This window comes from Prionailurus viverrinus, chromosome A3, assembly GCF_022837055.1.
Source record: "Prionailurus viverrinus isolate Anna chromosome A3, UM_Priviv_1.0, whole genome shotgun sequence".
NCBI classification, from domain to species: Eukaryota; Metazoa; Chordata; class Mammalia; order Carnivora; family Felidae; genus Prionailurus; species Prionailurus viverrinus.
In genome coordinates, this window is record NC_062563.1 from 44160036 (window position 1) to 45154973 (window position 994938).

The following is a 994938-nucleotide window of genomic DNA, read 5'->3' on the forward strand; positions in this document are numbered from 1 at the left end:
AGCTAAAAATAATCTTTTTTTTTTAAATTTAAATTCAAGTTAGTTAACATATAGTGTAGTATTGGTTTCAGGAATAGAATTTAGTGACTTATCACTTACATGTAACACCCAGTTCTCAACCCAGCAAGTGCCCTCCTCCCATGCCTATCACCCATTTAGCCCCTCCTCCACCCACCTCCCCTCCAGCAACCCTCAGTTTTTTTCTCTGTATTTAAGAATCTCTTATGGTTTGCCTCCCTCTATTTTTATCTTATTTTATTTTCCCTCCCCCCCACTCTGTTTAAGAATTTTATTTCTTAAATTCCATATATGAGTGAAATCATATGATATTTGTCTTTCTCTGACTTCTTTTGCTTAGCATAATACACTCTAGTTCCATCCACACTGTTGCAAATGGCAAGATTTCATTCTTTTGATCGCCTTATAATATTCCACTCTATATAGATACTACATCTTCTTTATCCATTCATCAGTTTATGGACATGTAGGCTCTCTCCATAACTTGGCTATTGTTGATAGCACTGCTATAAACACTGGGGGTCCATGTGCCCCTTCGAATCAGCAGTTTTGTATCCTTTGAATAAATACCTAGTAGTGCAATTGCTGAATCATAGGTAGTTCTACTTTTGATTTTTTGAGGAACCTCCTTACTGTATTCGAGTGGCTGCACCAGTTTGCATTCTCACCAGCAGTGCAAAGGGCTTCCCCTTTCTCTGCATCCTCACTAACGTCTGTTGTTTCCTGAGTTGTTAATTTTAGCCGTTCTGACAGGTGTAGGTGGTATCTCATTGTGGTTTTGATTTGTATTTCCCAGATGATGAACAACATAGAACATCTTTTCATGTATCTGTTAGCCATCTGGATGCATTCTTTGGAAAAGTGTCTGTTTATGTCTTATACACATTTTTTGCTGGATTATTTGATTTTATGGGTGTTGAGTTTGACAAATTCTTTATAGCTTTTGCATACTAATCCTGTATCTGATATGTCACTTGCAAATATCTTCTCCCATTCCATTAGTTGCCTTTTAGTTTTGTTGATTCTTCCCTTCACTGTGTAGAAGTCTTTTCTCTTGATGAGGTTCCAGTAGTTCATTTTTGCTTTTGTTTCCCTTGCCTCTGGAGGCATGTCTAGTAAGAAGTTAGTGTGGCCGAGATCAAAGAGGTTGTTGCCTGTTTTCTCCTCTGGGATTTGATGGTTTCCTGTCTTATGTTTAGGTCTTTCATCCATTTCAAATTTATTTTTCTGTATGGTGTAAGAAAGTGGTCCAGGTTCATTCTTCTGCATGTTGGTGTCCAGTTTTCCCAATACCATTTGGTAAAGAGACTGCCTTTTTTCCATTGGATATTCTTTCCTGCTTTGCCAAACATTAGTTGCCCATACATTTGTGGGTCCATCTCTGGGTTCCCTATTCTGTTGTATTCATCTATATGTCTGTTTTTGTTCCAGTACCATACTATCTTGATTACAGCTTTATAATACAGCTTAAAGTCCATAATTGTGATGCCTCCTGCTTTGGTTTTCTTTTTCAACATTATTTTGGCTATTTGAGGTCTTTTCTGGTTCCATACACATTTTAGGATTGTTTGTTCTAGCTCTGTGAAAAATGCTGGTGGTATTTTGATAGGGAGTGCATTGAATGTGTAGAGTGCTTTGGGTAGTACAGACATTTTAACAATGTTTGTTCTTCCAATTTATGGGCATGGAGTGTTTTTCCATTTCTTTGTGTCTTCTTCAATTTCTTTCATAAACATTCTATAGTTTTCAGTGTACAGATATTTTACCTCTTTGGTTAGTTTATTCCTAGGTATCATTTTTTTTTTGGTGCAACTGTAAATGAGATTGATTCCTTGATTTCTCTTTCTGCTGAAGCTAAATATAATCTTAAAAATATTTGACAGCTATGGCCATTGGCTTTCTCAAACTGTACACGATAATGCTCCCATCTCATTTTTTTTATTGCAAGAAACAATTTGTTGTACTCATGTACAATAAATTTTGAAGGTTCCAAAAAGCATAAAGTCAGGTATCACTCAGAGATAATCATTATTCAAAATTTGTTGTATTTATTTTCAACCTCCCCCTCATGCATATGCTGTTAAAGAAAAAAGTTAGGGGTGCCTGGGTGGCTCAGTCGGTTGAGCGTCTGACTTCAGCTCAGGTTATGATCTTGTGGTCTGTGAGTTCGAGCCCCATGTCGGGCTCTGTGCTGACAGCTCAGAGCCTGGAGCCTGCTTCAGATTCTGTGTCTCCTTCTCTCTCTGCCCCTCCCCTGCTCACGCTCTGTCTCCATCTGTCTCAAAAATAAATAAAACATTAAAATAAAAAGTTATTCTGACACTTGTTTTTAAATGGTAAAGAAGACTTTACTCGGATTTTGTAGTAGGTGACAAGGCTGTTGCCAAGGAGGCAATAGTGGACACAGATTGGACTTAACTCTGAATACAGCAAGGACAGGTGGCATTTTATCACCAATGAGTAGAATAAGAGGGGTCAATAGGTGGATAATTACTAAAAGGAAAAGTCGGGGCGCCTGGGTGGCGCAGTCGGTTAAGCGTCCGACTTCAGCCAGGTCACGATCTCACGGTCCGTGAGTTCGAGCCCGCGTCAGGCTCTGGGCTGATGGCTCAGAGCCTGGAGCCTGTTTCCGATTCTGTGTCTCCCTCTCTCTCTGCCCCTCCCCCATTCATGCTCTGTCTCTCTCTGTCCCAAAAATAAATAAACGTTGAAAAAAAATTAAAAAAAAAAAAAAAGGAAAAGTCAAGGGCAGGGCAATTCTCACTGAAGACAGGCCAGGGTGATCTGATATCAGGATTCTTGCTAAGACTAGGCTATGAAGGCCCAGGTAAGGACAGGGGCCAATGTTGAGACCTAATTCAGAAGAGGGCTCAGAGGAGCCTGACTGAAGTTTTGTCAAGGAGAGACTTTGTCAGTGCAGTGGGGACAAATGGAATATTTATTTAGGAGAGACCCTAGCTCCTCCTTTCACCTCTTGTCACATGAGCCCTCACCAGCAGAATTGGAAAGCAGAGAAATGGAAGAACAAGGATAATAGAATCTGAGTAAGCCAGTGCTCTTGAGGAAGGTAAAGCAAGCTGAACAAAAGACAAACTCTGCTTGCCCTAAGGGAAGAAGGGAAGACTGTGTCAGAGAAAAAGGATGGGAACCTGGATATCATAAACAATTTTCTCACAATACCTCTTGATAGAAACTAAAGCTGTAACATTAGGTATTGGGATTAGTATTTATGATTCCCCAGGGAAGCACTGATTTTGACAGATAATAGAGTAGGGAGCTCCTAATTAGCACCTAATGAAGCTAGCTCTGACTGTTAAGACACAAGATCAACTTTGTGCGTGAGGCAGGTGGCTCTGTGTTTAATTTGCTATTCAGATACCACTCTGTTGTGTAACCTTGACTAAGTCACTCAACGTGCCCAGGGCTTTACTTTCTTTATCAATGGGTAAAGTGAATGAGTAGAATCGGTCCATTTGTAAGCATCTATGAATCCATGAAATTAAGGTTGTTGTGAAATGAGGTCTGTGCTTTCCCCTTGTCGTGGGCAGCCTCACTCCATGTCACTTTGGCAAACGGACATGCCTTCCCATTCCTTCAAAATGGTGGCTGGCTCTTTGGCATCTGTTTATTCCTGTGGTCTCTCTGGAAGAGCTCTTCCTGTTGACTCATTGCACCAACTTCAGAGTGCTCAGAAAGAGCAGACTAGTGATTACCAGGATGTACTGTGGTGATTGGAATATTTAGAGTCTGGACTAAGGTGAACCTGAGAGGAATGGTTTTTTAATGACTTTGTGTGGGCAGCGAGATGCTCTATGTAATGGTAGGTAGAACTTAATGGAGATGCTTCCTCCATTCTCTTCTTCCTTCTACTTTCTCCTCCAGGCCTGCTCCCCACCAGAATTATACTACTTAATTATCCTTGCTGATAAAGATGAATAGTAATCATTCAGTTTGTGAATGAGTGAAAAGAGAAATTGCATGTGAGTCACCCAGTGTCTTCTTCCAAACCTTGCTGGAAACTAAGCTGTGTTTTTAATGACTTCCATGCTTTGCAGGGACTCTAATTTCCCCCCATTGGTGACCATTACAGTGCTTTTTATAGAACAATGAAACAACATGGCACATTAATCTTTTTGAATGACACAGTCGGACAGTACCTTCATAAGCAGCAGTCTCTGTTGCAAACATGGGCAAATGAGACACAACTTTAGCTTACCTGCAAGACTACTACTTTGTATAGCTTTTCCCCTATGACATAGATAACATCAGCTTTGTTCTGAACTCCTGGAGGTAGGAAAGGGGGCTGTCACAAATGGCCAGTTTAGAGCAGGATGTGGACATTTGATGTATACTCACAAACCCCTCTGCTGCCCCCTGCTCTGGGCCATCTTCTCTCCCCTAGATTATTGCAATAGCTTTGTGACTGGGCTACCTCTTTCTATGGCTGCCCCCACAGTGTATTTTCAAATCAGCAGCCAGAGGGATCCTTTCACAATGTAGGTTAGATCATGTCACTGCTCCTCAAAGCCTCCCCAGGCTCCCCATCCCAGTCTGGATAAAAGACAATCTTTACAACTACTCAGTTACTTCTCTGCCCCCTTTCCTGGTTCACTCTCCCTGGAAGAGGCTTTGCACTGGCTGTTCCCTCTGCTGGGAATTCTCTTTCCTTACTTCAGGATTTTATTTCAGTGAGGTCTTTTCTGCTCTGAAGTTCAAATTTATCCCCCACACTCCCCCTTCCTCTTCCCTGGCACTGATCAACATTTAACATGCTGTTTTTAAATTTAAGGCAAACAATCTACTGGTTACTGGCTTTGAAAATTATCCATTTTTCATATATATAATCACAATTTACTGTTGAACAACACAGGGGTGAGCAACCTGCTACGCAGTTGAAAATCTGTGTATAACTTTAGACTCCTGAGAAACCTAATAACTTACTATTGACCCAAAGCCTTACTGGTAACATCAGTAGTCAATTAACACATATTTTGTATGTTGTATGTATTATATGGTATTCTTAGAATAAAGGAAGCTGGAAAAAAGAAGAAAATATTATTAAGAAAATCATAAGGATATATATAAAGTCATTATATTTTATATTTAAAACTAATACACTGTTATATGTCAATAATATTTCAAGAAGAACTGGATATCTTTAAAAAGCATAAGGAAGAGAAAATGCATTTACAATACTGTGTTGTATTTGTTGAAAAAAAAATCCACAAGTGAAATAAACTTCATGAAGTTGGCGCTTTTTGTCTGTTTTGTTCCCTGTTCTTGGGATTATATCCTTATGAACAGTACTGCACAAACTTTCACATGCCCAGGAATCACCTACGGATCTTTCTAAAATGTAGATTCTAATTTGGTAGCTTTGGGATAGGACCTGAGAATCTGTATCCCTAACAAGCTCAGGTGGTCCACATCTGGAATAGCCAGGCTGGCATCCCTGTGGATCTCCACCTACAAGCAGAGCCACCAATTGTTTTCTTTCCAAAGCCAAGTTCAAACTCCCAAGGCTGGATTGATGATATCAGAATCATGTAAGAGATCTTTCCGCTAAATTCCTGGGTGCCTACCTCAGAGGCTGTGAGTTAGTAGGTCAGAAGTAGGGCCTTGGAATCTTGTTGTTGTTTTGTGGGTTTGTTTTTGTTTTTGTTTTTGTTTTTGTTTTGAGAGAGAGTGTGCACATGTGTGGGGGAGGGGCAGAGGAGAGAGTATCTTAAACAGCCTCCAAGCCCAGCACAAAGCCCAACAGGATGTTCAGTCTCACCACTGTGAGATCATGACCTGAGCTGAAATCAAGGGTCAGATGCTTAACCCACTGAGCCACCCAGGTGCCTCAGAATCTTGTTTTATAAAGCTCACCAGGTGACTGGAATGTGCAGCAGCCAGAATGGGTAACCACTGATGTAGAGAAATGAAGAATTCCTTGCATGTACAGATGTGATTCTGATTTTGCCAAATTGTCATCTAGTGAGTACAGAATGAAAATTGACGTCTTGATTGAATATAAAAAAATTCTCTTTTCCTCATTTGCATCATTTGGTTGGCCTCCAAAAGAATCTAATGATTTCAACAGAGAAAAAAGCAAACTGTGTATAATCAACTCCGAATATACCCATTCATCCCTTTAAAATTCTGTTTAGTATTATGAAAATAACACAAGCACATGGTAAATAATTCAAACAGTAAAAAGGTATGCAAAGAAAATCAGGCTCTTCCATCCCGGATTTCCAGTCTCATTCCTTGGAGGAAATTATTGTCAACTGTTTCTTGTGAATATTTACAGAAACTTTTTAAACACACACACACACATACACACACACACAGACGGAGAAATGTGGGGCACCTGGGTGGCTCTTTTTTAAGCATCTGACTCTTGATTTTGGCTCAGATCATGATCTTGTGGTTTGTGATATTAAGCCCCGAATCGTGCTCTGTGCTGACAGCATGGAGCCTGCTTGGGATTCTCTCTGTCTCTCTCTCTCTGCCCCTCCTCAGCTTTCTCTCTCTCTCTCAAAATAAATAAACATTAAAAATGGTTGTGGGGGGGTATGACCAAACACTTTGTGCCAGGCCTTTCCTTATCAGTGTGTATCTTGGTTAGCTACATAATGCCTGTTGTATTTTCTAAGATGGCTGCAACCCTTAGATGCCCCTGATATACCTCCCACTGAGAGGTGGGATTTATGATATATTACTTTGAATCTGGGTGGGTTTGTGACTATGTTGGGAGTGACACTAAGTCACAATCAAGGTTAGATCATTAAAAGTGATACAACCTCAGGGCACCTGGGTGGCTCAGTTGGTTAAGCATTCGACTCTTGATTTTGGCTCAGGTTGTGATCTCACAATTTGTGAGTTCAAGCCCTTCATCAGGATCTGTGCTGACTGTGCAGAGTCTTCTTGGGATTCTATCACTCCCTCTGTCTCTGAAACCCCCTCTCTCTTTAAAAAGAAAAAGTGATACAACTCCCATCTTGTCCTTTGGGATGCTCACTCATGGAGCAGTCACCAAGAGAGACCACATGGAGAAGCCATGTTTAGGTTTTCTGGCCTATAGGCCTAGTCTGGGCCAACATCTAGCATCAACTTCCAGAAATGTGTGAGACTGAAAGAGTATTCCAGCCTCCAGCTTTAGGCCACTCCAGCACAAAGCAGAGATGAGTTGCAAAAAAATTGGAGACAAAATTTCCTGATTCTATTTAAGGGCAACACAACAGAAGTTACAGAAGAATGCTATAACCTGAGTGTAATTTGTAGGTATTCTTGAGTCAGTCATTTTGTATGAGTATGCTAGGTTAGGCAAAGCAGCAAAAGCAAACAAATTTCACATCTTACAACTTTACATCATCTGTGTTTGTTTCTCACTTGTATTACAGTTCAAAGAGGAGCTGGTGGCTTTCCTCCAGATCATGATTCAGGGATCCAGTTTCCTTTCCTATGATGGCTCTTCTGCCTTCAAGAGCCTTCTTGGAATCCTTTACTGTATTCTCTTCATTTAACTGGCCTATGAAGAAAGAGAGTGTAGAGGATCACAAAGGAAATTGCATAGTTTGGCCTTCAGTAAGTTCTATTACTTCTGCCCACAACCCCCTAACCAAGACCCAAACATATGGCCCCATCCTAACTGCAAAGGAGTCTGGGAAAGATAATGTTCTTGAGCACTCAGGGAGAGGATCTAGCTAGTTTCTGATACATAATGCCTCAATTTGCTCTCTGTGGATGAAGATAATAACAACAACCTTAGGTAGCTGTGAGGACCAAAATGTAACAAGTTATCTCTGAAGTAGTTGAGAGGGCTGTACACGTTTTAAGTATCATGATGTTTAAAGTACCTGAGATGATAGACACTTCACACCATAATTCTGGGATCCCCGTGGATAATGAACAACAATAAACCATTGCCCCTGCCCCAGGCTGTCTTATATCTAAGTACTGGCAACGATTGCCCTAATACCAACTGCTTCTCCCTGAACAAACAATATATTATACAAAGCAGCTCACTTACATGTTATTCAGACTCAAAGAAAGAAATATCAGGAATGTAGCTGGTTCCTCACCAGGCAACACTCAAGTGGGACATTAAGCAGATATGCACTTGTTCTTTCTGTCTTCAGTTATGTACTATGCTCGTGGCTACCCAGGCTCTGTTTCCATAGTAGCATATAAACTTCATATAAACAAGAGCAAGAGAAAGGTTAAATAAAAGGAGTTGAAAACAAATAATGTCAACTCTTTTAGCTTTGGTTGTCCACAAGGCTTTCTTGTCCACTTCTTCAGTAAGGTACTTAAATTTGGGGAAGCCCAGTTTTTTCATCTGTACAATGGGGATGCTAACACCTGAGCTGCCTAGCTTAAGCACTTTGGAGAGGATCGCTTAAAGAAATGCTCTGGAGAGGGCTTTATAAACTGCACAAACTGTATACTATAAAGAGATGAGCAATGATGCTTCTCCTACTATTGCCTGAGAAGCAGTGGGCAACAGCCTTACTGTGCAACTCTAAAAATTCACAACCATTTTATGGTTTATAAATTTTCTGTATAAAACTTGGAAAATACAGGAAGGTATAATTATAGCTTCTGTTATTGAGTAATTTCTGTGTCTAACTGATTCACCTCACGGGATGGGCAGTAGGATCCTGTCTTCCTGCTTGCATAACAGACAGCTGAATGAACCTATTATATTTGAGGTACTTAGGCTGCTTGCTTTAACTGTTTATTTCCAAAGCAAACAGCTCAGCAGTTTCACAACATGTGTCAGGGCCTGGAAAAAAGTCCATTTCCTTTGACCATATATGTTTCTTCCTAAGAATCTTTCCTGAAGGGATAATCCTAAGCACAGCCCGGATTTATGGCCAAAGATCCAAAAATGGCTGCTGCAGGGTTATTTACAAAAGTGAGAAATTGAAAATGTAAACATGTGTCATTAAAGTAATGATTAAGTAGATCATGGAACATTCCTGCAGTAGAATATTATGGGATTCCTTAAGAATAATGTTTAAGTTTTACTTTTAATTATGTAGGAAATGGCTTATTACATAAATATTCCAAGATGGTGGATGCTATATAGAATTTCATCTCCACTGGGTTCAAAATGCATGAAAACATGATGGAGGAAGACATAGGTCAAAAGGAACTGTATTGATTCTGGATGGTAGAATTATGAGAAACTCCTTTTTTTGGTGCATTCTCTTCCCCCACCACACACTTTTCTGTAGTACTTTTAAAAGTTTCTACATGGAACAAGATTAGAAAAAATAAAGTAAAACACTGAGTTAAGTTTAAAATTCTGCAAATTCCTCTCGAATGGACATTCCCTATTTTGAATCCATTTGTCTCATTTGTTTACAGTTTCATTTGCTTTTTCTTATAAATGCTTATATAGCCATTGGTGCCATTAGCACTAGGTGAAATTCAATGCCAAATATGTAAAAGCTGGAGCCAGCCACTCACAAAGCCTTCATTTGCTGAGCACATCTTCAAAGGAACTGAGAAGTAAGGGGTTCTCATATTGAATTTCCACCTTCAGGCATGGGTCAGAAAGCACAATCAAATGTTTTCCATAATGGCAAGTGTATCTTTCACAAAGAAGATTAAGAGGAAAAGGAAGTATTAACGTGGATCCAATTATAGCTGTAGCCTGTGGAGATTAACCTCCATGAAAAATCAGGTCAATTTAGAGAGGACAGGTTTGCTGAGGATGCAAACAGATTCGATTTCCTTTAAAACTTGATAATCCCTGTGAGAAAGGCTCAGGGGAGTTCCATGTGAGTGGAGACTGAATGTCCTTTTGGGGAGTTTGCATGGAGGATAGCCAATGAAACAACCTATAGGTGTGATTTCCATCATCAGAAGTAGAGTGTCCATATTCGACATTTCCAGGATCCATTTGTCTACCTCATAGACAAATGAGTTCCCCCATTTGGGGAACTCTGGGTTCCCCCAAAGGTCTCTAGAAGATTAAGTCACATGTGGAGTGACTTCTGAGCAGAGGCCAATAGAGTCTGAAGTGTAATATCAGATACAAAGGCAAGGATATTATTTATTCTGAGTGTCAGTATTTCATAAGGCCTTGCAGAGTTCTTGACACCTGGGATCCTACAGATGTTCACTCTATTTTTTCTGGTGGGAAGGTGAGTCAAATATAGATTTCTTTTATTAGAAATTGCTTCAAAACTCAAAATTTGGGTTTTGATTGGAGGGTAGACTTAGTAAATGCAATGATGCTTACTGATCCCAGGAATCTCAGAGACATCCACACTTGAATGGGATCTTGAGGTTGAACACACTTTATTGCCCTCTGATTTTTGTGACTAATGTCTGATGTTGGTTCATATATCAGGTAAGGCTTGTGTTAAGACTATCATGTGGTCTTGAACTTTTCTGGAAGCAGGAGTATTTGTTAAGGATGATGTTATACATGGGATAGTCTAGTTTTGGGACTCAGCCACCCACAGCTTACTTGCACTGATAAGAGCTTCATTTCCTTGTCTCTCTCATGATGTGGTTCCTGCCTCTTTGCTTTGTCTCTCTCTTCCTTCATCCCCATGAGGGATTCACCAACTCCTTTTACATTTCTGGGCTTGTTCTCAAATTTCCCTTGTGTCTGCCCTTCTTGTTTGTAACCCAGAGCCTCTGTGCACACAAGTTCTTATGATAGGTCCTGCCATGTCTCCTGTCCTGGAGTCCTTGCATGGTGACCTAGCTTGTACCCTTGTACCCTCTAAGTCCTAGAAACCAGCTCTGCTTTTACAGGATCCCTGCCAGATATTATAGCCTTCCTTTGAACCCAAGTCTAGGCCCTTCTGGTGCCAACCACTTCTAAATCTCACCACCTCCCATCCATCCTTGTGGGGGTGCCCATGGACCGGTTGTCACCTCTGCTAGATCACTCTGGGTCCCCAGCTTTCATATACTTTTCTGATATTCAGCATACTGCACCTACCCTGAACACAAACTGCAGGAAGATACTTCCTCCTTGAGTAGAAGCTTTTCAGGTGACTCAGTTCCACCCCTCAGATCCAAGAGATGAGAGTAACGAATTCAGGATGCTGCTACTCAGAAGCTAGATCAAGATGAAGAGTGGACTTTCTGAGGTGGGGAGGCTTTCTCAATGACATCAGCTTCTTACCCCCAGCTTTACTGAAGTATAATTGCAAAATTGTATATATTGAAAGTATATAATGTGATGGTTTGATACATGTAAACATTGTGAAATGATTACCACAATCAAGTTAATTGACACACCCATCACTTCACATAATTATCTTTTTTTGTGGTGAGAATATTTAAAACCTACCCTCTTAACCAATTTTCAGTATACAGTACATTATTATTACTGTAGCTACTCTGCTGTATGTTAGATCCCCAGAACATATGCAACTCATAATTGAAATTTTATACTCTTTGGCCAACATCTCCCTATTTCCTCCACTCCCAATGTTCTGATAACCACCTTTCTACTCTCTGTTTCAATGAGTTCAACTTTTTTTTTCTTTTTATATTCCACATATAAGTGATACTGTTCAGTATTTGTCTTTTTCTAGCTTAACATTAGCTTCTTTTTACTCTGTTTGATCAAGACTGAAACCAGATCCTGAAGCAAAGGTAGATCTCCCTGCATGACAAGCAGATCATTCAGGAAGGCAAGAACAAACTACAAGGATGATCTTGCAGCCTCTGATGATTGGGTTGTACTGTCAAAATATCTTCACCAGCATCGTGGGGTTTCACAGTCAACTGTAAAACATGTGCCCGTTCCTATATAGAAAATTGAAACCCACATTATACAGGGAGAATATCCTTCATGTGTGGGGTAACTGGATCACATAGTCCAGATCTTGTCCTTTCAAATGTCACTTTCTTGAAGATTTCTTACTCATGTTCTGGCCTGAGTAGGGACACAGCTCTTCTCCTTAGTCATATAATTGAAAAAGTCTGACACTCAACAGAACTTCCCTAAAGTTTTGTGGATTACAGAATGGAACTATACACTGAAAGGAACCACAGGTTAAATAATATGGCTATAAAGTACAGCGTTTTCTTGTTTTGTTTTGTTTGATTCTTGCAATGCAGGGGATACAATCCTCTTAGGCCCCAGCTTTCTGCTACCTCAGATCCTGAGTGGACGTTGAGAAGTCCATGGATGAATTTCAGCAAGGGCTATCAGTGCTTTGAAATTGCAATTGAATATTTGTTTGTGTGCCTAAGATTTTTTTCTGGGAATAGAGTCCACAACTTTCATGAGATTCCCAAAGATGCCTTTGTATCCCTAAATGGTAAGTACCATCTTAGCTCCTATAACTGAGTTCCACACACCTGGATGTATCCTCAAAGCCAAGAGATTAAAAGCAGGAGACAGTGGGTAGATCCTCTCTCTAGTTTCCTTCTTTGAGTGATTGGCTCATAAAACGATCATGTCTTTCAAGGGGGACCAAACTACACTAATAATCAATGCAAAACACAACTCCAATAGAAATGGTACCTTAGCATTTGGGATCATGTATATTATACAGCCAGCCTCTTCCTGGCTCTCAACAAGGTCCATACAACCCCAAATTTCTTGTTTTATGCAGTGAAAACAGAAAAAAATTGTTTAAATCCCTCACATCTTTTTCTTCCTGGACTTCAATTGAATTGGTTTTTAGAATGTTTAGCAAATTTTGTTTTTATAGATGTTTTAAAACTTTAATCTGTTTTATGTTCTCTGAAGGTTAGAGCAATTAATATTGTGGACAAAATACCACATATAGTCCCGGGGATAGCTATGAATATAAAATGATACATTAGTTTAATTCCCCCAATGAATGGCTTATTGTCTCTGTCAGAAAATGTGGCTTCATGCATAATTGGCAAAATTACACAGATACTTTTCCAAAGAACCCACATTGGGCTAGTAGGAGATCAGTGGCAAAACCACTGGTTCTGAACTTGACTGATCAAATGTTGATAGCAACCAATAGTGTCCTTGCAAAGTAAAATAATAGCTTTGAGTTACCATGGGAAGAATGCCACTCTTTGGCTGGAGAGGTCAGAGTTATGGTGCTGCACTGTGTACCAACAAGGGGTGTAAACTTAGGTGAGTTACTAAGGCTGTCTGGATGCTCACCTGGGTTCTCATCTGTAGAAACAGGCTCTCTGAAATTCAGTGCAGCTCTGACCTCCATAAGTCTATTGACTGTATAAGTCTGAGTGGTTCTGAAAAGCCTTGGAGGCAATACATGGCATTAAGTATGGGTGAAAGGAGCCAGGGACAGGGCACCAGTACTGTGGGTTTGGGTTGTGCTAAAACAAGTTTCAGACAGTGGTTGAATTGAAATATATTGGGACACTGATGATCTTATTTCACTATCTGGGGTGATCAAGTGGACAGTCCAAAATTTATCTAATAATTATATAATTTCCCACCTATCTTTGGCATGAAGGCAAGCAGATTTGAGCTGATTTACAGAAATAAGAAAGAGGCTTAAGCACAGTTGTTTATTAGGGCAAGATTTTCACTTCCACCATCATCTATTTGCCCCAGTGCATTCTCTCCTTTATTCATGAGAGTGGTCTGAAATAACAAACACTGGATAACTATGAAATAAACATAGGCTTATATTTCCCAGGAGGACTCAGATTTACTCAGTGTCTGCCCTCAGAGACAAGGTAAAAGGTATGAAGCAAGGGAAATATTGTCTCTCTAATAGCTCTATATCAGGGCTTAAGTAATGAATGGACCAGGAGAGTGATCTTCACTTGAAGACATCAGTCAGCTTCCACACAGTCTTGCCAGTGATACACATGCTTCTCTCAGTTCTTTCTTGATAACTTCTTGTTTGCAAAACCGGTGGTGATTTGGCAAAAGCTGAGTGTCCCCCACCTGCTCAGGTTTGAGTGTCCCCACTCAAACTCAGGTTTGAGTTTCAGAAATGTTTGTTTGATAGGTGAAATTTACAGTGACCCCATTAAGACTGTGATCCAACAGAAGGCACCATTTAAGACTATTTCCCAATGGGGCCAAGGAGAGCTGAGTATAGAGCAATAAGGAGACATCCAGATGAAAGTAAAGCTCAGTCACTTTATCCCTCATGTATTGAATGTTTTGCTTAGGCCCAGCCAGCGACCTAGAAATTCATGGCCAGAAAGGTGATATTTAAAAATATTTCTGAGTAAAATAATTTGTGATACATACTATTGTCAAATACAAGTATTATGCTAAGCTTGACATAAATGCAAATCAGATACAGAAAGCCTATCCTAAATGAATTTAAAGGGAAGATGAGTTCATAAATAATCAGGATATGTAGTGATATGGGTAGGGGTACTTGAGGAGGAGGGAAGACCAAGAGTCATGATACAGTGGTAGAAATTACCAGAATTTCCACAGGATATTGCACAGGAAACTCTAAGCTCAGCTTGGTTGGAAACCAAGTTGAAAGGGTAGATTGGACTCAGGGCCTATTCATGATGTTTTTGTCTTCACAAGCTGGGACAACATGGACTTTTTTAAAGCTAACATGGTGGCCTATTGACTCATGGAGAGCTTTTGGGCTGTTGGAGACCCCAGTGGTCAGGAGGCTCCCAAAAGGCCATATCCAAGCTGGACTGTCTTTTGAAATTTTTGCATTATTTACTGATATTTATGTAAAAAAAATCATTCTAAGAATCTTGAAGTGTAGAAACAATTATAAGTATCTTAAGAAAGATGTAAGGAAAAGGAAAATAAATGTTGAACAGGCATTTGATGAATGTCAGTATCTGTTTCTGATAAAAGTCTTTGAACTAGGGCAAGAAAGATGGATCTTTAATTTAATAAAGATGATTACAGGGGACACTTATACTGTTTTGGGTCACTTCATGTCTATTTTCTAATTGACGCAAGCCAACTAGCATAATCTACCTGTCCTCTTGGTCATAGTGACTTGTTTTTAAGAATTAGTAAGGGACTGTCCATTGGACTGATGTGATGTAAAGATATTTCTTCTGGCTCCTGGGAAAGTAGCTATGTGGAGGGATGTTCTCTTTCTGTTATGTGTGAACAAGAAAACATGTAGTCCTCAGAAGCCTCTGGCAGACATCTTGGGACCAAAACAGGAAGCAGTCTTCACTGAGAAGAGGGACAATTGGCTAGAACAAGACTGGCCTGAACTTGCTGTGCGACTTCTCATTTATTTCATAGGCCAATTTGAATTTACTCTTCTGTTACTGAAAACAGCTGAAATTGCTAATTGATTAAACATCGATCTTAAGAAGAAACATCACATTTCATGGAGAAACTTTAGAGACAGTCTCATTAAAGTTAGAAATAAGAAAAGATTGCCACTGCCCTTTCTATAACTCAATGCTGTTTTACACTGAATTAGCCAACGAAGTACAACAGATTATGGAGAAAGAATTTTGGAAAGGGAGACTTGCAGATGATATCATTATCATTTACAGATCAGACTATTTTCCATTTGAAAAACTTAAAATAAGCAACCAGAAAACTATTGTAAGAGAGTTGACAAGTATGGCTGGAAATCAAATAGAAGGGGAAAATCTGTAATTCTCCTCTATACCAGTAATCATCAGTTATAAAACATATGAAAGTGAGTTCACTCACAATGGCAGCAAATAATATGTAGAACCCATACTTAAAAATTAACAGCATTTAACGGAGGCAGACATTTCAGAAATATATTTGAATAATACATAATGTTAGTCGGAATGCAGGCCCACCAGACATTTCTATCAATTGTAACAAAAATGGTATATTCATTTTTGGAACTCAGTGAAGCAATGAATACTAAAAGCTTTAACAGCTTTAAAAAAAAAACTCTTTGTTTCCTAGTCTTTATTTGTCCAGAACCTTATCCTAAGAAAATTATAATGATCTGTTTAAAGATTTAGTTCCAAGGAAATGTTTTATAAATACAGGAAATAATTAAAATGTAGCACAAAATGGAATAGGCAAATTAATTCTGGCATATTCATACACAATGGGGTAGTCTGCAATTATTGAAAACATGTTATAAAAGTGTGTTTGTTGGTTTGGAAAGATATATATGATATAGTAATGAAAAAGCAGTTTACTGAGCAGTATGTACAGTGTAACCTTATTTTATTACTATTTTTTTTGTAGTTTCAAGTTTTTACTTAAATTCCAGTTAGTTAATATATAGTGTAAATTATTTTCAGGGATAGAATTCAGTGATTCATCACTTACATACAGCACCCTGTGCTCATCACAAATGCCCTCCTTAATACTCATCTACCATGTAACTCATCTCCTTTCATCCCTCCACCAACCCTCAGTTTGTTCTCTTATAGTTAAGAGTCTCTTATGGTTTGCTTCCTTCTCTTTCCCCCTCCCTATGCTCATCTGTTTCATTTCTTAAATTCCACATATGAGTGAAATCATATGGTATTTGTTTTTCTCTGACTGACTTATTTTGCTTAGCGTAATATACTCTAGCTCCACACACATCATTGTAAATGGCAAGGTTTCATTCTTTTTTGTGGCTGAGTAATATTCCACTGTATGTATATACCACATCTTCATTATCCATTCATCAGTTGATGGACTTTTAGGCTCTTTCCATAATTTGGTTCTTATTGATAATGCTGCTATAAATATCAGGTTGCATGTTTCCCTTCAAATTAGTATTTTTGTGTCATTTGGGTAAATATCCAATAGTAGTGCAATTGCTGGATCATAGGGTAGTTCTATTTTTAACTTTTTGAGGAACCTCCATATGTTTTCCAGAGTGGCTGCACCAGTTTGCATTCCCACCAACAGTGCTAAAGGGTTCCCCTTTTTCCACATCCTTGCCAACATCTGTTGGCAACATCTTGTTTCCTGTGTTGTTAATTTTAGTTATTCTGACAGGTGTGAAGTGGTATCTCATTGTGGTTTTGATTTGTATTTTCCTGATGATGCGTAATGTTGAGCATCATTTTCCATGTGTCTGTTGGCCATCTGGCTGTCTTCTTTGGAAAAATGTCTACTCATGTCTTCTGCCTATATCTTCACTGGATTATTTGTTTTTTGGGTGTTGAGTTTGGTAAGTTCTTTATAGATTTTGCAAAGTAACCCTCTATCTGTCATTTGCAAATATCTTCTCCCATTCTGTTGGTTGTCTTTTAGTTTTATTGATTGTTTCCTTACTGTGCAGAAGGCTTTTATCTTGATGAGGTCCCAATAGTTCATTTTTGTTTTTGTTTCCCTTGTCTCCAGAGATATATCTAGTAAGAAGTTGCTATGGCCGATGTGAAAGAGGTTCCTGCCTGTGTTCTCCTCTAGGATTTTGATGGTTTCCTATCTCTTTCATCCATTTTGAATTTATTTTTGTGTATGGTGTAAGAAAGTGGTCCAGTTTCATTTTTCTGTATGTTGCTGTCCAGTTTCCCAACACCATTTGTTGAAGAGATGGTCCTTTTTTTCCATTGGATAGTCTTTCCTGCTTTGTTGAAGATTGGTTGACTGTATTGTTGTGGGTCCATTTCTGGATTTTCTGTACAGTTGCATCAATCTATGTGTACTTTCTTGTGCCAGTACCATACTGTCTTGGTCACTACAGCTTTGTTATATAACTCAAAGTCTGGAATTGTGATGCCTCCAGTTTGCTTTTCTTTTTCCAGACTGGTTTGGCTATTCAGAGTCTTTTGTAGTTCCATACAAATTTTAGGATTATTTGTTCTAGCTCTGTGAAATATACTGGTGGTATTTTGATAGGCATTGCATTAAATATGTAGGTGGTTTTGGGTAGTAGACATTTGAATAATATTTGTACTTCTATCCATGAGTGTGGAATGTTTTTCCATTTCTTTGTGTTCTCTTCAATTTCTTTCATAAGTGTTCTATAATTTTCAGAGTACACATGTTTTACCTCTTTGGTTAGGTTTATTCCTAGGTATCTTAAGGTTTTTGGTGCAATTGTAAATGGGATAGATTCCTTGATTTCTCTTGCTGCTACTTTATTATTTGTGCATAGAACGTGAAACAGATTTCTGTACATTGATTTTATAACTTGTGACTTTACTGAATTCATGTATTGGTTCTAGCAATTTTTTGGTGGAGTCTTTTGGGTATTCTACATACAGTATCATGTCATCTGCTAAGAGTGAATATTTGACTTCTAACTTGCCAATTTGGATGTCTTTTATTTCTCTTTGTTGTCTGATTGCTGAGGCTAGGACTTTCAGTACTGTGTTAAATAATGTTAGTAAGTGGACATCCTGTCTTATTCCTGATCATAGAGGAAAACCTTTCAGTTTTTTTCCATTGAGGATGATGTTAGCTGTGGGTCTTTTGTATATGGCCTTTATGATATTGAGGTGTGTTCCATCTGTCCCTACTTTGTTGAGGGTTTTTATCAAGAATGGATGTTACACTTTGTCAAATGCTTTTTCTGCATACTTTGAGAGGATCATGTGGTTCTTATCCTTTCTTTTCCTAATGTGGTGTATCATGTTGATTGATTTGTGAATGTTGAACCACCCTTGCAACCCAGGAATTAATCCCACTTGATCGTGGTGAATAATTCTTTTTATGTACTGTTGAATTTGATTTGCTAGTATCTTGTTGAGAATTTTTGCATCCATGTTCATCAGAGATATTGGCCTGTAATTCTCTTTTTTAGTGGGTTCTTTGGTTTTAAAATCAAGGGAATGCTGGCCTTGTAGAAGGAGTTTGAAAGTTTTCCTTCCATTTCCATTTTTTTGGAATAGTTTGAGAAAACTAGGTATTAATTCTTTAAGTGTTTGATAGAATCCCCTGAGAATCCATCTGGCCCTGGACTTTTGTTTGTTGGGAGATTTTTGGTTACTGATTCCATTTCTTTGCTTGTTATTGGTCTCTTCAAGTTTTCTATTTCTTCCTGTTTTCAGTTTTGGTAGTTTATATGTTTCTAGAAATTTATCCATTTCTTCCAGATTGCCCAATTTGTTGGTATATAATTTTTCACAATATTCTCTTATAATTTTTGTATTTCTGTGATGTTGGTTGTGATCTCTCCTCTGTTGTTTGTGATTTTTTTATTTGTGTCTGTTCTTTTTTCTTTTTGATAAGTCTGGCTCGGGGGTTATCAATTTTATTAATTTTTTCAAAGGACCAGCTCCTGGTTTCATTGATCTGTTCTATTCAGGTTTTTTGTTTGTTTGTTTCCATATTATTTATTTCTGCTCTAATCTTTATTTTTCTTTCTTCTGCTGTATTTAGGCTTCATTTGTTTTTCTTTTTTTTAGCCCCTTTAGGTTTAAGTTCAGGTTGTTTATTTGAGAGTTTTCTTGCTTCTTGAGGTAGACCTGTATTACTGTATACTTCCCTCTTAGGATCACTTTTGCTGCATCTCAAATATTTTGGACCATTGTATTTTCTTTTTCATTTGTTTCCATGTATTTTTAACTTCTTCCTCTTTTTTCATTTTTAAATTTTTAAAAATTGTTTTAAAGTCCAGGTTAGGTAGCATATAATGTAATAATGGCTTCAGCAGTAGAATTTAGTGATTCATCACTTATGTGTAACACCCAGTGCTCATCCCAACAAGTGCCCTCCTTAATGCCCATCACTAATTTAGCCCCCCCCCCAACACCTCTCCAGCACCCCTTTAATTTCCTGGCTAACCCACTCATTCATTAGTAGGATGTTCTTTAACCTCCATGTATTTGTGGTCTCTCCAAATTTTTTCTTGTGATTGACTTCAAGTTTTGTAACGTTGTGGTCAGAAAATATGCATGTCATGATCTTAACCTTTTATACTTGTTGAGGCCTGATTTGTGACCCAGTATGTGATCTACTCTGGAGAATGTCCATGTGCACTCAAAAAGAATGTGCATTCTGCTGCTGTAGGATGAAATGTTCTGAATATATCTGTTACATCGATTGGTCCAGTGTGTCATTCAAAGCCATTGTTTCCTTGTTGATTTCTTGCTTTGATGATCTATCCATTGCTTAAAGTGGGATGTTAAAGTCCCCTCTTATTACTGTATTATGAATGAGTTTCTTTTTTTAAATTTTTAAATTTTTATTTATTCTTAGAAAGAGAGAACACGAGCAGAGGAGGGACAGAGAGAGAAGGAGACACAGAATCTGAAGCAGGATCCAGGCTCTGAGCTGTCAGCACAGAGCCCAACGTGGGGTTTGAACTCATGAACTGTGAGATTGTGACCTGAGCTGAGGTCAGATACTCAACCAACTGAGCCACCCAGGTGCCCCTGAATGAGTTTCTTTATGTTTGTTATTAATTGATTGATATATTTGGGTTATTCCAAATTGGGGACATAAGTATTTATAATTATTGGATCTTCTTGTTGGATAGACCTCTTTATTATGATATAATGCCCTTCTTCAGCTCTTGTTACAGTCTTCGGTTTAAAATCTAGTTTGTCTGACAGAGATATTGCTAGTCTGGCTTTCTTTTGATGTCCATCTGAATGATAAATTGTTCTCCATCCACTCACTTTGGTGTCTGTGGTGTCTTTAGGTCTAAAATGAGTCTCTTGTAGGCAGCATATAGATGGGTCTTGTGGGTTTTTTTATCCATTCTGACACCCTTCATCTTTTGATTGGAGCATTTAGTCTATTTATATTCAGAGTAATTATTGATAGACATGAATTTAGTGCCATTTTATTACTTGTTTTGTCATTATTTCTGGAGATTTTCTCTCTTCCTTTCTAGTCTTTGTCATTTTTGTTCTTTCTTTCCCACTCAAAGAGAGTCCTTTAATATTTTTTGCAGGGCTGTGTATAGTATAATCTCATTTTAAAGCAGAGGCAGCATGACAGTTTTAAGCATGGGGATAAAAAGACTGGACTAGATGTCCTAGGGGATGTCATATGGCATGGAGGCCACACATGGGTCTCTAGAAGGTAGAAATTCTGAGAGAAAGGATATGGAGAGAGAGCCAACAAAAAGAAAGCTCCTTCTATTTGTCATTCTCCTCCCTTGTGGCTCCACATATGTTCATTAAAACACACTTTGTGTTATTGGATTACCTGTGAAAGACAGGTAAGAAGAGTTTTGTGGAAGACACATGGGACCGAGTTTTGCACTATTTCCTTATTTTCCTACCAGTGCTGCTTTGGGACACTTGCCCTAATTCTGAAAAAAAAACCAAATGTAGATTTCCATTAAAATTCAGTGTTTGTTTGGTTTGTGGCAGAGTAGGTTGTTCAAGGAAGAGTAGGAGCCTGATGCTTGGGAATCTGACAAGCAGTAGTCATTCTTTATGGAGCCTAGGTGCAGATTAACCAACAGCGGACAACCCATAGTCCAGATGCACAGCTGATTACCTGACTTTCATATCATCCCTCCACACTCCCCACCAAAAGCACTGAGGGGTAGAATGGAGTCCTCAAAATTCAGTGCATGCATACACATACACACAACATACACACATACACAGCTGCACACACACATGCTCACATGCACACACACATATATATATATATATATATATATATATATATACAGACAGAGAGACAGGTGGTATACGTGACAACATGCAGGTAATTTTTATTTTATTATGTAGCCCATATAAGATTTCAGACCTTTGATGGCCCAGTCTCAGTACTTTGTCACATTCACAGAAACACAGTCTAACAAAAGTAGTAAAAATATATATATAATCCCAATCTTTGCAAGTATCTGTCAAAGAATGTTAAAGGAGATCTAATTCTTAACCTACATCACTTTTTAGAAATTCCATCCTTGTTCCTCTGTCATTGTCTCGTACCCTGTGATTATTCTCCTGGTCCCCCTTTCATGCAAGCTCTCTTGTCCTTTCTTCCTCTGTTTCCTCCCCTGTCCCTCCAGTGCTGTGACTCTATGTCCTTCCTTCTTATTAAAAGAAGTGAGGGGTGCCTGGGTGGCTTAGTCGGTTAAATGCCGACTTCAGCTCAGGTCATGATCTCGTGGTTCGTGGGTTCGAGCCCTGCGTTGGGCTCTGTGCTGACAGCTCAGAGCCTGGAGCCTGCTTCAGATTCTTTGTCTCCCTCTCTGTCTGCCCCTCCCCCACTCCAGCTCTGTTTCTCTCTCTCTCTCAAAAATAAATAAACATTAAAAAATTAAAAATAAATAAAATAAGAGAAGTGAGAGGTTTGCACCTGATTGTGAACAACCAAGATACTCTCTGAAAGGGTGGCATTGGGGATGTTCCTTGAAGAATACTATGATAGAGAAAGGGAGAGAGAGTATGAGTGAGGAGAAGAGATGGGGGAACTCTCAAGTTGCCTTAGAATCCCAGAACCATGGTCTTTGGAGCAGGGAGGACTTTCAGGAAGGTATGGGGCCACAGTATGCTTGAACAAAGTTCACCAAGGTGCATGTCACAGAAGATGCCCTCTAACACCTCGTGAACTAGACATTAACTGCAGCATGGCAAGGACACTCTTGAGGCATATACAGGGTAATTTAGGAAGTATGCATGGGGTGATTTAAGAAGGCAGAAGAAGGTCTAGTGGAGGTCAAGGAGGAGGGTAACATGGAGGCAAGATGGATGTATGACATTAACTGGGGAACTGGGGGCTTTTCCAGGTGAAGGGAATGGTCTGAGTTAAAGTAGGAAGGTGGAGATGTTCGGGGGAAAGTATTATTTGAGCATAAAGTATAAACAAAGGAGTGGTAGGAGAGGCCCAGAGAACCAAGCTTACAGAGAAAGTCTTGTCAGTCTGCTAAGCAGTTCAGACTGTGGCCTGCAGGGGACTTTTGGAGGGTTTCCAAGAAATGGGCATAGCTAGACTTGCACTGTATGCATAGCCATCCAGGGACATGTGGGTATGAGAGAGGGGGGAGCGGAGAAGCATAGAACATCACAAAGAGGTAATTTGGGGGACAGACTCTCAGGGCTTGGAAAGTGGGAGAGTGGGAAGTGTCAGGGTTGATTCTCAGGTTTCTAGTCGGGAGCACAGGTGGACAGTGGGATTTCCAGTGAGAGACAGGGAAAACAGAGCAGGTTCAGCTGTGCAGGGAAATGTGGGTTTGCTTTTGGCCATGTTGGCAAAGGTGAGGAAATATCAGGTACAGAGTCTAGCAGGGGACAGAGTACAAGCATAGGGAAAAAGGAGAGAGGTGGGGCACCTGGGTGGATCAGACTGTTGAGTGACTCACTCTTGATTTTGACTCACATTATGATCCCAAGGTCATGATTTCTCTGCCTCTGCCCCTACCCCCCAACTCCCACAGTCTTTCTGTCTCTCTAAAATAAAAAGAAAGAAAGAAAGAAAGAAAGAAAGAAAGAAAGAGGGGCAAACCAAGAAACAGACTCTTAACTATAGAGAACAAGCTCGTAGTTACCAGAGGGGAGGTGGGTGGGTGGATGGGTGAAATAGATGATGCGGATTAAGGAGGGTACTTGTGATGAGCACCAGGTGTCATATGTAAGTGTTGAATCACTAAATTGTGCACCTGAAACTAACATTACACTGTATGCCAACCAACTGGAATTTAAGTAAAAACTTAAAAGAAAGAAAGCCCAGCTGGGGTCAGGCTGGACACGGGACAAAGGAGCTGCTGCTGTTGCTGAGCTCGACAAGGAATCTGGAGGAGCCATGGGGAGTGTTGGGTGCAGGAGAGGACCCTGGGGACACCAGCAGTCCAGGAATGGGTGGAAGAAGCGCTGCCCGCTGCAGGGTAAGTGAGAAGGGTGGCAGCTGGGTGGGGGGCAGTGAGGAGGAGTGGAGAGGGGGCACCATAATGCTGGAGGGGCTGTTGGTTCAGGATGCAGAGAAACTTCAATGCCCAGAGGAAGGACAGGGTCAGAGCCAGGACTCAGTCTGGCCATGGTAAGAGTTGTCTGTGAGGAAGATGGAGCAGGGGCGGCTTCAATGTCTGAACATGGACTAGAGAAGAGGCGCCCTAGTGGGCCAACCCCTGAGGTAGGGGTCCAGGATGCTAAAATCTCACTGAGTTCAGGTCCCAGCTCTGCCACTTGCTGGCTATGTGACTTTGAGCAAATCCTAGTTGTGCCTCAGCTTCCTCATCTGTAAAATTGCAGTAGAAGTAGGGTTGTAGTGAGGGTAAAATGTGTCAAAGTGTATGTTATGACATAATACATAGTAAGTGCTATGTTAAAACTGCTCTTATTATATCATGCATGGGATGTATAGAGTATATATATAGTATATAGAATATAAGGTGAATATTGAGCAGTATATATAGTGTGTATACATAATATATATAAATAATAATTATACATGCAATGTATGTAATTATTATAATAAAAACTACCATCATAAAATATATCATTTAAAATAAAATGTTATCATTATAGTATATGTTGTGTATGATATATATAATGATAAATATTATACATAAAATACTATATAATTGCATATATTGCTATTAGAGACACACTGCATGTACTGTTACTATAAAAGCAATAATTATTATCATCACCATCATCATTATTACTGGAATTTAGTCAGTGCTATAGATGCTGAACTTAGTAGAGAAATAGAACAACAGAACTTGAGAGTCCAGAAGTTCAGTGAGTGTTTGCTGTGACTAGCAGTAGAGAATCTGATGTGTGTGTGTGCGCACACAGGTAAGTAATGAATTTGGCTTTATTATTTTTTAAGATTATTTATTTTGAGAGAGAGTGAACAAGCAGGGAGGGGCAGAGAGAGAATCCCAAGCAGGCACTGCACTGTCAGTGCAGAGCCCGACGTGCAGCTTGAACTCACAAACTGCCAGACGCTTCCACTTGAGTGGAAATCAAGAGTCAGATGCTTAAACAGCTGAGCCACCCAGGCACACTATAAATTTGACTTTAAACACAAAATCATGAAGAGAGTTGATACAGACACTGTAAGCCAGCAGGTTCAACTTGCTCATGACAGCAGAGACTCCAGTGCTTCACTGAGCCGCTTGAGGTCGCAGAGTCATTGGTGGAGCTCTCCTGCCTCCTCTCTTCTTGCAGGCACTGAATTTGGGTAGAATTCAGCAGACATGGTAAGCTTGAAGGTGAAGGTACAGTCCTGGAGGAGGCCTTTCCTCTGGAAGCTCTGTTGTCCTTCCTTTACTTAGGGTCCAGCTCGACCTTCTCTCCTGCCCCCCTGCCCCTCTCCACTTTCACCTACCATTTTGACATTTAGAGATCCTGTCCTTTGCTGTCCAGGGATGCTAATATTTGCCTCTGGAGGGACTCCTGATAGAGGCTCAAAGAACATTTAAAAATATTAACAGATCAATGCTTCAAAAGCCCAGTGTAATGCAGGAAGGAGCCAGTGCTTGTCTTGTTCCCTAGCCTGACAGTGATCACTGTGTCCTCAGGACTGGTCAATTTCCTTGGTGAAATCACCTTGCGGGCATGGGCAGATGATGAGCTTCCAAGGAGGCATCTAGGATTCAGAGCTGTTTTCCTGGCCCCAAGGAGTCCCAGAGATTATTTGGTATCTGCACCAAAGACCCTATAGAGGACCAAAATGTATTCTCTGTGAATTTCTCACATCGGCTTGGCTTGAAAGAAGAGAGTAATTTTAGGTAGTTTTTGATTCTAAAGGGGTTATGAAAGATGTTCCAAATACATTTTAGGATGTTGTCAGAATAGATCTAATCACTGCCTTTTCTTCCCTGGTTTGTTTTGAGGCAATGTGTGATGGATGCTGAGTTTGTCCTTACACCATCCCAACATTCCTCCCCATGCCTCATTCTTCTCAGGGACCAGGGGGCTTTTGGATGCTGTTCAGAGATTCCCCTGTGCACTGGCAAGCTGTCTCCTGACCTCCCTGAGCATGCTTCCATCCTCTCTGCCCCCACCCCAGCCCTCACTGGCCTCAGTCCCTCCCTGGGACAGCCTCAGTGAAACCATGTCTGTGCCAGGAGCAGAGCTGAGCAGAGGACCTGATGTGAGGATGAGGAGCCCGAAGTCTGCCAGGGTCAGGGCTGATGATCGTTTTGCCCTGGAACCATTCCATGGGTGACAGCCCCTGGCGCGGACTTCCTTTGCAGATCCAAGTGGAAAAGTAAGATGTAGAAGACAACTGAACTGAGGGCCTCATGGGTCTGTCCCATCCAAGCTGTTCTATTCTGTAGGTGCACAAACACCAGAATCTTGACTGATTACTAGTTGAGCCCACCCAATTTGGACGCCTTTTCAAACTTAGGAATTTGTAGAGCATTGATTTAGAATGGTAGAACCCACTCCAAACTGTACAAAATGGTTAATTAAAAATATAGGTATACAAAACAATGCAATATTGAGTTTCAAAAAGTCTCAGAAATTGTGTACACCACGACACGCTTTAATCAAATTGAAAACAACTGAAATGAAACAACATACTTTTAGAAATATATATGTGTTAAAACCATAACCAAAATGAAGTAGATGTGAAATCTGTGGTTACAACAATTGTGGAGAAGTAGGGAATAAGATGGGGGAGAAGCACGTGAGTAGATGTAAATTATTGTCAATATTTTGGGTCCTGTGTTCATGGTGTATTCACACCTTTGAATTATATTCTTTTATGAAATAATGTAAATTATAATGGTATAAATTAAAATGCACCAGACCAATTACAAAAATGGTCATTGACCTGGTTAACACTTATTCATACACTCGATATTGTTCTAAGCACTTTATAAGTAGTTGATAATACTTAACTCACTGAATTCTCAAAACAACCCTATACAGTAGATAGTATTATTATTTCCATTTCCATGAAGAAACTGAGGTATAGAGAAGTCAAGTAACTAGCCCAACATCACAAGGCTGAGCTGGAATTCTAAGCCAGGCTATGCATCCCCAGAGTTGTGTGATTAATGTACTTGTGTGAACCCAAGGTCTGTAAAGAAAGGTGAACAAGTTAACTGAAGGAACCAGTTTCTACATGATGCCAGTGTAAATGTACAGGGAAGGAGGGATGCCTGGCTTTAGTGTGTGTACGAAGCAAATGGTTTTGTATAGTACAGTTTTTCAGTTTGTTACTATATCCACCTTCCCAGGCAATGTGTTTGCATGCTACAGGGCCTTTCTGGATTGATTCTAATAGTCTGAATTTTGGTGACATGGCAAGCTAAGGGGGCAATCTATTGATTGACTCTTGGAGCTCCCTTCATGTCCCAGTGCTGAGCTGACCAACAGCTAGATGGAGTTAGGGCTTCTCTTTGTTTTGCCTCAAGATTTATCATCTACTGAGCAAATATTGACTTCTTGAATTAAATTGTAATGTCTCTGGCAACAGAAATCCATATTTATTTGATAACTTATCTGGAAGACCCATGGTGGAAACCTCCTTTTCTTTTCTTTTCTTTTCTTTTCTTTTCTCTTCTTTTCTCTTCTTTTCTTTTCTTTTCTTTTCTTTATATTAATAATACATTTTAATTCATTATATACAAAATACCATTGCAACATGAAACCAGTATAAACATTATTGAGATATTTTATATTTTTGAACTAAATCTTTCAAATTCAATGTGTATCATATACTTTTATATCACAACACATCACAATTTCTTTTCACTTTATTGAGGAATAATTGACAAATATAATTGTATATATTTAATGTACATAATGTGATGATTTGCTATACCACATACGTTGTGGAATGATTACTAAGATCAAGATGATTAACACAGCCATCAATACACACAGTTAACTGTTTGCATGTATGTGGTAAGAATACTTAAGATCTACACTCAGCAACTTTCAAGTACCCAGCACTGTATGATTAACTATAGTCTCTATGCTGTGCATTAAGTACTCAGAATTCATTCTTGTTATAACCAAAAGTTTGTACCCTTTGACCTACATCACCCATTTCCTCCTTCACGTAGCCCCTGGCAACCACCATTCTATTTTCTGTTTCTAAGAAATCAGCTTTCTCTCTCTCTCTCTCTCTGCCTGTCTCTCTCTCCTCTCAATTCTACATGTGAGATCATGTAGTATTTATCTTTCTCTGTCTGTCTTATTTCACTTAGCATAATGTCTTCGAGGTCCATCCATGTTGTTGCAAATGGCAGGATTTCCTTCTTCTATATGGCTGAGTAATACTAAATCACACACACGCACTAAATACATACACACACACTTTTTAATCACACTTTTAATCCATTCATCTGTTGATAGACACTTCAGTTGTTTTCATGTCTTGGCTATTGTGAATAATGCTGCAATGAACATGGGAGTGAAGATATGTCTTTGAGATACTGCTTCAGATATATACCCAGAAGTGGAATTTGTGGATCATATGATAGTTCTATTTTTAATTTGCAGTAGGGTGGGGGTGGGGGGACATCTCCATACTGTTGTCCACAATGGCTGTACCAATTTACATTACCAACAGTGCACAAATGTTCCCTTCTCTCCACATCCTCACCAACACTTGTTATCTTTTGTCTTTTTGATGTGAATCATTCTGAAAGGTGTGAGGAGATACCTCATTGTGATTTTAAGCTTCCTTTCAAGTCAGAAGTTCTCTGTTCTTTGAGAGTGGTCTCTGAAACAGCAGGACTAGCCTAACATTCCTGGAGAATTTTTTAGAAATGCAAATTCTTGGGCTCGTCCTTAGTCCTGCTGAATCTGGAGCTCCAGGGGTGAGGTCCAGCTGGTGGTGTGCTGGCAAATGTTTAACAACTGGGTCTCTGGGGAAAAAATGCATATATTTATGTACACAAGTTTAATATAAATTTTATTGGTATATATACTATTTAGCACAAAATTTACAAATAATAATAATAAAATATTCAATATTCCTTATTATAATTTTCATATAGGAAATTGATTTGCACAGAATACTTTCACTGGCCTTTGACAAACTTTTGTAACAGAGACAACTTATGGTTGCAATTGATGAGTGAGTGTAGCTCCAACATGAGTGTTGGTTGATAGTTTTGTTTACAATAAGGGATATGTTAAAAGAGAACCAAAGGAAGATGGATGTTATGTCAAAATTTTTTGACAATTTTATGTCATTTTTTGGGGCAAGGACATGAGCAACTTCCTTGCTGAATCAGGTTATAGTTTTCAAATACTGGAAAAAATATGTATATTTTGCTGTTCACAATGTAATAGCTATAGGCTGACATACATCTAAGTTTAATCTGTTTAACTCTGTATTATTAAGCTTTTCTCCATGACTTTCTGAAGTTGAGACAATCAGTGAAATAATAACCTAAGTCCAGATTCAGCATTTGCCCATTGCTGTGGTGTAAATATTTCTACCATGGCCAGTTTCAAGCCATATGACACCACTAACCAAGAGCTAGGAAGAGAGGTGCACAGCAGCACTCCATGTTCCCCATTTCCTTCCTACAGAGACAGTAGTCATAGATGTCCTCCAGGGCAGACATAATAGAAACTTGTAGTAAAATACTTAGGAAATGCTTTTCATGTAGTATTTTAATACATTTATTTTTTGAAAGATAGAGATAGAGATAGAGAGAGAGAGAGAGTCCCAAGCAGGCTTTGTGCTGCCAGCACAGATCCTGACATGGGGCACAATCTCAAAAACCATGAGATCATGACCTGAACCAAAACCAAGAGTCAGACACTCAATCAGCTGAGCCACCCAGACTCCCCCTAAGACATAAATTTTACTTATACATTTTTATGGTTTATTTTTAATGACAGCTGGCTTGCAATATTCTTGAAAATGTAACAATCAGCTGTCATGAGCTGTTATGAATCAATCCAGTAAGCCATTGGGCCCAATTACGTGTGTTTCAGCAAGCCCTCAAGGTAATTCTGATGATGCCAAAGTCTTTTATTTTTCTCTTTTTAAAAATTCAAGTATAATTAACATACAGTGTTTCAGATGTACAGTATAGTGATTCAACAATTCTATACATTACTTAGTGTTCATCACAATAAGTATACTCTTAACTCCCTTCACCTATTTCACCTATCCATACACCCCTCCCCTCTGGCAACCACCAGTTTGTTCTCTGTAGTTAAGAGTCTGGGTTTTTTTCTTTTTTTCTCTTTGTTCATTTGTTTTGTTTCTTAAATTCCACATAATGAGTGAAATCATATGGTATTTGTCTTTCTCTGACTGATTTTTTTTTCACTTAGTGATGATGCTAAATTTTGAGAACCATTGGGTAAGTAGATGCTGAGGACAAGAAATGCATTTAGCTACAATTAACCTAGTGACACCTGTTTGGGTCTGGCCAACCAAATGTTTCCCTTAAATGTTTAAACAAGTTCACATTTTGGGAGGAAGTATGTCTACAGGAGAAGAGGGGAATGAGAAAAGTTTGAATCTTTGATTTCTTTTTCCCAGATTTGGCCCAGTTTGGTAAACTATTAATAGATAGCCAAATAAACCTTAGATCAAATTATGGCTCAGTTTATCCTCTTGAAACAAAATGGCAGCCAATGCAACTGCTCAAATGATCTGTCCTCTGGAGTCTTAAAGAAATGGTTGATTTATTCAATAAATATTTATTAAGTATCTATGATATGCCAAGCACTGTTCTGGATGTTAGTGATGCAGAGCACTAAACAAGATAGACAAGGGCCCTGATACCAAGGAGTTTATATTCTAGGAGGAAGAGAGTAAACAAACAAACAAACAAAACAAGTAAAAACCAGATAAGCAAGATAATTACTGGAACTATCTCGTGCTACCGAGTAAACAGAAGAAGATTATGTTGTAGAGGGTGATATGTGAGAAGGTACTATTTTTTGCCTAGAGTGGTTATGGAAGGTTTCTTTGAGGAGGTGACAATTCAGTGAAGAACTGAATGATGGAAAGAATCCAACTATGGAACTACCTGGATGAAGAGCAACCAGGCAGAGGGGATGACAGTTGTAAAGGTCTTGAGGTGAGAACAGGTTTGGTGTATCCAAGGCCGGCCTGGCAAGGAGGATGACTGGCTGGAACAGTGTGAATGAGTAGAGAATTGTAGGAGATGTGTCAAAAGGCAGCCAGGCAGGGTCATATCAGGTAGGGTCTTTTAGGCCACAGCAAAAGTTTTGGATTTCATTATTTTCTTTAACGTTTATTTTTTACATTTTTAAAAACATTTATTCATTTTTGACAGAGCGCAAGCAGGGAGGCACAGAAAGAGAGGCAGACACAGAATCCAAAGCAGGCTCCAGACTCTGAGCTGTCAGCACAGAGCCTGATGGAAGGCTTGAACCCATGAACCATGAGATCATGGCCTGAGCTGAAGTCATATACTTAACCAACTGGACCACCCAGGTGACCCTGGATTTCGTTCTAAGTGATGGGAAGCCCCTGCTTAAAGCAGAGGAATGATTGGCCTAATTTCTGCTTTAAAAAGAGTACTGAATTCTGAGTGGAGAATGGGCTGTGAGAAGCAAAAGTGGAAGGAGGGAACTGCATCGGGAGACTGTTGAAAGAATCTAGGGAGCAGATAACATGGCTTGGAATGGAAGTGGTCAGGTTTGGGATTACAGGGTATTACAGGGGAGCAGCAGATTGGACTGGCCGAGAGGTTGTGACAAATTCTTTATAAGAATAAAATGGACTATTAACCTTACCATGTTTAAGCAAAGTGGACTAGAATTCTTTGTGTTGATGCCTGCTAATCTCTTACCCATTTTGGTCCATCTATCAGTTTCTACCTTCTTTACAGAATCATGGCACAGTGTCTTAAGATGGTGATGGCCTCTGAACTGGGTGGGCAACTGAAGAGGCATGAATCAGAAGACACTACGTGGAGACTAAGTACAATCCTGAGTCCATTCTAATGAGCTTAGGTCGATAAGGGCCAAGCAGAAGTTAAGAATGGAGATCACCCCAACAACTCCTTGTGTCTGTGTACAGGTGGGAGCAGCTGTTAACCACTGTGCATTTGTAAAATCCCTACCCTGCTTGAATTGGGTGGGCAAGCACCCTGCATCGGTCTGGGAAACTTCACCTTCCCCATGCAACCTGGCCAGGTTCACGTGTGCATTTTGCCAGCGGTGAGCTTGGAGGCTAACTCCCCAAAGGATTCTGTCCTGCAGGTTGCTTGTCCTGTGGTTGATGGATAAATGTCCTTTGATATATATGGAACAGGAGCTGTCAATGGGAGAGTCACAGGGATTCTCAATCTAATGCTCAGGTCATTACTATGGTGCACATTCTGTAAATTTTCAACGTATGATTTGTATTCACTGATTTAAGAAAAACACAACTACCTTATTTTTTTAAGTGTTTATTATTTTTGAGAGAGAGAGAGAGAGAGAGAGAGAGAGAGAATGAGGGGAGAGGGGCAGAGAAAGAGGGAGACACAAAATCTGAATCAGGCTCCAGGTTCCAGGCTGTCAGCACAGAGCCCGACATGGGGCTTGAACTCACCAACTGCAAGATCATGACTTGAGCCAAAGTCAGATGCTTAACCACATGAGCCACCCAGGCACCCCATGACTACTGTAACACTTCATTTACCTAGAATTCTCTGAGAATATGGCATTTCATGTAAATGCATTTTTCATATATATGCCTTTATATGTCAAGGCAACTTTTATGTCATGAACATTTCGAGTATTTTAAAGAGAGGGCTTGCTAAAGCAAGTGAGCCTCATAAACAGAGTGCCTACATGATTTAACTTCCCTTGATAACTCACATTCACCCATTATGACCACCAGTCACTCCTTCACACTATACTGCAGTGACGCAGTGACTCCACACCCCATGAAGCTGACTGTTGTGTAAATTCCTTCACTCTCTTACTCTCTGGAGAACTGGGCCCTCTGTTGAAGGCTTTATGTCATTAACACCTAACAATGGCACCCAGAGCAAGAGTCCAAGCAAACAAGTTTGCTTGAACACCCTTCACTGTTTCTTGTTAGCAGATTGGTGCTTTTAAGAAGATAGTTTTTATTTGGGAGATTTTGTCTAAATTAGCTAGTCTGCTGTTGCTGAAAACAGAAGTTTCCAGAAGCTATGCCTATGTTTTTCCTATTGGTGTGCACTATATGTGACCCACCCACATTTGTGTATTGTTAATCCATACCAAAAAAAAAAAAAAAAAAACCAAAAACCTTTTATCATTGTTCCTGGTTCGTGTAAACTGAAGAATAAAGAGGAGTCCTCAGGATGACAAAGAAAGATGCCTCCTGGGTCATTCAAGCAGAAGCCAAAGGAAAAAATTTGACTGGAGGAGACCAGGAACTCCCAGTATGTAAAATAATACCAGTGAGACCTCTGTTCCGATGCTGGGCCCATGCTCTCCTCTCCCAGCCTTGAGTTGGACAACCATGACCTGGAGTTGGGCAGTCATGAATGGTTGCTGCTGGGGAGCTTTGGGTCAAACAATCACAGCTGCAATGCACACAGGTTTTTTTTTAGAACTGGTTTGTGCACTAAAGAGAACCTGGCTCCTAGGGGAGGTTACATCATGGAATCTTCTAGAGGTCCCATTACCCTGCTATGATGTGTAAGAACTGCCTCGCTCCAGAATTTGTGGCAGAAAGCATTTGATACAGTCATTTACATGGAAACATAAGTGGTGTCTTTCTTCCAGTCCCTAGACTTTGGCAAACAGAAGGCTCTTTCCAGTACACTGATGGATATCCTTAACTTCAGCAACAGTTAAGCCTCTATCAGTAAAAAACGCAGGCAGCTCAGAGAAAAATTTCTTCTGACAGGCCAGATACTGGAAGTGTAGCTGGGAAGGTTCAGCGCCATTTTTTGAACGAAAATGGAAGAGAGATAAACCAGGAAATTGTCTACATTTTGCCTGCTGTATTCTTCCCTTCCTTTGGGGAAATATATGATTATTTTGTAACTGTTTATACACAGATGCAGGTAATCTTTTTTTTCTCTGTCTTTAAAGAGAAAGGTCAAAGTTTGTCACAGTCTGTGTCACATCAAGCTGAAATAGCTTCGTCCCCTTCCTCTGTATTTCTGTGGTAATTGGCTCCATGAACTACAAACAGAGCACACGTGGGTTGAACATGATGAGACCATCTGGGCTTGGGCTAAGTATGCTTTCCTGGATGGGGGAAGGAACAAGGCTGCCTGGGGCTGTTGGCTGTTACTTGAAGAGAAATCCATGGTTTAAAAGACTTTGTTCCTTGTTTCTTCACCAAGGGACAGGCACTTCCCTTGTCCTGCAGGGGAGGCTGTTGACAAAGTCTTTGTGTCCTGTAAATGGGCAAATTGAGCCTTTTCTGTCATTACTGACAAGTTTGTGGAGTGCCTCTCCGGTAAGATCCAGTGCTTTGTCTGGGGTGATGATGCATAAGATCTATTGGGCTATCCCTCAAGGGGCTTACAGTTTGCTTAGACAAACAGGAGGAATTAAACAAGACAAAACCAAAATAGAACAATAAAACAACCAACCAAACAAAAAACCACAAAACAGCCACCAGCCCACCAGCCCTTCTCCTCTCACCCCTACTATGTATGCACATTCATTTCATTACTGATCTCTTTTCTCTTACATGAATATTTGTTTGTTTGTTTGTTGGGGGAGGGGCTTGTGGATTTCTTGAGCTGGAGATTATTAGCACTTTTTGCCCAATGACAGATCTGTTTTCTAGGTGTAGTGAATGCTGTCCATAAATCACAACCATCCAGCAAATGCTTTACAAAGAGCTTTCGGAACACCGCATTTCATTTGTGGAGGGAAAAAAAAATGCCTGCATTTAACTTCTGGCTCCTAATCTTCAGTTGACAGAAACCAGGAAACTGCTCAATTTCATGTGTTTACTTCAAAATACCCTATCTCAGCCAAATGTCTGGCTGCTCCATTCTATAAATGCAAGGCGCCACCATCATGCCTTGTATGTCTTTCCTCTCTCTCTCTCTGTGTTGGCTGACACTTGTGTCCAAAAGGCAGGCTTTCAACAAATTGCATTCTGATTGACTGACCTGGATTTCTGCTGGGGAGCTGAACACTAAAGCCAAATGGATTTGACCAAAACTTGCTTTGCTGTTTTTTTAAAGTTTCTTTCAGAAACAGCCTTGGACATGTTTTATGAGAGAAATGAAGAATATTATTTAAGAACAATGGTACAAGCCAGAGTCACAGCAAGATGGTTTTCAAGGTGGGTGAAATCTCAGGTTATCTATCTGAAGCTTTTAGCTATTCAAGAAGACTCATGGTCTTCTTTTGCAGTATCTGTTGAGACCAAGTTTCTAAGTTCATAAAACCACAGACCTCTGAGTGATTGGAGCTTGTCTTTTGACTGCTTACCGTGATATTTGTTTTGAGCTTGAATCTCAGAGCCATTTTAATCCATCTAAGCAAGGAACCTGGTATCCAAAGTGAAGTGCAGTCCCATGGACTTCATAATGATACTTGTTGGTGCTGGGGTAAAATTCAGGGATTCATAATCTCTTGACTGTTCTGAAAGACACCGGTCAAGGCCATCACCATTTTAGCTGACCTAGCTGACCGCAATGGCTTTCGGATGATTTCTTGGACTCTAGCCATTTTTTATTCCAATCCAACCACACTATTTCCCCAAAGATTCAGGATTATCATGGTACTTTCCCCAATCTAAATGCTTTAATGGCTCCCTTTTATGTTTCTAAATAAATGGTTTTAAATTTACAGGGAAATCACAACGGTACAAAGTTCCCATATACTCCAAACCCTATTATTTCCTATAGTTTCCTATAATGTTAATATTTACTGGGAATGTAGTACATTTGTTACAATAATGAACCAATGTATATACATTATTTTTTTAAAATTTTTAAAAGTGTTTATTTTTGAGAGGGAAAGAGTGTGAGAGAGGGAGGAGCAGAGAGAGAAGGATACACAGAATCTGAAGCAGACTTCAGGCTCTGAGCTGTCAGCACAGAACCTAACACGGGGTTTGAACCCATGAGCCATGAAATCATGACCTGAACCAAAGTTGGACGCTTAACTGACTGAGCCACCCAGGCGTCCCTGTATATACATTATTTTTAACCAAAGTCCATACTTTACTCAGATTTCCTTACTTTTAACCTAGTGTCCTTTTTCTATTCTAGGATTCGATGCCATATTACATTTAGTCCTCATGTCTCCTTAGGCTTCTCTTGACTGTGGTAGCTTGTCAGATTTTCCTTGTTTTTGATATGACAGTTTTGAGAGGTGCTGATAAGGTATTTTGTAGGATGCCCCTCTATTGGGATATGTCTGATTGTTCCCCCTCAGAATTAGCCTGGGGTGATATGTCTTGGGAGGAAGACCACAGAGGTGAGGTGCCATTTTTCTCACGTCAAGACTACATACTATCAAAATTGCCTGTCACTGTTGATTTGAACCTTGATCACCTGGCTGAGGGGGTGTTTGTCAGGTCTCTCCACTGTGAAGTTCCTCTTTCCCCATTTCCCTCTTTGGAAAGAAGGCACTGTGTGTGACCCTCACTCAAGGAGCGGGCAGTTAGGCTCCATTTCCTTGAGGGCAGACTGTCTACAAAAATTATTCAGAATTCTTCTGCACAGTGATTTGTCTATTCTCCTTTTATTTTAATTTATGCAATCATTTATTTGTATCAGTATGGACTCATGAATATTTTATTTCATATTTTTGGTTATCCAATGCTAATTTATTTTGTTCTTCAAATTGTTTCAGTTTTGACCATTAGAAGCTCTTTCAGGGAACTCCTGTGTCCCTTTCACATACCCTTATCATTGTGGGAATTTTTTAAAGCATTTCATTACTTTTTTATGGTACAAAGATGCTCCAGGTTCTCTTGTATTTTTTTCTAACCCAGTCCTAGAATCAGCCATTTTTTTCCCAAGGACCCTGGGTTCCCTTTTTTAATTCCAAAGCTACTTAGATAAACACCTTTGTCCTCTACCCCCTTTAGTGAGGTTGCTTCATACATTTGTAACACAGATTGCTTTATCCCATTCTGCACTCTGTCCTGGGATGTCTTGACAGTCTAAGTAATTTTTAAAAATTTGCATACATTTAAGTTTATGTCTGTGCTGTAAAGTTTAATGGGTTTTGGCAAATACATAGTGTCACATATTCACCATGAAAGCATTGTGATCATCTGAATAATGACCCATCAAGGATGTCCACATCCTAATGCCTGGAACCTATGAGCATACTACTTTATGCGGTAAAAGAAATTTTACATATGTGATTAAGAATCTTGAGATTGGGAGATTACTCTGGGTTATCTGGATGAGCCCAATATAGTCACAAAGGTTCTTATAAGAGGGAGGCAGAGTTGGTAGTTGGAAATATGATAGATGCAAGAAGTTAGAATGATGTGAAGAAGGAAGTTATGGTCCAAGGAATGCAGGCAGACCTAAGAAGCTGAAAAAGGCTAGGAATGGACTCTACCCTGAAGCCCCCAGAAGGAATGCAGCTATTTTGACCTGTCGATTTTAGATTTTTCACTCCCAGAACTTAGTAAGAGAGTAAATCTGTGTTTTAAGATACTAAATTTTTAGTAATTAATTGCAGTAGCAATGGGAAATTAATATTGATTTTGATATCTGGAATGGGGTGCTTCTGTAACGAATTCCTAAAAATGTGGAAGTGGCTTTGGAATTGGGTAATGGATAAAAGCTGGAAATTTTGTGAGGACCATGATAGAAGAGGTCAAGGCTGCCTTGAACAGACAAATATGGATATTAAAGACTTTGCTTGTGAAGGCTCAGAAGGAAGCAAAGAACATGATAGAGAAAGCCTGTATTGTCTTAGAGAATACTTATATTGTCATAAACAGGACATAAAAATATGAACATTAAAGGTGCTTCTGATGGGTGGCTTAGTGGGTTAAGCGTCCAGCTCTTGGTTTCAGCTCAGGTCATGATCTCCCAGTTTGTGAGTTCAAGCCCCATGCCAGGCTCCTCGCTAACAGTGCAGAGCCTGCTTGGGATTCTCTTTCCCTCTTTCTCTGGCCCTTCCTCCTCTCTAAAAATAAATAAATAAACTTACAAAAAGATATTTCTGATGAAGGATCAGAAGGAAATGAGGAACATGTATGGGAAACTGGAGAAAAGGAGATCCTTGTTATATAGTGACAGAAAACTTAGCTAAATTTTGTTCTACAGTTGGGTGGGAAGCAGAACTTATAAATGAACTTAGTATCTAGCTAAAGAGATTTCCAAGCGAAGTATTGAAAGTGCAGCCTAATTCCTTCTTGCTGAGAAGAAGGAGATAAATTGAAGAAAGAATTTTTAAACAAAAGGGACGAAGGACTTGAAATTTGGGGAATTCTTAGTCTATCCAGATTGTAAAGACACCAAAATTAGAAGACCCACTGTTGGGAATGTATACTATGGAAAGAAGTCAAGGTGTAGCTAGAAAAACCTTTGCTAGTGTTTCAGAGGAAGAAAAGAGTACAGTATTTAGTCACATATAGGGATCTCTGAAAAGGTTAGTTTTGTGAATCATGGATCCCCTCAGTCATCTCAACAGAAGCCAAAAATAGAGATGGAATTATCCAGGGAAGATCTATAGAAGAATCTCTTGTCTAATGGAGTCAACCCTCATGGTATACGTGGGAAACCCACTGTTTTTTTTTTTTTTAATGTTATTCCAGCAGAAACCCCACCCAGTGATTATGTTTGTGGTAATTTGTTTTATAACAGTAGAAAACTTATACACCTACCCGATATCCATGTTTCCTGTCTTTGTCAAAATTACCTTGTTTTTATTTTTAAAATACTCTTTTGTTTAGAGTAGTTTAATGTTCGCAGCAAAATTGAGGAGAAGATACAGAAATTTCCTATATACTCCCTGCCTCCCTGCCGTGTATGCATAGCCTCCTCCGTTATGCCCCACCAGAGTGGTACATTTGTTACAACTGGTGAACCTACACTGACATCATAATTACCCAAAGCCCATAGTTTACATCCTAGTTGATTCTAATGTCGTACATTCTATGGGTTTGGACAAACATATAATGACAAATATCCATCATTATGGTATCATACGGAGTATTTTCACTCCCTAAAAATCCTATGTGTTCTGCCTATTCGTCCTTCTCCCCACTCTCCAACCCCTGGCAACCACTGATTTTTTACTGTGTTCATAATTTTGCCTTTTCCATAATATCATATAGTTGAAATTATATAGTATGTAGCCTTTTCAGATGGGCTTCTTTCACTTAGTAATATGTATTTAAATTTCCTCCATGCCTTTTAATAGTTTGATAGCTCATTTCTTTTCAGTGATGAATAATATTCTATCACCTGGAAGTACCCCAGTTTATCCATTCCCCTACTGCAGGGCATCTTGGTTGCTTCCAGTTTTGACAATTATGAATACATCTGCTATGAACATCTGTGTGCAGGTTTTTGCGTGGACATAACTCCTTTGGGTAAATACCAGGACGTGTGATTAATGGGTTGTATGGTAAGAATATATTTAATTTAGTAAGAAACCACTGCCAAAATGTTTTCCTAGGTGGCTGTACATTTTACATTTCCACCAGCAATGAATGAATAAGAGTTCCTGTGTCCCATATACTCATCAGAATTTGGTGTTGTCAGTGTTCTGGGTTTTGGCCATTGTAAAAGGTGTATCTTGTTGTTTTAATTTGCATTTATCTGATGACATATGATGTTGAAAGTCGTTCCATATATTTATTTTTTATCTGTAAATCTTCTTTGGTGAGGTGTCTGTTCAGGTCTTTAGTTCATTTTTTAATCAGGTTGTTCTTTTTCTTATTGTTGAGTTTTAAGAATTCTTTGTATATTTTGGATAACAGTCCTTTACTAGATATGTCTTTTGCAAATATTTTTTCCCAGTCCTTGTCTTGTTTCCTCATTCTCTTGACAGTGTCTTTCACAAAGCAGAAATTTTATGTTTAATTAATTCCAGCTTATCAGTGATTTCTTTCATGGATGGTGCCATTGGTGTTGTATCTAAAAAGTCATTACCGAGGAGAGAAGATGGTGGCATAGGAGGACACTGGGCTCACCGTGTCCTGCTGACCACTTCGATTCCACCCACATCTGCCTAAATAACCCAGAAAACCGCCAGAAGACTAGAAGAATGGACTCTCTGGAGCCAAGTGTAGATGAGAGGCCCACGGAAGAGGGTAGGAAGGGCAGAGAGGCGGTGTGTGCTACATGGACTGGTGGGAGGGAGCCGGGGCAGTGGAGGGGAAGCCCATCCAGCAAGGCAGAGCCCCCAAATCTGGCTTGCAAAAGCAGAGGGGCTGGACGGAGTGTGTTCTGACAGCCAGTGGGACTTAACATCTGGAATGTTATAAGTCACCAGCTCTGCTCCGAGAGTGGGAGGGCTAGAGGACAATGGGAGAGAGAGTTGTTGAGCCCTGGAGGACAGAGCTCATCTTGGCAGGGAACAAAGGCACTCACCAGCGCCATCTCCCTCACCTATCATCCAGCCAAAATCCCAAACAGAACCAGTTTCCCTCACATAACTTGCTTGCACCGTGCAAACACCCAACCCTGTGCTTTTGTGGATCCATCCCTCCAATGGGTCTGCCTCCCTCCTGGTGCCACAGGGCCCCTCCCACAGTGGACCACTGAAGGCAAAGCGAACTGAGTCTGCCCCTCCTGCCTCTGTGCACCTTGCAGATCCACCCTGGCGAATACACCAGATCCCATCTAAGCAGCACCACAAACCTTGCAGTGTGCAAGTAGCCCAGACAGGGGCCACACCACTCCACAGTGAGTCCTGCCCCTGGGAGAGGGGAAGATAAGGAACACACCAGTCTGACTGTGGCCCCAGCGGTGGGCTGGGGGCAGACATCAGGTCTGACTGTGGCCCGCCCACCAACGCAAGTTACTCCAGGCAGCACAGGGGAAGTACCCTGCAGTTCTGTGGCACTCCAGGGACTATCCAAAATGATGAAATGTAAGAATCCTCCTCAAAAGAAACTCCAGGAAGTAGCAACAGCTAACGAACTGATCAAAATGATTTAAGCAGGTTGGCAACCAAACTCCCAGTGAGACTAATGACAAATAGGAGGAACAACACAAACACAGAAAAGGGAGAGGAGCAGACCACACAAGGCACCCCAGACAGGGGATAAGTCCCATGATATTTGACTTTGAAAGCCATCAGGGCTTAATTCTGAGTACTTTAAAAATCAGTGGGGACCTGGGGAAGATGGCAGCATAGGAGGACACTGGTCTCACTGCGCCCTGCTGATCACTTATATTCCACCTACACCTGCCTAAATAACCCAGAAAACCACCAGAAGACTAGCAGAACAGAGTCTCTGGAGTCAAGCGCAGACAAGAGACCTACGGAAGAGGGTAGGAAGGGCGTCGAGGTCGTGCACACTACATGGATTGGCTGGAGGGAGCCGGGGAGGAGGGGCGTCCCGCCTGCAAAGCAGAGCCCCCCGAGTCTGGCTTGCAAAAGCAGAGGGGCCAGATGGAGTGTGTTCTGGCAGCAAGTGGGACTTAATGTCTGGAAGGTTATAAGCTAACAGCTCTGCTCAGAGAACGGGAGCACTGGAAGACAATGGGAGGGAGAATTGTTGAGCCCCGGATGACAGAGCTCAGCTTGGCGGGGAACAAAAGTGCTTGCCAGCACCATCTCCCTTGCCCATCCCCCAGCCAAAATACCAAAGGGAACCAGTTCCTGCCAGGGAACTTGCTTGCACCACGCAAACACCCAATGCTGTGCTTCTGCGGATCCATCCCTCCAGCGGGTCTGACTCCCTCCTGGTGCAGCAGGGCCCCTCCTGAAATGGATCTCGAAGGAAAAGTGAGCTGAGCCTGCCCCTCCCGCCCCCGTGCACCTTGCCGATCCATCCCAGCTAATACACCAGAACCCCAGCACCACAAACCTGGCAGTGTGCAAGTAGCCCAGACGGGCCACACCACCCCACAGTGAATCCCGCCCCTAGGAAAGAGAAAGAGAAGGCACACACCAGTCTGACTGTGGCACCAGCAGTGGGCTGGGGCAGACATCCGGTCTGACTGCTGCCCCGCCCACCAACGCAAGTTATTCAAGACAGCACAGGGGAAGTGCCCTGCAGTCCCACACCACTCCAGGGACTATCCAAAATGACAAAATGGAAGAATTCCCTTCAAAAAAATGTCCAGGAAATAATGACAGCTAACGAACTGATCAAAAACAATTTAAACAATATAACAGAAAGTGAAATTAGAATAATAGTCATAAAATTAATCTCTGGGCTTGAAAACAGTATAAAGGACAGCAGAGAATCTATTGCTACAGAGATCAAGGGACTAAGGAACAGCCAGGAGGAGCTAAAAAATGCTATTAATGAGCTGCAAAATAAAATGGAGACGACCAGGGCTCGGATTGAAGAGGCAGAGGAGAGAATAAGTGAACTAGAAGATAAAATTATGGAAAAAGAAGCTGAGAAAAAGAGAGATAAAAAAAATCCAGGAGTATGAGGGGAAAATTAGAGAATTAAGTGATGCACTAAAGAGAAATAATATACGCATAATTGGTATTCCAGAGGAGGAAGAGAGAAGGAAAGGTGCTGAAGGGTACTTGAAGAAATCATAGCTGAGAACTTCCCTGATCTGGGGAAGGAAAAAGGCGTTGAAATCCAAGAGGCACAGAGAACTCCCTTCAGATGTAACTTGAATCGATCTTCTGCATGACATATCATAGTGAAACTGGCAAAATACAAGGATAAAGAGAAAATTCTGAGAGCAGCTAGGGATAAACATGCTCTGACATATAAAGGGAGACTGATAAGACTCGTGACAGATTTATCTACTGAAACTTCGCAGGCCAGAAAGGAATGGCAGGAAATCTTCAATGTGATGAACAGAAAAAAATATGCAGCCAAGAATCCTTTATCCAGCAAGTCTGTCATTTAGAATAGGAGAGATAAAGGTCTTCCCAGACAAACAAAAACTGAAGGAATTCATCACCACTAAACCAGCCCTACAAGAGATCCTAAGGGGGATCCTGTGAGACAAAGTATCAGAGACATCGCTGCAAGCATGAAACCTACAGACATCACAATGACTCTAAACCCATATCTTTCTATAATAACACTGAATGTAAATGGACTAAATACTCCAACCAAAAGACATAGGGTATCAGAATGGATAAAAAAAACAAGGCCCATCTATTTGTTGTCTACAAGAGACTCATTTTAGACCTGATGACACCTTCAGATTGGAAGTGAGGGGATGGAGAACTATCTATCATGCTACTGAAAGTCAAAAGAAAGCTGGAGTAGCCATACTTATATCAGACAAACTAGACTTTAAATTAAAGGCTGTAACAAGAGATGAAGAAGGGCATTATATAATAATCACAGGGTCTATCCATCAGGAAGAGTTAACAATTATAAATGTCCATGTGCCGAATACGGGAGACCCCAAATATATAAAACAATTACTCACAAACATAAGCAACATTGATAAGAATGTGGTAATTGCAGGGGACTTTAATACTCCACTTACAACAATGGATACATAATCTAGACACAGGACCAATAAAGAAACAAGGGCCCTGAATGATACATTGGATCAGACGGACTTGACAGATATATTTAGAACTCTGTATCCCAAAGCCGCAGAATATACTTTCTTCTCAAGTGCACATGGAACGTTCTCCAAGATAGATTACATACTGGGTCACAAAACAGCCCTTCATAAGTATATAAGAATTGAGATCATACCATGCATACTTTCGGACCACAATGCTATGAAGCTTGAAATCAACCACAGGAAAAAGTCTGGAAAACTTCCAAAAGCATGGAGGTTAAAGAACACCCTATTAAAGAATGAATGGGTCAGCCAGGAAATTAGAGAATAAATTAAGAAATATATGGAAACAAAGGAAAATGAAAATACAACAATCTAAATGCTTTGGGATGCAGGGAAGGCAGTCTTGAGAGGAAAATACATTGCAATCCAGGCCTATCTCAAGAAATAAGAAAAATCCCAAATAAAAAATCTAACAGCACACCTAAAGGAAATAGAAGCAGAACAGCAAAGACACCCCAAACCTGGCAGCAGAAGAGAAATAATAAAATCAGAGAAGAAATAAACAATATAGAATCTAAAAAACTGTAGAGCAGATCAATGAAACCAAGAGTTGGTGTTTTGAAAAAGTAAACAAAATTGATAAACCTCTAGCCAGGCTTCTCAAAAAGAAAAGGGAGATGACCCAAATAGATAAAATCATGAATGAAAATGGAATTATTACAACCAATCCCTCAGAAATATAAGCAATTATGAAAAATTATATAATACTATGCAAAATTATATGCCCACAAACTGGACAACCTGGAAGAAATGGACAAATTCCTAAACACCCACACGCTTCCAAAACTCAATCAGGAGGAAACAGAAAGCTTGAACAGACCCAAAACCAGCAAAGAAATTGAATCAGTTATCAAAAATCTCCCAACAAATAAGAGTCCAGGACCAGATGGCTTCCCAGGGGAATTCTACCAGACATTTAAAGCAGAAATAATACCTATCCTTCTCAAGCTATTCTAAAATATAGAAAGGGAAAGAAAACCTCCAGACTCATTCTATGAAGCCAGCATTACTTTGATTCCTAAACCAGACAGAGACCCAGTAAAAAAAGAGAACTGCAGGCCAATATCCCTGATGAATATGGATGCAAAAATTCTCAATAAGATACTAGCAAATCGAATTCAACGGCATATAAGAAGAATTATTCACCATGATCAAGTGGGATTCATTCTTGGGATGAAGGGCTGGTTCAACATTTGCAAATCAATGTGATACATAACATTAATAAAAGAAAAGATAAGAACCATATGATCCTGTCAATCAATGCAGAAAAAGCATTTGAAAAAATTCAGCATCCTTTCTTAATAAAAACCCTCGAGAAAGTTGGGATAGAAGGAACATACTTAAACATCATAATAGCCATTTATGAAAAGCCCACACTAACATCATCCTCAATGGGGGAAAATTGAGAGCTTTCCCCCTGAGATCAGGAACATGACAGGGATGTCCACTCTCACTGCTGTTGTTTAACATAGTGTTGGAAGTTCTAGCATCAGCAATCAGACAACAAAAGGAAATCAAAGGCATCAAAATTGGCAAAGATGAAGTCAAGCTTTTGCTTTTTGCAGATGACATGATATTATATATGGAAAATCTGATAGACTCCACCAAAAGTCTGCTAGAACTGATACATGAATTTAGCAAAATCGCAGGATACAAAATCAATGTACAAAAATCAGTTGTATTCTTATACACTAATAACGAAGCAACAGAAAGACAAATAAAGAAGCTGATCCCATTCACAATTGCACCAAGAAGCATAAAATACCTAGGGATAAATCTGACCAAAGATGTAAAATATCTGTATGCTGAAAACTAATAGAAAGCTTAGGAAGGAAATTGAAGAAGATATAAAGAAATGGAAAAACATTCTGTGCTCATGCATTGGAAGAATAAATATTGTCAAAATGTCAATACTACCCAAAGCTATCTACACATTCAGTGCAATCCCAATCAAAATTGTACCAGCATTCTTCTCGAAGCTAGAACAAGTAATCCTAAAATTCATATGGAACCACAAAAGGCCCCGAATAGCCAAAGTAATTTTGAAGAAGATGACCAAGGCAGGAGGCATCACAATCCCAGACTTTAGCCTCTACTACAAAGCTATAATCATCAAGACAGCATGGTATTGGCACAAAAACAGACACATAGACCAATGGAATAAAATAGAAACTCCAGAACTATACCCACAAAAGTATGGCAAACTAATCTTTGACAAAGCAGAAAAGAATATCCAATGGAAAAAAGACAGTCTCTTTAACAAATGGTGCTGGGAGAACTGGACAGCAACATGTAGAAGGATGAAACTAGACCACTTTCTTACACCATTCACAAAAACAAACTCAAAATGGAAAAAGGGCCTGAATGTGAGACAGGAAACCATCAAAACCCTAGAGGAGAAAGCAGGAAAAAACCTCCCTGACCTCAGCCACAGCAAGTAAGCAAACTTCTTACTTGACACATCCCCAAGGGCAAGGGAATTAAAAGCAAAAATGAACTATTGGGACCTCATGAAGATAAAAAGCTTCTTCACAGCAAAGGAGACAATCAACAAAACTGAAAGGCAACCAACGGAATGGAAAAGATATTTGCAAATGACATATCGGACAAAGGGCTAGTATCCAAAATCTGTAAAGAGCTCACCAAACTCCACACCCGAAAAACAAATAATCCAGTGAAGAAATGGGCAGAAAACATGAATAGACATTTCTCTAAAGAAGACATCCAGATGGCCAACAGGCACATGAAAAGATGCTCAACGTCGCTCCTCACCAGGGCAATACAAATCAAAACCACACTCAGATATCACCTCATGCCAGTCAGAGTGGCTAAAATGAACAAATCAGGAGACTATAGATGCTGGCAAGGATGTGGAGAAATGGGAACCCTCTTGCCCTGTTGGTGGGAATGCAAACTGGTGCAGCCTCTCTGGAAGACAGTGTGGAGGTTCCTCAAAAAATTAAAAATGGACCACCCCATGACCCAGCAATAGCACTGCTAGGAATTTGCCCAAGGGATACAGGAGTGCTGATGCATAGGGGCACTTGTACCCCAATGTTTATAGCAGCACTCTCAACAATAGCCAAATTATGGAAAGAGCCTAAATGTCCATCAACTGATGAATGGATAAAGAAATTGTGGTTTATATACACAATGGAATACTATGTGGCAATGAGAAAGAATGAAATATGGCCCTTTGTAGCAATGTGGGTGGAACTGGAGAGTGTTATGTTAAGTGAAATAAGTCATACAGAGAAAGACAGATACCATATGTTTTCACTCTTATGTGGATCCCGAGAAACTTAACAGAATTCTATGGGGGAAGGGAAGAAAAAAAAAGAGGTTAGAGAGGGAGAGAGCCAAAGCATAAGAGACTCTTAAAAACTGAGAACAAACTGAGGGTTGGTGGGGGTTGGGAGGGAGGAGAGGGTGGGTGATGGGTATTGAGGAGGGCACCTTTTGGGATGAGCACTGGATGTTGTATGGAAACCAACTTGACAATAAATTTCATGTTTAAAAAAAAAGTCATTACCATACCCTAGGTCATCTAGGTTTTGTCCGTTATCTTTAAGGAGTTTTATAGTTTTGTATTTTACCTTTAGGTCTGTGATCCATTTTGAGTCAATTCTTGTGACAGGTACATGGTCTGTATCTAAAAGCATTTTAATTTTTTGCATGTTGATGTCCAGTTTTTCCAGCACCGTTTGTTGAAGAGACTATCTTTGCTCCATTGTACTGCTTTCACAGGAGCAGTTGATTATATTTATGTGGATCTATTTCTGGGCTTTATATTCTGTTCCATTGATCTATTTGTATATTATTTCACAAATCTCACACTGTCTTGATTACTGTTGCTTTATACTAAGTCATAAAGTTTGGTAGTGTCAGTTTTCCAACTTTGTTCTTTTCCTTCAATGTTGTGTTGGCTGCTCTGAATTTTTTGCTTCTCCATATAAGCTTTAGAATCAGTTTCTAACTTGCAAGTATTTTTATTGGGATTGCATTGAATTTATAGCTCAAGCTGGGAAGAATTGACATTTTGACAGTTTTGAGTCTTCCTATCTATGGACATGGAATATTTCTCCATTGCTTTCATTCTTCTTTGATTTATTTCATCAGAGATTTGTAGTTAGTTTTTCATATAGATCTTGTACATATTTCCTTAGACTTATGCCTATTTCAAATTTTTTTTTCAACGTTTATTTATTTTTGGGACAGAGAGAGACAGAGCATGAACGGGGGAGGGGCAGAGAGAGAGGGAGACACAGAATCGGAAACAGGCTCCAGGCTCTGAGCCATCAGCCCAGAGCCCGACGCGGGGCTCGAACTCACGGACCGCGAGATTGTGACCTGGCTGAAGTCGGATGCTTAACCGACTGCGCCACCCAGGCGCCCCAGACTTATGCCTATTTAATTGAGGAGGGTGCTAATATAAATAGTATTGTGTTTTTAATTTCAAATTCCACTTATTCATTGTTGAAATATAGGAAAGAAATGGACTCTTACATATTAACCTTGTATCATTGTATCCTCTGATCTTGCTATAATTGCTTATTAGTTCCAGGAGGGTTTTTGTTGTTGTTGTTGTTGTTGATTCTTTAAGATTTTTTACATAAATAATCATGTCATCTGTGACCAAAAAGAGTACCTTTTCTTCCTTCCCAATATGCATACATTTTACTTCATTTTCTTGCCCTATTGCATTAGATAGAACTTTCAGTATTATACTGAAAAGAAGTGGTGAGAGGGGCTATCTTTGCCTTATCCCTATCTTAGTGGAAAGTTTTGAGTTTCTCAACCATTAAGTATGATATTAGCTGTGGGTGTTTTGCAGATATTCTTTATCAAGTTGAAGAACATCCCCTGTATTCCTAGTTTGATGAGAGGGTTATTTTTCAGCATGAGTGATTCTAAGAGCAGCAGTTGTGTCCAGCTACATTTTCCAACCTCATTCCAGCTAGGTGTGACCATATGAGTAAGTTCTGGCTATTGAGAAAGAGGCAGAAGCTGTAAGGTAAGACTTCTAGAATTGAGGAAAGATGGCTAGTAAATGCATATTTGGCCTTTTTCTCATTCCTTTTTCCTATGTCTGGAATGTAGATAACACGGCTGGAGATTAAGCCATCATCTTGGACCATGAGGATAAGCTATGTGTGAAGATGGAAGTTATGTGATAAGGAAGGTGGAACAGAAAGAGCCAAGGAAACTATGTCCTCAATAATTTTATACCACATCTGTTATACCCACTGTAGACTACCAATCTCTGGGATTGGGGTCTGTAATAGTTTTTCCTTGCTATATAGCATATTACCACAAACGTAGAAGCTTAGAACAATACAAGTTTATTATATTACAGTTTCTGTGGGTCAAGAGTGCAGGTATAGTTTAGCTTTGCTTAGCATCTTGCCAGACTGAAATCAGGGTGTTGGCTGGGGCTACAGTCTCATCTAAGGCTTGGTTGGAGTCCTCTTCCAGGCTCGTTGGTTGTTGGCAGAATTAATTTCCTTATGTTGTAAGACTGAAGTCCCTATCAGTCAAAGACCACTCTTATCAACTAGAAGCCACTTTCAGCTCTTTGCCATGTAGCTGCCATAGGTAGTTTGCAACATAGATGCTTGCTTTCTTCCAGGGCAGCTGGAGCAAGTCTATGACTTCTAATCTCTCTTCATAATACTTTCATAATACTATTATGGAATATTATATAATCTAACCTAATAAAGAGAGTGGTTGCCCCATCATATTCATACTGAAGGAGGTGAGATCATACAAGCTGTGTATACCATGCGTGGGAAACTTGCAGTCCATCCTAGAATTATGTCTATCACAGTTGACAACCATCAGTGTCTGAAAGAGTGCTTAATAATACTTGTTGGTCGGTTGGAAAGTAGACTTTTCCATGCCAGACCTGGCTTTCTGGACAGTTGTATTGTTCCCTTGCTGCCAAAATTGTTACAGTTAAGCTCCTTAGCTATCCAGCTCAGAGAAAGGGTGCCACAGGAAGAGTAAGAGTTAGGGTCTTCTCATATTTCTACAGAGTCTAGACATGTCAATAAAAATAACAGCAGCCATTAAAATATACCAAAAACTAATGTGGTTTGCTGAATACTTTGCATGCATGAACTAATTGAATCATCATAATAAATCTAAGCAGTAGGTACTATCATTATCCCAATTTTGCAGATGAAAAAACAGAAATGTAATAATTTTCTCAGGTTCACACAACTAGCAAGTATCAGAGTCAGGGTTTGAACTTAGACAGACTGAAGTAAATGCCTATACTCAAATCAATGCTAATGTGCACACAAATCACCTGGGAACTAAAATGCAAATTCTAATTCAGAAGTGAGGCTTGAGATGATGCATTTCTACATAGCTCTAAACAATGCAGCTCCAGGGACCACACTTTGAGTAGCAAGGGTATAAATTATTACGCTGTGTTGTCTCACAACATTTGTTGGGCATGTCAAACCCTGACGTTGAGTGTGGAAGTAGAAGGTGTAAACGTAGAAATCAATAGAGACAATTTCAAATTCTGCCAATGGGAAAATATAGGAGTGAAGGTTGGGGGGCTAAGTATGAAAGAAGTCATGAGAGGAATTTTTAGGATCTTAGATTTTCAGGAAGTGCCAATTCTGGATTTGCCTGTCTTCCACTTTCCCTGGTGTTTCATCTTTAGTAGATACAGACTTTTTCCAGGCCTAGCCCATTCCCTTGAATATCCCCAGAAATTGGCTAGGTCCACAATATTTGCCTGTGGCCTGGATAACACATCAGAAAGGTAGAGATGTGTACCTCAAATGGTGGGTTTGGTAGTAGTTATTATGGTCTTGCTCATAACTTCATAAGTGGGAGATTGTAAACTTCCTCAGGTGAGGTGGACTGAGTTATGGGTGGCTCTTCAGGGATCAGAGCCTAGGAGGCTGGGCTGCTCCCAACTACTAGTCAAGTGTGAGTTGTGAACTTGCCAGAAGCTCCAGGATGGATGAAGGGCTGTGACAGAGAGAAAGGAGAGAGACTTCACTCAGTGTGAATAGGATGCATCTGAAAGGGGCAGGCTTTGTAGGGAGAATCAAAGGGGAAGTGGTTCCCAAGGAGAGTGCAATCATCAGTTGATTTCCTTTGGCTTGTTTAAGGGACAGATGGGAAGTGGATTTTAAAAAGCTGTACTTGGCCAATGCAGATAGGCACCTGCATACTTTTTTTTAATTTAAATTTCCTTAGTGCCCCTTACCCATTTAGCCCATCCCCCCTCCCACAACCCCTCCAGTAACCCTCAGTTTGTTCTCCATATTTATGAGTCTCTTCTGTTTTGTCCCCCTGCTTGTTTTTATATTATTTTTGTTTCCCTTCCCTTATGTTCATCTGTTTTGTCTCTTAAAGTCCTCAAATGAGTGAAGTCCTATGATTTTTGTCTTTCTCTGACTCACTAATTTCACTTAGCATAATACCCTCTAGTTGCACCCATGTAGTTGCAAATGGCAAGATTTCATTCTTTTTGATTGCCAAGTAATACTCCATTGTGTGTGTGTGTGTGTGTGTGTGTGTGTGTCACATTTTCTTTATCCATTCATCCATCGATGGACATTTGGGCTCTTTCCATACTTTGGCTATTGTTGATAGTGCTGCTATAAACATGGGGGTGCATGTGTCCCTTCGAAACAGCACACATCAAAAAACTAAAAATAGAACTACCCTACAACCCAGCAGTTGCACTACTAGGCATTTGTCCATGGGATACAGGTGTGCTGTTTTGAAGGGACACATGCATACTTTTGATTCCAAGAAGGTCTTTCCCCAGTTAACCAACAGCATTCCCAATATGGAAAAGCAAGCAAAAAGGGCTGAGCTTCACAATGATGGTAATATGTATTGAGTATTTACCATGGAACCAGAGGTTTTTAGGTGCATCATTTCATCTATGCCCTGTACAACCCTTATTTTACACGTGGATAAATTGGGTACGGGAAACTTAAGAAAGTTGCTGAAGAACATAGAGCTAGTAAATGGTGAGATCAGGGTTTGAATATCATTTATCTCTGAAGTCTGTTTGCTGAAACCACAATGGTGTACTTTTCCCATAGATGGGGACCAACATTCTTGATTTACCCAGGTGAGGAAACACTGGCATAGTGAATTTGGGGAATTTATCCAAGAGGCTAAGACAGCCAGAGTTTGGACCCCAGCCAAGATCTCATAGTTTGCTAACTCTGGTAGCAATCATATTTTCTTGTTTATTTCATATTTTTACTCAAATTGTAAGCTTTCTGAGAGCAGAGTTCCTGCTTTATTTTTCTGTGTAGTAAGGGCTTCCAGTACAAACAAGGTGGTCATCTAATGTTAAGTGAATGAGAGTGCGGTGTCAACTTAGTGTAGCTAAATGTAGTATTGGATGTGAATTTAACATGGGTTTTAATGGCTAGAATTCTATTTTACGGTTGCTTGAAGGAGGAACCTCCTGGCAAGGGACAGTCACCTGGTTATCCAGAGTTCTGATAACCTTCTAGACATTCTCATTACCCAAACCAACTTGTCTTCTGACTCAGATCTTATCACTCCTCGTATAAGCCACCCAATCTCTTACTCCTCTGTGTTAAGTACTTGTGGCTTCAGTCACTATGCAGCAGTGTCCAATAGAACTTTCTCTGATGATATAAATGTTCTATATCCATGCTGTCCAGCATGACAGCCAGTAGCCACATGTGGCTACTGAGCCCTGGAAATGTAGCTAATGCAACTAGGGAGATGAATTTTGAATTTTATTGAATTTTAATTAATGTAAATAGTCACATGTGGCTAGTGATTACCATATTGTAAAGGGCACATCTAGATTTAACTCCCACATTTCTGCCTCCAACCCAACTCTCTTCCTTGAGCCTCCAGATTAATTTTCATCTGGCTACTGAACATTGCCTGACTTCAATGATCAAACAAGTTCCATCTAGAATTCCTTACTAACTCCATTCCAAGTCTGACCTTTGCTTGGATTCTTGACCTCACCCACTAGATCACCTATTATCTGGTTGCTTAGTTGGAAGTTAACTTGGGATTTCCACCTACTCTTTCTTCTACATCTGGAGATTCTTCTTCCTGTTATCCTTCCTTCTGCCACTGGCTCTGTTCTGATACTAATCACCTCCTGCCTGGACCTTTGCAATATTCTTCCCATTGGGTCTCTTTTCTTGCTGCTTCTCCTGGCTTGTGGTTGATTGAATCATTGGTCCCAATTCTTCACTTCTCTGTAATGGAATCATTCACCAATCCTTTTGCCATGACTCTCTACCATGGTAGGTACATGACTACTGTCTTCATGGTAGATGGCCTTTGAATTGTGGCTTGGTCATGGACTTGCTTTGACCACTGGGATGTTCACAAGGGTGATGTGAGCAGAAGCTTGAAATGTGCTTGTGCATTTGGACTTGCCTTTTTGCACTTCCGCTATCACCATGAGAAGAAAATGCTCTGGGAAGCTTTTGGTCCAAGGAGGATGAGAAAGAGATACATGAAGCAGACCTGGACCCCACTCATAGTCTGGAGCTAAGCCCAGCCAGTCCCAGTTAAGGTCAGCCATACTTAGCCAAAAAACAGAAGCAAGAATGAGAAGTAAATGCGTATTAAGGTATGGCACTGTGAGTTTGGAGTGTTTATTATTTAGCAAACGCTGCCTAATACACAGTTTTTATCTATTCTCCCTAGTGCCAAGTCTCCATTGTGAAACATAGATATATATTGTTATTTGTATACAGTGTCTGATTTTTTCCTACAGGATAAAATTCCAAATATTTATTCTACCATGTAATCCCTGCATTGCCCAACCTCAGCTTCTAATTTCCATCTCACTCTACCATGACCCTGACTCATTTCCCATCCAAAAACACTTGAAGGTTTAAAGCATGCTTTTAACTTTGACTCCTTTATACCTTTGTTTTGTCTTTCCTTCTGCTTGGACTTTTATCACATACCTGATTTGTCAATTCCTACTTATTCTTCAAAGCCAGCTCAAATGCCACCACTCAGAAGTGTCCCATTTATGACTTCATGGTACTTAATAGGTATTACTATTAGAATATTCATTTCATGGCCCTGTGGCAGATTGTGTCTATGACCTGACCTATGCTGATAGCTTTAGGGAAGTGACTTTATTTTATTCATACTTCTGTCCCTTATATCTATGCCTAACTCATTTTCTGCCATAAAGTAGATACTTAAAAAAGGTGTAATGAGTAAATTTTAAGGGGCATCATTTGGCAGTCTGCCCTCCTAGGCAATGTGAGGAGCTGTGGAGAGCAGATTAATTCAGAGGTCTCATGCGAGCAGCATTCCTGTGGTTCCCAGAGTAACTCTGCCAGGAAAGGAGTTATGCTTGGCAGAATCTGTTAAAGATTCTGCCTGCTCTGTTTCAGAACAGATGGGGAGGCAGCATAATGCTATAGTTGGATCATGGGATAAGAGAACCAGTTTGCAGCCCTGGCTCTGCCACCAACTTCTCCCCATTTCTCACTGAGCTTCAGGTTCTTTATACAATGAGGCTCTTGGATATGAGAGTCTCCCTAGGAGTCCCTGATTCTGATATATGGTTTGGGTCCCTACAGAAGCCCCCAGGTCCCAAGGAGATATAAAAAGCCATGAAGGATGGGGCAGCTGGGTTAGGGGAACCACGCCTCTTGTGGGCAGGGAACTTGATTCTCACCAATTTTCCTTGTGTATATATTCTTGTTATCCATATTCCAGATAAAACTGACATGAAAACAGAGTAGCTTAAAGAATAATTTATTATTATTTCTCATGTTTTTGTGGGTTGGCTAGGTTTGTCTGGGAAGATTTTGCTTGAGATCCCTTCTGCAGTTGTAGTCAGATGGTGGCTGGGGCTGCAGTTATCTGGGGGCTTAACTGGGCTGGACAGCCAAGATGCCTCATCCACATGGATGAGTTGTGAGTTGGGCTGTCACTGGAGCATTGTGTAGCCTGTTCATGTGTCATGGGCTTCTCACAGTATGGTGGCTGGATTCTTAGTAGGAGCATCCCAAGAGTGAAATTTCCTAGTGCCACAGGCATAAGCTACAACACTTCTTATGACTAAGACTCAGATTCTCAGAACATCGTTTTTGCCACATTCTTTTGGATAAGCAAGTCACTAAGGCCAGCCTAGATTTAAGGGGCAGGGCACAGACACCTTTCTCCATGGGAGGACTGATGAAGAATGTATAGCCCTATTCAGTTCATCTCAGCATGAGAATATGATGAAGTGAAGGATCTTGGAATTGGAAAATCTTTTAAGACCTGATAATGAATATGGTGAATGAGGCTAGACATTTTGGGATGACTTCCGGGCTATCCTCAGGCTGAGAAGGGAGAGACTCTAGATTTCATCCCAACTTAAAAAAATATATTTTATTTTTAAATTTTTATTTATTTTTATTTTTTATTTAAATCCAAGTTAGTTAACATATAGTGTAATAATGATTTCAGGAATAGAATTTAGTGATCCATCACTTACATATAACACCCAGTGCTCATCCCAACAAGTGCCCTCCTTAATGGCTCTTGCCATTTAGCCCATCCCCTCAACTGCCACCCCACCAGCAGACCCTCAGTGTTTTCTCTGTATTTAATAGTCTCTAGGCATGCCTAGGTCGCTCAGTCTGTTAAGCATCCAACTTCAGCTCAGGTCATGATCTCACGGCTTGTGAGTTTGAGCCCCGCATTGAGCTTTGTGCTGACAGCTCGGGGCCTGGAGCCTGCTTTGGATTCTGTGTCTCCTTCTCCCTCCACCTCTCCCCACTCACACTCTGTCTCTCTCTGTCTCTCTGTCTCTCTCTCAAAAATAAATAAACATTAAAAAAATTTTTTTAAAGAGTCTCTTAATGGTTTGTCTTCCTCTCTGTTTCTATCTTATTTTTGCTTCCCTTCATCTTTGTTCATCTGTTTTGTTTCTTAAATTCTACATATGAGTGAAAATCATGTGATATTTGTCTTTATCTGGTGACTTATTTTGCTTAGCATAGTACACTCTAGTTCCATCCACATTGTTGCAAATGGCAAGATTTCATTCTTTTTGATTACCAAGTAATATGCCATTGTATATAGATGCCATATCTTTTTTATCCATTCATCAGTCAATGGACATTTGGGCTCTTTCCATACTTTGGTTATTGTCGATGGTGCTGCCGTAAACATTGGGCCACACATTGTAAACATGTGCCCCTTCGAATCAGCATTTTTGTATCTTTTGGTTAAATACCTAGTAGTGCAATTGCTGGGTCAAAGGGTAGTTATATTTTTAACTTTTTGAGGCACCCCCATACTTTTTTCCAGAGTAGCTGCCCCAGTTTGCATTCCCACCAGCAGTGCAAAAAGGGTTCCCCTTTCTCCACATCCTCGCCAACATCTGTTGTTTCCTGAGTTGTTAATTTTAACCATTCTGACAGGTATGAGGTGATACCTCATTGTGGTTTTGATTTGCATTTCCCTGATGAAGAGTGATGTTGAGCATCTTTTCATGTGTTTTTTAGCCATCTGGATGTATTCTTTGGAAAAGTGTTCATGTCTTCTGACCATTTTTTCACTGGATTATTTGTTTTTTGGGTGTTGAGTTTGGTAGATTCTTTTTAGATTTTGGATACTAACCCTTTATCCAACGCATCATTTGCAAATATATTTTTCCCATCCTTTTGGTTGCCTTTTAGTTTCGCTGATTATTTCCTTCACTGTGCAGAAGCTTTTTATCTTTATGAGGTCCCAATAGTTCATTTTTGCTTTTGTTTCCCTTGCCTCTGTAAACATATCAAGTAAGAAGTCACTGTGGTCGAGGTCAAAGAGGTTTTTGCCTGTTTTCTCCTCTACAATTTTGATGGTTTCATGTCTTATGTTTAGGTGTTTCATCCATTTTGAGTTTATTTTTGTGTATGGTTTAATAAAGTGGTCTAGTTTCATTCTTCTGCATGTTGCTGTACAGATTTTCCAGCACCATTTGCTGAAGAGACTGTCTTTTTCCGTTGGATATTCTTTCCTGCTTTGTCAAAGATTAGTTGGCCATACGTTTGTGGGTCCATTTCTGGGTTCCCTATTCCATTCCATTTATCTGTGTGTCTGTTTTTGTGCCAGTACCATACTATCTTGATGATTACAACTTTGTAATATAATATAGCTTAAAGTCCAGGATTGTGATGCCTCCAGCTTTGGTTTTCCTTTTCAACATTACTTGGGCTATTTGGGGTCTTTTCTGGTTCCATACAGATCTTAAGATTGTTTTAGCTCTGTGAAGAATTCTGGTGTTATTTTGATAGGGATTTCATTGGATGTGTAGATTGCTTTGGGTAGTATGGCCATTTTAACAATATTTGTTCTTACAATTCATGAGAATGGAATGTTTTTCCATTTCTTTGTGTCTTCTTCAATTTCTTTCATAAGCATTCTATAGTTTTCAGTGTAAAGATCTTTCACCTCTTCGGTTAGGTTTATTTCTAGGTATTTTATGGTTTTTGGTGCAATTATAAATGGGATAGATTCCTTGATTTCTCTTTCCGCTGCCTCATTATTGTATAGAAATGCAACTGATTTCTGTACATTGATTATATATTCTGTGATTTTTCTGAATTTATGTATCAGTTCTAGTAGTTTTTTGGTGGAGCCTTTGGGTTTTCCACATAGACTATCATGTTATGTAAGCAGGGTGAAAGTTTGACTTCTTCCTTGCTGATTTGGATGCCTTTTATTTGATTTCATCCCATCTTTAATCAGAAAATCTCTCTGAGGTTCAGATTCAGCTGTTTGTTTGTTTGTTTGTTTGTTTGAAGAGTTCCATGGCATTTAAAAGTAATGTCATGATCATAGTTTGGTGTGGGTCCCACAGCCTTAGCAAACAAATATACATTGAATAAATTGTTCCCTGGGTGTTCACAGGCCAGTCTGGGTGTCTATAGCAGAAGACAGAGATCCAGGCTTGGACTGACCTGATAGACGTAGGTGCTTTCTTAGATTGAGGCTTCCCAGGAGCTTGGGCAGAACTTGGTGAGAGTCTTTTTCCACAGAAAAACAAACTTTGGATCTTTGTTAAATTTCTAACTGGTCTAGATGTCTCTTAATATCTTGTTAAAATTAAGTACAAAATGGAGACCAGGCTTAACAATTCCTTGAGCACACCCATAGGCAAAAACTAAATCTAGCTTATTTTATCAACTTAAGTGAAACTTAGGTTATTTTTTGTAAATGCCTCTGATAATCATAAAAGAAAGAAACTTAAGTCATCTTCCTGAAACTAGTATGAGATAATCACGTTTAACCAATCCTCCAGTATCTGGAAACCCCATTATCATAACCAATTATTGTAAAGATTAACAACTTCCTCATTTTCACTTTATAAACCATCTTGTAATGTCATGCCCCTGAGTGTCATATCAGTTTTAAATTTGAAAGCTCCCGGTTCATGAACTTTCTTATATGCCCTAATTAAAACTCTTACTAAATAGTATTTATTGATATGGTGGGTTAAATTTTGCTGTTTCTGGACTTTTGACATTTGTTAACTCAGTTTTCCACTTGAAAACTGAATCCACAGGTACATCCTGTAGCACTTTTCACATTCCATCGTCTGGTGTATCATGAACTTTAAAAGAAGATACTTACTAACTGATGCCCTTTTTGAAAGAGCCTAAGAGCATCATCTTCTTATGCTGTTGTCATTTGCCCCATTAGACTGAAATCTCACTGAAGGTAGGAAATGAGTTTTTTTCATTGTTGTGTCCCCTTGGTGCCCTATTTGCTCACAGGAGGCACTCAATGACATTTATACCTGGGTTGGATGAACTCAAAAGCTCCAAGCTGTCTTAATGACTGTTTCCTTAGGAATCCCTTCATAAGCCTCTGAATGGCCTTGAAATCAGTGCTTTGAAGAAAATGTTTTGCACTTAAAAGGAAGAGGGCTGTATTTCCTTTTTTGGTGGATTAGTGACTGGGTAGGGTGAAGAGAGGTGACTCACCACAGGGATCAGGGTGGACAGGGAGGGGAGGAGGTCTTGGCTGGCATGCTGCTTGAGGGACCGCTCCAAGCCTGGGCTTGTCATGCTTCTTTTCTGCTTTTAGTTACTGGGGTCATTAGGTTCCATTGCACATGGCCCTCTCAACTCTTAGAAGCATAGAAAGATGGGTTGAGAATAATCCAGATCCAAAACCTGCCATAAATTTGTCATGATTCGATTTCCTTTTTCAGGCACCACACTGAGTATGTATATTTGTATGTGTCTGATGGAGGCCCGGAAATTAGATAACTCAAGGACAGTTGGCTGTTTAACCACATTTCTTTGGCCCCTCTGGGTGTTAACGTTAGTGGAAAAAATGAAAAAAACAATAATTGGTCCCTGTAAGGGCATCGTTCACCCTGCCATTTCCCTCTCCCTCAAATTAGTGGTTGGTTTATCTCTTAAGAATGACCAGGTTAAAGGGTTCTTCCTCGTATGTGTGGCTCTTCCTTAGTAAGGACTTGGGGCAGCAAGAGTGAATCTCTCTGAACTGATGAAGCCAGATATTACTGAGGTCCTGAGCCTTCAGTAATGGAATCTGTCTTGGTTTGAGTTTCCTGCCAAGAGTGGAGTCTGAAACGAGGGCTTGGGTGCAGGTAGTTTTCTAGGAGGTGATCTCAGGAGGCAGGAGAGAGGAACCAAGGAAGATGAGACAGGGAAAAGAAAAAATCAAAATGAGTGTGTATTACTGTGAGAATCAGGGCGCTATTTTGCTGAGACCTCTGAGAAGCATAGAGAATATCCCCCTGAAGGATGAGAGGCTGGGCACCTGTCCACTGGCCCCTCATTCCCCCATTTATTATGAGTAGCCCTTGGGGTGTTGATGTCCCTGCCATTTTGGCTGCTCTTGCACTGGACCTAGAAAGATCCTGCAGTGTTTTAGAAGGCTCTTGGGAAAGAAAGTGGAAACACAGGTGGGATGTGCTTGTCAGTAAGAAGTGAGTCTGTGATCTCAAGGAAATGCCCACTAAGAAGGCTAGAATCAAAGGTGAGTTGAAGCAGACATGGTGTAGGACACTTTCTACTTTTAGTAGGGACAACCTCTGATGATGTCTTGAACCATAAGGAGTAATGGGCCCTTAGGACTTATTCATTGAGAAAGAATAGGAGAAATACGCTAGGTGGTAGGCTTGACTAATTTTGCAATCTTTAAAATAGAATTGTTGCTAGTTAGAAGATCCACCACTATTAGGGTGCCTGGGAACCTCAGTCAGTTAAGTGTCTGACTCTTGATTTCGGCTCAGGTATGATCTCATGGTTTGTGAGATTGAGCTTTGCATCAGGCTCTATGCTGAGAGCACAGATTCTCTCTCTCACTCTATCTCTGCTTGGGATTCTCTCTCTCCCTCTATCTCTACCCCTCCTTCATTCTCTCTCTCTCTCTCTCTCTCTCTCTCTCTCTCTCTCAAAAGACCCACCACTATTGTCTATTCCTGGCTCTACTTTTACCAACTTGAGGTATTTTCTCATCTGAGACCAAAAATATTCTATTAGAAACATGTGCTTCATATTTACCTTCAATTTTACCATTTTCCACTTCATTCCTTTAAGACAATCCAAATATTTGAAATATTTGAAGAGATAATGGCCAAAAATTGTCTTAAATTAATGAAAGACCGTAAGCAAGAGGCTCTGTTGTACCCAGATTGGGATAAGTGTAAAACATATACATGTGTGCGTGTGGGAACACATGTGCACACCATAGTCAAACTGCAGAAATCCAAAGATAAAAACTTGAAGGCAGCCAGAGAAAAAAGAAATATCATATTAAAAAGAATAAAAACAAAGGCATTTCTTCTGTTCCATTCTCTGTCTTCTTTTCTCCTCTTGGGACTTCAATTATATGTATGTTAGACTGCTTGATATTGTCCCACAGCTTTTGCAAACTTTTTCTATTTTTCACTCTTTTTTCTTCTGGGGCTTGAGTATTGACCTATCTTTAAATTCATTGACTTCTTGCTCAGCTGTGTGCAGCATGCTGATAAAGTCAGAGGAAGAATTAATCTCTGAAATTGCATTTTATATATTTCCAGCATTTCTGTTTGATTCACTGCTGAAATTCCCTATTAGTTCACGTTCCCGTTAAGTTCATCAGATTCATGTTCAATGTTTCTATTAGATTTCTTAACATAGTAATCAGTTATTTTAAAGTCTATGTCTGACAGTGCTAATATCTGAGTCATGTGAGTCTGGTTCTATTGGTTATTTTATCTCTCTACATTTGTTTGTTCTTCCTTGCCTTTTTTTGTGTATCTCACAATTTTTTTTATTGAATGCTAGATATTGGTTGTAGAAAAACAGAGACTGAACTAAGTAGTATTTGTACCCAGAAAAGGATGTTTCTCTTCTTTTAGGCCATTAGCATGAGTGGTTGCGTCAGTCTACTTAGGAATTGTGCTGGGTTTTTATTTTGTTTCTGCTATCATTTTCTTCAGTACACCACAGACTTCAGATTTCTCTACTGGTGGGCTGCTGTTATCTTGTACTTAATGTGGGGATTGGAGTGCTTGGGGGGGATTGTCTCAGTACTCCTCATACTCAGCTTTCAGCAGTAACTGTGTGGTCAGTTTCCCCAAGATCTTGACACTCCCAGATAATAGACTTTTTTGCTTGTTACTTGGTGCTCATGATAGAGGTTAGGGATGGGGAGTGTCTCACATTTCCTGGTCTAGCCTCAGGCTTAGGCAGGGACTATGAATCTGAATCTCAGTGAAATGTATTTATAAGCATACCTTCCACCCCCATGGAAACCAAACTCTTCAGAGTTTATCTGTATTGGATCTTGGTTAAGAGAGACTTTTCTGCCCCTTCCCAGTGGTAGCAAACCTCTGTTTTGTATTGGTGAAGAATTTGGGGCTCAAAAGCATTTTTTCTCCAATACGCCCACAGCTTAAGGCCACTGCTTCATCTGAAGGAAGGTCTGGGAAGTCTGTAAGGTGTTGTGCCTACACCACAGTGGCAGAAGATCACCACCTGCACACCTGCACGACCTGGGGGCATGCATTCCAGTATCCTCTCTTGCACCAGTCTTTCTATGTGCTCCTGGTGAAGGCCCCATCACAAAGAATCTCTGTGAGGAACTTGAAATTCTCTTTGTGTCTGGGACTTCCAGTAATTCTAAACTGATATGTTGGCCCACACTTGACTTTTCAGAATTCACTAAAATTTTAGCTGATTTCTTCTTACTTACTTTTGTGATGGCCTCCTTTGTCAGGCTGTTGTGAGCTGACAAAGGTGAAACAGTTTGTGTGATCCCTCTCTCCTCGGAGAGGCTTTTCATCCTTTGGAATTTAGTTTACTTGCTTGCCTTGTGACCTTAACTCTGATGGACTCAAAAGAGTTATGTTTTTGTAGATTTTCTAGCTTTTCCTCATTGTTAGAGTAGGAAGAAGTGTTCTCTTGTGACTTGCTATATCCTTTGTGGAAGTGGGGCAGCTATTATTTGAATGTCTATTATATGCAGGAAAATGGGCCATGCTCTGTTTGTTGACTTTGTGCCATGACTTGTCCCTTTTGACATATCCCCCTTGATGGACAACTTTTTGATATGTGGAAAAGCCACTTTCCAAGTTTCTCCCTCAACTTTAAACATCACAGTCTTTGAGATAGCAAGGCCCCACCCCAGTTCTGTATCCAACATTCTGGGATACCACCCTGGCCCTGGCCCAGCACCACTTGCCTGGGAGGGGACAGAGGACACATCTATTTTGTTATCTAAGCATAGTGTGGCAGAGTAGAAGGAGGAGACCAGGTATGTTGTCAGAACTTCTAACTCCATGAAAGTGTTGACCAGATGTCCCTTCACTTGGGTGCTGATTCATACTCTCCAGTTGTGTGAGTTCAAGCATATCTCCTCAAGTCCTCTTGTTTGTAACATTAGAGGTTGGACCAAAATCCCTTAGAATGGATGCTCTCCATGCCTTGGTGGACCAGTGATTCCTGGAGTTTTGGGATCTGTATGCACATATGCATTTTCCCAGTCAAGAGGTAATAAAAGGGCAACAGCTATCATGTAAGGTTATAAGAAACCCTCCGTGTTAAAAGTAGTGTTCAGATTTGGGAAGGAGGAAACCACTGCTGAGCTTCTGTGGTTTTCAAGCAGGGTTTGCACTCCTGTCCCCCACCATTTCATCCAGGTCATCTCAGACTTCATGTAGCTTATTTCTTGGCTAAATCAGTGGTTTCTTAGGGGCCAGGGTTCAAGGGAAGGAGGTAAGAACTTTTTGAGAGATGAAAATGTCCTGTGTCTCACTTGTGGTGATTGTTACCTAGGCCCGTTGTGTGTATTAAGCAAGCCTCATTTGGCTGTTTATTAAAATGGGTGAAAAATGTAGGGAGCCTGGCTGGTTCAGTCAGTAGAGCACATGACTCTTGATCTCAGGGTCGTGAGTTCAAGCCCCATGTTGGGTGTAGAGCTTACTTAATAATAATTTTAAAAACACAGTTAAAAAAAGAAAATGAGTGAAATGTGTTATATGTAAGTTGTATTTCAATACAGTTGATTTAATATTTGAAAGCTACTGCTTCAGATTAGTGATTTTCAGATTTTAAAATGTCCATACTCCTTTTGATTAGACTAAAACCCTTACACTCTTCTTTAGTTACTTAGAATTTCAAAATAAGTTAATTGTAAGGGAAAAGAGCAAATAAAAACAATGGTAATTTTAGAACATGCTCTGTTAATTTGGAGGTAAGACTAATAAGATAGGTAACCTGGCTTCTAACTACTCAGAATTTGTATTTGCATTTTATTCTTTTTACTTCATTTTATGTGTACAAGTGTCTGTGTGTGTACATGTGTGTATGTAAGAAATACATATTATTGATACAGCCAAGTTTCCTTGGCTACAGCCATTTCATCCCTATCTCACTTCTGACCTCTGTTCTTGTCTTTGCTCCCTTTCTTCCTGGAGACAGTAGTACAAAAGTTTGGTGGACATGTTTCCAGTCTGCTTCTTGACATTTTTTTCACATGCATATATATTCCTAATAGCCACACATAGTACTGTTTGAGCCTTTATTTGTAAATTTATGCATTTAGTTTCAGTATGTATAGATCATTCTGCAATTTGCTTTTTTCAATCAACATTTTAAAAAATATTTATTTTTGAGAGAGAGAGAGAGAGAGAGAGAGAGAGTGCATGTGTGAGAGAGAGAGAGGGAGAGAGATGATCCAAAGCAGTCTCTATGCTGTCAGCCGAGAGCCCCACTGTGGGACTCAAACCCACGATCAGTGAGATCATGACCTGAACCAAAGACAGATACTTAACCAGGTGAGCCACACAGGAGGCCCAACATTATGGGTTTTTAAATGATTGTTTGTTTGTTTGTTTTATTTAAATTCAAGTTAGTTAACATACAGTGTAGAATTGGTTTCAGGAGTAGGACCCGATGATTCATCACTTACACAGAACACCCAGTGCTCCTCCCAACAAGTGCCCTTCTTAATGCCCTCCACCCATTTAGCCCACCACACCACTCACCTCCTCTGTAGCAACCCCCAGTTTGTTCTCTGTATTTAAGAGTCTCTTATGGTTATTTTAAAAAATTTATTTATGGGGCGCCTGGGTGGCGCAGTCGGTTAAGCATCCGACTTCAGCCAGGTCACGATCTCGCGGTCCGTGAGTTCGAGCCCCGCATCGGGCTCTGGGCTGATGGCTCAGGGCCTGGAGCCTGTTTCCGATTCTGTGTCTCCCTCTCTCTCTGCCCCTCCCCCGTTCATGCTCTGTCTCTCTCTGTCCCAAAAATAAATTAAAAAAAAAACGTTGAAAAAAAGAAAAAAAAATTTATTTATGCATTTTGAGAGGGAGAGGGAGGGGCAGAGAGAGAGGGAGAGAGAGAATCCCAAGCAGTCTCTGTGCTGTCAGTGCAGAGCCCAACATGGGGCTCGATCTCATGAACTGTGAGATCATGACCTGAGCTGAAATTAAGAGTCAGTGCTTGACCGACTGAGCCACGCTGGCACACCCAACATTATATTTTTCAGACCTACTCATAATGACATGTATCAAGGTCTAGGTAATTTCTCTTACTGTTGTGAAGATTTCCATTATAATAATATACCACAACTTAGGTTATAATTTTCCTTTTCTTTGTTGTTATTGTTAGGAACAGTGCAGCCATGGTCTTCCTTTTACATGCAGAAAGTTTCTCAAGGTTACACCTATAACTGGACTTCCTTGGTTATGGGACTTGTTGCTTTTCCAGCTACATAGTGCATCACAAATCCCACCCAAAATTCCTGATGTTCACATTTTTCCCTTCCATTACCTTGACTATTGAGAGTCACTGTTCTAGAACAGATGTTGGCAAATGTTTTGTTAAAGGGCCAGAGAGTAAATATTTCAGGAGTTGCTGGCTAGTAGGTAAAATTGAGAATATGTTGTGGGTATTTATATAACCATTTAAAATGTAGCCAATAGAAAAAAAAATAAAATGTAGCCAGTAGAAAAAGTAAAAATGATTCTTAGCTCATAAACTGTGAAAAAGCAGTGACTGGTAAGAGTTGGTTCATGCACTGTAGTTTGCTGATCTCTGTAGACTCTTTCAGTTCTAGACAATTTTCTCATTCTAGTATGAATTTACTAACTAATAGATAAGTTAATGCACATGTTGATCACACACACACACACACACACACACACACACACACAGTAAGAAGCTAGGTTGTTGGACACATGCACACTTCTGATTTAGGAAAGTCCTGGGGGAAATGGTATCCCATTTCCTACAAATGCCCTTGTTGCCCTTGGTTTTCAGAAGCAAAAGAGAGTGCCTCCATTTTCCACCTCCAAGGTGTCTCCTGCTTCTGTGCCCCCTCACTGGTGGTGTGCCCCTTTCTCTAGTGAGTGGACACATGGAAGTGATGCTTCTGTTTTCACGGCTGTTTGTAGTTGCAGGAACACAAGGGTATAATCTTCCACACATCCTATGACTCTCTTACAGTGAATGTGATATGTGCGTTGGGCAGGGTCTCTCCAGTTATCTCAAGGACAAATTGTATGAGGTGTTTGGAGGAGCAGTAGAAGGCAGAATCACAGAAATGGGCAGAAATCTGGAAAAAAACAGACATTAGAGAAGATCAAAGGGTTTGACTTCATCTTCCTAAAGATGGGGTGAAAATGAGATATAGGCAAGGCTGATTTGGGGGAAATACCTACCCTGTGTTGTTCCCTGAGACAACTAAAGAATGCAGAATTAATGGAATAGGTGACAATAAAAAGAGACTCAGATTAAATCAGTTTTTCATAAAACCCAAATCCTAGATAGAATTTGGCATGGCTATTTCCTGTCCTTCCAGTAAGACTGCATTCAGATTCACTGTGACAATTGACATCCAATATACTCTTTACCATTTTTGGGTAAGGCATTCTTACAGTCTCTTTTTCCCGTGACCCTGGAGGCACTGTCTAGGAGGTGGCTGCCTTAGGGGACTATGTAATGTTCCTTACTGGTACAACGACAACCATTTTGTGTGTTGGATGAGGCGATAACAGGGAGGGGCAAAGAGGGAATATGTGTGTGTGTGTGTGTGTGTGTGTGTGTGTGTGTGTTAATAGTGGGAGGGGGCAGAGAAACTGTCCCTTTTCAAAATTCCAATCTCACATAGAAAACACTCTCCCAGATCCCAGTGCCCTCTCAAATTCTGTCAATCCACTAAATGTGGACTGGCCCAGTGCTACAATCTTCCTCTCCCTCCATCCCCTGCTTCTTATTGTCCACCTCTCCAGATGACCCCAGCCCACCTTCCATTTCTCTCCAGCAGGCACACTCCCCACTTCTTTCTCAGCCACAATGGTCTGACAGAACCCAGGACAATAAAGAAGAAGAATTCACTGAAGTTCAAGACCCAGTTTCCCAAAAGGGTGCCCTGACTCCCCCCCCCCACCAAGTGTCTTCCAGGTTCCAGGCCTGAGTGATGGAGCTTATGTCATGGCTTGGGCAGGCAACCCCATGAAGAGATGTGTGGAATCAGTAGAGCAGGTAGATGAGGCAAGGCTTCGTGCCTTCCTTTCCAGAACTTTCTACCTGTGCCTGAGGCTGGTAGCTGTCAGAGCTGGTAGTCAGTGCAGGTTTTTGCCACTGGTTTTATGATCTATTAACTGAAATGTGCAGCCTTTTATCAGAAGCAAACAGCTCAGCAGTAAAGCCCCACAACCTCCTGGAGCTCAGGTTTGCTGCAGCCCACATGGAGGGCTGTGTCAGACTGTTTGCATCTCGGGCTATCTTCTAAGTGATTCTGTGGATAAAGGTGTCCACCCCCTGCAGAGATGGAATGATGCAGAGGGAGGTTCTCAGAGGTAGGATTCCATAAGAAAACAAAGCTCACTAGTGAACCAACCACCACAAGTTGAAAATATTTAAATCCACGTTTCAGCTGAGAGGAGAATGTGCCAGGACATAATTTCAGGCTCTGGTGTAAATTCCCTACTCTATAACACAGGGTCTATAGGAGAGCCTTTTGTCCCCTCTGCTCTGTACATGTTGCTCCCTGAGCCAGATACATGCACCTCCCTCCTAATCTTCCCCTGGTGAATTATCAATTGTGGTTTGGACATCACTCTTTGTGCCTTCTCGTGCTGTCACAGCACTGGACTCTCCCATCATAGAACTTGTCACATGGGTTGTAATTGCTCATGCATTCACCTGAGTCACCCACTAGATCAGAAATAACATCTTTATTACTGTCTTCACAGCCCAGCACTGTGCTTGGGATGAGGCTGAATGGAGGTGAAGTGACCTCTGGAATAGCTGAAGGCACGCACACTCAAAGAGAAGAACCCCAGAGCATCGGGGTCAGAAAAACTAGAGTAATCATCAAACCAGGTGGCTCAGCATGGCATAGTCAGGAGAGGCAGGAGGTCAGGAGCTGAGGATGTGAGGACCAGCCTTGGGATGAGTTCCCAGTGGCTGGAGTTCTAGATGCTGACTGTGAACCATTCCAGGGTGTCTTTGCTCATTCCCTGCCTTCTGGCTGAGAATGAGGGGGGTCAGGCAGGGGTTTGGAGGTGCTGAAATGGGCCAAGGGCCAAGTACTAGGCATTTAGGACCCTAAGCTGGTTCTAGAAACTCATGTTAAGGGGTGCTGGGTCTCCAGAACAGGCTCTAACATGGAAGCTCCAAAAACTCAATCATGTGAGGCAGAGTAAGAAATGCTGGACACCAGGCATGTCCAACTCCTGGAAGGGCTTATCCAGGGCTGGGGGTGTGTGGTGCAGGAGCCAGAGCTTACAGTGGAAGAAGATATGGTTCAGTGGGCTTCAGGGTCCAGGTGGAGCTGGAGAGAAAAAATAGCAAGGCATTTATTAGGCTAGGTCCCGCCAGAAGCAGACCTGGAGACAAGGATCTAGGGCAAGTGCTTTATTTGGGAAGTAGAAGCAAACAGTGATGAGAGAGTAGGGGGTGAGGCAGGGTAGGGGAATAAGTCAATCAGGTGTGTTGTGAAATGAGTGGGCACCTGAAGCTCCACCTTGCTGGGCACTCTGGGAGCCAGTGTGGACCATGCCCCAGAACCATCCTGCCTCCTATCTCACTGGTTAATGACTGCTCTTCTAGGACTTTGATTTCTTCTCCTTCATGGGTAGGGTGAAGTGACAATAGCACCAGAGAAAGCCTCCAAAAAAAGAGATGCAGTACTGGCAGTGAGTTTTAGGCCCGTGGGCACTGAATTGATAAGGCCTGAGCACTGGAATGCGCCATTACACCTGCTACAAGGCTTCAGTGTGAAGACTTGTCCCTTGGCCAGTTTTGAGCAGCTGTGAGTAGTGTGCCTACAAGTATACTTGAGCTGGCTGCTGACACTCTCCTGGGCCCTGTTGAATTGGGTGTGGTGGAATCTGCCGGCATTCCCACTGGACTGAATCCCTGGAGCAGAGACATTCTATCTTGATTCTTCTGCTCTCCTTTGTCTACCAGGCCTGCTGTATAGAAGACCCTGAATAGCTTTTGGTTGAACAGAACTAAAATCCATCTTGAGAGTGTCAGAGAGGACAGAAGACTGAGTGATTGCCCAAGGATCCTGAGGGCACCGTCAGTGACAGGTATTCCCAGGTGGAGGCCTATGTCACTTGAGCCCCCATAGTCAGCAGTAGCTGACATTCACAGAGGGCTTTCTATCTGCCAGGAACTGTGCTCCAGCCCTTACAAAATTTCTCTCATTTAGTCACCAGTGCCTTTGGAGGTAGGTACTAGTATCATCTGCATTGAACAGAGGAGGAAAACTTGAAAGCCTATGGATGCAGTTTGTCTCAAACCTCTCTTCTTTGACATGAGGTCCATATGGGACACTGACCTCATCTTATCTCTTCCTGTGAATTGGCAGCTTATCCAAAACTCAGGACTGGTCATGCTGGATAAGCTAATAGAAGGATCCACATACTTTGGAGAGCAAAGTTTCCCAGACTCAAGAGCTCATGGAGCCCAGCCTTCATTTTTACAGCAAGGGGAAATACTTGCTCCAAGGTTCCCCCAGCTAAGTGTAGAGTCCCCCTGCCTCTGCCCCAGGATTCTAAGACCAAAGCTGCATCCATTCCCCCACACTGCCTCTTCTGCTGACAGAAAGGCATTTTCTAAGACAATTTTGCTTATGTGACTCATTTTCTAGGTTGCATTTTCCCAGATGAATATTTTGTATGTGTGGGTAAGTGGATGCCTTATAGAATTGTAATGAAATGTTTATTTTAGGAGAAAAGGCTAATTTTTGGCAAGAATCCTGTGGCTGTTAGAAAGAGCTTCTTGGTTGGACCAAGGGCTGGGCCTTCGGAAAGAAGGCAGAGGGTGACTGAGGCAGCCCTGCCCTTCAGTGTCTGTAGCTATCAAACACCCTGAGGTGGGATCAGCTTGACAGTGTTCTCAGGAGGTCTGCTCTGCCTGATTCCCTGGGTTCTCAAGTCCTATGTTTAAGGTATTGTCCAGAAAAATGATTTTGACTGCTGTTGAAAAGACGTTTTTCTTCCCCAGAGTTTTGAATGCATGTCATTTTCCAATTTTAAAAAATGAGAGTGATATATTTCCCAGCTGGGTCACTGGAGGGAAGGAACAGGGAAGGAACTCTCTGGTTTCCTGTCCTTCCCTCTTCCACATCTCTGCTGTTGGCCTGGGAGAGCCCAGGTCCTCACTTGACTCCCAGACCTCTCCTCCATGACCCTGGGATGTTGTATCTTGTTCTGTCAGATTCGTCCTCCCTCAGTCTCCAGTTTCCAAGAAACAGAAAACCTAAGTGTCCCATTTCTGTACCTTCTAGTTGTCCACATCTGACATGGTACTTATTCTGAGGTTATTCATCCTGACTGTTCTCCAGTGTTGTCTGTCTCTGATATTAACCTGAAAAATGCCAAATCTTTCTGTCATTCACTGGGCCAGACCAAGGTTTCCAGACCAGGGCTCTTTCTCTCTGGGAACTAAGAGCAAGTGGGTGTCGGTGCAGGGACCCCACTGGAGACCTCCTGCACCATGCCCAACTCCCTCACCAAGGCCACAGGGGTGCCCACAATGACATCTGCATCAAAACGCAGCAGGGGGCAGTGGTGATGAAGGTAAGTACATCATGGGTTTCCAGACCTGATCCTACCACCAGATACACCTGCAGGACTTACAAAAATACAGAATCTTGGGTCTTACATCAGTTAGCTTTTGCTATGTAAAAACTGCTTCAAAACTTAATGACTTGTTAAAGCATCAGCCACTTATTTAGCTCATGTTTCTGTGGGGTGGGGTGTTCTTCTGGTCTCTGCTTGCTCATCTGATCTTGATGGGATTCCCTTAGACACCATGGTCCACTGACAGGTTGGCTGAGGCCTGGCTTATCTAGTAAGGCCTCCCTTATATTTGCTGGGTCGTCCAAGGCAGCTGGACCACAAATCTCTCAGCATTTAGCAGGCCAGCTCAGGCTCATTCACATGAAGCCACAGAATCCAGGAGTGGCCATATGGTGAGCCTTGAAGCACAGTCTCTTTTTTTTAACGTTTATTTATTTTTGAGAGAGAGACAGAGTACAAGTCGGGGAGGGGCGGAGAGAGGAGGAGACACAGAATCTGAAGCAGGCTCCAGGCTCTGAGCTGTCAGCACAGAGCCCGATGCAGGACTCAAACCTACAAACTATGAGACCATGACAGGAGCTAAAGTCGAACACTTAACCAACTGAGCCACCCAGGTGCCCCAGCCCAGGCTCCATTTAAATCTCTGCTTGTGTAACATTTGCTCATGTCCTGTTGCTAAAACTAGTCACATGACAAATCCAGAGTCTTTGTGGGACGGGATGCTCCAGGGCGTGGATATGAGAGGTGTGAACAAATTGGGGGCATTACTACAAACATCTACCACAGCCTTACTGATTTTGGAGGATGGTCCCAGGAATCCCTTAGTTTTAACTGGTGCCCTGGGTAATTCTCACACAGGTCCCCCCCAGAAGTCATTTGGAGACCACTGAACACAATGATGGGTTGTTAATTCAGAAGCCTGCAGGGGCCAGGTGAGTGAAATAAATGTTTGATGTCACAGGTGTAGAGCAACAGGAGACGCTCAGTCTGGGCAAACTGGATTGTCCCCAAATGGAAGGAATTCAAATGTAGCTTTCTTAACAAAGTGACCAGGCCAAGCCACTTAGGTCAAGGTGGCATATGGCTGTTAAGCCGGTGGCCCTGTTTTATTATGATGACTTCCCAAACTGTTTAGAAAGACAGGTGGCCCCGGAAGGAGGGGCCCTGTATCACTCCACAAAGCCCACTGCTTGCATCATACCATGGGTACTGACACAGGACAGCTGGCACTCAGGAGGCCTGCCTCCCTCCCATCATGGACTCAAGCTCACCCTCCCAGTGAAATCTTCCCTGACCGTCTTCCACTTTATTTCCCCTTCCAGCACTTCTCACCAGCTGATATGTTTCCTCTGTTTATGGGTTTCTGACCCTCTCTCTCCCACGGGAACATAAGCTCCAGGGATTCCTGCCTGTTTTGTCCACTTCCGGACCCTCAGGGCCTGCCACTGGGCAGGCACTTAATGAATATGTCTTCAATGAATAGAACTCCTACACTGTCATTTTTATTTTATTATTATTTTTTAAACTTTTTTAAAATTCATTTATTTTTGAGAGAGAGACATCGAGATAGAGTATGAACGGGGGAGGAACAGAGAGAGAGGAAGACACAAAATCTGAAGCAGGCTCCAGGCTCTAAGCTGTCAGCACAGAGTTCAATGTGGGGCTTGAACTCACGAACCGAGAGATCATGACCTGAGCCGAAGTCGGACGCTTAACTGAGGGAGCCACCCAGGTGCCATTTTATTATTTTTGTAAATGTGTATTTGTTTTTTTGAGAGACAGGGAGAGAGACACACACACACAGAGCGCAGCAGGAGAGGGGTAGAGAGAGAAGGAGACACAGAATCTGAAACAGGCTCCAGGCTCCAAGCTGTCGGCACAGAGCCTGATGTGGGGCTCGAACCCATGAACCGTGAGATCATGTCCTGAGCCGAAGTCAGACGCTTAACTGACTGAGCCACCCAGGCGCCCCCTCGCCTTGGTTTTAAATTTTGATTCTTCCTCTTTGCTGCTCCAGGTCCGTCCTCAGGGATGGTGCCAGCCTGGCCTCAAGCATCTCTCCCTGTTCTGTGTGCTTGCTCTGTGGACTGCAGCATGTTGAAGGGATAGATTCCTCCCACATATGCCCTTCTTCCCGCCAAAGCATTAACACTGTATGAATTTTCTTTTGAGGATTCTCGGAGATGGATGAAATCTCCTCATTCTGTTTGAGCTAGATCTCATCTGGAAGGGGAGCCAGGAGGGCAGGAGGGCCCGCAAGACCTGGCAGTGAGCAGGTGCTTGGAGGCCTTTGCTTTAGGTGCCCAGCATGTACTATTGTTGTTGTTATTATGGTGAGAATATTCAAGTCCAACTCTCAACAAATGACAACTGTAGTCACCATATTATATAGCAAAGCCCCATCTTGTAGCTGAGTTTGTACTACCCTCTTCCTACTTACCCTTTCATCCCTCTAGCAGAGGCAACCACTTTTCTACTGTTTTATGAGTTTGATTTTTTTTTTTAGGTTCCACATATAAGTAATGTCATGCAGTATTTGTGTTTCTCTGTCTGGCTGATTTAACTTAGCATAATTTCCTCAAAGTCTGTTCCTGTTGTTGCAAAGGCAGGAGTTCTTTCTTGGGTTGAATAGTATTTTCCTGTGTATATGTACCTTGTCTTTATTGATTCATCCCCCAACAGACACTTAGGTGGTTTTCATGTCTTGGCTACAGCATAATGCTGTACCACCTAGTCTTTAGAATGCAGACCATAGGACTATAAGGACGTATCTATGAGAGAATTGGGGTGGGGAGGTGTGTGTGTATGTGTGTGTGTGTGTGTGTGTGGCCAGCATGGGGTGTGCTTCTCAGGGCATCATGGGGCCCCTTAGTTACCTGGGCGGCATTTGGATTTGCCTCTCCAGATCTTACAGATGAGGAAATAGAGCTTTAGAGGTGTTACAAATCTGCCCAGGGTCCCAGAGCTGATTTGAGACCCCACCTTCCCATTTCCCACCCCGTTGAATGCCCACCACACCACCCCACTCCCTCTTATCCTAAAGGGGTGAGCAAACTAGATTTTTCCTTACCAAACCAAATTCCAGCTTGACTTCCCTGAAGTAAACAATGTACATGGGCCCAAAAATGCTTTTAGAAAAGGAGGCAAGGATGTAAGCATTTTATAAACAGAAACTCCCAGGAGGCTGAGGTTCACATTGTTCAAGAGGGAAACAGAACCTCACTGCACCACCCCCCCCCCCCCCACCACAAATGGGCTTTTGATGAGTCTGTTTAAAATACAGAGGAGGGGCGCCTGGGTGACTCAGTCAGTTGAATTCGGCTCAGATCATGATCTCATGGTTCACAGGTTCGAGCCCTGCATCCGGCTCTGTGCTCACAGCTCAGAGCCTAGAGCCTGCTTCGGATTCTGTATCTCCCTCTCTCTGCCTCTCCCCAGCTTACTCTCTCTCTCTCTCTCTCTTAAAAATAAATAAAGGTTAAAAAAATAAAATAAAATACAGGAGAGCAGGAGAATATGGTAAGACCCAGTCTTCTCAGAAGGGGAATGAAATGCGGTGTCAGAGCTCCTTTGGGGTGTTTGAGGTGAATCCCCTGTAGCACACATCTGGCTCTCTGTTATTGCTTACACAACTGCCTGGGTTTGCATCTCTCTGGAAGCAGGAGGGAGCAGTCCAGGCTGTTTTAGATCATGGTTTATAGGCTGGAGATACGGCACTTTCTCAGGGGCCAAATGTTCAAGGCAGATGCACCGTGTTCCCATTCAGAAATGCAGGACTTCTTGGATGAGAACATCTCACATAAAACATGAAAACCTGGCAGTTCCAAGTATCAGAGGAATTGAAGATCCAGGTCCTTTTCTGATATGCCTCAAAGTGTGTCCATATGGCCCCCTGGGAAAAGCACATTGCTTTATGATGCCAGGGGATGGGCCTGTGGGGGCCTTCCCTAGTCCATCCAGGTGTGGTGAGTGGTGTCACTAACTGGAGCTGGACCCAAATGACGCCTGTTCAGAGGAGATGCTCTGTGCTTCATCTGTGGGATAATGGGTGTCCCTTTCTGCTCCTGTCTTTTTCCTGGGGATCTGGCAGGAAGGGAGGAGGCGGGGCCATCCTTGCCAGAGCATTCCACAATGTAACCCAATCTGCCTATATTGCACAAGGAGAACGTTTGCTCAACTCACCTTCCCAAGTGTCCCTGGCTTTTAAGGCCGGTGCCCGAGGCCAGCAAGATGCTGATTCTGCTAGTTGATGGGTGACAAAGTGGCCATTTATAGGTGCTTTTCAGAGGTGTCAGCCATCTGGGGGCAGCTTTTAAGAGGTGAGGCTGGGGACAAGAGACTCATAGGGGTGAGCCATGGAGAAACAGTGGTATGAGTGAAAGCTCAGCCCTATACTCAAGAATTTGGGAGCTAAGCAGCAGTTGGAAATGCTTCCCTACTAAAGGAAGTCTACTTCATTGTCCTAACAGCAAGAAAATACTACAGGGTTGCCAGTAGGATTCACTGTCAACTTCAAAAACAACTGTTTGAGCCCAGTGATGATTATCAAAGGAGGTGGAAGTACCTGCCAGCTTCATGGGGTTATTTCCCATTTTTACCCTCAAATTTGTACACGCAGCCAGACCATGGCCCTGAATTCCAGGTATGTCTGTCCAACTGCCTGCTTGGCATCTCACATTTGACACATCCAAGACAAGTTCCTAACCCTTACCGTCCACACCGGACTCTTCCTATCTTTCCTGTCTCAATCAGGGGCAAGGAGTCTGGGTAGAACATCTTTCAGTCATTCTTGACTCTTTGTTCACAGTGTACACACAACACATCAGCAAATGTGGTGGCTGGACCTTAAAAATATAACAGAGTCTGCCCATGTTTATGGCCCCTACCACCACCACCCTGGTCTGAGCCATTGTTGCCTCTGTCTGTAGTATTGTGGCAGTCTCCTAACTGCTCAGCCATGTATTACCACCTTTCCTCAGCAAGCAGAGTGATTATCTTAAAAACATAGGTCAGACTGGGCCATTCTGCTCTAAACCATTCATGGCTTTTCCTTTTTATTCTTCTTTCTTTTTTAAAGTTTATTTATTTATCTAGAGAGAGAGAAAGGGAGAGAGAGAGAAAGATTGCATTCATGAGTGAGAGAAGGACACAGAGAGAATTCTAAGCAGGCTCCATGCTGTCAGTGTGTGGGGCTGATGTGGGGCTTGATCCCATGAACCGTGAGATCATGACCTGAGCCAAAAGCAAGAGTCGGACACTTAGCTGACTGAGCCATTCAGGTGCCTCCCATGGTTTTTCCTTCTAATCAGAGGAAAATCCAAACTCCTGACTCTGGTCCTGCATACTCTCACCCACCACCCCCTGTCTGATCTCCTCTCCAACCTGTTTCCCAAGTCCCTGCCTCAGACCTTTGTGCTTGCTACATACTTTCCATTGAGCCAACTGATTCAGAGCAGTTGGATGGTGGCTCCTACCAAGTCTGCTATGGTTGATGCCCTGGGGCCTTGTCCAATCTCAGTGGCTGAGGCAGACACTGTAGTTAGTGCCTGTCCATATCCCACCCCCTGTACTCACTTTCTAATGTAGGTTGATGGCTTCCTAGTGGGGGTACCTCCCATTCCAGGTGCTATGCTCAAGGCTTCTGTGGGACAGGCCAGTTGGGATATGGAAAGTACTCCAGGTTCCTCATCCCTAGATGGGACAACACTGGGGCATGTTAGACATGGTCTTCCAGAGGGCCCCAGTGAGAGAGCCCTGGTTGCCCACAGTAGTATCTGACTTGATAACACAGTGTGGGGCACCTGAGAGGCTCAGTTGGTTAAGTGTCTGACTTAGGCTCAGGTCATGACCTCACAGTTTGTGAGTTTGAGCCCCGCGTCAGGCTCTATGCTGACAGCTCAGAGCCTGGAGCCTGCTTCAGATTCTGTATCTCCCTCTCTCTCTGCCCCTTGCACTGCTCCAGCTCTCTCTCTCTCGCCCCCTCTCTCTCTCTCAAAGATAAATAAACATTATAAAAAGAAAACACAAGTGTTATTTGCTGCCTTCCCTTCCCTGCCTCACTTGCCTACTGTCCTCCATGTTTTCTGGGATAATCTTCCAAATAAAGCACTGGCTTTCAAGCCCTCATATCAGGGCCAGCTTCTGGGATTCCACATTAAGGAAATGACTTCAAGCCTCTGCGGGTATGAGAATCACCCAGGAAGACAGTCCAGATGGAAGACCCTGTCCACACATCGTTACTCAAATCTCAGTGTGCAAGGTCCCACTTTCCCAGAGACTGCTACTCATGGCTTCCACATGGGCAAATGACTGTGGGTCTTCAAAGTGTCAAAACAGACACTTCATGGAGCTCCTGGGTAGATCAGTCAGTTAAGTGTCTGACTTGGGCTCAGGTCATGATCTCACAGTTCGTGGGTTTGAGCCCCACAATCAGGCTCTGTGCTGACAACTCAGAACCTGGAGCCTGCTTCGGATTCTGAGTCTCCTTCTCTCTCTGCTACTCCCCTGTTCACACTTTATCTCTCTCTGTCTCTCAGAAATAAGCAAACATTAAAAAAGTTTTAAGAAAAAAATCCAGACACATCATGGAGGCCAGGAAAGAAGTCCTATTGTCATGCCACGTGTGCTTTCTCTCTACTCTCCCCTCACATGCCAGTGGACCATCTTCACTGGAGTTAAGGATTTACCTTTTATCATCCAACAAGAAGAAAAAGGTAACCTTGGTTCCCAGGGTCCTTGGGATTTCAGAACCCAGGTTTTCCAGACTGTGTTATCTGTGAAACAAACCACCTTCATCCTGGTGGCTTAAAACAATGACAATATTTCTTTTGCTCCCAAATCTGCAGTTTGGGGAGGGTTTGATAGGGCCAGCACATCTCTGCTCCCATGACATTAGCCAGAGCGCTTCAAAGGCCAGGGACTGGGATCTCCAACATGTCCTGTGTTGACTGTGTTGAAGTTGACTGTGAAGAGCGTGACAAGGGGTGGAGCAGAAGAATGGGGAAATTTGTTCCTTTACATCTGTAAAACACCATTCTTGGTACATTCTTGGAATGGGAGGAGATGGGGGAGGACCTGTGTCCTGTATCACTAGGTATAGGCTTGGAACTGGGAAGAGCCGGGTACTGATGTGAGTGTGCCCTCCTCGTGTTCACAATCAGGTTGTTTGGGGAGGAGAATAGCATGGTAAAGAGGCAGTCATAAAATAGCCACGCACAGTGAATTGTGGTGGCAGTCCTGTGTGTGCACGTGCAAGTGTGTGCATGTGCACATGTGCGTGCGTGTGTATGCGTGCATATGTACGGCTAAAAAGTGAAAGTCAAAAATTGAGTGGGTAAGGTCAACATGTTTACTGTACTTTGGCCATTCAGCCATACGCTTTGATGCAGAAGACCTTTCTTCCATGCTACTTCCATGCTTCTTCACTAAGAAGCCTGTCATTTCTGGGACTGGTGGGCAAATCTCAGTAAAAGAAAGCAAGATGCAAATTTTTAGCTGAAAAGAGACCATAGGGCTTCAGTGTTTCACAAAGGAAGGTGTGATACTGTGGGAGACATCCTGGGGATGTAGGTCCTGGACCTACCGGGAAGGCACTCACTATATCAGGGCATGAAGTGTTAACAACATTCACAGGGAAATTTGTAATTTCTTCAAGGACAGTTATCAGACTTCTAAATGCTACAGTGTCCAATGTATTTTATCATTTAAGAAAAGCCTTCCCTCCCCCTTATTTGGAAAAATACATGTTTACTTTTGAAACTCTGAGGAAAATTTGTTTTAGGAATACCCTAAGGAAGTTTGTCTCAGTCCAACCAAACTGCCATCCAGGAGTCAGTAATTCCTTTCAATCTAAGACAAAATAAAATCATCCCAAATCTTAACACTCAGATATGTTCAATATTAACATAGTATTATACTATAGTATAATAAACAATATAATAGTGTATAATAAATAATATATCATATAATAAAAGACATTAAAATAGTAAATTACAAGTGCATTTCTCCCCTCCTTTTCTGAGAGGGGAAGCCTTGTATTATGCTGAGTAGGGAGGCTGGGGAGAAAAAAATTCGGACAAGCTTCAGCTTGTCAGAGGTCAAGCTGATCTAGACATGAAAGGGCATGGAGATACCCTAAGGGGGAAAAGATGAGAGATGTGGAGGAATTTGGAAGGAGAGAGAGAGAGAAAGTGAGAGAAAGAGGAGGAGGAGAAAGTAGTAGAGGAAGAGGAGGAGGAGGGGACGGGGGAGAGAGAGACAAAGACGGAGAAGGGCAGGGGAGAGAAGGGGAGATGGGAGAAGGAAAAGGTTAGTGAGGAGAAGACAGAGCGGTGAATGATGAAGAAAGGCTCAGACTGGGAGTTTGGGGCTTGGGGCACTGAATATGATCAAAAAACGAAGGAGGGATGTGCAAATAGCTGTCGTGTTGAATAAAATTTTGAGGCAAGGATGGTAAAAGAAATTTTTTAAAGACATACTTGTCATCATACACCACTGGAAAACTTTAGTAAAGAAACACATTCCCCTCCAATTTTGCCTTCATAATGAGAGTAATTTTAAGATCTGAAGTTGAGCCAGTTTTATTTGGGATATTTATATCCATCTATATAATCCCATATTATTAAAAAAAATCAAAGTAAGGTCTTATTCTGCATATTATTTTATAACTTGCTCTTTTCACTTAACAGTGTGTATAGAAAACATAATCCTTAATGACCACATAATATTCCATTGTGGGAATGCACCATAATTTATTCAGCTCATTGCTCGTTGGCCATTTGGATTATTTCCAATTCTTCTTTTACTATTCTAAGCAATATAGTAATGAATAACTTTATAAGTTAATCTTCATGCACTTATATGGTGATTTACAGATATGATAATTTCTATAGGATACATTTCTTAGAGAAGCTTTGCTGAGCCAATGGGAATATAAAATATTATAGCTTTTAATACCCATTACTGGACTGTCTTATAGAAAGGTTAACTATTCTCTTATTGGGAGGATAACTCCCGATCTACTGATCCTAAACTATCTTCCCTTTGTTCTGTAACTATATCCTGAGGCTAATTCAGCTAGAATGTAAGTTCCAAGAAGGCAACAGTGCTTTGTGATTCTATGTAGTATGGATCTTAACACATAATAAGAACTCAATAAATATGTTCAAATAAATAAATAATTGGTTGGATGGATGGATGAATTCAGACTCCTCAAGGTCAGAGTTTCTACTTGTCTAAAGTCTTCTAATGTCTGGTATGCTGCCAAGCACAGGGTAGGTGCCTAGTGCTAAATACCCTAAGGAAGTTTGTCTCAGTCCAACTAAACTGCTATCCAGGAGTCAGTAATTCCTTCCAATGTAAGAAATCAGATTGTTCATTTAAAGGTCTCTGGTTCCAGAAGTCTATGGCCCCTAAAATAGATTGTAATCCATGGAGGGTTGGGTCCCAATCTTCATACATAGTCCATCCTAAAGACCTGTGTTGTTAAGTTTCTCTTGGAGTAGACCCAATCTGAATAAATCCTTATCTTCTTCCAGTAACAGATCAAGCTGCCTTTTGGATATTCCTTTAAAACGCTGTGTTATGGGGGTGCCTGGGTGGCTCAGCCAGTTAAGCATCTGACTTCAGCTCAGGTCATGATCTCACAGCTTGTGAGTTCGAGCCCCACGTTGGGCTCTGTGCCGACAGCTCAGAGCCCGGCGACTGCTTTGCATTCCCCTCCCCAACTTGTGCTCTGTCTCTCTTTCAAGAATAAATATTTTAAAAAATCTTAAAATGCTGTGTCATGAACACTGAGGGAGAAGATGGATGGGAGGCATCTGGCACAGAGCCAGACACAGAGTTGGCTCTCAAAAATGGTGGCCGTTACTATGATTAAATCACCACCATCACCCTTCAGTGTCACCCCTGGTCTCATCTACTCAAGGAAAAAAAAAGTAAATAACATTTTGTTAGTTTTTGAGTTTAATCCACTTTGTGCTGCTTTGAGTTCTATGTATTTTTTCCATTCTACGGTTCCAGAAAGTGGAGTTTGGGGAGGTGAAGTGACATTCCTGCTATCTCACAGTTATTAGTGGTCCATCTGACTCTAGGAGAGAACGTGTGCTGTGTCACTTTTAGTCATTTGGCAAACTCAACCCTTTGACCAATCAGCAGAGATAAAGTGCCAGAGCTGCCTATATCTCAGGAACTCTGTTGGTTGCCTGGGTGTTTGTAACATTCCTGAAGAAGGTGGGAGCCATTCTCATCACTACTAAGACAGCAGAGGCTAACTATGTTTAAGAAACTCCACTGAGGTCAGCCAGACAAGTTGTGGTGGCTCAGTCCAGACACTGTGTATGAAAAGGAAGCCAATACCTAAAAATGCTTGGTAGAGGTTCCTGTGAGGAAAGACAGTAGTCAAGATTTGCTGCATCAGGTTGAAAATAAAATGAACAAACGCTCGTGTTGAAAGTGAAACCAAACTGAAGAAGCTGGGGTGGTTTTGTTTTGTTTTTGTTTTTTTACATCCTTTGATTCAAGGTGTGGATCTGGTTCTTCATTTGGTCTAGATTCTTGTGCTTCTTAGTCAACCCGTGGGCTGAAGGAATGCAGGGAGCTTAGTCTGGCTGAGCACAAACATGAATTCCATCCTCCCAAACCCCACCACTTTGATCCCCTTTCCATTTTCCCCAGCGATGCCAGTGGCAATGGAAAAGGGAATTAGTTCAAGTTGATCAGTTTTTCCTTTGTTCAAGATTTTGCTCTTGGGGTCTTTGTTGTAAACCAGATCTCAAAGTCTAAATAGCAGCTGTGCCTACCCTGGTGTGAAGCATAAGGCTTGGTGTTTGGGGGAAAGAGGGCTTTGGTTTTCTTCTGTTAGCACTCAGATCTTGGTTGCTGTGGGAGGGAGATTGCATCTGGCATCACTGACTTGCCTAGAGGGCTGTTACATGAGCAGAGCAAAGCTGGGGTGTAAGAGGGGAATGCACACACACCGTCCCCCCAGACACACCAGGGTGGTTTCTTTTAAAAAAATCTTCAAACCTGATCTTTGTGTGTGTCTACATACTTGAAAGATGGCATCTGTGTGCAGACACCATGTTTCCAGTCTTCCCAAGACTGCAAGTGTGACTGAGTGAATTATTTGACCACAAGGAACTTCATTTTCTTTAAGCATAAAGGAAGGACCAGTGGTATCCTAGGTAATATATGTAAAAGCACCCAGCATTTAGTGGGCACATGATAAATTCTCAATTCCATCTTTACTTCTTCAGTTTCCTTCCCAGTGCCCTGGACCATCTAACATGGACACCTTCCAGGTAGGTGGTTGTAAGGACAATCATTGAGATCTGTGTTGGTTTGACTTGCTGCCTTTCCTAAGGCATCCAAGGTCATCATCTTCTTAGGAAGTCTGAGAGACAGACCTCAGACTGTGTTCATTCTTTTCCAAATGGAAAATGGAAAAATGTGGTCAAGCATCCAAATGTTTGGTCTATAAAACTCTCAAAACATTCAGATGTTTGGTGTTGGGAGGGCAGAGTGCCATCAAAGCATGTGACTGTCATAAGTCATGACTGGTCCAGCCATTGGGATCTTTGGTTTTAATCAGGTAATCCAGGGAAAATAACCCAGGCTTTGTGGTTTAACTCATTTCTTCTCTTCCTTAGACAAATTTGTATTTTTATCCTCACTCCAGAAGGTTAAAAACAAGGTTGCTTTGAAATGCATTGAGTTGCAGTGGCTGGATGGGATTCTTAGAAATTACAAATACCTGACTTTATGAGGATTCAAATTTAGATACTGGCTGCTTTTTTAGACAAAACTTGGTCCAAAGGAAATTCTGAATTTACCCTAGAGCAAAAATAAAATAAATTATTTTTTTCAAGATTATATAGATTTTTTTAAAAAGCTAGATTCTATTTAGCTCTTTATGTACATATTAAGTGAGGGATTTTCATTTTTCATCTTCCTTAGAATATAGTGTTATTTTCAATGCTATTCACAAATGAAAATAATGATGTTCAATATTTCTTTGAAAAAAACAGAATGAAAGTCCCACCATCAATGTTGCCTTCATCCATGGACTGGAAAGGGTGCTAAGAATGAGAGCTGTACCTGTGGTAGGTTGCTTGCATTGATGTTCTCAATTTTTCACTCCTGTCATTGTGGACAGGACATTTACCCCACTCCTTAACCCCTGGCTCAGCCATGTGACCTGATTTGGCCAGTGGGATGTTAGCATGTGTGATGTATGACATAGCAGAAGCTTGAAAAATGCTTATACATGGGGGCTTGCTCTCTTGCAATTAACCATGAACACACACCTGAGCTAACTTACTGGAGTACTACACATGAAATATAGTTGCATCTTCCCTCATCCCAGCTAATGCCATCATGACACATATGGGAGCCCAGCTGAGCATAGCCAGAGCTGATCAGATGCATGAGCAGGTCAAGATTATCAGAAAGACCCAGATGACCCACAGAATCAGGAGTAAGAATCATGATATACATAAATATTAAAATAAATTTAATATTTAATATTATTTTAAGCTACTGAATTTTCGGGTGTTTTGTTACAGAGCATTATCATGGCAATTGAAAACTCATATATTGCTATACACACAGCCCTGTGCCCTGAAAACAAATGGACCTGCTTTGGACTAGCTGTGTGACAAGACACACGGTACTTTATCTCTACGAGCATTATTTTCTTCATCTGAAATATGGAGAAAATAATTCCTGTCTTGCCAGATGGTTGATCTGGTTGCTATGAACTATTACTGAACAATTAATAAATAGTCCCTTTAATAAATGGCGACTACTTTTGCTTTGCCTTTATCTTTATCAAGAGCAAAAGGAGTGAGCAAGGCAGTTAATGTCTGGTTGGACCAGTGTTAAGTTTTTTGCAGAGACTCTTTTTAAATCCTTGGGATAAACCCATCCAGAGAGAAAGTCCTGGGAAATCCTGACTTGAAAACAAAAGGAAATTTTTAGCCAGGAAATAGCCTTTGAATCCGGAGTATCATTTTGACTTCATTTTTAACTCTGAGAGAGGATAGGGTAAGGGCCAAAGAAACCATGAATGACCATGCAGGAGCTGCTGACTGTCTCTTAAGCAAGGATAATTGAGTTGCAGAGGCAACTTACATAGATTTGGGAGATAGCTTCCACCACCTCAATGGATTTGTTGTAGGGGACACAAGAATGGAGTATTTGGGGCTCAATTCCTGGTTGATGGAGTTGTGGAGCTTTCCTTTGGACCCATTCTAGTTTGTGTTTCTGGCTAAGAGAGAAGACAGCTGACCAGTGAGAAATAAGGCCATGTTTCCCCTATGTCCTGTAATGTTTCCATGCTGTGAGACCTCTTTTTTCCATAACTACTGTTCAAGAGAAGTCTCCACTCCTCCACTTTCTGCAGAATTCACCCAGCATTAGAGCCTGGCTGACTCTGCTTCAATTAAATGACTGTTGGATGGATAAATAATGGATCAATGAATGGATGAATTCTCCCTTGCTACAAGATGGTATACTCTTCCATAGGAATAGGTGAGACCATTGATTAGCACAGTTAGAATCTTAGGATATGCACACAGGAAGGATCTCTAGCAACGACTTTGCTCAGTTCTCTCAAGTGATGAGGACATGGTCGTGGAGAGTTGACATCACTTGCCTTGGGTAACCAGACAGATATGTGCAGACTTTGGGATAATACCCTGGGAAGGGAGTCCAGTGCTCTTGCCTTTCTGGCCTGCTGGTCCCTCCTCCAATATTCCCTTTTTATATATCTAAGTTATAATGTGTGGCCTAGGTAAGTGTGTGGGCTGGTGATCACGTTCTTAGCATTTTTTAAAGTTTATTTATTTATTGTAAGGGGGGGCAGAGAGAGAGAGAGAGAGAGAGAACCCCAAGCAGGCTCTGTGCTGTCATCACAGAGCCCCATGAAGGGCTTGGTCTCATGAACTGTGAGATCATGACCTAAGTCAAAACCAAGAGTTGGCCACTTAACTGACTGAGCTACCCAGGCACCCCTGCTAGATTTTTTAAAAAGTTTTATTTATTTATTTTGAAAGAGAGAGAATGAGTGGAGGAGGGGCAGAGAGAGAGAGGGGGAGAGATCATTGCAAGCAGGCTCCACCCTGTTAGCGCAGAGCCCAGATTGGGGCTGGACCTCATGAACCAGTGAGATCATGACCTGAGCCAAAACCAAGAGTTGGATGCTTAACTGACTGAGCCACCCAGGCACCTCCCCCCTTGCATTTTTAACTTGAGCATGTGTGCTGTTTCCTTTGTAAAGTTCCTTAAGTTATCAGAGTTTCCCTAAAGACCTGGATTTCATAATAATATATATTTATATTTTTATAATTATTGTAATATAATATATGGATGTGTATATAATTATTATTATATAAATATTACTAAAAATATATGTACATAATATCCAACCATTGCACAAAATGACTTTCTGTGCCAGTTAAGCTACACCCCTTGCACTGGGGCCTCACCATTTCCATGGCAACTAATGCATGGCAACTAATGCAACTAAAGTGGGAACACAGAGAGGAACTTGGTGTAAAGGATTAAAAAACAACACCATATATGAACACAGATAAAATGTGCTATTGGACAGGGAGCAGGAGAGGTCCATAATGTTTTTAATTAATGTCTTCTTAGGAAAACCCCTGTATCTGACTCACAGCTTTGCCATTCATAGCAATTAAAACCTCTGTAGCATCCAGGTCATCGAACCCTTTCTACTAATGGTGCAGGAGAACAGAGAAGCTGTTTGCTACCTGGTACTGGCAGAGGACTTGCACTGAAATGTTTGGATTTTAAACTTTCCATTTGTCTGGAAACTTCCAAGAATGCAAAGGGGTTCCAACTTCCCACCCCAAGCAGGCGCTTGCCTGCTAACTCAGCCTTGCAAATTACCACCTGCCCACGATCTTAGGCCTTGTTGGAGAGCAGGCCAGACTCAAGGAATGAGCTGGTGAACCACCACGAACTTTAAGGAGCTGGCCTCCTGGCCAGCCCCACCAGGACCTCTTTTCTTCCTTTTCCTTCTTTTTTTCTGTACTGTTTTGATTTTCCTCTCTGCCAGCCTGCCTTTTTCTCTTTAATTTCTACTTTCCTTTGATTTTTCTTTTCTATGAATGCTTCTATAACATACCTTTCTGTGACCACTTACTTTTGTGTGGGGTTCTTCCTAGTATTTTGCTGCCGCAAGCACTTGCCTCCCCCTCCTTGCCACACCATGGCTTCTGGAGGACAGAAGCTCTGCCTCCTCCCAGCTCCCAGCTCAGTGAGTGATGCCTGCCTCATTCTTTAGCCTAAGAGTGGTCCTCAAATTTTAGCAAGTATAAGAATCTCCTAAATTGCTGGGCTCCCGTGCCATAACTTCTGATTCAGTAAGTCCAGGGTGGGATGAGAATTTGCACTTCTAACAAGTCTCCAGGTGATGCTGCTGCTGCTGTTCCAGGGAACACATTTGGAGACCTGTTGGTCTGAGTCAAGCATAGACTCTTGATCAAATGACATCTTGTGATTCTTTTTCTCTGTCTCCTTTTTAAAGAAGAGTTGGTATAGTGCTGCACACACAGAGTTTTGTATTCTGTTGGCTTACCCTACCATTATCCTATGGTGGTGTTCCCAAACCCTTGTTCAGACCAGTTTTGAAAAGTTAAATCTCACATGAGGGCAGTGGTAGTAGGGAAAAAAGGTTTTGCTTTCTCTAAACCAATAGGAGAATTGATGGGAAGTGAGTCTGAGAGTTCCTTCTGGAAAAGCCACGCTTGCCTTAGTCTGGTTACGCTTACCTGAGCTCAGAAATCTTCAAGATGAGGCACAGCATTGTCTGTGCTGGCTGGGAGTGCTCAAGCTGGAAATCTCACTGCCAATGAGTGGTGCTACATCCCAGAGGACAGCAAGGGCCTGTGATTCATCTTGCTGACAGCCCATCAACGGTCAGCCTGGACAGTTCAGCCCTCGATCTTGGAGCCTGGAGGAGCTGGAAGAGGGAAGTTATCGGTGCCGATGTGTGAGTCAGGGCTTAGACAGGCTGGTGTGAGTATGGGGACTACCTTCTCTGATTTTAAAAGTGCATCCATGGGATGAGTGTTTTTGCATGAAGAAAGTGCTGGAAGAGTCACATCTCCACTTCCCACGGAGTTTTCAATAACCAAATATGTGATTTTAAGAGGGACATCTTACCTCGAAAGAGAGCCCATGGCATCCCTAAGAACATGAAGGAGTTCATAAAGGCTCATGTCTGATTTCAGCTGCTGCTGTGGAGGACAGCCCTTCCAAGCTTCAGGGGTATGGGTGCATCCCAGATGCATGTGTGTGCATATGAACATGTGTGAGTATAGTGTGCACACATTTGTGTGGGAGTAGTTAATGCCCCTAGGACAACTCTCACTCCAGAGTCTAAAGCAAGTGGATAACACCCAGCTGCTTTCTTTGAGGCAGATGATTCTGGGGGACACTGTGCATGATTCCCAGTGGAATCGAACCCCCATTGCCCAGCAGCAACCTCAGTATATGCCCTCTCATTGACCTTTCATCTTCTCCTGTCTTACTCCTAGCTTTACTGTCCTAAAGAAGTAATATATACCTAAGTCCTTGTCTCAAAGATCCTTAGGGCTAGAGAATCCCAAACTTAGGGGACATGGGTTTTGTTTGTTTGTTTAATCTTTTCTGGCAAATGGCTGTGATCCTCCGTTCTGGTGGAGGGTCTAAAGCCAGTGGATAATGCCCAGTTGCCTTCTTTCAGGCAGATGATTCTTGGGGGGCACTGTGCATGATTCCCAGTGGGATCAAACCCCTGATGCCCAGCAGCAACTTCAGTATATGCCCTCTCATTGACCTTTCATCTTCTCCTGTCTCACTCCTAGCTTTACTGTCCTGAAGAAGTGATCTGCACCTAAGTCCTTGTCTCAACAGTCCTTACTGCTGGAGTGATCCTCCATTCTGCTGCCTCCAACATATCCCCGAAACCCACAAAAGCCACTGAATGAGAGAGGAGGGCAGCAAAATTCAGGATGGTGGCTTGAATTTGGTGTCATGGAAGCTGAGAGCTCCATGCAAAGCACAGGGACTGCTGTGAGCATGGAAGGTGTAGAGGCCACAGGAAGGCCTCTGGCATCAACCAGAAAAGTTCTTCATTACCTGTTTAGGATGTGGGATCCCAAATAAGAAACTTAAAGTCATGATTCTGTTGCTTAAAAATGCTCCAAAGCCAGTGGGTTATGGTATAGCCCTCCTTAATGAGGGTGAAACCTTTTCCCCAAAGCAAGCGTGAACAGCACTCTCCTCTTCACGTATTTGATCTGTATTTGTTTGCCTTCGGCCATAGGAGATGGATTGCATGTCTTTGGGGGAGCAGTTGGGAAGTTGAGCCCTTAGCTTCAGGACATCCTACCATTCTTTCTGAGGGAGCAGGCGAGAAGGCTCAGGTCCTGATGATGGCTGTACACCAAGCCAGTTACCCCTGTTGGGTGAAGCCGGGGGAAAAACTTCATGATGCTGTCTCCACAGCATGCTTGTTCACCTAAAACCAGGTCAGAGCAATCATCAGGGACAACAAGGAAGGGGGAGACAAGTCACAAAAATATACCACACTGCTTGAATTGGGCTTAGCGAAAAGTCCAGGTTCATAAGGCATAGAAGGAATGGTACTTTGTCATGGTAGGTTTGCTTTGCTTACTTAAAATGGGCACACTGAGCTAAAAAATATATATCTCACCTGTTATGTAGAGGCTTGAATGGAGTTGGAAAGCATTGGTCAGAGACCTCTCTGGGAGTTAGGTATCAACACCCTGCCATTTCTAGATGCAAAATTCCTTCATGGCGGTGGTTCTCAGAGATTAGTGGGAGGGTATTGTCCTGGCTGCCTGGACTCCACTCCTGGATAGTCTAATTCAGAATGCCTGGGGTGGTTCCTGGCATCTGAATGTTTTTTACATGCTTCCTAGTTTTTTTGAGATGAAATCAGGTTTGGGAATTTGTGCCACATTAGGGCATATTGGTCTCATTTGTAGGTCAGGCACATCAGGAGACACTATGGCCAATTCTGGCATCTTGAAGGCTGTGGGGCAATCAGCTGGCACATGGGAGATACAGCAGCCCTCATGCTTGCAATTCAGGGAAGAGGGCAGAGTTTTCTGATGGGAGCTTCCTGCGATGGGGACAGAAGAGCTGGTTAAAGGGCTGGTTATTGGACTTAAATACCTGCAAGTGACCCTGCTTGCAGTTCTTTAATGCCATTTGAAATGTCCCAAGTTCTAAAGTTTCTCAGAGGAGTAATCAAGGCAATCTGCTTTCCTTTCTTCTATAAAACTGTGTCCCTCCTCCCTGATGAGATGTTCAAGGACATGTCTGCATTTAGTCCCATTTCATCCTGGAGAAAATAGAAGTGTGGACTGAGGAAGGCTTTGCTCAAAGTGGAGGTGAGGTCCCAGGGCACGAAGAACCAGGAAAGGGGGAGGAGGAAGGACTGTGATGAAAGGAAAGAGAGGTGTGGAAAGAATGAAATGGAGAGAGAGATGGAAAAAGACATGAAGGAAAGGGAGCATGAGGAATGGAAAAATGAGAGGCAAATGGCACTGGTAGCTTATTCCAGATTCCACAGGCAGTGACTAGCAGGGCAGGTGCTGTTCTTCTGCATCCAGGTAGGATATGGGTATCTGCCATTTCCTCCAACTCATGGGGTTGGCAGAGCTCCTACAGTGCCACTGTTAGCTTGACCACAGTGGAAAGTACTTTGATTCTTGCATGCTGCATACAATACCTAGATGCTGGGATGCAAAATGGAAGGAGAGATGTGGGCACTCTTCTTTTTAGGGAAAGGGCTGAAATAGAACCAGAGTATGGTCATTCAGTCATTGCTGGTGCCATTATGAACCCAGAGGAGGGCAGTTCTACATGGACTGTGGTTGGATAGCTCACCTCTGTCAGCTATTTCCTTTTGGGAATCTGCTTCTTTCTTGGCATTTGATTCATTTTAGGCTAAAAGATAGTTTACTTGTGATTAGCCTTGGTAGCCATGTTAATCTCTTTAGCAATGACTTATTCCTGACTACTGGCTCTCTACATGTTCCTCTGCTCTGAGATGGTATCCATCTGGTCTATCTGGTTCACCAAGGGCTCTGGGTTATTGCTGTTCATTCAACACATATGTTGTAAGCATCTCTGTTGGGGCAGACACTGTGGTGTTACTGACTATATAATGGTAAACACATCCTTGCTATTTTGGAACTTATGGTCTAGAACATCACTTCTCAACCCTGTATGCACATTACAGTCACCTCAAATTACCCCTGTGCAGGCCCTATCTCTGACTCATTGCATCAGAATCTCCAGTGGGGATCCAACTAATTCTGAGGCTCACCCAGCTTTGACACCCCCTGGGAAAGGATGCTTTCTAAATATTAATATTAATTGGGTCCTAGAATCCCACCTTGTTTCCTCAGTGGGGACACGAAAAGCATCTGATTTCCCATCTCTTCTCTGAGTAGCATTTCATACATAGCTGTTATGGTTGCTGGATGCCTCCTCCTTCCACTAACCCGGACTCAGTGCTAAGGCCAGCCATGGGTCGAACTTCTGCAGCTTCCATAACACCATTTCCTGTATTTGTCATCCTAGCCCTGAGGGTGGAGTGGCCTCTACCTGTCATTAATCTTTATGTGGCTTCTCAGCTGTTCCATCACCCATGTAACCAATTCCCTGTAATAAATTCCCTCTTTTTGGAGTGTCTGGGTTGGTTTCTGTTTCCTGAAGGGACCCTGACCTATACAAAGTAAAATGTAATGGCAAGCATCTATAAAGTGGCAGATTCCCTCATCCCTTGTGAGTGGTGCATATGATGTGAAAGGAAGCAGAGACAAAGTTTGTTGAGAAAAGGATGTTCAGAGACCAACGTTGTTGAGAAGAAGATGTTCACATACTGTATCTGAAGCATCCACAACAGAACTTCTAACAGGTGGTCCATGGCCTACTTGCATGCAAACCCTCAAGTGCTTCCTGGCTGCCACTTCCAACTGCTGGATCAAATTATCTGGCTGGGTTCAGAATTTGTCAACTTAAGGGGGTTCCTCCAGAGGTTGAGATGTATCCTGATACATTTAGCCATGCTGCAATAGAAAGCTGCTAATGATCTGACCCTCTCAGAGAACCATCTGTACTTCCTCAGGGTCAACTTCAGTTCCACCTCTAACTCATTAGCTCTTTGAGCAGGAGAATGTCTTCTTACCATATGGGATAGCTCCGTGAGTAACAACTGACCTGTCTTGACATAGCACCAACTCACATGCATCTCTCTCAAAAATCACAGTGTTCTGGGGGCACCGGCATGGCTCAGTCAGTTGAGCATCTGACTTTGGCTCAGGTCATGATCTCATGGTTCATGAGTTCAAGCCCCACATTGGGCTCACTGCTGTCAGCAAAGAGCATGCTTCAGATCCTCTGTCCTACTCTCTCTGCCTCTCCCCTTCTTGCACTCTCTCAAAAATAAATTAAAAAATTTTTTTTTAAATCACAATGTTTTTGGAACTGGAGGAGAGGTTCAGTGTATGAAAGTAGTGTGACTTTTCAGAGAGTAAAGGGCATGGAAACTTCAACTCTTTCAGATCTACACCGCAATCCATGGTCAGGAATCTTGGTTGCATATTTACCCTCTAATGATCTCCAATATTTGACAGTAACCTTTCCTTGTAGGGTAACTGTGAAGAGTAAATGAAATAATAACTGTCAAATTCCCAGCACATACTGGGCATCAACACCAATAGGTTCCTTTCCCCGCTTGTCCCTTCCTCCCCCAACTTGATGTAAAAGTCCAGCAGAAGAAACTGGGATCAAGAACTACTTGGGCTTCTATTTGGCTTACTCATTCCTACTTCTCTTTCTCGTCATGGTAAACTGGGAATTCTGTTGTGTGCTATGGATGATTTTCCTTCCTGTAAATGACAATGACACATAATATTTGTAATTATTGTTTACTAGGTATTTATTGCTTCTAAGTTTCTTTGAGATACGAACCTCACTCCCCCATTGTTTAAAAGTATCTTGCTGGGAACATCGTATATATTTGATAAATACAGAACCCTCTCATATATATATATATATATATATATATATATATATATATATATTTGTTGTTATCTTTGTTTTTTTAAATAAAATTTATTGTCAAATTGGTTTCCATACAACACCCAGTGCTCATCCCAACAAATGCCCTCCTCCGTGCCCATCACCCACTTTCCCCTCTCCCCGAACCCCCATCAACCCTCAGTTTGTTCTCAGTATTTAAGAGTCTTTTATGGTTTGCCTCCCTCCCTCTCTGTAACTTTTTCCCCCTTCCTCTCCCTCATGGTCTTCTGTTACATTTCTCAAGATCCACATATGAGTGAAAACATATCGTATCTGTCTTTCTCTGCCTGACTTATTTCACTTAGCATAATACCCTCCAGTTCCATCCACGTTGCTGCAAATGGCCAAATTTCATTCTTTCTCATTGCCAAATAGTATTCCATTGTATATATAAACCACATCTTCTTTATCCATTCGTCAGTTGATGGACATTTAGGCTCTTTCAATCATTTGGCTGTTGTTGAAAGTGCTGCTATAAACATTGGGGTACAAGTGCCCCTATGCATCAGCACTCCTGTATCCCTTGGGTAAATTCCTAGAAGTGCTATTCCTGGATCATAGGGTAGTCCTATTTTTAATTTTTTGAGGAACCTTCACACTGTTTTCCAGAGTGGCTGCACCAGTTTGCATTCCCACCAACAGTGCAAGAGGGTTCCCATTTCTCCACATCCTTGTCAGCATCTATAGTCTCCTGATTTGTTCATTTTAGCCACTCTGACTGGCATGAGGTGGCATCTCAGTGTGGTTTTGATTTGTATTTCCCTGATGATGAGTGACATTGAGCATCTTTTCATGTCTGTTGGCCATCTGGATGTCTTCTTTGGAAAAGCATCTATTTATGTCTTCTGCCCACTCCCTCACTGGATTATTTGTTTTTCAGGTGTGGAGTTTGGTGAGTTCTTTATAGATTTTTAGATACTAGCCCTTTATCCGATATGTCATTTGCAAATATCTTTCCTCATTCCATCACTTGCCTTTTAGTTTTGTTGATTGTTTCCTTTACAGTGCAGAAGCTCTTTATCTTGATGAGGTCCCAATAGTTCATTTTTGCTTTTAATTCCCTTGCTTTTGGAGATGTGTTGAGTAAGAAATTGCTGGAGCTGAGGTCAGGGAGTTTTTTTCTGCTTTCTCCTCTGGGGTTTTGATGGTTTCCTGTCTCACATTCAGGTCCGTCATCCATTTTGAGTTTATTTTTGTGTATGGTGTAGTGGTGGTCTAGTTTCATTGGTGGTGTAGAAAGTGGTCTAGTTTCATTCTTCTGCACATTGCTGTCCAGTTCTCCCAGCACCATTCGTTAAAGAGACTGTCTTTATTCCATTGGATACTCTTTCCTGCTTCGTCAAAGATTAGTTGACCATACATTTGTGGGTCCAATTCTGGGGTCTCTATTCTATTCCATTGGTCTATGTGTCTGTTTTTGTGCTAATACCATAGTATCTTGATGATTACAGCTTTGTAGAGGCTAAAGTTTGGGATTGTGATGCCTCTGGTTTTCGTTTTGTTCTTCAAAATTACTTTGGCTATTCAGGGCCTTTTGTGGTTCCATACAAATTTTAGGATTGTTTGTTCTAGCTTTGAGAAGAATTCTGGTGCAATTTTTATTGGGATTGCATTGCATGTGTCGACTGTTTTGTGTAGTATTGGCATTTTAACAATGTTTATTCTTCCAATCCATGAGCATGGAATGTTTCTCCATTTCTTTGTGTCTTCTTCAATTTCCTTCATAAGATTTCTATAGTTTTCAGCATACAGATCTTTTACATCTTTGGTTAGGTTTATTCTTAGCTATTTTATGGTTCTTGGTGCAATTGTGAATGGGATCAGTTTCTTTATTTCTCTTTTTGTTGCTTCATTATTGGTGTATAAAAATACAACCTATTTCTGTACATTAATTTTGTACCCTGCGACTTTGATGAATTCATGTAACAGTTCTATCAGACTTTTGGTAGAGTCTGTCGGGTTTTCCATGTAAAGTAGCATATAGGGTTTAATTTGCAAGATGTGTACTCCCACAACTGGAATAAATTCTCTCAAGTACTATGCCTGCAATTGGAATAGCTGCCATTAGGTGGCAGTATAGTGCTGTGGGATGCCATTGATGTTATTCAGCCTCTCAGGAGGCACTGATTATGGCTATGCACTTGATCTGGTATAGGGGGAAAAAAACCTTTATCAAAACATTGTAAAACATTTAGCTAATCATCAGCTGCATATCCTGTGATTTCTGTTTACTTTTTCCCCCCTGCCTAGCACTTGGTATTTTATTATTTTATTTTATTTATTTATTTTTAAATTTTTAATGTTTTATTTATTTTTGAGAGAGAGAGACAGTGCAAGCAGGGGAAAGGCAGAGAGAGAGAGAGAGAGAGAGAGAGAGAGAGAGATGGAATCTGAATCAGGCTCCAGACTCTGAACTGTCAGCACAGAGCCTGATGCAGGGCTTGAACTCACAGACCGCCAGCCAAAGTCAGACACTTAACCAACTGAGCCACCCAGGCACCTCTATTTTTATTTTTTAAATATAATTTATTGTCAAGTTAGCTAACATACAGTGTATACAATGTGCTCTTAGTTTCGGGGGTAATTCCCACAATTCATCACTTACATATAACACCCAGTAGCATTCGGTATTTTAAATTACATCTTTTCACACTTTTCTTCATTTATAGTCCATCCACACCTCTAAATAATTCTTGTCATCCTAAGGTCCTTTATTTATTTATTTTTATTAGAATGCGTATCTGAGTTTATTTACCTTTTATTTACCTTTCCTCTCTCTTTTTTTTTAACTGCATGAATTACTTACTAAGATTCTGCTTCCTTTGGAATAAATGCTTAATCAATCCAGTAATATCCTTTCGTTTCTCCCCAAGAAAATTCCAGACTTTATATAGGTGGAAAAGCTGTAGGCATTCTGTACTGGAAAGCTATTTTCCTTCTTTAATATTTGGAACTGAGAAAAACAGAGCATACAGAGAAAGCAGGGGTGGAGGGGTGGGGAAAGAGAGAAAGAGAGAGCTTTAGATATGTGTAACCAAGGGTTTTTTCATAGTGGTCTCACGAGAACTTGTGTGGATTAATGAGACACACAATTGTAATGGTTTTCCTAAGCGTTGTATAATAATGTTATTACCAGGAAAACCTCCCTGCCCATCAAAATTCAGTCTGAAAAATTTTCAGTGTGAGAAAGTGTGTATGGGAGGGGGATGAAGTTCAAATACAGAAATTAGTGTCTGCCCATAAATGCCTTTATGCTTTATGGAGCTCCTTCCTTATCCTACCATGCTTGAGCTCTCAAGCCTGAGCCTCTAACTGCCCATTTATTCCTTGGGACATCATCTCCAAGAGGAGAAACAGAATCAGTTTCCCATGCATGAAAACACAAACATCATTTGAATGGTGCCTAACAGAAACCTCCAGCTTTGAAATAGTTCCTGTTGAAAGGAGAGAAGACTAGAGAAAAATACGAGTGGGGATACTAATATCCGATGCCCTTTTGTGGCAGCTGCCTACGGGTTTTATATGCATGAACCCCAACCCCACTTACCATCCTGTTCTCTTGTCATGTAACAGAGCATCCCAAAACGTAGTGGCTTAAAACCACTAAAATAAGTTTTATAAAGTTTAAAGGTAAGTTTTATTATATCTCATGATTTTGTGGGTCAGAAACTCAGGCCAGTCTCAGCTGACCAATTCTGCACCACACCCATCAGTTCGGGTCATTTGGTTGTTGCCAGGGGGTGGATGGGCTGGTCTGGGTGGTCCAGATCATTTCATCCCTTATCTAGGGGCTTGGTGGGATGGCTGGAAAGTTGGATCGTTGGCCAGAGCATGTACACACCACCAGTGTGTAGATCAGGTCTCCCGGAGAGAATGTTCTGAAAGATCCAGAAAGAAGCTGCAATGCGTCTTCTGATCCTGCCTTTCCGTGGAATCCCAGAACGTCATTCTTTGCCATGTTCTCTTGATCAACAAGCCACTAAGGGAAGCTCTGATACAGGAGGTGAGAATTAGATTGCTCTTCTCACTGGGAAGACTAGCAAAGGGTATGTGGCCATTTTTCCTTTACTTCACCTTCTTTAGATTCTCTGCGTGTTGTTAATCTATCCACACTTGAATATGAGCTCCACGAAGACCAGCTCCCCACTGATACATCCTAAGCACCTAAAATAGTGTCTGAAACATAGTAGTTGTTGAATGCTGAATGATTTCATTTAATTTTCTTTTTTTTTTTTTTAAATTTTTTTTCAACGTTTTTTATTTATTTTTGGGACAGAGAGAGACAGAGCATGAACGGGGGAGGGGCAGAGAGAGAGGGAGACACAGAATCGGAAACAGACTCCAGGCTCCGAGCCATCAGCCCAGATCCTGACGCGGGGCTCGAACTCACGGACCACGAGATCGTGACCTGGCTGAAGTCGGACGCTTAACCGACTGCGCCACCCAGGCGCCCCCTATTTAATCTTCTTATTGCCATTTGAGACAGCTATTGTTCTTATCACTATTTTACAGATAAGAAATGGAGACACATAGAGGTGAAGTCATTTGTTCAAAGTCACACAGCTATCGTGTGGCAAAGCCAGGGCTTGAACCTAGGTCTCTCTGATGTACTTTTGTAGATGGGGAACTAATTCAAGAAAGAAACCCAGCACACAAGAGAGCAGGCAAAGACCTGTAATTATAGACTTTCCTTACTTCTCAAGCCAAATCAGTGACTGGCTTAGGGTTGGTGGTTTTCCCTTGAAATGGTTTATCTCATTTGCTGGCTTTGCCTTCTTTTTACCAGGAAGCCCTAGGGGAAGACTGCTGTGCCAAGTTGAGTGTGGGGCGAGCTCGGTGCCTCTCTCAGCGCTGCTGGCACTGATAGTCCGGGCCTCTTGGACGTGGAAAAGTCTCTTCATTTGATTGTGAAATCAAGCTAGGCCCAACTGTGATGAGCAGCAGTTTTTTTTGCATTCCTGTTGAATAATTCTGTGTAATATCCTCTTGGCTATATTTAGATGTGACACACGGTCTCTGTTTGTTAAGACGACGAGACAACCTAGGGGACAGTGTCGCCAGAGCCACCCCATGCAGGCAGAGCTTGGTGTCTGCAGTCGCACCTCCTCTCCTGTCCCATCCCCCTCTCCTCCCATTGCAAATGTTAAGTTCCCCAAGGTCTCCAGGGCAAAGCCAGCCTCCCTGGACACTTTTGTCATCTCTGGAACAGCTTCAGTGAAATGACATCATATGACCTTGTCAAATCCTGTGAAATCTTTTCCCATCTACTTAGAAGTATTTTGGTGCATGCGATTTCTTTTGGGGTGGAGGGCCCAGATTCTGGCAGTTGGAAAAGTTCTCTACGGCTTGTCGTGTGATCCTCCTTCGTCTCAGCTCTGGCCACCCCTGCCACATACACACTGTCCTCTTTGCTAGATGCAGCCCCATGTAGGGGGCCAGCCTGAAAGTGGCCTTGCTGATTGGTGATGCTGGACCCCTTGGGGCAGAGCAGAGCTGCTCCATACCAGGTGGAAGATGGAAAGCAGGCCCAGCGGGGTTTTGCTGTAGGTGGGGTAGCAACTAGGGCCTGCCCCGGGGTGGGGCCCTCAGTCGAGGGCAGAGCCTGGAGGATGGGTCACACTTTTTTTCTGTCACTATATTCCTCTCAGCCCACTTTTTAAAAAATTGAGGTAAAATTCACATAGCATGAAATTCACCACCAGCCATCACCACTGTCTAGTTCCAGAACATTTCCCTCAGCCCATGGAGGATCCTGTACCCATTAGCGCTCACTCCCCTCCCCTAGTCCCTGTCAAACACTAATCTACTTTCTGACTCTTTTTTTCTTTTTTGCTAGTTCTGGACATTTCATGTAAGCGGGATCATACAATATGTGTCAGCCACTTTCTTGTTCCTGCTGTTGGGGTGACAGTGAGCTCATATCAAGGGTGATCTGATGGAATCTTCCCTCAGCTGCAGGAGGGTCCCCACAAGGGATGCTGGGAGCCACTCAGCTCTCCTGGTGTTGAGGAACAGGGCCTGGGGGAGGATGCTCCCCTCCTTCACGTCTCAGGTGGACAATTCAGAGGTACCTGGTTTCCCACAGCAGCGACCAGCTCAATAAGGCAATAACACATCGTTGGGTTGACATTCTTTCCCTCAGCACTGCCAATCCTGTTCCACAAGCTAACTGCCCGGCTTCTGCAAACAACAAACAAACTGAACAACAAAAACAACTTCTTGCATGTGAGCCCTTAACTCAGGTGTTACTTTTTGAGGGTGGTGGGGAGGCAGGCCCCAAAGAGGAAAACTCCCAGAAGGGAACTCTGTAGCTTTTGGACACAGCTGTGTCGGACGATGTGGATATGGGGAGGCAGTGAATGCAGAGGCACTGGGGTCTTTCTCGCTTCCAGCCCAGCTCTGCTCCTCAAGGGGCTCTGCACAGCACTTCCCATCCCTGTGCTTCAGTCTCCTCATCTAACACGTACTACATACAAGGATGCCAGGAAGTTTCAGTGCTGATAGAATTACCAGACCCCTTGAGCTCAGGTACTCTACTGAGTGAAACGGATCTCCAGCCTTGCTCTACTTGAGCCCTCCCTGGACCCAACTGTCCAGATCTGTACTGTCTACACAGTAGACACCTGTGTCTTTTTAAAAACCAGTTATTTAAAATTAAATAAAAGATTCAATTCCTCTGAAGACTAGCCTCCTTTCAAGAGCCCCACATAGCTAGGGGCTCCTACATTGCTTGGCATGGATACTGGGCATTTCTGTTATTGAAGAATTTTAGACAGCACTGCTCCCAACACTCTGAGTTATTCATTCGTTAAATGTTTACTGTCTTTTCCCACCCCCATGCCTTTGATCATGGCCTTCCTCTTGCCTGGGCTGCCCCTTCATTTGGCTGCTTCCTTTCCCTGGAATGTCACCATCCCTCCGGAAGGTGAGGCTCTCCTGGGCTCTGACCAGCACCAGCCCTGTGTGTCATCAGCTGGCAGCTGGCTCTGCTCCACATTGCCTGACCAGCTGCACCGGGCTCCTGGCTGCCAGTGTGGCTCAGGTGCTGCTCCCTCTGGCTTTGTTCTACGTGCCAGGATGGGGGACAGCAGCCATCGTTGGAGGGGTGCTGTTCTCACGGTGATGCCAGAAGTACAGGAGGCTGTGGACAGACACACTGTCACTTCGGCCCACATCCCACTGACCAAAGCAAGGCTGTGACTGAACAAATCAGAGGCAGAAAGTCCCCTCTGCCTTAGTGGGAAGCACTGCAAGTCATAAGGCCAGGTCCAGGGATACAGAGAGGAACACAGAATTGGAGGCAATTGCTTCATCCATGGCTTAGGAACCCACTCTCCCTCTTCCAACTTAGTGCCTTGGCTTTCGGGCCTCTGGCTGCCAAGAGGCTCTCCTAACACTTCTCCTCACACTCAGATGGAGACCCGTGCCCATGATGACTCTTTCTCTGTCTCCCTCCACACCATGCTCCCTGTGAACACTGCCATCCCTTTGGTTCAGGCTCTCAGCTTCCTGGAAGGCACTGCCTTAAAAATATGAATCTCTGAGAATTAGTACTTCCGTTGAGATATTTGCAGGCTGACCCGGGACTATGTTTACTCAGATCAGTGAGTGTTTAATGATGTAGGCAGTGTGAACGGTATTTCGGGGCTCTGTTTATTGTCATCTATATGTTCATAAACAGGAGCTGGGGCCAAAGATGTTTCTCCTGCAAGGAGCCTGTTAGGGCACTGGTCTGGGAGTCAGGACACCTGGAGTGGGCTTGAGCACTGTCAGGTTGCCTTTGGAAAAGTTTCTCCCCATCTCTGGGCTGTAGTTCTTCATGGGTAGATTGGGTAATCAAGCTAATGGTTGCTATGGCCCCCGATGGCCTGAGATGTTGTGGTCCTGAATCCTCACTGTGTCCCTGGTTGGGCAGCAATTGGCCCTGCTTTCTGATTGCTGTGTCTACCCACTTTTCCAGCCTCTGACTCTTTTCTCTGCCAAGGAGCTGACTTCCATAAAAAGGGTTTCAGGGTCTACTTTTCCCAGAAGGTATGGCGTGTAGAGATCTCAGAGTGGACTAAGCCATGCACGGGCACTCCCCGACCAAGAATCCCTTTGACCTTCCTCAGGGTGGGAGAAGGCCTCACTGGGCATCAGTGCCATGTTGCAAACTCAAGTTAAACTCAGTCATATCCCGATCGTGTTCCAGGGCAAGTTCAGGATTCCCCCTGAGGCGCTGGGTTTTGGCAATACCAGAGGCCAGGACCCTGGCTTTTGGGGCTTGTGGCCATCCCTGCTATACACACTCAAGTTTCACAACAGTGATGTTTAATTTTCTGCAGAAAACCCTGGGCTTTTCTTTCCCAAGATTCAAATTAACTAACATTTATCCAGAATGATTTGTTGCTCGTTTAGAAGTTCATATTTGGAGACAAGGATGTTTCTGAAAAGGGCCCAGAAATAGCTGGAGAAAATCATCTGTTGGGTTGCTCACCTTTGGACAATGATGGAAGCAGGCAGAATGATTCATGGCTCCTGGGGAAGACGGCTCCCTGCAGGGCCACACCTGGGCAGCACTTCTCCAGGAGCATTTGCCAGGGCCAGGGTATCTGTGACAGGCTGCAGACTAGATGGAAGGAGATTTAGATAGGGATGTTAGGAGAAAAGGTTTTGGGGGTACTGAAGGTTGCAGGTGCTGGTCAGACAGGTGGATGCCGGAGGTGGCATAGTGCCAGACATAGTCTGCTAGGCAGGAGGGAGGCAGGAAAGCCTGCCCTGATAGTGCATCTCCCAGAACGGGGCTCTTGCAAATGAATCAGCCTCTAGTCTGTGACTCATGTCCTCCATGGAGCACCTACTATGTGTCAAGCACTGTGTGAGACTCTAGGTGTCCTAAGTGAATATGATCCTTGAGACCACCAAGTTTACTGTAACTGTTAATTCTATTTAATACACTGACGTGATACTGATAGAGATCAGATAATATGCTGGGTGAATGAATGATCTTCTTTTCTCACCCTTAGAGAGAGGAGTCATACTGTCTACATTTTATACAGAAGGAAGTTGAGTTTCTGAGAAGTTGAATAATTTGCCTTAGCTTACAACTAGTACAGAGGGGTTCTGGGAGAATTACCTATGACATTGGTGAAGGCCATTGGAATAAAGTGAACTATGTAAGCAATTTTAAGCATTCTACTAGCCACATTAAAAACAGTAGAGATGGGTTGCCTGGGTGGCTCAGTCAGTTGAGCGTCTGACTTTGGCTCAGGTCATGATCTCATGGTTCGTGGGTTCAAGCCCTGCGCCGGGCTCTGTGCTGACAGCTTGCAGCCTGTAGCTGCTTCCGATTCTGTATCTCTTTCTCTCTCTTTCTTTGCCCCTCCCCCACTCATGCTCTGTCTCTCTTGCTCTCAAAAAATAATAAAACATTTAAAAAAGTAAAAAAAACAGTAGAGAGAACAGGTGAAATCAATTTCACCTTTATTTAACCCAATATGTCAAAAATATTATCATCTCAATGTGTAATCTGTAATCTATATATTTTTAATGAGCTAATTATTCTTTCTTTTTCTCCACAAAATCATTGAAATTTGGTGTGCATTTCACCCTTAACAGCGCATCCCAAGTGGGACCTGCTGCCTTGCAGATGCTCGGCAGTCACTTGTGTCCATGGCATTCATACTGAACAGTGTAGTTCTAGAGGCACCATAGGGTTTTGCGGAGGTGGGGCGGGGCACTCCTGAGAAGATCCCTGGTCAGTCGGCTTCAAGGGCAAAGTGCCTCTGGAGCTGGACTTCAAGAACACAAATGCCACACCACCAAGTTTAAACTCCAGGGGGTACCCTTCTCCACACAGTGTTCCCTGGAGTCTCAGTGACCCTGGGGGTTAGCCAGGCAGAGAAGGGGGGGGGGGAAGGGTGTGCCTGCAGAGGGAATGATCATAGGTGAGGGCACAGATCCCCCAGCGCGGCCACCTGTTGAGGGAACTGCAAGCACCTGCCATGGGGAGGAGGGGGATGGCAGGGGTTAGTTTGGGGAGGAGGCAGAGAGGTTATGGCAGGTCTCACGTGCCACCCCAAGGAGGCCGAGCTTCATTGTGATTGTCCAGGACTTACTTTTCAGTGGACAACTCAGGCAGCTACAAGCAAGCTGGGTTGGAGGGGCCAAGACTGAGAGCGGGGAGGGAACTCCCTCACGAGCAGGAAAGAAATGTTGAGGGGTGAGGATGGGGTACAGGGTGGGTGGGAGCATGGGTGTGCAGCAGTGAGACCGAAGACTGAACTCGGATGGATCGGATTGGAGTGAAGGTGAAGGAAGAATCCAGGAGGCTCTCATTTGCAAGGTTATGTGACTTTTCTGCAGAAATCCCCAGTCGTCTGGGACAGAAGTAGAGGGCCAGGACTTTGGAGGACATCATGTCTACTTCACAGAAATAAAGGCGCTGATTTGACACCAAGAGGCAGCCAGAAGTACCTCGAATCTCCTTGCCGCTTATGCTACCCCCACCCCCAGCACAAATGATTCACCTTCCTCTGCCCTCTTATCTCCCTCAGCTTCCAGTGAATGTGCCTGTTTCTTCCCATTTTTATTTCTCCCAATGGCCCACTATTATATTGGGAACACATTTTTGTGGGGTCACCTGGAGGCACCTCTTCCAGAACACCTGTGGTAAATAGAAGCACACAAGCCATGGCTCCAGCATTGCTCTTTCTGGCTGTATTTGTCACACTTAGCCACAAGTCCTGGTTCCAGTCACATCAAAGCACTACCTCTGCTGTGAGGGGCTTGAGATTCCACATTTCCAACAAACTTCCAGCAACCTTTGCTGCTGGTGCATGAACCACACTTGAAGCACGAGGGGCAGAGCTGGGGTCCTCAGCCTTGGCCAGTCAGCACAGAAGTAGCTGGAGAGACTGAAATGCCCAATGCCTAGGCTACACTCCACACTAATTAAAGCAGAACATCTGGAAATGGGACCTAGCCTCAGTCATTTTTTAACATTTCTGCTTCTGGGGCACCTGGGTGGCTTAGTCAGTTAAGCATCCGATTTTAGCTCAGGTCATGATCTAATGGCTTGTGTGTTTGAGCCCAGCATCAGACTCTCTGCTGTCAGCATAGAGTCTGCTTTGGATCCTCTGTCTCCCTCTCTCTCTGCTCCTCCTCTGCTTACATGTGCACTCTCTCTCTCTCTCTCTCTCTCAAAAATAAATAAACATTTCGGGGCACCTGGGTGGCTTAGTCAGTTAAGCACCCAACTTCAGTTCAGGTCATAATCTTGTGGTTCACAAGTTCGAGTCCTCCATCAGGCTCTGTGTTGACAGCTCAGACCTGGAGCTTGCCTCAGATTCTGTGTCTCCCTTTCTCTCTGCCCCTCCCCTGCTCGTACTCTTTCTCTCTGTCTCAAAAATAAATAAAACTTTTTTTAAATTAAAAAAAAAAAGGTAAATAAGCATTTAAAAAGATTTCTGCTTCTACTCACTTGGAATACAGCCACATGGGAAGAAGTCCACACTATCTGGCTGGAGAAAAGGCCCCAGAAGGATGAGACAACAATGTCAAAAGAGAGGCCACAGGGAAGAGAACATGATCCATTCCAGCTGAGGGTTCAGACACGTGAGTGAGCCTGACCAGCCCCAGGCCAGCTGCCCCAGCAACACCACACAGAGCAGGGATGAGCTGTCCCCACAGAGCCCTGCTTGATTTCCTTACCCACAACATCATGAGTTTTTGGTGTTTTTTTTTTTTTAAGCCAAATGGTTGCGGTTTGTAAGCCAGTAAGCTTGGAGTGATTTGTTATGCAGTTGTAGCTAACTGATACAACCCACAGGACCTAAGTGCCTTGAGAGTAGGACCTATGTTGGTTTATAACCCCTACATGCTTAGCGTTTAAGTTGGGATTCAGAGAATATTGGAGAAATGCTGAATGTCAGGGAAAGGCCCAAGTGAAAAATCACAGTGTTTTCCAGGCCAATTAAAGTCAGGAAGTGGAGATTTATTGTTTGGACATATATTCATTAAAAATCAAAGCAAAACAGACAAGGCTCCCTCCTTCCCTGGAGGAGCAGTCATTCTCCTGCTGGCCTCCACTGACTCTGCCTTCCGCTTCTCCCTGCTCAGTGCTTTCTTCGTGGTCCCAGCCTCCGACACAGCTCTGTCACTCTGAGCAGTGATCAGTGAGGGGTAAATGGCTTCAGGGGTCTCCCTGCAAGGTGCTCAGCTTGGCTTCCTGTGACTCTCCACAGCATCTCTGTGCTTCTCCGGGGGCCTGTGGCTCACCTGTCATTTCCAACAATGCCAGGACTGGAGCCTCAGAACTCCCTGAAGTGCCCCAAGGTGGCCTTGAAAAGGAACAGGTGGGAGAAGTCCAGAAGAGGAGCATTCTCAGGTCCTAGGTTGATCGGGGAGAGGGGGAGGGCAGAGCAGGCAGCAGCTCCTGGCCAGGAGGCCTGACCCTGCTCTGGAACATAGGCATAACTTGAGGATGCAGTGTTAGAGATGTGGCTTTAGTTCCTCTCAGGGGTTCCTGTCTCAACCCTGGTGCCTGCTGCTGCCTCCAGAAGCATCTGTCCTCACCATGAGGAACAATGCCCCAAGGTCTGGGCTTAGGGATCTGCCCTGCCCTCCACCCCCTGCTTTTATGTGAGTGGACACGGAGGGCAGCCCTGGAGAAAATGTCTCCCGGCCCCTCCCTGGTGCCCGGCTAGTGCCAGATGCTGGGCTGTATTCAGGGTGGACATGTGAAGACCTCTTGGGGACACAGAGGCTATTAGTGGGACAGCTCAAAGTGGCCCATGAGCTGGTGCCAGGCCATCAGCTCTTTGGTACCAGTGGGTGACAAGATAAGCATTTAAGAACTTTCATGGCACTTCAACACTGCTGCAGCATCCATTCCTGTGGCTTTGTACTTGACAAAAGTATTAGTTCACGATGGGCTGGAAATGAAATAAAGCAAAACCATTGCAGAGAAGCAGCAGTGCGCTAGGAACTATGGGCTGTGCACAGACAGCAAGAGAGCTGCTCCTGGGAACCTCCCGGCCACCACACACCCCTGGTTTCATACTTAGGAAGCGGTGAGACATTCAGTCCCCCAGCGTTCCAGCTGGTTCCCACGCCAGCCCTTCCTTCTCTGAGATCCTGTTGTCCCAACGGCTCTCATAGTATGGTCTACCCGCCAGCGGAGTCAGCAAGACGTGGGAGCGCATTAGAAAAACACACATTCTCAGGTCCCTCCCAAGACCCACTGCATCAGGAACCCTGGGCCCAGCAGTCTGCTTCCACAAACCCTCCAGAGCATTCTGGTGCTTTCTTTAAAGTGGCCCGACAGACACTTTTATGCTTTGCTTCCTTTGAATGGATCACTCTTCTCCACAACCATATTCTAAGCTCCTTGAGGGCAGAGGTCCAGAATTCCCCATCTGCTGTGTCTCAGCATTGAGATAGGAGCTGAAAAAGCCAACCATCAATACGTTTTGTCTCCTCAGATTCATTGCAATTGCTGTGCCCATTATATAGCCAGGCAAACCAAGCACTAAAAGGAACATGGCAAGACTGATTTTAGGACCAGATTGTGGAAGAATTGGGATGAAAATTCTCTTCTCTTCTCCCTGGCATCACTTGCTCCAGGAACCTAGAATTAATTCCCTTCAGAGGCCCCTCTTCACTATTTCACAGTCCCCTACCCTTCCCGAAGTCTGTGCTCACTGGTTTTGGCCTTTTGTAGGGCCTGCTGGGTCTTTTAAATTTAAAAAACAAAAAGTTGAGGGACTACCAGAAAGAAGTGACCAACTCTGTGGCCAGTTTGGGCACTCAGAGAAACCTGACCTCTGTGGACCCATTGCTTGCTGCAGGCAAAACAGAGGCAACTTGGGACATTTCTCACAGTCTTTTCTACAACCGCCCACCGGCCCTGAGGCCATGGTATTGTGGCACTTCTCTTCAGAGGTCTCAAGGAGTGGGACTACCCCTCGTCCGGGTGGTGGCAGGGACTCTGATGGCGGGGCCGGGGGTGGGTCCCTGGGGCCTTGGTGCTCTGTGGGGCAAGATCTGGGGAAATGAGTGTACCGTCTTGCTCCGGGTCTTGGAGCTCTGGCCTGCTGATGGCCTGCTGAAAGGAGGGAGGGTGGGAAGGGTTTGGAGAGAGTATAGGTGAGTCGGCACATTTCCCATACTTGCCAGATGACAAGTTGCAGTAACGCAAGTCAGGAGATGGGCAGGGACATACGTATGGAAACAGCTGGCTTCTGTGCTGAGGACCCTGGCACTGCCCTGGGGTCTCACCCCACGTTCTCACTTCTTCTTCTTTTCTGGGAAGAGCAGGTCTTGGACCTTGGCTTGTCGTGGCTGCTCCCCAGACCCCTGTGGTCAGCACTGGAGAGCTGGCTGTCTCTGAGCCGACAGAGCTTGGGAGAGGCTCCGCTCAAACCAGCCCTCCTGGCTGGGCAGCGATCATATCCTATTCCCCCAGCTCCCACACCTCTGCACGCCTCCCTGCTATTAAGATATGATGCTCTGTGGCTCCAAACATTTTGTAGGTAACACCTAAGAGCAAGTGTCCCTCAGACTCCTTTTTGTGTCCCTACTGCTCTGTTTATTGCGGGGAACAAATTCAGGACATTAAGTATTGCAGGGCACCTGGGGCTCACCAGTTGCTTGACATGGCACCATTAGAATAAAAGGCGGCTCCTACTCAGTGTCCAGCTCACTTCCTGCCCTCACCTTCCCACTAGGTCATAGCTGATGTGCCTGCTGCCATTTCTCCTCCATGCCAAGCTCCTGCCCACCTCGGGGCTCCACGGTGCTGTTACATCCACCTGGGTCGTTCTGTGCTCATCCCTCCATGCCTGGATTCTTCGTCCTATTTGGGTCTGAGCTCACACATCATCTCCACAGAGATAATCACATCTCATGACCACATACAGTGTCACCTGCCTTCCTTCCTCTGCCCCTTGCACTGCCCTGGCCTCATGCACCCTCTCTTCAGTCCTTTCCTTTATTTCCTTCCTGGCACGTGCCACCCTCTGCCTTTACTTCCACCTTTGTGAGAATGCTTACTGCTGTCTGCCTCCCTGGGATGAGCACTCCACAGAAGGGGAACCGTATCTGGCTATTCCCTCCTGGATCCCAGTGACTTTATCCATGCCTGGCATCCTGTGAGTGTCGGTGGAGTACATCATGAATTTGGAGACAAGAGGCTATATTAGCTTTCTGTAGCTTGTATTTGTTCTGCTGTAACAAATTACCACAAACTAGATGGTTTTAAACAAAATAAATTTATTGTCTCACATTTTGGGAATCCAGAAGTCCGCAGTTTCACAGGGCTAAGGTACTGGTAAGGCCACACTCTCTCTGAGGACCTCCAACATGCTCTTTGCCTCTTCCAGCTTCCAATGGCTGCTGGTGTCAGGGCCTTATCTCTACAATATCTACCCCCATCTCCACACTGCCTTTTTCTCTCTTATAAAGATACATATGATTGCATTTTAAGACCTACCAGGATAATCCAGATTAGGCAATTCCTCTCAATATCCCTAATTTAATCACACCATTGGACACATAAGGTCATAACTGCAGGTTGCAGGGATTAGGAGTTGGAAGTAAGAGCTGAGGTCACCATTCAGCTCACAACAGATGGAAATCATAATATGGCCTAGCTCATTGCACAAAATTGTTGGCAAGATCCAAGAGCATTTGCAAAAGGATATGCATTGAAACTGAACAATTCCCTTCAAATCTTTGTTCTTAGTGACTTCTAGAAGAATGCAAGATGCAACATAAAAGTGAGTTCTTTCACTGACTACCAGGATGCTTGCTTCCATGCCTGTCACCACTGAAATATGGAATGGTGCAAGGGGAATTTGTTATGACCTTGGTCTCCTGGGTGTCGCTGGCCCGGCAGCCTCTGTTGGTGTCACAGCCATGCTTTGACAGCAGCAGCTGCCTGAACTATGGGTGTTTTGCTGAAAAATTAGACAAGACTGAAACAATCTGAGGGTTGTAGCCTGTTCACAATATTGCAAGCTCAGCAAAGATAACCAAATTTGCTTTGTGTGCAGAATGCCATTCCCTCTCTGGCAGGAAGCTCACAGTGTCTTTCCAATAGGAGAATCCGGTGTTCAACTTAGTGGCAGAGGTGAAGGACGGACAGGCAAGGAACCGAAGGCTGTGGGAGGGAGGTCAGGGGAGAGAAAACAGAAGATCACTGTAGGGCTCTTCCTGGTTCCAACTAGAATTGCTGCGGAGTTTTAAAGTCCTGACACCTGGACCCTACCCCAGAGCTTTCTGATGTAATTGGTCTGGGTGTGTGTGCCCTGGGCAGCAAAGAGATTTTAAAGCTACCTGGATCATGTGTGGGCCATGCTCAAGATCTCTGTGCTAAACTCTGACTAGGACCAGGCTATAACTCCGCACAAGCACGGTGAAAATGATGGTCTTAGGTTTGAGGGTTCAGCCAGGTCATTGGATGGGAAGAGGGAAAGTTGGGGGTTTTCTTGGGTGATTTATGTATAAAGTACACAGCTACTGAGGCGCCTGGGTGGCTCAGTGGTTACGTGTCTGACTCTTGATTTTGGCTCAGGTCTAGGTCTCATAGTTTGTGAGTTCAAGCCAGACTCCGTGCAGACAGTGCAGTCTGCTTGAGATTCTCTCTCCCTCTCTCTCTGCCCCTCCCCTCTAATAAACAAATAAGCTTAAAAAAACCCCACATAGCTTCCCAGTTGATTTATGTATAAAACAGGAGCACCCCAGCTTTCCAGGTGCCTCTGGTATTTGGGGAGCTGATGTTATGGTCCCTGGAAACAACCTTAGGTTTGAGCTGGTTTAGCTTCCCAGCCCCTACTGAGGTCCCAACACAGGTCAGTGGTTCTCAAACTTTAATCTGCACATGAATCACCTGGGGATGTTGTTCAAGCACAGATTTGGATTTGATAGCTCTGGGGTGGGGGTCTGAGATCCTGCATTTCTCAAAACCCCCAGGGCTGCTGCTGGCCCCATTTTAAGGAGTAAGGAGCACAAATGTGGTCTGCTTTAGCAGCCCACTGCCATCAGGCTTTGCCAAGGAACCTTCTGGAACTCAGCAGGGCTACTTCTAGTTGGGATTTCAGTGGCTTCAGGAGATATAAGTGTGGCCAATGTGTAACAATGTTACACTGCTTGGTGCTGTGCCCTGGTTTTCTCTAAGGTGCTCTCTTGGCTCTCAGTGGGAGCAGTGGTTCTCAACTTTGGCTGCACATTAGAATCATCTTTCGAGATTTAAAAAATGTGGATGCCTGGGTCCCACCCCCATAAAATCTGGTTTGCTTCATATAGGGTTTTGCCTGCCCACTGGGATTGTTAAATCTCCCCTGCGGGTCTGACTTGACGCTGAGGCTAAGAACCACTGGCCTCGAGCAGAGATTCTCCAGTGTAGAACCAGTGCAGAAGGAGTGGGGTCTCCTAGGAGCTTGGGAGAAAGGGGAATTCTCAGACCCCACCCAGATTCACTGAGTCAGGGAGGCGGGGTGAAACCTGGCAATCTGTGGTCTGACTGCGATCCGTGCTACTCCAATACACCCTGACTTGCAGGATATGGAGGCAGCACAAATCTTGTTTGTAACCCAACCACTGCCCTGAGGACGTATATGGGGTAGGGGGGCCCGGCTGTGTCTTCTTGGGAAGGCTTGTGCAAAACCAGTTGTTCCTGAAGGGGGCTCCTAGGACCCTGTGATGCCGGGAAACTGTGGGGTGATTCAGCAACCTTATTAGGCCCCCACGTTTGGGGGCTGGCTGCTCTGGCTGCCTCCGCAGGCCACCTTCCAGCCCCAGATGCACCAGCTATTTAAAGTCTCAGCTGAATAATATTTTCCGTCATGTGGAGCAGACTTTACTTAGAAGTCCTTCGGGGCTCCTGGGGGTCATGTTTCTCAGCTTATCTATGACTGTCTGGACCCGAGTCCCTGGGACGGATCACTTGTTTCTGGTTTTTCCCTCCTAATTGAGGCCTAATTGAGGGGGAGGGGGAGGAGAATGACCTGGAATGTCCCCTTCCCTTGTAGGAAGCCTCCCAGAGCACATGTAACCTTCACAGCCCCTCATCCTGTGAGAAAGGGTGGCTGTGAGGGAGGGTGAACCATTGCCCAAGTTCACACCGCTCATCCGTGACAGCCCCAGGTCTCAAATATAAATCTCTGGCCAAGTGGGCTCATTGTCCCGCCCCGCACTGTGTTTTAGGGGCTGTGTTCACCCCTCACAGGCTGTGAGCCTGCCACCCTTGGGGACTGATTCCAGATTGAAGGTTGGGTGATTAACTGCTGAATGACAGGAAGTCCCTGCCTGCTATCTAAGGTATGAGTAGAGTCCCATCCCAAGAGGCATGGCACCCATCAGCCATCAGCCATCTCTCCCTCCTGAGCGGGAGGGGGAGAAGCCCAGACTGCCCCTTAGGCTCCTGGCAGAGCTAGCTGATGGGTACTCTCCCCACATCCAGGACCAGTCTGTTCAGGCACCAGAGGCAGATGGCCTGCTTTCCAACACCCTCAACGAGACATCATCTGCTCACAGGATCACTGTCTTTGGGTGAAATCTGGGACTCTGACCCTGAGCTGGAGGCGTCCTCTTAGGTACAGCCCCTGGGGGTAGTGGTGTGGGCATGGGGACAATTGGCCTTCCATGTCATCAACAAAGTCCTCAGCCAGTCCCATGGAGTCTTTGGGCCAGTCTGGATAAAAACATGGGGGCTTTTTATGTATGTGTACTCCCACCATTGCCAAATTTGGGAAGCATGTGAGCCTGGGTGAGGAGAGGTGCACGGAGGGGGAGGGGATCTGCCAGCCAGCTCTCTGGAGGCTACGTGAGCACGTGCCCTGACCTGATGGAGGGATCCACGTGAACACAGAGCACACACTGCAGTCACATGCCAGTGAGCCAAGCCCATTCCAGGCCAGCCTGAGGGGTTGTGTCTCATGAGAGAGCAGAGCCGGTGTGGCCATATATGAGGCCTGAGAGTACTTGGGCTTCAATCAGTCTTACTGCTCATTAGCTGTGGGGCCTGAGGAAGGCTACACAGTCTCTCTGTGACTCAGTTTTCTTGACTGTAAAATGGAGATACTATTGGCATTTATTTTCATTGTGAGGATGAAAGGAACTATCATGTGGAAAGAATTTAACTCAGTGGTTGGCAAAGTGCTTAATAAACAGCATTTTGTTCCTGGAAAGGGTTTCGTGTGCTGAGGAAACTCCCTGAGCATAGAGAATGCCAAGTCTGAGGACAAGTATGACTTTGGGGTAGGAGAAGACCAAGAGGGTGTACCCCTTCCTGGCACACACATGCATGCATGTGCACACACACACACACACACACACACGCACGCACATACACACACACACATACACACATACACCCACCCCCCAGGGAAAGGCTACCATGGCAAGAACGTGGAGAATTAAAGCAGTCAATGTTCAGACTTAGAGTTTCTACATGAACTTGTAAAGCCCCACCAGGAAGTTGGGAATCCCAGGGAAGGCCACCCACAGGTAGGGTACTAGCGAGTCACGTCGGCAGTCAGGTAGACGTATGGAACGGTTCTGAGGTGTCCCTCCAAGTCTCCTGGAACTCTTCTGGGCTCCTGAGATACATGCAGATTTGATGGTGTCCCCAGTGGGGAGAACAAGGAGCATGTGGACCGTCAACCCAAGCCTGCTGGGAACATGGCAATGGCTGAGAGCCAGGCAGGGGGACATGTAGCTCCAAAGACACTGGAATGGGCACATGCTGACCATAACCTCGAGGCTCCTGCTGATACCTCGGTGCCAGGAGTGCCTACCTCCTCACCTCCTCAGTCACTGGTTTTATAAGCCCCCCAGAGAAAAGGAAGGAGAGGGAAAAATTCAGCTTCAATCTGAGATGACCAAGTTTACTGTCATAGAGATAAATTAAGTTCCTCACCCCCGGCAGGAGGAATGGGGGTAAAAAGTAGTGACTAAGTTACATGGTTGTGGAAAAAGTGTTGCACTGGTGTCTGAATTCTGGACCTGAATGTTCCCACCTCTTTAGGTCTCTTGAAACCCATCCATCACTCACTTAGCATTCCCACTTCTGACGGTTTCTACAGACTCCATCCAAGGGGTAGAGAGCATTGCGTTTCAAAGATGAGAAGGCATACACGGAAGAGTATTATATGAATGTTAACACGCTGTACAAATATAAGAGATGGGGCTAATGATAATATGCAGGATTCAACTAGAGAGAGAAAAGCATTAAATGCAAAAGGCACTAAGAGGGGATTATCCTGAGAGGAAGTTCCTAATGTTACTTCAAATTGTCTCAGTTACTATGCCATGTAAAGTCCTAAAAATCGCTTCCTGTCGCTGTTATATATGGCATAATGCAGGTGATTAAATAGCTCTTGAGTGAGTCATATTGGCTAATTCCTGTAATTGTAGGGCTTTTTTTTTTTTTTTTTTTTTTTAAAGCCCATAGTCACTGCTTTGGGAAGCTTCCAGCAGGAAGCTTCCAGTAGGCTCATATCCAACATAAGCCTGTCAAAATCCTGTGTTTACAATGTTAGACTATCATTTTTCCAAATGCACCTTTCCTTTCCTTGGTTGATTGGGATTTGGGTTGTATCCAGATTTTTGAAGTTGTGAATAATGCTGCTGTGAACATTCAAGTGTTTGTGTGGCTATAATGTTTTCGTTTCTCTTGGGTATATACCTAAGAGTGAGATTGTCAGATCATATGGTAATTCTGTGTTTAATCCTTTGAGGAACTGCCAGACTGGTTTTCAAAGTGGCTGCACTATCTTACATTCCCTTCATCAATAAAAGAGAGTTCTGATTCTTCACATCCTTGTCAATACTTATTGTCTGACTTTTTTTATTATTATAGCCATCCTAAGCAAGTGAGTGTGAAATGGTATCTCATTGCAGTTTGGGTTTGCATTTCTTTAATGACTAATGATGTTGAGTATATTTTCACGTGCTTGCTAACCATGTGCACATCCTCTTTTTTTAAAATATAATTTATTGTCAAATTGGTTTCCATACAACACCCAGTGCTCATCCCAACGGTGCCCTCCTCAATGCCCATCACCCACTTAGAGAGATGCCTGCTCAAGATTCTTGCTTATTTTTATTTACTTTTATTTTATATTTAAGATTTTATTTTTAAGTAATCTCTACACCCAATGTGGGGCTTGAACCTACAACCCCAAGATCAAGAGTCGCAGGCCCACTAACTGAGCCAGACAGGCACCCCCTTTGCTTATTTTTAAAGTTAGGTTGTTTTCTCTTTTGGTTGTTGGGTTGTAAACTTTCTTATATATTCTGGATACAAGTTCCTCATCAGATATATGATTTGGAAATATTTTCTCCCATCCCGTGAGTTATTTTTTCATTCTCTTGAAAATGACCTTTGCTGCACAAGAGTTTTTTATTTTGATGAGGTCTGATTTATCTATTTTTCTTTGGTTGCCTGTGCTTTTGGCATCATATTTAAGAAACCACTGCCAAGTCATGCATATTTGCCCCTATGTTTTCTACTAGACTTCTTAAATTTAGGTCTTTGATCCATTTCATATATGGTGTGAAGGATCTAACTTCATTCTTTTGCATGTGGATATCCAGTTGTCCCAGAAACATTTTGAAGACTCTGTTTTTTCCTTATTAAATGGTATTTGGCCCCCTTGTTGGAAATCAGTTGACCATAGATGTATGGGTTTATTTCTAGACTCATTTTTTTCTGTTGATCAATATGTCTCTATGCTAGTACCACACAGTGTTTTCATTACTGTTGATTTGTAGTAAGTTTTTAAATCAGAAAATGAGAGTTCTCAAAATTCTTTCTTTCCACCCAAGATCATTTTGGCTATTCTGGGTGCCTTGAAATTCCATATGAATTTTAGAATCAGATTTTCCATATCTGCAAAAACACTCCTTGGAATTTTGTTGGGGATGGCATTGAATCTGTAGATCACTTTAGGAAGTATTGCCATTACATCTTCCAACCCATGAACATAGGATTTCTTTCCACTTATTTAGGCCTCCTTTAATTTGTTCAGTTATGCTATCTTTTACAATTATATACTATCCTTAACCAGTGTTTTTTGTTTGTTTGGATAAAAATTACTGTGTCTGTGGTCACTTGCATTTGGCATGAAGATCTATCATAAGTATTTTTTGTAAGGTGATCTACTAACAACAAATTTACTCACTTTTTAATCTGACAATGCCTTCATTTTGCCTTGTTCTTCCCTTATTTTGGAAAGAAAGGTTTGCCGTCTTAGGATTCTTGGTTGACTGCTTTTAGTTTGTTTTGTTTTGTTTTGTTTTTAGCACTTTGAGTGTGTTATCTTACTGCCTTCTGACTTCCATGTTTCTAATGTGAAGTCAACTATTAATCTTATTGGTTCCCTTGTAAGTAATGAATTCTTTTTTTCTTGCTGCTTTTACAGTTTCCTCTTTGTCTTTAGCTTTCAGCATTTTTACTCTGATTTGTCTGTTTGTGGATCTCTTTATATTTATCCTACTTGGACTTTGTGAAGATCCTTGGTGTGTAGATCAATTTTTTTCAATAAATTTGGGATGTTTTTCAAAATTATTTCTTTGAATGTTTTTTCTACCCCTTTCCCTGTCTCTTTTACTTCTGGTCCTTCCATTACATGTATGTTGGTATCCCACCTTTCTGTGAGACATTTATTTTTCTTCATTTTTCTTTTCTTGTTCTTCTTTAGATTGCACAATCTCTATCAATCTATCTTCCAGTTTGCTAATTCTTTCTTCTGCCAGTTCAAAGGTACTGTCAAGTCCCTCTGGTGAGGTTTTCATTTCAATTATTATACCCTTCAGTTATGGAATTGCCATTTGGTTTTTATTATAATTTCTATCTCTCAATTGGCATTTTTTTATTGGATACAACATTGTCATCATACATTCCTTTACTTCTTTAATCATAGCCTCCTTTATTTCTTGAACATAATGGCTAATGTGAAGTCTTATTCTCTTAAATCTGACTTCTGGTTTCTCTGAGGCAGTTTCTAATGACTGTTGTTGTTTTTTATTCTTTCTGGTGTGTGGGATGTATGTTCTCATTTCTTTGAATGTTTTATATTTTTTGTTGGAAAATGGACATTTTAGATAATATATTGTTGCAATTCTGGATATTGGTCTCCCTTCTCTGGGGCTTGCTATCATCATAAGCTTGCTTACCTATTTAATGACTGGCTGGATTATTTTAGTGAAGTCTATTTCCTTCTCTTTCTCTGCCACCTTGCTACAGTGTGAGACCTCAGATGGTGCTTCTTGGGAACACATCCTTGGGGAATCCCACAGTCACCCTAGAGTGACACCAGTTTTGTATGATTTCAATTCGTTCTTAACATTTGTTAGGTTTGTTGAATAACTCAGGATTTGGTGGATCTTTATGAATGTTCTTTGTGCACTAGAAAAGAATGTTGTATGGGCGTGTTCTATAAATATTTATTAGACCCAGTTGTTGGTTTTTTTCCTTTTTTTAATGTTTATTTTTGAAAGAGAGAGACAGAGCACGAGTGGGGGAGGGGTAGACAGAGAGGGAGACACAGAATCTGATGCAGGCTCCACGCTCTGAACTGTTAGCACAGAACCAGATACGGGGCTTGAACCCACAAAATGTGAGATCATGACCTGAGCTGAAGTTGGGCGCTTAACCAACTGAGCCACTCAGGTGCCCCAATGATGTTTTTCTTTTTTTTTTTTTTTTATGAAATTTATTGACAAATTGGTTTCCATACAACACCCAGTGCTCATCCCAAAAGGTGCCCTCCTCAATACCCATCACCCACCCTCTCCTCCCTCCCACCCCCCATCAACCCTCAGTTTGTTCTCAGTTTTTAACAGTCTCTTATGCTTTGGCTCTCTCCAATTCTAACCTCTTTTTTTTTTTTCCTTCCCCTCCCCCATGGGTTCCTGTTAAGTTTCTCAGGATCCACATAAGAGTGAAACCATATGGTATCTGTCCAATGATGTTTTTCAGTTCTTCTCCAACCTTGGTGATTTTTGTTCTACTAGTTTTTATCAGTGACAGAGAGAAGTAGTGGGGTCTACAACTACACTTGCGCCTATTGGTCCTTTCTATTCTGTTTTTGATGACTGGTATTTTGATGCTGTTACTTGCTGTGGAATTATTTGGAATTATTACATCTTCCTGATGAATCTACATTTGATCATTATATAATGTCCTTCTTTGTCCTTAATAAGTTCTTTGTTCTAAAGTCTACTTTGATATTAACAGAGACACTCCTTCTTTCTTTTAATGTTTACGTGAAATATCTTATTCCATCTTTTTATTTATAACCTACCTATACCATTATATTTGAAGGGAGTTTCCAGAAGATAACATATAGCTATGTACATGTTTGTTTGCCTTTCCTATCTATTCTGACAATATCTCTCACTTTTAATTGGTGTGTTTAGACCATTTACATTCTATATCATTATTGGAATGTTGGATTTAGGTCTCTCAATTTATTATTATTTTTTGCTCATTATTTCTGTCTTATCATTCCTCTTTTCCTAATTTATTGCCTTCTTTTGGGTTATTTGAACATTATTTAATACACAATTTTAATTTATCTATTTTTTGACTCAGTATCTTTGCTTAGATATTCTAGAGAGTACTCTAGGATTGCAGTATACATACTTAATTCTTCACAGTTGACTTAGAATCAATATTCTACCACTTCTGGTGAAATACAGAACTCCTTACTACTATATAGATCCTCCTCTTTATGTGGTAGTTATCTTATGTATTACATCTACATACATTGAAAACACTTGAGAGAAATGTCATAGTTAGTTCAATTCTCAAAGTCTATGATATATTTTTACGGTCAGATTCATGCATGTACAGCTTGTGGCTGAGCTCAAGAATCATAACCAAGCTATGTGGTCACTTTCCTGAGCTCTACCTTGTCTTTAACCTCCTGAATACTTTCTGTTCTCCTAGGGGCTCCCCCATTTCAGTCTTCAAGACAGAAACCTGGCACTTTATCCCACTTGGCCACATCCTTCCCCCAAGTACACCCTTGTCTGGGGTCAGGTGGCAGGAGCACAGAGAGCAAAGAAAGAAATGGGGGTTCACCCTTCCTACTTGGGATCACAGTTCCTCTGATAGGTGAGAAGAAGTTCTCTCCCTCACAGTTGGGGGCCTCATTGATGTTTCTGCTGGTACCACCATTGGCACCAGATCATTTGAAGTTGGAGTGCGAGAGAATGGAAAAAAGAACAAAAAGGGAGAGTTTCCATGCTCTCTCTGACAGTTAGGATAGCCCTTTTCTACTTTATAAGTCAAAACTAGAGGCTTCTTCTAGAGCTGTTTTGTCCATACCCATACCCACATTCAGGTTTTAGGCTGTAACTTAAGTCTACACCAAAGAGTACTGGAGGGAAATAAAATGAAACATCACTGCTAGTTCAATGACACTTGAATTCTGGTCTTCTTTCCCAATATGCTTGCTAGGTGTTTATTTTTCAGGGTCCTCAAATAGCTGCTCCATGCATCTGTACAGATTATAGCTGCATTCAGTGAGAGCAACATGCTGGGATAGACCTCCCCTATCTTATACCAAACTGGAGCTCCTCTGGGTCTTTTTTTTTTTTTTTTGGCTTTTGGGGGTCACTCCCAAACCTCCCTAATCACTGAGAAGTACTCTTGTGACCCTCTTCCTCTTTTATTGCTACTTTACTCCTAAGGCATCCTCCAACAACTGTTGGATTCCAGGACAAAAATCTGTGGGTAAGCTCAACTGAAAGTATCATCAGCAGTAGAAACTCTGCTGCTCACAATGGAACAGAAGATCCAGACCCTTCTCCTGTGATTGTTGGTTAGCCAGGTCCTAACTCAAACATTTTCTGAGCAAGAATTACATCATTGGGATAATACTAAAAGTGGAGGCCTTGGGGTGCATGGCTCAGTTGGTTGAGCATCTGACTCTTGATTTCAGTTCAGGTCATGATCCTGGGGTCATGGAATCAAGCCCCTGCATAAGAGAAGTTTCTGTTTCTCTCTCCCTCTGTTCCTCTCCCCTGCTCACGCTTGCTCTCTCTAAAAAAAATTGTTTTTAAATAGTAAAAAAAATAATAATAAAGGTGGAAGCCTTGTTGACCATATTTATCATTTTTTAAAAATTTTTTTATTTATTTTCGAGAGAGGGAGAGACAGGGCACAAGTGTGGGAGGGGCAAGGAGAGAGGGAGACACAGAATCCGAATCAGGCTCCAGGCTCTGAGCTGTCAGCACAGAGCCCGATGTGGGGCTTGAGCTCATGGATGGCAAGATCATGACTTAGGCTGAAGTCAGATGCTTAACTGACTGAGGTGCCCCTACCATTTCTTTATATAGATAATACGAACAAGAAAAAGATTATGACAGGATAGAGTTGAAATAACCTGCATGATCAGAATGATAGAAGAGAAATACTCAACCAATACTTTTAAAATTAATAACAGTGTAATTGGTACAGCCTTCTTAGAAAGGAATTTGGAATAAAACCAAAAAATGTTAGAGCATTTATACATACTTGGGAATTTATCCCAAGGAAATAACTCTAGAAATGAAGCTATATACTAAGAAGGTACTTAATTAAGAATTATCTCTAATAGCCAGGCATTAGAAATAACCCCAATATACCCAAACTAGGGAATAGTTCATTAAATTATGGTACATAAATAGTAGGTTATGGAATGTAGTCATTTAAAATGAATATTATGTTGAAGCATACAAAAATGAATCAGGTATCTATTGCTGTGTAATTTTAACACTTAACTGGACCAGATTAAGCTTTTTTTTGAAAGAGACCTAAAACTATGGATCTTACCCAAATGAAAGGGATAGGAAAGGAAGTTTCAACAGAATATTGTTGAAGCCTATAATTAAATAAAAATAAAAACACCCTTCATATTTGTACTTCACCCAGCATGTTAAAAAGAAAACCAACACCTCCACCAGTAACATGTACTTTTATATTATCACTTTATTAAATCCTTATTAATTTTAGTACAGATTTTTGGGGAGGTGGTGTTTCTAAGTATGTAAGCATACAATCGTCAAGTGAAATTAATTTTGCCTGATTAATATTAGTCCTGAGTATTTTGTCTTATAGCATTAGGAAAAGAAAACTGGCTGGCTCAGTCAGAAGAGCATGTGACTCTAGATCTTAGAGTTGTGAGACTTCATTCACATGAGGACTTTAAGAGACAAAACAGATGAACATAAGGGAAGGGAAATAAAAATAATATAAAAACAGGGAGGGAGACAAAACAGAAGAGACTGATAAATATGGAGAACAAACTGAGGCTTGCTGGAGGGGTTGTGGGAGGGGAGATGGGCTAAATGGGTAAGGGGCATTAAGGAATCTACTCCTGAAATCATTGCTTCACTATAGGCTAACTAATTTGGATGTAAATTTTAAAAAATAAAAAAATAAAATTAACAACACAAACAAAAACAAAAAATTAAAATGTCTCTGTACCATAACAATATTAATGTATCGAATTTAATGAATTTAGTTCAAGGATTATTATGTTAATTTGAATATCCTTGAGAGTCCTCCTTACCTCCTTCCCTCCCTCCCCCATTTTCATCTTTTGTGCCATGTCTGTGAACTCTATGCTTAATCCCAGGTCATAAAGATTTTCTTCTATAGGTTCTTCTCAAAGTTTTATAGTTCATATTTTACACTTAGAATTATGATCCATTTTGAGTTAATTTTTGTGTAAGGTGTGTGGCTTAGGTTGGTATTCAATTCTTTGCATGTAGATGTCACATCTCCATTTTTTGAAGACTGTCCTTCCTCCATTGGATTGCTTTTGCAGTTCAGTTTCACTCCTCCAGTTTCTCAAAATTCGCTGGCCATTTTGGTGAGTCTCGTTTTGGACTCCCCTTTTGTTCTACTGCCTTAATTACCATAGCTTTATTAAATGTAAGTCTTAAAGTCAAGTAGTGTGATTCCTCTAACTTATTCTTTTAAAAAATAGCTTGGCCATTCTAGTTCCTTTGCCTTTCCATATATATTTTGGAATCAGCTTGTCTATATCTATCAGACATTCCATTGTGATTGTGATTTATATTGCCTAAATTCCATATAACTTCAATTTATCCACCAAAAAAAATTATTCTGGAAGCTGAATCATAATTCCTGGAATAAGTCTTCTGTTATCATGGTTTGTCATCCTTTTAATCTACTGATGGATTTGGGGTACCTTGGGCTCTGTCGGTTAGGCATCTGACTTTGACTCAGGTCATGATCTCATAGTTTGTGAGTTCAAGCCCCGTGTTAGGCTCTGTGCTGACAGCTCAGAACCTGGAGGCGGCTTCAGATTCTGTCTCCCTCTCTCTATCTGCCCCTCCACTCCTCTCTCTCTCAAAAATAAACATTAAAATTTTTTTAATATACTGATGAATTCAATTTGTCAATATTTCATTTATATTTTTTTTTGCCTTTACATTCATAAATAAAGTTGACTTAGCGTACAGTTTCTTTGTTTTGTACATCCCATATAAGGTTTTGTCAATATGGCTGAGGTAGCTTCATTGAATGGATTTGGAAATTTTTCATTTTTTTCTATAATTTGGAATAGTTTAATATAGGAATTATCTATATTTTTTAAAGACTTTCTGAGTCTCTGCATATCTACAAATATCTTCCCTTGACAGGTGATTCATTTCGCGGCTGGGTATAGGATTTTTGGAATACTGTCCTTATTTGGTCATCTTGAAACATTTTCCCACAGTCTTACCTCCAGTATTGCAGATAGGGAGCCTGAAGCCAGCCTATCTTTTTTCCTTTGAAAGTAATCTGTCATTTCGTTCTATAAGCATGTAATATTTTCTTTTCTATAATTGGAATTCAGGAATTTAATCAGGAAATGTCACTGGAGGTCTGGATTTCTTCTTTTTTTTAATTATAATTAATTCTACTTGGGACTCTATCACTCCTTTAACCTGAGGACTCAAGCTTTTTCCTACTCAGATTTTCTTTTATGATTTCTTTATGTGTTAATTCCTCATATGTTCCCTTTTCCCCTTCTAGTAAACTTTTATTATTCACATTCACATATCCTGGTCTGTCTTCCAAGTCTCTTTTCTTAATTCCTTAGAATTCCACATCATTTATAAAACACTTCTAACATTTGACTTTCCAAAATAGCAATTTGGTTCCAACAAAGAATATTCTCTTCTCCATTAGTCTATTGAATTTGATGTAAGTATTTTAGTTCTAGACAGTTTTTTGTTCTGTGTTAAATTGAATGCTCTTGGGAGTTATCATTTGCCTTTTGTTTAAGTTCATCCGTTTTTTCCATTAGCTCTATTTTAATAGTGGTCCTGTGTTCTCCTTGTTAAACTTAGTCTACTCCCTCAGGTTGCTGAATTTCCTTAATTCAGTGGTTCTTGACCTTGGCCAACATGAGAATCACTCTAGGAAGGTTTTTAAAATCCCAGTGCCCAGAATGCAGAGAAACCAATTAATGAAGGATCTCTGGGAATGGGATTCAGGCATCAGTAGGTAGCTTTTTAAAGATCCTCAGGTGATTTAATGTAGCAGCCAGGAGTAAGCACTATAGTCTTAAATAATTCTCATTTTATTTACCTATTTATGAGTAGATATTCCCTTACAATTTGTAGAGGTTATAGCATTGGTGTCTCAATGAGCACTTTTTTCTCTTGTGAGGTAATGGTGAAGAACCTGGAAACATGTTCACTCTGCCGAAAAATGGGAGGAGAGCCTGCAGCCTGTTTCAGATTCTGTGTTTCCCTCTCTCTCAGCCCCTCCCCCACTTGCTCTCTCTCTCTCTCTCTCTCTCTCTCTCTCTCTCTCTCAAAAATAAATAAACATTTAAAAAATTAAAACAAAATAAAGGTAATTTTTTATTGCACCTTGCTAGTTGTGTCATTCTAGATGGAGAGATGGAAGGGAGGTGAATAGCCATGCAGGTAAGCAGCCATTTTGCCAAAATCCCCTCTGAGATTCTTGGTGATTAAAACTTTATCACAATTTAGATTTTTAAGATCAGATGATTAGTATAAATGTCAAATGTCCATATCATTAAATTGGGTTCATAAAAAAATCTCATGTATATATACACAACAACGTGGATGAATCTCAAATGCATTATGCTAAGTGAAATAAGACAGACACACAGGTATACACACTGTATAATTGCATTCCTATGATTCTGGAAAAGACAAAGGCAAACCATAAGGACAGAAAACAGATCACTGGTTGCCAGGGGCTAAGAGTCATAGGAGGTGATTGTCTACAAAGGCACTGGAGGGAAATTAGGGGTGATGGAACTCTTCTATATCTTAATTGTGGTGGCAGTTACATCATTATATGTATCTGTCAAAACTCCTAGTACTGTGCACTAAAAATAAATATTTTATTGCATAAGCATTGTACCTCAGTAAACCCTCTTAGAAAATAATTTCATGTACCTCTTCCATAGTACTAGTCATTTTTCAGATCCCCAAAATGCTCAAAGCCTCTCAGCCTTTGTCCATTCTATTTGCTCTGCCAAGAAATTCCCATTTAACCTTTATGATTTGGATTAGATGCTGCATCCTCTGGGAAGTCTTTCACATCCCTGCAAGACTCCTTGTGCTTTTCTAACACGCAATGATTCCTGCTACCCCAGCCCTCCTTCTGTGCTGTTGCAGAAGCTTGTCTATGCATTTGTATTCCCTGGTAGACTGTAAGTCAACAAAAGCAAGGATTTTATCTTAGTTATCATTGTTTCCCCATCATGTGACTCAGTTCTAATTATTGAGTCACCTACAACCTGACCAAGCAAGGTAGCTGCAAGCTAGCACATGTACCTATTCACCAGGAAGCCCCTAAAAAAATCAGGAACTGTCCCAGAAATTACTTGAAAAATCTTTGCACTAGGGCATGTGTGTTCAGCTGTGGAGCTCACAAAGCAGATGAGCCATGCCACTGAGTTTTTGAACATGAAAAGTGGGTATCTAGAGGAAGATAGACAGAAGTGAGTTCCCTGAAAATCCATGGTCCATAACACCTCATTCATTTTTATAGCTGCAATCAACAAGAAAGCTTGTTCTATTTGCCTTCCTTGCTTGACATTATAATTTCAGAGACCGATGAACAATGTTTTCAGCACTAGAATCAATACTTCTGATTACGGCTGCTTTTGTGCTGGTCTCTCCCCAGTGGAAATATTGCCAGGAAAGAGGGGACGATCTATGGTTGCCCCACAATCCTGATGTTTTAGCTCTAGAAAGCTGTCTGTTCTAATAAAAAGCTGCATTCATTTTGAAAAATTTGAAGGCTCAGATAGGGGTAAGAGAAGACAGTTGATAGCTTTGAGGCACTTATGATAAAGCTGTTGTATCTGAAAAAATAAGGACCCGTCCACCCACCTCTGCTTCAGAATCATTTCTTTTGCTTGATTCCAAGCCAAAGGTGTCTTGTAAAAGCTCTTCGTGTAGTTGTCCTCTCAATCTGTGCTCCCAGGGGACTCTTGTTCAAGATGGTGGATGTAACATCTCTATTAGGAGGAGGGGCCTTTGCAGTCTCAAGCCACACCATCAAATGAGCAAGAAATGCAACTTTGCCTACTTGTATTTAACTGAATTAATATCTCTTTTGCATTTAGCTCAGTGGTAGAACCTTTATATTGGTCACTTCAGGATTCTCCTCCTTTTTACTTTAGGATTGCATCTAAGTTCTGGGAAGCTGCAGAGAGCCCGATGTCCAGACGTGAGGGGGGAAGGGAGGCTGTGATCTTGTGATTTATAATAAGGAATACACATATTGGTTTTTGCTCCTTGTTCCTGACACAGGAATCCTTGTAACTTCCTAAATGATAAGGGCACTAGAAACATCTCTTTTTCTAATATTTGGTATTTGACCTTGGTTTCTGTTCCTGATACATTTGTAATTTCCAGGACTGTCTTTTGTCCTATTGAGGTGACTCTGGGTATGCTCCCAGATGGCTCCTGAATAGGGGCCAGTCACTAGAAAGACCAAGCCACAATTAGAAGCTTGGAATTTTCAGCCTCACCCGCCATTCTCTTGAGAAGGGAGAAGGGCTGGAAATGGAATTAATGATCAATCACAACTATGTGAGGAAGCTTCCCTGACATCCCAATAGTATAGGTTTGGAGAGCTTCTAGGTTGGCAAATGCAGGTATGGACCTGTAGGGCAACATACCCGATTTCCAGGGGGACAGAAGTTCCTACACTCAGGACCCTCCCACACCATGCCTTTTTTTTTTTTTTAAATCACTTCATCTGGTTGTTTATCTGTACCATTTATCATATCATATTCTTTATTAAACTGGTAAATGTAAGTGTTTCTCTGACTTCTGTAAGTTACTGTAGCAAATTAACTGAACTTGAGGAACGGGTTATGAGAACCTCTGATTTGTAGCCAGATCATAAAGAACGTGGGAACGTACTTCTTGAAATTGGCATCTGAAGTAAGGTGGGACAGCCTTTTCAGACTGAACCCTTAACCTGTGGGATATGACATTTTCTCCATGTAGATGGTATTAGAACTGAGTTAACTTGTAGGACACCCAGCTGGTGTTGCAGAGAATTGCCTGATGTGAGGAGAAACCACACATTTGGTGACCAGAAGTGAAGTTTTGTGTGACTAGTGAAAGAGAGACCCAGGAAAGAAACACTCAGTAGGGAAGAACTGGGTTTTTTGCCTGCCTTGGTGGAACGCTGAGTTTTCCCGTTTTTAGAGGCACATCTCATTCTCTTTTGTTCTCATTTCTCTGCCATTTACTTCATCCCATCTGATCACTGATTGATGCAGGTCATTGCCTTCTCATTCCCTTTTTTCCTTCCTCCCATTCCATCTCTGCATCCTCATTCAACACAACTGCTGGATCTCTGTCTGTCTCTCTCTGTCATACAGAAACATTTAATTTTCCTATCATTGTGCAAGGGGTCTTTGAGGTTGTCTTGGCCCACCTACTTAGATACTCAAGAGCTCTGTGTCTCAAGAGCATCAATCCTGTTAGTGTCCCAATCTCATTACCTTATCTAAACCTGTTAAGCTTCCAAAGGCTCCCCTTCAAAATGCTATCACAACTGTCTCCTCTGTCTTAAGCCCCGGAAGCATGGAATAAGTCTGTGCAGTTCCTGGGTCCATTAGGAAGTGGGGCACAAGGTTCTCGGCTCCCTGGAGTTCTATTTACTACACCTAGATCCTAATTTACCTGAGTGGAGGTGGATGATGGATGGGTTGTGGGGCCCAAGTCTCTGTCTCAGGGCAGCCATGAGGCTCTAGACTACTAGATGCCACACAAATATATATATGGTCAAACCATACATATAAAGTCAAAAGCAAGTTTAATGGTGGCAATTTCATGCAAAATTAAATTAAATTGAGTAAATGCCTACCAAATCACAATCTACAACTTTCAACCTGTCCACCAGCTTTACAAAGATTTTTAAATGCAAAGATTTGTAAATGTTTCTAGCAAATTGCATTTGTCCTTGATGACCTTCAGTTGTTCTTGCAAACTAATCAGAAGGTGTTGTGCTTGTATATTTTGAACAAATTGTTTCTAAGGTGCTGACATGCTTCATTTGGAAGACCATTTAATGGGTTATAAAATGTTTCCAAGTTTTTAGAGTGTGCACAGAGTAGACTTTTTATAGATAATACACATGATTTTAAAAAGATCACATAATGTTGAGAAGGTATCCAAAAATCTTTTATGAAATGACACATTTCTTTAAAACAGCAGTTTCTTTACACTCTTTGTTTAAATATCATCTTTACCTGAATGGACAGATATGGCACTTCTTTTAAAAAGAAATACTTGTTAGATAGCAGGACAGTGACAGTCACTTGTCATCTCAGGAAAGGGCAGCAAATTTGAAACACCTGTCTTTTTGTAAAAGAAAAGTATATAACTCATTTTTAAGTCTGTCACATCTTTTAAGTACTTTGCTGTGACATAATATACAATCTGTATGTGGCACAAAAAAGTTTCAAAGTCAGTCCCTTAGTCTGCTCAGGCTGCTATAACAAGATACCATGGACAGGGTGGCTTAAACAACAGAAATTTGTTTCTTACACTTATAGGAGGTTGGGAAGTCCAAGATCAAGATGCTGGCTGACTGAGTGTCTGGTGAGAGTCTACTTGCTGCCTGGTAGATGGCCGCCATCTTGCTGTGTGCTTTCCTGGCCTTTCCTCAATGTGTGCTCATGCAGAAAGAAAGAGAGAGAGACAGAGAAAGAGAGAGAAAGAAAGAGAGAGAGACGTCTTCTGTCTCTTGCTTTCCTTACAAGGGCACTAATCCCATCATAGGGGCCCCACCCTCATGACCTCATATAAACCTAATAATCTCCCCAAGAAGGCCATACCTCCAAACATCACACTGAAGGTTAGCACTTCAACATATGAATTTGGAGGGAGTACTTTCAGTCCTTCACAGCCCCCTTCTATTATAAAGTATTGTAAAAATTCTACTTGATATTAAAAGTCTTAATTTTATAAATTCACCAACATCCTTGATATTCTATAGTACTTGGCATACTTCTGGCTGTGACATATTTGCTACAAGAGTTTGCCTATGAATGAGGCAATGAGTGAATGTGTCTCACATGTAGTATTATCTTGGCAGCCTTACACCAGAATTCTTTTTTAATCTCATAAGCCCTTACATTTAATAAAGAATTCAATTGTTGAGATTATATCTTTCCTTGCTCATCTTTACTATAGTGACTCACCAACAGTACTTTTTGTGGATTTCATTATTGAAGCCAATCTGTCAAATCCCATAAGCCAAAACTTGTTAGAAACATCTGTACTTGATCTGTTGTCAACCTCCTGCTCTGCATGCTTGTTTAAATGCTTGTTTCTTCCATGGCATTTTCTGTGAGGATTCCAATGGTGTTTTCTGATGGAAGGATGCATTGTAGTTTGTTACCATATTGTTTTCTGTAGTCATTTTTTATTGTTGTAGGAAGACAAATGTTCTCCCAAAGCTAAGTGACTTTTTGTACATCACTAATAAATAAAAAGAGCTTTGAAATTTTGTATAGTACTGGACAGGGACTTTAAACATCAATGAAAAAATATTAATATTTGTCCTCTCAGTTTTGATGCTGTTAAAAAAGTCTTGCTAAATGTGATGGCTTCATTCAGCCATTCTCCATTTAATTAAGCCCCACAGATGATGATTTGAGTGATTTTTCTGAACACCTTCAAGGAAGGCACAGAGCTAGTTAGTACCACTCTAGATGCATAGGGATGTGTTAGGGCCGTAAGACTTACTTCCTCGGAACTCCAACTGAGAAGTATTGCAAAAATCTCAAGACAAAATAGAATTTAGGGTTATATCCATCATCCATAATAGTAGCTATAAATGTTTATTTTAAAAAGGCTTATTTAACCTAAATAAGAATCACTGCTAACCTTTCTGCATTATAGAATTCCCATCCTTCTTTTTGGATTCGTAGGGACATGACTGTCCTATGGATCTATTGAAGACCCATGTCATTCCATACATTGATGAGTAGAAGGCTAAGATCTTTTCTGTGTTTTTGATCAAAAAGTAAATATAGGTTTAAGTATTAAATTAGTTTATTCTCATACTCCCCAAAGAAGTGTTTCATTTTGGAGATAAATGGTTTAGGAACACAAATATCACTGTTTTGTTTTATTTAATCTTTTTTGAGTCACCATGCCATTTTTCATTGAGAATTGGAAATTGTGAGGGTGAGGGGGGTGATTATGCAGTATAATTTACATAATAGCAATAGCAAAAGCTACGTAGACACAGAATCCCAGGAATCTGTGTTCTATTTGTTGTACAGCACTAATTCAGGAGAGGATGCCCTTGTAAATTAGCTGTAGCTCCTTTATTCAGGTAACAGAATGAAAAGCACACAGGGGGATCAAACCCAACCTGCCACCTGGAGCTGAGCCCTGCTGGCCTGCAGATCCACAAGTAGTATCACAGCAAAACAATGGCAAGTAAACACCTGAATGTGAGTGTGTGAGTGTGCTCAGCATTGATTTCAACCTCCAGGATTCTTGCACTCTTCTACCCTAAGTTCCAGGAAGACTTATTAACATACAATACTCAGATGCATATATACATCCTCTGAGCAATTTTCAGAATTAGCTGGTTATGACTTGAGTTCAAAATATATTTCTGGCAACCATGTCAGACTATGAGCCAGTCCCCAAAAACATCTTATCATTTCTCATTATTCATTCCTTTGGGATGAAAAATGTGTCATGGTGCATTTGGTCAGTAAACAGACTCACTGACTATGTTATAAGAAATAGGAATTGGGACCTACATGAATGTGGGAGTAGCTGAGGCAACAACAGCTGCAGGGCAAGGATGAGAGAGACAGTCACTTGTAACTCACAGCTGGAAGCACTGGAATTCTCAGAGATGTCTGAGAAGCCACCATGTCTGGCTGCCAAAGTGTAGACTTGAGATGAGGAGTAGCCATGTTCAACAAAACTGAGTTTGTCAACATGACTTCCTAAGAAATATTACCACTGCATTTACTTTGCATGCAGCTCTTCTCACTGGTAACGCGATTTTCTCATTCAAACCGGGAGCCTCTCAGGGAACAGAGTGCTAAGAAATGTGGCTGCCAATCTTAGGTGGGACTCCTGGTGGTGCCAGTAGACCACAGAGAGTTCAGCAGAAAGACTGATGTTTGTTGTGTTTTCTCTATGCCAACTACCAACTCGGGGCTTTATGTACCTGAGTCTGTTTAGTTCTTGTAATAGCATGGAGGAGTAGCAGTTCTTCCAGGTACTCAGATGCTAAGACCAAGACAGGATGGAAGCTCCAAAGTCCGTGGGACTTCCTCCTTGCTACATGGCATTGTCTTGGGTCATATGTGTCTCCTCTGCTGGACTCCAGGTTCATTGGAGAGGGGGATCTCTCTTATCTTTGGTTCTTCAATTAATTGGCATTTTTGTATATTTCAGTATTGCATCTTTTCATATTAGGAATTCAGTAAGTATTTTTCTTTTTTTTAAACATTTTTTTCGAATGTTTATTTATTTATTTTGAGAGAGAGACACAGAGAGAGAGAGAGCAGGGGAGGGGCAGAGAGAGAGGAGACACAGGATCTGAAGCAGGCTCCAGGCTCTGAGCTGTCAGCACACAGCCCAACGCAGGGCTCGAACTCACGAACTGCGAGATCATGACCTGAGCCCAAGTCGGATGCTTAACCGACTGAGCCACCCAGGCACCCCCTGAATTCAGTAAGTATGTTTCAGTTAGAGTGTTTAATCTGGAAACAGAAAGCCAAATATGTGGATGAGAAGGTGGATAATCATACTCACCACTGAACACAATGCTTCCTTCCTGCCATTTAGGGTATGTGTATTTTGAAACATGAATTCTTGCCTCACTCCCCAAAGCCATTTTCTTGAGAGGCATGTATCTGGTTTGTCTCCTGGACTCTAGGCAGGGCTCCATTCCAGCTAGATGTAAGACCATCTTTCATTGAATTAATTAATTTGTTTAAAAATTCTCACTGTCTCTCCTGAATTTGCTTAGGAATACAGAGAAAGGAACCGAGATGGGACTGAACATCCTTAGTTGTCGTCCGTTCTCAAACGGCACATGTGATTTGATAGAGTATTTGCATTTAAGAGAAGCATCTGTTAGCTTGGTTTCTGGAATTTGCTTTCACTCTGAACCCGTCCAGTCTGTCTCTCCCAGCTTCTAAAAATATGATCTTATTTTTACTCTCCTTTCAACTTGAAACGGACATTGAATACAGACATCTCATACCATTTACACCCAGAAGGCTGTCAGCAGAGGCGCTTGGGGAGAGAGCGTGTTTAATCCTGAGAAGGAAACAGAATGTATACACACCCAGCAAACTGAAATGTTTTACCTTGGCTCTGGCTTCCACCGCCTCCACGTATGGTAGCAGCTACCAAGGCTTAGCTATGAATCTCCATCATCATCAGAGCCCTGTTGATGGGAATAATTGCTAAGGTTTTCCTGCTTTGTAGACTCTGGGCCCAGCCAAGTTACCAAGTCATCGTTAGCCTGGGCTGCTGATTCAGTTCCATTTGCTGACTCCACTTGGGGTAACTATTTCATGACCAGTTTACAGGGGGTAGAAATCAAAAGTACAACCTTATTTTCTGTTGGTCTCTTGTCTTCTGCTGGTCCCTTCCATCCTCCTTCTTTGGTCTTTGGAGCATGCATGACACAGTCACCCCAGCTCCCATTGGTGCTTGGAGTGGCTTGGAGGTTGATCAAAGTCAACCCTTCTTAGGCTGTGAACCACACCATTGGTGCATTTGTGCTTCTGCCTAAACCATGCCTCAGGAGGAATCATTGGCATCCCTCAGGGCAGAAGTGCATGTTGCCTTGGGCTCCAGGGGCATTGTCACTTGCTGGAGTGGCATGTTCCTAGGAGAGTCAGATAATTCAATAACTATCAATATCCCCCCAATCCCAGAAGCCAGGCCCCTATAGCAAGAAACTGCATGTGCTTTTCCCTTATAGCCTTTGAGAAAGACCAAAGCACTCACATCCTCCAGTGACCTGAAGAAGGAAGAGAAGTGTTTTTACATTTTTATAGAGTCTCTGCTATTAGTTATTCCTCTGCCTCCTCCTCCTTTTCCTGATCCTTCTGCTCCTCCTCTTCCTCTTCCTCCCTCCCTTTTCTTCCTCCTCCCCCTCTTTTTCCTTCTTTCTCTCTTCCACCTCCTTTTCCTTTTTCAGTGACTCCTAGGTTAAAAACTAAAAAGCCCACTGGCTCTCATGCACTGCTGGTGTAGGTGCATTTTGTATGACCACTTGGGTACACTGTTTAATTACATCTAATAATGTAGCACCAGCAATGTGTGAGAGTCCATGGTCTTTTTAGTTTTTATATATAATGTGGTCCAGAAATTCTACTCCTCGGAACAAACCCAATAGGAATGCATACATTTGTGCATCACGAGACATGTACTAGAATGTTCCTAGCAGTGTTATTCATAAGAGCCCCAAACTGGAAATAACAACTGCTTATCATCAGTAGAAATCGATGACTGATTTGTGCGATATGTACACAGTGTCCTACGACAGCAATGAGAATAAACAAAATACAACTATTTGCAATAATGTGAATGAATCACAGCAATGTATTGTTCAGAATAAGAATCCAGACACAAAAGAGTGCGTATTTTTGTGTTGAGTCCAGTTATGTAAAATTTGGAAACAAGAAACATTAATGTATGGTGTTAGCAGGCAGGATACGGAGTGGTCTGAGTCTGGAAGGGGCGGAAGGAGGCTTGGGGGCAGAACTGGCAATGCTCTATTTCTTGATCTGGGAGCTGGTTCCATTTGTGTGTTCAGTCCATGTGGGTTCATTTAGCCACACACTGGTCATTTGTGAACTTTCCTGTGTATATATGTCTTACTTCCATGATTTTAAAAGATATGAAAAACCAAAATATAAAGTCAATGAAGACAGAGTTTATGTATGTGTTGTTTCTCCCCCCACCATGACATCCCCCTCCAAATTAGCTGTCTGCAGAGAGAGGAGTGGCTGGCAAGTACCTCACTCGCTCTCTGTACTCGGCAAGATCCTCTAGCCAGTGGTCCTGGCTCATTACCCAGCCCTCCACCCCAAACTCACATTTCCCCCTTCCGTGTAATCTACATTACAGATGTCCATCAGCCTCTCCCCCAAATTTCCTTCTCTACCAGGATCCCCAAGGCTCTGGATCCATTGCCCTAACTGCTGCCCCCTGCAGTTTGGGGCCTTAACAGGGCAGGCCTGACGCAGCAGTAACTATTGGTGCATGTTGAAGGCCTGGAAGCAGAAACATAGCTCTCTCTATCTCTCCATAATCCTGTGCTATCTCAAACCCCCATGTCATTTAACTCTTTTGGATGATGGCATTGAACATTCCTATTTAAATGTGAAAATGGAAGTGGCATACCTCTACTACATGATAATGCACCCATTAATCAGACTTTCCTTAAAGTGCCCTGTGAGCTAGAGGATCTTCAGCCAACACTTCTTTGGGTGTAGTCATCAGATGTTGGACTTTAAAGTTTTGAAGAGTGGGCTGAACATTTTCTTTCCCTCTTGTGTTTAATAATCGTATTCTGTCCTTTCTTGACATAAATTGTGGGTACCAAAGATTTACCTAGATTTTCAAACTGCTTTTTTATCTGTCACAGTATTTATTCAAATGATGTCTGAAGTAGAAGCATGAACACTTAAAACAGATTAAGGTGGAGTTATGGACCCTTCTCAGGGGTCCAGGTGTTCAGGTCAGTATGGGGGCTCTGAGGATCTCAGATTAGAACATCAGGTATCTTGTCCAATCTTTTAATTTTACAACCTCATGAGTGAAGTGACCAAGGTCTCTCTGGCCAAAATGACTGAGCTGGGTCAAGAATCCCCCTCCCAAACCAGGACTCTGACACCTCTCTGGCATGGGAGGGGTTCTGGTTTCCTGTCTTGCCTCAACGTCTGCAATTGGCATCTCCTTCTGTGGTTTCAGGTTTGACTTCTTAAAGCTTGGATCCTCCTCAGATGTTTGTAACCTCTGTTTTAGCAGTATGAGTTTCCTGCTAGAGCCAGACGCTGGGAAATTAGGGCTTTCCTCAAGGAAACCTGAGCATTTGCTTCATAGTTCAGAGATCCTGGAGTAGGTTCTGCATAGATAGGGGAAAGATCAAGGAAACTTGGAATCTGGGAGAGTGATCCAGCCCTCCATCTTCTGAATTACTTGCATGGGGTGGGTGAAATTGATGTACAATGAGTTTCATCTTTGAATACACTTTTTAACCCTTTAAAGTGTGGGAAGGGGCGCCTGAGTGGCTCAGTTGGTTAAGCATCCGACTTTGACTGAGGTCATGATCTCACGGTTCATGAGTTTGAGCCCTGAATCATCTCTGTGCTGACAGCTTAGAGCCTGGAGCCTGCTTCAAATTCTGTGTCTCCCTCTGTCTCTGCCCCTCCCCTGCTTGCACTCTGTATGTCTCTCTCTCTCTCTCTCTCTCTCAAAAATAAACATTAAAAAAAAAGTGTGTGTGTGTGTGTGTGTGTGTGTGTGTTGTCAAAGCCCCACCAGCCAAAGACTCCAGGAACACTCCTGGAAGAACAAAGTCAGGTTCATTTAACTTTCTACATCAGGGGAAGGGGAAAGCCCACCTTGGGGGAATTGGGGGTATGGCCGTAAGAGGACATTGAGAGGGGCTGTTCATGAGACCAGGGGCTTGTTGGGTGATTCTAAAGATGGTTTACATAAGTGGAGGCTGCTTCTAAGCAGGCTGTTTTTAGGATGTAGGAACAACCCCATTGATGAGTGTCTTGGTAATTTTTATGTAGGAGGCAAAAGGATTAAAATGGGGCTGAAGTTGTCACTGGTAAAGGAACATGAGTTAATTATTAGTTATTTTTCTGGTTGCAGCATGTCCTTATCTTTAATGAGGTTTAGATAAGACTATGGAGAGGTCTTGTTTCTGTCTTGGTTCACTCAGTGTCTTTGTCTGAATATTATTTACATTCTGCAAAAGTTGTTTACACTCACTTGGTAGCACTAGGCCCTGTTTGTTGCCTGATGTCAACTGGAATGGCTGTTCTTTAAACACACACAACATACTCACACATATAGTTATGTCCAGACCCATGTTCATATTTATATACTGCGGGCATGTCATTAAATGATGCAATATATTTCCGAGTACCTGGCATGGTATGTATGAGGTATGCAGTCTGGAGAGACTGTCTTGCATGGAGGCTAATCACAGACAGGTTGTGATTAATTCTTAACTCAATTTCTTCACCAAAGTCTCAACGTTCTCATCCATAAAATAGGGATAATAATACCTATGGTATAGATCTGTGAGAAGTCAACAGGCATGTGCCTGCAAAATGGTAGAAAATGCCTTGGAAATAGTAATGAACACACACATGAGCAACCCCATTGATCCCTACAGCCATCTCTATGGTCTGGACTGGGGTAAATGTGCCAGAATTTTGGCAGAGAAGCCTGACACCAGAGCCTAGATCGTGCAGTTGCATTCTGCTTCCTGGTATTTGGCAGTGAAGGCAAACCCCTGTCTGAGCTATGTGTGTATATCAATGAGGGCAAAACACTGCTCCCACCATGATAGGAAGGTCCAATGCGGTCAACTTGCCACCCGGGTAGCTGACTGTTACCATATTTAGCATTGGCTAAAGCCAAATGGAAGCCAGAGAGTTAAGGAGGTCATTGATGCTGTCCACACTAGGGAGAGCCATTTGGTGAGGTTGGAGAGTCATACATGGGTTCATGAGGCCCCCATCTAGGGCCCCTACTCTGAGACTTCCTAATTATTCTGTGATGTTTTTACACTTCCCCACTCCTCTCCTTCTGTCACAGTGGAGCCCTCCTTATGGTCTTTCCATCTTGGTAGGAAAGCAAGGTGCCCCATGCCATTTCCAGGAGTGTTTGCATTTTAATACTACTGTTTAAAGTGCTATTGTGTCAAGCATGGCTCATTCCTCTATGACCACAAAGTTGGACCTGTGGGAGCAGAGATCATTATTTGATTTGACTTCTTGACTCTTGGAAAGGACACCTAGGGTAGCTGGCTTGCCTCCTGGGTGGATGTGGAAACCCCACGGGGATTCACAGAGAAATTTGAGGAAAACCTGATTTGCAACAATTCTCAGAAAACTTCCATAAGATGAGCTGAGGAAGAAGAGCATGGTGCTAAAGTCTGGAAATCCTGGATTCAAAGCCAGGCTCTACCAAGTCCTAGAAGGTATGACTTTGGGCAAGTTACAAACCCTTGGGAAGAGTCATTTCTTCCTCTGTAAATTAGGAACAATTTAGACTGACTCCCCCCAGGATTATTAAGAAGTTAAATACAATCATGCAGGTCTATCACACTGTTTCCAGTGGATGTCAACGTGTTCCTTCAGTCCCACGCACTGCCCTGTGATGCAGCAGACTCCTCCAGTCACCTCTATATCATCGCTGGCCCGCGTCAAGCTGCAGAGTTGATAGTTGTATGTCTCATTAAGGGGTCTCAGAGTCTGAGCCTCCCAAGAGAAAACCAAACATAAAAAACAGAGGTGTTAGGTAAAGCTGTGGCTTTTTGCCAGTGAAGCCCACCATATCAATCTGCAAAGATGTGATTCCTTATTGTCAGGATGATACGACTAGTCTTAATGTCATGGCAGGGACTCTGAGCAATGATTCTCTCTTTTTTTTAATGTTTATTTATTTTTGTGAAAAAGAGAGATAGAGTGTGAGCAGGGTATGAGTAGAGAGGGAGAGAGATACAGTATCTGAAGCAGGCTCCAGGCTCCAAGCTGTCAGCACAGAGCCCAATGCGGGGCTCGAACTCACGGATCGCGAAATGATGACCTGAGCCAAAGTCAGATACTTAACTGACTGAGCCCCACAGGCGCCCCTGAGCAATGATTTAATAAAATCATTAAATTAAATTAAATTAAATTAAATTAAAATTACTCATCAAATTAAAATTATTAAATAAATTTAATAAAGCTTCCAGGGCTGAGGTCAAAACCACCCACTGCTTGGGTTTACTCATCTGCTTTCCAAGCTCAGCCATGCATATCCACTGTACTTGTGGTTCTTAATCCATCTGAAGGGGGGATTGTTTCATGATTTGCTATCATAGGCATCCAGCTAGGACATGGACCTGCCTCCTCCAGCAAGAAAACAGGCCAAGGTGGAGAGCAAAGGCAAAAAGCTGGTGTTCTCAAGGAATATGAGCCAATGGCTTGCAATGGTTGGAATTGAACAATTTCTTTGTGCATCACCCACAGAGTTTAATAATGTACCAAGAGGACTGGTTTGTGTCCTTTCTAAGGGGTTGAAAAACCACAGACTTGCTCTTCTATGAACCTGTCTGTGACTAGCACAGCCTTCATGGAGAACTCTTTGCTCTAAATATTTATAATTCTCATAGTAGGTTAATAACTGCTATATGCCTAGCCAACAGTCATCTCCTGCCTTTTTTCCTTGCCAGCAGAGGCCTACCATCTACTCTGAAAAAGGTCAGATACTCACTTTCCCAGACACCTTTTCACTAAGACATGGACATTGACCCAATCTTGGCCAATGGAACCAGAAGAGCAGTCAGCTAAGGGCTTGAGAGAAGGATTTTCGTCTGTATTCAAAGAGTAGCACAGAGGAGGAAACACCCCTCTGCCCACACTGGACTATATATGTGAGGATGCAAAGTCAGCTCTCTGGTATCCAAGAAGGTAAAGCTGAGAGAATCAGAAAAGCCACACTGGAGCCTTGATGTGAATGGACCAGCTGTGGAGCTGCCCACTCATGAATTTCCTGTTATATGAGATAATCTACGTACCTCAGTTGATTGTGGCAGACACTACTATTTATGTGGAAGTATTCACCCACATTCCTTGCTAAAAGAATCACAATTTTATTTATTTGGGAGGAGATTCTCTTAGCCTCTTTGCTGGTGGGGGCAGTGGGGCGGTGGTGGGAGGCATATAAATTATCCTGAACAGCAGGCTGTTAAGAAGTCTTCTGGAGGGCCCTGCGAAATATTCTTCTTTTGTAATAAAAGAGAAATATGTGAATATAAAGGTCTGCCAGCCTCTTCTCTTTTGAAAAAAGCTGTATGAGGTCACATTCCCTGAGACTGTGTCCATTCTCTTAGGACCAGAAGAAGATCGGAGACACCATAGAGGAGGCACCAATGAGCTGTTGAGCTGACCTCCAGTCATGTGAATTTAGGGTTTTCAATAAAAACCATTTAGTACTATTTGATTTGTAGCCATGGGTTGGGCATTCCCCTGCTAAAGAGGTGTTGAAATGTTCAAGCTTAGTCCAGGGCCCTAGAAGTCTGGCGAGGAGGGAAGGGTAGATTTTAAGAGTGATGCAGATTAGTTTTCCAGTCTAGACAAATGGGATGCAAACCATGTTCTTAGGAAGGGGGAACTGGAATGAGCCAAAATACCTGGTCAAGTAACAGACCGGTTCCCTCAGTTAGGGGCTCTGAAACAGGCTAGGGGACATACGGGATGACCACTGGAATGGCTGAGGACAGGAAGACAGGTTTCAGCACAGCCAGGGGTGGGGCTGGGTACCTAGTGGCCTGAGGGCTGCATCACAAATGATGGGAGAGTGGAGGCAGCTGTTGTCTCCTGGAGGCCGGACACAGCCCTCTAGGCATAGTAGGGGGAAGTAGAAATTAGTTTCAGTGATTTGTTATGAAGGCTAAGTCAGTGACCGTTTTATCACCCAAATCCACAGCCCTGGACTGTGCTACCAGATTGCTGTGGTTTGGTGAAATGATGGATGCCCCGTGTTTATCTTCATCTCCCCAGCTAGTTTGTAAACACCTTGGAGGCCCAAATTTCAGTTATCTTTCTCACACACAGATTACCCTGTGTGTGGGTATCGAATACTTGATTTTTAAATTTGATTCAACAAATATTTATTGAGATCATACTCTGCTCCAGGCACCATGCCACACGCTGGGGATTCAGCAATGAACATTTGCCGCGAGGAGCCTTTCCATCAATGCAGTCTAACAGATAACCCTTGGGAGTATACCCAGTGGGGCTTCTGCACTAATCTGTCTCGACCACTAGAGGCCAGAAGAGGAGGCCCTTTTGCAGGACACTATGCCCTCCCTGGTGGCACTGCCAGGAATCTGAGGGGCCAGGCTCAGGACACCACCTAAGATCTAAGACGGAGGCAGAGATGGGGACAGTCTACTTTGTGATTATTTCTGAGTGGTGTGCTTGGGGTTGGGTTTTGTTTTTTCTTTCTTCCCAAGGCACTCTGCAAATTGGAAAATCACTCAGTCATGCTAATGGTGACAGCGTGAGACCTCTGTCAAATTACTGCAGTGCCTGTGCTCTGGGGAACACTGCCTTTTAAGTTGCAAAATGCCTTCTTTTGCAATAATGAACATCTTTTGCTAGCATAAGAATGCACCAGAGGGTTCCCAAGAAAATTGAATAGGCTCTTTCCCACGGGTAGTTTTCTGCCTCCCTCATGCTCCCCACCCACCTTGGTCTAGAGTAATTATGAAATGATCAGATTTTCCCCAGCTGATGGCGATGGGGGAAATCTACTCAATATATGAGCCAGAGCCTCAGATTGTATCAGTTCCTCAGTCCTTAGGCAATTGTGGCTCAATAGAGGATTAAAGAGCTCTGGGTGTCAAGAAATAGCCACATTCCTTTATCTCCTTGTCAATTTTCTCAACCTTTTAGTTATTAACTTCTGAACTTGGTTGCTTTACAATGAATGGGAAAATCGTGAGTCTTTCTTTACCCTGTTTTGTTGCTTGCAGTTTTTCACACCTGTGGTGAGATGACCCCAACTTTGCCACCAGGGACTAACTGGCAGAGATGCTGGAGTATCTGTACGATGTAAGGCGCTTGTTAGTGTTTGGACCAGGAGCAAGTGGAGCTCTGAAGCTTGTGGGTATGGGCTCCAAAAGAGTCAGAGACAGAGTTAACAATCCTATAGTCTTATTTATGTGAGGCCACACAGTTAAGTTTCCCATGGAGGGGCGCCTGGGTGGCTCAGTCAGTAAAGCATCCGACTTCAGCTTGGGTCATGATCTCACGGCTTGTGAGTTTGAGCCCTGCGTTGGGCTCTGAGCTGACAGCTTAGAGCCTGGAACCTGCCTCTGATTCTGTGTCCCTCTCTCACTCTGCCCTTCCCCTGCTCATGCTCTCTCTCTCTCTCTCTCTCTCTCTCAAGAATAAATAAAACATTAAATTTTTTTTTTAAGTTTACCATGGAATTGCCTGCTGTGACTGGCTACATTATTTTGGATTTATATCCTAAATGTTTGAGGAAAACATCAAAATCAATACATTTAATGGAAAACCACTTATCTCCAATCATTGACATTTCAGTCAACAAGACTTTATTGAGCATCTGTTAAGTGCTGGTCAATATCTGGATACTGGGAAAAGTAGAAGGCAGATTGGCTAAGATTATGGGCCATGCTAAAATCAAAAACACAGGAAACAATACATGTTGGTGAAGATGTGGAGGAAAAGGAACCCTCAGCCACTGTTGGTGGAAACGCAGACTTGTGCAGCCACTGTGGAAAACAAAGAATCCTCGAAAAATTAAGAATAGAATTACCATGTGATCCCAGTAGTTCCACTATGGGTATTTACCCTAAGAATACAAAAACGCTAACTCAAAAGATATAAGTACCCTTAGGTTTGTTTATTGCAGCATTATTTACAATAGCCAAAATATGGAAGTAGCTCAAGTGTCCATTGATAGATGAATGGATAGAGAAGATGGCATATATATATATATACACATCTCCAGTATACATCTCCATATATATATATATATATATATACATATATACACACACACACACACACACACACACATATATATATATATATATATATATATATACATCTCCAATAGAGTATTTCTCACCCATAAAAAAGAATGGAATCTTGCCATTTGCAAAAACATGCATGGATCTAGAAGGTATAATGCTAAGTGAAATAAATCAGTCAGAGAAAGACAAATATCATCTGATTTCACTCATATGTGGAATTTAAGTAACAAAATAAGCAAAGAAAAAGGTCCAAACCAAAAAACAGAATCTTAACCATTGAGAACAAACTGATGGTAACCAGAGGGGATGTGGGTGGGGTATGCGTGAAATAGGTGAAGGGGATTAAGAGTACACTTATCATGATGAGCATTGAATATAGAATTGCTGAATCACTATATTGTACACCTGAAACTAATATAACACTGTATGTTAACTGTACTGGAATTATCTATGTATAATATACAGATAACATATAATTGATTTTTATTTTAGCTTTTTTACGTTTCCAGAATCTGCCATTTTGTTTTGTTTTTTAAAATATGAAATTTATTTTCAACACCCAGCGCTCATTCCAACAGGTGCCCTCCTCAATGCCCGTCACCCACTTTCCCCTCCCTCCCACCCCCCATCAACCCTCACTTTATTCTCAGTTTTGAAGAGTCTCTTATGGTTTGCCTCCTTCCCTCTCTGTAACTTTTCCCCTCTCTTTCCCCTCCCCCATGGTCTTCTGTTAAGTTTCTCAGGATCCACATAAGAGTGAAAACATATGGTATCTGTCTTTCTCTGTATGGCTGATTTCACTTAGCATCACACTCTCCAGTTCCATCCACGTTGCTACCAAAGGCTGTATTTCATTCTTTCTCATTGCCAAGTAGTATTCCATTGCGTATATAAACCACAACTTCTTTATCCATTTATCAGTTGACGGACATTTAGATATAATGTATTTTTAAAGAAAACAAAAGGAATACAGGGCCATGGAGTTAGATCACATGATTATGAATCTTCCCCACACTACTTCCAGTTTGAAGCTGACCTTGCACAATTTATTTCATCTCTGTCCCCTCTCCTTAGTGACCCTCACCATAGGGTGAAGGATTCTGTATCCTGAGTCATCCCATGGAGGGGAACTGCTCAAGAGAGCTGTTGACTTTTATCACACTATGGTGTGAGTGAGAAGTAAAATGTTGTTATGCTAAACCATTGAGATTTTAAGCTTTGTTGTCACAGCAGAACCCTAGCTGACACTAGCTATAATGGCCATTCTTATTCTCCTGACCTCTGCCTATCTGCTGAGCACTCTTCCTCCAGGGGTCCCTGTTGCCCCCATCCCTGTCCAACTACTACCCTCAGTCCACTTCCTCTGCTGCTTCTCCCTCTCTCTACACTTGCCTCCATTTCTCACTGCTATGAGCATCCTGGGTCTCTTGTCCTACCCCATCTCTGTAAGCCAGGCAGACATCTAGGTCACAGATGTGATACCCAAAGGACAGAGGTCAGAGCTGGGTAGTGTCATGGAAACACCAATGGACATACCCCACCTTATGCCTTACAGCCTCTGAATTGGAAACCAGTCTGTCCCAGAAGAGGCAGCCTTCTATACTCTATCTTACAATTCACAAAACATGGTGGCCTTGCATGACAGAGCTAGCCCAAGGTGGAAGGGCATTCATTTTACAGCAACTTGTCTCCCCAGACCTCTTGAGATCCAAAAGTGTTCCTCAAAGTGTGTTCTAATAGACCGCTAGCCCCCAAGGTGCTCTGTGAAGAATGTGGGGGAGAGTCAGCTTAGAAGGTATCACACAAAACACTCCCATCTTGAAATTTCCCACACACATCAGCACATTAGGGTTTTGACAAGTCCCGTGATAAAACGACCACTTTAACGTGGTTTAACCAAACTCGTTCCACCCTAGACATGTCTTCTCCTTTCTCTCACTAGCATTATTAAGAAAAAATTTATAGAAATGATGATTTTGAGTATTGATACTTAGTCTCACAGCCTCTGACCTTCACAGCATCAATTGGAGCTATATTACAGGAATTTGATATTGATTGTTGGGATAGTAAAGAAAGTAGAATTATTTAAGTTTCCTATTTTAACTTATGTGATTTTTATAGTTTTATACTATTGCCTCCCAATGATGATTAATATGAAGTCATGTAACTAAATTCAGTGATTGCTAAGATAATAAAATGGAGCTGTTTTTCCCTTTAATGTAAGAGTATCGAGGACTTTTCATTTGATGGATGGGGATGGCTTACTTTTATGTACCTAGTTGTGCCTTACTTTTCACAAAAATGAGTTCTGAGGATTCGTATAAATCAAACTTTTGAAAAGAGCATCTCACTTTCTCATTGGTTTACATTATCAGTATTTCTTTCATCTTACTTGATACCAATCTGTATGAATTCATTGTTTTCTATCTTTTGTCAGCCTAATGTTTTAATCCATTAGCTAAATAATCAGTAAACTGCTAACTACACAAAGAAACCTAGCAGGGAATCATTAAATAAATGATCGTTCACTATAGATAACTTTTGTAGTTTTGGAACCTTCTGTATTACAAACACTTAATAAAGATGATCTAAACGAACAAGTAAATTTGTTCTTTAAATTTAGTGCAGAGCACACCCAAATACAGGGATATTTGAGCAAAGCCTAAATTTATGTCTGCAGTCAGAAATGTATATCCCGGTTGGGAATCATTTCATATTTTTAGAATAAGTGAGAATGTATGCAGAAAGAGTAGACATAACATTTTAATATAATCGCTAAAGAAGTTCTGGGAAGCAATTTTAAGTAGAAATGGTGTTATGTGGTCAGGTTGGGGCAAGAAAAAGGAATTATACCAAGATTCTGCAGAGAGGAGAACAGGAAAGATGGGGTGTTGTAAATGTCCTGTTTTAATCATTTTGTTCTTTGTGTTAACTCTGCCTTGCACGATGCATTCTGTTCCCTCTTGTATTTGCCCAGCTCCGAAGCATTTGGTCAGGCCTTGGTGTCTGCTGTCAGCTCTGCCTTCAGGGTTGTGCAGTGACTGGCAGCCCTGGCCTGCCCCAAAATGGCCCTTCTTATCAGCTGCTGGCATATACTTCCTTTCCAGGCAATGCCCATCTTCATTCAGGCTGGGGACCAGGGGAGGTGTCATTGGCTGCTCAGCCATGACTGGCAAGGGCAGGTGTGCAGAGGCAATCTCTTGCCCTGTCCATCAAACCTGGCCACTTTATCCATCCTCCATCACCTGAGGGAAACGGAAGGGAGGGCTGGCCCTTAGCAATGGGATTCCATCCCTGTGCAGGCACCAGCAACCTTCTGGGTGGTTGGAGAGAGATCCATGCTGGCGGGTGCCATGTTACATGGGAGTTTGCTTATCTGGCACCCAGTCTAGGTAGAGGAGAGGCATTAGAAACTAGAGGCACTAAAGGCTGTTTACTTGGTTCAGGCAATTCACCCTGATGATGCCTGGAGGGATTCTTTTGTATTATTCTTTATATTTTCCATTAAGATATAACATACATGATATACCTAAAGTTCATTTGAGAGTGTATAGCCCTAGGGGTGCCTGGGGGGCTCAGTCGGTTGAGTATCTGACTTCTACTCATGTCATGATCTCACGGTTTGTGAGTTCGAGCCCCATTTCATGCTCTGTGCTGACAGCTCAGAGCCTGGAGCCTGCTTCGGATTCTGTGTCTCCCCCTCTCTCTCTGTCCCTCCTCCACTCATGCTCTGTCTCTCTCTCAAAAATAAATAAACATTAAAAAAAATTTTAAAAGAGTGTATAGCTCTATAAAACTTCATCTGTTGTATTCTCTATCATCACCTTGAGCTGCCATAACAGAGTACCACAGACTTGGTGGCTTAAACAGCAAGAATTTATTTTCCCACAGTTCTGAAGTCTAGAAGTCCAAAATCAAGATGCCAACCAAGGTCAGTGTCTAGTATGGCTCTCTCCTTGGGTTGCAGATGGCCACCTTCTCACTGTGTCCTCACATGGACAGAGAGAGAGAGAGTGAGGCATTTGGTATCTCATAGGAATGCTAATCTTATTGGATCAGTGCCCCATTCGCCTGACCCCATTTAATCCTAATTGCTTCAAAAAGGCCCTATCTCCAACACATTCACATTACGGGTAGGGCTTCAAGGTATGAATTTTGGGGGGAACTCAATTCAATTCAAGCACATGTGTATTTGCCTGTGTAACCAGAACTCAAATCAAGATTCAGAACCCTCCTAGCTACACGGAAGTCTCCCTAGTTCCCCTCCTGGTCAGTCATCCCTACTAGTAACTACTGCACCTCTGTCTCCACCAAAATGACATCATACCATATATGAATTTTTGTGCCTGGCTCCTTTCCCTCAACATTATATCTATAAGATGCATCTATATCATTGTGTGTGTTCATAGTTGATTCGTTTTTATTGCTGTTTAGTATTTTGTTATATGAATATACCCCAAAGTATCCGTTCTCCTATTGATAAAGCTGATTTGAACGCTCTTATGTATGTCTTTTGCTGGGCACAGACACACTTTCTTTTGGGGCCATACTAAGAGTGGAATCGCTTGGCCATAGATTTAAGAATTGATTTTAGTTCAGTTAACTTAAGCATATGTGAGTTGGCACAAGTAACTTTTAGCTATAAATAAAACACGAGTGTCCCAGTTTCAATCAACTGCAAGTATAAATGGAAGTTTATTGCCATTGAGGAAAAGTGATCACAGACTGCCTGGCCTTGAACCTTTCCTCCTCCACTTAAGCCCACTTAAGTTTACTTCAGTCCTCTGTGCCTCAGTTTCCTCATCTGTAAAAGGCTGATAATGATAACACTAGCTACTTACCAACAGCAGTGTGTCTATTTGACCCAGGGAAGATTGTTTTAACACTCCCTCCTCTAGATGACAAAATAGTTCCCAGTATAAGCCATGTTGTAATCAACAATAATCATTCATTCCTTAATTTGTTCTTCAGGTTTTAAAATTGAGTTTTAAAGTTATTGTTCAAATTTGATGAACTAGTTCACGGACGAGCTAACATTGTCACTTATCAAACGGAACTAGCGTGTCCGAAATGCTGCACTCAGTTTCACTGTTGTAAGCTTTAGTCACAAATAAAAGCCCCATCTGGTCACACAGAATTGAAGTGACTCACGTTCTGTATCTTCACAGTCACTGTGCTATCCTTGTTTCACTAGAGTCTTCTGGCTACATGCAGACACTTGCAGGACCTCAGGAGTCAAAGACACAAACTGAGCCCCAAGCACCAAGAATTCCCGGTGGTTATGAATTTACTCTCAAAGCGAATGCACACGGCTGAGGCTGCACGTGTCAGAGGCCAGCTCTGACACTGGGAATTCTCCAAATTACTTCCATATAGAAAACAATGTTTATTAAAGGAGAAGTAATGAAAATATGCTAATTTGAAGCTTACATGTATAATATTAAAACTCAGTGGCAATTATTTCAGACCTAGACCAATGGCTGGTTCACGGTAATGATTAAAAAGGAGGTGAACCTCTGGTTGGTGTTATTTCTGCTCTAACATTCTCTCCTGATGATGCAGCTTCTTAATTTTGTGCATCTGGGGCAGAGTGCTCCGCTGCCCCGTTCCTGACACTTTACTTTCTCCCTCAGCCACTGTGAGTCATTCAACAAACATTTACTGAGCACAAGGATGTATAAGGCACCACTCCTGACACTGACTCCAGAGAAATGAACAAATAAGGGCCCCTGAGCTCAAGGAACTTATGTTCTGGGGATTAGAGAGAAGATAGACTGTAAAAAGTAAATGAATAGTGTTATCATATGTCAAGAGTGATAATGCACTAATAAAAAAGGGTTAAGGAGGACAGAGAGGGATGGGTGGTTGTCCAGTTTCTGATGGATGATCAGAAAAGAGAAGGCCTGTTCGAAGAAGCGACCTGTGGGCCACACAGACATCCAGGTGGACAGAGGTCCAGGCCGAGGCTGCAGGAAGCCAAGCCCTAGAGGGAAGCATCCTGCAGATCGCAAAGAGGCCCATGTGGTCGGACCTGGGTCAGGGGAAAGAGAGGTGGGAGATACAGTTGTGCAAGCAAGGCTGGGCCAGGGGGCAGGTCCTTGCCAGCACAGGGGGGACTTTGAATCCTACTCTGAGGGAGGTAGGAACTCGTTGGGGGCTGAGATTGGAGCAGAGGAAGGACATGCTCTGAAATGTTTTAGCAGGATCACTCTGGCTGCTGTGTTGAAGACAGACACATGTCTACGTGAGGGGAGAGGACAAGGGCAGAAACAGATGTCCCTTGCAACAACCCAAGAGTGACCAGAGTGGTGAAGGTGGCTTAGACCGGATACTAAGGGTGGAAGTGGTAGAAATGGTAAAATTAAGGTGCATCCAGCTGGATTTGCTGCTGGAGTGTGTGTGTGTGTGTGTGTGTGTGTGACAGAGACAGGTGACTGGTCAAGGATGACCACTTATCAGACCTCTAGCCTTGCTTCTGGAAGGATGAAGGTGCCATTGACATATCAGGGGAATACTAGAATAATGGGGAGGAGCAGGTGTAGGAAAACAAATCACAAGGTCTGTTGAATATGCTTGGTGTGAAGTGCCTAATAGCCACCCCAGCAGGGCGAGCTCTGGAATGGAGGTAAGATCTTAGTTGGCAGTTATGCGCTGTGTGTAAAGCCCTGGGACTACCATAGGTCATCTCAGAAGTGATGAGAGGGCGGGACCCCAATGTTCAGTGAGTTACGAAGGGAAGGAGGAGCCAATTAAAACAGCTTAGAAAAAGCAGCCAAGAGAGGGTGCCATCCTAAAAGCTTTGTGGAGGAGAAAGGAGTGATCCTGTGTCAGGTACTGATGGGGCAGGAGGGAAGGAGGTGAGAAGTGGCCACAGGGTACCTGAGGACTGAACAAGGTGGTTCACCTGGGACAGGGCCTGGCCCATGCAAGCACTCAGTGATCATCACCATTCCCAGTATGAACTAATCATTTTATGGGTTTTAATATTTTAATAACTGTTAGTATTAAAACGTTACTCTTATCATTTACAAGCCTTGGAACATTAGAAGGATGCTGGATGTTAGGGGGCCGATTAAAGCCTTTTCCCATTTGAACAGGACAGAAGAATTTGGATACATTCTTCACCATAATTATTTCTAGTGGCTTGTCATGCACTTTCATAGGCCCACTCCTTGCAAGGACAGCAGCTGGGGTTCTGTATTGCTGCTGGGGTGTCCAGCTCTCCTATGTCTTCTACGTAAGCATGTCACATGAGCACATCTCTGTGCTGTTTAAGGTTTTATACTGAATGTGGTGATGATGCATCTTACCTTCATAAACTGCAAAGTTTGCACCTGTCTTTCCTTGGCTGACTCTTCACAGCACTGATTTTTCCCGCCAGAGGAGTATGTTAGTTTATTTGAAGACATGTATGTGGTCCTGACAAAAAAAAAATTACCCAGGTGTCAATGACAAATATCACACAACTACTCTGGGGGAAATTTCCTTGGAGGGTCTAGGTCCTTGTTTGGGGTGGTGAAGAGTTGCTTCTGAGGCCTCACGCCTAGACCTTACATCCCACAGGAACAGAGAACGGACAGCAGGATGGTCATTTATGTCCATCAGGCAGGGGCAGCAGGTGGCATCTTGGTGTGAGGGTGTGGTCAGACTTTGGTGCTCTCCCCTCTCTTGTGAACACTACATGTGACCCTGCGTGGCTCGCAACTAGCCTTCTGGCCACTGCCATGCTTGGCAGTGTCTCCACTGTGCATCTGTAGGACAAAGAAGGCAGATGAACCCATATCCACTCGGGCCCTAGGGATAACCTGGAGGAAGGAGTGATGGCCTGGACTCTTGAATACAGCCTTCAGAAATGAACCGTAGGCTTCATAGATAATTGTAAGCTGGCTGCAGTAACACTTTGTTACTTGAGATCCAGGGACAGAAACCCTGACTAGCTGAAGCCCATGAGGTAACAGAGAGAAGCTTTAGGTTATCTGCTCACATGCACTCCTATACCTGAAATGGACCCCTGAGACCCTTGGACTGCTCCCTGAAAGTGACTTTACATCCAAATATCTGCTTCATATCTCCACTTGAGGGCTGAATAGGCATCTCAATGGGAACATATCCAACATCAACCTCCTGGTCTCCCCTACTCCCAAAGTTCTCCTCCTGTGGCCTTCCCTAACTCAGTAAATAGCAACCGCATTCCTCCATTGGCTCATGCCCAAACCTTGGAGTCAATACTGAGTTCCTTGGTCACTTTTCTCATAGACAACAGAATAAGTTGGGAATCCAGTCAAGTCTCAAAACATCCACTTACCAATGGGGTCTGAGCTGCCTTTCTCACTCACCTGGAAGTTTCAGTAGCTTCATAACTAATCTCGTTGCTTCTACCCTTGCTCTCGTCCCCACCCCCTCCTCCCATCTCTGCCCAGTAGCCAGAATGATCCATTTTAAATATGCCCATTTCCTGCATAAAACCCTCTGATTGCTCTCATCTCACTCACACAACCTCCAAAATCCTTAACTATGGCCTCAAGGCCCTGCATGATCTGGCCCCATTGCTCCCTGACTTCATCTTCTGGTCTCCTTTCCCTGGCCAACTCCACCCTGACCACCCTAAACTCTTTGCTGTTCCTGGAGCATGTCAGGCACAGCTGGGCTCAGGATATTTGCTCCTACTGTTCCTTGTTTCTGGAGCGTGCTTCCCCAGTATTCACGTGGCTCACTCCCTCTCTTTCACTGGTGCCTTGTCAGTAGGGACTTGCCTTTCATCCAATGTCCAGTTCAGCCCCTGGCCCCATCCTCCTCATTACCTACACTTCTTCCCCCTTCCCTGCTTAATTTTTGTCTATGAGACATATTTATCTGACATACTGTAGCCCAGAGCAAAATGGTTAACAGCATGAACCCTGGAGACAGACCAGGGGTCCGCACAGCTTGATTTCATTATATAGTAGCTGGGTAACCTTGGGAAAATTGGTTAATCTGGGCCTCTATTTCCTCATCTGTAAAATGGAGATTCTAGTAATGTTGACCTCACAGTGGAGTTAGTATACATATAGTGATATATAATTGTTGGCTATTGTTATTATTATAATTATCAATTATTTGTATTGTCTATCTACTCATGAGAGTGTAAAATGCCACGAGGGCAGGAAGTTTTGCCTGTTTTGTTCATGGCTGTATTCTTAGTGCCCAAAATAATGCCTGGCATATAGGAGGTGCCCAATTAATATGTATGGAATAAGTGAATGAATGGTAAAGTATATAAAGTACGCAGTTCATTATCTGTTACTTTGCAAATAAAAGGCTATTTTTATGATATGTTTTTCTATGATGTGTTTTTCATATTAATAAAACCTCCAAGTATAATAGAGTAGGGCATCCTAATTGAAATTCAAAACAATTCAGCAGAATAAATAATAAAAATAGTGAAGATCCTTTTCATATCATCCTCCCCCTTTCCCAGAGGTACATCCAGTTAAGTTTGCTTTGCATTATTTTTGAGATTTTAATCTAAGTACACACACACACATATATATATATATATATATATATATATATATATATATCAGTCATTTCCTTCATGGCATGTATCCTGTAAGGATCCCAACATTTATCTTATATTTTCCATCTGGTTGTGTCTTTCAGCTCACTGTTTTGGCTAAGAGAATCTGGTAAAGAAAAGAAGACAGTAAATAGAAACATTTTGTAGTCTGCAACATGGCTTATCTGCTCACCTATAATGTCTTCTGTGGGATGAATGTTATTCAAGAAAATGGTCCTCTCTCTATCCCAGGAAGACTTTATGGCAGCTGGACCCACCTAGCCCTTGAAACTTACGTAAAATAGCCTTGAACTCCCAATCCATGGCCTATTGCATCCCAAGATGCCCACCCCCAGCAAAGTGTCTGAGTTCCAGCCTGTGCTCACACTCTGATGGCCTCTTTGGTCTGGGGTAATTGTTGTGTTGCATGAAATATTGTTCCTCCTTGTGAGTGTCCAGCCGAGAAACTCAGTCCTTGCTTCAGTTTAAAAGTTATCTTCACACGGAATTGTAAGATGTTACTAAAGAGCCAGGGGAGATGGCCTAAGGGATGACACAACAAACACTGCACTCCTTCACCCCCTAATGTCTTTTCTCCAGAGCCCCTTCCAGACACTCAGCCACCTAGGGCTCCTCAGTGACCCACCTTTCCTGCAGCTTCACTGACCCCTCGCCCCCCTTTCTCTCCAAATCCTCCCCATCTGTTAGGTGGGGTCACCCAGCCACCTTCAGCTCCTGCTCCTAAACAAGCATAACCAACTGCTTCCACGTCCAGGGCAGACAAAGAGCTTCCCCTAATGGGATCTCTTCTCTTTATAAGGCAGTTTGCGTTTTAAGTAACAGTATTTTGCTCTGTTTTACGTGACCAGGAGTGCTGTCTGGTGATTCTAATGGGATGATGGAATGATTTTAGCATTTCAGAGATGGAAGAGACCTCAAGATTTTCTCGCAACTGTAATGTAATTAATTACCCTTCTGAGTTCTATATTTGTTGCCTTATAACTTCCCACCAAGGACATTTTTCACCTATCAGAGAACTCCTCCATGCATAGCTGACATGCCTAGACAGTTTTCACTGTGCACATTCCACTGGAAATCTGGCCTCCTATTGCTTCTAGTTTTTTCCCCAGATGAGTAAAATCAATAGTGCATGGCAGTCAATCAGCGATGGAGAGTAAGACTGTGGCAAATGATGAAGAAATGCTGAGGCTCTTTAGCTGACCAGAAAGCTGGTACATCTGTTAAGAATTTGGCTATGAGTAATGGTGGATTTGAAAAGTAGAGGCATGTCTGTTTCATGTAACAGGAAGTCTAGAGGTGGGCAGCCCAGACCAGTTCAGCAAAGTGAGATATCATCATTGACCAAGGGTCCTTTATATGCTATTCCCTCTTTATTGGGTGGCAGACTAGAGTCACATTTGCAAAATGGCTGCATTGGCTCCAGCTATCACCTACTTATCTGTCATTGGCCAGAAATGTTTGCATGAGCCTCCTAGCAGTGAGAGAGCCTAGGAGATTAAGTTTTTAGCTTTAATAGGTTCCATTGTACAGGCAAGAAAAGGAGAGGAGGTTGTGAGAAGAATCTGGATGAGCTAAACTACGGGGTCTGCCACATATTGTAATGGCTTCTAGGGACATGGGAGGAATCATGTGCTTTGGTGAGGAAGGTAGATTTGATTTGGGGCATATTGAATTTCAGCTGCTGGCAAGGTTATCCCAAAAGACTGGTGGTTGGATCTGCTCCAGCTTGACCCTTTTTACCATTACTTAATATTTAAAAAGTGGTGTAGCTGGGGAATCTGGGTAGCTCAGTTTATTAAGGGGAAGACTCTTGATTTTCGGCTCAGGTCATGATCTCATGGTCTGTGAGTTCGAATCTAGCATCAGGCTAGTGCTGACAGTGTGGAGCCTGCTTGGGATTCTCTCTTTCCCTCTCTCTGCTCCTCCTCAGCTCTCTCTCTCTCTCTCTCTCTCTCTGTCTCTCAAAATAAATAAATAAACATGTATTTCTCTCTTTCTAAATAAACATTAAAAAAAAGTGGTGTAGCTAGAAGCCCTTGAGTTACGTCTGCCTATTTGTAAATAGTACAAAGGACACAACCATGAAGTAAAGAAAGAATTTAAGATACAGGTCAGGCTGACTAGCTCCTTGGTCTTCATAATTGGTCAAGGTCCCACACATGATACATGAACCAAAGTGGACCAATGAGACTCATTTCTAGGACTTTGGTGGGGACTGATAGGAAAGGAAAACTTATTTTTCAATTGGATTGCTGATTGTGGGAGCTACAGATGGCCACTTGACTAATCTATGGCAAGATGGTGCTAGGGTGGAACTGTAGAGATGGCCCTGCATCTGCCCCGTGGTCAATGGACGAAACAAGATGGTGTATGGGACAAGAAGGCTGCTTCTCCCAGGCACAAGTAGTAGCTGCGAGACTGGGGTGCGAGTTTCCATGGTCTAGAAGCTTTCTTAGAGCAGCAATGTCAAAATCACAAGAATGAATATGATATAATTAGAAACCTTATACTCTGTTACAACTGGTTGGATGTTTTTACAAAAGGCAGACTCCATGCAAGATTTGAGAAAAAGAATGCACAGCAGTGGATATCACAGCATTGTTTTTAGTAGTAAAACTTTGCAAAATGTAAATATCGAGCAGCAGTAAAATGGATGGATGAATTATGGTATGTCCATGCATAAGCATGTTAGGTAGCCTTTAAAAATTATGTTTTTTTCAAACAATTTTTAGTGATAATGGAAAATGCCCATGATATAATGACACAAAATTATATAAACGATATAATTCTAATGTTTTTCTTTTCCTAAAAAGCCTCAATGTGCAGATAAAAGAGATTGGAATGAAATATATCAACATATAATAATGTTTTTCTCTGGATGATGAGACTGAATAATTTTAATTTTCTTCTTTATCCTCCCTGTATCTTCCAATGAGCTCCTACTTTCAAAGTCATTATTATTTGTTTAAAGATAGGAAAAAAGGGGGTGCCTGTGTGGCTCAGTTTGTTGAGCATCCGACTCTTTATTTCAGGTCATGATCCCAGAGTCTTGGAATCAAGCCCTGTGTTGGTCTCTGCCCTGAGCATGGAACCTGCCTAAGATTCTCTCTCTCTCTCTCTCTCTCTCTCTCTCTCTCTCCCTCCCTCCCTCCCTCCCCCTCCCTCTGCCACTCTCCCCACTCAGTCTCTCTCTCTCTCTCTTAAAAAAATGATAGGGAAAATGAAGCACAGCCTCTGTTCATTATTTTGAATTTATCCTGATAATTCAGCTGTCCTTCCCTAGTCGCAGCACATGGGACTTTCCACCTGACTCAGAGCTAAGCCTATACCCAGATTCATCTCCATTGCTGGACTGTAGACTCCTTGACAGTGGGCGCCCAGCCTTTATCTTTCCCGACCCCATGCTGGACCTGTCTGATACACACTTGAAATCTGAGGAGTACTTGCTGAGTTGAATTGCAGTGTGCAGCCCAAGTCTGAGGTTGAGTCTGTAACAGGAAGAGAAATGAAGAGACTAAAAAGAGCTGAGAAGTCACCTCCAGGCAGGATGTGAGGGTATTTTGCCTCACTTTAATCCTCTGTGAAGTGAGATTAACAGCAGCGCCCTCTTTATGGTGTTGATGTGAAGATTTCATGGGTGAGCAGAGGTGAGGTCCTTATAAGGGCGCTGGGCACATGGGAAAGGCTGTACAAGCATCTGTTCTTCCTGTTGGACAGTCTTGCTCAAATGTGCGTCCCGTCCCACAGTGGGGACTGCCTTCTCCAGGCTCTGTACCAGGAGGCTGTGTCTAAGTCCCCCTCTCCTGTGCAGCCTTCTATCAACTCACTTGCAAACTTCTTTACCCTCTGGGATCACAAACCCCCTGAAAGTGGGGATTTCTTAAACTTTATATTCCCTTCCCTCATTGCACCTGGCAGGTACTAAATAAAACATATTTAATTAACTTGAAAATAATGTGTTCCTTTCTCCTCCCAGGTGCCCTGACTAATTTTTCTTTTCAAATCAGAGCGTCCCTTAAACTCCAGTGTAAACATTGCATTCTCTTTATAGAGTCAGTTCCCAGAGAAAGGCACACTCAGCTTCCTGACTAAGGGCAGGACTTTGGAAATTGAATGAGAGGTCATTTGTCCAAGGAACACATCCTGGCCATGCTAAGGACACACTGGAACCCACACCCCCACCTGGGATCCTCTCACTGCTACCTCCCCCCACCCAGAAGCTAATCTTCAATGTAGAGAGGAAGGGGTCCACTCCTGGTTTCCTATTTCCAGCCACCCAAGGGTGGATTAGCCATGTGCACACACAGCTCCTGGCCAGTCAGCACATGTTCTCGTGAATGAATATTTATTAATCATAAAATTCATTCATGGCCCCAGGCTGCTCAGTTACCCTTGCCCCAGTTCCCTGGCAGGTTTGTAGGGAATGGAAGCCAATTTTTTAAATTATTCATAGTTTTAGGGTTCTATTCGAGGTTACTTTAGGAGTAATAGTGGGGGACACTTCCATGTTGCATTCTAGAGCCTGTACAGGAGCTCTATCTGTCCTCAACCGTACTTCATATAGATCATCATTCAGGAGGTGTTTGTGAAGCACAGCTCCCAGTTCAAATTCTATCTGTCCAAGTCAGTTGCCAGGTTATATTAGGCAACCCCATTCATTTTCTCAGTCTGAATGTTGTCATCCAGCCTAGGGAGAAGTCAGCTTGTTGTGACCCCCTTTCTCACCTCCTGGAGCCAGGTGAGAATTCACACGTAAATGATTCCTAGCATTTTTCGAGCATAAATGTGAATTGGCAATGACCATTGGCCATGTTGATTGAAGAGCCTCTGGAAAAAGCTTCCCGTTTAATCTGCAAGTAAAGGTTCTGTGTTTGATTGTGGGGTTGCTTGTCATTTCCTAATGCCATTGGAGCATACGTCTTGCTGGTGCATGATTCACAGGCTGAGTTGCCCACCACCGGATGCCACAAATAATGCTGCTATTCAAAAGAGGAGGGATGCTATCGACAGGGTTCAGAAGTGATTTTTAAAATTAAAAACCTTATTTATGTGTCCTCCAGAATATTCCAAGCCCCTCCAGGAGGAGACACAATGCTCTTTGTGTCACTGCTGAGGCAGAGGAAACAAAAACCACATTATGTGTAATATCCCTGAAGCTAAATTACAATATTTACCTCCGCATGTTAACTTGACGTGCATAATTATCTGTGCTTGGAACAGAAAATGGAAGAAAAGGTTCACTGAACACCCACCTGGGTGTTGGTGAATGATGTTGTTCCAACAGAAACAAAAGTTGAGGAGGAGGATTTAAGGAGGAGGCATGAAGTGTGGTACTTGAACATCTTTAGGTGAAGAATGAGTGAGACTTCAGGAGAATTGCTTGGAGCATAACGATCTCCCTTGTCCACCTCATGAGAGATGACTTATGTCATTATTTCCCCCTCCAAACTACCACTGGTGCCCTGAATACCCCTCCATAAACCATCAGGAGAAAGCAGCCCTGACATAATGAGACAAACTCAGAGAGCATCTAGAGTCTTTTAGCAAAGGATTGAGGCCAATTCTGTGGAAGGCTCCACTGTGGCCTTTGTGACCACCTCAAGTTCAGTTGGGCAGGCTGGGCCCATGGGAGCATATGATGTAGTGCTGCCCTCACACCCCCTCTCATCCTGGTGGGCTTCACTCCCAGCAGCCAGTACCTGTGTCTCTTCCCTGGTAGACCCTTCTACCCCAAGTCAAGGGCAAATGGGAACTCACAAGTGCCTGGGAATTTAACTCCTGCAGTGGCTGTTCTTGACCAATGACAGTGAGTGTGAAGGTATAAGATTCTCTAGCGCTCTTATCTTGCTCTCCCCACACCCACAATTCCAACTACCCTGACGCATCTCCTAAACTCCCCTGTGGGAATGAGGCAAAATCCCCCCATGGAACTTTGCTGAATGCTGCACACTGATCCCATTTTTCCATTCCCTTATTAGGTTTTCCAGGAAGTCTCCTTAGCAAATCACTTTCACATGAATCCATGGATCGTTGCCATGAGAAGCTTTCCAATGCAAGAATAAGAATATAAGACTTAACTGTTCTAGCCACATGCAGTTGGAGCAAGGATGAGAGTCTGATCCAAAGCGGCCAGTCAATAGAATGACTGAAGAGGTCTGTCTAATGGTACTGGTCCTTGATGTCAACTCGTTACCCCAATCATATCCACTCTTGTTCAATTCAAATAGGAGACGCACAGTTAGTTGGAAACCCTAGGAAAAGCAGAAGCAGCGATGGTGAGCAGTTGCCTTACCAAAATGGTGAAGCATTAGACTAGTGACTCAGGGAGTCATAGGACCAGCATTACATTGCTTGAACTTGTTTTACCCTGAATGGCCTCAATCCTGCATGTCCCATCAGTCTGCTGAGGCCTGGCTATGGGGAGGTTGAAACCTTTTTCTATCCTCTTTACTTGCTTGTACATCTTTTAATACCCTTTCTCCCCTACCCCGCCCCCTACTGACCAACATGACCATGTTCCTGAAAAAGCTCAACAAGTACAAAGAAGGGTACGAAGGAAATCCCACAAAATTCTAAGACCCAGAAATAGTACTGTAGTCCCTATTAACATGCTTAAACTTATATAATTGTGTGTATATAGTTTACGAAGTTAAGGTTATCCATTATATCTCCAGAGAATTGTCTCATGCCCTAAAATATTCTTTAAGTACATGTCTGACATACTGCATAATATTTTGAATTAGGATAAACCATAATTTACTAAACCAACCTTCCATTGGTCACTTATGTTGCTTCTAGATATTTACTAGTATAAATGTTGCTGCAATGATCATCCTTACACATAAACCTTAATGTTCATCTCTGAATGGTAGACTTACAGGCTCAGAAAGTATGAATTTCCTACAAGTCTTCTCATGGCCCAGTCCATGGTTCCTACATCAGGCTGCACACTGGGGTCCCCTGGACCCCACCCTCAGAGTTTGTGATTTGAGTGGTCTGGGGGGTGGTCATTGCTAGGAATTTTAAGATTTTTGGGCATTTATTTATTTTGAGAAAGAGAGACAGAGAAAGCAAGGTAGGGGCAGAGAGAGATGGAGAGAAAGAATTCCAAGCAGCTCTGCACTGTCAACAGAGCCAAACAGAGCCCATCAGCCCAACTGTTGCTGATACTCAGTACCCTGAGCTTCCCAGAAGGTAGGGGAATGACTTATTATGGGCTGGACATCCCTCTTACACTCTGTCCAGGTCCCAGGCTTTCCCGGAAATTTAAACCTTGCAGCCAGCTCTGATGCTGACGTAATTTTGGAGGCATGCCTTAACATCCCATGGTGAGATCTGCTTCCTCACTGTCATGCCTGGTGCTTCAGGTAGATGCCTGGAGGAGCTGATGACTGGCTGGATCTCTGTCTCTCTCCACACAGCTGGCTTGGGCTTCCTCAAGCACCGTGGTGTCAGGGTAGTCAGAATTTTACCATCTTGGCTGGCTTCCTCCACAGTGTGTGTCCTAAGAAACCCAGTTGGAAGCTGTGAGGTTCTTTGTAACGTAGTCATAGAATCTGCATAGTGTCACTTCCACCACAGTCTACTAGTCAAAAAGTGAGTTATGGGGCCAGCCCAGATTTAAGGGATGGGGACTGCACAAGGGTATGAATACCACGTATGGTGTTCATTGGGGAGCCATCTTTGGAGATGACTTACCACCACAACCTCACAGGACTGAGTGGGTTTGTTAGAGGTCTCAGGAGAATGCAGTGCCCTAGGGCTGATATTCACATCATTCTCCTTTCCTTTTCCTGTTCACCTGGGAGACTGTCGTTTTTCCAGCAATTTCTCTTACATGCACATTTGCCCAGAGAGTGGTGGTAGGAGTGGTATTTAGGCAGAAAGCAAGAGTGATTTTGCCCAAAAGTCAGGGGAAGGACCTTTGGCCCTGAAATCCAGTGCTTCTTTTTTAGTACTGTGTCCTCCCCATTAACCCACTGGCTCCCTGATGCATTGAGTGAAGGCTGAAGTTTCTGAGACCTGAGATAATTAACAGCACAAGAAATACCAGGGTCCTTCTACCAGAATCCTCTATATGCCTACAAGGCTTTTGAAAAAACAGTATCCAAGGGAAGTTGCTGTGATGGAATCCAATGACCACTTTATTAATGGTGGATTGACACAAAACTGATTTCTGAATTATCCCATGGGGCACATGGGAGATGTGTTCTTCAGGAGGAGCACAGCACTCTTTTTCAGAAGCACAAAAATGATTTATAGCTTAATCACCACTCCCCACTCTCTCTATCTATTCCCAATAAAAGGCACTTAAGTCTTTTGTGTATATCCAGTATCTTCAGTGGAACCAGAGACCAGATCTGGGTATATTTCAAACTTCTCAGAGTAAGAATCCAATTGATTGTGGTGCTTCCTGTCAGAGAGGTAATTGTTGACCTTGAGTGGGCATCTAGTTGAGACCACTCCACTGGACAGTTCCAAGGGGCCATCTTGAGCCCTGAAGAGCTCAGACCTCAGGTCACCATCTGCAAACTTGGCTCCTAGACTTGAGCCTTGGAGATTTTGCCATGCAATTCTAATTCAAATTTTAATCATGAATCCAGATTTTTAAATCACAGTGCCAAGCACATGGACTGGGTGACACACAGCAGGTACTCAAAATGGAACAGAATAGAGACCCCAGAATTGGACCCACAAATGTATGGCCAACTAATCTTTGACAAAGCAGGAAAGAGTATCCAATGGAGAAAAGACAGTCTCTTTAACAAATGGTGTTGGGAGAACTGGACAGCAACATGCATAAGAATGAAATCAGACCACTTTCTTACACCATTCACAAAAATAAACTCAAAATGGATAAAGGACCTGAATGTGAGACGGGAAACCATCAAAACCCTAGAGGAGAAAGCAGGAAAAAACCTCTCTGACCTCAGCTGCAGCAGTTTCTTACTCAACACATCTCCAAAGGCAAGGGAATTAAAAGCAAAAATGAACTATTGGGGCCTGATCAAGATAAAACGCTTCTGCACTGCAAAGGAAACAATCAACAAAACTAAAAGGCAACTGATAGAATGGGAAAAGATATTTGCAAATAACATATTGGATGAAGGGTTAGTGCCTAAAATCTATAAAGAACTCACCAAACTCCACATCCAAAAAACAAATAATCCAGTGAAGAAATGGGCAGAAGACATGAATAGACACTTTTCCAAAGCAGACATCCACATTGCCAACAGACACATGAAAGATGCTCAGTGTCACTCATCATCAGAGAAATACAAATCAAAACCACACTGAGATACCACAGAGTGGCTAAAATGAACAAATCAGGAGACTATAGGTGCTGGTGAGGATGTGGAGAAACGGAAACCCTCTTGCACTGTTGGTGGGAATGCAAACTGGGGCAGCCACTCTGGAAAACAGTGTGGAGGTTCCTCAAAAAATTTAAAATAGAACTACCCTATGACCCAGCAATAGCATTGCTAGGAATTTACCCAAGGGATACAGGAGTGCTGATGCATAGGGGCACTTGTACCCCAATGTTTATAGCAGCACTTTCAACAATAGCCAAATTATGGAAAGAGTCTAAATGTTTATCAACTGATGAATGTATAAAGAATCTGTCATTTATGTATACAATGGAATACTATCTGGCAATGAGAAATAATGAAATCTGGCCATTTGTAGCAATGTGGATGGAACTGGAGGATATTATGCTAAGTGAAATAAGTCAGGCAGAGAAAGACAGATACGATATGTTTTCACTCATATGTGGATCTTGAGAAATGTAACAGAAGAGCATGGGGGAGGGGAAGGGGAAAAAAGTTAGAAAGAGGGAGGGAGGAAAACCATAAAAGACTCTTAAATACTGACAACAACTGAGGGCTGATGGGGGGTGGGGGAGAGGGGAAAGTGGGTGATGGTCATGGAGGAGGGTACTTGTTGGGATGAGCACTGGGTGTTGTATGGAAACAAATTTGACAATAAATTATATTTTTAAAAAATAATTAAAAAATTAAAAAAAATAGTTGTTGAATGAATGGATGAATGAAGTCCAGAGATATAACCTGACTTGTCTAGGTTCACACAATGAAATAGCAAAGTGGTTTCCTTCTCCCTCTCTCTGTCCCTTGGAAGTACTTAATTTGAGGTTGATGTAATTCCTGTGGTGCTGATCTCTCTCTTCCTAGCCTTCTCTGTATCTGTGCTGGCCCCTTACCTTTCCTGTTAAACAGTAAGCTCCTCAGGGACAGATGTTTGCATACACCCCTCCACATCTCTTAGGGAGCCAAGCTGAGTGTCTTGCACACAAGTAAGAGGTCAACAATGTGTAGGTTCTGATCCTGTTGGTTCTGGGTCTTTGAGTTGGTGTATAGAGCTTTTTGTGGCTTCCCTAATTGTGTTGCTGTAAGTTTTTTGATTACTTTTTGCTCTTGTTGGTGCCTTCTAATTTGTGGTTTCCAAACTGCCATAGGCAAGAAATCAAAAACCAAATTGGGTATGCACACACACACCCACCCACAGTCACTTCTTGTTATTTGTGTTGGTGGTTATGTTCTATAAAGTCACCATGAGCACTGAAGCCAATACTAAACCACTGCTCCTGGAGGAAATACAGATTTAGGTGCTTGCCAGCCTTTGGTCACAACACAGAACAATCCAGAGCCAGGGGCAGACAGTCTGAGTCTTGACAATGTGGTCCAAACCTGATCTACCCCTTGACATTTTAACTTTGCGAGCCAGAAAATAAGTCAGTATGAGTCACCTTTTTTGTCATTTCCATGTGAACGAGTCCTGACTAATTTGACCACTTAGTAAAAAATGCCTCTTACTATATTCTAGAAATGAGACACAACTGATGTAGCTTTATCTTCAATGATAGAAAGCTCTCTACCCAATGAAGCATTTTACAAAGATGGCTCTTATGTAGCCAATCTCCCTAACACACAAGCATATGGAAAAGTTTATTGTTCACCAACTGTGTATCAGGCACTGGAGTATGCTTTGGAGATTAAAAAATGAATATGAAAGCTTAAACCTTAAAAGATTTCATGGTTTAAGCTCTTTTAAATGTCTAAAAAATTTTTTTCTTGTAATTAATGAGGGAAAGATGATTTTCTTCTTACTGCTTGTTTTACTTAGCTATTCTGATAATAGTGCCACATAACAAAACAACAACAACCATAGAATCTTGGTGACACACAATAACAACCTGGACGTGGGCCGGGGTGGCCCTGAGGACCCCAGTTTGGCTCATCCTTATGTCTGAGGTTGACTGGGGGCTGGCTGATCCAGACTGGGCTTCACTGGGAAGCTCTTCTTTTTGAACAATGGGAATGTCTCAGAATCAAGCTACAATGACTGGAGGTGGGGATTATTCTACACATTTCTCATGCTCCTTAAACCAATAGTCTAGTCAGACGTGTTCTTCTTATGGTGATAGCTGAGGCCTTCTAAGCCATAGGCTCACTTTCACCTTGTTCTGTTGGCAAACGCAAGTCACATGGACAAGCCTAAAGTCAAGATGAGGGGCAGGGAAATAATGTACCCTTTTAGTGGGAAATATTGCAAAGACATATAACAAAGGACATGTATAGAGGGGTAAAGAATTGGGGCCAATAATGCAATCAACCACACTCATTCATTGGCCTTAGATCTGCCTCTTAGAAATCCACTCTAGCTTAACATAAGGGAGAATTGCATACTTAACGATGGCTTCTACATCTGCTTTGCGGATGCTCCTCAGATGAACTTAGAGATCTTGCTAGGACTCTCTCCTTTCTGGGCCTCACTGTCATCGAATGGGGAGCATCTGTCTGTGAAAGGGCCCAGAAAGCTGTCACTGGTGCCTTCATGATGTCCTCTGATCATGAGCTCCCTGGAAGTAGAGCTCTGCATGATTCCAAGTTCCTGTAAATCGCTAAGTTCCAGAGAAGCCAATGTTAATGGCAATGTATTGGGTATGAGGTTATCTTGAATTTGTGTACTTCTTTCCAAAACCACCCTGAGAAACTGTCTGAATCAGGCTAGTTTTGCTCATTCCTTTGGTAGAACTATGATCTGGTAATGGGATTGGACAGGCTACATTATTGTCTTTAATGTCTTGCTGGAGAGAGATTGATTTTCTCGAAGTGAAGTATGAGGCATCCTTTCCATTAGATAAATTAAACTGCTTCGGTCAGAAAGGCTGTAAGAAGGAGCAGTGGTGTGCTCATAAATGCTTAACAACCAGCTCTCTGGACGAAAAAGCCCTGATTTGTAGTATTTGTCAATTTCTATGGTATAAACACTCCCATGATGGCTGATTTCAAGCTGCCCACACGGTGATGTCCCTGAACATGGCCTTGAGAAGTGATGCATCTGAATGGGTCCACTCTGCTACCCTGCTGCCTGCACAGCTGTGCTGTTGAGATAGAAAAATGGGTTTGTTTTTTGGGTGTTCCTAGAGAGAGAGGAGGTGGCGTTTGTGTCCCAAGTTGTGTTCTAAGTTTCTTAGAAGTTAACACCAGCACTGAATTGATCAGGATGAATCCAGAGTGCTGACAAAAGGGCTTTGTCTGGGATAGTGCTATAAAAAAATAACAGTAACACTGGCTACTTCTTTTTCTGGTGCCTACAGGCCTGGAACTTTTCTCATTACTTGGCATGCATCAGCACTATTACTTATTGCCACAACTCTATTGGAGAATCTGAGGCACTAATTTTTTTAAATTTTTTAATGTTTATTTGTTTTTGAGAGAGAGAGAGAGATAGAGAGAGAGAGAGTGAGCGTGAGTGGGGGAGGGGCAGAGAGAGAGAGGAAGACACAGAATCTGAAGCAGGTTCCAGGCTCCAAGCTGTCAGCACAGAGGTCGAAGAGGGGCTCAAATCCACGGACTGTGAGATCACGACCTGAGCCTAAGTCAGAGGCTTAACCCACTGAGCAACCCAGCCTCCCCTGAGGCACCAATTGTTAAATGACATGCCCCAGGCCACACTAAGTAGAGACTGAGATTCCAACTCAGAGCCCTTGTTTGGTCCTGAAGCTCTCCTGACACCGTCTCAGAACCAAGGGAGAGCTTCAGGTTGGGACTATTAGCTCCTGCTTGCTCCCTTCAACCAGTTGCCTTTGTCCACTTTCTCCATTTAGCAAATGAATACTTCCCTGCAAAACGCAGGAACAAGAATTATCTTCTCCAAGGATGAGTGTGCGTCTGCCTGCCTGTGCTATGACTCATATCTGAAGCCGAATCCCCAGGCTACATCCAGTGCTGGGCAAGCTGGGCTCATCCTAGCTAGCTCATAAGAGCCATTTGGTAAATCACCAGGAATTCTGCAAGCCGTTACTAAAACTCAAATTATATAAAGTTATGATGAAATATACTATGTTAAAAGTAAAGGGAACAAATACTCATGACTCATCACTTCTTAATTATTTTACTATAATCTATGCTGTTGGGGCCATTTGTGTCTATTGCATCCACATAGTGGAAAAACCCATCTTGTGGTGGCTACTGCGCATCTCTTCCTGACTCCACATTCAGTGACATCACATTGGTATCTTGAAATCATTTGTTACAGGTATTTGTATACAATGGAAATGAGAAAATGCTGGAAAACAGGGTTTGGTTTGCTGTTTTGTTGATAGGCTAGGCTTTCAAAAGTGATGAAGGGGTGCCTGGATGGCGACTCTTGATCTCAGCTCAGGTCTTGATCTCAGGGTGGTGAGTTCACGCCCTTCATTGGGCTATGCGCTGGATGTGAACCCTGTTTTTAAAGATTTAAGGGGTGCCTGGGTGGATGAGTCAGTTAAGCCTCTGACTCTTGGTTTTGGCTCAGGTCACGATTTCACCATTTGTGGGTTTAAGCCCCATGTCCATCTCTGTGCTGACAGCCCAGAGCCTGCTTGGGATTCTCTCTCTCTCTCCCTCTCTCTCTGTCCTCTGTCACACTCATGCTTGCTTGCTCTTTTTCTCTGTCTCTCTCAAAATAAATAAGTAAACTTTAAAAAAATTAAAAAAATAAAAAGTGATGGAGAAAATATTAGTAAGGCAGATTAAACTTAAAAGCATGCCACATCTATAATTGCTACATTATAAATAGCACAAAGCTTAAAAAGACATTTTTTTTCCCAATAGTTGAAACCTATTATTCATTTCAGGAAATAAGTTGCTCACATCATTGATAAACAAAGTAGCATTCCAGCATACAGCTTTGTACCACTTTTGTCTTACTCATTACTGTGAACAAAAATATCAACCGGCATTCATAATAGAACTTCACTCATTTGTCAGTTGCTACCATAGGTTGGCTACAGATACAGGAGTTAGACACAAATCAATGAGAGCAACTTTCATGTTTAGAACAGGGGCCAGATTTATCCTTCCACCTAAAACAACAACAAAAATGGACAGAATATGTGAAAAATGGTTCATTGCATATCAGAAAGGATAGTGAGAAAGAGACAGGAAACACACGATTACCCAGCTTGCTGGGTGAAGGCAGTGAAACAGAGGAGGGGACTGGTCAGTGGGGTTGGAGAGAGACAGAACCTGATGGACTTCCTGAGTTGAAGAGATGGAGGTGAAAGTCTGGAGAGGCCAAGGTGGTGGTCAGAGACTGTTGCCCCCGTATTCAGGTGCCTGTTGATCAGCATGCTGGCTATGCAGTACTGGGTATTAACCTGACTCAGTTGTTAAAGCCTGCAGGGTTGTGCATAAATAATTTTCACATACTCTCTGTACCTCGGTATGATAGACTAAAATTTACATATGAGTAATTTGAGATTGCATGTCTCCTCGCACATTATAAAACATGGTAGATTAGGTGTATGTTATCAGTAGATGCCCTTTAAAGTAATTCACCTGGACCATGTAAAAAGCCAGATTTATTCACAACGCCTCTGAGATGCAGCATCATTAAAGGGGAGGGATAGAACAACATGCAATGTCCACAGCTAATGGAAATATATATATGCAAGATGCAGGTGTCTATATACGTTCAGATGTGGAGGTCAGTCTGGGTCAGGTAGCTGGACCCAGGTTGCTATGCCTCTGGATTCAGAGTCATGGACAAGCTGGACGGAATTATTATTTCTCCATGGCACTTATTTAAAAGCATTTACTGAGACTCGCGATGATGATGTTAGTGTGCTGACCATCAGGCTGGATGGCAGGATGGACATGGCCACTCAGGTTGGGAGCTCAGGGTCCCAGAACTGCAGCCTCTGAACATGGGCGGGAGTAAGTTGGCTTTTATCATTTCCTCGGAGTGTCACTCTGAGTTTCTGGCTGCCAGAAATTATGTTTATATAATGCCTCTAAATTCCAGTCATCAAATTTGTGTGTAAAGCCACAGAGTCACACCGAGACCATAAATCCTACTGCTACTAAAACTACCTTTTTTCTTCCCAGGCTGCATGTCAACTGTGCCACATGCTTTTCCATACATCATCTCAATAGGGGCAAAAAGTTACTTAAGCTGAAAATGCAGGCTCAGAGGGAAGATTCCTTCCCAAGATCTCACACAATCTCCCTGGGCTATCTTACTAAAAAGCTTGTAATTTTTTTTAAATTTTGTTTTTAATGTTTATTTATTTTTGAGAGAGGGAGAGAGACAGAGTGTGAACGGGGAAGAGGCAGAGAGAGAGGGAGACACAGAATATGAAGCAGGTTCCAGGCTCTGAGCTGTCAGCACAGAGCCTGATGCAGGGCTTGAACTCATGAACCATGTAATCATGACCTGAGCCAAAGTTGGACGGTCAACTGACTGAGCCACCCAGGCTCCCCTAAAGCTTTTATTTTTAAATTTCACGTTACATAATGGTTCTTAAGGAATACTACCATACACCATTATTCATATAGTGCTTTACTGTTAATCATTTACATCACCTGATTTAATTATTTGCACACTCAAATATAGCCTGTTGCATAGGTACCTCCAACCCCATTGTACAGGTGGGGAAACTAAGCTTTAGGCAGGTTGTATGTCTTGTCCATTTGAGGGTATGTGGTATGTGGCAGAGCTGGAATCAAAACATGAGCACAAGGAGGAGAGAGTGTCCTTATATAAAAGACTGGACCAAGTTTCGTATGGTTTAGTCAGAAGAATGTTAGTATACAAAATTGTTCTCAGCAGCAGTTGGAGAAAGGGGAGAAGTTATTTCAAACTCTGCAATGTCCACAGTGCTGTTGTCACTTCAGTGAGCCACTTGAAAAAGCCCCTTATATTATACCATATACAAAAACCTACTCAAAATTGATGACATATTTAATTGTAAGACCTGACACTATAAAATTCCTAGAAGAAAACATAGTGGGAAAACTTCATGATAATGGTCTTGGCAATGACTTCATGGATATGACACCGAAGGTACAGGCAACAAGAACGGAAGTAAATATCAAATTAAAAGCTTCTGCACAGCAAAGGAAGTAATCAATGGTGGGGAAAAAAACCTATGGAATGGGAGAAAATATTTGCAAACCATCTTTATGATAAACGGTTAATACACAAAATACATAAAGAACTCATACAACTCAATAACAACAACAAAAAACCCCTAATAACCCAATAAAAATATGAACAAAAAAGATGAATAGACATTTCTTCATAGGACCTACAAATGGCCAAGTATATGTCAGGTGAGAATTCTACCACTGAACCACCAATGCTCCAGCTGACAAGTGGCTAAGTATACGAAAAGATGCTTAGCATCACTAATCATCAGGGAAATGCAAATTAGAACCATAATGAGATATCATCTCCCACTTGTAATGATGGGTATTATCAAAACAACAAAAGACAACAAATATTGGCGAAGATGTGGAAAACTGGAACCCTTACATACCATTGGTAGAGATGCAAAATGGTGCATCGGCTGTGGAAACCAGTATGGAGTCTCCTCAAGAAATTAAAAATAGTACTACCATATGATTCAGCAATCTCACTTCTGAGTATTTATCCAGAAGAATTGAAATCAGGATCTCAAACAAAATGTCAGCCTCCCATGTTCATCAAAGCACTATTCACAATAGCTGAGCAATGGGAACAAGGTCCATGTCCATAAACAGATACACAGATAAAGAAAGGGTGGCATAGACACACAGTGAGATACCATTCGGCCTTAAAAAAGGAAGGAAATTCTGCAGATGCGACAACATGGATGGATCTTGAGAGCATCTTGCTAAGTGAAACAAGCCGGTCACAGAAACAAAAGTACTGCACGATTCCATTTATAGGAGTTATCTAAAACAGTCAAATTCATAAGGTCAAGGACTGGAATGGTGGTTACCAGGAGCTGGAGGAAGAGGGAGATGGGAAGTTGTTAATCAATAGGCATAAAGTTTCAGTTACAGAAGATGAGCAGACTCTAGAGATCTCCTGAACAGCATTGTAACTATAGTCAACAGTAATGTATTGCACGCTTAAAATTTGAGAGGATAGATTTCATGTTAAGTGTTCTTACCACAATATATATATATATATATATATATATATATATATATATATATATATTTGGTGAACAAACAGACAAAATCACTTAGAACATTGCCAGAATTGGGGGTGGGGAGGAGGAAAGGAAAAAAGGAAACAGAAAAACTCACCTACTCAGATCTGGAATATTTTCTTTGGCCTCCTGAAGAGCTGGGCCTCCAGATTCAGCTGGTCTGGGTTACAGTTCTAGCATTGCCCTTTCTGGGCCGGGTGTCTTGAAGCAATGTACTTAACCTTTCTGAGCCTCAGTTTTTCCAAATGGGAAAACCATGAGAATAACCATGCCTCACAGGGTTGTTGGAAGTTTAAATAGATGATCCATGAGATAAAGTATCTAGTGTGGTCACCGTTCTCAGGAGCATTGTTTCTGCAGCATTTTTGGGCTGGTCAGTCTCTGGGGGCCAGAGAGAGCAGGGTCACCTGCTATCTCGTGCATGGTGTCCATGGGAATGGGGAGTGCAGAGGGGATGTGGGCGGGTGCTAGCAGCTGACGGTATCTTCTACGGCCTCATTTCTGTACCCCTAGCAGGTGATGGATGATGGGGGCCCATTCTCAGAGGTGTATAATCCTGGGAGAAGATGAGACATCCTGCAAAGCTGGCAAGTGTGGGTGTGGAGGCACTGTCACGTGAGATGTTAGTGCCAACGTGTCCTCACCATCCTCCTGGAAGGCTGACTTTGTGAGGCCCCGACAGCATCTCCATGACAGTGTGTTGTGCTTAGAGCTCTCCTCTCTCTCAGTGTGTAGAACTCAGAGAACATTCCCCACCCCATTAAACACCTAGGCTTCCATTCTACCCTCTGCTTTCTCAACACCACACATGGTCCCTCATTAATTTTAAGGAGCGAAATTGTTCAGCTGAAATTTATTTGAAGAATTTTGCCACTTGAAGGTGTTGGAAGACATGACTAGGGAATCCCAATTATTTTAACTCAAAAGTAATAAAGCTTTAGGTATTAAAAATACTCTCCAGTTGAAACACTTCCATTTTAATTGGCTTCACGATCTTGCACAGACACATCGCAAACACTTAGAACCTGCCAGGGAGTACTGTGGCATCATCACATAATATTCTGGGAATCTGGGTACCTGAGTTCTGGTTGTGAGGATGATTCACTCCCTAGTGTCCTTGGGAAAAACACATTAGACCTCCCAACCAAGTTAAGAGGAGGGACTTGGGAACACCTTTTGTTCAATCTGTCTTAACTTTAAAAAAGTAAATAAATGCAAAATAATTTTTGTAATAATAGGAATGACACAAGCATAAGATCTTATACTTGCTACCCAGCTTAAGAATTGAATATTTAAAAATAATATAATTGAAATATTAATGGGGCACCTGGTGGTTCAGTCAGTTGAGCATCTGACTCTTGATTTTGGCTCAGGCCATGATCTCACAATTTGTGCCTCGAGACCCATGTTGGGCTCCGTGCTGACAGGGCAGTGCCTGCTTGGGATTCTCTCTCTCTCCCTCTTTCTCTACCCCTCCCCTGTGTGTGTGTGTGTGTGTGTGTGTGTGTGTGTGTGTGTGTTCACACATGCATGTGCACATGTACTCTCTCTCTTTCTCAAAAATAAAGAAATAAACTTTAAGAATTGAAATATTAATGATTTCTTTGACGTTCCTGTGGACCCTCCCTTATCCTACTTACCTCCCACCCCTACCCAGGGGTGATCACTACCTTGAATTTGGTGTTTATGGCTACTTTGTTTTTATTTATAATTTTATTACATATGTAGGTATCATGCTTGCTTACTTTACTATTTGATTTGCACTGTACATATTCTTCTGGGACTTGCTTTGCCCCTCGACATTATGTTTTTGAGATTCTTGCATTTTGTGTTGAGTTGCTGCAGGCCAGTTGTTTGCATTACTTTCCATTGGATGGCTGTACCATTTACCGTCGCATTTTATGGTTTTTATTTGTCAATTTTTCTTTTCTTCTCTATTGTTTTCTGGATTGTTTTCTTTGACCCCACTTCACCCCTTCTTTAAACTCCTTTACTTGGTTTGGAAGTTCTTCCCTCCACATTTATGCTTTGTGACTTCCTCTTTTTCCATCAGCCAGAGAAGTCTTTCTAGTTTTGAAGGGGCCATGTGATTGGATCAGCTACCTGGATAATCTCCCTATCTTATGGTCAGCTGTGCCATATAATATTACAGAGTCACGGGGGGACACCTCATCATTGTCACTGGTTCCGTGGATCAGGGCAGAATATTTTTGGGGTGTCATTTTAGAAGTTGTACCACAGCTTGTGGCAATTTGACTGATAGAGTAGGGCAGAAATGCTCTGTACACCCTCTGAGGCTAGGTCAGGAGAGATGGTCCAGGTGTCCTCCTTGTGCATTGGAATACTACTCCTTGGAGCCCTGGAGCACCATGTAAGACATCAACTACCCCCAGGCCACCATGCTGTGAGGAAACCCAGCCATATGCAGTGTCACAGGTAGGCACTCTGGTTGGAAGTCCTAAATTATGCAGCAGCCCAGGCCAGGCCCCAAACCTGTGAGGGAACTGGCCTCAGGTGACTCTAGTTCCCAGCTGGTGAGTCTCTTCCAGCCTTCAAGTCTTCCTGGTGGAGGCCCCAGATACAGAAGAGCAGAAGCAAGATACCACCCCTGCACTTTGTTCAAACTCCTGACCCATGAGTTGGAGAACATAATAAAAGGATGGTCTTACTCTCTATTCTGGGGGTAATCTGTTATGCAGTAATAGTAACTGGGGTAAATGTGAAGGTAGAAAAAAACATGCAGAATTTCTTGCTGACCTTTATTGAAAGGCTGGGTGGGCGTGGGGGGCACTGCTGACCAGAATCCCTTCCTAAGGAGTTCTCATATGTGGTGACAAATGCAAGGAGCTAAACTCATTTTTTAAATATTTATTTTTTACAGTTACCCTCTGCTGGACACTAGGCAGGGTGCTAGACAGTGGGGGATAACATCATCCTCCCTCATGGGTTTCAGAGGTTAATGAGGAGGAACTGTGAAAATCCAGAACATATCCCATTCAAGATAATTTTATTTATTTATTTATTTGTTTGTTTATTTATTTATTTATCTATTATTTATTTATTTATTTATTTATTTAATGTTTATCTTTATTTTTGAGGCAGAGAGACAGAGCATGAGCAGGGGAGAAGCAAAGAGAGAGGGAGACACAGAATCCGAAGCAGGCTCCAGCCTCCATGCTGTCAGCACAGAGCTCGACACAGGGCTCGAACCCACAGACCACAAGATCATGACCTGAGCTGAAGTTTCATGCTTAACCGACTGAGCCGCCCAGGCGCCCCTCCATTCAAGATAATTTTAGATAGTGGTAACTTATACAGGACACGTGAAACTTGTAGGTAATGATAAGTCCCACAGGGTTGGGTGAGCCCCAAGGTGGTAGAGGGGAGGCCACTTCTGACTAGGTTGTGAAAGAAGGCCTGTCTGAAGATGTAGCAACTGAGTGCTGAATGACAAGTCATTCCTGCAATCACACTTGCTTTGAAAATTTGAATTTGTCCCCAATCTGATTGCTGTAGCAGGAAAGGAATTTTGAATTCCCTGATGCACAATGTCGTCTGTAAAGACGCCAGGTGGGTACAGAAAACCGCACCCAGCTGAACTGAGCGGGGTAGGAATACACAACAGGCAACCACATGGGCCCCAAACATCCACCAGCTTCCTCAGCTCAACACATGCACTGGGAGCCATGCTGTCTACATCTAGCTGTACAACTTCTATCTGGTTTGGGAAAACTTCCTTCATCCCATTCACAATAACCCACAAGCTGCAGCCCCTCTGCTGTCCACTTCCCTAGCAAACTTCAGGCCTTTTTCAAGGTTAAGTGACACATTTATTGTCACATTTACCTATTTCTTAACCATTTTTATTGGGTTCCAATCTCTTAAAATTTTTATTCAGTTCCAGTCCTTTTGAATGTGTCACTGACATTTTTGAATATTGTAGTTAGGGGGCTCCTACCCCCACATCCACCATAAGCCTGGTGGTTCCAATGGCATGGTTTTGCACACACGGTGGTTTTTAGGATCACACACGTTGTGTTGTAGCAGAGTCGACTGCACAAGAAGGACTATATGAGATCCTATGAAGACCTTGGGGCATCAAGTGCTAGGTCCCAGAGGCAGAAAGAAGCTTCGTGCATCTAAGGAGCAGGGTGACCGCATGGACATTTATAAATAAGAGGGAGATAGCCGTGTGGGTGGGATCAGGTGGGGCCTCATACTGCATAGGAAGCAGCTGGGATGGGACACAATGGAAGGATTACATACAGCATCAGCCGCCTGAGGGTTGAGCTGCACTGGAAAGGAGGAGTAGAGGGGAAGGAGAGATGGGCCGGCTACGTGTTCTCGCCAATGCTGCCCCCTGTGGGCGGATGAGTGCATGCCCTCTCAGGGAAGCTGCCGGATAAAAAGTAGGTTTCTTTCAACTTAAATTCCCTCCTTTCGGGATGCGCCTGGCCCTAGACCAGTGCGCAGGGCTGACTAGGCGACACGTGGCGTTAGTCCTGGATGGCATCTTCACCATTACTTCATCCCACCCCTACTCTGAGAGGGGAATGATTGACCTATGTTCACAGTGGGGAAGCTGGGACTGGAAACCAAGTCTAAATTTTTTTCATGTTTATTTATTTATTTATTTAAAAAAAAAATTTTTTTTTTCAACATTTTTTATTTATTTTTGGGACAGAGAGAGACAGAGCATGAACGGGGGAGGGGCAGAGAGAGAGGGAGACACAGATTCGGAAACAGGCTCCAGGCTCTGAGCCATCAGCCCAGAGCCTGACGCGGGGCTCGAACTCACGGACCGCGAGATCGTGACCTGGCCGAAGTCGGACGCTCAACCGACTGCGCCACCCAGGCGCCCCTCATGTTTATTTATTTTATTTTTGAGAGAGAGAGAGAGAGCACAAGCAGGGGAGGGGCAGAGAGAGAGGGAGAGAGGGAATCCCAAGCAGGGTCCATGCCACCAGCACAGAGCTGGAGGGGGTGGGGGAGGGGCTCAATCCCCTGAACCAGGAGATCACAACCCAAGGCAAAAGCAAGAGCCAGTTGCTCAACTTACTGAGCCACCCAGGTGCCCCAAGTCTAATTTTTAGTTGATTGGCAAGTGTGAATGGAGGCACATGTTTTCAATTTCCTGGGAGGAGTAATGCCTTATGTTCCTAAATATTTAATGGTACACTGAAGGGATTTGAAGAAATCATGTTTCTTGCTACCAATATCTGTTCAGAAGCATTAGAGACTTCTTTGGCTGCATAGTGGAAATTTTCCATTGCAACATTATTTCTACTCATTTATGTTTGAGTCCTTGACTTTCTAATGTTCTGGAGGACAAAGTGGTGCTTTGATCTCACTTTGATTGGCATTCCATAGCAATCCTGAGAAGTCTTTTCTTGGCACCAGGATGAAGTTTTAACTGGGTTGATATGTAATTAGTAGAGGGACTCCAATGGATGTGCAAATGGTTGAAGAGAAATAACAATAGCTTTATTCTATAGGTGGGGAAACTGAGGCAATGGAGAAGGGCAAACTATTGCATAATAGAGTTCCTTGTAATGGAATGCTCAGACGTAATGCATTACCTCTTTTCCTTTTTCCCACCAATCACTTTTTTAAGCTACTCCTTACCCACATTGAGAGGAACCAGCATCCTCCAGGGTTTAGCTCCCAGTCAAAGCACCCAGTCAGGTGCTGTTGAGCTCTTCCCTAGGCATTTAGTTTTTTCACATTCTATGGCTACTTCACATTCTATGGTTCACGGGTTCCATGATGAAACAGAAGTCTCTCTTGGTCTTCATCGAGGCTCTTCCTCCTCAGCTGTCAATACCCCTTCTTCTTCAGAAAGGGACCCAGTGTGGGAACTCACAAGGACCTTTGCTCAGATCTGCCATGCTCGTTCCATCATTACTGCTTATCTTCCTGCTCATTCATCATCCAATATCACACATCTTTTAAGGCCTGAGTATTTCTTGCTTTCTCCATGACTATTTCCCCAACTATTCTAGCACATACTGACTCCCCCATCTCTACATTTCTGTAGCCTTGGGTCCAATACTCAATAAATGAGTATTTCATTTATAAAGAACAGACTGACACTCAGATGAGTTTAGTAAAAAAATACAGGTGGTATGTGGGAAATTTACATATGAATACAGAAAGGAATTGGAATGGCTGAATACGTAGGCTTCAGGATGGGTGTGAACTGGTCAGTTCTGAGAATGGGGCTGGCCTCTACTGCCTCTGCAACTCTTTCTCCCTCCTTCGTCCCCTCCTTCTTTGCTTCTCTCTGTAATCTTTATCCAGTCCTTCCTTCCCAATATTCTTCCTCTGAGCTTTACTCTCTCATATCTTTGGTGTGCAAATGGTCCTGGATGGCTCCCCTGTCCTCAACTCTCTATGTCCATTGGCACCTACAACTGATTAGGAACTTACCTCTGAATCTCTTATTCTAATTCTTGGGACAAGAAGACTTTGGTTGATCCAGATCATCCTTTTGAACCAGGGCCCACAGACCATAAGTCTGGGTAGCCAACGGCTCACTCCTCTTGGGTCAGATGTCCACCCTGGCTCAATCAATTGTGACACCAAAGATTAGAAGACATGGTGTGATGCCCATTGATCTAGGCGGGTGGAAGGAGGCTTCATTAAAGAAATATCTGTGGAGTGGGGGATAAATTGGCATCTTTAATACAACTTATGTTCTATTTCACAGACTGTAATACTTAATGGTCCTTGTAATGCTTCATATGTCTTAATCTTATCTTATTAAGGAACCCTTATGAGAAGGGTTCCTTTTGGCCCATCTGTCAAATAGTCCCCATTTGACCCACATTATCCACAGTACTGTTGAGAGGACCAACAGAACTGGTGTCTGCTTTAAATATAAAATGTCAGCCTGGGTGTCCAATGAAGAGCAACCGATTAAATAAACCACATCAGGACTGTACAATGGAAAGTTATTCCAACATTAAAACATAGTAGTAGCAGAATTTTTATGTGGCAAGATGTTTAAGACATTGTTAAATGGAAAAAGTTAATTCCAGAAGTATACATTCATGATTTTATTTGTGAGCACATGCACACACACACACACACACACACACACACACAGACACAGACACACAAACACATTAATCCTCATAATTAGAAAGATGCTCACCAAAATATCACCATACAACCTGGGCAGTGAGATTATTGATGATGTAAATTTTATCTTATTTGGTGAGGTATATTTCTAAATTTTCTGCAATAAGCATGTATCACTTTGGGAATAAGAGAAAGAAATAATAGTTATTTAAAAAGAAACTAAAATGTAATGTAAGGCTGCAGTTTCCTTAAGGATAAACTTGTTTTGTTTTGTTTGTAGATCTCATCATAATAAATAAAATTGGGTCCCTTTAAATCCTACATGAAAAGGTTGTATATAAACATGTACACGTCTATGCCTGAATGCATGTGCATTAAAAGATGTGACTGCCTGTTGCATTACATTGAATGGCTTTCTTAGGCTGAGCTTCCTGGAAGGCAGTAGTTTATTTGAGAGGCATTCCCAGGAAGCACTGGTAGGAGAGGAGGAAAATAGAGAATGGAAGAAAACCAGCAGCATGTGTGTTAAGTGAGCACTGGGCGTTCCATCCCCTTGGGGACCTCTGAGAGGGACAAAGATGCTTCAGAGTCACCCTTCCTGAGGAGCAAGTGAGCTCACACGTTTGCCTCCCACTCCATCTGCTATTGGTTTAAGGCCTCTGCCAGAGTGTGCCCTCTGGCACTTCCAGTCTCCACAGGCCCGAGCAGGGAAGCCTCCAGGACCAGGGAAGTCCTTTGGTTTGGGGGACGCACAGTGCCAGCAGCTGGAAGGCATTGGGTTGATATATACAAGAATGGTTAAGCGTGGAGGGCGTGTAGACTGGGTCCCGCTAACACCTGCTGCAAAGGCATTCAGCCTTTCTTGATGAGCACCACCCCACCAGGTCTTAGGTCTTACTTGCATTTCTGTCCTGGTAGGCCCCGGAGCTGCAGCAGGAGGCAAACACCAATGGTTGAGAGGTAGGAAGTCTGCAAGGGAAACCCCATGAATGTGCTTGCTGCCCTCCTATCACCCACTAACTGCTTCAGTGTTCATGTGGAAAGCTGACCCCCTCTGGTGATGTTGGGAATATTCAAAACGAAAGTTGTGAAGTCCAGATTTCAACATGAAGCCGCTATGGCCAGTGAAATTGAAGAATGCACCATGAAAACATGATGTCAGAACTTAGACATGTTTACTTATAAGTTTGGCAAGGGCCTTTTTATTTTTCATGATGTGTTTGAACTCTTCTGTGTATAAGGCAGATTCCATCAACCCCAATCTATAAAATCCTTCACAATTCATTTTATGATGTGTTTGGAACAGCACAGACTGAATTATTGGTTGGTGACTTGTCCTTTCTTTTTGACACCTCGGCTAGGGATTGTCCTCCTAAAAGTAGAGTTGCTAACTTCTTGGAGACCTGTGACTACTGTTTGCTAGCAACATCACTGTCCTGGGACAAATATTTATTTATTGGGGCCAAGGGAGTAGCAATAGAGTTCTGACATCAGAAGCTCTAGGAGGAACATAAACTCTTCGAACTAGAGCCATAAACTTTTCATTTTATGGTTATGGAAACTGAGGCATAAGGGCACCCACCTAGTATGAGGTGGATCTGGACAGAAACTCCACCACCTCATCCTGTGACGTAGCCCAGGTGCGAGGGGTGGTGGGTGGCACATACTGGCTGGCTGGTAAATGGTACTGACCATATAATTCTGTAATTCACGTGCAGCGCCCCATTAGACCCCAGTGGTGGACTTTGATGGCGTCTTCCTCTCCTTGACCACTGGGCGATTTTGGCTGTGATGTCACTCTCTGTGGCTTTCCCGGGTGTTTTTCAGGTTCTCCTCCTTGGTCTCCTTCAGGAAAAACTGACTCCCCCCTTTTTTTCATCTTTATTTTTTGAGAGACAGAGAGAGACAGAGCATGAGTGGGGAAGGGGCAGAGAGAGTGGGAGACACGGAATCCCAAGCAGGCTGCAGGCTCTGAACTGTCAGCACAGAGCCTGACATGGGGCTCAAACTCACAGACCACAAGATCATGGCCTGAGCCAAAGTCAGAAGCTCAGCCGACTGAGCCACCCAGGCACCCCAAAACTGACCCATTTTTTAAGAATATTTCCAATCAGCCAGAATAAGTTTTTCTGGGGTCCTTGTATAATATTTTGGAGTGTTGGGGACACACACGCACACACAGAGAAAGGAGAGATGGCTGGAACCCTATACATTTAACATTCAGGCCCAGGCTTCTTTCCATCTCAGTGGGGGCACTTGTGAGGATATACTGAATAATATATGTAAGGAAACCACACTGGACTCAGGTTGAATTCGTCAGAGATTAAATGTTCAAAGGAAAAAAGGGGACTTGGTCTCTTTGAGGATTCAAGCATGATGTCAGAAGTCAAGGTACAACCTGTCAGGGCTCACCTGCTGGCTGGTCAACAGAGAAAGAGGCCTAACACCGGATAAGGACAAGATGGGTGGACATTCTAGATTGGCCGTGCATGTGTGAACGGGGCTGAGAACTTGTAGGTTATTAATTAAGAAAATAACCTTTTTCAGCCTCTGTGCATTCATTGGCGAAATTGAAATAATTTGCCTTGCCTTTTATTTCTTGGATGGATTAATTAGGACACAATAGAAAAAGCACATACAACAGTATTAAGATTGTAGTATGTGTTCAATAGATGTTTCCTATCTATTATCTATCAATCATCTATCTATCAATCATCTATCTATCTATTAATAAACAACCTATCATCTATATCCAGCTATCATCTAACTATATAATTTGCCATCTATCTGTATAATATATCTATCATCACTTATCACTATCAACAATAATGACAAAGTCATGATCAACAGGCACAGCTTCCTATTAATTTCCTCCCTGAGGCCCTGAGTTTTCCTCTTCACATACTGCTCTGTGCTCTTGCTTCCCAGAGAATTTTGAGCCAAGTTAGCTCATGTCTCATGGCTGTTCCTTCATCTGCTCTGCACCCATGTAGCCATGGGGCTCAGTCCCTCAATCTGGTCACCACCATGCCACCAGTCATGCAAGGTCTTTCTATGCAGACTTTACTGAGAGTTCAGGGGAGCTTAGGGGGCCCAGGCAGTGACAACCCTGTGGCGGGCCTGCTTAGTTCCTAGTAGCCACTCCCTCTTTTTTTGTTAATTACAGAACCCCAATTTTATTTATCGTGGTTACATGCTCAACTAAAAGTAATCACTTCCTCAGATTCCCTTGTAGCTAGGGGTGTGACACAATTCTGTCTAGCAGGGCAAGACTTCCACCATTGCTCTTCCATAATCTTCCTCCCTAGAAGGTGAATGTAATGGCTGGAGATACAGCAGCCACTTTGTGGCCATTAAAAAATGGGAAGCACATGCTAAGGAAGACAAAGATTCTTTGTTCTTGAGGACATTATAGAGCGGCCAGACTGCCCCTGAATTGAATTGTCAGGTTTGTACTTACTGGAGAGAGAGATAGAGGGAGAGAAAGAGAGAGAGAGGGAAAGAAACATTTCTATCCATTTAAGCCTGAGTCAAACACTATCCTAACATAAAGACAAATGCCCTCCTAAATGGAAGGCTAATTTTCCTCTTCTGTTACACTGGTCTCTGGCTGTTTGTCTCCATGTGGGGTCCAGTCCAGTTTCCAGATATTTACCTCATCTTCTATTCCCAGCCCCACTCTGGCTAGCAACTTCAAACTTTCTTCTTGCTTTGTTATCCAGAAAGATTCAGTGCTTTTTACACCTTATTTCACAGATTCTAGAAGACTTTCGGGGGAAAAGAGCCATAGTGACATGCATTAGGACACTTACTTTGGAAGAGAGAGTTAATTAAAGCTAGTATTATTCCATATTGTGCACATTATTATATACATTATATAGCATAGTAAGATAATTTATTATGCTCATAGTTTTAATTTTTAAGTGAAATTGCTCTCTGATTGGACAGTTAGTGTGTCTAGGGGCAAAGAGGATTCACATTCAAAGAAAAGGACTAAGGAAGGATTTTAATTCTTGACTCTGATAACCCAGAAAATCAAAAAGGTTTTTTTTTTTTTTTTTTTTTTTTTTTTGGTAAGGAAAAGCAAAGCCGCATTTCCTTATGCAAAGCCTGATAATAGCCGTTTGAAAACAGAGACATATAGGTAGGGATCTATATTACTTAAGACATTGTTTTACTTAGCTTTATTTTGCATGTGATTTGGAATTATAGTTATCAATATACAGGATTCCTTTAAAAAAAGATTTACAGTTTACTAAATTCATTGTAGATTACATATCTGTTTGTCATGGTTCCGCACTTGACAAAAAAAAAAAATCATCTAATTCCTCGGCACGGGTGAGGGCATTAGATGCCTCTTCTCCCAGGACTGGAGGGAATTTGGGGGCGGAAGGGCTCGGCTGCCTCCACAGGACAGCATCAGAAGTGGGCGCTCTGTGTGACCTCTGGAGGCTCATGGCCTTGTGGCCCCTGTTTATTACTTAATGGTAATGGTACCAGTTGGCTTTTTCTGAGCACTTCCTCTGTGCCAGGCCTTTGACCTTGGTAATTCTGCCCTGCACCCCGATGCAGAGAGTGCCCAGTGCACCCAGATCCCAGAGGGGCGAGTTGACCTGTCCAGGACATTGGTAAAGGGGCTCAAACCCAGGCATGCCAGACTCCAAAACCTTTTCATCGCCATGGTGGGATGACCTGTTGTCTTTTAGTTTTATTTGTCGACAGTCTTCTTATTTTGGAATACCTTTGTGCAGAAGAGAGATCAGAGCTAAGTCCCAGCAGGCTTCTTACCACCTGTCCTCCCTCTCATTGTTAACATCTCACATTGCCATTGTTTCCTTTTTATCATTTCTTTCCCCACTTTGAATTCTATGTTTCACCTTTTGGACTATGAAAAAAATAAAGTCTCCCTTTCCCGCTTTTTTCTTTCACTGCAGCCTGCCCGGTCTCTTCTTTGGAAGGAGAGGCAGAACTTGCAACGTGGAGAACTGAGTTCTTTCGAGAGGTGCACTGGGCCTGGCCTGGGGACAGAGAAGGATGATGAGGTGCCCAAGTCAGCCAGATGCCCGGCCTCCTATGGCCCCGCTGGAGATCTGCGCGGTGCCCAGAAGTGTCTACTGTTAGGAAAACTCGTGCGGAGTTTTCCAGTGAGAACGCCAATGGGATGCTTTTCTGGAACAATTCTGTTTGCTTCAGACCGTTTGTACAAGCTTTTCAGCCCAAGACAAAGGCATGTTCAGGAATGCTAAAGTAACACCACTTTGTTCTTGCGTTGTTTATTTAAGATGGCAAAGCTCGCTAAGGGCACGGAGACCATGGTCTCCTGTCGATGTAAGCATGCCAGCATGCCGATGACCTTGTGCAGACTGCCCTGCCCTGTGTTTAACAAACTCCGGAAGAAGGTAGAAGACTAGACCTGCCACATTATCCTGGTTGCTGGTACAGCTCATTCAGCTGGTGGAGAGAGGCCAGCATATTGTTACATTGTTACTTTCTCCCACCCCACTCTGTTCTATGTATCAGTTACCACCCCCTCAACCCCCCACTCCCTCCCACCAGGACAGCTCTGCTTTTTTTTTTGCCAGGTTGCCATTTCACATAATCACACAAGGGATGTTGGACCACAGGGGAGGCAGTGGGCTGGTTTGGGGACAAATTGAATCCATCTTTTAGCCAGGAAAGTGATCCGTATACTCATGCCTTAGCCTGGCATTCAGGATTTTCCCATCCTATGGGCCGTGCCCCACCCCCTTATGTGTATATACTGACTCAGGAGGAGGACTCAGTAAGGAGGAAGGGTCTACTGCCCCGAAACCAGGGCCTTGGGAACAGGGATCCCAACAGGAGGGGTTGTAGGAAAGGCACGCAAAAATATGAGATTCTTGGGGCACCTGGGTGGCTCAGTCGGTTGAGTCCAACTATTGGTTTTGACTCAGGTCATGATCTCGCAGTTTGTGAGTTCGAGCCCAACATTGGGCTCTGCACTGATAATGCAGAACCTGCTTGGCGTTCTCTCTCCCTTCCCCCCTCAAAATAAATACATAAACTTAAAAATATATATGGGAGATTCTTATAAATGTGGGTGTTTTGAAGCACAAAAACACCTTCAGAAAAAAGCAAACCTTAGGCTTATCTGTAGGGCTTTGTGAATTGTACCTTCAAAGGGCATTCACTTAAAAACAGTAAAAAGGGTGCCTGGGGTGGCTCAGTCAGTTAAGCATCAGACTTCAGCTGAGGTCATGATCTTGTAGTTCGTGTGTTGGAGCCCTGCACTGGACTCTGTGCTGATGGCTCAGAGCCTGGAGCCTGTTTCGGATTCTGTGTCACTCTTTCTCTCTGCCCCTCCCCCACTCATGCTCTTGCAAAAAGGAATAAATGTTAAAAAATTTAAAAAAAAATTTCAAATAGTAGGAAAAGTTGGGAGGTTATCTAATGTACTTTCCCTTCCTGATCACATTGAAACTTTCGTCTCTTCCAGAGAAAGTAAAAAGTCCTGTTTTCTTAACAGTTGTGCTAACAAGAGGACTCCACTCTCTGTCCTCATCCTACTTTGCGGTATTAATAGATCACTAACAGTTGGCCAAGCCAAGAATGGCTAAAAGCTTTCATTGGGCAAACACCAAAACTCCCCCTCTGTAGGGTGCATGGGGAAACCCTCATGATTTGAAATACAGAACAGGCTCTTTCCACTTCCTTCTGAAAATAGAGCTTGCCCATTTAAATACTCATGGTAATGTTAACCTTAAAAATAAAACTTCCAGGGGCCCTGGGTGGCTCAGTCAGTTAACCGTCTGACTTCAGTTCAGGTCATGATCTCATGGTTCGTGGGTTCAAGCCCTGCGTTGGGCTCTGTGCTGACAGCTCAGAGCCTGGAGCCTATTTCAGATTCTGTGTCTTCCTCTCTCTCTGCCCCTCCCCACTTGTGCTCTGTCTCTCTCTGTCTCAAAAATAAATAAACATGAAATTTTTTTAAAAAAATAAAACTTCCAGGTATTTTACCAGCAGATGAGTTTATTCAAGAATAGCAAAGGATTGCAATCCAGGACAAGCAAGATAGAGTGAAACCACAGGAACCTCTAGCAAACAAAAGAGAGGAATATTATTTCATGGAGAAGGAGGAGGAGATTGGGAGGGGTTGTTTTGAACAAAAGTCCACTGGAAAGGAGCAGGAGTTCAGGGGTGGTTGATTTTTTTATAAGAGATACAATGTACATCCTTCCCCGTTTGGACCTGTAATTGATGATTCTTTCCTGTTGAGATTCTCCTTTCAGGGTTCTATAATGGGCAATTCTTCCTGTAGTTGACACAGAGTAAGATGCTCCCCCTGCCAATCTCACCCTCTAGCATCTCAGGTCCACTTTAGTGAACTTTCCCCTTATTAATTTTCACAGTAATAATCCCAGAGCGTCCTGCCATCTGGATTCCCTCAGTTGGTGCATGTGCACGGATGCCCCAGCAAGGTCTAAACTGGAGCTTGCAAGGGGCGCCTGGGTGGCGCAGTCGGTTAGGCGTCCGACTTCAGCCAGGTCACGATCTCGCGGTCCGTGAGTTCGAGCCCCGCGTCGGGCTCTGGGCTGATGGCTCAGAGCCTGGAGCCTGTTTCCGATTCTGTGTCTCCCTCTCTCTCTGCCCCTCCCCTGTTCATGCTCTGTCTCTCTCTGTCCCAAAAATAAATAAACGTTGAAAAAAAAAATTTAAACTGGAGCTTGCAAGAAGGTAACCAAGGGTGGCTTAACTAGGCTGAGCTAGTTTTAAACCAGGCTTCCAGATAAGTGAAACATTGTGTGTGTATGCATGTATGCACACGTGCATGCGTGTGCATATGTAAGTGGCACTTGTCTCCAAATGGTGTTTGTGTTTTGGTGGAAGCATGCAAAGAGGCAACGAGACTCTTGAAAGCGATCATCACTTACAGAGTACCTGCCATGTGACAGACACTTCATCAGTGGTTGGAATCCTCACACAGCCTTCACAGTGGGCATTGGTGGCAGTGATATTTGAGGGATTGACCACGGCAGATGCTCCTGTCAGTGCTCCACCCACCACCCATAGGGTTTGTTCACCACTGTCATGCACACCCAGTGTCCATTCACCTCCTTCAGCCAGCCCCTGTGTCTCTGTTGGAGAAGTTCCCATGGGCTGCTGGGATACACTCTGCCTGCGCGTGGAGACTTGGAAGTTCTTGGGAAGTGTGTTTTATTGTGCGATCTAACAATAAGTGGGCACATTTGACAAGAAGCCAATGCAGTGAGATGCCAAATTCAGATCAGGTCTCTGCCACCTTCCCCTTTGCCTTTTAAGGCAATGAGGTACAATCTATAGTCACCACAGCCTGCAAGTCATGGGTTTTGAAAAATACAGACACCTGCAAAGCTCACACCTGTCCCCCCTACTGTCATGATAATGAACATTTTCCTCAACACAGACTTTTCTTTGCATCCTTCCCACTTCTCTAAGACCACAGACAACCATTTTCTGATTCATATTAATATCATTTCATTTAGCCTGTTGTATGTTATGCTCTTTCCTGTGTCATTTTTCTTTCTTTCAACATTATGTTTGTAAGATTCATCCATCTCATCGTGTGTATCAATAATCCTACCGTTTCCATGGCTGAGTATTCCATTGTTTGAACCCCTTACAGTTTGTTTATCCATTCTTCTGTTATTGGATGTTTGTGTTGTTTCCATTTTGGACCATCATGAATAAAGCTATTATGAACATTCACATACAAGTTATTCTATAGACCAGCTATTTTCTTCCAGATAGTTTTTCTTCCTTCTTCCTCTACCCTCTTTAAGCATCTACTTCAATATGTTCTTGGGGGTACTTTTTTTTAATATATATATGAAATTTATTGACCAATTGGTTTCCATACAACACCCAGTGCTCATCCCAAAAGGTGCCCTCCTCAATACCCATCACCCATCCTCCCCTCCCTCCCACTCCCTATCAACCCTCAGTTTGTTCTCAGTTTTTAACAGTCTCTTATGCTTTGGCTCTCTCCCATTCTAACCTCTTTTTTTTTTTTTCCTTCCCCTCCCCCATGGGTTCCTGATAAGTTTCTCAGGATCCACATACGAGTGAAACCATATGGTATCTGTCTTTCTCTGTATGGCTTATTTCACGTAGCATCACACTCTCCAGTTCCATCCACGTTGCTACAAAAGGCCATATTTCATTTTTTCTCATTGCCACGTAATATTCCATTGTGTATATAAACCACAATTTCTTTATCCATTCATCAGTTGATGGACATTTAGGCTCTTTCCATAATTTGGCTATTGTTGAGAGTGCTGCTATGAACATTGGGGTACAAGTGCCCCTGTGCATCAGTACTCCTGTATCCCTTGGATAAATTCCTAGCAGTGCTATTGCTGGGTCATAGGGTAGGTCTATTTTTAATTTTCTGAGGAACCTCCACACTGCTTTCCAGAGCGGCTGCACCAATTTGCATTCCCACCAACAGTGCAAGAGGGTTCCCGTTTCTCCACATCCTCTCCAGCATCTATAGTCTCCTGATGTGTTCATTTTGGCCACTCTGACTGGCGTGAGGTGATATCTGAGTGTGGTTTTGATTTGTATTTCCCTGATAAGGAGCGACGTTGAGCATCTTTTCATGTGCCTGTTGGCCATCCGGATGTCTTCTTTAGAGAAGTGTCTATTCATGTTTTCTGCCCATGTCTTCACTGGGTTATTTGTTTTTCGGGTGTGGGGTTTGGTGAGCTCTTTATAGATTTTGGTTACTAGCCCTTTGTCCGATATGTCATTTGCGAATATCTTTTCCCATTCCGTTGGTTGCCTTTTAGTTTTGTTGGTTGTTTCCTTTGCTGTGCAGAAGCTTTTTATCTTCATAAGGTCCCAGTAATTCACTTTTGCTTTTAATTCCCTTGCCTTTGGGGATGTGTTGAGTAAGAGATTGCTACGGCTGAGGTCAGAGAGGTCTTTTCCTGCTTTCTCCTCTAAGGTTTTGATGGTTTCCTGTCTCACATTTAGGTCCTTTATCCATTTTGAGTTTATTTTTGTGAATGGTGTGAGAAAGTGGTCTAGTTTCAACCTTCTGCATGTTGCTGTCCAGTTCTCCCAGCACCATTTGTTAAAGAGGCTGTCTTTTTTCCATTGGATGTTCTTTCCTGCTCTGTCAAAGATGAGTTGGCCATACGTTTGTGGGTCTAGTTCTGGGGTTTCTATTCTATTCCATTGGTCTATGTGTCTGTTTTGGTGCCAATACCATGCTGTCTTGATGATTACAGCTTTGTAGTAGAGGCTAAAGTCTGGGATTGTGATGCCTCCTGCTTTGGTCTTCTTCTTCAAAATTCCTTTGGCTATTCGGGGCCTTTTGTGGTTCCATATGAATTTTAGGATGGCTTGTTCTAGTTTCGAGAAGAATGCTGGTGCAATTTTGATTGGGATTGCATTGAATGTGTAGATAGCTTTGGGTAGTATTGACATTTTGACAATATTTATTTTTCCAATCCATGAGCAGGGAATGTCTTTCCATTTCTTTAAATCTTCTTCAATTACCTTCATAAGCTTTCTATAGTTTTCAGCATACAGATCCTTTACATCTTTGGTTAGATTTATTCCTAGGTATTTTATGCTTCTTGGTGCAATTGTGAATGGGATCAGTTTCTTTATTTGTCTTTCTGTTGCTTCATTGTTAGTGTATAAGAATGCAACTGATTTCTGTACATTGATTTTGTATCCTGCAACTTTGCTGAATTCCTGTATCAGTTCTAGCAGACTTTTGGTGGAGCCTATTGGATTTTCCATGTATAATATCATGTCATCTGCAAAAAGCGAAAGCTTGACTTCATCTTTGCCAATTTTGATGCCTTTGATTTCCTTTTGTTGTCTGATTGCTGATGCTAGAACTTCCAGCACTATGTTAAACAACAGCAGTGAGAGTGGGCATCCCTGTCATGTTCCTGATCACAGGGAAAAAGCTCTCAGTTTTTCCCCGTTGAGGATGATGTTAGCTGTGGGCTTTTCATAAATGGCTTTTATGATCTTTAAGTATGTTCCTTCTATCCCGACTTTCTCAAGGGTTTTTATTAAGAAAGGGTGCTGGATTTTGTCAAAGGCCTTTTCTGCATCGATTGACAGGATCATATGGTTCTTCTCTTTTTTTTTTTGTTAATGTGATGTATCACGTTGATTGATTTGCGAATGTTGAACCACCCCTGCATCCCAGGAATGAATCCCACTTGATCATGGTGAATAATTCTTTTTATATGCTGTTGAATTCGATTTGCTAGTATCTTATTGAGAATTTTTGCATCCATATTCATCAGGGATATTGGCCTGTAGTTCTCTTTTTTTACTGGGTCTCTGTCTGGTTTAGGAATCAAAGTAATACTGGCTTCATAGAATGAGTCTGGAAGCTTTCCTTCCCTTTCTATTTCTTGGAATAGCTTGAGAAGGATAGGTATTATCTCTGCCTTAAACGTCTGGTAGAACTCCCCTGGGAAGCCATCTGGTCCTGGACTCTTATTTGTTGGGAGATTTTTGATAACCGATTCAATTTCTTCGCTGGTTATGGGTCTGTTCAAGCTTTCTATTTCCTCCTGATTGAGTTTTGGAAGAGTGTGGGTGTTCAGGAATTTGTTCATTTCTTCCAGGTTGTCCAATTTGTTGGCATATAATTTTTCATAGTATTCCCTGATAATTGTTTGTATCTCTGAGGGATTGGTTGTAATAATTCCATTTTCATTCATGATTTTATCTATTTGGGTCATCTCCCTTTTCTTTTTGAGAAGCCTGGCTACAGGTTTGTCAATTTTGTTTATTTTTTCAAAAAACCAACTCTTGGTTTCGTTGATCTGCTCTACAGTTTTTTTAGATTCTATATTGTTTATTTCTGCTCTGATCTTTATTATTTCTCTTCTTCTGCTGGGTTTAGGCTGCCTTTGCTGTTCTGCTTCTATTTCCTTTAGGTGTGCTGTTAGATTTCGTATTTGGGATTTTTCTTGTTTCTTGAGATAGGCCTGGATGGCAATGTATTTTCCTCTCAGGACTGCCTTCGCTGTGTCCCAAAGCGTTTGGATTGTTGTACTTTCATTTTTGTTTGTTTCCATATATTTTTTAATTTCTTCTCTAATTGCCTGGTTGACCCACTCTTTCGTTAGTAGGGTGTTCTTTAACCTCCATGCTTTTGGAGGTTTTCCAGACTTTTTTCTGTGGTTGATTCCAAGCTTCATAGCATTGTGGTCTGAAAGTATGCATGGTATAATTTCAATTCTTGTAAACTTATGAAGGGCTGTTTTGTGACCCAGTATACGATCTATCTTGGAGAATGTTCCATGTGCACTCGAGAAGAAAGTATATTCTGTTGCTTTGGGATGCAGAGTTCTAAATATATCTGTCAAGTCCATCTGATCCAATGTCTCATTCAGGGCCCTTGTTTCTTTATTGACCGTGTGTCTAGATGATCTATCCATTTCTGTAAGTGGGGTGTTAAAGTCCCCTGCAATTACCACATTCTTATCGATATGGTTGCTTATGTGTATGAGTAATTGTTTTATATATTTGGGGGCTCCGGTATTCGGCGCATAGACATTTATAATTGTTAGCTCTTCCTGATGGATACACCCTGTAACTATTATATAATGTCCTTCTTCATCTCTTGTTACAGCCTTTAATTTAAAGTCTAGTTTGTCTGATATAAGTATGGCTACTCCAGCTTTCTTTTGGCTTCCAGTAGCATGGTAAATAGTTCTCCATCCCCTCACTCTCAATCTAAAGGTGTCCTCAGGTCTAAAATGAGTCTCTTGTAGACAGCAAATAGATGGGTCTTGTTTTTTTATCCATTCTGATACCCTATGTCTTTTGGTTGGCGCATTTAATCCATTTACATTCAGTGTTATTATAGAAAGATACGGGTTTAGAGTCATTGTGATGTCTGTATGTTTTATGCTTGTAGTGATGTCTCTGGGACTTTGTCTCACAGGGTCCCCCTTAGGATCTCTTGTAGGGCTGGTTTAGTGGTGACAAATTCCTTCAGTTTTTGTTTGTTTGGGAAGACCTTAATCTCTCCTTCTATTCTAAATGACAGACTTGCTGGATAAAGGATTCTCGGCTGCATATTTTTTCTGTCTAGCACCCTGAAAATCTCGTGCCAATTCTTTCTGGCCTGCCAAGTTTCAAAAGAGAGATCAGTCACGAGTCTTATAGGTCTCCCTTTATATGTGAGGGCACGTTTACCCCTTGCTGCTTTCAGAATTTTCTCTTTATCCTTGTATTTTGCCAGTTTCACTATGATATGTCGTGCAGAAGATCGATTCAAGTTACGTCTGAAGGGAGTTCTCTGTGCCTCTTGGATTTCAATGCCTTTTTCCTTCCCCAGTTCAGGGAAGTTCTCAGCTATTATTTCTTCAAGTACCCCTTCAGCACCTTTCCCTCCCTCTTCCTCCTCTGGGATACCAATTAAGCGTATATTATTTCTTTTTAGTGTATCACTTAGTTCTCTAATTTTCCCCTCATACTCCTGGATTTTTTTATCTCTCTTTTTCTCAGCTTCCTCTTTTTCCATAACTTTATCTTCTAGTTCACCTATTCTCTCCTCTGCCTCTTCCATCCGAGCCGTGGTGGTTTCCATTTTGTTTTGCATTTCATTTAAAGTGTTTTTCAGCTCCTCGTGACTGTTCCTTAGTCCCTTGATCTCTGTAGCAAGAGATTCTCTGCTGTCCTGTATACTGTTTTCAAGCCCAGCGATTAATTTTATGACTATTATTCTAAATTCGCTTTCTGTTATATTATTTAAATCCTTTTTGATCAGCTCATTAGCTGTTGTTATTTCCTGGAGATTCTTCTGAGGGGAATTCTTCCGCTTGGTCATTTTGGATTGTCCCTGGTGTGGTGAGGACCTGCAGGGCACTTCCCCTGTGCTGTGGTGTATAACTGGAGTTGGTGGGCGGGGCCGCAGTCCGACCTGATGTCTGCCCCCAGCCCACCGCTGGGGCCACAGTCAGACTGGTGTGTGCCTTCTCTTCCCCTCTCCTAGGGGCGGGATTCACTGTGGGGTGGCATGGCCCATCTGGGCTACTTGCACACTGCCAGGCTTGTGATGCTGGGGATCTGGCGTATTAGCTGGGGTGGGTAGGCAAGGTGCACGGGGGCAGGAGGGGCAGGCTTAGATCGCTTCTCCTTAGGTGATCCACTTCAGGAGGGGCCCTGTGGCAGCGGGAGGGAGTCAGATCCACTGCCGGAGGTTTGGCTCCGCAGAAGCACAGAGTTGGGTGTTTGCGTGGAGGGAGCAATTTCCCCGGCAGGAGCCGGTTCCCTTTGGGATTTTGGCTGGGGGATGGGTGGGGGAGATGGCACTGGCGAGCGCCTTTGTTCCTCACCAAACTGAGCTCTGTCGTCCGGGGGCTCAGCAGCTCTCCCTCCCTTTGTCCTCCAGCCTTCCCGCTTTCTGAGCAGAGCTGTTAACTTATGACTTCCCAGACGTTAAGTCGCGCTTGCTGTTGGAACACAGTCCATCAGGCCCCTCCGCTTTTGCCAGCCAGACTCGGGGGCTCTGCTTGGCTGGCAGGCTGCCCCTCCGCCCCGGCTCCCTCCCGCCAGTCCGTAGAGCGCGCACCGCCTCTCGCCCTTCCTACCCTCTTCCGTGGGCCTCTCGTCTGAGCTTGGCTCTGGCGACTCCGTTCTGCTAATCCTCTGGCGGTTTTCTGGGTTATTTAGGCAGGTGTAGGTGGAATCTAAGTGATCAGCAGGACGCGCGGTGAGCCCAGCGTCCTCCTACGCCACCATCTTCTCCGACTTCGGTATTTTTTGACAATTCTAAATGATAGAAGTTTCCTTTACGTGATTTCAAAAGGGCATGCCCTTACAAAGGAGCATCCTGAAACATTTGCAGCCTAGAGGATATTCTACCCAGACTACGGAGGACCCACTTGGGCTAGGAGTGGTGAGGAAAGATGGAGGAGACAGAGATGTGCAATGGTCAGCGGACCCCAGAAGAAGCAGACAGGACTCAGTGGGGCCACATAGCCAGGAATGTGTAAAATATGAGATCAAAGGACCATGGGATTGGTCCAGAGTCTTGGTTACAAACAGAAATTGAGCTCATTTAAATTAAGCAGCAGAAGACTTTTTGAGTGCATATTGAATAGCTGATAAAATTAAGAGAAAAACAATGGAACCATCATCAGAAAATGGAAAGAAGTTAATAGAACTCAGGAGGCTAGACCCTTAGCCATGGTCATATCAAAGGAGCAGCCAGGACAGGATGAGATGTGGGTCCTGAATGCTGGAGCTGACACCACCACCTTTGCCATCTATGTGGACCCATGCAGGAGCGTATGACACTGCCATCTACCCTGGAACTAGGGATGCTGGAGCTTTCTTATCTGGACTTGCCACTGGCACTGGAATGACATGGAACACTATCCTACCCTTGCACCTGCTAGAATGGCCTCTTAAGGAATCCCTGCCTCATTGAGCCCCCATCTCTGGACCTTAGGACTGGCTTTTCTGAGGTTGGGTCCACACATCACTTACCAGAGAGAGTGAGCACCTGGTCTTCTATAATTTACCTGGTAGGAGACAAGTGCTATCATACAGTATGGATGGTTATCCAGAATGTGGGGTGCAGATGCTTGTCAGAGCAAGGCACTCTGGCACCCAGCACAGTTACCCTGCTGGGCTTCGTTCAAGCTCTCAGAGCTGTGAATATGCCACACATGCCTGACTTCACTCAACAGGCACCACCATGACCTGCATCAGGGCTTTTGTTAACTGTCCTTGGATGTCCAGTGAGGACTTTTCCTCAACCACCAGCTGGTCCCCAAGTACCTGCTGATCAGGATTGATGACTGCTGTGTACTAGGCTTTGGTTGGTCTCAGGCCACCTACATGGATCCCTCTCCACCTGTAAATCCAAGATTTGGCAGTGGGGTGGTGATGAGAAGGCAAATCTTTATTATCTGAACTGGGGATATTTTCCTGAACAGACTAGCTAAATTCTTTAAACTTTTAATGCTAGGGGATATTGAACACACAAGGTCCTTTAATCTGTGCATAAGTCTGCTCCTTCTATATCCTTACCCATATACCCCAGGCATCATATCATCTTGTTTATAAATAATACAGTATATATCTGTGACATTTGAAGAGACACGCAGTATACCCAAGACCACCCTCACTTTGGATACCCATTGCACAATTAGAGAGGGTACTGGATTATTACAGGCGAAGAATTAAAATTAGCCAACGGTAGAACTACATAGATGAGGACACAGGAAAGTTCCAAACATGGAGCTTCCAATTATCTTCCCCATAGAGTCACAGACAGCTTTATTTTCCTGGCATTGACGTGTGACAATATGCACAGAGTGCTGGCATCCAGGGAAGTTCATTTGAGCCTTGGAGTCCAGAATCTTTACTGGGGTCCCTGGTCAACTGCTCATGTGGCTGAACTCAGTCTCCAGCCCCTTGGGAGATTGAGTCGATATTTCATGCCTCAAGGCCCCTTTATAATTCATGTTGTGAGCTCTGTTGGTGTGGCCAGCCCCAACCCTAAACAAAGACCCTCCTGTTAGGCAGGACATTCCCAGGGTTGAAAGATTACCTTTCAGAAGCTGAGGACAAAATCCAGATCTCTCTTAGGGCAAGGTTAAATTCCTTACTACACAATATCTCTGAACAAATACCACTTATTAACTTTTTAAAATGTTATTTATTTATTTTGAGAGAGAGTGAGAGAGTAAGGGAGGGGCAGAGAGACAGAGTCCCAAGCAGGCTCTGCACTGTCAGCACAGAGCCCAACATGGGGCTTGATCTCACAAATCATGAGATCATGACCTGAGCTGAAATCAAGAGTCAGATGCTTAAACAACTGAGCCAGCCAGGTTCCCCTGAATAAATATAGCGTATTTAAAAAACATAACAACTGTACAATGATCACACCTTAAAAAATGTCTAATAATTTCTTAATATCCTCAAATATGTAGTCAGTGTTCAAATTTCCCTTTATTTAATGAATCATAATTTTTAACAATTTTTTTTGTTTGAATTAGGATCGAAATAAGGTCTAAATGCTTGTTGACATGCATTTAAAGCCTCTTATTCTACAAGTTTTCCCTCCATACTTTTTCCTTTCAACTTATTTGTTGAAGAAATTAGTTGTTCACCCTGTAGAATTTGGTATAGTGTGGATTTCACTGACTGCCTCCTCCTGGTATCAGTTGACGTGTTCCTTTGTCTCCTGTATTCCTTGTAAATTGGCAGTTGAATCTAGAGGCTCAACTAGACTCAAGCTTGATTGTTTCTGGCAAGACGACTTCACACATGGTGATACGCTTGCTATCGGACACCTCTGTTTTTGTGATACTGGTAGCCACCGGTGGTCACTGTTTAGAGCCATTAGTTCATTATGGGTTGAGAAATGGACCAGCCCCAGTGAACCCTGGGTTGGATCAGTGATCAAATAAATCTTGCCACTCCTTCCTACCCTCATATTTTTGTTCCTATAACTCAGGTGTGGAAGGAGCCCTGTGTTTCTGCCCACCAAGGTGCCACTTACCAATTTATTGGAGAAAACAATGAATTCAGTTTTATCCATTCACTCCATGGGAGACACTTTGCTGGTCCACAGGCACCTCAATTTTCCTGAGTTGGTGACTCCATCCAATTACCCTTAAGGCAGTAGGGCAATGGCCTGCAGACCGCCATCTTTGCTGTTTATTTCTCCGGTACTTATTCTTTTGCCTGTCTTCCTCAGAGAAATGCACCCTGGGTCAGGCTGTGTGCATGTGTGACCTTCTTATATGGGGGACTATGAAGATGCTCTAACAGGGCAGTACAGGAGACCAGAGTGGGGTCACCCTGCACAAGGGCCATACAGTCTGAGCCTTCAGAGGAGGCTCTCAGACAACTTTCCTCTTGTCCCTGCAGTCACATTGGTCAGGCCTTACAGCCCTGTGTCCCATCTCTTTCCCTTGGGAAATCCCATCTCTATGTAAGGCCTCCTTGCAAACTCAAGTTCCATCATGTACAGAAGTGGCTTCTCAGTGCCTGAGCACTGGCCACTCTGTAAGGGAGAAGGTGGGCAGGGCCAGGCTGGAGGGTGGTACCTTTGTGACCAGTTTTATACTTCCAGCAGATTTCCTCACTGGTTACTTAGGAAGCAAGCTCAGTCACCAAGATGGGCACTCTTTTTCACCCAGACCCAACAAAGTCTAGTCTCTTACAAAGAAAGGAGCTCCATTCTTCTTACCAATATCCCCAGCATCACTGGGCTAAGGATCATTCGACTCTTTTCAGAGCCTGGTTTACATTGTACATGCATCCAAACAGCCACAGGGTCCCCTCTTATCCACACGGAATCTATAGCTCCAATCTCAGTGAGCTTCTTTCCCCCTGGCAGAAAGAGTGGAGGTCTGCATAGCTCACCATACTGCTGCTGTATATAGCTGAGAAACTTTGGACAGAGAGAGGTTAAGTGACTTGCCCAAAGTAACACAGCTGGTAAATAGCGAAGCCAGAATTTAAACTCAGGTTTGTGTAGGAACACCTGGGTGGCTCAGTCGGTTACACGTCCAACTTTGACTCAGGTCATGATCTCACAGTTGGTGGGTTCAAGCCCCACGTTGGGGTCTGTGCTGACAGCTCGGAGCCTCGAGCCTGCTTCAGATTCTGTGTCTCCCTCTCTCTCTGCCCTCCCCCACTCACACTCTGTTTGTCTGTCTGTCTGTCTCTCTTTCTCAAGAAATAAATAAGCATTAAAAAAAATTAAACTCAGGTTTGTTTCTTCCCAAAGTCTACACTGTTTTTGCTCCAACCTTTAATGTAATGAGCCTTAGATCTATAATTAAGGAGAAGGGGATTGCAGGTCAGAATCTTTGACATAGTGGGGTTTTTTTTTATGTATAATTAAAAGGCAGGCTCAGGGCACAGGTGGCTGGTGTGAAATGAAACAGATGACTAAACCTGGAACAGCATAAGGGACGCCTCTCAAGGTGAGTGAGCCATGTGAGGAGGCACAGTGGTGCAGGGCAGAGTGACAGCCGTGAAGCTTCCACAGGCACACGCAGCAGGTAGGACAGAGGGAGGGTGAGCATTGTACTCAGGTTGACTCTGATGAAAGATACATTTTTTAAATGTGTAGCCTGGGAAAACTGGAAAAAACTGAAAACTGGAAATTCAGGGTTACCGAGGGGTAGCAAATCCTTTTCTGTGCCATCGAGTGACAAAATGAAAAATGGTGCAGGGGAACATCAGGCTGTTTCAGCTGTGTTGACAGCATGCTGATCTTTCGAACCACCAGAAGCTCTGGGCTTTAGGAACACCTGGAAAATGGACTCACACATCAAAATATACTCTACTGCTATCTCTCCTGGTTACTGGTCCTCCAACATCGGGATTAGCCATCACACTGGGGATGTGACTGGCCTGACTGCCACCGGGCTTTGTGGCCATGTCCTGAGGGGAGGCAAAGCATCTGATGGTAAACAGAGCCTCTGTGTTTGAGCAGGTGTGAGCAGGTGAAGACAGCCAGCTATTGGTAGCAGACCACGCGAATTGTCTGCAGACTTACAGCTCTCCTGTAGCACTTTATGGTTGAGGGAGTCAGTCAGTGTGTTTGTGTTTGTTCTGAGAAACGCTGTGTTTATCAAAATAAAAATATTGAGGGGAATAAATCATTCTTTCCATGGTAAAATAATCAAGGTCTTCAGTCCAAGCTTCATTGTCAACAGTATGCTTCTGGGAGAATAATGTTTTGAAAGTAAGAAACCAATCTGAGTTTCAGCTCTATCCCTGTCTTTTTTTACCCAACAGCCATTTGGCAAAAATAGTCAGGTGAAAGGGGAGGGGCAGTTGCCCCTCTGGGAGGCAGGCTTTGATGTAAGGATGTCCTAGCTGACAGGAAGTAGAAGTGGAAGCCCCCAGGGAATCATGGGAAGGAGAAGAGGTGGTGACAGGGAAGATAGTGAGACCTACACCCTGACCCTCTTCCTGGCCCTAGGTCAAGTGGCTATTTAGAAGCAGAGCCACATTGGCTATGTTTGCCGTTTGGAGTGTTGGGTCCTCTGAGTAAGCAAAGGGGAAGAAGAGAATTTGAGTTTGCACTTCTAGGAATCTTTGGTTCCCCCGTGGCAGGGTAAAGATCCAGGCAGACCCCTGGGCTTCCGAGTGTGGAGCATCAGAAATGAATCCTTAGGAGGCTTACAGGGGAGTTGCTGTGTTTGTGGCACCAGTGACTGGTGGACAAGACCTACTGACTGTGAGTTCCAAACAATTTCCACACCAGAGAGGGCTGAGTTGGCCGAACAATCAATGGGAGAGGACACCAGGCTCTGATGGGGCTCAGAAGCTGGACTGTGAGTTCATGGACTACAATTCCAGCCTCCAGTACAAAGAGGGGGCTTAGGAAACAGATAGAGTAGGGGCCTCTCCAAGGAAGGCAGAGGAGCCACAGCTGTGTCAGGACCAGATCCCCCACTCCTCCCTCAGCCCCCACCTCCAACCCCACGCAACACCTCGGAAGAACAGAGAATGAGAGGGCTACCCATTCATCCAAAACACACCGAGTTAACTGAAAGACTTCAGATTTGGTTCAAGCTGAGTGGACCAAGTTAGCCTAAATTTAACGCAGCGCAGACCTGGTAGGATGGAGTGGTGGGGTCATGTGGAAGCTGCCTTTCCTTTGAATGTGAACATGTAGCCTTGCTGCTTGGGAAAGCAAGTGGTGAGAAGTGAATGTTCCTGCTCTCTGGGTTGAATTATTGAATGGGTTGAGGGCACCACTGAAAACTGAGGGTATTCGCCTTATTGCCCTTTGGAAATATAGAAGGAGGCTGCTTCCCAGGGGGCTCCTGCACCCACATAGCAAAGATCCAAAGGCATGATTAGACAGAAAGAGAGCCAGAATTCAGCTTCTAGACTCTTTGTCTTCCCTGTGGCAAGGACATTATTCACTAGCTCCACACCTGGTGGAAGGATGTGGAAAGAAGTTGCTGACAATGAGCTTACCATGGGGGTCACTGTGGTGACAGTAAAATGACCCAGTATCTGAATGCCAATCTCTGAAGCGGCATAGGTCATTCTGTCCACATGCCTTTGGCTAGAACTAGTCACATGGCCAGACTTGGCTGCAAGGGAGTCTGGGAAATGCAGTCTTCCTGCATGCCCTGGAGGTAAATGATATGCTCAGTGAATGCATAGCATTGCCTTGTCTGCACAGGCAAACCTCAGGGGGATGTATAGTGCCAGTGGGATCCCAGACTGGGCATGGTAAGTACAGAAACTCATCAATCCTTGACAGATTCAGAAGGGATATCCCGTGGAGGACACTGTCAACCCCAAGGCAAGGGGACTCCAAAGAGCAACACAAGGACCTCCTACTGCAGCTTTCCCCCATGACAAGATAAGGACATCCTTGTACCTAGGTGCCATATTAGGGAAGAAAAGGAGGAGGGGCAGAATTTGAAAGACCCAAGCATTAATCTGAAAGAGGCTATTGTAAACTAAAAGAAGTCTGCTTAAGACCAAAGAGAAAATTACTGTTGATTATCCAGATTGGTTCCAGTTTACTCTGAGGGGTAGAGACAAGCATTCCCTGGGGAGATTAAATCTTGCATTGTTAATAAGGGAGCTTAGCCCTGAGTACAGAGTCTGTTAAATTGTGGCTTTACATAATGTTTTATTTAGCTGAGTTCAAAACCCACACCAAGAAATGAGCCTCATGTGTCCTCTCGACTGGCCTAAGGGATGCACCCACTGAGATGCTCTTTAAAACTCTGCCTGGGTTTCTGATATGGACTTCTGGGGACAGGATCCCTTTGCCCTGAGCTTTGCCAATGATCACAGATTAACTCTGCTTGGAGGAAGGAGAGTGGACCAGATGTCTTTGGTTCAGTGAGTCTATGGTGATCATGCATGCTGCCTTGAAAAAGAATTGACCTTCAATATTCGTTTAACTATTGCAAGCTGAAAACTGCGTGCAGGTAACTGACAAGTAGTGTATATTGGCCAGAGTGAGGCATTAGGGACTTTGGGTGACTGTGGCAAACTAAAGGCCACATGTCTTGTCCAACGATATTCAGATTTATTTCTAAAAATAAAGCAAGACATTGTGCTCACAAACAGAAGTGACTATGGCAACATTTAGGTTGCCAGTTTGCAGCCTCACTTTAACAGCCAATGTTTTAGAATTTTTAAGGCATTAAATGTAGACATAATTTTAAAAACTATTTGCCATTGGGGAGTAACTTCCTTTCATAGTTGTCCTTTTATGAATTGTTTTGAAACTCTTAGAAGTTCTAGGGTCACAAGAGCCCCAGACTATCTTAGGAAAAAAATCAAAGACTGCCAGGGTGCTTACATGGCTCAGTCAGTTGAGCATCTGACTCTTGATTTCAACTCAGGTTATAATTCCAGGATTGTGGGATTGAGCCCCATGTCAGGCTCCAAGACAAGTGTGGAGCCTGCTTGAGATTCTCTCTCTTTCACTCTCTCTCTGACCCTCCCCAGCTTGTGCACGTTTTCTCTTTCTCACCTCCTCTGTCTGTCTCTCTCTCTCTCTCTCAAAATGAATAAATAAACATTAAAAAAAAAAAGACCAGTCAAAAGAGAGGTGAATTCATAGCCTTTGAAATTTCAGTCCAGCATTTTCATTCACCAGGAGACATGGGCTGGGGGTCAGTTTTATGGGTATTAAATTAGGGTGCTTCTCTGTTGATCCCTGAATGAAATAAAATGCAGAAAGACAAGTACCAAGAAAAAGTTAGAAATTGTATGGAAAGGCTCTCAAGATCAGCGAGGCCACTTGGTGAATGCAGGCATTCTGTTCACCCATTCAAGCTGCTTTAAGCTCTGTGGCTGTCAAAGCCCTGGTTTCAAACTACCTAGAGATGGACCCAGTGACTTGGGAGACCCTGGGTCTCCCTCATCTTAGGGAGAGAGGTGGAATAGCTGAGTTGTTCAAAGGGTAGTTTCAACTTTTTAGGTGGACACCTAGAGTGGTCTAGCTGGTGTTTGGGAAATGCACAGAGAGCTGTACGTGGATGCTGAGTAGCCAAAGGGGTGGACTGTGCCAGCCACAGAGCTATTGTGTCCCAGGCCCCAACTCTCCCCTCTATGCTCTGCTCTGTGGGCTGGACTGAGACCCATCCCTGCTCAGTCAGCTGCTAGGCTTCATCACTAGGGGCATGAGTGGAGGGAAAAGGACTTGCTCTTCTCTATGATGCTTCTTGTTCCTGTCAACATTGTCCCACCCTGCTCCCCACAGTGCCATCAACAGTTTGTTCCTATAGCAGCCAGGTCTAGTTGGCAGTTTTCCCAATGCCCACAAAACGAGCTCTCTCATGTGTCCCTCAGAGACAGGGGCACCAGCTGGTCAGTGCCCCCTCCTCAGAGGTCTTCCTTCAGCCCCACAGGGACTCTCTTCCAAGATCAGAGACATGAACACCAGCCAGCTGCTGGCCCCTCAGCAGCATGAGCTTTACCTGCATAGGATCTCTCCTGTCAGCATTTATGTTTTAGTAATCCTAGCCTCTTCCCTGTGTGCCTCCAGTGCTAAGGGTGCTTGCTGCTTCCCGTGAGTGTTCCTCCACGACACCTCCATGACCCCTTTTTGCACTTTCTGTTTTCCAATACCTGGTGAACAATTCTCTACACTAATTTCTCCTCATGAAGTGAACCAGTTGAGTTTCTGTCTTCTGACTGGACCACGGTTGATAAGATGAGCTTTCAGAGGTAAAGGACCCATGGGGTGCCTAGGTGGCTCAGCCAGTTGAGCATCCGACTTTGGCTCAGGTCATGATCTCACGGTTTGTGAGTTCGAGCCCTGCATGGAGCTCTGTGCTGACAGCTTGGAGCCTGGAGCCTGCTTCAAATTCTGCATCTCCCTCTCTCTCTGCCCCTCTCCTGCTTGCGCCATCTGTCTGTCTCTCAAAAATAAATAAACATTAAAAAAACAAAAACAAAGTAAGGGAGCCATGAACAATGCAGCATTGCTTATAATTACAATTCTATGAGTGTCTATGCCTAGAAACATCCCACCCAAGTGTGGGTTCACGGTTTAGGGGTGTTATAGTGAAATACAGAATAGAGATTTGATTTTAGAATCCTTTGAGCAGACAAAGCCATCTAAGCCCCATAAGTGAAATTTAATTAATTTATTTGGCAAAACAAGCGAAACTTAACTTGGCCTTTTCTTTTTTTTTTTCTTTTTTTTTTTTTGGCCTTTTCTTGTAAATGCTTGTAAAAGTAAATAAAACAAACTTTAGTCTACAGACTTGTCAAAACACTATATTGCCCCTGAAACTAATGTAACATGGTGTGTCAACTATATTTCAATTTAAAAAAAATTGAGATGTGCTGTAGGCATAAAATACACACTGGATTGCAAAGATCTATTACGAAAAAAATGGAAAAATGTCATTAATAAATGTTGAAATAGTTTTGTCATATTTTTTAAATAAAATGAATTATTAATTATTTTTATTTTTTAAAATCTGTTTATTTTTGAGAGAGAGAGAGATTTAGAGAGAGAGAGAGAGAGAGCGCACAGGGGAGGGGCAGAGAGGGAGGGAGACACAGAATCTGAAGCAGGCTCCAGGCTCTGAGCTGCCAGCACAGAACCCAATGTGGGGCTTGAACTCACAAAGCCTGAGTTCATGACCTGAGCCTAAGTCAGATGGTTAACAAACTGAGCCACCCAGGTGCCCCAAATTATTAATTTTTTTTTTTAAAAGAAACTTAAGCGGTGCCTGGGTGGCTCAGTCAAGCATCTGGCTCTTGATCTCAGCTCAGGTCATGATCTCAGGGTCACGGGTTCAGGCGCTGCATTGGGTTCCATACTGGGTGTGGTGAGTACATAAAAAACAAACAAACAAACAAAACAGAACTTAAGTCATCTTCCTAAAAATGGTATAAGATGACCACTTTTAACCAATTCCCTGCCATCTGGAAACTCCTATTATAATAACCAATCATGCAAACATTAAACAACTTCCTCATTTTCACTTAATAAGCTGTCCTATAAAATCATGCCCTGAGCTTCCTGTCAGTTTTAAATTTGAAAGCTCCCAGTTCACAAACTGTTCTTACATGCATGATTAACTCTTACTAAATACTGTTTATTGATTTGGTTGTTTTAATTTTTCTGTCTCTGGATTTTTGACATGGGGGTACCTGATGGATGTTCCCCACCTTCCTCCTCATCTGCTGCCAACCTTAAGGGGCTGGGTCACGTTTACCTAATGGGATGCCCTCTCCCCCTGCTCAGCCTGGGCACCAACAACCACATGACCTTAGGGAAGACATTTTTATTTTCATTCCAGACCTATCTTTCCAGGTGATGTATTCCATCCAACACAGACTCCTTCCCAGTGATTTCGAGTATGAAAACTCCTCAGATAAACACTTTACTCACTAAAGTGTGTTTGCTGCCTGCCTCTCACAAGGCAATTGTTCTAGAACACAGTAGACCAGCATGCAGATGCATGGTGTTATCCAGGGTTTGGGAAACCAGCTTTGGGACTGAGCACAAACCAAGGGTAGATGGGGGATGGGGGAGAGGGGAACTTGGGTGATGGGCATTGAGGAGGGCATTTGTTGGGATGAGCACTGGGTGTTGTATGGAAACAAATTTGACAATAAAATATATTTTAAAAAAAGAATAAAGATCATGTTCACGACAAAAAATAAAATAAAATCTGATTATAATAAAAAGAAAAGAAAAGAAACTGGAAGAGGCAAGAAAGGATTCTTCACTGGAGCCTGGAAGGCTCTGCTCACACCTTGATTTTAAGACTTCTAGCCTCCAGAACTGTGAGAGAATACATTTTTATTGTTTTAAGTGACCCAGTTTATGATACTTTGTTACACAGCCCTAGGAAACTAACACAGTGTATTTGATTTTTGAAGATGTCCCTTGGGAAGAGTTTCGCTAGTTTGCTTGTTTAAAGTTTAAGTGGTTTTAAAAGTTTAAAGTTTAAAAAGTAGAGCTCTAAATAGTAAGGTAGAAATTTGGAAGGTATCTTTGGCAGGTGATTCAATGGGGAATGTAGAGGAAAATGTGGAGGGACAGGTGATCACAGGAAAATACCAGGAGAAAATCTTAGGGTTCACTTTCTCCTGGAACATTCCTTGACATTAAGACACAAAACTAATGCTTTTTAGTTAGTGAGCTAAAAGAAGAAGAGGTAGATTTCTGAAAATCATGGTATTATAACCTTTTGCCAACATCAGAATCAAGTGCAGTAAACCTTGGATTGCAAGTAACTTGTTCTGCAAGTGTTCTGCAAGATAAGCAAACATTTATAATGAATTTTAACTTGATAAAACAGCAATGTCTCGCAGTATGGGTGGCATGTGATGCTAAACATCACATGGTCACAACTGAGCCAATGGTTCTCTCTCTCTATCTTGCTGTGGGATTATGGGTGATCAACTCCCATGCTCGGATGCTCGGTCTCAGGCCATGATGTTTGGCAGAAATCAGTGATTTTTCAGAACGTCAGAAGGTGCCCACGACTGGCACTAGTGTATTTTTTTGTCACTTCAAAGCACCTATGGACAGTCCTTTGCTTTTCCATACAAGTGTGAGCTTAGGAACGCTTTGCTTCATTCTAGGTCAGGCTGCCTGCTGATAGAGACCCTTTCCTCTGCTGCCTCATTGCCAGTTACATTAAATACAGTATATGACAAGAGTTTATTAATACTGTATTGTAGTCAACATCCATGCAAGTATATACAATGTCACCCATGCAGAAAAGATTCCATTGAGCCAATGGAAGCAGTGATTCCGTTAGTGATAGGGCAAGTTGTCCTACACCATAACCCTCCTCTCTTGTCTCCCTCACACCAGCCACGAAGGTTTTCAAAGGTAAGTGCAAGTTAATTTGGTTTATTTTTCTTTATATTTTTTTATTATTTTATATTATATTACAGCATTGTAATCATTTTTATATGAATATTTTTCGGTTGTGCAACACACCATCTGAGTTTCCATTATTTCTTAAGGGGAAATTTGCTTTGATATGCAAGTGCTTTGGATTATAAACATGTTTCTGAAATGAATTATGTCCACAAGCCAAGGTTTTACTGTATATGCTAAAGAAGAGAAACTAGCAAACCAGAGTTGCTAACTCAAAGTGTTATGGGACCATGTACTACACAACCATGTCTAGAGGGGAAAACATCTGGCCAGACCACCTCTGTTCCCTCTCTTTGGTTGAGTATATTTGTGGTGGGAGAGAAGCTGTTACACACACACATTGCAAATACAAGGCATGAATCTCTCTTTCTGTGCACTTCTTGGATGTTCTACCAGAATCCTTACACCAAACTGACCCTCTTGACCCTTGGGTAGAAGGAGTAATGGCCCCACAGATGTCCATGACCTAGTCCCCAGGAACTGAATATTACTTTACTTGGCCAAAGGGACTTGGCAGATGTGATTAGGGTTGAGGATCTTGGCAAGGGGAGATTATCCTGGATTATCCAGATGGGCGCAATCAAATCATACAAACCCTTAAAAGTACAGCACCTTTTCCAGCTGTGGTTAGAGAGATGCAACATTGCTGGCTTTGAAGCTGGAGGAGGAGGAGAGCCATGAGCCAAGGAATGCAAGCAGCCCTTAGAATCTGGAAAAAAGCAAAGCAAAGCAAGACAAAACAAACAAAAAAGAATTCTCCCCATATTAGTCTGCTGAGGCTGCCATAACAAAATACCATAGACCCAGTGGCTTAAACAACAGAAATCTATTTCTCACAATTCTGGAGGCTGGAATTCCAAGATCAAGGTGACTGCCAGGTAGGTTCCTATGAAGGTCCTCTTCCTGGCTTGTAGGTGGTGTCTTCTCATTGTGTCCCCACTTGGCCTTTCCTTGGTACGTGTGCATGAAGTGACAGATCTCTCCCTTCCCCTTCTTATTAGGCCACCAATCCTATTGGATTAGGACCCTACCCTTATGATCTCATTTAGCTTTAATTACCTTCTTAAAGTCCTATCTCCAAACACAGTCACACTGGAGGGGTTAGGGCTTCAATATATGAATTTGGGGGAACACAGTTTAGTATTTATCACTCCCCCTAGGGCCTCCAGGAAGGAAGGCAGCCCTATTGACATCTTGCTTTTAGCCCAGATCCAGGTCAGACCTCTGACCTACACAACTGGAGGATAATAAATTTGTGTCATTTAGCCACTACGTGGTCATTTGTTGCAACACCAGTAGGAGAGTAACCCAGACTCTTATACCTCTATTTAGCATCCTTTCATCTTTCATGGACTGGGTTTGCAATGCAGACCAAACTATTATGTGCCAGCCATTGCACTACACACAATGTTTCTTGTCCTTCATTCAGCATCTGCCTGACTTCAGAGCCCATGCATTTAATCACCAGAACAAACACCAGCTGTGTTTGTTCACAACAAGGAGGCTGTGAATTGTGTTGGTCGTGACTCCCCTGGTCTAGTCTAGTGCCCAAAACATAGTAGATACTCAATAAGAATTTGTCAAATGGAAAAAGGAAGCAGACTGATATACAAAGAGGATCAGAAAGGATAACTTTCTCAGGATCAGAGGATGATATGAATCCAAACCATCTAAATGAAGGTCATAGACTTTCCATTACAAGGTGTAAGCCCCCACGTCACAGTACATACATACAAAGCAAGAAAAGATATACCCAGTCAGTTCCCATTGTTGCAGATCATTTTCATGCACTATTTCCTTTGTGTCTTATGAAGCAGACATTAACATTATGCACCGGATGGATGAGAAAACTAAAGCTCAGAGAGGTTAAGAAATGTTCTCAAATGTTTTATGAGTAGCTGTGACAGAAATCATTTCAAAACCCAAGTCCGCTAGGCTTTTGCAAAGTCTACATTTTTTTTCACTGCCTCACCTTGGAAATGTATTTTTTAGTTTCATTTGTCTGTGTTCATAAGTGCCCTACGAAAGCAGGATCTATTGTTCTTTTCAGATGTTCCAACTGTTCTTTTCAACTGTGGTCTTTTTGAAGGCGGTAGCCAGAAGGCTTATTCCCAGTGGCAGCTCCTTCCACGTGGCATATCACATATGCAGGTGCTATTAACGGGCAGCAGACTTCCTGATTCTAGACCTCAGAGGTATGCCTATACTAATTAGAGCTATTTCAAAATTTTACAACAGCTGGAAGTATTTTGTTCTGAAGAGTCACTCAGTCAAGACATTTTGTGTGTGTGCTTGTTATTCAAGAGACACTGTGTATGGGCTAGAACAAAATCCACCCATAGGTACCATGTTTGTCCTGGTGATTAGATGCATGGGCTATGAAGTCAGGCAGATTTGGCTTTGGATTCCTGGACCACCATGCACTAGCTTTGGGGCTTTGGCAAGTTACCATCTGTCTGAACCTCGGTTCCACATCTATAATAGTTTTTATTTCCCAGGTTTGTTTGTTTTGGGTAAAGATTAAGTGAAATAAATCTGAGAGACCCAAAGAGAGATGCATGGTGGATCTAGAAGCCAGGAGACATGGATGGGCAGGGGGAATGGATGTCTGAGACCAGTGGGTTGAAATAAGCATTTGGTCTAGAGACCTCCTCCAGAATTTGATAATGTCAGATAAGTAACTTTTATTTGAAAAGTAAAGGATGGGAATGTGTTCTGGATGGTGCTGAATGCTCTGTGTGTATGGAAGACACCACTGTTTACTCATGTAGCAGTCACCCTTCCTTTCTTCTTGTTAAAAAGCGTTCATTTTCTTCTGATATTGGCTGGCCGGCCAAGTGTGTTTGTGAGGTGCAGGACTCTCCCATAGACCCTGGGCAGGGGTGGGGTACATTTCTCCACACCCTTGCCAACACTTGTTATTTCCTGTCCTTTTGGCCATGGCCATTCTAACAGGTGTGTATTCAACAGACAACATAGAATAGCTACACTCAAAGGGATATTCTTGCTTTCCAAACTCAGTTTGGTATCTTAAAAGATGTTTCTGTATTTTTCTTAGCATTTTTAGGTATACCATACCAAGAAGATTGCCTGTCTGCATAGGAATTGGAGAGCCAGAAGAAGGCAGTGTGGAGAGAGCTTGGAGAATAGAGGAGAAAGGGAAAAAGAGAAGGATGACAAGAGGAGAAAAATGAAAAGAAGGAGGAGTAGGGGAGGACAAAGAGAAAAATGTAAAGAGAGAGAAAGTAGAGCAGAGAAGAACATAGAAGAATCAGAGAACTGGGAAGTGATAATTTCTTGATTGTCCTAGAGACCTTTGTTCCTGGGACTACAGCACTCCTGTTTGTAGGATTTGGGAGACATCCTGGGTCTGTATAAACATCCCCATATTTACTTGTTTAAGCATCTCAATGTAGTTCCTATTATTTCTAACCTAAAGGGCTTTCTGGATACTCCATCAACTCACTTCGGAGACTAAATAAGCTGGCTTTCTGTTTGGGTGGGCAGCTTTTCTACTTCACTGTTAAGACCCAAGGGACTGTAGTCAACCAAGACTTGGTCACAATGTATAATCTCAAAATCATAGTTCAGTTTAGAAAAATGATATTCAGTGAAGATGATTTAAAGGATTCTACTCTTTCAGTTGTTCTAAATACTTACTCCTAGATTAAACCATAACTAAGGAAAGTGAGGTCCCAGATGGCATCATTCTGGTACCTCCTGATAATTATTTTACTTGATTATTATTGATTTGATGCTACCACTATATATATTCACAGGAATATGAGTACCCTGATTGATAAGAACCAGTCAAAACCCACTCCCAGGAGCTGCTGGGGATTCATGTTTGTTATAAGAAATAAGATCCATGTGGTTAGTGGGTACCTTGCTTATTGTTATGGATTCAGTTGTGTTCCCCCTCAACCCATACAAACCCAAATTTATATGTCGAAGTTCTAATTCTCAGTACCTCAGAATGTGACCTAATTTGGAAATAAGGTAGTTTCAGATGTAACTAGTTAAATTAATTTGAAGTCATTTGGGTGAGCCCTAATTCAATATGCCTAGTGTCCCTATAAAAAAGTGAAATTTGGACACAGAGACACATACACAGAGCATGACAGACATATAAAAATGGAGGCAGAAATTGGGGTTATATATCTGCAAGCCAAAGGGCACCAAAGATTGCCTGCAAAGTAGTACAAGACAGTAGGCAAGAAAGACAGATTCTTCTTCAAAGCCATAAGAAGCAACCCTGCCAATAATTTAATTTAAGACTTCTGACCTCCAGAGCTGTGACACAAGAAATTTCTGTTGTTTAAGCCACCCACTTTGTGGGTACTTTGTTACAGCAGTCCCAGCAAACTAATACTGTGAGTCCACTGACATGGGCTCTTTCCACAGGAATGACTAATGGTGGTTCCTAGTAGAGGCTACACATGCATATCACTCTGTCCAGTCACAAGTGTTCACAACGATGACTTTTCATGACCTGTTCAACTTGAGCTTAAGTACAGTCATGATTGTACTTAATATTGCATTACTGCTGCTCACTCACCAGGAAAGAAAAGCTCAGGTGTGCCAAGAAAAGCATCAATCACTCACCTACAAACTTTTGTTCTTTTAAAAATGCCAATGTGAGGCTGTCATCTAGAAAAAACTCCAGTCATGCTTGAAGTGGGACCTGTTCAAGAAAATGGTTGAGAGGTCACCAGATTTCTCAGTAGGTTATTTGCCACTCTTTGATTTTGATCCAATAGTCAGAGTAGACTTTTCCTACCTTCTTACATAAATATATGACAAAATAATTCTTTGCACTAGAGAGGGACTTCCAGCAGCCCTCAGAAGGTAAGGAGTTTGGACTTCCTATCACAGCAGAACACAGCATGCCCCTGGTGTGGAAGAAGTGTACTGCTCTCACATCTTGTGATAAGGGCTGACCCAGCCATGTTCCTAGGTGGTATATTCTGTGGTCTGGGCATAGCTAACCACAATACTGCTCCTCCAGTGTCTTCCATGCAGTGGACATTTTTGGTGACTTTTCTTAGGGTGGGCTTTAATCCAATAGGACTAGAGTCCTTATAAAAAGAGGAAATTAGGACATAGATACACAGAAGGAAGACCATGTCAAGACATAGGAAGAAGATGGCCATCTACAGGCCAAAGTAAAAAGAAAAAATAAATTTCTGTTGTTTAACTCACCTCTCTGAGGTACTTTGTTATGGCAGCCCTAACAAATTAATAGGGTACCAATCAACCAGTAGCTCCAAGGATGGGTTTTAACTGGTTCTTATCAATCAAGGCATTCATATTCCTGTGAAAGCAGTGGTTGCTTTACTTGTGAGAGCAACAGTTTGAGTGTTCAACTTTAATTTCCATCTTTATTTACATGTTTATTATGACTTCATGGTGGGAAGAAAGTACTTTCCTGTCCCCTGATGTTGGCCTTCTTTTGACCAGTAGCATTGTGGGTGGAATTAACACTAGGCCAGTTTCAACCAGAGGCCTTAAGATGCTTTCTGTTTTCACTTCCTCTCTTGAAGTCCTGTCATTTCTATAACAATAGCAGACTTACCTAGCCTCAGATCCTAGGAAAATGAAGGACAGTGGAGTAGAACCTCCCTAACTTGAAGTAGAGCCACCCAGTCCACCCCACACTAAATCAGCACACCCCACCCAGCCTGTAAGCATGTCAGAGAGCCCAGATGACATTAACAGATCTTCTAGACAACTGTCAGACACATGAGTAATACTTCTTGTTAAATGACACCAAGATTCTGTAGTTGTTACACTGCACTTTGTGGCAATAGCTAACTGATACAATAAACATGTGACCTGAAATGTTCAATCAAAATAGAAACCTAAGACCTTTCTCCAGTGTTGGGAAAAGTTATTTTTTCTCTCTGAGAAAGCATGTAGACTTGGAAATTTTTGGCAGATTATAGATGATACTAAGGAGATAGAATAGAGAAATGAAAGGAATCTGTGTTCTTATTGGTGTTGTTGACCCGTAAGATCTAACCAAACATAAACCTTGAACTACCTCTGAAATTCCCAGTTACACAAGCGAAGAAATTCCTTCATCATTGAAGCCTATGTGGTTTAGATTTTTCCATTACTCCAAAAATATAGATACAGAACTTCTGATTTCAGCTCCAACATGGAAATGGCTTGGAAGTGATCCTGTTCTTATAGGAAAGTCCCCTCATGGCTGTGGCAGGAGCAGAGAGAAGTTACCATTGTGAGCTACATCCAGAGAGTCCTCCGTAGCAAATGCTTACTCTCGAAATCCAGCAGGAAGAATTTTGCCAGAATTTAAGGGGAGGAAGAGAAGCTAAGAAACACTTGTGAAGGAGGGGGCCCAGGGACATAGGCCTATTAAAAGCCTGAGATTTAATCAAGCAGTTACGGCATGCTTCCTCTCCCCAACACTTTACCACCACATCAATAGGACTCCAGTATAACAACACTGGATTATAGCTGAAAAAGCTTCAAGGCACAGACTTTATTTAAGGAGCCCAAAGGCAACAAGAGAGACAAAAACAAAGACATTAGACAAATCTCAAGCCCCTGACATCTACAGTTACAACAAACATTAAACAGAACCCAACTCTCAGATTAACATAAAACCTTACACTAAAGGTCTTACTTCAATTCTTATTACTCAATACATCATGCCTCGCTTTTAATAAAATATTACAAGGCACGCTAAAAGGCAAGAAAAAACACAGCCTGAAGAGGAAAAGGAAGCATTAGAACCAGACTCAGATATGACACAGATTTTAAAATGGTTAGACAGGGAATTAAAAATAACTGTGATTAATATGTTAAGGGCTGTAATGGAAAAAGTAGACAACACACAAGAACAGATGGATAATGTAAGCAGAGAGATGGAAACTATAACAAATAATCAAAAGGAAATCCTACAAGTCAAAAGCAAAGAAAGTCTTTGATGGACTCATCAGTATACTCACCACAGCCAAGGAAAGAAGCAGAGACATTAAAGATATGCCAATAGAAAGTTCCCAAATTGAAAGTTTAAAAAAAAGAAGGCAGAACAAAATATTCTAGAACTGTGGGGGAAAGTTTCAAAAGGTATGGCATCTACAAAGTTGGAATACCAAAAGAAGAAAGACAAAGAAGGGGAAATATTTGAAGTAATAATGACAGACAAAAACAGAGATGCAGGAAACTCAGAGAACACTAAGATAAGTACCAAAAAAAAATCTATGCTTAGGTATCTCATGTTAAAACTACATAAAATCAATGATAAAGTCTGGAAAATAGATGGTGGTATGAGAAGGGTCTTGTGTATAGAAAAACCAGCATAAGAATTACAGAAGACTTCTCATTAGAAGACGTGTAAGCAAGCAGAGAGTAGAGTGAAATATTTAAAATGTTGAAAGAAAAAAACTATATAATTCTATATCCAGCAAAATTATCTTTCCAAAGTGAAGGGGAAATAAAGATTTCTCGGTAAAACAAAAACTGAGGGAACTCACTGCCAGCATACCTGTCCAGAAAGAAATGTTTAAAAAGTTCTTCGTGGAGAGGGGCAACTGGCTGGTTCAGTTGGTTGGTTCAACTTTGGCTCAAATCATGATCTCAGGGTTCGTGAGTTTGAACCCCACATCAGGCTCGCTGATGTCACCCTGTCAGCACAGAGCCCACTTAGGATCCTCTTTCTGCCCCTCCCTCACTTGCAGTCTCCCCAAAATAAGTAAATATTTAAAAAAAAATTAAAAGTTCTTCATGGAGAAAGAAAGTTATATAGGTCAGAAAGTTGGATTTTTATAAGGAAAGGAAGACCATCAGAGAAGCAGTAAAAGAAGGTAATATATTTTTTTTAATTTTAGAGAGAGAGAGAGGGAGCAGGGGAGAGGGAGAATCTTAAGCAGACTCCACGCTCAGTGCAGAGCTCTATGTGGAGTCCATCCCACAACCCTGAGATCATGACCTGAGCTGAAATCAAGAGTCAGACACTCAACCAACTGAGCCACTCAGGTGTCCCAACAAGGTAAAATTAAAAAAAAAATCATATTTCTTATTCTTTTTTCTCCATCTCCACCCTTTTCACCCACCCTTACTTCCAACCTCTGGCAACTACCAATTGGTGATCTATGTCTATAAGTTCAATTATTTTTTATTTTTTAAAGTTTATTTATTTATTTTGAAGGAGGGGGGAAACCAGCAGGTGAGCGGCAGAGAAAGAGGGGACAGAGGATCTGAGGCGGGGTCTGTGCTGAAAGCAGAGAGCACAATGAGGGGTTCGAACTCACGAAACACAAGATCATGACCTAAGCCAAAGTCAGACACTTAACCAACTGAGCCACCCACGTGCCCCAGTTCAATTATCTTTTTTAGAGTCCACATATACATGAGATCACATAGTCTTTGTCTTTTTTTGTCTGACTTATTTCACTTAGCATACTACCTTCTAGGTCCATCCGTTTTTCTCAAATGTCATTTTTCTAAAATTTCCTTCCTTTTTTATGACTGAATAATATATACTCATGGCACATCTTCTTTATTCATTCATCTATCAATGGACGGTTAGATTGTTTCCATGTCTTGACTGTTGTAAATGATGCTGCAGTGAACATGGCAGTGTGGATATCTTTTCAAAATAATTTCATTCCCTTCAGATAAATACTGGAAGTGGAATTACTGGGTCATATGTTGGTTTTATATTTAATATTTTGAGTGCCTTCCATACTTTTTCCATAGTGGTGCACCAGTTTATATTCCCACCAACAGTGCACAGATCCTCCCTTTTCTCCATATCCTCGCCAACACTTTTTATTTCTTTTCTTTTCTTTTGGGTAATAGCCATTCTAACAAGGGTGGAGTGATATCTCATTGTTGTTTTGATATGCATTTCTCTGATGATTAGTGATGTTGAGCACATTTTCATGTACCTGTTGGTCATGTGTAGGTCTTCTTTGGAAAAATGTCTATTCAAATCCTCTGCTCATTTTTTTTTCATGTATCAGTAATCTCACATTTTATTATGGGATTATAGAATGTTAGAATAAAAGAGTGTTTAGAGGTCAGCTTGTCTAGGCCCTCTTTCTTTTTAATTAAAATTTTAGTTAACCTACAGTGCAATATTGGTTTGAGAAGTAGGGTTCAGTGATTCATCGCTTACATACAACACCCAGTGCTCATCACAAGTGTCCTACTTAGAATCTATCATCCATCTAGCCCATCTCCCATTCACCTCCCTTCATTGACCTATAGTTTGTTCTTTATCAATAAGAGTCTCTTGTGGTTTGTTTCCCTCTCTTCTCTCCCCACCCCTTCCCATATGTTTATCTGTTTTGTTTCTTAAATTCCACATAGGGGTGAAATCATATATTGTCTTTCTCTGATTGACTTATTTTGCTTAGCATAATACACTCTAGCTCTATCTGCATTATTGCAAATGGCAAGAGTTCATTCTATCTGATAGCTGAGTAATATTCTGTTGTATATATACACCACATCTTCTTTATCCATTCATCAGTCAATGGACATTTGGGCTCTCTCCATAGTTGGGCTACTGTTGGTAGTGCTGCTATAAATGCTGGGGTGAATACACCCCTTCAAATCTGTATTTTTTTTTATCCTTTGGGTAAATACCTAATAGTGCAATTGCTGGATTGAAAGGTATTTCTATTTTTAGTTTCTTGTGGAACCTCCAAGCTATTCTCCGGAGTGCCCGTACCAGTTTGCATTCCCACCAACAGTGCAAGAGGGTTCCCCTTTCTCCACATCCTTGCCAACACCTATTGTTTCTTGTGTTGTTAATTTTAGCCATTCTGACAGGTGTGAGGTGGTCCTCTGCCCATTTTTAATCATATTTTTTTCTGTTAAGTTATATGAGTTCTTTATTTATTGTGGGCATTTATCCCTTATCAGATATATGATTTGCAAATATTTTCTCTCATTCTTTGGGTTGCATTTTTATTTTGTTGATGTTTTCCTTTGCTGTAAGAAGCTTTTTAGTTTTATATAGTCCCTATTTTTCTCTTTTTCTTTCTTTCTTTCTTCTTTCTTTCTTTCTTTCTTCCTTCCTTTTTCCTGAGAAAATGTTTTCTTATTCTTTTTTTTTTTTCAACTTTTATTTATTTTTGGGACAGAGAGAGACAGAGCATGAACGGGGGTGGGGGTGCAGAGAGAGAGGGAGACACAGAATCGGAAACAGGCTCCAGGCTCCGAGCCATCAGCCCAGAGCCTGACGCGGGTCTCGAACTCACAGGCCGCGAGATCGTGACCTGGCTGAAGTCGGACGCTTAACCGACTGCGCCACCCAGGCGCCCCTTGTTTTCTTATTCTTAACTGAGCTAAAAGATATCTGTTTAAAGTAATAATAATAATAGTAACAATAATAATAATGTATTGGGTGATTATAACATATGGATACATGAGAGGAATGACAGCATTCCTGTAAGGGATGAGAGGGAGGATCTGGGAATACTGTTGTTATAAGATAGCTACACTACATGTGAACTTGATACAGCGTTATTTGAAGGTTAACTTAGATTAGTTGTAAATGTATATTGCAAACTGTAAAGCAACAACTAAAATTTTTTTTCATTTTTTTAAGTGTTTATTTTTGAGAAAGAGAGACAGAGCGTGAGCGGGGGAGGGGCAGAGAGAGAGGGAGACACAGTATCTGAAGCAGGCTCCAGGCTCTGAGCTGTCAGCACAGAGCCCAACGTGGGGCTTGAACTCACAAACCATGAGATCATGACCTGAGCCTAAGTCAGACAATTAACCGACTGAGCCACCCAGGTGCCCCTAAATGTTTTTAACGAAGTGTAATTTGTATGCTAAGAGATAAAACAAAGTGGAATAATAAAATGTTTAATTTAAACCAGAGAAAGCAGGAAAGAGGAAGCAAGAAACAAACACCAGTTATGATGAACAGAAAACTGTTGCAAATATGGTAGATATTAATCTAACTATATTAATCATCAATCAATATGAATGATCTAAAAACCCAAATGAAAAGGCAATGGTTGTCAGAGTGGATCAAAAAACAAAACTCAACGTTCCTGGCTGGCTCAGTCAGTTGAGCGTCTGACTCTTGGTTTTGGCTCGGGTCATAATCTCATGGTTTTGTGGGTTTGAGCCCTACGTTGGGCTCTGCACTGACGGTGTGGAGCTTACTTGGGATTCTCTTTCTCCCCCTCTCTCTCTGCTCCTCTCTCACTTGTGCTGTCTCTGTGTCTCTCAAAATAAATAAATAAACTTAAAAAAAAAAAAAACCTCAAATATACCCGTCTACCATAAACCCTCTTTAAGTACAGAAATCAGATTGGTTGAAAGTAAAGGGATAGAGAAAGATATACCATGTTAATGCTAATATAAAGAAAACTGGTAACTGCATTAATTTCACAGAACACTGACTTCAGAACAAGGAAAATTATCAGCGATAAAGGGGGGCATTACAAAATGATAAAGAGCTGAATTCCCCAAGAAGACGTAACAATTCTAAGTGTGTAGCCACCAAAAACACAGCATCAAAATATGTGAGGCAAAAACTAATAGAGCTTCAAGGAACAACAGACACATCCACTGTAATAGTTGGTGACTTCAACATCCCTTTTTCAGTAATTGATAAAGCAAGCAGAAACCAGTAAGAATGTAGTTGATCTGAATAGCGCTATCAATCAACTTGACGTTTATAGAATACTCAATCCAACAACAGCAGAATACACATTCTTCTCAAGCTCTCATGGCTCTTTCCCTAAGACTGACTGCATTCTGTGCCATAAATCACACCTTAACAAATTTAAAGAGTAGAAATCATACAAAGTATGTTCTCAGACCACAATGGAATTAAACTAGAAATTAATAACAAAAAGACGGCTGGAAATCCTAAAATAGTTGAAAAATTTTTAGAAAGTTCTTAATAACACATGGGTCAAAGAAGAAGTCTCAAGAGAAATTTACAAATATTTTGAACAAAATGAAAAAGAAAATACAACTTATCAAAAATACATACTTCCCAGAGAGTTGCTTGTGCTCTTCCAGAAAGGGTACTTCTTTATCTCTCTCTCTGTCTCTCTCTGTCTCTCTCTCACCTATCTATCTATTAACTACCTGCTGTCTATCTATTAGATATCTATCTATCTGTCATCTCTATCACCTATTTATTTTTTATTTTTATTTTTTAATATTTTTATTTATTTTTGAGACAGAGAGAGACAGAGCATGAGCAGGGGAAGGGCAGAGAGAGAGGGAGACACAGAATCTGAAGCAGGCTCCAGGCTCTGAGCTGTCAGCACAGAGCCCGATGCGGGGCTCGAATTCACAGACTGTGAGATCATGATCTGAGCCAAAGTTGGATGCTTAACCGACTGAGCCACCCGAGCGCCCCTCACCTATTTATTTTTTAGTAATCTCTATGTCCAACATGGAGCTTGAGCCCACGACAGGGAGATCAAGAGTTGCATGCTCTCCCGACTGATCCAGCCAAGGTATGTCAATGAAACTGTATCTAATCCCAATGTTAGAATCTGACTCAATCACAGATGTGATGAGCCCCCCTCTGAGGTAGCTAAGGGCATTCAGATGGCTTTGATGGGACTTAGGGACAGGCACACTGTGGCTGAAAACTTTAGAAGATAAGCTCTTGGAGAATGAAGGAATTCATCTAGACAGCTTGTTCCATACAGAACGTTCAAATGATCTCCCCCACTCATGTTATGTCTGTGTCTCTCAAAAATAAATAAATATTTAAAATATATATTTTTAAAAAGGGGGTGCCTGGATGGCTCAGTCAGTTAAAAATCTGACTTCGCTCTGGTCATAATCTCACAGTTCGTGGGTTAGAGCTCTGCATCCGGCTCTCTGCTGTCAGCTCAGAGCCCGCTTCAGATCCTCTGCACCCCCACACCTCCCCCACTCATGTTCTGTCTCTCAAAAATAAACACTACAAAATTTATTTTCAAATGCTGTCTGTTTTTTACTATAAATACCCCAACAAAACTGTAAAACTTTTCAGATCATGAATTTAAGATATTCTAAAAATGACATTGCATTCCCCCAAAGATCTGAGCCTCTGGAAGGCTAGTGCTCACTTGGGCATTTTTGTTTTTAACTGGGTTTAGCAGGAAGTGCTGGCATAAAGCATAAGGACGCATCATAGTTTAGCTTTGACTTCACTGTTGGGCTGCAATCTGCTATTTGGCTTTGCCTGATCTCAATCTTTGGAAGTCTAATACTTCCCGCTTTTTTGCAGCCTTATCTTCTGTTTGATCAATAATCATGTGATTGCATAGGGAACTCAAATCTAATTGGAAATAATGCCAGTAATAGGAATGACACATGCCTTTTAGATTTATCTTTAATATTTGAATATTTATTTACAAATATAGGCAAGCATTTTAGATGTTACTTAGAGTGAAAAGTCTCCAAAATTTGAAATTGTGTTAGTTAGCTAAGGTTTTAAGTGTATGTTTATTATTATAAGAGTATGGTGTTGTACTAATTAATGGTAATTGTGAGTCATTAAATTTATGTATAAAAGTAATTAGTATTTTCAGATATTTAACAGGGAAAGAGATTGATAATTATTATAAATTTTTGAAAGGGAGGGTACTAGCTAAATAACTTTAATATGACCAACCATCTCATCCTTTACAAGCAAACAGATGTGTATAAAAATTGGAACAATAATTGTATTAGTCTGTTTGAGATGCCATAACAAGACACTAAAGACAGGGTGGCTTAAACAACAGAAGCTGGTTTATTGTCTCACAGTTCTGGAGGCTGGAAGTCCAAGATGAAAATGCTAGAATGGTCGGTTTCTCGTGAGCCCTCTCTTCTCACAGATGGACACGTGCTCACTGTGCCTCACGTGGTCTTTCCTCTGCACACATGCTCCCGGTGACTCTTGCTGTTCTTATAAGGACATCAGTGCTATTGGGTTAGGGTCTCATTCTTGACCTCATTTCAACCATAATTACCTTCTGAAAGATCCTATCTTCAAATACAGTCATCTTGGGGGGTAGAGCTTCAACATATGAATTTGGAGGAACTCAACTCAGTCCATAACAATAATACAATAATAAGGTAAAACAGTAACAATGTGTTTGGTATACTAGCATCCATAGCATTACATAAAATTAACTTTGTGAACTATGTTAATTTTTATTTATTTCATGCCACATAAACTAAAAGAAAAAGTCTCACGTGGGACTTCTTCAGATCTTATGAGGACAAGTTAAAAGTGGAACTTCAACTTTACCACCTCAGGATTCCACAAGGAAGAAAAAATCCAAACCCTGAGATAAAACATCTTCAATCCAAATGTAATTTAAGAAGAGAGAGAGAATGAAGAAAAGGAATAATTTGAAGAGTAAATAAAAATTCAAAATAATGGAATTCCAAGTGCATTAAGAAGAAAATTTTTTATAGTTTTGAGTTAATAGGAGCTTAGGTTTTATTTTTTATTTTTTTTAACGTTTATTTATTTTTGAGACAGAGAGAGACAGAGCATGAACAGGGGAGGGGCAGAGAGAGAGGGAGACACAGAATCTGAAGCAGGCTCCAGGCTTCAAGCTGTCAGCACAGAGCCCGAAGCTCGTGGGGGCTCAAACTCATGGACCGTGAGATCATGACCTGAGCCGAAGTCGGACGCTTAACCGACTGAGCCACCCGGGCGCCCCAGAGCTTAGGTTTTAAACAAAAATAGTTCAAAATAATTGTTTTAGATTGCAATCATTCTCAGTAGTAGACAAAGCTGTGGATCCTCTGTGCAAATTTCCTTTTAAAAGTGGGTTTTGAAAATATTTTCCTGAATTACAAAACGCTGTACTCAAAAAGGGCGATACTATTACTTAATGTGCCATCTCCGTATCTTGCATCAGGCATCTGGACATGTAAGATCACAGGTCCTTCTTACATTTGATAGCAATGGTGAATGGTTTACTAAGAGGTTTTTAGCTTCTACTAGTTAACATATGAATCTGCTAAAGAACTATTTACAGAATGGAAATTTGGTAAAGGAAAGACCCCTGCAACTTGTGATGGATCATACATGGCCTAGGTCAGGAGTGGATGAGGAGCTCACAAGCATGCCAAGTTCTGTGCACATCCTCCAGCTGCATGTTCAAAAGGTAATAAAACAGTGAGTAAAGTAAGAGAGTTACCAGTCAGAAGTGGATTGTGGCCCAGGTCCACTGTCTAATCACAGGCAGACTACAAGACATGCAAGAGATTACAGACCTCTTGTTGAGTTTTAAGAGTTTATGTGTAATTTGCACCACAGTCCTTTATCACGAGTCTTTTGCAAATATTTTCTCGCAGTCTGTGGTTTGTTTTCTCATTCTCTTGACTGTCTTTGGCAGAGCAGAAGTTTTTAATTTTAATGAAGTCCAGCTTATAAAGTATTTTTTTTCATAGCTAATGACTTTGGTATTGTATCTAAAAAGTCATACCCAAGCCCAAGATCACTTAGATTTTCCCTTATTTTATCTTTTAGGAATTTTACAATTTTTCCTTTTATATTTAGGTCAAGGATCAATTTTGAGCTAATTTTTGTGAAGGGTGTGAGGTTGGTGTCTAAGTTCCTTCCCTCATTTTCTTCTTCCTTCCTTCCTCTCCCCTCCTTCCTTCCTTCCTTCCTTCCTTCCTTCCTTCCTTCCTTCCTTCCTTTCTTCTTTCTTTCTTTTTCTTTCTTTCTTTCTTTCTTTCTTTCTTTCTTTCTTTCTTTCTTTCTTTCTTTCCCTCTCTGTTTCTCTCTCTCTTTCTCTCTGTGTTTCTCTCTTTCTCTTCTTTCTTTCTTTCTTTCTTTTGTTCTTTCTTTCTTCTCTCTTCCTTTTGCATGTGGGTATCCAGTTGTTTCCAGTGCCATTTGCTGAAAAGACTATCTTTAGTTTACTTTATTGTCTTTGCTCTTTTGTCAAAGATCAGCTGACTACTTACGTGGGTCTATTTCTGAGTTTTCTATTTTTTTCCACTGATACATTTGTCTATTCTTTTGCAAGTACTTCACTGTCTGGATTATCATAACTTTATAGTAAGTCTTGACGTCTGGTGGCTTCAGTCCTCATGGTTTGTTCTCTTCTAAAACTGTGTTGCATATTCTGGTCTTTTACCTCTCCACGTAAACTTCAGAATTAATTTTTCAACATCCACAACATAACTTGCTAAAATTTTTTATTGGGACTGCATTGACTCTAGAGATCAAACTGGGAAGAGCTTGTATCTTGACAATATTGAGTTCCCTATTGATGAATGTGAAATACTTATTTATATAGTTCTTTGATTTCTTTCATCAGAGTTTTAAGTTTTGCTCATATAATTCTTATACCTATTCTGTTAGATTTATGCCTAAGTATATAATTGTTTTGAGTGTTGTAAGCGTATCATGTTTTTAATTTCAGGCTCCACTTATTTATTCCTGCTATATAGAAAACTTTTGTGTATTAATTTTGCATTCTGCAACCTTGCTATAATTGCTTATTAGCTCCAGGAGATTTTTTTGGTCTATTCCTTCAGATTTTCTACATAGACCATTGTGTCATCTGCAAAAAAACAAAAACATAAACACAGTTTTATTTCTTCCCAATCTGTTTCTTTTTGTTTTGTTTTTTCATTTTTGCATTAACTAGGATGTCTGTGATGTTGAAAGTGGTGAGGGGTGCCCAGGTGGCTCAGTCGACTGAGCGTCTGACTCTGGTTTCAGCTCAGGTCATGACTCCAGTTTTGTGGGATAGATCCATGCTCACTGTGGGGCCTGCTTAAGATTCTCTCTCTCTCTCTCTCTCTCTCTCTCTCTCTCTCTCTCTTTAAAAAAAAAGGTGGTGACAATGGTGAGAGGGGACAGACTTACTTTTTTTCTGATCACTGTGGGAAAGCTTCTAGTTTCTCACCATCGAGTATAATGTTAGCTATAGGGTTTTTGCTAGATATTCTTTATCAAGTTGAGGCAGTTTCATCTATTCCTCGATGACAGAATTTTTATCAAGATCAGGTGTTGGATTTTGTCTGATGTTTTTTCTGCATCTATTGAGATGATCATGTGATACTTTTTTTTTCTTAGCTTGTTGAAGTGAAGGATTATGTTAATTGATTTTTGAATGTTGAACCAGTCTGGTACACTTGAAATAAATCCCACTTGGTCACAGTGTATAATTCTTGTTCCACATTTTTGGGCTTGATTTACTAATACTTTTTGAGGATTTCTGCATCTATGTTCATGAGAGATATTAGTTTGTAGTTTTCTATTCTTGAAATATCTTTGTCTGGTTTTGTTATCATAGCAATGCTGGACTCAGAATGAGATAGAAAGTTTTCTCTCTCTTTCTATCTTTTGGAAGAGATTTTAGAGAACTGGTATAATTTCTTCTTTAAATGTTTGGTAGAATTCACCAGTGAACCCATCTAGGTCTGGTGATTTCTGTTTTAGAAAGTTATTAATTACTGATTCAATTTATTTTATAGATAGATGTAGGCCTATTCTAGTTGTCTATTTCTTCTTGTGTGAGTTTTAGCACATTTCAAGGATTTGGTCCATTTTACCTAGGTTATTAAATGTGTGGGCAGAGAGTTGTTTATAATATTTCTTTATTCTTCTTTCAATATCAATGGGGTTAGTAGTGATGGCCCCTATTTCGTTTTTGATGTTTGTAATTTGTCTTCTCCTTTTTAAAAAATCAGTCTTGCTAGAGGCTTATTGATTTTACTATTTTTGAAGGATTAGTGTTTTATTTTGTTGATTTTCTCTACTGCTTTTTTTTCACTCTCATTTCATTCAAAATACTTTAAATATTTTTAAGATTTCTTCTTGACCCATATGTTGGTTGGAAGTGTGCTGTTTAATCTCCAAATATTTGGGGATTTTCCAGCTTTCTGTTATTGATTTCTAGTTTAATTCCAAAAGTATACTTTATATGATTTCTGTTATTTTAAATTTATTAAGGTGTGCATTATGGCCTAGAATGTGGTCTATCTTGGTGAATGTTCCATGCGGACTTGAGAAGAATGTGTTTCCTGCTATTGTTGGATAAAGTAATCAATGGATGTCAATTATATCCAGTTGATTGATGGTGCTGTTGAGTTCAGCTATGTCTTTACTGATTTTCTGCCTGCTGGATCTGTTCATTTCTGAGAGAAAGATGGTAAAGTCTCCAACTATAATAATGAACTCATCTCTTTCTCCTTGCAATTCTATCAGTTTTTGCCTCATGTATCGTGACACTCTGTTATTAGGCACATACACATTAAGGCTTGTTATGTCTTCCTGGAGCATTGATCCCTTTATCATTATGTAATGTCCATCTTTATTCCTAATACCTGTCCTTGCTCTGAAGTCTGATCTATCTGAAATTAATATAGCTACTCCCATTTTCTTTTTATTAGTGTTGCCATGGTATATCTTTCTCTACCTCTTTATTTATAAACTATATGTATCTTCATATTTTAATTGTGTTTATTATAGGCAACGTATAGTTGAGTCTTGATTTCTCAAGACAATCTTTGTCTTTTAATTGGTGTATTTAGACCACTGATGTTTAAAGCGATTTCTGATACAGCATACCATATTTGTTACCATATTTGTTATTGTTTTCTACTCATTGCCCTTGTTTTTTTTTTCTTATTTTTGTTCTCCACTCTGTTTCTGACATTTGTGGTTTTTATTTATTTATCACTTTAGATGACTCCATTTTATTTTCTTTCTTAGCATATCACTTATACTTTTTTCTCCTGGTTGCTCTAGAGTTGGAATATACATTTATAACTAATTCAAATTCATTTTCAAACAATGCTACATGGTTGGTGAAAATACCTTATAATAACAAAATAATCCTAATTCTTTTCCTCCACCCCTTGATCCCATGTATCATTGTTTATTGCTGTCATTCATTTCATATATACGTGTGTGCGTGTCATAAATTGGATCTACGTAAAGCAATAGCATCAGAAAAGGAATAAGTTAAGGTAAAATAAAAACTTTCATCTTTCTTATTCTCAATTGATCTAGCAGATGACAGTGAGCAATTTCTCCTACCAGAAACTTGGAAGTCCCTGATAACTGTTTACCACTATGAGTGACGATGTGATAGCTTTTTATCTTGGAGAGAGGAGAGAACCTGGGGATTTTGTAAATGAGGAAATTAAGGCACTTGAGGGTTGTGACATTCTCCTAATCCTTCATATAAGTGGAAAAGCTAGAAATAGCTCCTGGTTCCTTTGAGTCCTGGCTTTGGGCTGAATTCATTTATAGTTCTGGAACCAGAGATTGTTGCTTAGGAAGGAATAAAAGTGATTTGCTGTGTAGAAAAAGGAACCCTTGTTATAAGTTCAGGGTCTCTGAGGGAAGAATGCATGTTTTAAGAACAAAAAAACAGAACACCTTGAACCATGACATTTTGAAGTTGGTGGACACAAACAGCGTAATATCCAAAAGGTCTAACCAAAGATTTCTTCATGAAAGCCACTCAAAGTAATCAAAGACAAAATGGTGATTATCAAATACTTTGTTAATACTAATAAAATATTGATGACAAAATAAAAAATACAATCTACTTGATTGTAAATAAATACTCAGCTTGATTTATGTACTTTACTAACACTAGGTCTGGGATCATATAGATAGTTATTAGGTTTCTCCCTTCTTGTGTTTGTTTGTTTGTTTGTTTAAAGCTTATTTATTTTGAGAGAGAGAGAGAGAGTGTAGGAGAGCACAGGGGAGGGTCAGAGAGAGAAGGAGAATCCTGAGATTCAGGTTGGAACTCACCAACAAGGAGATCATGACCTGAGCCAAGATCAAGAGTTGGATGCTTAACTGATTGAGCCACCCAGGTGCCCTCCCTTCTTGTGTTTTTAAAGCACACTTATTCTTTTAAAATTAAAAAAAATGTTTGTTTATTTTTGAGAGGGAGGGAGAGGCAGAGAGAGAGGGAGACACAGAATCTGAAGCAGGCTCCAGGCTCTGAGCTGTCAGCACAGACCCGAAGCAGGGCTGGAACTCGCGGACTGCACCGCAAGATCATTACCTGAGCTGAAGTTGGACGCCCAACTGAGCCACTCGTGTGCCCCATGAAGCACACTTGTTCTTTTAAAGAACACAACTCTGTATTATAAACCTCAATTCCTTGACTGGTAGATTCATTTCTATAGATAGGTTGTGAAATCTTATATAGGAGGTCTTGAAGTTGAGTGCTGCACTACATAAGTAGCTTCCTGGGATACTGAGATAGGATGGAAACATAACCTATGGAGGGGCCCTTATGTTTCCCTCTCTCCTCCCCTCCTTGTTTATTGTTTGAACACAGCTCACCTCCCTTCTCAAATTCCCATTTACTCTCACACACTTAAGTCTTCTTTAGTAGTTATTAAAGGCTTTGAAGAAATGGTAAGTAACTTTTAGATAAAATGGTTTAACACTATGCTAATAATTACTGTGGATACGATCCACCAGTGGATGTGAAAATTAGTAAGTGAAAATTTGAAGTGAAACAAAATTTGCATAGTTTCAAAGTATCTCCACCTACCCCAGATATTAACTCCAAGTGATCAAGGTTCACATCACCAGTAACAAGACATAAACCCCTTGATAGATTATCATGTCTTGCCAAAAATGTATAACCTCATGCAAATCATGAGAAAACACTAGGCAAACTTAAATTGAGGAACATTCTACAAAATAAACCATCAGTACTCTTCACAAGTGTCAAAATCATGAAAGATAAGGAAACACTGACAAATTGTCATAGATTGGATGAAACTAAGAAGTAATTACCAAATATCATGTGGGATCCTGAATAGGATACTGGAACAGAAAAAAGAACATTAGAAGAAAAAGTGATAAAATTTGATCAAGGTCTGTAGTTGACTTAATAACATTGTACCAGTGTTAATTTTATAGATCTGATTATCATAGTGTATTAGATATCTAAGATGATAACATTAGGTGAAGTTCATGAGGGGTCTACAGGAACTCTTTTTATGATGTTTGCAACTTCCTGTAAGTTTAAAATTAGTTCGAAAGAAATGAACAAAGGGGTAAAAAAGAGAAAGAGACAAACCATGAAACAGATTTAGAGAACAAACTGATGGTTACCACAGGGGAGGTAATGGGGGATGGGTGCAATAGGTGATGGTGATTAAGGAGTGCACTTATCCTGATGAGCATCGAGTAATGTGTAGAATTGTTGAATCACTAGATTGTGTACCTGAAACTATTATAACACTGTATGTTAACTATACTGGAATTAAAATTTAAAAACTTAATTTAAAAACAAACCATCGGAAAAAAATCAGCTCAAAATAAAAAGTTAAAAAATTTGTTGCACTCACTTTTGAACACCTCAAAGGGCTATTTTTTCCCATTCCTTTAATGATCTTACTCAAAACCTTGATATTTTTGGGCATAATGTTCTAACAAGACTATGACTAATGCAAATGATGGATGGAAACGTTTTGAAAGAAAATAAAAAATATTATACCAAACCAGAGTTGTATTCTCAAATTCTCATGCTGCTTTTTGAAAGTTTAATTTATACCCTGTTTTGTGTTTCAATGAATTCTGGTGGTGTTATGGACTAACATAGTTTATGATAGGTGTGGGATTTAACTCAGAAATTCTTCTTTTGAATATTTTCTGGAATGGAGGGACTCACTATTCACATCTAACTGTTTAATGATGTGGCTGAAATTCTTATTCCTTGGGGACTTCCGAATCTATTGCTTGTAGATTACTTTAAATGCTAAACATTCAGAATTTGGTTTTGTTGGTTTTCCATATTTAAGTAGTGTTGAAAAGCAAATGAGACATTACAAGTGCAAAGAATAAAATGGTATATATAATCTCAAGTGTTATAATTTGTAGTTAGCCATAAATATGGGTAGTTACGAAGTCCGAGAGGAAGTACCAACCAAATCCATGCTATTATCTACATAGGAATCTATTGTGGATTGTGTTAAAAAGCAAATTCTGATTCAGCAAGTGTGCAGTGGGCCCTGATTTCTGCATCTCCAAGCATCTTCCAAGGATGCCATGTTGTTGGTCCATGGATGACATTTTGGGCAGCAAAGACCTAAATGCTTGGAAGGGAAACGGAACAGATGAATCCTGTCTACTTCAGGCATAACATTTCAAGGAAGGGATTTAAAATTAAACAAGTGAAATACTTAAGTACTTAAGTGCCGGAAGGCAGTGCGGCCATAATCAAAATTTGAGGAAATCTCCCCAATGACTCAAACTCTGGGGACAAAGAGAGCAACAGGTGACTCAGCAGTCACCTCAGTGTCAGATGTTGCCTGAGCAGAAAGGATAGAGACCGGATTCGGTTTGAGAATAGGCTGAACCAGTCACGGGCAGGTTGGGTAGGAAGGAGCCCCTTCTTCCAGGAGGTCCGGAATCCCCCCAGGAGAATGTCTACCACTGCCACCAGGGGGCGCGCCCCCACCGCTTTTCAAGGTCGGCAGTAAGGATTGTCACCTCCCCTTGGGGAGGCCCGTGGGCTGGGGGATGAAATGAGATAAGGAAAGGGACACAACGCGGGATCATCCCAGGGTCTTAGAGCCTGACCTCGGGTCTCTCTGTTGACAGAGACTCGGTGAAGAGTCATGTGCTTACAACTCTTAGGATGTTTACACTTGGCAGTCCAGCGAGCCAGGCTTGAAGTGGGTTTTGGTCTGCAGTTAGATTCCAGGTGTTGGAGAAGCAGGGTTTGCCTTGATTACCCTCATTAGAGATAACACTCGGTTATTAAATGTGAAGAGTGACAGACTTTGGCATCTCTTTCTTTTGGCTGTTTTGTATTTTCAAAATGCTGCATTGCTACAAACAACCTTCCGAGGAAGGGCTGGCAGCATCTCTCTAGTTATCAGTGAGGAAACTGAGGAACAGGGAGAGAACGCCTGCACCTTAGATCTTTGGTCAAATCAGAATCAGAAGTCCAGCTTCCTGCTCTAGCCAGCCAAGGCTGAGCACCTGGGTGGGCTCCCCCCCATCCTCCCCCATCTTAGGGCTCCTGAGAAGCCTCAGGGCACAGGGCGGCTGGGAAATGTTGGGCAAAGTGGCTCCCGTAGGGAGGCGGGCCTGGGGCCCCCCGCCCTAGCCTTCTGCTCAGTCCTGCCCAAGTCAAATCATGCCAATTCCTCTCATTTAAGTCAACTGTCTTAACTACTTACACATGAACAGATTCTTTTAATTTTTTCTTTATTTTTTAAACTAAAAAAGTAGGACATGCTGATGCCAGAAAAATAATTCCAAAAATATAAAACAGTATAAAATAAAAAGTGGAAGTCCCTCTTTATTCACTAATCCCTTTCCAAAATCCTGTAATTCCACCTCCAGAAGTAACTGTTGCTAGCCATATTTAAAATATATATATTTTATATTATATAAGTGATTTTTTTAATTAAGTAGGCTTCATATCCAGTGCCGAGCCCAATGTGGGGCTTGAACTCACCACCCTCAGATCAAGATCTAAGCTGAGATCAAGAGTTGGACGCTTAACCAACTGAGCTACCCAAGTGCCCCATAAGTGTAATTTTATATAATACAAATATATCTATATATGTTTATTATTACATATATTTATATATCTATAAATAAGTATAGAGAGATCTATAAATTTTATATCCATATGTATTTATACCTATATATATTTTGACATCTATTTGCCTGTCCAGAGACATACATGATTTTGCTTAACTTTACAAAAATGATGTTGCACAATTCTTTACACAGTTTGCTTTTGCTACTTAAGATATATCTATCAGGATGGGGTCCCAAAATTTAAAAATAATAAGACATTTTATAGATCTATTTTCTTTTTTTTAAGTCTATTTACTTATTTATTTATTTTGAGAGAGACAGAGAGCGTGAGCAGGGGACAAGCAGAGAGAGAGGGAGAATCCTGAGCAGGCTCCTTGAGGTCAGCCCAACTTGGGGCTCAAACTCATGAAATGGGAGATCATGACCCAAGCTGAAATCAAGAGCTGGACGTTTAACTGACTGAGCCACTTAGACGCCCCTTATAGATCTTTTTTTTTCTTTATTAAAACCATGGGATTACTAAGCCTAGTATTTATATCTTTACAGAAATAAGCTCCCAGGGCCCTCCCTGCCATACTCAGCATCCTGTGTTCCAAGTTTACATCCACAGAATGAAATTAGGGGGGGCCTAAGTGTTTTCTTTCTGAATGATTATGATAGAATGAGAAATTTGTTCAAATTATGAATTCTCAATTTTTGTCCTCTGAGGATTCAAAATTTTGACCCCTCTATTATCTCCATGGCTCTGGATTATTTTTTATAGGAGTCTCTTTTATTTTATTTTTATAATGTTTCTTTTTGAGAGAGAGAGAGAGAGAGAGAGACAGAATGTGAGAAGTAGAGAGAGAGGGAGACACAGAATCCTAAGTAGGCTCCAGGCTCTGAGCTGTCAGCACAGAGCCCAACGTGGGGCTCGAACTCACGAACCGTGAGATCATGACCTGAGCCAAAGTCGGACACTTAACCTACTGAGCCACCCAGGCTCCCAGAGTCTCTTTTATTTTTAATAGCACTTGTGTGAAACAGAAGACAGACACAGCCTTAGGAATAAGGTGTGTTTGTGTGCCCTATCTTTCTTTCTTCCAAACACTCAAAACAAATTGCTTAAAAATATTGACAAAAAGGGGCTAGGTAATATATTTTTCATTTTTAGATTTGCCCTCCAGGATCCACCAAAAATACACACCAAGCTGTATTCTCTCAAACAGCAGATCTCAAACCTTAACGCAAGAGAATCCCTGGGAGCTTGTGAAGGATGCAGATTTCCAGGCTTCCTGAATCCCATTCCCCTGGATGGGGCTAGGGATGGACATTTCTCACAAGCTGTCTTGTACTTTTTAAGCCCACGGGCATTTGATTGAAAGGCTGCTCCATGGCTCTGCCACAGACTGGGTGGGAATCTCTCCTGATGGTACCTATTCTACTTTCTTCTCATTTAGAAGAAAAGAAGGGTGGAAAGAATGCATAAGAAATGGCTTGTGATTTTTCCATTAAAATCAGAGTCCAAATCTTATGCACATCTGAGGGATTCTTCTGGGTCTGTCTTTAAAGGCTTGACCCCCGAAGTTTACCGGTTGACCTGTCGTCCTGCAGTTACCCTGGGGTAGTGTAACTGGTTTGAGAAGCAGCCGGTGACTGTTTGAATTTCAGCTGAAGTTCCTTATAAAACTAGCCAGTCTGGGAGGTCATTTGTCTCTGATCCAGAGGCAGTGGTTTCGTTATTCTTGGCTTACACTGAACTTGGAAGGGAACTGAAGCATCAGGTAAAAACAATCTACACCTACGCAGCATGAAAAAAAAAATAGAGTTCTATACACCGGTGCAGATGGATTCCACAGGAACAAGCATCCGTTTCCCTGAAGTTCAAGGACAGGCAATGATGACCTATGAGGGATTATTTTCAGAGGGTTATTGCCTGCAGGGGAGAATTGGCACAAGGGAGCCTTGGTGGGGGAGCGGGTTCAGGAAATGTTCTAAGTCATGATCTGGAACCCATGTAGGGTATATGCTTAAGCTGTGTGCATTTTATGGTATGTATATTATGATACCTGAATACTTTTATTTTTTTTACTTTTATTTATTTATTTAAAACAATTTTTAATGTTTATTTATTTGAGAGACAGAGATAGAGCATGAGTAGGGAAAGGGCAGAGAGAGGGAGACACAGAGTCTGAAGCAGGCTCCAGGCTCTGAGCTGTCAGCACAGAGCCCAATGCGGGGCTCGAACCCACGAACCGCAAGATCATGACCTGAGCTTAAGTTGGATGCCTAACCGACTGAGCCACCCAGGGGCCCCTATTTATTTATTAAATAGGCTCCATGTCCACCATGGAGACCAACGCAGGGCTTGAAGTCACGACCCTGGGATCAACACCTGAGCTGGGATCTCGAATTCAATCAACTAAGCCACCCAGGCACCCCACTAAATATTTTTTTGAAAAATAAATAGCTGTGAATATGACAGTGTTCCACTAGGAAAACAAAATCTACAGTTATACCCATGTAGCAAGTCAAAATTACCAAACAGTTGTGCAAAAGGAAAATAAAAAATTGGAAACTATAATAAAATAAGCAGTTTCTTTTAACTCTCGTAAACTGAACACTTAACATAGCATAAGCCCCACCTTGCAGACAAGGTGTTCTCAAATGCCTCAGGATGTGAAGTGTGGACTCACACACACACGAGTGATTATTTTGTGTTCTTCAAAATGTTGACAGGAAGAGTCTAAAGGAGTTTTACTGGCTTTTTGAGAAAGACAGCTAATAAGAATGGGGAGGGAAACATGTGGTCAGGCTTTCCTGGATGAAGTTGGGGTTCCATCCAAATCTGGGTGCTGCGTGCATGCAGGGTGACACGTGCACAGGTGAAGAGCAGCGGGTCAATGCTGTAGTTTACCAAGGTTAGGCAGTGACAGGGAGCCTGGGTGGTTGTCTCCAGACACATGGAGGGGGTGCTATACCTGAGGACTATTCCAGAAACATTTCATGGAAGAGTTTCCTCCTTTCATTCCGTCATCTGCCAACATTTGGCCTTATTGTGTTTAAAGGTTTTCCGTGAGGGGCATCTGCCTGGCTCATTTGGTAGAACATATGACTCTTGACCTCAGGATCATGAGTTCAAGCCCCTCATTGGGTGTAGAGCTTACTTAAAAAAAAAAAAAAACACGTAAAAAGGTTTTCTGTGAACATCCAGTGGTCTTTCCTCTTTCTTGGGCCATATCTCCCTGTGTTATGGTGCAGCCATGGTGAGCACCTCACACAGCAAGTGGCTTTTCTGGTTTTCTCATTTCTTCCTTTCCTTCCTCTCAACTGGTGGTTTGTCTGACACACTGGCACTGTTTCGTGTTACAAGCTACAACCTTGTTCTGTTGTGGAAGCTGCTTTATCAGGGTGGGTGCTGTGGGCGAGGGGTAGGCTAGAGAACTAGAAAGAAGGCAGAAGGGTCTAGAAGCTGCTGGCTGTCTGGGCACAGATAAGGCCCTGCTCCCTGGCTGATGTTAAGAGCTCTCCTGGGCTGAGCATCAGTGAATGTGGTCATGGGAGGCTTTTAACTCTTTGTTATAAAGGCAGAGCTGGGAGACAGATGAATCACTTCTGGGCCCCCGCATCCAGCCCAAAGTCTTTGCACAGCACTGAAACTGGAATGTTGATAAGGAGGTAAAAACAGGGGCTGTGTGTGGTGATTCCCAGCACCCAGCCCTGGGTGAGGAGGCACCTGGCTCACTCCTGGAAGAGTGAAGGCCTCAGCACATCCTTGGTCGATGCCTCTCTTTCTAAGCAAGCTAATCCTTAGACTGAATATCAGGGCCTGGAATTTTCTCCCTATGGCTCCCTGCACAAAAATGTGAGATCGAATACAAACAGATTAAGAAATAAAAGGCAAAACCTACCTGAGGATTGATGATGATCCTGATGGTGAAAGGTAAGTAGCACATTAGCTATTTTAGTTGCTGCTCCTAACAAAATTCAGTTGGAAGGGGGGTGCCTCTGAAGACTAGGAGACAACACATAGGACAAAAATAACTGTTTTCGTTGGAAGAGGAGCCCACTGGGGTCTGTCTTCCTCCCCCAGTGCTGACACAGGACTTAGCAGTCTGCTCTCCTCCCCACCCCCCCAAACTCCAAAGTGTTCCTGTTGAAGAAGAGGGACTTCCTTGACCCAAGAAGGAAGCTTTCCTCTCCTTCTTGCAGAGAAGCCATCGCCTGGGAAGTCGGGGTGAGGGATCCACCAGGGCAAAGGTGCTATCAGACTGGGGAAGAGAATTCCCCATTTTTCATCATGGGTGGTGACTGGCTGCTTGGGGATCTTTGTTTTTACTTCAATACCCTCTTTACTCTGAAATCTGTCAAAATGAGTATTAACTAAAATGTCCTTTCTATGTGCCACTGGAGTGATCTGTCTCTCTCCCCTGCCCTGTTTCTTCCTCTCACTGCAGGTGTTAGGAGAATTTCTAGGGAATTGCCAGTTCCTGGTTTCTCCTCCCTGCTCCCTCCCGGATACCTCTCCCTTTACCGGATTACACAATTCCTTGTGCCTGTGGCAATCTCCCCCTGAGCTGGTGTTGTGTTCATTCCCTAGCCCAATTAGTTCCAAGTTCTCTCTTTCACTTTTATTTTTCCTATTTACACTAGAAAAAGCTATTTGAGTATCTTCCCCAGTTAGCTGAATGAAGGCACGTACTCAGCTCCTAATGTTCCATTCCTGTGTCTCTGAATGTTTTGAGGGAGGTAACACCACTGGAGAATTCCCCACACACACTCCAGCCTGGATGAACTTACATAGTTTTAAATCCTTCTCAGTACCTGGGAACCAAAGCATAAGGACAACCACACCGGCATCATAGGGAAGGTGCTCTGTGTCTGGGAATATGTTGAGCTGAGAACAGGTCTGAGTGAATGACATGACCAAGAAGCAGAAAAGTCTTCCAGTCTCCTTGAGTGAAATGGTCCCTCTGTGGAAAGGAAGCCAGCCACTTTTGAAGGCTTGCTTTGTTTTTTGCTGTGAGCCTGCTGTCCCCATGTGATGTCTGGGTTCATCTTAGAGACTGTGGGCTAGGTGATCACCCACGTGGCTCCAAGGTTGGTGACACACTTGGACTCTGTGGGTGCTCTCAGACCGAGGAGTGGAGAAAACTTCCTTCCTCCTCACCTGCCTAGATGTCTGCATCTACGTTCCTTAACATGACCAGATTCCATGGAGACAGTCACCCAGACAGACCCCTGGTGTCCAGGTGATCCTTTTTTGTTTTCAGCCCCATCGCAAAGGCTGTATCTCAGGTCTATTTATCTGCCATCCTGCCCGCAGACCTAGGGAGGCACCTGGAAACCCTCGCAGGAAGGGTGGGTGGTTCTGAGACCACTAGGTGTTCTCTCTAAATGGGCACCTTTTTGCAGGGCTGTGGGCCGGTCCAGACTCCAGGACAGATACCACCCTAAGTAGGTGAGGGTGGGAGCAGAACTGGGGGCAGGGAAATGGGGGAACTAGAGCTTCCTCCTCATGGGGGATAGGAGCAGGCTGATGCTCCCCGCGGAAGGCCAGGGTCTTCCTCCCGAGGTTGGCTAGGGATCCTCAGGCTGCCTCACTCAGGGACAGTGCCAGCCGTCCCTCCCCCCTCCCCTCCTCCCTTCAGCAACAGCATTGGGTTGGATCCAGAGCGATTGGGAGTGAAGTGTGAGCTGAGCCAGCGCGGGGAGCCGGGACACCCTCGTGAGCCAAGTGCCTCCAGAGAGTCCGGTTCCAGGTCCAGAGGCTGGCGCGCGGGGGATCCCCACAAGGGGGCGGAGGGAAACCCAGGAGGCCCGCGGGAGGAGGCGCGGCTAGCGGCTGGGCGCGCGCAGCTTGAGCGCACTCGAGGCGTCTCCGCTCCGGGCAGACAGTGGGGAGGGGGCTGAAGAGACCCCCTCTGTTTCTCCGAAGTTTCGGGCGATTCCTTCTGCCCGGAGACCCGCCTCCCGGCGGCGTGCTCCCCACGAGGGGGCCTTCTGCGCCGCCCCCTCCCTCCCCCTGGCACCGCACGGCCGAAGGATCGCGCACGGGGCTCCCTCCCCAGCTCAGTCTCCTCCCCACGCGCCCCCTCTCCGCCGCGCCGGCCAGCGCGGGCTGCGTCCCCGGCACTGCCCCCCGCCCGCTTCCGAGCCTGAGCCGCCGCGCCGCCGCAGGCTGCGGGAGCTGCGCCGCCCGTGCTCCCGGCGCGCTCTGGCCCCGCTCGGCCCCGGCTCCCCGCTCCCCGCGCGCGGACCATGGAGTGAGGGAGCGGGCGGTCCCGCGACGCGCTCCCGCAGCCGGCGAGGCCGGAGCCAGCCCGGGTGGCCTCGCCAGCCCGCGGAGTTGGCCAGCGGCGGGCCCTCCTCCCGCCGGTCCTTCCCCGCTCCTCCTCCTCCTCGGCCGCCGCCGCCCCCGCCTCCCGGCCGCCCCCGCCGCCCCCGCCGCGCCGCCGCCCGAGGCCGAGCGCGGACGCCGAGCGTGGGAGCCATGGCGCGCGAGGAGGAGAGGGACCCCGAGCGCCGGGAGGCGGCGGCGCGGGCCAGCGGCGAGGAGGAGGAGGAGGAGGGCGAGGAGGGACTGAGCGACAGCGACGACGAGGACGAAGACGACGAGCCCGGCAGCGGCAGGGAAGAGGAAGAGGAGGCGGCGGCGGCGGCCAGGCAGGAGCGCAGCGAGGACGCGCGGCTGCAGCGAGCAGGGGTGCCTCCCGCCGCCGTCCCCGCCGCGGCCGCCCGCGACAGGAGCGGCCGCCGCCAGCCGGGGCCCCCGCCGGGGCCGCTGCCTTGCCGCCCGAGGATGCCGTCGCCCGACGACGAGGACCGCGAGCGTCGCCGGAGCCGCCGGAGGGACCTTCTGCTGAGCCAGCTCTGCTTCCTGGCCTTGGTGGCGCTGCTGCTCTGGTCGCTGTCGAGCATGCAAGAGCATAATGGTGAGTGCTCGCGGCTCGCCCCGAGTGGGCGCTGCGGCTCCGGCAGCTCGGGGCTCCCGGGCCGGGCGCGGGGCGAGCAGGCTGGCCGGCAGGAAGGGGTGCCGGGCACGAGGACTCCCCCTGCCCCTCGGAGGGGCTCGGGAGGAGGGGGCCCTAGAGGCCAGGACCGCGCAGTGGAGTCGCGGCCGGCACGCGGGGGCGCCTGGCTGGCCCTGGGGACCCTTACCTGTGCCTCTTGGCTCTCTGTCCTTCTTACCCACCGGCAGGAGGGACTGGTGGCGGAGGGGGTGGGGGCTGTTCCCCTAAAGAAGTCCCCCAAGGCCAGCAATGAAGTTGTCCCGGTACGATTTGGTACCTGTACAGGTAACCACCTGTACACCTTCGGCTTGTTGAGGGCACGAAGGGGGCTGGTTGATTGGTGAAACACATAATTTCCCAGTGTTCCCCATACGGAACAGGCGGTCTGGACCAGGCAGAAAGCTCCGTACCCGCTTTTCTAGAACAGGTGCGGGGAACTCCGGGGAGGAAAAGTGTTGGCCGCCTGGCTAGGGTTTAGGAATGGACTTGTTCTCTTTCACTGACCACTCACAGGGAAGACTGATCCCTTCTGGGCACTTGCAGCTCTGGAAGAAATGATTTAGATTGTGCTGCCCCGTCACGCTGCATTCTGCTCTCATGGTGCCCTGCAGTGGGTCTGCCCTTTCCCCACAACTTTTGTCTTATTTGTCCTTGGCCTTTCTTGAGCTGAAATAGACCTTGTGGAGAAATGTGCTCAGAACAGTTGTCCACTGAAAACAGTTTGGACCCTGGGGGGCAGCTGTCTAAATAATGGAGGGAAAGACTTGGAAGAAAAAGAATGTTGTAAAAACGGTTTTATATCCCAGCAGTTCAAGTGGCATGGTTCGTGGGAAAACAGCCGTAAAAATGGTTGTGAGAAAAAGAAAAAGCCGTTACAAGTATGTGCCTTGGTGTTAAGAAAGATGTAGCTCTAATACAAGGCGTTATGAAGTGCAGCACAAAAGCACTTTGATAGTGATGGTGAAGGGTGGCATCGGTTAAAAAGGGGATGTCCCCCAGATTGGCTGGTCTCGTGCTTCGTGGGGAAAGCAGGTGGTCCCTCTTGGTTCAAGTCTTAGCAGACCTCTTGACAGACTTCATCTTATATGGTAATATGAGGGAGTCGGTCCCAGTTTTCAGTGGAGCCGTCGGGACTCCAGAGCTCTCTCCTTTTCTCTTGAATCCCAGATTATCTGGTGAAGGGGAGTGTGCCAGGGAGGGAAGCTGGACTTCTCTTAAAGGGCAGTGTCGGACCTGCCAAAAGCAGTGACTGACTGATTCTCTCGAAGAGGGTTTTCATTAACCCCCTTTTAATCTTGCTGATTTTTGTGAGTGCAAAGCCAGTCTGTACTTGATGCCACCTTTGGTAAGGGCTCTTCTAAGTCAATTACATGCCGGCCATGTTTCCTGCATGCTGGGGCTCTGGGAGTTCTAGAGTGCCCATCACTTCCAGGATGTAAGGGGCATTTTTCTGGATGGCCAATGTGGCCCATATAGTTAAGTCCATCGATGGCTGGGGGCCGCCTGGGGCTCTGGGAAAGCCGGGGTGTTCAGGAGGAAGGGGGTGGAAGACACTCTGCAAACTAGAAACCTGGTGACTAGAATGTCATTTTGAAATGGTTTCCCTAGCAGTGACATTTCTTTTCAGGTGCCACCAACTCCGACTTTGTTCCATAGCACAGCCCTTTCCCTGGTCTCTTCCCTTGATCTCTGTCCTCCCATATTCTCTCTCTGTTTCTCTCTCCTTCCATAAATGCAAGCTTTCAGAAGACCCCCACCTCAGCAACTGAAGATCACCGTGAAAATCCAGCAGTGTGAAGGGGGATGCCATCCAGCCCCCAAATGGCATGCCAGTTGTAATTCTGTCTCGAATCACCTTTTCTTCAAGTAGATACTCATGATTTCATTATGTGATACCTTGCTGATTCACAGCCAGGCCCAGGTGTTGTGTGTGTGTGTGTGTGTGTTTTAGATCATATTTAAGATATTAATGTGTGTGAATCTGCAAGTGGTTATTTAGCTTGGGGGGGGGTTGTCCTTTGGCATACTTAAGCTTTAGAATAGTGACTTACCCTGGAAACTTGGGTGCTAACTCTACTTAAGTGTCTTTTCAGTATGGATAAAAAGTTTGGAGTTTGGCCTTGTTTCAAAGACCCTGTGTCTGCGAGAGGCTGAGTGATTCACTTAAGGTCACACGGCAATTGAGGAGTAGAGGGAGGACCTAACCCAAGGTGGCCTGACTCTTTGATCCCACCTCTGTTTCCTGGTATTCATGCCACCATCTGGGTGCAGCTTTGTAATATTTATATAATCACATGGGGGGTACCTTCCTAATGATCCAAGGAGAATATAGTTTTTAATTCACCTTGAAAACCACACCGTGATTAAAATGTAACTTCTCAGAAGCCGGTTTTCTTAACACATATCGATTTTTCTTTTTTTATAAAAAGGACTGTTCTTTTACCAAACCAAAATAGGGATGTGTGGCAGTTGTGTTATATAGTGTTGTGTAACACTTCTGATGGTGTGGAACCTGAGCTCCCTTTCCTGACATCTAACCAAACTCCAGTATTGACTCCTTTCTGCTGAGATGGGACGCAAGCATTATTAAATACAAGCCGGGGAAGGGTTACTGCTGGAATCAAGAAAAATGTGAATCCTCACAATAACCAGAGCAGGAGTAACAACTGGTGGATGGGCTTGTACGTGCCAAGCACTGAGCTCAGTACGCTTTATGTGCATTGCCTCATTCAGTAGCTGCACACCATCTTCACAGACGCTTGAGCTTTCAGCGGTAGAGGAAGCAAGGGCTTCCTCTTCAGGAAGGGAAACAAGGGCTCTTCAATCCTAGCTAGGGCTCTATGGTTGCTGATAAAGATCACGTTTTTTTTTTTAATTAAAAAAATAATTTATTTATTTAATTTACATCCAAGTTGGTTAGCTTATACCGCAACAATGATTAATGATTTCAGGCGTAGATTCCTTAATGCCCCTTACCTATTTAGCCCATCCCCTCTCCCGCCTCCCACCACAACCCCTCCCGTAACCCTCTATTTGTTCTCCATATTTAAGAGTCTCTTCTGTTTTGTCTCCCTCCCTGTTTTTATATTATTTTTGCCTCCATTCCCTTGTGTTCATCTGTTTTGTATCTTAAAGATCGCATTTTTGATCTGTTTTCAAAGCCAATTGAAGTAAGGTGTCAGATTGGCTAAATGAAGGTTTTCTTTTCTTTTTCTTGTTTCTGCAGTGAGAATGGATTACTTTTGTATGCTTTGAGTGGTCTGAAAATGTTTAGTTTTTCTCTGAAGTGAGGAACCTGGTCATCTTTTTCCAGAAGTGGTACAAATAAAGCCCAGAGGTTCTAGCTTAGGAGTGATGATAGACATCCCCTCTAGAAAGTTCCTAGGTAGGTGAGTAATGAATAAGAAAAAAAAAATGTAATATATATAGCTCAAAGTTTACATATATATTCTGGCCCAGTTACTGTTTCTAATAATGGATCTCCTCAAAACGTAGTGGTGTAGAACTACTGTTTTATGTTTTTGCTCATGGATACTTTGGGTCAGGAGTTTGGACAGGGTGTTCTGGGATGGCTTATCTCTGCTCCACGTCTGGGGCTCAGCTGGAAAGATTGAAAGGCTGGGTGACTTGACAGCTGGGTCTGCAGTCATCTGGAGGCAACATCACTCCCATGTCTGGGGTTGAGGCCAGCTGTTGGCTGGACTCTCAGCTGGACATTTACCCAGAACACCTATGTATGGCCTCTCCATATGGCTTCTCCATGTGCCTTAGTTTGAACTTCCTCAGAACACAGCAGCTGGGTTCCAAGAGGATAAAGTGGACGTACACAGCATTTATGTCTTAGCCTCAGAAGTCATGTGGTATGACTTCCACTGTTTTCTTTTGGCCAAAGCATTGGCATTTGTCATCCTAAGTTCAAAAAGGGGGGACATAGATGTCACCACTTACTCAGTGGAGGAGTGTCAGGTTATATTGTAAGGAGAGCAGGTGGGCATGTATATTGTGGCTAGCTTTGGAAAACCAGGGATCCAAGGGATAATAACTTAGAGACAGAGACATTTCCCAAGGAGGTAAATGGTGAATGATAAATATACACATATTTGAAATACCTTCCAATCATGAAAACATGGCAGCCCGTCTTAAGTTAGGTGTGGGGTCCACAGGTGGTATCTGAAAAGAGGGCTGTGTGGGTACTTGAACTGCACATTTCAGTTGCCAAGCTGAGAGCCTATCTTTAGCTTTGCGACCTCCCCTTCCTCAGAGGACAATGGCCACGACCTCTCGATCTCTTGTGTGGTTTACGGGGACGCCTTGCTGGATTCTTCTGCCTGGATATCCTCCCTTCCTGCCCTCCCTTCCATGCTTCACTACACTGGTCTTTCTAATGCTCCTCAAAAGGGTGACATTTCTTCTGGCCCCAGACCTGTCACACATGCCAGTTCCACACTTACCAATCACAGCTCGTTCATCTTTCACTTCCAGGCCTAAGATCTACCCAACCAGACTAGGTCCTCCCATTTTGCTCCTTGAGCTATTTTCTCTTCATAGCATTTATCACATTTGGCAATTATGTATTTGTTTGGTTGTGATTTGAGTAACCTGTCCTCTTCACCACATTCTAATAAACTCCAGGAGGTCAGGGACCCTCTGACCTTTGCTCACCTTTGTCATCTGCATCAACTGCCCTTAGTAGATGCTCAAAAGACACTTGTTAAGTAAAGAAGCTGTTTTGATTTCTGAACTACAGGACCTGTGATAAAAACTAGCGACTGCATGTCAGGAGCTCAGTTACTGGCATGCGTTTTAATCTCATGATTTAGAATTCTTCCCCCCCTCCCCCATCCATCAAAGTCAGTGTTGTTACCCATTTTTCATGGGCTAACACGGAGGCACACAAGGTGAGTACCTTGCTTTGTGTCACTTCATTAAGTGGCAGGATTTGATCCCAAGCCCACTTGTATCCAAGCTGCATGCCCCTGCATTGCCTAGCTCCAGCTGAGGAGGACACGAATAGAAAATGGGAATCACACTGCCTTTTTCAGTCGACTGGGGAGAGTAAAGGAGTAACAGAAGGTTGCTTTCATAGAAGCAGTATTTTAGAAACACATCGCTTTTCAACCTTTTCTATTTTCTGCCTAAACATATATAGATGTGTCTCTCCTGGCTTTTCTTAGCTGCTCATCAACCCAGATTTTTCTCAAAGATTTCCTTTACTTGCAAGCCTTGAATCCTTGTGGGAAGATTTTTTTAATACCCTGGAGGGTTGGCAAAGCCAAAAGAATTGCAAAACCAGCCATTTGCTGAGAATTCCAGGGCTTGGTGGAAGTTGGCTGATAGGACAGGATTTTGGCAACTCTCTTTTTCCTCAAGGAGATTACTTTTCCTTGAGCTAAATATATGTTTTTGGAGGGAATAATAGTACAGTGACTCTTGTATTGGGGAGACTGAGGTACAGAAAGTTCATAAGATGTCCTTGAAGTCACATAGCAAATGAGTGGTACTTCCAGAAGGTAATTCAAGTTTTTCTGCTCTTTTCCTGCCCTCAGTTTCTGGAGGGCTTGTTTGGCACTGACTTTTGTTTGTCTTTGCAACAGTTTGAAACATGGTTTTATCCTGTAGGGTTTGAGAATTTGACGTATTAAGGGATACAGTGGAAGAAGGTTTTCTCTAGTGAAACGTGGTGGTTGCCATCCAGGCAGTTTTAATCACGGAGTTGTGAGTTCTAAGACATGGAAGATATTTTCCAGACTCTCTCCTGTGGCTACAGGTGCACCAGTCCTGTCCTCATTCTCATCCCTGGGGGCTTCACCTCCCTTACCAGTTTTCCCACTCTCACCTTTGTAAGTGGTCCCTTGTGAAACAGTCTTCAGTGGCATCTCTTGAATGAGTTTCTGCCTGGACTCCACTGGTAGAAGACCCAAGGACCTCCATTCATTCATCCAGTTAATGTTTGGCAGGCTTTTTACTAGTTGTTGGGGTGACAGCAGTGTCTGAGATGGATACCCAGAATATTGTCCTCATGGTGGCTTAGACTTTAGTGGGAAGAGAGGCGTCGAACAGCTAATTTTCAAGAATTATAGGAGAGGCGAATGAGAGAGACAGCATGGCGTGAGGAGGTGTTGGTAGTAAGGAGAAGCTGGAACCCGGAAAATCGAAGGAATTACGTTGGTAATGAATGGGGAACAAAAAACAAATGTATAAAAATTGGGTAAAAGATACTGACAGGCAGTTGACAAAGCAGTTGCAAATGACCAGTAGATACCAGTAAAAATCCTCAACCTCAATAATAATCAGGGAAATCTCATTTTAAAAATGATGAAATACATTTTTAAATATCAGGTTGGCAAAAATGAAAATGCAGGATAATGTCAAGTATTAACACAGGTGCAGGAGAGATAGCTTCTCTCATTTACTGCAGGTGAGGGTATAAATTGGGTCTCCAAACATGGTGGGGAACTGCAAGGTGATAAGGTTTTAGGCACAGACCCCAAATGAAACCTTGGCTAATAAATTTTTTTTTTTTTACTGTTTGTTTATTTTTGAGAGACAGAGAGAGCACAGGCAGGGGAGGAACAGAGAGGGAGGAAGACACAGAATCTGAAGCAGGCTCCGGGCTCTGAGCTGTCAACACAGAGCCCGACACAGGACTTGAACCCATAAACCGTGAGATCATGACCTGAGCTGAAGTCAGATGCTTAATCGACAGCACCCCTGGTTCCCCAACCTTGCCTAACTTTCAATGAGATGTATATATGGGAATTGTGAATTTGAATGGCAGTGCATAGACATTTGACACTTGGATAGAAGCTCAGCTTTCCCAAGGGGAACTGGGTGGGCTCAGGTGGTTAAGCATCCACCTCTTGATTTAGGCTCAGGTCATGATCTCAACGGTTTGTGGGTTTGAGTCCCACTTTGGGCTCTGCACAGAGCCTGCTTGGGATTCTCTCTTCTCTCTCTCTTTCCCTCCCTTGCTCACATGCTCGCTCTCTCTCTCTCTCTCTCTCTCTCTCCAAAAATAAACATTAAAAACAAACAAACAAACAAACTCAACTTTTCCTGGACACCTCAGTGATCGAGGAGCAGTCATGACCCTTTGAACTCTAGACTTCAAACATTGGAAGGTACGGGGAATAGGCCTTTGATATTTCTGGAGGTATTCAAACCAATACAAATTGCTTATCTAAATCATGAAATCTAGCCATTATTCCTTGTCCATCACTCTTCATTTCTAGGAGAATGAGAACAATTAAAGTCTGCTTCTCTGTTGACCTAGTTCAGAGGAATTTCACATTTGCAACTTTGTGTTTTTCTCTTCATGACTCCCTCTCTGCTTCTGCATTGTTTGACCTCAGCAAAAGTCATTTTCACTTGAGTGACAAACAGTGCGCTCTGAACCCACAGGGAACAGGAATTAACAAGCACATTTCTTGGGTAGGGTTTTGATGTAAGAACAAAGTGGGTGATGGGAAGCATGGGTGACCAGGAGAAAGGGAGTGCTGAAGGTTAACGTTGCTGAGTCAATAGCACCATCTTTAAGAAGGAACATTCACTTTTGGACATTTTGACTTTGATTACTGGTAGGACATCTGGGTGGAGTATAGCTGATTGTCAAAAGTCAAGACCATAAGCAGTTGCTACAGATAAGTACCTGGGAAATAGTATGCATGAGGGTGAAAATTGTATCTTTGCTTGGCTCCTGGGTTTCCGTCTTCTCTGCACCTTGTAATCACGAGGGAACTTTAAACTTTACTTATGTCTGGGTCTAACCCTCCCCCCCCCCCCCGCAGAGATTCTGACATAATGTTCCTGGGTATAGCTTGGGTATTGGGATTTTTTTTTTTTTTAATGGAAGCAGATGGCTCTAGTGTGCAGCTAAGACTAGACACCACTGGATAGATCAGTGGTCAGTATTTATCACAGCCATGTCAGTGCTCTTTGTACCCGAGCTATGAAGCACGCTGGGCTTAATTTTTCTGTCCTAAATGTGAATGAATATTTGCTTAGTTTTCTAAGCCTTCACCACTAATTGAAGCCCAAACTTTCCTCCGGTTGCCCTCACCTTCTTTGCCTATGTACACTGCCATTAGATATTCTATCCAGTTCTCTTTTTTCAGAAGTCCTTCTCAGATTGTTCCAGCTTGTTCTAGTCTGGATAGGTTGCTTGTTAAATCTGCTGCCCAGCTGTTATCTTGAGATCTGCCTATAGCTTCATACTGCCCATGACTTCCCCCCCAACCCCCAGCTCTCCCTGTGTTGCAAGGAACCTGTATGCATTTCCTGCCTTGCTTGGTTTATCCCTTCATCTGTGGTACACGTTTCTGGGGATCACACACTCCAGGTGCCTCCTAAGAGAGGGTGTGGAAACAAGAAAACAAAGGTTTGAGACATCGTAGATTTGAAAATAGGCTTGAAAATACATTAATTCGAGTCTCACACTTTGAAGATAGTTTGGCTGGAGGGGGAATTTATGTTGGAACTCAGTTTCCCCAGTTTTGAAGGCATTGCTCTTAAGGGTTACCCCTGAGAAGTCTGATGCTGTTCTAGTTCTTTTGTATGTTACCTGTTTCCTCCTGTCTTCCCCAAAAGCATGGGTGCTCTTTGTTCCTAATGTTCAGGCATATCAGTTAAATGGCTGGGGTGGTTCTGTTTTCATGTATTGTACTGGGAACTCACCTGGTTCTTTTCATCTGGAGGCTCATGTCCTTCAGATCTGGGAACTTGTGTGCATTCCTCCAACCCAAGCTCTCTCCCCTCTCTGGATTGTCTGTTACTGGGGTGTTTGACTTCTAAGATTGATATTCTGATTTTCTGATCTCTTCTCTCCCATTTTTCCCTCATCCTCCTGCTCTAATTTCTATAGGTTGCTGAACCACATCTTCTAGTTCTACTGAGGATTTCATTTCTGCTGTCGTATTTTTAGTTCCAAGAGCTCTTTTTCTCCCTCCTCTGAGAGTTATTTTTAGTAACATCCTGTTCTGCTTCATCAATACAGCATCATTGCTTATATCCTAAAGTGTGTGAATAGTAAGTAGTCTTTGGAATTTCCTTTTCTGTATGTGGACTTGGTTTTTTCCAGGTTGCTGTTGTCTTTCCGTTTTGTTTTTCATATTATGTGCTTTCTTTAAAAGTTAAGTGATCCTTTGTGTGTACTCATTGAAGAGAGGCCACTGAAATGATGATTGGAAACTGCAAAGAGGAGGGTCTGTTGACTGTTTCTCTGTAAGGTGATCCAACTGGGCCATGTCACCGGGCAGTGCTCCATGTCTCCAGTTCTGGATCTTTATCAGGGGGTGGTTGGGTTTCTCAGAGTGGGGTTGCCCCATGTCCTGTCTGGAGGGAGAACCAGTAGGAATCCAGTGGGAGAGGAAGTGGGGGCTAGGGGGTGTTGTTCAGCAGAAACATTCTCCTAGACTCAGTGAGTTGTCCTGAGGCAGTTATAAGTATGACGGAGCTGAACAATTTATTTTGATGCAATGCAGTTTATTTCAGGCTCCCTTCCTCCTGCCCTCCTTCCCTCCCTTCCTGCCTTCCTCCTTTCTCTCTTTAGCTCTCATATACATGAAACTGGTAAGAGTTGTTGCCCCCTGATGGGGCTTATGCTCAGGGTAGGGGGAAAGAAGGCATAGTCTTCATCATCTCCTTTCCTTTAACTGAGATTTTTATTGAGATAGTTGTGGATTCATATGCAGTTGTAAGGAATAATGCAGAGAGATGCCTAGTACATTTCCCCCAGTTTCCTTGAATGGTAACATTTTGCAAAACTCTAGTGTAATACCATAACCAGAGAAGTACCATTGATAACAAGCCACCAACCTTATTCAGATTCCCGAGCTTCATTTGTGCTCATGTGCGTGCATGTGTATATGTGTATCTGTTTAAGTGTATGTAGTGTTTGTATGTGTATATGTATGTGTAGAGCATATGTGTGCAGTATGTGTGTGTGTGTGCATTCAGTATGTGTGTGTCATGTGTACACGTGTGTATGTGTAGTGTATGTAGTGAATTCAGCATGTGTGTGCCTGTAGTGTGTATGTGCATGTATGTGCGTGTAGTATTTGTTCATGTGTGTATAGTATTGTGTGTGTGTAGTGTGTGTTAGAGGTGTGTGTATGTTTTATACAGCTTTCTCACTTGTGTTGGTTGCTGTAACCACCACAATCAGAATATTGCACAGATTCACCATCATGAGGATAACTTGTGTTGCCCTGTCCTAACCACACACGGCCTATGTATCTTTTTATTCAGAAACAACAGTCAAAGTAAGTAACTTCTGTCACCTACTCCAAAAATAAAGGTAAAAAAATTGTAGCTTCTAGAATTAAAGGAAATTCCACCACCAGCAGTGTCGCTCTGCACCGAAAGCTGCTTGTGAGGTGGGGGTGGGGAGAGGAGTGTGAAGTCCGTCAACATTCGGGATACTGGGGGCATGGAGACCTTTCTCAGTCGTCAGGTTCACTCCTAATCAGGGATGGCAGCCATATCTAAGTGCTGGGTGAAGGCTGCATGTGGCTGGTGACCTGTTTCTCTGGTGGATGATGTTTCCTGTCATTTGCACAGCATTGCTGGATGAATTCTCTGTGGAAAGTTTTTTCAAGTTGCTTGTTCATTCAGGCAGTTTGGCTAAGCTTTCTGCAATGAGATTTTCACCAGTATCTGTTTCTTAGGGTATTAGAGATAGAGATCTTGGGGGCTATTGTCTCTTAACATCTGAGAATTACTGCTGGGGGAGGAGCCGGGTTTTCTGACTCTTTGCTTAGTAAATACTTAAGGAAAAAGCAGAAAATTAAGGCTAGAAATGAATTTAATGTAGATGGACTCAGTGAAATTATTTCAAAATCTGAAATGTTCCCGAAGTGTTAGAATCTTGTTGGGAATTATTTGGCATTTAGTGTAGTCACTAAATGGGGAAAATTAGGGAATGTCGGGGGAGGGGGCGGCTACTTCTTGTAGCAAATAAAATATTTTGGGGGGGATTTTTTTTTTTTTTGGAAATACTGGCTCTTAGGACAGTCTTAACTTGCTTCAGGAGAGAGTTAACATCGCTGGTTTACTTTCCACCTGGGGAGTCACCTCATATAACCATGGCAATGATTAGTTGTTTCAAAAATGAGTAACCTTGAATTTTTTCCTGTTGGGGTTTTTGAGTTTACAAGATTTCAACTTTTTTCATACCTGGTGTTACAATTCTAGTCTGTGATCTGAACACCACTTCCAAACAAAGCAAAGTTTCCTAGGACCTTAACACCCTAGGCTTTGAAAACCTGATGATAATCACCTTCTTAGTAGGATTTCATAATGTGGCTATTTGAAATCACAAATGTTTGCTGGGTTAAGTGCAAAAAGAAAACCTATTGCACCTATTTTCGATAAATCTGGACATGAAGACAGGTCAATTCCAGTATTTTCCAACATTGTGGTATATTTCCTCCCTCATATATTACAAAATTGATTGAATACTATATATAATATCTTGGATACCGCTTTTGAATTAAAAAATTAATATACATTCAAATCGCCATGATGCAGAACAAAAATACCAGTCCCCCAAAACTTTGTCAAACCAACCCTTTGCAGTTATACCCTTCTTCATCCCTATTGTTTGACCTCTGTTACCATTGGTTTTGTCTTTTTGAGAATGTCAAACAAATGGAATCCTACAGGATGAAATACTTTGACACTGACTTCTTTCACTCAGCAGAATGCCTCTCAGATTCATCTACACTGTTGCATGTGTAGGTAGGTCCATTCCTTTTCATGGCTGAGTAGTGTTCCATTAAACCAGATGTACAACAGCTTGTATATCCATTTACCTGTTGATATTTGGGTTGTTTTTAGTTTTGGTGATTATGAATAGAGCTGCTGTAAACGTTCAGATCCCAGGGTGGGTTTTTTTTTAAATTTTTTATTTCTTTTTCTGACTTTATCATACTGGCCGAGACTTTCAGTACAATGTTGAGTTTGAGTGGACATCCTTGCCTTGTCCCTGATCTTAAGGGGAAAGCCTTCAGTCCTTTAAGTATGATGTTTACTGTAGGGCTTTCATGTCCTTTGTCAAGTTAAGGAAGTTCCCTTCTAGTTACAGTTTGTTGAGAATTCTTATCAGAGATGGGTATTGAAGTTTATCAGGTGCTTTTCTGCATCAGGTGATATGATGCTATGTTTTTTATTCTTTAGACAGTTAATATGGTGAATTACATGGATTGATTTTTTGACTACAGATTTGAAAAAATGTATATACCCTGGAGAAGCCCCACTTGATCATGGTGTGTTTTTTCTTTCATATTTCTGGATTTGAATTGGTCCTGTTTTATTGAGGACTTTCACACCTGTGATCACCCAGAGTGTTGGTCATAGGTTTATTGTACTTTGTCTGGTTTTGCTGGCCCCATGAAATGAATTAGGAAACATTATTCCCCTTTCCTACATTTCCTGGAAGAGATTGTGTAGAATTGGTAGATTCTGCTCTTTGACTTATCATAAACATTTCTCTATAGCATCAAACTTAAGATATTATTTTCACTGCCTGCATAAGCATAGTATTAAAAATCACAAAAATTTTCTTAGTATTATAGCAAGTGACGTTTATTGAACACTTTGTATGCTTGAGGCACTGTTCAAGTGCTTTTCCCTGTATTGAATCCTTTAGTCTGCACGATATCCAATGGAGTGGGTACCATTATGATCTTCACTTTACATGCAAAGAAAAATAAGACAGTGTGTAAATGACTTGCCCAAAATTTCTATGTGGTTAAGTTGTATATGAATTCAGGCTGTCTGATTCCAGACCCCATGGCCTTAACTATTACATTTTATCCTATGGTTATATTACAGTTTACTTTTTCATACCTCCATTTGGGATATTTAGGTATTTTCTATATCCTCACTGTGATCATTGTTCTTGTACTCAAGTCCTTGATAATTGATGGCAATTCCTTTAAGCTGGTTTCCTAGACGTAAGTGCCATGTCAGTGTCAAAGTGCATGCCTATTGTAAAGGCTAACATCCTGCTATGTAATTTTCCAGGAATTTGAAGAAATTAAAAATTCCAACAGCAGTGTTTGAGAGTACTCAATTCAGTGTTCTCTGCCAGAATGGAATATTATGATTATTTTACATATTTTAAATTCAGTTTGCAGAGAGATGGTATCTTACTGCTTTATTTTGTGTTTTCTTCATATTGGTGAAACTGAATGTTTAAAATGTTTATTGACTTTTTATTTCTTGTGAGAAAAACTTATTCATGTCTCTTCTCCATTTTTTTCTAATGGGATAACTATTTTTCTTAATGATTTGTAAAACTCTTTATATATTCCATAAATACGTTTTTAATCCTATGTCAGTTTTGTTTTTTTTTTTTTTGGGCATACAGAAGATTTTCATTTTTATCTAGTTAAAACTATATTTCTTTTTTTCTTGTCTTTTTTCATTGTTTTATTCTTCGATCCAGGATCTCAAGTGTGTACATAAAACCTTGGTTTGTGAGCATAATTTGTTCTGGAAACATGCTTGTAGTTCAAAGCACTTGTAAGTCAAAGCGAATTTCAAGAACCATTGGCTCAGTTGTGATCATATGACATTCGGCATCACGTACTACTCGTATTGCAAGACATCGCTCCTTTAGCAAGTTAAAATTTATTAGAAATGTTGGCTCGTCTTTCAGAACACTCGCAGAACAAGTTACTCCCAATCCAAGGTTTTACTGTATTTATTCCACATAATCCTTTATGTCTTTTTCCTCATATTATGGTTTAGTTTTAAAAAAATTAACTTTATTTCATTTGGAAGGTATCAGAACTAAGATGAAGATTTCACTTAAACTGATGAACAGATTTAATAGTTAAATTGTTTATTGAATAATCTTTCCTTTACCCAGACATTTGTGGTCTGACCTTTCTTCCATGCTTGTTCTCTTATGTACCAGAAGAGTTTTTGTGATGTGTATTTTGTTCTATTTACTCATTAGTTACTTGCTGTAGTTCATTAGCATATTTATTAACAATAGGGCAAGACTCCTCTCCTCTTGTTTTGGGGAAAAAAATCATTTGCTATTATCACTTGTTTATCCTTCCAGGTGAACTTTAAAATCTCTGTTGAATTTTGCTCAAATGCCTCTGGGTTTTGACAGATCTATAAATAATTTGTGGAAAAATGGCATTTTACAACATTGATTATTTTCATTCAGAATGTGCTTCATTTGATCAAGACTTTAAAACAAATCTGCCCAGATTCATAATTATTTCCCTCTTTCTTACATTTCTTTGTGGAAGTTATTCTGTTATTATTTATTGTGGCTGTTGTTTCATTCTTTATATATTCTCTTAAAATATTTACTCTTTGTAATTAATTCTGTTCTTTATTTTTCATTCTTAAGTTTTAAACTACATAAGTATTAATAAACACAAATTGATTTATTAATGACCATTGGTTTATTAATTACAATTAATAACCAAAATAATACCTTATATTTTCCAATATTTTTCTGTTAAAGGGAATTTTAATTTAATTTTGTTTCTTTATGATAAAGCCCTCAACAAAGTAGGTTTATTTATTTTTTCTTTTTTGGTTAAGTTTTTAATTCCAGTTAGTTAACATATAGCGTTATTAGTTTTAGGTGTAAAATACAGTGATTCCACACTTCCATACATCACCTGGTGCTCATCACAACAGGTACACTTGGAAGGATTTTTTTTTAAAGTTTATTTATTTATAATCTCTATACCCATCATGGGGCTCGAACTCATGACCGTAAGATCAAGAGTTGCATGCTCCACCAATTGAGCCAGCTAGGCACCCCTAGAGGGAATTTTATGTATGTATGTATGTATGTATGTATGTATGTATTTATAAACTAGCAATTATTTTTATGCTTACTTATTTTGAGAGCAAGTGAGCATATAAGCAGGGGAGGGGCAGAGAGAGAGAGAGAGAGAGAATCCCAAGCAGGCTCTGTGCTGTCCTGACATAGCAGGGGGCGGTGCGGCGGGTGGGGGGGATGGGTGCTGGGTCTCTCTTGGAATGGGAATGTCATGACTGGAGCTGAAATCAAGGGTCAGATGCTTAAACGACTGATCCACCTCGGCACCCCGTAGAGGGAATTTTTAGGTTCATGCTGTAGTTGGGTAGTTATTTACTGTTGGCTCTTGGTTATGTTAGTTGCTTTTCATTATGTTGTGGATGTTTCCTCATCTCTCTCATTTTCAAATAAGTTTCTTTTTCTTAAATCAGCCATGGATGTTGTATGTGGTTAGATGCCTTATCAACATTTATTGAAGCGTTTAGTATAATGTGATGTAAATAAATATCCACATGAAGCTGCTCCTGAGGCAAACCCCAGATAGCCACGACAATTTTTCTTTTTTCTTTTTTAATAGGATATTGGATCTGATTTTTCTATACTCTTTATAGAATTTTTGTTTTTGTATTCTTTTTTTTAACATTTATTTATTTTGAGAGAGGGAAAGAGATGTGTTTGTGCATGAATGGGGAAGGGGCAGAGAGAAAGAGAGAGAGAGAATCCCAAGTAGGCTCTGCCCTGTCAGCACAGAGGCCAATGAAGGGCTCCATCTCATAACTGCAAGATCATGACCTGAGCAGAAATCAAATCAAGAGTCAGATGCTTAACTGACTGAGCCACCCCAGCGCCCCTGCTTTTGTATTCTTTTTTTTTTTATTAAAAAAAAAATTTTTTTTTAACATTTATTTATTTTTGAGACAGAGAGAGACAGAGCATGAATGGGGGAGGGGCAGAGAGAGAGGGAGACACAGAACTGGAAGCAGGCTCCAGGCTCTGAGCCATCAGCCCAGAGCCCAACGCGGGGCTCGAACTCACGGACCGCGGGATCGCGAGATCGTGACCTGAGCTGAAGTCGGACACTTAACCGACTGAGCCACCCAGGCGCCCCCCTGCTTTTGTATTCTTGATAGACATTGACCTATAACTTCTTTGCCAGGTTTTGGTGCTAGCATTACACTAACTTTACAAAACAAATTGATGATTTCCATGTTCTTCTATGTTCTAGAGAATTTTATGAAGCATGGGGATGGTCTGTTAAGTTTAAAATTTGAAAGGACATTTATATAGTACTGCCTGGCCTTTACCTGGACTGTAGCAAATCTTAAAAGTAATTTTGGAGACACTTTTCAATTTCTGCCACTGCTACTTTCCATGTAGGTAATTTGTTTTCTTAGAATTTGTTTTCTTTTCTCTATTTCATTATTTTTAAACTGAACCAAATTCTGCATTGCATTTTAAAATTTTAACTTGTTTTGTAATTGTGATTATGTAACATTTTCTGATTACTAACGTATGTGTTTCTCTTTTCCTTGATCAAATCTGACTGTATTTGGTTTATTATATTTGGAAGATCCATATCATGTGTATCTTTATCAATTTTCCTTTCCCCCCTGTTTTCTGAATCAGTTATGGCTTTAATAGTTCCTTGACAGTCTTCTCTTAATTCCTTTGTATTCTAATATCTTGAATTAATTGCTTTATATATTTTTATTCCTTCTTGCTAATGGTGCATTTGCCTTTGAGGGCAGCTTTAGACTCGCCTTGTAAGTTCCAAAGTGTCAAGTAGTCATTATTGTACTTTTTAAATAGTCTTGTCATTGTAGTTTTTTTTTCCTGCAGTTATTTAGGAGAGTGATTTTTAATTTCCAAGTTGTCAGGATGATTTTTAGGTGTATATTTTTATTATTTTTAAATTTTTATTATTTTTAATGTTTAGTTTTGAGAGAGAGAGAGGGAGAGAGAGAGAGAGCGAGCGAGCGCAGGCACACAAGTGAAGGAGGACAGAGAGAGATGGAGATGGAGACACAGAATCCAAAACAGGCTCCAGGCTCTGAGCTGTCAGCCCAGAGCCTGATGCAGAGCTTAAACCCACAAGCTGTGAGATCATGACCTGAGCCAAAGTCAGATGCTTAACTGACTGAGCCACCTGGGCGCTCCCAGGTGTATATTTTTAAATACCAAATTCTAATTTTATTTGTTTGTCTAGAGAATATGACCTTTGAGTGTGGTTTTTCATTTGTTTTGGTCATTTTTCTTGGAACATGAACTGTTCGTAATTGGATAGCCATTTGTCTGTCTTTCATGTCTGTCATCTTCTCATTTCATCATTTCCCTCTTTTGGTCATTTCCTCTTCATTCCGCAAGAGTCTTTTTTTTCATTCTGCAAGAGTCTTGAATTTTTTCTTTCTCCTGAATGGTTTTATTTTTAGCACTTTGGGTCTGCTCAACTGTCTTTTATTCCACTTAGGTTTTGTTTGTGCATTTCTGACTTTTTAACCATTTCATATCTCGTGCATCTCCATATTAGCTAGCTTCTATTGTAATATTAGCTTTTCTGTTCATTTTTAATTTTCTGTCATATAGCCCATATTTCTTTACATGCCCTTGATATTAAAAAATAGATTCTCTCTGAAATTTACTTCTACTTCCTTTGATAAATTATTTTTAGAATGTAGTATTCTTTTTTTTTTATGTTGCAGAGAATTTTCAGGTTTTTTTTTTTTTTGTTACCCACCTTTGAAGGAGAAGATCCAGGCCCTGTGTGTGCCTGTCAGTGGACTTTCCTGTCTCTCCCAAGCATTCGCCTTGTCACATTGTGTTAGGTTACTGTTAGCATATCTTCAGCTGAAGATCTGGTTGTTGTTTGTTCATGGTCTTGGCCAGATTCTCTTTGTTTATGTTGACTTTTTAAGGATGACTCAGCTTGCTTGAGAGGAGATCTCCTGGTAGTTTGAATATTTAGATGGAGCTTTATTTATATAATTTCACTCAATTGATAGTTCTTCCATCTAGAGACAGTGCATTAAAATCCAACACCCTCATTTGTATATGTCCATGGTTCTGTCTCTTCTCTTTTTTGTTATTTTGCAGAAGGCAGTATTCCCCCATCTACCCACTCTTTCCCTGGTTGAGTTATATTTCCAGGAACTGGGGTTTCTGTGTGGATGGATATAGAGAGACATTCATAGGGTAGGGAAACCCTTGAAAGCAGCTCCTTTCAGCAGCATGGTTCTGAGATAGGGTTTCACACCTGGGGATCAGTGTGTTCTCCAGCTGCCCACCTGTCACACTCCATTATTATGTTTCAGGGGCTCATCCATACTCAGCATCTTTTTTATGTGTTTCTGTATTTCTTTCAGTGGGCATATAGGAAAGAGTAAATCACATACTATTGACTGATTATCCTAGTATCCCAGAATGCCTGTTCAGATTTCAGCTTGAAATTTTTAGTTTGTTACAAAGAAGAAGAAATTTAATTCATGGATAGAGGGATTCAAGAACAGCTACATCTATCTAATATTAAGCAGCTTATCAGTGTGTTTTCCATGTTCACACCTCTTTCATGTATTTTATCTCAGTTATCCCACAGAACGATGGATTAGATGTTATTATCCTCTTTGGGTTAAAGTGACTTGCTCAGTGCCACATAGGTAGACAGTGGTAGTTTCCACTGTGCTAAGCATCTTTGAGGAACATTTCCTGTCAGGGAGTTCAACAGAAGCTATCCCAGTGTGGTAGGCAGAATAACGTCCCCCTCCCTGTCAAAGATGCCCATCTCCTAATCCCAGGATCCTGGGAATCCATGGTACTATATGACATGGGGGAATTAAGTTTGTTAATCAGATGACTTTGAGAGTATCCTGGATAATCCAGGTGGGCTCTTTGTAATCACAGGAGTCCTAGTAAGTGAAAGAAGGAGGCAGGAGGGACAGAGTCAGGGACAGTGGGGACAGAAGCAGAGATGGGGGTGGTACACTTACTGGCTTTGAAGATGAAAGGGGCCAATGAGCCAAGGAACATGGGCAGTTTCTAGGAGCTGGGAAAGGCCAGGAATGGGATTCTCCTGTGGAGTCTCCAGAAGGAACACAGCCCTGCTGACACTTTGAATTTAGCCCACTGACACCCCTCCCTATTGGAGTTCTCACTTCTAGAACTATAAGATTTTGGTCTGTTTTAAAGCCACTAGGATGGTGGGACTCTATTGCTGCAGCATTAGAAAACTAATACACTTCACGCATCAGACTTTGTGGTCTGACACCAAGAAGCAGAAACTGGAAGTCCTGGAGTGATCCATCACACAGATGTTTACCTGGGCAGTTACTATGTCATCGTTTGATAGACCGTACATTTATTTTCTCACTATGCTGCCGCTACCCTCCTGAGGAGAATGTCAGCTCCCTGGAGCAGGAGCTTCGTCTGTTGTGTTCTCCACCTTATGCCCAGAGCCTGGTTTGCAGGAAAAATTCAATAAATATTTGTTAAATTATTCCTTTTTGCCCAGATGACACTGTACCAACTGAATGGAGTCTCAGATGTGTCCTTGACACATCTATAAGTAATAACTCTATAAGTAATATAAGTGACAACTTATTTTATATATTATTATATATATATACTTATATATATATACTTATATATTATATACTTATAATATATATAGTATATAATATATACTATATTATATATTATATACTATATATATATAGTGTGTATATATATATACTAATATATACTACATAATATATATGGTACTTATATATATATACTTATATATTATATATATATAATATAAGTGACAACTATAAGTAATAACTCTATAAGTAATATAAGTGACAACTCTATAAGTAATAACAAAAATAAAAAGAAGAAACCGAGTTAAAATTATGCCATCCCCAAAGATCAAATATTAATTTTTCATGTTTTTTCGAGTGTTTAGTTACATGCATAATTTTTTTTAGAGTTAGCGAATACTCCTCACACACTCTCATGTGATCCTCTCATAAAATAAGATAGATGGTGGTCATAAAGTAAATACAGTGTTGTATATTATATTTTTGACTTATTTTTTAATGTTTTATTTATTTTGAGAGCAAGAGAGTGTGTGTGCGAGTGGGGGAGGGGCAGAAAGAGACTGAGAGAGAGAATTCCAAGCAGGCTGTGGCTGTCAGCACAGAGCACCACACGGGACTGGGATCCATGAACTGTGAGATCATGACCTAAGCTGAAATCAAGAGTCAGATGCTTAGCCAACTGAGCCACCCAGGCACTCCTACATTTTTGACTTATGATGTTCCGTGTTACATTTTTGTTACTTAACATATTTGAAATAATGATAACTCAGTTTTTTCAATAATTACCATTTCACAGGCTGATTGGCATTCCACTGACTATATAGGCTATTCCATTAAATGTATAGAATATATATATATGTGTATATATGTATTCTATATATTTAAATGTATAGAATATACATGTATATTTTAGAGATTGAGAGTGCAAATGGGGGAGAGGGATCGGGGGGGGGGGGAGAGAGAGAGAGATAGAAAGGGAGAATCTTAAGCAGGCTCCATGCTTAGCATGGAGTCCAGTGTGGGGCTCGATCCCACAACCCTGAGGTCATGACCTGAGCTGAAATGAAGAGTCGGATATTCAACCAACTGAGTCACCCAAGCATACCTAATGTGTGTAGGTGTATGTATATATAAATATATATACATATATATGTGTATATGTATATTTATTTATTGTTGGTTATCTAAAATATTATGGGTTATTTAAAATATTTGGTTACTACTAATTAAACACTCTAATGCGTGAGTCTGTTACTCGGTCTGTCACTGTACTCTCTAGTCATTATTGTGTTTGTAGTAATCCAGTAGGTCCGGTAGAGCTTTTGACAATGTCTGTGGAGTAATGAGGCTTCCACATGTTTCTGTATAGAGCTCTGTCCACTAGGTTCCCTAACTTAGAGTATACTGAATAGGTTTTAAATTTTTAAAGGCATATCCTGAGGCAGTCTCTGCCTGGTATCAAGTGTCCCCACTTTATCTCATCAACCTCAGATTGCACTTCTATGTGAAATTGTTCCTCAGAAATCCCCAGAACCTCTATAACAACTGGAGGCAAACAGAGTGTTAATGCGACAGTGATGGCAAAGAAATACCAGCTTGGAAAACACATCAAGACAGTTATGAGAATCAGGCAAAATCATTTCCTTAAAATATATCCTGTGATGACCTTCCCTTTCTTAAGTAGATATTTTTTCTTTCCTCTCTTCTTTTCTTGACAGTTGTTTTGGTTTTCCTACATGCTGATTGCTCTTCTGGTAACAAAATAAAAAGGAAAAGAGGAAAAAAAAATGTTAACCATTGACTCAGTTTTACAATAGCAGTGGAACACCCAGGAGTGGGGGAGGGGATCTCTCCACACTCCCTTTGGTTATACAAGTCAGCAGTATTAACTGAATTACAAACAACAGCTCCGAGCCTGGGAGGAGAAGGATGTCCACTCTGAGGCAGATCTGGACAGTTGTTTCGCCTAAGATGGCAAGAACATCATCTTTCAGTCTCGAGCCAAGACACCATAAATGGGCAGATCTTGTCCTGCCTGGGAAAGGATGCTCCTGGGGGTTTCCGGGTGCCATAGTATCTCTTGAAAGCCCTTTCATTCCAGTGTTTGCTTTATCAGTGTCTTCTGAGTCTGTTGGGAAGTAGGGTAGGGAGGAAAGTAGGAGGAAGGGGAGATAAGAGGAATGCTTGCTTGGGATCACTGTCTTCCGATGAACCTTCTGACTGTCTGTGCAGAATGAGGGTTTATTTTAGGAGACATCAGGAATGAAATATTTTATGTTGATATTTTGCAGGGCTGATCTGTATTGTTCCGCCATGAAGGAGAGTAAAATTTCACGATCCCATCCGGTATCTTTATAGTTTCTGCCATTAAGACATTCATGGATATGAAACTCAGCTCATCTTGTCCCTAACAGGAGTACTGGACAGTGAGTCTGGAGCCCAGGGTTCTAATTCCACTTCTGTAACTAACCTGCATGTTCATGTTTGTTCTCAGTTTCCTCTCTGTAAACTATGAGTATTTGTGCTACATTGTATTTACATTGGAAAACACTAAAACTCTCACATTTTATCATGAATTTTAAATTGGTAGCCTGGAATATGTGAGAAATACACTTCCTTCTAAGGCTAATTTACAGCCAGAGCAATATCGTTTTGCTTCTGAGCATGCCCTGAATCATTATTCATTTTTATTTCATAGAATTACTCTTATAAATGTGATTTTCTGTTGGTTTCACAGAGCCATTGAAATTGTACTGCTCGATGGATTTCTTCTGCATGTCATAAATTTTTGCTTGTAGTAGACGCCAGTAGTGATCAAAGCAAGATCCTTGGATTGGTTATCAGTATTGCCTGCCACCTCCTGTGAGCTTGCTAGACATGTACTGTCATGGGCCCCACCCCTGCCTCCTGAATCAGAATCTTTGAGGGATGGCAGCCAGGAAACTTTGTTCTCTTATTGCATGTGAGAGAAGGTTGAGAAGCATCTATAAGCCATGGCAGGAGACAGGTGCTTTGGTTTTGCCCTGTGTGTGTGAACATACTCCAAAGTATGCTCCTTGAGTGACTGTCCTTCCAACAGACCTGATGAGCTTTATTTGAAATGCCAAGATAGGGACCCTTCTGTGGGTCCCTTCTAGAAGCTGGGGTTGCTCTGTTGAGAGTCTGAGGATGTTGAGAGGGAAATGCAGACGCTTTTGGGGTAGGAAGGAGGATGCCCTTTACTTATAGGTTGGCATCCATTCCCCTTCCTACCCCAGGCTTACCTTCACATGTGAGGTGCCCTAAAAAGAGCTGTGGGAGGAAGCGGACACCAGCTCTGGCTGGCAGGATTGGGATGCAGCACACACCAAACATGGCTCATGCATTCACCTTTTTATATTCATTGTTATTACCCAAGTAATCCATGGGTTACTTCCTTCTTGAGAAAATTTAAGACATCACAGATAATGCTAATGTCCTCTTTGAGCATTCTGCCTCTATCCCCAATGTTTACAGCTCTGTCCAGGAGCCACTGGTATGGCTTATCTTGCTTATTCTTATTCAACAATATATTGGAGATTGATCCACCTCATTCTTTTCAATGCCACAATGGTATTCCAGGATATCCTGTGTACCTTCAGATGCCCTTCCTTTTATTTTTTTTTCAAAAAAATTTTTTTTAGCTTTTATTTATTTTTGAGAGACAGAGAGGGCGAGCAGGGGAGAGTCAGAGAGAGAGGGAGACAGGTATCTGAAGCAGGCTCCAGTCTCTGAACTGTTAGCACAGAGCCCAACACGGGAGCTCGAACTCAAAAACTGCGAGATCATGATCTGAGTCAAAGTCAGACGCTTAACTGACTGAGCTACCTAGGTGTCCCCCAGATGCACTTCTTACCCCTTCCCTGCCCTTCTTTTATCACAGGGAGTTACTTTCCCCAGCTGCGTTGCCCTCTGACTTCCAGGCAGTTTGGCCAACAGGGAGTACAGGATGGGGAGAGAAAGAAGGCGTCTCCTTCCCCTTCTCTTTCTTCCTCTTCTCTTCCCCTCCCCCCTGCTTCAGGCAGCCTCTCTGTGGCTGCATTCATGCTGGAAGCCCCTCCTTTTCATGGCCTGGCTCCCGAGCTCTAGTAACACCCCCCTTTCCCATTGCCCTTCCCATCCTAGGGATGCTGACAACTGCCTGCCTTTGCTAATCTCTGGGTTGCCTCACCAGCCCTTTGAAGCCGCTAACTGTGTTGTTACCTATACAGCCTGTGTTACCCTGTACTATGTCCTCTCCATTTGAAATACCCATGTGCTTGTTTTCCTCACTGTGTCATTCGCATGGATGTATCAGAGATGATTTTGCTTTTTAGCTCTTCCCACTGTGTTGGACATTTGAGTTGTTTTCATTGTTTTTCACATCACAGAGAGTGCTGGAGTTGAACATTCTTATACACAGCTCCCGTGCCTGGGATCACATCAGTTATTTACCTTTTTACATTGAAATCTGTATGGGTCCGCTCTGGATCTCAGGTGTTCTCCATGTCCCTGCAGTACAGAGTGAATTTGCTGTGCAGAGGGGAGCTTACTAACTAACTGTTGAATGAATGAATGAATGAATATCCATATGTAGATCTAGGAGAAAGCATTGCTTTCTGAAATACCCTCCAGGCCTTTTGCCTCTGTTTATGGCCTGTTCACCTGCTACAGAGCACAGGTTATTTTGGGGCTGATCCAGGCTCCAGACCAGCGTGGATGTCTAGGAGCAGTGTTGTGGCTGGTGTGAAATGAGTGCTACTGAAAAAAGTCCCCAGTTTCCTTATGACAGGGCTTAGGAAACCCAGTGTCTGCTGTGACTTGGGAGAGTGTTGTGACTTTGAGGGTGGGGGTAGGTGCTGATAAGGAGCTATGTGGGTTAGGAGGACAGAATAACTCGAGGGAAGCAAGCAGCTCATGCCCGCAGATGCTTGGGGTCTACATCACTCCCTAGAGAGGCAGAAGGCGAGCCTGTGTTTCATTGTGTGCTTCTTTGCTCCACCCCTACAATGTTTGTAGATGAGAAAAAAACCCTCAAAATGAGCATCAAGGGCCATATTGGAAGGCCAGCAGATGTGACAGAAGACCCATAGACAGACAGGGATGTGTGTGTGGAAAAGGAGGGAGAGAGGGTCCCTTGGGGATGGTGGACATTTATAGCTCACTGTCTTTGGGTTTATAAACGTTTTTTCTTTTTTAACAGTTGAGCTGGTAGAGTTTCCCCTCTTCTTCCCCAAGCTGCCGTTCCCCAGGGAACTGCCCAGACTTCAGACACTTCTAAATCCTGCAATTAACTTAAAAAAAAAATAAGATTAGTTCTGTTTTATAGTGCTTGGCCTATAAATGATGGTAATGAGGAGTCAGGGCCATACAATGACCATTTGATGAACTCCATCCTCATAAACACGTTTGGTTGGGATCACATTGTGCTCCCCTTTCAGGAGGATCCTTTACATTGTGAGTTTAGAGACCCTCCCGGCTTCAGGAGCTGCGGCTGCTCATTTGTTTTCCTTTCTTCCCAACACAGAGTTCGTTCTGCAGTGGGAGGACACGGTGTGGTGCTGGGACCTGAAGTGCCCTCTGTCGCCAGCCTGGCATCGTGGGTTAGGGTTTGGCGGTGGGCGGAGTTTCAGGATTTGGTTGGTTACCCAGCAGCACTGTTTGCCCTTCTCCTGCCTTCGCCTACTTTGCTGTCTGCGGGTCATCCTGGAAAGGAGTTCGTGAGAAACTACCTTATGGGGAGGCCTGGCATGGGGTCCCTTTAAAGTCATGGGAACCTGTGCTCTCTGGGATTCAGTATCTGCTCGTGTCTGCACAAGCTTAGCTTGGCTCCAGGCTCTGCGAGGCATCTGAAAACCAGTGGGGCCAGGCTGGAATTCAGGGCGCAGATTCGGTCCTGCACACATCCTCCTTGTTTGGTACCCTGACCTCTCTGGTCCCGTGTCGTGTCAGTACACATGCATTGTAGTTTGAATGAGATGTTGACGTCCTGAGCATCCGTGTGTGGCCGGATTCAGTCAGATTGTGATTAGCCCCCGGTGAGAGGAAAATTGGTAGAGTGGAGAGATGGGAGTCACACAGCTCTCCCACGGGACTCTGATTTTGTCCCCTTCTCACTAAATACCACCCCCAACGTTCTCTCACAGCCTCATCTTGCCATCTTTTTTTTCTTTTATTAATTTTTTTTCATGACTTTATTTTACTTTATGTTTTTAATATAATTTATTGTCAAATTGGTTTCCATACAACACCCAGTGCTCATCCGGACAAGTGCCCTCCTCAGCGTCTACCACCTACTTTCCCCTCTCTCCCACCCCCTAAATGTTTATTTTGAGAGGGAGAGAGAGGGAGGGAGGGAGGATGGGAGGGAGGGAGAGCGAATCCCAAGCAGGTTCTTTGCTATCGGCATAGAGCCTGACATAGGGCTTGAACTCATGAATCGTGAGATCATGACCTGAGCTGAAATCAAGAGTGGGACACTTAACCAACTGAGCCACGCAGACACTCCTCCCTCCCCACCCCCACCCCCCACCCCCTGCCTTCTGAAGTAAGTGGGAGCCTGCATCTTGCTTGTATTGATTGACTTCCAGAGCCTGAGCCCCTCTGACGTTTTCCTGCTGCCTTTTCTATTTTCAACCCAAATAGGAAATGACCGGGATGGTTTCAGTGCAGAGAGATAGGATTCATGTTGTTACTTCTAAAAACTCATTTGGAAGTTTAATGTATACGTGTACGTACATACACACACATACAGAGAAAAGTGGATCTGTCACAAGTGTATCACAGTTCATAGCTCGATGAATTTTCACAAACAAACAGCGCCTGTCAGATCAAGAGCAGAGCAGGGCCTGCACCCCTGAAGCCCCTTTGTGGTCCTTTCTAGTTACCGTCTCCAAGATTGACCACTATCCCAACTTCTGACAGCATGGATTAGTTTTGCCTGTTGTGTGTTACTTCAGTGTAACCTGTGTACATACTCTTTTGCTGAATATATGCATGTGAGATCCATCTACATAATTTAAATTTTTTTAAAATTTTAAATAGAGGGAGAGAATGTGAGCAGGGAAGGGGCAGAGAGAAAGAGAGAGAGAATCTTCAGCAGGCTTCATGCTGAGTGTGGAGCCCCACGCGGGGCTTGGTCCCATGACGCTGGGATCATGATCTGAACCGAAATCAAGAGTCGGATGTTCAACCCACTCAGCCACCCAGGTGCCCCACCCCCCCATCTGTATCATTTTAACTAGTTGTAGATTCCTCACTATTGTTGCCGTTTCATATTTTATTGTGAAATTATTGGATATTTGAGTAATTCTTAGTGTTTGTCTGTTATGAATCCTGCTGTTCAGAGCATTCTCATACATGCCTTTCCATGATCATGTGTGCACATTTGGGTTAGGTCTGTACCCTAGTGTGGAGTCACTGGGTCTTGGGAATGTGCCTACGTTCGGCTCTTCCAGATCCTAATGAATAGTTTTCCACAGTGGATGTATCTATGTGAAGTATAACTTGGATTTTAAAGCAAAATAGGTAATTGAGTTTGAATTTCATGGTCACATTTGGTTGGATTGAAAGGTTTCTTGGGCAAGCCATAGCCAAGAGAGTCCAAACCTTTGGGATGGAGAAGTTGTACCGTGGTAGCCTCACCCCTGCTTGGCGTTGGGTCCCTGCAGCAGGCAAGAGGTGGCCAGACAGGCACATGTCTTGCCCTCTCTGAGTTGAAGCAACAGTAATTTTATTACCATTGTTGACGCCTCGCTGCATCTCCTCCTCCTTCCTGCCCCTCTTCTTCGTAGACTTTTCTTCTTCTCTCCTCTCAGAACACCTCCAAAGAGGAGTTGTAGTCTTATCACTGACCCTCCTCCCCCATATTTTCACGCACACACATCCCTTGCCTGTAGGAGGCCCAGCTCCTAAGGTAGTAATGCAGTCAGGGGAAACACAGCGTGGAGAAAAGTGTTAATTATATTGGAGAATGTGTGATCACCGTAACTGGAGCTCTTCAGAGAAAAGCTTATTTAAGACAAAAAAATAGTAAGAGCAAGTCCTTCCACTGTTGCTGTGCCTGAGGCCAGGCCTGTATTAGACAGTCCCGCTCTTGCTCTCGTGCTTTCCTTGCGAGTTTGTGATATGCCAAGCCCATGGTGAGCAAGCCAACCAGCAGAAACAACCCAGAGACGCACACATAAAAATAACAAGGCGGTATAGTTTCTATACAGTGTATTGTCTTTCTAGCCAGTACCTCCTGTGCTGGGGATTGTACTGCCAGCTCCTTCCCCAGCTGGGGTCTGGCCCCGGACGCCAAGGCTTGGAGTGAAGGGCCAAGGATCTGGCACCTATCTGGCTCCTGTCCCTTGCCCCCCTCAGGGTACCTGTTTGGGGAAGTAGAGTGGAGACTGTACCTTGGGTGACTGTTTTGACATGTGGGGTCCTGTGCCCATGGACCTCTGCAGAGACCCAGCTCTCGGCCAGACCTGAGACTCCTGCTGCCAGCCCGGGAACCTCCAGAACCTCTGTCGTGGTGGCTGTGCCTCCTGGGAGCTGGTGCGGTGAAGGCATGTGTGTGGAAGGTGACTGGACACAACCCAGGGGGCTTGCAGGCAGCTGTGGCACTAGTCCAGTGGCCCTAGACACAAAGGACTGTCCTGGGGAGTGGTGCTGACTTGGCTGGGAGCGAACACACTAAGCAAAGACAAGTGACCAAGTCGGCCTGGTAGGGTTGTATGTTGCCATCACTGGCTCCTCCCTGACCTCTGGCCAGGTGCAGCCCTCTCTCCTTGACCACTGCAAGCCCAGGGCTAGGCAGCTGTCCCTCTCCATTCTGTGGCCTGCTCTTTGGAGAGCATAGGGTACCATGGGCCCTGGTGTGGGAGAAGAATGATTTGGGGCCATCTCATCTCCATCTTCTCTCTGCCCTCTGAGGACAAATAGAGACAGTCCCTTTAGCAAGGTGTGAAAATGGTGGTGTTAGTACCTCCTGTTACTATTTTCTTCCATTCGTTCAATGTCTTAGAAGCTTAGTTGACTCATAAAGCCATATTAATAAAGCATTAATCTGTTCAATTTCCCCTGAAAATCATCGAAGAGCCATATGACTAACTACTTTTGGGGGCTTTCGGTCACCCTGCTGTAACTGGTGCTGCCACCTGAGTTTATATAATTGCAGCTAAAGCAGAGGCTGGTGGCATGTCCATTAGCCATCATAGCCTTAATTGGAGTAGATGTAAGCGTTCTGTTATTCTGAAAAAGCATGCAGATCGTCAGTACCACATCATCCTACCGAGAGATGAGGGCTGGCTCTGAGATGTGAGTTTGCATTGTGAAAGCAGCCTGTTTCCAGTGCTTTCCCCATTCTGAGTTGCTGGGAGCTCTGGGGGCAGTAACACTGTTCAGGATGGGCTGAACTATGTGCCTGCAGGTGTGCAGTCAGGCCCGGTGAGACCAGAGAAGCCAACATCAGTGCTGCCTGCCATAACTCATCCTTGTTGGGGAAGGAATAACTGAATATGGAGTCCCAGACCTCCTTCTTCAGGGTGTCCACTGTCTCTGGTGGGCAGAGCTAGGTTCCTGGGCAAGTGAGTTATTGAGGGATGGAAGCCGTATAAAGCAGGATAGACTGGGTGTGAAGGCTAAGCTGGGATGTAGTCTCTCCTAGGGTCAGCTGATCCCACAGGAAGCCCCAGAGCACAGCTACATCCCACAGTTGATCCTGTCTGGGGCAGAGTCAGTCATTCACTGGCCACTGGCTGCCCCTGGCACAGGGTTGGGGTGGGGGTGTTGACCTGCCGGGCAAGGCAGCTGCCTTGGAGAAGGGGGCAGGTGAAAGCCATTAGCAGCCAGAGCTTATAGTAGCTGGGATGATGCCTGTGAGGTACAGGGGACCTGCATGGGCACCAGCAAGTAAGTACCACACTGCCCGTGTGCCTGGATGGTGATGAGCTGTTAGTGGACTCAGGTCCTTGGGCCCAGTGAGAGTAGAAATGAGGCTGGACCCTGAATGTGAAGGCACAGGCAAGGCTCTGTTTGGGCTACAGCTGCAGCTGAAGGGAGACACAGTCATGACAACGGTGTCAGACTGGCTCTCCGAACAATAGTCTGGGAGTTTCAAAGGCGCTGAAGTGGGAAAGGAGTGATGTCTAAGCATGTAGGGGCAGGGAGTCCCAGGAAGGTGGGCACTCAGGCACAGTTGACATACATTGTACATTTCATTTGCGTGTTAAACCTTCACCTCTGGGTGGTTGGGTTTTGTGTTTTTTTGTTTGTTTGTTCTTTTGGCATTAAAGTGAGGGGAAAAGTTGGTAAAGGGCCATCCTGTCTCGGATCAGTTTGAACCCGTCTGGGCTTGCTCGTTGGTCTGTGCTCTGCTTTGCAAGAAAAGTGATAACAGCAAGCAGGGAGTGCCCCGGGTGCATGGGACTTGTTCCCGAGGTCCCTGACTATCTCAGGGCCACCACCTCTCCCAGCCCTGTCCCTGGGAACAAGCTCCCTCTACACCTGCCAGTTGGACATCTCTGTGTGGCCCTGCCCAGGACATTGTAGTAGGTTTTAGAAAAGCAAACAGCTGGATCCAAGACCACGTAAGCAGGCATAGCCAGGCTTTAGAGATGTGGCTTTGAGAATCAGAGAGGGTTTGGAGGGCTCCACATGTTTGGGGAGGTACTCCTGTTTGAGATTGGTGAAAGATGTTTTTTTTTATTGGTGTTTTTGCCCAGCCATACATTCTTGCCTCATCCATGTACTCTGGGACACCAGGATCTGTGCAGATGCTAAGTGGGGCTTAGAAGCTCTTTCAGGTCTCAGCAGACCCACAGCTCTGTGCTGTGGGTCCCTCCCACCTCTGTGCTGACCCTACTTTCTCAGGATGGTCTGGATCCTTTCTAGGCTACTCCATTTCTCCATTCTGGAGGTGGGGTTGTTGGTCAGGAAAATATCTCTTGTTCTCACTGGGGTGGAGGCGAACATGTCAGGTCCAGATTCCAAAAAAATGAAAATGTGCTTCTAGGTAGGTTTACTGAGCATACCTAGGGGGTTTCCTGGGACCCTCATTGATGAGTGAATATTTAAAACTAGCACTTCCATTGGTCTGTGTTGGTGGCATTTGTGGAGACATGGTGGCATGTTGAGCTCTGTCTCTTCTTGGCCAAGATGCTCCTTCCAGACTTGTGGTGGCTCCAAATTCAGAGCTTTTGGCACACTTAGCTCCCATTCAGGGCAATTGTGAAGAACAACATCCCCAGACAATGGGGGTCATTTTACTGCAGAATGGCTGCCCTTTGTCCCTCTGGCAAAAGGGTGCTGAGAAAATGAATGTTCAGGGCTGTAGAAATGCTGAATAATAAGTGAACTTGATCCCATCAGGCAGCCAGGGCTGAAAGGCTCCCTCTGATTGACCCAGTTATACCTTCAGGGTCCCCAGACTGGTGCTTTGGAAAAACTGGTTGGCTTAAGCGTATCTCTCTGTGCCTCGATGTTATCAGATTCCCCAGTGTAGACTTTCATCTCAATAGTGAGTTGTAGGTTTTGAGAATAATAACCCAGAGGATTTCCTGGAAAAGGGGGAGGAGAGGAGTTGGCCGCAGGATTGTGAATGGGTGTATTGGAGACCCAGAGCCAAGACGAAGATTAATTTACACTGGGAGGGAGGAGTGATGGGCCCCTAAGGGAGTAAATAAAAGCCCCAGTTCTTGTAGGTGTTTCACCTTCATTCATTCATCCATTGATTGATTGATTCATTCGTTCCTTATCCATTGAGTCAACAGACGGGTGTGGGATGAGGTCAGTTTGGCTGGTATCATGTTTGAGATGTCCCATATAGATTGGGGTTTGGACAATAGAGGTCTGGGTTGTGGGAAGGAGCAATTCTTCATTCATTTCCCAGAACTGTAATGCAGGTGGCTGGGATCACAGCTGACATTTTCGACACATTTCCATGTTCTGAAAGGACAGGTCAGTTTTTAGTTTTCTCTCTAAATTCACAGGGCAAGTTCCGTCACTGTTAAATAATTTTCAGCAATGGTAAACCTCAGCTCCCAGACAGATATAAAATGAACATATACTAAAGGTTTTATTTAACTTATGGATGAGGAAACTGGTAAGATGTGATAAACATTTCAAAGGAGAACCAGAGCAGACACATTTATAGATCAGGAATATTGAAATGAATATGCAAATAGAGGCAACATTGGTTTCTTCCTCAGTAGGGGAGAGAAGTCAATTTGCATGTATAGACAATAGTTACTGTGTATCACTGTCAAATTACAGAATTGTAAAATAGCTCAAGGGCCATGAAAAGTAAGAGACAACCTAGAAAGGTGTGTTCTTGGTTTTCTGTTGAAGCACAGGTTTTTCCCTGTACTCTTCTTAGCACCTTTCTTTCTCCAAATTTTTAATGTATAAGTAGCAATGATAAAAGTGTCTTGTTTTTTCATTTTTGAATGTGTTATGTTTGTTTTCATGGTACTAAAGCTTAGCTAAGCTCTTACTTTCTAAATAACTTCAAGAGTAATTTTGGAAGAGAATTACTGACCTTACTGTACGTAGTTTCCTCAGACTTATATTAATGAGTAGAAAGTATGATTTATAGGCATTATGTATATGATTTATAGGACTTTGGGTATATGAGTAACATGGGAACAGTGAATCTGTGAACCAGAAATGAATTGGCTCAAACAACATAGAATATTCCAAAGCACAGCTGTTGCAGGGTGGGGGATAGGAGGTAGGGGAAGAGGACCCTTGGCAGAAACATCTAGATAATACTAGAACATAGTTCCTGAAAAAATACTTGGGGATCTCTTCATGCATTAACTTTTAATCTCTGAAAACTTAAAAAAAATTTTTTTAACGTTTATACATTTTTGAGAGATAGAGAGACAGAGCATGAGCGGGGAAGGGGCAGAAAGAGAGGGAGACACAGAATCCGAAACAGCTCCAGGCTCTGAGCTGTCAGCACAGAGCCTGACACGGGGCTCGAACTCACAGACCGCGAGATCATGACCTGAGCTGAAGTCGGTCGCTCAACCGACTGAGCCACCCAGGTGCCCCAATCTCTGAAAACTTTTAATGTAATGTAATTGAATATTTTTCACATCTCTGAAGGCTCTAAAATTCTAGATGTTTCTGTCTTATTTGCCTTTCTGAAGTTTATCATGAAAAGATACGTAGATGTTATGAAAAATGGAAGGACTAGGGAATTTATGGTGGGATTTAACTTAACCTCTTCTGGTTTATTGTGAAAATATTTCTTTAAAAAAATTTTTTTTAATGTTTATTTATTTTTGAGAGAGGGAGAGAGACAGAGTGTGAACAGGGGAGGAGCAGAGAGAGAGGGAGACACAGAATCCAAAGCAGGCTCCAGGTCCTGAGTTGTCAGCACAGAGCCTGATGCGGGGCTCGAAACTACAAACTGTGAGATCATGACCTGAGCCGAAGTCAGGTGCTTAACCGACTGAGCCTCCCAGGCGCCCCAGTGAAAATATTTCTTCATCACCCTTTGGTAGCTCTGACCCACCTGTCCTGTTGGAAACCTGTTCCTTCCTTGCTTGACCCCCTACAGTCCCTGTTTTCTATCACTGGGGTTATTCACTGTGTCTTTCCCTGGTCCCCCTTCTACCTTCTTTCCCTTTGTTCCTAGGATGCCACTCTAGGTGCTGTACTCCTCTTTTCCAGCCACTACCTCCTGCCCAGCACCCGCCGGACACTGCAGCCTCATCTGGAGAATCCGCTCTCTCCTTGGTTTAGATGGTCATGATCTTCATTCTGCTCCAGAGCACCACACCAGCATTGCCACCTGTGCCTGGACATTTCCACCTGAATATTTTTACAAATAACTGTCAGTATATTTCAAATGCAAGTAATCAGATTCCTTCCAGTGAAATATAGCTGTTTTTTGAACTTATTCTCCTGTCCATTTACCAAATACTGTCAGTTCTTTCTTCTCCGTATCTCTCTTATTGGACATTTTCTTTCATTTCCATTGTTGCGCCATAACCCGGGCCTCATTCCTTCATCACTGAGCTGTTGCTGCAGCTTCTGTGTTAATCTTAATTCAGTCAGTGTCCCTTTGGAGCCTTGTGAGTAGATACCATGAGCTGGACCCCAGTGCAGCCATTAGGGGTCTAAGGCTTCTCAGTCTGCAGAGAAGACAGATGTCAATTAGATGCTCACACTACTAAGCGTATGATTATAAGCTGCTGGAGGAAAGTGCTGTAAGAGCCTGTAATGGGAAACCCTGAATTAGTCTTCAGGGCAAGACAAGCCTCCTTGGAGGAAGTGATCACCGAGAACCTTGAGGAATGAACAGGCACTAAATACATGAAGGCAATGTGGAGGGTGTGAGTTTTATCAGGAGAGGAACGTAGTGTTCCCCACGTCCTGGAGGTGGTTGGAGGCTTGGCACATTAGTGAGACTGGGAAAGACCCACATGCTGCTGTGAAGTGAGTGAGGGCAGAGTGATGTGGGATGGGCTGGGGGTGGGAGGAGGCTGCGGCAGGTTGATGCTAAGTTGCCATATGAATTCAGGTGTCTACATGGATGGACCTTGAATGCTTTATTGCTAAGGGAAATAAGAGGAAGACGAATACTGTATGATCTCACTTATGTGTGGAATCTAAAAAAAGCTGTAACTCCTACAAACGGAGAGTAGAATGTTGGTCAACAGTGGCTTTGGGGGAGGAGGAAATGGAAGATACAGACTTCCAGTTACAAGTAAGCTTTGGGGATGTACAGCACAGTGACTATAGTTTGCAATCCTGTATTATATACTTGGAAGTTGCTGTGAGAGTAGATCTTATATGTTCTTACCACACATGTACATAAAAAGTAATTATGTGAATTCGTGGAGGTATTAACTAATGTTATTGTGGGAAGCATTTTGCCATATATACTAGTCTTAAGTCATTACCTTTGAGCTTCTACAATGTTATAAGTCAGTTATATCTCAATAAAGCGGGGAAAAATTAGGTGTCTATCTTCAGAGCAAAGGGGAGTCTTTGAAGGGCTTTAAGCAGGAAGGGAATGACATGACCAGATAAGCCTTTTCAAAAGGTCATTATGACTGCTGTGTGATATCCAGAGATGTCCAGAGACAAGATAACCTGAAAATCCTCTTGATCCAGAGCAAAAGGAAATGGCTGGATAATATCATAGTGGAGCTGCACTTACTAGAAAGTAAGAGATATCACTGGAGCTGTAAATAAACAGAAAGCTGAATACTCAAGAAGCATGCTGGCTCTGATTGCATCATCTTCTCTGGTGGCATTTGTCAGTTTCAGTAAACAAAGAATGTGTCTTCAATCACTACATAGGGCCAGTAGACAAAGCAAGGGATGTAAATGGATTGGGGAAGCGATCTGAGACCCTGGCATGAAAGAAGAACCCTTTGATCAGTAAAAGGGGGACCATATAATAAGTCTGTCCCCCCACAAAAGAAAAAGCTAGGAAGTTTGTCTCTTTTGACCTGGGTTCTGGTTGGGGCTGGGGCAAGTCTTCTCCAAAGATATCTTACAATGGATGGTGCCCAAGTGTGCTTGGGAATCTTCTTTATACTATTTTCATGGTCCTAGAACCCATGCCAAAAAATTAACATAATAATGAGTCCCGCGCTAGTAATCACCCTGGGATTCCTAGAAGAAGCATCACAGTTTTCTCTGCTACCGTTAAGTAGAATTAAACCCTAAAGATTTTCGTATGATTGTGTTCCTAAAAAAAGTATATAAATATACATATATAAAAATATAAATATATGTGGATATGTGTACACATATATGATGCACATATATGGATAATGTCTATATGGAGACATATGGGTATATACACCCATGCATATATTCAATGTACATTCATATATATCTATATCTATATCTATATTTATATCTATATCTATATCTATATATAAAGTTTGGATATATTTTAGATAGTATAAAGCAATATTGACTGTGTAAGTATATGACCTGTTTGGGCAGGTCAGTAAAAAAATCAGTAAAGCATTTTAACTTTTTGTATTTTTGCTGAAGAGAGTGGATATATTGATTACAACTTAATTTTATGAAGTTAAATATGTACGTTAAAAGTTATAGATAACTACCAAAATACTAAATAGGATATATGATTTCCAAACCAATAGAAGAGAAAAATGGTGTATAAAACCCAGTCAGTTCGAGGGTTGATGGGAGGTGGGAGGGAGGGGAGGGTGGGTAATGGGTATTGAGGGGGGCACCTTCTGGAATGAGGGTGTTGTATGGAAACCAATTTGGCAATAAATTTCATATTAAAAAAAAAACCCAGTCAGTTCAAAGAAGGGAAAAAAGAACAACAAAAGGAGAGAAGAAGAATAAATACAAGATACAAAATCAGATGGTAGACATAAATGCAAACGTATGAATAATAATAAATGAAGATGGACCAAATTCATGACAGATTGCCAGATTGGGTTAAAAGAATTTCATCTATATGCTGTTTACAGGCAACACATCTACAACATAAAGGCACAGATGGTTGAAATCAAAAGATTGGGAAATTATGAAGGCAAATACCAGAAGATATCATTGGGTTGGATAAGATTGGTACCATTACCCAATAAAGTAGATTTAAAGGCATAGCTTATGATTTGGGATAAAGAGACAGTATTTAATGGTAAATGATACAGTTGACTGTGAAGATAGGACAATTCTAAACTTCTAAGAACTTAATAACATAGTCTCAAAATTACATAAAGCAAAACTGATGTTTTTTCAGGAAGAAGCTGAACAAAAGGACAAACATAATCATATTGAGAGATATGAATACAATTTTGTTAGTAACCCACATATCAGATAAAATCATTAAGGATACAGAGGATTTGAACAAAGGTTTGATCTGATGGACATGTGTAGAATATTACTGTCAACAATAAGTAATACACATTATTTTCAATATGTACAAAGTGGAACATATATAAAAATTCATCTTATATCAGGCCATAACAGAAGTCTCAAAACAGATCACAGAATTGATATCACACAGATTAAATTCTTTGCTCACAGAGAGACACAACCTTGTTAAATATATAGTATGTTATATCATAATACATTGCAGTTTATTATATTGTGTCAGAATAAAGGAATATTAAAATTAAATGAGTGGGGTGCCTGGATGGCTCAGTCGGTTGTATCTGACTCTTGAGTGCAAGACCCATGTTGGCCTCTGCATTGGCTGTGAAGCTTACTTAAAAGAATTAAATGAGTTAACTGTTTAGTTTAAGAGGTAGGAGGAAAGAACAATAAACATACCCAAATAAGTCAGAAGGAGAGAAATAAAAAATAAGAATAATGAATGAAATGGGAAACCGAGTTATAATCAATAGAATTACCCAAATCAGACTTTGGTTATTTATAAAGAACAATAAAATACAGACTCAATGACAGGTCTGGCCAGCATAAATGGATATTAGTAGGCATGAAAAGGAGGATAGGTACAGCTATGGCAGAAATGGAAAAGAATGATTCTCAGTGTAGTAGGAAACGCAGATGAAATTGATACTCTTCAAGAAAAATATAACATAACAACATGACTGAAGAAATTGAAAACCTGAAGAGATCTGTAATATTAAAACAAATTTTAATATTCTTTAATCAGTATGTTTATTCATCTATTTAGATGCATTAATGTAATTTTCCTCATGGACAGATTTAAAAAGATAAAAAGTGATCATCTCAACAGGTGGAGGAAAATATTTAAAAATCCATGCCTACTGTCTACCTCCATCTCTGTTTCTCTCTCAAATTATTCAAACCTGAAGTAACAGGCAGGTGTAAAGAGTATCAAAACCTGAAAATAAATATATGATCATTAATTAAGCACTAAAAGCCTTTTCTTTAAAGTCAGCAATAAGCAGGAGTTCGCTTTATCTTTTGTGGTCAACATTTTATCAGAGTTTGTAGCTCATTTTAATAAGTCAAAAAACAGATTGAAAGTGGTAGAGGCATTGCAGTGTAGAAAATAAATTCATTTACAAAGATTGTGACTTTCTGATAAATAAAAGATTATTATAGGTTATTAGGATTAATGAGAAAGTTCTTTCAGATTGCTGGATATAGGATCAATACACAAAAATTAATTCCATGTCTTTACATTGGTCACATATAAACAGAGTAATATATACCACTTAGAAAGCAAAACCAGGGATGACCCCACTCAGGTACCATCTCTGTCTGTGGAGCTTTCCCTGATCAGGCAATCTTATAACTCAGATACAGAAACCATTCCTTGTACATTGGCATGCCCAGCCTCCTACCCACTTTTACCAGGGTTCCTTCCTCAGTTGCTTGGCTTAATAGTCTTCTGACTAAAAAAACAAAAGCAAACAAACAAAAAAAACCCTAAAACTAAAAAAAAAATTAAGTCTAATTATTGAAACGTCTTCATCTCTTTACAGAGATCTACAACCTTCTCAGTACATTCTTCACAGGGAAAGGTGTAATTGCCAAGGTAACGATTTTATGGATGAAAATATGAGGCCCACAGCTAGAAACTTTCATTTCTGGAGGCAGAAGGCAGTTCCTAATCCCATCCAACACTGTAGCCATGGGCCACATGCAACTAGTCAAGCCTTTGAATGTAGGCTTGGAATGGACTGTAAATATGAAGCACCCACCACATTGGGAAGACCTCGTTCAGAGGAATGTGGACATCTCATTAATGATTTTATATAGATTATGTGTTGAAATGCTTTTGCTTTATTGAGTTCATTAAAATGAATTATTAAAATTCACTGTTTTTTACATTCTTCATGTGAATACTAGAAAATCTGTCACATATGTGGCTTGTGTTTGGTAGACATTTAATGTCTGCTGTTCAGCACTGTTCTAGGGTTCTAATTCCTAATTGTGTGGTTTGGGATTAGTGCTTCATTTTCTCCGAGGCTCAGTCTTCTCCTTTGTAAATAGGGGTGATAAATGCCTCACGTACCTTGAATAGTTGAGAACATTCAGTGGAGAAACCCATTCTCTGAAGAAGTATTTGATAAATGGCAAAGCTCTATAGCTACACTGGATGATTTTGTGTCTTGTTTGTCACTCCATCTTTCTTCCAGAGCACAGCACAGTTCCAGAAATATAAAAACAAAAGGACTTGGAGAAAACTGACCACATTGCTGGCATCTTGCCTGTTTATTGGAGCCCCAGGGATTAGGACCAGCCTCTAGGCAAAACTTTGCTATGTGTCTTCTTTATGGGCTTCTGCTTTTAGAGAGAATTCTGTGTGCCTGACATCCTTTGAATCTGCTGTGGTTGTGCAGAATGGTAAAAATGACCATGCAAGCAGAAGCTGTGCAAAGCAATCTTAATACTCAATAAAAAATTATGATGGTTTTGTGAACTTTGAAGTTTTGGGTATGTCATTAAAATGTGTCTTACTATCAGTTATACATGTACAGTGAAGTGAAAAATAATAGAACTAGCATTTAGTACACAGTTCATTTTTAGAAATATCAATAATTAATGTGCTTTATTTTCTTGTGTAAAAAAAAAACCCTTACCAATTGTAGTTTAAATAGTGGTTATGATGCATCACTGAACATCTTTTCTAGATCTTGGAAAGTTACCCTTCTACTTTCTAAGTTTGGATCAGCTTCCAACATTCTATGTTTTTTTTTTTTTTTTTTAGAGAGAGTGAACGAGAGCAAGCACACTTGCACATGTGCATGTGCACAAGAGTCGGGGAGGGGCAGAGAGAAAGCAGAGAGAATCCCAAGCAGGCTCCACACCCAGTGCAGAGCCCAAAGTGGGGCTTGATACCATGATCCCTGGTATCATGGCCTTAGCTGAAATCAAGAGTCAGATGCTTAACTGAATGAGCCACCCAGATGCCCCTCAACATTTTATCTTTTGTTTTTAAACTGAAGTACAGTTGATGCACAATGTTACGTTAGTTTCAGGAGCACAGCATAATGATCGTTGGTGCCTCACTCACTGCTCGCCATGATGAATGTCATCACCATCTGTCCCCATACAGTGTTATTACAGTATTATCGACTCTATTCCCTGTGCTGTACTTTTCATCTCCCTGACACATATTTTATAACTGGACAATGGGCGAAGGGGATTAAGAGGGACAACATGGGATCTTTTGAATTTTCACCATCGCAAAGTATCTCTAAGAGCTCCTTCAACGTGAAAGTTTTTGCCAGCATCACTTCTTAGAGACCTCTTTGTCTTTTGGTCACAAGCACTTTCTTCATTTGTGCTGATAAGTTTGTTTGCACCGAGTTCTTCTGGCCGCACATCTTTTTTTTTTTTTCTTCAGTATATGAAATTTATTGTCAAATTGGTTTCCATACAACACCCGGTGCTCATCCCAAAAGGTGCCCTCCTCAATACCCATCACCCACCCTCCCCTCCCTCCCACCCCCCATCAACCCTCAGTTCTCAGTTTTTTTTTAAATTTTTTTTAACGTTTATTTATTTTTGAGACAGAGAGAGACAGCGCATGAACGGGGGAGGGTCAGAGAGAGGGAGACACAGAATCTGAAACAGGCTCCAGGCTCTGAGCCATCAGCCCAGAGCCCAACGCGGGGCTCGAACTCACAGACCGCGAGATCTTGACCTGAGCTGAAGTCGGACGCTTAACCGACTGAGCCACCCAGGCGCCCCTTTTCTCAGTTTTTAAGACTCTTATGCTTTGGCTCTCTCCCACTCTAACCTCTTTTTTTTTTTTTCCTTCCACTCCCCCATGGGTTTTTGTTAAGTTTCTCAGGATCCACATAAGAGTGAAAACATATGGTATCTGTCCTTCTCTGTATGGCTTATTTCACTTAGCATAACACTCTCCAGTTCCATCCACGTTGCTACAAAGGGCCATATTTCATTCTTTCTCATTGCCACGTAGTACTCATTTGTGTATATAAACCACAATTTCTTTATCCATTCATCAGTTGATGGACATTTAGGCTCTTTCCATAATTTGGCTATTGTTGAGAGTGCTGCTATAAATATTGGGGTACAAGTGTCTGGCCGCACATCTTGAGTCTCTGGGCCACACTAGTGCTGAGCATCCCTGCAGTAGGCTGTTCCTTCTAGAAGGACATTTATGCTCTGGCCACGTTTCCCTTCCAGCGCTACCACTTCTCATTTCTATGCCTCATTTTCATTTGTTGGCTGGTTCCTTCTTTCAGTCGTCCATCTTACAGAATGTCACACAGGTTTGTCACTGGGAGGCAAGGGGGGCAGTCACAATCACACAATTTGCTGTCTCTTGGTGGACGAATCACCGATGCAGCACCTGGTCGTGACAGACTCTTAGAAACATTGACGTGTTGGTCAGTGATCATGGTGTGCATGATATTTACATAGCGGTCACGGACAGGAGAGCAAACAGGGAAGTTTGCACTTTGAACGGTTCTTCATAGTTTAGCATATTGCGGTTACAGAAGCATGAACCGTTTTGTTGGGGCGCCGCTATTTTTCAACTGAGTGGTGGCACCTGAGATAAAATTCTCTTGTAACTGGGCAAAACGAGGACTCCTGTTCTCGGCATGCTCAGAGGTTATTCCTCGGGGGAGAGCCCCGCTAATCCCTCAATCTTTGTCTTTCGTCCCTTTTCTGATCCAAAAAGCCACCTTTCCTATTCATAGTTCTCAGATGTTACTTTGAGGGCAGGCCGAGTGTGCAGGGGGAAACGTGCAGGGGTCAGCGTTCATTAAGTCATTTGACAGCTATGTGCTCTGCGTCCACCTGTGCTGGGCACCGTGCTAGGCTCTGGCATGTTAGCTGGCAACTGAAAGTGCCTTAAATTGCTCTCATTTTTGGTTTTTGGCAGCTAACTCTCCAGCATACTTTCCAAACCACCACTTATACCATTTTCATAAGGTTTTAAAGTGACTTCCTCCTTGCACAAGTTCCTGCTGTCTTGATCGCCAGGATACATATGCTGTCAGAGCATCAGGTTCCTGAGATTGGGATACGGTCTGCATCTTGGCATGCCAGATGGGATGGTCCCTTTTCTAAAAACAATTAACTAATGGACACAGTCTAAACTTGCATAGTCACTGGTTAATTATTCAAAGCATGTTTCATCCAGGCGAGTTTCCTTTCTCAGCATCTTCTTTCTTCAGTGTTTTTAATTCACCTGGGAATTATGGCTCCATACTCCAAAAAGTGTGCTATAGTTTATTTAGAATCAAATGTTTCTGCCTGGAGCGTTAAATTCCCCTGAAAAACTGCTTCAACCGGAAGAGAGGTGTGGCTAGAAGGGGAGATTCATAATCTTAAAGCGTTAAATTAAAAAAAAATCCTTTTGAGATTCTTTGCCATGAAATACATTAAATAATTTTGGCAAATAATGTATTTGCGTAAGAAATCCAAAGCACTTTCTTTTATAAAACAGCTCTCTGGCTCCTAGTGGTGAAGGGAACCAAACACTTACTGAGCTAGGAGTGTGCCAGGAGCTTTTCCATATCATCATACTTAATCCTTATAATAGCCTTATAGGATAGGAACCATTTATCTGCATTTATATAGTTGAGGAACCAGAGGTCTGAGTAGGAAAATTAAGATGCCCAAGACTTAACATCTGTTAAGTGTTAGGGTTGAATTTTGAGTTTGTCTGATTCCAGAGTCCTTATCATTTTCTGTATAGAAATGATTGTAAATGCCTGGCATACTCACCATCACTCACCTATCCTGGTCCCAGTACAGACATCACTAATTGATAACCCACTTTTTCTCCCTGCCTTATTCTGTGCTACTGCCCATAAAGATGCTAAATGATGCTCAGAATGGAAAATCTTTTTCACCCCTTAAATGAAAGGTCATACAAGTTAGATTTTAGGGACATCTGGAGCTTTTAGACCAGTTTGGCCACTCACTACTGAGGGCCAGATGTGTTCCTCCCACCTTCTAGCATGCTCACTGTTTCCATATTTGGGATTCTGAGAGCTAACGTGTTCCCTGTGGAGTAGTCACAGACAGGAAGAAAAATAATTATGAATTTAAATCCTGTCTTGATTTGGATTTCCCAAAAAGCAGACCCTCACACCAGGACGTGGGCACAAGGAGGTGATCCAGAACTTCTTCCAAGAGAGGGTGTGAGGCAAGTGAGACAGAATGGGAGAAGTGCCAACACAAGAGGCCTTCTTAAGCAGAATAGTGCTATGGGCAGCTGGGGTCAACCCTGGATCTCTGGGAGGCTGCGTGGGACATGCCTCAGAGACAGGAAACTGGGGTGTTTATTCCCCGTATCCACTCCCCTAGTGGTGGAGGGCTGCTTACACACACCCTTCCCTCCGCCAGAATTAAGTCTCCCACACTTCTCAGGAAAACCCTCAGGCGGAAGCTGGCAGGTACAGTCCTTCAGTGGGGAAGTTGTGAGCGGACCCTGCACCCGGAAACTCACAGGGGGACCTTTGGGGCCTGGAGCAGGGCTTGTCCAGTGCCTGCTCTAGCTGACATCTGTTGGGTAATGTTCCCACATGCTGGGCTATAAGTGAAGTTAATCCCACTTCTGTCACTCTAGAAAATCCCCCAGATTCTTTATATTCTGTACGCCTAATGTCATGGGATGGATGGGCCCCAAGTTGCCTATCTCTGTGGCCAGGCTGCGTTCTTAGTGGTTGCAGAGCCCAGCAGTGCGGATTTGAAATTTATGGTGGTGGTTGAGTCCATCAAAGACAACACAGAGTGCTGTGTGTAGCTCCTAATAAATTCCTTGTTATCTTTTACAACCATCTCGGGCAAGCATTGTTCCTCTTGACACAGTGGGCTGTGTCAGCCAGAGTGAGTGTTATCCCAGACAACCATGAATTGAAGACCACAGAGTGTTGGGGCCAAAATAACTAGCTTTGAAATGGAGCCAAACAGTCTTTCAACAGTGGAAGGGCAGATCCAAGGCAGGGTGTACTCAAATGACCTTTGCCCTGACAATACCCTTAGCTCTGGGGGGCCCTTGGAGTAGCAGGTAGCAAAATCTCTGCCACCAGAGCTTGGAGGAAGAAAAGAAGAAGCCGTGGTGGTGACAGGATAACGATGTATTTGCGGTAATAGGCGCTAATTAACCCAGACGGCTGATTTTAATCATTGCTGTCATCTGGTGAAATCAGCTAGCTGACAGAGTGGTTCAGTTTCATCGTTTCCAATAGGCGGATATGCAAAAACTGTTCTTTTCCCCCTTCTAGATGTCTTATTTTAGCTTAAGAAAAACCAGCTTAAAATGAGAACAGAGTTCATTTTCAAGACCCCCACCCCCACCCCACAGTTTCCCTTGAGTCACTGTGCTACCTTCTTTTGTGTGTGGTTTTGTCTCACTGGATCATGTGTACCAGGAAGAGGACAATTTCACATTCTCTGTTGGACAGTTTTTTTTTTTTTTTTCAATGGAGCATCCATGATAAACTTCTTTGGATCCTCCAGTAGAGCCTCTAATATGGGGGAAGGGTCAGCGTATATTAGGATTGATAGCTCTGTGTTAAATTCTGAAGAGATACAATGAAGAAGTGGTAATTGATTTCACAATCTTGTGGTAGGAGCTGTATGTGCATTTAGATTTATAGAATTATGCAATGGGTACTTTGCCTCATGGAGTGAAGCAAGGTCATGTGGAAACATCTGGAGCAATTCCTGGATGCTTGGTCTTCCCACGGGATTAGGCAATAGTGCTGGTCTTAATATGCCCCCAGGCAATGGACAGAATGGTATCATTTACAGAAGGCATCCTTGTATTTTTCTGGCGGTCTGTGGACTCGTGTCTTTTCCTATAGGAACGGTGGAAGCAGGGATAGACCTGCAACTTCACATCCTCTGGATGTCCCAGGGCCCTGGTTATGTCCTAGAAATCTCAATCAGTGACCAACATGTTGAATGTAAATGACCTGCCACTGTTGGCGTCTAAAGCATTTTCACTATGGGAGAAGTTTGAAATAATTTCATACCTTAGGGTCTGATGACAGCGAATGTGGCGCACATACTAATGAATGCTTGCCAAGCCGTCACCCTCACACAGTCTCACTGTTACCCACAGGGCCTGAGCTCTTCTGAGCAGTCAAGTTGGAATCCTCTAGACTTCCCAGACCCTTCAGCCATGGTGTCTGGCATCCACTTCCCTCATTGTTTCACGGTTGTTGATTTGGGGTCATCAGCATCTTTACTTGTAGGAGCCACATCTATACATCCTTCATGGTCTTCTGAGTAGCTGCATGGAGTCGTGCCTCTCTGTCCTTCATCACCCCAGGGTCTCCTCCTTATGTCACATCACCCTTGTTGTCTACCTACCATGGGCTCAACCCAGTTTGGCAGCAAAGAAACCAAGAGAAGGGTATGGAATGTTCCTTTCCTCAAAGAGCTTCTGGAATGGATGGAGAAATGAGGCATTCATATGTGAGAAAAACACAAGATCTGACATTCCAGAATTAAATGTGAGCAAGAGTAGCCTCAAAGTGGGAGAGTGAAGAAATGGGGCTTGAGGGCAGAGAGGGAAGGTATCACAGGAAAGGAGGGATGGAGGCTGACCATAGCTCCAAGTGGGGCGTGAATGTGGATAATGGGTGAGAACATGCTGCTTGGTAAACCAGGGGCCTCACCATCCTCTGTGCGTGGCCAGATCTTGTGTGCATGCTCTATGTCTATAGAAGGCCTGGTGAGAGAGTAGGGAGGGTGGGGACTGTGGTGAGGGCCAGGGAGCTTTCCTCGTCCAAAGGGGAGTAGGTGCTCTCGGGGCTATCCACATGGCAGGAACTCAGGCCTATTTTGCCAGGTCTCCCAGTTTTTCAAGAGAAGCTGGAAGTCTTTTTCTGTGACATCAGGGACCTTTTGTAACACTGTCTGAACGAAACGTTATCGGTGCTGCCCTCCAGCTAGGCTGTAACTCTGGCTGTTGCCATCACAGTGCGCTCCTTCTATAGGGTGACAGTGCCTATGAGCCTGGTATTTCCCTGTTCCCAGCTGGAACCAGAGCCTGGCTGCCTTTGTGTGGCTACCCCACACCTCCAGGGGTTCCTAAGCAGGTGATAGGATCCCAACTTCATCAGTATATGGTGGGGAGAGTTCCCCGGTGGGGAAGCTGCCTTTCTCATACTCAATGGGCTGCTTGCTGGCTTGTACTGGGATTTCAACAAGCCGGGGGTGGGGACTGGTTTTGGGGACAAAAGCAGTGAATCCATGTGTTGTGGTCTGTCACTCCTTAGCAACAAACTCAGCAGCTCGCCTCCCAGTTTAATAAATCTAGACCTTGGTGGCTCATACAGCAGGCATGATGACAAGTAATAGTAGCTCATAAGAAGAAGGAGGAATTTTTTTTGTTGTTGTTCCTGACTCATGCGTCTACAGAGCATGGGTAACCTAAGCAAGGGTGGCTACAGATGTCCTCCGGAGCTGGAAGGTGCGAACCCAGAGATGGTGCTGCTGCACGGGCTGGGAGGTCTGAGCGGGTCCATCTAGGAGGAAAAGGCTCCATGGGGAGGGCCCTGGGATCCTTGGATGTCCGAGGCCTCTCGAGGGCATGTGGTGGTCAGAGAGCCTAGATTCCAGAGGCAGACTGCCTGGGTTCAGATGCCTGCTGTTCTGGTTCCTAGCTCTGTGACCTTGAGTAAGTTACTTAACCTCTGTGTGCCAACCTTTCTTCATCTTTAAATGTGAGTAATAATAGTAATAACAATGCTGCTGCTGCTACCTCCCACACACAGTTGTAAGAATTGAAGCTGCTGTATGTGAACCACTTCGAAGACTCTCTGGTACAAGAAGCATGTGCTGTTATTGTTTTAATTCCTGTACCTGTGCCACATAGAAACATGCACCTGCCCTCGCTCATAAGTAGTAAATGTCTTCGATTTCCTGGGTGGGGATCCACAGGACAACATTATTTATAAGAGATAGAAGTTCATTGACTCTTGTTAACCCAACAGACCTGTCCTCCTCAGGTGTGTCTCCATCTCCTCTCCCGAGCACCCCATAAAGTCAAGGATGTGTGCACTATCCCTCCATCAAGGGGTCTCAGGGAGGTTGAGTGTCTTACTCACAGTGACCTGTGAGTGTAACCTTTGTTGCCTTGTACCGCTCTCATTTTTGGGAGTCAGCGCATCTGCAGGGTGGAGAGGTGCTTTCTTTAGGGAGAAGGTAGGTTTGAGCTCTAGGCATCTCAAACCCAGGTGTTCCCAGGCCCACCCAGTGGCACCATGCTTCATCTTCACTGACGCTTTGGGCCCCATAGAGAGGGCAGAGATGGAAACATGGCAGGCCAGCCACTTTTCTCTCTGAACAACACTCCAAACCTGGCTGGCCATCATTCTGTTTTCAACTATGGCGTGGGCCCAGTGGGACAACGTCTGGGCACCCAGCCACAGTATCCCCCCCACCCCGCTGCCCCAAGCAAAGCAGAGTCTAGATCTGTCCTTGTAGAGGACACTGAGCACTTGAAATGTGGCTCATCTGTTAGAGACATGCCGTGTGTGTAAAATGCACAATGGCCTTTGAAGGCTTTTAGTACAAAACCTGAATGTGAAATAGTTCACTAATAACTTTTATCCACACAATGGAATATTATTCAGCAGTTAAAAGCAAGGAAGGCCTGATGCACAGTGTGCCTCGAACACATTATGTGAAGTCAAAGGAGGCAGTCACCAAAGACCCCCTACTGTATAATTTCATTTAGATGAGATGTCCCAAATAGGCAGGTGTTCAGAGGCAGAAAGTATATAATTATTGTCTAGAGTTAAGCATGGGGGTGATGGAGAGTGACTGCTAACGGGTGGAGGATGTCTTTTCAGGGTGCTTAAAATATTCTAAACTACATCGTGGTGATGGTCGCACAACTGGAAACTAGAAACCACTTAATTGTACACTTCGAATGGGTGGGTTTTATGGTAGGTTAAGGTGTGTCTCAAAAAAGGTGGTAAAATCATTTTTATAGTTATTATATGGTGAAACTATAATGTTTTTGATATATCAGGTTAAGTAAAATATATGAACATTAATTTCATCTGTTGCATTTTATTTTTTTAACACGTCTGGGAGAAAAGGCACAACTGCCTATGTGGCTCATGGTATATTTCTTTTGGACCGCACTGTGCTGCACATTCTCGAAGGACCTTCCTGGTTCCAAAATTATATTCTGCCATACAATGATCCCCAGGTTTGGACTTCTGATGACTCATCTGGTACCATGGCGAAAACCCAACTTGAAAGAAAGTTCATTTGGGTCTCTTTTAAAAACCATTTGCAAAAATAGGTTTTTGAAGAGAAATCCTGGAAGGAGGCACAGAGTCAAATAAGGTGAGCCTGAGAGCTGAGGCCGTCAATTTCTCCTGTCCCCATGAGCCACCAGAGCCAGCTCTAAGTGTGGACAGGGCTGTTATAAAAAAATTTCCAGTCTGAGCCTGAACAACGGTTTTCTCAATCAATCCTCCTCTTGAAAACTTGACTCCGGGGCTACCGCTGCCCAGAGAACAGGCAGTAAATCCCTGGTTGGCAATAGGGCTTAATGGGAGCCAGTGCCTGGATTCCTCACCTCCTTATGGCCCAGCCAGAGACCATGGAAGTGTCTGTATTTCCCCAAAAGCTCAATGTCAGAACACAGACCTTGGCCCAGGCTCATCTACAAGGAGGGCTGAAGATGATCTCAGCAAGTGTCTTTTTACTCTAATCTCTTCTGTAGTTGTTATTCACCAAAAGCTGGATGTCCAGTGCCTTAACCATCCATCATTTGCTCAGTGATGAGCCTGTACCCCCACTTTGGGCTTTCTCATTGTGCTCCATGTTTGTCGCCTCTAGAGCTGCTGGATCCTGCTCCACCCAACAGAGGCGACTTGGCTGCCTTTTACTGGGTGCTATAGGGAAATGTAGACTCCCAAGTAGTACAGCTTTGTGGAGATACCTGACTCCTGCAAGAGCAGGGAAGCATCTGAGTGCATTAAAAAAAAAGCCCGTGGGAGTGGCTTATCTTTCCCCTGTGAGGTGGTCTTTCCCCTTTGCTCCTTCAGCCAACCCCTGGAAGGCTGTTAGAGGCTCTGAACCCTTGTCATCTTCTGTGTTCTTCAGCACTTGCTCTTGCATAGGTCCCTGTTTGGAATGCTATCCCTAAACTCCTTTACTTCTCTGTGGACCTGTTTTCACATAAACGGCCAATGCAAGTGTTCACAACCTTGTGGAGGCCCAGTTGCAGGAGGCTGGCACCCCTGTCCCATCTGTTCCCATCCCTGTCGTCCCCTGTCTCTGGATGGATGTTGCTGCACCATTTCAGCATTTGGGCAAGGGCATGGGGAAGCAAGGGCTTTATGTAAAACCAGTTTTGACATTTCTCCAGGGAACAAGGCAAAAGCAAACTTCTTTCGTTCCTGGGCTTCTTTTGAAATAATTGTGGTCACAGAGAAATAGTAATAGAAACAGTAATGGCAAGGAAGATATAAGAGTGAACACTTTCCTATAGCTTTTCTACTAAGTGCGAGCTTTCCAGAAATCCCCAGAGAAGAATAAGCAGACACAGAGCTTGCACAGGAGGATAAAGCACAAGAGACAGAAAATTCGACAAAGGCCAGTGTCCACAGAATCAGAGTGGTTTTCCAGGACACTAAAGCAAAGCATGTCAAGGCCCTATCTCTCCCTGGCAGTAATGCACCAGAAAAACGTGCCATGTCACCAGAAGATTTCCATTTTAATATTAGTGCAGGGATAGCGCATCGCGATTAAATTAGACTCAGGTGCGTTTTCTGGTAACCGTGATATCCAGAGGAGGGATTGAAAATGGAGCTGCTCAAAGATAACCTGCCTCTGAGCTAAGTTATTTCATGGATCTCCCAGGAGAGGACACTTTGCTGATATGGCTTTGCTACTGAGGGAAGGCCTCTGAAGCCCTCTGATGAGAAGATAAGTCAGACTGTGGTTACAGAAGAGGAAATGAAGCAAGCATGCAGCTAGCCAGGCAGTGACGTGCTGGGATGTCCTGCCTCCAATGCCCGGGTGTCTCAGGAGTGAAGGCTCTGGCGCTTAGGAGTGTTGGCTCTAGAATGGACAGCTTCCACCTGCTGGACTGCCACGACGCTGTCTTCTCCATGACAGGTGTTTGCAGTGCACTTGGCCACTGTGTTGGTGCCATGCCCGTCTGGTGGTGACAGTGTGGGCCCTGAAGCCTTTTGGGTATAGTGGCTATAGTTTGGGGGGCAGAGCAGTGCTGGGTGGCAGCACCCCATGGTGTTTTGGAACCAGCTAAGCTGTTGTGATCACAGTGGTGACTGCCCTGCCCGGTCTGGAGGGTTTCCTTGAACAACACACAGATCTTGGCCACATTGCTATTATCTTCCTTTTCCTCACTCCCAGATATGATAAGAGGGATGGTATTGATACTCATGTACCTCTGAGACCTTCTTCATAATTATTTCCCTTCTGACATTTTCTGTGAAAATATTCAACCACATAGTAACATGGAAAGAACACTCAGATACCCACCATCTAGACTCTGCCATTAACTTTTTGCTATTTTACAACATTTTTATTTTTGCTATGGTAAAATCTGTTCACGATTCTCCCATCATATGTTCCTTTAAGAAAAAAAAAAGGAAGCCCCAGCCGTATTCCTCCCATGTCTCAGATGGAAACATGGAGGGGAATATAATGTCGAAGAGCATCTTAGTGAAACTGAGGCAAGAATCTAGATGTCCTGAGATTAGGGCAGGTCAAGGTAAAGGAAAGATTCCTGAGGTGGGAACTTGAAGGTGAGGGGTTCCAAGCCAGGCTCTGCTGCTGAAAATCCTGCATACCTAAGCAGATCACCTTCATTCTACCAGGACAGTCCTAATGCTGACCTTGGACTACATGCTGCCTATAGTCTAGTCCAAGGCAGGAACTAGACACGTAGCCTGGGACCTTTGGCAGATTGTTGGCCTAGATTCTGAGCTATTGGTTTCTTGTTTTGGAAGTGGGGATAACAATACCCACTTTACAAAGCTCTTATAAGATTAAGTTGGATCTTGAGATGCTACAAAATGCCCCAGGCAATGCCAGGCTTGAGGTAGGCATGCTCAGGGTTGCACATATTATGAATACAAATGCGCGTATACTTTTGTACGGTGTCCAGCACGTAGTGGCCACAGAGGGTCCATTCTGCTGCTGAAGGGACAGCGGTATTGCATTTAGAAACGTAGCAGTAACAATAACACTAGTTATCATAGAGTTCAGTAAACCTGAACCAAAGACAAAAAGAGCCAGAGAGAAAAAAATTTCTCGGCTCACACCTGGAGCATCCTGTGCATGCATCTGTAGAAAGAGCCCTTATGTTTGCCTCTGCAGATGAGAATTTTCTGGTTTATTGCTTCTCATAAAAGATTGAAGCTGCAAGAGCACTGTCCCCTGTGGCCCTTTGAAGGCTTAGGGCCAACATCGCTGTATAGGACATGATTATTGGAGCTCTGCCCTCCCATGGGGTGGCCACCTCTGGCATGGATGGACACATTCCCCTTACTCAGTGACTTCCTGTTTGTCATCTGGCGGTAGCAGCAGCTCACGCCTGTCATCGGAGGGAATGGGATGAGCTCGAGTCACAGATGTGGTGTGTTCTTGATTGAGCACCAAATCAGAGTGGCCCTGCAAGCAGGCGATGGCAGGGAAAGGCTTTCTACAGCACTTCAGAAGCCCCCAACCCCTCATGAGGCTCTCATCACATGCTGCTGGCTCCTCAGAAATTAGATGACACCATTCATAGCACCTTTCATGGCTTCACTGAACTTTTCTGAGGCAAGGAATCCTTCTGGAGCAATGGGAATTTGTTCCAGGGGCTCCTCATCCTTTTATCCAGCCTCCTGTCTACTGCTGTTTTGAGCTGAGAGACCACACTGCTGACTGTTAGATTCTCATGATGGGCAACAAGGGAATGACAGATGCTACCATTTTCTCTATGGTGGTTTCACCTGATGGATAATGGATCCCCGAGAAGGGAGGAGGGACTTTGTGATGAGCTTTCACTGCTTTTATTAGGAAGCTTTGTGTCTAGGTGGGCTAATGTATGGACATTCACTTATGTGTAGGGCCAGCGTCCAGCAAGAAGTTCGTGCAGTGGTAAGGTCATGTAGGTTAGAAAGTTGCACAGCTGAGGTTTGGACCAAAGTTTGATGTTTCTCATGGCAGCACTCATTATCTTCTTAACGAAAGGATTAATCTGATACATCAGTCATGACACTTCATGCTGTCAGATACAAAAAATTCAAAACACCTAACACATAGGGCATTTTTCAGACGGTGTTTCTGTAGGTTTCTGTAGGTGGGCCTAACAGTGGACCAGTGATGTTGTAGGGACTCACTTTTTCCCCCTCTCTTTTCCTCCCTTCCTTATGTGAGCTTCATCCCAAGGCCAGCTTCTCCCATGGTGGCAAAATGGCTGCAGAGGTTCCAGGAATTCTTTACTCAGAAGGAGAGAGAAATACGACATCAGCTTCTCTCTGTGGAGAGGGAGACTCCTTCCTTCCCAGAAGCTGCTGGCAAACCTTCCCTCACATCTCACTGACCTGAATAGGGCCACTTGCTACTCCCGAACCAATCTCTTTTGGCTATGGGCCCAGCCCTGGAGATGAGGTGGGGTCAAGCTACGCCTTCTCCAAAACTTGATGCTGCTACACAGTGGGGAAGAGTGGAGGGGTCTTGAGAAAAGAACCACAATGTCCATGACATCTACCATAAGAGACATGTACTAACCCCATCCACTGTGTCTGTGACTTTTCTCCATTTCAGTGCCCACTCATCCTTCTGCCAGGGAGTGACTCATACGTGATTCCAGGAGTGATGGGCAGGCTCATCCTGCAGTTCCCAGAGTCCCTCATTCCATCGCTGCTTCTCAATCTGTGCGTGTATGTGTGTCCTTTTGTTGCCCTCCTGTTGCCCTCCTGCCTCTTGTTTCCTACTTCCTTCACTTTCAGAAGCAATGGAAGAGGCCCTTTCTTTTCTTGATTTCTTTCTGGCGCCCTGTCAAAGGGCTTATTGACCTTGACTGCTGCTCGTAGCTGTGATGGACAGGGTCTCTTTCAGCATTTGGGATGGAAGGGCCTAATGGTGGCTTTGGGAGAGAGAGCATGGGCTGGAGGGAAGGGCATAGACAGGCATGCATAGAGCAAACTGCACAGAGCATGATGAAGAGTCACATGACCGATCCTAATTACTGAATCTTGGTTGTTGTTTTCAGCGATTCTTCTCAACGGGAAGTTATTGAAAGCCTGCTTTTGTCAGGACTCTAGAAAATAAACAAAGCCTCATTTAGGTAAATACCAAATCCATAGAAGTACCCTTGGCAGGTTTCACTGGGGCAAGGGACATGTTGCTCTCTGGCTGGAAGGGGAGAAGCAGCCCTGCCCATTGCTCAGGTAGCAGGTGGTGGCCTGAAAGGTCCTATACGTGTCAACTTATCCTGGTCTGACCATTCATGTACTTTCTTCCCATCTTCCCTTTCCTGGTGCTGGATCTCGGACTTGGGACTGAAACCTGAGAGGGAATGGATCCTATCTTTCTTTCCACTCAACCTTGTTTCTCTCTGATGGCTGGCTTCAGTTTCCAGCTTGGAAAGTGGCAAGTGGTGGGCCAAAGAGTAGGAAAAAGTGAGAAGAACCAAGTGGCTTTGTGCTTAAATGAAAACTGCACTGCCTGTCCTCTCTTTGGCCCTGTCCTCCTCATTGTGAAACATCAAGAGGATATTTTAGTTCTGGCGTCAGGTTCCCTGGTGAGAGAAGAGAGAAGAAAAGGAAAACTTTATTGGAAAATATACACATCTGTGGCTCTATCTTCCTACTTGCTTTAAGAGGCATTCTTTCCAAGATGAGGCCAAGGTTACCTTTGGTAGCTGACATCATTTGATGTCCCCTGTGACACCCCTCAGCTCTTCTGGGATTCTGGCTGCAGCCGTGGTGGGCAGTTTGGTGTGAGTTCAGACTTTTAAAAGTTGCAGTGGCCCTCAAGCATAGCCCAGGGTCTTTCCCGGTAGGTAGGAGCTGGTTTGGTACACTCAAAAGTGCAGCCCAGAATTTGGGGGGTTCATGCTCCTGAGCAACCCTCAGCTAGTGGGCTATAGGAACCATGGCCCTCTTCATTCAGGTAGGCATCCTGGATACGTCTCTGAGCTTCCAGGGGGTTTGTGCCCTAGTTGTCAATAGAAGCAACTTCCATAGTGAGTCCTTATGTATCTCGTGTCCCTTTCCTTGTCTTGCGTTCCACTCTCCCTCATTCCTCCTACCTGGGATCACCTTCAGAGTAAACTACTTGCACCCAAGTCTTTGTCTCAGATTCAGCATTTGGAGAACCCAAACCAGTGCACCTCCCAACATGGTAGACACTGCATTACCATCTAAAGCATTGGACATTTGAAGCTTTTGTTTGTTTGATTGGGCCAACGTCTAGCCATCATCTGGCCCAGGTTGGCAGGGTATTTGGAGACTGTGTACAGACTCTCTCTCTCTCCACTATCAGTGGCCAGCTTTCATCCCTTGCAGCCTATACTTGAACCCTTTATGCCCCGAAGCCATCTTAATTCCCATACAATTTCCTGGTGCTCTCATAGCTTTATTAGTTTGGTTCACAGAAGCCATTGGGAGGCTCTGTGTTTGTGGCAGGATGAAAGACATTCGTGCAGAGAAAAGAAAGAGCCCTCTGTTTGGCAGTGCACCCATAAACATGGTGAGGATAAAGGCCAGGGAAGTTTGGGGACTGTCATGTGATAAAGATGTGGAGGTTCTAATATTTTCTTCCCACTCCTCAGTAAGTCATGTGGCCCATCTTCCTGGAGTGCTTGACTTTGAAGGATGGAGATAGATGTGCCATGGGACTCTGTTGACCTTTGGTCAGATGACTCTACCCTAGATTTAAAAAGATCTAAACTTGGGGTGCCTGGCTGGCTCCATACTCAGTGGAATTGTGTGGCTCTTGATCTCGGGGTTGTGAGTTCAAGCCCCACATTGGGTGTAGAGATTGCTTAAAAAATAAAATCTTAAAAAAATATCCAAGCTCAAGGGACTTTAGAGGTCGGATCACTCATGCCTTTCAATTCTCAGATGCAGCAACTCAGATAAAGTGACTCAGCTTCTCCAGCAGCCCGGAGCTAGTTACAGAGCTGGAGCTAGGATCCCAAGTCACCAAATGCCCTAGATAGTGAATTCCTATGACCACAAGCCCTGGGGTCCTTGGAATAAACCCGCTTGCTTTATTTAGTATGGCAGTGAAAGAAGATGGAGCTGTTTTGAAAAGAGAAAGCTCTGAAACCAGGCGCCCAGGGCCAGGTCTTTCAAGCCTTTCAGAGGAATCGGAAAATGGATTTGGGGAGGCAGTCATGGGAGCAAGTGTCTCAGGCTGGATGGACAGCACTGTGGGGGCCAAAGCACCATCTCTGGCCAGGGCTCATGAGGTGTTCTGTGAGAGGCCTTTCCGGTCTCTGAGGATGTTGAGGGGTCCCTGCTTCAGACTTCAGAGGTGGGAACTGTACTGTCGCACAGGCATACAACAACATTTGCAAACAAAATAGGAGGAGATGGTGCATGTGAGCCACCTGTTTATTTTATTTATTTAATTTTTAAAATGTTTATTTGAGAGAGAGAGAGCGAGCGAGCAAGAGAGAACGCACAAGCAGGTCGGGGGCAGAGAGAGAGGGAGATACAGAATCCGAAGCGGGCTCCAGGCTCTGAGCTGTCAGCGCAGAGCCTGACGTGGAGCTCAAACCCACAAACCGTGAGATCATGACCTGAGCTGAAGTCAGATGCTTAACCGACTGAGCTACCCAGGGGCCCAAGCCACCTGTTTAAATGCAGCATCTCATGCATTGTGGGTCTGAGGTGGGCCCTGCATCATGCATTTCTAGCAAGCTCCCAGGTGATGCTGATGTGGCTGGTGCCAGGACCATTTTGAGTGGCAAGGCTGTAACGCAAACAGTTTTGTCCATGAACCTGGAAAACCTGAATTCTGGTTCAGATTTGCCACTAAGATTCCCAGCCTGTCATTTAAACATGACCCCCTAGTCGAGGGGCATGTCCCCTGAGGGATGATATAGAATCACCCGGGAATCTTTCCTGGGGATTTGCTGAATACTCTAGGCCCACCCATATGGTGGCTTGAGTGAAACACTAGGACACAGTGGCTGTCCAGCATCCTCTGAGTTCTAGGCCAGGCAGACACAGTGAAGACACACAAACAGGCTGGGTATTCCTGGAGCTTGCATACAGGTTGGGGGTGGGAAGGAGCAATAAAGACAGGTTATGATTCTGTCTTTGACACATGCTCTAAAGGAGGAGAAGCTCCTTCTCTGGGAGCTTGTGGTGGAAGAGGTCCTGGAAGGTCAGGGAAGGCTGCCTGGAGGAAGGGCTTCCTTCTGGAAGCTGTGAGAGGCTCAGAGTCTCACAACCAGACTTGCCTTCTTTTGCCACAGCAGAGTCTGTATTTGGGGCCAGTTTGGATGCTTGGCTCATGCCTTTGGGTTGAGGGCCTTAGGCAGTCCCTTGCCCCAAGGCCACTCTTGCAGGGGCTCAGCCAGCTTCTGTGAGCCTGGGGGGAGTGAGTGGGCTGGGGCTGGCTGTGTAGGGGTTGATGTCAGGGAAGGCAAGGTGCAGCAGTAGCGGAGACTTTGTAGGGGAGTAGAGAGATAGCTAGGCCCTCCTTTTCCCCTCCTGTGGGTGGGCAGTGAGACCAGTCATTCTGATGCAGGACACGATTGAGCACCATGGCATGGCCCGAAGCGCCACCAAGCTGTGCGCTCCCTGCCTTCTTTTTGCCACCCAAGGTTCTTGCTTTCCTGCACGCCTCGGTCTAGCAGGGCTGGGCAGAGACCAGCTCTCTGTGCCCTGCAGCCCCCTTGTGTGGTGTTGTGCTGGGAGGACTGCCTCCGGGACATGGGAGCAGTGGCTCAGGCTCCAGTGTGCCCCATGAAAGCTTCTAGCTCTCCTCGGCCTGAGATCTGTGTTTCCAGCTAGCCCCCTAGGCGGTGCCCATGCTGCAGCTAAGCAACCACTCTGTGAAGGAGGGGAGACCATCAGGAGACTGGGCATCAGCAGAAGTGCCTGCCTCAGTGGGGCAGGTGGTTCAGGGTTACCTTTGATCTTGGAGTGGAAGGGAGGCCTTTTGGAGGGACCAAAAGCCTTCAACTTTCAACTTTCCTCTTGAAGAGGTGTGCCTCAGTGCTAGAAGGTTCAAATTCAGTATGAAAGCAGCAGTCTGTGAATGCCGTATGCAGATGGAGCGCAGGAGAGGGGAGAACTTGACTCAGCCCACTGGGTTCTAAGAGTCCCCCACCCACTGGACAGCACGTGTGAGCAGCTAGAGAGGAGACATTTAAGCAGAATGTGTGGCCTCCCCGCAGCAGCGAGGTCTCTGGATCTGCCCTTCTCTGTCTTTTCTGGAAGCTTTGAGGCAATGGAGAAGACCCAGTGTACAGCTCATTCAGCCTCTGGCTTCTTCCTCTCCTGGTGGTTTTGGAGAGCTCGCAACCTCTCCACAGTGTGTGTTCCTTTCCAAGGACCAAGAACAGTGCAGAGACACACTCTCTTTCAGCTGGAAAATCCATGTGAAAATCCACGTGCAGAAAGTCAGAGCCTCCCTTGCTGCCTCTTTACTCACAGAGGGTGAGAAGCACCAGGCTCACTCTCGAGAGACTCTAGGGGTGGAGGGTGCTGCTGGGGGTGGGCAGATGCACCCCTGTTCACCAAGTCTGCAGAAGGCGGTCTGCTGGCTGCGGGCTTATGCAAACCTGACCTCCGACCCCGAGGTGAAGACCCAGGGCGCAGAGAGTGGAGACAGCTGTGTAAACTTCAGGGTGGGGTATTTATAGCCTTGGTGAGGAGCGCTGAGCCAGCCTAGAGAGCCAGAGTCAGTCCCTGTGGTCATCGGCTCCGTCTCTTGTTCTCTTAAGTGAGTTTTCTGTATATTATTTCTTCATTGTTGCATTAAGCATTCTGAGATTCTGTTTCCCCATCTGCAAATGAGGGGCTATTGCCCTGATCCTCTGGGTGTTTCAGAGTGGTGGCTCCCTCCATCCCAGTTTCAAGAAGAAATGCAGTATTCCAGTTTTGGGGGAGGGGAGACTTAACATGGCCTCTCAAAGTGAATGTGCTGACCCCTGGAGGCCAAGTCCCCTGGGCTCCTGGAGCTCTGGGAAAGGTGGAATGCTCATACCTGGGCTTTGGAGTCAGATCTGGGCTTGATTCCGGCTTGGCCACTTAGCCCCATCAGCAACAGCAGTAAGACAGCGGAAATGCCCTGTGAGAGCATGGAGTGGCTTGGTGCATAGGCAAGGGGCATGCAGGATGGTCATGATGCTGTTGCAGCAGACATGCCCATCTGCTGCTTGTCCCTGTGTCTCAGAGAGCAGACAGCCACACCCCTCTGAGTACCCTGGGGCCGGTATTTGGGAAGGGTGGAAACCCTGTGGGACAAGGGGACACACAAGAGAAAGTGTGTTAATCTTAGAGTGAAGGCCGGGATCTGGGGCACCCAAGGAAACCCATTCTTGGTGTCAGAAAACCTTGGGTTCTCCCAGCCCCAGTCCCAGGAAGAAGAAGGGGTGGGGGAAGACAGAGAAAGACAGAGGGGGGTTGGTGAGAGCAGGAGAGGGTGAGCACACAGCTCTGTAATGGAAACTTGGCACCCAGCCTCCACTTCTTTCCTTCCTTAGTGCATGTGGCTTGAGCCTTGGATTGAGAACTTCTTCTCCTTTCAGCAGGCACCCCACGCTATCTCCATGGCCCCCTCCTGTCCCCCCTTCTCAGAGCCTGCAGTCATACATGCTGCCTCTGCTGGTGACATATGACATGTGAGCCATCTGCCTCCCTCCTCACACGCCCCCCGCCCTCCACCCCCTGACTAATTAGGCCAACATGCAACTTCCAGGCCCTGGCAGATGAGGAGCCAAGAATGCGGTGGACAGGCGCCAAGTGTTTTTGTTGACATTGCTGAAGTGTAGCTTTGTGGAGCAGCCTCTGCCCTAGCAGCGAAGTCTAAGGAAGCCGGAGATGAGTGAAGGGAGAGCAGTGAGAAACCAACTGTGGGTGCTGCTCCCAATGCCCTGTGCCCTCCCCGTGGCCCACCCTCTGTCCCTCCTCCTAAATCCGAGAATATAGCCCTCCATGTCATGACCGATGGGACTGGCTTAGTCTGTAAGAAAAACACACTGGGCAGAGCATCATGTGTTCACTAGGGTTTTTGGAACTATTTTCAGTTTGTGATCGTTTCATGCTGTGTGTGCCCCATTGCTGTTCCTAATTGTTTCTGAGGAAACAACCTTCCTGGAAGGCGGTTTAGTGAGACTATTTTCATCCCTAACCTCTTATAAGGTGCAGGCTGCATCGTTGATCTACCTTGCCGTAGCTGAATACCAGATGGATTTCATCCTCTCCAGGGATCTACCAAGAATGTGGCCATTGGGTCACTAGGCCTGGGTTCAGATCCCCATTCGACTCCTCCTTGCTTGTGACCCTGGGAGAGTCTTTCAACCTTTTTGTGCTTTGGCTTCCTTATTTGCAAATCAAGCTAATAGTTAAAAATAAGACTTGTTAAGTAAGATGAAACATGGATGGAATAGAAAGTTCTTCGTGCATAATAGACCCTCAATAAGTGGAAGCCATAATAACAATTAAATTGTAGTTGATGTGGCTGGCTATGGATAGGTTCTGATTTTAGGAAAATCTCTTCTACCCTGACATATTTACTCCCAAGGCAAGTTGACCCCAGCACCAACTGCCCTTTCCTACCTCACCAGGATTTCATGAGGACAAATGGAATGGGGTATAATATTGTCACACTTGGTTCTCCATGGGGAGTGAGTGAATGCAGTGCTTACTTTCATCTCTCTGATTTTCTCAGACTCTGGTGTCTGCATTGGTCGATCAGTGGTTAGTGGTCAAATATATTTTTGTTGAGATAAAAATTTGTAGGTTTTGGAATCCAGAGGTGCTGCCTTAATAGTCTCTAATGCCTGAAGATATTGAATCATTATGTAAAAAAAAATCCTCTAATTTTCTGCTACAATAGCTGGCTTTATTTTTATATCTCTTAATTGGTATCAGCTTTTCTTTCAGAATTACAGAACCATGGAAACTTGGCCTAAGAAATAACTTTGGAAGTCATTGGAAGGGACACTTGCTTCTTTGCAAATCTTTGGAGTTTTCCTAAACATTAGGATTGTAGTACCACAAAATACTTTTCTTTGACCCAGATTATTAAATAGCAGAATGGCCAATCTGTTGGTCCCTAGCACCACTCTATCTTTGGATCTCATGCAGACTGGAAGATGCCATTGTTGCCCTGCCCATATCTCTTTGTTCTTACCTCTTCAGTGCACACTGGCACTGCTTAACTTTCAGCATCTCCCTCTCATTGTCTAAGGTCTTCTTCTGGACACTAGAGCCCACCTTGGACACCCATGTGGCAGGTTAGAAGTGCCAGGGAATTCATGTCCCCTGGAAATAGCCTTCAACCAATGGCAGATCAGGAATGAGTGGATACATACCTAAACTTCCTCACCTCTTGAGTGTCTTAGATACCTGTCTGCCCTGACCCCCAGAGCTTTCCAGGGGAGCCAAGCTTTAGTTTACTCATTTTGGCAATTGGCTTGAAGCGTACCCTTTGTTGGCTGGCTCCTCTCACCTGTCCCATGTCCCTGTTCCCCCCAGGTGCTTCCTGGGATCATCTCCATCCCCCAGAGAAAACACGAGCGTTCAAATCCTTGTCTTGGGCTGCTTGCGTGGAAACCCAGCCTGAGACAAATGGGATGTCTTTCTCCACACTTTTAGATCATTTGTGACAATATGGTGCTATATTCACATTTCAGGTTGATTGTTGGATTTTCAGACCACTGACCTTGTTGTTTCTTTATGAGTTTTTGAAAATATTTTTCTCTGCATCTCACCATTCTTAATCCTAAGAATTAACTGTTGAGATTAACCAGAGTACACAAATGTCTTGCTTTCACCTTGAATTATCTTTGGTATTGCTCTCTCAGTTTTGACTAAACTAATATATGTGGCCTCCATGTACGCTTTTGCATTTCAGAATCTAAACTTATTGTTTATTCTCGTTTGGCTCCACATTGTACATTTTTTATGTGAATATGCCTAGTGGCTGTTCTGACTAATATGCATAAGTCATAATGAGATACCTTGATAATTTTAAATTTGAGAGCAGATTCCATTTGAGGAAGATCTCAGTGCATGAGCTGTTGGTATTATGTGTGTCCTCTGGCTTAGGTGAGATGCCTACAAGCATTGCGATTTCCAGAAACTTCCATGAGTCTTACTTTATCCGTATTCAAAGTGGTAATGGTTATTTCAACACATATACCGAGCATCTCCTCAGAACCAGGAGTGACTGGGTGTTAGAGAGGCAACAATGGACAAAGTGGACAATATCCCTGCTCCCTCTTTCTTTCCTAAGTGGTGTTGTGAGGTTCAAATTCAGTAATGAAGGTGAAATCATTTGGGAAACTAAAATCACCATGGAAATAGAGGAATGGGTATGATGACCTAGCTCTTCATTGATCATTTCAGAACACCATACTGATGTGGCTGGGTGGGATGTACCCTGTGGCCTTTCATGAACACCACTTGACCCATGATCCTTATCTTGTACTTAGATCCATTTTCTGACCACAGCAACTCTGGACACTTAAGAGGTGGCCATTGCCTCATGCCACATCTTTCTTTAGTGCTAAGCCACCAGAAAGACCATCTTTGCTTGCTGTTTCCACCTTCCAGTGGCTCTCTGATGTCCAGCTCTGTTGTGTCTTTGCCTTTGTCTTGCTTGAATTGTCCATAGTGGTCAAGGCCAGTGGCCACTCTTGAAATTCCCTTTCTGCTGACCTTGCTTTATACCATTCCCCTTCCTCTTTCCTTTCATGATTCATTGCTGAATTCTTTTACTTTCCTTGCACTCTGAAGCAATGTTGAGTTCTCCACAACTTCTTCTTCTCTTCTCTTCTCTTCTCTTCTCTTCTCTTCTCTTCTCTTCTCTTCTCTTCTCTCCTCTCCTCTCCTCTCCTCTCCTCTCCTCTCCTCTCCTCTTCTCTTCCCTCCCCCTTCCAGAAGGCCCCAGACATCATGTCTCATACTCTTCCCTGTTTGCTTATGACTCTCTAGATGCTCTCTGTTGCTTAGCTCTTTCCCCTGAGGTATCCCCACCCACATGCATACAGGCAGCTTACCTCCCCTTCCATGTTCCACAGACACTTCAAGCTCAACAAGTCTTTAACAAAACGTGCTCCATTCTCCTCTCTGATGTGCTCTTCATCATCCATCCTTTCTCCTGGCATGTTGGCCCCTACAGTCATGTCGGCTGGAGACCTCAGCACTATTAGCCTGCTCATCCCATCACACATTCAGTGGTTCACTGTTTTCACATCTGTGCTTTCATCTGTGTATTCACTGGCCTAGATCCTGGGGACATTGACATGGTGCCCTATCTTGGACAACCCTCCAGAAGCAGATCCTGGGCATGTGTTCAGTTGCAGTAGCTTTATTTGAGAAGTGGCTCAAGGAAATACTGGTACGGAAGTAGATGCTGGTGGGATAGAGACAGTCATGCTGACTTAAGAACTGAATTGTACCCATCTCTTTTCAAATCTGTGTTCAGTGAGGTCATGTTGGTCGTGTTGAAATTGGCCATGATGAGAATATTTACACTACGGAAATTGGCCAATGGCTATAAAACAGGACCTTTCTTTCCCTGGAGAGTTGGTTGTTAAACATTATCAGCATGTTACTGGGAGTGAGGAATTAAGGCAAGGAAGGACAGCAGTTAATAAATTGTGCTTTATCAGCAGAGTTTCTCCCAGTGGAGAAAGAATACATACCTAATAGTCATCCCATTGGAGCGGTGAGGTAGTTAGTTATACACTCCCTACTGGTTAGTGGCTGAGGGCTGCCTCTCTTGGGCCCAGCAGGATCCAGCCGCTAGAGGAAGCCCTCAGGCAGTTAGAGGCAGCATGGATGAAGTACAATAAGGGCCAGGATGGGGTGTATAGGCTCATCAGTGAGCAAATGATGGCTGATCAAGACACTGGACATGCAGCATTGGTAAAGGCTAAAACCCGACTGTTAATGATGTGTGGTAACCTTTTTCTCTCCAGACCTCGACTTCATGGACCTCCTAGGGGAAGACAGACAATGGACGGTGGGGAGGAAGTTAATGCAGGTGAACGATACTCTGACTTCAGAAGATGCAGGACTCCGGAGCAGCAAGAACTGCACTGAACCAGGTAATAGTAACAGCTTTGCTGTGGGCAGTGGCTGCCATTTTTTCTGGTTGTGTCTGAGGAAGGGCTGGATGCCATGCTTTTTTCCCTTTGAGTTCGAATCCAGACGTTCTTAGGGACATTTAGAGCAGGCATCTAAGAAACTGAAAGGTGAGATCCGGGACCATTCAGCTGTGATTCTACCTCTGTATTCTTTTTCTAGGGCATGGGCGACAAGGTAAGTCAACATCAGTGATGCTGATATCAAAGGTGGACGCTGGTGCTCTCAAGTGGGAAACTAAGTCTGGAATAGGATGAGTGAGGATGTTCTGTGGTCATCATTGCTTTGATCCCTGGAATTCTCTCTGGCTGGTTTTTAAGCAGGAGCCTTCTTTGTGTCACAATAATGACACTGGGATTGAACCAGATCCCTACCTATGTTGTTGGTCTTTTTGGAAGAAGTGAATATTCATTTCTAAGCTATTATATTTGATACTTGTTGTGTTTTTCCTCAGAAAGATATGGAACATTCTATTTCCAGTGTTACTGAACGTAAAAGGAAAACAAACACAACGTGAGTGAGGGGGACTTGGAATTGTCAGAACTCAGCTCACCGAATCTCAGGAAATGGCAAGCACCCCCTAGGTGGTTGAGGTCCTTGCTAGTTCCGACCAGGGGTGAGCAAACTTGTCTGACAAATGGCCAGACAGTAAATATTTCAGTCTTTGTAGGCCATATACCGTGTCTAAAGTTTTTGCTTTTTAAAATACTCTTTTATAACCCTTCACACATTTAAAAACCATTCTTAGCTCGCAGACTGTACAAAACAGGCATGGGGATGTATTAGGCCTGCAGCTCTACTTTGCCAATCCTGACTTGGACTTCTCAACTCTCTGGGACCTCTTTTCTTTGCTTGATGGGGACATGGGCCCCATGTGTGCCCCCTCTGAGGGTTCAGGAGCTCAACCAAATGTTGATCCCACATCCAAAAACCAGTCTTATTTTTAGTGTCATGCTGGAAAGATATAAACAGTCTTCAGTGCAGCCCAAAGAACCTTAGACCTTTGAGAACAGAAGGTGTTCTGTGAAGTTGTGTGCCTGCTCTTTTTTGGGAAGGTGGGTAGGGGTGTCCTTCACCACCATACTGAGAATTTTAACAGTCACTTTCCAAGCAGAGCAGGAAGGAATTAAAAATAGATTACCAGCCACCCCCTCTCCCCCCCAAAAAAAACCCACAATAGCCCTCAGCACTACATAATCTATATTCCTCAAGCTGGAAAATTCAAGGGTCACCATGGCTATTATTAAATGCTCTGAAGGAACACTCTTGAAGGTTAGTGAAGCACATAGTTGCTATGTGAGCTAGAAGTGAAAATGGATGTGATGGGTTCGAGTGCCACACACAGCAGACAGAGCCTTTGTAGAGCCGTTTGTAGAGAGATGTGCCAAGAACCCTGGTTACTGATCTGGCATTGTAGCCAAGCGTTTTTCAACATCTTTCTGGAGCTAAGAGGCTGATGGTGATTGGGATGTCAGAAGACAGGAAATACAGCATTATGGAGGCCAGTCGTCACCTTTGGTATGGGAAAGAATGGAGTCACATAATACAGTGACTGGCTCCAGGTTGGGTTCAGCCAACATGCTCTGGGCCAGTGGTGATGGAGGGCTTCTGTTCCCTGTTGAGGGATGTGTGTTGAGGGAGGTGGTGTTGTCTCTGTGAGTGGCAGAGAGTATGCTCACTGTGTCAAGAAGTGTCTTTCTCAGAGTGGCATGTGTAGAAGAATAAACACATTAAAAGGCATTGCAAGAGAGGAAATGACTCAGTTCCAGGTAGAAAACACATCCAGGTTTTTAAAAAGAGCACAAGCCCAGCACCTGCTGGTGTTGGCAAGGAGGGCATAGGGGGAGAGAGAAGGAAGGGCTTCTAGAGGGCAGCAGGAGCACTGAACAAGAGCTCATAATGCTGCTTAGAGGCAGTACAGAAAGAATAAAGACCCAAAAGGAATATTCTCGATTTCTTCATTTGTGTGCTATGGGAACTGGGCTTGATTTCCAGAGCCCTTGACTCTGAGCCAAATTCTACAGGGAAAGTGGTCATTCCTGAAACAAGGAGGGATCTTTTTAAGTCCTGATACATCAAGGGCCTGCCTGGAGCCTCTGTTCTTCACCAAGCCTGCTGTGACCATTCTGTTTGCTGAATATCTCTGCTACAAAATGTCTCTAACTGTGCTGTCCAATATGGACACTCAGTGGTGACTTAAATTCAAATTAAATACATTAAAAATTCAGATTCTCAGCTGCACTAGCTACATGTCAAATACCTAATAGCTGAGTGTGGCTTGTGGCTACCGTATTGGAGAGCACAGATCATAACATATTTCCATCACCACAGGAAGTTCTATTGGACAGGCAGATCTAGAACTTCCATTTGTTTTTGAACATCTCCTCGTCTTCCAGGCTTAATTGGAAGCACCTCAAGGAGGTAAAGTGGACATGTAGATTTGAGAGCTCCATCTCTTCCTGGGTTTTGGAGTCCTACTCAACCTGCATTTGAATCCCAGCTTAGAAGCTCTGGGCTTTGGGAGAAATAGGCTTTCTAAGCATCTGTCTGCTTCTCTGAGAAATTGAGATAATCATTCTGACCTTTCATGACTGCTGTGAGAATTGGTAATGAAGTAATAAGAACAGCTCAGTGCCCTGTGTGTGGTGGTAGTTCTGTAGTGGGACCTCACTCGTGTATTTCTCACTCTCTGCTGGGGGCAACCATCCCTCCATTATAAGTGGGTCATGGAACTACCTTCTCCAGCCACTCCTCACAGGAATGGGCACATACGGTCCATCTGGTTCTGTCAACAGGCCGTTGCCTCAGGTGGCCCAAGTCTGAGCAGTCAGCCAGTGGGGCTGAGATGTCCTAGCACCATCTTCTAATACAGACAAGCTTGAAAGATCCTGCCACGGTAATGAGCACAGCGCCTCTGAGGAATGCTCTGTTTCTACAAGAACGTGGCCAAACCATGACCATGGACACACATGCCCCCTGGTAGCCTTGGTGCTCTTTCCAGAATGCTGTTGGAGGTCTGCTTCTCAGTCTTGATGGAACAGGTATTTCATGCAAAAATGTTGAGAGCTAAAGCACTCATAAGATCCTGGTTTGGAAAATTTAGTAGTTTTCATCTTCTCTGTCTCTAACTCACTATGGGAGGGGAGGACTGAGCTAGAGTGAGCCAAGGCCCAGTTGCCCTGGTTTCCTTAAGAGGTCAAAGTAGCCCTGTATGCAGAGAATAGTGCATGTACTGGTTGAATGCTTAGTGTCTGCTCTCAAGAGTCTTAAAAATTTTTTTTAATGTTTATTTATTTTTTTGAGAGAGAGAACACGAGCAGGGGAGGGACAGAGAGAGAGGGAAACACAGAATCCAAAGCAGAATCTGAGCTGTCAGCACAGAGCCCGACGTGGGGCTCGGACTCAAAAACCATGAGATCATGACCTGAGTCAAAGTCAGCCGCTTAACCTGCTGAGCCACCCAGGCACCCTGCTCTCAAAAGCCTTAAATGTAGGGCTAGGAAGTGAGCCCTGTGTTTCTGGACCAGCTTTCCTTCCTCTTTGTTATGATGTCAGCAGAGCGAGAATGTACTTCCAAAGATGATGCACTTGGGTTCCCTCTGTGCTCAGAGGGGCACTTATTTACTCAGGGACCTGAGTATTTGGGGTGCCAGCATTTGCCATGGCCAAGTGAGTAATGGTGCCAGGGTCACAGGCAGGAGTGAATTTGGCTCTTGTCATAAAGTACATCTAGCAGAATTTGTGATGTCACTGGGCTTCTCAGGCTGTGTTCTTGGAACCCTTGGCCTCAGGGGCCATTAGAGTAAGTAGGTTCAGAGTTTGGAGATGGAATGACCTTATATTCTCTGTTCAGGATATGGGGCTGGTTTGCTTTCTCAGATGTCAGTTTCCTTATCTTTGAAATAGATCTGCAACTAGTTTATCCTTTCTATCCCTTCCATTGTACAGATCCAATAGTTGCATGAAATTTCAAGACGAGAGATTCATGAAAACTTCCACCCCAAGCTGCCCTGCTCCACTGCCCTGAATAACTTCTTTGCATTTGCAGAATTGCTTGTCATACCTCCTCCTTTGGCCCTCATTCCCCTTTCTTCTTCTCCTCTACCCCTCTCCTGCCCTCTCTCCCTGTCCCTCTCCTTCTTCCTTCCTCTGGAAACCCTGTACCCAGAACACTGCCCAGGGAAAGACCAGGATGCAGGGTGCCCGTTACAGTGTCAGCGCTCTCTTTGGTTGGTGTGACAGCACAGAGATGGCACAGTCTTCATATGACAGCTGCCACTTTAAAGATACATTTTTTTGCAATATTTTGGAATTTATTATTTTATTTTATTTAAAAAAATTTTTTTAACGTTTATTTATTTTTGAGACAGAGAGAGACAGAGCATGAACGGGGGAGGGTCAGAGAGAGGGAGACACAGAATCCGAAACAGTCTCCAGGCTCTGAGCTGGCAGCACAGAGCCCAACGCGGGGCTCGAACTCACGGACCGCGAGATCATGACCTGAGCCGAAGTCAGCCGCTTAACCGACTGAGCCACCCAGGCGCCCCTGGAATTTATTTTTAAATGGCATTATCTTCCCCCCCCCCCCCCCCCGCTACTCCAAGACATGATTTTGGTGGAAATTGGTAATTTTGTTTTTACCTTCAGAACTGCATGAAAACGACTAAGCTCTGGCTCCAATTTTTCTGCAATTATTCCAGTCCTCTGTGAATTTTTAAGGTTGTTTTCTTAAACACTGACACTGCCGATTTCATCTAGAGCCTGGAAACATATTGTTTTTTGGCAAATAACATTTGAAACTGTTTACTCAGATGACCTATTAAGTGAAATTTAACTTTGAATAAATTTTATCCATGGAAAATTAAGTTAGCTAAATGTAATATTGAGAGTGGTGGACAACTGTGGCAGAAATGAACTCTTTGTCATCTTTATTTGTGCACTTTGCAGATTTTTATTTATACACTTTGCAGTCTGTCTCTAGAAGAATCTGTCATCTTTTGGTTTTTAGTTCTTTGATGTTTTAAGGAAATAAGCTTTTCCTGAGTGCCTCCTTCAAATAAACTTTGGAAGAAAGAAGCTATTTAAAATGATAGCCTTTGGCATGGGCTTCGTTCTGAGATCACCGGATGTTCTTTTGATAAAGGGCTCATCTCCCTCTCTCTGACTGGCTTAATTGGGTCTAAGGTCCCTGAAGATGGGAAAGACACCCCAGGCCTGTGTTGTAGGTATCTATGGGGCATGCCAGGAGGGTTTACTGAATCAGGGGTCTACTGAAATGGCCAGAAACTGCATGATCTGAGAGCCAAATGTGAATTGTAATAGAGGAGGGAAGTCAGAGGTCCATAAAAGAGAAGCAATATGGGATAAATACAAGGGGTGAGTATGGCCCCAGATTGGCAGGCAACACAGACTAGTTCAGGCTGCAGGTCACAGACAAAGTTAAGTGTTGGGGTCCTACTGTTTCCTTTAAAATTTTTTTTAATGTTTATTTTTGAGAGAGAGACAGTGTGAGCAGGGGAGGGAAACAGGCTTGAAGCTCTGAGCTGTCAGCACAGAGCCTGACATGGGGCTTGAACTCCTGAGTCGTGAGATCATGACCTGAGCCAAAGTTGAATGCTTACCTGACTGAGCCACCCAGGTGCCCCAGGGTCCTACTGTTTTTTGACTTTAAACCATAACATCAAGGCCAGTTGGTCTAAGCAGGTGGGTGGGGGATGGGTGAAGTAGGGGATGGGGATTAAGGAGGGCACTTGTCATGATGGGCCCCAGGTGTTGTATAGAAGTGTTGAATCACTATATTGTACACCTGAAAGTAGTATTACACACTGTATGTTCACTAACTGGAATTTAAATAAAAACTTAAAAAAAAAAAAGGCCAGTTGTTCTGAAACCACAGGACACAGGGTTGGGCATGACTAATCTATGAAGTGTGAAAAGGCTACATCTCTTATCTCTTAATGAAGAAAAAAATATCCAGAGTGGGTGAGTGGGTGAATGCACTTGTCAGAAGCAGAGGAGAGCCCCTCCCCCAACTGTCATACATAGATACTGCAAACATACTGGTGATCAGGTGGAAAGCCTGACATTTGCATGATTTAGAGTAGCACTGTCCTGTGGAATTAGAATGCAAGCTACAGATGGAGGTTTAAATTTTCTAGTGGCTACATTAAAAAGGTAAACAGAAACAGGTGAAATTTACTTTAATAATATGTTTTATTTAACCAAATACATCCACAGTACTAAAAATGACAAACTTCAGTTGTCCCAGTGTTTTATCCCTGGGATTGAACCCAGGAAAGAGCTAAGGGTTTTTTTTTTTAAAGTCTTAAAATCTATACTTTATTATACTCGCTTACTGAACTTTCACCAGCTTCCCTATGCATTTGTAATTTTCATAATGATTCAAAAAATAGCTGTTGACATTCTTAAGTGCCACAAGTTAGACACTTATTGTGATCTGCTCTTTAATTTGTGTCAGATTCTTTACTGGATTAGTTAGACAGGGTAATAGTAGCTGCTGTAACAAGAAGTCTAGCTTTGGGAGTTTAACACAAAAGGAGTTTCTTTCTTTCTTGTGGAAGGTTCTGGTCTTTGGGGGCCCTGTTTCAAGAGGTGGTCCATGGACTCTGAAGCCTTCCATTTCGAAGCTTTCTCATCCTCACACTTGGTTTCCAAGGTGGTTGTGCTTCTTTGCTTTAAGAGGCAAAAGCATGGAGGTTTGTGCATAGCTGAGTGTGAGATCCTCACTCCTGCTCACATTCCATTGGTCAAGGCTCAGTCCAGGACAACTTCTCACTTCAAGGGAGGCTGGGATTTGTATACTAGCAGAATGCCCTTGAATAAGAGACAGCAGACCTGGTGAACAGCTAGCTAGTCTCTGCTACATTATTCCCCCTGCCCAACCCCCAAACTTGTTTCTTTTTATCTGTTTACAAGAGCAGTATTCTCCCTCTACAGCAAAATCCTAACCCAGACTGACATCTTCTGAGGTGAACTTAGCTCTTGGTTTAACCTTCATGATTCTCACTTGCTCAAGGTGACATAATTCAACTCTCTCTTCACCTTGGGAGGGTCACAATTCAGGTAGGAATGGTCCCAGTTGTGCCTAATTGCAAATTGCATTTCTTCTTTGTAAATACAAGAACCCTAGGAAAAATGATGAACATTTAATACATGAATCATTGGCAATAATGTAAGAGTTTAAGTTCCAGAGTAAACCCTAAATCTCAAATCCATCACTTTCAGCCTGTGAGATGCCAGGTGAGTTTCTTAAATTCGTTGAACCTCATTTCCACCATTTGCAAAATGCAAGACACCCACTTTACAGAGTTGTAATCATGCAGTGAAGTGAGCTATGTGAACAGCTGGAACCTCAGTCAGTACATGTTCATTAAATTGTGGCCACATTGTCTTTGTTACCAGAAATACAATGGAAGGCAGAGTGATGGCAGTCATTTATAAGGACTTTGCCACTCTGAGGCACATTAGGACATGGTGGGATCATGAAGACTGTTTTAAGGATGGATAGCTTATTGAGTATAGTTTGGCCACAGTGCAACATTCTTAGAGCTGTGCGAAGGAGACATGTCCAGAGATTAACTAGGAGACTTCTGACTAATGCCATGTTCTGGCCTCATAGGCCACTGTATAGATACATAGGATAAGATAAGGAGTACAGGATTTTCTACTTCACACTAATGAAGGGCTTAGAAGTCTCCAGCTCTGGGAGGAAAGGGCCAGACACTATTCATTTCTTCTAGCTACATGATCCTTTTAGGACTTATTTCTTGAGACATTCTTAACAGCCTTGTTCTTTAAAAGCAGCCTGGGCAGACTAATCCAGTCAGTGGTACCTAGAATCTTCCCAAAACACAGGTGAAGGATGATAAGCTCTGCTCTTAGATGCTTTTGTGGGCCTGCCTGTTTGCACAGGACTTTAGACCTTCAAAGCAGTTTTACATTCACTAGCTTATTGGAACATGTTTGGATCTTGGAACAAAAAATATTTGAAAGTGAGGAATGACTGTATTGTTTGTAGATAAATTAGACTGATAGCAAGGCAAGTTGAGTTAAAGAATTGAGAATTCATAGTCATAAATGTGGAAAGAAGCTTAGGGATTCTTGATTCCAAACATTTTTCCTCAAGCTAGGGCTCAGCAAACCATGGCCCTTGTCCAAATCTAGTCTGTTGACTGTTTTTGTAAATAAAGTTTTATTAGAACACAGACATACACATCCATCTATGTGTTGTCTGTGGCTGCCTTTGCTATATGAAGGCAGGGCTGAGTAGTTGCAACACAGACCATAGGTCCTGCAAAGCCTAAAGTATTTACTCTGTGGTCTTTCATAGGAATATTTGCTGCTACACCCTGCTCTAGGCCCTGGGACTGGCACCTGATGTGGCCTGGAGGGGAGGTTAAGACAAGAAAAAATCCCCCCTCTCCCTGACCCTTCCCCCAGATGGTGCCTGTGCCATATTAAAACTAGTGTTTTAGATAGTGCAGCCCTGCCCTGGGCTGCAGGGGTCTGTGAGTTTTATTTTACTGCTTTCTCTCCCACACATAGATACACAGTCAAGAACCTTTAATGTTGTCTGTCCGTATTGTAGGGATCTGTTTAAAGTAGAAGAGGTAATGTTCACTCCCATAAAAATGCTTGAAAACCACTGGTGTGGACTAATGCAATCTTCCTTACACCTGGAATTGCTTCCCTTTTGGGTCAGAGGATGAAGTATCCATGAGGGGCTGGTTGCTGGGGAGTGTGGTATCCCCAGGGCTTACCTTGCAGGTACCCCCAGAGCAGTGAGAAGTGAGCTCACCTGTGTGTAGAGACCATGGGCATTGGAATGGGGTGGCCAGGAACACCTACCTGCCTTGGGGTCAGCTCAAGGGTTAGTCACCTCCTGGCCCCGGTGTACCCCTTGGCTGCACCCATGTGGCCTCTTGATAGTGACAGTGGCATCCACTTCTTCCTTGAGGCCAGGGAGCAAATGTGGCCCTGGCCCCATCTCCAGCTCTATGGGAGTTCATTCTTGCCTGCTACCTATTCCTTGGTGGTGCCGCAGCACACCCCAGGTGATCTGTGGACTTTTTTCTTGAATTACACATTCCAAAATGATCTTGTGCCACAGATAGCCTCATTGTACAGTTGAAGCCAGGACTGAGGTCTAGGGGCATGAAAGGGGGTACGAAGGGTGGCATGTCCAGCATCCACCTCTGGTTGGTAGTAGAGTAAGGACTAGTCCTTGCACGTCTCGACTTTTCCTGCCCTTGGCCACAGGGCTGGGCCATGTCCCCTCACCTTGTTTGTGTGTGGAGTCTGCCTGAAATCATACCTGCAAATCGAGGTCAGCAGGAGGACACTACCCTGTTCTCATACAGGTGCTTTCAGATAACTTAATGGTTCTCAAAGCGAAGCAGACGGGCAGCAGCCCTGGGAGCTTGTCAGAAATGCTTGTTCCTGGGCCCCACCTGAGGCCTGTTGCGCCAGAGCCTCTGGGAAGTGGGCCCTGCCATCTGGGTCTTCACAAGTACTCCTGGGGCTTGTTAGGTGCACTTGAGTGCGAGGAGCCCTGGCTTAGTTCCCTGGAGTCCCCTGGGGAGATTTTCAATCCAGGCCCCACTCCACACCAAGACGACTCAAGTCTCTGGCTGGAAACCAGGCTTCAATGGCTTGAGAGCTCCCCAGTGATGCCAGGGTGCAGTCAGGGCTGAGACTGTGGCCTGAGGCCACTTGCCTCCATGCACCAGCCAGCTCTGGAAAGCTGGTCCAGAGGAAGAGAACTGGCATTCCTTGTGAGCCACACAGACTCCATCATGGGGGGACAGTCCTTGGGTTTTGTTTCTAAGACTTCTTCCCCTGAGAAACACCAGGATGGAGTTTCACCTAGCTGTATTTTAAAATGTGTGTCTATCAGGGTCAAGGGGGAGTGTTCCTGCCTTGCTTTTCAGGGGATTTCCTCTTGTGTTTTAGACCTTGGGGGGTTGCTGAGCACTTGTCTCTCCCATCATGATCTCAGTGGGCACTCTGATCCTGACCTCACTGGGACATGCTCAGGCCTGGGGTAGACTCTGGGAGCTTTAGGGTAGGATGAGGCCCAGTCAGGGTGTCTCTCCTCAGAGGCTCATGGCAGCTCCTCTGGGCCTCAGACTTTTAAAAACAGGCTATGTGGAGTAGTCAGGCAGTGTGGCTGAGGGCTATGGGGAGGGCATATCTGAGTTAGTGCACTGAGTGTGCCTTCCACAGACTGCATACTTGGGCATCAGGCAGCCAGCCTATTGCTTCCTCCTACGTGGGGGCTCCCCATGGCCTGTGGGCTGACGGCCACCCCCAGTCTGAATTTACTGGGTTAGGCCCTATCTATGCCCATGACAAAGTTCACATTCCACCTTGGAGAGTAAGGTTAAATAAGTACATGTCTGGATTTTCATATTGGCGCTTCTGAGGTTCCTGATATAGTTTAAGCCATTAGTTTGGCTGAAATTTCTATAATAGAACAATAAAATCCCTGAATTAAAGATTAGAAGCTTTTTTTAGAAGCGGACTCAGAACAAAATAGACATGAGCCCAGCCCAGTGGCTTGTCCATCCCTGCCAAGGCCTTTCTGCACAAAGCCCAGCCTGGCTCCCTAGCCCTGAGCCTGCACGGAGCCTCAGAGCTCACCCAGTGTCCATACTGTTGGGATTAGGGGTGCTTGGCCGAGAAAGGGAAGAAACAGGATGCAGAGTACTGGGGACAGGCCACTCTAGAAGGAGCATAAGACTGGGGTCTGTGTAGTCAGGCTGGACTCACTTAAGCGTCTATTACCTCAGTCACTAAATAGGCACTCAGAGTTCCCACCCTGCCTTGGACTATTGAGAGAAAAAAGAGATAAGGGGTAGCCATGTTTTATAAAGTACTTCTGGGCAGAGGTAGGGATGTGGACCAGGGTTCCACAGACCTGGAGAGGAGTCCTGTTTTGATACCTATGGGCTGTAGGATCATGGACCAGTCATTTAAACTCTCAAAGCCTTGGTTTCTTCCCCTGAGAAGTGGGATAATTCATGGTACAAATCTAAAGGGTTGCCATGAAGAATCAATGGAATAAAGATTGTAGAGTAGCACACAGCAGATGTTCAATGTGTGAATGGATGCCCATATTTTGAGCACCTACTGTGTGCTAAGGGGTTTCATAAGCAGGGCCTCAATTAGTTATGCACAAGAGATTGTGGTTATTGATTAGGGTGTTGATTAGGGTATGGAGATTTCTATAGGAGGAAAGTAAACAGATCTGACATACTAATATTACACAGGTACACCTGATTTTACTGCACTTTGGTTTATCTTACTTCACAGATACTGCATTTTCTTTTTACAAATTGGAAGTTTATGGCAATCCTAGGATGGGCAAATCTATAGGCACCATTTTCCCAATGACATTCACTCACTTTGTGTCTGTCAGTCACATTTTGGTAATTCTCACACTATTTCAAACTTTTGGAATTCTTATTATATTTATTGTGGTGACGGGTGATTACAGCTCACTGAAAGCTCAGATGATGGTTAGCATTTTAAGTATTTTTAATTAAGTTTCACACATTTTTTTTTTTGGCCCAATGCTATTGCACACTTAATAGACTGCAACAGAGTGTAAACCTAGCTTTTGTACGCACTGGGAAACCAAAACATTCATGTGACTCACTTTACTGAGACATTTGCTTTATCCCAGTGGTCTGGAATTGAACCCACAACATCTCTGAAACATGCCTGTAATATGTAGGTGGAAAGTAAAAATATTCTTTAAAAACATTTTTTTTAACATTTATCCATGTGTGTGTGTGTGTGTGTGTGTGTGTGTGTGTGTGTGTGTGAGAGAGAGAGAGAGAGAGAGAGAGAGAGAGAGAACAAGTGGGGAAGGGGCAGAGAGAAATGGAGACACAGAATTCAAAGCAGGCTCCAGGCTCTGAGCTGTCAGCACCGAACTGGATTGTGGGGCTCAAACTCATGGGCTGTGAAATCATGACCTGAGCTGAAGTTGGACGTTCAACCAACTGAGCCACCCAGGTGCCCCAAAAGTAAAAATGTGCTTAATTGTCAAACCTTATATGTTGGCACATGAACACGTGTCAGCATCAACCTCAGCCCCCCCAGTGGGTCTTTCTTGGGAAATGGGAATTACACTTACCTGAATTCTTGTTGAAATGTCCTGAGAAAATCTATAGAAAAATCACCGGTAATGGGAATTTTGGTCTTAGTAGATGGAGTGTGCGAGGTTGGCTGTCCAGAATGGATATTGACGGATAAAAGAAGAGGCAGTGAAGGGCAGTGAGAAGGTGGGAAAGAAGCTGGGATTGTTCTGTGCTCGATTTTGCCCATGTTCACCCTGCACGTCTGCCCTTTGGACGTAACTTTGTCAGGTCATTTGAAAAGAGGTGACCTGTGTTCCATGGACAATGATCCTTCCATATTCCAAAAACAGTTCCTCCCCTACCTGTGCCATTTTAACCACAAGTACTAGACCAATTTATTAAGTTAAATTATAGTTTAATGCTGAATTTAAAGGAAGGAAAATCAACAAAGCTGTACCCATCCTCTGTCCAGTGTTTTTATCCATTGATGCTAGTTTCATGCAGAACATTGGCCCCTTTGCAGGAATCATTTGTGTTTGTGGTTCACAAAAAGGTGTTCCCTTGCCTGGGGCCTAGGATGAATGGCGCTTGGTGGTTGCTGAGGGTACACAGACTCTCAGTAGTAAATCTACTCATTGTAAATCTAGAATTATTGTCTTTTCAATGCCACAATTTCATGTGCTGTTTATTTATGAATTTGTATCCCCTCTCCCCCATCCAGGCTCAAGAATTCTACTTTCAGGTACTTTTGTTTTCACTCCAGCGTTTTATTATAAAAATTTGCAAACATACAGAAAAATTGAAGGGATTTTACAGTGAACTTAGACTCAGGACCTAGGTTCTGTAATTCACATTTGACTCTACTGGCTTTCTCACAGATTTGTTCATCTAGCCAGCCCTGTATCCATCCATCAATCTGCCCTGTTTCAAATGTTTTTTTATTTATTTTGAGAGAGAGGGAAAGCATGTGTGGGTGCGTGCAAGTGAGGGGCAGAGAGAGAGGGGGGGGGGAAGAGAGAATCCCAAGCAGGATCCTCACCTTCGGCACAAAGCCGACATGGGGCTTGAACCCGACAGCCATGAGATTATGACCTGAGCTGAAATTAAGAGTCAGATGCTCAGCTGACTGGGCCACCCAGGCACCCCTCTCCTGTTTAATTTAGTGGATTTCAAAACAATTTGCAGAAATAAATACACTCCCTCTCCCATAGTTTAGCATGCATATCATTAACTAGAGTTTATTGTTTGTTTATCCTTCTTTTTGGGTAATGTTTATACACAATGAAGTGCATGCGTCTTAAGTGTCCCATCAGTGAGTTCTGACATATGCATACAGTAGTGCTCCCAATCTCTATCAACATCTAGGGCATACATCATCCCAGGAAGTTCCTTCATGCCCCTTCTCTAGAAACCCTCAGCCCACCCTTCACATAACCACTCTTTTGATTTCTGTCACCATAGATTAGTTGATGCTTATTCTAGAAATTTATATCCAGGAATCATAAAATATGTACTCTTTGATGTAAGACTTCCTTATTAAAGCACACTATTTTTGAGATTCATTCATGTTTTTGTATATAGATACATCCTTTACTATATGCAAGCACACACACATATACACATGTTGGTAAACATGTATATATGTAGATTACACATACACATGACAAACTTTCCATGTAAATCTTAATATGTTGGGTATATTTCTCTCTAGGAAATGCCTTACAGATTTTGGCCACTTCTTTTAGAAACTTATTTAGGGGCACCTGGGTGGCTCAGTCAAGTGAGCATCCTGGACAACTCTTGATTTCAGCTCTGGTCCTGATCCCAGGGTTGTGGGATCAAGCTCTGTGTCGGGCTCCATGCTGAGCATGGAGACTGCTTAAGATTCTCTCTCTCCTGCCTTCTGCCCCTCTCCACTACTCATGCACACACACTCTCTATCAAAGAAAAAATTTAAAAAATAACAATTATGAAAAAAAAGAAATTGGATCCACTTTCAAAGAGACCTTTGTGATGTCTGGCAAATTGGTAAGAGCTTTGGTTGACCAGGGGTTAGTTATAGACAAGGGCCAGTCATCCCTAATGCCACCTCTCACTCCCCCCCCCCCCCCCAACCAGAGCAGAACCATGGACTGGAGCCAGAAGTGCTCTGATTGTAGGAAGGGAAGGGGGAGGGGTTGGAAGGGGTGATCTCCCTCATCCTTAAGGCCTTATAAGCTCTCTGGATGCAGTACTGGACATTCAGTTATTCAGTTACAAAAAGAAGTGGGAGAAGCAGAGCTGTGAAGGTGGAGAAAAACAGTCTGATTCATTGAATAAACAGCCATGTGCATTCTGCTGTGGAAGCTGCTTCATGGAGGCCCGTGTGACATTCTTTCCTGCTGGAGCTGGGCATGCTCCTCATCACAAACAGCATCAGAGAGAAAAGGACATTCTCTCTCCAAGCATCTCACTGGGAACTAGATGCCTAGTTGGGGAAGAGGACTAGCTTTGCATTAAAGTGGGAACTGTGTGTGTGTGTGTGTGTGTGTGTGTGTGTGTGTGTGTGTGTGAGTCATGTCTTTGGAATGGAGGAGATCCTCATTTTCCCGAACAAGTTCTCTCCTAGCAGAACCTTTTGTTGGCACAGGTCTTCATTTGTTTGTGTTCCGTGTCTGCTTGTCTGCAGTTCCTGACACACAAGTTGATTTGGAGTAGGTAGTTGAGGTACACAAGCAACTTGTACAATGAAGAATACCCTTGGTGATCATTAATTTCATGTTGTAGCCATCAAGTACCTTGAGTCAGTTCTGGTTCTCTTAGAAGCACACGCTGAGACAAGGGTTTGGGTCCATGGAATTTATCTGGGAGGTGATCCCAGGAAACACCAGTAGGGAGTAGGGAAGAGAGAGAGGGAGGATGTCTGACATGTCAGCCAGTTACCATTGGGGACAACAGGGTATAGAAGATACCTTTGACCCCTCCCCCCCCCCCAGGGGTCAGGGAGCCAGGTTATGTATACACCAGTTCCCAGCAGTCATCAGTTGAGGGCCACTCCCAGGGAATGCACTAGCATTCCCAGCCTGCCCCTCATTCAGACAGAGCGGCATCCATGACTAGAGACAGTACCTGGTTGAAGGGGTGCAGGTGCCGGCAGCTGAAAGTTGGGCCTCTGTGCACCCAAGTGCTAAGAAGAGGGAAGGTGAGTGGGGCGCCGGCTATGATTGCCAAACACTGACTGCTTCTTCCCAACTAAGCAGTTTCATGTTGTAAAACAAGTTAGAAAGCTCCTCCTGAACCAGGAAGGGCGCGTGATGGCACTTTGCACTTCCTCTGCGTGCACGGGTTTGTCTTGTTAGGAACTGGCACTCAGACTCACCCCATTGGTTTTCACCGTGTCATAATGTGTTTGTACAAGTGCCAACTGCTCGCCAAGCCCTGGTGCTGCAAGCAGCAGGCTTAGGCTGGATGAACCGAGAATGCTTTCCAGGCCAGGGTCCAAGGGCAGAAGGCTCTCACGAAAACCAGGAAACACGCATTCCCTTCCTCATTCATCTTCGATTGCCTCCGTGCACGTGTTAGACTTCCGGGGACCCCAGGGAAGTTCAGAACATGTCAAAATCGAAAAAAGAGGAACACCAAGAAAATACTGCCTGAGCTCCTTCTGCAAGAAAACAGAGCTTTTGCCCACCAGGCAGATCTTTTTATTTTGAAGTCAATTAAAGTAAAAGAGTTATTTCTACCAGTGTTGCTAGGGCCTGGGGCCTGGAACTTCTGTAAATCCACAGAAAAGACTCAGTTTATTTTTTCTTTCGTTTTTTCATTTATTAATTTTTAAAAATTTACAAGTTAACATATAGTGCAATGATGATTTCAGGAGTAGAATCCAGTGATTCATCTCCTATATATTAACACCCAGTGCTCATCCCAACAAATGCCCACCTTCATGCCCCTTGCCCAGTTAGCCCATCCCCCCCCACCTCAAATCCCTCCAGCAACCCTCAGTTTGTTCTCTATATTTAAGAGTCTTTTATGGTTTGTCCCCCTCCCTGCTTTTATATTATTTTTGGACAAGACTCAGTTGAAACCCTGAATAGAAATTGGGAAACGTGGTGTCACTACAAACATGTGGCCCATACTTTAGTCTCTAGCACGTGTATTGTTTTAGGGGAATACACTGGGTTTTCTGGCTCCAGACTCAAAAGAAAAGGTATCCATATCCTCAGGTAATTTTTTAATCCCTCAGGGACTCTATCTTGTGTTAAATGGAGTTTATATGTCACACCAAATCATCTTTCAAAGTGACTCGACATCTTTAAAGTAGGGAACTATGTAGCCCTGGTATTTAGGTCCTACATGCTTTCATGTTTCCAGAACCTCCCACCCCCAAATGTGGGACTTACAAAGGCTTCCAGAAAAAAACACATCCAACTGAATGATATTCTTCATCCCAAAGCCTGGCACATTGGGAGGTAATTCCCACCTGTAATTGGACATTTTCAGATCCCTTGAAGGCTATGGGATGTAGTTTTTAGCCCAGGAGGAAGGATTGTACCTTACAGTGTTTTAAAACATTACCACAAGTGTTTTGGTATTTATCTGGGTAGGGCATAGGCTCTCATTCTCCTCCTCTAAGTCTGGCTGCCTTCATGACTCACTTTTAACAGATAGACTATGGTAGAAGTTGTGTGGCTTCCAGAACTGGGTCGTAAAAGGCAATACAGCTTCCACTCAGCTTTCTCCCTTGGGATAGTTGCTCTTGGAACTGGGCCACTGTGCTGAGAGGAAGCATGGGCCTCATGGAGACCCTTATAAGTGCTTCTGCTAACAGCCCCAGCCAGGGTCCTGTCTGATTGCTGATAGCCAGCATCAACACCCAGACATGTGAGTGAAGACACTCTCTGCATGAGTCCAGTCCCGGTCACCATCAGACTGCAACCAAATGGCATCCTGAGTGAGAACTGCCTAACTGAGCCCAGTCACCCCCAGAACCATATAGACAAAAACAATAAGTGATTGTTGCTGTTTGGGGCTGCCAGTTTGGGCTGGTTTGTTATGCAGCCATGGTGACTGGTACACTCATACACTCATGGCTGCATTGCCAAAGAGGTCCTGGGGGAGTAGAGGATCTCCAGTGTTCACTCACATCTTTCATCCAGTGTGGTGACTCACTTCTTGCTCCCCGGGAAATCGGTATCTGGGGAGAAGAGACAAGAGTGGGCATGCTTCTCGGATTCTCAGGAGTCTCCAGCTTGCTGCCAGCTTGGCGGCCTGGAGGCGGTATGAGGTTTCCAGCCGCTTCAACCTCAGCAGGTTGGGGATTGAGGGCCTGCTTTAGGTCTGGCTACAAGCAGCAGGGGCAGCAGCAGTGGGAAGCTCTGGGCTTCTGTGGCTCACTCGGCACACCTTAATGCTTCATTGTCATGACCTCTTCCTAGGGAGGTAGCGGGTCAGGGGGGCGTGGCAGGGAGCACCCAGGGTTTCCTCCAGTGTTTTGGTCCCATGAGGGCTGGTCTCTGGGTGGCCAGTCAGGGCTCTTTCCTCTCACTTTTCCTCCGCACTTCGCCTCCTTTGGCCTGGGAATGGCTCCACCATTTCTTCGGAGAAATGTGAAAATGCACATGAGAGAACTTTGAAAAATCTGCAAAGGTGTTACAAAACCAGAAGGTACTACTGCAGGATTTGCATATGATTACTGGGTCATGCAGGAGCAGCACACCTGTGTGGCTGTCTTATCTTCTCAGAACACCATAAGTGAGAGTCCTCAGCTCTGGACACTCAGAGACTCTAAAAAACCATGTGGCCCAGCACCTGGTATAATGCCCAGGTTCTCTTTACGGCATCTCCTGAAAGTGGTCTTTTTTTGTGTCCTTGGATATCCTCAGTGGTAGGGACCTTCTCCCCCACCTCCTTATAAGAGGCCTTTTATTCCCTGGGGCAACTGGAATTATTAAAATTGTCTTCCTTGGGCTGAACCAGTGATCTTCCTTTTCGTCATTCTGACTTCTTTTATTATTTTTTAAAGAATTTTTAAATGTTTATGTATTTATTTTGAGAGAGAGAGAGAGAGAGAGAGAGAGCGAGCAGGAGGAAGGGGCAGAGAGAATCCAAAGCAGGCTCCACACTACCAGTGCAGAGCCTAATGTGGGGCTTGAACTCACAGACCGTGAGATCATGACCGAAGCTGAAATTAAGAGTCAGATGCTTAACTGACTGAGCCACCCAGGCAGCCCTAGTCATTCTGACTTCTATAAAAGAAATCCAATTCCTTTTCCCCATGGCTTCCCTTTAAGGTCAAATATTAAGGTCTTCCTTGTTCAGACTTCCATATCTTCAGTTTTTTTTTTTAGCTTCCTTCTCCCCATCCCCTCTTCATATGACATGGTTTGGAGACCTCCTCACCATCCTGGTTACCTTCTGGACCAACTCTTAAAACTGTCTTGTGTCACTGTGTTTGAACAACATATGAAGAATTGGACCTTTTGCCATCCATGCTCAGCTATTAGATAACAGTATGATTATTTCAGAGGCAAACTCACCTAACGCAAACCCATTTTCAGATGTAAACCCATTAATTCCTCAGCTAGAATTTAAATCCATAGGTTCTTTCCAGAGACGAGGTCAAGTGTCTACTTGGAGTCAGGGCTGGGCTAAGTGCTCTGCCTGCAAGTTTTCTTAATTTGGACATGCTCGTGAGTCACGTGTTCCTTGAGCACCCAGGGATGGCTGCCGAGTTGGAGTTAAAACCCAACCACACCCAAGTGTTCCTTCCCAGCACCTCGCTCCCCTCTACATCAAATGTCAGGCATGAATGTCAAGTTGACACATGATTTCCACAATAGTCTTTGCCTGCAGGAGCTAAACCCTGTGTGGACAGGCACTGGGGCTGTTTTGCTCACTATTGTATCCCCAGGGTCTACATAATACCAAGAACATGGTAGTTGCATCTCAAATATTTGTTGATGTTAAATCTTTGTTGAACGAATGATTGATTGAATGAATGAATGCATGTTTTTTTTCCCAACAATTTACTTCAAAGTAACAAAAGATTAATACAGAAAACTGTAAGGGAAAATATAACAGACTTCAGTGTATTTACTTTTTGAATTAATGAGTGTTGATATTTTTATTTGCTTCTACTCTTTTTCTTTTTATAAGAATATAACATTGCAGATCAAGTCAACATTCTTTTTTTTTTTCAACGTTTTTTTTTTTTTAATTTTTTTTTTTTTTAATTTTTGGGACAGAGAGAGACAGAGCATGAACGGGGGAGGGGCAGAGAGAGAGGGAGACACAGAATCGGAAACAGGCTCCGGGCTCTGAGCCATCAGCCCAGAGCCCGACGCGGGGCTCGAACTCACGGACCGCGAGATCATGACCTGGCTGAAGTCGGACGCTTAACCGACTGCGCCACCCAGGTGCCCCAACATTCTTTTTTATATGCTTTCTCAGGTCTTCTACCTTCAGAAGCAATCATCATCCTTATTTTGGGCATGGTTGGCCTGTGGTTAGTGTTTCCACTTCATGTATTTGTGTGTGCAAACAATAACATTGTTTTTTCTTGTGATTTCAAATTCACATGAGTGTTATTTGGCTATAATGATATTCTGCAGTGTTTTTCCCTCTCCTGTATTTTTGAGATCTGTGTGTATGCATGTGCTGATCAATCATTCATTTTAACTACTGTCTTTTTTTCCATTGTTAAGGCTGTGTTGCCATTCCCTAGGAATACATATGTGGCTGGTTTTCAGTTCCTTGCTGTGGTTAATTAATATTCTCATCACCCTGAGTTTTCAGGCAAGGAAACTTAGAGCCAGCAGTTAAATGACCCATCCAGGCTGTCATATTTTAACAGGTAGTAGAACCAGAGAACGAGCCCATGTCTTCTGACCTCGGGCAGTGGTCTTTCTCAGTGCACCCACAGCTGTCTCTCTTTGGGAAAGGAGATCATAGGTTGAAGGAAATGTGGGAGGGCTCTCTCTCCTATGAGCTCCAGGAAAGGAAATGACCATTTTTAAAGACTAGCATGAGTGTTTGCAGCAAAAGGAGGTTACCACCCCTAGCCCCCGCCATGTTTCAAGGAAGAAAAAAGACCTGTGTGTGATTGGAGGGGCATCCCTGATCTTGGTTCTTGTCTCTATTGTCAGTCACCTGGACAAATAGGACAGGATGTGTGTTAAAACAACCTCAGAGCTGGCCCGAATTTCACAAATGCATCAAGCGGGCCTGGGTGACTTTATCTCCAGGTCAGAGGGTCCTGGGGTACAGGACCACTTCTGTCCTGGGGGTTGACTTCTTTTTTTTTTTTCATTTCATGTGACTATAGTGTCACTGTAGAGCAGGTTTTAAAACCAGTTAACCTAAAAAGAGACCAATATTTCTGTCTTCATTTCTCTTTAAAAATTAGGGCTTTGAAAACATGAATCAAGTTTTACAAATTTAGCAAAAGATGGTCAAGTTTCTCAGACAATAAAGACCTTCTTTTCCCTTCTCCAGAAATGGTATAATGGCCTTTAGGCCACCTGGCTCAGTGACTGGCTGTGGAGATCCTCTGAGGCAATTTGTGTAACTTCTCAGTTTCCTCATCTTTCAAAGCAGATCATGCTGATAACTGCCTCACCGCCAGAACAGATTTCCCAGGAAGTGGGAGCCTCAGGGCTCCTCACTTGCAAGAGCCCTTCTAAGACCTTCTATCTTATTTTTATTCATAATTTTGTCTGATTTTCCATGAAGAGGTCCACCAAATTGTTTGAGCTTCAGCCCCACGTGCCCTGGATTCACCTCCTTGCTCATAAGATGGTTGTAAGGATGCCCTATCGTATAATTAGTGCATGGTAATTGTTAGCTGTTGTTAGGGTAATTATTTAATTAATAGCATGTGCCTTGACTGTAACCTCATGCCTGGAACTGAGTCGGGGCTCAATTAGTAGCAGCTTTAGTTATTCTGTTCTCAAATTCTGCAGAGTTCAGGTTTTTTAGTGTCTTCATCTTTAAGGACAGTGTGAGGAGGACCAGAGGTAGCCACTTATGCTGGCCTGTGACAAAGACAATAGACAGAAATCCCTTTAAAGCCATAAGAGCTTTCTGCCTTGTCTTCTCCATCATCTGGCTCCCCTGAATGGTCTGGTTGACCCCCATGTTCCATGGTAAGGTGGGCTGTCAGCCAGGCAGGGACATAGAGGTTGACCATCAGCTTCCACGTTTTCTCCCATATAGTTTTTCTCAAGAGACCATGAATATGAAAATCCCTTAGCTAAAAGCCAGTGGCAAATGATTTTATGGGGTGGATGGTGGAAATGCTTCTTAGAGAATGCTAATCCACCAAACAAAAGCTGAAGGAGAGGCTAGAGTGCTGAAAAGCCTAGTCTTAGGCATCCTCGAAGCCTTGGCATCTTAAACCCTCCACACCCTGAAAACTCAGACCAGGATATTTGCGCCCCATCTGAATTTTACGACCTGTTGAGTTACTTTGCTTTTTCCTTCTTGAATGCAACATGACAGTTGTGTTTCTAAATTTAACTCTTCCTGTTTTGGCTTCTTGGAATATTTGTTCACAGAAGACCTGTGTGGGATGAGAGCAGCTCTCCCTCCGGGGGTGGGATGTGTATGTGTGGTGGTTTGAGACTGCTGTGGGCTGTCATGTTGCTGGGTTACCAGCCCATGGGGTTAGTGGCTCGTGGATGTCACCTTTTCCCAGCCATGATCTAAATATGGGTGTGTGTGTGTGTGTGCGCGCGCGTGCGCGCATCCCTCCCCCCGCCAAGGTTAGTTTCCTTGGCATTCTGTTACTCAGTCTTGTCATTACACCCCTTTTTTCTTAGGAAGTTCTGAACATTGCCTTTTTCATGAGAAGATATGAAAGGTGGTTGCTTTTCCGGTATAATTCTGAAAGCCTTTTATGGAGTCTTCTTCCAGTTTCTCACCTCTTTGAACTCATTTTCAGAATTCTGGGTAGCCAGAGTATCTGATGGAGGCACCTGAACCACAGGGAGGGTAAGGGATTTGTCAAAAGTTACACAATGTGCTGAGAGTGGGTGCCAAGCCCTTACTTGGTGGCACTGCTGCTCTTGCTTGGACCTCCATCATTGGCCTTGCTTGGCTGTTTGCCCCAGCACGTCTATGTTTGACTGGTGGGGTTAAAAAGGATCTCATGCAACACGTGTAGCATTTGTGCCAGCAGAGGCATTTCTCCTTGACCATTCACTGAGCTTTTTTGGTGTGTGTGTGTGTGTGTGTGTGTGTGTGTGTGTGTGCACGCGTGTGTGTGTGTGTGTGTGTGTGTGTGTGTGTGTGTGAGAGAGAGAGAGAGAGAGAGAGAGAGAGAGAGAGAGATCGAGAGATCTGGGTCTTCCAAGGACTGGAGGCCTCCTGAGCCTTCTTCAAGCTCTGACTGTTCTCTGTCTTGGTGAGGATTTTGGTTGGGGTGGTTTGGGGAAGGCCACGGGGTTCTGGAACAAAATGTGGAGAAAGATTTACAAGATGGTTTAGTACAGCAACTGGTAACTATAAACTAGATTTTGGTCCATTTTTCCGTTCATTATAGATGGGAATTTCAGTTCCTTATCTCAAGATGGGGATATGAATTATATCACTGTGTTGTTACAAAGAGTAAATGAGATAATATTTGTAATTGCACCTACTCTTTGTGGTATATCACGTGGACAATAAATGCTCAGTCACTTGTCACTCTCCTTTGAGCTCCTGATTCTTTGTCTATGAAACACACGGAGTAGACTGGATGATCTTTAAAGTTCCTCCTACCGCTAAAATGGAATGATTTTATTGTGAGGAGACATAAAATTTGTCCTGATGTAGATGAAGAGCTTCCAGATATGAGAAAAGATAGTACCTCAGTAAAACAAAACAAAACAAAACAAAACAAAACAAAACAAAACAAAACAAAACAAAAGTCTTGTTTGTGAGGCACTTTGCACAAGAATATTCACCCAAGACACCTCCTGGGGGCAGGCCTTGATCATGCAGCTTCTGCTCTGCCCCCTGGGCCTAGAACAGGCCTTGGCATAGTGTAGGCTCTGGTTGGATATTTGATGAATGAGTGAAGGGACAGCATGACTGTCTTTGTAGCACATGAGACCCCAGCATCATGGCGGTCCAGAGCTGGAAGGAGAAATTGCTGGCTGCAGTAGAGGTCAGGGCTGTTGATGAGGAATTGGCTTTAGTTGTCCATTCTCCTGCTCTAGGATCCATTGATCTAACTTAAAGAAAACACAGTTAACCCTTGCATGGCACATACTGAAATCGTGTCCCATTTCACAATAGTCTGGCCTGTTTGGGAAACAAAACTAAGGGCATGAGCTTCCATGATCCCCTAAGTTGAGGAAACATGGCGGCATATTCTTGGAGAGACCAAATACACATTCCCATCAAAGCTTCAGAGAACTGTAGAAAAACTTGTTTGAATTTGTTTAAGCTCATGTTTCCCAAACCAACTGGGTAATGGAATCCCATTCTGGTAATTCTTGTTAACTTGCTTGGGATCTAGGATTGGGGAAAGCCCATTTGGGGAAATGCCCATGCTGGTGAATGTGAATTATGTTGCAAATCATGCTTTTTATTCAAGTTCTACAATTCCAACTATTTTCAAAATCGGGTAGTGACCCTCTGAAATGTCTCACGCTGGGCAACCAGTTAAAATTTTAGAGGTGCATCTTTAGTGCCCCGGAAACCTCTAAACTAGTCATACATCTGTAGTGACCAAGCAGATGCTGGCTTACTTAACACAGCACGGGAATATTTGCATTTTTCCTGTGCCTGATTCTATTGAAAAGACAAAGAAGTTTTAAAAGTGAAATATCATTAGGGCGTCTGGTGGCTCAGTCGGTTGAGTATCTAACTTCAGCTCAGGTCATGATCTCACAACTCGTGAGTTTGGGCCCCACATAGCGCTCTGACAGCTCGGAGCCTGAGCCTGCTTCAGATTCTGTGTCTCCCTCTCTCTCTGCTCCTTCCCCACTCATGCTCTGTCTCTCTCCTTCAAAAAATAAATAAACATTAAAAAAATATTTAAAAGTGATATATCATCTCTCTTTGGTTTACTTGATCTAACAGGAGTATAACAAGGGACTTGGGAAACAGAAGGGGTGCAGGTGCATGAGCAGTCGGTCGGTCCTGTTTCCCTTCTAGCTTCGCCATCAATTACATTGAGGATGTATCCTGTTAAGCATATTTTACTCCCATGCTGTGAAATTTTCTACTGGACAAATAACGGAATGCTCTGAAAGGAGAAGGTCTCTTTCGAGGTGTGTTGGCCCAACTTGATGTTACCTAAAGCCCCTTGATGTCTAGTTTCTTTGACTCCGTGGCTATTACGTTTTGCTCAGATGGCCCTTGCAAGCAGACAGCTCCTGCTTAGACTGAGAGCGGCTTCATTTTCAAATGGCCAGAGACTAAAGATGCTTTTATTTGCAGTCCCCAGACTCTCACTGGCGGGAGGTGACATCTGTGGTATATTCTAAAAGCAGATGTTGGAGACCCAACTCACACCCAGTCCTCTGTCCATTTGCCTCATTAGCTGAGGGTTTATCAGGATAGGTTTGATAAGTGATGCACTTTGTGAACTTTTATTGAGCTGTTTTTTTAAGATTCATGTCTGAAATCAGCTGTGTTATCTGGAATGTGGGAAAGAGAGAAACTAAACTGGGTTGCAGTGGGGGCTTTGTTCCTTATTAAGGATCCTGTGTTATGATCTAAGCATCTCATTTATCTATATCATTGAGAAATCCTTCCACCTGAACGGCTGCTGCTGATAGCACAGCCTTGCACATCTAGAAAGTCAACAAGTGTTCAGTTTGCTTGAATGAACTAAGGGAAACATCCTTTCAAATTCCAGACCACTTGAAAAGGTGGTAAGTATTTGATTGATATCTTTCTAAAGTAAACTCTGTACATTCTTGCCTCTAAGATACAATGCTCCTAGTGGGGATTGGACTTTATTGTGGTAAATTTAGGCCGTCACTTTGTTGAGGAAAGAACGTGAGCTTTGGTGTCATGCTGACCAGACTTAAAATCTGAACCCATATTCTAGCTGCAGAACTTGATGGGATTTTCTAATCTCGATGATGGTTGACTTCTTCCTGTCAGGCGGAGGGCTGTGCCTGACCAGATGGCACTGTATATTAATGTAAATGAAGGGCCTAACTGGTGGCTAGCACATTCTCCCACCTTTGGTTCTCCAAATGTGAGGGACCAGTGCAGCAGCTTCAGCACCTCCAGAGAAGTGGCTGGAAATGCAGAGCCACGTCCCACCCAGATGACTGACTTAGCAGCTACCTGCTAACAGTCTCCCCAGGTGTTTAGCAGCAAATTGAGTTGAGAACCACCAGGCCAAAGCTCCCCCTTTCTCTCCTATTTGGGAGAAAAAGCAGTGAGCCAGCTTTAGGTAGTCAGAGCCTTCAGCTTTCTGGAAGAGTGCCGGGTCCTGAGTGTCATGACAGTGGCCTACTGAAGGAGTGTGGAACCTTCTTTCTGATTCTTCTCCATGTAGGTGGGTTAGTGTGAGATAGCCCTTTATTGTTCATTTCTCAGCCATACACAAGTAGATGTAGAATCATCCACTGGGGGATATAAAGACAAGGGATGTCTCCTTCTCCCAGGAGAGCTGGGCTCCCACATGTGTCCCATGCACCACATGCTCCTGGGAATGATTCCAGGCCATCATACTAGGCCAGAGCATCACTGTCTCTGCTACAGCATCCAACCTACCCAAGTGCTGATCCTGCACAGTGGGGGAGTCCAGCAGGTCCCGAGCGCCTGAAGTGGAGCCAGGTTCAACGTCAGAGGCAGCCCCTGGAGATGGACCCGGCCTTGCTTCCTCCTGGGGGAGCTGGTTCTACATCCAGCTACCTTACCTGGACACCTGACATCCAATCACTGACAATGAAGTTTTTTGAATGGATGGACCCTTGCTTTCATAGTGCCCCTTCTAACATCTTTCACTGTATTCTAAACTCTTGCTAATCAGTGTGTGGTCCAAGAATGGAGAAGCATGGGCATGTCTGGGAGCTCATTGGTCACCCAGAAGCTCAGGTCCACCTGGACCCACTGAATCTAAATGTGAATTTCAAACATTCCCAGAGGATTCATGTGCATAGTAGAGTTTGACAAGTTCCAGGCCAATGTATGCTTAGTAAATATTAATTCTGTCTTCTTCTGTTAAACATTGTGTATAAAATAAAAATCAATAAGGCTCCCCATGAGAGCTTCAGAAATGAGGAGTAAGAGGTCAGGGCAGAAATTTCATGAAAACTGGCCCTTCCCTCTCTAGTGCAAGCCAGCTCTCTGGAAGGCTGGGCTGCTCCACGACTGACCTGTGGCTACCTGAGGAGGAGCCTCACTGCTCCCGGCACTGTTCTTCCTTGTCTGGGGCCTGGCCCAGAGACAGCCATTGTCTGTGTTGCAATCCTTTGGGCGGCGAGAGTATAAACAGAGCGTGATGCTGTGTTCAGCTTTGTTACGTAACCTTGCTCGGGAGTCATACTTTCCAGATGTTGTGTATCAACATGCCCCCCGCTTCTTGTACTACCTGTTTCTTTAGCCATGTGCAGCCTTTCTGGGGAAAGGTCAAAGACAAGCTCCTAGGATAGCCCGGTGCTTTTAAATCTGGGAAAATGCTTTTTTTGAGCTCATTCTAGGTTGTGTTTATTTGCTTTCTTGGGGTGTCTCTGACACACTTTTTTTCCTCTCTGTTACTTTCCTTCCTTCCTGAAGGAAGGGACCATTTGAGACTTGCTTTCAATTGCTCCCTTGTGCATGTGGACTTGAGTCCATATAGATTTGGGGCATGAACCTAAATATTCAAGGGACCAGGGCTGGAAGAGAACCCCAGACTTGCAGCTTTGGGACATTGGGGTCCAATGGTAGTTTGTCTCCATGTGGTGAATCACCCTGGGACTGCGCACAGGAAATAAGGATGAGGTGACAATAAGGACCCAGCCTCCCTGAGCTTTCCTGCTGGTCCTGGCACTCTCTTGGTGGCAGGGAGACTTGGGAGATAGAAAGGACACAGTGTCAGCCCTTAGGAATACCAATCTGAAGGTAGGGGGAGAGAAATCCAACTGGAGTGATGAACACCCCACTAAAGGTGTGCACTTTGGACCCGGTTGGGGCCCAGAAGAGGGTCAGATGGACGGGAGGGTGCTGGTAAGGAAGGGCTTCCAGGAGGAGGCAGTGTTTGAGATGACAGATATCTCCAAGGGAAATGACTAGATTATGTCCACCCAGGAGGACAATGGGAATGGGGCCAATGAAACCAGGACAGCCTGTTGTACATTAGCAGTGACACACAACCCCTTCTGTCCACTGTGGTCAGCAGAGAATTCATTTTGCAGCACTTGCTTCCCACGCTCATTAGAATACATCTCTCGAAAGGATCACACAAAAGAAACACGGCTGCAGTTGCCTGATATAATCCTTGGCCCATGTGAGAACATGGCTGCCTGTGCTCTGTTTGTTACATGGGGACTTTTCCCAGCAAATTCTCTTTATTTCATCTGTTGTGAGCAATGAGTAATTGTGCACCCATTTCCTGCTCTCATTCTAATTCATGTTCTAAATGCTAGAATCACAAATGGAAGGGAGCCTATAATATAAGAACAATAAATTCAGGGGTAGCTGGAAGGAAAATTGGATGTGAAACTGCCATGTGGACCAAAATGGTATTTGGTTAATTTATGTCAGTGATGAGTTTATTTTTAAGTGTCCATGGATGTCGCCCAGGTCAGAGTTATTGGAAGAGTTCTCTAGGAGCGTAAGACACTGTAAGGCACAGGGCTCTGTTTTCCCCATAGTGAAGGACTTCATTCTTGCTTCTAAGAAATGTATCTGTGATGCCAGCAGGCTGTCCAATGTGTGGACATAAATAGGGAAAGACATTCCCTGAATCCACCCAAAGCTCCAGTAATATGGAAGCTTAGGACAGCTTAAGTATATAGTTTTTATATTGATATTTTTGACTTTTTTAAAGTTTATTTACTTTTTCGAGCTCGGGGCGGGTAAGAGAGAGAGACAGAGACAGAATCCTGAGCAGGCTCCATACTGTCCACACAGAGTACAACAAGGGGCTTGAACCCAGGAACTATGAGATCATGAACCTGAATTGAAATGAAAAGTCCCGCCAGGGCACCCCCCTGATATTTTTGAGTTTTTAAAATTATAAGTCATTTAAGAACACATACTTATTAGCCTAGATAATCCAAATTGTATATGCTGAACTACATAGAGAAAAAGTTAAAGTCCTCCTTTTCCCACACCTGGCCTCTTCCATTTGTGTTCCAGGAAGATAGCCATTGTGAACAGGGTGGTTGGGAGGGCAGGATTCCTCATGACTTCTGTTCATTTACTCACAGGTGCACATATATAGATTATTAAAACATAAATGGTTAATATCCAAAATATATAAAGAATCCGACACCAAAAAAGAAAACCCACAAATAATCCAATTAAAAAATGGGCAGAGGACCTCAGTAGACATTTTTCCAAAGAACGTATACAGATAGCCAACAGACACATGGAAAGATGCTCAACATCGTTACACATCAGGGAAGTGCAAATCAGAATCACAGTGAGCTATCACTTCACACCTGTCAGAAGAGCTAAAATCAAAAACAAAAGAAATAGGTTCTAGTCCAAGATGGTAGTATGGGAGGACCCTGAATTCACTCCCTTCATGGAACACACCACATTATACCTATCTGTAGAAAAATTCCTTCTGAAGAGCTGAGGGCCAAGTAAACAGAGTCTGCACAACAAATAACAGAGAACAGCAGAAGAGAAGAGCAAGAGAGACAGAGACATGGAGCCTTATTCATGGAAAGCCCAAGAACCTCTAGCCCATGCCAGCCAAACACCGGCCAGCAAGCAGAAGTCCCCAGGCACACACAGTCTGCGTAGGGCTTGACCACACACAAGACCATTCCTTGAAGTTTAGAAGTAGCTGGTCCACCTAATCCATAGAAACAAACACAGAGAGTCAAGCAAAATGGGGAGACAGAGGAATATGCTCCGAAAGAAAGAACAAGAAAAAAAACTGAGAAAGAGAACTAAATGAAATGGAGATAAACAATATGCCCAATAAAGAATTTAATGTAATGTTCATAAAAATCCTCAGTGGGCTGGACATAAGAGTGGAAAAACACAAGAAATAACAAGTGTTGGTGAGGATGTGGGGATAAGGGAACCTGGTGCACTGTTGGTGGGAATGCAAACTGGTGCAGGCACTGTAGGGAAACTGTGGAGGCTCCTCAAAAAATTTAAAACAGAATTACCATGTGATCCAGTAATTTTACTACTCGGTATTTACCCAAAGAAAATGAAAACACTGATTCAAAAAGATACACGTACCCTTATGTTTATTGCAACATTATTTACACTTGCCAAAATGTGGAAGCAACCCAAGTATCCCTCTAAAGATGAAGAGATGAATGAATAAAAAAGAGGTGATATATGGAGGGAGGGAGAGAGGGAGAGAGGGAGAGGGAGAGAGAGATGTACAATGTACATATATAATGAATATAGATAGAATGGAATATTGCTCAGCCATAAAAAAGAATGAAATCCTGTGATTTGCAACAACGTGGCTGGATCTAGAGGGTGTAATGCTAAGTGAAATATGTCAGAGAAAGGCGAATACCATACAATTTCACTCATGTAGCATTTAAGAAAACAAATGAAGAAGTAAAGAAAAAAGAACCAAACCAAGAAATGGACCATTTTTTAATGTTTATTTTTTAGTTTTTTTACTTTTACTTTTATTTTTTAAATTTACATCCAAATTAGTTAGCATACAGTGCAACAATGATTTCAGAAGTAGGTTCTTTAATGCCCCTTACCCATTTAGCCCATCCCCCCTCCCACAACCCCTCCAGTAGCCCTGTGTTCTCCATATTTAAGAGTCTCTATGTTTAGGTTTGAGAGAGAGAGAGACAGACAGACAGACAGACAGACAGACAGACAGAGAGAGGGAGACACAGAATCTGAAGCAGGCTCCAGGCTCTGAGTTGTGAGCACAGAGCCCAATGTGGGGCTCAAACTCATGACCTGGGAGATTGTGACCTAAGCTGAAGTCAGATGCTTAACCGATTGAGCCAACCAGGCACCCCCAAGAAAAGACTCCTAAATACAGAGAACAAACTCAGTTTGGGTGGTTGCCAGAGGGGATGTGGGTGAAATCAATAAAGGGGATCAGAAATACAGTTATCTTGATGAGCACTGAGAAATATATGGAATTGTTAAATTATTATATTGTATATCTGAAACTAATATAACATGGTGCTAATTATACTTTAGTTAAAAAAACGGGGTACATTTCATACCCTGTTTTGCTATTTACCCCTTATTTTGCTACTTGGTAAACTGTTTCCCCCCTGATGCTTTTTATTTTGCTTTGTGCACACCTCTTTGTCTAGATTTCACATTGACATGTGTGATGGGGAGGACTGTGGGGTCGTGACAGGTTTTATTTCAGCACTTGAGTGAAGTAGGGACTTGCCACATGCTCACGTGGTGGCTCAGTGTCTTGGGCTCCCATGGCCAGTGGCATGTATACTACAGCAGGGTGGGTTTTGGTGCTCAGTGGTGACTTCCCAGCGTCTCCACGAGTTGGCACAGCCTGGCCATGTGGGTTTCCTGGCCACCTCCCTTGCACACGGTTAGTCTCCTGCTAGGTATCCCCAGTACTTTATATGACTGTAGTGTCAGGACCAACACAAGGAGATTTCACCAACTCTGGTGTCTTCACTTATTTCTCCCTTTTTCTTTGCTTCCTAATTCCTGCTCTGTGCTCTGGGAAGAGACAACATGGAACAGGGTGTTCCAGGTGCTGCTTCTCCACTCTATGGTGGAACAAAGTCAGAGCCAACCAAGGAAGAATAGGGGGTATGCCCTGGGCTCTGCACCTGTGTCATACTGCATGGGTTCAGCAACCTGAGCCAGTCTGGAATCCAGCCCTGTTCTGGGCCACATTCAACTCTGGTGCCCAAACTTGCCTCTCTGAGGCCTTTCTTTTCTTAGTTGATCTGGAAAGTCAGATTTTGAGATTTAACTAAGAATCTGAGGCATTAAATCTATTATGGCTGCTAATTCCAGGTGGACACATAGCAGCTTCTGTTTTCAGAGTAGGTCCTGAGGATTCCTGTGACGTCTTGTGCTTGAACTTTGTGCTTGAGTCTTGTGCTTGAACCTCGTATTCCACCCTTTTGAGGCTGGTAGCAGGGAACTGCCTTGATGACTAGTTTAACCCCCCTGGGGCTTGAGAAACTTGTGCAATCTGCCCCCCACCCCTCACCAGGAGATGATACATTTTAAAAGGTGGGCAGAGGGACGGAGCCATGCTGGGCACGTGGGATGAACCGTAGAATTTCAAATATGGGGGTGCAGAAAGGAGATTCTTCTGTGAGCATTTTCTGGTACATCTCACAGTCCAGTCAGTCTGGTCATTTATCCAGCTCACGTTTGTAGAGCGGGGCAGTGTTGATGGATGAAAAAAACATTTGACTTGAAGATTCTTTGGCCCCAAGGTTGTCTCTGCTTTGATTGCAGGGTCAAAAGGGTTGCAGACAGGGTCCTTTCAGAGGCAGTATTTCCCGAGGAAGGTAGGAGTAAAGGAACAGTTGTCTCCTGGTCCTGTTCTAAACCATCTTTACTGGTGTTCTGGATTCTTGTGTGTTGTCCCTCAAGAGGGAGGATGTTCCTCCTCTGTAGGTTGCAGGGAGCTGCGGCGGAAGGTTCTTGGCTGTGTGGACAGCCACACCGGCATGCTGCCTTTCCTCACCGTCTTCCAGAACAAGAGTCAACTAAGGCTTATAATAATACACCTTGGCATTTACCAGACCGTGGCCGGCTGGTATGTCTGGATGCAGGCAGGAGGTCTGATGTGTCAGATGTGTGATTTACACGTGGTGTGTGCAGTGCACAGAATTATAGTGTCACCCTATTGTCTAAAAACACAAATGTTGTGCTTTGGTGTTTGGTTGAAGGCTGTGCATAAAATGTACTAAAGGAGAAATTTGCTTTGATTTTATGGGCCATGGGGATAGTGTGCTGGCAATCAAGTAACTTGCTTCTGGGGCACCCACATTCTGTCTCAGCTCAAGGAGGTCATGTGTTTTGTTTTTGGCTTCCTGAAAAGAAAAGGTCCTCTGTGTCACACCTTCACCCTCAGACCCATATCTGTTTCTAGCACTTTCACGCATGATAGGTCAGTTTCCTGTGTGCCAGGTAGACCTGTTTTTCCCTCTTTTCTACTGGACTAGGAATGCTTTAAATGAGGAATAGAAAGGAGTCTCTGGGAAGTATCCTGGCTGTGTCCCTAGTGCAGGTTTTCCAGAGCATGACACTTTTAGGACCCATCATCAGGGCTGGGCATCAGAGATTCCCACTCAGGTGTAAAACAGGAAGTGTTCATTGAGGAATTTTCCATCAGGCATCAAATAGGAATGAAATGGAATGTTCTGGAAAGAGGTGGGGTCATGGTTCCACCCTAAGTAGGTTGAATGGTGGGAGGCAGAACCTTTACCTTGCAAGGCTGAGGCCTCTCTCTCCTCCTGTCATGGCTCGTATGTAGGATGGTGTACCATGCTTGAGATTTTACCAAGAACACACACGCTGGTGATTCTGATGATATGTAGGGATCCAGTGGCTCTGCTACTAGGAGGGTCACTACTCTGCTAGAACTCTGAGAGTTCTAATGCCGTAATCAGCATTCACAGTTCTTTGGTCACTCATGCACATAAATACTCGGAAATGCTTGCGGAAAGGGCGTTTGCAAAGATGGGGCCCAGGTCCAACTTCCACAGACTTTCTGTGTAGCTGGAGAGAGAGAGAGAGAGAGAGAGAGAGAGAGAGAGAGAGAAAGAGAGGTAGGGAGAGCAAGCGGAAGAGGGATGACATGAAGCCTCGGATACAACCAGAGGAGGTAAGCAGGTCCTCCGGGTTTACAAAAACAGCCAAGGAAGGGAGTTGGCCTGCAGCCACCTCGGGGGCGGCGGGCTATAAAACATCAGTGTTTGTGCCTCACACAAGCAAATATGGTGGTCCATTTGCCAAGACAGGGTTTCCCTGTTCAATCTGAGCTATGGTTCATAAATCAGTCAAATAAAAAAAAAATCCAATCTTGAAAACGTCTAGTGGTTCAAAAACTCTGGGATTAAGTTATACCAGTGGGAGCCATAAATCAGCCGGAAGCTAAGTCACTCTGATTCCTCTGGGCAGGAACAGAGGAGGGTCGAGGCCAGGTTGGCTTGGAGGGTGGGAGAGGGTTGTGGTGGGGAGATCACCTGACCTGAGATGGGCCTTGCAGAGGAGACAGTGGGAATGACCTCAAGGTCTTTGCTGAGGAGACTTTAGGTGCTCCCGCTGCTCTTAGCAGAATTTTTAAACACGGAGTTTCCTTGATTTTCCGAGTGAGTGAGCATGGCTGCCCTCCTTCACGGGTATCAGGATCGTATTCTTTCTGTTTCTCCTCCATCACCAAGTGATGCTTTCATTTCTACTCTGCTTCCCATGCTGACTCCCCTATGACCTGCTGTGTTTATAGGAAAGAGGCTAAAGGGAAAATAGCCCATCAGGGCAGAGCAGCCATGCAAGGCCTATGGGCTGCTGCCCCTCGCTGTTGTGACCCCCAAATGATAAAACAGATTTGCATCCCCAGCCACACCTCAGACTTGCCTTGAGCACCTCTCTGTAGCAAGCAGACAAGAAAGAGCCACCACGGGGGACTGCCTTTCTTTGCAGAGTTGCTGTGACAGGGACATGCTCCTTTGGGGGTTCCTTTTGTTCTCCACGAGCTCTCCCCTTCTTGTCAGGGAAATAGAATTGCTTTTCTGGGTGAATGATCATGCCTTGTGTTATGGGACACCTCTCTTCTGTGGAGCGCAAAGCCTTTTACGTGTGGGTGTCCTCAAGCACCCTAGCTGGTGCAGTGGCAGCTGGTTCTGGATCTTTCAGGAAGCATATGTTGCCTGTGCCCTGTTCCTGGCTCTTTTTCTTCCTGTCTTCTGCATTCCTTTGCTGAAAGGCTTTCCCTGGTGTCAGAGTTCATTTTGCCCTGCTGAGTGGAAGGCTGGAAGGTCAAGGAGTAGGTGACCCCTGGGAACAGCTCTCACCCAGTGACAGATGGCAGCTGGTGCGTCACCCCTAGCTGAGATGCCCACAGTAGGTACCTGGTTGGTGACAACAAGCTTTACTGGCTGCCTTTTTCCTGCATCTTAAGTTCACATTCATCATACTTATACTGATTACCTTTTTTTCCAAGTGCTGTTCTCTGGAATCTTAAACCAAGACATTTACTTGCATCCTTTGTGCAGGTAGGTGATGGTGGACACTGGGAAGAAGGGAGTAAATGGTGAGCACGAGAGTTTCCTGGAGCAAGGCCTGAGCAGGGGAACATACTGGTGCCTCTGCCTGGGGAGAAAATGCTGTTTCCTCACCACTGGTATTGATGCTCATACCTTTTCCAGAAAAGCAAGTTAGCTCCCTCGGGCCCATTTCTTGAGCGTAGCTGCTGTTAGTACCAGACGTGAAGTCAAGAGTGGGAGACACAGGGTGTGCTTTTCCAGGTGGTACAGAGTATTTTGATATTTCAGCAACTGGTACATCTGTCCATACTGGTATATGGACAGATACCAGCTGGCCTGTGCCTGATGGTGGGGCCGTGCGCCACTCACACCTAAGGAGGTGGCGCACAGGGCTTGCCAAAAAAAGACAGCGGTTCCTCCCAAGCTGGGGGATGGGGTAGGGGGGATTCCCAGAGCTCCCTCCTGTAAACTCCCAGGGGGAGTCCTCCTGGGCCTGCCTTGTGCCTGGGCAGCTGGAGGCATGGACTGGAAAAGCCAGGTCCACCCAGCTCGCTCACCTATAATTACATTTGCTTAAATGTGCTGGCTTGTCAAGGCTGCACCTGGAACCAAGTGTGTGTGAATGAAAGCAGGGCCGGAGGAGCACTGATGCCTCTGTTCTCTGCTGCAGCCGTTCCCTGGCTTTGTTTTCTGTGGGGCACAGACTAGTCAGGCTTGTCGTTTGCAGAGGCAGTGCATGTGTGTGTTTTTTTGTTTCAATCAAAATATGCTGATTTACTAACACTGTAAAGGTCGTGCTATGAAATTAACATGAGGGGATGCCCGAGTGGAACTTAAAAGATTATTTCCACCTCATTTAAGAGATTGTTGCTGAATCGCTGTTCTGGAGCTCTTGGGTTTGGACATCTGCTCATTTCTCTGGGAGGGATGTTGTCCCTTGTTTGGTTCATGCTGTGGCTATTCTGCCTCGAGTGAGCTGATCTTACTGACACTGTGCACTTATGGCTCTGTGTCAATATCATATGGAGGGGGTATCACATTTGTGTGTTCTTTCTGTCCCTATGTGTGCATACTCAGGCATGTGTGTGTTTCCTGTGTGTATTTTCCTATATCACCAACCCATTCTTTTTTTTAAACCTTTTTTAAAAGTTTATTTATTTTGAGAGAGGAAGGGGAGAGGGAGAGAGGAAAAGAGAATCCTAAGCAAGCACCTCACTATCAATGTGGAGTCTGATGAGGGGCTTGGACTCAAGAACCATGAGATCATGACCTGAGCTGAAGTCAAGATACAGCCAGATGGAGAGGTATGTAGGGCCACAGCCAGATGTGTCTTGTGTTCAGGATCTTCCGTCCCCATGGAACTGGGGTACAACACCCTCCTGGCACATTACTGCATTCACCAATCTGAGAGTTCATTGACTGTTGTTGTTTAAGAGTTTTGATAGAAGGGTGCCTGGGTGGCTCAGTTGGTTAAGTGTCTGACTTTTGATTTTGGCTTAGGGAGCCAAATCAAGCAGGGGAGGGGCAGAGAGAGAGGGAGACAGAGAATCTGAAGCAGGTTCCACACTGTCAGTGCAGAGCCTGATATGGGGCTTGAACCCATGAACCATGAGATTATGACTTGAGCTGAAGTGAGAAGCTCAACCAACTGAGCCACCCACATGTCCCCAAAAGAGGCTTCTTAAAAGTGACAAAAGGTATTCTTTTCCCTTGGGAAATTCCAAGAGTTTTAGGAGCTTTTTGCTAGGAACCAGGGACAAAGACCAAATATATTACATTGGACATGCTGTTATTTATGTACACACACGTGTGTGTGTGTATGTGTGTGTGTGTGTGTGTGTGTGTGTGTGTGTGTGTGTGTGTGTATAAAACTTATTTGTGTTTTTTGGCAAGATCACTTGAAAGTAAGTTGTAGACAGACATCACAGACCTTTGCCTCTAAATACTTGGGACTGATCTCCTAAGAATACAGGCACTATATTCCCCTCCATAAACACAATACTGCTGAAGAAATGGAACAGTCATGTTGGAAACTTTGGAAACAATATGAATGAAGTTTTGATTGAACTGAGATGTGAGTATCAGAAGAATTCAAAGTTACTTGTGATTTATTGAACATACATTTACCAAGTCACTGGTATGCACTGATCACTGGGCTTGGAACCAAAGAAGCAAAGGGCGAAGGAAAGACTGAATTGGTGAATATACTGGAAACGTGTGAAGGGCAGAAAAAGAAATTTGAAGAATCTCATGCTAAAGGACTTCAGTGTTGGAAAAATAAAAGCCGCTTCTATTTCCAGGCTTTCAGATATCCAGGAATCAAGACATCATCGTAAGGGTTAAGACGGTCTTATTCCTTGGGTCTCTAAGACATGTGCTACATTTAAAAGTGTTTAAAATCCCTAAAGGTGTATGTCAAAGGACAGTGGTTGCTCTATGGTTCCCTTCTAATGTTAAATAAATACAGTTCCATTTTCTGGCTCCCAAGATAATATCAACAATTGCATATATGTGTCCATATTGATATTTCTCCCAGTTGTCCCCAAAAGTGTTTTATATTTTCATTTAAAAAAAAATCTGGAATATAGATGAGGTTCACACATGGTGTTTGGTTGAATACCTTTAATCTGCCTTGTTTCAGAACATTTTCTTGCTTTTTTTGTTTTCCTTTCCTGCCGTTGACATTTTGACAAATCCAGACCTGTTAACTTGAGTGCCCCACGCTTCTGGTTTTGTTTCGTTGTCCCTCCCTGTGCAGATGCCGGTTGAACACTACTGGCAAGAATTGTGCATAAGGAATGTGGTGTCCTTCTCAGTATGGCATTGGGAGGCATGTGATGCCAGTATGGTCCATAATTCAGTTTGACCAGTTGGTCATGGTGTATCCACCAGACTGCTGCTTTGCGTCTGTGTGACTATCCTGCTTTTGCCCTGTGGCTTCAACCATCCATAGATCATCCTCATCTAGATCAATATGCAAAATGATGATTTTCCTATTCAATCACTTCTTTAAAAAAAATTTTTTTTTTAATTTATTTTTGAGAGAGGGAGAGAGACATAGTGCGAGCAGCGGAGGAGCATAGAGAGAGGGAGACAGAGAATCTGAAGCAGGCTCCAGGCTCTGAGATGTCAGCACAGAGCCTGATGTGGGGCTCAAACCCACGAACCGCGAGATCATGACCCCAGCTGAAGTCAGACGCTTAACTGACTAAGCCACCCAGGCGGTCCTCAATCACTTCCACATTATATTAGGTGGCATTCTCTCTAAAAAAAGAGACTTTCTGCCCCATTTAGTATCACTATGGATTCTTTTTTATCCTCCCCCTTTGTTTTACAATTCATCATCATCTTTTTTTTTTTTTATGCTCAAATTGTCCTAATTTTGGCCATGAGAGCCCATTCAAGCTGACATGTTCACTAATGACTTCCCAGACTCCCCTCGCCTTGTTCTTTCCTGCAGGGTATTTCAGACTTTCAAAGACCTGGGGTTTCTTTCTAGCCTGCACTTACCTCTTCTGTGAAATCCAGTTAGACTGTCACAATTTTCTTATGATTTCGGAGCATTGGTCTTAAAAATCCAGCACTCTTTTGTGTCTGCTTGGTACACACAGGAGATGTCATCCCTCTGCCAGACCTGGGCCCAACAGCCATAAGCTGGTGGAAGTCAGCAAGCCCAAGCTAAGCCCTTCTCTGAGCTTGTCTGAATTAATTCACATTATCACCTAGAGCTGATGAAATGACAGACACAAAACCTGGAGACGTGGGGACATAAAGGAACTTATTATGGGTGAACAGCATTTTTCTTTGAGTAGAAATACAATCTTCTTTATTCTTTAAGCTTTTAAAAGTTTGAGAAGAGTATTGTAAACAGAATGACCTGGAGCAGAGTTTGACTGTCAATGGGCTAACTGATGGTTAGAGCGTAAGCAGGTCTATGACATAAAGCTTTTGCGTGTCCCCGCCTGAAAATGCTCTAGACTTCTGAGACCAGCAGGTGTCATCTAGAGCTGTTGTTTCTGGCAAAGTTGATCACATCTTTTACATTTAGGTCAGTACACCTCAAAAAGCAATGGGATCAGGCCCTGTGGAGTCAATAGAACTAGACCTGCACATTGATGTGACCATGGGGCCAGCTGCGGCTGCAGCCTGTCCTTTGGAATGCCCTCTCTGGTCCGCTTCTTCACTGAGAATCCTCCCCATATCCAGTGGGTTCATAGGAGGTTAATATGGAAGTTGAGTCCTAAGAGGGCCTTTTGCTACCATGTACACCTTTTCTGGAACCTTCTGCCAGAGAGATGCTGGAAATCACGCTTGCCTGCACGAGAAACTAACAGTATGTGCTTCATTTGCCAAGATGGCAGAAGATTTGGCTTTAGCTGGAAGATTGCTCCTTTTCCCTGCTCAGTTTGAAGCAATTTTTTTATTGCTCTGCAGACCATTTAATTGATGTTACTGTTATTAACACCATCAATAGCATTTCAGGCAAGTCTACTGAATTCAGAATGTTTGCTTTCTAGTATGTCATAGACAAGAAGAATACCTGCCTCGCAAGGTTGGTGAGAGGTGGGTGAGATCAGGCACAGAAAGTTCCTAGTACAATGCCTGGTGCAGGGTAAGAGCTCAGAAAACATTGGTTTTGATATTTGGTAGCTGTGATGATCTGGCCTTGGAACACTTCAGAATGAAAAATGCTTTTCCTCAGTCACTAAGTAATTCCACTTATTTCAGTCATTGGAAATCTCCTGGTTGTCTGCTATAATGGATAAGTTACAAATGGATGTCAGAGGGCAGACAGGACTGCCCTTTCTCCTCATTAGAGGAGGGGAAATTAGCCAGAATGCCGCTTTCCTTGGTATTAAAACTGCACTCAGATCAGTTTGAAACCATTTTTAGTTTTGATGTTTTTCTTGTGTACTGATCGTAGCTGCAGCAATATTGGGCTGGAAACATATTATCAGTTGTAAACCCATTGACATTTACTAGGGGGAGTTTTCACTACTCTCATTGATAAGTAGGAAGTTCTGCTTTTAAGAAAATGGTTCTCTCTGATTCACACCAAGAAGTGTTACAATCCCACAACCCCCTGAGTTTGCCAGTCCTCGAGGTCACGAGGCTCTGTGGTGGTGGCTGCACTGCTCATCACCCTTTCCTGACTCCACACCATGATGGTTTGATGTCTTTACCCATCCATGTAATCAGAGAAAATCAAATTGTTGGCTCTTAATGAGATGCCTTTAGGCTGTGTCTATAGAATGCCAATTATGCAGCTGGAAATGGGAAAAAAAGTAATTATCTTATTTTTCCTGAAGACTTTAACACAATCTGATATTGCATTAATATTGTGACACATGCTGTCCTGGGGAATGTCTCAGACTTTTGTTCAGTGACTTAATCCTCCCGGTGTGTTCACTTTTCAATCTTCATCCAGGTAGCTGACATTCCAAGAAGTACAGCCTTTCTCTGTTGTGACAGCTCATGGAGGTGAATGGAAGGTGGGACTTGTTTTTTTTTTTTTTTTTATGAGATGACATCTTCTCATTCTTACTCCTGCTCATCATTCTCTTGCATTCCTGAAATAACTTAGGTGGCCTTTAGGTCAAAGTGGCATTACCTCAGAAAGACAGAAGGAACCCAGACCTCAGGTCTGAGCACTGACTTGGGTGAACAGACCCTGCCTGCTTGCAGAATTGGCTGCCAGTCCACAAGCCCTGCACCTTCCTTACTGCTGCATGGGAGACAAGGCATGGCTTCCAGAACTATAGGGATGTATTTCCCTCAAGAAGTGGTCTTCCCTTTGGAACATGAATCTTCCCTTCAGCCGGGGTCTGGGAGACAGCACCTGGTATGCTCCAAAGGGGGTGATGAGAGGTAGTTTCAAGAGGAATAGATTTTTACCAACAAGTGGGCAGGATGGGGAAACATGAAGAGATGATAAAGCTTCCAGAGAGTAGACATAATGAAGAGCTGTCAACACCTCTGTGCTTAAGAGAACATGGAGGGCACGGACACCCCAACACTGTGAGCTGTGAGCTATGGAGGGGGGTCTTGATAGGCTGTGGGTCAGAAGAGGAGAAGTGGGAAATAAGTGTCCTGGTCTCTAGATCTTTAGTCTCCTGCCATTGGCCAAATCTACCAAGAAGCCAAAGGCCTAGAGAGCCAGGTCTGGCAGTTTAGGGCCCAGAGCAAGAATGGGGGGCCTGTGGGTTGTGGGTCAGGAGGGACAGAGAGAGAATTTCCAGCACATTCAGTTTTCCGTTTTTTTTTTTTTTTTTTTTTTTTTTTTTAAATACAGAACAACGCTTGTTTCCTTTGTTTTACAGAAATGGATACTTTGGAAAGCCAGGAAAAATAAATCCTGCCAATAATTAGGTACTGTTTAGAGATTCATTACAACCAGGCTTTGCCCTGGGAGAGGGATGTGGCCTGACCATTTTATGACGGTTTACTGTTCCCTTCATGTATTTTGATTAACGTTTCTCTATTTCTTTACTTTTATTTTTAAAATATCCTCTTAATATTTAACTATACCCAATATTGGAGCGTTTTGTTCTGTTATGACTTACACAATGGGAAGAGACTTTCCAAAGGCCTTCCTACTTAGGACTTCTGGATACCTAAAGGCCACCTAAGTTATTAAGGTGATTAAGATTAAGGGAGATATCTTGAGTTTTTCCAGCTTTTGAGGAGGTCGTTGTTGACTCCCTGTGCCTTCCCATTTCATGGCTGGGCTGGAGAGGGATGGGCAGCAGCAGAGAGCTACAGTTGCTTTGTTGCTGAAAGCCAAGGCACACTGGCCACCAAGAGAAAGACCTTCTTTCATATTCACCATGCAAGAGTCCTCCAGGTAGAGATGCCAGTGGACAGAACCTCTGAGATTGGAACCTCTGAGGTGACCTGGATGTGCAATCACAGGATTTGTTGCCTGCACAGACTTCTGCAGAATGAGTAAGAGAAGCATCAGTGTGTGTGCTATACCCAGATGCTGCTCAGAGTCTCCGTTTACTACTGCCTCACACACCAGTGGAGTCCTCCACGCCTTGCCCCCAGGTGGAGCTTGCCTCAGGACTGCTGTTCTGCCTCGATAACTATTTATCCCACTTATCTTTTTCATCATCATATCATTGGGATGCTACTGATGAGCATGTGTCTGCTCCCCAGGCTCAGGCTGCATTCTTGGCTCACCGTACTTTAATTGTTTAAACGTGTATTTCTTATTCTGTCCACTTTTCTACAAGATTCTGTAGGGACATGTTCATTCAGTGTGTATTTATTGGGCATCCACTATGTGTCAACCACTATGTGTTCTGGGACATGAAGACATGGAACAAGAAAGCCAAAATTCCCATCCTCATGGAGCTCCCATCCAGGCTGGGGGAGGGGATGGTAAAGACAAACAGCAAACAAACACAAATAAATGTCAAGTTTGGTAGAAAGTGATAGGTGGTGTGAAAGAAATGAACAAGGTAATGAGGGACCAGGAGTGGGGAGAGTGTAGGGTGGGTTGCAAATTTAAATCAAGGTAGAAGTCTTTGAGAAGATGATATTTCAGTCTCTGAGGAAGGTGCAGGTGGGAGCCTTGGAGCTATCTGAGGATGAGCATTGCAGAGGGACAGCAAACGCGAAGACCCTGAGGTGGAAGCAAGCTAGACGTGTGCACGGGGTGATGCAGAGTCAGTGTGGCTGGAGCAGAGTGGGGGAGGAGGAGAGGAGCCGGAGGGAGGTCAGAGGGGTCGGCAGAGTCTGATCATTTAGGGCCTTGGAGGCCAATGGAGGTCTTTGCCTTCTACTCTGGTTGGGGAGCCATTTCTTGCTCTGAGAAGTGATGGGACCAGGCTTATGTTTTTAAAGGACCAACTAGAATGTTGGGTTGGTAATACAATATAGGGGGCAAGGGTGGAAAGTGAAGCCTTAGGGGACTATTAAAATAGCTGTGGCTCAGAAGAGGGTGGGAACAAGGCGGGTGGTATGAGGTGGCATCAGATCCTGGCTACAGTTTAAAGACAACAACAGGATTTCCTGAAGCAATAGATGTGGATGAGATGGAAATATAAGAATCCAGGATTCTTGAGCTGAGTAATGGCAAGAGTGGGTGAAGCAGGTGGTGCAGCAGTCTTTGTTGGGGAGATGATAAGGGGTTCTGTTTTGGAGATTTGATTTGGAGGTGCATGCTAGGCATCCAAGTAGAATTAAAGTTTTTTTTTAATGTTTATTTTTGAGAGAGAGAGAAAGTAAGTAGGTTAGAGGCAGAGACAGAGGGAGACACAGAATCCAAAGCAAGCTCTAGGCTCTGAGTTGTCAGAGCCTGACACGAGGCTCGAACTCACGAACTGTGAGATCATGATCTGAGCCGAAGTCAGACACTCAACTGAATGAGCCACTCAGGCACCCCTGGCATCCAAGTAGAATCAATGAGTAGGGGTCTGAAGTGTGCATCTGAAGTTTACTTGATAGGTCAAGGCTGGAGATCTGAACTGGGGATTCAGCAGCATGTAGAAGCTTATATTTACAACCATGAGTTTCAAGAGATCCCCCACGGAGTGAGCATGGACAGAGAGGGGCCCCGCTGGGAGCCAGCAAAGGACACTGAGGGGAGCAGCCAGCCATGGGGGTTGGGGTGGGTAGAAGATGTGGTCAGTCTTAGAAGCCCAGCACCCGGAGAGAAGGGAGTGAGTAAGGGAAGTGAATGCTGCCAACACATCTGGTGACTCCAGGGTCATTGATGACATGCACAAGAGCAGGCTCAGTGCTGGTGGGGATGATACTCTGATTGGAATGGGTTCAAAGAAGAAGGGAGGGCAAGAATTGGAGGCAGATCATATAGGCACCTTTTTTGAGAAGTTTTGCTACAAAAGGGTGAAGAGAAATAATACAGTATCTCATAGGAAAAGCGGGAAGGAGAATAATTTTTACTGGTTGGAAAATAAATAAGAATATATTTGTGTGGTAGCGGGATGATCTTTGTTCATCTGAATGTACTGACTTCATACAGACTTTTTTTACTTAATACATTTATGCCACTACGTCATTCCATGGGTGTGCCTTACCCTCTCATCAGTAGATTGAAACAGTCATTATTCTATATGAGACACACAATAAGACATCCTTGAACTCCAGTTTAGTTCATTCATTGGGCACATGTAAACCATATGGCAGTGCTCAACGATAAGCCTGTTATATTACTTTATTCATTAAAGTATTTGATTGTTGTATTCCACTGTATAGCTATGAAGGCTGTTTTGAATGTACTGTTATTGAATTTGTTATTTAGTTTACAGAGCACTGGGAGGTGTAGAATCATTGCTTGGGGAACAAATAAGACCTCTTCTAGATTTTCCACTCCAGGAATAATTCCCGTTCAGGGCTAAATGGCTGAGGTCAATTAATGTGTTGTTGAAAACATGTTCATGAGCCCTGAGTTTGCTATTTGGCTCAGCCTGTCTACTTAATACACAGTGAGTGCTATCCTTTTACCTGTGTTGTTTCAAGGTCATGAATTTGACCTTGGCAGCATGTGTGGACTCACTATGATCTGACATATGTGGGATCTTGCTTATTCCACCTTGGAGCCCAGTCACATTACTGGACACCAGTTGAGCTGGTTGCAATCAGTGTTTTAATAATTTAGAGTCTTTAAGCATGATTTTAATTGAAAAGGACTCCTTAATACACATCATAACTATCTTATACATGTTCATTATAGTGTGGTTCTTGGGATAACCAGGTCACACACTTAAATATTTAAATACACTTAGGCCTTAGTGAGGAATTGTTTTTAGCTGTTTGCAGGAACAAAGTGCCAGTATCTCTCATCCAGAGATTCCTTTGGGCAGGACTGGCTGAGGAAAGTCTATCAGGCTCTGGGTCTGAACATCCTCAGACCCTATGGATCTGGTTTCTCTGCTCTTGAGGAGGTAGGCAAGGACTTTACAAAGCTGTGGCCTGGGAAGTTATATATCCCCCAGCTGTCCAGAGCCTCCATGGGGGATGCAACAGACTGCATGTTTATGTTCCCCCAAGTTAATATGTTGAATCCCTAATTAGGTTTAGATGAAGTCATAGGGTTGAAGTCCCCATGATAGATTTAGTGCCCTTATAATGGGAGGAAGAGCTCAGAGCCCTCCCTCACAGTGAGATGGTGGCCAGGAAGAGAGCTCTCCAGACAGACACTGAATTTGATGCACTTTGACCTTTGATCTTCAGCCTCAAGAACTAAATAATATTTAGTTTCTATCAAGAAATAAATATTTGTATTAAAAAAATTTTTTTAAATGTTTATTCATTTTTGAGACAGAGAGACACAGAGTGTGAGCAGGGGAGGGGCAGAGAGAGAATAGAGGGAGATACAGAATCCGAAGTAGACTCCAGGCTCTGTGCTGTCAGCACAGAGCCTGATGTGGGGCTTGAATCCACGAACCGTGAGATCATGACCTGAGCTGAAGTGAGATGCTTAACCGACTGAGAGCCAACCAGGCACCCCTAAATGTTTGTTACAAAACAAAACAAAATCTATGGTATTTTGTTACAGCAGCCCCAAATGGCTACAGTATGGAGGAATTCTTATGTTTCCCTTAAGTCAAACTTTAGGGAAAAAAGGCACCTTTCAACCAGCCAGAGTCTAATGAATATATTTAAAAATAAGCTCCTTTAACATGGGACCCAGCTTGAAGGAGATCTGCCGGGACCAATCTGGGACAGTTTGAGTACCAAAACAAATAAGGACAGAAATGAAGTATAAAAAAATATGAATCCATGATCCTATACTTACATAGATAAACCAGTAAAGAAACAAATCCGGGAGGAGGGAAGGCATGCGAATATTGAGTACTGATTGGTAAAATTTACAAAGTTGTTGGGTTGGGAAAATCATAATTTTGCATCATCATCTAAGTAAGGATTGAATCAGGTAAAAGTTATCAGTAGGTGCAAAATCTAGGGATAGTTTTGATGAGGAAGAGGATATTTGTCTGTTCTTAAGCTATCTCCCCATAAATTGCTTATAAGTAGCAAGAGAAACAATAGTAACGACCATGGATAAATCCAACAGTGTGCTGACTGAAATCGCCTTGATCAAAGTTAACATCATCAATGAAACCAGGTGGTCATGGTGCCCTGCAGAAATGATGCCCTGGAAGGAAGGGTGACTTATGCCTCCATGGTGTTCTTTCTGGGAGCACGCAACCCAAATCTAATTATGAGGAAGCCCCAGAAAACCCCAAACAAGGAACACCCCATTTAAACAAGGAATCGTTCTTCAAAAATGTTGGTGTCATGAATGACAGGAAGGCTGAGGAGCTGTCCCAGAGTAGAGGAGACTGGAAAGATGGGACAGCTAAGCACAGATCTTGACCAGCTTCTGATGGACATTACTGGGTCAACTGATGATGTTTGAATACAGACAGTAGACCAGACAAAAGAATTATATCAATGGTAAACTTACGGAAGTTCATGAGTATGCCATGATCTTGTAAAAGAGTGTCCTTTTGTTGAAAAATAAGCACTGAATTGTTTCAGGGTGTAGAGGTATAATGTTTGCAACTTACTTTGGAGTAGTTCAGAAATAAGGATGCGTGCATGGATGGATGGATGGATGGATGGATAGGATAGACAGAAATTAGATAAATAGAATGATAAAGCAGGTGGAACAGAGTATGTTGACAATAGGAGAAGGGTTTATGGGAGTTCAGTGTATTGGTGCAATTTTTATGTAAGTTTGAAATTGTTTCTAAAGAAAAGTTAAAGATCCTTTGTTGAAGGGTCAGCTGATTCACCCATTCATGGAGGATTTATTGAACATGGGTTTCCCATGCAGTGAGTGTCCCACGGACAAACCCCTGGTTCTCAGGAAGCTTCTGCTATAGGGGAGATGACAGGATAGAGGAATACACAGAGAGCCACGGGAAAGTGTCAGATGGTAATCAATGTTACGAAGGGAAACAGGGTCTTAAGGTGGTGATGAAGGTCAGTGGTAGGGTTCCTATTTATATCAAGGGCTGTGGAGGGAATGGAAACCTGTTGAGGGAAGGAGTTGGTCCTGTATCCTCCCATGGGAAAAACTTTCCAGGCCAAGGGACAAGCTACTGCAGAGGCCCTTTGGCAGGACAGAGATGGCATGCTTGAGGAACAGAAAAGGACTTTGTGACTGGGCATTAGGGAACAGGGACAAGGAATTGGAACCTAGGACAGGGCAAGACCATCTGGGGTCTTGCCGGCCACAGTAAGGAGTTCAGATTTTATTCTGAATAGGAGAGGGATTCAGCGAAAGGTTGGAAGAATGGAAGTGACATTAATGAATTCATGTTTCCAAAGATCACTCTGGCTACCTAGGGGAGTATTACTTATAGGGGGATGCTGATGGGGGAGGAAGCCCCCACCAGGCACCAGGAGAGGCCACTGCCCTCTGTGGGCTCCACTGGTGTGAACGTCTGTGGGAGTCCAGGGTGGCGATATGAGCACACTCTTTTTGTCTTTTATACCAAAACATACCTTTAGTGCAGTCACTCAGCGCTTCTCAGCAACTCTAAAAATTGACCAGATTTCTTTTTCCAACATTACTTTGACACATGCCAAGAATGACAAAAATGTATCTCTCTCCATTTTTTTTTTCTCTTGAGCTACTTTCAGGCCTGAGTGTTGGGGAATAATAAATAGAAACCCAGAACATGACTAAAGAGGCCCAGGTCCACAGGGAGAAAACCACCATGAGGTTCCAGAGAGGTATTTGGGGTCTCACCAGAGCACCCACAATGGGAGGAGGTATCGAGGGGGACATTATGGTGCTACATGGAATATTGTAAAAGAAACAAAGACTAGAGTTTTTCTTGTTAATGGATTCCCACTGCTGCTTCTGCCATCTGCCACCAGCCACCCTTTCTGGAATTTGGAATTCTTTAGTCTAGGGAGGACACTAAATAGCCCTTTGTCCACTTCCTGGTGTCAGGGAAAGTGAGGTTTTTCTTTGGGAGGCTGAAGGGGTCCAGTGACAGGGTTTTTGTAACTCTTAGGTGGATGTTTTGTTGAGGCACCATCGTGCCAGAAAGCAGCAACGTGACACTTAGAGAAAGGGCCCTTAATTGCGATGATTGATTCTTTAAAGAGTGGACAGACTCTTTCTAAGACCCTTGTAAGACCCTTTAAACTTCAGGCTGTGTGTGTGTGTGTGTGTGTGTGTGTGTGTGTGTGTGTGTGCGCGCGCGCGCGCTTGTGTGTCTAGGGGCTGGGTGAGTGCACAGTGGGACAGTGGGTGTCCCTAGAAAGACATTTACCTGTGATGTCAAAAGTTCTAGTTGGATCTTTTGATGGTTATACAGAGTGATACCCTTATATCTTCCCTCTGGATGTGTTTACCTGCCCTAAGGCACTCTTCCTCTGTAACCAGGGGGCTAAAATTAGGGTCTGGGGAGAAGATTCTGGTAGGGGCTTAAATGGTCCCAAACAGATTCAAAGTGTCTAGGGGGAGGTGGGAGACTTGACTTACTGCAAAGAGCAGTGTGGGAAGAGGAGGGAAGTATTTCACCAAAGTGGTTTGTGGCATCAATAAGAATCAGAGAACTAGGGAGGAATGGAATTTTAAAAAAGAATACATTTTTGTGTGTGCATTTACATTTTGTTGAGCAAACAAAATGTTACTGAGTTCAGTCTTGGTAAATTTTTTTTTTGCAGTGTAAATAGATAAATCAATAATTGAACATGGTAAATTTTTTTTTAAATGGAAAGGAAGAAAGCCACACTAGTATAACTATTGCTTATTCTTTTCTATATGCCCAGCGGTAGTAAATGATCCTTCAGTGAACATGACTTTGATTTTGGATATAGCCATTGAGTCGTTGAACAGGAATAATGTGTGTGAGATTGCTGACTGCCTGTTACCGTTTTGGAGAAGGAAGAGCACAGGAGAGATAGTTGTACAACCCTTTGAACATACAAAAACATGTTGAACCACACACTTTAAATGGGTTAACTGTATGATATGTTAATTATATCTGAATAAAGCTGTTAGAACAAATAGCCAAAGAGAAGTAGACAAGCAGACAGGTTTGACTCTGAAGAAATCAAATTTTAAAAAGTCATACAGGAAACAAAGCATACAAATGGGCACTGATCATCTCCATGGGACTTGGATGATTTATTTTAATGATTTGATATGAGCCCAAAGGTCCTTAAGCTGGACTGTGGGAAAGTTTTCAGAACCAGGGACATACTGCCTTCTCTATCCTCAATGGGGTCAAATGTCTTTGGAGGGCGGTTTGATTTTTGGAAACAGCTAAAATGACTCAAAGGTGAGTTTAGCAATTAAGCAAATGATGAAGCTGAGAAATAACAACACAGTAAAAATAAAAACAATAAAGAACGCTATACAGCTCAGAGCCTGGAGCCTGCTTTGGACTCTGTGTCTCCCTCTCTCTCTCTGCCCCTCCCCCACTCATGCTCTATCTGTCTCAAAAATAAATAAATGTTAAAAAATTATTTAAAAAATAAATAAAGAATGATATAAAGTAAGGTGACAGACATTTTCTTTTGAGAGCTCCCATTTATTGATTCCATAAATGACCACCTTTTCACCAGTGAAATCAGCTAGTTTTCAAACACCATCCTTATAAGCCAAGGGAAACGTGACTGTCTTGTGATGTGTGAATGACTGTAGTGAGTTGTCTTGGTTGCGTTCTTCTAGAAACCAACCCAGTCAAGCCAGTGAGGGGTGTGTTCACAACAGGTGATCACCGTGGACATCTGGGACTTGCTGTCTCGAGGAGAATGCCTCAGAGTTGCCCAAGCCAGGAAGCGAGGAAGGTGGGGTCTTTGTCCACCAAGTCCCAAGTGTCATTTGTTGAGCTCTGCTTCTAGGGGTGTCTGTTGGCACTGTTAGACTACCCTGCTCTTGGGCTGAGTGTGCTCTTCCAGACAGAAACACGGCACTCAGGTAGAGTTAGAGTTTTTAGTAGAATCTGCTACTGTAGTCTGAATCGGTGCTGTTCAAAAGAATCTTCTTCAGTGACAGACATGTTCTGTAAGCTGGACTATATAGTGAGATAGCCCCTAGATACTTTGAAGATGACTCATGTGACTTGGGTTTGCTTCATTTCCTCACTTCATTTCCTAGCCTCTTTCTATTAAGGATAAAGACTGTATATTTATTGTCTTCTTTATAAAGCTAGAGAGCAGCAGCTGTACATCTTTGTGAACTTGACTTTAATAATTCATATGGATGAAAGGCACAGTGTCTGCAGTGGCCAGTATGGCCAGTGGCTACCATCATGGGCAGTCCAAGTCTAAATAGAATATTGTAAAATAAACCTAAGTCTCATAGTCCCAAATTCTCAAGATGAGGTATCAAGAGGATGAGAATAAAATGAGTGGTATCTAAAGATGTATTTTCATGGACTGTTACTTGGTCTTTTGCACATTAGCTGAACAGATTTTCAGCTGCTCTTAGCTGACAGGTAGGACTCTGTGTGCTCGGCCAAAGATAATTGCCAATTAATACAGTTCACATGTTTCAGTGCCTACTGTAAGTTCTGTGTCTCTGCATCCTAGCTCTGAACATAGAGAGGGGTGACTAACATGCTAGCACCTTCATTGATAGGAATCCGTGCCTGCGAGGCTGCTTGACTCTGCCCAGGTCAAGACTGCTCAGGTAAATATTATTGCAAGGGGGTTAATGGAATTATTTATTTGATTTGATGGTTATAACTGAAACAGAGTCATTTGGTTTGATACTTGTATTTGAAACAAATGGTTAGGCAATTTTGATCAGTCTGTTTTAGCTTCATTGTATTGACCAGCTTTTTCCTTTTGGGCTGCTTTGTTTGAAGATAGCAGATCATTGTGTTGTAAAGGCATTCAGAGGATTATTCACACCTGTGTCTGAAAAGCAGCCTGAATTATCAACAATTAATTTTTATTGAAAACAAGAAACAGCGTACATGACAAACGTGTGGGACACCTGACTTGCTGCATTTTTCCTCCCTTCCTTTGCCTAAGGCAGACATGGCTCATCTATCACAGTGCTCTTTTTTTTGTGGACCTGAAATGCAGCCTCTGGGTCTTTCGTAACACAGTGCAGCTGGCATATACTGCAGGTCAACCAAGATTAGCATGTTCAGTAAGAAACAATAAGTCATTTCTGGCATACCTGACATGATTCAGAGATCATTTATACGTAAGAGACTTTTAATACACTTGCTGTTATTGTTTTTTTCCTGACTCTCGGGACTGAAGGTACTAACATTATAAGGTAATAACATTATAATCTATTTCCCCTCCCCTGGCTCTATCCCTTAGGCCATGGATCAGCAGACTACCTGTTTTTGTAAAGAAGATTTTATTGACCACAGCCACACCAACTGTTGTCTGTTGTTGCTTTTTTGGTACAGTGGTACATTTGAGACTGTATGGCTTGCAAAGCCTAAAATATGTACTATCTTTATAGAAAAAGTGACACTTTGTTTGACTCTTATTTTGACTTTTGTACAGGGAGAAAACCTCTCCTCCCTGTTGGCATGGGAACAGAGTTAGATTAGCCTGTGCTCATCCGTCCTGGACTTGGTGGTTGCTCATGAAACTTCCAATTTGTAAAATATATGTGAACTTGATATGTGGCCACAGTGCAAACTTGTTAATCCCAGCACATCATAATTAATTACAGAGATAGAACTTCTTAAGTTCACTCTGTAAGGATGCGTACTTGGGATAAGTTGGCCTTGGGGTCACATTTTTGGATCTGCCACTTAGTGTGTGGCCTAAGTCGAGTTGGTCTGAGTATCTGTTCTCTCATCATTAAAATGATACTATTAAATCACAGCCCTTGTTGTGGCTGTAGAGATAACATTGCAGTGAGGATTAAATAAGAAAATCACTAAAACATGTTTATTCTAGTGTCTTATATGTGTTAAAAGTCCAGAAATGGTAGCTCTTTGTGGAGCAGCATGTTTTAGTAAATATGGTGATGGACTAGGAGAATGGTCTTATTCAGAACAAGCTCTTATCTGCCATATGAGATTCTTGGGAAGGAGTCTCCATTCATACTTGGGGAAACCTGTTGTATCAGTCAGCTATAGCTGTGTAACAGGCCACCCTAAAACTCAGTTGTTTAAAACAATAAGCATTTACTATGACTCATGAGTCTGTGGGCCAGCTGCATAGTTATGCTGGATCAGGCTCAAATGATCTCAGCTGAATTGATTCATGTGTCTGTGATCATTGGTGGTCAGCTAGGGTGGGGTTGGGGGCTGCTGGACTATGATGGCCTCATGTATCTTGACACCTATGCTGAGAAATGGCACAGCTTCTACACATTTCTACCACATTCTCTTGGCTGTCAAGTCAGAAGGACCACCCACATTTAAAGGACAGCTCCATCAAAAGGTGGAATGAGCTGAAAAATATGATTGCAAGAGGCATGGAAAGGGATGAATGAAGAACTGGGAAATCTTTTGCAATTGACCTCTCACTTTGGCTATTTCAAGATGATAAAAAATAAATCAAGAAATTGCAGACGTCGTTACTTTCATTCATATGGATTTTTAAAGTCAAGTCTTGGCATATTTTCAGCTACTACTGTTTAGCCTGATAAAGAAGACAATGAATATACAATTTTTATCTTTGATAGAAGCTAGGAAACAAAGCTTTTGATTAAGAGGTTCCAACATGGCAAACCCAAGATCTTTATTGACACATGGTCTTTGCTACAGACTTTGGCTAGTGGAGCCTTTAAAGTGACAAGATGTTAATTTGGGGCTTTCCTACCTCAGTTTTGTGTGTCATGTAATAGGACAAACCTCAGGCCCTGTTGGCTTGTCAATATCAGATATCTTTGACCTTCTTATAAGCACTGTAGCCCTTGGATTCTTTTATGAAGGAGCCATCAAACCCCCTGCTTCTCAGACTTATGGAATTCCCTGAGGCTGTGTCTGCACATTGGCACAGAGGCCACTCGAGAAGTGACAATTGTGGCTGGACAGTGCACTGTCTTGGCCTCGGGGATCAGGCCAATCCTGGCTGCCTTGGCAATTTGATCTCATTGGCTATTCAATTTCTGCTTGGGGTTGGCTAACTGTTGAAAGCATGAGTCATTCAAGAGCTTGGACTTTGGAGCTGAACAGAACGTGGAAACCTGGCTCCGTCATGTACAGATGTGACCTTGGGCAAGATGCTGACCTGGAGGAGTTCAGGTTACGTTAATAAGATGGAAGTGTCATGGCACTTAGGATATGGGGCTGTGAAGATGATACAAGGCAAAGCTTGCAAGGCATCTGACTTCAGTTTGTGGAATAAACACTCACTTGGCGACAGCTCTTATTATCAAAATTATTTTTAGGGGCCTGACTGCACTGTGGTGTGAGCCCCTTGGTGATTTTTGAGTCTGAGTTACATGCCCAGTTTTGCCTCGTTGAAGGGGTCTTCACTGCCTTTCTTCAGCCGGCTCTGGAAGGCCCGATTTGAGTGGAAACATCCGTGAGTTGCCATGACGATGTCATTTTTGATTTGCACAGGGACTTTCCACATTTTGAAGGGGATAGCTTCTCCTCAGCATGGGGACACTTGCCAAGCTTCAAAAGAGCTATAAACTTGCTGAGTCGTGGAAAGGTATTCTTGGATACAGAGCTTCCAACAAACCAGACCCTGTTTGTAATTAATTTGAATGTTTCCAGAGCTTCATGTTATGCCCTCCCTGTTGTATTTCCATAGGGAGTTCATTGGGCCATAGCTCTGGTTTGGAAAACAGTGCTCACTCCTCACTTCTATTGCGTGGGCTATGTGTTAATGGAAAGCGGTTATTTTTTGTCTCCAGGTATGTGTTTTTGTTTATCTTTCCTTACCTGCACAGCATTAGTGTTGGTGTTTGCCCCACAGAAGGGAGCTTGTTAATAAATACACTTGATAAGAGTACCATGAGAATCTTCACTCATAAACTATCTTCTGAGTCCATATAACAATTTGTAGGAGGAAACAGTGTCAGTTCACTTATTTAACTGTTCAAAAATTCTGGTATTTCCTGTTTTGTAAGGAAAAGTGATAGGAGCAGGTTAGGAAGACAACCTAAGGTATGGAAGTGTTGGAAGAAGCAGAAATTGTTAAACAAATATTAGAGTTCACATTTCACTTGGCTGCCACGTAGGGTTTCAGAGAGACCCCACCCTGACCTACCTGCTGTGTTGAACTGTGTTCTTAACTCAGGGCTGTGAAGTTTGCCAAGCTCCGAGGGCTTAGGGCCAGGAGCCCAGGGAGGGGGAGAGGGCAGAGCTGAGCTGGGGATGGCCCTTGTCAGGTCCCGACCACAAGCTGGGTCACTTGGCTTCAACTCTGAGTTAGTGACACTTTAAGTGTTTGATCAATCACCTTTAGCCACCAGTAGATTGGGTAGAGGCAGGCAAAGGAGTTTCAGGTGGAAAAAGAGTGAATTTTGTATAATCTCCACAGGACTTTTTGTAAAGCAAGGGATTTTGATGGAGTGGCATTCTAACCAGGACCTCACACTCATGCATGTGTTTTGCAGCCTATCCCTATCAGTGGGACTTGAGGCATGTGCATGCATGACCTAGGGGGGATGCTCACAGATCTTTAGGTTTGGGAGGGTTGATTTCTAGCCTCTAGGACTGTGACACAATGAATTTTTATTGGTTAAGCCACCCAACTTATGGTATGTTGTTGAGGCAGCCCTAGCAAACAAATACAGCTAGCATGGTGATACAGGGCATGGATATTCTCACCTGTTCCCCCACTGTCCTGCTTATACCACTCCCACAGCCTTCGCAGGGAACATGTGTGGTGGGGAAAGGGCTTGGGGGCCAGGTATTTCCAGGTCCTCTCAAATGAGGCTGGGAACCATTTGGCAACTGAGACTTGTGTATTTCTTTTTTATTTAAAAAATTTTTTTTGAGTTTATTTATTTGCAAATAAAGACAACACAAGTAGGGGAAGATAGAGAGGCAGAGAGAGGGGGAGACAGAGAATCCCAAGCAGGCTCTGCACTATCAGCTCAGAGCCCGATGTGGGGCTTGATCCCATGAACCGTGAGATCATGAGCCGAGCCGGAACCAAGAGTTGGATGTTTAACCAACTGAGCTATCCACGCTCCCCAAGACTTGTGTATTTCTAATAAATACCCAGAAATAACATGATGAGGTCCAGATTTCTTCCTCTTGTCATCTAGATTTTATGTTTGCAATAATAATGATAATATAAAAAACGTAGTAGTACAATGTGATTCATTGAGAGAGATGTCACTGCGAGCCATAATTGGTTTTTACTTCCACTGAATGAACGTCTTATGGGCCTTTTTTTTGAGGGGAACCTGAGGCTTCAGAGGGTAAGGGGATTTTTCACAAGGTTAATGATAGGACCAGAGTTCTAGTCTAGGACCCCCAACTTACAGGGTTGAGGATCTCTCCACCGTTTTGTAGGATGAGTGCACTATTGGTCACCTGGAGAGTTCTGAAGGTACTAATGCCTGGATCCCCCCAAGGGGCCAGTGTAATTGATCTGGGTGGTTGGTTTTGGCTTGGGGATTTTTCAAATCTTCCAGCTTGAGACACACCAGGATAGCAAACCAACAAATTATTTTATGTTGAAAATTTTAAGCTAGCTTATGGAAAAGTTCTCATAGAGGTTGCTGAGAATCACTTGAGAAATTTTTCCTTGAATACAGATTCTTGAGCCCCTCCCAGGCACACTAGATTCTAATTTCTAGGAGTAGAGTCCCAGAGTCTGTATTTTATGAAAGCTCCAAAGGTCACTCAAGGATCATACAGGTTTGGGTCCTAGAGTTTGTTCTAGAAAGAATTCTAGGCTATGAAGGGCTCTGCTGTTTTCCCAGAAAGGCTTTGCCCTAACATCTCACATAGTGACCCAGGGAGCCTTATGTTCACTTCAAACATTCTAAAGGTAAATGTTATAGTGTCATATGAGAAAGTACCTGGGACTTAACTATGGAGTAAATACTCCTTCACTCAGTAACTGGGTATAACTGCCATTCACCCAGGAACCCTGCTTTGGAATTTTGCAGCTTTGTGGAAGTCTGATAAATGGAAGCAGTTTTCCATTCCATAAGAAAGCCATAGTATGTAGCCTTTTTTACATCATGTGGCAGATATCTTTGTTCTACAGAGCAGGAAACTGGAGATCATAGAGGGTGTGGCTCCCACGTAATACCTGCGAAGAAAGGTGGGTGTAGGATTGGAGGCTTCTAATGTGAGCTGTGGCATTCTCCTCGTTGTCCCTGTGTTTCTGACCCTTTACCCATCTAGCTGCCATTCACTGGCCACATCTCCAAGAGATCCCTGTTGTGGATCAGGTCTTCCTTCAGGAGTTACAGGAAAGCTATTTTTGGCTAGGAGCTATGCTAGAACTTGGGGGAATCTGCCCAACAAGAACACGCTTCACACCTTGTGGCTTAGGGCAGAGGGAGTCAGTGTTTCTATTCAGAATGTTCTGTAGAGTGTATGATATGATCTTCTCTGGAAGGTTGTCCACTCAACCTGATTCTGCATCCTATAGACCTGTGCATGCCATCTTACATGTATCAGGGATCCTCTGTCCTGGGGTGGCTCATCGTTCCCTGTGGGAAGGTAACATGATGTGGTGGAAATGAGCACAGCGTTTGGGCTTGGGGTCCTAAGGTGTAATTCCCAGCTCCACCCCTTCAGCTGCACTGGATAAATTCATTAGGCTCTGTGGGGTTCCATTTTCACTTCTCTAATAGTATCTTGGAGTATAGTGAGCATCAAAACACTTTAAAGCTTTATACAATATTATTTACTATTATTACTATCATTGGAATGTTCGTCTGCATTAGGGTGATATGGAAACTCAAGATGGGACCCATCTTTGGTTTGTACCTGCAAGAACAGTTAAGTACCAATTTCTATTTGTGGGTCTAGTTTTCTTTTGCCAAACTTCAAACGATGTAGTACTATACTATACTATACTATAGTATACTATAATATAATATACAATGAGTTAAGCTGATTAGCTTTCTATCCTCCTGAAGCTTAAAATCTAAGACATAAAATATTGGCAGTGGCAAAAGTGCCTGGGCCATTGGCCAAAGCAAATTCATTAATTCTTCGGTCTTTATATCTTGACTAGGCGCTGTGGGAACCTGGGACACAGCCCTGGCATCTGTACTCTGCCCTAGGTACCCATCATGATAAGTTTCTGCTGAGTTGGCCATGTTAACCTTTGGATTGATTAGATGATAAGATTTATGATCATATCCAATTATAGAACAACAATATGTTAGACTATTGGGTAATCATTAAAAATCAGATGTTGAATATTGAGTGAGGTAGGGATATATTTATGGTAAATGTTTGGATGCAAAAAGCAAATTATAATATGGAAACATATAGAACGTTAAGAATGGGTTTCTTGTGGCAGAAAAAAAGATATTTTTATTTTCATTTTTGTATCTGTTCTGGCATTTTTCAAGGAAATGCTAATTCTGTCTGATGAATGTAGTTTCACAGAAGAGGTAACACTTGATTTGGGTCTTAATGGATGTGTAGGAGTTTGAAAAGGCAGAAAGGCCATCTTAAGAAATGGGACTAGCATTTGTGGAGGTGAAGAAGGGTAAAAGCTTATGACCTATTCTGGAAATGGTCAGCAGGTCAGGCTGGACCACGTACAGAGGATCATCAGCCAGTTAGGGTTTGTACCATGGTCTGGCTGGAACAAACAGAAGGCTTTGCGAGCATTGGGAAGCAATGTTGGATAAGTTTACATTATGGAGGACCTTATATGCTTGGTGGTAGATTTCTCACACATAAAAGGGAAGGGGATTATGCTGTGATTTTATAGGTGTTCTGTGCTTGGTAAAAAGTGTTAGAGCATAAGGGGATTTGCCCATGCCATGTTTTACCAAAGCCATTGGGTCCTGGACCTCACCTATCGCCAATACTGATGTGGAAGTGTTTTGGATTTGTGTTTTGTCACAGGCATGGAAATAAGCCCTTGTCTCTGAGCCTGGAAAGAATCATGGTGGATTTTACTTCTGAGCATTGGTTTTTGGGTTGGGGAAAGCAGCTGAATATCTGTGGACACCTACTCCTCCAGTGAATAAACAGGACAGCGGTCAAAAGAGAGAGCAGTGAACTTGTTGAGGCCATAGTAAAGTGTATTGCTACATCATTTTAAAACTTTGTTTGCCTTTTAAATTTTTTTAATTTAATTTTTTACTACCTTACTATTTTTGAAGCTTAATAATATGGTTAAAAGTTATACCTGGATAGGTTTCAGGTGGAATCACCACCCCCATATCTGACAGTGTGTACAAGCTTTCTGAATCCTAAATTTTACACCTGTAGATGGAATGAAAAGTTATGTACATATGTACATGGTTTGGTGTTGGGTTGGGTTTTCCAAAAATCAGACTCTGAGAGTAGGATTTTTAACTAGTTTATTTGGGAAATGACCCAAGGAGCACTGGTAAAGAAGTGGGAAGTGAGATAGGCAAGGGATAGAAGCCAACAAATGAGGTAATAATAAGTAAGTGACTTTTTGGGGCAATAGGGGTTCTGCCTCCTGGGGACCATTGGGAGCCTGCAGAGAGTACATACAAGATTGACCTCCTCAAGCTGTGAGGACCCACCACAGAGCATTTAAATTAACTCCTATATACCATTGGTTGAAGGAAGTAACTCACTAGCACTCCTGGCCTTATCCGATAATGGGCTAAACATGCTCTGTGGCCAGATAAAGCCCTCAGACAAGGAAGGGTGAATGCCAAGAGAATATGTGTAGTGGACCCATTACTCCATGTCACATAGAAGGTTTAACAGTAAAGTGATGCTGAGAAACTAGATGTCTTTCCCCTAAGATCAGAAATAAGTCAAAGATGCCTCCTATCACCATTTCTATTCAACATCACACTGAAAGTCGTAGCCCATGCAATAAGATAAGAAAAGGAAATAAAAGGCATACATACTGAGAAGGAAGAAATAAAACTGTCTTTGTTCACTGATGTCTTGATTGCCTATGTAGAAAATCCTAAATAACTGATTAAAAAAGCCTCATGGAACTAGTAAATGATTATAGCAGAGTTGCAGGATACAAAAATCAAGTGTTTTTCTGTATATACCAGTAATGAATAATTGGAATTTCATATTAAAAATAGCATTTACATTAACAGCAAAAATGATGAAATACTTAGCTATAAAATCTAATAAAACATGCACAAGATCTATATGAGGAAATCTGGAAAACTCTGTTGAAAGGAAACAAAGAACTAAATACATGCATGTATGTGAAGAACTATTCCCTGTTTATGGATAGGAAGATGCAATAATGGTAAGATGTCAGCTTTTCCCACCTTGATCCTGATAAACTTCAGTGCAGAATCCCAGCAAGTTATGTTTTGGATATCAGCCAAGTGATTCTGAAATTTACATGGAGAGGCAAAAGGCCCAGGATAGCCTACTCAGCATTGAAAGAGAAGAACAAGGTTGGAGGGCTGACAGGCAACTTCACCCTTATTGTAAAGCTGTAGTATTCAAGAGAGTGTGATATTCTCCAGAAAGCAGCACAATATATGTGGAAAATAAATAAATAATAAATAAGCTTGTGTTTATTGTTTTTTTTTTTAAGTGTGATAGTGGTGAAAGAATAGGTGAATAGATCAATAGGACAAAATGGAGAATTGCCAAATTGGAGGCAACCAAGATATCTTTCAATATGTCTATGGATAAGCAAACTGTGGCACATCCATGCAATGGAGCATTATTCAGCAGTAATAAGAAATGAGCTGTCAAGCCACAAAAAGACATGGAGGAAGCTGAAAGCATATTGCTAAGTGAAAGAAGCTAATTTGAAAGGGTAGCCTACTGTATGATTCCAAGTATATGACATTCTGGAAAAGGCAAACTTAGAAAGTGAAAAGATCAGTGGTTTCCTGGGGGTCCAGGGGATAGAGGCAGGGATGGATAAACAGGTGCAGCATTTAACCATGTATGTAAGATTTTTTAGGGTGGTGAAACTAATTCCGTATGATATGTAATGGTGTATGTAATGGTGTATGCATGACATTATTTGTCAGAACCCACAGAACTGTACAACATGAAGGATGACCCCTTATCTAAACTATGGACTTTAGATAATTATAATGTATCAGTACTGGTTCATCAGTTGTTACAAAGGTACCACATTAATGCAAGCTGTTAATAATAGAGGAAATTGGGGTGGGGAGGGGATGTATGGGAACTCTGAATTGTACTTTCCACTCAATTTTTTTGAAAACCTAAATTTCTCTAAAAAACAGAATCCATTAGTAAATGAAAAAAAAAATAAAGCAAGCCAATAAGTAGATTGGAGTTTTAAAAATATTAATATTTGTAACTAACTTATAAATTAGAACAGAGTCCAGATCTCTCCCACAAAACAAAGATTCCAATGTGAATATGAAAGGGTGACACTATAGAAATCAGACACTGTGTTGGGCATGTGTACAGTTTAATAGGAGACCATGGGCTCAGGAATCACTCCTGCCTGAATCCCGTGCCAGCCTGTTTCTTAGCAGCAGTTATATGAATTGTAACTCAGCCTTGCATTCATCGTCTGCAAGGTGGGCACAGTAAGACCTACTCCGTGGTGGTGTTGTGGAGGTGAAGGGAGATAATGGCTGTAAAGTGGTTGGACAACTCAGTGCATGGAGCTCGGTTTCCTTCCAGTCTCACCCTGCCTCCAGACCTCTCTCACAGTGCTATACAGACGTTTCGCTTTGATTCTATCAAGGGTTGTGCCATCTTTGGCTTATGTTCTGTGGCTAGGCTGCCAATTGATGACAGACAACTACTTGGGCAGGTTGCAACGGAGTGGTAATTGACCTTGCTTCCCCACCCCCTAAGACATCTGTTCAGGCTCTGCTAGAAGCCAAGGGCTCCCTGTGTGGGGTTTCAGTTTCAAACTGCGGCACTCCAAACATTCTTTATGGGCTGGCAAAGGTGTTTCACACTTCACATGGGCCTCTTGAGGATGATTTGCTTTCTACAAGGAGAGTTGGGAATTCCCAGCTGATCGTAAGGTTCTGTTCAGTGTCATTTTGGCACCTCAGGTAGATTCTCCTATATGTGCGTATATAGCCAAATCTGGATGAGTGATCAGTAGGTAGTAGGGGGTCAGCTGTAACTGCATGAGAGAGTGCAGATAATGGATTATTTCCATCATCTCAGAGAGTTCTGTTGCATAGCACAGGTACGGAATATTCTGTCTCTCTCACTGGCTTCCCCTCATGCGGTGCATGCATCTGTACTTTGCTGTTCCAGTTCTGGCCCTCAATGCCTGTGACCATGTTGACATACCAGTAGACTTGTCCTTTAGCAAGTCTGGTGTAATGCTGTACCTCTGGCTTCTCAAACGACAGAGCAAGTCCTCTGCTGGGTCCTCAGGCTCTTACTGGGAGACCAGCTAGCCTGTGCTGCTTTAATCTCCTCCTGTTCCCCAGCCTGTTCCCAGGGTGGGCGGTGTGTATGCACCAGGCTCTTGGTGTTTTGGGAGCCTGTCCATGCCTCAGTGCTGGGTGTCATTTCACTCTCTACTCTTGGAGTGAGCTCCTTCCTCTGCATCTGCCCTCGTCAAAGTCTTCTTTACTGTGTGGCACACTCCTCAGATATCACTGCTCAAAGAAGTCCTGCATGCCCACCTAAGCAGAGATGATTTCTTCCTCAAGAAGATGCTTGAGGTTTCCCTTCCTTGTGACACCCAGAACAGCTTGCTTCATCATCTGTCTGCATTGCCCATTCTCACTTCCTCCTGGAAATATACCCCTTAAAATTTTTAATGTTTATTTATTTTGATAGAGTGAGTGAGCATGAGTGGGGGAGGGGCAGAGAGAGAGGGAGATGCAGAATCTGATGCAGGTTCCAGGCTCCAAGCTGTCTGTACAGAACCCGATGTAGGGCTGGAACTTACGAACTGTGAGATCATGACCTGAGCCAAAGTCGGATGCTCAACTGACTGAGCCATGCAGGCGCCCAGAAAATACACCCATTTAAGGACAAGCCGTCTACCCTCTTACTCTGTGTGTGCTAGCCTGGTACTTCGCTGAGCAATACATATTTGGTGAATTATAAAACCCTCCTGTCAGGAAACATTCTCCAAAGTCACTCCTCCATGTTCTTTTCTAAATTACCGCGGGAGCAAGCTAGCACACTTACACTGTCTCCACGTAGAGAGATTTTGCAGAATCTCTGCTTTAGTCCCCAATTTCTCTGCCTCTGGACCAACTTTTAGACACACTGCTCATGTGCTCCCTTTTGCACGCTAAAGGGATTGTGTTGTGTACCACTGTTGATGCCCAGCTTGTGTCCCTCAGGCTTTAATACTTGTGTGTACTGCCCAAGCTTCTCATGGCTTGAATCCGCATCTCTTTGCCTGTGGGTTTTTGGAGGTTCCCCAAAGCCCAGGAAGACTACTCTGCTCCAGAGAGTCAGCCAGAAGTTTCCAGGGGATGAATATCCTTGGGAATGGTTCTCAGCCAAGAATTGCTGAGAGGTGGTGTATAAATGCCCCAGCTACCACTCCATCAGGTGGGAAGGCTCTCAGGTACATTCTTTGGATGGTTTCCCAGAGGTTCTCTAGAGGATGGCCTTCAGTTGCCCACAGAGTCACTGGCTTGATAATTTAACCCTTTGTTCGCTGCCTTCCCTTCCTGTTCCACTTTCTCACTATCTGGGTTCCCTTTACCTCCCATTAACTAGCCTTGAATATTTGTCTCAGATCCTGCTTCTGGGGAACCCAAATTAAGATAGAATGACTGCAGTATAGGCTTCATTGCTGACACTCTGGCTTCTTTGGTTTTGTCATTCTTCAGTTTGCTCTGGTTCGTGTTTTGTCTGTACAATTTGTCACCCTGTCAGGCAAACACCCCTAAGATTTGAGCTGGAATGACTGCCTTACTTATGTCACAGGACTAATCCTTATAAGTAATATGTTCATCCAGGGACTCAGCAGGATGAAGAAATTGCCTTGAGAATTTGGGCACAATTGGGGGTCTCCAGGAGTTCTGGAGAAAAGGATGCAGAGATGTTCTTGGCTATAGTAGCTCTATCTGAAGCCAGAGATTACTGAGAGTTACCAGCTCTGCTATTTATAAGGAATGAATTCATAGCTAGGGTGTTTACATATTAAAAATGGGAAATTCTTTTGTAACCCTAAATATAATGTTGTTTTGTAGTTGATAAAAAGAGCATTTAGTTAGAATAAATTGGTGGAATGAGGCACCTGGGTGGCTCAGGGAGTTGAGCATGTGACTCTTGATTTCAGCTCAGGTCATGAGCCCAGGGTTATGGGATTGAGCCCTGCATTGGGCTCTGTGCTGAACATGGAGTCTGCTTGCGATTCTCCCTCTCTCTCTTTCTCTTTCTCTGCCTCTCTCTGCCCCTCTCCTGCATTTGCATTCTTGTGCTGTCTCTCTTTCTCTCTCTCTCTCTCTCCCCCTCCCCCTCTCTCCCTCTCCCCCTCACCCTCACTCCCCCCCCCTCTAAAACAAAGAATTTGGTGGAAGATAGGAAGATATCAAAGTTACTTTGGGAAGTTTCTTTTATAGGCTTATTTTGATCTGAATTTCTACTCCCCTGTCCTCTTTTTATTTTCCTCCCTTTCTTCCTGCCTCTTTTTATCATTGTTATTTGTGCTATTGTATTTAGGCAATGTTAAGGTGTTTTTAAAAATTCATATGCAGATAATTTGATTTATCTGTTTAGCATTTGAACTCATTATAATTTTCTAAACAAACAAAAAAAAAGGACAGATTTGTGGCACGCATGGTGCATCTACCACTGCTCTTGCCAGACATCAATAATCAATCACAGAGCCCTTCTCAATCCAGAGCTCGTGGAAGCCATTGCCAAGTGATTTGTATTAGCATAGGAAATGACATTTTATAATTTAATATGAATGATTAGATTGAGGAGACCAGTTTAGACAGATAATTGATACACCTGCTCTTTTCATTCATCCTTTGTTAGAAGTCAGAAGAAAGGACTGTTCAAGGACAGCTTCTCCTTGGATTCTGTGGGTTGTACATCAGTCTTGGGTACAATCCTCTGCTAAGTTTTCATTAGCTTGAGGGAGCCCCAAGAAAGAGAAGTACCACAAGCTGAGTTTTCCATTCACCTCTTTCGGAACCCCAGTGGCAGTTTAATAAAGACCTTTCGTGGTATGTACAAATGGGCTTCTTGCCCTTTCTTTCCTCCCATTGATTTTGCACATTTCAGTGCCACTGGCATTCCCCATAAACTATCTTCTAGGTCCCTTGGTCATTGACTACACCCCTCCTTGGATGCATTGATGTTTAGCTGGCTCTGTGATGGTCTTCAGGGACTCAGGTCCAGGGCTGGCCTCCATAGAGTCTGTCGAGGGAGGCAGAGAATTTTCCTCACATTCATGCCTCATCAGTCTTCCCCAGAAACTCAGGCTTGGTGACGTGGACATCTCGAATTGCTGTTCTGCCAAGTCCACCCATAGGGGTGAGCTAACTCCTTTAGATGTGTGGGGATCACTTCTTCTCCTGCCTACATTTCTTAAGTCAAAGCCATTCTTTATTTTCCCTCTCTATCTTATCTCTGCATCATGGCCCAACCCATGGGGTTCAGCTGCTGTGTGTTCTCCGAGTCCGGATGTGTGACTAAACAGGATCTCTCTCTCTCTCTCTCTCTCTCTCTCTCTAACTCTGACTCTCTGGCTACTAGGACCCTTTCTGGCTTCTCCTGCTTACTTGTCCTCATGTCCCAGCTCGACAAACAACTTGGAGAGCTTCTCCAGGGTGTGCGGTGCAACCTCAGTAATTAAGCTTCTCATCACTCGTGTGTGTATCAGCAGGGGTAGTCCTGTTTGTCACTCACAGCCTCCCCAGAATTCCCTTCTCTGGGGTACTTGTCAGTGTCTTTTATGCCACTGACACTCTGAGTAGAGGTTTGGCTTTGGGAAGCTCTCTTTTGTACCATCCCAAGGCTTCCGAAAGTGCTTCTTGTTCGATTGCTAGGGTGCCTGGTTGCCCCAGGTGATTGGTTTAGGACAGGCTGCATGCCATAACCTCCAGAGACTCCGTGGGTTTGAGACAGCACAGAATTCATGGAAAAATTCTTCTGTGACTGTTTATACTCCATTGACCAGGGTGTTTGGCTTCAAAACAATCTTATGCTTTGTGTCATTAATGGAAGGGAAGAAAACGGTGCCCCATGAGTCCCTCAGTGTGGTTCCTAGGAGTAGATCCTGACATGGGGATCCATGAGCAGGTATTTTACTGAGGGAGAGTTCTCAGGAGAAATCCATGAAAGAGGGAGAGAAGCAGGACATGGCAGGGGAAGGGGCCAGAAAGGATGTCTTCTAAGGCAGGTTTAGCCTTGACCTGACCCAGTGTAGGAGAGGGTTAGTTCTGTAGCCAAAACCATACCCATAATTGTCCCTGCTTGAGTCAAGGGGCCTTAGCTTTTATCCTTGTATCAGTCACTCATTGAACACCCCCAGGGACATTGGGGGTGCCTAGACTTCCAGGGGGCAGTTCTGTGGACAAAGTCCCGCCTCTAGCCCCAGCAGTGGGAAGACACAGTACTAGCTACTGTAGAAGATCTTGGCTGGCACCAAGGGCGGCAGTTACCCTGAGTGTTACACAGGAAGAAGGAAGCTCACACTTATTGAAAGGCTCTTGTGAGCGGGTGTGTGGGGGGAGCCTTCACATCCATCTCCTCATGTATTTTTTAAAGTTTATTTATTTTGAGAGAGAGAGAGAGAGAGAGAGAGAGAATTAGAATGAGTAGGGGAGGGGCAGACAGCGAGAGAGAATCCCAAACAGGCCCTGTGCTGTCAGCACAGAGCCTGACACGGGGCTCGAACTCACATGCCATGAGATCATGACCTGAGCCAAACTCAAGGGTCAGATGCTTAACTGATTGAGCCACTCAGGTGCCCCCCTCATTTAATTCCTTTTTTTAATGTTTTTTTTTAATTAATTTTGGGAGAGAGAGAGCACAAACAGGGGAGGGGCAGAGAGAGAGAGACAGAGAATCTTAAGCAGGCTCCAGGCTCTGAGCTGTCAGCACAGAGCCTGACATGGGGTCGAACCCATGATGTGTGAGATCATGGCCTGTGCCCAAGTCGGACATTCAACCAGCTGAGCCACCCAGGTGCCCCTGTTTGCTCATTTTTTAACAGACCTGTATTGAGTACCTACCATGTGTCAGGTACTGTCCTAGAGATAGAAAGACTATTGATACAGGCTCTTTGTCCATATGGGGTTTGCATCATTAAAAACTTAAAACAGAAGCAAGAGACAAGAGCAAGAGCCTTCCTTGAACAGAGTCCTTTATCACCCTAACCAGAGTAATAAAAATATATGACTCCATAAGCTCTTGAAAGGATGCTCAGCATCATTAGTCATCAGGGTGATGGAAAGTGTAAAACTACAATGAGATACCAGTGCACGCTCACCAGAATAGCTCAAATTTAAAAGCTGACAATGCTGAGTGTTGCCAACGATATGGAGTAACTGGAACTCTAATACATGCTTAATGGAAATATAAAATGGTGCAGCCACTTTGGAAAACAGTTTGGAGTTTCATATAAGTTAAGCATACACTCTGCATATGACCCAGCTATTGCGCACTTAGCTATTTACTGAAAAGAAATGAAACACCTGGTTGTAAAAAGATGCACGCCTGAATGTTCATAGCAGTTTTACTCCCAATAGCCCCAAACTGGAAAAACTCAGAGAGCCATCAACTGGTAAATGGGTAAACAAATAGGGGTTCATGCATGTAATGGAATACTACTTAGCATTTAAAGGAATGAACCCTGAAAATACATGAATGGATCTCAAAAACATCACACAAAATGAAAGAATCCATATGCGAAAGCATATGTACTATAGATGACTCCAGTTGCATAAAATTCTAGAAAATACAAACAAATCTGTAGAGTTAGAAAGCAGATCAGTGGTTACATGGGGTCAGATGTGGAAGAGATGCACCACAGAGGGCACAAGGAAACTTTGAGGGTGATGGAATTGTACACTTTAAGTGGCTGCAATTTATTGCAAGTAGATTACACTTCAGTAAAGTTGATTTTTAAAAACATCTGACAGCATGCCTGCCACATCACAAGTGCTTGATGAATGGACTTCATGAAGAGAGAGAGAGTGTGTGTGTGTGTGTGTGTGTGTGTGTGTGTGTGTGTGTTTCTCACCAGCCTCACTTCCACCACTGGCTCCCCAGGGCCTTCCCTGGAGGGCAGAAACATTGACCCAGCCCCCCTCCTCAGACAGGGCTGCTTCCTGCCAAAAGCCATTGCGTTCTCTTTTCCATCTTGGCATCTTTTGCCTCCATTCGGACTTCCCGAGGCCTGGCTACACCTCAGGCCGGGCTGAGTCAGGAAACCAGCTGGCTCCTCACGCCTCTGCTCCCCTGCCGGGCATCCTTCTGGCCCGTAGGCAGGAGGCTGCATGTGGTTCCAGTCACCGAGTACAGGCTCAGCCTTGACTTGGGTTTCTGTTCTTTTGGAGGCCTCCTCCGAGCCTTTATCCAGTAGCTTAGTTCTTGTGTCACATTTTGATCTGGGTTTCAGAACGCTTCACAGGTTAGCCCCTGATGAAAATCCAGTAAAACAAGGCAGAGAAGATGGGGTAAGAAGGATGGCATGCTCGAAAATAGCTCAGCTTATCTGCTGGGCTCTGTGTTTTACATCTGCTAAGATAAACGAGTGCAACTTGCCTCTCTTCCTTAAATTGAGATCTGATTCCTCTCTCTGCCGTCTCCAGCCTGGAGCTGTGGGGACCCCCAGGGACCTTCCATAGCCACTGACCCAACTCCACAGGAACCCCTAGTCCCTCTCCTCCTCCAGGGCTGCAGAATCCCCCCAGCAGTCTGGGGAAGGATGTTGTTTTAAATACATTGGATAAAATACAAAAGGGCAACAGAAAGTATTTCAACTACACTGAAATACAGTTATCAGTATAGCGAATAAATAGTCTGGCGATGGAGTAAAAATCCATGTGCTTCTTTACTCTCGCATTCAATAGCAAGATCTGGTGGTGGGTCTAATAACCACTGTCATTTTGAATTGCTGATGAGCATAAATGCTATCCTGAGGTATCTGCCACACTGTAATGGGCTGTAAAATACCTGACAGCTATGGGTGATAAAGTCAAAGAAATTGCTATAATACCATGTGGCTTGCTTTCTACCTACATTCATATTAGAAGGAAATGCTGCCTTTCAGTTAGAAGTTGGTAAAAAATATATATTTCCTCATTGTGGTTTACAGGTCCCCCCCCCCCCCGCCCTCCAATTCTACCCATAGATACCTTGGTTAAGAACCCTTGTGACCAAAGCCACTCTCCCTCCCACCAGGCCCTCCTGCTGAGATGAATCATCTGTCACCATTCCTGCCTGCAGTATAGATCACCTTTTAAACTGAAAAAAAAAGTGACTATTTCAGACATGAAAACATATAGAGAATAATATAATGAAGCTCCATATACCCATCACCCAACCGAGAAAGAAACTATTGTAAATACATTTTGAAATCTCCTTTGGACATCTCATTGATCACATTTGCATTGCATTTCCTGCCTCCCAGGGGCAACCTGTGTCTAGAATTGGGTGTTTGTGGTTCCCGTATATATCTTTAGGCTTCCACCACAAATGTACATATCCATAACCAACATCAAGTATCAGTGGCATGTTTTTTTTTTTTAACTCGGTGTGAATCATTTCTCACTGTGTGAGTCCTGCAATGTGCTTTTCGCCCTTGACCTTATATGGATCAGATTTACCCATGTCAATGTATGAGACTCCATTCGCTTCTTTTCAAAGCTGCATAGTATATTGCCTGACTACACCATGGTTTAGTTAGCTATCCACCTGTTGATGGACATTTGGATTGTTTCCAGGTTTTCAGCATGACTGTGCCACATTGAACACTCTTGTGGGTATCTTCTGCTGAGATGCATTTCTCTAGTTGTGGAATGGAATGTCTGGATCTAGGATACATGCATCCTTAGTTTTTCAAAAGGGGACTCTGCCAAACTGTTCTCCAGCTTGGTCGTACTGATAGATTTACACTCTCAATAGCAGGAGATGTGAGTCCCTATTGCTCTACATTGTTATAAACACTTGGTATTGTCAGACTTTTTAATAAATGCCAATCTGATGATACGTCTCATTGTGGCTTTAATTTGCATTTCCCTGGTTTCTGACTGCAGTAAGATGAATGGTGCCTTCCAAAGATACCAGGTCCTAACCCCCTGGAAACTGTGACTATTCCTTATGCGGTAAAAGTTTTTGCAGATATGATTTAAGTTAAGGATCTTGAGATGGGGGGATTACCTTGGATTATTAGAGCGGGCCCTAAATGCCATCACAGGTATCTGTGTAAGAGAGGCGAAGGGAGGTCAGACGTACACAGAGCAGGAGGTGATGGCAAAGGTAGAGGCAGAGACTAGAGCAATGAGGCCAGGAGTTGGAGAATGCCAGCAGGTACCAGAAGCTGAGAAAGGCAAGAAACAGATTCTCCCTGAGAGTCTCCAGAGCACTGTGGCCCTGCTGATACCTTGCTCTGGCGTTCTGGTCCCCAGAGCTGTGAAAGGCCCCCAGTGTCTGGTAATTTGTTACAGCAGCCCCAGGGCACAAATGCACTGATCAAGTTCAGCTTCCATTCACAAGTTTATTGGGCACTTGTATGGTTTCTTCTGTGAATTGCTTAGTCATAAACCTTGCCTTTTTTTTTTCCCTTAGTAACTATAAGAGAGCTTTACAAGTTCTGGGTATTAATTCTTTGTTAGTGTTAGGTTTTGTTTATGGCTTGTTCTTCTGTTTGACAGTGGTTGTGCATACGCGGAAGTTTTATGCTTAAAGGTGGTCAAATGCATCATCTTTTTTTTTTCTTGTTTAGAAAGTTCCTTTACCAGCCTGGGGCCAGAGATGTATACATATCCTGATGTTATCTTGTAAATGCCTCCTGCTATTTAGAAGCCCTCTTTCTGGTGAGAGACCCCAGCTGGGAAAGTGCACTTCACTCTTCAGACAACCAGCAAAGCCTCACAGACATTCCAGTGAGCCCACCAGGGGCTGCTGGCCTGGACACGGGTGTGGCCTGCCTTGATTTTCCAGATGGCCATGCACATTATTTTTACGTTCAGCTTTAATAGCTGTACCCACTCCTGCCCTTTTTGTTTGTTCGTTTGTTTGTTTGTTTGTTTTTTTTAATTTTTTTTTCAACGTTTATTTATTTTTGGGACAGAGAGAGACAGAGCATGAACGGGGGAGGGGCAGAGAGAGAGGGAGACACAGAATCGGAAACAGGCTCCAGGCTCTGAGCCATCAGCCCAGAGCCTGACGCGGGGCTCGAACTCACGAACCGCGAGATCGTGACCTGGCTGAAGTCGGACGCTTAACCGACTGCGCCACCCAGGCGCCCCTGTTTGTTTGTTTTTAAGTGGGCTCCACACCCAAGGTGGGGGTACAACTCAGGACCCTGAGATCAGGAGTCATGTGCTATACTGACCGAACCAACCAGGCATCCCCATTCCTGCCCTGTTTAATCATCCCTTGTCATTTGTTGCTTCTCAGTTACCAGCACTATAGGTCCAAGCAAGGTACATTTTCCCTCCTGCTCAGCAAGGAGTTGCTCTTTCTTTCCTTCCTTGTGCTCCAACCGTATCATCATTTTGCTTATTATCTGCAGTGCCTGAAGTTCCAGTAGTAACAGTTCCATTTCATTTTTTGCTGCCAATAATCCAGACTAGGGGCCATGACCTTGAATGCCTTCAGGATGAGGCAGGTGATGTAAGAAGGAGGAGGTGGGGGTACAACCTTAAGGGGTGGTCACATGGGGGTAGATCTCACCTGAAATCTGGTGTTGGCCACATGCATCCCATTGCCCACCACACCTGGGCACATCCCACCTATCCCCCTGTCCCCCACCACATCTGGGCACATCCCACTGCCCACCACACCTGGGCACATCCCACCTGCCTCCAACACCTGGGCACATTCCTCCCACCTGCCCCCAACGCCTGGGCACATCCCCCTGTCTACCACACTTGGGCTGTGGACCACATTGATGGATTGTTAGAGACCACCACCATGTAAACTTTGTTCTGATTTTGGGAAAAAGAGAAGTAGAACCTCCATCAAATGAAACGACTCCTAATTCCCTTTGCAACCTTAACCAAGTCATCAACTACTCTGCATCTTTCTTGAGTTTTAAAATCGAATTACAGGGCAACTTATCTCTTAAGGTGCATTTGAGCTCATAAAAGTGTCTTGATAGCACTTCAGAAATCCAAAGGTGTCCATGTTCACAAACTTCTGTCTTCCTGTTTAAAAATTGTGGTAAAATACACTTAAAATTTACTATTTTCGCCTTTTTAAATTGTACAGTTTAGTGGCATTTATTTTATTTGCCATATGGTACAACCGTCACCTCTTTCTAGTTCCAGAATATTTTCGTCACCCTAAAGGATGCCTTGTATCCATTAGCAGCCACTCCCTACTCCCCTCTGCCCCTAGCCCCTGGCAGACCCTAGTCTGTGCTCTGTATCTGTGGATCTGCCTATTCTGGATAGTTCATATAAATGGAATTACATAATATGTGGTCTTTTGTGTCCGGCCTATTTCACTTAGCATAATGTTTACAAGGTGTGTATGTATATATATTTATTTCATATATGCATTAAAGAACATGGGTTTTAACTATGTAGGTCCACTTATATGTGGATATTTTTTACAGTCTAATACTGTAAATATGTTTTCTTTTACTTATGATTTTCTTACTGCTGTGTTTTTCTCTAGATGACTTTATTGTAAGAATATGGTATATAATGCCTATAACATACAAAATGTATGTCAATCAACTGTTTATGTTATTGGTCAACAGAAGGCTATTACTTGTTAAGTTTGGGGGAAATCAGAAGTTATACAAAGGTTTTCAACTGCTCAGGGTCAGTACCCCTAACCCTCACATTGTTCAAGGGTCGACTGTAACATATCATGTATCAATACTTCACTCCTCTCTGTGGCTGAACTGAATAATATTCCATCATGTGGATGTGTCACGTTGTGTGTATCTGTTCACCTGTTGATGGACGTGACATTTGGGTGTTTTCCCCTTATACCTATTGTAAATAGTGCTTCTTTGAACATTAGTGTCCAGTTTTTTGTTTGAATGCCTCTATGGTCAACTAACTGAGGAACTGCCAGTTTTTCACAGTGGTTGTACCATTTGTATCTTTCATGATGCATTGTTTTTCCATGGAAAAAAATTCTTATTCTTTCATATTGCCCATGTTCTAAGATTCTTTTGTCTCTGCAAGCATCCTTCGTTTATGCCTACCCAGTGATTCAAGGAGAAATTTGTGTTGAACAGCCTGTATGGGGCTCCAGAACCTTCTATACTCATTGAGGGAACCATTCTGGGAGCATCCCCCTCAAAGAGAATAGTCAACCCCTGTGCCACTGACTCACATGGGCATCTGGATTTGGAGGGAGAGGAGGGACCCTTCCAGATTGCCACGTGGTGGGAGACTATCAGGTACTTCCACAGATTTCTCTTATCTGGTGTCCTTTAGTCCTCAAGGAGCAGGTCCTGACCTCCACCTGTTTTAGCAAACTTAGTGAGTAGCCAGTAACGTGGAAACCTATGGAAGAGGGTATGTCTTCTGTAGTAGGTATGAATGTACTGACCTTCTGCTTTCCGACTATTTGGAGATAGGACTGGTGCTTTGGAGATCACTTAGTTTGGGTTCCCATCAAAGTCAGAAACACAGATTTGGGTGCAAGTATATTGTTTGGGAGGTGATCTCAAGAAACACCAATAGGAGATATTACCACTAAAACAACTGGACTCAGTTGCAGTCAGGACCCTCTGGGAGATAGTATTAAGCCACTGAAAGGTGAGGAAACTGGAATATTTACCTCCTAAATCTCATCCTGTGATAGTTGAGGGTCACTTCTGGGCTGTAAACTCCCTGGCATTTCTTGTCTGCCCGTATAGAAGTCGAGCACCCCCTTGGGGCCAGAGAATGTCCTCAGGCAGAGAGACGCAGGGTGCCATAGGCCCATTGGATGCAAATCATCCATGGAGACCTCCAAGTGGTGCCAACACTGTTTGCTATGGGCAAAGGGATGTAGAAGAAGAGTTTATCAGATATCGCTAAGTATCCATATCTTAGGCCCAGCTAAACTCATCTTATGTTTGAAGTCAGACATATGAATGAGAAGGTAACATCTCAACCTGTAAATGTTTCAGCATCTCAACATGTGAATGTCTCTCCTTACCAGTTTGTGAGAAGCTCAGCATCTGAATCCACAAATGTTTTAATATGTCAACCTGTGAATGCCTTAATATTGGAACCTGTAAAGATTTTAACACCTCATTGCGCAGATGTCTCAACATCTCAACATGGGAATGTCTCCGCATCTCAGTATACAAATGTCACAACATCTGAACCTGTGAATGTTTTAATGTTTCAACATGTGAATGTCTCAGCATTTCGACATGCAAATGACACAAAACTGAACGTGTGAATGGTACCTCAGCGTCTCAACATGCATATCAACATGTGATATTTTGACATATGAACTTGTGAATGTATCCACATCTTAACATATGAATATCTCAACCTGTGAATCTGATTCTCCCATCTCAACATGCAAGTGCCTTGACATCTCAACATGTGACTGTCTGTATCAGAACATGTGAATATCTCAACATCACAACGTGTGAATATCACAACACCACAACTCCAAAGAGGCGAATGAGCCAGTATCCTCCTTTAAAAAAAATTGGTGTTTTTATTTTTAATTTATTTAAAAATTTTTTATTTTAATTCTAGTTAGTTAACATACACTATTAATTTCAGGTGTATAATGTAGCAATTCAACACTTCCATACATCACCCAGTGCTCCTCACGACAGGTTCACTCCTTAATCCCCATCCCCTGTTTCACCCACCACCCATCCCCCTCTCCTCTAGTAACCATCAGTTTGTTCTCTAGAGTTAAGAGTCTGTTTCTTGGTTTCTCTCTCTCTCTCTCTCTCTCTTTTTCTCCCTTTGCTCATTGATTTGGTTTCTTAAATTCCACATAGCAGTGAAATCTACAGTATTTATCTTTCTCTGACTTATTTCGCTTAGCATTACACTCTCTAGCTCCGTCCATGTCTTTGCAAGTAGCAAGATTTCATTCCTTTTTATGGCCGAATAGTATTCCATTGTATATAGATATCACATCTTTATCTATTCATCAATCGATGGAAACTTGGGCTGCTTCCATATCTTGCCTATTGTAAATAATGCTTCTATAAACATAGGCATGCCTGTATTTTCCTCTTAAAGTCAGTCCCTCAGAATCCTGGTGAAATATTAGCACATAGAAATTTTTACTCCTGTAGTAATTCTGTTCTTTTACAGATCAGCACTGCATCTTACAGATGGAGAGATAGCTGCTGAAGCTTTATAACAGCCCACTAACACTCTATTTATGTGGAAATCAGGCTGCTGGCAATGCCAGATACTCCCAAATCCTTGCAGGGCAGGGCGAGGGGAATGCCTCTCAGCCTCAAGGAAAAGACAACCCTAAGCCCCATGCACTTTCCTGAAATGGCTTTAGAATTTCGCTCACAATCCCACCCAGGTAATTGCAGGTAAAATGAGGTCACAGATTAGAAACAGAACCTCTGACATTTGTAAAGTGACATTTGACAGCACGGGGAGGAAAAGGAAGACCTATAGAAAGTAGGCTCCCCAGAAATACAAGTGAAATTGAGTAGGACAGGGCGCTTGAGAACTTTCTGAGGCAGTAGTCATGGTCTGCATCTTGGAAGGGTTTTGTTACACAGGTGTATTCATTTGACAAAACTCAGTGAATGTTCACTTAGGGTTTGTGCATTTCATTGTCTGTAAATGTATCTCAACCGAAAAATTACCATAAACAAATAATGATACGATACACATGCTGAAGTTATTCAGAGAGAAGTGTGCTGATATCTGCAGTGTATTTTAAATGCATTTTTGAAAGGACAGATGGATAGGTAGATAGAAGAATGGATAGATGGAAATGGGTGTGATAAAACAAGTGTTTTACAGTGTTATATTAGAATCTAGGTGGTGGGCATATTCTTTCAATATTTCTGCATATTTAAACATTTTCCTAATAAGGTATTCTGGAAGAAAGTAGGTTTGGAAAACTAACAAGTCTGGCCATTTGGGGCTGCTTTACCCACATCACAGACTCTGAGAACATTGCCCAATTGTATCTCATTTTCATGCCTGATATTCATTAATGTCCGGGATTATTTTTAGAAATCTTAAAATTCTGATCCATGTGTATTTAAGACACCAAAAAAGAATGTAATTACTTTTGGAAATTTTCCATGAAAATTTTTTGCATTAAAAAAAGAGCTCAGTTCTTAATTAGGGGTAAAGTTAAGGTACCTGGAAAATCCTGCCTGTCAGAGATCATACATTCCCTAACAATGCTGGTACGTGAGATATCTTTTTATTTTATTTTATTTTATTTAAGTTTATTTGTTTTTTTATTTTGAGAGAAAAGGAGAGAGAGAGAGAGAGAGAGAGAGAGAGAGAGAGAGAGAGAGAGAATATCCCAAGCAAGCTGCATACTGTCAGCACAGACCTGATGTGGGGCTCGATCTTATGAACCTTAAGATCATGACCTGAGCTAAGATCAAGAGTCAGATGCTTAACCAACTGAGCCACCCAGGTGCCCCTGGAGATGTCATTTTAATAAGCATTTATAGTTAGTGGATGATCACATCATCTTACCTTTGATGTGGCTTCAGAATTTTCAGGGCATTTTTATGTGTATTATCTCAGTGTTTTAAGGAAAGGATTTGGAGACTAGAATCACTTGACTTTAGGTTCTGTCTAGTACATCCGTTTGTTGAGTGTGTGACCATGGAGGCATTTCTTGATCTGAGCTTGATGCTTTTTTAGAAAGTTTTTTTTTCTTTTCTTTTTTTATGTTTTATATATTTATTGAGAGAGCGTGAGCAGGGGAGGGGCAGAGGAGGGGGGACAGAGGATTCGAAGTGGGCTATGCACTGACAGCAGATAGCCTGATGTGGGGCTTCAACTCACGAACTGTAAAATTATGATTGGAGTCAAAGTCAAACGCTTAACTGACTGAGCCACGCAGGCGCCCCTGAGCTTGATGCTTTTATGTGACAAGTGGGAACGATGATACCTAAAATAAAGGCTTCTTGTACGACATAAATAAAATATGGGTTTTGCTTCCCATCCGAAAGTAGAGCATTCCTGTGAAACCTCTTGTAAGCCAAAATGGCATAAAGTGAAGAAGCAATTACCATTTATTTGTACAGAAAAAAATATTTGAGCATTCCCAGACCCAAGAAATAACCTCTCTTCAGCTTTTCTGATACCTTAGGACACATCTTGCTAACAGATTCACAAAACAAATCGAGATAAAGCACAGATCTCACAGACACAGTTCAAAACTATGGTGGCTTGATGCTGAGACGCTGAGTGTAGTTCCCTGGGGAGGTGCTGGGTGATGCTGTTATCACTGCTCAAGGTGCTCATTGCCCCTATACAAATGCTAAATGCTATTTTCACTTTTCACCTTTTTTCATAAAGTGAAAAATCCTCTTTGGATTTCTTTCAGTTAGTGAAAACAACTACTAATGTTGGTCTTTTGTAAACGTGAGGTGGTTAAGGTGAACTTTCGAAAAGTGAGGGATACCTGTCATGCAGGCAAAGCACATCAAAGAGACTGACCCATAGCGGGTTCTTAATCAGGTGGAGTTCTCAGCCTCATTCCTTTCATGGAGTCCCTGTGACTTTCTGTGCAGCAGAATGAATATTATGTACATTCCCCAGAGAAGATGGCTGGTGTTTGTAGAAGTGCAGTGACCTATAGACCCCTAACCATATGGGTAAGCCAGAGTAAATGGAGGACTCAAACCAACATATGTGAGTCCATTGCTGTTTTTATTTCAGCCAGTGGTGGTGTGTCAGTAGGGCAGCAGTGGCCTTCCAAAGAGCCCTGGGTCCTTTGCAAACGCACTCCCCTTTGCTTTCCTTCCTTTGGCCAAAACTGTGGAGTTTCCGCACATCTCCGTCAAAGAACAATTGGGTTATTTACCGAACAATTCCCCTGAGACATTGAATCTGCCCCAGACCTGGTTGTCTTGGACAGCCTTTAACAAAGATTTGCCCATCTCTTTAGGTCTGTCATCCAGAATTGGCTACTGGCCTTAATTGCAACATAAAGGAAGACAAAAGTGCCCATTTTAAAATAACTATCAGCCTTCCAGGGCTCCGTCAGTGCTGAAAGGGAGAGCCCTAGAGCCCAGCATGTGTGTCTGGTGGGGGATGTCCACTCGGGGTGCTATATGGCATGATAGAATCCATGGAAGGAACAAAGTACAGTCAAACCAACCCCTGGGGAGCAGCCATGGCCAAAGAACACACACCCTCATGGGGCTTATTGTTTTTAGAGCATGCGAGGGAATTACAACAGACTGTTTGGAGCCTTAACAATCGCTTATTTTGTATTGGATGTTTTAAAAAAGCAAAGGATTTTTTTTCTTTGTATGTTACATGGATGCCAGGAAAAATAGTTCCTGGAGAATGAAAACATCTCGAGGGGCAGTTTGCAACTTGAGAGGGGCCGTTGGGCCCAGTTGCAAAGATGCCATTTTCTCCCAAGCAAGGAGTGTCCAGGGAGGAAACAGATGTGGTCAGGCAGATGGGCTGATGTCAGAAGGTTTCCGGTCTTTAGTGAGGGCCCAGCTGGGTCTTCAGTGGGAGCTGCGGGTGCAATAATGACCTTGCCCCTGGCCATGAGGGACATGGGCTCCAGAGAAGCTGGGTCCAAAACCTAATGGGGAACAGGATGATGGAGTTCTGCACTGGCCTGGTGTCCTGTAGCCTGGCCTGGTGTCCAGCTGACTTTGAAAACACACATTGCCTCAGCACGGTCAGGGTGCTGCCCAGGTCCCAGGTTTTCTGTAGATGGTGTGGTCATCTGCAGGACTGAAGACCTGTGAGGTCTGGGGCTACAGGGGAGTAGGCACAGGGAAGAAGCAGTAGGAGAAATGAGAAAAAGGAAGTAGCAAGATAAAGTCCAGCTTGCAGACTACCCAGGGCTGTGTGGGGCAGCTCCCCTGTAGACCACAGAGAAGGCTTCTCGGGGCTGGTGTTCACTGTCTGCTGAGAAGGACGCCAACCACAGGGCTCCTCCGTGCAGCCACACGGTGTGCTGACACATTGCTTTTCTGAGCAGCCTTGCATTTGACACCAGTGATGAACAAGGAGGAGAAGGATATTCCCTTACTGACCCCTTCAGCTTGGCTCTCCTTCCAGGAATGGCAGGAATCATTTAGGAAGGGAGCATGTCTCAAAGAGCAGTTCCTGGACCACCAGCATCAGTTACCCCTGGGAGCCGGTGAGAACTATACATTCTCCCACTCCTCCTAGACCGACTGAATCAGGCACTCTACGGGCGGGCCCGGGAATTTGGGGCTTCAGAGCCCTCCAGGTGAGCCTGATTAGCGCTCCTGGTTCGGGATCCACAGGTGTAGAGGACCCCAGCTGGGTCCTGCAGAAACTGGCTGAGGAGGGGGGTTCCCCTGTAGGGTGTTTTCCCATTCTCATTTCTCTCCATGGACTCTAGTGGGGTTTCTATATGGGAGGAACTTCAGGAAGATTTGGGGGAGTGATCTACCTGGAACAGGGCACTGGGCATTACTTCTTTTGAAGTTGCCATATAGAAGAGCACAGGGTTAATCCTTCAGTGATAGAAGTCAATAAGAGCAGTAATGATTTTATAATGCTGCCTCTGTTCACGCTGTACATAAGAAGGAGAAGACTAGTGTTAGTAATCCTTGTCTATGGGAGGTAGTGCTAGAGCCCCTCCCCCAGCTCCTCCTGGAGGCTCTGTAAAGGACACATCCAGCACCAGGGGTTGCCTGCTGTGTTGTCCAGAACACTGCCCTGTGAAAATGAAGATAGTTTTTTTTTTTTTTTCTTTCTGACTTTTCCCTGACGTGTGGGTCCAGGTATTATTTATTATCTGGTGTTGCTCCCTGCCTCTGGGCAAGGACTATATTTAAGCCAAGTCAAACTTTGCGAGTCTTAAAAATAACTCTCTCTTTGCGAACCCCTTCCAGGTTTGGCAAGGCTCTCCTTCAAACAGGAAATCCATCTTTTTTTTTACCTGCCCAACCCTCGTGATGAGCTCACCCCGTGATCTGCTCTTACTTTTTCAAGCTTCAGGTTGACAGGGTGATTTTGTGTGTGTGTGCACAGGGGTGTGGGGGTCCTATTTTCCCTTTCATTGCCAAGGGTCCTGATTTTCTGTGTGGAAGGTTAACTTCTTTAAAGGCAAAACGTCATCATGGGGCCCTCATGAATAGTCATGCCTTTAGTGAGTTCATCTCCAGCTAGTTGTTCCTGAAAGTCATCCCAGGCATCTAGAAGTAAAAGTTACTGTGACTATGTTAAAGAGTGACTTTTAAATACTGCATGCTCGTGGCATACATTTAAGCTGATAATGATCTCCAAAGTGAATTACTTTCATACTGAGAGGTAAGCTCTGGAGACTTGACTTTTCTTGTAGTTCCTTCCTTTTAATGGATTTTTGACCGTGATTGTGGGTTCCAGTCTCCCTTTCCCTATAGCCTCCCCACCCACCTTGATGACCAGAGTCCTAAGACTTCTTTCTGTCCTACAGAAAACATCGTTGTACTAAACTGACTCTCCATCCCTGGAGGGGCCCCCAAACTATGCCTTCCTCTTCATGAAACCCTGAGTTATAATACTGAGTGGGAGTCTTTGGTCACAGAGAGACGTTTGGTATGGTCAAAATTAACTTTATTAAAAATTAAGGAAAATATAGGGACTAACAGCCTCCATATTGAGGGGAATGTTTCAGCTTACGGAGAAATGAAGAGTGGAAAGTATTCGGAGGGTAAAAGGTTAGGAGAAGAAAGAGAAAGCTCAGATGCCTCCCATTCCCTGCCTCTCCACCCCTCAGATGTATATCCCTTGCACCTGCTCTGAGCCCAGGCTCACTCTCCTTTGAAATAGGTAGGTCCATTGGCTAGTCCTGCCCTCTAATAGAACTCCCTGTGCCAGAATGTTCTGTGTACTGTTCAGTAAGGAAGTCACTTGCCACTTGTGTCTGTTGAGACCTTGACATGTGGCTAGGGCAACTAATGAGCTACATTTTGAATTTTATTTAATTTCTATTTAATTTTCTTTCAAATGGCCACATGTGGCTAATGGCTGCCATGCTGGGCAGCACAGAGCTGGTGGGAAGGAAATGAAGTTGCCTGGGCAGTGCCTGCTCCAGATAATTCCACTGGATAGTGGTAACAAGGACCAGACTGGTTCCCCAAAGAGGACTTCCCAAATTATTAAATCTGGAAGCTGAGAAAGGAGCGTATCGTCATTTTACAAAGAAATTGAGATAATTGAGGCTTGAAATTTTCACTGAGGTGAAGCAGAGCCTCCCTTCATTATTAACAAGCAGGCTTGGGATAAAAGCAAAGGACTAAACAGGAAGCCCTGCATTTTTAATTTCTTTTTAAAATCCCATTTCATCAGCCAGGGATGAATTGCAGAAAACTCTGTGAGAATGCAAAGTTGTGTTTTGTTTTGTTTTGCCTAGGAAAAGGATGGAGTAGACAGTTGTCTAATTAGATGCCCCAGTTCTCAGAACCTGGTGGTCTGCCTGCATTCTCTTTTACCATGTGCTGAGCCACACTTTGGGAAGGGGGAAGAAGAGAGGAAGGAGAACTAGCTGATTTGTCTTGTTGGGCAGTTTTTGGAGGGAGTCTGATGGAAGGTGCCTGAAACATCCCAATGCCTAGAAGATCTCAGGTAGTCCTGTCCCCAGTACCATTTGGCATTGGTGTTTGGGCAGTTTTTGTCTGAGAAAACTGGTTCTGTTTTGGAATGTTCCTTAGTAATGGGCAGCCAGCATCCATGCTGGATGTGTGCTGAGTAATGGGCTCCATGTTCCATGCTATGAGCTTGGGAGAAGCATCATTTATTACCACAACCTATAGTACCATAGAGGAGGAAAGGTAAAATATGCACCATTGCAGTAAATGGCAGAAAAGATGGTTATGGAAGCATTAATTTTTCAGTAAAGAACAAGGGTGTGTGTGTGTGTGTGTGTGTGTGTGTGTGTGTGTGTGTATGTTTGTGTATGTGTGTAAAAATTTAGGTAACACATTGGTGGCAGAAAGTGGGACAAAAACTTTGTTATTAGAGGAATGTTGGGTTCCTTTCAAACCGGGAGCCACCTTGGCTGGTTTCTCTACTGAGGATAGTCAAATAAGTGGTGACAGTGAATGCTGACACTTTAACAGGCAGGGTAGAGCCCGAGAGAAAATGGGGCAGACAGAGTTAAAAGCAGAAAGGGAAGGTCCACAGACTTCTCTGGGAACCTGGCACCCGTACTTGCCTGTCCCTCCCCTTATGTTGGCTCCGCATCATGGTCCTTCTTGGCACATGCCTTTGGCTGGTGTCTCTGCTAGCAGCACTCTCCAGTTTGGCTCTGGCTTCTGGGCTGGTTTGTGCCCTCTGTCCACGCTCTTGGCTAGCAGCCCCAGCAGTGGGCCACTGCATTCAATTGAGGTCCTGTCAGTGACCCTCCTTCCCACTCAGTGGGCACCACTGCATCCCCTGTGCAGCCCCAGCCCATCTGCTTCACCTTTCTCCCTGGGGGCAAACAGCTGTGATGACCATTGGCTCCAGTGACCAACAGTGTAGCCAAATGATGCTGTATTGAAAGAAAAGCATTTAACAAAAGTTAAATCTGTTCTGGAACAAAAATGAGGCCCATAGTTTCTCAGCATCCAGGAGAATTTCTCAGTCCTGACATATTGAAAGGACACAGTGGCCAGCTTGAAGGAGCTCTTACTGGCCAAATCTGGGACAATTTGAACATCAAAATAAATAATGACAGGAGCAGATTATATATAATCTATAGACTTAAATAAGAATCTGTGAGTCCACATTTGAATGAATGAATGAACAAATGAATGAATGATATGGAAATAACTCTTCCCTTGAGTCAGAGAAATGATGGAACTAGAAAAATCCCCATATGACAACTGCAAATGGTGCAGCCACTCTGGAGAACAGTGTGGAGGTTCCTCAAAAAGTTAAAAATAGAACTGCCCTGGGGTGCCTGGGTGGCTCAGTTGGTTAAGCGTCCAACTTCAGCTCAGGTCATGATCTCACGGTTTGTGAGTTCGAGCCCCACCTTGGGCTCTGTGCTGACAGCTCAGAGCCTAGAGCCTGCTTCAGATTCTGTCTCTCTCTCTCTCTCTCTCTCTCTCTCTGCCCCTACCCCTGCTCATGCTCTCTTTCTCTCTCAAAAATAAATAAATGTTAAAAAAAAAATAGAACTGCCTTATGACCTAGCAATTGCACTGCTAGATGCACTGCTGGTAATTGCACTACTGTTTACCCAAAGGAATATAAAACTACAGATTCAAAGGAGTAAATGCACCCCAGTGTTCACAGCATCACTATCAACAAAGGTCAAACTATGGAGAGAGCCCAAATGTCCATCGAATGATAAATGCACATATGTATACACACACACAATGAAATATTACTCAGCCATCACCAACTGGCTAGGGTGGGGTCAGTCAACCCACCTCCCTCCACTGTAACATTACCACTTTATTTGACATTAATAAGTATCCTGTTGGGATATACTCCAAGATAATGTAAATACCCTTCCTACCAAGCATTTAGCCACTAGTCTGGGTACTAGTTTATGATTTTTGCTTGAGTAAATTATTATGATGGTTGCCATATGAGGATCATTCTCTTTTTCAAAAATTTTATTTAAATTCTAATTAGTTAACTAACATACACTGCAAAACTGGTTTCAGGCACAGAATTCAGTGATTTATCACTTACTTATAACACCCAGTGTTATAAGTGCCTTCCTTTAAGACCCATCACCCATCTAACCCATGTCCCACCCACCGCCCTCCATCAGCCCTCAGTTTGTTTTCTATCACTAAGGGTCTCTTGTGGCTTGTTTCCCTCTCTTCTCTTGCCCCTTCTCACCGATACGTTCATCTGTTTGGTTTCTTAAATTCCAGATGAGTGAAATCACATGGTATTTGTCTTTGTCTGACTGACTTACTTAACAGAATGCACCCTAGCTCCATCATGGCATAGCAAATGGCAAAATTTCATTCTTTTTGATGGCTGCGTAATATTTCATTGTGGGAAGCAGAGTGAGGATCTCACCCTGGCTCTGGGTGCACAGAAAAAGAAACACCAACTCTTCAGTCTGGTTAGCACATATTGTCAGGAGCCTGGCAGATCACCATGGTGGTTCTGACCTTTATCACATCCTGGAGTCACCCAGACAACATTGTGACTCTTATTGCAGATGACAAAACTGAGGCTCAGAGATATCAAGTCATTAGAACCTGGAGTTTCTTCCCTCTTCTCCGAGGTCTTTTCCAGCGTAACCCACAGTCTGTCTTGGTGGGGGGTCTCCCTGGAAGCAGACCCTGAACAAAAGACTTAAGTGTAGGTCATCTGTTTGGGAGGTGACTCAGGGAAGAAAAGAAGCCCTGGCGGTAATGTGCCCTTCTGGGGATTCTGGAAAGCAGTGGAGAGCCTGCTGGGAGCATTTTTGCACCCCTAGGAGGAGGGAGCAGGGGTACATATACCCTGGCTCCCATTACTTGTGGTTGAGGGATGCTGGGAAGGGGGTGTCTTTATTCCTGGCACATCACTCTGTCCATCACACATTTGGACAGAGAGATGCTGGTGCTGGTAGGTACAGGTGGAGCTGACAGGGACTGAAATGGTAGAGACTGAGGAGGTATGGGGAGGGTACCCACAGTGTCTGCAAGGCTGCCTTTCAATCACCAGACCACATGGAATAGGCTTTGAGAGCTTTGAGGGACAAAGGGCATTATAGGCTGGACTCTGAGCCAGATCTTGGAGTAGGCTCACTCTGCCCTGGCCACCAGCAGAAGCAGGGAGGGACAGGATTCTCCAGTTAGTTCCTTAAAAGGGGCGAATGCCACTCAGTGCCTTCCATGAGGAATAATCCCAGCTGTCCCCAAAATGTGGGGTGGGAACCCTGAAAACATCCCCCCACACCTCCTCACATGGGAGAGCCTTTGGGTAGCATGCTTTTTAGTGATGTAGTGATACCCTGTTCAGTGTCATGTCGCAGTCTCACCCAGCCATGGCGGCCCCCTTGATGAGAGTGAGGGAGGCTCTGGGAGGCCAAAGAGCACATTGAAAACAAAGCCAAACAGCAACAAGAGCAAAGGATCCTGTGGGAAGAAAGGCCATGAACTTGGCCTCATTAGCACTGTCTGGCAGCAGACCCAATTCTCTCCCTTGTATGCTTATTATGAAAATGGCGAAACAAAAAAAGAAACAGATCAGCCAACGGACAGACAGCTCCGCCTGGGAGGAGCTTCCTGTCTGTTCACTAGCGGTGGAGTCATACCACGGTGAGAAAATTGGGGTCCCCTCGTCTGACCCCCACTGGTCCCCTGTTACTGAGACCAGGAAAGAAGAGTCTCCATGGTGAAATAGGAAAACATTAGTGAATGTAAGCCTTTTTCACTTCACGTGCTCAGCACCATCGAGCAAAGGACATGGGGAACCACCAGTGAATTTCCGCTGTTCTCTGTGGTGGCCACAGATTTAATCAGGTGGCATCAGGAGGCAAATATTTGGACCTGTCTATGGAAAGTTCTTCTGCTCCCCATTTCCTGTGGTGGCCTGGGGCTGGTTGGGACCACAAGGGAAATGAATTACATCGAGAGGGAACATGCCTGACTTAGTTACCAAAAAGGAAAGAAATAAATCCTTTAGCTTTGTGATTTTTTTTTGTCCCTTTTCACTGAAGGGAGATCCTGGCAGTTAGCTCTGGTCAGGGGCCTATGGGTTGGCTCCCTGCCTTTGCCCCACTTTGTCTTTTCAAACGGATGCTTTGTGGTCTGGTTTTTGTTTGCTGCTGGTGTTTAGTTCCTGAGAGAGGATCTGACTTATACAAGCTAATTTCTCCCTTAGCATACCCCAAAGGAAATCAAGTCAGAAGCAGAGACCTCTTATGGGAATCCCTGATCTGTCCTGGCCAGCATCAGCCACATTGTTACCTCCTCTGCAAAGGCAGGGCCCTGGGATGGACAGAGCTGTTCTTGAACCCTCGCTGGGAAATTGGATGGGGGACTGGTAGTCTGGGAAGAGCAGTGCACCATATTGGTTTATGGCATCAAAAGTTCAGAACATCATAGAAGAATAGAAGTAAAAAACAACAACAACAACAAAAAACAAACAAACAAAAAACCCCGCATACACAAAACAAAAAAAGAAGGAGAAAAAGAAAAAGAAGACTTTCTCAGAGAAGAGGATAGGCCTCTGTGAGAAAAGCTCTAGTAGAGACTCATGGTCATGAACTTCATCTTCAGCTTACCACATGGCTTTGGAAAATAATTGTAAATTTCTGGACCTTGTTCCCTTATTGAAATAATAAGAGTATGGGTCCATGTGACCTCTTTCCTCCAAAAGGAAAACCAGGGAGAACAGGGGCAAAAGCCAAGGGCCCAGGCAGAGGCTATGGGCTAGACCTCTGCCAGCCTTGCATGGGTCACTTAACTGCTCAGAACCCCAGTGGATCTCTCTCTTGCATCTTCCCTGAGTGCTGGAGACATCTTGGGGGACCCTTTGAAGTTCACCACTGATGCCATAAAAACTTCTCCTACCCCTGTCTCCAAGGTTATCTGCCTATCTTTCATTGAGTATATGAAGCCAATAAACTCAGACTGCCTCCTGAGGCATCAGATTTACTGCAAGTTTTGAGCAAGAAGAACCATTTCTTAGGCCAAAACAGACAATGGTATATTACTCTGTTCATGTAAAATGTGCTTGAATTTTAAAGATAGGTACTTGGATAATAAGAACTCGGAATGGATTCCATGCCTGCCTTAAACCACTTTCTACAAGAGCCCAGTCACCCACATACCTGTCCTTCGTTCCTCTGTACAGGGATATCTGGTGGGACATTAGAGAAGCCACCCTGTTTATCAGTGTATTGAGATCAGAACAGTCCTTATGTACCTGAGTACTTAATAGTGTAGAGCGTGATCCAGCTCCATGGCTTTCCAGGTGTCAGTTTGTCTAGGATAGTGGTTCTTAATTCTTTTTTTTTTTTCAACATTTATTTTTGGGACAGAGAGAGACAGAGCATGAACAGGGGAGGGGCAGAGAGAGAGGGAGACACAGAATCGGAAACAGGCTCCAGGCTCTGAGCCATCAGCCCAGAGCCTGACGTGGGGCTCGAACTCATGGACCGCGAGATTGTGACCTGGCTGAAGTCGGACGCTTAACCGACTGCGCCACCCAGGCGCCCCAAGTGGTTCTTAATTCTTGAGGAACACTGCCTACTTGGAGGATCTGGTTACAGCAGCTTGAAATTCTGATTTAGATTTTCCTTGGAATTTGAGGGCCATTTCAAGCCCACTCAGTAGACCACTACTGCCTGGGTCCTAGGCTAAGAAGACCTTGCCTAGAGGAATCTGGTAAAGAGGAAAACTGGGCAGAGGCAGAACCTTAGCTGCTGTTTTGTATAATTTTTCCGAAGTAGGTGGGCTTCTGGGTTTGAAGGTGTCTGCTGAGGGATGACCTGATTTGAGGCCAAGACTGTGTGAAACATTTAGAAGTGGTGGGAGGGTAGAGTGGGGAGGAGGGATGTGTATCTATACACATCTCCGAGCTTCTGTTTTGAGTTTTTCTCGAATGGGCTGGATACTTGGATTAGGTTGTAAGGATTTGTTTATCCATGTACTTGTCACCTGGCTACTAACATCAGCTCTCACACCGTCATTTTTTAAGGTAGTGTGAGGAATAGTTTGATGCCACAATGTCTTTGCTTGAGAAGGGGCTTCAGGTTGGAGAAGTGTGGAGTGATTATTTATCTCATGGTCAGAGGGGAAAGCAGGGAGCCCCGATCATGCTTCAGAAGTCCCCTGGTTTCTTTGCTCCCCTGACCCCAGGATGTTGCACAGATGTCACCTGGGTGTGCCCCTCCCCCTGCTCAAATTGCCTTTTCTTTCTGGTCTTGCATGAGTAATCCTCACCTTGTTGAAATGAGATGTTTCCCCTGAGTTGAGAGGCTTGTGTAGCAGGTTGGATTCACACTCCTGAAAGTTTGAGGCAGAGTGCCTGCTCCCCTATGCATTTTGACAAGCAGGATCCTGACCAGGGGGTCAAGTTCCCCATAGGTGCTCCATGTAAGGCACAGAGAAACAAATCCTGTGCTCTGCTTTTATCTCTCCTGGAGCTCTGGGCACATGGTGGGCTCCCAGCCCTCCCTGTAGGCTTGGGAGAATTAATGATTTCATAGGGCTTTCTAAATTGCACAGTTATTTACAGAATCATCTGACTTAATTCTCACCATAAGCATGGGGGTAGGTACAATGGCATCATTTTCTAGAGGAGTTGCTTAGGCGCTAGAGAAGTTAAGGGTTGTATCTCAAGTGCCAGCCCTGATCAGTGACAGGACACAGGAATTCAGAGGTTGTCATGGCCCTGCCCATGTTCTTCACGCATACCCATCAGGGCACTTGGTGATGACTTTGCCTGATGGCTTTCTCTGGCCACCTTAGTGTGTTTTGCCTATCGTTGTGGTAGACCAAAAGTCAGAGGAATGCATACTTCCTGGGGCAGCCCAGAGCCTATGACAGTTGGGAGCTGGTGTATACCCCCACATCCCTCACCCCCTTGGAGGAGGAGATAACACTGAAGTACCTGATCTATGCATTTTCTTCAGAGTTTCCCTAGTGGGATTAAAAAGCCCGTTACCACAGTGATAACTGGCTTGCCAACTGGCAACCTTCCCTTCCAAGTATCACTTCCCCACTCCCCTGCTGGCTCTTCTCCACCTCACAGATTAGTCACTGGTGCCCAAATCCTTGTCTCAGAGTCTGCTTCTAGGAGAACCTAAACTAGGACCCAGATTTTTGGACACCAAGTCCTGGCTTTTCCCATCTGGACAGCAGTGTTTCTCTCTCTTCCTTCTGGGTGGAAGGGCTCACCAGGCTCCTGAGAGAGAATCAAGCTGTGTTCTGAGGCTAAGAACAGCCTGTCATTGCTGTGGTGCATAGCTTGTAGTTGGTGGCTTTTCTTTCTTTTATTCTGAGGAGAAAGAAAATGGACTGGCACTCCTGGTACGTCCCCCTGCCCACCCCCAGATCAGCACTGTTTATCCACAGAGGGAAGTTGTCTGAAATGGAGATGGAGAAGGCAGGGTCCCAGGAGAAAACCTCACTGTCTGAGCTTCTGGCCGTAGAAGACAGTGGGCCCAGCAAGGTTACAGAGTTCACCAAGTTAGTGCATTTGTTCTGCACATTGCTTACATTATTTGATGGGAGGAAGCACCATATCAGACTCCACGGCAGATGCTGTAAATCATGGGAAGTGTGCTGCGGCCAGCTCTGTGGGGTGGCATGGAAATGAAGCCATCTGTCAGACCAGGAGGCCAGGCTGCCGGGCCCTCGCTCCCCTGGGTTTGGCCTTGGTGAAGAGAGGGGGCGCTACTGAGGCATCAGTGGGGGTGGGATTCTGCAGCAACTTTGAACACCCTTGAGAATCAGAGAAGCTGAGGAAAGCATGTCAACGTTTCCTGAGAAATTTTGTCTGCGTTTGGCAAAGGTGAACTAGAATTTGCCACGTGAGTGGGGAGGGGCTTTTTAAATAAAGCAAGATCTCCAGAATTCCTTTCTAGAAGCCCTTTCTAGAAGCTTCTCTTGAATATCTTAAAAGAGATTGAAACAGAGAGATGCTGAGGACAACCTGGCTTCCCTGTTTAAAACTGATTATTGAAGTTGGCTTGTTCTAACCCAATATGAGAAGTATGTGTACGTACGTGTGTGTGTGCGCATGTGTGTGTAAGGGCAGGCATTTGGGAGAAAATCTATGAAGGTGAGGGAAAGTGTGTAGAAGGACATGTCTTGAAATACACTGAGTACCCTGATTTGTAGTTCCTATAATATTATTTTATGTGTAATTTTATAAATATATAAAATACAGTATTTTATGTGTAATTTTACTTATTATTGATGAAACTGCCAGTGTGGGAATGTTTTAGGTGCTAGGTGCCATTTTCAGCAAGAAACCAAAAAGTGGAAGAAAGAGTGGAAGACTATCTGTGTTCAAGGTTGCTACTTGCTGGCTGTTCTGGTCAGTAACAGTATAGAATGGATAGGTGGAAGGGTAAATTGAAGCAGTCCTATGAAATGAGGCACGGGATTCATCTCTGGATTGCTTGCTCCCCGTTCTGTGTGTCCTTAACATGGATAATTGTGGGCAGGCTGTCATTCTAGCCTTCCTGGGAGGCTGTTCCCAATTTATTCTTTCACTCTCCGCCATGAGCAAGCCAAGGGAAAAGATTATTCCCAGAACCAGAGTGTTCCAGGTTTTATGAAAGGTCATTGCCACTTTAAAAAAAAAATTTTTTTTTTTTTTTTGGTAACTCCCAGCATGGCAGAAATGCTTGGATGTCGGTCCTGTGCCTTTAACCGCTGCTACAAGCTGACTCTATTTATTTGAGATAAAACTTTCCTCCTGGTCCAGTAGCATTCAAGGCTGAATTGGCCATGAGACAGAGGACCCTGTGTTCCTAATTATTTCTGGATGAAAAGTCCTGCAGGCAAGTGGAGATTCAGGGCAAGGATGGCCAGGTGGAGCAGTCACCAGTGTGCAGTGGATTGTAGAAACGGAGAGATAATTAAATTAAGAGTGCCAGGTGCAGGCATTGAAAAATAACCGTGGGTGTTAATTATGCAGTCCAGCTTTACAGTCCAGTGTTAGCAGAGGAAATGCCATGGGCCAGTCCGTCACATGGCAGCTTGAAAGGCTTGGGAGAGACACATTCATGATTTCTAGAGAATTTGCCAGGGCTGCCTACTTGGGATTCTGGTGAAGCAAGATTATTTATTAGTTGGGGTGTGTATATCTTTTCTATTTTACACTGAGCCAAGGTGGGAATTTGGTGTGTGGGGTGGCGTGGGGGGTTAAGTTTAATCCACATGGAAATTTGAGCGTGGTGAGGATCATGGTGGAGTATGGCGTTTCTGGTCTCGGCACTTCCAGAAGTATTTATTCTCTGATTCAAAATGACTTTGGGTTTAGGGGCCTGGGGCAGTGTGTCCCTGTCGTGGCATATTCTTACAGTGGTTTACAATACAGCAGTCAGGAGGGGTGGATGCTGATAGCATGGAACAGTAGTGTAGCTAGGTTTCTAGTATACTCAGTGGAGAGAAGCCATACCTCAGAGTCCTTTCTGCCTGATTCCATGTTGGTGAAGTTCTAGATCAGGTTAAACTGAGCTGTGGTGATGCATAGCAGGTCTGTGGTTCAGCAAGGGAACTTTATAAGGTGATCGGGGAATTTTCTGTTTCTTTCTTGGGCCAAGGGTTAGATGATGTGAACATTTTTCCAAATACATTGGAAGTACACTTAAAATGGGTGCATTTCATTGCATGTAAATTGTTCCCCGTTGAAAGAAATATAAGAAGGCTTCCAGCGCTATGCCCTTCTGTGGATTTTGAGCCCTACTCGGTTTGTCCCTAATCTCATGTTCACAGTCTACCCTGACCACCCAGCCTTTCTTTGTCCATAGAGTTGTTCACAAAAGCCCCTCATTATAAGGAAGCCTAGTCTAATGCAGGGACAGTGTGCCGTGGCCCTCGGGCCAAATCCGCTCACCCGCAGTTTTGTAAATACAATCCTATTGGAACCCAGCCATGCCTGTTCATTTACGTGTCCTTTGTGGCTGCTTTCATGGCACAGTGACAGAGCTGAGTGGCTGCAGCAGAGACCACTGGTCCACAGGCCTGAAATACTTACTGTCTGTCCCTTTACAGAAAAGGTCTGTGACAACTTGGTCTAAAGGACCGTTTCTTTTGGAGCTTCTCACTACAGCTCTGTGTGGGCAGAGGTTTTGGGCAGAGAATGCTGTCCTGGGAGGGGTCAGGTATAGCTATTAGTTGTGGTTGCTGTTGGGATAAGTCGTTTTTCATCCCTTGGACTTTGCCAGGTGTGCATGGTGCCATGGATGTACAGTGGAGTACATCTTGGCCTATATAGAGTTTTAAAAAAAGTTTTCTGGGTCGCTGCTTTTAGGGAGGGAGAAATAAGTAAGGCCTGGAAACTCTCTGTGGCCAAAGCAAAACTCCTGTTTTAAATCCCTAAGCCTGTGGCTGTAAATGATCCCTGCATGGAAAATGAAAGTCAGCTAATTGATATTGATAAAAGTAGGGAGGTGTGGTCTGGTGAGACCTAATCAGTGTGATTGGCAGCGTTGATTAAGTAAATGAAGGAACTAATTGAACATGTGAACTAATGTCAGAATTTGGGTTTGTATTTGGGGCTAAATGAGTTATTTTGTGGAAGATACACTTTATACTGTTGATTTGTTGAAGATAGTCTTTTAGACCATTGTTTAAAAAGGTTTACACCCCCTTCTCTACTTTCTCCCCAAGATTAATGCTTGTGACCAGGCAGACCGTCTCTCGAGGGTCTGCTAATGTGGCGCACGGGTTTTGAAGCTTCAGCTTTTTTCATTTTGCAATGGTTATTTCCCTCATCTGTCCAATTTTCTTACTCTGTGGTTACCAGAATTAAAGAGCTAGGTCTTGGGGATGAGGGATCAATAACTTTTTTAATGAAAAGAAGTAGATTTCTGTTCTTAAAAATGTGTGTGTGTGTGTGTGTATGATAATGATGCATGACACATACATATGTGAATGATACCTATCTGTGAACATGTAAATGATAAATACAATAATGATCTGTCTGTGTAATTGGGGACTTAAAAAATCAGGGCAATTACATTAGGCTGTTCCTTCATGGCCCCAGATTACGAGGGCTGCGCGCAGGTGGGGCGGAATTACCGGAACTGGAAAATCGCTGGCTCACTGAGGATTTCAGAAACAAGCAGATGAATCGTGAGTCCTGGAGAGGTGTTCCACAGAACAGAGAATTCCTGACTTGATCGTGTGGCCTGTGCTGTGGGATTCGTTCTGTAGTCAGCCTCATAGACATAGGGCCTCCTGAATGTCAGGCACTTTAGGGTGCTGTGTTTTATGCTGGTAGAAGTGAGGGGCCATGGGTGTGAGCTCACCTGCACACACCTACCTCAGCAGAATTAAGCTGGCCCCTACTTCCGCAGCGTGGCAGTGTCAAAAATAGTTAAATGTATATAAAGGCCTCCTCTCCTCCCTTCAGGCTGCTGTGCCCCCCGATGACAATAGCAGCACCAGCAAAACAACAACAACAACAACAACAACACACACACACATACACTCTGTAATCTGATGTGTTTTTTTCCTTTCAGCTTCAGATACAGATTTGGGATGGAGGCAGAATATCATATTTTATACTTTTTATAAAGTATTTACTTTGTAAGTATTCTTATAGGAGTGTTAACAATAACCCTGTGATATAAACATTGACTAGGTAGTATGTATATACATTCATGCATTGATCCATCCATTCATTAATTCATTTTCACATATCACATTGCCTTCTGCCAGCAGCCTTGCTTAGTACCGGGGAGTAAATAGTGAGGAAAAAAAAAATAGCCCAGTTCTTGTCCGCAGAGAACTCAGAGCTCTCTAGCTTCAGTATCAGGAGATCACACAGTAGGTCTGGGGGTTAGAAGATATTTCACAGAGAAGAAAGTGGCACTGGGGCTAGAATCTACAGGAAGAATTTTGACCAGGTGAGGGTTGAGGGAAGTTGTGCAGAGGTCCTGTGGTCCAAAGGAACAGGGCACGTAAGAGGAACTCTGACAAGGCTTCAGGGTGGAAGAAACAGCATGGCTGAAGACACTGGGAATGACCTTGCAGTGCAGGTCCTTGTGTATTATATTAAGGAGGCAAACTGGAATCCAAGAACAGTGAGAAGCTGCTGTAGTACTTTAATCAAGGTGGATTTACATTTGGAAAATGTACATTTGGATTTGCATTTTGGAAAGCTCCCTCTGGCTGCAGTGCTTGTATGGACCAGAGGGGAAGACTCAGCCTGGAATGATGACTTTCTGTGGGCTTGTTTTTCTTCTTTTAGTTTCCCTCTGGGATGTGGGCGCCTGGGCTGATTTAGTCTCTGACAGTCAACGAGCGGAAGGACTGGTCATAGGGTATTTAATAAAAGTGAGGTGGGATGGAATATTCCAGAAATGTATTCCTTGGGCTGTGGAATGATTAGGAATACCATATGCCAGCAGCAGTGGGCTAAATGGGGGGATTATGGTGCTAACAGGTAAACTGATGAAATGATTCCATCCACCAAACCTTGGCCATGAAGAGTAAGTTCCTGTTTTAAGCCAGTTTTTCCTTTGACATCCAGAATGAAGTGTGAGAGGTTTTCCTTGGCAGCAACTCTTAAACCATAGAGCATTGGGGAATGATTTCTGACTCTTTGAAATAATGAGCCAGGCGAAGATTAAAATAGGTAAGGTACCTGGGTGACCCAGACAGTAGGTTGAGGGGTGTAAAAGTGCTTAACTCAGTGTCCTACATAGATGTTAGCTATTATGATATGGCTATTATTAACATCAGTGCCACTATTACCAACAGGAATGTCCTGCATTACTGTCTTACCTTTTAATATCCATCCATCCATCCATCCATCCATCCATCCATCCATCCATCCATGCAATTATCCATCCAGTTCATCCTTTTAACAAATGTCTATTGAGAACCAACTATACCAGGCATTATTATAGGTGTTGGGGACATAGCAGTGAGCAAAACTATATTCCAGTCTCCATGAAGCTTACATTCTGGTTCAGGGAGGTGAATAAATAAAAGCCAAATAAATAAATGCATTTCCTGGCTGATGAGAGTAAGAGCTGAGGAGAAAAATAAGGTAGGAAGAGAGGCTGGAGAGTGATGGCTAAGTCCAGGAAGGCCTCTTGGAGCCAAGAACAGAGTGGAGGACATAGATTGCCAATGACTAAGGAAACTGAAGGGCAGGTGCAATAGTCCTGTGGCAGGAAGTGCTTTCGGGATTTGAGAAGGAGGGAGGAGATTAGTGCAGCTTGGGGAGTGCTCTCTGCTGTGTGCTCCAAGCTTCTGTTCTTATGTAACCAGTAATGCCTAATAACAGGAGTGGGCTCCTCTTTTTGGTGGAGGAAGTAAGCAACTCTGACAAAAGGGATTGGTGCTTACTTTCGTTTTCTTTTTTTGTCCCTTGGGGCTCTGATTCCACCCCCTTCTTGCCGTTTCTGCACAGGTTAGACTCACAGCCATTCATATACTAGGCAGAGGTTCCCAGAAGAAATGTTTTGAGAGGTCTAGAAAGTTGAAGTATTATTTCATCTCCTTTCTGACAATTTTCAAGATTGACAACAATCCCCATTTGTCTGGCGACATGGTCACTGGCGGGGCAGGTGTCCTGTTAAACGTGGAACACAGAAATAAGCAGTGAGAGTTGACATGCTGAAGTAGAAATTGAAGGAAGGACATCTTTGGATGAAATGGAGTCACTCAACTGACATTTGAAATGTCTGCCATGCATTCAGTAGATGATGTTCTCTGCCACAGGCAGCCCTTCCAACATGTATGCAGACGTCTGCCATGTGCCTGTTCCCTGCTGGGGCTGGGAAGCACTCTTCAGCGTGTCAGCATCTTGGTAAACATGTCAACAATCTCTGTGATTCACCACACGTGAATAAGTGCTATGGATTTGGCTGATCGATTGGTATGCGAATGTAGGAGAAAATGCCACTTCTTATCTGTGGGCGGACATGCAAAAAACAGAAGTTCACCCCAGTATGATGATTACACAATGAACGATGTGAGTCTGTGAAAAGTTCCAGAAACTCGATTACTGTTGATGGTGATAATATGATTAATTAAAGCCACTCAGGAATTAGTCTAATTTACTGCAGTGGGAGGAAGGGGGGGGATATAGGTTTAAAAGGAAAATAAAGTGAGGTTTATTTTTTTACATCTAAGAGTCAGAATGATTAAAATTAAGCAGCTTCCTCATCCATTTTGGTGGGAACCAGGAGAGGCTTTTGTCTTTGCTGCTGGGGCCTGGCAGTGGGCTGACATGTTATGTGAATGCATGTGTCCCTCCTGGTTCAGGAGCTGTCTGAGGCATAGATGTGACCAGAGACTCTCTACATGGCACCCCTTTCTCTAGCCTTGTCAGGCAAAACGCAAACCTCCATAGTGCACCCAGATGAAATAGCCAGACTCCCCAGATGCGAAGAGGAAGAAGAGGGTTTAATTCCAGATTCCCTCCAAGGCTTGTTCTGTCTGCTCCCATCTAGAAATTCATTTGTGAACAAACAGCATTATTGGGGCCCAAAGAGAATCAATCAGAAGTCTGTTGGCTGCAGCCAGTCTAGGTGATGGGACCGCCATTTGTTCGAATGCTCTAATACGTTCACTCAAGTGTCTGCCCCACGTCTCTATGGCAAAGCCTGCAAAATTGCAAGCATTCAACTCTCGCAATTACCATTGACTCAGCTGCCAAAACATATTTTCCATCCGTTTCTGACAGAGGCTTCTGTTTAAATAGGAGAAGAGAGATGATCTCTTTTCAAAGTGATTCCAGCCTGATTCTCGGAGTGCAAGTGGTAAAGTCACCAAGTCCGATTGGAATGAATTGATTTATCTTTTTTGGCAGCCCTGATCAACACCCTCCCAAGAGGCTGGACTATAAATGGGAGGTAATCATGATGATATACATATTTCTCTGGATGCTGCCTGGCTAATCCAGTCCATTTGCCATAGATATTATCACTTCAGACAGCTGCTATTCCATTGCTGGTTTTGAATTTTTTGTTTAACCCTGTACTTCAAGAAGAGAAATCTGGTGGTTTTATTCAGTCGAATTGCCAGAAAAGCTAGAGGAGCAACTCATTCTCCTTTAACATTTTTCGGTAGAAGTTTTATTCTTCCACCTGGACAAAAGTTGATCTGTGAAATGACATAAGCACATGCTAAATGTGCATGTAATAATCGGTTCCCGTGGATGTTGTGATGTTTTGTGTTTATACTGTAGACCTACTGAGTCTTGGGTTGTCATTTTGGCTGTTTCTCTTGATTCACTGGGTTAGGGGCTTCATTGGGGTGAAACTGGTATTTGTATGACCTCTTCATTGTCCCTGCTGACTGCCAATTAGAAGCCTTGAGAACTGTTTGCACTTTGACCTGTTTTACCTGCCACCTGCTTGCACCCCAGAGCTGAAAGCTTTCCTTAGGTTTTTTATGACCTTTGCACCTATGCTTGTGACCTGAGCCCTTTCAGTTTTTTAGTTCCTTGTCTTTGCTTTCCTTCTCTATGACCACATGTAAAGCCTCCACAGGGTCTGGGACAGTATCCTAATCCAACTGTGTTCTGCCCCTGCTGCCAGCAGCATGGTTGATACACAGTCATTAAATCGAACGTTTGTCCTTCCCCGGATAGCCAGTGGCTCAGTTCACCTAATCAGGGGCTTTTCTGACTACCTTATCCAAGATTGTCGTTCCCATCATTACAGGCACCTTCTAGTTCTGGTTTGTATTGCTTCATGGGATGTATCATCATCTCAAATATCAGATATTTAAATGTTAGTTTTCCCTGCCCCCTACTACAAGTTCTATGAGAAATAGGAATTTGTTATGTTGCTTGCTGAATTTCCAACTTAGGACAGTGTCTGAAACATAACAGGTACCCACTACATTTTTATTCAGTGGAAAAAAAAAAGAGCTTAATTAAAGGAGAAGAATATAAAAATCACCCATAGCCACAGCTAACATCATACTCAGTGGCAAAAGATTGGAAGTTCTTCCTCTAAAATGAGGAACAAGACAAGGGTGCCTTCTTTTGCCATGTGTATTCAACAGAAAACTGGAAGTCCTAGCCAGAGCAATTAGGCAAGAAAAAGAAAGAAAAGCCATCCAAGTTGGAAAGGAAGAAGTAAATTTTTCTTATCTACTGATGATATGATCTTTACGAAGATTTCACAAAATAATTATTAGAACTGATAAATGAATTGAGCAAAATTGCAGGACATAAAACCAACATACAAAGGTAAATCATGTGCTATACATTAAAAATGAACAATCCAAAAAGGAAATTAAGAAAACCATTCCATTTACAGTAGCATCAAAATAAATGAAATACTTAGGAACAGTTTTAACCAAGGAGGCAAAAGAATTGAAAACTACAAAACTCTGCTGAAAGAAATTTTAAAAGACCTGAATGAATGGAAAGACGTCTCATATTTATGATTTAGAAAACTTAGCACTCTTAAGAGGTCAGTACCACCTCAAATAATTTATAGATTTAATGCAGCCTCTATCAAAATCCCGGTAAACATTTTTTGCAGAAATAGAAAAATCCATCCTAATACTCATATGGAATCTCAAGGGACCCTGGAATTCTGATTAGCTAAACATATATATATATAATATATTATATATATATAATATATATGTATTATATATTGCATATATGTACATAGGCATACACACACACACACACATATATATGTAGAAATATAAGAAGACAGTTGGAGATCTCACACTTTCTGATTTGAAAACTTATTACAAAGCTATAGTAATCAAGACACTGTAGTACTGGCACCAAGACAGACATATAGACCACTGGAATAGAAGAGAAAGCCAAGAAATCAACCCTTACATTTATGGTTAAATGATTTTGACAAGGGCTCCAAGATCATACAATGGGGAATGGTCAATCTTTTCAACAAATGGTGTTGGGAATACTGGATATCCACATGCAAAAGAATGAAGTTGGACCAGTAGCTTATACCATATACAAAAAAATAACTCAAAGTGGACCAAAGAGCTAAATGTAAGACCTAAAACTATAAAAATCTTAGAAGGAAACATATGGTAAAAGCTTCACAACATTGGATTCGGCAATGATTTCTTGGATATGACACCAAAAGCCCAGGGAACAAAAGTAAAAATGGGTACATTGGTCTTTGACAAAATTGAAAACTTCTGTGTATCTAAGGACACAGTCAGTTGAGTGAAAAGGCAGCCTACAGAATGGAATAAAATATTTGCAAATAATGTATCTAGTAAAGGGTTACTATTCACAATATATAAAGAACTTCTACAAGTCCAAAACAAATAAACAAACAAACAAAACCCAACTCAATTAAAAAATGAGCAAAGGACATTTTTCCAAAGAAGATAGAAATAGCCAATAAGCATAGAAAAGATGCTCAATATTACTAAGCATTAGGGAAATGCAAATCAAAACCATAATGATACTGCCATATATATATATATATATATGTTATATATATATATGTTATATATATATATGTTATATATATATATGTTATATATATATGTTATATATATACACACACACATATGTGTGTGTGTATATATATATATATATATATATATATACAGACACACATGTGTATATATATATAATGACTATTATTAAAAAGCAGTATATTATTAAAAAACAGTGCTGAGGATGTGGAGAAATTGGTAACTCTTGTGCACTGTTGGTGGGAATGCAAACTGGTGCAGCTGCTGTGGAAAATGATACGGTAATTCTTCAGAAAAATTAAAAATAAAATTACCACATGATCCAGTAGTCCCACTGCTGGGTGTATATTCAAAAGAATTATAAGTAGGCTCTCAAAGAGAGATTTGTACACTCATATTTATAAGCAACCTAAATGTTCAGCAACAAATGAATGGAAAACAAAATGTGTTATATACATACAGTGGAATATTATTCAACTTTTAAAGGGAGGGAAATTCTGATACATGCTACAAAAATGGATGAACCTTGAGGATATTATGCTAAGTGAAATAAGCCAGTCATAAAAAGATAAATACCGTATGATTTCACTTACATGGAGTATCTAGAATAGTCAAACTCATAGAAACAGAAAATAGTATGGTGGCTGCTAGGGCCTGGGGGGGAGGGGAGAAGAGTCATTGGATGGGAATAGAGTTTGCGTTTTGCAAGATGAAAAAGTTCTGGAGATTTTCTGTACAACGATGTGAATAAACTTAACACTATTGAACTTTACACTTAAAAATGGTTAAGATGATGGGATGCCTTGGTGGCTCAGTCAGTTGAATGTCCAACTTTTGGTTTCAGCTCAGGTCATGGTCTTGTGTTCATGGGATCAAGCCCTACATTGGGTTCTGTGCTGACAGCAGGGAGCCTGCTTGGGATTCTCTCTCTCTCTCTCTCTCTCTCTCTCTCTCTCTTTCAAAATAAATAAACATTTTTAAAAATGGTTAGGATGATACAATTTATGTTATATGCATTTTACCATAGTTAAAAAAAAAGTCACCTATAATGTTACATGCATTTTACCACAATAAAAAAAATTCACCTATAATCCCACCACCAGAATTAACTACTCTTAACATTTTATTTATTTAATTTATTTAATAAAGTTTATTCTTTGAGAGAGAGAGCAAGTGAGTGAGGGGAAGAGAGAGAGAGAGAGAGAGAGAGAGAGAGAGAATACCAAGCAGGCTCCCCATTGTCAGTTCAGAGCCCCATGCAGGGCTCAAGCCCACAGATCATGACCTGAGCTGAAATGAAGAGTTGGACACTTAACCAAATGAACCACCCAGGTGCCCATTTTAATATGTAACTATCTTAGGTTTTGTAGATTTCTTTCCTGTGCATGTATGTTTGAAAATGTATATGTGCATATATGCACATACATACACCAACACACCATTTGTTGTGTTGGCCTGAGAGTGTGGTAGTCAGTGGAGAGGTACAAATGAAAGGAGAACAGAGAGCAATTGAATAATTACAGTGAAACCCAGTTGTGCTCTAGTAATTAAATGCGAAGAATGTTGGAGCACTATGGGAGCAGAACAGGATAATTTTGTCAAGGAGGAGCATCTGAGTTAGTTGGATTTTAAAGTAGGAGTTTTACAGGCAGAGAAAGAGGATCAGGGACAGCATGTGAAAAGGCATGGGGTTGTGAAAGGCAGTGACAAGTTTAGAAATCAGTGAATAAGTTTATAGAGGTGGTGGGAGTATTGGGAGGGGGAGACCATAGTGGGGCCTGAACCCAGAGGAGATGATTCAAGGACCCATTTGGCAGCTTTAGTCTTCTAGCTGTCGGCCAGTGGAGGAGTTACCCCTCCCTGCCCCAGAGATGTGTGCTTGTGTGTTTGGTTTTTTAATAATGAGATTGACATTTTGGCTGCAACGTGACATTAAAATGATCACCACAAATCAGTTGTCACTGCAGGAGTTGCAAAATAACCCTTGAAGATGACCATTTACTGCTCTGAAAGAGGAAATTACACACATCTTGGTGCTCCCAGAGGATTAAACTTTTAATGTATGTGGGGATTGACACAAAGGGTGGTCTGCTTTTTCTGTGGCTTTTCAAATCTGTATATGTACTTAAAAATAGACCAAGCAGTGAGTCCAAGGATTTATTAATCTTTACTGTCTATCTAGAATGACACTGTCTAATAAAGATATAGTGCAAAACACATATGTACTTTAAAGTTTTCTATTGGTTACGTTAGGGACAGGTGAAATTAACGTTAATAATGTATTTTATTTAACCCATTTTATTGTTGAGATATCACTTCAACATGTAATCAATATAAAATTATTAATGAAGTATTTGCATTCTCTTTTTCATCCCAGATCTTCGAAATCTGGTGTGTATTTTACACCTAGAGCACGTCTCAATTCAGACAAGCTACATGTCATTAGTGACTACTGTGTGGGAAAGAGCAAGTCTAGAACATGCAGTGGTTTAAAAGAAATGCATAATAGCCATGTATTCTCTAAAACATGATGAGGATCAGCACCCCTTTTAAAGACTTTGCTCACAGCACAGATCAAATTACTTCTCTGGCATTTAGGAAGGTTTAAGCTGATGGAGTATAATTTTCACTGACACTCTCGTTTGCCAAGATCATATGGTGTCTAAAAAATATGCAGTCATGTCAAATCATGGCAATTAGTGCCAGAAAAAAAAAAACTTGTCAGGGGTATGCATTGCAGACTCTATCACCTCCACTTGCCAACCTTGCATACGGATGTTCTTTTGCATTTTCATTCCAGCCAACAGAACTGAATTCTGCTTCAGGACACATACACATGGCCTGTATTAGTATGGGTGGGATTGAATTTAGAAGAGAATTTGGCCTGAAGGGCAAATGCGAAAGTGATCATTAGTGTCACTGAATATTTGAGGTAGCAAACACACAAGGATGTATTAGACACTGGGATGTGTGTTTGTATGTATGTGTGCATTTCAGCCCAACTCGATGGAATTAATGTTTTCAGTCTCCATGTAAGCACATCCTACCCACTTTTCAAACTTGCCCTCTTTCCACATCTTACATTTTTTTAACATACAGATTTGGAACTCTAAAATCATGCATTATCTTTTTCTCATTAGCAAAATTTCTTCCACAAGCCATATGTTTTTCTCCCCTCAAAATACAAATGATTTGTTTTTCATCATAACCAGTTAGATCTTGCCAAAGGTATATGCAATAATCATTTGAGATGCATATCATGAAGCTCAGTCCTCCAATCAAGATAACAAACTAGCTGGAAACCACAGCAGTTGGAAAGAAAATAAGACCTGGGCCCAGGAGTTTAGTAGTGTTTTGAAATTTTGAATGAAAACAAAATCCTAAAAACAACTTATTAGGAGACATTTGTTGTCTTTAAAAGAAGAACTGGTTTTTTTCTTTATCTCTTATTTCCTTTTACCTTGAAAATACTATACCTTCTTAACATGTGGATGGTTAAAAAGGGCAAGATTGTGCTTCTAAAAATTTGGTTGTTAGATAAGGGGGACAAGGCGAAGCCTCTAAAGTTGAGGCTAGAGAGAACAGTGAGGCTCTTTGCATCTGTTCTATAAGGTGGAAGTTTCCAAGAAAGAATACCGTTTAGAACTATTTTTGTGATGACAAAAGGGCTCTTAATTCCTGATGCAGTCTTGTGAGAGACTGGAGGAGGAGAAGGAGGAGGAATTAAATTGCTCTCTCAGGATCTTGCAACAGGAAGTAAGATTCCAGTAGGAAGTAAGATCCTAATAGGAAGTGAGAAACCTGTTTTAATGTCAAGTTTTGATTGTTCATTGCTAGCACATAAAAATACGGTAGATTTTTGTATGCTGATTTTATATCCCGCAACATGCTAAATTCGCATTTAGTTCTAGTAGCTTTTTGTATATTACATTAGATTTTCTACATAGAGGATGATGGTGTCTGCAAATAAATACAGTTTGACTTTTTCTTTTCAATCTAAGTGCCTTTTATTTCTTTTTCTTGCCTTATTTTTTAAGTTTATTTTGAGAGAGAGGGAGAGAGAGTGAGCATGCAAGTGGGGGGGAGGGGCAGAGAAAGAGAGAGAGAGAGAGAGAGAGAGAGAGAGAGAGAGAATATCCCAAGCAGGCTCTGTATTGACCATTGAGCCCAATGCAAGGCTCAGACTCACGAACCATGACATCATGACCTGAGCCGATACCAAGAGTTGGATGTTAACTGACTGAGCCACCCAGGCATCACTTTTCCTTGCCCTATTGCACTGGCTATGAACGGAAGTGGAGAGAGTAGACATTCTTGTCTTGTTGTTTATTAGGGGAAAAGCATCCAGTCTTTCACCAATTTAATATGATATAAATTGTAAGCTTTTTCTAGTTTTCCTTTATCAAGTGAAGAAGTTCCTCATACTTCTAGTATGCTGAGAGTTTTCATCAAGAATAGATACTGGATTTTGTCAAGTGCTTTTTATGTATCTGCTGAGATGACAGTGTGGTTCTTGTTTTTGTTAATATAGTGAATTATATTAATTGATTTTTGAATGTCAAACCAATCTTGATTCCTTGGGAAATCTTACTTTGTCATTAAATATCCTTTTTACATATTTATTGGGTTTGCTAAAATTTTATTTATAATTTTGCACCCATATTCATAAGGGATATTGGTCAATAGTTCCTTTTTTGTAATGTCGGTGTTTGGTTTTGGTAGTAACAGAATAATACTAGCCTCATAAGTTGCATGGGAGCTGGAAAAGTTTGCATAGGATTGGTATTATCTCTTTGTTAAGAATTTGATACAACTTGATAGTGAAGCCATCTGGGCCTCAAGTTTTATGATAAGGTTTTTAACTACAAATTCAATTTCTTTAATAGTTGGCTGTTCAAATGATCTATTTCTTCTTGAATGAGCTTTAGTGGTTTGTGTTTGTCATAGAATTTGTTCATTTCATCTAAGTTGTCAAATTTATTGGCATAAAGTTGTTCATAATATTTATATAGTATCTTTTAAATATATATGTACACATATATACACACACACTATTTGTTTTATTTTAGAGAGAGACAGAGAGTGTATGCATGTGTGGTGGAAGGGAAGAGGGATAGAGAATCTTAAGCCCCAGTACATGGGGCTTGATCCCATAGCCTGGAATCGTGACCTGAGCCGAAATCACGGTTGGACGCTCAACCGACTGAGCCACCCAGGTGCCCCCACACATTCTTATTGATGTTACCTCTCTCATTCCTTATCTGTCTGAATAGAGGATTGTCAGTTTTATTAATGATCTCTACAACCAACTTTTGGTTTCATCGATTTTGTTCATTGCTTTTTTGTTTTCTATTTCATTCATTCCCACTCTGATTTCTATTATTTTCTCTATTCTAGTTATTTCAAATTTAATTTCCTCTTCTCTAACCACTCTATTGAGGTATGATTTACATACAAAAAGCTGTACATATTGAATGGATACAACTTGTTAGGTTTGGAGATAAGTATACATGTATGAAACCATCACCCACAATTTATTTTTTTTCAATATATGAAGTTTATTGTCAAATTGGTTTCCATACAACACCCAGTGCTCATCCCAAAAGGTGCCCTCCTCAATACCCATCTCCCACCCTCCCCTCCTTCCCACCCCCCATCAACCCTCAGTTTGTTCTCAGTTTTTAAGAGTCTCTTACGCTTTGGCTCTCTTCCGCTCTAACCTCTTTTTTTTCCTTCCCCTCCCCCATGGGTTTCTGTTAAGTTTCTCAGGATCCACATAAGAGTGAAACCATATGGTATCTGTCTTTCTCTGTATGGCTTATTTCACTTAGCATCACACTCTCCAGTTCCATCCATGTTGCTACAAAGGGCCATATTTCATTCTTTCTCATTGCCACGTAGTACTCCATTGTGTATATAAACCACAATTTTTTTTATCCATGCATCAGTCATCACCCACAATTTATGCTGTAAACATATCTATCACCTGGAAAAGTTTCCTCCTGCCCTCTTGAATTATTTATCATTATTTTTATGTAATAAGAACACTTAACAGAAGACCCACTGTATTAGGAGAATTTAAAGTACACAATATAGTATTATTTTTTTAACTTCATATATTTTGAGAGAGAGAGAGAGCTTAAATGAGCAGGGAAATGGTAGAGAGAGAAAGAATACCCCAAGCAGGCTCCACTCAGTCAGCGTAGAGCACATTGCAGGGCTTGACCCCACAAAACATGAGATCGTGACCTGACCCAAAATCAAGAGTCAGACGCTTCACTGACTGAGCCACCCAGGCACCCCTACCATATAGTATTCTTAGCTTTAGACTCTATGCTGTATGATAGATCTCAAGGGCTTACTCATCCCACATAACTAAAACTTTGCTAACACGCTTTGACTAATACTTCCCTGTTTCCTCCTCCCCATAGTCCCTGGCAATCATTATTCTGCTGTCTGCTTCTGTGAAGTTGACTATTTTACATAGCTTATATGAGTCGTATCACCTAGTACTTGCACTTCTGGGCCTTGCTTATTTCACTTGGCATAGTGTTCTCTAAGTTCACTAACGTTGTCTCAAATGGCAGGATTTCCTTCTTTGTTAAGGCTGAATAATATTCCATTGTATGTATGTGCCACATTTTCTTTATCCATTCATCTGTCAGTGGACATTTTTATTGCCTCCTTATTTTGGCTGTTGTGATCATATTGCAATAAATATAGGGGTAGGAGTGCAGATATCTCTCTGGGATCCTTAGTCCCTTTGGACATATACCTAGAGGTAGGATTGCTAGATCATATAGTAATTCTCTTTGGGAACTATAACAAAGCAAAATGCATCTGCACAGCAAAGGAAATAAGTAATGAAAGAAAAAGGCAGTGTATGATATGGCAGAAGATATTTGATAAGTGTATATCTGCAGGACATTTAATGTTCAAAATATATAGGGGACTCAATAACAAACAACAAGACAAAAACAAAAACTGCATAAATAATCAAATTTAAAAATGGGCAAATGAACTGAATAGACTTTTCTCTACAGATGACGTACAAATGGCCAACAGGTGCTCAATGTCACTAATTATCAGAAAATGCAAATAAAAACCACAATGACCTCACCTCACACCTGTTAGGATGACTGTGAATTAGAAAGCACACGCACACAGGTATTAGCGAGGATGTGGAGAAAAGGGAACCCTCGTGCACTGTTGGTGGGAATGTAAAATGGTGCAGCCACTATGGAAACCAGTATGGAGGTTCCTCTTTTCCTGTTTTTTTTTTTTTTTGAACCAAAGTCATTGGTTTGAGACTTTTCTTTTTTCTCAACATAGATATATAGTACTATGTATTTCCCCATACTTGGTAGCATTATACAAATTTTGATATGGTGTTTTTATTTTCATTCAGTTCAAAATGCTTTCTAATTTCTCTCTGCATTCTTTGACATATGGATTATTTAGAAATTAATTATTTAGAAGTCAGTTCAGATTAGTTGAGTTTAATTCCATTGTGGAGAGTAACAAACTTTGTATGACTTAATCCTTTCAGATTACTTTTACGGCCCAGAAGATGGTTTATTTTGCTAAATTGTTCCATGTGTTCTTGCAAAGAACATGCTTTCTGCTGTTGCCGGGTGGAGTGTTCCACAAATGTCAGTTAGGTCATGTTGGTTGATAGGATTGTTTAAGTCTACTGTGTCCTGACTTACTTTCTATCTACTTGTTACATTAATTATTGAGAGAGGGACATTAAAATATCTTTGTGTTGTTTTATTTTAGTTTCTATTACTATATCTTGAACATCTCTAATGTTTTCTTTCAGATGCCCAGCATGCCATTAATCCTGTTCGGTACGTTTTCATCTCAGATATAGTTTCCATCTAGAGATGCTCAGTTTGAATCTTGTTAATATCTCCCATGTCGCTACATAACTTTTTGAACTATGGAATGCAGTTGTAACAACTGTTTTAATGTCCTTGTCTGCCAAGTCCTACATCTGTGTCAGTTTTTCGTTGGTTTTGACTGATTGCCTTTTCTCCTCATTATGGGTCCTATTTTCCTGTTCTTCTGCATTACTGGTAATCTTTGACTGGCTGTCCAGACACTGTGATTTTACCTTGTTAGGTGCTGGGTATTTTTGTATTCCTGTATATATTCTTGAGTTTTGTTCTGGGATTCGTTTAAGTTACTTGGAAACGGTTTGATCCTTTTGGATCTTGCCTTTTTTTTTTTGGCAAGATTGTAGCAGTCGGTGCTCAGTAGGGTTAATTGTTTCCCACTGCTAAGGGGAGACCCTACTGTGTACTCCACCCACTGCCCCATGAATCTTGAGCTGCTCCAAGCTGGCTGGTGGGAACAGGCACTGTTCCCAGCCCTTTGTGAGCACCGGGCACTGTGACCTCTAATCCTTTAGAGTGGTTCCTTCTGGCTTTGGGTAGCATGTGCTGGTCAGTACTTGGCTGAATGCTTGAGGCTGGTCCTCTGCAGCCCTCCAGGGAGCTCATTCTTTGGAGCCCTCTTCTCTCCAGTACCCTGTACCCTGGCTCAGCTCTGTCTCCTGTGTTCAGGGGGTCTGTCAGTCTCCTTCTGTGTTCCCCCTCCCTGTGTTGGCAGCCTGGGAACTCTCTCAGGACAGCAAGCTGGGGCATTCCTAGGGCTCATGCCATTGGTTTCCCATCTTTCAAGATCCCTGCCCTTCAATGCCTGATGTACATTGTCTTGAAAACCGTTCCTTCATGTATTTTGCACAATTTCCTGGCTGTTTCAGGTAGGATACATCCAGTCCCTATTACTCAATCTTGACCTGAAGCTTGATCTGGGACACATGCGGAGATCTCTGTGTCTAGGTTTTCTCAGCTTCCACTCGTGTTCTTTGGGGCTGTTGTGGGAGGGGATTGGTGTGAAGCACTTAGATTACACCTGCCACATGATAGACTCTCTTCCTGTTCTGAGAGGGGGACTGGCTGGGGTTTGAAGGGACAGTGGCCCCTGAGACGGCACCTACAATATAAGGAGAACCCCTGAGGTCAGAAAGTAGCTGATGAACTAGTCCACAGAGATGGATGGGGGCTGATAGTGACGGTATGAGGTTCTGTCTTCTCCCATTAACGGTTCAAGCAACAGCCAGCTCTCAAGTGGCTGAGGTCACTCTGAAACATTTGGAGACCAGAGGGCTTGTGGCATCTGATGTCTGTGTCAGGTTTGGGTATGACATGGGGCCTTGCCTCAGCTCAGACTGCTAGAGCAAAAAATACCATTGACCAGATGGCATAAGAGACATGGGATTTCTCACAGTTCTGGAGACTAGCAGTTCAAGGTCAACATGCAGCATGATCGGGTTCTGGTGAGGACTTTCTTCTTGGTTTCTGGACAGCCATTGAGTTGGTGTGTCCTCACATGATAGGAAGAAAATCAAGAGAGCTCTCCGGGGTCTGTTTTATTTGGGCACAGATCTCATTCAGGAGAATTTCACCCCATGACCCCATCACCTCCCTCATACCCAGCCCCTCCCTCCCTCATATGAGGGTCTGCCTCCTCATACCGTTACATTGTGGGGTGAGGATTTCAACATGGGGGTTTTGGTGGGGGACCCTGCAAAAACATTTGGTTTGTAACAGGCATCCACTCAGCTATCTTTAAGGAAAGTAGTTCAGAGCCTGAAAGAATCTACAGAAGCTCGCAGATCCTTGGGCATCATCTACTTTGGACCCTCCCTTGGGCTGATAAAAATTTTGAGGCACAGGAAGGTGATGCGACTTGTCCCAAAGGATTTCCCAAAAGAGATGGTTAGGAGCCAGTTTGGAGGTAGTCGCTCCTGGGACCCTCCCAAAGCCACTCCCCCTCACTGCCAGCACCTGTACCTCTTTGTTAGAAGGCATTCTTTGGCTGGCGAATCATGTTTTGCTTGTCTAGTGGAAACTGAAGGAATCAATAAACAACTGTGAGAGTTGATGTGTAAATACCTCAGCTCCCTTGCCTCAGAAGCACTTGGGTTACAGCACCTCCTGGAACTCCCCAGGGAGGTCCAGTCCTGTTGGCCACAGTGGTAGCTACTTTTATCACACATCTTTCATTGAATGCCATCACTTCCCTGCCTCATTCCCGCAACCCCAGCTGGTGTTTCCTGCAGGAGAACCACCTCCCCAAAGCATCACTTGCCCTTGAGTTTTTGTGTCAGTGTCAGCTTCTGGAAGAACCCAAACAGAGGTTGGGGGTGGGACTACATGAGGACAATTTACAAGCATGAGGAAGGGCAGGAGCAACTGAGGCAGAAATCCCTTTTTAATGTAATGTTATGAAAGAGGAAAGAAGGAATTAAAGCTCTAAAGCTGTAATCTAGAGATTAGACAGAAGCCTGGGAGGAAATGATCACAAGATAATCAAATCCACAATGCTCTCCGTAGGAATAAGCCAGAAAATGAAGAGACTCCATCTCAGGAAGGCAGATTTGCTTAGATTTTCACTGCAGCTGTTTTTCCCAACGCGATATGCAAAGAGAAACATGAATGCAGGCATCGGAGTTATTCTTCAACAGCCTGAAGTTTTCTTCAGAAATGAACGAACCAGGATCTCAGAAGCACAGAAATGTTGAGAAATCAACCAAGGACTTAGCCCAGACTCCAAAGAGTTGGGGCACATAGGGAATGAGGCCAGATCCTCAAAGAGGAGCATCCTGAGACAGCCAAGCACACAAGCACAATGTCAAGAGTGTTAGCATTGAAAGGAAGTGTTGCCAGCAAAGGGTGTGAAAATAATGAAAACAAACAGAATGTTTAAAATCTACCGGCCAGAAGGAACAGATCAGAGAAGTTAGTTTCTTTGACAGGTGAAAGCTTTTAAAATCTCACTTCTGTCCTTTCAGAAAAGAGCCGCTGTGAACATCCGGCTATAGCTAGTCTTGGCTTATGATGTTAGGAAGGAAAGCAAAACCCAGACAGGGAACAGTGTGGTCTGAGATGACCCAGAAATGCAACATGTGTTGAGCTTAGCAGATGCTTAGGATAGTACTGTCCAAAAGAGCTTTCTGCCTGGCGGGAACAGTCTGTATCTGCACCATCCAGGACAGTAGTCACTAGGCATGCAGGGCTGTTGAGCACTTGAAAGGTATCTAGTGCTCAACAGCTGCAGAACTGAATTTTTAATTTTATTTAATTTTAATCACTGTAAGTTTAAATAACTACATGTGACTAGTGTCTCCATATTAGCCCGGGTCTGGAGTATGCACTCCTGGGTAATTACAGCTGTTCCCGTGTTGCTGCTAGCCCATCACTTGGAGATATCAGCACAGAGAACGAGCCAGAGGACTGCGGAAGGGCCAGTGTGGCTTTTCTTTTTTTTTAATGTTTATTTATTTTCGAAGGAGAGAGAGACCAAGAGTGAGTGGAGGAGGAGCAGAGAGAGAGGGAGACACAGAATCTAAAGCAGGCTCCAGGCTCTGAGCTGTCCGCACAGAGCCTGATGCGGGACTTGAACTCACAAACTGTGAGATCATGACCTGAACTGAAGTCAGACGCTCAACTGACTGAGCCACCCAGGTGCCCCGCTTCTCTACCTTTCTGTGAGAAGTGTGACCCTGGACTTGCTTGTCTAACATCTTAACGTATGTGAGATCTACCCCCATGATAATTAACTGTGATACAAAATTTTATGTAGCTCTTAGGCAGCGTCTTAAAGTCTGTTAAATTTATTGTTCATTCATGCATGCATTTATTTATTCCCAATGTAGTTACTGAGTAAGATGTATGAGTTCAGGTTTAAGGACAAGGTGGTGAATATAACAGACTCTGTCTTTGTCCTCATTCTCATGGAAATGATAATCTAGCAAGAGGAACAGACATCAGACCAATGATCACGTTGGCTTATTTAATTTTAACCATGGATAGTGTTATTAGTAAATAGGAAGAGACAAGTAACGGGATTTTGATTCATCTGAGGATAGCAGGGGACAGAGGGAGTTAGTCTGGCAAAGATGTAGCCATGAGTGGCCAGAGAAAGACATTCCAGATAGCAAGAACAATGTGTGGAACTTGGGAAATGGTAGGAGCCATAAGGTGCCAGTGTAGCCAGATTCAAGGGATTATAAATATTGTCGAGTGGGAGTGCTTTTAGGAGGCAAAAGAGTCAAGTGGTTTTTACAACCTTTTATTATTATTATCAGTGGAATCCTTTAGTCAATGATGAAGGCAATGGGTCTTTTATTATTATTATCAATGGAATCCTTTAGTCAATGATGAAGGCAAGGGTCTTGTGCCACTCAGGCACAGAAGCCCCACTGCTAAGCTTTGGAGCTTGACATAACACAGTGGGAAAACATTGCTGGAGTTAAACCTTTTCTTTTCACTGATGAGGAAACCGAGGATCAAGGCAAGTGCATGACTGTATTAAAGTCCCATAGTTTGTCAAGGGCCAAGGGAAACCAGCACTGTGGTCTTCTGTCTCCACTCCTCCCCCCGTCACTTGTTCTTTCTGCTTTACTGCAAAGGAAAAATTTGAGCCTACCACTGGGGATTCCTTGGGAGCTCTTTCAGAACTCAGTTCTATGTAGCAAACATTTTTGAGCATCCCTCGTATGTGCCAGCTACTCTTTGTAGAGCTAGGAATATAGTAGTTAACAAAACAGGCCACAGTCCTTTGTGGAACTTAATTTTTATGTGCTTGTACTCAGACAATGAAATATTGGACTGGGTAAGCCGATGGCTGTCCTTCTTGTCGAAATCCTTAGGTTCTTATGACATAGCACTGTGGGCAAATAAAAATGCCTTTATTGACTTGGCATGGTGGACGTAGGTAAATGTGGAAGAGTGAATGGTCGCTGAAAGCCACTGAATACAAGGTACCTAGTACCTTCACTAGTAGGCCTTTAATAGGCATTCCCAGGAAACAGGGGCCAAAGGGGATCTCAGTTTCACCCCAGTTCTTCCTCTGTACTTTCATTGTCCCCCCCCCGCCCCCACCTCTTCATGCATTTGTTAATTTGCCTCAGGTCAAGCTGATGGTTTGCCAAGCAGATGACTTGGGCATGAGTTTTCATTCAGTTCCATGCAGACTCAGTGTGTTACAGCATGGCACTGATGGGCCCTGGGGTCAGACATGTTAGTCAGTTGCAGTCAGTTGCAGTCTGTTGCAGGTACGAACCAGTCTTCTTGCAGCACATACCCCCTCACAGGAACGATAGCGCAGTGGGAGAAGTGTAGGGGCTTCCCCCTCACTGGGCTGTGCTTCTTTCACCTGACTCTCAAGCCAGATGGTCCTGCACTCCTGGTTTCTTTCAAACCTATTAGGGTTGGTTTTTAATACAAAAAATTTTTTAGTGTTTATTCATTTTTGAGAGAAAGAGAGAAGGAGACAGAACATAAGCCAGGGAGGGGCAGAGAGAGAGAAGGAGACACAGAATCCGAAGCAGGCTCCAGGCTCTGAACTGTCAGCACAGAGCCCGATGTGGGGCTGGAACTCACAAACCGTGATATCATGACCTGAGCTGAAGTCAGATGCTTAATTGACCGAGCCACCCAGGAGCCCCAACACGGCTTTAATTTTTTTTATGTTTTATTTATTTTTGAGAGAGAGAGAAAGAGAGAGAGAGCGAGCAGGGGGAAGGACAGAGAGAGAGGGAGACAGAATCCGAAGCAGGTTCCAGGCTCTGAGCTGTCAGTGCAGAGCCTAACACGGGCTCGAACTCACGAACCTGAGCCAAAGTCGGACGCTTTACTGACTGAGACACCCAGGTGCCCCAACATGGCTTTATGTTTAAGAGCCCACTCAGTTTCTTTCCACTTGCTCTATCAGGGTACTAAGAACAGAAATTGCAGACAAAGTGACACACCCCAAAAGGGTTCTTCCCCAGTGAGGGTCCTCTGGCCTTAGGGTGAGCTCTTACTGGCATGCTGTCTCTGAAAGTCAGGAATCCCCTTTACTCCTCCATGCCCCGGCTTGTCTGGAGTCTTACTTCCAAGGTCTAGTGTATTTCTCCATAGTCCCCAATCGCTATGTCACTGAGAGGGCCCACTCCTGGCATCCCCTCCAGCTGTGGGTATGACTGAAACCAGGCCTTGGGACAGCCCCCCTTCAGTGTTTCTGAACTTTCCTCCTTCCTTCAGGCTCTTCCAGAAAACCAGGACCCACCAGGACCACTGGAGCATCCATCTTGATTCCATCTTCCCATTCCTTATGTGAAGTAAAGCTTACAGCTAGGAAGATAGTTTCATGTTCAAGAAGACAAAACTTGAGGGAGTCTTCTATCTTTGGCTTCCTAGCTGCCTCATTCCTTCTCATTTTGAGGCAAGGGCATAAACATATCACTACATGCTATGGGTACCCTGGCCACATCGTCGAAACACACAAGACAGAGTGGCAACTTGGGTTTGTCCACAAGGGTGGAGACATAATTTCAGCTGCATCCCCCTTCACAGTTGGTATTTTCTCTACATTTTCATCAAAAATCATCCTGACATAAGTAGCCTAATTTCTAGCAGTACATTGACATTGGCATTGTTTCCAACTGGTTTAAAACAAAGCCCCACACTTTGAAGTATTTGAAGAATTTAAATTTTATTTCTGCTAAGGAAAATTACCAAAAGGTGCTTGGGCTGATGGGACTGTTCTGACTGGATGGTGTAAAATGAAGGTGCTTTTTTTTTTTTTTCCTTTTTTATAGATGGGACTTTGGGTGAAATAATGGAATGGTTTTAATGCATGGATTTGGAATATATTCATGTTTGTTCAGTGAATGGTTTCCCGTGCTGAAGGGTTGTATTAATAAATACTCTGTCGGCAAATGGAATTTCAAAAAGGAACCTCTCAAAATCTGATTTTGAATTACTTCATAGAATTCGCTAAAATCTTGTGCCTGTCTTTCTTCTTTATTTTATTGCTTTGGAAAAATTCTTAGAACTCAATCTGAGAGGCTTAATGGCCTTCAATGATATTTGGGTGGCCTAACCTAAAGTACTCCGGATTTTAGCAGAATGTCTAGTGTTTTTAAATATATACGATTAGTGTGTGTGTTTGGGGGTGGGGAGGATTTGAATGTTGGTGCCAAATCATACCCCATCTGGAAGATTCCATTTTCTTTTAAATTCCACATGAGTATCCTTGTAGTTACATGTGAGAACAATTGTGAAATTACAGAGGATTGGCACAGTTGATTTAGAAACGGTGGGGCTTGGAGCTCAATTTTACAGCTTTTCTACCTCTCTTTTCCTTTAATGTCCATACAGAGACTAAGAGGATTGATTTTTAGATCTTCGTCCAGAGATTCAGTCCAATTCCATTCAGAAATGTTCTCTGAGAGCCCTTTCTGTGCCAGTCCACTGTGAACAAACTGATCCCTGCCTTAACAGACTTGACAGTCCTAGTGGGGGACAAAGGCACATGTGACAGATTTATCACAATATAGACAGATCAATGGAGCAAGAAGAGGAGGGATATAAGTATAGGAATATAACAAGAAGAGGGAAAGGCAGCACAAAAGGGGAAAGGATTAACTTTGAGGGTCTGGACACAGCAGGGATCCATGGCCTTCTCCATGTCCTCAGTGGCCAGTTCAGTCCCCCAGGAGGCACTGAGGCAGTGCTGTGGCCTGGGCATCCCAAGGCATGGGTGAGGTTATTCAGTTCCTTTTTCTGTTGAGAGAAACTGCCCACCCCATTTAAAGGTGTAGATGAGGTGGAAAAGATAGGGGAAATAGGGGGATGGGCCCAGTAAGAGATGGTGGTTGGCAGATGTGGTACTCCTGGGTCACCCTCACAGATAGTCACCACTAATCAATCATGGCACTCTTTTCTGTTGGTCTCTGACAAGATGGTGAACCAGGCACTTTCTACCAGTCAGCGGGGTTGACTATTACTAGAGGGTCTGTTTCTGAAAACTGAGTAGGAAGGTAGGAGCTAACCGAGTTTTGGGTTTTTTTTTTTGTTTGCTTGTGTGTTTTGTTTTGATTTTGGCCCAGGGACAGTGGAAGCTCCCAAGGACCAGAGCCCTTTCTTATCATTGCATCCATGGACAGAGGGTGGCCACCCTGGGAGAGCATTTGGACAGTGGTGCTGAGAGTCTGCCTACGAAGGTCTGAGACAAAGAGATAGTAATAGAGTCATTTGTGGTGATCAATTGAAATGATGGTGGAGAGAGATTTGGGGATAGGTTGGACATGCTCCTCAGATGGAAGATGTTTGTCATCTTTAGTTTCTCTGTGTCCCGATGCCGTGTCCCAATTTCCGTGTTCCTCCTGGGAGTGAAGAAAGGGGCGGGCTGTGCTGTGATGGTGCGCACTCCAGCTGCTTCAGGCATCGAGGGAGGCCACCTGGCAAAGTGGAGATGCCTTTCATGTCAGAAACAGAGAAGGGAAAATAACAACAAAGTTTTCCTGGCTTTAGAAGAGAACTGCAGGAAAGATGAGCAGGAAAAGATCTTCGAGGAGGATAAGTGAATTACAAAAAGGTCTATTTTAGGAGTCTGGTTACTGGTGATTAATGTCAGGCAAGGAAAGAAAAAAAAAACAGGAAAAAAACTAACCTACAATAGTAATAATGAGAGTAATCCCGTGTAGATGTGTCAATTCACCCCCTGTGTTTTATGTTATCAATTTTCCCTTTCCCCACCATATTGATTGCTCAACCTTCTATACCTCAGCAAGCAAATGGTGGCAAAGTGTGTTTCTCTTGTGGTGTCTGCACCCTAGCTACCTAACTACCCAAAAATAATTTAGTAGAAGGTGTCAGTGAGATAGGAATAAGTCCTCACACTTCTTTCTGTGTTAGTGGGGGTTAGGGTAGGACAAAGGTAAGGACTGCTTCCAGTTCCAAGGGATCCTAGTGGTTTTATAGGACTAACCTTGTGAAACTAGTTCCATCTTTGAACATTCTTTCTGTGACGCTTAAAAAATATCTGCCATTTGCAAAACACCACATGTAAGAACAGGAGAGGAGGAGGAGAACTCAAAAAGAGAAGTGGGGGGATAATATTGAGTGCAAATATCTTTAAACTCAGACATGGGGTAGGGGGATTTTTAGTTTGTTACTTTATCTGTAAAAGGAACACATCCTCATTGACGGAAATTTGTAAAACACCAAAAGGATAAAGGAAATTGTCGTCCTGATTTCATCACTCAGAGATTTAACTACTAACACTTGGTGCATTTGTTGTCATTTTCATGTCCTTAAAAATTCTGTATAAATACGGTTTTTAACAGGTGCATCATATTTCACCATTTCCATATGAGATCCACATGTACAACGATGTCTCCTTTGTTCTTTATATTAGAGTTGCTTTCTGTTTGTTTTTTTAATTCCAATATAATTAACATACAGTATTATGGTTCAGGTGTTTCAGGTGTACAACATAGTGATTGACTTTCAGTTTTTAATATTATGAACAGTTGTCTGATGACCATTCTTTCCCCAAATTGACATCTCCGTTCCTTTCCATGTCATCAGGAGAGATTCCTTGAAGCAAAATATGGGCCAGACGTGTATGGATATTTTCAAGATTTAAGAAATTCTCTGGGTTATAAAATACATCCATATAATGTGGCACATATATAGAGTATTTCACCAAGGAAATGAGATTGGCCTTCATGTTTTCATTGATTCATTCATTCATCCATCAGGAAACATTTATTGAGCTCCTGCTATAGATCTTCACTGTTCTGAGCAAAGTGTCATAATAATGAATGAGAGCAACTGGGTTTAGCAGAAGGGAGAAGATAATCGAGGAACACATTAAAGAACCAGATATTTTCAGAGAGTGCTGAGTGAGAAACTCAGTGGTCTCAAGTTGTATCTTTGAGAATGATTGACAAGGAGGGGAACCTACAGCTTCTTTAGATTGTGGATCCAGAGAGGCCTTTGAGAAGGTGACCTGCAGGCCGGGACTGGAGTTATAAAGAGACACCTTGCAAAGATCTGAGAGTTAGCCTTTCCAGGCAGAGGAGCAGCAGGTGCAAAGGCCTGGGCCCTCTGTGTGAAGGTGAGGGGGTAGAGGTCGGAGGCAGGACTGGAGGGGCGGCTGGGGCCAGACTCAATGGAGTCAAGGAAGCAAAAATGTGAGCACAGATGTTGACACTGAGGGATCCAGAGGCAGGCTGTACCCTATCAGGTGAAGACTGGGATGTGCAACTTTTGGCCAGGACACATGCCCTAGGAGGAAGGAGAACATTCTGTGCCTGTTCTAACCAGTAAACTGGAAAGGTTTCAGGGCACATTTGTGGGTAAGACACTGACTCAGAAGGATTGCAGCCCAATTAAATTCAAATGTTTGTTTGGAGAAGAGTTTGAGGGAAATACATGTATTTCCTTATACAATTATAGCAAAAAAGGGAAAACAGCCCAAGTGTCAAGCTTGGGAAATAATGCAATAAATAATGGTAGATCCATAGTATAAAATGTTATGCTACAACATAGAATCATGGCTGTGAAAAATTTTAAGAGCATAGAAAAATGCTAATGATACTATGTTAAGTTAGAAAAAAAGACCTAAAAATAATATAGTAGCACGGTTATGTAAAAATATATATACATGCACAAAATGTGTATGAACAGGGTAGTCTCAAGTGTTAATAGTGGATGTCATTGGGTAGTAGGATTAGGGTTATCTTTAATTTTTAATCCTTATAATTTTCCGCATCTTCCAGAACTTGATATAGGCATTATATGTCTGATCTGAAAACTAAGATATATAGATGCTTTTGTGAATGCCAGAATTCAGATGAAATTCACTGCATAGATATTCAGTTCTAGGAGAAGAACGGCCATAGTAAGAATAGGGGTATTAGTTAGAAAGATGTTCAAAGGAAGCACAGAACAAAGGAAGTGCCTTACAAGGAGCTGGGAGACTTTATCAAACACCTCGTTAAGGGCCTAGAAAAAAATACTTACAAAGAAGCAAAGAGATGTGATACCCAGAGGGGCCAAAAATAAACCTACCACCTTGACAAAAAGACATTAGATAATGTCTTTGAAGAAACTGACCCATGGTATGGTTGTGCATGCCGCTCCCCCAGAATAAGAGAATGGAGGGGAAAAAAGGAAGTCACTGCATTGCTGTGCATCTTAGACACATTTGAAGAGAAACAGAAAACGCTGTGCTTCGTTCTGAGCTGTTAGGTGGGACTTAGGCCAATGTGCCAGAAGAAAGACAGGGCAGAGGAAATGCAGGTGAGTGGGAGAAGAGGCTTCTGGGGGTTTTATTTTAATATTTAGTTAGACCCCATGAGGCGCACCTGCCTTTCCAGGTACGGGAACCAAGGCGCAGAGTGGGCCACTTGCCCAGGTCTGATTTCCAAGCCCAAGAAGGTGTGGCCATACCGCTTGCTGGGTAGTGAGGTGGAGTGCCCTCTGTGAGTCAGGAATTGGGGTTGGAGCCGTGGGAGGAGAGATGGTCACTGCAAGGCAGACATAAAAGATGAAAAACATTTGGTATGAAAGACAGTAAGTATGTATCCGATCGTGCAGTGATAAAATGGTGAAACTTAAGGGAGCATGCCACTTTATCCTTGTTTCAGTCAAGTCTGTGGATTCCAAGCAGGCAGAATCACATCCACTTTTGCTCTACATCACAACCAAGAACATCATAGGGCACATAGTAGGTGCCCTGTAGACACTGAAAGGGATAAAAGAATGCAGTGAACCATGAGGGGAAGGTACCTCAAGAGCTAACACTCAATCTCTCCATCACAAATTCACTCCTTCTTATTGCAAATATTTATTGAACATTTTCCTGTGCAAGGTACCATCTTCAAGATAGAAACAAGTTCATAATAAATTTGCCTGAATCAGTGTGTCCATACTAGGTTGTGAAAAGGAGCTGAGATTGATGATATTCCTGGAAACATCTTTGCCCTTCAGGGATGGAGTCTAGGAAGAAGCCTCATACTCCCCTCTGTATTCCTTGGACCTCAGAATGGCCATGCATTTGTGGATCTGGTTCCTGAATCCCTTCCCTTCCAGTCCTGTTGACACCTCCCTCTCTGCTGTTTAGGGCAGTGTCTCGAGCAGAGCAAAGATGGGCAACAGTGACTCTGTCTGTGGACACCACTTTATTTCTCTAGCATGAGTCTTCAGCATCCTCAGGTGTGTCGTGTTAGTTGACAGAAATAAAGTCAGTATTTTGGAAATGTCATTATATCTTTGGACTCTGCCTTGGCCATCACCGAGCAGCTTGATGGTAGCTTTGGCCCGATTCTAGGGTCTGCATATTTCAAGGGCATCCAGCAGCAAGGAGAAGGTTGGATTTTTCAAGCAGCTGAAGGCTCTGGCTGTCAGAACAGTGTTGTTTAGATGCATGAGTGAATCCAGCAAGCTTGAGGTGGGAGGTGGCATAAGGAAAATACATAGGAGCAATGGGAGGTCCCTTGGGGAGCATCTCATTTGCTTTCCCCCCACAAAGGTTTGGCAGTCTTCCCATCGGTTTTAGTAGTTGTGGGTTATGGTTTTGAGAAGCAAAAACCCAAATGTTCCCCTTTAGCAGCCTTCAATGCCCTCAGTCACTATAGCTTTGGGTATAGAGACATGAAATTTCCCTCAACACTTTTCCAAAATAGTGGAATTTTGTTTCTTATGTATTTGGCTAACTTACTCTGTGTTTATCTCGGGACCTACCTACCAGGGTATGAGAAATTCACAATGTGAACTAAAGAAGGTAGTTACTACTGTGCCATTCCCTGTGCTTGTGTCTGATCATATTTTTAACTGTGAGTATGCACAAGGTCATAGCCTCTCCTTCTTCAACAACTGGGGAAAACTTCTGAAGGTATTAAACTTCAGTTTTATTGAGTATAGCACTAGGCAGATTTCAATCCCAGTAACTAGGAATTTGGAGCATTTGGCCTGTGATTTTGCTCACATTCATCCAATGCATCTTTGTTTCAAGCCTAATGAAATTAAGTCGTAATGAAATTATTCAGGGAGAAAGAGTGACCCAGACAAAGAAAAACACTCTGGCTTAGGCTGGTAAGACAGAGCCAGAAAGCTCATGGAGAAGACTTTCCTATAGGACAGGGATGATAAAATCATGAAGAAAATTGTGACCACTGAATTTCCCTCATGAGTGAAATGCCAAATTGGAAAAGAAAGGAGGAGGAGGGAGAGGAAGAGAAGGAGGAAAAGGAGAGGGGGCAGAAGAGAGAAGAGAAGGAGGAGAAGGGAAACCACCCAAAGGCAACAGTATGGCCGGTCTGTCCTGATGAAATGATTTCATGATCTCTCACAGCACAGTATAGGAAGCTTATTTTGGATGCCCCTTTGGCTTAGTATCTTGCAAGAAAGGAGGAAATGGGTTTTTGCTCATAGCCCGAATCTCCTGTACTTCCCCATATGTGGAGTAACGGTTTGCAAATCATTACCTGATCAGCTTCTAAATGAAACTCCCAGTAACCGGCCAATTCATGTTACTTGGTAGGCTTCCTGCTTTTCAGTCTATCTCTGTTAAGCACACTGCAGTGTTTACAGGATAAAAATAAAAGGTAATCAGAATTGGAACAGTGGCTTAAATGAGGAAGAGCCTTCTCACCTGACACTTGCCTTGGGACTGTGTCATTTGGTATGAGTTATCTAATTAGAGAAATCTACCCTTGTGCTTCTGGGACACTCCCACAGTCTGTTAGCTCCTGAAGTAGTGTTCGGCTGCTTTGCCTTTGGCCACCTACTTAGTCACTGAGAAAGGTCAAACCCAGAAGTCTAAGGCTGGGGGAATTGGCCTGGACTTGCAGGTAGCTATGTATCAATAAGTCAGACCCTTTTCTGAAAACAAAGGACGAAAATGGGAAAATGAGAGCACGGGTTCATGATGCCTCATGGAGTATCTTGGGCGAAGCCAAAATGTGATGTATGTTTGTTGTAGAAACAAACAAATGGTACCATTCGTTGAGCTCTCTGGTCTCAGTGACAATGGAAAAGTGCTGAAGGATTAGAGAAAATACTCGAGGGTAAGAAAAATCTCCAAATTCTTCTTCAAGGAGAGGATCACCAAGTTCCAGGCGGGCCCTTGAGCTGTCCAGTGGTGTGGCCAATCTTTTAAGAGTTCTGTCCAAGAAGATACCTGAAGGTTCAGGTTCCAACTACACTGATTGCTTCCTCTGGCTCCTGTTTCTGGTTTCTGTTAAGGATTCTGACACGTAATCATCAGCTTTTACTTCACCCTTAATCCACCTTTGCCACACAGATTAATGATTATGTTTTGATTTGCAACTTCCTGTTCTGAAGCAAGTGAACAGAAGGAAGAAAGTCTCTGTGACATTCTACCACAGTTCTCTCGGACAGGAATATTTTAGTAAAGATTGCTGCTGGAATTGCAGAATGTGGATGCACTGAACGAAAGCCTAACAGAAGCAACCAGTAGGTTTGACTGCATAACACTTCAAAACTTCTCTCCGTGACGCTGTCTCATTAACAGAATTAGCTGGTGAACACCAACGTGGGAAATGTTTGAAACAAATAGGACAGAACTAAAAGATTAATATTCTTAATATATAAAGAATTCATGCAAATCAATAAGAAAAACATTAAGACCCAAAATAGATACCCAGGTAAAGGACAAACAAATCTCCAAAGAGGAAATGCAAATGGCAAATCAACATATGATAAAACGTCCAGCCTGGCTGGTTTTTAACAAAATGCAAATTGAAGTAGCAAGGGGACATCATTTCCCCTATCAAATTAGCAAAGATTTTACAATGATGGTCCAGAAAAAGGTGCAGTGAGATAGAATGGTATATGCTACTCAGGAAAAAAACAAACTTTCTGGAAAACAATTGGTCATAGTTCTCAGGAGGTTTAAAATATGCAGACGGCCTTTGACCCAAGAAGTCAGCTTCTAGAATTGTATGTCAAAGAGGTCATCAGAAATGTGGACGCTTGTTTATGTACACAGGATTCATAACGGATATTTGGTTTATTTAAATACTTATTTAAAAGAGCGCCTGGGTGGTTCAACTGGTTAAGCATCTGACTCTTGGTTTCGGCTCAGGTTATGATCTCTTGGTTTGTGAGTTTGAGCCCCACATCGGGTTCCACACAGTGGATTCTCTCTCACTTTCTTCCCCTCCTCAGCTTGTGCTCTCTCTCTCTCTCTCAAAATAAATAAGCAAACTTTAAAAAAAAGAGCCAAAGTCCACCAAGTGATGAGAATAGCTCAGTAAATAAGGCTGATCTGTTCCAAGAACTATAGAGCCAACTATAAGCCACCTTCACCTTAAATGTGAGGTGTGAGACAAGTTTTTCATGGCATGGAAAAACTCTCAAGATAGAGGACTATTAGAAAAAATAGGAAAATACCATTACATATGTTTTCATCTTTAAAAAAATTTTTTTAATATTCATTTCTTTTTTTAAATTTTTTTAGTGTTTTTATTAATTTGTTTTTGAGACAGAGAGAGACAAAGCATGAGCAGGGGAGGGACAGAGAGAGAGGGAGACACAGAATCCGAAGCAGGCTCCAGGCTCTGAGATGACAGCACAGAGCCCGATGCGGGACTTGAACCCACAAGTGGTGAGATCATGACCTGAGCTGAAGTCGGACGTTCAACTGACTGAGCCACCCAGGCGCCCCAATATTCATTTCTTTTTGAGAGAGACAGAGCGTGAGAGGAGGAAAGGCAGAGAGAGAGGGAGACACAGATTCTGAAGCAAGCTCCAGGCTTTGAGCCATCAGCACAGAGCCTGACACGGGGCTCAAACTCAACAGACTGCGAGATCATGACATGAGCCAAAGTTGGACTCTTAACTGACTGAGCCACCCAGGTCCCCCTCATCTGTATTTTTTAAATGGGAAGAGAGTGGAGGAAAGTACCAAATCCTCACCCCAGTTATCTCAAAGTGATAATATTATAGAACTATTATGCTCCTTTTAAATGTCTCCCCCAGGTTTCCCAGAAAGAGGCAAATAATAGTGATCCCTCATAAGTATTGTACAGCACGTGCTCCATCTGTGGACGACTGACCTATAAAGTACAGGGTGTGTTTGATCACCTTGGCCTTTCTGCCTTGCCTGTCCTAAAGCTAAGATCAGATTGAATACCCAACCAAAATAAACAGTCTTGACTATACATTGCTTTTCCCCATCTCTTTTTAAATTACTTTGTATATTTTTAGTTTATTTTTATAATGAGAATCTTTGATTAGAAACCACTTTAAGTTATTTTAAAAATGCTTAGCAATTACATTATTAATACATACAAACATGTTTATGGGGTTTTAGAGTTAATGAAAAGCACTGAATACCTTTGGAGTGTGTGTGTGTGTGTGTGTGTGTGTGTGTGTTCTGTTTAGTAGTCTAGACACATTTGGGATTTTTTTTTTAGTATAATTGACACAAAATGTTGCTTAAATTTCAGTAGACACATTTGGTTGTAATGTGACCTCCAGCAGGAGGGACATGTGGAAAGTTGTGGAAAGATCCTAGCAGTATTGGGAGTATACACACTTGAAGGTATGCTAGAACACACATAACGTGCACACCTGTGTGAGCACACATACACCTGCTTACATGCGCAAGCACACACACGTACAATACTGCTAGACCTTCCTTGTTCAGCAAAATACCTAACCCACAGCCACATCCTTGATGTGCTCCTTCAGAACTGTGTAGATAGACTCTGTGCCTAATTGTGCCTTTGGTTCATGGTGCGGTCTGAGTGATGGGCCTAACAAGGCTACTGTCAGCCTTTTTTTCTTCTTGAAGGAATTCTATATTTGTTTATATAGTGCAGCAAAATTGTATTACAGACTCCTGGCCATTCCCCACACATCTCTGCAAAAGAGTTAAGGTAGAAACAAATGCTTCAGTCATACCATTGATTTTTCCTGAAATAAACAAAAGAACTTAAAAAGTATTCAGAATTCGCCTTGGGAAAAAAGGTTAGGATTGAAACAGCCTTCCAGAACGAACTCTGGAGCCCCGTCTGGGGACTTCTTTCTCTTGGCACGAGGTGTTGTAAACCTGCAGGCGTTTCAGAGAATTTGCTCCGTCAAGTGAATTCTGTCATCATATTTCACTGCCAGGAGGGAAAAACGGAGTACATGGTTTCAGCTTCCAATTAATATATTAAATTAAAAGGAAAACCCTCCAAAGCTCTGTTGTGTTTTTGGATCTTTTGTACCTTTCCTTCTGGATGCAAAAGGTGGTCCCCCAGGATAGCCAAGCACAGATTTGTGGGGTCTCAGACCAGGCTTTGTGAGTTTTTTCAAATAGAAATTGTGTATATTTAAAGTAGAAAGCATGATGTTTTGCTATACATCTACACAGTGACATGATTACTGTAGCCAGGCTCACTAACATGTCCATCTCCTCATATTCTTACCGTTGTGTTGGGGGTGACAGCACCGGACATCTACTCTCTTAGAAAGTGTCCAGTGTGCAACACGTGACGATTAACTCTAGTCACTGAGCAGTACAGCAGAGCTCTAGAATTTATTCATCCCGTGTAGGTGGAACTTTGTACCCTTTGAATTTCGGCTCTCCAGCTCTGTGAATTTGGCAGTGACCCTTAACTCCCCTGGGCCTCGCTTTCTCCATTTGTAAACGCAAACAAAAATAACATATAATGTGCTGCGGATTTACTCTGTGTTGAGGGCTCGGCTCTCCCACTTCATGGGGTGGGCATTATGTGGACTCCGTGGCAAGGGAGGAAATCAAATCACAAGTGAGCACAATTATTTGCTGAAGCTCACGTGGCTTGTAAGTGGCAGGGCCTAGATTGCAATTAGGAAGCTGGGCCCTGGTGCCTGTGTTCTTAACTGCCCTCCTTGGCTGATCATCTCTACCTCAGAGGACTCCCCTGAGGATTAGGTGAAGTGGGGCAAGTAAAGTGATGATTGCCCTTTCACCCCCAATTAAGTATTTCTCTAAAGAGAGTTACAAAAACTTGATTATACCTGGGATAGGGTGTAAAAGAAAAATGCCCCTCTCCAAGATATGCTGCCTAATCCTCAGCACCCATAAATATTACCTTTATATGGAAAATGAGTGAGTATTAACCTTGAATGGCCAATGAGGTAATTAAGTTAAGGGTCCTGAAAGGAAGAGATTATCTTGGCTTATCTGGGTGGGCCCCAAATGTCATCCCAAGTATCCCTATAAGAGAAGAGGGACAGGGCACCTGGACCGACACAGAGAAGGAGGTCATTTGAGGACAGGGACAGAGATTGGAAGCTGGAAAAGACAAGGAGGTATTCTCTCCTGGAGCCTCTGGAGGGAGTGTGGCCCTGGTGACATCTTGATTTTGGACTTCTGGCCTCCAGAACTGTGGGAGAATAAGTTTCTCTTGTTTTAAGCCTCCCAATTTGTGGGATTTGTTACAGCAGCCCCAGGAAACAAATACAATTCCCCATCCCTAGTAGGCTGAGGGTATTTCCATTTGTTTCTATAGAGGCAACCACAGTCATCCTCCCAGGCTGATGCAGATGCTAAGATGCTAGGCTGTTATTAAAAAAATACCAGGGGCGCCTGGGTGGCGTAGTCGGTTAAGCGTCCGACTTCAGCCAGGTCACGATCTCGCGGTCCGTGAGTTCGAGCCTCGTGTCAGGCTCTGGGCTGATGGCTCGGAGCCTGGAGCCTGTTTCCGATTCTGTGTCTCCCTCTCTTTCTGCCCCTCCCCCGTTCATGCTCTGTCGCTCTCTGTCCCCAAAATAAATAAAAACGTTGAAAAAAAAATTAAAAAAAAATACCATCCCCAGACATGTCAGTGAAGGATATCGAAGAAATTAAGGTGTTCAAATTGTATTAAGATGGGAACACAGAGCAAGGGCCATCAATCTTGAACCCACAAGAGTATGGAGTAGGCAACATTGATGCTTAATTTTGTAGGGCAAGCAGGGGTTAAATGAATGAGAAGAGTTGGGAAAGGCAACAAAGACTGGAGAGGAAGCACACACAAAGGCTCAAGGCAGGAGAGAATGTCAGGTGTTTAGGGAACTGCACGTAACTTTGTGTACAGTGGACAGGAGAGATAAGTGAGAGGGGAGAAAAGAAAAAGACCCATTGAAGGACCTTAAATACTAACAAATTGGATCTTATCCTAAGACAGCCAAGAATGGCCAAAGGAAGTAACATGATCAGATTGTGTTTTGTAAAGAATTCCTCTGGCAGTAGTATAGCAAATAGATTGGATGTGACATTTGGCTAAATATGGCTTTAGTGTATGCATGTATCTCTGTTTCCTCACAAAACCTGTGGACACGATAATAACACAGATTAAAAAGACATTGACCCACAAGTTCAAAGAGAACAGAGGAAGGATGGTCCACAGATAAGAGAGGCCAACACAGCTCTACCAGCAGTTGAGGGGATGGACAACCAGTGCCTGACTTAGCCATAGAGGGCTGTCTGCCCCCCCCCCCTCGCCCCAGAGCATGGGAATGGGAGAGAAGCCAACTGGAAGGCAGGTGATTCACTCTGAAGAAGTCTCGAACAGCTCGGGCTTCAAGGTGCCAGGTACCCCTGCAGGTGCAGACTTGGGGAAGGGCTAGAAACAGAAGAATCCATTGGTTCTTTATTAGAACAATTAAGTAAACTTGCACATATCCTCGCTTCCTGCACCACCCAGTCGGGGTACCAGCCCCAGCAGAGGACTGAAGGCACAGTCTCTGAGTTGACCCTGAGATATTCTGACTCTGGTGTCAACAGAGCTGAGGGTGCCAGTTGTGGCCCCATATTGCAATGAGAAGAGCAAGTGAAAATCTGCATGCTGACTGGCAAGATGCCTGCTTGGGGCCCAGAAATGGAAGCCAGAATTATACTTTTCTTTTTTTCCCCAATATATGAAATTTATTGTCAGATTGGTTTCCACACAACACCCAGTGCTCATCCCAAAAGGTGCCCTCCTCAATACCCATCACCCCCCTCCCCTCCCTCCCACCCCCCATCAACCCTCAGTTTGTTCTCAGTTTTTAAGAGTTATAGTTTTCAGGCAGGAAATTGGAGGAGTGAAGGAGTCTTTTTTGGGAAACCGATGAACTAAAAAAAAAAAAAAAAAAAAAGGAAAAGAAAAGAAAGAGACCTATAGTATAATATTGACATTGGAAGTCCCTGGAGAAATCGCTAGATCTCTGCCTGATCACTCTGAATCCCAGAAGGAGACCATCTCTTCTTCCACGGAAATAGAGTTAGCACTTCAGCACCTTACTCAACAATGAGTGAACAGAGAGGCATCAGGTATTTGAAGGGGGAAGTCAGACCAAAGTGAAAGAGCTGCACAAAAAGGAATTTGGAGGACACAGAAATCATGTGGCACACATATGAAACAGCCAGAAAATGATAAGCAATAGCCTTGGGTGTGAGGGATGTTATTGCACCGTGGAACAAGAACAGCATGCTATAAAAAAGGAACATTCAGAGAACACAGAAGAACTCCTGGAAATAAAACATAATAGCAAAAGCCAAAAGTTCAATTAAAGAGTGGTAACATAAAGTTGAGGAAGTCTCCCAAAAAGCAGAATAAAATGAAAATAAATGGAATGGGGGGGGGATAAGAAAATTAGAGGACTGGTCTATGAAATCTAAAATCAAGGTAAATGAGTTATAGAGACAAAACAAACAAAAACAACAACCAACCTCCACCCCTGAAAATGGGAAAGGAAAATAAATTATTGAAGAGGAACTATAAGAAAATGTCCAACTCATGAATAAGAGTTACCCACTTTGAAAGGGCCCATTGAATATACATTATAATAAATTTAAAAAGACCCTCATCTCTAAATACCATTACCCATTAAAAGAATCACAGAAGTGCTTGATTCTTTTTTTAAGTTATTTATTTACTTATTTATTTATTTTGATAGAGTGAGCAGGGGAGGGGCAGAAAGAGAGGGAGAGAGAGAGAATTCCAAGCAGGTTCTACATGGTCAGTACAGAGCCTCATGTGGGACTCGAACCCACGAACTGTGAGATCATGACTTGAGCTGAAACCAAAAGTTAGACACTCAACTGACTGAGCCACTCAGCACCCCAGAAGTGTTTGATTCTAGGTCTGGGGCAGAAAATGTACAAGAGGCATAAGATAGATGGAATGTTGTTTTACACCAGAGAGCAAAGCAGTGACTGAAGTCAGCTTGGGTCATGTCAGTAGGACTGACTCAGAAGCCAATTTGGGAGGTTCCCATTGGCCAAAAATGTGATGTTCTGAGCCTCACTTAGAATAAAGCCTGCAATCCATCGAACCACAGTCCATAATGATACTTGAAAGGAGATCTCATTGGTCACCTTGAGAAGATGCCAGGTAACCAACACAGTATTTTGAAAGCTTATAAATAACAAAAAAGCAAGCATTTATTTTGTCTTTCTTGTAAAACTGTACCTCTGGTAACCAAATAGTTGATGAGACATGTTGCTTTTTTTTTTTAATATTCTTTTAATGTTTATTTATTTTTGAGAGAAAGAGACAGAATGAGAGTTGGGGAGGGCAGAGAAAGAAGGAGACACAGAATCCAAAGCAGGCTCCAGCCTGTCAGCACAGAGCCCGATGCAGGGCTGGAACTCACGAATGGTGAGATCATGACCTGAGCCGATGTTGGACGCTTAACAGACTGAGCCACCCAGGTGCCCCAAGAGACGTTTCTTTTTATGAAACTATTTCAGCTAACAAACAAGGAAGGAATGAACAAAATGACAACTTCACCGTGTTGCATTCCCCAATGAAATGAAGGATCTGAGCTAAGATCCTTGGTGGTCGTTGACATCACAAGAAGAATGACATCCAGACACATTTTGCCTCCAAATGGAAGTACCTGGGAGTAGCACCTGGAAGGTGGTATGGACAAATTCCCACAAACCAGACAGTAAAAGGCCAATTTCTCGTTTTCCTGGCTATTTAAAACGGAACAGAATATTTTAGGCTGAGGCTCAGTTTATACTGAGCATAGGGACTGGGGATCTGGCATAAAGGTTTTTGTAAGTGACTTAATCATTTAATGAGCGACCCAGTGCCTCCAAGCGAAAGTTCCTGAATCCCTGCCCAGAAGGAATGTTGGAGGTTTAACTCAGAGTCCATCCATCAGGTGGGCCAGCGCTGCAGGCCCTCTGGAACCCACTCGGGGAGGGACAGGGAGGAGACAGGAAAGGAGGGCTCAGCCTCAAGGCTGGGAAGTCACAACAGCTGACCTTTTCTGCCTCTCCCCACCGCAGGCAGTGAGTGAGCTGCTCATGCGCAGTACCGTCTTTTGCTTTCACAGGTTTTAGAGGCAGAGGCAAGCCAGGCCCAGAGACACTAACTCAGAGTCTCATGATGTCCCCCAACAGCCAAGCCTGAAGGAGGGATCCCAGGAGGCACGGTGAGGGAGTGAGAAAGCGAGACAGGTGCACCCTTGCAAGATGCATTGGAAGCCAGCTGCCACCATGGGCAGCTGGGACCTGGTCCCCCTGGGGACCTCCAGGAATTGTCCCATCAAGGGACGAGGAAGAGGCAGTATTCCTCCACCAGTCATTTGGAGTGAATGACCCAGTGGCTGAAAGCTGCTCTAGGGGTACTCACTCCCTGACGCTTCTGGCCGGTCCTACTGAGCATGCTCTCTGGCCAGAGAACCCCCCCAAACAGAGAGACTTGGGGAGCCGACAACCTGTAGGGCAGCTTTCTGCAGGTGACCTTCGGGGTGAATGGAGTCCAGCAGAACCAGACCTCCCTGGCCCCAAGGCCGCGATGCTAACTGCTGCTCTAAATAGGTATTGGGGGTCCTTACTAAGGTTCGGACCTGGAACTCGGGAAGGGAGGACAGGCTGACAATGGCTGGACTTGCCTAAGTCCAGCAGGAGTCATGTGTCGGGGGAGCAGACACTTATTACTGTGCACAGGTGACTCTGACATGATGTGTCCCAGAAAGAAACGGGGACACTTTTCTGCTCAGCATGCTGACAGGGGCCTGGCTTCTGACCCAGGCAGTCCTTCCAAGATGCAGCATCTTTCGCCGCCGTCCCCTCGGGCTAATTCTGCTTCTCACCTGGCACCTTTGGGGAAATGCTTCCTGTGGATCTCAACCTTGGCTGCATATTACAGTCACCTGGGGACCTTTCAAACAGTGGATGCCTCTGTCCCATCTCCAAAGTGACAGAAGTAATTGGTCTGCGGTGAGTGCTGGCACAGGGAGCTTTAAAAACCTCTCGAGGTGTTTCTAATGAGAAGCCACAGCTTATAACAAAATTCTAAACGCTTAAGCAGGAAGTCCCTATTGCAAGCAAGTATTATTTTAGCAATCAGGAAGGAATTTCTCACTTTTTTATGAAGCTCCAACCACTGAGAAGGGGGGAGAATGAGACCCAACAGAAGGGTGTGTGAGTAAGTCCCTTTTGCCTGCAGGTATCTGATGGATTAAGAGAGTTCCTGAGTGTCATTGATTAGTGATTGATTGCTAAGCAATTTGGAGAGGTTTGCTGTTTACATAAAAGCCTGTTTACTAGCTGTGCCTCTTCAACTCCCCAAGCCTCAGTTTCCTCATCTCTAAAATGGGGATCTGTGTGCCCAAGAAAACTCACATACACTGTGTGCCTACCATGCTCAGGTCACACACCAGCAGCCCCTGCCGCATAGCCAGCTGGACAGGCTGAGGGTGGTTCCATGTTCTGGGTCATGGCGAAGCTGCTTTAGTGGAGCAGGGGACATTTGTTCCTCTCTGCAACACGGGGCAGCCAGATGGCATGTGAAGGAAACAGTTGGGGACCCAGACTCAGGAGGGGAGATCACACTTTCTCCAGCTTTTCCTGCTGCCCCCCTGCTCAGTCCCAACCACAAACACAGAAGGCCAATAGCAGGGCAAGTGCGATGTGATAAAAGATCTCCATGCAGTCTGAAAGAGATGGCTGTAATTAGGACAGAAAAAAATGTAGCCAGGCCATTTACAACTTTGCAGGATGCTTCCCCTCCCAAAAAACAGCTAAGCAGGAGCCCCCCAGAGGTGTTTTTAATGGGCCTAAGCAGCAGGAGGGTTTGCAGAATTGTTTTCTCTGCTCCCAGGGGTTCAATTTCTGTTTTGGTATGGGCACTGAACGGTATTGGTCTTCCAGAACTCCTTTTGTTGTTATTAATAACACCGCATCTTTCCAAGTTGGAGCAAAGACAGGCAGCCAGGGAAGCAGGAATCCTGATATTTAGAGGGCAGCCTATTCACAGACATCCCTACGCAGCTCCACAGTAGGTTAGTCCTGTAGACGTTTGAGGGTGCCAGGTCCCAATGGCTCAGTCACGCTTTGAAGCCAGTTCTATCTGGGGAGCATACCATTTAGTGAAGGATGCCAGGTACATCCGCAGTTCTTTTCAATATTCCATGGTGTATGATTGGATGGAGGTAGGCACAGAGCCTGGAGGGAGAGGTGGGGAAAAGCTAGGCGTTTGCCCAGCGAGGAGCCTCGTCTGGGATGAGTTTAAAGGAAAAACAGTTATAGTATGAAAAGGAAAGAAGAAATCCTTAATGGTCAAGGAACCACATGAGCCATGGTGGAGCTGGGATGAAAAGCATGGTGTGAAGGAGGAACGGCAGACAGAGTGGCATGGCTGGAGCAAAAGGTGCCAGGGCTGGGGGTTGGGGGTGAGGAGGGATGTAGCCGGGAGACTGAGCAGAAACCAGACAGCCCAGAGTATTTGCTAGGTCAGAGACTACACTTCACTCTGTGAGTGACTGAGGAAAGTCTTTCTCTCCAACTTTTTATTTTGAAACTTCCAAACCTAGAGAAAAGTTGAAAGAATAGTACAGTAAGTAACTGTACACCCTTACCTTACACATGGCTTCTCAGGTTTAACATCTGTCATGTTGACCTTCCCCTCCTCTATTAGTATTTTTTTTTTTTGCAGAATCTTTGAAAGTAGATTATTGACCTCATAGCCAAATAAGAAAGGAAGAAGGAAGAAAGGACATTCATTTTCCTATATAACCACAATGCCATTATAACACCCAAGGACTGAACATTGGCAATACATTGAATGTGTTACCTGGCATCCAGTCCATAGTTCAATTTCCTCTGTTTTCCCCGAAATAAACTTTATAGCTCTTCTAGTCTTCATCTGGAGTCTGATCAAGAACACCTTGCCTTTGGGGACACTGGCTCTTTAGTCTCTTAGAAGGTAGAATGTCCCCCACCTTTTGTTATTTTGTGTTTCTTGATATTGTCATTTGTTGAGCATACAGGCCAGTCGCCTAGCAGAACGTCCCTCAAGTTGGATCTGTGTGGTGGTTCAGTCATATTAAATTAAGGTTAAACATTTTTGGCAAAAGCACTACTCCTTCCCATCGCATCATTTCCAGAAGCTCACCTGTCCTCGTGTGGCAGGGCTAAACTGTCACCACGGTCTGTCCATTGTACACAAACATCTTATTCTCTATAGCTAAGGATGATTTTGCAATTCTGTCTTTTCCTTCTCCATTTGTAGATTGGCATTACCTCAAGAAAAGCTCCCCACCACACCCCACTATTAACAAATCATCACTTTAGGCTCAGGGGATTCATTTTTTGATTCAGTGTGTTAGAAATTGCTATTATGCTCGTTCATGCTCAAATTGTCCCACACTGGGCCAGTAGGAGCCCCATCAAGCTAGCCCGTGTGTCTTTGATGGGTCGCCATTGACCCTTGAGCACTTTTGGGCTTCCTGCCTTGCTTGGTACTTTTGTGTTCCACTCTCGGAAGTGACCACTTCTCTGAGGAGCCCTGGTTTGATGAGGAGTAATCATTGGAAACCATGGCCTGGGCGCCAGCTGTGTTCCACACTATAGCAGTGTCATTGTTTCTAGGCCCTTTGAGAAGGGAGTGCTAGGAATGTGTATTTTTTTAATGTTTATTTAATTTTTGAGAGAGGGAGACAGAGCACGAGCGGGGGAGGGTGAGAGAGAGAGAGAGACCAGAATCAGAAGCAGGCTGCAGGCTCCAAGCTGTCAGCACTGAGCCCGATGCGGGGCTCAAACTCACAGACTGTGAGATCGTGACCTGAGCTGAAGTTGGATGCTTAACCAGCTGAGCCACCCAGGCACCCCGGAAATGTTCATTTTTTAAAACTCACAAGTATATGCAAATAACACCAATTCATCACAAGGTCCTTTCTTCCCCACTTGGTATCCCCATATTGGTCTCCAAATATATGAACACATGTATTTATTTGCTCTATCGTACAATTTCCACAGTCATTCTGGATTACTATACTGATAACACCACCACTAACAGCAGACTCACTGGATAAAATGCAAGGTTTCTTTGCAGTTATTTTCCTCTATAGAACGTATCTTACCAGGGTGTGTAATCAGAGTACCTGCATTTGTTACTTATGTGTGCAGTTATATTACCAATGTATATGATTAGCTTCATTTGAATACAATTTAGTTTTTTCACCTTTCATGCATTTTTTAGAAATGTATTTTTTGGACATTTTTATGTAACTAATCTCCTAGGGATGGGCCCCTGGTTGTTTGCAGTATTTTGCTATTACAAATAATGCCATGGCAGATGATTTTAATTTGTGGACATGTATCTTCCAGGTAAATTCCTGCCAGTGCCATTCCTGCATTAAAGGGCAAGTGCACGTGTCATTTTGTGGATTGTTGCCACATTTCTTTTGGTGCAGACTGCATTTGAGCTTTCAGTAGATTCTGTTGGAAAATGGAGTGGAGAGAAAACGAGGTCGGGAATAAGACGTCACCGTGGCCGTCTAGATGAGCAATGGCCGGTCCCTCAACCAGTAGCAGTGAGACTGGGGAAGGAGATGGGGGCTGGCTGAGGGCTTAGCTCCTGATTGGATGTGGGGAGCAAGGGAATAAAAAGACTCCCAAGTGTTTAGACTAAGGAAAGAAGGCAGTTCAGTGTCCACACTAAGGCAGGAAACAGGAGGAGGAAGAAGATGTGTGTCTGTGTGTGTATGTGCATGCACGTGCATGTATATGTGCACGCGTATGTACGAGAGTGCATGTGGGTGCATGTGAATGAGTGTGTGTGTGTGTCTTTGGATGTGCATGCACACATGTGTGAATGCATTTGGGAAACAGACATGCAGAGGCCTGGAGCACAGAGTGGGGCGGGGCGGGCGGCAATGAACCATTGGTATGAAGAGGGCGGTAAAAAGCACGACCATGGCTGAGATCAGGACCTACACTCCTGAGTGTCCCCAGCCTCTGGACACACAGGGAAAATGGTGCACATCGATTTTACCTTTCTCAGATGTACACGCATACCTGCTGTCTTAGATTTAGTGGTCCTCACCTGAAAGAGTCCCAGGAGGATGAGGAAAAGTACAGTGAGCACATTACATAAAAATGTGACCACTGTTGAAAAAATGGATCTGATGTTTCCCGACCTCTCAGATCCCACACACACTTTAGTAGCCCCCCTCAGGGGCAGGTGGAATGCGTGTTGGCCCCAGTTGGAGGCGTGATGGCTTTTGTTATGAAGCTGCTGGGACATCCTGAGCAATTCCTGTGGTGCTTCTGTCCGCTGTAGACCTGTACTTGTCCTCATCCTCTAACAGGCCTGTCCTCAGCTGACCCGGGCACAATAAAGATCTCGCGTGGAAAAAAAGTTATTTGCCAGAGGCTCAGAGCACTAGAAGGCAGTGGGAATCAGTTCACCAATAAGCTCCTGTGGGATCCACAAAGGTTCCCTGGAAAGGGGGTCCTTATCTTCCATCAGGAAACATGCTCTTCATTTCTAGAGGGTGCTTTACGTTTGGCTAAAGGTATAGCCTTTGTGTTCGTGTGCAACTTAAGTAGCAGTGGATAAATCGCCATTTTTATTTTTTTATTTTTTATTATTTTTAATTTTTTTTAAATGTTTATTTTTGACAGAGAGAGAGAGAGAGAGAGAGAGAGAGAGAGAGAGAGAGACAGAGACAGAGCATGAGCGGGGGAGAGGCAGAGAGAGAGGGGGATACAGAATCTCAAGCAGGCTCCAGGCTCTGAGCTGTCAGCACAGAGCCTGATATGGGGCCCAGACTCACAAACCGTGAGATCGTGACGTGAACCAAAGTCGGATGCTCAACCGACTGAGCCACCCAGGAGCCCCAGAATCGTCATTTTTAGAAGCTTATCAAAAACTCTGTTCGCTGCACACATGTAACAGCAAACCAACATATTTGCAGTAACACGTCAGGGATCGGGCATTGCTCTGCTCCTTATGCTCGAATTACTCAAATCATTGAAAAATTCCTTCAAGCACCCGTTCAGCAACAGTAAAATACAACCCCCCTTTGGTTTTCATTTATTCCAGTGCAGTCTTTCTTATATGCTTTCCTGCCTCCCTACACTGTGTCTAGGGCCCATTACTTAGTTATTTCTTTTTAAAAAAAAATTTTTTTTTTCAACGTTTATTTATTTTTTTGGGGACAGAGAGAGACAGAGCATGAACGGGGGAGGGGCAGAGAGAGAAGGAGACACAGAATCGGAAACAGGCTCCAGGCTCTGAGCCATCAGCCCAGAGCCTGACGCGGGGCTAGAACTCACGGACCGCGAGATCGTGACTTGGCTGAAGTCGGATGCTTAACCGACTGCGCCACCCAGGCGCCCCTTAGTTATTTCTTAATAACTCGGTAGAATTAATATGAGTATTAGCCTGGCCTGGTTGTGATTATTGTAGTTTCTGTTTGCTCTCTTCAAGGTTGGCTGCCAGTGGCCACTTCTGTTCCCTTATGGTTTTCTTCTGACAACTCTTTTCACACCAGTAGAATCCAATCGTTCTCCTGTGTTTGCTGCCTTGAACATCCTGTGGGATTGGACACAGCTACCCGGTCTGTAATCGTGTTAAAATATTGTGTGTTAAATAGGAGTCACGGGACTGTGAGAGACTTCTGGAAAATAAATGCCTGACTAGGGTTCATGGCACCGTAGCAAGGGCTGAGAGATTCCCATTGAGAGTGAGGATGAGGAGAAAGTGTGGCTTCTGGAAGTATTCCTTTTCCTCGAACTGACAAACATATGCTGCAGCTGACCTAAATAAGCTTCCGGTTTGATTGCAGGTATGAACTCTCCTCTGAGTGGATGGGGATGGCGTGGGCAAGCTCTAGTCTAAGTCGGGGTGGGGGGCAGAAGGGAAGATGCTGCAGATTGGGGTTCTGAGTTCTTATCCACTCCAGATGCTGTCACTTCTGGACCATAGGGGTTTGGGCAGGTTAGAACGTCCTTATCCTCCTGCCTCCTCCCTACAAATGGAGCTATTACCTGCCTTGCCCAGGTGGTAACAGTGGAAAGGCTTTATACAAGCAGTGTGGTCTACAAACACAAGACAGCCTTATCTGCACTTTGGAGATATATTAAGTGTAGGATAGACGAGTTATGCCATTCTAATTGTGACTTTTCTCAGCTGCAGCAAACGTGGGACGTTTTCTTTCCATCTTTCCATCTTCAAGTTCCCTTCTTCTCCTCTAGGGATATTTTTATACCTCTCTCTGCCCCCAAGAACTTTAAAAGAAAATATAATACTGTTTTTAAAAAATCTGAAATCATGTCCCCCCTGGTGGGCTGCGGTTATCAGCAGCCAGAGTTTCATTTCTCTGAAGGTTACCCAATGTAGGAAGGGTGTGAACCAACCATGTGGGCAAAAGGAAGCAGCTCAGCTGTCCCCCACTGTCCTCACCTTTACCTCTATTATTCTCAAGAAAAGAATCCAGGCCTGATGTGCAGAGCAGACCGGTAGGAGGCTGCTGGCATTTGACCACTTTTAACATGCAGAAATGCCAGTGTCCAATGATTTAACCTAATGATTTCTGGGGAAAGGGAATGACACGCATGGTTCAGGGTTATTCAATCAATAGTGCAGCATAATGCTGAACCTCTCATTGTTTACGGTGAAAAATCTAGGAAATAAACCCAAGGAATGCCATGTAAATAGGTGCAAAGGTAATAAATACACCCAGCATTTAATTTACTCTCTTCTGGGCCCCCCACCCCCTATTCAAGAGATATGTAATTGTATCTTTCTTTCTTGAGGCCAGGATAAAGCCATATGTTTGTGTGGAAGACGATGGGAAATTGGACTTGAATTTACTGTGTCATTTTAATATACTGCCCCCTTTACTTGACAGGAGGGAGGTTCACTGAGGGCTGTCTTCGAAGCACTGCCGATCTCCTAAATAAATAATGTGCTGGGCTGGCAGAACCTCTATATACAGTGCGTCCCAGGGGCTCATAAGTACGCTGTCACAGGAGAGCGGCAGCGTGGTTACTCCATGTTCATTTCTGGCTGACCCATAAAAGGCATCCTCCGTATTGCTGATTATGAGCCCGTCATCTGATTTGAAGTTATGTCACCCTAAAGTAGGGAGAATTGCCTCACAGTAAATCTCATTTTTAATCCAGAGCTGCAGCAGGGAAAGCCTCTCTGCCCAGTTTAGAGGAAAGGGGGGCCTAGGCCTGGGATTAAATAATAGGAAGGCAGTCTACAGCTCCTGTCTGCTTTAAGGCATTCCTGGGGTGCCCCTGGGGAGAGAGGCTGGGGTGGGGAGAGGCTCTGTTTGGTCTCTTTCACCCTCCCTAAGCCCCCTCCCCTTCCTGTCCCTCCTCACCTCACTCTCTCCCCTTCCCTACCCCTCTCCAGTCTCCACCCCACTTCCACCCCTCCCTTCTCTATCTCCTTCTCTAGTTCTCCAAACTTCACCCCTTCCCAACCTCCACCCCTCTCCTCCCTAAGCTTCTCCAACTCCCTCCCCTCCTCACCTCTTCAGAGCCTCCCTCCCCTCCCACCACCCCCCTGTTTCCTTTGAGCTAAGATTCCTTCCCAACCCCCACCCCTCTTCTCCCTAAGCTTCTCCAACTCCCTCCCCTCCTCACCTCTTCAGAGCCTCCCTCCCCTCCCACCTCCCCCCCCCCCCCCCCCCCCGACTGTTTCCTTTGAGCTAAGATTCCTTGTGGCTCCTGCTGGGGTAAAGCCCATCTTTGGGTTTAGGTCCTGGAGCAGTAATGGCTACTGGCAGGGTTTTATAGAGACATGCCACAGACACACTTGTTCTGTTTTCTGAGATCACCAAAGAGAAGAAGGAGAATTAGAGCAGAGAAGACAGGAAATCTAAAGGGGGTTCTCCTGTGGTTCTCTGTTCAGGCAGGTGCTGTCTCCAGGCACCTGGAGGTCAGACCAAGGGCCTGGAACTAAAGGAAAGGAAACAGAGAAGGGAGGGAAATTGGGTGAGAAGGAGGAAAGCAGGGAGAGAGGGAAGGGAAGAAGGAAGGGTGGAGGGAAGGGAAGAAGGAGGGGTGGAGGGAGGAGAGAAAGGAGGAGGAAAAGGCCATTCTCACAATTGATTTGTGTGGAAATTAAAAACAGAACCTGTACTGCAGGACTTCTGTAGCCTTCAGGGATAGAGTTAATGGGGAAAATAGTGCAGAAAAATGCAGCTGATCCGTGTTAGCAGTCCTGCTCCCTCGAGATGCCCCTGCTCCAGCCTGTGACCACACACATATACCTGCACAAGTGCACACATGCGGACATACACACATTCTCACACACACACAGCCACACACATGGGTACACCCGTACCTGCATTCATGTGCACTGACAGGTATACACAGGCATGCACACACACAGACCCACACTTGCACACATGATCACACACATTCATGCAGCATGCACACATACACAGAGACACTCATGTACGGATACATGCACACGGAGATAACATGCACACCATTACATGGACACACATGTACATTCACAGGCACACACAGACGTGTATGCATGCACACACACTCCTGCCCGTGCACACATGCAATCATGTGAGCACACACACACACACACACACACACACACACACAGGCACAATCACACCCTGCCCCATCCTTTCTGTTTTGAGTCTTGGTCTCTGTGGTTGTCTTCACCCCTGATCCAGGGGTAGGATCTCCATGGGGTCATGTCCTGTTATCCTCTGCCTGCCTTCAGGACCCCGGGACCAGTCTCTACTGCTGCTAAATACAAACAAAGAACACCTTGGGCTTTGGAGTCAGGTAAAACAGCCTTTATACACCCGTGAAAGTTTGAACTAACCAGCCAGCCAGTGGGAAGAGAGTGTTGACATGAGTCTGGTGAGGCCGTGGGTTGTACCCTTGACTCAGCCTCCATCAGACATCCCAAGGCCATCATGGGAGCTTCCAAGAAGCAGATGCCAGGATGTGATGAAACAAGCAAGGACTTTCCTAGGGAAATGCCCATAAGGAAGGTGGAAAGGGGAGGGAAGGTTGTACAGAAGTGTTCTCTAGGATGGCCGTGCAGCCTCGAGAAGGTTCTGCAGGGCCATCAGGGAATCACTGAGCTATCTCTGACCTTCAAGGGAGTCTCACATCTCCTGGGGATGGGCCTCGTTGGTATCCCCACTCACGTGGCTGTGGATCCCATCATCCTGTGGTCAGTGTGGGAGTTGTTTTAGGTGTATGGCTGCAGAGCAGACAGAGAAAGAATTTGAAACTTTGTCCCAAGTCTGTTTTTAATGTTTATTTATTTTTGAGAGAGAGAGACAGAGCACAAGTTGGGGAAGAGGAAAAAGAGAATGTGAAGCAGGCTCCAGGTTCTGAGCTGTCATCACAGAGCCCAACACAGGGCTCAAACCCACGGACCGCGAGATCATGACCTGAGCCGAAGTTGGACGCTTAAATAACTGAGCCACCCAGGTGCCCCGACCCCACTCTATTTGTACTGATTTGAAACAGAAAATCAACAATTCACTCAAGAAATAGGTTCACTTTTAAAATAATGATAAATTCAGGGGCGCCTGGGTGGCGCAGTCGGTTAAGCGTCCGACTTCAGCCAGGTCACGATCTCGCGGTCCGTGAGTTCGAGCCCCGCGTCAGGCTCTGGGCTGATGGCTCGGAGCCTGGAGCCTGTTTCCAATTCTGTGTCTCCCTCTCTCTCTGCCCCTCCCCCGTTCATGCTCTGTCTCTCTCTGTCCCAAAAATAAATAAAAACGTTGAGGAAAAAAAATTAAAAAAAAATAATGATAAATTCAGTCCAATCATCATTTGCTAACAAGGTGTCTGAACTCAAGGGGTTTTCTCTCTACGTCTGACATGCAGGCACCCTTGTTATCAGCACCAAGGACGTAGGCGTTAAACTGTATAAGAGCGCTCCTGGTTTGGAAATCAGGAGGTCTTTCTGGATGTAAGGGGAGCTTTAAATATTACACGGGGTTGGGGTGTCTGGGTGGCTCCGTCGGTTACGCGTCCGACTTCGGCTTATGTCATGATCTTGCGGTCCATGAATTTGAGCCCCGCATCGGGCTCTGTGCTGACAGCTCAGCTCCTGGAGCCTGCTTCAGATTCTGTGTCTTCCTGTCTGCCTGCTTTTCCCCTGCTCATGCTCTGTCTCTCTCAAAAATAAACATTAAAAAAATATTTTTTAGATATTTCACAGGGTCATAATAGTCATTTCATTTTAGGGGCTTGACAGATCAGGTTTGAACCTTATTGGTTTAAGGTAGGTTGAGTGACCCTGTCTGAGAGGAGATACTTTGTCATTCTAACTTCCCCAATGACCTAAATCTCGCTATCCTCATTTTGGGGTCAGTGAAAGGCACTGGTAGGGTGACAGGCGGTAGAGGTCGTCACATGGAGGACAAGGAAATGCTGAGTATGTCCATATAAACACAGCCCTTAGCAAAAGCTAACCCCAAAGCTGATGTCCTGAGATGATTGGTAGTCACCTGACATCATTTTAATGAAACCAAACGAGTTTATATGTAATTTTAGAGATCGTCCTGATAAACAATGGAAAATTTCAGAGTTAAAAAAAAAAAAGCTCAATCAGTCATAAAAGACAAGAAAAAGTGCCTGAATATTTCTTATTCTTTTTCTGTGACCATCTTGAAGGTAACCGTAGAGCTTTCTCTCCTTGGCTGCAGTAATTCAAGTAGTGGCAAATGACCACACAGAGAATTCCAAGCTAAGGTCTGATTCCACCACTACACACATATCTCAAGCCCCAAGACATCCATAGGCTAAGGGGAGCAAAAATCAGCAACAAACATGAAAGGAAGTCTTTATCTGGGAGCTGGGGTCTCTGGTTTGCCTGGGTAGAGAATGTGTAATGTGACGCTGCAGAGACTCTCGCAGCTGTGATGCCTCAGCTACTAAGTGGAATGATTTGCCAGCTCTTAGTAGCCAGGTGCATTATTTAAAGTGCATTCATGAAAGCATCTTAAAACATTGATTTAGTGCTGTAAATTATGAGCATTTAAATCCATGTGAATGTTCCAGGTTTTCAGTGACGAAAGGTGGTGGTTGTCATTTTCTCCATCTTCAATCGTTTTAGAAGGAATATAGTCCCATTCTTCAGGTAGTTCCAGTGGAGACACAGATATTTTATCCAGTGCGAGTAGCTGACTCTCTAGAAGGTGCTCCTGCTCAGGATTTAATGGAAGACGTGCTTTCCTTGGGATGCTTCATGTGGATCATTTCAGGTTATGTGTGGGGCGGGTTGGCCCCGTATTTGATTAGTAGACTAATGACATGTGACCAGATCCTCATACAGAAAACATTTACATTTTATTTTCAGAGTTTGGGAGTTGAAACTGGGTCAAATCCCAGTGAGCTCTTACACAAACTAATGAGGTTACAAAATCCAGATCCTCAGAAATCATGCTTGCAGTGGTTTTAATGAATGTTCCAGGGGGAAAATGCACCGAGTTTTTTTGTTTCAATCAGGCAGTGACTAAACTTAGGTCACTTTAGGTAAATTTCCTCCGATATGCAGGGTATTAAGCTTGAGTCTGCATATCTTTGATTTTTTTGATTCTTTTTTTCAGTCACAACCTTTGGGTTTTCCACTCTGAAAAGGAAGATGAGGCCACTCAAATTGTTCTAGTGTCTTGTAGGAAGAAGCCTTGGAGTTTGGTGAGAGTGACTTAATAGAGATTCCCTTCTTGGATTAAAATATAATGTGTTGGGGCACCTTGGTGGCTCAAGTCAAGCATCTGACTCTTGATTTCAGCTCAGGTCATGATCTCACCGTTTGTGAGTTTGAGCCCCACATTGGGCTCCATGCTGATGGCATGGAATCTGCTTGGAATTCTCTCTCTCTCTCTCTCTCTCTGTCTCTCTCTGTCTCTCTCTCCCTCTCTCTCTGACCCTTCCCTGCTTGTGGGTGCTCTCTCTCTCTCTCTCTCTCTCTCTCTCTCTCTTTCTCTCAAAATAAATAAATAAACTTAGAAAATAATAAAACACAATGTGTTAATGGGTAAATAGGATAGGGCTTAGAGATCAGGAGCAGATTGCCATTGAAAACAGTTTGTTCCTCACAGTTCTTGAGAGAAGGGGGCATTCCACACCATGTGGGGCCATGTAAGAAAACCTCAGGGTCAATCAGGAGTCAGAGGGTGAGGGCACATTGGTTTCCATGGGAAGGAATGGGTGAGGCAGGGTAAGCAGGCTTAGGATTTGCTAGTTTGAATAATTTCAGTAGACTCTGGGGAATAGGGGTTGTCCCTAGTTGTCTGGTGCTTGGTGGCCCCGGGGAACCAGATTGGGGCAGGTGGAGAGTGTCCCTGAGTGTGACGGCATAGTGAAGAAGGTGGGCTCTGGATTGATTGGTTTGCATTGAAAAGTGTGCTCATTATTTACTGTTCATTACTCATGTGTTTACATTAGCAATTGGCTTCCCCTGAGAGAGGCAGTCTCTCCAGGGTCAGTGGGGGCCCCAGATGTCAAACCATTAGAATTTAGAAAATAGAAGACATGATTCATGCACATCTCCAAGCTGAAAATCCTGTGGTTTATCAAACAAGACAAGTAAAGATTTACGGCTACATCTGTTGTTCACAGAAACCCTCCTATGAGGGACATCTTCTCGGATATTAAAACCAAGAAATCGCAGAGCCTTATTCTCCCACAGAAGTCCACAAACCCGGTGTTCACCAGCCTCCACTGGCCACGAAGTTTTGAGGGGCTCTGGAAGGCTCTGGACAGAGAAGCAGGCAGCTAAGCAAGCCGCAGAAGAGAAGGCAGCACAACTCTGAGTTGAAGTGCAGGATGAGAACAAATCAGATGATTTTTTTTCAGATGGCCTAAGCCCAGGAAAATTTATGCTGCAAGAATAACATTTCCGTTGGTAGATAAGATAGAGAATACTGTAGAACCCCAGTCTGTACTGTTGGCATTGGTGATGAATGACCTCGTTTTGGAGAACTTACCATTTGCTTAGAAAGCCGGGAAGGTGAGCTGTTGGTAATTTCTACAGTGTAGCAACAGTATCCACCATGGTCTCCCTTTTCTCTGCATGCCTTCAGCGGATTGCCCAGCCACTTCTGGGTGCTTATTTGTTCTTAGCTAATTACAGAATGAAGGAATGTTATAGTCTCTCAGCTAGGGACAAGAGAAACTTACCTTTTTCCTTTCTTTCCTAGGAAAAATGGAACTCATCTCCTACCTAATTAGAGAGCCATGTGTGCAGGGAAGGGAAAATGCTGACTGCACACCCGAAGGATAGGAACCCCTTCCCTTCTTGCTGACAGCATACAGGGATTCCACTTCTTAGTTTTGGAGGCTACATAACAACCTGGAGTTGTCTTGGCTGGCACCAGGAGTCCCCTGGCCTTTGTGTTGCTGCTAGCTCTGGGATACGTGCACATCTTTCAACAGGTGCTTTTTGATCAACTAATCCAGTTACTCTGACAATGGATTTTTGCCAAAAATGATTACAAGATGCTGCTGTCTCTATTTTAGGACAGTCTATAATATAGAGATGACAGACTTCTAAGTCAGGCAAGCCCAGGTCTAAATCCTGGCTGAGTCACTTACCAGCTAGACAAATTTGGGCCCATCAGTCAACATCCTTGAACCTGAATTTCCTCCTCTGCAAAATGAACACCACAGCACCTACCCCGTAGCTTCACCAGAAGGTCAGATGACACCGTTCGTGAAAACCTTGCCGTGTTGTAGACTTATTTTTTACGTTTATACCCCAAACAACGTACAAAAGTATTTTAATAAAACAAGATATTTGGGGCGCCTGGGTGGCTCAGTCAGTTGAATGTCCGACTTGTGGTTTTGGCTCACGTCATGAGATCATGGTTCATGAGACTGAGCCCCGATCAGACTCTGCACTGGCAGCACAGAGCCTGCTTGGGATTTTCTCTCTCCCTTTCTCTCTGTCCCTCCTCCATTCACACTCACTTTCACAAAAATAAAAAACAAAAATAAAATTTAAAGATGCTTATTTTCACCTTTCATATTTGATACTATAGCAGTAAGTATTATTTCAAGGTGGAATCTTTTGAGAGGAGATTCATCTGCCCACTGAAAATGTTAGGAACCCAGGATGATCTGCTTGACCAGATGTTGTGTCCTCAGATGGGTGCTGGCCATTTTGAGGGTGTTTCAGGGCAGTTAGTATGTGCTTAATGTACTCCTGGTTTACAGAGCTGTTTCGCCAGGCACAGGGTAACCCATTTGGAGCCCCCACTCCTGGCAGGTGATGTCTGAAGGTGACTGCAGCATTCTCATGCACCCCATGAGTGTCTATGACAGCTTTCTTTATCTTCAGGGTGTCTTCCATCTGGAGCAGTCAATGGTTGTAGGAGAAACCTAGAGCAGAGAGAAGAGTTTTATTCTACCACATTGTAGTGGTCGCCCATACTGGTTCCAGGAATGAATGGTATCATGACCTAGATGTTCAGTTTGATCCCCTAAAACTCCCCTGTAGCAAGTGACATACTCAGATACCAGATCTCCCTCCTACACATGCTGGCTTGTGCTTGTTAAGGAGAGGTGTGAGGGCTTCCTCTGTTTGGATACAAAGAAAGAGGTAATAAGAACTAATGTTTCTTGAGTACTTGCGATGTGTGCCACATGTGGTTCTGAGAATGTGACACATACACATTCACTCAGCCCTCATGCTCTGTATGAAGTGAGGACCATTATTACATCATACACTGAGACAGTAGTATTTATATTTGCCCAGATGAGGAGACCGAGGCCCTGAGAAGTTCAGTGTCTGCCCCCAAGTTACACGGTGGGGGAAGGGAAGCTTGTAGATATGGATTGGTGCTGAGCTACTGATGGGTCTTCTGTTTGACCACTGATTCTTCAGAGGTTATGAGTAGTCTCCTCTGATTTCCTTTCAAAACGCTGAGCAAAAGGATCCAGGAGAATTTCATCTCGTGCTCTTATCACTGCATAGCATGACTATCTGGTACTTGTGTCTCTGACATGTCCCACGTGAGTACGGGAAGAATCCCTGCTCTCCGTGGGAAAAAAAATCAGCGTGCTCGCATGGATCAGAGACCCTGGTAACTCACAGGGGCTTCTCCAGAGGATCTCTTCTCTTCAGGTTCTAGCTGGCTGCTGTCAGCAACCTCATGGCCAGTGGCCAGCTGCTGCAGCAAAGGGACTAGGTGGTTGCATGGCTACGTCTCTCATTGTAATTGGTCTTGTTTTCTCCTGAAACTATCTCCAGCCTTTAAAAAGGAACCCTCTTCTCAGCTCCAGTTAGGAAAACGCCAAGGAAGGGTGCTGATTGGCTACATCAGTTGCCATGGCCAGGGTAGTGAGGGACTATTTTTGGCCCAGCCTAGGCCATATGTCCACCTTTGACCAATCACTGTAGCCAGAAGAGTGGGGTCACATCAGAAGATAGCAGCCCCCTTTTTGGCTGACAGGATTAGAGGAAGGTTAGGGGATGAGATGTCTCCCTGAAAAGAAGGAGCTCAAGTTCCAAAAGACAGAACAGATAGATGGGTAGACAGAATAACAACGTGAGCAGCAAATATAGAAAAATAGTCCTCAGGAGGTGTCTCAGAATGAGACAAACTGAGAATATAACTCTCTGCCAATATGCAGCAGGAAGTTTTGGCATTGGGATGTTGGGGAGCTTCAGAAGGAAGAATAGGGGTAAAAGGTGTATGTGAGGGAAGATTGGGGAACACAGCTGAGCCTACTCACCATGGGGCCTTTGCACATGATGTCTCCTCTTTCATAATGCTTACACTTTCATATTAACTGTAGCTGCCTCTGTTTTCATCCTTCAGATCCTAGTGTAAGAAATCTCTCCTCTGAGAGGCTGATCCTGAGCCCATGAGATGAGTCAGGTGCCTCTTTTTTACTTCTCTTCCATAGACCCCTCCTTGCTTCAGAGCACTTACAGTGAATTTTAGTCATTTATTGAATTGTTTCTTTATTTGTTCCTTGTCTCTGGACAGTGGGTGTTGGTTCTCCTATGTATTGCCAATGCTTGGCAATCAGGGGGCACTCAATAAATGTTGGAGGAATACTGTCCTTGTATGAATTTTGTTTGTATGACATGATCAGAAGCAAATGTGCTGGGCCAGTATGGAGAGGAGATAAAGGAGAGAGGATACATAGAAGAAAGACATGAGAGCCTGAGAGTCAGAAGTCGGAAGGAAGCAAGAACTGACTGGGCCCATGTAATGCCCTCAGAGATCTCTGGGTTTCTCAGACTTTTCATTTGTGGGGGGGTTAATCTAGGCAAGTTTATCTGAATGTCCACGATGGGCATCTGGATTATCATAGTATGACCTTACTCCATGGTTGGTGTGTCTGAGGGGAGATGGGTTTCCAAATAGCTGACGGACGGACACCAGCTGGGCCATGGTGCTTTGTATGGTGTGAGTTCTGTTTCCTGTCTTCATTCTCCTCTGCTCTTGGGGTGCAGCTGTTGGCCATGATTACCTCTCACATTGTGATTCCAGAAAATTCCTTGCTGCCACTTCACCACACAGCAGTGAAGTCACATTAATGAGGCCAGTGCAGGGACCTGCTGTATTTTCAGAGCAGTATTCTGGGCACGTGTCTAACTCCCAGACGACGCAGTGGAGTTTCCCCTGAAAGGCTCTGGCATTGGTGCCCCGAGCAGTCTCCTCGCTTCAAGGTTGAACCCAGTGGCCCCGTGTTTTCAAAACATGAAATGATCATTGAGGAAAAGAAGTCAGTTGAGCTTGGCAAGTCCCCAGTGTCTGGGCACCATGCACTCCACTGTGAAAGGAAAATGCTGGCCTTTGAGCATACAAAAGGCATCTGACAGAGTTGGAAGAAGTGGCTTTTTACTACTTTCAGGAGGGATAAATTGGACTTTTAAAAAGGAGGCCTTCATTTCAGGGAGGCTAGGTTTGTACAGTGGCTGTCTGAGTGATATAGAAAGCTGATCTTGGAGACCTTCAATGTTGGATTCCCCCTGACCCATTGCCTATTTGGGGGTGATAGCTAGTCTATACAGCAAGCCACTACTTGGCCTCTGCCCCCACATGCCCCCACCACAGAGTGATTTGCTGCTGTGGCTGATCAGAGCACTTTCCTCATGCTCAGAGATGAGCACGGCCAGGGTGAAAATGCCCTTTGCTTGTAGCTTTCTGGAATTCAAAGCATCTTTCTTGAAAAATTGGGCCTTTTGCCTCCAAGTGGGGATTCCTTTCCACTCTACAGATACTCTTGTTCAGCTGCTGTTCGCGTGTCCACCATGGTGTCCACTGTCGCTGGCAGGCCTGATGCCCCCTTAGCACACTGTGGCTTCCATTAGGTCTGCGACTCTGTCCTGTGTCAGGCAAGGTGTGTGATCCCACTGGGCAGCCATCCCAGGTGTGAGGGTCAAACCTCACTCATTCCAAGCAATGTTCTTTTACTCTGAAGGCCTGGAGAAGTACAATACCAAATTTTTGTCTTTGTAGTGTTGCTTGGATTTATTTAATTTTTTTCTTCCGTATAGAAAAACCCACAAAAACCAAGATGCATATGGGGAGAAGAGCATAGTGCCCCCCAAACAGGTAGATTTGGCTGGATTTCTCTCCTAGAGATGTATTTCTGAAACACTTATGAATGACTTGTATCCCATGTAATTCTGTACAAATTTTGTTGGCATATGTTAAGTGACCCCTTAGAATCCCACAAGAGTAATTATTAGTCATAGCCAGAATTTACCAAGAAAATCAGAACTCATTTCCTTCCAAGGACTTCCAGACCTCTTACATTCTTCCTATTTGTTTGTCCGTAAATTATATCTACATAGAATCAGAATAACTGGTGAGTTTGATCTGTGTGGTGGGTAAATTCAGAGATCTCTGAATTAATCAGAGCTTATTAAACAGAACGCCTCACTGATCTGAGGGTCTGAGTTGACAAAGAACAAGACCTTTCTGTGTGGATATGGCTGACTTCCTCTGGGGAACAGAAAAGGGGGAAAGGTTGAAGGAGCATTGGTTTTGCATTTAGCCAGCTTTGGGTGGATGTGTGTTGGAGCAGGGTGATGTTGGTGGCTGGGTTCTGATTGGTGGATACAGGGGTTTTATTTCTACTCAAGAAGAAGTACATATTCCAATGGACTTATTATATTTCACCTCCTTCAAATATAGGGAAAAGAATCAGACCTAACTTTGACAATATTCTTTGCTGAAATATATGTGACTCCTTGGCCGTTGAAATCAGACATCACTCTGGAATTCATATTTTCTTCCTGTTTGGCACATTTCACTTATTTCAAAGCTCAGAAACACCAAATATAAATTTAAGGGCAAGCCCAGACCCCATACTTTACTTTCAGCTTACTAGAGCCATCTGCTCTCCTGCCCTCTTGCCACTTCTGTGGAGCACCTATTTGCCAGTTAGGTGATGAGTCTTTTGTCTATAATCTAGGAGGGAGCCGGTGGAACAGGGAGACAAGTGCATAAGGGTCTAAAGACCTAGAACGTCTCTGTTTGTGGTAATCCTCCAAAGTTATAGGCTTCAGAGCTATGAGGAAAATAATAACCCAGCTCTGCGGGTTCCCTAGGGAAGGGCAAACTGTCTTCAGCACCACTAACTTGGCTTCTAAACCATGAGGTCAGAAAGAGAAATGGCAGCCACAATTGCCATTCCCATACTTGCTGAACAGAAGAGATTCATTTACTTGAAAGAAATCCAGAAACAGTTCCCAGAGGAGAGGCCTGGCAGAGTTACTCTTTAAAGAAGTTATGGAGTTTCAACAACCAGAGACAAGTTCAAGAATCAGTATCAGAAGAGGTAGAAGGAGACAATGGTGATGGTGTGCAGGGCTCTGCCAGTTGTCTGAAGACGGTGGATGGAAGGTGAAGTCTGAGGCCCCCAGGGGAGAGGGTGCTCTTGCAGACTCAGCACTGGGGCAGTGGCAGCCTCAGGCTGCATTGGACTCAAACAGGACTTTGATCAAATGTGGCTGATGGGCGTGTTAGGTGGGTGCATTAAAAGCAAAGCTATTGGCTCTATGAGCAGGAAGCAGCCTGGAGCCCGAGACTGTGCAGTCATCGGGATGTCATGTCACACACCCGTAGCACTGTTTCAGACAAGACCGTGCAGTAATGCCTGGGTCAGGCCAGTTTTGAAATCAAAATTGGAAGCCTTAGTCTTCCTGCTGCCCACTGAGCCAGAGTCAGGCTTACCTCTTTCTGGGCTGTCCCTTCCTCACACAGTAGGAGCCCTCTTCTCATCTCAGCTCAGATGCTGACAAGCTGTGATCTTGGTTTTCTCACCCTCACGGGACCCTGGCATCCCCACCCGGGAGCTGGAAGTGGTGATGGTCAGTAACTCACAGCTGAGCACAGGAACCTCATGGCCTGCTAGGGATGCACGGCTCTCATTTCCAGGTGAGGGACCCTGTGCATCTAGAACCAAAAGAGTGAACGCCAGGGTAGGGCTGACGTTGGCGTGGACCCACTCAGTTCACTCACCAACAGGCCGTACTTCTAAGAATGCCAGGAAATAGAATGCCAGGAAATAGAAATACATTTATAAATATAAAGTGTGTATGCATGTATATATGCATATAGACTTCATGTTTATTTAAGAGAGTTTAAGTTAATAGACTTTAAATTTAAAGCTTTAGGTTTCTAGAAAGTGGGTGAAAAACACTGTACACCTCTTGACCTCTACCTCCCAGTTTCCCTTTCTGCTAACATCTTGCATCACTGGTTCATTTGTTACAACTGATGAACAGATAATGGTACAGCACTTTAAACTGAATAGTTTATCTTAGGGTTCACTCTTGATGATGTACAGGTTCATGAGTTTTATCAAATGCATAGCGTCATGTATCCACCATTACAGTATCCTATAGAATAGTTTCCCTGCCCTAAAAATCCTCTGTGCCCTGCCTGTTCATCCCTCCCTCCCCCTAACCTTGGGGAACCACTGATCCTTTTATTGTCTCCATAGTTCTCTCTTCCAGAGTGTCATATAGTTGGAACCATACAGGAGCCTTCTTAGATCAGCCTTTTTCACTTAGCAATGCGTGTTTAAGGTTCTTCCATGTCTTGTTGCCAATAGCTCATTTCTGTCACTGGGTAATATTCTGTCATCTGGATGTACCACGGTTTGTTTCTCCATTCACCGACTAAAAGACATCTTGGTTGCTTCCAAGTTTTGACAATTAAGGATAAAGCTGCTAAGAACAATTATGTGCAGGTATTTAAGTTTTCAGTTCATTCAAGGTAAATACCAAGAAGTATAGTTGCTTGATGACATGGTAAAAACATGTTTAGTTTTATTTTCTGCCAAGCTGTTTCGAAAGTAGCTGTATAGTTTCACATTCATACCAGTGGTGAATGGGTTTCTGTTGCCCCACATCCTTACCAGAATGTAGAGTTGTGAGTGTTTTGGATTTGGGCCATTCTAATAGGTATACAGGATATTGAGCATATTTTCTTATGCTTATGTGCCATTTGTATACCTTCTTTTGTGAGGTATTTACTCAGGACCCCTGTCCATCTTCTAATCGGGTTGTTCATTCTTATTGTTGAGTTTTAAGAGCTCTTTGTATATTTTGCAAATATTTTCTCCAAGTCTGTGGCTTGTCTTCTCATTCCCTTGACAGTATCTTTTGTTCAACAGAAGTTTTAATTTTAAGGAAATCCATTATATCAGTTATTTCTTTCATGGATCATACTTTTCGTATTGTATCTAAGAAGTCATCCCCCAACCCAAGGTCACCTAGATTTTCCCTTACATTGTCTTCTAAATGTTTTTTTTTTAATTTTTTAAAAATTTGTATTTATTTTTGAGAGACAGTCCAAGCAGGGGAGGTACAGAGGGAGTGGGAGACACAGAATCCAAAGCAGGATCAAGGCTCTGAGCTGTCAGCACAGAGCCTGATGCGAGGTTTGAACTCCACGAACCGCAAGCTCACGTCCTGAGCTGATGTCGGACGCTCAACTGACTGAGCCACCCAGGTGCCCCTTCTAAACTTTTTATAGTATTGTGTTTTATGTTTAGGCCCATGATCCATTTTGAGTTAATTTTTGTGAAACGTGTAATGTCAGTGTCTGTATTCTTTTTTTTTTTTTTTTTTTTTTTTTTTTTTGGATATCTAGTTTCAGCACTCTTTGGTGAAAAGGCTGGTCTTTCTCCATTCAAGTGCCTTTTTTTCCTGTATCAAAAATCAGTTGACTGTATTTGCATGGGTCTATTTCTCTGTTCTCTTTTCTGCTCCATTAATGTTTTTCCACCAGTATCATACTTTCTTGATCAGTATAGCTTTATATTAAGTGATGAAGTCAGGTAGTATCCACCTTCTGTCTTTGTTCTTCTCCAGTATTATTTTGACTATTCTGTCTTTTGTCTCTCTGTATAAACTTTGGAATCAATTTGTTGATATTCAGAAAATTATTTGTTGGGATTCTGATTGGGGTTGCAGTGAGTCTGCAGATTGAGTTGGGAAGGACTGAAATCTTAACAATATTGAATCTTCCTATGCATGATATAGAATATCTCACCATTTATTTAGTTCTTGGATTTCGTTCGTCAGAGTTCTCTAGTTTTCTTAATCAAGATCTTGCACATATTTTATTAGATTTTTACCTATTTAGTTCTCTTTTTTGGGTGCTATACTATAAATGGTGTTGTATTTTTAATTTACATTCCAATTGTGTATTGCTGGCATAAAGGAGAACAATTGAGTTTTGTATATGAACTTTGTGCCCTGCAACTGTGCTATCATCGTTTATTAGTTCCTGGAGTTTTGTTTTTGTTTTGATTCTTTGGGATTTCTTACATAGATAATCATCTAATCCTTGAAAAAAGACAGTTTTATTTCTTTCTTCCCAATCTGTATGCGTTTTGTTTCATTTGGTTTCTTTTGTTTTTAATGGCAGACTTTATTTAATTAATTAATTAATTAATTGTCAAGTTAGTTAACATACAGTGTATACAGTATAGTCTTAGCTTCACAGAGCTAGAACAGATGATCCTAAAATTTGTGTGGGATCACAAAAAACCCCAAATAGCCAAAGTAATGTTGAAAAAGAAAACCAAAGCTGGAGGCATTACAATCTCAGACTTTAGCCTGTACTACAAAGCTGTAATCATCAAGACAGTATGGTATTGGCACAAAAACAGTGATGCAGACCAATAGAATAGAATAGAGAACCGACAAACGGACCCTCAAATGTATGGCCAACTAATCTTCGACAAAGCAGGAAAGAGTATCCAATGGAAAAAGATAGTCGCTTTATTTTTCTTGTCTTACTGCATTGGCTTGGACTCTTCCGGTACGATGTTAAATAGGAATGGTGTGAGGGGACATCCTTGCCTTGTTCCTGATGTTAGGGGAAAAGCATCTACTTTCTTATCATTACTTTTACTGTTAAGTCCTCCATGTGACATGGGGTTGTGGGTGCTCTGGCCATATTCCCTTTCCACCCACTCTTCCTTGTTGGAGGACTATCTCTGGCTGCAGAGCCGACTTAGTCCATATTTAGGAAAGGCCAGGAATGCTGAGAGTTAATAAAGCACCTGCTTTCTCATGTTAAGTATGATGTTAGCTATAGATGTTGTTCTTTACCAGGTTGAGGAAGTTCTCCCCTATTCCTAATTTGCTAAGGGTTCTTTTTTTTTTTTTCATCATGAATGGATGTTAGCTTTTGTCAAATGCTTTTTCTACATTTATTAATAAGATCATATGATTTTTCTTCTTTGACCTGTTGATATTATGGACTACAGTAATTGATTTTTAAATGGTGAACCAGCCTCCATATCTAGAATAGATCCTACTTGGTCATGATGTATAATTCTTTCTATACATTTTAAGATTAGATTTGCTAATACTCTGTTGAGAATTTTTATATGTACATTCATGAGAGATATTCTATAGTTTTCCCTTCTTGTAATTTCTCTGTCTGGTTTAGTATTAGGGTAATGATGGCCTTACAGAATGAGGTAGTAAGTATTACATGTACTTATATTTTCTGGAAGAGATTGTAGAGAATTGGTGTAATTTTTTCCCAAAATATTTGATATAATTCACCAGTGAACCAAACTGGGCCTGATGCTTTGTCTTTTAGAAGATTACTAATTACTGGTTCAATTTCTTTAATAGATACAGGCCTATTCAGATAGTATCTTTCTCCTTATGTGAGTTTTGGTAGAACTTTTCATTCAAGGAATTGATCCATTTTATCTCAGTTGTCAACTTCTGGCCATATGGTTATTCACAATTTCCCTTCATTATTCTCTTATGTCCATAAGATCAGTGGTGATGGCCCCTCTTTCATTTCTGATATTAGTGATTTGTGTCTTTTCTCCTATTTTTCTTATAACATAGCTACAGATTGATCGATTTTAATGATCATTTCAAAGAACCAGATTTTGGTTTTGTTGTTTTCTCTACTATTGCCCAGTTTTCTTCTTCTTTTTTTTTTTTTTTTTGCAATTTATTTCTGCTCTAATTTTATTATTTCTTTCCTTCCACTTCCTTTTGATTTAATTTTTCTTTTTCTAGTTTTCTAAAGTGGAAGCTTGGATTATTGACTTTGAATCTTCTTTCTAATATATGTATACAGTGCTATAAAATTCCCTCTAAGCACTGCTATTGTTACATCAGACAAATCTTGATACATTTTTGATTCATTGTAATTTTACTTAAAACATATTTAGGGGCTCCTGAGTGGCTCAGTCAGTTAAGCGTCTGAATTCGGCTCAGGTCATGATCTCACAGCTTATGAGTTTGAGCCCTGTGTCAGGCTCTGTGCTGACAGCTCAGAACCTGGAGCCTGCTTCAGATTCTGTGTCTCCTTATCTCTCTCTGCACCTCCCCGCCTCAAAAATAAATAAGCATTAAAAAATTAAAAAAAAAAAACATTTTTCCCCTTCCCCTCCCTCATGGTCTTCTGTTAAGTTTCTCAGGATCCACATAAGAGTGAAAACATATGGTATCTGTCTTTCTCTGTGTGACTTATTTCACTTAGCATAACACTCTCCAGTTCACTGAGGAGGGCACCTCTTGGGATGAGCACTGGGTGTTGTATGGAAACCAATCTGACAATAAATTTCATATTTAAAAAAATAATTTAAAAAAATTAAAAAAACATTGTTAAGTACCAAGATAATTTAACACATTTCAGGGTAATCACTAACCAGAATTGACTTTGTCAATAACCTTTTAGTTTATCTCGTTTTAATAAAATCCGGCACAACACTACATGTGATATAAGTGTCCTGTCCTTGTCACCAGTCCTAATCACTCCCCCCGCCCACCATTCCCAGAAACAACTGCTGTCATGAAGGTGGTAGGTTTCTTTCCAATCCAGTTACTTTTACTGACTCATTCTACTGACTCAGGGGACAACCTCAATTTGTTTTACATCAACAGTGTGGACCTCATGGTTCTGAAAAGGAGAGCAGTCGGTACAGAAGATAGCAGAAGCAGGATGCATAGTTACCTAGTCTGAAATGCACAGATGTGTATTCATGCAGGGTTCATCCGCCCTAGTTTGGGATCTTCTAGAAGCAGGTCCAGGGCCAGCGATTCAAGGACAAGTCTTTTGTTTGACATGCAGCATGTGGAGCAGGAAAGTGAGACAAGGAAGGGGAGAACTCTGGGGAAGGCGCATCTCAGGGAAGTTGTAACTGTGACAAATGGAGCCCCTGCCCTCTGGGGACATGGAAGGCAGTGCAAAGTGCACATGACAGATGAGGAGGAGGATGTTCACCACAACCTCCCTTAGCCAGTGACAGAGAGGAGCTCCTGCATCCACTGGGCCCCTAGAATTCCTGGCCATGGACAAAGTTGGCTCTGGCAGCCAGAAGGAGCCCTAGGGCACAGAGGTGCAGGTGGCAGCAGGTAGAAATCAGGCATGTGTGCTCTGCATTTGTCAACTTGAGGGGATGTGAACTACCCACTGAGAGCACCAGCTAAACCTCTCATAAAATGCCTCTTTGCTAAAAGCTCAGCTTATTTAGTAATTATGTAAAAATTAAAAAAGGAAGAATCTGTGCCAGGTCCTGGGATCTCATTCCATCCTTCTAAGAACCCTGTGAAGAAGGTGGTGTTACCTTTATCCCTGTTGTCCAGATATGGAAAATGAGGCTGGCCAGACTTCACTCAGCAGTGGCTGATGCCAGCACCAGAACTCTTGACTCACCTTTCAGGACCCTACACTGCCTGTCAGAGAGTGTGGCTCCAGTAACCCTTGAGAACATTCAGGAAGGTGTCAAAGGAAGCTTATTTCGAGCCAACTTTTAGAGGGCAGCATACAATGAGTGCTGGGAGCCTTTTAATTAAACACTGAAAAAGCATGGGAGATTGAAAGTAAGCTGCTTCAACGGGAAGGCTAATATTTACAGATTAAAAAACATGTAAAATTCTGGAAATGCAGGGCTCTTGTTAGGGCTGATATAATTACCGAGTTCTCGTTTCCTAGCAATACGGACAAAGATGTTAATTCTCGGCTCACAGTTGGCCTTTAGACAAGTCTTGGATTTGATGGCTCCCTGCAGCCTGTTGCCAGGGGACACTTCTTTGGGCATTCTGTTGGAGGCAAGTGTCCCGGTGCAGCACTCTGGGAAGGATGGAGTTACTCTTACTCTCTGCATTCAGGTGACTTGGAGGAGTCATTTGAGCAGCAAGTGACTGAAGGGAGAATAGCCTTTATGTGACCTTGACTCATTCTACCAGAATGTCTGCCTACGGGGAAATCTCCTGAGCCAAAAACAAGAGGACTTCAGTCTAGCCACTAACCGGCTGTCAGACGTTGGACACGTCCACAGAACTCTGTGGACTTAGTGACTTTCAGTCCGTCCTGTTCAGTTCTAACAGGACGTGGCAAACAGGTGAATCCGTGAATGGAGCCTGCATCAGATGCCCCGTGTGCGATCACGGTGCTGAGAGTCTACTGCCAGTGTCTGCCATTAGCTCGTACCACCTTGCGTCACTAAGTGGGCCTTGATGACTGATGACTTAGGCCAAGCCTGGAGGCTCGCTACAGGGCTCCCTTGTCTACCATCTTCCCTGTGACTTGGATGAGGACACTGAAAGCATGCACACCCACTTGTGGACTCCATAAAGCTGGAAGGATGGGCAGAAATTACCTTGTTCAATTACTTAAGATAGATGTAGTTGCTGTGATAGGTAGGACCCCAGATTTCAGCAGCTTAATACCGCGGAAGATCCTTTCTTACTCTTGCAGGGTCCTGTGCAGTATCCAGCAGGCACTCTTCCATACAGTGACTCAGGGACTTAGGGACCTCTGTCTTCAACTCACCATCTGCTGGGACCTCAGGTGTTCCCCTCCACCTGGCAGATGAGGAAGGAGAAAGCATGGAAGACCACAAGGGAGATTTGAAAGTGCCAGGCCTGGAAGTGGTGCCTGTCATTTCTGCCCATGTGTTCTTGGTCAGGACTCCTATATGTGGCCACACATTGCAAGTGAGGTGGATGGGCATGGGTTTTGCTGGAGTTACAGCCAACGCTGCTTCAATCATGTGAGAGCAGAAGCAGGATTCACAAAGGTCTGAGAGCCTTTAATAAGAGGGTGTATCTTAAAAGATGAAATTTGGTGGAGATTAATTATATAAAGTCAGGTTCTTAGTTCGGTGAAAGCCTGTCTACAGAAGTATGGGATGGAGAAGATGTGGCTTAAGAGCATCACACCTGTAAGTGGCTCTAAGCTTCCTTGGGTCTGCACTGCACATACTGAACAGCTAATGTTTGCCAAGTGCTATGTCCAGTCCGTGTGACAGGCACTGTTCTGGGCATTTGCGTGCATGATCTCATTTTCATGGCCTCCCTCTGCGTTTATGTTCTCATCACCCTCACTTTATAGATCAAAATCCAGAGTGGAAGGAGACCAGCTAATTTGCCCAAGGTCACACAGCTCCCTTGGGGCAAATGAGATTCAGGTCCGTATCAGCCTTGTTCAGATTTCATGTCTTTCTAAAGGAATGGATTTCTGAACCAGAGTGGAGTAATCCTACTGTCCTCCATGCTAGATAGACACCCTGGGATGTTCATGGTTGTTCTTGGTGCCACACTCCGGCAGAAGGGGAAGGGTGAGCTCAGTGGTGAGGGGCAGGCATGATGTCAAAGCCCTGTCCTGCAGGTGAGACTGGATACCTGGCGCTGTTTGGTCTGGAGAAAGGGCATTTGGGGTGGCGCTCCATCTACTTGAATGAATGAAAGCCTGTGTAGGCTATTTTTCAGAGCCCTGAGCAGTATGACCAGTTCCCTGAACAGGTGCAGTTTGGGGAGGCAAAATTCTGTTCTGAATAAGAAAGACCATTTTTTTCTTTCTTTCTTTTTTTTTTTTTTTTAATACAGAGACAGGAAGATGGCAGGTTCACTATCACTGGAAGTATTTGGGCCAATGCTGAGCATGATTTGCTAGTGGTGTTTGAAGGAATTCAGACACCCCTTGGGGTGATGGCCATTTCTCAGTGATACTGCTCCAGGATGCCCCAGTGGTAGATGGTCCACTTTCTCCTTTGTTCCCTCAAGCATGTCCTTGGAAGAGCCTTGTTGCACTTGGGACACCTTAATGAACTTAATCTCTTCAGTAGATTTAATGCACCTTTACATCTCCAGTGGTTGGCACAGAGTGGGGACTTAATAAAGGCTTATCAATGAATGAATGCATGTTGGTTTGGGAGGTAGGGACACATGATTTCTTGGGTCCCTTCCAACCCCAGGATTTCATGCTTCCATGCACAGAACGAGCCCTTCTCCTCCCAGCACTAACCAGTGCATTTAGCTCCTCCTACCGTAGCTGGTTCTGAGTCCTGGGGGAGGTCCACAGCACCAGCCACCTTCTCCCAAAATGTAGGATCCAGGGGTACCACAAATCCTGCACAGGAAAGGATGGATGGGCCTAGTCTCCAAACCCTCACCTCACTGCTAGACACGGCACTGGGCTCAGTGCTTTGAGATTATTTTAGCATTACTAATTAACATTGTCAATACTGATAGCTGCCATGTATTGGATGTTTATTATGCACAAATAACAGATGGTTACTTAGCACAACCTCTTTTAAATAGTCTTTATAATCCACATTTTCCAACATGAAAACAAAATCTTAGGTTTCAGAGAAGATATGTGGCTGATCCTGGATGCAAGCCCGGTCCTCCCTAATACCATGTTTCCCTGGCAGGATGGCACATAGCTTCTCTGAACTTCTCTGAAATCACAGTGTCAGACAGGTTATTATTTGCCCTTTTCTCCCCAGAAGCAGCCTTTAATGGTTCCCTGGGTCAAGGTTGTGTTTGTGCCCATGAGTAATTGGACGAGGCCCCTGCGGTCATGGTTAAGGGTATGAGGCTGGATTCAGACCACTTTTGGGTCCAGTGTAGGCCCCACCACTTAGCAGCATGGCATCCCGAAGTGACACCTATGCTAATCATGCAGGCACTTGTCAAGGATTTGGACACGTAAGCCACACAAAGCAACGCAGCACAGCCCTGCCACCTCATAAATGCTCCATAAACTATTAGGACGGGAGCAAGAGTGGAAGGCCTGGAGGTCATTTCCTCACATCTAATCTTTTCTCTCTTTTTTTTTTCAGGTTTAAGATAAATATCTTTATCTTATTTTTTGCTTAAAAATTTTTTTTAAATTCCAGTGTCATTACATATGATGTTATCTTAGATTTGGGTGGACGATATAGTGTTCAGCAGTTCCTTAATGGAGAGGGAAAGCCACACTTCCTGGGCAGGGAATGCACAGGGGAGTGGCGGTCCCTGGGCACCCCATGTGGGCAGCCCTGGCTTGGTACATTCAGGAACTGTGCCCTGATTATCCAGGATCCCCTGAAAGCAGAGCCCGAGATAAGGACTCATGTGGTTCATGAGGAGAGTGATGACAGGAAATTGGAGTGAGGACAGGTGTACGGGCAGGAAGGAGGAGGCACCAGTCAGGGGAGCAGTACTGAGTGCAGTGCTTGGGGCTGATGTGGCTCCATGGCGCTCAGGCTGGGCAAATCACCCTGGGAAGTTGTCTCTCTGCAGGGATGGCTGCAGGGAGGCTTCTCCTCCAGCCCCCGCCCCCAGTGGCTGAGGACCGCTCCCCCGCACTTCTAGGGCCCAGGAAAGCCCAGAGGCAGAAGGCCGAGAGCCAATGCTGGTGCTGGAGGTGGGGCTCTGCCTGGAGATGCGGGATGTGCCCCAAAGCCACAGCTGAAATAAAGGGCCCAGGGTCCACTGGTCCCAGGCTGCAGTGGTTCATGACCTGCCTTTTCAGGAAGCTCACCTTGATGGTACCCCAGGCTGGGGCCTTGAGTCAGGAACTGAGAAAAAACCTTGCCCTCGGTCAGGAAAATGGAAGGTTCTCAGGTCTTCCCAGCCATAGTACCCAGCTCAGCCAAAAGCCCGGGCCTGGAGCTCATGCCCTGAACTCTTGCAGCCCTCCCAATACTGTTGATTCTCACCCTGTCCTCAAGCTTGCACATTCCACTGGCTCAAAAGTGCCTGGCAGACGAGATGCTTGAGAACCTCTTCCTGGCCGGTTATGTTCTCAAACCTTGGAGATTTGGGGAAAGGGGAGGAATATGTTACTACTGTAGGCTCTCTTGTGAGCCCCGCCCTCCTACCACTGTTCTGTGGCTAGAGGTTCAAACCCTGGCCCTGGAAGCATCGCCAGGCAGGCAGAGCTTTCCAGATACTCTCTGTGTTGAAACTTTATTGAAAAGAAACATTAGGCAGAAAATAAGGGGAAAAGCAATACCTTTCTTTTTTTATAACCTTCATATTCATTCATTCATTCATTCATTAATTCATTCATTCATTCAGTATTTCTTGAACATCCCCTTTTCCCCGAGGAACAGAGAGCTCTAGGGTTCAGTCTTCAAGGCATAAACATTCTGGGGAGAGGAGGCAAAGGTGTGTGTCACTTTGAAAAGAACCAACATGGAGCATTCATCACCTGTGCCAAATGAGAGCATTGTGGTTGAGGCGCTGTGTCCCCACGAGTTAGTGTGACCACAGCACATGCCTTTTCTCTGGCTCACAAGACATCAGATGAGACACTTCCGATGACGTGATGAAGATCCTTCCACTAAGCGATAGACTAGACTCACTTTAACATTCAGATGATAGTCAACCAGCAACATCTAGACTCAAGGCAGCTCTCAGTTACGCTCATTCCGTCTTCTCTGCTCTCTCTGCCAGTCTGCTTCCCATTCTGATGCCATCTCCCCAGCCCTGTAGTGAGCAATGAACAGTCTTTCTGTGGGGAGGAGGAGAAGGTGAAGGGGAAGTAGGAAGGAGGAGTGTGCACAGAGGAAGGAAGCCCTCCCTCTGTGCACGGTCACTTGTCACGTTCTGTATCAGAAGGTTGCCATCTCTCTATGTGCCCACCCCTACCCCACCATATGGTAAGTTCTTGCAGTCAGTGACCACCTTTCTTGAGATACCACTAGCTCACAGAACACTTCTATGCAGACTGGAAAAAGGTGCCCCTTGTGCTGGTCACCATCTGTGGTCACTGGGCCTAGTGAGCAAATGGCACCTTGGTTCATATAGGTCTTTTGAGTGTACTTCTGAGGTTCGTGCTAGTATTCTGTTTCTTGACCCAAGTGCTGATTAACTGGGTGTGTTCAGTTTGTGAAAATTCATCAACATATGATTTATATACTTTTCTTAAGTTACGTAATGCTTAATGACATTTACAAAAACATTAAAGGAATATGAACATATATATTTAAAAACACTCTTTCCTCCAACTTGGCTTGGCTTCTTCAGCTCGGGGCTTTGTGCACTGCACATCCTGTACAACTGTGCATGGCTTCCCTGACCTTCCTCAATATCTTATGTCTCAGGGAGGGCTTCCTGAAACTGTGTCTGGCCTCCGGCGGGTCATCTTGTTAATTGGTGTCTACTTGATCTATTCATCAGTTGTGTTGAGCCTCTGTGGCCCTCTGAGCAGAGACAGCTCTTTGTCTCCTTCGTTGCTAGTGACAGCTCAGCTGTGTGGCACACGGAGAGGTCACTTGTGCGACCCTGAGAATTTTGTCACTGGAGCTAGTCCCTCTTTTGCAAGAGCAAATGAAAGGTTGGCCGGCAGCTCCCTGTGCATGAGAGATTTTGAATGATGGCTCCAAATGCGTGCAGGACTGGGAGATTCTCAAGGTCATTGGGGAGGTTGCATTTTCAGCTGCTGATAAATAGCTTTCAACTGGTTTCTTAGTGACTCCATCCCTTTCTGGTGCTGTTTCCCTCTTCCCTCTTCCCTGCACACCTGCCTCAAGAGTGGACTACACGGTCTTTGTCATGCAGCTGGAATCTTAGATCTCAAAAGGAAATCACATTTAGGCTCTGGTTTTTTTTTTTTTTTTTTTTTGCTTTTTTTTTTTTTTTTTTTTGCTTCTTAGCAATGCTCAAATGGGTTTTCAGCCCCAGTAAAGTAAAGACTTACCAAGAGCCTCCCTCCCCACCCTTATTTGCTTTTCTTGATATCCTCAGTCTGTGCACATGTCATAAGACAGGATTCTCTGTGTGGCTATTTTCAGGAGCCCAGACCACATCTCGTCATAGCACAAGAACATAATTCAAAGAAGCCCGGCTCTGCTCTGGGGAAGCATTGCGTGTGAGAGATAAGACGCTTGGGGGCTTATCCCACAAGTGCAATAGTTTATTTCAGCCACAGACCAACAGTTGAGATGCCAAGGGGAAGAGATGGTGTACTTTTTAAAGAACAGGGTTAGAATTTTCCAAGGGGGGTTACGATTTATCAGAGGTTCACATCAGAGCCCACTATCTGGCCATCAGGCTCCCAGCGGTATTTCTGTCCTAATTGTATTTACTGTTGTCAGTGGCAGAGTTAAAAAAAATGAAATGGAAAGCAGGTGGCTGGTGTGGGACCTGAGGGGTGTGTGGTGTGTGTGTGTGTGTGTGTGTGTGTGTGTGTGTGTGTGTGTGTCTGTCTGTCTGTCGGGGGAGGTGAAGTGGTGGACAGACGAATGAAGGAAGATGTTGAGACAGGTAGGATACTCTGGATGCTTAACTGGAAATAACTGAGGTACTCGGTGGGGGCTAGGAAATAAGCAGAAGACAGCAGTTGACCCTTAGTGAGAGGACCCACAAGGCACTTTAACTCTGCCCATCCACAGGGAGGGCATTGTTGAGGGCTGCAGGGAGATCCCTTGGATCACACACCCTGCTCCAGCCCTTTGGGGGAGAGAATGCATTGATGCAGCAGAAGCATGCTGTCCACCACCAGATTTCCTTTGGGAGCCTGGTCAAGTTTTGGAGGTCCTTAGATTCTGATCTTAAATGAAAAACTGCCAATGTCCAAGGAGACCTGAGGAGTGGTTGGGGTTGGGGGCAGTAGTTGATGGTGGAAGAGAGGAGCCTGGAGACAGGTGGCAAGCATTCAGGTTCTGATTGAAGCATATTTGCAACATTTGTTTTAGATGCTTCCAGTCTCCCTGGCTTGCCTTTGCCCTCCATGTACCCAAGCCCCCCCTTTCCTTTATGCAGGACTCCTGCATGTTCTCATTCCCATCTGAGCTGCTGCCTCTCCCCAGTTCATTTGCAGGCCCTCTTTTGTCCTTGTCCAATGGGGACATCAAAAACAGATGCCCAGGAGAGGGCTTTGAGGGGCTGAAAGTGTTCGCAGGCTGCCCTGTATGCCTTTAAAAAGACTAAAATTACACCCAGAGGCTTCACTTACTGCAAGAATTTGGAAGGATTGCCAACACCACTGAAAGGACCATTTTCCACTTTATAAGCCACTGTCTCCAAGTTTTAATGAATCACTCCTTCCAGAAATCTGACCACCTTGGTGACATTACGATCTCCTAGTTCAAAAGGCAAAGATACTGGAGGTTACTAAATGTGCTAAAAGCCAGGGATTTAGAGACAGTTCTGATGTAATTGAATATTTATGGACACACAGTGTGGGGAGAGGCCGAGCAGCCACCTTGCACACTTCCCAACCATCTAGGGAGTCGACTGTCACCAGGTCAGTGGAGGGGAGACACATCAATGTTATGTGATCCCCAACTTCTGACCCTCTGATTCATGATGGATTAAAGGCTCACTGAGGGAGTCTTTTGCACTGGTCCTATATTTCCTGTTTTGTAATAGGATTTCCAGGTAATTCACAACTGTGAGGTAGATATGGGGGGGTGTCTTGATTTCAATATGAAATTTGAAGGATCTGTTATGATTCCATTGGAGGCAAGACAGATAACTGGGCATGAGTACAGCTGGCATGTTAGTAGCTGGTGGACAGACTGCTTCAAAAATGTGATTAATGTTCTTCTTATGGGGAGGGGTCCTCTATCACGGCATGTCTGCACTTGACTCTCCAGCAAGTTCAACATTTTCACAAATAATAGCGAATTAGAAAAGTCAAGCCATAAAGAATTTCAGCGAAGACATAAAAGGCATAATTATCACATTTGCAAGAGACCCAAGGGTTGTAGTAGTGACCACAAAGTGTGACCAAGAGCCAAGATCCTGGGCTGTCTCCACAGCCTGCAGATGGAGGAGACGAAACTTAATTGGGATAAGTGCAAAGTCCTACACGGACGCCCCAAAACCAGCTGCGCAAGTATGGGATGGTGAACACTGGCTGAAGAGCACTTTCTGTAGAGTGCTTGTACCTTCTGGTTTTGTTCACGTCCCTGTGACCCGATATGGCTGAGGATGTGCATTAATAGAAAGAACCCAGATGATAGCATTGCTCTCAGACCCCCCTCTCTTCCTGCCCTCCCTGTCACTTGCTCTGTGTTTCGTTATCAACAAGGAGACTTTTAATGCCTCCTTGAAGACTTCCTCCTCATATCTTAAGTCTATTCCTGAGCCCAGTATTTGCAAGTAGAATGGAACCATTATGGGTCACACAGAATGACTGGCTATGAGAACCCATCCCCTGAGCAAAGTCGGGATCCTGGCAGAAAGGAGGGGGTAGCTGGCTGCTGGGCAAGCAGCTGAAAATGTCAGCGACTCTAAGGTTCTCTAGTTCTTTATTTTCCAGAAAGCCTGCTACAGCACTGGGTCATTGGTGGGTCGATTAATTAACTATCGGATTCTTCATCTTTTCTCCCTTGTGGTGTTCGTTGGTCATGGGTGTGTGCTCAGCCTGAACATAGAGCAAGCTGAAAATGCCTGGGAATCAGTGCCCCAGGAGCAAACTTCACCAGTGATGTACAGGAGTTGGCAGATAAATGTCAGCTTCCCTGTCTCTTTGTGGAACAATTCAAAGTGATTCAACATCTTCTCTCAGAGCGGCCTTGGTCGGGTTGCCCAGCGAGGTTACAAGCTTGTGACTACACCCTATATTGGCTTCCTTCCCCGCTCCATTACTGCTGCTTCCTGGGACCACTCCCCAAATCAAGTACTTACTTGAAGGTCAGTTTCTGGGGGAACCCAGATGAAGATAGAGGCTGAATTATTACAACCATATTTGGTTGGGAGATGAAAATGACAAGTGTGTCACCACATATCAGTTCCTTAAGCTACACCCAGTAGGCACCTATTGTATACAAGGAACTACACTCTATGTTGCACATTTTTACACAGATGAGTGAGTTTGTAGTGTACTGGGGAAGGTGAAGTACATACATCCCACCCCGGAAGTGCTCTGCACTGCCTGGCAGGGAGTGTCCCCCAAGACTCGTGTTCTGCTCTTCTCCATCTTTATTCGTAAAACCTTTTCTTAGCCTTGAAGGAAAAGAGATGATAGGATGCTGTTGCTTTGGGCCCACAATTAGGAAGCCTGTTGAGGACGTCCTATGACAAGAGAAGGTAGGTGTTCATTCCCTGGAGGAGCAGGCCTGCTTTGCATTTTTCAAGCCCTGCCATGCTGTTTTCTGATGGCCAGCACTTTAGTAACCACCCTCTCTCCCAAACTGCCCCTCTGCAGCTAGCGGTGGCTCAGAAATCCTGTCAACCTACAAACCCCAAATGCTGGCCACAGGGCAAGGCAGGCTGGTGGGAGCAAGGACTGGCTGGGGCAGTGACTTCTGCTTGGTGGGGGTAGGGGTGGAGTGGGGGGCTCTGACCTGAGAGTCTGTGCCATGCCTGGTCACCAGCCTGAGTATGTAGCGCTCCTCATACCCTGGCAGGCGTGTTGTGTTCGTGGACGCAGAAGACGACACTGAGACTTTGTGCAGAGCCTCCCCATTAATGTCTTGGAAGCTTAAATATTAGAGGCTGAGCTTTCTCTTGGGATTAATATAAGGGGAGGCGTGTGCCAGATACAGCTCCTGCATGAGCTCTCTGGTGCTATAAAAAGAAACACTGCAAAGGGCATCCAGAAAAATATCTCACCCCAAGAAAAAAATGAATAATGTAGCATTTACCAACATGTGGCTTGGGATGTCAAGAGAAAGCCTCATGGCACAATCCCAGATCTTCTTGGAGCCTCACATTTATGACCAGGGTCCCTGGTGGAGGCAGAGGGACTGTACACAGGAGGGCAGGGTTCTGGTGCCTCATTTGCTGTGTGACCTGGGGCAAATCAGTGTCCCTCCCTGGGCTTTAACTTTCAAATGAAGGAATGAAACTGGGTCATTTTCAATCACCCCCCCCTTTTTTTGCATGCTATAAATTCTGGCTATAATTAATATAAATTACTTAGGGTCTCTATTTTTTTTTACTCAAAATGAAAATGCTTTATTGAATTCTGTTTGAAAAAAATGTGTATTCTAACAATTTAGATGATTTACTCCCACTGAATAGAAGAACATCCATGAAAATGTCAGTTGGTGGGGCTCCTGGGTGGGTCAGTGGGTTGAGCATCTGACGTCGGCTTAGGTCGTGATCTCACGGTTCGTGAGTTCAAGCCCCACATCAGTCTCACTGCTGTCAGCGCTGAGCCTATTTCAGGTCCACTGCCATCCGGCCCCACTCTCTCTCTTTCTCTCTGTCTCTCTGTCTCTCTCCCCCCTTTCCCCATTCATGCTCTCTTTCTTTCAAAAATAAATAAACATTAAAAAAGTATTCATTAAAAAAAGAGCAATTTTACCCTTGGAAATATTAATATCTAGGTATATTCGAGAAGTAGTACAGTGGGGGAAGCTTCCTAGTGTTCTACCCTAAAACTGGCTCTTTGGACTATTTATGAAGCCGGGCACATTTGTGCATCCCAACGGCTGCGGATCATTCATCATGGGACCCAAGTCCCCTTTGAGGACAAATACTCTCTGGGCGTGTGACTGGCCGGCTGTTGTCCCATCTGGAGGAGGGTGAGGGCATCAGCTGGGAGAGCAAGTGGGGCAGTCCCCAGAGAAAGAACCCCACGGGGCTTCTCCAGGAACCTCCTCCGGCTCACAATAATTGGGAGTGGGGACTCCAGCTCTGAGGCTGGGAGGTGGCGAAGCCTCAGGACTAGGTGTCCCCGGGGGAGTCTCAGAGAATCCAGGGGACGGCGATGGACTTGTTCTCCAGATTTTTCCTCCCCCGAATCCAGACCATACACACTCTGCAGTTACATAATTACCCTTTCTGTGTGACTTGTGCACACCTGCGCTGGTAGGGCTGGCCGGAAGCTGCAGTGCCGCCTAAGTCAGGACGTGTTCTGGATTCATTTACTCTACATCCTGTAACAAGGGTGGCTTCAGGCCTGCCTCTCACACACGTGCACGTGCACAGGCACACACCGCCGTGTCCATGTGTGTCTGCCAGTGTCCTCTCCATTCTTGGTCCCACTTGAATAAAGTCAGAGGAGGCTTCCTACATAGCCTTTCAGTGTAGCTACATAAACGTTATGTCTAACCAACTCCAGCCTTATATTTGGCAGGAGTCCAGGCTGGTTTTTTAAAAATTTCCATAGACCTTTTTTTTTATATATAAAATGTGCCATATTGACCCTTTTTAAAAAATAACTGCTTATTTATTTTGAGAGAGAGAGAGTGTGTATGTGCAAGAGGGAGAGGGGCAGAGAGAGAGAGAGAGAGAGAGAGAGAGAGAGAGAGAGAGAAAGAGAGAATTCTAACCAGGCTCCATGCTGGGTGTGCAAAGCCTGATGTGGGGCTCGAACTCACGAGCTGTGAGATCATGACCTGAGCTGAAGTCAAGAGTCAGACACTTAAAACCAGCTGAGCCACCCAGGCGCCCCTAACCCTTTTTTAAATGTACAGTTCACTAGCACTAAGCACGTTCTTGTTGGTTGTACAATTGTCACCACTTTCCGTCTCCAGAATTCTTTTCATCATGTGAAACTGATGTTCTGTCCTGATTAAACAAATTTCTCATTCCCCTCCTCCTCCCAGTCCCTGGCAAACACCATTCTTCTTTCTGTCTTTCTAAGAATTTGATGACTCTAAGTACATTATAGAAGAGGGATCCTATGTTTTGTCTTTCTGTGACTGGTTTATTTCATTTAGCATAAAGTCCTCAAGGTTCATCCATGTCGTAGTCTGTGACAGATTTCCTTCAGTTCTGAGGCTGGTTAATATTCCATTGTATGGATATACTACATTTTATCTCAGACTGTGTTTTTCACTACTGATTGAGCGAGCAGTCTATTTCATGTTATTAATATATATCTTGTGGCCGTCCATATTGGAAATATAAGAATTATATTTAATTCTGTGGGGGGAGTGGAAAATATTGGTGAGTTTTTGCATGTGAGCTTTATCAAGTCCCTTAACTTGATGGACTAGAAAATTGTTAGCTGTAGACACTGGGGAGCTTGGGACTCACTTGCCTTCACTCATCAGAGTGGTTGAAACAATAGTGTGATAGTCAGCCTTGCTCAGAACTCACTTCTCCCCTCCGGTGTGAGCCCGGGGTCATTGGAGTATCCTTAGATTTCAGAGCACACAGGTGCAGGATGCAAGCATGGTGGGTGATAGATCAATCTTATTGGACTTGATTGAGTGATGAACATGGTTTACTGAGTTGAGTTGCTTTTAATGAAAAGTATATACATTCCAATGCATTTTATTTTTGTAATGTTATTTTTTATTTTTGAGAGAGAGAGAGAGTGAGCAAGTGTGAGCGGGGGAGTGGCAGAGAGAGGGGCGCAGGGGGCTGAGGATCCGAAGCAGGCTCTGCACTGATAGCAGTGAGCCCCTTTTCCAATATATTTTAAAGAGATACCGATCATAAACCTGAACATCGAGGCTGGTCTTGTTATAGTTACCAGTAACTTAAAGATTCCTATTTAGAGTTTCCCTAACATCATTCCCTTTAAGGCTCCATCAGGTAAGACAGCCAAGTACAAATGGATTTCTTTTAAGATTTCCTCATATTAATAACCTGCTCATTGCCATTCTTCATATCTTTCAGTTGTGGAAGGTGTGGGAACGTGGGCATGTGCCTGACATATTGTTCTTTTAAGTTCTGGATACATTTGAGACACCATGTAAATATTTATTGATTTTTATTACATGGACTGTATTGACATAATGCAATATTAAGTAGACTCTTAGTCCTGGATGGAACTTTAGAAAGTAGTTGTTCTTCTATCCAAATATAACGTGTGAGCTTTGTTAAATATTTAATAAATGGTCCATAACTAGTTCTTTTAATATAACCAATGTGATGTCTCTGTGGAAGTTGAATGTAGATTTGTGATCTTCCGGTAGTTGAGAGATGCGGGGAACCTGGGGAGTGTCTTCCTCCCACTGATAACATCCCCCCCACTGGGACCCCAGCACCACCAAGGCTGAGAGATAGCAAATGCCAGACAAGCCTGTAATTTCTGCCATTCCTCAGCCCTGCCAGCTCTCAAACATTAATTTTGCACATCGGAATCATCAGGCATCTTGTTAATATGCAGATTATGAGTCAGAAGGGCTGGAGTGGAACTAAGGTTCTGCATCTCTAACCAGCCTAGATGAGGCTGATGTTGCTGTTCCCACTGCTCTGTGTAAGGAGGGCTCCTGGGAACACAGGGATATACAGGAGTGGGGGGCTCTGGTCAGGTGAGGGACCCCTCTGGGGCACAAAATGCAAGGGGGCGCTGGCTTTCAGTGTTATGTAAGTGCACTTAGGGCTGCTCTTCTTCTCTGGGCGTGCTAGTGCATGGCTGCCTCGACCCCAGGGGACTCCTTACATGCTGCACCCTAAGTTCCTCCCTCACCCCACACTAGAAAGGAAGCTTTTGGTCCAGGGAATTGGGGACATGATGTGCTGCTCTAACCTGAGTTACCCCATGGGCCAGTGCAGTGAAAAGTTTGACCAGAGATTCCCAGTCTCTCTTGCTCCCTCAGCTGACCTTGGACAGCCACCTAGGCCCACCTAATTGACCCACTGCCTAACCAGGTCAGGGCAGGACTCCCACATAGCTCAGTCTGTCCTTTCACTGCCTGACGGGTGCAACCTTTTAAAAAGAGCAAATTTTCTCCTGAATGCTCCGTGGTGTGATGTGTGCAATGCCCCCACACCCACCCACCCTGTGGCAACAAGCTGGGGGGATGCTGAGTGAGTCAGTGACAGGGCTGTGACTTGAACACTTGCTGTGTCTTAACCACTTGCTCAGCTAAAGCGAGACTGATGGAGCATGCTCAGTGCAATCCATCTTATGTTGATATTTTTCCCTCCAGGTGCTTATCATGGGTAATTAGACTCTCTCCCACATGTTAGCCATGTGAGGGATCACTGCAAAGCCTCTACATGTTCCTCTTTGCAAGTCTCTAACTCTCCAGTGAAATTCAATTATCTGAAAGGAAAAGAAAAGAAGGATGAGTGGTTAGCTGACAGCTGCATAGCATGGGCTTTCCTGGATGGTTCCAGTGGGTGGGTGGCAGGATGTACATTTCCTGGTGGGATCACATGACAGAGAAGACCAGACTTTGGTTGTTCTCAAGCTAAGAGTTCATTTCTCAGCCCACAGAGGGACTGACAAACCTCCTCTCATCCCACATCCAGACCTGCAGGTCCCTGAAAAGGACGAGGTGAGGCTAATGATGTCCACACATGGGGAATGCCCTCAGCATCCCTGTCTTTTCCAGAGGCTGCTTCTCTGCTCACACTGTGTTCATTTCCCGGGAAGAAGGTTGGGATGCTTAGTCTCAGTTCGCTCCATGCTCTTTTTGGATGGTCTTGGATAAGTCCCTTGTCCCCTGCCTAAAGTGTGGCGGAAAGATTTGGGTCTTATTTCCTCCACCAGAAGAAAAACGGGAAAGGAAAAAAAATGCATACACACATATACACATATATGGAAATATACATGCATACATACACATATTATACATAGACACACATATGTACATTGTATGCATATAATATGCATGCCTTGAACTTTTTTTATTTGCCAGATACTTGGCCAAGTACTTTACTGCACTATGTCCTGTATTCCTAGTGGCAGCCTTAAGAGGAAAAAACCAATGCTCTTCTCCACTTACCCCCAAGAGGTGAAGTAAAGTATTGAAGGTTAAACAAATATTAAATGGCTGATCAAGGATTTGAATCCAGATGCTCCAATTCGAATGCCTGGAGTCTTAACCACTGTGCCAGTAGTTCTCATATGTCTGAGTTTGGGTTTCCCCAGAAGCAGAGTTTGCTCTTTCCCTGAAAATGCACGTAATTTATTTGGGAGGTAACTCTAGGAATCACTGGCAGATGAGTGGAGAAGTGAGACAACGAAGGAAGGCAGCCAATACAGTGTGCTTTATCTAGCCAGCTATCTCTTTGGATAGCTGAAGCCCGATCCCACTGGGCGGCTCTGGGAGACAGAGCAGAACATATGCCTCAACATTATGCAACCTGAGGGTAAGGGAACGGAGGTATTTATGCACCAACTCCCATTATTCACTGAGCGAAGTTCATTCTCTGGCCATGCACACAGGCAGAGAAGGCTCTGTTGGCAGAGAAAGCAAGTTCTCATGGGCACTGGTGGCATTAGGATGATCCCCTACACCTGCACAGATGCCTGGTGGTGAAGTGCATGCCTGTCCTGCCCCACCCCCCAGAACCTGGGGGAGAGAGAGAGAGAGTGCCAACTGTCCCCTTCCTTTGTTCCCATTTCCAAGGGAAGAGAGGAGCTGCGTGTAGACACAGCTCTCAGTTGAATCTTGAAGGCCAAGAAAAGCCCAAGCCCTTGGAAGCTATCAGCTCCCTACCCCCCCAGGGCTTGTGCCCTGTCACACTCCTACTCTTTTCTCTCCATACTTTCTTGCTAGCAGTTACTGAGTGATCCAACAGAAATCCAGGTCCATATTTATCTGAATATGCCAATGGCACATTAAGAGCCCAACAAGGTCACTGATGGAAGCTAGATCAGCTAGAGAGTAGGTGGCAGGAAGCAGAGAAAAGTAGTAAAATGACTGTTTTCAACCATCAGGGATGGCCGGGGAGTCTTGGGGCCTCCAGCATAACTGAACTTCAGAGAGGAAGAGAGGAGCTCTTCCCTCCCAGACTATGGGGTGGGGGAGTTGTGCAAACAGCAGGGAGCCAGCAAGGAGCCAGCAGGTATGGGCCCCCTACATGCCCTGCGTCCTGAGGTGAACCTGAGGCTCCATGCTGGTGGAGGGCGAGATGTTTCAGCCCCTGCCCTGACATCTGGGCTGTATGCCTCACACTCCCCTGCATGTGGTCTCTCACTTTGGCCCCACTCACCAAGGGTGTACTTGACTCCAATGATCTTCCTTCTTGCAGCCGTCCCATTGCACACAACTGAGCCTGCGTCTTGGCGGATGATGGTACTCCCCTCGCCACAGCCCCCTGCCTCTGCAGTAGTGTTAGTGCTGCTCCTCAAAGAGGCTCAGTCTTCCTCTCCTCCAGGCACTTGGATGACATCCCCCTGCCCTTGAAGCCAGGCATGGTCATGTGATGTGTTTCCAGCAGAAGCACTGTGTGTTGTCCCACGTGGAGTTGTAAGAGCCAGTGGTGGTTCATCACATCCTCCTTCCCTGCTTGGCTGATTGTGGGAGCAGGGGTTGAGGTGAAGCCTCCCAGAGTGATTTCCAGGAGCACAGCCTCCTGCTGAACTACATGGGGCATGTGGCATGAATGAGAAATGCTGTGTTGAACCCCGGAGATCCCGAGTTGTATATCACTGCAGTGTAACCTCATACACCCCAAAGTGACACAGTCATTAGGTTCAAGGTTACCTGCCCTCAGGTAGCCCAGTCTTCTCTCTGTCATGCAAATCCAAACTTATTTATTGCTCCACCCAAGTTTTTCCCAGAGTAACTTGCCTCCTGACTACCCGGGACTTCTGCTTCCTTCCTAGGCGTCTGGACTCCTAGTAGGCACTCCAGGTATTCCCCAAAACATGTTTGGAGAAGCTCTTCATGCCAAGTTTGTTAGCAGTGCCCAACTCCCTGAAAAGGTCCCTCTTGTTAATTTTCAAGCAGGCACCTCTTCCTGTCACCTTGGAAAGAAAGCATCAGTGGACAGAGTTGGGATTCTGTTTGAAGAATTCCATTGTTAATTAGGGAGACATCACTGATGATGTTCCCAGTGGTGAGAATAATGGATCCATCCTCCCTGATGGACCACCTTCCAGGTCTCTAAGGGCTTCTGTCTCCGTGTTTTTGTTCAGTTCACAATACGTTATCAGTGCCTTTCTTTGTCCATGCAAAGAGAAGTAATCCATGGCTTTTATTAAGTGTGTGGCCTTTCCCTGCATGGGAGCTCCGTGTTTATTTGTATAGGCTTCTCATGTGAGGCACTTGGTTCACTGCCAGTGTCTCCAGGTTGTAAGCACCACTGCCTCCCTGTCCACCCACCTTGCCTTAACAACAGATTGCTAGAGTGTAGTTGCCAGGTCTGGTGATGCCAGTATTTCCCGAGTGAGGTGGTGTACATGGGTCCTTTGCCGGGACACACACATTCACCACAGTCCCTTCATTATTAACATTTCAATCTTGATGAAATAACATCGAAGGTGTGTGTTCACATATCTGTGTGGAGAAACCCCCAGGATCCCTCCACCAAAGCACTGATTCTTAATCATTGTGTTTTTGAGTAGCACATATCAAGATACAGGAGAGCTTTTTATGTCTTTTCTATGATTTGTTCTGAGACAGCTGCCGGGTGAATGCAGAGCATGAATTAGACATTAGAACAGGGGAGGGATAGGGAAGAGGGGTGTGGACCATCAGACATGGTGGGCATGGGGGTGGGCTCAGCCAGGCCACAAGGGCAGGGAGTCCTTCCTGACAGCCCTGAGTGCCCTGCTGAGAAGCTAGGACACACAAACAGAACCCCTCTCCCCTACTGCACATGCAGAGTGAGAAATTCAGGAGGAAATCCATCTGGTAAGGGTGGCCTGCGGATGCAGGGAGGGCTGAGAAAAGCACAGGAAGGGATGTGAGGGGCTCATCCTGGCTGAATGGAGGTCTGGTCGGGAGGGGGCTCAGCGTGGGCTGCAGTAGCCTCATCGGGGCTCTCCCAAAATTGCCGGGAGACAGCCCAGTGGGGTGGGAGGCGGCCCTGGTACTTTCTCTGACCACTCTTACTGTTCACACAGCATCCACAGGCCTGGATGCTCACTCCTGACTCGTGAAACACCAAGAAGGAAATCGCGACACGCTGTCACCAAGGCCATCGGGAAGTTAATGGTTTTCTATTGACCTTTTTACAGGTTAATAGAAACTGTAAAAAGCTGCTGCTACAGTGAAAGGTTCTTCATCACACGGGCTGTCAGGGCCTGCCTGGCCTCCTGGCCAACTCTGGCTGCTGGAGGTGGGCTTTCCTGCCTTCTCAGAGCTGCTCTGTGACTTTGTCTACGACCTACCCATCCTCCTCAGTGATCACCCAGCTCCTGAGCCTGGAGTTCACATGCATGTGTGCATACCACACATACACCTGCACACGTATGCACTGCCAGTGGGGGTGATCACTGAGCCCCTGAGCCCATATTCACAACAGGTGCACACCTTCACATACACCTGTGCACAGATACACACATGCACTGTCAGTGGATGTATGAATGTGAGCCCATTCAAGCATGTGCCCGGAAAGACAGGGGCAAAGAGAGACATGAAATCCATTGGGAAAGGAGTGACCCTCTGACGCTCTGTCTTGTTTAGAACACCACGTGGCAAACTCGTGTGCTTGCTCATTTGTTCCTAGTAATTCTTCCTCCTGGGCCTGGTTTCTGAAGGGCTGTTTGTTAGTACATACTGTTATTAAAATTTGACAATAATAATTGCATATTCTACATACACAGGACATTTGTCTCAGGAATTTAAGCCTTTTTAGCAAGGTTTAAATATGTTGAAGTGGGAGGGGTGCAGAAAGGAGAGGGTGTGCCCATTATACAGATTAAGAAACTAAGGTCCACAAACACACCATAATTTCTCCTGTTCCTAGGAGGTCATGGATTATACTTAGACATTTGATTTTCCTTCACTTCCCTCCCTCTCCCCCAGTCAGTGTTTCTCCAGTGACTTTGACAAGGATACTGTGGGTCCAAAGCAGTTCTGTCCAGTAGAACTTTCTGCAGAGATGGAAATACTGTATGCCTATGCTTCTCACTATGGCAGCACCCAGTACATGTGGTCTGTGGCTCCTGTATTGGACCTACCTGGAACATGTAAAGGAAAGGGTAGATTTCAAAGAGTGGATAGTAGGCTCTCCTTGGCTCCCTTTCTTCTGGGATCCCTTCATAGGGGCAAGGCAGGGGAGTGGAGAGCTGGTGCCTGGGAGTTAATGGTTGTGGAAGCATCTGCAGTGTCCAGTCCTTGGAGAGAACTTCCACTTGGAACACATTCTCCCATGAGGGACTTGAGAATATTTTCCCCCCAGGCAAATACAGAAATACAAGATTGTCGCTCACATGGCTTGCCCTTAGGATGCCTGTTTGCTGCAATCCAGCAAATGAACAATGAAATGTGTTTAAGATACTTCCCACCAAAACTGGAGTTGAGGGGCACCAGGGTGGCTCAATAAATTAAGTGTCCAACCTTGGCTCAGGTCATGATCTCATGTTCGTGAGTTCGAGCCCTGTATTTCAGCTCAGAGCCTGCATTGGATCCTCTCTCTCCCTTTCTCTGCCCCTCCCTTGCTCGTGCACATGGTTGCTCTCTCTCAAAAATAAACATAAAAAAACAAACAGAGTTAATGGTATGCCTGTTGTATCACTGATTCTGTAGAATAGAGTTCATGTGATAAATTCATGCTTGATTCCGGGATCTTCCAGGAAAACAGGGACTCCTGTCTCTGAAGACCAACTTGCAGTGTCCCCTTAGCATAAAATGAAATTGGTGTGGCACAGCATGGTTCCCTTTTGTCACAGAGGTCAGAAAACCTACCCTGTGCCCACCCAGTTGTGCTCAACAGTTCATCTCTGGAATCTAATAGAATCTAACCTTACTTCCTCTGGGCTGCTGCATCTACAACTAGAAGTCTGGTAGAATCAACAGAGAGCTTTAAAAATAACTGAGGCCCAGACTCCACCCCAGGCCAACTAAACTAGGCTCTCTAGTGTGCCTAAGAACTGACATTTTTGAACGCTACCCAAGAGCATGTACTGTGTCCCCAGAGTGAGCACCCCTGCTTGAGGTGGTCTTTGAATTGCCCCAGCTGCCTTGTTTTGCATTTGATTTCCTTGTAACCTGCCCAAGGTCCATTTACAAGTAGGCTGGTAAACCTTAAATAAAGTTTCTCATCCTATTCATTAGAGAAAGTATAACCTCCTATTCTCACCATGTATATAGAAGTTTGTGTTTTCTTGAATATAGGAACCCAAACTGTAAATCTGAGCCTAATTTCTGTAAAATGTCAAATGATGGCATTATTTCAGGCTGATCCCCTCTACTGCTGTTCCCTACAATAGCTCTTTTGATCAAAAGGTCTCATTGCCTCAGGAAAGACACTGCAAACCTCTCTTAAACAGGGATTAAGTAAAATGCACCACAGAAAAGAGGACAGTGAGCATCTGTGATGCCTGAAGAGACATGGGGAAGGGACTCCAGCCAGAATCACCTCTCTTTTCAGCCTATATTCAGTGGAAGTGGCTCGTGGGTGTTCTGTGTTTGCATTGGAGAGCAAAGCATAATCCCTGCTTGAGGGGGAAGCCTCTTATGCTCCTGGAATATTTCTCTGGTCGTCCTTCCCTTAAAAAGTAATAAAATATATGCGAATTCTGATTAGGAACAAATGTCAAAGTGTCCACCATGATGGAAGTCTCCGATTTCCACGGCTCTGATATATCACGGCAGGAGCTCATGAATCTTTAATGGCTGGCCTATATTTAGGGGCTTTCAGTTTCTGAGGGCGATAAAAGGTTCTGCAGAGATGGAGTTCTCCCAGTGCCCTGTCTTTTGCCAGGGCCGGTGCCTATTTAAAGCACATCTCGTCTTTCTAATGTACAAAGATTCTGCTGACCACAAAAAACTATCCTGGACCTGAGATTAGATTATAAGACCTCTTCCCCCCCCCGAAATATGGCAATGATTATCCATGATTGGTCAGGCCTGTGCTGGGCAGAGTGGTGAGTAAGACAGGGCTCCTGGCCCCTGAACTTCTATTCCAGTTGGAGGAGATGGACAATAGACAAGAAAACATTGAGGTAGTCACGGGCTGTGACAATTGCTGTGAGAGAAATAAGCGGGGTGGTGTGACATGTTCTAAGCACAGAAGTGACACAACCTGATTTGCATTTTGAAAGATCACTCTGGCTGCTGGGTGGGAAGATGGATTGTAGGGGGACAAACATAAAAGCCAGGACACCAATTAAGAGGCTGTTTCAGTGGGCCAGGGAGGAGGTGGTAATGAAGGTGGCAAGGAAGGGCAGATTTGCAGCCTATTTGAGAGTGCAAGAGGGAGAACTTGCTGGTGATTTGGACAGGATAGCAGAAAAAAAAGCAAGACAAACTCCTAAATATGCAACTCAGCAACTTGGTGGATTGTTGTAACATTTCCCACGACAGGGAAGATCAAGATGTGAGTAGAAGGGGCAGGTTTGCGGACAAATATCAAGTGTACTGTCATCTGAATGATGTTAGTGTGGATATCATAAATGGAGATGTGCCTAGAGTTCTGGAAAGAGGTTAAGCCTGGAGATATCCATTTTAGAAACTTAAGCTTATAGGCCATGTTTGAAGCTATGGACTGATCTGGAAAGACAGTTCAGTTAGAGAATGAGCCCTCTGATCTGTTACCATTTGGAATCCAATCGGAGAGGTACAGGTGATGGAAACCAAGGAGTGGCCAGTGAAGAAGAAGAAGGAAAAAAAGAGTGTGGTGTCCTAGAAGCCAAGAGAGGGAAAGAGGGGTGGTCACTGGGGACATGAGGTGAGAGAGACGCTCAGTGAGGTGTCCTGCACCATGGAGCCTATAAGCGGCCATGACGAGAGCGGCTCTAGAAGGTGGTTGGAGGGCATGAAATGAATTGAATGAGTTGAAGAGTGAGTCAAGGAGGAAGATTAGCAAGTCGAGTTTATACTTTCACAAGTTTTTCTTTGAAAACTGAGCTTAGAAACAGCTGGATATAGGATGCTGAACAGGGAAAGGATTTGTTTTTAAGAGGTATCTTTGGATGGAGATTCTACAGCATCTTTGTTTGTTGATGGAAATGATGGAGTAGAAAGGGAGAGCTGACGTTTCAGAGCAGAGGGGAGAACTTTAGGGGTAAAAATGTCAAAAATCCAGGAGGGGGTGATACCCAGAACACACACTCACCAATCCTTCTGAAGCAACAGGGATGCTCTGCTTTCACAGCAGGTGAGGGAGAACACAGGTGTAGATACAGGGAGCCTCAGAGATCTGGTGGAGGAAGACAAGAGCCTGATTGCTTATCTTTTTTCTGAATATGAGGCAAAGTGATGAGCTTATGGAGAGGATGCTTTTGAAGAGCACCCCAAAGAGCAGGGTCAAGTTCACATAGAAAATGTAGCCTGATTGCCTGGCTCCCTAGTCAATGCTTTGAGTTTCAGTGGTCCTTGTAAGGTGAGGCCTGCCAACCCAGGTGTGTCATTTTCTCTGGCCAGGTAAGTTGCTCAGGTGTGGCCCAGAGCAAGTGGAGCATTGCATTAAACCACAGTCTGAAGTTTTGCTATCACAGTGCCACACAAGAGATGAGGGGCAAGGAGGTGAGGGTATTTGAAAAGGAGTAATGAGAAGGAGACAGTGGGACTTACTGGACAATGAGGGAAGTAAAGAACAGAAAATGATGAATAGTGGAAAAGGGCTTGTGGCAGTTGGGGTTCTAGAGTAAGTGGCCTACACAGCTTGTGGGCGTGGTCAGAAAGGATGCTTGAAAACAGGATGTTGGATGTAGAGATGTCGTTTATGATAACAAGAGTCAAGGCTTAGCAGGGGGAAAGAATGAGAACCTTGGGGATAATGAGGTCAGGAAGGGGAGAGGTCAGGGCTCTAGATGGTTATCCCCATGTATGTTGATGTCACTGTGATAATGACAGGAGCAAGGATGGAGAAGCAGCGACTAACCCGGAAGTTGAAGAAGGAAGAGGAGACATGGTTTGGAAACCCCAGTTGGGGAGCTTTGATGGAAATGAAAGCTATCTGGAATGCTTAAGTTTTCTCACTGTTCAGGCTTGGAACCAGTGTTTTACTGTGTGCTGAAGAAGCTTCTTGGAGAACAACACATCCCAGGCTTGAGGACTCCCAGCTGCTCCAGCCAACCTGCAGTGCTGGAAAGATGCCACTGTCTCACGGTGCTGAGCAGGGAGTGCACCATGTGGCCTGCATCCACTGCTGTATGGCCAAGTCCATGGTCACATAGTGCATTCACCTGGGGACATCTGGGGACAAAAAGACCTGCTCAGTTCTGCCAGTATGTCCATGTGTGACTGTGGACAGGTGATGCCACCTCAGTTTACTCACATGTAATGTGGAAGAGTAAATGTACTCACTCCTTGACCTAGAGCCATTTTTGCTCTAGCCCTCCATGATTTTTCATCCTGCACCTGGCCTCTCTCATTAGCCTTGAGAAAACCCAACACACTTCAAACTGTTTACATTGATAAAGGACACCATTAGTTTGTGAATATTGACAAACCAAGCCCATCCAAGCATGTCACCTTGCCACCTTCACCTCCTCAAATCTAAAGGTATTCCTGTGCAGAAGAGACACCTATCATACTGTTAAGGGATGTCTGTCCATACAGATGTCCTCCCTGCAACCTTGGAGGTGCTGTCAAGTCAAGCCAGGGATGCTTGCTTGAGGAGCACCAGGCAAGCTAGGTTACTCACACAGTCTAGGGTTGGATGCATGTGTGTGGAGAGGCCCCACCACCCTATGCCTACTTGGCTCCTTAGAGAGTCCAGCTTTACCTGTCTTGTCTCATAGTCAGGGACTCAAACTAGGGTCCTATGTCCTGTCCACAGAGGTTAACCCAAACACCATCCCTTTCCTTTCTGCTGTGGACCTGCTGATGATAGTGGATTGGCCTGTGGCTCATAGGTTGCCAGTGGCCAGATTTGATTTAAGATAGGGGGTCTGGTGGGTCCCAGAGCAGGGGTCTTAGCTCAGTGACTGCAGGTGTGAGATTTTAGGGTTGGCTTTCCTTCTCTGAGAAGGGAGTGGATTGGAAGTAGCAGGCCAGGCTGCACTGCCCAGATGTGAAGAGAGGACTCTTCTCTCTCCTGAGTAGCACTTGCTCAGACCCTAAAACATGGAGCACTACACAGTCTTGGAGATGATGGCTCAGATACATAGTGCTAAGTGCACACTCTGAACTCCTCTCTCTTCTCTGCACACACGTACGTGTATATGTGCACACATGCACACACATACGCGCAAGACCACTCTTGGCTAATGCTGACATTAACAACACAATATCCCAGAAATTAGACACAAAGAAAGACTGACCCACTGTGTATCTCCTGTGCCTTGCACAGGACTTGAAATAGGTAGATCATAGATGCACACGTTTGTTCATTGATTGGTTTACTCTTCATTCACATGTTAGTGATATGAAACCCACATAGCCCCAGGCATTCAGGGAGGTTCAGGCTAATGGAGGTGAACACACACACACACACACACACACACACACACACACACACCATGATGCAAATGTAGTAAGTGACATGTGGTAACCTGTCAGCAAAACATCATGGGAGCTCAAAGCAGCATAAATTTCTCCTAGAAGGAGGGTTCTACAAAGGTTGCAGAGTTGAGGTGGTAGGATGCTGCCTATGATTACTGCAGGCAGGGTCTGGGGAAGGGGAAGGGCCCAGCAGAGTGGATGTCAGGGCCTTGAAGGGCACATCAGGGATTCTTGCCTATTGTGACGTTTCTGGTTCAAAGTATCCTTGGGGAATTGGAGGGAGAAGCAGTAAAGCAGGAGCCTCTGTGCTGATGCCACACGTGGCCACGTGGCTGGCAATGTCTGCAATTGTGGCGTCAGCATGAGGCCCTCTTGATAGGAGATCCCAGATTTGCCTGGTCTTTTACTGTTTCAGTCACTCCATGAATATGGTCTTGAAACATTCACAGAAACTATTTCAGATTTCAACCTTAAATAATATGCCATTTAGATCAAGTTTGGCACCAATTTCTTCCTTAGGGTTCACTGCTAATGCATTTCCGCTTTTGTTCTAGAAGCCAGGAAGCCAGGTGCTATCTCTGTGAAAACTTCTGGGTTTTGACTGCACATATATAACTAGGAAGTGAGGCATAGGTGTCCTGGTAACTTGGTTCTCTGCAATGGAACAAAGACCCAGTTTGTGATTTGTAGCCTTTGCTGATTTCTTTGGTGTAGCTACCCACACAATGGCCAATGCCACAGTAATAAAATTTAACAAGAGCTTGGCTTGTAAAATTTCTGAATATTTAATATATGGTTCTAGGGGCTGGTCCAGGACAGCGGGGGAGGGGCAGAGAGAGAGAGAGAGGGGAGACACCGATCCGAAGCAGGCTCTAGGCTCTGAGCTGTCAGCACAGAGCCCGATGCAGGGCTTGAACCCATGAACCTGAGGCAAAGTCGGATACTTAACTGACAGAGCCACCCAGGCACCCCCCCCCCAAAATTTTTTTAACTGAGCGATACAGCTGGTTTATGTACCTATACCCAACTTTCAAAGTGCTCCTTTAAAAGAGAGCAACAACTGAAAATGTTAGCACATGAAAGTAATAGTTTGCAAATTTCTGCATGACAAAGAGATTATTGCTTTACAAAGGAAGTTGCCATGTACTTCTTTAAATACCAAGTAATCTTGGAGATTTTTAATTATTCAGTTTTGCAAATATTTAGCTTACTGTGTCTTTACGAATTCCTCTTGTATAAGGCAGTTGTTCTTAATTTGGGGTCCAGGAATGTCTGGAAGGAGCCACTGGGGTGAGCGTTTAGGGAGTTGGTGCAGCTTTCAACATATTCTAAAATATATTCAGTCCTCAGAAGGTGATGGCCTGTCGTGTGCCTTGGGGCCCTCTGTCATGCACATCATAAATTCATGGGTGGTCAGCTCTGGGATACTACGAGGTGCTTCCAAGTTGAGGACACGTTTAAAGTCAGTGCATAGTCTGTGTAAATGGCCCCCTTCTCCTGCTAGAGATGCTGCACTTGCCCTGGGATGGGAGGTGAAACCTGGGCTTTGCGAGGAAGGTCTGCAACAGATTTTTAATGATGACGGTGACAATGATGACGCTTCAGCGTAACTTACATATGTGGGGAAGGAAACCAAACCAAGCCAGAAGTCAGAGCTCATTGCCTCCCTTCATGCATGAGGCCACTGTGCCTGTTTCTGCTCTTGAGTCTCTGGGTGTTATACATGCTCCTTGCACCAGGACTGTGAGGACAGTCCTCCGTGACAATAGTAATCACCATGTGGGGGTCTCTCAAAAAGCTGATCTCCGTCTCCTTGTTAAGTGGGGGAACCAAGGCCTCTGCACCTGGCCCTCCTAAGGATGAAAGGATTTTCTGCTGGAGGGAGGGGATTGTGGCTGGCCGTCTCCCCATCTGTCACCAGTCACAGGGGGGTGCACCATCCCTCCCAAGCACGCATGTTCATGCCCAAGGCCCTCACAGTGTCTCCCCATCAACTTTGCTTGCACACATGTGGAGAGGCCCCGGGTGTCAGCAGGAGTGGGAGCACTCCTCAGAACCCCAAGAAGACTGAGGAGGGTACAAGGGGCCTTTGGGCCATTTCATGGAGCACTCCGTGGTCACTGCATTGATGGTGGGGTGAGAAGGGCTTGCCTGGCCATGAAGGACTCCTGCATTTGACACTAGAGTTAGTACTTCCAGCCTCTCCGCACATCTCTAGCCCCCCAAAGCTGAATTTTGCCACTTTCAGAGCCAATGATGTTGCTCCTGAGACTTGGTGGGGCAGGGTTTTACTTACGCTTTTGCTATAGTTACACATTCAGCAGCACGTGAAGCCTCATAGCCATGTGACTCTTCAGGATTTTATTTAATTTTTTGTATATGTCCAAGCGGTCATAATTTACAGAGAGGGATTAAATTCAGTTTGTCAGTCACCGACTGGAAGTGGAAAACTCACTAACACTGAGACACTTTGCTTTATAATAGCTGTTTGCTCCTTCCTAGGTTTGTGGGGTTCTTCTGGGTACCCCTTGCAGATGGATTAGCATAGGAGCTCCTGCCCCACAACTTGGTAAATGTCCTGTGTTGTCAGTCAACCAACCTCTGCCTGCCTTGCTCCTGGTGCATCCTTAGGCTGGTTGATAGGTGATATTTTTGCAGTTATCTGTGCGTTAATTAATTTCCTTTTCTAGGGAAGCAATGCTTTCTTTAAAAATCATGAATGCACACTACACCTTCATAGGGTTAGTATATAAACAAACTATGTTCTGAGGAATAGAATCATGTCATTCTCAATATAGTTGCTATTTGGGGAATATATTTTCTTCAGTGAATTGTTTCTCAGAACTGATGGGATCATTTCTTTTTCTTTTCTCTCTTCATCTTCAGGACCTTAAAACACTTACTCCTTAGAACGCTGTAGAACAAGATAGACAGATATTATTTATTTGTTTTACAAAGGTGAGAAAACCGAGCTGTGAAGTTTATGGAGTTAACTCAGGCAAGAGCCCTAGGTTGCTAACTCACAATCTACTCCAGTCTGCCAAAGAGAAATAATAATAGCATAGTGGCAATCATAGTCCCTGACAGCTGGCCTTCCTTCTTCTTTCATCCCACAATGACCGATAACCTACATAAGGACTATTGTTATTCACCTTTACAGGCTCATGCAGCAGGGTCACTCACCCATGGCCAGGCAGCTGGGGATCTGGGAAGCCAGGATCTGAACCAGCTCTCCCTGGCCCTACTAACTGCCTTCTTGTAAGTTCCATGTAGGTCTTGGAATATCTACAAGACTGCACAAGACCTTCCAGGGGAGCTGTTGGCACTTCCACAGGGAGTCTGATAGCTCCTTTGTGGATGCCTGGGGAAGTGCCCTCAAGGTGGTGCAGGAGGGACCAGGTTGGTGCAGGCCTTGGCCCCAAAAACCTCTCCCTGTCCTTTCCAATCAGATCAGTTTGTAATTCGGTGGTTGGGTCTGCAGAGATTTCTAATTAAAAGATGGATTTTTTAAATGAACTTTTATTAATTCAACAGTCTGCCTGGATGCTGAATTGTCATATTTGCTAATAGACAAAATGGTTTGGTTTATTTTCCAGAACAGTGAAAGTCACTCAACTTAATTAAACTGTCTGAGGAGATTTTCTACTTGTCTTACTCAACACAGGCCCAGGAGCTTGCTTCAGAAAGCCTGTCAGCCACAGTGGCAACTCAAGTCGAGCTTTCCTTTGAAGTTGGGGTGGATTTGGTGTCAGTTACTTCTAAATTTCTCAGTGTGGCCTCCAGTGGCACTGACCTGAAGCAAAATTCATTATTGCTACATGATTTCAGATTATTGAGAAAGCCCCCAAGTCCACAGGGGATTCTCCCACTGCCCCTAGGCAGGGTAGCCCAGGAATGGTGGAGCGTAGTGTTTATTTCCCAATGGCTTAGAATTTCATCATAGCCCAGATCTTAGACTCTAACAGAGAATACCCTGAAAAGAAAATTATTAAAAATTCAGACCTGCCAAAGAAAATACTAACTAAGGTTGGCAGTACATTAAAGAAGTATTTCTCATGAGCAGGTAGGAGTAATCTTAGTGCAAAGATTAATATTGATTAATAGTAGAATATCTACCGATGCCATATTTTGTAGAGATGAGACTCCATGGAAAAAAATCATGTGAAAAAAATTTTTGATGTTGAAGGGAAGGGTGTCCCTGATGTCAAAAAGACTCTTAGGGTACCTGGATGGCTCAGTCAGGTGAGCATCCAACTTCAGCTCAGGTCATGATCTCGTGCTCCATGAGTTTGAACCCCACTTCGGGCTCTGTGCTGACAGCTCAGAGCCTGGAGCCTGCTTCAGATTCTGTGCCTCCCTCTCTCTCTGCCCTCCCCCCCCCCCCCCGCCGGCTCTCTCTCTCTCTTAAACATAAGTAAACATTTAAAAAATGTTTTAAAAAGATACACACTCTCTCTCTGACACCAACAGTCCTCGGGGGTGACCATGAAACATACATGATCCATAAAAATCACATCTATAACCATGACCATTTTTATTTTTACATACTTGCTTTTGTTTATTTATTTATTTTGAGAGAGAGAGATCATGACCTGAGCCGAAATCAACAGTCAGACGCTTAACTGACTGAGCCATCCAGGTGACCTAACACACTTGCTTTTTAGAAGGTCCTGGTGAAATAAATAAATAAATAAATAAATAAATAAATAAATAAATGGTCCTGGTGAATAGTTATTATCAGAATGATGCATATGATTTTCAGATAATATAGTTGCATACCTGGAAAATCATAAGAACTTATCAATAATCTCTTAAAATTAGTAAGAAAGTTTTAAGTGGTCAGACACAGGTATATATGCAGAAATCAATAGCTTTCCCAAATATTGACAGTGACCAGTTAAAAGACACGCCGAATCTTTTATTCAGAAAATAACAATAAAAGAGTGGTAATATAATGTATTAACTGGTATTGATTTTGATGGTGCACACCTCTATATAGAAAAATTCAACATGTATCTGAATATATATTAAAATATTTTTTAAAGTAGATGTTCTTGGATAGATCATGGGAACTTATTTTTAAATCATCTTTCCTATTTAACTTAAAAATCTATAGGATCTATTTTTGGTTTTACCTGAAGACCTAAAAATATTTTGAAGAGGAGCAATGAAGGAACATTTTTTCCCCTCATCTATACTGAGATGTGTTTTACATTTTGTTAGCACTACAGCATTAAACCAGACAGACGGGTGTGACACAGTACACAGCCAGAAACTGCCATCAGGACATGAACCTAGTCTCTAACAAAGGGAACAGGCTTGACCAAGGCAGAAGGGAAGGATTTTTAGCAAAGTGCGTGGGGAAATTGGTAACTTACTTGGGAAGACTCAAGTTGGAGTCCCGTCTCACTGATAGATAAGACCCTCCCTGTTCTCCCACCACTTTCCGAGACCCAAGCAAACCCCTCACAGATGGGCGAATATGAACCATCTGCCCTTCCATGCTCTTTCTTGCTGGAATTGCAGCTGGTTACGTGAATGCCCCCAGAGCCTCATTTTGAGGAGCAATTGCTATAAATCCAAGATGCTAGCGGTTAATAATGATAAGTCTGAGCTGGCCTTGGATGCAAATCCTAGTCTTGATTAAAGACAGAAGAAGGCAGTCCTGCTGTTCTTACTACTTAGCAAATGACTTTGCTTTTCCTGCTGTGCAATACGAAACAGAAGCCTAAATGTGAAATGCAAAACTTTAACTCCTAGAAGATAACATGGGAAAAAAATCTAAGTGGCTTTGGGTTTGGCACTAACTTTTCAGATAGGACTCCAAAGGCACGATCCATGAAAAGAAGAAGATGGTAAGTTGGACTTTATTAAAATGAAAAACTTGGACTCGTTGAAAGACATCATTAAGGGAATAAAAAGACAAGCCACAGACTGGGAGAAAATCTTTGCGAAACACAGATATGATAAAGGGGTGTTATCCAAAATACATAAAATTCTGTAATACACTGTTGGAGAAGGCTTGGGAAATGCTTGCGGACCGTTGCTTCAGAAGAGAAGGGAAACACAGTAGAGTGTGTGGCCTTCACAGCAAGGAGAAAGGAGCAACCAGGGGTGTAATCGTCCAGTTGTGGGAATCCAGAGCACAAAGAATTCCAAAGGCAGCTCCTGGAGGAGGGATGCCAGCAGTTAATCCTCCTTTTCTCTGTTTGACTCTTCCGGGCACCTTACAGGATTTTTTAGGAACTGAGTGAGGCAGAAATAACAGTGCCAGGTGAAGGCTCATTTCCTTCCTCTGGATGAGCCCCTGGGGTGTCTGCTGGGGCATGGACTGGGACACGCAGCCATGGAGTATATAGAACACTGTGGTAAGCACTGTGGCCCCCACTCGGTTGGCAGTTGAGCTGAAACAGGGTTCTTCTCTGGGTAGAAGTGAGCAGGGAAGATTGAAAAAGGAAGGTTTCTGGCTGGAGAAACATTACATGTGTGTGTAATGGCACAACCAGGTGGGCCTCCCAAGGATCCGCCCCCTGTGGTGCTGGGGTAAAGGAGACCCTATGGATAGAAGAAATTTGGCAGGAAATGGGCCTCTTGATTTGGAAGCTGGCTGGATATGGGTTGGGGCAAGCATGAGGAGGCCAAATGATTCCAGACCTTCTGTCCTGAACCTGTGTGGGTGTCTCTGCCTTTGGCAGGAATGACAAATGCAGGAGAAAGACGCAGGTGTTTGCAACTGGAAGGACCTTCAGAGAGTGGATTGCCAGTTCAGTTGAAGGCAAGCGAAATCCACAGAAAGGAATTTTAATAGCAGATAAATTAATTACCTGGAAGTATTTTTGAGTTACAAAGTTTCTCTTCTACAGAATATGCCTGTGCTAAAAGGACTCTGCAGGGAAAAAGCAGTGCTTAATCCAGAGTTAAGAATTATACAGGTGCCATAGTTGTATCAGAGAATGTTTTCAGCCAACAGGTTAGCTTCCCCTTGACCAAGGTGGCCTTGCCTGTCAGGAGAGTACCACATGCCACATGCCTAAAAGTCAAGTGTTCGTAACATCACGGTCAAGGCACATGGCTTGATTATGTTCTTGCTTCTCCCACAGTTTCTCGCATTTGCCAGCCTAATACATGAAGATAGTATAAACTCTGCATACACTCTATTGTATGCATATTATATATAATCTGTGTAATATAAAGCCATTTAGACTTGATGCCAAAAGAAATTAAACTACTAATATTGCACTTTGAGAGTTTTGGAAGTAAATGAAACAATGTGATTGTATTTTCACAAGAGAGCCTTTAGCGGGGATTAAAAAAAAAAAAAAAAAACCCTACAGAGAAACAGAATGCCCAGGTTCTGGGTATTAATTCCCTCCCTTGGAAGGCCTTCAGGAATCCCATCCATGGGGCCAGCAAGAAGTCTTCAGTCATTCTCGCTTATTGCCATCTGTCATCTTGATTATTTGTAGAGGTTTCATTTAGTGATCTGAATCCAGAGATTGTCCGTCAGAATCGGGAGCCAGGGGATGACCTTGTATGGCTGCCTCTGGTCCTGTCCCAGCCTTCCTGCATTTGATAAATGACACACCCCTCCTCCCACTCCTGGAAGAAATGAAGTACAGGCTCGGGGCCTTATTGATTTTCCGTAACAACAGATGCATCTTTAGGACTCTATTATTTATTTCAGAAGTGGCCTTCTGACCCGATTCAGGTCTGTAAATCAGCTGACAAAATGTATTGCTGCCTCTCTTCCTGGCACAATCCTTTATGCCATGATTTTTTCTTATATCTGATGTGGAGAATATCCTTGGGGTTCAGGTACACCCCCTTCTTCCTTGGAAAGCATTTCTGAACCTTAATTTCAAAGATGTTTTAGGAGGGAAGTGAAGGGACCACAGCCCTTGATCCACTGTGTTTTTTTGAGAAGTCAGGCTCAGAAAGCTACAGTGTGCCCCAAATGTGACTGCACTCAGCGTGACCAGCCGCGTTTCTGAGCCCAGCTGGGGTAAGGGTGAACATTTCCACCAGTGGGGCAGTGAGTTACTCCAGAGCTTTGATGCTCTGTAAGAGCTGTCCATGGATCAGTTCAGGCTCACCTGGTCATTCCCATTGTGTGACAAGGAACTATAAACCATGAGTATCTTGAATATGAGAACTAAATCCAGTTCATCTGTGTCCCCAAACATAGCCCCGTGCCTGGCACAATCAACTCCTGTTGGCTGATTGAGGGAACAGGTGGCCTCGGTTGCCAGCACCAAGTGTCCTTAGGGAGCAAAGCACTGTGGATGCCCTGGCTGTAGAACCTTCTGTTTCCTCCTTCACAAGAGGGCTCTGCTGTCTTGGAGCCTGTTGCAGGTTTCTGAGGATGGTGTGGCATTCTCCCATGCTTCTCACAGGCCCAGGCTGGGCTCATTGACTGGCTACCCTTGCGTGGAGAGATCAGAGCCCAGAGAGGGTCATAGCTTGGGTTGCCTCATTATTCCACAGCTAATGTACTGCACACGCGGCTTCCTTTCCTGCCAACATCTGATGGGTTTCAGCACCTTCTTCAGGAATGACTGGCTGCAGGCAGGTCCTCAGATTAACTGCTCATTGCCAGAGTCTTTCACTCTTGTCCATTTTGCACACAGCTCTTCTTGGCTTTGTAATTGTTCCACATCTATGTTTGTGGACCACCCCTCCTGACTGGCTTTCCTGACATCTCTTTTATGTGTTTCAGATGCCTTCTGGGCTCTCTGTTCTCACAGATATGGAGAGAAACTGTTCCTATTTCTATTCAAGTCTTAGCCTGGGTTCCCCAAGGAGCAGACCCTGGGCTAAGATGCAAGTGCAGGAGGTTAACCTGGGAGGTGACCCCAGGAAACCTGGTGGGCAGTAGGGAAGTGAGATGGGAAGGGAAGGAAATCAGAAAGAAGGGAAGGGAAAGGAAGGGAAGGGAAGGGAAGGAACGGGAAGGGAAGGGAAGGGAAGGGAAGGGAAGGGAAGGGAAGGGAAGGTGTGTCAACAACCAGGTGGGGTTCAGTCCCACTGGGGAGCTCTGGGAGGTGGTTTTTAACCTGCAGCTCCCACCTGTCATTGGCTGGGGCTGTCCCTGAGGCATTAACCCCTAGCTCTCTAGTCTGTTCCACTGTCCCAACTGCATGATGGGAGACAGCCTTGGAGTGGAGATTCTCGGGCTCTTACATGAGGACTGTAAGGGCTCAGGGTGCACAGTTGGGATATTAACGAGTACTAGCTACACTCAGGTTTTGAGGATCTTCAAAGAAAATTCTAAGGGGCTTTGGCTTCTGTACCTGCTTGCTTGGGTGGACAGCCCAAACTCTGTTGGATTCAATTCTTGCCTCAGAAAAACAAGGACAGTTGTGGTACACACTCATATGGTGGTTACCAAAACTAGGAAGTGCATAAAAAGAGCTTTCTCTGGCTAAGGAAGTTCAAGAACATTTTAGCCATTAATGGTACCATTACCGTACTTGTCTTTTGTTGATTGTTTCAGACTTAAATTTGCTCAGTGCACTGTGATAAGGTGTCTGCACAAACATGCCTCAAGAAGTTGCAGTTACTAGGAGACAGGGAGCATGAGTGTCTGGCCTTAAGATTAGTGAGCTAAGGAAAGTCATTTCCCCTCTTTTCTCATTCAGGCCCATTTTCTCATTCAGAAATTTTGGACTAGAGGAGGGTTCTAATCACTGATGAGTCTATGGAAAAGTTACTCATGGAAGGCTGCGCTTTACTCCCCACTGGTCTTTCTGCCTCCCAAACCCATTTTCACACACCTTAGCAAGTTTGCCTTGGGAATTATATTTACATCATTGGACACACAGCTGCCTGAATTCTGCTTTTTTCAAAAAGAAAAAAAAATATGGTACCCAGTTTGAGATGCACTATTGTAATACCTCATTAGGGACTGCCTGGTAGGTTGCCTAGCTGATAGGTAGTAGGGTCCTTAGCTCTAGATTTGGTTCTCTGCCTTTGTCAGAAAGCTAGTCCACTTAGCTCCTGAGCCCCTGCTCACAGAGGAGTTCAGAACATTCTGTAGACCTCACAGTTGTGTGTGGGTGTTGGAGAAGGAAAAGTTCCCAAGAGGAAATGTCAACTTACCTGAACTCCCTGGGTCAGTGGACTCAATCTGAGAGTTGCATTTATTGTCTAGGAACATTTGTGTCGTGGAAGACCTATCTTTCCTGGCACTGGGGCTCTGGTGTTCTTCTGGAAGGCTTTGAAACAGCACAGCTGAGTTAAGTAATATAAGAAGAATCCAGTAGAATTCAACAAATGTGTATTGACTACCCTGTTTAATAAAAAGCCTCTGAAAATACTTTGGGTTCTTGACAGGAACGTTTGAAATGCTTGCCTTTCCCACTACTTACTGTATGCCCAGACTTGTAAAATCTCTTGTTGCTGTATATTCACTGACAGAGCAGTCATTTACAGAGCAGGTTCAGGCTTTGTAAGGGGAGCTTAGGAGTCAAATATGAATGAGAAACAGCTCCTGCCTGTGAGGAGTGGCCAATCCAGAGGAAGAAACAGATAGTTGAGGCGGCACTCTGAAGAGAAGGTACTACATGGCCACGTCTTGTCTGTCAATGTGCACAAAGTATGTGGAAAAGAGATATTAAAATGATAGCTAGGGTTTATTGAGCAGTTACTATGTGCTGGACACTAGTTTTAGCACTTTATATATGTTAGTGTTTAGCTTCACACAACTGTATAAAGTATAGGAGGTAATAGTCACAATTTTAAATGAGGAAATTGAGGCCCAACATTGCCCAGCTGGTAAGAGGTAGAGTTAGAATGAGAATCCAGGAGACCTGGCTTCAGACCTTACTGAAAATCCATCCTGGTAGGATGAGAAGAATATGAGAAGAACCTGGTAGGGATGGAGAGGAGGGGCTGAGAAAGCTGGGTCTGGGGTGAGGGCATCAAGGGTCAGGAAAATTTGAGCCAACTCTGATTTTTCAGTTGGGTGCCTGGGGATTTGGTAGCCCTGCCAGTTCATCCTGGATATAGGATGAGAGCCTACTGGGTAGCTCTGAGATGGGAGAGAACAGAGCAGGTCTGAGTCAGGATAAGTGGGGTTGGTGGGATAGTGGGTGAATGTCCAAGGGGGCTCACTGGAGAAGTCTGGAAAGTCAAGGCAGCATTTCGGTTCATCCAGAGATGGCCAGTGTGCGTTCACTAGCTGACCTTCCCACATGACCTTCTTCTCTGGAGGGGGCACTAGGGCCTGTTGTATTTGCCCCTGCCCTCACAGCTCTCCTCTGAGTTCTACACCTGGCTAACACCCCCTCCTGGGAAGGGAGTGTGCTACACTCCACACGTCCAAACTGACCCCTTGACTGTTCCCTGACTGGGTCCTCCTCGCGGACCAGGCTGCAGGTGCACTCTCTGTGCACCCACCCATTGCTGAAGACAGAAACTTGGATGTCTCCTAAAGCCTCTGTGCCTCACACCCCGTGTCATCCACTAGCAGTCGCTGGGGCTGTATCTCCTCATGAGCTCTCGAATCTGGCCACACGTCCTCCACAGGACTGCCAAGCACTTCTTTCTCTCTCCTGGACTGTGCTGTAGGCCTCATGGCTTCTGTCCCCTCCAGTTCTCTCCACACAATGGCCAGAATGATCCTTCTACATGTTGAAAGTCATCATGCCTCCCTTTTGAAACATGCATAAATAACTTCCCATTGCTCCAAGGATAAAGGGCAACACTTCTTTGTTTTTTAATGCTTATTTATTTATTTTGAGAAAGAAAGAGCATGAATGGCGGAGGGGTAGCAAGAGAGGGAGAGAGAGAATCCCAAGCAGGCTCCACGCAAAGCACAAAGCCTGACACGGGGCTCCAACTCACCAACCGTGAGATCATGACCTGAGCCGAAACCAAGAGTTGGATGCATAACCAACTGAGCCACCCAGGTGCCCCAGGGAAGCACTTCTAACCTGGCCCATCTGGTATGTGTGGTCTGGCACTTCCCTCTCCACCTCACCTCTCTCAGCACACCCCTACTTTTGTCCCTTCCAGCCTCACTATCCTTCTTGAATTGCACCAACACATGTTGGCCCCTCACTCCCACCCCAGCTTTTCTGGGCTTTCTGTCATACCAGTTTTTCCTGTACTCATTCCCTGTTTCCCTCCTACTTCTTCCCTCCCTTCACAGGTACTTCAAGTCCCAGGGAGCATCTTCCTGTGCTCATCACAGTTGGAACTTTATATTTCTTAGTGAAATTAAATTGTCAGTTACTAATCTCCCTGTGCCTCAGTGCCTGGCAGATGGCAGGCACATAACAGGTGTTTGACAGGGGTTACTTGAATGAATGAATGAATGAATGAATGAATGAATGAAGCAAGCCTGGGGCAGTCTTTCTTCCCTTCCATTTAGAGGTTGTTCTTAACCTTCCATGAGGACAGACCCATACCTTGCTGAAATGTTCTGGACAATAAGAACTCTTCTGCTGAGGTATTTCCTCCAGCCCCTGACCTTGGAGATCAGGAAAGACCCTTGGGCAGAGTTTGAGGACATGGCTCAGCCAGTGCAAGGCTCTGAAATTCTGTGCACCGAATGGAAACACAGAGTTTATGATTCAGTGTGAAAACCAACTTAGCAGATGGGAAGTGTGCTGGGTTACAGCAATGCACTGTGGTATTGCTGGGGTCATCCCCTCTCTGAAGCATGGCAGAGCCAGCCTGGCCTTCTGGTTGAACCCACATGTCAGCACACCGTCTTGTCTCCACTGCAAGGATCGAGGCTCTGCAGCAAGAAGTTACCTACTAATGATTCGCTTGTTTGCTTGTAATTAATGACTACTGAGGGCAGGCAAATCAGGGCCAGTGATTGGTCCTGATTCATTGATCAAACTGTCCCACTGACTAGGGACTCCAGGAAGCACCTGCACGCAGTCACCAATAATTCTCCTCCTACCCACGCAGCAGGAGTTGACATTTAACAAGCCAAAGCTCCCTGGCAGACTTTTGACCGAGCCTGGCTTTCCAAAGCAGTGGGAAAGGGGACTGAAAAGGGAAAAGAGTTATTTGCAGTTGAAACAAAAGAAAAAGAAATTCTAGAGGCAGCCAGCCTAGGATGCTGGACACAGAATTCGGCTGTCACATTTCGGTGGCTTGTGGGATTTTGTGTGTATGGTTTAACCAAACCTAAATGTAGGGTTTGGAGTATTTTTGGCAAGATCTTAAGGGTAGGTAGCGTTTTTACTAGCTGTACCAGCCAGCTGTTTGTCTTGCCTCTGAGGTTAAATGACGTTCCAAATGCCCTAAGGAGCCGCCTCCTTTGTGCGCACAGTCGCAGCAGCCGTGAGCAGGAGAGAAGTCTGTGGGTCAGCATGGTCAGGGGGCCTCGCCAAGTGCCCTGGGGCCTGAGCACACACAGCTGCTGCGTCAGGAGCTCTGGGAGGAGTTTTCTCTGCTCAGAGCCCAGCCTCTTAAAACTACCAGGCCAGGTTGGGTCCACACTGTTAGGGCTGGTTCTGGCTTTATTCTGAGGTCACCTTGGAAGGCAAAAGCCCAAGAGTATAGTAGGGAGCTTGGGACAGATTCAGTGATGGGCTTAAAGACTGAAGAGAGAGGCTTCCTGGGAACTGAGGCCCCGAGAGGTGCTTAAGGGTTGGCTGGAGAAGGTGTGTTCCCTCTAGGTGAGGGAGAGAGACAGAGAGTGTCATCCAGGTGGCTAGAATAAGCACCATTTGTCTCATTCTGTTTTCCCCAAACTAGGCTGCCTTCCACATTTGGGGTTAGCTCCTGTGGGTGAGCCATCAAGGGCTTTGGATAATGGGCTCTGTTGCCTGCAAGGAGACCAGTGTAGACAGGTGCAGGGACTGGGGCAATGGTGCAGAGGACTTTGAAGGTGGCGGTGACTAGGTGTGTTACAGAGTTGGTGCTCAGAGGCAACCATGGTCAAGGTTTGTCTTTGCCATGGACACTGCCTCTTTGGATGGTGGCTAAAGGTATAGACACTGGGATCAGTCAAACCTGGGATTGAGTTCTGGCTCCAGATCCTTGAACACAGTTATTTAAGTGCCTAAACCTCAGTCTTATTCATCTATGAAGTGAGGAAAATAGTAAGGATACGTTCTTCATAGAAGAGTTTGGAAGATCCATTAGGTAAATGTGGAGAATTAACTATTTTCTTACAACCTTCCTTTGGCATCTCCCATAGAACCAAGTGCTCGGAACACAGGAGATACCAGAAATATTCCTCTTGGATTGAATTAAATGCTTGGGAATGTGATAAGTGGTCTCCGAGCCTGGAGGTCACTGCCACTGGGAATCCTCCTAGTGTCCACCCAGAGGCACAAGGGGGGTTCTGTCCACTCTGCCTTCATTCTGTCTTTTCCTTTATTAGTTCATTATTTTCATTTTCAACATTCCTTTGTTCCTCACTGCCCTTTGACTAAACCTGATTGGTTTTCCTTGCACCAGAATCAGTACTTCTGAGTAATAATAGCGAGGCCAACAGTAGCACTTTACAGTTTCCAAATCAGAAAATGTCTTTTGCCTGATTTGGTAGATGAGGAAACTGAGGCTCAGAGGAAACCCATGACTCACCATGGTGAACCCATAGCTTTCTGGAGAACTGAATCCAGCTGGTGGCACAATTGAGCATCAGTACTGGAAGACATCAAGTAATTCCATCTTTGGACGCCTGGGTGGCTCAGTCACTTAAGTGTCCGACTCTTGATTTTGGCTCGGGTCATGATCTCATGGTTCGTGAGATAGAGCCCCACATGTGCTCTGTGCTGACAGAGTAGAGCCTGCTTGAGATTCTCCCTCTTTTCCTGTCCTGCCCCCACTCACACTCTCTCTGTCTCTCCCCAAATAAGTAAATAAACTTTAAGAGAAAAAAAAAGTTCCATCTTGAGTCAGTCACAGCCACTAAACCTAGTCAGTCACTGAGTGGAAAAGAGGAAGGACGAAGATCTGTACGCCACACCAACTTCCCAGTGAATTTATAGGATGAGATAAGCTACTGAGTTCTGGAAATACTTGCTGATCCCCAAGGTGCTGATACCACCCTGAGGTCACAAAGCTCTGTTCCACGCCTCTCAGAATGATGTTTCTTTGTGGTTAGCTGCTGCTTCAATTTTTTTTTTGTCAAATTCCCTACAGAGTTTTATTTTGTTTGTGTTTTACTGATGAGGCTAGATACGTGGGTTATTTCCTTCTTCAAATTTAGGCTTAATTGGGGGATGTATCCATAACCTTCTCTGCATGTTTATTGTCATCATAGCCCAAAACAGACCCTTATATCCTTATACCCCCTTCTCCAGAGACTGACGGGGATGGGAAGGCATCACCAAGGAAGACTTTCGTATACTAAGCAAGAGAAATTAGCATGCTCTGAGTAATGTGACTGTTCCTATTTACTCTGGCATCTGTCCCACAGATACAGCTGCAATCATGGGGCCTCAGGCAGTGCTTAGTTCCCTCCTCTGGGCCAAACAGGTCACAGGGCAAGTGCTTTGGAGCATTGAGCTGGACCCCTAATCTCAGCTCTGTTCCCTGCTCACCTCTGAGGATTGATTGGACCTCCTCCTTCCTGCCTTGAGCACTCCCAGGACTAGTCGGAGAAGTTATACAGGGGTCTTAACATAGGAGGATAAAACCAGGACAGTATTTTGTTAGAGAATTTCATGGACTGGGTTCTATTCTGCATCATCCTGTGATGCAATGAAGAATTATTAGACTCGCAGTCCCATTCACAGGGACTAATAAGTAAAGACACAAGTCCCTTTCTCTACAGGATTGACTCATTGACTCTGTGAGCTTTTTTATTTTCTCAATGTATATACTCACATAAACATGAATGTTTCAGAATCCTTAGTTAAGATTATAGGTTTTGGGCACCTGTGTGGCATAGTCAGTTAAGTGTCCGGCTCAGGCTCAGGTCGTGATTTCATAGTTCATGAATTTGAACTCCGCATTGGGCTCTCTGCTGTCAATGCGGAGCCCACTTCAGATCCTCTGTCCCCCTCTCCCCCCCAAGCCCACCCCCCCTGTGCACACTCTCCCCAAGCCCACCCCCCTGTGCACACTCTTTCAAAAATAAAAATAAACATTAAATAGGTTTTAATAGCAAGTATTGCATTTTATTTTATATTGTTTTAATTACGATTGCAGAGAAATCATGACTACATGATTACATAGTACATGACTCAAGAAAATTAAGTAAACCCCATAGTAATATATTCTACACAGGCTCGATTCCTCTGTTTTCAGTTAGTAATTTACATTTAATAAACACCTGAATTTTGGTAGTTATATTCTAAACATTTACAGATTTTGCTCTTTTGTGAATTTTTCCCCAACTAATTTTTTCAAAGGAGGTCAAGGGTCTTTGGAAGCAAAGTAGAAGTGGGGTGTTGTTCCAGGATTCTGTCAGCCAGAAATCACTATTCAAAGGCACCAAGGTGCTTGTCAGTAAAGTTTTAACTTGTTGAGTTTAATACTGGCCCTGAGGATCTGTGGGTCCTAAACTATCTTTTGAGCATGGAATAAAAATCAAATTATGTCCAGAAAAGTGTTAGTGCTTTATAACATGTGGTCTTTTTATTTGATGGCCTATATGTTAACACGTGGTAGGTAGCTCTCTCTCTGGAATGTGCCATTCCCTTTCCCATACTGAGTAACAGAGTTTAATGTTGCCCCATTTTCTTTCTGAATCCAACAGTAGCTCTTGGAACCTTTGGGTAGAAGGTGGTAGGAAGTGTCTTTGGGAATAAAGTTTCTGTCATTTGTGTGTATGCATGTGATTCTGAATTTCTATATTTTTTTCTAACTTTATAAACTTCCAAGGACTGCCAGGGATCATAGAAACCACGTTGCCTGATCATCAGTGGCCCCAGACTGGCCACATGAACAGTTGCCAGTTCACTCAGACTGTCCTCTTGATCTCAAAGGCCACCTATCCTCCCATCTGTCCCTATGGATGGTAGTGAGATGGAACTCAATCTTGAGCCCAGAGTAGCACCTCCCTCATGCACAGTTCGTGGCCATTTGGGAATTGAGAAAGTGGATCCTGGTCCACTTCCCCAACGCAGAAACTCTTCTCAGACTCATGAGAAAGCTGGCAGTTTAAAAATGTCTCCTGACACTCACTCCATCCACAGAGCCTAAGAGAGAGGCGAATCAGCCTGAGGGTCCTTGACTTTGTTACTGAACTACCGGTTTTCTCGGGAAAGAGATATCTAGGTACTATAATAATTAACTACTTTTTAAAAAAAGGTCCAAGAAAATCATACTTATTTAATTTTTAAAAATGTTTATTTTGAGAGAGAGAGAGAGAGAGAGAGGGAGAGAGGCAGAGAGAGAGGGAGACAGAGAATCCCAAGCAGGTTCCATGCTGCCAGCTCAGAGCCCAAAGTGGGGCTCGAACTGATGAACCATGAGATCATGACCTGAGCCAAAACCAAGAGTTGGATGCTTAACCAACTGAGCCACCCAGGTGCCCCAAGAACACCGTATTTAAACCACTGAGAAAGCCTGGAAATCTGCTAAAAGACAATGTTTCAGTGATTAACATGGTCAGAGCTGTAAGATCTGGAGGGTAGGGTGAAGATTTTACAGAAGACAGTGGTGTTGAAAACGAGCATTGTTTCTCGATTTGATTTTTCCACACCCCACTTTCCATGTCCCCTTTCCTGAAGGAAACAAGATCGCATGGGCTCTTTGCACAAAACAATATGGGATCTGCCTCAGGGGGATTTGGGGACTTAATCTCCTCCCCCTTGCTCATTGCCTTCCCTCAGAGGTGTTAGAAATGTGCATCTACGGATGTTACATAGGGAAATGACTGGCTCTGGGACAAAAGATTCTCTTTCCTCCGCTCTCTAGTGGCAGTCATGCCACTGCCAGTTTTAAAATTTGGATTGTCTTTGTTTATCTTTTCAATGAGCAGAAAGCGTGTTTTTCCTATTTTAAAATGTGGAATTTCAATAAAATTCAGTTTTACCTTTTCCCCACTTCCCATGTATTAATAACTCCATTATGTCAATCCTCCTTCAAAGCACATGTACTTGGCCCTGCTGTTCCTTAGGGAGGATGGGTCCTCACTGCCAGCCTGGTACTTGGATGCCAGGCATACCACCACCAACTGCCTCCCCCCCATACCCCCCACGCCTCTTCAGTGTTCCCTTCCCTAGCAGCACCTGCCTCATGTGCCACGTTCCCAAATTGGCTAAGCCAACTGTCTTCCATGCCCACAGTAGTAACCTCACTCACTGTGGACCTCTGACCCTTATATTCTGAGGCCAAGGTAGCCACTTGCATCCCATGTTGGCCATGGACAATTATTTTCTTTATACTTTTCTCTTTTTTTAATGTTTATTTTATTTTTGAGACAGAGAGAGACAGAGCATGAGTGGGGGAGGGGCAGAGACAGAGAGACACAGAATCTGAAGCAAGCTGTAGACTCTGAGCTGTCAGCACGGAGCCCGACGCAGGGCTCGAACTCGTCAACTGCGAGATCATGACCTGAGCTGAAGTTGGACGCTCAACCGACTGACCCACCTAGGCACCCCTTTATACACTTTTCTTAAATTTTTCAACTTTTAAAACTTTGAACTTTTTAAACTTTCAGAATGATTTTTTTTTTACTCCCGACAAGAATTTTGTTTTTATTTTACTAAATCACAATGACAATTTTCTCAGCTTTGTAGAGAACAAGATTCCCCAAGTATATAGAGTTAGAAGTTTATTTGTGTGCTAAAATTCCCTGTAAGATAGTTAATTGTCCCTTTCTGTGGATATATCCAGTTACAGTCACTTGCTCCTGAATCATTCCAGTGCACAAACAAGAAAATTCATTTGTGGTGAGAAGATGAAAAGCAGTCATGGACAAGCACCTGTACATACATTTACAGTAATCGTGTATGTGCACTGCTCTTCGTAATCCATTCCTAAATTATAGCAGCAGAACAAGATTGCACAATAAACACTATTGCTTAAACATATACACCCAGACACCTGGGAATACTCTGACAGTACAGTTTTGGGTAAATTTCAGTGCTCATAAGAAACAAAAAAAGGTTTTGACACACTATCAATGCAGAATTAAAGAATTTATTTTTAAAGGTGCTCTTATATATCTCTCATAAACGAACACAGATATTTTTATCATAACATTAAAATAAGCATTATATAACTATTGACATAATTTGTTCTTGGATGGCCCGATATCATCTCATGTCTCCCCAAAAAACACCAGGCACTCCTGCTGCATGCGCTTTGTTCAGGGTGCTGTCCAGCCACAGCGATGGACCTCAACAGCCCCATAGCCTGCAGAGCAGTTATGAGTACATTATTCCTAATCTTTCTGATAACGTGTGATGCTTTTGATTGCCAGTGTCTGACCCCAGGCAGAGAATTATTCTGGACCCTGAGGTTGTTGGTTGGGCTGGCGGGTAGCTTTCAGAATTAAATGGTTGGTTCTGGCCTCATCATCATGGTGACAGGAATCAGTACCAGTTGACCAGATGACCAGCTGGTTGGAGACGCTTTACAGGGGGGGAGTTATTTCTTTGTCATCGTCTCACTCACTCTCTTTCCGGTCCCCTGATTGGGTCACACCGAGTCACCACCTCAGATCCCATCTCTGACATCTCAGTTGGGAGGACCTGAAAACCATGGAACATAGCAGCACATGATACACTGATATATTGAAAAAACAACTACAAGAGGGGGGCTCTTGGTGGCTCAGTGGGTTAAACATCTGACTCTTGGTTTTGGCTCAGGTCATGATCTCATGATTTCGTGAGTTTGAGCCCCACATCAGGCTCTGTGCTGACAAATGCACAGCCTGCTTGGGATTCTCTGTCTCCGTCTCTCTGGCCCTCTGCCACTCGTGCGTGCACGCATGTGCACTCTCTCTCTCTCTCTCTCTCTCTCTCTCTGAAAATAAATAAACTTAAATTTTTTTAATTTAATAAAAAAATAAAATGAAATTTAAAAAATTTTAAAAAGAAAGATGAGCAAACAGGGAAAGCATTGCCTGTTTACTTAGTGAACACAGTGCCTGGAGCAAAGTAGCAATTCCAAAATTTTTGTTGAATGAATAAACCAAGTACTAAAACCATTCTTTGTAAGAGTCAGGCATCCACTCCTTCACCAACATTTGCTCTTTTCTGCACTCTTCCAGACCAGGTTGAGGGTAAAAGAGTAAAATAATCTGGAAATGGGAAGTGCTGTTGGAGTGTAAGGGTGGGGAGCATAGGGGAAGGGAAGAGGGAGAGGTTTGGGAAGTTTCTTGGGACAGGAGAACCAGTAAGAAAATGGGAACACCGGGAGGGGTCAGGAGTCAGTGTTGGGAGCACACTGGCCATGCCAACCGCCTGCTCACCCACGACTCCAGCCCTCCCATTCCCAAAACACTGAAATGTGGCTGATTAGGGACGGGCTACAGGCAGTCCACTGTGCTGCCGGCCTCTTTGGGTCCTCACAAGAGACATGGTTTGTGGGGAAAATGCTTGCCGTATACTGTATCTCTTGGCTGTGGCTCCTTTGGCCTGGCTTGCTGCATTCCAAGTTAAAATAGCTCACGCTCCTTCCGGGTGGGAACTAGCAGCCTACCCAGGGCCTGGGGCATAGATCTGCATGGAGGGAGAGAAAACTCTAGGCTACTGATCTTCCTTTTGATGGGCATCTGTCTGTGCCCGTGACCTCTGCCACCAGGCCTTCACCTGACAGCAGAGATGCGGCCCTTGTTATCCGAATATCTAGACCTCAGTGTTGCCCAAGCGCTGCCCCTCCCACTCAATCAACTGTGCTTGTGGAAAACATTGTAAGCATTTTTCATCCTTCAAGGAGAGCAGTACCCTCCTCCAGGTGGGAGTCCTGCAGTCGAGAAGCCCTCCTGTGGTGATAGGGCTCTGTCTTCAAGAGCTACAAACTTAGCCGAGGAAAGCTTTGTAAACGTGAATCTTTGGGGCATCTCGACAAGGATTCCTGGTTTCATCCAAACTCATTACCTTCCAAGTGACAGAATCATCTGGGAAATAAATTTCTTATTAAAATATAAAACCTTCCCAGAATCCATCTGCAAACTTCAAAGGGAGATTTGGGGGAAGGAAATCCTACCCAATTTTAACTGTTCCACGGATGTTTGCGGGGGGGGTGGAGGGAAGGAAAATCATTTTTGTGGTGCCAAATCTGAATCTGGTTCCATGCTGTGGGTCAGTTTCCAGGGCATACCGCCTGGGCAGCAACTTTTCTCAGGCCCGGGGCCTTAACTTGGAACAGAAGGAGCTAGAACCCCTGGTCCAGTTCTGGGCTGCAGTGATTTGGAGAGATTAAAAGAGGCAGAGTTTGCTCAGGGCATCCTGAGTGCACAGGGACTCCCCTCTCCCCGCTGGTGTACCTCTTCCATTTCAGTGAGATGCCCCATTCCCTCGGAGTCTTACCGGCAAAATCCAGCCCAAGGGTTTATCTTAGATAACCCAAGACAGAGATCCTTGTGCAGGGGACTTATTGCTCGAGAGTTCTCAGGAGTGGGGGCGGGGGGGGCAAGAGAAGCAGGATTAGGCAGGAAGATAAGTCAACAAAGCTGTGTTCTCAGCCGCAGACTGGCCTCAGCCTGATCCCACAGGACCATAGTACATGAATAGCAGCACGGAGCTGTCCCAACTTGAGTCAGGACACTGGCCACACCTCACTCTTGGCGTGAGGACTTAGTCTTCCAGGCACTTAGGGTGAGGTAGCAGGCATTCACCCGGAGCGATTCTCTGGAGAAGGCACACGGAACCATTAGCCAACGGCATTCTCGGCACTGGGTGCTGGGTGCACCGGCCTGGGTGAAGGAAATCCTGAGCGGGCGTCAAATTGTCCACTTTGGTGGTACACAGTCACCCTGTTGTCCTGCTTGACTTCACACAGACTGGGTGTGATCAAACCACAAGCTTTTTGTTACCTTCACAAGATAGCACCATTCATCAGTCTGCGAGATTTACTTCCCTTTCCAAGACATTATACCTTAGCAGGTTTTAGACATGTTTTATAGAGGGATAGGGAGGAGAGTAGATGCCTGAGTTAGTGCATAGCTGGTCAGACATTATTGCCTTCCCCGGCATACAGCACCACCAGCCATGGACGTAGCCACTCAGCTATTCAGCCAGGCTTGTTAAAAATGAGGGCATAAAAAGAGCTGATTTCATACATTTTATGGCAGTCTAGTTCCCCCAAGGAAAGGCAAGGTTGGCCAACATGTGTGTGGTCCATACCTTTTGTGTGGAAGATGTTTTCAAGACTTTCCTCCTTTGACTATGCCTAGACTTGCCCCTGACCATTACTTATGCTTCTCGCTTTTTCTCAAGCTTGTGCCTTACTGTTATTTGGAAATGGTCACAAAAAAATTCCAGCCTTTTCCACTCTCCAACCCAAGCTGCCACTTTGTTTCGTACCATGAGGTTCTAATGCCCAGCTCCTCCACAGCACCTCAGATTTGGGGCTGGGTCTTCTCTTGTCACCTGAGTCTGTGTCCACTTCCAGTGGACCAAGATAAAATCACAGATTCTATTCTTTTGACTATTTGGATCTGAGCTTTCTGGTAAAAACAATTTTTAAAAAATGATGTGACAGGAGAAGACAGAAACATCTGGAATGTGTTCAAGACCAGTGAAAACCCTGTAAGAAGACAGTCTTGCTGCCGCCTCTTGGTTCAGACAAGTCAGACGTGCCCCTGGGACCCCCCTGGCTCCCAACACCTGGCACTGGGAATGGAAACTTTGGCCGTGGGTAGTTGTTTCTGCGGCTCTCCATTCCCTGCCTCACGCCTGGCCTGCTCCCCTTCTTGCGAGTGATTTCCCAGAGCAAGTCCCATCTAGTATCATTTTGTCCTAAACGCCAGCCAGCTCATCTACATGCAGCAAGGACCTGTAGGCATGCTGGAATCTCAGTAGAAAAAAACCGCTGGTCTGCTGAGCTCAAATAGACTCCCTAGGAACTGACAGGCTGATGAGTGATGTGTGTGGCTTGTTTGGGGCCCTGTCATTTGAAGGGAGAGTGTGCATTGCTGTACCCATAGCCAGGGGTGTGGGGAACAAGTTGCTGCCCACCGCCCACCATCCAACCTCCACTTATGTGGTCTGGATCCCAATCTCTGTGGTGATTTAGTGCAGGATTCCTTTGGGATGATCAAGGGAATGTTTGTGGAAGAAGCAGCATTTGTGTGGTTCCTGGGCTAGCCTAGGTTCCCAGAAGCTGAGCCTGGCATGAGCGTTCATGCGAAAGTGATTTTGAAAGTGCTCCCTGGAAAAACCGGTAGAAAGTGAGCGGTGGGACCAAGGAAGGAGGAGAGAGGGGAAGGATGCAGTGTCAAGCAGAGACTTACAACAGCCACTTTAGCTCCAGGGAGCCCTAGGTGCTGGCTTGTCAGATGTAAAAGCATTCAGGGAGGGACAGAAGGAAAACAGCAAAGGGATCTGCAGCTAGGGGCTTAAAGCACGAACACTGCTTCACTTTCCTTCTAGCAACTTCCAGAGGAGTTTATAGGAGGAAGAACCCTCAGTTCTCCCCCAGTGTAAACCTCACTCTGTTGTAAGTTGGGATCTCTTGGGAACCCTGATAGCAACTCTTTTCTGCCTTTACCCCTGTGGGTCCCAGCACACCAAACAGATACTGGGGTACCAGCATCACATGGCCTTAAAATATGCAAATGATAAAGTGGGGGCTCTAGGGCACAGGTAGAGTTGCTGCAAAAGTTGCCAACATGCTTTCCATCAGGATGTATCTTAGATAGCAGAAGAATGTGAGTTTACTCCTAGTTCATTTTCGGCCTATAACACATGAACTGAGAATAAACTGAGGGTTGATAGGGGGTGGGAGGGTGGGGAGGGTGGGCGATGGGCATTGAGGAGGGCACCTGTTGGGATGAGCACTGGGTGTTGTATGGAAACCAATTTGACAATAAATTTCATATATAAAAAAAGATGCAAGTAGACATTTCCAGCATTTAAATAAGGCAGAACTTCGAACCAGTTCCTTTTTGGTAGAAGGGGTAGGAATCCGTTTTGTCTGAGTAGGAAGCCCTAGATGGAGAAAGCTATCCACCACAAGGCCCGCAGGGGGGCAGAATCCCAACGCATGCCAGAGTTAGGTTCTCTAGCCCTAGGCTTAGTAAAAGGCTAATCAGAAAAACTGGCCAATTTTAGTCTTGGGTCCCATTCTGGGTTCTAATGCACCATGAAATTCAATGCAATCCCATGTGCTTTCTTAGATTTTGGGTGAAGCCTTTTCCTTTGGGAAAAACAAAACAAAACAAAACAAAACAAAACAAAAAGCTAGACTTTGCTTACGAACGTGCTTGATTTCTCTGAGCCTGGGGGAAAACATGGCTACTGGGGTGTAGAAGAAAGGGCACTTGACTTAGATCTGGCCCCAGGATCGTTCTTGCTTTGTGAGCTAGACCTCAATTTCCCCCTCTGCAAAGCAGAGCTCTGGGGATAGCCATGAGGATTAGGAAAGATCATGTAAGGGAAATGGTGATACGTTAACACATTAGTACCTCTTACTCTTTCCCCTGGAGAACTTGGCTGTTCATTCAAGGAGAAACACATTGAACAGTACCCACCCCATTAGAACAGGAAATGGCTCTGTTCCTTCCCACCTCCATACCTTTGTCTCTGCTTCCTGTACACTTGGAATGCCTCCTCTGTAGGCATGTAAGCCCTTCCTTCTGTAAGGCTCCACACATCTGACTCACCCATGCAGCCTTCACTGCCCTGGCTCATGCTGGTACTTTTCTTCCTGTCCCCAAGTACCATTCAATGTCTGATTCATATTAATATAGATAAATATTTGTTGTAAATGTGGCCATATACGTAGTTCTCTTTTTCAGATAGAGGTAAGTAGTGGCAGATTGCATCTTCCAAAATGGTCACAGTGATAAACTCCAGGACCGTGTGCTCTTCCAGAATCTTGTTCCTCTCCTCTTAAAGCCTGCCATACCTTTGTAACTACCCTCTGTGTGACTTCCCAGGCTAGATTGTAAAAGACCATACAACTTCCTCCTCTGGTTTTCTGTCTTGAAACTTGTGCCTTGTAGCTCTGAGCCACCATGTGAGAAGTGCTCATGCCAGAGAGACCTCGAGGAAAGACCATGTGGAGAAACCACATTGAAACAGAAAGAGAGGCCAAAGAGCCCAAGCAGTTCCAGCCCCCCAGGTGTTTGACACTCCCCAGCACAGGTGCCAGAAAGGCACTGAGTAGGAATCACATTTCCAGTTCCAAACTCCAAGTCATTACAGTTTCGTGAGTAGCCAAGTAAGGGCCATTTACCTCCAGAAATGTGAGACATAGTAAAAAAAAGTTTTGTTGCCTTAAGCCACTACTTTTTAGAATACTCACTAGGTGGCAATAAGTATGTATATGATACCTATGTGTGTAACTGTATATACACATACAGATAGATGTGTGTGCACATACATATATATGTGTTTGGGGGGGGGTATAGCCTGCCTTTTACTATCTTCCAATTTGTGTTTTTGTGCACCTAGATCTGGCTTCTTCAATGGGTCTATAAACTCCACGAGGGCAAGGCTATGTTGTATACTTCTTGGTTATCTTCTGCCAGAGTTAGAGCAGCCTGGCAAATGTAACCACTGCACTGTGCATCCTTGAATGAAATTGACAAGGGAACATCTGTGTGCACATCTGTGTCCCTGAAAAGCATGCTATCCTTTACAGGACGCAACTGTGTTCATAAAGAAATCAGAGTCCCTTTGGTACTTGAATCTTTCTCAAAGGAACCCTGTATCTTTGGAAAGAACCATTTGCTGGAAATCTCTGAGAGTAAGCCAGTCAATTTTCTTTTGTGTCATAGACTCAGGGAAAGAGAACACTGCTGTTGCCAGCCCTTGTACCTATGGGCACTTGACAGCCAACCTCTTGGAAGCAAGTAGGCAGGATCTTGTTTCCTCAGTCCAGGACCCCTGTGGAATTTGCAGCTTCCATCTTCAGACTGAAAAACAGCCCCTTTGCCTGTTTCCCCATCTTACTGTTACCTAGGAGACTGGAGATTTTTTTATGCAGATAACCATGACAGTCTGGTCCTGCTTATTTGAGCTATGACAAGAAAACTTAAACATTGGAGTCTCTCCTAGAATAATAAAGTTATTTATATACCTCCCTGAAAACAACAACAAAACCATGTTTCTCAAACATCAAAAGGGTCATGTTTAAGAGAATTATTTTCATAGCTTTTGTCCTTAGATCTATATGAAATGCCCTGAAATTCAGGGCTTACATGAGAAGAGATGGAAGGAAGTAATGATGTGAACTCTTCTGGCCTTTGGAAATCCATTAAGTTCTTTTACTCACCCATTGCACGAACTTACTGTCCAAGCAGATCAGGTGAGGTGCACACCGGCATCTTTGAGTACATATGAAACCAGTCTTTGGATGGTAGAGTGGCAAGGGGGTCTTCATTTTCTCTGGCCTTTTCTCAAACGAGCTTAAGATTTGTCCTGGTTTATGCAGTAAATATGTACATTTGCATCTGGTTTCGGTGATATGATGACTAAGGTTAACGCATCATAAGATTTGTGTTGCCTCTGCATTATTTTTATTCTGAAAATAATTATGCTGGTTTCTCTAAGGATTTCTTTCAATGTGTTTTCAGGTCCAACAATCCTACAATGACATGCAAGCACCTAGAAAGACATAAGCTAGCCATCAATGACACAAAATCCTAAATTCTGACAGGGGACTGAAAGGTCATTGGCTTGTAACAGGGAATATGATGGGGTTCAGGGGCAAGAACAAAGTGGAACCTCTCCCTCCTCCTCCGTGTATACCTTTCCTCTTTTCTTTGAACAGAAATTGTAGTACTTATTATTTTGTTCATGACAAATTCAGGAATTTAGCAGGATTTTCCTTTTCTCCCTTTTAAGAAAGTTAAACACTAATATGTTTATGTGCTTGATGTAATGGCCAGATTTAGTCAGAAGTTTTATTTGCTGCCTACCTTTCTTTCCTATTTCTGAAGCTTCACAAATTTGTCTGGACTTGAAAGGCACTTATTAAACACCTACCTTCTGTTGCTGTGAATTTCAATTTGCCAACCTCATGTAGAATGTCAAAATTTGACACTTACGGGAAACATGTAAGAGAACCTCCAGACTCTGAAAGAAGTAGAACATGATTTCATTCCCTTGGCGGTAACTGGTTTCCAATATCATTTGTCCCCTTACACACATTCTTGCCTCTGAGCCTTTGGGTATCACCTGTCAGAGACATCAGAACTGCCACAGATGTTTTTTTAGGTTGCCTTGACCTTGAAATATTTGTAGTTGAGGGCTGTGGAATGCTGCAGTATCTCTTCCTAAGCTCCTACTGTATTGAGGACCCTCTTTGTCCAATCCTTGGTTTATAGATAGAAGTTAGTGTGCAGTTAGATTACCTCCTAGCCCTTTATCAAGTCTTGCCAGTCTACACCACTGACCTTCACTTTCCCCAGGTCCTTATTTACCACTGGGCCGCATGGTTACTTCAGGCTACATTAGTTCCATGGGGAACTTAATGTGGCTAATAGCAAGTTTTTTGAATCTTTAATGTAAATTGAGTTTACTGTAAATTTTCTGCCCGAGGTGTGGAAGGAGTATGAAATTTGAAAGAAGGAAACCACATCTATCAGCTTTCCCCCCTGTGAAACTCCGTAGTGTGTGCATGGAGGATAGAGCTGGAACGGAAAGCAGTGATGTTATTGGGCTGAGGAATCTGAGATTAGATCCTGGAGGAGCTAGAAATTGGAGGGCATTCCAGAAAGGGAGGATTCATGGAGAGGGAGCCCTAAAACATACATAGAAATTCCCTTGACATTCTTGACTTACCCCTGAACTATCTATGCTTGGGGGCACACCGAGCAGCAGGGGGGCCCACAACAGCTAAAAGTGTGGAATTTCTGAGTAGAGATTTCAGAGCCACCCAGCTCTGGAGAGACAGACTCTGGAGTTGAAGTCCCTAGTGCTTTAAGGGGCTTGGTAAATGGCTCAGACTTTCCATTCAGATCCTATGGGGACCACATCTCAGGATTGAGAGCATAATCAGAACAGACTTTTGTTAGAGAAAAGCCTAAAACCAGCAGTAGAGATTACCTTCCAGTAATCTTCTGTCCTACTAGAACAAATTCAGCTCTTCCAGGGAAGACAACAGAATCCAGAGTCTCCTCAGTGCATCATCTGTGAAGTCAAATATATCATCAAAAACGACTAGACACGCATCAAGTAGATTCTAAATTCTTTTGCTTTAATCTTGCCTGCTCTAAACTGTAACCAGTCTTGCTCTGCTAACTGCAAGACAGCACAGTGGCCTTCTTAAGATATCCACCCTGTTCCTACTCTTGATCTATACCCTTAAAAGCCTAGTTTGGAGAACAGAGCACATTGTGAAGACAGAAGGAATTTAGTCTGTTTCATTCAGAACTATAATGTGCCATCAGCACAGCCCAATGATGGGCCAAAAGAAATGAAGGAAAAATTGATACGAGAAAACTACTTCTAGTCTTGGACTAATTACATTCTTCTCTTATATTTCATTCAGATGGAGACATCATATTTGGAATCTAGACTTTGGATATACAAACTTAATGATCGAACAAGGGTAGTGATCCCTACCCTTAAAAGAGTTTCAGATGTAATTAGAAGATTCTTGAGTGTTTTGAACCAAAACCATAGGTATCTAATACTTAATATATGGTAACATAAAAGGGAGAATGATTTCTTCCAGGTAACATCTTAATTATTCTTCCAAGGAGAGGTAGAAGTTGCCAAGTACTAAATGAGGAGTAAATACAGCTTGTATTTTACCAGCTGAATTAGCCAGTAGTTTTTCTATTTATTTACATCTCTTCCTGCAATTAACTGTGAGGTTTTTTTTGACATTTATTTCATTATTATAGACAAGATTTTAAGCTATTATATTAAAAGTGTGTAACAACCTAATACATCTGCTTGAATATATTTGATATTTTTGGGAGAGTGTATTGAGAAGTCTAGGGGTGCCTGGGTGTCTCAGTCAATTGAGTATCTGACTCTTGATTTTGGCTCAGGTTATGATATCACTGTTTGTAGGTTGAGCCCCATGTCAGCTCCGTGCTGATGGTGTGGAGCCTGCTTGAGATTGATTCTCTCTTTCTCTCTCTGCCCACCTCCCACTTGCACGTTCTCTCTCTCTCTCTCTCTCTCTCTCTCTCTCTGTCTTTCAAGATAAATAAAACAAACTTTAAAAAAGAGATATTTCTAATTCCCCCAACATAATTTAAATGGGTGATACTCAAAAAGAGGTGCAGAACAAAGGAAATTATGGCAGTAATCACTTTTACTAGGAGCAAGGAGTGCTAGTTATTCTTTCATTTTAGGACTTTGTCAGCAAAGTTTCAGTGAAGGGAAATAAGAAGCATACATGCCCCTACTCCTGTTCCCATAACCATGACAGACATTGTAAATAGATCAAGATCCTCTGCCACACTGAACTCCATCTAAGACTCAGCCTAATAGTCAGCCATTACTAGTCAACTGATGAACACGTGAGAGGAGATCTATTTTCTGTCCCTGAAATTGATGATCATGGAGTATCATCTTGGTGAAGTGAAAAAAATAGCTATTGAAAGGGAAAACAGAAGGAAAACTTTAACTGTGCTTCTCACCAAATCCTTCTGTTATTACCTTTCCATCTGTAGACCAATAGAACACTAAAGGTTACTTCTAGCTCTGCAATTTGATGGGGTAACATTTTTTTTCAAAAACATCACTGATTTTGGAGTCTCCAGTCTCTTCTGTAAAATAAATGCATGAAGTCTGAAATTTCTAATGTAGGTTCCCATGGGAAGTTATTATATCCCTAAAGAACTGTTTTAATTGCACTTTTCCTAGTAAAATTTTTTCATCCACCCTCATCCCCTCCAAAGGTGCTGAGGAGGAATGGGCATTTCTTTTAACAATGTGCATCTTCTTAAGGAGCTATTTAGTGGGTTTCTGTGCACATCAGCTTGTTGGTCTGAATTTCTCTGGATCAGTAAAGAGACATAAGAGCATGAGACATTTAACGCCTGTGTCAGACCCCAGTTCATCCATCCACACATTCTCTGACATTGGCACCAAGGGCCATTTCGAAGAACAGAGCATTCCGTGAAAGGCATGAACACCACAGGGCTATTTACCATAAATTTCCCATATCTTCTAATGAGGATTCATTACCGACACAGCCATGGTAATCCCACATGAGCAACAAATACAGGTTGTAGGCTCTTGTCCCTACAGATAGGCCTCCTCCTATGTGTTGCCATGTTTGTGGCCTGAGAACACTACATTAGTCACGGGATCACTGTGTTTTCCACAGTAGCTACTGGCTGGGAGACATGAATGACACTGATGCCATGGCTTTTTATTATTGATAAAGAAATATGTTTCCAGTTCGTCAAATTACATTTCAGTGCCTTCCCAGGCCAAAAGTCTATGGTAACTAATGATTGGGGTTCTTTAGTTGCAAAGAATGTCTGTTCCCTTCCAGGAGAAAAGCTTGTGGGATGATTTTTTTTAAATCTTCTGCCAATATGGATATGAGAAAAAGACCTCTGAAGTGGAAATCAAGGAGCTTCTCATGGGTGTGTTGGACCAACTTCAGCACCATCAAAAAGGGGCAGACAGTCTTCCAACCTGAATTTGGGGGCTGGGTGTTTCTGCACTGCTGTCAACAAAGCAGGATGCATCGTTTCCATGTAAATGCATAGAAATAAGACCATTGATAACTGTTGCCATTATTGGGGGTGGGGGGTGGGAATTCACTTGAATATGGATGATCCCTCTGCTGGAAAAACTAACCCTTGTTGAAATGGAGAGGTGAAAAAGTGCAAAATTCTTGGCTTCCCTTGTCTAAATATGGGTTCATCAGTAGTAGGTCCTTAGGCAGATTCGAGTACAAGTTTATTTGGGAAATGATCCAGGGAGGAGAGTCAAGAAGTGAGACGGGAAGGGAAGGCAGCCAATCAAAAGAGAGTTATAAAGCCAGTTTTCACGGTGAGCAACTGGAGTTTAATCCTGCTGTGAATGCTAACAAATGGTGCAGGACACACATGAGAGTTCTCCTACCCAGATGGTGAGGGAGCTGGGGTGTTTATACACCTATCTGTCATCAGACTTTGGTGAGGGCTTTGCCTGGGGGAAAGAGCAGTATTAATCCTTTAGCATGTAGTGTCTGGGCAGAGAACCCTATCTCAGCTTTGGAAAAAGTCCTCAGGCCAAGAAATGCAAGTGTTAGTAGCTGCTTTGCATAAAAGTGGTAGGACCCCTGGAGTGTAGGCAAGGCATTGACATCTTGGGAAAAACCCCTTCCATATGTCTCCCTCTCTGCTATTTAATAAGGTAAATGGAGCTATCATTTGTGATAATTACTTGCCTGATTCTAGGCACTACATGTTTTGTAAATAGCATCACAATTAATCCTTATAATAATTACATAAACTGGTATTGTTTTCATCCTGCCATTTTGCACATTAAGAAATTAAGATTGAAAAAGCCAAGGAACTTCCCCCAAGGCCACAGGATTCATAAGTGGTGAAGGAGGGCTTCAGGTCTAGGCCTTCAGGCTCTTACAAAACCCTGTCTGCCTGTAGTAAACAAATATCACCACATAGACCTTGGCTGAAACAATCTTTCTCAGCAAATTTGCTTGGTAGCATCTTTTTGATTGACAATTTGATGGTCCCACTTGGAGGCTCTTGGTTACCATGACCTGTTCACAGTCTTCTTTCCATGCATGCATCAATCCTTTAAATCCACACTTTGTTTCTGGCTTTCAAAGGGAAGAAGTTGTGCCCTTGAAAGTCAAGGAAAAAAAGATCAATTTGCCCTTACTAACACAGAAAAATCAACATGCTAGAAAGTCAGACCCCAATCATGATCTCAATTCCTCTAGTACTGTCTGTGTGAACTTGAGCTGATTACTTGCCTTCTTTTGGTCTTGGTTTACTTATCTGTAAATCGAGGATAAAGATTCCAATTGTATAAACTATGCAAAATGATAAATATGTATTTACAGTATTTGATAAAGATTAGTTCCATCCTTAAATATTGGGATGACTGCAGAGAGAGCTGAGTGTTTCCTGGCCCCCAACCTACACTTTGGTCCACTCAACTTGGGACTCCTCAGTGTTTTTGTATAACTAGGGTTGAGTATGGTACCTGGCCCAGAGCATGCTAAGGGCTAAATAAGTGTGTGTTTATTTGCACATGATTGATTTGTTAATACATTTCCCAGTGTTGTTGAGACACAGATTCCGAAGATGACCTCAAAGCAGCTTGCAGTTCTCTGGGACACTCTGCAACCTCCCATTGCCATATACATCCCACCCCCTCTGTACTTTTGTGGCTCGCTGAACCTCACTGAGTGCAAGAGGAAGGCACCAAAATGTCTCTGAAACTTTTCCAGAGACTAAATATTTAGAAAGTTAAGTTGAGAATATATCCATTTTCACACACATTCTTTTGTGGATAATTTTGTCCCAGGGCCTTCAGTTATGACATGTGTGTTCATTTAATCAACAAACACTCTTAATTAAATGAGTGATCTGTGCCAGGCACCTAGCTAGGCACTGGGGTTACAGAGAAGAGAAGAATAAATTTACCCCAACCTCAATTGCCTACCCCCAGTCTAGTGGAGAAGACCAAAGAAACCAAAAATTGCTGAGGCGAGCCCTCACGTAGAGAATGCAGTGGGGATGCCGAGCACCATATTAGCTATTGTATTACTCAGAGCAGGCTTGGCTATGCTGGGTGACAAATAGCCCCACATCTCAGTGGCTAAGAGAATAAACATGTTATTGTTTTACTCACACTACATGTATAAATGTGAGTAGCAGTAAGGTGGGATTCTGATATCAGTCGCTCAGGGACACAAACTGATAGAAGATGCATCCTGACTTATGTGCAAGAAAATGCAAAGTGGTGAATCAGATACTGGCTGTTAAAGCCTGCCTGGAAGTGTGACAGTGGCCATTTGCTCCCATTTCATTGACCAAAGAAAGCTGCATGGCCCCACCTACCTTAAAGGGAACCTAGAAGTATGTTCCTTCCAGGTCTCCCCAACAAGGAGAAACAGGGCATTTGTGAACAGCCTGAGTGGCCACTCCCAGTTGCTGGGAGTTTTACTGAACAGTTTCTCCCAATGTCATTTCTTAGTAATTCTGTCTTGTGTTTATACTAAACCCATCCCCCTGGGAGAAATGTCCCTTTAATGTTATTTACACTTGTCTTCACTTGGTATTTATTTTTCTCTTTCGTGGACCCTGGCCCAGTGGATGCTGGTCCCAGAGAGAGAAAAATGCAGGGTTCCTGTCCACAGGGAGCTCACAGTGTAGGAGTCAAAGGTACACTCAGGCAGCAAGTGACTGCAGTTTGGCTGGAAAACCACTTGTTGGGTACTTGCACAGGATAAGGGGTCCACAAAATGAGTCTGGAAGGCTCCATGGGAAGCCAGTTATTACTACAGCTGGCTGACAGTGTTCTCCCAATGTTCCAGGGGAAGAGGGAGCAGAATAGGCTTTATGGGACGGAGCACCCGGAGAGATGTCAGGACCCTAAATTCTTGAGGCATCCCTTGAGAGGCCAATCAAGATAGGTAGTTTGTCATGAAAAAGTCCTGGGATGAGAGACCAGTGTTCTGATGGTTGCAGCGGCCCAGATTCCTTTCACTCGACGTGTTAAGGTAGCTGTGGTTTTGGATCTTCTTCTTTGGTGGCTCCATTTGATCCACATAATATCAGTATGTCTCCAGATGCCATGAATGTTTCTGCTGCATCTTTTCCCCCAGACGAAACAGAGAATACTCCCTATCCTTTGTAAACCTCCATTTGGACTCATCAAACTCGGGCCTCAGGAAAGCAGCCAGGAGAAGCAGGTCGGCTGACTGCTGTTGCCTTGGTAAGGGGAATCTACTCCGGTCAGGGCTCTGTGGTTTCTATGGGAACAGCACTGCTTATCTTTGCTGGCTCCCCCAGGCTGGCAAGATGTAGTGAAAGGAAAACTGGGGGAGAGAAAGAGAGGAACAGAAAGAGACTTTGAGGATTTTGAAGGTATTCGAAGGAACCCTCCACTGGATGCGTAGCTATTCCCAGCACACCACATGGGCCATTTGGCTCCAGCAGAGCCTCAACACGGAAGCATGTACCTAGAGGCACATGCATTCATGAAGCTCCCTTGGACTGTACACTGTCCTGGAGAAACAGATGCCAGCACAAAGCAGGCAGGAATTGGCACTAGATGGTTTTTGCTACTAAGACCAGGGAAAAATGTGTCCTTGGCCCAAGGCCAGACCAACATCCCATCACTGCTACAATTGCGAAGAACAGCGATAGGTGGCCCAGGAAGATGGTGAGAGGTATGTCATATATGTTGCCTGCACTGTTTCCCAGCCACCCTGCAGGACTGGCATTTAAATACCCATTTTACAGATGAAGGAAATGGGGCTCTGAGAGAGGAAAGGATGACCCGTGAGTGATGTAGGTGGGATCTGAACCCAGACCCAGATCTGATTCTCTACCCTGGGCCCTTATGCAAAATCTAACCAACAGCCCAAGGAAAATGTTAGAGTCCCAAAGATGGCCGACCCTCCAGTTCCCACCTTGACTAAGACATGCCCTTGGTTCTTTGGATTTGGGTGGGAGGAAATACACCCAAATGGAAGACAGATGGGATGACATCAGCACTGCCATTAGCTCTGCAGGAGGCACTAGCAGCCACACCTTGCTTTATAGATGAGGAAACTGAGGCCAAGAAGTACTGGGCAGAGCCTTCTAGTCCACTGTGCCACCCTGTCTCTGTATAGTCTTGTCTTGGACAGCTTCAGCTGTTCTGAAAATACCATTTCTCAGGTGTGTTTGGGGCCTCAGAGTCTGTGCCGGCCAGGTGGGGAGTTTGCTTAGCCTCACGGAAGCCAGCTCAGCTGCTGCTGGGTGATCTTTTCTTAACCCATTGGGCCAGCTGGACAAGGCTGATGTGCTCCATCCCAGTCAGTGCCTAGGGTCTGCTTTCTTTGGCATTCTTCATCCTGCTAACACTTATTAAGATACCTTCTATGTGCACTAACCATACTCTGAGCTTAATATGGAGGGAACAATGAAGAGGAATTGCAGGCCATTGTTCAGATGGCCAATAGGCAAATCGAGGCCCAGAAAGACTAAAACACACACCGCCAAAAGCCACACTGTGAAGAGTGTTGGGACTGACCCATTCATTTCCAAATGCCCAACTGAGGATCCTTTCCTTGTCCCCAGGCTGACCCCTTCCTTATTAACATTAAAATAGTCATACCAAACTGCTTTAGAACCACAGCATGCAACACTTTGTGAAATAACAGTGTGTATATAGTGCATAAGTAGAGGCTGATGAGATTGTTAGTAAACATTAAGAGCTTCCCTCAAACAAAGCTGCTGCCTTAGTGGGTCTGGTGACAGGGCTGTCCCTGAGTCATGTTCTCTACAGGCAAGGTCATCTGGTAATGTCCTTTGCAAATGAAACAAAGAAGCCTCTAACATGGTGGAATCAATGCTTAATACAAGAACATGTTACAATGCAGGTAACTATAGTTGAAATCTTAACGTTTGGGCCTTACCATGCTGGATTCAGAATGCAAGTCCCAGAATAGTCTATCTGGGCCTTTATGCCTATTGCACAGAGCCTCTCTTCTGCTACCTCCACCTGACACCCCACTGCTGTGTGCTGATGCCAGTGACGCATGAGCAAGTCATGGTCTCTCATTCCTACTCTTGCAGACTCCCTCTTCTTTTCTAGTTTCTACACAAGAGATGCTTGGAGGATCATAGGGATGGGACGTTCAGGCTGGAGCAGACACTGGGCATCACCACACCACACATGCAGATGGTTTCTTGATGCACATGTGACTCTGTCTAGGGCCTTCTCTGGTACCATGAACACACTGACTTGGCCAGTGTAGAGCTGAGAAGAGTTAAGGTTCAGCCCTAAAGTGTTTAGGACAGCCTTCAACAGTGATGGATGACCATCCATGGACAATGCTGAGGCATATTCTACACTATCTCTCAGAGGGGCCCCAGCAAGTCTGAGCCTACTTTATCAGCCCCTTCTCTGACTTATCTCCCTCCTGTCCCATCATGGGATCACCTCCCAAATAAACTGCTGGCATTCAGATCTTTGTCTCAGGGTCGGCTCCTGAGACAGCCTCAGATATAGGCATACGTGACTATGAAGGAAGGCTCATTGCGTGGAGGTAAAGAGGAGATCCTGTGCTTCCAGCTCAGATTTTCAAAGAAATCTTTTCTTGTGTCTTTTGTCAAAAGACAATGCAGCTATAAGAGTAAAATAAAATCTATGTATTCTTTGCAAATTGTGCACGAGCTTGGGGTGCCTAGGTGGCTCAGTCAGTTAAGCATCTGACTCTTGATCTCAGCTCAGGTCTTGATCTCACAGTTTTGAGTTCAAGCCCTGTGTTGGGCTGTGTTGGGTGTGTGTTAGCTCTTTGAAATCACTGCTACTTAAAAAAAATGTGTGCTAGCTCTTTGAAATCACTATTATATCTCATCACCAGCCCAGTACATGTTTTCATGGATGCACAATAGTGAATAAATAGCCAGAGAGGGATCCACGTCAGGAGAAGCTTCCTGGGAGAATACTTACCCTGCTTATTTTTTCCACATTGCTGTGAACCACCAATTAAGAATTTTGTTGTTTTTTGTTGTTTGTTGTTTGAATTGACTCTTTTCTGCCTTTCCCACTGCCTCTCATCACACCCATCCTTATTTCTGCCGCTGACCAGCCAGCCACATCCAGATTCATGAGGAAGTCTGACAGTGGCCTGCTTGGCCAGGACTTCGGACAGCGCCTCAGCCCTTCCTGAACCAGCACTGGGCTCTGTGGGTCACCTTATCCAAGGACACAGCGTCCAGCGCGGTCTCCAGGTCCCAGGGTTGACTGGGCATCTAGACTTCTGCCAAGACCCTTCCCCAACCAAAACATGAAGCCTAGTGGGTCCATTCATTCGTGGTCATTACACATCCACTTGCTGTTTGTTGAGTGCCAAGGAAAATGCCAGGACTCAAAACACAGTGTATCACTTACTGACATGGTACCCCTGATCGAGTCATACTGTGGGCCCTGGGTTAGCTCATGGATAAAGCAGCAGAGAAGCAGGGAGGCCAGAGCTGGCACAAGTGTGGACACCTTGTAGATGCAGACTGGTGGGAACTCTCCAGTGCCTTCACTCCCTCACATGCTGCCCTTAGCCCCATTTTTGCTCAAAACCACATTACTCCTCATATAGGAAGCCTGAAGGGCAGGAAGTAAAGAAGTAGCTGGCTTCAACATGTCAGTGATGGAACACCCCTCAGTCCCACGTCTGTACCCACCTCTACTCCTCACTGATGATAAGTGGTCCCTATGCATGATTGCTTTACAAGGCACCCATCACAGGTGGCTAAAGTTTCTCAAGGGTAATGGCTGTTGTGATCCATACAGTAACTTAGCATACTAGTCCTGTCTCTCGTCCTCTGGGGGCAGAAGGGCAATAGGATGGCACATTTAAACCCTGAACTGGCCAGTGTGGAAAAGCCCCATTGCAACGACATAGAGAAATGTAAAGGAAAAAAAAGCAGCCTAGCTTTTCCCTCTGGTGTGTGGTGGCAGAATATGGATCTGGTCAGACCCCCTACTTGGAGGAAGTCCCATGAAGGAAGAGGCCACCTAGCAGAGTGAGATTGCAAATAGATGCCAGTAGCTGGATAACAGCAGAAAGGGGTGTTACCAGGCCTGCATTTGCTGTGTGGGTGGCCCTGCTCTGCAGCTTTCCAGCTGTGGGTCTTCGAGTTGGAATCTAATCCTCTGTCCCTTGGGTTCCTTGTCTATAAAATGGCAATAATAGCTTTCTGGGAGGACAAAAGTGGATAGTGGGTGTAAAGTACAAGGCATAGGTCTTGCCAGGAGCAGGTGCTCAGTGAATGTGTCATTCTGCCCAGGTTTGTCATGGCCACTGCCCACCAGAGCCTTCATCAGCCCATCTCAGTCCATCACCAGCCAGCCCATCCCAAGCCCCACCTCCCAAGGGCACTTAAATGTCTGTACAAAACAAAGGAACATCAGATGCGAAGGTAGTTGTTGTTTCTTCAGAACCAGAGATTGGGACACAATGTCTGGGCAAGTCCAGGTAAACATGGGGATCAGTCAGTGCTGGAAAGTCTCTGGCCCTGGGTGCTGAGAGGGGTGTGGGAGAGGCCTGCCCTACAGGGCCTTTCCTCTCCTTAACTTTGTGCCCCTACCCACCAGTGGTGGCCTGTGGAAGTTGTCAATTTCCTAGGTTTAGGAGGTGGACAGAAAAGGACATTTCTCATGATTTCCAATCCATACTGAACAACATGGGGAGGGGAGGGGACGGAAATGTGAAAGCCTTGGGATGGTTATTTGGACTATAATTTATTCACTTGCATTGAAAGTTCAGTTCAAAAGAGAAAAGCATTAGAAAGCATCTCTTAAGAGTGTAAGACATCTTATGTGCACAGGGAGAGCCAGAGGGTGGGGAAGGAAGGACAGACAAGAAATGACTGGGGGCTGGGATGCCTGGACAACTCTGTTGGTTAAGTGTCCGGCTCTTGATTTCAACTCAGGTCATGGTCTCGGGGTTCATGGTATCAAACCCCACATGGGCTCCACACTGACCATGCAGAGCCTGCTTTGAATTCTCTTTCCCTCTCTCTGCCCCTTCCTCTCCATCTCTCTGTCTCTGTCTCTCTCTGTCTCTCTGTCTCTCTCTCTCTCTCTCTCTCAAAATAAATAAATAAACATTAAAAAAAATGACTTGGGACTGCAAAAGCCAGGTCTCTCCAGGCCCAGCCTGTGTGGGCACTGTTGCCAGCAGAGAGGTTTCAGGAAGTAGAGGCATTTCTCATCAGGCTAGAGGGCTTCCTCCAGCTCTGCTCACTGGACAAGAGCATGCTAGCCAGGGGCATTAGGCCTGTAGAGGGAAGATGCTAGAACAGAGGCCTCTCAGTAGGGTGGCTAGAGGCTTTGCAATGCCCAGGGCCAGATGGATGAACTTCAGGCTTAATCTGTGAACCCTTGTCCCCTCATGGTAATTTCCAGATTGTAGTGTCATTTGATCTTCAAGGTGAAATCCTCCAGGCTTGCTCTCATTTTCCCATTCATTGATCAGGAGGACTCAGTGCAGCCTGTTTGGAACAGCTTTAGTTTAGAAAATCACTTAGGGGGATCATGACATCCCTGTCTTTCCTCGCCTCCCCCATTTCATCACATGAAGGATTGGACAACTGGCCAAGAGTTGCACGATGTGCTTATCCAGTGCTACCCTAGAAGCAGAGAGAACTTTTTCAAGGGATAGTTAAAGGCTTGTGTCTTGGGCAAACCCCCTGGCCAACAAGCCACAGTCTCAACAAGCCAGGTCTACAGCAGGACTGGGTCCCAGGTGTCCTGAGCAGTCACCACTTGCTCATTAATGTCACCATTTTGGGCTCCCCTCCTTCCCTGGTCTCATCACCTTCCTCATTCACAGCGTGTACAGGAGTCACCTCCAAACAAACTATGCACCCCCAAACCCTTGACTGACAGTCTACTTTTTGGGAAACCCAGAATAAGACCAGCAGCAAGCAGGTGTCACATTGTACATCTTCCCCATCGATTGGTGATTATTTCTCTACCTGTGAGCTAGAGAAGAACTGAGAGCTTGTGGAGCTCTGAGAGAAAGGCCACTTGCATCAGCCAGCCGCATTTGCTGAAGATGATGCCGAGGGCAGTGTGGTGTGCACAGTTTCCCACGGAGCCTGATCTGATAACATCCTCCAGAGAGGAGAGGCTTATGAAGGCCCTGGCCATGATGCTGATTGGATTTTATGAGAGGATGGAGAGAGGGTGAGCAGTTGGGGGTGGGGATAGCCCGGACTAATGGTATCATCTGTGCAGATAAAGATAGAAAAAGAAAGCAAACGCAAGGTGTGCTCAAGGAACAGCAGCCTATCCTGTCTGGTGGGAGTATGAGAGCCCATGTGACAAAGCTGGCTGTCGAATTGTTGTGCACAGCCTGGTGTGCAGTACCTGCACAGTCATTGTTTGAGTGAATGAGTACATTCACTCAAAAGGTAAGAAGGCGGGAGAAGAGAAGAAAGCTCATGTGGGAAGCAGCCAAGACCAGCTTGGAACTGCCAGTGTACAGACTGGGGCTTTTATCTCCTAGCAGGGAAGTTTTGGAAGCAGGGAGAGGGGCATGAGCCGCTCTGTGCTTGATGGTCCAGTTCAGCAGTGGCAAATGTGGGTCAAGTTTGAAAAGGGAATGAGAAAGCAGGAAGAGTGTTGTAACCGGTCCAAGGCCCTGGCAAGCCAAGGCAGTCATGGCGGGGAATGAGGACCAATTTAGAGCAGGGGCTGTAATGCTCTATGTGTCATGGACCCCCTTGGTGATGCAGTGACACCTACAGACCTCTGCTCAGGAAAACATTTTTCAATGCATGCGATAAAATATATATGCTTACAGAAGGAAACTGATCATACTGAAATGAAATTGTTGGAGTATTAGGAAATAAAACTTGAATGAAGGTAGCTGCTGTATTTCCTCATTAACCCTCTAAGTCACAAGGGGCCATCTACAAACTACCCAGATGTTGAAGTGATGAGTGAGAGCTTCTTTGACTATAATAGTATAATGTATCATGAAAATATCTGCTGGGGGCAGAGTCCCCGGTGCTTCTCACATTCCTGTGGTTTGCTACCTACCTTCTTATCTGAAGGAAACACTCAATTCCAGATAAGAGATGTGTGAACATAAAGATGTAATTTTTTTTTCATCCAAGTTCATGGATTCCACATGAAAACGAGGGCTGGTGATGCCATCCCAGAACTCCAGCACTGAAAACATTGTCATCTGTTCTGAGCTGGTTTTCTCTCTCCATTCTTTAGCCCTGCACGAATTCCCCAATGACATCTTCACCAACGAGGATCGAAGACAGGGGGCGGTGGTTCTCCACGTGCTCTGCGTAAGTACCCCTCTTGGGGCTCTGCCTGGAGGTCCAGAGGGGAGGCCTGGCTGGTGGTGGGTGGACAGTAAGTTGCATACATGGTGCACGTCCCCTGAGGCCTGTGGAGGACTGGCTCTAAATGTGCCCTCTATAGGAGGCCACAGATTCGGAAGCTGGAAGACACTGTATGTATTCTTTCCTTGATATCAGAGCCCAAACCGTGGGCTCTGAGGGCAACCAGACTTGCTCTCTGCAATTTAACCTTGCTTCTCTCTCTGCTCATATGTCACCCTCTTGGGAACCCTTTCCTATCCAGCCTCTCTAAAAGGCCACTGTCTTTCCTCTTACCAGGCTTTCTTTTTCCTCCATACCACTGATCACTATCAGACATAATATGTTATTATTGTTTGTTTATTGCCCATCAACCTCACTCACACGTAAGCTCCAGGAGAACTGCGACTTTGTTTTATACGTGGCTTCATTCTCAGATCTGTTTCTGGCACCTGGTAGGGACAAAGTAGTTGTTAAACTAATGGTAATGGATTAGATATAATGGCACTGGCGTAGCATCTGGCGTATAGTAGGCGAGCTATAAAAGTGTGTTCTGGTTCTTAATGGACACCACCGCCCTAATTCTTCCTCAGTAGACCCAGTGGATTGAAGGCCTTCGGTTTTCCTTGTCCCCATTTGGAGAGTTTGGGGAGGCTGTGTGTGTGAAAATCTATCTAAGAGTGGCCCCAGAATCAGAAAGACACAGGCCAAATTCTGGACTAGGTATGTCACCATGCTTTCCTGTCCCTATGCATTCTCCCCCTGAATGCTCTTGATTCCATTTTGCTTATTACTGCTGTGAAACAAATTCTCCAAATTTAGTGACATACTCAATAACTGTCCTAGTTGCTCATGCGTTCTGTGAGTCAGTAGTTCAGAAAGGGCATGGAGGGAATGTCGTACCACAGGATCTGGGCCTGAGATGGAGTAATTCAGATGGCTGGCAGCCACGCTTCTGGCTGGGGCCAGAGCCCCTGGTGCTGGAGGACCCTTCCCAAGAGGGTTTCTCCATTCTCATGTCTGGTGTCCAGGCTGGGGTGGCCAAAGGACTGGCTCAGCTGGGATGTTGACCACAGCACCTCTGTGTGGCCTTCCCAGCATGGCTCTGTGTGGCCCAGGGCTTGGAGAAGGAGGAAACCCCACAGCCTTTAATGCCCTAGCCTTGGAAGTCACACACACCATTTCCACCAGACTGTCTTGCAAGTTACAAACCCACCATGACTCAAGGGGAGGGAACAAAGACCTTACTTTTCAGTCCACACCTGGAGAAGGCTAGTGGGCACCCCCTGGACTCTGGAGCCCACTCCAGACTCAGATGGAGCCCAGCTCTGCTGTCCTTGATTTGTGTGTGACTTCTGACAAGATATTTAGCCTCTCTGGACCCAGAAGCTGTCCTAAGCCTGACTCCCTTTATGGTGAAAGCAATCAACTCTTCAGGTCTTTCCCCACTTGCACCCCCCCCAGAACCCTTTTCTTGAAGAAAAGTTATGAGAAGTCTTTTTTTAGCAAAGACATTCTCTAAAAATACCAGAGAAAGTAGACTCTTTGCAATCCTCCCTACCTTTCAGAAGAGTCAAATGCACAGAGCAATTAAAATGGATGCCAGGTGCCTCCTTAGGCACCAAGGAGGCTCTCCTGTCTCAAGGCTGAGGATCCCCAGTCACTGAGTTCGATGCAGAATTCCCCTGTAGCCATTAACACCCAGATGCCTCAAAGTCTGAGGCATGAGATTTCCACTCTTGGCACAAACAGTGCGAGTGTCCATCCTCCCAGGTCAGTGTCATCGCCTGCAGCTGTCAGAGTCCTTCTCCCCATCTCCCCCCATAGGTCCTCTGAATCCAACTAAAGGCAGAGCAGAGTGCATTTACCTTGTTCTTCATGAGCCAGGGGTTACCCATAAGGCCTCTGTCTCCATGATCATACAATTCCCAGGGAGGGCATGAAGACAAAACAGGACAAAAACAGATAAATCCCCCTTACACACTCCCTTGCAAGAGTGGACACAGGCCTGCAGGTTAGCACTTTGTCACCCTTGACACCCTATCTAATACTACAGTTAGCTCCTGCCTTGGGCCCTGCATTGTAGAAATCACAGCAGCAAGAAGTCCAGGGGCCAAGGTTAGCATCCACCCCTTCATGACCCTGCTCTAGGCACATGGATGTTCAGCATTCTCTGCTCAAATGGCCTGTGCCTGCTGCTGAAGCCTGTGTGGGCCTCCTCCTCAGATCTGCCACTTGGAGGGAAGAGACACAGGTAGAGAAGCTTGAACTTGCTGCCGGGGGTGTCCACACACACATGCATGTCATGCAGGGTGGAGCCAGGCTTGGATGAGGAGGACCTCTTCTATGCGTCAGAGGCACATGATACGGCGGGCCTGCTGGTGCCCTCCCTGAGGTCAAGGGCCAAATTTTATGTTTTCCTACCCACAAGAATATAAGGATGTAAACCTTTTGAAGAAGCCTTTTGTACAGTGTCTGGTGCATTGAACAACAAAATTGCACAGTTCAGCACAGGAATGCAAGATTCTTTTTATCCCCTTCTCGTACCATGGTACCTGGTACACTTAAAATGCTCAGGAATTGTTAGATGAACATCACTGGATATGAAGAGAAACACCACCAGGGCCAACCTGTGGTATTTTGGTGGCCAGATGATTACATGAGTCGAAGCTGCAGGGAGCTGAGTGTAGATTTCCTGCTCTCAGCCATCTGGAAAGCATTTCTGAGCCCCTTGTATGCAGTAGCGCTGGGATGGACCCCTCCAGAACCCCAAGATACAGCTTCACCCTGAACAGAGCCATTGTCTTGTGGGGGGATCCCGTTATGGACAACCCCTGCCATGCTAAGTGCTGCCCATGCTCTGTGCCACGTGCTTTAGGAACACAGAGAAGTCCACGTCCAGTGTCGGGAGGTGCAGTTGAGCTGGAGTAGGTTGGCATTTTCCGACGAAGGGAGAAAAGGGACTCCAGGGAGGAAAGGGAAATCCATGATCAAAGATGTAGAGACTCAAGAGTACAGGGGGTCTGGAGTGAACAGAAATGAAGGACAGGGAAGGTTGTGGGGGGAGCAGCACCTGGAGGCGCCACGAGGTGACTCTGCTGCAGAGTTGGAAGTGGGGGGAAGCAGATTCCTGATCTCGTCATCCCTCCTTGCCTAGGGAGTAGGGTTAGGCACGGCCAGAGAGGACCCAGTGTGGTCTGCACTCTAGTCAGCTGACAAAGACCCTGGCAGGCCAGAGAGAAAGGCTCAGGGCCATTTGGACAGGGGTCCCAGAGTTCCAGGTATCCTGAGAATACTGAGGAGGAAGCCTGGGGAGGAAGGTCGAGAAGGGGTGTGGGGGACTGAACATCACTCAGATGCCTGTAAGCACCTGAAGAGCAATGTCTGCCCATCCAGTGAGGTGAGGGTCCCAGAGGTGTGCCCTGTCACCTCAGCCTACCTCAGGTTGAGGGCCATGGGCCCGTCCTTTCATTGGGATTCACTGACTGTCATTTTGGATTTAGACCAGGGAACCCAGTCCTTTCAGATCTTAATCTGAAACCTGACTGAACTTTGCATTTGTGCTCAAACTCAAACTTCCCCATTCCACTTGGGCCCCATGGGTTTGCTTTACGTGTGGGGCCCCATAAAGCCCGTAGCCTTCAGCCACAGTTGGTTCCTGGTCTGTGGAAATGGATGGTTCTGAGGACACCCCAAAACAATCTTTTAAATCTTAGCTATCACAACGTGCTTCTCTTTTTCTTTTCTTTCACGCAGATAATTTCCTCTTTTGTGTGAGCTTCATGGAAATCAAACAGCCGTTTTCCTTTTTTTTTTTTTTTTTTTTTTTGAGAGAGAGACAGAAGGGAGCAGAGGGGTAGAGGGAGAGGGAGAGAGAGAATCTTAAGCAGGCTCCATAGCCAGTTCAGAGCCCGATGCGGGGCTTCATCTCACAACCGTGAGGCCATGACCTGAACCAAAATCAAGAGTTGGACGCTCAACCAATTAAAGCCACCCAGGTGCTCCCAGATAGCCATTTCTGATTAAATTTTCCAAATGCTTTAGGTTCAATATTTCCTTGGATCTTTCTGGTTTTGTGGATTTCAAAAACGCTAAATCCTGGGATTGCCCTGCAAGAAATATTTCTATTCCTTCTGACTGTTCTTCATGTATGGGTTCCTTACCAGTGTGGAAATTCATTATTGGTGTAATAACTTTGTCAACAGTGAATATCCCCAAGAAAACACACTTGTCTTAGGACCTGCTTTTGTAGCCAATCTGTTCTAGTATTGAGACACTAAAAGCAAGATTCTCTGTCAGTGAGGAAAGTTGCACCCTATAAACTCATGGAGCCTGCCCTAAATAGAGAAGCCAGTGAATAATTTTCTAGGATCATGGTTGTTTGTGATTTATAAATATCTTGTAAAATTTGCTAATTCTCCTGTTGGTAGGTAGTTGAATCTTGGAGATTGTAAGCCAAGGTATACATTTTCTTGTCTAGTAAAAGAAGCTTTAAATAATCAATATTTGAAATTCTTTCTCGAAACAAATCTGTCCTTAGTAAGTTAACTTCCATTGCAGAAATAAATACCCTCCATGTACCTTGTCAGCTTTCAAAAGTAGTCTTCCTAAGTTCAAGCCTTCTTTTCACATTTAAAAAAAAATTTTTTTTTCAACGTTTATTTATTTTTGGGACAGAGAGAGACAGAGCATGAACGGGGGAAGGGCAGAGAGAGAGGGAGACACAGAATCAGAAACAGGCTCCAGGCTCTGAGCCATCAGCCCAGAGCCCGACACGGGGCTCTAACTCACAGACCGCAAGATCGTGACCTGGCTGAAGTCGGACGCTTAACCGACTGCGCCACCCAGGCACCCCTCACATTTTTAATGTAATTTCTCTCTTCTGGCAGACAGGTATTTCTATATGCGTGTGTGAGGTAGTATAAAGTATAGCACTCCTGGAAATGAAGGAATAGCCCTTATGAAGGCAAATTCCTGCTAAGTGAGTCCGGCAGGCAGTTGGGCTCTTTAACTGGTCCAGCAACTCAGACCCATTCATGGACCAGCCCAGGAAAGAAACAGCAGTGAGAATGTTTCTGATGTCCATCTTCATATGCTAAAACATGGATATGCTTGGAGAAGCCCCACAGGAAACTTGGGCGTCAACTCTGTGCACACAGAAGGGACTTCATTCTCTGTGGAGTGTTCGGGCAACCACCATCTGGGCTACAGGAAGCTTTCCAAGGCAGCAAACCCAATGCATTGGTCACTAGGAGGTCCCCTGGCCATTTGCCTGAGGCCCACTTTGTCCAGTGGTGGGGACTCCCTCATCTACATCTCCATCTTTACTGCTCCCCAATATCCAGTGCCTATTTTAGGGGCTCATGTGTATTCAGAAGAGGTGGGCTGTACACAGGATGCGATATTTCAGAAGTACAGGCAGTATTTTTGTGCTGGGTCATCAAGCTGGGGCTTCCACAATGTGGAGGTTCTCCAGGACTGGCAGTGAGGACCATTAATGTCAATCCCTGTGGCATCCTTGTATGATGGTGTCTGGGGCTGGATCCTGAATGTGGGGGTCTTCCCAAGCCCCCAGCTCCTGATTATATTTCTTTCCTCCTCATGTAGCCCAGGGACTTTTAAATCTGGTCTGGGAATTTAGGGGAACCTGCTCTGTGAGCCTGCCTCCAAATTCTTATTCCCAGATCAATCTGCTTTTTAAACTCAAGAGTTTGCTCATTTTTGTCTCATGGTTCTATTAAGACATCATTGCTCTCCACAAAGTGGCAGAGGAAACCAGTTGGCATTGGTCAAGGCCCTGGGGATAGAGGTGTTGAAAAGTGATGGGATGTGAGGAAGGGGGGACTATTCAAATACCAGCCTCCCTCTGGAATTGTGGTTTTTCTAGGTCTGTTCCATATTGCCTTGATGTTGCTGTATTCCCAGTGCTCCCAGCCAACTTGAGTGTCAGTATGACTAGATATCTCCATCCCACCCTCCCTTGCCACACCATCTCTGTTCCCATACTGGCCTCTTTGTCCCTCATTTTTTTCCTGCCTGACCATGGGTTACCAGCAGGCTTATGGGTTGACCTCTCCTGGGTCAGGTCCTAACCAGTCCAGCATGATTAAAACACCAAGCTTCTGGAGGTACAGAGGGCAGGGCAGCTCCCAAAGGAGGAGTCTGTGCTCTCAGACCCCAATCCCCAAGAAACCCCCTCCACCCAGAGTGTAAGCAAAGGCTAATTGGGATATGTTCTTGGAAAGGCTGGGTGGGGGTCCTTTCTGGGGAGAGCCCACATCCCGGATGGGAAGGGCTCCCTTACTCCTCTCAGACTTTGGTTCCCCTGTCAGTCTTGGAGGAGGAAGCCATCTGGAAGGAGCCTTTCCAAAGGATGTCATTTCCTTGTGGCTTGAGCTTCTAGTTCTCTCTGCCATTTAATTTTAATATCTGGAGTAGTTCCTCTGATGTGCTCCTCTCCCCGGGGCCCAGACTGCTTTCGTTAAGAGCCAGAGAATAAACTATTTGATGCAACGGCCAGTTATTCGGGGGAAGAAGGGCCAGGGTACCAGCGGGAGGTGGAGAAGGCCCTTTCCACTACCCACACATCACGCCAACCCCTGAAGAGGCGGCTTTGTGTGTCAAAGCTCACGGTCTACCTCCACCCCAGGGGTGACTTTTGTCTCTCCAAGTCTGTCTCCTTGCTTTTATGGCTCTGAAATTCAAGTCAGCTTTTACAGACCAGCCCTATCTAATAGAACTTTCCATGCTGGTGGAAATGTTCTCTGTCTATGCGGTCCAGTAGGGGCAGCTGCTGACCCTTGTGTGGTTGTTGAGCACTTGAAGTGTGGTTAGCATGACTGAGGGACTTATTCTTTGTTTTATTTCATGTTAATGAACATATATTTAAATAGCCACTTGTGACAAGGGACTGCCCTAGAAGGCCTTCAGATGGGTTCTGATTCAGCACCTTTTCTTCCTTTTTTTTTTTTTCCATGTTGTCAGCTTGAAATCAAGAAGCAGAGATGGTCAGGAAAAAAGGTCACCTGCAAAGGGGTGATGTTCCCTTACTCTGTCCTCTTCAGGGCTAGCCTGGATTTAGCAGTTCAAACAAGATGCAGGGAAGACATTGCCAGGGGAGAACGGGATGTTTGCTGAGGAGGAAGGACACCGAGATTAGGAGTGAGAACACTGGTATGTCACCCACAGGCTTTGCTTTGGACCAAGTCACAGAACGTCTGGCCTCACTTTCCATATCTGTCCAGTGGAAGTGCACAGTAGGTGCTCAGTAAATGGTAGGGTTTTAATCTTCACCTTCTCCCCATCCTACAGCCCTCCAAGGGCAGCTCACCTGTGATTAACCTGTTACAAACACCTGTCATGGGACCAGAGCCAGATCCATTCAGAGACAGCGCCGTCCCTGTGAGCAGCCAGACGGGACATAAGGGAGGCCTCTGTGTAGCTGGCATTTGGCCAGACCCAGGGCGCTGGGAGGCAGGCTACTGTGAGGGAGGGGGGTTGAAATTTAAAGGAACCTGCATGATCTGATCAGCAAGGTCCCAGCAGCGGTTCATTCGCTGGGCAGACGTGTTTAGTTAAGGGATTTCACCCTGCAAGAGGAGAATGATTAGAAGAGCTTGTGGAATTTGCTGTTTACTCTTGGAAAAGTGCTGAGCATGTCCTTAATTTGTCAGTGTCAACACAGAGCTAAAACTGGCGTCCAGAGAGGATTAGCACAAAGAGAGTAAATTATTATGTTTCAATAGATCCTAAGTTATTCCCTCCCCTCCTTGCTCCTGGGACTCCCTTCAGAAGGCCCAGGTTTAACCATTAGGTCCTTGCTGGGAGATTAATTCCCCAGGACCCCTGAGCTGGATACATAGCATGAACATGGGTTAGAGCACGCTCTGGGAATGAAATCCAAATGAGTTCCTGTCCTGGCTCTTGCACTGATTAGCTGCGTAGCCACAGGCAAGTTGCTTTGCCTTGCCTTGCCTCAGTTTCCTCCTCTGTCCCTGGAGATAGATTCAGCACCTGCCTGCCTCATCAGCTTGCTCTGAGGAATACATGAAGGCAGGTGTGCCAAGCTCTTGACAGAGTGTCTGGCACTGCATAGATGATACCCTACCTCTACCCCCTTACACTTGCAACTTGTGTGCCTGCCCACCTCCCAACTCCCAGTCCCCGCAACTCTGAGCCCATTCTACCAGAATGCAGGACAGCCCAGAAGTAGCCCTCAGGTGGAGTGGGGTTGATTGGTAAATAGCTCCGCTCCCTCACGCCCCAGTTGGGCTGTATGAAGCACAGGTTCCACCCTCTCCCAAGACTTGGCCGGAGCAGGAATAAGCTCTAGGTGCCTATCCAGGACCCTGCTTGATGATACCTTGATCAGCTGCCCCTCTTCCCCAGCTCATTTTTCTGCTTGTCTGTTGGTGCTTTTTGGGACCTGCCCCCCTCCTCTTCCAGCTGAAGGGCTTACACTGGAATCCTGGTATCCAGTTCTGCTTCTGAGGCACAGATTGAATAGATATAACCTACCATTATTATGATGCAAATTAGGTCCCTTTCTAAAATTCAAGATGCAGAATTCAGAGACTCCAGTCCCTTATAGACATCCACAGAGCAAGAGGTGACATGCATTGATCTCCTGTCTCTGTGGCTCATATCCTGAACCCAGTGCAATACAGAAGGAGCTTGGGGAATGAACTTTGTAGCAAACAGTAGGAAATTTGGCCTTATGAAGAGCCCCAAACAGTGATGTCAGAGAGCATGCACGTGACTTACATTCCTAACATTAACCCATGGAGGACAGACACCTGTAGCCTGCTGTATGCTCCTCTTTGTCTTACTTATCTATTACTTGGTTCACTCCATCCACTGTCTATGTTTTTTAACTTATTTTGTTAGATGGAAAATAATTTTTATTTATGTGTTCCTCTGAGATGATTTTGCCAGCGGTCACAATTTGTATGCAGTACTTATGTGTTCACTATTTGAAATTTTGTAGTAGTTTTTTTCTGTGAAAAGTAGAAGTTCAAAAACGTAGTAAGCCATGAGGTACTGCTATTTGGATTTATCACATGCCCTAGCTTAAAGAACTAGTCTTTACCACGTATTCAGCAAATCAATCCGGATAAAATAGTCAATTAAGTACTCTAATTTATCACAAAATACCCCATGTATTTTAAGTGTTGGTGCCCAGTGGTTTGGATCTTTGTCAGTAGTTTCCTGGCAATTCTATTCCCTGGAGAACCTCCATATAAGACCTGCTGTTTATCATGCCTCAAGACATCAGAATAAGTGCTCTCCAGAGGGAAGTTTTTTATATTCCCTCTATCTATCATTCCCCCCACCCTAACCCTGCCTCTGGTGTAGTACAGAGATTCCAGATAGGAGTTTCAAGTTTAACAAAAAACCTGACCTTAAAGCCCAAAAGCTTCTGCATCCAGGGGCCCAGATCTGCAGCCTGTTCCACAGTTTGAGGAGCCAGTTTCCTTCTTGGATCTGTACCAGAGGAGCTCCTGCGGCCAAGATGCGTGTCTCAGACAGGGCTCCCCCAGAAGGTGACCCTGAGACAAGGAGTTCAGGGCCTATGCTCCCTTTGGGGGATGATGCCAGGAAGCACCCTGAAGAGGGAGGCAGAGGAGGGAGTCAGACAATAAGGGCTGTGTGGTGAGGCCAGTTACCCACTGTGGTCAGGGTGACTGGAGCTTCACTGCACAAGGAAGGGCAGACAGTGGAGAACACGCCCCCCTGATTACCCTAACTGAGGTGCGAGGGAACCACAGCCTCCTCTCAGTCACTGGCCGAGGGCTGCACTTCCATGGGAGCTGAGCCACTCCAAAGCCCTGGTCAATAGATGGAAGTTGTGCCAGGAACGAGTGCCAAGGATGAGGATGGGCACTGACAGTGTCTGCCATGAGATGGACTCGCCAAGCCACCCCAAATAGGAGCAGACTTGCACCTGTGCCCATCCGTTGAGCTCACCCTGAAGATGCTAGCCAGTGACTTTTCTCTGCCTCTTCTCCCCAGCTTCACCCTCAGAGTCCGAATCTAGCAAATGTCCTCTGTGTGAGTTTACCCGGCTGGGGACTCCTGAGGCTGGTTGTTTGGCAGACTGTCCTGTAGCTTTCCACAGTCTGTGGGAACCTGCTTGGGTTGGGGGCGGCGGAAAAAGCTGTTAACCCTTTCACTGAGGGAACTGTGTGAGGTGTGCAGCTACCCAGTTCTGATACCTCCACAAAGAAGACCTATCACTGCTCCCCCAGGGGTGTGCAGTGTCTTCCCTCTTTCCCCACAAGGATCTTTTCTTGGCCCCGAGCATTTTTTCCCTTCCCAGTCTTCCCTCCAGCACTGCCTCCAACTTTGAACTTGACAAGTTCTGTTAGTTCTACTGTTTCTCAGCATTCATGTGAAGGTAAGGAGTGTAAGCCCTGACTCTGCCACAGACTGCCCCCATGACCTTTACTACTCAGGACCTCAGTTTCTTCATCTGTGTATGAGAACGAGGCTAGCACCTGCTTCATAGGAGTTTTGTTGCCAGGTAAGAGAAAGTGGGTAGCATGCTTGGTAATGTACCTCAGACATCACAGGAACAAGAAAAGGTTAGCTATTATATTACTTTCATTGTTCTACCCTGGATCAGTCTCTGGTCGCCTCTTGTCTGGATGATGGCCATCAAACTTGTCTTCCTAGCTTCAGTCTGTTCCCTTTCAATCAAAATTCAGCACCACTCATACCAGATCAACCAGATGATACCAGTCTTGAGGGACATGTCCTGGTCATGTTTCGCTCAGAACTCTCCCCTGCTCATGTCCTTTCCTAGCAGGGCTGACAGGCTTGGAAGTGAGGGGGGGGGGCGGTGGATGTCAGAATCAGACAACCTGGTTTCAAATGCCAGCCTCACTGCTCTTTAGGTACATTAATAGCGTTGGGCAAGTTAACTTAATTCTGTGTGCCTTAGTTTTCCTGTAGCTTGAGAATATTGGTAGTATCTGCTTTGGAGATGCTGTCTTAGTGCTTAGAGCACAGCCTGGCACTTTGGAAGTGCTCGTAATTGTTAGTCATTGTCCTTATTGTTATTTCAGAGTGTCCCCACCATCCATATGTCAACCAGTTTTCCAGTCTTTCTTCTTTTCTTCTATATACTTGTATATCATAGTCTAGCAAAAATGGATTCTTCACCACTTGCCAAGCAATCCCAGGTGCCTTCCTGCTTCTGCTTCCTGACCAGCTTCCCATTATTTTTAGTCTCCTTGCAATTCTCCTGCAAGCTTCAGCTGGATGGTATATCCTCCTTGAAGCTTTCTCTTACTCCCCATAAGAAGTGGGACTTTACATTGGCTCAAATCTGTCTCATATTCTAAATTACCACTTTGTTCATCTTCCAAGGAACTCCATGCAAGCTGCCCTCTGTTATAACCTGTGTCTTACCTCTCCCCCTCTTGCCGAGTTGGGACCATGCTTTAGTCATCTTCATGTTCCCATAACACCCAGCATGGCAGCTTGTCAGCAGGAATTGCTTGCTAAAGGTGTAGTATGTAAGTAAATGAATGAATGAAATGAGCTTAGTATCTTGGCTGTTGAGTATAGGGTCTGTTCACTAAAAATAATATGATCTTTTCATAAGGTTCTGGGGGTTTGTCAATCCTGAGTATAATGAGATGGTCTTTTGGAGATAGACCTTCACTGAGAGAAGTGTACTGAGTTAAATGCTAAGGATACCCCAGCATCTGAGGCAGGAATGAGTGAGTTAAGGCAAAAACCCAGAGGCCTCCTACTTCAATGACCTGCCTTTCTCTCCATGATGTCAGTGCTGCCCAGGTAGCGTGGGCATTACAAAGATCCAGTGGCAGGGGAGACCATCCCTTGCAGAGATGTGTGTGTTGCACAATTTCACAGTTACTCAAAATCCTTTCTGAATATTTGTACAAAGACATAGCAGCTAAACAAACAACATCATTAATGGTAATCACAATGTTCTCTAACTCCATTAAGCTAAATTCTTTCCCTGAAAGGTTGGCCTCGACCTACTAAGGTATTTTTTCCACAACCAAAAGTAGTGCCCACATGTGAAAGGCACTCAAATGTGTTCAGTTAAGGATGAGCAAAAGTGGGGCTTTGGGAACACAGCTTCAGTTTTCTAAACCCCATTCAGCCTGGGGGACCCAATGATAAATACCTATTTGTCCCAGATACCAGGGTTCTCCTGGGATCCTCCCTTTCCCTAAGATCCTGGGGAATTTCTTGCTCTCTTCAAAGGCCCCTGAAGATTTTCCAGAACTGTTGTTCTCTTGTTCTTATACTTTTAGGAATCTCAAGGATCCCCAAAGATAACTTGCCCTTTCAGTGTTTACCAGCTGTTTCATTGGGGAATTTGGAGCCAGTTCCCAAGGAGCTGATTCAGAGGACATTTGGAATAAACTGTCAACCATCAACTCTCCCCTCTGGGCCCAAGATGGTATATGCGTATTCCACTCTTTAGCCATGGAAAGATGTGTGTCCTTGACAACCTATGGCACTCTCTTCAAGAGTTTTATTTCCTGAGGTTCTCTTCACCTTTCTCCCATCAATTCTAAAGCTGTTTGCAAATACATTCCTGGTGACATGCTTTTTCCTCTATAAATCTCAAAGCAAGTATGCAAATATGGCCCTCATTCTTGATCCTTTGGTTGGGATGCTTTTCATTGATTCTCCTGACATATCCTCAGCATCTTGCCCATGAGTAGATTCCAAAGGTGATCATGGAATCTGTCTTGTAGGCTACTTCATTGGCACTCTGACTGTTCTCATCTTATGTGCAGAGGGGGAGGCCTGAGGATCTATTTTTTCCCTTTCTAAACTTGTGAGAACTGTCTTTTCCTTTGTGCTGTGTACTACCGGGATTAAGGCAGACATGTATTTTTGGCAGTTAGCGTAATGCTTTTCAGCATCTGGAGCTGTGACGGGACCAGCAGTTTTGGCATTTGCTGGGCCCTCTCATCCTCTCCTGGACACAGGCCCAAGTTCATTTGACTGTATCACTATTTCTGGTTTTACAGAGTTGCTTGAGGCAAGACCCATTACTCTCCTCTGAAAAGGGCAGGGCCTGGAGGGTAATTTTATCCCCAGGCTCCTATGCACATAACACATCAGAATAGACACATTCCACATACATCTGTGTACATCTATGGATACAATTACCCATTTTAGAAAGACAATGGGAAATAATTTTTAACATATTAGATACAACTACTTAAAGTGGGATTCTGGAGAAATAAAGGTGTGTGTGTGTGTGTGTGTGTGTGTGTGTGTGTGTGTGTGTGTTTGTAATGTTTGCCTTGGCAATTCAGCATGGGTTGACACGGAGTCAGAATATAGTTTGAAACAGAGCTATGAGTTTTTAAAAGACAGTGACCTTTATTCTCCTTTATAACTTATTTATCCCTTAGTTTGGCCACCTCAGCAGTTGTCACCACCATCCATTGAGTTGCTGAGGCTGGACACTGGAATCAGCACTGACTCCTCCCCTTGCACCCCACTCATCAACAAGTCCTGACCATTCCACCTATGTCTCCATCCCATCCCATCTCCACTTCTGCTGGCATGGTCATCATTTAGGCTACCATCATCCCTCATCTGGACCAGGATCTCCCCTTCAGGTGCACATTCCATATAGTGGTCCAGGTGTCCTTTAAAACATATGTGAGGATAAGGAGTGTGCATTCTAGCCCTTCTGACCTCTCCAAACTCACCTCACCTGCTGTGCATGCCACACTTCAACCCCACAGACCTGCACCCCATTCTTCAAATGTTTCAAGCTCATCCCCCCTTAGGTAACTGGGTATATCCCCTTCCTCTGATTGCACTCAGACCCTCTGTACTGCTGTCTCATGCAGGTTTTCACTCACATCTCAATCCTTGCTCGCCTGTGAATACTCCGTAACAACCTGCTGTCTAAAACTTCTGCTCCAATTTTTGCTCTGCTGGCAAAGGAACCCGATTTTCTATACCAAAAATGGCAAAAAAGCAGATCATCTTGTCTCCCTTCTTATAGTAAATAGACAAGTCAGCTCAGAGAGGAATCTGTTCAAACTAGAAAGAGTTCAGCATGACCGAAGAGATAATTTACCTTGTCATCCCTTATCAAATTAGCTGGCCCTCATTAAAATTAAAAAAAAAACTGTTGGAAAGGAAGGGTAAAGCTCTTCTGTGAGTGTATTAACATAACTTGATTTAGTGGTGGTGTTGGCATGGAGTTGGGGCACGAAGAGGGAAGGGAAGTGGGTATACTGCACTGTAGGATATAGAAGGACTTTGGTTGTGATATTTCTAATAACAAAATGCAAAGAAATCATACTCACTGGGCATCAACAGGATAGCCATGCTACTGTGAGTGTCTTTAAATCAATTGAGTGCTGAGGGGCTCTCTCTGTTTATTTTTTGAGTAATTGGGTGATGACACTAGACCTGTTCACCAAAGGAGAGATGGTGTGGTCAGGTGAGGATGTCAATATCTTAAGCTTGTCGATTTCCATGATGGCCCAAGGGTGGGGAGGGCTTCTGTCCAGAGCCACCAATAACCAGCTCTGGGACCTTGAGTAAGTCACTTGCCGTTTGGGATCTTGGCTTCTTCAACTTTAAATGAGAAAAACGTTCTCAAGGTCCAAGATCCACCCTTTACCCCCAAAAGACTCTGAGATCTATAAAGCTCCCGAGTGACTTCCCCCAAGATATAGCCCCCTTCTGAGAAGGCTGGAGTTTCTGGAAACATACAGGAATCTTGATATTGCCCAGCTAACAGTCGCCAGGTGGTCATTGGGAGTTTCAGCACTAGGGTATAACTACGCACTCTCACAGGCTCTATGCCTTTTTGTCATGAGTGAACAGGTGCATCTTCATGGCTCTGGGGTTAGATCAAGCCACATGACCAGCATGAGCAGAACAGAGGCCCACCGGTGCTCTATATAAGGAATAGAACTCCTGTAGAGAAACATAGCCACTGTCCCCCAAATAATATTAATGGCAAAAGGCAAGATGCCAGATGATGCCAGATGATGCCAGATGATGCCAGACTTGGTTTGCCAGTGGCCCGGCTCCTCCCTGCACTGCACGCACATCACTTCTGTGCCAGGCTGCAGGCACCAGGATGAGACCTGAGTGGAAAGGGCACTGATGTTTTTTGCTCCTCTGCTGTGTGCTGGCCACCAGGTTTACGGGCCAATGGTGCCCCCATTTCATTTTTCAGCTGCATTGTCCTAGGCCCAGCATTGTCCTGGTGTACCAGTTTCCCCAAAGTTAAAAAAAAAAATCAACCAAGTCATTTGGAATTTCTTATCTCCTACTAAGATGCTCCCAAGGGAAAGTGGGAGAAAGAGAAATGTAACATGTGTGAATACATAATATACACATATAGCCATCCAGTCATTTTGCTCCCAAGCCAAGAAGAGAAAGAGGAGGGGCACAGCACTGGCTGGGGTCTACTGCGTGGGGAGAGGTGTGCTGGGATCTTCTCACACCCTCTCCTCTGATCTCTCTAGGTGTCCGTCACCTCTCCATTTTATAACTGAGGAAAGCAAGGCCTGGAGAAGTTACTAGTCCAGGGGAACAAATTGCTTATGTCATGTTTAGACCAATGCATGCACAGATAACTCGGGCTCAATCAAATGAATAAATATTTACTGAGAGTTCTGTAAATGAGCAGTGCAGAACAGAGACAGGGAGGGATAGGTAAGCACGGTCCTCACCTTCTAGGAGTCTGACATCTTGTAAGACATGAACTGGGAAGCAGTACACAGCAATGAATGGTGCAAGCGGCATATACATTGGTTTGTCTTATCACCTGGCTGTTCTTCCCATCTTGCTGATGGAAGGTTAAGGCCCTGAGAGGTCAGATGACTTTCTCCCTATGATGTAGATATGACTTCTTCCATTTCACAGGTGAGGAAACTAAGGCACAAAGAAATTAAGCAACTTGCCCAGGGCACATAGCTCAGGAATAGGAGAGCTGGAGTCTGATCCCAGGCCATAAGGCTCCAGAGCGGGGGCCACTGTGTAGAGGGAGCCCTCTTCCCATGACAGTGACTTGAATGATGAGTTTGGAAGGGACCCCAGGCTTGATTAGTGGACACACTGTCTGATCAGGGTTTTCAGTCTGTATTCTAGATATGGCCCCAGAAACAACCTCCTGATTCCTATAAGCTGCCAGAGAAGCCAGGGTTCCTGGAGAGTGGACATGGGGCCTGTGGCCACACTCTCGGGGTAATGTAGCCAGCCTCAAGACCAGCACCAAGTGGGCTAGGATGCTTGGACAGGCCTCACACCCCTCCATGTCCAGACCCCTGTTAACTAGGGTCTGTCTTCACTACTCCCTCATCCACACCCCAAGGAGAGGGGCCACTGGGTGAGATTCTGGTCACAGCTCAGGCCTGAGCCCTGTCCTGTCCCTTTGCTCTCATCTGAGCAGCTAGGTTCTGTGAGAGAGTGGGAGCTCAGGGCCGATGGTGTTTGCTGGGCTTAGCCGGCTCTATCTTTTACCCTCATTTGTCTGAGATTCCGGAAGCCTTTGAATAGCACGCATGATAATTACAGAATTCCCACATATATTGATGAGAAACAGCTACATAAATAGCACAGCTTGGTATTTACGAAGTGCCAGTTTTCTGTAAATATAGAATTTTGGCAATTACTGCCAAGCAGCTCGTCCACCTTCTGGAGCCAGCACATGTCTTGTTTCAGCTCTTTCCAGGGGACACTTCACGTCATCTCTGTGGCTAGTCTCGTGGCGTCAACAGGCACAAGCCCATGAAGCAACCAGGCGGTCTGAAACCAGTGATCCCCAATCTATTTTGGAGTATGGAGACTCCTTTTTGACAGCCAGCAAGTGCATTGGAGCATTCCTCAAACCTTCCATGCCCGGATGCCCGCCCACCCTTCCAATAAGTCAGGCATCTCAGGGGGCCTGTGGTCTACAGACTGGAAACCAAGGCTCATTTACTGATCTAGAGCAGTGTCTCCCACATGGTTTTCTTAGGACACTACTGAAGGGAAGGCCATCATAGGTATTATGTGGAAAATAAGGATTCTTTAATTGAGTGTTTAAGAAATGATAAGTTATTGTCTGTTTAATTTCTAAAGGCAGGGTTTCTCACAAGCTCTAGGTATGCCAATTTGGGTCACGACTTTCCATATGGGAAGTATAGTAGCAGGGATTTCAAAATGGACCAAAGAACTCTCCTTTTCACAAAGTATTTTATAGGAGTTTGCAAAGCATCCTACTTTGACTAACTGCTCTCAGGGCTCATTAATTGATCTCAGCTCAGCTCTCAAAGGAATGGAGTTGTATCAGCTTTTACTGTATAACAAATGACTCCACGTTTTAGTAGCTTAAACCAACAGCTGTTTATTCAGCCCATGGTTCTGTTAGTCAGAAATTTGGGCTGAGCTCAGCTGGGTGGTTCTTTTGAGCTTGACAGACCTTCCTCGTGTGTGTGTGTGTGTGTGTGTGTGTGTGTGTGGGCGTGGGTGTGTGTGGGTGTATGCACATGCATGCGCGTGTGTGTGTAATCAGCTCTCAGCAGCCAGAGAGCTTGGCCTTGGGCAATTGACGGGCTGTCAGCTGGCACTGTGAAAGCAATTGGGCCACATGGTATTTCAACCTCTATCAGGCTACCCTGGGTTTATTTACATGGCAGCTGGACAGGGTTCCAAGAGAGCAATCAGAAGCGCACTAGGCTCACCACTGGCACAGCGTCACCTCAGCCACATTCTGTTGTTCAAAGCTATTCACAAGGTCAGCTCCCATGAATCCTAAACCAAGGAGAAATGAGCATGAGAAATGAAGGTTTCCAAATGTCTGGGGTCTTTGGAGAGGCAATTTTCTTGGGAGAACAGGGCTGGGTTGTTGTTGAAGCTGTGATCACATAACAAAGAAAGAGTTTCAGACCTGGATCGCATGTATATGTGGGGTGCTCGCGGGCGAAGGGCTGCTGATGAAGATTACACGGGATTAAAACCACTCTCCAGTCCACTCCTCCATGTGCCCACTGGAGGTGAATCTAAACTTCTCTCTCCCAGTACAATATGATTCTCAGGCATCAAAGCCCACCAATCAGAAATGACCAGGAATATCCCTGTAGTCACTGGAGTACAAAGTTAGATTCTTTAGCATGCTGCAGCAAGGGAGAGCATGCCCGGAGGAGCTCTGGGAACAGCTCTCGAATGAGGAAGTTAGCTGTGGGCCACGTGACTCCGAAGGTTGGAGGAAGATGAGGTGGAGGGATCCCAGTAGGTGGGATGGTGATTTTTGGGGGTTTGGGGTTCAGTTTTGTCCATGTGCTGTCAGACATATTGCTTGGAATCTGCTAGTCTGGAAATGTCAGAACTTTCTGTTGGGATCATTGTGATTTGGTTGCTGGTGGCAGGGTTTTTTTTAAATTTTTTAAATGTTTATTTAGTTTTGAGAGAGAGAGAGACTGTGAGAGTTAGGGAGGGGAATAGAGAGAGGGAGAGAGAGAATCCCAAGCAAACTCTGCACTGACGCAGGGCTCGAACTCATGAACTGAGAGATCATGACCTAAGCCAAAGTCGGATGCTTAACTGACTGAGCCAGCCAGGCACCTCCGGATTTTTATTTTATCACAGGCCAGGATGGAAGTTGGTCAGTAAGAGACTTTACCAGGCACTAGCCTCAGCACTGCATGGCCCCGGGCTTCTTCATCATGTTGGAGGCATGGAGTCCTCCAGAGTGAACTCCCAAATTGAGTTGGCTGGTTGTAACCTTGGCCCTTCCCTGGTACTTCCTGTTGACTAAGGGAAACACTACACAGGTAGCCACTGCTCAGAGGACCCCTTGCTTTGTTAGCCTCAAAAGCAGCATGGATCAGAAGATTGACTCTTGGAATATCCCTGGAGAAGCCATTTGAGTGCCAGTGGTAAAATCAGTAGGTGGCTGCCTGCCCTTAGCAAGCTCATAGACTTTCAGAGAAGTTTGTAGAAAATCATGTGGGGAGCGCTTTGAGAGCACATTGGCACATATGGTACCTTTGGATGACAAAAAGCCAGTGATAAAATGGCACCTCTTCTTTAGTGAAACAACCTAAACAGGGCATGGTTAACCACAGAGTGGAGGCTGGGAGCTCTCACCCCTCAGCTGAAAGGCTTGTGCAGTGCACAGAGAGCAAAGCTGTTCTCAGAAGTCTTCATTCTTTGGAAGAAAGTTTTATATTCATCATCTGTAGCAGTCTGAAGAGTGTGACCATGACTGATTAGTTCAGTACTTTACACGAGGTCGTTGCTTGTTCTAGCTCATAGCACTTAATAAAGATTTTTTTTTTAATTTAAATTCAAGTTAGTTAACATACAGTTAGTCTTGGCTTCAGGAGTATAACCCAGTGACTCATGTCTTACATATGACACCCAGTGCCCATCCTGAAAAGTGCCTTCCTTAATGTCCATCACCCATTTAACCCATCCTCCCTCCCATCGCCCCTCCAGCAACTCTGAATTTGTTCTCTGTATTTAAGAGTCTCTTGGTTTGCCTCCCTCTCTGTTGTTATCTTATTTTTCCTTCCCTTCCCCTATGTTCATCTGTTGAGTTTCTCAAGTTCCACATATGAGTGAAAAAGAATGAACTCTTGCCATTTGCAACAGTGTGGATGCAACTAGAGTTTATTATGCCAAGTGAAATAAGTCAGAGAAAGACATATATCATATGATTTCACTCATATGTGGAATAAAGAAGATACTTTAGCCTACATCCATCAGTCAACAAATATATGGTTGATTCCCATGATTCACAGATTCTGTATTTGCATACTCATATTCACCTACCTGTTAAATTTTGTTTGTAACCCCCAAATCAATATTCACACTCACAGACATATGAAGAGTGGTGACTTCACATGCACGTTCTCAGCTGAGGTCAAACAAGGCAACGCTCTGCCTTCTTGTCTCAGCCGACACTGTCAACAAGCATCCCCTTCACAGTGTGCTTAGTGCCAGGCTTTTTGCATTTTTGTGCTTTTTGTTGCCGGTTTTGCTGTTTAAAACTGCCTCCGAGCACAATGCTGAAGTGCTGTCTAGTGTTCCTAAGCACATATGAAGGCTATGATGTGCCTTACGGAGAAAACACGCATGTTAGATAAGCTTCATTCAGGCATGAGTTACAGTGCTGTTGTCTGTGAGTCCAATGTTAATGACTTGACAGCAGGTATTAAATGAGGTGATTTTAAACAGAAACATATATAAAACAAGGTTATGTGTTAATCATTTGATGAAAATGGTGTGATGTGGGGCTCACAGGAACCTAACCCTGTATTTTATCTATGAGGAATCGTTCAGTATTCATGAATTCAGCATTCACAGTGATGTTCAAGAACATAACTACTATGAAATAAGGACCACCAGGAATGTGGCCGCTGCCTCTTACACTTGCAGCCAGAGGCCAGTGTGGACCATGCATTTTACTGCAAGGGGGTCCATCATTTCAGGCCACACCTTGGTGTCAGTTGGAGGGATAGGACTGCACAGCATCAGGAGTATGAGCTCCGACATCAAAGAGGCCTGTGTTGGAACTCCCCCCCACACCCCCACAGGCCAGCGGTGCAACTGTGCATCTGTTATGTGGCCTCCCTAAGATGAGTTTTCTGTCCTCTAAGATAAGAAGAGTAATACCTATGTCATGAGGTCACAATGGGGAGATGTCTATGAAACACTGCATGGTGCTGGAATTCACTAAGTCCTCAGTAGCTGCTAATAGAGAGATAACCCTGGTCTTCCTCAGCAGGAAACAGAGAACAGGAGCAAGGAGCAAAATCAGAAGTGTATCAGGTGAAATCATCATTTTACTTGAAGCATTTGGACACCTGAGTTCATGTGCAAATACCAAAACACATTCAAGAGCCAAATATGAGAGCATTCGGGATTGTCTGTGTTAATGTTCATCTCCATTAATGCAAAATTAGAAGTTAACAGTATTTTCATTTGCATTGTAAATTTTGAAACTGGGTCTCTGTCTTTAGTTAGTGCACTCCAAATTCTTCATCCCCATAATGATGAGGTAGACTCATAAAAATTGGACCTTTTGTACAAGGAGGCCATTTCTCCTTCTTTGTTCCTTGCCCTAAATCGTATTTTCGGAGCATTCTTATAGACAGTCCCTGAGAGACAGGGCTACTCAGGAAATGTGACATATGCTCTGTACAACTGTTTACTATTTTCTGGCTAGATTGGGGACACCTGTATTTTACAGATCATACCAGATTTTCTAGGTTTCTAATTTCTCATCTGACTCTGCAGCTCTTCACTTTTCTAATTCCTTTTATGTCCTTTCCCTTCTTGCCTGGCATTTTCAAGATTTTTTTTTCTTGTTACGTGTCTACTTTAGGAGCAATAATTTCATTAACCATGGACAAAAAAAAAATACCAAATTCCCCAACTCTGTCTGTTGAAGAGACTTCTTAAACTATCACTGCTCTTACTCCTCAACATGTTCATACCCTCCTCCAGGCTCAGGAGTTCAATTCACAGTAGGGGATCCAGTTCCAACCTCATTTCCCATCCGTCTTCCCTATTAATGTCCCTTCCCAGGCTTGTCTCTTATTTCCCTTTTATACCTCTTTACCCGGTGGCACATTCCCAAGCCTACAGGTATTTTCAAATCACAACAATTTTTATATCTGTATCTATATCTATATCTCTCCATCTGTCAATGGTATCCAAACCCAAAATATGTAAAAAAAAAAAAACTGTTGTTTATCAATAAGAAAAAGATAGGAACCCCACAGAAGGAAAGGCACAAAAGTCTTGAACAAACACTTTCATAGAAGAGGAAATTCACATGGCCAGTAGAGATATGAAAAGTGGCTCATTCCATCATTCATCAAGAAAAGGCAAATTAAAACCATTATACGGTGCCCTCCACATCGACTGGCAAGGTGGAAACAAAAGACTGACAATCCCAAGTGTCAACAAGGTTGTGGAGCCACTGGAACTCTCATATTACACTGATGGGAATGTAAACTGATGCAGTCACTTTGTGAAACTATTTGGCAGTGTTAATGAAGCTGAACGGAAACACGGAGTTGCTCTGTGACTCAGCTATCCCACTCCTGTGTTGTCAACAGAAATGTACAGTATGTGTGTGCCACACATAATTAGAATGTCCGTGGATACACTATTTGTAATAGGCAAATACTGCAAGCTACCCAAATGCCTGTCAGTAATGGAAGAGATCAATAAACTCTGCTATGTTCACATAACAGAACACTTCAACGCAGTGGTAATGATCCATGCTGATCTATAACTGCTCACAATAATGCGGCTGAATCTCACAAATTCATTATTGAGCCAGATGCAAGAGTGTGGACTATATGATTCCACTTAAAGAACAGAAACAGAAGTCAAGATAATGGTTGGCCTTAGGGGTTAGTGACTGCAAGGGGGCTTTTGGGGTGCTAGTTGTGTGGTCTGTTGTTTCTTGATCGGATTGCTGACTCCCTAAGTGTATTCACTGTATAAAAATCTATTGAGCCATTCAATTATATATTTCCATTTCAATAAGAAAGGAAACATAAAATCAGAACCCCTGAGTCGCTGGTAAAATGAGGGATATAGCCACACCAGAGCTCAGAGACGCTCTCTGCCTGGCCCAGCCCTGGGTAGCCACCGGGAGTGTGGTGTTCACCGTATACCATATAGTCTGTCTTATTGGTACAGATGAAGAACCAAGTCTCCAAGAGGACAGATGGCCTGTCCAGCATCATTCAGGGAATACATTCAGTGCAGAGCTAGAACTGGAACCAGGGTCCCCCAGACTCTAGAACTTGCCTTCTAACGGAAGAACTCTTCTGCCTCGAAGAGGACAGCAGGGGACTCTGTCCGTGCTCCTAGCAAGAGTCCTGCTCTGGCACAACTGGAACAACCCAAAAGCAGCCCGAAGCCTTCCACACAGTTGTCTCTGATCGAGTGCCCATTTTCAATGCAAACGAATTCTGTAATCTGCCTTGAAGACACAAAAGCTGTTACTTTACACAAATATGAAACCAGAAGGTTCTCAGAGGCCGGTAACACCAACTCCTCCACATCATACATTCCAAACAGTATGGGAGGGACGAAGCCAGTGCCAAAGTGAGGAGTAAACATCACATGTGTTACGAGTGGGTGGTTAATGTTGCATGAAGACTGGCGAAGCGGATTTCCTGACATTCTGCTTCTACATCAGTGCTGCGGGAATGGCCTTATTTCCAAAATTATTTTCACAAATGGAAAAGGAAGCTGAGGGGGAAAGAAACATCTTCCATCTCCCTTCCTTTTACAGCATGGTCCTAGCTCATTTGTTACAATCACCAGAGATTAATGACAAGCGTTCACAAAAGGAAAATCTATCTGAATAACACTGCCACTGCAAATGTATTTGAAATGTATAAACGTTGAAGTAATTTTAAAATTCCAGATGATTTAGTACTGGTATCCTCCCTGTGCCCAGCCCCTGCTTCTTATGGGAAAATCCCACAAAACCATCCTTGGTGAGAACCTGAGACACTGAAGGCCTGAACTCCAGCTGCTTGAAGAAACGCCCACACCTACAGCTCACATCCTGCTTTTACGGCAGCTTTTTACTCTATTCTTTCTTTATAGTGAACATAACATATTCTGCTTAAACCTTTCAACACAATGCACCTTTTTGGCTAAATCTATGATGGAAATCTTTTGGACGGAAAAGAACGGCTTGTGTGCAAGATAATCATAGTAATAATGGTGATGATGGCAGTGCACCAGGGACACGTCTCCAGAAGACGTTGGTGCTGCCCTAATCCTCCTCCACCCCCATACACATTTTGTTCTCTGGGAAATGGGAGTCCTGCTGCACCCAGCTCTCTCCTTCCTTTATCTTTCTCACTTCCTTCCCGCAGTCAAGATAAAACTTTCATGCACAAGCACCACGAAGTGCTTATCCCTAGGTTAGGACACGCCCTGCAGGAAAAGGATTCAAAGATATGATCCAGAGATGTGGGACCTCCCCCATTCCCCCAGATGGAATCAAAGGCTCAGGATTAGTTTTAGGATGCATGGCCTCATTTCTTAGCTTTTCTAGGGAGGCTTGCGGGACAGGAGCTGTGTGCAGTCAGTCCTACATAGGTTCCCATTGCATGACTGCAATGAAATAGTCAACGTGCATCATGATGCTCCTAGTACGGACAGGCTACCAGGCCTGCATGAAGGCAGGGGGTTTGGTGGGTGGGGAGCAGAGACAGAAGGAGGGGAAAGCTTCTGGTCCTGCCCACCGAGAGTTTACAGTCTGGCAGGGATCCCAGCCAGTGGAAATTCCAGATAAGAATCCAAGGGATCATATACACAAAGCATCAACCCTACTGTGCGGACCTGCAGCCAGGCTGGAAGGTGGCATCATCAGGGAAGGTGAAGGCAGGGTTCTGAGGCAGTGCCCCAGGAGACCACTGGAGCTGGGTGCTGAATGTTGAGGTCCACGTGAGAACTGCACTCCAGTCTGTGCTGAAATCCTAGAGTTTGTGAAGTTGGGATATTGTGCACATATGTATTTATTAGGTACTGCAAATATGTGAATGAGTCGTCACTGTGTTTGGGATTAGGATGAGCTGCTGGGCATCTTTTTGCAAACGATGCCTCCTGCTTTTTCAGGCTTCCTCTTACCGAGAATGTAAATGTCAGTAGGATTCCGGCATCAGGAATGGTAAACTTGTTGGAACCCAGGACCAGTACTTCCAGGTGAAAACACCCCTGTTTTCTTTTCGAAGCTGCAAACATTTGACTTTTTCTGTTGTTGATGTTCCTTGTGACTGCAAGGTGAATGTTAGAGATTGGGTTAAATCTGAGTTTGGGGCTACATTAGGTTCCTAGACTTAATTCCAACAAGTACGGAGAAGCCAGGGGATGGGGGCTCCCACACACCATCCAGAAATTCTCAGACATCAGCAGGGTATCCATGAATTCAACTCAATTTGACTCAATTCTGACACTGTCACCCAAAGACAGCATCCGAATCCACAGATTAAGGGCTCAGTCCTGCAAGACTGCCCCTCCCCCACTGCAGACACCATGTGCAAGCCCAGGGTGTCTTCTATGCTTCCGATTAACCAGTTACACATTGGAGCTTCCAAAGACCCCCCTCCTTGTGCTGAATTAATGTGCTACAGCAACTCACAGAACTCAGAAAACATCTTACTTACTAGATCACTGGTCTATTCTAAAAGGGTAGAACTTAGGAACAGATAGAAGAGGTGCACGAGGCAAGGTATGGGGAAAAGGAGCAGAGCTTCCGCGGCCTCTCCAAGGACCCTATTTACTCTCTCCAAATCTCCATGTGTTCACCAAGCCAGTGGCTGGTGCTGGGGATGCAAAGGTGAATACAAGGGAGGCTGTGCGATCAGCCTCCCTGCAGGAGCACTGGGGAAAGAGTCCAACCTCCCTGTCCCCCCTCACAGTGGGAAGTCCTCACAGACCATGAGACTATGCATTTTGTGTTCTAGGAAGAACCAGTCACCATGCTTGGTGGGTATCTGGCAACTGGTAAATGTTGGTTGAATTGATAAATAAACTAGGTTTCTAGTGGCAGTCTATTGTGCTGTTCTTTGCAAGAAGAATCTTGAGCATCAAAATCCAGTACTGTCTCAGACACAATTGATGGCTGTGAGTAAGGAGGCTTATCTTCACATACATTCCAGAATGTTCTCATTGACGTGAATTGTACCCTCTTCAGAATGGTAACCTGGGAGGCCACACATTTATTCTGCTGACGTTGTTCTTGTCCTGAGTATTTTTGGAACTCTTTTTTGTTGGGTGAAGAGTTTGGGAGTTTATGAGACCCCATAGAAAGTCAAAGTCCAGACGTTACATTCATACTTCATTTGAACCACAAGTGTGATTACCTGGTCATCCACTTATCACGTATTTTACCTCCAGAGGGTTTTTGGCCAAAGTTAAACCACTCTCTAAGGACCTCTTTTGCCGCATTGAAGTCATCAGAAAGGACAAGCTGCAGGCTCTGAAAGCAGTTCCAAAGGACAGTAGTGACATCACAGAACCACTTCCTCAAGGGTCCCTGAGAGGTGCTCAGTTCGCACTTGCCCTTATAGAAACCCAGCCAGGGAACATGATGCTGTGGATGCTGGGAACATGCAGGGAACATGATGCTGTCTTCCTGTGGAGACATAAGGATAGAACAGCATGGAAGATGGACGTTTTCCCATTCTCTGTCTTCGTTCTGAGATTCCAGCCATCCAGGCTTGACAGTAGCATCAAGGGGGGGCTTGAAAGAAAAAAAAAACAGTATAAGCCTTAAAAGGGACATCTGAAATTCTAGTGCTTGTAAGAGTGCATATGAGTTAGCAGTTCAGACAGCAAGGGTGGACCAGGTCTGGAAGAATAGAATTCCCAGTTTCCCCGTGGATGACAGGCATGTGTGAATTCTCAGCTCCTGCTGTCAGAGACGGTCCCTCTGGAGTCAGCTGGCTTCACTTCCATGCTTGTACAGAGCTGTCCCCTCTATGCAGATTGTGTTTAATTAAGGTCAGATAAAAGGGCTTCTCTTTTCTGACTCTTGCTCCCATGTGGAGTCAAAAGGAATCAAACATCTAGGTCAGCCACACTTCCTGGCCCTGGGAAGGTGGTGATGTTATTAGTGGGTCCCCTGAGACAAGGCTGGAGATGCTTTGTCACCTCCACATCCCTCCGTGTTTTCACGAGACCACCTGCTCCCCACTGGAGGATGTCTGGAGTATTTCTGCAGTGCTGGAGCAAAATGCAATACCTGTTCGGAGCCATCACCTTTTTGGGTTCCTGCAGGAGACAAAGGACTGGTTAAGTACTATCAGTACTATCTTCTCTTTTACTGACATAAATTGATTGATGAGTAGGATGCTTTCATTTCCTCATAAGTACACCCCATTCTTTAAAACCCATAAAACAGGTAGCTGGCTTTCTTATCCTCTCTCTTCCCCAAGATGTGGCTGGGAGGAGCATTTTGTGGCTGGTGAGGAACCCTTAACCACACCCTCCCTATACCCCTGATCTTGTACGGAAACCTGGAACCAAGACTATCAGAGCTGAGAAAAGAGTTTTCTGTGGCTGATCCAAGCCACATTCTCTTGATACCACATGATACCAAACCCTTTCCCTGCTGCTCCTGTTCTTATTTTATTTTATTTTATTTTATTTTATTTTATTTTTATTTTTATTTTATTTTATTTTAACAATAGGTTATAAACCAAACTCATCACTGTGTAAAATAGAATTGCATCACAGAGGTTGGCTGGAAGGACCAAAGCCCTGCTCCCCACATCCTATCACTCCTTGCCCCCCACCCCACTCCCACTCCTACCCCCCACAAGGCAGCTTCATGGAGACTGAGACCCAGAGAGCATAGTTTGCCTTCATTTTCTCGGATGGCAGACTAGTGATTTTTATGGTCTTTTCCAATTTGGAAATCCTGATTCTCCACATAGTCACACAGTACATCGAGCCATCGGCCCATGGGAGTAAATTCCAGCCTTGCCTCCCAAACTGGCCCCTTTGCAGCCTCTCTGTTCTCTGAGAAGTGGAGCTGCCCCTTCTACTGTGCCAAGCCTGGAAAGCTGGTACCGTCTCCTTTGATGAAATCACCACCTGGCCTACGTCATGGCTCTTTGCTCAAAGCTTCCTCTGTGGACCACCATTATGGGTATTAGCTGGGCACTGGACAGAATTCAGAATCTCTGGCCATGTCCCACATCTACTGAATCAGAATCTGCGTTCAGCATTAGTGTGAGAAGCAGTGGCACTTAGCTCTGTCTGCGTGCATCTCTTCTGCCCGTTAACCCATACGCTCTTGCCTAGACCTCTGCAGTCACCTTGCCACCAGGATGGAAAGCTCCCTAGTGCCGTTCATACCATAGAAGAGTCCTCCATGGGATCTGGCTGAGGCCAGCATCCCCCCGGGTCCTTCCCTAACCAGCCACCCACTGCACCCCATGGTGTGGTCCCAGCAGCCCTGAACTTCTTCCATTTCTTCAGACGTCTGTTCTCTCTTTTGGAAGGTTAACCACCATGCTTTCCTAAGATCTCAGTGGAGTGGTTACCTCATCTCTGTAGCCTCTTCTAACCTGGATCAGATGACCTCCTCTGTTGGCGTGAACTAGTTGTACTCTGTACCTTTCCTGTGACAGCTGTTATCATGATGTGCAATTATACACCTATTTGCAGGATTGTTCAGTTAACATTTCTCTCCCTGCTAGTCTCTGGTCTCCACATGTCAGGGACCAAGTCAGTTTCACCCCTCATGCCATCCCCAGGATGTGTCATGGATGTCCCACAGGCATTGAGCTGGTACAAAGGGTTAGATGCTGTATGATTCCAGTTGTGGGAAGCTTCTAAAAAAGGGAAACTAGGGAGGTAGAAGGAAGATCACTGGTTGCCTGCAGATGGGGGTGGAAGTGAGGAATGGCTGCAGATGGACATGGGGGGACTTCTCTGGGAGGGGTGGAAGTGTCCTAAAACTAGACAGTGGTGATGGTTGCATGGTTGAATAAATATGCTAAAAATCATCAAACTGTACAGTTACAATGGCTGAATTTTATGGTATGTAAATTATAACGCAGCAAGGCTGTTAAAAAAAATGAATGAAATGAGATGAATGGGGATCTCACGGGTGACTGCATGGACATGGCTGCCGCCATATCCGCCCTCTCTCCTTTTTCCACTCGAGATGTGCATGCTCAGCTCAGCCAGCAGCTGGGTGAGCGACCAGGCCAAAAACAACTCCCTCCCTCACCCTCCCCTTGCCCTGAGCTGAGCTCACATACAGATGCTGAAATTGCAGTTCCTTTGATGGTGTCCCAGAGCCAGGGCAAGAGAAGATTCATGACTTCTAATAACCGTCAGCCCTGGTTGTAGCTCTGTCCTCTCCCTAATTAGACAAGTCTCCTCTGGACACAGACCAGAAAGCAGAACATCTTTGTAGTTAGCACTGCAAAGTTTAGCAAGATAACCAAGTATTGGGAGCTGTAGTGCAGTCAATGATTTTTGCCCCCAGATTATCAAAAATGCCCAGCCAATTTTAGTCATGGTAAAATTCTTCTTCTGACCCCATTCTTTTCTCCTCTGAATTGACATGTTTTTTTCAGTTACCATGCAGATGAATTTAGGCCCTGTGCATGAAAGAATGTGATCCTGGCCTACAAGTCAGACTGACATTCAGCCCTTCTCAGCTCTGACTGGGACACCAACTAGTCTGATTTGTTTGCACTCATCCTTACCTGGTGTTGCATATCTAGAACATTCCCTGTGCTTACAAGGAGTACATTTGCCACCAATTAGAAAACTTGGCCTCCAATGTAAGTTCTTTATTTTCACATACCCTAACACTATAAATAATGACCTTGGAAAATTTGGGTCATTCATTAGAAATTTATCACTAGTGTCAGGCCTTCTTATCAGGGAAGGTGTGTTTGAGAGAAATATGAATAAAAGCTTTGAGTTGCCAGGACAGCATTTACTATATTTAGCCTTGACAAATTTCTGAAAGTTACTTTTGTCATGCTATTCTAAATTTTTTTAAAGTTTACTTATTTTTGAGACAGAGAGAGACAGAGCATGAATGGGGGAAGAGCAGAGAGAGAGGGAGACACAGAATTGGAAGCAGGCTCCAGGCTCTGAGCCATCAGCCCAGAGCCCAACGCGGGGCTTGAACTCACGGACCGCAAGATTGTGACCTGAGTTGAAGTCGGACGCTTAACCAACTGAGCCACCCAGGTGCCCCTGTCATGCTATTCTAGATGGAACTTAAGAATTATAGCAATCTCCTTTTATTCCTCACTTTTAACTTGTCTACTTCGTGTGTGTGTGTGTGTGTGTGTGTGTGTGTCCTTTTGGCTCTTTAAAAAGTAACAGAATAAAAAAAATTAGATGAGAAAACCTTTGTTCTACTAATGTGCCACTTGAGAATCCTCCCCAAACACATATAGCATCACTGAACTAAGTTCTGTTGTGTCTTATAAGACTTAACATTTCTCGTAAAGAAGAGGGGAAAAGAAAGATCTGGTAAGAGGGACTCACTAGCAGCAGTTTCCAAAGGCTTTCCTAAGTTCATGCAGTGAAACAAATGAACAACTGGCAACTGAAAGGAATTCTACCCTCTTGTGTAGCAATACAGTCACTACTAGAGAAAAATGGGATTTGGTGTGTGTGTGTGTGTGTGTGTGTGTGTGTGTGTGTGTGTGTGTAATACATAAGGAAAATGGAAAATGCATTTCTTCCTTTTATTTTGAACTTAAGTCAAAGACTAGCAGCATGATGTCGGAATAAAATTAGGTTCTTGGCTAATATTATTTTCCTTTTGTCTTTACACAAAGAGATTTAGTCCTTGGCCTTCTATTGTACCTGCATAGAGAGGTGATTGCTAAGTGTGGTTGAGAGAGGAAGTGCCTTCAAAGTTGTGACCAATTTAGGAACTGTATTGAACAAGTTAAAAAGAGGCAGTAATTAAGAGCAAATTAGAATAAAGATAGGAATGGTAAGTAAATTCGACCCAAGTTGGCAATGAGGTAGGTCTGAGAGCAAATGAGAAAGGTGGGGGAGGGGCAAGGATTACATAAGGCACAGACCAAATGGGCTCTGCATCATTCGTTGTGTTCAGCTGCAGGGAATAGAAAACCCAACTAAGAGTGTCTTAGACTCACAGGTGCCTATTTTTCTCAAGGGAAAAAAGTTTAGAAGAGTCATTTCAAGGGCTTGTGCAGTGTCTTGGCAGTGTCATTAATGTGCCAGGACCCTTCCATCTTTCTGCTTGGCATAGCTTCTTCTTGGTTGCCATGGTTTCAAGATGGAGACTGTACTTGGAAGAAAAGAATTGATGGATGTGGGATGTCAGACGGAATACACTGGAAAGGCAGGAGGCAGTGATCAGAGTGGAAGGCATGAATTTGATATTGAGGCAGGGACTGTGCGTATTAATAATGACAGGATCTACTGTGGTATGATTATTAGAGGTGAGTGTCTGAGGTGGGATGGAAAACAAGACCTTTGGATAAGAAGATTTCAAGAAACCTAGAGGGTGTTGAAACCATTGTCTGTGTGTATAATGAAATCTCCAAAAATTAAAACAGAAGTGGCATTATTTTAAAACTAATTATCATTCCTGCTTCCCCACCCCACATCTATATGACCCTCCATTGCCTTTATGATGGGCATAGAACAATAAATTCCTTGGTGGAGTTTCTATGACATGCCATGAGTCTTGTTTATTCCTCATGTGCTGTGTCCTCCCAGCCCCCTTGAAAGACCACATACTGTCCTGTATTGGAGGAAGGTGATGGTTAGCCAGGGAATGCCCTGCTCCTTTGACTCCTGGGGACCAAAGCTCTCCAGTGCAAGGCTGTTCTGCTCATCATCCACCCTGTGGGACACACTCTCTGCTTACCTCCTAATGAGCCCTAGAATCGATTCCTAGAGATGGCTTCATTTCCTTCTTTCCTCCTTCCCTTCACTCCCTAGAGGACCAGACAACCTGACCTCAGCTGCTTGATCCATTCTCGGGGCTCAGGTTATATCAAAATCTCCCAAAGCCAAAATATAAAAATGAAATGAAATGAAATGAAATGAAATGAAATGAAATGAAATGAAAACAAAAACCCAAAGATTGATTCTGCTGACTGTGCAAGAAGTTGCTCACTTCTTTGCTTGCTTATACTCGTTTATTGTATTTGCCTGGAAGTGATTTTCAATTTAGTTCCCTCTCACCTAATGTCTGTTTCCTTCACCATCTACCTTAATGGAAACTTTTTTTTCTTTCTTCAAATGTCTCATTGTTACTGCATTCTGGGACTATTCCTCTCTCCATGAAAAAACCAGTTGGGCAGTGTGTTCTCAGGCTTCAGCCAGGAATAGAAGGGTAATCTGGTGCTTCTAAACCTCTCCCTTCAGTAGAGGAGAAGACAGACATGAACAGCTTTTCTTCCACGTCCCCAAATATCCACAGACCAGCTCCTCTTGATGCCTGGAAAGTAAAACTCATCCCTGTTGTGTTGCCATCTACACACCTGCCTCCCAGCCGGGGGAGAGACCAACAGTGGCATTCCACTGACTTGGACTTTACTCCAACACCAAATCATCCAGGTCTTTGGAGAATAGCTGCTCCTCACCGTGGCGGTCTCCTTAGAAGTTTAGGAAAATCCAGGCTGTGTTTCTACTTCCCTCCAGTGATGACATTTCCTTCCTTGACAGGAACCATTCCTTCACTGCTTCCCAGCTGGATCTGTGGGCTGCAGCGAGGGGTGAATATAATTTTGTTATGAAACATCTGATTTCAGCTGATGCCATTTATTTTTTACTTTGAGGTTAAACACATCAAAAGATCAGGTTTTCTTCTTTCTCCCAGTTTTGATTTTCTCAGCTGCCTTCACTTTCCCTGGCCTATAGTTCTCACCAATGTGGAGACCCTCTCCCCAGCTCCCCTGTGTCAGCTTCTGCAAGCAAGAATAGACAGAATTAGGGCACCTGGATGGCTCAGTTGGTTGAGTGTCCAACTCTTGATTTCAGCACGGGTCATTGTCTACAGTTGTGAGATAGAGCTCCGTGTTGCTCTCTGTGCTGAGTATGGGGTCTGCTTGATTTTCTCTCTGTCCCCCTTCCCTGCTTGCACTCTCTCTCTCTCTCTAAAAATAAAAAAAAAGAATGGACAGGATTAGATGACAGCCTACATCTGTGTCATCTTGTCATCTTGCTTCCTGCCAAGGTTCATAGATCCCAGTAAGCAGGAATTTGTCATGTGAGGTATGGTAGGCAAATGCCAAGGGGTACGATATCAAAGCTTGCAAAGGTCCCATACTGGCTTGCCTTACCTACCTACCTACCTAACCTTCTTCCTTCTTCCTTACCTTCCCTCCCTTCTCCCTTCCTTCCTTCTTCTAATATCTATAGAGTTATTCTGCCAAATCACAATTTAAAGCAAACAGGCAGCCCGTATACCTGATTGTGCACCTGTGTGCACATGCACGCACCTGTGTGTGTGCTGGGTGGTACAGACAGAGCACCTTAAAAGCTATGGGAAGATGGTACATAAATTACAGTTCCTGTAAGGTAACTCGTGGCATCACAAGAAAGTTAGGTGACTTTCATGGTGACAGGGAGACATTCAGCTCAGAAAATGTGAAATCTTGCTCATCAAAGGGTAGAACAGCCACTCTATAACACAGCTGTGTAAACTTCAAGAGGCTGGAGTCCAGATGGGAATAATCCTTACTTCTCTGTCAGCCCCTCAGAATGTGTCTTTGACATTGTGGGTACTAAGTAAATATTTAATAACAGAATGACTGATAGGGTGTGTGAAACTAATGCTGATAAAGCTGTTTATGAGCAGTGATGCTGACTGTGAAATGGCAACTTTAGGTCCTGTAAATGATGCTGTGAAGCCTCTAAGACTGAGGCATGAGTGGATGCATGGAATGGACAGGTCTTCCTTAGAAGGCCTCTAGCGATGCACACCTTGGAAATATAATAAAATACTCGGGTACAAAGAAGAGGGAGCACTCAGGGAGCCACACAAGCCTGTGCATGTTTGGGTGACTTTGTAGAAGACTGTGCAGGTGGGTGGACAACATGAGAATAGCAGAAGGCAGCCAGTAGCCAGTAGGCAGAGCGCAGGAAAGGAAGGAAGTGATTCAGAAAACACAGAGTGAATTGAATCTGAGATGTCAAGTGCAAAGTAAGAGGAATGGGGCCAACAGTAGTGTAATATAAGAAGAAATAAGCCAGAGATGGGAAATAGGGCATTCTCTGTGCACCGTCCAGCATGACAGTCACCAGCCATATGGGTCTAGATCTAGAGTACATGGAGTGAGAGTCCAAACTGAGATGTGCCGTTAAGTATAGAACACACATCAGCTCGCAGGCACTTAGGATAAAAAAGAAGAATGTAACATATCACATTAGTATTTTTATGTTGATATTCAAATTACATATGTTCAGTATTCAAATGACATACTGAAATTGTATGAGGGTAAATTCAGTTAAATACAACATACTAACATTCTTTTCACCTGTTTCTTCTTACTTTTTTTGAATTGAACATTTTACTTCAAAAGCAGAAAATTTTAGATTGCAAGGATAATCTCAAAAAACCTGGAAGAAATTGGGGCACCTGGGTGGCTCAGTCGGTTAAGCATCTGACTCTTGATTTGGCTCGGGTCATGATCTCATGGTTTGGGAGTTCAAGCCCCACATCCGGCTCTGTGCTGGCAGCATGGAGCCTAATTGGGATTCTCTCTCCCTTTCTCTGCCCCTCTCTGCTCACACTCTCTGTCTCTCAAAATGTTTGTTTATAGACATTAGAAAATCCTGGAAAAAATACAAGTAAATAAACTGTTTATGTAGCTCACATTATATTTCTCTTGGACAATTCTACTCTAGATACGCTTCTAGCAAAATTTAGGGAGGAGAGGAAGGGTGGAGGAGAGAAAATGTCGTGAGAGCAGAAATCATTTAGAAGTCACGTCCTGGCTATAGATCATTGGGCAAGGAACATAATCTCATTGAGCCTCAGTTTCCTTATCTGTAAAATGGTGCTTGCCAATAATGTCTGTTTGAGGGAGTGATCTTTAAACCTAAACAGGAAACCATGCAGAGTCTCTAATGGGATACCTTACATGAAGCAGGAGGGCCTCAAATAGTAGTTGCATTCTGCCCTTTTCTTCAGCCAGAGTAACACACAAAGAGCTCCAGAGGCAGCAAGGTGGAACTCAAATAGACATTAGCAAATTCTGAATGTGTATCTCGACTTTCTGAATGCCTCATTTGCAGTGGACTGGGCAAATGAAAAAGGAGTAGAAACGCCAGTGGAGAAACCAAAAGGAGGTAAGAATGGCCTGCATACAGATGATGATGACAAAGCCATCCTCCCGATTTGGAAGGAGGCTGGGATAGCAACAGAGGGTTCTGAGGGTTAGCAGGGAGGATGTAGAGGTGCACTGTCCAGTTTTGCTGAAAGCTGCTCTCAGATATGCTTGGATAACAAAACAGATACCTTTGTTCCTCTTCAATAAAGAAGTGTGATTTTCTAATTCTTTGCAGTTTGGGGTAGCCATCCTGGAGTTGGCCACAGCCTCAGCCACCAACAACATCAGTAACATCCTCCAAATAGAATTTAGCATCCCTGAAAAACACTGTAAAACCTATGCTTATTGTTCTGTTCCCAAGGAGAAGAACTCATGTACCTGTTGCTTATTAATAAGCCACCTATCAAAGGGACATCAACTAACAGTGAATGCCGCATGATCCCTGTGAAGCTTGGTGGGAGCAAAAGGGAATTACTTCAGAGACCCCTGATGATGATTTGACACTTCCTAAATGAAGGAAACTGAGACCAACGGTCCTTCATAGATGAAAAATTCTGTCATCCAGTTCCAATCTATTGGGTTCATGGTTCAAGAGTGGCCATGGTTCTTCTTCTGTTTGTTCCAATAATGGGAAAGATCAATAGACACATGGATAACCTAGGATAGTAGATACTTGCCAGGTTGCTCCACGAAGTATTCTAAAAGCCAGCAGTCTGGAAAGATTTCAGGAGACCCACTTCTCCTGCAGTGGCACTGGAAATATGCTCCACCCCCCTGGGAACATCCTGTCTGTCTTCAGTAGGCCTCAGTTTCTCATTTATAAAATGAAGATTACTAGTACATGAAAGGATATCATCAAGCCAGTTCCTTTATTCTGTCATGGGGAATAGAAGGCCCCCAAAGTTGCCCTGTAAATGACTGGTGGGATTGTAAACTGCTCTGCATTGTAAAGGACCCCTCTCCTCTATATGGCATATACCCCATAAGAATTTCAGCAACCAAGCTGAGTAAATGCTGACAGTCCCAGAGACACACAACAAGATACACTGTGGGCATCAAAAGTTACCTGTTACTCATACCCTTACTGTGTGCCTTAGGCATCAAGAAAATCCACAATAAAACTTCTTTACTGGCAAAGCATTCTAGTGGGAAAATTGGTCATGGTGTTAATAATGGGTTTGTCTTATTAAATTGTCCTCTCCCCCGCCTCTGTCACCCAAATTGGTATAGAATTCAGAGTCAGCCGAATAATTTCACCATTGAGTTAAGCCACTTAATAAGTGTGGGTTTTCTTCCGGCAAACTCTAAATAATTATGTCACATTGTGAAGGAGGCATTGTTTTAGCCAGAGTATAAAAATGTTGCTGTAGTAGCCAGTGTGTTTAAATAAAAGAAAAGAAAAAGAAAGAAAAGAAAAGAAAAGAAAAGAAAAGAAAAGACAAATTCAGCTTGGCAGCTCAAGAAAGCATATGTAACTCCTTCTACAACAGGTGTTTGTGACACCAAGTTGGGACACCTTTCCCCAAGACTCCCAAGTGACTAGATCCGTGTAATTCTTCCTCTGTGTAGCATCTTCTTTCTTACTGCAAGGACGGGGCTGTGCTACATCCTTACCTCAAAACCCAAAGTTATAAAGAAGGAAGTCAAAAATTAGAAAACACAAAACAGTCATTAGATCTACAGATGGCTTATGGGAGCTGAATATTCCCTACGCTTCTTAAAATCCATTTAAAAAAATCTTCCCTTCATTCCTGGTGACCCAAGGAGTAAGGCTGTCTCCATGGTCTGGCTGCCCCTTGGGCGTCTGCCACATGCTGCCAGTGAAATGACCAGCATGTGCAAGCAGCACTCTTCTCTGGCACATTATTCTTCCATGTGGGGCTCAGGTTCCTGGGTTACCTGGAAGTCTGGAGCTCACATGATCTGAGGGCAAACTGTGGCTCTTCTCTTCCCAGTCTCTTTTGCTCTTCTGTGATGGTGACATCTTAATTCATCTATGGATTTTATCAGACAGGCAAAGAGGCCTCTTCCATCTCCAAATGCTTGTGAGATCCTCTGTCCCATTTATCAATATAATGAGTCCTGCCCTCTTCCCCAGCCATATCCAGGAGTGCATGGAGACAGCTTGCCCTAGCTCATGAGAGCCAAGATCTCTTCCAGGCTTCTCTGAGTAGCCTAAGATTGGCCATGGTGGTAATAGTTACCCCATGGAAATTGACAAGTGCTACCTGTTATGGCCTTTTCCCCAGAATGTCAGATAGTAAACATTTACTAGCTCACCACTGGGTCCATTACCACCTCAAACTCAACATCTCTAAAACCACCTGCCCACTTCTATTTTCCTTAAATATTGGTTTCTTCTGAAAAAAAAAAAAAAAAGACACACCTATATTGAATGTTTGAAAATATAATCCAGGGCACCTGGGTGGCTCAGTCAATTAAACATCTGACTCTTGATTTCAGCTCAGATCTAATATCCCCCTTTTTGAATAAAGGTCATAAGCAGAATAAATATGTGTGTATGTATGTTTGTGTGTGTATGTATATATGTATGTGTATGTAACAGAAAAAAAAAATGGAGTTGTCTGAGTTGAAGCATGACCTAAGGTAGGGGATGGGGAAGAGAAATGGGGATGGAGCTCCCCATGCTAACCACTTCCCTATCTCAGGCCCCTCAAAGAAATATCAGACTCTCTAGGCCACAGTTTGAGAAATTTGGACCTGCTTATTTTTAAATCACCTTTATTGAGGTATAATTTGCATGCAGAAAAATCACCGTGTCAAAATGTTTTTATTTTGAAATAATTTTAGGCCCATAGGAAAAAAACTGCAAAAAGAGTTCAGAGATTTCCCATATGTCCTTCAACTAGTTTCCCCTAATGTTAACATCTTACATGACCATAGTGAGATCAAACCCAAGAAATTAACTTTGGCACAGTATTATTTTTTTAAGTTTATTTATTTATTTATTTTTAGAGAGAGAGTGTGAGCAGGGGACAGGCAGAGAGAAAGGGCGAGAGGGAGAATCCTAAGAAGGCTCCGCGTCGTCAGTGCAGAGCCTGATGTGGGGCTCAAACTCATGAACCATGAGATCATGACCTGAGCTGAAACCAAGAGTTAGACACTTAACCAACTGAGCCACCCAGACACCCCTGGCACAGTGCTATTAACTAATCTATCTCATCAGTTTTCCTACTGATCTGTTTTTCCATTCTAACCTAGGATCCCACATGGTATAGATGTTATTAGTTGTATTAGCTAGCTAGATGTTATTAGTTGTATTTAGTAGCTCTAATCCATGACAGATCCTTGATCTTTATTTCCCATGACCTTCACAGTTTCGAAGAGTCCAGGCCAATTTAGGGTTGTGTTCTGTTTTCTCATGATTTGACTGAGGTATATATATTCAGCAGAAGACCACACTGATGTTGTATTCTCTTTATAATGTCATACCAAGGGACACCTGGGTGGCTCAGTCAGTTAAGTGTCTGACTTCTGCTCAGGTCATGATCTCACTACTCATGAGCTTCAGCCCCACATCGGGCTCTGTGCTAACAGCTTGGAGCCTGGAGCCTGCTTCAGATTCTGTGTCTCTTTCTCTCTCTGCCCCTTCCCCGCTCACGCTCTGTCTCTGTCTCTCAAAAATAAATAAATGTGAAAAAAAATGTTATAATGTCATACAAGGAGGATATGATGTTGATACGTCTTATTACGGATATTATTAACCATCATCACTTAACATAATGCATTTGAGATCCATATGTGTAGTTGTGTGTATCTGTTACGTGTATGAGGAGTTTATTCTTTTTTAATTGCCTAGTAGAACTCCATTGTACAGGTGTACCATTTGCCTGTCCATTTACCAGTTGGTAGACGTCTGGGCTGTTTCTGGTTTGGGGTTATTATGAATAAAGCTACTATGAGTATTTATATGAAAGTGTTAGTGTCTAAAGATGTTTTCATTTCTTTGGGGTAAATGCCTGGGAGTTTATGTAAGTATTTGTTGGATTTTATAAGATGATGGTCCCTGGTTTGTTGCCAAACTTTCTTCCAACGTAGCTATACCTTTTTACATTCCTGCCAGCAAAGTATGGGAGCTCCAGTTGCTCCATATTTTCACTAACACCGGATGTTGTCAGTCTTTTTTGCTTCAACCATTCTAGTAATTGTGCAGAAGTATCTCAGTGTGGTTTTTATTTCCATTTCCTGAATGACTAATAATCTTGTCAGGAATGTCTTCCCCCTTTATTTATCTTCTTTGATGAAGTGTCTGCTCAAATATTTTGCCCATTTTAATTGTTTATTTCTTGTTTTAGAGTTGTGAGTGTTCTTTATATATGTGGAATACAAGCATTTTATCAGATGTATATTTTGCAGTTATTTCTCCCTGTTTGTGGCCTGCCTTGTCATCTTAAGTGTCTTTTGACGAGCAGAGTTTTATTTTTTATGCGCTCCATTTTATGAATATATTTTCTGTCTTGTTTTTCTTTTTATATTTTACCTGATAAACCTTTGTGTAATCAACCTCACAAAGATTTTCTCCTGTATTTTCTCATGGAATGAGTTTCAAGCAACAATAGCTCCTAGCATTTTTTTCATTTGTTTTTTGTACCTACTCTCTTAACTGTAAATTTAGAAATAAATTCTTTTCCACTCATTTAGTGCACTAAGAATCATAAATCCTTTGGATAGTGAAGGAATGCTTGTAATCCTGATGGCAAATTTGATTCTTTTGCTACCATGCTCATGTGTTGGCTTCATTGAGGCACCTTCTACTCACACTCTTAGTCTGGGTGCTCCACAGAATAAACCCTGAGACAAATCTAGGGTGGAGACAGTGGAGTGCTGCTCCATATTTAACAAGTGGCTCCTTGAGCGTGTGGGGGAATGCCCTGAGTTATAACATTTGCCAATATCCATCGTGTAAATACCTATGCCATGACCAATTTTAAGTTACCAGTACATTGGCAGCCTTCAGATTTCCTGAAATTTTAATTATTGGCCCTGTGAGCTGATACAACCCTGCTCCAGCATACCACCAGGTACAGGCAGTTTATTTGAGGTGCTGCTTAGGATACAGAAGTGAGGGACTGGAGGAAGCAAGACAGGGAGAGGAGGGGAACCAACAAAAGGGCATTCAAGAGCTAGTTACCACTATGAACAGCTGGGGTTCAATCCCAGTGAGGGCTCTCAGAGGATGGTACAGACGCCGACTCAGAATTGTCCCAGTCAGGGGTGAGCAGGCTGGTTGCTGATTCTCAGACTCCTTCTGTTTCTCTTTTGATGATGGTCCCTGGGTTGTTAAAGCCTGGGCACTTTTCAGGCTGATGTGCTCACAGGCTGAGGAAAGTTCTCCAGCACTGGTGACTTTGCAGGGAGCCACAAGTGAGGTGGGGAGCTGCTCTGGGTAGGAAGCTGCCAATGTGCCTGAAGTTGCTCATTGTCAGAAGTGAGATGGGGAATCCATAGCATCTGCTCGATGTACCACATGCTTTTCCTAAACACTGAATTAACACTACTCAACAGCACCTGCCATTAGGTCTGCAGTCAAGGGCACAATCTCCTGTCCAGTGTGAACTTAGGTAATGCTTTCTTTACTGGCTCGTATCAGTACATTTAAAGTCAACACCAGAATGGTGACATTGACATTAACATTCCTTGTGGCAGCCACAAGTTCAGTCCTTCTGTTCAATGGATATAGTCTGTTTAGAAAGGGAGAGAGGAGGGGTGCCAGGGTGGCTGGTTAAGCATCTGACTCTCTATTTTGACTCAGGTCATGATCTCACGGTTTGTGAGTTTGAGCCCCACATGGGGCTCTGTGCTGGTGGTTCAGAGCCTGCTTGGGATTCTCTCTCTCTTCCTCTCTCTCTGCCCCTCCCCTACTCTCTCTTTCTCTCTCTCTCTTTCTCTCTCACAAAATAAATAAATAATTTTTTTAAAAAAATAGAAAGGGAGAGGGAAAATCGCTTCTTTGTCAGTTCTTAAAAACATGGGTAATGTAAGTATGAGTAATAGAATCCAATCAAATAATTTCCTCATCCAAGCCACTTAATAACTGGAATTCTGGATGTGAGAGGAAGCCTTGTCTTATAAACCCCTGGACAAGCCATATTCAAGTATTTTCTCCAGACTGTCTCACTTTTGGTGGCATCTTGAGTTTGAGTAGTTGTCTACGGTCCTGAGGTCACCCCACTGACCTTCCCTTGTTGGATGTCTGACCTAACATTTCTGTGGCTACATAGGTCAGAGAAAATCTTATCACAACAAATAATAAGATATTTTCTTAAATGCAAAAGTCCAGTCTTTCTTGGGGCAAAAAGAAGTTGGCTATGGCTCTGTCTTCTCCGCCAGGGAAACTTCCCACAGACGGGGAACAGATGGGCCTAGATTGAGGCACCATCTGCTTTTCAGTTGTAATTAACATCGGATCCAGGGGTGGGTTGGATTTTACCATGGTGTTGGCCGTCCCCCTTGACCGCCGGGGAATCCTAAATCATGTGTTTGTTGGAATGTGAAGCTTGGGTTAGGTTTCTTCTGATGGGCAACAGCTCTTATGAGACAGGAGAAGAAAAGGAAACCAGGCTTTGCAGCAAACCACTTCTGTGTGCCTGTTTCCGTAGAAGTGGCCACCACAGATGTAGTTGAAGAGAGGAAGAAGCATGCTAATCTTTTCTTGTGTTTTCTTGATTCCACTTCGGTTCAGTTGGGCCCACTTTTCTAACAAGTTGATTGAAATAATAATGACCTCTGGCAACAATAACATTATTCAGCATTTACTGAATGCTTGTAACATTCTAGCCATGATGCTAAAAATTTCGTGTGAATTATCTACTTTCAAAACAACCATATGAGATAGGTACCATTATTTTTCCCATTTTGCAAATGGGGAAATGAGGAAAACAAGGTTGAAATACTCACTTCAGGTCACACAACTCGGATATGGACCCAGGCTCTCCAATTGTGCTTTTTAACCATGGTTCATCACAGCGTCCACCAACTTACTTACGTTAGAGGAGAGTAGAAGTTAGTGGCTGCCAAATTTCTCCCATTCCTGTTTTGTAAGTAGCGGAAGAGCCTACAGAAACTCAGATACCAGTGTTCTTCAGTCTCTTTACAACCTCTAGGGAATGCATCTCTCTTGTGATTCAGTGTGCTCTACCCACATGCCTTTAGATGATCTCCTGAATTCTTAGCTGTAACTCTGCCTCTTGCTTTTTCTGAGCCTTGGGGGAGGTTAAGTGAAAACATGATTAAATTTTAGCTCTCTGCCTAGAAGCCACAGCTCATAAAGTTTGTGTCAGCATCTACAAACTGCAGCAAGAGTCAGACCTTCTCATTATCAGTGACATTGGTCCTCCAACAACACAGAGGATTTTTAGTAGAATGGTCTGAGAGCATCTTTGTCCTGAGCCCTGATTGCTTTATAAGGGCACACCAAGTGGAGAGAATACAAGAAGGACATCCCAAGAATAGCAGTCATTTGTAATGTTGTCCAGGTACACAGGATTCCCTGGAATCCCCATCCCCCAAACATCTAGGCAGCCTATGTCAGCTGTGGGGGAGGAGTGCATGTGCCCAGCTAAGCTAATTGTCTGGCAAGAGAGATTCTGAACCTCCTAATTAAAAGTCCATTGTAATCATCTGGTAATTTTAATGGATTGTCATTGAAGTGTGAAGCTGGAAATACTGTAATATGAAGCTTTGGTCTGGCTTCGTTAACTATACTAGATCTTAAGCAATAAAATGAAGGTCAGAGTTTAAGCCCCACACAAGCCTGTTGGCTTTGTTCATTTATACAGACAGTCCCAGACTGGCCCCCTACCCACAGACATCCAACCATTAGCTCTCTATACCAGTCACGAGCAGGCTTAGGCTGTGGATGCTGGATGACCCCATGTAGCCCTTCACCACTCATGGGAAATTGCCTTCCGCCCTGGGAGCACATCCTGTGATACTGGGGCAGTTCTGGTAATAGGACACAGTAAAGACATACAGTTAAGGAAGTGGTCCCCATATGGGAATATTGCCATGGCTTTCAACTGGGTGCCCAGGCGGCCATCTAAGCACCTTCTCTGGAGTGCCGATCTACCAAGACCACTAGAACATCACTATAGTAAGTGGGAAAGATGGCGCCACTTAACTCGGGTTTCCACATAACACAACTAAAGGCAATTGAATCGAACCCCTCCACCTGTAGCAAACAGCCACCTAAAGTGGAAATAAAAAGGATCTTCCTGCTTTTTGCCACTGCTGTTCTCTTTCTGTTATATGTACTTTGTAAGTGCTTATACTGTCCCACCAGCTGAAATTTTAAAATTGGAGAGTTCATAGTATTTACCAACATTGAATAAAATGTGTTTCATTATCTAAATATTAAATATTAAACTTTGATTCACCATCAAGAAGTTGTCTACTTCAGAGTAGTTCTTTTTACAAAAGAAACTCAAAAAAGGGTAACAATTATGGAAGAATGGGGGAATATTTTTCAGAACATTGGCTATGCTTGCACCAGTGGAAATGGATTAGTAAGGGGCTTAATTTCTATATATATGTATATGTATATACATATACATATACATATACATATACATATACATATACATATATATATATTAATAGAAGATTAGTTTTCTTCTCCCTCCTCCACTAAATAAATGTTGAATAAATATTTAAAGAACATGGGTTTGAAGAGGCGCCAGATTATGAGCCTGCTTGGATGGCCTGTGTCTCAGGATGATCCTGTGTTTGAAAGTGCTGGTTGCTCGCCCATGATTGGCTTGCTATTCCACTGTTTGATGTTATCTGGCAGTTGTGGTGCCCACCAGCTCCCAAAACTGGGGAGAGAATAACAAAAAAATGACAGAAAGGCAAGAATGCAAATATCTTGATAACTTTAACCAGCCTGGTGTCTTGCAATAAAGTCTTGTGCAATAAAACCGCTCTAACTCTGGCATGAAAATCCCTACCCTATTGTGGTTTCCTCAGAAAGGCTTGGCTCTGGTTACAAAAACTTTGAGGCAAGGAGCAGGTTTATCACCAACCTTGAAGTGAAGATTTCCACCATCTTGCAGAGAGTTGGGAAATTTTTTGAAATTTCAAAGTCCTCCAGAAAAGTTGAATTCTCTAATATTTACAGTACATCTCTAGGGGAGAAGTCATTGTCCTCATTTTCTCAAACAAGCTTGAAGAGAAAGAGGCCACTATCAGCAGACACGCCTGGTGTCAACCAGCGTCTGCCTGAGATTGGAGAACTCCCACAGAGTGTACCACTAGTGTTTAGTAGGGAGGGGTGGGGTGGGGGTGTCACTGAGAAATGGGAAAGGAAGAAAAGGAGGAAATAAGGAAGAAAGAAAGATCTTGAGAAATCTTCAAGCCAGTTGGCATTCTGAGCCTTCAGACCACTCCTCCTACTGCTGAAAGCAATTGGAGTTACAGTCATGAGTTCCAGCTAGGATTGGACTCCTACAAATGCAGCTGAAGTCCATTTTCAGTCATGGACTGGCTTTGTGATCTTGGGCTTATATTCTTTCTGCCTCAGTTTTCTTGTCTGAAAAGTGGGGGTGACAATAGTTTCCATTTCATGGTGTAGCTGAGAGATTAAGCTTTAAAGCAGTTCTAGGCCCATGGTCAATTTTCAATAAATGTCAGCAGTCATAATTATCATCATTGTCTGTCTCTTCATCACCGTCATCATCATCATTGTCTCTGTCATCATCATATCACAGTCACTATCATCACCACCACTGTCATCATCATTATCACATGGTCAAATCATTATCACCACCATGACGATCACCATCATTCATCACCACCACCATCATTGTCTTTATTATCATCATTACCATAACTACCACCATCACCATCATTATCACCATCACCATCATTGTCTTTATTATCATCATTACCATCACCACCACCATCACCATCATTATCACCATCACCATCATTCATCACCACCACCATCACTGTCTTTATTATCATCATTACCATCACACCACCATCACCATCATTCATCACCACCACCATCATTGTCTTTATTATCATCATTACCATCACCACCACCATCACCATCATTATCACCATCATCATCATTCATCACCACCACCATCACTGACATCATCATCACCATCTTCATCATCATTACCATGACCACCACCACCATCAGCAGCAGCAGCATCACCATCATCAACATTATCACCACCACCACCATCACCACTGTCACCATCATCATCCTTACCATCACCATCAGTATCACAGTCACTATCCGTACCACCACTGTCATCATCATCACATTATCAAATCACTACCTCTCCAAGACACCATCATCATATCATCGTCATCACCATCACCACCACCATCACCACCACTCTGACCATCAATATTATCATCACAGTCACTATTATCACCATAATTATTATTGTCCCTGCCATGATCACATCATAATCACTGTTATTACTATCATCGCCATCATCAAAGCCACTTTAATCATTATAGTGTTCAGCTAATAGAGTCAACAGTGATTCCTGTTTAAGGCAGACAGTCTGCATTTATGCATGCAAATATCAGCCCAGAGTACCAGAACCTCCCCAAACTGCCCTTTGCCTATTTCTACAGCCTCTTCATCTGCTTTCTCACCCACAATCTACACTCCAGCAATAATGAATAATTTGTCATTTTTAAAGCAAACTGTGTTTATTTGTGACACCATGCTTTTATTCATGCTGTTCCCTTGTTTAGCCACTTCTTTCCTGACTTTTTTGCTTGGCTTTTCGGACATGATGTAACCGTCAACTCCTCCAGAGAGTCTTCCCATAACCTTCTTCTCACTCTCTAAAATGTAGGTTAGGTGTCCTTGCTCTAAGCTCTGATAGAATCTAGTGAATAGCTCTGTGTTTAGCTTTAATACCAAATACTTTGCTCACACATTTAGCATACATGGTGGTACTCCCATCAGATCAACCTGAGTCCTCTTTGTAAGTTTGTGGCCTTTGGGTCTCATGGATCACACATGAGCTTCTCATGGTTCACCCCTGTGACCTTTTAAGATCTTGGGCTGCTAGGCCTACTTCACCAGGGTGCGCTGAGTAGCAAGTGCCTGATAAGTTGCATTCTCTGGGGTGGCAAATAGCCACAATGACTGGTTGGTACAGTAGTATGGATGCCCAGATCCTTTGTTTTAAGGCAAGACCAAGTCTGTGGGGCAGCCTCTACTCCAGAGTTCTGTGCAGGATGAGGCTGAGAGTAGGTGTCATCTGGCATCACACCTTCCCTTGGTTTCTTCTCCTTCCTTGTCCATGGATCCTCTACTACCTTATCAGTCTCCCATTGTATATGGATTCTCCCCTGAGGGTCTTCTTTTGGTGAACACAGCCAATATCCAGGAACCCTTTCCTTTGGACTGGTTGATACTACCTGGGGGAAGATTGCTCTTTAATACTAAGTTTCATGTTTAAATGGGTAGAATGGCTACCAGGCAGGTAGGTAATTTTCCATCCTTACTTCCTGGAGTCCACTGGGAGTGGAGGCCATGTGATGAAGATTAGGAGCTTTGATGTCACACAGCAATAGATTTGAGTGATTACTGTCTCTGCTAATAAGATGTGTTTCTTATTCCCTCCAGACCCCAGTTTCCTCTTCTATAAAATAGAAATACTATAGGGCCAACTTCTGTATGTGGGTTATTGGGAGGATGAAATGAGCTAATGCATTTTACACACTGAGCCTAGGGTCGGCCCATAGAAAGAGCTCATTCATTCATTGATGCATTCCTCCAAGAAACATCTCAGAAAGAGTGTCAGGCACTGATGTAAGAGAGGGGATACAAAAGTGAACAAAACTGTCCCAAACCTCTGCCCTGGTGTGCCATCTGGATGTTGTTGGTATTGTCATCAGCACAGACTCTAGGCTGGAGGTATGGGGGGGCACCTTGGTGTGGGGCTCTTAAAGTTCACATATGGGTTCATTCAGCCACCAGGTAGTTAGTTTCTGTCTACTGGAAGAAACTGGAAAGAAGGTGGAAAGATGGTGCCTATTATCTTAGATTTCCACATGAGGAAAGACCTAAGGGACAAGAGTCATACATCCTCATCTGAGCCCTGATGGGAACCTTGAGTTTGAGCATGATGCTGTGGGAAGAACCCTGGACCACTGGGCCAGTGCCAGGAGTTTCAGAACAAGCCAGACCATCATGGTGGGGCAACTGCAGAAAAGTTATTTAACTGCCCAGGGCATTATTTTCCTGATCAAAGAAATGGACAGTTGGACCTGACCTGAGATCACCATTCTCACTATTGACAGTTGAATTTGGTCAGCTCAGTGCTTTACAATTGTTGAATTCAATCATTCATTCGTTCAGTACCTAATTGAGCATGTACTATGTGCCAGCCCTATTCTAGGCACTTAGAATACATCAGAGGATGAGACAGGCAGAGACCCCTATCTTCATGGAGCCTATATTCTAAGGAAGGAGGCAGGCAGTAAAATAAACATAATAAGTAAATTGTTTGGCATGCTAGAAGATAATCCATACAATGGAAAAAGAAATAGTGGAACAGAGTTTGGAGGGTGAAGAGGGGAGGTGCTGGAGAGGCATGTTGTAGGGTCAAGGTGGGTTCCAAGAGGGTGATATCTGAGCAAAGAATGAAGGAAGTGAGGGAAGGAGTCACGTGAATGGCTGAGGAGAGAATGGCCAGCCAATGCAAGAGCCTTGACTCAGAGCCGCCTAGGTTTATTTATGCAAGGGCTAGAAGGCCAGTATGCCTGGAGCCGAATCAGCAAGGGAGAGAGTAGGCAGTGAGGCCAGAGTGACTACATTAGTTTCCATTACTCAAAACCAGGAGATTTTTACCTAAAGTCCAGATTCGTAGTTTCACTCTTAGAAAATCGGAATCTCTGGCCACACTGAGCACATATCCTCAAGGAGCATTAGCCAAGGCAGAGCACAGGCTGTCCACCTCAGATAGGACTCCACTGTCCAGCAAGCCACAGACCCTACCTCATCTACTTATTCCTACATCTTGTGGACCCCTGTGGGCAGTTGAGGCCATGGTGCCAGGCAGCAGCCTCTGACAACACCAAGATGCTCAAACTCGTCATCACTCACTGCATCTGCCCCTTCCTTCACTGCCATTTCTCTCAGCCCTGACTTTATGCCTGTTCTTGTCTAAGCTAAACAAAGACTTCTGGGTAAGACTTTGAAAAGGAAGTATTTGGAAAGGAAGTCCATATAGACGTAGGGAAATTATCCTTCATGACTGTGCAAGTAAGGCTTTTTCTTTGGAAAGAACTAATGGGCTTTATGGAGTTTGTGTGTGTGCTGGGGGAAAGGGTTGCAAGGGAATAAGGAAACATTTGTCATCTTCTGTTCACACTTGCCTCCTGTCCTGACTGCAGGGCTCCAGGGAGATTTTATTTACTTTTTTGCCAGAAATGAACATACGAACAAAACCCAAAACTGTGTCTTGCGCATACCACCTCACACACATTCAGATAGCTGCTGTCAAAAAACAAAATGAAACAAACAAAAAATACCCCAGAAAATAACAAGTGCTGGTGAGGATGTAAAGAAATTGGATCCCTTGTGCAGTGTTGGTGGGAATGTAAAATGGTGTAGCTGCTGTGGAAAATAGGGAAGTTCCTCAAAAAGTTAAACAGAGAATTACCATATGATCCAGCAGTTCCGTTACTGGGTATTTACCCAAAAAAAACCTGAAAGCTGTGGCTTGAATAGACAATTATACACCTGTGTTCGTAGCAGCATCACTCACAATAGCCAAAAGGTAGAAGTAACCTAAATGTCCACTGATGGATAAATATGATAGATAGACATACATACATACATACATACATACATACATACGTACACAATGGAATATTCTTCAGCTTTTAAGGAAAGAAATTCTTTTTTTAATATTTATTTATTTTAGAGAGAGAGAGAGGGAGCACACAAGCAGGGGAGGGGCAGAGAGAGAGGAGACACAGAATCTGAAGCAGGCTTCAGGCTCTGAGCTGTCAGTGCAGAGCCCAACACGGGTCTCCAACTCATGAGCCATGAGATCATGATCTGAGCCAAAGTTGGACACTCAACCAACTGAGCCACCCAGGCACCCCTTAAGGAAAGAAATTCTGACACCTGCTACCACATGGATGAACTTTGAGTACATTGTGCTGAATGAAATAGGCCAGTCACAAAAGGACAAATACTTAGTCCACTTAGATGAGGTACCTATGGTAGTCAAATTGATAGAGACAGAAAATAGAATGGTGGTTTCCAGGGCCTGGGGGTGGGGGTGGGGGTGGGGGTGGAAATGAAGAGTTACTGTTTAACGGGTACAGAGTTCAGTTTGGAAAGACAAAACAGTTCTCGAATGGATGGTGGTAATGGTTTTACAACAATCTGAATTTGAATGTGAATATTCTTTTTTTAAGTTTATTTATCGAGAGAGAGGGAGAGAGAGAGAGAAAATACAGGTAGGCTCTACACTGTCATCACAGAGCCTGACATGGGGCTTGAACCCACAAACCATGAGATCATGACCCGAGCCAACTGACTAAGCCACCCAGGCACCCCATGAGTGTATGTATTCTTAATGGCTTTAAACTATACACTTTGAAAATGGTTAAAATGGTAAACATTGTGTTGTGTATATTTTACCACAATAAAAAAGTTAAAATTAAATTTTTAAATATCAAATATAAGTAATATGTATTATACATCTATAGAGATAGAGAAGGAGAAAGAATGATCCATCCCCTTTCAGAGAACTTGGCCCTTCTGCTCCCCCAATCAGGTTTGCTCTCTTCTGTCTTAGTTGAGAAAAAGAAAAAAAAAAGGCTTACTTAGAGATGGGAGTGGTCCCCAAGCCCGAGGGAACAGTTCAGCCTATGACCCCAGAAAAGGGTGTGTCAGGGAGCCCCCATGGGGGTCCAGACCTAGCCAGCTAGAATGTGCCTGACCTCCAGTCCTCCTACAATTCTGGGTGTCTCTGGGGGGTAAAAAGTTCATGGCACTGTATATATGTTCTCTTTCTTCCTGATCATGACTTCTTACTTGCATTTTTATTTGTCTTATGTCCTGATGCCTTTTACTTATTTGTGTGTACCATTATTTTATTGTACATGTTTTTATTGTGAGCCTTCCTAAATCCCCAGCAGGGGAAGGGAGCAACAAAGGGCTGATGTCTTCATGGATGAAGTGCGGTTGACTTTAAGAGAACCTGTTTTTGTCCCCTTTTCACTTCCTTCTTCTCCTCTGGCTGCCCTCTCCCTTTGTTGCTCCCCTTTCTCCTTTCCATCCCTCCCCATTTTTCCTGGGTGATCACTCTCTGTCTGCACCCCCATTTTCTTTGTCTACTTCTCTCTACCCCACTCTGGACTCCAGAAGACCAGCCTCTAAGGACCTTATCTCCCAGATTCCGTGCCTTTGGGGAGGGACAGGAGAGAGGTCCGGGCATTTCCTCCCTGCTCCCTCCTGGCTTTCCAGGCTCTGGCTAGTGCTGCTTTCCTCCACCCTGTGAGGAGCCTCATCCCCACTCACGAGGCTGCAGCAACTCGGTCCCCTCCTCTTGTACCTTCAGGCCACCACGAGGGAACAGCTTCTCGAGTTGCTAGGCTCTGGGTGCATTACGTTCTCTGTTGGTTCCCTTGCCCTGCCTGTACTACTACAGGGAAACCCTTCATCAGACTCTCTGCAGTTAAAAAAAGAGTTCTCTCTGGTTAAACCCTTTTGAGTGGCCTTCTGTTTGCTGCTCAAACCCGGACAGAGGCACGAAGCCTCCTCACTATTCTAGACTATTCTGGACACTATTCTGGACTCACTCTCAAGGCGTCCAACTAGGGGCCCATAGAAACAGACCAGGGGACACCTGGACCACCTGTTTCAGGTGCTGATTAGAAATGCAGGTCCTTAGGCCCGAACCCAGGGGCCTGCTAAGAGGATCTTCTGGATGTGGGACTGGGGGAACCTCATTTTGTATGCATTTCCCAGATGATACTGGTACACTTTAAAGCACACAGCAGTTTAGAAACCTGAGTGATTCTTTGTTAATATATTAAATACAGATTCTAGCATCAGGTCTGATAACTATCTATTTTGAAGCAGTGACAAACGTGTATGTGGTCTCTGCAGTGCAGGTGATGTGATATGAAAGGTCTGTGATTTCCACCAGGGCCATATTCCCAGGTCTTGCCAGTGCTGCTGTGGCTTATTGCCTGTATTCTTAGTGGAAGGAAATGCTGAATTTCATTCAGAGACTAGTGAACACAAAGATGCGATTTGTTCTCATCCAGATAAACAAATTGCTGAGTTGTTCTGAGTACTGTCTGGGGGCGGGGGGGTGAGAGGTTCAGACACCGCAGATTAAGAACCCCTGTCTCACAGGAGGTCTCCATAGAAGGGGATTTGTGACCTGGCACAGGTTAGAGGAGTAAATGTTCCTTATATAAAGGGCAGGAAGTTCCTTACATGAAGAGACCTCTCTTCCTGAGATGCCATGTGACGTGGTGGTTAGGAGCGCAGACTCAGGAGGCAGGTCCCTGGGTTTAAATCCTGCCTCCGGCACCTACTAACTGTTTAATCTGACCCAAGTTACTGAACTTGGTTTCCACCAGTGATGCTGGATTAAACCCAGTGTCCCATCTTGTACCATTATGAGGTCATTGAAGAATGTGTGTCTGGTACCCAGTGAGATTCCTCTAAGGCCCACGTGTGCATATGCCCCCACTGGGGCATACACCTGCCCCCAGAACTTTCCCTTAACAAATACTGAGGGGAAATGGCAGTTATTACCCCCACTTTTTTGAGAAACTGACAACCAAAAGAAATAAGTGACTTCCTTAGGGACCTAGGAACCAGTCTCTCAGAGTGGATACCGTGGGAGAGGCTTCTGGGGTAACAGGGATGGGGAGAGACAGACAGAGAAGAACACACAGGGAAACAATGGTTCTTTTCCCACTGAAATCTTTCTCCTGAGATGGCAAATGTCTCATTCCCAAAGCTCCAAAGTAGTCACCCCAGTGCGATGACCTCCAAGAACACTGATCAGCTATTTGGCCATCATGAAATTCAAGAAACATAATTATAAGATGTATGCTAATGGAGCAGGTACATTAACATTCGCATTTCCTTTAGCATTTGAGTTCCTGCAAAAGAAACCTTTTCAGTTGGCAGTGGTTTCAAAGACCTTCACCCTTTTCAGTTGACAGTGGTTTCAAAGACCTTCATGGTGCCAACTGACAAAATGACCCTGGGGTTGGGACTCAGATAGAGTTCCTGTTTTGTGTTGGTCTCAACCTACAGACAGTGATTCTGTCCTCTAGGGGTGCCTGGGGCAGCACCTGGTCCCCAGATACCTGTGGGAAGCCCTCACAGACATTTCCCCAGTGGGAGCCAGTGTCATGACCTAACTGGCCCTTGTGGGCTTTTTTTCTTTTTAATTTTTATTTAATTAATTTTTTTTATTTACATCCTAGTTAGCATTTAGTGCAACAATGATTTCAGGAGTAAATTCCTTAATGCCCCTTACCCATTTAGCCCATCCCCCCTCCCACAGCCCCTCCAAGTAATCCTCTGTTTGTTCTCCATATTTAAGAGTCTCTTATTACCCTTGTGGGTCTTATTATGAATGTAAAACATCCCTCAGGAATGGTAACAACCATCAGGGAACTTTGGAAAACTAAGATTTTATCACTTAGAGGTTCTGGAGGGTCCATGGTATACCAGAGCCACACAGTGAGGGGCATGGTGAGGGAGCACACACCTGGGGCTCTGTCTTCGTTGGAGTTGAGGATGGGATGCCTAGAGTTTCACAGGCTTACTCTCTATTGGTGAATTCAAAGCATAAGAGCGGGAATTAGGATGTGGGAAGAGAGAAGCAGAGTCCCTCATGCAGTAAGTCGTGTAGGTCATCCAGAGCTTTCTAAAGTCGGAACTTCATGGGTGGGGCAGCCTGGCCCCTTATCTAGTTGTGTAGCTGGCAGTGTGTTTATTTGAGATGGATGTCTTCGAATTGCATGCTTTTACACTAGTCCCTCTGGATTTTTAGAAAACAGTTGTTTCTATGAGTGGCCCGTCTTGACTGCAAACTGCATTTCATTCTTTTCATGATCTTCCTTAACCCCCTTCATTCTTGGTTTAATTCGGGCTCTGCCAGAAGCAGACTCTGAGACCAGGGTTGGAATGCAAGTTGTTATCCAGGGGCAAAGAGAAACATCAGTAGTGCAGTAGGAAGTGGGGCAGAGAAGGGAGGATCACTAATAAAAGATGGGTCATCAAGCTTGCAACAGGGTGGGCACCTGAAGCTTAGTCACCTGGGGAGCCCAAGGAGACAGAGTGGTTTCTCCACTCCAGGGGCAGGGGAGTTGGGGTACAGATACACCAGCTCCCATCAGTCATTGCGAGAGGGCGCCCAGGGCGTGATAATGCCCTAGCACTTCTTGACCACTTTGTGTAAGGGTAAATCAATGCTCTTCGAACAAATCAACGCAGATTCTGATGTTCAAGACACTATGGGGTGTTCTAAATTAATAAGGCCTAAAGAATATGATAGGACCTGGGGGCACATAGTCACCTGCTACATTCCTCTTCCCTGATGCCCTCCCCCCCAAATCCTCTTATGCAGAACCCTAGTCTGGCTGGAAGCTCAGAGTCTCCCTCTCTAGTCACTAGGGAGAGTGAGTATTTCCAGGAGAATTACAACTGTAGTGGTGACAGAACCCAGAAGTGACCATGTACGTCAGTCTCACCAAGACATCATGGGGCCATTACATTCAAGCTGTGATGGGGGGGGGGTGATTTTTAAAAGAAATACAATTGTTGTTGTTGTGTTTTCCAAGTTTACTTGAAGAAACTATCGCTTGAAACTATGAAAAATACAGAGAAGGGAAAAGGAAATCTTTTTTTGGTTAATATTCAAACCATATTCCCCGGGAGGTTTAGAACAATTTCCACCAAGGCCAGAGTTCTATAGATCTTCCTTAGGAATTGATTGTCCAGCACCACCTTCATTGAAATTAAAGACAGCAACGTGAGAACAGATGATGTAGTAAAAGGAAATTGTCTGTGAAAACCGCTGACTGTAGATGCCACATAAAGCAGCAGGGTTAATGTCGCACTGTTCAGAGACATTTGCCCTCACAATTCAGAAACGCTTATGTATATTGACATTTCAGCTAGAGCCTGTTCACCTCCATTAAGCCACAGGCCACAGTGATTTCCTGTTACCTTAGGTGCTTCACAGTTTACTATGGCCAGCGTTTCTCTGGTTTTATTAGTCCCAGTCAGCCTTTGAAACCACCTGATGAGATGGTATTTATCTTCCAGAATCCCAGTTTAGTGGCCACTTCCTCTGTGAAGACTTCTCTGGCCCCCTTTGCTAGCCTCGCCTGGCAGAATGAATATCTCCACCCATAATCAGATAGGGAGGCTTGTGGCCACCAGTGGGGGAAACCTGACTAATGGCCATAGAGGCAAATGGGGGTTCATTTTTCATTTTCTCACCCAAGAAGCGGCACAGAGAAAGATGATTCTTGACATTGGATCAGCCCGCGAATGGCATCCTCAGAGCTCTGCCATCCCGTTTGTGCTGCTGTGTATCTTCTTGCTTGTTGTCTCATGGTCATATGATGGCTGCTGCTGCCCCAGACACTACATCCAAGTTGAGAGCTAGAAAAAAAAAGGGTCACTTTGTTGCATCCGTGCCTTCTTCTCATTGGTCCGAGCTGTGTCATAGGATCATGGCTAGTTCCAAGGAGACTAGAAAAGCTGCGCATATTGTCACTCAGAACTTGGAAGTTACTTCTCATTATTGTTGTTTTCACCATGGCTGTTTGTATCATCTTGGCTGTATCTGTTGCCTGTTGCCCTAATAATGCTGTATAACAAATGGCCCGAAAACCTCAGCAACAGGGGCCCCTGGCTGGCTCAGTTGGTAGAGCATGCGATTTTTGATCTCAGGGTCATGAGTTCAAGCCCCACATTGGGTCTGGAGCCTACTTAAAAAACAACAATTAAAACCTCGGTGACATACAACAGTACACGTTTCTTTAGCTTCTGGGTCTTTTGGGTTCAGCTGAACACTGGGGATCAGTTGACCCATGTCTGGGGTTAGCTGCTTGTCAACTGATATCTGGCAGCCTCTGCTAGGACGAGGGTGACTTGGCTCTGCTCCACATGCCCCTTGTCCTCCTGACCCTGCTCTGCATGTCTCTTGTCCTCCTCCAGCAGGCCTGCTGGGGCACAATCTCACAGCATTATTGTTGTCACATGAGGTGTTTGGTCACGCCCAAGCCCCTTTGCTCCTCTGTGTCCGTGTACCCCCCACAGTACTCCCTCTCATAAGTTAACTCAAGCGGATGGTGTGATTGGTCTCATGTTGAAGGCTATGTGAGGTCAGGAGAGTCACTCAAGGTCACCACAACTTGGAAGTGTCAAGTGTGGGATTTGACACGAGGTCCTTTACTCCATCCTGGGCTTCCTTCAAGGCTCCAGGCTACCTCTCTTTCTAAAGGGGACACCAGCTACTCTCTGGGTACCTCCTGCTTGGACTCATTCATTTCATATAAACCAGTTCCCTCATTCTGTGCAAGCCCGCCCTGAGACTGGGTGGATATGAATGTGGGAAGAGCATAGTTGCTGCCCTGAAAAAGAAGAGCAGCCAGGTACATGGACTTAAAACATGGCTCACGGTCCAGGCAGCACATAATCAGTGCCAACGTACAGATTCCCACAGGGAGGGCCCTGATAAGTTCCAAGGGAAGTGAAGGCCCTGTGGTTGTGAGCTTGGAGTTGAAACTGAAACAGACCCCTCCTCTCCTCTCCTCTGCAGACACCCCTCACTCATCATTTCCGGAAAGCATCCCACATTTGCTTGTTCTGATTGTTGTAGCCAGGCCGGAGGCTCAGATTTCTGGGTGTGCCGCAACACATCCACCATTCCAAGGATCACCTTGAATATTTTTGAGGGGTTAAGTCTGTCTTGTATTTTTTAGTGCACCTTGTAAAAATAATACTACTGAAAAAGAACGTCACCCAGCAATTCCACATCTGGAAGTCTGTCCTAGAAATGCAAAAGGATATATGAGTAAAGGTGTTCACTGTAGCAGTGTTGATGGTCCATTTATTTATAGGGGAAAATGGGAAGCCACTAAAAATAAAGAGGTAACTAGGGTTTACTCCTGTTCATGCTGATCACATTGATACATTTATGTAAATGGTATATTTATATAATCAGAATTGAACTTCTAAAATAAAAATAAATAACAAAGAACATCAGTGGCTCTGACTGGCAACCCCCAGAGGTGGCTGGCTGGGATTCTGAAACTGTCCCTCTCTCTCGTGTGGTTGGAGAAGTGAACTTATTAGTAGGCCAAGTGAACATAGAAGGTGTTGATTGGACAGCAGTTCAGGAACGCCCTCTGTGTGTAACTGGCCTCGGCAGGAAGGCTCAGAGAGTCCTGGGGTCACATCCAAGGCCTGCCATTTGCTAGCCGTGTGTCCTTGGATTCGCTACTGTACTCTCAGAGGTATCTGGGACCTGGGGCCAGTAACACCCTGCCTCCCACAGGAGTTAGAGAAATTATGTGAGACAGTCCCTGTAAAGTATCTGGAGTGAGCGTGCCTGGAGTTCCTGGCCCAACATATAGTGGCAAAAATTAATAATATTATTATTAGTCACTATCCCCAATTATAGTATTATATCCTTTGGAAATATAGGAATGGCCAAATTAATACAAAAATGCCTCACTCTAAAACACTCAGGCCAGTTGTCCTGATAGTACCATCAATATCAGTAGGCTTCCTGCATCTAAAAGTTGACTTCATACATTTGTTTTGTTCCTTTGTTCTGTTTAGTTTTTGAAACTTATTAGTAGTAGTAATAGAAGACCCATTGTTAGAGCATTTTTAGGTTCACAGCAAAAATGAGCAGAAAGTACTGATTTCCTTATCCTTCCTACTCTGCTACATGCACAGAACCTCCCCCCACCAATACCTTGTTCTATTTTGTTTGCTTTTCCAGTGGGAAACTGATTTCCAGTGGGTAACATGGCAGGAATTAGAGCAGAATTTCTTGTAAGCAAAGTGGCAGGCCAGGAGGTGCTCTGTGGCTGGAAAGGAGCCCCATCGCCTGGCAGACCCCTCCAGATGTCCAGAGGTGCCTTGCCACACAGGGTGCCTGATTGAGGCAGGGGCCTCACACTGCCTTGTGCATGAGAACTAATGTGGCTTTCAGTAGCCATCACCCTTGAAATCACAGAGAGCCTGGAAGATCTATTCATTTCCCAACCCATTCCAAGTGTTGATTTGCAATATGTTAGATGAAGTTTCTAGCCTCACGACAGGATCGATACGTAATATTGGAACATAGTCTTAGAAAGATGGTTTATGGACTTGGCTATTTCAGTGAGTTGAGTTGAGTATGGCAGCTAGAGACAGTTTATTTAGATCTTGGTTAATTCACAAATGTACAATTCTGTATTCCAATTACTACATTTGGCTGTTCTTTCAAAGATAATGATAAAGCCTGTGCATCATTGGATCAGCCAAGCCATACAGCAAAAGAGGGTTTGAGTCCACTGAAATTTGGGAGTGTATATTCTGACTCATCCACAAGATGTAAATAAAGCATTAACTTTGTAAAAATTGACATTTTCTTGCCCCCAAATCCACAGACAAATAATTTTGTACAGATTATGAATAGACCAATCAATGAAAGTTATTTTTAAGGTGTCTCTGCATGCCAGACATCCCAGGCTCCTTGGCGATTAGAAAACTATAAGACAGAGTCCTTGCTCTAAAATCTCCACCACCTGCAAAATTCACACAAGAAATACAAATTCAAGGTGGACATATCAGAAAATATAGATAGGAATTATAAAAACAGAGTCATACCAACAGAGGGAAAAACTAATGTGTGGTCTTACAAACTCTTATATGCAAATGTACTTGCACAAGTGTGTGCGTGTGCGTGTGTGTATGCCTTAATGCATAGATAATAACAAAAAAGATTGTACACATTATTTTATAATATTTCTCATTTAGCAGTGTATAGTAAATGCCTTTTCTTGTCATTAACTGTGGACTTAAATCATCTCTTTTATCAGGATTTCATCGATTGATGAACCATGGTTTATATAACCCATCTCCTGTGGTATATTGTGTTGGGTTTTGATAATTTATTATAGGCAGCACTTTGGAATGAATATGTTTTCATTCACTCGTCTGATAATTCCACAGAATCAAGTGTTAAGATGTTTTTTAGAATCTTACAGTCTGGTTGGAGAGCCCAAACACCTATGTGTGAAAAGGAAAAATGAGTTCATAAAGAGGGGGAGGGATGGCTAAATTGGTGCCACAGCCAAGAGTCAGAGGCCAGAGAGATCATTTCATGCTCGGGCTGCTACAAAAAGCTTCATGAAGGACAGCTGTAAGTGACAGAAATCCCATTCAAGTCATCATAAGTGTAAAAGGCATGTTATTAGTTCATGAAATTGGAAAGTCCACCTCGATTTCAGAGGTGAGCTGGGTCCAGAGTTCATGGGGTGTCATTGAACACCATTTTGTGCGTGTGTCTGTGTGTGTGTGTCTGTGTGTGTGTGTGTGTGTGTGTGTGTGTGTGTGTGTGTGTGTGCCAGTCTGTCCCATCTCTTGGCTGGGCTTCTTACTGTATGAACTACATTCTCCAGCAGCTCCCTCTGTATGGCAGCTGCCTCCGGACTCAGGCAGTGTTTGTATCTCATAAGCAGAGAGCCCTCCTCTTCCAACTTCTCTGCCAGTCCCTCATTGGCCCCCTTGCAGACCTTTTGCTCACCCACTACTGCATGACAGAGAATGGGGTGTCCTGGTGGCTAGCCTGGGTCATGTGCCTGTGCCCTGTGCTGACGGGTATGGGGAATGTGTGACTGAAGGTCTGTGCAGTGGAGCAATTCTCAAAAGGAAAAGATGTTGAGAGATCCAAACATGAAAGCATGTCACTGCTGAGGATGCTGGAACTTGAAAGATGAGCAGCTATACCCATTTGATGCTTTGGGCTGCAAGTAACAGGAAAACTCCCAAATCAAACTGGCCTAAATGCTCTATTACAAAATCTGGAGGCAGGTATGCTTTAGCACCACATGCTCAACAACTTGGTAATGCCATGAAGTTGACTCAGGGTCAATTTCCTTTCAAGTCCCATTTCCCTCAATATGGCTGCCAGGGGGCAACCAGGACCCCCAGCCCATAACCAGCGCCAGAGGGTGAAAAATGGATGCCACTGGCAAGGACTATAAAACCTTTCCTACAATTTCATTGGATCAGCCCAGGTTACATGTCCGCTCCTGAACCAGTAGCCATCAGTGGGAAATACTGCACACTGATTGGCCAGTCAGTTCTACTCCTAGAGGAAAGGGTGGGGTCACCTTCCCATGGGTTATGGTGGATATTGGGATGAAATTGAGGTCCCATTAGAAAGGAGTGGAGGATGGATGCTAGGTGGTCAACCAATGATGGAATCCAAATAAAATTTCATCAATTAGAGAGGAAACTTGGGGTTAAATGGGTGATTTATGCCCAGGAGGTTAGAATTCCAGGGTGTTCCCTGGTTTTCGCTGACAGGAAGCAAGATTGTGGAGCCTGTCCTGTAGGAAACAGCAGAGTGAATGACCTCAGTTAGAAGTATTCATGTGTTTATTCCTTCATTGCACATACATTTTTTGAGCACCTGCTATGCGCCAGGCCCTGTGCCCTGTATTAGGGACAAATAAGACAGATAAAGTTCATATCCTTGTGGACTTCTAGTGAGGGAGACAGACAATAAACAAATTAATTTAACATATAATATGTCATGAAAAATCAGGATAAGGTGAATAGAGAGAAATGGGAGGGAGGGGAGTCCAAGGCCTCTTGCTTAGGTTGACATTGAACCAGGGACTTGAAGGACATGATGGAATGAGCCAAGGTCATCTGAGGGAAATATGTTTGGGGCAGAGGGAACAGCAGGTGCAAAGGCCCTGAGGCAGTCATCCATAGTACATTTGGTGGACAAGGAAGAGAGTGGTAGATGATGAGGTCAGAGAGGAGCGGTGATATCATGGAGGGCCTCCCAAGCACTACAGTTTTTGTACTTTGAGTAAGATATTGAGTCCATGATGTCAGAGAGTGTTATTGATGTAGAGGGTGTCCAGACCCTCACCCCGTGGCTCTGCTTTGACTCTGACTTTAACCCCTTTTTTCCTCTCTTCCAGGCCATGTACATGTTTTACGCACTGGCCATTGTGTGTGATGACTTCTTTGTCCCCTCCTTGGAAAAGATCTGTGAGGTACGTGCCCTGTATTCTGAGCATGTCTGAGTAGGTCATCTAACAGTGTTGCTCCAGCCTCCTTCAACAAGGTCCTGGGAAACCCTCCTGGCACCCCCGCCCCTGGAGGGGGGAACACCAGGCATCAGCATGCTTCTGAGCAATGAACAGTATTAGCCCAAAAGCTCCAACAGCCTGCTTAAAATGTCAGGGTACCGACCCGTAGTTGGCCTTTAACCCAAACGACCAGCACTCCCTGCTCCTTTTAGAGGCAACTCATGGTGCTATTTGTGTTCGACTTTGCCTGTCTTCTTTTCCACTTTTTTAAAGCATATTTATTTATTTTGAGAGAGAGAGAGAGTGCAAGCATGGGAGAGGCAGGGAGAGAGAGAGAGAGCAGAGCCTGATACAGGGCTTGAACTCCCAAACCGTGAGATTACGACCTGAGCTGAAATCAAGAGTCAGACGCTAAACCAGCTGAGCCACCCCGGTGCCCCTTCTTTTCCTCTTTTAAATCCTGCTCCTCCTTTCTCTCTCTGTGCCCCTCATCGTCCTCTCCTCAGTTTCCTTCTGCTCCCATGACTCTCTCTTGTGGGGTCTTCACAGTGTGCTAAATCTTCATCTACACCCCTCCATGACCCTTCCTCTCTGCACATGTACAGAAATGCTCCAAGCAGAGACCCAAAAAGCAAGAAGATGAAAGAACTGGCCACAGAGAAAAGGAAAGGGACTCTGTTCGAAATCAGCCCAGTGAACACCAGGTTGAAGACCAAGTTAAATCCCGTTCATCAGAAGATATTCAGCGTATTTAGAACACTTTCATTCTCTCTCCTCTTTCATTTCCTTGTCTGTTCTGAAATGTAGTTTCCTTTATCTGGAAGCTTTCCACTTTATTTTATTTTTAATTCAGAATCCTGTTTTCAGAAAGGATCTCTCCCAGACACACCTCCCATCTGGGACTCGTTTCTTCATGTCGTTCTCAGATTTTGTCATCCTTCCCCTTCCCTTCCCGCCCATGTGTCTGATTCATTAGTTCTTGGAGGGGGGGGAGGGGGGCAGCAGAGGACACAAGTTGCATTTCTGTTAAGTTCCCAGGTGGATGCTGAGGCTGTTGGTCCAGAAACCACACTTTGAGACCAATAACTTAAGTAGCTTCTTCTACATCCTGGAAGTCTCTTTGGTTTTTGTACTGAAATAAATAAATAAATAAATAAATAAATAAATAAATAAATAAATAAATTAAATAGATAGATAGATAGATAGATAGATAAATAAATAAATAAATAAATAAATAAATAAATAAATAAATAAAAGAGAATCTTTCCACAGGAACCCTGGAGGGGCCCTGGGAGTTGTTCCTTTATTCGGTGGAAGTAGAAGGAAATGATAAGGTTGCATCTTAGATGGACAGAGGACACGTGTGGAAGTCCTTTGTCCAAAGTGATGTAACCGGAATACAGGTCACCTTATGTAGCAGGAGAGGAAGCGCACCTGTAACTGGGGTCATTTGTGATCTCTGAAATACCACCGCTTGGTGCTCTATTCATTATGCACAGAAGAGTAGTCTCTTTCCCACATGACTTTTTTTTTATAGCAGATTTAAGAGCCTGTTCTAGAAATGTACATATTCTTGTCAGAATGTTTTCTACTCAGGAGAGATGAAATCCATAGCACTGGCAAGCACACCCCCTGGGGAAGGAAATGAGATGAAATACAGCATGGTCCTTGCCATCCAGGGGCTGTGGGGTGCAGAGCAGCTCCAGGGTGATACAAACCGGGAGTGCTGGAGGAAGTGCTGGGAAGTTGGAAAGTACAGAGAGAGGAAAGGGGAGGGGGAGCTTGATTGGGCCACGGGGGTCAGGAAAGGGCTTGTGCAGGGAGCAGTACTGGAGCAGCCCTTGGAGGGATTTTTCACATTTGGAGGCAACACCTTTCAAGGAAGGATTTGTGCAAAGAAGAGTCTGAGCCCCAGGACCAAGAGAGGAGAGCCCAGGGCTGGAATCGGCACATGGGGAATCCTGAGGAATGTGAGGCTGGGGCATCAATAGTTACCAGGGCTCAGGAGGGAGCTGGGAAGGCTTTTGATGGATAGAGGCATCCAGAGGCAGAAGATCTCGCATCCCTAGCTGATGATTCTAAGCATCCAGAGAGATGTTGCCAGGGCCCAGGTGAATTAGGGATAAAAGAGGGGGAGATGGAAGGAGACCTGGAGGAAGACGCAAACTCAGTGGATGAGAGAGACAGGAACCGGAGGTGAGCTCAAGGTGTGGACTCCACAGTTAATGCCCCAGCAGGGGCTCTGAGCTGGAATGGACACAGCAGTACCAGGCTCAGGCTCATGGCAAGTCTTGGCAGACCACCACGTGGCGTGAGCTCTGTGTTAGGTTACCTTCTGGAACTCCCTGCCTTGGGGACTCACCTGCACCCCTCACAGCCACACCTTTCAGCTTGAGGTATCAGTACCTCCATCTTATACTCTTCTCAGAACCCCATGTGCGGCGGAGCTGTTCAGTCCTGAGCGAGGAATCCCCAGGATTCCAGATCACAGTGCTCCATTAGGGCCCCTACTGCAGCCTGTTGCTGGCCAGTGGAGCCAGTGGCCTAGGCCGAGCCCATGCTGCCCCTCCATGGCTGAGCAGGGAAGTGCAGCTGTCCGTGCCTGTGAGAAGAGGGACTGACTAGCATCTCCTAGCTGGGACCCAAGAAAGAACTGGCTATTTACTGACAGCCAGCCGCTAACATTCTGGGTCATGATGGAATGCAGAAAGGCTAAACCAGCCTCTAATATATATTTTTCTTGTCTTCTTGCAAATCACTTTTTGGATTAACAGACAGTGATTGTATAGGACATCTTGGCAGGGTATCATTCTTCCCACCCAGCCTCAACGCCACCCCGCATTCTCCCTACCTCAGGGCTTCAAGACTGCATTAATGATGAAGGATGGGTTTTAGAGGAGGGTGACCTCTCCACCCCCAAAGCTGCTGTATCCTTCTAGAATCAAGACTTGCAAGCTGATTGCCATGAGCCTCATTTTAGCCCGAGAGAGGCATGGTATTGAAACAAATCAATTTTTTTGCATAAAAATGTGAATTTGGCCATCTCTTAAGCAATAAGGATACTTGGCAACATGGTGGGAGGTGGGTGGCATACCCTTTAGAAAGGAGGCAGATGCCCACCATACCTCACATCAGCCCACCCTATACCCCCTGTTACTTGCACAGAACTGGGGGCTTCTAGGTTAGAAATTCTTAGATCTTGTCAAGAGCCTTTAACTCACAGAAACATGCAGCCCCCTCCCTCATCCTGTCCCCTCGAGGAGGATGGCCAGAGGAGGTGTGGCCCAGCAGGGGATGTGCAGGAAAGACCAAGCTCAGGATGGATGGGAGGACCTGAGCTTGAGACCTTGGGAGTCATCGGTGGCCTCTGTTCCCAGGGGAATCCTGACTCATCTATGCTTTGTCCTTGCTCCTCTGTAGCGCCTGCACCTCAGTGAAGATGTAGCTGGAGCCACGTTCATGGCAGCAGGGAGTTCGGCCCCAGAGCTGTTCACATCCGTCATAGGTAGGTGATGACCCAGGGACATCTCAGCCCTGCCTTCTCTTAAGGACAAGGACTGTGGGGACAGACAGCCTTCCAGTGGGTTGGCTAATAAGAGATAAGAATCTCAAGACCCCAAGGAGCAGAACACCCCCTTCCCACCCACTGTGTTTGCTGTTATTTTTTTGAAGTGATGCTTTCACTTTGCATGAAGGTGTCCCAGATCCTGTGGCAATGGGCCTGTGGAAGAGTCCCTAATGCAGATTTTAAAACTCTCTCCCCCTCCTTGGCTATTTTCTGTGGACTCTGAGAACAGTCTAGCACTTCTGAAAACTCTCCCACACCTACATCAGAATTGAACCAGCCACAACAGCCAGGCTGACATCAGGTCTCTTTCAGGGGTCTTCATCACCAAGGGTGACGTGGGAGTTGGGACCATCGTGGGCTCTGCAGTGTTCAATATCCTGTGCATCATTGGTGTCTGCGGGCTCTTTGCTGGGCAGGTAAGACTGACAGCAGAAGGTGGCATGGGGCTGGAGGGGACAGCACGGAGGCGAGGCACGGGCCTGTCTTGCTGGAGCACCACCAACACAGGGGCCAGTGGTCTCGGGCAGCAGTAACGTTGGGTCTCATGTCAGGAGGCTGGCCCAACTTGAACTGGAAAGCGTCAGGCACCATTATTTGGTCTCCATGTTGATGGAGTAGAGAGCACCCAGATCCACATAAGTAATTAACTAGCCTGAAGGTGCAGGCTACAAATCTGAACGTGTCAAACTCATTTTGAATGTCACGATCTGAACTGGAATGACCTAAAACAATTTAAGATATGGCTTTGACTCCATGGCAATAGAGTAAATAAGAGTGGGGGAAGGGAGAGACAGAGACAGAGATGGGAAATGATAGTTTTTTTTTCTGCTAAAACCATTTGCTGTCATCACAGCATAGGACAGTTTTGCTATAGCCATCAAGCAGTTTATTTACATGTTGACTTAGCTTGCTTTTGGCGTCACAAGGGGCTTTGCATGCCTGCATTTTATCTTTGGAGACTGTTCCACTCCAGGGAGTGTCATGGGGTCTGGTATCTGTTTTGGAAAGCCTTGGGAAGACACCCAAGAAGTCAGCCAAGTGCGAGGCTCTCTGGCAGTTGGGACAGTGCCACAGCTCCCAAGGGTCTGCCAGCTTCGCTGTCCTAGTTCCCTCCTAGGAATTTTGTTCAGGAACAGCACGATCCTGAGCTCTGCCCAAACACACTTTAAACATCTTCTAGGAAAAGCACCTTCGAGAAGCCCATTGACGGCACTCTGCTTGCAATATTGAGGAGCTTGGTGATGAGGAGCTTGGTGATGCAGTGATGTGCCTCACTGTGGGGGCCACAGGCTCTACTGGAGGTGGTGGGCTGGTTTGAAGGGCTAAGGAACACTCTTTGAACCTTCTTTCACACCCTTTTTGAGGCCCCTCTGTTGTCTAGTCAGACGGCCAGGGCCTCCCACCCTGCCCATCTCTCTAATGCAGACTGGAGAGCCTCTGCAGGAGGCCCATGGCACAGCATTGCTGTTCTCCACTGCCTGTTTCTAACTGCTGTCATTTCATGCCAATGATTTGTCCAGGTTGCCTAGTGGGCTTGCCACTTGTGGGTGACAGGCAGAGGGACACGTCAATCTCATCAGGAATTAGCTCCAGAGCCCCCAAGTGAAGGGTACTTCTGGAGCTCCTGGACAGCTGTGTCCACACGTGGTGATTGAGCTCTCCCCAACTTGATAGACTGACATGTTCTTTTTTCTCATCCTTTTGATCCATCATGTCTGACCTTAGATTCTGTGGACCCACAATATGATGCTTTTTAGACCTCTTATAAATATAGTTAGTGCAAAAAAAAAAAAATCACCCAAAACAAAAAAAACGAGTCTCCATTTACGCCTTCAGTGCTGTTTGCACTTCCCTGGATCTCGTCTGTGTCCGCCGTCTTCTTGTTGCCCTCCGGAGATGAATAGTCACATCCTGCAGAAGAAGCTGTTGCCATTCACACTCTCTTAATTAGCATTGTCACCATTAGCAGTATGATCATTAGGCTGGCCGTTATTCGTGTTGTCATTAGTTCATTAGTCATTTGTACCTGCCGCCTGATGGAAAGGCAAGCCCAAAGGGGGAGAAGCAACGTAAAGAAATGAAACAAGTGACTAGGAAGTATCTAGTAAATGCCATGCAACTAATTACATATGAAGTGGCTTGGATTCACTAGTATTCATAATATATTAGCAATGCAGTTAATCACTGGCTTGGTTAGGATGCCTGCTTAGAAGGCAGATTGCTTCCTGAACTTTAGCATGTGCTGGTATCAGTCGCTTTACTCCCTCTGGAAGGTCTTTGCCAAGCTCGTCTCGCAACTCTGCACCATCATGGAGAGAAGAACCCACCACAATCTTGTAGCCCACATGATGATTCTGGGTGCTGGCACCTCCTTCTGCTTTTTCTTGTCTCCTGCCCACTTGGAGGTTGCCAAGACAATCCACCTCTCTTCCTCAGGAGTTTGTGAAGTCCCTGAAGTCTTTGCAGAGGGAGAAGAATTCTGTTTTAGAAAGAACGTGGGCCCAGGAACAGGACTGGCCAGAGTTTGAATCCTGACGCTGCCATTTGCTGGCTGTGAAATCTTGGAGAAGTGACTTTATTGCTCCTCTGAGCCTGCTTTCAAATCTATGGAGCAGGTGGGTGTAAGCCCACCTACCACCTAGCATCACCATAAGGATGAAACGTTAACATGTTCATCATTAAGCAGGAGTCGGCCCACATGGTAAATGCTCAATAAAAGACACCATTGTCAGCTCTCAGAAGAGCCATGAGGTCCTCACCTCCAAATCCCACCTTACGTCACTGTGATAATTTGGCTGAGAAGTTGATGGGATCAACTAACTAGTGGAACAGCCATGGGATACCAGGTAGGGAAGGAAGGGAAGGTCAAGGAGAAGGTCTTCTACACGAAAACCAAAATGAAGAGATGTTGATCAAAAAACGATCTCAGAGGACTGGTCCTCGTCTCTGTGCTGTCTGATCAGCGGGAGGGAAAGAAAAACTGTGAGAAATGAACATTCCCTTACATATTGAGAAACAAACATTCCCAGGTGATGCAGCCAGTGCAGCGGAACATTACAGCAAGGGCTGGATATTGGGGATTGAACTGATTAATAAATCCAGTCATGGGTCTCACTTAGCATGGTTATTTATGTGGCTCCACACTTTCATTTGGCTGGGAGAACTCCCCGCCAGTGCCCGTGGGCCTCTCTCTAATGTATTCCGGCCTGAAGGGCTGCTCATGACCAAGTCTGTTACTCCTCTGAAATCCAAGTAATTAAGCAGTAAGGTTTGAGTTCCTGTCTCAATTAGGGTTCTGATGAATTCGATGTAATTAAATGTCTGCCGTATTTGCAGTTTGCAAACATACGCAGTGCTTTGGTGTTCGCCTAAGGTGCTTTTGGGAGTTTTGTGGGACAAGAGGAAAATTGCTTCTGCGAGAGTGGTTTATAGAGCGGTTGTTGGCATCCCCACAAGACATTTACAGGGCTGTGGTCCTACAAGTTTTCTTTATTTAAAAACAAAACATAATAAAAGCGAGAACACTAAGCTCTGGATGCAACATACTAATGCATTTTGCATATTGTGTTGCAAGAACTTCATGCCAGTTTTGTGAAACAATGTACTTATGAATTTAAATCCACCATCCGGAGCATGTTAGGCTTTAAAGACAAAACCACAGAGAGTAAACAGTTTAAGTGCATCCCAAATTAGGACGCTCATATTCCGGTTATTCCAGGCTGGCACATGGCTCCGGTTTATAATAAAGAATTCCAGCATCAGCCCTCCTTGTATTCTCGAAGCGTGCCTGCTGTTCTCCAGCAAGGTCCATCTAACCTTCGCTGATTTCACCTTTCTCTGTTAACGCCCTGTCCATGCTGGCCCCTACACGCAAACCCGAGCAGCACCCAGAGGTTGCACATTTGACTTGACACTTGCCTTCAGTTGGGTTTCTGCAGGAGAATCTGAGCAGTGATTCAAAGGCAGGTGGTTTATCTGAAAGGGGATCCCAGGACATGACAGACAGGAGGAAGTGAGACCAAGAAGACAAAGTAGCCAAGGAAAGTGTGTTACCAAGTAAGTTACCACTGTGAGCAGCTGGGATTTACTTCTGGGGGAATGGATGACTGTATAGAACACAGGTCCCTGAGGTATCCAACCCAAGGGGGAGGGAGCTGGGGCATTTATCCACCAACCTCCGCCAATCGTTGGTAAAGACTGCTCCTGCTGGACATGGGCAGGATGGACTTTGGAGCCCAGGGAGAACCCCCAAGTTAAGAGGCCTAGAGGCTGGGCCCTAGAAGGACCCAAAATGGTAAAAGTAGGGAGACAGGAGTGAACTCATAAAGCATTTGCTACAAACTTGACTAAGCCTTTAAAAATAAACCACCTGCAGGGTCTCATTCTCAGCTCCCCTGGATGAAACACAAGCTTTAGCATTAGGCTGACTATTAAGAGTTCAAGGCCAGGACATCCTGCATTTAGGGAATTTCCTCTAGTGCTAAAAATAACAACTACCATTCTAGGTACTTGCTGCTTCCAGTTAGGACGCGGAAGGCCTTAGCTCCCATGGGAACACCAAAAAGCAGTCTGGATAATACAAAAATCATACTTGTATATAGGATATCAGAGAATAATGGAGGCAGGAGAGACTTGATGAACTGTTTTCCAGAGAGAGGAGCCCTTTGTAAGGGAGCTGAGTCCTGGCAGGTCTGGATGCAGGGAGGACAGACGGCTATGAAGATCCAGAACTTTGCCGGGTGGAGATAAGCCAACTGAGCTACTGGCAGTGCCGGAGACAGCTGGGATGTCCTGGAGTTTGTCACATACGAAGACTGTCACAAACAATAATAATTTGCTCGACGGAGCACACTGGTCCTCTCCACCCCACTCCAAATTTTCTGGGAAAACAGAAGTGAAGGCAGGACTGAGAAGCAGAAAGAAACCATCCTGTCTTCACCGTCTCTCACATTCTCCCAATACCCAAAATCAAGGAATCCCAAATCCAACCCTGAGAACTAGGAGACTAGCCCTTCCTTCAGAAGCTGGGGGTGGGAGGTAGGGCAGACCACAGGTGGCCCACCGCTCAGTCCCCATCGAATGAGATCTGAATAATCACCTCCTTGCTTTAGCTTACCAGTGAGAGCAGACATGAAATTTCGGGGGGGGGGGGGAGGGGAAACATCAGTAGTATTCTTCAGTTCTCACCCTTCTTCTGTATATAATTTCCAGGATGCAATAATAAAATCCAAAGCCTGTGAGGAGGCAGGAATAGGGCTCATAACCACGGAAAGCAGCAGCAGAAACAAGCCACAGATGATACAGATACAAGAATTAGTAGAAAAGAATTTAAAACATCTATCTTAAATGGGGACAGATGGGAAAAATAAATGAATGGATGGGTAATTTCAGCACAGAAATGGAAAAAAAATTAAAAACCCAGATCGAAACTGTTTATCAAAAAGAAAAGAAACCAATCCCAGCCATCATTTTTTAAGCATGCAGGCACTACAATGTGCCTTATAAATATTCGTAGAAATACACCTGTGACATTTTAAGACTGTATTGTCCTCATTTACAGCAAGGAAGCAGGTACCCAGGTACAGGAGAGGCTACCTTGAGGTGGTGAAGTGTGGTTGGAGCCCAGATCTGCTGCCTGTAAAATCCATTCTCTCTCTTCATGGGGAGCCTAGGACTTAAAACTCCCAGATGTTGTTATTGCATTATTATGATGATTTCTAGCATTTATGTGTTCTTTAGAAGTGTGGAGTGTAGGAGTTGGGGGCAATGCAAAGAATGGACCTGTCAGCACAATGGTGATGGTCCAGGATGGGTGAGCCCAACCAGTACTCAGCTAGAAGCTTCTCTTATAATCAGATGGCATCATCTACCGCCTGACTTTCACTTTCACAAAACAGAGGATTCTAGCTAATAAACACAGTGAGAAGCCCACAGACCACCCTGGTTTACCCTGGGCACCTTAGTTTTTAGCTTATTGTTCTCTAGACAAAACCCGACACATCTTATCATGTTCCAGTTCTGATTCCCCAAGAGGCTGGGGGACTGAGAACAAGGACTCAGGGCTGGGGGACTGAGGCTGAAACCCCCCTACACACACACACACACACACACACACACACACACACACACATTCCTGAAAACAGGGGCTGGAGGTCTGTCATTTACCCTAGAAAGGGAGATGAAAGTGCATGAGGGAGAATGAGTAGTCCATGGAGTACTCGAGGGTGCTGGTGAAGGCCTCACTTGAAGGCAGGATGCTTTAATATTTGATTCAGTGAGTAGGAGAGGAAAATTTGTGGGGCGGGAGTCACCACAAGTAGGGTCAGGTCTGTCTGGAGCAGTCACTGGATCTATCACATTCCAGTAAAATAGGAGTTTCTTCCAGTGACACCTGCTGGCCACCTGCCTCAGGAAGAGCTTGCTAGAAGACATCCTCAGCCCTAGTTGAGACCAACTGAAATCAGAAGAGCAGATGTGCCTGCTTGCGCCCCACCTGCAGGCTCAGCTCAGCTCACATCTCAGACCGAGGTTGGCCTTGGGCAAAAGGCAGCCTTCACTGGGCAGTTGGCCCAGGCAGCATGAACTGTCCCCCCCTTGATGCCCCAGTCCTGTAACTGGCTGCCCTCACTGTCTCTTGGCCATTTCTTTTCCCTGGCCATTCCCCACTTACCCTTCAAGTCCGGGTAATAATCTTCCCTTGACACACACTTGTTCCTGGCCTAGAGTTCCATTAATATTACCCACCCAGCTCTGCACTGCTCCATCTGGATGGCCTCTGCATCCTCAACCCAGATCTCTTTGTTAGCTTTGACTTGGGCTTACAACACCTGTCTCTGGCTTGTTCTGCTTCCTTGCAATGTCCTCCTGAAGTCAGATCTATTCTTGGACCCACATTTAGCTGAGTTAAGAGGCTTTCAGTTTCAGGTAACAACAACAACCACAACAAAGCACCTCTAACCGCTCTATTAAATGAAGGGAATTTATTGGTGTCTCTAAAAAATACAGAGGAAAATGGACATCAGGCATCGTAGTCTCAGGGCTCCAGCCCATTTTCTGTGATTCTCTTATCACTAACCTTCTCTGACTCCTTCATCAGACTATCCTTCATGGCAGAGGACTATAGCAGTTTCACAACTCACATACACACACCACATTGACAGGGAGAGAAAGAGAACATCTCCCCCGCCACCCTACCTCTCATCCTCCACCTGGCATGATCAAGCAAAAATCTGATTGGGCCATCTTGGGTCACCTGAGCATCCCTGAACCAGCCACTGTGGCAAAGGAACTAGAGTAACCAGTTGGCTTAGGTTAATCAAGAACCACACACCCATTTTATTCTTCTCCCCAGAGCTAAGAATGTGATGAGTTCCACCCCAAATACATAGCTTTTGGACCCTGATTATCATACAAAGCAGATAAATGTCTCCTGCACAAAGCCTGTGTCAATGGTTGCTTTCCCTTGGCTGGTGTAGCACAAATGATAAAATGCCCAGGCCCATCACAGGTCTTTGTGTGTGAACACAGGTCTCTGTGTTGTGAACAGAGACCATCACGGGTCTTTGTGTGAACACATTCCTTTTGGGCAGATAACTTAGTTGTGGGATTGCTGGGTTGTGTGGTGAGTATGTTTGCAAGAAAATGCCAGCAGTTTTTCAGAGTGACTGCACCATTTTGTATTCCCCGCAGTATGTGAGACTCCAAATGCTCCTTATCATCACCAGCACTTGGTGTTGCTGGTTTTGCTTTATTTCAGTTTTAGCCATTCTAGTGAGTGCGGTTGGCTTTAATTTGCATCTTCCTGATGAGCCACGGTGTTGGGCATCTTTTCACATGCTTACTTGCCATCCAGTATCTTCTTTGATGGGAACTTTGTTAAAATCTTTGCCCAACTTTTTGATTGGAGTTTTTGTCCTCTTCTGTCACTGTCACTTCTGTCACTGGACCCTCTAACCATCTCATTTGACTTCCCCTCTGAGTCGTTCTGTCCAATTCATTTCCATTTCCAAATCAACAGAGAGTAAGGCCATTAGACATGATTTAAAGTGATCATGGCAATATTTTATTTTGTTGCTTCCATGTGGGTTTACAAGAGATGTACTCAGAAATAGTACTCCTTGGGTGTGTGGCAAAAAATGCTGAGGTCACCTCTCTTCATCCAGCCTGACTGTGCATAGCAGTCACTGAGATCTGAGACACATCATTACAGAAATGTGAGGAGGAAAACGGGAGTCTCTGGTAGCCGGGGCTGAACATTCCTCTCATGTAATTAAGTCTCACGTAGCTCCTTGAAAGTGAGCAAAGGGGATGGGGTTTCAGGTTGCCGGTTACATCCTTGGGAGGACTGTTCTCAGTGTTGGCAAAGACTTTCAACTTACAAGGAGACCAGAACCTTACAGCCATCACAGCTGGGTACCACCCCATGAAGAGAGTCCATCTTTTAGGCACAAATAACATTTCTTTTCATGCTCATGCCCAAGTGGATACGACGTCCCCCACACTGCTTCCTGGGGTGGACATGTGGGGCTCTTAGCAGGAATCTACCCTGTGGGCTGGTGCCACATTGAATCAGAGCAGGCTACCCCTTAGTGACATCACAGAAAGAGAATAAACTGTGAGCAGACAGTTTATAGGTCCTTTTCCCAACCAGCAGCTGAACCTGGGGTTGACTGAGGATGAATTCAGGGAAGACAAAAGTCTGACAGGCAGATGCTTGTTTTAGGTAGTATTTCTCTTTAGTCCTTACTCTGTGTCAGGCACTGTTCTCACCACTTTGCCTATAGTAACACCCTTCATCCTCACAACAGCCCTGTCCCGAGGACACTGTTTTTAGAAAAGAGGAAACTGAGGCTCTGAGAGGCTAGGCAATGTCCATCACAGAACCAGTAATTTGAGAGGCTTTTAGGGCTGCAGGGGTCCAGGCAGCAGCACCGAAGTGACTAGTTGTCTCTCTGGCCCAGCTCAGAGAGCAGATTTAGCCTGAGCCTCACCCTCCCTCCATATTACAGCCATCCACACTAGCCCTCAAGGGACCCTCACATGCTCCCTCACCCCCACATGTAATGTGTATGTGGTGTCTGCTGAACTTATATTCTTCTGACAGACTCCGGCATCTTGGGTCTGTTCACCCACGCCTGGGCTCCATGAAAGCTCCAGGGGGGCCCAGGCACCCCGGCACTTGGCACAGAGACCCCCTTGAAGACACTTGCCCTTTATTCATAGCCAGAGCCTGCAGACAGCACTAGGGGAGGTGAGGAATTCTAATCATGGCCTTCTAATTCCACCCCAGGCAGAAAGTTGCTGGAAAGCTTCCCGTGATAAAAGAAAACACAATGTTACCAAGTCATGAAAGCATATCTGCAGCAGGGCAAAGAAGGCCTTCTGCCAGGTGGCCATCAGAGTCCTCCCTGGTCTTAGCTCTTGTCACCTCCTCTCCCCACCCCTCCCCCACACACATATACAGAGGGCATTGCATGAGCTATGACAGAACAGAACAGATTTTACGCTTTGGTTCCAGGGAGCTGTGGCCAGTGTGTCCATGGCATGAGCCATCGCCAGTCCCAGATGCCAAGAATACCCAGTACTTAAAATCCCAAGCTTGTCTGCACAACGATGTTAATTAAAGGTGTTTTGTCTCTTTGTATTATCATCTGTGAATTTGAAGTCAGGGTAGTAATCCATCGATTGTGTTGTGGGAGGAAATGTTTATTATATTATTTCTTTGGGCAGTAATTTCATTCATTGATGCAACAAATGTTTACTGAGTACCTAGTATGTACCAGGCACTGGTCTGGGCACAGAAGAGATGCTAGTGAAAAAATTACATTCTAGTAGTGGGCTATGGGATGTTAAATACCCAACAAAGATAATAGGTTGATAGATGAGATAGAGGACAGATAGAGTGATAGAGTTTGAGGTACCCAGGTGGTGTGGTAGTGAAATGAGGAGATGACATATGATGCCAGGTGGTGGTCAATGCTAGGAAGAAAAATAAAGCAAATTCAGGGTCACAGAGAGTAGGTGGGAGAAGAGAAGGATTTAGAAAGGGGTTTCTAGGGAAAACACCTTTGTAAGTGTTGATAATTTTATGGAGTGAGAAAATACTACTCTGTTCCACTCCATGAAGAAAATGGCATCATCTGAAATGAAGATTCTGGTTCTGTGCACTGTTTTGAACATTTGAGTCTCTCTGAGCAGAAGGAACATGCCATTCAAGCAGATGGACAGCTCTTGCCCTGGGACACTGTAAAAGGCTGGCCTGCTAACCTCACAAGGTAGAATAAGAAAACACCAATGCCAAGGGCAACAGGAAAGGTATATGCAGTGACCACCACCATCCCATGAGATGCATGAAGCATGAGATGCATGAATGCTCATCTCATGAGCAACCATGAGATGCATGAAGAGGCTGCAGAACCGTAGGGAAGCACTTTTCTGCCAGTGGGGAATCATGGTGTGTGGTGTGAGCTCCCTGAGGGTCCAGCCTGGATCCACCTATTTCCAACTATATTTGAGGTACTGAGGGTGCCCCCTGCATATGGTAAGCACTCAGTCAATCTGTGGTAAGTGACTGACAGATAACACCGCCCTGGACATGGGGCAGGGGGAGGATGGATATATGGATCAGATGTATGGATATATGTGTCACATAAGTTGGCACAAACACGCTCAGGAACTCTGTGACAGGTGTTCAGGGGATAGACGGATGCAAGGATGAATGTCACAACTTGCCACCAAGTACCTCAAAGACAAAGTGGATTGGAACAGCAGAAACTCTCTGGGAAGGGTTTGAGACAAAGTCGTGAGATCTAATTAGTGATTTTATGCAGACTTCCATTCTTGGCTCCATTCACTGCCTATTATGTACAGGCATAGAGCATACAGAGGTAGACAAGATTGGACAGTTTCCTGCCTTTCTAGATCTCGTAGGCCAGTAGGGAAACACAGGCAAAGAGAATGTAAAACCAATAAATGATCAAGTAATAGCACAAAACAAGAAGTTCTTAAAGGAAGTACATTGGAATAGTAGATGACGGGCGGTCAGGAAAAGCGTGTCAAAGCATCCCAAATCATGAAGGCAAACTCCATGGAAATCTGGGGAAGAGTAGTGGGTGTTCAGACAGCAAAAAGCATGACATGTTCATGGGTCAGAGAAAGGGCCCATTTGGAGCCTAGTGAAGGCGGAGTGTGGCTGAGTGAGAGTTCTGGTGGAAGCAGATTGTGGGGGGAAGCCATTGGAGTATTGTAAGCTATAGAGTAACATGACCTATTTTGTAATTTGGGAGATTTAGTCCAACTACCCTGAGTAAAAAGGCACCCTGTGGAGACAAGATGGTGGCAGGGAATCTAGTTAGGCAGCCTGTGGTGAGGCGTGAGTTGAATTGGGGGCAGTAATGATGATCAGAAGAGGTTGTTTGATTTAGAATATTTTTGGAGACAGCACCGAGAGGATTTGCTGACAAATTGGAAATGGAGATGACAGAATGAGCTAACTCATGGAAGACTCGGGACTTTTGCCGTGACCCATGTAAACGGGTCCTGGTGATACAAATGGGTCCAAATCAATCATGAGAAATGAGGAGGGTTTGTTTTCAGAGAAGAGCCAGCCTATCCTCTAATATATTCTAAAGTCTACCCTGGTGTGTCAGGTCCAGAAACCTGGTAAGGGGGCCAAAATGCATTGTTAGATTTTATTTTTTTTTTTTTTAATTTGAAGTCTGATCAGCCATCTGTTATTCACCAGCCACTTTGCTGGGCAGCTTTCACCACTAACAGTCATTCTCAACCAGCCTGAGCAGCCCAGCCCAGCTGTCTTACAGAGACACCATTCCTCTTGGGGTCATTTGAGGTGAAAGCCCTGATTAGCTCCTTCTAGGACCTCAGATGCGGTGACACACTGAGTATTGCCCATCTCATATCAACCTCAGTCTTTGTGCATTTACAGCTGACACCTGGGAGCTCCATAGACTGCTGGTAGTCATGCTCTTGCATGTGGTGAAGCCAGAGAAGACCTTTGAAATCCCTACCATATTCTCTATCATTTCCTTTCCCCTACCTTCCCTGGGTCCAGAGAGAGCTGGGATATTTTATCAGATCATACTAGGCTGCGTTACTGTGGGGGCATCTTTATTCCAGCTTCTCTGAGTTCCCGACAAGCCCTGTCATTACTTGCGAAGTCACTAGGACTCAGTTTGCAACTCGAAAATGGGGAAGCAACCAAGGAAAATTCTGTAGATTTTGTTTTGCTTTTTTTTTAATATAGCAAAACACTTTTATAGTCCAACCTTTTCTATTCCAGACCACTCTCCTTTTATTTATGTGGAGTAAGACATTTATGCCCTCCTGATCCATCTGCTCTTTCCTGCAAGGGAAATATCACTCTGCATTTAAATGGAAACCTTAAGACTGGACCTGAGCCTGAATCTTCAAGTGAGAAATGAAAAAAAATATCATTAACCTTTCCAGATAGCGTGCAGACCATTTGGGGCAACGGGAGAGCTCATGTACCAAATGTCTGGCTTTTACAGGCAAAGTAAGATGGAGTAGAGGTTGGCCTGGGGCTTCCCTCCCCCTGACTCAACCAAGGGGCAGCTTCTGTTTACACGGCAGGGAGGAGAACTCTCTTTCCTGATGGTGGATATACATGAGCAGCCACTCTCCAGGAAATTGGGGAAGAAAATGGCTTGGGTGTGCTTTATTTGTTTGTGAATTTTTTTCCCCAAGGTCAAACTGTGGCTGCAGTTGGGGCATGGAAAATTAGATTTAGGATCCTGGATGCAGTCGTCCCCAGTGGGGGGACTCAGGGCTAGATCAGTTATTAGATAGCATGAGACCCCTGGCCTTCATCATGTCAAGATCTTGGTCATCATACAGTAAATCTTCTTTTTCCCACTCCCTTGCTCTGTCTCTGATCACTGTGACACATAGCTGCTAAAAATATGGGTTCTAGGCTCCCCATAGTGTCTTTGCCTCATTTCCTTTTTTATTTTTTAACAATATATACCATTCTTCTGCTTCCAGTTACATTCTATTTTTATTTCCAATTAAAGACAGTTTTAGTATGAACAACTCATGTTTACTGGGACTTCATATGAATTAATACAAAATTATGTCTATATTAATTCAGGTAATCCTTCCATCAACCCCGTGGCATAGCTATTATTTTTCTCATTTTACAGATGAGAAAATTGAGCCCAGAGAGGAAAGTGGGGAAATTTGCCCCAGAACACACATCCAGGAATAGCAGAGTTGGGATTCAGAACTAGGCAGTCTTGTTCTAGAATTTGTATCCTTAATCACAGTAGAGCAAAAACCAGCAGAGCAAAACAACGCAGGGAGGTCTCTCATGGTAGAAGCTCGTAGAAAAACACGTCTCACGATTGAAGAGAGAGGTCCTCCCAGAATGTCAGATAGCTCTTCTCTCTGGTCTAGAAGTGTCTACATGAATGAGGTTTCCTTGAAGTCTTTCTGTTTTAGAACTTCTTATAGAAAGTGCTGAGATGGACAACCTCGGAGGACTGTGAGTGAAAACCAAGATGATGTCTTGCTTCAGAAACAGACTCTTCTGAGCTACATTTGTACATGCTCTGACTATGGCAGGTATTGAAACGCGGCATGGCATGGAATGGAGGTCAGAGCCCTTTCTATTGCCATGGCTACAGTGCCGTGACCTTCCACAGCACAGAACAGCAGAAGGCTTGCCCTTCCAATGTCCCACATTGATGAGAGCTGCCCCTGACTGGTTGGCCCAGCCCTTTCTGCCCTTGGCCTATGGTCTTTCTTTTAGGGGAGTCCACTGCATTTTGGAAAAAGGAGGAAAGGTGGAGAGGGTCCACCAGGTGGGTTCTTACTGGACTCAGGGAGGCAAAGCTCAGGGATAGGGATGTTCCTGGTGAAGATGCTGGTTTCCTTTTTGGAAACACAGGTGTTTTGGAGCCATTGGATGGCTTGGATTTGCCTATAACACCTGTGAAGGCCCAGGGCCCAGGTTGAAGGCCCACAGGAGTCTTCCTGAGAGAAGCCTCAGTGTTCTCTGCACAAAGTTGTGAACCAAATTGAGGCAGAAAACCTCTGACTTTTACCCAGGTGATAGGTTCGTCTTCTGGCCGTCTTGGCTTCCCCTTGCCTCTAGCCACAACTGCCAAACCCTGCCATCTCCCCCTGGGAACCCCAAGAGAGATGTAGAAGCAAAAGGATCCTTACAAGTAATCAAGTCTCTGGCTCTGATTTTGCCAGAATTGGGGCTGATTTCACTAGTCCTACTGAATCCTGGCCCTACATTCTATGGGGTTTTGGTCTGAGCCCTCCTGGCCAAGCTATAGCATCTGCCCACTGAAGGTCCCCAGCTGTTGAGCCAGGTCACTCAGTGGGGGGTGGTGATGCATACTGGCTTTTTATGTTTCCAACTTTGGTACCCTAATTTCTCTCCTTTTACAAAGAAAATAGCAGTGTGAAAGGGGGTGGTCCATAGTGGGTATTTCTGAGGTTGTTTGTGGGCTTTTAATGCTCGTGTCAAGCAAGCTCCACCAGAGATGGAAATTAATGGACTCCACAAATAGACTTGAATTGACCTTGTATATGGGGTTTGTTTGTTTGTTTGTTTTAGTTTTTTTTTCTTTTTTTCTTTTTAGAGAAAGATAGTGTGTGTGAATAGGGGTGAGGCAGAGAGAGAGGGAGAGAGAGAATCCCAAGCAGGCTCTGTGCTCTCAGTATAGAACCGATGTGGGGTTCAAACTCACGAACCAGGAGATAATGGCCTGAGTCAAAAATCAAGAGTCAGATGGACACTTAACCAACCACACCACTCAGGTGCTCCTTGTCTTTGTCTTTGTGACCAGATCCTTTGGGGGTCTGAATACCCATTTGCCTGGTGGTGCTGACTGGTGTCAAACCACTTAGCCACTGTTAGAAAGGAAAGTCCTCTCCCCATCAGAAGAAAGAAGGGTCCCGGAGCTTTCAGAGTTTCCAGACACATTTTGCCTTCAGTTCTTTGGTTGTCGTTCATGAAATTGTTTGTTCATCCTGACATTAGGTGTGTTGTCACCAGCCTTGGAGCCACATATGTGCATAACCCAAGAAAATACTGTGAATTCCTGGGGTACCAACTGCAGCTGTCCTTGGTGCCCTGTTCCCACTGAGCCTGGTGCACATGAGAGCAGCTGAGCCTCCTTCTCTGTCATTTCTGGGTCTGCGTGATGCCCATCATTCCAGATTTGTGCCAGGATTTCCAAGGAAGGCCTGAGACTCCAGTTGCATTATCCCTCAAAGGGCAGCCCTGGACAGCACCAGTGCAGTGCAGTCCAGTCACTTACTCCATCAGTGATCATTCACTGAGCAATAGTTCTAGTGCTTAGGGAAGTGACTGCAAGGCAGGACAGGCCCCTGTGCCCTTGTGCTGCTTATATTCCAGTCAAGGGGAGACTGATGGTAAACAAGCACACGATAAACCAACAAGGTAGTTTGAGATAGGAGTGCTCCAAGGATAATAAAATAGGGTAACCTTGGTGACTAGCAGGGAGTGAGGGGTGGGATGGGACCATCACATAGACTGCAGGAAACAAAGGACTCTTTGGGGCTGTGGCAAGATTGGTACAAAGGAGGAGCCATGTAAACACCTAGAACATTCCAGGCAGAGAACTTCCATGTGAGGATCATGAGATGGGAGCAAAGGGGCAAGTTGGGGGAGGAGAAAGGAAGCCAGTGCTTCTGGAGATCAGGGAGCTGTGGGGGAGAGTCTGGAGTGAGGTAGGGCCGGCTCCTAAAGGCCCTGGTGAGGGGTTTGTTGCAGTCAGGACAGTGTTGTAGAGAATTCCTTGGGGGCATTTTCCCTGGTGAGATGTCAGAGAAGGTGGAAAGGATCAGAAATCTTCATGTTAATCTTGGTCTGTCAGGGTGTTAGATGGTTCTAAAACCAGCTTAATACCACATGGGCAGCATGTCTAAAGCCACCCAAGTATGAGTCCCCATGACATCTGCCTTTGGATGCTGGCTCAAAACCCCCAATCACTGACTCTGAGGAATTTCCCCAGTGACCCTCCTACTCTCCCTCAGCTCTCACCAGCTTTTGTTCTGTTCCTGTAAGAGTGTGCAACCCATTAGCCTTAGCCACCTTCTCCTCTTTGTCATATTCCCAATCCTTTTATCCTTCAAATTCACGTGAACCATCTTGATTAGCTAGTCCCAAGCCTTGATGTTTGCCTCCCCCACTCAGGGGCCCGTTTCCCCTCCCTCCCAAGCCCATATTGGGACACTTGGTTTATGCCACTTCCAGGTGCAAGAGTTAAATCAGAAAGTCATCCGGGTGCTGAAGTATTGGCATTTGCTTAGGCAGTCTGGTGGTTTATTGTGAACAGCGGGTCGAAATATTTGAAATTGGGACTGTCTTCAGAGAGGCCCTTTTGTTCACGGCCTCTCACAGTTTAAAACGAGCCAACTCTCAAGTATTACTTTTGGGTTGTAATTAGTCAGATTTCTACTCAGGCCCAGTTTCCCCTACTTCCTAGACTCACCCTGTGGTGCCTAAACTGAGTGTACCCCATAGTATTATTCTCTCCCAGACTATCGTTGGCCTAAATCCTAGTGAAAGGGGACAGGCTTTACTAAGAGCCAGGCACTACACGTGCATTTTCTTGTTTATTCCTCATAATAACATTACGGTGTCGTTACCCTAATTTGAAAAATGAAGATACTTGACAAATGCGGTAACAAGCCTCCAAGATGGCATCTCATTTCCTGGTATTCAGGCCTCTTGGCTCCCCTCCCACAGTGAACAAGGATCACCCACGTAGCCAATAGTATACTGTGGAAAAGGCAATGTGTGTGGCTTCTGAAGCTGGCCAGAAAAGGCACCATAGCTTCTGCCTTACTTTCTCTCATGGATCACTTGCTCTGTGGAAAGAGGCAGCCATGTTGTGAGGACACTCAAGCATCCCTGTCAAGAGAGAGAAACTGAGGCTTCCTGCCAACAGCACCAACCTACTCGCTCCATGACTGAGCTACTTTAGAAGCAGCTCCTTCCACTCCTGTAAGTCATCAGATGACACTGGCCCCAACTAACATCTCTCCTGCAACCTAGTGAGACCTTGAGCCAGAATGACCCAGCTGAGCCATTTCCAAATTCCGAGCCCTCAAAAACTCTGTGAGGTAATAACTGTTTATTGTGTTTAGTTGCTTCGTTTGGGGCAAGTTTGTTACATACCAGTAGGTAACTAAGACGGTAAAAGTTGTCCCCATTTGACCCATGACAAAGGCTCAGAGGTATCAGGGACTTGCTAGGAGGTGGCAGAACAGGCACTCAGGCCCACACCTGTTCTATGGAATAGTCTATGCTCCTACCTCCCTGCACGGCTGCCTGTGGCATCTGACTTTTGACCGACAAGTAATACCAGGTAGAAGCAACAGACTGCATTGACTTCATCTCAGTCCTGCAGTGGTCCTAGATTTGGAGAGCCCCAAAGCAGTGTGGAATGGTCAAAGACCAAGCAAAGAGGTAATTTCACAATCTGTATGAAGCACTTCACTGATCAGATTCAGTTAAACCTCCATACTCACCCTGTTCAACCACATCTGTCTGATGTTTAGACTTTCACACTGTGTTGATTTCTATTTTTTTCTCTATAATTTTTTAAATCACTTAAATTCACTGCCTAAATAGTCTGCTTCCAATTAGAACTTTTACTAAGCTTTCTCCACTGAAAAGATCTTTTCTTTTTTTCATTTCTTTACTTCTTCTTTCCTCCCTCACTTCCTTCCCTTCCTCCCTTTCCCCTTTCCTTCTTTTTTTCCTTCCTTCCTTCCTTCCTTCCTTCCTTCCTTCCTTCCTTCCTTCCCTTTTCCTTCTTTCCTTTCCTTTCCTTTCCTTTCCTTTCCTTTCCTTTCCTCTTTTGTTTTCTTTGCTTTTCTTCATCTTTCTTATTTCTTTCTTTCTTTCTTTCTTTCTTTCTTTCTTTCTTTCAAATGTAGCTTTGGTGCTACAATGTAATAAATAGTAACATGTGAGTTTCTGAAAATGATGTCAACTGATTCTTAGGATTTTTTAGCAATTTATGTTGACTGCCATTAAGAGATGCAGGTCCAATTCCACAGACTACTGTTCGAATTATCACCAGATTTGCTCATCCAGAACCATAACACGTGCGGTCTTCATTTTGAAAAGATATTCTTTACAGCACAAGCTTTCTCACATCCACCTGTGGAGACTCTGTTTAGGGACCTGATTTTTTCATCATTTTCTCCAGCAACTCACAACCACTAAATTGTCAGAGCTGCAGTTTTCCCATGAATTAGTCTACTGAACTTGGCCACACCAAAATAAAACTGGTACAACCTAATAGCTATGGAAAGAAAAAGGAAGTTCTACCTATGAGGCTGCTTTTCTTCCGAGCTCTTCCATTGAATGGTGGCTGGAAGCAGCAGTGAGAGTGGGATGTGAAAGGAACAGGCTGTCCCTCACCTGTTCTTGCTCTGAACAGCTATGACCACTTTCTGAAGCCATTCTGACACCCAGGTTGAATTCCTATCCTGGCAGTAGTTGTCCCTGAAGCCTGAAATCATCCTTAGTTTGGGCCTCCTGATGCCCCCAACTGGGCTTGCTCTTTGGCCATGGTGAATGGCCCAGCAAAGGAGAGCTGGCCTAACTAGCCAGCACCCCCCCGCCTTTCTTTCTGTCCCTGAGATAAAGTGGGCCCTTGACATCATGCCCAGGGCTCCATGCTCAACAGACTCCTCCCCTTGAGAGTTATTCTGCGGTGCAGATGAGGGTGTGCTGCCTGCTTAGGTTCCACGTGAACATGCTGCTCACTGGTGTGTGGACTTGTCTTGTTCTAATTACTACCTGCTGAGTGCTTAGGGCTTCCAGCATGGGGGAGGGGGACTTCTGTCACTTAACAGAGCTTCTTACAGCAGAGATGATTCTGGTTGGGAATGGTTCAGGCAGTGCCCGTGGAATTAATGGCAGTTGGTATTGATTTTATTTTTTATTCTGTAGCTCAGAGTGTTTAAAAATTGGTTGGTACTGAAATGCAGAAACACATTTCTTATAATGGATTTCAAGCTCCAATGAAGCTCTAAAACCTCTCCGTAAATGTGACTCTGAACTATTAGTTTGCAAATGCTATTCATCTGACTTTGAGCAGTGAAGTTTTAAAGCTCAAGGAAGTATGCTAACTAACCTCTTCTCTGTCCATAAATATAAATAGAGAGCATCTGTGTGTCCCTCATGTGTAAGAGGGAGATTGGAGGGACATAGGGAATGCAGGACTGGGGATGTAGAGAGAAGAACGCCAGGGAAGGTCACGAACCACAGGACAATGATCAGGGCAGATGGGTGGGCTGATATTCAAAAGGAGGTGTGGCTTGTCCACACACACAGCTAGTAACTGTCAGACTGTGAACTGAACCCTATTGTGGTGCATTGAGTCCAGCCTCTTTTGGCCATTCCAGTGTGTATGTGCGTGGTGTGTGACTAAACTGTGCTTTGTACCTGGTTCACCTGTCAGTCCTGCCCCACTGCAGCCCCTCAGGCCCTTTCATGAATTAATGATTGGACATGTGGGCATGAAGGAGGGATGGACAAGTTGAGTGGGTCCAGACAGTTATAGGGAGCCAGCAGAAAGATGAATCAACTCAAAGGTACTCTTTGAGAACCTGTAAGAAACAACTCACCTCCTTATCCCACCCCCACTTCCCAATGTACACACACACACACACACACACACACACACACAGTCACATGTCTATAAAGTGACTTACTATAAGGAATAGATTCACATGATTATGGAGGCTGAGAAGCCCCAAGATCTGCAGGGTGGGAAAGCAAGCTGGAGCCCTGAGTCCAAAGGCCTAAGAACCATGAAAGTCATTGGTGTAAGTTCCAGTCCAAGTAGATTGGCAGCAGACAAGTGTCCTGGCCCAAAGACAGGCAGAGAGAAAGAATCATTTCTTTATTCTCTTCAGGCCTTCAATAGATTGTATGAGGCCCACCCACATTGGGGAGGGCAGTCTCATCCAGAAACACCCTGGCAGACATGCCTGGAAGTAATGTGTAACCAAATATCTGGGTACCCCCATGGTCCAGTCAAGTTGATACATAAAATTCACCATCCCACCATCTCATCTGAGTTCTTCAAGTTCATTGAGTACACACCCTTTCTGTTCTGTCTCACACTTTAAGCCTCAGATGGCAGATACTCCACATCCAGCCTGTTGTCAAATCTGATTGATTCCTCCATCACAGCATTTCTTGTATCTGTCCCTTCCTTTCAAGTCACTTGACACCATCCAGTGCAGACCTTCACTCTTGGTCATCTGGACTTCCAGAGTTCCCTTATCCCTGTCCTTCTGCCCTTCAGCCTCTCTTCCTCAAGTCCATTTTCACATCAGCTAAACTTTCTGAATCTCCATCTTCTTTTGCCTGTTAGGCCTGTCTTGTGTGGTCACAGCCTGGTGGCAATTTCCCATTTCTGACTGTCTCTCTATCCACATTTGTAGCTTGTTGTGTCTTTCCCTCATTCTCTTACCTCTAGGCAAGTGTGTACATATGTGTTGTTCCTTCTGGCTGAACTTCCTTTCTTCTCTCTGTTCACTCCACACCATCTCCCAATTCTGAAAGTGCAAGTCATTTTTGTTCTTCAAGGCTGCCACTCTTACAAGAAGCCTTCCCTGGTTTCATCAGGGGGACATATCTTCTCTTCTTTGAACTGTAGCCCTCTTTCAGTTTCGTTTTCAAAGTGTGCAGATGATAAGCCCACGTAGACTCCTATACCTTCCTGTCCAAATGGATTTTTCTGGTTTTTGCTTTCTTTGAAGATGGTATTATGGTGGTGAGGGTGTAAGGAGGATACATAAACTCGTGTCTATTAATTAGCAGTGTGAGGTTTAAATACACCATTAAGGCAACATGATTAGCTGCCAGATGAACTGTACTGTTTTCAAGATCCCAATACATTATTCTACAACCCAAGTTAAAGCTGGTCCTTTGATATCTGTGTGCTGTTTGTTGGTGTCTCACGTCCACACACATGCTTCCATGAAGAACCATAACTAAGTAACTTTTCTTTGCAGATTAGCAACACTTGCTCTATTTTTCAGGAATGCTTTTATAGTGTCTATAAAATCACAATGTAACAATAAGGCTTTTAAAAAGAAAAAGAATGATATTCTTGAAGTGGACAAAGAAACTATAATGTATAATGGAACCAGGGATCCTCACTGATCTATGCACAGTATTCATTATCTGAGCCCCTGCTGTTAAGCAGTTTGCATAGGGAAGCAGAGCTGTCAAAACACACAATTGAGCACTTGAAAAAAAACGAGCCTCCCTCATGAACCCTTCCCTGCTCAACAGTAGCCTCTTTTTCCACTTGTTATATTGGTCTTTTTGTCCAGTTTATGGCTATTTGTTAGACAGTATATAGTCACACAAAAATGCACATCTCATGAAGTTGATGTGCTGGAGAATTGCTTACACCTCACACACAAAAGCATTAGTAAATGAAGATCTCACAACTAGGAAGAACATAAGACAGGGATGGAGACACAGGTGTTATATCCTTCCAAAGAAAATGACTCCAATAGTGAAGGACTAGCATTAGAGACTTGGAAAACTGGACGAAAGCCTTGAATATTTCCCCCATGCTCTCTCTGTGATTATGGGGAAATAAACATGGAAGAGCATTGTTATCTCATGGTCTTCCACTGTGTTATGGGGAGATTACACCAAGGAATAATCAACACTCGATTCCTCCCTCATTCATTATAGCAAGCAGGGCATGGTTGCTCTTGGAATGTAAATCTTGAGGGAAACATCAGGTTTCTGCATTTTATTTTTGCAAGATAAAATCTCAGCATAGCCTTTTTACTTTGCAACTTTCATTTCAAGTAGTCTACACAAAGTCATCCTTTTCCTCTTCTGGCTTCTTCCCCCATGTTTATTATGTTTAAGTAATGGGAGAAGTTTCTATCTCTGGAAAAGGACTTGGAGATCAGAAAACATTTGGTTTTGGGGTTTCTGTATTGTGGTGAGTTGGTGGGAGAGATAACAGCAACTGAACTTTGTGGTGTTTGCCATTAAACTGAGCAAGCTCTTGTTCATCTTGGTTTGAACTGTGAATCCATCTGAGTCAATACGCCTGTGTTGGATTGCATACCAGGGAACTCAGGTGAAAAACTGTTCGTTTTCTTTACGAGCTGTCTGGAGTCCGTTGCTTTTCCTGGAAGTTGGTACTTTTTTCTTATTCTTTCTTTCTTTTTTCTTCTCTCCTTCCTCTTCCTCCTCCTCCTCTCCATTGTCCTCCTCTTTCCCCCTTTCTTTTTTTTTTCTTTTTGTTTTTTGTTCTATTTTTTTAACCGGATATTATTTCACTTATGCAGACATACATTGGGATCTTCCAGTTGCTCTCTCTTCTTCAAGATATGGAACGTGAATACTGAAAATGACCTTAGAGATGCGCTAGCCTACCCCACTCATTTTAAAGATGAGATGACTCTGGCTAGAGACAGAATGGTACAGCTGGATTGGGCACCTACACCATTCTTTCATGGCTCTAACCCACATCCCCTAAGCCACGCCTTGCTGCCTGGATGAGGGCGAATGACACAGAATCTGGGGACACCAGATCTTGGAACCTTTTCCCCATATCCAGTTTTGTATTCCCTAGAAATAGATGTCCAGACAAAAATTCAAGAGCAAGTAACATATTTGGGACTGGACCCCAGGAAACCCTACTGGTAGAGTGGGAGAGTGGGAGACAGACAAAGGAGACAAGGAAGCACCCTCTGGTGTGCTGCCAAGCAGGTTACTGCCCTAGACATCTGGGACTCAGTCCCATGGGGAAACTGGGTGATGGTGGGGAACATGCAAGTCAGGGCATCAGGGCTCTTCCCCAACAATGAGAGGGTGGGGGTATGTACACACCAACTCCCATTAGTCACTGGTGGAGGGCTGTTCCTTGGGGGTGTGACTCCCCAGCACTTGCAGCCTGGCCCATAAGAAGGCAGAGCAAAGAATATTCTGGCAGAATCATGGATGCTGGAAGTTGGGAATCCAGCCTATGTGCATGGAAATGGTTGATGTAGATGGGATACAGTCAGGAAATTACCTGTGTCTTCCACATATCGTATCACAGAAACACAACATAGAGAGGATTGGGTCCTCTCTCCTGATATCGGGGAGGAAGAAATTAGTTACAGATACTAAATTCCTTTTTCAAGACGGATAGGAGGAAGGGGGAACTAGAACATATGACAGCTCTAAATTTAAGTGGCTCCCTTTCAGAAGGAATCCTTTGGGGCCAGTCTCGTCAACACACAGAAACCCTACAAATTCAACAGGTTTGTGGACAAGTTTAGGATAAAAGACCAGTCTTAGCCAGCCTGTCTTCACTGCAAGATTCTATACTGCTGTATTTCCCCATCTTTTTTTTTTTCTTTAAATTTATTTATTTTTTAGAGAGAGCGTGCGCACAAGCAGGGCAGGGACAGAGAGAGAGGAGGACAGAGGATCTGAAGCGGGCTCTGTGCTGACAGAGTGGGGCTTGAACTCACGAACTGTGAGATCATGACCTGAGCTGAAGTCAGACACTTAATTGACTGAGCCACCCAGGTGCCCCTACCTGTTCTTCCATCTTTAAGGTATGGTTAAATCCATCACTGACCCGGTTCTTAGAACAGAGAGGAAAGGAAGTGGTTGCAGTCTGTTCAGAGATTCTTTGAAAACAGTGATCAGTCTGATGCCTCACCTAGGACTCCTGATATCTCCATCAGGACCCCCCAGGGCAGAATGGCCAATACACAAATGATGGTTGCCATAGAGCCACTCGAGGAACAGAGCGATATGGGGAAATTTACCTGACTGCTGCTGCGTCTTTGGTCAACACCATACCTTCTACAAAAGCTTTTTTGACCTTTGGGAATTGGGGTAGTTCACTCCTCTTCAGCCGCCCTCCACAAACCAAAACTTCATCCAAAATGAAAATGATAAGAATTTAGAATCCAAGGGTTCAGAGGGGACATTTCTCAGTCCAGATTTTCTCCCCATATAGTATCCCTTGAATAGATTCTTGACTCCACCTCAGTCTGGCATGTGCCCCTTCGCATCCCTGTAACTGCTCTCATCAAAGTCACAGTGACCTACAAGTAGCTAAATCTAAAGCTGATTCACAACCTTCTTACTTGCTATAATAGCAGCAAGCTGTTCACTCCTGGAGAGACTTTCTCTCCTCAGTGTCTGGACTCCACACAGCCCTGGCTCACCTCCCCGCTGATCCTCCTCTGTCTCCTTGGTTGATTTGTTGTCCTCTTCCCACTGGACAAAAACCTGAAGCGCTCCATTGCCTGACTAGTTCTCTTTTCTCTCCACCCTCACTTCCAGGCTTGCGGCTTTAAATACCATCCACATGCTGATGATCCTAGACCCCCACCCCCAGTCACCTGTGGGACAGCTCAAACTTGGACTCCTGATTTCCCGCATATCTGCTCTTCCCACAGTCTTATAAATTAATGGTGTCTCCATCTTAGCAGAGGCTGAAAGAAACCTAGGAGTGATCCTTGGTTGACTCCAGACCCCATAACCCATGTCCAGACTATAGGAAGTCCTCTTGGATGTTCCTGAAGAATGCATCCAGAATCTGACTACCTCTTACCACCACCACCCCAGCTGCCATCCTGGGCGAGCCACCATTGTCCCTCCTCAGAATTGCTGGGTAGGCCCTTGGGTGGCCTCCTTGTTTTTTTCCTCATTCCCTCCAGCTCTGTGCCCCACAGAGCAGCCAGAATGACATTTGAAGGTCTAAGGAGGAGCATATCACCATTCAGCATAAGCCCTCCATTAGGGTCTTGTCACATGGGATGAAAGCCAAACAGTAGCCTCCAGGGCCCTCTGACCTCATCTCCTAGAACTTGCCCCTCACTCTGTTCTCTCTGGCCTTCCCGCTGTTTCACAAACACACCCCACACCCCTGCCCTTGCACCTGCCCTTCCTCCCTTCAGGAACACCCCTGCCCCAGACATCCACGCACTCACTCTCCCACATCCCTCATGTATTATTCAATTGTCACCTCTCATTAGATCTCACTTGATCATCGTGCTGAAAAGTTCACACATGATCCCACCCAGAACTCTCAATCCCCTTTCTCTGCCTTATTTTTCTCCATAATTCATATCATCATTAACATGCTATATTATTACTGTATATTTACTTATTATACACCTTCCTTGCGTGGGATGCAAGTGTCTCAGGGGCAGGCAGGTTCATCAGTGTTGCTTCCTGCTATATCCGCAGTGCCTAAACAGTGCTTGGTATCTGTTTGGCAGTGGACGGAAGAACAGACATCACAATCAAGAGTCCATACATACTCAATGACTTGTCATTCAGTGATACAGCGTTTACCATGTTGCAAAGTGCTCCTTATATGAATTTTTGGAAGATTGCTTCCTTATGGTATTAAGCTCAAATGTCCCTCCCTGCAATGTGCAATTTCTGCCTCATCTGCCGAAACAAAATAGGTCTCTTTCCTGCTTAGTCGGTAATGGAAGCCAGATCTCACATGGACCCTCAGGCTTCCGTTCAGAATGGGAATTCCTCCCTGTCTTTCTCAGTTCTCCCAGCTGCTCTTCTGGAAATTGGCCTCAAGATACCTGCCCCTCCTCAGGATGTTCACCCATGGTCAACATCTCCACCCCAGAGTGGATCCAGACCTGCGGGATGCTGTTCACTAAGTGTGTAATAAGTAGTAACCAGTGCTGAGCACAGGAAGAGATCACTTCCTGCTCATGTAAAACGCCCCTTCAGGTAGCTGGAGACCATGTTGCTCTGTATGGGAGTTGGCTGTCTTTCTTGGCTCATGAGAACTTTTGAGCTCTACGTATTTTTCCCATGCACCACCCTGTCCTATATTTAGGTATGAAAGTCCTTACATCCATTCCTCCCACACCACCCTTGTTTATCTTGGCATGGGCTACTGACATCTTTTTAAATTGTGATTCTCTCTCGCAGTGCTTTCCCTGTCTTCCAGGTGTGTGTGTCCACAGATCTGATAAGCAATTTCAATAGTGTGATGAGGGTGGAGGCAATTCATTTCTGGTAAGTTTCCAGGGAAGATTGGTCTTCCTCCAACTCATAGATATGAACGCTGATGAGAACAGGGCTGGAGCAGGTGGCCCAACGCCGCCCACCATGAGTGTTGATCATCTTTGGGTTGGTGACAGCCTTGAGAATATGCCTCTCGGGTTCCCAACTGCAAGAAAGTAATTGATTGACTGCCCTGGCTGCTGTGTTCTGAAATCCATCACTGCATTTAGGCAAGGGCAATGCTTCCCACAGGCTTCTCCCCCAGATACTAAGTAATTCTGGTAGACCTGGGACTCCTCCTGCTCGTGACTTTGACTTGAGGTCTCTCTAACAGCCAAACTCTCTTATGATTTAGACTTAAATCCAGAATGTAGACTTCTCTGTAAGACACTCCTACAACCCATACTGTCTGCATCCTTGAGTCCAGTAACCCCCACTGGGGTCTGCAGTCAAGCAAAATGGGCTTTTGTATTCCTTGCCATTTCTGTAGAACTGTAAGGGTGGGCATCTTGGAAAGATTGAGAGTATGATTAAAGGCTTGGAATTTGGAATCACACTGTGGGGACTGAATCCATTTCTACCACCTGCTCCCTCACATTGAGCAAATTTGATGTGCCTCAGTTTCCTTGTCTGTAAGGTGGATTAATAATAATAGCTTTTACCTTGTGGGGTTGTTGTAATAGTTGCATGAACTAATACATGTAAAGTACCTAGAATGACACCAGGTATATAGTAAATATGCAGTAAAAATGACCTACCAGTATGCTTCTACCCATGAAGTATCTTTCTCCTAGAAGGCCCTTCCTGCAGGGCTTGGCCCAAGCCCTTCCTCTCCTGGGCAGCTTTCTCTCAGCACTAAAGGCCTGTCAACGCTCCTTCATGCACACGTTGGTATTTACCACAAAGCCTTGCTCTTGATACCATTCTGCTTATCTTACCCACTTTGCATATGGTATTCTGGGTCACCAGGCTGGCTGTGGGCACTGGGAGAGCAAGCATTATCGCTTATACTTCCAGGCCCCATACAGTACATAGTACACAGCAGGCTCTTATTAACCGAAGACCCAGTGCAAACTGTAGAATCAGAGAAGTGCAGTCACGCTCTGAGGCCCCTCTGGATAACATGTGGATTTTGATTAAAATGCCACCAACTCTGCGGCTGCCTGTGACCTTGCTTCTGTTGACCCATATAGATCCCTGACTTGGATAACTTTGCTAAGAACATAAAGACTGATCATGAGTAGTGGGGCTGAGTCAGCAGGAGTGTTCAGGAAACATCAGATGAGCCACTGGGTTAGCATCTAACAACCTAAATTGAAACTTGCTGGTGGTGGTGGTGGTGGTGGTGGTGGTGGTGTGTGTGTGTGTGTGTGTACACGTGTGTGTTTTGATTAGTGAATCTTCTGTGTTTGCTCATCATCCAAGCCATGATCCCCTTTTTAAAGCTGTAATCTTTTAAGCTTTAATTTCACTGACTATGAAGTCTTTAGCTTCATCCCACACAGACCTTTATGGGATAGAAGATCATTCCCACCAAATGGTTTAATTCCTTTTCCAGTCGGTTTTCTTGTTGTTCGTTCAGTTTGGCTTCTGTTTCATTTTTGTCCTATTTTAAAACCAGGGCCAATTCAATCAGAGCCTAGACATTTTGAATGAATTAATTACGTGCTGCCACCGATTGGGTTTTTTTGCAAGCAGACACTGAAGCAGAGTTTCGTGTGCAAGATGTTTTTAGGGATTAACACCTGTGAAGGGAAGAGGGAGGAAGTTGACATCAGGCTGTGACACAGGCTCCCCAAGACCTTGGCAAGAGTTCTGACACAAATACGGCCCACACTGGGCCAAAACTTGCTAGCCTATGTGCCACTGCCTCTCTCGGTCAGTGGATGAGTGCCACCCAGAAGGCATGTGCCTTCAAACTGCAGAGTCAGCCCGGGGAGCTGACAGCTGGAGGCCACCCTGTGTCCACTTCCCTGCGGCTGGGCAGCAAGTCCCTCCCTGACGGGGGCTTGAGTGTCACCTCTCCATGCCTACCACCTGTGTTCCAGCAGAACTGTCCAGGACCTCTGAGCATTCACATGCACCCGGTCAGGGATAGTGTGTTGCAGAAGTAGGGTAAGTTCTTAGTCACATTTTAGCAAGTGCTCCGACCTTCCAGTTCCCAGGCCTTCTGTCCATCCTGAGACAGCTGGCCTAGACCTGCCCACCAATGCCAAGGCCACCTAAACAGTGGACATCTGAGCTATTGAAAGGAAACTTCTGTGTTCAAATCACCCCCAAGGAAGTGGGTCCCAGAGAGTGTCTGATTATCCAGAGGGCACTGGAAGGCCTAGGAGTCACTTAAGAATTGTGATCAATTGATGTTGAGCCACATCTGTAAGGACATCCACTCCTTGCCGGCATCACACTCCTCTTGATGTCCTCTTTAGCCAAGAGCCCAAGCCGGGCTCAGTCCAAGGTGCTGCTCATGCAGCTGAGAACTCCCCCCAGAGCCTCTTCGAGGAGGAGGAGGAGGGAAAGAAGCAAACCACCTCTGCAGATGCCCCGAGTTTTCCCCCCTTGGACAGGAGATCTGTGGGCCTGTCACTCACTCTTTCTTTCAGTATTGATTGGGTGCCTACTTATCACGAATAAGGCCAGTGAAGCCTGTGTCCTCATGGGCTTACGTTTGAGTGGAACGTACGGCCTGCCAGACACCATGCTGAGCATTGCATGCCAGGTCAGATGGACACGGCCCCAGCCTTCGGAGCTTATAGTCCAAAGCTCCAAATGAAACTGACTTCATCAGGCTCATCTGGAGCTGATGCAGTCCTTCATCTGGACTCCAGACTCTGATGAGGTGTGAGAATCTAGACTGGGTCATGGAGAGTGCCTGGTGGGTTCTGTGCCAAGGCATTTATGCCCCCCACCCCCAGTAGTTAAGCAGAAAATACACCCCCGAGCACTTGGAAGTGTTACCCAGAGATGTTGGACAACAAGCACCCAGGACTATGGCAGCCATGGACATATATCCAGGCCCTTCTTCCCACCGCCCTCTGTCGTCGACCAGTGAAGAACAGAAGCAGCCTCCCAGGCTTGAAGCAGCAGGGCTTTGAGATGTCCAATGAAGCTGACCTTGGCATTGGAGGCCTTTTCTTCTCACATAGAAGACTCACATGGGACATCAACCACAAAATTTGTTTCAGGGCATGTCTGGGAGGATGAACAGTGGTGAAACCAAGACTTGAGTGTAGGAGGGCAGTTCTGAGGTCCCTCCACATACTCTCAGCATCCACTACCAGCCCCAGATACTTCTTGTCTGTCACAGCAGCAACTGTAAAAAGAGAGCCTTAAAAAAAGAGCAGAGGTGTCCCAGCAGGAATTTCTGGTGCCTGGTTCAGCCAAGGCTGCATGTTATATAACCGCAGGGTAATGAAGTCAGGGACGCTCCGAGGGGCTCTTTTTGATCTCCAACTTCCAAGCCACATCCCAGTGAGCTTTAAAACTCCCCTCATCCTATTTTAAATAATCTCATTTCAAGTGGGGTTTTTTTCCCCTCGCTTTGAATTGCCCTTCTACCATTTCCATGGAGCAGGAGAGGATGTCCTCTAAGCAGCTGTAAACTAAACCTCTAAACTAAGCAGCCTGTCTTAAGCCACATTGATTACTAGTGATGGGGGAAATTGGGGAAGAGGATCACTGATGGAGACCCCCACTTTCCAGACCCAGGAGTAGAATAGGAGGGAACATAGACCAGAGTCAGGATACGTAGGTTCAGATTCCTGTGTCACCATGTATTAGTTTTCCAGGGCTGCCGAACAAAGTACCACAGACTAAGGGGCTTAACCGACAGAACTCGATTTGCCCACACTCGTGGAGGCTGGAAGTCTGAGGTCAAGTGCCGGCAGGGTTGATTTCTTCTGAGGTTGGCTTGTAGATCACCATTTATCTTCTTGCTGCGTCTTCATGCAGTCTTCCCTGGATGCATGTCTGTGTCCTAATCTCTTCTTACAGGGACACTAATCATATTGGATTAGGGCCCACCCGTATGACCTCTTTTTCCCTGATCATCTCTTTAAAGGCCCTATCTCCAAATTCACTCACATTCTGAGATACTGGGGGTTAGAACTAAAACACACAAATTTTGGCGACACAATTCAGCCCATAACAACCATGTACCACCTAGGTGATCTTAAGTAAGAATTTTTTTATGCCTCATGTGCCTCTGTTACTTCATCTGAAAAATGGGCACCATGATCATGGCTACCTCACGGAGCTGTTGTGAGGATTAACTGGGTAGATACTTTATGGATTAAGTAGGAGTTAGAACAGTGTCAGGAATTGTTATTTCAGAGGGAAGCCAAGCAGATTCTCAAGACACCGCCTTTTCATTCTAGTGATCTGTCAGGACAAGGCATGCCCCGCTCTGTCCTCAGAATCAGAAAGGGTCCGTGGTCATCTATTTTTACTCTTTGGGAGTGCTGAGTGGTTCAGATTCCCACAAACCAAAATGTAAAACCGTGGCAGGGTGGACCATGAGGGCAGACCAGAGCTCCTAGCCACCTCCCCAGCACTGCTTCATGGCACCCGAATATCTCCCCCATGACAGTCCTGCCCAACTGTGGTGGCTTAACACATGGCAGCAAATTCCTTTATATTTTCTCTCATCGAAAAGTAACAGTCTTGTTACCTTCTCCTTCACTGTGGGATGGCTAGTGCTTCATTCCAGAAAATAGAAGAAAGTGACATTGCATGGATTTCCAGACTGGGTCATAAAAGGCAATAGGGCTTCAGTTTCTCAGGGTATGGACTTTTGGAGCCCTGAGACTCCATGAAAGAAGCCCAGCGATCCTGAGCTGCCATGCTAGAGGACCATACAAGGATAGAAAGAGAAGCCCAAAGAGCCCCAGCTTTCCTACTCCAACTATTTGAATGTGTCCAGCCCAGAAGCCAAACATGAGAATAAGCAGTCTTCATATGATTCCAGTCCCCCTTTCTCAAGCCACCCCAAACAATGCCAGCTGAGCAGATGAGCTGTCTCCCTGGATCTGTGAGCATGGGAATAGTTTATTTATGCCACCACATTGTTAGGCAACTGACGTATCTGGAGCAGCAGTTTAGCTAACAGGCAACCACTTTGGGCAGCCTTTGTGTGGGGTACTTCTCTGGGCTATGGCCCCTCCCTTGGTGCATTAGATTACAGATCTATGATAAGGAGATCTGTGCCCTGTTTGGGTTTGGGTTTAGGTTATTGGAAATTGACAGAAGGAACTTCTGTTTATTGCCAATGACAGTTGAGAATCTTAAAAGAAGAGCAGTTCTGGTTTGTGGTAAATTTTGCAAGTGATAAATTATGGGTGCAAATTAAATTATGGCAAAGTAAAATCTTAACTGAGAGGAAGGTTGATCAAGAAGGAAGAGCTGGAAGGTGGGGGGATAACTATGGTTTTAGGGCACTTTGTTCTGCAGGGAAATAAAAACACCCACCAAAAAGACCCCTCTGCTACCCACACCCCCCCCCACACACACACACACATACTCTGCAAAGGTTCTCCTTTGCATTTTCAGAGGAATTGACCAGCTTTTTCCATTGGTTGACTCACTCCATAATCCCCAAAGTTAATTCAGCAACTGGGAATCCCATCAAAATCTTCCTAGCCTGAGGATCTCTGGATGCATCCAAGCTATAATCCTGCAAAGCCTCCCCACGTCACCTTGACTAGTTAAGCAGATCTTTTTATCATCAGGACAGCTTCCAGCATGTTAGAAATAAGATTAAATGGTGATTCTTTTCCCTTTGGGATAAAAGAAATGACGATTTGGGAAGTCTTAAGAGTCTGTGTGCTGTCAGTCTTCTTTGGGGGAGGCTTGAAGAGGTAATGATTGCACTTGAATGTCTCAAGTTCAAAGCTCTTCAAAATCAGTACATTCTGCAGTGCTCTGTCATGGGAAACCATATAGGTGGTGAGAGATCAGGCATTCTTGAGAGAAAGGCGGGAAGAATAAGAACTTGATATCACCAGAACCTTGACATTGAAGCTTTGACAGCAAGGCAGAGGTTCATCTGGGGGGCAGGCAGCTGCAGAGTCCATACCAGCTGTCATCTGATGTCACTGGGACACCCAGCACAGCAGTGAAGGAAATCAGTTGGGGCCCCATCTGTTGGGACATCGCTGGGTCTACTGTCTTGTGTGTACAGAGCAACTGAATGGGTAAATTACTCATTCCTTACCTGAAAAGTGAGATGTGAGCTTCTGTCCTAGCGTGAGAGATCTAACAAGGAGAACGCTTGTTGAGCTGGAAGAAGCCACAGCTTATTCTGAGTCTGCGTTACATAGAGAAAGAATGTTGAGCTTCCCGGCTCTCCTAACGCCTGCCAGAGTAAATGTTGGTAAAGCCCAGAGTCATTTTCAAAGGATCTACCCTAGTGTCCTGCAGAATGACAGTTTCATTGGCTCTGAAAAGGTTTCTTAACTGAAAAGTACAACTTTAAGAGCTGCTGGTCTTTTTCTGGTATGGGTTTGATTTGAAAGGTGCCTCTAGGATTTTCTGTTCTCTTTCTTTAGCGGCCAATTGAAAGTTCATTTTCCAGACTCTTCACTCTCACCATCTGGAGATAATAAAAGGAGACAAAGAACATAATTTCTAAGTATACCCCCACCCACGAAAATCCACCAAGCTTCCTATTTTTTTTAATTATTTTTTAATGTTTATTTTTGAGGGAGAGACAGAGACAGAGCATGAGCGGGGTAGGGGCAGAGAGAGAAGGAGACACAGAATCTGAAGCAGACTCCAGGCTCTGAGCTGTCAGCACAGAGCCCGATGCGGGGCTCATATTCACTAGCTGTGAGATCATGACCTGAGCTGAAGTCAGATGCTTAACCGACTGAGCCACCCAGGCACCCCTACCAAGCTTCTAGTTTTTAAGGATCACCTCTTGGTTGGCATCTGCCCAGTTGTAGCTTCCTCCGTTCTGGTAGCAGGCCTTCAGAGACTCTTGAGTGGATTTGCAGAGATTAACATTACCTAACCAATAGGGTCAAAATAGGCTCATTTTCCCCTAGATCCCTTAGCTCCTTGAATAGTTATCCCTACCTGCGCCCTCCGGAGTGCCCTCTAGCACTCAGACCTAACTTCCTTAACCATATATATAAGTAAAGGGTTTTATCTTATTTCTTTTTTTAAACTCAGGATACTAAGTATTGTTCACCCACATAAAGAACTGGATTTTGGCACTCTTTCTCAGAGTGTGTTGGTTCTGGTCCCTTCAGGAATAATATGTAGTTCTCAAACATGCAGGGAAGTGAAGTATTCCTTTTTACTAGGACTCACATCCCTTAGTCATGTCCTTAGGTATGTCTGTTTGCTTCTAGACCAGCATTTCTCAAATTTTAATGCGCCTATGGATCACTGGGAATCTAGTTAAAATGCAGATTCTGATTCAGAAGGTCTGAGGCAGAATCTGAGACACAGCATTTCTTCCCCTCCCCCCAAAGTTTATTTATTTTGAGAGACACAGAGACAGCGTGAGTGGGGGAGAGGCAGACAGAGAAGGAGAGCGAGAATCCCAAGCAGGCTCCCCACTATCAGCACAGAGCCTGATGCGTGGCTGGAATTCACAAACTGTGAGATTATGACCTGAGCTGAAACCGGGAGTCAGATGTTTGACTGAGCCACCCAGGCACCCTGAGACTCGACATTTCTAATAGCTCCTAAGTGACGCTGCTGCTCCTCTACCCCAAACCACAATAAAGAACAAGGCTGTAGGGTGTATCCAGTCTTCTGCTCTTACCACCCTGCCCAGAACTACCTGTTCCACCCCCTTTCCTTCATCCTCTCCGCTGATCTGCTTGTGGCAGATCATTACCCCATGAAGCATGGAAGCCTGGAAATGCCAGATCCCTAGTTGCAAATGCCCTTCCATCCAACGTCAGGCATCCATTGAGCTCCTTCTCGTGCTGACATCAAGCAAGATGCAGGGAGGTGATGGGTTTCCAGGAGCTCTCTGAGGCAGCCCCCGCAAAATTCCTGCTGTGCATTCACAAATTCAAGGACACAGAAAGAGAACCAGATGAGAAAATAAGATGAATACTGAAGTGTGGGATTGCACTGTTGCCACAACCTTCAGGAAATTGGGAAGAGCCTTCGGAGCTCGATGCGGGATGGGGAGTGGGGGCTAGATGCTGAGATGTGCCAAGATGGTGACCAGAGCAAGCGCTCACTCATTGGAGGGATGGGTTGGGACCATTAAGAGCCTCACTTGTTGGTAGCTGAAAGTCAATACAGGTTTAAAGGAATACAAATGAGGGAAACTGAGGCAAAATGCCTGGGTAATGTCTAGAGAGTCTCTGAGTGATCTGGTACCAGTGCTTAAAGGTAGTTCTTACCTTGTCCTCAAACCAGCAGCCACAATTTATAGCCATTGAGGAAGAGTTTCTTATCAGAAAGAGCATAAAAATGAAAAATCTGTTTCAGGGAGCATGGTCCAGAACATTTTCACTCCCGTCCTTGAAGTCTGCGTAGACTGCTGAGAAGGCCTTTCACAACGTACCACACTTTACCTAAACTGGGGAAGAGTGTATCTGAAAGCAAACTTCACATTCCAACCATGCTGGATTCTTTTCCAACCCTGGAGCATAAAGAGGAGTTCAGATGAGTTCAGTTAGATTTTTTTTTTCTTTTCGTTCTGGTTTGGTTTGGGTTTTTAAACAACAGGAGCTACCAAATGTCGTGACTTGAGTTCTGAATCTCTAATCAAGCAAGAGAAGGGGGTTCCCGTCAGTGGCTGCTGCATGCTCCAGAACTCTTCCAGGAGGCTTGAAAAACCCACAGGCCCATTTTGGGAGGGTCCATTTTATTTTGATGATGGTAACTCTTTTGCCATAAAACCATCCTCAGAATGAGTGGTTCTTGGCCCTCAAAAGTTAATCTCTGTCACTTTATGTGCTGACTGCAAGCACCTCAGTTCTGAAGTTTGCTTAATTCTGAAGCTGGAGCTACAGGAGGGACAGTAAGCCTGTGGTCCTTGTTGCAGAGACTTAGCCTTTCAATAGGCTTTGCTTTTTAATGAGCAATATTTATTAAAGCTTCATAATGCAGTGGGGTCGGCCAGCACACTGCCCTCTAGAGTTGCTCTACCCAGTTGAGCAGCCACTAGCTGCATTTAAAATTGAATTAAGTTAAATTGTAAGTGTAATTTTACTTAATTAAAATTGAATATAAGTTTGAAATTCAGTTTCTCCATCACACCAGTTTCAAGTGCTCGGTAGCCACAGGTGATAATAGTTACCATACTGGATGGTGCAGACTATAGACCATTTCCATCATCACAGAAAGTTCTATTGGACAGCTGTTTTGGAAGCTAAGCGTACACATTGTCTTGATACCCAGTGGTGGATGGGAAATGGGCCTGCCAGAATATGAGCAGAATATCCAGAGAAGAAGAGCAAATGTGTGTCTCTAAGAAGAGAGATCACACCTGTATCACCCCAGGGGGGCTGAGCTAACTACCAACAGGTGAACAGGTGCAAACACCTGGTGGCCAGCTGCATCCCTGTGGCTCAGGAAGAAAAGGAGTTGAAGAGCGTACTTTATTCTCCACAAAAGCCCCCCTTTTTTGAACTGACTTAACAACTCTTTCTCTTGTCAGGAGTTGGGACATAGACCTCCCTCAGAAAAGCCAAGGCCTTCATGAAATCTCTTCAGGTCTCACCTCCTATTACTTTTCTTCAAGAACTTACTTGCTTTTCCTCCAGCTCTTATTTTGAGGCCTCTTTACCTAGCATCTGCCTTGATTCCCAGTCCCTTCTTTCTGATGCTTGGATAGGACTCTCTTCTTGGTTTGATCTTGATGTAACCTCTGAAGATCATTTTTCCAAAGTTTCTCAGTGACTGTTCTGCAGGCAGTTAGCCCAGAATCCTGGAGCCTAGGCCTAGATTAGTGCCTGAGACACTCGCTTACCTGGGAACGAGGTTCATACATGTTCTCTGTGTCAAAATGAAGCTGTATGTTTGAGTCAGCTATTGCTGTGTAACAAGCATCCCCTAAATCTCAGTTATACCAAACAATAAGCATTTATTTCTCATATATGTATTTATTCTGGGACCCAGATTGAGACAGGAGCAGTTACTCAAGGGAAGGTATTCTCGTGGTGATGACAGAAATATAATAGAGCGAGTAAAATATGCCAGAACTCTTCATTCTAGGCTTAGAACTGATGGACCATCACTTCTGCTCTCATTCCAGCATCCAAGGAAAGTACATTCTACCATTTATAAGAAGAAGTACATAGTTATGTGGAATAGAGTGTGGATCCAGAATGAAGAATCAGGGCCAATAATTCAGTCTGAGGCATTGCTAGAACCTTTGTCCAGCTCTTGAGAAGAGAAAATGAGCTGGTTAATCAGTCATGCAGCTCATACTCATTGAGTTCTAACTCAGTGGATGATTTCTGGATAGTATCAGTTCTCTATTGCTTTGTAAGAAACTATGGAAAAACTTAGTGGCTTAAAACAACAACCATTTTATATAATTGATCATTCCATAGGTCAGCAATTAGAACTCGGTTCAGTGAGATGATCCTTCTGGTCTGGGCTGCTCCTGGCTGGGTTTGTTCAATGTCACCAGCTGGGAAGGCTGCACCTCATTTTCTCCAGCAGGCTAGCCCAGGCTTGCTCACATGATGGTGGAAGAGTTCCCACTGAAAGGTAAGCCCAAGGCCTCTAGAGACTGAGGCCTGGAGCTGGTACCCCACCACTTCTGCTGCATATTACGGCTCAAAGAAAGAAGCCCAGGTTCAAAGAAGGAACAAGGAATAGTTTCTGCCTCTTGATGGGAGGAGCTTCAAATAATTTGGGGTTGTTTTTTCAGTCCATTAGACATATCCGGCATATATATTCCATGATTGGAAATAAAAATATGAGGCTCACTCCACATCCAAAATTTACTATGTAGAGGCATCCTGAGGAGGGCAAAGTATAGGGGCAGGTAGAATTCAGAGAAGGCTGTGTCCCTTTCCTCCACATCTCCCTTTGCAGTGGGGTGTCATTACGTGTCTTGTCTTACTTGATGAGACCACGTTAAAAGAATGTTGACATTATAAGATATATTATGATAGCAGCCAGTTATTAATCCAACATGACACCGACAGTTCCCTGTGTCTGAATTTACCAAGACAATCCCCGTGGATGTCCATCCTCAGCCAGTACCACCTGTCAGTCTTTTTTCTAAGAGATGGAATTGCAGCTGTCAACAACAGCTGTAACAATAACACTAAACCCCAAGTCTCTGTAACTTCATTCTTTCTGGGAGCCAAAGTGACTACAAGCATATGTTGTGTCATTTATCCCTACAACAGTATATTTATTCAGGAACAGTTGACCACAAGCAAATGCAAGTAGTAAATCCTTAAAATATGTCACTTTTCCATGGAGTACTAGTTTTCCGTTTCATCCCAACAAGAGTTTTAATGCAACACTTTCCTATTTCAGACATTTTTGAATCTATTCATCTGGTTGAAATTTCTTTTGGACTGCCCTTTCTCCATTTTTGCTGAGTTCTATCTTTCTTCCCATTTATCTGTGAGAATAGTTCATATTCCATCATTTTATTTCACCCACCCATAGCTTTTTAAGGTGTTAGTGAATTTGTTTTAGTAAACAGTTATTATTTTTTAATATTACTTAGATTTGTAAAATATTTCAACTTAGTCGCTTAATCCAGTAAAAATCAGAATGAAAGGGAAATTGACATATATTGAGCATCACACGCTCCACAGTAAGACTTGCCATTATCCTGCTCATCCTCCCATGTTCACCCTCTAACTCGCATGTGAGGGCTAGATTATTATTTTCACATTTCAGCTGAGAAAGTTGAGGCTCAGAACAGTGAAGCACTTGGCTTAAGTCCTAGCATGAAAGTCAAGAAAAGCAAGAATATGATTCATGTTGCTTTTCCTGATGACAAAGCTGTGACAGAAGTTATACATAGAGTAAGTCAGAAATTCCAATGTTTTTCCCCAAAACATCTATTTTTGTACTTGTCCATAGTAGGTGACAAAAAAAAATGATGTCTAATTGAACAGAATCAAATCCATCTTTAGAGTAACGATGCAACTTATTTCAAGAGTAAGTGATTATTCCTTTGTTCTATCCTCCTAGGTTCAGAGAAGTCTTCCCAGGGAAACATAAGAGACATTAAACCTAAGTAATTAGCGCTTCATTGTAAGTGGTTATTCCTTAACTCCAGCACTCTGTATACACTACAACCTAAAAACTTTACATAAAATTACTCTGGGAATTTTACTCCACCCTACGAGTATTCTAACCATCAAGCATTAGGAATAATGATAAACAATGTTGATGTAGAGGTAAAATATTTATTTTCATGGACTAAGTCCCCCAATTCTGAGATGGCTTTGAGTATTTCAGTTACTAGCAATATGCCTATTTGATCATCTCCCCCAACCTTTTCAACATGAATATGGACTGTCATGGAGAGCTAGTTGATTCCTGGGAATTGAAGACTCTTCTTACAAGGTTATACAACCAGAAAATGCCTGGCTTACTGGAGATCTACAATTTGACCAGGAGTGAAGCCCATTGGAGCCCTTGTTCATTGCAAGGCAAGGTGAACCAGTTCAGTGTCAGAGTCAGTGTGTGAGTACAAAAGGCACTTAAAAAAGGTCTGTGGAAATGAAGGCACTCATTTGGTGATCCATTCTATTGGAGGATATGCCTACTACCAAGATGCAGTTACCTGTGTTCTTTCTGAAAAGTTGCACACAATCCATTCTTTCCAGTCACTATCTCCCTATTTTTACAGGTAAAAATATTGTTATTGTTATTCCATTATGTCTGGATTTTCTACTTTCTTGTCTATCTCTCCCATTGTTACCATGGTATCTCTACCATGAAAGATTTTGGCTTTCTGAAGAAGAGAGAAATCCTTTACTTAGTTTTAGTACTCATAAGTCTAACGTGATGCTTGAGCATTCTGTTTTTACAACCCTCTAAACCACTTACACCTTCTATGGACATAAAAGAGTCCTGACTCTTGTGTTTTACTTGGCATATTGGTTGAAGATGAATTAAAAGGTACAGAATGAAAACTATTAAATGTTCTTGGGGAGAGGGGATTATGATAAAATAGATAAGGGAACAACAAGTTGTAAATTCAAGAAAGGAAAGAATAAATCATGCCTGACCAACATCACCTTAATTGTTCCACTATATTAATTAGTAGAGAAAGGAACACCATGTTACCTTCCCTTAAGAAGAATGTTCCATTGAGTGGCTTGTGAAATATTTACTGTCCCTTTTTTTTGAAAAAGTATAAACACTGAACAATGATAAGTGGCAAGGATTTCATAAGAAGACCTGTAGTAGCACAGGTAGAAGCACATTGAAGTAACTTTAAGGAAAAATTTTAATCAGCTGTCAAGATGAACAGATATCTTAATGAAAAACCTGCAGAAATACAAGTGTTCATATCACTGATGAATACAGAGAGCATGAGAGTGACATTAGCAAGATGGTGGAATAGGAAGCCCTAGACACTCCCTCCCCATGGATATGGACCAGATATATGAACCATACAATTGCCTTTGTGAGAACACCAAAAGTCAGTTGAGAGGTTACAGCAACCTGAGATGAGTCCAAGGCCAAAATGAGCTGCGTTTGAGCAGGTAGAAAAGTCCATTGCACTTACCCACCAAGTTCCATCTCATTATCAGGATATGCAGCATGATTGGGAGAAAACTCCTATCTCACTCCCTGTCCCTCATTAGGGAGAAGAAAGATGGAACACATGTCAAGTGTTGTGGCTTTTCAAGGTGCTTCCAAAGAATGGTTTCTGTCTTGCCTGACTCAGAGCACTGACAGGAAAGGCAGTAGCATACTTTGGATGCCTGGGGACACTGAGAACAAAGATGAGCCTCTTGACTTGCTACAACAATCAGAGAGATTGCAGTGCCACAGAAAGACACCAAGGGAAGTCGGTGGGTAGAAACAGGCACCTTTCTTCAGCTGGGAAATTACATGCACAAACCTAGGAAGACTCAACCCAGAAAAGGTTTGAGAGACCTATTGAATCTCCAGCTGAGCTGATTGGTCAAGATTTCTCCTGCATGAAGATAATCCATAAGACTGGAAGAAGTGGCTCTTCTTTTCAGATAACCAAATCTCAACAAAAGATGCATACAATGCATACAAAGAAACAGGAAAGCATGGCCAAATTAAGGGGCCAAAATATATCTCTGGAAACAAACCCTAAAGAAATAGAGATCTAGGCATTATCTAGAGAATTCAAAATAACCATCACAAATATGCTCAATGAGCTAAAAGAGAACACAACAGACAACTACATGAAATCAAGTAAATGCTGTATGAGCAAAATGAGAATATCAACAAAGAGAGAGAAACTAAAAAAGAACCATACAAATTCTGCTGAAGAGTACAGTAACTGAATTGGAAAATTCACTAGAGGAGCTCAACAGCAGACTGACTATCAAGAAGAAGAAACAGAAAACTTGAAGGCAAGTCATTTGAAATGATCCAGTCATAGAAGGAAAGAGGAGAAGAGGAAGAACAAAAATGAGAAGAAAGAAAATGAAGAGAGTCTAAGGGGCTTATGGGAAACCATTAAGCGGACATATAAGCATTCTGGGAGTCTCAGAGATTGCAGAGGGGCAGTGGGTGGTGTTGGAGTGGGCAGAAAGCCTATTTGAATAAATAATGGCTGAAAACTTCCCAAATTCAAGGAGGGAAATAGACATACAAATTCAAGAAGCTTAAAGAATTCCAACTAGGATTCACCTAGAGAGACATACACTAATACGCATTATAATCAAACTACTGAAAGGCAAAGACACAGAGTCTTAAAATCCACAAGAGAAAATGAACTCATTATGTACAATGGAGCTCTCATAAAATTATCCACAGAAACTTTGCAGGCCAGAAGGGAATGGAATAATATGTTCAAAGTTCTGAAACAAAAGTAAATAAAATGGCCAACTAAGAATACTATCAAAACTATTTTCAAAAACGAAAGAGAGGAGTGCCTGGGTGTCTCAGTCAGTTAAGTGGCTGACTCTTGATTTCTGTCCAGGTCATGATCTCACAGTTCATGGACTCGAGCCCCACATCGAGCTATGTGCTGATGGTGCAGAGCTTGTTTGGGATTCTCTCTCTCCTCTCTTTCTGCCCCTTCTCCCACCCTTCTCAAACTAAATAAACTTAAAGAAAAATCAAAGAGAAAGCAAGACTCTCAAATAAACAAAAGCTGAGGGTTCATCATCAGTAGGCCTGCCCTATAAGAAATGTAAAAGGAGTCCTTCAAGTTGAAATGAAAGGGTGCTTAATAGCAATATGAAAGCAAATGAAAATATATAGCGGTTTGGTAAAGATAAATCCATAGACGAATATGGAATCTTGTAGTGTTTTAAAGTTGGTGCATAATCACTTTTAATTTCTGGTATAGAATTTAAAGAACAAAAGCATTAAAATGACTATAAATGATAGATGAGTAGAGAGAAATAATCAGAAGCTCCATGTACATGAGATTCTGTGGAAGACCTCTTTGATTTATACTCGGAAAAGTTTCTATTTTGAGTAAAGTTTTCCAGCTGGAGATGAGGGAACGGTCAGAAGTAAAAGCATTAGGTAAAGTCAAATAATAAAAGATAGCGTGTGATTTTGAAGGTATATTTGTTCAGTAATAATATTAATAGCAGTAGGTTTTGTGACAAGAAGAAGCTACCAGAATACTCATGAGGACCCCATTTTTGACTTGAATGATCTGGGTTGACTGGTAATATATGACGTGAGTTTGCTCAATTTCCAGAATCCTCAGGTCCTTTGCTTTTTATGCCAACTAGGTAACTCTGGCTCTGTTTTGAAAGAGACTCTGATGATGAAAATAAATAACAGGTTAGGATCAAAGAGACCGTTTGAGAAAGAAAATGACCCCAATTCTGGTTCTGAAACAGAATCCCAGAAGAATAACAAAATATAACTGTCCTGAAATGTTCTCTGGCTAAAAGGTTTTTGTTTTGTTTTTTTGGTTTTTTTTGTTTTTTACAAGAGGATGCAGTTTTCCTTTTTCTTTCACTTCAGCGATATTTAACCTCATTTTCTTATTTAATTGCATTTTCACATCTATGACATAAGCCAAACTCCATTAAACAGAAAACATTTTTATAGTATCTAGTCAGGCCATGTAAAAAGACTTACCAGCCTGGGGGTATACCCCAGGGTGAAAACATGTCGCAGAACCAGAAAAGCAAGGAGGGATGGGTCTTCCTGGATGATGCTCTGAAAATGGCCTCATGGGACTTTGGATGCTGGCCCTCCAAGAGTTAATTAACTGTATGGATGGAATGTGTTTGCTGCTTAGAAGTAAAGACTAACTGCATTAATAGTTATGTCAAACATAGTCACCATGACCATGTCAGCATGTGTGTGGAATATGTTATTTTTAAGTATTTTGTATAAAAAAATACTGTGACTGATGAACCAAATACTGTGTTGGTTTGCAAAATAACATAAACACGTGTATCCATCCATCCTGGAATGATTAACATAAAGTCAAAACATACCAACTCTTCCTTTTTTTTTATTATTATTTTTAAGCCTATAGAGTACTAATGCCTCTTGCTTCTCCCTCTGTCATGTTTTGGACCTAAGGAAATGAATGTGGTGGGGACATCATTCTGTGTGGCATCTGTGTTTGTATAGAAGGAGCGTAGGTGGAAATTATGAGCTTGAAAGATTTTGTAGTTCTCTTTCATCCTCTTGTAATTAGTAAGCCTCTCTGAGGGCAGTGCAGGGACTGTTTGACCACAATATGAGGCACAGAACGTAGTACTACAGTATAATCAAGAATGAGTCCTAAATTCTTCTGTAAATTTGAACTGTGGGTGCCTCCACCCTGAGCCATGCCAAAGCTTCCCTGTAGGTAGCTTGAAATGATGAAGGAAATGATGCAAAGGTTAGAAGTGTGGATGTCAGGGGTGCCTGGGTGGCTCAGTTGGTTGAGAGTCCAACTTCGGCTCAGGTCATGATTTCATGGTCTGTGGGTTCAAGCCCCGCATCAGGCTCTGTGCTGACAGCTCAGAGCCTGGAGCCTGCTTTGGATTCTGTCTCCCTCTCTCTCTTTGCCCCTTCCCCACTCTCTCTCTCTCTTTCTCTCTCAAAAAATAAACATTAAATTTTTTTTTTAAGTGTGGACTTCAAACATGGCTGAACCTTGCCATTATGCTGAGTGAAATAGGCCAGACACAAAATGACAAATACCATATGATTCCATTTGTGGGAAGTACCTAGAGTAGCCAAATTCATAGAGACAGGAGTAGAATGGTGGTTGTCAGGGGCTATGGGGGAGGAATGGGGGATGATGGGTACAGAGCAGAGTTTCAGTTTGGAAAGACAATGTTCTGACCATGGGTGGTGGTGATGGTTGCACAACAGTGTGAATGTCCTTCGTGCCACTGAAGTGTACATTTAAAAATGGATAAGATGATAACTCTTAACGTTGTATATATTTTACTAGAACTTTTTTAAAAGTTGAAAAAAAAATATGTGAGCTTCAGGCTCTGGCCAATGGGGATCTGGACCTGACCCTGTCACTCTCAGCTGTGGCAAGTCTCTCCATTGTTCTAAGCCTCCATTTGTCTCTCTGCAAAATGGGACAAAATGGGCCTGCACAGGATTATTGGAAGAGTTGGAAGCTGTGGCAGATTCATTAAAGACCCTCCACTCCCCATGCAAAGCCTCATGCAGGGCTTTGGGGCCTCCGTTGGCCTAAGGAAAGCCAGATATTTTTTATGTCAGGAAAACAGTTTGAACCATACTCTGATTCGAACACTTGCCGGCATGGGATTGGTAGAGGTCAGCAGAACCTGGCATGTGGACACAGGTATATCCATTTCCTGCTGCCACTCTCACAAACTTAGTGGCTTAAAACAACACAAATGGATTTTCTTTCAGTTCTGTGGGTCAGAAGTTAGAGTGCCCATAGGGCTGTGTTGGTTCTGGAAGCTTCTGGAAGCTTCAAGGGAAATTCTGATTCCTTGCCTTTCAGCCTCTAGAAATCACTTGCATTCCTGGATTTAGGCCCTTCCTCAGGTCACTCCTACCTCTTATTCCCGTCATCAGATTTACTACTCTCTCTGACCCTCATTCCTTCTGTTATGCCCAGAATTCGTGATCCCCAAAGACCACCAGGGAGCCGAGTCCGATGCAAAAGCAAAGAGCCTTTATTCGAGCTAGCTCGAGCTCAATCCCCTACCTGCACCGACGCAGCGGTGAGATACCAGGGAAAGAGAGCGAGTTTCAAAAGGACAAAGGTTTTATTGGGGCCTGGGGGCAGTTGGTGAGGTAATGGCTATGGCCTCAGCCGATTGGCTGGGGAGGGGTCCTGGGGAAGGGTCCGGCAGGTGAGGGAGGGTTTACTCAAGGGGAGGAGGTGTGGTCAAGGTGAAGGACACAGAACAAGATGGAGTCGGCTGGCGTAGGCCCGCCCTTTCACTTCCTCTTATAAAGACCCTTGTGATTACACTGGGCTCACCCAGGAATCCAGGATAACCTCCCCATCTCAAGATCAATAGCTCAATCGTATCTGCAAAGTCCCTCTTCTCATGTAAGCTAAGGTATCCCTAGGGTCCAGAGATCAGGATGTAGACATCTCTGCAGGGCCATTACTCAGCTAGCCACACCAGGCAATCTGGTTTGTTTGTCTGTTCTCTTCAGGAAACTATCAAACTGCCCCTTTATGTCACCCCTGAGGCCACCTCAAGGGGTAAAGAGCAGTTGTGCTGTGGGTTAGATCAGATCTGGGCATGCACTCCTAGACTAGTCTTTTCAAAAATGCTTAGCCTGATCCTGCAACTCCTTGGGTCATTAAGATTTGACAGCTGGGCCCTGTGGCCTGCCTCCCGTTGCAGAACTTTGCCATCACAATGAGTTGTAAGTTCCTACAAGATAGGGACCTGCCTTCCATTTTATTTTTATTCTGGAGAAAAAAATTGCTTCTTTACTTACATTACTTTTCTTTAATACTTCCAAGCATGGGCTTTTGAGTCAGTCAGCTGGCTCCATTACTGGGCATACAAAGCTTGTTAGCAAGTTAGGAAGTTATGATGATCCTTGACTTTCCATGTCTGTAAAATGGAAACATTATGCAGCCCCTCATCAGTCATCTGGGGCTACCCTAACAAAACACCACAGCCTGGAGGCCTTAAATAGCAGAAATGTATTTTCTTGCACTTCTGGAGGCAGGAAGTCCAAAATCGAGGCATTGGCAGAGCGGGTTACTTCTGAGGCTCTCTCTTTGGCTGGTAGATGGCCATCCCCTCGCTGTGTCTTCACATGTCTTCCCTCTGTTTGTGTCCAGATTTTCTCTTCCATACAGACTCCAGTCATAGTGTATTGGAGCCCACTCTGATGACCTCATTTTTTAACATAATTACCACTTCCATGACCCCTCTCTCCAAATACAGTTGCGTTTTGAGATTCTGGGAGTTAAGTCTGTAACATACAGATTTGGTTGGGGCGGGGCGGGGGGGACACAAATCAGCCTATAACGAACATCCATCACAATGAGGCACATGATGAATTAAAGCATGTAAAGAAAAGCCATTAGGATGGTGCCTGGCACTCATAACGGTTCCACAAAATGCTACTGTTGCTGCCGCTGCTATTGTTTTTAAAGGAAGTTGGCCAACACTCCCTCCCACCCCTTTCTATAACTGTTATAAAATAGTTCACATGTTTATAAATTGTTTTAAAAGCTTCCTGTGCCTTCCATTTCCTTTTGGGTTCCTACTTATTTTTATATGCATGGCCATTCCTAAATACTAAGACAGTATTGCTACTGAAAGAGATGCATTTTCAGGCTTTTGCTCCATGGTGGTGGTATTTATATGCTATTTAAAGAAGGCTGCTTATCTTTGAAATGCTTATTACCAAGACATACCTGAGCCACCTTTCTCAGCACAGCAATGCTGGCTTTGATTTTCACTGACCACTTTTGATTTGATTCGCTCATTCCCTGTAACTCCTCATTCCCTGTAAATCCAAAGTTTTATCATTCATAGAAAAACTGAGAAAATGAGTTGTTCATTTATGGACCCCAGTCACCCAGCTGGCACCAGGCATGCTGCCAGAGAAATTTTACTCCAAGGAAGAAATGAAGGACCTCACAATATGTGGGTCTAGAACATTCATCCAGTGTCCATCAAGAGACTTGTGCCAACATGGCGAGAGCAGCTTTAATCACAGTACCTCAGAACCAGTGACATCCCAAATATTCATCAACAGGTCAATGGGTCACAAAAGGAACACTGCTCAACAATAGAAAGGAGCAAATTATTGACACACAACAATGTAGATGAGCTCCAGAAGCAGCAGATGCAGAGGTAAACCTGCTGTGTGATTCCATTTCTGTGAAGCTTCTAGAACAATGAAAACTAATCTGTGGTGATAGAAATCAGATGAGTGGTTGACCAGGTGGGAGTAGATGGCGTGATTGATGGGAAGGAAGTGGGGACACTTTTATGGATGATGGAAATGTTCTATATCTTCACCGGGGTGTTGGTTACATGGACACACAGGTTTGTTCATAACTCACTGAGCTCTACATTTAAAATGTATGCATTTAGTTGCCTATAAATTAAGCTTTCAAATTTTATTTAAAAACCAATCAGTAAAAAAAAAAAACCAACATCCTGCTCCAGGCCGTCTTCTCCAAATTCGAATTTGAGGTTATATTGACAGAGCCCTGAGGCCAGCCGACCTTTTTTGGCTCTTATATTCCTGTGCACTTTACCCACAAAGGGCCAGATTGGAGATGAGAAAGTGAGGCTGGGAGCTCTTGAACAGAGCTCCATGGAACATTACGTATCGGAATAATGCACAAGCAACCAGGATGCCTGGAACAAATAACTTTCTGCTGATCCACTGTGAAAATTCAGCAAACTCAAAAGCCCTCTAAATTCCTCATTTCATTCCTGGAGCCTAAAATAGGTTTTCGTATTTATTTGCTGACTAACATTCTGTCCAGAGTCTTTTAAGAAAGAATTCTTATAAATTATCAGCAAATGTTCTGCCTGAGTTTTGGTACTTTAGAAAGTGAGCATTACAATTTGCTGGGAGATACTGTGCAACAGAGAATATTAACTTCTGCTGTTCCCTGTTCAACATCCAGAAAAAACTGGTCACTGTGTAATACAAGATCTGCTATGTATTTACCAAGGGCCCTTAAATGATATGACTAGCAAACGGATCTAAATTCCTCATCTGTATATGGGAGATATTACCTTCTTATGACTGTCTCATGGAGTTTTGGTGAAGAAATAAGAAGTTGGAATAACTAGAAAAGATGGGAATCATAATAGTATTATGGCACATTTCTTTCATGTAGGTCCATAAATGTCTACCTGAACATCAACAAAATTCCTGATTTACCTCTTATCTATTTGTTACTACTTACTCTTACAGCAAGCCATTTTGGACTGGAACCCTCTTTCTCTCTCCCTTAATAGACATTCTCTGAATTCCCACCCCATTCTTGCTTTCACCCCAAAGGAATTGTTTTTATCTCTTCATCTGCATGGAAGACTTTGTTCAGTAACAAAGTAGGAAAAGAGGAGTTCCATTGGAAGAAAGACCTAGATACCTGCCACACACCTTGAGTTGGTTTTGGTTCTCAAAGGAGAGAGGGAATTGAGAGGCAGAATCTAATGGGAGTGATCCTTAAAAGTATGGAAACTCTGGGCATGTGCAGAGCTGACTGTCCCAGGAGATAAAGAATGTCACAGGATCAAGAAGACCCTTTTCCCTACCTCTAAATGCTGACATTCAGCACTTTTGTTAAATCTAAAGACAGAAACGATGCCATGCACAGTGACCTTTTAATTTTTTTTTTTTTTTAATTTACATCCAAATGAGTTAGCGTATAGTGCAACAATGATTTCAGGAGTAGATTCCGTAGTGCCCCTTACCCATCTAGTCCATCCCCACTCACTGAAAGAGCCCAAATGTCCATCGATGGATGAATGGTTAAAGAAAATGTGGCACAGTGACCTTTTTAAGGCAGTAAACTTCTTTTTCTAAAAGGATTTGCAAAGAGCAGATGTAGGAACTGGAAAAAGACAGGAAAAACAAGGTGCAAGTTGCATGGCAGTTCTAGGTGAACAAGTGGGCCAGTACCACACCTGAAACATCTTTGGGGTACTCTGAGTTTTTAGGAGTGCTTGGGAGAAGGGGATGAGAGCCAGCTCTTCCCTGAGTCTATGCAATCAGGACACATTTGACTATCCCTTTGACAGCCCTATCCTTCCCCTTCTCTCTTTCCTTCTCCCCTTCTCTCCCTCTTTGTTGTTCTCTTTTTCAGAGTTCATTATGGTTAGTTATATTTTCTGAGCTATTTCCAGATTCATGTAACATTCCAGTTTCTCTTCTGGTAAATGAGGAAACAGGCTGTATCACGTAGAAGAGTCCTTCCACGATCACCAAACTGTGATTTTTCTGAATAGAATGGCAGAGAACGTGGTTTGTGGAAGTGTAGTACATAATTGCCCAAGGTTGGGCTTATATACCCTGCGTCTACTTGCCAAGGAGAATCTTTAAACCTGGTGGGGGAGGGGTAAAATGTGAAAACTGAAATCTTACATTTCCTTTCCTGTATAAAACCATAAGTTGGGTTCCAGTGCATATTTCTTCCAACTTCCATTCTGACAGGAAGTAATATAAAGGAGTGATTAAGGGCATGGACCCCCCAAGCAAGTTTTGTTTGAAATCCAGTCCTCCCAGTTACTAGTTTTGTGGCCTTGCAATTAATTGTGTTATGTTCTCACTCTCCTCAGCTATAAAATGGGTGTGGTTACAATATGACTTAAGTCAGAAATTTGTAGCAAGGAGTGAAAGAATTTCCATAATGTTTGAAAGAGAGTCTGGTACATAATTTATATAATACACAATTTATTTATTTATACAGTATAAATAAATGCAATATAATGTGATTTATACAATATAAAATTTGTACAACTTAAAGAACTACAAATTAGAGCATGTATTGTATTGAAATCATTGTCTGATTATATTTCTAGTTTTCCCTATTGAGTCTATGCATCCCATGAAGACTGGACCAAATAGCACATGATAATAAATATTTGATTCATATTGGACAAATTTTAAAAATCCAACCAAGATAGGGGTGCCTGGGTGGCTCAGTCGGTTAAGCGTCCAACTCTTGGTTTCAGCTCAGGTCATAGTCTCAGTTTCGTGAGTTTGAGCCCCACATTGGGCTCTGCACTAACAGCACAGAGCCTGCTTGGGACTCTCTCTCTCCCTCTCTCTCTGCCCTTCCCTCGCTCACACTTTCTCTGTCCCTCCCAAAATTAATTAATTAATTTAAAAAATTTTTAAAAATCCACCTAAGATAAAAGAAAATTAATGTTGTCAATTTCAAAACCTGTGCTATTAGAAAGAAGACATCTGACTACATTTTTAATATTTGTGCCTTTGTTCTCTCATAGACACAGCCTGTTTCTAATTCATTACTGGCTATGAAATGTGCCCATTTTTGAATGGAGCATCTGTCTCTTCATCTGAACCACATCATGGTTGGTTCTCAGGAGGGACATTTATTGCCCCACCCCCATCTACAAGTTTATTGAAATAACAGTTGTGACACACAGAGGGAATGAATCCATTATTATTTCCCAGAGACCAGGAAGGCATGTCAAGAGTGGTCTAGACACTCTCATGAATTTCTAGAGGATGGAAATTAGATGTGATTGTACTGATCCAAAGCAGAGAAAGTCTCAATCCGGACCATGTGTAAAAGAGAGTTAAAGTAGAACTGGGTCCACTTGAGCTCCCAGAGCTTCAAATACAGAATCAGGAGGTGTGGTGTGTGCAAAGGTTGGTCAAGAAAGAATAATTAGGGTAATTAATTAAAGGACTATCCTTTAGTTTCAGGCATCTATTGCTGTCTAAGTAGTCACCCCAAACTTAGTCGTGTAAAACAACAACCTTTTAAATCTGTGCTCCAGGAATTTGGACAGAGCACAGCAGGGATGATTTGTCTCTGCTCCACAGTGTCTAAGAATATACTGGAAATATTAGGAAATGCTAAGAAAATACAGTGTCATTGGAAATTCTGGACTGGCTAGAGGTGACTTGACTGGCTGAGGCTGGGATCATCTGGAGGATTCTTCACTCACATTTAACCCTGGACTGGGGCAACTTGAGGCTGGGCTCAGCTGGGACTATTATCTGGAGCACCTACACGTGGCCTCTCCATGTGCCTTTGGCCTCCTCAATATGGCAGCCTCAGGGTATCAGATGACTTTCATGGTAGCTCCAGGATCTCAGGGTTAGTGTTCCAGAAAATAAGGTAGACATTGTATGGCCTCTTATGACCTATCCTCCAAAGTCATATAATACCACTTCTGTCTTACTGTATCGACAAGCCCACCTGGATTCAAGAGGAGGGGATATAGATCTCCAATTTTTGATGACAGGAAGAATTTGTGACCATGTTGGAAAACCACTCTACTTTAGAACAAGTGAATCAGCTGGTTCTTTCTCATCTCTATCAGTTGGCTAGTGTCTTTCCCAAGGAAGAACCAGAAAAATGGTTTTTAAAGCAAGTGAGTATCTGTCTAGTCAGGTTTGTAACCTCTGCTATAGGAGTTTATGGCTAAGAAATAAAAGTCTGAACTATCTCTGGACCCTTACAATGTCTAATATTGTAGAGGGACTCAACAGGAAAGTTGGCGAGTAAATCACACTCAAGTATTATATCTCCTCTTTATTTTACCATTTGGGGGCCCTACAACACTGACCACACACCCTGAACTGAAGCTTGCCTGTCTACACACCCTATGTGCCTTCAAAGAGTCAGCAATCGGCTCTCTCATTTAGAGGACTTCGGGGATGCAGGCCTATACACCTGCAAAGAAAACTGATGCTGGTTGCCATATTACTCAGCCACTAGTTCCTATATATGAGTGTGCTTCCAAAGACTGTCAGGCATTTGAGAAAACTTCCCAAAGGAAGGATCAAAATAGATAAACAGAAGAGCTGTCCACCAAGTAACCAAAGATAATTGAGGTGATAGAAATAAACTTGAAATTTTTAATTCATATTCTCAAGATTTTTTACATGGATATTAAAGCCATAAAAACCAGAACAGGCAGCTAAAAGGGGGGGGGGGGAGGGGTAGGAGGTGAAGAGGAAATGATCAGTAAAAAAAGAAATTGTTTTTAAAAATTTGTAATGTGACTTCCAAAATGTAAAAAAAAAATATGAAAAGGACAGAAATAATAGAATTGGTATGGCAATGAGCAAAACAAAGACTTGAGAGTCATAAGAAGAGTGAATTTTAAAGCAGAAAGAATAAGTGATGGAAAATATGAAGGAAAAAATTAAGAAACATGGAAAATCATCAGGGGCTCCAATATGAAATTTAGCTGGAGTTTCAGAAGAGAGTACAGAAATTAGAGAAGTCAACAAATATGTAATAATAGAAAATGTCCTCTAAGCAGAAGGAAAATACAAGTGTACATATTAAAAGAGTTGACACAGTGGCAAAGGGAATGAAAATACATCTATACCTAGAAACATCTGCATGAAATGTTGAAACATCAAGGCTAGAGATCTTAAAATTTTCAGAAAGGAAACAGGTCATGTACAAAGGGATAGAATTAGATGAACTTCAGACTTTAACTGACAACACTGGATGATAGAAGACAGCAGAGATATAGTTAATTGGGAAAGATAATTAATTTAGACCCAGAATTCTATAGCCATCAAATGGGAGGTAAGATAAAAATGAATTTCAGCAAAATAAAGCTCACGGATTTTACCCTCTCACATAACCTTTTTTTTAGTAAGCTACTTAAGAATGTGCTCCAGAGCGCCTGGCTGGCTCAGTCAGTTAAGCGGCCGACTTCAGCTCAGATTATGATTTCGTGGTCCGTGAGTTCGAGCCCCTCGTCGGGCTCTGTGCTGACAGCTCAGAGCCTGGAGCCTGTTTCAGATTCTGTGTCTCCCTCTCTCTGACCCTCCCCCGTTCATGCTCTGTCTCTCTCTGTCTCAAAAATAAACATTAAAAAAAAATTAAAAAAAAAAAAAAAAAAGAATGTGCTCCAGAAAAGTGAGGGTAAAACCTAAAAAAGACTTCGGCAAAATTAATGCAGAAGTCCAATAAGAAGAAATCCCGGGGGCACCTGGGTGCTTCAGTTGGTTATGCATGGGCTCAGGTCATGATCTCACTGCCCGTGAGTTCAAGCCCCATGTCAGGCTCTCTCTGCTGTCAGCACAGAGCCCCACTTCAGATCCTCTGCCCCTCTCTCTCTCTGCCCCTCCTCTGCTCATGCTTTCTCCCTCTTTCAAAAGTAAATAAACATTTTTAAAAAGAAGAAGAAATCCCAAAAAGCAAGCTAAGCAAGCAGGTCTAAAAAGAAAATGGTTCGGATTTTCAAAGAAAGAAAGTTCTAAGATCTCTGAGAAGAAGAACAGAAATAATTTCAAGTCATGTTTTAAAAAATGTGTCTTCACATGTTGATAATATGGGGAAGAAGCCCCATGTCGAGTCTCCCAACAAGGAAAAAAAATGTCATTTCCAACCCCAAGACAAAAATCTATGCAAGAAAGGTATTGTGAATATACAATGCAAACTAAAATATGGAATCTTTTTGTTTAAGAATGATGTTTAACATTATGTTTAAGATGAACTATATTGTCTTGACATAAGAACGTTATCTTTTGAATAGCAAGTGGGTGGTGACATCAAACCTGTAAGAAGAGATTACATTTTTAGCATGCTATTTGGCTCTACAGTGAGGAATATTCACTTACCAGTTGTTCTAATATAACTATTTATTGTTTTTCTACATTTACACTCAAACCTTAAATAAAACGTGAACAACCAGGGTGCCTAGCTGGCTTAGTTGGTAGATGATCCAATTCTTGATCTTGGGGTCATGAGTTTGAGCCCCACATTGAATGTAGAGACCACTTACGTAAATAAAACTTTTAAAAGTATACAATAAAAAATGATTAAAAAATAAAATGTTGGCAGCTGAAAGATGGTAATAGATTAGAATGTAAATGATTTCATGTTGACGATGTAAAAATCAAGTTATACTTAAGTAGAGGGTGGAATAAGAAGGTGGCTCCAGGCAGGAAGGTGAGCACTCTTGTCCTACCTAATATGGAATCAAGAAGTACTTCCAAAGCTAATGGAATATGAAATAGAGGAGGAAACCTTCAAAGATTTATTATCCCTACTACTACTACTACTACTAATAATAAAACTTTCAGACATTAGGAGTGTATAAGATGTAGGGAGTAACATAAATGAGTTGAATCTTCATTTTTCAATAAATGATGTCTAAGTGAATAAATCTAGTAAGAATTATTATGATCCCTTTATTTGGCATTACAGAAATAAGAACTGGAAGAACCAAAAAGGAAAATGATATTAATAAGTGTATACTGCTGGGAGGTGGGAGGGTTGAGGCAGGGGACAGCTGTTTTTCATTAATAGACCCTGTAATTACTACTTAGTTTTTTTAAATATGTGCTATTTAATTTTCTTAATATGGGTATAAAGTCACTAAAGTAATGCCCAGAAGAACTAACTCAAGTATCAGGGGAGAGGGAGGGGAAGGTAGAAGAGAAACAACAGTAGCTATCTCTTATCATATAGACTTTAATATTGTGCCATGCAGAGTCCTAAACCTGTTACATGTATCAGTGCATTTAATCCTGGTAATAACCCTTGATGGGAGTGCTATTATTATCTCCATTTTGAAGACGAGGAAACTGAAGCAGAGACTTGAAATAATAGCTTGCCCAAGGCCATACACCCCGTGACTGTTGGAGCTGGATTTGAACTCCGTAATTCTGCCCCTGGGTCCTTGTTCTTCACCTTTCTGCTATATACCCTGTGGTGCCTGTGGGAATGTTGTTTCCTCACCTTTCCTAATAAGAGGTCGAGAGAGACCAAGATCTAGAGGAAGAAGCAAACTGTTTCATGGTAGCTTTGTGACAACTAAAATAACCAAAGGAAGAAATGTTAAGAAGGGTTACCTCTGGTGAGTGACAGGAGTATGGGGTAAGTGGAAAGCACAGGGAGACCAAAGATTTTTACTTCCCTTCATACCCTGTTTATGGCTTGATATTTTTTTCTTTTTCAAGTTTGTATTTAAATTCCAGTTAACATGCAGTGCAGTATTAGTTTCAGGTGTAGAATATAGTAATTCATCACTTACCCACAACACCCAGTGCTCATCACAAGTGCGCCCTCCTTAATACCCATCACCCAGTGTGACTTTTTTTTTAACCATAATCATCAATTCTATGTTTTAAAGTTTATTTACACAGGGCACCTGGGCAGCTCAGTCGGTTGAGCGTCCGACTTCAGCTCAGGTCATGATCTTGCGGTTTGTGGGTTCGGGCCCCACGTTGGGCTCTGTGCTGTCAGTTCGGAGCCTGAAGCTTGCTTTGGATTCTGTGTCTTCCTCTCTCTTTGTCCCTCCCCCACTCACACTCTGTCTCTGTCTCTCAAAAAATGAATAAACGTTGAAAAAATTAAACTTTATTTACACAAAACTTACAAATTTCAGAGGACTTTTCCTTTAAAATCAGATGGAAGTAGGAAGACATTTCTGAAAACTCAGTTTATGTTTCTTCTGTCTCCCAGGATCAGAGATCATTTGTATAAATGTGTGTGATTTATGCAACCAAATTCACCCTTTGGAAATTTGATTTAAACATTTTATTACTTTAAGTGTTTGTTTCATTGGAAGGGAAATATATTAAAATTGTCCTGCCAGTACTTCTATCCAATTTAAAAGCTCCAGCTAATGATTAGACTTTATCAGTCTTGTGACAGTAAAATGAAGCTATATGATCCCTGAGGCCAGGTCCTAAAACACTATACAGCTTTTGCTTATTCTTTTGGGACGCTTGCATTCAGAGCCCTGAGCCCCCACTTAAGTGTCTGACCGCCCTGAGGCTGCCCTACTGCGAGGAAGCTCCTGCCACATGGAGAGGCCATGTGTGAGTTTGGTCAGTGGCCCCAGCTGAGATCTCAGTCTGTGGCCCACATGAGCCACCAGTCCTGCAAGTGTGCAAGCTGTCCGATGACTTCAGCCCCTCGCCTTTGCGTCTTTTCAGCTATGAAGTTAAATCCAACAATTCTACACTTCTTGTTTTACACTGACGTGACTCTCAAATTGAATTTTTATTATAAATCCAGAAGAGATTTTAAAACAGATTTACTTTATAAGCAGAGTGATGAATGGCAACACTCCTAGTGTGTAGACTCTGAAATATTCATAAGGAAGATATAAAATTCATTGCCATCTCTCAAAACCTCATACACAGAGAATGGGGTTTTCTTCCACGCTATGTATGACTGGGGAGCACAGGGTAGTTTCTCATTTCTTATTATCTGGACATCTGTGACCCTAACAGGTCATAGCAGGAAGGGGCAGTGGTGTCAACCCCTGCTGGATGTTAGAATCACCTGCGAGTGAAAAATTCCAGCAGCCAAACCACAGCCCAGCTCAGCTAACTCACCATCTCTGAAGGGGGGACTCAAGCATGAGTGTTTCATAAAACTTCCAGATGATTCCAAAGGGCAGCCAAGGCTGAGAACCAGGCCTCCCTGAGAGAGTCTGATTCAGAAGGTCTGGACTGAGCTCACGAATCTGTATTTGTCAAACACACCCAGGTCATTCTTATGAGCAGATAATTCTTGCCAGTCACCTGCAAGGAGCTGACCATGGGGGCTCTGTGGGTATTCACCCCTGGTTCAAGATGTGATTCAATCACTTTCAAACTGTGAACTGTAGGTAATTGTGTAACCTCACTAAGTCTTAGTTGACTCATCTGTAAAATGAAAGTATTGAAATATTGGAAGGAAAAAGGCATATAAGGTGCTTAGTATAATATTTGACACAGAAGAACTAATTTTAAGGCGTTGACTGTTATAGGAAGGGGCTTCACTGCGTACCAGGGCCTCTTTGGAAACAGCCCTACTACTGGTCCCGGAAGGTTCCAAATTGCTCACAGAGGCCTTTTCCTGCCTAGAAATGAGATAGGGTGCTCCAGATAAGGCCACAACTTGCCAAGTGCTCTTTGTTTCAAATGCACGCATGCCCAAGATCCCTTTCACTTCCAAATTATAGGATTTTCTCATTGTTAAATAAATCCTTGCACGTTGCTGAGAGTCTAGTGTGGGTAAATATTATCATTCCAGGTAGAGGACTGAGAAAACGAAGAGCATAGGCCATGCTCCTGATCACACAGCACATTAATGGTTAACCTGGGGAGAAACTGAAAAGTGCAGAGAATGAATGCCGAGGAGGGAAGTGAGGACAGAGAGACAGGGATCTCCATTCCTGGGAGTCACCTGGAACCCACTCCTTGTCTTGGCTTCCTCTGCACAGCGTAAACATGTATCCTACTATTGTACTTTCCATACTGCATTTTTTTTCCCAACGTTTATTTATTTTTGGGACAGAGAGAGACAGAGCATGAACGGGGGAGGGTCAGAGAGAGAGGGAGACACAGAATCGGGAACAGGCTCCAGGCTCTGAGCCATCAGCCCAGAGCCTGACGCGGGGCTCGAACTCACGGACCGCGAGATCGTGACCTGGCTGAAGTCGGACGCTTAACCGACTGCGCCACCCAGGCGCTCCTCCATACTGCATTTTGATTACATTTCTTATTCCATCAACAGCTAAGGTGCTAACTACCTTCCACCTAACACAGTCATCTGCAAAGTGAAAAATTAACCTAACTTCTTAGATAACCTCTTGCCATGTTTTTGGCTGAGAACTATTCAGCTCCTGGGGAAGGAGGTTTTGGTCGGCTGGCTGGTGTTACTGGCTGCCCTGATCACTCCGTTCCCTCACCTCTCTGTTTTATTGCCTAACACAGATAAAGCCAGGATGTGTTATTGGTGTCACCATGTTTTAATTCTTGATTTCCTTAATGTGGGGGGGGGGGATATCTTTCAAGCACTCATTAAAGAAATGTTCTTGGTTCAATTTGCCCTGTCTGCAGAATCAATTCATGAACGTCACCTGCTGTCCCTGCCCTGAGTCACAGAAATTGCTTAAAATAGATTGCCTGACAGATCAACTGCAGCCGGATGAGCCACACAGACGTAGCAACCAGTATTTTTTTAGTATGGAAATATCACTGCCCTGCATCCACTCACGAGTAGGGGACAGGTGCTTCCTTCCCAACCTAGAGCCCCCACAGGTGGTGGCCTCCCACGTTTCCTTTGAACACATAGTCTGTTATAAGTCAGACTAACTCCTGCTATTGCTAAAGTCCTATTCTTTGTCAAACAGTGGGTAGACATCTTAATTTTTAAAGTATATAATCCATGTTGCCTCTCCTCTATAACTTGATGAAGCCAGAGAAACATGGATCCTTCCAGGGATGAAAGGAACACTTCTGAATCCATACCTAAGTCTGTGAGCTGGGGTGGGGGTAGGGGGAGCTGGCTCTACTGTTTTTCTGTCCTTTTTGTCTTGAATATTTTAATGTTTAGAGAGAAGTGGTGTGTCCTGTCCCTCATGATTCCACTACCAGGTTTCCGACAGCAAGGACATCAGCTTCTTCATGTAGCACTATTATGGACATCAAACACTATTGTAATTGTGTAATTTAAGCCAGGGTCTTACTTCCATAAGCCTAACTCAAATACATGGTCTTCGCTATCTCATGTCGGAACTCAAATGATATGTATTAACTTCCTTTTTCATCAGTACTCCAAATGAAGAGAAGCCCCACAGCATTTGGGGACCCTACTACCTATGATGATGCATCACAGATTGGGACACTGACATGATCCTTTAGCTTGAGACTGTCCTTCTAGGTTTCATAACCAATGAAATGAGGAGATGCCTGCTTCCTACGTGTATCTGGCTGCTACCTCAAATAGTATAAATTTAAAAATAAATTCAGGGTGCCTGGGCTCAGTCAGTTGACCGTCTGACTTCGGCTCAGGTCATGATCTCGTGGTTTGTGGGTTTGAGCCCCATGTAGGCTCTGTGCTGACAGCTCAGAGCCTGGAGCCTGCTTCAGATTCTGTGTCTCCCTCTCTCTCTGCCCCTCCCCTGCTCATGTTCTCTCTCTCTTGTCTCTCTCTCTCAAAAGTGAGTAAACATTAAAAATAATTTTAATAAAATAAAAATAAATTCAGCACCAGTCTTCTTTGGATTCTTTATCCCATCTATTCAGCAGATAGAATAGGAGGGCGCACAAGGGAGCTGGAATTCTCTAGCGTGGTTCTACAAAGGGACAGTACAAAGGGGTGATCTCCAAGCATCTTCAGCAAAGTTGATGCTAGAAACTGATGAAGTAGGAAATTCCATATATAGAAGCATGAGGGTGCTTCTGATTTGCAGCTACAGCTCAGACATATACAGTTGCTCTTTGGCGTGAAGATCCTAAGTAACTACTCATGCCCACAGCATTGAGTCCAGCCCCACTGCCCAGTGTGAAGGCCAAGGGCCACCATACCAGCCTCTTGCTCTTTTCATTTCAGTTCCACAGGTGTGATCCAGACCCAAAAAATTCTCTGTCCTCTGATCCAGCACTTCTCCCACTGTAATGTGAATGTGGGTCATCTGGGGGTCTTGTTAAGATGCAGATTCTGATTCAGCAGTTCTAGCTCAGGGCCTGAGAGCTGCAGTTCAAAGCAGCTGTTCTGGACCACACTTGGGGTAAATAGGAGGCATGCACCAAGCTGTGGGGAGAGCATCTCTTCACCCAGAGGACTGACACCCATTCTGCACTTACTAGGATGAGGTGGAAGAATGAATATTTGTGAGCCACTTCAATTCTTCTTGGAAAATGATATAAATATAGCCAAGTTTCTCTCCACAATAATGGCTGAAACAGAAACACACATAATTGAAATCACCAGATAGCCCCAAATAGTGTTTTTTTTTCAATATGTGAAATTTATTGTCAAATTGGTTTCCATACAACACCCAGTGCTCATCCCAAAAGGTGCCCTCCTCAATACCCATCACCCACCCTCCCCTCCCTCCCACCCCCCATCAACCCTCAGTTTGTTCTCAGTTTTTAAGAGTCTCTTATGCTTTGGCTCTCTCCCACTCTAACCTCTTTTTTTTTTTTCCTTCCCCTCCTCCATGGGTTTCTGTTAAGTTTCTCAGGATCTACATAAGAGTGAAACCATATGGTATCTGTCTTTCTCTGTATGGCTTATTTCACTTAGCATAACACTCTCCAGTTCCATCCACGTTGCTACAGAGGGCCATATTTCATTCTTTCTCATTGCCATGTAGTTCTCCATTGTGTATATAAACCACAATTTCTTTATCCATTCATCAGTTGATGGACATTTCGGCTCTTTCCATAATTTGGCTATTGTTGAGAGTGCTGCTGTAAACATTGGGGTACAAGTGCCCCTATGCATCAGTACTCCTGTATCCCTTGGGTAAGTTCCTAGCAGTGCTATTGCTGGGTCATAGGGTAGATCTATTTTTAATTTTTTGAGGAACCTCCACACTGTTTTCCAGAGTGGCTGCACCAATTTGCATTCCCACCAACAGTGCAAGAGGGTTCCCGTTTCTCCACATCCTCTCCAGCATCTATAGTCTCCTGATTTGTTCACTTTGGCCACTCTGACTGGTGTGAGGTGATATCTGAGTGTGGTTTTGAGCAAATAGTGTTTTTGCCATTAGCATCAAATCCCTCCATCTGAGTTCTCATCTGCATACCCAGAAGGCACTGAGAGCCCCCTCACCTCCCACACCCTTTCTGGCAGAAGGGACAACTGAGGAAATAATGAAAAGCCAGGAGCCAAGAAGGAGTAGAACCTCAGGACTTCTGTTTCCAAAAACTAGATTAGAGGAGTCTGAACTTGAGTGAGAAAAAAATTACATTCTTACTTATTTTTACTGACCACGTATGTTTAACATTTTACTTTATTATTCATGAGGCACCAAGCCATAGTAGTAGTCACAGTACCTGATTTTATCTCCAGCAGAAATACAAGATACCTTCATGCTACATTACAGAGATTGCAGATTATCTTGGGTCGCTCTTCTTACTCATCACTACATTGAAATGGCTAACTCTTCTTATAATAAGGAAGCTTACTGGCTCTTGTTAATAAAGAAACACATATATCACTAATATCTCAATGTTTTGATAACCAGATTTCAAGAAATCTGCTTCTTTGTAATTCTTTGTTATTTATTTTATACCTTTCAGTACACACTTCTGAAAAGGGGTCCATAAGGTATGAAGGCATGCATCACACAAAATGTTGAAGACCTCCAACACAATGTTGTACTGTGAAGAAATGGCAGCTGGTGCCTTTAGTATTGTCAACACTAATTAAAATAATTCTTTTAGGTCAGGAATCACAAATGTATATTCCTGCAGAGCCCAGGAATATAATACATGAGTGAAGTGGTCAGTCTAAGAACAAGAGCAGAAAGAAGTAATATATGGCAGCTGACTCTTGACTTTGGAGTTGGGGCAGTAGAATCAAGGGGACAGTGTTAAGCTGATGAATGTATGTCCTATCTAAAGAAGGCATGCCTGATGGCTCCACAGTGATGTGAGAATGCCCCAGGTTGCCAGGTCTTCAGATACTTCCGAGAGAAGCCAAAAGTCATGGTGTTGTAGAAATCCCCCCTACAACCACAAAATACTATAATGTACATCTTGGCATTGGCAATTACTGCAGTTAACAAGAAACAAAGGTAAAAAGATACTCTGAGCAGGCCCAACAACCAGAATAAAACAGCAATCAATATCCAGCAGAAGATAGACAATATAGAAAAAATTCAGCTTTCCCTTTGCCTTAAGAATATTCATTCCAAACTCACTAAACCTCCAATTTTGTACTTATTTAAAGGAAAGGCAAAGTAGTTATCTTAACCAATGCCTGAAATGTCATAAGGAGGATTACCAGATATAGCAAGTAAAAATAGAAGTCGCCCAATTAAATTGCAATTTCAGATAAGCAACAAATATATTTTTAATATATTTCCCAGGTGATATTTGAAATTATACTTCTATTTTTTTTAATTACTTGTTACCTGAAATTCATATTTAACTGTATCCTGTGTCCTGTATCTTACCTGGAAACTTCACTAGTAAGCCAACTCCAAGTGTGATGGAGTAGTTACTATTAAAGTTAATATGTGTCATTAATATTAATAACTAGCACTGTAATTGCATTTTTGTTTTGTGTGGGTAGCGTTTTTATTGGAGTACCACAAACATTCAGGAAAGTGCACATATCATCAACACATCTCAATGACTTTTCCCAACCAAGCACACCCAGTAACCAGCACCCTGATCAAGAAGGAGAATGCCCTTTCAGACTCTATCCCTGGCCCAAGGGGAACACCATTCCAGACTTAAACAGCATAGTTTTGGGGGCACCTGGCTGGCACAGTCAGTAAAGCATGCGACTCTTGATCTCACGGTCTCTAGAGTCCCACATTGGAGGTAGAGGTTACTTAAAAATAAATAAATAAACTTAAAAAAAAAAACAGCATAAGTTAGTATGCTGTGCTTTCAAACCTTATGTAAGTGGGATTGGGTTGTATTTTTAAGTTTACAGTACTGTGTGTGTGTGTGGGGGGGGGGGGGTTGGGGGGAGAGAGATGGAGAGAATGCTTACCCTGATTATTATTGTGTAAATCCGTGTTTTGGATACGGCAGACACTGCTGGTGCCCCACCCGTGATCTCTCATCCTCTCCATTTCAGTTCCCACCAGCCTGACTGCATTTCTCTGTCTGACGGCTCTCCTTGGTCACTGCCCCTGGACAGGGAGTACCAGGTATTAACAGTCCTGGGTGCAGCCCTCAACCATGACCAATGGGAGTGGGTGGGTAAATACTCCAGCTCCCTCTGCCCTGGGGCGAGACAAGGGGAGAAGCGTGTTCTCCAGGGCCTCCCAGAACTCCCCACCAGGAATCAGGATTGCACCCCAGTTGCCCCCTACTGTAATTTGCCCCTTGTCTTCTTTCGGTCATCTACCTCACTTTCCCCAGACCCTAGCAATGTTTCCTACCACCACCTCCCAAATAACTTTGGTGAACTCAAATCCTTGCCTCGGGCTCTATTTCTGGGTGGAATCACATCCCCGTTAGGTGAAATTACCCTCATACCCTACATTTACTTGTACCTGGTGCCGGCACCTGGCACAGCAATGCCTGATGGTGAATGTATGCTCTACACCCTGTCCTAGAGTGGACAAAGGGCTCCAGGAGCACAGCCAGCAAGTCTGGGATTTTCTTCCTTAAGGCAAAGCTGACTCCTTGTGAAGTTTGATGTGTATGAGAACAGTCTAAGCTACCACATTTTGAACACCTACCAGGCAACAGCTTACATTTGACATGAAAACTCCTGCACTAATGTTTTGGATGATTGAGAAGGCACTTCTGAGTCCTGGGTGCTCTGGGTCATGATGAGCGTCCGTGGTTATTGTTCAGTACAATCAATGAAGACCGTTCAAGACATTACTGTGTGTCTGCCCTGTCCTGGTGTGGCCTCATGTTTATTTAACTATATCTCCAGTGGCAGCTTGTTTACTTCTCATTTGTTTCCTCACCTAAAAGTATAACTCAAGATGAGATTTCCTAGAAAAAGAATTTTTAAATATAAATTCATTTTGTGAATTTTAATTTGTGAAGATTAATAAGCCAAAGTTGGGGCGCTTGGGTGGCGCAGTCGGTTAAGCGTCCGACTTCAGCCAGGTCACGATCTCGCGGTCCATGAGTTCAAGCCCCGCGTCAGGCTCTGGGCTGATGGCTCAGAGCCTGGAGCCTGTTTCCGATTCTGTGTCTCCCTCTCTCTCTCTCTGCCCCTCCCCCGTTCATGCTCTGTCTCTCTCTGTCCCAAAAATAAATAAACGTTGAAAAAAAAAATTTAATAAGCCAAAGTTCACTGTATTCTGCAAAAGCATGGTATTGTCTTTTTACATGACCTGATTATTACCGTCCATTTCTGACTATAAACCAGAAAGCAGGAGTCATTTATATATCAGGGGTTTTCCCAGGATCAAAGTATTTAAAAAGTGTAGTTGAGGGGCGCCAGGGTGGCTCAGTCGGTTAAGCGTCCAACCTCGACTCAGGTCATGATCTCACGTCTCGTGGGTTCGAGCCCCGTGTCAGGCTGTGTGCTGACAGCTCAGAGCCTGGAACCTACTTCGGATTCTGTGTCTCCCTCTCTGTCTGCCCCTCCCCCTACTCATGCTCTCTCTCTCTCTCTCTCTCTCTCTCTTTCAAAAATAAACATTAAAAAAAATTTTTTTAAAGGGTGCCTTGGTGGCTCAGTTGGTTGAATATCTGACTTCTGCTCAGGTCATGATCTCATGGTTCGTGGGTTCGAGCCCCATGTTGGGCTCTGTGCTGACAGCTCAGAGCCTGGAGCCTGCTTTGAATTCTGTGTCTCCCTCTCTGTCTGCCCCTCCGCTCCTCTGCCAACAGAGACTCTCTCTCTCTCTCTCTCTCTCTCAAAAATAAATATTAAAAAAAAGTGTAGTTAAATAATGAACAGACAGCAGTGCCAAGACTTCCCCATGGGAGGAAAACCCGGGTCAGGCCCTCACCTGTTCTGAACACCGCTTGTGAATTTTATGTGCTCCCAGAGTGTTTGGGGAACACCCCGGAGGCCCATTCTTGCCCCACGTCATATGGCTGTCTTTCCTGAGATAAGAATTGGCTGTAGAAATTGTGTCAGCTCAAAAGCTTGGAACAAAACTCATGTTATGATTTTTCTAATCCTTTTTCCGTGAAATCTGTGTGAAATAACAAACATTTCTCTGAGAGGATCGTTGTATGTTTTGTGTCGTGTAACTATTATGCTGTTCCGACTGCTTCAATCGTTTTTCAAAAAGGCAAAGCACTTACAAGCCCAGGGTGTTTGTGCCTTTTAAAATGTGTCTACAATGTCAAATTCCACTGTTCATCGAGAAAACTCGTCATGGGGCGCCTGGGTGGCTCAGTCAGTTGAGCGTCCAACTAGCGCAGGTCATGATCTCACAGTTCGTGGGTTTGAGCCCCAAATCAGGCTCTGTGCTGACAGCTCAGAGCCTGGAGCCTGCTTCAGATTCTGTGTCTCCCTCTCTATCTGCCCCTCCCCCACTCGTGCTTGCTCTCTCTCTCTCTGTCTCTCTCTCTGTCTCTCTCAAAAATAAACATTAAAAAAATCATCATATATATTACATTGCATTATATACATTTATACCATATATCTCCAAATATTTTATGTGTGTATGTTATCCTATATATAAACAGCTGCATGTAGATTTGCAGTAATCATCTACAAAAAATATATCATTTTATTGTGAACAGTTAGTTAACTTTTAACCTCCTCGAAGGAGCCAGAATTCAAGAAGATTATCACTCAACATTTGAATAAAGGAGAATGTGTTTTTTCTTCTGTTTTGGAAGTGTGATGTGTTGGGGTTTTTTTCTTTTGGCATTATGCCACTGTGAAACTAAATGAAATTATAAAAAGGAAACTAAAGCTGCATATTCAATAGAAAAAGTGTGAAATGCACTCCAGAAATAGAAAAGATGATCAAGAAATACCAAGATGAAATTTCAATTGTGAAGGATTCCTGGAGCTAGGGGAAATAGAGCCTCTGCCTTTAATTTATGGAGGAGTGTGCCAGCGATGGCCTTCTGTAATCTGCACCATCTGTATCATTGATTAACGAGGTCAAGGGCAGGATTACTCACTGTTGGTTTTCTCCCAGGAGCCCTGTTTAGTCTCTTCACCAAAGTGACTTCTCAGTCTTCCTTGCAGCCATTTTGCAGAGTGCTAAGGAAGCATTGTCTTCTCATCGGTGCCTCCCCTGCTCTGAGTTGGGAGACACCTGCCAACAGATGACAGAGAGGCTCCCAGTTTGATGCAGAAGTGCTAACATGTCCCTCTCTATCAATAAATATGTTCAGGATCTGAGTCAGATGGTTGCTGACCCCTATGTAAAGAAAAAAGACCCTTCACCGAGAAGCAAAGGGAACGCCTTAGACCCCACGTCCCCCAATCTGTGGAAAAGTGAAACATTCAGACACAGAACAATGAGCTGCGTTGGTGTTTGTTTGTTTTAACCAACCAAACTAGCTAAACAGAGGAGTTTCCGGTTTGTTTAACAGACTCTCTTGCTCCTGGAATATGTCTACACCGTGTCCATGTCGACAGTCTTTATGGCACCTCCTTTCTGCTTTGATTACTTGCCCTGAATCTTTTTAAAGCAGAATGTTTTTTTTAATTTTTTAACATTTATTTATTTTCAAGAGACAGAGAAAGACAGAGTGAGAGTGGGGGAGGGGCAGAGAGAGAGAAAGATACAGAACCGGAAGCAGGCTCCAGGCTCTGAGCTGTCAGCACAGAGCCTGACGTGGGGCTCGAACCCACCAACAGTGAGATCATGACCTGAGCTGAAGTCTGACACAACCAACCAAGCCACCCAGGCGCCCCTAAAGCAGAATTTTTTTTTAATTGAGCTGTGGTCACTGCTTTTTTGTCTCCCACCTTCAGCTCTTCCCTCCTTTGGCTACCATCTCCAAAACACCTACCTAATGACTTAAAGTCATGGAGAAAAGATCTCTGTGGGAGGCAGTAATGAATCAGTGTGTGCTTTCATTGCTGCCTGCAGGGAGGCCTTGTGCCAGAGTGTGCAGGAACAGAGGCTTGAGACCCAGGCTTCCTGGGTTCAGATCGCAGCTCTTCCCCACTGCTACTTGCACCATCTTGCCCAGATTGCTGGCCATCAAGGGTGACAGTGACCCTTCTTATCAGTCACTATAGGATTGGATGACATAACCATTCCCAATGCCTGTATTTGCAGGAAGTGTCAGGTAAATATCTGCCATGGTAATGAATGGTGATCACAGGAAGGTAAGGTAGAGGTAGACAGGAGGTCATGGTCACAGCTCTCAATACAGACATCACGGACTCATCAACGATGCTCTATTAATTCCTTCCAGGGTACGGAAAGAAATTCTTCTCTGGTTTGACTCCTTACTTGTCTTTTGGTCATCCCTTCTATAGAAAAAAAAATTGGTTTTTCTCAGGTGTGGGCTCTGAATCTGAAGCTAAATTTGATGGTCTAGTGATTGAAAGCTGTTCTGGAGGATGAATGAACCACTTTTCAACTAGAGTTGGCATTCTAGTTGAAAGATGTATTTCTTGCAGCTCATCTAAGTGGGTAATTTGTATCATACTTTCTTAGGTTTTAATTTTTATTGAAGTCATATATGCAAAGAGCTGAAAGAGGCAATCAATTCTAGAAAGCTTATTATGAAAGATAGTTCTCATCCAATCCCACCAGCACCAATTTCCCACCTTTTTGAGTCAACTGTGTTTTGCTTTGGGTTTTTTTTTTAAGTTTATTAACTTATTTTTAGGGAGAGAGAGGGGGAGACAGAGAATCCTAAGCAGGCTCTGCGCCATCAGCACAGAGCCAGGCGTGGGGCTTGAACTCATAAACCATAGGATCATGACCTTAGCCAAAGTCAAGAGGTGGACGCTGAACCAACTGAGTCACCCAGGTGCCCCAAGGCAACTGTGCGTTTTAAATGATGTACATTAGATGTGCAGCATAGTGATTGGTGGGGCATATCCTCCAGCAGCCTTTGAGAAAGGGTACACAGGAAGTAAATTTTCTGAGACAATTTAGCTTTTTATTTTTATGCTTCTCTCGCTTTTAATGAATAGTTTGGTTGGGCATAGAATTTCAAGCTAAAATCATTTTCCTCTCTAATTTTAAAAGTCGTCACTCATTGTCTTTTACTTTTCAGTGCTTTTGTTGAGAAATAAAATGTCATTCTGGTTTTGATCCTTTGTATGTAATCCCATTACTCTCTTTCTAGTGGTTTCTAGGACCTTTCCTCTGTGCCAGCACTCTGAAAACTCATAATGATATGCCTCAGTGTACATCATTTTTCTTTCTCTCTCTCCTTTTTTTTTTTTTTTTTTTTTTTTGTCCATTGTGATGAACACTCAGGAGGCCGTTTTACTCAGAAAATGCCCATCCATAACTTCTGGGAATTTTTCTTTAATTACTTAATTTGATTATTTTCTCTCTCCTCTATTTTCTGGAACTTCTGTTCTTCATGCCAGGTTTCCTGTTTCCATTAAGGTGAAGGAGGTACCTCACCTCACTACTGGTCTGCTTGAAGTGAGTGAGGAAGTTTATGGATTAAATGATTGAATAGCGTCCCTGTTTTCAGACCCTCCTTTCTTCCCACTTCTAGAGCTCTGCACATGGCCTAGCTGAGTGGCCCACTGTTCTGCTTTCCAGCATCCAAAATTTTGTTGCTCTGATCAGCTCTTATATACTCTTTCCCTTGGGGGTCTATCTTGCAAAAAAGAAAAAAAAAAAGCCCTTTACTATTACCTTGTCCTGTTATAACAAGAAAGAGCAAAGGTCATGGTATGTGTCCACAATCTGTGAGCTATGACTAAAAGCCCAAGTGATTTTTTTAAAGAAATTCAGAATTGATATTTGCCACATGTTTTAAGTTCATTTTCCTAATCATCATACATTGAATCAATATTCACAACATTTTATGACCTGCTGGAAAATGGACAGTCCAGTCCCCTGTACGGCATTCCATAGATGAGCATAGATGCTAATGGGTACACTGTACAAGGGGAGAGGATGATAAAAGGGTAAAGAAGGGGTGCCTGGGTGGCTCATTTGGTTAAGCATTTGACTCAGGTCATGATCCTGAGATTCATGGGTTTGAGCCCCACGTCAGGCTCTCTGCTGACAGCTCAAAGCCTACAGCCTCCTTCAGATTCTGTGTCTCCCTCTCTCTCTGCCCCTCCCTTGCTCATGCTCTGTCTCTCTCTTTCTCTCAAGAATAAATAAACATTAAAAAAACTTTTTAAAGGGGTAAAGAATACTTTACATTTGTTCTGAAGTGATTTCTGTGGCATGAGTCCTTTTCTTGACAACCCCATCATCTGGAACTTAGATCTGCAAATACAAAGCCTAATAAGGCAAAATCAGCACCAGAAAATACCTAAGTGTCCCTATAACAAGTGAAAGAATGTGTTCATGGAAAGAGACTGGCCTCATTACTCATTTATGGTTCTATTTAAGCCATTCTTTCATGTTATTTGAATCCTTTTCTGGTTTGACTTTGCCTGATCTTTTCTTTATAGACTGACACAGTAGTCAGGGAGAGAGGAGGCTCCAAATGTGGCCCTGTCCCTGAATCCCTTTTTCTATTGTCTTTGGTGCAGCGTGTGCCTGTCACTGGCCCGGCTGACAGCTGACGTTTGCTGTGTCCTTATTCACGTACGAGGCCAAGGGCAAAGGCAGCTAGACATGTCCTGTGGCCATGGGGTGGCTGACACTTGTCTAGGGAGGCAGGAGGGAGCTATGAATGACAGCCCAGGAAGCACGTCCGACACATCTCTCCAGACTGTCCCAGGTTCTTTGTGAGAGTCAAAATGGACCTGCTCCACAAAGCAAAGAGAAAATAGCATGCATCCCTTAAAAAGAGACTTGGAAGGGCTTACCAAGGAGAAATGACATTTCCTCTGGGACAGGGATCCTGACCTAGCATCTGCAGCTCCCCCCCTTGCCCGCAGCTGCTCCTCCCCATGGCCCAGCTGCAGCTCCATTGCCCCAGGGGCTTTCTTCTCCTGCAGGAAGTCTGGGAGCAGCAGGTCAGGGCTGCCGTAGCCCCCAGCAGTGTGTCTCCTGGCCTCATCCCACAGCAGAGCCATCGTATCCTTAGAGGGACATTGCCCAACTGCCAAGAATAATATTTTCTCCAGATAAATATGCAAATCGATGTTTTAAAAATTCTGATGAAACCAGGAGTCAGGTGCTGACAAGGACAGGCATGTAATAGAGGTGAGAGAAGAGGGTAGCAGACTGGGCTTTTCCAGGCCCCTTCTGAAGGGCACCCGCTGCCCAGGCCTGGGGCTCATTGTATACAGGAGCATGGGCTGCAGCAGACACTAGAGCATTGACAAGGACACAGAGTAGGTTGCTCTAACGTCCCCTTGGCATAAGGGATGCTAAGGCTGGTGGGTTCCTGGGAGACACGGGTCTTTGAGTCAGCTTTGCCAAGCCTTCCCCACGCTGCCCAGCAGCCTGGAACACGTCCCCCCGACCTTCCCTCTCTCCTTCACAGGGGTCACTCCTACCTTCGCCCTGACTCCCTCCCCATTTTCTCACATGAGTGTCTCCCCCTCACAGAATTGTTGCAGGTTTGATCCTACCTTGGAATCTGCCTTTCAGAAGATCCAGACTAATATGCCCAAAGGCCTTCAGTAAATTCATATCACCGGACAGATTGACTGGGACCAGCACGGGAGACAGAAATACTTGGTTGTGGGGCGCCTGGGTGGCGCAGTGGGTTAAGCATCTGACTTCAGCCAGGTCACGATCTCGCGGTCCGTGAGTTCGAGCCCCGCATCAGGCTCTGGGCTGATGGGTCGGAGCCTGGAGCCTGTTTCCGATTCTGTGTCTCCCTCTCTCTCTGCCCCTCCCCCGTTCATGCTCTGTGTCTCTCTGTCCCAAAAATAAATAAAAAAAAAAAAAAAAAAAAGAAATACTTGGTTGTGTTTCCAGCTTATCACTGGCCAGAGCCACCAGGAGCCAGGCTTTCTCCTTTGTGCTGTGGAATAGCCTGTTTCTTACTGTCTTTTCCCCCTTCCCTTCAGGTTGTGGCTCTTTCCTCGTGGTGCCTGCTGAGGGATTCGATTTACTACACGCTGTCTGTGGTCGCGCTCATCGTGGTAAGTGTGGGATGCACACCTCACCTGAGTCCCTTGCTGTTTCTCTTCCTCATCCTTCTCACCACTCGGGGTTATATGCAGCTCCTCCGCATGGAGTAAGTTCAAGTTCTCTGATGATGAATGAGCGAATGGATGTCTATGCATGGAGGTGGCTTTTCTTTCTTCCAGCTACTTTGATCACCCAGAACCCCAGCATGATAGTTTGGTGCTCACAACAAGAGATTTGACTGACTCTGGTTATCTGGTTCCATGAGAGTCCTCTGCTGTTTCCCTGTGATCCCCTGACCACTGCCTCTCACTTTCTCATGGTCTCCTCTGTAACTCTCTTCGGCGTCAGTGTCCCTGGGTTTGGACCTTACTTCTGCCTCTCTGTATGCTCTCCCAGGACAGTGCCCATGGTCATTACCACCTTTGTGCGGACACCTTCACACTATATTCTTGGCAATGGCATCTCTCAAAGGTCCAGTCACGGATAAGCCACTCTGTACCAGACATCTTCTGTCCCAAACCCAACATGTCTCTAAACTTAGGATGACTTCCCCAAGACAGGACCCCCTTTCTAGTATTTCAGCCCCTATTTCTCTCTTAGCCACCCAAGCTGAGAATGACTTTAAGTTGACCTTTCTCCCAATTCCACCATATACCCATTTGGCTTAATTGTAGATTTTCATCTTGTAAAAATGTCCTCAGTATGTCCCTTCATAGCCCATTTTACTTGAGGCTCTTTATGTCTTTGGCCTGAACTGACACAGCCCATCGCAGGTCAGTCTTAAAACTAGTAATATCGCTGCCAGCCCCCCTCCTTCACCCCAGGCAGTCCTCAGAGCTGCCTGTACATGCCAGTCCCTTGTGACTCCATGTCACCTGTGGGGACAAATCCAGACCCCTTAGCTTGAGTCATCCAGAAGAAAGGGGGCAAATCAGAAAGACCTGAAATGGAAGCTAGCACATCTGACTTCTAATTGTGGTCCTCTCCCTTCTTGCTAGCTCTAATGACCTTGGAGAAATCAAAGTCTCTTCAAGTCTCAGTTTTCTTACCTACAGAACAGGAATAGATCCACTGAAGGGTTTACTCACCTGTCTACAAAGCACTTCCCTGTAGGTTATTTAATTGTAAATATCTCTACAATTAAGCTAAAAGTGATGTTTAATACAAGGCTTTCTACAAGGAACAAGTAGGTATTTCAGCCAACAGCAGTTCCTGACAGTGAAGATCTTGGGTTTACAACCTCTTTCCAAGGGCCATTAACCGTCGGGAGGGTAAAGATCTGACCAAGAGTAGAGAGTTCATTTACACCGCATTGGAATTAGAGACATGCCTCTTCTGTTGAACTTTCAGTTGGTAGACTTAAAGACATGTGTGGATTCTGTGTTCTCATTCTCAGTTATTACCTGTGAGAAAGGTATGATCACCCCAAATCTAGAAGATTCTGCTGTTCACACAGCCCAGACTTCTCAAACACTCGTTGCAGTGAGCTTTGAGCTTTGTCCTGCAACATAGGAACCCACATTGATCATGTGTGCCATTTGCTCAACCTGCCTGTAGGGTAATTTAGGACGGGTTTTGAAAGTTACTGTTTTCAAGAGACATGGCTTGGAGATAGCGCAAATGAATGCAACTCTGTATTTTGCTGCATTTCAGAAAGAGAAGACCATTCCCAGAAAGGGGAGGTGATGAGGCAGAAAGTACAGGCTGAGATTTCCCCAGGGCACAGACTTGGCATGTGCACTCCTGACAGTGAATTGCCCACACTGGCTTCTTTCTCTGTTCTCAGTACAGACACCTCCTGGACTCGATGGGAAGTAACTTGTCTTCAGTCAGATTTATCGGGACATGCCCATGATTTTTTTTTTTTAATATAATTGTTGCTAATGATGTGTAAAGATGTAAAGCAGTTTTGCTTCTTTGGGCTGCGGGTGATGCCCACCCGAGTAGGGTCTTTGGGCCAACCAGTAATCTGCCTCATACGTGGCTGTGAATGACAGAGCTGAGCCAGCTGAAATACCCAGGCTGCCGCAGCTCTGTATTTTCCTCAGATGGCTGGCCGCAAGGTGCAAAAGCCAGTGATTCTGCTATTCCCTGAAGGTCTATACTGTGTGTTTACAGACCAGATGTCAAGGCTGGAGTTTTCCGATTTGAGAAAAATTACATTTCTCCACTGTTAGAAAGTAATGGCAGAGATAAAGCTTTAGTCCTCAGCGTTTAGTCTTGGCTCTTCTGACTTTTACTGGTGTCCTGCCAACTTCAGTGCACCCTGGAAACACCCAACATTCTTATCTAAAAAGTGTAACTCTGAGATTTCAATCCAGTAGGTTCTGGAGGAGAGCCCAGGAAGTTGAATGTTGGCCACAATCTTCTCTGCCCCTCAGGTGATTCTGATGCATGCTCACCTCAAAAACTCAACTTCAAATGCGGTTGGACACCATTTCCTTGGGATAAGTCCTCTGCTGCCTGGCAGTGATCGCTTCCAGAGGAGATGTTGAGATTCTCAAACACAAGACATCGTGGCAGCCCACTTGTCTAGATTTCTGACTGCTGTTCATTTTTGGGGTCATTTTCACATAAGTCTTAAAACTGGCGTAAGGAGTAGAACAGTCATACATAGAAGCATGGCATTTAGCAGAAAGGGTTTCTCAGTGTCCCCAAATCTATTCCATGGCCCAGCCCCAGGCTACTGCTCACACCCGCTGTTTTTATCAGGGTTTCCTGTTCTCCTTTTTCTATGTTTCCCCCAATGTCATGGTAACAAAATCACTTTCCTTCTGGCCTTCCTTATATAATATGGGGTTCCCTATGGACCCTGCAGTGGACACTTAAAATTCCTGTATTTAAAAGCCTTCCTCCTATCCACAAATAATTACCAACCATCCGAACAATTTATTTTAACTATTAGGGTTTTTTTTAAACCTTCTACCCACTCTTTATGGTTTTGAAATGTTCAGAACTCCTGGTCCCCTGGGGGGATGCAATAAAGAGCTCATTCACCCAGAGGGCAAGTCTGGACTAAGTGGGACCAGATGGCTATTTCTATGTACATCCCAGTGAGAGGCCTTACAGACCCCCGTTCAGAGGAGCCCCAAAGACAAACTGTGGGGCCCTGGATCCAGACAACAGGAGAGACAGCTTCCACAGGGACGTTTGTGCCGCTGGACCAGGAGAGTGCAGACAGTCATGATTACCTGGGTCTGAAGCAGCTGAAATGGAAGCTGGCTTGAGAGATGGATAAGACCAACAAGCAAACACATAGGAACAAGACAAGCATGTACACACTGAAACCAACAGGGCTTAAGACAGTTAACTAAGAGGGACACCTGGGTGGCTCAGTCGGTTGAGCGTCTGACTTCGGCTCAGGTCATAATCTTGCAGTGAGTGAGTTTGAATCCCGCATTGGGCTCTGTGCGGACAGCTCAGAGGATGGAGCCTGCTTCAGATTCTGTGTCTCCCTCTCTCTCTGCCCCTTCCCCACTTGCTCTCCTTTTCTCTCAAAAATAAATAAACATTAAAAAAAAAAGACAGTTAACTTAGAGACCAGGGACTCAGTTCACTTGGATATTTGGGTTCCATCTACCTTGGCTCTGTGCTATTTTCTGCTTGGCTTGTTGTTGTCTTGAAGGGAGAAAGCAGAAGAAATTAAGAATGTGTTACTGTCAATGGCAGTTATAGTATCAGAAACATTCAGTGTGTGTCTGTCTGCCTTTCCCGCCCCATCAGGCAACTCTCTCTAGCCCTGGTGACATTCCACAAAGAGAAGCCTCAGGCCCTGGGGAAGCCGCACAAGGCCCAGAGGCTCACCCCATGACTTGAGTCTCTCTCTGCAAGAGAGGTGTCCCCTCTTAGGTTCTGAAAGCATTCTGGGTTCTTGGTGCATGTCCTTATGTGCATCTGCAAACTCTTACAGACCGTCCTGCTGCATCTGTCCCACACCGGTGACCCACCCCCAACCGAGGTCCATCAGCAGCGCAGCTCTGCCTGGCCCTACTTTCTCCCAGTTCCAGCGGGCCCCACCCATCCCTTTTATTGAAATGTTACTGTAATTTACATAATCGTGTAATTTACATAAATGCAAATGATTCATTACATCCTCCGTCTAACAGCTGCCCTAAAAAAGAATACTTTATTTTTACCCTTCGTCTCTGCTTTGAGATTGCGGATTGTGGGCATTAAGAGAAGGGAAACCTCTTGGGAGAGCAGATAGGCCTCAGAGACAGGTTCTAGATCACTTCATTGGCTCACAAATCCAGACTCAGGAGGCCACCTACCTGGAGAAGGGCCCGGTAAGCACTTGGCAGCAGTTGGGGGGGCCCTTGGGGCAACTGAGCATGGGCATGTGGGGTGAGGCCCATCCAAGGTAACGCTTCCCTCTCTTCTGACTGCAATCCCCCGTCCCAAGGAGATTTTGTGGGGACACAGAGAGACCACTTAGCTGACCCAGCCGCCAGAGATGGCCTGGGAAGCACTGTCCAGGAGTGTAGCCACGGGCCACAGGTGGTTCTTGAGCTCTTGGTTTGCAATTAAGGAGACCAAGGAACTGAATTTTAACTTCAATCAATTTAAATGTATGTAGCCACATGCGGCTAGTGCTTATCATACCGGATAGCACAGTCGTAGCGAGCAAATCCATCCGTAGAAAATATATGCACATTCTCACAGGCATTCCTAAGTTTTTTCTTTTTAAATCTAAGTTTATTTATTATTTTGAGAGAGACAGAGCGAGTGGGGCAGGGTCAGAGAGCAAGGGAGAGAGCGATTCCCAACCAGGCTCTGCAGTATCAACACAGAGCCCAGTGCAGGGCTCGAACCCATGAACCATAAAATCATGACCTGAGCCAAAACCAAGAGTCGGACACTTGACCAACTGAGCCACCCAGGCTCCCCCTTCCCTAAGTTTTAACAAGCATAGACTCAATACTGCAAGACCGAGTGCTGGGTCTGTCAATGAAGGATTTCTAGTTCAGTACTCACGACTATGCAGGCCAGCAAATTACATGGGTCCCATTTTACAGATGGCAAAACTGAGGCTCCAGAAATTCAGGGACTTGCCCAGGGTCAGGGAGCAGCAATAGCCTAGGTTTGCCAGAGGAGGTGTCTAAGATGGTACATCTGTGCCTCCCTAGAAAAGAATTTGGATTTCCCCTCCAATCAAATCTGCCTTTTCATCTTGAAATCATCCTGTTTTCCCTCACCCACCATGCAGGCCACCATTAGAGAGTAAGTATGTGCTGGCTGTGCTTTCTTCCTATTTTTAGACTGAAGGGAATAGCTTCTGCCTTCCTTCTCCTGGAATTCCTTCCTTAAGACAGCTGACTGTAATTGATCCAGAATCTTCTTATGTTGCCCTATCTGTGAGAGAAAAGACATGTCAGAGTCATGTTGATGCCTGTCCTTTCCCCCTACCCCTCCACTGGCTTCCAGGGCCCTGCCCCTCTGGCTCAAGGCCTCTCCTTCCTGGCCCCCTTCTTGCAAGGCACTCCCTGCTTCTTCTCTCTCCAGTTCAGCAACACTGAAGCTCTTATGCTCATGGTACCCCTGTTACGTCTCAGCTCCCCTTCTAGCAAAGTGAGAAATAACCATGGAAGCTGGAAGATTCTCCCAGGGAATGAATGTGAGAAATTTTAAGTTCTTTAAACAAATCAACGATGATCATACAAAGTGTGGCCTGTGTCATTATCCCCTCCCCTGTGAGGAGGAGGGGCCTGCTCTAAATGATGTCAGGGTACACCAGGAAGCCGCGTCTTCCTTGGGTCTGCTCCAGGAGCAGGGAAGTGGGTCAGCCAGACTGTGGGATGCAGAGAGGACCCCCTTCTCTTTCATAAGGAAGACAACTTGGAAGTTGTAGTTAACGTGTCTCTGGTTTCGCACTGCCCAGCCAACCAACCTTTTTGGTTTAGCAAACTATCCTCCCCGTATCCTAAATCTGTCCCTGTATCCATTTCCTTCCCCTGGTGTCCTGCCTCTGCATACTTCAAGCCCTGCTCATAGTGCAAGTTCTGCTCAAGCCCTGCCTTTAGATAGTCTTTATTTCCTACCCTCCTTCAGCTCCCACCACTGTCGTCCACCTGCTAGAGATCCTGACATCGAAACTCCTGTTTAACCTTCAAGTGTAAACCATATCAGTGCATAACAGCAACTTTCCAGTGCATTCCATCAGATTCCTTCCCTCAGAAGGCCTTCCCTCAGATGGCCTCGCCTAAGCCATCTGCACCCCAAGTCCCCAGAGCTGAGGAAGTCAAAACTCCATTTGGGCACATCTCCCGAGGGCGTCTCCATTCTGTTGAGTGACAAGTCGGGGCAGCAGGGGTAGCTTCCGTTTCCATCTAGGGAGGAAAGATTTTTCAAGGTTTTAGTCTCTTGAGAGACAACAGTGGTGTTGATTTTCTCCTATTACGTGTGCTGCTGAACATCCTAATGGTGCCAGTGATTGTAACGCAAGCTACGGAAATCTCAGGCTCTTCAGTGCGGCTGCTTCTGCTCCATGGCTACAGCTTGTAGTAAGCCAATCCATGGACTGACATGCAGTGTGGGGACAGCCACCTGCCTTTCTGCTCAGAAGCCAGCCAGGCTGTCTGCTGTCCACACACCTGGGCAATTCCTGGCCCGTGTTTTCCCTGCTTGAGGGTGCCACATCCTTAGCAGTTCCCTGGGATGTCATCCAGGGATTCACCTGCCTGCTGTAAGCCTATCTCTCTTAGAGAACTCTAGAGCAGACACCAGGACTGAAAGCTGGTTTCCATGGTACCCAACTGTTTCTCTGAGGCCTGAAGGAAAAGAGAGGTTTTTTTTTTCTTCAAAATCACTCTTGCGTGTGTGTGTTCACATTTAGCTTGTCTGTGGAACACGTGGAAAGCTTAAGGGTGAAGCCAAAGGTAGCTTTGGATGAATCACATTGGGGTCAGAGAGCAGGTCTGCTGACCAGCCGTGTGCAGCAAACCTGGGGCTCAGGTGCCACTTAGCATCACCCGTGTGTGGTCACTGGGGGTGGCCGCAGTGTCTGGCACAAACACAACCAGAAAAGCACAAAGAGCTGCTTCCCCAAGCAAGTCTCGTTTTCAGAAACCTGACCAGGATAAAGGTGAGTCAGTTCCAAAGGCCACACAGCAGGACCCTCGACTGCAACACGGGATTTGAGTGGTGGCGTGAGCTTGAGGGACCTGCCTGTCCCCAACTCAGAACGTGTCCTGCCTCCCCAACGTTGGCTGAAGATTCCTTTAGGAAGCCGTCTGTTTTGAGGTGCTTACCCTCCTACCAGGAAGTTTCATGGAGCCTTGAAATGGACTTGATCTGACTTCCTTCCAACCCCACTCACTGCTTTGGCAGAATGGACAGGCAGAGGGTAGGACGTGAGCACCACCTAGTGGTGAATGGGTGGGAGTGGGGGTGTGATTTCCTGTTTCAGACAGGTACCTATATAAACGATCTCGGGGGGGGGGGGGGGGTTCTACCCTAGTAATGCCGCTGTAAGGGGCCAAGGCAGTGGTTTCGTCTTCTTTTAGCCATGGAAAGAGTGTGGAAATACAGAGGGATATTCAACATTTGCCTTAAGAAAAATAGAATAGACTAAAATAAAATATAAAATAAAATAAAACTGTTAGGAGTAACAAATCCATTCCCTGGAACCATCAGCAATGTCAAGTGGGAGAGTTGCCTGTCCTTGTCATTTTAAGTTTCCAGACAGGGCGATTCCAGCACTGCGTCAGGGTGGTCCAGTGCCATACATACTCTCCCACAGGAACATTCTGTGAACAGTGCCCATTTCCTCGTTTTCAGCCCTCTCAGTGTGTGATGATCGGTGGCTCAACCTCATCCAGAGGCCACCAACAAGGCTCAGAGACATAACTCGCTGTCTGCCTCCTTTCCTGTTTCCTCGTAGGTTTTCTTAAAGGCCTAACTTTTATTTCCTTTTATCTATTTTGCTATTTTTTTTTAGTCCTCTCATTTTCCCACCCAATCTTCTTAAAGAAGTTGATTAAAACCCAGACTGTGTTTGCTCATTAGCCACAGGGTAGCTAAGGGCTCCTGGCTGTCAGTGGTCAGTGATGGGATATCCCTCATCTGTTATTTGGAGTCTTCCAGGTCACCACCATTTGTCAGAATTTGTAGGGAGGCCATGGACATTTCGCTTTCCTGGCCTGCCTCCCTCAAGCACATTCCCACCCCCAACTTCCCTGGCCACAGCCACTGCCTTAACGTTGGATTCATGATGCTCCTTAATTGTGTATCTAGTTCAGAGCCCACTATTCCCTGATTCATTGTGTCCTGTGTAAATTCCATTCTCATTTTGTACAATTCAGCCTATTCTGATTTTTCCCCATTGTTATGATCACTGAGATAATCAATCACTAGAGGCATACTGATCTATGCCCTCACCTGTCCATCACATGGCATAGAATAAGGGCTTCTTTTATATTATAGCTGCTTTTATATTATACAGTATCGCCTGCCTTCCCTGATACGCGAAAATTAAATTGGCACTTTAATAAACTCCTTACCAGTGTCTCGTGCTCTCTTAAGTGACGATGAATTGATTGCTCCAGCGTGCTACTCGAGACTGATACTGAATTAACTTCAATTAATAGAAACGTTTTCCATCTTAAATCATTTGTTCTGTTCCATGATTTCTCAACAATAATTTTTTTAAGCTGGTGATTATACAAAAGGGTCTGGGAGCCTTCCAAGGGATGGATTGCATACCATCCAGCCTAGATCACGGGATGGTTTCCTTTATTTCTTTAATTCTCTTCCCATTCTGGTTTGACATTTCCATGCAAATGTCAACCTGTTGAATCCCATAACAAGAGTCACAAAGCTGCTGAAGACAACATCTTTGTCAATGTCTTGTCAGGAAGTGTGAGTACAAATAAGTGAGGACCCTTTCTTTTCCTCTTGTCTTTACGCCTTTGGGATAATTGGAGAGAGGTCTTTTCATGTGCCTTCTGAGCCATACCTGCTCGTCTGTGTCCCACCCCTGCTTGTCTCTGCCTCTCTCTCGCAACATATGGTTATTCTGATCTCTGGGGACTGAAGCGATGCCTGTGTCATTTGTTGACTTTACCAAATCTGTGCAGTACTGACACTTTGAACCCAGATGTTTCTTCTGCCTTAGAGTCTCCAGAGGGCCACCTGCTCAGAGATGATCATACCCAGAAGCAATCGTATCTGGTGAAGGTGGAAAGTGCAAGCTATGAAGCAACGCTCAGCTTCCTGCTTGACTAAAATATAAGCGTTCCCACTTGTTTTCAACAGTGCACCGTTTGGGCACATAAATGTGTCATGGAAAGAAGATTTAAGAGCCAGTCCCGAGTTCTAAAACAAACTCTGTGAACCCTCAAGAAAATTCCTTGTGTTCTCTGTGGCTCCGTTTCCCCATATAGAATCAAAGGGCCAAAATTATACCACTTCTTCCCCTAAAGTGAGAAGTGATTTGGAATGATATATGAGCTAGGGGTTAAATGAATTCAATTTTTGTTGTATATTCTTTTTGGATACTATCTGATCGGGGCAAAATCTCCATTTGGTTCTTGTATTTCTTCCAGCTGCCTCTGACTCCTGCTTATCTCCTTTAGCAAAAGGGCAGGCCCGTGGCCCAGGGCATGGGCAGCCCACAGTGCCCTGCTGAGACTTTCAGTCACTATTGTCAGCACATTTATTTTTCACCCTCTGCACACTGGTGGCAAGTGAAGCTGGTTCTCTACTTCTGGTTGTGATGCAGAGTTTCCTTTGAAAGTAAATTCTTTTAGGGAAACAAACAAACAAACAAACAAAATAGGTACACTTAAAAAAATACTGAGTACATAGAAGTCTGCATGCTTGCCTAAAAGCTTAAAGGTACTACAGAGTGCACAGGCACATGCAGACGTCTTACAGGTGGCCCACAAGTGGCTAATGCTTGCAAGCACCTGCCAGTCTTCCCCATCCCCTTCTGGATCTAAAATTCTACAGTGCGGCTTGCTCTGCATAGCAGGGGGTCATGCGTTCCTATCACTGCACTGTTGGACAGAAATTGCCAGGAGGGACAGGATGGTCTGCTGCTTCTGTCCTCCTCAATGTGCCACCCCCATCCGCCAACAGCACCTCCTGCCACTAACATTAGCCACACATGAAACCAGCACAGAGGGAAGCTTATCTGTAGATTCGTCGTGTTCCAGGCCAGCCCCAGCCTGATTCCCACCAAACCAGCTACATGGTTGGAAGAGGTGCAGTCATAAAGCACGCATATGCGTGCAGACATTGCATATGTGTGTATGTCTAATTGTCCTTTTTTTCTTTTTCTTTCTTTCTTTTTTTTTTTTTTTTTTACAGTTCATTTATGACGAACAAGTTTCCTGGTAAGTACCTCTTTTTCCCCTCCAATTTCTCCTTGCTGTGTTACAGAGCCAAATATATTGAAGACCAGAGTCAGGGTTTAGGAAAGAAAGGGGGATGTCATGGCAGCTTAGAACAACTAGCATTTCTTGGGACCCATTTGACCGCAACAAAGAAACTAAATTAGCTCTGACAGAGCAGAGACCTTTTCCCTTGGGCTGGGACGGTGGCCTTCCATTGGGGATGCTAATACTTCACTGTCTTTATCAGCCAGGTTAGATGGCATGACTTAGCTGTGCCTTTCTGCAGTTAGCCATTTGCTAGGTCGTGGTTAAGATTTGACTAATCTTTTCAAATTGCGTCCAAACCACATTGGCATATTCAAATACCATGTAAATCTTAGGAAATGGAGATGGAGTCACTTCCATTATCCTTAACCCACTAAAGTTCTGCCTGACATTCAAGATGATCTTAGGCCGATGAAAAATCAGTGATTTTTTTTTTGATGGATACAAAACGTAAACCAAATTAAATATAGGGGAACATGTGCATTTGGGCCAACTATCCAAATCCCCATTTTTCAGGTGGGTTCTAAACAAGTCAAATATGTTTGGAATAGAAATAGAAATTGGGTATGTTGTACATTCCTGTTATGTTTTTCAAACATTTGATCTGTAGATATAGAGGAATGTGAAATAGCATTTTAGGGATAGATAAGTGTGGCACTGTAGGCAGGTAGGTAAACAATTTCCATGATACTATTTTTTTAAGTTTATTAGTATTTGAGACAGACAGAGAGAGAGAGAGAGAGAGAGAGTCAGACAGAGACAGAATCCAAAGCAGGCTCCAGGCTCTGAGCTGTCAGCACAGAGCCCGATGCGGGGCTCAAACTCATGAATCACGAGATCATGACCTGAGCCAAAGTCAGATGCTTAACTGACTGAGCCACCCAGGCACCCCTCATGATATTATTTAAAGCTAAGAATGAGGGGCGCCTGGGTGGCGCAGTTGGTTAAGCGTCCGACTTCAGCCAGGTCACGATCTCGCGGTCCGTGAGTTCGAGCCCCGCGTCGGGCTCTGGGCTGATGGCTCAGAGCCTGGAGCCTGTTTCTGATTCTGTGTCTCCCTCTCTCTCTGCCCCTCCCCCGTTCATGCTCTGTCTCTCTCTGTCCCAAAAATAAATAAACGTTGAAAAAAAAATTAAAAAAAAAATAAAGCTAAGAATGAGCCTTCAGCAAAATGAGCCTTCAACTGGCCCTTTGTCAGAGTGACATTTCTTTGTCTTAGGCTATCTCTGATATTCAGAATTTGGGCGTTGCCGATGAACTTGTCTCATTGATGGTAAATGTTATTCATCAGGCCAGGGTGTTAAGTATACTTTTGCCAACTCTCCCTCTCATCTGTTCAGGAGGGGCAAGGAAAAGACAGCTAGGAAAACTTGTTTTAAGACACGTAATCTTTATATCAACCCATAAAAAATAAGGAGGTCTTCTTTGGGAAACTGTGATGAGCAGGCTAACTGGGATTAAGATGTCTCAGGTCAGAGGTCAGAAGCCAGGGAGAACCACCTCATGGGATCCACCTGGATGTAGTGGCCAAGTAGAGTGGTGACCTCTTCCCCCCATGTCTTTAAGTGCAGAACAAGAAAACTTGCAAAAATATTCTCAAACTGATGGCACATTTAGCATGACCACCACTTTGCCTTAGCAAACAGTAGGTGCTTAAGAGTTGCTCAGTGTTGCTGCTCTTAGCTAACAATGCTTCTATACAGACAAGTTATGATCACAGTTGATCTCAGCAATTTTTCTGCTGTTTTGTGTTTGTGTGTGTGTGTGTGTGTGTGTGTTCTGTCTGTGCAGAAACCTTAAGAAAGGATACCCATGGGTGGTTTACTGTTGGTTTTTCTTAAGTAGAGCTCTCTTTCTACACCTGCCTGGTTTTGCTGGCAAAGGCAGGCTTTGTGACCAGCCAGTTTTGGTCCTTATCCTCAGAATGTCTTCTAGGATACGGGTACCTGGGTGGCTCAGTCAGTTAAGCATTCAACTCTTGATTTCCATTTAGGTCATGATCTCGTGATTTGTGAGTTCGAGCCCCGTGTTGGGTTCTGCATGGACAGCACGAAGCCTGCTTGGGATTCTCTATCTCTCCCTCTTTCTCTGCCCCTCCCCTCAAAAATAAACACTTTTTTAAAGTGTCTTTTAGGATATTTCAGGTGGTATGGAGCAAGAAAGGGAGAGACCATTTCCTCTGCATTCAAAGGTCAAATCTCCTACAGATGTTAGGAGGTTAGAACCCTGGGCCTGCTCCAAAGAGCCAGATTCTGAGGTCCTCAGGTCCCCAGCTTCAGCACCAATGCTCCCACATGAGTAAAGAGATAGGAAGGCCATGGATGAATGAGGTGCAAATTTCCCAGCATGCTTTGTTCCAGCTGGGGCTGGGTTAGAATCATAACTCGTGCACAGGAGTAGTTGCAGGGAAGAACAAGGAAGCTCATGGCATCAGAGCATCATTCCCAGACTGCCGCCTGTTACATAATGACTGCTATTATGTGGATGGGCTGACAGAGGACATTTTTCATACAAGTGAGGCTGAGAAATTGAAGTCTACACCACGGACCCGTAACTGCTTCTAGACTTCCAGGGATCTCAGCTCCTGGTTTAAATATAAAGTATATTGAACTTTAAGGTGTTTTTCACCATCCACCAGAATACTGGGTATTTTTCATACCCAGCCAAACACAAGCATTGGCTTTGCTGAAAAGGTGTGTCTAGGGGCTGATTTCTGATTTCTCAGTTAACGCCAGCTGCTTCAACCTGTACAAATTAGACCACAATAATATTTCAGTATTACTAAATGATAAATTCCATTCCTTGTTGTAGAACATTCCATCATGTCCTAGCGATTTCAAGGGAGGTAACCAATTCATCCCAAATCCTCAAAAGGAAACTCATTTCAGTTGTGTTTATTTTGAAACAAGAGTACCCTTTTTTTAAATTTTTCTTAACGTTTATTCATTTTTGAGAGATGAGAGAGACAGAGCATGAGCAGGGGAGGGGCAGAGAGAGAGGGAGACATAGAATCCGAAGCAGGCTCCAAGCTCTGAGCTATCAGCACAGAGCCTGATGCGGGGGTCAGAGCCATGAACCATGAGATCATGACCTGAGCTGAAGTCGGACGCTTAACTGACTGAGCCACCCAGGCTCCCTGAAACAAGAGTACTCTTTATGAGCCTTGTCAAATACAAATACACAAAGGCAAGGCTTCCCTGTTGTACACAGCTTTCCCGCTCCTGGATCAGTGTCTGCAGCAGGTCACAATCAGACAAGAAATAGCAAGCAGAAGGCTTTTAGTAGCAGAAAGCCAGCTAAATCGTGTTGAAGAAATAGTGATTTATTTTTCTTGCATAACAAGTGCTCCAGATGGTGGTGGTACGAGATGGCTCCTCATTTCTCTCGGCCTTTCCTAATGGTCAAGAAGGCTATTGCAGTTCCAGGCATCAGGTCGGACTGACAGCAAGAAGGAGGAAGAAGGAAGACTCTTTTCCACCTTACATCTCTTCGGTCCCAACTGGGTCCACCTTGACCAACAAGTGGCCAGGCAGGATAGAATTACAACTCTAGACTAATCATTATTACTTCTTAAAATGTTTTATTTATTTATTTTTGAGAGAGAGAGAGAGACGCATGCACATGCCTGAGGGAGAGACTCCAAGCTGTCAGCACAGAGCCCAACTCGGGGCTCAATCTCACAAGAACCAAACCATGAGATCATGACCTGAACCAAAATCAAGAGTCAGACGCTTAATCAACTGAGCCACCCAGGCTCCCCTAGACCAATCATTATTTATCCTGGAGGTAGGACCACCCTCCTTCAGATCCAGTAGTCCCCACTTGCTGTCTCAACTCGTAGGGTTCTGTAGTTCTATTAGCAAGCCAGAGGCAGGGTGCTCTTCATATGTTTGGTGCTTCTCAGTTAGAGAACTACCCCTAAAGATTACAGTTAAAATAGAAAGTATCAGAGATCCACCGGTTAAGATGCATTGTATCAACCTGAGTCCATAATGACAGCTCAGTGAGGCCCACAATATTGCCAGAAGGAATTTGGAATATGTCTTCAGTGAGTCTGAAGTCCTGATAAGAAAGCAAAAGGATTCAGGTTGATATTCTTGTTTCTTCTTTAAGCCTCGAGCTGTAACTTTGGGAGAGAAAGGAGAGCCAGGGGACATGACTTGGAACATATCTACATGTGGAGCATTTGGGACCAGCATTCACTGTTCTGGACCATAAGAAAGCAGGGCCTCACCCTCTGGGTGAGAATACGGAGTAACGGGGAATAACCCTCCCAATACAGGAAAGAATGATCTTTGGCAGGAGAACCAGGGGCCAGTTGAAGGCGGTTCAAATTGGAAGTTTGTGGGAAGGGAAGAAACAAACCGAGATCATACCACAAGACCAGGTCCTCAGAGGACAGTGGATAGGCTGCAGTCAGGAGAGGCAGATGGAGAAGTGTCCCCAGGGGGAAGTCGGGGGACAAGAGCCTTGTGACCTTAGAGGTCTGCATGTGGACTCTGTCCAATTCCACAACTGTTTCCTAAACGCCTCCTGAATGCCAGTTTCTGTTCCAGAACCAGACATTGAACACAAAACCAAACTCAGCCCTGACCTGGAGGCTCTCTTGGGCTAGACAGAACTTGGGCTAGATAGAACTTGGGCTAGACAGAACTTGGGCTAGAGAGAAGGGAGACAGTTGACATGTCATCACAGGGTCATTAGAGATAGGGGGCAAGGGCAGGAGGTGGGGAGCCTTGGGACTCTGAAAAGCATTAAACTAGAATGCATTAAACTAGAATGAACTCTTCATCAGGCCCCAAAGCAGAGAGGACAGCAGATGGATGTCATAGAGGCCTTAGAGAGCCTGGTGTATTTCATATGGAGGAGGCATTGGGTGAGCCCTGAGTCTGGACACTGACCAACCCAAGCTGAAATGTCAGCAGGAGCAGAGAACCCCCATCTCACAAGCATCCCTGATACATAACAGAAGAGAACTTGACTTGAACACTGCAATGGAAGGGCTTGTTTTGAGTAGGAAAAAAAAAAAAAAAGGCCTAAAGGAATTAGAGTATAAATATACCTGTTTACAAAGCATTGGACTTCATTCAGCCTAGCTGAAATATTTCGTTGACATGGGTCTGTTTTCTGGTGACCCTCACCGAGTCTATTAAAATGCATCCAAGCTGTTATACAGCATCCCTTCTGATCTCAGGTATCTCCTCCTTCAAAATGAAGGCTGTGAATAAAATCTTATTCTTCCCAATTAACTTTATGCCACATAATACACTGGTTTTAATGAGGTAAGAACCATGTTCAGGAGGTGTTTTACAACTGAAAGTGGGTTTTAAAGGAAGTCTCGCCCTGCACAGATGAGCTGAGGACTGCTGTGTGCTGAGAAGAGAATAGTGGGCAGCCAGGGAGGGAAGGGGTATGTGCTTGGGGGAGTCAGCTGTCAGGGGGTCGGCTCTAAGTCTCTGGAAGATGAAAAACCAGATAACTGAGGTGGGGGTCAGATGTGAGGAGTGGTATGAAGTGACTGCCAGAAACAGGCATTACATATAAATAGGTAATGAATAAATAAATCAACATGGAAATCACAGACTGGTCACCTGTTTAGCAAACATCCACAAGGTCATGTGATAGAAAGCAAAGGAGGGGTAGACAGGAAGACTTGTTGGAGGAGGTGGCATTTCAGCTGGCATTTGCAGGATCAAAGGGGCCAGCCAAGGAATAAAGGGAAAAGTATTCCTGGCATAAGGAACAGTAAGTGCAAAGGCTCTGGAGAGAAGGAAAGAACTTGGCGTGTGCAAATGAAGGGAGACCAGTGTGATGGAACACAGACACAGTATGATGGGGCACAAACAATTTAAAAAACAAAAGAACCGACCGGTTTTGCGGGGTGGGAATGGGGAGGCAGCTTTTGTTTTTTTCTTCTTAACTTTGTTGGGAAGAAGTTGAAGAGCTTTAAACAGAAGAACGACATGACCCAGGAGCCTCGCAGAAACCAGTTCAGAGGCTGAAGTTAAGGTGGACTAGCAAGTAGCAGCAGGGCAGACGGAATCCAACAATTCAGGAAATATTTGGGATGTAGGGTTGTGATGGATGTGAGGCAAAGGTAATGGAGGGCTCCAGACTGATTTCCAGACTTGGAGCTTGACTGGGCAGGGAGAGGTACAGTTGGCTGAGATGGCAAGGCCTGGGGAAGCACAAAGCCAGGAAGCAGGAATTAAGAATTCTGTTCCGACGTGCATTGAGATACCACATGGGACATACATCGACAGTGATATATGAGCACAGCCCCAGGAAGAGGAGTGGAGTGGGTGTGTGGGCTGGTGTTTACATCAGGAGGACCAGATGACATCACCTAGGGAGATCGTGTAGGTAAAAAGAGAAGAGGGCCCCCTATTTAGAGGTTCAGCTGGGCAAGTGGAGGAGGCAGAGGGAAGGAGAAGTTCAGGGGACAGGAGGAAAACCAGGAGCGTGGCCTCTCGGAAGTCAGAAGAGAGTGCTGTATGCAGGAGGGCAAGTGACCAGCCTTCAGATGCTGCAGGGAAATTGAACAGGATGACAGAGAACCATCCCTGGAGTCATGCACATGGAGGTCGCTGGTGCTGTGGACAAGTGTTTCAACAGATGGATGAATGTGGACATTAGAGGGATTTGCCAAGGGAAAGTGCAGTGCTGCAGTAAAGTGTATGCATTCTTTGAGATGGTTTACTAAGAGTGAAGCCCAGAAATGTGGCAGAAGATGGAGAGGTGTAGACCCCTTGATTTCTTCTCTTACTAGCATCAAAAGCACTTTCTATACCACATACACACACGTTTGCGTTATCATTCTGAACCAAAGCATGGGAGCCCACCCTGTGGATATGCGTGTCCTAACATGTGTACCCAGGCTCCCATCTTGTAACTGTCTTGCTTCTTACCTGCATTGCGTGTTTATAAACACCACGGCAACAAAGACCCTTATGTGTGCATCCTTTTTACGCTTGACCACATATTTCCTGAGGGTCAATTTTTTTTTAAGTTTTTGTTTATTATAAGAGAGACAGCACAAGTGGGGGAGGGGCAGAGAGAGAGAGAAAGAGAGAGAATCCCAAGCAGACTCCATGTTGCCAGCACAGAGCCCAGTGCAGGGCTCAATCTCATGAAACTGTGAGATCATGACCTGAGCTGAAACCAAGACTTGTATGCTTAACCTCCTATGCCAGCAAGGCACCCCTGAAGGTCAATTTTTAGACATGGAGCTTGAAAAGAAAAACTGGAAAGAAAGGCATGACCTAGAATTTCTTCATAGACCATTCTCCAGTAACCTCTTCTTGAAAACAGAATTCCTCCCTCAATTCTACAGCTAAAGGGGAACCTAGAAATCAAATTCCCTAGTTTTTTAACGGAAAGTTACTAAAATGAAGAAAATAGGAGTATTCAAATTATCGGTCGCTCAAGGTACATTCCAGTAGGTTTCATTATTTTTTTCTTTCTTTCTCTTGACCGTTTTCCACTTGTCCATTCTTATCCTTCCTGCTGACATCTTCCCTGCCTAGGTTTTTTCTCTTTCCCTTTTCCTGCCCCCTATCCCTCCTTCTCCCTCTCTTCCCCCTCCCTCTATCTTTTCCCTCTCTCTCTCTCTCTCTCCCCCCCCTTCTCTCTCCCTCTCCCTGTCTCTTCCTTCTCCCACTATATCTCCCCCAGTCTCCCTCTCTCTCTCTCCCCTCCCTCTCCCCCATCCCATCTCTCTCTCTCTCTGTCTCTGTTTGCCTTACTCCTCTGTATCCAGCAATTCCTCTGTCACCCCCTATCAATTCCTTTAGTTTGCCCTTTGTAAATATGTCTGAATAGTTTTAGTGAATGATTAAGCTGTGCACAGATTTATAAATACAGGCCTATATTCAGCAATATTATGGTAGACTTGCTGCTCTCACAGAACTCTTCTGGGTGAGTGAATGACAGGGGAAGAAGCATTTTCCTTTTAGGTAGAGAAGGAAAAGAAAGTGAATTGAAAGCTGTATGCAATGGAGAAATGTCTACAGACCAGGAAATATTTGTATCCAGTCCACACATCCACTTCATCCTTGCCCTGCTCACCTGGTTTAACTGCCATTGACATCACATGGATTTTCAGAGACAGGCTGGTGTGTTGCATGCCTGCCTGTGGTGACTTCCTTTAACAAGCCATTCTTGGTTTTACACAGGTGGGAGTCTTTAGTCCTTGTGCTGATGTATCTTGTCTACATTGTCATCATGAAGTAAGTAAAATGTCTTCTTGGTTTTCTTTTCCAAAACTGTTTCCTACATTTAGCATTATGGGATAATGTGGAAAGGGAAACGGAGGGGAGGGCAGTTAGCTGGCCAGCTTTCAATGCAGTCTGTCACAAACTCATTGGTCCCCTCAGCAACCTGCTGTGAATCACTGAAGTTTTGATTAGTAGCAATAGCAAAGATTCTTCCAACCCACATGTGATGACAGAATCAAAGCTTTTAGTGTTTAACTTGAGAGATCTGACAAACCCTTGCACCCTCTTTAAGACCCGGCAACCCAGCTTTTGGCTCTTTGGGATGCTTTAAACTCTCTTTCATAACAAGAAAGGAGGTAAAACTCACTATGTTATGCTTCTATATAGGGTGATGAAGATGGGACCAGAGCTAATTAAGAGATGAGTAAAACCATGGATCAAAAATCTACAGACCTCCATTATTCATATTGTATTAGTCATCTATTGCTGGGTAATAAATGACCCCAAAATGTAGTGGCTTAAAACTAGAAGGATGTGTTATCTCATTACAACTTCTGAGTTAGGTGTCCAGGAGCACTTAACTTGGGAGTTCTAGATCAGGGTTTTCCTTGAGATTGCAGTTAAGAGGTTGGCTGGGGTGGCCATCACCTACTTAACTGGGAATGCAAAATGGCGCACTTGCAGTGTTGGCGAGCTGATACTGTCTGTTGGCTAGAGTCCTCAGTTTCTCAACACATAGGCCTCTCCTTGGGGTTGGTTGAGTGTCTCCACAACAAGGGAACAGGTGAGTCAAGAGAGAGAGCTAGAAGGGCCCCAGTGCCTTTTATAATCTGGTCTCACTAGTCCTACACTGTCACTTCTGCCATATTCTATTTATTAGAAGTAAGTCTAGCCCACACTCAAGGGATCCGCTTCACCTTTTAAAAGGAGGAGCGTCAAAGAATTTGCAGATGTATTTTAAAACCACCACTTCATATGTTCTTTTTCCCCTGGAGTTTGGGTGTCTTACTCTTTGTATCAAGAATTAAATTGCTGGTGTTTCCCTTACTCTAAGGTAAAGCTGTGAACCTGCTGGTTCATCTTTTTGCCAAGTACCATTGAGATGAGGAGTTTATAAATAATGCAGAGACACTTCATGCTGCAGCTGCTGGACCCCCTGGGAACTGTTTCTTTCATTCTAAATTAACCCATACTTCCCCCAGCATATGTGGCTACTTCTCAGGGGGCATGAAAGTAGAACACGTTCAGAAATTTCCAGTTTGGACATATCAGGTAGCAGTCTAAAATTTGACATGTCAAGTTGTCTTTCCTGTTGAGGTCTGACAAAAATTAATTCTGGCCACTAGTGTCTAAGAGATGTGTTTGGAGAAATCAGTCTGGCCACTGGCAAACGTCACATTAAGAGTAAAGGTAGAAACAGGCTTAGCTGATGTTCAGTGTGGGCTGTAAGCGATCTGCTGTCAGTCCACTCAATATGGCGTCCAGCCTTCACCTCCGGAGCTGTCCTGATACCCGGGTCTTGTTACTAGAAGAGCATATTTCTAGTGTATCCTGGTATGGAGTTACCATGGGGTAACTGACAAAGAATCAGGTGCTTTTATGACTCATCACCTTCCATTTAAAAATACCGATTAAATGGGCTCCCCCAAAAACCAGAGTTGGCCCACAGGCCTTCCAGAGTTTCTAGACCTCAGAAGAAAAGTCTTTGAAAGCATCTTGCTCCTCTTTCTCTTAAATAGCAAAACTATTAGGGAATCAGGGCCACTATGAGGAGGCCTCAATAATGCACACATCTTCTTTCAGTGTTTTTTAAATTGATTATTTCACTGCCTTTTTTTTTTAACTTTTTGAGGCTCTAAGTTCGAGTTCCCAAAGAGTCAAGTGTCCTTTTCTTCCCCTTTGAAAAGGTGAATCAGTCAGTTATTCCAGAAGAATTGACTGAGTTACTGCTCTGTGCCCAACATTGATCTTGGGTTTTGAATCTGAATTTAGATGACAGTTTGTCCCATTGTGCATTCACTAGGGGCTTCACAGAATAAGGAAGGTTCACAGCAGAGCAGGTCTAAAGGGAAGGAAGGTTGAGGAATTTTGCTAGCATGCATAGTGTGACCACTGCACCCCTCTACTGAACCATCATAAAGCCCATGAGTTGCTGGAAGGGCTTGTGTACATTAAGATAACACTGTGAACAATTTCTCTCCTCGCCCCCAAACTATGCCCAGTGTGAAAGCTAATGAGGTGTGTTTCTGCTGATGCCTCAACTTTACCAACCTTCCAGCTGCTCAAACCAGCAGGATGCAAATAAAATGGGGAATGGCAGCTACTGTGCTCACAGAATTTTCTGCATAAATTCTGGTCCCAAGTTCTAAATTGAAATCTCTGCTCTTTAGCCATCCCCATCCGCAATCAGAGGCTTTAATCATTGGGTTTTATAAAATCTGATTTATAAAATTGCACACTCCACAATAAAATAGCTTCAGGGTGCAGGCACAAAATTTAAAACATTCAATTAAAAATATAAAACTGAGTAGCATCAGTTAAAAACAGCATATATTAGAGTTGTCAGCTGCCTCCTGGGTGGATGACTTTAAAAATTCTGTGTGAAGGTCAAAAAGCAATTTTAGTTTGGCCAAGTAGACAAAGATCTTAAGGGAGCATGAGACATACTTGGCCTTAGTGAGGACTGATTTCTGTATATCTGGGTTCCTTCTTGGGATTTGGCCCCCAGGTGAGGCAGTGTAGTTTGGTGGTTGAGAACAAGGGTGTCACGTTCAGCTCTGTCTGGTCACAGCAGTAAGACCTCGGCCAAGTCATTCAGCCATCTTGAATCTGTTTCTTCTCTTCCAAAACAGGATTCATAATGCCTCCTACCACAAAGGTTGTTTGTAAGGATGAAATGTGACAGCATAGTTAAGTTATTAACTGATATCTGGTTTCAAGAAAGCTCTCGTAACAATACTACATGTAGTGTTATTACCTTGTTATCCAAATCCAAATAAATGTGTAACATACAGTTGCACTGCAAGTTGGTATATCTATGGATTCTGAGTCAAAATGACAGAAATACTGCCTCTCCCCCATAGCTCTATCAGTAGGACAAGATATTCTTCTTGAGTTTAGAAAGTGGGAAGACCTTTTCATTAAGAAGAATTTGAATATTTACAAAAGCCAACAGAATAGTATAACAAACTCCCCATGCTCATCACCAGCCCTGATGGCCAGCAGCCCACACCCCTATCCATTTCCTTCCCTCCACGTGATTTGAAGCCCCAGACAGCATACCAGTTCATCTATAAAAATTTCAGTACACATCTCTAAAAGGACTCACTTTTCACACAACCACCGTGTCATTATCAGACCCGAAAGTGTGTGCTACTTCTTTAGTGTATTTAATACCAAATCTGTGTTCAAACTTTTAATGATCTCATGAATGTTATTTCTTACAATTTTCTTTTAATCTCATAAATCTTTTTAAAATCAGAATCCAAATAAATGTCACTTGTTATAATTGGTTGTTTCAACTTAAAAAATTTTTTTTGATGTTTTTTTTTTTTTTGAGAGAGAGAGAGAAAGAGAGAGAGAGAAATAGAGTATGCACAGGGGAGGGGCAGAGAGAGAGGGAGACACAGAATCTGAAGCAGGCTCCAGGCTCCAGGCTCCGAGCTGTCAGCACAGAGCCAGACACAAGGCTCGAATTCACAGATTGTGAGATCATGACCTGAGGTGAAGTCAGCCGCCCAATCAACTGAGCCACCCACGTGCCCCTTTTTTTCTTTTTAATTTTTTTTAATGTTCATTTATTAGAGACAGAGAGAGACAGAGCATAAGCATGGGAGGGGCAGAGAGAGGGAGAGACACAGAATCTGAAGCAGGCTCCAGGCTCTGAGCTGTCAGCACAGAGCCTGATGCGGGGCTCAAACTCACAAACCACAAGATCATGACCTGAGCCCAAATTAAGTGCTTAACCAACTGAGCCACCCAGGTGCCCCGAGTTGCTCCAACTTTTAATCTACAAATCCCCCATCTGTTTTTTTTTTTCCTTGCAATTTATTCTTCGACAAAGTTGGATTATTAGCTACATAGTCTCCCACAGTTTGGAAGTTGTTGGTTACATCCGGGGCTATGGTACATCCTGTTCTTCTGACCTCTGTGTTTCCTATATGCCGGCCATCAATCCAGTTCAAGGTAGACTGTGTCCCAAGTGGTGGTGAATTCTGCCATCAACAGGCACATTGATGTCTCCTGTCTATGGTTTTGGCAGCCACTGATGCTCAGGATCTGGCTCCATCATTTCTTTAGGTTTGCAAAATAGTGATGTTCTGGTTCTGTTCTCCACCTCTTATAAAGAGTGCTCTAGGATTGGCCTGCCCGGTTCCCTTTTCACAGAAACCACCATCACCTTTGACTAGTTTTATGTTCTCTCCCTCACACAATGGAGGGTGAACCGCAACTCCCAGGGAGTACAGGAAGGGGCTGTCCAGCCACAGAGGGTCCCTCCATCTATTCCACGATAGCTGTCATATCCCAGTGGGCCCAGCCACCCAGTGCTGCTCTGACTGAAGCATAGGTTCAGTGAAGAGTACTCCACAGAGCCTCCTGTCTGCAGCAGCAAAAAGAGTGTGGAAGAGAAGCTTGTGTGAGGAAATACAGCTTGAGTGGCCTGCCAGCTGGCAATTTAGAATTGCCATGCCTGGCTGCAGTTCCTCTGGGAGGCCAGAGATCAAGCTGGAGAGACACCTCAGTGGGTTGTCCCATGGCCAATAAGCCACCAAGGCCTTTAGGTCTTTGAATGGTGCAAAAAGCAGCAGTGGCCTACAACACCCTGGGAACAATGTCCCTCCCTTTCCCCAAGAGTTTTCTAGAATTCCTCTTTGGTAAGGGGGGTGAGGTCTTCTAATAGTAAAGATAAAGGGACCAGAACATTTACCTGCCAAAAACATGCTAGGAATTTGAATAAGCTTCTTCCTTTTTTAACACACATGTAAGATGAACTGCACAATGTTTTTACTCAGTCATTCTAAGCATCATAGCCCAGAATTTTTTCCATGAAGCCAGCAGTCCATCAGGCCTGGAATTACAGCACAGCATTAAAGTTTTTTTATGCTTATTTATTTTTGAGGGGGGGGGGGACAGAGAGTGAGTGGGGGAGGGGAAGTGAGAGAGGGAGACACAGAATCCGAAGCGGGCTCCAGGCTCTGAGCTGTCAGCACAGAGCCTAAGGCGGGGCTCGAACTCACAAACCATGAGATTATGACCTGAGCCAAAATCGGATGCTTAACCGACTGAGCCACCCAGGCGCCCTAATACAGCATTAACAAGAGATTCACAGGATCCCAACCTGTGATTTTAGAAAACCAAACACAGACAGAGACCTAGAGTGCCAGCCGGCCTGTGACACACTGGGTAGCAGCGTGGATGTGACACCTGCTCCTTCCTCCTTCCCCCCACTGAGCAGGTCCCTGCAGCAGTGGGTCCTGGAGACACGGCCAAAAGAAGGTAGACCTTGCCCACCCCACTGAGCCTCATGGCGACCCTTCCACACACAGACTGCAAGCAGGGGACCTCAATCCTGGGGTGCCTCCATTGACCTTGAAGAGGCTGCAAAGAAAGCAGTGGGTCTCTATTTATTTATGTAATGTTGGTTTTGTTTTCATTTACCATAGATCCTTAAATTGGAAAATAGGACAGGGTGCATTTTCTGCAGGAAAACGAGAGGACAAAATAATAACAATGACAATAACACACCTAGACTGGGAGCTGCGCACAACACTGGATGGGGGATGGGAAATGGGGCAGCAGCAAACGCTGACAGACTCCTTCTGCTCATTACTTTGTTCAGATATAACGCTTGCATCCATCAGTGCTTCGAAAGGAGAACGAAAGGTACTGGAAACATGGTCAACGGCTTAGCCAACAATGCAGAAATCGATGACAGCAGCAATTGTGACGCAACTGTGGTGCTACTCAAGAAAGGTAACCGCGTGGAGCCTGGGTCCAAGGAAGGAGCGTTGGGAGGCTGCCTGGGGCACCATGGCTGGGTTGGCCAGATGCTGCCTGTCCCAGAGCAGACCAAAGGAGAGAAGGGTGTGGTTCTCCCCCCCCCCCACCCCGCCTCCCTTTGGCTACATCCTGGGGCAGTCATACCTGGTGATGAGCTGCCTGGGAAGGTTTCCTGAAGTTCTTGAGCAAAACATTTGCCGGGAGTGACAAGGGGGAGGGAGAATTAGGACAGGACCATATAGGAGAGAAGACTGGGGAGAGAGGGTGGTTTGAGGTATTGACTGTCACAATTTGGCTGTATAACCATGAAGCAAATGGGCCTCAATTTTCTCTTCTCCCAAATGGGGATAACCTTTTAACGAGTAGAGGAGATAAAATATGTAAAATATTCCATTTGCGATAATTGTTGTTGGTGTATTACTATATCCAAATTCACTTTCAGTCCACATTACCTCAGTTTCCAAGCTGAAAATGACATGGTAAATTACTCCCTCCCCTTTTTTTTACAAAGTAATTCTTGTAGTCAATAGATTCTCATTCTCATTAAGCAGTTGATAGACTAAAAGAACTAAGATAGTGCTCCCTAATAATATTCTTCCTTAGAGGAACATAGAAAATTGTCATTTACATTTGCCTTAGAATGTGTTTTGCTTTTCACTTAATTTCTTTTAACTTCCTCCAAAAATGTGTGGGTTTATTTCTGCTTGGTCCCATATGGTTGCTTTGTAGGAAAAACAAAAAAGAAATTAGAAAATCTATGTTATTTTCAAATATATGTCTGAGTTTGAAATCTGTGGGTAATTATTTGAATTTGAAAATCGATTATGTGACACACTTCTCTACTTATGTTTAACCAAAGACTTTAACCAAAAACTCCGGAGAGTTTTTAACCATAAAAGGAATACTCTTAGGGAACCAAAAAGAGCTACCTCCTATTAGTCAGTGTTTCAAGAGATCATTTGATGGTTTAGTGACTTGGAAAACAGGAGTGAGGACCAGGAGAGTGTACGTCCAGGTACCTGTGAGCTGTGTGCTCGGATTGCACATTCATGGAGAGGGAACTTGGGTCTTGGTGAAACTTTTTTATCAGGCCTGTCAGCAAATCTTGTGTACCAATTTGGGTCCCACTGGACCTTGGGCCTCTGTAATGTGGCCAGCTCAGCCACCTACGCCTGTTTGTCAGCCCTGCTCATAGACTGGGCTACAGCAGTGTTCGTGTTCCTCCACTGAGCCCTCCACTGGACATTAAAGTCAGTTCTGCAGCTTTTAACAGCTCAAAACATTGAATATTGTTGACATTTGAAAGGCAGAAAGGGTTACTAAATATTATTGGGATCTTTCCTGTGCCCAGGGAAAAAAACCCTTTGAAGACACAAAAGAATTCTCTTAGGTTATCACTCATTCTTACTGTGCCAGTGAATGATGCTTAAATTGTTTCAAGACATTTCAAATAAGCTATATCAAAGAGCCTTATGGAAAGAAGAGTTTGACTCTTCTCTAAATTTTGCCCACTACAGCCTTCCTTGGATAGATGGCCGGGTGGTTGGATGGTTGGATGGATGCAAGGAAGGAAAAAAGGAAGGAAGGGAGGGAGGGAGGGAGGGAGGAAAGGTAGATGGGAGGATGGGCAGGTGGGTAGATGGATGGATGGATAAATGGACGATTGGATAGATGAAGGAAGGATAGAAGGGTGGATGAGAGGACGGATGGATGGATGGATGGATGGATAAGTGAGTAGATAGGAGGGAGGGAGGAGGAGGGGAGGAAAGGGGAGAAAACGAAGGGAAAGAAGTCTAAATAAATATCTCCTTCCTGCTCCTAGCCTCAATGTTTTCTTTACTTTGTGTTTTTAATTTCCCTAGCCAATTTCCACCGCAAAGCGTCAGTGATCATGGTAGATGAGCTGCTGTCAGCCTACCCTCACCAGCTTTCTTTCTCTGAGGCTGGACTTCGAATCATGATCACCAGCCACTTCCCCCCCAAGACCCGACTCTCCATGGCCAGTCGCATGTTGATCAATGAGGTATCTGGGAAACACTGCATTAGCCACTGAGCAGGGTGGGAGACTTTGGGAAGGGGAGGACATTTCTTGGTCTGAAAACAGAAATACAAAACTCAACATTGAACACAATAATATTCCTCAGATATTTCCCAACATCTTTGCTGATGGAGCCAGCTGTACATCCTATTTCTTGCTCTTCTCTCCACGTGTTCACGTGTTGAAAGATATGATCAGGCTCCCAGTCATACAGAAAAGCTTTCTTATCCCCTCTACCTACCTTTTTCTTTTCATCTTTCATATGGGTTAAACCCTTTGATGTGAACTTGCACAGAAGCAGTTGCTAAATCAAGGTTGCCTTACTTTAAAGTAATGTAGTCTCTGACCTGAATTCTCCTGTGTAACCCTTTCTCTGGAGTGGCAGCCATATTGATACACTAGTCCAGACACATTTTTGTGGCTTTCTCATATATGGACCAAGTGATTCCTACAGTCCAAAGAAGAAAGATAATAGTGCAGTGCCCAGGGAATTGAGAACGCTGACAGAAATGAAGGGCACATTGGAGAAAGAGGATATTTTCTCTAAAGGGATTTGCAAACTCCTGTGGGTCATAACATGTGAATCCTTCCTCCCAGAAGGAGGTTGTCTGAGTTGCTTATTACTTTGAAGAATCCCTGAAGACTTCACTGAAGAGTCTTCTGGAAGCATCTCCCTGTCACAGCCTGAAAAAGGTCCTAATAGCTGGTGTCCTAGTTGTAAGGATCTACATTCCCTCTGACTGTGGTAAGAATGTGACTTTCTTTTTCCAGAGGCAAAGACTCATAAACAGTAGAGCCTACGCCAATGGAGAATCTGAGGTGGCCATCAAAATCCCAATTAAGCACACCGTGGAGAATGGGACAGGGCCCAGCAGTGGCCCAGACAGAGGTGTGAATGGGACTCGGAGGGATGATGTTGTTGCTGAGGCTGGTAACGAGACAGAGAATGAGAATGAGGACAATGACAACAACGAGAATGATGAAGAGGAAGAGGAGGATGAAGATGATGATGAAGGACCATACACACCATTCGACCTCCCCTGTAAGAGGACCTATGTGTGGGCTGGGATCGGGAGCTATTTTTGGGCACTGAGTACATGTCCTTGACTTTGATGATCTTTTTGCCATCCAATTCAAAGAACTATCTCTATACATGAATATAGAAATATTTATATTAACTTCTACCATGGGCAAGACTCTGTTTTAGAGGGTCCAGAATGAACAAGATGGTGACACATGATCATTAGCTGAAATGTGGGTTCTTTGACAAAATGTAAAATTGTCGACACTTCATGGAGAAAGATCTTCTCTTAGCTGCTCTGTGGGACCTTTTGGTGCTAAGGAGGAAATTCTCACAACCCATGTTGGGGAGACAGCTTGGTGCTCAAGGGAAGAAGCTCTTCGCCCACCTTCACCCATCCCATTACATTTGGCTGGGGGAGCTGTCCTGCCAAGGCCAGTCTAGGGGATCATGTGCAGCCTTCCCAGTTGGCTTTTGTTCTTCTGCTCACTTCCTACCCCTTACCCACCACCCTACAGGTTTCTCCTTTCCCATGACCTAAGATACCACCAAGATACAGACCTAGCAAAAGCATCCCATCCCCAGCTGAATCTCATACAGTCACACTGGTAGCGGGAATCTCCCTGGTACCTCGAAGGGGAGGAGCAAGGCATGTATAGTTTTCAGGACCCCAGCCACCAAGGCAGTTGTCCTCTCCTGACTGCTACCCAACAATGACTTGGCTATTCCAGAGACCTTGTCCTCCTACCCCACCCATTATTGGAATGAGTGGACCAAGCCCAAAGAATTCTTCTACCTATTTGCCAGACCTTCCAGAAACTTCTGGCTGCTTTAGGAAAGAGTGCCCTGGTCAAATCTGTGAGGCTTAATTAATGTGTGCAACTTCTCCAGGATGTTTAAATTTCCAGGAGGACTGAATTCTGGAAGGATTGCTTGACCCACTTGAAAGGCCATTTAATGGTAGCATGTGGGTGTGGAGTCTCAGAGTTCTGTGTTATTTTCAGATGCGAGGGGACATCAAGTTGAACTTGGACCAGAGCTGCCCTCCTGTGCCCCCTCAGGGCTCCTCAGATCTCAGCCTCATCAAATGTTTACCAAAATTAACTAGACACTGTTCTCTCAGAACCTATATCCCAAAGTCCCCAACTGCCCAGCCAGAATTAAATCATTACTTGTTAGAAGGTTGTCTTGACTGAAAAAAAGTATATTGGCTCCTTACCCATTTTGCCACCTTTGGCTATATTTCGTGGCAACCTTCTTCCCTGTCAGCCAGGACAAAAGCATTTTAAGGATGAAGTGACCAGTCCCCTCTATTTCTCCCTTATGAACTTTCATGTCCATTTTCTATTGCTGCATAACAAATCACCACAAATTTAGTGGCTTAAAACAGTGTGGCTGGGTTTCAGAGGCTCCGAAGGCCATATTAGAGGTGCAGATGGGACTTAGTCCTTCCCAGAAGCCCTGGGGACAATCGTTCCCAGACACATGCAGACTGTTGGCAAAATCTGGTTCCTTGTGGTTGTAAGGCTATCCTCTTTCCTTGCTGGCTGTCAGCTGGGGGTTGCCCACTGCCCTTGAGGGCCTGTGTTCTTCAAATTAGCAATGGTGCTTTGGGTGCTTCTCACGCTTCTAATATCTTGGCCCTCCCCTTCAGATTTTGAGGGGCCTAGATCAGGCCCAACTATATAACCTCCCCGTGAGGAGGTCAGCTCTGCTACATAGCATAGCATAGTCATGGAACTGGTAGCTCAGCCCCCCTTCACAGGTTCTGAGAGTCAGGGCATAGACTCTTGGGGGCCTACATCTCAAATTCTGTCTAGCCTGGCCTTTGCTTCCAGAGTTCACCACTGGGAGCCCACAACCAAGCTCTAAAAATAACTTTTGCTAAAGTCTTTCACTGATTAATGCTCTGTAAGGGGCCATGTCAGCTTCCCAGAAGCCCCAAGTACACCCCTCTACCTCACACTAAAGATACGTGTGTGACACCAGACGTGTGGCTTCCGCAACTGAGCCTCGTTACTTAGTAGGACAAAGGGGCCCCCTTCGGATCACTTGTTTGTGTTTCTAACCTGAATGGGATAAATGCCAGGCCAACCCTTGAGGTTTCAAGGTACCTTGTAACTGTTGCTCACCTTCCCTTCTCGTCTCAGGTTAGTTACAGATGAGGAGGCCTGGGGCTTCCAGCTACATCATCCATCTTGTCTCCTCGTACATTAAGAGATGTGGCTGTAGACAAGGGCTCGGGAAGCCCACTTCGGGGCCTCCACATCCTTTGGAAGCACAGGCATGAGAGGAGAAAGGATGCTCTGCGTGGTCCTGCCACTCCTCAGGATCTCTGCTTCATTCCTGGGCCTTCCTACCCACCGCCCCCACCCCTCCCACCCCCCCCACCCCCCCGCCCGAGCTACCAAGACATGAAATGGAATCCAAGGTCTTCACCTTGGGCATCCTTGATAAAATGGCTCTGATTCCGAAGGTCTGGTGGGAGGCCCAAGATTCTGCATTTATAACAAGCCCCAGGTGACACTGGTGCCGCTTGTCTGTGGGCCACACCTGAGCCAGTGAGGGAGTAGCACCCTCACATGGCTGATCTTTACAGCTCCCCTGAGCCTTAGGGGAGCCTCATTCAGAGCCAGATTCTGACTTTGAAACGGAGAGTGGGTTCGTCCAATTATGATCCTCTGTCCCCTTCCACCAACTGAGGCCAAACCCCATTCCCGGACTCACGAACTTTGATCTGAGTGTCCAGCAGGCCCTTCCTTGGGCAGGGAGACCCCTTCAAGCAGTGGCCAACAGAGGCCACTCGAGGAGCTGGGAGGACTCAGTCTAGGAACATCCAGTTCCTCTGCACTAAGTTCCTTTGGCCTGAAAAAGGTCTGGCCACACAATGAGGACATTTCTCCTTCTCACGGTAATCTTGCAGGGGCATGGGCTGTCTTTGTTCCTGTCACAGCTGTAGGGCTTTCTTCTCTCCAGAATTTGATTATAATGAGTATAATTAGTATTTAAGAAATTATGTAGAGGGGCACCTGGGTGGCTCAGTTGGTTAGACAACTGACTTCGGCTCAGGTGATGATCTCACAGTTTGTGGGTTCGAGCCCCATGTCGGGCTCTGTGCTGACAGCTCAGAGCCTGGAGCTTGCTTTAGGTTCTGTGTCTCCCCCTCTCTCTGCTCCTCCCCTGCTCACGTTCTATGTCTCTCTGTCTCTCAATAATAAGTAAACATTTAAAAAAAATAATAAGAAATTATGTAGAAGTATGTAAATACAGGCATATCTATGATGTATGTACATGTGCACACATACATTGTGTATGCATATATGTGCACATACATGGGCATGCGTGAATATAAGCATGTGCATATATGTGCAGTGTGCACATGTTGATATAATGTATACGTCTAACATGTTTATTCATATACTATATAAATCTGTATACTGTTTTATGCTTATATTATATATGCACAGATATTAACATACCTGTTTTGTATGTGCATATAATATGTGTATAGGCTAAGCTCATATCGTATGTATGTTTTTATATACACCTATGCACAGTATATATGTATGTGCATATATATACATGTAAATTGCACATATATTCATATCTGTTGCATGAAGAAATTCCTACTATTGACTGTCAGAAATAGAAATGTTTACATAGGTAAACATACTTCCACAGAAAAAAAGACTCAATAGAAGTATGCCAAAATATGAGTATGTTTATCCTAGGTGGAATTATTGTTTAAATTTTTCTAGATTTTCCATTCTAAAACATTTTTATTGCCTGTATAGTTAGAACAAATTGATATATTTAATCTAGGCCTATGATAATGAGCAATGACTTTTTCTACTCAATAGAATTAAGCTTCTTTAAAAACTCAATAAGGAGTATAACTTAAGAACAGGTCCTTTGCTTTTTAGAGGCAAGTCACACTCAAAGGGATACTATAATGCTCAGAGTCCCCGCTTCATGTCCCCTGGCTTCATCTCTCAGTTGCTGGCTGACTTCCGAGAAATCACATGATCACTGGTACATCGGGTTCATGCACAGAGAGTTTTGTTTTCTTCATTCATGGCTGTATCCTTAAAACCTGAAGCAGCACCTGGTGCACACTGGCAGAGGAGCATTCAATGAATATTCGTTAAATGAAGGAATAAACCTGTCCCCAGGGCACTCTCTTTGGATCACATAGCAATGGAAGAAAAGATGGGGAAATATCCAGAAATACTGTTGACTCAGAGAGGAAAGGAAACCATTTTTACCTCTTTATTTAGAAATGGAAACTTAAGCTAGCTAAAATATGCACATGCATCACTGTGTTTATATGTGCATATAATATACATAGAGGTTAAATTCATATGGCATATATGTAAATCATATACACCTATGCAGAGTATAAGTTGAACATATATTCTTATCCTTGCATGAAGAAAGCCTTACCATTGACTAACAGAAATAGAAACGTTTATATGTGAATGTAGGTAAACACACTTCCACAGGAAAAAGAACACACCAAAATATAGGAATGTTCCTTATTTGCTGCTGCAGTTCCTCAAAATCACTTAAAAAGCACATTTCTGTATCACTTGGTTTGCTGAAGGAGCTGTATTTGTTACATTACATCCCAGATTATACTGATTGAATTTTTTAAAATTTTTTTAATGTTTATTCATTTTTGAGAGACAGAGAACGTGAGCAGTGGATGGGGCAGAGAGAGAGGGAGACACAGAATCCGAAGCAGGCTCCAGGCTCTGAGCTGTCAGCACAGAGCCCGACGCAGGGCTCGAACTCACAAACCACAAGATCATGACCTGAGCAGAAGTCGGATGCTTAACCGACTGAGCCACCCAGGTTCCCCATACTGATTGAATTTCTGCTATATGTTTGTTGTTGCAGTGGAGCCATAACTCGCAGAAAGCATCTATATCATGAAACAGAAGACTCTTTTCTAGATATAAGGCCCTAACCAGAGTCAAGTCAGAACTTTCTAAAGCAGCTGAGAGAAGAAAACTCAAAATTCATTGGTCCTAATATGTACTGCTTCCAGCTTTACTTAATATCATTTTCTAAGCTCCTGCAGTCATAAGTTCTGATTTCTTTTTTTGTTTGTTTAATTTTCTGAAGAATTTCTGAAGGATGACAAAGAGCCAGATGGCAGTCATTCCCCTTCCCATTGGTGTATTTCTTTATAACTTTGATGGGGTGTGTGTATTTAAATTGGACCAAGTCTGTGCAGGGGCCTCAGGAAGACTGGAAGGCCAGTGAGGGGGTCCCCAGAGCCCGAGATGCGTAACTGACATCCCTACATCACAGGATTTAGCAGCACGCAGGACTCCAGGATGCCTTTGGGATCCAAGGGTCTATGTTCTGGATTCTACAGCATTTGTAAAAATGCTCACAAAAATCCCCCGACAGCTATCTTGCTTTGAAATCCAGCCAAACAGTCCCTGGTGTCTGTGGCATTTGTTCCCATCTCGTAGCAGCGAACTGGGAAAGTGCTGGATACCGCTATAAAATTACGAAATAAATTTCATTTAGCAGTTTATTAATCACTGTTCAAAGTGTCATTTTAAAAATACCTCCTTAACTCTGGTGGGAGTATAAAATGGGACGATCATTTTTGGAAGACTTCTCAACAGTTTCTTAACAAAGTTAGAAAAAACACCCACCCTGTGACTCAGCAGTTCTACTCCTGGGTCTTCAACCAAAGAGAGATAAAAACATGCCCACCAAAAAAAGTATACAGGAATGCTCATGGCCACGTTAGTTGTAATACTTCAAAACTGGCAACAACCCCAAAGTCCCATCCACAGGAGGATGGATAATAAGTTGTGTATAATAAGACTATACAGCAATCTAAGCGGAATGAATTCCTGACACACGAATGAATCTCAAAAAACATGTTGACTAAAATCATGCACCATGTGATTTTCTTTATTTGAAGGTGGACAACAGGAAAAACTAATCTATGGTGGCAGAGGGTGGAGAATTGACTGGAAAGAGACTCAGGGAACTTTCTGGAAGGTGGAAATGTTCTTTTATCTCCATTGGAGCAGGGAGTATATACAATGCATTTCTTACCAGAGGTATTAGCCCTTAAGCAGGATTGTAATAAAGGCCAAATGAGACCTGATATGGTTGTCAAATCTGAGACGACAAGGAACTCATGGAAATAGAGTCACCAAAATAAGCATTTATGGGTGTGCCTGAAACACAGAGCTCAGACAACACAGAGATGATAGGATCAGGTCATCACTGGCCAATCCATCACCTCATCCCTGAAAGCAGGTATTTAGAGAGCCAGAAATCAATGACTAATTTGCAAATTCGTATCAGCTTGAGATACCCCCAGGCAATGTTTTGACAACTTTCAAACCATCTTTCAAGATTTCAGTGAGTTGACAGACAATATTGAGCAATTCCACTAGATGGCGGTGTGACCACTGACACTTTATAATCTTGTAAGATTGTGTTATCTAATCATGGGGAGAAGAGACCCCAGGCAGACTGGTGGTCTGTCTAGCTCCCCTCCCCCACCTTCACCCCACCCCCACACACTCCTCTCCCTTTGTGTCTGAGAATCATCCTCATCCTTTCCCACCTGGCCCCATTTGCCAAACCATCCTCCCAGCCCTGTGTGCTCAGAAGTGACATATCTGTCATTTGGGTGCCTAACTAGCAGGTGAGCAGTAGATACCTTTTTTTTTTTTTTTTTTTACTGGGTTTTGAACGCCAGGTTTCGTGGCTGGTGGAAAGCCATTTGTGTCTTTTATGTAAAGAACAACGTGATAAGGCTTATTTCCCAGGCCATCAATTAGGCTGTAAATGTCAGGGGCAAGCAGCATGGAGGGCTGGTAAAACAGAGAGAGGAAGCTAACTAATGTGCTTTCTGCCTTTTTTATTTTACCAGCTGGAAAACTGGAAACAGTGAAGTGGGCATTCACCTGGCCACTGAGTTTTGTCTTATACTTCACGGTACCCAACTGCAACAAGCCGCGCTGGGAAAAGTGGTTCATGGTGACATTTGCTTCCTCCACGTTATGGATTGCAGCCTTCTCCTACATGATGGTGTGGATGGTGAGTAGACTCAGAACCCCACAGCATTGCTAGATCTCTTTAGAGGGAAAAATGTGCTCCAATCAGAGGGGAATAGGGAGTGGGGTTTCAGCCCAGTAACTGTATCAGTCAGCCATTACCTCAGGAAACTGCCTAACAAACCATCCTTAAACTCAGTGGTTTAGAATCACAAGAATTTACCCTCCTGCTCACATATCTACAGGTTGACTGTGGTTTGAGTCATCTTAGCAGGCACTGACCGACGGAGCAGTTCTCCTTCCAGCTACAGCATGATTATGTTTGGTTCAGGCTGTGGGTGGGTTTCATGTCTACTCCATAGGTTTGCTCATTTTCCTTGGACCCTGTGGCTACCCGGGGAATGTTCTTCTCATGATGGATCATTGGAATGCTAGAGGACTGGTGGAAACATGAGGTGCCTCCTAGGGCCTTGGCTGGTGACTTGTGCCCAACATCAATGGGAGTAGGGAAAATATACTCTGCCTACTCTAGCCAGAAGAACAGCAGAGCCACAAGGCAAAGGGTGTGAAGGAAAGGCATGAAGAATCAGGGAGTAATAATTCCCTCTGTCACAGTCACTTCCCCTAACTGAGTCTCAGTTTACTGTCAACCAGTAAATAAGGTCATTAGACCCGGAGACCACTCAAGGGTCCTTTCTGAAGCTAAAACAATGATTCAAGGACTGGCATTGGTTGTGGGGCTAGGACTCAAAAGAGCCTCTGCCCCAAAGCCATTTTAAGGCAACACAACCATCCAGAGTGCATTGCCCATTTACAACTCTGCTTTTTAACTGGGGATCAAACCTAGTCCAGTCAGAGTTAGGCAGAGATGAAAAGCTGTGACAAAACTGCTCAAATCTAAATCAATCTGGTTCAAACATCGGACAGAACTGTAATATAAATTCTGGAGAATTAAACCCAAGATCTAGGGGCGCCTAGGTGTCTCAGCCGGTTGGGCATCAACTTCGGCTTGGGTCATGAGCTCACATTTCGTGAGTCTGAGCCCCACGTTGGGCTCTGGGCTGACATCTGGGAGCCTGCAGCTGCTTTGGATTCTGTGTCTCCCTCTCTTTCTGTCCCTCCCCTGCTTACTCTGTCTCTGTCTCTCTTTCAAAACTAAATAAACATTAAATCCAAGGGCTAAAAAAAAAAAGTTCTGAAGAGATTATTTTGGAAATCATGGCAAATTTGTAAACCTGACACAGTTAACTCACAAATTATCCCCTGCCTTCAACATCAACAGATAATTTTTTTTTGTTTATTTACTTTTGAGAGAGGGAGACAGAGACAGAGTGTGAGCAGGCAAGAGGGGCAGAAAGAGGGAGACACAGAATCTGAAATAGGCTTCAGGCTCTGAGCTATTAGCACAGAGCCCAAGGTGGGTCTCAAACTCATGAACCGCGAGATCTTTACCTGAGCTGAAGTCAGATGCTTAACTGACTGAGCCACCCAGGCGCCCCTGCAGATAATTCTTTTCTAACCCACATCTTGTAGGGTTTCTCCCCCATGCAGGATTCATTGATGTTTTTATTTGATATATTCATCGGGTGCTGTCTCTGTTCCTAGTTTGGGGAATAGTTTTGGTGTTCCTAACCTCCAGGTGCTAGCTGGTTTTCCCAGGTCCACCAACCTGCAAGCCTACCAAGCAACCTGGATTTGCCCCTCCTGTTTTCTTCCTTCCACCCTGGTGGAGGTCCTGAGAAGTTCTGAGAAATGGCCAAGAGTAAGGGAGAACACAAGGAGAAATACAAGACTTGGTCCCAGCTCCCTGGAGAATCGGTTCCCCAAACTCCTGATGAAACTGCAAACCTGGTAATAATGACACTAGCAAGAGCAGGAACCCCAGCTGTGTTCCAGGCCAAATGCCACTGAGCCAAACCGGTCCCTGCAGGGACCTAGCTGAGGGTTAAGAAGGGAGAAACACAGCTTGGCCAGCTCCATTTCACAAAAGGTCCCTGGGAACAAGTGCATCTCACTTTCCTCCCTGGAGAATGGGAGACAGAGAGCCCCAAGGCTGTCCCCAAATCAGTCTTGCACTGAATGGACATCAAGTGCATTTTCTGGTTTGAGAGGAAGAAGTCAGGTATCCCAGCGGTTTACCATCCCCCAAACCTTTGGATGGGGAAGGAGCAACTGTGACCTTTGGAGCCAAGTCAGGGATAAGTGTCTCTTACAGTGGGGCTGAGAGGCCAGGTAGAGCTGAAAAGAGAGCGTGCTACTTACAACACATGGTTTGCATTTCTCTTAATTTTCTGGAAAGTGAAGGCGCTCAGGTGGCATCGTGAAATGACCTAATCATCTCCGCTCCTGTGGATGGACCTCTCCTTAGGTCAACATACAGGAATTGCTTTCTTTTTCCAGTTGCCTCCATTTTACCACTGGCCCCTCAACAGCTAGCCTCTCCAACTGCCTGCCTATTTCCCCTCCCCCCTCTGGAAATCAGGGGCCAAGAATGGGCACATTTGCATAATGCAGGCACTGCCTGGGTAGCACCTGTTTCTGCCTTCTGGCTTAACCCCTTCTATGCAAATGGTGGTGCTGCCTGTGGAGAGGAGCCTGGCTGTCCCCAGCCTTCCTTGAGCATTGCCTCCGCTTCCCATCTGAAGAGTGGAGGTAATCTAGCACCTACCCTGTAGGGTTGTTGTGAAACTTTAACAAGTTAAAACTTGTGAACATCACTTAGCACGGTGTCTGAGTACTAAATCAATCAACATAAGCGAGTATAGTGTGGCTGTTGTTCCCACGCTTTAAGTTCTCGTGAATTCCAGTTGTGCAGCTCGGAACTCAGATACCTAAATTCCCAGCACAGGATGGCAGTCATCCATTCTGGGTTTCTTTCCCAGGACCAGTCTGAGTTTAAATATTCTGTCCCAATATCACCTTTTCCCAGAAACTGTTTCTCCTATCTTGAGATGGCTGCCTCGCCTGAAAGGAACATGTATAAAACACCAGTCTTTGGTTGGAAAACTTGGGCTTCACCACCGCACCCTGGTCCCCTGACCTGCAGTCCTGGTCTGCTCCATGAAATGTTCTTGGCCCTCTGCATTGATACAGAGAGCGGGCATTGCTCCCTGGGCAGACTAGCCAGACTGCAACCTTTTCTGTTTGTCAGGCAGAGGATCCACAAGTGGGTCGGGCTGGCACCGGCTCCCTGCTCACCACCTCTTCCTGCCTCATCCAGGTCACAATCATTGGATACACGCTGGGGATTCCTGATGTCATCATGGGGATCACCTTCCTGGCAGCTGGAACCAGTGTGCCTGACTGCATGGCCAGCCTCATCGTGGCCAGACAAGGTGAGGCCTCCAGTTAGATGGGGGCAGGGATAGGGGAGGAAGGAAGGCCTCCCTATGGGCAGGAAGAGCTTTGGGGGATCCACATGGCAGTTACCAGGGTGATGAGTGACTTCAGTGCTGTGTTGGTCAAAAAACTAACTGACATCGGGGCGCCTGGGTGGCTCAGTTGGTTGAGCGTCCGACTTCGGCTCAGGTCATGATCTCACGGTCCGTGAGTTCGAGCCCCGCGTCAGGCTCTGTGCTGACAGCTCAGAGCCTGGAGCCTGCTTCCGATTCTGTGTCTCCCTCTCTCTCTGCCCCTCCCCCGTTCATGCTCTGTCTGTCTCAAAAATAAATAAACATTAAAAAAAATTAAAAAAAAAAAAAAAAGCTAACTGACATCAATAGAACAGGGAAATAAGCCAGAAGATCTACCCTTAAGAAAGGCAGAGATGTTTTCTAGGTAGCACCCAGAACCTCTTCTGAAGGTTGTATTACCATTCTTCTATTATTAAAAATAGTAATAAATGTAATATAGCTAACCTTTGCTGAGTGCCACACACTGAGCAAAGCAGTTTAGGTATTGTTATCTTATTTAATTTAAACAACTCCATGGGGTAGGGAAAATCATATGCCCATTTTATGGATTAGGGAAACTGAGGCTTAGAGAAGACAGACTCCATGACCTAAGGTCTGCCCAGCTGCAGTTCCCTTGACAGTGATGGTTGCCACAGGTCAGTCGTCAGTGTATGGCCCACCCTCTGCTCCTTCAAAACCAAGCTCACAGGTGGACGCCCCTTCCAGATGGCCATGCCCTTCCCTAGCATCACTCTAATTTATATGCCTGATTTGTGCTAGACGGCATTTGTTTTCAACAAACACAATGTGCAGCCGTAACACTTAGCATAGTATCCTCTAGATGTACTCACTAAATTTTGCTGATTTCATTTATTCATTCATTCATTTATTCATTCATTTAGAGAGAGACAGAGACAGAGAGAACATGAGCGAGGGAAGGGCAGAGAGAGAGAAAGGCAGAGAATCCCAAGCAGGCTCCACGCTGTCAGCAGGCAGAGTCCAATGTGGGGCTGGAATTCATGAAACCATGAGATCATGACCTGAGCAGAAATCAGGAGTTAGATGCTCAACCCACTGAGCCACCTCGGCACTCCACATTATTTTTTCTTAATAGTACTCAATTATTTAGAAGAATTGAGAACAGGGTAGAGCAGTTGGGAGACGGTACTAAAATATATGGGTTGGTGAGCTCATGAGAGGTTTAACAGAACTATCAAGTTTATTCCTTTCTAGGAGGGTGTTTCAGAATCTTTGGAACTCTATTTGGTGTTTGGAATCATTCCCATTTAGTCAGTGGTCATGTTTGAAGTAAAGGTCAACAACTCACTAGAATGTGCATCTCATTCTATTCTGTTCTTGTCATATTCCATTCCATTCTACTAAAAATGCATATGCTGTTGAAAATACAGGTGATGGCCTGGGAAGGGAATCACCTAGCAAATGAGCTAGCAGACCTACCAGCTAAGTCTCTGGCTATCAGACCAAAGGGTTGGGAGAGTCCCTCTGGGGTTCCCTGTCCTACCCTGAGATCTCCTTTCTAACTCAAGTGACCTCTCATCCTCACAGGCATGGGAGACATGGCTGTGTCCAACTCCATTGGGAGCAACGTGTTTGATATCCTCATTGGCCTTGGTCTCCCATGGGCCCTGCAGACCCTGGCTGTGGATTATGGATCCTATGTAAGTGGGTTTTCTCCGTGATTTCTCTTTAAATCTAGGGCTACACGGACACTGTTTTCAGGGCAAAGGAGATGCGGTATTACTAACATCGAGGGGTAAACGAACTCTTTCTTATCCAAGTCCTTCCAAAGTCAGGCTTGTGGGCACATTCAGGACTCAAGAACAGAACTGGCAAACCTTTTCTATAAAGGGCCAGACTGTGATACGTCAGGCTTTGAGGGCCAGTCTCTATCACAACCATCCACCCCTACTGCTGTGTAGCCTGAAAGCAGCCAGAGACAACGTGTAAATGAATGAGCATGGCTGTGCAAATAAAACTTTATGTATAGAAACAGAAATTTCAATTCCATATAATTTTTATATGTCATGATACATGATCTATGATTCTTTCCATTTTTTTCAACTACTGAAAAGCATAAAAATCATTCTTAACTCATGGGTTATGCAAAAACAGGAGGTGGGCCAGATTTGACCCATGGGCCATCATCTGCCAACCCCTGTCTAGTGTATTTGTTTTACAGGAAAAATAATTTTATTCGTGAAGGAAGGGACACAAAACATAATAGACCCTCTCTGTCAGGGATCTGGTGACAGTCAGACTGTGAGGCGATGGCCTCCGTGCTCTTTCTCAAGCCTGAGCTAATTGTGACCTCAGGTAGATTTGCAGGTGAGCGACCCGGAGAGTCTGGCACTCTTTCCCATTCTTTGAAAATGTTCCCCCTCTGCTGATGGCACCACTGTCCTCGACACTGAGGACTGAGGGAGAAACTACAATTCAAGATTTTTGCCTGGACACAGGAAGAAAAGGGTAGCATGCCTCCAAAGTGTTTACACCCAACCCAGTGCTGAGTGCCTCTCTCAGTGTGTTACTGAGCATTACCTTAGTTTAGCTGCAAAATTTGTTCAGTAATTGTATATGCTGCAGAAAATGCTGCGGCTCAGACGAGGGTTGTCATCAAAGTTGTTTGACAAATGGCCGTTTCAACTAGGGAAGGTGTGTCCAGCCAGTTGCAATGAAATCAAAATTCATACAGAAAGTGTTTTTGGTTCATGTGAAATTACCTGTTGACTGAGAGATTTCATCAGAGAATAAAGATAAGCATAAGGGGATGGAAAGAAGCAGAATATGTTCTAAGGAGTGGAGATCTCTTCTATTTTGTCAGTGAAATTGGGTAATGATGTGGTGAGAGAGGCCACATTGCCTTGGGGGGAAGCTGGTTTTTGGAGATGAAATCTAAATAACTAGAGAGAACCAGCCATGGGGAAATGGGCAGGGCAGGGCATTCCAGGCAAAAGGAACAGTCAGTGCAAAGGCCCTGAGGCAGAGATGCACTTGGCATGTTGGAGAATGTCATGCTTATTCAAAATAATTCCTGGCCTTGAGCCCAGGAATAAGGACCACCAAGCCTTGACTGATTGTAATGTAAACAGATACATATCCACCAGAAAGGCCAATTCTTCAGTAGCCCCCAAACAGTGTACCCTGAACATCATACTTCCCAAGCTACCTGCCACCTCTGACATTGTTTAGAGCCAAGCTAGCGCCCCTCAGAATCACTGTCCCTGAAGATGCCCTATATTTCCCCTCCTGCAGACTACTCTCCTTAGATGCACATACCTTGTCACTCGTCCCATTTGAAATGATGTCCCTTCTTCCAGGGGTCTCTATTGCCCCTTCATTCAGGATTCCTTTCTGGACCCCACCACTAAATGGGATCCCTGCACACCCTTTGTTTTTATCTCACTCATGGCCCTTGAACTTGGCTTCATCTTATTACATGTTAAGTGATGAATGTAGAAGAGACACTGAAGAAATGTCATCCAGGTTGGCCCCTGAAAGGACATCATAAATTGGATAGTCACAGGATTCCAGACAATCTTTCTAAGATTTTTATGAGTGACACTGTTGTCAGGCACTTATGAAGAGACTCACATCAGCCAGATTCACAAGAGTTTGATGTATGTGCTAGAATGTCAACAGATGGTAGTAAGATATATAAGTGCAAGATAGAAAGCATACTTATTCTGGACAATTTATGTTGTTTTCCTAGGTGAAGACCTTATGTAGGAGGTAGTTTGGTTTTTGGTTTTCGTTTTGGTTTTTTTTTGTGTGTGTTTCTTTTTTTCCTTAGACTTCTTTATGTATTGAGAGAGAGAGAGAGAGAGAGAGAGAGAGTGAGCCCATGTGCTTGCATGTGAAGGTGAGGGGCAGAGAGAGAGGGGGAGAGAGAATGTTAAGCAGGCTCCATGCTGTCAGCACAGAGCCCAGCACAGGGCTTGATCTCATGAACTGTGAGATCATGACCTGAACCCAAATCAAGTCAGATGCTTAACTGGACTGGGTCACCCAGGCCCCTCTGTTTACAGTTTCTTTTAAAATTTTTTTTAATGTTTATTTAGTTTTCAAAGAGAGAGAGAGGGCAAGCAGGGGAGGAGAAGAGAGAGAGGGAGACACAGACACTGAAGCAGGCTCCAGGCTCTGAGCTGCCAGCACAGAGCCCAATGCAGGGCTCAAATCCATGAACTGTGCAATCATAACCTGAGCCGAAGTCCAGTGTTTAACCAACTGAACCACCCAGGTGCCCCTGTTTCTTTCTTTTTTTTTTTTAATTTAAGTATAGTTGACACACAATGTTACATTAGTTTCAGATGTACAAAGTAGTGATTTGACAAATCACATCATGCTATGCTCACCACAAGTGTAATGACCAAACGATACTATGACAATACCATTGACTATATTCTCTTATGCTGTACTTTTCATCCCCATGACTTCTTCATTCCATAACTAGAGCCTGTACCTCCCATGGGTGGGAGGCATTTAGGGAGCCCCATGACTACCCACAAGTTCAGTGACTCACCAGGAATATTCACAGGACTTAGTAGCAGATTTTAGTTGTGGCCCAGGTTTATTATTATAGCAAAGGATATGGAGTAAAAGCAGCAGAAAAGCGAAATGCATCAGGAAAAATCCAGAGAGGTCAGATGCACGCACCAATTCCTGCCCCACCAGGTCACATAAGACATGCTTTCTCTCTAGCAGCAACCTATACGGACATGTGTGAGATATCTCTATCCAGGGCAGTCCACTGGAATCTGAGACTTTTATGGAGTGCTGGTCAGGTAGACACATTCCTGCTCAGTATACAGCCATGATAGCAAAATTCAGAATTCCAGCATAGACCCCAGATATACATCATAAAGCTCGCTAAACAATCCTGACAAGCTGGTACAGCATGCCCCATTGCTTTTGGAGCACAAAACAACATCATTCATCAGTAACACAAAGAACATTCCAAGGACCGCATTCTTGGGGATTGGCTGAGGATCTGTCATCATTCTAGGCTCCCCTAGAGGCATGCAAGGATTAAGGAAACAGACCTGCTGCATTAACACGTTCTGCATAGAAGATCAAATGAGAAATTATGTGTTAGAGTAAGTATCGCTACTACTATATGTATCATAAACAACCCCAACATTTCACTGGGGCAGCCCAAGAAACGTTTATTTCTTCCTCCAAATCCCCTGCAGATATTTCCATCCTGGCAGCTCCCATGGCTCTTCAGACAGAGACTCAGATTGGGGCTTATTTCATCCTGTGGTTGTACCCTCCTGGAGTCCTTCTCCAATAGACACACAGGAAGCAGAGAAAGCAAGGGCATGGAATATTATGCAGATGGTTTTGTGATGAGGACTGAAGGTCGTATATGTCCTCTCTGCTCCCACCCATTGTGTAGATAAGTCAAACATTCCCACCTAGATGCAAGAAGGATCCAGGACACTTGTTTAGCTGTGCATCCAGGAAGGAGAGGCAATGAAGATGTCAGTGGACACTAGCAGTCTCTAAAGTCTGGAGTGTCTGGTTGTGAGTGGGGGCCAAACAAGAAAGAGGATTTAATGGACAACCTTTTACGGGAGCCGTTGAGTTGCTATTGTCTGAGGCATCAGCTCGTATCATAGGGCTCCTCTCCCTGTCATGACAACCATCCTGGGGCACACTGACCCACACTGCCTCTTTGAGCTCCTTTTTCTGAGTCATATGTGGACCCTCCCCCTCCCAGCTAATACATCTTTCCTGTAACCACGTTGAGAACATATTATTGATTATATTGAATCTCTCTCATTAAAGTAGCTGCTTCCTTAAATCACAAATCACCTTGCTTCTCTTTCGCCATTCCTCAGACAATCTCCTGGGTTTTTCTACAGTCGAGTCACCCTAACTTGACTTTGTTTTTCCTTTTTTCTAATTATCAAAATAGCACATGGTCTTCATCGAAAACTAGAGAAACCAATGCCAGAAAACTCTGGAGCAGTGTCTGCCCAGTAGAACTTTCTGTAATGATGGAGCTGTTGTATGTTTTACTGTCCAATATAGTAACCACTAGCTCCATGAGACTTTTTAAGGACTTGAAATGTGGCTCGTTCAAGGGCAGACTTGGAGTTTTTTCTTTTCATTTTATTTTAATTAACTTCAATTTACACAGCCACATGTGGCTTGTGGCTGCCCATGAGACTGCAGGTTCAGAGGACGAGATAAAAATCATGCATAATATGATCTGTAACTATCAGTTCTCAATATTTCAGCATGTTTTCCTTTCCATACTGGTTTATATAGCTGACACTCCACTCTACAGTTATGTGCATTGCTTTTTATACTCCTCATTATATCAAACATCATATCAAGATTTCCTTAAAAGCTCACTAGAAACATCATCTTTAAAGGCAACCTCAGGAGCGCCTGGGTGGCTCAGTCGGTTAGGCGTCCGACTTCAGCTCAGGTCACGATCTCGCGGTCCGTGAGTTCGAGCCCCGCGTCGGGCTCTGGGCTGATGGCTTGGAGCCTGGAGCCTGCTTCCAATTCTGTGTCTCCCTCTCTCTCTGCCCCTCCCCTGCTCATGCTCTGTCTCTCTCTGTCTCAAAAATAAATAAAACGTTTAAAAAAATAAAAAAATAAAGGCAACCTCATATTCTTTACTTATACCAAAATTTCCTTAACCGTGCTGCTGTTAGACACATCTTGCCTCAAGATTTTCACTGTTATAAATAATGATGCAACACACATCTCTGTAAATCACTCTTATAGATTCTAGACATCTAAAAAAAAAAAAAACTCTACATAAAACGGTATTTACATTTGAGGCTATTTTCCCAAAGCTGGAATTGTTATAAAGAATATGAACACCTTGAAGTTCTTTATTTGTGCCTAATTATTTCTTGCAAATGGCAATATTCCTTACATTTTCATTTGTCCTTGTTTCATTCCTGAGATTTGGAGGACAGCTTCATGGCACCCTCACATTCTTTTTTTTTTTTTATTTTTTATTTTTTTTTTCAACGTTTATTTATTTTTGGGACAGAGAGAGACAGAGCATGAACGGGCGAGGGGCAGAGAGAGAGGGAGACACAGAATCGGAAACAGGCTCCAGGCTCTGAGCCATCAGCCCAGAGCCCGACGCGGAGCTCGAACTCACGGACCGCGAGATCGTTACCTGGCTGAAGTCGGACGCTTAACCGACTGCGCCACCCAGGCGCCCCTCTTTAAAAAAAAAAAAACAGTTGTTACCCTGACATTCTGACCAGAGGAAGCCGTATGAGGGCGAGCTTCCTTGCAGCACATAGTATGGGCATGTACATACTTGAGCCATGAAAAGAGTGTTGAATATAACGGGAATAGTACAACATAACTTCCTTTGAAGTGCTACTAGGGATCCTCTATCGTTACTCAGTCACACTCAGCCTTGGGTGTCTCCCTCCCTCCAGAGATTCTTCCTTTGCTAAACGCAATGCTCTGTCTCTCATTTCCTGGTCTGTCTTTAGATCCTATCTTCATCAGCACCCCATCTCTGCCTGGTTTCTGTGCACCTTAACCCAGCTCAGAGCACTGGGTGTGGATCTGTTGAGTTCACCAGCAGATCCACCTGGTGTGTTCCCCTGTTGCATTTCCCCACTTGTCAGAGTTATAAAGAAGTAAAATCCAGACCTGTGTGAATTTCAACTGCTTTTTGTTTCCTCTGGTGAAGACCAGAGAATAGTGGCTAAAGAGCGGGCAGCAGGGGGCACCAGGGTGGCTTAGGCAGTTGAGCAACTGACTTTGGCTCAGGTCATGATTTCATGGTTCATGAGTTCAAGCCCCACATCAGGCTCACTGCTGTCAGCATGGAGCCTGCTTTGGATCCCCTGTTACCTTCTCTCTCTGCGCCGCACCCCCCCCCCGCCGCATTGGCATTCTCTCTTAAAAAATAAATAAATAAAATAGTTTTGAAAAAGAGCAGGCAGCAAAAAGATGAAAAGAAATGGTGTTCTAAATAACCTGGAAAACTGATCCATATATAATAGACTTTTACCATATGGACTCTCTCCAGGGAGGGATTGACAGACAGGAGCAGGAGACTCAAATCCTTCCAGTGTATCAAAGATCCATTGTGCTTATTTTTTTCTTTACTGTGGTTAGAGGGTGCAATCGTATAATGTGAAAGCAAAGCCTTTCAACCAACAACAACAATAACAACTCAGAATTCGTCCTGTAAATGAACCAGTTCCTCCCCATCAGCTTTGAAATATCCCTGACTGAACGTGGATATCAGGTCTGAAATCCCAACTTAGCAGGGCACATTGTCTGCCATAAATGAGCCCTGATGATCTGCCCGCCTTTCCTGTCCTTCTGAAATTCTCCCAACACTCTTCAGAGAACAGAAAATTAAACATAATTCTCATTCAGTAATACCCACAGTCATGAAAACATATGCTTTTCAGGTTCCTGACTTTAGTGACAGGGTGACATCATGAAGACAGAAATTCAGGCCCTATTAGATTTTTGGTCCAAATTCATGTTTTCCATCTGTACATGACATAATTGGGTCACTTTGGTCATTCTGCTGGGATTGTGCACATTGAATCCTGTGGTTGAAGATCACCCTTAACTGAAGTGAAGGGGAAAAGACAGGAGAAGAAACAGGCCACTTCTGTGATCAACAGGCATGGCACACGAGAGAGTGCTCCTGGGGGAAATGTTTGCTCAGAAAACTGGAGAAAGATGTGTCATGTTGCATTTTCTTCCAAATGATGCTATTTCTGTACTCCATCCCAGAGAGATCTTCATTTTATTTCCAGGATACAGACATCCAATGTAGTGCTCTCTTTTGAAAGCACAAAATCAGCAATATAATCTATAAAGTTTATGAATCGCAGGGAAATCAAAATTTTTGTATATGGTGTGAGGTAGGGGTGCAGCTTCATTCTTTAGAATGTGGACATATGGTTGTTTCAGCACCATATGTTGAAAAGATTTCATTTTGAACTTTTAAAATTCAAAGGAAAATATTTGTTAACTTATTTTTTATTTTTTTAATTAAAAAAATTTTTAATGTACTTATTAGAGAGAGGGAGAGAGAGAGAATCCCAAGCAGGTTCTGCACTGCTAGTGCAGAGCCCCATGTGGGCTCAAACTCATGAACAGTGATATCATGACCCGAGCTAAATCCAAGAGTTGGACGCTTAACCAACTGAGCCACCCAGGAATCCTCTTGTATTTATTTATTTTTTTTATTTGAGTATAGTTGACATACAACATTACCTTAGTTTCAGGCGTAGAACTTAATGGTTTGACAAGTTTATACATAATCCCTTGTTCACCACAAATTTAGCCACCATCTGTCCCATTACATTGCTATTACAATATCATTGACTGTATTCCTTATGCTCTGCCTTTTATTCCTGTGGCTTACTCAGTCCATGTATATATATATACATATATACACTACATCTTCCTTATTGATTCATCTATTGATGGACACTTAGGATACTTCCATGTCTTGACTATTGTAAATAATACTACATTAAACATAGGGGTGCATATATCTTTTTAAGTTAGTGTGCTTGTTTTCTCTGTAAATATCCAATATTGGAATTGCTGGATAATGTGGTATTTGGATTTTTTAATTTTTTTGAAGAACTTCAATACTGTTTTCCACAGTGGCTGCACCAACCATGCACAAGGATACCGTTTTCTCCACCTCCTTGCTAATACTTGTCACTTCTTGTCCTGTCGATTTTAGCCATTCCGACAGATGTGAGGTGGTACCTCATTACTGTTTTGATTTGCACTTCCCTAATAATGGGTGATGTTGAACATCTTTTCATGTGTCTATTGGCCATCTGCATGTCTTTGGAAAGATGTCTACTTATTTTTCAGTAATATTCACAACGTAAGGGCTATTAGGAAGCCAATGATTATATATGATTAAGACTGTGTAGTCTAGAATCTTGTATTTTATAAGTAGTAAAATCTTATCAGGAAAATTTTTGATCCTAACTATGTCAGAAACTAAAAGGTAAATGGTGAAGAAGCAGGGAAGGACAGCCAGGTGAGCTGAATTAAGGAGGGACAGAGTAACAAAACCATCCTCAGAGCCTAGTGGCTTTCTTTAAAATGCTGTGGGGTTTTTTGTATTTTACTCAGATAGTTTGATCTCTTTGATTGAGAGGGCATCCAACAAGGAGGAAATCCTGTAAGCAAAAGAATACTCTGAGTCCCGACGACATACCTAGGTCTCTAGCCCTTCCACTTGCTGCCCAGATACAGCCTCATGCTGCAAATTGTGTAATAATCTCTTCTCCATGTCCCTGTTGATCCATTCTGTTTCCTACCTTGTCTGATGGTTAGGTACCCACATCATCTGTCTGCTAGTAGAGTCTGAGTGTAGGACCATGTCCACTTTGTGTTTGCCATTCACACTGCACCCTTTACCATCATGCACATAGTGGGACATTTTACTTGTTTAAATAGAGAATAAATTTTATTTTCTCAATGGTAGGGGCAAGAAACTCCATATACATCAATAGCTCCTGAGAGCTTTGCCATATTTCACCTCAGGTAAAAAATTTATATTCATGGTGGTGATTCTGAGTCATCAAGAAAAAGTGATGAAATATTTTCATCAAAAACAGTTGCTAGCCTATAGAGAGGTGGACTTCAATTTTCTGGGAGACTTCACTTGTACAGAATACATCTTTGCCTAGTCATGGTAGACCAAAATAGTGGCCCAGGATTTTGCCCAACCAACCTGTGTCTTTTTGTTTTCCTAGAATCTAGGAGTCCCAGAACATAGCCATCTAGAACCAGAGCACCTCACAGAAGGTGTAAAAGGGCCATTACAAGAGTCTTCTCTGGTCTTTCTCCAGTTCATCTTTCAGGTGTTGGCTTAGATGTTTACTGTAATCTCCCAAGCTTGGGTCAGGTGTCATTCCTGTATTTTTGAGCAGTTCCCATCATAGCTTACTTTTTTCCCTTTGTCTGAGTCTCCCCCAGACACATGTTCTCCCTTAGGGCAAGGATTGTACTCGTCTTGTGCATTTGTTGTTTCCTCCATGCCTGGTGGTGGTGCCTGGTACTTAGAATTTGCTCAACAAGTGTTTGTTGGATGAACGGCTGCATGGCTGCATGGCTGCATGGATGGATAGATGATCCTAAACTTTACCACCTGGGGTGATGAAAGACATGTGAGCAGAACAGAATGAAGGAAAATCCTGACCTGAGAAGAGAGCAGGGATGGGGGTGGGGGGAGAAAACAGCAATAAGAATAGCTTAACATTCATTGACCTACTATGTGCCAGGCACTCTAGGGACACTGTGCCCACATGGCCTCATCTAATCCTGATTATAGCTAAATGAGGCAAGGATTATTTCTTCAGCCAGCACTTATTGTGCAGCTGCTATGTGCGAAGAACTTGGCAAAGTGCTGGAAACACAGAATGAACTGGGTAGAATAGACCCTCCCCATTAGAACATGCACCAGGGTTGGGGGAGATAGACAGTCCGTTAGTGAGTGCGCTAACTTGGGAGAGCAAAAGCCTTATGAAGACAATGGTATCATAGAATGGGCAGCACGTGTCACTTTGGATTTGTTGAACAGGAGGTGGGTTCCATGCCGAGTAGGGAATAATAAAAAAAGAGCTGGGTATCTGAAGGGCAGGGGGAGCATTTTAGAAAGAGGGGACTGCAAATGCCAAGGCATTGAAGCATGCTGTATCTGATAATAGAAGGGAAGCCAGGCAATAGAAATGCAGGGGTGAGGTTTACAGGGGTAATGGGTTTCATTCTAAGTGCACTGCTGTCCCAAGTCCTCTTCTGGAGATCAAACTACCAAGGTTCAGAGAGATTGTCACAGCCAGTAATAGGCAGAGAGAAGACAGTGAGACTTTTTTTTCTCTGCAAAACACCAGAGACCAAAGCAGCAGGGAGGAGAATATCGCCCAAAGCAAATGGTGCCACAGTGGTGCCATGTACAGCTGAGGGCACAGAGGTATGAGGGACATTGCTGGGGTAGGATTTTAGACCAGATCCATCCGAGTTTGAATCTTTGCTAGAAGGGAGAATAGGGTCTGCCTATAAGGCTAAAGTGAGCTCTGCAAGCTTCACATAAAGAAAGAAGGACCTGGGGGTGCCTGGGTGGTTCAGTCAGTTCAGCGTCCAGCTCTTGATTTTGGCTCAGGTCATGATCTTGTGGTTTCATGGGTTTGAGATCCATGTCGGGTTCTGTGCACTGACCTCTCACAGCCTGCTTGGGACCCTCTCTCCCTCTCTTTCTGTTCCTTCCCTGCTTGCACTCTCTCTGTCTCAAAAAAAAAAAAAACGAAGAAAAGAAAAAAGAAAAGAAAAGGAAAGGAAGGAAGGAAGGAAGGAGAAAGAAAGAAAGAAAGAAAGAAAGAAAGAAAGAAAGAAAGAAAATGAAGGAAGAGTAGGAAGGAAGAAGGAAGGAAGGACCTGGAGGAAAAAGACCACTCCTCACCCCAAGATTCCTATTCTATACGTTCCAGAGTGATTGTGGCAGCTAAAATCCTCGCTTCCCTAGGCTATGGTTCATTATATGTCTACAATGGTTTCCCAACTAAAGGTTGGAGGAAACATTCTGGATCCTTCCATGAGGATTATCCCCATTTATTCAGTCCCTGGGTCCCCACCTGGCTTTCATCAGGCCCCTCTATGCAGTCCCCAATGCCCAGCCACATTTGGGGGCTCTGTATAACCTCACGCCACAATATAGAACTCGCTTGGAAAAATAGTTCCAGGCTCATGAAAAAAGCACAAAGTTAAGGGTTTATTTGCCATGAGCATTTTGTCTTCCCTCTTCTCCACTTCCAATTTTTCCTGAGAGAGAGGCTTCATTTCTGGAAGGACACTCAGGGGCCTCCTTTCATTTAGCATAGTGGTAACCCCATGATATCTCTCTGCATCTCTCATATCAAACCAAGAAGCCCGGGTGGGTTTTAATGGCCTCTCCTGCCCTCACAATGGACCTGCTGACAATTCTGAAGCAATGTTTCCATCTCAAGTTGCTGGGGTTTCCAAGTCATAATTATTGGATAATTACCATCAAGACAGCTGTTTTGTGCATAGTTTCAGGCATTTGATAGTGTGGAATAAAGGCAATTTTACAAATTTTGACATTTCTTAGCACTTGTGGTTTGCTTGGAAGCCAGCTAGCTACCTAAGTGCCTGAAATAAATATTTCTAAAAGTCAAAGTTTGGAAAATGAGCACCTCTTGTCCCATTTTGGCAATGAATGTCTGTTCCACATGCTCTAACAGAATTAAGAAAGTCACCAGGCAGGCTCCAGGAAACCAAGACAAAACTCAGATCTCCGAGTTAGGGCTTAAAAATGCCAAATGAATCCACAAAGTAATAGGAGGAGAGTCTGTTTTATTTTCCAAGCAGGAGTCCACCTAACTCCAGAAACTTTAGAGGGAAAAAGAAGAGGTGATCGGAAACTTTCCTTTTCTTAATACATTTTTTAAGGTTTATTTCTTTTAAGAGAGAGAGACAGAGAGAGAGCATGGAGCCCAGTGCAGGGCTCAATCCCACAACTGTAAGGTCATGACCTGAGCTGAAACCAAGAGTCAGATGTTCAACCAACTGAGCCATCCAGTCGCCCTGGTGATCAGAAACATTCTTATCCTACACTTTCTGCCCAGCTCATTCTTTTTCTGATCAAACATTAACTGAACACTTACTGTGTGCTAAGCTGGTAACCACCATTGGGGAATGCTTTGGTGAGCAAGCCAGACACTGTCCTGTGCCCCTGGAGCTGCAGCCTCTGGAAGGAGACAGTTATACAAGTAATTCCAAAAGAAAGTGTGATGTGTGCCCAAAGTGTGATGTTTTTAAATGTGTGGCAGGATTAAGGACCTCCAATGTTTGTAAGGAAGTGATGCTTATTCTGAAAATCTGAGATTATCTGGAGCCAAGCAGGTAAAGAATGTGAGATGATTATCCAGTAAGAGGAAGACCACGCTCCAAGAAAGGAGCTTCACACACCGAAAGACCTGAGGGTAGCGCCTAGGCTGGGGGTAGAGGGTGGGGACAGGAAGTGGAAAAGTGGAGGGATGAATGGCTGGGATGAAACCAGATACAGGAGTCACATGCTAAAGGACACAATGAGCTAGATCCATGGCAGTCAGAAAATGAAGTGTATGACGGAGGGAGTGGTGTGATTGCATGTGCATTTTAGAAAGAAGATTCTGACTACCATATAGAGAAAGCATCAGAGCCAGATAAGACCAGTTATGATACATTTGTAGGGGAAAGAAAATACAGTGACCTGGATTAGGATAGTTTGTATCAGTTAGCTATTGCTACTGTAATGCTGTGTAACAAACCATCCCCAAACTCAGCAGCAAACATACATTATCATACATTTCCCATTCATGCATCTGTGAGGTGACTGGTGTTTGGCTGATCTAGGTTTGGCTCCAAGCTTCAGACAGGGTTATTCCGTGTGTCTGTCATCCTCTTTGGACCACTGACTCCCTGAGGCACATTCTTTGCAGGATGAAGAGCACAAAAGGTCATCTCAATAATGGAAGTACACTTCAAACCTGTGTTTGTGTTAAATCCACTAATATCCCATTGGCTAAAGCATATCACATGGCCAACCCCAAATCTAAGAAGCAGAAAAATGCCTCTGCCCACCATGAGGCTGTGGAAAGGGGTGGACACAGAATACAAGGGAAGGGAACTGAGACCAGTGATCCACTCTGCCTCAGTTGTAGCAGTGAAGTGAGAGAATAATGGAAGGTGCCAGAAGAAACTGCAGAATAAGAATCAGCAGGACCTGGTGGTTGATTTCTCATCAGCTTCTAAACATCTGTTAATGGGGAGGTGAGTTGGGAGAAGACAGGGGCCTGGTCATCTGAAGATTTTATTGGCTGTTGTGGAAAGTTTGAATTGTGTTCAACGGCCACTGAGGATTCAAGCAGAGTAAAGGCATCGTTCACTTTATGCTTTAAGATCATATTTGATACTATTTGGAAATGTATGACAAGAAGGCAAAGAAGAGGAAAACTAGTCCAGGAGCTGGTGACAAGATGCTAGCGATGGGGGCTAAGGTGGTGTGAGTATAGGAAGGGAGAAAAAGTTTTCAGAAGAATTAATAAGGTTTTCTCATGGATGCATGGAGGGGCTGAGGAAGAGAAAAAGTGAAGGTAACTTCTGGTGCCATTCATGGAGATGTGTAAGACCGCCAGGGGGTAGGGAACATATTTAGGAGGAAATATCAAGGGGCAGGGGGGCTTCATGTTCATGTGCCTGCCCCAAGAGTCATTGATGCAGGGCAGATTGGCATTTCCATGGTTTGGGGGGAAAGCCCTCAGGCACAAACACTGGTACTAGTCATGGGGAGGCAGCCGGTCCCACCAGAATGGTAAGAAGGGGCACTGGGATGGAGTCCCATTAGCATCTGCCACACTGGCATTTGTGGTTCTTATGGTTCATTCATGGTAGTTTCAGAAATGGTAGGCAAGAAAGGCCAAGGTGCCACTTTTGAGAGTTCTTAGTGGATGAAGAGAACTCTGACTTTTTCTCTGTGCCCTGCTGGCTACAAAGAAGAGTCTAAAATTTACTGTCAGAATTCCAGTGCTCAGTGTTTACTTGATCCCTCACCAGCTCCCTGGCCTTGTGTGATACTGTGATTTATAGTAAGAAATAGATGTTTGATCTTCATCCCTGTTTCTAGCACAGAGCTCTTAAAGCTTCTGGAATTTCCCAACTGATAAGAACTATAAGGTGTCTTCTGTTAGGTGAATGAGATGACTTTCCAACCCCACATAAGGATGAGAGCTAGTTGTCAGAGGAACCAACCATGTGATTAAAAGGTTGACATTTTCAGTCCCACCTCTGACCTCCAGGAAGAGGAGACAGGCCAGAGGTTGAATCGGTTGCCAATAGCCAAGGACTTAACCAATTGCCTATGCAGCGAAGCCTCTATAAAAACCCAGAAGGAGGGGATTCGGGGAGCTTCCGGATTAGTGAACGTGTGGAGGTTGGCAGAGTGGTGTGCTCAGAGACAGCCCTGTCCCTTTCCCCAGACCTTGCCCTGTTCATCTTCTCCAACTGGCTTCTCCTGAGTTCTACCCTTTTAGGACACACTGGTTACATAGTCAATAAAATGTGTTCCTGAGCTCTGTGAGCCACTCCAACAAGCTAATCAAACGCAAACAGTGCGTCCTTTGAATCTCCAATCTATAGCCAGTCACTCGGAAGCACAGGTGACACCTGGACTTGTGACTGGTGTCTGGGGTGGGGGAAGGAGAGTCTTGTAGGACTGAGCCCTTCCTTCACCTGGGCTGTCTGACGGGGTCACTGGGTGAATAGTGTCAGAACTGAGTTAAATTGGGGGTCACAGAAATGCTTGGATGCATGGGGAAAACCCACACCACACACACACTGGAGTTGGTGAGCAGAATCTTACCTTGGCCACGTGCCGAACTTCCCAGAGTGCCAGCTGCCTCGTCTTTACACAGGGAGAACAAAACCCACCCTACTTGCTCCGGAGAGCAACTGTGCAACTGTGTTCATGACAGCACTCTGGGAAGGACAGGACTCAGCCATCGAAGTGCCTTTTTTTTCTCAAGGCTTATTCATTGTTTTACCTCATTTAATTTTGTCAGGGAAAGAGATTCCCACCCAGTGATAGCTTACAACATCAAGCCACGGCTAGACACTCCATTTGGAGCCTACACCCGCACAAATGTTCAAATTACCCAAATCTGAAAATGCGAAGTGACATGTAACATGTGTTCCAGGTTATAATAAATTAGCAAGAATCCAGGGGCTTCTTGTTTTTCCTCAAAGAATTTGCCGGTTGTGTGGAGCTGACCTCAAACCATAGAGAGATTTTAAACTATAATATGGGGAAGTTATAATCTTTGAGGCCAGGGATGTTGGCTCTCCAAACTGTGTAGGATTTAGGGAACTGTTTTCTGAACCGCGTGCATGCTTAAAACTAGGTCTGACTGGGTCTCTGTGTGTGCATCCGTATGAAAACAAATGCACATTTTGAGGGCCCACATTTGTGGGCCAAATTTCTGTTTTCTTTGGAACCAACTAGCCTGCTGTTTCCTCTGCAATAATTATTTACCATGAGGGAATTAGAGAATGAATTTGTGTATTTTGAAGGCAAGAAATCAAAACAGTGTTAAATGTCGGGCAGTTGTGCCTAGGATGCTCTCTGGTGGGCATTGCCATGGAGATTTTCTGCATTTGCACTTAATGGGCCCTGCATCTGTGACTCAGGGAGCACGAAACCATCATTCAGAGCAACACTGCACAGCTGCAGCCCAGAGGCTTATGCAAAGGTGGTCCAGAGATGAGGAGGAGGGCCCGTGCTATTGTCCGGCTTAGCACACCCCAAGAAACTACTTTTAAGGGGGTTAAGTTAAACTTGCTGCCCTCAAGGAAACTTACTGGGGTGATGGAAATGTTTTGTATCTTGTTGAGATGTCACACACATGGGTACATGTATTTGTCAAAACTTATCCAATAGTACACTTGAGATCTGTGCCTTTACTGTATGCAAATTATGCCCCAATTAAAAAAAAAAAACATTTTGGTGCCCCCTCACTTTGTTGCTTAAAAAGATCAGCTTAAAACCACCCCAACATCAGTCTCCTCATCCAGCTCTATATGCACTCTTGCCCCTAGCCACCCCACCTCACTGCCCCCAATGCACACATGCACCCCACGCATGTGCACACACGTGCACATACACATGTACACAAGGATACACACGTGCTCAGCATCACCAGCAGATGCTTATTTAAATGTACAGTGCGGGGGTGACTGGGTAGCTCAGTCGGTTAAGCGTCCCACTTCGGCTCAGCCCTACATCGGTACGGAGCCTGCTGGGGATTCTCTCTCTCTCTCCCTTTCACTATCTGCTCCTCCCCCACTTGTTCTCGTTCTCTCTCAAAATACATAAAGAAATAAACTTTAAAATTAAAAAACATACAGTGTGTGTAGAGAGGTAGAGATGTAGGTGCTATGTGGAAGGAGGAAAAACTGAAGACACAGGCATCTACCCTCAGAGCATCAGGACTAGTTGGGGAGGTAAGAAGGAGACCAGGCAAGGTCAGGATATGATCTGCATCACAAGGGGGGATAAGACCAGCAAGGGCTCAGTGAACTTGGAAAAGATGAAAGGACTTAGGGAGCAATGGGCAGAATAGAAGTGAGGTGGGAAGGATGTGAGCACCCCATCTGACCCGACTGAGGTCCGGAAAGGGAGACAGCAGTGTGCCAAGGTGGGGAAGGTGAATCTCCCCCATTTGGAGAGGCTCCCAGTGCCCAACTACAGAGAGAGGATGCTGGTGGTGGTGGTGGTGTGTGTGTGTGTGTGTGTGTTTGGGGTCCCAGCAGAGCCGCTGGAGGTCTTCATGATCTTCATTCCTTCTTCTCCTCTGGGTGGGAGGGACCACTATAGATCTCTTTTCATGTTGTTTGTGAGCTACGAAAACAATGCACCCTAATAGCCCCAAACTGGAAGCAACCCAGATACCTATAAGCAGGAGAATAATTAGATAAACTGTGTTATATTTATGCTGTTATAAAGAGAAGTGAGCTAGTAATGCAATGAAAAATACCAAGGAATCTTAAAAAAATTATGCTGAGTAAAAGAATCCTGGTGTAAAAGAATGCACATTATTGGGTTCCATTTATATGAAATTTCTCAGACAGGCCAAGCTTAGACACAGTGATTGATCTAAGTGAGACTGATGAGGGAACAAGAGAACTTTCTGGGAAGGATGGAAGTGCTCTATATCATGACTACAGTTTAGGTTATGCGGTTTGTAGGTGTTTCTCAAAACACACTGAGCAGTGCAATTAGGATTTGTAAATTTCACCATACAGAAATTGCATCCAGAAACAAAACACCTGTGAACTATTATCAAACACTATGAAAATGGTATAATTCTTGCAATTTTTCTGACTGCTTGAAAACTTTCATAATAAAATGTTAGGTAGACAAAATAAGCTATATACATTCATAAAAATGAAGTGGAGAAGGGGGACAGGGAATGTTGGGCAGGATGCATTGCTTCTGGAATCCCATCTGGAAGTGGCATCCAGGGTCTCTCTGCTCTCAGCCTCTCTCTGACCAGTCTAGTCTGCTCCATTTCACTTTTGCAATGAAATGGATTCATTGTCCATCTATTGGTTACATATTGAAGCATGTGGTCTGTGCTTAGCCCTGTGCCAGACAGAGGAAAAGGTCAGACATGGTTCCTGCCCTCATGGTGTTTGACATCTACTGAGGCTTTGATCAGGGGACTGCTGGGTGGTGAGCTTATAAAAGCAGCAGCCAGGGATGCCAGGGAAGGGATTAGGCAGCTCATGAGTGAGTGGAGGAAAATGGCCCAGACGCACTGAGAACCCATTATACACTGGGTCCTGTTCAAGCTTTAACATAGATTAATTCCATTAATTCTCACAACCACCTCATTAGGTGGGAATTGTATTATCCCCATTTTACTTCTCAGGAAACTGAGGCTTGGGGAGGTTAAGTCACTTTTCCATGATTATATATCAAGAGGGTGACCAAGCAGGGATTCAGAAGAGGTTTGGTGAACTGGGTCTGGAGCCCATGCCCGAAACCAAGGGTTAGCAAACTTTCCGGAAAGGGCCAGAAGAGAAATATTTTAAGCCTTGTGGGCCGTATGGTCTCTATCAAACTTATCAGCTCTTCCACTTCTACATGAAGGCAGACACACAGATGGCATGCTAAGGAATGAGCTGAGCTCCAGTAACGCTTCATCTACAAAATCAGGCGATGGGCCAGATTCAGCCGATGGCCCGTAGTTGACTAACTCCTGCCCCAAACCATCCACAGTCTCCAGTAATTGGGAAGTGTTCAAGTTGGACCCAGAGGCAACTGAAGGAACCCTAATCCCTGGCAGTCGTGTCCATGTGGAAGTGGGGGTTCAGCTAGCAAGGAATCAATACAGTCTTTGAGAGCGCAGGTCTCTAACTAGTGAAATAGCAAAAATAACCCCTGTGGGTGCATGTGGCAGAGAAAAAGGTGAAAATGTGAAAAAAAAAACTACTCAGAAACCTCACCAAAGTTGGTTGTCTTTAGTCTTTGGAGCCAGATTTAGAATTTTAGAAGCACCACTCCTTGAGACTTTATGTCAATGAGGAAGAGTGAAGTTTCAGTGCTCTAGGTGAATATTATTCATTTGGAAAAGGCAAAAGCCTTGGCCAAAGAGAATTTTCCTGCTTGGAGCTTGGCTTTCACTGGCTCTTGGTTTCCTATGGGCAGGAAATCACTTTACTCAACTCTTGCTGCTGACAAGGATTCAACCCTGGAACTTAAAGGGTGAGCTGGGCTTAAAATGCATTGGCCACATTCTTAGAAGAATCCATGTAATGTTGAAAATTAAGAGCTCAAAAGGTTTTCTGAGTGTTCACAGTTTCAGGGTCAGCCCAAGGACTGTGATGAGTACAGCCCCAGCAGGCTCTTACTCACTCTGAACAGGGGCTGCCATCTTGCTCTGAGAAACCCTGCCTTTCCCCTTAAACTCTGGCCAGGGTACATGTGGCATTATCATAAGTTCAGTATGGACAGAATACTTTGGGGCAGAGAATCTTTTTCAGTACAAGGCATTTGTGATGGACATTGGCCTCGTTATACCTACACAGCTGATCAAAGGAGGAAAATCGATCTATAGCCAGGTGGAGGGTCTGCAGGAAGGTGAACTACCAGCTGGACTGGGATGGATCCAATCCCTCATTATTTTTTTTTACACTGATTTAACCAGGTCAACCCACTGCTTTAGTGTCACAGAGATATGCTTTGAGTCCTTTACTCTTAGGAAGGCATTTATTGGCTGGGAATAATTTCCAGCTGGGGTTTGGCAGATGGTTGGCTCACATGGATTGTGCAGGCAGGGGAGAAAGTCCAGCACATTCCCTCTGGGACAGAACCTTGCATAAGGAGATGTGTTATGTTCCTGGGTCCCCACACAAAGGGTCTGTTTGGGGAAAGCAGTTTCCTGTCACCAAAAGGTAAACCAAACACATCCTCCTACAGAGATACCCATGTGTTTTCGTACCTACACTGCAGGGATAAACTGGTAAAGGGGCACCAAGAGATGCCTTGAACCTTGTCAGAAGGTCCCCGGACCACTTCTACTGACAATAATCACTCTCTGTTCTCTAATGAACTGATCACCCTGCCTTGCTTTTCCTTTCTGTAAACACAGGTGAGCCTTTTACTCCTGGCAAGACAGTGTACATTGGTGGGGCTCTATGGTCCCCCAGCCTCCATGCAGATAAGACTTTATAAGAGAACTGGTGTAAAAGGGATGTCAAAGTCAAAGCCCTAGAACCCGTGGAGATCAGAAGTGGGTTTAACCTCTGTACTTGCTCTAAGTCTGTGGTTCTTAAACTTTCTCATGCATCAGAACCACCTGGAGGTTTATTAAAATACAGCTCGGTGGGCCCATCCCCAAAGTTTCTGATTCAGGAGGACTGGGTGAGGCCTGAGATCCTGCATTTCTAACAAGCTCCCACGTGATGCTGCTCGAGCCTATCCAGGGACAACACTTTGAGTACAGCTGCTCTAAGGCACACCTCCTATCTCAGGGTAGCCAACCTCGTGACCCTTAAAGGACTGAGGTCAGGGCAGAAGGGACATCTTCAGTGCACTATGGAAAAAATTCTATGATCTTTGTTGGCTGGGTCGGCCTCTAAATATTCCCTACCTGCTCTGCCCACTACTACAGCCACTGATCATATATGGCTCTTTGAATATAAATGTGAATTGGTTGAAGATAAGGTTAAAGTTTTTGTTCAGTTGGATGAGCCACCTTTCAAGGGCTCAATAGCCCACATGTGCCTAATGGCTGCCATATGGGACAGCACAGATACAGGACATTTTCATCATTGCAGAAAGTTCTACTGGACAGAGCTATTTTATAAGAATTCCAAAAATTGTTTCTCTCTTTTCAGTGTTTGGCTGCCAACCCCACTGTCTTACTCTGAAAAACAAACAAAACAAAAATCCTTTTATGAATATCACAAATGGAATGTTAACTCTTTCTTCTTCTTTGCTTGCTCACAGTAACAACCCTTATCCACTTCTTCCTGTCAAGTTTGGGAAGAGGTCACAAACTAATGCAAAAGAGAGAAAAAAGTTTTTATGGGGTGCCTGGTGGCTCAGTTGGTTGAGCATCCAACTCTTGATTTTGGCTCAGGTCATGATCTCAGGCTCCTGGGATTGAGCCCCATGTGGGGTTCTGAACTGAGCATGGAGCCTGCTTAAGATTCTCTCACTCACTCTCTCTCTCTCTCTCTCTCTCTCAGTCCCTTTTGCCCTGCTCTCTCTCCCGAGAGAGAGAGAGAGAGAGAGAGAGAGAGAGAGGAGAGAGAGGGAGAGAGAGAGAGAGAGAAAATTTCAGTAATATTTTTCAAAATTTTGCTCCCATCACCCATGTTAGGAAATTTACTCAAAAGGTAAACCTAAAAGTTATATGCCAGGAAAGCAAATGCTCCCTGGAGGTCAGGTCCACAGGGAAGTATTGTGAGCAATAAGAATCAGGCCACAAGTCAGAGAATTGGAGTGCCATGCTGCAGCCCAGTAGGCACTGCCCCTGGAGGGAAGGATGGGGTTGGACTGAGAGTGGACTACACAAGGGCACCCCCTAGCTGTCCTAGGGAAGTAGATATTCCCACTACCAATCCCAGAGCAAGGCTGTCCAAACTGCCCTTTGCCATCCTAGAGGAGAGATTTGCACTGACTGCTACTCAGAATTGCTTGAGCTCCTGCACAGAGCAGATGCCTTTTTGGAAGCCTAACTGCACATCCTTTCTTACAGATTCGGCTAAACAGCAGAGGACTGATCTACTCCGTGGGCTTACTCCTGGCCTCCGTCTTTGTTACGGTAGGGCTTCAGCTTATTCCCCTCTTGAGTTCCTGTGTTCTCCCCACCCCCACCCTTGGGTTCTTTGGCCACAGAGTTTGTTTGGACACCAGATGGGCTTGGCCTTCTGGTGGATGGGGACAGTCAGCCTCCAGATGTCCCATCTCCTTCGTGGCTGTCTCTTCTATAAGTGGATCCTAGCAACTCACTAGAAAACATACCCTCTTTCTGAACGGAGCCAACCCACCTCTGAGAAGCAAGGCCCTGCCTTATGTCAAGCACAAGCCATTTTATCAAAAGCAAAGGGGAGATCCACTTTTTCTGCAGGATTAGTGAAGAAAAGGGTAGATTCCAATTAATTGTCTGTTCCAAGTTAATAAGCACCTCTATAAATCCATGGATTTGACCAATTCTCAGAGACTAAGAATACATTATTTCATTGACAGTATACTTTCATGCCATTCCACTGTCTTGGCTATCATATCTATTTGTATAGTACGATATTCCAACTCAGCTGCCATGTTTGGTAGAAACAGATTCATACCAACACATGAAGTATCCATTCATATACAAGTATGTGGTTAAATTTTCACATTAGTGAACGTTGAGGGGCACCTGGGTGGCTCAGTCAGTTGAGCATCTGACTTCAGCTCAAGTCATGATCTCATGGTTCATGAGTCCAAGCCCTGAATCAGGCTCTGTGCTGACAGCTCAGAGCCTGGAGCCTGCTTCAGATTCTGTGTCTCCCTCTCTGTCTCTGTCTCTCTCTCTCTCTCTGCCCTTCTCCCATTTGCTCTGTCTTTCTCACAAATATAAATAAAAACATTTTTTTAAATATAAAAAAAACATTGAGATGCAATGTGGTTTTTCCTGAAATCTTCAAGGAAATCATCATTGAATTATACTGGCATGTGAATGTCCATATAGTTGATAATGGGAATTTAGAAGAGCAGGCAGGAAGCTGGCGAGGTCATTTATGGGATCAGACTGTGAGTCAAATTTCAAAGATTTACTAAAGCAAACACTGTCTTACGCAAAAGTGGAAACCTATGCAATTTTTCTTCCATAGCGTAGGAGTTTCTTTGAGTCTGGTATGACTTAGGGTTATGAGACCTGTCATAGCCACACATTGTGCTCAGTGCTTTCCATACATTTTCCCCTTTGGAGCTCATCACGCCCCCATCATGTAGCCACTATATTAGCCCCATTATACAGATGAACATCTGAGACCTCTAGGGTAGTTGACACTAAATGAATGAAGGGGCAAGCCATCTGACACCAGAGCGCATGCTTACAGCTACATGTATACACCTGTAGGAGATGGGGCTGGCCACCACCTGGGATGTTGAAATGGGGCTGCTGGAATGCTGGAGAGAAGTAGGTTTGTGGGGGGGCAGGGGAAGAGTAGTTTCAAACCTCTTGAGCTATCTTGCCTATTTGACACCCAAGGGGAAAGGTCAAGAAAGCCATTGGAAAGAGGAGTCTGAGTTCAGGAGAAGCGTCCAAGCTGAAGGCACAATGATATTTAAAGCCCTGCAGTTGGATCAGTCAGCAAGAGGGTGAGTGAGGACAGAAAAGAGGCCCAGCATCTGAGTCTTGGTGCCCTCTGGTAGTTCGAGGTCAGGATGATGACAATAAACCACCAAAGGGAACAGAGAATGAGCAATCAGAGAGGTGGGAGGCAAAGCAGGAGAGTATGGCATCTGGAAGCTAAGGGGAGAAGGCGTTTCGGGGTGGAGGGAGCGATTGGCTCTGTTATGGGAAAGGAGTCCTGAGTGTTGGCCATTTGGTTTGGAAATATAAAGTTATCAGGGGACGCCTGGGTGGCTCAGTCGGTTAAGCGTCTGACTTCGGCTCAGATCATGATCTCACAGTTTGTGGGTTCAAGCCTCGTGTCAGGCTCTGTGCTGACAGCTCGGAGCCTGGAGCCTGCTTCGGATTCTGTGTCTCCCTCTCTCTCTGTTCCTCCCCTGCTCTCACTCTGTCTCTCTCTCACTCTCTCAAAAATAAATAAATATTTTTTAAAAATTAAAAGAAAAAAGAAATACAAAGTTATCAGTCCTCTTGAGGGTGGCTGCATGGGGCAATAAGGCCAAAGGTTGAGTAGAACAAGGTAACAGGAAGGAAGGAGAGAAATTGGATGCAATGGTGTTTACAACTCTTTGAAGTCATCTTGCTGTGAATAAAGGAGAGAAATGGGAATCCAGAAAAAATGTAGTTGTTTTTTAATATGAGGGAGCTAGCAGCATTCTTGTACTCCAGTTGGAGTAACCCGGGGAGTGATGGGGAGATGGAAATAAAAGAGGGGCAGTTTCTGGGACCATGTTCTTGAGCAGTAAGGGGAGGTGGGATGGTGTGCACATGTGGGGGAGTGGGCCATGGACAGGGTCGTGGGCGACGGGTCCTCACTGGCAGGAGAGAAGGTGAGCAAATGGATCTGGTGGTGGCAGTTCTGTGGACGGGAACATCATCATGCACTGAGAGTGAGGGTGGAAAAGGAAGGTATTGGGGGTCTCAGAAGAGGGGAGAGGTCAGAAACAGCCATCCAGGAAAGGGAGAGACAGTGAATTTAGGGAAATGTGGAATGATTGCCATAAATGGCTCACTCAAGGTTTGTGGGCTTGAATTAAAAGTCAGAACCTTCAGGGGGGCACCTGCGTGGCTCAGTTAATTAAGCGTCGACTTCTGCTCAGGTCATTATCTCACGGCTTGTGCATTGAAACTCCACATCAGGATCTCTGCTGTCAGAGCAGAGCCTGCTTGGGTTCCTGTCTCCCTCTCTCTGTGTCCCTCCCCAGCCCGTGCTTTCTCTCTGTCTCAAAAATAAATAAAAACATCAAAAAAATTAAAAACAAACAAAAGTGAGAAACCTCGGGTGCACCTGGATGGCTCAGTCCCTTGAGCGTCCGGCTCTTGGTTTCGGCTCAGGTCATGATCTCACAGATTGTGAGTTCCAGCCCTGCATTAGGCTCTTGTGGTGACAGCATGGAGCCTGCTTGGGATTCTTTCTCTCCCCTCTCTCCCTGCCCCTCCCTCCCTCTCTCTGAAAATAAATTTAAAAAGCAAAACAACAGCAACAACAAAAAAAACAAACGTAAAAAGTGAGACCCTTCGGCATGGCCAGGCGTTTTCCTCCAGCCTGGGTCAGCTGCGTGGAAGCAATATGGAATAGCTGGAAGCAGGGCTTGAACCAAAAGGCTGTGGTTTTAGCCATACAAGGACAAAAGTGCTAGAGAGATACAAGTAAACAGTGAGGAGTGCTTAGGGGTGGTTCTAACGATTGTTGGTGGAATTTAAGCAGGGTAAGGTGAGAGAGGGGTGATGGGCAGTGAAATGGTGGGGGTGGCAATGAATTCTGGGTCCTGGGAGTCTGCAGAGTTGTAGGAGTAAGATGGAGTAAGCAGGAAAGAGGAGATGGCTGTCAGAGAGTGAGGTGTTTGGCACGGAGTCCTTTCTGTTCTTGCTAATCACCAGGTCTCAGCTGCAGGGCTGTCCAGCAGAACTTGTCCGCTGGCCTGTACCTGCACTGGACAGCAGCCACTGGCCACGTGTGGATGTCAAGCACATGAAATGTGGCTAGTACAACTGAGGAACTGAGTTTTTAAGTCTATTTATTTTGAGAGAAGGCGGGAGAGAGCGCATGAACTGGAGAGGGGCAGAGGGAGAGGGAGAACCCCATGCAGCCTCCACGTGGGCTCAGCACCAAGCCCAGGCCTGGGCTCTACCCCACAACTGTGAGATCATGACCTGAGCTGAAATCGAGTCGGATGTTCAACCAACTGACCCACTAAGGCGCTCCAGGAATGGAGTTTTTAATGTTATTTGATATACATTTAAATTTGGGGGGCCACCTGTGGCTAGTGGGTGCAGTGCAGGTGCGGGGCATGGCTGCAGGAGAGTGGGTGTAGGACGGGTGTTGGGAAGATCCTCTCGGTTGATGGTGAAATTGCTGGGCAGGACGACAAGGTGCTGTAGACAGGAGTAGCAGTGGGTAGGACTCCGGGCTCTGGGGAAGGACGAAAGAGACTGGTTTTGCAGTGTTGACTGCAAGTGAGTGGGATGGAGTATGACTGCTGGAAGACTTTAGATTCCAAGCTTAGGTTTTTTGAGAGGAGAAAAAAATAAAGAGTGCATAAGGAGCAGCGAAGAGCAAGGGGTACATCCTTCTTGCCTCTAGGTGCAGGAATGGAAGAGGTGTGGCCTCCACTGCCAGGGCTGTGTCTGCAGGGGCCAGGGGCTGCCTGGGGCAAGAGGGTGAAGAGGCAGAACAGGTGCCACCAGCACAGAATAGTGCAGAGGAGTGACGGCCACCATGCCCGTGTTGATTGGTCCCATCATTATGACTTTGTAAAGTTATCTCCCAAGTTCTGACTTCCCACATGAACGATGGGTTTGGGGGTGCTCAGAGACCATCAGTGCTCCACGAGATCAGCCATTGGCAGCCCTACCCCCGGCTATGGCCACCCCAAGGCCCAAGGCTACCTCTTCCCGCACCCTCTGACCCTGCTGTGTGTGTTGCAGGTGTTTGGCGTTCACCTGAACAAGTGGCAGCTGGACAAGAAGCTCGGGTGCGGGTGCCTTTTCCTGTACGGTGTGTTCCTGTGCTTCTCCATCATGACAGAGTTCAACGTGTTCACCTTTGTGAACTTGCCCATGTGCGGGGACCACTGAGCCGCCTGGCCACCCACCGAGCCTCAGTCCTTCTTTACTGTGCAATACAAGACCCGGCCGCACCCCGAGTCACGCGGGCCCCCAGAGCCGGCACATCCGGCTCTCCCGCGCTGTTCACAGGCCTCTGCTCCTGCCTTGGTGGCCCAGGCTGTTCCCACCCCTCCCTGCTCCCCCTCCTCCATGGGTTTCTCTCACCCACCCCTTCCTGCCTCCTCTGTGTGAAGACTGACATCCGCGTGAATTTTCAAGCTCCATTTTTGAACAGTGACTGAGATTCTAGAAAAACTGGCTGCTAACTGGCCCAAGCCAGGCAAAACTTACTACAATCCCTCCTCCTTTTTTAAGTTATTGGATGGAAGACAAACCTAATTTATGACCTGAGACTGTCGAAGGAATAGAGAGGAGAGGGTGTATTGATGCTAGGGAGTGTTTGGGATTTTATTATGTTTTGAGGCGATACCTAGGTTACTACTGGGTTTGGGTGGGGTTGTTTCACTTTGGGGGGCTCCCCTTTTTAATTCCTTTTCTTCCAGAGATGGAGAACTTCTCTCGCATCTTTCACCGGGCTCTGGATTAGTGGATGATCCACAGGTTGTCCCCGCCATGTCTTCTGGGATCAAGTCCCAGGCATGGTGGAACATGCATGAATTTAGTGCTTAGTAGAGGAACATCTGGGCGAGGCCATGGGGAACAGATGCATGACGTTTCATACGCAAGGATGCCTCCCTGAAGTCCTGTAGGCGTCATCTAGGGGGCACAAGGCTTTCGAGGAAGAAGACAGCTTCCCACATATCCATTAGGACAATCATTTTGTCACTAGGTTCCTTCTAGTCTTTCAAGCAATAGTTCTAGCCTGCCTGAGGCCTTTGATGAGGGGCCCCGGTTACACCACCCGTCCTGGAGGTGCCGGGAAGTCAGCGCCAGAAGTTTCCCAGCCCAAGAGTCCCTGAGATGCGCTCTCATCACTTGGTATTCGGGGTGACAGGGAGAGACCCAGAGGCCACCACTGCTTTTTGTGCAGGAGCTACAGACACTGGTTTCTTGGAAAACGGAGAGAAGAGCACTTTGCACAGACGTCGTCAATAAAGTCCCAATTTGCCACTCGGTATTGAGTACACTGGACCCTGACAGCTGGCTTTTGGGCCAGCGTCCTTCCTCGTGGGACACCTCCACCAAGCTGCCCCAGCTCCACCCCTCCCATCCTGGAGGGATGGCGAGGGAAGGAGGAAACAGAGAACTGACACCTTGGGAACCGCAGAATGTGTTCAATGCAGACTCGCTCAAGGGCATAAGTTATTGTGAACGTTGCTGCCAATCACTGCTCAACAGCCCTGCTAGATTTTGTATGATGCTGAATTATTATGCAGACTAATTCCACCGAGTTGAGACCCACCCATGCTTGTTACACTTGTATTTATTGAAACTGTGGATTCTTGCCCGTGCCGCCCCCTGTATTTACTTTAAGCACTGATCACTTATCATTCATTCAGTATGGTCCCCCCCTCCCCGTCCCTTGTACACATTCTGGTATGAATTGTAAAAATAACCTGCTACAAATTGGTTGAATGTTTCTGTCAATGGTGCAAACCAAGGCCAGCGTTAGCCAGCCGACGAGGCACCTGCCCGAAGAAGGAACGGGAGAGGAAATCACCAATTTGGGCTCTCAGAGCTAAGACACACATATTGATTCTGTTGCACATTTTGCACTGGTTTATGGAGATTGTTTTCTTGGACGGATAGTGTAAAATAAACTTCTCTGTTCTATATCCTTCCTTGAGTGGCACGCACGTTACTTCCTCCCCTGGAGTGTTGCCTGTTTTAAATATGCTGACCAGTATGCCTGGAAGGAAGCCGCCAGGTATTGGTGCTTCTGCTTTTTCTGGGTGGACTCAACCTGGAAAGCTGGCAAAATGGCGGGTTTCTGGTATGAAGTGGCAAATCATGGGTCTTCTCTAAATCTTTTTTTTTTTTTTAATGTTTATTTATTTTTGGGACAGAGAGAGACAGAGCATGAACGGGGGAGGGGCAGAGAGAGAGAGAGGGAGACACAGAATCGGAAACAGGCTCCAGGCTCTGAGCCATCAGCCCAGAGCCTGACGCGGGGCTTGAACTCATGGACCGCGAGATCGTGACCTGGCTGAAGTCGGACGCTTAACCGACTGCACCACCCAGGCGCCCCAAGGGTCTTCTCTAAATCTTGAAGGGGCTTAGGATCTGTCATCCTATAGAATACGTGCAGTGCTCTGTTAGGAATTCTTTCTTGCAGCTAAAGTGGGAGAACAGATTCCAGCATGGCTGACAGTTGTTCAGAAGTTCAAGTTCTCCATCCTGTCTGTACTAGTTTTCGATCCGGAAAACTCAGACTTCCCCAAAGCCAACTCCTTAAAAGAGAGGGTAACACATCATTGTAATACACCACATTCTTACCCTGCATGACTCCCAAGAAATAATTATCCAGATCTAAAAGTAGACCAAGGTTAGTGAACAAGCCAGGTGTCCACCTGAAGCAACAGACTTCATTTATAGGAACCAGAAAAAAAATTGCCAATAAGGCACAGCACCAAGTTTTATTTAACTATTTAAGAAAATATATTCCCAGGTTGGAGGGAAAAGGTCCTTAGCTTTGTTTTGAGTGTTGACATCTAAAAATGCTTTACCACTGTATTTGTGCATTTAATAAACACACGCTGGGCACAGACAGTATTGTCATTATTCTGATTGGTGCTTACAAAGCATAAGATACTTTCACTTCAAATATTTTGTTATACTGGTCTCAATTCGCTTTAGTCTTAAGCACAGCATTTGATCTGAAACTTGATTTTTTTTTCTTTTAAGCATACTTTCTATGAAATCTTTAGAAATCATAGTTCCATGCTTAATTTCTCAAAGAGAAAATCCTGGTATGGGGTAAAGTTCCCATTCATGACTGCCAACCTAGGAACTGGAAGGTTTCCTATAGGAAATGAGCATTTAGCCTATTTCTGCCCAGATCCCTGTCGTGCATGATTGTTTCTTGAATTGTCGACTACGAACGTGGTTCTAAATGAGCTGGCTTCTCCAATGATGCAAAATTGTCCATATTGCTATTTTCACTGCTTCCACTGTTCTGGAATTTGTTTGGGAGGGGTTAGGGTGGGTTTGAGGGAAGAACTTTTTTTATTCAATATCTCATACCTGACAGTAACACCAGAGAACCCTCTTGGCAGTTTTCTGGAGTGTGCTCATTTCAGTTAACTCCCCAGGCTGTGTTCTTGTGCACAAGAGGACAAGGGAAGGCGGATACTGGTTTGTACTTCTTCCTCAGCACATCGTAGTTGATCCCACAGGGAGGAACTGCCAGAACGTCCTCTTTTTTTCTGGAAAGCATATTCCCAACCATGCCCTGGCCTGCTGGGGGCACTGCCAGCACACATACCCTTTATGTGGCATTGGATGCACTGAGAGTTTCCAGATGGTTTCTTCCCCCTTCCGAAGCAAAGTATCAGCCCTATGTTTTTAGGGGTAGTGCACTTTTTTAGGCATATGTCTGTCTGTTATCTACCTCCAAAAAGATCTGGCTGGAGGATAGGTGGGTGAAGTCCGTGGATTATGTTTTTCTAAGTCTGTTGCTAAAGACGCTTATAGATTACAGTCATAAATTTGAAATGCTGGAGATTGGAGACTCTAGATCTCAGGCAGCAAATCTGAATTCACTTTAGGTACACAGGCTTCAAAGAAAAGCCTGAATGTTTAAAAATGGGGGGAAGGAGATGGGAGGGGTGGTAAAATCATAAGGTCCAGATGGTTTTCAATTGTGGTACATAAAGTAGGAATAACATCCAACTTGCAATAAATGTAATAAAATGTAGTCTTAGAGCTTTACCTAACTGGTCATGAAAGTATTCAGGTTGTTGGGAGAAATTAGAAGTGGAAAATTGGTGGTGGCTATGCTCTAAGAGTTATTTATCTTCAGCTTTTCAAAATAGTATAACTGTCCAGGCTAATTATCCAATTATTCTGACCCGTTTCAATCGGCTATTTTGAAGTAGATGGAACATTTTCATGTTGAATTTTGTGTAGGCTCATACTAATTTATGAGTCTCGTTTACTTGTATATTTTCTGCAATGTCTTCTCAACACACACACACACACACACACCATCTATCTGACACCAAAACTCTGTGAAAACAATCCAGTGGATCTTTGAAAAATTTCCAAATATCCAGCTGTCTGTTATGATACAACTTGAGGAATGGGGTGGGTTCAGCCAACATTTCTCTGATAAATAAAAAACCATGTGTCCATTGCATCATCCTCCAGAGATGTGGGGCGCTAAGAGATGCTGAAAAAGGCAGTGAAGCAATGGACAAGCAGAAGATTAGCACCATACATAAGATAAATTATGTGATCCCCCGGAAGTAGTTTCACACTGAGCTTTCTGCTTAGTTTTGAAACACAGGGCAGAGTAGTAAAACACCAAAATCTCTCAGATGGCTCCCTGCTGCACTCAGAACATGTATTTCCTTAATAAAGTGTGGCTAGTAGTCCTGTTAATTTTTTACTGAACTTCAATTTAGCACTCTTATCAAATTGTAGAGATTTTATTTTTTTTAAGTTTATTTGTTTATTTTGAGAGAGACAGAGACAGTGCGAGTGGCAGAGGGGCAGAGAGAGGAAGAGAGAACACTAGCAGGCTCTGCCCTACCAGTGTAGAGCCCTACGTGGGGCTCAAACCCATGAACCGTGAGATCATGACCTGAGCTGAAACCAAGAGTTGGGCACTTAACTGACCAGGCGGCCTGAGATTTTTAATGTAGTGAATAGTTATTACTACTCATTTTGGCTTTGGTTTTTGTTTTTGCAACAGGTAGGAGGGAAGGGAAGATTTAAGACAATGATGGAGCAGGATTGTGGGATCAAATCCCACATCAGGCGAGCCCCATGTTGGGTGCTGCTGATCTGGAGCAGATCTCTCTCTCTCTGTCTCTCTCTCTCTGTCTCTCTTCCTCTGCCTCTCTCTGCTGCTTGCATGGTCTCTCTCTAAAGTAAAAAGATAAAAAAGTAAGACAGTGTTAGTATATATGCCATGTAAGGGTTTTTCTGCTACAATTAACTTACATAAATGTATGCATATATACATACATTTCGTCTTTATGTAACTTCAAACTTACCCTACTTATCAAACACTGAATTTGGTGATATCGCATCTTCTGGTGTGTTGAGGCAATTAATACAGTAACTGCTTCCAGAAAACTACATACAAAATTTGGAATGAAGTGTGACAAGAAATTTCAGGATCCTGGCAGTTGTTTGGAAGAATTCAGAGCCATGCCCACAGGTCATTGCTAAAAAGAGATGCACCTGTGCACAAAGATGCTTTCAGCAGAAAACCAATAAAACCAATACTTTTAAATTTTTGCAGAAAAAAAATGTACTCTACTCAGTTTTGTATCTTTCTTTTTGCTGGATAAATCAGATGTTTCATGTCCCTTCCATGCTTGATGCAGGATGATACATTCAGATGCTCCGTCCATCAATTCTCTAACCACCAATGGATTGGAACCAAAATGCCCGCTGCTTCAGTTTCAGGGGGATTTATTTTGTCAACTTTTCCAGGTTTCTGAAAAACCAGCTCCAGAATAGGTAAAAATTTATTGTCTTCTCACGTTGAATTGTTCCCTCCAGTTGCTTAAATGTTACTCTATTCAACTTCATGTGTGAGAAAATGCATTTACCTGCATTTACTCATTGTCTAAAATCCAGGTCTCCCAAATGTAAGCATACATTAGAATTACCTGGAGACTTATTAAAATACACATTTCTGGTTCAGTAGGTCGAAGAATTTGCATTTCTCACCAACCCCCAGATGCTACCACTGCTAGGTCTGAGTCCCACTTTGAGAGTCACTGGTGTAAATAATGTCCTTTGTCCAGAAAGCCTATTCCAGCCTCTACTGATATCACTGGTATATAGCTTATGGAAAACACACGCATGTGCACACACATACACAGATGTACTATTTCTTTCATTCTTTCAAAATTCGTTTTTCTTTCTATTTCCACTGAGATCTACACATGGCTTAAAGTAGAAAAAGAAGTTTGGTCAACTCTTCATAATCTACATTCTCTGTCATCCTATACTATGTTTGTTCCCAGCCAAAAACAACTGTTAAATTAAAACCAAACCTGGGGCGCCTAGGTGGCTCAGTTAAGCATCCTACTTCGACTCAGGTCATGATCTCATGGTCTGTGGGTCAGTTGGACTCTGTGCTGACAGCTTGGAGCCTGGAGCCTGCTTTGGATTCTGTGTCTCCCTCTCTCTCTGCACCCCCCCCACTCTGTCTCTCTCTCAAAAATAAATAAACATTAAAAAATTTTATAAGATAACAGATCAGGGGCACCTGGGTGGCTCAGTTGCTTGTGTCTGACTCTTGATTTTGGTTCAGGTCATCATCTCACAGTTTGTGAGATCAAGACCCGTGTTGGGCTCTGTACTGACAGCACAGAGCCTGCTTGGGATTCTCTCTCTCCCTCTCTTTCTGCCCCTCCCCGACTTGTGCTCACTCACTCTCTCGCTCTCTCTCTCAAAATGAGTAAACATTAAAAAAATTTTTTAATATAAAACCAAACCAGATCAAAGTTAATGATTTAAGATGAGATGAGGGAAAGCCAAGATTCTGGGTGGAGTTATTAGCTCAGTAGAAATGGACGCAGGCAATGACCAATTCGTTCAAGGTGAAAAAGGTTTAATTATATACTTTAACAAGAGAAACTAATGGTAAGTACAAGAGAAATTTCCTTTACATGAATTCCAATTCACACATTACAACCAGGTACAGCTAACTTTCTTATCTAAAAAGGTTATTTTGATGCAAATGTATCCGACAAAGATGTCATGGTGCAGAAAAAAAAAAGTTTACACCAGAGTTGGCCTTCAAGGCCCCCAGTCCTGCAAACAATCCCACACCCCCATTTCACACTCTTTCCTAAGAAACCAGAGAACATCCCCAGCCACACACCTCCTGCCTGGGGCACAGAAACCTGCATGCACAGGCTGTGACCCCAGTCAGCATCCACATGGGAAATGACGGTGACTCCCAGGTGAGGGACAGGTGCAGGTTTAGTGTGTGCCTATGGCCAGACCTTAATTCAGACATGGGCTTTTGGCTTATCTACAAGAACCTCAGGGGACACACTGCACTCTAAAATGGCATGGTGAAAGCCACATTTTTCTTTTTTATTTAAAAAAAATTTTTTTTCAACGTTTATTTATTTTTGGGACAGAGAGAGACAGAGCATGAACGGGGGAGGGGCAGAGAGAGAGGGAGACACAGAATCGGAAACAGGCTCCAGGCTCCGAGCCATCAGCCCAGAGCCCGACGCGGGGCTCGAACTCATGGACCGCGAGATCGTGACCTGGCTGAAGTCGGATGCTTAACCGACTGCGCCACCCAGGCGCCCCCGAAAGCCACATTTTTCTATCCTGAAAGTTTTGCTCAGAGTCAGGAAGTGGGTTTAGATATTGGTATGCATAATCAGGAGGGGAAGGAAGGAGAAGGGCAGTCTTCCTTTCCAGAAAGAAAACATTTTATGCCTAGCCTATACCAGCTTGGGGGACAGTCTGCCCAAAAGCAAGGAGATGTTCTATTTCACTCCCTAAATCTGTGCACTACGAAGCCACAGTCAGGCTCTCTTCCTAGAGGGGCATCACCAATCATGAAGCATGCTCCTGAGGGTAGCATGGCTAATGCGAGAGCCCGTGTCATATTACAGCTGAATGTGAGGTTTCCCATTTCCTGAATGCAAAGACCCCTCAGTAATGGAGGCAGCTCTTTACACATCTAGGCAGAATTTAATCTGCCACCTAAATATTAACATGTCTTAGGAGGAAAAAGAAGTTTGAATCTATAAAAGAGATCCATGCCAAGAAATTCACTCATCTGTTATAAATGAGGCAAAGCTCTGTTATAAATGAAACAAAACAATCCATCGGAGGCACTGGTTTTTAATGTGCTTTGGATGGACATGGTAACAGAATTGTTTACATTACTCCCAAAAGGAATCTAATATAATTCCAAATTTCAAACTCTATTTTAGTGTTTGTTTCAGAAAGAAATTATGTTCCTTTAGTACTTTAACATGGGTTGACTGGCTACACAGAAAGTTTCACACTTTATATGAATCCTGGAACAAGATAGCCTTTTAGGGTGAGTGGTAAGCTTTCCCCTGTACCTCATCAGGGAAATCAATGTCATGTATCACCATTACTTCTGAGAGTTCCCATTTGTGACTCAGTGGTCTGGAAAATAATCAGGACCCATCTCAAATACTTCCTGGTTCCTCTTTCTTATCCTGGCCTTCCCAACTGTCAATGGTCCTGACTGTCCATCTAGCATTTCTTCACGTCACAGTCTGGCCCCACTTCTCCCTTCTGCTGGCTTGAAGGCAGCCAGACATGGGCTTCTCAGAGGTTCTCATTGCTAACTGAGCAATGATGTGATGTACACCAGCAGAAGACCCCAGAACAGGGAGGGGAGGTCAAAGCATAACCACAGGTTATGTTTACCTGCATAACCACAGACTCTGTGATACATGGAATAAAAACTGGGAACATTTCCTTTTTTAAAAATTGAACTGTAGGGGCACCTGGGTGGCTCGATTAAGCATCCGACTTCGGCTCAGATCATGATCTCATAGTCTGTGAGTTCGAGCCCCGCGTTGGACTCTGTGCTGACAACTTGGAGCCTGAAGCCTGCTTCAGAATCTGTGTCTCCCTCTCTCTGACCCTCCCCTGTTCATGCTCTGTCTCTCTCTGTCTCAAAAATAAGTAAACATTAAAAAATAATAATAAAAAAAAATAAAAATTGAATTGTAGTTGACATACAAATTATATTAGTTTCAGGCATGCAACATAGTGATTATATATATATAATGTATATATACACACATACATACATATTATATATACATTACAAAATGATCACCACAATAAATATAGCTATCATCTGTCATCGTAAAAAGTTGTTACATATTATTAACTACATTCCATATGTTGTGCATTGTATCCCCATGTCTAAAAACAGGGAACATTTCTAACCCAACTCTCAAACTCTAGATAATGACATGGTGGCCATAATAGTATCCTTCTTCCTGTGAAAGCCATAATTCAGAGGAGCCAGCAAGGTCTAGACCCAAGGGCAGAAGTCCTGGCCCGGCCCGTCACATGGACATCTGAATTTCTCCCAAATGACTGTGATTGCATGATTTCATGGTCAGTGAGGTCCCCGCCAGCTCAAAAGTTCTATTAATTCAAAAATTTTTAATGTTTTATTGATTTTTGAGAGAGAGAGAGAGAGAGAGAGTCAGAGCATGAGTGGAGGAGGGGCAGGGAGAGAGGGACACACAGAATCCAAAGTAGGCTCCAGGCTCTGAACTGTTAGCACAGAACCAGACAAGGGGCTCGAACCCACAGACTGTGAGATTGTGACCTGAGCCGAAGTCGGACACTTGACCAACTGAGCCACCCAGGCGCCCCTCAGACATTCTATTAATTTAGATCAGAGAAAACATGATTTCCCTGTTGAAATCAATATATATGTTATGGAAAGACAGCAAGCTTGGCATGAGTTTTTAAATAAAAGAGTTTGCAAGTTATTCTGGATACTGCGGTTCCCCTGTAATTAGAATTCCATCTTTACTGTTGTTGGGAATTTTTTTTAATGTATATAATTTGGACAGCGCCTATTAGAAAAATCAAATGTCTTTGACAAAGGCTCATCCCTTGTCATGCCCAGAAAGAATTTTTAGGGTTTCAGAGACTAAAAACACATCCATTTTAAAGGAACAATGGCATTTCTCCTTTTTGTGGCAACAGATGGAAATACGTTTATCCTTTCTGGGCATCAAATGTAGTGTGAGTTCTGGACCTCCGAAAAAAATTCCCAAGCATTTACCGTCTGGGAGAACAAGGAGTTCCACAGGATGCAGGGACCTGCTGGGCTAGAGGAAGCCATGGCAGCCAAGCCAAGCCATGATGAGTGGTTCTGAGTACATGACATGTATCAGAACTTTCCAGTAGGGCTGGTGGAATGTGCCCAACCTCAGACAGTCTCCTGGCCTGGAGAGGAGGCCAGGCATCTTTAATGAGGTCATTTTAACACACATCAGAGTTGGAGAACTCCTCACATAGTTGACTTCCCTTGTGCATGTAAGTCAATCTGGGGACAGAGCCTATTTTAAATAAATAGTTACAATAAATAGAATGAAGAAAACAGTGCAATCATTGTGATTATAGGTTATTCATTTTCTTATAGGTCTTATGACCATCAGAAGGTCAGAGTCACTTTTTTGTCTGTGCTTACACTTACAATTCATTTTTTGATGTAGCACGATGACAAAATCAGGTAGCATCACAAGGCAAAAGTGCTTAATGCCACACATGCTTATTAGGGCTGGGAGGGGTTGAGACTGGGGGAATAGCTATCTCTGCACCCCCGGCATGCTTTCCGTTGGGGAAAATAGTGCTTGGTTCAATACTTACTAAATTTTGGCAGTTTTCCCCCAGAGAAAACCTTGGTTATATATGGTTATATATATATATACACACACACACATATATATATATATATGTACAATCTATTAGTAAATATTATATCAGCAGCTTACTAAGGAGATCTCTGGACATTTTTTTGGAGGTGGGCCATAAAATGTGTTTGTGGTGGCCCAGCTTGACAGGGTATAAAATGGCTGAGGGAGATTTGCAACTCAGAAGACTAGCCTCACATAGTCTGCTGAGGTCACATGTGGAAAGTACACATGACTAGGGGCTCTCAACATGTCTTGGGCCTTATTTTTGAATTGATAAGCCTGGATTACACAGGTACAAATAGGTCCAGTCCCCAGGGTATTTTCAACCGATAAAAGATCATTCCTGTGGTAGCAGATGGCCAACTGCCCAAGGAATGGACTTAAGGGGTTCCAGGCAAAATATTAAAGGAGTGGATCCTCCAGAGATGTGTTGGGGTACATGGTTGTGAGACTCAGCTCAGATACACGATTGTGTCATTATTGCAGGACAAATGACAGTTCATTTGAAAGGCCTAACTCTCTGTCATAATTGGTGCTGTTCCTATACAGTTCTTTCCACACTCCCTGTCCATTTATCTGAATGTTGTCATGTGAACATAACACAGAAACCAGGACACTTTGCTTTCAAATCTTGACAACATGTATTTTCTTAATTCACGCATCTAGCATAGAGAATTGAAAACCTTACAAGCAACCCTAATTTATCCCTGACATCCGGGTAGGCACCAGTTGGACAGAAAAATCCAACTAAAGATGAAACTGGTTAACTGTGACTGTTTTCACCATTTTCATGGGCCTCCCAAGCCCAGCACCATCCGTGTTCCAGTGAGAGGCATGTTAATGGGGCAACAGATACACGAGAGTATCTTTAAAGAGATACTGATGGGTGTAAGAAATGTGTTAACATAAACAAACTATACTTCCCCCACTCTACTTCTGTAAACGAGGCAGGTGTCAGTTTGGGGCCTGTGGAAGCAAAGAAATGTCAAAAGGATGCTCAATCTACCCTCAATGGCTGCAAAACATCCCTTCTTGCATGAGAACTCTGCTACTGGAGTCCAATTCTTGGACCTGATAATGACAGAAACAAGACCAAACCCCAAAGTCAAAGGCTTTATTGGGGCTGCATCTCATCTCTGAAAGGTGAAAGGAGCCAGAGCAAACAGAGGTCTCTCCAGACAAAGCTGACGCCCTGCGTATAAACAGAAAATTCCCACTCAGGTTCCCAGGTTGGGAACACGTGCTAGTAAGGGAAAGGGGCAAAGTGCTTTGTTCTGATTGGTTGGAAGGGTCTCGTCCTGATTGGTCGATATTGGCAGGCAACTCGGACAGCTTATTGGTGTTTTTTGGAGCCGAGGTCTTCAGCTTTAGGTCCAGGTTGTACAGACATTGGGCCGCATCCTGCTTCTGCTCTGTAAGAGAAGTGGTTTCACAATAATAGCAAACAGAAAGCGCCCCAAGTACATTTCACTTGGGGCTTGTTCTCACAGTCCCTGTCTTAATTCCACTGGCCAGATGCCCAGGCTTCTTAGTCCCTATTAGAATTTTAAAATAATAGTAATTTTTAAAGCTTTAGTCTTGTCGGAGACGTCGCCTGAAATGGTGGCACTAAAAAAATCTGTGAGTAGACGGAACCAAAGAATCTGCTGGCTGTTCAGAGGCAGCCCCTACATCCTAACCCTCTCTGTGTGGAGAGTTGTGCATTTTTCCTAACCCTCCTCACTGTGTGTGTCAGTGCAGGTAATGGCATCAAACTCCGACCTAAGGCAGAGAGAGACTCCTCACCATGGTCCCACGTTAGAATCCCCTGGGGTGCATTTAAGACTACCATACCTAGCCCACCCCCGTCTCCCATAATTCTGATTGGGGTTATCTGGTTACATGTTTTGGACTGTCAGGTGTTTCTACATGTGTCCATGGTTCAGAACCAGGGTCCACGGAAGTATAGTCAGACGATTTGTGACACTGTGCATATCCAAAAAGAAATGCTATGTGTTCCTTAGGTTTTTGCTACTCAAAGTGTCGGTGGACCTTGAACTAGCATCTTTGACTAGAAAGAATTTTTTAGAATTCTTATGGAATAGCATTGTCAGATAGAACTTTTCTGTAGGGATAGAAATGGCCTATATCTTTGCCATCCAATAGGGTAGCTGTTGGACTCATGTAGCTGTTGAGCACTTGAAAGGTGGCTTGTGCAACCAGGAATAAAATGTTTGATTAATTTGCATTGTAAGAGCCACATATAATTAGTGGTTGCAGTATAGGTCAGAGCAGGTAGGAAATTATTAAGGGGCCAACTTGGCAGACAAAGATCATGATTTCTTCCATATAATAGAGAAGGTGCCTCTTCGGCTTTGCCCTTGGTTGTGAGTCCCGCTGTCCTGAAACAGGAGGTATGCCTTAGAGCAGCCATTCTCAAAGCCTGGTTGTTGGGCCAGCAGGAGCAGCAGCATTGGTGGCTGATTAGAGATGTAGGATCTCAGGCCCCACCCAGACCTTCTGAATCAGAACCTGCGTTTAAACAGGTCCCAGGTGATTTGTACAAACATTGAGAAGTGTAAGTACGAGTTTGAGATGCTCTGCACATAGACATCTGCTCTGCCCTCCAGAAGACTCATAGCCATTTGCACAAATACCCTCTATATTGTCACTGGTATCAGTGTATGCGATAAGAATTGTCAACTGGGAGGAGCACCTGGGCAGCTCAGTCCATTAAGCCTCCAACTCTTGATTTCAGCTCAGACCATGATCTCATTGTTTGTGAGTTCAAGCCCCACATCAGCAGGGAGCCTGCTTGGGATTCTCTCTCTCCCCCTAGCTCTCTGCCCTTCCCCACCCCTCTCTCTATATATATATTGAAAAAAAGAATTGCCAACTGGGGATAAGCACAGATTATATAGAGAACAAAACATTTGCAGCTGGGGATGAATTGGTAAATTTGGAGGACAAGAGTTATGTTTTAGTTCCAGTAAGCTGTGAGGGGCAGGAGGTGAGTAAAGGTAAAGGAGTACTACAGAGAATTCAATGGGAAGGCCAAAATCTAACTCAGGGGGTATCTCACGTCATCTTTAAATTCACCCTACTCTTTTGGGGCACCTGGGTGGCTGAGTTGGTTGAGCATCTGACTTCCACTCAGGTCATGATCTCATGGTTTGTGGGTTCAAGCCCTGCTCTTGGATGACAGCTCAGAACCTGGAGTCTGCTTCAGATTCTGTGTCTCCCTCTCTCTCTGTCCCTTCCCTGCTTGCTCACTCTCTGCCTCTCAAAAATTAAAAAAATTCACCCTACTCTTTAGGTATGGGACTCACAGTGGATGTACTGCCAGATATCTTGTTAATATTGGAAATTCCTGCATTGTACTGATTGACTAAACAGGCCTGTCTTCTTCCTCTAATGAAATTGGGTACTGATTCTACTTTTTACCTTCTGAAGTCCCACAAGATTTGCTTCACTGGCAAGAGGAGAGATTTCTCCTTTGAAGCTATTAAAAAAAAAAACTCAACTAACAAAGTCATTGCATTTAGCAAAAAGGGGCAGAAAATAGAACAAGGAGGAGAGTGGTTTATGTAACAGCAATTTTCTGTAATAAATGTGGGGACAGGTCCCACCGGAAGGACATTTAGGCTGTAATTTTTGAAATGAAAATTGGGCCCCAGCTGGATAGCGGTAAGGTTCGAAGCCAGGAGCCAGCACAGCCAGGAAGTGGAGTCTCAGATGACTCAGCCCACAGGGCACGGGAGGTTGGGATGATTGCTTCACCCAGGGGAGCACCAACAGTCATCTGTTGTGTTGGTGGTGGCCTGTAGTCCTCATGGTGTAAACGAGAATAAAATTCGTCCTTCCGCAGCTCATGAGAGTCATTTACTTGCAGTTATTCAGGCCAAAATCTGGATATTTAGCACCAACAGCCCCTAAACTTTCCTTAGGGTTGAATTTTCCTTGCCTGTGGGACCTCCTGTCCCATACTCGTTTCCTCACTACCCCCAATCCAAATATGAAACTAAACACCTGGGAATTGGTTTTAAATGCCTCTCTCACAGCTCTTCAGACCATCCCAAGTGCCCTAGAAATCAGATTCAATTATTTGATATTAACATTCATCTCACCTCCTCCCCTCTTTATACAAAAGCTATTTTTTAAAAGCTATCATTACAGAATTTCATTTGCAAATAAGCACAAGATGAAAACAAATGAGGTATTTTATTCTGGCATTTGATGTGATTCTGCCCACATAAAAGAGCAAAGCATTTGAGGAGATTTGATCCGTGGCCTCCTCCCAGGACCTACAATGTCCTTGCACGAGAAAACTCACCACTGGCAATTTGACAAATAACTTCTTATATTCCACCGCCAAAAACGAGGGTACAGGTAAAAAGTCCAAACATGTGTCAAAGTATCTATTCCAAAAGCTTTTAAAAATTACTCTCCTGAAAAAATAAAATAAGGGAATAAATATAGGTTGAAGAAGTATTAACTCACTAACAGAGGACCCAGTAAGAGGGTAGCTGGTCCTAAGTGTGGGAGTAGATCTGGGGACTTGTAGCTATACCCAAAGTGCTAGATACAAGACTGGCTCATGAGCGCCAGGGCAACCAGACCATAACCTATGGTGATCTTTTTTGTCTGAGGGAAGTTATTTACCTCTCTCAAACAAGACCCACAAGTTAACATTCTGAGCCCTTAATCAATAATAGTTGAACAGAGGTGCATTCCCTTAATTATTACTCCATGATGAATTCCTGAGTGGATGTGTTGAACAATGTTGCAGTATGTATGGCATTGAAAGAACAAGCTAGCCTTAACCCTAACCCTCTCTTGGCCTTATTTCCAAGTGCTGGATAATTTCATGGAACGCCAGTTGGTTTCCATTGAAATCACTCATTTTTACATGCCTGTTCACAAGTGATTCAGCTAAACAGGCCTGAAATTCCTCTGGTGTCCTAGCATTTTCATTAAAAGCATTGCTTTCCCCTTCCTAAAATGCTCCTTAGTCCTTCCCCCAAACATGGTATTAATTCAAAGGAACTTAAAACACTAGCTAGATTCCTCTCACCTGCACACATGTCTTTTTCCCTACTCAGCAGTGCCCACATTTCATTCAAGGCGGTGAGAAAGCATAGCAGGAAACACTCAGCTGGGCATGTTCTATGGGCCAGTGAGAAATGAAGCAGGAATGTTGTACTGGGTTGAATTAAAAGTTCTCTCTCTGGGGCACCCAGGTGGCACAGTCGTTTAAGTGTCTGGCTCTTGACTTCAGCTCAGGTCATGATCCCACAGTTCATGGATTCGAGCCCTGCGTTGGGCTCTGTGCTGACAGCATGGAACCTGCTTGGGATTTTCTCTCTCTCTGCCCCTCCCACTCATGTGTGCATGCCCTCTCTCTCTCTCAAAATAAATTTTTAAAAAAGTTAAAAAAAGTTCTCTCTCTGAGTGTAATACATGCATGAAACAGTGTAAAATTGAAATGCTTATGTGATTTAGTGTTACTTTCTATTTGTGGGGGACTCTACAGTTTTAAAAAAAGAAAGAAATCAAAGAATTATGAAAGTAAAAGTCTATTCTCAAATATTATTATCTTCTCAAATAAATTTTTCACTCAAAAGTAAGCCGAAATAAGAGACAAACTGTGGTTTGTCTTTTTAAAAGAGATAAACTAATATTTCATTTTTATGTGAATATGATTTCTCTATATTTGTTTTTGCCATTTATTGTAAAGGACTATTGTGTTTATCACTGTCTCTCCACTTGGATGCATTAATTGGGAGCTTGGGAGAGGTGGGAGCGTGTATTTTTCCATTTTTTTTAGAAATCTAAATATTCATAAACCGGTCTTCCAGTATTCGAAAAGTTTGTGGCTATTGGTAAACCTAAGGAAATTTCTCTACACTAAGAACAAGATTCATCACATTTTACTATCTGAATTATCTTTCAATTTACTTTGACAATTATTGATTCAACTGTGTCTCCCCACACACACACACCCACCCCCATCCCCAAAACCTATGTTCAAGTCCTACCTACGAATGTGAGCTTATTTGGAGAGAATCTTCACAGTTATTAACAAGTTAACATGAGACCATATTGGATTCACGTGGGCCCTAATCCAATGACTGGTGTCCTGATAAGAGGGAAATTTGGACACAGACACACAGGAAGAATGCCGTGTGACCACAGAGCCACAGCTGGAGTTATGTTGCCACAAGCCAAGAAATGCCAAGGACTACCAACAGTCTCCAGGAAGCTGAGAGATTGTCATGGAATGGATTCTCTCTTGAGCCCCCAAGAAGCAACCAACCCAGATTACTTTTGGACTTCTGGCCCCCAGAGCCATAACTGGCCCCCAGAGTACATAACTGTTGCTTGCAGCCACCCAGCTTGTAGTCATTTGTTATGGCTGCCCTAGGAAGCCAATTCCATGATGATTCAGATAGCAACATGAAAATAATACCAAGTTTGTAAGCACACTAGGTCTCTTTGATTGGATCTTGACCAGTTATAGGAAAAAGTTGTAATTATTGGTAATGAGGGAAAATTGCACAGAGCTGTTTAAATTCTCTGGGTCCTTTCCCAGGTAGGGCCATAGTACAAACAGGACAAATAGGACTCTTCCAATTTTGCCACCTCTGAAACAATGTTGCTATGGGACATCCATTCCAGGTGGCATGTAGAGATGTCAAGGCCACAGGATCATTGCCCAGCACCTACATATACAACCCTCCCCACCAAGTCCTAAAGATAGGAACAGATGCATCCGTGATTCTGCCAGAAGTAGTGGTTGACCACGGGTTTATGGGATGAGACTTAGACACCAAATGCTGGGGGTAGGGGTGGGAGATACTGTCTAATGGGGATGAGGTGCATATAAGAGACAAAGACTTGTACAGCTTCTGCTCCCATTTGCAGCTTACGTAGGTGGGCTGAGAGCCCCAGCCAGAGGGTGAGCAGAAGATAGAAGAGGGTTCTCCCTATGAAACATCACCTCCAAGAGAGATAAGCAGCCAGAGCTCCTGTGGAAGGGACAGAGGCTGAACCTGGGACCAGAGTGGGATGGTATCCAAAACCTCAGGATGAATGGGATGGTCACCAATGGCCTTTTATCACTATGCTGTGCACCAAACATCAACCCAACAGGGCTTTTACCTTGAGAGAACCATTGTCCTCAGCAATGATTTGCCTTCATTAGCCATGTTTTTGGAGATCAGCAAAAGAAGAGCCTGGCAGATGTGATTCTCTGAGACACAAACATGCCAGACCTGTCCTCATAGGAGACCAGTGAGGGAAACGAAGCAGTAGTCAATCCCAGGCTCTGCCATCACTGCCCCAATCAGCAGGCTTGGGGTTATGTTCTGGAGACATCCAGCCCAGGGTGGCATTTTTATTCACTCTGGCATCTGCTGAGATGTGCTCTTTGTCTCTGCTTTTTTTTTTCCCATTGATTCAGGCAGGTCTGTGCTGCCATCTGGGAGGTGTGATAATCCCATGGATCTGTCTTAGGTCCATGGGACTCTATCTCCTCATAGATATATCTTTTCATCTCATATCATGTTGAGCAAAGGACTCTGACTCTTCCCACTTTGTTGAAGAGAATATGCAGAGTTCCTTCTACTTTTGGGTGTCATCATTCTATATCATAGGGAACCTTTGATTCCTCCTGATCACAGTCTGGACTTACCAGGGAGCAAGGCATTTACACCTTGCCTTCAGAAGGCTTACACTTACATGATGCCCAATCAGAACCATCCTGGACTGATTCTTAATTCAGATAAGTAACATCATCTTTAGGTTCAGAGTGCATTTTATGTGCCAAAGACAAAGCACACTGGTATATAAGAATTGTCAGATGTGTCCACTGACCAGCATCATTCCAGAAGTACTGGACACTTAGAGCTCATATAGCAACTAAACAAACAAACAAAAGCAGAAGCACACCCATAAATACAGAGAACAAGCTGATGTTACCAGAGGGGAGGGGATGCGGGGATGGGCAAAATGGGCAAAGGCCAGTGGGAGGTACAGGCTTCCATTATGGAATGAATAAGCACAGGGATGAAAGGCAGAGCACAGGGAATATAGTCAATGGTATTATAATAGCATTGTATGGTGACAAGTGGTCTGCCCTTGTGGTGAGCACAGCACAACATATAGACTTGTCCAATCACTATTTCCATCCTTCACTTAATACTTCGAATAAACATGGGCTGATGGAAACAGTCCAGAAGATTTTGAAATATTTCCAATCATTTCTATTCACTAGAAAAGTGGTGTCATAGCTTGCTTAAGAGCAGAATACATGAAAGACACCTGATGTTACTTCTTCAGGCCACCAATGACCACTATGAAAGCCAGTTTCCCCATGATGTAAGTCAAGGACCCCCAAGACCTTCTGTATTCCAGGGTCCTCCTTTCCTATAATATCCAAATAACATTTCTGAAAGTAGAGTCCCACAAAGACACCTGATGTTACTTCTTCAGGCCACCAATGACCACTATGAAAGCCAGTTTCCCCATGATGTAAGTCAAGGACCCCCAAGACCTTCTGTATTCCAGGGTCCTCCTTTCCTATAATATCCAAATAACATTTCTGAAAGTAGAGTCCCACATGGCAGACTAATCATGCACATTTATGTCCCTCCCCTCCCCACACCCCCCTAAAAGGAAAGTAAAGGGGTGCAAAAGGAATTAAATCTATGACAACAAAGAGGATCTGTATGACCTTCATCAGAAAATTTGAGCCAATGATAAATTTAATGAAGACAAAAGCAGATTAGGGATAATGATGGATAAAACAAAGCAATGAATGAAAGATCCAGCCCCAGACATATTCCCATAATTTTACAAATTGGAAGATAAAGAAAATTTTGCAGAGGAAAAGAAAACCAGATCAATTTTTAGGAGAAGGAGATTCAGACTAATGGCATTGGTTAGATCTCTTTTCGACAATGCCAGATGGTAGATCACAATGAACAAATGCCTTCATTTGAAGAGGAGAAACTATTTTGAGCCTAAATTGTCAGTGTTAATGAAAATATCAATTAATCACTAGGGCAAAATAAATATGTCTTCAGACATACACAGATTCTGAAAGTTAGCCTTCCGGAGCCCTTCCTGAGATAAAATGAGGGCAAAAAACAAAGAAGGACCTGAGATCTAGAAAACAGTGGACCTACTGGAGAAGTACAGAGAGAAAGAGACTTGGAACTGTAGTTCCCAACAGATCTAGAAAATAACCAGCTCAGACCAGAGCAGAACTGCGGAAGTCTCTGAAAGCATGTTTTCACAGAGAAAGTGGATTCCTTGGAGCAGTTGGTGTAATTGAAAGTCTGGATATTTCTGAAGATCTGTGATGGTAAATGTGCTCTGTTGACAACACAAACAATAAAAAATAAAAAGGAAAGGGAGGGAAGGAAAAAGGGAGGGAGGAAGGAAGGAGGGAGGGAGGGAAAATTAGAAACCTAGGGAGGGAAAGAACCATGTAAGGAAATAAAGGTCCAAATATGAAGTCAGCTGAAATATAGCATAATCATTATTTTCAGGAATGGAAGGGGGGCAAGAAGAAGATTCATTTGACTTTGATGCTAGAAACATCTTCCTTTAAATGTCATAGGTGACGTTTGGTTCATGGAGAAGGAAAGTAAATCTTAGCCCATTATGAGGCTGCAGAGTAAACCCTGGTTATAGTGATGTTAATGTGGTTTATTGTTGTTCAGACTTTAGAATCAACCTGTAACCAAGGTGTGGAAGACTGAATTATGAATGCAGAGCAGAATGCACAAGAATGCATATGTAAAAACGTATCTGATAGAGATGATGGAGGAAAAAGTTCTAACCCAGAGGTAGTCAGCAAAGGTTTGTCCTCTGTGCAACCCCTCCTCTCCTACATCTGCTGAGTTATGTCGTCTGTTGCTCCAGATGCCGTGCGCACCATTCCTGCTCCACACCTTTGGCCTTGTGTCCCTCTCTCTGCTCCAGCCTAGCTGAGTCTCCGCTCAGCCTCCAGCTCACGTTTCAACTTTTCTGGGCTGCCTCCTTTGGCAACACCAGTCTACAGTGATCTCACTGTACAATTGGGAACTGCTTTAGAGACTCAAACTGACTTACCAGACAGAGGATTTGAAGACTGGCCTCTTCATACTGCTTATAAAATCAAAACACATGCAAAATGTGGTAGCAAAGGGAAATTTCAACTGTTCGTTTGGAAAACGTTCCTAAAAGCAAGGAATCTGGTCGATCTTTGGATTCACATTCTTGATTATTTTCAACTTTTGGAACAAAAGCAATACAGATCCTTTTGCTCTGGCCATCACCTTTTATTAATTACACTGAAACTGGGCACCTGCCCCTTTCCTTACCAGGAGGAAGGAAAGGCCCTTTCCCTGCAAGCAGCTTGATATCTGGACATAGAATCAGTGGCCCTCATCCTCAGCTGTGTGCTGGCATCACCTGGGAAGCTTTTAAAAGTCCCAAAGCCCTGGCCACACTGCACATTAATTACATCAGATCTCTCGAGATGGGGGCCTGAGCATCGGTGTTTTTTTTTTTTTTTTTAAATCTTCCCAGTGATTCCAATGTGCAGCAAGGCTAAGAACTGAGTTAAAGGCTGCCGATTTTAGAACAGTGACCCTTCTAGAACCTGGGCTACATATTAGAATCACCTGGTAGCTAAAAAGCTGCTTATGGCTCATTCCACTCTAGAGACCCTAATTTAATAGGTGGGGGGTGAGACCAGAGCATTAGGATTGTAGAAAACTCTCCGGTGATTGTAATGTACAGCCAGGGCTGACACCCACTTGCCCGGGCATGTAACACAGCATTAATGCCAAAAGAGGATTAGGTGAGAGATGTAGCAGGGGCTGGAGCTAAAGGGTGCCGCCCACAGAGGAAGCAGTGGAAGCCCCATACAGAAATCAGCCACAAAGTCTGGATACAGGTTTTAGAGATTAACAGGGCAGCACAAAAGCCTGCTAAGGTGAGGCGTTAGTGTAAAGAGGGACACAGGGGAAGTGTAAGGTGACACTAAGGTGAGGCGTTAGTGTAAAGAGGGACACAGGGACCAATGGTCCTAGGGCATTTCTTCTAGACTCCAGGGCCATGAAGCATAGCAAAGGGAAAATGGCTTTCTCCCAGTGTTGCTTCTCCTACTGGTTTAAAGGTGAAACCCTGAGCAGGGAGGAAGCCAGTAGACGGTAGAGACCAGCAGCTGTTTTTCAGGGCCTGGGGAGCTGTTCACAGGGCTCATCTTTTCCTACCGCAGTAGGAAGACTCCATGGGGGATGCAAAATGCCCCATGATCTCCATACTGGAGTTATGTGCTATAATCTTCTCCTTTTCAGTTTGGGCAGGACCTGTGATTTGCTTCTAGCCAATAGAATGTGACAGGTTCTTATTTCTGTGACATTATATCTATATCTATATCTATATCTATATCTATATCTATCTATATCATTTATATCTTACCACAGTGCATTAGAGTGAGGGACACTCTCTGCTGACCCTGAAGACACAAAGTGCCATGTTGTGAATTGTCTGTGGAGAGGGCCACGTGCCAGGGAGCTGCAGACAGTCTCCAGGAAGACTGAATATACAAATGGACGATGGCAACACACACACACACACACACACACACAGAAATGGACAATGGCCAGACTGAGTGTAGAAATAAAACTGTGGCCCACAGCCTGCAGCATCCGGTCCAGGAAACCAACTCAGAATTTACAGTAACCAGCCCAGGAAGCCAACCACTATTTATAAGGCAGACTTGTAAGAAATCAGATTACCATCTCTAGCAACTGGTCCAGGAATCCAATAACTCCTGTAATGATTGGTCCGAAATGACCAGAACTTGATTCATAACTGGCAGCTTCCTAATTTTGTTCCAGTTTCCACCTTGGAACCAATCAGAGATAGCCAAATATGCACTCCTGACCAGTCACATAGGACGCTGGCTGCTAGTTAGCTCACCTCCAGCTTCCCCAGGCCAACAGACTGCAAACAGGGCACACCTGACCTGAAGCCCCTTCCCTTTTCCCACTACAAATCTTTCCAACTCCTCTACCTGCATCTGGGTCTCCACTGAACACAAATAATAGTGGCCAACTCCCTTTCTTTAGCAAGCTCTGAATGGATGGCCTCTACTTTTATTCTCACTTGGTTGGTCTTAATTTATTTCTGCAGAACTGAGAGCCCAGTCACGCAGCTGCAAGGAAGTGAATTCTGCCAACAACCACAGGAGCTTAGAAGTGAACTCAGATAAGAGTTCAAAGGTCTCAGCTGAGGCCACAGCCCTGGCCGATCCCTGAATTGTAGCCTTGTGAGACCCTAGGGGACAGAACCCAGCCAAGCTGTACCCAGACTCTTGACCCATGGAAACTGCATGATGATAAATGGATGCTGTTTGAAGCTAGCATATTTGTGGTCATTTGTTATGTGGTAAGAGAAAAACAGTACACATATCCTTAAACTCCTGAGAAGCAATAAAGCCTGGAGCTAACCTTTGACCTTTATCCAATACACAGAACAGTTAGAATAGTCAGTACCCTCAGAATGTCATGGGCTCTCAGGCCAAAATATTGTGTGCCTGAGGAGTACAACTGCCACAAAAGGGCAAAAGTATAACAACATATACCACCTGAAGCAGAATTACTGAAATGGTCATGCCAAAAAATTTTAAATAATCATGATAAACATATTAAGAACGTGGGGGAAGAAATTAGCCATATGAAAAAAGAATCAAGGATCACACGAAAAGGAAACAAGTGGGGATATTAGATGTGAGAGACTATTTTAATATAGAAAATGATAGGTGGGTTAAAGAACAGACAGATATAGCCCAAGAACCAATGTGTAGGAAGAGGTGATCCAGGACCTCTCTGAGAAGGCAGCTGAGGAAAATGAGGAAGTTAAAAGGAATGGAAGACAGAAATCAACATGCAGAGCCAGGTCATAGGAGAGCCACAAGGAGAGGAGGAAAGACTTTAAATAATGTCCTTGAATTCCCTAGAATTAAAAAAAGATGATAGTCTGCAGATATAAAGGGCACCAAGAATACTGTAGACAAGAAAAAATTCTTGGATCCCTCCGTTATAGTAGAATTAGAAACACTGAAGGCAAAACTATGATTTTTAAGCTTCCAGATTACCAAAGCAGATTGCCTTTGCTTTCTTGCTTCTTGCTCGCAACGGAGGAAGACTTAAATTGACCTCAGACTTCTCAACACCAATCTTAAGCTCAATGGAATTAGATTTTTGAGGTGTTAATAAATAGAACTGTGAACCTAGAACTTTATAACTAGCCAGACTGTTGCTGAACTGTGAGGACATAATAAAAATATCTTCAGGCATATAAAGTCTCCAAAAGGGTGTTCTGTACTAGAGGTGCAGATATGCAAAGGACCAGAGAGAAAACAGCTAGGGCAGAGGTTCTGGCGCTGGATCAGGTTCAGTGTGTTCAGGGAACAAAGGGAAAGCTGGAAGTTAACTGGCAGGAGATGGGGTTAAAGAGGGCTGGGGTCAGAGTGGGAGGACTCTGCAAGCCATGGGAAAGATTTTTGGATTTCTTCTAAGAATAGTGGGTAGCAAGAAGAGTGAGCAGGAGAGTGATAGGATCCAATTTCCCTTCTAAATACACCATTCTACCTGCTATGTGTAGGATAACCAGTAGGGGGCAGGAGTGGATGCCAGATTCCAGGCAGAAAGCTTCCTGCCTAGCGTAGTGATGATGGTGGCTTGGCATAGGTTGGTGGCAGTGGAGGAACAACGAAAATGTAACCTAATTGAAATACAAATCAAAACCACACTCAGATATCACCTCACACCAGTCAGAGTGGCCAAAATGAACAAATCAGGAGACTATAGATGCTGGACAGGATGTGGAGAAATGGGAACCCTCTTGCACTGTTGGTGGGAATGCAAATTGGTGCAGCCACTCTGGAAAGCAGTGTGGAGGTTCCTCAGAAAATTAAAAATAGACCTACCCTATGACCCAGCAATAGCACTGCTAGGAATTTACCCAAGGGATACAGGAGTACTGATGCATAGGGGCACTTGTACCCCAATGTTTATAGCAGCACTCTCAACAATAGCCAAATTATGGAAAGAGCCTAAATGTCCATCAACTGATGAATGGATAAAGAAATTGTGGTTTATATACACAATGGAGTACTACATGACAATGAGAAAGAACGAAATATGGCCCTTTGTAGCAATGTGGATGGAACTGGAGAGTGTGATGCTAAGTGAAATAAGCCATACAGAGAAAGACAGATACCATATGTTTTCACTCTTATGTGGATCCTGAGAAACTTAACAGAAACCCATGGAGGAGGGGAAGGAAAAAAAAAAAAGAGGTTAGAGTGGGAGAGAGCCAAAGCATAAGAGACTCTTAAAAACTGAGAACAAACTGAGGGTTGATGGGGGGTGGGAGGGAGGGGAGGGTGGGTGATGGGTATTGAGGAGGGCACCTTTTGGGATGAGCACTGGGTGTTGTATGGAAACCAATTTGACAATAAATTTCATATATTGAAAAAAAAAAGAAAATGTAACCTAATTGTATCCAAATGTAATACAGGAGGGATATGTAGCAGAGCATACCCAGTAGGCCCTACCTTCATAGCATAGGGGAGGCAAACTTATCCTCTATCCTGTTAGAATCTCTGGCTGGGCCGAAGAATTAAGTCAACATCAGACAGATCAACAAGAAAAAAGCATACACATTCTATTTTACACTTACAAAAAAGCATTCACAGGAAAATGATGCCCCCCAAAGTGGTTAGGTCTAAATGTTCATATGCATTTAGGTTGAACAAACAGCAGTGATTGTGAAATAGGGGGAGTTGAAAAGGAAGAGAAGGCTGTTTTCACGAGGTGGTCTGTATAGATTCTTCTTGGCCTCAACTCCCCATCTCTGATGATGACAGTGTGCTTTTCCTCCTGGTCCCTGGAGGGCGGCTTTCACATGGGAATTCTGCATTGTCCTGCTTTCAGGAAAAAAGGGGGAGGTCAGAGCATCCTTCTTGCTCCTTTGTCTTTCAAGTGCCTTTAGCTCCAATTAGTATGTCAAATGGATTATTTTGGAGTGATGTGTTCTCTTTTTCTAAGATTATTTATTCATTTTGAGAGAGAGAGGGTGTGCAAACATGGGAGGGGTGGAGAGAGAGAATCCCAAGCAGGCTATACATTCAGTGTGGAGCCCGACATGGGGCTCAATCTAGAAACCGTGAGATCATGACCTGAGCCAAAATCAGGAATCAGATGCTTAACCGGCTGAGCCACCCAGATGCCCCTAGAATGACATGATCTCAGCCTTTTCAACAGCATACCTGGAGTCCACCTGCTTACCTCTGTCTCAGTCCCTGTCTAATCACCATCTCCACATTGTTCACAGCCCCTCGCCCAGTGACTGCAAAGCTACCTTGGTAGTCTCCTCCCATTCGTTGCTGTCTCCCCTCTTCCATCCTTTTCTCGCATGGATGCCTTCTGGTCACTTACCAGAAGAATGGAAACCAGATTGAGCCATTTCCATCTGAAACCCTCTCCAACTGTCCCTAAGCCCCTAACTCCAGCCTGATAGCCTCCTCCCTGCTCCTTGAAGCTCACCTTAGCACCTTGGTTCTGGCTGTTCCTTCTTACTTAGACTGGAACATTCCTTCCCAGAAATTCATCTGACTCGTCCCTCTTTTGTCATTAGTCTCAGCTGACATGTAGCCTTGTCAGGGAGGTCTTCTCTGATCACCCAAACAATGTAAGTCCTTGAGCAACTCTCCCATTACTTTGGCATGTTTTTATGGCACGTATCATGCCCTGTATATCTTCATTTTTATGTGTTCGTATGTTTATTGTTTGTCCCCCTCCATTAGATGGCAAGCACCTTGAGAGAAAGATTTTATCTGTCTTATCATATAGTCACAGTGTTTAGAAGAGTGCCTGACACCCAGTAAATAACTAAGATTCATGTGTTGAATAATTAGAGAATGAACCACTATGGTTAAAACAAGAAGTATACTTTTCAAATACAGGAGACTATATAAAGAGATAGAGTTTAGTTATTTTAATCAAAAAAAGCATAGAACTTAGGCAATGGCATGGTTTTATAAAACCCAAAAAGCATAAAACAAGGTGACAGAAATTAAACCAAATTTACCAGGTGGGTTTAAAAATAAAATTCAATTATGGCATATGTTGCTCCAAAAGGATTCATCTACAATAAAATGATGCAGAAATGTCTAAAATAGAGGATAGACAAAAATGCATTGGTTGACTGCAAACACAAAGAAAACAGAGGTCGTGATTGGAATTTCTGAATAAATCAAGGCACATTGAATGGGGCAAAGGAGGTTTATTATACTGATAGCTACATGATCCACAGTGTGGATCTAGCATGAAAGTGCTAGAATACAAATAATTGTAAATTGTAATAGATTGTATTGTAAATGTAAAAAGAATTGTAAATTCTTTTTCTTCCTCTTTTTTTTTTTTTTTTGAGAGCAAGAGAGAGCAAGCAGGGGAGAGGGGCAGGGGGAGACAGAGAATCCTAAGCAGACTCCATGCTCAGCACAGAGCCCAACGCAGGGCTCAATCCCACGACCCTGGAATCATGACCTGAGCTGAAATCAAGAGTTGGACACTCAACCAAACTGAGCTACCCAAGCACCCCAGAATTGTAAATTTTGAGAAAAACATCAGAACCCCAATTGAAATGGAAGATCTTAACACATCTGCCCTAAGTCTATTATATCCTAGAAGGGGAGTAGGGAAAAGGCAGGATATAAATTAGGAGACTGGCAAATGAGATAGTAAAAATAAATGACATCATGAATTAGAATAAATATAAAAGATGAATTACCATTTAGTTAGTTGGTGTTCAGGTTCACCAATAAACAGTTTTCAACAACTACTATATGCTCATTATAGAACTGGTTGTGGGGGTGTTTAACATGCCTTCTTTTCTGATACAGAAATATTTTTCAAAATAGATCATATACTAGGTCACAAACAAAGCCTCTATTAATTTCAAAGAGCAGAAATTATATAAACTACATTCTTTGCCCACAATGCAATAAATCTGGAAATTAATAACAAAAATTTAAAGAACAAAAACAAACCTCAACACTTGGAAATTTTTAATTGGTCTAAATAATAAGGTCAAAGAAAAATTAAAATATTAGGTAATTCTATGTACATTTGCCTTTACACTTGTACTGTGTATATAATTTTATATATAATATTAATGCTATTTTGATTCACAAAGTAATATACCATTTTAAACATTCAGTTTACAGACCTACAACTTGAAAAGTTAAAGTCCCAATAATCCTACACTCCAGGGATAATCACTGACTTTCTTTCAGATTTAAGTAAACAAACATATAAGTAAGAATGTAAATAAAATATGTACCCCTGCCAAATGCCCTCTTCTGTGAGGACCCACCTCCCTCTACATGCACTGCATCTTTGGAGACGGAGATGGGAAGTTCTAACTACCATCTAACTACTATGTAATTCCTAACACTAGGAATTAGTTAACTATCCAGGGATACTCTCTACTTGACTCCCAGGGTGGCTATGGGCATGGACCGAAGTAATGTCACCCAGTTCCAATGCACACCAATGAATAAAGAATTGCCATAATTATTATGATGGTTATTCTACAGCTCAGACCCAGACCAAACATACACACACACACACACACACACACACACACACTCTTTTCAAGTCATTTTATGTGCATAAGACACCTCTACTTCTACCACAGAGAACAGAAATTGCTGAGTTGCCAGCTCCGGGCAATGCTTGCAGAACCAATGCTGCTTGGTTTACTTTAGAGGAAAAATAACTTCATTACAAGTGACATTTTTTTGGCTAGCTGGTCCTCTACTGACCAAAATGCCCCAGAGCACTGTGATCTCTGCAGCTGACTGGAGTGGTCACTTCAGACTCCAAGGACCCTGGGGTAGGAAATCAAACCTGCCAAATGTGAGGTAAGTCCATGAGAGGGTCCAAAGTTTTTGTCTTAATTTTTTTTTTCTTGGAGTTTTCTCTGACCACCTCTTTTATTTTTTTAAATTTTCTTTTTTTTAATGTTTATTTATTTATTTTGAGAGAGAGAGAGAGAGAGAGAGAGGAAGGGGAGGCAGAGAGAGACAGAGTATCCCAAGCAGGCTCTGCACTGTCAGTGCAGAGCCAGACCTGGGGCTCAATCCCACGAACCGTGAGATCATGACCTGAGCAGAGATCAAGACTAGGATGCTTAACCAACTGAGCCACTCAGGTGCCCCTGACCACCTGTTTTAAATTGTAGCCTCCCCACCACCCTCCTTCTCTTTTTGAGTTAATTTTTCACCATGGCAGGTATCATCAACCTTGTCTGGTTTATTGTCTCTGTCTCCCCATTAGAATGTGAGTTCCATGAGAGCACAGCAGTTTGTGTGTTCAGTTTACTGCTCTAGCCCCACCGCCTACAATAGAACTTGGCACATAGTAGCTACTCAGTAGATAGTTTTGAGTGAATAATCTCCAAATCCATCTCTACAGTAAAAGAGGTTTTCCTGAGGGAGGACAGAGCCAAATGAGCTCCAAGTTTTAAAACAGATTGGGCCTGTAGGGCCATCCATGGGGTAATGTACACGAGATGAAGAAACTTTTCAAGAGGTTGAGTGAAACAGAGACAGGGGGAGAATATTTACTTGGGGAGCTTTGTATATAAAATTGAATCCTTTGGGGGCAGAAGGGACTGAAGAGGGAGAGATATGAAGCCAGGTGCGCCTTGGCCCACCTCTCCCTTTTGCCAACATATTCAACCTCTTAGGAATTTCTGACAGTTCTACCTTCAAAATAAATAAGAGTCCAAGTACTTCTCTATGTGTGCACTCTGTAACTCTGCTCTGTGTAACCTTTCTCTCCAGCCTAGAGTATGTCAATAGCTCCTAACTTGTGCGCACAGCCGGCTCTCCATACAGCATCAAACTAAGTCTTCCAACAATATAGATCAGATCCTGTCACCGCCTGCTCAGATCCTCATGAGTGTCCACCTACCACCTCAGAGCCTTTGACCTTAATGCACCTCCTCCAGGTCCTTGCTCAAATCCCACCTTCCCAACCAGGCCTACTCTGACCACCCCACTATTCAATTCTACTCTCCACACCAGACACCAGCACTCCTTGGCCTCCTTATTTTACTTTTTCTTTTTTCCCCTATTGCGGACTTCTTCTCACATTCCAGGTAAGTGACTTACTGATGTTCACAATTTACCCTTTCTCCCGCTCCTGCTTCCCAGAATGTCAGCTCCAACAGGGCAGGGAGATCTGTTTTGTTCCCCTGGGAACACTGAGCTAACATTATTTATTAGCTCAGTGCCTGGTGCATATCAGGTGCTCAATAATTTATTGAATGGGTGACTTAGAACATTAAGAGAAGTGCAGTGGGTAATGATTTCCTGGGAGCTGAGCTGATTATGAAACAAATCTTTAGAAAGCAGGAATCGCAAGAACGAACACCAATCCTATTCTCCTCTTTGGCTACTTGTCTGAAGCAGACCTTGAATAAAAATAAGGACTTTGTTTCCTTTTCCTGCTTCTGTCCCAAACAGGTGCCTGAGGCTCCTTTGGCGACACCAGCTACTTCGGTAACTCTAACACTGTTAGCAATTTCCCCACAAAGGTGCTCTCCTTGGCAGGCAAGTGGAAAAGCACAGCCGCTCACCAGGGACGGGCCTGACTCGCAAGAAAAGACGACTGCAGATTTCTGGCAGGGCCGCTCCCAGCTCTCTGTCAGCCCTCTTCGCTATCCCCAGGCGTTACGAGGGTGGCTTAGAGCTGAGCTAAACCACATCCCGCCTCCCCGCGACTCTGGCTCCCTGGGGCCGGGGCGGGGCTGGGCAGCTCGGCACACGTAGAAACTGCCCCCGGTCGCCCGCTTCCCAGCGGGGATGCAACGAAACACCCGGGCCCCCGCAGCGCGTCGGGGCACAGGACAAAGGGCCGGAGCCCACGCGTGCCTCCCCGACAGGGGCTTCCCAGCACGCGCGGCTGATCCCGGGGTCTGCAGCCGGCTGGCGGGGCTGGCGGGGCTGGCTTGGGGGAGAGGTGTGCGCGCGGTTGAACTGCTCAGCAGTGAGCGCAAAGAAAGGAGACAGAGAAGAATATCCGAGAACAGAACTCCGGTCCTCCCCGGGGAGTGCAGAGGAGCAGGGCGGGGGCGCCGAGGCGCGTCTGGAGCTGATCCAGCCAAGTTTGCTCCGGGTTAGATCAACTTTCTCGGTCTCGGCTCGCCTGGTTGCAGCTAGGGTTCCAGGTCACCCGCAGGCGCCTAGACTGCAAGTCCCGAGGGGCGGAGGGTGCGCTGCACGAGGGGAGGGGGCGGCCGGACCCGGGGTCGCGCAGGCGCCGTCCTCGCCCCCTCATCTCACCCCCGCCCCGTCCGTTCCTCGGGCGCCGGAGGGTGACTGGGGGAGGGGGATGGCTAGCGCCGGAGCCGTGGGAGGGCCGGAGGCAGACACAAAGCCTGCCCCTCCCCTCCGCTCCCCTACTCCTCTTCCTCCTCCACCTCCCGCTCCGCCCCAGTGGGGAAACCCAGCCCCGCGCTAGTCCGCGGGCCACCGCTCGCCCCCGCCTCCGAGACCTGCGGGGAGGGCCTGCGCGAGGTAAGGGGCGGTGGCCGCGGAGACCCCACCCCCGGTGTCCGCACCCAGCACCCGGGGAGGCTCCGGGGTGCCGGCGGGAGCTGTGCGGGGTTCGAGGCCCTGGGTGCTGCTGCTTGCACTGTCTTCCCCTCCGCAGGGGACCTGGGGGTAGAGAGAGCGAGCGAGTGTCCTCGAGGGGTTGTGGGAACGGGTGGGGGAGGAGGTGCTAGGGAGTGGGACGCCGGGACTCGCGTAGGGTGACCTTCCGGGGCCGTGAGGCGACTGCAGGTCCAGTTGGTGTCTTGGTGTATCCTTAGCCGACCTCTGCGGGGGTGGGGTGAGGGACAGCCGGAGGGTGCGGGCGCGGTGGCTCCAGGTGCCGTGTGTGTGAGTGCTCGCGGAAGGAGGGGGCGGGGGGGCACCTTTGTTGAGTTCTACCTTCCGGGCCGCCTACGGGGTGTCAAGTGCGCCTGGTGCCTGGGAGCGCGGGCGGGACTGGGGGTCGCACAGCCCGGGTGCCCAGTGCAGCTCCAGTCTGTGCGCCCATTCCGTGCACGGGCAGACGCCCCCTTCCGAGGCTTCCTCCTCCGGGGGCACAAGACCCCGTGGGAGGGTCCGTGAGTGTGGCCCCGGGGCGCTGGGCTGTCGCGCTGATTGATGGCTGCGCTGAGGGAGGAGGAGGAGCCCGGGGTTCCTGCCGGGAAGGGACGGGGCCACTTTCCCACCCTCAGGCCTCTCCGCCCCCTTCTGGGCTCGGCCTCCACCCTTGGCCTGGGCTTCCACCCGGCACCGGGCGCCCCTGCATGGTCGGGGGACGGCAGCGTTTGCAGAATTCTGCTTTAAAGCCTGTGATTTGTTGCCAAGAAATACAGGGCAAGACCCGGTCCCTTGGGCCCTAAGAGGCGCCTTTCTTCTCGAAGATCTCGAATCCTTTGGGTTTTCCTAATTGAGCAGAGGAGGCTGCATACAGTAGAGCCGCACTTTGTTGCAGGCCTGAGGGTTTCGGGCACATTGGGGGTTCTTAGGAACGTGCTGTCATCAATAAGGAAATCTCAGAGCACTCTCCCACCGACAGGACTTTGTGAATAGTGAGCAAAAATAAACACTGGCAGTACTCCGTAATTAAGATATTTTAAGGCAGTGTTTTAAAAAATAAAGTTTAATGTAAAAAATCAACGATAAACAAAATACCAACATTTAACATAAAGACAGCTTTTGTTAGGCCCCTGCATTATTGTGCAATGGGAACAGTGGTTTCCAGTCACCCTCAGTTTGTCCGGTCCCCACCTGGAGGTTTATGAGGGTTGACAGTGGCCTGCAACAGATTAGGCAATGCTGGCTTTATATATAGTCCTTTTTTTTTTTTTTTTTTTTTTTTTTTTTTTTTTTTTTTACAGTGGAGCTTTTATTAACTTTTTACCCAGCTCAAATATGGTGGGATATTTTGATAGGTGTATAGAGAAGTGTGCATTTTCCTTTTGGCCTCAGCTTCCAGTGTGTCTCTAGAGAACCCCTGCATTCCCTGTGCTGGGGTACTAGGGTAGTTCTATAGAGGGCGTCAAGGGTCAGGTGGGGCCTGGGACAGTGAGGGGTCCTTGCATCTGGGTCTAGAGAAGAAGGCTGGTGGTTGACAGGAGTTATGAGGTTTACAGACTCTGCTCTCAGTAGTTGGAGACTGAGGACATGAGAGCAAAGCAACCAGGACCTCTTTTGTCTGGCCACTTTCCGCAGGTAGAGAAGGTTAGCTAGGTAGAGAAGGAGACCTAAAATGACCCACACCTGCTGCCCTTGCAGGGGTGGATTGGAGGAGCTTGACTCCCTCTGGGGCTCTGGGATGTGCTTGTTCACTAGAGCTTCCCAGCAGCCCTTCTGTCCTCACTTGAGTCCTTTCCTCCCCTTCACCAAAGTCAAGGGCCACTACCTACTCCAAAGAGGAGTTCGGGGGGCGCGTGGGTGGCTCAGTCGGTTAAGCGGCCGACTTCAGCTCAGGTCATGATCTCACGGTCCATGAGTTCGTGTCTCCCTCTCTCTGACCCTCCCCTGTTCATGCTCTGTCTCTCTCTGTCTCAAAAATAAATAAACGTTAAAAAAAAATTAAAAAAAAAAAAAGAGAGGAGTTCGGTTCTCCAGAATCAACCTCTTTACTGGACTGAATCTGCTTCCTCTGCATAGAGGAGACTGAGAACTGATTTCTACGTGCAGGGGCGTGCAGCCCTGGGAGGCCAGCCTTAATGGGACCCATTCTTCACATACTCCCCAGGCTGTCATCTTGGTATTATGTCTCACTACCCCCCCCCTCCCCCAATGTATGTCCAGCCCTCCTAATGGTCTTTCACAGTTCTGGTGGTTTCAGCTGGGAAGGTTCCCCTGACCTCCCTCCTCCTTTCCCTCAGGGCCACCACAGGTGTGGACCCCACTTGCCCACTGTCTGTGAACAAAATCAAAAGCCAGATCATAGCTCTTCCTGACTCACCTCCAACACCAGGGACAGGACATTGAAAAGAATGAACAAAAGTATCCCTTGGTATATCCTTAGTAGATAGATGTATATCCTTAGCAGATAATCATTATTTTTATAGCACTTTGCAAAATGCTTTTACAGATAATACCTCAGTTGTTTTTCACCAAAGTACTGTTAATTCCACTTGGTAAGTGAGAAACAGAGGCCTGGAGAGGTCAAAGCACCAAAGCTGGGACCAGGGCTCCAGGCTCAGTACACATCTCCCTGAACCACAGCTGAGTTGCTAGAGGTGTCTGTGCTCAGAGGTACACCCCGGGCAGTGTCTGTCTGCAGCAGAATTTAACCAAGCTGTGTTTTAGGGTGCAACTTTACTAAAGAAAAAATTACTAAAGAGTTATAGTGGTAGAACGCATTAGGACAAATGCTAATGTTAAACAGGGTTTCCTCTGCAGGACTTTTTAGTGCCTTTATTATTATAGTGTGTGCTGGGTCTCTTTAGGGTGATGCCATAATATGGACTGTTTGCCAACTTCATTTGGCCACAGAACACTCTTTCTCATGAAGCATCTTTAGGATCCAGTGTTCTAAGGAGTCCGCTTTGGGGATTGTTTAGTTCACCCAAATGTTTTTTTAGTTCACCTCTGACATCTGGGCAGTTTCCAAGGACCATTAGTGCTTAGGACAGCAAAAAATCTAAATTCTGGACATTAAAAAGGCACAGTAATCCCCCCTTGTAAATTGTTTGTTTGCAGCTGTTGTGGGCCAGACTAACAGGAGTCATTCTCCAGGGCTTGGTCAGATTTAAGGGAACCAAAGGAGTCGAGTAAACAATGCAAACAGGCTCTAGGGAGCATGTCTTCATGCAGATATCAACCAGCCTTCCCTGAGTGTGCCTCCCATCCAGCTGTGTATGTGGGATGGCAAGGTAGGGGTTCTTGGGCTGGCGCACATCTTGTTTGATCACCTCCACTGAGTGAGAAGGTGCACTCCGGAGGTTTCAGTTGTCTCCCTGGGAGCTGGCAGTGTGGATTCTGTAGTGGGTCAAGGGCTACATTTACTCCTGAAAAGGTAGCTACTGGATCTGGAACAAAGGGCTGCTGATGGCAGGGGCCACTTCACAGGCATCCATTGTTTGAAATCTGGTGTTTTTAAGAAAGAGTTTGCCAGCAACCAACTATTCTGCGCTTTTTTCAGATGGGTAACCCTGGCTGTTCAGCCTCTTTTGCATTTAAGACAGGAGATCAATGGGGGAAGCCAGAGTTTGAATTTCAGAGATTGAGAGGACTCTGGCAGGCTAGTGGAGGAGCCTTGGGAAAGGTGATACTGACATCAGAGGGGGCGTGGCCACAAGCAGACAGTAACTTCTGCCTACTCGCATTTCTGGGTCTCCAGTGCTGAGGGAATTTATCTCCAGATTTTTTTCGGAGATTTTTCCCAAGCATGGAAAGGAAGTAGTCTCTGGGATTTGAATGGAATAGGACGGTATCACAGAAGTCAAGGAAACTAGTGTTTTGAGAAAAATGGACCTATCAAGTGTGTGTGTGCGCGCGCGCGCGCGTGTGTGTGTGTGTGTGTGTGTGTGTGTGTGTGTGTATTCACTCCTGCATTTGCGGCCAAGGAAGAAAGTGGGAGGGAAATAGTGTGATTTTTTTTTAATTTTTAATATTTTGAACTTAAAAGTGTTGCAGAGGAAGAACTTCCTCTGCCCTTCAAGGTCCTTCTAAGGACTTGAATCGAATAAATGGGATTCTTGTGAGCCAGATTAACAGGAAAAAATCAAATTTAATGACATACGGGGAATCCACACAGACTTGGGATTCAAAGGACAGTCAGGCAACATGAGGATAAGGAGAGGGTTAGGGGTCTGAGGTTGCCCTATTATGCAGATAAGTTTCTTAGGTACAGAGACATCTCTGGTAGTAGCTCTGCTCTCTTCCTGGTACGGACAGGCAGTTGAGGGAGAGGTAAAGAGCTTTTCCTCGAATCTGCTGGGTTTGATTGCTTTGAAGTCAAAATAATCTTCATGCCATGAAGATGGCATCTTGGCCCATCTTAGGGTGGGCTGCCCTTGGCCCCTACAAAAGTTCTGGATGTTACCAAGATAGAAATTTTCAATAAGCAGCTGGAAACAAGGTGTCATTGGGGCACGCTGGGGACTGAAAACAGGGAAGCTGTTTTACACAGGGAGAGACCACAGGCCAAGCAGGAAGGGGTCAAAGCAGAACCAGGAAGCCCACATCCAGGAGCAGAGATGGAGATTGTGAAGCCAGACACAGGGAAGGAAGAGGAAGAACCGATGAGCGGATAGTCCAGAGTTTTCAACCTGCTAGTTTGCGGCCAGCGTCTGTTGTGATTGGTCAGGGCCCAGGCTATCCCATGTCATTAAGTATTTTTAATATTCTTTTTTCAATGTTTATTTATTTTTGAGAGAGCACTAGCAGGGTGTGAGCAGAGGGAGAGGGAGACACAGAATCCGAAACAGGCTCCAGGCTCTGAGTTGTCAGGACAGAGCCCGACATGGGGCTCGATCCCATGAACCTCAAGATCATGACCTGAGCCGAAGTTGGATGCTTAACCAACTGAGCCACTCAGGGCCCCTGTATTTTACAATTTTTAATGAATTAACTATTTTAATTGAGTAGGATAACATAGTAAATGAAATAAACAAACACTTTGGTTTTCACATATATGATAGCATGTTCTAGGTCAGGAATACTAAATACAAAAATCAAAACACTTAACTAGTTTAAATAGCAAGCTAAATAAACTTTATTTGCTTTATAGGACATTTTTTTCTTTATTATGAAATCACCAGAGGTGTTTTTATTTTTTTTCTCAAATAGCTAATGTCCAACTGCATTTAACTGTGCTTTGATTACAAAAATACTTCTTAAAAATGAATCAAGACAGGGGCACCTGAGTGGCTCAGTCGTTTAAGCTTCTGACTTCAACTCAGGTCATGATCTCATGGTCCATGAGTTCAAGCACCTTGTCAGGCTCTGTGCTGACAACTCAGAGCCGGGAGGGAGCCTGCTTCGGATTCTGTGTTTCCCTCTCTCTGCTCCTCCTCTGCTCATGCTCTGTCTCTCAAAAATAAATAAATATTTTAAAAAATGAATCAAGACAGATATTTCTTCTTTGTGGTAAGCAAAAGGCACCTTCATGGGTCGGGTTGCACAGGAACTTTTGAGTCCCCAGAAATGAGCCAAGATCCCACACCGGCAGGCAGGGCTGAAACCAGCAGCTGTGTCTTGGAAGGCACGGGGTTTGTCACTTGGACACATGGCGCCAGAGTGAGGTGGCATCCAAACAATACCCCTCACCTCACTATCCAGACTTTTCTTGTCTAAGTGCTGAGTGTTCATGACTTTTTTTTTGTCCTACAAACACTTTGGCGTTTTGTAGAGTCAAATGCTTGTACTTTTCCTTTGGATTTCCTTAACGGTTCTTGTGCCTGGGAAGCCCTTCTGCATCCTCAAACAACTAACCATTTATGTTTCCTTCTAACTTTGATGGTGTCCATTTTACAGATTTAAAGAGAATCAGCGTAACTCTTAGTTTACCGAGCATTGTTTGGTGAATGGATCAACCTCTCCCCAGCTCTGTAATCTGTACTGTTTGGCAGGAAAGTCCTACTCCATCTGCCATGCTTTCATCTTTCTTTTTTTTTTCCAAATTCTTTTGGTTATGCTATTAATTCTTCCAGTCAAATTTCATTCTGTGGGGTTTGTCTGGAATTGCATTAAGCCGGGACACTGATACATTAAGACTTGATGAAAATTTTTGATCTTCCTCTAGTAAATTACAAATTGAATGCAACCCGCAGGCCTTGGTTATGCATATTCAGGCCACTCTGGTGTCTGGTTTCTGTGCTGCTGAGAGGTGTGGAATCCTGGCTGACTTCAGGGACTTCAGAGTTCCTTTGAGATCTGAGATCTGAGATCTGACTGGTGCAGATGCAGGTGTGTCTGTGTAATTGCTGGTCCTTCGGGCCCCCCAGCTTAGCAGGGGGTGCTTACAGATGCTGCTGAGGACAGGGCAGTGTGGTCAGTGCTTGATTCCGGAGACAGACTTGTGCTGAATTTGAACCCAAAAACTCCTAATTAAAGTGCTTTATTATTTTCCCATGCAGTTTTTCCCCCTGGCAGTTTAGGGTTCTGAATGGGAACTAAGACAGAGGCCCTGTCTTTTTAAAGAAGATGTTTTCTTTTTTATTAGGCCTTTCCCTTTATTAATCAAACACAGGGGTGGTGGGGGTGTATTTCAGAGGCTTCTCTGGATCAACACCCTGAAGGAAGGAGACTCCACCCCCAACAGTTTAGTGGCTTCTCAGAAAAGGAGAGGAAGGAGGGAGGGAGGAGGAGAGGGAGGGGTCAATGAGATGAGCAGACAGGAAGGTCCCCCCCCAGGTTGATGAAGATATCCACGTAGGGTTCTTTTCTCAAAGCATCTACCCCTTGGTAGGGTGAGGTCTGATGTATGAAGCGGCAGTCATACTCCAACGCAACCTGTCCCTCCCTTTTCCTGGCCATCTGTCCTTGGGGCCTCCTACCCATTCTCTCTGCATTCCTGTCCTGACACATACTTAACACATACTTGGCATTACACATAGTTTTCCCGTGGGCCTGTCTCATACCCCAATTATGCCTAATATTTTTAGCTAATGTCTTTCCCTAAACAGTGTACAGGGTGACATTAGGCCATAATGTATTGTAAAGGATATAGATAGTCTACATTGTAATGTTGGCTTGAGCCAGCCCCTTCTCTTATACTGAATTTTCACAGGACTCTGGTACCTACTAGGGGTGGAGTCATATCAAAGAGCAGGGGTGAGGACAGGGCACAGTGGCCTCTTTCTATTCAAGCGTGCCATTGGTTGCATATAGAAGGGGCACTTTATCTTGTCCCAGGCATCAGAAAAGGATTCACAGTGGAAGGGATTAGCTCTGAAAGGTGGATTATTTGGTGGACGACTAGTAATCATTGGGTTTCAGATAGAGGAATGTCAGGTGCAAAGAATGAGAATCAGTGTATGGGACCTGTGGAGGACAGTGTCATGTCCTAAAGATCAGACTGGAGAGATGGGGAGAGTCTGGGAGGGAAACCTATCATCTACTGCCCTGGCAGCACAGTCCTGTCACGAAGCCATGTGACACAAAGCTCTGTGGGGGATTGTGCCTTATTTCTGATTTAAGGAGAATCTCATCCTCCTTTGTCTACCAGGAAATAAGAGGAGGTCTTCACAGGAAAGTTCTGGAGACTGGCTAGGGCCCACCAGAGTGGCTAGAACAGAGGCCAGCCGACTGGAGTAGTTCTCCCCCTGCGTGGGTCAGCTTTTGGCCAAGGGCCGCCCCCAGCACTTCTGCTGACTCTGCGTGCAGGCACAGCAGGTCCTGTCAGCCTGAAGCCCTCCTCCCACAGAGACAGGTGCTGGCCTAGGCCAGGAAAATGGTAGAGGAGTCTGAGGGGAGATGGGCAGACCACTGGTAGCATCTGTCTGGGTCTGGGGAATGCTTGTTCTCAGCCTCACAGAAGCCGGCAGGGCAGACGGTCAGGAAGAATTAGCCCCCCTTCATTTCTTGTGATGGATGAGGATCAAGAGTTCCTCACTAACCCTCTGCCAGGAGGGTTATGCCCTCATGCCTGTGAGCAGTCACCCTGGCCCCCCAAAGACCATCCCAGATGTTTCCCAGCAGTGTTATTTCCCACAGTTTTACCGCAGACATTTATGCCTTCAGACCTTATTGGAAGCATTCATGGTAATCACAGGATGCTTGTAACTGTGTAAATGTCCTTCTTGGGCATAGTTAGCTCTTTGTTTCTATAATCGATCATTGGCTCTTGGTTCCTTGAAGACTGATGAGGTGTAGAATGGAGGACACCGAGAACCATGGGTCGAGGAGACAAGAGAACATTTGAACATCTGAAGGAGAATTTCTTAATCATGTCAGGTAATGGCAGTCTATACCCCTGACTGTCCAGGCCAGTCATTTGTCAAATTCTTCCTCTATAAATACATATAAGCATCTGAGAGCATATGCACCTCTTGCCTCCATCATTTCTACCCCATAACCACCATCATCCCCTCCTCCTGTTTCTGGTGGGTGCAGGGCCCCCCCAATGGAAGCACAAGACGGTGGGATATGTGATTTGTTTCAAACTAGCCAATCACAGGCAGCCTCACAGAGGGAGTAAGCTGTTACCAGGGGGTTGCAATCTAACGTGGATCCCACCAGTGATGTCCCACCAGTAAGAACTCTATGCATCTGCTCTTCTGAGCATACAACACCTGGAATAATGGTTGAGACAGAGAAATCAGAATAAGAGGCAGGACCATGTGGAATTTGATGAGATTTTAAGCATTGTGTTTCAAGATCTCAAGAGAGATACCTTGACAAAGTCTGATTTGGATGACTGATATGAGGTAGAAATCAATCTCTTGGTTTTTTATTTTTTTTTTAAGTGTATTTATTTAGTTTGAGAGAGAGAGAGAGCTTGAGTGGAGAAGGTAGAGAGAGATGAACAGAGAAAATCCCAAGCAGGCTCCACACCCAGTGCAGAGCCCGACTGGGGCAAGATCGCACGACCATGAGATCTTGACCTAGAGCCAGTTGCTTAACTGACTGAGCCACCCAGGTGTCCCTCTTTTAGTTTCTCTAAGACATTTTTCATTTAGTGTGAGAATCAAGAAACCATTAAAATTGTAATTGCAAGAGGAAAAATATGATCAGCTATAAGAAGGAAAGAAAATGAATGACACAAAAGTGTAACATTGTAGTGACTCTTTTACCATGAATCCATTTAAACTTGTGGCTTTTAGTTCGTCTTTAGTATGGAGGGATTCTTTTTTTTTTTAAGTTTTTTTTTCTTAACATTTGTTTATTATTGAGAGACAGAGAGACAGAGCATGAGCATGGGAGGGGCAGAGGGAGGAGGAGACACAGAATCTGAAGCAGGCTCCAGGCTCTGAGCTGTCCACACAGAACCCGACGCGGGACTCGAACTCACAAACCGCGAGATCATGACCTGAGCCGAAGTTGGACACTCAACCGACTGAGCCACCCAGGTGCCTCAGTATGGAGGGATTCTTAACACATCCCATGAAAGACTATATAGTGAAGGTGTGAAAGGCTTTTAGGGAAAGCTATATTCAATTCTTCCAGAGAGGAAAGGGGTCTGGTGTAAGAACCAAGACTTCAGGAGTGCCTGAGTGGCTCAGTCGGTTGAGCATCTGACTCTTGGTTTTGGCTTAGGTTATGATCTCATGGCTGTGAGATCAAGCCCTGAATTAGGCTGTGTTCTGGGTGTGGAGCCTGCTTGGGATTCTGTCTCTCCCTTTCCCTCTGCCTCTCTCGAAAGAAAGAAAGAAAGAAAGAAAGAAAGAAAGAAAGAAAGAAAGAAAAAGAAAGAAAAGAAAACATAACCAAAACACATAAGACTTCATAGCTCTTAAGAATTATGATGCTTTGGGGCGCCTGGGTGGCGCAGTCGGTTAAGCGTCCGACTTCAGCCAGGTCACGATCTCGCGGTCCGGGAGTTCGAGCCCCGCGTCGGGCTCTGGGCTGATGGCTCAGAGCCTGGAGCCTGTTTCCGATTCTGTGTCTCCCTCTCTCTCTGCCCCTCCCCCGTTCATGCTCTGTCTCTCTCTGTCCCCAAAATAAATAAACGTTGAAAAAAAAAAAGAATTATGATGCTTTTCTAAAATAAATATTCTAGAAATAGAAATAATTGATGAACATAGCAGAATAGTTGTTGAAGGTTGATTGAACTGAAAGTACCTTACAATGGGATGGTGAAGTATTGTATAATTCAACAAAACTGTCTTTGAGAGAAATTTCCTTTTGGTGAATGCTGGGAAAAGTGACCCAAATACGATACCATTTGACCTCAGATTTTTTACACACCATACCAAAGCCCAACACAGACACAAGGAGAGTGCTCTCTGACTGATAAAGCATTTTATGATAAGCCATTCAACAGAAAACCTCTGCAAATGAACATTGGTGAAGGAACACAATTTGCCTTGCCCTCAGTCTTGAGGAGGAATTAGGAAATCTTGTTTTTCTTGTAGAGTTGCTTTGGCTCAGCAACTACCATGCTCTACAATTCACCAACCATGCACCCTGGTCACTGTCCATCTGCCTCATGTCTACATCTGCCTCCTTTCCAGCGGGGATCCCATGGTTTGGGAGTAGAACCCTTCCTTTGCATAACTGTCTTGCCTGCCTCTCTCAAGTGACTCCCATGACTAAACTCAACCCTGAGCCACACCTTCCCTAGTCTGTGCCTGCACCAGGCAGGTGGATGTGGATGTGGGTGCTCCATTTTTATTAACTCGTCCATTCTCTTGCTCTGATCAGTCTTTGACAAACAAAAAAAAAAATCACATCCATATATACAGGAATGAAATAAAGATTGGGGAACTAACACTGTGATGTTTCCCTTTTTTTCTGATCCTGTCCTGTTTCATTTACTTAAAATGTGCCAAGGGCAACCTTCAAAATCAATTTCACAGCCTATTAATAGGTTTTGAAAAAAATATGTCTTGGATTATTATTTCACTCGGATTCCTCCCTTCTCAAACCTCCCACACCCTCCTCACTCTCAGTTGATGATTTTACTTCTTATTTCACTGAGAAACTAGAATTAATCAGAACTTCCATCACTCCCAGCTTAAAACTGCCGCCAGACCTGTACCTGTGCCCACATGCGCTACCCCACCTCTGCCACAAAGCATAAAACATTTGTGCTCCTCTAGGGGGTCCACCCCCTGCTTGTACAGTAGATTTCAACTTCTCTCACATTCTCAAGGACATTACTCCAGCAGTGTGGGGGATAAGCTTAGGAATCCCCCAGGCTTACACCAATGGGTTAACAAGGCATAAAGAAATGCAAAGTCATAAAATGCTTACACCCAAGTTTGGGTAAACCAGATTGGCACCCCAAGAATAAGGAGGCGCAAAGGTGCCAGGAATAGGGAGGTGCAAAGGCACCCCAAAATAGAGAGGGCATACAGAACCCCCAGAATAGAGAGGGAGAGGCAAAGGCCTAAAGTAGGAACAGGCGCAAAGGTGCCCAATACATAGGTATATGAAATAAACAAGATTAGATATTTAGGGGGGAAGCACCCCCAATTTAGTACTACAGCAGAAAAGCTGTTTTCACAGAAGGATAGGGCCAGGCTAGGTAAACTGGTGAATTGGACTCTGGACTGCCCCGAGTGTAGATGGTTAACAAAAGAAAAGGTGCCTTATTAACCCTGAGGTTATTCCCTCTCTCTGTCTTATCCCCTAGGCTAGCAAAGATAAACAGGCATGGCGCCTCCTGTCTGCCATTGCCAAGCATCTACCCATCTGCCTGGCACCAGGATTTTGTTTTATATTGACCTAAAGCCCAAACACTGTATATCTTCAAAATCCCCCTTTTCCTTCATGTCCCCAAGTTAATGTTCCTAGTTTCTTTGTCTCTTTGTACATGCCCATCACATTTGTAAGCCTTCTGATCTGAATAAATATGGGGCAAGGACCCTTATTTGGGGCTCTTGTCTTTTCCTGGACATTAACCATCTCTTGCTTTCAATCCTGAATCCACTCTTTTGCTGGCCAAAAGAGAACTTTAGACTTAGAATCTATGACACAGCAATCACCCCCTCTCTGTCCTGGACCACCAAGTCTCCCCCTTCCCCTGTCTTGGATGATTTTCATCCAGGCACAAGCATTCTGCCCATCTTTGGAGAACCTACCTTCATCCCACATCCACTACCAGCTCCTGCCTCCACAACTTGGCCGTACAATAGGGCCTTGCATTCTTTCCTACATTCACTCTGTCAAGACATTGCCCACTGAACTGATCTTGTCAAGGTCCCCCATGACCTCCATGTTGGCAGATCCAGTGATCAATTTTTCTTCCCCATCTCCTTCGATTTTCCAGCAGCATTTGACACAGGTACCTGTCCTTCCTTCTTACAAATACTTGACTATGAAGACCACATCTTCTCTTGCTTCTCCTATTTCATTGGGGTCTCCTTCTTGGCCTCCTTTGCTAGCCTCTTCTCATTTCCTTGATCCCTAAACATCAGAGTGCCTGACTCTGTCCCTAGGCCTCTTCTCTTCCCTACTGGTACCTGTGCTAGGTGACCTCATCCAGTCCCACTGCTTTAAGTACCTGCTGTGTGCAGAAGGTCTCCCCGAATGGCAGCCTCTGCTGCATATCCAGTGGCCTTCTTGATATCTCTACTTGGTGGTCTCATAGCAATCACAAACTGAACAAGTCTCAGACAGGCTCCTTGTCCTGCTCTCCATCGTGTCCCCATCAGGAAATGGCACTATTCTTCCAGGTGTTCATGCTCAGCACCTTGGACTGCCTTAACCCCCCGCCAACACCCCACATCCAGACCATCGGCAGTGCTGTCAGTCCTGCCTTCAAAATAGATGCCTATCTGACCACCTGTCACCATCCCACTCCTGCCACCTCCAGGTCCCTGTCATCTCCCACCTGGAGTCTTGCAGTGTCCACCTAACTGATCTCTTGCTTTGTTCTTGCCTCCTGTCCATGTTTTGTTAGCAAGTTCACAGCCATCAGGACATTTCCTTTCCCTCCAATTTCCATCTCATTCAGAGTAAAATCCACAGTTTTCTTCACAACCTGCCAGTCCCCCTGAGCCAGGGGCTCTCCTTACCACACTCACCTGTCTGCCTCTCACCGGTCCAGCCACACCAGTATCCTTGCTTTAGTAAATAGGCCTAAACCCTCCTGTGCCAACACACTGGCTCTTCCTTGGCTTGGAAAGCTCCTTCCACATACCCACATGACCCTCCCTTCCTTTCCTTCTGGTCTCCCCCGAAATGTCCTGAGAGAAGCTGGTCCTGACCACTCCCTATAAAATAGCAAACCTCAGTCCCACCCTCCTGACCCACTGCATCTACATTCCCTGCCTTATTTTTCATCAAGCTTTTATTTTTGCCTGATATAAATGAGGAAATTCAGATTTTGTCTGTTTTGTTCCATGTTGCCTCCCCAATACCTGGAGTAGCGCTGGCATATAAATACTTATTAATAAATATTTGTTGAATGCAACATTTAAGGAGAGAGATGCCTGAAGGCTAGGGCAGCGTGGCTAAAGAGGCCAAAATCTCCCTTTGGGCTAAAAATAAAAGTGTGCCTTGTTCTGAGGGAGCCTTCACAAGTGCCAGTGGGACACGTTTCATACTCAGGTACACCATGCAAGGCCCCAGGGTGCATGCCGAAGAATCAGGATGGAAATGGGCTATGAAAGTCCTTCCTCTTTATCCTTTTCTCCAAACCCCGGGAAAAATTCTTCAAGGGAGCTTTTTTTTTTTTTTTTAAGTACCTGTTGTATTCAAATTAAGTCTGAGACAAATTTGAAAATTTAAATGCAACCCACGTCTGACGGATGGCACTGGGGGACAGTAATGCTCTGAAGCTAGTAAAGAAGCTAGACTCCTGAGAGTCCCTTAAATTCTGAAGAGAAATTGCTCTTGCAAATTCTGGTGACAGATAGATTTTTCAGCCCGTGTGCATGGCTGGTGGAGCAAGTCAGGACCAGGTACATAATTTGTGGGCTCAGTGCAAATGAAAATGGGAGCCCCTTGTTTAAAAATTAATAATGGGGTGCCAGGGTGGGTTGAGCATCTGACTCTTGGTTTCAGCTCAAGTCATGATCTCTCTGTTCTGTTCATGGGATCGAGCCCTGCATCAGGCTCTGTGCTGGTGGTGTGGAGCCTGCTTAGGATTCTCTCTCCGTCTCCCTGTCTCTCTCTGCCCCTCCCCTGCTCACATGCGTGCGCGCTCTCTCTCTCTCTCTTTATCTCTCTCTCAAAAAAAATTATTAATAATTTCAAGGTGGTGTCAGCAGAGCATTAAACTAAGGGTGGAGCTCTTGTGAACGCAGGGCCCGTGTGGCTACATGGGTCATGCACCTTAGAGCCAGCCCTGGAGCCATGCAGAGCTCATGTTGCATGAGTCGTAAGCTTCCACTGACAGGGGGTCCAAGGTCCCCGTTAATAATCACATCAGCTGAGGGTACCAAGTGCCCCCCATGTGGCAGCCCTGTGCTCAGTTCACACTTGCTGACCTCCTATCAGAATCTTAACAAGACTGTGAGGTGATCACCTCATGCATCATACCTTGGTATCCATGAAATATTCTAATTTTTCCTCTTTTCTTCATATTGTAGAAACTGAGGCACAGACAGGTTAAGTAACTAATCTGTGGTCACAAAGCATGAAGTGGAAGAGCCACAGTTCAAGCCAGGTCTATCAAATACCAGGATCTAAGCTCTTAGCAGCTACCCTATGATATCTTTCTAGGTATCCCCATGCAGAAATATGAAGGTGTATTAGTTTCCTAGGGCTGCCCTAACAAAGTGCCACAAACTGAGTGGCTTGGAACAACAAAAATTAATTGCCTCATAGTTCTGGAGGCCAGAAGTGGAAAGCTAGGTGTCTGCAGGGCCAAGCTCCCTCTGAAGGCACCAGGGAAGAAACTGTTCCTTCCTTGCCTCTCCTAGCTACTGGTGGCCTCAGGCATTGCTTGGCCTGTAGACCTAGGATTCCAGTCTCTGATCCCCACAGGGCCTTCCCCCTACATGTCTTCAGGTCGCTTTCCCCACCCACATGTCTCTGTCTAGATTTCCCCTTTTAGATAAAAGGGTCACATAGGAATTGTGAGCAAATGCACACAAAATTCCTAATGATACGGTGATTATGATCATAGTGACTGTAAAAAATAATGTCACGGGGTGGGTAAAAATAAACTAATAAAATATATTCTATAATAATGAATATAATTAAAAAGGAAGAAATTTAGCTTTATGTAAAACTCACAGTCATGCCCTTGCTTTCTGCTGAACAGCAAGCACCAGTCTCCATGGCCTTGGGGGTTCCTTCGTTCTAACCCCAGGTTCTGTCTGTGGAATAACTCCTCTCACACACAGGCAGGGTTTGGAGACCTTCACAGGTTTCCTCTGTTTTTTTCACAGAGAATTGGTAAAGACAAAGCTTGAGTTCCTGAACTCAAGTTCCATAATGCATCTAAGCCAACTCAAGTGTCAGTTCTCCCTTCCTGAGCCCAGCACCCAGCACAGTTCACCGAAGCAGGAAGGGGAGCCTGGGGGTCCCTTGAGAGGACAGGGCCATAGGGCACCACACGGCGCTCTGCGGAACCAGCCCTGACTTCTGTTTCCAAAGGAAGTCAGATAGGAATGTGGGCTGGGCACATTGTATTTTTCTTGGAGCAGCAAGTGATAAAAGCAGCATTTTTGCAACTAGAGAAGTGAGACATCTAGAGCCACGGATTGCAGAAGATGGGAGAGGAATATTCAGTCAAGAAGAGTTGTGATTCCCACCTTGTCTTCTGCCTCTGTGGCATGTGAAGGAATTGAAAATGCCTCCAGAAAATCATTTTATTTTATTTGTACCCACTCCATGACATTATTTTTTACAGTGACTGTGATCACAATCATGGTAACATTAGGAATTTTGAGGTTCTATTACTCATCTCCCAAATACTGTCCTCTGGCCTCTAGCACACCCCAGGCCAGCAGGGGGCAAAGCTGTGGTTCACTTAGCACCCACCCCTCCAGAGGCCCCAGCACCTCCCAGGGCCAACAGGAGGTCACTGAAACCAGCTGAAGAGGCTGAATGGACAGAGCTTCTCCAAATCAATGGTCAGGAACCACCCACTCTGCCTGCCCATGTCTTTAAGCCGTCAGCGAGCATGCTTGGCATTCACCCACTTCTGAGAGGGTGCTCAGGGCTCCGTGCCCTGGCACAACAGAGCAGGAGACAGGACATTCTGTCAGGCACTCTGGCCGTGCACTTAACGATTTACTGCTGAACATGCCCATTCTGATTGTGTGCCTTGGTCACAATTCCCGGATACGTGATCAGTCTCTTTACACCTTGTTACGGGTTGAATGATGCCCCCCTCCCACCCCACCGAAAAGACCTATGGGAGTCCTAATCCCCAGTACTGCAGATGTGCCCATATTTGGAAATGGGGTCTGTGCAGATTCAGTCAAGAGGATGAAGTCATGAGGGGGGGTCTCTCATCCGATGACTGCTGTTCTTATAAAAAGGGGTAATCTGGGGGCACCTGGGTGGCTTGGTCGGTTAAGCATCTGACTTCAGCTCAGGTCATGATCTCATGGTTCATGGGTTCGAGCCCCACATTAGGCTCTGTGCTGACAGCTCAAAGCCTAGAGCCTGCTTCAGATTCTGTGTCTCCTTCTCTCTCTGCCTCTCCCCTGCTCATGCTCTGTCTCTCTATGTCTCTGAAAAATAAACAAACATTAAAAAGGGGGGGGGGTGGAATCTGGACAGAGACATGCAGGTAGGGAAGGTGACCTGAAAACAGATGGGGGGAAGGCCCTGTGAGGATCAGAGACTGGAATCCTAGGTCTGCAGGCCAAACAGTGCCCATGGCCACCAGAAGCTGGGAAAGGCAAAGAAGGAACAGTTCCTTCCCTGGTGCCTTCAGAGGGAGCTTGGCCCTACAGACATCTAGCTTTCCACTTCTGGCCTCCGGAACTATGAGGCAATTGATTTCTGTTGTTCCAAGCCACTCAGTTTGTGGCACTTTGTTAGACAAGTCAGCTATCTATCAGATACAGTGACTGTGTCACGTGACCCACCATTGTTTAGGTGAGTGTGGAGCTCTGTGCACAGGAGCCCATCCTCTGCATGTTCTCCAAGCCTCCAGCTCTGCTCCTGCCGCAGCTGTAGAGAAATACTTGGGAAATCTGGCTTTACAGTTTCCCTCTAAAATAGAAATACTAAGTAGTAAGTATTTCTGTGATGTTTATATTTCATTAAAGACTTTACCAGGCATTCTCAAGTCTCTTCCTTTCTGCATCCTAAATTCTACCAGTAATTTCTTTGCAGTTAATTGGTGACATAGGAAAAGGGGTGTGGGAAGAAGACAGAGGTGTTAGGGGAAGGTCAGGGAGGGAATGTCCCCCTGCAATCTTTTATTTGTAAATTTTATTTTAGAGAGAACGCACGCATGCATGTGCAGGAGTGGGGGAGACTGGTAGAGGGAGAGAGGAAGAGAATCTTAAGCAGGCTCCATGCTCAGTGCAGAGCCTGATGCAGGGCTCGGTCCCATTACCCTGGGATCATGACCTGAGCCAAAATCAAGAGTCAGAGGCTCAACTGACTGAGCCCCCCAGATGGCCCTATTTGTAAAGTCCTATTGCTAGTGGACTACCATATTCTCATCTTTTATTAACAAAGAATTTCAAATAAAAGATTGGTTAAAGTTTTTTTCTTTTTTTATTATTTTTAATAGTGGTAAAATATAACAAAATTTACCATCTTAACCACTTTTGAGTGTATGGTTCAGTGGCATTAAGAACATTCATACTGCTGGGGCACCTGGCTGACTTAGTCTGTGGAGCATGCAACTCTTGATCTCAGGGTTATGAATTCAAGCCCCACGTTGGATGTAGACATTACTTAAAAAAAATAAAAAAAGGATCTTTAAAAAAAAAAAGAAGAACATTCAAATTGCTTTACAACCATCACCACCATCCATCCATAGAACTCTCTTCACCTTCTAAAACTGAAACTCTGTACTCCTTAAACTTAATTCTCCACCTCCTCTCCCAGCTCCTTGAGACCACCATCCCACTTTCTGTCTCTATGAATTAGATTACTCTAAGTTCCTCATCTAAGTGGAATCATAGAGTGTTTGTCTCATTGTGACTGGCTTATTTCACTTAGCATAATGTCCTTAGGATTCAGCCATATTGTAGTGGGTGTTAAAATATCCATCCTTTTTAAGGCTGTATAATATTCCAATATATGTCTATGTCTATGTCTATGTCTATGTCTATATCTATATCTATATCTATATCTATATCTATATCTATATCTATATCTGTGTCTGCCACATTTTATTTATCCATTCATCCGTCGATGGGCACTTGGGGTGCTTTCACCTTTCAGCTGTTGTAAATGATGTTGCTGTGACCCTAAGTATTCAAATACCTTTTTGAGATGTGGTTTTCACTTCTTTGGAGAGCATACCCAGAAATGGAATTATTGGGTCATATGGTGATTCTGTTTTTAATCTTTTGGAGGACTGCCATGCCATTTTCCACAGCAGCTTGCATAATTTTACATTTCTACCAACAGTTTACAAGGGTTTCAGTTTTCTCCATGTCCTCACTAACACTCGTTATTTTGGTTTTTATTTACTTATTTTATTTTGAGGAGAGAGTGAGCAGAGGAGGGGCAGAGAAAGAGGGTGAGAGAGAATTCCAAGCAGGCTCCATGCTGTCAGTACAGAGCCTGATGTGGGGCTCGATCCCATGAACCATGAGATCATGACCTGACCTGAAGTCAGACACATAGCTGACTGAGCCACCCTAGCATGCCACTTTGGTTTTTTAATAGGAGTCATCCTAATGGATGTGACGTGGTGTCTCATTGTGGTTTTGATTTGAATTTCCTTAGTGATTAGTGATGTTGAGCATCTTTTCATCTGTGTGTTGGCCATTTGTGTATCTTCTTTGGAGAAATATTTATTCAAGTTCTTTGCCCATTTTTAAATCCAGTTGTTTGTTTTTGTTGTTGGGCTATAGGCATTCTCTCTATATTTTGGATATTAATCCTTTATCAGATATATGATTTGCAAATATTTTCTCCATTCTCTGGGTTGCCTTTTCACTCTATGGCTTGTGTCCTTTGAGGCACAGATGTTTTTAATTTTAATGTAGTCCAATTTATTATTTTTTTTCTTTTGTTGCCTATGCTTTTGGTGTTATATCCAAGAACTCACTGCTAGATCCAACTTGTATTTTCTTTGAAGAGTTTTGTGATTCTAGCTCTTGTGCTTAGGTCTTTGATCCACTTGGAGTTAATTTTTGTTATGTGGTGTAAGGTAAGCACCGACCTCATTCTTTTGCATGTGATATCCAGTTTTCCTAACACCATTTGTTGAAAAGACTATCCTTTGCCCATTGAATAGTCTTGGCACACTTGTTGAAAATCATTTCACTGTGTATGCATGGGTTCATTTCTGGGCTTTTTATTCTATTTGAGGGTCTATAAAGGACAGACAAATGTATGACACTGTTTTGATTTCTGTAGCTTTGTAGTAAGTTTTGAAATCAGGAAGTCCCAAGGCTTTTATAAATTGCTGATTCGATCTGACCCCACATAGCCTAGAGGTTCCAGGAAATGACTGTTTAAAACCAAATCCTCAAGTAAACTGGAGCTGTCTTCACTCACAGCAGAAACATTCACCAATATTCTTCTCTAACTTTATTAGTTTCTGACTGAGAACTGACCTTCTTTACCATAAGGAGGATTTTCCTGGTCATGTAAAATCTTTCATTTCTTTGGTGCAGTTTTCATTCCATGTGAGTTCAGGTGGAGTACAGTCTATTTTGTGACATCCTTGGGCTTTTATTTTGCTTTTTTTTAAAGTAAAATCTCACTCTTTTAGAAACAAAACCTTAATTGGATGTTGGGAGACTTGAGACCTCCAATTACAATCAACATGTGCTACAATCCAGTTCTACAAGGTGTGATTTTCCTCTGAATCTAACGAAATTCTCAGAAAAGCAAATAATGCTACAGAAGCTATATTTACAATAGAAAAAAAAATCATGTCTCTGATATGGGATCTACCTGAATATATTTTCATTTATTGGGGAAGAAATATAAAGTCTCCTGATATAGAAGAGATTAATTTCAGAAATGCAAAGGGTATTACCTCTGGGCGTTTATAAATTTACAAATTGTCTACATGAATGTGCTTCAGTGCCAGGTGCTATAAAAAAGGGACAGCATTCAGTGACCAAACAAGATGGTGAATTAAAGTTGCATGAGTGTCTATATAGACAAAGAGCTTTAGATAGCAGAAACATCCTACACCTCATTGAATCCTACCACCTACCTTTCCAGAAGGGGAGTCCTAGAAAAGTTAAAAGTATGTATCCAAGATCTTGTAACTAGCACACATAACATTTTGGGGCTGTTACCTATGTGCTGACACTGTGCTGTGTGGGTCATTTATTTAGATGTTGCTGAGGTGAATAACAGTATGTTTGACTTTAACCTCAGATCATTAGTTGCCTTTTGTTTTCTTTCTGAGGAGAAATCAGTCTGATGTAGAAGGAAATACATTTTGTGTTTTTATTTATTGTTCTGAGATACGTGATACTGTATAGTATACTTGTACTTTTATGACTGAGTTATTTTTAGACATTTGTTGCCCCCAGCGTGTTAGCTGCTCTACTTTTAAACTGATGATTTTCTAATTTTTTCAGATTAAACAAGTAAAAATTTAAGTTAAGAAAAACCCCCTTCATTTATGCTCTTTTTCCTCTTGATGTCACAGAGGATGATTTCATATGAATAAAACCTGGCCATAAACCAATCCCAGTATGAGAATGCTCCAGAAGGGTTGGATTCTGAATGTGAGGAAGTTTTTTAAAGACATTAAACAATTAACTTGGCTTATATGTTTCTTTCTATGTGTTTCTGTTTATGTGTTTCTTTTTATGCCCAAGAGTGATATGCTTTTTAAAACTGTCTGATTAAGTTGAATAGAGCTTTTCTGATTAGAATAACATGAAAATGTAAGTTCCCACTGTGTTGAGAACTTCATCCATTTTATTACATTTGGGGTCCCTGTACAGTTTTGTGAATTAAGTGCCATAGTCTCCATTTTGTAGATAGGTAAACTAAGGCTCTGAAAAGTTAAGTGAACTTATCCAAAGTTGCAAAATTAGTAAGTGGTGCCAGAACCAGGATTGCATACAGGAGCAGCAGATTGTAAAGCTCATCAGAGACTTCCAGGACAAATCCCAAACGTGGCAGATGCTGGGCAGGGAGACCAGAGACCCAGGAAATACCCAGCCTGGAGGCCAGTGCTTGGGCCACACCAAGCAATGCAGTGTGTGTGCTGTGGACATTTAGAGGAAGGGCATCTATTCAGAGAGCTGGGACCTCAGAGAACCCCTTGAGATGCAAGGGAAACTGAGGCTCAGAGAAGCCACAGGCATTGCCTGTTCGTGTCTGGGATTGAGTCTCAGGCCTCCTGACTTTTCTGTGACCCTAGGGGTTTCCCTTCTCCTCTCTTCACGGCCAAAGATCAGCAGTGGAGAATCTGGATCTTGGATTGGGGGAAAATTACAAAGTCAGAAGGTAGAAACAGCCAAAAGAAAATTATAAGTAACTTAAAAGAGAAAACCATGCCATGCAGCTGGTCAGGTGAGGGTGCTAATGGGAATATTTTGGAGGATCCCTCCACTTGGATCACAGCCAAGCTGTAAAAGGAGACCTGGTGATTTTTTTTTTTTTTTGCAATTCCAGGTCTAGAGAAACAGTGTCTTGCCCAGGAGGACATTATAGCAAGGATGGGAGAGTCTTATTTCTGGCTTAATTCTCACTGAAATTCACTCAGTCCTACTCAACAAATGCCGCATCCTGTGTGTCAGGCATCCAAAGCGCAGATAGAAATAACAATAATAGTGATAGTAATAATAATAGTAACAAGAGTTAATCTTTATTGAGTGTTACCACACACAGAGTATTACCAGGCATGCATTTAAGGGCTTTTCTTATTATACTGTGAAGGATTGTGATAGATTTGAAAAAAGAAAACAGTCCGCAAAATCAGATGCTGAAGAGCAGTGTTCAAGGAAACTCCCAGTTTGTTTTTTCAGATTTGTTTCTGAGTACAGCCTGGCCCACAGTTCATGGGTCAGTAGAACTGAACCTCAGACCGGTATAATTAACTTGCTCAGGATCCCAGGATTAAAAGACTTGGAAGCCAGGATTTGAGTAAGGAATGTAATCCCAAATTCCAGGACCCATGTTTCCTCCCAGGATGAAAACCATTCATTGTGGGCCACACTTGTCAGAACTGTAGCCAAGCAGGGAGCCTCAGAGAAGTGTTCTCAGACCCAAACATGAGAAATATGAGTATTTTTACATACCCAAACATTTAGAGATTTTCTAAAATAAAGTCTTCACTGGCGAGATAATCCAGCGACACCATACTCTCAAAAGTGAATTTTGGACAGAACTCAAGTGAATGCGATTGATTTAGTTTTTTATTGGTACCTCTAGGGAAAGAATGCACCAAATCTGAAGTCTGCTAAAGCATAACAAAACCAGCCCACTGTGGAAGCCAGGGTGTTTGTCCTAAAGAGGCAATGTTATGGCTTCTGTATTAGTAATTGTATCATTAGTAGATAACACCTTTTGTTTCCGATTATAAAGGTAATAGCCACTTGTATACAATTTGAACAATTTAGAAACATACAAAAACAAAAGGACAAAACACCAAAGCTCATTGATTGATTCTCTGGGCCCGAGTATAATGTGATTCAGAGTATGAATTGTTAATAGGAAAGATGTTTCTTGAGAAATGTCATCCATCACGCAGGTGGCTACATCACTTTAAAGCTACCTATGCCTAGAATTCTGTTAAAAAGAAAGCATTAAAATAGCCCAGACGCAGGCCTAACCTAGGGCTCTGGCGGAGACTGCTTCCCATAATGGTCATCAATTCATGGTTTTGAAGAAGCATTGCCTCCCTGAAAATACTCTCACAAGGGGAGATGCTGCTTCATTCTCTGCTGGGATGTCACATGTCCTGCCGTGCTCAGAGCTCTGCATGCGCTCTCTCTTACAGCAGAGCAGACCCAGTGTGAATGAGGGCTGTCACCACGAGGCCACCACGAATCAATGTGCTGTTAGGTGAGGTTTGCAGTGCTCCAGGGGGTGGCAGGTGCTGAAACCAAAGGCCAGTGGGAAAGACAGTTTGGTGTGGTGACTAAGCATTTGTTCTAGAGTTGTGGTACCTCCAGTTAACAGCTGGGGATCTCTAGGCAAATTAATTAACTAACTTCTCGGAGCCTCAGTTTCTTTGCATGTGAAGTGGGGATAAGAACAGCCCCCGCCACAAAGGAGAGTATCGAGAGAGTTATGCACTTCAGACTTCACTTTGATTGACATGCTCTCATGACCTGCCCATGCAATAAGGATGATAATAGGGGTCCTGAATAGGGCAGGGCCTTTGTTCATTTTATTTTACATTTGCTCCTGATAGAGAGGGAAGAGTGGCTGCAACTTGGTTAGATGGTTGCATTTCTTATGAGAGATGAGCCAATAAACCTCCAACGTTCAGGACCTTACCACAAAAATAAATGTCTAGCCAGTGTGGGTCTGGTGGTTCTCCTCCAGGTGGTGACTCAGGGAACCAGCCTGTTCCCACCTTGTAGCATGTCATCTGGAAGGCACAGTTTACAGGGTCATTGCAAAAGGGGAGAGAGGGCCGGGGATGGCAGGGGGTGGTTTTAAACGACATGTTGGAGGGTGGAATACATTGCTTTCCACCCATATGTAGCTGGACAGAACCCAGTTACATGGGTGCTTCCCAAATGCAAGAACCTCCAAAATAAAAGGCACATAGGGAGGCTTGGTGACCTCTACTACAGGGACTGCTATATTGTAAGTAGTGATGTAGAAATTGCTTATTATATCATTGCCAAGAGAGAACATTGATCATGATTTTGATTAGATGACTTTCTGGAGGTTAGGAAAAGTGGCATCCTGGCTTTGGGGATCTGTTTTTTTTTTAATTAACATTTATTCGTTTTTGAAAGACAGAGCACCAGTGGGGGAGGGGCAGAGACAGAGGGAGACACAGGATCTGAAGCAGGCTCCAGGCTCTGAGCTGACAGCACAGAGCCTGATGTGGGACTCGAACTCATGAACCACGAGATCATGACCTGACCCGAAGTTGGATGCTTAACCGACTCAACCACCCAGGTACACTTGGGATCTGTTTAAACAGCAGTAAGGTTGCAACACCCTGGTCATCTTACATCTATCTGCATACCCTTCACTGTGCTTTTAGCAGAGGCAGATGACTACAGAAGAAGATGATGTGCTCTTTTGTTTTGTTTTATTTTGTTTTTTCTAGGTACTCATCTACAGCCAATCTTCCTTAACTCTGTGCTCACACTTAGAATGCTACTTATAGTTAAAACATATTCACTAAAGGTTATTGCTGACCCAGATCATCAAAGACAGGTTATGTTTCTCCTGATAGGCTGGTTTCTAAGGTAGGGCAATAGAACACATTTTTTTAAGCTTATTTATTTTGAGGGAGAGAGAGAGAGGGAGAGAGAGAATCCCAAGCAGGCTCTGCACCACTAGTGCAGAACCAAACATGGGGCTTGAACTCATGAACCGTGAGATCATGACCTGAGCCGAAACCAACAGTCAGACGCTTAACTGACTGAGCCAGCCAGATGCCCCGATAGAACACATTTTAAATAAAGCCCTAGGGTACCTGGGAGGTTCAGTCAGTTAAGCGTTCTCTCTTCAGCTCAAGGGTCATGGTCTCAAGGTCATGGGATCGAGTCCTACATTGGGCTCCAAACTGGGTGTGGAGCCTTCTTGGGATTCTCTCTCTCCCTCTTTCTAAAAAAAAAAAAATAATAAAATAAATAAATAAATAAAATAAAATAAAATAGGAAAGCAAGCCTTGTAAAAAACTTGTTTGATTCTTGAGGTTTTAATGCTTAAATGGTTAGCCATTCTTTATCTGGCCTCTGCATGTGACCAGAACCCATAGGCCCACATAAGACAAAATAGATATCTACAGGAGAATTATTCATAAAATACCCCATCACACCAGATTCGCTCATCTTTCTCACTAAACATCTTGAGGAAGGGTCCAGATGGAGCCTGCCTGTTCCTTGCCATGGGCCCAGCACCTAATCCAATGCCAGGCATGAAATGTGTATTTTAAAATAGTGGTTATTATAAAATAATGGAGTTTAAAAATAGCTGTTGATTTGGTTAACTGATCTCTCTAAGAATTCAAAACAGCAATGATCCCACTGTAAATATTTATATTTTTCTCCTGCATCCTAAATACTTCCCTGGTTTGTAGAAGGGATGAGCTTTGCCTGGCTTCTTCTAAAATATGACCCAGGTTGGCCACTCTTGTCTTAATCATTAAGGTGGGCCCCAGCTGGTGCAGAGGTGCATTTCCTTCATGGCCACTCAACAAGTATTTCATAAGACCTGCCACATGCATGGCTGCTGGGATGGAAGCTTCCAGGGCTGTCACAGGAGGGAAGCCTGGAATGCCCCCCTAGCTTTGTGACAAGGTGAGGGGATGAGAAGATAACCTTAAATCATTCCCACCCCTCCACGTATAACCACTACTTCTGTGTGCAACCTCACCATGAATTCACAGCTAAAGGTCGCCTGGGTGGCTCAGTTATTTAAGTGTCCAACTCTTTATCTCTGCTCAGGTCATGATCTCACAGTTCATGGGATTGAGCCCTGCATTGAGTTCTGTGCTGACATCATGGAGCCTGCTTGGGATTCTGTCTCTCCTTCTCTCTGCCTCTCCCCTAGTCACTCTCTTGGTCTCTCTCTCTCTCAATAATAAATTTTAAAAAATCACAGCAAAGAGGCTGCAGTGCTTCAGTGTTCAGTAGTCTAGAACTCCCATGGTAGCAAAAGGGGGATGGGATTTTACAGAATTCAACTCATCCTGTGTCATAGACTCTGGGTCTAAAGTTCTCTCTTGTCTAGCAAAACAGCGGGATGCAGGATTGAAAGCAAGAGATGGCTTATGTCCGCAAAAAGACAAGAGCCCCGAATAAGGGTCCTTGCCCCATTTTTATTAGGATCAGAAAGTTTACAAACATGGCGATGGATGTGCACAAAGGGACGATGAATCTGTGAACATTAACTTGTGGATGGGAGGGAAAGGGGGTCTTGAGGATATTCGGGGTTAAAGGTTTTGGTTAATACAAAACGAAATCTGGGCACTGGGCAGTCAGGAAGAAGGTTGTTTACAGCAGACATGAGGCAGCACCTCTGTTTATCTTAGCTAGCCTAGGGGATGAGACAGACAGGGGGAATAACCTGAGGGTTGACAAGGCACCCTTTCTTTTGCTAACCACCTCTGCTCTGGGCTGCTTTGCCTGTATAGTCCATAGTCCAATTCACCAGTTTACCTAACCTGGCCCTATCCTCCTGTGAAAGCAGCTTTTCTGCTACAGTACTAAATTGGGGGTGCTTCCCCCTGAATATCTAATCTTGTGTATTTCATATACCTATGTATTGGGCACCTTTGCGCCTATTCCTATTTTAGACCTTTGCCTCTCCCTCTCTATTTTGGGGTGCCTTTGCACCTCCCTATTCCTGGCACCGTTGTGCCTCCCTATTCTTGGGGTGCCTTTGCACCCCCCTATTCTTGGGATGCCAGTCTGGTTTACCCAAACTCAGGTGTGAGCATGTTATGGCTTTATATTTCTTTATGCCTTGTTAACCCATTGGTGTAAGCCTGGGGAATTCCTAAACTTATCCCCCATGATTGTGGTGGTCTTATTTCTTTATCACATCATGAAACAACAAGTTATAGCAGTTATAGCAGAGTAAGAGTTAAACCTTCCCACTTCCTTCCTGTTTAACAGGGTTTACAATAGTGTGGTTTCCTCAAACTGAATTCCAACTCGTTCATTCATCCACAAATATTTACATAGACGTTATTATGTACACAGGTTTGGCCATGGAATGCAGAGGGGCCACCTCACCACTGTCCCTTTAAATAATTGGCCATGGCCACTGTCCCTTTAAATAATTGGCCTCGGCCCCATGGTCCTGGGGACGAGGAGTATTCCAGGCTGTGCCCTGCACACTCCCACTAGGACCTTCTTCTGTGCATCCCTGGACTCTTACACCCAAGACCCTTCTCCTCCTTACTCTGTTTGGATCAGCGACCTGGTCTGGGGCTGTCTTCCTGGCTCTGAACCGTCTTATGTGGAGGCTCTGAGAGCCTGGAGAAGACAACCAAGCTAGGGGGCCGTCTCAGTCTGGGTTCCCCTAGAAGCAGGTCCTGAGCAAAGATTCAAATGTAAGTAGTTTGTTTGAGGGGTGGCCCTGGGAAGCACTGGTAGGGGAGTAGGGAGGTGAGTTGGGAGGGAGGCAGCTGATCCAGGGTGCATTATCAATCAAATCAGCCCTGTGGATAAGAACATAACCTTGCCAGAGCATGAACTCTGACTCAGTTGTCCTGCCCATTAGGTGGGGTGGAGGCGGCTGAATCTTCCTAGCTAGCTCTCAGAAGTCATAGATGAGGGCTGTTGGGGCGTGGGAGGATTAATTCCCAGCACTTCAGGCTTGCTCTGCTCCTAGGAAGAGCCTGCTCCCATAGCCAGAGCAATCTTCAGCCAGAGCAGGCACAGGTGGCCTCTACTGTCTACCACAGGGGCCTGCAGCGAAAACCCAGATGGATCTGATTAAAGCTGGCACCTGGAGCCAGGAAAACTCTGCTAGAACTCAGCGAATTACCTGCATCGCAAATGGGAAAGTCTCAAGGCAACTTAAAACACAAGTACAGCTTTTCTAGTGACTTATACTACCTACAGTTTCATTCTGGATGGCAGGTGCTGTCAAGAGCTCTACCCTTTGCCAATATAGTTGGGGCAGGTTTGGCTGTTTTGGTGATGGCTGATGATATATAAGAATAAGAATTAGCTTTGGGTATGCATTAGGTCATCAGAAAGTATTTTAAACAGTTTTGTGTGTGTTAATTTTTTGCTTGCTTGTTAGTTATTACAGAGTTCCTTGTTTACAAAGTTATATATAGCATTGTGCTGAGACATTCCTGTATGGTGAAGAGTAATCAGGTTTGGGTAAAGTGGATATATTTAATGCAGTAAATGGCATTATCATGTAAACATAGGGGCGCCTGGGTGGTTCAGTCGGTTGAGCGTTGACTTCGGCTCAGGTCATGATCTCACAGTTCATAAGTTCGAGCCCCGCATCAGGCTCTGTGCTGACAGCTCAGAGCCTGAAGCTTGCTTCAGATTCTGTGTCTTCCTCTCTCTCTACCCCTCCCCAACTTGTGCGTGTGCACTCTCTCTCTCTCTTTCTCTCTCAAAAATAAATGAACATTAAAAAATTAAAAAAAAATAAAGAGAGCTCTGAGTTGCGGTAGAATAATGGTGATTGCCTAGATCCAAATCACTTCGAATAACTTCTTCCCCAAATCACTCAAATCAATAAACAGAGCAAATAAAAGCAAAAAGAAGCACATGCATTCAATATTACTGGGAGACATCATTCTACAAACTTCAAGTTCCCTGTAAGGAGCAACAAACACCCAGGTCCAGCGAAGCTGCTCTGGAGCCCACCCGTGTCAGGAGTGCTGGGCAGACGACAGAGAACAAGTGGGGAAGAGGACAGGAGATGGGAGAGCCTGTGGTGACACAGCCCAGGCAACATCACCCCTAGAAAGCCAAGCCCCATCCCAACTGGAAATACTTGAATGCCTGTAGGACCTGCAGTGATAGTCTTGGGAATGATGAGGCTTCAGGACAGAAGGAGGGACCTTGGAAGGGCACTTACCCCTTGGACACCGGGAGATGTGGAGAAAGAAAAGCGAAAGGGGTAAAATTAAGAACCTGCAGAGATAAAAGAATCACAAAATCAAAGGAGACCCTCTTGTCCCTTCTCTGAAAAGATGCACTATTCACCAAGGAGAGTGCACTTCACTAAGTCAACAGCAGAGGGTGTGTTTGAATCAAGAAACCTAGTTAGCCACCCCAAGTCCAGTCCCTTGTCTCCATCAACTCATTGCTGGTCCAGAAAAGAAAATATTGTAGGAGGAGCGGAAAGCAGCAGACAACTTGCAAGCAAAGGTGCGGTCAGAAGAAAACTGTTTGAGAATCAAAACATTCCAGGGGATGAATGTTCTTACCCCCACCCCCCAAACACACACACACACACACACACACACACACACACACACCCTGCCCCAAAGCAGAAGAAAAAACAATAGTTTTCCAACATTAATTATACTAAGATTAAGCATTTTCACATACATACATACATACATACATACATATGCAATACATATACGAATATATATTTACATGTATATAGGTGTATATGTATACACCCCAAACCAAGAATTCCAAAAATCAGAACTAAAATGGACAAAACCCTGGAAGATATGGCATGGGAGTTGGCTGAACTTGGGAGAGGAGATGAAGAATTTCAATTTGCAGATGCTAATTGGACAGCAGACTGGCTGATAACCTGGCATCTTTTGCAAGTTGCCTTTTCCATCCATGGTTCTTTCTTTTCCTGAGCTCCAGGCCAAAGCAAGTATTCCTTGCCCATAACTGTACTCTTTTGCAATGGGAAACATTTTGTGAGGCCAGTCTTGTTGAGAGTTTTAACTTTTCAAGTTCTCCATTAAATACAACTCTAGGAAATACCCAAATACTTTCCCAGGGCAAGTCAAGTGGTACTTGTTAAGTAGATAAAACATTCCAAGGAGAGCTTCTTCTGCCTTGACAAAATGTCAGATTTTCAGAGATAACAGGCTTTTCAGAGATATTTGCACATTGCAATGAATGACCACAATAAAATAAGCCATATTTTATAGTTCACAAAGTAATTTCTATATATTATGTTTATCTTTAAAGTTGCATGTTTAAACAGATATGATTGTTTCTTCCCCTCTTCTGTGTAACCAGAAGTGGCTTAGAAATGCTTTCCCTTGGTTTACATATCTGAAATATGAGAATGGCATGGGCTCCCTGATATGTGACATTTGCAGTACATGGCTAACTTGGGACTGTGGGACAGATTGTATTTTTCCAAAGATGGCTACATCATTGCCCAAACTCATGTGTTAGCTCCCCATCAAGAGAGAAATCTAATCCCTTCCCTATGTATCTGGATACATTTATGTCTCACTTGTAACAATAGAATGTGGCAGAAAAAAATACTACCTTACTTCTGAGGATAATTTGGAAGAGGTAACAGAGTTTCAACTTTGCTTTCTGGAACATTCTTGTTGGAGCCCTGAGCTGCCATATAAGCAGTTATACCTGTCCAAGGCCACCACGCTGTGAGGAAGCCCAAAGTAGTCCGTGAGAAGAGACTGAATAGTCTGGAACTATAGGAAGTTAGAGAAAGATCCCCTGCCAGTCTCCAAATGTGCCAGCTGTGCATCCTCCTCCTCCTGCCCTCCCCCCCACCCCCAGGCTCTTTGTTCCAGCTCCAGCTAACATCTGGCTGCAACCACATTCAGGACTCTCAGCCAGAACTACCCAGCCAAACCCTTCCTGAATTCCAGACCCTCAGAAACCAAAAAGATAATAAAATGATTATTGTTTTAAGTCACTATGTCTTGTGGTGATTTATTATGATGTAGTTAAATAACTAGAATTAATGAAGCCTCAATATATAAGGAATAAGGATTCTTTGTATGCCTAATACCTTTTGCAGTAGTTTTGTTTTGGATAATTTTTAAAGAAACAGTTGATAGAACAGAACGTGTCTCTTTTGAGAAGAATTATGTACCTCTCTAGATTGAGCGTATAAACTAACGTTTCCACTGGGAAACAGTTGAGTTATTTTCGGGTAATTTTCTTTCGTAGTTGCAGAGCTTTACCTATTGCTTTTGGCAAAAGTAAGTGATGGGACAGAATGCTGGAGAACTGTTTACTTTGTTCTTAAATGGGATAAAGCTTTAAAAACGCAGAAATTAAGAACATGGCTGTTATTTTCAAGGCCTTCTGAGGAAGTCCATGAAGTTCAGTAGCTTCCCTGTTGGCTATATAGTGAAGAAATGTGTCCAATGGTCTAGGCCGTAATTAAGAGAAGTGACCTCAAACAAAGAGTTGGGCAAGAAGATTTGATTCCTAATGGCATAGTGGCTATGTAATGGAGTCAGACTGCCTGCCTTGGTTGCTGGCTCCCTTGCATAATGGGAGCGTGACCATGGATCAGTAAATCCATTTCACTATGCTCTCATTGCCTCATCTGTTGTTACAAAAGTTGTCACAAGATTGAGTGATAATACCTGGGAATGGCTTAATACAATGTCAAGCATGTAGAGATTATTCAGTGCTGTCAGGATTTTAAGCTCAAGATCCAGAGACCTAGATCTAGTAAAAGGGAGGATAAAACACAGGAACTAAGAACCATCCAGAGATTAAAGTGTCTGACTCAGATGTGTGGTTAGTGGCTGTCCAAGGTGATTGTCTTTCCCAAATAGAGAGGGGACAGTTCTTCAGTCAACAGAGTACTATGCTCCCTTCCTGAAATGTCCAAATAAGTTATCAAGATTCCTTTGTAGAATTTAACATCTAAATTTAAAATACTGAAAGCAAACTAGGATTAAAAGGCAACTGCCTTAGTCTGATGTATGTTATGTACCAGCCACATTTAATGGTAGAATCCTGATGCTTTCACTCTGGCATAAGGAACAAGACAAGGATGCCCTACCCATAGTCACTCCCATCTTATATCACGTGTCATCCTATCACTTATTCCACATTGTCCTGGCTATTTTACCAGACATTAAGGCAAGGAAAAAGAAATGAAAATTATTAAAATTAGAAAATAACAATTAAAAGTGTCTCAGAGATTAATATACTAGTAACGATTAGAAAAGTTAAAAAATATATATGGTTTACCATATAAAAATACCATAAAAAATACCTAGGAAAAAATTAACAGCAGGTGTGCAAGAATGCCACACCAAAAAGTACCAAACATTGGGAGAAATTAATTAAGATCTTAAAAAATAGAAGCATGCACCCTGTTCATGGATTGGGATGCTCAATATTTTAAAGATGTCAGTTGTCCCTTAAACGACTTATAGATTCTTTGAAATTCCAATTAGAGTCCCAGTGTTTTGTCCTGTATAAGTTGACAAGTTGATTACAAAATTTAAATGGGAATGAAAACTAATTATAATATCCAAGGCAATATTTAAGAATCACAACAAATCTGGAAGTTTCATACTAGTTTTAAGACTTGCTCTAAAGCTAAATAATTGATATTTTAGCATTGAAAAAAGGATAGTCTAATAATAGACCAATGGATAAGGAATGAGAATCCAGAGACAGACCTATAGATATGCACTCACTTGACTTACACGGAAGGCTACCCTACAATTAAGAGGAAGAGAGGAGAGTCTTTTCCATAGCTGATACTAGGTCAGTTGTATATTTGTAAGGAAAAAAAAATTAAACTTGATCCCCGTGTCATACACAAAAATTATTTCAAGATGAACCATAGACTTAAATGTTAAAACTAAAACTATTGGGGCGCCTGGGTGGCGCAGTCGGTTAAGCGTCCGACTTCAGCCAGGTCACGATCTTGCGGTCCGTGAGTTCGAGCCCCGCGTCAGGCTCTGGGCTGATGGCTCAGAGCCTGGAGCCTGTTTCCAATTCTGTGTCTCCCTCTCTCTCTGCCCCTCCCCCATTCATGCTCTGTCTCTCTCTGTCCCAAAAATAAATAAACGTTGAAAAAAAAAAAAATTAAAAAAAAAAAAACTAAAACTATTAATATTCCAGAAGAAAACAAGAATATCTTTGGGATCTTGTAGTATGCAAAAAGTTTTAAAAACAGAACTGGTAATAAATGAAAAAGCTAGATAAATTTTACTGAATAAAAATTAAGAATTTTATTGATCCAAAGATGCTCTTAAAAGAATTAAAAAAGCAAGCCACAAACTTTGAAAAGATATTTGCAATATCTTTTGCATATGCATCCAACCAAGGACTCACATTCAGAAGTGTGTATATATCAGGCAATCCACTTTAAGAATGGACAAGAGACTTGAGCAGACACTTTATAAAGGAGGGCATTACCATGGTTACCAAATACATGATAATATGATGTTCAACCATAGATGGCCTCATCTCTAGCAAAAGCTGTTCTCACCAGAGAAATTAAAATTAATAGCACAATAGTATATCGTGATACACCCCACCAAGATGGCTAAAATGAAAATGACTGACAGCATACAAAGTGTTAATGAAGATGTAGAGAAATTGTAACTCTCTTACATTGCTGGAGAAAATATATATTGGCACAAGATTTTGGAAAAAAAATGTTTGGCTGTATTGATTAAAGCAAAATATATATATGTCCTATGACACAGAGATTACACTGTGCAGATTGCCCAACAGAAATGAGTGCTTATGTCCACATGTACAAGACTGTTTATAACAGCTTTATTCAAAATAGCCAAAAGCTGGAAACTTCCATTGTCTACATAATGATGGGAAAGGATGAGCTACTCACACATAACATCATGGATGAATCTCATGGACATAATGTTGACTTAAAGAAATCAAAGAGTACATATTGCATGCTTCTGTTTATATAAAGTTCAAAAACAGGCTAATCTAATCTATGCCACAAGTCAAAACAGTGATTATTCTTTGGGTTTATTGAATAGGGAAGGCTTGAGAGAACCTTCTGGAATGGTGTGAAAAATAATCAACCTTAACAGTTGTGCACTTTACTATATATAAGCTATGCCTCAATAACGTTTCCTCTTCCTTGTCTTTTGTTATGTGACAGTCTTTGAATTTCTTCCTACTCTTTTATGATGTTTCTGTCCCCACTAGCTTCTTTTCTCTCATTCTGTACCAGATTCTTTCCCAGTTCACTTATTTTCTCTTGCTGCAATCTGTGTCTTGGGCATCCTGTAGTTTCACCTGTCTGCTCTCTGTAAGTGACCCTTACCCATGCATCTGTTGCTCCAATCTGCCTCTTCCTATGGGGTCATAGGACTGATGGGGACATCTGTTATCGAGCTCTCCACCATATTGTTCAGCCCCCTCACTAGCATCCTCTGGAGCTGTTGTATAGTCTAAGCTTTAGTTTCCTTAAGGATGAGGAAATCACCCCATCCCAAAGTGCTGGCCAGGGAGTCCTTACCTTGACTTGGAATGTGCTTTCCCCTAGTATCTGTCCTTTGGTTCCTAGATCTACCTCTTTGCTGTTGCTGGTCACGTCTGATTCCTCTTTCACATGACTGAAGAAGTCTTTCCTGCTTTTCCTTTTCTTCATGTCACACATTCAAAGCTCCTTCAAGCTTTTCCCCCAAGCCATGGCCACACATTTCATTTCTCTCCCCTTCTGGAGAGGCCCCAATTTTGTCACCAAAGTGTGGTACCCCGAATTAAATAGAAGACTTCAGCGTGACCTGGCTTCTAGAGACCATTACCTCCTTCATTGTGGATACTCTTTTCTGGACATAGAGTTATCCATTTATCTGTGTTAGTGCTATAACTGCCTGTTGGATTTCTTAATCAGGATCTTCCCCAGAACCTCAGACTCATCTTATCCAAAAATGAAATAATCATACACCTACTCACAGCAGCAATTCCTCTATCTTAATAAGCCCAGCAAGTCAGGTTGCTTCCTTCCCACATAGGCAATTTGACCTTGGATTTATCAATCACAAGGGCAGCTGTCATACCACTTCCTTATATTCTGTATTTGCATATGTGGGTTGGGAGAGGGGACTGTTTGTCCTGATGGAGATTATGCATTTAGCCCTATTCACTTTTCAACTAGTGTTGGACTTCTCCACTTAGACTCAACTTATCCAAACATAAAAAAATCATCCACCTGCCCGCACCAGCCCCTTCTCCTGACTTCCTCATCCTCTTGGTGTCCATAATGGATGCTTCCTCCTTGTATCTGGTGTAAGAGCTCTTGTGTCTGACATCTTCTTTCTGAGCAAGGTTATAGTTCCCTAGCTCAGCTCTTCATTAACTTCCCTAAGTTATCCTTCCACCTCCAGCACCCCTCCCCCAGACAGATTTCAGTGGCTCCCATCATACAATGGCAGCCCTCCCCTGAGTTCATGCCTTTCTCCTCCAAGGCCAGCCAGTATTCTCATGCCTCTGCCTTGGCACGTCTGCTTTTAGCCAGGTGGTTCTGTCTAAACTAAATGCCTTGTCTCGTGCTCCCCTAGTTGAACCTGCACCCATCTTTGCCTCCCCTTCAGATGCTTACATCTAAAAACAGAACCCTGTTTGTGTCCCTACAGTGTCCATCTTAGACCTGGAACAAAATCCAGCAAATGTTTGTAAAATTGAATAAACACATGAATTACTTACCCCTTTCTTTAATTGGCAGAATAGAAATAGAAAGTGGTTGAAAAATCACTACAGGTAGATATATGTTCCTAGAAATACTAGTCATTTCTGAAAATAAGGGGTTTCCAAAATAGTGAACATAATGATGAGAAAATTATTCAAAATAATCTTGTGGATCTTATTTCATTTAATCAAATGTATTTTTCATATTAGTACTACTTTATGTTCATCAATATTGTTATTTTTTAAAATTTAAATCCAAGTTAGTTACTGTACAGTGTAGTATTGGTTTCAGGATTAGAACCCAGGGATTCATCTCTTACATATGACACCCAGTGCTCATCCCAACAAGTGTCCCCTTAATGCCCATCACCCATTTAGCCCACCCACCTCCCTCCATCAACCCTCAGTTCTCTGTATTTAAGAGTCTCTTATGGTTTGTCTAATCAAATGTATTTAAATTTTTTTAATGTTTTTTTTGAGAGAGAGACAGAGACAGAGTGTGAACGGGGGTGGGGGAGGGGCAGAGAGAGAGAGAGAGAGAGGGAGACACAGAATCTGAAGCAGGCTCCAGGCTCAGAGCTGTCAGCACAGAGCCCAAAGTGGGGCTCGAACTCACAAAATGTGAGAGAATGACCTGAGCTGAAGTCTTAACTGACTGAACCACCCAGGAGTTCCTAATCAAATGTATTTAAACAAAGGTCAAAGAATTTAATTTGGAGATCCCGTGCTAAGGTTTAGATTGTTGAAGGTCAATAAATTCCGTAGCTTGTCCTTTGAAAGAAAACATTGCAGAGAAAAAAATGGTCAAACTGGAGAGAAGGTATGCCTCACACTTGGATGTGAGTACACTGAAGTGAGGAAAACTTCATAAGGACCCGGCAACCTGGCTTCTGAGGGAAAAATCCAGATTATTGGTTAAGGAAAATTAACCAGTATGTCCATTTTGAAGTGATGTGAGGTAACCTAAATTTTCTCCATAACACAAAAATCTTTGTGAGGAGAATGAAAAATAAATCAAATTGAATCCTTGTTTTTCATAGGTACTATATTTTTCTATTACCAAAAAATATTTCTTTGAATATTGATGTTCCTAGAACTGTTACCAGGAGATGTTTTGTTGGGAAATGTTACTATTTTCATGCAAATACCAGCATTTGGAATGACTTATCAGTACAATTAGGGGTCTTTAGTTTGCTTTTATTGTGCCCTTTTCAGACAACAAATGGGGAAGGGATGAGAAGTCTTCTAAACTTACTAGAAATGTTGAAGTTTTGGAATTACCCCTAATTACTATAGTAATTCCTTCTCTCCCACCCCTATCAGTTTTTTTCTCAGGCACTGTTCTATGGTGGGGGTAGGTGGAGGGAGGATCTCTTTTAGAACGAGACCAGAGCAGAGGACAGGGTCAGCTTGACAGTATGAGCTGAAAGAGAGAGCAACTACTGTTTGTAGAGGAACCGCCCTGGGAAGGTCTTCAGAGGTTTACCCCACCAGAGGGGAGACCAGACTTCCAGCTAGTCTCTTGTTTTGCTTTTAAATTCCACCTGTCAGTAATGGCCATCCACATCCATATACCCAGTTCTTATGTCAACAGCAAGATTTACATTTGTAAACGGCGTGAGAGGAGTGTACGATGTGTTTAAATACATAATATGCTGTACATTAATGAAATATTGACAGGTTTCAAAGTGTTATTTGCCATGAAGATTTAAATGAGCAAAATTCTTTTTGGTCTTCAGTGAGAATCATGTGGATCACACACATTAATAATAGTTATAATACAATGCAGTAATCCATGCACTGAAAAAGGTATATAAATTAAGATGCATTAGCTAAGGGCAGTAAGGATTCCAGGGAGTGAGGGATACATATGTTCAGGAACTCAGAGCGGACTTAGGGCATGAAGGCAAAGACCACCAGGTGGGGCAGTGGTGATTGATGAAGCAAAGATGAATCTGGGCTTTGCCACGGACAAGATGATGGTGCACACCATGAGCACGAGCTATAAAATGAGAATCGAATGCTGTCCATTTCAGAAAGCAGCTATAATGGCTTAAGAAAGTCGCATGAAATGTACTTAACACGATGCCTTGCATGTAATCAATTCTTAATAAATGTCAGCAGTTGCCTGCTATAGTTCGAGATGGATTTAAAGGATGGGCAGGATTATAGCCAAGAGGTGGCAGTAGAGGGTAAGGAGTTTGGGCTGAGCAGCCACTGTGTGTGTGTGTGTGTGTGTGTGTGTGTGTGTGTGTGTGTGTGTGTGTCGCACACCAGCCACGGGGAAGGGGATATCCATGTGGTGTGGTGACCCATAAGGCTTTGAGGGCTATTCCATAAGGAAATGCTGTTCAGTAGTGAACCACATATGTCATTTTAAGTTTTCTAGTAGTTTTGTTTTAAAATGCTCTTAAAAATGAGGTAAAATTAATTTTAATAATGTAATAAATTCAATATGTCCATTTCAACATGTGAGCAATGTAAAGATTTTTTAATGAAGTGATTTACATTTTTTAACTAAGTCTTCAAAACCTGGTGTATATTTTCTACTTACAGCACAACTCAATTCAGACTCCCCACATTTCAAGCCATCAGTAGTCATGTAGGGCTATTGGCAGCTGTATTAGACATCCCAGCCATACAGGGTCTTATTCTGATAATAGCAGCACAGTTTTCTTTGAGCTCTTTCTTTCTGTCCTTCCCCCTAAAGAAATAGATGACAGTGCCTTTCTCTGACACAGTTACTTTAAAGGAATTGGAAAAGAGAGAGAAAACATGCTCCAGGTCACCATCTTTCACAGCTGGCCTAATCCTGAGATGTTGACTTATGTTAAAGAATGTTGGGAGATACTGGAACATAACCCTTCCAGATCATATTCACATAGAGGCTCTAGAAATCTTGTAACAAAGAAACCTGTTTTACTTTGTGTAACTCCACATTTCCCAATTCATTAGGATTATGGAACAATGTTTTCTTTTAACACTTAACTAACTTTGGTAACATTGATTGGCAGCCTGTTTTCTTCAATCTGCTTTTACCTTGAGGGTTTCAGTTTTTAAATATTTTATAAGGGCTTTAGAGCTTCCGATGAGTATTTCCCACAGTGCAATCACACCTAATAGATGCTTCATCTATATTTGTTTAATTAACAAATAGTTGTGATCAAGACACTTCCTCACAAATTTAGCTTTTCTCCACAGAGAAATGAGATTAAAAAAAATTTAAGATGATTTAAAGTTGTCAAGGTGAGAAACATTTTAGTATTCCCTCGAGAAAGTCTGGTTTGCTAGGCAACCAATGCAAGTTTGAAATGAATTTGCATTTGTCTTAGGAACACCACCATGTTGAAGTTCAATAACCAAGTGAAAACAGATACCCTTTGCTGAGGAAATGCCTCTTATGTGCATACTCTGTAAAACCAACACAGCAATGCTGGGACAGCTTCCCAGATCCTTCCAGCTGCTTCCCTCCGACTGATGGGAAGCCTGAGTCAGCCTGCTGCTCTTTTTAACGTGCAGTTACATTTTTCTTATATAAAAATGATATTTATGTAGCTGGTGTTTTACGTTTCTGTATGTAAGATTTTATAACATGTCATATAAGTCCACTGTTCGTTCAGTTTAATATTTATACTTCCAAGATTTATTTGGGCTTGGTAAGTTAATTGTATTTTTCTAAGTTCAAAACCCCTTCGGAAGCTGGCTAATAGCATTTTGCCTGGTGGGTTTTTTTCCCCTCAGGGGCTCAAAAAACATCTTAAGCACTTAGGGCTGCTGCTGCAGCAACATTAGTGAAAAGTGAATATTGGCAGCAACATTTAATTCTATTTTGCCCATGTAGTAAGAGCACCAGCCACCTAAAACTCTAGTCTGATGTAAGAAGCACGGTAACTATTAAGATACGGTAGTGACGACATATCCCCTTCTCCAGATGGCCAGATATGTTTATCAGTCTCCCTGGTGTATTATTTTGTTAAATCAAAATTAGAAATAGATGCCAGAATGCTAGAACAACAGTATTAATGCAAATACTACTTCAGGCTCCATATTGTGTGATGCACCGTGATGCATGAGCAAAGGAAGAATTAAGACCAGCAGCCCTGAGCTACACACATTGAAGCAACATAATAATTGAGCCCAAAGAACTGTAAATTTGGGGGTCCACAATGTAACTGTTTTAAGATTTTTCAAATAGTTGAATACACAGGCATATGTGCATACTGGAGGGAATGTACATATGAGTGTGACCTTTCCTGTTTTGTCAAATGAAAGATTTGGATTATAAAATCCAAAATTATAATTTGAAATATAACTTTCAAAATGGGCATCTGTAAATATGGACTTATTCTTAGGGCTTCACACATCCTCTTTGGGAAATTCTGAAATATATCTTTATCCTGAGGACAGCGTTTACTAGTTAACTATTCTGGATAATCTAAGGCATCATCTAAGGGATTGTGAAGTCGGAAGTTGGGGCACATCCAGCCTTGTTTTAATACAAGTTTTAAATACAAGTGAGTGGAATAGAAAACATCAGAATGTAAGAGCTAAGTATTGTTTCATAAAATGTTTGCTTCTGTTTTGTATGTATGTGTATGGTATAAGTCATGATGTGAAATGTATTTATTACTATGGACAGAAGTCAAAAGAGTTTGAAAGCCATTAATTGCTAGATCACTGGTCCTTAACCTTCACTGCCCATTGGAATTTCCCAGTGAACTTTGAAAATAGGGCTGCATAGGTCCAATCCTCAGGTATTCTGTCATTGATTTGGGGTGTGACCAAAGCATGTTTGAGACTTCTTAGATGTGTAGCTGGGGACAAGAGCCTTGGAAGAACCAAGCCTTCTAGCCAAGTTCTGTCAAATAATTCCAATGCCTGCCTTTGGGTTTGCGTTTATTTAATTTTCCTTGGGACCAAGTTGTCCTACAAATTGGAATTGTGGCAGAGTATGGTGAAGGAGCAGAGAGGTCTTACAACGTAGATAACGTCTGCCCCAAGTGAAGGACAAGGGCGGTCTAGTGGGGTTAAAAAAAAAAAAGGAAAGCTTCACAGTAGTTCAGAACACAGAAATGTGGAGGGAGAACGTAGAGAGTGGAAAAGAGACTGGAAAAATTTGAATTGTGTGAGCATTCCACCTACCATTCCACTCTGTGAGTGAACAGCCTGGAGTCAGCATGATATGGGCCCCCAGAGTCTGCTGTTTCCCCAGGTGGTCTGTTTATGGGTCGCTTCTCACTACTGCGAGCCTCTCCACACAGCAAACTGCATTTAAAGGTAATTTCTTTTTTAACTTTTTATTTATTTCTTGGTGAAGTAAGTTCAATTCCCAGTGTGGGGCTTGAACTCATGACTCTGAGATCAAGAGTCACATGTTCTACCCACTAAGCCAACCAGGCACCCCTCTTTTTATTTTTTATTTTATTTTAATTCCAGTATAGCTAACATACAGTGTTGTTATTATTTTCAGGTGTACAGTATAGTGATGCAACAATTCTATACATTACTCAGTCCTCATCTCTTGTGTTTTTTATTTTAGCCATTCTGACAGGTGTGAGATAATACCTCATTGTAGTTTTGATTTGCATTTCCCTGATGATCAGTGATGTTGAGCATCTTTTCACGTGTCTGTTGGTCATCTCTATGTCTTCTTTGGAAATATATCTGTTCATGTCTTCTGCCCATTTTTTAATGGATTATTTGCTTTTTGGTTGTTGAGTTTTATAAGTTCTTTATATATTTTGGGTACTAACCCTTTATCAGATATGTCATTTGCAAATATCTTCTCCCATTTCATTTTTAGTTTTCTTAATTGTTTCCTTTATTGTGCAGAAGCTTTTTATTTTGATGTAGTCCCAAATGTTTATGTTTGCTTTTGTTTCCCTGGCTTCAAGAGACCTATCTAGAAAAAAAGTTGCTATGGCCTATGTCAGAGAAGTTGCTGCGTATGATCTCTTCTAAGATACTTATGGTTTCAAGTCTCACACTTAAGTCTTTAATACATTTTGAATTTATTTTTGTGTATAGTGTAAGAAAGTGGTCCAGTTTCATTCTTTTGCATGTAGTTGTCAAGTTTTCCTAACACCATTTGTTGAAGTGACTTTTTCCCTTTGCATATTCTTGCCTCTGTCAGAGATTAAGTGACCATATATATATGGGTTTATTTCTGGGATTTCTATCCTATTCCATGGATCTATGTGTCTGGTTTCACTCCAGTACCATACTGTTTTGATTACTACAGCTTTATAGTATAGCTTGAAATCTGGAATTGTGATACCTCCAGCTTTATTTTTCTTTTTCAAGATTGCTTTGGCTATTTTGTGTCTTTTGTGGTTCCATACAAATTTCAGGATTGTTTTTTCCAGTTCTGTGAAAAAATGTTGTGGGTATTTTGATACAGATTGCATTAAATCTATAGATTGTTTTGGGTAGTATGGACATTTTAACAATATTTGTTTTTCCAGTCCATCGGTATGGAATATTTTTCTATTTCTTTGTGTCATCTTCAATTTCTTACAGAGTACAAGTCTTGATTAAGTACCTCCTTGATTAAGTTTAGTCCTAGGTATTTTATTATTTTTGATGTAATTGTAAATGGGGTTGTTTTCTTAATTTCTCTTTCTGTTGCTTCATTATTAGTGTATAGAAATGTGACGGATTTCTATACATTGATTTTGTACCCTGCAACCTTACTGAATTCATTTATCAGTTCTAGTAGTTTTTTGGTGGAGTCTTCAGACTTTTCTATATATAGTGTCATGTCATCTGAAAATAGTGAAAACTTTACTTCTTCCTTACCAATTTGGATGCCTTTTATTCCTTCTTCTCGTCTGATTGCTGTGGCTAGGACTTTCTTTTTTTTTTTTTTTTTATTAAATTTTTTTTTTCAATGTTTATTTATTTTTGGGACAGAGAGAGACAGAGCATGAACGGGGGAGGGGCAGAGAGAGAGGGAGACACAGAATCGGAAACAGGCTCCAGGCTGTGAGCCATCAGCCCAGAGCCTGACGCGGGGCTCGAACTCACGGACCACGAGATCGTGACCTGGCTGAAGTCGGATGCTTAACCAACTGCGCCACCCAGGCGCCCCATAGGACTTTCAATACTATGTTGAATAACAGCGGTGGGAGTGGACATCTTGTTCCTGACTATTGGGGAAAAGCTCTCAGTTTTTCACCATCAACTATGATGTTAGCTGTGGGTTTCTCATAAATGACCTTTATTATGTTGAGGTGTGTTACCTCTAAACCTACTTTGTTGAGTGTTGAGGGTCTTTATCATGAATGGATGTTATACTTTGTCAAATGCTTTCTCTGCACCTATTGAAATGATCAAATGGCTTTTTTTTTTCTCTTAATGATGCAATGTATCACCTTGATTGATTTCCAAATACTGAACCATCTTTGCAACTGGGAATAAATCCCACTTGATTGTGGTGAATGATTTTTTTTTAACATAGTGTTGGATTCAGTTTGCTAGTATTTTATTGAGAATTTTTGCATCTATGTTCATCAGGGATATTGAGTTGTAGTTTTCTTTTTTAGTGGTGTCTTCATCTGGTTTTGATATCAGGGTAATGCTGGCCTCATAGAATAAATGTGGAAGTTTTCCTTTCTTTTCTATTTTTTGGAATAGTTTGAGAAGGATAGGTATTAACTCTTCTTTAAATGTTGGGTTCCCTTTTGAAACCATCTGGTCCTGGACTTTGATTTGTTGTGAGTTTCTTGATTACTGATTTAACATCATTGCTGGTAATCAGTCTGTTAAAATTTTATATTTCTTCCTGATTCACTTTTGGGAGGTTATATGTTTCTATGAATTTATCCATTTCTTCCAGGTTGTCCAATTTGTTGGCATATAATTTTTTATAATATTCTCTTATAATCCTTTGCATTTCTGTGGTGTTGGTTGTTCTTTCTCTTTTTCATTTCTCATTTTATTTATTTGAGTCCTTATTTATTTGAATCCTCTCTCTCTCTCTCTCTCTCTCTCTCTGTCTCTCTGTTTTTATAAATGAGGCTAAAGGTTTTTCAATTTTGTTTCAATTTTGCTGATCTTTTCAAAGAGCCAGCTTCTGGTTTCATTGATTTTGTTTGTTTGTTTGTTTGTTTCTGTTTCATGTATCTCTGCTCTAATCTTTATTATTTCCTTCCTTCTGCTGGTTTTAGGTTTTGTTTGTTGTTTTTCTAGCTCCTTTAGGTTTAAGGTTGGGTTGACTTCTCTTGCTTCTTGAGGTAGACCTGTATTGCTGTAAATTTCCTTGTTCAAACAGCTCTTGCTGAACCCCAAAGATTTTGGATTATTTTGTTTTCATTTGTCTCCATGAATATTTTTGTGTCTTCTTTGATTTCTTGGTTGACCCATTCATTCATTGGTTAGTAGCCTGCAATTTAAACTCCATGTATTTGTGCTCTTTTTTGATTTTTTCTCTCATAGTTTCATATGAAATTTCTAGTTTCATAGCATTGTGGTCAGAAAAGATGCATAGTATGACTTTTATCTTTTTAAATTTTTTAAGACTTATTTTGTTGGTTAATATATGATTTATCCTGGAGAATGTTCCATGCCTACTTGAAAAAAATGTGTATATACTACTGTTGTAGGATTGAATGTTCTGAATATATCTGTTAAATCCATTTGGTCCAATGTGTCATTCAAAGCCACTGTTTCCTTGTTGATTTTCTGTTCGGATGATCTATCCATTGATGTAAGTGGGGTGTTAAAGTCCCTTACTATTATTGTATTACTATTAATTACTTCCTTTGTTATTTTGTTAGTTTGTTATTAACTGTTTTCTATATTTGAGAGCTTCCATGTTGGGTGTATGTTTACAATTGCTATATCTTCTTGTTGGATTGTTCCTTTTATGATTCTATAGTATCCTTCTTTGTCTCTTATTACAATTTTTCTTTTAAAATTTTAAGGCAAGTTGATTTATTCTCTTATGTTAGTCTTATGTTAGCAGAAGATGAATCTCTGCTGTATTCATGTTAGAAAGGGTGAGTTTTAGCAAAACGACATCATCAAATTAACATTAAATTAATCTTGTTACTTTTAATTGTATTGGTTTACATTCTTGTTCTTACATGACTTATAATTGTATATGGGTTTTATAATTATGTAGGATCATGATAATCAGGTATTTATATCTAGTTATTTTATGTTTACATACTTAATATTATAATATAAATAATATAATGGAGGAAGCACTTGAATTTCTGTCCCTTATAAGGATAACCTTTTTTAACTCACTGGCTTCCTTTGCTGTGTGTGACTGTGTGGCTCACTGTGAGTACAGTGGGTCAGTAAATTAACTCCCTATTTCTTGTATATCTATTAGCAAAGATTAGGAGACATTGTGATGTGATGTGAATGGCCCTTAAAACTTATTGGGACTATTTATCAATAATCTTATCTAAGTGTGAAATAAGAGTCAGGGGAAAACCTGAATTAAAAAAGAAAGTGAGATTTAAATTGTTACCCAAAAAACATGATGACGACCATTGATATTGGTAATGGTAGCAGCAAACATTTATTGAGCATTCACTAAGTAACCTGCAATGGGCCAGTGCTTTCCATGGATTACTTTACAAGCACACCCCTTTGAAGTAGGTGCTATTCCAGTCACCCCACTTTACATAGAAGGAACCCAAGTTAAGTGAATTGCCTGAGAAACACAGCTGGGATTCAAGATCAAATGTGTTGCCCTGAGGCCTGAGAGCTGAAACTTCTCAAGTGTGAGAAGAGGGTCAGGGAGGCTGTTCCGGGCTAGAGCCTAACTCACATCCAGAGAACGAAGACATGCATGTGGCATCTGCACAGGAGTGTCCTGGAGGACGTGCTGGCAAAGGAGTCTGTCCAGTTACACAGCCTGATGGAGAAGCTGAAACTATGAAATATTATCAAAGTGTAAAAAACAAAAAGAGAGAGAAAGAGTCTTCTTATACTGATGTAGGGGGTTTTATAGGACATCTGGAGCATGGAATAAGTGAATGTAGGATGACACACAATGAACATTTATTTAGAAAAGAAATATATATGTGTACGTATGTGTGTGGGAGAGAGAGAGAAAGAGAGAGAGAGAGAGATTAAATCTTTGAATGCACAGAAGTGATCTGGAAAGATTTGATCCCAAACTATAACAGTGTCTACCCCTGTTGAGCATGTGGGCTCTAGTTGTTAGTGGTGATGGTCAAAGGGACTTGAGCTTTGATCTAATATTTGTGTTTTGTTTCTGTTTGTTTGTGAGCAGTTTGACTACATTTGTGTGCTTGGGTGATTTTGGAAAGATTAAGGCATTGATACAAAAAATGAGATATGGAGATAATTTGGAATTTCATATTCGGGCAGGTCCCATCTTCAAAGTCTCAGACTGGAAGATTGCATGACTCTGTATAAGCTGATATGATGCAAGGGATAATAGAAAACAAAATGACACTTAACTGAAGGAGAAGACAGCTTGGTTGGTAATTAGCTCCATTTTTTAAAGTGAGAGTATTTTGGAGTTCTAGCATTGGCATAGGGATTTAAAGAACATTCTGGTAAAGTCCTTTTTTTAATGTTTATTTAGAGACCGGGGAGAGAGAGAATGTGAGCAGGAGAGGGGCAGAAATAGAGGGAGAGAGAGAATCCCAAGCAGGCTCTGCACTGTCAGCACAGATCCTGACACAGATTCTATGAACCATGAGATCATGACCTGAGCTGAAATCGAGAGTCTATGCTTCACTGACTGAGCCACCCAGGTGCACCAGAAAGTCCTTCTTTAGGCCCAGGAGTAGGACTGAGTGTCAGAAAAGGAAGGAAAAGCCATTTTCTGGGCTCCCAGCTATGAGTGCATCCTTCCAGAACCAGTGAGGCAAATCCTCTGTGCAGTTTTTCATGGTATTTTTTTAATGCTTCCAACGCTCTAAATGGTCAGTTCTGTGTGTTGTAGATGGAGATAAGAGATCCGGACTTCTCAACTTCTACTGGAAGAGATAAAATGTGCAAGCCCTTCGGGATGTTGGGGAGGCTGGGGTTGAACTGAAGAGGAAGACAGAGGCATGCTGATGTGAAGGGTATGTAATATCGAGATTATAAAACCCAGTGCATGGCACCCCAGGGATTTTTCTGGCTTCCGAGGTTCTACAATGCAGTTGGAGAGGTTGTGTGTTCTAGCTCTGATATGCTGGTATGGGTGTGACTTCTCTGACAGGGGCAGCTGCTTACCTGTTTCCAGGTATCTTAGGGATTCGGTGTATGATGCATTGGCCACAGGGCCAAACCAACACCAAGGTGGTTGAGGAGAACATAAAATGTAGCCACTCACTTTATGAGAGCACAAAATACATGCCAGGCAAGGCTCTAAGCACTTTAATGGATTAATCCTTTTAATTCTCACAATACCACCATGAGCCAGGTACAGTTGTTGTCATTTTAGAAATGGGCCACCAGGGAGCACAAAGAAGCTGGTTACTCACTGAGAGTACATCGCGATGGTGGAGCTCCATCCCAGCATAAAAGCCTTACTCTGCTCTCTCTCTTCCTTTCTCATACATTTCCCACAACCTCTCTTCCTATCCCTTCCTATCCCTGCTTTTCATCTATTTTTTTTTCATAGTATCTTAGGTTTCCATATGACAGAGAGTTAGCATCAGAGAGATGTCAGCATATGTCACTGGCAGATCGTATTTCCCCAAAATGGCCACAACAATATTGCTTAGAACCTTGCCATGCTCCCTCAGGCACAGAAGTCTACTTTCCTTCTCCTGGAGTCTGGATGGAACTCAGTGACAGAGAGAGGGTGGTGGGAGTGACACTGAGTGACTTCAAAGCCAGATGATCAAAGATGACGTGGCTTGCACCTGGCTCACTCATTCTCTAGGAACGCTTGCTTTGAGACCAGCCACCATTTTGTGAGGAAGCCCATTGGGATGGTGGCACTTGTGTCTTTCACCTTATATCTGGTCATACACATACAACTGCAGCTGCTTGACAACTATGAATAAATCTTATCTCTACAGTGTCCAGAATGTGCACCATTTTACCCTACGCTTAGTAGGTGCAGACCTCCAATAATAATGGAGGTGGCAGCAGGACCAAAATAGGAGGGTTTTTTTTATTATGATGAAGGATAAATAAATGCATGTAAAATGTTAGACAAGTTTAATTCTTTAATTGTATTTTTTATTGCCTAATCCATCAGTTAACTTTTGCTGCCTGAAAAAACCACCCCGAGGGGTGCCTGGGTGGCTCAGTCAGTTAAGCATCTGACTCCTGGTTTAAGCTCAGGTCATGATCTTATGGTTCATGGGTTCGAGCCCCACATCAGGCTCTGTGCTGACAGTGCAGAGCCTGCTTCAGATCCTCTTCTCTCTCTCTCTCTGCTCCTTCCCAGATCATGTGCTCTCTCTCAAAACTAAATAAACATTAAAAATGTTTAACAAACAGCCCCAAGATGTAGTAGCTTAAAATAGTAGCTTTTTTTTTTTTTTTTTTAGTTTGGGACTCTGCAGGTTGACAGCTGAGGTGGGGTTCTGCTGGTCTGGCTAGCTCAGCTGGGCTGACATGAGCATCTTCAGTCAGCTGCCAGGTTGGTGATGGTGGCCTCCCCTGGGATGGCTCCCCTCTGCTCTGCATGTCTCTCATCCTCCCACAGGTTAGGGCTCCGAGAGAGTGAGCATGTGTGGCTTCTTGAGTCTGGGGCTTGAAATGACACAGTATGCATCTGCCAGATTCTTTTGGCCAAAGCAGGTCACAGGCCAATCCAGGTTCAAGAAGAGAGAACTAGACTGTAGCCATTGGTGGGAGGAACTGCAAAGCTGTCTTGCAAAGAGCAGGCCTATAGGAAGGGTGGAGAACTGTGGCTGTCTTTGCAACCCACAATACCACGTGAAATGCTAATATTGTACTGCGGGTATTAACAGCATTACGATAGAGAATGGTAGAAAGGAACCCACGTGTATGTTTGATAATTTACGAGAAAAATGGAACTAGGCTGAGAAGAGAGGACAGCAAGAAGAAGCCGAGATGGGGAGAGAATAGAAGAGCCATGGGCCATTCTGTCCATTCCCCTCCTGCCTGACTCTGTAAAAGGGGGATTGAGATGGGACGGGCATAGTAGAGCACAGGGAGAATAGTTGGTAGTAAAGACTTTCTTTTTTTTTTGCTGTTCTCTTCTCCCCCATTGCCAGCTGGGGGTGGCAGGTGATGAAGGTGTGACTCTCACATCTAACTTGGGGGAGCCAGCAGGGCTCCTCAGAGGAAGAAGAAGGGTCAAATGATCTGTCTGCCTAATCGCTTTGTTCCCATGGGATTTCAGGAAGGCTTCAGCTTATGAACACTTGGCCCCTTGAAACTACCACAACATTTATTGTCATATTTCATCATCATAATAGCCCTATAAGGGTGGGCTCATTATTATCCTTGCTTTACAGATTGGGATACTGAGTGCTAAGAGGTCAAGTAGCTTGCCCTTAATCACAGTTGAGCAGTGGCAAAGGCTGGGTTCAAATCCGGGCTGTGCAATGGCTTCTCCAGCACACTTGGCTGAATCCTGTGATGCCAATGTGGCCTGAAGGTTTGACAGAAATGGTGGCCCCCATGCAGGTGTGATCAGAGAACATGGGGCTTACTCCCTTCTCTTCCCTTGGCCTGGCCTTCATTTGGATCCAGGTCTGAGGAGCATGCTACAGAAGGGCAGGGCTGGTGGGATGGCATCACCAGAGGAGAATTTGTCAAGGAGCAAGTAAGCAGCTATCTTTGGGATGACCCCCGCCTTCCCCTGGGTAAGCAGGAGTGGGTAATTTTCAATCCTACCTGGGTGATCCATCTCCTTCCACCCCCCCCCCCCCAGCTGAGTCCTGAGGCCCTAGGGGCTGGGCTTGAGTGCCCTATTTCATGGCACCTAGAGGGTGCTTTGGAAGGGTCTAGAACAAATCTAGGTCTCTGCTCACCAGACCAAAATCCTCAGTCTACTACTGGGCCCATCCTAAATAGTTCCTCTGGAAATGCCTCCCATGCCTTAGCCATGCACACCGAGAGCACAACCTGACTGGTGTCTTCCCCTGGACTCTGTATCTTCTCTGATTCTTGGGTTTCTCCTCCATGTGACAGTCTCACTAATTACATATAATCAGTGGAGAATGCTTCATTCTTTCTGTTGCTCTCCCTGCTCACCGTTTAAAGGCTCATGCTGCCATCAGCTGGCTGAGAAATTTAAAGTGGTTTGTGAAGAATTTATCTCTTCTTTTCATTCTTTTTTCCTAGGTATTTTCCTCAGTCCTCCCGGTTCTTTCCAACATGCAGATGCAGCTTAGAAGCCCGGTAGTAATAAAGATAAGTGAGTCTTGCTTGAAAATAGTAACATTTCTTTATGGCTTGCTGTGAGTCATGTCCTGTTCTAGGCACGTAACACATTCTTTCCTCACACAGTCCTGGGAGGTAGAGAGGCACTGTTTTTGTCCCCACTTTACAGAGGAGAAAACTGAAAGCAGTGAAGTCATCTGTGTATCATGGTCTCTGGGACATTCAAGTGCTCGATGAATGTTAGTTTTTATTTGTAAAAATGTGCCGTGTCTTAGCTTGAGTCAAGAATTCATGTGCTGGGGCACCTGGGTGGCTCAGTCCATTAAGCATGGCTCAGGTCATGATCTCATGGTTCGTGAGTTCAAACCCCGCATCAGGCTCTGTACTGCCATCTGGGAGCCTGGAGCCTGATTCAGATTCTCTCTTTCCCCCCCACCCCGCCCCTCCCCTGCTCACACTGTCTCTCTTTCTCTCTCAAAAATAAACATTTAAAAAATTATATATAAAAAAGAATCATGTGCAAATATTTATATGGGCATTGATGCTCAGACAGGGAAGGAGAGGGGTGGAATTGAGAAGGGGTAAGGCCATCAAGATGGACCATGAGTGGGTGACACTGAGAAACTGGGGCCCAATCCCACTGGGGATCTGTGGGAGACAGTGTAGGATAGATCTTCGAATCATCCCACCAAAGGACATGGAAGCTGGGGTATTCTTGGAGAAATCATGGGGATCTTTTTAAAGTAGTTGTGAACTTCATCACTCTATCCTGTGTTGCCACCCATTTGTCCAGGGAAGGAAACCAGGAAAAGGTATTGTGCATTACTCCCCTTGGCTTCCTGTACTTCCCCTGTATTCTCCGCATTAGCTGTCCCAGTCACAGTGCAGCATACCGCCCCCAACCTCAGTGGAAAATTCATACTAAGCATTTATTTAGCTCATACAACTGAAAGTTGGCTGGGGTTTGGCTGATCTGGGTTGAGCTTAGCTGGGTGGCTCTGCTTCTGGCATAGGTCCAGCTGGGCTTGGCCTCTCTTGGCTGAGGTCTAGGCTCAGGCCTGGTGCACCTGAGCATATTCTATGTCAGGCTTGTGGGAAGCTGGTACTCAATGGAAACTCTGTGTGTGACCGTGACAGAAGCATAGGGGTGCAGGTGGAAACCCAAGAGGCCTCTTAATAGACCTTTCTATATTACCTTATTGACTAAAGCAAGTCACACAGCCAAACCCAAGGTCAGAGGCAGAGAGGTATATTCTGCTTTTACTGGAGAAGCTTCTGCTACTGGCCGTGGCTTAGAATCAGTAAGGCACTCTACTGTGTTTCCTCTGTCAGCTGCTAAACTGCAAATACAATGTGAAATTTAAAAGTTTTACCAATGCCAGTTTTCGTTATCACTTTGGGCAAAGTCCCAAATCTTTAACAATATTCTAATTTCTAATTAATGGGAGATGAAATGATTCTTTAAAACTGCACACCCTCAGGTTCCAGAAACCTCTTTGCTGTCTCAGACCTCAGCTGGAGATTGTTGCCTTATCTTCTACGATGAAGTCTCAGTGTGGACTCACAAAGTGTCTGGAGCTGTTGAGCTCTGCCGTCCCACCGTGACAACTTGTTACCACCTGGGCAGCTGCCTAAATGGCATCTGCCCCTGCCAGTTGCTCAAGCTTGTCAGAATGAGATAAGAGCAGCAAGTGGAATGAATAAATTGTCAATTATATTGATGGGTGTATTTTCCTGCATTTCAGGAGAAGGATTGAATCCTGTAAAAATCTCATTTCTCTGCTTTTCTCAGTGCCTTGGCTCTCTCATCTGGCACGACTGCAGCTTGGCTGGAAGGAGAGGAGGCAGAGCTTTTATGTTGGTTGGAATTTGCAGCCATAAATTTGCAGGACTTTTTCCAAGTTAGCATGGAAAAGACTTGCCGTTTTATGCTTTTTGTGAGTTGTAAGTCATAAAGCATATGCTCAGGGTGGCTTGACTGTTGTGTTCTTGGCCCTGTAAAGGAGGTCTGCTGAAAAAAAAAACCTAAGCCTTGAACGATTAAACGTCTTTGCAAATGCTCGTAAGTTATTTTTACTGTGTCCATGTAGCAGCCGAGCAATCAAGCGAGCACAGACCTTGATGCTAACGTCTTGACGATGGCACCTTCTTTGTCCCAATAGAGCATTCTAATTAGCTCATGAAATCATATGCTTCATTAATACTAAATCAAAATGCCTGTGAACTTAGTGGTTTGTTTCTGTTTTTATAAATGCACAAGGGTGGAGCAGAAAGTGCCAGATGTGTGAGCCAATTACTAAGTGTCACTTCTTGGTGGGAAGGATGGTGGGGGTGGGTAATTGAGACAGGGAAGGGAAAGCGGTTGTGTTAATGGTCAGATTACCACTGTGGGCAAGTGGGGCTCCATCCTGCAGGCGAGCTCTGGGAGAGTATTTGACCTCAACTCAGAGTTGCTTCACAAAGGAGTAAAGTTGCTGGGGTATTTTATTCACCAATTCCCATCCATCACTGGTGAGAAACATTTCAAGGGCCAGTGACTCACTGGTCTTCTGGTCCACTCATGGGTGAGTCAAGCCTGCTGCTGTCAGTCTTCAGAAAGAGTGCCACTGGTACTTGCTGTGAAAACCCTAGACAGCTGTGGAAGTGGTAGGTGCTGAGGCGACATGGTGAGGCGCTATTAGCATCTGCTATAGGGCACTCCAGAGATTTGGGGGAATGGAAGGAAGGAATTTGTAGCTTTTGAAACTGAGCACAGCAGAGGCTAAATACCGTGAAGGCCTTTAGACTGAATGGTGAGCATTCGTTTGGATGGTTATTTAATTTATTTACATTTGGCACAGACATACAATGAAACACTATACAACCATTACCAAAAGAGGGAGAGTTAATGTGCTGACATGAAACTCTATTCAAGTTATAGTTTTGGCTAGAAAAAAAGCACAGTGCAGAACAATATGTGTAGAATATGCTACCTTTTTTTGTTTTTTAATTTGACAGAGAGAGAAAGCTAGAGTGGGGGAGAGGGGCAGAGGGAGAGAGAGAGAATCCGAAGCAGACTCCATGCTCAGCACGGAGCCCAACATGGGGATCAGTTCCCACAACTGCAAGATCATGACCTGAACCAAAATCAAGAGTTGGATGCTTAACCGACTAAGCCACCCAGGTGCCCCTAGAATATGCTTTCATGAAAACATTGGTTTATAATTTACATGTCATAAAATTCACCCATTTTAAGTCTACAAATATAGAGTGTTTGGGTAAATACATACAATTTTCTAGAAATTTCATGTAAATGGAACCATATAATATTTGGACTTTGTGTCTGACTACTTTCACTTAGCGTATGTTATTAAAATTATTTACATCATAGCATATGTCAATAGTTTGTTCCCTTTTTTACTGTGGAATAGTATTTCATTGTATGGATATATCACCTTTTTGTTTATCCATTCTACAGTTGATAGAAATTTGGTTTTTTTTTTGTTTTATTATTGCGAATAATGCAGTAATGAACATCCACATGCAGTCTTTATGTGGACATATATTTTAATTTCTCTTGGGTAGGTACTTAACCAGTGAAATTTCTGGGTTATATGGTAAGAATATGTTTAGTTTTTTAAGAAACTGCCAAACTGTTTTCCAAAGAGACTGTATCATTTTATTGCATTCCCACAATGTATGAGGGATCCAGTTTTTCTATATCCTTACCAACAACTGGTATTGTCCATTTTTCTGAGGTTAGTCATTTTTTTTAATTAAAAAATTGTAATATTTATTTATTTTTGAGAATGAAAGAGAGAGAGTCTGGGGGAGGGGCAGACAGAAGGGCAGAGGATCTGAAGCAGGTTCTGTGCTGACAGCAGAGAGCCCAATGTGGGGCTGGGACTCACAAACTGTGAGATCATGATCTGAGCCGAAGTTAGATGCTTAAGCAACTGAGCCACCCAAGTGCCCCGAGGTTAGTCATTCTGATAGAAGTGTAATGGTGTTTTATTGTTTCCTAATGAAACTTTATTTGCCATACTTTATTTGCCATTCATATATCTTCTCTGAGGAAATGTCATTCAAATTTTTTCTCATTTTTCTTTGTTTTCTTATCGATTAAGAAGGGTTCTGGACTGTTGTAATTTTTTGCTGTAAGGTCAAAATTATTTCCAAAGAGAAAGTTAAAAAAAAAAAATCCCTGCCCCCATCATTGTCCCCATGCCCCGTCAGAATGGTACACTCAGGAATTGTCTCGTGGTGTTACATCCTCAGTAAAAGAAATAAAAGGAAGGGCGAGATCAGATTTTTGATCTTTTGCCAAGAAGTGTCATTGTCTGGTAAGGACACAGTGGATCTTTATTTTTTTTATTTTTTATTTTTGAAAATTTGTTTAAATGTTTATTTTTTTTTTGAGACAGAGAGAGACAGAGCATGAACGGGGGAGGGTCAGAGAGAGGGAGACACAGAATCTGAAACAGGCTCCAGGCTCTGAGCTGTCAGCCCGACGCGGGGCTCGAACTCACCCACCCCTAGATCATGACCTCAGGCCAAGTCCGACGCTTAACTGACTGAGCCACCCCACCCAGGCGCCCCTAGGACACAGTGGATCTTTATTAAATCAAAATATACTTCCTCAACTGCTTTCTCTGTGAATGGGAAATTGGTGATTTAAAAAATGTCCAGATGTTGGATAAAGCAAAACATGAAAGGGCTAGTTATAATCTTTCTTTTTTCAGTCCCTGCAGAGGTCATCTTCCTCAGCCTTTTCCCTCCGCATATGGTAAGGTCAGGCACTTGCTGTGTGTCCTACTGCCAATGTAGATAGATTCAGACCTGGGGAACAGAGGAGTGAGCCGAGCTGGTTCGCCCATGGGCACAGGCACTTGCTTCAGGGCGCCAGCGTGTTCCCCAGTGGCGCCCCCATTCACATCTTCTCCGCGTTGACACTGTGCACAGCCACCGGGTCTGTGGAGTTGCCTCTCTTTCACTTCCTGCCAAATCTGCTACTTCTTCTACATTTTCTCATATAACGAAAGTGAACTAAATATATGCCTGTAGCTAAATTTACAAAGTTCAAGCAGAAATGAATAGGCTAGTTATCTAATAGCAGATGGAGTATAAAGAACAATGATATGGAACAGAGATGCTGCGGTGCGCATGCCATCTTGACTTAATGGCTTTCAGGTTTTCAAATATTTAATGCGTACCAATTATTCATTCTTTCATTCATTCATCGAATCTTTAGGAAATCCTACAACGCATCAGACACTTTGTGAGGCCAGTGGGTGTTGGTAGTGAACCAGTGTGACAAAGTCCTCCGCTCTGAGATTCTCACACTCCTGGGAGAATTAGACAATATATAAGCAAGTAAATACACAACATATTCCAGGTTATACTAAACATTACAAAATGAAACAAAATACAGTGATGAGGTAGAGACGGATGGAGTCATGAAAATTCTGGAAGGATGGACTACAGAGGATTAATAGATCTAATTGTTTAAATCTATTTATTTATTCATTTTAGAATTTATTTTCAAATTTTCCTATAGCAAACTTGTATTGCTTTTGTAATAAAAAGGTTATTCTAAATTTACAGTAAAATAGTAGATTTGAATGTTTACTTGGTTAATCGGATCACTTGGTTGTATCCTAGTTTTTAACCAAAAATATTGAAAAAAATCAACTGGAAAATAAAACATAGTCTTTATTATCTGGGGGCATGGTTTCTTAATATGTTAGGAATTTTGATATTTGGAAATACAAGATAAACAAATTACAAAAAACCAGGAGTGTTTATAAAATGCTTTCCTGATTGGTAATTTGAAATGATTAATAATCCCTTCGAGTCTTGGTAAATTGTAAATTTTGCTACTAGTTAGATCAAAGTAAACAATGATAGCATTAAATGAAAGATGCAGGGACCAAAACATCTGAGCCCAAAATGCTGTTTCTGACCTCGTTTTGTTTTGTTTTTACTGGCAAATGGGAGCACAAAGGTGTTTCTAGGAGTTCACACAACAAAACATAAAGTGGAGATTTCAGCCACTTAGTTAGCTTGGCCCAAGAAAACTCCCAAACTTGGAAAATTCAGACAACAATAACGCATTTGAAGGCATGACCCAGGCTATTTCCTGGAGGCCCAGCTCCCCAGAACAGATGCCTGTGTGTATGGTATGTGAGGGATGATCCTTCCTGCCCTCTGCCCTTCTCCCACCTCGGTGCTCCTTTTCACTGATTGGTGCCACTTTCCGAAAGAGGTGATATTTTATTTCATAATACCACCACTTAGATCATAACAAATAACTAGTGGGGTCACACAACACCCCCACTCAAGACCCTTACCCCAAATCTTCCTGCCTCATACTGTCAAGTTGTTCAGTTTCTGGCTCATGCTGATTTCAAAATCTATTTGGCCATCTCTGGTGCTGGAATAAACCAAATCTTATCCAAATATGATCTCCATTTTATGTTTTGTAAACTTGGTCATGGTTTCTTGTAACTAACCAATTCAGATGCATACTTATCCAGTTAAGCACCAACAAAGAAACTCAAAATTTGTGCCCGCATGGATTAGTCATTGGCTTGTATGTTAAATCAAAGCTCTATGGCCCTACTCATTGTTTCTAATAATTTCCATTGTTTCAAAGTGATTGATTTCAACAGCTTCAAGGCTTGTTTTTTGTTTGTTTATTTTTTTACTTGCTTATTGATTGGATTCTTAAGGAGCCCAACTTCTACTCCCTTATTTTGTATTCCTAGGTAATTCATTACTGAAAAATTGAATGATGCTACTCCAGAGAATGCTTATAGTAATGAGGTAGGAATTTTATCTACAGAGATAAAGTATGCTCTAAGCAAAAGTTAACATTTTAGAGTTTTATAGTATTCAACAAAAAATAAAGAAGGTATCTAAAGGACTATTTGTGATGGAATAAAAAATAACATATTGGCTCCTTTTTTCTTATAACAAATACCAACTTCACTAAAAATAATCCATTTATTTTCATGTAAGTACTTTATGCACTATACTAGTTCCGTTTTTCCCCAAGTAGATGTATTGGGCTTTGTTTTGAAAATGTGCCCTCTTCTGCCTTCTTTGGACTTTGAAAAAGCAGAAGTTATACTGACATGCTCAGCGTGGTATTTGCTGATGTGTGAGTGTGTGTGTGGTTTTAATTTTTAGTTGTTTTTTTCTCCCTCAACCTTTTCTTTTAGTTAATGGGAATCACATTACATTTTCCACTCCTGAGCACTGTGATTCATTGCCATCTATTTCCTCCGGAGCTCACTACCCCACAGAGTCCTCTGGGAAATTGATTAGTCACCATTGAGCAAGGCACCTTGCGTGCCCGTGGTCAGCATCTACTCCAACAACTGTGTCTTATGTAGGAAGATTAAAGTTTCTGTAGCATCTTCCTTTGGGGAAGTAATAGGTCGTCAGTTTGGGGGTCTGTGGTTTCATTTTTACAATGTAATATACAAGCAAGTTGGATATTACAAAAGACAGATGCCTCATTAGGTTCAGAAAATTATCAGGCACACTTCTGTCTCAGGAAACAGCCATTAAGAGTTGGTCACAGCCCCTTGCACTGTGGCACACATATAGTGTTTGTGGATGGGTTGAATCTTAATATATTGATGCAGTTTTGAAAAAGTTGGAACCGATTCATTTATCTCAAATATATTCTTGTCTAACCCACTTGGGTCTAATGGCGGAAAGTTTCAAGCCAAAAGATTTTTCTTCATAGGTCAGACTTACAAAGACATTTCTAAAGTCCTACCTTAATCATATCAATTATGGTCTTTAGGTTTCAACTTGCATTTAGCATTGCTGATTGACAGCTTGTAATTACCTATCCGTAAAATACAGTTGTGATCTTACCTCCATCTGAATACCACCTAACCTTAGGGTGCTTAGCTTGCTATCTATGCAGTCAGAAGAACTCTAACTTTTTTTAATCAGAGTAGCCTCTTCAAGTTTAAGGAACTAGACCAGTTGAAGAGCAGGGACAAATGGTTAACCAGGTAGATAGGCTGAGCAAGGTGTCAGAAAGTCAATTTCTGGGCTGAGCCCTGGGTAGCACTGGGAAACTACTTTTGCCTTGCTAGGACTTAGGCTTTTTATAAGTCTGTTAGCATGGAGAAGTAGAAGTGGACATACAGCAGAAAACAGTGCACCCACATAAGGGTTAGACATGGTTGACCTGTAATCAGAACTGGGTCACACAAACAAAAATCCTGACCAAATATTAGATGAACACAGAGAACTATAACTCCTTAACCTTTGCTATAAAAAAGTATTGCCAGTTTTATCTCACTGAGACAACGGAGTTCTTGTTTGGATATTCCACTCTTCCCTGTCATGTTGATCATCTGGAAGCTCTGGGAGAATACAGAACATAGTGACCTTCCAACTTGGAATTAGAAGGTGAGTGTTGACATGCTGTTGAGACAGTCAAGGAGAGCCATGTTCAACACCAGCTCTGACACTGGCCAGCTGCAAGACCTTGGAGAGGTTACTTAGCCTTTGAAAAGGTTCACTTTTTTCACTGACAGAATCAGTTTGGAGTAACCTCTACCTGAAGGCTTGGGGTGCTGCGTTGGAAAGGGTTCTAAGGTACCCCATTGGGATATATCACCACACCTGATCATCAGTGTCTGTAATGTCAGGGAGAGAGGAAGTCTGCCATGTGCCATCCACACAGTGATCTCTTTCTTCACTTCCCCCTCATACTAACAGCACTCTGAGATGTTGCAACTTACGACAAGTCCAGAGAGCCATATTTGTTGGTCCGGAGGGCCTATTTGTTGCTAATGTCATGGATAAACTAGCTAGCCTGAACGTTGCTCAGAAATCTTTCACAGGCACAAAAACTCAGTCAGCCACAAGGGGAGGCCTAGGCCATAGGTTGTTTCTCCTAATTGGATTCAGAGCGGGGTTTCCTGTAAACCAGGGTGCCCGGATACTGCTCCACCCTGGGAGCTAGTGCCTGGTGGAGAAACTGGAATACTCCCTGCTGTTTTGGAATGTGAAGGCCAAGGAAAATACACTACTTTTTCAAAAGGTGCCTTTGATGAGCCTAGAGCTAGAAAGAAATTGAGTGGTTTCAGTGGTGATCCCCATGGATCACTATTCTGCAGTTGGAGGTAGTGGGGACCTGACAGGTCCCCTCCACCAACAACCAAGCAATCCAGGGCAGCTCTGATAAACTGATATTCATAAACCCTTTTTGTTTCTGTTTCCATTCCTGCTGCAGTGTTTAGTTTTAATTGTCTTGTCCCTTCTGGCTCTTACAATGAGGAAGAATTTCTTTCCACATGAGTCAAATAATGTTTATTCTCTCTAGCCTTTTATTTATTTCACATTTTACACATTTCATAGAACTTAATTTCGGGGACTAATTGGACATGGTGTGAGCTGGTCCCAGAATGTTGCTGCAGGCAGTATGGGCAGTGCTCGTCTAGAGGAAACTTCTGGCTTTATACCTCAGATTTCATCCATTTCATCCATTGGCCATGCTGCACACTCACTACAGTGTTTCTACTTCCTGACTGTGTGTCTGAGCTCCAAACTCGTATCTCTAACTCTATCTTGGTCTTCTCAGCTTTGGGGACCCACTTCTCAAACTCAGATCATCCAAAGGTGAGCTGTTTTGTTTCTCCTACTACACCTGCTATTTTTCTAGATGCTGTATTTTGGTAAATTTTACCACCTCTACCCAAGTTTCCCATAGCTGAAATCTGAATGTTGTCTCAGATACTTTTTCCTCTTCCTACCTCATGCATGTATCAAATCCTGTACCCTTTAAATAGATCTCACATGTATATATCTTCGACCCTTTATATTTGTCTCACATATGTACTAGCCCCACCCCCCACCTGATTGGCCCACCACATTATCACTCTCCTATTAAGAAATATTCAGTGGTACCTCAACATGACCCATAGAGTCAAACCTAAATTTGTTTGCATGGCCTACAAGATAATCTGTTCTGTCCAACCTCAATTTCCCTTCCCCAGGATACTTCCTTTTCCCCAGGATACTCCCTCTCTAGAAATAGCAGTACTGGATTTGCAGTTTCTCCAAAGCATATCACCTCTCACTTATATATGGCATTTCTCGTGCTTTTCTCTCTGCCTGGAACCCGTTCCACTGCCTACTTCTCCTTCCAGGGTCAGCTCAGATTGCCTTCCTCGTAAAGTTCTTCTGGTCTCCCTCGGAAGAACTTACACTTCTTACCAAATGTTCCTATTGCATGGGTCACAAATCTCAATTTTAGCAGTGGTCTTGTGAGTGTCTTGATGCAGAGGGCAGCATTTTAATACATCTGCTATCTGCCTGGTACATTGTAGATGCCCACTCATGCTGGTTAAATAGAATGGTTGAATGACTTGTGGGCCAACACACACCCATTCTCAGTGCCTAGGTTGGGAAAGTGAGACCTGGAAAGATGAAAATCAGGATTAGAGCTGGCTCATCCTTCTCCCACATGTTTTTGGAGGATGTTTCTGCACTACCCAGGAACATGGTCTCCAGAACCTTCAGGCCCACAAAGTCCATTCTTGTCTGTGTTCCATCCTTTAAGGTGGACCCAAGTGTATTTTATACCTATGTGGCCCAGAGGTCTGAGCTTCCTGGAAGTTTTGCAGGCTAGAAATGCTGAAGGACAGGTGTGGGACAGGCTGACCAGTTCTCTAGGACTGACAAAGAGGATGAGAACTACCTAGACCTGATCAGTAGAAGTGGCAGCACTCATTTTTCCTTCTTGCATTTTATCAGAGCTTTTAGATAAATTTCCTATCATGAATCCAAAGAATGGGAAGAATTTTTAGGGGCTGGACCAGTGGAATAAATGGAAGAGCCCATATCTGTATGAAGTAAGGAACTCTAAAAGCCTCCAATAGATTCTAAACTGATATCCTAATTTCATCTTTCAAACTCTATTGTTCAGGTCCTATCCTTACTCCTATCCTGATCCTCACTAAGTACCTGTATTCTGTCAGGTGTTAAAATTATATTAATTTACTGTGATGAGCACAGGGGGATGTATGGAATTGCTGAATCCCTGTATTGTACAGCTGAAACTAATATTACACTGTATGTTAACTAACTGGAATTTAAATAAAGACTAAAAAAAAAGAGTTACATTAACTTAGAGCACTAGTAATGGCTCAGCTAATGATGCTTATTCTCCCAGGCACAATAGGTGCTTGCTGAATTACACTAATGAGAGAGAGAAAGAGAGAGACATACACACAATTATAAATCCCAAATGCTAAAGCACTGTATACATCTATTTGGATGAGCATAATGAATTTTTAATTATTTATGGCCACTCTTTATTGCTCATGCTAATATATACATTAATATGGTTATATAATCTTGACAGCAAGTAAATAATTCAATTTAATAATTGAAAAGTGCTTTGCATGCATTTAACATATTATTTCTTCATAATCTGTCCTGTAAAAGGAGGTGGCTGTTTTCATAAATACGTCTTATCTTGGCCTAGCAACTTAGTAAACCAAACTTAAAAAAAATATTTTAAATAATTTCTAGTGGTTCATAATAATCATTAGAAAGCTAGCATATATTAAAGACTTACTATATTCCAGGCATTGTGCTAAGAAGTGCTTTTCCATAGATTTTTACACTGAATACTCATTTTACAGTTGAGGAAACTAAGGGATAGGGGGACCAACTGCTCAAAGTATCCCTCTTAGTGAATCCCTGTTTTAACAGTTACAGAGCCATAGCAAGAAGATGTAGCCAGGAGATTTCTTACCTTAAAATCAAAGCTAACTGATAGTGAACGTGGTAAGAAAGCAGAAGGTAGTGAAAATATTTATGCTCTGAAATCTGAAGGCTGAGTTAAGTTCAATTTCACCATTTAGTAGCTGTTTGCCCTTCTCTGAACACAAGTAAGAGAATGGTAATAACATCTTCTTTGTTCCCTGCTACAACCACCCGGAGACTAGTTTAAGCATTAGCAGACTTATTAAAGTCCCTTAAAAGCTGGGCCTGAGTAAGATCCTACTTTGGGACCCTGAACTAGGCCTCCTTCCAGATGACACTTCCCTTCCTGGAAGAGGTCTAAGGCAGAGAAGGAAGCTTTCAGGACTCTTTCCTACCACCAGTTATCAAGGTGGGGGTGGTGGGGAACGTCTGCCCTTGATTGAATGTAACTTGATTTTAGACTGACCAAAAATAAATAATCTTTTTTGAACATAGGGATTCATTATAAAATTATTTAAAATATATTAACTACCACATCCAATTATGATATCACCATGATTATTACTTGGGATGAGTTAGATTTGTCTTTAAATGAATTGATTTTTTAAAGTAAATAACAGTACAGTATTACATGTATATGGCAAAAATTAATACAGGCAGACATAGATTTATGGTATATCTAGTTACACTCAAGTGTTCTTCAAGGCCCTCCCGGTGCCCAGAGCCCTTCCAGGGGCCTGCAGGCATTTTGCATTAGTAATTTTGTATTCTTTCATATAAAGGGGGCTTCCAAAATAGAATAAACTTCATGCCCCGTGAAACTTGGATCCATCCCTGCATGACTTGGACTTTGTAATGGTTGTAGGAGCTTCTTAGAATTTCAGGAAGAGTTTTGTTGTTGTTGTTGTTGTTGTTATTGTTTGCAAGTTCTGGCTGTCAGAGACACAATAGGAGCCAAGAAGAAAAATGGTCTTGAGCAGTTTTTAAACAACAACCTCAAGACATAAGGTACAAGAGCTCAGGTGTCATCAATCATTTCCCGATAGGAAGGAACACTCAAAGGCCAGCCTCTTAAACCACTGGCTAGAAGCTATCCACCAAGGATCACCAGGCGAGTACACCCCTCTCCAGGAGGCCATGTGTGTTGAAGTCTAATTACATCTCAGTAGCCTCCTTCTCCAGAGACCTGCTCTTGGCTGAGAGGAACCTCCTTACCCAGGAAGATATACCCAGTAGGGCAGCCCAAGCCATTGACTGGCTGATACACAGATGTAAAAGGGAGGCCCTATGCCTCAAGTGGGATAAGTATGGTTTAGTTCATGCTACCACAGCTCCCCGTGAGTCGGACTAGGGCTAGACTTTACCTGTATTCACACAGACTTGCTGTCTCTGTTTTCCTCACTCCCTGACAAGACACTCTCAATAAGCTGTGTGCATCTGAATCCCCATTTCAGGCTCTGCATCTGGAGAGTCTGATCTAGGACTAAGCCTTCCTCACCCACCCCTCCAAATGCTTGAGCAGCCTATGCTTGGCTCTACCCAGCAAACAGGGGCTCTGTGCTTTCCAGGACATCTTTCTCAGTTGTAGGCAACTCTGATCATAGGTGTGTCATAGGCTGAGCCCAGCAGGTTGAGCCTAGTTTTATGAAGACAGCTCCCCTTCCTATTCTTTTCTTTACTCTGAACCTTACCAGGCCATTCAGCTAATCCTTTTGTGGGCAGGTTTCTGTTCTCTCACTTCCTGGCTTCCCTTCTCACTGTAGTCCAGCATGGCAGAGTACCAGTGTTGGTGCTCACCAAAACTGAGCCCTATGAACTGAACTGCCATGTTCTCGCTGAGAGCTGAGGACTCACAGCAGGGCTTCCCTCAGCAGAGAAACTGCTTTCAATGGGCCCACATAGGATAGGCATCAGTGATTCAGGCAGTGTCAACATCCATCGTGGTGCTAACATTCAACTTTGATCCAGAGACCCTTACCCATGTGTTCTTGGTAGACCATACCTTCCCTTGGTACGTGCTGTAGCAATGTGTTTTGTACCCCTACTCACAGGATTTCACATGTATTTCTGCCAAATTTCATTTTGTGAGCCTACTATCTCAGCCACTTGAATTGTATTTTGTATCCCAAATGTGTCATCAGGTCCTATTTTTCCAAAGCACGTTACAAATGCTGCTAGAGGTAACCCAGAAGATTCTTAGATGGTACTCAAATGAGCATTTTCTAAACTTTTATTTCGTTGTTTCTTTTAATTCTTATGAACTTAATTTATACTGTAAAATATAATTAGCACATCAAATACGTGGATTCTTTTAATATAAATTTAAGTTAAAAATGAGTCAACTTAAAGAAAGTCCTTAAGCCCATGTGGTACATGGTAATGGGAACCGTGAGGGCAGTATATGAATGACTGATGTTCAGGAAACACTGCTTAGAAGATTTGACATTTCTCTGTACTTTAACCCATTTGTCAACTTCACCTTCACTCAACCCTTATCCTAGTTCAACTTGCTAATAAACATCCGGAACAGGAAAGGCCTGGAGAGAGACTTGGGGCCTGCTCCACTTGTCGCAATCCATCAAGTAGGGCTCAATGTGTGTGGGCATTTAACTATCATACTGTCCTCCTCTTATGCACAATTTCTATCTTACTCAAAAGGTGTCATTATTTGTTGGCTCCTTTTATGAAATTCAGCCCCATTGGTAACAGGTTCTTACTAATTTCCTAGTCTAATAGCCTTGCCAAAAACATAACAAGTGTGGTTAAGCTGACGCAGCTTGCCTTTGAAAACCCAAGCTGACCCCTGGGGATGAACACTTTTTGCCAAACCATTTTGCCAATAATCCCAACTATAGTCATGAGTAAGGTGGCCCTCCAGCCCACAGCTGCATAGCTGGAAGAGTCCACTGCCTTCTCTGTTTTTTGAAGCCAGGGGTCAAAATTATTCACCAGCCTTGACCCAGCCCCTCTTCAATTTCCTATGAATGCTTGAAGATGACCACAAATAATCTCACGTGTGTTTTATTTTTAACTGTAGCCTGGCATGTGATCCTACCATATTGGGAAATGGAAATGCCTATGGAATATCCAGATCCTTGAGGATTCAGTCCTGCATATTGATGCTGGCTTCCTCTCCCCAGGCTTACAGTCTTACTTCTTTCTTTATTTGTTCATATTATGGGTATTAAATACTCCAGTGGACAAGGATTTGAGTACGTTTGCTCCTCTTTTATTCTGCTGCCAGTCAACCTTACCTTGTTCCAAAAATACCTTTTAAAAGTTCCTTTATGGTTTTATTTAGCTGTGTTTTATTTGAAAAACATCCCTTCCTGGGTTTTAAGGCTTCTAGACAGTATTCACATAGATCCACCTCAGTGTGGGACTCAACCAGGCCTTTGGGACCTGTACCCATATTTTGTCCTTTCTGGCTGTGAGCTCACTATAGAGCTGTCTGCCAACATATCAGCTTGTTGTGTTTCTTCTCCTTCTAGCTGTGTAGTTGTGTTTGTGGTGTCAGAACCCCATTGCCAAGGATGTCTCACCCTGCTTGATGAGAAGGAAGACATTTTTTATAAACCCCAACTCACCTGTAAACATTTTAAAACTCTCTGCTCATAACTACAAAATTCCTGGCCAGACTAGGTGTCTCACTCCGAACAGATGCGAATGTAAGGATGATGTGAGAATTCTTGCTCTTGGTGCTCATCACTGCCCCTTCTCCAACCAATTCCTCCTTTTGATTGGAAGTAAGATGAGAACACTACCGTCTCTCACTGCTTGCTCAATCTTCTTAGGGTTGAGTCTGCCAGCGTGGTAGGTCAGGGGTATGTCATATGCAGTTTCTATCACAACGATACTGTGAGAATGTGGGTGCACAGTTGAATTTCCCATCAGTTCAGTCTTCCATCTTTCTTCCTGATTTCTGTGACAGAAATGAATCCCTCATTTCCTGTGTTTGCCAGGGGCTGTGGTATCCCGCCATTACAGAAGCACTTCTTTTTTTTTTTTTTTATTCATCTCCATTATTTCCCAACATGAAAACTCATGCATGGCTGCGTAGATTTGCTAGCTTACTGACTCTCCAAAACAAATGAACAAAATCCACTTCTTATGAGCAAAATGTGACAAAGTATGTCTTTCATTTTTTATGTTCTAATGAGGCCCACTCATGATCCTGTGAGGTTCTGTTGAGCCGACCATTTCCTCCTCTCCCTCTAGATCCAGTTTTGCTTCTCCCTGACTCTGCCCTCTATTGTACCTGGACTGGCCCAGCTACGCTTTCTCAGGCCCCCTTTGTTAACTGGCTTCCTACCAGGTTTGGCCAATGTAAAGCCCTGATGGGTGGAAAGAAGGGAAAAGCCAGGGCAATTTGCCAGCCTTGGTGTATTAGTGATTCAGATTTGTGCTGCAGCAAAAATCACTCATCACCTGGGGTCATCACTGGAGAATACTTACTTACATCAGAAAATGGTAGGCCCATGAATGGTAAGGACTAGTGAAATGACCAATTGCTGGATGAAAAGAAGCATTGGTGAGAGGTTCATGGAGGTTATGGTTGATCTGAGTCTTAAAGAGCACATGGATGTTTTCCTGGCAGTCACGACAGACATGCTCAGAAGAGGAACAAGTAGATGATTGGTTATGGAGAAAATGGGGAACAATCAGGTAGGACTGTAGAACAGAAGGCGTCAATCATGAGAGATGAAACAGAAGAAAATATATTGGTTTCAGTGCATGAAGGACCCTCTGGAATAACCTTGCTAAGGAGTTTGCACTTTCTCCTATAGTTGAGTTCACTGTAACCCTAGAGATCTAGAATTGGGAGGAGTAAGAAGACCAACTTATATTAGCACAACTTATATTAGCAACTCCATTCATAGTCTACTTTGTCTACTGGGCTTCTACAGAATATTGTATTTGATGAAAGTGTGCTGTGGCTTAGAAAGTTCCAATTAGCGCTGTTGTGGGTGGTAGGAATGGATTGTTCAAGGTATTTTGATACATACAACTGAATCGCCTCTAACTGGCTTATGAAGGAAGGGATATTGAGGAACAGAGTTCTCAGAATCATAAAAGGGTTCAAGAAAAGGGCTCTAGGCTGAGCTTCCCAAGTGACTTGCAGAGTGACACAACAGAGTCAGCCTGCCAAGTGTCAGTCAGCTGGTGAATCGGGAGATTCCCTCCCCAGCTGTCTCAGAGCCACACTAGCTCTGCCACAGCCACTGGCCCCGCCTCTGTCCCTGCCTCACTCAGTTCCCAGAAAAGCCCTTCTGCTTGGCAGAAGCTAAGTCACGTGACTGCGTCCCAGCCGCAAGGAGGCCAGGAAATGAAGATTTTGCTTTATCTTCACATTCTATGTTACAAAAAGAGGGAATTATCCTGTAAGACATTATCAAAGTGTGGGGAATATGGTCAAAAGATTTGGGGCATACCCAAATGACAAGTGTCCACTTTGAGAAGGCACTAGTTTTTTGTTTTTGTTTTGCTTTTGTTTTAAGGGAGAGCATACAAAATGATGTCTGTTCAAACTGCTGTAATGTAATACCACAGTTATTATAGATAATAGAAATTCATTTCTCACGGTTCTGGAGGATGAAAGTCTGAGATCGGGTGCCAGCGTAGTAGGGTAAGGCCCTCTTCTGGGTGGCCGACTTCTGTTTTATCCTTACATGGTGGGAAGCACGAGGGAGTTCTGTGAAGCCTCTTTTATAAGGACACTAAACCCATTTATGAGGGCTCCACTCTAATGATCTAATCACCTCCCACCTGCTAATACCATCACCTTGGGCATTAGGTTTTCAATATATGAGTTTAGGGGGACACAAATATTCAGACCATAGGAGACGAATTTTTCATTTAAAAATATCATTTTGATGAAATCATTCGGTTTTTCAGCCAAGGCCAATCCTGATGACTGTGTATAAGGTCTGTGACCACTGGTGTCTTTAGTTAGCCTCACATTTTATTTTACCAGGTTTTCGGAATGCAAGTTAGTTCCTTAACTTTTATGCCAGGTCACAAGTCCTTTCATCCTTATATGGCAAAACCCTGGAATCCTTTCCTGGACCCTTTCTAACTCGTCATTCTTTTGTTTTGTTTTGTTTTGTTTTGTTTTGTTTTGTTTTGTTTTGTTTTGTTAAGTTTATATATTTATTTTGTGGGAGAGCCTCAGAAAGAAGGAGGAAAGAAGAGAGAGATTCCCAAGCAGGCTCTGTACTGTCAGCGCAGAGCCTGACCCGGGGTTCTATCTCACAGACTGTGAGATCATGACCTGAGCCAAAATGAAAAGTTGGACGCTTAACCAACTGAGCCAACCAGGCGCCCTCTCTCACGTGTCATTCTTGCGCAGTTTGGTGAGGACCCTCTGCTACCCAAGATACAGAGCTCTCCTGGGTCACATGAGGAATACCCTCATAATATAACAATCAGTCATCAATCCCAGCCCTTTGCAATATTGTTTCCCTTTGGCTGTAACATACAAACAAATGTTTATCACAACCTATTCAGGCCACTAATTCAGTCTCCAGGACCCTAAACATGGTTTGGATGGAATTTCCTATTCCTGTGGAATAAAGCATGTGCAGTTGCCATATGATGTGTCTCTGAAGGCAGCCTTAAGGCAGCCTTAAATGTCGGCCCTTTGGTTCTTCAGCTGCAGAGAGCTGCCTGCCTGGTCCAAGGTCATTGTCATTCTTGGAGGGACCCACATCCAGTGATTGATGGCAGGGAGAATACAAAACCCAGCTACCTCAGCCCAACTCAGGACAACTCTGACCGGTATTCTAGCTCCCTGTGGGGCTGGCTGCATCTGTCCCTCAACTCCACTTCTCCCTCTGCCTCTCCTGCTTCCTCCACTTCCATTCCACAGGCGTCTATCTCATGGGTGCTCCTTAATAAACCTGCACAATGTGTCTCTGAGTCTGTTTCCTGGGGACCCTAATGTACAATAGTTAGCATCTGCGAGAAGCACATAACGTGCCATGTGCCAAGCAAATGCTCCACCCACCAAGGGCATTCAATTCCCCAGAGAAATATGCAGCTGCCAACTGCTCTCAACCAGGTGACGTCCTGGTGCTCAGAACTAGTTACACTCATTCAAAAACTCAGTGTAAATTTTACATTAAAAGAAAAAATAACCTGGAAAATTTTTGAGCTCTAGTTAATGATACACATGATAAAATATTTAGGGAAAAGAATAGGTGCCTGTAGTTTTCTTTGTAATGCACCCAAAATCAGATGGATGGGTGACTGAGTAGAGAGATGGATAGATGGACAAATAGGTGATAAAACAAGCATTGTAAAATGTTAATGGTAGAATCTAGGTGGTGTGTCTGTGGGTATTCACTGAAAAAAAAATCTATTTTGCTCTGTTTGAAATTTTTATTATAGAGTATTGGAAAAACAACTTGGTATGGTTTTCCTAGGAAGGGTAGACTGGCAACCTTTTGTGAATTTATTTCCAAAGTAAGGATAAGCCTATCTACTATTGAAGATCCTATCAGTGTAATTTCCCTGATAACTGAATCCATCATTTATTCAACAGACATTTATTGAGCATGTACTATGAGAATGTGTATACAGTAGATGTTCCAGGAAAGATAAAGGAATATAAAAGGTTTATTCTGCAATTTTGTTACAGTAGCTAAAACAAATACATACAAAGTGTTAAATATTAATAGTTTATATCACATTACTCTTAACATAGACTTTTAAAATGTACTTATTGGTTCTAATGGTTATAATTGGTTTTAATTGGTTATGTTTCAAGCAATTAATAACAATAATAATAGCAGCCACTTACACTGTGCTCACTTTGTGCCTGGCCATGTTCCAGGGGCTTCATATGTTTTGATACATTTCATCCTTATACTTGTGTGGCAGAGTTCCAACTAAAGGGGGCGTGATTGGCCAAAGAGCCAACTGCTGTACTTTGTAATCCATCCCTGAATTTCCCAGCTAGGGACCATGCCCCACAGGGATATTAAGACCGGCCCATTCCTAAGAGACACATAACTCCTATGACAGCTGTCGCTCCCTCCATGATTCTCTGGCGGCCTCCTCAGACTGCACGGTGGTCAAGGATGCTCCACCCTTCCCCTTGCCTCTCCCAGCCTCCCCAGACTCCCTTCCCATCTCTCCCGCGGGCATATCCCCTAATAAAATCTTCACACAATTGCTCCTGTCTTGGTGTCTACATCTCAAAGGCCCCGGACTAACACAATACTGTCCTATGAGCAGTATTATTATCATCTCCATTTTGCAGGTGCAGAAACTGAGACACAAGGAAGTAACTTGCACAGGGTCACACAGCTGAGGTGGAATGCTGACCTGTGTCTCTGGTAATTTATTTCTAAGAAGAGGATACTCTAGGGCAGGTCTTGAATATTCTGAGTTGGGCAGGCAGTCTCTAGGGTTTATAATTAATAATAATAATAATAATAATAATAATAATAATAATGACAACTCCTGCATGTTATTAGTGCAGGCATGGTACATTGCATACTTCAGCCAATTTAATCCACACATTCTTATGGTAGGTGCTAATATCTCCACCCACATCACATACCCACTAAAAGTATGGGTCCTCCTCACTGGAACTCTGCTTCAGGGTCTTGCTGTCTACCTGAGATGCAAACAATAGATATTCATTTTATTTTTTAAATTTTTTTTTCAATGTTTATTTATTTTTGGGACAGAGAGAGACAGAGCATGAACGGGGGAGGGGCAGAGAGAGAGGGAGACACAGAATCAGAAACAGGCTCCAGGCTCTGAGCCATCAGCCCAGAGCCTGATGCGGGGCTCGAACTCCCGAACCGCGAGATCGTGACCTGGCTGAAGTCGGACGCTTAACCGACTGCGCCACCCAGGCGCCCCAATAGATATTCATTTTAGAGGAATGGAAAGATATTGGGCATCATGGCCGCCCCACCATTATTATTACCATTTATTGCTTGTCATATGCAGATATTTTTCTTAAAGCTTTATTTGTCCCCATTTTACAGATGTGGAAACTGAGCCTTAGAGAAGTTAAGTAATACTGAACATAAACCCTATGTGTGCACACATATACACACAAACATGCACACAAACACAGGTGCACAAACGGTAAATTACAGAGCTGGAGTTTTAACCAGCTGGGGTTGCTGAGTCCAAAGCCTTTACATGTAACAGCAGCAAAAAAGGAAATGCTTGAGAATGAATTTAACTCAAAAACCATGAGGAACTGTTCAAAGAAAATTAAAATGCCTCAGGGGAAAATAGAGGCACTGAGATATCAACAAATTTTAGCATTATCTCTTCCCTAACCTTTGTTAATTTCGTAAGTGAGAAACAGCTTTTCACTGTCAGTTCAATTTGCATTTTTATTAGTAGGAAATTTCAACAGCTTCAAATTAACCACATATCTTTTCTATTCTGTGGCGTGTGTGTGTGTGTGTGTGTGTGTTCCTGTTCATAACTTCTGCAGATTTCACTGTTGGGATTTTAGAATTTTTTATTGATTTATCTGAATTAATTATAAATTAATTGTATTTTGTCAAACTCCTAGCAAATGTTAAACCATCCTTTTACTTTGCCTTTTAATTGTGTTTATATGTGCGTTGATGTACGAATACTTAATTTTTCAGTGTAATTAAATTTATCAACCTTTTCCTTTTGATTTTTTTTTTTGCATGGAAGGGAGTGTATGCTGACAGCGATCTTTCCTATTCAGAGATGAGAGAGATATATGCCTATATTTTCATCTGGTTTAATTATTTATATATTTAATTCTGTAATATCTGAAATGTATATCGAGTTGGACTGGGGGAAGAAAAAGAAAGGCTTTATTCAGCAGACTGAAACAATAGCTTTACAAAAAATCAAGTTTTGGTTTGGCTTTGTTTTGCCAAAAAACCTTCAGAGATTTTTGAAAATAAAATCACACAACGAGGTGCCTGGGTGGCTCAGTTGGTTAAGCGTCCAACTTTGGCTCAGGTCATGATCTCATCCTTCTTGAATTCGAGCCTTGCGTCAGGCTCTGTGCTGACAGCTCAAAGCCTGGAGCCTACCTGCTTCAGATTCTGTGTCTTCCTCTTTCTCTGCCCTTCCCCCACTCCTCATGGTCTGTCTGTCTCTCTCTCAAAAATAAATAAACATTAAAAAAAAAGAAGAAAATCACACCTTCTCTCATTGGGAGGCTATTTTGTTCTTCTTTTAATATGAAGTAACTTTTGCTAGCTACCTTCTAACTTATTTTTAAAATAACAGATTCTGCATGGTCAGTCTTAGTCTTATCATACTACAGGGAGCTGCCTTTGCTCTATGTCTTGAAGAATAGAGGGATTCCCTGGGGGAATAGATGCTATGATTACTTACCTAATTTACTCAGTCAAGGGTAAGTCATTTCCTCAATCAAATCCAGTGACCTTAATAAGACCATAACTTTTTTTTCCTTTCAAAAAATTGAGATATGATCCTCATGTCATAAAATTCACCTTTTGAACGCATACAATTTAGTGGTTTTCAGTATATACACAAAGTTTTGCAACATTACCACTGTCTAATCACAGAACATTTCCATCACCCCAGAAAGAACCCCCATAACCATAGCAGTCACTTCCTATTCCTCTTTTCTCCCAGCCACTGGAAACCATTAATCTACTATTTTCCCCTGTGGATTCACCTATTCTGGACACTTTATATAAATGGAATCATATAATATGTGGCTTTTGGTATCTGTCCTCTTCTGCGTAATGTTTTTTGAAGGTTCATCTATGTTGTAGCATATATTATTGCTTCATTCTTCTTTATAGCTAAATAATATTTCATTGTATGAATATACAGTAGTCCTCTCTTATCTATGTGTGATACATTCCAAGACTCCCAGTGGATGCCTAAAATTGTGGATAGTTCTGAACTTTATATGTACTACGTTTTCTCTATACATACATACCTATGATAAAGTTTAATTTATAAATTAGGCACAGTAAGAGATTAGTGACAATAATCAATAATAAAATTGAACAGTTCTAGAAATGTACTGTAATAAAAGTTATGTGAATGTGGTCTCTCTCTTAAAATATCTTATAGTACTGTACTCACTCTTCTTGTGATGATGTGAGATGATAATATGCCTTCGTGATGAGCTGAATGAGGCGAATGACATAGGCATTGTGTCATAGCATTAAGCTGCTGTTGACCTGATGATAAGTCACAAGGAGGATCATCTGCTTCTAGACCATGGTAGACTTAAGTTAGTTGAAACCGCAGAAAGTTAACCAAGGATGGGGGGGGGGGGAGGGGAGGATGCTGTACCCCATTTTATTTATCCGCTCATCCACTGATGGATATTCAGATTATTTCCTCTTTTTGGCTATTATGAATAATGTTGGCATCAACATTCCTGTGCCAGCTTCTGTGTGGCCATGTGTTTTCAGTTCTCTTGGGTATATACCTCAGAGTGGAATTGATGGATCAATAGGGGAACTTTATGCATAATTTTTTGAGGAATTACCAAACTGGTTAACATTTGCACCATTTTACGATCCCACCAGAAATGTGTGAGGGTTCCAGTTTCTCCAGATCCTCAGCAACACTTATCATACCTCATTTTTATTGTGGCCATCCTGGTGGGTGTGAAGTAGTATCTCATTGTGGCATGGATTTTCATTTCCCTAATGACTAATGATACTGAACATCTTTTCATGTGCCTATTAACTATTTGTATATCTTCTTTGGAGAAAGGTTTATTCAGATCCTTGCCCCATTTTTAAATTGGTTTATTTGTCCTTTTATTGTTAGAGTTGTGCAAACTTTTAAATAAATTCTGGATACATGTCTGTAATCAGAGATGTATTTTGTATTGTAGCTTTGCAGTAATTTTTTAAACCAAGAAGTTTCAAATTCAAAGTTGAGTCCTCCAAATTTGTTCTTTTTCAAGATTGTTTTGGCTATTCTGCATCCCTTGCATTTTGGTGATTTCTACAAAAAGCGTTTTGAAAGGGATTGTGTTGAATATGTAGATCAATTTAGAGTGTAGGGGCCATCTTACCGTCTTACAACCCATGAACATGGACTGTCTTTCCTTTTGTTTCCATCTTCCTAAATTTGCTTCAAGGATGTTATGCAGTTTTCACCATATGAATCTTACACTTCTTTTGTTCAGTTTATTCCTAAGTAGTTTATTCTCTTTGATGCTATTCTAAATGGATTTGTTTTCTTCATTTCAATTGTTAATATATAGAAATACAGTTACTTTCTGTATATTGATACTCTATCCTGCAACCTTGCTAAACTTCTTTATTGGTTCTGATCTGTTTTATAGATTCCTTAGGATTTTTTTTATATACAAGATGTTCTCTGTGAATATAGTTTTACATCTTTCTTTCCAGTCTGCATGCTTTTTATTTCCTTTTATTGCCTAATTGTCCTTGCTAGAACCTCCTCTACAATGTTGGATAGAAGTTGCAAGAACAGACATCCTTGTCTTGTTTTTGGTCTTAAGGGGAAAACTTTTAGTCTTCCACTATTAAGTATGCTGTTAGCTGTGGATTTTTTATGGATGCTCTTAATGAGGTTGAGGAAATCCCCTTTTATTCCGAGTTTGTTGAGTATTTTTATCATGGATTAAATTTTGTTGGTTGCTTTTTCTACATCTCTTGAGATGATCATTTTTGTCATATAATTGATAAGTAGAACTGTAAGATATTTAAAGTATACATATATGATTGGATATATGTATACACATTCTGAAAGGATTCCTCCTATTTAATTAACACATCCATCACCTTAATTTTATCTTTTTTTCTTTTTCGAGGTGAGAACATTTAAGTTCTGTCTCTTAGCAAATTTCAGTTATCAATACAGTGTTATCAGCCACAATCATCGTGTTATATATTAGATCCTCAGATCTTACTCATCTTATAGCTGAAAGTTTATACTCCCTTACCAAATTTCCCCCTAATTTCTCCAATCCCCAGTCTCTGGCAACCACTTTTGTACTCTCTGTTTCTATGACTTTGGCCTTTTTTTTTTTTTAAGAAATCACATATAAGTGATATCATGTAGTATTTGTCCTTTTCTCATTCATCTTACTTAGTGTAATGTCCTCAAGGTCTGTCTGTGCTGTTGCAAGTGGCAGAATTTCCTGTTTTCCATGACTAATATTACTTTTCATAAACATACAAAATCTTCTTTATCCATTCATCCACTGATGGAACTTAGGTTGTTTCTATGTTGGCTATTGTGAATAATTCTGCAATGAGTACAGATATCTCTTTAATATCCTGTTTTCATTTCCTTTGGATATATACCCATAAGTTGGATGGCTAGATAATGTGGTAGTTCTGTTTTTCACTTTTTTGAAGAACATCCATAGTTTTTTCCATAGTGACTGCATCAATTTACATTGCCATCAACAATGCACAAGGGTTCCCTTTTCTCCCACATCCTTGTCAACACTTGTACATTGATTGATTTTTGTATGTTGAACTAACCTTGCATTTTGGAGATGAATGCCCCTTGGTCATGGTATTTAAACCCTTTTGTGTGTTGCTATATTTAAATATAAATTTTTAAATATAAAATGGTTTTATAGTTGCTATTACTTTGTTGAGGATTTTTACAGCTATATTCATAAAGGATATTGACCTGTAGTTTTCTTGTGATAACTTTGTCTGGTATTGGTATCACATAATGCAACCTCCTAGAATGAGTTAGAGAGTGTTCCTCCTCTATTTTTGGAAAAGTTTGTGAAGGATTGGTGTTAATTCTTCTTTAAAAAGTTAGTAGAATTCATCAGCGAAGTCATCAAGTCCTAGGCTTTATATTGTGTGTAGTTTTGGGTTGTTGTTTGTTTTTACTAATTCAGTGTCTTTTTGTTATAGGTCTATTCAGATTTTCTATTTCTTCTTGAGTCAGTTTCGGTAGTTTGTATCTTCCTGGGAATTTGTCCTTCCATCTACGTTATCTAATTTGTTGGTAAATGTTCATAGTATTCTCTTGTAATTCTTTTTATTTCTGTAAAGTAAATGGTGAAGTCTCCTCTTTCATTCCTGATGTTAGTAATTTGAGACTTCTTTCTTTTTCCTAGTTTAGTCTAACTAAAGATTTGTCAATTTTACTTATCTTCTTAAACAACTTTTGTTTTTGTTGATTGTTCTCAATTTTTCTATTCTCTAATTCATTTATTTCCATTCTAATCTTTCTTTCTTTCCTTCCACTTGTTTTGGGTTTAGTTTGCTATTAAAAAAATTCTTGGGGTGCCCGTGTGGCTCATTTCATTAGGCGTCCAACTTTCAGCTCCGCTCATGATCTCATGGTCAGGATATCAAGCCCTGCATCTGGCTCTGTCTTTGGCATGGAGCCTGCTTAAGGTTGTCTTTCTCCCTCTCCCTCTGCCACATCTCCACTTATGTGTGCTCTCACTCTCTCTTCAAAGAAAAATGCTTAAGGTGAAGTATTATGTTTAGGATTTGAAATCTTTTATCTATTTTAATATAGCCATTTTATAGCTATAAATGTCTTGCTAAGCACTGCCTTAGCTGCATCTCACAAGTTTTATTATGTTGTGGGTTTTTTTCATTCATCTCAAAGTATTTTCTAATTTGCTTTATGATGTCTTCTTTGATCCATTGGTTAGTTGAGTGTATTGTTTAATTTAATTGTTTAATTAAATTGTCAATTTAATATATAGGAATTTCCCAATTCTCTTTCTGCAATTGATTTCTAACTTATCTATTATGGACAGATATTTGTATGATTTTAATAATTTTGAATTTGTTGAGGCTTCTTTTATGGCCTAGGATATCATCTGTCTTGGAGAATGTTCACTGTGTACTTAAGAAGAATGTGTATTCTGCTATTGTTGGATGGAGTGTTCTATAGCTATCTGTTAGGTCTGCTTGGTTCATAGTGTTGTTCAAGTCTTCTATTTTTTTATCTTCCAATTCTTCTACTTATTAAAAGTAGGTATTGAAATCTGCACCTGTTTTTTTGCTACTTGTATTTTGGGGCTCTGTCATTTGGTGCATATTGTATGTCTTCTTGATGGATTGACCATATTATCTTTATAAAATTTTCTTTGCTTCTAGCAGTAATTTTTGTCTTAAATTCCACTTTGTCTGATATCAGTATAGCTCCTCCAGCTTTCTTTTGGGCACTGCTTGCATAGTACAATTTTTTTCCATTTTTTTACTTTCAAGCTATTTGTGTCTTTTAATCTAAAGGGTATGTCTTATAGAGAGCATATTAGTCAGGGTTCTCCAGAGAGAAACAGAAATAATAAGGGATAGAGAGAGAGAGAGATAGATAGATAGATAGATAGATAGATAGATAGATAGATATAGACACATATTATTTTAGGAATTGGCTCATGTAATTTTAGAAGATTAGAAGTCTCATAGTCTTCTCTATACAAGGTAGAAAACCAGAAAAATTGGTGGTGCAATTTAGTCTCAGTCTGAAGGCCTGAAAACCAGGGGAGCCAATGATGTAAATCCAAGTCCAAAGGCCTTAGAACTGGGGCGCTAGGAGTAGGGGTAACAGTTTAAATCCAAGTCTGAGTCTGGAGGCCCAAGAATCAGAAGTACCAGTGTCTAAGTGCAGGAGATGATGAATGTCTTGATTTAAACTGGAAGAGCATATATGTTCTTCCTTCACTTTTTCGTTCTATTAAAGCCCTCAGTGGATTGGCTGATGCCCACCCACATTGGTGAAGGTGATCTTCTTTATTCAGTCTTCTGGTTCCAATACTAATGGTATACACATAGACACATCCAGAAATAATACTTTGCCAGCTATCTGAGCACTTATTTGCCCACTCAAGTTTCATACAAAATTAGTCATTACAGAGAACATATATATTGATCTTTAAACAAAATGAGGGTTGGGGGCTGACCCCTCATCTAGTTAATAATCTGCTTGTAACTTTTGACTCTCCAAAAACTTAACTGCTAATAGACTACTTTTGACCTTAATGATAACATAAATAGTCAATTAACACATATTTTGTATGTGTATTAGATACTGCATTCTTACAATAAAGTAAGCTAGAGAAAAGAAAATGTTATTAAGAAAATCATAAGGAAGGGAAAATACATTTACAGAACTGTACTGTATTTATTTTTTTTTAAATTTGTGTGTAAATGGATCAACACAGTCCAAAGCTGTGCTGTTCAAGGGTCAACTGTACTTGGATTTGTGAATTTCTTCTGCCACTCTATTTTATTGGAGTTAGTCCATTTACATTTAAAGTAATTACTGGTAAGGTCGGATTTACATCTGTCATTTTGCTATTTGTTTTCTACATGTCTTATGCCTTTTTGTTTCTCTCTTCCTCCATTACTTCCTTTGTTTGTGTTAAATAGATATTTTCTAATTTTTTAAATGTTTATGTATTTATTTTATTATTTTTTATATGAAATTTTTTGTCAAATTGGTTTCCATACAACACCCAGTGCTCATTATTTATTTATTTTTTGATAGAAGGAGAGCGCAAGCAAGGGAGGGCAGAGAGAGAGAGGGAGACACAGAATCTGAAGCAGGCTCTAGGCACTGAGCTGTCAGCACAGAGCCCGATGTGGGGCTTGAACTCACAAACCGTGAGATTATGACCTGTGCTGAATTCAGATGCTTAACTGACTGAGCCACCCAGGCACCCCCTAAACAGATATTTTCTAGTGTACCAGTTTAACTCCCTTCTTGGTTCTCTTTTTTAGTTATATTCTTAATGTTTGTCCTGGGAATTACAATGAACATATTAATTTATAATAGTCTAGTTTGGATTAATGCCAACTTAGTTTTAGTAATATGTAAAAACTGCTTCTATATAGCTCTGTTTTCTCTGTGTTAATATTGTCAGACATATTACATCCTTATGCTGTAAACCCATTGACACAGTTTTACAATTAGTGTTTTTGCAATTGTCTTCTAAATCAGGAGAAAAAAGCTATTTCAAACAAAAAGACATTTGTATGGCTCTTTACATTTTTCTATGTAGTTACTTCTCCTGGTGCTCAATACTTCTTCATGTGGATTCAAGTGGCCATCTAGTGTCCTTTCATTTCAGCCAGAGGACTCCCCTTAGTAGTTTTTGTAGGGCAGTTCTGGTAGCAAAAGTTCTCTCAGTTTTCATCTATCTGGAAGTATTTTGACTTTTCCTTAATTCTTGAAGGACAGTGTTATTGGATATAGAATTCTTGGATGACAGAGCTTTTCTTTTGGAACTTTGAATATGTTATCCCCCTGCCTTCTGACCTGCATGGCTTCTGATGAGATCATATATCCAGGTCAACAGACAAGATAGGAGGTAGCAGAGCTTGCTACTTTTCACTTCTTCACCTTTCACAGAGAAAGGGCATGTTCCCTAGTAGTGACAAGAGTCTGGGGCTGCTCTTAAACATTAGATACCCGAGGATCCCTGAGTCATGGAAGAGCTTGCAAGTCTACTAGGGGGAAAATATGAGGCAGAGAGGGAGGGAAAGAGAGAAAGAGAGAGAGAGAATTTTCTATATTAAGGATCCTGCAAAGAGGGATAAATTAATAGAAAGGATAATGTCTACCTCTTTAAGTATATTTAAGAAAGAAAAAAAATGAAGAGGGAGAAAGAAAGAGAAGGAAAGAAAGAAGGAGAAGGAAAGGAAAAGAAAAGAAAAGTTGGGCACCCAAAGAGTACATACCATATGGTTGCATTAAATGCAATTCAAACAGGTAAAGCTAAATATGAGGATAGAAGTCAGGATAGTGGTTCTCTTTGGTGGTGTAACTGGGAAAAGACAAGATAGAGGCTTCTGGGAGGCAGGGAGTTTTTAAATCTTGGTGTGCAGGCGTAAACATGTTTACAAATTTATAGAGAGCTGTTCACTTAAGACCTGTGCATATGTGTCACATCAATCCCCCAAATTCAGGGAAAAAATAATTTTGGAAAGATATATTCCAAACTATAAATAGTGAGGGGGCAGGAAAAGCAGGATTATGGGTGGAAACAGGATGGAGAATGTTACTATGTGTATCTGTTTGGAAAAAAATTTTTCCTGCAATGATTGTGTATTAGATTAAAGGGATTTCTGTTTTGAAAAAAATATTAAATGAATAAATAAGTGCTGGGGGAAGGAATGCGTTTAATGGGCAATTTGGTGCGGGAGAATATGAAGAGGGAATGGGGGTCTTTGGGGCAGTGGATGTTGTGAAGAGCAGGGAAATTTCACAGGACTTTGGGGAGGACTGTGGTTGTAGCCACTCCCTTCCCCACTGGGCATCATCTGGGGACCTGGAGCTGGCTGTTTCCATTAAGTCTCTTTCCCCTTATGACTAGGGGAAATCACACTCCCAAACATGGAAAAATGTAGAGTGATGGCCTGGATAAGTCCATTGCAGACAGGTTTGACACTGTTTGTGGCCTGGGGGATTGTATAGCCCAGCATGTTTTGGCACACCCACATTCCAGCATCCGTTTTTCCAAGGTGGGGTATGGCTCTGGGTTCAAGGCTGATGCTGGGGGTGTCACCCCACCCACTCCATAAACTAGGTCCCTGGGGATCTCACCCAAGCCTTCTCCTTTTGTCCTGTAACTCCACTCAGTGACCTGACGACACAAGCTGGTCAGCTTGGTGGGCCTGTGAGGCCTCTGCCATCAGTTTTGATCTAAACATGAGTGGGACCAACCTGTTTATTAAGAGCAGGATTCCAGCAGGAACTGTTGGATGAGATTGTTTTCCCAGTGGGATGGACCCAATTCTGATTGAGTGCACGTGCCTACACCCATCACCTCATGATGTACCTGACATTTGTTCTTATGCCCTTGTCTGCTTTAACCTATGCCTTACCACCATGTGATTTTCAAGGAGGAACAAGATAACAGGTGAGGAAAGCTGCTATGTGCAGAGTCCCTTTTGTCAGTATATAACTGCCCTAATACTTATGAAGGAAATACAATAAAGGCAAGGATGGGGAGGGACCTCCTTTCTCATGACATTGACAATAATGGCCCTTATACATGCTTTCGAGCTTGCCTACAGCTTTCATGATCCCTTTTACTGTCCCAACCCTGCTTTGTTTACCTGTTACAGATGAAGAAATGGAAACTCAGGGAGGTTCAGTCACCTGCTCAAAGTCACAAAACCAGTTCAGCGATGGAGTAGGACATGTCTCCTGGCTCTTGGCCTAGTGCTCTTCCTCTGGTCGACCTTCTCAGAGTCTGCTGTGCCATAAGGAATTGTTTGAAGAGACACTATTCTGTCTCATCCTTCCAGTCAGCTTCTGAAGGATCTAGTTCAACCCTCACACCTGACTTCTCTCCTAGGCCTTTCATTTCATGCTTTAGACACCCATCCCTCCCATGCCTCCCACTTCTCCTGGTGTGATGGGACTTCCCCTTTGCCATTCATCCTCTGAATGAATCGTGTTGTTACAATGAATGTGTATTATTTCTATAATCAGGGGAGGGGGAAAATACCACAAGCTAATATAATATTTCAAGACCATCAATTTCAAGACCTCAAATTTCATAAACGAAGGCACTGAAACTCAGAGAACATGCCTGGTCCAAAGTCACATGATATGTTACCAGTAGAACTGACTGAGTCCAGATCTCATGGCTTTTGTCCCCATGGCTCTTCCTCTAGTGCCGTGCCCCGGTAAGCGAGCAATCAGGCTTGGCAGTGCTTACCTGAGCAGGAGTTTTGAGTTGGTTGTTTCTCCATCCTTCATAAGGTGCCTGGGTTTCCCCTATGTAACAGGGAGCAGGCAATGTCTGGGAAGACACAAAATGAAGCAAATAAGTACTCCTGATTTGTTAGGTTTTTAATATACAAAGACACATCATCATTCCCTTTCCATCCTTCCCTTCCCTACAGTTTCCAGGACTGTTTTAAAATTGTTGACGCAGCCCATTCATAGGTTCCTTTCAAGGCTAAGTTGCCATGCTCCTTAGTCCAACCCAAAAATATTTATGAAAATTAAGGAGATGTTTTTACATATCTGGTCACACCCTGAATTTCTGGGAGAGAGTCTCCATCTGGGATGGCTAGCAGGTGGTCAAGCCTCAGACCCATACAATTGCATTCCCTGGGCCCAACAGACAGCCCCTTCCATGCAGGTTTCTCAAGGTCCCCTTGGGTGCCTTACCATGCTTGGGCTTTTCCAAAGTAACCCATCAGCAGATGCCTTTTTTTTTTCTAGAAACCTACAGATTTAAAGTCTTAAAATGTGGTTACGGTATTTTTGTTGTTGAGAGTTGACACATAAGTCAGATTCCAAAGAGTTCCCATCATCTCCAACATGGAACTTTTGTACCACTTTCTTCTTCTCTGGCTCCACCCATTCCCTAAGAGTTTTGTTCTTTGGGGGCATTTGGTCATATGGGCCATATTGAAGCTTTCATGCATACCAGGCAAGGACTTTTTCAAAAGGACTTTAATAGGTTTTTTGGCATTGCCGCCTTGAACATGAGTTGACTTTTGTTCTTTCAGTTCTGTTGAAATGAATTGACTCCGTCCCTTCACCTGGATCTGGGGTCACAGATGCTGGCCCATAGGTTTTGCTGACATCTGGAATAAAAATGAAATGATTATTTGAACCATAAAGGTGAAGTTTCTTTTTCTCTACCAGTAAGTGTTCATATTTATTTTGGAAGACAATCGAGTTGTCCTCATTGTGAAGTGGCTTATCGTGTGATGAAGATGACCTATTGAAAGATCAGAACATTTGGGAGCCTCCCACACTGGAAAATCTTGGGGACACCCTGCGCCTCACGTGGAAAGCGAGGGTCTCAGAATGACAGGAGGCCATGGAACTCAGCTGGTGTTTGTCAGGAGCTCCTCTGTCCCTCCACCGAGGGAGGGTCCTGTCAGGAGTGTTTGTCGATTTGCTAATAAGGCCCTTGTGATGTAAGTGCTGGCAATGGAGAAGGGTACCGGGGAGACATAGGATCGGATGGCACAGTGTTTGGGAAAGCTTTCTGGAGGGAGGCAGGGCTGGAGAAGGCTCTTGACTGAGCGAGGTTCAAAAAAGCAGAAAGCAGTTGGGGAGAGTGGCACAAAGCATACTCGAAGGCTGTGGAGGCTCCCATCAGAGGTATATGGAGCATTTTTGTGAGGAGAGTGAGCACGGTCTGTATCGTTCTGGAAGGCATTCCAGGATACCCTAGGGTAAGTTTAATGATTGCTTCAGATACTCTGCCACCTGGAAAAGGATTGAGTGTGTCACTTGGCCAGTTGTGTTCAGACCAGTCAGGGCTGCCTTGTGAGTGGACCAAGGGGTATTCCAGCTGAGCGCCTCACACTGACCCCCTTCAGCCAAGGCAGCTTTGCCCATATCTGGTGAACTTCCACATAGAATTTCACTTGAAAAAAGAGATGAGCTGCAACTGAAAAGGTTGGAATTCACCAAGCCAGCCTACTCATCATAGCTTAAATATAGGGAAACTGAGGTTCAGAGGAAGGGAGCAACTCCTTCCTAGATTATACAGCGAACCCAACACAGCTTCTCGATTAACAGAGCTTATATGCTGTCCAGCTAGTCAAAGACAGCTTCTCTTACAACTGATCCAAGAATCTCATACTACCACACCCCACCGGCATGTTAAAAAATGAAATGGTAAGCAATATTAAAGAAGAGAATCACTTTCTTTGAGTTTCTTTTGAGAAGAACTAGTCTTCTTAGAAGTAGAAAGTTATTCTGACAAAATCACTTTCAGTTTTCAAAGTGTTTTCAAACACAAGGTGTTGACTTCATAAAATTTTTTTTTAATGTTTATTTTTGAGAGAGAGCAGAGCACGAGTGGGGGAGGGGCAGAGAGAGGAAGACACAGAATCTGAAGCAGGCTCTGAGCTGTCAGCACAGAACCTGATGCGGGGCTCAAGCCCACATACTGTGAGATCATGACCTGAGCCGAAGTCAGATGCTCAACCGCCTGAACCACCCAGGTGCCCCAAGGTGTTGACTTTATAAAGAATACATTTTTAGGGCCATAAAACATTGCAATGGAGTGTCATGGCTCATTTATAATTTTCTGTACGACATGGTTCAGGTAAATTAACAAGATTCAGGGTACAGATAGCTTAAATGGGGATGGTGAAAGAATAAACTTAGTTTCCTGATTGTCAATCAGAGTTAAATCCTCAAGTATGTCAGGTTCCAAAGCCACAATAATTTAAGAGAGAATAACTCCAGAAGTGATGTCAATGGAGTATTTTTCCAGTTTGGCTGGTAAGACTGGAAACAGTTTGTAATTGCAGTCCTGTGCTCTTGGGAGCTACCCATTAAACACTTCATCATCCCAGATATTTAAAGGATAAAAAACATTGCTTGCCTCTGAATCTGGGGTCAACTATTCTACCAAGATATACACTAAAGGATCAAAGGCTGTCAATGGTGAACTGAAAACACTAGAACACAAGCTGAAACGTAATCGTTTTTACTTCTGCTGAATTCTTTTTCTATTGCCAATGGTGTGTAACTATGACATTCAACATTAGCCTGTCACAATTCCGCAGTTATCTTGGTGACTTAACGTTATGTCTACTGCAGGCGGCACAGGCTCCAAACCCAGGTAGGCATGTAAACAGGTACACAACTGGTGTATGACAACTCGGAATGGCAGAGACTGGCCAACTGGGAATATCCATCCCCTTCTGTGGGGGAGGGGATGTCTACTGTTCCATCCAGCTGACTGTTTGTCACTTGGGGGGTGTAGAACCTGTGTTCCCAGCCCTTGTAATTTTTCAGAAGTTACCAGAAATTCAGATTTGTCGATATTGGCAACGATTCCGTTTTTCTTTTCTTTGTTTTTGTTATCACTGGGCAGACCAGAATTAGTATTTGGCCCTGCAGCCAACCTTCTTTTCTTGCTAACTAGAATAATGACATTGCTGAGTTGCCCAAGATATTCTGAAGGCAATTCTCATCAATTCCTCTTTTTTTTCTTTCCTCCTTCATCTAAAGTGTTGTTTGCCATTTGTTTTTTAGCTTGTTTGTTAGTATCACTTTCCCCCCCTCACAACAGTCCAGAAAGTCCTTCCAACATATTCTGCTCTATCTCGTGAAGCTGTGAGTTTAGGTAGTTAGTTCTGTGCTTTCTGTCCTAGGGATAAGTTACAAGCCACAGTTGCACGATTTCTGAATGCAATTTTTCGTTTCACATGTTAAAGAATCAGGGAAGCTGATGTAGAAAAATACCTTTGCATTTGAGGGAGAGGAACCCAGGCTAGCGGCAGGATCAGCAAGGGGTAAAGTTGCTGGAGCTACAGCTTTGGAGAGCCTCAGGGTGTTCTAGAACTGTGCTGTCCCACACTGTAACCCTGGGCTACATGGGACTGTTGAGCACCTGGAGTGTGGCTTGCACAAATTGAGATGTGTTGTAAGTGTAAAATGCACACTGTATTTGGAAGCAGTATGAACAAAAGAGAACATATCTCATTCTTTATACTGGTTACATGTTAACATGATAATATTCTAGATATATTAGGCAAATAGAATATTAAAATTAATTTTACTTCTTTATTTTTATTTTTTATTCTGGCTGCTAGAATCTTGTAAATGACATTGGTGACCCTCATTGTATTCTACTGGGTAGTGGTACCCTAGAACAGGGGTCTGCAAACCTTTTCTGCAAAGGCCCAGGTAGTAAATATTTTAGGTTTGTCAGGCCATAAGGTCTTTCTTGTAACCACCCACTCTGCCATTCTAGTGCAGAAGCAACCACAGTGTGTACATGAATACATGTGGCTGTGTTGCAATAAATTGTAATTTACCAAAATAGGCAGAGGCAGATGTATAGATTTGCTGACTCCTGCTTGATGAGAAGATAAAGACCAGTGGGAAGGAGGAGATGGGGTTGCTTCTGAGGGTCTAGTGGCATTCTGCTTGTTGGTCTTGATGTGGGAAACAAAGGCAGAGAAAAAAATTAAATTTCCTTACAACTTACAGCCCATTGATAAGTCCTTGAGACAGGCAGAGTGACATTCCTCTAGGAACTCAGCTACTTGGATGATGACATTTTGCTAAGGGCAAAAGGCAATCTTAGTTTCACATTATCCTGACCTCCAGGATCCTGTAAGTCTTCTTTAACATATAAAAATTCCTTTGGAAACTTCCTTTATCTCTACTCCTCCAAGATGTATGTTGGCATTCATACTCCAAGCTTATGGCCCCCGGATATACATCTGAAGTGTCTTGTGACTAAGTTTTTACTAAACAGTAATAAATGATCTTTTCCTAACAGCAGCCCTTCAAGGTCTTGGAAACCTTGTTTCCAAAATGCCTTAGAGACTTATGCTGTCCCTAACTCCCTCCCAACCTGAAGGTATATTATCAGTCACTCTTCACAACCCCAGTACAGCTCTTTCTGCCCATAGCCCCTACGCCCGTGTTTTAATAAAATCACCTTTTTGCACCAGATTGTCCCAAGAATTCTTTCTTGGCCATCAGCTCTGAACCCCACTTCAAACCATATCTGGGTGCTGGTTAAATGGGTATGCTAACTTTTTGAAAGTTCATCAAGCTGTTTCTGTGTCATGTGTTTATTCTTCCATATGCACATATAATGCTTCAATAAAAAGCTGACTTTAAAAAAGCCAGAGATGTGTATCTGCTCTTGTCAATCAGTGACAGTCCTGTTCCCACTTTAAGAGCGATGCTATTTTTCCTGTTTTCCACTGGTAGTCAACCATTAAGTTGTCCCACACAATTGGCTTTTCCCCCAAGCATCTGTAACTCCTGTCTTACTGTAACATTCCTTCTGTACCACGGTCGCTACCTTTGGGAGAATTGTATAGGGACAATAGTCAAGCCCCTGGCCATTTGGGGAGGCATAAGGGAACAGAATTCACTGGATTGCAAAAGCTTAAGCTTTTAGAGCTGCATACGCTTAAGCCACCAGATTTCGCCAATTAAAAACAAAAACAACAAAAAACCGAAAACTTCTGTTTCCCTATGAGCTCATCCTGTCTGCAGAATGAATAAATGGGTTTAATATTTTGTCATTTAAATATAGGCAGTCAGCAAAGTATGACTTTTCCTTCTGGACCTCGATGCTGACCAATGATCAAGGCTCTTGTGCATGCCTGCTCAGATCTAAGGAGAGAGCCGAAAAGATGGGGGCTGAGGCCTGGGCACAGGAGCTCCATACAGGTTCAGTAGCTGAGACAATGTCTTTCTACCCCTAGCACTTTGCTCCTTGCTTCATCGAAGTCACAGAGAGAGAGCTTCCAGAAGTGGAAACATTTTTAAGTAAATCTTTTAACTTTTCGCCTGTGGATACAGCTGCGTTGACACAAAGCCACGTTTGAGGCATGATGTCTCGGAAGCCTGGCACCACGGAGTGTTTTTCTACTGGGACCCATAATGGCTGGCTTTTAAGAGTGGTCCTGTGTTCAGTTTTATCAATGTGGTGCTTGAACTGGGCCTTCAGCTGACCTCCAAAAGGAAATAGTTTTAAAAGGAAGAATTTTAAGTCTGCCAAGAGTCAGATAATGGCACAGCACAGAAAAAAGCAAGGGTTTGTGTTTTATATTAAAATACAAGTCTCTTAATGGCTCAAAAACAGCAGCCTCTAGAAAATGTGCAGTTTAATATACGAAGCTAGAAAATACAGTTTTAAAGATCGAAAATTTCCCTCTTTTTTCCTTGTGATTTATTGGAAAGAAGCAAGTTCTTTCCTCCTGAACCTTCTCCTACCTTTATTTTTGGTTTTATACAAGCTGACTGTTCTCTTTAAAGTAAATTTCAGAGTACTCTGAAAAAGTCCATGCTGTGTTCATAGCCTCGTGCCTGATGAGTTTTCAGCCCAGAAGCTCTACAAAAATGTGCTTTGAGGACAAAGGCCATTAATATTTGGTTAATCCTGTATGATCAACTTCTTTCCCACCTGCACATCCCTCTTTTTCACCCCAAGAGTGATACAGTGAGGACCCTGGGAGACGAGGGGGTGGGTTTGCTCACTGTCTCAGTGCATCAGGAGTGGCTTGGTGGAAGTTGTCGTCTCTCCTCAGAGTGATCATTTGTGAAGAGAAATAGTGTGTGTCCCCCTCACTATTGGTGTGGACTCTGGCTGGATGCTAGACAGGGGACATAAGCCGACATTATAAATCACTTCCAGGGAGATGTGATCTAGAGTTCTCAGAAACCAGTTGGCCTTGGTGGTCACCTTACTTTCTGTTTGTGGCAGTCCCGTAAATAAGTGGAGCTGCAAAGAACAGCTTAGGCTACAAAAGGAGGTCTGGGAACCCTGAAATCAGTGGAATTGCCACCTACATTTTATCATCCAACATGTGCCTCATGTGCTGTATGTCCAGTTACAAGCAGTTCCTTTTTTTTTTTTTATGTTTTTATTTACTTTTGAGACAGAGAAAAAGCAGGAGCTGAGGAGGGGCAAAGAGAGAGGGAGACAAGAACCAAAGCATACTCTGGGCTGTCAGCAGAGAGCCTCCATGTGGGGCTTGAGCTCATGAGCTGTGAGATCATGACCTGAGCCGAAGTGGGACGCTCAGCCACATGAGCTACCCAGGTGACCTGCCTTTTTTTTTAAGTTTACTTATTTTGAAAGAGAGAGATGGAGAAGGGGAGGGAGAATTTGGGGGAGGGGCAGAGAGAAGGAGACACAGAATCCCAAGCAGGCTCCGAGCCAAGCCATCAGCATAAAGCATGATGTGGGGCTCGAACTCACAAACTATGAGATCATGACCTGACCTGAGATCATGACCCAAATCGAGATCAAGAGTCAGATGCTCAACTGACTGTGCCACCCAGGTGCCCCTAATTGGCAATGCTTGTCCTACTAGATGGTGTGTAAAATAATGGTGCTTTTACTATCATTGGTGAATTAGATGCTGTCAAATTTAGTATTTTTCCACTAGAGCATTCTATCGACTGGTCATCAAAAATGGAACTAGAATTATGAATGGAGTAACTCTAGATTTGCAGGGTGGCTAGTAATGAAGAAACAGGAAGAGAAACAACTCTTTGGCTTTTTAAAGCCTTTATGTACAGTGGGGTATTTTAGTCTCTATCCACCCTCATTTAAAAAAAATGTTAACATATACTTTTCATACAGCAAACATAAAATCTTAGATGTACAGCTCCATAGACTTTATGCAGACAGAGCTCTGTAGCAGACCACCACTGTAACTAACACTCAGATCAAGGTAGAAAGCATCTGTATCACCCCAGGTAGTTTCTTTGTCAATAACACTCCCAAATGAGAATAGCCATTATTCTGACATCATCAATTCACTTCGGCTGATCTATGCCATAAAATACATACACTTTTGTGACTGGCTCCTTTTGCTCAATGTGTTTTTGCAATTCACTCATGTTATGATATATATCAATATCAATATTGTTCCTTTTAATTCCTGGATACTTACCCATTCTATGAATGTGCACAATTTTTTAATCCATTTTCCTGTTAATGGATATTTAAGTTGTTTCTAGTTTGAGCTATTGTGGAACTAAATTGTCATGAATATTCTTGTACTTATGTCTTTTTGTAGACACATGCACTCATTTATTGTGAAGTAGCACTCCTTGTGACAGGGTAGGCATAGATATTAGTAAATATTCCAGTTTGCAGAAGTAGCTGGACCAAATTATACTCCCACTGGCAGTGTGTGAGAGTTCCAGTTGCCCCACATCCTTGCCAACACCTGATGTGGACAGTCTTTGAAATTTTATCTGTTCAACTGGTTATGTAGATATATCTCATTATGGTTTTAGTTGACATTTTCCTGATGAACAGCAATATAGAACACCTTTTCATATGCTTTAGACGTGTATATTCTCTTCAGTGAAGAGCTCATTCATGTCTTTTGCTCCTTTTAAACATTTCTTTTGTCTTTTTCTTATTGTTTTTCAGGCTTAAAAAATATATATTCTGACCATAGGTTCTTTGTTGGATGTATGTACTTAGAATATCTTATCCCATTCTATGACTTGTCCATTCACTTTTTAATGATGTGTTTTCTTGAATAGTTTTTAATGTTAATGAAGTCTGATTTGTCTTTTTTGCATGGTATATCCTTTTAAAATGTTCTTGTTGTCATTGTTGAGATGGTACTTGCTTTTTATGTCCTATTTAAAGAAATCTTTGCCTATCCCTTAGTCCCCTGGTCTGATAACCTGTTTCTCAGGCCAGTTCAGCTGCATGCCAGAGTCAATGTATTTTCTTGAATAGGGAGAATAGAAATCAGTCCAGGCTAAATCTGGGTGAGCCCGAAATGTGCCAGAGGTTAAGTTAGGAAGGTGAAATCAGCAGATGTGCAGAATAGATTGAAGCAGAAAGAGGCCCGACACAGTTAGGTTTTTGGTCCAAGGAAAGAGGAATTCTAGAGACTTTGTGGTTGGGTGAGCAGATAATTAATTATATTGCTTTCCAGCCCACATTGTATCTCTAAGAGTATTTTGAGAATCTTGTCAGACTCCTTCCTAAAATTAAACTCTTTGATATTCAAAGCTTCTAATTTATTGTCCAGAAACATTGAAAAGTTGACAAATTTCTGTTTTAGGGACATCATGTTAATGTCTGGTGGCCATCATTTTTCTTCTAAGTGCTCAAAACCCATTATCTTAATAATCCTTTTTTGGCCATATTCAGGGAGTAAAACCTCCACTTAGAATAACATTTATCCATCCAAAATCCTCTCACTCTCCCCCCATTTTTTATAAGTTTTCCTAAAAAAAGATCAATGTCAATAATTCCGTGATCTCATCTGTTTTCCTACAGTCCTGGGTAAATGTTTGGGTTTGCTTGTCATAATGAGACCCTGGCAGGTCCTGGACAGCACTGCCCAGGCAGAGGGGACCGGTGCCAAGTGGGAGTTAGCAGGAAGCATAGGACATGCAGAAGGAAGGTGGGCAGCTGTAAACTCTGTGAGAGACAGAAACCTATGTCCCAAACAAAGTAGGATTGGGATCATGTAGCAGCAGCTGAGCTGAGACCTGACGGCTCAGGAGATGAGCTCTGGAGGCCATGGGTCTGTGTGGTTTTCCTGGGAAGGGAGAATAGCTGTCTACTGCGAATGTACCTCCCTGCCAGGCTATTCCAAGTGTTTTATCCTTGAAATGTTGGGACAACAGAAATGGAGCTGAATTTCCTAAATGACCATAATTGGCAGGAACAAGATGGGAGTAGCCACTCAACATCCAAGAAGGTGAGCTGGATGAGGCTGCAGAGATGCCCTCAGCCGTGCACTCTGAAGAACAGAGTAGGTACGCACGGTATAGTAGAAAAAGAGGACTCTTGGGACTCAAACATACCTGGTTCTAATACTGGCTCTATGACCTATTAACTGTAGGACACTAGGCAAGCTATTACCTGCATCCTGAGATCAATAAGAGGATCAAATAGGGTTGTATAAAAATGTATAAAATGCGAATTTTCCCATTTTCCTCCTATTTCTTCCTTATGCTCCACCCAGGGGATAGCTTTCCGTCCTTGTCTTTCTTGCCCACTTTGCAGCACTGGCCCAATTGAACAGTCACAATATTTTGAAACAAAACCTTCCTTTGGCTCCCAGTTAGACCCCCCCTATTCCATGACAACAGTTACCATGTTGTATAAATCTGCTAGGCCTGCAATAACATGACACCACAGACTGGGTGGTTTAAACAACATAAATTTATCTTCTCACAGTTCTGGAAGCTGAAAGTCCCAGTTCAGGATTCTGGCAAGATTGGATTCTTCTGAAGCCTCTCTCCTGGGTTTGCAGATCACCGTCCTCTTGCTCCCTCTTCACTTAGTCTTTCCTCTGTGTGCATGCATCCCTGCTGTCTCTCCCTGTATGCTCTAATCTCTTCTTCCTATAAGGACCTTCTTTTTTTTTAAATTTTTTTTAACGTTTATTCATTTTTGAGAGACAGAGAGAGACAGAGTATGAGCAGGGAAGGGGCAGAGAGAGAGGGAGACACAGAATCTGTAGCAGGCTCCAGGCTCTGAGCTGTCAGCACAGAGCCTGACGTGAGGCTCGAACTCACAAACTGTGAGATCATGACCTGAGCCGAAGTCGGATGTTCAACTGACTGAGCCATCCAGGTGCCCCAAGGGACCTTCTTATCAGACCAGATGGATTAGGGCCCAACCTAACAGCCTTAGTTTAAGCCTCTTTAAAGGCACTATCTCTTAAATACAGTCACATTCTGAGGTTTGGGGGTTAGGGCTTTAATATATGAATTCTGAGGGACAAAATTCAGTCCATAACACATGGGTGTGCTGACAACTCCCACACTTGTTTCTCTAGCATGTTCCTACCCATCCTTAAAAGCCAGATCCATTGATGTACCTGCCTATACTATACTTCTACTATACTAAACTATCCTGATCTTTCCTCCTGAATGTCCTGGCAACTCAAACTCAACAATTCCAAAATCCAACTCATTATCTTTTCCCTAAATCCTTCCATTTCTTGCTAACTTGTGGATTCATATAGGAGGAGCTGTATCTCATATGAGTCTTACCAATTTGCTGAATCTGTTTGAATAGGAAAAACCAAGAAGAGCAGCCTGGATATAGTACAAAATATAGCATGGTTTAGGCATGTAGCCTTTGGAGTCCTCTGTTATCTCTACCACTTACTCCTTGTTGACTTGGAGAACATTATTTTACATTTTTGTACCCCATTTCAGGCTGATTCGAATGGCAACCTCTCCTGGATGCTGTGACAATTATATGAATCTGTATATGTGGTGCCCAGTTTGGTACCTTGGGCCTTATCTGTTCAGTTCTTACCAGCCTTACTTCTGGCTCCCAGCACTTGCATCTCTGACAAAAGAGAGCAGAAGCAGCCCTCAATCAATGACTGATGAGTGTTGGTGTATAAATACCCCAGCTCCCTCACCTTTCAGATGAGATTACTCTAAGGTTTGTGTTTGATGCTGTTTGCAAGAGTTTCCCTATGAAATTAAACTCCAGTGAAATTGGCTTGAAATCTATCCTGTCGTTCTGTGTGTCACTCCCCATTCACCTACCAGCATTTCCTGGCATCATCTCTCCTAGAAATTACCTGCTCTGGAATCCCTGTCTCAGGATTTGTTTCTGGGGGAACCCAAGCTATGACAGTGTGTTATGGTATGGATGTGTCCCCTCAAAAATCGTATGTTGAAATCCTGTTGCTTAAGGTGATGGTATTAGGAGATAGGGCCTTCAGGAATTGCTTAGGTCATGAGAGTGGAGCCCTCACAATTGGGATTAGTGCTCTTATAAAAGAAACCCCACAGAGCTCCCTAAACTTGTTGTCTATGTGAGGATACAACAGGAAGTCTGCAACCAGGAGAGGTCCCTTTCCCAACCTAGCTGGCAGCCTGATCTAGCACTTCCAGCCTCCAGAACTGTGAGCAGCAAATTCTTGTTGCTTGATTTAGTGGCTAACATCTAGCAAATGCTCAGAACTGTCATTTCTGCCATTAGTTAAGTTTTTTTAACCGGTAGAAAGCAAAGATGCCCCTGGGTGGGAAAGCAGTCTTCTTCACGCTTCAAAGAGAGGCCCTGTGTGGCCATCATGAGCCCGTGAGAGCCCAGTTAATGATGGTCAGTTTATAACACGCATTCTCACTGGGGGCTCTCATGGCTCCAAGGAAGCAAAAATTGCTTTGGGGTCGGGTGCTGGGGAATGACAACAAATCTTAATCTTCCTGTTCAAATTACAGATGTCTGTGACCTATACATAAATATACTGTATATTTATAATATTAAAATTGAATGGAGGGGGTCATTAAGAAAAAAATGTGGAAAAAACCTCCTGGGAGAGGAGCAAGAACCCCGCTGGTTTATAATAGGCAAAAAAGTTACTATTGACATTACCCTGGCTTTGGACCATCCTGGGTGGCACTGTTTAGTGTGCTGGGTTCATGTCCTCTTTTCTGGAATGGGGATTTAGCAGTTGAACTTGAATAAAGTTGTTTAGTTCGGTTTGCCCAGGGAGGCACCAGGCTTTTTGGCAAAACATTCATCTGTTTGTGGTTAAGATTTTCCTGGTTCTTATTACAACCAGACTTGGTTACATTTTGAGAACCATGAGGCTTGGCTCTCAGAAACAAGACGACTGGTTCACCCAACATGGTGTGCTTTGAATCTTTCCTTCTGACTTCTCCAAAGCTTCTCCTCTTGGCTGACAGCACTGAATTTGGCAAGAAGAAAAAAGGACCAAATTCCTTCGTTCCCACCCACGTTTCTTTTGCCAAAGTATTATTATTAAAGGGTTTTAAAAATATAGCTCTCCTGCAGGCGTATAATGAGCCTGGCTTAAAGATTTATTTTCATTCATTAGGAAGGCATCAGAAGGATGGTCAGGCTAGTTCAAAGTAGGCTACAGGAGACGAATATGGATTTATGATCAGTTCAAAGCAAGACTGCTGAAATACGCTCACCTAATTTAGGTACAAAACTAGTCACCACTGTACAGGGCAATCAAGCCATAATCTTTGGAGTTGTTCTCTGCTGGGAAAATGTAATTTCTGAATTATATTTGCATGATTCTATCTGAGTATTTGGGGAGTTTTTAAAAAATTATCATCTAGATTCACCTTGCCGTTTACTATACCACTCTGTATGGTCTATGAAATCTTAACAAGCTTTAGTTCTACTTTCCTTTCGAGTATCTGAAAGGCTACCTGAAGAACTTGAATTAACTTGTCCCTTTTACATCAAAGGCACCTGGGAGCTAGGTGCATTCAACAGTTTGCTGTGTTTACAACACCTTTATACGCCTAGACATCTGCTTATTTCTGTGGTGTAAATGCTCTAGCTGTCATGAATTTCCATCTACCAATGCAATGTCATTGAAGGTGGAGTTGAAAAGAAGCTTATAGTCATTCTTGTGAGCCAGTATTCTCTAGTTCCAGAACATCATTGAGTGTGTGCTGCTACCTTTTATGGATTGTGGTCATGATGTTCAAATTACGTGCTAAGAATGTAGAATTGTGGTCACTAAGTATCTCTGAAGGGCTTGAAAGATCAGCTGAAACTATAATCCCTGGAGCCCTGATATTCCTTGAGGGTGCTTCACAGGTTACACAAACTTTAATTCAATTTTCTTTTCCAGGGCCATTTGGGTGGCTTGGTTGAGCGTTCAGCTCTTGGTTTCAGCTGAGGTCATGATCCCAGAGTCGTGGGATGGAACCCCAGACTCTGCACTGAGCTGCACTCCACTGAGCATGGAGCCTGCTTAAGATTCTCTCTCTTTTTTCCCTCTGCCCTTCCCTTCTGCTCACACATGCTTTCTCTCCCTCTCTAAAAAATAAATAAATACATTTCTTTTTCAAAGTTACATTTTAAAAAATACAATGAAAGAATACACATGTAGTAAACATATAGAGAGGTATGTGGGACTGATGAACACTGAGTGTAGAATTTTTGTGACTCCTGAGATAGAAAAGAGGCTATGGTGGGTAAGGAATTTAAAGGGGCTGTGAGTACAGAGGTGTGCCATACTATCTTTAAACTTTGTTGTAGATCTTAAATACTGCGTAACAGATTAACAACACCCACAAATACATTTTATATCAAATTTCAAACCTCTAAAAAACGCTAATGTCAAATTTGCTGCCAGACTAAACTTATTTTGTACAAGTGATGGAATAAAGCTTTCTCTTGCCTTCTCTGTGTAATTACACATTTCCCAATGTTTCATGGGGAGTTTTAATGTGCAAAAACATTAAACTGTCGCTGAGAATCTTGTTTTATTTTATTTTGTATAACAAGACAATGGAATCTGTTTTTAAAATTTGAAGTAATTTCATACTTAATAAATGTTGCAGGGGCACCTGGGTTGCTCAGTCGGTTAAGCATCTGACTCTTGGTTTCAGCTCAGGTCATGATTCAGATCAGGTCACGGTTTTGTGGGTTTGAGCCCCACATCAGGCTCCATGCAGAGCCTGTTGGCATTCTCTGTCTCCCTCTTTCTCTGCCCCTCCCCACTCACATTGTCTCTGTGTCTCTCAAAATAAATAAACTTAAAAAAAATGTTGCAAATAGTTCAAAGAATCAAGTATGCCATTCATTTATACAGACTAGTAAATTGTTAACATATTATCACATTTGCTTTATCACTCTCTCTCTCCCCTACACACACACACACACACACGCACGCACACGCACGCACACACACCTTTTTCTAAATGGTTTGAGAAGAAGTTGCATGGATCATGTCTCTTAGTGCTTCAGTGTTTTTTGTTTGTTTTTCAGTAGGCTTCATGCCCAGCATGGAGCCCAGTGTGGGGCTTGAACTCATGACTGTGAGATCAAGACCTGACCTGAGATCAAGAATTGGACACTTAACCAACTGAGCCACACAGGTACCTCAATACTTCAGTGTTTACTTCTTAAAACAAGGACATATTCTTATGTCACCACAGTACAGTTGTCAAATTCAGGACATTTAATAATACTTTAATCTACAGTCCATATTCCAGTTTCCCCAGTCATCTCAAGAATGCCATTTGTAGCAAGTTTACTTTTTATTTTTTGGACTCAGCATCCAGTCCAGGATCGTGCGTTGCATTTAGCTGTCATTTCTTTTTTGAGTCTTTCAATCTGAAATGGATCCTCTGCCTTTCTTTGTCTTTCAAGACCTTGACATTTTTGAAGAGTTCAGGCCTATTGTTTTTGTAGAGTGACCCTCAGTCTGGCATGTCTGATGTTCCTCACAGATGGATTCAGGTTATGTGCTTTTGGTGGGAATGCTACAGAAGTAATGTGTCCTCCCCAGTGCCTGATATCAGGAGGCACACGTGGCAGGTAACTCTGCTGGCTGGTTATGGTGGTGTCATCCAGGTTTCTCTGCAGTGGGAGATTTTTCAGAGCCATGATTTGACTAAAAATGAGGGATGAATCCAGGGGGGCTTATTGAGACCTTCCTGGGCCATAGCTCCAGAGTTTGCTCTGAAAATGTCAGCCAGCTGGGTGAGCCAGCCTGCTTTCTAAGCTGCAAAGCATTTTTGTGGCCCCAGGAAAGGGCAGCATCAGCAGCCTGAAGTGTCTGCATGTCTGGCGTGAGGCACCCTAGTGCTCAAAGAGCTGAACTAAGTTCTGCGACAGGAACCTACACCAAGCTTGGCCTCCAGGATGGTTGCTGAGTGTGGTTGTTCCCCTGTTTGGTGATGTAATATTTGTGCAGTGTGGGTTTTCTGAGTTTTCCCCACTTACCCGTGCAAGATAAAGCCAGTCTTTTCTCTGAGCCAGGGCTGCTGAAGTGCCAGGCCACAAACCATGCGTTGCCTGACCCAGGCTGGAACAGTGGCCTCTCACAGAAAAACAGGAAATTAGAACATATGCACTTTCCACGTACTGGCTAAATTATGAGTTTCTCAGTGGTTCCATGTGGCTTGAATAACAGGGTAATTTTCTTTCACAGAGTAAAATATTCTAATTAAGATGTATTTTATTGAATAACATTTTATTTTAGTGACTTCTTTTTAGTGTCTAGTGCCATTTTAAGTTCTATCACAGATAGATTTTCCGTAGATTTTCAGTAGGCCAAGGAAGCATGGTGTTAGCAGGGCAGATGTTATGTGCTTGTCTGTGTTTTATAGATATACTGGGCACACTCTAAATGTTAGGGAACATGCAGGGCCCTCTGGGTGACAAATAGAAACATGGAATTAGAATGTCATGGGAGCCTGTTCCCTGTGGCACCCAGAGAAGGGAAGGCTTAATGGTGGGGGCCAGAGAAGGTGGCACAAGAGGAGGTGATCTTTGGGCTGAGTCTTGAGTAGAAGAGAGTGTTTTAAACAGAGAGACTGTTACAGACATACAAAGGTGTGGCAGATGAGAGTGGGCTTGTGGGAGGGGCCAGAAATGGGAATAAAGGTTTGAGTCAGGTTGGGGAAGACTGTGTAGTATATGTTACATCAAAGAGCTTGGACTTCACGTCCTAAATGTCAGGGTTGGTGTCTCATCCCGATTAGATTTTGTGCGTCAGAGCAAGAAGGGCTTCTCAAATTTGAGGGAAGCATTTCTGGGAAAGAAGACCCTCATTCACTCTTCCGAGGGAGCTTGACCTATCTCTGGATATGTGGGTGTGGGGCTGTGAAGACAGGAGCTGCTGCTGTCTTTCCACCATGGGGCACACTGAGCGTGGACAGCACTGACCCCAGGAAGCTAGAACCCGGAAGCAGAAGAAAGCCAGGGAAATAGGGCCTTGTCAAAATCATGGGGCCATGGGACTGGCCTGTGCCTCATGAAGAGGGACTTCAGTACCTCCCTTAATCACTTGTACTGCCTAGTGATTTTTAAGTTTTTATTTTGAAATGGGCCAAACTTCCTAAAAGTTGCAAGGAGAGTTCAGAGGACTCGTGTTTACCATTCATGCAGATTCACCAATTTGTGCCTTTTCGCCCCTTTGGCTGTATCAGTACCTGAGATCAGGTTGTATACATCACACACCTTTACCACTTACTACTTCTGTATGCCGTTTTTAAGAACAGGGGTGTTCTCTTCGTTCCCACAGTCCTATCAGCCAAGACTGAGGCTTAGTCATTGATCGAAATTACAGATACTAATTTTTTACTTATTTGAGAGAGAGAGAGAAAGATAAAAAGAAAGTGTGAGTGGGGAGAGGCAGAGAAAGAGGGGGAGAGAGAGAATCCCAAGCAGGCTCTACACTTAGCATGGAGCCCAACACAGGACTCAAATCCACAAACCATGAGATCATGACCAGAGCCGAAGTTGGACACTTAGCTGACTGAGCCACCCAGGCTAAGATACTAATTTTTAAATGTTCCCAATAATGGCCTCTATATATAGCTTGTTTCTTTCTCCAATCAAAGATCATGTGTTTTTTTAGAGGTTCAGGTCTTTTTAACCTGGAACACTTTTCAGCCTTTCTTTGTCTTGCATGACATTGATATTTGGCAGAATCTGGGTTTTTTATGTAGTGTCCCTCAGTTGGTGGGGTGTGTGTGATGTTTCCTTATGACTGGATTCAGGTTCCACACCTTCTGTTGGAATACGCTATAACTGACATTGTATCCCTGGGGCATCGGGTCAGGACAAATGTAGCATCTGTCTACCTGCACTGGGGATCTGAACTTTGATCATCCGGTCAAGGTCTTATGTAGTTTCTCCACTGTACAGTTACTATCATTTCTTACGCAGTTAATGAGCAATCTGTAAGGAGACATTACTGTTTATTTTTAAATCAATTTGAATTGGATTTTCTGTTACTTATAACATGAAAGCTCCTCACTGATTCAAGAGCCCATTTATATTGCTGGGTTAATTGCTGGTGACCACGGGGAAACAAGCAAGGGATTAGGATGAGAAAAATAGGAGTTTCTTAAAAGCTTTAATTGTGGTCAGGTGGTAGCAGAGCCAGACCAAAGTGCATGGGGATCTTGAGAGGATAAATCATTTGGTGACACTTCTTAGTCTTTGAATGTATTTTGGAAAAAAAAAGAAAGATTTTTGTGTCGATAAAAATCACACCCTCTGTAACAAGTCTTTCAATTGTTGGAAATTTCCAACAATTTAAAAATAAGCCTTTCATTTTTTTTACTACTCTTTTTAAAGTTCTATTTATTTATTTTGGGAGAGAGAGAGAGAATGAGAAGAGAATGAGAATGAATGAGCAGGAGAAGGGCAGAGAGAGAGAGAGAATCCCAAGCAGGCTCCATGCTATCAGCACGGAGCCCATTGCAGTCTCAATCTCATGAACTGTGAGCTCATGACCTGAGCTGAAAAGTTGGTCACTTAACCAAATGAGCCACCGAGGCGCCCCTTTTTTTCATTCCTCTTAACTGGATAATGTTAGTTATGTTCACAAAGGATAGTGGTTGTTTACAGGGACACACAACATTTATTCAAAATATGTTTATGCATTTTTTCCTGGATTTTATATTGACAAAAATGTTCCCATTAATTATAAATTCAGTACTAGTTGAGCAGGATTCTTTAGACAAGCAGTGAACCAGGCTCAGAAATAGAAATTCCATACCATTTACTGGGAGATGATCTCAGGGAATGCCAGTAGAAAAGTAGGGACAGGAGAGAGGGGAGGGAAAGCAGTCCTTAAAGTGTGTTATTTAGCAAATGTGTGCATGTTTTTTGTCTGCGTGGTGTGTGTGTGTGTGTGTGTGTGTGTGTGTGTGTGTGTTCATGTTTGCATCCATCCATGATTGTCCATGATTATCCTGCTGTCCACACTAGGTGTGTGTACCCAGACCCTGAGATAAGGCTTCAAGTGCATATAGTTTTTTGGGAGGTAAGGGGGATGCTGTTGGCAGGTTTGGAAGTGAGAAGAAAAGGCAGCCACTAACTGATAAGCCAGCCCCCACTGGAGCACCTGAAGCCCAATCTCATGAGATAGTCCTGGGAAACAGTGTAGACCAGGCACCTCGGAGTTCTCCCACCTGACAGATAAGGGAGCAGGGTCAAAGTGAGGCAAGTCACTATTGCTGGTGAGTATCGGTGCACCGTGCATGATGTGGCTTCAGAATCTTACCTACCTGGGATTGCCAATTTAGGCCACTTTCAGCTCGCTGGTCTAGGTTGGGCAGTGTGACGGGCAGTGACAGAATGCCTGGAAAAATACTCACCCAGGGTAGGCCAAAGGTAGTCAGGAGTGTTCTCTGTCTCCACTCGGGTGGGATCTCTGAGATCTGTGCTCTGGAGGGGGCAGTGCCAACCTACACACGTCACTGCTGAGATTGGAAAATTGGATTGGAAACAGATCAAAAAGGGACCCTGAATACCTAACCAGGAATATGGATATTCAATTCTAAAAACTGTGCTGCAAGCAGGGAAGCAGGAAGCTGGGAAAGGACGGTCCCTTTGGTGTGGCATGTTTGGGCCGCGTGAATTGGAGCAGACGCAGACAGCGGGGGCGCACAGACATTAGGGAGCTGCTGAAACCATTAAGGCTGCCGCCGCCCAAGGTCTGAGTGGTTGTGGAGAATGGGAAGGGAGATGACAGCCGTTTCGGCCAGAAGACTCTGCAAAACTGTGCAGTGATTGATGGGCCAAGTCAAGCAAGTTTTCAAGCCTGGTGCCCTCATTAGCAGAAGGGAGCGGGACTTCAGAGGAAAGGAATGTTAAGTGGAACGTCAGCATTCAATATTCAGAGCTGCATTTCAGAGCAAGAAACCAAGAATGAGTGATTCTTTACTTTTTTGTAGACAAGTATTTCGGAATTCAGAAAAACAGGTAGGAAAGCAGGAAGAAGACTCAAGATTGGGTTTTGTTTTGCTTTGTTTTGTTTCTAAATTGGAACCATATGAAATGCATAGCTGCAATCCAGAAATCATGCACAAGTCTGCCAACTGAATGATTTGACTTCTGTCTACTCTCTTTGTACACCTCCCTGAACTAATAAAGGGGATAGAAATTAATCAGAAACAGGGAGCAGGAAAGAAAAGGAAACACTCAAGCCCTAAATGAGAAAACAAAGCCTTTGGTTCCTGGAGAAAGCTTTGGTTTTGGCTCAGGTCATGATCTCACGATTCGTGGATTCGAGACCCGGTGCGGTGTTTGCTTGGGATTCTCTCTCTCTCTCTCTCTCTCTCTCTCTCTCTCTCTCTCTCTCTCTCTGCTCCTCACCCTCTCTTTCCCTTTCTCTCTCAAAATAAATAAACTTAAAAAAAATAGAAGTGGGGTACCTGGGTGGCTCAGTCATTTAAGCATCCTTCTCTTGGTTTCAGCTCAGGTCATGATGTCATGGTTTTGAGTTCAAGCCCCACATTAGGTTCTGTGCTGGCAGCACGGAGCCTGCTTGGGATTCTGTCTCCCTTTTTCTCTGCCCATCCCCTGCTTGCTCTCTAGCTTTCTCTCTCAAAAATAAATAAACATTAAAAAAATAGAAACTTCCAGCTGTAGGGGAGCCTCACATTTGTACATAGAAGTGCCATTTGGGGTGCCTGGGTAGCTCAGTCACTTAAGCATCTGACTCTTCTTTTCTGCTCAGGTCACGGTCTCATGGTATGTGAGTTCGAGCCCTGTATCTGGCTCTATACGGACAGTGTGGAGCCTGCTTGGGATTCTCTCTCTGTCCCTCCCCTGCTCTCTCTCTCCTTCAAAAATAAATAATAAATAAATAAATACTTCAAAAAAATGCCATGTAACATAAGATGCTCTAACAGGCAAAGAAACTAGGGATATACAAGTAAAAGCCCTTTGAAAATCAAAGTGCCATGTGCCAACTGGGTCACTATCTTTATGATCATGGGGCATTAGCTCTGTTATATCCAGACCCTACCATTTGGGTTAGGCCAATGGAGACTATGAGAAGGATGGTTTGGCCCAGCATTGAAGCAGATATAAACGATCTTTCCTGACTTTTGCAAAAATACTTTTTAGTCTTCAAGGGTAATAAGCAAGAGGGTAAGGTCTTCGGGGAAATAAAAGCATTAACTTCTAGTCTCCTTTTTTGCTGGAGACCTATTACAGATACCCAAAAGATGGAGACCTTGTTTTGCCAAGATAATCAGCTTTGGGGTGATTCTAAGGCATGTTATGCAGTTTCCTATTATCTGCAGTAACTTGAGGTCAGTAGAAGCTGATTGGAGAAGGTCATAATATATCCTCAAACCTAAAACAAGCATGCATTTGGGGGCTTGATCTCACACACAGGGCTGAAGTGTTTTTCAGTGCTTACTCAGTGTGTTTTGACCTCTAAGATGATGATGCTGGCAGGGGAAAGGCAGCTGGTTTAGGATTGAGATAGGATTGGAGGAGGAGTCCAAGATGGCAGACCCAGAGTGAGGGGCTGTAGTGTTTTAGAAGAGCCAAAGGAGGAGAGAAGGTGGAGGAAGGAGTACAATAGCCAGAATGCTTTTAAGGAGACAGCATGGCCTCTTGAACTGGAATTAAGAGCTCGAGAGGAATTAGGACGTCTTAGGGCTGTTGGATCCAAGCCTGTCTCTCTTCCCCAGTACCACCAGGGTATAACTAGGGCCACTTGGGGCTGAACCTTACACTTCTGCAAACCAAGTCCAGGTGAGGATGGGAGAAAACCAAACCAGTAGTGCAGCCTTTGTCTATTCTCTCATGGGCCCTAAGATGATCCAACCTGCCCTAAAACCTAGGCAAGAGAGGCCACTGCCCTGGGCTATGTACTTCATCCCACTCAGCCTCATCACTCCCCATGGAAGAAGAGGTCCATGGAGGCAGGGGTTATGCCATTCCGGACCCTGCATTGCTCTTCCCTTATTGTTCCAGATGCACAGCACTCTGGAATCCCTGCCCGCATGCCCCAGGCCTGATGGCATAGCCCACACAGGCTGGAAGTTTTGTGGACGGAATCCGAGGTGACAGTTGGACAGGAAGGCTGGGGTGTCCACAGAGCTGTCAAGAGAGAAGAGAAGAGTGACAAGCCATGGGGCAGGTTCTGGATGCCCCATGTGCCCCGTTCAGCGCAGAACACTGAAGAGTCTGAATATTTAGACATTTTTTAAATGTTTATTTATTTTTGACAGAGTGAGAGGGGATTCCTCTCTCCCTCTTTCTCTGCCCCTCCTCCACTTGTGCATGCACATACTCTCTCTCTCTCTCTCAAAATAAATAAACACTTTAAAAAGAGAGAAAGAGAATGAAAGAGAGACAGAGAAAGAGCAGGGGAGAGGCAGAGAGAGAGGGAGACACAGAATCCTAAGCAGGTTCCAGGCTCTGAGCTGTCTGCACAGTGCCTGATGCGGGGCTCGAGCCCACAGACCATGAGATCAAGACCTGAGCTGAAGTCGGATGCTTAACTGACTGAGCCACGCAGGTGGCCCAAGAGTGAAAATTTTAAATGGAAACCTGACCTTCCAAGTCCTTGGAAAGAGAATAGAACACAGTTTGTCTTGGTAAGAGAATAGAACACAGTTTGTAATCTTGATTTATAATTTAAAAAAATTCAGACATAAATAATGTCAGCCTCCATTTGTCTTCTTGCCCCAGGCCCTGAAAGTATTCATGCCTACCTAGCATCCCCTTGGGAGCCATGAGAGTCCAGACAAGGTCAATGGCTCAGTGCCTCCACTATCCGCTAAGGTGGATCCACAGGCTTATTTGACCCTGCATCCTTTGATCTTCTTTTTCTAGAAGTCTGACTCCAAGATCATCATTATTATGACCCAAAGCAGTCTCCCTCAGATGTGTGTTTGTGCTACCCTCAAATACTCCCAATGGAAAAGGGGCAATCCAACTGCTTCCCTTCCCCTTTTGGCCCCCATAATAACCATGGCTGCCATAAGCATGGGTCAGACACCTGCACAAGAGGATAGGATTTGGGTAGACCATAGTGAGGAAAACCATGTGTTTCAAAGGGAGCCTGCAGAGCCTAACGGAAACTACGTGGTAGTTTGGTAGTAATATGGGATTGGATGTGTAAAATGCCCCAGTCATATGTACTTGTCTCTCCCAGCAAAAGACATGAATGCCGTTGGTCAACGAAGAGAGACTAAAACATGCCTGAACTGCAAAGGCACTGTTTCTGACACAAACCACCTCATTGGTGATGGCAACAGATATCATTAACAGCCTTACTATGAGAGCTTATGTGAGTTTCCACAACTCTTTTGTAGACACATAAAATATTAACTATTTTGGAGAGCAGCTGTTTCTTTATGCATTATCCTTGATAATTTCTGGATACTGGCTGTAAGATGGTATTCATACATGCTAATTGGGCATTCACAATGTATAGAGGTGTTGTGGTATTTTTTTTTATTTTGATATTGGATGTTGTGCTTCTGCTGACCATCCCACATGGAATCTGCAAGCATAGAAGGATAATATTCTCCAGAGGAGGCTCAACTGTTCTCCAATGCACTTAAAAGCAAGGATGGGAATTTTCAGACTCTAATGCCCATAACACATGGATGTAGGTACCTGCACAAACACAGAGAAGTCCATTTGCTCAGCCAGTTATATTTCATTGGGAGTTTTGCATCTGTTCTGGTGGATTTTTTGTTTGTTTTGTGGTCTCCAATGAAGATACAATGGTGTGGACACACACCTGGAGACCTCTAGAATTCTGATTTGTGCAAAAATGAAAGAGCCAAGAAACACGATTGGCTAGGTAATTGCAGAGAACAAAGTGAGTCTCTATATGATAGAGAGGAAAGGCCTCCAGATCATAGACCCTATAGGAGAAATCCAGCAACAGAAAGAACATGTGGATTAAACGTCCTTGTGTTTCAAAGTGGTATAAAGAATGTTTTTTTCCAGCATGTTATGTGGATTGACAGCAAGCTATCTTGTCATTCTCAAAGTTACAGTTCTTGTCATTCTTGAAGTTTATATCTTATTTTGTCATTCTCGAAGTTATAGTTCTTCCTATTATCTTACACTTTTGATGAAGCCATTCCTTAAAAGCCCTTCCTTTCAGCCTTGATGCCTTCTCTGTAAAATCTCATGCACTTACTTATCCCAGAGACACTTATTGAGCACAGATGTGCCAGGCACTGTGTTGAGTATTGGAGCTACTCCTCTGAATAAGGCAGATGGGATCCCCAATGTCTGATGGGCAAAAGGAAGATCTTTTCTTCTCCTCCTCTTCAACCTGTAAAGAAATAGAACCTACGGAGTCTCAAATAATAGACTGAACATATGGCTTCCTTCAGGTTTTCTTGATGGGATCACTCAACTTGGTTGAGATGATAGTCAAACATATTTCAGGTCTTACTAGGAACAAATAATGTGGTTTCATGGCTAAAGCATTGCTTTCAGTCTAGAGATCTAGTTTCTTACTTTGCTATCTTGTATTACCTCGGTGTAAAAAGAATCAAATCAAAGCAACCTCTTCAGAGACGTTGGGGTTTCGAATGGGTAGATTAAATGAGTCATGAACTGGAGTCACCCCTACCCTCACTCAGTAGAGCTGATAGTTAGATTTTCATCAGTTTTGCAAATTTGTTGATGTCCTGTTGGTAGCCTGAAATTATTCATGATGAGAGTATTTATCCCATAAAATAGGCAACTGCTAAAATTTGGGGCTTTTATTCCCCAGAAAGCCAGCTGTTAAGCATTTTCTAGCACATCCCTGTTTAAAGGGAAGGTAGATATCCTAATGGTGAAGTGGAAAGTTTGGAAAGATGTCAACACATACAGGATCAAAATGAAGGGAAAAGAAGCAAATTAGTACATGAAATTCTAGGCAATTATTCCCTAGGGGCTAGTTTAATCTCTGTAGGGATGGTGTCCTGCTTTTTGTGCTTCAGAGGTGGTTGTCATGACGTTTTAATCTAGGACTATTTTATTTTATTGTGACAAGAACACAACATGAGACTTAGTTTCTTTTAAAAAGAAACTCTCCTCAATGCCCATCACCCACTTTCTCCTCTCCCCCACCCCCATCAACCCTCAGTTTGTTCTCAGTTTTTAAGAATCTCTTATAGTTTGGCTCTCTCCCTCTCTAACTTTTTTTTTTCCCTTCTCCTCCCCCATGGTCTTCTGTTAAGTTTCTCAGGATCCACATAAGAGTGAAAACATATGGTAACTGTCTTTCTCTGTATGACTTATTTCACTTAGCATAACACTCTCCAGTTCCATCCACGTTGCTACAAAAGGCCAGATTTCATTCTTTCTCATTGCCAAGTAGTATTCCATTGTGTATATAAACCACAACTTCTTTGTCCATTCATCAGTTGATGGACGTTTAGGCTCTTTCCATAATTTGGCTATTGTTGAAAGTGCTGCTATAAACATTGGGGTACAAGTGCCCCTATGCATGAGTACTCCTGTATCCCTTGAGTGAATTCCTAGCAGTGCTGTTGCTGGGTCATAGGGTAGTTCTATTTTTAATTTTTTGAGGCACCTCCACACGGTTTTCCAGAGCAGCTGCACCAGTTTGCATTTCCACCAACAGTGCGAGAGGGTTCCCATTTCTCCACATCCTCTCCAGCATCTACAATCTTCTGATTTGTTCATTTTAGTTTCTCTGACTGGCATAAGGTGGTATCTCAGTGTGGTTTTGATTTGTATTTCCCTGATGAGGAGTGACGTTGAGCATCTTTTCATGATGTTTATTTATTTTTGAGAGAGAGAGAGAGAGACAGAGTGTGAGCTGGGGAGGGACAGAGAGAGAGGGAGACACAGAATCCGAAGCAGGCTCCAGGTCTGAGCTGTCAGCACAGAGCCTGACGCAGGCTTCGAACTCACAAACCATGAGATCATGACCTGAGCTGAAGTCGGAAGCCAGGTGCCCCCGAGACTACTTTCTTAAAGAGGACATTATGTAACCATTTAGACTGTGTGTATGTTCTTCTCTTTGGTCCCCTAACCACGGAAGCTGCTAGTGAACAAAACATATTAGAAGAATAAAGAACATTGAGTTTGGAATGACAGTAGTCGATTGCTGAGCAACAGAGTATTCTATGAGTCCCTGGGGATTATTGCTTCCACCTTTCTCACTGATTATCTAAGAAGTACAAAATATCAGTATTGTAACCAATTCATAATGAAATAGGTGAAGCCTCACTGAACATCATTTGTGATTGATCCAAACCTGACTGGTGAATTGCATTTGTTTGGAATTTTTGATAGTGGAAAGAAAATACCTTGGTCTGAGAAAAATTGCACTGGCAGAAGAAAACTTTATTGTCTAAAAATGTGCAGACTCATCGAATAATCTTGCAGAATGTATAGTCAAAATTTAACACAGAAAATTTAGTACTTGATAGAAATAATGAAAACAATTACCACCACCTTACAGGGCAGGAATGTTACACAGTAGTGTTTCATGAAGACAAAATTCTGTTTGCTCAATCACATCTTTGATGTAAAGTTTACAAAGAGCAGAATTCATCTCTAAAAACTATTTTCTTTAAAATAAAAATTAAATGTGTACCTGTATGGAGAAATAAAGACTCCCAACACCTTACCTCAAGCCATACACAAAAATTAAATTGAGATGGGTCATAGATCCAGGCATAAAAACTAAGATGATAAATCTTTGGAACAAAACATATAATATTTACTAGCTTTAACTTCTTATATCCGGAAAGAAAAAAGGTACAAAATTAAAAAGAACTAAAGAAAGTTTGAAAACAGTTTAACTGCACTGTGTAAGAAACTAACCAAGGACTTGAGATTGTTTAATGAAGTATGCTCCAGAAAATATTTTCTCCATGAAAATGATCAATATTGGTATAATTCCAATGGAAATATTTGTGTGTGTTAAACATTGAGTTAAAACCGCCTTGAAGACACAAAGTCTGGATTAAAATAACAGGGTAAAAACATCTTTACAACAATCCACAACTCTGTCTCATGAGCAGAAAGGTGCATCCATTCCATTTTATTCAACTGAGGAACATAAATTTTAAAAAAATAGAGGTAAACACCCAGCAAAGCTTCCATGCAACTTTGCAGTGTTGATAAAAGAAGTAGAAATGTACCTTTTGTTTGTCCTTTTCACCCTGAAATTGAAGCATCTTCCTTTAGATGGCCAAAGGTGTCCCTCTCCTATATTCATCGAAAAAATCCCCATTGGGGCACCTGGGTAGCTCCGTTGGTTAAGTGTCCGACTTTGGCTCAGGTCATGATCTCGCGGTTGGTGGGTTTGAACCCCACGTCAGGCTCTGTGCCGACAGCTCAGAGCCTGGAGCCTGCTCTGGATTCTGTGCCTCCCTCTCTCTCTGCCCCTGCCCCGCTCGTGCTCTCTCTCTCTCTCTCTCTCTCTCTCTCAAAAAATAAAAAAAATAAACATTAAAAAAAATCAGTCCCCATCAGATGTGACATCATTAAGTTTTGCTGTGGTTTGACAGGAGTTTGTCTTTATCGGTGTGTGCTTTATTCTAAGATTTTTGAATTAAACATTTGGTAAGATGCTAAAAAATATTTTAAAACTATACTTGCTTCTGAGAACTCATGATTGTCTTTCTGAAGCATTCTGGTCAAAACATATTTGATGGAAAGGAACATAAATCCACCCGAACTACTAAAAAAAAAAAAAAAAGGAATATTTATTGTCAGGATACAAGATGAGTTGAACCTTGGCCTGGTGGAAGCTATAAGGCCAGCGGTCTGAGGCCAAGACTCAAGATGCTCCTTTACACATGTGCATTCACCCCTCCTGGCCCACTGTGGACCAGTAGCCCCTCATATCTGCTCACTCAGGATGTATGTTTCCCATAAATTATTTTCATTATTTCTATCAAGTTTCCCATATGGCTCCAAAACCAGCTCTCAGGCATGAGCACCTACCTTGTGACTCTCAGCTCAAACTCTTGAAGTAGAGGATTCTACTTCATCTTAGAATGGTCAATTTTAACTTTGCTGGTCCAATCAGCTGAGGGGATGACATGGGCAGAATCACTCACGTTGCATATCAGGCACAACGTGGGCAGGGCAGGTGTTCTACAAGGGGTGTGGGTGGCTCAAGCAGGGTATCTGAATGACGTGAGCAGATCCATGGGCACTGGTGAACTGGAAGAGCTTATATCTCATCTAAAGAGAACACTCAGAGTCAACCAGTTTGGGTTATGCTGGAATGATAGCTCAGTGTGACCAGAGAAGCTACATATCTACATTTTATGCAAAATGTCCTGATTTTTAAAAAGTTGCCAGTTGTAGCAGCCACTGTCAAGCCCTTCCCAAATCCCTTGGGTACTTAACATTTCCATGGGTGCTGGCCTGATTTTCCACTGCCAACTTTGCCTAAGGCTCTCTTTGGCCACTGGAGCCCATTCTACACACACTAGTGGCATGATGGAAATGCTGGTGAATTAAGGCTTCCTGCAGGCAGTTGGACATTTCCTCAGCTCCCTTGTGCTTCTGTTGGAACTACTCTGGGGCATGGTCCATACTGACTTCTAGAGCTCCCCAGAAGAGTTGAAGTCCAGTTGCCCAGTAGTTGGTCATGCACTTTGTATTGGCTGCCCTTCTTCCCCATATCACTTCCCCTCCCCAACCAGTGTTTCTTAAAGGCAACTTTAATAAACGACATGGCCATAGATTCTTGACTCAGCATCTCTGGAGAGAGTTAATTCAAAATTTTTTAAAAAGTGTATCACTTAATCTATAGTATCTGCAGTGTTGACTCAATTCAAGAGCTGTCAGGTTATTAAATTAAAATTAACCACCTACACAAAATTCACCATCATATACTTCTTAGCATCATGGCCAGAGAGGCTTAGAAAAGAAATGTCTAAGCTCAGGTGCTCACATGTTGACAGGTAAACCCTGAGGAAGACCTGGAGTGTGTGGCTCCCTGTCCATGGCCTCCTTTGGCTTAGGAGCTAATGCGGCTTACAAGGCTTCCTCATTGTAGGTGTGAAATCACTGCAGGGTGTTACCACTTAACATGTGGAGCTTTTCAAGTAAGGAGGCTGAGAAGACACATACTTTTTAAAAAAAATTTTTTTTCAAGTTTATTTTTGAGAGAGAGAGAGAGCACAAGGGGAGAGGGGAGAGGGAGACATAGAATCTGAAGCAGGCTCCAGGTGCTGAACTGTCAACACAGAGCCCTATGTGGGGCTTGAACCCATGAACCTTGAGATCATGACCTGAGCTGAAGTTGGTTGCTTAACTGGCTGAGCCACCCAGGTGCCCCAAGACACATACTTTTGAAATGTCAAAAGAGACTGGCCTGGGAGGTAGCCACCCTCTCTCCCTTCACAGCCATGTTTCCAGGTGGGCAGCGTGCACCAGCCTTGAGGACTGAGCCATGCTTAAGAGAAGTGGTTACCTAGGGAAAAAATAGGGATGTCTGTAGGGAAATGCAAGCTGGAGAAGCAGGAAGCTAATCGTTGAATGGCCCAAGGAGTAAAATGAGGGTGATGGGTGGGAGGTGACAGAGACAGTTTCCCATCCAAGTAAAGGAGGAGTTTCTTGACAGCTGAGCTTCCCGCCTGTTGCCCAAGGTGGCGTGCATTGCCCTTGGTGGAAGTGTTCACACCTTCGCCATGGGGGCACCAGCATGTCGTAGACTCTGGGTCTAACGTTCTCTCTTGTCTAGCAAAAGAGCGGGATGCAGCATTGAAAGTGAGAGATGGCTAATGTCTGGGAAAAGACAAGAGCCCCAAATAAGGGTCCTTGCTCCATTTTTATTAGGATCAGAAGGCTTACAAACATGGCGATGGACGTGCACAAAGGGACAATGAATTTGTGAACATTAACTTGTGGATGGGAGGGAAAGGGGGTCTTGAGGATATTCGGGGTTAGGGGTTTGGGTTAATACAAAAGGAAATCTGGGCTCCAGGCAGTCGGGAGGAGAGTTGTTTACAGCGGACATGAGGCAGCACCTCTGTTTATCTTAGCTAGCCTAGGGACTAGACAGACAGGGGAAATAACCTGAGGGTTGACAAGGCACCTTTTCTTTTTTTAACCATCTCCGTTCTGGGCTGTTTTGCCTGCAGTGCAGCCATCCATAGTCCAATTCACCAGTTTACCTAACCTGGCCCTATCCTCCCGTGAAAGCAGCTTTTCTGCTACAGTACTAAATTGGGGGTGCTTCCCCCTGAATATCTAATCTTGTTTATTTCATATACCTATGTATTGGGCACCTTTGCGCCTGTTCCTATTTTAGGCCTTTGCCTCTCTCTCTCTATTCTGGGGGCTCTGCACCCCCTCTCTATTTTGGAGTGCCTTTGCACCTCCCTATTCTTGGGGTGTCTTTGCACCCCCCTATTCTTGGGGTGCCAGTCTGGTTTACCCAAACTTGGGTGTGAGCATTTTATGGCTTTGTATTTCTTTATGCTTTGTTAACCCATTGGTGTAAGCCCGGGGGATTCCTAGGCTTATCTCTCACACCAGCAAAGCTAATGCAGCGTGGATATGGCGAGAGTCTCTGGGAGGCACCAGTTTTCCAAGGATGCAAGGGGTGGACCTCCAGTGCAATTAACCCCGTTGTCGGGCCAGTCCTAGGAGTGGCAGAAATGCTCCTTGATTAAAAAAAAAAAAAAAAAAAATTATTTGATGGTCCTGGGAAATTACTCCTGGGAAAATTGAGGTACTGAATGTTGTTTCCAATTCTATTTAAAAATACACTTATTAGTAAGAAGGCTGGGAATACAGTTCTTTGCTTCTCATTTCTTCCAGTGAACTAGTTTCTCTTTTAAATGAAAAAATTGCATAATCTTAAAACTTAAGAGAAAAAAAAAAGGTTCACTATCAACTGAGGGAAAATCAGTGCTGGACAGTGATACAAAATGCTTAAAGAAAAAAATTTTAAAAATTCATGTAATTTGAATTGTCAAGCCAGAGCCTGGAATTGAGTTTTTCTGTCCAGCTTGTAAAATCCCTGGTAATACAAAGATAATTATGGAAATATTCAGAGACTTTCCCTGGATCCAGACACAGAGCCGCCCCACTGGCTTTTACCTCTTAGTAAAGAGGAAAAGCATTCAAAAGACAGACCTGCCGTCATTGGAGCCACTTAAAGAACGAGCAAAAAGGTGACGTGCATTTCTCAGGATTGGCCTTAACCTGACAGGTCCCCAGGGGTGAGTCATTTTCTCCTTCTTCAGTCAGTTTGGCTGTAAAATAATTATAATAACGAGATCTTGTTTACTAAGAGCTGAAGTCCACTTCGCTTGTCTCATTCAGCTGCCAGGAAGGAGAGGAAGAGAGGTAGTGATTAGAAGGCTTTTGTGGCTAACTGTCGTAGCAGCTCGGTGTTGAGAACCCATGCCTTGAATAAGCGAAGTCTCTTGTAAATTGGACTTGTGAGTAGTGGGTGCCCGTGTAAGTGTCCCTCTGCTTCTCCTGTGGGTCTGCACTTGTGACCTGAAGCAAACAAATAGGAAGGGTAGTTTGACTAAATAAATGGAGAGGGGACAGGGTAGGCGGGGAGGGGAGGAAGGAGCCTCCATCTCGGTCGGACCCTCCATCTTGCCAAGATCTGGCCTGTGGCCAAGTAGAGCAAAATCTGCAAGAGTGCCAGTGGCTCAATCGAGCCCCACTGATCAGTGGCCTGGAAGCTGGGCACTCGGTGTCTCTCTCCCTGCAGCCAGTCTTCAGCCAGGGTCCGGGCGGTGGTGCCTCAGTGCCTGTCCTCAGTGGCTCTCAGTTGAACGAGCTGAACAGTGAGCCTGGAGCCTGGACTGACCACTCAGTGAGTCCTTTACGCTGAAAATTCAGAACAGACCTTCACCTCAGCAGTGGCTCTTGGGGCCACCTGAGAAGCCACGGCTAGGTTTACTCTCCAGTGGCAGAGCCTGGTGTGTGTGTGAGAGAGGAATACTCACTTCCTGCCTTTGTCCCTTAGCTGACTGGAGCAGCCGGCTTCGTTTACATTCCTCTAGTGGTGTTATTGAAAAGCCTTGGCAGCTCCCAAATGTCCCACTAGGGCTTTTCCCCACCCCACCCCCCCCCCCCACTATCTTTTTTTTTTTTTAATTTATTTTTTTCTAGCTTTTAGCTAGCATCTGGAAAGATCCACTGGATGCGATGGGCTCATTTTTCAAGAATCCGCTTTACCTTCAGGGAAATCAGGAAAGGAGCAAGCTCTCAATGTATAAATGTGGAGGAATTTTACAACCTCTCAAACTACTGCACCTTTTTTGTTTCAGTCCAGCATGTTACTGGAATGGTTTTAGGACGGAACTGCTAGTGTAATCCCTTGGGGTAGGGAGGGGTGAGGAGCCATGAATGGAAAGAAGTTATCCATTTTAAATTGTATTACAATCTGTCCTTATTGAGTTAAAGTCTTAGAGGTTATGGTTTGGGAAGGAAACTTGTTACAATGGTAAGGAACTTAAACCAGAACTTTTGGGGGGGATCTTAAGAACTATATATATACATATATATATATATATGTATATATATATATATATATATACATATATATATATGTATACATATATATATATATATGTATATATATATATATGGTTTTTTTTTTTAAATGAGAATAATCTATGATGTGCTGCTGTCCGCTTGGATTTCATTCAACTGGAAGGACCTGTGGTCGTGCTTGGCAGCCTGCTCTTATCACCTGCTGTCATCTTCCTCCTGGAGCAGCCTTTTGAAGAAGGAGAGAGGCAACCTGCATTTTCCTGAAGAAATGTGATAGGTCTGCCTGCCTGGCATGCACGGAATCTACACTGGATGGTTCCCTGAGGACCGCTTGAGGTTGAAGTGCATGCATGCAATTTTCAGGCAGCTAATTAAACTAGTAAACTTCTGGAATCCAGACTGCTCCCTGGCTATAGGCGAAATGCCCTGCCTGTCGTGGCTCATCAGAAGGGGTTTGTCTATGGAAATCTTAGGAACAGAACAAAGAGACTTCGATCTGCATGAGGAATGAAGTCTTGGCTCTTGCCAGCAGCTCCTTAACTGCTGCATGATGTCAAATCCCTCTCCTAGAAAACGTCTGAAAGGAAAAGAATTGCACATTAGGCTTGGTTTCAGGAAGTGTTCTTTCTTTATGTGTGTGCTTCTGCATGGAAACAGTTAATCATGTGCTCCTTAAGGTTACGGTGTAGCTCCCTGTCTCCTCTTAGTTCCGAACACAGCCCTGTGTTTTCATTCCGGAGTCGCTCCAATCTGTGGACTTTGCTAGTAAGTGATGAACTTCAAAGGCCTTGGAGCTGGGGTTCCGTTCAGCTGCTGAGCCTGACAACCTGAAGATCCAGAGTCAGCAGAATTGCAAAGGAGAGCTCCCGTCTTCTCAGGAGGTTTTGGAATGCTCGCCTCCATCCCAGCAAGTGGAAAGCAACACAGGGAAGGCACCTCTGAACCTTTACAGAGAGGGAGCCATGGAGGGAAGACTAAATTAGCGAGGGTTCCCCGGAGGGATGGGTAGCACTGCGTTACTGTCTTCCTATAGATGAGATTCTACAGATCAACAGAGTCCCCTATGAATGTGAACATAGGGGCAAATCTTGAGGCCAAAATGAGCCTCTTGCCAAAAAGTATTCTTTGCTAATGCACATGTAGCTCTCTGCTAAGTAATTATGCTTTTCCACTTGTTGAAATGTCCCTTTGGTGCTATTGGCTCTCTGCCCACCCCCACCCCCACCCACCCCCACCTCCCCCACCCCCGGCAATAATGAAATTGCTTTTGCAAATTGGCAGCAGCTACTGTGGCTTTGGCTTTGGTGCCTCCCGACCCCACCCCTGCAGCTCAACCCCCTTTAATATTCCTTAATGTGGCGTGACCTGTTTTCACTTTATTGTCCTTATACCATGTTGGTGATGGTCAGGACGAGCTTCGTCTTAAGCGTGTTATGGCAAAGAGAAGAGATTGTGAGCAGAACAGTTTTATACTTGCTCCTGACCCAGCCTCCCTGGGTAAGGAAGGTTTAGGGATGCCCGCCTCTCCAGGTCTGCACTGCACGCTGGCTGGGGTAAGGCCAGCTGCCTGGGTGTGCGTGTGTTTTACTTAGGAGTGGACACTGAAGGCTTTGTAGCCAAGAGGGAAGATTATCGAGTTTTGATGCTCAAGTGAGGGAAATTCCAAGCTGAAATGACCACAGTTATGATTCAGAATCATATCATGCCTTTAAATTTTTCTCTGCATTCCAAAGTGCACTGCCCCCCTCCCCTTGGGTTATCATGGAGCTGTTTCCGTGTTGTTTCTTATACAAACTTATCTCTGTAAACAGGGACGTAGGATTTCATCTCAATCTTTGATTTCTAAGGAGAAAATAAAGGGATTTATTCCCAGTGCCCTTGTGTTGACCTTGCCTGGGGGAGAGGGCTAGCAGAGCTGATGATGACCTCATCTCATTCCGGCAGGATTTCCTGGGACATGCAGGGCCTCATTCTTCTGCTGTCCCTCTGTGTTCAGCCACATTAAGTCCATAAGCTTCAGAGCAGATTACGGTGACATCTAATATCGGTCCCTTTAGGACTTGAGCATGAGGTCAAGCAAACATACAAAGCAATCATTATACTTTCTGCAGTCCCAGAGACCTTCTGCGTCAGCTGGAGAAACAGGAGGTGGGGCAGTGAGGTGGGGCACAGACTAGGAACTGAGCTGTCTGGAGCAGGAAATCAGCCTGAAAGGGGATGGAAGGGCTTTGGTGGGAAATAAATGGCACTGTGTTGTTGACGGAAAAAGATCTTGGCAGGACTGTTGTTGTGAGTGTTCTGTGGCTTAGAAAGGAATTTCCTACAGGCTGGACTAACCATTAAAAATATCTCTACCTTCAGGAGTCCCGGGCGTGCAATAGAGCATCGCTGGGGGAGATGTCAGCTTGGACCATGGGTGCCCGCGGTCTGGACAAGCGAGGAAGTTTCTTTAAGGTAAAAGGAAGCCTTGATTGGGATTTCTAATGGGCAGACTTTCTCACTTTGCTGGGCTGCTTGAGGAGCTGCGGAGTGAAGCCTGTTCTGAGCCAGCTCTTGGGGCGGGGGGGGGGGGGGGGGAGCTTGCCTGAACCCAGCTGCGAGCTGTTACTGGGTTTACAGTAGGTTGGAGTTTTTGTGACCTAGTGATTCCAGACAGGCCCAGGATCTAGGGCCTGCGAGATGCAACCCTGTATAAAACAGTTGAGGCAATCTTTATCTGTTCCTTTTTCAACTGGATGGTTTTATGATAGAAGCTGGATTTTGCATTCCAGTCAATCGATGCTGTAGGCAAGTGTGTTTTGCACTTTACTTGACTGTATGAATCACGTAGGTCCTCTTTAAAGAACAACAACAACAACAAAAAACAGATTCCTGGGTCTCACCCTAGACTGATTGTTATTTACTGGTGTATTTTATCAAATACTTAGAGGCCTCTTATGATCAGGCAAGAGAGAACCAAGGCATGATTAAAACTGTGCCACTCTCCATATGCATATAGATGTTAATGGGTTGAAATTACCTTGCTAGTTTAATGAGATTCTAAATGGGTATTTTATATACTCTGTGTGTATGTTGTAAATTAAGACTTGGTGGTCATTTCAAATTTGCACTTGGGAATTCATTTCCTTCTTATGGCTTTTGCTTTGTATAAAAAACAAGATCATGTAAAGGAGTAGAAAAACGGAGGTAAAATGTGCATTTGAAATCTGTCATAGGAAAGTGTTCAAACATCCTATCTTTTTCCTCAAAGGAGGAATAACACAGGAGCCTCCTAATTACCGAGGAAAACAGACAATGTTTACTAATTCTCCCATCCTGATGGGTTGCAAGTGTGTATTAACTTGCATGTATATGCTTCCCATTTGCAAAAGACTAAACCAATTTACTATGTCAATTTTGGACTCCATAAAAATCTATCAGAAGAGCCTTGTTGATACAGCAAAGCTAAATTCAACAAGCCAACCACAGTAAGGAAGGACATCATCAGGACACAGTCCCACTGGTGTGCAAGTGGGAGGACGGGAGACATCTTCATAGGGTTCAGAGGTCTGGGCTTGGGTCCCTTAAGCTGTATTTTCCAAGGCAGAGAATTGATCGGATTTCAGCAGAGTATGTGGCATAATAGTTCCGGATTGGTGGATTCAGCAAGACAATGGTCTTGAATAGAATCTTGGCAAGTTAACTATTGTTTGATGGGCAAGCTTTTCCCAGGTGAGCAAACTGTTTGCCAGGACAAATTGTCTTGTAGGAATTTCCTGCAGCAAATAGCAAAGTGATTTGTTGGTTTAAAGCCTTAACATCCTGGGTACGAATATCCTGGAAGAAATAGTTATGTTGACACAGATGGTCTTGATTCTCCGTCCTCATAGTTATGTGATGTGGATGTAGCCAGCTCTGTTCTTCATTCGTTTACTCAACTTGGAATAAAGCTGTACAACATCCACCCACTTGAGGCAGACGAAGGACTTTTCAAGTCTCTTATAGACCAGGCACTAACCCACCAGGCTCCTGACTCATCTCCAGTTCCTGGATCCTGTGTTATGTGGAGATACTTACTTCATCCTGGTAGAGGGGACAAACCCACCCCCCTCCTTAACCCAAGGCGCTGTCTACATCAGCCTAACTATTGGTTAGTCTGTAATTACCACCTTATGCTCAGGAAATATGGGGCGGGGAGGGGGGTGGAATCTTACATAGCAGTTAGACTTCATAGTCAAAGCAAAAGAAGAAAATCAAGTATGGTCAAAATTGCCTTTGAAAATTCCTGAGGGAGGGTCCATATTGGACTCAATACGACCTGTTGATTTCATGGTAGCCAGTGTGTCCTGAAGTCCTGGGGAGAAAAAAAAATTTTTTTCAGTTGGACAGCAGGTAAAGCAGTTAACTTGTATTTCTGGGCTATGTCCTATGAAAGAATCAATCAGGCAAGAAGTGAGAGGCCTGCCTGACCCCAATGAAGACAAGTCTTGCTCATCTCTCCTGCGTCACATGTCCTGGAAGAAAATGTTGGCCAAGAGGTCTGCACTGTTTAACTTGGTATCGTCTTTCTTTTTTTTCTTCTTCTTTTCTTCCCCAGAGCTTAAATTGTTTAAGTTACATACTCCAAGGTAATGGTACATTTTATACTTCTTTTCTTTCTTTTCTCTTCTTCATAGATAATATTATTCTTTATGATGACTATTCCATAATTAATGATGGAGTAGTATTAGTTATTATAATATTAAGTAAATAAATATGATTGTTAGTTATTATTAATGATTTCACAATTTAGGCATGTAGTTATCCGCAAGGATGAAGTCAACTGCCCTTTGGACACAGGTCAGGTGGGTTAAGGCACCTTTGTGTCTTGCAACTTATCTGAGTCATTTCCATGAGCCAGGATAGATAGAAAACCACAAACCGAAGCTTACCAGTTGGTTAGCAATTCTGATTTTGAAAATACAAATTGAATAAGGGAAGATAATGATGAAAAAGAGGCCTGGTGATTGTCTTTCAATTATCTACACTTTACACAAAATCACGTGAGCCCTAATAGCTGAGAAATGTGTATGGAATTCATCTGTGAGCCAAGAATGTAACCAAGTATTCTTACACTTCATGAAATTGTCCTGTCTGGTTATAGGGCATCACTGATGTTTGGGAAGCACAGCATGGCAGTAAGAGTCATTCCAAAATTTAGCCCTCCCCCCACCTCCCTAGGTATATGGAGTCAACCTCAGGTCTCAAAGTCCACTTCTTCAGGAAAGATTTTTCAGGAACACCACATTGGGGTATATATTCTCAGAGCCCCATTTACTTCTCACATGAAACATTATTTTCTTTTATAACTTGTAATGTGTTTAGTATTGTGAATATTTGATTGGCTACTGAAGATTGTCTGAGCATTCTGGGGTGGTTGAGAGTGCCCCATGGTTATTATTCATGTGGAATCACATCCTGGAAGCCTGGCCACAGAAATCCTATCCTGGACAAACACATTTTCCACAGTCCTTCCCATCGTGAAGCACCATCGTGAATTTTTTCAGAAATGCGTCTTCCTGGTCTACAAGGTGTCCATTAAAACATATACGGGGAAGCAGGTGATGCCCTGGACAAAGCAACCAGAGTTATCTGCACGTCAATATAGAAGTGAACACCTGTTACTATACATTTCAGGATGTATTGTGTGAAAGAGCTTGTGTAAGAAAGACATCATCTAGGCTAGAAAAGCTCTAGGTGGTTCTGCACTAGCAGACAAACTCAAAGTTAGCTTTGATCCCTCCTTTCCTGAATAGCAAAGCTTCCTCCAAGCCACCCACACCCCTTCCCCATTCAGAGGCCCAGTTCTGGCAGATTCCTCTCAAGTCACCAAACTCCCCACCATCCTCCTTCCTCTACAGACACTTTCCCATTTCTGTTCTCATTCTTTCATTTCTGGGCACTACAGATGATGCCTTTAATGTGTCTGCACTACCACCAGGCGTGTTTATTTCCAAACCATCCCATCATCCATTTCGCCTGCTTGTAGACTCTGGCTTTATGCTGGGCCCAGGACTGGTCAGTATTCTTTACCTTGACAGTTGAGGTCTTCTGGCTCTCCTTTCCCTGCTTCTTCCTCCACTGGTCCTACCACTTGGGTCTGCTGCTGTGGTCCAAACCTGCAGGTGCCCAGATTCCAGGCTTGGCCCATCCCTCCTCCTCCCCCTCACCTTCCACTTCTCCCCACCAGGCTCCTAACTACCCTTCCAGGCTTACATAGACACACTGTATCCATTGACAAAGGAACTCACATGGTCTGAGCTGATATCTACCTTTATTTTTGTCTGAAGATAAAATTGTGGTAGATGGCCTAGCTATGGCTCCAGCATGGTACCAGGAAGTAAACTTCAATTCATACATAACTTTAGCTCTGCCATGAGTGATTTCCTCTGTCCTTTTGTTGCTGTTTCCTTGCCCCCGAGGGGGCAGCCTCTTATGGCAGAGAACAATTCCAGAAGAGGACCAGTGTGTATTGCCCACTTAACAATCCAATTTCTTCCAGGAGTGCCTGGGTGAGCCTGCCCTGTGCCATGTACAAGTTGGTAGAGTTCTCTGTTTCTCAGTGACTGCTTCCCAGCCTCCTTTGCCCCCAGGACAGGAGAACAGTTGGTCTTAACTGACCAGGAAAAAAATACGTTTGGACTCCAGGGATCCTGCCCTCCTGTGTTTCCCAACCGGTCCCTTCTGCGGGGACACGCTCTGAGCCTGGGCTCACAAACCAGCTGGGAAGTTTGAGGGCACAGTTCAGCAGCAGAGGCTAAGTTTGAGAAATCCTTTTTTGGTCATTTTGAATGGTTTGGATAACAGGTGCATCATGTTTCAGACCTTTCAGAGAAGCCATAGAAGAGAGCTCTCTGGCACCATAAAGAATAGAGTGTGACTAGTTTTGAAGAAACTTGATTGCTAAAATGTGACTGTACAAAATAGATAAACCAGAGGTGATGATTCACTTCACCCTGACTGCCTTCCCTCAACTATCAGTCTTTCCTCAGCATTTGAAATGTTATTCTGTTTTCAAAAATTCTGTCTGCAGGCAGATTTTCAATCATCCAGAAGTGGTGCAATCGCACACCTTGGGTGATTCCCAGCATTCAAACTTCCAGACTATTCTTGGTGTGGAGAGTCATTTCTTTCAGGCACAGTCCAGTACAGCAATTCACTGTTGTGTGACCATGGACAGAGATTGCAGGGGCTTGAAAAGTAATGAATGGAACCAAAATCACATTTTAGTCAGTAATTTCATTGGACAAATCCTTACGTGGCTCTGTGGACACTTAAAAGCCAAAGGTATGAGCGCCACACCCTTAATCTTTTAGCATGGCCCCTGGACAGTGAATGGACATCACCTCACATGCCAGACAGCCAGGAAGGCACCATGTACCAGTCTATACTCAAGAAAGGACTAAGCACCCTGCAGTGAGAACAAAATAGAGATTAGAGATTTGGTCAGGGCAGATGACATATTGATAATTATTCATAATAATGTTGCAAAGCATAGCTGACATCAGTATTTGGTGTATCTTTTGTTTTCCAGAAATAAATTCTTCCCAGACGCTTAAACCTGGAGAGGGCTTAGAGAGGTGCTGTCCCTTGGAAATATGAAGTCAGCTACAGGGGTCATTTTAAATGTTCTAGTAGCCACATTAAAAAAAAAAGTGAAATTGATTTTAATAATATGTTTTATTTAACTTAGTATATCTAAAATATTGTCATGTAAATGTGTAATCGATATGAAAGTATGAATCAGATATTCTATATACTTTTTTTTTGTACCATGACTTTGAAATCTGGTTTGTACTTTCCACTGAGCACATCTCAATTCAGACTAGCCACACTTCAAGTGCTCGGTTGCCACATGTGGCTGGTGGCTGCCGTTTTGGACAGTTGGAGGGCTACATTTTGTGTTGTCTAAACCACCTCCTGTTACAGATGGGTAAACTGAGGTCCAGGGTAAACTGAAGTGCCAGGACTGGTTCATCTATAGGACTGATGGGAACTGGACTTGACTTTTTCCTGAGGCACCCTACCCTATATAGCCCACCCAAGGGGGCTGATCCCTTTCCCCTTCTTCCAGTGGGATTTCCCAGGAAACTCCATCCAGAGAGGTCATGAGTACAGTGATGTCTCTTTGGAAGAGAGGTTGGCTTTTTTGGATGCACATGCTTGTCTCTCACCATCTGCTCCAGATCCCTCCAGGACACATATCAGTCCCCCAGGGCATGACTTTCTAGGAATGCCATCATAATTATTAGACAGCAGTTCCCAGTTGTGTTTTCAAAAAGCGATGGATTTCATGGTTTTATTGGATAGCTTTTCTAGCACATTTTGGCCATTCATTTCTTTCTTCTTCTTTTTTTTAAAGATTTTTTTAAATGTTTATTTTTTTTGAGAGAGAGAGAGAGCACACAGACGTGAGTGGGGGAGGGGCAGAGGTGGGGGACAGAAGATTAGTAGCAGGCTCTGTGCTGACAGTGAACCCAATGCAGGGCTCATGAACCATGAGATCATGAGATCATGACCTGAGCTGAAGCTGGACGCTCAACTGAGCCACCCAGTTGTCCCTGGCCATTCATTTCTGATATTAAATATTACATTTTGGGCTGCAACACATTCTCACTTGCTTTAAGGAACTTTTTTTTAAAAAAACAAAATCAGAAGTAAAATAGATTTCCTTGGTTCCCCTCAACCACATATTTCTCCAGGATTACGTATAACTGTGAGTTTTCATTATCAGTGGGATACCAAGGAGGGAGATGTAGATTTGAAGGAGTATTAAAGGACTATTATGTCAACATATAATTGTCAGAAAGTTAAAACATAACTCTCATACAATATGGAATGAACATCTGTCAAAGCTTTATTCACCCCATGCATGAAACCAGGAAACCAGCATAAATCTGGTTCAAAGAACACTTTGACAAGTGTCATATCTGTAGTGTATACCTGTTAAAAAGTCCTTCTGTAATAAGTTTACCAAGTTAAAAATCAAAACTGGTTAAAGTCCTACAGGCAATAAAACTCTAATCTTTGGGATAATCTTTTTTTTTTTTTTTTGAACAGAAATCTCCAGGCTGACATGTAACCATCCAGTACCCAAGCTGTTCATTAGTTCCACATAGCAAAGTCAAACATAGGTACACCCCCTTAGGTAATTAAATAATCTTTAGGTGATTTTGTTAAATAATGCTCAAGCACAGTGCTCAAAAACAAAAGGGTTCTTCTACCTGGAAACTTTAAAACCTTCTAATAAACAACTCTTGGGCAAAAGGGGAAATGCAAAATAGAATTACAGAATTTCTAAAAAATAATCAGAACACTATGGCAAAATGGAATTACATAATTTCTAAAAAGTAATTAAAACACTACCTGTTAGAATCCATGTCATATATTTAAAGCAGAGGTCAGAGGAAAATTCATAGCATTAAACATGTCAAAAAAGACATGTCCCACCCACCTTTTGGCCTTATTTTCAAGTTTTAAATAGTGTTCTTTATTAACACTGAAATGGCTTATTCCCTGCCTCTTCTATGACCCTCCCCTTTCCTCGTCCCCATCTTTCTCCAACCAGGGATTGTGCCTTTAAAGAGTGTATTTCTTCAGTGAGGTCATAGAACCATGGGAAATCTTGCTCTGACTTTGATTTAGAGGTGATTTCTCCTTAGAGGAGAAACTTCCTGTTCACTGTGGAATCAAAGATATATTAATAGCATTAATTTCTGGACTCTTTTTCATAATGGAAAAGCCTCACAATGATATTTTGGATATTGCTCTGATACCTAAAGTCAAATACCAGAGGCTGATAAAATCCTTGCGTGTAAGTTTTACGGACTGAGGTGCCAATGTATGTGGAGCCTAATTTCCCAGGATAGATTTTCTTTCAAACATCTTTACATGGTAAGCAAAAACTATTTTCACAACAAATTTGAAGCTCTATTATCTATTGCTATATAACTAATTGCCCCCACACCTTAGTGACTTAAAACAAGTGTCTGTACCTCACTGTTTCTGGAGGTCAGAAACCTAGGCTTGTTTAATGGAGTGCCTCTGGTGCTGGGTCACTACGAGATCACTGCCGAGTTGTTGGCTGGGCTGTATTCTCATCAGGTGGCTCAAACGGAGAGCCTACTTCAAACTCACTTGGCAGGTGTCTATCCCTCTCCACAGGGCTGGCCTCAGGACAAGGCAGATGGCTTCCCCCCAAGGTGAGCCATATAGGAGAAAACAAGAGAGACAAAAGCTAGAGTCTGTTTATAACCTGATCTTGAGAGTGATGCCCCATTACTTCTGCCGTGTTCTGTTTGTTAGAAGCCAGTCAGGTAGTCCAGCCCTAACTCAAGGGGGCATCACTCAAAGGTGTGACTACAAGGATGTCTAGAGTTTACCAGCCATCTTAGAGACAAAGACATAGGCAAATAGTTTAGTTACAAAGTCAAAAACCTACAGGGCCAGACAGAATGATGGGAGTGAAATGAATAAGTGGGCCTGTCTGGTGTTGGGCAGGTAGTTTTGGTGGGAACACAACTGGCGGGAGGGCACCAGACCCTACCAGGAGGGGGATGCTGCTAACTCAGTTCCAGCCAGATGCTGTCACAAGAGAATGAATCTGGGTCCTCTGATGTTTCTCAAGAGAGGCCAGAAGTCTAGATTTTTACGTAAGAGAAACCCAATTTGTTTCAAATTTTAAAGATTTTATTTTTTTAAAGTAATCTCTACACTCAACATGGGGCTCAAATTCACAACCCTGAGATCAAGAGTCACATGCTCTATGACTGAGCCAGCCAGGTGTCCCAAGAACCTTTAAAAGTACAGTGAGGATGGAAGAAAATGCTTCTGAGGGCAGGCTTTGATCTGGGGTCTATCAGTTTGAACTCCTACTTAGTTAGCTGGAAGAAAGATCAGGCATGTGTAAAGTTCAGTCTCCTAACACTCCTGACCCCCCAGGAGGCTCAGGGGGTGTGCAAAGGATGCAGAGGCCCCAGCGGCTATATCTCTTGGGGACCTCACATCCAGCAGTGACAGAGCCTGTGAGTTCTGACTGAACCCTGAGATACAGAGGATCATCCATGGATGGACTGAGGGAAACTTAGGCAAAGAGGCAGCAAGTTTCTTCCCCAGGCCTTGACAGTGCCTTGGATCAGCCCATGGTCACCAGGGTCTGTAGGGATCATAAGTTGTAGAAACTCCTCCTCCCACCATCAAGAGCAGCTTCTCATGTTTAGCTGACGGGGCACCAAGAGCCCACTATCCCAGATGTTAAAGGTGTCAAGGGAGGAGCTAGTTTGGGATACAGAGTATCTCTCCTTCCTTCCTTCCTGTAATTCCACATGGAGACTCATTTTGAGTTAATAAGTAGCACTTAACTGGCAGAATGTCAGGTGATAACATTAGTCATTCACAACTTAGTATAAAGTAGGGCTTTATGAACCACTAGCTGAGATCAGCTTAGAGAAGAAATTTGAGTTCATGTGCATTGAGGAGAAGGGGATAGAATAAGGCAAATCGGGATTCCTGAGGGGAAGGATGGACCTCAGGGACCCACTGTGGGTGGGCCAGGCAGCATGGGCACCAGTCACCCAGAGTGGAGAGGATGTCAGGAAGTAATAGGTTGAGATACAGATAATCATATCTTTTGGATAGTCTCCAAACACCATTGCCCTGAACCTGGAGGCTGAGTGGTTCTACATGGGCCCTTTATTTAGGACACATCTTTTACCACCAAAAGAAAAGTGTCTCCATTCACAGCACACTGACACAAAATGTGTGAGCTTTTCCCACACCAAACAATTTATTCCCCAATTCTCTGTGGACACTAGCTGGGCATTCAAGTCTGACACTAAATAAACAGAGTTAGTCTAGACGTCACAGGTTAAGGGCTCATTCCCAGAAGACTGCTCCCACTTCAGACACCAATCACAAGCAGTGAGTTCCCAGATTATCCCCACTTCTGTCCAACCTGACTGTAAATCAGTGGCTCCCACAACCCCTCTTTAGGTACAGTAATTCCCTAGAATGGCTCCCAGAACTCAGGGAAACGAATCACTTACTATTACCAGTGTCTTATAAAGGATACAGGTGAATAACTAGATGAAGAGATACATAGAGGAGGTTCTGGAAGGGTCTTGAGCACAGGAGCTTTTGTCCCTGAGTTTGGGATGTGCCTCTCTTGGCTTCACCAATCAGAAGCTCTTCAAACCCCTGCATTCAGAGTTTTTATGGAGACTCATTATGTAGGCACAGTTGATTCAATCATAGGCCATTAGTGATTAGCTCCATCCCCAGCCCCACTTTCTTCCCCAGTGGTGGGGTCAGGGGTGGGGCTGAAAATTCCAGCTCTGTAATCACAGGGTTGGTTACCCTGGCTATGAGCCCCCATTCTAAAGCTATCCAGGGGCTACCTGCCACCAGTCGTCTCATTACTATAAACCCAGGTATGAACCAAGGGGTCTTGCAGTGAATAACAAAAGATGCTCCTATTACTTCTATCATTTAGGAAATTCCAAGGGTTTTAGAGCTATGTGTCAGGAGGCCCAAGGAGAATGAGAACCATCACAAAGACAAACCCTATAAGCACAAACCATTCCCCTTCAGGTGGCACCGTTAATGGACAGATGGGAGTTTTTGATGACAAATCCAGCCAGTCTGAAAGGCAAAGCACAACCCCATTAGCAATGTCCTGGGAGATACAGATACTGACATTATCTTCCCAAGCCAGTGTCAGAGTAAAGGGAAGAAAGTGAAGAACAAAGGGTTTTATGTTTAGTTAAAATATGAGGTCTTGCTATGAGGTCTTGGAAGGAAGAGTCTACCTCAATGTCAGCTTCTTCTCTTCCTTGTCAGTTTGAATTGGAGATTTGCATCATCTGTGCAGGACCAGATGTCAGGTGGAGGCTTCTTTAGCTATGAGATGCATATCCCAAGGTTTAAGTTCCTGAAGTTTGGCTGCCATCTGAGTACTAAGGGGGGCCTGGTTTAGTTCCTTCCAAGGAGATTCAAGGGCAGTCTCTGTTTTTACTGATTCCAAATCAGAAGAGTGGGAGAAAATTAGAGACATTAGTTTGGAGAGTTGTAACCGGATTTTCGAGTAAACTAGAAGAAATCAGGATCCAGTCCAAATTGTAGGTCTATAACAGAGCCTCAAGAAAATTAACACGCTTGGAATCTAATATAGATAACAGTGTAAACATAATTTATTTTCTCTGCAATTACCCGCATTTTTAATAGTAAAACTAACTTGTTGCATTCAACTTTGCCTGATTATTTATATAAGTATAGCAGAGACTAGTGATTGAGAAAGTTTTTTTATCAACGTTTATTTATTTTTGGGACAGAGAGAGACAGAGCGTGAACGGGGGAGGGGCAGAGAGAGAGGGAGACACAGAATCGGAAACAGGCTCCAGGCTCTGAGCCATCAGCCCAGAGCCCGACGCGGGGCTCAAACTCACGGACCGTGAGATCATGACCTGGCTGAAGTCGGACGCTCAACTGACTGCGCCACCCAGGCACCCCGAGAAAGTTTTTTTAAAGACCGCTTTGCTGGAACCTTGTAAATATGTTACCAGGAAGATTTTTACATCTGTTTCAAATGTGACAATCCAGTCAGAGCCTTGGTAATATAGCCAATATTTCCAACTGTGTCCTTTTATAAGAACAGGTTCTCATTGAACTTACATAAATAATTATTTTGTCACAAAAAGAACACTCAAGTTTTTGAATTCTGGAGGCATCAGGTAGGGAGAAAGTACATGTTTCATCTTTCTTCACAAAGGTATATCTCAAGAAATTGTTAATAACTTGAGAGAAAAGAGAAAGGGATTTCCTAAAATCTGGAAGAGCAACACAATAGAAAACCAGTGATATTTTAAACAAGAAATCATAAAAACATAATCAGAATCCTCAGTTTATTTCTTGTTCTGCTTGAATTATTTCCACGCATTCTGGAAATTCTTACCCAGTTTAGTTGTATGATCTGAAAGTTATCTTGTATTCTAGGGTATAAGTCAGATTCCTTTCCATGGAATTTCTCTGAAGATGAAACACATTTGCAGGAATTTTGTAAAAGCCTCTGACTATAGCAATAACTGTAAATGACAAAAACTTAAACATGCCCATTATTAAATATTTGATGAGAATTCATTATAATGGAATTGACAAGGAAATTTGATTACTTCTGTGACATGCCACATCTTGAAATAATAAATGACAAGTGATATCATATGAGGACATATCAGAGTTTTGGAACATTCATATTGATAACATTACCCACACAATGTGACCTAAGAAGGTTTATCACTACTTATTTGACAATGCTTCCCTTGTATTTTAACACATGAAATAAACCTAATTAGCTTAACATCTCTTTTTGTAAGGAGAGAGAACAAATCCTTTGAAATGTTCTAGTTGCTCTCTGGAAATTTTCAAAGTGAATTCAAGGTCAAGAAGACTTCATTTAGAATTTGACTTTAGAGAAGTTTGTCAAAAATATTAAAAAGTTTGGACACTCGGCCAAATAGGATCATAGGTCGCCATGAAACAATACATAGTTATCCATTTAACCAAAATGACAAAGACTTCACAGGCAAATACAGAGAGTAAAATAGTCATAAAAAGCCTTAACTTTTTTTTTAATATTGAAAAGACTCAGGGGTTTTTTTTCAAAGTAATCAAAGACCTGATAAAGACACAACAGAATCTTTGTTTTTCTAGCAAATTATGTTAAAGGTAAAGAAAACCTTTGTTTACAATTCCTTATTAAAAGCAGAGCAACAATCTAAGAAAACTGTGTCCCTTTAACAGAGAGAAAGACCAAATTCTAATTTTGTACCAGAGTACTTTTGGTATTAAAGCTCATCGTTAGATATATTTTCATCTTAGCCAGCTTGATCACATTTAAAAATTCCTTTTCAAAGATTCCTTTTCCACAAAACCTTTTTAAGTATTTTTTTAATGTTTATTTATTTTTGAGAGACAGAGCACTAGATGGGGAGGAGCAGAGAGAGGAAGACACAGAATCCGAAACAGGCTCCAGGCTCTGACCTGTCAGCACAGAGCCCAACGCAGGGCTCGAATCCACAAACCATGAGATCATGACCTGAGCTGAAGTCAGATGTTTAACTGACTGAGCCACCCAGGCGCCCCTTTCCACAAAACTCCTATAACATTTTTTTCTGTATTCAGATGTTGTCCTAAGTTTTCCCTATGTAAATAACAAGCCTCACTCTAGGACAAAATTACTTTTTTTTCCCTCAACAAAAATGTATTTCCATTCCTCATACCTCCTCCCCCCTCCTCCTCCTTCTTCTCCTTCTTATTCATCATCTTCTTCTTCTTCTTTTTTTTTTTTTCCAACGCTGCTCCTTTCTGGCAGCTATCAGTTTGTCCTCTGCTGTTTCTGCTGGGCCTGTTTCTGCTATTTGTTTGTTTGTTTTAGATTTCACACATAAATGAAATCATACAACATTTATATTTCTCTGCCTGACTTATTTCACTTAGCATAATACCCCTTTAGGTCCATCCACATTGCTGCAAATAGTAAGTTCTCATTCTTTTTTATGGCTGAGTAATAGTCCATTACATATACATATATATATGCACACACACACACATAGATATACACACACACACACACACACACACCTTTGTGGATGGACACTTGGGTTACTTCTATATCTTGGTTATTGTAAATAATGCTGCAATAAACATAAAGGTGAATATTATCTTTCTTAAATTAGTAGAGGATTTTTTTCTTGGGGGGGGGGCGCGGGTAAATACCCAATGGTGGAATTACTGCATCATCTGGCATTTCTATTTTTTTGGGGGGGGGACCTCCATACTTTTTTCCACAGTGGTTGCACCAATTCACATTCCCACCAACAGTGAACTAAAGGGTTCCTTTTTCGCCACATCCTTGCCAACACTTGTTATTTCTAGTCTTTTTGATTTTAGCCATTCTGATAGGTGTGAGGTGATATCTCATTGTGGTTTTGATTTGCATTTTCCTGATGATGAGTGATTTTGAGCATCTTTTCATGTATCTGTTGGCCATCTGTCTGTCTTTGGAGAAATGTCTGCCCATTTTCAATCAGATTGTTTTTTCCTTGTACTTTCTTTTACTGACAGCAAACCTCCTACTTTTCTTGCATATAGACATGTTTCCTTTATTTTTAGTAGCTTTAACGGAATCTATCAATTAGGATAGGAGCCTGAACTAAGAAGTAAATGGTTGTGAACTGTCTTTTAAACTAGCATTCTATAAATTGGCAAATTAATGCATACTTTTTATGATTTTTAGAAATATGTGCTTTTTAAAAATTTTTTTAAATTTATTTTTGAGACAGAGAGAGACAGAGCATGAGCAGGGGAGGGGCAGATAGAGGAGAAACAAAATCTGAAGCAGGCTCCAGGTTCTGAGCTATCAGCACAGAGCCCAATGCGGGGCTTGAACTCACAGACTGTGAGACCGTGACCTGAGCTGAAGTTGGATGTTTAACCAACTGAGCCACTGAGGTGCCCCGAAATATGTGCTTTTTATAGTACATTTTTTTTTTAAAAAGCATGAAACATGTTTACTAATGAATCCAAATTTATCTTTTAGTTTCTCTCTATTAAGGAAGCCAAAAGTAGATAAACTTCTGTTTGGTATTTAGTGTTTCATTATTTTATCTTACTTGGAAATGATGTAGATATTGAATGAATTTAACTTAACTCATCACTTAACATAGCAAAACTAAGATTCCAGGTTACCAGAAAGATTTGGGGAAGCTATTTTAAAAGTTTACCTAAAAACTTCATCTTATTTACATCTATCCAATTTACTTATTCTTAACAATTGTGTTTAGATTACCCACAAAACCTTTCATGAAACATTAGACAAATGTTTCATGAAACATTATTTCAAGTTATTTTTTGCTGGCAAATTTTGTAACGGGATAACACGAACTTAGGAAACCTAAGGTGAGATAAAAGCCTTATATTCAACGTCGATAACTCTAAGACATGTCTTTATTAATTAACAAAATTAAACTAGCTTTTATTTACCAAAAATCACCCTAGATCACATGAACTTGAAAAATATTTGTATTAGTTTCTATTGTATTTTTGAGATTTAGAAATGCTTTATTTATGAGCGTTTGTGTTTAAGTCAATTAAGTAGAGTCATTTACAAATTAATTTTAACAATGCCATTCAGGGGTAAAAAAATGTCACACATCTGCAATAGACACACCTAAACATATAAAGGGAGACTTTATAGTGATTGTTTTAAAGTGTTTAGACATGAAACAGGTATGGTATTAAAAACTCACTAGTTTAAAAAGGAAAGTTGGATCCAAACTGTCTTCTGGTCAATGGAATAAGCTAAGGTTACCTACTCAGGTGGCTATTTTTTGTTTTTTGTTTTTTTGCTAATATTCATGGACAAGATATAGGATTTTTCATTCATCTAAAATTTAAATGACCTTTCCCCATTTTGTTTCACCTCTGATAAGAATTACTTCACTGAGGGTTATGCTTTTAATATTTTCATCTCAAAGTCAGAGGGAAGACGCAGTTTCCTCCAAGAAGAACCTTGGTTTCCTAAGGCCAATAATTTACAAACATTTTGAGATTAAAAAAAAAGGGAGAGGTTTTGGAATTGGTAAAAGGAATAGGTGAACCTTGAATTACCTAAAGCTACATTTTTAGTTTTGTAAAGATTTGTAAGAGAAGGACAGTTGCTTTTAATTTCTCAGAGACCTGGGTTGTAGCTTGGACATTAAGGACTGTGATACCTATCCACCTATGTTGGAATGTTTTATTGTTGTGGTTTTGGTTTTGGTTTTGGTTTCTCTTAGCTATTTACGGGGAAAATGTAGCCGTTTCTCAGTAAATCTGAGTCATATCAATTCTGGGAGGGGCTCACAGAGGGCCCTCCTTCAAAGGTAGATATGGGGTATCTATAAGGTCATTACCTTGGTGGACTTTTGTTTATGATCCTGTAAAGGCAATTCAGACAGAGGATAGCTAGAATGAGTACTCAAATAAAGGAGGATATAGGGAAGTAGTAAGAATTAAGCTAGTCTTATAGTCTTTTTGTGTTAGGTAATTTTTGTGTCTTTTTAATTTTTTATCAGCATTTTGCAACAACTCAGTGAAGCTAGTTTTGGAATTTTGAAGCTTTTGCTTTAAGTGCACTTCTTAAATGATCTAGTCTAATTGGAATGTTTCCCATTATGGCCACTGTAATTCTAGGTTGTAATTCCCCTGAGGGCTGGCAGCAGTTTGGTAGGACCCTAGCCACAAATGGGATTTAATTCACATTTCTGTCCAGCTAAATCTAACCTCAAATGGGGGTGCAACTCACACTTCTGTCCAGTCTTATTTTGGGGTTCCCAACCTGACAGTTACCAATCCAAGTTCACTAGGACACAGAACAAGCTGAGTAAGATTTTACCATTTTTATAGATATTTATAGCTTCCAGGGCTATAGTTCTTAGATATAAAGTCAGCAGGTGTGCTGGAAGGTGGGACACGTAACTCTTTGGATTTTAAAGGATCTCATGTAAGCAAATTTTATTGACCTCATGCCTTCTGCTGGACCCAGTCCAGCTCAGATCAGAACCAGTCAGATCCTGGACCCAGTTCGGTTTTTAAATTAGACCCAGTTCAAGCCCTGTTGGTAACCACCACCAGTTCCCAAAGTGGAAAGGGCTGGGGCTTTCCACTCTAAAACCTGGGAATGGCGGTCTGAAAAGCTAGGGGCTTGGCTCTGGGCAGAAGCTTTCACCAGTTCAAACTGATCTGCCTTGTACTGGACCGGGAGCTCCACACAAAAAGAGAGGAGGAACTTACTCATGGTCTTCTTCAGAAGTCATGAGAGACACCATGAACTGAAAGATCAAGGCTACCACACCATGTTTATCATTGTCCACAGGGCATTCCCTTCGGATCCTGTATCTGCCACCAAATCTGTTAAGCAATAAAAATTCAACTGAGTAATCTAAAAGACCAAATTGGCTGTATTGAATGATTCATGAATTGGGCAGCATCCCATGTAGCAAATAGAAAGGGGTCCTGTAGAGCTGCAGCAAAGGAAAGGTTTTGAAAGGTAGAGGGAGGGAAAAGGGAAATTATTAGCAAAGAATCCATTTTTTCAGTCAAGGTTGCCCTCCCAAGGGGAACACAGGGGATCCATCAGTGAATTTCTTAGTGCCGACCAGGAAAAATTCCATGTTGACTAGTTGAAGGTTACATTCCACCAGGGGTGGGGGTACAGGTCGCTGAAACTGAACTTAGGTATTAAGTCTTGGTTTTACTGATGTGGGCCCTTAACATAAATGACTCCATTTTGGACCTGTGGTTTTTATTTTAATAGCATGTGTATTAGGTTAGGGAGCAGTTGATACTCTAAATGTGGTCCCTGGACTGGCAGCATTGGCATGGCCCAGAGTTTGTTAGCAAGGCAGTCTCGACTACTAGTTCTTGAGGTATGGTGTCAGCTTCCAACATTGGCCTCACCTGGAAACTTCTTAGAAATGTAGATTGTTGGATTCCACCCAAGACCTCGTGATTCACACACAGGGGTGTCCAGCCATCTGTGTTTTAATAAGACCGCCAGGGGATTCATGTTTGGGAACTGCCATACTCTATTTGAATGAATAGACAGGATGGTACAAAAAGCATGGAAATGTCTGCGTTCTAGAGCTGATTTCATGTTCTTGTTTGGAAAATGGATTCTATCACCTTCCCAGCTGGGTTGTGAGCATCAATCTGTTCAGAGGTAGTATTTTGATTCTTTCAGTCATTACCCCCTTTACAGGTGTGGGTGTGATTGCCCCTGTCTGATACGATGTTCTATTTTGTTTTCTGTTGCTTCCTCAAGACACCTCCACGTTTCATTTTCTCTCTCAAGAGTGGCTGCACACAGACACACTAGTGGAGACCCTCAGAGGCAGGATGACTCAGCTGCTCAGAGCTTTGTAATGGACAGAAGCAAAATTGCCCCATTGAGCCCCTGGTTGTTGCAACACCTGATGTTGCCACTTACCCTCAGGTGCTCAAACTTTCTCTGTGCTAAGGATCAGAGATGTGGGCCCCTCCCCTCCTCAGCAAAAGCTTGGGAGAAATGAATTCAGACTCTACTGTTGGTATGCACTGCCATTTACCAGAGGAACAGAAGAACAAGCAGAAGCAACATGTCCTTTACTAAATGCCCAGCATTTTGGTGAAAACTACCGTTTTGGTGCCACTCCATAGGCACAACCCAACCTTTCTGCTTACTCAATGACTTTTTAGATTTTATGTTTAATTTCAGAAACAGTATTCCAGGCATTGTTCTAAGCACTTTAAACCCGTTTACTTATTTAATCCTCATGTTATCATTATGCCCATTTTACAGAGGAGAAAACTGAGACATGGAGAGCTTATGAAACTTGCCCAGGGTCACACAGTTTGTGGATTCTGTAGTGGTTCCATGGTGATTGTGCTTTAACTTGGAAGAAATTTCATAGAGATGGGACCTATCACCCTTGGGGCTTTAAAATTCTGAGTCTGTGCCTTGGCCACTTCTGAAATGAGAAACGGGTTCCCCTCCTTCCCCTACTTTCCATGTCATTGTCCCTGTGTTTGACGCTTATTCATGGAGATGTGAGGCTCACCCGACTTTCCCTGCTCCACACCCATAGCTGTCCCTTTCAAATAGCCGCCAGTCAGATTTCCTGACTCAGAAAGTGGGCCTTGTTCTTTTCAAAGACCACCCCGAATACATACTTCATCGGAATTGGGTTTACTAACTTGCTGAAGCCAGAGAGAACACACCAGAAGGAGCATGGGGCAGGTGGTGGGGGGGGGATGGAGGATGTCTCAGTAAGAGGGACTTGGGAGGGACTTATAGGATTTGGGCTTGTGCTGGCTAATTCTTTTTAAAATTTTTTTTTCAACGTTTATTTATTTTTGGGACAGAGAGAGACAGAGCATGAACGGGGGAGGGGCAGAGAGAGAGGGAGACACAGAATCGGAAACAGGCTCCAGGCTTTGAGCCATCAGCCCAGAGCCTGACGCGGGGCTCGAACTCACGGACCGCAAGATCGTGACCTGGCTGAAGTCGGACGCTTAACCGACTGCGCCACCCAGGCGCCCCTGTGCTGGCTAATTCTAAAGAAGGAAGGGTTGCAGATTTAGGGAAGAAAAATACAGGACATGCAGCTGAATTTGAATTTCAGATATAGCATAAATATATAATGCTTTCGATGCAATATTGGGGACATACTTATGCTAAAAATTATTCATTGTTTATCTAAAATTGAAATTTAACTGGACACTCTGTGTTTTATCTGGCCACCCTGAGGAGAATTTGAGTGTTTTCAGGAAGCTAGGGCAATTCGGGGACCGAGTAGCTAAATAATTTTTATCTAGAAGGCAGGAGGAAGAAAGAGAGCCCAGGGTAGCTGTGGTAAAGCAGCTGACACTCAGTGTCGGAAGAGGGGGCCGTTTAGTCATTTTTGTGGTTTGGGCACCCTGCGTTCTGCCTTGTTCCAGACCTGGTGGCCAGTGGCCTTGTTGAATCCATTTGTTGACATTCTGTGTACCTTATTGATGCTCTTGGGAACCAGCCAGGAGCATTGCTTACTTTCACATTCCACTTCCAGATTCTGGGCTTGTTTCAGAGTCTCTCGAGATGCTAATGTCTCAAAGATGCAGGTCACTTGGGGTTCTGACCAGGACAGCCAGTTCAGTCTAGGCCACTGGTTCTCTGGAAATATTTTTGGTTGTTACACCATGTGGCTGGAGGTGTGACTGGCTGGCTTCCTACAATGCACAGGCTGCTGCCACAACAAAGAATGATCTGATCCCAAATCGCCATCGTGTGGAGGCTGAGAAATCCTGATGTGCAATGTAAATTAGGAAATAACCCATTTCTGAGGTCTCCCTAACTATCTCTGGGGCATGCCTTCCAGAACTAAAGGAAATAAAAGCAAGAAAAGTGTGTGTGTGTGTGTGTGTGTGTGTGTGTGTGTGTGTGTGTGTAGCACCTGCTGTCCTGAACTGGTATTATGTGGGACTAGTTCAGTGCCTGGTGTTTAATAGTATGTGTTCAGTAAACTGACTGCATGAAAAAAAAACATGTAATGCATATGTGTGTGTATTATACATGTATTGTTCATTTATTCAACCTGTATTGTTCCAGCACCTACAGTGGCAGGGCCAGTCCTAGGCACTATGTGTGTGGTGATGGGGGAAACAAGATAATACTTAGAGAAATCTGAGCTTGAAGGATGCGGAGGAGGGGCAGGGCTGCCTGTGTGGATGATCGGGGAGGACTGGAGTGCTGGCTGGGTGAGGAGTTGGCATTCCATTCTTAGTGCTGTTGGACCCCATGAAGGGTTTTGAAGAAGGGAGCGCCATGATCCAACATACATGCAACCCTCAGAAAGCTCACTTGGTCTTAACTCCCTGTCTACATTCCATCAACCAAGAAAACTGAAGTGCAGCTCGGATCCTGCCTGGGTTCCCTCAAAGGACCCAGAGCCTCCTCCCACCCAGTCCACTTATGGCCAGCCTGTTAGCCCTTCCCTGCACTTGTCCATATGTCCAGGAGCTCTCTCCCCACATCACTCTCTCAAAACTCCTCAGTTAGTCTCATGGTCCCCTTCAGGTTTCTGTGCCTCACCCCCACCTTTTCATCTTTATCCTGCACAGTGTTTGGTCTGTCAGGAGTCCTGAGCTTTATGTTTTCCTTCTCCGTCCCTTAGTTCAAAACCACACAGTGAACACTGGGATAGAGCTGACTCCCCACTTAGAAGCTGAGAGAGGAAGGAAGATTGCAAACTCTTATTATCTATTTGTTGTTAGGCCTGCCCCATGTTTTTGGAAATAACCCCTGTACCTGAAATCTGTGGTGGGGGCTAGAGAAGACCAGCAGAGAGAAGGAGACAATCACTTAGAACAAAGTCCACAAATCATGACCTGTTGGGCACCGTTTTTGTAATTGGGACACAACCATGCCTATCCATCTATGTATTGTCTATGGCTGTTTCCATCCACAACAGGGAAGCTGAGTTGCTATAGAGAGAGTTGCCTGCAAATCATAAAATATTTACTTTCTGGCTCTCTATAGAAAAAGTTTGGTGATTGCTGACTTGGAAAATAATTGCATTTTGTCACTGCATCTTCAAAGGCAATCATAAGGGTGGGTAGCCATGTCTCTACTTACTTTACAAATGAACAAACATATGCCACTGCCAGTAAGAGCTTCTCTTTCCTGAATCACACTATCTGCCTCATATAGGTCATCAGAAACAGCTAGAATGAATACAGCAAAGGTCTCAACCTCAGAGGCCTACAGGGGCCAGGTGGATCATGCAGACTAGGAAAGCCAACCCAGGCAGAAGTTGATAAATGGCAACAATATTTGACCATAGTACTGGGAAGCAATAGGGAATGGTGGAGACTGTCATGAACTGAGGAGCAGATGTCCCATTTAATTTTTTGTAAATTTATTTTGAGAGAGAGAGGGAAAGAGAGAGAATTCCAGGAAGACTCTGTGCTGTCCACACAGAGCCTATGCGGGGCTCAAACTCACTAACCGTGAGATCATGACCTGAGCTGAAATCAAGAAAGAGTGGACACTCAACCGACTGAATCATCTAGGGTCCCCTTATATGGGAGAAGGCAACATCACCAGGATGACACAGTTTTTCTAATTTCCAAGAAGCTAAAAACCTTTGAACTTCAAAACTTGGGTTTTTTTGTAAATCTCCTGATTTTTGCTCGAAATACACTTTAAGTGTTGGAACTATTTTAACCATAAAGATAGGACAGGCCGAGGTAAAGCAAGCTGGACAAAACATAACTGAGTGTGTCCAGAGGCCACCAGGGACTGCTGATATCTGACATTGGATATGACCATCAGAGCTTCTTTGCAGCTGTCAATGAGGCAGCAAGGAGTTTTCCTGTGCCCTCACCAAGGAAAAGCTCATACCAGTTAAGCCTTCAACTGGACACTAAGCAGCCTCAGACTCCACTTATCTGCAGAGAGAAGGAAGTGCCCAGGAGTCAGAGAGGATACAGAGATGCAGGAATGCTGAATTCTCAGAGGAGGGGGGCGGGTTTTAGGAGAACCCCAGGATCTGAGAGGAAGCTGCTAAGTTCATCCTGGGTACAGCCAGCAGAGGCTTTCCAGGGATGCACATGTCAACCTTTTCAGATGTAATAAAGCCCAATTTTACCTTTAGTACATCAAAGATATGTGCCCCCTAAATGCAAATCAAAACTACAATGAGATGTCACCTCAACACAAGAAACAAAGGGTGTTGGTGAGAATGTGGAGAAAAAGGAACCCTCTTGCACTCTTGATGGGAATGCAAACTGGTGCAGCCACTGTGGAAAACAGTATGGAAGTTCATTAAAAATTTAAAAATAGAACTGCGTTATGATCCAGCAATTGCACTCCTGGGTATTTATAGCAGCATTACTTACAATAGTCAAGATATGGGAGCAGCCCAAGTGTCCATTGATTGATGAATGGATAAAGAAGGTATGTTATATGTATATACAATGGAATATTATTCAGCCACAAAAGAATAAAATCTTGCCATTTGCAGAAACATGGGTGGATCTACAGTATATTATGCTAAGAGATGTAAGTCAGAGAAAGACAACCATGTGGTTTCACTCATATATGGAATTTAAGAAACAAAACAAATGAACAAATGGGGGAAAAGAGAGAGAGACAAACCAAGAAACAGACTCTTGAGGCACATGGCTGACTCAGTCAGCAGAGCATGCCACTCTTGATCTCAGGGTCATCAGTTCAAGCCCCACGTTGGGTGTAGAGCTTACATTAATGGAAAGAGGGGGGCACCTGGGTAGCTCAGTCAGTTGAGTGTCCGACTTCGGCTCAGGTCATGATCTCACAGTTCGTGGGTTCAAGCCCTTCATTGGGCTTCATGCTGACCACTTGCTCAGATCCTGGAGTCTGCTTCAGATTCTGTGTCTCCTTCTCTCTCTGCCCCTCCCCTGCTCACAATTTGTCTCACTCTGTTTCTCAAAAATAAATAAATGTAAAAAAAATTTTTTTGAAGGAAGGAAGGAGGGGAGGAAGGAAGAACAGAAGGAAGGACAAAAAGAAATGGAGTCTTAACTATAGAGAAAAAAACAGAGGGAAGGTGAGGGGGGGGATGGGTGAAATAGGAATGCACTTACTATGATGAGCACCCAGTGATTAAAATAAAAACTTAAAAAAAAAAGTGAGGGAAATACTGTGGAAAGGTCATGGGTTTGTAAGTCTGAGAATCCCAGCTGCCAATCCCTCCCTGCAACCATTACCAGCTACTTGACATGGAAAAAACTCTCAGAGCTTCAGTTTCTTCATCTGCAAAATGGGGTCACTAAAAGTCCCTGCCTGTTGCACCAGGACAATGTGAGGATTAAATGATATGAGGGAACCTACTTGCTGCAAAGAAGGCCACTGGTTATGTGATAGCTATCATTAGCTAAAGCTAACAAAGTGTATTTTTTTTTCTTCTCAAATTTTTATTTAAATTCTAGTTAGTTAACATACAGTGCAGTATTTGGTTTCAGGAGTAGAATTCAGTGATTCATCGCTTACATACCACACCCAATGCTCATCATAACAAGTGCCCTCCTTAATACCATCACCCATCTAGCCCATTCCTCACTCACTTCCCCCCATCAACCCTCACTTTGCTCTCTAAGAGTCTCTTATGGTGGGGCGCCTGGGTGGCTCAGTCGGTTAAGTGTTAGACTCTTGACTTCAGCTCAGGTTGTGATCTCATGGTTGCTGAGATTGAGCCCCAAGTCAGGCTCCATGCTGTGAGCTCTCTCTCCCTCTCTCTCTCTGCCCCTCCCTCCCTCACACGCTCTCTCTCAAAGTAGGTGAATAAACTTAAAAAAAAAGAGCATCTTATAGTTTGTTTCCTTTTCTCTTTTTTTCCTCCCCTTTCATGTGTTCATCTATTTTGTTTCTTAAATTTGACATATGAGTGAAATCATATGGTATTTGTCTTTCTCTGACTGACTTATTTCATTTAGTATAATACATTCTAGCTCAATTTATGTTGTAAATGGCAAGATTTTATTCTTTTTAATGGCTGAGTAATACTCCATTGTATATTTATACCACATCTTCCATTTGGAGAGATTTGTAGTCATTTGTGAGTACCTACTACAGTTGACCCTTGAATAACACAGTTTTGAACTGTATGGGTCCACTTACATGTGGATGTTTTTTGAAAAATATAGTATAGTGCTGTAAATGTATTTGCTTTTCCTTATGATTTTCATAATAACATTTCTTTTCTCTAGCTTACTGTATTGTAAGAATATAGTATATAATACAAAATATGTGTTAATTGACTGTTTATGTTAAGGCTTCTGCTCAACAATAGGCAATTAGTTTAAGTTTTGGGGGAGTCCAAAGTTATACTTGGATTTTCAATTGTTCAGGGGGGTCAGTGCACCCACCCTTGTGTTGTTCAAGGGTCAAGTGTATTTGAAGGAGCTGGACTTAGGGCCTGGGAGACAGAAAAAAATACACACAGGGAACATCATGCCCACTGTCACGTTTTTGCTAGGAATCTGCCAAAGGACATAAAACAAATACACCTGTCACCAGAGCAGCCCATTCAGTAATCTCCTCTGGGCCCCCTTCACTGTCTCCTCTAACCCTTCCACTCACCCCACAATCCTTTCCTGCCTGACCCCCAAGACCATATTAAATGCACTTAGAGTTTCCTAAATACTGAAAAGTTTTGATCCACCACCATTTATACATAATTAAAAATAATTTTTTATTTTTCCCAAGTGACACATAAGTTAACTCTGACAAAATTTAAATTGTTTCCTTTCTGGGGCACCTGCGTGGCTCAGTTCGCTGAACGTCTGACTTTGGCTCAGGTCATGATCTCCCGGTTCATGAGTTCAAACCCCACATGGGGCTCGCCGCTGTCAGCCTGTCAGCAAAGAGCCCTCTTCGGATCCTCTGTCTCCCCCTCTCTCTCTGCCTGTCCCCTGCTCATGCTCTCTTTCTCAAAAAATAAAGAAAATATTTTAAAAAATAAATAAAAATAGATTGTTTTCTTTCTGGAAATGTGACAGCCAAGTGCTGGGTGGGTCCATCAAAGATGAGCATTTTTGTGTACGTGTGTGCTGCCAGGTGTGGGTACCAAAGAACATGTGCGGCAGCCCCATGCACTGCTGGTGTGGGCTGATTGTGGTTGGAGCTCTAATGCCCACGGCACCTTCTTTATGCTATTTCCCCACCATCCTCCCACCAAGTTACCCCTACCCCTTTTACAAATGAGGAAATACAGTCTGGGCCCCTTGCAGGAGGGAGGATCCCAAGCTGGCCTTCCAACCAGGCTTATGTGGTTCCAGGGCTCATCAGTAAGCTCAGTGGGCCTACTACAGCCCACGGTGGGCCACTGAGTGCTGGCTGTGCTGGGGGCTCTGCTGGGTGCGGCCAGCAGGTGCAGCGGCCATGGCTCAGCCAGGCGTCACAGCCCATCAGCCTTTGGGGGGAAGGGGTGCCAACTGCCTCAGCCAGCGCTTCCTTTGGCTTGTGTTCCAAGGGCACATCAACACAGAGTTTGAGGACAAGGAACATCGCTTACTGAGCTTTCCAAAGAGATTTCCCAACAGTAAAAATGTGATAGTGAGCTTTGGAGATGTGCTGACAGAAATTAGGGAAGTGGTTCCTGGCAGCTGGGTTTTCATTCTTGTGTGCATCGTTTTAACTTTTTCCCCCTTGGGGCTGGAGGTAGAGGAGGGGGGTTATTGATATACTTTACAGAAGAGTTGCAAGAATAGTAGCACGAGAGATTCATCATATTACATACTCTCATGTATGTATGTATAATAGGCTTTCATGTATATATATGTACTATATAATTTTAAATTTCCATAGAAGTTGCAAGAATAATTGTCTATACCCATTGCCCCATTTCCAGATTCCTTAGCTGTTTATACTTTGCCCCATTTGCCTGATGGCTCTCTTTCTTTCTGCGCACACACATACACAAGCAATTGTATAAATCTGTAACTATTCCATAAATAATAAATTTTGCCTCTTTATATGCAATTGCATATATTTTCTTATATATTTGAGAATGCAGTGGAGAAATCAGACCCATTTAGACCCTTCTGTGTGTATTTCCTAGAAGCAAGGATATCCTCCTACATAGTCACAGTAAATGACAAAAGTCAAGAAATTGAACATGGCTATGACACTGCTGTAGCCCACAGTCCATCTTCAATGTTTGGTAATCACCCCAAGTTATGACCTTTTGTAATTTCTTCTCCCCTCATTCTAGATCCAACCCAGGCTCACTTCTGCATTTCAGAGGTCATGATTGTTGAATCTTCAAATGGCACCATTTTATTCATTTTATTATTTTATGTTTAACTTTTTATTAAAGTGTAACATCAATGCAGAAGGTGCTCTCATCAGTATCCAGCTTGATGAATTCTCACAAAGTCAACCTACTTGATACTCATTCTAATTGGTGGTTTATATATGATGTCAAAAACATCAGTCCCTTGGTTATCAGAATAGATAATTCTCAGCATGTGAGCCCACTGCATGGATGTGCAGCCAGCCACAGCCATGGGGCAGGTGATGTGGGCTGGCAGTGGCATTGATCAAAGGACCCACAGGGCTCTCTCTTTGGCTCTTCCTTCCTCACCCTTTGGATGCCTGTGGCCCCCGGCATCCACTCATTGTGTCTTGATGATTAAATTAAGCTGAACATTAAAAGCAGATTCTGAAATTCCAGACTCAACTCCAGAAGTCTTCCCCACACACTCATTAACTGGACCCAAACAGAAGTCTAGCCATAAACAACAGTGCTACCTATTTAGTGATCCGAATGGCTTTATTGAGAGTCAGGTGAGTTATGTTGAGCAAATACAAGTTGTCGGTATTACTTCTGTCTGTGAGCACTCACCAGACATGTGTTCCTTGTTACTTATCCCTGTCTTACCTTTCCAATCACATTGTAAGCCTTTTCTAGGCCAGGGACAATGTCTTACACCTCTTTTGGTTTTCATTTAGCTCAGCACCCTAATAGGAACAGGTCTCCAATAAATGAGTTGACAGTGACTCTCATTCCAAGTTTACTTACCTACCTACCCATACTGTGCATTGACATCGCTGGTGTCCCAGCATGTAATTTCCCACCACGAGAAAGATTTTTCTTTGCGAATTTGCACTAAACAGTTGTTGTTTTCTTGTCTGCTGGGCAGCTGAATTTTTAATTTTTAATTAGTGAACTGAATTATTAATAAAACAATTGCAAGAGTTTACTTCAACAATATATATTAGGCATCCACTATGTGGCCAGTTGGGTAAGATACTGAATATACTGACATCAAAAGCATTGATCCTGTCCTCTGGGCTCTTACAGGCCACTAGAACCTTGCTCCACGTGTGAACTGTCAATCAGCCGAGGAATTTGTTAGAAATGCAGAATCTCAGGCCCTACCCCAGACCTAGGAGTCAGAACCTGTGTTTTAACAAGCTCCCCGGGTGGTGCGTGGGCACATTCCAGTTTGAGAAACATTAGTCTGGTGGATATTATTCTGTTAGTTTTATTCTTAATGATAATAAGAGTTGAAAGCATCTTTTTTTAAAAAAAATATTTTTTTAATGTTTATTATTTTTGAGAGAGAGAGCCAGAGCATGAGCAGGGGAGGGGCAGAGAGCAAGAGGGAGACACAGAATCTGAAACAGGCTCCAGGCTCTCTGAGCTGTCAGCACAGAGCCCGATGTGGGGCTTAAACTCAGGGATGGAGAGATCGTGACCTGAGCCAAAGTCAGACACTTAACTGACAGAGCCACCCAGGCACCCCAGAGTTGTAAGCGTCTTTATCACAGTGTGTGTGTGTGTGTGTGTGTGTGTGTGTGTGTGTGTAGAGGAAATGAGGCCAGGCTAGCACTGGAACACTGTGCCCAATTCTGGTCACATGACCTAAACCAAAGCAGAGTTTCGAGAATACTCTAAGATTCCCCCATATACCCATTACCTGGGAACACTAGGGAGGAGCAAAGGCTGTAAGGGATATTGAAGGCACCTAAATGCTTGAGCTGGAGGAGATAGCCTGTGAGGTCTTGCTCTGAATTTATAGCAAAAAAGAAAAACATTGGTTCGGTTCCCCAGTAGCAGATTCAGAGACAGGATGTGAATGCCAGAAGTCTGTTTGATAGGTGATCACAGGGGGCTCAGGTATGAGAGTAGGGGAGTGAGACAAAGTAGGGGAGGCAGCCTCTTGGTCCTGGGAGACTGAGTAGTAAGTGTCCATGTTGTCCCTCCAATGGGGAGGAAGCTGGGGTATTTATGCACCAGGTCTCATCCTGCTCTGAGCTCTTCTGAGCATCCACAAGCCTTGGGGGGAGACTTCTAGGTGCTTTCAGTAGAAAGCCATTACAGCCTATGGGTGCGGTGGCCTCCATGGGTTAGGGGCAAGGCACTACCCACACCTGCTACACATATTACGCATATCCTATGTGAAATCATGAGGTCAGGGTGCCTCTGAAGACTTGTGCATCAGAGATTCAGTTCCTGATCAGGAGCAAACCCTTTGCATTTTAACAAGTTTCAAAGCCTCAGTGATTCATCCCCTCAGAGTTACTAATCGTCTTCACAAGACTGAAATGACCGACGTTCACATTTTCTTAAAATCCAAATTCCCTTTTCATAATCCCTCTGCCTTCTTCCTTCCCTAAACTAAATATATGTGCTCAGAAGACATTATCATACTCAACTTACAGAAAATAAGATTTTAATGGTCTGTTTCAAAATTCTTGCTTTCATGTTGCAAGTTGTAGATTCATGCTTCCTCTTCAGTTTGTTTCCTTTGAATCTATACTCTGTTCATATCTGGTGGGTTTTTCTTGGTTTTGTTTTTGTTTTAAGACAGAGATTCTACATGCAGCAGTTGTTGTCCCCAGAGGCCATGTCAGTGTCCCCTTAGGTCAGCATTTCTTTGAGTTTCTCCAGAATGCCGCTTGGCTGAAATGGTCATCAGCGAAGAGTCATAGGGCAGTAGTGGAATCCTGTGTACCCTGTTATCATCCTGGGGACCAACCCCGCACACCAGCATCTTAAAGGTTCTGAGGAGCACACGATGACTTTGTTTGATTGAATGTTTATTCCAGTGTCATCAACTGTTTCCAGTGTTACTGGGACAGTAACCCTGTTTGGAAATCCCACCTGCTCACATCTTACATTGCTGTTGTTGGGCAAAAAACATTTGGGGAAATGCTAATTTGAACACATCTCCCAGCTTGTGCCTTTGAACTCAGTAGGCACCTGGAGTGGGTTCAGTAGAAGCAGTGGTGCATAGGAAAATTACAGCTCAGAGCTTACTTCATTTTTTATAACTAGAAGAAAAGAGAGAACACTTCCCTATATATAACTGATGGTTTGGAATGAGGAATGCCTTCTGTTCCATATTGAGGTCAATGCCTGGCATGTAGCTGAGTAGATCTGTCAAAAAAAAGGTGCACTGTATAGGTGAGGTGCCACTTGTACTTGGCAAGGTCCTGACTTCAGGGAGTGAGGAACCTCATTCCACAGCTCCACCATGACAAATGTCAGGCCATCTTATTTCCTTTGTTTTATCAAGACTTGCACCAGCCAGGTGATATATCATGGGCACTTAGGTTTAGCAAATATCAGCACCTATTGGCAGAGTAGTATACCACAGAGTCCATGTGCTCTCAAGAAAACATGGGGCACCTGTGTGGCTCAGTTGGTTAAGCGTCCCACTTCGGCTCAGTTCATGATCTCATGGTTCTTGGATTCGAGCCCCACATCAGGCTCTGTGCTGACAGCTCGGAGCCTGGAGCCTGCTTCAGATTCTTTATCTGCCTCTCTCTGCCTCTTCCTGCTCTCATTCTGTCTCTCTCTCTCAAAAAAAAAATAATAATAAACATTAAAAACAGTTAAAGAAAAAACTTGTCTAATTGCTGTGCTGTTAACTCCAAGGCTCTATGTGAATTCCACCCTTCAAATTACTCTTTCCCTTCTATTTTTCCCAAAATTAAGATAGCTATATTTCCTATGGAAAAAAATATGCTTATTGCAGAAAAATTTCAAAATGCAAAGAAGGAAGAGAATATTACCTATATTTTACCACCACTAAATGCTCCATCTGGAAATGGGCCCTGTGAGTATCTACATGCAAAGGCATCCAGAATTTTGCTGTTTTTCCTTCATAGTACATAAATCCACAGATAAATATATTGCACAAATGGGCTCAGAGAATACATGCCATTTTGCATCTTTTCTTTCACTAATTTATCACTATATTGATATATTGATGTATGTTGCACATATCAATTGATATATAACAGGATTACCGTATTAAAATTTATTATTGAGATATAGTTGACAAACAATGTTATGTTATTTCAGGTGTACAGCATAGTGATTTGACAATTCTATACAGTACTCAGTGCCTACCACAATAAGTGTAGTTACCATCTTTTCATATATCACATTATTAAATATTATTGACTGTATTTCCTATGCTGTGCTTTTATCTTCAGGACCTCTTTATTTTACAACTGGAAGTTTGTGCCTCTTAACCCTCTTCCCCTGTGCCACCCATCTCCCCACCCACCTCCCCTCTGACAACCATCAGTTTGTTTTCTGTGTTTTAAGAGTAACAGAATCACTATTTTCGTGGCCGTGTAGTAGTCCAGTATATTGCTGTACCATATTTTAACCAGTCCACTGTTGTTAGACATTTAGTTCTTGTTCACTATCATAAACGATGCAGCCAAGAACATTCTTTGATATATATCTAATTATTTCTTTGGGGCAGTTCCTAGAATTAGAAGTGCTGAATTCAATAGTTTTCATATATAAATTGATGGTATACATTCAGCTTGGCTTCCAGAAAGGGTGAGTCATTCTTTCTCCTCCAGTGCTTGTAGAAAGCCCAGTAAAGCTAAGTAGGAAGGTGGAAGTGGTAAAAGGGAAGTGAATGTGACAACAACATTCATGCCACTGCATTCTGAAAGGCACAGAAGGACAGCTAGGAATCAACAAGAGTTGGAGCTAGAAGAGGCATTAGAAATCCATTGATCTATTTAATGCTTGAGAAAACTGAAGTCCAAAGAGGTTAAGGACCCCCTGCCCAACATACCCACATACATATACATGCACGAGTCCTGGGACCCACAGTCGGCAAGTATCTTAGGATGGATGGCCCTAAACCTCAGAGATAATTTTCAAAAACGAAAACCACTGTACAGTTCTCATATAAGTACTTAGTGAGTGTGTGTCAAAGATTGATTTCACTCATTAAAGAGAAAAGCAACAGGATGTTAAAACCAATTCTGGATGTCAGAGACTGGCTAATAGTCACTGGACAAAAGAATCCCATGTTGAACCAGTGATAACACCCACTGTTAGCCAGCTTTGTGTGTCTAACTTTGAAAGGTTAGATATAAGCTTGATACTGCTAATATTCAATAATGTTTTGACCTTCAAACAATTGCAATTTCATATGGTTAAACCTAATACAAAAGTGGATGAAGATGTCCAGGGCAAAAAAATTAAAACTTTTTTTTTTTTCTAATCTTTTCTGCCAAACAAGTATCATTTGCCATTTACCAGTTTTCTACATGTTCTGCATCTGACTTTATACACTCTGGGCTTTAATCAAAGGACAAGAGTCAAACAAAATGACATTCCAGACAACCCTTAGGTAGGCTTGGTATACAGTGTTCAACTATGATTTGAAAGGCAACTTTTTTTTTGCATCAAGCTTTGCATAGTTTTGTTAACTGTAGGAATAAACCACTTGTGGTTGAACTGATCGATGGATGGATAAGGTTGATCTCAGTGGTGAATCTACCAAAGCTCCATTGGCCTTAGCATTCCTCTGAATGCTCGAAGGCCAGAAGGGCACCATACTCAGGTCTTAGTGCATATTTCCTATGGCAGTGGGCTTCAGGTTTCATGTTTCCCAGGGACCTGGGGCCAAAGTACCTGCTCAGGGTGCAGGAATCTGTTCTTGCCAGGCTTCCAGTCATGGTCAAGGTAGAATGCTTTCCATGAGAGCCATCACACCTAGTGAGGGTGCCAGGTGAAGCCCAACACCAAGCCTGCTGGTCATCTCGCCACTCCCTGTTTTACAAACTCCAGGATGCTAGTCCTCACGCAGCAGATTTGCCACTGACCAGACAGCAAAACAAGCCACCAACAACCTCAGGCTTCTTGATCCATGCAACCTTTGGCCTCTCCAACTTGAGCTCCATGAAGACGTAGATCAGTGCATTTCAATTCCAAGATTTACTGATTTCAAAAATTTATCATGTCTGAAATCATTTGTATCCTATAGTCAGTGGTGTGTTATAATTTTAATTGGTAGCTCTTTTTTTTTTTGGTGGCATATAAAATAAGAGTGTGCCTTGTAATTATAGTATCAAAATTCTGATGGAGTTCACTGTGTTTGTGTTTTTCTTCCCTATTGCAGACCCAGAGCCTGATGCTTAATACATACTTTATAAACATTTCTTAAAAATATAAAGAAACAAATGCAATATCAGATTTAAAGCACAAATGCTGAAACTAACCAGGGCTGCAGAAGATATCAGTGCCAACTCTTGGAAAGAGAAACTCTGTTCTTTGTGGACCTTCTACCATTTAGCTTGTTACTTAACCTTAAAACGCAAAGCCACAAGTAGTAATGTGTGACTTCTGAGGTCATTGAAGAATTGAGCACAATAGTGGCCTCAGACAACTGACCAAGTAAATGGGGACCTCAGCAGAATGACTGTTTTAAGATGCAGCCCCACAAGTTGTTTCCACATTTCACATATTGAACTGTGGAATATACACCGTGTATATCTGAAAAACTTTCTGTACCCCAAGGATACACTAAATTTGAAGTTATATCAGTGTTTGTAGAATCATTTCAAATATAGTGAAAAACAAAACCCAAAAAACTCTGGGCTTGCTTTCTAGAAGTTGCACAGAACTGGTAGCCCCTAGCCATCCTGGTCCCCCCAGGCCCTCACAGCCTGCACATACTTGCTGTTGATTTTCTGGCAAGGTAGAGCCTACTTGGACCTCTGTTACTTTTTATTAGAAGTAGTTTACAACTTAGTCATTGAAGGGATCATGTCTTAAAGCCAATGGCTTCTGCTCCATGACAACCTAACCATGCATTCTGGATGTGCAACCACATGAATGGTTGTTGGTGGTAAATAGTTGACAAATCTCGAGCAGTGCCTTTTAGTGGCTACCACTGTGTCAGTCACTTCCCCACCATGTCCAGCTGAGCATGGACTGGTTGGAGCTCCACCTCCTCCATGTCCTGATTTAGCCCTGATCTAGGAGGAAAATGAACAGGGAAGTTACCAAGAGGAAGGCAGAGGAGGAAGAGCACTTGTTCATTCAACAATTCATGTGTGCCAGGGACAGCCTGAGCTCTGAAGATATGGTAGTGAGTAAAAAAACATAGTTCCTACCCTGTGGAATTTATATCCAGGTCTGGGCATTTGAGAGAGACTCTGGCTCCAGGAATAACCCACAGGCAGGACCATCAACCTCAAATGGTGAAAGAGGGGAGCCAAGAGTGAAGGTTGGGGGCTGTCTTATGTTCTCCAGAAACAGGTCCAGAGCTAAAGACTTTTATGGAAGTGGCTTTTCAGGAAGTGTTCTCAAGAGAAACTCATAGTGGGACAGGGAAGGAGGTCAGACAAGAGTCCAGTTTCAAGCAAAGTCCCTTGAAGAAACTTTGGCTCCATCTCAAAGGGAACTCGGGGACAGTGTAGATCTTGCTTCTGAGTTGTCTTTACCAGAGAAAAGGGAGCTGGGGCATTTATACCTCAGTACCCATCTGGCATTGGCCAGGAATAGACCCTGAGAGTGCTTCTGGGTCTTGGTGCACCAGACAAAGCTGGTTCTAGCTACTTGAAAGCTGTGTTTGACAAGGACGTTGGGGATGGCTGTGTATGGCCAGGTTCTCTTCTCCTGGCCACTTTGGGAAGCATTAGAGGCCCCATCTGGTGGAAGGACTGGTCTCAGGGGAGGCCACTGTGCTGCCTGATGTTTGCAGGGGTTTTCAGATCTGAGGAAGGTCCAAGAGGCTAAGAGCTATGAAATCCTGGTCCATCAGCATCTTGAGGTGTACCCAAAAAATACTGATGCACACAGAGGACACCAGGTCCTGGGTTTTCTGGGAATCTCCTGATTTCAAATGTTTCTATCCACTTTAAGGACACTCATGCCTTCTGGGCCCCAAGAAGCCCCATGGAATTCAAGTCCCTATAGGGACATAGCATGTGGAAGTCTCTCTCAGGTGCATTGTTACAAAGACCCATGTCCCCCAACAGATATAATTAACCAACGTATCCTGCTATCTTAATCCCACCCCACACTTCTAGCACCCTCTGAACCAGACCTCTGACTTTTTTGTTATGGATAGGTGATGTAAATTGGTGGGCACGCTTCCCACCAGCAAATACTAAAAGTGTACATCTGCTGTAGGCTTTGCCTGCATTCACTTAAAGTGGAACCTTATGCAGCTCCAAGAAGCAGGCCTTAGCATATCTTCAGTCCACAGATGAGGAAATTTAAGGAATCACATCATTTACTCAAGGACGCACTGTTGAAGCTGCATAGCCAAAGGAATTCCAAGTTGGTCATTTAGCCAAATTCTGCTCTTAAATATTAGATCTGTTCACTTGTGTTGGTTTCCTCTAAATACTGCTATTTAGGAAGCACAATTCAGCTCAGTAAACTTGAAGGTCTACTTGGCCAGCGATTCATGAATGGGGCAGCGTCTTGTCCAGCAAGTAAAACGGAGCTCCAAGGAGCAGTTACAAAATGGAAGACCTGCATAGGCAGAAGGGAGCGAGGACAAGAAGTCATAAATGAAAGAAAGATTTGTGTTAGACTGGGTCACCTTCCTCTGGGGGAAGGGCCCAGGTCTGTCCTGCAGTTTATATTACTAGTGTTGATTAGGAAATTGCAGACTGGTTGAAAATGCCACTCCTGGGAGAGGCTGGAACTGCAATTAGGTTAGGCATTAAGTCCTAGTTTGCCAACATGGGGGTTCGCACAAGTGATTCTTTTTGGGACCTATTATTTCTATTTTTGACACCATTCTTTTCCACTTTGAGGTAAAGACAGAAAGTTATTCACACATCAAACCATTCATTTCACTTTACTCAAAAGAGGGTACAGGGGCAGGTTGCTTAGTACCTTTTTCTCTATGTGTGTGGTGTGGAGATTTTTTTTTTCTTTCCACTCCAAAATAGAAAATGGAATAAAAATACACTAAATGTTGTATTTTAGTAAACGGTAAGGTTCTGGCTATTATTACAGGATGTTTTGACTCAGCAGGGCTAAGATGGGCCATTGCAAAAATGCTATTGAGTTCATTTGCTCCCCATTTGGAATAAAAAAAAATCAAGGGCAGAGTTCTACCTCCTGCCTCATAGGCCACCCCCAGCCTTTGGGCATATTTTTAAATGGCGGCCCTCTGGTACATTCCTCGGCCTGCAGAAGGCAGGCAGATATAGCCTTGGGGCAGATATAGCCATCCCAGAGTGTAGGGTATAGGGGTTTGGGGAACCTAGCTTTGGCCATATTCCCCTCCTTGTCCATACCTGATGGACATACCTGATTTTCCCTCCTGATTTCATACCACACATAAAATTTTGTGTGAATGAATGAAAGGACTACTAATAAAAAAGTACATTATATGGAAATTGGCAACACTATGTGTAAGTCTCAGCAGAAAATAGAAGAAACTCTTTATAACCTCAAGATAAGGATTGTCTTCCTAGACAAGGGTCAATAAAGAGCTATAATGAAAACTTTTGATTCTATCAACATCAAAAGCTTAGGGAAATTAAAAGACAAAAAAAAGCATGAGAGAAAATCTTTTAAATATTTGAGACAAGAGATGCATATTCACAACTCATACAATTTAATAAGAAAAACCAAGAAATCCCAAGATAGGCAACAGATAAATGAACAGGCAATTCCTCAAAGGAAGAAATACAAGTGGACAACAAACATATAACCCGAGCAAAGCACATTGAGACAATTAAAAGTCACTTCTATTCATCAGATTGGCCAAAGTTTAAAAGTTTGATAAAATGAAACAATGACAAGTGAGGGGAAGACTTTCAAAGATGACAGAGGGAGTACAGCTGGGCACAGCCACCTGAAGAGCAATGTAGCACCATCTCAGAACTTCGTATGTGAATGGAGCCCAGCATTTTCTGTGCGGTTTCACACAGTACACAAGGATGTTTAACAGAGTACTGTTTATGCCACAAAACACTGGAAATGACCCAAGTGTCTGTCAAAATAGAATGGCTACAGGGTGTATCCTATGTATTATCTCCATGTGGTATATCCCTAGGGTGGAAAACCATTGCCACTTAAAACGAATGAACTAGGGCTTCATGTATCAATGTGGATAAATCTTACATTTCATTGTGGGAAATAAGGGAATTATAGGACAATACATCGGTATAATTCCATTTGATAGAAAAAGCACAGAATGACACCATTCAAGAATGGTACACAAGAAACTGATAAAAGTGGTTACCTTTGGGTAGGTGAAAAGGATTATGGATGAAGGATTAAAGGTCAGGGAAGATTAGATTTAACTACAATAATTTGTTCAATGAGAATCTATTTATGTATAATGTCTGCAATTATAATTAAATTTCAAAAATATAAATGCAAACACCCTTGAGAGATGTAACACATAAAGTTTAGAAAACAAAAACAAACAAACAAACAAAGGACAGGGTTTTGAGATGCTCCAGCATCATTTTCTAGATACTCCTCTGCAAATGGAAGGAAGAACCCTTCATTATTTTGTTTGTTTCCACAGTGACAGATCCTGGGGGCAAAGATCATCTGAAAGCTGATAAGGAACCCATTTCCAGACTACTTAATTTATTTCTTATTTTTTAATTTTTTCTTTAATGTTTATTTACTTTTGAGAGAGAGAGAGCATGAGCAGGGACAGGGCAGAGAGAGATGGAGACACAGAATCCGAAGCAGGCTTCAGGCTCTGAGCTGTCAACACAGAGCCAGATGCAGGGCTTGAACTCGTAAACTGTGAGATCATGACCTGAGCCGAAGTCTGACGCTCAACCGGCTGAGCCACTCAGGTATCCCCAGACTACTCTAAAAGAGCCCCAACATGGGATGTACCCACCAGCCCATGAGGCTCCCCCAGCTTGGCAAAAACAGACAGGAGAAAGATTATTTGGGTCATGTGGTTTTTCATGACCTGGAGGTAGGTCTCATCCCACAGGGCTGATGGGACTGTAAAGGCCCATCACACCCCAAGGCCAAGTTGATGCACTGGGCGAATAGAAATTCCATAGCTGAGAGCTAAACACTTGACTTTTCCCACACCCTAGGTTTCAAGTCTTCACCATATCAGTAACACATCCCTTTTCAAACCACGATAACATTCCTGAGTTCTACTTGCCATTTGAAGAGCGCTGTATCAGAACTTGCTTTATAAACACTTTCTCCTTTTAATTCCGCTTGGCCTTCAACAGATTTTTTTTTCTCCTTTTATCTAACCCTAAAAGAAAGAACACAAGATTTGGAGTCCCTCCCTTTTCCCTCCCCCCACCCCCAGCCTCCCACGTGTGTGCAAGGATGGCATCAAGACTTCTGTCCCCAGTCGGGGAAAATAGGCGTCTAGTGGGCAGATCTTGAGATTAGAGACTTCTGGGCAGCCGTCAAAGGAAGATTGGACTCCACACACTGTTCTTTTGTAGATCCAGGTCTGCCTCTGGTAATGAAATGGCCTCTTTCCAGGCCAGGAGGTGTATATGCCTATTTGAAGTGTTTTTTAGTATCACTCTGCTTCATGGTAATGCTCACAGTTAATAAAAAGAGAGAATTTAAATAGGACGAGAAATGGGAAGCATTTAGATGCTTGTTGCAGTGTTTTAATCTCATTGTCTGTTTTTAACCCTCCAAGAGAGCTTCCCCTCAGTAGCACAAGCCTTTAGCATCAGGGATCCAACTGTGTGCTCAGACAGGTTCAGGACATAGCCAACAGGGGGGCAGTATGGGATTTGAAGGCAGGTCTTTCTGAGCCCAAAGCTGGTGCACTTACCACTGGTCCATGCTGCCAGATTACCAGGTAGTTGTCACAACTAGACATCCTTGAAACTGGACAGAGCTGCTGCTTGAAGTGTGCCTTCTCAAATGAGGTCCCTGCCTGCGGAGAGATTACCAGAGTGATTACAGAATGGTACAAATTAGTGTAGGCTCCTGCTCTGAACTGGGGTGCTACAGGCCCAGCCTAGTCCCGGCAGAGCCCTGGGTATGATCTCATAGGGAAAGAACCTGGACCTTCCTGAATTCTTCTCCTTGGCCTGAATGCCAGTTAGCGTGAAAATCACCCAGGTGAACAGTTTAGGCTTTCTGTGCTTTGTTATGCATGAATGCTCATGTGTGAAGATATGAGTACCTTGGGTTCTGAGTAGAATGAGGGAGGAACCCAGAGACAGAAGCCCTGGCTTGACTTCCTCTCTTCTGTCTTTTACAGCAGCCCCCTCTCTCCCTGTATGGGAAGGTAGGCACACAACCCTTTCTTTTTCCCTGCGGTAGATAACAAACACAGGCAATGCCCTGGCTTTATCAGGTTAGACTCTGTGATGCCCAGTGCTTTTTGGTGTCTGTCTCTTGGGTTTGGGTCCTTCCTCACAACTTGAAGCTTTCTAGAAATGAGACAGATGCTATATTTTTGGTAGAACCACTGTCTCCCTAGCTTCGTGCCCTGGAACCTAGTGTCCTGTCTTCCTCTCTGACTGCACTGAATAGTAGCCACTTGGCTCTGTGGCCACCTTCCCGGGTATCCACACACATCCTGGGCAGACAAATAGGGTTGTGAAGAGCAGTGCTTGCTTGGCAGATGCTTAAGCAGCCCCTTCCCCGTCTTGTAGGAATTCTGGACAGTTACAGAGATGTGGTGGGGTCTTGGGTTGCATAAGTGGATATGCAGAAATTTTGATTAGCAACACCAACTTTGATAAAACACTTAAGCTGAAACTGCTATTGTCTGTAACCTGGGAAAGGTTAGCTGAAAACTGACCCCCCTTTAGTGGGTGGCAGGTTATCTGTGTTTGTCCTCAAAGAATTAAATTGGGAAGAGATGAGATAAGATCAAACATCTACAGGAATTAAACACACACACACACACACACACACACGTATCTGGGAACAATGTGGGGAAGCTCTCAAATCCAATCGTTGACACCAGGACAGACCTCAGGGAGGAGCAGATGAATGGGGATGACTTTGGCTGGGGGAGGGGTGTGGTGGGTGTAAAAATAGATCATTCAATGAGTCAGGCTTGACTCTGGAATGCTAAACTCTGGTCCCTTTGTCAGGTACAACCCCCTGTGACATCAGATGCATGAGCTAGGGCAGAAACGAGGGTGAGGGGAGAGGTGGAGGCTGAGAAAACCCTCATGCAGCTGGGAAGGGTACCATAGCCACCCAGCCAAGTGCACCCTATGTCCTTGTCCACCTTTGTGTCTTAGGGTCACTGCACTTCTGCATTACAGATAAATCTGAGTGCTACTAAGTGAGAACCACAAATTCTAGGTTCTTTGTGTTTGGTCAGGGACAGAGAAGGAAACAAGTGTGGCATGTGGAGGTCTGGAGATGCTACCAAAGGTGTCAGCAAGACCAGTATCAGGAGGAACAATCTGGTCGGAGAAGATCAAGGGCTTCTCCTGGGGAAGGCTATTTTTACGTTCAAATTAATATGGTGGCTGTGAAGGTGACTGAGGGTGGAGACAGTGGTTGTGCCTAGTGACCTGCCTCTTTGCTAGGGATGGGAATTCTGTCTCCTAGGTTTGCCTGAGACTGTGGATGACCCTCCTGTGTGTGACTCTCTTGTCCAGGACCATAGCCATGGCCCAGAATGGGACACTGACCCAGCCCAGATTGAGGATCTTCAGGACAGACACTCAGACTACCTTCATCACCCCACTCACTCCCACCTTCTCTGATCTTCCATCTCCCTCCATTTTCATACACATCCACCCTTTTTATTTTCCTAATAATTTTGATTATGAATAAACATACTGAAAATCACACATCCTGCTAAACACATATCATTCAGCTCTGTCAATCTTACCATTTTGCCATTTCATTTTAAGAAATAAAATCTTGGGGCCGCTGGGTGGCTCATGAGTTGAGCATCTGCCTCTTGATTTTGGCTCAGGTCATGATCCCAGGGTTGTGGGATCCAGCCCTGCATCTGGTTCCAAGCTGAGCATGGAGCCTGATTAAGATTCCCTCTCTCCCTCTGCCCCCTTCCCCCACTTACTCTCTCTGGGTGGGGGTGGGGGGGAAGGAAAGAAAGAAAATCTCACAGATGGTTGAAACCCTGACCTGTGAACATCTCCATCCATTTCTCTTCCAGAGGTGACCACTATCCTGGATTAAGATTATAACCCCCATATTACACATTGGAGTAGTCTATGTGTGTATTTATAAACACTATAGTATAGTACAGTTTTGAATGGTTTTAAACTTTTTATACTGGATATAACCCTTTTCAACTTTTTTTTCTTGCTTTTATGAAAAAAATTTGAGCATTTGTGTTTGTATATGTGTTAATACTGATAACTCTGGTTCATTAACGTTAACTGCTATGTAGTATTCTATACCTCATTCTACCCATTCTCTTATTAATGGACATTTAAGTCCTTGTAATTTGGTATTCTTACAAATAATGATGCAGCAAATATTTTTATAAAGGTCTCCTTGCACCCATGGGCATGAATTTCTCTAGAGCACATACCTAGGAATCTGGGTGTCTTTGATTCTACCAGACATTCCCAAATTGCTCTTCAAAGTGGCTCTACAAATCCCACTCCTCTAGCAGCATTTGGGGAATTACTGTTTTCTCACATTCTCAAATATTTGGGATTGTCAGACTTGTATTTATTTATTTATTTTAATGTTTACTTATTTTTGAGAGAAAGAGTGTGAGTGGGGGAAGGGCAGAGAGAGAGAGAGAGAGAGAGAGAGAGGCAGAATCTGAAGTGGGCTCCAAGCTCTGAGCTGTCAGCACAGAGCCCAATGTGGGGCTTGAACCCACGAACCATGAGATCATGACCTGAGCTGAATTCAGAAACTTAACTGACTGAGCCACCCAGGTGCCCCGAGATTGTCAGACTTTAAAATTTTTGCCACTGGGATATGTGTAAAAGGGATCTCCTAGTCATTTTCTCTCCCAAGTCCCCAGTGCTTCTAGAATGTTCACCTACCGCTTGCATCCCAGAACACACAATAGGGATGGATCAAGCATGGAGGACCTGGCTGGCTCCCTTCTTCTGACCGCCAGATACTGGGAGTGTACAGAGTGTCCCTATTTGCAGGGACCCCTTCTCTATCTCCACTTTCCCCTCAGGTAATCTTTCCCTGTCACAGGGCTTTAGAATGCTAACACATATGCCAATGACTTCCAAATGTGTAAATCTCTCCATATTGACAGTCAAAAGCCACTTACAAATTTGTTGATGGCCAATAAGAAAATCAAATAAGGCTTAACCTACCTAATATCCAACTCGATTTTTTCCTCAAACCTAACCCTTCCCCATGTCAGTCAAGGGCACTGCCATCTGTCTGATTCTTCAAGCCAAAAACATAGGAGTTGTCCTTGATTCTTCTCTTCTTACCCCTCCTACATTGAGTCCGTCAACTTCTATCAATTGCTGTATTAAATTGTTCCCCCCCCCCCACCCACCTTGTTTCTAATTCCACTGCTAGCACCTTGCTGTAAGCCAGCTGGACCACTCTTGCCTGGATCACTGTAGTTGCCTCAAAACTGGTCTTGCTGCTTCTCCTCTTGTCCTTACAAACCATCTTTAGCCAGCAGCCAAAGTGATCGTTTTAGAACATAAAACAAAGAAAATGTCTTTCCATCCTAAAGCCCTTTGATGGTTCTTAGTGTAGAAATCTCAAATTTATGGATACATGATCTAGAATGCCAGTAGACCTGGTCCCTGCCTGCCTCTCTGCCACATGCCTCCCCACATGCCACAAGCCTCTGGGACTTTCTTTGTATGGAGGGGTCTTCCCATGATCTTTTCATGGTTCCCATCTCATTCAGGTCTCCATCACTTCCTCAAGATCTACCCTCACCACCCCACCCTAGCTAGAGTAGTGGCCACTTAGCTGCCCCCTATGGCATCACCCTGTTCCATTTTCATCCTGGAACTTCTCAATGCTCAAGGCTGTGGTCTGTGCTCCACCAGAGTATCATCTCCATCAGAACTGCCAACCTTATTCTGTGCTTATATAACCTGGCATGAAGTGGGCGCCCATAAAAGTTTGTTGAATTAATGAATGAACAGATGAGGTCAACATTTTAGAACAGCCTATAAACTCAAAAGAAGTTTCTCCCAGAGTCTGGGTGGGATAACAACTGCTTGAGGCAAGACAATACCTGTCTTTGGCTATAACAGCAATTGTCAAACTTTTTAGTCCTTAGTTCCCTTTATACTATTAAAAATTATGGAGAACCCCAAAGAACTAGTGTTCATGTGGATTATATGTACAGATACTTGCTGTATTAGGAGTTAAAATGGAGACATTTTTAAAATACTTATTTCTTTTTTTTTAAATTTTTTTTAACGTTTATTTATTTTTGAGACAGAGAGAGACAGAGCATGAACAGGGGAGGGGCAGAGAGAGAGAGAGACACAGAATCAGAAGCAGGCTCCAGGCTCTGAGCCGTCAGCACAGAGCCCGACGCGGGGCTCGAACTCACAGACCGTGAGATCATGACCTGAGCCGAAGTCAGACGCTTAACCGACCGAGCCACCCAGGCGCCCCTAAAATACTTATTTCAAAACAAGGATAAATCTATTATATTATGACATAAATAATGTTTATATAAAAACAACTATATATTTTTAAAAATAAGTGAGAACAGCTGCTCTACACATATAATGCCTAGTTAGCACCAGGAAGGATTCTGTTAGATAACTGATTAGGTGGCCTCAAGAGTTTAGACCAGCCTTCAGGTTCAGCTGGAGCCTCTTCCCAGGTGTATGGGTAGAGGATCTAAGCCCGCATAAGCCTTCTGCAAGAAGAAGGTACTTTTCCCTCTCTAGTCCCCCACTGCACATTCCATGCAGCTCTCTCTCTTCCTTTTTCCCAGTCTACTTTATTAAAAAGAATAAATAAAAAGCAAAGAATAGGATGAGTAGTAAACTTAAGGTCTGGAAATTGATTACAAACTATATAGGTCCTTTAAATATGCTTATTTCTGTAATCAGAACCATGATTCTATAAATTTTAATGCAGGGAATTCCTCTTGAGTTTTGACTTTGACAAAATGAATGTGGAAGCCTGGTTTTACAGGATTTGGTTATTCCTTTTTGTATTCATGTTGAGAAACCAAACTGGGTGTCATATCCTTTTTCTTAGGGCTGTACCGAAACCTAAGTTCTTCCTCTTTTTTTTTATTTTAGAAAAATCTGCTCCCACCCTCTTTATTTTTTTCCTCTGGCTAGAGGAAATTCACACAGCCAGGATTTGAAAAAAAAAAAAAAAAGGTGGTCTCTGTGCTATTGAAGTGGCAGAGGCTCCTCTGGCTCTGGGCACGCCTCTTCCACTGTTGACGTCACACTATTTTTGTCTTTGAATAGCTCATTGACACAATCGCCTCGGAGATCGGAGAACTGAAACAGGAGATGGTGCAGACAGATGTCAGCCTGGAAAATGGCCTGGAACCCAGCGAAGCCCACAGGTGACCAAGACGATCAGGTGCCGGGCATCAGATGGGGGCTAAGCGAACCCTAGCGGCTAGGAGGACTGCCATCTCGGCTCGTCAGAAGTTTGGGAACTGGGAGTGTGGTGGCCTCTCCAGATGAAGCTCTCTGTAGGAGGTGGGAGTGGCCTAGGAACCACTTGTGTGTTTATTTTAATCACTTCGAAGGCACTTGAACTTTACAACCTCTCAATGCCTGCTGGCACCAGAACCCGGAAACCTAAAGTTCTAGCTGCCCTATCCACCTACTCACAGTGATGGAAACAATAACGCAGCAGGATCCTCCGCGTGCAAAATAGAATTCAGTGTAGCCGGTGTCAGTCTCCAGAAGGTTTAAAGGGGAGCCCTAAAGAGGATGGACTCGTTTTGCGTTCTCAGGTCAGAAAAAAAACCCTAGCACTTGTCATAGCTATTAACCTAAAATGTGACCCAGTGTACTGTAGTGCGGATGTGGTTGTAAATGATTAAGGAAAGGGGGGGCATTTTGCTATGCTGGTTAATCGTGATGTGTTGTGCACGTATCGCACCTGATCTGAGTAATTTGTAAGGGAGTGGTCTTTATCAGGAGAATAGGAGTACAGAGGCCAGGGTTGCAGTGGCAGGTTGGAGGAGGTCACTAAAACCTCATCTTAGCTCTTGGATGCTGTCATTCATTGCTGGCAAAGGTAACAGAATATAGTCACTACAAAATGACACAGACACTTGGTGCCTTGGAGCCCAGACTATTAGGTTTCCCCTCTTTCCCAGGAAATGGGTTGAGGCAGCCTGGTGTAGTGTAGGGGTGAGATTCCCCGGGGTAGGCTTTACTTACAAGTCATGAGACAGGCAGGAATCCTGCAACAGCAGGCGAACCAGGTGGTGCTGGTTGCCCAGGCAAGTTTCAAACCAGCCCAACTTGTTCCCTGCCATAGACTGCAGGGAGAGCAGGCAATTTGCAAAGAGGCACTTTGCAGCTGGAAGGGGGTGCTTTAACTCTCCTGTGTCTCTGGAGGAACTGTATTCCCTCATAGCTGTGGAAATGCTACATGCCCTCCATTTCCTTTCCTTCTCTACAAAATGTGAGGAGTAGACCACAGCTACTTGCCCAAGCTACTTGCGCAGCACCCTGGCATTCCATGATTTCCCTTGACCTTGGTGGCTAATTTTTTCCCCCATAAACTAAACACATAAACTAAGCACAGTGACTTTTATTTAAACTCTCCACCTCACAGTCAGAATAGTGCCAAACTCTGTGGGACTTTAGCCAGGGATTTCTCTTTACCCTTTGCATTATTGAGCAAAAATTAAATTGGAAGTCCAGGTTGGTGACAGAAAGGCAAAGAAGAGAGGTTGAGGAGCTGACTTGTCCTACATCCAGGAAACGCAGTACTGCAAGATAGTCCCAAACTCTGCAGATGACAGACACCAACGGCAGAAACCAGCCCTCCGTGTGTGTAAGGCACAGGGATGTTAGGTTAGCTAGAAGACATGATAGTATGTTAGGTGCCATCAGAATCTTGATGTCTGACTGCAGTAGGTATCGGGGTGGGAGAGCTGGGCTGCCATTTACTCTTTAACATCTCTATGTTTTTCTTTTCAAGTTTGAGAATGACTGTAAGCATTCCACAAAAACTATGTTTTACAAATTAATGTCACTTACTCTTGAATGCTGTGTTGGTTAACACTGAATTTGTGAAATTTCAGAGGCATTTTATTATTGGTGCTTTTTTTAGTGAGAAAGAAAGAGAAAAGGCAAGATTGTCTTTGGTGAACAATGCCTACGGTGTTTACCATGTGCCAGCCACTGTTGTAAGTGCGTCACAGCTGCCGGCTCATTGAATCTCTTAACTACCCTACGAGGTAAAGCTCCAGTATGGCCCTCGTTCTACTAACATGTGACCTGTGTGATCTGGAAAAAAGCCAGACTAATGAGGCTGTGGCTTCTGCGCTGGGGTCTTTCCCAGATCTTGTAGAAGTGTGGAGTGGTGACTTTGCTGTTAGTTCCTCTATTTTGCCCGATGATGTTAAGGGGGTCAGATATCAGAGAGGTAGGGCAAAGAGGACCTTACCTCAAGTGAAAACCCTGTAGAGAGAAGAAGCATCACCCCCCACCCAAGGGGCCTTGACTGGGCACATCCCAGTGACTACACAGATGTACTGAAGTCACCTTCCTCTGTGGCATCCTCGGTGAGTGTGAGCTGTGATAATAGCCTCATCCACCCCAGCCACAATCACCATGAAGTGTCTATGGTCTCTTAGTTTGTTGGATGGCGGGTTAAGTGCCAAGCTGGTGCGCTAGGTGAGGAATGCTGTTCCTCTACTTGTGTTGGCTTTTGGTTGCTCCTTTGTGGTTAATATTGAAGTGAGCTTGAAATCTTTAATTTTTTTGTGTGTCATGGATCCCCTTCTCAGAATCATATTTTAAATGCACAAAATAAAATAAAATATGTAGGATGACATAGGGAAAACAATTCTATCGCAGTAGAATGATCAGAATTCTTAAAATGCATGCTTTCATAGCACAGGTACTTCTTTATTAACACATTAAATAACAAGGTCTATCGGGCACCTGGGTGGCTCAGTCAGTTAAGCATCTGACTTCAGCTCAGATTATGATCTCACGGCTCACGGGTTCGAGCCCCATGTCGACCTCTATGCTGACAGCTCAGAGCCTGGAGCCTGCTTCAGATTCTGTGTCTCCCTCTCTCTCTGCCGCTCCCCTGCTTGTTTTATGTCTCTCTCTCTCTCTCTCTTAAAAATAACTAAACATTGGGGCGCCTGGGTGGCGCAGTCGGTTAAGCGTCCGACTTCAGCCAGGTCACGATCTCGCGGTCCGTGAGTTCGAGCCCCGCGTCGGGCTCTGGGCTGATGGCTCAGAGCCTGGAGCCTGTTTCCGATTCTGTGTCTCCCTCTCTCTCTGCCCCTCCCCCGTTCATGCTCTGTCTCTCTCTGTCCCAAAAATAAATAAACGTTGAAAAAAAAAATTAAAAAAAAAATAACTAAACATTAAAAAAATGAATAAAAATAAATAGCAAGGTCTAGGAACTACTTTCATCTAGAAGCCAAGATAAACAGAAATAGTACTTAGGTACCAGCAATGAAAATGTTTCGGGGTTTCTGTTGGTGACAGAGTCTCAGCTACTGTGGGAACCACTGGCATTTGTTGCCTGCATTCGAAATGGGAGGAGGTTAATTTCAAAACCAGGTTAGTGAAAGTAAAGATGTCATTTTCCTATCCAGTGGTATGTTCTCACCTCCTGACCTATCAGCATCATCTGACATGGTTGATCTATCTTCCCTTCCAGGGACACTTGCTTAGCTTGGCTTTGGGGACACCATACTCCCTTGTTTCCTCTCATCTTGCCTGCTGCTGCTTCTGATCGCCTAGCTGGTTTCTCCTCATCTCCCTCACCTCCTAACTCCAGAGCACCCAGAGCTCAAGCCTTCAGCCTCTCTTCTCCTCCCCACCCCCTTCTCTTTCCCACTAACCTTGAGCAAGATGCTTAAAAATCTCTGCACCTTGGAGCACCTGGGTGGCTCAGTCAGTTAAGTGTCTGACTTCAGCTCAGGTCACGATCTCATGGTTCATGAGTTCAAGCCCTACATTGGGCTCTGCTGACAGCTCAGAGCCTGGAGCCTGCTTTGGATTCTGTGTCTCCCTCTCTCTCTGCCCCTCCCCTGTTCATGCTCTGTCTCTCTGTCTCTCTCTCTCTCTCTCTCTCACAAGAATAAACATTAAAAATATTTTTTTTAAAAAAGTCACTGTGCCTTGGTGTGCACATCAGTGAAATGAGGATAATAAGAGAGATTGACTTCAGGGTGGCTGGAAAGATTTAGTGAGTTAATAGCTGTAAAAGGACTTTGTACCATGTCGGCAGCAGGTGAACACAATATGTTGTTTATTTATTAAAAAGAGATCTCTAGTGTAATTTCATAGTTAATCCCATTCAGTTTTGTAGCTTTGATGCCCTGCATATACTGATGATTCCCAGCCTAGATCCCTAGATTGGTCTTCTTTTAAATCCAGATATTTGCATCCAGCTGTCCATTCAGCCCAACTTCTGGCATCTCAGACTCACAAAGACCAACACTGAGCCCTTGGTTTCCTTTCATAAATCTGCTTCCTCCCTGGTCTCCCCCATCCCAGTGACCATGCCTGCAGGTGCTTGGGCCTCACAGCCATCCCTCATGCCTGTCCGTCTCTTATCTCTGTGCTCCCATCCGTCTCCAAACCCTGGCAGCCCTACCTGTAAGAATCCCAATCAGACTACTTGTTCTTAGCACCGCTGCAGGACACACCTTCCCGGTGCCTCAGCTTTTACCTGTCCTGCCTTCCCTGGGCTGTTTTCTAAGCAGCATAGAGAAGGATCTGACTTTTGTCAACCTAGATCCAAGTCATGTCACTTCTGTTCAAAGCCCTTCAGTAGTTTTCATTTAAAGTTTATTTATTTATTTTTGAAAGAGAGAAAGAGCATGCAGGAGGGGCAGAGAGAGAGAGGGATGAGAGAGAATCCCAAGCAGGCTCTGCTCAGTGCAGAGCCCAATGTGGGACTCGAAGTCACAAACCATGAGATCATGGCCTGAGCCAAAACCAAGAGTCTGATGCTTAACTGACTGAGCCACCCAGGTGCCCCCAGTATTTTTCATTTAAAACCAAAATCATCGCCATGTCTTTTGAGATGCTCCATGCTCTGACTCCTCACATCCCCTCACCATCTTCTCTTACGACCTCTGCCCTCTTCATCCCTCTGCTCCAGACCCACCAGCTCCTTGCCTAGAAGGTTCCTATCTCTTGGCCTTTGCACTTACTATTCCCTCTGCCTGGAATGCCCTTCCTCCAGGAAGCATTCACCTTTGGACCCTCATTTCTTCTGTCACCTTAGCTGACTTTATTTTTTTTTCATAGTACTTGTACAGACTTGACATATATGTCCACTTGCTTAAATTGTGCCTCCCAGTATGAGAAGGCAAGCTCATTGAGAGCAGAGGTTTGGTCTGTGTTCATTGTTTTTTTTTTTTTTTTTTTCCAGTGCCCTAGAATAGTGTCTGGCATGTAGCATACACTCAGTAAACATTTGAATGAATGAATGAAAAATGCCAGGCCTTTGGATATTCTATAGGTATTAAAGTATCAGAAGCCTCTTGCAGAAACAAGACATTACCCTGTAAAGCAGTTAGCAGACCCCAGCTGGTGCATAAAAAAATACGAAGTTGAAAATGTGTGATGAGCCTTAAGCTTGCTCCCTAGCAAAGAAGAGGGACCAGGGCACCTTCCCACTATGTGCCAGCCATGCTTCCTCCATCATATCTGGGTTATGGGCTGTTGTAAATGTCTGCCAGTAGAGGAGCATCTGATTAAATCAACTCTGTGCCCTCTGCTAGCTTTTTACCAAAAAAGAAGCTAGGAAGCCAGGAAAGAGATCAAGGATTTCTTGTTCCTGCACTCTCTAAATGCTATTTCTTATTTCCTCTTTTTCTCCACTTCATTGCCCAGAGACCACAGTGTGGGGAAATGAAGGCCTTGTACTTTCCTCTCCCTTCCCTATGAGTTCACAGTCCATTTTCAGTTGGGGGCAAGTACATCAGGCCTGATGTAGGCCAGTGCTCCACCCTCATTGCCATCTGGACCCATCACCTCTAGGCTAAGATAAGTCTCTAAAGTTTCCTTTGTCTTCAAGTAGAATAAAGGGATCAAACAAAGCAACTTTATGAGATGAGGCCCAGGCTGGCTCTGCAGGATACCGAGGGTTCTGGCTGGACGAGGTCATTGAAGGCAGTTGTTGCCTTTGTTTTCTCTCTTCCTCTCCTTTCCCTCCCTCACTCCTATTGTCACCTTGCAGGTACACTCCAGACTAAATGGATCACTGGGGATCACTGGGTCTTGAAACTCTACCCCCAACCCCACCCCACCCCAGAACCAAACACACAGAACTCAAAAATTCCTTGGCCAGCTCTGCCCAATATTGTAGTGTAGCAGTTGGTCACCTCCACTGACTTCTTCTGGAAGGGGCTAAGTGCCCCAGGAAGTTCTGAGCTTCCCAGCGCTATGCAGTGGCATTGATACCAAAACCAAAAGAAGTTCAGACTGCCAGTCCCTGGTACAACCCTTCACTTTTTCCACTTGACCAATGTTAAAACACGAGGTCAGAAGAGAAGCTCGGTGGCTTACAGGGTGGGGAAGACATGCCCAACGTTTCACTGCATTAACTCCCCTGACAACAGTGACCATAGCTAGCTGCTCTGTGGCCATCTGGAGCAACCCATTTTCGCTCAGTGCTGCTTTATCAAAAAACCTTTCCACTGAAATAAAACATGATTAAGAAAAAGAAATAAGAACACAGCTAGATGAATTTTCAGTGGTAAACATACTACATAGGAGCACCCGGATCAAGAAACAGAACATTCTCAGCACCCCCGAAGTGCTGTGCACCCTGAGGATAACTACTCTCTTGACTTCTGTTGCCATAGATTAGCTTTGCCTGTTTTTGAAATTCATATAACTGGAATCATACAGCATATGCTCTTTTAACCCTGACTTCTTTCGTTCGACATTTTGTATAGTATTCCATTGCACGAACCCAACACAATTGGCTTATCAATTCTACTGTTGATGGATATTTGAGTTGTTTCCAGTTTGGGGCTATTTTGAATAATGCTGCTATACATTCTTGTGCATGTTTTTTGGGGACATGACTCAGTTAGGATTATAGGAGTGGAATTGTTGGGTTGTAGGATGGTTAAATAATTCAAAACCAGTAAGTGGTGCTCCCAAATTTTCCAGTTCTCCTATTCATTCACACTTCCACCAACAGTATATGAGATTTCTGAATTCTCTACTCTCCTGGTCTACACTTGGTATTGAGTGCTTTTTTATTTTAGCCATTTGGATGGGTGTGTGGATTTAGAGCTTCTGGAAACATGATGGATGAAGACAGGTAAGGATACCTGTGTACCGTGGCTCAAGTACTGATGTTAATTCTGTGGGAGTCAGGAATGGGAACTCCTTAGTTTTAGCAGGGCATCATTTTATAATTCTTACAGGTTTAAGCTCAAGGGTAAAGTCATGGGGCATTCTGAGCCCACAGTGAGTTCATTGGATGATATCTATGGAAAGGATTATTTGGGGGAAGGAGATAAAAACAGAAGACAATCCAGAAATTATGAGAAAAGTGTAAATATGTACATACCTTTTATTATTTATATTTTTGCATATAATCTTAGATCATAAACCTGTAGCAGAAAAAACTGCCAATGAATTTCTCCCTGTGTCTTGGATTCTTTTGCTTTATGCTTTACTTTGTTCAGTACCTACATGCAGATATATTCAGAGTCTCATGAATTGTTTTGGTCAAGACCATTAGCTGCTGCGTCATAAAACTAAAAATGTATGTGCATAAATCTAATACAGCTATACTATACTTGGAGTTTTAATTATTACATCTGCATCCAATGCAATTTTCCATATTTTAAAAAAATGTACGTTCTTTTCTTTTCTTTTTAAATAAATGTTTTCAACTACAGTGAATTCAGACATGGAATTTGATATCAGTCCATATTATTCCTTTCCATCTTTTCCTCTTGAAAAGTCAGATACAAAGTGATCATTCTTCGTTAATTTATACCCGCTTTCTTCTGAAGATGTCGGAGAGTGTATTCACAAGGTTGTCAGGAAAAAAGGTTAAGTCATCGGATGCAGAAATCAGTTTGTATTTTGTCTTCTCACACAGTGTCTGTGTCATAGGCACTGTTATCCAGCAAAATAAATATTTCCTCCTTTGCCATATTAGAATGCTCCTTGTACCATAGGCCATTAGTTCAGGGTTGGGGACTCATCTTTAGGTTCCACAGCATCTGAGAACAGGCCACTCTTCTAGAACACATGTGTCACAAAGGTTGGTTTTCCTCCTTTCCCGTGAGCTCCTGTCTGGTTCAGCAGAACATGGGAAGCTCACAATAATCTTTGGCTACAGAATATTGGGTATATCTTACAGTATCTTAGGTACCATGAAAAGAGTGTTTGGTGTTATCAAATTCTTTGGGTTGCCTGGCTGGCTTAGTCTGAAGAACGTGTGAATCTTGATCTTGAGGTCATGAGTTTGAGTCCCATGTTGGGTGTAGAGATTACAAACATACATACTTACATACATAAATATTTTTTAAAAGTTTATGGTTTCTTCTCACACATTACCTATTTCTAAGGATTGTAAACACACATTTCCACTAACTCTTGGATATTTCAGTGCCTACCTTTCACATTCTTTTCTTTTTTAATGTTTTTTTTTTTGAGAGAGAGAGTATGCATGTACACATGTGCACAAGCTGGGGAGGGTCAAAGAGAGAGGGAGAGATAATCCCAGGCAGGTTCTGCACTGTCAGTATGGAGCCTGACATGTGTCTCCATCTCATGAACTGACCTGACCAGAAATCAAGCATCAGTCAGATGCTTACCTGTCTGATCTACCCAGGTGCCCCTACCTTTCACATTCTTAAAGAATATCTGATGGCAGGGGTGCCTAGGTGGCTTAGTCAGTTGAGCATCTAACTTTGGCTCAGGTCATGATCTCATGGTTTGTGAGTTCAAGCCCTATGTTGGGCTCTGTATTGACAGCTCAGAGCCTGGAGCCTGCTTCGGATTCGGTGTGTCCCTCTCTCTCTGCCCCTCCCCCACTCACGCTCAGTCTCTCTCTTAAAAATAAATAAGCATTAAGAATATCTGATGGGAGATAGGAAAGAGAAGCTCTTTGACTTGAGTTTAGATTGCATTCTGAAAGTCAAGAATCCTTTCATCTGAAACTCCCAAGCAATACCATAGACATAGCTACTCTTTCCTTCAGTGGAAGCAGGCCAGGTGGAGTGCTTTGGGGTCATGGCTTTGTTCATAGTTAGAGGAGATCACATAGTGATAACAGTTTTTGCAGTAAGACATTTTCCTATCATGCCCATTGAAGACATTCTGCTATGACTAGCTTGATTCATTTCCTCTGCTAATCCCTTAAACTGTTTCTTGATTTGAAGCCACTTCCAGGTCTTTGGAATATGGTTTCAAGGAATTCTATGAGGATTGACCAACTCTTTACTTGTACTGTTATCGGTGTAGCAACACTTAAGTCCAACTTCAAGACAATTTCTTGAAATTTATTATTGAAATAATTTATTTATTTGAAATACGTGGACAGTAGAGCCTGCAAGGAGCATGAATTATAAACAAGTATCATATAATGGAATGAGAATATAATAGTGGAGTATACTAGATGTTCCAGGACCTGAAGGAGGAAGCAGGTAACTCCAGGTAGGATGTGGTTTTAGGAAAGATGAGCTCCCACATTAACCTTAAAAAATTAGCTAAGCCTCCAGATCAAAAATTCCCCAAACAGCTGTTTAGTCTGTTTACACTGGTGATATCTATTATATTGAGGAAAGTTTTTTAAAAAAAAACATGTAAGAGTTATTTTTTTGATGTACATTGTGGAAAAAAACACAATGAAAAATATAAAAATATTACCATGAACCCACTCCTAGAGATAGAACTGGTTTTGATTGTTTGTTGACTAGTGTATTTTTTTCCTTGGTATGTATCCCTTCAATGTTTTTCTGTGCATTTAAATGGCAGATCATGTATGATTTTCACAGACTTACAAGGGGTTTCTGATCATCCTGAAAATGCACAGTGTGTCCTAGATATTGATTCCATTTTTGTTGAGGGACAGTGCCTTCCAGTTTAGTGGCTGGCTTCCCAATCCACGGTACCCTTGGGCACATAATTTTATCAACAGCATACTCTAGAGTTAGATATGCTTTACCCTTTACAGACCTTGCCTCACTATTACATTGGTAATAGTTGATTCGACCACAAAATATCTTATTGGTCACATGCAGTTGTGATTTAGTCCATGAAATAGCACTAGTGTAACCAAAAGCACTTAAACACTAAGAACAGCAAATCCGTGAAATGCTTGCCTTTCTGTGAAGACTCGTGCATGCTACTGCTCAGGGTCAAAGGTCAGTGGGCCAAGACTTAGAGCCCGCCTGGCTCCTTCTCCTGTTTTCAACTCCAAGAGCAGCCAGGACAACAGTTTCTTTGTTTCTGTTTCTTAGTTTTACAGGACTCAATAAAGGCCCCTGCCAGTATTGTCTCCATATCTGCCCTTTTCATCTCTAGTTGGAGACTCAATGACAGGAAGTTTGTAGGCCACAGAAGTCACCAGATCTTTCTCCTCTATGAAAATGGCAATCCCTCCTCCTCCCTGGAGGCAGATGTGTGTTTTTGTTCCCGTTTCTGCCTTGTTCATTCTTTCCTCCTAGTCCTCAGTAGATAGAGTGGAAAAATCACCGAAGGCCCTGGAAGTTTTTCACAAAAATCCTCTGTGGATGTGCTTTTAGAAATCCTTTTGAGGAAGCTCAGGCCCCCTCGCTCAGAGAGCAGCAGCCCTTCTTCGTGTGAAGGAACAAAACCCAGAACCCAAAATATATTAGCCTTTTTCCTTTTGGAGTTTTAGGGGACAAAAAGAGGCCTCGAGGAATTAAAATATCAACTTGTATGCTTAGGGTGATGGCATGATTCAGAGAGCTGGACCCAGTTCTATCAGTTTCTAGTGTTTTCCCTCAAGTGGGGAGCTAAGCTAGACAGTCTCTAATACCCCTTGGACTCAGGTAAACACACAGTGATCCTTACAGGAATATCCCTTCCTCCAGGCCTCCCCCATACTTTTACCATCTTGAATGGTGGGTAAAATTTCCTCAGCTCCCCTGGCAATTTTTCTATCAACTGAGAGATTAGCCAGGGCCCTGTGTGGAACCAGAATCAATTTGAACCTCCCTTTCTCTCCAGATTTAAATATTACAGAGGAGGGGTTTAATTCAGCTTCACAGACTCTAAAGAAATGTTTTAGATTTCAAATGATTGAAAGTAAGATATCATTGGACATCAACTACTAGGTATTTTTCAACTAGATTTTTTCTGGGAATTTTTCATTTGCTCTATGTGGGTTGTGTGTGTATATATGTGTGTGTGTATGTGTGTGTATATGTATGTGTGTGTATATATATATGTGTGTGTATATCTATGTGTATAACGGAAATTGGTTCCTGTGCCAACAAGTTTTATCAGATGGATCTTTTTAGTACAAGCAATTGTTTTTTCTGTCTCTCCACATAAGAGGCCTCTTCTACTAATATATTTTCAGAAACCATTGATGACAGACTCCTCACTTCTCTTCACCAAAGATTAAGGAAGCCCTTGATTCAGTTCCCACCAAGCTTGGCATGTTGGCCACGGTGTGGCTTTTGGGGTGTATTTGCTTCCCTTTTGATATATACACAAGGATCTAATGCTCCAAGAGAAAGACCATGTAGATGCAGGACTCTGACTTCAGTCTGGTCCTTAACTCTTTTTTTTTTAATGTTTATTTATTTATTTTGAGAGAGAGAGAAAGAGAGAGAGAGAGAGAGAGAGAGCACAAGCAGGGGGAGGAGCAGAGAGAGAGGGGAAAGAGAGAACCCCAAGCAGGCTCCACACTCAGAGTGTGGGGCTTGATCTCACGAGCATGAAATCATGATCTAAGCCGTAACCAAGAGTCAGATGCTCTACCACCTGAGCCACCCAGGTGCCCCCATGGTCCTTGATTCTTCAGATGATTCCTGCATTGGTCTCATGTAGCTAGAAGCCTGAGCCTTTGGGCAGTGCCATGCCCCGGGTTGCACATTTCTTGCCATTGAGGCCCATTGAAGCAACATCATGTGAAGAGGCTTTGTTAAGGCTGAAGTCTTCACATGGGCAGAATGAGGAAGGGAGGACCCTTGAGAGACAGCATACACATGGAAAGGCCAATACAGAAATGTCAAGAGCAGAAGCTTTTCATCCTTTCTTTTTCCTATCTGTAAGTGGAGGTTGGCAAGCACCAGAGTCCAGGTTGGGACTAGGCCCTAATGGTCGATGGAGAACATTCCAGCCATGAGGACCTGCCAGGGACCATCTGTTGAGCTGTGCTCAAACAGCTAGTACATGTCAACCTCTTTTGTTGGAATTAAATCTCATTCCCCATGTTGGAATAAGGCTTTCTGTATTTGAGAACCTTGAATGGAGCATGTATCACTAATGCCCTGAATCAGTGGGTGTCAGCTAAAACTCAGTGTTGGCTTTTATATCCAAAGCCCACCCCTTGCCAGCTGGTGGGAGGTTGGAGGGGCTGTCCAATGAAGGAAATTCATGAGCAGTGAGGAAGGAGCTGCTAACACTTTGGATTTGTTGTTCTGGAAGAATTTGGGCTGCTTCCTTTTCTTACCCAGGCCTTAAGATGGCCAAAGGCCAGAGGGATCTTGGTAACTGTGGTGATTTTTGCCACCCATTTCCTGATAAACACAGAGACAAGAACCTTTTGTCTCCTAAACTGGAGCTGAGCAGCCAGATTCTATTGTTGGGCCTGGCTGAGGAAAGGCCTGGATCAGAGGTTACACACGGAGGACCCAGAAAGAAGCTAATGGAGAGACCCCAGTGTCTATGATGTTTCTTGTTGCCCACTGAGCTTTTCCTCTTCCTCACTCACAAGGATTAGACATGTTGTTTGCAGATAACCTCCTACCCAATCCCCCATCATGCGTACAGCAGGCATGAGGTCAATGCCTGCCTGGGGTAGAGCTAGGCTAGTAAGAGAAATAAGTATAATGCAGAGTCAAATGGGCTAAGTGCCCCAGAGATGCATACACAGTGGGCTAAGGAATTGAGTGTGCTGAAAGATTACTTGCAGCTGCAGGATGTAGGGGAAGGGACAGGATGTGACCTTGGTTTTGACATGGGGGTTGGAGCCAGTGTCCAATGGGCACTCCAGAGTAGCTTGATCCCAGGCAAGGAGAGAGCTGAGTAATGGAAAATAGATGCTTTTTTGGGGATCATATTTTCCCTTGAGTCCAAGAGCAAGGTGTATAAACATTAATATGGGGGAAATATCCTTATGTTTTAGTCCATATTGTCTCAACCCAAATCCCACCTGCTGCAGCCACATTTTTTTTCTCTTATTCTTGCACCATCTTGCCTATTCTTGATTTACTTAACACTTTTTCTTTAAATTTACTGATCTTTTACATATATTTTAAAAAGTAAACTTAGTAAGCCAGTCATGAAAAGACAAATAGTGTATGATTCCACTTACGTAAGGTACTTAGAAGAGCCAAAATCATAGAGACAGAAAGTAGAATGGTGGTTTCCCAGGGTCAGGGGAGTTACTTTATACTAGGGATAGATTTCAGTTTTGCAAGAGGAAAAGAGTTCTGGAGATGGATGGTAGTGATGGTTGTACAATATGGATTTACATAACACCATTGAACTGTACATTTAAAAATGGTTAAGATGGTGAATTTTATGCTGTGTATATTTTACCACAATAAGAAGAATTGGGGGGAAAAAAGTAAACTTAATATCTCTGCCATAATTGGGAACTACACTAAATAGATGTCGCTATTTTTTTTTCAACGTTTATTTATTTTTGGGACAGAGAGAGACAGAGCATGAATGGGGGAGGGGCAGAGAGAGAGAGAGGGAGACACAGAATCGGAAACAGGCTCCAGGCTCTGAGCCATCAGCCCAGAGCCTGACGCGGGGCTTGAACTCATGGACCGCGAGATCGTGACCTGGCTGAAGTCGGACGCTTAACCAACTGCGCCACCCAGGCGCCCCTAGATGTAGCTATTAAAATAAGAACCGGGCATTCAAAATTATGCCTCCATGGACTGCCTTGGTATACCCAACATTCTTTGGGAAATGTTGTCAATTTTAATAAGCCATAGAGAATTTATAAAGTATCAGAATTAATCTACACTATCCCATCAAGTATGGTTTTGTTTTGTTTTTGAGTTCTTTGCTTTGTAGCAGGACTACAGCTCTTTGTTAGGGAAACAGGCAGTATGACTCTTAAGCCATAATTAAGTCCTGGACAAAAGCATCTTTGGAAGCCAAGGCTCTGCTTTTGCTGTTTATTTTCATTTTCTTGTGTTTTATTGATGGGATCAGCATCCTGTTATTATAATTAACTCCATCGACTTGTCATGATTCATTCTATGACTGTTTATTAGACATCATGTAAACAAGGAAAAACTATTAGTTTTCTTAAAAGCTGGGAAGGTCCACCAAAGCTCAGGCTTCAGAAAGAGCATTGAGTCTTCCTAAAGTTTGAGTTATCAGGGAGCACTTTGCTGGAAATCCAGGTAAGACCTGGATGGAGCCTGCCACTCACCACTTCAGATCCAAACCTGACGTGGCCCTTGTGGGTTACTTAGCTCTAAGTGCATGACCAGGATTGGCATGGAAGCAAGCAGTGAGTCCCCTGCCAAGAGAGAATCACCTTCCATACCTTTGTAAAGCCTGATATAGGAGACCAGGGGTGGAATCTGGGTCCAGGAATTGGGGAGTAGAGAAGAAGCAGGCAAAAGCCAAAGGCCAAGCTGTATTTTAGAAGGTCCTAATAGTCCTTCCTTCAACCTCTCCTGCTGACTTGGTCATCTAAATGCCTCCAGATGTCCCAGTTTACAGGGCCCGTTAATTCTGTAAGTGTAAGCAAAACAGAGTACCTAGATAAAATATAAGAGTGGCTTTTCCACGCAGGTAGATCTCACCCGTACCAAATTCCATGGCAGACGGGACAGTGTTTGTGCAGAGGCATACATTCTCACACATGCAAAAATGCAGAAGGGAGCCAGAGAGAACCATAAGAAGTGGTGTATGAGAGCCTTGCTCGATTAGAGTCACTGCCTGCTTTACTTAATTCTAGAGGACTTGCCATTGATTCTATGAGATGTTTTTAGAAGTTGTTAATTCACTAAAGCCATCCCCTTTTTAGTTGAATTATGATCTACCGGTCTGCTTTAGAAAGAAAAATTCATAGCACATTTTTAAGTATTTAATTGTAACAGCTTTTGTCTTTAAAAAATAATCAAGGATAGCTTACAACAGATGTTGATGTAAATTGTCCATTTCAAAAATATAATTGTTTAGCTTGATGAAGGTGTGTTTTCAACGCACACAGAGGGGGTTTGGCTTTTCTTTTTTTTTTTTTTTTTTTACATTTTTATTTATCTTTGAGAGATAGAGCACAAGTTGGGGAGGGGCAGAGAGAGAATGAGACACAGAATCCGAAGCAGGCTCCAGGCTCTGAGCTGTCAGCACAGAGCCTGATGCGGGGCTTGAACTCACAAACTGTAAGATCATGACCTGAGCTGAAGTTGGATGCTTAAACAACTGAGCCACCCAGGCAACCCAGCTTTTTGGTTTTTGTGTATACTTGTTTTGTCCCCATATCCTGAGGACAGAGCCATCCAGGCGGACACTGCACCTGTGCTGAGACCCTCGAGTCAAATGGAATGTACCACCTTGTTGATAGTAATAACTTGACATTATGCCTCGTACCTAGTCCCTTTAGGCTTCATTTTTGCTATTCAACAGCTGAATTAGGATTCTTATGTATAGAAGGTTGTTGACTATATTTACTGCACCAGTATTTTTTTCCACAGAGACAACCTACATCAAAATCTTATGTACTTTATATATTGCTTTGTTCTCTATGTCATTTACTTGAAAAGAGACTGGACTGTAAAGTCAAAGTAAACACACCTCCTATGTGGTGGTTGGGAGCCTGGTCATTAGAAGCTTCATTGATAGGTTATGCCACCCTCTGGAGTTCTGGATTGAGACAGGAAAGGACATCATTTGGAAATTCTGCTGCAAATTATTGGTTTCCCTTAGGTGAATCTGAGATCTGTAGTGTCTTTCTACCTGTCCTACGTTAGAATGTGCTTTCTGGAGTCATTTATTCTTGCTCCTGTCTAGGTTACTAACACTTGGCCCTGGGAATGAAGGGAATACAGCCAAGTAGAAAGGCGCTCTCATCCCACACTCAGAAGAGCTTTAAATTGGGTGTGACCACAATGTAGCTAGTGCTGGAGAGTCCTGTCTCCCAAGTGGGTATAATATCCACTGGGCTGCTTCAGAACCATGAGGTCCCAGTCAGTTGGATTGAGGGCAGATATAGTATAGGAGTTTCCCAGAGTTTGTTCTCTGCTGCCAGAGGCACCTTACGTTTGTGGGGCATTCTGGGGTTTGCCCAGTATTTTCACACGTGGCTGTGGGTCTCACTGAATCCATACCTGAGATCTCTCTCCCCGTGAAAGCAAGCCTAGATGCTTGGAAATAGTAGTAAGAGTTGAATACATGAATTTTATACTCAAAATCCCAGGGAGATGGTAGATATTTTCCCTAATCTATTATTTTGACAAATTTCAAACATTATAGGCAAGAATAGTATTGTTCACCTGAATGCACCAATTATTGAAGTTTTGTCACAATTTCCTTATTTCTATATCCCCCCCTTTTTTTGGAGGGGAATGGGGTGCTGACCATTTGACACTTACTTTCCAAAATTTTCATGCTTTGACCCTAAATTCTGCAGTTTGCATCTCTTAAGAGCAAGAACATTTTCCTACATAAATAAAATTACCACAGTCGGGAAATTAGACATTAATACAATACTATCTGTTATATACCCTTATTCAAATATCTCCAGCTGTTTTTTATTGATGCCATATGTGATCAGTTCTGTGTACTCAATAGTTATCATGTCCCTTTATTCTCCTTTTATTTATAATAATCCCACAGTCTTTAAAAAAATTTTTTTTGTGACATTGATATTTTGAGGAGTTTAGGCTAGTGGTTTTGAAGAAATTCCCTGACTTTGGATTTCTCTGATAATTTTCTCTTGTGTAGATTCTGAACACATTTGGGGGCAGGGAGATGACCCAGGGGGTACTGTACCTTCTCAGAGTATCACATCTGAGGCACATGATGTCAGGTGTCTCATTGCTGGAGGTATTCATGCTGATCAGTTGATTAAGATGGTGTCTCCCAGGGGTGCCTGGGTGACTCAGTCGGTTAAGCGTCCGACTTCGGCTCACGTCCGTGGTCCATGAGTCCGTGAATTTGAGGCCTGCATCAGGCTCTGTGATGACAGCTCAGAGCCTGGAGCCTGCATCAGATTCTGTGACTCCCTCTCTCTCTGCCCCTCCCCAGCTCATGCTCTGTCTCTCTGTGTGTCTCAAAAAATAAATAAAAGTTAAAAAAAAAATTCTTTTACAGACGGTGTCTCCCAGATTTCTCTGTTGTCTGAGTACCTTTCCTCTTCATGATAAGTAACCTGTGGGGTGATATTTTAGGACTGTGAATGTTCTGTCCCCTAATAATCTTTCACCTACTGATGTTAGCATCAGTTTTATACCTATACTGTGATGGAGAGGTTATTTACCACTTGCAGATTAGAAAGACAAAGCTCAAAAGGGGAGGTGGGTCTTGTTTGCTGGCCATCCCACCGTGACCATGCCATATGAGTATCTCCTGGATTATATCATACTGGTTTATCTTTTATAAACCGTTCATTCTTTGCCACCTCCCCACCCACCCCTTACCCTACCCCCACCCCTGATACATGCAGGCAGACATCTGTTTTAGGAATCAGTAGTTTCTATTCATATCTTCGGTTTCTGTTTCAGACTGAATTCCCTAAAAGCAGAGCCTGAGATGCAGATTCTTGTGTTGTGATTTATTGAGACAGGGTCTCAGGAGCAGGCTGTGAAGGAGCGAGGGGTGCAGTCTGGGACGAGCAGCAAACCAGGCAGAGATATGGGGGCAGCTGGAGTGTAGCCTCAGCCTGATCCCACAGGGAGTTCTGCAACATGAATAGCAACCCCAGAGTTGTCCCGCCTACAGGCAAGAAGGCCATTCCTCTATGACCTGCATCAGCATGTCATTAGCAGAGCGTCTCTCCCTGAGGAGGAAGTGACTTTCTGGGTATGCCCAGAAGAAGGGAGAAAGCTGTGAGCTTTTGGCAGCCAGTGCTCATGGCAGCAGGGACATGGGTACCTGGTCTTGTAAAGGGGGACTGGGCAGGACACCAACAGTGTGCAGTGCAGATTCAACATTTCCCACATTAGTTCTTCCCTAAAGGTTGTCTCTGATAAAAGCTAATGTCTTTTTTTCTTTCTTTCTTTTAATCTCTCTTATTTTTTTAAGTTTATTTATTTTTATTTTGAGAGAGAAAGAGAGCAGGGGAGGGGCAGAGAGAACATTCCAAGCAGGCTCTGTGCTGTCAATGTAGAACCCAACGTGGGGCTTGAACCCATGAACCATAAGATGAAATCAAGAGTTGGACACTTAACCAACTGAGCCACCCAGGCGCCCCTCTTTCAACCTGTTTTATAATAATATACTATAAATCTCAAAAGGCTGTTAAAGAAAAGTGTTAGCTTAGTCATAGGCAAAGACAAGATCTAATTAATGGTTGTTCCTTTATGAAGCCCCATGAATCTTATTCACTGTCTTCCTGACTGGGCCCTAGATTTTTAGGCTGAGGTTGGTTGTCAAAACAAAGGCTCTTTAGCTTCTTGAACAGCTGAGGTATCACAGGATGTGCCCTTCTAAGGAAGATAGAAGCACCAACATATTTACTCACAGCACATGTGAGCGTTAGGATTGCCGTGCTAGAGACTGTAGAAATTTGCTCTTGGTAAAATATTGACAACCTGAGATGGTAAGGATGTAGGTTTTATTTGCGTTTGGAGAATTCTTTCAGTGGCATGTTACCACCCTCCTCCAAACCCCAGTCCCCCCTCCCCCAAAAACCCACCCCACCTAATTGGATCTGGGTTCAAGTGCACATTTTGCTCTTAGGTCTCAAGCAAGTGTTCCTCAGACTGCAGCATCAGTGTCCCCTGGAGCTTGTTAGAAATGCAGAGCTCTAGCCCCCAAGCTACAGAATCAGACCCTCTGGGGCTGGAACCAGGAATCTGTAGCTTTACAAACCCTAGGAGATTTCTCTCTTAGGCTCCAGTGCCAATCCAATGCCGTGGTTGTAAACTTGCCTGCAAGTTGGGTTTGCCTGGGGAAATTTTTTAAATTGTGATTCCTGGATTCCACCCCAAAAGGTCTGATTTATTTGATCTGGGGTGCAGTCTGGCCATCAAAACATGTTGAAGCTCCCCAGGCGATTTTAATATTCAGCCAGCGTTGAGAATCTCTGCTCTAAAGTGGCCTCATTTACCTCATGTGAAAGGAATTTTAACACCAGCTTCATTTTGAAGAGGGTGTTCTTATAGCTGCAAAGATTCACTTCAAAATACCTGGAGGCCCTGAAATGGCATTTGCAGAATGGGAAATTGCTCTTTTTTGGCCCATACTCTCCCATCTGGAAAGTTGTAGCAAAGGTATAGGAAAACTTTCTGGGGAAACAAAATGTAAATCTTGAATGGAAGTATGATATTCTTTAGATCTGTACAAAGTCAAGAATGTGCAGAGAAGACATTAGGATGGCAGTCTCTGGCCAGCCCACACGCTGTCCTTGTGGGTATGTTACTGAGCCTGCTCACCCCAAAATGATTGCCTTAGGTTGGCTTCTTCTACATTCAATCCTGCCTATTAGGAGTGGTATGCCCAAAAAAGCACATTTTTTTAAAACATTTTTTCACTCTTGCCTACAATGTGGCTTTATCTCCATCATTCGCAATGTTGAAGACTTCACTCAGGACACACATTTAGGTTTCTTGGGGTTTAGATGTTTGAAAACCATTTGAACCCCAACCTGAATTTGGCCCTTAAAATGTGAGTGATCAGCTCTGATATTTTCCACTGGCCACTCCTAGACTGGTGTTGATGACCAGCTCATTGAGAGGCAGGGCGCGATAGAGGGAAAGAGAGCCCAGAGCCAAGCACCCTTGGATTGGAATTTCTACCTTCTCACTCTCAGAGGCATATCCTTGCCTTGTACAAGTTACTCAAGCTGTCTGGACTTCCCTGTCCCCTTTATTTAAAAACACTGGATTCCTGGTACCTGCCTTTTGGGGCTGTTTTACAGGAAATGAGAGAATTTTTGTAAAGGGATGGCAGACAGTAGAAACCACATAGATAAAGCTCTCCTGTGTTCATGATCTTACTTGTTACCTGCAAAGTTGGAGGAACACCAGACCTCTTGAATTTCTGGCTCTACCATTTCATGGCAGTTTATAACTCTGGACAGCCCAATACCTTCTTGGATGGGCCTCTGTTTTCTCATTCATAACATGGGGATTAAACACTCAGTCACAGGATTAGTGTTGGGGCTCAAGGCAACTATGGAAATCAATATGACATCTTTTTATTGAGATTTCATTCACATATCATACTTTAAAGTGTATAATTCAGTGGTTTTCAGCATATTCACAAAGTTGTACAGTCATCCATACATCTTGGTCCAGAACATTTTCTTTACTTCAAAAAGAAACTCCATACCTATTAGCAATCACTACCCATCCCATCCCTGCCCCCAATCCCAGGCAACACTAATCTTTCCGTTTCTCTATTTTTGTCTAGTCTAGATATTTTGGATAAATGGAATCGTACCGTATTTGTGTCTAGCTTCTTTCACTTAGCATGAAGTCTTCACAGTTCATTCCATTTTGGAGCGTGGATCAGTACTCCATTCATAAAAAAGAATGAATATTATGGCTGAATAAAGTTCCATTGTATGGATATACCACATTTTATTTCTCCATTCATTAGTTGATGGAAATTTGGTCCGTTTCCACTTTATGGCAATTATGAATAATGTTAGTATGAATAATTTTATGAATAGCACAGCATTCGTCAACTGTGAAGTTTTATTACAAATAATATTAGTAATAAAAATGCCTAGATGTGTGGAAAGAAATGAAATCCAATTCATTCGGGTGGAAAATGAGTGTGCATGAGTGAGTGTGAATGTTTTATCTTTGCTTTTAAATTTTTTTAATATTTATTTTTGAGAGAGAGAGAGAGAGAGCACAAACAGGGGAGGGGCAGAGAGAGAGGGAGACACAGAATTCAAAGCAGGCTCCAGGCTCCAAGGTGTCAGCACAGAGCCCGATGCAGGACTCAAACTCACAAACCATGAGATCATGATCTGAACCAAAGGTGGATGCTTAATCAACTGAACTGCCCAGGCACCCCATTTTTGTCTGTGCTTTTAGAGCATGTCATGCTTGTGCTTATGATAAATCTTTTGGGGCCTTAGGACCTCATGCTACCATATGAAATTTAGCATTGAGGGTTCTGTCCTCAAATTGTGAAATGGTTTATGCCAGAAGACAGACCCAACAGCATTCAGGATGTTTAGAAGCTTTTGAAAACTGTGTTAGAAATAGAAGGTCTGTTGGATCTGTTGAGTATTCTGTTTAATACTGTAGATACGGAGTGAAAGCTAATATGGCATCTGCCCTCAGAAAGCTTTCAGGCTGGAAGGAAGACACGTGAGGTGGAGATGAAAAGATGGGGTATGTGCTACGACAGGCATAGCCTAGAGACTGCACAATGGTCTCCTTGGCAGAGAAACAGGGCAGCAGCCATTTGACACCTGCCAATTCTCTTTCTCCTAGCATGGTAAGACACAAGGACGATGGCTATTCTGAAGAAAAGGATATGAAGACTTGTCCCTGGGACTCTGGCTATGACAGCCTCTCCAACAGACTCAGCATTTTGGACCGGCTTCTCCACACCCACCCAATATGGCTGCAGCTGAGTCTGAGTGAGGAGGGGGCAGCCGAAGTCCTTCGGTCCCAACCTCCAGGGGTAAGACTCAGAATCTCAAGGAAACAGTTTGAGACAAGCAGGGCTGCTGCTTTCTTAAAGAGAAAGACTTGGAGTTCCAGAAAGTTCTTTCCCAGGCTTTATGGAGCATGGTGTCTGGTGCATACCTGGGTTGCAATGCAAGGAGATTGTGGAAAGTATGGAGGCAGCTCCAAGGAAAAGAGCCCCTTCATGGTTTGTCTTTCTGTCTTCATCAGCTCAGTTACCCAGGGAGGTCTAGGACTCAGCAGGATAACAGGGCATCTGGGCTGACTTCTTGGGCCTCAACACTGAGAATGAGCCTGGTTATAGGGTCTTCAGTTGCCCCTGCTGTTTTCATTCTGAGCCTGGGAACCCTGCCAGGGCCTAGCCATCCAACTGGGGACCCAAAGTTCAAAAGTTCTGTGTCCGTAGACTTGCCTACTCTGGCTGCTGATGTGTAATTCTCTTTCTCTTTGGGCTTCCTCAGTGGCTTCTCATGGGGCTCACTGTCCAATTATGTTTCTTCTGCTACTTCCTACCCAATACCAATCTCTTAATCAAGACCACTCCATGACTCTATAGTGGTTCCCCCCAAAATATCACTTGGTGATTGGTGTATCTGGTGCTGTTCAATGTGGTTGCCACTTGCCCTGTGTGGCTGTTTAACTTTACATTAATAAAATTAAATTAAATTTAAAAACTCAGTTGCTCAGTTGCACTAGCCACATTTTAAGTGCTCACTAGCCACAGATGGCTGGAGTCTACCATATAGGATGGTGCAGAATATAGGATGTTTCCACCATCACAGAGATTATATTGGAGGTCACCTGTGTACAATGTCTACTTCCCAAAAAAGGGTAATTACAATAAGTCACAGATAAAGTAAGACTTGGAACAACTCATGACAAGAGACAGAAACTAAGAAATATATGGAGAAGCAAGAAAAAAAACTCCATGGTAGCTGGTTGACAATATTGTAGCAATTGAGCACAAAAACAAACTTTTGAGTTTCCTATCAGCAAGAGCCTGTCTGTTACCATTTTTTGACCGCTAAGTGAGTCTTTGTTTCAACAGACAGAAACAGACGGGACTGTTGGAACATGCTCAGGGTGACTAGGCGCAATAGTTGATCATCTTTGTGGAAAATTCCTTGGCCAGCACACCAGGTTGTTGCCTGTAATCTGGGTCTGTATGATCAGACCTACGTCTGTGGGGCCCCCTCTTTTGGAGGTTGAGTTGTCTGCTCCTGCATTTCTGCACCGAAATTCTGGAGAGGGAGGTTGCCCTGTTGTTAGGCAACAATTCCCTACTCTGCCCAGCTTCCCTCCCAGTGTTGGGCACGTCCATTCCTGCTGAGACTTTGTGGGGAACAAGTCAGGCAGGATGTTCTATCTGTCCACCTACTTGATCCCTGGACAGGACCTGCCTGATGAGATGGGGCAGGCTGATGACAGGCTGAGGACAGGAGAAACACAGATCAGGAGAGGCCACAGTGCACCAGGAGCAAGAATGCTGAAGAGAAGGAAAAGCAGGTGTGAGAGGAAAGGACATTTGAAAGTCTGTCCGTGGAGGCATGGGTCCTTGGGGTGCTGCCACCCTTATTCCTATGATAGAAATTAGCAAAGTTTCTGTAAAGGGCCAGAGTATAAATATTTTTGGCTTTGTGGGCCATACTGTCTGTCACAACCTCTCACAATCTCTCGCAACCCCTGCCTTGTAGTGCAGACACACCCATCGACAGCATATAAATGAATGACTGGGATTTTGTTTCAATAAAACTTTATCTACAAAAACAGGTGGCAGGATAGATTGGGTCTACAGGCCGACTTTACCAACCCCTGCTCTAAAGCTGCAGACATTCAGGAAATAAGGTTGTACTCTCCCTGAACCCCAAGGCTCAAGGAGATTCCCAGCTGCACAAGAGAATAATACTTCGATTCCACCAATGATCAGCGCCCTCCCAGCCATGCTTTGGGCTTTTTTTAATCCCCCTAATGTTTAGGAAATATCTGTTTCAGTTTTAGGGTGTCCCAGAAACATTGACTTCCAGAAGTGACTATTATATGTATTCTATTCTATGACTGCCTCCCCATGGGTGCTGGGGGACCAGAGAGAACTCAAAGGGTTTCCCAACTCCCTCCTTAAAAGACACCCAATCCCCATAGCCACCCTCTCAACCCCCACCCCCACCCCCCACCCAGATAAAATTTCTTAGGAGCTATTGACTAGATATACAGAAGGAAGCGAAGATAAGGTTAAATAATAATAATAATAATTATTATATTATTATTATTATTATAGTAATAATAGTCAGGGAGCAGAGACCATGGTGTCCAAATGCAGAGGAAGAAGTGGCTAAAGAAATAAGACAGGATAGAATCCTTGGAGAAGGACCGTGTACTACAGAAGGGAACCAGAACTCAGCCGGCTGCCCCACTGCATGCTCCAGGGAGCACTATTTGATTTGTAGCCTAGGTAATCAGTGCCTCCTGGAGTTGTGCAGTGCATAGAAGTACATGGCGTACTTGCCTCTGCAGTGTTGGAAGCCAAGATGGTGGCCTGAGATCAGCACTGGGATTTGGGCTGGTTTAAAGCACGCATCTGAAACTGTTGGTGGGAATGCTAACTGGTGCAGCCACTCTGGAAAACAGTGTGGAGGTGCTTCAAAAAATTAAAAATAGATCTACCCTATGACCCAGCAATAGCACTGCTAGGAATTTACACAAGGGATAGAGCAGTGCTGATGCACAGGGGCACTTGTACCCCAATGTTTATAGCAGTACTTTCAACAATAGCCAAATTATGAAAAGAGCCTAAATGTCCATCAACTGATGAATGGATAAAGAAGATGTGGTTTATATACACAATAGAATACTACTTGGCAATCAGAAAGAATGAAATCATGCCATTTGCAGCAACGTGGATGGAACTGGCGGGTATTATGCTAAGTGAAATAAGTCAGAGAAAGACAGATATCATGTTTTCACTCATATATGGAACTTGAGAAACTTAACAGAAAACCATGGGGGGGAGGAAAGGGGAAAAAATAGTTACAGAGAGGGAGGGAGGCAAACCATAAAAGACTCTTGAATACAGAGAACAAACTGAGGGTTGATGGGGGGGGGGTGGAAATGGATGATGGGCATTGAGGAGGACACTTGTTGGGATGAGCACTGAGTGTTGTATGTAAGTGATGAATCACGGGAATCTACCACCAAAACTAAGAGCACACTGTACACATTGTATGTTAGCCAATTTGACAATAAATTATATTAAAAATAAATAAATAAAATAAAGCATGCATCCGAAGGCAGTATTAGAACCAGGAGCAAGACTGTCACAAAATGGGGTGAGTCAGGAGTAAACAGGCCTGCAGCTCCAGTGTTGGCTGTAGTGACGCTCGAGCACACCTTCCTGCTCCCTAATGGGGCAGCCATTTTAATCTCCAGCAATTGTCACCATACCTGGCCTTGCCATATCATCCTGTTTTCCAAGAGAAGCTAGAAATTCTGGTTTTAATGTGAAAAACAACCAAAACTGCTTTTTCACTCTTAGAAACAAATTTAATTTTCTATCACGAACACACCCACGAGCCAGATTAGTCAGTGAACTCCCAGTTCACCACCTGTGGTTTAGTCATGTTACCTGTGTTTAGAATCTGGGTGTCATCAACCGTGATGCCCAAATAAGACACGGGCTGGAGCACACTTAACATGTGCTGTAAGACAATCACCAAACTGAAAATGCTTCTGTAGACCAAGGGGGCTCATAGCCTCATGGAGAAGGTTCTGTCAAAGGGAAAGTAGGATTCTTTTGAAGCCAGTTATCAAAGGAAGTCATCTGGGGCATGCTCTTTGATAGTCCCTTTTGCTGTCAGTAGAGCGTTCTGGGTTGAATCTTGCAGGACATGTTCATTATGAAGGGCATTCTAGTCATGGACATTAGGTGTGCAGGAAATCGTATGTCCAGGTTCTGACCTTCCAGATATTTCCTAAGCTTGAATTTCTTTTCCCTCTGCTAGATCTTCCTGGTTCGTAAATCTACCAAAATGCAGAAGAAAGTCCTCTCACTTCGCCTGCCCTGTGAATTTGGAGCCCCACTCAAGGAATTTTCCATAAAGGAAAGCACATACAGTGAGTAGTCACCTGATGGCTAAATCCTGGTTGATGGGAGGGCCTCGGGTCTCCCCAACAAGTGGAAGTGGAAGGAGATTACCCTTTGAGACAGACAGACATGAGTCTGCATCCTGGTGCTGTTACTTACTCACTCGATGACTGGGCAGGTAGCCTACCTTAGGAGCCTTGGTTTTCTTATCAGTATATTGGGGTGATCATAACATCAGAGAGCTATTAACAGTTTAATTAAACAACCTATGTACAAATTATGCAGCCTACTGGCTGGCATATGGCAGGTTGTCTTTCTTGGCCCCCTTCCAGTTAAGTAGAGCATGGATTTGATTCCTAGGTTTGCTGATGATTAACCTGTAGGACAGGCTGCAGTGATTCGGCCTTTTTATGGGTTCTCATGCTACAGCACGTGTCTGCACATCTTGTGAATAATCCTTGAGTGGATGTGTTCCCTCCAGACGATCACTGTTCAGTCGTCTATGAAATGCAGCTAATCAGAGGCAGAATCCAACCCTCCGAAAAAATCAAATGGCAGAAGTTTTGAAGGGAGAGTGGTGTTCAATAGAATTGGTTTTCTTTTTGCTATTCTGCAATCATTGAAAATGTGAAGTCTTGGGAAGACACGTTTCACTTTAGTTATTTATTTATTTATTTAATCCTGAGAAAGAGAGAAAGCACAAGTCGGGAGGGGGTGGGTAGTGGCAGAGAGACAGAGGGAGAAAGAGAGAATTCCAAGCAGGCTTCACACTGTCGGCACAGAGCCTGACACAGGGCTTGAACCCATAAACTGTGAGATCATGACCTGAGCTGAAGTCAGACACTTAACCAACTGACCCACCCAGGCACCCCTGGACACATTTTAAACATAAAAGGGAACACACAATGCTGATGTATTGCCAACTTCCAAGGAAGGATCCATAGTGAATCTGTGCTCCAAAGGGGAAGGTTCCATTGAAATCACAGGTTAGCAAGTTGAGGAGTGAAGGCCAGGAGAAATAAGTTTGGAAGCCTGTTGACTCTCTCAATAGTTAGACTGAAACTGGTTTGGGGGTGACGGGGTGGTGGTGCCTGGGTGGCTCAGTTGGTTAAGTCTCCTGACTTCAGCTCAGGTCATGATCTCACGGCTCATGGGTTCAAGCCCTGCTTCGGGCTCTGTGCTGTCAGCTCAGGCTCTGAAGCCTGCATCAGATTCTGTGTGTGTGTCTCTCTCTCTGCCCCTCTCCCACTCATTTTCTGTCTCTCTCTCAAAAATAAATAAACGTTAAGACTGAGACTAGGATTTTTGCTTGCTTCTTGATTTACACCTAAGCAAGCCTCAGTCTCTGCATTTGAAAAACCAAAGGTACTGAGGTCATTTTAAGGGCAAATAAGGGATTATACTCAACCTGGAGTGCATAGTCTCACTGAGCCAAATGGCCTTAATGGAAGTCTAGAGGACACATTTCTAGCAGAAGTGAAACCTGTCAGCCTCTTTGTGGTCAACCTCAGGTTCTTCTGTAAACCTGGGCCTGGTAATGTCTTTCCTCCAGGCTTCACAAGGGCACTGATGCCACGAAAGACTTCCACAGTCAGTGACCTGTGCATAGTTCATACCAGTTTATTTGCATTAGGAGGTAATCACAAGATAGATTTCAAGCCCTCCATTTTAAAAACGATTAAATATTAAGTAAAGAAATGCCATGCTGAGGTGGCTTTTGAAAGTCAGCTTGCCAACAAGTGATAGATCTGTTTTTTTTTTTAATTAAAAAAAATCTTTTTTAATGTTTATTAAATTTTTTTTGAGAGAGAGACAAAGCGTGAGCAGGGGAGGGGCAGAAAGAGGGAGACACAGAATCTGAAGCAGGCTCCAGGCTCTAAACTGTCAGCACAGAGCCTGACGTGGGGCTCAAACCCACAAACCGGGAGATCATGACCTGAGCCAAAGTTGGACACTTAACCAACTGAGCCACCCAGGGGCCCTTTAATTTTTTTTTAAGTTTATTTATTTTGAGAGAGAGAGAGAGAGTGTGTGTGTGTGTGTGTGCAAGCGAGATAGGGGCAGAGAGAGAGAGAGAATTCCAAGTAGGCTCTGCACTGTCAGCACACATCCCAATACAGGGCTCAAACTCATGAACCGTGAAATCATGACCTGAGCAGAAACCAAGGGTCAAATGCTTGACCAACTGAGCCACTCAGGCGTCCCAGATCTAACTGGTTTTTAAATCCCTTCTAATATCCAAAGTGTGGCATGATAAGTTAGCCTGGAAGCCCCTTCTTTGCTCCCCTACAGTAAGTACAGTTAATGTTTATACTTTCCTGCTTTCTGGGTGTTCATCTTAGATTCCTCCTGGCTGAAGATTTTTCTTCTCTATTGTGTCAAGACTCGGATCAATTCCCTACTCCTATCTGGGGGACTTAAAGTGGTTGAAAGAGCTGGTCTGAGCAAAGCATTAACCTGACTATAATTACCACAGGTCTTGGTCTCACCATGATGGCCCCTTCCTGGCCAGGGCCTTGCTTCTCTATGAACGGAGGTAGATTGAGAAAGGAAGGACTTGCTCTGAAAACATAAATATTTTGTCATAACGTCTGGACAATATGGTTTAATAATAAATACCAGCTCATATTTGTATAGACTGCTTTCACATGAATTACTCCATTTTTTAAATTTCCCTTTCCACTCCTACCCTTTGGGGAGACAGGGAAAGTACTATTATTGTCCACTGTACAGAGGAGAAAACCAAGGCTCAGAGAAGTTAACCTACCCCAAGTCGGTTTCTTCCTACTTAACTTGCTAAATTGTGGTGCACATGTGTGTATTTTTTTGTTTCTGTCTATGTCATGGTATGTGTGTAGAGGCATAGGTATATTTTGGGGGTGCTGTAGAAATACTAAACAATCAAAATAATACAACATAAGCAAATAGCAAGCAACATAAATGAGGATATGAAGTGTGGCAATTGGGAGAAAAACTCATCTGATTGAGGAAATGAGGAAATCTTCGCAAAGCTGAGGATGTTTGGAATATTTCTGCAAGACTGTCTGAATGGCATTTCAGCCAGCCTGGCATGAGGAGTGGTTGGCAAATACACAAGTATTTGAAGTTATCCACTCACTGCCCTGCCATTTGGAAGATGTGCAATATGGTACACCATCTTGCCAGAACATCTTCCCTAGGAGGCTTGTGCCCTTGGTGGTGACAGTGGTAGTGGGTGGGGGCATTCTAAGTAAGTGAGTTTTTGAAACTTTCACATGGAATTTAAAAACTAATTTACTGGAACCTTCTGTTTTCCTCCAGGCTGCCTTGTGTCTTAACCAGAGGTGGCCTGTTTTGGCAAAGAGGAGTGTGTCCCAGGAGGGCCAACCTAGGAAGGTCAAGGGTGGTGGGGGCTTGGGTGTTTACCAAGCTCTGTTGTGTGCCAATGGCCTCTCCCTCCAGCCTCACTGGCCCCTGCCCGCTGACCAACTTTGTGTTTGAATTTAAAAAAGAAAAAAGATAGTTGTACACTTTGAGCCTGCGCCGGTCTGTTTACCAAGCACTGGAGCACGTGCTCCCAGTGAGTCAGGGGCTGAACTTCTAGGCCGTGGACTCTACTGGCCTGTTTCTGGCTGACACACATCCTCCTCACAGCTGGATCTGATAAGCCACACGGTAGTTGGTTTGAGAGCTCAGAGATGGTCCTATGCACGCAGCAGATAACACCAGAGGGCCTTTCCTTTCCCAGAACAGTGCTCCAGGACACTCAGCTGGTTTCCAAACTCTCTCTTTTCCAGCCTTTTCCCTGGAAGGCTCAGGAATCAGTTTTGCAGATTTATTCCGGCTCATTGCTTTCTACTGCATCAGCAGGTAAGGCCTCCTTTCCTCTTAGGAGTTCTAGTGCCTGCTTGGTGTGTGCAATATAAACAGCCCTGGGGTTTCTAGATTAAAGCAGGGTGGAGGGGTCTGGGAGGCTTGCCGCTGACTCGATGTCCCTGGAAGGATTAGTTACTGGTCAAAATAACTACGCCAGTCCCTCCAAATTAATATGTATGTGTCTTCAAACTGTCCCTATGGTTCGTTTCACCTCAACCCAGCAAGCAGGGGAAACAAACACACATACACATACATGTACATACATGCAAACATGCACACACAGAAAGGGACCCATGGTGCAAACCTGGTCCCTGATAATGTGTGGTGCCTGGGTGGTTCAGTCAGTTAAACATCTTTGGCTCAGGTCATGAGCTCACAGTTCATGAGTTCCAGTCCTGCATCGGGTGAGCACGAGCCCTGCATCAGGTGAGCCCTGCTTCTCTCTGTCTTTCTCTCCTTCCCCCCGCCCTGACTCTGCCCCTCATGGGATTCTCTCTGTCTGTCTCCACTCATGCCCTCTTCTCTCTCTCTCTCTGAAAAAAATAAAAATAAATAAATGTCCCTGATACTGTTTCTGAAAACCCTCAAGGGATGTAGTTCATTCTAGAAATACGGGCTCCTTAAACCAGCCCATAAACCTTGCATCACTGTCCTACAGGCCCATTTGGTGCTCATGTCCTTTTCATAACTAAAGCAACTGTGTTAGACTACAAGTAATTAAGCCAAAAATCACCATGTTAATAAGTGTGGGGAGTGTGTGAGTTGTTGAAGTCTTTCTCTCTTTTTTCTTCCTAGCCATAATAGTTTTTCAAACTGACTATTCTTTTCTTTTTAATGGTTATTTATTTAATTTTGAGAGAAGGTATATGCATGCACACATGAATGGGGGAGGGGCAGAGAGAGGGGGAGAGAGAGAATCCTAAGCAGGCTCTTTGCTGTCAGCATGGACACTTACAAACTGTGAGATCATGACCTGAGCTGAAATCAAGAGTCTGACACTTAACTGACTGAGCCAACCAGGTGTCCTCAAATTGAGTATTCTTTGGGTGATTAAGAATCCATACTCTTCATCTGCAGAGATTGACACTGCCCCCATGTAGGCAGTGGAGCTCAGTTGGCCTCTATGCCTTCTCTGTATGTCTGTTGCAGCCAATAGAGCACAGTCAGGCATGCATGACTAGGTTGTTTCCAAAGATCATGTCTTACAGCCATCACACTTTGAGACTGAGAGGCTTATTTGGGGTTCATTTCCTTTATGTTAATTTAAGGGTAAAGTTATTTCTCATGTGAGACATTTATTGTACCTGTTGGACTAGACCCTCCCAGGGGAAGGCACTGAGCTATTGACCCCTAGAAGTCACCAGGTTGGCAACACCACATAATTAATGTCCTGAGGTGGGGAAGCACTTTCAGGGGTTGATTACCAGGAGGAAGAAACCAGGGGATTTCATCTAGAATTGGACACAGCTCTATGAGGGGACACCACCAACAGCCCTTGGCCTGTGCAAGGATGGAGATCTGCTGCCCAAAGAAAAGAAGAGGACGGTGCAGATGTCCCCACCTTCCCCAGGGACCCACACCTGAACTGGTTTGAGGCCATCTAGTTCCCGAAAGTGAATTTCAACACTAACATGTTAGTCAGAGGTGAAGTTGGCCAATGCTTACTCTTCATAGTTAGCTTGTTTATTTTCCTGTCATGAAAGATCATTACACCTATAAAACAGTATTTGGCATCAGCACACAAAAGATACCATCTCTCTTCTCAGTGTTCATAATAGGCTGGAGTACCTGCTGTCCAGGGCCATTTGATGGTTGAAGGAGATAAAGCACATGAAAACCTTCTTTAATCTACAAAGCATGATACCGATATAAGGTGCTTATGGAAAAATCCCAACATTGACATTTTATGATCAGGGTGACCTGAGATTCATTTCTCTAATTTTTCCCTCAAAATGCAAAGGTTCTTGGTGTTTCTGTTTCTCTTTTAATGTTCTATGTTACTCGGTTTACCCAAGTCAATGTTCTTAGTAATCAGTAATTGATTTGACCCAGTCTTAACCAAATGTTTTTGAAATGTTCTAGTTGGTTCTAGTTGGTACATGAGTATATTCATGTAGAGAAAGTGGTTGGATTGTCAGCCCTGGTATTCACCCAGAATGCATCTGCACAGGTGCACTAGACTAGAGAATTCATGAATCAATCAGCATGTAGTTTGCCACATCAGAGGGACACACTGAAGACTAGAGCTGCGGATATAAATGAGAGCAAACCTTGGTCACCAATGTCTAGTAGCTCCCTGTCAGTTTGTCATAATCAGTGTCGTGGAGAGCACTTCCTTGTAAACTTTCATGCACACTGGAATCACCTGGAATCTTATTAGAATGCAGACTCTGATTTGGGGGGTCTGGGGCAGCACCTGGTGGTCTGTGTTTCCAACTGTCTCTAGGTGGTGAGACCAATGCTGCTGGTCCTACAACTGCATTTTGAGTAGCAAAGAGCTAGAGGAAATAATAATTATTAATTATTACTTACTAAGTACGATTATAATTTCAGGGGCTTTCTATATCTGTGCTAGGGACCATATATACATTATTTCTAATCCTCATGGCAACCCTGAAATTAGGATCATGAAGACACCATGGCTCAGAGAGTGAGATACTTGTCTACAATCAGTCATTCAATAAATGTGTAGCAAATATTGGATTTGAACCCAGGCCTGCCTTGATGCTAGAGCCCATATTTTGCCACTGTATGGCACAGCTCCACAGACTTTGGGATCCAGTGCACCCGGGTTGCTTAATTCCACATTGGCTCTGTGAGTGGGTGCAGGGACCTCCCCCTCTGTGCTCTCCTGTGCTCCTGATCCATGGAATGGGGGATATCAGAGCTTCTTCCAACGGCCTGTGTGGGTCCCACATGAGTTACAGGGCTTGGTGCACTGGAGGTGCTCAATAAAGTTAGTCTCCTGCCGTTTAGAAATACAACATATAGAGCAAGGGTCAAAAGTAGATTACGTGTGTACTAAAACTCTTGGGTAAAACATTTATACCTAAGATGGCTTTATTTTCTCTGTTATACAAGTTTTAGAATTAGGGTTCCTTTCCTTAATGAGAGGGAAGTGACCCTGTGGGGAGTGACCCCTGTGAGATGCTATGTTATACCCTTAGTTGGTGCAGTGGAAGAGGGCTCTAATTTTCCAGGAGATCAAAGTCTAAGACTACCCATTAGGCAATGACAGGTGTGGCTTCCTGTCATAGATGCCATTAAGAAAAACCAAAACCAGCCATGTGATGTTTAGGCTCCAGGTACTGGATTGGGTAAGGTGAAATGCTTAAGGTAAACATAGGTTGGTTTCGTCATATGTGTCTTTCCCCAAATTGTCTAAAGAAAGAAGATTTTAATAAGTTTGTATAGCCGTAGAAACATATATTTATATGCTGCTTTGACAGTACAAAGTTCTGCTTCCCATTAATCTTCATTTAAGATTATAATCTGAGTCATCACCTCTCCGGGGTCAGGCAGCAGCTATAACAAACAGTGCCATCCCCTGAGGCTCTGCCTGCTTCATCCACGACAGATGCAAGTGAACAAGTAGAAGAAGGTACTCGCAACATTTGGAGGCAGACAGTAGGGTCCTTGGAAGCAGGGGGTGACCCATCCTTGACACCTCGGGAAAGAGCAGCCTCCTGACTGCCAATTACTAGTATTTATGTGAGCAGTATATTACAGCCCATGCCAAGAATCACATTCTATTCATATTTTGCTCTTTTCATTGACCTTACTAATTTGTTATTCATTGTCAACAGCTTCAGGGGTTTCCAAAATTCTCAAGTCATCCAGATTTAATCTGATTCAGTTAGAATGTTGCCTAATCTTATGGTAAACAACTTGTTGTTTGGGATAGTTATTCTCTTCAATGGAGATTTTCACAACATCTTGAGTAGACAAAATACAGGCAGAAGTTCCAGGTTTTGTCCCTCACTTACTCCACCCTAGGCATCATGGCCTCCTTGCTATTCTTTATGCATGCCAGACCCTCTCCCAGGGCCTGGAAAGTTCTTTCAGCACCTTCCTGTTGGGCCTGTTAGTCTGTGATGTTGAATGCGTGGTCTACACACGGTGCCATGCTGCTTGAGGGCAGGGTTGTTCCATGAAGTCCTTTAGATTTGCTTCCCTACTCAACACTTGGTGCAGGGGCAGCAGCAGCAACATCGCCTGGGAGCATGGCGGAAATGCCGAACTTCTGGCCTCACCCAGACCTCCTGAATCAGAGTGTGCAGTCAAACGAGACTCCGAGGGTTTCACGTGTACACGTTACAGATAGGGAAGCACTACCTTAAAACACAAGAGGAAGTTTTGTCTTCAGCACAGAAAGCAGGTTTCATGGACTCTAGCTAGAAGATGTCAAAGTAAAACCAACAAATGGTGGTTGAAAACCTGCCCTGTGTAAGGACTTGGAATAATAAATCATGGTTTAGGATGACACATTTCTGCCCAATGAATTGGGGCCCAGTTTTCAGAACATGTAACAAGTTAGTGTATAATGTTTTACATGTATGTATGTAAGATCCACCAGTGTAGCGATTCTGATATTAACACTAGATACATTTCAGCCACCCAGGAAGGAAATTTGGTCCTCGCTACAGATACTGAAACCAGGCAGCCTTATCTCTCAGCCTGTCCTGACTGTGTTACTACAGGAAAGAATAGTCATCTTGCAGTCCTGTCACCAGTAAAGACAAGTTCTGGTTAGGTATGAGGTATGATGTAGCGTCTCCTTAGGACGTTTCAGTCTAAGCCAAAACATCTCTAGGATGGAAATGCTAGAGATAGAAAGCAGACATGTAATTACAAATACTCTCTTTTTGAAAAACCAGGGACGTTTTGCCGTTCACCTTGAAGTTGCCTTATGCCATTTCAACAGCCAAGACGGAGGCTCAACTTGAAGAACTAGCCCAACTGGGACTAAGTAAGTGTGTCCCCCTGACCAGGTCTCTCTTGGAATGAATCTATGGAACACAGTCAGTGTTAGGCTGGCTGATGATACATTGTTGAAAAATAATCCCTATCTCCATGGCAAAACTTGGCCCTGAATCACACCTGCTGAGATTCTTTTTTCTAAGTCAGACATTTTACTGACTCTCAGAGGGGAGCGCTCAGTTTATCTGGGTAACCCCCACACCTCCCCAGCAGCTCCCATCAATGAGTTTCAGCTACCCTAAGTGTCCCGGTCCTAATGGAACATAAACTTCTCAAATGGGTCATGTCTTTCCTTTCTGTGGCATCTTGCTGGGGAAAGGCTGTGCTTGACAGAAAAGGAAATAGCACAGTACATCTCACGTGCATGAGTTTTGTTCCGGAGAAACACACGGGCATTGACGGCACGTCTGTGCTTTGAGGAATTTGACCGTGCAGACATCTAGACTAACATCTGTCTCACTTCCTCTCTTGTTCAATTTTGGTCCTGGTGTTCTGGGCCATGTCCCTTATCCTGCCATGCATCCTTGCCCTGGCCAGCTGGACACTTGCTTCCCCCTCCTGCTCCTTTGCCAATGCCCCTGAACACAATACCGTGCTTCTGGACAGTGGTTGATGATGGATCAGGATGTACAGTTCACCCAGTTTCACTTCCTCGTCCCATTGCCATGAGGAATTTGTGTGGGTTTAACTTTTGCCAAAAAAAAAAAAAAAAAGTGTCCCCCCTAGATTGGAAGGGGAAATTCTCTTAAGATTTTAGGGCTTCAGTCTTCCAAAAGATTGACAACCAGGCCATAATATTTGAATGGAAATTTGAGATTCCGAAATGCAACTCCTGGGACTCCTGGAGCCTATGAGGAGCCTGGAGGGAGATTCAGATTCCCTTCTCAAACTTAGATTCTTTTGAAAGAATTGCTACATGTGTCTGAGGCCTGTCTGATGTGTCCCTTCTGAAAAGTTACGCCATCTCTTGCAATGGTGTTTCACACACCTTTTGGAGAGGGTTTAAAACTTTTCCCGAATTTCAGTTAATATAACCAGCTAGACTGTAAGCCTCTTGAAGACCTGTACCAGGTGTCAGTTTTCGCTGGTGACCTCCACCCACTTAACTCCTGGTGCTGTGGTCAGTGTGCAGAGTATACTTTGTGGCAGGCCTGAGGGACTGAAGTATCCTGGTCAGCTTCCTGCACAGACAAATTTAAGAACACCTTGTTCCATGGCCACTGACCATAGAAGCAAATGATGTCCAATTAATATATACTCAATTCGTAACGGCCAATGTATACATTATTCATTTTGGGAAGAGACAGCACTTTGTAAAACTCTGTGGCTCATTTATTTGTTTTTCCAACAAATGTTTCTGGAGGATCTGCTATGTGGCAGGCCAGGCTCCACAATGAGGGGTCAAAGGTTAATAATGTCCATAGCTGCCCTCCCCCACTACCCAGGTTTATAGTCCATGTGGAAGCTAAGTGTACTATGCCTTATAAAGTCTACCAGTGGTGTCAGTAGAAGCCTAAGAAGGACCCAAAGGTGGTGGAAACCATTCCACCAAGACCCAAACTGGGCAATAGAAGTGCATATAAGGTGAGCCAATGAGTAATTTAAAAATTTCTAGTAGCTCTGTTAAAGACAATGAAAAAGACATGGGTGAAAATTAATTTTTATAGTTTATTTTAGTTAATGTAATATATATGAAATGTCACTTCAACATAGAATCAATATACTTTACAAGTATTAATGAGATATTTTACATTCCTTTTTTTCATACTAAATGTTTGAATCCAGCCTGTGTTATCCTTATCTCTTTTGGGGCATTAAATTTTCATCAGAAACACGCAATCTGTATTTAGAGCTAATTAAATTTATAGTTGAGAAACTGCATTCACATACCCAAGTTCCAAAACGATTGAACAGTTTTCCAGTGATTGAATTGCATGTCTGTTTTTAAACTTAAATGGACTGACGTGATTTAAAATTGAAGCCCTCTGTCGCGTTGGCTCACTAGCCACAGGTGACCATTGGCTCTTGTGTTGGACGACACAGAGCAAAGAGGAGAGGAAGAGCAGGTGACTGGGCCACAATATCAAGCATGTTTATAACAGAGAGGGCAGGGCAAGGGCTCCCAACGTCAGCCTCCTCGCTGTCCGCCATGATCAGCCATTCTGGGCCCATAGGGGAAAAAAAAATACATTTTAGGCAAACACCACAAGGCAGAGCTATAGAGAATAAACCTGTTCCAAATGGAAATTAGCAGCAGGTAACATTTATCACCACCACTGCCTCCCTGGATTCGTGCGGAAAACTGAGCCCCATGTGTAGGTGACATGGGCCATACAGACAGCTGCAGTAAGCCATGTGCACTGTGCCAAAGAGTGTTGGGTGTGTAAGCCACGGTGAGAAGGGCTAGGATTTGCAGAGTACAGGCAGCTAACCGCTAAGATAAATGGTTGAACTTGCACTTAGCATTTGCATCGGCCTGCTGTCCTTTTTTTTTCTGCTGATGGGTTCCATGAGTGTATTTTTCCTCTGTTTGGGGTTTTAATGCTGAACGTGTAAAACCCTAAGCAGATTGTGTAACATCCCCCAGGCCCAGCTGCTGGTCCTGCCCATTAAAGGGGAACTGCCAGGTCCTCCACAGAGGGCACCTCCAGGAGAAGTAGATTGGGAAGGGTGGCTTGCTTTGCGAGGAGACTCAGTTTTTGTTAAGCGTGTCCGAGAGCTCCGTGGTCCTTTCCAGGCTTACACTGTAACAATTCCAATTCTTTCTTTCCTTACCTGTGAAAGGCTGGGCTGGCTTTGTATGTTGGCCAAGCCATTTCTCAAGGGCTTTGAAGGTGAAAAGCCCCTTGAGCCTTCCTGTGAGCCCACAGCTGGGCCTGGCAGCATTTCCACCCTTTCCAGTAAAGGGAATGCAGTCCAAGCAAAAAAGAAAAAGAAAAAAAACACTCAAGTGTGGCACCTCCCCCTTGAAAGACGTGTGTTGTCATGCAAGTGTGCTTTTTTTAATTTGTGAAGGAATGGCCCAAGAGTACTGTATTTACATTCTTGTGTTCACTGATAATGACTTTCAGATTTTTGGAGCTCTCCAGCTGACAACAAACCCCCAAACCCTCCACCTCCCCATAGGCCTCTCTCCTCAGACGGTGTTTGTCCTGCCTCTCGTCAGCTCTGCCTTATAAATGGAGTGCATTCTATAAAAACCAGGACGCCTTCGGAGCTGGAGTGCAGCCAGACCAACGGAGCCCTGTGTTTTATTAATCCTCTTTTCTTGAAAGTGCACAGCCAGGACCTCAGTGGAGGCCTGAAACGGCCCTGCACAAGGACTCCCAACGCGAATGGCACCGAGAGGCCTCGGTCCCCCCCACCCAGGCCCCCGCCACCCGCTATTAATAGTCTCCACACAAGCCCTCAGCTGTCCAGGACTGAAACCCAGGCGAGCATGCCAGAAACAGTCAACCATAACAAACATGGGAACGTAGCTCTGCTTGGAACGAAACCAACCCCCATCCCTCCACCCCGGCTGAAGAAGCAGGCTTCTTTTCTCGAGGCAGAAGGCAGCGCAAAGACCTTGACCGGCGGCCGGCCTCGTCCTGGCCAGGAGCGGGAGCCGGAGGAGCCGGGGCCGGGCACAGCTGGCGGGCCAGGTGGGGCCCCGCCTGCGGAGCCTCCGGAGGATTGCACAAGGGCCGCCGGCCCTGAATCACGGCCCCCGTGGCATGGAGGCAGACAGAGGCTGAGCGACATGAGCATTTCCACTTCCTCCTCCGACTCGCTGGAGTTCGACCGCAGCATGCCCCTGTTTGGCTACGAGGCGGACACCAACAGCAGCCTGGAGGACTGCGAAGAGGAGAGCGACCAGGAGACCATGGCCCCCCCTGTCAAGTCCAAAAAGAAGAGGAACAGCTCCTTCGTGCTGCCCAAGCTCGTCAAGTCCCAGCTGCGCAAGATGAGCGGGGTGTTCAGCTCCTTCATGACCCCCGAGAAGCGCATGGTCAGGAGGATCGCTGAGCTGTCCCGGGACAAGTGCACCTATTTCGGCTGCCTGGTGCAGGACTACGTGAGCTTTCTGCAGGAGAACAAGGAGTGCCACGTGTCCAGCACGGACATGCTGCAGACCATCCGGCAGTTCATGACCCAGGTGAAGAACTATCTGTCTCAGAGCTCAGAGCTGGACCCCCCCATCGAGTCGCTGATCCCCGAAGACCAAATCGGTAAGTCCCCACTTTGCCTTTTTTTTTCTTTTTAAACACAAAAACTACTGTAACCTCACAGGACACTGTGTCCAATGGCAGTGATCTTGGATGAAGTTTTCTCTGGAGTTCAAAACAACACACTCCACCCCCTCCACCCATTTGAATGGGACCTGAGCTTCTCAAAGCAGACCTCACCTTATACCTGACTCCTGCTACCTGCCTGCTAGTTTTCAAGGAGCCCCTGATGGGAACCTCAGAGCGGTTCTGCTCAGGGGTAGAATTTGCCTTCCGAGGGTCCAATTGCCCACCTGGTCTTGTGCTGTGTGTGCTGAGTGTTTCCTGAAAGGGCATCTCTGCAGGCAGTACATGCCTGGAAAGATATGTGTGCTGTCTTCTGAGAGAGTGTTTTTTTCTGCTTTGTTTGGGTAGTACACTTTTCATTGAGGTACAGTGTATGTTCAGAAGAGTGCAGACATCACAGGTGTGCAGCTGGAGGAGTGTCCACAGTGAACACACCTTGTGACAAGTGAGAGCTCAGTAAGCACGACAGAACCCACAACCAGAAGCCCCCCTGGGACCACCACCCTGTCACCCTTCTCCCAAAAGGGTAACCGCCTTGCTGGCTTCTGATGCCAGCGAATTCCTTAAGTGACACGGTTTGGGAGTAACTTAAGAAAAAAAAAAAAAAAGACAAGTTTGTGTACCTTTCAAATAAGTAACATATTTGGAGGTCACATGAAAGGTGTTTTCTCCGAAGTCAAGGGGAAATATTTTCTTTATAACCTCATCGAAGGGCTGAATTGTTAATAGTTACTTTGGCCAAGAAAAATTTGAATTTGGCAAGGCATCTTTTTTCCAGGGTAAGAGTGTTGCAAGGATTTTTTTTTTCTTTATTAATTTCAGAAGATTCTTTCTAAAGGGCTAATTTCAGTGTGGCTCGTTCACTGGGCAGCCACAGCCGAAAGAGCTACCAAATTATTTCCAGGCAGTTCATAAAGCTAAACCCAGATTTCTTCTTTCTGATTGGGTCTGTTTGTTGAAAGTAGTAAACAGTATGTGGTAGAGAGTGGACTCTCTCTCTGTCTCTGTCTCTGTCTCTGTCTCTGTCTCTTTCTCCTTTAAGTGAGTTTCAGCAGCTCTTTGATTTTCTCACAAAGGAATCAAAGCCTTGTTTGTTTTCTCGGGGTTTGAGCCTGGTTGATGGGGCGGGGTTAGAGCTGGGTGTTGCTGAGGAGAGAGTCTGGAAGGAATGTGCCCTTGTGGTGTGCTTGGAACTGAAAAAGGTTTCTAGGGGAAGGCAGAATAGCCACCAGGCCATCCTGTCCCATCCCACCAGAGCCCACCTCTCAGGGGAGACCAGTTCAGATGCAATATTAACAGGGACTCTAAACCTTCATGAGAAGCTTCCTCTGGGGGTGTCCGGTGGGGGGAGCCAGGCAGGCGCTGATGTCAGCCCTGAGTTATGTAGCCCCAGCGCCAACCAGCCCACAGAGACAAGGCTCCCCAGGGAACAAGGGCCATCCCTTCCTTCCCTTCCTCTTTTTCCTTCCCCGCTGAGATTGTAAGCACCAACCAAAGTACTGGTCCCCAGTGGCTTCTTTTGAAGTGAAGTTCGGATATGATATTTGCTCCCAGAGCACAAGCGTTCATTTTCTCCAAAAACAAACATACACTTTGCTGCTCTGGACAGATGCAGCTTTTAATTTAAAATCTAAAGTCATGACAAGAAGGGATGTTGACATCTATGGAGGCTCTAATAGGAGCCAGGATTCTGTCCAAGTGATGTAAGCGTGTCCTGACCTCGCCCTGGTGAAACAGGCACCAGCATCCCCTGTGGAGTGGAGAATGCAGGACTTTGCCAGGTGGAGCCCTTTGTCCCAGGGGCCACACCAGCTAGTAACCAGCAGGTGCAGCATTTGGAAGAGTAGGCTAGCCCTTTGTTGAGGCAGCTCAGACTAAAATTTTGTATGGAGGTGTGGGTGTGGCCAACTAAGCATTGCCCCACTTTTTTATTGGCTTGTTTGTTTTGGTTTTTTAAACTTTTGCATTAAAGCAGGAACTTCATCACATGTTGCTTCCCCAATGAAAGCATCATTCAGTTTTGAAAGTACAATAAATGTGTTGTTGGGCTTTTAAAATTAAGAGAAAGGTAAACCAGAGCAGAGGTTAACCTGAGAAACTCAACACTAGTTCAAATGCAGAGAAAGAGGTGACCCTAAGGATCAGAAAACTGATCCCTTTAAATGTGTAAGTTACTAGTTTAGGACTCTGACAAAAAAGTGGACTTATCTAATTGTCTGTTTTACATAGTCATCAATGAAGTGCTCATTGGTTTACTATAGACTTGTTAATATAATCACTCCTTTGAGCCTTGTAACCAAATCAAGGTTGGTACATTTATGTAGATATTGTTCATGTTTTGCAAATTCAAGAGCAGAGGCCATGATGTAAAAAGTGACTTGTAGTGACTGCTGGTAAGTAGGGTAGCTTGGATTCAACCCAGATCTTTCCTCCATTGTTTGCTTATTCCCACCATATCTCACTTTCTGGAGGGAAGTAATTCACTTTTAATGTATTCACTCCAAATGGATTCACTTTGAATGCCATCTCTGGAATACCAACCCTCAAGATTGTTCTGAACAGGTGTCTACTAACACTCCTAAGGCTTTTCAAGAATGCCAGTCTGGTCCTGTCCTCCTTTCCCACAACTTCTGAAGATGCTAGCTCTGAACTAGGAGGTGAGAATTTACATTTAAAACCTGCATTTACAGAATGACCATCCCAGAATCAAGGAAGCTGGAGGAGGCATTTCACTGGCTTAACCCACGTAGAATTAGAGCTGTCGTTCATATGTGAAAAATGACCATACGAATGCATGCGTGTATACACGTAGTATATGGAGATGTTGCTAATCTGTCTTCTTCAGAGAGTGGTTCTTCAGTTGCCTAGAGAAAAGCCAAGGAAGACACTAAGTAGCTCTCACCCAGTGCCACTTTATCCATATATTCTTATCCCAACCCTTGAAGTCGGCACTTTCTAGATAAGGATAAAATGATACATAAGTCAGTCTCAAAACACACACACACACACACACACACACACACACACACACACACACAACCTGCCACTCCAAATGCTTGTGTCCTATTATGGAAAAGTTGCATCCTGTTTAGACTACTCTTTAAAGTTCTCTCACCCAAAAGCCCTGACTTGTAGAGGTTCTTGGATAAATATTGGTTGATTGACATCAGCTTTGCTCTCCTGGTTGGAGAACGAAGCCAATGAGGGGGGAGACGTGGTGGGCTCCCAGGGAAGTCAGGTCTCTGTTCATTCCAGGGCCACATATGGTTTCCCTTCTGGATAGCTCTCCACTCACCCTCACTCCCCCACCCCCACAAAGCAGTACATGAAAGGACAAACAGATGCTTTAACAAAAAGTGCACATAGTTTCAGGTCTTACTAGAAAGCCCTGGGATCAGTAACTTCATTGACAGTGAGATATACTCATTACTGGTGTGTCAAGTGTAGAGAGGGTATGACATTACTTATTACTCCAACATGTGTTCCTCATTGGTGAGCTCCCACATGGTACCACTCTTGCTTCAGTCGTTTTCAACCAATGGGAGAGATTAGTTCAGAATTTCTGATCGTGAAATCTCCACTCTGCAGAACTTGTTGCATTTTTGTGGTTAGCATTTTGATTTTATTCAAGTAAAAGAACTTTTATATCTGATTTGACGTTAATCTTGGGAAAGCCCTCTGTTTTCAAGTTTTGTGTCAAGAAAAACAAAGTTTGTCCAACTCCAAAAATCTCAGTAATCCCAAATTTGTTATTTCATTCTAACAACCCACCACCAACTGTCAACAACAAAAACACCCCAGGTGTTTGTATTCCTAAGTCAATAACAAAAAAAAACAGGACAATAATGGTTATGCTTTATTTAATTGCTATATAGTAAAACATGTATTTTCTCTAAAGAGCATTTTAATTGTTTGAAGAAAAAGTATCTTTAAATTCAATTTATATTCATGTGCTTTTTTTTAAATAGAGAAACAATACTGAAAAGTGAGCATAGCAGAATAAGAAAGGGGGTTTGAAGTACTCTCTAGGAGTTAAACAATTACAACTACTTTGCTTCATGAATCTGTCTCAAGCTTCAATATCTAGTGTGATTTGTTTTTTAATTTTTATTTTGTTTAATTATTTATTTTGAGAGAGACAGAGATAGTGAGTGGGGAGGGGCAGAGAGAGAGAGAGAGAGAGAGAGAGAGAGAGAGAGAGAATCCCAAGCAGGCTCCACACTGTCAGTGCAGAGCCTGATGTGAGACTTGAACTCATGAACCATGAGGTCATGACCTGAGCTGAAACCAAGAGTTGGATGCTTAACCAACTGAGCCACCCAGGTGCCTCTTGGTTTTTTTTAATTTTTAATTCACAGTTTGGTTCAAGCCCTTGAGTTATTATCTGCTGTTTTTAATTTTTTAATTTTAATTCTTATGCTTTTATTTTAGAGAGGGAAAGCACAAGTGAGGGAGAGGGGCAAAGGAAGAGAGAGAGAATCCTAAGCAGGCTCCCCCCTTGTCATGGAGCCAGATGCGATGCTCAATCCCACGACCCTGGGATCATGACCTGAGTCAAAGTCAAGAACCAGATGCTCAGCTGACAGAGCCACCCAGGTGCCCCTCTTTTTCAGTTGAAGAGCCACCAGAGTGGCATATTGATGCCAAGTTGATTAGAACCTCAAGTCTGACTTCTGATCTAGACCATGTGACCATATCTCCTGCATGGAGTGAATGTCCTTGCACATTTAGCAAAGGGTAGAGAGAAAGGAGAAAGATTGACCTCTTGCAACATGTAAAAAGAATGTATTAGTTTTGAAAATTAGTTTAAATGTAAGACCCCAGCAGGAAGTACCTCTTTTTTCCATGGGGCATATTTTGTTGTACATTTTTTACCTTAGGGCATCGAAAATTGGGTTAATTATATCAACTAAGAGAAGGGTCACAACTCTGGAGTTAAGGATCTGTGTCAGGAGTCTCCAACTCCATAATACTCTGTGCAGGGGTACTGATAGTAATTCCCACCGTTAGCAACATGGGAACTGAGATGGCATCACAAAATAAGGTTCATGGAGATGTCTGTGCTGGAGTGTTTTCTGACTATGTCCTGAGAATCTTCCAGAGAGAGATCAGTACTTCCCAGGCAGGAAACATCACCAGGCAAAAGAATCTTACAGTAATTGAGTGCATGAACAAGGGGACACTTGAGAGGCTACATTGATTGAAATGGAGGCATCAGAATCTTTGAGGCTTGGACATGTCTTCCACTACTCCACTCCCACCAACAGGATGCCCTGATTGGCTGTCTTACTATGTAGACTGAGCCCTCACCATCCGGGGACCCACCCCCAGGCTAGCCTCGCTTACCCAGTCTGTCTACAGGGAACAGGCCAGTACAGTAGCACACTCCACCTTACCTCTCAGAGGACGGTGTCCACTTTGGAGACTCTTACTTACCGTCCAAGCCCTGGGGCTTCTTTTTAGAAACCAGAACTCATAGCCTGCCTCCTTTTGTCAAGGCCAAGAGTATGTGTTAAATGCATACTGTGTTTTTAATAGAAGCAAGTGAAAGTCCCCCTAATCCCTCGCCGGTGTGTGGTTCTTGAGGGTTTATGGAGCACTTTTATGCAGAGAATCCCCTTAAATCCCCTTAATGCCTTGGGGTCCCATTTATTAACCTCATTTTTAGAGATGAGGAAACAAAAGCTTAGCAAGGTCAAGCGGGGGTACAAGTGGGAGTGAACCAACTCATCTGGAGAGCTTTTCACACCACCCAGGGTGACTACACTGCCTTTTGGGGCCATTTTATGAGGAGAGAAGAAGACCACAGTGGTGAAGTCACCCTACCAGGGGGTGCCTGCTCTCCACAAGACTTACCCTAGATCAAGTTCTGCTCTGTAAAATTAAATGCCAGCCCTTCCCTTCCCTCCATACTCTATTCTGCAGGAGCAGGACACTAAGCACTGTCCACACCCAAGGGATGAGGTTAGAATTCAGCTCTACCTCCCCAAGGCCAGAGGAGCTGCATCAATTATTTAGAATTTTTTAGTAAGGAAGATTGGGCTCTTCTCCACTGCTTTTGTTTTTGCTGGCCCTTTACTAGAAGGTACCGAAATCAGTCAGACAGATTCTATGCATAAACCATTACCTATATTTTTGCATAATGCCTTTCCTTGAAGCCCATCAAAATGAACAAACACCTGGGGCACCTGGGTGGCTCAGTCGGTTGAGCGTCCAACTTCGGCTCAGGTCATGATCTCGTGGCTCGTGAGTTTGAGCCCCACATCCGTCTCTGTGCTGACAGCTCAGAGCCTGGAGCCTGCTTCGGATTCTGTGTCTCCTTCTCTCTATGCTCCTCCCCTGCTCACACCCTGTCTCTCTCTCAAGAATAAATAAAGAAAAAAAAATTTTTTTTAAATGAACAAAAACCTAAGGGAATCACCACCCCACAGCTTGCCATCTTTATTTTGGTGCCATCTCTGCTAGGCTGGGGAGACCTTCCTGTAAATGATAAAACATCCTTTATTATTTATTGTTTATGGGCTGAAGCATGCATTGCTCACATATGTAAAGCAAACCCAGATTAGAGAACACCCCTGCAGGGCAACAGGAGACCCCTGCAGGGATGGGGCTGGCTGCCCCACACCTGGGGGATGGCTTCATTGCCAGAGTCATGCTTCCTATATTCTGCAGGGGTAAGGAGAAAAGAAGCATAATTTTCATGTAGCCACCCAAAGGAAGGGTGAATTCAATTCAATTCAGTGAATTCAATTCAATTCAGAAGTCACTTTTGGAGTACCTGCTACCTGTGGGCCTCTAGCTAGGGACTGCAGCTGGCTCACCTGACAACCAACCGTCAGGTCTGGTGTTCACAGGAGAGAGGTCTAGTTTGCTCTATGCCACAGTAGAGGCAACAGAGAACTCCAAGGACCCAGGGTGTGGGGAGGAGGTGGACAGGCAAGGCTGCACGGGAATCCATCCATGTTGGGAAAGGCGAGGAGCCCACCGGCCACAGGGAACAGCATGTGGAGAGGCACAGAGGCACAGAGGGCTGCAATACTGTTGTCTTCAGTGAGAACATGGAACGAAGAAGGGAGGGCAAAGCAGGGGTGCTCCCACGGAAGCTGCCTGAGTCTTTAAGGTGATGAAAAGCATTTTAGAAAACTCATCCCAAGCAGGGTAAGAGTCAAACTCTTTAACGATCTCTGGAGCCCAAGTACCAACCGATCGAATCAGACCTGTCCATAAACACCTGTAGGCCAGTGTGACAAGCTAGGATGTCAGAGACCTGGATAGACAGACGCAGAGTAGGGACAGCAGTGTGACACAGGCCTTCACAATTAGTAGACCAGAACCTGTCAGCAATGAACCGAATCCACCCTTCATCCCTCATGATTCCTCATCTGAAATGGGGCTGTGGGGGCTCTCCACCTCTCACTTCCTCTTGCTCCGAAAGACATACCACTGCCCAAGATGTTCAGCTTATCTGTGAGTTTGAGCTGTTAGGTGGGGACACAGTGCGGCTGTGACAAAACACCAGCAAATTCGGGGCAGGAAAACCCAGGGGCTTCAGATCTTCTGCCTTTGTATCTATGGGTGGGAGGGTCTGAGGAAAAGTAAGAAGGCACAAGAGAGAGAAAGATGTACAGGAAACCAGGCAGCTTCTCAATTAATTTATCAAAGCACTTTTGGTTCTCATTTCAAACCAAGTAAACCACAGTTAACACAGAAGAAAACAAACCCAAATGGGCATGAATCGCTAAACCTGGTGTCCCTATTCCAAGGCCACATTCAAAAGGAAAGAGGGAGCCAATGATTCTTGCCCATTTATGAGGTGACAGGTGCATATGAAATGCTCACCAAGTGGGATCTCACTTTATCCTCACAACAATCCCACTGGGAGGCTGTGAGTGATCCCATTTTCCAGATGAGGAAGCTGAGGCCCTGAAAGGTCACCTTCTTCTCTCAAGGTCACAAAGTAGAAATGGCTCATTTGGACTTCACATGTAACCCAAGAGACACTTGAACACCAGGTGGTCTGCTTTTTATGAGTAGTTTGTACAGAGGATTAGCAAAGTTCTCTTGTGGCTATGGGGCATCACATCCCAGCTCTGCTAAGACAGGATGGATAAATTTCTCAGCCGAAAGGCAGAAGGCATGTGGTGGTTCAGAGCACATGCTCAGGCTGGACTATTGGGTTTGAAGTCCCAGCTCTGCTGCTGCTGAGCTGTGCATACTTGATCATATGTCTTAACATCTCTGTGCCTCTGTTTCTTCATATGTAACATGAACCAGACATCACTCTGCCTGCCCCACTGACACTCACTTACCTGTTTGATTTCCAACTCCTGGTGCCTGTGACATTTTGCCTGACACTTTCTCATGCCACCAGAGCCCTTGTCCAGGGCAGTTGGAAAGACTGGGAAATTAATGCCCTCTCTGCTGTCCAGGAGCCTGATAGGAACAGGTGTATAAATACCCCAGCTGCCTCCCCTCTGGTGGGACAGCCCTGAGGCTTGCTCTACACCATGCCTTGGACTTCCAGCAGGGTTGAGCTGGTGGAGCTCCAGCTGCCCCCAGTAATAACTGGATTACAATTACTAATAAAGCACATAATGTTGGCTGCCTCCTCTCCCATCTCATTCCCCTTGTCTGCTGCCAGTGCTTCCTGGGCTCACCTCCCAGATGAACCACTCATACTTGAGTCCTTGTCTCAAGGTTGGCTTCTGGGAGAACCAAAGCTAAAACAAATATGGATTCTAAACTCATTTCAGCCAAACAGTTGCTTAAATCCATAGGAAGTGCGTAACAGTGCTTGGAACACTCCAGCACCCGGTCAATGTCAGCTCTAATCTTTAATCCAATTAAACAAAGGAAGATATGTTAGCACATAAAGAAAATATCAAACTCGTCTTGCCGTTCTCGATGGAGGGAGGCCCGTTGTGCCACCTGGCTTGTTGGCAACAGCGACAGGCTTGCATTTCATCCCCACGACTCTGGGAGAGTCATTTGACTTCTAAGCCACCTGTGCATCTGCACGATGAGAGTGTCACTGGCTCCTGATTCTTGGGGCTGTGATAGGGGTTAACATTACAACAGGGACACACATAGAGCCCCCTGGGAATAAGAACAGCACAGAGGAAACTCGACACACTTTGGCAATTATGTATGTGTAACTTCACAATTTGAGATTTCAAACATTAGTTTCTCTTTCTGTCACTTTCCTTTTAAAGAAATAAATAATCAGAATGCTAGAAACCAAGTAAACCAAGAGGCCATGTGACCTCATCTTCTATCTTTGTCAACTAACTATAGGTTGCAACCTATTTTGTTTAGATTCTGGGTACTGTTAGAATCCCCCGGAGAATGTCAGTTATTATTTTGTTTTGTTTTGGCCATCACTCAGGGTACTAGTTCCGTATTGCCTCCCATGGGCAGTGATTTGGATGGCAATTCAGAAGTTCGAGTCAATGGCAGAGAGGTGAACCAATTTGGCCAAAGTTGCTTAGAAAGATAGAGCCAGGCTGGCTGCCAGGCTTCATGTTCCTAGTGTTCTTTCTAAGACATGTGCCTTCTCTGGACTTTACCTTAACCTCCCAGACTCTCACTTCCCCTTAGGCAGCAGTGGGTAAGCAGAAAGTACTCAAACCAAGCTGATGCATGAGCCAGTCTTGTGATGGTTCCCTGTCTGATCTCTGGCCTTCTCTGGAATCTGTGCTGTTGGTCAGAGTGAAGCAAGAGAGACAGGGCTTCTGTCTTCCATTCCTAATAGAGGAGTGATCGCTTCACAGCACTAGAGGCTAACACATTGAATGCTTCCTATAAATGACTGCATCAGCTCACCCTAAGGCAAGTAGTATCTAAGCCCCTGCCATTCTCTTTACCATTTCCCGCTTGTGCCTGAGCTTTGGGAACAATTGAAAGGATCTGTCTATAAATATTTTCCAAAAATTTGCTTCCAGTTTTGATCATTCACCTAACAATTGGTTTTGAATATTCAAAACATTGTAGCTCAAACAGTTCTCTAGTATTGTTGTTTATATGCTCATTTCTTCGCTTGTGGATACATGCAATTGACATAACCAGATCCCTTGGGTTCAAATCTTGGCTCCCTTTCTTGCTAGCTATGTGGGATTGAGCTCTTTGGGTTTGTTTCCTGATATATAAAATGAACAAATAATAGTCCTGCCTCCATGAGGTTTGTTTGAACATTTGAAAAGACAGTGCATATGAGGTATCTAGAATAGTATCATTTGTTCTTATGGTTTAAGAGGTTTTGTTTTCTTGGATCTTAAACAACCACAGACAGTAGAAAACAACAGATAGTAGTAATTTATGAGAGATGTTACCAATCTGTTCTTTCCTTTTTTAAATTTTTTTTTATTTTTGAGCTAACCATATTCTATAAGATTTTCTGTTCCTTTTGTTTTCCCAAATCATTTTTCCCTCTTGTTTTGTGAACAGAACCTGTTACCCGTTGGACGCCAGTGGGTTCCAAGTCTCATTTGGACTTTATTTTTTCTATTCTTTATGCTTGTTAAGGATTTCAGGAGGGTGGGAGTTAGGAGTAAAGTCCTGGAAAAGAATGCAAAGAGACCAGTCTGATTTCTAAACTATGGCCGCTAAAAAATGTACTTAAAAAAAACTAACACTGGTCTTTTTTTTTTTTTTATCTTTTCATTTTGGATTTTAAGAGAATGGGCACTTGGCAATGAATCCCAGGTTTCAAGCCTCCTAAGAAAATATTTCTGCAGTACCATTTATTCCTAAGGGTGGGAGTCTGTGGCACAAAGACCAGTGTCTCTTCCTTGGTGGCAAAGATGAGTTGCATAAGGGTCCCTCTCAGCTCACTGGTAATGGTATTTCTGCTGTTGTCCCCCAGGAACAGCACAGAATCTTGTGTAGATGATTCGTGTTAATGCTCTGCCTCAGAGATGACCAGGCTCACCCTGAAGTTAGAAGTTGCCCTTGGGGTTCAAGGTGAAAATCTCAGGCTGGTCTCCAGTTGTTTTCCATTGGCTTGACTTAAACATGGTTACTGTAACTTACATTCATAAAATGTGTAAATCTTACATGCTCAGCTCAACAGATTTTCACGTATGAGCTCATACATGTAGTCTCCACCCAGATCCAGAAACAGAACATTTCCATTCCCCTAGAGGGTCCCCCCACAGCTTCATTTATTCCTAGGAGTAATTGCCATCCTGACTTCTGTCATCATAGATGCATTGTGCCTGCTTTTGAACTTTATATAAGTGAAATGCTAAAGGAGATACTGTTTTATGCCTGGCTTCTTTCACACAGCATTGTATCTATGAGATTCATCCAGTTGCGTCTGGAGCTGCAGTGTGCTCTTTTTCATGGAGTGAAATCTTCCGTTTCTGAATTCCATTTTCTGGATTCCACTGTATGAATATATCCTGGTCTCCATTCCGTTGGGATGGGCCTTTGGATGGTCTCCAGTTTGAGGCTGTTATGAATCATACCTCTATCAATATTCATGTACTGTCCCAATTAATGATTGGCAGGACTTCTGTCCCCGTTGGTGACCTCATTCTAACAAAGTGGTGGTCACTTATAACCATGAATGGAGCTTGTGTAACCTTTAGACAGAGAGGATTAAACTGGTGAATGTTTATAAAGCACCTTGAACTTTAGAATTAAGAGGCCATTTACTTTGGAAAGCAATGTGATTGTTGAAAACAGTTGTGCAGCCTCAAGCAAGCCATTAGACATCTCCAAATCTCTGCTTCCTCATTTGTAAAATAACATTAGTATTATGCAAAAATAAGAGAGTTGTTGTAAGAATTAGATGAGCTAATAAAATAAAGCACTTAGAGCCTAGCCCAACTGAATGCTTGGTGTGAATTGCTATTATCGGCTTTTCAACGTAATGGTCATTTAGGGTAAAGTCAAAGATGCTATTAGGTCACACAAGTTTATTAGCACAGAATAACCAATGAAGACCAAGTAATTTGTTTCAATGCCAGATGTCAAGTAAAAACGTTCTGTTTTTCTTCTTTATAAACTCTTTTGTTTCAATCTTGATTCCTATAGATATATAAAGCTCTACATTTAAACAAAGATCTCCTGGGGCACCTGGGTGGTGCAGTTGGTTAAGCATCCGACTCTTGATCTGAGCTCAGGTCATGATCTCACAGTTTGTGAGTTTGAGCCCCACATCAGGCTGTGCACTGACAGTGTGGAGCCTGTTTGAGATTCTCTCTCCCTCTCTCTGTCCCTCCCCTGCTTGTGCTCTCTCTCTCTCTCTCTCAAAATAAATAAACTTTTTTTTTTCAACGTTTATTTATTTTTGGGGGGACAGAGAGAGACAGAGCATGAACGGGGGAGGGTCAGAGAGAGAGGGAGACACAGAATCGGAAACAGGCTCCAGGCTCTGAGCCATCAGCCCAGAGCCCGACGCGGGGCTCAAACTCACGGACCGCGAGATTGTGACCTGGCTGAAGTCGGACGCTTAACCGACTGCGCCACCCAGGCGCCCCTCAAAATAAATAAACTTTTTTAAAAAAATAAAATAAACAAAGATCTCCTGGATAGGATATGGACTTGGAGGAACAACAACAACAACAAACTTGGGCTCGGGAAAGCAGCTCATTAACTTTATCATGAGCTCTAATTCTGTATGGGAAAATTGTTTTTGGTGTTTGTGCATCCAGCCTAGATTTCTAATAATAGGTGATAATTTGGATGCAGTGTGATTTGATCCAGTGTCAGGAATCCCCAACGCCAGAGAGATAATGGTTTCCAATTTCATAAGGAAATTGGGCTTCCAAAATGGAATCACCTTAAAGTCTCATAAATGAAGTCTGGCTACCCAGGTGGCTTTGATGAGAATGTACAAACATTTGAGATTGGAAAACTGATGTTGCAAAAGCAGAGAGATTATTACTGTGTAAATCATCTTTAGGCTGGATCTCCAGATTTATGGTCATTTTACTGTCAGCCAAGAAAGCGACTTCATTGGGCAACCATTCAAAGAGGGGGAAAATAACGCCTTCCACACCTAATGGTATTTCCAAACTCTGACCAGAAACACATTTCAGCGTTTTTAAAATTTTTATTTTGAAATCATGTCAGACATACAGAAAAGTTGCAAAAATAATGCAGAGAAATCATGTCTACCCTTTACTCTAATACCCTGCACGTTAGCGCCTTGTCACATGTTTGCTCTCCTTTCTCTTTGCTTACACACACATGCAGGCACACACATACACCCTCCCTTCCCCCGCTGAACCATTTCAGAGTTAGTTGCAGACATGGTGTCCCTTTACCCCTGAATGCTCAGTGCATATTTCTTAAAAGCAGAGACATCTTGTTACAAAAATACAGTAAAATTAACACAGATTGAGTGTTCACAGTATTACCTAACCTGCAGATTTTATTCAGATCTCATCTGGTGTCCCACCAATGCTCTTTATAGCAGACAAAGAATTTTTGGTCCAGGGGTGCCTGGGTGGCTCAGTCGGCTGAGCGTCCGACTTCGGCTCGGGTCATGATCTTGCAGTTGACGAGTTAGAGCCCCGAGTCGGGCTCTTTGCTGACAGCTCAGAGCCTGGAGCCTACTTCTGATTCTGTGTCTCCCTGCCTCTCCCCCACTCATGCTCTGTCTCTCTCTGTCTCAAAAATAAAGATAAACACTGAAAATAATTTAAAGAATTTTTGGTCCAGAATTCAATCTAAGGTTACACATGTATTTAGGTGAATTTATTTCCTCAGGAAATATTTTGAGAAATCTTGAATCTTTGCTTGTATTGTATTGTATTGTATTGTATTGTATTGTATTTTTATTTTATTTTATTTTTATTTGTGAGAGAGAGCAAGTGGGGGAGAGGGGCAGAGGGAACGAGAGAGAATCTTAAGCAGGTTCCATGTTCAGCATGGAGCCTGATGTGGGGCTCGATCCCACGATCCTGGGATCATGACCTGAGCCAAAATCAAGAGTCAGACGCTCAACCAACTGAGCCACTCAAGCACCCCTTGAATCTTCCCTATTAGCAAATCTGTCCTTTAAAATAACGTATTTACTAACCTGTCAACTGGATTATCAGTGGAGGATTGGGTCAAAAGAATGTCTTCTTGAATATTCACCTGTGCTCATGGAGGAGGAGTGTAAAAGTGGTTAAAACAAATATGTTTTGTTGTATTGACTGCCTGCAAAAGGAACTGTAAGACTTTATTAGGGAAGATTCGCTTTCCCTGGCTTTACAGAAAATGCATTGGAGTGTGGGGGGCAGTAGCACTGCTAAGCTTTGTTGGTGGGCAGGTATGAAGTTATAACTTGTCTGCCCTATAACCAATGCAGAGTTCCAGGTGTCCATTCCGAGAAAGCAGACCTTGCATTTCTTCTTCCTTCAGACAATGGTTACAGTAGCTGCACTTTCTTTGGCAGATGTGGTGCTGGAAAAAGCCATGCACAAGTGCATCTTAAAGCCCCTGAAGGGGCACGTGGAGGCCATGCTGAGGGACTTCCATATGGCCGACGGCTCGTGGAAACAGCTCAAGGAGAATCTGCAGCTTGTGCGGCAGAGGAACCCGCAGGAGCTGGGGGTGTTCGCCCCAACCCCTGATTTTGTGGATGTGGAGAAAATCAAAGTCAAATTCATGACTATGCAGAAGATGTATTCGCCGGAAAAGAAAGTCATGCTGCTGTTGAGGGTCTGCAAGCTTATTTACACTGTCATGGAGAACAACTCAGGTGAGGCTACCTGAAGTCCAGGCTTCTTGTACTCCCCACCACAGCCAGTGACGTGGCTGGCGATGTGGCCAGTGACACATCAGGCTTTCTGATTCCCAATTTCTCTTTCTTTCAACTTCTTGATTTCACCAAACAGCCCACAGTATTAGGCTGGTATCTGGCAAATTGGTCACTTGCAATAGATTGGTAACACCAAGAAAAGTAAGCGGTTGAGGAGACAACCTCAACCAGAGGTTGAGGAATCTGATGCAGATTCAGTCTCTGGAGACTGAATTCACGTCCTCACTCTGTGAATGAGTTAATTAACTATGGGCTTTGGCTACCTTAATCTACTTCTAAGTTGCAGTTTCTATCCCTGTCACTGAATATGACCCTGTCCTTCATAAGATGGGGGTTAGATGAGGCAATGCACATGTAGCCCCAAGCATGATGGAAATATTAGCAATTATTTATCATTACTACATTTAGGCCAATGAGGGTTTGTGTCCATGATCTACATCCAGCATGTGTCAAACATAGAGTATTCAGTAACCATGTGGTTTCATTACAGCTGTTTCATTGGTTCTTCCTTCTTTGCTACAAGTTGACATAATATAATTGAATTCACAAAAGAATTACGTAGTTCGAAAGTAAGCCCTCAGATTTCGTCAGTTTACTTCTTCGAGATGCAGAAGTAGCCATATTCATGGCTAGTGACTGGACCCTGCATAGTTCCAGGGCTTCAGTGAGCTTGTTGTAATTCCATGGATGATTATCAACTTTTCCTCTAAGTAAAATTGCTTCATGGAGAAGCAGCAGAGAGAACACACAGGATGTATTAACCGCTGCTTGGGTAGATAGGAATGTGTGTGCGCTTTGCACATTGTTGGGCAGAGGCATTAAAATGTGAGCCCCTGAGCTGGTCATGATAGCATATGAACATGACCTCTGAAATTTGCAAACATAGTTCACATACAGGAAGTATATTTTCTGTAGTTCAGACAATCACTTATGTAAGTTCAAAAATAGTGTCTTCACAGGATTATGTTCTTCCAAAGCAGTGTCTCAACCTTAGCACTAATGACATTTAAAATGGATAATTCTCTGTTGTGGGGGCTGCTTCCTATATGGAGTTCTTCAGCATCCCGGATGTCATTTGCACCCCACCCTCTATTCATGACAATGAAGAATGTCTCCAGACAATGCCAAGTCCCCCTGGGTGGTGTCGGCACAATCACCCTGAGTTGAGACTCACTTTTGTAATGAAAAGTAGCAATAAGGACTGCATTTTTTTTTGCTATATATTAATCATATGTATCTATTTGACATATACTGAATTTTTACATTTAAATAAATTAACTGTGTGCTCATGTTGAATGCAGAGCAAAGCTTGTTCCTGGTCCGAGTTTGGTCCTGTCATTATGTTGATGATTGATTTGCACAGAAAATAACAGGGAACACAGTAGAATTCACAAAGGATTAAACAGAGTAGATACTTAGTAAATGTTTTATAACATTACTTGCTGAAAGTTAAACTGTTTACAGGTACTCTGTTCTATTGTATAACCTGATGCATATCATGAAAGCATGGAGGAAATCTTTCTTGTGTTCCTTGACTCATAGATATTTCATTCTGAAATTGTGCGTTAGGATTGGTCTCTAACATGAGCAGCCAGGAGGGTCACAGGCTGCACAGGATTCCAGAAACACCCACCTCTGTTTATGAATAGCACATTTCCCCAGATGACTCTTGGCTATCTAAAAAAAGCAGTCTGCGTAGGATATGAAAGAAAGAAGCGTTGGTAAAAATATTCCCATCTTCCCCTTTCTTCTGATTCCAGGGAGGATGTATGGAGCTGATGACTTTTTGCCAGTCCTGACCTACGTCATAGCTCAGTGTGACATGTTGGAACTGGACACTGAAATTGAGTACATGATGGAGCTCTTAGACCCATCACTGTTACATGGAGAAGGTAACAATTGCTTGAAGATGTGGGAGGAAATGGGGTGTCTGTTTTCAGTTTTGTTTTCATGTTTTTCTTGAGGTGAAATTCACATAACATTAGATTAGCTGTTTTAAAATTTTTTAATGTTTTTTTTTTTGAGTGAGCGAGAGAGAGAGAGAGACAGACAGACAGAGTGTGAGCAGGGGAGGGGCAGAGATTGAGGGAGACACAGAGTCCCAAGCAAGATCCGGGCTCCAGGCTCCAAGGTGTCAACACAGTGCCTGCCTTGGGGCTTGAACCTACGAACCGCGAGATCGTGACCTGAGCCAAAGTTGGATTCTTAACCGATTGAGCCACCCAGGTGCCACAGATTAGCTGTTTTGTGAATGGTTCATCAGCATTTAATACCTTCACAGTCTCGTGCCATCTACCGCCACTATTTAGCCCCAAACGTTTTTTTATCACCCCAAGATAAAACCCCATACACACTTGGCAGTCACGTGAGAGCTTTTTTGCATTCTTAAGGGTTAAGTATAGTTTTAATTTCTTTCTTGATTTAAAAGAATGTGCTAACTTTTTCCTGATTAGAAAAGTAATGCATATTCATTGTAGAAAATATGGAAAAGTCAGAAAACCACTAAAAATGTAACCCGGCCATAATTATACTTTGCCGAGATTGGTCAATTGCAATTAAAAAAAAATATCATTCAATAGGAAAAGATGCCATTTTTAAAAAGAAGTGGTTTCCTTGAGGAAGAAGGAAGGTATAAACTTTTGTCAGGGAATATTTTCACCACCAGAAAAATATCCTGCTGTTCTATCAGTAAGATGGATGAAGGCTGGCCTTTTGTTTTTCATCTTTTTAAAAAATTTTGTTCTCAAGATGAAAACAGCATTGATTTTATTTTCTCTATAACAAATTATATTGGCACACTGTTAGCATAAAATGCAGTGGAGTAAAACTGGGCAGTTTGCTTTCAATGTACCTTGTCAGTTCAGTCTCTTTCTTGCGACTGCCCGACCCCAACATGTCTTCGCAGAAATTCCTTCTCCTTACACATCAGTTAGGTATTTTATCCTGGAAATAATTGGGATGTTTGTCATTGTGGTGCCCAGGCTTGAAGGGCAGAAATAACTGGGACTCTTATGTGAGTTCGTTTTTTTAAAGGAGAATAAATCAGGGCCTGTGCATTGTGAATCCCATTAATCCATTTCCATGTGTCCCGGTGAGAGTCCAGATAGACCCTGAGTAGTGAATTGTTGCACAGAATTTTTTTAAGTCTTTTCTCCACTGAGTTTTAGTCTGGCCTTCAGTAGGAAGGTCCACGTGCTGATAGGATTCTGCAGGGAATGTGTCATACTGGCATTTGCAGAGCGTCTGTCCTCCCTGAAAAGAAAGCCAAGGTGTACCTCATACCTCGGGGTACACTTTCCCACCCCTCGAGGGATAGTGCTGACTCAGGATTAGTGATGGATATCTTTTCATCCTGTTCCCGCACCCCAGAGAGGTATGAATGAGCCCCTTTCACCCCTTTCAAATTTTTTTTTAAACGTTTATTTATTTTTGAGACAGAGAGAGACAGAGCATGAACGGGGGAGGGTCAGAGAGAGAGGGAGACACAGAATCTGAAATAGGCTCCAGGCTCTGAGCAGTCAACACAGAGCCCGACGCGGGGCTCGAACTCACGGACCGCAAGATCGTGACCTGAGCCGAAGTCGGCCGCCTAACTGACTGAGCCACCCAGGCGCCCCTCCTTTCATCCCTTTCAGCCTCTCCCTCATTTACCCTGCCCCCCCCCCACTAGTATTCACTACCCTGCAACCAGACATCCTATGATGAGCCACCAAGATCCCGCCTGAAACTTTCCTCATTTGCTCTGCCCTTGGATTTAACGGGAGAGGGGAAAGTGTGTGGTTTTGTCCGAGGACCAACAGGAGCACACATTAGTCTCCATGCCCTTCTTTCTTTTCTTCTCTGCATTATCATTATAATTTCATAGACATGCGAGCTTTCTTCTAGTTTTAGTTGTTTTGAGCTCTAATCCTGCTTAATTCTAGAAATGACTAAGTCAGACTCTTGGGGCTTTTAGGGAAAGGGCATGTCAGTCCCTCTCAGAAAATTAACATTCTGTTGCTGACAATGTATACTTAGGACAAACATATGCTTACATCATGTGGCCTGGGGATTGAGACAGCCACTTCCTGCCACCTTTCCCAGTGTTTCCCCAGAGCAAGGCACTGCCCTGGGCACCGTGTTGGTGACAGATGGGCAGGTGGCTATCCTCACCTCCAGGAATCATATGTCAGAGAAAGCCAAGGATCCAGATAAAGTATAGGGCAACTGGTGAGCTTGTACTTAAACTAGAGCCTGCCTCTGGTTAGCTGTCTCGGGCTTGTTGGCTTCTTTCCTTGGGAAAGCAGGCTGGCCCAGTCGGGTTGGCTGTGGGTACAGACCAGGCCTACACATCAGGGAGCTGAAGCTTTGCAGACTGAGGGGAAGACATACCTTACCAATCCAGCCCTCTGTGGCCTGCCCAAAGCCCTCTTTGGTTTTGGGGGCAGCATCCCACAACTCTTTTCTGCTGTTTAAGCAGGTAGTTTCATTTACAGAAAAGGCGTCATAGAATCCCTCTTGAGTGCACAGCTCTTGTGGCAAAGTTATAGTTTTGCTGAAATGTAACCCGTTCTCTAATTGCATCCACATGTTTCAAAGTGTGGTCAACTTGGTGCTTCCAGCATTTTGACTTTTCTCCTCAGTGCCCTGAACATTTCAGAGCTGCGGAGTCTAAAATATGACATCCAAAGGAAAACCCCGCCCTCCCAAATTTGCCTAAAACTGTGCCTCCAAGTCCCAGCTCCAGTACTGACACCTCCACACAGCCTTTCTTGAATGCTTAAGTCCCTGCTGATTGCTGTTGAAATCCTCTGTGCGGCATTTGAATTCTGTACCACCGAGTTTCACACGCAGCCATGTGCTGATTTGTTCATGGGGAAAATGTTTAGTAAAAATCAGCTACTAGAACTCTGTACCAACATGTGGGAGATTCCATAGGGAGTTTAAACTCAGGTGGTGGGGCCCTAAGCAAAAATCCTGTTGTGTGCATAGGACCTGTATTACCCAGAGGGGGCTAGATGATGCTACAGTGAAACATAACTCCCCATATCTCGGTCAGTGACCTGAAAACCACAAAGGTGTGTTTCTTTGTAAGTTACATGTCCAATGCAGTTTTCAGGGGACTGTGCTCCTTTCTCAGATGGTGGACCAGCTGCCATTTCGAATGTTGTCACTTGTTGACCAGAGAGAGAGTTCTTCAGAGTCTTGCATTAGAGTTCTTCAGACACCCTGACTTTGGACCATGAACAAAACTCATTTGACCACAACTAACTTCTAGTCCTGCATGAATAAACCTGCCAATACCTGTTTTCTTTAATAAATTCATAAACTTCTATAAAGCAGGGACTCAGATATCATTTCTTACAAATCTAGCCCCTGCTATATACTTCCTTGGGTTCACAGTAGAAATTCAATAGGTATTTTGACAAGACTATCTCTCAAGTTAAAATATGCTGTGCCCAGGGGCACCTGGGTGGTTCAGTTGGTTGGGCATCCAACTTCGGCTCAGGTCATGATCTCACGGTTTGTGAATTCGAGCCCTGCGTCGGGCTCTGTGCTGACAGCTCAGAGCCTGGAGCCTGCTTCAGATTCTGTGTCTCCCCCTCTCTCTGCCCTTCCCCTGCTCATGCTCTGTCTCTCTCTCTCCCTCAATAATGAATAAACGTTAAAAAAAATTTTTTTTAATGCTATGCCCAGCTAGGGAATTTTTATTTCTTTTTCTTTCCAGTTTTTATTTAAATTCCAGTTAGTTAACATACAGTGTGATATTAGCTTCAAGTATGGGATTTAGTGATTCATCACTGATATGCATCACCCAGTGCTCATCACAAGTGCCCTCCTTATTACCCATCCCTAATTACGGAATTTTTATACACATATTGGGCACCCACTAGTGGTCTGCTAACAAGGAGCTTACAAGTTCCACCAAAAGCACCTAATTCTAGTTTAGGACAAAGCTATGAACCCACTTCTAGGCATCTCACGGTGTTGCAAGTCTTTTAACAATCCTCAAATGTAAGAAATCGTTCGTAAATGCACCATTAAAGAGACATCACTTGCTTTTCCTTGTGAGTTATTTCTTCCTAAGTGTCGTGTTACATTAGTCCCCGAGTAAAAGTAAAAAGGGGAATGAGGAAAGAAAAAGTTACTGTGAAGAATCCGTGTTATCGTGAACATACGTGTAGACTGTGCAGTTCTTTCAAAGTGTGTAGTTTACTCAAAATTTAGAGAATACTAATTCCTAAAAGAAAAGCCTAAAAGTAAATATTCCCAAGAGATGTGTGGACCCCTGGTCATGAAGTAAATGATTCTGGCTGGGAGTGGTCGACCCCACTAACCCTCATATGTCTCCCTGTCTCCATCAAGACTCAGTGCCCTGACCTTTCCCAGCAAAGCAGTTTCACAATTGCACTGAAATAATTTAGAGATTTTATACGTTTCACCCATTAGAATGGAAATTCCATCAATAAAACCGGGGCGCTGTCAGCCTGGCCCGACGGCGCCCCCTAGCGCCGGCACAGGCCGGGGTCACTCAGTGCATCCATAGGATGAATGCATAAATGGTCGGAGAAAGGTGGGAAGGACGTGTTCTTGGACGCGAGCTTCTGGTCCCACAAGGAAATGCCTATGGAGAAAATAGGAAGCATGACCTCTGATTCCATTGTCCCCACTTGTTATCACTAGAGTCTAAACCCCTGGAGAACTCATTCTTTCTGCCCCTTTCCAGGAGGTTATTACTTGACAAGCGCCTATGGGGCACTTTCTCTGATCAAGAATTTCCAAGAAGAACAAGCCGCAAGACTGCTCAGCTCAGAGACCAGGGACACCCTGAGGCAGTGGCACAAACGGAGAACCGCCAACCGGTCCGTCCCCTCAGTGGATGACTTTCAGGTATGTGGCTGGCCGTGGCAACTTGGGGCCATGTGCTGCTTTGCCCTCCAGGGAGGCAGCGCTGGCTCACACTGCCCACACAGCTTGGGGTGCCTGAGGTTCCCTCCTTTGTCAGGTCATCCAGTGGGAAAGGGATATTTTAAACCACCATCTGACCTTGTTGTTTCGCTTCTCTGTTTTCTTTGAATTAAAAAAATATACATATATAATATGTAATTGTTATATATATATACTATATATATATATATATATATATATATATATATATATATATAGTATATATATATAATTATATATGGGTTTGGCCCAAGCTTTGCTGCCCTTTAGAAAACAAAGTCAGATAAAGTGGAGAATTCTCCAAGAATATTCAGCGTGGATGTGGAGCACCTGAGCTGACAGGACCTGTGCCTCTTGGCACAGGCAGTGGGTACTGTATTTCATCTGGAGACTGGCCTACTGGGAGTAGCGGTGTTAGGCACTACGGTTGACCTGGTGTCCCTGAGAAGAGGGAGAGGTGCAGTGATGTCTTCCCCACTCTCCTTTCTTTTTCTCTCCCCACCACCTGAAAACAGAAGACACCACAGCCTCATTGGCAGCCGGTCGGGGCCAGAGTTTCAGAGTCAGCATCTGAATCCAATCCTGCCCAGATCCCCATCCAGAGTTTTCTGTGGCCATGAGCGGGTGTCCAGAAGTGTGGGGTTCCCAAATTTCTGGTTTCTCAGTGAGGAAAGGCAGCTTAAGGCTGTAGACATCTTTACCCAATACAACACCTCTTGATTTGCTCACAGTCCATGACATGAATAAGTCTGCAACCGTCTTTGAGTAGTATTTTCTTTTTTTTTTTTTTTTTAACGTTTTATTTTATTTTTGAGACAGAGAGAGACAGAGCATGAACGGGGGAGGGTCAGAGAGAGAGGGAGACACAGAATCTGAAACAGGCCCCAGTCCTGAGCTGTCAGCACAGAGCCCGACACGGGGCTCGAACTCACAGACTGTGAGATCATGACCCGAGCTGAAGTTGGACGCTCAACCGACTGAGCCCCTGAGTAGTATTTTCAAAGTTTCAAACCGAATTCTAAAACCTGTGTTTTGTTTCTGTGTGTCACGTGGTGAATTTCCAAGCAGGGTATATTAGTCTCTGTGTCCAGATTCACCTTTCCTGCCTTTTTGTCTTTTCGATGCTCTGAAAATACTCGGAGGTATGTCTGGTTCAAAGTCAGCCCATTGTGGAAAGGCAAGATCAGCAAGTTTTTCTTCAAGATAGCAATATTCTCAGAAATAGGTTCCCAAGTGCACAAATCTAAAAAAAACAAGAATGCCTACTATGTCCCCTTCCCTGACTCCTTTGGGTTGTTGAAGAACTATCTAGTGTTAAGTGATTTAGCATACGCAGGCTCTTGGATACTGTGATATTGGCTGGGTGCTGAGAGGATTCCAAAGGTCAGTCCTATAGCCTCTGAAGAGGAGAACAGAGGAAATGAGAAAAGCTCATGTTTCCATCTCCCCGCCTGCCACCAGCTCCTCCCTCCATCTGAAGCTTCTAACCCGGAGATCCCCAGATTCTGCGGAGCCCTTCCCCACTGGCCTCTCTTATCTTGGAGAAGCACACCTTCTTAGAATACAATCCAAGAGAGGAATTGTCAGTGCTTGGCTTGGTGGTAAAAGTGAAAGCTCAGAAGCAAAGCTCCACTTAGAACTCCTAAATCAGAGCTCACAGACACACACAATGGTCTCCTCACATTGGAGAGATGGCACACCACAGTGGTGAAGGTGCTAGAACACTGGCTCTCCCACTCACAAGCTGTGTGGCCTTAGGCAAGTTACTTAGCGTTTCTGTGCTTCAGTTTCTTCACTGGTCCAGTGGGCATGGTGTAGACTTCCTTACATAGTTCTCATCAGGGGCACGTGGGTCCTCAGTCAGTTAAGCCTCCAACTCTTGGTTTCAGCTCAGGTCATGATCCTGAGGTTGTGAATTCGAGCCCCACATCAGTCTCTGTGCTGACTGCAGGGCCTGCTTGGGATTCTCTTTCTCTCCTCTCTCTCTGCCCCTCCCCCACTTGCACAGTCTCTGTGTCTCTCAAAAATAAATAAACTTCAAAAAAAATGTTCTCTTCAGGAGTCATGGGTTAATGCATACCAAGAGTGTGAGCCAAGTGTTGGCAGTAGGATGGGAGAGGAGAGGGTTGGTAAAATGGAACATGTGTGTTGTCTCAGGTATTCACATTCAAGACTTATCTTCCATATGCAGAGCTCCTGTCCTTCCCAAGGGCCTTTCCTTCCATCAGCCCAGTAAGCCCTCAAGGTAGCCATGTGGGGCCCTGGGCTGAGAGCCCACTTTCCTTTGCTCCTGAGCAGGGGTGCCAGATTTAAAAAAGGGAAACATTTGTTTTCCATCTGGGCATGCTCTGTTTTATCTGGTAACCTCATTCCTGCTGAAGTGGAAAGTTGAAGAAAGATCCCAAAGAGCCTGATATGAGCACGGGAGTCTCTACAGCCTGTCTGGGCTTTGTGTGAGGTCACGGGTTTACTGTACTTCACGATGGCATGTGCCTGGCGCCATTCGCAGACCCAAGCCTGCAAGCATGCCCTTCTATTTCCCTGAAACCGCACCCTGCACTTAACCAGCGCCATCCTCAAGGCCTTGTGGCAGAATGAACATTCTCCTCCTGCTGACCCTTTCCACATTGTTCTCGGAGCCGCTGGGAACCTCGGATCAGGTTGAACCACATGAAATTAACTGTCACTTGGGGACGTGCAAAATGGTTAAACATCAGCAGTATCTTGTGGTCCCTTGTAACATTCTTGCCTTTGCTTAGGCTTCATTAAAAGTAGTCCAGGGACACCTGGGTGGCTCAGTAGGTTAAGCGTTTGACTCTTGATTTTGGCTCATGATTTCGAGGTTCATGAGTTCAAGGCCTGCATCAGGCTCTGCACTGACAGTGCAAGTGCGGAGGAGCCTGCTTGGGATTCTCTGTCTCCTCTCTCTCTGCCCCTGTCCTGCTCATGCGCTCTCTCTCTCTCTCTCTCTCTCCCTCTCTCTCTCTAAAAATTAAATAAACTTAAAAAAATCCTTAAAAATTTTTTTTTAAAGTAGTCCAAAGTGAGTACAGTACCTGCTCTTGTGTCTACATATTTTAAATATCTCTTCCTGCCAACTCCTGGTGCAGCCTCTTCTGCTGTTTGGTTTACTCTTTAAGCTGGGAATAAACCCAGCGGGGATTCCTTAACCAGGCTTCATGAGGGACACTGAAAGATCAGAGCAGGGCTGACTGGACCTCCTGCTTCTTGTACTTGTGGTGCATCGGTCCATATAGTTGTTCTCTCCACTGTCCAAATTCAGATCAGCCTCTCTCCTCACACTTGAGGCCTCAGGTCCTGACAGCACCATCCTGATGGGCCAGTGCCTGGAACGGCTCACAGGTTAGACCTCTCCTTAGTATTACTGTGCTTGCTTATTGCTCTGTCTCGTTTCCTCTTCTGATTTGTCTCCATCATCTCTCTTTCCCACCTGCAGAATTACCTCCGAGTTGCATTCCAGGAGGTCAACAGTGGCTGCACGGGAAAGACCCTCCTCGTGAGACCTTACGTTACCACCGAGGATGTGTGCCAGCTCTGTGCCGAGAAGTTTAAGGTGGGGGACCCTGAGGAGTACAGCCTCTTCCTCTTTGTTGACGAAACATGGCAGCAGCTGGCAGAGGACACTTACCCTCAAAAAATCAAGGCTGAGCTGCACAGCCGGCCACAACCCCACATCTTCCACTTTGTCTACAAGCGCATCAAGAATGATCCTTATGGTGTCATTTTCCAGAATGGGGAAGATCTTACCACCTCATAGAAGACGTGAGACTTCCCAGTGGTGCATCCAAAGGGGGGTTTAGGAACCTTGCCTTCTGGCTTCCACGTGCTTGTGCTTGAAAAGCAGTCACCTCCTTGGGGACCCCTCGGTTCAGTGACTAAGCCATCCACAGGTTGACTTGGGCAAGGGCATCTTCAGCCACATTGCCCGAGCAAGGTAGCTGAGGTTCATGAAACGGTAGGATTCTCCTTCAGAGATGGGAGAATTTCATTTGATAGTTTAGGTGTCCTGAGACTGTTTGTTTGCTACCTACCCCCAGCCAGGTTCTAGGTTGGCTCACATGTACGTATATGTCCTGAATAAACATTTAGGGTATAAGCTCTTCTCTTGAATTCGACAGCAGGTATTTGACAAGACTGTCCGATGCAGTGCGTCAGGTGCTTCTCCATTCTGTGGATGGCTCCATCCTTTCCTTTTCTCTCTTTTGTTCTCTCTTTCTCCCTTTCTCTCTCTCTCCCTTTGTTTCTTTCTTTCAAAGAGCCTTTGTGTTTTTGTATATTTCATAGAAATTTTTATAGCAGTTGCAGGTAAACTGTCAGGATTGGTTTTTAAAATATTTTTGTAACTTTAAAATATTCTATAATTATGCATGTGATTTTAACGTTTAATATTTTCAAAAAGAAATCTCTTGCTGGATTTGAGAGTATCTCACTTTTAAAATGTCTCTCTTCTATAACTGGATGTTTCGGCAACTTTTGTGGGGAAAGACTGCTGGAGTTCTTAAAGTGATGCATTATTGACACTGGCCACAGAATGCCTTGGAAATCTGATGTACTGTTGTTACCTTGTTCATGCTTAGTGGTATTGTGCTCTTTTGTGTTTTAACCAAGTGATGCTGAGGATCAGGAGAGAAATGAATGTAGAGAGAGGTCGAGAGAGAAAAACAGACTCTGACAAAGGACTAAGGAATGTAGTCTGCTGGTTCAGACTCCTTGAAGGAAGTGGTAAAAGGGAATGGAAGGATCCACTTACGCTGAAAATACTGTAAATACGCAGTGACATTAGGCAAAAATATATCCAATGTTATTTGCTTTTGGAAATAATTTTGGAAACCCCCATGAGGAGAAAAAAAATAAGGATAATACTACCCCCTTTCCACATAAATCAAAACTAAGAGCATCAAATTATTTGCGGGCAGAAACCATGTATGTGTAATGTGACTTTCGTTGAGTTAAATAAGATGCTGTTTGGAAAAGAGTTTGCAATGCCACCAAAAAGCCCTTCTGTGTTATAAGAATGTATGGTGAAGTTAACTTCATGTTTTATTGAACCTTTTTTGGGGGTGCACAAAGTATGAGGGTCTTGTATCCATGTGACACAGGTAGTTACCAGAACATGTGATTGTACTGTGTAGAGATGCGTAGTCATCTAATTTGGTTGGCTTTGTACCTTGTACCTTTTTTTAGCTTTTGCTGTCCATCTAGAACCCTCATCACATACTGTGTTGTACTTCCTTTTGTAAATGATTTTTTAAATGGAATTTTGCACATAATACATTGTAATACTGTATGATAATCATGTGTGAAGAGTTTTGAAACATCGAGTTGTCCTTTTTTTCTTCAAGGAGCAGAGTACAATTATGCACCACACCACGTTATGCAAATCTGAAATGCACACCAGTGTTTGTGGTTAGATAATCCATGGAGAGGAAATGGCAAAGTTTGCATTTTTTCAGAAGACCGTATACACATAAGAGGCAAAAATCCAGGAGTAGAAGGAAAAGATAGTGTTCCGATCTGAAAGGATTTCCAGTGTTATCTAGGACAGAACACGACTTTGTTGAACATAGAGACAAATCACTGTTAATCAGAAGGGCCCTGAAGACACCTCCCACCATTCTACTGTGACCTCTGAAGTGCCCTGTCCGAAAGTTGAACACTCTTTCAAAACCAACAGGGCGGTGGGGCGCCTGGGTGGTGTAGTCGGTTGAGCGTCCGACTTCAGCCAGGTCACGATCTCGCGGTCCGTGAGTTCGAGCCCCGCGTCGGGCTCTGGGCTGATGGCCCAGAGCCTGGAGCCTGTTTCCAATTCTGTGTCTCCCTCTCTCTCTGCCCCTCCCCCGTTCATGCTCTGTCTCTCTGTGTCCCCAAAAAAAAAAAAACAAAAAACAAAAACAAAAAAAACAAAAAATGTTGGCAAAACCAACAGGGCGGGCACTCTTTTTTGCGTCCATATTCCTGGTGCTTGGAGCTGTGCCTGGCAGATAGCAAGTCCTTGACCAGTCCTTGTTGACCGAATGAACTTTCTAACCCATCAGTAAGATGGATACTTAAGGATCAGAACTACAGCTAGATGAGCTGCCTGCTTTTTATATTCACAATGAACTAAACATGGGGCCAGTTCAATCCATATAGCCCTCCTCCTCACCCTCCAAATTCAGGTCATCTTCCTTGTCCTTAGAAGTCCGTACACAGTGATTTAAAGCAAGCCCTAACGTCTGAATGGGAGGCAGCCTTCAGTGAGATGAGAGAGAGATCAAAACAGGAAAAGTTCCGTGTGAGCAGAAGAAAACATCACAAGACAGCCCCTGGTTTTGTCATTGGGCAATGTTTCCCTGCTAAAATTACAACATAACATGTGTCTTGACTTTTTTCCCCCCACGCAGACATTCTCACTTCTCAAATTGCCAGGAAACAGATTTTGGCGAAGTTTGGAAGGAATAAGGGGAGAGTAAAAATATACATGATGGGTGGAGGGAGAAGATAATGTATTTCCAAATCTAAAATTATGTTATAAAAGTTGAATGCCGGCCAGAGGAAAAGATTTCTTTTTTTTTTTTTTAATGTTGTAGGCACTGCCAAATATTCCCCCCTCAGGGACCCAGAATAGAAATAGAAACTTAATAAAGTAGTTCAGTATCATGTGGAAGTTACAACTTTAGATGTATAAGAAAACAAAAGGCAGGAACCCTAACCATGAATGAGTTCATTCATAAATGTGGCTTTGCCTCCATTGGGCATCTCTTACCTTCATCTTCTTAAAGAGACTAGAAATGAGAGCATCCTGGTTGTTAACAGCACTGCCTGGTTACCCCTCAAACGTCAGAGAGAAATGGCACAGTACATGGGCCACGGTTATTTTAATCACCTGGCCATATCTGATAGTAAACTCCCAAAAATCATTTTTCAGACCATGTTTGCGGTGGTGAATTTCAAACCAAAAGTGTTATTGGTTATTTAACCCAAATCAAGTTGGAGATGTGAAAAATTTATATAACATTGCAGATTCATAGGCAGACAAGAAAGAAAAACGGAAGAGGTGGTGGGAGGGAGGAGGCCAATATCTGGTAGTTGTGTCAGATAACGGGATTTACTTGAAAAAGATCTATTTGTCTCAAAGGATGGGTGGCTGATGGCCCAAACTTTTCCCAAACACTGGCTTTTCCAGGAAGATGGACACGGGGAGTTTTAAAATGATTCAGAAAGATCTGTTAGAGATTTAATGGAGCGGTACCCGAGGTCTGCCCTCAAACCCCCAACCCAGCAGGAAAATCAGGTTTGATAGAAGTGAGGCAGTTGAGCAGGGAATGGGGGCAGCTTCTTGTCTGGATTGTAAGAAACTCTTCCACAGTGGAATATGCCCGAATTCTGAGACACTCCACATAACAGACCTTTATAATTGCATTACAGAAATGAATCTGAGAATTTCCCTTGACCAAACACAGCCCCCCTCTCTCTCTCACCAGTCTGGAGGGGAAGGAGTCCAGAGCCCACAGCCCAGGGTGGTCGAGCCTGAGCCAGACTCTGCTCAGGGCTACGGTTTTCCTCAGGGGTGTACAATGGAGATGAGGAGGGCCTATACCTCTGTAATCAGCTCCCTGGGAAGCTTCACCTCCCACAAGTGAAGGCAATTCCTCTCATTTAGCTCTGTTCCTATCCTTTCCTCCCACCGCCCCCACCACGGCTCTGGAAGGCGGGGCTTCTCTCCAGTAGGTTTCAATGAGGGCCATTTACAAGGCTCTTTGCCAACAGGCGGGCTCTGACTGGGCCTGTCCTTTCCTCAGCTTCTTCCCTACTTCCTACCAGAGACTCAGAGTGTGAACGAGGCCCCAGTGCAAACGCTGTCCTCCCACCCCGTCTGTCACCGGGACTCAGGGTCCACTGGTCCTATTTGGATCAGGTTCCCAGCTTTGGCCGCTTCTTCAAATCACCTGCAGGCCTTTAAAACTCTTAATGCCCTGGCTTCCCAGACCATGAGTCTCTGCAGATGGGGCCCAGACAGCCATTCTCACTAAAACTTCCAAGGTGACTGTACTGTGAAGTTGGGCCTGATAAACACCAGTTTAGGTCAAGACACAGGTCTGAAGATACAAACACACCCAGGAGAATGAAGACCTTGTCTACAGCCACTAACACCTAACCAAGTGCAGGTTCTCGATCTTCTTCGGCCGGCAGAAGACCATGGAACAGGGTACTTCTAGTATGGCGTCATCCTATAGAAATATGAAGCAAACCACATAGGTAATGTTAAATTTTCTAGTAGCCACATAAAAAAAAGGAAAAAGAAATAGGTAAAATTAATAGTAATATATGACCATACTCCTAATTTATTTAAGTAACAGATTTGTGATATATTTTAGCTCATGATATCCCAAGTATCATACCTCAACAATTAACTTCAATATTAAAGATGCATTTTATTTTTACACTGTCTTCAAAATCTTGTGTGTCTTTTGCACTCATTCCACAGTTCACAGTTCATTTCACAAATGTTCAAAAGCTACACGTGGCTAGTGGCTACCCTGTTGGACAGTGCAGTCCTAGCATATTAACTGAGAATAATTTAGAAAGCTAAAAATGACTATATGTGTATATAAAATTTAAAAAGCATCCACCACTTACATCCATTAAAAAACACATATACACACTGTCAAACACATACTTCTCACTGGCTGAGGTCATAACAGCATTTTGGCTCACAAGAGTGCCACTGGGCCTGCAGGAATTTATCCGCACAAAGTCAGAACAGTGTCCAGCACCCCACGAGCATATTAAATATTAGTTGCTATTATCATTAGATAAGCAACTTCTTCGAAATTTTTCCACTACTGTTTATTCATACTTATCTGCTTCTGTTATTACCCACTGGCAAGTTTCTTATGAAATAGAAGAAAGGCAGTAACAGGTATTGAAGGTTTAAGCAAAATATACTGGGGTGGGATGCCCAGTGTGGGAGGATTAAAACTAGAGTGAATGCCATCCTGTAACTTTGTCTTTGCTGATGAGCGTGGTGGTGGTAGCCGTGTGTGTCTGTGTGTGTGTCTGTGTATGAATTGGCAGTATTTTCTCAGTGTTCCCTACAGGCCAAGAGTATCGACAGGGCCCATAGCCAGTGGGGACTTTTGCCAAGAAGGGAGAAGGGGAGGAAGGGAGGTTGCAAGGACAAGTTTTGTCTGCTCCCCAGTCATGGTCTGAGTGAGATCCTGAGAGGAACCATCTCTGCAACCATGGAGTCTGCTGTAAACCTTCCCAGAAAGAAATTATTACTTAAGTAGAAGTGTAACTCTGGTCAGCAATTGTTTCAACAGCTTTTCCACTTTTTATTGTGTTTATTATATTCCCTTGTGTATCTAGATATAGATATTTATAGAAGCATGCATAATTATTTAACAGGATTGTGCTGAAAAGCATGATGCTTTACCCAAAAGAAAAAGTTGTTTGATGTGATCTTCTTTATCTCTGCTGGCCACAATTCTCATGTCTTGCCAGTTCTACAGATTATGAGAAAATGGACTCATTTATCAGATTGCACTCTGAGTTAATTTTATCTTCCTCACTTGCTTTCACCTTTGCGGTCAGTAGACATGCATCTACCCTGAACAGAAAGATGAAAACCTGCCAAGAGCAATAAAGTGACAAAGACTCTTTAACCAATCAAAAGTAAATATATATGTGAACTTGCTAGGACATTGGAAAGGTTGGTTTTTTACCAGCATGATACCTGGCAAACTGCAAAATCTCATTACACAGATAGTTGGACATTCGGCTGCAAAATACAGTCCCCGGGCCAAGAGTTACATCTCCTTGGTGTGAATCTTGAGCCCCTCCCAGACCTGCTGAATCAGAGCCTGCATTTTGGCAGGATCTGCAGATTATCTGTTGCACTTTGATTGAGAAGTATCAGTTTCAGACATACGTGGGGTAATGGCATTTGTGCAGCCAATACAGTTACACAAATGTAGGTGTGCTGCTGTTATAAGACTGGAGAAAGGAGAAGAAAATGGCTGCGAGGCTTACTTAAAAAAAGGGGGGTGGATAACCTCACTTAAAACCACCTGCATTATCACAGAAGGTTTAAAATACAGGTATCGGGAAATAAGGGTTTACCTCAAGGTTTTATGTTATGTTCTTGCTTCTGTAGGAAAGAGAGGAGACCTGAAGGGTGTGGGGAAAGCCTGGAAATGTGGGTTTTGCTCGTTTTGTTGAGTGTTGTCTTCTTTTACCTCTTACTGTGTGAGAGTGAACAAAAACTGGAAAGGTTTCTTTCTGTCTGGGCCAGCTGCTCACAGACGTGTGTGTTTGTGTGTGTGTGCACGCAGACATCATCATGTAGTCTGGAGAATTAGTCACACTGCACATGATGTAGGAAGTTCATGAGCTTTTTTATTATCTGAAAGGACAGACAACATTCTTTTAAAGACATTTTCTTCCCTGAGGATGCATTCATCAGAGGGCCATTTTACTCATCAATTTTGAAAAACGTGGAAGATATATTTAAGTGTTTTTGGTGACCAAGGAGTGAATTGTTCAAAATGGAAGAGAGTGGGCTCCCTTGGCCTTGCCAGCTGATTGCCGAGGGAAAGGATCAGAAGAATTGAAGGTGAAATATTTGAGGTGAAATGTCATCCTGGGAATTCTCCTTACCATTCTACAGAGTTAAATATCCTATTTCCTATAGCCTGTGTGCCCGCCACCTTTTTTTGCTTAGTTTCTTCACTTACCTCTTTGTCTTCTTGAAGCACACCATTAGGAAGAATTAAAGGTGAAATATTTGAGGCCTTACATATTCTTCTGACTTTTCTATCCTTACTGGTGCTTGATAGTTTGGCTGGATAGAGAATTCTATGTTAGAAATGGTCTCTTAGAATTTTGCAGGTTAGAAATCATTTTCCTTCATTTGACTTCTGGCTTTCAGAGATGCCGTTGAGAAGTCTGATACCATTTGATTTCTAATCCTTGCTTCTATCAACGTATACCTTGTGTGTATCTTACATAGTTGACATAATGGCCCCCAAAGAATCGTATTTCACTTTATCTATAACATTGGATAATCTCTTTCCACTTTGACCAAGGGCCCAGCCATATGACCTACCTTGGTCAAAAACACGAGGCAAGTAAATGTTTGAAAAGTGCATTGGGCTAGCCCTGTCTTGCTGCTGAGAGTCCTCTCATCACCCTTGTGAACAAATACAGACTGGTTTTCTGGAAGACAAGAGATCACCATTCCAGGAAGTCTCAGACATGTGAGTGAGGCAGTCTAAGGCCATGCATCCAGTTCAGACCTGAACAATTACCCAACCAACCCACAAATTATTTTTAAGTCACTAAGTTTGAGTGGTTTGCTAATTAGCGAAAGTGAACTAATACACCTTCCTTACATTTTCCAGATCTTTTTAGAAACTTTTAGAATTGTATCTTTATCCATACTGTTTGGAATTGTCAGTGATGTACCTTGCTGTGGATTTTTTTTAATCAATTGGAAGAGACTCCATGGTCTCTTTCACTCTGGAAATTCATATTTTTAAATTCTGAAGACATTTCTTATATTTTTAAAATGACCATTTCCTCCTCTCCATTTTCTTTTTCACTTTCTTGAATTCCTATTATTTGGATATTGGACCTATTAGATTGAGCTGCCTCTCTCTCTCTCTCTCTTTCTTTACCTTTGATCCTTACTGTCTCTTTGTCTATATTTCTTACACTTGGGAGCATTGCTTCAATTATTGATTTTTTATTTATAATAACATATTTGCAATTTCCCAGAATTTTTTTTGTCTCGGGATGTAATTTTTATAACAATTTGTTCTTTCTTTCTGTGGATGCAGTATCTTCGTACCTCTCTGTGGATATTATAAGATGATCTGGTTTAGTGTTTTTCTGTTCATCCAGTTCTATTTTTGTTTGATTGTTTTGATCTCTGTCTTTTGGGTTAGAGGCTCTCTTCAAATGCTCAGTGATTTTTAGCTATTCATAATTAAATATAAAGCACCACAAAGCTTGTTGGAAATCATGTATATGGGGCAGAGTTTGTGAATTGGTGGCCTAGAGTACCTATGTGGCAGTCTGTCCCTTTTGTCAGAGGACTGAGAAAACATGAATATCTTTGGGACTTTTCTCCTGGGTCAGGCAGTTTCCCCACAAAAAAAATTCCCTAATGTCCGACTGGGGTCAATTTAGCTCCCAGCATTTGGGGGGAAAAGCAGGCAAAAGGTTTGCAGGGGGTCATTATTCAGGATGCCATCTTTCAAATAATCCTCACTGTCAGTAGGATGTCTTACCCTCACCCTTCATGCTTGTGTTCTGAACTCAGGCACACAACTTCTTGTGCCTCTCCAGGGAGAAAGGGTCTCATCTTCTCCCTTTCTCATACCTGACTTGTCTATTTCCCCAAGCTTCCCCAGATTCTGCCCCATGAATTAATTGCCTTGCCTCTTGGCCTTTCCTCCTGCAGTCACTGACCTTTTGGCTTTATTCTATCTGCTAAATTAGTTTATTAGCATCCATAATTTTGTTGCCAGTTCTCGCTGGCTATTGTCTCTTCCTTCATTCTCTTTGTTCTTATGGATGTATATCTTGAAAAAAAAATTTTTAATTCTTTTAGTGAGGTATTGGTAAGGAGTAGATGTATGCAGTGTCCCTTGCTTAAATGGAACCCTGCAGTCACCTCTTAGTATGAACGGTGAGCGCACCCGTAAAACTTGCTTAGCAAAACCGAACATAATTACACTGATGGTCAGAGTCAATGCATCTACCCTGCTCAGTTATTATTTTATAAAAAATAAATTTGTTATCTGAAGGCAACCACCCACCCAAGTTCCTTTATTGTCAAGCACATTGCCTAGGATTTGTCAAAATATATATATGTACTGTGCTTTTTGTCCTTTTCACATGATCTGAAGGAAAAGAAATGGAACAACAACAGATGAAACACCAAGCCGTTTGCTTGTTTAAATGTGGAATTCTTCCATGGTGGATGTGAACCTGGGTCAGCACTGTTTACAGAAGAGCACATGGTGTTTTATTTCAATGAGCAGGAAAATGTTTTGTGATAAAATGTGGTAAAAGCTTGTAGTTTTTTTTCCTAACTAAGCAGTAAAAGGAATTACACAATGTAAAATAATAAATAAAAAGGTCTATGAGTCATCTTTATTTTTTTTTTTATTTTTTTATTATTTTTTTTTTTTCAACGTTTATTTATTTTTGGGACAGAGAGAGACAGAGCATGAACGGGGGAGGGGCAGAGAGAGAGGGAGACACAGAATCAGAAACAGGCTCCAGGCTCTGAGCCATCAGCCCAGAGCCTGACGCGGGGCTCGAACTCACGGACCGCAAGATCGTGACCTGGCTGAAGTCGGACGCTTAACCGACTGCGCCACCCAGGCGCCCCTATGAGTCATCTTTAATGTGGGGATAAACTGTTTTTCCTGCATGTTAAAAATAAAATTGAAACAGAAATCAATAACAGCATGTCCTAGAAGCCCCCCCAAAACTGTAAGACTTGAGAGGGTTTAAAGTAGTTTGTGCTTTTTATTGAAATGGTGGGGACAATAACATAAGAACTATCGATTTTATTTTTTTAAAGTCATGTTTATTAAGATATAACTTACATACAGTAAATTTTCACTCTCTGTAGTGTATGTTCTATGAATTTTGACAGAAACACTCAGTAATGATCAATCCTATGAAACTCTCCCATAATTCCCTTCTGCTCCCCCAACCCCAGCCCCTGGCAACCACTGACCTGTTTTCTGTTTCTATAATTCTGCCTTTTCCAGAATGTCACATAAATGGAATCACACAGAATTTTGACTCTGGCTTCAACAATTGTATACAGGTTTTTTTGTGAATATAAGTTTTCATCTCTCTGGGATAGATACCCAGGAGTGCAATTGCCAGGTTAAATGGTAGTTGCATATTTAGGTTTTAAAGAAATCACCAAACTGTTTTCCAGAGAGGCTGCACCATTTTACATTCCCACTGGCTATGTGGGAGTGATCCAGCTTTGATTTTTTTGGTGGTTGTTGTAAATTTCAGCGTTTAAACTGCTGAAATGCATTAGGACATGCGCTACAGAGATTCACTAGGTTTAAAATGTATGTGCCGTTAAGAATATTTTATTTCTGGGGGCGCCTGGGTGGCTCAGTTGGTTAAGCGTCTGACTTCAGCTCAGGTCATGATCTCACAGTCTGTGAGTTTGAGCCCCATGTTGGGCTCTGTGCTGACAGATCAGAGCCTGGAGCCTGCTTCAAATTCTGTGTCTCCCTCTCTCTCTGCCCCTCCCCTGCTCATGCTCTGTTCTCTCTCAAAAATAAATAAAAATATTTAAAAAAAAAGAATGTTTTATTTATGGAAGTGTCATGACTAATGACACTCCAACATAAACTAAGTCACCCACAAAAGGGAAAACAAAAATCATGCTGGCCTACTCTTTTCCCCCAGAAACTTTAAACACCAGAAAACAATGAAGTAACGATGTTTACAAAGTCTTAAGCTTTAAAGGAAACCTTTAAGTACCCATATTTCTACAGTAGTCTGTCATCTCTTTAGTTTCAATGCAGTGTTAAATCACACACACACACACACACACACACACACACACACAAGATGACTAGGTGTTTGGTACACCCTTCCAAGGTTAACTCTGTAAGCTGCAGAAAACTGATAGTAAAGACAATGACTCTAGTCCACAGAAACAGAAGTGCACTATGTGTGTCCAGAAGATGCAGTAGACTACCACTCTGTGGGTATCAACCAGTTTTACATCTTCCTGATTGCCTTGTGCACTTTAAATTCTCCTTTGAAGTGGTTGTAACAACTTACTGTTTCTTTCATTAATTAGTGAATTAAAATCTTTGTCATGTGCTCATCTTACATTTATTTGAAAATCAAATTTTACCGTTCCTAAAAATGATCCTTTAACAGTCATTTAAAATGGTGCATTAGGTTTTCCTGATAGGAAATTGCCTCTAAAATATGGCTCCGTTTAAATGCCTGGCAGGCAGTAGCTGAGATCATGAGCTCATATTCTGCCCTCCTAGTGCATTTATAGAACCTGTGGATATGAGTTTGCATGCTCCAGGAACTAGTGCATGTGTGTTTACACTCACCTGTATTGTTGAGGTTTTTGGAAACAATGCCTGGAGATAAGCTTGGATCTAGGGAAAGAAACCCTTCTTTTTCTTTTTTTTTTTTTAAGTTTATTTGTTTATTTTGAGAGAGAGTGTGAATGGGGTAAGGGCAGAGAGAGAGGGAGAGAGAGAATCCCAAGCAGGCTCTGTGCTGTCAGCATGGAGCCCAAAGAATGGTGACATCATGACCTGAGTGGAAACCAAGAGTCTGATACTCAATGGACTGAGCCACCCACGTGCCCTGGGAGATCATTCTTATGGGTTTACCTACTTCCTCAGCCATCTGCTCTCCTCCTTCCATGCCTGGCCCACAAGTCTGGGCAGCAGGCTGCTGAGGATCCCTGTGGAGCCTTGGGATCCAGGGCAGTTAGATGTGAAGACCTAGGAATTCAGATTTATTGAGGAGTGGTATGGGTTAGTTTTACCTCTGCAATATGTCCCTCAAGACCAACTCAGTAATTGCTTAACAAAGGAGAGAGGGGTGAGAACCTCCATAAGTAGGCAGGACATTTCTTAGCCTTTGGACCTGTACTATCCAATATGGTGGCAGCCACTACCTATGAGGCTACTGAGTGCTAGAAATGTAGCTTATGCTACTGAAGAATGAAATGTTTAACTTCGTTTAACTTTAACGTAAATTTAAATTTGAAAACTGATTATTCCTTTAGGTTATTTGAAAACTTAGTATGATTGGCACAGTTTGAGTATGAGAATCTGCTTTTTAACCATACATTTTATGTATACATTTGATGAAATCTAAACACAGAACAAGTATTTCTGATTTCAGTTCAGCTCCCAGATTGAAATATACTGCAAATGTAAAATACACACCAGATTTCAAAGACTTACTCCAACAACAACAAAAAAGTAAAACATTCCATTAATAATTTTTTTATTAATTACATGTAAAATGATAATATTTTTTATATGCTGGGTAAAATAACATCTACTATTACAACTCATTTCACCTTTCTCTTTATGTTCCTAAACGTGGTAGTAGAAGATTTCAGATTACACATCACTGGGACAGGCAGCGATGAACCATGCATGAATTCTCCCATTTGGCTCCACTTCCTTTCTCATTTATTACCGGGCACCCAAGCGGTCCTGAACCCCGCTTTTCAGTGGTGGCTTCCTAGCCCCGGTCAGCTTTTCGTTTCCTTCCTAGGAGATCACACTACCTATTTCTTTCAGTCACTCCCGAAGAGTAGTTTTGAGGTTTCGAAAGGTGAGAACCCGGCGACTTTACAAGAATGACACTGCAATTCCAGACGCCGGCCGCCAGAGGGAGCGGTGTTGCCACCTTGGTTGCCAAGCAACTCGTGGCCCGGAAGCAATTCCCTGCCCCGCCCCGCGGTGACCCGCGCAAAGCGACTACCGGCAGGGCGGGCGGGGCTCACGGCAAGCCTGCCTCGGCGGCGGCGGCGGCGGCGGCGGCGGCGGCGGCGGCGGCGGCGCGATGACCACGCTCCGGGCTTTCACGTGCGATGACCTGTTCCGCTTCAACAACATGTGAGTGAGGCCCCCGGGGCTGACGCTGGTGGCTGCATCCCCTTTCCCGGGCCTGGGCCCGCGGCCCGCGGGAGCCACCCCCGCCGGCCGCCATTGGAGCCTCCCTAGGGGCCGCGGGGTCAGAGCCGGGGCGGGGACGGACGTGCGGAGCTCCCCGCTGACTTTGGCTGAGGTGCTGAGACTTCATCCTGCATCCTTGCGTGCTCGTTGGGGCCGGGGCAGTGCGCGGGCGTCCTGTCGCGATGGCTGTCCCGACGCGCCCGCGCGAGTGGTAGGAGGTGGGGGAGCGGCCCGAGCCCAGCTCTGGTTCTGCCGCCTGCAGCCAACGTCCGGCCAGCTGACTCGGCTTCGTCTTCTGTGCAGCGGACAGCACCGAGGCGCCTGCCGCGGAGGTCGTTGCGAGGTCAACAGCTAAGTGTTTTTGGGGGAATACGGACGTTGTGCAGCCCACCTGGTGATGGTTAATCAGTATCCGAGTGAAACCTTGTGATGGTGGCACCGACCGCCGCCGTTCCTTTCTTGGTCCGGGTTGGTTTTTGTGCGTTTTGTTACCAAAGCGGCGCATCCAGCCTGGAAAACTTTGTGTTGTGAGGAGTCGGGGCATAGGGCACATGCTGGTGGAGACCCGCTGTGTGTACTTTCTTTCAGTCCGTGTTAAGGCAGGACCTGTGACTTGCAGGCACATTTTTTTTTTTTTAAGAAAAGATTTTATTGTGGAAGTTTCTGAACATTTAAAACGTCGACAGAATTTTACCCTGAACATCTAAAGACACATCTGCTGGATTCTACAGTTAAGCGTTTTGTTAATGTTGACTTTCTCATATATCTATCTGTCCGTCCATCCACCCACCTACCTACCTACCTACCTACCTACCTACCTACCAACCAATCCCAGATCCACTTTCAAGACAGCTGGGTGGGTCAGATTCAAGTGTCAAGAGAATGGCAAGAAGTTGAGAGGAGTTGGCTAGAAACCTTTCAAAGAGGGAGTGAGCCTTGAAGGATGGATAAAATGTTGGCAGTGATGAGGAAGTTCTGGAGAAGGAAGCAGGTGTGAAGGTGAGAAAACCTAGAGTGTGGCCAGACAACTGAGAGACAAGTGTGACTGTGGTAGGGGGTTTCTCTGAGCGGCCAGAGGAAATGGTGAAACTGGACTTTTGCTCCGTCGCTGGAGGGTTCAGACTTGTTTGTTTGTTGGGAAGAATTTTCTAATGAGCCTCTCCCACAAAGCAGTGTAACTCAGGTGAGTTGTGTTGAGTTCCCGCTGCCTGATGGGTGCTGGCACTTGTAATGACCCATGCAATCCTCACAGTTCTCTGAAGAAGGTGCTCTCAGTATCCCCATTTTTTGTATGAGTCAACTGAGGTACTGAGAGTTCAAGTCAGTTGCCCCAGGTGATAGAGCCCTGTGGTGGGAGCGGTGAAGCAGGGAATCTAATCCAGGAGATTGGCTGTTGAACAGTGGTTCTTTCAGAGTGGTCCCCAACCACCAGGGAACCCTTGGAAAATGCAAATCGTCGGCTGTTTAAGGGCCAGTGCTCTGGAGCCCTAGCTCTTCACCACAGAGCTGTGTGGAATGTGAGGCGATTAGAGGAGGTATACCAGGGAGGTGAGCCACTTAGGATGTCCTGGCAAGGGCCCAGAGATGATGACTTGGCAGAGGTTTGGGTCTGGGAGGTGCCTTTGGGGGTTGGGGGGGCGGGCAAGGCACCTTGAAGCTTCAATAGTGTACAGGGCAAAACCTTGTTTTAACTGTAGATCTGGGGAGGCTTAGCCCTAATTTTATATGAAAATGAATATAGAAGAAAGAAAATAAGCACACACACTTACAATAAAACTTTAGATGTCAAAGAATTGTCTAGCTTGTTAAGGCCCCTTCAGAATATGCCATTGGGAACTCCTCTTCCCATGTCTTCCAACTTCACACTTTGATTAGGGCACTTTCATAGAGAACACTGAGAATCACTGGATGAGGGTGCTGCAGTAGGAAGTGAAGATGCCGTGGATGTAGAAGCACTGCGGTTAACTCAGCAGGTGTTTTACTCATTTTTGGATAGATAATCTTCATGCCTACTGTGCATCAGTGCTAGAGACACAGCAATGAACAAAGCAAAACAATGTTACCTTTATGGAATTTACATTTTGGAGGGGGTGGGGAAGGAAGTACGACTGTAGAACTTATTCAGTCCAAAGAAAAACATGAAAACAGGGAAGGGAAATAGGGAGTGAGTGGGGATTCAGCTTTAGGTAAGTGTTTAGGGTAGGTGTCACTGCAGAAAGACCTAGGGAGATGAGGGAGTGAGTCCGGTGGATATTGGGGGCAGGAGAACTTCCAGGCAGAGGGATTGGTAAGTGCATAGGGTACCTGTTTCTGACTGGAGGAGGCAGCCAGGGTGGCTGGAACAGAGTGAGAGTGGGAGCATGAGGTCAGAGTCACAGGGCTAGATCTTGGAGAGGCTCTCCTAGGAGTTGGGCTCCTCTGCGAAGTGCATTGAGATAGCCAGGTGGGGAAGTTTGGGCTAAACATAGAAATTTGGGTGGAGGGAGGCAACATTATGTAGATGGTATTAAAGCCAGGAGGTTAGGGGCGCCTGACTGGCCCAGTCAGAAGAGCGTGTGACTCTTGATGTCGGGGTTGTGAGTTCAAGCCCCACGCTGGGTGTAGGGATGACTTAAATAAATAAATGTTAAAACAGAAAACAAAAACTGAGAGGATAGGTGACATCAGTGGTGGAATGACTGTGGATAGGAAAAAAGAGGCTCCAGGACGGTGCCTTAGGTGTCAAGTGTTGAAGGAGACCTGGTGGCCTGGTGAGTTGGGAGAAAAAGCCAGTAGTGGGTCTGAGAAGCTGAGCAAGGAGAGCATTTCAAGTGGAGGGAGTGAGGAGCCACGTAAAGAGCTGCTGATGGCTAAATGTGCAGTGTGTGTGTACGATTAGAGGAGAACTGTGGGAGCAGGAACCTGGGCACTGAGGGGGTGGATCTGCTCACCAGCAGTCCAGGCATGGTCACAGGAGAGCGAGTAGAGAGGGGCACAGACGCTTGAGGTACAGGTGGGTGGGTTTGGTGGTGGGATCTTGGTGAAGCTTTCTGCCTGCTGTTGTGTATTCTCTGTGTGAAACAGGAAGCAGCCGAGATTGGAAAGGGGTGGCCTTGGAGAGTTGAGGCAAGATGAGAGGCTTATAAAGTAGTCGTTGAGAGGTGTGGGAGAGTGTATTCCCACACTGTATGGAGCAGTGATCAGCTGTGGCTGGGGCTTTGCAAGCTTCTGCAGGGTCAAAGTGATTTTTGGGATAACACTAAGATGGGTTTTTTGCCTTTTTCATTGTCTCACAAGTGCACAGTGGAGTTTCCAGTTGTGTGACTTGCAGTACCAAGCAATACAGACACAGATGTGAGAATCCATCTGCCTTCACTTAAGCTAGACATTAAGAAGATCTGTAAAATTGTTAAAACCATGCCACTCTTGTCGCTAAATTTTGTACTTAAAAAAAATTTTTTTTTAAGTGTTTTTGAGAGAGCATGAGTGGGGGAGGGGTGGAGACAGAGGGAGACACACAATCCGGTAGCAGGCTTGCTTCAGGCTCCCAGCTGTCAGCACAGAGTGGGCACAGCACACCTGGGGCTCAAATTCATGAACCCCAAGATCATGACCTGAGCCGAAGTTGGATGCTTAACCGACTGAGCCACCCAGGTGCCCCTAAATTTTGTTCTTGAAAGTAGGATGACTTTTCAGTTTAAAAAAAAAAAAAAAGGTTTTATTAACATGTAATTGATTTATTATTTTAAAATGAATATTAAAAATTTAAATATCCATAGATATAACCCACATAAACAGAAGTTCTTTGGGGGTCCTTATTAGTTTTTGAGTGTAAATTGGTTCTGAAACCGAAAAGCTTGAGAACTGCTGGCCTAGAGAAGTGCATTGGTAAGGGTCCCAAGAAAGAATCTGACTGGGTATACAAGAGGTAGATTTTCAGGTGGCTGGTTTTGAGTCTGGCAAAATAGTGGTTCCAGTAACTGAATAGGAAAGTGAGGGGCAGAGCTCTTTGTAGACAGACCATAGGTACATTGTAAGAACTGCTGATTTGGGACTGTTGTGATCTGATATGCTAGAGAAACAAGTGCTGAGCGCACCAGAGTCAGATCCAGGAGTCTCCCTCCAAAAGTTTAGGGATGGGGTGGTGGGAAGAGGAGGTGAGAATGTAGAAGAGAGGGGAGCAAACACCTAGTGGTGAGAGGCCCACACCGAGTGGATGGAATAAAGGAGAAAGGAGTTGTCAGGGAAGGCCTAGAGACTGGCTGGAGGGACCCCTGCCAGATGCTGCAGGAGCTAGTTTTACCTTCTGTTTGTGATTTACATGTCTGGTTGGGCTCCAGTTCCATTAATGATTTATTGTCATTTAGAAAATGGAAGGTTTCGATCAGATGTATTAAATAGAAAGTAATTTGTAAAGGAAGAAACAGTTAAATGAAAACGTATAGGTATCTTTATAGTGGCTGTGATGGCTCAGTTTGGCCATTAGGTAGCTTACACCATCCTCCTTACCCCTAAATTTGGTTTTAAAGTTGTGGATTTGGCATGTTTTGTGTTCCTTGTGCATGTTTTCAGTTTGTGTCTTATTTAAACTGGTTTTGTCAACACTGCTTACTATTGACATTTCTTTTGTTTCTTTTAGTAACTTGGATCCACTTACAGAAACTGTATCCTTTTAAAAAAAAAAAAAGTTAAATGAAGGCTTACTAGGAGTAAGGAACATGGAGGAACAAAGGAAAAAATAGGCTTGAGTATAGAAAAACTTTAAAACTTGTAGTCCTGGAAACATAAGCAATAGTGAAAGCACTTAAAAAAAACAAACTGGGAACAAGAGTTGTCTTAAATCTGCCTGACAAGCTGCTAGTATAATGACCTCCTAAATCTTCAGCAGTGCAGCAACACTGCCTACCTTGCCCCTGGGTAGGAAGTATGGCTCCATGCAACAGAAAGCAGTGACTTCAGCAAGATGGGTTATTACTCTCTGATGTGAATGAAGTCTGGAGGTGATGAGTGGTCTGTGGTGGTTTCATGAAGTCACCAGTGACCCAGCTGTGCATTTTAACCACTGTACCACTCCCAGGGTGGCCTTGGCATTCCTGTCTCAGCTGCCAGAGCAAATGGCATGACATCCATGTTCCTGGCAGGAGGATCAACAGAGGGGAAGGTGAGAGAGACCTTCCCTTTCAGGAGTACCTTTGGGAAATACCACACAGGACTTTCTGTATCCCACTGACTAGAACTTGCTTCATGCCACACTTACTAGCTGTAACAGTCTGGGAATGAGCCCAGCTTTAAATTAGGGCTTGTTACTAAAACAAAGAAAAGATCTGGGGTAATAATTAGCAATATCTACCATGTTCCCCAATAGAAGAATGGGCAAAGATGTGTGAAGTTGGGGTGTTCTGGGTTATGTCTCATTAGCAGACAACCCCACATTCTCAGTGGCTTAAAACAAAGTTGGATTTCTAGCTTATACTCCATATCCATTGCAGGGTAGGAGGGTAATATTGACTGATAATTTAACAAAAGAGGGCACAGTTCAGGCTCACAGTTCAGTCAAAAGACATGGAAATTAAAACCAAAATGAGATGCCATGTTTTGTTGTTTAAATCTCAGTCCTCTGTGTAACATTTATTCATTTCTGAGAGAGAGAGAGCATGCGTGAGCAGGTAAGGGGCACAGAGAGGGGGATGGGACAGAGGATCTGAAGAGTGGGCTTTGCGCTGACAGCAGCAAGCCTCACGTGGGGCTGGAACTCACCAACTGTGACATCATGACCTGAGCTTAAGTCGGACGCTCAACCATCTGAGCCACCCAGGTGCCTCTAGTGCCATGTTTCATCTATCAAATTATCAAGGATTTAAAGAAATGATAAAACTCAGTGCTGATGAGGGTAAGAGCAACATTTTCATAAATTGCTAGTGACAGTATAAACTGCTTGCTGCGGTCTTTCTGGAAGGCGCTTTGGCAGTATAATTAATACACAGTAATTCCATTTCCCGGAAGCTGAAAATAATAGTAGAGTCAATTATGTCAGGAATTGACAAACTAGGTGCATAGGCCAGATGTGGTCCACTGCCTATTTTTATTTTTGTAAATAAAATTTTATTGGACACAGCCATGCCAAATAATTTACAACCTGTCTGTAGCTTTGTCGAGACTGTCCAGTTTGAGTAGATGCAACAGAGAGCATACGGTCCACACGGCCTTGAATATTTAACTATCTCTCCCTTTATAGAAAATGTTTGTTAACCCCTGAGTTATGTGTTACAGAATTATAATATTAAAAATTTGCAATAACATTCATACATAACAATGAGGAACTGGTTAAATGAATTATACTATATTCATGAAGGAATTTAAAAAGATTTTTTGAGAAACTGAAAGTAACCCAGATGTCTCTTTCAAGAGATAGGATATTTAAATTGTTCACACAGCAGAGTGCTATACAGCACTTATACACTATACAGCACTATACAGCTATTAACAATTAACTATAGGTATAGGCAACAACAGAGCTACATATCAGAAACAAAGTTGAGTGAAAAAGCAAAAATATCAAGAATTTCACTTGTATTTCAAAAATTATGACCTTTTAAAGACCCCCTCCAGAGGTGCCTGGGTGGCTCAGTCAGGTAAGTGTCCAACTCTGGATTTCGGCTTAGGTCATGATTTCAGTGTTCATGAGATTGAGCCCTGAATCATGCTCCATGCAGTTCGGAGCCTGCTTGGGATTCTCTCTTTCCCACTTTCTCTGCTCCTCCCCTGCATGCACTTTCTCTCAAATAAATAAGTTTAAAAAAATACAGACCCTCTCCGTGTTTAAAAAAACTTTTGTTTTGAATGGCCGAAAAACTTCCACTGTATAGTAAGGTAAAGTATTAGGATGCGAATCAACTTGCATGGTATATGTCTAGTTACACTTAAAATTTACAGTAAAATTATCCAGGTGAGGCCATGTTTGGAAATAATCTTCCAGGTCTTCATGATTGATGAACAGCATCTGGGCTCCTCCCCTAGCAGGAGGAGAGGCAGTTATGGTGTGAGTCAGTGGCTGCATGGTGAGAAGACTGGCTGGCCTGCTGTGTTAAGGGTTATGTTTGAAGAGTGCTGAAAATAACAGCTTTCCTTCAGAGAAGTTTGAAGAATATATTGCTGAACAGGTTTTATGGGAACTTAAAAATGTGATTGGTGGTGGCCCCTCAGAATTGCATCAGCAAGCTTACACTAAGAAGAAATATAAGAATGAGCACTTATCAGTAAGGACGCCAGGGTTGAAGAGTTACATAATGAGCAAATTATTCAGTCATTCACTCTTAGGTCAGCTTTTATTTGTAGTACCAGAAAATGAGAATTTGAGTCAATGGAGGGGAAACACTACAGGGTAACTGTTAAGTTGACTCTAGAAGTGATTAACTTTTAAAGTTATTTTCATAGTCACACAGCTGAAGCTAAAATAGGAACTAATCCCTAATTTTCTAGTGCAATTATGGAAAAGTAAATGTATTGAGTATCTACTTTGTGCCAAGCACCAGGGATGGAGTGAACATGACATTCATATTCAAAAGGGAGAGAGATAGTAACAAATACCAGGTGATGGTAAGTGCTGTGCAGAGATTTAGATACAGTGTGATCTGTATGGACACAGAACTTGGGGGTCCAGGTTCTCTGCTTCGTATTACATGGTGTTGTCTCCATTCACATTTGAAGTTATATATTCAGTCAATTTTGTTATAAATTATTAGTGCTAACCTAAATAATGTACTGACATGGTTATGGTTATCAAAATTATACATATATAGGACTGGCGATAAAGTAATAATATATTTTTTAAAGGAAACTTTCTTCATAACACTCCTTTTATTAAGAATACTTCTTACTGTCAATTACTTTCCACACTCCTTAACAAGACTCTAGTATGGGATTCCTTTTTATTTACAGTACCTCGCCCACTGGCCAGAGTATTTCATTGTTGCAGAGGCACCTGGTGGAGAGTTAATGGGTTATAGTAAGTATAATACCAACCACTAGAACATTTTTGGATAGGCAGTTGAGATTTTAGTATAGGTTTCAACTGATTTAGATTGATTGTAGAATTGCAACTATAATCATGATGCCTAGAATTCTATTTTTCAACCATTTGACAGCTTGGTGATGCCTTCTATGTTTGAAGCATTGTGCTTGGTAGGCCCCAGGGGGATACAGCCCTGAACCAGACAGACATGGTCTCAGGCTTTTTAGATCTATGTTTATGTTACATTTCTACATGGTTTGGTACATAATATAGGAATGGTAGCATCTTCATTGAATTAGTAGGGTTACTAGTGAAAATTTGAGCTGTGCATTATCTATTGGTGTATACATAACCTACCCACCTATGTAAAATGTAGATATTTAAAAAATATATGTTCCGATTCTGAAATGCAGATATTTTTAAAATGTATGTTCAGTTAGTTGTGTTTTTAGTGTTATTCTTTTTAAAGAAAAAAAAACCTTTTTCTAATTCTCATTCTACAACTAGATTCAGCATTATATTTATAAGTGAGATTTAGATAAAAGCACCAATAACCATTAGCTAGATGACTTTCAATGTTACTTAAAAACTAAAGTTTGTCATTAGTTTCCTTTATAATAATAATGTACCAACAGTCATTCTGTATTTTTGTGTAAATCCATGTGTTTAATTACTGAATGCAATCTTTTGTTGGCAGTTATGGGTAAAGCAGAAGGCTCTGTAGCTAGGGAAGAATGGCACGGACATGTCACGGCTCTCTCTGTTGCCCCAGAATTTCGACGCCTTGGTTTGGCTGCAAAACTTATGGAATTATTAGAGGAGATTTCAGAACGGTGAGATCTTGCTTTTTAATAATTTGACTATTTTTCTCATAGTGAACATTTATAAGATTTTTTCCATTCAGGCTGAATATTGTACTTTACAGGATTTTCATTTTCAGTCTTCAGTAGTCAAATATTCATAGTAGTAGTACAGTTTCTGTTTTGCCACTGAGGAAGATTCAGGCAAAGTGAGTGACCTACCATAGGCTTATATGCTTGGGAATTGGTGCAAAGACTAGCTCTCAAGATTTCTTTTAGTGGCAGAATGTGGCAGATGTTCCTGAATTCGGTTAACATCATCCTTGGCGTCTCAGTTATTTTTTTCCACAGTGCCCCTAAGGCCAAAAAAATCCTCTAGTTTAATTTTAAGTTATGTCCTAACTGCTTAGTAAGTATTTATGGCCTGATAACCTAGTAGCTATTTGGAAAAAAATAAACAAATTGAAAGAAAAAATATTTTTATTTCATTGTTAAATAACTGGTTACCTATAGCCTTTTGAGCATTGAAGGACTTCTCATACCTTGGAAACCGATTTGACACAACCACCTGCATTCTTCTTTCATACTGATTTTCTGGTTTTATTGGGTTCTTTTAATCATAGGAACTGCTAAAACCTGGCTTCATAAAGATACTTTGTCACCAAAAGGAATGTAACACCATGTAATGCTGCATTTGTGAGTTATAGCAAACTAGTAGTTTAGTTTGCCAGTGTCTAACATGAAAGATTTGTCTGTGTTTTCCCCAAACATCTGAAATATCCTACAGCACCTCTAAGAGTTTGGGCCACCTTAGAGCACAGTTTGGGGACTGCCAGCATTAGGGCTTTTTAAAAAAAAGACCTGTTGTGTATGTGAAACACCTTCATTATGTGAGATAAAAGTAATGTAATTAAAATACTCCTACCAGCTCCCATTGTAAAAAAGAGGTAAAAGATGTATATACGAGTTTAATCAGTTGTCAAGCTGCCATTTATTTTTTTCTCTTAATGCCTAGAAATATATAGGGAAATATAGGGAAGGGAACATTTGCTGAGAAAGGCTCTTGAGGCTTTCCACTTAATGGACTTAATAAAGGGCAGTTTTAAAGGAATAACCATGGCCTGAAAATGCTCTGGGCCAAGTTGGGGGCAAGAGGAACTTGAGATCATTCAGGGAAGAGACAGCATTAGCTGAAAAAGAAGTTAATTGTAGTCCTTAAGAATTTAAAGAATCCTCCCTGGACTGAACAAGGGAGAAGAGAAAATTTTTAGTTTACACACATTTGTTAATGGTGTTAAAGTATTTGGCATTATTGTATGGTGGATAAGGAGTTAAGAAATGGGTTCTAATTAGCTATCCACTCTATGCATATGATTAATGTATTTATGGGATAGAATCTCTCTCAGAGTAGAAAACCACCAAGCTCCCTTCTTTTCCAGGTTCTAAATCTTCATTACTTTGGAATAGTTCAGATTTGTGCGTGTATGTGTGTGTACCTAGCTACATACACACATACGTGCATACATGTATTTTTAAATATATACATTAAAACAGAAAGTATAATTTCCAAACAGAAAAAGTGGAATGAGAAAAATCAGTCCATAAGGAGAGAAAAAGATTAAAGTGGTAAAACAAAAAGCATGAAATAAGATGGTAGCTATGAATCCAGATATAATCAGTAAATACAACACTAAATGGACTAATTAGTTAAAAGACAAAGGAAGACATGCTAAGTAAAGCCAGTCACAGAAAGACAAGTACTGTGTGATTCCACCTATATGAGATATTTAATACAGGTAAATTCAGAGAATCAAAATGTGGAATGGTGGTAGCCAGAGACTGGGGGGAAGGGGGAAAATCAGTAAGCATAAAGTTGTAGCTAAAGAGGATGAATAAACTCTGTAATCTGTTGTACAACATTTACCTATAGTAAAAAATGTACATTTAAAACTTATTAAGGGAAAACTTCATGTTAAAGTCGTCTTACAACAGTAAAACCAAATAAAATTGAAAAGACAAAGACTGTCAGAACTATATTCTATTTACAGGAAATATGTGTAAAAATTAAACATACAGGAAGATTGAAAGAAATTTTTTAAATTGTCATGTAAAATTCTAACCAAAAGACAGTTGGTGTACTTAAATTAACAATAGTCACAGCAATAATTAACGGAGAAAAAAAGGGTCACTGGATAACAGGTAAAAGATTTCATGTATCAGGAAGATGTAATAATTACTAATTTTATGTACATGGTGACAAGGTAAAAATGAGAAAATTGATAAAAATACAAGGAGAAAGAATATAAAGCAAATCATTACTATAATGAGAAATTTGAAACATGCTTTCTGCTAGAATGATTAGAAATTAAGGGTATAGAGTAAGTGTCAGCACTTTTTCTGAGCCAGATAGATACCTAGACTTTACAGGCCAGCTAATATCTCATGTGTGTGTATGTGTATGTATTAAACACTCTTTCAAAATTTTAAAAACTGTTCTTAGTTTGAGAAGTCTACCAAAATAGGTTGCAGGCAGACCCCCTTCCTTAACAGATTACAATCAGTACCTAAAAATCTTTGCAGAATGTTAGGCTTCTCTAGTAAATTTTACCAACTATTTAAGAAATAAGTTCAGTTTTACACAAAGAAGGAACGTTCTTCAGTGTTGGTTTTTTTTTTTAAGACTAGAATAACCATGATGATAAAACCTGACAAATATGAGGAAGGAAAATTTGAAAAAAAATGACTCATTATAGATGCAAAAATCCCAGAAAAATCTTAGCAAAATGGATTCAGCAATTCATAAAAAAGGATGATATATCAGGGGAAGGTTGTTTTTAACATGTGAAAATCTGTTGGACCATATTAAGAACATTTGTTATTTCAGTAAATGCAGAAAATGCTTTGATAAAATCCAATTGATTAAAAACTGTTAGTATAGAAGGGGAGAACTTTCATAACCTAAAAAAAGAGTATCTACCAAAAACCTGTAGTAAATATTAGCAATGATGCATTGGATGCTTTCTCTTTGAAATTTGGGACAAGGAAGGATGCCTATAGTTACCCCCTTTTTGGTAATTTACTGGAAATCCTAGGCAACACAGTAAAGCAAGAAAAATATATGAGAACTGAGAAAAACCAAAACTCTTATTTTTATACATCTAAGATTGTACAAACAGAAAACCACAAGAAGCTACAAATAAATGTTTAGAATAAAAGTTAAAGTTGTTGGATAGTCAGTATAAAATTCAATTTCATTTCTATAAAAACAGTAAAATTTAGGAAAAGATGCCAGTTATAATGGCATCAATACATTAAGCCCTTTGGAAGAATCTAACAAAAGCTGTTAGAGGTCTCTGAACTTTCTAACACGTTACCAAGAGACCGTAAAGATGACCTAAGTGGAGAGATAACCACCTGTAGTAACATGAAGACTAAACTGGTATTGATCCACAGAGCCAATGTAACGGCAATCAAAATCTCAAGTCCTTTTTGTGGGACTTGTTGATTCTGAAACTTACCAGGGGAATGGAAGGAGTCAAGATTGCTTGAGCAACAAAATGGGCGGGTTTGCCCCTCCAGGTATCAAGCTGTAATGAGTAAGCTGTGTGTTAGTGCTGGAGTACTAGTTTAGACTAGTGTAAAGAACTGGCAGGCAGATGCAGGAATGTATGGATTGACATACCTCAGAGGAGGCAACTGAAGATCAGCAACAAAGGGATACACTTCAGTAAAGATGGTGGCACAATTAGATAGCCACATGGGAAAAAATCTTCCCAGATTACTACTACCTTACAATACACAATTCCAGATTTATTGAAAACCTAGATTTGAAAAGCAAACTATTACCCATTTTAAGATAATAGAGGAGAGTTCACCCATGACCTCAGGGTAAAAAGAACTTAAACCATAAAAAGGCTAACTGTAAAGGAGGTTCATATTGCAACTTCATTGAAGTGAAAGAACTTTGTTCATCAAAAGATATATAATAAGTCAGGCCACAAATTGGGAAAAATTTTGCAGTAATCATTTATACAATGTCAACTATTCAGAATACATGGAGAACTACAGCTGGGCGGGGAGAGAAAAAATGTGTGAAAGACCAGTAAGGACAGTACGAAATGAGAAATCTAAATGGCCTACAAAAATACAGTTAGCCTTATTAGTAATGAGAAATGCCAATTAAAATTGCCCCGCGATACTTAAGAGATTTTCAAAAATAAAAGTGTCTGATAAACCAAGCCTTGGTACTGTGGGAATGGAGTCTTCCCCTCCTCTGGGAGTATAAGCTGACTGGGAAATGGGCATTAACTAAAGCAACTGAAAATGCCCCCGTGAGCCAGTGACCACACCCCTAGTTGTATGTACCATGAGACATACAATAAAAATACAGCAGCATAGTTTGTAATAGTAAAAACCGGATTATCTGTGGGGAATGGGCAACCTGTAGTATATATCCATCCATGCAATGGGATGCTAAACAAAGGGAAGATAAATAAGATCCCAGCTACACCAAGGCTGACTCCCACTTACTGAGAGGCAAATCACCCAAGGATAAATAAAAGTTCAAAATAGGAAAAGCTATAGTAGGTGGTGAATCTACAGCAAAAACCAAGGAGCTAATGAGCACAAGAGTCAGAACCTCTGGGTAAAGGAGGTGGCTGTCACTGACAGAGAAAACTGAGGGCTTCATGGCTGCCAGTGTCAGGCAACCAGTGTCCCGTATTTACACTTGGGCCATGGCCACATGGGTGCTTGTTGTTCAATATCTTTAATTTGCACGTATGGGTGAAAGTATTGTATCGCTAGTTGATAAAATGACCATGTCAATTACTATGATATAAAATACACAGTAATTTAAGACAGAATTGTGGCTTAAAAATGCTTTTTAAGTTTGTCTTTTAAGAAAATCTAGGTTTTAAAATGTCAGTATGCAAGAGAAACTCATCTCTTTGTACTGCGAGATAATTGTCATAAATCCTCAGAAGTAAAAATTGGTATGAGGTAATCAGCTGCAAGGTTCTATTACTACCATTCTATGAATGGTAGTCAAAGCAAACTAAAAACAAGTGTTGTTTTTAAAAATAAGTATTTTCTAGAATTTCTCACATTCTAACATTTTCCTTTTTTTTTTTTTTTTTTTTTAATTAAAGAAAGGGTGGATTTTTTGTTGATCTCTTTGTAAGAGTATCTAACCAGGTTGCAGTCAACATGTACAAGCAGCTGGGCTACAGCGTATACAGGACAGTCATAGAGTACTATTCAGCCAGCAATGGGGAGCCTGACGAGGACGCTTATGGTGAGCTCCCTTCCGTGGCAGTATCCTCAAGAAGCCGCCAGAACATTTACATTCATTCTACAGACTGAAATAGTTATTTTAGTAAATTTAAAAGAATATTTGTTGGACTTAATATTTTAAATTTGAGCACTATCTAATATTTAAATCTCCCTTAACTCCTTTATGAACCTATCACTGGTTAGCTTACATTGACTAACCAATGATTAATTACTATCAATTGTTTTATTATGTTACAGGTATGTTAATTTTACTGAGATTCTCACAAAAGAACATTCGTTTGAAGAGCTGAGTACTTGTGACTAAGAGTCTCATTTAAATACATTTCTCTCAGGGTCTAGGGGACAAACCTTTTATGGGAACTTTACATATGTATACCCTTCAGATTTCATATATTTTGATATTTGGGTATTTACATTAAATTTTGCTTCCTAACAGATATGAGGAAAGCACTTTCCAGAGACACTGAGAAGAAATCCATCATACCATTACCTCATCCTGTGAGGCCTGAAGACATTGAATAACCATGGGCAGTGGTTCTTAGGCTGATGCTCCAGATATTTTATGGACAATATTGTTTTCATTAGATGATCCCGGAGCGCTATTAGGAGAAAAGTAATTATTTAGGTCCTGCAGATTTCAAGAAAATACAGGTTATAAATTTGAGTCTTATTGTTTCCAGTTAGCAATATCATAACTATTAAAGCTGTTCACTGTAATAAAATTCAGTCAAAAAGGCAGCTAGGTCAGATGGAAACATTTTAGTATTTTGGTTCATAATATTCACTATATGTTAAGGGGAAAAACTTGCTCCAGTCTCCTCCTAAATTCTGTGCCTGAGAACCACTGCTGCATACATATTTTTTATTTTGTATTATCTGTTAATTGAAGCTTTAAAAGCATATATGAAATGTATAAATCTAAAATGTATAATAAAACGCATTGTTGACCCTATGAATGTGTTCTGGAAACTTGGTCATTTATAAAATTCAGTCTGGATTGAGAAAGGCCATCATTTAGGATATATTTCTTTTGTTCCATATAAAGCCTTATTTTTTAAAAATTTTATTTAAAAAATTTTTTTAATGTTTATTTTTGAGAGAGACAGAGCATGAGGAGGAGAGGGGCAGAGAGAGAGGGAGACACAGAATCTGAAGCAGGCTCCAGGCTCTGAGCTGTCAGCATAGAGCCTGACATGGGGCTTAAACTCACGGACTGCAAGATCATGACCAGAGCTGAAGTCGGATATTTTTAAAAGCAAACGTGAAAATTCCTGCCCAGTGTATGTACGCATCCTTCTTATTGCATAGTAAATTCTTCCCAGATACTTGATAGTGTTAGCCCCACATCTTTTGTCTCCTCTCACACTACTTTGCTTAAATCCTGCCTTTTCAAAATATAAAATGACATCGCAGTTTCTAATTCTTAAAGGCCATGAAACTATGTAATGGGCCAACCACTTACCTTCAGGTATAGTTTTCTTCAGCTGTAATATCTGAAAATATCCAGTGAACAGAAGTAAAGAAAACCCCACAGAAATGATTACTAAACAGTTTTTCCCTCTGAAAGGACTTACTCTGGTGGAGTTGAGAGTAAGAGAAATGAATCTTCTATGTTTCTCCCATGAGAAGGTAACTTTTTCCTTCATGCCTGACACTAATCAGAAAGTGGTATTATGAGCTGACACGTTGGAAACATGACCAATTTTTGTTCTTATGTAGCATAAGAACAGGAAGCATAAGAACAGCGTATGTTCTAACAGCTTATGTAAGCATAAGAACAGCATGCAGCATAAACAGGAAAGAATTGTAGGAAGACTCTAGTCACTTAGCATTTTGACCTGCTTTCATCTTACCCCTTGACTCTGCACTTAGCCAAAGGGTATTAAAATCACAAATGTTCCTCCTCACCAAGTAGACCTCAGGACTCCATAGTCAGAATCCATCTGATACCCAGCAGCTGGGGTGACACTGGTGCAGTGACTGAAGCAGTGAGGCTGAACACACGTTTGTCTTTTACCCTGATAGTCCTACATTCTCCCTTCAAACACTAGCTTATTTTCAAGATAAAATTTAGTAATATACAGACTACCTTTTTTTATTCCTTTGGGTGAAATTTTTGCAAATTTAGTAGGTTTACCCAATTAAACAAGTAAATTTGCCAATTGCCTTTACTGGTGACAAAATATTCTTGAAGATAACAATTCTAGTCAAATAGCTCAGGCACTGAACAAAACAAAAAGCAGGCTTGAGAAATCAGGCCAGATTAAAGAAAATAAGATCAATTAAGGCACATATTATTTGCTTGAGGATATGAGCAATGTGTCCGCAAATATGTTACCATCTCTGCTTTTTCTTTTTTAGAATCATAGTTGGTTATCTACCTTGTTTCTCACATGTTCTAAACCAAGGGTAAATCACATGCATCAGGTTTTACAGTAGCTACTTTCTATAATAGCATACTAGAAATTGTGGTATTCTAGGCAGACGTGATTGCCTTGTTCAGTAAGGTTGGGGAACATGC

General features: G+C 43.5%; 3 protein-coding genes and 1 long non-coding RNA gene across 16 annotated transcripts; 3 read left to right on the forward strand and 1 right to left on the reverse strand.

The window, feature by feature from the left end:
- Positions 1-229351: 229351 nt before the first annotated feature.
- On the forward strand, positions 229352-718952 carry SLC24A3 (solute carrier family 24 member 3). 2 transcript variants are annotated; one of them, XR_007151199.1, is made up of 18 exons: positions 229352-229705; positions 292170-292298; positions 511870-511946; positions 571997-572071; positions 575528-575612; positions 575988-576091; positions 645443-645517; positions 655815-655840; positions 664060-664113; positions 669941-670074; positions 671964-672124; positions 672911-673181; positions 680074-680240; positions 683418-683532; positions 685156-685268; positions 706416-706481; positions 710982-712394; positions 718939-718952. XR_007151199.1 is itself a non-coding variant. In XM_047854362.1 (17 exons), exons 1-17 carry the CDS (start codon positions 229573-229575, stop codon positions 711129-711131), a joined length of 1935 nt encoding a protein of 644 aa, XP_047710318.1. In that variant the 5' UTR covers positions 229352-229572; the 3' UTR covers positions 711132-712900. The 2 variants fall into 2 exon arrangements, 1 of the variants encoding a protein (XP_047710318.1); XM_047854362.1 differs by lacking the exon at positions 718939-718952 and having other exon boundaries at positions 710982-712900.
- Positions 718953-742127: 23175 nt separating this feature from the next.
- On the forward strand, positions 742128-984771 carry RIN2 (Ras and Rab interactor 2). Of its 7 annotated transcripts, XR_007151168.1 has the most exons (15): positions 742128-742328; positions 788640-788763; positions 791954-792026; positions 857697-857789; positions 901030-901130; positions 922548-922740; positions 926741-926852; positions 930600-930672; positions 935556-935647; positions 938730-939869; positions 954322-954627; positions 956448-956579; positions 961394-961557; positions 965072-966856; positions 984761-984771. XR_007151168.1 is itself a non-coding variant. In XM_047854170.1 (14 exons), exons 4-14 carry the CDS (start codon positions 857733-857735, stop codon positions 965390-965392), a joined length of 2691 nt encoding a protein of 896 aa, XP_047710126.1. In that variant the 5' UTR covers positions 742128-742328; positions 788640-788763; positions 791954-792026; positions 857697-857732; the 3' UTR covers positions 965393-966928. The 7 variants fall into 7 exon arrangements, 6 of the variants coding, with proteins under 6 accessions (XP_047710126.1, XP_047710128.1, XP_047710127.1 ...); XM_047854170.1 differs by lacking the exon at positions 984761-984771 and having other exon boundaries at positions 965072-966928; XM_047854171.1 differs by lacking the exons at positions 791954-792026; positions 984761-984771 and having other exon boundaries at positions 742129-742328; positions 965072-966928.
- On the forward strand, positions 978120-993369 carry NAA20 (N-alpha-acetyltransferase 20, NatB catalytic subunit). Of its 6 annotated transcripts, none has more exons than XM_047854178.1 (7): positions 978136-978272; positions 978636-978675; positions 983389-983472; positions 986250-986316; positions 987020-987155; positions 992273-992418; positions 992854-993369. In XM_047854178.1, the coding sequence occupies exons 1-7, from the start codon at positions 978220-978222 to the stop codon at positions 992937-992939; spliced, it is 612 nt and encodes a 203-aa protein (XP_047710134.1). In that variant the 5' UTR covers positions 978136-978219; the 3' UTR covers positions 992940-993369. The 6 variants fall into 6 exon arrangements, with proteins under 6 accessions (XP_047710139.1, XP_047710136.1, XP_047710134.1 ...); XM_047854179.1 differs by lacking the exon at positions 983389-983472 and adding an exon at positions 982951-982975 and having other exon boundaries at positions 978139-978272; positions 986226-986316; XM_047854180.1 differs by lacking the exons at positions 978636-978675; positions 983389-983472 and adding an exon at positions 982951-982975 and having other exon boundaries at positions 978129-978272; positions 986226-986316.
- LOC125162773 (uncharacterized) lies at positions 987020-992274 on the reverse strand. The gene is made up of 2 exons (XR_007151169.1): positions 990641-992274; positions 987020-987478 (listed from the first exon to the last, which is right to left on the reverse strand). It is a non-coding gene; the product is annotated as an uncharacterized LOC125162773 (long non-coding RNA).
- Positions 993370-994938: the final 1569 nt, after the last annotated feature.

What these genes read in the sequence shown, in the direction of transcription:
- SLC24A3 (XM_047854362.1), top strand. Translation starts at nt 229,573, where the DNA reads ATGCCGTCGCCCGACGACGAGGACCGCGAGCGTCGCCGGAGCCGCCGG. An exon ending in TATGACGAACAAGTTTCCTG is followed by an intron (nt 655,841 to 664,059) that starts GTAAGTACCTCT and finishes GGTTTTACACAG; the next exon opens with GTGGGAGTCTTTAGTCCTTG. An exon ending in TGGCCTCCGTCTTTGTTACG is followed by an intron (nt 706,482 to 710,981) that starts GTAGGGCTTCAG and finishes TGTGTGTTGCAG; the next exon opens with GTGTTTGGCGTTCACCTGAA.
- NAA20 (XM_047854178.1), top strand. Translation starts at nt 978,220, where the DNA reads ATGACCACGCTCCGGGCTTTCACGTGCGATGACCTGTTCCGCTTCAAC. An exon ending in CTGTTCCGCTTCAACAACAT is followed by an intron (nt 978,273 to 978,635) that starts GTGAGTGAGGCC and finishes TCTTCTGTGCAG; the next exon opens with CGGACAGCACCGAGGCGCCT. An exon ending in TGGAGAGTTAATGGGTTATA is followed by an intron (nt 986,317 to 987,019) that starts GTAAGTATAATA and finishes TTTTGTTGGCAG; the next exon opens with TTATGGGTAAAGCAGAAGGC.
- RIN2 (XM_047854170.1), top strand. Translation starts at nt 857,733, where the DNA reads ATGTCAGCTTGGACCATGGGTGCCCGCGGTCTGGACAAGCGAGGAAGT. An exon ending in GAACCCAGCGAAGCCCACAG is followed by an intron (nt 901,131 to 922,547) that starts GTGACCAAGACG and finishes TCTTTCTCCTAG; the next exon opens with CATGGTAAGACACAAGGACG. An exon ending in CATAAAGGAAAGCACATACA is followed by an intron (nt 926,853 to 930,599) that starts GTGAGTAGTCAC and finishes TCTCTTTTCCAG; the next exon opens with CCTTTTCCCTGGAAGGCTCA.